The following is a 1,096,840-nucleotide window of genomic DNA, read 5'->3' on the forward strand; positions in this document are numbered from 1 at the left end:
GAGGGAGAGGCCAGAGACGCCTGCCAGGGCACAGCTGAGGTGGAGGAGGGGGAGAACCTACGGGCTGCCCGTTCATTACCATGTTCAACTCTGGGCACCCAAGGGAGGTAGAAGTCTCCACACCCACACACAGACGGGGGCACTGAGACTCAGCAGCTTGTCCACAGGTGCACAGCCGGAGGGGGACGGGGGCAGAGCCGGGACAGGGCCCACTGCGGTCGGACCTGAGAACCCAGTCTCTGTCCACTGTCGGGCCTGAAAGGAGATGTTGGACTAGAAGCCAGAAGAATTTCCTTGAGAAATTTAGCTGTGGGAGCTCTCCCAGAGAAAGCGCCCAGCCAGACCACCCCATGTGACTGTCAGTCAGCAGCCCCTCCCATCATTTCAGGCTACCAGGTTCTTAACACCAGCAGGTAATGGGGGTGGGGTGGAGGTGGGGGGGGTCCCGGCTGGTGAGAAAGCGCTCCAACATAAAGAGACCACAGCAAGAATGCAGCTGTGGGGGCCGCAGAGGTGTGGGTCAGCTGGGAAGAAACAGAGACAGCGCGGGGCGATGAAGAGTAAGAAATCCATGTGAGGCAGGCATTTGGCACAGCATTTAAGACACTGCTTGGGTGGGGGAAGAGGGCACCAGTTCGAGTCCTGGCTGCTCCTCTTCCAGTCCAGCTCTCTGCTGTGGCCTGGGAAAGCAGTAGAAGATGGCCCAAGTGCTTGGGCCCCTGCACCCACGTGGGAGACCCAGGGGAAGCTTCTGGCTTCAGATTGGCTCAGCTCCAGCTGTTGTAGCCATTGTGGGGAGTGCAGTGCTGGCATCCCATATAAGCACTAGTTCAAGTCCTGGCTGCTCTACTTCTGATCCAGCTCCCTGCTAATGTGCCTGGGAAAGCAGTAGAGAATGGTCCAAGTGCTTGGGCCATTGCGCCCATGTGAGAGGGTCAGATGAAGCTCCTGGTTCCTGGCTTTGGCCTGGCGCAGCTCTGGGATTGTGGACATCTGGGGAGTGAACCAGTGGATGGAAGAGATCTCTGTTTCTCTCTCTCTCTCTCTCTCTGTAACTCTGACTTTAAATTAAAACAGAAAAAGAATACACCCAGCCCATCTGGCCTGTTAGGAACGTGAAGAATGTGATGATGCAGGTGAGTGAGCTTCCTCCAAGAAGACCAAACCATTCCTGCACAAATTCCTGTCTCATCATTTGAACCCTGAAGAGACATTTTTGTAAAGAATCATTAAAGGTTGGAATAATTTCAGATGTACAGAAAAGTGCTAGTAGAATTCAGAGAATGCCTGTGGTTCCTTCACCCGGCTCCCCCACTGGGAGCATCTTCTGTTACCCATGCATGCTTGCTGTGGCTCAGGAGCCGGGGTTGGTGCAGGACCAACCCTAAGGACCCCTCAGATGATGTCTGATGTGGAGGGGCATCTTGGAGGAGCTATCCTCCTCTTTCAAGAAGCCAGTGAAGTTCTTTATTTGTATTTCATTTTTTTCTAGTTTGTCATATCTATCATCTATCTATTACCTATCAATCCCCTATCATCTCTATCATCATTTATCTATATGTATCTGTTTATCATCAGCATCTATTACTTATCTATCTTCTATCTATCCATTATCTATCTTTATCTGTCACCTATCCATGACCTGCATCATCTATTAATCTATATGTATCTATCATCATATCATCATCTATCTACCTATTGTCTATCTCTATCTATCATCTATCTAGCTAATCACCTATATTTTTCATTTTATTTGAAAGGGAGGGAAGGAGGGAGGAAGGGGGAGAGAGAGAGAGAGAGAGAGAGAGAGAGAAAGTGTTCCATCTGTTGGTTTACTTGTCGAATGCCTGGCCCGAAGCTGGGAATGCACCCTGTGTGCCTGCATGGGTGGCAGGAACCCAAGTACTTGAGCCTTCATCACTGCCTCCCAGGGTATGTGTTGGCAGGAAGCAGGAGTTGGGAGCCAGAGCTGGGAACGGAACCCAAATGCTCCAGTATGGGATGCAGGCATCTTCATCGCTGGCTCACTCTGCTGGTAAAGTGATTGATGGAGAATCTGGGCTCCGACGTGCAGATAAACCACACCGGGGGTGCTCTGGGCCACTGGCAAACGGGATTCAAGGGACCCCTGTGGAATGGAGCCGAGTGTGCAGGGCAGTGAGGAGACAACCAGAGGCCAGGAGACCCCAGTGCACGCTTGGGTCTGTGCCTCGGTGTTTTTGTCTGTAAAACGGGAGTGCATTTGTTGCCTGGTGCCCCTGGCAAAGTATGGCAGATTGCATAGTCTTCCTTCACATGCCGCTCCAATAAGGACTATATTTCCCAGTCTCTCATGCAGCACGGGAAGGCAGCTGGGTTTTAGTCACTGGGGGAGAAGCACAGGTGGTTTATACATTTCTCTGGAAGAGCAAAGGCATGCCTTTATTCTGGATTTCCTCTTTATGGCTGGTGGGAATACTGTCATAATGGCTGGAGCTCTAGCAGCCATTGTAGACTATGCTGTGATCTTGCAAATGACCATTACCCATGGCAAGGAAACAGCCCCCAAACACTGGGGTCTTGATTTTGTAGATGCTGTGAACTAACTGCCTCTAAAGCAGAATTTCTCAGTCTGAGCCCTGTTAACATTTTGTGCCAGCTAAACCTTTGTTGGCTGTTTCGCAGACTCTCTGGCCTCCATCCCCGGCTGTCACAAACACAAGTGTCTCCAGAGAGTGCTGTTGTCCTCCGGGGAGCACCATCACCTGTGACTGAGAGCTGCTGCCTGAGACCACATCTGTCCCATGGGAATAAAATGCATGCCGCAGATATAATTTAAAAGTTATTTATTTTTATTTTATTTGAAAGGCAGAGAGAGAGAGAGAGAGAGAGAGAGAGAGAGGATCTCCACTGCTGGTTCACTCCTCCCTCAAACGCCTGTAAGGCTTGGGGCTGGGTTAGATGGAAGTCAGGAGCCCAGAACTCCACCTGGTTCTGCCACATGGGTGGCAGGGGCCCAAGCACCTAAGCCATCATTGTCTGCCTCGTAGGGTAAATATTAGTGGGAAGTTGAAATTGGAAGCAGAGCTAGGACTCGAACCCAAGCACTCTGATATGGGATGCAGGCATCCCAAGCAGCATGTTAATCACTGTACCAAAGCCCAGCCCTAGAAATGTAATTTTTAAAAAGGAAAAAATAAACAGGTAAAATTCATTTTCAGCACATTGCATTTAATCCAACACATTCAAAACATTCTCATTCCCATGTGATCTGTATGAAAGGAATTGGCGGGCTATATTCTATCCTTGTTTCATGGTTTTTGAATTTGATATGGACTTTGCATTTCTATGTAGTAAATGAATTTTTAAATTTTCCTTTTACTAGAAAGGCAGAGAGACAGGCACAAAGACAGAGAGACAGAGGGACAGACAGAAATCTCCCATCCACTGGTTCACTCCCCAAGTGCCCACAACAGCCAAGGCTGGGCCAGGCCAAAGCCAGAAGCCTGGAATTCTCTGTGTCTCCCATGTGGGTGGCAGGGACCCAAGTACTTGAGCCATCAGCTGCTGTATCTCAGGATGCACTTTAGTAGCAAGCTGGATGGAAAGCAGAAGAGGAACCAGGCTCTTTGATAAGGGACACAGGTGTCCCAACCAGCAACTGAACCGCAGTGCTAAATGCCTGTCCCACCAGCCGTATGTCAAGTGCTCAGCAGCTAAATGTGTCAAGTGGATACTTCCATCCACTGTTTCTTCCATCCACAGTTTCACTCCCCAGTTGGCCACAATGACCGGAGCTGTGCTGATCTGAAGTTGGGAGACAGGAGCTTCTTCCGGGTCTCCCATGAGGGTGCAGGGTCCTTCTGGTGCTTTTTCCAGGTGTATTACAGAGAGCTGGATCAGAAGTGAAGCAGCTGGAACTCGAATTGGCGCCCATGCTGGCATTGTGGGTGGTGGCTTAACCTACTACGCCAAAGTGCCAGCCCCAGAACTAAGCCTATTATTCCCATTTTGTTGGTGGCACAACTGAGGTGTGAGGATCAGGTATCTCCTTTCTCTGTTGGTGTGAAACAAACCATTTCCAAAACAGCTATTTGTTGAGTCTGCACATTAGGCAGATATTGCGCCTACTGCAGCAGGTCCCTTGCACATCCTAGATGGGTCTGCTGGGGGGTGGGGATGGGAATGACTGCAGGCTGTCCTATCATGGGCTGGAGCTCCCAGGGCTGGCCTGGAACTGGGGCAGTGTCATCTTCCTCCACCCCTCTTCCCCCCCCCCCCCCCGCAAGGCCCAGGCAAGTCACAAGGATCGCCCAGATGGAACAGGGAGGGCTGGGAAACAGAAACCATCTGTTTATATTGGGGTCGATGTATCCTAATGTGGCCACCTGTTCTGACAGAGCTAAGCGGTACACCCAGGTCTCAGCCTCACCCGCTTCCCTCCCTCTATGCAGCTCCCTTCCCCCTTTGTTCAGGATGCCTGCTCACCTGGACAGCTCCTTCCCTCAGCACTGCACAGCCTGGCTTCACTCCCAGCCGTGCCCCGAGACTCTGCAGAGCTACCAAGCCCTGCTCTATGTTTCCAGGGCTGCCTCTGCTTCCCTGGCCGCTGGCCACTATCAGTCGAGGAACTGAAGGACCCAGCCTGGGGTGTGCTCTTTCTGCAACACTCCAGAGTGCCTCCCATTTAACTGGGCAGGCTGGGGGCCTTAGGGTTCAGGATATTTATTAGGAAGTTTCCTTAGGATTCATACCTGAGCAGGGGACAGGAAGGAAGCAGGAGTGGACCAAGGGAGACCTGGAGCAGCTAGGCACACCAACTTTCTCCACGGGGAGTCCCGTGGATCCAATATCAAAGGGACAGTGTCCTCACCTGGGTGGAGATGCTAGGCTCTGGCAGTCCTGCTGGGACGGTCAGTGGGATAAGGACCGCCCCGAGGGGGCGTGGCCTCGGGCCAGGTGGCTTCTGCAGCCGAGGCAGTGCCGGAGGGGGTTGTGTGCTGCAGGCACTGCTGTGGTTGGTTCCTTACAGGGCAGAGGAGCAGATGGGGGCGGTCGTCCTCCAGATCGGGGGCTGGAGGGCCGGGGGAACAGGGCAGCAGAAGGGAGGGTTTTACCCCCATCCGTGAACTGGGGAGCTGGGAGTTCTGGGCCAGGGTCTCCTGAGGACTTTTTGTCCTTGGATCAACCCTCAGGGACAGAAGGGGCATTTCTCTACTCCCTCCTCACTGCCCCTCACCACACTCCATGGTCCACGCTGCTGTCAAACTGCATTTCCAAAAGGCAAATCGTAAACGCGACAGCCTCCGCTTAAAACGTTCCTAGGAAAGAGCCCTGGCTCAGGCCCACCTCAGGCACCTGGTCAGCCCCGTTCAGACAGGTCAAAGCAGGTAGGTGGGTCTCAGGCCTTGGCACTGGCGGTAGTCCCTGTCTGGCTCCCTTTCCCTGCAGATGCTCACCGAAACGCTTCCTCTGTGGCCGTCACGCCTCAGCTCCAAGTCACCTCTTCCAGGGAGCCTTCTCTGACTCCCCCCCCCCCCCCCCCCGATATTTGCTGCTATTCAGCGCTGACCTAGGTTCTGTGCTCTATTCTGAGCAGTGAGGGTAACAGCACGAGGTCGGGAGCCCAGGCCGTGCGAGAGAGACAAATAGAAAGTGCCTTGATTTGCGAGGGTAGAGGGCCGAGAAGGTGAGGGCCGGCAGCGCCTTGCAGTTCAGCTCCCCGCGGACTCTCGGGTGCAGGGGCACAGGTGTGGGCGTGGCAAGCCGGGGGCTATGGGGGTCGCTTCGGCCGCCCGCCCCGCAGCCCCGGAGGTGCGCCCGCCGCCAGGTGCGCCGGCCGCCGGGGAGCCGCCCTGGCCGCCGCGCTTCCCGGCGCGGGGAGGGCCCGGCCGCGGCCCCGCCTCTGGGCCGCCCATAAATGAGCGGAGCTGGCGCGCACCTGGGGCGCGGAGTGCGGCTCCCGGGGACGCTGCGAGGGCTCTGCGCGTCGCCGGCGCGCTCGCGCTGCAGCCATGCTGTTCTGGCACACGCAGCCCGAGCACTACAACCAGCACAGCTCCGGCAGCTACCTGCGGTAAGCGCGGCCGGGCTCGCCGCTCGGCGGGACCCGGGCGCGGAGCCGGGGGCCCGCCCGGGGCCACACCCGCCGCGTCCTCGCGCGCCTCCTTAAACGGCTACTGTCCGAGAAGAGTCGAGGCAACTTGCAGTGCCCGCCCGGCGCCCGCCACGGGGAAGTCGTGGCCGGTGGCGCTCTGCGGAAGCTCTTTTTCCTACTGGGAATTGAGCAGCGCTCTTTGGAGGGAGAAGCAGCGTTCCCCGCCGCCCTGGTTTAGGCAGCAGGGGCCCCTTCTGCTCCGGGTCCTGCGGGGTGGTTGTCTCAGTCCCGCAGCTGGCCGGGTACTAACGGGCGCGGTCACTTCACTCTTCTGCGCTCGCCGGGACCAGCTCTGGCCTGTCCAGTTTGTTCGATGCGCCCGACTTAACCCAAAGGCCGTTTGCTGAGGGCTCAGGGAAAGTGAACTGCGAGCCGAAGGAGCCGCGGGTGCTGCGCGCACCTGCCCTGCGGGCCTCTGTGGTCCCCGCCTAGCCCGCGCTCCGATGTGTCCGGCCTGGCCGTCCTTCCCGAATTCCGGTGGGGACGGGCCAGGGGGCCCCAGCACAGCACCGGCTTCCAGGAGGCAGAGGGGTCAGCGGGCTGCACTTGGGGCATCAGCTGCTGCGAAGGGGTAGCCGGTGCAGGCGGGTCTGCAGGGCTGCCAGCCACCTGGGGGTGGGGGGTGTCCTCAGAGGGCGGTGCCCTGCGGGATGGGCGCTTCCCTGGAACCCAGTGACCATGTGGCCATAGCCCCTGAGTGAGTTTGAAGGTGACCCCGAGTAGGGGGAACAAGTGCAGCTGAGGTGCCCCTGAGACCTACACTGGGGCCCAGTTCTCCCTGTGAGAGGGAGGTGTAGCTTTGGGACCTCAGATACCTCTTAGGGTTTTGCTACTGGAAGAGGGTGGGAGGTGCAGGTCCAAGGTGCTTGGTTCCTGGCGAAAATTTTGGGTCCTGGCTCCCCCTCTCACTCTTTGGAAGCTGGGAGCTTCACTTTCCTAGGGGTTGACCTTAGTGTGGTCCCTGGATCCTAGAGTGGAGGTCTTGTCCTCCTCCTTGCTTTTTGGGTCATCTGCTCCCAGAGCTTCTGAGAGCCGTGCGGCCTCGCAGGAGCTGTGGCCTGTACTCTCTTCCCCTTTGTGTTTGATGTTCTTGTGACTTTTATTCCTTGGCAAATAAGGATGCCAGGCGTGAAACAAGTTACTGTTGAGCGATGGCCTTTCACCCCCACCTTTTTTTTTTTTTTTTTTTTTTAATTTAAAGGCAGCAGCCCGTGGATTATTAACTTGCCATGGTCTGGGCCGACGTGAGATTATGCAATCCCCAGGTGAGCAGAGGCCTGCTTGCTTCCAGTGTGTTCCTAGAGAACCACACAGCCGGGAGCGGGTGCTCTGGCTCACGGAAGGCGCTGTGTGAGGCCCTGCGCTGTCTTTGGGTGGGGGGAGCCCACACAGGGCAGGTTGTCCAGCTGCGCCCGAAGCCCTGTTTTTCCTCTGAGAATTAGTTAGACCTCGGTGGGGTGTGTGCCAGGTTGTGTTTTAGTGACACGCATTTACGATGTTGTACGAGGAACAGATTGTACTGGTGACTCTTGTGTTTGTACAGTGGAGTGGGGTCAGCCGATCTGATTCATAACCCGGGACCCACGAAGGGAGGAGGCTGATCAAGATAAGCACCCTGGCGCGTTTTTGGCACACGTTTCTGCCCTGCTGACAATTTAGCGAGTCTCTGCTGCAGGTTGTTCGTGTTCACAAGGATTTCTTTGTCCCTGGCAAGGGCATTTTGAAAATACATCAAGGAACAAGGTCCTCAGCGGTGGGCGGGCCTGAGGTTGATCGCTGTCATGGGGAGGGTGAGTTGTATTTAGAGGTGGAAGAAGAGAGTCTTGAAGTCTCTGAGGATTTTAAGCTTAGGTATGAAAACTGATTGAAGCTGAAGTTCTCCCATCTCGGTCTGAGTTTGTGAGATTGCTGTGACCCTGACTGTGGGTTCTGAGCCAGCCGTCGTCTTTTTAGGATTGGAGGGACCTCTCAACCTGGGCCGGTGACACAGATGTCATTTGCATTCTCTTCAGAGCCCCAAGGACAGGGCACAGCGTCTGTCTGAGAAGTGGCTGATTAATAGAATCATCGATTTGAAAGCAAAAAGTGTTCCGATTCTTATTCGAAATGCAGGAGTTTGTAAGGATGGGAACTGGATGAACTGTCAGGGTGCGTGGGCCACTGCTGGGCTCTGCGGCCGAGCAGATCTCTGCAGGCTTTCAGAGATTTTGTGTTTCACCTCCCACAAAGCCTGACCGCGGAGTCAAAGTGGAATGCCGAAGGGAGTGGTTCACCGTGTTGCGGAGCACGGCTCCCTGAGGCGCGCACCTGCAGCCGGCTGGCTGTGTGCCCATGGGCTCACCGGGTCCTGTGCTGACCACCACTCCCCGTGTGTTGCAGTGATGTGCTCGCGCTGCCCATCTTCAAGCAGGAGGAGCCCCAGCTGTCCCCGGAGAACGAGGCCCGCCTGCCGCCCCTGCAGTATGTGCTGTGTGCTGCCACGTCCCCGGCCGTGAAGCTGCACGAAGAGACGCTGACCTACCTTAACCAAGGTAGTAGCGGGAACCCTGGGCTGGGGCGGAGCTGGGGTTCACAGTGGGGCATCGGGGTGAAAGATCCACGGGGCCCCATTTCGATGTTTCCCGGCTGCGTGACCTCTGTGCGCTCAGCGTCTTCATCCGGCAAACAGAAGCATTCATTGCATCGTCACACTGACCGGGCAGAGCGTCGTCCCTCCTGCGATCCCTTCAGAAGGCTGTTCTGTCTGCTTATTGTGGCCATGACTGATGAAATTTGTAGACATAGATTGATCCAGGTGTGGGTTTTCTTTTCTTTTCTTTTTTTTTTAAGATTGATTGATTTGGGGCCAGCTCTGTGGCATAGTAGGTTAAGCCTCTGCCTGCGGTGCTGGCATCCCATATGGTCTCTGGTTCTAGTCCAGCTGTTCCACTTCCAAGCCAGCTCCCTGCTAATGGCCTGGAGAGCAGTGGAAGATGGGTCAAGTGCTTGGGTCCCTTCAGCCATGTGGGAGACCTGGAAGAAGCTCCTGGCTCCTGGCTTTGGATCTGCCCAGCTCCTGCTGTTGTAGCCATTTGGGGAGAGAACCAGCAGATGGAAGATCTCTCTTTCTCTCTCTCATTCCTACTCTATCTGTAACTCTGCCTCTCAAATAAAATAAATATTTTTAAAAATTGATTTATTTGAAAGGCAGACACAAACACACACAGAGACAAACAGACAGATATTTTCCAGACCCTGGTTCACCTCTCAAACAGCAAGGTCGGAGCTGGGCCAAAGCTGGGAACTTGGGGCTGCATCCTGATCTCCCAAGTGGGTGCAGGGACCCATTCATTTTGGCCATGATCTGCCGCCATCTTAAGCACATTAGCAGGGAGCTGGATTGGAAGCAGAGCAGCCGAGACTTCAGCAGGGGCTCCAATATGGCATGCCTATGTCGCAAGCAGCAGCGTAACGTGCTGTGCCACATCACTGGCCCCCAGATGTGGTCTCTGTTGGAGCTGCACCTGGCAGTCCCTGTCCTCACACAGCACAGGGGCCAGGTTCCCTGCCTGCCAGAGAAGCCACTTGCGTCCCCCAGGTCCTGGGAGATAGGGGCTTTGGTGTTTGGATTCCGACAGCAGCACATCCTGGCTCTGTGGCTTTGAGCTGCGTTTGCTTCTTTTCTGAGCCCCGGGATTTTGTGTAAAATGAGAAGTGCGATTCCTGAGGTCTGAACGGGTGAGGGTATGTGAAGGGGGTGGCGTGACTGTGGCTGCTCCACAGCAGCTTCCCGGTGTCAGGAAGGGGTGGAGGGGCTCGGTGGACTCTGGGGGCACCCGATGGTAGGGAGCTATGCTTGGCTGCAGTTCGTCGTACAGCTGCTGCCGCATCTCAGTGGAATTGTGACCCCTCAGTCTAGGGAGCCCCTGGGGCTGCAAGGCCAGTGTGGTCACCAGGCGCTCCCGACTGCTTCCGGACCAGGAAGCCAGCTTGGATTCAGCAGGTGGCCCTGTCTGCCTCTGGCTGGAAACTGTGCCCTCCTGTTGTTTGTGGGGCTCAGTGTGTGGCACAGGCTTGCTCCTCTGGGCACTCAGCTGTGGAGACCCCCGTCTGCCTCTGGGAGGCCTTGATGGGAGGGGGGTGGTCCAGTGGAAGAACACCTCCTGTGTCTGCTGTTACTGGAGTAGCTTCTGCCCCTTGCCTTTCTTTCATGGAAGGTCAACTGCTGGCCACTTGCTTACCTTTGAGCAGTTTCTTTTCTGGGTCTCTGCTTTTTTCCTTAAGTACAGTGGGACTCAGATGGGATGCTGGCGTCACAGCTGGCTGCTTGCTGCTTAACCCACTGAGCCACAACACCAGCCCCTCTACTCTTTCTTTTTCACACTGAGCTCATATGCTTTATATACTTGCCCTTGCTTTTATTAAACACTGTTTTCCCAACAACATTTTTCATTATTGTCAGAGTATCCTAAACATCATTTAAAATGTTTACATTCTTCTTGTTATTCAGAGCAGAATATTTTCATAATAGCTGGAGGAAAATACACAATGCAATTATTTTGGTATCTCAGAATAGAAAAGAAGCAGAGAGCTGAGGCTGCCTTTTTTTTTTTTTTTTTTAAAGATTTGTTTATTTATTTGAAAGGTAGAGTTACAGAGAATGAGAGAGAGAGAGAGAGAAAGAGAGAGATCATTCATCTTCTGGTTCACTCCGCAGAGGGCCACAATAGCCAGGGTTGGTCCAGTTCAAAGCCAGGAGCTTCTTCCAGGACTGCCACGTGGGTGCAGAGGCCCAAGGACCTGGGCCTTCTTTTGCTGCTTTCCCAGATGCATTAGTAGGGAGCTGGATCGAAAGTGGAGCAGCCAGGACTCGAACCAGCGCCTGCATCGCAGGTGGCAGCTTAATCTGTCACAATGCCAGCCCCTGAGACTGTCACTATATCCTCAGCTTTCAGCTTGTTGCCTCCAGAGTAGGTGCTCCATGAATATTCAGAGAAATAAGAAATAGAATGATTTATTTACACTTTATTTTTCTACCTCGTGGTCTTTTTCTTTTGCTATTGTCAGTGTGCTGTACTGGATATCTTTCCAACATGCCATATTTAAACAGTCTGTTCTTTATGTCCCGTGACAAATAGATTTTTATACAGTTTTTTATTCAGTTTTAAGACTGTTGTGACCAGTTGAAAAGTTTGCTATTCATTATTTATTATTGTGCTGTCTCCGTGATCTTTTTTGCATTGTTTCTTTCTTTTTTGTTTTTTTAAAGATTTATTTATTTATTTGAAAGTCAGAGTAACACAGAGACAGAAGAGGCAGAGAGAGAGAGGTCTTCCAGCCACTAGGTCACTCCCCAGTTGGCCGCAACGGCTGGAGCTGTGCTGATACGAAGAAGCCAGGAGCTTCTTCCGGGTCTCCCACATGGGTGCAGGGGCCCAAGGACTTGGGTCATCTTCTACTGCTTTCCCAGGCCATGGCAGAGAGCTGGATCGGAAGTGGAGCAGTTGGGACTAGAACTGGCACCCATATGGGATGCTGGCGCTTCAGGCCAGGGCTTTACCCCTTACGCCACAGTGCCGGCCCCTGCATTGTTTCTGTAAGGCCCACATGCTTTTCCTGATGTCTAAAGCTCTCTGAAATCATGGCGGGGTGCTGTGTCTGTGAATCCAAAAGTTGTGCATTAAACCACTGGGGACCCACTGTGCTGCTCAGGGCATACCAAGGCCTTGATGGCTGTGGCTCCGGGGAAGGCATGTCACATCTGTGTCAGTAGGCTCACTGGTTGGTTTTGAATGTGGTAGAAATGGTTTGGAGAACAAAATAAGTCCTTTTCTCTGAAAAAGTCCTTGTCAGGGACAGACAGCTCTGGAGTAGAGGTTTACAAATGCCCAGATAGCTTTTTCTTTGTTGGTGGCCAAAGGTCACTGTGGCCTGATCTTTCCTGAAGGCTGGAGCCTCAGGGGTGGGAGGAGATACTGGTGGGGAGGGCAGAGAGAGCTCCAGGCAGTTGGTGCAGGGAATTCTGGCTTTGAGATAACAAATGACTTCTTCAGAGTGGCTTGCCTTGCAGAAAGCTTTGGTATGTTCCACCAAAACAACTTTTTTTCTTCTTAAGGCTGAGAGGGGGTGGGGTACAGAGAGAGCTCCCACCTGCAATGGCTGGTGCTGGGCTGGAGCTGAAGCCAGGAGCTAGGAACTCAGTCCAGGTATCCACCTGGGTGGCAGGGACCCAACTACTTGAGTCATCTCCATGGGAAACTGTAGGCAGGCAGTGGAGGTGGCATTCAAATCCATGTACTCTGACGGGGCCTGGGCATCTTAACTGCTAAGTCAAATGCCTACTCCCCCAAATGATTTTTTAGGCTTATTTATATATTTATTTGACAGATGGAGTGATGGGGGCGGGAGATATCTTAAATCTTACTGCTTCACCTCACAATGGCCAAAACCATTAAGGCTGAGCCAGGTTGAAGGCAGAAGCCCAGAACTCTATCTGGGTCTCTCATGTGTGTGGCAGGGACCCAAGTATTTAGGCCGTGTTCTGCTGCTTTCCCAGGTGCATTAGCAGGGAGCTGGATGGGAAGTGGAGCAGCCAGGACTGGAATCGGCATCCATGTGGGATTCATTCATTCATGGCATGAAATTTGCTTTTGCGTGGAGGAGGCTCAGTGGGAAGAGAGAAACACTGTGGTAAAGGCAGGCCTGGGGTCAGCAGAACATGTTCTCAGTGATTCCAGATGACGAGGGCCTGGAGCACAAGAAATATGAGTGTGATCACTGGGGAGGTAGACCAGTTGGCCAAGCACTCCAATTGCTGGGCTGGGGTACAGGGTGTGGGGCATGGGGCATGGGGCAGACACCTGGGCAGATCGCCTTTTATAAAATGGGGGAAATAAAAATCCCTACAAAGTAGGTGTTACCAAATAGATAAAATGAGTTAATGCAGAGAGCTGGAAAATTGTGCCTGGCATGTTAGCTATTATTAGTAGTAAAGGGGAAACATTTCTTCCATCCTATTTTGGAAGTTAATAAGGCCATCCATTTGGAACATTGAGAATTTTTTTAAAAGCTTTATTTATTATTTGAGAGTTCCAATTATAGAAAGAGAGAAGGAGAAACAGAAAAAGATCTTCCCTCCGCTGCTTCACTCCCCACATGGCCACAATGGCCACAGCTGGGCTAATCTGAAGCCAGGAGCTAGGAGTTTTTTCTGGGTCTCCCAAGCAGGTACAGGGGCCCAAGCACTTGGGCCATCTTCTACTGCTTTCCCAGGTCATAGCAGAGAACTGGATCGGAAGAGGAGCAGCCATGACTCAGTCTGGTGCCCATGAGTTGACTGCGGGGGGGGGGGGGGGGGGTTAACCTACTACACCACAGACAGCGCCAGCCCCAAGAGAATATTTTTTTTTTAAAGATTTGTTTATTTATTTGGAATTCAGAGTTTCAGAAAGACAGAGTCAGAGGCAGAGAGAAAGAGATCTTCCATCCACTGGTTCACTCCCAAAATGGTTACAACAGCCAGAGCTGGGCCAATCCAGCAGAGAGCTGGGTTGGAAGTGGAGCTGCCAGGACTTGAACTGGCTCCTGTGTAGGATGCTGGCACTGCAGGTGTCGGCTTTACCTGCTACGCTACAGCGCTGGCCCACGGGATAATTTTTTAAAAATTTATTTTATTTATTTAAAAGGCAGAAATATGGGATGCAGAGGGAGGGAGAGAGAGAAGAGAGAAGAGAAGAGAGAGAGATCTTCCATCCATTGCTTCACTCCCCAAATGGCCACATCAACCAGGGCTGTGCCAGATTGGAGCCAGGAGCTTTCTCTGGGTCTCCTATGTGGGCGGCAGGGGCCCAAGCACTTGGGCCATCATCCACTGCTTTCCCAGGAGCTGGATCAGAAGTGGAACAGTGCGGACTTGAACTGGCACTCAAATGGGATACTGGTGTCTCAGGCAGTTTGTCTTGATGTGCCACCACACTGGCCCCTCACGGATGACACAGGGCAGCTCTAGAACTAACTGCCCCACTTAGAATTAGAAGTCCTGCTTAGCGTTTGTGCCAGCGCACACTCACCCTGTAGCAGACAGTGGATGCACCCTGGAGACATTTCTCAGAACAGGCTGCGAAGTGCCATTGAAGACCCTCTGCTTACCATGAGCATGCTCTTACATGATGGGAGCTGCCAGTGCCCGGGAAGGTGACCACCTTGGCCTTGAGGGTGATGCTGCTTTGTCCAGGACTGCAGAGTTTACAGAGCACTTTCTGATGTTCTCCTTGGAGTTACTCTCCTGGGCTGTATGTGCCCACTTTCCAGATGACAGAGAGGTGAAGTCAGTTTCGCCTGCCAAGCATGGGTCAGGCAGGCCTGGGGGTGGCTGAGCTTTGGGGGGAGGGGGAGGGTCTTCTGGAAGGGGAGTTTCCTTCTCTCTCACTGCTGCCTCCTGGCTTTGCTGCAGGCAGGAATCTAGGATGCAGCTCTGAGGTTTGGGGTGGGCCTGGGGGTGGTGGTGGAAGAATGGAGTGGTGGAAAACACCTCCTTAGGAGAAAAAAGAATCCCACATCCAGTTGCTCCCAACCCTCTGGGCCAGCGGTGACCCCAGGGAGGCAGATAAGAGCCCGGGGTGGAAAGTCCTGTCTTGCCTGCTCCTTGAACCAGCACAGAAGTGCAGCCCTAACTTCTGCTCCCAGAGAAGCCCCTCAGTCTCTGGGAATCTGGGTCTCCTCTGGTGAGAAGCCGATGAGTTTCATTGTGTGGGTTGCCTTGAGAAGTCAGCAGATAAATACAGTCTGGCAAGCAGTAAGTACCCAGTTGTGTTTTTCCTCTGCCTGATTATGTCAGTGACACTGAATTTAAGGAATGAGGCAAAGGATTAGTGACTCTGTTATCTTTTCTCCATCTCTGAAGCCTTCTTTCCAGATTAATTTTTAGCCTGAAGTTGTGAGTGTAAACTGAATAAGCCAATGACTCTGAAGTATGTTACTGTTTTTTTCAATGCTTTCTTATTTCCTCCCCCCATAAGTACAAAAGTAGAGCGTGCTTATTATATTTTTTTTATTTATTTTTTATTTTTATTTTTTATTTTTTGACAGGCAGAGTGGACAGTGAGAGAGAGAGAGACAGAGAGAAAGGTCTTCCTTTTGCCGTTGGTTCACCCTCCAATGGCCGCCGCGGCCGGCGCGCTGCGGCCGGCGCACCGCGCTGATCCGATGGCAGGAGCCAGGAGCCAGGTGCTTTTCCTGGTCTCCCATGGGGTGCAGGGCCCAAGCACCTGGGCCATCCTCCACTGCACTCCCTGGCCACAGCAGAGAGCTGGCCTGGAAGAGGGGCAACCGGGACAGAATCCGGCGCCCCAACCGGGACTAGAACCCGGTGTGCCGGCGCCGCTAGGCGGAGGATTAGCCTAGTGAGCCGCGGCGCCGGTGAGCGTGCTTATTATAAAACAGAGGGCATTTGGTATAGTGGTTAAGGTGTCACTTGGCACATCTGTGTCTCACATTGGTGAGCCTGGGTTCAAGTTTGGCTCTGCTCTAGCTCCCTGCTAATGTACACCTGGGAGGCAGCCAGCGATGGCTCAAGAAGTTGGGTCCCTACCACCCACATGGGAGACCTGGATTGAGTTCTTGGCTCCTGGGTTTGGCTTGGCCCAGCCTAAGCTGTTATAAGCATTTGGGGAATGAATCAGTGGAATTTGGGATACAGGTATCCCAACCAGCAACTTAACCCCTGTGTCACATACCTACAATGATTTTTTAAAAATTTTTTAAGATTTTATTTATTTTTATTTTTAAAGATTTATTTATTTGTTTATTTGAAAGGTGGTATTATAGAGAGGCAGAGGCAGAGGCAAAAAGAGAGAGGTCTTCCATCCACTTGTTCACTTCCCAGATGGCTGGAATGGCTGGAGCTGCGCTGATCCGAAGCCAGGAGCCAGGAGCTTCTTCCTGGTCTCCCATGCGGGTACAGCAGCCCAAGGATCTGGGACATCTTCTGCTGCTTTCTCAGGCCATAGCAGAGAGCTGGATCGGAAGTGGAGCAGCCAGGACTCGAACTGGTGCCCATATTGGATGCTGGCACAGCAGGTGGCAACTTTACCCGCTACGCCACAGCGCTGGCTCCTAAAATGTTTTTGATTTATTTTGTTTACTTGAAAGGCAGAGAGAGAAAGAGAAAGAGAAGGAGAAAGAGAAAGGGACAGAGAAAGAGACAGAGAGAGAGAGAGAGAGAGAGAGAGAGAGAGAGAGAGATCTTCCATTTGCTGGGTCATGCTCCAAATAATTGTGGTGGTTGGGATGTAGCCAGGCCAAAGCTAGGAGCTTGAAACTCTATCTGGGCCTCCCATGTTGGTCACAGGGCCATCTTCTGCTTTTCCAGGTGCGTTAGCAGGGAGCTGAATCCAAAGTGGAGTAGCTGGAACTCAAACCTGTACTGCCTTATGGGATGCTGGTGTTGCAAGCAGCGGCTTAACCCACTACACCACAGTGCTGTCTCCTACTTATTCTTTTTCATAATAGAACATTTTTTAAAAAAAGATTTATTTACTTATTTGAAAGGCAGAGTTACAGAGAGGCAGAGGCAGAGAGAGAGAGAGAGAAAGAAAGAAAGAGAGATATGTCTCCCATCCACTGGTTCGCTCCCAGATGGCTGCAATGGCCAGAGCTGTGCTCCCCAAATGACTGCTGTCTTCCCATGTGCACATTCAGATCAACAGCTGATCTGAAGCCAGGAGTTTCCTCTGGGTCTCCCACGTGGGTCCAGGGGCCCAAGGACTTAGGCCATCTTCTACTGCTTTCCCAGGCCATAGTAGAGAGCTGGATTGGAAGTGGAGTGGTCAGGACTTGAACTGGTGCCCACGTGGGATGCCCACTATGCTACAGTGCCGGCCTTCCCTCTTTGTTATTTTTAAAATCAATCTGTGTGTATTGAAATGAGAATACATTTAATATTGGTCATGTCAAAATTCAGTTAGTTTAAAATTTATTACTTATTTGAGAGAGGGGAGAGCTAGAGAGAGTACCTTCATCTGCTGGTTCACTCTTCAAATGCCCACAATGGCCAGGGCTGACCCAGGGCTGACCCAGGGCTGACCCAGGGCTGACCCAGGGCTGACACTGGGAGCCAGGAACTCAATCTCAGTCTCTCAGGTGGGTGGACGGAACCCACTTAACTAGAGCCATCACTGCTACCTTACAGGGTCTGCATTAGCAGGAAGCAGGAGTCAGGAGCCAGAGTCAGAGCTGGATACCAAGCTCAGACACTGACATGCGGCATGGATGTCTAAGCCGCTTCCTCAATTATGTTTAATAATGGACCAATTAATTAAAATATAGTACACATTCTAGTTCCAGAGGATACAGTGACCTGGAGATGATACATTTTACAGGATTGATTAAAAGCATCTATATTCTGGAAATACACTGAAGGAAAAAGAGCTAGCCAAAAGATTTTCTACCCAGAAGGAAGTGCCTCATGATACCCACAGCCACTCAGAGTCCTGGCAGAAGCCCTCACGGCTGCAGCTGCCTGCAGGGGAGCCAGTCCTCTGGTGTCCAAACTGTGTGTAAAGATTTGCCAGACAGGGGCCGGCGCTGTGGCGTAGCAGATGAAGCTGGTGCCTGCAGCGCCAGCATCCCATATGGGCACCAGTTCCAGTCTCAGCTGCTCCACTTTCAATGCAGCTCCCTGCTAACATGCCTGGGAAAGGAACAGAGGATGGCCCAAGTACTTGGTCCCTTGCACCTGAGTGGGGGACTTGGAAGAAGCTCCTGGCTTTGGATTGGCTCAGCTCCAGCTGTTGGCAGCCATTTGAGGATTGAATCACAGATGGAAGACCTTTCTCTCTCTCTTTCTCGCTCTCTGTAACTCTGCCTTTCAAATAAATAAATAAATCTTTTTTTAAAAAATTAAAAAACAGGCCGGTGCTGCGGCTCAATAGGCTAATCCTCCGCCTTGCGGCGCTGGCACACCGGGTTCCAGTCCCAGTCAGGGCGCCGGATTCTGTCCCGGTTGCCCCTCTTCCAGGCCAGCTCTCTGCTGTGGCCAGGGAGTGCAGTGGAGGATGGCCCAAGTGCTTGGGCCCTGCACCCCATGGAAGACCAGGATAAGTACTTGGCTCCTGCCTTCGGATCAGCATGGTGTGCCGGCCGTGGTGGCCATTGGAGGGTGAACCAACGGCAAAAGGAAGACCTTTCTCTCTGTCTCTCTCTCTCACTATCTACTCTGCCTGTCAAAAAAAAAAAAAAAAAAAAAAAATTAAAAAACAGTAGACAGATCTCCCCCTGTCACTGGAGAAGCAGTAGACCACCTGCACCAAGAACAGCTGAGCAAGCCCCTAAGGTTTCATCTCATAGCTGGATGGTATCCTGTCTGGATCAGCAGACATGGTTGCTCAGAGATGCATCAAACTCAGATAGGGGTGGGTGACATGGCACAGTGTATTAAGCTGCCACTTGGGACATCTGAGCGCCTGGTTTGAGTCCTGCTCCCCACTCCCAGCTCGCTGCTAATGCACCTGGCAATGGAAGATGGCCCAAGTACTTGGGTTTCTGCCACCCTTGTTGGGGATCTGGAAGGAATCCCTGGCTCCTGGCTTCAGCCTAGCCCAACCCTGGGTGTTGCACTGTCGCAGGCACTTCGGGAGTGAGCCAGTGGATGGAAGATTCTCTGCCTCTCCCACTTTCTTTCTCTCTCTCTCTGCCACTCTGTCTTTCAAATGAATACATGGATCTTAAAAAACAAGCTCAGCTAACTCCAAGTGACTGCACCTGCCCACAAGTGTTTCACCCCACACCAGGAAGGTCCCTGGCAAGCAGGATGGACTATCAGTGGGGCAGGGGAGGGCGCCAGGTTTAATGAGCTTTACTCTGGCCACTGTCCAGATAGGGTTACGACTTCTATGGCACATCATATTTAAGGGCTGGGTACCTTCTTTCTGATAACGTTGGCCTTTTTTTTTTTTTTTTTCTTTCATGGGTGTTTGGAGGGCAGGTGAGTAGAGAGGAAGATCAGGAAGACCCATTTTTCTCTTTGTAGATGGGCTCCTAAGCTTATTTGCAGTGTGGATAGAATTCTGCCTGGAGAAAGTATGCAGAATCTCTGCTCTGAATGAGGGAGGTGATTGCCATGTGTTTTGTTCTAAGGGTGCTCCTCTACCTAAGTAACTGCCATGGTTTGTTTCACAAGAGAAGAAAGGAAGCCCGGAGTCAGGATGGAATGTTTTTTGAGCCCTGCAACAGACTAGGGGCCCGGGGCCCTGGGCTGGATGGCTTTGGAGTCTATAGAGGACTAATGCTTCTCCATGGTATCAGGAACCAGCATTCCTACCTTATCTTTTTCAGGACTGTGTATCCCTTTGACAGGTCCCTGTGGGTTACTCCCGGAAATGAGCTCATTGCCTGGTTGGGGGCTGGGTTGGACACCCGGACCCCTTCCCGATGCCTACTTGCTCCTCCCTATATCTTTCACAGGAGTGCCCACTGGGTACCTTAAGGGGCAGGTCTCATGCAGCCTCCTTTGGTCGGTGGGGAAGCTGGGGTCTGAGGGTGGAATAGGCTTGGGGGTCTGTGTGATGCATTCCTGATGGGCTCTGGGTGTGCAGTCCTGTCCTCCTTCCAGGGTGGCTTCAGGGTGGCATGTGCTGGGGCTTGGGCATCAGTGGCCCCCATCAGCGGTTCCTCCTGTCTGCGGGCAGGGATGTCCTCCTGGAGCAGACAGTGAACAGGAAGTCGTGGGTATGCTGAGTTTCATGTTCAGCTCGGCATCAAGGGAGCCTTGGCCACCGCTGCGCTTCTTTCCATGGACCATGAAGGGAAACGTGGGCCCTGCCCCGGCTTGGCTCTGTTTTGCACCTGGAGGACCCCTGGCGCTCAGCCGGGTGCTCCGTGTGGAGACACATTTGTGCTGTTCTTGGCCTTCCCCGACCATTCTCCCTGCCTGTGACCACGAGAGAGGCTGTCTGGGCTGTGAGAGGTGTCTGGTTCCTGGATGCGGAGGGGGGACCACACCTGCCCCAGGAATTCATGGAGTGGATGAGAGCAATTCCTGAAGTATCAGGGCTGCAGGGAGCCAGAGATAGCATCTCTGAGACCTTGCTACCTGGCGTCGATCGCCATCACCCGAGAGCTTCCTCGACACGCAGAGTCTTGGGGCTTCTGTAGGTCAGCTCAGTCAGAACTGGCAGCCCGCCAGCTGATGAGGACGGTATTCAGGTTTGAGATGCACTGGCCTGGCTGTTCCACCCCAGCCTGCCATTTCATGGGTGGGCAAACTGAGGTCCGCGGGGGCTTATATGACATGCTCCGGAACACCGAGCTGTACTTCAGTCTCTCCTTTCAAATGCACTTTTTTTTTTTAAAAAAAGAAAAACTTTATTGGAATATAATTCACATACAATTCATCCATTTAAAATATGTAATTCAATTTTTTTACTATATTCAACTATGTATACTAAACCTCTACCATAATTACTTTTAGAATATTTTTGTCCTTTTAGAAGAAACAGCACAGGGTTGGCACTATGGCACAGTGGTTTAAGCTGCCACCCGGGGTGGGGGTATCCCAGATGGGCACCGATTTGAGTCCTGGCTGCTCCACGTTCAATCCAGCTTCCTGCTGATGTGCTGGGGAAAGCACCAGAGGATGACCCAAGTGCTTGAGTCCCTGCACCCATGTGTGAGACCTGGATTAAGCTGCTGCTGAGCGAGCCATGGTTTGGCCCTTGCCCCTGGGATCAGTACATGAGTGGAGAGCATGTGACTGCCTTCAGCCCAGCCCCAGGTCTTCCATAACAGGCTGCAGCGTGACAGGCAGCAGGGCTGGATGGAAGGTGCCCAGTGAGTCACAATTCTGACCTGACCGTAGAGATCGGATTTTCTACTCCTTATTGTTGTCCTTGGTCCCACTAACTTGTAGAGCCGTTTTTTTCCCCCCACAGTTTCAAAATGTATTGCTTTGTAGGCTGACTCCTTTATGTGGTTCAGAATTCCAGGGGTACCACTGGGCTTATGATATGTCTCCCTCCCACCTCTGCCCCAGGCACCGGGTGCCCCCCTCAGGGGCAGCTGACGCCATCCGTCCACTGCCCTAGTGCATGTTCACGCACACACAGCGGAGATTCATGCTTCTTCCATAGCCTTGAACACACAAATGGCAGTACGGTTTGCATTTGAGACTTTGAATCAGATCACCCTCTAAAGCAGTGGTTCCCGCTCACCTGAGCTCCACACGCTTGCCTGACCCTGCCTTGTCAGCCTGATGAGTCGTTTCTAATATATACAGAGAACAGCAGCACTTAGTTTTTCTTTGCATTTATTTGATTGCTTTGGCATTGTTGTGAGTAAAATAGAGCATCTTTTCATCTGTGTTTTTATGCTCTTTTTATTTCTTTTTCCTAAAAACTAGTAGTTTATACCTGTTGCCTGCTTTTCCTTGGGACTTTTACTTACAGAGCCGCAAGAATCATTCTGGTGGGTTGAACTGAGTGCGTTTGCCATTGTGTAAATCAAAATGAGGTTGGTTGTCTGTGGTTTCGTATTCATTTGAATAGCTTCAGGAGTCAGTTCAGCAGCATGGCTGGATACAAGTTCAGTATGCAAGCCAGTGAATGTCTGACATACCAGTAATAACCAAGTATACAATGGGAAAAAGATGCCGTTTATAATACTTAGAGTAAGTCGGGCAAGTTTTAAAAAACCTTGCATGGGCCCAGGGGCCCTGGGATGGATGTCGGTCAGCCCTTGACCTGCAGAATCCATCTCCCCTGTGTGCACTGGCTGAAGTTCTGGGGTGGACTTGGAGGGCCGGGGTATTTTCTTGGGAGAGTAGAATTATTTTAGGCTTAAAGAAAAGTGTCAGAAATAGTACCCAGAGTTCCTGGTGCCTTTTACTCAGCTTCCCAAAAAGTTAACTTCTTAGGTCAGCATGGGACACTTGATGAAGCCAGGAAATCAGAGACATAATTCTGATCACTCTACTGTAGTCTTTATGTGAACTGCACCAGTTTCTCCACCGCTGTCTGTTGTCTGTTCAGCATCCCAACGGGGTCACCCTGTAGCATGGTGGCCCTGTTTCCCAAGTCTCCTCCGTGTTGTCTGTCTTCCGTGACCCCAGGGCTCCCTGCTGTGAAGTCACAGTTTTTATTCTTCTTCCTTTTTTTTTTCCTTCAAAATGATTTATTTGAAGGACAGAATTGGAGAGAGAGAGAGAGAGAGAGACAGAGAGACAGAGAGAGAGAGATCTTCCATCCGCTGTTTCACTCTGGGACAGGCCACAGCTGGGAGCCAGGAACTCCGTCTGGATCTCCCATAGGGGTGGCAGGGGCCCAGGTACTCACTGCCTTCCCAGATGCACTGGGGACCTGGATCAGAAGTGGAGCAGGTAGGACTCAAACCTGTGCTCACTGTGCCACAGCGCCAGCCCCCCAATTCTTCCTCCGTAATTAATGTCACGGAGCTGGGGAGGTTGTTGGAGACCAGGCTGATCTCTTGACTTTCCTCCAACTTTTCCAGCTAATTCAGTATCCATTGGTGGATCTTGTCTGCATCAATTACTACTGTGTTGTTTGTCTAGGGGTCAGTTTCTATTAATTGTGCTGTTTCTGCATTTGTAACTAGAATGCTGTGATAGAAAGTGAGCTTTCACTGGGGATTTATTTTATTACTGTATCACCATAGGCTCGTGGGTATTTATTTTACTCTGTGGGTTAAAATTCAGTATTGTTTTTATTTATTCTGTTGCTCAGATTGTGCCCGCTATGGCCATGATGGGTCCCTGTGCTGTTTTAATGTGCCTTCTTTTTTTTTTTTTGATGAGTCCTTTCTCATTTTTTATTCTGTAAGATGCTTAAGGCTTTTCCTGTGTTTTCCTGGCCCCAGCCCTGTAAACAGTCCCTTCTCTAAGGAGTCTCTGGGGCATGATTTATTTATTTATTTGTACATACGTGTGCGTGTGCGTGTGCGTGCACACACACACACAGTGCACGTATTTACTGGGGATCTGTGGTGTGCCTGCCTAGTCCATCACATTCCCGAGTGGCCGCAGGAAGGTGAAGTGCCCTGCCCAAGGTCGCCCAGGTGGTCATCAGGACCAGGATGTGGACCTGGGGCTGGTGAGCCTTTTCCCCACCCCACACTGTCTTGTATGCAAGCTCTATGTTCCCACAGACCTTTGCATACCTTCGCGCAGATGCGAGTGGCAGGCCACATGTGCTGGGCACAGTGCGCAGTGTTGTCCGCCATCATTGCTGGGCTGTTGGCATCCAGCCCTCCTTTCTCTGGGGGCAGTGATGGCCACCATTATGTTTTATGTGGCATTAATTACCCCAGCCAGGAACTGCTGGGAGTAAACAACCTGTAAATCTTGGCTGGCCTGGGCAATTGCCTCTGTTCTTGGGAACACGGTGATCCGGGCAGGAGGCCCTGCGCTGGGTTCTGCCCCCTGGGCAGAGCCACTCTGGCTTGTCCACGCTGCTCTACGAGGGTGCCAGGTGGGCTGCGGCTGCGGGGAGGCCAGCTGGGGTGGGCGCAGTGGGGCCCTGGCTAAGGCAGCTGGGCGGCTGGTCCCTGGTGGTGTGCTTGCCTTTGGCGGGCCTTGTTGTGTATGGAGCTATTGTGGGCTCAGAGGCGTCTGTGTAGCACCTAGCACACTGAGAGGCTCAGCGTGGGGCTCAGCAGGAAGAGCCCATTCTCCCCGTTTGGACGTGGTGAGTGCGGCTGGAGGTTCGTCTTCTCATCTCATCCTCAGTTCTGCAGAGAACTTTCTGCAGGTGTTGAGAGTGAGGTGCAGTGGGACCTGGAATGGGGGAGGGTTTCAGCTCAGCCCCTGCGTGTCTTACCCAGGCACTGCTCCCTGCCCCCTCTTGTCCTGGGACCCACTGTAGGCTGCTGAGTCTGCCACTGCAGCGTGATCTTCCTGGGCCTTAGTGTTCTCATCTCAGAAATGGGCATGTTCACCAACCTGTGGGCTCTTCAGGTGGTGTCCTGGAGAGACTCTGGCTTGCAGACACCTCAGCCTGTCTGGTGAGGTCTCTGTGTGTTCTGTTAATAGGCTGTCTTCCCCAGTGCTCACCTGTCTGATCGGCTCTTGGGTGCCAGCCTGACACTGTCATTGTAGACACATCTTATGGGCTTGGGTTGGGTTGAGGCACTTTGTTCTCTTTGCTTTGTTTTGTTTGTTTCTTCAAAATCACAGGAAATATATTCCTAAGTTTCTTTATTCTTTTTAAATTTATTTTAAAATTTTAATTTTATTAATGTAAAGAGAGCAATTTTCAATTTCATGTCTTTAATAGGTATGGTTCTTTTTTAGTTTAGAGCCAATGCTGAAGATGTATATAATTTAAAAGAGAATGTGCCTTTCTACTCACTGCTAAATTCACATATATTAGCCTCACAAATATAGGGGTATGGGTATAACTTACTTTATGTTATTCAGCTACTTTTTGTTTCCTGTGTGTATGTATGGTGGATGGTCTTTCATGTCTACAGTATATGTAGGTCTGCCTAATTTTTTGTAATCTTAACTTTTTTCTTAAAAGATGTATTTTTATTTATTTGAAAGGATTACAGAGAGAGAGAGAGAGAGAGAGAGAGAGAGAGAGAGAGAAGAGAGGTCTTCCATCCTTCGGTTCACTCCTGCAACAGCCAGAGATGCACCGATCCAAAGCCAGGAGCCAGGAGCTTCCTCCGAGTCTCGCACATGTGTGTAGGGGCCCAAGAACTTTGGCCATTTTCCACTACTTTCCCAGGCCATAGCAGAGAGCTGGATGGGAAGTGGAGCAGCTGGGACTTGAACCAGCACCCATGTGGGATGCCGGGACTGCAGGTGGCAGCTTTACCTACTACGTCACAGTGCCAGCCCAGACCTCTGTAATCTAATTTTTAATTCAAAGAAACTTTAAATTTAAAACTGAAGGATTGGAAAGATTGCACTTTTGTATATTCTTTGCCTGATTTTTGGTGTTATGTCACATTTGCTTAGTCTCTATTTTATTCATGTGTAGTAGTATAGTAGAATATGTGAATGAAATACATATAACTGAGCCGGCGCCGTGGCTCAATAGGCTAATCCTCCACCTTGCGGCGCCGGCACACCGGGTTCTAGTCCCAGTCGGGGTGCCGGATTCTGTCCCGGTTGCCCCTCTTCCAGGCCAGCTCTCTGCTATGGCCAGGGAGTGCAGTGGAGGATGGCCCAGGTGCTTGGGCCCTGCACCCCATGGGAGACCAGGAAAAGCACCTGGCTCCTGGCTCCTGCCATCGGATCAGCGCGGTGCGCCGGCTGCAGCGGCGGCCATTGGAGGGTGAACCAACGGCAAAGGAAGACCTTTCTCTCTGTCTCTCTCTCTCACTGTCCACTCTGCCTGTCAAAAAAAAAAAAAAAAAAAAAAAAGAAATACATATAACTGTATCTATCTTTGTAGAGATCCTGCATCTGTAGTTATCTCTGCATCCATGCATACAGAAAGCTGTGGCTATGCAGATATAGATACCTCTATTGTGTACATTTTTTCCTTCTTGATTCATTTAGAGTTGTAGGCAGCCTGGTCTTTTATTCCTAAACATTTGTGTGCATTTCCTGTGCACAAGGACTTTTTTTAATGTAACCATAATTCCATTACCAAATTTGGGGAATTTAGCATCACTGTGATATGATTACGTGTCATAGGGCCATGGGGCAGTTCTGAGAATGTCTTGGTGGCAGATCTGATTCCAGATCCTGCAAGGTAGGGGTCTTTCCCAACACTGACATTTCTCAAGAGACCAAGCCCCGTGATTGTTTCCCGGAGTGGGTTTGCTGATGTGTCCTCGAGATTAGAGTCAGCTGTGCCCTTTGGGCAGGAATAGGAAGGAAGTGACACGGGGTCCTTCTCCATGCCCCACATCAGGAGGCACAAGATGCCGACTTGGACCCTTGGTAGAGGTGTGTGCCTTGTCTGCTCTGACTGTGTGGTATTCTGCAGTTGTGTGGTAGTGTGACTGTGACCATGTGGTTTATTTCCAGTGTTTAGCCATCACACCACTGCTGCAATGAAGAGCCCTGTGCAAATATTTTTAGGCATGCATGCTGGTGATACTGCAGATGAGGGTCCAGGGATAGCTGACTCGTAGTCTGTGTGCATTTTTAATATTGGTTGATTCTGTCCAAATGCCCACTAGGCTGTGACCTGTGACCTCCTATCTCCAGCAGGTGAAGGGGAGGGCCCGTTCATAGGGATGTTAGCAGTCTGTTAACACTTTGCTAGCCTAGTGAGTGATCAGGCATTTTGCTATTTTTGTTTGGCATCATTGAGGTTGAACATCTTTTCACCCTCTTCTTGGCTGGGCTGACTACTTCCAGCTCTCTTATTTGCTTTAGGGATTTTTTTTTTTAAATGACTTATTTATTTGAAAAGCAGAGAGAAAGAGAGAGAGATTGAGGGAGAGAGATCAATCTTCTGTCTGCTGATTCACTCCTCAAATGGCCACAACAGCCAGGTCTGGGCCAGGCCAAAACCAGGATTCAGGAACTCCATCTGGGTCTCAGATGCATTAGTAGGAAGTGGAGTAGATGAGACTTGAGCCAGGTTCCCTGATGTGGGATGCCTGTGTCACAAGCAGCGCCACAATGCAGGCCCCTGCTGTAGGGAATTTCATAGCAGATTCTGCCACTGTTAGTTACAAGTCTGTCACGGACCAGTGTTCTCCAAGGGGCTGAGGCTGGCGGAGCCTGGTTGGAGGAACCGGGATTACCTGCTCCAGAGAGTTTGCAGCTTGGAAGAGGAGTTACAGCTTGACCTCAGGCCGGAGGCCTCGCGGGGACAGGCCAAGCTGCAGAATGCGGAGGAAAGAAAAAGCAGCAGAAGAAAAATTATGAAAACTCGAGATTCATTTGTTTATTTGAAAGGCAGAGTGTTAAAGGAGAGACACAGAGACAGAGGTGGTCCATCTGCTGGTTCACTCCCCAAATAGCCTTAACAGCTGCGGCTGGGCCGGGTGGAAGTCGGGAGTTCTAGCTGGTCTCCCATGTGGGTGGCAGGGACTCAGGTACTTGATCCATCACCTGTTCTAAAGCTTCATTGACACACAGCTGGTTCGTTCCTTATGTCTGTGGCTCTTTGTTCACCCCATGGCAAGGAGTTGCAACAAAGGGTTATGTTTCCCAAAGCTGAGGATACATTCTATCTAGTGCTTTCAGGGAAAAGTGCTGAGTCTGGGCGAAAAGATGCTTGCATGTTGCATGGGGAAAGAGGAAGCAAAGCTTTGTTGAGTGCCTGCCTGGGACCAGGCCCACGACTGAGTGCTGGACTGTGTTTCTTAGTCTCCTACCACACCCTGCCCACTGCTCCCTTGTGGGGGAGCTGGTGGGTGAGCCAGGGATGCAGCCAGGCACAGCCCTGAGGTTGGGCACAGCATGTTTTCCCGCCCACTCGTGCAGTTCCGATCCTCCGATCGATCCCTTCGTGCAAGGTCCAGCCATCTCTGTGCAGAGCAGAGTCCAGCTGAGGAGATTCCACCCCTCCCCAGGGCTGCCTGGACCCCCCAACCCCGGGGCCGGAGCTGGGGAATGAAAGCAGGATGGAGTCACTGGGGCTCAGCTGAACTGCAGGGTGGGGTGGTGGGTGGAGCCTTGACTGCCCCTCCCCAGCTCCTCCCCAGCTCCTCCCCAGCTCATGCCACTCCCAGGTCACCTTGGCTCCTGGAGCCGTATGGCAGCCACCTGCCAAGGGCTAGTTTACATCACAAAGTGACCTGGGGCTCCCTCCCTGCCAGCTTTAAAAGGCCTTTGCAGCCTTTACAGCAGAGGGCTAGGTTCCAAATTGCCCGGAAGCCTCTTTGGGCCCTGCACGCCCAGTCTGGTTCCTGTCTAGTGGAGGGTGGGAGCTTTCCTGGGCTGGCGGAAGACTTCCTGTGTACCACACTCTCTGCCCGGGGTGCACCTGCAGCCCTCCCACCAGCCCTGTGCCTGAGTGTCAGCACAGTGCATGTCAGCACAGCGCATGTCTGGAGCTGCAGACTCTGAGACTCCCAAAGGAGCCTAGATATCAAACCTGGGTGCTTAACCCAGTTGATATAATGTCTGCAATTACAATTACCGAGTTGATATAATGTCTACAATTATCATTATGACCTTCATCTCAAGGTGCAAGATGCACTTTAAAGTCAAAGACGAAGTGGCTTGATCAGGTTAGAGTGGGCTCATCATGGTGCAGTGGGCGTCTGATGTTGCCAAGTTGTGGGGTGTTGTGGGAGGTGAGTGAGGTTGCTGGTGTTAACCCCTGCGCTCACAGTGGAGTGAGCACAGGCGTGTGTGTGTGTGTGTGTGTGTGTGTGTATGTGTGTGTGAGTGAATGTGACAGAGAGACACAGAGACAGAGATTTCAGCATTGGTTTTAGTTTCTGATCTAAGAGAGCAGGTGTCCACATGCTCACTTTGGTTCCCAGCCTTGCTGGATTTGCTTCTGGCTCTAAATCTTTCTTACTCTGTTGCCTTTTTCTCCTACTGCAGAAGCATGTTCTCCTTCTGAAGCACATTCTTGGATTTTTTATGACCTGCTTATTGAACCATAAAAATGAGCAGTATTGTTTTGCATGTCTTCAAACAGTATACAGTGTACTTTTTTGTTTAATGCTATGGCTTTGGAATTTTCTTACTTGTAGGATTTTATTCTTTGTGTATATATTATATACACCACTTCATTGTTACTTTTGTTTGCTGGAAGTATCTTTTCTCAGTCTGGAGTTTTTCCTAACCTTGGATGTCTTTTATTCCAGAAGACAAATATTTTAACATGATTTTTCCTAAATGAATTGTGCATTTCTGTGTGTCTCATATTTTCTTTAAAAATGTTATAGTTTTGCTTTATTCATTTAGAATTTATTATGTATAGGGTTGAGGTAAGGTTTAATTTCTCTTTTCTATTTTGTTAATTTTTACATACCAGCTTTTTTAAAAAGGATTCATTCATTTATTTGAAAGGCAGGGAGAGAGAGAGAGAGATCCTCCATCTGCTGGTTCACTCCCCAAATGGCCACAAAGACCAGGGCTGGGCCAGGCCAAAACCAGGAGCCAGAAGCATCTTCTGAGTCTCCCAGGTGGTGGCAGGGATCCAAGCACTTGGGTCATCCTCTGCTGCTTTCCCAGGCATATTAGCAGGGAACTGGATTGGAAGTGGAGTCTATATGGGATACTGGTGTCACAGGCAGAGGTTTAACCTGCTGTGCCACAACCCCGGGCCCTAGGACTTGTTTTGCCATATGGATAACCAGTTATCCCACACTACTGAACATGTTTTTTTCTCACAGTCATATGTCATGTTTCCAAATGTATGAGTCTGGTTCACACTTCTTTTTTTTTTTTTTTTTTTTTTTCTTGAAGATTCTTTTATTCATTTGAAAGGCAGAGTTACAGAGAGAAAGGGAGAGAGAGATCTTCCATCTGCTGGTTCACCCCCTAGATGGGCGCAGTGGTCAGGCCAAACTAGGAGCTTCCTCCAAGGTCTCCCAGGTGCATTAGCAGGGAGATGGATAGGAAGTGGAGCAGCTGGGACTCAAACCAATAGCCTAACCTGCTGTGCCACAAGTCTGGTCTAAGAGCAGCTTTTGCTGCCATTTTCTTCCTTCCTTCCTTCCTTCCTTCCTTCCTTCCTTCCTTCCTTCCTTCCTTTCTACAGTGAGAGAGAGAGACAGAGAGCGAAGGCAGGACCCAGGTGCTTATCCTGGTCTCCCATGGGGTACAGGGCCCAAGCACTTGGGCCATCCTCCACTGCACTCCTGGGCCACAGCAGAGAGCTGGCCTGGAAGAGGGGCAACCGGGACAGAATCCGGCACCCTGACTGGGACTAGAACCTGGTGTGCTGGTGCCGCAGGTGGAGGATTAGCCTATTGAGCCACGGCGCCGGCCGCTGTCATTTTCTTTAGTGACTTTATTTTTTGTGCCTTCCAGACCGTTGTCTGAAATGTAGGCAACAAAGAAACCAAATCTTAACTTGGAAGGGTGCTGGGCCCCATGGGTCAGTGTGCCAACGGAAGCAGGAGAGCCAGGTGCAGGGGCAGGGGTCCTGTGCCCAGCACACTACCAGGTGGGATGTAGCAAAGAGTGTGGTAGGTTCTAGAAACAGACTTACATTCTCTGCAGCTGCTTGAGTGTCACCTGTCACCTGGTTGGGCCACCTAACTGGGCCTTTTGCTTCCTCCTGCCCCGGGGCAGGTGACTCCTGAGAGTCAGGTCAGTTCCTATCTAGTAGAGTTTGCCTCTTGCAAGCACGCAGGGGAAGGTGCGGGGGTTCTTGTGGTCCAGTGTGCTGGTGGAGGGGTGGCCTGCATCAGCATGTAGCTGTGGTGAAGCGCAGTGGGGCCCCTGGTGTGTGAGTTGGGTGGGGGTGGGGAGGCCTGGGAAGTGCTCTGTTGAGGGAGGAGGCTGGCGGGCCGATGGTCCTGGGCCCAGGAGAAGCCCCATGAGGGGCCTGAAGGTCTGGCCTCCCAGCAGCTGCCCTGAGAACGCGCCCTGTGCGTGGCAGTCGATGGCTTGCGGTTTACCGAGTCCTGGTTGTCGAGCGTGGCTCCGTGGTGATTGGCGCCCAGAACCTCACTAAACTCATATACTGACCACTTGGGCCTCTGGTCAGCACCATCTACATTCCTCTTCAAGACACTGGAAGAACCAGTTGGGGTGCAAGAGGCCCTGGAGCCTGGGAGTGTGTCTTAAAGTCCGGCTTTGTCAGAAAGTCAAATGTGTCCATGAGTTCCATCGGGACAGGCCAGTGGGCCAGACGGGAGTCTGGGTTTGCTCCTCTTCCTTGTGATGGACGAGGCTCCCAGCACAGCCCCCTGAGCAGTCTTGTGCTGGAGGACCTCTGGGTCTGTCCGTGTTCCCCAACATCCTGCCCCGGGCGCCCCCTCCAGGAGCCATGCTGAGCTAGCTCTGGGACGCATGCACTGTTGTCACCGAGTGTCCCTAGGGTTGTGGTGCTGCTCAGCAGGTGTCTGGAATGAACGAGATTTAATTTTGTACTTTTTTTGTCCATTGAACTATTCAAGCAGGGGGAGTGGCACTCACTTCCTGTGGCTACAATGTGTTGACTTCAAACTCCAGAGGACAAGTCCCATGGTCCTGGAGCCAGACATCAGAAATCCAATGGGGGGCATGCTCCTAGGGGGTTTTGGTGTTTTCTCAAAAAACTACATAATGGCTAGCATGAGCTAGCTGTTCCTAGTTTGTTGTTTGTATGGCATTTTATGTTTATGCATGTACATAAAGTTTTTGTAGTTGAACACCTACCACCTCCCCCAATTGATTTGAGATTCAGAAGATTCTTCCTGATTGAGTGATAAGTCCTTGAAGTTCAAGTAAAACTTTGAAGGATTGGCTCTTTGAAAAACCGACCAATAAAAACTGTATATATTCTGTTGATATTGTGGACTCTAGGTACATTGTGGAATGGCTAAATTGAGCTGGTTAGCATACGCTGTACCTCACATGCATACTGTTTTTGGTGATGAGAAAACATCTATTCCCTTAGTGTAATTTCAAGAACACACTGTTAATAACAACAGTGCGTTATTATTAACCAGTGCTCATGTTGTAAAATAGTCTCTTGAACTTATTCTTCCTAATCAGCATCTCCCTCTTCTCCCTCCCTCACCACTAAGAAATTGGCTTTAAAAATACATATATATAAAGATTTTTTTAAAAAATTTGCTTTTGAAAAATCAGAGTGACAGAGAGACAGGGAGAAACAGAGAAGAGATTCACTCCCTAAATGGCTGCAATGCCTGGGGCTGGGCCAGGCAGAAGCCCGGGGCCAGGAACTCCATTCTGTTTCCCAAGTAGGTGGCAAGGGCACAAGCACCTGGCCATTTTCAGCTGCTTTCCCAGGTGCATTGGCAGGGAGTTGGATCAGAAGTGGAGCAGCTGGAACTTGAACTGGCATCCATATGGGATGCTGGCGCCACAGGCAGAGGCTTCACCTGCTATGCCACAGTGCTGGTCCAGTAACTTGCTTTGAAATTTGCTGTGAGGTGAGGATGTGCACACTGAAAAATTAGTTAATCTCCACATGTGATAAAATTTCACCAGCCTACACACACACACACACACACACACACAAACACATACACATACACTTGGGCTGTGTAGGGGGAGAGAGAACAGCCCAACAACCCCCAGGGAAATCTGAGCAAGGTCTGTGGTTTTATGAGCTGCTTTGTGCCAGGGTTGGTCTCCTGGTTCTGATGTCACCAGTGGGGGAATGCCAGAAAAAGGGGGCTCAGGAACTTTCTGTACGATTTTTGAAACTTTCTGTGAATCTGTAAAATATTTGAAAAGCTAATCTTACTCACAGATACCTAATGTTCAGTAATTCTCTTATTGTAAAATATCCTTTACCGATTTGCAACATATGCCAGGGTGTTTTAGAATTGTAGTTTAACATTGACTTGGGAAAAGTTGACATAATTTGTATTTATTTGCACACTCTTCGTGTCTTATGACATGGTGCCTCCTGTTTATTCAAGCTGTATTTTACAGTTTTCTTCGGGTTATTCATAGATACTTTTAAAGGTTTTTATTTTTCATATTATGCGTGGGTTTTTTTTCCATTTATATTCTTTTTTTGTTTTGTTTTTGTTTTTGACAGGCAGAGTGGACAGTGAGAGAGAGAGACAGAGAGAAAGGTCTACCTTTTGCCGTTGGTTCACCCTCCAATGGCCGCTGCGGCTGGCGCACCGCGCTGATCCGAAGGCAGGAGCCAGGTGCTTCTCCTGGTCTCCCATGGGGTGCAGGGCCCAAGCACTTGGGCCATCCTCCACTGCACTCCTGGGCCACAGCAGAGAGCTGGCCTGGAAGAGGGGCAACCAGGACAGAATCCGGCGCCCCAACCGGGACTAGAACCTGGTGTGCCGGTGCCGCAAGGTGGAGGATTAGCCTGTTGAGCCGCGGCGCCAGCTCCATTTATATTCTTTAACCAGTTTGCACTGGTTATATCTCACTGAACAAAAATCCCCACACCCTTTCAAATACATGACATTCTTTTAACTGGTGAAATGCTTTCGTTCTGCCATTAGAGACAATGTTTAACAGCCTCTCCATTCCTTCCAACTTGCTCTCAGGAAGGGTATGGTCAGTGTTTTACTCCAAGCAGGGGTGAGGGGCAGCGGTAAAGATATGTGAAGCCGTGTTCTGTCACTTTAGGGCTTTTTTTTTTTTTTTTTTTGGGATTCTGTCCCAGGGAAGATTGCATGGTACATGGCCTGAGCTGGGGCTGGATGGACTTGGGGACCAGTCCACAGACGTGAACTTTCTTCTCTGCTTTGCTACTCTGGGTCTTGGGGCCTGGGCAGGCACAGGGGCTGTTGAGAAGGCTGCTAATCTGATGGAGTCCCTCGTCTGCAAATAGTCAAATAGAGAGTGTATCCTTCACCTCCTCCAGGTCAATCTTATGAAATTCGACTGCTGGAGAATCGGAAGCTGGGAGATTTTCAAGATCTGAACACAAAATACGTCAAGGTGAGCCTCAAGGGCTGCTCCAGCACCCTCAGTGTGTGTGGGTGGGTGATGCTGGTTGGGGCTGAGTGTCTGGGGTTGGGGCAGGAGGGCTGGGGGCCTCAGGAGTGGCTGAGGGGTGGGGGAGGTGGAGGGAGAGGCAACATCCATCAGCTCAGCCTGGTCTGTGAGCTGCGGCTCTGTCCCCGGCACTGGAGCACATTGCGGGGCGGGGCTTGGGCAGCCCGGCCACGCACACAGCCCGTGGCTCAGGCTGGTGGGCTCCCAGGCAGACTCTCCTCCCTGAACTTCTCTGTGCCTTGGGTCACTCCCCCGACTGGCGCAAAGGGTTTATATGGAGGTCAGAAGTGCAGGTAGGGCCCTTAGCAGCCCTGGAAGACCCGGCGGTGGCTGTGACTGCTTCCTCTCGCGTGTATTCTCGGGATCCTGAGGAGGGGCCCTGCAGGTGGGGGGAGGTTTGCCTAGGCACAGGAGGGGTGGCAGCTTCCTCCTGAGCTGCCCTCGGCCCCCCACCCAACTGTGCCCCACCGGCCTCCCTCCCCAGAGCATCATCCGCGTAGTTTTCCACGACCGCCGGCTGCAGTACACAGAGCACCAGCAGCTGGAGGGCTGGCGCTGGAGCCGGCCGGGAGACCGCATCCTGGACATTGGTGAGTCTCCCTGGGCTGGGCCCCTCTGCTTTCAGAGCCCTCCTGCCCTGCGGACGCCTTGGGCACTCACGGAGGTGACCCCAGGCTCCTCCTGGCCCTGATGAGGGATGTGGCCTTTTTCAGAAGTGAAAGTCTTGTACAATGCAAAGGCCTGCCTTCAGGGAGCTCTGATAAGGCTCAAATTGGAAAAGATTTTGACACTTGAAGAAGGGAAGGGGGGCCACCATGACAGGTACCACTGGGGGCCCTGGGGCTGCCCCCAGCCTTTGGGGAGTCAGGGAGTAGAGTGTGTACCCACAGCCCCAGGGACCACCTGCAGGCAGACTTCCTGCAGCCAAACAAAGTGGGACGGAAGACCAGGAGGCTCAGGGCGACTGCTGTCAGGCTTTCTGACACATGGGTTGTGCAGAACTTCGTGTTCCCGCTTGTGGCGTTTCAAGTCGTGGTGACGGCTCGTGGCCCTGCAGCGAGGGGCCTTCCCTGCGTGCGGGCAGAGGCTGACACTTGCGCTTTTGTGTGTGTGTGTGCGCAGATATCCCACTGTCTGTTGGTATCTTGGACCCCAGGGCCAGCCCAACCCAGCTGAACGCAGTCGAGTTTTTGTGGGACCCTGCAAAGAGGGCTTCAGCGTTCATTCAGGTGAGCAGGAGGGGTCGGGCTCTGTCCTCCCTTTGGGTCCAGCTTGTGGTTTCTCCAAAGCTACCCACTGGAGGGCCTGGCTGGGCCCCTGTTCTGGAGAGGGAGAATCCAGTAGCCTCGCTCCAGGTCACAGAGCTCGTGGGTTATGAGGGCTGGGGAAAAGGTTTGGAGTGTCATTTAAGATGAAAACAACAACAACAACAACAAAAACCAGTGTTTCCCAGCATCAATAAGTTAAAAGCAAACATGTTTTCTATTATAATTTCTATTGTTGAATGACTTATTTCATTATCCAGCACCTGCTCTTACATACCTCAGTAAGGTGGAAGTGGGCAAGGGCATGGCCTTGGCCTTGTGAAGGCCAGGGCCTTGTCTAGTCTCTCACTTGCTGTGGGTCCTTGAGCAGTTTCTTTCTCCTCTGGAACCCTTAGCTTCCCCACCTTACAAGTCTGACTACCAGTGGAAAGCCATTAGCATAGTGCCCAATCCACAGTCACTATTCAGTGAAATTTTTTTAACATTAATTTTATTTGAAAATTATTACAATGTTATTGTATTCTTACAATAACAAAATATATTATAATAGTATTATTGTATATAACAATAAATACACAGAGGCCTTAGAAGTTTGTGGGAAACTGGGAATTAAAGTATAATATACATTTTCTATTAGCATTTAAAAAATTACTTATTTATTTGAAAGGGTTACAGAAAGAGAGGGAGAGAGGGAGAGAGAGAGAAAGAGAGAGATCTCCCATCTGTTGGTTCACTCCCCAGATGGCTTCCAGCAGCCAGGTCTGGGCCAGCCTTAAGCCAACAACCAGGAGCTTCTTCCGGGTCTTGCACGTGGGTGCAGGGGCCCAAAGACGTGGGACATCTTCTGCTGCTTTTCCCATGCCATTAGCAGGGAGCTGGATCAGAAATGGAGCAGCAGAGACTTGAACTGCTGCCCATAGGGGATGCCAGCATTCCGGGTGGTGGCTTCAACCTCTGTGCCACAGCGCCAGCCTCTCTATTAACTTTTAGAAGTCTTCGTGTGTATTAAAGGACTTCTGTGTAGCAAGTACAGGTTGTACATCCCGAATCTAAAAATCTCTTAGCTGAATACTTCTTCAAAAGCTGGAACTTCGAGCAAGATGAAGCTCAGAAAGTTTTGGATTTTGCAGCATTTGGGCTTTAGGATTTTTGGATTTTAAGGATGTTCAACTGGTGAAGCTTATACAGATACTCCCCAAAGTCCGAAATCTAAGATACTCTGGTCCCCAGCATTTTGGATAAGGGATGGTCAACCCAGACTTCCCAGAAATATAGAAACCATTCTAACCTTCTGGTTGTGCTTGACACCAGGATGCTAGAGAGTGCCTGGGGTGTGTTGTGGTCCCTGCTCTGAAGTCTGTAGGATTTTCCAGGGGAGAGGTTTCTGGGTGAGGAGGCACTGTGGGGAGCCAGTCAGCCTGGCCTCCATGTACAGGAACGGAGGTGGGAGGTGTGTCTTTTGTGTGCAGGGGAACTGGGAGCCGTTGTGCTGATGGAGTGCGTGAGGTGTTGGGAAATCAAGGGAGTCAGGGGCAGATCTGCAATGCTGAGGCAGAAAAGGAGTCCCCCATGTGGAGCGAAGCCCTTGGGAGCCCCGCCCCACCTTGTACCGCTCACTTTGCTGCCTACTCTACCTCCACCTCCCAGGTGCACTGTATCAGCACGGAGTTCACCCCGCGGAAGCACGGGGGTGAGAAGGGTGTGCCTTTCCGGGTGCAGATTGACACGTTTAAGCAGAATGAGAATGGGGAGTACACGGAGCACTTGCACTCAGCCAGCTGCCAGATCAAGGTGTTCAAGGTAGGAGGGCCTGAGGTGGTCCCAGGAGGCTGACCCTGGCACTTCCTCCCAGAGTCCCAGCCAGGGCTGCACATGGGGGCACAAGGGGCTGCCCTTGTCCCTGTCTCACCTGTGGCATCTGCTCAGCTTTTGTCAGAAGTGTCGAGACCCCTGAATGTCAGGCCAGGATGGTTGGACTAGTCATCTTCAGATGTTTTATTTTTCTGTGCACTTGGTGGTTGCTCACAGGTGCTCACACCTGCATCCCCTTAAGCTTGCCTGGAGGCCAGGAGCCTCTCCTGTTTCCCTCTGCAGTGGCTGCCTCTTGGAGAAAGGCACTTTTTTTTTGGGGGGGGGGGTACCTGCACATTCCTTTCTCTCCTTGCTCCCTGCAGTCGTCTGTCACTGGCTTTCATCTCATCAGTCTGGACTGATTGTTTCCTGAAGATGGTGGTCAGCTCTCTGACTTGCTTCCCCTCATGGTTTCAGGGAAATGCAGGGCTGGAGCAGAGCTACTGTCATTCCCCAGCCAGGAGGGCAGCCTGAGCAGACCCACAGTCTCGTCCCCTGCAGGCCTGACCAGCCCCATCACCTTGGGCGGCTCCAGCAGCTGTCTGAGGACAGGGAGCAGGGCCTCCCCTGCCCCCACCCCCACCCCTCGGCAGGAATTGAACTGATCAGCAGCTCTGGTGCCTGTCCTGGCATCCCCTTCATACACATTCAGATGAACTTGGAACCTGCCAGCAAAGTCCCATCTGCTGGGGCTGGAGTCGCTTCAGACAGGGGGCTCATTAATGAGAAAGCTGGGTCAGTGTTGATCTTCCTTAGCGCAGGTGGGAGACCAGTGAATGCCCACAGGTAGGGCTGTAAGCCCGGTGGCTGAGTGGCTGATCACTGTGGTATCCCATAGACAGGTGGCCTCTGAAGACAGGACTGTGCCACTGCCCTGTCTGTAGCATCTTCTGCAGAGCTTGGTGCCCAGGGAGCACTTGCCAGGGATTTTGATGAATGTGCCCGTCAGAGCAGGTGTGGGAGTGGCAGAGTCTGCTCAGGAGACCACATCTCCCGTCTCCCATTTCATCCACGGTGATAGCATGAGGCCTGTGGGCAAAGGAGTTGCAGCCCTGGCCAGGATCTCTCTGGATGGCACCACCCTGCTCTGTGATGCTGGCTCAGTGGGAGGGAGAAGGGGTGGCACAAGCTAGTACCTGTCACTGATCCTTCAGAAACCCGCTTAGGGATCATGAAGTCTTCCAGGAAGTCGACCCCTCCACCGTATTTTTGTCTGTTGCTGCTGCAGCAAATCTGCAGTCAGTGGCGTAAAACCCTGTGCATTCCTTTCCTCCCAGTCACTGCGCTAAAGATCCCAGCAGATCTGTATCTCTTCCCAGAGCTCGAGGGAAGAGTCTGGTTCCCTGTTTTCTGGCTCCTTCAGGCCACTGCATTCCTTGGCTTGGGGTCCCTTCACTCCATCCTCACAGCCTGCAAAAGTAGGCATCACCCTGACCGGCTCTTCCTTCCTCTCCTGTGATCCCATGGGGCCCACATGGCCCCATGGGGCTGCTCCCCCGGCTCTGTTTTCTGCATCTCCAGGGCCTGCCAGGCTTCACAGCCTCACCCCAGCAGTGCCCTGGGGAAAGGCCTTAGCATCTCCTGCAGAGACAGAACTGGCTCCCTGAGAGGCCACCTGCCTCCACTCACAGAAGGGATGATCGAGGTGTGCTGAAGCCAGGCTGGGCAGAGCCCACCTGTCCGTCAGCCCTGCCACCCCAGGGCTGGGAATCCTGGCTGGTTAGAGTCCTTGAAGTTGGGAAGACAAGGCTTGAGAATATGGCCAACACATCACAGCCTGTGGGGGTAAACCAGACTCCTCCCAGCAGCTGCTGTGGACCCCCACCCCTCCACCCCAACCCCATCACTCCCCGTCGGGCACCCCAGCAATTCCTTGTGATTCTCTGTGGTTCTGGCGTTGGCCCTGGTCTTTTCCAAGCTTCTCCCAGGGAGCAGCCTGGTGGTGGTGGTGAGGGGTCCATAGCAGACTGAGTCTCCCAGGGTGGGGCAGAGAGTCAGGCAGGAGGGCAGGCCCTGTGTTGAGGGTGGGAGGTGAGAGGCTGCCTACCCTTCTGGGCCTTGGCATGGGGTGGGATTATGCAGGCCCAGGGTCATCTTCCAGGAGCCACCTTGGCCTTCTGTGTGCTAATGGGTCTTTCTGTGCTTGCAGCCAAAGGGAGCTGACCGCAAGCAGAAGACTGACCGGGAGAAGATGGAGAAGAGGACTGCCCAAGAGAAGGAGAAGTACCAGCCATCCTACGAGACCACTATCCTCACAGAGGTGCGCCGACGCGCCAGGCAGAGCCCCGGAGCCTTGTGCCGGGAGCAAGTCTTTCAGCTTAGATCCCTGGGAAACTCCATTCAGTCATGGTGTGTTGCCTGCTATGGCCTGGTGCCAGGGGAGGTGTCTCAGAGCTCTCTGCTGCATTGGAGTGAATGCATTTGCACTTTCCAAAGTTAGGCCATTTGTGTTTGTATGGTCACAGGTTCAAAATTGAACAGGTACAGGCAGCCTGTGACCAAAAGTCTCCCCCAAGTTGTCCGGCTCTGGGCAACCTGTGTCTGGTCTGATGCTGTCTGCACGTGCAGCCAGTTCATGCGTGTGTTTGCTGCATGCCTGCCTTTCTGTGTAACAGTCTGCACAGACACACGGCTCTGCACCTGCTCTTGTCAGCTGCTGGCTCGTCTGGAGCCTGTTCACCACCCCTGCATAAAACGCTTTCCAGCGCCTCCCTCGGCTGTGCAGCGTTCATGTCAGATGGCCCCTTAGTGGGCATGGGGTTGTTGGCAGGCTCTGCTGTTTCAGGCTGTGGTGCCAGGAGCAGCTCTGCATGAGGAGGGCCTCACGTCGGGGGGCTGCCTGGTGTGTAATGGGTGAGTCAGAGGCTGTAGGCACCGGCGTTTCCTTTTTTTTTTTTTTTTTAAGATTTATTTTTATTTATTTGAAAGAGTTAGAGAAAAAGAGAGAGAGAGAGAGAGAGACAGAGAGTGGTCTTTTATCTGCTGGTTCACTCCTCAATTGGCTGTAAAGGCTGGAGCTGAGTCCATCCGAAGCCAGGAGCCAGGAGCTTCCTCTGGGTTCCCCATGTGGGTGCAGGGGTCCAAGGACTTGGACCATCAACTGCTGCTTTCCCAGGCTCATTTGTTTGGAGCTGGATTGCAAGTGGAGCAGCCAGTATTTGAACCGGCCCCCATACGGGATGCTGGTGCTGCAGGCCAGGGCTTTAACCCACTGTGCCACAGCGCCGGCCCCGCCGGCTGTTTTTTTGATGCAATAGATGTCAGAATGCATTTCTTTTTCACCCTGACACCTGTGCTGGCCTGCTGCAGCAGCATAACGCCCAGGGTGCTTCTGAGGTCCTGAATGTCATAGGCTCCTCTGCTTCCTGTTGTGGGTCAGAGCCAGCATCTCCTCTTCTACTGGGCTCTTTTTTTTTTTTACTTATTTATCTTATTTGACAGGCTAAGAGCGAGAGAAGGAGAAACAGAGACAGAGACAGAGACATGCATGCAGACAGCCTGGGAGCCAGGCTGGGAGCCAGGAACTCAATCCAGGTCTCCCACATGAGTGGCAGGAACCCTGTCACCTGGACCATCACCTGCTGCCTCCCAGGCTGTGCATGGGCAGGAGGCCAGAGCTGGAAGTGGAGCTGGGCCTCTAACTCAGACTCTGTGATATGGGATGTGGGCATCCCACTCTAGCACCTTCATTGCTAGGCCAGATCCTGCTCTGGGTTCAGATTTTTTTGGAACAACTCTTACTCACTTTGTTTTGCAATTGGAACATCCAATTGGTGTTGGCCATGGTGGGGTTAAGGCTGTGTTAGGTGAGCATGAAAGAGAAGGGTGGCCTGATCCTGTCCTGGCTAAGAGCAGCAACGTGGATGCGTGTGCACCTGTGTGTGTGTGTGCGCACATGTGTAAATAGCCACACGCAGGGGAGTCTTTGCAGTAAAATGGTAGAAGAGCTCACGTTGTGACTCACACATGTGTGTCCTGGAACTTCACCTGGCTGAGGGTAGTGGTGGCTGAGGACCTCAGTGGGGAACAGCCCCGCCCTGCCCTTGTCTGGCTGGAGAGCAGCAGATGCAAGGACCACATTGTAAGGACTGGAACTCAGACCAGTTTCTTTCCATGCCTGTTCCATGCCTGTGCTGGCAGTGCAACCTGGGGTGTGTCACACACTGCCCTGCCCACCCTGGCGACACCACTCTCTCCCTTGATCTCTCTGCTCCTCCCCTGACTTCTGTAAGGGAGGAGAAGTACCAGTGAGCTCCCTCCACACAGTACAGGGTGTGTGTGTGTGTGTGTGTGTGTGTGTGTGTTTGTGTGTGTGTTGCATAGCCCAGTGGGGCCCCTCCTTGTAGCAGCTCCTCCACTGTCGTCCTTGGGCTGCAGGGCTTAGGGCCAGCAAATTCCAGCCCATGCTCACAATGGGGTCCTGTGAGTGACAGTAAACCTGCAGGAATGCTTCCAGTGGGTCCTCTCCCAAGGGCGTCATTGCAAGGCAGTGAAGAGATGAAGGCCCTGTCTGGCCACCTTCCTTCAGCAGGCAAAATCTGTCTGCCTTTGCTTGCTTTGGGAGACTCCCAGGTTAGTTTTTGGCTTCTGAGCTAGAAGTTCCCCGAGGGCAAGGACCGCTGTGGTGATCTGGTGATCTGGTGATTGGGCAAGTGTGCCTCCTGCCTGGAAGCCCAGTCTGCAGGTTGCTGTTAACATTGAAGTTTTCTGGCTGTTTTTCCTTTGGCAGCTTCCTACGGCCCGGTTCTCCCAGGCCACGCATTTCGCCGCATTTGTCCCACGCAGGCTGCTCTGAGCAACTGGCCCATTTTGTTTGAGCTCGCTCTTTTCTTGAGACCCAGGAATTCCCTTTTGATGCTGTTTTCCTTGTGGGTTGGGTGTCAAGGATGCTCAGAGACACCTTTCACGCTCTGCTGGCCCCGAGGGTGACTCAAAGAGCGTCAGTCCTCTTTGCAGCTGCGTGTGGCTCCCTAATGTGGCTCTCGTGCTCTCCGTGGCCACTTGTGGGCTCTGTGTAAATGCAGGCTGTGTGTTGAGTGGTCAGAGTCTTGCACATTGGTGTTGCTGGATACTTGGGAGGAGCACGGTTCAGCTCTCCCTGCCAGGGCCACTGGCCGTCCTGAGGACCACTGCTCTTGACCCAGCTGCTTCATCTCTCCCACAGTGCTCTCCGTGGCCCGACACAGCCTACCAGGTGAACAGCGCCCCCTCCCCAAGCTACAATGGCTCTCCAAACAGCTTCAGCCTTGGTGAAGGGTACGTCCACCTATGCTCCCTCCCGTCCCTGGAGTTGAGGGTCCTGGTCTTTCTCCCCAAGCCGTCCTCCTTTCTGTCACTGGGGCTCTGATCGGGTTTCAGGGTCACAGTCTCGGCTGTGTTTAATGCTTGTGCACCTGTGCTCAGAATCACATCAATCAATGTTGTCTTGTGGGGCAGCAGCCCAGAGCTCCCCTGGGAGAATTGGGACAGCCTCCTGAAGTGGCCTGCAGTGTTCTGTGGGGGAAGAATGGCCCTGCAAGACCGTGTGGACTCAGAGGAGCTGCTGTTTGGATGGCCAGGGTGGCTGGTAGGGCCCTTCCTGTGTCTCGTCAGCTCCCGTCCATATTCCTGGAGGAACGTGAGTCCTCTCAGTGTCCCCACCCTGAGCTTGGGGCGTGCAACTCCAAGCAGGAGCTGGGGCAGCTCTCTGTGCAGGCTGGTGGCCTGGCCCGTGGTCGCACCATGATGGCTCAGTGAGCGTGGGCTGGGTGGAGGCAGGGCGAGCTCAGGCCAGGCAGCTTTAACAGGTGGGAGTGCAGCTCTGGCCCAGCAGACACAGCTTTTCTGATGGTTTGTGAACTTGTCTTTGCCATGCTGAGGAGTCCCCTTGAGAGGGCAGGTAGATGTTCAGAATTTGGCAGACCTGGTCTTCAGGTGACACCTTTTTGGGGGGGTAGCTTGCCCCACTGAGAAGAGGGTAGTCCACATTCCATGCAGGGCAGGAGGAATGTGTGTGCTGAGCCTGGCCCACCGTAGAGTTGCTGATGACCGAGGACCCTCTCATCCCTGCAAAGGTCTTTTTTCCCCCCAATTGTGTTAAAATATACATAACTTCACACTTAACCATTTTTTTTTAAAAGATGGATTTATTTATTTGAAAATCAGAGTGACAGAGAGAGAGAGAGAGAGAGAGAGAGAGAGAGAGATCTTCCATCTGCTGGTTCACTCCCCAATGGCTGCGTCAGCCAGGGCTGGGCCAGGAGCTAGGAGCCAGGAACCAGGAGCTCCATTGGGTCTCCCATGAAAGTGCGGGGTCCCAAGCGCTTGGGCCATCTTCTACTGCTTTCCCAGGCGCATTAGCAGGGAGCTGGATCAGAACTGGAGCGGCCATGCTCTGATGTGGGATGTGAGTGATGCAAGTGGCAGCTTAAGCAGCTGCACCCCAGTGCCAGTGCCTTTGCAAGTTTCCAGCGTCCCATTCAGTAGCACCAACTGCATTCACACTGCTGCTCAGTCATCATGGCTCTCTCTCTGGAACTCATCTCACCGTGTCCCTTTCTCTCAACTTCAAGTCTGGGCATTCTGTATGTTCCCTGTGGGCATCTAGAAAGGTGTGCGGTTCTGGGTCCCAGAAACTGCAGTGTAGCCCGGGCCCCGTTGTCAGCTTGCCCGTCCTTTAGGCACGGCTTGGATTGATCAGAACCACAAGGATCTAACAAGGGACGTGGCTGCTGCTGCTGACTGCGTGGGCTTGGGGGTCCTCGCTGGCTGGAGCAGTGTGAGCTTCCTACCCGCACCCAGCAGTCACCTAATGATTTTGAGGGATTACCCATTGGTTCCAGTTTGCATTTCTCTTACGTAGGAAATTCTTGCTGACCTGTTTCACTTATAATGATCCCTGAAGCTGACATAGACAGGAGCCAGGTGGGAGCTGGCACACCCCTGTCTTGCCTCTAGAAACTCCGTCTGTCCTTATTGTCTGTTCCTTTCCTTTGCAGCAACAGCTCCCCAACCCACCCAGTGGAGACCCTGCCCCTGGGCAGTGACGTAAGTGTGCGTGTGCGGGCTCTGTGGCTGGCGGCCCTGGGAGCTCCAGGTGGCTATCTCAAGGCCTCTCCTCTCTCCTGCAGCACCTGCTCCCGTCAGCCTCCATCCAGGATGCCCAGCAGTGGCTACACCGCAACAGGTTCTCACAGTTCTGCCGGCTCTTTGCCAGCTTCTCGGGTGAGTGGGCAGCAGGGACACTCCTAGTGGGGTCATGTATCTTCCAGGACCTGCCCCAGCCCCCGGGCCCCTTGGGCACCGCGGTAGGAAGCACATAGGAGAATGAAGCCATTTGCTCCCGTGTCTGACCCTGGGCCACAGGCTGGCCACACAAGATGCTGCCCAGGAAGTTTCTAGTGCAGCTTCATGGGGACTGTCTGGGTGACCCCATCAAGGTCTCCCCACCTGTGGGGAGGATGGGCCCTGGCCTGCCTGGGAAGGGCCCTTTAGCCAGGCAACGTGGTGTCAGTGCACCCTTCCTAACAAAACACTGCTCGTGGGTCTCGGAGCCGGGACCTGGGAGATGGCGCCGAGGCCGCAACTGAGACGGAATGTGCTGACCCTTCTTTGCAGGCCTGGCTGGTGGAAGCCCTGAGCCAGGCGCAGCGAGTCAGAGTGATGGGAAATGCTGCTTCCAGGGACACCTGCGGCAGCGTCTGTGCATCTTTCAGCTCAGCAATCCCGGCAGCCTTGGTGTTAGGGGTGGGGGTGCAAGGAGGATCGGACGCGACCCCGCCCTCTTGCAGTTCTGACTCAGAGCAGGCATGGGCACTGCCACTCCAGGGTAGTATGATGGGGGCCGAGGTGCCCCTGACCATGGCTGTGCAGGGTGGGGGCTTTGAGCAAAGACTGGAAGGAGGGAGGGAGGGAGCCTGCTGAGCTGTTTGAGCAGAGGAGACGGACAAAGGTCACAAGGTGGGCACCTGCCTGGTGTGGTCACAGAGCAGGGGACCCTGGTGAGGCAGAGATGAGGTCGGGGAGGTGCTGCAGGCACATGCAGGCCGGGCCTGGAAGAATGGGTGAGAGAACGCTGGCTTTTATACCTGGTGGAATAGGAGCCTGCAGGGTTATATCCAAAGCTATGTCTGAGTGGCGGGAGAAAAGGGGAGGACCTTTCCCATAACACTTAGCTCTTGCAGAGCCCTTGTGAGAAAGGTGCAGCCAGGCTCGCATCCCTCTTTTCTTAAAAGAATGATTTATTGGGGCTGGTTCTGTAGCATAGCGGGCTAAGCCTTCGCCTGTGGTGCGGGTATCCCATATGTGTACCAGTTTGAGTCCCGGCTGCTCCACTTCCAATCCAGTTCCCTACTGATGCACCTGGGAAGGCACTGGAGGATGGCCCAAGTGCTTGGGCCCCTGCATCCATGGGGGAGACCCAAAAGAAGCTCCTGGATTCTAGCTTCATATCAGCTCAGCTCTGTCTGTTGCTGCCATTTGGGAAGTGAACCAATGGATGGAAAATCTCTCTCTCTCTCTAACTCTGCCTTGCAAATAAATAACTAAATCTTTTCAAAAAAGAAGTAATTATTTATTTAATTTGTATTTACTTGAAAGGCAGAGACATTGAGACAGAGACACCCACTATTTCACTTTGCAAATTCCTGCAACAGCCGGGGCTATGCAGAACTCAATCCAGCTCTCCTCTGCAAGTGACAGGGACACAAGTGCTTAAACCATCTGCTTTCGCCTCCCAAGGTGCACATTAACAGGAAGAGGAAGCTGGAATGGAAAGCAGAGTTAGGACTTGAACCCAGATGCTCCAACTTGGACCTCCCAGGCAGTCTTTTGACTGCAACATCAAATGCCTGCCCATTACTTCCTTTTATTTTTTATCATATAGAAAGAATTTTAATACAAAAATAAAACCTAAAATGCACAATATAACTTCAATTTTCTGCATCACGAGGCATATCATAAACAAGTTTTCAAAATGTACTCTATCACTTTTTAGACTGAACATTTCTTGATAGTTTGTAACAACTTAATGTAATCAAAGACTAACTTTTGGGGCCGGTGCTGTGGTATAGTTGGTAAAGCTGCCGCTGGCACTGCCAGCATCCCGTATGTTCTGGATGCTTCACTTCTGATCCACCTGTCTGCTATGGCCTGCGAAAGCAGTAGAAGATGGCCCAAGTCCTTGGAACCCTGTACCCACATGGGAAGACCTGGAGGAAGCTCCTGGCTTTGGATTGGACCAGCTCTGGCCACTGTGGCCATCTAGGGAATGAACCAGTGGATGGAAGATCTCTCTCTCTCTGCCTCTGCCTCTCTGTAACTCTGCCTTTCAAATGAATAAAATAAATCTTTAAAAATCTTTTCTCTCCCTCTCTGTCTCTGTCTCTCCTTTCTTTCAGTAGGGAGTCAGAGACACAGATAGATAGCTATAATCTGCTGTTTGACACCTCAAATACACACAGTAGCCAGAGCTAGGGCAGCCCTTCAGTAGGGAGCCAGAGACACAGATAGCTAGCTATAATCTATTGTTTGACACCTCAAATACACACAGTAGCCAGAGCTAGGGCAGCCCAAACCTGGTAGCCAGGAGCTCAATCCAGCTTTCCCATGCCTCACTTCCTTCTTAACTTCCCAGTCTCCTCTGGCCCTAAGGGACAGCCAGCCCTCTACCCATGCTGCTGTAAATGTGGGGCAGTCATTGCACACTGCTGGTGGATTGTACAGAGGTTTGCCTCACTTTGGGCAGCCATTGGCCAGTGTCTAGAGCCAAATGCTTACGTGCCCTGTGACCCAGTTGTCTAACCTGGACCCAGCCCTCTGGACATACGCGAGAAAGCTCCTAGAGGCTGCTCATGACAGCATTGCTGATGCCCACCAACAGCGGACATGTGAATTGTGGTATTTTTATGAAACGAGGCCTAGGTGTTAGCCTCCAGTGAGGTACATGCCTCTGTGCACCAAGAGTTGTGGGTGTCGCCATGGCAACGTGCTGATAAAGTCCATACACATATGCATAGATTATACAGCAACAAAGTGCGGGGAAGAGGGCAGGCACAGGTATGAGGCCCTCCTGGCTTCTGTCCACCCACACTGTGAGCACCAGGTTTCTGGTACCATGTGGGCTACATCTTCTGGTAATGTTTGGTTCCTTACCATTGCCCTTTCCCTGGAATGGCTGGTGTCCCCTGAGAGTGGGGCTGGCTTTTTCCCTTTCCCCACCTCCCATGTAGGGTCTACAGGTGCATGGCTTTGGAGTCCTTTTCCTGTGCTCCACCTGAAGGGCAGCCGTGTTTTCTCATCTAGGGGCCGACTTGCTGAAGATGTCCCGAGATGATCTCGTCCAGATCTGTGGTCCTGCAGATGGGATCCGGCTCTTCAACGCCATCAAAGGCAGGTGGGTACTGACTTCCGGCAGCCGGCTGGAGGCTGCTTCCCGGCCTGGGTGCCAGCAAGCCCAGACTCCGTGAGTGGGCTGGGTGGTGGGTGCCAGGAGGCAGGGCAGGTGCAGTGAGTGAGAAGGGCCAGGGCTGGAGCCAGGGAGTGAGAATCCGAGCAAGCTGTGGCAGCCCCACCTGGAGGCCCCTGCCTCTTCTGGGACTGAGGCATGAGGGTGCCTCTAGATCTTAGTCTCTGAGCTGCTTGCCCAGGTTTTCCTGTGCTTTGTGGTCCTGGGCTCTGGGCCACCACCTCCTGGGCTGCAACGGGGCATTTGGTGTCCATGGCCGTTCTCAGGAGCAGAGCCTCCGTGGTGTTTTTTCGTTTGTTTGTTTTCAACGGCCACGTGGTCAAGTCCAGGAGCCTCTGGCCACCTGTGGTCCCAAAGCACTTTAATTACTGGGATGGACACATTTTCCTTTAATTGCAGTGGACTTAAATTTTAATGGTCACCTACAGGCAGCACGGTTTTAGAGTGAGGGTGGCCTGGGTTTGAATTCCCAGATCTGCCCGCTGTGGGCTGTGCAACAGGTGGAATATCTGTAGAGCTCAGGAAGGGTCAGTTGTCTGGGAGGTGGGTGTGGCCAGGCTGCATGAGGCTGGTGTGAGTCGTGTTCTGGGAAGGTGGAGAAAGTGCTTTTACCATCACCCTGGGGAGGCCTCTTGAGATTCGTGTTCTGGGGCAGTTTGCAGGGCCTGGGAGGGGCATGCACTGTGATCAGCATGATAGCGCCTGGTCTGCTGTACATGCTATTTATCTCCTCTGTCCTGCCAGGAACGTGAGGCCGAAGATGACCATTTATGTCTGCCAGGAGCTAGAGCAGAGCCGGGTGCCCCTACAGCAGAAGCGAGAGGCCAGCGGAGACAGCAGCCTGTGCGGTGAGTTGTGGGCCCTGTAGCCTAGCTTCCCGAGCCCCAGCCTGGCCTCTGCATTTCCCACAGGTGTGAGTGTCCGGGCCCTCATCCGTGCTTTAGGTGGTCAACCTAGGAGAGGGAGTCCATGTTTGCCAGATTCCTACAGGCAAGGAAGCGGCAGCCAACTGTGTGCCCTGCTTGGGGCAGCGGCTGCAGCACAGCATGGGGTTCCCAGCACACCCTGGGGCTCGAGAGGGGTCACTTGTCCCAGGTCTCACTTCTGGTGAGCACAGAGGCAGAATGGGAACCCAGGACCGCCCACGATGTAGCTTGTCTACCCCCACACAGCTCCCGGGGCAGGAGTGGTGAGGTACACGCTGCTGGCCGGCTTCCTATTCAACTCCGCGCTGCTGGCAGCCCCGGACAACTGGGGCAAAGGCCAACAGTGGCAGCCTAGAGTCTTGTTAGCTTTGTTGTTTGTTTTATGAGGAAAATCAGGAAGAGGAACTGGCTCAGAAAAGGTGACAAAGAGAAGCACTGTTAGGGTTCTGATGAAGAAAGGAGTCTTGGACGAGAGGCTTGGTGTTGGCACCAAGGCTCTGCTCTGTCGGACCGACAGTGGGTCAGCTTGTCTGACCCCTAGGACAGGTAGCCTGCTGTGTGGCAGGAGCCATGACCTCTGCCACCCCCTGCAGAGCAGCCACCCCAGGTGTGTGCTTTCACAGTATCCTGCTTCCAGTCATGTTGTCTTGAGCCAAATGTTCCGTAGTTGAGGAAGGTTTGGGGACCTCACATTGAATCACATTCCATTTACTTTAAACATTCATTTACATTTCTTTGTATTTTTAAAAAAGATTTATTTGTTTATTTGGAAGAATGAGAGAGAGAGAGAGAGAGGTCTTCCATCCATTGATTCACTCCCCAAATGGCCACAACAGCCAGCGCTGGAGCCAGGCTGAAGCCAGGAGCCAGGAGCCAGGAGCTTCTTCCAGGTCTCCATGAGAGTAGCAGGGGCCCCAGAACCTGGGTCAGCTTCCTTTGCTTTTCTCAGGGCAGTAGCAGGGAGCTGGATTAGAATAGACAGCTGGGACTTGAACTGGTGCTCATACAGGGTGCTAGCGTTGCAAGTGGCAGCTTTATCCACTATGCCACAATGCTGACCTCCAAATTTACTTAGATTTCTTTGAAAAGGAGAGAGAGACAGGGACAGCAAAAGATCTTCCATCCATTGATTCATGCCCTAGATGCCACAACAGCTGGGCCAGGCTAAAGCCAGGTGCTGGGAACTCCATCCTGGTCTCCCACATGGGTGACAGGGATCCAAGGACTTGAGCCATGCTTCTGCTATCTCCTAGGGTGTGCATTAGCAAGAAGCTGGAAGAGAAGCAGAGCTGGGACTCAGACCCAGGCACTCCTGTATGGGATGCAGATGTCTCAAGTGGCTTCTTAAGGACTTGGCCAGATGCATTTGGTTTTGAGGAACTTGAGGCCCCTTATGATTGAGTGCATGCTGGGTGCCTGCAGAACTTGCTGTGAGCCAGCTAGTCTTCCACTGATGGAAAGAATGAGACGGGGACACAGATTTCTTCCTCCCTCTCAAAGTGGGAGTGCATCTGGCCACACATTGGAAACTGACCGCTCCAGCCTCCACTTCACCCCCATCTGGATGTCACTGGGTCTGACGGTCCAGGAGTCTCCTCATTTTCTACCAGTGCCCCATGAGAGACCGAAACAGGAGGAAAGAGGCTGGGCCCAGCCTCTGTCGGCCTGTGGATGGCTGCAGGGGCCTGCTGTGGCACCCTCAGCTGTGTGGCTTCCGGGCGCCCCTTGCACCCTTACAACGGGCGTGAGCACCTGCACAGTGGTTCTCGGTGGGGGTGTGGTGGCAGGCCCATGGTGCTTAGCTGGCCGTTTACAAAGAAGGATGCTGTGTCTCCTGCAGTGTACCACGCCATCTTCTTGGAGGAGCTGACCACCTTGGAGCTGATTGAGAAGATCGCCAATCTGTACAGCATCTCCCCCCAACACATCCACCGTGTGTACCGGCAGGGCCCCACGGGCATCCACGTGGTAGTGAGCAACGAGGTGAGGGACAGAGCTCGGAGCTGAGCAGGCAGGAGCACCAGGACGCTGGGCCACAAAGGTGCCCTGTGCATCTCATCTGCATGCCACCTGCTCGCCTGTGGCCCCCTGCCGGGCCATGAGGTGGGAGGGTTGAGGTTGTGGGGCCACATGTGGGTCTGAGTGGTCTGACCCCACCCTTGGTTGGTTGCTGAGCAGGCACCGGAGCACCCCTGTCCCCACAGTGCTTACAGGCAGGGCTGTGGCAATCAGAGAAAGGTGGCAGGCTGTCGCTTGCAGGTGAGAGCGAGGCTTCCATGAAGGGCAGAGGAGCTGCCGTCTGCCTGGGTCTGTCTGTGGCAACACGGGCCGAGCAAGGCCCAGGCCGGGGGCAGCAGAGGGCTCAGGTGCTGTTGGAGCAGTGCCTGCTGTGGCACTGGCCGGGCTTGCTGACGAGTTAGGCCTTCCACGCGTGTCCCGAGCAGAGGCTTTCAGAGGCTTGCTCTGTCCTGGATCTGTCTTCCATATAACGCGAGCAGCAAGTGCCAGCGTCGGAGTGCCTGCTGTCCTGGCTCCTGTCGTCGGCGTTCTCACAGTGACTCATGCGCTCCTTGTGGCCCATCTCACAGACTGAGGCACCCGGGCTGAGAACTGCACCAGGTGGCTCAGCCAGGAAGGAGGAAGCACGGCCGTGGGACCCATGCTCTGAGCAGCACGAGACCCACCTCCTCCCGAAATCCCCAGCTCAGCCCCCAGCAGGGCCCAGGTCAATTCCAGAAATGGAAAGTTTCCTAGAAAGGATTTTAGAGAACAGGTGCAGGGGTGGAGGCTGGGAAAGGCACAGGAGACGTGGGTTGCGGTATTGCCCTGGTGTCCTCTCCCAGAGCTGCGCCCCTGTATCTAAGCGGCCGGGGGAGAATCACAAACCTCTCTGAGCCTCCGCCTCAACATCTGCAAAGGGGGTGGTTACAGCCATCAGGCGGGTTATGATCAGGATCAAAGAGAAGAGCCAGTGGCCGGGAGACTCAGCAGGGTTTGTGTGTGTGTGTGTGTGTGTGTGTGTGTGAGAGAGAGAGAGAGAGAGAGAGAGAGAGAGTGAGTGTGCCTGCCAGGTGCTTGTTACTTTGGGGGGCAAGTGGTGCTGAAACCTCCTAGGGCCTGGAATGTGGAATCTGTGTTTCATAAGTAGTCACCCTTGGTAGTAATCTGGTCACTTGTCATCGGGCTGCCGTTCCCCTCGTGTTTCATCTCAATCCTCAAGGGTGGCTAGGTGGTTTTTTCCTGCTGTGTGTGTGTGTTTAAGATTTATTTCATTTTTGTGAAAGGCAGAGTTATAGAGACTGAGAGAGAAATCTTCCATGTGCTTACTCCCCAGATCACTGTAATAGCCAGGACTGAGCCGGGTTGTAGCCAGGAGCCTGGAACTTTATTTGATCTGAGTCTCCCATCTGGGTGCAGGGGCCCAAGCACTTGGTTATCCTCCGCTGCCTTCCCAGGTGCTTTAGCAGGGAGCTGGCTTGGAAGCAGAGCAGCCAGAACTCGAACTGGTACCTACAGAGGATGCCGGTGTCACAGGCGAGGCTTAACCCACAGCGCCACAGCGCTGGCCACCCTGGTGCTTTAATTAAGAAATGACTCGTCATCAGGATGAGGGCATCAAGAGATGGAACAGCAGAAGGGAAATGTGAAAGACCCTTATTGTCCTCATTCTTCCTAGAAGAGTTGATAATAGGTTTGATGTGCTGTGCCAGGCAGTTCCTAGTAAGCGTGTGTGCCCTAGTGTGTGCAGGTGTGGGTGTTCACAGCACATGACAAAGATCCACCAATTCAGGCTTCCTTCCATGCAGTTAAACTCCACTAGACTTTAGGAATGGCGACTTTTTTTCCCCACCCCCATTTCGGAGAGGAGAATGGAGCCCAGGGCTCTGGACCAGAGCCTCCTATAGAGTAGCCGGGAAGGAGCCGGAGCCCAGAACCACCAGCAGTTGTGGGGCATGGAAGCCTTGTCACTTTGCATTGCAGAATGAGTTTCTATTTGTGAAGACAATAGCCAAGAATATGGGGAACCCTTGCAGTTTCACAGATCTCTGAGGGACATCCTGCCTCAGCTTGCCCTGTGCCCTCGAGAGTCACCGTGAAGTAAGTGAAGCAGAGAACAGGGCTCAAATGCCACCTTGGCTAAGTAGGCGATTCTTATTCCCCAAAGTCTCCTTGCATCGTAACCCCGAATCAATTGGAAACCTTTGGTTCTTAATTGCCCAGAGGGCTGGAGGCAGGCTAACCAGCCACAGAGCCGGCCCCTGGGGTGCAAGGGCACTTAATTAAACAAAGGAGTTACTGATTAAGCCCATGTGGCTGGGCTGCAGGGAGTCCTGGATGGAACAGGCCGACAGTATAGAATAAGTGCACTTCATGCCTCGTTAGGCCCAAGTGGTGAGGAGCAGGGGTCCACAGGTGGTTGGATTTGCAAGATTTGGGGTCGTAATCCAGAGCAGACCTTACAACATCAGCTGGCTTTCTTTGCTTTGGCTTTTGTGCTGGGTGTGTGTGTGTGTTTATGAATGTGTGTAATTTCAATATTCTTTACACGTATATTATGGAATACAGCATATGTAAGTGGGGTGTGTACACCGCATTTGTGCAGTGTAAAACAAACATCATTAACGTTCCCACACACGTGCCCTCAGGTTACTAGAATATTCCATTGGAAGCCCCTTTAGGCTCTTGTTATTCCCCTTCCACTCCCGCTGGTCTGCATTTTGTATTAATCATTTCCTTGTTCCTTTTCACCATGTCATTTAATTTTGCCTGCTTTAAACTTCACGTAAGTGAGTTAGTGGTGTAGTCCTCTGTGACTGGGTGTTTTCATTGCTGAACTCTGCGTGCGTGGAGGGGTGTGGCTGGGTGACACGCGTGGTTCAGATGCCTGCTGCTGACTGACACCAGGGCTGCTTTCAAGTTCTGTGTCTGCAGACAGCGATGCTGCTCCGTGCACACTTGCAGGTGTTTTCCCAGGGCACGTGTCTCTTAGAAGAAAGTGCACAGTCATTCCTGTCCAGTCCGTGAACTGCTTCTTGCTGCCCACTCCTGGCCATTGCTCTGTGCATATCATTGAAACAGCACCCTTTCACTGGTGGACCTTGAGACAGGAACAAAAAGGCTGCTGTCCGAGGTCCCCGGGGAGTTCGTCAAGCAGCCCTGGCACGTTGTCCATGTCCGGAAATGGCTGCGGACACAGGCATATTCCTTGTGTATTGTCCTCATACATATTCTATGTGTGACTTTTTTGGGAAAAAAAGTTTAAATGGTTTTTGATTTACTACTATTACAGGTTGAATATCTGTTATCTGAAACATTTGTTTCAGACTTGGACTTGTTTTGGAGTTTGGAAGGTTTGCATAGATTTTTACAGTAGAGCATCCCTAATCCCAGAGTTTAAAAACTGAATGCCTGGGGCCAGCACTGTGAAGTAGTGGGTGAAGCCAACACCTGTGACACCAGCATTCCGTATGGGTGCCAGTTGGTGTCTCAGCTGCTGCATCTCTGATCCAGCTCCCTGTTAATGAGCCTGGGAAAAGCAGCGGAAGACCGCCCAAGTGCTCGGGCCCCTCCCACCCATATGGGAGATCTGGATGAAGTTGTTGGCTCCTGGCTTAAGCCTAATTCAGACCTGGCCATTGTAACTCTGATTTTCAAATAAATAAATATTTAAAAATAAAAAAGCAAAAAAAACCCTGAATGCTCCCAAATTGGAGACTGTTTGATTATCATTTGAACATTTTGAATTTTGCATTTTTGGATTTGGGGTGCTTGCGTCCACATGTGTGTTCCTGTTGCGTGTCCATTACAGAGAGTGGATGACCCAGTTACTAAGGCAAAGCAGAGCCAGCATAAACACTAACCCCGAGGCCCTGTGTTCCGTGGCAGCGTCCCCATCCCTGCCCAGGCTGCTGTCTGTCTTTCTCTCATGGCTCTCTCTCGGCACGTGTGGCTCCTGCGTTTGTGCAGACGCTGCCCCAGGCTCTGCTATCCCACACATAAATGGCGAGCTCAATGTTGAGGAATGCCATCTCTCACTTGCCTTTCAGATGGTGCAGAATTTCCAAGACGAATCTTGTTTTACCCTCAGCACATTAAAAGGTAATACTCCCCCGCCCACTGTCTCTTGTCTGATTGAAGCGATGCCTCGCTCAGAGCCAGGGGCTGAGGGTGGAGCCTTTTGGGCCCATGTGGGTGGGTCACAGACCCCAAATGGTCACAAGGCCACTTCCCCCTTGTTCTGTGGGTTGTAGCCAATGAGTGCCTTTAGGAGTCTGGGGGCTGTTCCATCCATGAGAACCACAGTTTGCCCAAAGCTCCTTGGACATAGGTCCTTTCTTCAACCTTGAGGCTTATTTGGGCTTATTTGCCAGTAGCCTACCAGCATTCCTTTCGGGTCCCCTGAGTATGGCAAGAATGCACCTTTCTTCCTGTGAAATATGCACAGTGTTTCTCTTATGCAGCTGAGAGCAATGACGGCTACCACGTCATCCTGAAATGCGGGCTCTGAGCAAAAGTAGGACATGCACCTGCCTCCCAGCGCCCAGCCCCACAGACGCCTTTGGATGTAAGCTGCAGCCTCACTGGCCACCTGGAGCTGGGAAGGACCCTGCACAGGCAATGGAAGCCACAGACCGTCAACCAGCAGAAGCCCATGGACACGAAGTCTGGTGTGCAGAAAGCCAGTGGGTCTCCCCCCCCAACCCCCGCTCCTGGCCTCCAGCTTTTGGACAGTTTCTTGTTCTTTTTCCTAGCCCTCATATTCTAAAGGGACACAGTGGGGCCTCCTGCCTCTTAGTTGAAGGCTCACTGGGTATCTATCTCGGTACCACCTCATTGGTCCCTTCTGATTGCTCCACTGGCCCTGCAGAAGGCTTCGCCTCACCCCATCCCTTTACCCCGTCTCTGGTTGCTGGCTCCGAGACCAGCCCCGCGGACTCGATGGAGGCGATTTGCCCCATCCTGCTGTTTGCTTCCCTTCTCAGAGAGCTGTGCTGGTCTTGAATGATGGGATGGGCGTGCGGTTATCGTGTGCCTTCTGCTACTTCACTTCTCCCTCATTTCGAAGGATCTGCTGCTGCAAGCCCAGAGCTGCACTCGTCTCCATCCCTGTATTGGCGTGGTGGGCACCCTGGTGTACGTGTACGACTTGCCACACAGCTGGGTGTTCTAAAGCCTGCTGGAGTTGTGGAAAAAGCCCATTTGCAGGGATGGGAACAATGATTCCTCTGGAACTACTTTAGTATAATTTTATTTCCTGAGCAATCAAGGACAAGGAGGACTAGGCAGGGAGCATTCCATTGTATCATCAGATGAGCTTGACTATCACCATGGTACCAGGCCCTCTTGGATGCACTTACAAAATCCCCTTTAGAGAAGACGTTAGTTCTTCACTGCTAAATTTGCCAGGTTCTCAGGGACGTTTTGTTTTCTGTGGGACGCCTCATGTACACTCTGACCTTTTTGCAATCGCAGAGGAGATGTTGAGGGTATTTTGCCTACCTTGGAATGGTTGGGTCACCTTTCTAAATGGCCTACCTGAGATGACGTTTGAATATCAGTAACTATGGTAGACTCAGCAGTTAGTCTTTGTCTTGCCTGTGGTTCCTGTGGCCTAGCACTAGGACTCTCTGCTGATTCAGCTTCACCTTCCAAACCATTGAAACGTAGTCCTAGGCTCAAAGATTGTCAGAACCAGGTATTCTTTGTTTTGCAGATGGGAATATGGAGGCCAGAGGAGCAAAGCCACTTGCATGATAGAGTGATAGGATGGTGATAAGTAGTTTATCATATGAAAGAAGCCATTTCTAGCAGCAGAAACAGCTCTGTGGGGTCAGTAGCCAAGGTGTACCCACACAGTGAAGACTGGCCCTGGATTTCTTTCTCTTGTTTCTAGGGGGAGTTAATAGCTTTTACTGAAGTATAATTAACACACCACACGGTTCACCCACTGGAGTGTACAAGGCAGCTTCAAAAATGCATGTTATGAAAAACTGCATTGATTTCCAAAATTTTTTGCACCAAGGTAAACATCTTTTTTAAAAAAAATTTTCTATTTTAAGTAGTTTTTAACAGATTCAATATAGTTCATAGATAAAATTCTAAGAATATAGTGATATTCTCTCCCTCCCCTATCTCCCTCTTATCCCCTTTGCTTCTCCCTTTCTTATTTTTAGCTTTTGAGATGACATTTTTAAGTTACATTACAGTGAAATAGCTTAATACTTCCCTGAATCAGAAGTTTAACAAGTAAAAAGCAACGACACCCTAATTCAGTGGGAATTTATGGACAATGGCTATAAACAGTAATCAAATGGAAAGATGACCATTTCACCCATAGACAATACATTTTAAAGTAATCACAGGTCATTAATACTATGATAGTATAACTTTTTTTAAAAAGGTGTATTTATTTTGAAAGGCAGAGTAGAGAGAGGGAGAGACAGACAGGTCTTCCATCTGCTCATTCACTCCCCAGATGGCCATAACGGCCAGGGCTGGGCTAGGCCAAAGCCAGGAACCAGGAGCTTCTCCTGTGTCTCCCATGTAGGTGCAGGGCCCAAGGACTTGAGCCATCCTCTGTTGCTTTCCTAGGCTCATTAGCAGGGAGCTGAATCAGAAGTGGGGCAGCCAGGACATGAATCAGTGCTCATTTGGCATGCTGGCGCTGCAGATGGTGGCTTAACCTGCTACACCATAGCACCCGCCCCATGGTGTACATTCTTAACCATTGGTTTGACAAAGGCATAAAACAAAGTTTCACAAAAGTGTATTTGCAACAATACTGATACACATAGGCCTTTTTTCTTTTTTAATTTTAGCTCCCACAGGTTGTTTGTCTTTTTGTGTCTGGCTTGCATTTCACTCAACGAGATGTCCTCCAGTTGTGTCCATTTTGCTGCAAACAACAGAATTTCATTCTTTTTTATAGCTGAATAATATTTCAGTTTTTCAGTGAACATTTTGAAGTAGCCTTGTACAGTTCTATGGTTTTTACCAAAATTCATGGGATCACAATCAACTCAGAGTCATGATCAATTTTTGGACATTTTTATTGTCCTCTTGGCTCGAAATTCCCTGCTTTCTGCCCAGTTCCTCCAGATACAGGCAACCAGGTATCTACTTTGTAGACAGATTTCCTTCTTGTGGACATATCAGTATATGGCATCCTACAACATGGTCATTTGTGACTGGCTTCTTTCCCCTGCATGTTTTCTAGAATCATCCGTGTTGAGCATTTACAGGACTTTGTTCTTTTTTTTATTGCCACTACATCGTATGATGTACCACGTTTTGTTTGCTCATCAGCAGATGGACATTTGGATTGTTTCTACATTTTGGCTCTTACAGGTAATGCTGCTATGAATGTTTATACAAGTTTTGTGGGCATTTATTTTTGTTTCTTGGGAACAGGTTCAGGAGTGGACTGACTGGGTCACGTGGTAACTCTAGGTTTAGCTTTCTAAGACCTGTCAGGCTGCTTTTCCTAGCAGCAGCACCATTTTGCACTCCTACACACAGGGTGTAAATTTCCATTTTCTCCACAGTGTCACCAACACTTGCTATTATCTGTCTTTTTTGGCTGCACTGCCATGGTGGGTATGAAATGGTACCTCCCTGTGATTTGGATCGGCATTTCCCTGGTAGGTACTTGTGTTGAGCTTGTTTGCCATTTGTGCATTGTTTTTGGAGAAATGTTTATTCAGATCCATCCTCTGCTTCTTAGTTGGTCTTTTTGTCTTTTTTCTCCTGAATTGTCTGAATTTTTTGTATATCCTATATGCATGCCCTTTATCGGGTGTATGATTTATAAGAATTTTCTCCTATGAGTCATCTTCACTTTTGTGATAGTGTCCTTAGAAGCCCAAAAGTTTGCACTTTTGATGATATCCAAGAGACTTTTCTTTTGCTGTTTGTGCTTTTGGTGTCACATCTAAGAAACCATCACTTAACTTAAGGTCAAGAAGACTTATTTTCCTCCAAGACTGTATTTTCCTCCAAGAATTTTTGTAGTATTAGTTGTCACTCACAGCGATCTTTGATTCATCTTGAGCTGATTTTTGTACATGTGTACGGTGTGGAGTCGGGGGTTCCAGCTCATTCTTCTGCATGTGGATATCCACTAATCCCACCTGTGCAATTGTCTGGGCACCTTTGCTGAAGGTTCCTGCTCCTGACTGCGTCTCTTTTTGGGGACATGTTGATGTCACTGGGAAGCTCCCTCCACCGTTTTTTAAAAACTCAGTCCTGTTCTGGTTCCACCGTTTTTACAATGGTCTTCCCATCCCATTCTTGCTGCCGTCTCCCCTTCCTGTCTCAGCAGCACTGGGCCATGTCCCTGCCTTGTGCTCGGCAGTCCTTCCTGGTACATATTCCAGCTCTACACATTAGAGGAAGCTCAAGACCAATCCTTTCCTCTTTGAATCAGCAGGAACCTCAGTCCCACAGAAATGAACAATTCACTCGAGGTCCCACCACCCACTGGAAGACCCAGAACTCATATTGACCGTGGGTCTTCTGGCTTTCTGTCTTCCAGCCTTCGTGGTGACCTTGGTCGCCACACCCAAGAGATGCCACTACCCGGGCCAACTGATGCCAGGAGAGATTTAAATTCTAAATTTTTATTTTTATTTTTCTGAATTCCAAAAGACGGTCATTAATAAAGTTTGGTTATGTCTTATTTGCTGTTAGCAGAGTCTGTTCTCTGGCATGCTGTGACATGGGTGCTGGCATCTGCTTCCTGTAGGTGGTGGTGGTGACATATTCTAGCTGACAAAGCAATGGAAAATGATAAGTATCAGAAGAGTACACAGGGTAGTTTGGTCCCAAAATGTCAGAGCTTCATGATTCAGCAGTTTGTCCTGTCTGTGAAAGAAAGCTATGGGTGTTACTTCTCATGTCATTGAGATACAGAAAGGCCATAGCACTCTGCTATGGGGAAGGGTGGCTCCTCCCCTCCTTGACGCGCCCTAGGCTGTGGCTTCTGCTTGGCCACAGCAGCCTTTTGAAGGGGACCCCAGAGGGAAAGAAGAGGGGCCGTGTGCTGCTCTGCTTGTAGAGTTGCACCCAAAGCCCAAAGCTGAGTTCTGAAGCGTGGGGCCAGCATCTGTTTGCAAGGTTGTGATAAACGTTTCCTGTTTACCAGGCTGCACCTTCACCTTAGACTGAAGCCATTGAGTGGGAGAACAATGGGATTCCTTGGGGGAAGGGGTCAGGGGTCAGGGGGAGGGGTGGAAGGGATGGGGCAGAGGGTTCAGAGTCTTGGCTTGGGGTCCTACACAAAGGTCAAGCATTGCCCCAGTGACCTCAGGCCGCTTAAGCAGAGCTATTAACCCAGAGAAGGCTCACCTGGAGCCGTCTGGAGCTGGCTGAGCCGCGTGGGACAAGTTTCCAAGTCCAGTGTTGCTTCAGGGGCTGGCCTGAGTGACCGGTCTGAAAATCATTAACGGATTGAAATAAATGGAAAAGCCTCTTTTGCTGTTGTCTTGGAGCAGAGGGAGAAATGTCTGGGCTCTCCGGGAAGGTGGGGAAGCAGAGGAGCACAGGGGCTCAGGGATCCAATGTTGGCACCACCCGAGGCGCAGGAGGAGGAAAGGGAACAGGAGCCAGAGGGTTCCTGGGCCCCAGACCCTTGCTCACCACTTCTGGGTTTCTGTCTCCTCCCTAGGAGACCTGGGGAGTCTGTGCCAGCGGTCATGGGGTGAATCTGAGGAGCAGAGAGTCTTCCCCTTCTCTGCATCAAAATCACACAGTGGGCAGGTGGCCTTGGTTTGTGCGTGTCCTGGCTGTGTTGCCAGTGCTCCTGCGTGGCAAGGTTGCATGCATGCTGACATGGCTGGGAGTCTTCTCTAGCTCCCAGTGTGGTCTGATCTCCATCAGCCCACTTCCAGGGCCCCTCGGTGCTCCCCACCAGCTACCTCCCAGATGCATGCTCACGTAGGCACGGGTGTGGACATGAGTGCTCCCTCTGGCTCAGAACCACCTTTGCAGCTGGAGAAGACAAGCTCCCTGGGTTGCCGACTGATCCCCTTTGGATCTTAGGAGACACCTGCAGAGGCTTTGATGGAGTTGGTTAGGTTAGGTTGCCCTGGGTAGGACTCTGTGCTCCCTAAGTGGGCCCCTGCAGCCAGATGAGCAGTGCTGACAGCTAGCATCTATCTGCCAGGGCCCTGAGAGCAAGGTCCCTGGAGTTAGTCTTCCACACGACCGCCTCCTGGCAGGCCCCTTTCCCCCTGGGGGTGTGGACTTTGTGGTCTCAGTAGTCAGACTGGCCAGTGGGCAATGTCTATAGCTCCCCTGTGCTCACCCATCCTTCCCAATGCCTGTAAAGGGCAGGGCCCTGGAGTCCCCTCCTGGGACCCATCTAGGGGATCCCTGAGACTCGTGAACTCAGCAAAGGCACCTGTACATGCCCCCCACCCATCCAACCCATCAGCTGCCTGCCCTTGCTGGGTGACAGGTGACATATCTGAGTGGCAGCTCCCATGCCAAGGCCCAGAGCCGTCTCCCCTCTTACTGTTTGGGGCCTTTAGAGCAGAGGCCCTGGCTAGTCACTCCCAGGTGTGGATTTGTGGCTCTGTGCGGGACAGCTGGAGGGGGTGGGGGGTGGGAAGGAGCTGTCACTGCCTCAGCTTGGGCTGCCAGTGCAGGCAGCAAACCACCCGCTCTCCAGAGGGGTCCTCACGCCCTCCATCCCCAGGAGGCCTGGTGGGCTGTAGGGGACAGAAAGGCTCTTCTCTGTGGAGTTTCTAGACTTTCTTCAAAAAGAGTGGCTTCTGCAGTGACCAGCATCTGCCCTGCCTCCTCGGGTTGGGGCTGGTGCGTTTGTGCCTGTTTGATGATGGGGAACACTCTCCTAGCACCCAGTTAGGTAAAATACTCCCCCCCCAAAAAAGCCCCACTCTTCTCATTAGTAGAACCATATTACCCCCAAAATACTTTGTATATTTTTAAGTTCATCAGTTCAAAAATGGTGGAAACTTTGCTTCCTGTCATGCCAGCGTATGGATTTTTCCTCTTGGCCCTTAAAGCCTGTTTCCTCCCTAGAGCTAGACAGAGGCAGTCTGCCAGCCACAGAGCCTTCCTCCAGCACGCTCCGTCCCCGCCGGGCTGGCTGCCGGAAGTCCCGGACAGCAAGGACTTCCTTAACTCCTGAAGCAGCAGTTTGCTTGCGCAGTGAAGCAGGAGTGGATTCGGCTGAGCGGGCTCCGAGCCCTCTGCTGGCTGAGGGTGCCGCTTCCTGGGTGGCTTCGAGCACTCCTGGGAAGGCTCTGGTCCTCCAGCTGCCTCCTGTTGAGCTCCCCGCCCCGCGTCTCTGGGGAGGCGGAGTCCCTTTCTTCTCTCTCTTCGCCCTTCTGCTCTCCCGTTTCCGGACGCTGTCAGGTCTTTGGCCTGAATCCCTGGGGCCAGGGTCCCCAGGCCTGACAGAGCCACGGCTTGTTCTAGCGTTCACGGGCTGCCCAGCTGCTGCGGGTGGCAGCCTCGTGGCCTGGTCACTGGACGCTGGGAGTAGCAGCCTGGCCTCACTGCCAGGGAGTGTCCCGTGGCCTGAGGGCTTCCTGGCCTCTCTGGGGACCTGCAACCCCTTCCCACATGTTTTGCTGCCCTGCCTCCTAAGAAGGACGGCATTTGGACCATGGTTGCCTTTGTGGAGTGGGTGTGAGGGCCAGCTTCCTGGACAGAGTTTGGCAGGGCAGGACTTCCAGGCGGTGTGGCCCAGTGTGCAGCTGGGGCGGTGCCGCTCACTTGCAGCTCATCCAGCCTCTGTCTCCCTCTCTGCCTTCCCACTGGGTGCAGACGGCGGCTGCAGGAGTGGCCTGGGCCGAGGCCAGGCTCTGGGTTCCATGCTTTTCCTTAGAGTCTCCCCATAGCTCAGGCTGCAGGCCAGGGTCCTACAGGTGCTAACAGACTGACCTGGATAAGCACCAGTGTGGGCCCTGGCTCCAGACCATGTGCTCAGGTGGGCGGGACAACCTGGGCTTGGGAAGCCTCTGTGAGATCTGCTTGCTGCCCTGCCAGCCCTCTCGCAGGGTGGAAGTGAGGCTCCTGTGTCCCGCTAATGTGCATGTATTTAAAGTGGTGCCTCTTTTATCAGGATGTAACTTGCCCGCCTTTTTCCATGCTGGGTGATTCGTTTCTCAAGGTGGTGGGGTGTTGATCGGGCCGGGCCCAGTGGGTGCGATGGGTTCTGGAGACTGGAGTTGTCCTCCTGCCATGTCATTTTGTACCTGGAGTATCGCATATTTTGCACTTGTTACTGTTCCATTGTGCACATGAGAAATCTGTGTGTGGGATCTGTGCTTGGGTCAGAATGCAAATAAAACTCATTTGTAAGAAGCCCCTGCAACTCAGGTCTCCAGTTTGGTTTTTGAAGTTGGGTAAAATAAGCAAACATAGCATTGGCTGTCTAACTGTTTCCAAGCACACAGTTCAGTGGTGGTGCGTGCATTCACATTCTTGCACAGCCATCACCACCATCCACCTCCAGAAGTCTCTATCCCCTGAACACTGGCTCCCTCCTCTTCCCTCTGGGCCCTGGCACCCACCATACCATGCTCTGACTCTGAGTTAACACTAGTCTTTTTAAGATTTATTTGTGTATTTGAAAGGCAGAGCTAGAGAGAGGCAGAGGAGAGACACAGAGAGAGGTCTTCCATCTGCTGGTTCACTCCCCAGATGGCCACACACTCTGTTTAAGTCCCGTCTCACCTGTCTGCACATCCCCGGGGAGGAGCAGAGGATATTCGCAGAGCGAGCGGCTTCGGGTCGTGGGTTGCTGTCCTGCATCCATGTGATGTTGAGCAGGCTGCTCCTCGTCTGTGAGATAGGAATACAACCTGTCTACATGGGGCTGAAGGCGCACAAACCAGGCTCAGGTCAAGGCTCCCAGGTGAACATGGGAGCAGGGGTGGGCTTTTGGCTCAGTGAGTAAGATGCTGCTGGCAATGCCCACATCATATTGGAGTGCCTGGGTTCAGATTCTGGCTCTGTTCCTGATTCCAGCTTCCTGCTGATGTGCACTCTGGGAGCAGCAGGTGATGGCTCAGGTAGTTGGGCTCCTGCCACCCATGTAGGAGACTGAGCTCCTGGCTTCAGCCTGATGCAGCTCTATCTGTTGTGGCCATTTGGGGAGTGAAGCAGCAGATGGAAGATTGTGTGTGTATGTGTGTATGTTCCTCTCTCTGTAACTCTGCCTTTTAAATAAATTAAAATAAATCTTAAACACACACACACACATACACACACAAAGAAAAAAAAAAAAAAGAAATGTAGAGCAGCAGAGAGCTCAGAGGCGAGAAACAGCTGGGTTTTCCAGGATCCCAAAGAAGCCTGTTGTAGGGGAGCAGGAGTGATGTCCACAGTAGGTGTGTATGTGTGTGTGGGGGGATTCAAGTGGATGGCGTGAAAATTCTCAGGAGTCTTCAATGTTACACAGTACACACCCAAGTAGTAAGAATTTCACGGGGCAGGTGTTTGCCTTGGTGGTTAAGCCGGTTAAGATCCCGGGGTTCAATGCCCTGCTTTGGCTCTCAACTCCAGCTTCCTGCTAATGTAGACCCTGGGAGGCAACAGATGATGGCCCAAGTAGCTGCATCCCTGCCGCCTACATGGGAGACCTGGGTGGCATTCCTGGCTCCAGGTTTAATCCGGAGTCTTGGCTGGCTGTTGCAGGTGTTTAGGAAGTGACCCAGCAGGTGGGAACTCTGTCTCTCTGCCTCTCAATTTAAAAAGACTTTCACAAAACAGTACTTGGAATCCTCTGTTTCGTTTTTCTCTGGCAGTGCAGGTGCTGACTTGCCCGGTGGTCTGCCTGGCCTGTTCTTCCTGGCTTTGCCCTGCCCTTTGGCTGTACTGGCATGGCCTCATGCAGTGCGTGTGCACATGCGTGTTCTAAGCAGTGTGGGAAACCGTCCTGGAGACTCTAAACCCGAGGAGGAGCATGCTGGGTGTCTTAATCCCTTGGGTTGCTGACACAAAGCACCATGTGCTGAGTGGGTGGCTTATGAAACAACAGAAACTTATTTATCAGGTCCTGGAGGGTGGGAAGGATATGATCAAGGTGCCGGTAGACTCAGTAGTTCTGGCCCACAGGTAGCGCCTCTCACTGGGCCCTCACTGGGACGGTGGGATGAGCGCCTCTGGTTCTCTCATACAGGAGCCCTATTCCCACTCATGACGATTCCACCCTCACGACCTACTCACCCTCCGAAGGCCCCACCTCCTAGTGCCTGGCCTTGGAGTTTAGGCTTCAATACAACACTGGGGAACACCAACCCTGTACATTCATAGCTCAGGGCCGGGAGTGTGCCAACGCTGCAGAGCCATTAGGGACCAGAGCCCCCACCTGCTTGTCTTTCTGGCCTGTGCAGCCTTGGCTCCCCAGGGGCCCAGACGCAACCAGAAGTCATAGGAGTGGTGTGGTGCAGCCAAGAGGGTGGCCCGGTGCGGAGGCCACAGAGACAGAACAGCTCCCTCGCACCCCTCGGAGAGGGAGCCTGGGAGGCACAGCCGCTGTGGCTGTCTCCCCGTGGGCAGACACGGAGCCATGCTGCGAGGTGGGTCATTGCCAGGAGACATTCCCCAGCCAGGCTTTTGGGATCAGTGCAGTGGGACATCTCATTTTTGGGCTGCACTTCTTGAACTGCATCAGAATCAGCTGGAGGCTTGATCAACCGATGGCTGAGCTCTGCGCCCAGAGGTTCTGAGCTGGGGTCTCAGAAGCTGTAAAGCCAGAACATTTCCAGGTGATGCTAATCCAAGGGCTGCATTGGCTGAACCCCCTGGTGCAATGGCTCACCATTGCCAGTGCCTGGCTTTAATTTGTTTTTGTCACCTTGAGCAAGGTTACGTGACTTTTCTGTGCCTTCTTTTCTCATCTGGGAAAATGGGATGAATGCCTGCCTCACAGGACCGCAATGTGTACTGGCTGAATTTAAGGTAGTTAAAGGTTTGGAACGGCCCTGGCACACAGTGAACCCGTGAGAGACAGGAAGATTACATTCAGATCTGCAGCTCATTGGCTGTAGGTGACTTTGAGGTCCAGCCGAGAACCAGACTCTCCAGGAGGGCTGGCAGGACACAGCCCTGGGTCCCCACCCATACAGCCTCCAGCCAGGGGCAGGGTGGGGGTCGGGGGCTGAGAATTTGCACTTACAACAGGTTTCCAGGGGGTACACTTTGAAACCACTGGCCTGGAAACATCTTCCTCTCATGAGAAATGAGCCTTCATGATGGAGAGAGTGTGAGCTAAGGGTGGGAAGGAGAGAAGGCTGAGGTCTGCTGGCACCAAGGTCACCCTGAGTCTGCCCGGCTGGGCTGCAGTTCTGAGCTCCACCCATCTTCGCTTTAGGGGAAGCTGACCCGGGCTGCCGATGGGGCCTCCTGGGTGTGGGCGTGGAGGCTGCCAGCCCACTGGCCAGCAGTCTGCTCAAGGCCAGCCCAGCTGCCACACTCAACGACTTCTCCCGAATCCTGGCAAGTCCTGGGCTGTGCGGTCCCCCATTACTGCTTGTGAGTCCATGTGTACTGTCAGGCAGGCTGTGGATACCAGCTGGACGGTGTTGGACAGGATGGGCCCCGGCAGGATTACTCAGCGGGCCATACCTTAAGGGTCCTGCAGGATCAGCAAGGGCCAGCCCCGCCAGTGTGAGGTGCGCAGGTGTGGCTCTGGGGGTTCCTGCAGCATGGGGACCCTGCACGAGGATGAGCAGAGTGCTCAGGGCAGTGGCGTCTGCATGAGCTCTGGGCTTGGACAGCGTCCCTGTCCCTCAGATGGTCAGGGAGACAAGCCCGCCGGGGTGAGGTGGCCCCCATCTCAAGCCTCCGAATGAGCAGTTTTTGGAGAAGGCTGCGCCCCCTGCTGTCCAACCCTCCTTACCTCCCATGGCTTCACCCTAGGGCTGCCCGTGCTGGACCTGGTTGAATATTAACCTGCCTTGATTGGGCGGATCAATATTTAAACTCATTTACAGGGGAGAGGGGGTTATCTGGAGAAAGCTTATCATGCAGGAACAGCTCTTGGAATATCTGATAACTCCAGAGGGTGTGTGGGGTAGGGGGGAGGGGCTGGGCCCTGTCCAGAGAGGAGAAAGGTGGCCCGAGGGCAGTGGGCCTCCCTCGATCCCTCCCTCTCCTCTTCCCTCTCTTCTTCCCTCCTCTTCCTCTCCTCCATTCTCTTTGTTCACAGCTGTCTTTGGAGCCCAGCCCTCCCCTGTCACTGCCTGGGCTCCTGTGCCTGGGCTGTGACTACCAGGTGTCTGTGTGTCTTTCCAGTGGGTGCAGCTCCCAGAGCACACAGATTGAGCACACAGATTGAGAAACCTGCCAGGGAGTGTTTGTTGAGTGAGTAAATGACCGCAAGGTGGTGCGTAGCGGGGGGTTGTGGAGGGAGCTGAAGGCTCTGGTGAAGGCGTTGCCTGGGCTGGCGGGGAACAAGCCGGTGTGCAGGGGCAGGGGACAGCGCATGGGCAGCCCCTGCATGGACAGACTGTCGAATAGGTCAGTGTGAGGAGGGCTGGGAAGGGCGCCCCCATCAGGGAGGCCACGTGGATCTTGTAGACTTCTGAGGGACCCAGAATATTGTGCCATGGAGAGGTGATCAGTTTTTGTTTTTCTCCTCTGTGCCTAAAAAGCAGAGCCTCCCCCCAAAAAACATTTCCCCAAAGAATTCAGTAGTCGTAAATTCCCCCTCTAGGACTCCTGGGAGCAGGGAGCTGGACTGCTGCCCGCAGAGAAGTCAAGTGCCCAGGGTAGGAGCTCGTGTCAGCGGGCTCCCTCCTGCAGCTGCTGACTTGTCTGCCACCCCGTCCATCCTCTTGGGGCCCTCCTCTGCTCTCTGCGAGCCTCTCCCACCGCCCCCCCCCCCATTCAGACCGCATCAAAGCCCCAAGGGAATCAGAGGCCCTTTTCCTCTTGCCAATCTGTCTTTCCCCGTGCTGTGCTGCACCTGCAGCCCTGGGGAGGGAGTGGTGGGGCTGATGGGAAGGAGCAAGTGCTTCCTGGCCACAGTGCCTCTCCGAGCTAGGAAGGAGGAGTCTCCACGTCTGGGGGGCTTGGGGCTGCCCCTCCCCCAGGCTCAGAGTTGGGGAGTGGGGCTGCCTGCGGGACAGACCACATGCCCCCTTGGCCATCCCTGTCTGTCCCCACTGCACCCTCAGAGGGAGATGGGCGAGCTGGAAGCCGTCCTCCCTGCAGGGCTGTCCCCATCTGTGTCCCTGGGACGAGGAGCGTGGTGGTGGTACCAGCTTGGTACACCTCAGCTCTGCGTGGGACCCTGGCTCCCCAGCCCACCTGTGGTCACTGAACGGGCATCTTTCCCACCATTGCAAATGGCCCTCTGCAGGCCCTGCTGCCCTGTGTTGAGGAAAGGACATTTGTCCCTGGGGCCACGCACAGGCGACTCTTCCTCTGGGCCCTAGTGGGCTTCTGGTCCCCCCAGGCCTCTCGCAGGCTGATGGTCTGGGGAAGCCGTTCAGCGGGTCCCCTTCCCTCTGCCACCCGGGCAGAAGCAGAAGCCAGGCCCTGTTCATTAAGCTGCTCAGGAAAGGGTTTGCTTGACCCCAGGTGACCCCAGTGCACTGAGCCACTACGCAATTCCGTGTTAAGATAACAGCTACATAAAAAGAGAGAGGTCGGCAGTGAGCTGGCCTCTGGGGGTCCCATGGCACTGTTCACTCCTTTTCCTGCCAGTGGTCCTTCAGAGCCCCAGTGTGGGCTGCCAGGCCCTGGGCATGGCTCTTAGGGACGCTGTGGCCTGCCACCTCTCCAACACTCTCCTTGGGTCTCACAAACCCAGGAATGCTCACTGATGCCTTTAAGAAAAAAGTGCATTGTTGCAGGAAAGAAACCGGGCCTGGAGGTTTCCAGTGCCCAAGGTGGGTGTTTGTGTACAAAACAGAGGTAGTGGGGGGACGGGGAGAGCTAGGGTAGGGCGGCTGGCCATGGCACACAGAGGCCCCTGTTAGGCAGGGCTGAGGGCTCCCTGGCCTGTTTCACTGCTGAAAGGCCCTGGGTGGAGAATCCTGGGCAGAAGGAACCACTCCCACCTGTCTCAGCCATGGCCACGGCTGGAGTCCATCCCATCCCTCAGCGGCACTGGCCTATGGTTGGTGCTGCTGTGAGGAATCCTGGAAGTCACCCAGGCTGGCAGTCTTCACGTCTGTCCTTACAAATCTGCACAGAAAAAATGTGGCAGAGCTGAGCGCTGCTGACCTCAGGGGCCACACTGGGGTGGCAGGGAGGGAGGTGTACACGGACGTTCCCCAGGTGACTGAGGATGCCAGGGCTGCGAGGCACGGGGGGACCCTCCGAGCGTCTCTCGCCTTTTCTGTGGTTGCCAGTGCTCCTGCTGGGGAAATTGAGTCCCCCAGAAAGGCAGCTACAGACCTGGTGTCCCATCCAGGCTGAGAAGGGCCCCAGGCACTCCAGGTGTTTTCTGGGCTCTATGCTTGCTTCCTGTCTGAACCGATTCTCTTACTCTCCCGACACCAGCGATGCGATGTGTTGGGCCCTCGGATTCTGGCCCCGACTACCTGGAGGTAGTGCTGGGGCCCCAGGGGAAGGGCTCAGTCCCGCAGGCTGTGCTCCTCACTTCCAGTGCCCCAGGTCACCCACAGCTGCTGTCTGGCTTGGATTCTGCACAACCCCAATAATTCACTAGGATGCCTCCCAGAGCTCAGGGGAACACTCTGGTTATATTTAGAGGTTTATTACATTGACCAAGGGGCTGATAAAGGACACAGATGAACAGCCAGGTGGAAAGAGGTGCAGGGCGAGGTCTGGAAGGGTGCCAGGTGCAGGTGCTCCTGTCCTTGTGCCGCTGGCAGCAGGCCACGGCCTGGCGTGTGGACATGCTGGACAAACTGGACTCTCTGTGACCCTCATCCTCTGCGGAGTTTCAAGGAGGCTGCATTACACAGGTGGGATCACCATCAACTCAATATTGGCCACCCTCCCCGTGCCAGGGAATGTGGGACAGGGCGGAAGGCTCCACGCCTCTGATCCCGGCTTGGTCTTTCTGGTGAGCAGCCCCATCCAGGAACCCAGTCAAGGGCACCTCATTAGAACAGAAGACACTCCTGCGACCCAGGAAATGACAGGGGATTTGGGAGCTCTGTGTCAGGAGAATATCGGAACAGAAGAAACTCGTAGGGCCCCTGTGGCTCAGGAGATTACAAAGGGTTTTAGGAGCTGTGTGCCAGGCCCCGCTGCAGGTCCTCCAGAGCAATCACCACTTTCATTCACACGTAGGCACAGGAGGCTCAGGGACTGGTTCAGTGCCCTGCTGTGTTGACGAGCCGGGCTGGGACCAGGGGCAGCAGCAGGCTCCACCAAGCCCAGCCAACACCCAGCCAGCAGCACAGGACGGCGCCGTGTGGTGTGGACGGGTCTCGGGCAGGGAGAAGCGGCAGCTGGTGTCTGAGGGCGTGGAGTGGGTGAAGTTGAGTGGGGAGGCAAGGCTGTGACCACTGACTGCCGTGAGTGTCAGGGGTGTGGCCGTCTCTGGAGGAGGTGGGGGCTCAGGGGTGGTGGTGGATGCTGCCGTGGGATGCTCTGTTTCTGTTCTGTCATTTCCAGTCATGGAGGTGACGCCATGGGGGTTCTCTTTGTGGGAAGTCTGGCAGCTGTGCCCTGTTCCATAGGTGTTTCATTTCACAGTATGTGAAATGCGTCTCTGGGCTGAGGAGGGACCCGCCCTGGAGTGTCACTGCCTGCAGTAGACAGACTGCTTCTGTCTCGTCTTCACCCACCTGCCTTTTCTTCCAGTATCAGATGGGTATTGGCAATGCTCTTGGTTGCTCATGCACAATCGGGGGCTGGCAAGACCAAGAGATGCAGGCCCTCCCAGATGGAGCCTTGCCCGCCTGCACCACCCATCCTGGGCAGTGATGCCAGGCAAAGGCCAGTGAGTTTTCTCCATTGTCCATCCCCACGGAAGCTGCAGTGCCTGAGAGCTCTGGAAAATGCTGAGGCCTCTCAAAGGACAAGAGCAGAGGGGCCCTTTGCCTCCCCAGGCTCCCGCCAATGGTGTGGGAAGCTCCGCCCTCAGGTGCAAGCCCTCAGCCTGGGCCGGCTGGGCTCGGAAGGAACCAGGTGGGTCTGTTTGCAGCCACTTTCCCAGGACCTAGCTTCTGAGTCCACCGATTAAGGACAATTGACCTGCCCGAGGATGTTTGCTTGTTCCAGCGTGCTGCCACGTGGCTGCGAGCTTGCGCAGAGAGGCACGGTCCTGTGGCTTCCTTGCCAGGAGAGCATCTGCTCCTGTTGGCCCCCGAAATGTGTCCCAACCTTCAGCTGGCTGCAGCCACAATCTGAGATGCACACTGTGGGAAGGGGGTGCAGGCAGGGGGCAGGAGGGCACACGCAGAAGTTAAGGCAGTCTCCCAGGAGGCCTCAGCAGGGCTCCCCAGGAACCACAGGCCAGACCACGCTTCAGAGTCGCCCCTGTGTAGGGCGGGGCAGCCAGACCTTTGTATCACCTTGCCTGTTAGTCCCTGAATGGCAGCCAAGCAGCAGGGGCATGGCCAAAACGAGGTCACCCCGTAGCACAGCCCAGGGCTGACTGCCCTCAGCCCACCCTGCAGCTCAGAGTGGTTTGTCTTCCCTGCAGGGGAACCTGGGTGGTCACGCCAGCATCTACCACAGCCCATGTTGGGCAACCTTCATGGGGAGAACTAAAGGTGGTGTGGCACCAGGTTTAGCACTAGAGGCTTATAAACTGTCAGAACACTCTCGTGGTGGCTGTACACCCATTTTGCAGATGGGAAAACAGAGAAGAAAGGAGGTGCCCAGAAGTGGCTGACCAGGGGGCATAAGTGCTCCTGGATTGGGGGTCATGGGGGACTTTGAGGGAGGCCTGCAGTGCTGGCTCCCTGGTGGCAGCTGGAGAATTGGGTCTCTGCGTACACAGCCCACTTGCTCCCTTCACCCACGGCCTCTTGCCTCAGACACTCCCAGGGACTCTCCCTCCAATGCAGAGACTCAGCCCCGCCTCCTTGGTCCCTGCCCTTGGCTTCCCGGTCTTCTCCCTGTTCAAGTTCATTTCAAATTCCCCACAGGGAAGTTGGCCTCTTGGAGAGCCAGCTCCCAAGCTTGTGCGTCTGCTGCCAGTGCGTGAGATGACAGGGGAGACCAGTGGGCCCTGGGGAACCAGGTGGGGCACCTCCAGTGAGCGTATGCACCCAGTGCTGCAGACTGCATTTGGACAGCTCTGCACTCAGGATTTCATATGCAGGTGCCTCATTGCCCTGTCCCACAGGGAGTGCCTGCAGCCTGGCACCACTCTGTACTCTTCCGGCAGCAGAATACTGGGCACAGAGCTGGAAACAACACGCCAACTGGGCCGCAGATCTGCACAGGACACTGGCTGCATCCTCCAGGGTCTGATGTGGGAGACCGGCTGTGAAAATGATTTTGCTTCGACTGATTCACTCTGTAAATGTCTGCATCAGCAGGGGGCTGGACCAGGCTAGAGCCAGGAGCAGGGAACTCAATCTGGGTCTCTCACATGCATGGCAGGGACCCAAGTACTTGAGTCATCACTGTCCCCTCCAAGGGTCCGCATTAGCAGGGAGCTGAGTCAGGAGCTGGAGACAGAAATGGACCCAGGCACTCCAATATGGGATGCAAGTGCCCCAAGAGCATCTTAACCGCTGCACCCAATGCCCATCCCTGGTAATTTTTTTTGTTAAAGATTTATTTATTTGAAAGGTAGAGTTACAGAGAGGCAGAAGTAGAGAGAGAAAGTGAGTTTTCCATCCACTAATTCACTCCCCAGATGGCTGCAACAGCCGGAGCTGTGCCTATCTGAAGCCTGCTTTCCCAGGCCATAGCAGAGAGCTGGATTGGAAGTGGAGCAGCCGGGGCTTGAACCGGCACCCAGATGGGATGCTGGCACTGAAGGCGGCGACTTTACCCACTACGCTACAGTGCCAGCCCTAGTAATTGTTTTTTTTTAATAGAAAACTTATTTAATAAATATAAATTTCTAAAGTACACTTTTAGATTATAGCGGTTCTTTCCCATATAACCACCCTCCCACCCACAAACCATCCTATCTCCTATTCCCTCTCCCATTTCATTCATTAAGATTCATTTTTAATTATCTTTATATACAGAAGATCAACTCTATACTAAGTAAAGATTTCAACAGTTTACACCCACACAGACACACAAAGTATCAAATATTGTTTGAAGACTAGTTTTCCAGTAATAGGTTTTCTTTTTTTTTTCTTACAGGCAGAGTGGACAGTGAGAGAGAGAGAGACAGAGAGAAAGGTCTTCCTTTGCCGTTGGTTCACCCTCCAATGGCCGCCGTGGCCGGCGCACCGCGCTGATCCAATGGCAGGAGCCAGGTGCTTCTCCTGGTCTCCCACGGGGTGCAGGGCCCAAGCACTTGGGCCATCCTCCACTGCACTCCCTGGCCACAACAGAGAGCTGGCCTGGAAGAGGGGCAACTGGGACAGAATCCGGTGCCCCAACTGGGACTAGAACCCGCAAGGCGGAGGATTAGCTTAGTGAGCCGCAACGCCGGCCCAGTAATAGGTTTTTAAAACTCATTTTATCCCCAGTTTTCTGCAACTTTATGTGAGGTTGTCTTGGGAATAATTTCAAGCTTATTGAAAAACTGTAGAAACAGTTTAAAGAATTTCCAATGTGGTTTACTCAGAGTCCCTAAAATGTTAACAGTTTAGCACATTTGCTTTCTCTGCCCTCTTCCTTCCCCCATCCCTCTCCTTTTTTTTTCTTTCTAAAGATTTTTATTTATTTATTTGAGAGGTAGAATTACAGAGAGAGAGAGAGAGAGAGAGAGAGAGAGAGAAGTCTTCCATCGGCTGATTCACTCTCCAAATGGTGTCACTGGCCGAAGCTGAGCCAATCTGAAGCCAGGAGCCAGGAGCTTCTTTCAGGTCTTCCATGCAGGTGCAGGGACCTGGGCACTTGGACCATCTTCCACTGCTTTCCCAGGCCATAGCCAAGAGCTGGATTGGAAGAGGAGCAGCCAGGACTAGAACTGGTACTCATATGGGATTCTGGCGCCACAGGCAGAGGCTTAGCCCACTATACCACAGTGCTGGCCCCACTCTCTCTTAATAACTTTTTTCTAAAAAATGTTTCAGAGTAAATTGCAGACATGATGCCCTTTGCCTCTAAATATTCTCAGTGACGATTTCTAAAAACAAGGGCGTTCTTGAATTGTAGTGTGGTCCATATGAAGAAAGTGATGGAACCTTATGAGCCAACTTGGGTTTCATTTTGAGGAAAACCTGTTGTCAGCCCCCTGGGGCCAGGCTGGCAGGTGCAGTGAGGGGATTGCTGAGGGCGGCTGAGGTGCCAGTCTGCAGCCGAGGGTTGAACCAGGACACCGGGGAGCTGGCAGATATGCAGGCTGGCTGGCTGCAGGCTCAGGTGTGCCGTTTAGCCTGTCCCTCTTGGTCCTGTGGGAGGCCTGGGGCTGGAGCTGATGTTCCCAGCTGCCAAGAGCCCTTGGTCCATGCAGAAATGGAGTTGCTGGGTTCAGTGAGGAGCTTGGTGGAACAGAATGGCCTCAGGGAACCCAGAGAAGAGGGAGTGGAAGGGCAGGAAGGAACAGAAAAGTGAGAGCGAGTGTCTGGCAGAGCTCAGTTGGTTTTGTAACCACAGTGTGTCCTGGTGAGTCACTGCTTCTCTGAGGCCAGCTCCTTTCCTGTTGTTTGCTGCCAGCTGCACCTGCACTTCGTGTTTCATCCGCCCAGGGCTGCCTCCCTCTCAGTGGTGCTCCCAGAGCACGTGGGCTTTCTCAGAACAGGGCTGGGGGCCGGTGCTGTGGTGTAGCTGGTAAAGCCGCTGCCTGCAGTGCCGGCATCCCATTGGGTGCCAGTGTGAGTCCCGGCTGCTCCACTCTTTGCTGTGGCCTGGAAAAGTAGTGGAAGATGACCCAGGTCCTTGGGCCCCTGCACCTGCATAGGCGACCTGGAAGCAGCTCCTGGCTCCTGGCTTTGGATCGGCTCAGCTCTGGTCATTGTAGCCAATTGAGGAGTGAACCAGTGGATGGAAGACCTTTCTCTCTCTCTGCCTCTCTTTCTCTCTCTGTGTAACTCTGCCTTTCAAATAAACAAATCATTAAAAAAATAAAAAAAAGAACAGTGTTGGATTCTGGCTGTGGCTGATGTGTGAGTTGGGTGGGTCCGGGCCTCTTTGAGGCATGGCCTGTGCCTTGTGGGCTGTGATGGGAGTGCCCAGGCGGCTGGAAGGAGTTTTGCCCCAGGGAAGTCCCCCCTCACCCCAACTTAGCTGTTCATTGGTGCCCAAATCTCTTCTTGGGGGAGGCCCTTGGCTCCCACCCCAGCTTCCAGGGAGAGAGCAGGTGTGGGTCCGATTCACGATGGCAGTCTGGTCTGGTGAGTGTGGGCCAAAGCCAGAGGGAGGTGAGCCTGAGTGTGCCTAGTGCGTGCAGACCCTGTGGAAGCAGCTGCTGTCTCATATGAGGCCTTTTAAATCCTCCACAGTCATGTCCCACAGAGGGTGGCACCTGTCAATGAGCCCACCACGCTGGAGCTGCGGGCGCCCTGGGCAGGTGGGCCGCAGCCACTCGCCCTGCTGCATGTGGTCCAGCTGAGCTGGAGAAGACCATGGTGGGGGCGCATCACTGAGGCCCAGCAAGTGAGAGGTGGCAGCAGCTGCAGGTGCAGACTTGAGGCCATTGGCAGGAGTGCCAGAGGCAATGCTCAACCCAGGACAGAATGTGGGAGAGCAGGGAGGGGGTGGCTGCAGCCCAGGGCTCCTGCCAGCCAGTCCTCTCCTCTCAGCCCTGCCCTGCATAACCCGACACCCAGTCATCCTGCACCTCACCTGCCTTTCTTGGCTGCTCCAGTGGTAGTTTGAAGGTGTTGCAAATTGCTCTAAGATGTTCTGGGGCCAAGCATGTCCCTGGCCCATGGCCCACGGCATGCCCTCACCCCCTTTCCGGGCCTTGGCATCAGCTGCGTTGTCCCTGGAAGACAAGCTGCTTTTGAGGGGCTGGAGTTTCGAAGGCTCTGATCTGCAGGCATCGCCGCCTGGCTGCCACGGGGGAAGGGACTTGCCGGAGGGCCATGCAGAGCCCAGGTTAGGAGCAGGAGTCCTGGAGCTGACTAACTAGGGTGCCCCTTACTGGCTGGGTGACCTTAGACAACTGATCACGCCTCTCCAGGCTTCAGTTTCCTCATCTGTAAAATGGGCTGGCGAAAGCTCTCACCTCTGAGCAGTGTGCTGGTTAAATGAGCTAACAGAGGCAAAGTGCTTGGAGCGCATCCAGCCCCTGGGAGGGTAGTACAGACGGGAGCCTTTATAACAAAGCTGAAGATCCTGTCCCAAGGGCAGATAGGAGCCAGCCTCCCTCACCTGACGCTCCAACCTGTCCATCATGGACCGCCTCCCTAACCACCCACCCCTCCCTCTCCATGGCAACCACACAGAGCTAAGCTCCCCTGAGCCTGCTCAGGCTGTGTTCACCTCTGCCTGGAGCAGCTTTCCCTGCCGTCTCCTGCCTCCCACTTCCCGCACAGGTCAGCTGTCACCACCTCCTCCAGGAAGGCTTCCACTCAACCCTATGACATGATCGACCTCGCTGAAGCCTGCAAGGTGTGAGGAACTTGAGGCCCTGGGAGAAGCCACTCAGTGGGGCACAAGCTGCAGGAGTGGCCCCCAGGCTGGCATGCTGCCCTCTGCCGGCCGGCGGGGTTTTAGGGGACACCAGAGTACCGTGGCAAACATTTTGGGAATTGCTGCTGTAATCTGAGGATCTGAGCTTTCGGTCGTCCATTAGGGAAGTCAGACATTTGCCTGGGGAGTGAGGAATCCCAGCTCTCGCCCGGAGGCTGAAGCTACTCTGGAAAGGCCTGAGCCACCCTTTGGGGCAGGGACATCTGCTGTGGGCAGGGAGCGCCCTGTAGGTGACGAAGGTGGTAACAATCGACACAGGGAGGGGGCAGGAGGCACACTTTACAGGGCAGCCTCAGTGGGGGCTCATGCAGTGGGCCCAGAGCTGCAGGCATCTAAGGTTGGGTCTCAGAGACTTGAGGGAGAAGAGAAGACACCACTCAGGCTGTCTTTCTGGCATTGCCTTGTGGTGGGGACACCGGCAGCACAGCGGCAGACACCAGGGAGCTGGTCGGGGCGACCTTGGCTTGATCTGTGTCTTGGTAAGCATTGTAGAGAACGCTGGCTAGTCCATGCAGGAGATGTGCAGGGAAGGGGTCATTCCTACTGTGGGGTCCTGAGTTCTGCCCAGGGCAACTTGCAGATGAGACTGAGGCCAGTGAGGCTGGAGGCCTGGCTGGCTGTATCAGGAGGAGGGGGAGAATGTTGAGGGATGAGAGAAGGGAGTTTAGAAGAGGCAGCCATCTGGAGGGCTTCCTGGAGGAGGCAGGCCTGAGAGTACAGGCAGAGAGGGGCATTGTAGGCTGAGAGAGCAAACTATGGCATTCAGATCAGAGGCACCCTTCCCCAAGGAGGCCTGGATCCAACTGTGAACACAGAAATTGTTCCATATTCAGCGTGCGTCCCAGGGCGGAGCGGGGTGACTGCCCAGGCACGGAAGACAGGCCTTGAGTGGCCAGGAGTTGTGTACTTAAAGACAGGAGAAGCAGGTCGGCCTCTGACTCTCAAGCACATGGCAAGCGAGAGAGCAGAGAGGAGTGTGATGTCCCTCAACGAGCACACGGCGGCTTCCAGGCCCGCGAGGTCTGCCAGACTTGGCAGCAGGTGGGGTCCTGTCTGGTCTGTGTCAGGCACTGCCGGTAGCCGCTTTTCCTTGCCTTCCTTCCCCAGGGGCCAGAACCTGGAGCCACTCAATAGGTAAATCCCTCTCGCACCTAGGAGCGGACATGTGACCTGGCGTTGGATGCCAGGCTTTACATGGAAGTCCTCAGGGAAGGACATCTCTGGTTCCTTTACTTTCCCTTTTCTTTTTGACTGGAGCTTGAGTCTTGGAGGGGCAGCAGCTGTCTCATCACCATGAGTCAGTAAGCTTGAGGGAAGCTCTTGTTGCACCTGAAGCCAGTGTGTTCGTACCTAACAGGTACTAGCAGCATCTGGTGAAGGTGTGTTCTGTTACAGGCACTCGGAGAAAGAGAGGGCCCCAGAAGCACATGCTGGCAGTGCCCGTGTGGGCAACACCGCCTATGAATGTTAACTGGCTTTCTGATGTGGATCAATCACCAGCCAAGAGGGGATCCTGTCACACCCCCAGGACTTCTCCCCTCCATCAGGTTCCCAAACGGTTGGACCATGGGACACCCACCCTGTGACCAATCGATGCTGCCTGAGTGGCAGGTAAATGTCGAGTGGATGAAGGACTGAGCCTTGCTTGCCTGCTGGAGTCGTGGTGTGGAGGGTGAGATCTGCAGGCACTCTGGCCCTTGCAGGCAGGTGCTCAGCAGGGGGCCTGGTCCATGCAGCAGAGCCCCAAGTGCAGGCTGCAGGTCAGTGGCTGGAGGAGGTTGAGCAGTGAAGCTTACAGGGTCACCCAGAGAACAGAAGTCCAGTTGTCCCTTTTTGCTGTCTCCAGGTAACTTGACTCTCTCCAGTCCTGGGAGACCCACGGCCCACTTCTGGAGGCATGGAAGGGACATGTGTCTCTAGGACACCTGAGTCTTGGGCACAGGGTCTTGGGGTGTGGTCAGGGACCACAGGGCTACTGCTTTGGACCTCCCAGTCTTTCTCCCAGAGGATTTCTGAGTTCAGTGTTCAGTTGGGATTCAGGTTCAGAGGATCAGAGCTGGCCTCCCGGATGAGGCTAAAGTTTAGAGTCAGGGTAAAATTAGAGCCAGGGCTAGAGGGTCAGTTCCAAAGTCTTGGATCATGGTTTTTTTTTTTTTTAACCTTTCATAGTATAAAGGAGTTGGAGTTGAGGATTCAGAGTTCTAAAGGGCTTGAGTGCTCACTCCGGCCAGCTCTGGGGTGATCCTCTCTGATGCTCTATGACCAGCCCCTGCCCTACCCATCCTCCTGCACCTGCTTTGCCTGCTCAGTAGAGGACTGGGCTGGCTCTTGTGAGTTACTCTCATGTGTATCTAGTCTGCCTGGGTGACCACAGCAGCTTCCTGTGGGCAGAGCCCTGGTCTTTCATTTACTTGGGGCTTTCTTCTTCCTTGGAGCACCAGGGAGGCTCACGTAAATGCTTATTGGTTGAATAAAGTCAATATCCCAAGGGCAAAATTCTCTCCCTGATGGAGCCTTTTCAACTAAGGTTGATCTATTTATTTTCAGTTTTTATTGATCATGGAGAATGTAAGGACATTTAGGACATTTTTGCTACTTGTAGATATCCATGCTTCCTTCATCCATCTATCCACCCACTTCTTTATCTGTTTGTCCATCTGTCCATCTATCTCCTCATCTATCCATCCAAATAGCCACTCATTTATCTGCCCATGTATCTGTTCATCCATCCATCCATCATCTATCCAGCCAGCCAGCCAGCCATCCACCTGTCCATCCACTCATTCTTCTATCTATTCATCTGTCCATCTATCTCTCCATCCATCCATCCCATAAGCATTTTTTGAGATCTAGTATGCCGAGCCCATAGGCTATGAAGGAGCTATGTAGACTGCCTTCAAAGAACTGTCAGTAGATGAAATCAGAACACTGAGCAGATGAGGGGTATAATAGGACAGAGGGAGTTCAAGCTCCGAGGGACCCAGAGGAAGACACCCAGCCTGGCTTGGAGACCTCTTCATCTAAGAAGGTGTCCAAAATGATGAATTCTGAATCTTGAACAATGAGTATGTGATCAGCTGCCAAAGAAAAAGAGAAGAGCAGAGAATGGAGAGAGAGCGTGGCATTGCTCCTGTGGAACTAGACAGGGTGCATATGGGCAGCAAAGTGAGGCCAGAAATCTTAGGAGACATTGACTCCTCCTGGAGACTGTGGAGGTGAGCCAGCTTGGGCCTCCTGATGCAGCAGGAGAAGTGTGCCACTGAGGCTGTGATCAACACGCTGGCTCCAAAGTCCCACAGGATGCTTGGCCTCAAGTGCTGGGCAGCCAGGGGGGAGAGGTGGAGGATGGAGAGACTTCCTGGGGAGCCACATGTGTAGGCTGAGCACAACTTGAAGCTGACTCAGGGATTCACATGGGTCAATGGCTTCAGAGGGCCGTGTTGGGTAAGCAGAGGGCCAGGGTGGCGCTGGTGTGTGACAACCTGGCCGAGCCAGCTGTACGCCCTTTGTGGCCAGCCTCTCACCCTCCCCTGGCTGGGCCCTGGCTGGGCCTCCAGAAGCGTGAGGATGCTGTCACTGCCCTACACGAGGGAGGTCCCCAGTGGCCATGTGACAGCCAGGACTCGATGTGGCTCAGGGCCTGCAGCGGAGACTCTGGATCTCCGCAGGCTGAGGTGGCAGGCCCCGTGGCATCCACAAGCACTTCCGGGTCATAGCCAGTTTGTTCAGTGGATGGGCTGAGGCAGCTCACGGGGCACTGAGGGCGGAGGGCTGGGAGGGGTTCAGGGCATCAGAGAAACACAAGGCTGGGTTCTGGGGCTGCTCCCCTCATCTGAAAAGAGGGAACAGAGTGTACGTGCACGACCTCAACCAGGAAACCTGCAGCTTGTTGATCTTGAGTGCCTGCCGGCACCTTGGCCCTGATTCTGGGCTCATTACCCAGGATGGGTGTTACCCGGCCTGAGAACGCCAACTGTTGGCTGGCAGAGGAGGGGGGTGAGGCAGGTGTCCCTTTGCATTCTGGGTGTACGTGGTTCTCTCTGCATCATGGCCAGCCAGGGAGGCAGGGCCTCCTAAGGGACAGCTGGCGACTTCCAAGGACTCTGCTTCCAGCTCCTGCTCTTTCTGCTCCACTCAAGCCTCAACTGGCGGTTGTTTCTTAGTGATGGGAAATCTATTGGGGACCAGGTCTTGTGCAGGGTGCAACATGTACATTATTTCAGTTAATCCTTGGGATAGTTCTATAAGGGTTCAGCCTCATTTTACAGAGGAAGGGATTCAGTGACAGGTACTCAGTGGGTCAGGGAGGCAGGCATGCACTCTTGGTGTAAGATGAACAAAACCTGGGCCCTCACAGTTTTTCTTGAAAGAATCTCCTCTGTCTGTTGGAAGAGAGAGGCCCAAGAAGCTCAACCATTGTCTTCACTTGGCCTCACATGAAAAGCAGGGTGAGTGAGAGACCCTGGCTTCCCTGTGGAGCCCTTTCAGAGGAATAAGGCCCTTGGAAGGTGGAGCAAGGATAAGGGAAGGAGACAGAGGGGACGAGGACCAATCCTGGGCCTGGTGACAGAGCCCTGGGCCCCCCTCGGAGAAGTTGCACCTGCTCATCCGGAAGAGGAGGGGACCCACCCACTCTTGCCTGCTGTCCTCTCAGGTCGAGCATGCCCGGTCCCCAGCAGTGTGTGCTCCATAGACGTGTGACGGAACTCTCCCACAGAGGTTGTCGCAGCGAGATGCAGGGAGGGACGGATAGAATGGCCCATGCGTCCAGTCCCCTGTCTCAGAGCAGGAGGCACTGAGGCCTGAACAGGCTGTGAAGGACCAGGTGTCTGTGGCTGAACCAGGACTTGCTTGAGGTCACCTTCCTCTCGGTCCACTGAGGTGGCCATGGTTGTGAGAGGCAGAGTACTTGGCGTGACACGGAAGAGGCCAGCAAATTGAGCCCTGTCTAGGATGATCCCAGGCATGTGTAATGAAGGCTGCCCCTAGCCTGGGGCTGGGAGGCATGAGTCCAGATAGCCAGGCCCCAGCCCGGTCTAGGAAGGTGGACCCAGGCCATCCCGGACCAGCCAGGGCATAACCCTGGTCAGTCCCAGGAGGTGCAGGTCACAGAGGGAACCTACAACCCAGGCTATGGAGCGGTCTCCACAGAGTCCTCAGACAGCCCAGGAGCCCAGATCAAGCAAGAGGGATGAGTAACTGGCCATGTCATCCAAGTAAGCACCACCCAAACCCCAGACCAAACCACCTCCTGAGCCTGCCAGCCGCACTTGCCAAAGTCATCAACACCCATTGTTCTCCCAGACAAATGTTCCCCTTCGCTGTCGGCCGCTGTGTTCCAGGGATGGTGAGCTGTGGGCTTACATTGTGTGGATGCGCACAGCTCAGTGGGATCCGATCCCCAAGTTGTTCCAACCGGCACCTCACTCTGCAGGGTCACGGGGTGGATACAGCTGCCTGACTGGATCGGGGCAGAGAGCTGACTCTAGGCCTACATGAACTCCAGTCCCTGGAAGCTGGGTGACCTTGGCCTTGGGCTCCTTGGCTGCTCGAAAGGGGTGATCACATGCTCTTTTCACTATCTCACAGGGTCAAGGGCACAGAAACTCCTGGGAACAGCACCCAGCAGGGGGACAACACCCAGGGCGAGGTCCCCTTCCCTAATTACTCTGGGAGGCAACGGCTTAGGGCCAGCAGTGTGGGCTGTGCAGCTGGCAGGTCGGGCTTCACACACCTGCCTCCTCCTCTCCCAGCTTCAGTTTGCTCCTCTGTGAAATGGGGCCAGTGAAGCTTGTCTGAGGATGAGCAGGAGCTGGGAATGTGTGTACCCAGCTCCCAGCACTATGCTGGGTGCCTAGGAAGACTGTGATGTGGACCTGTGCTGTAGGCACTGGGCACTCTCAGAGGACCCCTTGCCAAGCTGCTGGCAAGGTTAGAGCAGGGCCCGCATCCTGTCTGTGCTTAAGGCCAAAGTCAACACCTGCTTCTCTCAGCCCTCACTGTGGCCCTTCCTCTAACTTCTCGATCCCATGCCTTCTACCCCACACTTTCTAGGTGTTAATCACTACAGGGGATGTCTGTCATCTGGGTGGGTATGGACCCTTGTTAGGAGGGTGGATATAGGGGCCAGATCTGTGGCTCACTTGGTTAATCCTTCGACTGCAGCGCTGGCATCCCTTATGGGTGTGGGTTCTAGTGCCGGTTGCTCCTCTTCCAGTCCAGCTCTCTGCTGTGGCCTGGGAGGGCAGTGGAGGATGGCCCAAGTGCTTGGGTCCTTCACCCGCTCAGGAGACCAGGAGAAGCACCTGGCTCCTGGCTCTTGACTCCTGGCTTCGGATTGGCGCAGTGCCAGCCAAAGTGGCCATTTGGGGAGTGAACCAATGGAAGGAAGACCTTTGTCTCTCTCTCTCACTGTCTATGACTCTACCTGACAAATTAAAAAAAAAAAGGAGGGTGGATATGGACCCTCGTTACTCCTCATTTGGAGGGGAAAGCCCATTATGTGAGTTCCGGCAGGAGATAAACCACCCACTGTGGAAGCTGAAGGGGAAAGCATCCGTCATTCCATACCTGGTATGTGACCCAGGCTTGGCCTAAAGGACACCCCCAGACAGGGCTCACCCTGGGAAGTGGATGATGCAAAGCAAGGAAGGAGTTTGATGGCAGCCCCATGGTGGCGTCCACACGTGGCAGCGGTGGTCCCCTGTCCAGCCATGGTGGGCTTGGAGGTGTTGCTGAGCTACATGAGCCTTTGTCCTGGGCCTCCCCTGACTCCTGCCTGTTCTCTCTTCCTGTTCTTTGCACCTGATGTGCAGATATGCCTTTGCATGACTCCTGCCATTCCAGGTGAGCACATGGTGTTCCTCCTGCTGACTCCTCCCCAAGAGTAGGCATGGTGCCTCCTAGTGAATGCCCCTTGGTGCTGACCCTGTATGTAGAGGGGGCTGCTCAGATTTGACTGTCAAATGCTCCTGGGACAGGATCCAAGTTCTGTCTGGTAGTCAATTTGGGGTTCTGACCAGGTAATGTATTTCCACTTGATTTTCTCATCTGTAAAATGGGTACAATGATACTTTTTCACACCTGGAGGTGGACTTGAATATATGATGTGGGGAGAAACTAGGACTCAGGCTGCTCCTAAACCAGCTCCTTATGTTGGGACTGGATGGGGATTGGGGACAGGAGACAGAGATGAGGCTTTAGATTGGGGAGTTGGGGACCCAGCTTCAGTGGGCAGGGGCAGGACACTTGGTAATGAATTATATTTTTCTCTTTGTTAGATTTTCACTTCACCATCTGCCGTTTAAGTCTTATTTCTAGGTTGAAGTTTCCAAAGGTTTGTATTGCCTGTTCCCAGACAAAACATAAGAACCCCTTGAGGAATAAGACTTTATATTTTTCATCTCTGTAACCCATGACATCCAATGCATGGCAGTTACTTAATGTATATTAGATATTTAGATTCTGTAGGTTCCGTGGGTTTCATGCTGTTTGGGCTTCTCATATGGGCTGTCTGCTAATGAAATGCCCTGTGGGAGGCATAGACTCTGGGGACTCTAGTTACCTGACTTTTCCTGTCTCTGCCAGGAGTTGGAAATAGATTTGAGCTCCTGGTGCAATGGAGGGATGGTCGTTACAGAGTCACCTGTGTTAAAACAATAGTTTACAAATGCTGATAGCCATTTGTTCAGCATGTCCCTTGTGCCAGGTTTTGTAAGGTGCCCCCAAATACCTTATTTCATTTGATTGTTCCCAAAAGCTTGGGAGGTTTGGTGTTATCAATCTGATTTTATAAAACTGGGGTTTGGACCTTAGGGAGTTGTTAAGTTTGCAGAATAAGCAAATAGTGGCTCCAGGATATGAAATTAGGTTCTTCTGACTCCCCAGATCCATGGCCCTCACCACTGCTCTTTGCTGCTTTGGTAGAGACAGGAAACCCAGAGGAGAACAAAATGCCTTAAATTGGCCAGAAACGTCTTGGGAGACTTCCTGGAACAGGCAGTACTTGAAGTGAAATGTTAAAAATCAGCACGTTTTTACTGGCCATTTTCAAACATCTCCAAAGGAAAGGAAGGTTTAACTTAAATAAGGAAGAGGCGTTGTGGAGGGAGAGACACCTGCTGGAACCTGGGATTGCCCAGTCACCTGGGCTGTAGGGAGGCAGGGAGCTGCAGTGGTGGACACTCCTGCAGCACTTGAGTTACTTAAGACAGAAAATGGTTGTTCCTTATCCCCAGATTATCACTCCGGGCCTGGAGCAAAAGGAAAACACCTGCCGCTTCTGCACGTGGCGCAATGTGATGAAGTCACTTGCTATTTTTGGATCTCCCCAGCAGTGGTTAGGTAAATAGTTTCTTTCACTTTGGCACAGTTGAGTCCAAGGGCGAGGACTTCAGTCTTTCTAGGCAAGGGATGGGATTCTGAGTCATTCCTGCGAAGTCCTAGTGCACCATACAGGCGTAGAACTTCACAGGAGTGGGGCAGGCACAGAACTGAGTGGGGCTGGGAGTGACCTTGAGTTTGACAATCAGGAAAGTCATTTTCTGGAAAAGTCATTTTCCTCCTTCTGGTGTGTTTATACAGCAGAGATGTTATTCTTCAGGTTAAACTTCTTTTTATGGTTCATTATCTTTTTTTTTTTTAAGATTTATTTATTTATCTGGGAGGTAGAGTTACAGACAGAGAGAGGAAGAGGCAGAGAGAAAGGTCTTCTATCCACTGGATCACTCCCCAAATTCCGCAATGGCTAGAGCTGGGCTGATCCAAAGCCAGGAGCCAGGAACTTCCTCCAGGTCTCCCACACAGGTGCAGGGGCCCAAGCACTTGAGCCATCTTCCACTGCTTTCTCATGCCATAGCAGAGAGCTGGATCAGAAGAGGAGCAGCTGGGACTGGAACCGGTGTTCATGTGGGATGCCAGCACTGCAGGCGGAGGCTTAGGCCACTGAACTACAATGCCAGCCTCAGCTATAGGTTTTTTAAAAAAATTCATTTGTTTGAGAGTCAGAGAGGCAGGACAGAGCTATAGATAAAAAGAGGGACAGAAAGAGGGAGCTGTCATCCACTGCCTCACGGCTCCAAATGGCTACAATAGTTGGGGCTGGGCCAGGACCAAAGTTGAAAACTAAGAAATCAATCCAAATCTCCCACCTTGAACCCAACTGCCTGAACCCTCACTGGGATCTGCATTAGCAGGAAGCTGGAGGCAGGAGCCAGAGCTGGGTATTGAACTCAGGCATCCTGCAATGGGATGCATGTGCTCACATGGCATCTTAGCCTCTGGTCCATATGCTCAATCCAGGTTATAATTTCTTCTTCATTTTTGTTCTTCATTTATTTGAAAGAGAGCTACAGATATATATAGACAGAGGGAGGACTTCCATCTTCTGGTTCACTCCTCAAATGGCCGCAATGGCTGGGGCTAGGCCAAGCCGAAACCAGGAGCCAGGAACTTCTTCCAGGTCTCCCATGTGGCTTCAGGAGTCCAAGTATTTGGGCCATCTCCAGCTGCTTTTCCAGGCACATTAGCAGGGAGCTGGATTGGAAGTGGATCAGCCAGGACTCGAACTGGTGTCCCATGGGATGCTGGCACTGCAGGCAGCAACTTAACCTACCACACAACTACACTGAGCCCAGGCTATAAATTCTGACATTAGAAATGTCCTCACATATTCCATAGCAGTCAAACTTCCCGCAGGGCAGAAGAGAGAATTCCCTGTGATGTCCAGGGCAACAGAAGTTGTCACAATGTCAGATCACAGCCAATGCTACTGCAGACCTGGCCTATGGACAATTTGGCAATGTCCAGATTGATTGTCATTCATCAGCTTAGTTGTCCCACTCAATTCACGTCTTGTTTATGGCCTTGTCATCTTTGTTCTGGTAATTCTCCTGCTCTGCTGCCCAGCCTAGGTGAAGAGAAAAGGGAACAACCAAGAAAGACAATTCAATGCCATTCTCTTTTGATTTCCTTGGCAAATTTTCTTTCTCAGGCCAGGCTTCAAGATTTTGGCGAGCAAGGAAGTGCAAAAGTCAAAGCGTTCCTGAACTTCACTAGGATGTGTGGTACAACTCGTCACAGTCTCCTTAAGGACAACATAGAGGGACCAAAGGTCAAGTGCTTTGACATGCTCTACCTGAATGTCTTTGGTGAGCCATTTGATGTCCACTGCCTTCCACTTTCCCCTACCTGTAGAGTAAGGATAAAATTATCCAGTGCATGTCACGTGCCGGAGCCTCTGGAAAGTCCACTACATGTATAATTATAGTTTGCCTGCTCACCACAGTGCTGGCCCTGAGACTTTTTTTTCTTTAAAATGCAGTGGGGCTGGAGCTGTGGTGCAGTGGATTAAAGACCTGGCCTGAAGCACCGGCATCCCATATGGGCGCTGGTTCTAGTCCCAGCTGCTCCACTTCCGATCCAGCTCTCTGCTATGTCCTAGGAAAGCAGTAGATGTCCCAAGTTCTTAGGTCTCTGCACCCACATGGGAGACCTGGAAGAAACCTGGCTCCTGGCTTCAGATTAACCCAGCTCTGGCCATTGTGGCCATTTGGAGAATGAAGCAGCGGATGGAAAATATTTCTCTGTCTCTCCCTCTCTCTGTAACTCTGTCTTTCAAATAAATAAAATAAATCTTTTTTAAAAAATAAAATCCAGTATCGTAGGTCTCATGGTTGCCCTGCTGGGGATGAGAAAGCAGTGGAAGATGGTGCCCCTACATGGGCCCCTGCATCCATGTAGGATACCTAGAGGAAGCTCCTGGCTCCTGGCTTCAAATTGGCCCAGCTCCAGCCATTGTTGCCATTTGGGGAGAGAATCAGCAGATGGAAGATTGTGCGCTCTCTCTCTTTCTGCCTCGCAAATAACTATCCCATGAACGTTGATTAGTTCACATAAATTTTTTTTTACTGTTGGGCTTGTTACTGTATCCTTGGACTGTCTTGGACTGATGGATATGTGCTAAAGATATAATTAGCATGTTTTTATTTCTTTTGCAATTTATGCTTTAGGAAAGTTGTTGCTGCATTATTTTTTGTGTAGATATTGGTGGCCACTATGTCTTCATAGTGAATTCTAGCCTTTAGCATTGTATGTGTCCTTCTTTGTCTCCTTTCATGTTTTGCTGGAACGCTACCTTATCTTTTTTTTGACAGGCAGAGTTAGACAGTGAGAGAGAGAGACAGAGAGAAAGGTCTTTCTTTCCGTTGGTTCACCCCACCAATGGCCGCTACGGCTGGCATGCTGCAGCCGGCACTCTGCGCTGATCCGAAGCCAGGAGCCAGGTGCTTCCTCCTGGTCTCCCATGGGGTGCAGGGCCCAAGCACTTGGGCCATCCTCCACTGCACTCCCGGGTCATAGCAGAGAGCTGGACTGGAAGAGGAGCAGCCAGGACAGAATCCGGCGCCCCAACCGGGACTAGAACCCCGGGGTGCCAGTGCCACAGGTGGAGGATTAGCCAAGTGAGCTGTGGCACTGGCTGCTACCTTATCTAATAATGACTTTCTTTTCATTTAAAATTTTTTTCCCAAATAAACATTTTATTTAAGGAATTCAAACTTCATGCATTTCATAAGTACAACTTTAGGAATATAGTGATTCTTCCCACCCAACCTGTTCTCCCCCACACACTCCCACCCCTCTCCCTCCTCCCTCTTCATTCCCAGTTCCATTCTCCACTAAGATCCATTTTCAATTAACTTTATACACAGAAGACCAACTAAGAAAGAGTTCAGCAATTTGCAAAAAAAAAAAAAAAAAAACAAACAAACAAAACCTGTTCCGTCGAGTCAAGGGCTGTTCAAAGTCATTGCATCTCAAAGTTAATTGCACTTTTTTTTGAGAAACTTAACTTTTTTTAAATTTTTATTTATTTATTTTTTTGACAGGCAGAGTGGACAGTGAGAGAGAGAGACAGAGAGAAAGGTCTTCCTTTTCCATTGGTTCACCCTCCAATGGCCACTGCGGCCGGCACGCTGCAGCCGGTGCACCGCGCTGATCCGATGGCAGTAGCCAGGTACTTCTCCTGGTCTCCCATGGGGTGCAGGGCCCAAGCACTTGGGCCATCCTCCACTGCACTCCCTGGCCACAGCAGAGAGTTGGCCTGGAAGAGGGGCAACTGGGACAGAATCCGGCGCCCCGACCGGGACTAGAACCTGGTGTGCTGACGCTGCAAGGCGGAGGATTAGCCTAGTGAGCTGCGCGCCAGCCCAAGAAACTTAATTAACTTTAAAAGAGCACCCAAGAATGATATATCTTTTTTTTTTTTTTTTTTTTTTTTTTACAGGCAGAGTGGACAGTGAGAGAGAGACAGAGAGAAAGGTCTTCCTTTTGCCGTTGGTTCACACTCCAATGGCTGCCATGGCTGGCGCACCGTGCTGATCCAAAGGCAGGAGCCAGGTGCTTCTCCTGGTCTCCCATGGGGTGCAGGGCCCAAGGACTTGGGCCATCCTCCACTGCACTCCTGGGCCACAGCAGAGAGCTGGCCTGGAAGAGGAGCAACTGGGACAGAATCCGGCGTCCCGACCGGGACTAGAACCCAGTGTCCCGGTGCCGCTAGGCGGAGGATTAGCCTATTGAGCCACCGCACTGGCCGATATATCTTTTGTGAGCGCTCAGACATAACTATAACTTATGAGACATAAGAATATCCTCTACTTAATACAGTAAAAGAAAGTAAGTCCTTGAGAAAAAGTGTTATCATTAATTAAGGAAGCACTTAAGAAAACAAGCAATAGGGTTGGACATTCAGGCATAACTAAAACTTATGAGACGTAAGTATATCCTCCACTTAATAAACTAAGACAAAATTAATCTTTGAGAACAAGTTTTACTGCTAACTCTCATAATACAACTATTTAAGGACAGAGGTTTTGCATGGGAAGTTAGTGCACAGTTGACTCCTGTTGTTAATTTAATAATTAAAACTCTTATGTATGACGCTAGTGATCAACCGAGGCTCTTGATGTGAGCTACCTAGGTTATGGAAGGCTTTTGAATCCCCAGACTCCTTCAGTATTTAGACAAGGCCATAAGCAAAGTGAAAGTTCTCTCTTTGGAGAAAAGTTCATCCTTTGATGACCACTTCTTTCTGCTGGGGTCTCACCCACAGAGGTTCTTCATTGTAGAACATTTGTTTTTGCCACAGTGTCTTTGCTTTCCATGCCTGAAATGATCTCGTGGGGTTTTCAGCCAGACAAGAATATCTTAAGGGCTGATTCTGAGGTCAGAGTGCTACTTTAAGCAATTGTCATTCTATGAGTCTGGTGCTGATACTGCTTTTAAGAGTTTCATTTCCTTTATATATCTTTGTTCATTCTTTAAAAAAATGTATTAGCAATCATTGCACATATTTATGGGCTATCACATGATATTTCAATACATGTGTACAGTGTGTACTGGTCAAATTAGGGTAATCAATATTTTTCTTTCTTTGACTTTGTTTTATGATTGGAGGCTTCTGTTTGTTCTTACAATATAAGCTGAACTATAGTCTCCCCACTATGGTACCCATTATGAAAACTCTCTCTATCCCCCTACCCCTCCCAGCTGTGGTAATCCTATACTGTGCTCACATTGAGTTTTTCTTAGTTTCCATATATGCAAGAAAACATACAGTGTTCCTTATTCTGTGCCTGGCTTATTTCACTGAACACAGTGCCCTACAGTTCCATTCATTTTGCTGAAAATTATAGATTTCATTCTATTTTATGGCTAAGTAGTATTCCATTGTGTGCATATACCACATTTTCTTTATCTAGACATCTGATAATGGGAACCTTGATTGATTCCATATCTTGGCTATAGTGTTGCAATGAACATGGTGGAGCAGGTATCTCTCTGATACAGTGGTTTCATATCTTTTGGAGATATATCCAGTAATGGGATTCCTGGATCATCTGGATATATCTATAGATTTTAAAGAAATTTCCATAATATTTTCACAGTGGCTGCACTAATTTACATTCACACCAACACTGTATAAGAGTTCCCCCTATTGGTCAGCACTGTGGTGTAGCAGGCAAATCTGCTGTCTGCAGTGCTGGCATCCCATATGGGCTCCAGTTCGAGTCCTGGATGCTCCACTTATAATCCAGCTCTCTGTTATGGTCTGGGAAAGCAGTAGAAGATAGCCCCAATCCTTGGGCCCCTGAACCTACATGGGAGACCCAGAAGAAAGTCATGGCTCCTGGCTATGGATTGGCACAGTTCTGGCCATTGCAGCCATTTGGGGAATGAACTAGCATATGGAAGACTTCTCTCGTTCTCTCTTTCTCTTGCTCTTGCTCTCACTCTCATTTTCCCTCTCTGCCTCTCTGTAATTCAGCCTTTCAAATAAATAAATAAATCTTAAAAATAAATAAATCTTGGCCGGTGCCATGGCTCACTAGGCTAATCCTCCGCCTGCAGTGCCGGCACCCCGGGTTCTAGTCCCGGTTGGGGCACTGGATTCTGTCCTGGTTGCTCCTCTTCCAGTCCAGCTCTCTGCTGTGGCCTGGGAAGGCAGTGGAGGATGGCCCAAGTGGTTGGGCCCTGCACTCGCATGGGAGACCAGGAGGAAGCACCTAGCTCCTGGCTTCAGATCGGCGCAGCGTGCCAGCAGTAGTGGCCATTAGGAGGGGTGAACCAACAGAAGGAAGACCTTTCTCTCTGTCTCTGTCTCTGTCTCTGTCTCTCTCTCTCACTGTCTAACTCTGCCTGTCAAAAAAAAAAAAGAAAGAAAGAAAGAAAGAAAGAAAGAAAGAAAGAAAGAAAGAAAGGCAGAATGACAGAGCAAGAGAGAGAGAGCGAGAGGGAGAGGGAGAACGAGAGCGAGAGTGAGAGTGACAGCAAGAGTGAGAGAGAGAGAGATCCTCTATCCAGTGGTTCACTCCCCAAATGGATGTAATGTAGAGGTACAATTTTTCAGGTTTTCTTTCTTTCTCATTAAGGGTCACTCTTTGGGTCACTCACATTGGCCCACACTTGTGCTTGAATGTGTATTTAATCTCTCATTTTTTTTTTAATTTGACAGGTAGAGTCATAGAAAGTGAGAGAGAGAGACAGAGAGAAAGGTCTTCCTTCCATTGGTTCATTCCCCGAAATGGCCGCTATGGCCGGCGCTGCACTGATCCGAAGCCAGGAGCCAGGTGCTTCCTCCTGGTCTCCCATGCGGGTGCAGGGGCCCAAGCACTTGGGCTATTCTCTACTGCCCTCCCAGGCCACAGCAGAGAGCTGGACTGGAAGAGGAGCAACTGGGACTAGAACATGGAGCCCATATGGGATGCTGGCGCCACAGGCAGAAGATTAACCAAGTGAACCATGGCACCCGCCCCAATCCCTCATTGTTAAATACAGTTTGTTCCTCTGTGTAGGCAAGAAACTGGATTGGAAATTAATATATTCATTGCCTACATCACCACTTGGTGGACAGGGGCCCCTTCTGCTGCTTTCCAGGGAGCAGGGAGCTGGATCAGAAGTGGAGCAGCCAGAACTCAAACTGGCACTCAAGTTCCAGCTTAACCCTTTGGGCCACAATGCTGGCCTCCCCCCAGTCCCCAAATACCAGTCTTCATCTACTTTTCCCCGTTTTCCACAACACCCTGGATTATTTGGAAGTAAATTCAAGACTTATTATTTCACCTGTATTTTAGTGTATGTTTCTAAAAGATTAAAAGTCCTTTTTAAAATGACCACAGCACTATTGCCATGCTTAAAAAATTAGTATTAATTTTCCAGTATCATTCAATATTTAATCAGTGTTCATGTTTCTTCTCTTTTCTTATGAATGGTTACTGCAACTGGAATTCAGATAGGATCTATACTTTGCAGTAGTTGATATGTTTCTTGGAATTTCTTTAATGCATTTAAAATTTTACCTGTGATTTACTTGTTGAATAAATAAGGCTGTTTGTTCTGTACATTTTTCCTTAGTCCAAATTTCACACATTTATTCTTTATATTTAAGTGTACTCTTATAAAGGTGTTTTATTGTTTTTCTTACAGATTATGGGCATTTACTCCTAACAATTTCTTTTCATATATTGTAATGGGGATTTTTATTCAGAATATTATATCTTCTCATTGATTCATGTGTGTATTATAAATTTTGTATGTTATTTTAAAAATTATAGAATTTCTTGTGGTAGTTTTTCTGTTTATACTTTGGGTGGTGTTTCTCAGGTTATATAATTTAAAAATAGATATTGTCCTTTTTAATTTTCTATCTGCTTATATCTTTTTCTCATTTAATTAGATTGGCTAATACCTCCAAAGTTTTGTGGAAATAAAGGAGTCATAATCTTAAAAATTTTAGGAGGCCGAGAGACAAGGATAGAGAAATAGGCAGGGAAGGGAGAGAGAGAATGAATGAGAGAGAATGTGAGCTTGCACCACATGTGTGTAAGAGAGAGCTCCAGTCACTGATTCGCTCTGTAAACACCTACAGAGGCTGAGGCTGAAGCTGAGGGCTGGGAACTTGTCCCAGGTCCCCCAACTACTTGAACCATCACTACTGCCTCCCAGGGATGCGTTAGCAGGAACCTGGAGTCAGGAGCCGGAACAGGGTTGAACAACAGGCATGTCAATATGGAACATGGGTGTCTTAATTGACATCTTAACTGCTGGTTGAATGTGTGCCCTGGACATACTAATGTGTCTAACTGTAGTGGGGAACAACTAGATGTTTTCCACTTAGTAAGGTGTTAGTTCAAGTTAAGAAAAACAATAAATGCTGGTGAGGATGTGGGGGAAAAGGTACCTTAATCCACTGTTGGTGGGTATGCAAACTGGTACAGCCACTATGGAAAACAGTATGGAGATACCTCAGAAATAGGAATATAGACCTCCTGTATGAACCAGCCATCCTACTCCTAGGAATTTACTCAAGGGACATGAAATCAGCATATGAAAGAGTGATCTGTACCCCCATGTTTATTGCAGCTCCATTCACAATAGCTAAGATATAGAATCAACCCAGATGTCCATCAACTGAAGACTGGATAAAGAAATTATGAGATATGTACACCATGGAATACTACACAGTGGTTAAAAAAGTAAATCCTGTAATTTGCAACAAAATAGATGAAACTGGAAAACATATTTAGTGATGTTAGCGGCTTATTGAGCCCCGGCGCCGGCCTGTATTAATCTTAATAAAGAATTTGGTTTCCTTGCTACAGTCTTTGCCAGGTTTTGGGGGCATCAATTTATTTCATTATGTTAAATTTTCAGAGATTTACTTTGAAATAATTTAACATTGAAGTTATCTGGCCAGCGCCGTGGCTCAATAGGCTAATCCTCCGCCTAGCGGCGCTGGCACACCGGGTTCTAGTCCCGGTCGGGACGCTGGATTCTGTCCCGGTTGCCCCTCTTCCAGGCCAGCTCTCTGCTGTGGCCCAGGAGTGCAGTGGAGGATGGCCCAGGTCCTTGGGCCCTGCACCCCATGGGAGACCAGGAGGAAGCACCTGGCTCCTGCCTTTGGATCAGCGCGGTGTGCCGGCTGCAGCACGTGGGCAGCGGCGGCCATTGGAGGGTGAACCAATGGAAAAGGAAGACCTTTCTCTCTGTCTCTCTCTCTCACTGTCCACTCTGCCTGTCCAAAAAAAAAAAAAAAAAAATAAAAAAAAGAAATTATCTCAACTTTGAAACTTTTTTTTGATTTTGCAGCAATTCATTGTCTTCTTTTTTTTTTAAATCTTCTTTAATAAATGTAAATTTTAAAAGTACAAGTTTTGGATTATAGAGGTTTTTACCCCCATAACCACCCTCCCACCTACAAATCATCCCATCTCCTACTCCCTCTCCCATCCCATTCTTCATTAAGATTCATTTTTAATTATCTTTATATACAGAAGATCAACTTAGTATATACTAAGTAAAGATTTCAACATGAACTTTGAAACTTTGAAAATATTTCACTGAGGAATTCTCTGGTTCTAGGTTTGTTTTTTTTTTTTTTTTGGTATGGACTACTACTTTGATTATATTTCCCAATTCTATTTTAATTCTGCTATATAGATTTTTCTGCTGCTACTCGAGTTACTTGTGGTTACTGAATTGTTCTAAATAAAATCCATTTCATTTGGTTTTTGAAGCTGATTTTCATAGAGATGTGCTAGGAAGTCTCTTATAACTTAAATTTTCTTCTGTTTTGATGGTTATCCCTTGCTGTTTCCGGCTTTGTGTGTCTTTTTTTTTTTTTAAGGATTTATTTATTTACTTGGAAAGTCAGAGTTACACAGAGAGAAAAGGAGAGGTACAGAGGGAGAGAGAAAGAGAGAGAGAGAGAGAGAGAGAGAGAGAGAGAGAGGTATTCCATCTGCTGGTTCACTCCCCAAGTGGCCACAGCGGTCAGAACTGCACGGATCCAAAGCCAGGAGCCAGGAACTTCCTCTGGGTTTTCCACATGGGTGCAGGGGCCCAAGGGCTTGGGCCATCTTCTATAGCTTTCCCAGGACATAGCAGAGAGCTGGATTGGAAGTGGAGCGGCTGGGACTCGAACCGGCGCCCATATGGGATGCCGGCATTGCAGGTGGTGGCTTTATCTGCTACGCCACAGTGCCAGCCCTTGTATATCTCTTTTTCTCTTTGAAGGAACTAGCTAGTGGTTTTATCATTTTGTTGCTAGTATTTTCTTTAACTTTCAACTATTTTTCTTTTATTCCTTTGTGCTTTTTAATAGGGCTTTTGTTGTTTTACTACTGTTAAGTCTCCCATTATGAGTATGTTACTCTTTGTATCTTCTGTAGTTTTTGTCTTAGTAAACAGCAATTGTTGGTCTTCATTGTGAATATGAATCTTTAGCTTTATGGAGTGTCCTTCATGGTCTCTTTGAATGAATTTTGTTTTAATTTCCATTAATTAACTGTTGTTAAGATTGTGACCCTAGCTTTAATTTTATTAGCATTTGCCTGGTATGTCCTCATCCATCCTTTTATTTTTAACATTTCTGAATAACTTTATTTTCCTGTATCTCTTATAGTAAGCATGATTTTGAGTTTGAACTTGTTTGCCAATTTGAATTTTTTCTTTTAATAGATACTAAGTCTATTGCACTTAGTATTATCATTGACAAATTGGACCTTGGTTATGTTATATCCTCACTGTACATACACTACACTTGAGGGTGCTTTAAAGAATTCATAGAATTAAAAGATAAATTTATTTTTGGTTCAAAAATCTTTGAGGAGTGAATACTGTGGCACGTTGGTGAAGCCACTGCTTTGGATACCTGCATCCTGTATTGGATTGCTTGGTTCCAATCCCAGCTCCTTTACTTCTGATCCAGCTCCCTGCTGATAGTCACCCTGGGAGGCAGCAGATGAAGGCCCAGTACCTGGATTTCTACCACCCATGTCGGAGACCTGGATGGAGTTCCCAGATCCTGGCATCAGCTTGGCCAAGCCCTGGCTGTTGCTGGCGTTTGGGAGTGAATCATCCATTGGTTCATTCTCCAAATGCCTGCATGTAACAGTAAGCCGGTTATACAAGCCATCACCAACTGCCTCCCAAGGTGTGCATTAGCAGGGAACTGGGATGGAATCAGGCTTAGCGCTTGAAACCAGGCACTTTGATATGGGTTGTGGGCCTCCCAAACACTAGGACAAATGCCCACCTTCCCAGTGGTTGGTGGAGACTGAAAGCTGGCTGTTGATGGGGGCTGCCGTGGGTGAGCAGCTGACACAGGTGTTTTGGCAAGGCTGCTGTGCAGCTTGGTTCCTCTGAGCATGCTGTTTTCACCGCAATAGCAGCACATGGTATTTTTTACTATTAAGTACTTATGTTTGAATCTTGTGAAAAAGCGATTTCTTATTGGTATCACATAAATTCAGGAATGATAATGATGCTACCAACAACAGATTGTTCATGTGGGCGGCTGAAATAGTGACAATTTTGTTTTCTGGTCATTCAGTGTATGCAAACTTTGTTTCACGCACAAATTATGAACAGCATTGTAAGAAATCACTTTTGGGCTAGGTGTATGAGATGTATATGAGACATAAATAAATTCTGTGTTTCGATTTGAATCCCATTCCCAATATATCTCATTATATATACATGCAACTATTCCACAATCTGAAAATATCCAAAATTCAAAATGTCTCTGGTACCAAGCATATCAAATAAGAGATACTCAATCTACATACACATACATACATGAGTATGTATGGATTTTAACAATTTTCGCACAAAATTAAACTTGTATTTTAATTCTATTTCCATGAACATTTTGAAGTACTCTCATACATCTATCTATCTTTTCCAAAAGCTGAGTTAAGTAATAGCCCTTAATTACTAATTAATAACACCTATAGGGAATCACTATTCTTTTTTAAATATTTTATCATAATCTTTATTCTTTTTTTAAAAAAAATATTTATTTTATTTATTTGAAAGACAAAGTTACAGAGAGAGGTAGAGATAGAGAATGAGGTCTTCCATTCGCTGGTTCACTCGCCCAGATGGCTGCAATGGCCGGAGCTGTGCTGACCCGAAGCCAGGAGCTTGGAGCATCTTCCAGATCTCCCACATGGGTGCAGGGGCCCAAGCACTTGGGCCATCTTCTACTGCTTTCCCAGGCCATAGCAGAGAGCTGGATCGCAAGAGGAGCAGCCAGGACTTGAACTGGCACCCATATGGGATGCTAGCGCTTCAGGCCAGGGTGTTAACCTGCTGTACCACAGCGCCAGCCCCACTAAATTATTCTACTTATTATATATATTCATATAGGCTCAAATACATCCACCAGTCTCTCCTTTTCAAGCACAATACATAATAGACTTACTCTTGAAACAATAATTTGTTTTTTATAATATATGAATGTATTTATACCTATCTGTCACTACTCCTTATTTCTGATTCTCTCCAGTATTTTTGTTTTTGCCATCCTGGATCCTTTACATTTACATTTAAATTTTAGAATCAGTTTATCAGCGTCTACACACACACTCCAAAATCCTGATGTGATTTTGATGGCAACTACATTGCATTTATAGATCAGTTTGGGGATAATTGACATATTTTCTTCTAAACCACAAAGCTGTTTTATTTCTCCACTTTTTAATGTCTTTTATTTTTTTTTTCAGAAAATTTTATAGTGGTAAGTGTACAGTCTTGCATCTCTTCTATCATATTTATCCTTAATTAATCCATGTTTTGTTATTTTAGTCTTATTTTTTATATTTAGTTTATGACTGTTCATTTCTCATACATAGAAACACAATTCATTTTTTGTGTTCACCATGTACCCTGTAACCTTGCTAATTAACCTATTAGTCCTAACAGTGTTTTTGTACTTATACTATACATTGATGACTATAATAAAAATTTTTCCTTTTTAGTCTGTTAATATGACTTTTTAAATTTTTTATTTTATTTTAAAAATATTTGTAATTATTTATTTGAGAGAAGGAGAGAGAAAGATCTTCTGTCCTCCAGTTCACTTCCCAATTGGCCACAGTATCCAGGGCTGGGCCAGGCCAAAGCCGAGAGCCAGGAGCTTCCTCAGGTCTCTCATGTGGGTACAGGGGAACAAGAACTTGGGCCATCTTTTACTGCTTCCCCATTAGCGGCAGCTGGGTTGAAAGTGGAGAAGCTGGGACTCGAACAGGCACTCTTATGGGGAGATGGTGCTGCAGGCAGTGGCTTAACCTGCTGCTCCACAGTGCTGGTTACAAATATGACTTTTTAAGTTGATTTTTAAATTAAATTGATTTAAAAATTTTGAATAGTAAACCAACTTTGCATTCCTGAGATAAACTGCCTTTAGTCTAGCCCTGTCTTGGCCGTTGTAGCCATGTTGCGTGGGGTGAACCAGCAAATGGAAGATCTTTCTCTCTGTTTCTCCTTCTTGTTCTGTAACTCTGACTTTTAAATAAATAAATAAAATCTTTAAAAAAATTCTACTTGAGCATTTGAAAAAGGCGTATTTTGTTTTTGTTTTTGTTGCTGGTTGGAGTTGTCAATTAGGTTCAGTTTGTTGATAGTGTTTTCACATCATTGTGTACTTACCGGCTTTCTATTAATATCAGTTATTGAGAAAGCATTGCTGAAATTTCTAATTACAATTGAGGATCTGTCTATTCTTTGAGTTTTATCACTTTGCTTTATATATTTTTATACTTTGTTATTTAGGTGCATAAATATTTAGGATTATGAAGTCTTTTTGATGTGTGTATTGGACACTTTATTTTCATAAAATGACCGTTATCCCTAGTACTGTTATTTGTTTTGAAATCTATTTTGTCAGGCCGGCACTATGGCGCAGTGGGTTAACACCTTGGCCTGAAGCGCCAGCATCCCATATGGGTGCCGGTTCGAGACCCTACTGCCCCCACTTCCTGTTCAGCTCTCTGCTATGGCCTGGGATAGCAGTGGAAGATGGCCCAAATCCTTGGGCCCCTGCACCCACGTGGGAGACCCAGAAGAAGCTCCTGGCTCCTGGCTTCAGATTGGTGCAGCTCCAGCCATTGCGGCCATCTGGGGAGTGAACCATCGGATGGAAGACCTTTCTCTCTCTCTCTCTCTCTCTTTGCCTCTCCTCTCTCTGTGTAACTCTTTCAAATAAATAAATAAATCTTTAAAAAAATCTATTTTGTCTAATATTAAAATACCATTCTAGCTTTTTAAAAATTTATTTTATTTTTTTAAAGATTTACTTATTTATTTGAAAGTCAGAGTTACACAGAGGGAGAAGGAGAGATAGAGATAGAGGTTTTCCATCTGCTGGTTCAATCCCCAATTGGCTGCAATGGCTGGAGTTGTGCTAATCCAAAGCCAGGAGACTGGAGCTTCTTTCAGGTCTCCCACTCAGGTACAAGGGCCCAAGGACTTGGGCCATCTTCTACTGCTTTTCTAGGCTATAGCAGAGAGCTGGATTGGAAGTGGAGCAGCCAGGACTCGAACCGGTGCCCATATGAGATGCCAGCACTGCAGGCATTGGCTTTACCCACTACACCACAGCGTGCTGACCCCCCCTAGCTTTATTTTCATTAGTGTTATCATCTGTATTTTACTATTTTGAAAATTTTATTTGAGAGGCAGAGAGACAGGGACAGAGAGAGCCAGTCACATGCAGACAGAGTGATATCTCTAGATAGAGAGAAACAGATATATAGAGAGAACTCATGTGCTGGTTCACTTCTTACACACCAAGACAACCAGGGCTAGGTCAAGGCTGAAGTGGAGAGCTGAGAACTCAGTTCAGGTCTTCCATGGGTGTGTTCTTCCATTCCTTTACTTCTAATTTATTTATATCTTTATACTTAGTGTGCAATTCTTATAGATAGGTTATAGTTGGTGTTGCTTTTTTATGGCAAAATGCACATAACATAAAATTTACTCGTTCAGCCACTTAACACGTATAATTCAGTGGCACTTGGTACATTCATAATGATACATGATTTACCACTATTTAGTTCTAAAACATTTTTATCACTCTCAAAGGAACCCTACACCCACTGAGCAGTTATTCCCCAGTCTCCTCCCCAACCCAGGTAATTACTAATCTATTTTCTCTGTGGCCAAGTTTTTTTTTTTTTTTTTTTAATCAAGGATGCCTAAAATACTTTGCTTTGTACAGTCTGGTAACTTTACTAGACTATATCTTGATACTGACCACATCGATTGCTTTTCTCAGGTCTGTAATATGCTCTTTTTCTCTGAGGCTAGAACATTGTCTATTCAGATTTTTTTGATTATAGATTTTAGTCTTTTTTTCCATTGTTTTCATGTGTTTTTTCATTTCTTCTTTTTAAAAGATTTATTTTACTTATTTGAAAGACAGAGTGACACAGAGAGAGGGATAGATGGATAGACGAATGGAGGGATGGGGAGAGAGAGAGAGAGAGAGAGAGAGAGAGAAAGAGTCTTCCATCTGCTGGTTCACTCCCCAGATGGCTGCGGTGATCAGGGCTGGGCCAGGTCGAAACCAGGAGCCAGGAGCTCCATCTTGGTCTCCCATGTGGGTGGGAGGGTCTAAGCACTTGAGCCTTCTTTCACTGCCTCCCCAGGCACATTAGCAGAGAGCTGGATTAGAAGTGGAGCAGCTGGGACTTGAACCAGAGCTCCATGTGGGGTCTGACATCACAGGTAGTAGTTTAATACACTGTGCCACAACTCTGGCCCTTTCTTGAAGGTGCTTTAGTACCTTGAAGTTTCTTGAAGGTACCTTAATATACATGTTCAATTTCATTTTTGCCTATCTTCTATACTTATCATTTTTAATATCTTTTTAACTATTTTTAAAACATTTTTCTCTCTTCCTTCTATTGATCTCAAGGCATTCTTTCCTTGTTCTCTCATGTGTTTCTTCTAGTTTAGTCTTCATTTTAAACATACTTTTTGTTCTAATTACATTTGGAGTTCTGCCACCTCTCTTTGAAAAATGTACTTATTTTTATTTATTTGAAAATCAGGGGGAGAGAGAGAGAGAGGAGACAGACAGACAGAGGTAGATCTTCCATCCACTGGCACTCCCCAAATTCCTGCATTAGTTAGGAATGGGCCCCGGCAAAGCCAAGAATATGGAACTTGATCTCTATCTCAAAACCAGGCACTCTAATATGGAATGTGGGCATCTTTACCACTGAGCTAACCAGCCGCCTGATGCCACCTCTGTTTACATTTTCCTATTCTCTAATTACATCATTTATAAGATTTTATAATTTCAACTTGTATTTTTTCCTCATTTTCATAGTATATTTTAATTGTTCTTTATATGAGATGACAATTTTTAATCTTTCACGTCTTTTTTTTTAAAATATTTATTTATCTGAAAGACAACATGTCAGAGAGAGAGAGAGAGAGAGAGAGAGATCTTCTTCTGTTGATTCATTTCCCCAAATGGCTGCAATGGCCTGAGCTGGTCCAGGCTGAAGCCTGGAACTTGGAGCTCCACCTGGGTCTCCTACGTAGGTGGCAGGGGTTCAAGCATTTGGGCCATCTTCACCTGTCTTCTCAGGCACATTAGCAGGGAACCGGATTGGAAGTGGAGCAATCAGGATTCTAACTGTCATTCATATGGGTTGCCAACACTTCAGACGGTGGCTTAACAAGCTGACCCACAATGTCAACCCCCATATGTGTTGTTCTTATATGTGTATTATTAATGCCATGTGCATTTCATTGCAAGATATATTTATTTTATTCTTATTATATGTTATTGTAACACTTCTTATTGTCTTATTTTCTTTAAACTTCCTATGGAGTTTGTGTCCCAAGTGATCACTTAAAAAATGCCACATACCTACCACAGGACAGCTTTTGAGCACTGAATCAGAAGTAGAGCAGCTGGGACTCGAACTGGCACTCATATGAAATCCCAGAGTCTACTTAGGCTTAGTCTATTGTGCCAGAACACCAGCCCCATACAGCACCCTCTAACATTGTTTTTATAAAATGATTGAAAACAACACAACCCCATACTCTCTGATATGCCCTGTTTGATTCCATACTTTGGTTGTGGTATTGTAGAAAACTAAGTAACATTTTACTGCCCAGTTATGACTTATTTGATAAAACTTGGCTGATATAGCCACAAAATAACAAGCAAAAAAGAGAAACAGTCCCTCTTCCCTTCCATTCTTGATGTGAATGGAAGGGGAGAGGGAGTGGGAAAGGGGAGGGTAGTGGGTGGGAGGGACGGTATGTGGGGGAAGCCATTGTAATCCATAAATCGTACTTTGGAAATTTATATTCATTAAATAAAAGTTGAAAAAAAAGAAAGTAAAACCTGAAAAAAAAAAGATCAATATTAGAGTAAATGGAATTTAATCCTTTTCTAGGAAAAAAAAAAGAGAGAGAAACAGTTAACAACCATAATTTAATTCTTTCTTTTCCCCTCCCTCCCTTCCTCCCTCCCTCCCTTCCTCCCTCCTTCCCTCCCTTCCTCCTTCCTACTTACATTCCTTCCTCCCTCCTTCCTTCCCTCCCTCCCTCCCTTCCTTCTTTCCTTCTTCTCTCCCTCCTACATTCTTTCTTTCCTCCCTCCCTCCCTCCCTCCCTCCCTCCCTCCCTCCTTCCCTCCCTCCCTCTTTCCCTTCCTTCCTTTCCTTAAAATTTATTTGAAAGGCAGAGTTACAGAGAAGGACACACACACACACACACACACACAGAGAGAGAGAGAGAGAGAGAGAGAGAGAGAGAGAGATTCCATCTGTTGGTTCATTTCCCAGATGGCCACAATGGCTAGGGCTGGTCCAGGTGGAAGCCAGGAGTCAGGAGCTTCTTCTGGGTCTCCCCTGCGGGAGCAGGGGCCCAAGCGCTTGGGCCATCTTCCACTGCCTGCTCAGTCCATTAGCAGGAAGCTGGAACAAAAGAGGAGCAGCCAGGACTCAAACCAGTACCCCTACGGGGTGCTGGTGGTGCACACAGCAACTTTATCTGCTATGCCACAACGCCAGCTCCATCAGCGCAATTTTCTGAGCACAGCTGAGACAAGATAAAGCAGAACTCAATCAACCCCCTCCTAACTATGCATCTATCTCCCAATCTGACACTGTATCCATCTCCAGTTCTAAGCCCAAAGGGAGCTGGACCCTTACTGCCCTGTGAGGGACTTCCCAAACCTACCCGCATGCTCAGAGTAGCCCAGAGGACATGTGACCTGTCTGGGATGGTGTTAGTGAACAGCATGCCATTTTGAATGTGTATTGTGCAAAAAACACAATAGTGCTTGTGCAAAGCACAGAGCCGGGTACAAACTGAAGGGTCATGCACTGAGGGGAATGAGCCAGAACTGCAGGCTTGGTGCAGATGCAAATGCTGCGTGCCGGCCCCATAAAATCACCTGTCTAGTGCCAGTCAGAGAGGCAGTTGGCCAAACCTTGTCTCACTGCCATTTCCTTGTGCTCAAGCCTAAGCCCCCAGTAAACCCTGCCTGGGTTGCAACAACTTGGAATTTCTTTTGTGAGTTCCTACTTGCCAGTGAGCCAAGGAACCTGGGGTGGGTAACACTGCTCTGTGGCAGACACCGTGTGCATATATTTATAGGTGTGTATCTCGTATAATCCTTTAAGCAGCCCTACAAGTTAAGAGCTGTTTTTATTTGTACTTAGGGGATGAGGCTCCCAAAGGTAAAACAAACTGTCCAAGGTTATCCAGCTGGTAAGTGGAGCTAGGAGTCTATTTGTCTCCTAATCTCTGCTGTAGGAAACATTTAAGATGTTTGGAAACATTGGCACCGTATGACTCCAAGGGCTATTCCCGAGGTAAGGAAAAGGATCGACATGAATTAGACTTTTATGGGCCAAGAACGACGCAAAAGCCAGGTAAAAGCCTCCTTAGAAAACAATAGGAAGCATGTTTCATTAGCCAGGGCCTATCCAGGAAATAGAAATCACGTCCACTGTTTTTATAAGGGGAAAGTAATATGAGAAGTGTTAACCAGGTACACAGTTGTTAAGTAGGTGACTGAAGCTAGGTTACCGTGGAGGTAATGAGTGCTGGAAGCAGCTGTGGGAACAAGGGAAGAGATCACAATGATTCAAGGTCAAGAGCGTGGGGGAGAGGCCCTGTGGAGCTAAAACCCAGACGTCTGGGGGCAGGAGGAGGTGGTGATGTCCAGCGCTGGTGTCTCTGAGATGCAGCACCAAGAGGCCGGTCCTGTGAAGGGGGGAACCCTGCAAACTGGATCCAGGCACTGCTGCAGCAGGGACTGCTACTGCTGGGGCCACCCCACCGGAATAGAAAGCAGGCCAGAGGATCCATTTCCTGAGCCTCCCTCTGTGCCACCTATGCTGAGCCTAGCATCATGTCAGCGGGCAAGGCAGAAGAAGTTTGCAGAGCTCAGCCCAAAATCACAAGAAGGAAGAAAGCGTTTTGGTGACGAAGAGGTGGAGGCCCAGCAGGCTGAAGACATGCTGCAGGTTGCACGGCTAGGAAACCACACAGGTGACATCAGCGCTGGCTGCGTTTGTGACCTCCTTGCTCACTGCTCGGGGCTCTCTGAGGGCTATTGTAACCTGTCTCCACCACTTTCCTGCCTCCGCGGACAGCCAGCCTGGCCCTTGCAGACCTGAAGCTTGGGCATGCTTCCCAGGAGCTCCGCCAGAGCCCTTTTTGTGTGCCTGCCACCTCCCGGAACCCCTTCTGACACAGTCCTTGGCCTGGCTTCATCCCCTTGTTCTGGCAGGCCCTGTCTGGCAGTGGTAGCTGCCAAGCATCTGCTCAGCCTGCCTTGATCTGGGAACAAAGAGACCAGTTTAGCCCAGGCCTTCACCTGCCTCTGGGAGACCTCAAAAACCATGGCCAAGGTGAACCTCTGTGCCAGCTTCCCCGAAAACGGGAGGGGGTTCAGGCATGCCTGGCTCATGTTTTGGGGGAGGGAATGTTTGTCCCAAGGCATGAGGAGCCCTTCTCTTGACTTGTGGGTTTGCAGTGGGTGTGAGGGGGCAGCTCACTGCTGTTTATCCATCCTGTGCACTCCCCTCCCCCCCGAAATATTTATTGAGTGCGTCCTGTGGGGCAGGCACGGTGCTGCTCTGGAAGGGAAGTGGTTGCTGAGGGAACAATTTTCCATCCTGAAGGCACTTAGAGTCCAGCACAGCGCACATAGCTGAGTGAGGAAACGGGATAGGCGTGGATAATGCCCTCAGCCCCAGGCATGCAAATTAGATACTTCATTTTTTTTGGTAATTCGCATTAATTTGTCTTGAGACTATTTAATTGGGAAGCCCTTAATGTATCACAGTTAGTTTGAGGGAATCATTTTATTTAAAGATTTATTTTATTTATTTGAAAGAGAGAGAGAGAGAGAAGTCTTCCTTTTGCTGGTTTACTCCCCAAATAGCCACAACAGCTGGGGCTAGACCTGTCTGAAGCCAGGGGCCAGGAGGTTCTTCCAGGTCTTGCACATGGGTACAGGGGCCCAACCACTTGGGCCATCCTCCACTGCTTTCACAGGCACGTTATCAGGGAGCTGGATCAGAAGCAGAGCAGCTGAGACTCCATTTGGGATACTGATGCTGCAGGTGGTGGCCCAACCCACTACACCACAACACCAACCTTGAGGATCTCTTGCTTTATCTTGGGATATGCTTTGGTTCTGGAAGGCTTATATTGCTCCATGGAATCTCAGGCACTTGATAAACCCTTTAGTTTGCATTGTATGGGTCTGTTTCCTACAGAAGAACACATGTCCACATACGTGCGCATGCATGAACACACACATGCACACACACACACACACACCAGTTTACCAGTTGTCATCTTTCTCCTCTCTGTAGTCACCTCTCTCTCTCCATGCCTGTCTGGTGTTCCTCTGCCTGTAAGAAAACGTGGTTCAGTGGACCCAGTATATCCAGACACATCTGGGTTGCATTCTGCAAGGAAGACACAGGGAGCAGATATCAGACAAGAAGCAGCCATGTGGCAGACTTGGAGCCAGACTCTTCACCTGCTTTTCTATAATCCTCCCCAGGACCCCATTGTTATACCCATTTTACAGCTGAAAAACTGAAGTTCAGGGAGGGTATGGGAAGGGAGTGACAGCAACTCCTAGGCCCATGTATGAATGGTTTCTCAGCACCTGGGCTCAGCCCCTCCTTGGCCTTTCACTTCCTGGAGGCTGAGATCATGCATTTCTATAGGAAGAATTAGAGTACTGAATGTGATGCCTTCTGACATCTCCGCAGGTGTTCAATGACAGCCAGGCAGAGGGGAGCAAGTTGGGAGAATAGGCCCTTAGCCAAGGCACCTGAGCCACCAGCTAATGGAAGGAACTCAAGTCTGTGGTTTTCCTGATGCACAAATGGGCAGGGTTGGGGGTGCAGCTGACAGCCTGGGTTGGAGGAGCTCAGTGCCTGGGTAGAGTCAGCCTAAGCCTCAGGGAAGGGAAGGTAGTCCCCCTCCTTCTTATTACTCTGCCCTGGGGATGCACTCTGCCACATCCTGGAGTGGCTGAAGTCCCTCGGGGTTCCAGAACCCCCATTGCAGCCATGATCAAAGAAAAGTGGGCTGCAAACTCTAGGGCATAATCCCTCTGAGGTCTGGAGCCTAGAATTTTCCAAATGTATTATGCAGTTGAAACTTCCACTGAGAACAACAGGGTACCAAGAACTACAACAGCAGCTGGGTTTTAGGTATACATACTTTGACGGAATTTATAATGAATAAATAGCTTTATTTGTAGTTACACTTGAATTTATTTTTCACCTAAATAGTGTTCAACTAGTTTGGCTAAAAAAATGGCAACGTGTATATGTGTGTGGTGTTCCTTATTCAGAGTAGAGACAATTATTAGGGCAAATAGTCTAGTCTCAGCCTCTCTCAGGGCTCCCAGGGTGTGCCCCTGGCACCACCCCACCCACCCTCAGGGACATAGCTCACAGGCCAGGAGTCTTAGATTGGAGGTTTCTAGTGGCATCCATGCATGAGCTTCCGTGTGTCCTTAGGCAAGTGACTTGACTCCTGTGTGCTGTGGCTTCTTCACTCTTACTGCTCTTAGGGCCACTGGATGGAATGAGATACCAGCCATGTAACACATGGCTGGCAAGGCAAGAGCTTGTGGCCTCAGAAGCTATTCCCTCTTATTGTTTCAGATGATAGCTAATCGTAGTCCCCCCATTGTTATTGAGCCTTCACACTTGGAGTAGCTGTGGTTTGAGAGATTTGACTCCTGGATGTATAAACCCCATCAGTCATGTCAATGGAACCCAAGAGGGTAAGAACAATCCAGTTATGCTGTTCGGAAGATGGGCCTAAGGGGAGGCCCTTAGGGCAATGGGAGCGTGCTTTCAGAAGGTAATTCTCACGAGAGGGTTGGTTATAAAGCTTGAGATGGGGTCAGCCAGTCTCTCTCTCTGCTTCCTCTCTTGCTATGTGGCTGTTCCTCTGCGCACACACTGCCATTGCCACCTTCCAGCCTCACCAGACAGCGGAACAAAAGTGAGCCTCCAAAGTCATGGGCAAGAATAAACCTCTTGTTACAGTGACAAAAGCTGACTACCTCAGAAAGCAAGGGAAGAGCAAAGGTTGTTTCACAGACACGTCAACGGCCAGCATGTTTCTGCCTCAACTCTCCTAGGAGAACCTTGTCGGGGAGAATGTCAGCCAGGACCCATTCATCTTCCTGACATTAGGCATTGTTTGGTTTTCACGTCCACCTTCAGAAGGGATGGATTAAGTCCCAGGGGCTTGGTTAGATTAGACAGGCAGATTACTTAGAGCCACTGGGAGTCGTAGAGCCAGAGGATGAAGCAAAGCTTGTTCAAGGAGGTCTAGCGGCCAACCTCTTTGGTTTATCCCCCCATTCTTTCTGTTTCCTCTTTCCTGCTGCCTGTTTGGGTTGGCTGCATGCTAGGTGCGGAGGCTGTGTAGTGTTTGAACACTTGTTCCCATTGCCATAGACTTCTTAATCTTGTCCACAGTTTATTATTACACTGTGTGATAAGTGCTACGATCAAGCAAGGCACAAGAACTGTGGGGGTGAAGACGAGAAGCACTTCCTCCAGCTGTAGATCCGAGAGGGCTTCCTGTCGGAAGTGGCTGCAAGGCTCACCATGACTGGTGAATGTGATCCAACACACAGGTGATGGAACAGCATCCTGGGCAGTGAGGTGGCAGGCAGGGCCAGGGCTTCATTCAGGGCCCACCTGCAGGGCACAGCCTTGTTACCCAGGTGACTTCAAGATCACAGCAAGTACAAACCACAGTCCTCGGGTTTGTGGAAATTGGGCCATGGATCCTTGACGTTTCCATCCTGGCAGTTGGAGAAGATGACTTTAAAACACCAACAATTGGGAGCTGGCATTGTGGCACAGCAGATTAAACCACTGCCAGAGACATTGGCATCCCCTATGAGCCCCAGTCACTCCACTTCTGACCCAACTCCCTAGTAGTGTGCCTAGGAAAACAGCAGAAGGTGGCCCAAGTACTTGGGCCCATGCCAACCATGTGAGAGACCTGGATGGTCTCCAGACTCCTGGCATTGGCCTGGCCCAGCCCTGGCCACTGTGGCCATTTGGGGAATGGACCAGCAGATGGAAGATCTCTCTCTCTGTAACTCTGAATTTCAAGGAAATCTTTTAAACAAAAGCAATCAAAACTCCAAACACCAACAATTTATAATCCTAAAACTTCCCCTTTGTTCCGTGCTCATTTTTTGCCTGCCTATACGGACGGAGTCACTGGCTGGAATTTTTTCAAAGATTGTATTTGTCCCATCATTCTTCTGCTCAAGAAGCTTTGTGGTGCTTCTGTTTTTGGCCACGATGAAGTAACAGGAACTAGGCTTGCAATATCACCTAAAAATCAGATAAGGTGTAGAAAACCAAGTTTTAAATGTAATGAATGTCAGGCAGTGCAGGTCAGCCACCTCTGGGGACTGGAAGACTAATGAAGTAAGCCCCACGGCCGCCCCTGCCTGTGCGTTCCCAGGCCATGATGTAGTGAGGGAATCAGAGGGATCCTGGGTGTCGCTGACTTTAGATGAAGCCGAGGCCCGGAGAGATCAAGCCAGTTAGAGTCTATAGGACAGAGTGGCAGCAGGCAAGAGCCGCACAAAGGTCCCCAGAGAGAGAATGATCTTTTTACTTTTACTGGGAGATTTCCTATCTTTACATTCTTTCATAATAAAAACCATGTTTCTGTGTTAGCACATCCTTAAGCATCTTTTGTAAAGCTGGATGAGTGGTGACAAATTCTTTCAATTTCTGTTTGTTATGAAAGGTCTTTCTTTTTTATATGATTTGTTTATTTACTTGAAAGTTAGAGTTACACATTGAGAGAAGGAGAGGCAGAGAGAGAGGTCTTCCATCTGCTGGTTACTCCCCAGATGGCTGTAATGGCTGGAGCTGTGCCAATCTGAAGCCAGGAGCTTCTTCAGGGTCTCCCATATGGGCGCCGGGGCCCAAGGACTTGGGAAATCTACTGCTTTCCCAGGCCCTAGCAGAGAGCAGAGCAGCTGGGACTCAAACTGGCTCCCATATGGGCTGCCGGCACTGCAGGTGGCAGCTTTACCTGCAATGCCACTACACCGGCCCCAGAAGGTCGTATTTCACCTTCACTCATAAATGAGAGATTTGTCAGGTACAGTATTCTAGATTGACAGTTTTTTTCTCCTAAGATTTTGATTATATCTTGCCATTCTCTTCTAGCCTATAGGGTTTCTTATGAGAAGTCAAATATGAGTCTAATTGCAGATCTTTTGAGAGTATTCTGGCGTTTCTCTTGTGCACATTTTAGAATCTTTTCTATATATTTTACTGAGAAAAGTTTGACTACCAATGTGTCTTGGTGAAAATCTTTTCTGGTCATGTCAATTAGTTCTATGGGCTTCCTGTACTTAGGAGTCCCTTTCGTTCTCTAAATTAGGGAAGCTTTTTGTAATCATTTCACTAAAAGAATTTTTTAATCTATTCTCTCTTTCTATGCCTTCAGGAACTTCTATGATCCATATGTTGGTTATTTTGATAGTATCCCAACACTTTTTAACATTTTTTACTTTTTCTTAATTTATTTTTTTTGTCTTAACTATAAAATTTGCAGATTTGTCTTCTAACTTGGAAATTCTTCTGTCTCACTGAGTCTGTTTTTATGGCTTTCCAATGCATTTTTATTTTATCTATTGAATTCTTCATCTCTAATATTTCATTTTGATTTCCTTTAAAATCTCAACTTCATGGGAAAAATTTTCAATAATGTCATGTATGGATTTCTTTAATTCTTGGATTTGCTTTTGATTACTTCTAAGTAATCCTATGATTACTTTTTTGAATTCTGTTTCTGGCATTTCATTAATCTCCTCATCCTCACATTCTAGTATTGAAGTGCTATTGTGTTCCTCTGGGGGCATCATGTTGTCTTCCTTATTCTTATTTCTTGAGTTTCTGCACTTATTTCTAGGCATATGGGTGTACTTGTTGTTTTTTTTTCTTCCACTGATGGCTTTTATCTTTGGATTATGCCTTTGTGACTTAGTAGAGTGTCTGCTCTTTCAGTGAATATCCAGAGGTGTGTGCTGGGTGTGTCCAGCAAACTGTTCAGTGTAACAGGGTGCGGGGGGGTATCCAAGGTGACACCCAAGTTGGACATGGTTAATATTTTTTTTTTAATCAGAGGGGAGAGTTTGATTAGCTCTGTTGGCGTAATCTCTCCCTCACCTCCTCTCCTCCAAAGCGACCAATGCCTGGGCACTAGCCCTAGTGGGTGCAATATTCATCTGCTCTATAATAAGGCAAAATTAACATTGTCTAGCACCAAACTAAAGATTACCAGGCTTTCAAAGAAATAAAAAAGAATGTCTTAAAATGACAAGAAATATTAGTCAACTGAAAATCTAGGGCTGACACATATGCTAAAATTATCTGACAAAGACATTAAAGCAATTATTATCCTGTCTTTGTTTGAAAATCCAAGTACATATTTGGAAGTTATGGTTGAGCTTTTGCTATCTCAACTTTTATTTATTTATTTATTTGACAGGCAGAGTTATACAGTGAGAGAGAGAGAGAGAGACAGAGAGAAAGGTCTTCCTTCCATTGGTTCACCCCCCAAATGGCCGCTACGGCCAGCGTGCTGCGCCGATCCAAAGCCAGGAACCAGGTGCTTCCTCCTGATCTCCCATGCAGGTGCAGGGCCCAAGCACTTGGGCCATCCTCCACCACCTTCCCGGGCCACAGCAAAGAGCTGGACTGGAAGAGGAGTGACCGGTACAGAACTGGCGACCTAACCGGGAATAGAACCTGGAGTGCCAGCGCCGCAGGTGGAGGATTAGCTTAGTGAGCCATGGCGCTGTCCTATCTCAGCTTTTAGATATGAAATGTCAGTGTTTGAAATGAGCAATACAGTGTAAGGGATGAGCAAAAGAGTAGATCCAGAAAAAGAGTTAGAAAACTATTGCAGTGTTTGAAACTATACAAAATGAACCATGGAAAGGAGAAAGAATGAAGTTGAAAAGAGCATCAGTGATTTCCAGCAGTAATTAACATAATTGAAGTCCACGAGAGAGAGGAGAGAATGGATAAAAATTGAGCATATAATGTCTGAAGATTTCTATGTTGATTAAAACTAGAAATCCAGGAAGCCAAGGATCTCAGTGAGCCTCAAGGATAAGAAAAAAAAGAATAAAACTGCCAACACATACCATATTCAATTTAATCAAAATAATCAATATAGAGAAAATCTTACATATGAACTAGAAAATGTACTGTAGCAGGTTTCTCATCAGAAAAAAATGCCATCAAAATGACATTTTAAGTATATAATTTAAAATACTAAAAAATCAAAAATAAAAATTAAGTCAATACAGAATTTTATACCCAGCCAAAAACTTTCAAAAATCTTTTAATAAAAGATTTATTTATTTGAAAGGCAGAGTTAAGGGTGAGAGGAGGGATCTTCCATCCTCTAGTTCATTCCTGAAATGACCACAATGACCAGGGCTGAAACAGATCAAAGCCAGGAGCCAGCTTCATCTGGGTCTCCCATGTGGGTGCAGGGGCCTAAGTGTTTGGGCCATCTTCTGCTGCTGTCCCAGGTGCAATAGCAGGGAGCTAGATCAGAAGTGGAGCAGCAAGACTGGAACTGGTGCCCATATGGGATGCCGGCACTGCAGATGGTGACTTAACCTGCTGTGACATGACACTGAACATCACCCCCAGCCAAAAGTTTTAAAAATAAAGGTGAAACAAAGGATTTTTCATACATGCAAGAACCAAAAGAATTCATTGCCGGAAGACCTGCACAAGAAATAATTAAATTTCTCCAGATAGGAATAAAATGTATATGAATCCACGCAAAAGAATGAAAAGCACCAGAAATAATAACTACATGGATATATATGTAAGACTCCTAAATTATTTAAATATATTTAAAACATAAAATAATATCGATAAAGAAATATTAATAAATGAGCAAAACATAGCATTATATTGTGGGGTATATAACTATGTGTGAGTAAAATGTATGACAATAGAGTAAAGTCTAGAAGGGAAGAAGTGATGTACATTAGTTTAAGTTTTCTGTACATCTGAAGGAATAGAATATCACTTGAAGCTAGATTGTTTTAAGTTAAAAATTCATGCTATAGACCCTGAGGAGGGACCGGTGCTGTGGTGTAGCGTGTAAAGCCACCGCCGGTTCTAGTCCCGGCTGCCCTTCTTCCGATCCAGCTCTCTGCTATGGTCTGGGAAAGCAGTGGAAGATGCCTAAGTCCTTGGGCCCCTGCATCCATGTGGGAGACCTGGAAGAAGCTCCAGGCTCATAGCTTCAGATCGTCCGGGTTCCGGCCATTACAGCCATTTGGGGTGTGAATCAGCACATGTAAGATTTCTCTCTCTCTCTGTCTCTCTCTCTCTCTCTGCCTCTCTGTAATTCTTCTTTTCAAATAAATACATAAATCTTAAAAATAAACTCTGAGGAAATCACTAAAATAAAACAAAGAGATATTGCTAAGAAGACAACAAATAAGATAAAATGAAACAATATGAGGTACATGATTAATGTTGAATCAAGAAAAGAGTCAAAAGTAACAGAAACATGTAGGACAACAGAAAATCATAATAAAATTACATAGGCAAAACATTTCAACAATAAGTGTAAGTTGTTTAAATGTTAAATGTTCTATTTGAAAGATAGACATTATCAGACTATAAAAAAGGAAAGATTTAGTGTATTTTTCATATAAAAACACATTTTAAACTTAGAAGCACCAATAGGTTAAAAGTAAAAGAATAGAAATGATATATTATGCTAACATTAGATTAAAAAAACTTGAAGTGGCTGTATTAATATCAGGCAAGGGAGATTTCAGAGCAAAGAAAACTACCATGGATAAAAAGGGTCACTTAATGTTGGAGGAGGAAATTCATTTAGAAGACCTGACCGGCCTGTTTATGCATCTCATAACAGAGCTTCAGAATATAACAGAAAAACTGATAAAATGCAAGGAGAAATAGGCAAACCCAAAATTACAGTCTGAGATTTCAATACCCCATCTCATTTATAGCAAAAGTAGACAGAATATCATTATAGAAGTCCCAACCAACTTGACTAATTTATAGAACACATCACCCAAAAAAGAAACCAAGTGGCAGAATACACACTCTACTCAAATACACATGAGAAATATATTAAGATAGACAATGTTGGCCGGCGCCGCGGCTCACTAGGCTAATCCTCCGCCTTGCGGCGCCGGCACACCGGGTTCTAGTCCCGGTCGGGGCGCCAGATTCTGTCCCGGTTGTCCCTCTTCCAGGCCAGCTCTCTGCTGTGGCCAGGGAGTGCAGTGGAGGATGGCCCAGGTGCTTGGGCCCTGCACCCCATGGGAGACCAGGATAAGTACCTGGCTCCTGCCATCGGATCAGCGCGGTGCGCTGGCCTCAGTGCGCCGGCCGCAGCAGCCATTGGACGGTAAACGAACGGCAAAGGAAGACCTTTCTCTCTGTCTCTCTCTCTCACTGTCCACTCTGCCTGTCAAAGAAAAAAAAAGATAGACAATGTTTTGGGACATAGATCTTGATAGATTTTGAATGATTTACACTACATATGAGAGAATAATAGCTCCCCAAATATGTCTATGTTCTAATCCCTGGAAGATTTGACTATTAGGTCATGTAGAAAGGGGAATTAAGGTTAATCACCTGCCCTGGAGATGAGGAGACGATCCTGGCACAATGTAATCACAAGGGCTCTTGTAAGGAAGAAGGGAAAAGACAACAGTGACGGCAGCAGGAGAACTGGAGCCATTATTTGTGGTTGTGAGGACAGGGTAGAGAGTCAAGAGCAAAGGCACTGTTAGCAGCCTCCAGAGCCAGAAGGGGCAAGGAAACAGGTTTGCCCTCTGAGCCTCCAGGGAGGAGTGCAGCCCAGTTTAGCCCAGGTCACAATTCTGCACTACACAAGGAAAAGTAATCTGGGTGCATTGTTCTAAGCCACTGGGCTTGTGGTAATTTGTTACAGCAGCAGTAGTTATCCAGTACGCCATGCTGGTACTCAGGATGAAATTAGCAACCAGTGAATGAAAACCCTCAAATGTTTGGAAACTAAATAACACAGTCCACGGATAAAGGAAGAAACAAGAAGGAATTTTAGAAAAGTCTTTTTAACTGGATGAGAATAAAAACCCAATACACCAAATGTGTGGAATGCTATTAAAGCTGTACTGAGAGAAAATTTATAGTACTGAACAGTTATGCAGGAAAAGAAAAAGGTATAAATCAATGCCCTTAGTTCTTAAAAAACTAAAAAAAAGGGTGGCTGGCACTGTGATGTAGGGGATTCCGATCTAGCTCCCTGCTAGTGTGCCTGGGAAAGCAGCAGAAGATGGCCCAGGTGCTTGGGCCCCTGTCAACCCACATGGGACACCAGGATGGCATTCCAGGATCCTGACTTTGGCCTGGCCCAGCCCTGCTTCATGCAGCCATTTGGGGAGTGAACCACCAGATCAAAGATAATCTCTCTCCTCCCCCTCCAGATCTGCCTTTCAAATAAATAAACAAATCATAAAAACTAGAAAAAGAAGAATAAATTAAACCTCAGATTGAGGATAAAGATAATAATAAGGACCAGAACAAAAGTCATTGAAATAGAAAATAGAATAAAGAAAATCAATGAAGCCAAAAGGTGGTTCCTTGAGAAAAATCAATAAAATTGATAAACCTTTAGCTGATTTATCAGGAACTAAAGAAGATACTTATTATCAATATGAGGAATGACAGAAGTGAAGTGTTGTTATTACAGTTTCACAGGTATTAAAGGCATAAAAATTATGCAAAATTTTAGCCAATAAATTCAACAGCCAAAATGCATTGAATGAATCCTTGAAAAGTTCATGTGACAAAAGCTCACCCAAAAAAAAAATAGATAACCTGACAGAAATAGATAACACTTAGAAAACCTATATCTAGCAAAGAATTTTAATTTGTGGTTAAAATCCTTTACAAAAAGACCTGTTCAGGGTCCGGCACTGTGGTATAGCGGATGAAGCTGCCGGTTCTAGTCTTGGCTGCTCCACTTCCGATCCAGCTCCCTGCTATGGCCTGGGAAAGCAGTAAAAGATGGTCCAAGTCCTTGGGTCCCTGCACCCACATGGGAGACCCAGAAGAAACTCCTGGCTCCTGGCTTTGGATCAGCGCAGCTCCGGCCTTTGCGGCCATCTGGGGAGTGAACCAGTGGATGGAAGAACTCTCTGTCTCTACCTCTCTCAGTAACTCTGTCTTTTAGATAAATAAATAAATCTTACCAAAAAAAGGCCTGTTTGGTCCATATGGGTTCACTGGTGAATTGTACCAAGTATTTAAGAAAGAAATAATGCTGATTCATAAATTCTTCCAAAAAATTGAATTGGAGGGAATACTTTCCAATTTATTTTGTGAGGCCAGCATTGCTCTTTGCAAAGGGAGAAAGACATTATAATGAAAGAAAGTTAGAGAGCAATACCTTTCATAATTGTCTGTGAAAAATTTAGACAAAACTGTAACAAAGGGAATCCAGCAATATATTCAACAGAATGCTTGTAGGTTTATTCCAGGAATGCAACATAGATGTAACATTCAAAGTCAATCAGTGTAATTCACTACATTAACAAACTTAAAAATAAAAACATATGATCTTTTAGACAGGTGTAGTATTTGAAAAGAAGCCATATAATTTATCTTTGGTAAGAAAATTTCAGCATGGGGCCAGTGTTGTGGTGCAGTGGCTTCATCTGCCACTTGCAATGCTGGCATCTCTATGGGAGCAATGGTTTGAGTTCCAGCTGTTCTGCTTTTGATCCAGCTCTTTGCTAATGTACCTGGGAAAGCAGTGGAAGACGGCCCAAGTTCTTGGGCCCCTGCCACCCATGTGGGAGAACAGGATGGAGTTCCAGACTCCTGATGTTGACCTGGCTCAGCCCTGTCGGTTGTGGCCATTTGGTGGGTGAACCAGTGGAGGGAAGTTTTCTCTCTCTCTCTCTCACACACACACACACGTTTTCAAATAAATATAAAATAAAATAATATCCAGTTGAATACATGTGGAAACAGAAGGCATCCATTTTTTAAACAAAAATGTTTATTTTCATTTTGTCTGAAAGGCAGAGAAGAGACAGAGATCTTTTCATCCACTGGTCATTCCACCAAATGCCTGCAACAGTTGGAGCTCTACCAAACCGAAGCCAGGAGCACAGAATTCATTTTGGGTCTCCCATGTGAGTGGCAGGGACCCAACCTCTTGAGCCACCAACTGCTGCTCCCACTGTGCACACTCACAGGCAGCTGGATTCGGAAGCAGAGGTGCAACTAGAACTAGGTAGTCTGATATGGGATGCAGCGTCCCAGGCAGTGGCTTCATTAGCTGCTGACCCAGCCCGTGCCATTGTGGCCATCTGGGGAGTGAGCCAGCAGATGGAAGATCTCTTTCTCTCTCTATCTCTCCCTCTCTGTAACTCTCACTTTCAAATAACTAAATAAGCCATTAATGAAAAAGAGACACAGACACTTGACACAGCAGTTGAGATGCTGCTTGAGATGCCGCATCCCACATTAGAGTACCAGGATCAAGTCCTGGATCTCACACCCTGATTCCAGCTTCGTGCTAATGCACACTCTGGGGCACCCATGTGAGAGAACTGTATTGATTCCTAGCTCCTGGACATCTGGAGATTGAACCAGTGGATAGACACTCTTTCTGTCTGTCTCTGTATCTTTGTTTCTTAAATAAAATAAATAAATAATTTTAAAAATTATATAGATAGACATACCAATTGGAATGATTAACTTTTTAAAATATTTTATTTATTTATTTGAGAGGTAGAGCTACAGATAGTGAGAGGGACAGGCAGAGAGAAAGGTCTTCCATCCACTGGTTCACTCTCCAAATGGCCTCAATGGCTGGAGCTGCATGGATCTGAAGCCAGGAACCAAGAACTTCCTCCAGATCCCACATGGGTGCAGGGGCCCAAGCACCTGGACCATATTCTACTGCTTTTCCAGGCCATAGCAGAGAGCTTGATCAGAAAAGGAGCAGCCAGGACTCAAACCGGTGTCTATATGGGATGCTGGCACTATAGGCAAAGGCTTAACCTACTGTGCCACAGCTCCAGACCCTGGAATGTCTAACTTTAAAATGACTGATTACACCAGCTGTTGTTGAGGTGGTGAGGAACTGGCCCTTTTTACCCACTTCTGGTAGGAATGTCAAATTGTACCTACTTTGGGAAACAGTTTGGCAGTTTTTTAAAAAGTTAAGCATATGCCTACTGTTTGACCCAGTCATTCCATTCCCATGTATCCAAAGGGGAAAAAAATGTCCAACCAAAGAGTTGCACTGAAATATTCATAGCTGCTTTAGTTGTGACAGCCAAAACCTGGAAATAACTCATGTGTCTAATAAAATGTAAATATGTAAGTCAATTGTGATAGATTCATATATGAAATATTCCTTAGAAACAAAGAATGAGCTATGGATAGCATGCAGCAACAAGATAAATCTCAAATTAATTGTACTGAATGAACAATCCAGAAAGTATATATTTAAATCTATATAAAGTTTTAGAAAATACAAACTAATTTATAGGGATAGACACCAGGTCAGTGGCTGCCATGGGAGGGGAAGGAAAAAAGGAAGGATTGCAAAGGAGTGGAAGGAAACTTCCTTAAAACTTTTTTATGTATCTATTTGAGAGGGGAGGAGGAGAAGGAGGACATAGAGAGGGTGGGGGGAGAGAGGGAGAGAGGAGGGAAGAGAGAGAGAGAGAGAGAGAGACAGAGAGAGAGACAGAAAGAAACACTTCCATCCACTGATTTATTCCCCAAATGCCAGTGACATCCTCTGCTTGAGGCGAAAACCAGGTCTCTCACATGGATGGCAAGAACTCAATTACTTGAGTCATTACCACTGCCTTTCTGGGTGTTCACATTAGCAAGAAGCTGGAATCAGGAGCCAAAGGCAGGTATTAAACCAGGCGTGCTGATTAGACATGGGTATCTTTTTTTAAAAAAGATTTATTTATTCGAAGGCAGATTTAGGAACACGGTGACACTTCCCACCCTACTTTCCCTCCTGCCCATGCTCCCACCCTCCTCCTCTTTCTTTTCCTATTCCTTCTCTTAATTTTTACAATTATCTACAGTCAGTTTACTTTATACTCATAAAATTAACCCTACATTAAGTGAAGAGTTGAACAGATAGCAAGAAGGAAAAATCACTGTTCCTCAACAGTAGAGACAAAGGGCTGTAAGCAATCATTGAATCTCAAAATGTCAATTTCATTCTTATAAATTACATTTTTGGTACTCTGTTAGCTACCACAGATCAGGGAAAACAGAGTATTTGTCATTTGGGACTGGCTTATTTCACTAGGTATAATGGTTTCCAGTTACATCCATTTTGTTGCAAAAGATAGGATTTCATTCTTTTTTATGACTGAGTAATATTCCATACTATATATACACCAAAATTTCTTCATCCAGTAATCAGTTGATGGACATGTGGGTTAATTCTGTATCTTAGCTATTGTTAATGGAGCTGCAATAAACATGGGGGTATAGCTAACTCCTTCATATGTTGATTTCATTTTCCTTGGGTAAATTCCCAGGAGTGGGAAGACTGGTTCATATGGGAGGTCTATATTCCTATTTCTGAGGTATTTCCATACTGTCTTCCATAGTGGCCATACCAGTTTACATTTCTACCAACAGAGGATTAGGGTATATTTTCCCCCACATCCTTACCAGCATTTATTGTTTTTCTTAACTCAAGCCAACACCTTACTAAGTGGAAAACATCTAGTTGTTCCCCACTACAGTTAGACACATTAGTATGTCCAGGGCACACATTCAACCAGCAGTTAAGATGTCAATTAAGACACCCACGTTCCATGGTAACATGTCCGTGTTCAACCCTGTTCCGGCTCCTGACTCCAGGTTCCTGCTAACGCATCCCTGGGAGGCAGTAGTGATGGTTCAAGTAGTTGGGGGACCTGGGACAAGTTCCCAGCCCTCAGCTTCAGCCTCAGCCTCTGTAGGTGTTTACAGAGCGAATCAGTGACTGGAGCTCTCTCTTACACACATGTGGTGCAAGCTCACATTCTCTCTCATTCTCTCTCTCTCTCTCTTTCTCTCTCCCCTGCCTATGTCTCTATCTCTGTCTCTCTGCCTCTCAAAAAATTTTAAAAAGATTATGACTCCTTTATTTCCACAAAACTTTGGAGGTATTAGCGAATCTAATTAAATGAGAAAAAGAAATAAAGAAACAGAGAATTCAAAAGGAAGATCTCTATTATATAACCTGGAAAACACCACCCAAAGTATAAACAGAAAAACTACCACAAGAAATTTTATACTTTTAGAAATAACATACAAAAATTTATAATACACACATGAATCAGTGAGAAGATACAATATTCTGAATAAAAATCCACATTACAATATGTAAAAAGAAGTTAAATAGGAATAAGTGTCCAAAATCTATGAGAAAAACAATAAAACACCCTTATAAGAGTACACTTAAATATAAAGAATAAATGTGTGAAATTTGGATTGATTTATTTTGATCTGGGTAAATTCCCAGGAGTGGGATGGCTGGGTCACATGGTAAGTCTATATTTAGACTTCTGAGGTATCTCCATACTCTCTTCCACAATGGCTGTACTAATTTACATTCCCACTAGGAGTGGATTAGGGTTCCTTTTCTCCCACATCCAGCATTTATTGTGCATTTATTTCTGTATGAGAACCATTCTAATTGGGGTGAGGTGAAATCTCATTGTGGTTTTGATTTGCATTTCCCTCATGGCCTAGAGATCCGGAACACCTTTTCATGCGTCTTTTGGCCATTTGGATTTCCATTTTTGAGAAATGCCCGTTAAAGTCTTTTGACAATTTCTTAACTGATTGCTTTGTTGTTTTTGAGTTTCTTGAGCTCTTTATAGATTCTGGATTCTAATTCTTTATCAGTTGCATAGTTTGCAAATGTTTTCTCCTATTTTATTGGTTGACTCTTCATTTTGTCAAATGTTTCCTTTGCAGTGCAAAAGCTTCTTAGCTTGTTGTGATCCCATTTGTCAATTTTTGCTTTAACTGCCTGTATTTCTGGGGTCTTTTCCAAGAAGGCTTTGCCTATGCCAATGCCTTGCAGAGTTTCTCTGATGTTTTTCTATAGTAATTTGATGATATAGGTTCTTAGATTTAGGTCTTTGGTCCATTTTGTGTGGATTTTTATTTAAGGTTTAAGGCAGGGATCTTGTTTCATACTTCTGAATGTATAGATTCAATTTTCCAGCACCATTTGTTGAACAGATTGTCTTTTCTCCAGGGATTGATTATAGCTCATTTGTCACAGATTAGTTGGTTGTAGATGTGTGGATTGACTTATGGGGTTCCTTCTCTGTTCCATTGGTCTCTATGCCTATTTTTGTACCAGTATCAGACTGCTTTGATCATAACTGTCCTGTATATAGTATGTCTTCAAATATGGTATTGTGATACCTACAGCTTTGTTCTTTTTTTTTTTTTTTTAAAGATTGATTTGATTTATCTGAAAGACCGAGAGAGGTAGAGACAGAGAGAGGTCTTCCATCTGCTGGTTCACTTCCCAAATGGCCTCAAGGGCTGGAGCTGCACCGATCCCAAGCCAGGAGCCAGGAGCTTCTTCTGGGTTTCCCATGTGTGTGCAGGGGCCCAAGAACTTGGGCCATCTTCTTTTTTTTATTTTTTGACAGGCAGAGTGGACAGTGAGAGAGAGAGACAGAGAGAAAGGTCTTCTTTTTCTGTTGGTTCACCCTCCAATGGCCTCTGTGGCCGGTGTGCTGAGGCCAGCATGCTGAGGTCCGCACACAGCGCTGATCTGAAGCCAGGAGCCTCGTCTCCCATGCGGGTGCAGGGCCCAAGGACTTGGGCCATCCTCCACTGCACTCCCAGGCCACAGCAGAGGGGCAACAGGACAGAATTCGGTGCCCCGACTGGGACTAGAACCTGGGGTGCTGGCACCGCAGGAGGAGGATTAGCCTATTGAGCTGCGGCGCCGGCCGGGCAATCTTCTTACTACTTTCCCAGGCCATAGCAGAGAGCTGGATTGGAAGTGGAGCAGCCAAGTCTTGAACCGGCACCCATGTGGGATGCCGGTGCTTCAGGCCAGGGTGTTAACCTGTTGTACCACAGCGCCGGCCCCATACTGTGTATTAATTCCATTATTTTTTCATTGATATTTTGCCAAATGACCTGTCCATTGATGAAAGTGGGGTGTTGAGGTCTCCTGTTATTATTGTATTGGAGTCTATATCTCTCATTATTCTATATATCTCATTAGTCTATATCTCTCATTCATATTGTTTTTAAATAGCCAGGTGCCCTGGCATTGGGTGCATTTATATTTATTATAATCACCTCTTGCTATTTAATTGATTCCTTAATCATTACATAATGCCCTTTTTGTCTCTTAAAAATTTTTGTGTTAAAATCTGTCTTGACTGATATTAGGGTGGTTACATCTGCTTGTTTTTGCTTTCCATTTTCATGGAATATCTTTTTCCATCCTCTCAATTTCAGTCTTCAGGTATCTTTATTGGTAAGGTGTGTTTCTTGTAGGGAGCAAAAAGATGGGTCTTGTTTTTTAATCCATTCAGCCAGTCTGAATCTTTTAACTAAAGAGATATAGATATTTACATTCAAGGTTACTATTGATAAGTAATGACTTTGCCCTGTCACTTTTCCATAAATATTCCTATTGTTTGCTCTGGGTTTTCTTTGTACTTTTACTGGGTGATTTTCTGCCTTCACATTCTTTCATAATGATGACTATCCTGTGTTTCTCTGTGTTAGCACATCTTTAAGCATCATTTGCAAAGCTGTGTGAGTGGTGACAAATTCTTTCATTTTCTGTTAGTTATGGAAGATCTTTATTTTACCCTCATTCGTAAATGAGAGCTTTGCAGGTTACAGTATTCTGGGTTGACAGTTTTTGCTTAAGATTTGGGCTATGACTTTCTACTCTCTCCTCACCTGTAGAGTTTCTGATGAGAAGTCATCTGTGAGTCTAATTGGAGATCTTCTGAAAGTAATCTGGTGTTTCTCTAGTGCACATTTTAGAATCTTTATGTTTTACAGTGTAGAGTTTGACTACAACGCCTCATGGTGAAGGTCTTTTCTGGTCATGTCTACTAGAAGTTCTTTGTGCCTTGTATACTTGAACGCCTCTTTCTTTCTCCAAATTAAGGAAATTTTCTTCAGAAAAATAGTATTCAATAAATCTTTAACACTGATTTTAGTTTTCTAATTTCTTCTGTTTTTTTTTTTTTTAATCTGACAGAGATATTTCCTATGGTTTGTCATCTCTCTTGGATATTCTTTCTTCTGCCTCACCAAGTCTGTTAAGGTTTTCCACTGTATTTTTTATTTATAATGAATTACTCATTTCTAATATTTCTCTTTAATATCTCTATCTCGTGGAGAATTTTTTCATCCATGTCGTGAATTTGCTCCTCATTGCTTCTGAGTAATCTTATGATCATTCTTTTAAATTCACTTTCAGGCGTTTCATCAATCTCTTCATCTTCACATTCTAATACTAAAGTGCTGGGTGAGTCATGTTGACTTCCTTGTTCATGTTTCTCATGTTTCTAAGTTTATTTTTAGGCATTTGTGGTTTTCCCCGCTGACGGCTTTCCTCTTTGGAACATGCCTCTGTGGCTTAGTGGAGTCTGCTCCTTCAGTGGATATTCAGAGGCTTGTGCTGCGTGGGGCCAGGAACTCCTGTCATACAGGACTCTTGTGATACAAGAGTCTGGGGTGACACTCACATTAGGTGACACACTCATACCCTCTTCTACTGTCAGCAGGGGGGAGGGTATGATCATGTCACCTGGTGTGATCCCTGCCTCACCTTCTCTCTGCCAATATGACCAATGTCCAGAGTGAGCCCACAGTGGCTACCCACCCCACCAGCACATTCACTAGAACCACAAAAAGTATCTGTTCAGTCCTCAGAATGAGCACAGAACCCTCTGTGATGACCCACTGCAAGCACTCAAGGAATTCTGAGCCTCTGTAGCCAGACATGGTGATTGCCCAGAGAGTCAGCAACAATCTGTGCCCTATCATGCAGTGACAGAACTCCCACAGTCATAGCATGTGGGACTCCCACAGTCATAGGGAGCTGGGAGGCTGCTCTGTCTATGGAAACAGCTGAAGTGCTCCCAGAGCCAGCTGCCTGTCAGTGTGCCTTCCTGGCAGTTTGAATACAGGCACCAGTGATATAGAAGGAATGGGAGAGCTTCACAGGCTCAAGTGCACATCCCACCCCTTGCCAACCATCCATGCCAGACTCAAAGTCAGTGGGGACCCCGGATTTATCGCTCAGATAAAATCTCCTACTCACACGTGCATGAGCTGCAGCAGCCTGTACTTGCCTTTTAAGATGATGCTTCTTCCCTACTATTTACTTGGAGCCCTTGATGGAGGCATGGGAAACAGACAACGTGCTCTCGCTTCACAGGTGTAGGTGGGCACCCGCCCCCTGCTAGTGCTCCAGGTCAGAATCAAAGTCCATGTGTTCCATAAGGTTCTTCCTCAGGCAATACCACCAGTGACACTGCTTTCGTCTCCTCTCATTTCTCTTTAAGAAGATGATGTCTCCTTCTGATGCTGATTCTAATACCGGGAGGAGTGGAACATAGGAGCACCGCCTGACTTTTCACTGTAAAGTAATGCACACTGCAGGAGTAGGGGAGGGGAAGAAGCAAGGCGGCTTCCCTGCTCCAAGCCCGGCAGTTTGCCCAGCCTCCACTTAGCTCCCCAGTTAGTGACGGGCTGGAATTCCCTCTCAGCTAAAACAGCAAGCTGCTGGCTGCACAGCTTTTTCTTCCTACCTTGTCGTGGTATGATGGTAACTCAACAGTCAGCAGCTTGCTGCAGCAGTCTCTTTCTTCTTTCCTGCATACTTTTTAAAAAGATTTGTTTATTTATCTGAAAGCCAGAGTTACACACAGAGAGAAGGAGAGGCAGAGAGAGAGAGAGAGAGAGAGAGAGAGAGAGAGAGAGAGAGAGAGAGGTCTTCCATCCTCTGGTTCACTCCCCAATTGGCTGCAATGGCTGGAGCTGCACCAATCCGAAGCCAGGAGCCAGGAGCTTCTTCCAGGTCTTCCAGGAGGGTGCAGGGACCCAAGGACTTGGGCCATCTTGTACTGCTTTCCCAGGCCATAGAAGAGAGCTGGATGGGAAGTACAGCAGCCAGGACTCAAACTGGCGCCTATATGGGATGCTGGCACTGCAGGCAGCGGCTTTACCCACTATGCCACAGTGCTAGCCCTTCCTGCATTCTTTTTAAAAGTGTATTTTTAATGGCTACATGTCGTAGGGAATAAGTTATTCCACAGTGTGCTTGTTACAGTATTTAACCCTGGATTCATGACATTGCCATTAGTTCCTCAATGATTTTAACTTTTTGTTCTTTTAAGTCATTTCTTAGGGCTCAATATTACTTGGTGAAAGAAAAGAGTAGAGGAGCAAATCTCGTTGATTTGTAATAACTAGAATACAAGCCCAGAACCTCCCATTCTTGCCTCCTTGTTCCTTTTCCTAGGCTAGATTGTGTCCTCTCTTGCTGGACAATTCCCCCTGTCCCTGCATTGATGATGAGCCAGGGTGTTTCTGCCTCCCAGGGGATGTTGAGCCATGCTGGAGAAACTGTTGGTTGTCATAACCGGGGAGAGGGGTTTCCACTGGTACCTACTGGGTAGAGGCCAGGGATACTGGTAAAGATCCCACAGTGCATAGGATTTGGTCTCAGGTGTCCACAGGGCCGAGATTGAGGAGCCCCTGGTCTGGTGTCCCATCTCCACACAGCAGCCAGAGCATCAGGTCTTTGCTCAAAACCATCTCTTGACTTCCCAGCTCACTTGACTTAAAATCCAAAACCTTTGCATTGTCTACGCACAAGGCTGACTACAACCTCTGGCTTTGTTTCCCATGACAACACTCCCAGCCCCTTTGCTCCAGCCTCCGGTGCTCCCGGTTGACCCCCATACCTACCAGGCATACCCCAACTTCTGTTCTTCTTGTTCTTTTGGCCTGTAATGTGCTTCCCCTAGAGAGTCAATCATCTGTCTTCTTGGCTTCTTTCTTGCTCTGTTAAAACTTCATTTTCTCATAAAGCCGTCCCTGGCCACCTTGTCTAAAACACACATTCTTTTTTTTTTTTTTTTGCTATATCAATTTTATTGAAATATATTTTCAGCTATAGTCTTTTTTTAACTTTTATTTAGTAAATATAAATTTCCAAAGTACAGTTTATGGATTACAATGGCTTTTCCCCTCCCCATAATTTCCCTCCCACTCACACCCCTCCCATCTCCTGCTCCCTCTCCCATTCCATTCACATCAAGATTCATTTTCAATTATCTTTATATACAGAAGATCGATTTAGTATATATTAAGTAAAGATTTCATCAGTTTGCACCCAAACAGAAACACAAAGTATAAAATACTGTTTCAGTACTAGTTATAGCATTACTTCACATTGGACAACACATTAAGGACAGATCCCACATGAGGAGTAAGTACACAGTGACTCCTGTTGTTGACTTAACAATTTGACACTCTTGTTTATGGCATCAGTAATCTCCCTAGGCTCTAGTCATGAGTTGCCAAGGCTATGGAAGCCTTTTGAGTTTGCCAACTTCGATCTTATTCAGACAGGGTCATAGTCAAAGTGGAAGTTCTCTCCTCCCTTCAGAGAAAGGTACCTCCTTCTTTGATGGCCCCGTTCTTTCCACTGGGATCTCACTCGCAGAGAGCTTTCATTTAGGTCTTCTTCTTCTTCTTCTTTTTTTTTTCCAGAGTGTCTTGGCTTTCCATGCCTAAAATACTCTCATGGGCTCTTGAGCCAGATCCGAATGCCTTAAGGGCTGATTCTGAGGCCAGAGTGCTATTTAGGACATCTGCCATTCTATGGGTCTTCTGTGTATCCCGCTTCCCATGATGGATCATTCTCTCCCTTTTTTGATTCTATCAGTTAGTATTAGCAGACACTAGTCTTGTTTGTGTGATCCCTTTGACTCTTAGACCTATCAGTGTGATCAATTATGAACTGAAATTGATCACTTGGACTAGTGAGATGGCATTGGTACATTACATGCCACCTTGATGGGATTGTATTGGAATCCCCTGGCACGTTTCTAACTCTACCATTTGGGGCAAGTCAGATTGAGCATGTGCCAAATTGTACATCTCCTCCCTCTCTTATTCCCACTCTTATATTTAACAGGGATCACTTTTCAGTTAAAATTTAAACACCTAAGAATAATTGTGAAAACACACCTTCTTAATCACTTGCCCTTCGTCAGTCATCTCCACCTGAGGTTGATTTAATTGTTTTCATCACCTCACTTTCCATTTAAAATATAAACTGCTCTGTGCTTGTTTCACTCATGTGTTGACACCAGGATGGGTCCTGGCACACAGCAGACTCTCAGTGCAATGTCCCTCTACATCTATTAGGATGAGTGCCTCAAACTACATGTAGTACCGAACCCTGTGTACTATGTCTTTTCCTATACATACATTCCTATGAAAAATTTACTTTATAAATTAGGCGGACTAAAGAATTAACAACAATTGGGGCCAGCATCATGGTGCAGAGGATTAAGCCATCACTTGGTATGCTGGCATCCCATATCAGAGTGCTGTTTGAGTCCTTGTTGCTCTGCATACATTCTAATTCTCTGCCAATGTGCCTGTAAAAGCAGGAAGATAACCCAAGTATTTAGGCCCCCATCACCCATGTGGGTGACCTAGATAGAATTCCAGGTTCCTGGCTTCAGCCTTGCCTAGCCCTGGCCAGTGCAGCCATTTGAGGAGTGAACTAGTGGATGGAAGCTCTGTCTCTGTGTCTCTCCCTCCCTAACTCTACTACATTACCTTACAAAATAAATATGTAAATCTTTAAAAACAACCACAATAACAAAAAACCCCAATAATAGCAGTGAAATAGAGTAATTAAAACAGTAGGCTATAATAAATTGTTTGAAACTTTTGAGTAGTTTATGACATTTACCATTTATTATTTTTAGATCATAGTTTTGAAGTTAATGGAACCACAGAAAATGAAAACACTATAAATACTTGTTCAATAGTGAGTCTTTACTGACCACCTACTGTGTGCCTTCCCTGCCGCATTGTGGCATTTGCCCTCAGTCCAGAAATGAGAACTGAAGGACAGCCAGGTCTCATGCCTGGGCTTAGTCATCTCCAGGCTTAAATGGTTTCCCGGCTGTGTCAAGTCCCTTTGCTCAAACCTACACAGGGCTTCCCAGGTGTTGTTCCGCTCTTTAAGCCTGTTCTTACGTTGACAGCCACTCCAGCTTTTCCAGGTGACATTTTGCAGAGCTGGTATATTTGTTTTCAGTCCTGGAGCCCCCTTTGCTTTCATTTCTTCATTCTGCTATCAGGGCCTCGCATCTGGGCCCTTATCCCTAGGGTGTAGGAATGCAGAACCTGCTCTGCCTGTGCAGGTCCAGTGTTGCCACTAAATAAAACGACAAAAGCTGCCCCCACCGGCCTCAGGAATGCTGCTTAAGACAAAACAAGCCTCGTCCTGCGTGGGTGAGGGCACTTCCTGAGAGAGCTGGATGATAGGCAGATGGATGCACAGTCCCTGCTCACCAACCACAAATGACAGCTGTGGCTGGGTGGGGTGGGGTGGGGGTGGGGTTCCAGCACCCAATATTTCCGGTCATCTGGGAGCTGACGGATGGTCCATCTCCCAAAATAGGCTGGCACATCTCAGGCAGGTCAGACATGGTCTGGGTACAGGTTAGGTTGATGGGAACTCTTGCTTTGCAGATCCACACTTTTCCCGCTGGCCTTGGCCAGTGCCCGATGACAGTGGTGACTGCCACGTACTGAGATCCACTGAAGAACTGAGCAGAGCTGTAAGCTCATTCCCACCTCCTTGTGAGTCAGCGGTGACCCTAGCCTCAAGCTCTCTGAACTTAGTGAACTGGAACCATATACTAACAACCTCAAGTGGCCCCTAAGATATTTGACAATATGTGCAAAGTTATTTTCTAACTAAGTATGATTTACGTGCTGTAAACATCACTCTTTCTGTGCAGTTCAGTAACCACTACCAGCACAATCCAGATACAGAATATTCTCTCTGGCCGGCGCCGCGGCTCACTAGGCTAATCCTCCACCTAGCGGCGCCGGCACACCGGGTTCTAGTCCCATTCGGGGTGCCGGATTCTGTCCCGGTTGCCCCTCTTCCAGGCCAGCTCTCTGCTGTGGCCAGGGAGTGCAGTGGAGGATGGCCCAAGTGCTTGGGCCCTGCACCCCATGGGAGACCAGGAAAAGCACCTGGTTCCTGGCTCCTGGCTCCTGCCATCGGATCAGCGCGGTGTGCCAGCCGCAGCGCGCCGGCCGTGGCGGCCATTGGAGAGTGAACCAACGGCAAAGGAAGACCTTTCTATCTGTCTCTCTCTCTCTCTTGCTGTCCACTCTGCCTGTCAAAAAAAAAAAAAAAAAAAAAAAGAATATTCTCTCTCCCCTGACAGTTCTCCCACATCCCCCAGCAGCCAAATGCTTCCCCCACATCCAACCCCTGACAACCCATCTGACTTTTTACCCTATAATTTTACCTTTTCTAGAATGTCATATATGTATGTTACTTTTTGGGTCTGACTTCTTTTGGCTAATATAATGCATTAAAGTTATCATCTATGTTTTTGTGCATATCAAGAGTTTATTCTTTTTTTTCTGGAATCTGTTGTGTTGTACATCGATACCACAGTTTCCATTTACTTGACAAAGGATATATGATTCTAAACAACACTGCTCTTAAACATTTATGTGTAGGCTTTTGGGTGAGCAGAAGTTTTGATTTCCCCAGTTCAAATGCCCAAGAGTATACTATCAGATCATATGGAAAGCACATATTTAACTCTGTAAGAAACTGCCAATATGGAGGCCAGTACATGACCCGGCTGCTCCACTTCCGATCCAGCTCCTTGATAATGGCCTGGAAAAGGAGAGGAAGACAGCCCAAGTGCTTGTGCCTCTGCCACCCGTGTGGGACACCCAAATGAAGCTCCTGGCTCCTGGATTTGGCATGGTCCAGCAGTGCCCATTGTGGCCATCTGGGGAGTGAACCCGCAGATGGAAGATTCTCTCTCTCTGTGACTCTGACTTTCAAATAAATAAATAAATCTGTTTTTTAAAGCAACTGCCAAACCATTTTCCATGGTATCTGTACCATTTCACATTCCCACCAGTTTCTCTGTATTTTGTTAGCACTTGCAACAGTTCCCAGCCATTGAAAGCAGTATTGAAATCTGCAGTCAAACCACCGGGATTCAGATCTGAACTTTTCTACTTATTAACCTCTTTAGAGTTTTCTCTCAAAAATATGCAGTCATTAATGAGGTCATTTAAAGAGATTCAATGCTATAATCAACGCGAGTATTTAACTGCCCAGTGCAAAGCCACTGTTAATATATCCCTTATCTCTAGTACCCCTGGCAGGCACCATGCCCTTTGCAGTTGAGGACCCTGAGGGTCCCAAAGGTTGAGTATCAGTCAGTGGTCATACAGTTAATTAACACATCTTGGAGCTAAGGCTTGAATCTTGTGTAATTTCCATATCCTCATTCCTTTGCTCCACTCTCTCTGCCAGTTAGGTAAGCTTTTGGCTCTAAATAACAGAAAATCCATCCCCAGGTGCTGAATCCAAGAGGACACTTACTGCTCACTTAACGAAGGGTGGGAGGTCTGAGATCACTCACAAGGCTCAGCTTGTTACTGTGTTCCCCCTCCTTTAGTAGTTGGCACTTCTTGCTCTCATGTTTGACATCTTGTTGCAGATTGACTGATTGCTAAAATAAGTCCAGGTCCCCACCCTCCCTTGAATCTGTGCTCTTCGCTATTTTGTCAAGAGCAGGTGAAATCTCTTATCTCTGGGATCAGGGTGGTCTTGATACTTGCTTTGTCTAGCAGAATGTGGTGATATTGACTCTAAGTTCTGGGGCCCACGCCTTTGAGTCCCCGTGTGTTTCTACTCTTATTTTTTGGAAACTATTTGTGCCATGGGAGCATATCAGGGATGTCCTGCCAGATGATGATAGGAGGGTGGCCCAGTCATTCTTATTGCTCCATCCATCAGATAGTCAACCACCAAAGTGCAGCAGCTCTGGACAACCTGCCAGCTGATCACAGGTGCATAGGTGAGCCAATCAAATTAGCTGACCCTAGGCAAGATCACCCAACTCACCCAGAGATTTGTGAGTAATTTAAATGGTTGTTGTTGTAACAAGTTTGTTAGGCAGCAATAACTATCTGATGCCTACTTCAGGGTTGCAATGTGGTTGCCCTAGTTCCAGGATAGAAGAAAAGGGAAGAAGAAGCAGGCTTCCCTCTCATGCCTCTCCCTTTTACAAGGAAGCAAAGCTCTGTGATCTCAGGTGATTAACTTATATTTTTAAGGTATTTCTTTTCTTCCCCCAAGGAACCATTTTTTTAAGGAGTACAAATTTCATAAGTACAACTTAAGGAATATAATGATTCTCTTTCTACCATACCCGCCCTCCCATCCCTACTCCTACCCCCCTTCTTCCTCCCTCTCATTCCCAGTCCCATTCTCCATTAAGATTCATTTTCAATTAACTTTATACACAGAAGACCAACTCTATACTAAGTAAGGATTTCAACAATTTGCATACACACACACACACACACAAATCTCAGAACAAGTTTTACAGTTAATTCTCATAATACAACTCATTGAGGACAAAGCTCTGGCATGGGAAGTAAGTGCACAGTGATCTGTTATTAATTTAACCATTAACACTCCTATGTATGATGTCATAATCACCCAAGTCTCTTGACATGAGCTACCTAGGCTATGGAAGCCTTTTGCATCCACAGTCTCCATTAGTATTTAGACAGTGCCATAAGCAAATTAGAAGTTCTCTCCTCCCTTCAGAGAAAAGTATATCCTTCTTTGATGGCCACTTCTTTCCACTGGCATCTCACTCACAGAGATTCTTCATGTAGGACTCTTTTTTTTTCAGGCAAATAATTTTACTCCTAGAACAATATGATCTTCATCTGTAAAACAGAGGAAGCATTACTTGTCTTGTGGGTGTTTGGTGCAAACCAATTCATGTCACGTAAAAGTCACTACAGTGAGTTCTATGAGAATGATTATCAGGTCTGATTACCATCCCAGCTGCTCAGAGAATCTGGGTCTTTGTTTCTGACACACGAAAGTACACAGTAACTTGGGTGAATACAGCTGCTGTATTAAGTGAGCTCTCACCACAAAAATGCTGTGTAACAAATCACTTCAAAACTCAGTGGCTTATGACAACTAACTCTTACGACAATGGTTCTACAGTTGACTGAAGTTTGGCTACCCTAGGCTAAAATTGGCTGAATGACTCCACTTTGGACTGTGGGCTGGCAGGCCTTGGCTCTAAGTTGAGGGTTAAATTTATATATTCTGCAAATGTCTTCATGCATTCTTGGATCAATACTTCAAGAAAGCAGAGGAAATTCAAGAGAATAAGCCTAGTTTAATAAACACATTCAAAACCTCTGCAGGTATCACATACACTAATGTGCCGTTAGTCAAAGAACTTAGTCAAACCAACATCAGTGGGCTGGAGAAATATAGTCTTTCTATGGTCAAGGAACTTCAAGTTACATAGTAGAGAGATGCATGTGGGGAGGTGGGAAAATTTAAGAATGATGATACAATGCACTAGAACCACAGTGGACTACATTACCATTGTAGTTGCCATTTTCCAATATGGCAGAGACACAATAATGTGTGAGATATAGCTTGTAGATGAGTATGGAAAGCTTCTTTAAAGAAAAAATGTGGGGCTTCTTTATCAAAATGCAAAATACCACTGCCTCACCTAGACAGAAAGCTAATACAGAAGCTGGAGATCTAACTTCAGATCTCTGGCCAGATGACTTGATGAAATTTTCAAGAGTAAATTTGTGTATTGTGCCTTAGGGGATCTTCCCCAATGCCTGGCAAAATTCCTGGTGCATAGTCAGGACTAAATGAAATATCATGCTTTCATTTATGAATATGACTGAGTCGGTCTTTTTTCATCCAAGACTAGATAAGAGTGTTGTCAGTTCATGTAGAGCAGGCTTTTTTTTCTTTTAGAAAAGATTTATTTATTTGAAAGTCAGGTCACACACACACACACCCATACACACATACACACTAACACAGAGAAAGAGAGAGAGAGAGAGAGGAAGAGAGAGATTGAGAGGGAGAGAGAGAGAGAGAGAGAGAGAGAGAGAGAGAATCTTCCACATGCTGGTTCATTCTTCAAATTCCTACAGCATCCAAGGTTGGGGCAGGTCAAAGTCAGGAGCCAGGAACTCCATCTGGGTCTCCCATGTGGATGGCAGGAACCCAAGTACTAGGGCCATCATCTCCTGTTCCCCAGGCATATTAGTAGGAAGCTGAGTCAGAGGTAGAAGAACCAGGACTTGATCTCAGGCACTTTGGTATGGAATATAGGTGTCCCAAGTCAGGGCTTGACTCTCTGTGCCACAATGCCTGCTCTAGCATTGTTTAACTGCTGCACTATTAACAACTTGTGACAGAATATTCTTTGTTGTGGGGATTTTCCCGTACATTGTAGGGTATTTGGCAACATCCCTGGGTTCTACTCGCAAAATGGCAGTAGCACCCCTCTCCAGTTATGACAAGCAAAAGTGCCTATACATATTGTTCATGTCCCCAGACCAAGAATCAGTGATGAAAAGAGAAAAGCCTGAAGGGTCCCTTTCACCATAAAAGCTCTTAGGAGAAAGAACAAGGTGTAGAAATCTCACTTAAAATAATAGAAATGGGGCTGGCACTCTGGCATAGTGGGTAAAGGCGTTACAGCTGTGCTGGCATCCACATAGGTGCTGGTTGGAGTCCCAGCTGCTCCACTTCTGATCCAACTCTCTGTTATAGCCTGGTAAAGCAGTAGAAGATGGCCAAGTTCTTGACCCCTGCACCTGCATGAGAAGACCTGGATGAAGCTCTTGGATCCTGGCTTCAAATCGGCATAGTTCTGGCCATTGTGGCCAATTGGAGAATGAATCAGTGGATGGAAGACATCTCTCTCTCTCTCTCTCTCTCTCTCCCTCTTCTTCTCTCTCTAACTCTGACTTTCGAATAAATAAATAAATCTTTAAAAATAAAATAATAAAATCAAGTTATTTCAAAACATCCAAACTACGTATAATTTGGAAGTCAGTGTTGAAAGTCTGAAGCTATTCTCTGCAGTTTCTCAAATTTTTAATGAACGGAATTCAGTGAACTACAGACATTAGTGTCTTCAAGATTTTGCAAAAGCCACAACATTTTCAATGTGTTGTAAGTATTCCATTCTTTCCTCTTTTTTATTTTAAATATATATTTATTTATTTGAAAGGCCGATAGAGAGAAATATAGAAAGTTAGATAGATAGATAGATAGATAGATAGATAGATAGATGAGATATGAATCTCCCATCCACTGGTTCACTCTCCAAAGGCCCACAACAGTCAGAGCTGGGGCAGCCTGAAATCAAAAGCCAGGAACACAGATCTGCTGCATAGCTGACAGGAACCCAACTACTAGAACCATCATCTGCTGCCTCCCAGCATGTGCTTTAGCAAGAAGATGGCATGGGGATTCAGAGTGAGGATATGGAATACAGTAATCTTTTTTCATTATTTACTCATTTTATCCTTAATATTTCTTTTTAAAAATTGTTTAAGCTACACAACTATCATGTATTTCCTATATACAAATTCAGGAACATAGTGATACTTCCCACCCCACCCTCCATGCTGCCCATGCTCCCACCCTTCTTCCTCCTTCCTCCCCTATTCCCATTCTTATTTTTTACAAAGATCTCTTTTCAATTAACTTTATACTCACAAGACTAACCCTACACTAAGTAAAGAGTTCAATGAATAATGTGAAGAAAAAAACACTGTTCTTCAACAGTCGAGACAAGGGATGTTAATAGTCATTGCATCTGAAAGTGTCAATTTCACTCCTATAGTTACTGCAGATCAGGGAGAACATAAAGTATTTGTCTTTTTTGGGACTGGTTTATTTCACTAAGTAATAATGGATTCCAGTTGCATCCATTTGGTTGCAAATGACAGGATTTCATTTTTTAAACCTCTGATCAGTATTAAATAGTGTACATATACCATAATTTCTTTATGCATTCTTCAGTTGATGGACATCTGGGTTGATTCCATATCTTGGTTATTGTGAATTGAGCTGCAATAAACATGGGAGTACAGATCACTCTTTCATCTGCTGATTTCTTTTGGTTTGGGCAAATTCCCAGGAGTGGGAAGGCTGGGTCATATGGTAGATCTATATTCAGATTTCTGAGATATCTCCATATTGTGTTCCACAGTGACTGCACCAGATTACATTCCTACCAACAGAGGATTATGGTACCACTTTCCTCACATCCTTGCTAGAATTTGTTGTTTGTTGATTTCTGTCTAAGAGACATTCCAACTGGGATGAGGTGAAACCTCATTGTGGTTTGGATGGCTAGTGAGCCTGAGCATATTTTCAAGTGTCTGTTAGTCATTTGAAGTTCCTCTTTTGAAAAATGCCTGTTCAAGTCCTTTGCCCATTTCTTAACTAGATCGTTTTGTTGTTGTTGAGTTTCTTGAACTCTTTATATATTCTGGATATTAATTATTTATGAGTTGCATAATTTTAAAATATTTTCTCCCATTCTGTTAGTTGCCTCTTCACTTTGCTGAATGTTCTTTTGCAGTGCAGGAACTTTTCAGCTTTACATAATTCTATTTGTCAATTTTAGCTTTGATTGCCTGTTCTTGTGGGGGGTCTTTTCTAAAAAGTCTTTGCTGATGCCAATGTGTTGCAGAATTTCCCTAATGTTCTCTAGTAATTTGATATTATTGGGTCATAGATTTGGAGCTTTGATCCCTTTTGAGTGGATTTTTTGTGTAAGGTGTAAGATAGAGGTCTTGTTTCCTACTTTTGCATGCTGAGATCCAGTTTTTTCGCACCATTTGTTGAACAAATTGTCCTTTCTCCAGGGATTGATTTTAGCTCCTTTGTCAAAGAATAGTTGGTTGTAGATGCATGGGTTGAGTCCTGGAGTTTCTACTCTGTTCAATTGGTCTGCACATCTTATCCCAGGCTGTTTTGATTATAACTGCCCTGCAGTATGTCTTACTGGCTTTGTTTGTGTTGAATAAGATTGTTTTATTGATTTGGGGTCTCTTGTTTCCATGTGAATTTTAGAATTATTTTTTTATAGGTGTGAGAAGAATGTCATTGGTATTTTGATTGGGACCTCATTGAATCTGTAAATTACTCTGGTAGCATGGATATTTTGATGATATTGATTCTTCCGGTCCATGAACATGGAAGATTTTTCCATTTTTTTTTGTCCTTCCTTCCTTCCTTCCTTCCTTCATGCTTTCTTGCTTTCTAAGATTTATTTACTTAAATGAAAAGCAGAGTTACAGAGAGGTAGAGGCAGAGAGAGGGAGAGAAAGGTCTTCCATCCGCAAATGGCCACAACAGCCAGAGCTGGGCCAATGTGAAGCCAGGAGTCAGAAGCTACTTCCGGGTTTCCCACATGGGTGAAGGGGCCCAAGCACTGGGGCCATCTTCCATGGTTTTCCCATGCCATAGCATAGAGGTAAATCAGAAGTGGAGCAGCCAAGAATAGAACCAGTGCCCATATGGAATGCTGGCACTGCAGGTCACAGCTTCAACCATTATACCACAGTGTCTGCCCCTCTATTTCATTATTTAATGTTTTGTAATTTTCCTCATAGGTATCTTTGACATCCTTTGTTAGATTTATTCCAAGTATTTCAATTTTTTTTGCAACTATTTTGAATGAGACTGATCTTAGAAGTTCTGTCTCAGTCACGGCATTGTCTGTGTATACAAAGGCTATTGATTTTTTTTGTGTTAATTTTATATCCTGCCACTTTACCAAACTCTTTTATGAGTTCCTATAGTCTCTCAGTGGAGTCTTTGGGACCCCCCTATATATAAAATCATGTCTTCCACAAATAGGGATAATTTGATTGCCTCCTTTCCAATTTGTATCCTTTTGATTTATTTTTCTTGACTAATGGCTCTGGCTAAAACTTCAAGAATATGTTGAATATCAATGGTGAGAGTGGGCATCCTTGATTGGTTCCAGATCTTAGTGGGAAGGCATCCAACTTTCCCCCATTCAGTATGATGCTAGCTGTGTGTTTGTCATAAATTGCCTGATTATCTTAAGGAATGTTCCTTCTATAACCAAGTTGCTTAAAATTTTCATATGAAAGAATGTTGTATTTTATCAAATGTTTTGCTTTCTCTGACTCTATTGAGATAATCATATGATTTTTGTCCTTCAGTCTGTTATTATGATGTATCACATTTATTGATTCGTATATGTTGAACCATCCCTGCATACCAGGGATAAATCCCGCTTGGTCCAAGTGAATGATCTTTCTGATGTGTTGCTGGATTTGATTAGCTAGTATTTTTGTTGAGGATTTTTGCATCTGTGTTCATCATGGATATTGGTCTGTAGTTCTCTTTCTCTGTTATATCTTTTTCTGGTTTAGGAATTAAGGTGATGCTGGCATTCCAGAAAAGGTTTGGGAGGATTCCCTCCCTTTTAGTTGCTTTGAATAGCTTGAGAAGAATTGGAATCAGTTCTTCTTTAAATGTCTGGTAGAATTTGGCTTTGAAGCCATCTAGTCCTGGGCTTTTCTTTGTTGGTTTTTCTTTGTTTACTGATTCAATCTCTGTCTTGGTTATTGGTTTGTTTAGGTTTTTGTGTGTTCATGACTCAATTTTGGTGCATTGTATGTGCCCAGGAATCTATCCATTTCTTCTAGGTTTTCTAATTTGTTGGCATACAGCTCTTTGTAGTAATTAATGATGATTTTCTGTGGTATCTGTTGTTACATATTTTTCATTTCTGTGGTATCTGTTGTTACATATAATTTTTCATCTCTGATTATATGATTTGGGTCTTCTTCCTCTTTTTCTTGGTTTGTTGGATCAATGATTTATCAATTTTATTATTTTTTTTTCAAAAAACTAGCTCTATGTTTTGCTGATCTATTTTATTTTTGTTTATTTCTTCTCTAATTTTAATTATTTTTTCCTCTTACTAATTTGGGATTTGGATTGTTGCTGTTTTTCTAGGTCCTTGAGATGCATTGATAGCTCATTTATTTGGTACCTTTCCAATTTCTTCATGTAGGCACCTTCCTTAACACTGCTTTTGCTATATCCCATAAGTTATGATATGTTGTATTGTCATCTTCATTTGTTTCCAGAAATTTTTTGATTTCTCTTTTTGCTTTTTTCTATGACCCACTGTTCATTCAAGAGCATGTTATTCATTCACCATATGTTTGCATATGATCTAGAGATTCTTTTTTTTTTATCTTTTATTTAATGAATATAAATTTCCAAAGTACGACTCATGGGTTACAATGGCTTCCCCTCCCATACCGTCCCTCCCACCAACAACCCTCCCCTTTCCCACTCCCTCTCCCCTTCCATTCACATCAAGATTCATTTTCGATTATCTTAATATACAGAAGATCAGCTTAGTATACCTTAAGTAAGTATTTCAACAGTTTGCTCCCACACAGAAACATAAAGTGAAAAATAATAGATGATTTTTTTTAAATGATGATGAAATCAGATCAGACCTATTGTCATGTTTAATCCCAGTGAGAGTCAAGTTGGGAATTGAAAATTTCTTTCTTTCTTTTTTTTTTTTTTTTTTTTACAGAAGATCAGTTTAGTGTACATTAAGTAAAGATTTCAGTCGTTTGCACCCCCATAGAAACACAAAGTGAAATATACTGTTTGAGTACTCGTTATAGCATTAAGCCTCAGTGTACAGCATGTTAAGGACCGAGATCCTACATGAGGAGTAAGTGCACAGTGACTCCTGTTGTTGACTTTACCAATTGACACTCCTGTTTATGGCATCAGTAATCTCCCTATGCACCAGTTATGAGTTTCCAAGGCTATGGAAGCCCCTTGAGTTCTCCGAACTCAAAGTGGAGGTTCTCTCCTCCCTTCAGAGAAAGGCACCTCCCTCTTTGAAGACCTGTTCTTTCCACTGGGATCTCACTCACAGAGATCTTTTTGCCAGAGTGTCTTGGCTTTCCATGCCTGAAATACTCTCATGGGCTTTTCAGCCAGATCCGAGTGCCTTTAGGGCTGATTCTGAGGCCAGAGTGCTATTTAGGACATCCACCATTCTATGAGTCTGCTGAGTATCTCACTTCCCATGTTGGATCACTCTCCCCTTTATTTATTCTATCGGTTGGTGTTAGCAGATACTAGACTTGTTTATGTGCTCCCTTTGACTCTTAGTCCTTTCATTATGATCAATTGTGAACTGAAATTGATCACTTGGAGTACTGAGATGGCATTGGCACATGCCACCTTGATGGGATTGAATTGGAATCCCCTGGTATGTTTCCAACTCTACCAAATGGGGCAAGTCAGCCCGAGCATGTCCCAAATTATACATCTCTTCCCTCTCTTATTCCCACTCTTATGTTTAACAGGGATCACATTTCAGTTAATTTTCAACACTTAAGAATAACTGTGTGATAATTACAGAATTAAACCAGTCATATTAAGTAGAACAGACAAAAAAAAATACTATGAGGGATAATGTATTAAGTTGTCCATTAGCAGTCAGAGCTATTGAGTTGTTGATTTCCAGCTTCATTCCTTTGTGGTCAGAGAAGATGTATGGTATCATTTTAGATTTTTTGAATTTGCTGAAACTTGCTTTATGGCCTAGCATATGATCTAGCCTAGAGAAAATTCCATGTACTAATGAGAAATACGTGTATTCTGTAACTGTGGGGTGAAAAGTTCAGTTAGGTCCATGTGGTCCTTAATGTCCGTTAGCTCTGTTGTTCACTCCATAAGTGGCTGCAAAGGTTGGAGCTGGGCTGATCCAAAGTCAGGAGCCAGGATCTCCTTCCAGGTCTCCACATGGGTACAGGGGCCCAACACTTGGGCCATCTTGTACTGCTTTCCAAGTCATGCGCAGGGAGTTTTATTAGAAGTTGAGCAGCTGGACTTGAAGTGGCAACCATATAGGATGTAGGCACTGCAGGCAGATGTTTAACCTACTGTGCCACAGTGTGGCTCCAGTATTTCTTTTGTACTTTTCCTTGGAGATTTTCTGCCTTCACTTTCATAATGTTGGCTGTCTTTCTGTGTTTCTGAATGTAGCACATCCTTAAGCATCTTTTGTAAGGCTGGATGAGTGGTGACAAATTTTTTCAATTTCTGTTTGTTATGGGAGGTTTTTATTTCACCTTTATTAATAAATGAGAGCTTTGATGGGTACAGTATTCTAGGTTATTGGTTTTTTTTTTCCTCTAAGACTTGTACTATGTCTCTTTATTCTTTCCTAGCCTGTAGGGTTTCTGATGAGAAGTCAGCTGTGAGTCTAATTGGATATCCTCTGAAAGCAATCTGGCATTTCTCTCATGCACATTTTAGAATCTTTTCTTCATGTTTTACTGCGGAAAATTTGACAATAATGTGTTATAGTGAAAATCTTTTCTGGTCATGTCTATTAGGTGTTGAATGAGCTTCCTGTACTTGAACTTTCTTTTCTTTCTCCAAATTTGGAATTTTTCTTTAATTATTTGACTAAATAGGCCTTCTAATCTATTCCATCTTTCCAGAACTTCAGGAACTCCTAAGACTTGTATGTTGGATCATTTGATAGTATCCCATAATTCTCCAACACTCTTTTTAATTTTTCTAAATTTCTTCTCCTCCTCCTCCTTCTTCTTCTCCTCCTCCTTCTTTTTCTTTGATATTTCTGAATAATTTCCAAAGATTTGTCTTCTAGCTTGGATATTCTCTCTTCTGTCTCACAAAGCCTGCTGTCAAGGCTTTCCACTACATTTTTATTTGATCTATTGAATTCTTCATTTCTAATATTTTATTTTGATTTCACTTTAAAATCTCAATTTCATGAAAAAAATTTTCATTCATGTCATATATGGATTTCTTTAGTTTGTAGATTTGCTTCTGATTGCTTTTGAGTAATCTTATATTAATCTTTTGAATTCTGTTTCTGACATCTCATCAATCTCTTCATCTACACATTCTAATATTAAAATGTTATTTTGTTCCTTATTGCTATTTCTTGAATTTCTGCATTTTTAAATAGGCATTTGTGTGGTACTTGTTTTTCTTTTTTCACTTGTTGAACTATGCCTCTGTGGCTTTTTTTTTTTTTTTTTTTGACAGGCAGAGTGGACAGTGAGAGAGAGAGACAGAGAGAAAGGTCTTCCTTTTGCTGTTGGTTCACTCTCCAATGGCCGCCATGGCTGGCACGCTGCGGCTGGCGCACCACGCTGATCCGAAGGCAGGAGCCAGGTACTTATCCTGGTCTCCCATGGGGTGCAGGGCCAAGCACTTGGGCCATCCTCCACTGCCTTCCCGGGCCACAGCAGAGAGCTGGCCTGGAAGAGGGGCAACCGGGAAAGAATTCGGTGCCCCAACGGGGACTACAACCCAGTGTGCTGGCGCCGCAAGGTGGAGGATTAGCCTAGTGAGCCGTGGCGCTGGCCGCCTCTGTGGCCTTTATCTTTGAACTATGCCTCTGTGACTTAGTGGAATGTCTGCACTTTCAGTGAATACCAAGAAGTGTGTGCTGGGTGTGGCCAGACAGCTCTGGTCAGTGCTCCAGGGTTAGGTATCTAGGGTGATACCCAAGTTGGGCATGGTAGATCTCTTGTTAACAGAAGCAGGGGAAGTAGGGAGTAGGGTCATCCCTGTTGGTGTGATCTCACCTTCACCTCCTTTTCTCCAAGGTAGTCACTGCCCAGGTGTTAGCCCCAAGTAGGTACAACACTCATCCGTACTGCCATATGAACTGCATAAATGATCTGCTCAGTCCTTGCTCTAAGCATGGTTCCCATTGCAGTGACCCGCCATAGGCAGGTCACATAGGAACTCCGCGTGTGTTGAGCCCCACACAGTGTTGCCCAGAAACCCAGTTATACTCTGTACACTCTCATGCAGGCACTGAGTCCCCACAGTCTCAGCACACAAGGCTCCCACAGTCACCGGGTGTAGAGGTTCCGCTCTTCCCTGCCAGTCTGTCCAGTCCACAGAGAGGCAGATGTTCCCCCATGCCAGCTGTCTGTACATGCTCTGCCTAAGCAGCTTGAGTCCTGAAGCCTGTGGTATGTTGGGAGGCTAGGGGGGCCTTGCAGTGCTATCTGGGTGTTCACCCAGGCTCAAAGTCAATGGGGATTGCAGATTTTTCTGTTTACTGGAATATCTGGATCACACGTATATACAACAGCCACTGGCCAAATATAGCCCTCTCTACCAGTAGTGCTGAGAAGATGGCATCCTGTCTCAGGCAATTGCTTTGCTCATACAGCTGTTACCCAGGCCCAAATTGGTGCCCTCCTTCTCCCAGCAAGGTTCTGGGGGCCATTGTGGGGAGGATGAGGTGAGAGAAATATGTCCCTTTTACTTATGCTGCGTCCACGGGAACCCTCTAGCTCCTAGGGCTCCAGGCCAGACTCACACCACTCGCTTCCTCTGGCTATATCACCATGAGTTGCTGCAGCCTGGTCTCACCTCCATCTCCAAGCTGTCACCTGCCCTGACCCTCGGCTGTTGGGGTCGTGTATTCTGTTTGTATTTGTGTTGCATGTCTGCACCTTCCACACAGGTCCTTGGCATTCTTCTTCCTTCTGTAGAATTTCCACTGCAGTTTTCTCTCTAATTCTCCCCTGAGAATGTACTTCCTACACTTTTTAAAAAACTATTTATCCCTGGGCCAGTGCAGTATGTCATTCCCTATTCAGCTGTCTTGGAATTTTTTTCTTTTTCTTTTTTTTTAAACTATTTTTGCCTAGTCTAGAGTAGATGGCTCTGTCCCTATTCCGCCTTCTTGGAATACCCATTTTTTTATTTTTAAGAACTATTTACTTACACTCTTGTTTCTCTCCAAAGCATGTTAATCTTTTGCCTTTTAAAAAATTATTTATTTGAAAGGCAGAGAGACAGAGAGAAATCTCCAATCTGCTGTTTCACTCCCAAATCCCCACAAAAGCCAGGAATGGATCAAGTTGCAAACAGAAGTCCAACACTCAATCTGGGTTTCCCATGTGGTAGCAGGGACTCAGCTACCTGCTGCCTTCCAGGATGTTCATTCCAGGAAAATGAAGTTAGGAACTGAGACAGGACTTGAATCCAGGCACTCTAATATGAGATGTGAGAATCCCATCATTTTAACCATTCCATGCCTGTTCCAAAGCTCTACTCTTTCACTTGCTAAATTTTAAAAAAATTGACTAATTTACTTGAGAGGGAGAGACAGAGTTCCCATCTACTGGTTCACTCTCTTCACTCTCCAAAATGCCCACACAGTTGTAATCCCAGGCCAGGCTGAAGCCAGGAGCTGGGCATTCAATCAAAGTCTCGCACATGGGAAGCAGAAACCCAATGACTCGATCCATCACCATTGCCTTCCAGAGTCTTTATTAGCAAGAAGATAGAAGCTGGAGCCAGGTGTTGAACAGAGGTACGCTGGCATCTTAACTGCTGGGTGAAATGCCCACTCCTGACAAATGTTTTTGAGGGTCTCTCTGCAGCAGGATCTACTGTAGGGAGCTAGAAGAAAATAAAACAAGTCTCCTGTCTTGTGGAGCTTCCAATCCATGGGGTGGGGTTGGGGTGGGGGTGGGGGTGAGGGAGCAATAATCATATAGACACGTAAATCTATGGTATAAAAGTTAAAGGTATTAATGAGGAAGTCGGCAGAGAATGCCTTGGGGTTGCAGCCCTCCCAAGAGACGAATGTCAGGAGGTGGCTTCAGAACAGCAACTAAGGACGTGGAGGGGTGAGTGTGGGAGGGTGAGAGGAGTGTGATCCAGACCAAGGAGATAGTTTCCATTTAATGCAGCAATAGTGCAAGACTCAGAACCTCCTGTCTCCTTATCTCTTGCTGCTTCTTTCTTTAAGAAATCAACTGAAGCTGGCGCCGTGGCTCAATAGGCTAATCCTCCGCCTAGCGGCGCCGGCACACCGGGTTCTAGTCCCGTTCGGGGCACCGGATTCTGTCCCGGTTGCCCCTCTTCCAGGCCAGCTCTCTGCTGTGGCCCGGGAGTGCAGTGGAGGATGGCCCAGGTCCTTGGGCCCTGCACCCACATGGGAAACCAGGAGAAGCACCTGGCTCCTGGCTTCAGATCAGCGCGATGTGCCGGCCGCAGTGCGCCGGCTGTGGCGGCCATTGGAGGGTGAACCAACGGCAAAGGAAGACCTTTCTCTCTGTCTCTCTCTCTCTCACTGTCCACTCTGCCTGTCAAAAAAAAAAAAAAATCAACTGAGGTTATTAAAGCCAAGAGACCCCCATCAAAACCCTTTTGTCCAAAAACTTTTGTCAAGGAAGCCTTACGTCTGGCCCAGTCACCCACCCCCGCCACCTCCAGGCGGTAGTTTTCTTGTCTGTCCTATGAGAGGGCTGTTCCAGATGGTTAGGAGGTTTTACAGGCAGAGGGGAGAGGGGCTTTCGGCTGCTGGCGCTGGATTTGAATCCTGGTTCTACCGTTTCCTACCAAGTCATCATGAAAAATTATCCTCCCCTCTCTGAACCTCAATTTCTTCAGAGCAAACCTCCTGGGTTTGGGTGAAACACCCTGGGGCTAGCCTGGTGTCTGAAGCCCTTTCCTCCACACCCCTCAGACCGCCAGGTCCATTGTGTGGACGTGCGAGGTGTCAGCCTCACCATCACGGTGGACCTCACTGAAGCTTTCCAGTTTCAGAGGACTCCCCAAACTCTTGCACATCCCTGGGTCAAAAGTCCCAGCATAGACTCAGGGTTCAGGAGATGAGGAGGCATCCAGGATTCTAGCACTGGTGGCCCCAGTAGAGTCCTCGGCCTTTCTGGGAATCCAAACACGATTGCTGTGACACCTCTTAGGGGGAACAGGTCCTAGGCATAAAATAAAGACTGATGGAGATGGCCAGGCCTGGATGTTCATGACAACCAGGCTCCTGCTGGAACAGAAACTGGTACCAGATATTAGTGCTGGCTGCTATGTGCACAGTAATTCCTCGATTTCCCCCGTTGTCATGCATGAGCTGGCTTCAGGCTACAGATGGCAGAGGAGACAAAACACAGGGCTCTGCCTCCCGCTGTGCATGTAGGGGTGGGGTCCCTGTTCTGGCCCTGGGGTGCCTACCTCTGGATTTCCTGATATGTGAGAAGAAATAAGCTGCCTTCAGTTTGGCCATGCAATTTGGTTCCTGCTCTATGCAGCTAAACTTGGTGCTCTCCGGTCCCATGTGCCATGCTGGAGACAGTGCAGGGGACCCTGCTCCATGGTGCCCTTGAGTTTTCACAGCCCTGCTGTGGGGGTTACATGTGATAGGTGAAGAAACTGACAGTGAGAGTGGGCCCCTCCTCACTGTCCTGTAGATGGTGGTAGGGTTGGAGTTGGAACGCTGCGCTCTCTGATTCCAGTTGCTGTACACTCCTGCCCGCGCCTGAGCTGCAATCTCACTCTTTGGGCTGTTGTAAGAAAACACCATGAACTGGGTAAAGAGCAGACATTTATTTCTCAGGCCAGGAGACCGGTATCAAGGCGTCAGCAGAGTCAGTGTCTCTGTGGGCTTCCTGCTTCATAGACGGCTCCTTTGTGCTGTGTCCCTTGGTGGGCGGGGCAGGAGAAATCTCTGGGACCTCTGTCACAAGGGTGTCAATCCTACTCTTGGGGGGCTAGAAAGCTCCATGCCAATCATGCTGGTCACTGTTTTGTCACTGCTGGGGATTCTGGGGAAGGACGCGCAGCCCAATTGCAGGCTGGGGAGGCCTTCTGCTGCCTCAGCTTCCCCAGGACTGAGATCCCAGTGGTGAAGGCTCAAGCCCTCCCTTCTCAAGCCTCCTCCCAGAGGCTCTGGACAGATCAAGAACCAGCTCCATCCGGGCCTCACCGCCCGGCTCCTCTGATCTGTGGAGGAATTCCACTTGGCAGGGCCTGACCTGCTCCCTTCCTGGCTGGTGTCTGCCACACCTGCCAACAGGGGGCCATGGCTGTCAGGTCACCTTCCTGTGGCAGTTGGGGTGGAGGCCAAGACATGTGCATGCATACTCATATACACCAAACGCACATATTACACACACCACACATCCATCACTGGCACACAGCATACGTTACACACAACATGCATACCAATACACACTTTGCACACAGCCACACACCACAAGCACCACACACATACTACAAACACCCCTTCCTACATCACGTACACCACATACAACATGCACGTGCATAATACACACAATGCACTCACATTCAGTCTCATATGTGTTCACATGCAACAGACACATGACACATCCGCATGACACATATGACACAGAGCAGTACCATATACCCACTTCATGCATATCATACAAATACTCCATATATACCCTGCACATACCAAACACACCAGACATATAACACCATGTTCTTACATACCACTCAATCTACCACACACTGAAGCCATGTACACCACACACTTGCATTCTTACACACAAGTCTACATACTCATGTATGCACCCTCCCACATACACTGTGTCTCTCAAACTCACACATCACACACCCTTCTGTTCTGCCCTGCATTGTCTCCTCTGTGTGGCTCCCAGCAGTGAGCACAGTGCTTGGTACAAGCTGGGGCTGCCCAGGTTGGTGTTCAGACAGAGGGACACAGCAAAGTCATGTGTGCACTTGTCCATCTGTTAGCTTGACCCCTGTTACTGAGAACCGCCTGGTGCAGGCTCTGCCCCAGGCCCTCAGAGCTGTGCAGGGTATCCGTGGGTGCCTGCTTGTAAAGGCACAGGCTGGCTGGTGGAGATGCAAGCAGACGCAGCAACACAGCTGCGGAGCAGGCCCGGCACCCCAGCCTCATCCCTGAAGCGTGTGCTAGCGTGGCAGGGAGCTGCCTTTCCTTTCCCTGGCCCTGAGCCTACCATTTCATGGGCCTGAGAACGGGCACCTTCTCTGTTGCTGGCCCAAGGCCTCTTGCCTGCCTCAGCTGAGTCCTAGCCTTGCCTGAGAATTCTCGTGGATCCAGGGGCAGTGGGAACACAGATGCTGCCCCAGGAACTTCTGCTGGAATCATGGGACAGAGCAGAGCTGGGAGGGCCATGTGACATGGGTGGAGCTAAATTTGTGTGGCTATGGTGTGCAGGGGCTGTCCCCAGCTTGCAGCAGCTTCACATGACAGCAAGATGACAACAGTGCCCCTCATTTCAGTAGAAGAGACTGAGGATAAGAGGGTGATTGACCTGCCTCAGATCACATGGCTAGTAAGAGAAAGGGCCAGCACTGGAGCGCTCTCCTCCGCTCTGCTCAGATGTCAGCAGAGATGAGGGCAGTAGGTTCCCGTCTTCACACAAGAAAGAAGTCAGGTGAGAGACAGAAAGGAAGTGGTGAGCAGCGTAGCGAGTCTTAATGGGATATGGAATCCATCAGAATGGATGGGCACCTCTCCAATGACCTGAGAGGGCGTGCCCAGACATTCAGACTGGGATGAACAAGGTTATGAAGCTTAATAGAAAGAATACACCTGACGGGCCAGGTGGGCATCTCAGAATGGAGGATGCTGAGAGCTGAAACACACCTCATGGACCAGGAGGGTATTTCAGGAAAGAGAGGAGTGTGCAGTCTGTATTCAGATTGGGGCTTCTAAGAGAATGGAGTCCAGTTCTTCGTGTTGTTTCTCCTTCTGCTTCTCCCTGTTCTTCAGGACAAAGGGTTTCCTGGGTGTGAAACAGGTACAATTCCACCCAAGGCTTTATTGCCCAATGTTAACAGACTGAATAGCCCACTTGGCACTGGGTAGAGAGGATTCTCCGGTGTGCCTTCCTTGGGGAAAGGCTGGGACCAGATATTAAGTTTACTGGGGTCTTTGGGCCGGCGCTGTGGTGCAGTGGGTTAACGCCCTGGCCTGCAGTGCCTGCATTCCATTTGGGCGCTGGTTCGAGACCTGGCTGCTCCACTTCCGATCCAGCTCTCTGCTATGGCCTGGGAAAGCAGCAGAAGATGGCCCAAGTCCTTGGGCCCCTGCACCCACGTGGGAGACCTGGAAGAAGCTCCTGGCTCCTGGCTTGGGATCGGTGCAGCTCCAGCCATTGCAGCCAACTGGGGAGTGAATCATTGGATAGAAGACCCCTCCCCCAACTGCCTCTCCTCTCTCTGTGTAACTCTTTCAAATGAAAAATAAAAATCTTAAAAAAAAAAGTTTACTGGGGTCTGGGCAGGCCTTTGTAGTGTAAAATCTGGGGTTGCCTCTAAGACGTGCTTCCCAGGATCCTAGAGGCTACTCCATTGCTTTTCACAGGTGTGCTCTCTCTCACACACATGGGCTAATTTCTATCTTCCTGCCTCACAGACACTGACAACAGAACAGGGATGGCGGATGGCCCTGAGGCTCAAACCAGCTCCCTGAGGCTAAGTCCTGGAAAAGTATTCATCTGAATTAAATGTAGGGATAAGTGGGGAAGACAGGTCTTTCAGATGGCAGCAGCCCCTAATCGTGGGAGTGAGCATGGCTGAGCCTGGGCAGGGCGGGACCATGAACCCACGACTGCAGGGATAGGCTGAGGTGGTATGAGGTCTAATCCAGCCCTCTCTGTGCATGTGCTTTGATGAGATAAGGTGTGGTGGCGGAGCCAGGTTAGCCCTAGTGTTCTTACAGCAGGAGTCACAGCAAACATAGCAAAACCAAAACAGAAAAACCCAAAGCAATGTCTCTATCCACCAGGGTCACAAGAGAAGGACCCAGCCACCACTGTTGTTTGGTGTTTTGTAGACAAAACAAGTGGCCGTGTGACTTCACCCTTCCCTTTGCACCCATTCCACCTGGTCCCTCCTATCCCCTGGACAACCTGGCCCCCCTAGGCCTGAGGCAACCACACCTAAGACCCAGGGGAACAGAAACCTGGGAGAAATGCTTGGCCACGACTTTCCTGGTGCTGAAAGTCAAGTTGCCAAAACAAACTTCTTTTGTCTTTCTTGGTTTTTCCGTGTTTAAATAATAATAATCTGAAAATGAAGTCATTGTACTCCCCTGCTGTCCTGCCAGCACTGTGGCTGGAGTGTGTGCGTGTGTGTGTGTGTGTGTGCGTGTGTGTGGGTCTGCTTGGCAGGCCCCGAGACATTGTCACTCTGGCATCATTGCCGTTCCTCTCCCATAGCTCGTGAAGACTCACCCAGCAGGGTCTACTCTCCTGGGGTCTATCTCTGCTCACTGAGTGAGTCAGCTCTAACCACAGCACTGCCGGTTGTGGGCAGCTCCATCCCATGGGAGACGCTGGCTTGTAGAGGCACGGTACTGCGTGGAGACAGAATTCCCCAAACTCAAGGCATGGGTGCATTTTAAGGGTAGAATGTTGGCCCTGATAGCTGACTAGTGGAGGACTTTTAATAGAGGAAGGGGATTTAGAGCCCTGTACACATACACGCACCCTCCCCTTGCCCTGACCAGCCCTGAGCCTTCCACCTGCTTCCTCTACCATGACCTTGGTCTTGGCCTCCACGCCTGTGGAGAGAGGCTTGCTGCCCTCCCCCTGCTGCCTTGTCTCCTCAGTGGTGACCTCCTGGGGCCACACTCACAGAATCTTACTCTTTCCTTTCCCTCTGCATGCAGCCCTGAGGCCTGATAGCTGGTAGGCACCCTGCCCTCCAGTTTCCCTGTTGGCGATCATGTTTCTTCCCATGAGGCCTCTGGAGCTTTGGGGGAAGTCGGGAGGAGCAGTGGAAACTGACAACCTGTGGTTAAGGGCAAAATCTGCAGCCTTTGCTGTGCCTCTGGCTTGTCAGCAGCCACCGGGAGAGCGAACATGGTACCCCTACAGTGCAGGGAGGATTAAAGGGGACAGCAGAGAGCTCACAAGTTCTAGAGCACAGTAGGAGTTTAGCAGTAGGAAGTATTCTATTGTATTAGTTATCTTAAAAAAACAACACTGGTTAAGATTTGTTGAGCACAGACCACGTGCCAGGCACTCAGTCCCTATGGTGGCCCTGTATGGTAGCTACCTTCACGACCTTATCTTACAGAGAAAACTAAGCTTCCTAAGTGTTTGTCCTGGACTTGAGTGCCCAGAATTCTTTCCTGAGCTGGAGGTTAGTTCATGAACTCTTTGAAGCCCCAGAGATAGCTCTTGCTTGCTGTGTGGGACTGGGAGGCAAACACTGCCCCTGGCATCCACACACACTGGGAGAAGCAGAGAGGCTCAAGATGATACAGGCATAGAGATACTCACATGTGAACATGCACATTCATGTGTACATGCATACATAAGCATAGGTATACACAGAGATACATGCACAGGCTTACATGCATACATCTACATAGATTGGCATACACATAGACACACACACATGCACATGTATAAACACAAACATAGATACACAGACATGCACACAAACACATGTAGATACACATGAACACACATGCAAACATATAAGCAGACCCATGCACACACATAAACACACAAGTGCATACACACATACGCATCCACACAATTATACAAAGACACATGTACACATATACACAACACACATTCACATGAGTGCTCATGTTAGATGAAGACCCTATGAGGCCCATTTATGACAGAAGCAGGTGGCTCTGCATGGCTATCACACAGGCAAATGTGGATACTTTCCAGGGAGGGCTGCTGTTCTTATCGTCAGCTGCCCATCTTCAGTTGGGAGGTGGACGGTGAGTTCCAGAGAGGCAGCTGGAGTTGGGATTCTGGGCCAGGATGTCGACCACCTCTGGAGGGTGGAGGGCCACAGAGGTGTTTGGCTCTGCAAAAAGGAGGCCTACCCAGACCTGCTTGCATGGAAACTGCTGACATTGTGTTGCTGGGGCCAGCTGCTCACCTATGTCCTCACTGAAGGCAGAGACAAGCATGGGTTGGGTTTAGGGGGTGATTCTGGCTCAGAGCAGGGAAAGTAGAGGCAGCCTGTGTTCCAGATAGGCTTAGGGTCCAACAACTGCGACCTGGGGATACATCAGGAGGTGTGTGTCAACCTCCTAAGCCCATGCCACACCAACTAGCCCCAGCAAGTAGAAAGGATTGACACCCCACTTAGCACCATGCAACAGAACTTTCTACAATGGTAGAAACAAATGTTTGGATTGGATTAAGATGGTGGAGCAGGGAGGGCACTTACTGCTCTAGTCTAGGAGAAGATAGTTTTAAAAAAGTGGAGAGTGCAGTTTCAGGGAAGAGATAGGGAGAGAATGGCAGAGGAAACTCCACACAAATCAGAGGGACACTGTGGACCTATGTGGAGGATGTGGACACACACAACTCAGGACTCCAGCAGCCGAGAGCCTCCATACCAGCTTTGGAGCATGAGGTGAGACCAGACTGCAGCATCTCAAACCACTGGTGATAAAGCTGCAGGAAGATCCTGGAGGGAATCTGGCTTAGAGCCCTGTGGGGGATAGTGTACCTGCCAAACTAGAGGAGAAAAAAAGGGGGAGGTCACATTTTTCTTTCCCCGATCACCCTGCAACAGCATCCTATAACAAGCTGATAGAGAGCAGGCACCCATTTGGACATATATAAGAGCTGCACTGGCCATAAGCCCAGCAACTAGTTGAGTAGAGACAAATGAGTCTGGTGGGGAAAACTGAAAGGGGGCTGGGTGCTCATGACTGTGGGAGGCTTTGGTGTTGGGATTGTGAAGACACTGAGGCTACATGGGAGGGCTGAGTGTGGCTGGGACTTTGGGCAGTCTCTTTGGGAGGCTCCAAATGCTCAAGACTCCCTGGTTCCCTGGTGAGAGACATTGCTGTGGAATCTGTGCTTACACCAAGGACAGCACAGATCCTTTGTGTGGTTCTTGTGGCAGCGTGGATGAATACTATACCCACTGGGGCTAGTACCCAGGCACATTCCCTTTTGAGGAGAGGAGTTCAGCTGAGTCTATGCCAACAGAGCAGAACAAAAATCCTCTCTGACAAAACAAACAATCGGAAATTTACCACATTCAACCTGAGTGTCACCTTGGACACTCCCTTCACCCTATAGCACTGAATAGAGCTCCCTGGCCACATGCTTCTAGATATTCACTGAAAATGTAGACATTCCACTAATCTACAGAGGCACAGTCCAAATATAAAAGTTGCCACAGTGAAAAAATAAAGAAGAAACCAATGAGTACCTCCACAAGTACCAAATGATAACCGCAACAATTCAAGAAACAAGAATAAAGAAGACAACATGATGCCCAAAAAGAATACAACACTTCAATACTAGATTATGAAGATGAAGAGATTGAAGAAATGTCAGAAATGGAATTTAGGCCGGCGCCGCGGCTCACTAAGCTAATCCTCCGCCTTGCAGCGCCGGCACACCGGGTTCTAGTCCCGGTCGGGGCACTGGATTCTGTCCCGGTTGCCCCTCTTCCAGGCCAGCTCTCTGCTGTGGCCAGGGAGTACAGTGGAGGATGGCCCAAGTCCTTGGGCCCTGCACCCCATGGGAGACCAGGATAAGTACCTGGCTCCTGCCATCGGATCAGCGCGGTGTGTCGGCCGCAGCGTGCTGGCTGCAGTGACCATTGGAGGGTGAACCAACGGCAAAGGAAGACCTTTCTCTCTGTCTCTCTCTCACTGTCCACTCTGCCTGTCAAAAAATAAATAAATTAAAAAAAAGAAAAAAAAGAAATGGAATTTAAAAAATCGATAGGATTACTTTGAAGTAATCAGAAGTAAATGCATGAACTAATGAAATCTGTATATGACATGGAAGAAAATATCTCGCAAGAAATTGAGATCTTAAAGAGAAATCCAAATAAGTCTTAAGGAAACCCTTAAGAACAGAATCAATGAAGCAGAAGAAAGAATATCTGATTTAGAAGACAAATTGCAGGAAATTATACAGTCAGACCAAAAACAGGAAGAGGAAATTAGCAAGCTAAAAAACAGTTGGGAAACTTCAGGATGCTCTCAAACCACCCAACGAATGGGTTCTGGGAGTTCCTGAAGGTATGGAAAAAGAGAAAGGATTAAAGGGCCTTTTAGTGAAACAATAACAGAAAACTTCCCTAATTTGGAGAAAGAAAGGGACATACAAGTATAGGAAGCAAAAAGGACTCCTAATAGAGATGACCAGAAAAGATCTTCAACATGACACATAGTAATCAAACTCTCCATGGAAAAATATAAAGAAAAGATTGTAAAATGTGCATAAGAGAAATGCCAGATTGCTTTCAGAGGATCTCCAGTTAGACTCACAGTGGACTTCTCATCAGAAACCCTATAGGCTGGGAGAGAATGGAGAGATATATTTCAAATCTTAAAAGAAAAAAAATTGTCAACTCAGGATACTGTACCCTGCAAAGCTCTCATTTATGAGTGAAGGTGAAATAAAGACCTTCCATAACAAACAGAAATTTAAAGAAATTTTCACCACCCATCCACCCTTACAAAAGATGCTTAAGGATGTGCTGCACACATAGAAACACAGTGATCACTACAAAAGAAGGTAAAGGAACAAAATCTTCCAGTAAAAGTACAAAAGAAATCCAAAATAAAAATTAGGAATATCTTTGGAAAAAATGGCAGGAAAAAGTCGTTACTTATCATTAGTCACCATGAATGTAAATGGCCTCAACTCTCAAGTTAAAAGATACAGACTGGCTAAATTGATTAAAAATGAAAACCCATCTATTTGATGCCTACAAGAAACACATCTAACCAACAAACACGAATGCAGACTGAAAGTGAAAGGATGTAAAAAGATATTCCATGCTAACAGAAACAAAAAAGAGCTGGTGTAGCCATCCTAATGTCAGACAAAATAGATTTTAACACAAAAACTATTAAAAGAGACAAAGAAGGACACTATATAATGATTAAAGGATCAATTCAACAAGAAGATGTAAATATTATAAATGTATATACACCTAATTATAGGACATCTGCTTATTTAAAAGCAATGTTAAGAGATCTAAAAGAAGACATAAACTCAAATACAATAGCAGTGAGGGATTAAATACCCCACTTTCAGCAATGGATTGATTAACTAGATGGAAAATCAGCTACAAACAACAGAGTTAATCTACACTATAGACCAAATGGAAATAACAGATATCTACAGAAATTTTCAAGTTATAGCCACAGAATACACATTCTTTGCACCAGTGCATGCAACTTTCTCTACAATGGACCACATGCTAGGCTATAAAACAAGTCTCAGCAAATTAAAAATATTGAAATCATACCATACATCTTTCAGATCACAGTGGAGTGGGGGCCGGCACCATGGCATAGTGAGTATGGCTGCCTGCAGTGCTGGCATCCCATACAGGCACCAGTTCAAGTCCTGGCTGCTCCATTTCCAATCCAGCTCTCTGCTATGGCTTGGGAAAGCAGTAGAAGATGACCTAAGACCATGGGCCCCTGCACCTGTATGGGAGACCCAGAATAAGCTCCTGGCACCTCGCTTCAGATTGGCATAGCTCTGGCTGTTGTGGCCAATTGGGGAGTGAGCCAGCAGATGGAAGACCTCTCTCTGTCTCTCCTTATCTCCCTGTGTAACTCTGACTTTCAAATAAATAAATAAATCTTTAAAAAAAAACCAGTAGAATGAAGCTGGAAATCAGGAACTTGGGAATCTGTGGTATGCAAATACATAGAAACTGAAAAACATGCTCCAGAATGAACAGTGGATTATAGAAGAAATCAAAATATAAATAAAAAATTTCACAAAACAAATGAAGATAATACCACAACATATCAAAACTTATGGGATACAGCAAAAGCAGTGTTAAGAAGAAAGTTTACAGCAATTGGTGTCTACATCAAGAAATTGGAAAGGCACCAAATTAATGAGCTATCAACACATCTCAAGGATCTAGAAAAACAGCAGCAGACCAAACCCCAAACTAGTAGGAGGGAAGAAATAATTGAAATTAGACAAGAAATAAACAAAATTGAAGCTAAAAAAATACAAAAGATCAGCAAAACTAAAAGCAGTTTTTTGAAAAACAAAACAAAACAAAACAATATTGACACACCACTGGCCACACTAACCAGAAAAAGAGAGACAAGCCCCAAATTAATAAAATTAGAGTTGAAAAAAAAATGTAACAGCAGATATTACAGAAATAAAAAGAATCATCAGAGATTACTACAAAGAGCTGCATGCCAACAAACAAGGAAACCTAGGAGCAATGCTTAGATTCTTGGATGCATACAACCTACCTAAATTGAGCCATGAAGACATAGAAAACCTAAACAGACCCATAATCAAGATGGAAATTTAATCAATAATAAAGACCCACCCAAAAAAGAAAAGCCTATGACCAGATGGCTTCACTATTGAATTCTACCAGAATTTAAAGAAGAACTAAAATTCTTCTCACGCTATTCAAAAACAATTTAAAGAAAGGGAATCCTCCCAAATTCCTTCTATGTAGCCAGGATCACCTTAATTCCTAAAACTGAATAAGACACAAAAGAGAAAGAGAACTACAGAACAATTTAACTGATGAACATAGATGCAAAAATACTCAACAAAATTCTAGTCGATCGAATCCAACAGCACATCAGAAAGATCATTCACTCAAATCAAGTGGGATTTATCTCCGGTCTGCAGGGATGGTTCAATAATCACAAATCAGTCAATGTGATACATCACACTAACAAACTGAAGAACAAAAATCATATGATTATCTCAATAGATGCAGAGAAAACATTTGATAAAATACAACATGCTTTCATGACGAAAACTCCAAGCAAATTTGGTATAGAAGGAATATTCCTCAACACAATCAAGGCAATTTATGACAAACCCATGGCCAGCATCCTATTGAATGGGTAAAAGTTGGAAGCTTTCCCATTTAGAACAGCAGCAGACAAGGATGTACCCTGTCACAACTGCCATTCAATATAGTCCTGTGAGTTTTAGCCATAGCCATTTGATAAGAAAAAGAAATCAAAGGGATATAAAGTGGGAAGGAGGAAGTCAAACTGTCTGCTATTTGCAGATGGCATGATTCTATATATAGGGTATCCAAAAGACTCCACTAAGAGACTTTTGAAACTCATAGAAGAGTTTGGTAAAGTAGAGGGATATAAAATTAACACACAAAAATCAATAGCCTTTATATACACAGACAATGCCAAGGCTGAGATTGAGCTTCTAAGACCAAATTCATTCACAATAGCTACAAAAAATCAAATACCTTGGAGTAAATTTAACCAAGGATATCAAAGATCTCTATTATGAGAATTACAAAATCTTAAAGAAAGAAATGGTAGAAGATAACAAAAAATGGAAAAAACTTCCATGTTCATGGATTGTAAGGAACAATATCATAAAAATGTCCATACTTCCAAATCTGTTTACAGATTCAATGTAATCCTAATCAAAGTACCAAGGACATTCTTCTCTGATATAGAAAAAATGATGCTGAAATTCATATGGAAATATAGGAGAGCCTGAATAGCTAAAGAAATCTTTAACAGCGAAAATAAGACAGAGGAATCACAATTCCAGATTTTAAGACACACTACAGGGCAGTTATAAACAAAAGCTTAGTACTGGTAAAAAAAAAAAAAAAACAGATGGATAGACAATGGAACAGAAGAATAGAAACACCAGAAATCATTCCAAGCATCTACAACCAACTTATCTTTGACAATGAGCTAAAACCAATCCCTGGAGCAAGGACAATCTCTTCAACAAATGGCACTTAGAAAACTGGATTTGCACATGCAGAAGTATAAAGCAAGACCCCTACCTTACAGCTTACACAAAAATCCACTCAACATGGATTAAAGTCCTAAATTTATGACCCAACACCATAAAGTTATTAGAGAACATTGGGGAAACCCTGCAAGATATTGGCACAGGAAAAGAATTCTTGGAAAAGACACAGGCAATAAAAGCCAAAATTAACAAATGGGATTACATCAAAATAAGAAGCTTCTGTACTGCAAAAGAAACAATCAGAATAGTGAAGAGGCAACTGACAGAATGAGAGCAAGTATTTGCAAACAATGCAACTGATAAAGGATTAATAACCAAAATATACAAAGAGTTCGAGAAACTCAACAACAAAACAACCAAACTAAGAAATGGGCAAAAGACTTAGACATTTTTCAAGAGGAAATCCAAATGGCCAACAAACTCATGAAAAAAATGCTCAGGATCACTAGCTATCAGGGAAAGGCAAATCAAAAACACAATGAGGTTTCACCTCATCCCAGTTAGAATGGCTTTCACACAGAAATCAACAAACAACAAATGCTAGTGAGGATGTGGGGAAAAGTACCCTAATCCACTCTTGTTGGGAATGTAAACTGGTAAAACCACTATGGATGACAATTTGGAGATACCTCAGAAATCTAAATATAGACCTACCATCCTGGGAATTTACCCAAACGAAAAAAATCAGCAGATGAATGAGTGATCTGAACCTCCATGTTTATTGCAGCTCAATTCACAATAGCTAAGATATGGAATCAACCCAAATACCCATCAACTGAAGACTGGATAAATAAATTATGTGATATGTACACCATGGAATAATACACAGTGGTAAAAAATGAAATTTGATCATTTGCAACAAAATGGATAAATATGGAAAATATCATACTTAGTCAAGTAAACCTGTCCCAAAGGGACAACTACCATATATTCTCCCTGACCTATGGTAACTAATAGAGCACTTAAAAACAATTTGTAGAATTGAAATTGACACTGTGAGAAGCAATGACTTTGAACAGCCCTTGTCTTGACTGTTGATGTAGTGTTTTTTTTTGCATAGTATTTGTTGAGCTCTTTATTTAACATAGAGTTAAACATATGTGTAAAATGTCAATTGAAAATAGATCTTAGTAAAAAATAAGAGTGGAAATAAAAGAGGGAGGAGAAAGAGAGGTGGGAATGTGGGTTGGAAGGTGGGCACTGTTGGAAGAATCACCATGTTTCTCAAGTAATTATGAAGTGTATGAAGTTTGTAACTTTAAGGCCATGTAGTTCTGCATACATTCCTATGGACTTCTAAGGGTATAGTTTAAAAAGTTGCCATGGAATTCCAAATCCCCTTAAGCTGATTGGTAGTAATACCTTCTTAAATGTTAAAGTGATCATATATAGGATTAAGTGTTAAAGTGATCATATATAGGATTAAGTGTTAAAGTGATCATATAAATAGGATTAAATGTCTGGTGATAATAATAGAATTAAAAAGGAATGACAGCTCCAACATGGGAAGCAGTCCGCACATCAAACTCTTAGAATGACATTCACTTTAAGTAAAACTGATCTCAGAATCAGACCTTAAATAATCGAAAATGAATCTTGATGTGAATGGAAGGGGAGAGGGAGTGGGAAAGGGGAGGGTTGTGGGTGGGAGGGACGGTATGGGGGGGAAAGCCATTGTAACCCATGAGTCGTACTTTGGAAATTTATATTCATTAAATAAAAGATAAAAAAAAATAAAATAAAAAAAAAAAAAAAAAAAGAATCAGACCTTAAGACATTTGGTTTGGCTGAAAATCCCACAAGAGTATTTCAGGCATGGAAAGCTAAGACACTGTGGCAAAAAATGTCCTACATGAAGGACCTTGTTGGGTGAGACCCCAGTGGAAAGGGTGGTCATCAAAGAAGGACATAATTTTCTCTGAAGAGAGGCGAGAACTCCCACCTTGCTTATGGCCTTTTCTAATTACTGACAGAATTTGTGGATTCAAAAGTCTTCTACAGGCCGGCGCTGCGGCTCACTAGGCCTATGGCGCTGGCACCATGGGTTCTAGTCCCGGTTGGGGTGCCAGATTCTGTCCCAATTGCTCTTCTTCCAGTCCAGCTCTCTGCTGTGGCCCGGGAAGGCAGTGGAGGATGGCCCAAGTGCTTGGGCCCTGCACCTGCATAGGAGACCAGGAGAAGCACCTGGCTCCTGGCTTCAGATCGGCATGGTGCGCTGGCCGCAGCACGCTGGCCGTAGTGGCCATTAGGGGGGTAAACCAACGGAAGGAAGACCTTTCTTTCTGTCTCTCTCTCACTGTCTAACTCTGCCTGTCAAAAAAAAAAAAAAGTCTTCTACAGCCTAGGCAGATCATGTCAAGATCCTCAGTTGATCACTGGCATCATGCATAAGTATGTTTATTGTTAAATGAACAACAGGAGTCACTGTGCACTAACTTTCATGAAGAACCTCTATCCTCAAAGAGTCTTGTTATGAAAGTTAACAGTAAAACTTGTTCTGAAAGATTTATTTCATTTTAATGTATTACATTGTGGATATTCCTAGATCTCATAAGTTTTAGGTATGTCTAAGTGTCCAACTCCATTGCTTGTTTTCTTAAGTTCTTCCTTAATTAATGATAAAACTCATTCTCAAGAACTTACTTTCTTTTAATGTATTAAGTTGAGGATATTCTCATGTCTCATAAGTTAGAGTTATGTCTGAGTGATTGCAAAAGATGTATCATTTTTGGGTGCTTCTTTGAAGTTAATTAAGTTTCTTAAAAAAAAGCAACTTTGAACAGCCCCTGTCTCAACTGTTGAGGAACAGTTTTTTTGTGTGTGCAAATTGTTGAACTCTTTACTGTGTATAGAGTTGGTCTTCTGTGTATAAAGTTAATTGAAAATGAATCTTAGTGGAGAATGGGACTGAGAATGGGAGAGGGATGAAGTGGAGGGGTGGGTATGATGGGAAGAATCGCTATATTCCTAAAGTTGTACTTATGAAATGCATGATTTTTGTATTCTTTAAATAAAAGATTTCTTTGGTAAAGAAAATAACAAAAACCCAACAGTTGTTATCACTCTTTAAATGATAAATGAAAAGGCCATTGGAGCATCCTACACATCTCAGAAAATAAATATCAAATTCTACCCTCAACCTAAACCAAAAGCTCTTGGGGTCCTTGGTTTAGTTTAAGTGGAAGATTCTTGAGAAAACCCCCAAGGATTAGCTGAAGCTGTGATGGTCCCTGCCCTGCTCTGACTTCATAAGGACCAACTGTCATGAAATACAAATTCATGCAAGTCTCTGCTGGACTGCCATTGGCCCGTTTCTTGCTCTGACTTCATAAGGAGCCCTATGCTTACAGAATTCCACATGCCTATTTAAGGAGCTGCTGAAGTTTCTGTCTGCCTTACCAGGGAGCTATTGTGGTGATCTGGGTGACTTGGACCCATCTATCCTAGTGTTTGTGTTTGTTGGTGTTGGTGTGCTTTTTTGCTTGCTTCTTGTTTGTTTCTTGTTCTATTTTGTTTATTCTTTTTCCCATTTTGTTTGTTTTTTACCTATTTATTTTTTGCCCATTTTGTCTTTTTTTGCAGTTTTTTTCATTTTTGACTTACCCCACCTTTAGTTAGGCAGCACTGCTGGATTTCATAGTGATAGTGTAGTTATTTAGTGGGTTTTTTTTTTTTTTAGTTTCTCTGGTTTTTGGTTTCAGTTTTGTTTAGTCAGTACTTAGCCTTGCCACTGTGTGTTACTAGCACAGTTAGTGTAGCTAGTGTAGTACCATAGTGAGATCAGCAGGTAGTATCCTTGTTGTCCCTTTATTTTCTTAGGTATTATAGTGAGGATAGCTCATTAGTTAGTGTTTGTGGACAGAAATCTTAGAGAGAGTAGATCAGAGAGAATAGTTAGGGACACCAGCATGGAAGGCCTTGAGGACTTCGAGGCCAAAGCCAGCCCTCAGCCTGAGTTCCAGTTGTTGTCCCTCCTGGGCTGGGGCAGCTTCGGCATCATGTTTCTGGCCCGCCAGGTGTCCAGTGAGCAGCAGGTGGGTCTGAAGCTGTTCCAGGAAGACGCGAGTGACTCCCTCAACACCAGGCGGGTGAGGAGAGAAGCCAGCATCATGCAGCTCCTGAGGCACCAGAACATCATCCAGCTGCTGGAGGTGTTGTGTCTGCCGTCATCCTTGCCTGGTGTTGGAGCTGGCCGACGGGGGCAACCTCTACCAGCACGTGATGGACCCGGGGCGGCCTGCTAGAGCCCAAGACCATGGCCACGTTCGACCAGCTCCTGGTGGCCCTGTCCACTGCCATACAGTGTGCGGCACACAGGGACCTCAAGCTAGGGAACCTGCTGCTGGATTCGCATCTGAATGTGAAGCTGTCAGACTTTGGGCTCAGAGCCAGCTGGCCAAGGTCAGTGTGCAGCTTCTGTGGGACTCCAGAGTGTGGCGCCCCGGAGGCGTTCCAGCCAGAGGCCTACGATGCCTGGCAGCAGATATCTGGAGTTTGGGCGTGATCCTCTTCATCCTGTTGTGGGGGCCATGCCTTTCAGCGGGAAGGAACTGGTGGAGCTGCAGGACTGCATCCAGTGGGGGTGCTAGGAGCTGCCTTGTGCAGCCAGCCCAGCCTGTAGGAGCTCCTGATCCCGCTGCTCAGCCTGGACCTGTGTGAGAGGCCTACAGAGGAACTGGCTAGGCACCACTGGTGGTTCGACTCCTTACAGGAAGAAGCCAAGGGCGAAGAGGTGCATTTCCTGGGAGTTCCTGAGGACCCAGAGGCCCAGGAGTACCTGGCGGGCCTGAGTCTGCTGCCCAGCGCTGGAGCCGCGATGCCTGCTGGCTTTGGCAGCCCAAGCCCCATTTCCCTGCAGTAGGACTCGGAACCTGGAGCAGGTGCAGCCCTGTGAGCAGAGCGCTCATCAGGCCATGGCCTCAGGGCACAACCTTGCTGTTGTGTAGGGTGCACCTGCATAGGCAACCTCGAGGGAGGTCCGGAGTGCACCTGCCCTTCTCACCTGTGAGCCCCTATCGCCTCAGGGCCCAGGGAGCCTGAGCCTGAATCTGAGCCTGAGCACTAGCCTGAGCCAGAGCCGGAGCTGGAGCCTGACCCCGCCACTGCCGGCCCACTGCATGACTTTCCCCTCTCTGGGCAGCTGAAAGAGGAGAGGAGCCCAGGTGCCAGCCCAGCTCCTGAGCCCATCCCTGTGGCTGCCTCCTCCAGCCCCTGCTCCAGGAGTAGTGGAGACCTGCTGGTGCCAGAGGTCCCAGCAGCTGAGCCTGGGAGACTGGGACCTCAGCAGCTGCCTCTATCCCGAGCAAGGGCTGGCAGGGGCTAGGCAGGAGCTAGGCAGGAGGACTGGCAGGAGGATCGTCTAATTCCTCCTGCAGGCCTGCTGCATCCTTGCCGGGCCCCCAAGCCAAAAAGTGGGCCCCTCCTCCTAGCCTACTTTGAGGCAAATCAAGAACAGAGTCTGCCACCTGAGCTGCCTGAGGGTTTTCATTCCCTTGAGATTTTTGTGTACTTCTCATAAATAAAAACCATAACTGAATACAAAAAAATAAATAGAAAACCAAAGGAAAAAAGAAACAAATGTTCTACATTTGCGCTGTCCAATAGGGTAGCCAGATGTAGCCACAGAGATCCAGAAATAGAGCCAGTGTGACTCAACAACTAGGTTCTTAATTACTTTAGTTTCAATTCACATCACCTGGTAGGCTAGTGGCTGCCACACTGTATGGTGCAGCTCTGGAGGGACAGAAGCCCAAGCCCTGGGCTGGGCAGAGAGTTACCTATGGCAATGCACCTCACAGTTATCAGCACAAGCGAGCACATGTGTGCTGTCCAGGGCCTACAGCCAGCTGTACCCTTGAGGACCGGCCTGCAGACATGCTCAGTTTCCTCATCTGTTAAATCCAGGAAAGTAGAATGCTGATTTTATAGTGACAGAAAGCGAGGTGTAGGAGGTTGCTCTGGGGTGTGAGCAAGCTTAGCCTTTAGCACAGGTCCGTTGGAGCAAGGCTTGCTTTCTCCAGATGCCCCACCTTCATCTTCTCAGAGATGTCATTCCACCCAGCTCTCCAAATCATCAAGAAGTAGGACAAAAATGTTAATGAATTTCAGTTAAAATTCCTGGGGTTGTCAATAGGGGTAGGCAGGGGGCAGGCCCCTAATCTGCTCAGGAGAGCCTGCAGGTCTGAAATATCTGCCTCCTACTTGGGGCTCAGGGGGCTTGAAGAATTCGGGGGTTGCCAGTTCAGAGAGCGCAACCTGGGTCCATGCCAGGAGTAGAGCCAGGGTTCCTCCATCAGATCCACACTGCAATCTCCTGTTTTTCCATGAAAGAAAGACCCAGCGTCTCCCAGCCAACCTGCAAAGCCAGATGTTTTATCAGTCTCCATTATTATTTTTCCTTAAAGATTTATTTTTTATTTTAAAAAGCAGAGTTACACAGAGATGGAGAGAGATCTTCCATCTGCTGGTTCACTCCCCGGATGGCCACAATGGTCAGTGCTGGGCCAGGCCAAAGCCAGGAGCTAGGATCCAGCTTCATCTGGGTCTCTCATGTGGGTTGCAGGGGCCCAATCATTTGGACCAGCTTCTGCTGCTTTTCCCAGGCCATTAGCAGGGAGCTGGGTCTGAGGTGAAGCAGCCAGGGCTTGAACCAGCACTCACATAGAATGCTGGCATCACAGACGACCACTTTAGCTGCTATGCCACAGTCTCCACACAGAAGAGAAGACTGAAGTTCATAGTGGTGACATAACTGGCCCCAGTCACAGAGTGGCAGTGCTGGGGTTCATGCTTTGATCTGCTTGGCTCCAGGAGAAGAGCTTTTGTGCCCTCCTGGCTGCTTGGCCACCATGACCTGAAGCTCTTCAGGTGCGGTGACCAGGACCGGCAGGGCCCAGACACAGGCACAGCATCATGAAGTAGGACCTTTTCCTTTCCTTTTATTTATTTTTTCAGGGAAAAGAAGCACAATAGAACCATCTCATCTAAAAGCACACTGCCCCACCTCCCAGGAATCTTCCAGCCAGGGCACAGTGCTGCCTCCAGTGGCATTTGCCCTGGTTGCCATCAGCAACTTGTAGGATTTCGTTTGGGAAGGAGCTGCTGCCTGGGTCTTTGACTTCATCCCGTTATTATCATGTCTTGCTCATGACAAGTCAGTATTGCCCAGGCTGACCTTGGAGGGCAGGATGAAGGTGAGTTTACAGAATTACGGCTTGCTGTGATGCCGGCCAAGTGCTCTGAGGATGTCATTTAAGGAGGAACTACAGGAATTCCAGCTGGGGGAGGGGTGTTCTCAGGACACTGTTGCCTCAGCCCATAGAAATGCTTTTATTTGGGACCCAAAAATAAATTGTTTGTGGATCTCAAATTCAGGAAACTTCGTGTTTCTCAACAGTCCAATAACCTTGTTTATAGCTTCTGGGATCTGAACACCTTGAGACTAAACATTTTCCCACTGGGAAACAGGATCACATACTCATATATATCCCGCTTTTTTTAATTTAAAGATTTATTTTATGTATTTGAAAGGTAGGGTTACAGAGAGAGGTAGAGATGAAGAGAGAGAGAGGTCTTCCATCCACTGGTTCACTCCCCAAATGGCCACACTTTGATTTGAGACTATCTGAAGCCAGGAACCTGGAGCTTCTTCCAGATCTCCCAAGTGGGTGCAGGGGCACAAGGACTTGGGTCATCCTCCACTGCTTTCCCAAGTGCATTAGCAGAGAGCTGGATTGGAAGCAGAGCAGCCAGGACTGGAATTGGTGCCCATATGGGATGCCAGCACTTCAGTCTGGGGTGTTAACCCACTGTGCCACAGCACAGGCCTCATAGTCCACTTCTGATGTTATAATGCATGTTTTCATGTACTGACTTTGTCCTGTTTTCAGCTGAATCTTTGATTTTTCCCCTTTCACCACGTCCTTATTTTATACACACACACACACACACACACACACACACACACACACATATATATATATATATATATATATATATACGATTTATTTATTTACTTGAAAGGAAGAGATACAGAGAGAGTGGAGAACCGGGGTAAGGAGCAGAACCTTACTGGTTCAACTCCAGACAGCTGCAACAGCTAAGGCTGGCCCAGGCTGAAGATAGAAGCCTGGGATTCCATCTGGGTGCCCAATGAGGGTGGAAGGGGCCCAAGCACCTGCACCATCTTCTGCTACTTTCTCAGGAACATTAGCAGCCAGGATACTAACCAGTGCCCATATGGGATGCTGGCATCGTAGGTGGCAGCTTAATGCGCTGCACCACTATGCCGGCCCCCTTACTTTATATTGTCTTGTTCACACACCTTTTTAAAATAATATGTATAGGGAAAGAGTCAAGTAGGCAGCATTTCAATAGGTTCATGAGAATTTAGAGGAGGACAAGACCACCAGGGGCTGGAAGAGTTAAAAAACAAAAGCAATCTGCAGAGGTAAAGGGACTTGATTTGGGTCGGATCCAGCCAAGTGCATTCTAGAAATTCATTAATAGTTCCCCTGTAACACTTGGTTGAGCACCTTCTCCAGTGAAGGGGTTGTGCTGGGTGAGGGGAGATCGCAGTGGGCAAGCCCCACCCCCGGATGCAACAGTGGGTGGGGGGAGCTCACACTGCCCATGCTATTGCCAGGCTGCCGCTGTCACAGGAGCAGCCAGAGCTGATGGCTGAGACCTGAAGGACCCAAGGCTGGTTACTGAAAGCACAGGGAGGGCAGGCAAGAAGAGTCTGGAATTTTCTAGGCAAAGTCTGGGCTGTGGGGTGAGATGTGGGATCTGGAGCTTGGAGGTGGGAAGGGGTGTCCACAGAGACCTATCTACTGCACGAGGGCTTGGGCTGTTCCGTGGCCGAAGGAACTAGCAGATATTAAGGCAGAAGACAGATGTGACCAGGCTTTGCAGAACAGAGCGGGACAGGGGGTGGTCTGGAGACGAGGGGCCAGGTGGGAGGCTGGGGCAGCAGCAGGTCAGGGAGGAGATAATGGTGACCTGAGTGGGTGTTGGGGCCAAATGGACAGATGCAGTCCCTTAGACTTCTTTCGGTGCTGGGTTTATCTCAGTGTATTTTTTTTTCTTCTTAACACTGTAGTGGCACGTGATCACTTCTGAGTACAGAAAATATCAACAAAAGGAAAAGTATATATATATATTTTGACAGGCAGAGTGGACAGTGAGAGAGAGAGACAGAGAGAAAGGTCTTCCTTTGCCGTTGATTCACCCTCCAATGGCTGCCACGGCCGGCGCGCTACGACCGGCGCACCGCGCTGATCCGATGACAGGAGCCAGGTGCTTCTCCTGGTCTCCCATTCAGGTGCAGGGCCCAAGGACTTGGGCCATCCTTCACTGCACTCCCTGGCCACAGCAGAGAGCTGGCCTGGAAGAGGGGCAACCGGGACAGAATCCGGCGCCCCGACCGGGACTAGAACCTGGTGTGCCGGCACCGCAAGGTGGAGGATTAGCCTAGTGAGCCGCGGCGCCGGCAAGGAAAAGTATATTGTTAAGTCAACAACATGAGTCACTGTGCACTTATTCCTCATGTAGGATCTCTGTCCTTAATGTGCTGTACATTGTGATTTAATGTTATAACTAGTACTCAAACAGTATTTTACACTTTGTGTTTTTGTGTGGGTGCAAACTGTTGAAAGCTTTACTTAATATATACTAAACTGATCTTCTGTGTATAAAGAGAATTGAAAATGAATATTGATGTGAATGGAAGGGGAGAGGGAGCAGGAGAGGGGAGGGCTGCGGGTGGGAGGGAAGTTTTGGGGGTGGGGGGAAAGCCACTGTAATCCATAAGCTGTACTTTGGAAATTTATATTCATTAAATAAAAGTTAAAAAAAAGGAAAAGTATAAAAGATAGCTACTGTCTGGAAAGAATTTATTTAGACCTTCTAGCTTCTGTGTGTGCACCCCCTCCACACACTCCAAAAGATCCTGCATGGTTTTGAAACTCAGTCTAAGTGTTTTCAACAAATATATATTGCTGGAAATTTTTGCTTTGAACTTTTTGCTACGAGCGGGTCCTTAAATAAGTTCACGGAAAGTGTGTGTTATGGAAAAACTGGGTTGGCATTTCACAAATTTTTAAGTAAAAATAGACAGGTTTTAGCTTCACTTTCCCACTAAAAATGAATCACAATTAAAATGAAGCCCAGAAAAATTTCTGAATCTGACAATGGTATTATCTTACACATGCATTCAAGGCTGAAAGCTCAAGGTGCACCAGGCTCAGCATCTGCACAGTCAGGGAGTTTAGCCCATGTGCTCTGTGCTCTGAAACACGCTTCGCTTCCTGCTAGCCAGCAGGGCTCACCAGATGGGTGCAGATCCCGACAGAGGCATTGGAGTCTGCACCCCTTGACCAGGGTAGGGGCCGTCCTGGGCTCCCCGTCAGACAGGCTGACCCCTGCTGTGCTGTCCTGGTTTGGAGGTCCGGTCTGTTGACCTGACAGCTCCTGGAGAGCAGGTCTTCTCTCTGCTGGTCTCAGGATCCAGCGCCTGTCTGGCATCCTGCTGGAACTCAGGAGATGTGCTTCTGAAATATGGAGCAAGGGATAGCTGGTTTGATGATGGGAAGATGAGAAGGCAACTATCGTGGCACATGTAAGATCCTAACTCCAGAAAGGCACTCTGTGTGAGTGTTTCATGCTTGCCATGTGCTCTCCAGGAGGAAGGTGGTGAGATTCAACAAATGGGTGGGTGTGGGGCTGGGAGAGAGAGAGAGAGGAGTGGGGGGGAGAGAGAGAGAGAGAGAGAGAGAGATCCCATCCATCCACTGACTCCGCAGTTGCTCACAACAACCAGAGCTGGACCAGGCTGAAGCCAGGAGCCTGGAACTCAATTCAGGTCTCCCATGTGAGGCAGGGACTCAGGCATTTGAATCATCACTGCTGCCTTCCAAGGGTGTGCATTAGCAGCAAGCTAGATCAGAAGTAAAGAAGCTGGGACTTGAACCAGGCACTCTGCTATGGGATGCAGGTTTCCCAAGTAGCATCTTAACCACTGGGCCAAACACTTGCCCCATTTTTTAAAAAGATACTTTATTGGGAGTATTGTTGACATGCAATACACTGCATGTAATTAAGGTGTATGATTAAATTTTTAACTACGGGTCCTCTCTTGCAACCACCACCATGTCCCTCACTTCCAGAAGCTTCCTCATGGCCCTTTGTGTTCTCTTCCATCTGCTTCCTCTTCCTCCAACCCAGTTCCCTGGAAACTACCAATCTGCTCTCCTCTCCTGGATTGCTCTGCGCTTTCAGGGGCTGCATGCTGATGGAATCACACAGTAGGTGCACCTTTCGCTTGGCTTTTTTCATTTGACCTGATCACTCTGAAGCTCATCCTGCTGTGGCACGCATCAGTGGGTTTAGTCACCACTTCTGTTTTACAGAACCTGGGACTCAGCGGGAGCTATATAGCTCACAAGTGTCACACAGCTGTGAAGTGGTAGAGCTGGAATTTTATCCTGGTTCTGTGTGGTCACAGAGCCCATCTCTCTCTTGGATTACAACTCTGATTCTTAGAACAGCCTTAGGGTGAACCCAGCTTGTGAAAGGTAATGTCTAATCATTTAAAAAAATCATCTATTATTTTTCACTTTATGTTTCTGTGTGGGAGCAAACTGTTGAAATCCATACTTAATGTATACTAAGCTGATCTTCTGTATATTAAGATAATCGAAAATGAATCATGATGTGAATGGAAGGGGAGAGGGAGTGGGAAAGGGGAGGGTTGTGGGTGGGAGGGACGGTATGGGGGGGAAGCCATTGTAATCCGTAAGTCGTACTTTGGAAAATTATATGCATTAAATAAAAGTTTAAAAAAAAAAAAAAAAAAAAAAAAAAAAAAAAAAGAAAGGTAATGTCTAGGCGCCATTCTGAGACCACCCTCAGCACCCTTGCCTCCTTCTCTGTTTCCTTCTATCCCTGCACCCTCTGTGGGATAATTAGCACCGTCCTCCCCAAGTTGGGAGCCACCCTGGATGCAAGGAGGGGACAGTGACCTCTCATACCCCACTGTAGGCCATGAGTAGGAGCTGTGCCCACCATCCAGGAATCAGCACCCAGAAATCAGCAGACTTGTGAAATCTTGACATCACTTTGTCTTTTTCAAGGAGGAAGCTTTTGCAGAGAGGTGGGCCCACTCTCAGTCACAGGCCACTCCTGACTAAGGACTCCCAAGGTGCATCCAGGACACTGTCTCAGGTAATCAACCTGCTCTTTACTCAGCATCTGGGTCTGGGCTTCCAGGATCCACTCCAGGCTCACGGCCATGTGGGGATCAGCCTTAGCTGGCCCATCCAGCTCTTCTTCCAGCAGCACATCACTCCCACCTGGTGCTCATCCCCTGGAGATCCCAGAGTCCTGCCCTTACTGTTGGCTCTTCTTGGGCAGAGCTCAAGCCTCTGGGCCAGCCTCAGCTCAGAGGCTGACACAAAATGTGCGAGATCTGAAGTCTCTCAAGCCAGGGAGACCGCTTCTTACTCACTCACCCACTGGTTGTTTACTCATTCTACACACTACTCTGTCAGTCCAAGAGGTAAGTGAGATGGGTAGGGTTGCTAAGCACAGTTGTGCAAGTTCTATCCTGCTCAGGATGCCAGTTTAGGGAACAAGTACCCTGGGCACTAAACCAAGACCCTGGGAGTGATTCTGTCCTCAGGGACTTCATTGCCAGGGTCAGGAGGGGGAAAGCACATGAAAGTATACTCCCGACACAGCACAATAAGAGCTGTGTGGACTGTAGCAGTGTTTGTATGCGAGTTGACCCCATTAACCTGAGCCTATCAAGGGAAGATTCCTGGAGGAGGTGATATTGCCACTGAGACATGATGAAGGCAGAATGAGGGGAGACCCTAAGCACAGGGTGGGAGAAAAGTGAGTACAGGGGGATATTACAGAGAGGCAGAAGTAAGTTGTAGGGGGTGACCCACCCTGATCGCAGGGAGGAAGTGCAGAGGATTTTAATCAGGAGAGTGGAACTCTTTGCCTCCACTCACTCGCCTGTGAAATAGGCATAGCCATCCCTGCCTCTCCAAGAGGTAAGATGTGCCAGGCACATGATAGGTCTTTAGCACATGATAGGTCTTGAGAGACACTGGCCAGGCTTGGTCTGCACTGCCTGCACGTTCCCCCATCCTGGCACCCTCTGCTGTGTGGTCACATGAGGAAACCAGATCCCAGCCCTGAGAAGTGGGGCGACGTGCTTCTCTGCCACCCTCTCCAGACACAGGCTGTGGCTCTGACACCTGGCTCACCTCCCCTGGCACCCAGCCTTTGAGGCAGCGCCAAAGCAGCCAGGCAGGGCCAGGCTGGGCAGCATGTGGTGGCTGGGCCCCCTGGGACTGGCACTTGCCAGCCAGAAATGTACTGGAGAGGTCTCAGAGCTCAAGGGTAGCTGCCTGCCTGCTGCCGCCTCCTGTCCGAGGGAAGAGGCACATCCAACCTTCTCCCCTTACCCAGCCTTCCTGATCAGGCTCAGCCAGGGACTCCAGCCATACCATTCTCCACTCCATGCCCCCCACTTCTCCTGCTCCAACTGCTAGCTTAGCAAAATTAAGCTTTAAACACTTGAATGTTGGCTGGTGTTCTGACTATAAAATTGATACATGTTCATTTTAGGAACCTTGGAAAATACAGACAACTAAATGAAGTAAACAAATATAATCAGTCTGTCTCCAGAAATTATCATTGAATTGATAACATGATACATCCTGGATCTTTTCAGAAGCATGTGGGTAGACACACATACACACACAATTGGGAGTTACACATTTCTGAATCTTGCTTTTCTTATTATTTTATCATGAGCATTTTCATCAGTCATTAAACATGATTCAAAGGCATGTTATTATTTTTGATGGAAAGTTTAAAATGCACCCAAAGGTAGAGCAGGCTACATAAGGAACCCATACACCTGCCATGAGCACCAACAGTTACCAACCATCTATCAAACTATTCCTTTTCCCACTGGTTTTTTGTTTGAATATTTTATTTTAATTTAACATTTTTATTATTTTTTTAAAAAATATTTTATTTATTTGGAAAGTCAGAGTTATAGAGAGGGACACACACACACACACAGAGAAATATCTTCCATTCACTGATTCACTCCACAGATGGCCACAACAACCAGTGCTGGGCCAGGCTGCAGCCAGAAGTCAGGAGCTTCCTTTGGGTTTCCCACGTGGGTGCAGGGGCCCAAGCACTTGGGCCATCCTCCACTGCTTTCTGAGGTGCATTAGTAGGGAGCTGCATCAGAAGTGGAGCAAAACTGGGGCAAGAAACAACACCCGTATGGGATGCCAGCATCTTAGGAAGCAACTTTACCCACTATGCCACAGTGCCGGCTCCTATATTTTATTTTTTAAAGAAAAAACTCCAGCTATTCTTTATATGATAAGCTTAGAAATGGCTCCCTCCACCCAGTAAAGCCTCTCTTAGAGCCTCATCTCCTTAACATGCTCCCACAGGCACCCACACACGCTGTGATGCAAAGGAACTGGATCCCTCTTTATTGCTTATGGCCTGGGCGGTACCAATAACACACTGGCTCACTTTGGAAGCAAAAGGCAGAGAGTTTTCTTCTAGAGGGGAAATGCTTGCAAATATGAGCTTCGTAGTGCTGCCACCCAGAGCGTTCTGCAATAGCCACAGAAGCATGCTGCTCTGATAATGCACAGGTGACTCCTTGTCACTTAGGGCCATGATGGACGGCCTCTGTGTGGACAAGCTGCTGTTAATGGCTTGCTCCTCAGGGCCAAAGGCTCAACTGGGATTTAGTTGTTCACTTCCCAGCCAGACCCACAAGGCTGAGGGGGGCCCATGCTGCAGGCCTCAGCCAGTGTGCTCCTCCCCGGAGATCTGCAGCTGGAACTCACTGTGGCTGCATGATGACTGCTCATTCTGTAATGTGTGGGGCACAGCCCCAGTTCTGGTGGACAATGGGGAGCAGGACCTCCACCTTAGTCTAATGGGTTTACAGAGACATACCAAGCACCAGTGACAGTAAACTCCTCACTCCCCAGTCCTGCCCGGCTAATCTCACACTTTCCTGCTTGGCCCTTCTGGGTCCCAGTGGCCAGCGAGCCTCAGACTGTCTCATTGTTGATCTCTACATAGCTTGCCTCCAAGGCTAGAGGTCCAGCCCTGGCCACTGAGCTCCTGGGCCACAGAGAAGTAGTTCCCCAGGGGCTGAGGAATTGGCCTCTCCAACTGGGGCTCTACCAAGCCTACCTTCCATTGTGAAGATCTTGATGCTGCCTGTCTGGCCACAAGCAAAGATGCATCCTGGGTAGCCATCCAGGGCTTCAACCTGCCCTCTTGCTGGTAGGAATACCCAGTCAAAGGAGAAGCCATAGCAGGTGGTAGGAGCTGGTGCCCCACTTAGGGGCTTACCCAATCAATCATCAGAGTGGGAGAGGCTCAGGAGGATCAGAGGACCCACCAGGGCCAGAGGGAAACAAGTGGAAGCCAGGGAGTGGGATGAGTTCTGGTGGAAGGACAGGGCAGACCTAGCAGAGTACCTGTGCAGCTGCTGGTGCTCAATTTGTAGCCCATGAAGACCATCTCCTGGCTTAGCTAATAAAGCCACCTGGGCTGCAGGCCCCTGCCACCGAGATGCCACCTCTCGTTGACTGCTTGGCAGAGTGGCCTCGGATGCCTCTCACCTCCCCTCCTGCTCCTCCAAGGGTGTGGCCAGTCCCCTCCACTCCCCCTGCAGCTCCAGCTGTTTTTTCTGAAGTTCTTGCATCAAACCTTCCCGTGTGCTCAGTCATTCTTCCAGCTCTGGGACAAGGGTACTAAGGCTCCCCAGCTCCTGTTGGCCTTGCTTGGTCTTGGCCTGAACCCTGGCCAACTCCTCTTCCAGTGTCCTGTGCTCTGACCCTCGAGCCTTGGCCTGTGGCTGGGCCTGCCTTAGCTGACCCTGCAGTTGTCAGTTCTCCTGGCTCCATGCTGAGTCCCCTCACTTGCTGCCTTTAGGTTCATATCTTTGACTCGCTAAGTTCCAGGCAGGATGCTTGCTGGGTTTCTTCCCTTGCACTGTGGGAGGAGCAGCTGATGTGCCAGGCCTCTGGAAAGGACCAGCAGGGCCTGCCTTCTGGTTCTCCAACACTGTAGTGATGCTTGTGGAATGCCAGGCTCCTACCTTCTTGGGAACTTTCTGCGTTCTGGTGGCCTTGGTCTGTGACTCCGTGGTGAGTGGTGGTGCTCTGCGGGGGGATCTGTCAGTTTTGGTCGATGCACCCAGGCCTTGTGTCTGTTTCTCTTCAGCATCCATTGGATCAGGCCCCCTCCTGAGCCTGCTTTCTCGGAGAGCAAGTCAGGAAGAGCTCTCGACAGTGTCTTCAGCTCTAGGTTTTCCTTCAGTTCTGATGGGGTGGGGGGGAACCTCTGGGGTTCCATGTCCACCTCTGACCTGCACACGTCATGGGGAGGGCAATGGAAGAGGACAGGGCACCAGGACTCCTGGGACCCCTGTTCTCTTGCCCTCTCGTGATGCCCAGCAGTTGTGGTACCACTTACAGGGGATACCAACTCCATGCCAAATCCACCACTGTTGAATGTCAGTGGCTCTTGTTTGAGTATTTTCGAGTTGGTTTATGTTGCTTCACCCATAAAGATCATCAACATTAGAAGACGCCTTGCGCATCCAACAGATGCAGGCCAAGGTGTCAGAGACTGGAATGCTAGGTCTGCTCAAGTCCTTCAATGCTGTGAACTTGGACTAGTTTTCTCTTGAAAATGGGGACAACAGGGTCTGTCCTCCCTCATGTGGGGCTGGGAGGGTTCAGCGAGAAGTCTTTGAAAAGTTCTGCTCCTGGCATTGACCATGTACTGGGCACGGTGCTAATCTGTTCCACCATGGTAACACTCCAAGAGGTTGCTGTTAGTGTCCCTATTTCACAAAAGAGGAAACCAAGACTCTGGTTAAGTGACTTGCTCAAGGTTGCATGAGATTCGAAATCAGATCTGTTTTTTCCCATTGCAACAATTGGCCATGTGTCTGGTTCATACGTGCATTGGTCTCTTAAATAGCTACTGTTTGATGGCAATACTGCCTGGGACCATGGAGTTGTAGCAGGGATGGCATGAGAAGCCTTGACTCACACAAGGTCTAGAAGCAAAGGTGTGAGACCTACCCACTAGGGCCTGCCCGAAACAGGGGGGACCTCACAGGAGCTACTACAGATGCTACTGTAGAGGGGCTGCCATCAGGAAATAGGCAGGGCTACAGGGTCAGCAATGGGAAGGGGGCCTTGAGGACCTGCCTCAGCAGATGCTTGGGAGTAGCTGCGGGTATTGAGAGAGTCCCAACAGGAGTCATGGCCACCAGCCTTATCTAGATCCAGGCCTGGAGGGGAGGCGCTGGGAGAAGAACCTCCTGCACCTGGACCCTCACCTGCCTTGGTCCTAAGGGGCTCTTCTTTGGCCACGCCCACCCAGATGCTAGAGCAGTGTCAGCATGCTTGGTCTGCAGAATCAGAGAAGAGGGAATGAAGGCACAGGGCTTGGAGGCAAGAGGAGAAGACCCAGCCCAGGAAGGAACCGCAGGAGGAAATAAAGCCAGAAACTGGCCGCCTCCAGGGAGGCCTGGGAGAGTGTTGGGCAGGGGACTGCAGTTTCTCAGTATGAGTATGAGCTGTGCAGAGGTCATTGGAATAGCATATTTAACAATGAAGGCGAAGAAATCATCCCAAGGCATGCTTTTCTTTTACCCAGAATAGGCCCTGTTTGGGGAATTTTACAACTTTTATTAGAGTTGGAACAGGAGAAACAGGGCGTTCTTGGTGACCTTTAGGTTGTCTGAGGGTCATATCCTGGTTGCTCATCCTCAAGCACCTGAACACTCATCTCAGAGCGAAGCCTCTTGTTCAGGTGGGACGACCCTGATCAGAGCATGGGCAGCTGTCCAGCCCCAGGCATGGCAGCACCATGCAGTGCGGGCCCCAGTCTAAACTCTCTCTGCAAACACAAAGCTGCTTAACCCCCCTCCAGCCTTGTAGGCAGCCGCTACGCACTCAGTCTCAGAGATGAGGCAGAGAGGATAAGACCTGGGCTTCCAAAGCCTCTGCTCCTGCCTGTGGGCCCTGGCTCATGTGGGACCGCTGAGACTGACTGGTGGAGGGAGGGCAGCAATGGAAGGGGAGCCCCGGGTTTAGGTATCAGCTGGGATAAGGGCATCCCCCCAACCATCAATGTTTGGTGATGGTCAGGGGATATTTCAGCTGCCACCATAGATCAGAAATCTGGGGTTAGAGGGACCCCAGGCATAGGCTATCCCCTTGGGGCATCTGGGAAGGATTTTGGCTACCTTCCTAGGATCCTGGGTCAAGTGTGGCCAGTGGCTTTCCTTGACTCTTCCCTTCTGTCCTTTGGTCCATTCCAGTTTTCTTACCTACTCACCCCTCCCTCAGAAGCCACACTCCTTGCCACTGACACTGCCCAAACCATCTCCAGACCTTAAGGACAAATGTGACCCCAAGAAATCCAGACCATTCCTCCAAGGTAGACACAAATACCTCAAATAACCCCAACCTCCTTGTTGTCATCACCACATCAGGGCATCTTGGAACTGTCAGGCTCCAGTTGCTCTCTTTGGAGTTGGCCATGCCTCTCCTGATGATATCGGAGTGCTTATTGATAATTCTCAATATTAATAAGCCTGTAGGCTCTTGCCACGTATTCAAAGAATTCTGAATACCGGCTCAAATAGACCAGACAACATGGTAAGTTTTTGAGGATTTTATTCAGCGAACGAAATGTGCAGGAAGTTGAAGGCTTTATTTAGAGGAGAAAGAGAAGTCTAGAGGCTCAGATGGGTCCATACCAAGCAGAGAGCAGGCTGGGTGCCACGGGGAGCAAGCACGCAGGCAGGAATTCAGAGAGTGGGCAGCCTTGAAGGACAAGAAGCCCTGAAGGTGTGGGGCAACAAGGGGTGGGGCCACTGTATTCCAGACCTTTTATCCACTCCCAAAGGGGAGTGGTTACGTAGCCTGATTGGCAGGTGGGCATACAGCTGGGGTCGGGGAGGAGCATGAGATCATATAGGGGTGTGGTGAAGGCGTGGTCTTCCAGCTCACAAATCCTATCTGCCTGCCTGCATCACTGAGAGCCCCTTCAAGGAGTGTCTGGTGGTGACAGTCTTTCTGTCCTACCTACCTCAGCCTTGACTGCAAGCTCACACTGTCTCTTCCTGTGTCTGAGCCCCTTGAGCCTCAGGGCCTTAGCCTGGAATGTGGGAATGAGTGTAAGGGTTGAGGTCGACCCCAGCCCATTCCTGAGACGTGGCTCAGACCTGGCCACCATAGGTGGAAACTATGTATTTGAGCAGAATCTTTTCTTTTCCCTTCCCTTCCCCCTTCCCTTCCCTTCTCCCTTCCCTTCCCCCTTCCCTTCTTCCCTTGCCCCTTCCTTTTCTTTTTTTTTGACAGGCAGAGTGGACAGTGAGAGAGAGAGAGAGACAGAGAGAAAGGTCTTCCTTTTGCTGTTGGTTCACCCTCCAATGGCCGCCTCGGCCGGCGCACAGCACTGATCCGATAGCAGGAGCCAGGTGCTTCTCCTGGTCTCCCATGGGGTGCAGGGCCCAAGGACTTGGGCCATCCTCCATTGCACTCCCTGGCCACAACAGAGAGCTGGCCTGGAAGAGGGGCAACCGGGACAGAATCCGGTGCCCCGACTGGGACTAGAACCTGGTGTGCTGGTGCCGCAAGGCGGAGGATTAGCCTAGTGAGCCGCGGCACCGGCTTCGCCTCGCCTCGCCTCGCCTCGCCTCGCCTCGCCTCCCCTCCCCTCCCCTCCCCTCCCCTCCCCTCCCCTCCCCTCCCCTCTCCTCTCCTCTCCTCTCCTCTCCTCTCCTCTCCTCTCCTCTCCTCTCCTCTTCTTTCTTAAAGTGTAGGGATTGGAGTCCCTGCCTGCAGTATAGGCCTCATTTTGGGCCAAGAAGGGGGCAGGCAGGGTCCTTGAGAACAAAGAAAGTCAGCTCTCCTGGAATTTATGACCTTCTGCTCCCCACCAGCTCCCCTGCAATTTATGGCCCAATGCTTCCCGCCAGTGCCTCCCCGTGCCATCCCCTTTGTGTGGCCTTCCCGCCACATGACGTATATAGCCTACACGTCTAAATGAACCAATGAACATGTTAGGTCCCAATACCTTGCCATATAGAGAGTAAGAAGGTAACCTACGTGGGAGATGACCTACACCCTTGCAAGTGTGAGGTTATAAAAACCTCTCTTATGAAAATGAAGGAGCCTTTTGCCTGCGTGTGGTTAAATGGCTGTGTGCGGCGGGTAGGGAGTCCCTGCCTGCCGGCTGGTAACAAATAAACCTCTGCTTTTGCATCTGCAACTGTGCCTTGTGCATTGATTAGGAAATTTGGACACAATAAAAGAAGATTCATTTATTTGAAAGGCAAAGTTACAGATAAAAATGAAGAAACAGAAAGAAAGAGGGAGAGAAAGTGTGCAAGAGAGGTCTTTTATCTGCCAGTTCACTTCCCAAATGGTGACAACAGCCAGCGCTGGGTCAGGCTGAAGCCAGGAGCCAGGAATGCCATCAGGGTCACCCACATGAGTGCAGGGGCAGAAGCACTTGAGCCATTTTTGCTGTTTTCCCAGGCTCATTAGCAGCGAGCTGGATCAGAAGTGGAGCAGCCAGGTCTTGAACCACAGTGCTGGCCCCTTGAGTAGGCACAGGCAGAGCACTCTAGGGTTTCCCATTCAGAAACCCTGAGGCATCTCTCACTGCTCACGCCCTGGCCTCCTCAGCAGGGACACTCTCCGGCTTTGTGTGGCAGCTGCTGTTCAAATGCTTTAATTGTTTAAGAAATTATGGAAGTGTTGACACTCTATTTGTAAGAAAATTAAGCACTGTGAGAGTATGTAAAATAGGGAGTGAATCCCCCCCCCCTTCCCTACCTCCAATGTCTTTACATCAGCCAATCCTCCCCTGCAGAGATTGTCCAAATTTGAGTGTGGACTCTTCTGGATGGGTCCTATGTACACACTCTTATCTGTAGTGTAGAAAGACAAGGTCAGGCTTGCTCCATTGCTCTGTAATGGCTTCTTTTACGTAATGATGCGTTGGATGCCCTGGGTGCTGCATGTCAATCAATCTCATTGCTAAACTTGACTAACTTTTGTTTTTCAGGGTGGATACATTGTAATGTATCAATGTACCTACGAATGCACATTTAAGTTATTTCTCATTTTTCACTTTAAAGGTGTTAGAAGGCCTGTGTATGTGTCCTTTTGGGTATGTGAACTTATTTCTGTTAGCTATCTCTAGACAAAGGGCACAGTTACAGGATATTTGCAGCAGCCATGTGGATAAACACAACAGACTGCTCTTCTGAAGGACTAACCCGGTTACCACAGCCCCTGCTGGGAGCGCTCCATGTCCCCACACTCAGGTCGGCACTCCTGGCAGCAGCAGCTTTCATCTTTGCCAGCTAGAATTTCTGCTGCATGATTTGCGTTTCCCGGACTCACCTGCAGTTGAGCCCTTTCTCCTGGCTTCTGGCCATTTGTATTTACTCAGCTGTGAATAGTCTCTTTCTATACTTGCCCCATCTGGGTAGATTATCTTGTATTCATTCACTCATAGGCTCTGCCTCCTTTTAGAAATGGTATTGGTAAAAAAAAAAAAAAAAAAAAAAAAAAAAAAAAAAAAAAAAGAAACGGTATTGGTGTACGTGATTTCAGATATTCATGTAATACAGGAGGAATGGAATTAAAAGGAAGTGTCCTTCAACTCCACCCCCAGTGGTCACAGAGCACAGCAGGTACCACATCCTGGGGCTACTCACAAATATTTTCATTTCAATTTCCTTCAAAATCAGAAGCAAACATGAATATCACCACAATGAACATATACTAATAAATGCAACTTTGATCATAAATCATAATTTTTAGTATTTTTCAATAGAGGAGAAAGTGCACATGGCCTTGGGAAATCCATTTGGACCTGCCTGTAAGAACCATTCACGAGTTTCTTGGGCATCATTCTAAAATGATTTGAAGAATGTTTGACAAATGCATGTTTTGACTATTTACTTACAAGTGATTTTTCTTCTTTTTATAAAATGTATTCAAGAGGCGGAGAGACATAGAGAAAAAGAGGGAGACATAGAGAAAGAGAGAGTCAGACACAAAGACAGAGAGCTCTCATTCACTGGTTCTCTTCCCAAATACTCACAAGGGCAGGGCCTGGGCCTGGGGTGGGAGCCAGGAGACAGTGGAACTCAATCCAGTTCTCTTACATGAGTAGCAAATACTTGAGCCCTCACCACTGCCGCCCAGGGTCTGCCTCAGCAGGAAGCTAAAATAAGTAGCCAGAGTTGGGAAATGAATCCAGGTACTCTGATGGAGACTTGGGCATCATAACTGCTAGGCCAAATGCCTGCCTCTCTTATTTTTTATTGCAACATTTTTATGAATTTATTTATAACCTAGTTTCTTTTTAATATTATTTACTTATTTATTTGAAAGACAGAGTGACAGAGACAGAGAGAGAGAAAGAAAGAAAGATCTTCCATTTGCTGATTGATTCCCCAAATATCTGCAGTAGCCAAGTCTGAAACAAGCCAAAGGCAGGAGCTAGGGACTCTATACTGGTCTTCTACTTGAGTGACAGGGACCCAAGTGTTTGGGCCATCTTCCTCTGCCTTCCCAGGCATATTAATAGGAAGCTGGATTGGAACTGGAGCAGCTGGTACTTAAACTGATGCTCAGATATGGGATGGTATTGCAAGTGGCTGCATAACCCACTGCACCACAATGCCAGCCCCTATGCAATATTTTAAACATGTAGAACATTTTAATTGTTTGTGGTACATTTATGAACTTCAGAAATCATTTTTGCCTAACAACATCAAAATAGAATGTGATGTATTAATCTAACCCTGCTGCGTTGTTTCTCCCTCTCTTTCTCGTGTTGCCCTGATGTTGCCGTGCATTGCTCCTGAGCATGTTCATATGTAGACATAAACACCATGCTAAATGCGATGGTGACCGGCTTTCTGCAGGATTGAAGTTACTGGGGTTTGAGATCGTCCTTACCTTGCTCGCAGGACTATGCACCTTCTGGACTCTCCTCCTGCTTCTCTGCTTGCTACTGCCCGATCTCCTTTGCTTGCTGCCCCTCATGTTCCTGACTGCTTACTCCTGGAGGACTCCAGGCTCAGTCTTTCATCTCATTTCCACCTAAACTCTGGCAATCTCACCTTGTCTCTGGGCTTACTTACTACTTCTTGGTTGACTGACACCCATGTTAATACCTCTATGTCAAATTTGCACCTAATCCAGACTCATACACGTGACTGTTGGCTGTACCCCTAGGCCATTGCTGATCAGACGACCATGATCAGACTCATGAGCTTCCTCCCACCTCCATATTGTTTATACTGATTATTAGGAAACTGGGGCAGTTTTAGCCAGGTGGCTGCATTGCCCAGCTACCTGAGCCAGGCTCCACCCCCATCCTAATGGGATTCGCTGCTCCTGCTTCCCTGCCTGCCCTCAGGTGAAGTTTTAAAAGGGCCTGTTCCTGCACACGTGCTCTCTTGGCCCTTCTCTCCTGGGCTCTCTCCTCTCTCTTGGCTCTTGGTTCTTCTCTCTTGGCTCTGCTCTCCTCTCTCCTCTTCTCTGCTCTATCTTCTCTCTTTGCTAGCTCCTCTCCTCTCTGTTTCTCTCTTATATTCTCTTTCTCTCTTTTTCCTTCGCCGCCCCTTCACTCCAGTCTGTAGGGTGTTCCCCAATAAACCCTTTCCCTTACTCCGGTGTCTGGTGTGTTTTGCAATGGCTAACATTAATATATAACACTGATGTCACCCATGCCTAGAACAGGACTGATGCATAATTAGTACCCCATAAATACTTGTTGGATGAGTGATTTTTTGAATTTTAGCTTCCATATATAAGGGAGAACATGCAATATTTCTTTCTGTGTCCAGTGTATTCCACTTGACATGACATCCTTCAGTTGCAACCATCTCTATAACCCTGACTCTCAAATAAAAGCAATAGAAAAAAATAGAATAATTCTTTGTCATATAAATAGCTTGAAAATATTTTTCTCATTCTGCCAAATGTCTCTTCACTCTATTGGTTGTTTCCTTTCCTGTGCAGAAGCTCTGTGTTAGATATAGTCCCATTTGTCTAGTTTAATCATAAAGGGCACAACCACACACAGAAATATATGAACAGGCAAACAAAAAAATCAGAAAGATATCCCTTGCTCATGAATTGGAAGAATTAATATAATTAAAATGTCTGTGTTACCTAAAGCAAACTACAGATTAAATGAAATGCTTATCAAAATACCAATGGCATTCTTTACATGATTAGAAAAAACAATCCAAAAATTCATATAGAATCACAAAAGACCCAGAGCAGCCAAAGTGATCATGGTGGGGGCAGTAATCAAGCTGGAGACATCACAATACTTGACTTCAAAGCAGACTACAAAGCTATAGTAATTAAAAGATAGGGGCCAGTGCTGTGGCGTAGCAGGTAAGCTGCCACCACATCCTATATCGGTGCTGGTTCAAGTTCCAGCTGCTCCACTTTCGATCCAGCTCTCTGCTATGACCTGAGAAAGTAGTAGAAGATGGCCCAAGTCCTTGGGCCCCTGCACCCACGTGGGAGACCCAGAAGAACCTCCTGGCTCTTGACTTCGGATTGGTGCAGCTTCAGCCATTGCGCCTTTTGGGGAGTGAACCAGTAGATGGAAGACTTCTCTTGCGCTCTCTGCCTCTGACTCTCTGTAACTCTGCATTTCAAATAAATAAATAAATCTTTAAAAAATAGAGAGAATGGTACTAACATAAAAATCAACATATAGATCAATGGAACAAAATAGACAATTCACAAATTAATCCAAACACATACAGCCAACTGATTTTTGACAAAAATGCCCAGACCATACATTAGGGAAAGGGTAATCTTCAATAAATGGTGCTGATATAGAGTGAAATTAGATCCTTATCTTTCACTATCTATAATAATTCAAGATGGATCAAAGACCTAAATTTAATACTTAAGAAAAATGAAATTGCTGGAAGAAAATGTAGGAGGAAACACTTTAAAATGTTGGTGTAGGTCATCACCATAACTTATTGGTTAAAATCCCCAAAGCATGGGCACTGAAAGCAGTTTCTGAATTCTTTATCAGGTATTTTGTCACTCTCCTTTGGAGTCTGTTACTAAAGTTTTATCATGCTCTTTGTGGATGTTGTATTGCCTTGTTTTTCATATTGGATGGATCTACCACTATTACCAAGTGGTTTTCATGGTAAAAGTTGTTTCCAGAAGATGTGTCCAGGCTTCATATACTGTTTTGGCTTGAGTTCCGGCTGGATGCTGTAGTGTAGTCTCCCTATATCTTTTGCTACTGTAACAGATGGAAAAGGCATTGGTATCATGGGGAACTTCTCCTTCAGTCCTAGCAGGTATTGTGGCTCCTGTGGGTAGTCCATGGGGGTGGAGTCACGTTTGTGGGGGCACTGGCCCTCAGTCTTCAGTGACTACAGTCATGAGAAGGCTGTCTTGTAGTGCTGGAGGGAGTCACACAGGTCTCCATTGTAGCTGTTGCTATTTCACTGGTGGTCCAAAGTCCCACGGAAGCATGTAGGTTCCCATGGTGCCAGCCCTAGGTTTTTAAGCAATGTATTAGCTTCCATCTACCTTTATTTCCCCCAGGCAAACAATTACTCTCTCTGTTGTTCTGCCTAGGATTTAGGGGAAGAATGGAATGGGTAGTCCTGGGGCCATCAATGTCATAATGCTTGATCTCACTCAGCACCCACCACTTGCCACGACCAACATAGCACTGCTTAAGGGCTGCCTGCTACTGAGGTGGACCTGTGGTTTGAGGGTGCTGTGGCAACCACAGGTGATACTGACTGGGTTATAAATTAATTGAGTAGGGTCATGGGTCTCCATATGGTACTGGGGCAGGTCCAGAGACTCCATCCATTGGCATTAGCTAGGAACAGGGACTGTTGAGATCTTCTCAGTGATAAATTTTATCAGTCCAGCACTGAGTTCTGAGATGCAGTCCCGTGCTCATTCTTATTGCTTACTACCTGATGGCTAGAGTCTTTCTTCTATTGTCTGTCCAAGGTCAGGGGAGGGGAAACAGAGATAGTCACTTGGTTTCCTGGGCTAACTCTAAGTGTGGTTGCACCTGAGTCTCACAGTCAGCAGAGCTGCATTGTCTTGCAGATGCACACCATACTTGCGGGAGGTTGGTAGTGAGATAGGCTGAAATGAGTCCACCTCACCAAGGCATGTTTCTAGACCTCTGGAGAGGTCTAGAGGCTCTTTCTGTGAGCCCTGGCCTGTGGAGACAGGCCTTTGGGTTTTGTCTGGATATCACTATGACAAGGTGAAGTCCTAATCTCACTTTCCTGCTCTACTCCTCAGTGGCTGGAGTCTTGCCCCCCTCTACTGGAGGTTTGGAAAGGCGTGGTGGTGGTGGTCTGTTGGCTACTCAGCAAAGGAGGGTCCAAAACCTCAATCTATAGCTACTGTCTTGGGTTTAGGTGTCCCTGGAGCCCTGTCTAGCACTGAGTTTCACCATCGCAGGCTTGGTATTAGGCTTCAAGTCTGAGATCCGGATTTAATTCTCTTTCCCTCTTCCAAGCTGTAGGTAAGGACTGTCTATGCTATGCTACCTGGATCTGGGGGAGGGGTGACATGGCAACTCTTTCCTTCATGCCTTTTTTGATATACCTTTTTAAAGTCATTGTACTAAGGGAGAATTATTGTACCAATGGGGAAAAGACATGTTGATTCTGACCACAAGAAGACAACAGAAGATGAGGAACCACATTCCCAGGGGACAGATGGAGAGTAGTTTGCAGTAGAAATTCTACAAAAAGAAGAGAGACACCGTGGAGCAGTGGGGACAGTTCAATCATGCAGAGGCATGCAGTACACTGCCAATGACTCCTGCAGCCAGTGGCTGGGAGGGGACACCATCTTTTTAGAGCAAGGCACCTGACAACCAGCAGGGAGGAAGCACCATCTTGATAAGGTGAGTAGAGGCTACTGTGGCCTGCCTGTGAATGGGGGATTTTATTGGAGGGGTAAATCCATTGTCCCCACTAAATTTGAGTCTGTCCTGGAGGGTTGATGGGGGCAGGGTACCCACTTAAGCCTGTGAAGCACTCCCCTCCCCTCACTTTATTAAAATGCTTGGACTCAACTTACCGAGGTAGAGCACTGACCTCTGTCAGTTACGCAGGTGGCTCTGGGAATGCCACAGCACTTAGGGTGGGTGGGGAGAGGACTGTGGGCCTGAGAGTAGATTCCTTGTGCCCCGTGACTCTGGGAATTTGTGACTGTGCGATCAGGAAGTGATAGGGTGTAGCTGGGCTTTTGGGCAATCACTGTGTCTGGCTTCAGAGGCTCAGAGTTCCACGCTCACATTGAGAAGCACACAGATCCTTTGTGTGGTTCATGCATGGGTAAGGAACTGTGGGCTCACCCTGGGTCGTTTTTTCACCTTGGCAGGGAGGGGCTAACTCTATCATCACACCAGCTGTTGAATTCATACCCTGCCCGTGCTAAAGATAGAGGTGATTTACCATGCCAAATTTGGGTGTCGCCCTGGGCTCTTTCCCCAGGGGATCCACTCTCACTCAGCCTCATGAGTCTGCTCTGTTCATGGAGAGAGCTGAGACAGTCCCAGAGCCAGCTGCCTGTCACTGCTGCCCCTTGGCAGTTTGATGGTGGTGGAGGGGAGCACCTCACAGGCCATAGTGGGTGCCCCGCCCCCTGCCAACTCTTCAGGCCAGACTCAAAGTCAGTGGGGGCTATAGATTTATCCCTCTAAAAAAATCCCCAAGTTGTGTGCATACTTGAGCTACAGCAGCCTCTACACACCTTATTAAGAATGTGTTTCCTTCCTGCTGGCCCCTGGGTGCCCTGTGGTGCCCTGTGGGCTGATGGGGAGAAAACAGTGTGCTCCGGAGGATCTCTATGGACCTGAGTGGAAAGAAAGGGCCATCAAAGAAGGATTTACTCTTCTCTGAAGGGAGGAGAGAGCATCCACATTGCTTATGGCCGTGTCCAAATACCAACTGAGTCTATGGTCACAGAAGGCTTCCATAGCCTTGGCAGCCCATGGCAAGAGCCTTGGGTGATCACTGATGTCATAAATAAGAGTGTTAATTATTAAAGGAACAACAGAAGTCACTGTACACTTACTCCCCATATAGGACCTCCGTCCCTAATGAGTTGTACTATGAGAATCAACTGCAAATTTTGTTCCCAAACCATACTCTACATGTTGTGTATGTGCATGGGTGTAAACTGGTGAAGTCTATGCTTAGCATGGAATTGGCCCTCTATATATAAAAGCAAACTAAAAATGAACCATAATGAAGGAGGAGATGGAAGAGGGAGAGGGAGGTGGGATGGGGGTTGTAGGGAGGGTGGGTATGGGGGAAAGAACCACTGTATTCCTAAAGTTGTATTTATGAAAAAATTTATTCATTAAATAAAAATTTAAAAAAAGAAAATAGTGTGCTCTCCCTTCACAGGGTTAGGTGGGCACCCTGCCCCCAGCTAGCGCTCCAGGCCAGATTCAAAGTCAATGTAGTCCACAAAGATCTCCTTCAGGAAATATCACCAGAGACACACAGGTTGCCACAGATTCCTAATCCTCTCACCCACTCCAAGAAGTCGGCGTCTCCCCTAGCCTCTGGCTGTAGGAGTCACTGGTGGTATTCCCACTTGCTGCTGAGTGTTTGCACTGTCCACGCTGTGCCACAGTGTTTCTCTTCTTGCTGAATTATTTCCACTGCAAACTTCTCTCCAACTCTCTTCTGGGACCATGGTTACTTTGCTTTTCTTCTATTATCTTCCCATGATCAAAATCAGCACATCTTTTCCCTATTCAGCCATCTTGGGCTCTATAGTAAACAACTTTAACCAAAAAATAGACTTTAACATCAAAACTATTAAAACAGACAAAGGGCATTATGTAATGATTAAAGGCTCAATTCAACAGGAGGATGTGACTCCAGTAAGTATATATGTACCCAATGCCATGGTGCATGACTGTTTAAAACAAATGTTAATAGATCTAAAGAGAGATATAGACTCTAATACAACAATAATGGGGGATTTCAGCACCCCACTTTCATCAATGGACAGATCAACTAGACAAGAAAATTAACAAAAAAACCAACAGAGCCAATCTACACTGTGGACTAAATGAACCTAATTGATATCTACAAAACATTTCATCCAACAGCTACAGAATTCACATTCTTTTCATGAGTGCATGAAATTTTCTCTAGGATACACCATATGCTGGGCTATAAAGCAAGTCTCAACAAATATAAAAAAAATTGAGATCATACCATGCATCTTTTCTGAATACAACGGAATGAAACACAATGGGATGGAAATTAACAACTTAATTAACAAATTAAATTAAGAAACTATAGACTGTGCAAACACATGTAAACTGAACAACATGCTCCTGAATGAACAGTAGCTCATAGAAAAAAATCAAAAAGGAAATTTAAAAGTTGGAAAGGCATCAAATAAATGATCTAACAATGCATGTTAAATACCTAGAAAAACAAAAACAAACCAAACCCAAAATTAGTAACAAGAAACAAAGAATTAAAATTGGAGAAGAAATAAACAAAATTGAAACAAAAATGGATACAAGATCAGTGAAATGATGAGCTACTTTTTGAAAAAAAAAAAATTGGTACACCATTGGTCCAACTAACCAAAAATAGGGAGAATATCCAAATTAATAAAATCAGAGATAAAAAGATGTTACAATGGATACCATAGAAACAAAAACAATCATCAGGAATTATTACAAAGAGCAATATGCCAGCAACCTGGAAAACCTAGAAGAAATAGATTCCTGGACATATACAATCTGTCAAAATTGAGTCATGAACATATAGAACCCCTAAATAAATCAATAACCAGGGCCAAAATTGAATCAGTAATAATGACCCTCTCAACCAAGAAAAATCCAGGGCCAGATAGCTTTCATTTTTGAATTCTACCAAACCTTTAAAGAAGAAGCAATTTCAGTTTATCTCAAATTATTCAAAAGAATAAAATGGGAAAGAATCCTTCCAAACTCCTTGTATGATGACAGCATTACCTTAATTCCAAAACCAGAAAAATATACAACAAAGAAAGAACTATGGGCCAATACCTATGATGAACAGAGACACAAAAATCCTCAATGAAATACTAGCTAATCAAATCCAATCCAACAACACAGAAAGACCACTCACCCAGACCATGTGGAATTTATCCCTGGTATGTAGGGGGGTGGTTCAACATGTGTAAATCAATAAATATTGTAAATCACATTAACAAATTGAAGAGTGAAAGCCATATGACTATCTCAATAGATGCAGAGAGAGCATAATAAAATACAATACCCTTTCATGATTAAGCAAAAAAAAAAAAAAAAAAAAAGTAACCAAATTGGGCATAGAAGGAACGTTCCTCAACACAAGGCAATGTATGACAAACCCACAGGGAGCATCATACTGAGTAGGGAAAATGTGGAAGCATTTCCACTAAGATCTGGAACCAGATGCAACTGGAAACCATTATGCTTGGTGAAATAAGCCAGCCCCCAAAAGACAAATATCTGTGCTTTCTCTTATATATAGTAGTTAATACAGGATACAAAGAAGTATAGGAAGAAAATGGACATCTTGTGAGTTGATTTTTATTTTTAGTCGTTGTTTATATTCCTGTGGAACTGTGGTCTTCCTACTTTTTATTTGTTTTATATTATGGTTACTGGTGAATTAAGCTTGTGATAGTAGAGGGGACTGAAATTATGTATTTGCAAAAATTAAATTTAAAAAAAGGAAGAAAGGAAGGGGATTGAAGGAGTGAGTGAAGTATGATTATATTCATAGAATTTCACCTATGAAATGCATGTAATCTGTTATTTTTTCTTAGCAAATTAAAAAATAAGGTTACTGTGCTAAAATAAGGCACCGTGGTCTCTTACCTGGCTTCTCTAGTGATTGTAAAGTTTGATTGGTGCATGAATGGCTGCTCAAATACGTGTCTCTGTGGGGAGGTACCTGCTGGAGCACCTAGCTTAGCTGGCATGTTGTTCTGCCTCCCCTCATCTTTTATTTTAGAAAGTTTCTTATGGAAAATTTTGGTTGTATAGGAAATATTGAGTTAAGCCAATTAAGCCAATGTAGTCTTCACTCAGGTGAAACAATTGCCAATGAATGAGATTTTCATCTATGGGCAGCAAGAAGTTTCTTTTGCTCTCCTGGAAGTCTCCTGCTATGGAAGCATTGTCCTGGGGGTGCAGCCAGGACGAGCACACTTGAGAATCCTGCATTACTGGGCTGAGGAGCATAAGAGCCTGGAAGTTGAATGACACTGACCCCAAAGATCTCAAGGCCTAGTTAGCTGTTGTGTTCTCCTGATGGGTTATTGTCAAGGACACAAGACGCTTGACACCTTAAACCATCTTTACCTTCACAAAATTTGTCCTTGTTTGAGTTCTTTCGGCTCTCTGCAAATATGGAGGCTCAAGTGTGCAGAGGGCAAGAGAGGGGCCTCCAGAGTCAGCCCACCTGTGTCTGTGTCCTGGCTCTTCCACTGATCAACACTGGGGAGACCACTTAACCTCTCTGGGCCTCCATGTCCTCATCAGGGAGGTGGGGATGATGGAAATTCCTGCATCACATGATTCTTGAGAGGACCAAAAAAGTAATATATATGAACCGCTTAGAATAGGCCCTGGCATCTGTCCAAGACTCAGGGACAATTTTTTAAAAGATTTATTTTATTTATTTGAAAGACAGAGTTACAAAGAGAGGTAGAGACAGAGAGAGAGGTCCTTCATCTGCTCGTTCACTCCCCAGATGACCACAACTAACTGCCAGAGCTGCACTGATCCGAAGCCAGGAGCCAGGAGCTTCCTCTGGGTCTCCCACACAGGTGCAGGGGCCCAAGGACTTGGGCCATCTTTTACTGCTTTCCCAGGCCACAGCAGAGAGCTGGATCAAAAGAGGAGCAGCTGGGACTAGAACTGGTGCCCATACGGGTTGCCAGTGCCTCAGGCTAGGGTGTTAATCCTCTGCGCCACAGCGCTGGCCCCTCAGTAACACTTTTTTTTTTTTTTTTTTTGACAGGCACAGTCCCCTTTGGTCTGAAACTTGCATCAAGGAGACATTCCCTGCCCCGCAGCAGGCCTCTTTAGGCCCTTGGGATTACTTGAAATGAGCCAACTATGAGCATCAAGAACGCGAATGCTTTCAGGTCACACATGGCAGCTCCTCTCCTGGTTCCACCTCCTCCAGCACAAATCTCCAGCAGACCAACGATGGAGGGACAGCTGCCCCTGTGGTTCAGCAGACTGCCCGCTGGACAGTTCCCAGGGTTCCTGGGGCCGTCAGAGGGGTCTGGCAATCTCCAGCACCTAAGGGAGGGCCAGGACACATCCTCCTCAAAAGAGGGGTATTTGGGAATTCAGCCCCTCTCCGCTGAATTTCGTTCTTCTCTCCAGACGTGAGATTCTAAAACTTCTCAGTCACGGGAGGATCTAGGTGCTCCAGCACATAGTCCGCAGCCCCTGATTGAAATAAACCAGGGCATCTGAATTTCCTCTGATGAGATTCCTCTGTCTGGGGGATACTTGAGCTCATCTCTCAAAAACTTAAAATGTAACCCCTTGCTAGTGGCATGGCTACTGCTGGCTGATCATGATCAGGGGAGGCGGAGGGCCTTAAGCAGGAATAGAGAGCTGGACTACCAGTCTTTCGGGACGGTAATGATTGAAGGCCCCTGTTTTCTGCAGGGACTTGCATCTTGAAGGTCCACTCCAGCTCTCGTGGGAGGGATCTGTGATAACAGAAGAATATGGCATGGAGACCACACTAAATGATATACTTCTGTGACCTGATTTAGCTTCAGGCTGAGTCCTGGCCTTTCCCCATCTCCCTTTCACGCACCCTGCATTCTCATGTTTTTTCCCCTGCACCCATGCCTGGCCAGCCTCTCACTCACCCACCCACGAAGCATGTCCCTGATATCCTATCTTCCTACTATTGCTTTCAAAGCATCAAATCAAGTGCTAAGGAGACAGGCAGAACTTACTCTCAGGCTGTGTATGTGACTTTGGGTAGTCCAGAGTGAAGGAAAGCATTTGGGGCCCACAGAACAGAGCCTCTGCATTTTTCACCCTAGACTATGGAACTGAATAGGAGGTGGGGCCCAGCCCTCCCTAAAGGACAGGATCATGGTCATTGTGCAATTCCCAAAGCTCGGCCCAAAGGAATCTGTGGTTATCTCTCTGAATAAGGGTGCGAGACAGTTTTAATGTGTCTGACTTGGACATCTTGAGAAACCACATATCCACCTGCCATTCCCTGAACTGGGCTGTCCTCACATTACCTCTGGTGACAGGTGAATAGGGCATTCCAGCTGCCAGACCTTAACTGTGGGTTACTGAGCACTTGGCTGTCTCTCTGTCTGAAGGTCTTTGCCATAAAACCTGAGTAGTCCCCAGTCTCACCTTTACCCATTGCATTCTCTAAGTAACCACATCAGCCAATTAAGCAGCCTCCTTACTTGCATTCAGGCAATTTGATATTCTAGCACAAATGTGCAGCCTTAACTTCACCCATGCTACCCAGGATATGCAGTATTCAGCATTGTAGGCACTTGGGTTTGAATTCCAGCACATAACCTTGGGTTAATTATGTAAATATTTCTAAGCTTCAGTTTCTTTATCTGTAAAAAGGCACTATTAATAGTGTCTCTATAATAGGGTTAGTATGATAACCAAAAGAGATAATGCATGTAGAGGAATTTGCATGTAAAGGAATGCTCGGCTCAGTACATCTTATTTTTCATTATTTGTATTCATTTACTCTTCTCTCACCTGCATCTAAGTAGAGAAGTAAACAGAACACCTTAAGTTATGCTTCTGGAAGCCTATCATTTGTAGAATGATCTATTTTTAAAGTTACACATTAATTCAAGGTTTTATTAAGTAGCTCAGTGCCTTGGGCAACAGATTACTTATAAATAGTATAATATTTAGTGGCTCCTTCATTTTGCAGCCAGGCATTATTAATGGTCCATGACTTAGAATCAGGATGCAGTTTGAATACACACCCCACATGCACGCATCCATGTTATATACCCATTGAATAACAGAATGAGAACAGCAAAGAGGTGAGCTAATCTACAAATGTTTTTGGGAAAGAAAGATCAAAAAGAAAGAGGAAGGAGACTGAAGTTTTCTTTTATCAAAGAATGTAGAACATATTCCAAGTGTTGATGAATTGGTTTAGTCCTGCCCAGTGGATCATGTGATTGCCAAAGCATACTTTCGGACACCCTCCACCCCCTTAGTAAATGTAGGCTTAGTAAATTAGGCTCCTGGATAGTTCGCTGAATCTTTCAGTTGGCAAAAAAAGCAAGAAAGTCCCTGTGGCAGGTCTAATCATCAGGAGCATGGGTGGGATCCACAGAGATCCTGCAGATCTTTGCTGTGCCGTGTGTGTGTGTGTGTGTGTGTGTGTGTTTCACAGTGGCCAGGCCAGGTGTTGGTTGGTAAGAAGGAATCAGAGAGACATTGTCCACACAATTACGTGAAGAGTACCTGATGCAGTGCAATAGTTAAGGCTTGGAAGACCGTCTATTGTTCACATCGTGCTTTGGCAGAAGTTCCTTCCATCACAGTTTTTCCCCACTAAAGGTCTCTTGGAATTATTAGAGACATGGTTCTTCCTGGCCTCCAAGCCTCTTTGGCAACTTGAAGCCTGAAGGCCTGGACCAGCGCCCCCAGCCCTGCCCCTTATACATCACTGGGGAGGCTCAGGCTTCAGTCACCTGCCAGGGACCTGGCAAAAGTCTCCTGTAGGAGCCAAGCCTATCCACAAACCATTCACTTGCTTCCAGGTACAGATTCTATTCCCTTTACCAAGATAAGGCATGTGGAAAAGTCCTCTGGCCAGGGGGTCTGATTGTTTGGTTGTTCTGTGGTGCACATACCTTGGGGCATTTCCATGGAAAATTCTGATTGCCACGACACTGGTTTTGACCTCTGGGTGATTCTTTGATTCTTCCCACAGTTTTTTTTCTCTCTGCTTTGCTGTGATACCTTAAGTCACAGAACTTTACAGCTGGCACAAACCTTAAAGACACAGTGGTCAAACCTCATAGAGGTGCAGGAAGAAAACCAAGACCAGGAATGTGAGCAGTCACACCGCCTGACAGGGCAGAGACCCCCAATCTCACCCTGACCTTGGGTTCCTTCTCTGCCATGGTGCACGTCTGCCTCTGTATCTAGTGACCAGGCTCAAGAGGTGTCCAGGCCTCTCTGCCCTGCATTGCCCAAGACACTGACCATATTCTAGAAAATATGGACAAGCTGGAGCCCCGGTAAGTGGCCTGTCAGGGCTGCAGTCGCTCGGTGCTGCTTTCTGGGAGAAGACGGCAAGTGACAAACTGTGCGGAGGCTGCTGGACAGCAGACCCCGCGTTGTACCCCGTCACACACTGGCCCAAACACTCCTCCCTAGAATGCATGCGGAACTGTGGCCATGCGTACCAGCAGGCCTCTCCTTCCCCTCAGCTTCTTCCAGAATGCAGTCTGTGGCGTTACCTCTCATCAGCCCTCCACACTACGGGAGTTGCTCCCTTTCTGTGTCAGTTAACAAAAGCAGTGGTGAAGCATGTTGTTCAGAGATGATAATCCCTGCTAATTCCCCGTACTGACCCAGGCCTTGGAGGGCCTGCTTACAAGAGTCTCAGATCTGTGACCCTCAAGGTGAGGGCGCAAGGGAAGGAGGAATCCTGTGCAGTATATTTGCTAGAAAAATTGAGCTGCTTCCTGCTTTGCCCTGTGACCCTCCAAGCCCAAATCCTAAAGGATCTCACTTTTCACCGACCCGACATACGGCAGGGCTGCTAGAATCAGGGAAATGCCTAGAAACCCTGGCCCTGGTGTCCCTAGGGCCTCTCCTGTGGTCTGGGGGACATGTCTGGGGGAACAAGCAACACCAACCGGAAGTCCCAACCCCACCTGGCACTGACTGGGTGCAGGATGAGCAGGTCCTCCTCTACAGAAACTGCCCGGCGTCCTGGTGTCCCACAGCCTCCTGAGGACAGGGTGTCTGTTTGCTGAGCCGTGGGCTAATGCTCTATGTCCACTGCTCCTGGCGATCAGCCGACAAGGTGCTCCGTTGTGTCCTCTCTGAGAGGAGGAGACGTGCACTCAGGGCACAGCAGAAGCACAATCCCAAGACTGGAAAGGCAGAGCAGGAGGGTGTAGGGGAATTCATACAAACTTAGAGCTTGGAAAGGCCTCCGCAATGCCTATCTCTCAGGGAGGGTTTACCATGGGTGAGTTGGGAGCATGTGAGATTAGGAGACAGAGATTGAGGGAGAGAGAGAAGGGTCTGGTACCGTGGTGGGAAAAGGGGTCCAGGTGATGGAGCAGTGTGTGGAGTAGGATGCTGCCTTTAGTCACACATCATGCACTTAAACCACACTGGTGTAACATTGGACAGTTAAATTAATCTCTGGGCCTCATTTCCTCAACTGTAAAACAGAACTTTAAATACCATTGTCACAGGCTAGTCGGCAAGAGTAGATGAAACAGTATACAAGGAGGTACTCAACACACAGCACTCCATACGTGTTGATTCCTTTCCTGCTGAGCAGAGGAGACCTGGGCATCCTCATTTCCCAAGGTAACTAAGAAATATTGGGTCTGCCTGCTGCCCCTCCCCGCCCCAAGGGCCCCAGACCAAGCCTGCAAGGCTGTTATGCTGCAGACAGCTCATTTACATGCTGAACTTGGCAACTGCTTAGCTTAGGAATGGAATGTTCCAGCCCCACTGATTGCATTTTCAAATCACTTTCCCCAGAGCAGAACCCCAGCGAGGGCTTGGTTCCACCTATGGGCCACTGGTTATGGAACATTGCAATGGGAGAGAGGGAAAGGCCAACCCAGCCTATGCCACTCTCTGCACCTAAAAGCCAGGATAAGATGCTGTGGGAGGGGCTTGGGGCTGGGGTTAGGGAGAGTGCGGGACTCCTGTTCTGGGGGCACAGATGTAGTGCTAGTGGAGTCTCATTCACTATTTCTTACCCAGTTGACTACCTCAGGCTTCTGTCCCTGGGAAGGAGAGCTAGCAACACCCCAGTGGTCAAACTTAAGGAATTTGTCCACTTCACCCCAGTGTCCACTTGCTGCAATTGTCTTTCCTGACGAGGCCAGCAGAGGGCGCTAGGAGCCACACAGGGGAGGCTCTGATCCATTAGTCTCACTTGTAGATGGAACAAGCTGGAGTGATCTGAGAGAGCGGTCCCCGCTACCCTGCACAGAGCACCCTCTAAGATCAGAATTCCTTACACTGATGGTAGGTCTCAAGGTCCAATTCTTACCTGGAGAGGAAGCAGAGGGACTTGCATGTAGCTCAGAAAACTAACTGAGGAAACGGAGGCTCAGAGGGGTTAAGCCACTTGTCTGACATCATCCAGCTCATAGGTTTGAACCTGGTTGGCCTAACTTCAAAGCTGGGGCTGTTATCAACGTGGCTGTTCTAGGTGATTGTTAATGGTGGGTCTTAGACAATGCACCATCCAGGAGGTCAGGTATGCCTTGGTGGTAGTGGTGGTGATGGTGCGGATGTGATAGGCATGTCTGTACCCTCAGGTCACAGCCTGTTCCTTCACCATCCCCTTCTTCCCAGAGGATGCCATATAACCAAAAGGCCAGACAAAAGCCTTTCTGACAATACCATCCTGCTCCCAACTGAGGAAAGCCTGTTTGAACACACTTGCTGTCCCTTCCACTTGGGCTTATTGGAAGTGGAAACTGGCTCTGGACAAGAAAACAACTCTAATGAATCAATCACAGGCATGGTGTGCAGTGGATGCACTGGGGTGACGTCAGGACTCATGGCTGTGATGCCGTTGTTCATAGTTCCCTAATGGTGAGCACAGAGCCACCAAGATTTGAGTGGCAGACAGGGTGCCGTACGAGGAATTTAAGATTTGTCAGAACTCTTTAGCTGAGGGTGGGCCTTAGTCTGGGGTCCAGGGAAGCTCATCTGCCCAAGTTCTCTCAGGGGCACTTTGGGTCTCTGGTGGGGTTGGAAAGGAAAGAAACTCTCTGGGAAAAGCCGCCTGACTCCCAGATGTACGTTTGATGCTGGCGCAGTGACCATTCCCATTGTACACCAGGTGGGGTGGGGGCTCTGAGAGGAGAGGGGTTTGCTTGGCGTCGCACAATCTCGGTGTTGCTCCTGCCTGTGTCTCCCGGGGTCCACTCAGCAGGAACCATGGTGAGAGTAACTTTGCCAGCCGGGCCACTGAATTCATTTCCTGTTGCTGCTATGATGCACGGCTACCAACTGAGTGGTTTGAACCAACACACTTTTCTTGTATTATTGTTCTTTAGGTTTGAAGTTCTCTGGGCTGAAAGCCCATGGTGTGCGTGGGCCTGGTTCCTCCAGGAGGCTTTCGGAGATGATGCGTTTCCCAGGCTTCGTCAGCATTCACAGGCTGCCCGCATTCCTTGGCTCCATCTGCAAAGCCAGTGGCGTGTCTTCTCCAGCTCCCTCTGTCGCTAACACTGACCCTCCTGCCTGGCTTTTAGAAGGACCCTCGTGCTTACAATGGATGCTCCCAGGACACTGCAGGCTCAGCTCCCCATCTCAAGATCCTTAATTCAGGCACATCTGCAAAACCCATTTTTGCCATGGGCAGTCTCACGATCCAGGATCTGGGGATTAGGACACAAATACCTTTGGGGCCATTATTTTCTGTCTGTTACAATCACCCAGAGGGGCTGCAGCTTGGTGTCCTCACAGGCCGAGGGAAGAAATAAGGGAGCACATTTCCCAGTGAAGGCTGAAGGAGCCTCAGAACCGGGAGCAGCTGGAGTCCCCTGATGCCTATCTGACTGCTTCTTGTGTTCCCTCCAAGGCTTCACTTGTGCCTCCCAACAGGTGAGGTGGGCAGAAACTCTGCTCTCAAGGCCAGGGTCCCTGTCGTCTGTTGTCCTCTGGTTAACGTGGCCTGTCTCAAACTTAACAAAGTGAGACTTGGCTGGAGTGCTGTGTAGCCCTCCCTGGAACATGAGCAGTTTACTACATGTCCAGAGTTCCCATGAGCTGATAGATGAGCTGGGGAAATGCTGTGTCAGGTCAGGCTCACTGTGCAGGTGGCACCACAGGAGAGCAGGCCCTGCCCAATCGGGTGAAGTCTCACAGGTCAGGTGGCCCCGTGTGGGCTTGGCTTCTGTGGCTTCCCCAGGGCTGCAGTTCTGTCCTTGCAGGGTGGAAGGTGTCTGAGTGGAGTCTTTGCTCCAAGTAGTTCACTTCTCCCCCTTGTTCCTGAGGGCTACCTGAGCCAGGTGAGGCAAAGGACAGGGGCAGCAGGCTGAGGGCTTGCTGAGGGCATGTGGGGTGCCAAGGCTGCCCAGAGGAGCCTGGGAGAAAATGTGTTAGCAAGCCACCCAAACAGGATGGGGATGAAGGGAGTTCAGGGCAGGGTGGGACTGGCCTTGCCCTGCCTAACCCCGAGCTCACCCCTGTAAGGCTCTTGCAACAAAGGATTTGTCCCCCTGGGGGAGTTGATAACCAACTGTCCCTGAGACCTGAAAAGCAAGGCCTCAGACTGGCTCCCCAGTCCCAGCTGCTCCTTCTAGCTCTGTCCTATCTGGGGTCCAGGGTCTATCCCTGTCCCACAGTATGCCACAGTCTCAGAATATGAAGCCATCAATTCCCCCACCTGCAGAGATGCAAGTTGCAACCCTTGGAGGCAGGCCCCAAAAGGTCTAAAACGTTTCTGCCATGAGGTCTCTTTTCCTTTCCTCTACATCCCTCCCTCCCACCCTCCCTCCCTCCCTCCCTTCCTTCTTTCCCTTCCTTCCCTCCCTCCCTCCCTCCTTCCTTCCTTTTAAATATTTACTTATATACCTGACAGTCAGTTACAGAAGAGGGAGAGGGAGAGGGAGAGGGAGAGGGAGAGGGAGAGGGAGAGGGAGAGGGAGAGGGAGAGGGAGAGGGAGAGGGAGAGGGAGAGGGAGAGGGAGAAGGAGGAGATCTTCCACCCACTAGTTTACTCCCCAGATGGCCACAATGTCCAGGGATGGGCCAAGCCAAAGTCAGGAGCCAGAAGCTTGTTTCAGGTCTCTTACATGGGTGGCAGAGTCCCAAGCACTTGGGCCATCTTCCGCTGCATTTCTCAGGCTCATCAGCAGGGAGCTGGATTAGAAGTGCAGCAGCAGGGACTCAAACCAGTGCCAACATGGGATGCTGAAGTTGCAGGTGGTGATTTTCCCTGGCACCTGAATTCTCTTCTCATCCTCCAATGCATTCCTGCAGAAGTCAGACAAGACAAATCCTGATGTGCCCCAGCCTATAGATGCTGCTTTCCCTGGCTTTTGTGCCCACCACTAGGTGCACCTTCTAAGAGCTGAGAGTGTGTCCACATTCAGCTGCCCCTACTGCCTGTGTCCCCTGCCCCAAACTAGACACCTAAGCCATCCTGAGAAGATGCCAGTTGAACTCAAAACCTTGCAGTCTTGCAGAAATGCTCAGTTTTTAGAAGAGCTCAGTCAATATTAGCCATTATTATGATTTGTGTTTTTTTTTAAAGTATTTATTTATTTGAAAAGATGGGAGAGGAGAGGGAGAGGGAGAGGGAGAGGGAGAGGGAGAGGGAGAGGGAGAGGGAGAGGGAGGGAGAGGTGGAGATGGATCTTCCCTCTCCTGATTCACTCCCCAGCTGGTCACAATGGCCACGGCTGGTCCATATCCAAGCCTAGGTCTCCCAATGCGTAGCAGGGAGCCAAGTACTTGGGCCATCCTGGGCTTCCTTCTCAGGCACATTAGCAGGGAAATGGATTGGAAACAGGGCCCTCTGATATTGGATGCTCCTGTTACAGGTGACAGCTTAACTCAGCCACAACACCAGCCCCAAGTAATGTTCATTTTTGACCCTGCACTGCCACCTGCTGGCAACACAGATTTTGGCTTGTTCAGAGTGAAGATGGAGGAGTAAGGGATGTTTTCCAATGCACAAAGGAGGCAGCAGTTTTCCAATGCACAAAGGAGGCTGCAGAATCTTTGCTTAGTAACTTAGATGTATTGCAACATAACACAGTACATAAATATGTGCAATTTTATACTTCTGTTAGATTTTTTTAACTTTTATTTAATGAATATAAATTTCCAAAGTACAGCTTATGGATTACAATACTTCTGTTAGATTTTTAAAAACTAAATAAAAAAAGAGAAAAGAAAGGCAACTTTGCTCCTTTTGCACACAGGATTAGGGGGCAGAATGTCCCCTTCTTCTCTGGGGCTGTGACTCTTTCCTCCCACCACCAAATCCATCTTGTGGGCTGTGGTCCTGTTGGAAAGGATGTGTTAGAAGAACTCACATTGAGTTGTTACCACTTATGCTAACTTCAGATATTATGCTTTTCTTGGGACATTTGAGGAAAAAAAAGTACTGGAATCCAGGCAGGCACTCGGAAGAAGTGATTCATTAATGGTGAAACTTTAATCTCTGCATTGGTGCTTTGGAGACACAGAGGTAATGGAGCTCTCTCTAAGCATCCCTTGATCTCTGGCTCAGCCTGGGTACAGAGGTGGAGCTGGTAGGACCAATGGGGCATCCTTCATAAAGTGACAGATGTTAGAGTTAGCAGTGACCTGAGACCCCTGACCAACATGATAAACCCATAAAGGAGAAGTGATTTGCCTGCAAGGAATGGACTGGAAACAGAACCTCTCCCAAAAAGACTTAGGTTTAGGTAAATACTCAGACGCTAAGGCTTTTTAGGGGAATCACCAGGTTCAAATCACAAAGACGAGTCTTGCCTCCAAATTCTCCCCTATTCCTTTTCAAAGATGACTTGAGGTCTTGGCAGCCAGGGTGTGATTGCAGCAGGCAGGCACCCCCACACCCCTGCCAGCTCAGTGTTAGATCTGCTGTCCTCATGATCCTGTTCATGACCCTTCTCCAAGAGTTGACCTGGGAGAAATTTGACTACTTGTGTCTGTGAGCTGCATTATGGGTCATTCTGTCAACTTGTTTCCCCTCTGTCTAATTCTTTTGTAGCTGTGCTTAATCTGAGGTTGAAGCCATTTTTCACTTTTAAGAATTTAAGAATTCAATTTTTCATTTTGAGATACTGCATTTGACTGTCAAATCTGTAATTTTAGTCAGTTTTATGTTCCCTGCTTAGTTTTTAATTTCCCTTTTCTATTTCTGTAGACATCTAAAATGCTCAACTTTTTGTTCTACTCCTGATGATCCCACCTTGTGATATCTTTGGTGGTCTAATTCAGAAATCCACTGTTTCTGTTATAGCTGCTTATGATGGAGGAGTCCCTCATATGTTGGCTCGATTTTTCTCCTGTTGCCCTACTTGACTGTGGGAATCCCGAGGGGCCTGTCGGGAGAGAGCTCTGGAGTACAGCCACCTTGGAGACACACTATGATAGTCCTCAGCTCAAGCATTCTTTTTATGAACATTTTATTTGAGAAGCATTTAAAGTTTATAAAACAGAAATTGTGAGGAAGCAACACAAAGGGTTCCTGTATACTCTCCACCTCATTTCCCCCACTAACACCTCATGTTACTATCTTGGCCACAATTAATGAACCACACCCAGCTTCCATATTTTATTTTACCTCTCATATACCCCAGCCTCTACTGATCATTCTGTGTCTAGATGGAGTGTTTTTTTTTTTTAATATTTTTAACCTTGTGATAGTTGTGTTTCTGTGCCTGGCTTGTTGAGTGCTTAATATTATGTCCTCCAGTTCTATCCATTTTGCTACAGGCTAGGGCTAGATTTAGGGTTAAGGCTGGGGTTTGGGCTAGGGCTAGGATTATGGCTAAGGTTTGGATTTAGTTTAGAGATAGGGTTACGGTTAGGTTTCAAGTTAGGATTAAGGATAAGGCCACAGTTAGGGTTAAGTACGAGCAAGGGGTGGCATGGTATTAGGTTTATGCTAAGGCTAGAGCTAGTGTTAGGGTAAAGGTGTAGTGCTACTCTTAGGACTAAGCAAGGGATAGGGATAGGGTTAGAGTTAGTTTTAGGGCTAGGGATAGGGCTTAGGTGAGGGCTCAGGGTTGGGTTACAGCTACAGCCAAGTTTAGATTTATGATTAGGGTTAGGGCTAGGGTAAGTGTTAGGGTTAATGTGAGTGCTAGGTTCAGGGCTATGTTTAGGGCTAGGGCTAGGCTCATGGCTAGTGAAAGGGTGAGGGCTAGGGTTAGAGATAGGGATAGTGTTAGGTTAGTGTTGGGCTAGTGTTAGGGTTAGGGTCAGGCTTAAGGTTAGGTTTGGGCTATGGCTCTGTTAGGGCTATAGCTAATACTAAGGCTAGGGCTAGTTCTAGTGTTAGGGTTAGGGTTAGGTTTAGGTTAGCTCTTTGGCTATAGTTAGAGATTGGTCTCGGGTTAGGGCTAGGGCAAGGGCTAGAACAAGGGTTAGGATTAGGGATTAGGTTAGGCTTAGGGCTGTGGCTAGTGTTAGTGTGAAGTGAGGGCTAGGGTTAGGGATAGGTTGCAGGATAGGATTATGGCTAAGTCTAAGATTATGGTTCAGTTTAGGACTAGAGCTAGGATTAGGTTGAGATGTAGGATTTTAGGCCTAGGGCTAAGGCTATGGTTAGGATTTCCATTATGGTTAATGCTAGAGGTTGGTGAGGGTAAATTTTAGAGGTTGTGTTAGGGTTAGGACTATGGTTAGTATTAGGGGTTAGGTCTGGGTTTGAGGTTAGGACTAGGGCTGGGGTTAGGGCTAGGGCTAGGGTTATGGTTAGTTTTTTTTTTTTTTAAAGATTTATTTATTTGAAAGAGTTACACACAGAGAGAGGGAGAGGCAAAGTGAGAGAGAGAGAGAGAGAGGTCTACCATCTGCTGGTTCACTCCCCAATTGGCCACAATAGCCAGAGCTCTGCCGATCCAAAGCCAGGAACCAGCAGTTTCTTCCAGCTCTTCCCATGTGGATGCAGGGGCCCGAGGACTTGGACTATCTTCTACTGCTTTCCAAGGCTCTAGCAGAGAGCTGGATCAGAAGTGGAGCAGCTAGGACCTGAACTGGTGCCCATATGGGATTCTGGCACTGCAAATGGTGACTTTACCCACTATGCCACAACGCCAGCCCCTATGGTTAGGCTTTGGGTTCAGTTTAGGGGTTAGGTTAGGGCTAGTGTTAGGGTTAGGGTTTGTTTTAGGGTTAGTGTGAAAGCTATGATTAAGGTTAGAGCTAGGTTAGGGTTGGGTGAGGGTTAGGAATAATGCTAGGTTCAGGCTAGGGCTAGAGCTAGGGTTAGGGTAAGGGTATAGGCCTGCTTTTAGGACTAAGCTAGAGATAAGGATTGGGATTGGGATTGGGAAAGGATTAGAGTTAGTTTCAGGGCTAGGAGTAAGGCTAGGGCTCGGGTAAGTGCTCAGGCTTGGGTTATGCGTAGGGCTAGGTTTAGGGTTATGCTTAAGGCAAGGTCTAGGGCTAAGGTTAGGGTTAGGGTGAGGACTAGGTTCAAGGTTAGGATAAGGGCTAGGGCTAGGACCTTGGCTATGTCTAGGGTCATGGCAAGGGCTAGCTTAGGGCTAGTGATAAGGATTGAGTTAGGGCTTGGGCTAGGTTTAAGTTAAGACTAGGGCTAAAGCTAAGGTTACCATTAGTGGTAGGATCATGGTTACAGTTTGGGCTAGAGCAAGATCTATGCCTATTGTTAGTGCTAGGGCTTGGGCTAGAGCTAGGTTTAGTGTTATTGTTAGGGCTAGGACTACATATAGGTTTGTGTTTAATGCTAGGTCTTGGAGTAGGATTAGATTTAGAATCAGCTCTAGGGCTAGGATTAGGTTTAAGGTGAGGGGTAGGGCTAGGGTTAGAGCTAGGCTCAGGGTGATGGCTTGCATTAGGGCTTTGGCTAGGGCTAGGTCTAGTGTTAGGGTTAAGGCTAGTGTTATGGTTTGGTCAAGGGCTAGAGTTAGGGTTAGGGCTAAGGCTAGGGTTAGGGTTAATGTTAGAGATAGGGCTAGCTTTAGGGCTAGAGCTTGGGCTATGCTTAGCTCAATGGCTAGGTTAAGGGCTAGGGCTAGGGCTGTGTTAATGGATAGGACTAGTTCTATGTTTAGGTTTAGGCTTTTGACAATGAATATGGCTAGGGATATTGTAGGTTGAGGGTTTGGACTAGAGTTGGGGCCAAGATTAGGGTTAGCATTAGGGCTAGGGCTAGGATTATTTTTGAAGTGAGGGCTAGGATTATGGTTAAAGCTGGTGCTAGAGCTAGATTTAGGAGTAGGATTAGCATTTGGAGTAGTATGCGTAGGGTTAGTGCTAGGGATAATCTTAGACTTGGAGCAAGGGCTAGGTTGAGAGCTAGGGCTAAGGTTAAGGATAAGGCTAAAGCCAAGGCTATGGCTGGGGTTAGGACAAGGGCTTGAATTAGAATAAATACTTCTGCTAGTGTTACTGCTGGGGCTAGGGCTAAGACTAGGCTGTAGGGCTACTCCTAGGGCCAGGTCTAGGGCTAAGGATAGGGCTCAGTGAAGGCTTGGGCTTGGTTTAGGGCTGAGGTTAAGTTTAGGGTTTGATTAGGGCTAGTGTTGTGGTTAGGTTTAGGGCAAGTGCTCTGTTTAGGGTTAAGTCTAGGCCTGGGGCTAGGGTTAAGGCTGTGGTTAGTGTTAAGATTAGGGCAAGAGCTAGGGGTAGTGCTAGAACTAGGGATAAGGTAAGATAATTAGGGTTAGGTCTATGGTTAGTTTTAGGGCAAGGACTAAGTTTAGGTTTTGGGATAGGATTATGATTAGGACTAAGTTTAGGGCTAGGGCTGGTTTTAGGGCTATGTTTAGTGTTAGGGTTCTCATTAGGGTTAGGTTAGAGCTATGGTTAAGGTTTGGGTTAGGGCTAGGGAAAATTTATGGTTAGGGCTAGAGCTATCTAGTGTAATGGCTTGGGTGGGGATTAGGGTCAGCTTTTATGTTAGGGTTAAGACTAAACTAGGGCTAGGGCTAGTGCTAGTGCTAGAGCTAATTGTATGGTTAGTTTTGGTTTAAGATTAGGGTTAGGGATTGGTTTATGGCTTATTTTAGGACTATGGCTAGGGGTAGGACTAGGAGTAGGGCTTGCACCAGGACTGTGGTTAGGGCTAGCACCAGGGCTAAAGCTAGGGATATGGTTAGGGTTATGGTAAGTATTAGTTTTTGGGCTAGAGATAGTTCTAGGACCTGGTTTGGGGCTAAGTCTAGGGCTAGATCTAGGTCTAGGCCTGTGGTGGAATGAGAAGGCCATGCCAAGATAGCCACTGGCAAGTTACTCAGGAATGGCTTCGGAACCCACCTGGCAAAGGAGTCTGCCTGGTAACAGGCAGTGATTAGTTACAGCATAAACTGCCCCTTGACCGGATTGGCTGCCTCAGTTATATCAGCTGCTGCTGAAATAAACTGAAATAAACAAGTCTGCAGGCTGCTCGCCTCTGGCCCCCTTTCACCAGACTCCTGGTGTCTGTGTGGTGACTCCATGCCTCTTGCCCCCACATGCTCCTCTTCTCAGAACAAATCCACAGCAACACAGGCCTAGGTCAAAGGTTAGGGTTTGTGTTAGGGGTAGTGTTAAAGTTAAGTTTAGAGGTAGGGTTAGGGTTAGGACTAGGATTAGGTAGATCTTAGGTTAGATTTAAGGCAAGGACTAGGGCTTGAGCTAGGATTGAGTATTGGTTAGGGTTAGGGATAGAACCAGGGCTAGACTTAAGGCTAGACTAGGTCTAGGATTAGGAATATGGTTAGGGTTAAGATTCAGACTGTGCTAATGCTAGGGATATGATGAGATTCAGGCTAGGTTTAAGGATAGGACTAATGCTAGTGTAAAGGTTAAGTTTTGGCTTAGGATTAGGGCTAGAGATAGATCTAGATCTAGGGAAAGGATTAGGTTTAGGGTTATACTACCTGTTAGCATTAAGGCAAAGACTCTGATATGGTTAGGGCTAGAGCTGTGCAAAGATTAGGGCTAGAGCTAGGGTTATGCTTAAGCTTAGGATTTGGCCAAGTTACAAGGCTAGTGATAGGGTAGGGCTGATGGCTTGAGTTAGGGCAAGGGTTAGTGTTAGGCCTAGGTTTAGGCTTACATTAGTGTTAGGGCTAAGGTTAGGGTTAGTGTTTAATGAGGGCTGGAATTAGGGTAAATGTTAAGACTAGGGTTGAGAGTAGAGTGGGGGTTTGAGGTAAGCACATGTTAATGCTAGGACAAGGGTTAGGGTTAGGGTGAAGACCAGAGCTAGTGTGAGGATTAGAGCAAGGACTAGAGATAGAGCTAGGAATAGGGTTTGGGCTAGAGTTAGAGTTAGTATTAAAGTTTGGATACAGTTTGGCTAAGGCTAGAATTAGGGCTAGGGCTAGTGTTACAATGAAGTTTAGGGTTGGGATAGGGCTATACATAGGGTTATGGCTAGAGCCAGGGCTTGCATTTTGGCTAGGTCAAGGGCTGGGCTAGAGCTATGGCACAGTTAGGGTTGGATTAATTCTATGGCTAAGTTTAGGGTTCAGGCAAAGGCTAGGGTTAGGGTTAGGGCTAAGGCTAGGTTTAGGGCTAGGGTTAGGGTGAGAGCTATCTTTAGGGTCAGGTCTGTGGCTAGAACTGATGCTTAGGTTAGGGTTACTGTAAAGGCTAGGTCTAGGTTTAAGGAAAAGTTTAATGCTATGGCTACGGTGAGGGCTAGCACCAGAGATATGCTAGGGTTAGGCCAAAGGCTAGGGTTAGGGATTGAGCTAGGATTAAGGCTATGTCCAATATTAGGGCTAGGGCTATGGTAATGGTTAAGATGAGGGCTAGAGCCAGGGTTAATGCTAATTTTAGTTTTAGGTTTAGATTTAAGCCTTGGGTGAAGATTAGGTTTATGGTAAAGTCTAGGATTAGGGCTGGAGCTAGGGATAACACTAAGTTAGGCTTAAATTTAGGGTTAGGTGGTGGTCATAGGGAAAGATTTAAGGCATAGGGCTAGTCCCAGTGATAGGGTTACTGCTTGGGTTGGGGATAGGATTAGGGTTAGAGATAAGGTTAGGGTTAGTGTTTGATTTCAGTTCAGGGCTAGTGCTACAGTTAGAGTAAAGTTAGGTTTAGGGCTTGAGCTAAGTCTACTGTTAGAACTAGTACTAAGGCTAGGACTAGGTTTAGGGTTATGGTTATGCTTAGGACTAGTGCTAGGCAAGGTTGAGGGCTTAGGCTAGGGTTAGGGCCAGGGCTAGTGTTCAGTTAGAGCTAGGACTCGAGCTAAGTCTAGGGATTGGGTGAGAGCTAGTACTAGTGCTAGGGCTATAACTAAGCCCAGGTTAGAGTTTGGGTTGGGATAGCACATAGGCTAGGGTTAGGATTAGGGTTAATGTTATGGTCTGGGCAAAGGCAGGATAAGAGTTAGGATGAATTGGCGAATTTTAGGTTTGGATCTAGGGCTTGATTTAAGCTTAGGGTTAGAGTTACAGTAAGGGTTGTGGTTAGAGTTTCCACAAAATCTAGGATTAGTGCTGTGCTAGGGCTAGGGCTAGGGTAAGGCTTAGGGTTAGGGTCAAGTCAGGGGTTAGGTCTAGGATATTGTTAGTGCTAGGGCCTGGCCTGTCTTGGGCTTGGGGTTCAGTTCAGTCTTGGTTTAAGAGTATGGCTAGGGTTAGGAGTAGGGTGAGGGTTACGGTTAAGGATGTTATTTGGGTAAGGATAAAGTTAGGATTAAGGCTAGTACTAGGTTTAGAGTTAGGGCTAGGTAGAGGGCTGGAGTTAGGTGAGGGTTAGTACTAGGGTTAGACTTGGCTTAAGACTAGGGCTAGGGTTAGGGCCAGGACTAAGGCTGGCTTGAGTTAGTTAATGGCTAAGGTTAGGGTGAGGCTTATAGCTAGGACTATAGTGAAGACTATCACTATGGCTGGACCTTGGGTTAGGATTAGGGTTAGGGTCAGAGTTTTGGCAAAGGTATTGGCTTGGTCTAGACCTAGAGCTAGAACTATAACTAGATTTCAACAACTTCCACAGGTAAACCTGCTGCCTATAGTACACACACACACACAACTGTTTGAGAGCAAGTTTTACAGTTAACTCTCATAATATAAATCATTAAAGACAGAGGTGCTATATGATAAGTTACTGCAAAGTGACTCCTATTGCTAATTTAGCAATTAACACTCATGTATGAAGTCAGTAACCACCTGAGGCTCTTGACATGAGCTGCCTAGGCTATGGAAGCCTTTTGAGTTAAAAAACTCCATCAGTATTTAGACAGGGCCATAAGCAAAGTAGAAGTTCTCTCCTCCCTTCAGAGAAAAGTACATCCTTCTTCGATGGCCACTTCTTTCCATTGGGGTCTCACTCACAGAGATCCTTCATGTAGGATATTTTTGCCACGGTGTCTTGGCTTTCCATGCCTGAACTGCTCTCATGAGCTTTTCAGCCACATCTGAATGCCTTAACGGCTGATTCTGAGGTCAGAGTGCTGTTTAGGGTGTTTGTCATTCCATGAGTCTGCTGTGTGGACTGCTTCCCATGTTGGAATATTCTCTCCTTTTAAATTCTATTATTATTACTAGACACTTGATCCCCTTTATATGATCAATTTAACACTTAATCCTCTTTATATGTTCAGTTTAACACTTATGATGGCATTTTTACCACCCAATTTAAAGGGATTTGTGGTCCCATAGCAAGTTTTTAAACTATACCCTTATAAGTAAGTCTGTAGGATTGTATGCAGAACTATATAGCTTTACAATTACAAACTTCCTCCTCCCTCTCTTATTGCCACTCTTATTTTTTAATGAGATCCATCCACAATTGACTTTATACACATGTGATTAACTCTATGTTAAGTAAAGAGTTCAAAAAATATTATGAAGAAAAAGACTCAAAAACAAAACAAAACAAAAAACAAAACTAATCATTGACAGTTAAGACAAGGGCCGCTCAAGTCATTGCTTTTCTTTTCTCTTTTCTTTTCTTTTCTTTTCTTTTCTCTTCTTTTATTTTGACAGGCAGAGTGGACAGTGAGAGAGAGAGAGAGAGAGAGAAAGGTCTTCCTTTTGCCGTTGGTTCACCCTCCAATGGCCGCCGTGGCTGGCGCGCTGCGGCCGGCGCATCACGCTGATCCGAGGCCAGGAGCCAGGTGCTTCTCCTGGTCTCCCATGGGGTGCAGGGCCCAAGCACTTGGGCCATCCTCCACTGCACTCCCGGGCCACAGCAGAGAGCTGGCCTGGAAGAGGGACAACCGGGACAGAATCCGGTGCCCCAACCGGGACTAGAACCCGGTGTGCCGGCGCCACAGGCGGAGGATTAACCTATTGAGCCACGGCGCCGGCCAAGTCATTGCTTTTCAAAGTGCCAATTGCACTTCTACAGATTGCCTTTTAGGTGCTCTATTAGTTTTCACAGGTCAGGGAAAACATATAGTATTTGTCCCTTTGGGACTGGCTTATTTCACTAAGTGTGATGTTTTCCAGTTTCATCCATTTTGTTGCAAATGACCAGATTTCATTTTTTATTGCTGTGTAGTATTCCATCGAGTATATTTCCCATAATTTCTTTATGCAGTCTTTGTTGATGTGCATTTAAGTTGATTCCATGTCTTATCTATGGTGAATTGAGCTGCAATAAACATGGAGGTGATTTACTGATTTCATTTCCCTTGGATAAATTTCCAGGAGGCAGATGACTGGGTCATATGGTACATCTATATTCAGACTTTTCAGATATCTCCATAATGTCTTCCTGAAGTGGCTTTACCTGTTTACATTTCCACCAACAGTGTATTAGGGTACCTTTTCCCCCACATTCTTGCCAGCATTTGTTGTTTGTTGCTTTCTGTATGAAAGCCTTAATAACTGGGTGAGGTGAAACCTCATTGTGGTTTTGATTTGCATTTCCCAGACAGCTAATGATCTTGAACATTTTTTCATGTATCTGTTGGCCATTTGGGTCTCTTTTGAAAAATGTCTGTTTACACCCTTTGCCCATATCTTAGCTGGGTTGTTTGTTTTGTTGTTGTGAAATGTATTGATCTCTTTGTATATCCTTTATCAGTTGCATAGTTTGTAAATAATATCTCCCATTTTGTCGTTGCCTCTTCACTTCCACGACTGTTACTTTTGCAGTTCAAAAGGTCTTTTCCAAGAACTCTGCCTGTGCCAATGTCTTCCAGGGTTTCCCCAATGTTCTCTAATAATTTGCTGGATTTGGGTCATAGATTTAGGTCTTTAATTCATGTTGAGTGGATTTTTGTGTAAGGTATAAGGTAGGGGTCTTCATACTTCTGCATGTGGAAATTTAGTTTTCCCAGCATCATTTGTTGAAGAGACTGTCCTTGCTCCAGGGATTGATTTTAGCTCCTTAGTTAAATATAAGTTGGTTGTAGATGCTTGGATTTATTTCTGGTGTTTCTATTCTGTTAAATTGGTCTATCCATCTGTTTTTGTATCACTATCAGGTTATTTTGATTACAACTGCCCTATAATATGTTTGAAATCTGGTATGTGATGCCTCAGGCTTTATTTTTGTTGTATAAGACTGCTTTAGCTATTTAAGATCTCCTGTGTTTCTATATGATTTTCAGCATCATTTTTCTATATCTGAGAAAAATGTCTTTGTTATTTGGGATTCAGATGGCATTGAATCTGTAATTTGCATTTCAAAGAATGAACATTTTGATGATATTGATTCTTCCAATCCATGAACATGGGAGATTTTTCCATTTCTTTGTAATCTTGTTCTATTTCTTTCTTTAATGTTTTGTAATTCTCATCCCAGAGATCTTTGACATTCTTGGTTAAATTTATTCCACGATATTTAATTTTTTGGTAGGTTTTGTGGATGGGATTGATCTTAGAAGTTCTTTCTCAGCCTTGTCATTGTCTGTGTATACAAAGGCTATTGTTCTTTGTGTGTTGATTTTATATTCTGCTACTTTACCAAACTCTTCTATGAGTTCCAATAGTCTCTCAGTGGAGTCTTTGAGACTCCCTATATATAGAATTATGTCATCTGTGAATAGGGATAGTTTGATTTCCTCTTTCCCAATTTGTATCCCTTTGATTTCTTTTTCTTGCCTAAAAGCTCTGACTAAAACTTCTAGGACTATATTGAATATCAATGGTGACAGTGAGCATCCTTTTCTGGGACTGGATCTTAGTGGGAATGTTTCCAATTTTTCCTCATTCGATAGGGTGCTGGCTGTGGGTTTGTCATAAATCACCTTGATTGTGTTGAAGAATGATCCTTCTGAACCCAATTTGCTTAGTTTTCATCATGAAACGGTGTTGTATTTTATCAAATGCTTTCTCTGCATCAATTGAGATAATCATATGCTTTTTCTCCTACAGTTTGTTAACGAGGTGTATCATATCCATTGATTTGTGAATGCTGAAGCATTGCTGCAGACCAGGCATAAATCCCACTTGGTCTGGGTGGATGCTCTATCTGATGTGTTGTTGGAATAAATTGGCTGGAATTTTGTTGAGGATTTTTGCATCTATATTCATCAGGGAAATTGGCCTGTAGTTTTTTCTCTGTTTCATCTTTTTCAGCTTTAGAAATTAAGGTGATGCTGACTTCATATAAAGAATTTGGGAGGATTCCCTCCCTTTCAATTTTGTTGAATAACATGGGAATTGAAGATGTGTTTATTGTAGGCAACACATACGTTAGTTTTGTTTTTTTTTTAAATCCATTCAGTCAGTCTGTGCCTTTTAACTGGAGAGTTAAGGCCGTTTACATTCAAGGTGACTATTGATCAGTAATGACTTTGTCCTACCATTTTTCCAAAAATATTCCTATTTTTACTTTGGATTTCCTTTGTATTTTTACTGGGTGAATTTCTGCCTTCACCTTCTTTCATAGTGATGACCATGTTTCTGTGTTTCTGTGTGCAGCACATCCTTAAGCATCTTTGGCAGGGCCAGATGGGTGGTGACAAATTCTTTCAATTTCTATTTGTTATAGAAGGTTTTTATTTAACCTTCAATCATAAATGTGAGCTTTGCAGGTTATAGTATTCTGTGTTGACAGATTTTTCTCTTAAGACTTGGACTATATCTTGCCATTCTTTCCTACCCTGTAGGGTTTCTGATGACAATTCCACTGTGAGTCTGATTGTAGATCTTCTGAAAGTAATCTGGTGCTTCTCTTCTGCACATTTTATAATCTTTATGTTTTACTGTGATGAGTTTGATTACAATGTGTTGTGGTGAAGATCTTTTCTGGTCATGTCTATTAGGGATTCTATGTGCTTCAGGTACTTGGTTATCCCTTTCTCTCTCCAAAGTGAGTATATTTTCTTTTATTATTTCACTAAAAAAAGGCCTTCTAATCCTTTCTATCTTTCAGGAACTCGTAGAACTCATATGTTGGGTCATTTGATAGTACCCTGTAGATTACCAACAGTGTTTTTTTTAGTTATCTAATTTCCTCTTCTTGTTTTTGGTCTGATTGTATAATTTCCGGTGTTATGTGTTCTGAGTCAGATATTCTTTCTTCTGCTTCACTGATTCTGTTGTTAAGGCTTTCCACTGCTTTTTTAATTTGTTCTATTGAATTCTTTTGATTTTGATTTCTTTTTAAAATCTCTATTTCGTGGGAGAAATTTTCTTTCCTGTACAGATTACAGTAGTCCATACATTTGCTTCTGATTACTTCTATGTAATCTTATGATCAATTTTTTGAATTCCATTTCTGGCATTTCTTCAATCTCATCATCTTCACAATCTAGTATTGAAGTGTTGTGCTCTTTTGGAGGTGTCATGTTGTCTTTCTTATTCTTGTTTCTTGAAGTGGTGTGCTTATTACTCAGCATTTTTGGAGATACTCATTGGTTTCTTTTTCTTTTTTTCACTGTTGCAGCTTTTATTTTTGTACTATTGCTCTGTAGATTAGTGGAATGTCTGCTTTCAGTGAATACCTAGAGGCATGTGGTGGGTATGGAGAAAGAGATCTGTTCAGTTCTCCAGGGTGAAGGGTGTGTCTAAGGTGACACACCTAGGTATGGCCTAGTAAATATTTTTTTTTATCAGAGGGAGATTTATTCTACTCATCTGAGCTCCTCCCCTCAAAGGAGACTAGTGCCTGCGTGCTAGCCCCAGCACATATAATATTCATCCATTCTGCCATAAGGACCACACTAATGATCTGTGCAGTCCTCAGTGTAAGCTCAGATTCCCCAGAAAAGTCCCTCACCAGGTAACCAGGGAGCCCTGAGTGTGTGGAGTCTCCCACGGTGACTACCCAAAGTTCCAACCACACCATAAGCTCTCTCACACAGCCTCAGTTTTTCACAGTTACAAGTATCCAGCCCCCCTCTTAGTGCTCCCCATCAGAGTCAGGAGTCTCTACTCTGCTGGTTGCTGGGCACAGACACAAGCTGGTGCAGCTGTTATGTATGTCCAAATTGGCCTCTGCTCTTTTGGCTTGTTAGAGGACACAATTTCAGGGTGATCCAGGAGAGAGAAACATGCCCTTTCTATTTTTTTCTCCTCTAGTTTAGCAGGTACACCATCCCTGACAGGGCTCCAAGCTGGGTTCCCTCTAGGCTCTTCCTGCAGCTTTATCACCAGTGGCTTGAGCTGCTGCAGTCTGGTCTCACCTCACTCTCCAACACTGGTGCAGAAGCTGTAGGTTGCTGGAGTCCTGAGTTGTGGGCATCCATGCCTTCCTCACAGGTCCACTGTGTCCTTCTAATTTGTGTAGGGTTTCCTTTGCCATTTTCTACTTAACTCTTCCCTGAGACTGCACTCTCTCCACTTTTTAAAAACTATTTTCTCCTAGACTAGAGCAGTAAGCTGTCTCTCTACTCCACCATTCTGGAAGCCAACCTAAACTTTCCTCTTAACACTGATTTTGCTGTATCCCATAAGTTTTGATATGTTGTATTGTCATCTTCATTTGTTTCCAGAACTTTTTTGATTTCTCTTTTGATAATTTCTATGAATTACTGTTCATTCAGGAACATGTTGTTCAGTCTCCATGTGTTTACACATGATCTAGAGATTCTTGAGTTGTTGGTTTCCAGCTTAAGTACTTTGTGGTCAGAGAAGATGCCTGGTATGATTTCAATTTTTTTGAATTTGCTGAGTCTTGTTTTATGCCCTGCATGTGGTCTATCCCAGGTAGTTCCATGCACTGGTGAAAAGAATGTGTATTCTACAACTGTAGCATGAAAAGTTCTATAGATAACCATTAGGCCCATTTGGTCTATTGTGTTGATTAACTCTGTTGTTTTATTCCTGATTTTCTGTCTGATCTGTCCATACTGAAAGTGGGGTACTGAATCCCCCATTACTATTGTATTGCATCTATGTCTCCTTTTAGATTCATTAACATTTCTTTTAAATAGCCAGGTGCCCTGTTATTGGATGTGTACATTTATTTTAGTCAATCTTCCTTTTGAATTGATCCTTTAATCATTACATAGTGCCCTTCCTTATCTCTTTTAACAGTTTTAGTCTTAATGTCTATTTATCTGTTATTAGGCTGTCTATACCATCTCTTTTTGGTTTCTGTTATCATGGAATATCTTTTTCCATCCTTTCACTTTCCATCTGTGTGTATCTTTGTTAGTGAGATGTGTTTCTTGTAGGCAGCAAATAGATGGTCTTGTTTTTTAATCCATTCAGTGGGTCTGTACCTTTTAACTGGAGAGTTGAGGCCATTTACATTTAAGGTGACTATTGATCAGTAAAGACTTGGCCCTTCCATTTTTCTATAAATATTCCTATTTTTTATTTTGGGTTTCCTTTTGTACCTTTCCTGGGAGATTTTCTGCCTTCACATTCGTTCATAGTGATGACCACATTTCTGTATGTAGCACATCCTTAAGCATCTTTTGTAAGGCTGGATGAGTGGCAACAAATTCTTTCAATTTCTGTTTGTTACAGAATGTCTTTATTTCACCTTCATTCATAAATAAGAAATTTGCAGGGTACAATGTTTTTGGTTGACAGTTTTTTTCCTCTTAAAACTTGAAGTATCTTGCCATTCTCTTTTAGCCTATAGGGTTTCTGTTGAGAAGTCAGTTTGAGTCTAATTGGAGATCTTCTGAAAGTAATCTGGCATTTCTCTTGTATTTTTTAGAATCTTTTTTTAATGCCTTATTATGGAAAGTTTGACTACAATGTGCCATGGTGAACATCTTTTCTGGTTATGTTTGTTAGGAGTTTTATGTACTTCCTATACTTAGACATCCCTTTCTTTCTCCACATTGGGAAAGTTTTCTGTAATTATTTCACCAAAAAGGCCTTCTACCATTCTTTCTTTTCACACCTTCAGCTATTCCTAAGACCTGTATATTGGCTAATTTGATAGTATTCCATAAATCTCCAACATTATTTTTAATTTTTCTAATTTCTTTTTATGGTTTGACTGTAAAATTTCTAGGGATTTTCTTCTAACTTGGATATCCTTTCTTCTGACTCACTTGAGTATGTTTTTAAGGGTTTCTACCACATTTTTAAATTTAATCTGTAGAATTCTTTATTTCTAATACTTATTTTTGAATTCTTTTTAAAAACTCAATTTCATGGGAAAATTTTCATTCTTGTCATGTATAGATTTCTTTAATTCATGGGTTTGTTTCTAATTACTTCTAAGTAATCCTAGGATCATTTTTTAAAATTCAGTTTCTAGCATTTCTTCAATCTCTCATCTTCACATTCTAGTATTGAAGTGTTGTGTTCTTTTGGGGAAATCATATTGTCTGTCTTATTCTTGTTTCTTTAATTTCTGCATTTATTTTTAGGCATTTGTGGAGATACTTGTTGGTTTTTTTCTCTTCTGATGGCTTTTATCTTTGGACTATTCCTCTGTTGCTTAGTGGAGTGTCTGCTCTTTCAGTGAATACCCAGAGGTGTGTACTGCTGGTGGCCAGGGATCTCTGTTTAGTGCTCTAGGTTGAGTAGAGTTTCCAAGGTGACACCCAATTTGAGTGTGGTAAATCTCTTTTTTCTTTTCTTTTTTTTAATCAGAGGGGAGGATTTTAATCAGCTCTGTTGGTGTAGTTTCATGCTCAATTCCTCTCCTCCAAGGTGACCAATGCCCAGGTGCTAGCCTCAGTGGGTGCAATAGTCATCCAGAACCACACAAAGGATCCATGTAGTACTCAGCATGGGCACAGATCCTACAGCAATGCCCCTCCCCAGGGAATCAGCATGCCCTAAGCGTGTGAAGCCACCCACCCACCTGACTGCCTTGAGACTAAGCTACACCCTGTGTCTTCCCATGCAGCCACAGTGTTTTCATAGTCCTAGCACACAAGGCTTCCATAGTCACAGGAGCTCATCCAAACTCGGGCATCTCCTTTTGGCTGGTTGCTGGGTGCACGGACACAAGCTGGTTCATCTGTTACATATGTCCAAATGGCACCCACCTTCTCTCAGCCAGTTATAGGATGCTGATGTTGGGTGGTCAGGGAAGAGAAATATGACCCCCTTCTCTCCTCTAGATAGGCAGGTACATTGTCTCCACAGAGCTCTAAGCAAGACTCACACCAGGCTCTCCCTGCAGCTTTATTGCCAGTGGCATGGGCTGCTGCAGTCTGGTCTCACCTTAGTCTCCAAAGCTGGTGCTAAGGCTCTCAGCTTCTTGGGTCTTGTGTTGTGTCCATGTTTGTGCTGTGCATTCACACCTTCCATTTAGATTTTCAGCATCCCTGAACTTGCATGTAGTTTCCACCGTCTTCCCTGAGATTGTACTCTCTCCACTTCTTAAAAAGTATTTTCCCCTAGACTAGAGTGGTAAACTCCTTCCCTATTCTGCCATCTTGTAATCATATATGAAGGATACATTTAAGGGTCTGGATAAGGTAAGGGCTAAGATTTGGGCTAGGGATAGATACAGGTTTATGCTTATGGTTAAGATCATTGATAGGGCTAGGGCTAGGGAGAGTTTGAATGCTCCGGGTAGGGCTTGGTATGGGGATAGGGCTGGGACTACAGCAAGAATTACTTTTAGGATTCTAGTTTGTGTTAGGGCTTGGGCTAGCATTAGGATTAGGGATAGGTCTAGCCTCTATGATGAAAATTACAAAACACTAAAGAAAGAAATAGAAGACGGCACAAAAAAATGGAAAAACCTGCCATGCTCATGGATTGGAAGAATCAATATTATCAAAATGTCCATTCTCCCAAAAGCAATTTACAAGTTCAATGCAATACCAATCAAAATACCAAATTCATTCTTCAAAGACCTAGAAAAAACGATGCTGAAATTCATATGGAGAAACAGGAGACCGAGAATAGCTAAATCAATCCTTTACAATAAAAACAAGGCCGGAGGCATCACAATTCCAGACTTAAAGACATACTACAGGGTCGGCACCATGGCTCAACAGGCTAATCCTCCGCCTTGTGGCGCCGGCACACCGGGTTCTAGTCCCAGTCGGGGCGCTGGATTCTGTCCCAGTTGCCCCTCTTCCAGGCCAGCTCTCTGCTGTGGCCAGAGAGTGCAGTGGAGGATGGCTCAAGTGCTTGGGCCCTGCACCCCATGGGAGACCAGGAGAAGCACCTGGCTCCTGCCATTGGATCAGCGTGGCGCACCGGCTGTAGCGCGCCAGCCACGGCGGCCATTGGAGGGTGAACCAACGGCAAAAGGAAGACCTTTCTCTCTGTCTCTCTCTCTTACTGTCCACTCTGCCTGTCAAAAAAGAAGAGACATACTACAGGGCAGTTATAATCAAAACAGCCTGGTACTGGTACAAAAACAGATCGATAGACCAATGGAACAGAATAGAAATGCCGGAGATCAATCCAAACATCTATAACCAACTCATATTTGACAAAGGACCTAAAACCAACCCCTGGAACAAGGACAGCCTCTTCAACAAATGGTGCTGGGAAAACTGCATGTCCACATGTCGAAGTATGAAGCAAGACCCCTACCTTATACCTTACACAAAAATCCACTGAACATGGATCAAAGAACTAGAGATGCACCACGACACCATGAAACTAATTGAGAGCATAGGGGAAACCCTTCAAGATATTGGAACAGGCGAAGAATTCCTAGAGAAGACCCCAGAGGCACGAGTAATCAAAGATAAAATAAACAAATGGGATTACCTCAAATTGAAGAGTTTCTTTACAGCAAAGGAAAGAGTCAGGAAAGTGAAGAGGCAACCAACAGAATGGGAGACGTTATTCGCAAACTACACAACAGATAAGGGATTAACAACTAGAATCTATAAAATGATCAAAAAACACCACAGAATCAAAACAAACAACCCAATTAAAAAAATGGGCCAAGGACCTTAACAGACATTTTTCAAAAGAGGAAATCCAAATGGCCAACAGACACATGAAAAAATGCTCAGGATCCCTAGCCATCAGGGAAATGCAGACCAAAACCACAATGAGGTTTTACCTCACTCCGGTTAGATTGGCTTACATACAGAAATCAACCAACAACAGATGTTGGCGAGGATGTGGGGAAAAAGGGACACTAATCCACTGTTGGTGGGAATGCAAACTGGTAAAGCCACTATGGAAGACAGTTTGGAGAGTCCTCAGAAACCTGAATATAGCACTACCACAGGACCCAGCCATGCCACTCCTTGGAATTTACCCAAATGGAATTAAAGGGGAGAAAAAAAGAGCCATGTGCACCTCAATATTTGTTGCACCTCAATTCACAATAGCTAAGACATGGAAGCAACCTAAATGTCCATCAACGGATGACTGGATAAAGAAACTATGGGATATGTACTCTATGGAACACTATACAGCAGTAAAAAACAGTGAAATCCGGGCATTTACAACAAAATGAAGGAAGCTGGAAAACATCATGCTGAGTGAAATAAGCCAGTCCAAAAGGGACAAATATCATATGTTCTCCCTGATCGATGGCAATTATACGAGCATCTAAAATGATACCCATTGAAGTGAAATGGACACTATGAGAGACAATGACATGATCAGCCCTTGTCTAGACTGTTGAGGAACAACTTACTATTTTATTCCTTTTAGTATTTTTGTTATTGTTGTTGTTGTTCTGTTTGTTCTACATAAGACCACTAGTTGAACTCTGTAATCAATGCACAATCATTCTTAGGCATTTAAAAATTAACAGAAAAGTGATCGCTGTTAAACATAGGAGTGGGAATAAGAGAGGGAGGAGATATATAGGTTGGCACATGCTCACTCGGACTTACCTCCAATGGTGGAACTAGAAATGTGCCAGGGGATTTCAACTCAAGCTTACCAAGGAGGCAGGTACCAATGCCAGCGCACTTGGTAAAGTGATAAGTGTATGTGTTGATGAGATTTCACAAATAAGACCAGTGTAAGCAAATAATGAAGGATAGAATTAAAAGGGAGAGAATGATCCTGCAGGGGAAACAGGACACACAGCAGACTCATAGAATGGCAGCACTCCGGCCTCAGAATCAACCCTTGGGACATTCGCATCTGGCTAAAAGAGTCTCACAGGCATGGAAAGCCATGACACGGTGGCAAAAAACAATCTAAATGAAAGATCCTGGTGAACAAGACCCCAGCAGAAGGAACAGGCCATCAAGAAGAGAGGTGCCTTTCTCTGAAGGGAGGAAGGAACCTCCACTGTGATACGGCCTTGACTAAACAAGTTCAGAGTTGGTGAACTCAAGGGGCTTCCATAGCCTAGACAGCTCATAGCAAGAGTCTCGGGTGATTGCTGACATCATAAATAAGAGTGTCAATTGTTAAATCAACAACGGGAGTCACTGGGTACATGCTCCCCACGTAGGATCTCTGTCCTTAATGTGTTTTACTATGAAACTTAAACACAACACTACTAGTCGAACAATACCCTATACCTTGTGCGGTTGTGTGAGTGCAGCCTGTTGAAATCCTTGCTTAGTATATACTAAGTTGATCTTCAGTATATGAAGGTAATTGAAAATGAACCTCGATGAAGGGCGGGATGGGAGAGGGATTGGGAGAGGGGAGGGTCATGGGAGGGAGGGAGGTTGAGGCGGGGGAAGCCACAACAATACAAAAGTTGCACTTTGTAAATTCACATTTATTAAATAAAAAAAAACTATATAACAAACAAAAAAAGAAAAAAAAAGAACTTAATACTTTACCCTTTTAGAATTTTTTTTGTTCTACTTAGAACTATTGGTTGAACTCTGTAATTAATACACAATTACTCTTAGGTGTTTAATTAATGCTATAACTAGTACTTAAATAGTATTTTACACTTTATGTTTCTGTGTGGGTGCAAGCTGTTGAAATCTTTATTTAATATATGCTAAATTAATCTTCTGTATATAAAGATAATTGAAAATTAATCTTGATGTGAATGGAAAGGGAGAGGGAGTGGGAGAGGGGAGCGTTGTGGGTGGGAGGGAAGTTATGGGGGGGAAACTATTGTAATCCATAAGCTGTACTTTGGAAATTTATGTTCATTAAATAAAATGAAATATATATAAAAAAGGGATAGGTCTAGGGACAGGGCCAAGACTAAGGCTGAGCAAGGGCAAGGGTAGGGCTAGGCCTTGGACTAAGGCTTGGCCTAGGCTATGTCTGTGGTTATTGTTATAGCTATGGATAGGACTATGGCTAAGTAAAGGTGTAGGGTTAGAGTTAGGGTTAAGTTAGGGTAAGTGCTTGGGTTAGGTTGAGGGTGAAGGCTAGGTTTACGACTCAAGTTAGTGTTATGGTTAGGGCTAGGGTTAGGGTTAGGGTTATGTGTAAGTTATATGTAGGGTTATTATTAGGGCAAGGGCTAAGTTTAGATCTAGGTCTAAGGTTGTGGCTAGAGGTTAGCTAGAGATAGGGCTAGTGTTAGGGTGATGGCTAGGTTTAGGTTTTAAGTTAGGTCTAGGCTTAGGGCTCTAGTTAGGATTTCTGTTAGTGTTAGCCCTATGGTTAAGTTTATGTTGAGGGCTAGCTTTAGGACTAGAGCTAGTTATAAGTCATGGTTTAGGGTTGCAGTTCATGTTAGGGTTATTGTAGCACTAGGGTTAGTGCTGCTGCTAGGGACAGGGAAAGAAATAGGGCTAGGTTAGGCCTAGAGCTATGATCAGGTTTAGGGTTATGGTTATGGTTAGGATTAGAATTAGGGCTAGAATTAAGGCTCTGCCTAAAGATAAGGTTCAGGTTAGGGCTAGAGTTAGGGTTAAGGCTATGGTTAGGGCTGAAACTAGGGTTAGCACTAGGGCCAGGGCTAGGGTTAGGTTTTGGTTTGGGCATAGGCTAGATCCAATGTTAAGTTTAAGTTAAATGGCTAGGGCTATGTTTATGGCTAGGGTTAAGACTGGGCTAGGGCTAGTAATAGGAATAGTTTTAAGGCTAGGTCTTGGACTACAGCTAAGGTTAGGTTTAGGATTAGGGTTAGGACTAGGGCTAGGGCTAGGCCTACAGCTAGGGCTATGGCTGCTGTTAGGGTTAGGGCTAGGGTTAGGGCTAGGTTCAGAGTTTATATTAGGCCTAATGCTAGGCTTAGGGATAGGTGTTGTGTGAAGCCTTGGGCTAGTGTTAGTGTTAGCATTAGGATTAGGGAGAGGGTTAGTGTGAGAAGTAGGGATAGGTAGTAGGTCTAAAGATTGGGGTAAGGGTTAGTTCTTGGGCAAGGGTTAAGGAGAGAGTTAGGGTTAGGTTTGGGGTTAGGGTTAGGTTTAGGTCTAAGGTAAGGATGAGGTCTGACTTTGAACTATGGCTATTTCTATGGTAACAGTGAGGGCAATGTCATTGAGGGCTAGGTTTAGGGTTATGCTTATGCTTAGTGCTAGAATAAGGGCTATGGCTAGGGCAAGGTTTACACTTGAGGTTAAGGCTAGGGCTAGGGTGAGGGCTCTTGCTGGTCTAGGTTAAGCTTAGAGTTAAGGTTAGCACTAGTGTTAGGGCTAGGGCATGGCTTAGGATTAGGACTAGGGCTTGGGTTAGGGCTCATGCTAGGGTTAGGGCTAGGGAAAGTTAGGGTTATACTTTTAATTATATTTAGGGTTAGTTCAGTGTTAGGATTAGAGTTAGTGGAATGTCTAAGTTTAGGTTAAGGCAAGGATTCTAGGATTAGGGTTAATATGAGGGTTAAATCTACAGTTAAGATTAGGAGGGCTAGGATTAGGTCTAAGGCTATGTTTATTGTTAAAGTTAAGGCCATAGCCAAGGCTAGGTCTTAGTAAGGACTTGGATGAGTTTTAGGGCTGGGATTAGGTTTAGGGTTAGGGTTATGTTTTGCATTAGGGCTAGGCAAAGGGTTAGGTTTATAGTTAGGGCACAGCTATTATGGCTATGTCTAGGGCTATGTCTAGGCTAGGGCTAAGGCTAGGTTACAGCTGGAGCCAGAGTTAGTATGAACATTAGGATTAGGTTTAGCATTAGAGTTAGGGCTACAGCAAAGCCTAGAGCTAGGGTTAAGGCTAAGGCAAGATATATGGTAGGGCTAGAGCTAGAGTTTTTGTTAGGTTTAGATTTAGGACTATATCTAGATTCATGGTTAGGGTTAGTACTAAGGCTAGAGTGAGGTCTATGCTAGGGTTATGGTTATGGTTTGCACTAAGGCTAGGGCTAGGGCTAGGGCTGGGGTTAAGTTTAGGGTAAGAGCTAGGATTTGGGCTAGAGCTATAGACTGGGCTAGTTGTATGATTAGTGTTATGGTTGGGTTAGGTCTAGGGTTAGAGCCAGGGTTAAGGTTGGGGTAGGGCTCCAATTAGGGCTAGTGCTAGGGTTAGGACTAGGTTTAGGGCTAGGTCTGGTCTAGAGATAGGGCTAGATAAAAGGTTAGATTTAAGACTAGGGCTAGTGGCTGGTGTTGTGTGGGTCAAGCTGCTGTCTGCAACATCATCATCCAATATGGGTAACAGTTTGGGTCCCAGATGATCCACTTGTGATATAGCTCCCTACTAATGTTACTGTGAAAGCAGAGGTAGATGGCCCTAGTGCTTGGGTCCTTGCAACCATGTGAGAGACCTGGAATAAGTTCCTGGTTCTTAGCTTTGGCCTGGCCCAGCCCTGACTGTTGCAGCCATTTGGTGAGTGAACCAGCAGATGGAAGACCTTTCTCTGTTTCTCCATCTCTCACTCTGTAACTCTTTCAAATAAATAACATAAATCTTTTTTTTTTTTTTACAGGCAGAGTGGACACTGAGAGAGAGAGACAGACGGAAAGGTCTTCCTTTGCCGTTGGTTCACCCCACAATGGCCGTTGCGGCCAACGTGCTGTGGCTGGCACACCATGCTAAACCGAAGCCAGGAGCCAGGTGTTTCTCCTGGTCTCCAATGCGGGTGCAGGGACCAAGGACTTGGGCCATACTCCACTGCACTCCCTGGCCACAGCAGAGAGCTGGACTAGAAGAGGAGCAACTGGGACAGAATCCGGCACCCCAACCGTGACAGAACCCGGGGTGCCAGCACTGCAGGCGGAGGATTAGCCTATTGAGCCACGGCACTGGCCAGATAACATAAATCTTTAAAAAAAAGTTTTAAAATGACTAGAGCTAGAACTAGGATTAGCATTAAGTTAGGGTCAGGGCTAGGGCTAGGGCTACACCTAGACCTAGGCCAGGGAGATGGCAAAGGGTATGGTTAGTGTTAGGGTTAGGGCTATGATTAAGGACAGAAATAGAGTTGGATTTATGTTTAGACTAGGGTTTGCATTAAAGTGAGGATTCTGTCAGGGCTAGGTGCTAGGGCTAAGGCTAAGGCTAAGATTAGGGCTAGAGGTAATGTTAAGAATAGGACTAGGATTAGGTTTAGGGTGAGTATTAGTACTAGGGCTGGGTTTTATGGTCTTATGGTTAGGGTTTAGTTTAGATTAGGTTTAGGGTGAGTATTAGTACTAGGGCTGGGTTTTATGGTCTTATGGTTAGGGTTTAGTTTAGTGTTCAGGTTAGGTCTTTGTATAAGATTAGGTCTAGGGCTAAGTGTAATTCTAGCATGGAGGTAGGTTTAGGGCTAAGGTTATTGCTAAGGTGAGGATTAGAATGAGGATTAGGGTTGGGTTAGGGCTAGGTCTAGGGCTAGAGTTGAAATAGGACTATGGCTAGGACTAGGGCTAAGGCTAGAGCTAAGGGTAAATCTATTATTAGGTTAAGTTTTGGGTAGCGTTATTGCTAGTTCTAGGTTTAGGGTTAGGGTTAATGCTCTGGCTAGGGTTAAGGCAAAGGCTAGAGTTAGGGTTAGGGCATGGGTAGAGCAAAGGCTAAGGTTATGGTTACAGTTAGGGTTGAGGCTAGGGAAAATATTCATGCTAGGGTTAGGGCTAATTTTAGGTTTAGGGCTATGATCAAGGATAGCTCTGGGTTAGTTTTGGGGTTACTGTGAGTCCTAGGATTAGTTTTTTTTTTTTTTTCAGGCAGCAGAGTGGACAGTGAGAGAGAGAGACGGAGAGAAAGGTCTTCCTTTGCCGTTGGTTCACCCTCCAATGGCCGCCGTGGCTGGCGTGCTGTGGCCGGCACACCACACTGATCCGAAGGCAGGAGCCAGGTGCTTCTCCTGGTCTCCCAATGGGGTGCAGGGCCCAAGCACTAGGGCCATCCTCCACTGCACTCCAGGCCAGAGAGCTGGCCTGGAAGAGGGGCAACTGGGACAGAACCCGGTGCCCTGACTGGGACTAGAACCCAGTGTGCCGGTGCTGCTAGGCAGAGGATTAGCCTATTGAGCCGTGGCGCCGGCCAGGATTAGGTTTAGGACACAAATACTAGGGTGAGGAATAGGACTAGGGTAATATCTAAGGTTAGGGATAGGGATAAGTTTAGGATTAGGGTTAGGATTAGGTCTCAGGCTAGGTTTAGAATTAGGGCTAGGCTCAGGTTAGAGGTAGGTCTATTGCTAGGGCTAGAACCAGGGTTAGTGTTAGGGAGAGGGTGAGGGCTCAGGCTAGGGTAGGTCTAGGGCTAGTTTAGTTTTAATGCTAGGGATAGATGAGCAGATTAATATGTTATCCCTCTTAGTATCTTTTTTTGTTCGTTCTACTTAATACTTTTGGTTGAGTACTGTAATCAATACACAATTCTTCTTAAGTGTCAGCACTTAACTGAAAAGTGATTGCTGTTAAATATAAGAGTGGGAATAAGAGAGGGAAGAGATGTGCAATTCGGGACATGCTCAAGCTGACTTACCTCAAACGGTAGAGTTAGAAACATACCAGGGGATTCGAATTCAATCCCATCGAGGTGGCATGTACCAATGCCATCTCACTAGTCCCAGTGATCAATTTCTGTTCACAATTGATCGTAATGATAGGACTAAGAACCAAAGGGATCACATAAACAAGAATAGTGTCTGCAAATACTAGCTGATAGAATAAAAAAGGGAGAGAATGATCCAACATGGGAAGTGAGATACACAGCAGACCCATAGAATGGCAAATGTCCTAACAGCACTCTGGCCTCATAATCAGCCCTTAAGGCATGCGGATCCGGCTGAAATGCCCATGAGAGTATTTCAGGCATGGAAAGCCAAGATACTCTGGAGAAAAAAAAAAACCCTACATGAAAGATCTCCGCGAGTGAGATCCCAGTGGAAAGAACGGGTCATCAAAGAAGGAGGTACCTTTCTCTGAAGGGAAGAGAGAACTTCCACTTTGACCATGGCCTTGGCTAAATATGATCAGAGTCGGTGAACTCAGGGGGCTTCCATAGCCTTGGCAGCTCATGACAAGAGCCTAGGGTGATTACTGATGCCATAAACAAGAGTGTCAATTTGTTAAGTCAACAACAGGAGTCACTGTGCACTTACTCCTCATGTAGGATCTTTGTCCTTAGTGTGCTGTATATTGAGATTTAATGCTATAACTAGTACTCAAACAGTATTTTTCACTTTATGTTTCTGTGTGGGAACAAACTGTTGAAATCTTTACTTAATGTATGCTAAACTGATTTTCTGTATATAAAGAGAATTGAAAATTAATCTTGATGTGAATGGAAGGGGAGAGGAAGTGGATAAGGGGAGGGTTGAGGGTTGGAGGGACGTTATGTGGGGGAAGCCCTTGTAATCCATATTCTGTACTTTGGAAATTTATATTCATTAAATAAAAGTTAAAAAAAATGCTAGGGCTAGGACTAAGGTTGAGTTAAGGTTTGGTTTAGGTTTAGGGTTAGATAGAGGATTAGGGTTTGGCCTAGAGCTAAGATTAGAGCTAGGACTATAGCTAGTTTTAGCTCTAGCACTATGTCTAGAGTAGTGTTAGAACTAGAAATAGTGCTGTGGATAATGTTTGAGCTAGAGAAAGTTCTAGGTTTAGGATTATGGATATGATTAAGGCCAGCACTAGTGCAAGATTTAGGGTTAGGGTTAGGGTAAACTGTAGGGCTAAAGCTAGGGCTAGCCTTAGGGCTAGAGCTATAGTTAGGGCTAGGAATAGAGCTAGTGTATGGTTAGAGCTAGTGTTACAGCTACAGCTATCATAAAGGTTAGGGCAAGTGTTAGAGTCAGGGCTAGGGCTAGGGCTAGGGCTAATTTAGGATTAAGTTTATGCTTAGGGAGACAGCTAGGTTTAGATCTACCGTTTTGTTTAGAGCTAGGGATAGGGCTGGGGCTAATTCAAGAGTTCAGATTAGGGCTAGTGTTAGGGTTAGGTGTAGTACTTGGGCTAGGGCACACACTAGGGTTAGGGCTAAGTTAGAACTAAGGGTTTGTATTACGGCTAGGACTTGAGTTTGGCTATACCCATAGTTAGATGTTAGATGTGACCTAGAGTTAGTTTCTTCACTAGGTCCATGGTGATAGGTGATAATTTGCCCCGGCCCACGGGGTAATTAACTAGGACACGAGGAGGGCAGACCTGAATGGAGAGACAAACCAGACACGAGAAGGGAGACCAAGATAGTATTCTGATCAAGGTCCCACTTTATTGGAGAAGGAGGCAGCTTATATAGTACAAGGCAAGGATTGTGGCAGTCGAGGGCAAGCAGCGGTCATTTTACAACATAGTTCGAAGGAACAGTTTTACAGGAGTTTTAAATCAACATCAGTTTGACAAGGGGAGTTACTGTGGGTTTTTTTTTTTTAACTTTTATTTAATGAATATATGTTTCCAAAGTACGAATAATGGATTACTATGGCTTCCCCCCCATATCGTCCCTCCCACCCACAACCCTCCCCTTTCCCACTCCCTCTCCCCTTCCATTCACATCAAGATTCATTTTCGATTATCTTAATATACAGAAGATCAGCTTAGTATACATTAAGTAAGGATTTCAACAGTTTGCTCCCACACAGAAACATAAAGTGAAAAATAATAGATGATTTTTTTTAATGATGATGAAATCAGATCAGACCTATTGTCATGTTTAATCCCAGTGAGAGTCAAGTTGGGAGTTGATAGTTTCTTTTCTTTTCTTTTCTTTTCTTTTCTTTTCTTTTCTTTTCTTTTTTTTTTTTTTACAGAGGATCAGTTTAGTATGCATTAAGTAAAGATTTCATTCGTTTGCACCACCATAGAAACACAAAGTGAAATATATTATTTGAGTACTCGTTATAGCATTAAATCTCAATGCACAGCACATTAAGGACAGAGATCCTACATGAGGAGTAAGTGCACAGTGACTCCTGTTGTTGACTTTACCAATTGACACTCCTGTCTATGGCATCAGTAATCTCCCTATGCTCCAGTCATGAGTTTCCAAGGCTATGGAAGCCCCTTGAGTTCTCCGACTCTTATCTTGTTTAGACAAGGTCATAGTCAAAGTGGAGGTTCTCTCCTCCCTTCAGAGAAAGGTACCTCCTTCTTTGAAGACCTGTTCTTTCCACTGAGATCTCACTCACAGAGATCTTTTGCCAGAGTGTCTTGGCTTTCCATGCCTGAAATACTCTCATGGGCTTTTCAGCCAGATCTGAATGCCTTTAGGGCTGATTCTGAGGCCAGAGTGCTATTTAGGACATCCGCCATTCTATGAGTCTGCTGAGTATCTCACTTCCCATGTTGGATCACTCTCCCCTTTATTTATTCTATCGGTTAGTGTTAGCAGGTACTAGACTTGCTTATGTGCTCCCTTTGACTCTTAGTCCTTTCATTATGATCAATTGCGAACTGAAATTGATCACTTGGACTAGTGAGATGGCATTGGTACATGCCACCTTGATGGGATTAAATTGGAGTCCCCTGGTATGTTTCTAACTCTACCATTTGGGGCAAGTCAGCTTGAGCATGTCCCAAATTATATATCTCTTCCCTCTCTTATTCCTACTCTTATGTTTAACAGGGATCACATTTCAGTTAAATTTCAACACTTAAGAATAACTGTGTATTAATTACAGAATTAAATCAGTCATATTAAGTAGAACAGACAAAAAAACTACTAAGAGGGATAATGTATTAAGTTGTTCATTAACAGTCAGGGCTATGCTGATCAAGTCACCGTTTCCCATAGTGTCCCTTTCACTTCAACAAGTTTCCTTTTTGGTGTTCAGTCAGTTGTCACCAATCAGGGAGAACATATGGTATTTGTCCCTTTGGGACTGGCTTATTTCACTCAGCATGATGTGTTCCAGATTCCTCCATTTTGTTGCAAATGACTGGATTTCGTTGTTTCTTACTGCAGTATAGTATTCTAAAGAGTACATATCCCATAATTTCTTTATCCAGTCTACCGTTGATGGGCATTTAGGTTGGTTCCAGGTCTTAGCTATTGTGAATTGTGCTGCAATAAACATTAGGCTGCAGACCGCTTTTTTGTTTGCCAATTTAAATTCCTTTGGGTAAATTCCAAGGAGTGGGATGGCTGCGTCGAACGGTAGGGTTATCTTCAGGTTTCTGAGGAATCTCCAGACTGATTTCCATAGTGGCTTGACCAGTTTGCATTCCCACCAACAGTGGGTTAGTGTCCCTTTTTCCCCACATCCTCGCCAGCATCTGTTGTTGGTAGATTTCTGAATGTGAGCCATTCTAACCGGGGTGAGGTGGAACCTCATTGTGGTTTTGATTTGCATTTCTCTGATTGCTAATGACCTTGAACATTTTTTCATGTGCCTGTTGGCCATTTGGATTTCCTCTTTTGAAAAATGTCTATTGAGGTCCTTGGCCCATCTCTTAATTGGGTTGTTGGTTTTGTTTTTGTGGAGTTTCTTGATCTCTTTGTAGATTCTGGTTATTAACCCTTTATCTGTTGCATAGTTTGCAAATATTTTTTCCCATTCTGACGGTTGTCTCTTCACTCTCCTGACTGTTTCTTTTGCAGTACAGAAACTTCTCAATTTGATGCAATCCCAATAGTTAATTTTGGCTTTGACTGCCTGTGCCTCCCGGGTCTTTTCCAGAAACTCTTTGCCTGTGCCAATATCTTGAAGGGTTTCTCCAATGTTCTCTAGTAACTTGATGGTGTCAGGTCGTAGATTTAGGTCTTTAATCCATGTTGAGTGGATTTTTGTGTAAGGTGTAAGGTAGGGGTCTTGCTTCATGATTCTGCACGTGGAAATCCAATTTTCCCAGCACCATTTATTGAATAGACTGTCCTTGCTCAAGGAATTAGTTTTAGATCCTTGATCAAATATAAGTTGGCTGTAGATGTTTGGGTTGATTTCTGGTATTTCAATTCTGTTCCATTGGTCTATCCTTCTGTTTCTGTACCAGTACCATGCTGTTTTGATTTCAACTGCCCTGTAGTATGTCCTGAAATCTGGTATTGTGATGCCTCCGGCTTTGTTTTTGTTGTACAAGATTGCTTTAGCTATTCGAGGTCTCTTGTGCCTCCATATAAATTTCAGCACCAATTTTTCCAGATCTGAGAAGAAGGTCTTTGGTATCTTGATTGGTATTGCATTGAATCTATAAATTGCTTTTGGGAGAATGGACATTTTGATGATATTGATTCTTCCAATCCATGAGCATGGAAGATTTTTCCATTTCTTGGTATCCTCTTCTATTTCTTTCTTTAAGGTTTTGTAATTTTCATCGTAGAGATCTTTAACGTCCTTGGTTAAGTTTATTCCAAGGTATTTGATTGTTTTTGTAGCTATTGTGAATGGGATTGATCTTAGAAGTTCTTCCTCAGCCATGGCATTGTCTGTGTATACAAAGGCTGTTGATTTTTGTGCATTGATTTTATACCCTGCTACTTTGCCAAACTCTTCTATGAGTTCCAATAGTCTCTTGGTAGAGTTCTTTGGGTCCCCTAAATAAAGAATCATGTCATCTGCAAAGAGGGATAGTTTGAGTTCTTCCTTCCCAATTTGTATCCCTTTAATTTCTTTTTCTTGCCTAATAGCTCTGGCTAGAACCTCCAGAACTATATTGAATAGCAGTGGTGAGAGTGGACATCCCTGTCTGGTCCCAGATCTCAGTGGAAATGCTTCCAACTTTTCCCCATTCAATAGGATGTTGGCTGTGGGTTTTTCATAGATTGCTTTGATTGTATTGAGGAATGTTCCTTCCAAACCCAGTTTGCTTAGAGTTTTCATCATGAACGGGTGTTGTATTTTATCAAATGCTTTCTCGGCATCTATTGAGAGAATCATATGGTTTTTCTTCTGCAGTCTGTTAATGTGGTGTATCACATTGATTGTCTTGCGCACATTAAACCATCCCTGCATACCAGGGATAAATCCCACTTGGTCTGGGTGGATGATCTTTCTCATGTGTTGTTGCATTCTATTGGCGAGAATTTTATTGAGGATTTTTGTATCTATGTTCATCAGGGATATTGGTCTGTAATTCTCTTTCAGTGCTGCATCTTTTCCCGGCTTAGGAATTAAGGTGATGCTGGCTTCATAGAAAGAATTTGGGAGGATTCCCTCTTCTTCAATTGTTCTGAATAGTTTGAGAAGAATTGGAGTTAGTTCTTCTTTAAATGTCTGGTAGAATTCAGCAGTGAATCCATCTGGTCCTGGGCTTTTCTTTGTTGGGAGGGCCTTTATGACTGTTTCAATTTCTGTCTCAGTTATGGGTCTGTTTAGGTTTTCGATGTCTTCCTGGTTCAATTTAGGTAGGTTGCATGTGTCCAGGAATCTATCCATTTCTGATAGGTTTCCCTGTTTGCTGGCATACAAGTCCTTGTAGTAATTTCTGATGATTCTTTTTATTTCTGTGGTGTCTGTTGTTACATTTCCTTTTTCATCTCTGATTTGATTGATTTGGGTCTTTTCTCTTCTTTTTTTAGTTAGTTGGGCCAATGGGGTGTCAATTTTGTTTATTTTTTCAAAAAACCAGCTCCTCGTTTGGCTGATTTTTTGTAATGTTTTTCTTGATTCAATCCTGTTGATTTCTTCTCTGGTTTTAATTATTTCTCTTCTCCTACTAGATTTGGGTCTGGTTTGCTGTAGGTTTTCTAGATCCTTGAGGTGAATAGAAAGCTCATCTATTTGGTGCCTTTCCAATTTCTTGATGTAGGCACCTATTGATATAAACTTTCCTCTTAACACTGCTTTTGCTGCGTCCCATAAGTTTTGGTATGTTGTGCTGTTATCCTCATTTACTTCCAGAAAGTTTTTGATTTCTCTTTTGATTTCTTCTATGACCCATTGTTCATTCAGGAGCATGTTGTTCAATCTCCATGTGTTTGCGTATGCTCTAGGGATTCCTGAGTTGTTCATTTCCAACTTCATTCCTTTATGGTCTGAGAAGCTGCATGGTATGATTCTAATTCTTTTGAATTTGCTGAGACTTGCTTTATGGCCTAGTATGTGGTCAATCCTAGAGAAGGTTCCATGTACTGCTGAGAAGAATGTATAATCTTTAGCTGTAGGATTGAAAGTTCTGTATATATCTGTTAGATCCATTTGGGCTATAGTGTCGTTTAAATCTAGTGTATCCTTGTTGATCTTCTGTCCTATTGATCTGTCTATTTCTGAGAGTGGAGTATTGAAGTCCCCCAGTACTATTGTATTGGGGTCTAAGTCTCCCTTTAAGTCCGTTAACAAATCTTTTAGATAAACCGGTGCCCTGTAGTTAGGTGCATATACATTGATAATTGTTATATCTTCCTGTTGAATTGATCCCTTAATCATTATGTAGTGTCCCTCTTTGTCTCTCTTAATGGTTTTTGTGGTAAAGTTTATGGTGTCTGATATTAAGATGGCTACGCCTGCTCTTTTTTCATTTCTGTTGGCATGGTATATCTTTTTCCAGCCTTTCACTTTCAGTCTGTATGGATCTTTGTTGGAAAGATGTGTTTCTTGTAAGCAGCAAATAGATGGGTTTTGTTTTTTAACCCAATCAGCCAAACGGTGTCTTTTAACTGGACAGTTCAGGCCATTCACGTTCAATGTGACTAATGATAAGTGGTAACTTTGCCCTGCCATTTGCCAAAGATAAGTTCTAATATATGCTTTGAATTCCCTGTGATCTTTTGCTGTGAGCTTTCCTTCCTTGGTTTCCTTCCTTTACCTTCTTTCATGTTGATGACCGTGTTTCTTTGTTTCTGTGTGTAACACATCTTTAAGCATCTTTTGCAGGGCTGGACGAGTGGCAACAAATTCTTTCAATTTCTGTTTGTTATGAAAAGTCTTTATTTCACCTTCATTCACAAATGATAGCTTTGCAGGATATAATATTCTGGGCTGGCAGTTGTTCTCTCTTAGTACCTGGGCTATATCTTGCCATTCCCTCCTAGCTTGTAGAGTTTCTGATGAGAAGTCAGCTGTGAGTCTGATTGGAGATCCTCTGAGAGTAATCTGACGTTTCTCTCTTGCACATTTTAGGATCTTTTCTTTATGTTTCACTGTGGAGAGCTTAATTACAACGTGTCGTGGTGAGGATCTCTTTTGGTCGTGTTTATTAGGGGTTCTGTGAGCTTCCTGTACTAGGATTTCTCTGTCCTTCTCCAAACCTGGGAAATTTTCTGCTAATATCTCACTAAAAAGGCCTTCTAATCCTTTCTCCCTCTCCATGCCTTCAGGAACTCCTAGAACCCGAATGTTGGGTTTTTTAATAGTATCCTGAAGATTCCCGACAATATGTTTTAGATTCCTAATTTCCTCTTCTTTTCTTTGGTCTGACTGTATCCTTTCCTGTTCTCTGTCTTCTAAGTCCGATATTCTCTCTTCTGCTTCTCCCATTCTGTTTGTAAGGCTCTCTATTGTGTTTTTCATTTGATCTATTGAATTCTTCACTTCAGTCACTATCCCAGTTTCCTGTTGTACTAGTTGTTTCGTTTCATTTTGATTCCTCCTTAATATTTCATTTTCACGAGAGAGATTTTCTATCTTGTCCATTAAGGATTTCTGTAGTTCAAGAATTTGTTTTTGAGAACTTCTTAATGTTCTTATCAATTTTTTGAGATCTGCTTCTTGCATTTCTTCTATGTCATCATCCTCATAATCTTGAATTGGGGTGTCTTTTTCATTTGAGGGCTTCATGGTGACTTCCTTGTTTTTATTACCTTGGTTTTTGCGTTTGTTATTTGTCATATTGGAGATATTTGGTTTCTTCACTGTGGTGCTTTTTCTTGTTATACTATGACTCTAGATTAAGTGGACTATCTGTTTTTGATGGAGCCTTAGGGCTTGAGATGGGTGTGGCCTGAGAGCTCTGTTTGGTGTGCCAAAGGTGACACTCCCAGGTTAGGCGTGGTAAATCTCTCTCTCTCTCTCTCTCTTTTTTTTTTGATTCAACAGGGAAGTTATTCTGCACAGCTGAACAAAGTTGGAGGTAGTTAGCAGGCAAATGATATACCCACAGGAGCCAGAGATCAGAAGCTCTTTCCCAAGGACCACACAGGGAATCTGTTCGGCCCTTAGAGTGGGCTCAAATTCTCCTTCAGTCTCCCACTGGGTTGCCAAAGTTACGGAATTGTAGCGTCTCTGGAGAGTGCTCACGTGAATTCCGTGAGTTCTCTCCCCCACCGTCTCTTTTTTCACAGTCTCAGTTCAGTAGCACCATAAATTTACTAAGTCCTAATCTCCTGTTAATTCGCCCCACCCAGAGTCAGGTTTTACTGCTAGGCTCAGGGCCGGTGCAGACCTGATGTCGCTCTGCTTATGACGTATGTCCAAGATGGCGCCTGCTCTTTGTCTTGCTCGCCCTTGAGAGGTGAGCGGAGAGAGAGAAACCCGTGTCCGTACCAGTCACCTTTTTTTTTTTCCCTCTCTCTCTCTTCCAGTTAGCTTGGTGAAGTCCCCCCCGCCCCGGGGGTCGTTCCCTCTAGTCTCCTCTCTCCGCTTGCCTGCCGTTGTCTCGGGTTATTGAGGTTCGGCTCACCTCGCGTTCCAGCGCTGGTGTGTTGAGTCTGCCGCTGATGTCCCGAACTGTGGGCTCCCACGCTCTCCACGCAGGTCTGCTCCCCTTCCAGCGCCGATGTGTGGACTCGGAGCCCTGGACTTCCCAAGTCTCCCCGCTGTTGCACTCCCCTTCGAGCACTTGCGCGCAGACCCTGCAGCTTGCGCAGCTCAGTCCCGCGGCTCGGCTTCCGCGGCTCAGTCCCGCGGCTCGGTCCTGCGGTTCGGCTTTCGCGCGCGGTGGGCGACCTTGTTCTCCCAGTAGGTCCTCCGATTCACGCCCACTGGATCCAGAAGAGTTTTGTCTGCAATATTTTCCTGGTTCTTTTTTCTGAGGCTACCGTAACTCCCCTTTTATTAAACTAAATTTTCCTGGACTATCGGTGCGCGCCCTCACTATTCCGCCATCTTGGCTCCCTACTGTGGGGTTTTACAGCCACCAAATATGCTTATCAAGATACAAGAGGTCGTGAGGTCAGAGGGCACTGAAACCAGACGGCCAAGCGCTAACCATATCAGTGATCTGTACAAACGGAGCTTTCTAGTGATTTGTAGTTGAAGGTTAATCTAAACAGAGGCCTATACAGGGAAACCAACACAGTGGCTCCCAACAATATTTAGTGCTGTGATTAGAGTTAAGAGTAATGTTGTATTTAGGGTTAGTGCTAACATTCAGAGTATGATAAAGATTATGGTAGTTTCAGGACTTGGCTTTTGACCACAATTAGAATTAAGGTTAAGGTTTAAGTCTTTGGCCCATTTCTTAACTGGGTTGTTTGTTTTGTAGTTTCTCAATCTCTTTATATATTCTGGTTATTAATCCTTTATCAGTTGCATTGATTGAAAATAATTTCTTCCATTCTGTTGGTTGCCTCTTCATTTTCCTGAGTATTTCTTCTGCAGTACAAAAGCTTCTCAATTTGATGTAATCTCATTTGTTGATTATGGCTGCAATTTCCTGTGCCTCTGGGGTCTTTTCCAAGAACTCTTTGCCTGTGTCAGTGTCTTGCAGGGTTTCCCAAATGTTCTCTAGTAATTTGATAGTATCAGGTCACAGACATTTTTCAAAAGAGGAAATCCAAATGGCCAGCAGACACATGAAAAAATGCTCAGGATCACTAGCCCTCAGGGAAATACAAATCAAAACCACAATGAGGTTTCACTTCACCTCAATTAGAATGGCTGTCATACAAAAATCAACAAACAACAAATGCTGGGAAGAATGTAGGGGAAAAAAGCACCCAATCCACTGTTGGTGGGAATGTAAACTGGTAAAACCACTATGGAAATCAGTTTGGAGATATCTCAGAAATCTGAACATAGACCTACCATATGACCCAGCCATCCCACTCCTGGAAATTTACCCAAAGGAAATGAAATCGGCAATTGAGTTATCTGCACCCCCTCTGCTTATATCAGCTCAGTTCACAATCGCTAAGACATGGAATCAATCTAAATGCCTGTCAACTGAAGACTGGATAAAGAAATTAGGGGTCATGTTTTCCTCTTTTGGAAGACCCCCTACATGCTGCTCTGGCTTGAGGCCTTTGATTCTAATAAATACTTTTAAATCTCTGTGCTGTCCACTTGAAAATTCTTCTTCCATGTGAGACAAAGGACTGAGGTTACAATAATTTCTCTGCCACTGTTTCCCCATAACATTTTGGTGCCATGACTCGGATTGCAACTCCTATGTGATGCAGATCCAGCGTTGGATCATCCTGCAAGACCGGTGAGCATGCAGATCACTGTCATTTTTTCTCAGAGAGTGTTTCTCTCCCACATAGTAACTCTCATTTTCCCTAAAACTCTGGGTCCCTGTCAGCCAGTTAAAAGCAATTAGCGTGGCTGCCAGTTTTAAGACTCAGTCAAGGCTTGCTGACTAAGGCCAGATCAATCCGCTGGAGCTGGGACTCTATCCTAACACCTCCCCACCACTTGCGTGGATCAGCCCTTTGCATGAGACTGGAAGAAGGCCTGTGACAACTGATGGATTCTCGCTGGGGCTACACTCCAGTGTTTACAGACGGTCTCGTGGCTGGGCACCAGGCTGATTGCTGGAATTGTGTTGGGTCCAGAAATGCAGTTTCCAGCAGGGAGCCAGTCCCCTGCCCTTTTGGAGTCCTCAGGAGCTGTAAGCCAGAGGCTCCACTCTTGCTTCTCGTCTCAGCTCTGGGAATGGTGGTCTGGGCTCAACTCAGCTTCCTTTTGTGGGGATCAGCCCAACACACGGGACTGGGAGAAAGGTTTGGAGTAACCTTGAAATTTGGGCCAGGGCCACTCTCTGGCATTTTTCAAGGACTCCCTGACTAGACACCAGATCCCAATGGCCCATTAGGGTGTCAGCTGAAAACTGCATTCTATTGTTCCTTCCCAGAGATTAATCTGTTGGTGAGATTGGGCACAGCCTGGAGTGAGGCCATGGGCTCTGGGCTCCATGCCTCAGTGGGTTTTCCTTTACCCCAGATCTTGACAAGATCTCCACCTCTCTCTCTCTCTCTCTCTCTGCTCCTCTAAGTGCTTCCTATACCTCATCAAGTCTCCACATTTTCTACAAACTTGATTTCCTGGTCTTATTAGTGGGTATCTCCTAGATATTTCGTTCATTAGTTCTGGGTTAAAGTCTAACCATCTCATTTGCAGACAGGAAGTCTCTCGATCTAGACTCCCATTAGATGCAATCCCCACGTGGCATAGACAACTCTCAGCATGTCTTTGCTATCCCCCACCTTCCTTCTCCAGTCTGCTCTTTGGGTCCCCGCTGTCAGCTACCTCAGAGGAGTTTTACTGGGGAGACTTATCTTCACTCTGCTTCTTTGTGACTTCACCTGTGTAATCACCAATGTAGGTGGTAGTCAGGGCTGGCACTCTAGCTTACAAACACCTCTGCTAAGGCTCTCACCATGAAAATTCATTGTCAAAATTAGGCCTGTTAGACAAGACTCAAGGAGAGGCATAGAACAACTATTTTTCCTTATGTATAAGAACAAAGCTACAGTATATATTTGACCAGGCAGAGGCCCAGTCTAGCACACCACCAGTAAGGGAACTGATCACTCCCTGCATGTGCTATTCTGACAGATATATACCCTAGGCCACAGGCGTGGAAGGCTGAGTAAGAGTGGGTGATATACGTGCTAACCTCACCCTTCCCTGTGGGCTTCAGTGTATGTCTGGACATCATAGGCAGTGAGACAGTTTTGAGATGTCTCAAGCTCAGGAGCTATAAGACCTGAAGTACCCTTCTGTTTTTATGCTCTCATTCTAGCCAGGAGGCAAACCATTTACTTTATTTCTTTGGCCCTTGAGCTTATAGAAAAATGCCGTATCATTTTCTGCACCACTACTCTTGGCCTGTTTACAAGCTGGAGAATGGAGAAGTTAGCTTAAGTGAGTTATAAAAAGTGCCAGCCCCTCTAGTCTCACTCCCCGTCTCAGAACTCCATCTCCTACAGACCTCTTGCCTCTATCACGCTGCATGTGCTCTGATATGCATTACATCCTTTTCCAGAGTGTCACAGAGTCCTTGGGTCTATTCAGTGAGCCACCAGGGTTCTTCTGTTATTGCCTATGACTGTTGATTTTAATCCCAGTGGAGTTTTTTTTTTTTATCAGATGACAATTGCCTTCATTGTTTTAATTTTGTCTGGGAGTTTCTAGGCAAGAATCTAGGTCCAATTCTCCAGATACTATTAAATACATATGGATTAACCTACAAGATGACTTCTTGGACACCTTCCAACCTGACTCCTCATTCCTGAGACTGGTTTGACTGACAGGCTAACTATTAGACATGCCAACTATTGGCTTTTGGTTTTGGAGTATAAGGTTATTGTCTCTTTGTGATATCGGAATATGGGGTGCCATATGATACCACTGTGTGCTTATTAATAAATTCCCAATGTTAATAAGCCTGTATGGGTTCTTGCCTAATATTCAGAGAAGAATTCTGAATACTGGAATAAATGAACAAGCTAGCATGATAAGTTTTAAGCTTTTTATTCAGTGGGAGAAATGCATAGGAGAGAGAGAGCCCTAAGAGAAAGAGAAACCTGGATTCATACTGAGTACCAGGAGTCAGCCACATAGAGGAGCATGCAGGCCAAGAAGCATGGGGTGGGTGGCCCAAAGGCCACGCGCCCTGGAGGCTCAGGGTAGCATGGGCCCATAATGGCAAAAGGCCAAAAAAAAAAAAAAAAAAAAAAAAAAAAAAAAAGGGCTGGGCCCACCGTGTCCCAGGCCTTTAATCCACTTACAGAAGGAAGTGGTTTATTAACCTGATTGGCTGGTGGACACACAGATGTGGGCAGGTAGGGGCATGAGGTCACACAGGGCGTGGTGAAGGCGTGGTCTTCCAGCTCACAAACCTGAACAATTCTATCCTATATGCCTGCCTACAACATTTGCAGGGCCGCCAGTTTTTTTCTCTCTACCCTGCCCCTTCATAGGCTCTTACAGGAGCCTCCTTGTAGCAATTGCTCTCTTCTGCCACCTATCAGCTTCTCCTTAGGAATCTCTGTAGGGGTGCCTACCTGCTCTGGTGGATGCCCTCTCCCATTAAAACCTAACTGATGAGCAATCTCCAATGTACTTCTTGTCCCTGGCACATGGGTCCCTAGCCTACAGTAACCCTTGAGACCCGTCTCACAGCTGCTAAATCGTTTGTTTCAGAGGCAGTCCCAAGTAGCTGACTGCTGACTAGGCATCAATGGCCCAAGGTAATTTTTTCTTTGAGTAAAAGGAAAACTAGACTCAAGTTCAGTTAGAATCTAAAATGATGTCTTTGGTAAGTAGAACTTGATTCAATTGTATCTGAACACCGAGTTTAAAGAAATATTGCTTTGTAACTTGCCAAACTTGTTTTACAACTTGGTTTAACAGGTTTCTGATAGCAATGGGTAATCAATGCCTTTTAGAGCCCCTCCTAAGGTAAATTTTTTAAAAGATTTATTTATTTATTTGAAAGTCAGAGTTATACAGAGAGAAGGAGAGGCAGGGAGAGAGAGAGAGAGAGACAGAGACAGAGACAGAGAGGTCTTCCATCTGCTGGTTCACTCCCCAAGTGTTTGCAATGGCCAGAGTAATGCTGATCCAGAGCCAGGAGCTTCTTCTGGGTCTCCCACGTGGGTGCAGGGGCCCAAGGACTTGGGCCATCTTCTACTGCTTTCTCAGGTCATAGCAGAGAGCTTGATCGGAAGTGGAACAGCCAGGACTCGAACTGGCACCCATATGGGATGCTGGCACTGCAGGATGTGGCTTTACCCACTACATGACAGTGCTGGCCCCCCGATCCAAGGTAAATTTTAAAATCTCTGGTTTAATGTCACTGGTTTATACCCATGATACAAATGTAACGTTGACCTTAATTCATATAGAAGTATGATATAATATCAGCATTTTCAGTCATATAGGTATAATCGCTAAATATAAACTTATGTAATCTTAGCAGATGTTTTCATAAATTGTCCATATGAAAGTAGTTCAACACCACTTGGAAGTAACTAAGCTTAAAATTCAATGTGTTATCTTATTTAGAAAATGTTGTCTTAGTCTGGAGACTTCTAAAGGGTTATTTCAAAATATAAGTAAAGGAAATCAGCAGATGGAAAAGGTCAGAATTATAAAAATGTGTTCTTGGTAAGGAAAGTTAAGAAGGAAAGAGTTTTTTTTTTTAATTAAAAAAGGGACATGGTTTGTAAGAAGTACATTATCCTGATGGCTAGTTTACTCTAGACTGGAATGGAAATGATAGGATGTTTCAAGTAAGTTGAAGAAGGTGTGTGGAAGTCACAGGTTATGAAAGAAAGAAATTTTTGGATACAAAAGCTATTAATCTATTTTTCTTTGGCATAGAATTAGAATATGATCCTCTGTTAAAGCAATGAGGGTTTTGCAATGCATTTATGTTAGTAAATATTCTGAATAGTGTTAAAATCTGTTTAAAAAAACTGCAGCCATCTCCTTTTAATAGTTTTGTTTAATTGGTGACTCTCTGTCAGTTCTCTAACCAGCTCCAGTAGGCTATTTTCTCTTCCCTAGTTCTGATTCTGTTAAAATTGTTCTAAGTTATAGGATAATTCCATGTGCTAACTAATTTAAGTTTTATTTACAATTCTTGGGATGACCAAAGGCAGATTTTATGTTCTGTTGAAGTTATTTATTGTGTTCTCTTATTGTCTCTATTAAGTTCTAATTGTTTAAAAACAGCTAAGTTTTTTATTAAGAACTCTGGGTTATTTAAATATGTGCTTATTTTAAAGCATTTGAGTAATCATTTTGTATCAATGATCAAATTTGGTCTACATTGTGTTATCATGTAAGGGATCCTATTTAAATCAGATATTTTAAGCTTTCTTGGCATCCTTGACAGGCATTTAAAAACAACAACAGAAAAATCAAAGCTCCAAATTCTTGGGACTTTGATATTTCTAGTTGGGCCCATGGAAATATCAAAGGATATATCTCTCATCTTATAGTGATACCAAGTAATATGGCTATTTGGATTATATTAAAAGTTCTATCTATTTGGATTATATTAAACGTTCTGAAGTGGTGCTAAATTTTGTTATGGTAATGTAAAATTCTACTGATACAAATGTCCAAAAGTTAAGAAGTCTAATGACCTTTTGTTGCTATCTGACATGATAAAATCCTACAGGTGCTTTCAAAAATACTGCATGGAATAAGCAAGTGCCTATTCTTGTTGGTTAATGAGTTTATAATTTTAAACATGGCTATTTAAAGCCTTTGTCATCCACAGTTTTGTATTTTTCAAACCTTAAAAATCAGATTTACTGCTCATGAAGTTAAAACATTGTTGGTTCTGTGTTTTTTTTTTAACTTTTATTTAATGAATATAAATTTCCAAAGTACAGCTTATAGATTACAATGGCTTCCCCCCCATAACGTCCCTCCCACCCACAACCCTCCCCTTTCCCACTCCCTCTCCCCTTCCATTCACATCAAGATTCATTTTTGATTCTCTTTATATACAGAAGATCAGTTTAGCATACATTAAGTAAAGATTTCAACAGTTTGCTCCCACACAGAAACATAAAGTGAAAAATACTGTTTGAGTACTAGTTATAGCATTAAATCTCAATGTACAGCACACTAAGGACAAAGATCCTACATGAGGAGTAAGTGCACAGTGACTCCTGTTGTTGACTTAACAAATTGACACTCTTGTTTATGGCCTCAGTAATCACCCTAGGCTCTTGTCATGAGCTGCCAAGGCTATGGAAGCCCCCTGAGTTCACTGACTCTGATCATATTTAGCCAAGGCCATGGTCAAAGTGGAAGTTCTCTCCTCCCTTCAGAGAAAGGTGTTGGTTCTGTGTTTAAATGTGTCATTTTAGGTTCTAAAGGACCTCTTTTTCTCTGACCTCTATTATGTCCAATACTCTTGGGACAGTCTGTAAGCAGATAAAACCAATAATGTACTACAAGTTCCAACTTAGAAAAAGTATAGCTAACTCAGATTACTAAGAGCAGAAAGTAATTCTAACTGGTTGATGGTAATAATAATAATAAAAAGCTAGAGATTTTAGAAAACTGTTACTGAAGCTGCTGTATTGTTCTGTCTTGTATGTTGTTACATGTGTGTCCATATTGTATGTCTACATGGAAAAAATTATTAAGAGTTCTGTCTTAATGGACTTATAGATAAAACATTGCCCATAAATTCAAACTGCTAAGTTAATCAAATATATCTTTTTGGTCTGTGTGACCTAACTTTCTGTATCAGATGTCATAAATTTGTTGACATGCTTGCACTTGGGTTTGCTGGTCAAACAAGTTACACTTGTGTTAGATATTTAAGCAATGTTTCCAAATACGTGCACTCTTGCTTCAAAATTTATAGAAGACATTGGACCTTCTGGTAAATGTTTTTATAACTTGTTACTTAATAGTTAAAATTGTTTGCTAGTTTTCATTTTATATTGTTATTGTCAGTAAGTGATCTGGGAAGTCTAACTTGTTCCCTCATTTCTTTATTCTCTTAAAGATGGGAAGATAATTCTATTTTAAAGAACTCTCTAGAATGTACAATTTGATCTTTAGACCTTATAAAAGGGATGGCTAGTATTTTTTTTTGTAATAATAGCATAGTTAAAATGATGCCACAGCTAGATTTACTTTGCCACGGGCACAGTAAACAGGCAAAACCTCCCATTTTTTTTTCAACTAAAGGGAGAGTTTTACTAATGAATTAAAATTTAATAAAGAAAGTAGTCATCATTTTTGACATAGCTTTCCTCATGGGTATTGTCTACCTCAAAGAAAACCATTATTAGATCTTGCCTGTGAGTACGGATTTCTAGTTTAGGCCACCAAAGCTTAGGGATGGAGCACCCCCTTGACTTGCATTCTCTTAAATGTTTCCTCTGGTCTGTGTTAACAAAAACCAGGAGGAAGAGGAAGCTAGGTTGCATAAGCAATGTAAAGATAGGTGGCAGGCAAATTAATGGCTGCTATACACAGTGATCTGCCATCAAAGAGACACAAAAGACCAGTCTACTGCATTGGCTTTTGATGTGGAAAGCCAGGGCTTCAGCAGAAGTCAGCTTATGAAGAGCCTTGGCAGCTCTGCCAGCCAAGAGTTGCGTCACTGGAAAGGGACCTGCCCTGGAGCTAAAGGGCTCCAGGTCAGAGCCACAGACCTTATTCACTCTAAGCTGAGAAGCCCCTCACTTGCCCCAACTTCCAAAGTAACCACTGCTGTCGAGGGGATGGCCAAGTAGGTCAACAACATTGCAGACAAAACTGTATATTAACTATTATATTAACTGTTATTTGTGGGGAGCAACTCGGACTATACTGTTACTGGAATTAAGACTTATTCTATGCATCTGCTCTCCCACAATGTGGCGCTGGGAGAGGAGCGTACAGCTTCTACCCAGCTGCCTCTCACCAACTTGACAAGCTGCAGGAGCCGCTCCTGATTGGAGGAGAGCAGCGCGCTCGGCGTGTGGGTAGCAGAGCACGGATTGGTGGAGAGGACTATATAGGAGGAGAGAGACGGCATGGTGGTGTGGGTTGGTTGGAGAGTGCGTTGGAGAGTTCGTGGGGAAGTTCGTTACTTCGTTCTTTCTCATTTCTCTCTACTCATTCTTGCTTTGGGAGTTTGCTGTTTACTTATTCTTACTTTACTATAGAAAGGACTTGTAAAAAAGGGAACAACAAGCGTCCAGTCCGGTGCAGCTCCTCCGTGTGTGGAGGAGCAGCAAATGGTGCCGTGACTCAGATAGGAAACTTAGGAGGGAAGAAACGGGAAGAAGTGGAAAATACCGGAGAGAGAGACTAGCAAAGAGCCTAGGGAAAAGCCGGACAGAAAAGGTGCCGGAAGAAGCTATCAAAAGCCTAGGCATAGACTCGGAAACGGACTGTGGGAAAGAAGTTAGAATTTAAAGTGAAAGCAAGAAGAAACTTAGACTCAGATACGGACTGCAGGTTGAAAGTGAAAGTGAAACCTATAAGAAACTTAGACTTGGATACGGACTGTGGGGAGAGGCCAGGAGAAATGAGGGAGGAATATTGTTGGAAGAAAACTTAGGGAAACATACCGGGTAGAGAAAAATGTTAGGGAGGATGAAGCCGCGAGTGCAGGCTGAAGCGGAGACGTAAGCTATCTTGGGATTCTTCAAGTCAGCCCGGGGAGCAAAAGGCGAAAATCTGGAACCAGAGGCAGAGACGTGGGCCACCAGGTTGGAATTTGCCAGGTTAGTCCGGGGAACTTGGACTGAATGCCGGTGGCGGAAACGTGAGCTACGCTGTGTGATTCGCGGAAGCCGCCGCATGCAGAGAGAGCATGGGGCGTGAATAGATAGGGAATGCGGGGCTGGCGTGAAGTCCGTGGTGCGGGCGCGAAGGGCGTGGAGGCCGCGGAGTGTGCGCGTGAAGCCGAGCCGTGCAGAGCCGGGAGCCCACCGCAGGGCGGGCGCCGGGAAGCCGCACAGATGAGAGAAGCGCGGGCTGAAGCGGCGCAAAGCCGGAAAGCCGCCGCGGGGCGATGAGGTGCCGAGAAGCAGCCTCAGGGCGGGCGCCGGGAAACCGCGGGGATAAGAGAAATAAAAGTTTAGAAGTAAAATGAGGGAGCCAAGATGGCGGAATAGTGAGGGCGCGCACCTATAGTCCGGGAAAATTTAGTTTAATAAAAGGGGAGTTACGGTAGCCGCAGAAAAAAGAACCAGGAAAATATTGCAGGGGATACCCTTCTGGATGGAGTGGCCATAAATCGGAGGACCTACTGGGAGAACAAGGTCACCCACCGCGCGGAAGCCAAGTCGCGGGACCGAGCCGCGGAAGCCCCAGGGTCTGCGCGCCAGTGCTCCAAGGGGAGTGCATGCCACACAGACAACAGCGGGGAGACTTGGGACGCTCAGGGCTCCGAGTCCACACATCGGCGCTGGAAGGGGAGGTGAGCTCAATAACCCGAGACATTGGTGGGGAAACAGGGGTCAGAATCTAGAGGGGGGCCGGAAAGTGCAGCAAACTCACTACCGGAAAGAAGGAAAAAAAAAGCTTCGGGGTTTCTCTTCCCCCCTAACCTTGCAAAGGTTACAAGGCTGCAAGGCTTGAAAAATTCCCAAGAGACAAAGAGCAGGCCTCCTCTCTGGATTTACATATCAATGGGGGAGAGCTAAGGAACTGAGTCACTACAATTCAGTAGCCTAGGCAACCCAGTGGGAGTCCAGAGGAGCCAAAGACTGGAAGCTAAATACCATCAATTCTGCACAGCCGTGCCCTGCGGTGTTACTTACCCCCTGAATAAATAAAATAAATAAATAAATAAATAAAAAGAGAGAGATTTACCACGCAAAACCTGAGGGTGTCACCTTTGCACACCCTTACCCAAGAAGAACCAGGCAGAGCTCTCAGGCCACACCCATCTCAAGCCTCCAAGGCTCCTCCAACAGCAGGCAGTCCACTTAACACGGACACAGTATAAAAAAAAAAAAACGCACAGTGACTCAAGAAGAATTAACTATGCCGAGTAACAAACACAGAAATAGAGGGAGCAAGATCAACGATGACACTATGATGCCTCCAAATAAGCAAAACACCCCAAGCCAAGAGTATGAAGATGATGAGATAGAAGAAATGCAAGATACGGATTTCAAAAAATTGATGATAAGAACATTTAGAAGTTTTCAAAAGCAAATCCTTGAACTACAGAAATCCTTAATGGACAAGATTGAAAATCTCTCTCGTGAAAATGAAATTTTAAGGAAGAGTCAAAATGAAACTCAGAAACTAGTAGAACAGGAAAGTGTTATAGTGAAGAGAAATCAAAATGAAATGAAGAGCTCAATAGATCAAATGACAAACACATTAGAAAGCCTTAAAAACAGAATGGGTGAAGCAGAAGAGAGAATATCGGACTTAGAAGATAGAGCACAGGAAAACATACAGTCAAACCAAAGAAAAGAAGAGGAAATTAGAAATCTAAAAAATATTGTTGGGAATCTACAGGATACTATTAAAAAAACCAACATTCGAGTTCTAGGAGTTCCTGAAGGCATGGAGAGAGAGAAAGGATTGGAAGGCCTTTTTAGTGAGATACTAGCAGAGAACTTTCCAGGTTTGGAGAAGGACAGAGATATCCTAGTACAGGAAGCTCATAGAACCCCCAATAAACATGACCAAAAGAGATCCTCACCATGACACGTGGTAATTAAACTTACCACAGTGAAACAGAAAGAAAAGATCCTAAAATGTGCAAGAGAGAAACGTCAGATTACTCTCAGAGGATCTCCAATCAGACTCACAGCTGACTTCTCATCAGAAACCCTACAGGCTAGGAGGGAATGGCAAGACATAGCACAGGTGCTAAGAGAGAAAAATTGCCAGCCCAGAATATTATATCCTGCCAAGCTCTCATTTGTGAATGAAGGTGAAATAAAGACCTTTCATAGCAAACAGAAATTGAAAGACTTTGTGGCCACTCGTCCGGCCCTGCAAAAGATACTTAAAGATGTGCTACACTCAGAAACACAGAAACACGGCCATCAATATGAAAGAAGGGAAAGGAAGAACACCTACCAGTAAAAGAGCATGGGAAGCTCAAAGCATATACTAGAAAATATTTCCGGGAAAATGGCAGGGCAAAGTCACTACGTATCAATAGTCACATTGAACATTAATGGTCTGAATTCTTCAGTTAAAAGACACCGTTTGGCTGACTGGCTCACAGAACACAACCCAACTATTTGTTGCCTACAAGAAACACATCTCTCTAACAAAGAGGCATGCAGACTGAAAGTGAAAGGTTGGAAAAAGATATTCCATGCCAACAGAAACCAAAAAAAAGCAGGTGTAGCCATATTAATATCAAACAAAATAAACTTTAATACAAAAACTGTTAAGAGAGACAAAGAGGGACACTATATAATGATTAAGGGTTCAATTCATCAGGAAGATGTAACTATTATAAATGTATATGCACCTAATTACAGGGCACCAGTCTATTTAAAAGATATGTTAAGGGACTTAAAGGGAGATTTAGATTCCAATACAATAGTACTCTCAGAAATAGACAGATCATCCGGACAGAAGATCAACAAGGAAACAGCAGATTTAATCGACACTATTGCCCAAATGGATCTAACAGATATCTACAGAGCTTTCAACCCTACATCTACAGACTTCACATTCTTCTCAGCAGTACATGGAACCTTCTCTAGGATTGATCACATACTAGGCCATAAAGCAAGTCTCAGCAAATTTAAAAGAATTAGAATCATACCATGCAGCTTCTCAGACCACAGCGGGATGAAGCTGGAAATTAGCAACTCAGGAAACCCCAGAAAGTATGCAAACACATGGAGACTGAACAACATGCTCCTGAATGAACACTGGGTCATTCAAGAAATCAAAAGAGAAATCAAAAACTTTCTGGAAGTAAATGAAGACAACAACACAACATATCAAAACTTATGGGATACAGCAAAAGCAGTATTGAGAGGCAAATTTATAGCAATAGGTGCCTATATCAAGAAATTGGAAAGGTACCAAATAAATGAGCTTTCAGCGCACCTCAAGGACCTAGAAAAACTGCAGCAAACCAAACCCAAATCTAGTAGGAGAAGAGAAATAATTAAAACCAGAGAAGAAATTAACAGGATTGAATCCAAAAAAAATTACAAAAAATCAGCCAAGCGAGAAGCTGGTTTTTTGAAAAAATAAACAAAATTGACACCCCATTGGCCCAACTAACTAAAAAAAGAAGAGAAAAGACCCAAATCAATAAAACCAGAGATGAAAAAGGAAACGTAACAACAGACACCACAGAAATAAAAAGAATCATCAGAAATTACTACAAGGACCTGTATGCCAGCAAACAGGAAAACCTATCAGAAATGGATAGATTCCTGGACACATGCAATCTACCAAAATTGAACCATGAAGACATAGAAAACCTAAATAGACTCATAACTGAAACAGAAATTGAAACAGTAATAAAGGCCCTCCCAACAAAGAAAAGCCCAGGACCAGATGGATTCACTGCTGAATTCTACCAGACATTTAAAGAAGAACTAATCCCATTTCTTCTCAAACTATTCAGAACAATCGAAAAAGAGGGAATCCTCCCAAATTCTTTCTATGAAGCCAGCATCACCTTAATCCCTAAGCCAGAGAAAGATGCAGCACTGAAAGAAAATTACAGACCAATATCCCTGATGAACATAGACGCAAAAATCCTCAATAAAATTCTGGCCAATAGAATACAACATCACATCAGGAAAATCATCCACCCAGACCAAGTGGGATTCATCCCTGGTATGCAGGGATGGTTCAACATTCGCAAATCAATCAATGTGATTCACCACATTAACAGACTGCAGAAGAAAAACCATATGGTTATCTCAATTGATGCAGAGAAAGCATTTGATAAAATTCAACACCCTTTCATGATGAAAACTCTAAGCAAATTGGGTATAGAAGGAACATTCCTCAATATAATCAAAGCAATTTATAAAAAACCCACAGCCAGCATCCTATTGAATGGGGAAAAGTTGGAAGCATTTCCACTGAAATCTGGCACCAGGCAGGGATGCCCACTCTCACCACTGCTATTTAACATAGTTCTGGAAGTTTTAGCCAGAGCCATCAGACAAGAAAAAGAAATCAAAGGAATACAAATCAGAAGGAAGAAGTCAAACTATCCCTCTTTGCAGATGGTATGATTCTGTACTTAGAGGATCCAAAGAACTCTACTAAGAGAATATTGGAACTCATAGAGGAGTTTGGCAAAGTGGCAGGATATAAAATCAATGCACAAAAATCAACAGCCTTTGTATACACAAGCAATGCCATGACTGAGAAAGAACTGCTAAGATCAATCCCATTCACAATAGCTACAAAAACAATCAAATACCTTGGAATAAACTTAACCAAGGACGTTAAAGATCTCTACGATGAAAATTACAAAACCTTAAAGAAAGAAATAGAAGAGGATACCAAAAAATGGAAAAATCTTCCATGCTCATGGATTGGAAGAATCAACATCATCAAAATGTCCATTCTCCCAAAAGCAATTTATAGATTCAATGCAATCCCAATCAAGATACCAAAGACATTCTTCGCAGATCTAGAAAAAATGATGCTGAAATTCATATGGAGGCACAAGAGACCTCGAATAGCTAAAGCAATCTTGTACAACAAAAACAAAGCCGGAGGCATCACAATACCAGACTTCAGGACATACTACAGGGCAGTGGTAATCAAAACAGCATGGTACTGGTACAGAAACAGATGGATAGACCAATGGAACTGAATTGAAACACCAGAAATCAATCCAAACATCTACAGCCAACTTATATTTGATCAAGGATCTAAAACTAATTCCTGGAGCAAGGACAGTCTATTCAATAAATGGTGCTGGGAAAACTGGATTTCCACGTGCAGAAGCATGAAGCAAGACCCCTACCTTACACCTTACACAAAAATCCACTCAACGTGGATTAAAGACCTAAATCTACGTCCTGACACCATTAAGTTATTAGAGAACATTGGAGAAACCCTTCAAGATATAGGCACAGGCAAAGAATTTCTGGAAAAGACCCGGGAGGCACAGACAGTCAAAGCCAAAATCAACTATTGGGATTGCATCAAATTGAGAAGTTTCTGTACTGCAAAAGAAACAGTCAGGAGAGTGAAGAGACAACCGACAGAATGGGAAAAAATATTTGCAAACTATGCAACAGATAAAGGGTTAATAACCAGAATCTACAAAGAGATCAAGAAACTCCACAAAAACAAAACCAACAACCCAATTAAGAGATGGGCCAAGGACCTCAATAGACATTTTTCAAAAGAGGAAATCCAAATGGCCAACAGGCACATGAAAAAATGTTCAAGGTCCCTAGCAATCAGGGAAATGCAAATCAAAAGCACAATGAGGTTTCACCTCACCCCGGTTAGAATGGCTCACATTCAGAAATCTACCAACAACAGATGCTGGCGAGGATGTGGGGAAAAAGGGACACTAACCCACTGTTGGTGGGAATGCAAACTGGTCAAGCCACTATGGAAATCAGTCTGGAGATTCCTCAGAAACCTGAAGATAACCCTACCGTTCGACGCAGCCATCCCACTCCTTGGAATTTACCCAAAGGAATTTAAATTGGCAAACAAAAAAGCGGTCTGCAGCCTAATGTTTATTGCAGCACAATTCACAATAGCTAAGACCTGGAACCAACCTAAATGCCCATCAACGGTAGACTGGATAAAGAAATTATGGGATATGTATTCTTTAGAATACTATACCGCAGTAAGAAACTACGAAATCCAGTCATTTGCAACAAAATGGAGGAATCTGGAACACATCATGCTGAGTGAAGTAAGCCAGTCCCAAAGGGACAAATACCATATGTTCTCCCTGATTGGTGACAACTGACTGAACACCAAAAAGGAAACCTCCTGAAGTGAAATGGACACTATGAGAAATGGTGACTTGATCAGCATAGCCCTGACTGCTAATGGACAACTTAATACATTATCCCTCTTAGTAGTTTTTTTTGTCTGTTCTACTTAATATGACTGGTTTAATTCTGTAATTATCACACAGTTATTCTTAAGTGTTGAAAATTAACTGAAATGTGATCCCTGTTAAACATAAGAGTGGGAATAAGAGAGGGAAGAGATGTATAATTTGGGGCATGCTCGGGCTGACTTGCCCCAATTGGTAGAGTTGGAAACATACCAGGGGATTCCAGTTCAATCCCATCAAGGTGGCATGTGCCAATGCCATCTCATTATTCCAAGTCATCAATTTCAGTTCACAATTGATCATAATGAAAGGACTAAGAGTCAAAGGGAGCACATAAACAAGTCTAGTATCTGCTAACACTAACCGATAGAATAAATAAAGGGGAGAGTGATCCAACATGGGAAGTGAGATACTCAGCAGACTCATAGAATGGCGGATGTCCTAAATAGCACTCTGGCCTCAGAATCAGCCCTAAAGGCACTCGGATCTGGCTGAAAAGCCCATGAGAGTATTTCAGGCATGGAAAGCCAAGACACTCTGGCAAAAAGATCTCAGTGAGTGAGATCCCAGTGGAAAGAACAGGTCTTCAAAGAGGGAGGTGCCTTTCTCTGAAGGGAGGAGAGAACCTCCACTTTGACTATGACTGTGTCTAAACAAGATAAGAGTCGGAGAACTCAAGGGGCTTCCATAGCCTTGGAAACTCATGACTGGTGCATAGGGAGATTACTGATGCCATAAACGGGAGTGTCAATTTGTTAAGTCAACAACAGGAGTCACTGTGCACTTACTCCTCATGTAGGATCTCTGTCCTTAATGTGCTGTACACTGAGGCTTAATGCTATAACGAGTACTCAAACAGTATATTTCACTTTGTGTTTCTATGGGGGTGCAAACGATTGAAATCTTTACTTAATGTACACTAAACTGATCTTCTGTAAAAAAAAAAAAAAAGAAATTATCAATTCCCAACTTGACTCTCACTGGGATTAAACATGAAAATAGGTCTGATCTGATTTCATCATCATTTAAAAAAATCATTTATTGTTTTTCACTTTATGTTTCTGTGTGGGAGCAAACTGTTGAAATCCTTACTTAAGGTATACTAAGCTGATCTTCTGTATATTAAGATAATCGAAAATGAATCTTGATGTGAATGGAAGGGGAGAGGGAGTGGGAAAGGGGAGGGTTGTGGGTGGGAGGGACGGTATGGGGGGGGAAGCCATTGTAACCCATGAGTCGTACTTTGGAAATTTATATTCATTAAATAAAAGATTAAAAAAAAAAAGAAGTAAAATGAGAGAAATAGGAATGCTTGCAAATAGAAGTAAAATAGGAGAAATAGGAATGCCCGGAGGTAGAGAAATAGGGAAAAATAAGGCCTCCCCACAACATGGCAATGAGAGAGCTTGGATTCGTTCTGCCTGATTAGTAAGACGATAAGCACCTGTGGGTGGCTGCACGTCACCGAAGACAGGCACGAATCAACATCAATAAATCTCCCCACAATACGGCAATGAGAAGGCTTGGATTCAGTTTGCCTGATTGATAGGGCTTGTAAGCATCTGCAGGCAGTTCTAGCAGAGCAGAGCATGCGCTGCAGGGCACCGAACTCAGGCATGCATCAGCGCCTAAAAACCTCCTCACAACATGGCGAAGAAAGGACCCGGATTCGGTTTGCCTGATTGGTAAGGCTTGTAAGCACCTGTGGGCAACTCTAGCAAGCAGAGCAGAGTGTGTGCCGCGGGGCACCGAAGACAGGCGCGTATCAACGCCAAAAATAAAAAGAAAGGGGGATCTGTGGGGAGCAACTGCGAGTACCTTGGACTAGACTAAGTTACTGGAATTAAGACTTATTCTATTCATCTGCTCTCCCACAATATGGCGCTGAGAAGGGAGAAACAGCTTCTACACAGCTGCCTCCAGTTCAACCAATAAACTGTAGGACCTGCTCCTGATTGGAGGAGAGCAGCATACTCGGCGTGTGGGTAGCAGAGTTGGGATTGGTGGAAAAGGACTATAAAGGAGGAGAGAGACAACATGCACCAGGAACATCTGAAGGAACACCTGTGCAGCCCCCGAGAGAGCCAGCCGGCGGTGTGCCGCTCCCCTGCGGAAGTGGGGAAAGTGGCAGGGGGAACCGCCCTTCCACGGAGGTGGAAGGGACAGTAGCCAACCCGGGAAGAACCAGCAGCAAACCCGGGGAGGGCCGAGCAGACGAAAGAACAGCGCAGGGTCCTGTGTCTTTCCTCCATGAAGAGGGGGAGCGACAGTTATTAACTACTAAATATTTTCCTTTTAGTAATGCACCCTGCCTTCTCTTCAAGCCAGCTCTCCTCCCAGGCCAGCTAGGTAATGGAAGTCAACAGGGTGCCTCCCTATGTACCACATGTAAAGAGATAGATAGGTCTGAGCCTCATAACTGACAAGGGATTAAGCTTACCTGATTATTTTCAAGCCCTTTCTGTCAGTTTGAATTTGCCTCTCAATGAAAAAGCTTGCTCTTAGTTTAGACACTTTTCTTAGGGACTCTAATAATGACTCTGTCCTCTGTTTTAGATCTTGTGATTTCAGATCCTGTGAATTTAAACTGCTTGTTAGATTTGTTTTCTCCGGACTTAAAAAGAGTAAAATTCTAGGTGGTCATGCACATGAAATCTCGGAGGGAAGAAGTTTCTGCAAGCTGGCACTGCATCTCCCTGGAGAAGCCACCTCCTGCTAAGAAGCCACCTCCTCCTGGAACCCTGTCTTGACCCCCTTCCCAAAGACGCCTCTTTTCAGCATGAAGCAGCCAGAGTGATCATTGCCCAGTTCCCCCTAACAGGTGCTAGGGTTCCCATCATCGGGAAGTGGGAATGTGAGGAGTCAGATGGGTTAATAGACAGTCAGGGGATCCCAATGGAATTTGAGGTATAAAATATTTGCTTCATTCCCCAAAACATTATCTTTAGTAAGAATAAACAGGCTGCCCTCCTTCCTTTGGAATCTCCAAATTTACCATGAGAGTAAGGGAGCTCTTCCTGAGCTCACAGCTTATTGTGAAAACAAGGTACCTGTTGCATCCTTAGCAGGCCAGACAGGATGGAGAATTACAAATAAGGTCTTTTGATGGTTTTTGTCCCTGCCTGGTAACTGAATGCCAATCTGATTGTCAATTTTTTTTCTTTGAAGTTGTACTTAAAAAGCCCACTGCCACTGGTTCCTTTAGGTTTTCCTCTTTTGGAAGCCCCCCTTCATGCTGCTCTGTCTTGAGGCCTTTGATTCTAATAAATACTTTTAAATCTCAAAAAAAGGAAATTAGGGGATATGGAATACCATTCATTTGCAACAAAATGGATGAATCTAGAAAGCATCATACTTAGTGAAATAAGCCAATCCCAAAGGGACAAATACCACATGTTTTCCTTGACTTGTAATAACTAATAGAGCACCTAAAAGGCAATCTGTAGTACTGAAATTGACACTTTGAGAAGCAATAACTTGAACAGCCCTTGTCTGGACTGTCTTGGAACATTTTGTTTTTCTTAATGGTGAATGGGATGAGGAATGGGAGAGGGAGGAGGAGGTGGGGTGGGAATGGGGATGGGACAGCAGGTATGATGGGAAGAATCCCTATATTCTAAAGTAGTATCTATGAAATTTGTACTCATTAAATAAAAGGTTTCTTTGGGAAAAAAAGGTTTGGGTAAGGTTATGGTTAGGAGTGGTGTTAGGCCTAGAGTTTTACTCAGAGCTAAAGTTATAGTTATGGTTGAGCTTCTTTTGAAAGTGAAGGCTAGGTTTATTTTTAAGGTTAGTTTTAGAGCCATGACTAGGATTAAAGCTAGATGTACATCTAGGTTGTGGATGTGGCCTTTGGATAATTTTGTCTTTAGGATTAAGATTAACATTAGGGTTTGACATAGCCTTTAGGGTTAGGGTTAATTTCAGATTGATAAGAACTCAAAAACTACAGGTCACAAGTGACTTCTCTTTGATGTACTAACTCTAAGCTTGCTTTCAGGCATATCTACTCTTTTTAAAAAAGTTTTATTTAAGTTATACAAGTTTCATAGATTTCATATATACAGATTTAGGAACATAGTGAGGCTTCCCCCACCTCCCTCCTGCCCATGCTCCAACCCTTCCTCCCTTTCCCTCTCTGATTCCCATTCTTAATTTTTACAATGATCTATTTTCAGTATACTTAATGACTGAATAGTTAGCGCTACTCTAAGTAAAGGAATTCAACAAATAGTGTGACAATAAAGAAAAGAAAACACAACAAAATGTTATTCACTGGTGTAAGAGACAAGGGCTATATAAAAAGTCATCTATTCTCAAAATATCCATTTTACTACAATATGTTAAATTTCAGGTATTCTATTAGTTACAATAGATCAGGGAAAACATATGATAATTATCTTTTTGGGACTGGCTTATTTCATTAAATATAATGGCTTCCAGTTGTGACCATCTTGTTGCAAAAGATAGGATTTCATTCCTTTTTTTTTTCAGCTGAGTAGTACTCCATAGAGTACATATACAATGATTTTTTTAATCCAGTCTACAGTTGGTGGACCTCTGGGTTGATTCCATATCTTAGTTATTGTGAATTGTGCTACAATGAACATAGGGGTACAGATAACTCTTTCATATACTGATTTCTTTTGGTTTGGGTAAATTCCCAGGAGTGGGATGGCTGGATCATATGGCAGGTATATATTCAGATCTCTGAGGTATCTCCATACTCTTTTCCACAGTGGCTACACCAGGTTACATTCCCACCAACAGTGATTCAGGGTACCTTTTCCCCCACATCCTCACCAGCATTTGTTGTTTTCTGTATGTGAGCCGTTCTAACTGGAGTGAGATGAAACCTCATTGTGGTTTTGATTTGCATTTCCCTGATGGATAGTGATCCTGAACATTTTTGCAAGTGTCTGTTGGCCATTTGAATTTTCTTTCTTGAAAAATCATCACAATTACTCTTTTTTAAGATTTATTTTATTTATTTGAAAGATAGAGTTACAAGGAGAGGTAGAGACAGAGAGAGAGGTCTTCCATCTGCTGGTTCACTCCCCAGATGGCTGCAACAGCTGGAGCTGCACCAAACCAAAGCCAGGAGCCAGGAGCTTTTTCTGGGTCTCCCATGTGGGTGCAGGGGCCCAAGGGCTTGGACCATCTTCTACTGCTATCCCAAGCCATAGCAAGAGCTGGATCAGAAGAGGAGCAGCTGGGACTAGAACCAGCGCCCATATGGGATGCCGGCACATCAGGCCAGGGCTTTAACGCACTGTGCCACAGCGCCAGCCCTGACACATTTACTCTTCCAAGTAACATTTTTCTTCTCTATGTTATATGCATTGGAATTGCAATTTTAAAGACATTGTAATTATAGCAGAGAATCCATTTAATTTTTCCAGGAAAATTTTCCAAGAAGTTCTATGCCTGTCCTTATTTAATGTTAATCATTTTGTTTGCCAATCATCATGCTTAACATCTCCTTTGATTATTTCTAACACACAGTGTGTTCTCATGCTAGAAATAAAAATGATTGCTATGCAAAAAGAAAAAGAGCTAAAATCAGGGATTCTTTCATTATTTTGATTAATGAATGAAAACAAGTGCTAAACTGGATACAAACTCCTTTTCTTGAGACAACATCAAACAATAAATAATTTTTCAGTATCATTCCTTTTGCCTATGTTCTCATGTTTGTGAAGTTATTTCATTTTAAGACCTGTGTATGTAAAGCAATCAGTAAACACACAGAGAAAACATCACAGAAAGTTTATTCTTAGAAACTAATTGAATTCCAGAAAATGGCTTCTGGCACAATGACTCTAATGATTACAAAGCATTGGAAATTCACTGCTTACTAAGCTCAGTAGTGTTAATACAGATGGTATATTCATATACTCTCATAAACCTTACTTTACAGTAACATTCAAATCTCTTGTTTTGTCAATTTTGTGTGTATTACAGGCTGGGGGCCCAAAGCAATAAGTGAGCATATAAAACATGGTCCGTTTTAGGAGCTAACAATTTCTTGAAATCACTTCAGGCAAATGAGAGCTTTATAGCAAGATTGTTTAAAGCAATGTTTGAAACATTGGAAATACATTGAATATCAAAACCTTTCAGTATTAATAAAGATTTACATTTAGGTTCTCATGGAATCCTAATGTGGTAATCTCGTATTGAACTGGGTATCAACTCCACTTCTTAGGAGACCATCAGGAAAATCACTCTGTTTAAGTTATATCAAATTTTTAAAATCATGTTTGTAAACTTAAAGGTTAAACTGGAATAACAGTTATACTCCAAAAGAGAAGTTTATTCCTTGAGATATTTTAAAGTGCAACAGACCTTTCTACTATGATTCACCTGCATTATAATTCATCTACATGATGTTTGAGGCTTTAAGCATGTTTACCATCCTAAACACATTAATCTGAAGATAATTTCCCTAGAGGGGCTGGTGCTGTGGGCTAAGTCTCTGTGGCACTGGCATCCCATATGGGTGCTGGTTCTAGTCCTGACTGCTCCTTTTCTGATCCAGCTCTCTGCTATGGCCTGAGAAAGCAGTAGGAGATAACTCAAGTCCTTGGGCCCCTGCAGCTATGAGGAGACCCGGAAGAAGCTCCTGGCTCCTGGCTTCGGATAGGCTCAGCTCTGGCCATTGTAGCCATCTGGGAAGTGAACCAGCAGGTGAAAGAACTTTCTCTCTGTCTCTCCCTCTATCTGCTATAACTCTACCTCTCAAATAAATAAATAAATAAAAAGATTTTCCTGGCTTCTCAAGGAACCATATCTAAAGTAATCAGTGAATATGTAAGAAAGTAGGAACCATGTTCTGGGACATTTTCCCTGAAATATCTTGGAATATCTCCTTCTAATAGGATTATACTACATGATGCTTGAAAAACTGGAAATAAATTGCTTACAAAGTGCACATAGTGTTAACACCACATGTACTTCAAGTCACCACTGAATTTATGAGTACTAACCTGATTATGAACTCCATTCATTGAGACTACTTCAGGGAATACACTCTTTCCTGCTTGTTTTACTGCATACCATGCCCTAAGTGTCTAAACATTATTGAACATAAAGACTAAATGCAGCAACAGTTCCCTACTAGAGACATGAACTCCACACCTTGAAGTAAAATGAGGCAAAACAGCTCTATCTGTGAGTGACTTTCTGTGAATGACTAAATGTGCATTGCAGTCCCATGTTGAATTTGCAAATGCTGGGGAGATGGTGAATGCACATTCGCAGGCCACTTTGGAGCCAGCTAACTGAATAGAGTGTCCCCTGGTTACATTTGCACATCATGGTCTGACTACTGTGTATTTATGGCTGACTTTGAGATCCCAAATATGGTCTGCTACCACCAGATATATTTTCAAATCCTTGGACCTCTCTGGGCACGTGTGGGAAGCCTGTGACCACCAAGTGTTCATGCATAGTCCGGTTATATTTGCAAATGCTGAGTCATCACTGGGCATTCCTGGGCAGGGTGTGAATCTGCAAAACCCCTGAGTGGTCTTCAGTTGTATTTGCAAAGCTGCAGTCGGTCACTAGGCATTTTTTGCACTCTTTGACAAAATACATGCATGGGCAATCCACAGGTGTTCTTTTAAAATGCTGTGTCAGTCTCGGCATGCGTGGGTTGCCTGTGTACCTGTTAATGTGCTTGTGCTGACCCCAGTTTTGTATGAAATATCTTGGGCTTTTAATGCATATTTTGTGGCCACTGTTCAGCCAGCAAGCCAGCATGGCTGTTCTCTAGTAAGATTTGAATATATTGAGCCTTCTGTTGCATCAATATGGTAGACTTTATGACCGAATTGTGCATTTGATATCCCCAATTCGATTAGCATTGTCTCCTGGGCCTCCTTGCATGCGTGGCAACGTGTAAAACACCAAATGCCCATCAGCATTCCCTGATTGTATTTACAAAGAGTTGATTGGTAACTGAGAATGTGTGGGCAGCCTGCAAACCACCAACTGTGCATCTGTGGTCCCCTGGTGTAGTAGAAAAGGCTTAGCAGGTCATTGTGTGTGCCTGGTAGTCTAAGAACAGAAAAAGACCTAGGTATTCTTCAGTTGTGTTTGCAAAAGCTAGCACAGTTAATATAGGCAGGCAGATAGGATTATGTTGATTAGATTTGTGAGCTGGAGACCACGCTTTCAGCCTTCCCCCTTTTGTGATCTCATGCCCCTTCTTGACCTCCTGTATGCCAACCTGCCAATGAGACTATGTAACCACTCCCCTTTGGATGTGAATAAAAGGCATGGTGGGCCTTTCCCTTGTTGTTCCGAGCCTCCAGGTGCCCGGCCTTCTGGCTGCCCTCTCTCTGCTTCCCTGCCTGTGCTACCCTACCTGTGGCTGAACCTAATTGCATGCTTGCTCCAAGTGGCTCCCGGCCTGCTCTCTGCCTATTTTAGATTCAACTTACATTTCTAGACTTCTTTCTCCCTCAAATAAAGCCTCTACTTTCCTATGAACTTCTCACACTGAATAAATGCTAAAAACTTACCATGCTGCCTGTTTCATTTAGAAACAGCTGATAGTCAGAATTCTTATCTAAATATATGGCAATAGCCCTCGAAAATATTCATCTTAAAATAAATTTTGAGTAAAGGTCCCCGATTTCAGTCACTTAGTGTGGGTGTGCAGCCTGTGAATGACTAAAGGCCCATATATGGTCTCAAGTTGCATTTGCAAACGCCTGATGGTGAATGCGCATTCATGGTGCAGCTTGGTGCCAGCTAACTGGCAAGAGTGTTCTCTATATGAATTTGCATATTGTGGTCTGACCACCATTTATGGCTGACTTTGAGACCTCAAATGTGATCTGCCATCCCCAGTTATATTTTCTTTTCTTTTTTTTATTTTTATTTTTTGACAGGCTGAGTTAGTGAGAGAGAGAGACAGAGAGAAAGGGTTATAGACAGTGAGAGAGAGACAGAGAGAAAGATCTTCCTTCCGTTGGTTCACTCCCCTAATGACCACTACAGCTGGCGCTGCGCCAATCTGAAGCCAGGAGCTGGGTGCTTCCTCCCAGTCTCCCATGCAGGTACAGGGACCCAAGCACTTGGGCCATCCTCCGCTGCCCTCCTGGGCCACAGCAGAGAGTTGGACTGGAAGAGAAGCAACCAGGACTAGTACCTGGTGCCCCAACCGGGACTAGAACCCGGGGTGCTGGTGCCACAGGTGGAGGATTAGCCTAGTGAGCCACAGCGCTGGCCCAGTTATATTTTCAATACTTGTCTCACAGTACATGCCTGGGAAGTCTGTGGCCCACCAAATGTTCATGCACATTCTCCAGTAATATTTACAAAGGCTGGGTTTTCACTGGGCATTCCTGGGCAAGGTGTGAACATGCAAAAACCCCTGTGGGGGGCGCCCAGTAGGATTTGCAAAATTACAGAGGTCCCTAGGCACTCCTCATCTTTCACAAAAAACATGCATGTGCAGTCCCCGGGTGTGCTTTAAAATGCTGTGTCAGTACCTTGGCCTTCGTAGTTTGCCTGTGAATCTGTTAATGACCCCAGTATTGTTTGAAAGACCTTAAGCTTTAAATGGATATTCTGAGGTCTCCATTGGGCCGGCAAACAGGCATGGCTGTTCCCTAGTAAGATTTCAGCCTTCTGTTGTATGAGTATGGCACACCTGGTGACCCAATTGCGCATCTAATATCCCAAGTTCCATTGGCACTGTCTCCTGGGTCACCTTGCATGCACGGGCAGTATGTATACCACCAAATGCCCATGCATGGTCCTCAGTTGAATTTACCAAGGGTTGATCCGTAACTGAGCATGCCTGGGCAGCCTGTGAATCACCAACTGTGCACGTGTGATCCCCAGCTGTAGTAGAGGACATCACTGTAAATGCCTGGCAGATTAGAACCAAAAAAAGGGCCTATGTATTCTGCAATTGTGTTTGCAAAAGCTAGCACAGTCACTTAATGTGCAGGGGCAGCCATCCCAAGTTGCATTTGCAAACACCTGGTGGTGAATACACTTTCATGGTCCACCTTGGTTCCAGCTAACAGACAAGAGTGATCTCTAGATGAATTTGCATATTGTAGTCTGACCCTGCATATTTAGGGCTGACTTTGAGACACCAAATGTGACCTGTCATCACCAGTTATATTTTATTTTATTTTTAAGATTTATTTATTTGAAAGGCAGAGTTACAGAGAGAGAGAGAGAGAGAGAGAGAGAGAGAGAGAAAGTCTTCCATCCACTGGTTCACTCCCCAAGTGGCCACAATGGCCGGAGCTGGGCCAATCCTAAGCCAGGAGCCAGGAGCTTCTTCTAGGTCTCCCACATGGGTGCAGGGGCCCAGTATTTGGGCCATCTTCCATTGCTTTCCCGGGAAACAACAGAGAACTGGATCAGAAGTGGAGCAGTCAGGATTCAAATTGGCTCCCATATGGGATTCTGGCACTGCAGGCAGTGGCTTTGCCCACTACACCACAGTGCCAGCCCCTAGTTATATTTTTAAAAGCTTGGATCCTCACTGCATATGTGTGGGAAGCCTGTGACCCACTATATGCTCATGCGCATTCCTCAGTAATATTTGCAAAGGCTGGGTTTTCACTGGGCATTCCTGGGCAGGATGTGAACCTGCAAAACCCCTGTGGAGTCTCCAGAAGTATTGGAAGAGCTACCGGTGGTCACTAGGCACACCTTGCCGAATTTCATGGCCTTGTCTAAAAATTATCAGAATCAGTGAACTCAGGGGGCTTCCATAGCCTTGGCAGCTCATGACAAGAGCCTAGGGTGATTACTGATGCCATAAACAAGAGTGTCAATTTGTTAAGTCAACAACAGGAGTCACTGTGCACTTACTCCTCATGTAGGATCTTTGTCCTTAGTGTGCTGTACATTGAGATTTAATGCTATAACTAGTACTCAAACAGTATTTTTCACTTTATGTTTCTGTGTGGGAGCAAACTGCTGAAATCTTTACCTAATGTATGCTAAACTGATCTTCTGTATATAAAGAGAATCAAAAATGAATCTTGATGTGAATGGAAGGGGAGAGGGAGTGGGAAAGGGGAGGGTTGCGGGTGGGAGGGACGTCATGCGGGGGAAGCCATTGTAATCCATATTCTGTACTTTGGAAATTTATATTCATTAAATAAAAGTAAAAAAAAACACACATATGCAGTCCCCTGGAGTGTTTTAAAATGCTGTGTCAGTATCTTGGCATGTGTAGGCAACCTGTGAACTAATTAAGGTGCTTACACCAACTCCAGTATTGTTTGCAGTAGCGTGGGCTTTGAATGCACATTCTGAGACTGCTGTTCCACCAGCAAACCAGCATGGCTGTTTTCTAGTAAGATTTGAGTATATTGAGCTTCTAATGCATGAGTATGGTAGACTCTGACCCAATTGCTCATCTAATGTCCCACGTTCTAGTGGCAGTGTCTCTGTTACAGAGCCTCTCCTGCTGGACCTTAAAGGAGCCAGTGAGCGAATGCTACAGACACCCTTCAGCTTGCTAGCAAAGGGACAGTTGGGTCTAAGCAAACCAATACTGACTGTAGAAACTGGTTCCCCACCTGCCGTAAAGCACTAGTCCCATACCTAAGCGAGATAGCGTGTGCCTCCTAAACTTGCCTTAAAGTTATAATTTACTGTTCTCATATCCTAAAACTACCTTACTTTGCAGCTGTGATTTGTTAATCCCCGAGAGCCTGAGATAACATAACATTGTGCTCCCCGAAACTACCTCGTCACTGCCTTGCTAAATTTAGGGTATAAAAGTAGTGAGAGACAGAGGATCAGGTCTTGACTCTTGAGACTCAAGTCTAGTCAAGCCCGCATGTGTAAATAAACTGCGTGCTTTCCATCCGAAGTGGCTGTTAGTCTGTAACATCTCCTAGGTCACTGTGTGTGCAATGGGCAGGGTGAGAACCACCAAAAGTCCACGATGTGCTGTCCTCAGTTATATTGGTCCCCTGCTCCCAAGTAGGAGATCTAGAAGAAGCTTCTGCTTCTTGGCTTCATCCTAGCACAGCCACGACTGTTTTGGCCACCTGGGGAGTGAACCACTGAATGGGTGACCCTTCTCTATCTGTAAGTTTGCCTGTCCAAGATATAAAATGATTCTTTGAAGTAAAAATAAAGAACACGTAAACAGTGATCCTGGTCCACATCTCTTGAAGAAAGGCTCAGCTGCCTCTGAGCTGTTTGGGAAATAGGCATACAAGCTTCCTTGGAGTTTTTGGCTGGAATCCAAGGGACAGCATGCTCCCACTGAGATTCTCAATGGCCATATTTTATTGCAGGGTTTATGGCCCTTGGCTGAGGTGTCTTGTCCCCTGATCTAGGATCAGGATCTGAACCCTGGCACCAACCCAGAGAGTGGCGCTCAGAGATCCAGAAATTCCCAGGCACACCAGGGCCCTTAGGATATGTGTTCTGATCTGTTTCACTGGGAAAACCCAGAAGTCCACATTCTTGCTCTCGCGAAACTCTTGAGAATGGAGCTAGCTTTCCTGACATCCCAGGGTGCTCTGAGAGGTCCTTGGGCAAGAGGTTCCTGCAAGGCACAAGGGAGTTGCTTTCTGGCTAGCACGGCTTTGGGCTGAACCTGAGCCCAAACTCTGGCACTGCCAGAATTCCTGTGCATGTTGGAGGCTTGGACAGGCTCAAGGTAAATGGCATTCCCCTCGTACCAGGATTCTCAGAGTGGGTCACATAGCTAGGACATGACAGGATCCAAAGGAGCAAGAAGCTGTGTCAGATTAAACGTGAACCCCAAAAACCCTTGCCAGTGGCCAGCTCTGGACAGGCCAATATTTCCTAAAGCAGGATATGAAAAGACATGAAGGACTTAATCCAAGGCATGTCCAAGAAGCCCTTGGCATGCCAAGAATGAGTGGGAGGCCTTGAGTCTGTTGGGCAATTGTCAGGCCCCTCAGATTCCATATCACTCACACATCTCCAGAGAATCCCAAAGAGCTAAGCATGTCTGTCTGGCCATCCTCTTCTCTAGTGAGTTTTGGCTCTGTCTCTAGAATAGCCATGGAAATCTGGAGTACTAGAATACTCTTGAGGGGTTGGCACTGTGGTGCAGCAGGTTAAAGTCCTGGCCTGTAGCACTGGCATCCCATATGGGTGCCAGTTCCAGTCCCAGCTGCTCCACTTCTGATCCAGCTCCCTGCTAATGCACCTGGGAAAGCAGCAGAGGATGGCCAGAGTCCTTGGGTCCCTGCACCCACTTGGGAGACCTGGAGGAAGCTCCTGGCTCCTACAACTCACCTCTAGCCATTGCGGACATTTGGGGAGTAAAACAGCTGCTGGAAGACCTCTCTCATATCTACTTCTCTCTGTAACTCTTTCAAATGAACAAATTCTTTTTTTTTTTTTTTAAAGAATACTCTTGATTTGACCCCTTGGTCCCAAGAAGTGTGCCAGCCACTCCAAAGAGGGTACATTGATCTAGAAACTGTGTTTTCCTGGCAAGGCCAGGCCTTGCCAAGCTAGGCCTGCTAGAACTGTTTGGGATACTTTTCTGAGTCTCCAGCACTGCAGCGCTCCTGGATCGGTGTGCAGCCTCAGGCTTGCGGTGTCCTGTATACAAAGGGTTTGGTGATGGGCAAGAAACTGGGGCATGGTTCACTGACACCCACTCCTGATGCTGTGTGCTCCTAGGGTGTTCTGTGAAGGACCAGGAGACCCCAAGGCTTTTCTAGACAGTTCAGTGCATTGTGCGCCAGACATCTGGTCTCCCAGGGTTGGGACTGGAAATGAACTCCCACCCCTGTGTTAGCCCTCTTGTGACCTCACAGCCTCCTGGGTGTGGTAACCAGCCCCAGGCTTCAAGTGGTAAACACTGGCACCTGGCATGGAGGCTCAGCTGGTTCAGCCACAAGCTGCAGCACTGCAATCACTTTCAGGCACCAGAATGAGTTCTACTTCTGCACTTCCAATCCAGCTCCCTGCTAAGGAGGCTGGGGAAGGAGTGGAGGATGGCCCGAGTGTGTGGCACCCTGCTCCCAGGTGGAAGACCTGGAAGAATCTTCTAGTTTCTGGCTTCAGCCTACGCCAGGCTATTTTGGCAATTTGGGGAGTAAACCACCAGATGGGTGAGTGATCCCTCTCTCTGTACCCCATCTCTATCTGTAAGTCTGCTTGTCCAAAATATAGAATGATTCTGAAGGAAAAATAAAAAACATTTTTTAAACACTGATATCAGTCCACATCTTCCAAAGAAATGCCAAGCTGCCACAATGCTCAGTTTGGGAAAGTAGCATTTCTGGTATTTCAGTTCAGGTTCTCTTCAACATTTCAATCTTGTGGGAAAATTTTTTATTCATGTCATTTATCGATTTCTTTAACTCACAAATTTCCTTCTCATTGCTTCTGGGAAATCCTATGAATTCCTTTTCAGGCATTTCATCAATTTCTTCATCTTCACATTCTAATATTGAAATGTTTCTTTATTCCTTCGTAGGAGTCATGTGCTATTCCTTGTTCTTGTTTCTTGTATTTCTGAGTTTATTTTTAGACATTTGTGGAAACACTTGGTTTTCTCCACTGATGAATGTTATCTTTGAACTATTCCTCTGTGGCTTAGTGGAGTGTCTACTCCTTTGGTGAATACCTAGTGATGTGTGCTGGGTGGGACTAGGAAACTCTGGTCAGTGCTCAAGGGTCAGATGAGAATCCAGGATGATGCCCCATTTGGGCATGGAAGATATCCTCTGTTGTCATCAGGGGAGAGAGTACGATCGCATCTGTTGAAATAATCAAAACCTCACCTCCTCTCTTCCCAGGTGATCAATGCCCAAGGTTGGCCTTCAGTGGATACAACTCTCACCCACACATGAACCACACAAAGGACCTGTACCATCCTCAGTATAAGCATGGAGCCCTCAGTAATGACCCAATCCAGGCAATCAGGGAGCTCTGAGCCTGGATGCCAGACTCAGTGATTGCTTAGAGATTCACCTATGCTCCATGCCCTATTGTGCAGTCACAGGATTCCAATAGTTACAGTGCACAAGGCTCTCACAGTCACTTGGTACTGAGGATCCCATCTCTGCCCTGCAATCTTGCTCTGTCTATGGAGAGAGCAGAGTTAATTATAGAGTCAGCTGCCTGTGGCTGCTCTGTATTGGCAGATTGAGCTCTGGAGCTTATGATAGGTTGAGAGGATGGGGGGCCTCCCACAATCCTAAGTGGGTACCCAGCCTCCTGTCAACCATCCCAGGCAGACTCAAAGGCAGTGGGAAACACACATTTCTCCCTCTGCCAAAATCCCCTGGTCATGTGTATGAGAGCTGCTGCAGCCTCTACTAGTGTCAGATGGTGCCTTCTCCCCTCTGGTTGCTGGGTGCTCTCATGGGGGATGGCGAGAAAGAAATGTGATTTTCCTTTTCTGTATTAGGGGATACCCTGCCCCATGCTGGGGCTCTGGGCCAGACTCAAAGACGGTTCAGTCCGCAAGGCTCTCCCTCAGGCAATATCACCAGTGGCACTGGCTGCTGTAGTCTGCTCTCATGTCACTGTCAGAATCTGGTATCTCCTCCAGCCTCCAGCTGTTGGACTCATGGATGATGTCCCTGCTCACTACTGTGCTTCTGTACTTTTTAAAAGATATATTAATTTATTTATTTGAAAGGCAGAGTTATAGAGAGTGAGGGAGAAACAGAGAGAGAGAGAGATCTTCCATCTACTGTTTTACTCCCCAAATGGCTGCAAAGGCCAGGACTGGGCCCATTTGAAGCCAAGAACCAGGAACTTCTTCCAGGTCTCCCATGTGGAGGCAGGTACTTGGACCATCTTCTGCTGCTTTCCCAGGTGCATTAGCAGGGAACTAGATTGGAAGTGGAGCAGCCAGGACTCAAACTCATGCCTCTATGGGATGCCAGCATTGCAGGCAGAAGCTTAATCCCCTAATATTTCATAGGTTTTTCTCAAAAGTCAAAATTCTATGCAATACTAAATGGACTTAATATTTCAAAATTAGCTAATATGTTTAACATGATTAATGGTCTGGATTAAGTGTCTTCATTTTCAAGTCTAATTCTGATTAATCTGTTGAAAAAAATCTAAATTAATGAAAGCAAGACAACCTCTGAAGCTTCATTTTCTGATTCCAGACACTGTACCTACTCTGTTGCCAGCAATTGTCTACATTTATTTGAGTCTTATTATGAGAAAAGCTTTAGCCCATCTGGCCGTGGTTATATTTATTATGACAATAAGCAGAGAACACAACTGTACTTATGTATGTTTTCATCTTATACAACAGCTAATGTAAGGGTAAAGAGACATGGGGTTGTCAGTCATGTCATGGGTACCAGAGATATAGTACCTGAAGTAGATTTCAACTCCCCACTAAAGTAGACAAAGAGTCGTAAAGGAATCTTCATTTCTTTATTTTTTATTTTTTTTATTTTTATTTTTTACAGGCAGAGTTAGACAGTGAGAGAGAGAGAGAGAGAGACAGACAGAGAGAGAGAGAGAGAGACAGAGAGAAAGGTCTTCCTTCCATTGGTTCACCCCCGAAATGGCCGCTACGGTTGGAGTTATGCTGATCTGAAGCCAGAAGCCAGGAGCTTCCTCCTGGTCTCCCATGTGGGTGCAGGGTCCACGCACTTGGGCCATCCTCCACTGCCTTCCCGGGCCACAGCAGAGAGCTGGACTGGAAGAGGAGCAACCAGGACATAATCCGGCGCCCCAACTGGGACTAGAACCCAGGGTGCCGGCGCCGCAGGTGGAGGATTATCCTAGTGAGCCACAGAGCTGGCTGGAATCTTACTTTCTTAATCTGCACAGTAACTCTGTTTTGAATCTTACATGACAAGGGTGCAATGCATGGCCCATTGTAAGTGCGATGGTAGGTTAGCTATTGTGATTACTGGCAGATTGCAGAGGCCATGACACAGGGCTGAGTTGTAATCTCTTACAATCAAGCATGAGATTATACTGCCTCTCTGTGGCTGTTTCTCCTCCCCTTTATGCCTTCCTGTTCTTCAATTCCAAGCAGGAAAATGCATCCCCAAACTTTTAATGGAGTGTAGAACAGATGTCAGTTTCTTAACTGAAAGAACCCAGACTATTGTGGCTACCTAAGTTTGCCTTTCCTTTTCTGAAGGTCTGTTCTCTGCCCACTGAGTGGAAAATCAAGTTTAATATTCCTGGTCTTTTTATTTCATATTTTAATTATGTCTAATAAGTAAGTCTATAATATAAAAATGTGAAAAGCTCTCATGAGCTCTGGGCAAGGGAAATGAGATGCAAATTATACAGCTGCTAACCAAAATCCACAACATAAAATGTGGTCACTTAGTCTACAGCTGCGTTCGCACTTGTCTGAAATAGGACTGTGAGCAATCAGGAAGTCAGACTTCCAAAGGTGATATTACTTGCAGAATATAGATACAAAAAGCACACCTCATCTGCTTACAACCTACAATAAGATTATCTATTGAGCAAGTGTCTTAATTGGACATTAACTGAAAGCATAATCAGTTACTCTAATTTTATTTCATAAATTATTCTAAAGGAATCTTATTTAGAGAACATATTTATTTTATCTTAAAGAATTGCCTATTGCACAATTCATATTTATCATTCAGAATGAGATAATGCATTCATTTGTTCCAAGGAGAATTTAAAGAGTCTGGTGAGATCAATATATCACAGTCTGATCTGCTTGTATTGGATATACATCGTGAGAAGAGGTATGGTTCTTGTAATCCTTATTAAAAAACAGTCTCAGTAAGCAAAATAAAGCAGTTTTAAATGAATGGAATCACAAGAATTGAAAGTATGACATTTTACCCGTTAAAATATCCTGCCTCAATAAAAAGTTCTTAAAATGCAAGATTAATGATCCCACACATCTAGTGATAAGCAGTTTAGTGACTGAATCTTAGGTATGGAAAATACAGGTGACATCTCAAGAGGATTTTTCATTGTTTTACATATTTTTCATGTTCTAAATGTAGGAATAATCAGTCAAAAGTATTATGACTCACATAGACTCCTTCAAAACACTCTAGTAAAACCTCTTGGATATCATCACATGTTTTTTACACATCAATTATGATATATTTTTAAAATGCAATTTCCACTAATATATATCAAAAATAATTACAAAGTTTTCTTATTTTTTTTCTCAATTAGGAACTGAAATTATCTTCAATGTTTTCACCAGCGTGAGATGATAAATATCTGAAGTGATGGGTATGCTTACCCTGATTGGACATTACCCAATGTATACATGCTTTGAAATATCACATGGTATACCATAAACATGTACATTTTTATGTCATTAAATATCTTGCAAACATTTATTTTTATTAGATGAAAGGCAGAGTTACAGAGAGGGGAGAGGGAAGGGGAGAGAGACAGAGAGATGAAGAGATCTTCCATCTGCTGGTCCACACTTCAAATGTCCTCAATAGCTGGGGCTGGACCCGGCCAAAGCCAAGAGGCTGGAATTCCATCCAGGTCTCCAATGAGGTGTGTGCGTGGGTGGATAGGGGTTCAAGGGCAAGCCCTTGGCCCATCCTCTGCTGCTTTCCCAGGCGTTTCAGCAGGTAGGTGTATCTGAGGTGGAGCAGCTGGGACCTCAAACTGGAGCTCACATGGGATGCCAGCATCACAGGCAGTGGCATAATCCACTATGCCACATTGCTAGCCGCATTTTAAAAAATTTATGGCTTTGTTTGGGACTGGTGCTGTGACACACTGGGCTAAGCCACTGGCATCCCATATGGGTGCCAGATCGTATCTCAGCTGCTTGTCAACTCTCTGTTACAGCCTGGAAAGGCAGTGAAAGATGGCCCAACTGCTCAAGGTCCCTGTAACTGTGGGAGACTCAGAAGAAGCTCCTGGCTACTGGCTTCAGATTGGCCTACCTCTGGCTGTTGCAGCCATTTGGGAAGTGCACCAGCAGATAGAAGACCTTTATCTCTGTCTCTCCCTCTCTCTGTCTATAACTCTGCCTCTAAAATACATAAATAAACCTTCAAAACAAAAAGTTCAAGGTGTTGGGAGATCTGAATGGAATTCCAGGTTCTTGGCTTCGATCTGGCCCAATGCCAGCCACTATGGACATTGGAGAACTGAACCAGCAGATGAAAGATTCTCTCTCTTTCTCGCTCTCTGGGTGTATGGGTGTGTCTGTAGCTCTGCTTTAAAATAAATAAATCTTTGAAAACACAGGTTAATACACAAAAAATTAAAAAAAAAGTGTTAAGGTATTAAAATCACAGAAACTGCAAAATTTTTGTTGACACTAAATTTAATTAGCTAGTCTTTTAGGAGGTTTTTATCATAAAAGTTAAAGGTCTGTAAATTGTTATTTTTGTAAAGCACTTATTAATATTTGACTCCACGAATGGGTGATATTCTGTATCACACTTTATGTTTGCCATGTAAATGCACCTCTCATTTTTAACAATACATTCTAATACTACTACCACTGAGCCACTGGTATATTATTTTAATATAAAGGGTGAATCCAATCTTAGAAATACCTTGTGAGCTGCTTTGCTAAATGTGTTTTCTAGGAGAATTTGTGGGCACTATGTGGTAGCTGAGCAAAAGGAAAGTAAAGAATACTTTCAATGAGAACAGGTCATCAAAGAAGGAGGTACCTTTCTCTGAAGGGAGGAGAGAACTTCCACTTTGACTACGACCTTGTCTAAATATGAACAGAGTTGGTGAACTCAAAAGGCTTCCATAGCCTTGGCAACTCATGACAAGAGCCTAGGGTGATTACTGATGACATAAACAAGAGTGTCAATTTGTTAAGTCAACAACAGGAGTCACTGTGCACTTACTCCTCATGTAGGATCTTTGTCCTTAGTGTGCTGTACATTGAGATTTAATGCTATAACTAGTACTCAAACAGTATTTTTCACTTTATGTTTCTGTGTGGGAGCAAACTGCTGAAATCTTTACCTAATGTATGCTAAACTGATCTTCTGTATATAAAGAGAATTGAAAATGAATCTTGATGTGAATGGAAGGGGAGAGGGAGTGGGAAAGGGGAGGGTTGCGGGTGGGAGGGACGTTATGGGGGGGAAGCCATTGTAATCCATAAGCTGTACTTTGGAAATTTATATTCATTAAATAAAAGTTAAAAAAAAATAAAGAAGGAGGTACCTTTCTCTGAAGGGAGAAGAGAACTTCCACTTTGACTATCAGCTTGTCTAAAAAAGATTGGAGTCGGCGAACTCAAACGGCTTCCATAGCCTTGGCAACCCATGACAAGAGCCTAGGGTGATTACTGACGCCATAAACAAGAATGTCAATTTGTTAAGTCAACAACAGGAGTCACTGTGCACTTACTCCTCATGTAGGATCTCTGTCATTAATGTGTTGTACAATATGAATTAACGGTATAACTAGTACTCAAACAGTACTTTATACTTTGTGTTTCTGTGTGCGTGCAAACTGTTGAAATCTTTACTTAATGTATATAAACTGATCTTCTGTATATAAAGAGAATTGAAAATGAATCTTGATGTGAATGGAATGGGAGAGGGAGCGGGAGATGGGAGGGTTGCGGGTGGGAGGTAAGTTAAGGGTGGGGGGAGCCATTGTAATTCATAAGCTGTACTTTGGAAATTTATATTTATTAAAAAAAAGTTAAAAAAAAGAATACTTTCAATGGCTATATAAAAGGAGTGAATAGTTTTGTCAGTTTAACTTAAGAGAACTCAGGTCCTCTGAAGTGGTGATGATAGAACAGAGGGTAGAGTAGCATCAGAATCAACATGCTTGTATTGACTTTCTGCTTCAGGACTTCAGTTCAGATCTGGTTCTCCCTGGGTGCCATGTCACCAGGGTCTTCACAAATCCTGGGCATTCACTTCTCATTCTTCAGGTTTTGCTCACATTCTTTTCCTTCTAGTCCTAGTGTCTTTCTGGCCGTCTTATCTGTACCTTATTTTATTTCTCTAAGTAGTTTAATAGATACATAAATAACTACTTAGGTGGGGCCAGTGTTGTGACATAGAGGGTTAAGCTTCCACCTGTAGTGCTGGGATCCCATATGGGAGCTGGTTCAAATCTTGGCTGGTCAACTTCCAATAAAGCTTCCTGCTAATGCACACGCACCTGGGAAAACAGTGGGAGATGACTCAAGTACTTGGGCCCCTGCATCCAAGTGGGAGATCGAGAGAAAGCTCCTGGCTCGTGGTTTTAACCCTGGCCATTGTGGGCAGGTATAAATATGCCTCTCCAGCCCAGGCAAGAGTTAGATGTCTATGAGAAACAGAGAAAGAGAGATAGAGAGAGAATGACATTCAAATGAAACCAAATAGATACACTGTAGGGCATAGAGTTTCATGCTTTGAATAACATCCCTCAAATTATACCTGTATGAGCAACCCCATTTCTTCCTGCTAACTTGTTGGACAAGCTGTGAGTTTACATTAAAAAAATAATTAAAATTTCTTACTCCAATGTAAGAAGGAAAGACAAAATTGATGGTGGCAGAGGTGATTGTAACATTTCATCAGTTTTCTTTTGTGTTTTAATTATAAAGGAATTCTTATGTTTAAGAACTTTTGGAGTCGGCGCCGCGGCTCAATAGGCCAATCCTCCACCTAGCGGCACCGGCACACCGGGTTCTAGTCCCGGTCGGGGTGCCGGATTCTTTCCCGGTTGCCCTCTTCCAGGCCAGCTCTCTGCTGTGGCCCAGAAAGGCAGTGGAGGATGGCCAAGTGCTTGGGCCCTGCACCCCATGGGAGACCAGGAGAAGTACCTGGCTCCTGCCATCGGATCAGCGCGGTGCGCCAGCCGCAGCGCGCCGGCCGCGGCTGCCATTGTGCCATTGGAGGGTGAACCAACGGCAAAAGGAAGACCTTTCTCTCTGTCTCTGTCTCACTATCCACTCTGCCTGTCAAAAAAAAAAAAAAAAAAAAAAACTTATGGAGGGGACAGTGGCATGGCACACTAGGTTAATCCTCCGCCTGTGGCGCCAGGATCCCATATGGGCGCTGGTTCTAGTCCCGGTTTCTCCTCTTCCAGTCCAGCTCTCTGCTGTGGCTCGGGAGGGCAGTGGAGGATGGCCCAGGTGCTTGGGCCCCTGCACCTGCATGGGAGACCAGGAAGAAGCACCTGAGCACCTGGCTCCTGGCTTTGGATCGGCGCAGCTCTGGCTGTTGTGGCCATTTTGGGGGTGAACCAACGGAAGGAAGACCTTTCTCTCTGTCTCTCTCTCTCACACTGTAATTCTACCTGTCAAATAAATAATTTTTTTTAAAGAGAGCTAATGGAAGGGCTGGCACTACAGTGTAGCAGGTAAAGCTGCCGTCTGCAGCCCCAGCATCCCATATGGGTGCCAGTTCAAGTCTTGGCTGCTCCACTTCTGATCCAGCTCCCTGCTAATGTGCCTGAAAAAGCAGTGGAAGATGGCCCAAGTACCTCGTTCCCTGAACCCACATAGGAGACTAGGAAAAAGCTTCTGGCTCCTGGCTTCAGCTCAGTCTAGCTCCTGCCATTGCAGTCATCTGGGGAGTGAACCAACAGATGGGAGATTCTCTCTCTCTTTCTGTCTCTTTCTCTCTCCTTCTCTCTCTGTAACTCTGTATTTCAAATAAATAAATACATCTTTAAAAAAAGAAAAAAGAACTTGTGGAAATTCTAAATCTTTCAAAAGATGATTTCCTTCAGAGAGGACAACTTCTAAGCTCTCCTAGAAAATCACAGTTTGGTACCTCGACTAATTTCCGTAAGAAGGTGACTCTCTAATAGCTCTAATTTCTCGAGGTAAAGGTCCAAGTTTTCAAATCATTAGGTTAGAGCCTTGCTTTACAAATGTGTTGAAAATTTTCAGCGATTTTCCAGACAGATAGCTCAGAGCAGAAAAAAAAAGTTCTGAGGCTCAGAGAAGCAGAAAACCTTGATGCAGCCACTTCTACATACCTTTACAAAAAGATTACATTTTCCTGTTAAAATAAAGACAGCTGAATTATTGATTAATTTATGTTAAGTAATAAGACCACTCAGTGACATCTTGTATCCTCATTCCCTTCCTAGCCTCATTATGTACTGGTAATTCCAATTTTCTACTTTTTTTTTCTTTTAAAATTTTTAAAAAAATTTATTTATTTATTTGAAAGAGCTACAGAGAGAGAGAGAGAAAGAGGTGTCCTCCATCCACTGGTTCACTCTCCAGATGGCCACAAAGGCCAGAGCTGCATTGATCCAAAGTTAGGAGCCAGGAGCTTTGTCTGGGTCTCCTTTGCAGGTGCAGGAGCCCAAGGATTTGGGCCATCTTATACTGCTTTCCTAGGCCATAGCAGAGAGCTGGATTGGAAGTGGAGCAGCGAGGGCTCAAACCAATGCTCATATGGGATGTCAGCACTGCAGACAGTGGCTTTACCTGCTATGCCACAGCGCTGGTCCTTTCTACATGGTTTGTCAAAATCTGAGCTGCGTAGCTTCATCAGGGAAGGCGGAAGGCAGCAAGGGTGAGAATGATACCATCCTATAGTTTGTGCTTTGTGTTATCTTTAAACAAGTCTATTAAGCACACACAGAACCCAGGGAACAGTTCTTCATTTTTGATTCCGAATACTACAATCATTTCTGTTCTATCGTACCATCTCCCCCTCCTCAGAAATCTGCCTTGAGTCCTAAAAATTGTGAGTCCCAGGATCCAATGGTGTTAAGATTTCCTTCTTCATACATTCTGCTACCTTTCTCTTTGCTCTCCGTTCCAAGGCCTCACAATCTAGAAAATTGGCTGACGCTCTGCTCAGTGGGTTCCTAGCGTGGACTCCCTGGTGCTGGTAGGTAGGAGCTTCAAGTTGTTCCCCAACCAGGGAACAGCCCACCTAGAAAATAATCTGGGGTTTTCACATGGAGCATTTCTGCCCTGTAGTGGGAGAGAGAAATGGGAGAAAGGATACAAGTTCTAGCACAATTCAATTCTGTATTTGTTCAATCCTTGTGATAATAACATATTTCCATCACTTCATATGCTGCAAACCCTGCTAATTATTTTCATGCATTGTTTTGCTTAATTTTAAAAATAACCACATGAATCACTAAAATTCTCCTTAACTGATAATAAAATTGAGTCAAAAATAGAAGCTTTGTATTGCTTTATGCAGAGGAAACTTGCCAAATGGCAGTAAAGTTATTAACCATAAATGTAGGACCAATGTGAGTATGTGACACCACAGTATATGTGCATAAACGTTAATATGTTTGGCTTCCCATATTCAAAGCTTCATCATAGAGGTTGGTATTTGGCACAGCAGTTAAACCACCACTCCCATACCATAATGCCTGTGTTCAAGTCCTAGCTCTAATTCCCATTCCAGTATCCTACTGATCCACATCCTGGGAGACAGCAGGTCATGGTTCAGGTAGTTTCATCCCTGCCACCCACGTGGGAGACCTGGATTGAGTTCTGGGGTTCTGAGTTGGGCCTGGTCTGGCCTCAACTGTTGCAAGCATGTGTGGAGTGAACCAACAGATGGGAGATCTCTTTCTACCTTGCTGTTTCTGTCTCTCTGCCTTTCAAATAAGCAAAATAAATTGATTAAAAATGTTTTTCTAAAGAAGTTATATCTCATTCATATTTTGAAAATGATTCATGGCATACTTTCTATTTATTACATGCCAGCTACTGCTGAAGGTTCTGGGGCCACAGTAAACACAATAATACAAAAACTTGCTGAGCTCATAGCTGCCTCCATTTCTCTCCTGACTTGAAGTCATGGGTTAGCATTTAGAACAGGCCTTCAAGGTTGGGGTCAAGAATCAGCCCCTCCAGACAAACTCTTCAGCTGGTAATGCTAGTATTTACCTCTAGCATTTCTCCTGATGGAATTGGCCAAACCTAATTAGAGTCCCTTTATCAGTTTGACAAAGCTGAGTCCATGTAGTAAAGAGTATATTTTATTAGTATAATTTCTCTATGAACTTCATATTTTAAAAGATCTTTATATATCTATAAAATTTGCAAAGGCAATACGAAGAGTTATTATATATTTCTCATCCAATTTCTCCCATTATTAACTTCTTACATTGTCACAATTGAAGCATCAATATTGATATCTTATTATTAACTTAAATGTGCCTTCTCTTTTTAGGCTTCTCTTTGGCTATGCTGGTTTCTCAGTTTTTTCCCTTTTTTTTGATTACCTTGGTAGATGTGAGGAGTAGTGGTAGGGATTTTATTAATATGGTTCTCAGTTGGAATTTGTTGATTTTTTTTTCATGATTCAACTGAAGTTATAGTTTTTAGGGAAGAATACTATAGAGGGTAAAGTGCCATTTGCATGATGATCTATCAAGTGTACCTACTATCAGCATGACTTATCACTGTTTGTTGGGCCTTTTTTTTTTTTTTTTTTTTTTTTTTACAGGCACAGTTAGACAGTGAGAGAGAGAGAGAGAAAGAGAGAAAAGTCTTCCTTCCGTTGGTTCACCGCCAAATGGCTGCTACGGCTGGCGTGCTGCGCGCGGATCCAAAGCCAGGAGCCAGGTGCTTCCTCCTGGTCTCTCATCCTCCACTGCCTTCCCGGGCCACAGCAGAGAGCGGGACTGGAAGGGGAGCAACCGGGACGAGAACCTGGCGCCCATATGAGATGCCAGCGCTGCAGGTGGAGGATTAACCAAGTGAGCCACGGAGCCTGCCCCTGTTGGGTCTTTCAACTCTTAATCCTTTGACCCCCTTCCAGATTGTTCCATGTGGAAAGAAGTTATTGGTGCAGCCCACATGGAAAAAGTGGAGCTGTGCTCCATCACCCTGCAGCAGGTTGTCTGAGTTATTTGAAATGCTTCCACAAGAGCGATTTCTCTCTTCTATCCCATTTATACATTCATTCTGTCATTTGAGTGTATCAGTGGGAACTCACAGAAAGTTATTAAACACTTTGTGCTATAATCCAGTGCTACTTTATTTTGTTGTTCATATTATTCCACCTATGAACGTTAAGTTCTTTTAATTGATTCCTGTTTTATTTTTACATACCCAATCATTGTGAGATAATTTTTTTTTCACTTTCTCATTTTTGAACAGTATAAGTTGCTCAAGAATCATTTTGTATAAACCTATAACTAAGTGCTGGATGTTTTCATTACTACTGGGATATTGTTGCTTCTAAGCTTTCTCTTCAGACAGAACAAGAAAATGTCTGTACATACTAACCCTTATAGATGAATATCTATAAATAATTTCATATGCATATACTTGTGTCTATGCTGTTAGACATGAATTTATGCTGATGTATCCAACTCTAATGTATTAACACATGGATATCTATAGACTTCTCCCTTTGCTTGCCTATAAATTTTCAAGTGAAATTATTTTGTGACTTCATCATTTATTGTAACTTATTCTTTGTTCAATATTCTGTGAGGAATTGGGAATGAAAAGCAGACCATGTTACTTTTGTAATTAATAGCCTCTAACAGCTTCCCATTGTTCTAGGAATAAAATTCAAATTGCTTGCTTAAACCTAAAGGCCCTGCATGATCTGGTCTCTGCCTATTTACTTCATCCTCATCTCAGACCTCATGGTCTCCTTTCCAGCCACAGAAGCTTGTCTGTTTTCTATTCTTCAAATTAAATCAAGTTCATTGCTACTTGATAATCTTTGAGATGCTTAGAAAACTCCTCAGGTTTTCATATATCCACCTTTGAGTCTCCACTCAAATGTCATCTCTTTGAAGACACATTTTAATCCTTCTCTATCCAAGGCTTTTACTCTAGTTACTATACATCATTTTCCTATTTATATACCTCCTGATATTCAACCAGAGCTGTATGTTTCTTGTAAATTATGTATTAATTGGTGGGTAACAAATTTCATCTCCAAGAATGTAAGTTCCATGATAAAGGACTTTCATCAAATACTTACTGCTACTTCTACCCTGGGATATACCCATTTTTATGAATAACTTGGCAAAAGTCTTTTGCACTCTCTTCTGTGAATTTTGGCTTGGCAACCAAATCCCTTACCCCCAGTGGGGCTGCATGCTCCTGCTTAGTCTCCTGTACAAATGGTTGGATCCAAAGTCATGGTTCCTGAGTCATGGGTTATTATACAAAAGTCACAATTAGGGATATCAAAGTAGAACATTCTTATGGGTATGTGTGTGTTGAGGGAGGGGGAGTAGATCCAGGATTTTATTGAAAAAAAGTGTCACCTGAAAAGCATTAACTCCTTACACATTGGTTATCTTTCCTTTAGACTTTCCAGAGCACAGCTCCTACAGTGATAGAACAAAAAGACTGTTGGAGTTGGAGGGAGCAGGGCACTCTAAGAGAGGGTGTTCTTTTGGATAGTTTCTAGAGTTGGGGATAAGGTGTTCAGTACAGCAAAGGCACATTCTCCACATTTCTCCTGTGAAAAATGGGATCCAGGAAAAGTTTTTAGCCTCTCCAGAGACTTCAATGGAAAGTGTGGAGGGGCCGGCTCTGTGACTCACTTGGTTAATCCTCCGCTTGCAGCGCCGGCATCCCATATGGGCACTGGTTCTAGTCCCGGTTGCTCCTCTTCCAGTCCAGCTCTCTGCTGTGACCCGGGAAGGCAGTGGAGGATGGCCCAGGTGCTTGGGCCCCTGCACCCACATGGGAGACCAGGAGGAAGCACCTGGCTCCTGGCTTCGGATCAGCAGCGCTGGCCGTGGTGGCCGTTTGGAGAGTGAACCAACGGAAAGAAGACCTTTCTCTCTGTCTCTCTCTCTCACTGTCTATAACTCTACCTGTCAAATAAATAAAATTTAAAAAAAGTGTGGAAAAGAAAGGAAACTCTGAATTAGGATCCTAGAGGTAGAGGAAGAGGTATGTTTGTTCAAGGAAGGCATCAGTAGAGAGCATATTCTAGGATAGAGCAGGAGGTGAGGGAGTTTCTGGGGTGACTTTGGAAGCCAGAGTTTTTCTCTAGGACATGAGACGAGTTTGTTGTGGAGGAGGACTCTTGAGAAATGGACAAATCCTGGGCATGTCCTTGGCACCATTTCTTCATGCTTCCACCACTGCAGACTGGTCCAGGCACTGTAGCATTTTGCTTGTATGTCTGGAGTGGCTTATAAACTTTCGTTCACTGAAGTAAACACAACAGCCAAAATGGTCCCGTAGAAATTTAAGTGAACTACTGACACTTCATTACTCAAAACCCTCCACCAGATTCCCATCTCAGTCAGTCCAAAGTCTTTAAAATCTCCTGGCTCTGATGTGTCCCTAGCCCCCATTGTCCCTCTCCCTTCACCTCCCACCACCTCGGCCACTTGCTCTCTGTCTGCCTTAGCCACACTTGGTGTGTAAGAAGCAAGGCAGCCTGCTTTCTCTGGCCTAGATTTTCTGTCTCTAACTGTATGCCTGGGTTGCTTCTTCACCTCCTTCAGATATTTGCCTGAGTGTCCTCTTCTCAATGGAGTCTTCCCTTCCATTTAAATGTGGAACCATTGCACCTCCATGAGGAAATGTACTCTTAATTCAGTTATCTGTTGACTCAGGAAACTGATCACTTACTATCCCCTGGGAAGAGTAGATAAACCAGATGAACACCATTTCGCTGACATTCAAATGTGTAGAGATGAGGAGAAATGAAATGAGTAAGTCAGGGAAGGTGCAAGGAAAGAAAGGGGGCGTCAGATAAGTGATGAAGAGGAAACGAAGGCCTGTGCCGTGGCTCACTTGGCTAATCCTCCACCTGCAGCGCCAGCACCCTGGGTTCTAGTCCTGGTTGGGGTGCTGGGTACTAATCCTGGTTGCTCCTTTACTAGTCCAGCTCTCTGCTGTGGCCCCGGGAGGGCAGCGGAGGATGGCCCAAGTGCTTGGGTCCCTGCACCTGCATGGGAGACTGGTAGGAAGTACCCGGCTCCTGGCTTCAGATCAGCACAGCACCAGCCATAGCGGCCATTAGGGGACTGAATCAACGGAAGGAAGACCTTTCTCTCTGTCTCTCTCTCACTGTCTATAACTCTCTCTCTTGTCTCTCTCACTGTCTAACTCTGCCTGGCCAAAAAAAAAAAAAAAAAAAAAAAAAGGAAAAGAAAAGGAAGGAGGCGGGTAGGTGCTGGGAGTGGGGGAGGAAATGTCATTGTACACAGAAAGGAGTTTTTTGAATCAAGACCTCTAATATTAACATGCGGTGCTAACATAATGAGAAGAAAATCATGAAGTATAAAAACAAACACATCATTACAATTGGGCTAGTACCTAGGTGAGTTTTACAATCGCTCCAATTATTATTATTTGTCAGTGTGTATCTATTTCATGCATTAACCATATAAAGGAGTTTTGAATATGCAGGCTGTATAGTCCAAATGCCTGGATTAAATTTCATCTCACACATTTACTTAGCTTTGTGAACTTAATACGTTCTACTTCATTTCCTCATCAGTAAATGGTAGTACTTACTGGAAGTTTCAAAGCTTTTATACATTTGAAATAATTTTAGACCTGTAGGTAAGTTGTAAAGTTAAGTAAAGAGTTCTTATATAAACTTCACTAGGCTTCCCCTACTGTTAACATCTTACATGACGATTTTATTCATTGACACCAAGAAAATGACGTAGCTACAGTATTATGAACTAAACTTCAGATTATATTCTGATGTCACTTTCCACTAATGTACACTTTCTGGGACAGCATGCATCCAAGGGTCTCATACTGGGTTTAATTTTCACACTTCCTTAATATTTTTTCCATCTGTGACACTGCCTAATTCTTTCTTATCTTTTATTGCCTTGATATTTCAGAAGACCAGTGGTGAACTATGTTGCAGAATGAAATTTTGGAAGTGTCTCATGTTTTCTTTCTCTTTTTTTAAGATTTATTTATTTATTTGAAAGTCAGAGTTACACAGAGAGAGGAGAAGCAGAGAGAGAGAGAGAGAGAGAGAGAGAGAGAGAGGTCTTCCATCCGATGGTTCACTCTTCAATTGGCTGCAACAGCTGGAACTGCGCCGATCCGAAGCCAGGAGCTAGGAGCTTCCTCTGGGTCTCCCACGTGGGTGCGGGGGCCCAAGCACTTGGGCCATTTTCTACTGCTTTCCCAGGCCATAGCAGAGAGCTGGAATGGAAGTGGACAGCTGGGTCTTGAACGGGTGCCCATATGGGATGCCAGCGCTTCAGGCCAGGGCGTTAACCTGCTGCGCCAGGGCACCAGCCCCTCATGTTTTCTTATGAATGGAATGAGGTTACTCCTTTTCAATGGAGTGGCAAAAATGATGTAAATTTCTGATTAAATCACATATAGGTAGTAGTACTTGATGCTGGTGTACCATGTGACATCAACCTCAATCACTCAGTTAAAGTGGTATCAGCTGGGTCCTCCTTGTAATGTTACTGCTTTTCCTCCTTATATAGAACTTGAGGCAGACCACTTGAGACCATCCATGTAAATCTGTTGTTTCTTCTTACATTTTTACTCATTGATTTTAGCATCTATAGATAGACCTTGCCTGTGTTGTTACTGTGGTATTATAATGAGTTTTTTCTATTTGATATGTTTTTTGGTTTAAATAAATTAGACCACAAATGATTCTTTTATGGTTCAAGTAAATCAAATAATGTAAACACAGAAAGTTCTTTTTTGTGTGTCAACCTTTTTATTTTATTAATGACTATTAATAATAGTTACTATTGAAAGTTTATTATGTGTGAGATACTGTGCTATACATTTTATTAGTGTACCTTTGCTCAATTTCCAAAAGCAACTTTGTTGAGCAGGGTACTGTTGTTAACCAAATGTTACAGATGAAGGAATGAGGCATGGACTAGTTAACCAGTGATACCAAGAAAAGTCTTTGAGACACTAGAAGAAAAGAATACTTGTTTGGAAAGTTCTATATAGTCTAGAGCTCAGAGTGAAAAGCACTGAGCAATGCACATTATTTCTGTAGTGTGCTTGCCAAAAATGTATAGTATAAATATAAGAAAACATTAAACTATCTCAAAATGAGGGATAGACTGAAAAGTAAACACACAACACTCTTCAAAAGATACAAATAGTAATTTTTACAACCCTGCAACACAAAGTCAGCATAATCAGAAAGCCTACAAAGGGGAGGTCTTTCTGTCTTGCAGAGTTTCAAGTATAAAAAACACTAAATATAATGGATAAGCACACAAATCTGTTTATTCCTTGGAAGTAATAAACCCATTTGATTTTTGAGAGATAAATTGGAAAATGTTGGGGCCGGCGCCGTGGCGCAGGTTAATCCTCTGCCTGCGGTACAGGCATCCCATACGGGCGTCGGTACTAGTCCCAGCTGCTCCTCTTCCAATCCAGCTCTCTGCTGTGGCCAGGGAAAGGGTAGAAGATGGCTCAAGTGCTTGGGCCCCTGCACCCGCATGGGAGGCCAGGAAGAAGCACCTGGCTCCTGGCTTCGGATTGGCACAGCTCTGCCCATTGCGGCCATTTGGAGAGTGAACCAATGGAAGGAAGACCTTTCTCTCTGTCTCTCTCTCTCACTGTCTGTAACTCTACCTCTCAAATAAATAAATAAATAAAATCTTTAAAAAAATTGGAAAATGTTAAGATAGGGTATCCAATATAAAAAGGGCTTCCCAACTAGTAAATATCTTGCCTAGAATGAATGATGTTCTCTTAGAGACAGAAGAGTGTGGCACAGCAGGTTAACATCCTGGCCTGAGGCGCCAGCATCCTATATGGGCACCAGTTCAGTTCCAGCTCTCTGCTATGGCCAGGGAAAGCAGTAGAAGATGGTCCAAGTCCTTGGGCCCTTGTACACACGTGGGAGACCCAGAAGAAACTCCTGGGTCTGGATCAGTGCAGCTCTGGCCATTGCAACCAATTGGGGAGTGAACCAGTGGATGGAGGACCCCCCCCCTCCTCTCCTCTCTCTGTGTAACTCTGATTTTCAAATAAATAAATAAATAAATATTTTAAAAAACAAACATACAAAACAAAAAGAAGAGTGTGGAAACTATAGAAATCTTGGTTAAATATAGTTTGTGTGACTATCAGTTCTTACCCCACCCTGTATGCTCTCTGCAATCAAGCCTTATCTTCCAGTTTATCCTTAGAGGTGGGAGGCTGCAAGGGGAATAATTCTGGAAAACACAGAGGATGTCTTTGCTTCTCACAATTGAGTATATATATATAATATATATAATAATATATAATATATAATAATATATATAATATATATTATAATATATATAATAAAAGCAATTATAACTTTATGAGTTAGCCAACAGCAGAAATAATCCTTAGTCAAAATGGAGGCATTAAAGCACTTGAATCAAGACTCACATGCCCAAGCTCATCATTTACTCCCCTTGGCTTCACCTCTGCAGGTGCTGTCACCTCCTAGACTCTCTACTTCATTGCTTTCATAAGATTTTCAGTTCTTGGGGAGATTTTGACCTTATGTGAGTTGATGCCATTCTGTGCAGAGCTCTGCTTTGTGCCCATGGACAATTCTACTTATTGAATGTCACTTGCTAAAGGAGAAATGAGAGATGAAAGAAGACACTATACCCTCCCAAGTTTAAAAGGTATGAGGAAAAGTTTCTGTCCTTGGAGCTTCAAAGTTTGCTTTTTAAAATTCTTTGGCTGTTTTGAGATAAAGCCCTTACCTGAAATTTTACTCATCCTGCTATCTTTGTGTCTTAAAAAGAGAAGCAGGGAGTGTTGACTACATAATATAAATGACAGAGCCTCCATTGTGCTAGGCTGGTGGGCCACTCAGGCTGTGATTGTTGGAATAAGAGCTCTATGTGCTCGCTATCACCCAAGATCTTATGTAGTAACAAGGTGGGTCATTGGTCATTGGTTCTCTTGGTTATCACTAACAGTGCCATTGAGCTTCCAGGTCTTGATTGATGTAGGGCTGAGCACAACCATTTTTAGCACAGTGCCTCTCTGGAAACACTACATACCCGATGGAACTATGTTCTAATGCCATAGCCACTCATCTCTTTCTTTCTTGCCGGCATGCTTTGAATGTGGTTTTCCCACCAAGGGTCCACTTGTTGCAGGCTTGGTACCCATGGTGGCAGTGCTGAGGTGGTGAGACCTTTAAGAGCTGAGGCCTAGGTCATTGAGGGTGCTGTCCTTGGAGGGGAATATTGAGCTGGAATGAGTTCTCAGGAGAGTGACCGGTTGTAAAAGCCTGAGCCTGACCCTGGAATCTCTCTGTAGCTTCCTCTTTGGGATGGGATCACTTGCTCATGTACATGTTCCCACTACTGCCATCTGAATGATGTGATACAGCTGAGAGAGAACACTCACCAGAACTGAGTGGATGCCAGCACCATACCCTGATCCTCCAAAACAGTCTGTAAGCAACCTGCTGCAGGCATTTTGTAATAGTGATGAAAAGCTGACTAATACACTATCTTTTTGTGCCTTTACTCAGATTCTACTTTCAACCCTGAAGAAAACTTTCTTTGGTGAGAAAATCCTTATATGTCTACCTTCCCGCTAGGAGTAAAAAACTGGCAGGAGAAAATACAGAAAAACTCTACAGAAATTTATCTCTCAAAAATTATCTTGCCACAGTTGCTTTGAAAGATAAAGTGGTGCTATGCTTCTGAGTCTTAACTTTGAAGTGATGAGATGTGCTTTGACCAGATGAGGGATAATTCTAAGACAATTATCCTATATCTGTCTGGTGCAAAAGTTTTGCTATTTACTGATGTAGTTAGTTAGCACAGCAAACTGAGTAAGCTTGAGGGGGATACGATAAAGTTTGGACATGTTGGATCTACAGAGCCTGAGAAACCTTATTGTGCATTGTCCAGCACACAGATGAGTGTAAAGATGAAAGGAACAGTGAGGGATGCAGAGAAATTCTAGGAAGTTTTTTTTTAAATATATGTTTATTTATTTGAAAGGCAGAGTTACAGAGAGGGAGGGAGGGAGAGAGAGATAGGGAGAGGTCTTCCATCTGCTGGTTCACTCCCCAGTTGGCCTCAATGGCCTGAGCTGCACTGATCCAAAGCCAGGAGCCAGGAGCTTCCTGGCTTCCACATAGGTACAGGGGCCCAAGGACTTGGGCCATCTTCTGCTGCTTTCCCAGGCCATAGCAGAGAGCTGGAATGAAAGTGGAGCAGCCAGAACTTGAACTGGCTCTCATGTGGGATGCTGGCACTGCAGGTGGCAGCTTTATCCACTATGCCAGAGTGCCAGCCCCAAATTCTAGGAAGTTAATGGTGCATGTGGAGTATCTAAGTCCAAAAAGTGTGATTTGTGTCATCGAAAGGCAACATGGAAATTTTGCTCTGAATTCATCAAAAGAAATGTATTGTAATCAGTTCCACCTATAATTTAGTTCTTCAATAGGTAACCTGCTAATCTGTCATTAATTCATCCATTATTTTTATATTCAGAAAATATCTGTTGAATATCAGTTATGTGCCAACCAATGTTCTTGGCATTACAGATAAATCAGAGAACAGCCCAGAAAAGAAATCAGTCCTCTGCTCCAATGCATTACACATTCTAGTTGGGAAGACAAAATAAGTAAAATAAACAGAATACCAAATTATGCAAGTGACATAAAGAAAATGACAGATAATGAGATGTGCTAGTGTGAGTAAGGTTAGCATTTTTAAAGAGACAATTCATATAATGTTTCATTGAAAAGGTGACACTGAACAAACAACGGAAGAGTAAACTCTTCAAGGGAGTTATGTAGACATAGGAAGAAAGCATTCCAGGTAGAGGGAGTGTCAAGTGCAAAGGCTGTGAGGCATAAGCGTGTGGGAATGTTTAAAGAATTGGCCAATGTGGCTTGAAGGAGAGAGTACCAAGGGGAAAAAAAGGGGGTAGTTTAAGATCATATGGGACTTTGTAGGACCTTGCCAAATGTTGGGATTTCTTTTGATCGAGAGGAAAAGCCATTGGATTAATTTTAGGTGCAAGATTTACATGATCCAAAAGCAGCACTCTGACTTACTGCACAAAGAATAGACTAAAGTTGGAGTCAAGAGTAAAAGCAGACAAAATGGAAAAAATTTTACAAGCAGGAGATGATTGAATGGTCAGATGAGCAGCAGCAGTGTTAGAGGGGACAAGTGTGGGGATTCCAGATACATTTTGAGGTCAGATGGTATGGGGATTTGACCTAGTGGATAAGTCATTGTTGGGGATATCCACATTCCACATTGGAGGGCTTGGGTTTGAGGCCCATATCTATTAGATTTTTGCTAATGTAGACGCTAAGAGGTGGCAGTAATGGCTCTGGTAGTAAGGTTCCTGCCACCGATGTGGGAGAAATGGATTGAGTTCCCAGGTCTCAGCTTTGGCCTGGCCCAGACCCAGCCCTTGCAGGCACTGAGGGAGTGAACCAATGAATGGGATGAGAGTTCTCTGTCTCTCCTTCTGCACATATCAGATTCATTAATTAATTCATTAACTAACTAATTAAAATGTTGAAATTCAAACAATAGAGTTGGCCACTGGGTCAGGTATTTTGTATAAGACAAAGAGGAATTAAAGGTAATCCCAAGATATTTGGGTTTAACAGCTAGAGGGATGAAATTGTTATTAATTGAGATGTGGAAATGGATTAGTACATTTGTGGTGTGGGTGCACATCAGTACTATTTTGGACATTTATTTGATTTAACTACTAGATATCATTTAGGTTGGACATTAAAATCTGAGTGGGGCCATCAGTTCCACTATTAAAAGTAGCAGAGAAATGAACTGTATTTTGAGGTAGAAATTATGTCAAAGATTATTTCTTTTTAAGATTCATTTATTTATTTGAAAGGCAGTCACTAAAGTGGGAGAGGAAAAGATGGAGGGAGAGGGAGAAATGGAGACAGGCAGAGAGGAACACAGAGGGAGAGGGGGAGAGGGAGAGGAGGGAGAGAGGAAGATAGGGAGACGGGGAGAAGATAGGAGAGGGAGGGAGAGAGAAAGAGAGAGAGCGAGCGAGCGAGAGAGAGAGCCTTACATTACATTTCCTGGTTCACTCCTCCAAATGCCTGCAACAACATTCATGGCTGGACCAGAGCTGGGAACTCCACCCGAATCTCCCACATGGATGGCAGGGACCCAAGTACTTGCACCATAATTTGAAGTTTTCTTAGGTGACATTAGCAGGAAATTACATCAGAAGCAGAGCAGTTGGAACTTCAACCAGCACTCCAATATAGGATGCCAGCCTCACAAGTGACAAATTGACCCGCTTTGCCACAATGTAGCTCCTCAAAAAGGACTTTTAAAATTTTTGTTTAAGATATACAAGTTTCTTGTATTTCCTAAATACAGATTCAGAAACATAGTGATACTTCTCATTCACCTCTCCCTCCCGACCACACTCCTACCCTTCTTTTTTCTCCCTCTCCTATTCCCACTGCTAAATTTTACAAAATCTATTTTCAGTTTACTTTATACTCACAAAATTAACTCTACACTAAATAAAGTGTTCAACAAATAGTATGGGGGGGGACAGTGTTCCTCACAATCAAGACAAAGGCTATAAGCAATCATCCAATCTCAAAATGTCAATTTCACTCCAATAGATTACCTTTTAGGTACTCTATTACTTACTACATATCAGGGAGAACACATGGTATTTGTATTTTTGGGACTGGCTTATTCACTAAGTATAATGGTTTCCAGTTTCATCCATTTTGTTGCAAAAGTCAGGATTTCATTTTTTATTAGCACTGAGTAGTATTCCAGGGTGTATATTTACCATAATTTCTTTATGCAGTCACTAATTAATGGACATCTGGGTTGAATCCAATCTTAGCTACTGTGAATTGAGCTACAACAAATATGGGGGTACAGATCACTCTTTCATATGATGACTTCATTTCATTTGGCTAAATTGCTAGGATGGGATGGCTGGGACATATGGAAGGTCTATATTCAGAGTTCTGAGGTATCTCTGTACTGTGTTCTACAATGGCTGCACCAGTCTACATTCCCACCAACAATGGATTACAGTACCTTTTCCACTGCCTTGAAGTAGGTCTTCAAAGCTGATACTGTGACGATTTCAGCTTTGTTTTTATTGTATAAGTTTGCTTTAGCTATTCAGGGCTTCTTGTGCTTTCATAAGAATTTCAGCATCATTTTTTTCTAGATCTGAGAAGAATGTCCTTGGTATTTTGATTGGGATCGCATTGAATCTGTAAATTGCTTTTAGTAGTATGGACATTTTGATGATATTGATTCTTCCAACCTATGAACATGGAAGGTTTTTCCCATTTTTTGTGTCTTCTTCTACTTCTTTCTTTAAAATTTTGTAATTTTTGATGTAGAGATCTTTAATATCTTTGGTTAAATTTATTCCAAGGTATTTAATTTTTTTGTAGCTATTGTGAATGAGATTGATCTTAGAAGTTCTTTCTCAGCCATGGAATTGTCTGTTTATTCAAAGGCTATTGATTTTGTGTGTTAATTTTATATTCTGTCGCTTTACCAAACTCTTTTATGAGTTCCAATTGTCACAGCTGGTGCCACGGCTCACTAGGCTAATCCTCCGCCTTGCGGCACCGGCACACCGGGTTCTAGTGCCGGTCAGGGCGCCGGATTCTGTCCCGGTTGCCCCTCTTCCAGGCCAGCTCTCTGCTGTAGCCAGGGAGTGCAGTGGAGGATGGCCCAAGTCCTTGGGCCCTGTACCCCATGGGAGACCAGGAGAAGTACCTGGCTCCTGCCATCGGATCAGCGTGGTGCACCAGCCGCAGTGCGCCGGCCGCGGTGGCCATTGGAGGGTGAGTTCCAATTGTCTGTTAGTGGAGTATTTTGGTTTCCCTATATATAGAATCATGTCATCTGCAAATAGGGATAGTTTGACTTCCTCCTTCCCAATCTGTATCCCTTTGATTAGTTTTTCTTGCATAACGGCTCTGGTTGAAACTTCCAGAATATTTTGAATAGCAATGGTGACAGTAAGCATCCTTGTCTGGTTCTGGATCTTAGTAGGAATGCTTCCAACTTTTCCCCATTCAATAAGATGCTGGCTGTGGGTTTATCATAAATGTCCTTGATTGTGTTGAGGAATGTTCCTTCTACACCCAGTTTGCTTGAGGTTTTTATCATGAAAGGATGTTGTATTTTATCAAATGCTTTCTCTGCATCTATTGAAATAATCATATTGTTTTTGTCCTTTAGTTTGTTAATGTATCACATTTATTGATTTCCAGATGTTTAATCATTCCTGCACACCAGGGATAAATCCTGCTTGGTCCAGGTGAATGATCTTTCTTATGTGTTGCTGGATTTGATTAGCTAGTATTTTATTAAGGGTTTTTGCATTTATGTTCATCAGGAATATTGGTCTATAGTTCTCTTTCTATGTTGTATCTTTTTCTCATTTAGGAATTAAGGTGATGCTGGCTTCATAGTAGGGGTTTGGGAGGATTCTCTCCCTTTCAATTGTTTTGAATAGCTTGAGAAGAATTGGAATTAGTTCTTTAAAGGTCTGGTAGAATTCAGCAGTGAAGCCAGCTGGTCCTGGGCTTTTCTTTGTTGGGAGGGTCTTTATTACTGATTCAATCCCCATCTTATTTATTGGTATGCTTAGGTTTTCTAGGTTTCATGACTAAATTTTGGTAGATTGTATATGTTCAGGAATCTATGCGTTTCTTCTAGATTTTTTAATTTGTTGGCATGCAGCTCTTTGTAGTAATTATTGATGATTCTTTTTATCTGTGGTATCTGTTGTTACATTTCTTTTTTCATCTCTGATTTTATTGATTTGGGCTTTCTCCCTCTTTTTTGGTTAGTTGGGCCAATGGTGTATCAATTTTAATTATTTTCTCAAAAAACCAGCTCTTGATTTTACTGATCTTCCATATGTTTTTTGTTTCAATTTTGTTTATTTATTATCTTTTTAAAAAACATAGTTTTAAAAAACATAGACTTTTTAAAAACGTGGTGAGAATACAGAATGCTTTTCAGCTGTTGTTAAAGACACTCCAGAGAAAATTTCTTGTGTCTTTGATTTAAACTACTAGATCTCCGAAGTAGGCTATCTGTTGATGAGTATTTTATGGAGTCTTTCTTAGGGAAAGTAATTTAGTGGAATAAAAGAACATTGAAATTTAGTCCATTTAGTTTGTGAGCATATTGCTCAAGAAATTAAAACATGTTTACTTGACAAGATAAATAATATTTCAATGTGACACAGGATAGTTGTCAAATGATTAGTTCAAAATGTTAGTACCAATGTGAACAGGGATGATTTTCTCAGTGGTGCTGGCTGGCTTGCCTTAGTTCCTTTTTACTGACAGAGCAACAGCAGAGCAAAAGTTTATTGAAATACATTTCAAGAGAGGACAAGGCCAGTTGAGAGAAAACTTGGCAGCCTTTCTTCCTAGTTTGGCACTCCTATCCCTAAGATAGGGGCGCTGACTAGTGATGTAGGTCCTGATGCTCATGATTGACATTTGTAATTGACATCTGGATGTTACAAAACTTTGGACTCTGTTCATGTCGATACAGGCCAGAGTTTTTTAATTAGTCTTACAGGCTAGTGCCACACAGAGATAGACACAGAGAGTACATCCAGCATGCCAGGCTGGGAAGCATTTGGGACTTGTAATACTTGGTTAGTGGGTGAGACCAGGAGGAAGTTAGGCCTAGGGCTTCAGGGCCCATAACCCTGGAGACTCCTGGTCCAAGGTCCTGGCTGGTGTCAGAGGCAGCATCTGGGTTCAGCTCAGAGATATGAACAAGTTAAACTGCTAAATGGGCATTCTTGGGTGCATTTTGGGTGGAAATCAGCATCCCTGTTCCCTCCCCTGGATGCGGGTCTTGTCATCCTTCCCCAATCCCTCATGTCTAATTATCTGCCTGACAGTTTCAGGGAGGAGATGCATTTGGGAAGGTCCTTGAGGCCTGGGCAGGAGGTAGGTAGACTGGAGTAGGCATGAGAATACAAGTACTGGGGGATTCTGAGAATGGGTAAAGAGAAAAAGTACTATGAGACGCATCTAGAAAGAGAGAAAAAGGCTCATTAGAGGAACAAGGGGGAACAAATCAGGAAAGGCATACTTGTGTGAGATTGTGGAGTATACTTACATGAATATAACCTAACACACTTCAGGAAAGGAGGATATATCTCAGTGGCTCACTTCTGGTATTTCAGAGTAACTCCCTAAACTATTTGAAGGAATTGCTATGGACCCAACTCTAGGACCCCTTGAGTCTGATGTATTTGGGTGGTGGAAGAATGTATGTATTTGTGAAGCACAGAGCAGGGAGCTGGGCAGCTATTGTTTAATTCTCAGCCTCCTTGAGTTTAAGGGTGAAGGTTCTTTTATATTAAATTTGGGGAGGTGTGGTAATGATTAGCTCACCTCCAAATTCCCCCTTGGTCAGAGGTCCTCCTGGTTTTCCTTTGATTGGGTCGGTGATGTCAAGCTCTTTAGGAATTTTTATGGTGACCACATGGGCTTAAGTCAGCCTGGGAGCTATAGGCAGGAGACAGTAGTTTCCCATCCTGGACTGGAAACCCTTTAAAGTGAACCATTGAGATGACAATAGGAAGGGCAACCATGTACACACACCTTTCAAGAAGATAAGAACGAATAAAATTTTAAAGCAATAGAACTTTAACATAAATTTGTAGTCAGATGGACAGCATATTTATCTTTCAAAGTGTAAGGCCTTTTAAAATATTGTTAACTTTTTCTGAAATTTACTAAGATTTAGAGAAGTTATGAACTATAGAAACACGGGTTTAAAAAAGATGACAAGCCAGTGCTTATTCTTGACCTTGGATTTCCAGAAATAAGTATAGTTACATGAAAAGTAGGTTCACATATAACATTCATCAGAAATTATTTGCTAGGGAAATGTTGCTTGTAACCAAAGGAAATTATTCACTATAAAAATCCTCCAGATATTATGTTAGAAGGAAGATTTTTCTTTTCTTTATATATTGTCATCATTATTATTCTACATGATTGTTAATTGCAATTCTGACACATGGAGGTGTAGAGAAGTTCATTCTGTCACTAATAAAAATTCAGGCACATAAACCAATGTGCTTCAAAGGTAAATCAGTAATAGGAGTCAGTGGAGATGCAAAGATATATAAAGTGGCATTAGATATCATCTATCTATCTATCTATCTATTATCTATCTATCTATCTGATGTGTGTGTGTGTGTGTGTGTGTGTGTAATGTACTATGCATCTTGTCCCCCATCTTTATATAAAATGTACTTTAGTTGACAGGTCAAAAGTCAATAATGAAATTTCTAAGTGCTTGCTGGATATTTCTGATTGGTACAAATTTGTGTCCTCTCTTGAGAAGAGGCGGAGACAGCAGAATGATCAAAATGGACAAAATCGTCGCAGGAGGTAGCCATGGACATAGTTAAGGAGACAAGTGGAGGAGTTCTAAAGGAGAAGACCACTACCCCACTGCAATAGATAATTGCCCTATATCTTTAATGTAAATACCTCAAACAAAACACACAGTTACTGTGTGGGGAACAAAGCGTATCTGTGGACCACACTGAGACCTCTGGAAGCAGACTAGTCATTTGTAGTCACTCTGGAAAGGGAAATTGAGACATGACCACCATTTTATTCTGACCCATAACTGCATAAGTATCCTAAAGATTCCTAATTCTAATTCCTAAAGATAAACCGAATTTACTAGTTGACTCTGTCTACCTTTGTTTCACGAAAATATTTATTCACTTCCTATTTTTGTTTAATGTTGATTTTATTTTAATATTCTTTTTAGAAGTGATGTTTCCAAGTGTGTTAGGAACATATCACAGTACTCTACTGCCAGATGTTAAAAAGAAGTTGTGAGCGATTTTAATGGTATGCCATCATGCTTAAAGTAACATTGGAGTTTATCAGGATTATATAAACATTTTTACATTTTAAAACCTAGTTAAGTTATTTTCCATATTCAGCCGTACTCATCATATGTAGAAAAGATTGTTCAATGATAGACTGAGCATGGTGAGCACTGGTTTCAGACTCAGATAATGAATTCCAACTATATATTCACTACAACCCTCTGTGCCTGTCTACATGATCACATTCTTTAAGCAGAAACCTTAAGCAAAAAAAGTGCATAACACTGTTCCCTTTCCTGATGGGTGTTGTTTGATGTAGAAGAGGCTGGCTTTGTGGTGCAGTGGGATAAACATCACCTGCAACGTGGACATCCCGATGAGTGCCAGTTGGAGTCCCAGATGCTCTGCTTCCCATCTAGCTCCTTGCTAATGTGTGTAGGAAAGCAGCAGATGATGGTACAAGCACTGGAGCTCCTGCTACCCAGGTGTGAGAGACCAGAATGTGGTTCTAGGCCTTTGGCTTCAACTTCAATTTGGGGAGTGAACCAAATGATCGTTCACTCTTTCTCTCTCCCTCTCTCTATCACTCAGCCTTTTATTAAATAGAACCTTAAAAAAATAGAGTGATCCTCCTCCAGTTCATACTCATCCTGCAGCCCTTTGTTGTGACAGCTTATTAGTGGGAGGATCTCATCTGAGATCATTATTTTATTTTAAATATTTGTTTATTTATTTGAAAGTCAGAGTTACACAGAGAAGGAGAGGCAGAGAGAGAGAGAAAGTCTTCCATCTGGTGGTTCACTCCCCAGATGGCCACAATGGCCGAAGCTGCGCCGATCCGAAGCCAGGAGCCAGGAGCTTCTTCCAGGTCTGCCATGTGGGTGCAGGGGTCCAAGCGCTTGGGCCATCTTCCACGGCTTTCCCAGGCCATAGCAAAGCAGAGAGCTGGATCAGAAGTAGAGCAGCCAAGACTCAAACTGGTACTCAGATGGAATGCTGGCACTGCAAGGTGCCGGCTTTACTCCCTATGCCACAGCGATGGTCCTAAGAGATCCATTATTATGTACAGACCTTTTGGTTTTTATTTCAGTCTTCCTCATCCAAGAAACCTGCTTTAAGTCCAGATTTTCTGATCAGCAAATGTTCTCAGCACAGAAGTAGCTTGAAGTTCCGTTTTCTCTTGAGTTTTGACCTGGGGATATCTCACTGCAGTGTCAACTCTTTGATGACTCTATATATTCTTTGAAGCATAATTTGTCCAACTTCTTCATTTTTTACAGCAAGGGGATTTGTTCAAATAATCAAGCTTGCTGTTCTCAACACTTTAAAACACTTGTTTTCCCTAGTGCACTATAAACCTTATAGGAACCAGGTATCCTTTGTGTGCCAGTGTAACTCTAGCATCAGCACATGGGAGGGGCTTGAGGAAGTAGTCACTGAGTGGTGTAGCTTTGCTGCTGAGCAAAGCTAGATCATCACTAGCTGGTGAGGAAGGCATGCAGGCACCTCGAGCCAACGGGTGAGCTTCAAGGGAAGTGACGTTTCTGCTGCCAGATGGTTTGTCTTTCCCCAGGGAACATTTACAATGGAGTGAACCATACAAGATGACTAGAAGGAAACTATATTGGAAACTATATTGTTCTCTTCAGAAAGAGCCTTGTCTCTGTGGAAAATCTCTTCAACAGTTTCTCTTTGAGTATTTTACTCTCTATGATTAAAAATAGCCATGCTGCCTGCCAAGAATTGCAAGAAAATCCATAAAAGACCATGATTATCTATCTTAGAGTATCATTTATTAGATTGATGCAGTTTATTTTTTTCCTTTGAAGAGCTCAAATTTTGAATCAGTGATTGGTATGTCTGGCCCAATGAGATGGATGATAAGAAAGAAATGTGTGAGAAATTAAATTTCTCTAGTGGCAAGTGTGATTCAAGTGTTAGGCAGAAGAGTAGTCCCTGATTCATTTCTGCAATTTAACTATTTGTAAAATAGGTCTGTGCTAGTGGTTACAGTATTGTATGGCTGTCCATTTTCAAGTTTAAGACCTCTGCAGTGAAGGCCATTAGAAAACATGAACTATTCTTATTACAGACAGGTTATGGAACATCTGCCAACAGCAGGTACTGATCTTTTTCTGTGATCAGTCAGCTGAGTGGGGGAATACACAAGAAACCCGAGGCAGAATTGTATGAAATCCTTTCCATCTTCAGTTTACTCATCAATAATTAACCCAGGAAATCTGTAGCTTAGTTGGAATAAAATTAAACATTCCCCAAATGACTACTGAAATGGTGTACAATAAAATTTTTGCTCTATGATTTGAAGTAAAGCTAGTTAGTTCTAAGTGCAAATAAAACATGATAACTTGATAATGATAGATAATTTCTTACTGATTTATCTTATAAAATCTGAATAGTCAAAAGTTTTGTTATAATTTTAATATTCTTTTAAAAAGGTTTATCGATTTACTTGAGAGATTTTCCATCTCCTGGTTTACTCTCCAAATGCTACTGTAGCCAGGGTTGGACAAGGCCAAAGCCAGGAGCCAGGAACTCCTCCCAGGTCTCCCATGGATGGCAGGGACCCAAGTACCTGGGCCATCATCCATTGCTTTTCCAGGTGCATTAGCAGGGAACTGGATCAGAAGCAAATCTGACACTCTGATATGGGATTCTGGTATCTCAAGTGGTGGCTTAACCCAGTGAACCACAACACCAATCTCTCATATTCTAATTTTTAAAATATCTTCGGCTGCATGGAGTGTTTCTTAAACAATTAAAATATTATATATCATTGCCCAAATTATTATCATACTTTTTGGTTGGCTTGTTAAAGAAATTATATACATTCCAAAAATACTTAATGTATTATCCAAGCTCTGAAAGTGGGCATAAGTAGAACCACTCTATGATTCTATATGTTCTTTAAAATTAGATGTTGAAGGTGCTTTAATATAGTGGAGAAAGCAGTAGGCTTTAGATTTATGTGCAGCTAAGATTGAATCCTCTCTTGTTTTTACTAATTAGCCTTAAGAAATTTAAATAACTTATACTACTTTTTTATTTATAAAATGGACAAAATAGCAGTTATATGACAAGATTGTTAGAAGGATCAATTGAGATTAGAAATGGATAAAATACTGAACAGAGAATCTTGGTATGATACTCATGTGTTATTATTATATCATTATAAAAGAGAATTCCAGGGGCTGGAGCTGTGGCATAGCAGGTAAAGCCACCACTGTAGTGCCAGTATCCCATATGGGCACCACCAGTTCAGATTCCAGCTTCCCCACTTCTGATCCAGTTTCCTTCTAATGCGCCTGGGAAAGCAGTGGAGGATTGTTCAAGTGCTTTGGCCCCTGTACCCACTTGGGAGACATGAAAGAAGCTCCTGGCTCCTGACCTCAGACTGGCTCAGCACTGGCCATTGCTATTTGGGGAGTGAACCAGCAGACGGAAGATCTCTCTGTCTCTTCCTCTCTTTCTGTCTCTCTGTAACTCTGTTTATCAAATAAGTTCTTTTTTAAGAAAGAGAATTCCATAACATCAGTAAAAACATATCCTTATTTTTCCCTTATAGATTTTTGTCTACAGAACAATCAATTGCAGTTTTTGCATTACTCACATTTTTACCTAAAAACTTCTGCTAAATAATGCATTTCATATCTGTTGTCTTAAACATTTGCCGTGTACACTAGGTACTGACGGGACTGTAAGAAATAAAAATATTTTTACAGAATTCTAAGAACTTAGCACTGAAAATAATTAAGCAAATACAGGCAGACTATATGTAAATATTGAGTGAATAATAAGATTCTCAAATAATAATTGAAAATTATAATGGCTCCAAAATAGGAAAAGGTCTTTCTTATCATGGTGACTGGCTCTTGAGCTTGCCCTCAACGGAGACAAGAGAACAATCCTAGCAGTTTGAGGAAAAGTTGAACATGGCATGTTTGGGAGTCTCTGAGGATTCTATCCTTCACAAAGCTGCTAGTTCAGAAAAGAAAGGAAAATACAAGATCATGGAAGTGGAATGGGTAAGAAGATGTACTCTGATAATGAAGTTTCTGGTGTAAAGTCCTGCCTGCCATCTTGTATTAGTAAAAACACTACTGACATCTTTAGCAAAAAAAAAAATCCTGTTGTTTAAATGATGTAGGTATTTCTCCCCTCACTTATAAAAGTGGCCAAGGAATGTGATCTCTGTAGGAGAAGGAAGAATTCCACATGTGATCATCCTTTTGGTGGTCACCTCCCAGCTTGGTTACAAGGTCATACATACCTGTAAGAGATGGAGAAAAGAGACATTAAATGTACTAGGTCCTGATTGTTTTACTAAGCACGATTTTTCCATGAATCCAAAAAACATCTCAGTTTCATATTCACATTCTTTAGTAAAAAGCTCTAATCCTAGAATTCCTCTCAAATCTTTTAGAATAAAATGGTTACATCTCTTCTATTTAATATTCTGTGCCCCTCTCTGGCTCTATTACACATTTTACAAACTGCAGTGATCAGAAGTATAAAATCCATACACTATTATTTTTAAAAAAGGTAAATCTACACCTTCTATATTTTGCTTCAAAAACAATGTCTAATGGTGCCAATTGTGTTACTGATGTCTTTGACTGCATCTTCAAAGAAAAGAATATACGGACTCCCAAGTGCCTTTTCCTAGTTTCTGGTCTTCTGATTCCGACATTAAAATGCACGGCCCTTTCAGAACAGTGGTTCTCAACCTGGGGTATAATACAGCCAGCTATCTGGGGAGCTTTAAAAATTACTGATTCTGGCTTCTTTCCTCAAGACGCTGATTTAATTTGTCTGAAGTGAGGCATACATATTCACATTTTTCAAAATATTCTGTAGATAAATGTGGTGTCTTTTAAGGATTTTTTTAAATTGGCATTTTCTTTATTTAGTAAATATAAATTTTCAAAGTACAGTTTATGGATTACATTGGCTTTCCGCCCATAATTTCCCTCCCACTCGCACCCCTCCCATCTCCTGCTCCCTCTCCCATTCCATTCACATCAAGATTCATTTTCTTTTTTTTTTTGACAGGCAGAGTGGACAGTGAGAGAGAGAGACAGAGAGAAAGGTCTTCCTTTGACGTTGGTTCACCCTCCAATGGCCGCCACGGCCGGCGCGCTGCGGCCGGCGCACCGCGCTGATCCGATGGCAGGAGCCAGGAGCCAGGTGCTTTTCCTGGTCTCCCATGGGGTGCAGGGCCCAAGCACCTGGGCCATCCTCCACTGCACTCCCTGGCCACAGCAGAGAGCTGGCCTGGAAGAGGGGCAACCGGGACAGAATCCGGCGCCCCAACCGGGACTAGAACCTGGTGTGCCGGCGCCGCTAGGTGGAGGATTAGCCTAGTGAGCCGTGGCGCCGTCCTATCAAGATTCATTTTCAATTATCTTTATATACAGAACACATTAAGTACAGATACCACATGAGAAGTAAGTACACAGTGACTCCTGTTGTTGACTTAACAATTTGACACTCTTGTTTATGGCGTCAGTAATCTCCCTAGGCTCTAGTCATGAGTTGCCAAGGCTATGGAAGCCTTTTTGATCTTATCCAGACAGGGTCATAGTCAAAGTGGAAGTTCTCTCCTCCCTTCAGAGAAAGGTACCTCCTTCTTTGATGGCTCCGTTCTTTCCACTGGGATCTCACTCGCAGAGATCTTCCATTTAGGTCTTCTATTTTTTCTCTTCCAGGGTGTCTTGGCTTTCCATGCCTAAAATAGTCTCATGGGCTCTTCAGCCATATCCGAATGCCTTAAGGGCTGATTCTGAGGCCAGAGTGCTATTTAGGACATCTGCCATTCTACGAGTCTGCTGTGTATCCCGCTTCCCATGTTGGAGCGTTCTCTCCCTTTTTGATTCTATCAGTTAGTATTAGCAGACACTGGACTTGTTTGTGTGATCCCTTTGACTCTTAGACCTATCAGTGTGATCAATTGAGAACTGAAATTGATCACTTGGACTAGTGAGATGGGATTGGTACATGCCACCTTGAAGGGATTGTATTGGAATCCCCTGGCACAATTCTAATTCCACCATTCATGGCAAGTCCAATTGAGCATGTCCCAAATTGTACATCTCCTCCCTCTCTTATTCCCACTCTTATATTTAACATGGATCACTTTTCAGGTAAAATTTAAACACCTAAGAATAATTGTGTGTTAATCACAGAGTTCAACCAATAGTACTAGAACAAAACAAAGAAAAAATACTAAAGTGGATAAAGTATTACATTGTATATCAAAAGTCAGGACAAGAGCTGATCAAGTCACTGTTTCTCATAGTGTCCATTTCACTTCAACAGGTTTCCCCTTTGGTGCTCAGTTAGTTGTCGACCATCAGGGAGTACATATGATATTTGTCCCTTTGGGACTGGCTTAATTCACTCAGCATGATGTTTTCCAGATTCCTCCACCTTGTTGCAAATGACCAGGTTTCATTGTTTTTGACTGCTATATAGTATTCTATAGAGTACATGTCCCATAATTTCTTTATCCAGTCTACTGTTGATGGGCATTTGGTTTGGTTCCAGGTCTTAGCTATTGTGAATTCAGCTGCAATAAACATTAGGGTGCAGACTGCTTTTTTGTTTGCCAATTTCATTTCCTTTGGGTAAATTCCAAGGAGTGGGGTGGCTGGGTTGTATGGTAGGGTTATCTTCAGGTTTCTGAGGAATCTCCAGTCTGACTTCCATAGTGGCTTAACCAGTTTGCATTCCCACCAACAGTGGGTTAGTGTCTCTTTTTCCCCACATCCTCTCCAGCATCTATTGTTGGTAGATTTCTGAATGTGAGCCATTTTAACTGGGGTGAGGTGAAACCTCATTGTGGTTTTGATTAGCATTTCCCTGACTGCTAGTGATCCTGAACATTTTTTCATGTGTCTCTTGGCCCTTTGGATTTCCTCTTTTGAAAAATGTCTATTGAGGGCCTTGGCCCATCTCTTAATTGGGTTGTTTGTTTTGATGTTGTGGAGTTTCTTGATTTCCTTGTAGAGTCTGGTTATCAACCCTTTATCTGTTGCATAGTTTGCAAATATTTTTTCCCATTTTGTTGCTTGCTCCTTCACTTTCCTGACTGTTTCTTTTGAAGTACAGAAACTTCTCAATTTGATGCAATCCCAATAGTTAATTTTGGCTTTGACTGCCTGCGCCTCCAGCGTCTTTTCTAGGAAGTCTTTGGCCGTATCTGTATCTTGCAGGGTTTCTCCAATACTCTCTAATAATTTGATGGTGTCAGGTCATAGATTTAAGTCTTTAATCCATGTTGAGTGAATTTTTGTGTAAGGTGAAAGGTAGGGGTCTTGCTTCATGCCTCTGCACGTGGAAATCCAGTTTTCCCAGCACCATTTATTGAATAGACTGTCCTTACTCCAGGGATTGGTTTTGGATCCTAGATCAAATATAAGTTGGCTGTAGATGTTTGGATTGATTTCTGGTGTTTCAATTTTGTTCCATTGGTCTATCCATCTGTTTCTGTACCAGTACCATGCTGTTTTGATAACAACTGCCCTGTAGTATGTCTTGAAATCTGGTATTGTGATGCCTCTGGAGTTGTTTTTGTTGTACAAGATTGCTTTAGCTATTCGAGGTCTCCTGTGTCTCCATACGAATTTCAGCATCATTTTTTTCCAGATCTGAGAAGAAGGTCTTTGGTATCTTGATTGGTATTGCATTGAATGCATAAATTGCTTTTGGGAGAATGGACATTTTGATGATATTGATTCTTCCAATCCATGAGCATGGAAGATTTTTCCATTTCTTGGTATCCTCTTCTATTTCTTTCTTTAAGGTTTTGTAATTTTCATTGTAGAGATCTTTAACCCTTGGTTAAGTTTATTCCAAGGTATTTGATTGTTTTTGTAGCTATTGTGAGTGGCATTGATCTTAGAAGTTCTTCCTCAGCTGTGGCATTGCCTGTGTATACAAAGGCTGTTGATTTTTGTGCATTGATTTTATATCCTGCTACTTTGCCAAACATTTTCATAACATGTGTTTTGGAACTTCTTGAGGTCCCCTCTGTATACGCTTTCACTATTTCCTGGCTTCATTTATTTCCTTTGTACAGTTGCTTCTTTCATTTTTTGCATGCTTATGATCATATACATTTATAGAAATTTACCTCCTGTGTTGTCAAATGTACACTTTTCTAAATTATCATTTAAAATCAATACTTTCAGAAGATACTATTACCTAGTTGTGTGAGACTTTACTTCTCCATTCCCCTATATTGAGAATATAATGATTGTTTTATTATTATAAATAATGCAGTAAATATCATTTTCATAAAGCCACTTTTGTAACTCAAATGACTTCTTTAGGACTGTTATCCAGGAGTATATCACAGATCATCTTTTCCAGGGTTCTTGACAATTCTTACTAAATTATTTCTCAGAAGTCCTGAATGCTACTGTTAGGTTCTCAAATTTATGTTAGAAAATGGCCTATTTTACATAGTACTCACTAGTATTATTATGCTAATGATTTTAATAGGGGCAGAAGTGAAATTTTAAAAATAATCCAATATTTAGGTTATTAGTTGCTAAATAGACTTTAATTAATATGTCATTATTTTTAAATGGGTTAAACTATGCCAATGTAATTTAATTGTATGTATTTAAAAATAGGCTACACATCTTTCTATGAGAAATATTTCAAGTGTAAATTTTTACTAAGTCTTCAATTCATTCAGGTATTGACATTTATGGCCACACATAGATGGTCTTTTGATTTTATACTGTGTTGCACAGTTTCTACAAGGAAACCATGCAAGATGGTTTAGTTAGACTAGAGCACCCCATTCCAAGGAATCATTATCTAGTCATTGTTAGTTGTTAATCATCATACTTGCATTGTTTATCATCTACTAAAATTGAAACTACCTGGGAAAATGTGGCAGGAATTAAACAAAAGGAAAAGATTTGCAGATTTGGTGTTTTGGGAGTTGATAGGTCATTTTCAAGTGACGTAACACTATGTTAACACTAGAAGATTTCAGAAATTCCTTTCATGATCAACCCGCAAGGCTGAATTAGACCTCACCTACTAGCCCATTGAATTACATATAAATTCGATAAAATGATCATTAATGATATAATGAACAAGGAGCAACAAACATATTTAATATAGCATATAGCATCATCAATTTGAAGAATGAAACTAATTATATTTCTGGATGTGCAAAGAGAAATTTCATAAAATTATCTGCAGCATTTGACTTGTTTCCTTGTACCTTATCTTTCTGAGAATTACACCTAGAGAATATATCTGAATTCTGTCTTGGTGTTTTTCTTCAGAACAAAAACATTTCTCAAGCATAAGCAACCACCAGCTTAAATAGATAGGGGAAACAAACAAACAAAAAGACACAATTCAAACTTCAGGTCCCAAAAGGCAACACAATTTAAAATATGAACAATCAAAATATTTTCCAGTGCAATCAGCATCATACTTCTTGTTTCAAAGTCCATTTACTTTTCCCACCATTTTCCTGTTTTTAGGTGATGTTTGCTCCCAGGGAAGAGAGGGGAGAAGGTGAACACACATGTTTACACAATGGGCTCCCATCTTACAAATTCTCTTTTGCTTAGCCTATCAACATTACTTTGCATATTGATGATCATGTCTTTTTTTCTGATTGCTTCACAGACTTTCTTACATGTCTAACTGAACAGAATATAGGGTTATTAAAATACTTCCTCAGTTTACTAATTATTCTGAGGCTGGAGTTTGAGAGGGTACCCATTAAATTTTTGAAACTTGTGGTGTGTAGATGAGAAGGCATCAAACATGATTTTCTTCTCACAAGACTTGAACATAATAGCTTCCTCTTCCTCACATTCATCTGAATGTTACTGATTCCCAGAACAGCCTGCACCACGGAGCAGCTACAAGTCAATGTTAGAAGTGTGCTGATCCAGGATTATGAACTTCATTACATACATCTCTGTCGGTTGCCTCTTCACTCTCCTGACTGTTTCTTTTGAAGTACAGAAACTTCTCAATTTGATGCAATCCCAATAGTTGATTTTGGCTTTGACTGCCTGCGCCTCCAGCGTCTTTTCCAGAAATTCTTTGCCTGTGCCAATATCTTGAAGGGTTTCTCCAATGTTCTCTAATAATTTGATGGTGTCAGGTCGTAGATTTAGGTCTTTAATCCATGTTGAGTTGATTTTTGTGTAACGTGTAAGGTAGGGGTCTTGCTTCATGATTCTGCACATGAAAATCCAGTTTTCCCAGCACCATTTATTGAATAGACTGTCCTTGCTCCAGGAATTGGTTTTAGATCCTTGATCAAATATAAGTTGGCTGTAGATGTTTGATTTCTGGTGTTTCAATTCTATTCCATTGGTCTATCCATTTGTTTCTGTACCAGTACCATGCTGTTTTGATAACAACTGCCCTGTCGTATGTCCTGAAATCTGGTATTGTGATGCCTCCGGCTTTGTTTTTTACATCTCTGAAACAAAGAAAGGACACTTCTAGAAGCGTGAGCAAATCTGGCCATCAGAATGTTGGGTGGCCTCAGGTTGATCTCTTTATATAAAGCCAGAAAATTTCCTTCATAAAGTGACTCTTTGCCGTTGGAAGTTGCATCTCAGTATTTTATTGGAGAATCAAAAATTTTGTAGGCACTCAAATAATAATGTAACTTTGATGACTAGTCATCTAAAAACAGCATTGTCACAAACTATTAAAACTATGCCATGCAGTTTTAAAACAAGTGGAAGAACTGCTATCAAACTATGTGATGATTATAGCGAAAAATAGGAAAATTACTTTCTGAAATTTACTTGTTTGACTTGTTCCCAACTGTTATGTTTTTCTTTAGTCTCAACAGTGGTGACATTAGCTCCCTATTATCAGAAAAGACAGCAAAATTGGGGAGGCTGATCCAGTCACCTTGAGGAAATGGAATAACAACACTGTATGTGTTTGGGTGGGAGGGTGTCAGAAAAAAGGAGGGTGGGGAGCGAGAGCGAGAGAGGAGAGCGAGAGAGAAAGGGAGAAAGAAACATGACTCTTTCATTTACTGTTTCACAAATGGACAGGAGTCCGGCTGCCACATGGGGGCAGGGGCTCAAGGCCTTGGGCCACCTCCTGCCTTCCCAGGAGCATTAGCAGGGAGCTGGCCCTGAAGCGGAGCAGCTAGGACTCCCAGCACTGGGATGTGCGTGTCCCAAGCCAATGTCCTAACCAGCTGTGTCACAAGGCTGCCCGCCCGTGTTGATAACTTCCTTTTTTGAGTTCTATCCCCATTTGTTAAATAAAAAGAGGAGGGTGGTTTTAAATCATGTTTTCAATAATTCCCATAATATTTTAATATTTAACTACAAGGGCTTCACGCCAGGAGCCAGGCTCCACCATTTCCCATGATCCTTTACTTTCATATAGTGTAGTGCCTTCAGGGAGCACCCTAAGCTTCCAGCGTTTACAACTCTTACCTGACTTTGAATACTTTTAACTAACTTAAATCTAATTGGGGGAAGTTTCTGACTGAAAAGCACCCTTTCCCCGTAGCTCCTTTGAAGAATATCTGCCTCAGCTTTCAGGGGTGTCTTGTTCACCTACAGTTACCTGAATCCTCTCCTAAAACCCTTCCGTCACAGAAAAAAATAAAAAAAAAAAAAAAAGAAAGAAAAAAGAGGAAGAGGGGACACTTGGAGAGTGAAAGTCCGGGAGAATGGGAAAGTGGGATGAGGGGCCGCGGGAATGGGATGAAGAGACTACAAATCCCGTAAGCCACCGCGGGAAACGGACGCGGGCCCTCTCGCCCCTCCCCCACCCCTAGTCGGCTCCGCCAAATCTCAGGTTGAGGCATCCGGAAATATGCCTGAGAGAAACCTGGGCCGTTTCGCCCCAGATTTCGGCGGCGCGCTGGCCGGGAGCCTTTAAATCGGCGCCGAGGGCGCGCGCAGATACCGACGACGCACAGCGAGGGGGCGAGGAGGGACAGGCGCGGCCCCAGCCCGCGCCCGTCTCGAGAGGCGCATGCGCGCCGCGAGGAGGCGGGGCGCGGTGGGAGGGGCGGACGGCGCCCCGGCTGGCCCCGCTCAGATCTGCTTCTCCCCGGCTCGGGGAGCTGAGGCGGCGTGCGAGGGGCGGCTCGTGCCACGGTCGCCTGGCGCTGCCCAACATGGAGGTGGCACCGGCCTGGGGCGTCCCCTCCGAGCGAGACTGATCGCTTCCCGGCGTTGCGTGCCGCGGCGCCCCGTGCCGAGCCCGGGGCCGCAGCTGCCGGCACGCCCCGCGGCGGACCCCAGCTCCGGACGCAGCGCCAGCAACGAGCGCGGCGGCTCCGCGTCCACCTGAGCCATGGGCAACGAGGCGAGCTTGGAAGGGGAAGGGCTGCCTGAAGAGCTGGCGGCGGCGAGTCCCGCGCACGCCGCGCTCCCGGCCGGCATGGAGGCGGACCTGAGCCGGTTGAGCGAAGACGAGAGGAGACAGATCGCCGCTGTCATGTCAAGGGCGCAGGGGCTGCCCAAGGGAGGCGTCCCCCCGGCCGCTGCGGAGTCGCCTTCCACGCACAGGCACGCACAGCATGCTCTCTATGTCCGGGCGTGTGCGGAGGGCTTTCCCGTGCACATACGTGCCGGCACGGCCGTGCAGACATGTCGCCTCCGTGCGTGTGATTCTCCCTGCCGGGGGTGGCCATGAGGACCGCGTGAGGCTGTCGAGGGGCAGAATCAAAGAGGATGCAGTGTAGAGTTTCCTGGTGGGATGGCCGAGGGCTGCGTTCTTGGCACCGTGGTTTTGGGTTGTGGTGTTTGGCCGTTTGGAGCGGGGTCCCTCCAGGGCGGCGTGGAGAGACGCCCTCCGGTGCTCTACTAATCTGGAAGTCTTCCATGAATACCACACGGATGTGCGGGGGGTGGGGGTGGCTGGGCTGGCTGTTTATCTGTGTTGAAACCTCCTCCCCCCAGCATTTGGGATCTTTCTCTGTCATTGCTAGAACGACACCTTTAATCCCCTCCCCGCCCCCTCCGCCGGAGGTGATTTGTGCTCCTTCCCCACCCCAGCCTCAGAGAACAGAGGCTGTTAGGTAGAAGGCACAGACAGAATATACCTTTCCTATCCTGTGAGGGACCCGTGGCATTAAACAGATGGTGTGGTCACAGCAGAGCAGCTGCTGGACATGTATTTGTGAATTCGCATCTGATGTCTTTAAACCGCTGCTCTTTTTTTTTAAAATGCAAAAGTGACTTTCAGTTTAGGGACGAATATGAGAATTTGTGTTACCTTAAGATTAATTTTATGTACACATTTAAAAAAAACAAATAAATGACAACTTGCACAGGCAGTTGGAATAGCCTTCTGCAATGTTAATATATTCATTCCCTCTGTGCATTTCCATTCGTCCCAGTAAATTAGTTGTTTTCTAAGAAGGTATAATCACTGCATCTGCCCTGCCTTTATTATTGTAAACAAACCCTTTAACTTTGCACCCTCCAGTAGCAGTTCTCTGTCCGAGGTACTGAAACCCTTCCTGTTGCATGAAGGCATGGGAAAACTGCAGTTTTCCTTTGGAATATTGAATATGCAAAATACCTAGGCATAGACGTGTAGATTCTTATTCTCTACTTCATAAAAAGGAAATCCTTTTCACTTAATCACTGTTGTTTAATTATCTATACCTTTGTTAGTGTAATATAGGAGAAATGTAAAGTACTTTATAGATTTTTTTTAATGGCAGTATTTTCACATAAACTCTTAGACATCTACATTCTATCAGGTCAAAACCCTATTCATATGGAAAGGAAACCACCACTAGTGAAAACCAGTCCTTTATATTAATGTTTAATATTTAGACTAGTAATATAAAGTATATTGGTTTACTATTAGTATTGTCTTTCTTATCCATGATCTTAAATAGTACAGTTAATAATATATTTTTGTCTACTTCATGAAAAATTTATTTGGAAAAAAAATTGTGTTCATTCACTAGATTTCCATAGGGTAATATCAGGGTACAGTGTTTTTATTAGCTTTTGAAGAAGATATGCCAGGTCTTCTAAAATTCTTTTTCTAACAGGCACAAGCAACAGGTAAAGCATGCTAGTTACAGACACCAAGAAAAGTATGTTTGATTTCTAGATTCTTAACTTCTGTTCAGAGGATGGCTAAAACTGTTATTTGTCTATAATATTATTGCTTTATGCAATATTTGTATATCAGATGATAGTATACTTTTAAAGCTCTCTGTTCATAATTATATTATGGTGGAATTCTTATTAAAAGTTAATTTGTAGCCTAAACAGTTCTTGATGAAAGCTTCCTCTAAAGAGTTAAATAGACCATGTTTCTGATTTTTACAACGTGACTGTATTTCACTGAAAGAGTTCCAGAAAAGGTACATAACTTTTGGAAAGGTGTTATCCTCATATATGATAACGAAAGAAATACTTGGTTTATCATTTAGATTTAATAGAATCACTTTAATTTATGTATATATACAAAAATAAATTCAAATTTTCAACTGCTTGAGTGATGTGAATTAGACATGATAGGATTTGTTTCTTTGTTTTATGAAATAAGAGTCAACAGCCCCAAGTCCTAGGTTAGATTCTTATCCTGCTGATTTTTAACTGACTCATAGCAAACTACTTATATTTCTCCATCAATATATGCCTCAGGTTGCTTGACTCTAAAAAAGACTAATACTAACTGCTTTACCTATCTAAGAAAATTATTGTGAAGATCACTTCAAAATTAACAGAGATTTATTTTTTTTTTACTTAAGGGAATCCCTAAAATGTAGATTGTGATTAGATCATTATCAGTAGTAAATGATACTGTTAGTGTTGGCTACAGATAAATTGTATGTCAAATTTTACATTGTTATGAGTTATTTTGATATATTTATGTTTTCTTTCATACAGAGATGTCAGTGTGATGGAGGCAAAATCATGATCACTAACCATGTTAGATATCTATGACTAACTAGTTTTGTGTGTGACCTTGAATTAGTTTCTTAGCTTTTCCAGTCACCAGTATTCCTGTACAGTAAAAAGTGAATAGATAATTCTGTTTGCTTAGATTTCTGGTATTTTCACATTTTACGTGACTCAGCACTGTCAAGTGCCATTGCTTGTTGTGTTTCATTTTTAAAAAATCATCATTCCACCTCTTGTTACATTCCTATATAATATATTTATCTCATTTAATCTGAATCATTTTTTTTTTTTTTTGTTAACTTGTGAAACAGGTTAACGTTAATTTGTTAAACTGTAACCTGAGGAGGACAATAGTGAAATGAAAAGGGAGATGGTGTTAAACCTGAATAGACAAGTTAGTAGAGGATAAATTACATGTAAAATATCCCTTGGATTTTCGATTCATTATAGAATCAGCAAAGTGCAGTTTTATGACTTCTCATTTTATTTACAATTAGGGATATGTCATATGAGAAGGGCTTCACTGAAAAACTTTTATGATTACTAGGATATTCTATATGAATTGTGACTGATGAGATGATTTCCTTTAGAATTCCTTTCAGCTTTCCCTACTGGAGAGATACCTTCACACCTGTCTCTGCACCCCCCCACCCCCCAACCCTGGAGCAGCACAGTCCAGCTTCTAATATAGAATATTTCCACTTACATCTGAGAAGGTCTGTGGAATTAGAAGTGAAAAGAATTCAAAAAACATTAATCTGGAGTAAAACTAAAACCTGATATGTTCATTCATCTGCTCCTTGTTAATCATCCATTTATTCATTAATTCATCAAACATTAATGCTCGTCTACTAGATTCCAGGCTTGGTTCTAGTGATAAAAGGATGAGTGAAATAGGCTCGCTCTCTAGGAGTTCACAGTCTCTTATAAAAGAGGCACAGATTGCCCTTTAGTCACTTTTAACAGCTGTTTTACCAAACAACAAAATCACCAAAAGACCATTGTTAGCACCTTCACACTTTTGTTCATTATTAAGCCATTATCTTCTCTTAATGATTTTCTTTTTACGTCCAAATCACAGACTTTGTGTTTTGCTTTTATTTACATAGCTATAGCAACTAAAACTAAAATTGTGGGTAGCCTTACGACTATATAGGTATTTTTTTGTCAGGGTATTCTATAATACCTATAGTTCAACTTAATATTTATTGGAAGTACATGCAATTATGATTTCTGATGAATCTAGCTTGCTTTCAGTTTTAGCATTTACTTTTACTACAAATGTTTACTATTAATGGTAATTTTTCTATATGGTAGTGAAGTGAAATAACATCAAAAAGGAATTACCAAAGTATGTTGAATAGTATTTTTAGGAAAGAACAGTTTAGTAACAAAAAGAACAGAGATTCTTGTCTTTTTTTTTTTTTTTTTTGGACAGGCAGAGTTAGTGAGAGAGAGACAGAAAGGTTTTCCTTCTATTGGTTCACCCCCAAAATTGCCGCTACGGAAGCCAGGAGCCAGGTGCTTCCTCCTGGTCTCCCATGTGGGTGCAGGGCTCAAGGACTTGGGCCATCCTCCACTGCCTTCCCAGGCTACAGCAGAGAGCTGGACTGGAAGAGGAGCAACCGGGACAGAATTCATCACCCCAACTGGGACTAGAACCCGGGGTGCTGGCGCTGCTGGTGGAGGATTAGCCTAGTGAGCCGTGGCACCACCAGTGTCTTGTTTTTAAATAAATATTTCTAGCCAGTTCAACCGAATGCCTAAAAAGTTACTTCTAGCATAGTCACATTTATAATGTAATCTGATGAAGGAGGGGGTGGTAAGTTAATTGAATCTAGGATATCTGTAGAAAACTGGTGAAGATCTGACCAGTGTGCCTTTTTGAAAATAATGCATTTTTAGGTGTTTACTTTGACTATTTTTGCCTTTGTATGGAAGTGATTACACAGGAAGGACTATAAAGAAACATGCTAAAATGATTTTCCCCCAAAAGAGATACATAGCAATGCTTTCTGAAACAGAACATGGAACTGTTGAAATCAACCAGGGTAGTAATTTTAGTTCCCTGTTCAAGGAAAGACTTCAGAGACTTGATGCAGCTTATACTTCTGTAAACTTTTTTCCTGGAGGGAATTCCAAAACTAAGAATTCTGTTTATTTTTATTTATTTTTTAAAAGGTTTTATGTATTTGTTTGAGAGGTAGAGTCTCAGAGAGAAAGGAGAAACAGAAAGAAACGTCTTCCATCCACAGGTTCACTCCCCATATGGCTGCAACAGCTGGAGCTGGGCTGATCCGAAGCCAGGAGCCAGGAGTTTCTTCCAGGTCTCCCACGTGGAGGCAGGGCCCCAAACACTTGGGCCATGTTCTACTGCTTTCCCAGGGCGTAGCTGAGAGCTGGATTGGAAGAGGAGTAGCTGGGACATGAACTGGCACCCATATGGGATATTGGTGTTATAGGCTGAGGCTTAGGCTACAATGCCATAGTACTGGCCCTGAATTCTGTTTATTCATACTTTATCAGAAAATTAGTTTGTTTACTTATTGCCATTTATAGGTTATTCTTTCTACCTGAGTCTTAGCTATTTGTAAATAGTGCTTCTCAGCTTTACTACTATGTCTTATATCTTGATCTGTGCTCAGATCTTCCTAATGGGAAGTGCTGAAAAACTTAATTCGTATTAATCATTGAATCAAGGAAATTAAAAATTTGTAGACGGGTCCATTAGGTGAAATTTGACAAAATGGATTAGAATAATCTAGAACTTTATTATGATCCTGTCATATTTTAGGTGCTACTGAATCACTGTTTCTCCTTTTGCAAAATTAAAAATCAAGCAAAAATATTTATCTGATTTTCTCCATAATTCTAATGCAGAATATTCTTTTACTTGTAACTTTATTAATGAAAAATGGCTTTAAAAGATTGTTGTACTTAATTTAACTTCTGGTCAAAAATATATGATAAACAAATGTCTATTTTAAATATTTAATCATAGTCATTTAAAACTCTGCTTTTTTATATTTTTAAAACTCTACCTTTTATATTTATGAATTAAAATAAACCTTGTTTATCATTTCAATATTGGTAATATTACTAATTTATCAGTGGCAATAATTAATGATGTAGCAAACATTAAGTAAAGTGATTATTGTGTATTTTTTTTTCCAATCTGGGAAAGTGACAGTTTTCAAAAATAAGATCACAACCAGGTTTTTACTATTTAGATCTAGGATATATCTCAGGATGCCTTAAGCAACTATTATGAATTTCCATAGAAAATTCAGAGTAATATTTAGCTATTAGAAAACAAAAATAAACATGATTGCTCTTCCACAAGAAAGATGGGACTTTTTTTTTCTCAACAGTATCTTAAGTAGTGAAAGTAGAAATTCTTATTCTACAAAATTTATTAAGGATGCTTTTATGGTTGTTAACCTTTCTAGACAGAATACAATAAAATTGGATTGATTTCCAGTTTCCTCAGCGTTCTTGGAGAAGACTGTTGTAACTTCTGTTACCAAAACTTCCCTAGTGTCACATTGTGCCTTATGTAACTAATAAATTCTCAAAATCAAGTTAAAAAATTAAAAAAAACCTTATCTCTTTAAAAATGAATAGTTTTCCTTTGAATGCTGGTGGTATTTGGAGAACTAACTTTATTTAGTCATAACTTCAGATGCCCTTTGGGCACATATGTCTGAGATATAATATGGCATTGATTTATTGAAAATTTAGTTTAAACTTGTATTTAATTAGTTTTTAAGTCTGAGCAGCTTGTTAAGGGTAATTATTTTTTGTTATAACTAATTCCTAACTATGTATCTTAATTTTTCATCAGTTATAACAAGTATTGCTTTTTCTTTGTCACTTGTAACAAGTATTGCTTTTTCTTCGTGTGTTTGTTGAAAATTGCTACCCATGTGAAGATGTAGCAAAGGCAAAATTTTAGGATGAGGAGCAGGCATTTAGCCTGGTGGTTAAGATACTCTCATCCCCCATCAGAGTGCCTGGGTTCAGTTTCCTGCTCTGGCTCCTGACTCTACCTTCTTGCAAATGCAGACCCCAAGAGGCAGCAGTGATGATTCAAGTAATGGAGTTCACGCCACTTATATGAGAAACCTGGATTGATTTCCTGGTTCTTGGCTTCAGCCCTGCCCCTGCAGGCATTTGGGGAGTGAACTAACAGATGGTAGCTCTGTCTTTTTCTCTCCCTGTCATTTTGCCTCTCAAAGTAGTTTTAAAAAGTTTTATGATCGCTTATGGGATACTACAAAACTGGTCCTAGTTATACAATCATAATTTTGAGGATATACGAAATCAATACTGCTTAATATTGTTGATTTGCATTATTTTCACTTCTTTTTCTTTCACTCTTCTAGGAAACAAGAGTTGGATAGCAGTCATCCTCCTAAGCAACCAGGAAAACCACCAGACCCTGGGCGTCCAGTTCAGCCTGGTCTCAGTAAAAGTAGAACTACAGACACTTTGAGGTTAGAGCAGAAATTGCCTGGAAGGAGTCCTTCCACTATTAGCTTGAAAGAATCAAAGTCCAGGACTGATTTTAAGGAAGAGCACAAATCTAGTATGATGCCTGGCTTCCTCTCAGAGGTTAACCCTTTAAGTGCTGTCTCCTCTGTTGTAAATAAATTCAACCCTTTTGATTTGATATCAGACTCTGACACATCACAGGAAGAAACCGCCAAGAAACAAAAAGTAGCTCAGAAGGAGCAAGGAAAACCGGAAGGAATCACAAAAGCTCCATCACAACAGTCACCCAAGCCAGTTCCTAAGCAACAAGGGCCTGTTAGGGACCCAATTCAGCAAGACAGCTCTCCTAGGTCAACATCTTCTCAGCAACCAGAAAGAATCAAATCACAGCCTCCAGGTTCAGGAAAGCCGGGCCAGGGGCCTGCTCAGGTTTCTCAGACAGACCAGGCAAAATTGCCACTTCAGCGAGATGCAACGAGGCCTCAGACTAAACAGTCAGATGTAGTAAAAGGAGAATCTGTTAAGCCCTTATCCAAACCTCCTGTTCAGCAAACAAGTTCTGGAAAGCCTCCACCTCAGCCTGGACCTGAAAAACCACAGCCTGGAGCTACAAAGCCACCTATCCAGCAACCAGGGCTAGCAAAGTCCTTAGCTCAACAGCCAGGAACTGTGAAGCCCCTGGTCCAGCCACCAGGGACAGCAAAGCCTACAACTCAGCAGGCTGGGTCAGAGAAGCCTTCACCTCTGCAGCCTGGGTCTAAGTCTGTGGCTCAGCCTTCTGGGCTTGGAAAGACTCCAGCTCAACAGCCTGGGCCAGCAAAGTCCCCAGCCCAGCAGCCGGGGACACCGAAACCTCAAGCTCAACAACCTGGACCACAGTCTCCAGCTAAACCGTCTGGTCCAGTGAAGCCCCCAGCTCAGCAGCCAGGCCCAGCAAAGCCCCCAGCTCAGCAGCCAGGCCCAGCAAAGCCCCCAGCTCAAAAGGCTGGTCAAACAAAGCCCCCTCAACAGACTGGCCCAGCAAAGCCTGCGCCTCAGCAACCTGGCCCAGCAAAGCCCCCAGCTCAACAGCCTGGCCCGATAAAGCCCTCAGCTCAGCAGTCTACAAAAACAGTCTGCCAAATGGAACCTGGGAAACCTCCGCAGGCACCACCAACTCCATCTGTAGCACAGACTCCAGTACAGGGCCTTCCTAAAACCATCTGTCCTCTTTGCAATACCACTGAACTTCTGTTGGATGTTCCAGAAAAGGCCAATTTTAACACGTGCACTGAGTGTCAAACCACTGTGTGTAGTCTCTGTGGCTTTAATCCCAATCCTCATTTAACTGAGGTGAGTGCGTTTATTCACTGAGCCATGTCATCAACTTCCACAAATAGTGCTTATCAATTCTAATGGAGTTGTTTTTCTCTGATCCTTTTCTCCCTCAGTTTCTTTTCTTCCTTCTTTTCTAATCTGTCAGTTGTATATTTGAGTTTGTTTCACATTTTCTTCAATAGTAAGTCCAAAATATTGCCAATATTCTGAAAATTTGGCACATAATACAAATATGAATTGACTGAAAGATATTAAGCAACTGTTCATTTCACTCCACATGTATGGTCTATGTTCTTCATTTATTTAAATGATTTTGCATTAGCTTTTAAGTTGGTGCTTCTGCCTACCAACATTTCAGTCTTAACTATGATCATATTTATGTTCAGGAAAAAAAACTGGGATTTTTAAATTCTAAGTACAATTTTAATATAAAATTGAGTAAAGTTTTTCATTTTGCACATCCCTTTCCATGTTGGTAATTCTGACATACCAGTGAGGTTTCAATTCCTCATTCCTTGACAGTCAATAATAGTGTAAATCCGGTCACACACTGAAGTCCTTTGAGAAGGTTCAGCCTGTATGGCTGTCTTCTCAGAGAATCACAGTTTGTATTTCCAAGGTTTGTACCTGAGTAAGCTTTACTAACCCATCAAATTAAGGGGCCAGGAGTGACATTGATGCATACTAGGCTGTTTACTCTGATTGAGGATAAGAAAGTAATTCTCATTAGGTTAGTTAATATTAGCTTAGCACTTAAAGGCCAGAATAAAGTAGTCATTTTAATAGGTGGAGATTGGGAGAATTTAAGAGGGAAGGGACCAAAAAACAAGAGAGCACACAAAAACTTCAGAAGTGCTCTGGAGTTCAGACATAATACTGTGAAGATGGACTAATAATATAAGTAAAGTAATAAAGAAGTTGAGGGTCTCCGAAGAGGTTCAGTTTTTAATGAGATCTGAGTCCTCTTACTTGATGAGAGGGTACATTTGTTTAATCTATCTGGAGACAGCTGTTAGTGGGCTGTCCATGCATTATGTCCACAAACGGCCCAGGAAGCAACTGATAACAGGCATTGAAGGATTATGTGATGATTAAATATCCCTGAGAGACAAGGCTTTGTAGTCTGTTTATAAATGAAATCTCTGTTCTGATAATAACAGCAATGATGATTGTTGGTAACCTATGTTAACTTGGATACTTATGAGGAAAAATTAAAATATGTGCTTTTATAACATTTCAACCTCTGATGGTTTTCTAAAATTTCTTTTAATTTTTTTGAACAAAAGTCATGTTGAATACTTTCAAACAAGCCATTCTGTAAACTGAAAAAATGCAATTTATAAGAACATGCTGCAGGTTATGGAGGAAATCAGATTATAAGTACTTTATATATATTTTAGTAAGAATGTGAAATAATGACTTTATATGAAAATTTTATAATGTTTGGATTTGTCATGTTTTGGTGGCACTTTATTAGGTAGACACATGCAGTCAGAAATTTAAGGTACATATATTATTTGTATACCCATTACATGGAAGACAAATAGTATGAATATTTGAACACCTGTATCAAAGTTCATGAAAATTACATATTGTGAAAAAAGTCATAGATTTAACATTTGTTTTGAGTCAAATTAAGCTTATCTTTTAATGCTATTTTCCATGAATGAAAATATGCAGAAATTTGCTTCGTATTTTTGATGGGACATAAAGATAAGTAAAGCAGTGCTAATCTTTGCATGATTTAAATAGATTTGACATTGCATGCACAAGGAAATATATGTTGCCAGCTGAGAAGATCTGTGAGAAATATGAACAATGTGATGTAATTGAGAGTAGGAAGTACTCGTTTCTAATGGGGAGGGTTAGGGAAAGCATCATAGAGAAAAGGGCATTTGAGCTGGGTATACCAGGATGAGTATTATTTCAGCAGACAAACAACAGAAAGAGTAAGATTTGGGCCAAGACCTGGAGCCAGAAATGTGAGGGCATATTTAGGGAGTCGGGAATAATCTAGGTTAGCTGGAGTTATGGGGAAAAAAATGGGCAATGAGATCGAAGACAGGTTGAAGTCAGATTTTGGTCTTTCACATTTAGTGGTAATGGTGAACATTCTACTTTATGAAACTTGATTAATGCAGTCATACATTTCTTTTATAAATTTGAATAAATAAGTTTTTGTAAAGCACCATGGAGTACAATGACAGATATTTGTTAGATATGGAGTCTTCCCTAAATCATAGGAGAAATAAAAGCTGTACAGAAGAATATATATGTATATAAATACATATATACACACACATGGAATGTGACTTTTTTTAGGGCTTTACATTTCACATGATTCTTTCGTATTTCTTTATAAAATTAAACTTCTAAATACTTCTATGGACATGTATTCCATGTCCTCTATTATACTAATGAGGAAACTGTCATTCAAGTAGTTGTTGTTTTTAGTTTTTTTTTTAAATGGGGAATTTTTAAAAAAGATTTATTTATTTATTTGAAAGGTATACTTACAGAGAAAGATTGGGAGAGATAGAGAGACATCTTTCATCCACTGATTTACTCCCCAAATGACCACAATGACCATGGCTGGGCCAGGCAAAGCCAGGAACCAGGAGTTTTATCTGGGTCTCTCTTTTTTTAAAAAATTTTTTATTTAGTAAATATAAATTTCAAAGTACAGTTAATGCATTACAATGCCCCCCCATAATTTCCCTCCCACTCTTACCCCTCCCATCTCCCGCTCCCTCTCCCATTCCATTCACATCAAGATTCATTTTCAACTATCTTTATATACAGAAGATCGATTCAGTATATATTAAGTAAAGATTTCATCAGTTTGCACCCACACAGAAACACAAAGTGTAAAATACTGTTTCAGTACTAGTTATAGCATTACTTCACATTGGACAACACATTAAGGACAGATCCCACATGAGAAGTAAGTACACAGTGACTCCTGTTGTTGACTTAACAATTTGACACTCTTGTTTATGGCGTCAGTAATCTCCCTAGGCTCTAGTCATGAGTTGCCAAGGCTATGGAAGCCTTTTGATTATGCTGACTTCGATCTTATTCAGACAGGGTCATAGTCAAAGTGGAAGTTCTCTCCTCCCTTCAGAGAAAGGTACCTCCTTCTTTGATGGCCCCATTCTTTCCACTGGGATCTCACTCGCAGAGATCTTCCATTTAGGTCTTCCTTTTTTTTTTTTTTTCCAGGGTGTCTTGGCTTTCCATGCCTAAAATACTTCATGGACTCTTCAGCCATATCCAAATGCCTTAAGGGCTGATTCTGAGGCCAGAGTGCTATTTAGGACATCTGCCATTCTATGAGTCTGCTGTGTATCCCACTTCCCATGTTGGAGCGTTCTCTCCCTTTTTGATTCTATCAGTTAGTATTAGCAGACACTGGACTTGTTTGTGTGATCCCTTTGACTCTTAGACCTATCAGTGTGATCAGTTGTGAACTGAAATTGATCACTTGGACTAGTGAGATGGGATTGGTACATGCCACCTTGAAGGGATTGTATTGGGATCCCCTGGCATGATTCTAACTCCACCATTTGGGGCAAGTCAGCTTGAGCATGTCCCAAATTGTACATCTCCTCCCTCTCTTATTCCCACTCTTATATTTAACAGGGATCATTTTTCAGTTAAAATTTAAACACCTAAGAATAACTGTGTGTTAATCACAGAGTTATCTGGGTCTCTTATGTGGGTGGCAGGGACCCAAGAACGTGGGCTATCCTCTGCTGCTTTCCCAGGTGCATTAGCAGGGTGCTGGAGTGGAAGTAGAAAAGCCGAGACTCAAACTGAAACCTATATAGGATGTTGGCATTGCAGGTGGTGGCTTAATCCACTGCACCACAATGCTGGCCCTTTTAGTGTAGCTTAGTTGTTAGACTCATTCAAATAAGAAATTATGAAGCAGAATACAAACCAAATCTTTTGATTCCAAATCCATTTACTGTTGATGGGGAAAGAGATGAGGTGCTATGAGGTCAAAGGAGGAAACTCTCAGTGTTAGTTGGAAGTATTGGAGGTATCTTCATGAAAAGAGAAATATTGGAACTGGGAATTTGGAGGAAAGTTAAGAATTTCAGTATATATAAATGGTCATGTTAGGGGTTGGGAATGTGGAATTGAGGCAGGTAGAGTAGCTAAGTAAAGGAGAACATCTCCTTTTTAGCTGGGAGAGCTTGGGTAAGTCTTTATACTCTCTGTTACAATGGCACCATTTGAAATACGAAAATAATGTTGTTTGCCAAAGACATTGGATTGTTAACAGAATTAACTCAAAATTTGAAAATCTTAAATAGACGGAAATGCTTCTGAAGTTGTAATACATTGCAACACAGGTGATCTTAATATTTTGAATAGATCTGGATTTTTTAACTTTAAACAATTTTGACTAACAATATTGTATATTTTATGTGTAGTCTTTTAGCACATATATACGTATAAACTGATCAAATCAGACAGGTAGCATTTCCATCTCCTTATCTTTTCTACCAGCAGCTCCTTTCTTCTAGTTCTTTGTACAGAATATATTATATATTCTAGCTGCCCCCCTACACTGTGGAAAATTAGAACCTATACCTTCTATTGAACCACATATTAGTGTCACTTACCCAACTCTCTCTATCACCACTCCTTCCACCCTTTCCAGCCAGTAGCAATCACTATTCTTAGTTCTGATAGACTTTGTAAAACTTCCACTTGAGAGATAATGTGCAGTATTTATTTTTTTGTGATTGGCTTATTCCATCCAAAGGAAATGAAATCAACCTGTCAAAGGATTTGCATTTCCATGTTCACTATTCACCACAGCCAAGATATGGACTCAAACTTGGTGTCCATCAATAAGTGAATGGATAAAGATATACAGAAAACATTATTATTCAATCTTAAGAAAGAATGAAATTCTGACATTTACAGCTTATTAGTCTTTTGAAATTTACTTGCAATTTATTTTTTAAATAGATATTATGTCATAACATGTTAAGTTCTAAGGTGTCAATCTAAAGCTATATGAACAAAAATATTAATGATAACATTTCATTTTAACTTCTATTAATTTTTTTCTCTCCATAAAGACAAATTAATTCAAGGTTCTAATTCAGAATTCTAGAAAGGTATCTTTTCTAATCCTGTCTGCTAAATGGCCAGTTTCTCCAAGTCTTGAATTACTGGGCTGAGGGGTCATATCTGGGAGGGTGGAGCTTGGATAGAGGCTGAGAGTTTCTGTTGCAGGAGATAAGTTAGATGGTATTATCCCTCTGGTCAAATTTCCCTCAAATATTCAGATTGAGTAAAGCCACAGTCTTCCCATGCAGGATAGTGACAGAGGCTGGACATTATTTAGTACTTTAATTTATATGAATTTATTATTTTCTAGTTTGATGTTTATATGCAGATAACACCATAACTACTTTTTTAATTTTTATTTTTTTAAGATTTATTTGAAAGGCAGAGGCAGAGAGAGAGAGAGAGAGACAGAGACAAAGAGATCTTCCCCCGCTGATTCACTCCCCAAATGGTCGTAATGGCCGCAGCTGGGCTGATCTGGAGCTAGGAGCCAGGAGCTTCTTCTGGTCTCCCATGTGGGTGCAGGGCCCAAGGGTACAGGGGCCCAAGGACTTGGGCCATCTTCTACTACTTTCCCAGGCCATACCAGAGAGCTAGATTGGAAATGGAGCAGCCAGGACTTGAATTGGTGCCCATATGGAATGCTGGCACTGCAGGCAGCGGCTTCACTCACTACACTACAGCACCGGCCCCCGTAACTACTTTGTCTATGGGTAAAACAGAATGCTCCTTGAAAAGACTAAGGATTTTTCTTTTTTTTTTTGTTTTTGTTTTTGTTTTTGTTTTATTTTTTTTTTTTTGACAGGCAGAGTTAGAGAGAGAGAGACAGAGAGAAAGATTTTCCTTTTTCCATTGGTTCACCCCCCCCCCCCAAAGTGGCCGCTACAGCCAGTGCATTGTGGCTGGTGTGCTGTGCCGATCCGAAGCCAGGAGCCAGGTGCTTCCTCCTGGTCTCCCATGTGGGTGCAGGGCCCAAGGACCTGGGCCATCCTCCACTGCCTTCCCGGGCCACAGCAGAGAGCTGGACTGGAAGAGGAGCAACTGGGACTAGAACCCAGGGTGCTGGCACTGCAGGCGGAGGATTAACTTAGTGAGCCGTGGCGCCAGCCCTTTCTGGTATTTTTGGTTTCCAGCAAATCAAAATTATTACTGTATTGTTTGTGACAATCCCAACTTCTAAATGACTACCAGGTCTTTGGAGGAAGGGATAGAGAGGTAGGGATGCTTAGCCACAGGTTTGAGGGATGTGTTTACTTCCTTAATTGTGAATTTGCTGACCTTCCCTTCACTTCTGTGTGTGTGAACAGTCACCTTTAGACAACCGTAACAACTGTGTGGAGAGGATGGCCTTTAAATTAACTGTTACTTTTGGAGCCTGTGTAGATGTGAGCAGTTGCACACACTGACAGTAAGCCTAGACTTTTGATGCTTGATAATGGTTTATAGCTGTATCTCTTTTTGCTGGTCAGATAATATATTAGTCTTTACCATGCAGATTTTTTTCTTTGCATCATGCTTTTTGATGCAAACAGTGATCATGTTGCTTTCCAATTAGTGACCAGAGTTTTTGTTGATTTACTTTCTCTCTTTTGGTATGTAGCCTCAGGCAAGATAGATGTTAGGATAGAAATTTTAAGGCCTGTCTCTAGTGTGTGATAATTCTCCTGACTCCTGGGGAATTTTGCAATATATGTGAAGCAACTGATTACTTTTCACAATGTTGGCAATGAACCAAATGTTGGTGATGAAAATGAATTTATGTGGGGATTTAGGTAATTTTTTATCTGTCATGATGGCCTATATATGAATCATTCTTCTGGCTAACACCAGATATTTTATTAATAAAAACATAGCCACCTTTCAGAAGCTAAAAGCAAGCAAAAAAACCAACAAAAATTGAAGCCCTAGTGTCTTCTTTAGCTTGTAGTTCCTCCATAAACATTAACTCATTGAGTTAGGGAGTGACTCATAAAAGACTTCAGATTGCCCCTATAGTTAACATCGTAATACCAGCCTCTTTTCTGAGGCCCTGATCAAACAGTAATACCAGTCTACCTTTAGACCCTAGATAGAAGCAAACCTACCTTTGCCATCTCGAAGGAAATGTGCTGTCCCTATCACTGACCAGTGGAGAGCAACATACATATATTGGGGCCCAACCAGAGGCCCACATGTGGGCTGATCACATCCTGCTCATCTCCAACTCTGAGCTCTGAGTCACTGCCTTTAATCCCTCAGGGAGTCTAGTTACTGAGCAGTAGCTGCCTGAGTTCTTGCTCTGTGCTTTGCAATAAACACCGACTCAAAAAAGATCCATACTAGACTTCTATATAAACCTCCACTTATTAAAAAAAAGCAAAAATTGACTGAACATTTTCAGACGGATAAAAAGGCTTAATTTACCACTTTTTAAAAAAGATTTATTTATTTATTTGAAAGGCAGAGTTACAGAGAGGCAGGGTTGGGGGGGCGGCAGAGAGAGAGAAACTTCCATCTGCTGGCTCACTCCCCAGATGGCTGCAATGGCTGGAGCTGGATAGATCTGAAGTGAGGTGCCTGGAGCTTCTTCCGGGTCTCCCACAAGGGTGCAGGGGCCAAGGACTGGGGATATTTGTGGCTGCTTTGCCAGGCCCATTAGCAGGGAGCTAGATTGGAAGTGTAGCAGCCAGGTCTAGAATCATCATTGCCCATATAGGATGCCGGCACTGCAGGCAGTGGCTTCACCCACTACATCTCACAGCACCGGCCCCTGACCACCTCTTTTAAGTGCATAGTATGCCTACTTCTCTTTTAATAAGAGGAAACAGGGCATGGGGAACATTTGTTCAGAAGGGCTGTTAGGAAAAGAGTCAAGCCATGGCAAATGTTAGGAGGCTAGAGCCTGTGGAAAAGGAAAGCCAGTAATGTTGTGGAGTGGATGAATTCAGGAATTTGAGGATGAGCCATAGATAAAGATTGGCAGAGGAATAAGATTTATTAGCATGGGATGCCCATTGTGCACAGCAGGTTAAGCTGCCTCTTTGAGGACCCACATCCTGTATCAGAGTGCTGGTTGGAGTTCTGGCTACTCCACTTTTTTATTTATTTATTTTTTATTCGACAGGCAGAATTAGACAGTGAGAGAGAGAGACAGAGAGAAAGGTCTTCCTTCCGTTGGTTCACCCCTAAAATGGCCTCTACGGCTGGAGCTATGCTGATCCGAAGCCAGGAGCCCGAATCTTCCATCTGCTGGCTCACTCCCCAGTTGGCTGTAATGGCCAGAGCTGCATCGATCTGAAGAAGCCAGGAGCCAGGAGCTTCTTCCGGGTCTCCCACGCGGGTGCAGGGGCCCAAGCACGTGGGCCATCTTCTACTGCTTTCCCAGGCCATAGCAGAGAGCTGAACTGGAAGAGGAGCAGCCAGGACTAGAACCAGTGCCCATGTGGGATACGGGCGCTTCAGGCAGGGCATTAACCCACTGCGCCACAGCACCGGCCCCGATGGAATTCTGGGTTTCTGTCCTGGCTATTGTGGGTCTTTGGGGGAGTGAACCAGTGGATTGGAGATCTTTCTGTTTATGACTCTCTACTTTTCAAATAAATTAAATAAGTAAATACATCTTAAAAAGTTTTATTACCAGGGCTGGTGCTGTGGCAGAGCCGGTAAAGCTATCGTCTGCAGTGCTGGCATCCCATGTGGGCGCCAGTTCGAATCCCGGCTGCTCCACTCCCGATCCAGCTCTCTGCTATGGCCTGGTAAAGTAGTAGAAGATGGCCCAAGTCCTTGGGCTCCTGCACCCGCCTGGGGGACCTGGCAGAATCTCCTGGCTCCTGGCTTCAGATTGGCGCAGCTCGGGCCATTGCGGGCAGTTGGGGAGTGAACCATCGATGGAAGACTCTCTCTCTCTCTCTCTTTTTAAAAAGATTTATTAGCAAGTAAAGATACAAACTCAAGACTGAGAGCTGGCCTTTAAAGTAAGGTACAGTATATGACATTTGGAGTCATCCTTTTGTGTGATTTGGAGGCATAGGGTGCTTTGGGCAGAATTTTCTGGGAAATGACAGAGATTTCCAGGTATTGGGTGCTACCCATTTTCTGGTCTTTTTAGGAAGTCTTAGAAGTGTTGTAGCATTGGGTGTGTGATGGGAATGGGAGTGTCAGTTGTGATGATTTTGTTATAATGATATTGTAATAGGCTATAGGTCACTGCAAGGATGTAGTCAGCTGCCATGTTGGATATTTTAATGGGCACCAGTTCTGGGCAGCAGCATAGGCATGGGAGAAATTTGAGAGGCATGCTGGAGAGAGAGGGTATGGTCTCTAATCCCTGTTTCCTTACCTGTAACAATAAGACATTCCTGATGTTAGAATGGCTGACACAACTTTTAAAAAGGAGGATGTTATTTCCTTGATTGTTTACTGGGTGTTTTTTTTAACCACAAAATTGTTTTGGCACTATAATTTTGTTGTTAAAATTTATTTCAAAGGCAGAGACAGAGTTCCCATCTGCAAATTCACTACCCAAATGCCCCCAGTGGCTAGGGCTGGGTCCAGGCCAAAGCCAGGAGCTAGGAACTCAATATAATCTCCAGTGTGGATGGCAGGAACCCAGTACTTGAGCCATCTTTGCTACTTCCCATGGTCTGTGTTGTTAGATATTTGGAATTCGGAGCTGGAGCTGGAACTTGAACCCAGATACTCTGGTATGGGACCTGGGCTTCTTAACTGCTAAGCTAAATGCACATTCTTGTCACCTCTGATTCTAAGGAAGGACTACCACAACATTTCTTCTAAAAAGGACTGAGCACACATATTCATTTCCTCTATCTATGGGTCTCAGTTTCTGGAAGGCTGAAAGTAGTATTTCCAGAAAACGTGAAAGAGCACCAGTTACGTCAGTTGGCATCCAGAAGGATTCTTAGAAGGTATAAAGAAAGTGGGAAGAATTAACAAAGAGCTAAGAAAACCATTGTACAAGTGGCTTCTTGAGGGAAACTCAGAGAAGCTCTGAACTTGAAATCAACAAATATACAAAGCATTAGTGAGTTGTAGTAGTAATCAATGAATAGGTTAAAGAGTTGCAGTAAGAACAAAAAGGATGACTGAAGTCTTCTAGTCTCCTTTGGGACGATGGGATTTAGAGAGAGGCTTTTCTTTCCCCTCTCTAAATGAATTTTCTCTCAGTAAAGGGGTGATTTGCCTGAGGAAGGTTATTCATAAGAAACCTGGGGGGCCGGTGCTGTGGCTCACTTGGTTAATCTTCCACATGCAGCGCTGGCATCCCATATGGGCACCGGTTCTAGTCCTGGCTGCTCCTCTTCCAGTCCAGCTCTCTGCTGTGGCCTGGGTGGGCAGTAGAGGATGGCCCAAATGCTTGGGCCCCTGCACTCGCATGGGAGACCAGGAGGAAGCACCTGGCTTCTGGCTTTGGATCTGTGCGGTTCCAGCTGGAGCAGCCATTTTGGGGGTGAACCAACAGAAGGAAGACCTTTCTCTCTGTCTCTCTCTCTCTCATTGTCTATAACTCTACCTGTAAAAAAAAAAAAAAAAAAAAAAAAAAACCTGGGGCCTTCAAAGGAAGTAGAGGTAATACCACTCACCCAGGGAAAGGTGCAAAGGAGGGAACCAAAACCAAATAGAACACTATTCAACCGTAAGTCCAATTCACTAAATCTGTAACCATCAGGGTAAAACTGTCCCTGTTGGACACTGACCTCTGCTGTCTTCTTGCCTGTCATGTAGAAGATAGGTCTAAAGGGGAAACAGCCACCTACAGGTATAGAAAAGGCCCTGTCAATTACCTACCCAAAATAATGGAGACATCCAGATTATGTGAGTATTTTTTTTTTTTTTTGACAGGCAGAGTGGACAGTGAGAGAGAGAGACAGAGAGAAAGGTCTTCCTTTGCCGTTGGTTCACCCTCCAATGGCCGCCGCGGCCAGCGTGCTGCGGCCGGCGCACCGCACTGATCCGATGGCAGGAGCCAGGAGCCAGGTGCTTTTCCTGGTCTCCCATGGGGTGCAGGGCCCAAGCACCTGGGCCATCCTCCACTGCACTCCCGGGCCACAGCAGAGGGCTGGCCTGGAAGAGGGGCAACCGGGACAGAATCCGGCGCCCTGACCGGGACTAGAACCCGGTGTGCCGGCGCCGCTAGGTGGAGGATTAGCCTAGTGAGCCGCGGCGCCGGCCCATGTGAGTATTTTGAAGAATATAACTGGACATTTTAGCCGTAATAGCACAAACAACAAACCAAAACACCTGACTTCATAATAGAGAGTTCAGGAGCAAAAAACTTAGAAAAATTCTTAAAGTTTCTGAGATTTAAGAGGGCATTTTATTGAGAACTACCCTACTTGAACTACCCTACAGTGGGCTAGTTGAGGGCAAAAATGGGCCCAGTTGATAGCCTGGAAAATAAGGATCCAGACTTTTCTCATCATACAACTGAAAGATGAAAGGAAAAATATAAATCATTCCATTGCTTACTTGGCATCTATTATGTCTCACACCAGTTGTAGATTCTGGGATATAGGAGCAGAGCATTTATCCTGATAAAGGTCACAGGTCAAACATGGCAGAACAGATGGTAATAATGGTCATGGGGAAAAATGAACTAAGGAGGATTTTAGTGGGCTGAGAAGAGAGGTCTGAGAAGGTGTGATAGAGTCCCTGCCTCCCTCCCAGTTATGGGGTTGGGGTCTGAGAGTTGCTTTATAACTTGGGATTCCAGAATTTTTAATGGTGACTAAAGGTCTTACTGTTGAGTGTATTCCTAGCTGAGGCTGAGGGTCAGGGATTAGGGTGGGAAGGAATGAATGAGTAGAAATGCACCCAGGGCTGCGTATAATCCTGAGGTTCCTACTTTGCTGCAGTCTGCGGAAATGTGGAGTTGGGGGAGTGATCATTCTATGAAATCCATAGCATAGGGAGTTATTCATATTCTTAAAAATAGGTATTGAGAAGGTTGACTTTTAGAAAAAGCTCTATAACAAGATGAGAATACTTAATACTTTATAGATAACGATAAAATGAAAGCATTATTTGGTGTTACAATAGTAACTGCAGGGGCCGGCACTGTGGCAGTGCTGGCGTCCTATATGGGCGCCAGTTCAAGTCCCGGCTGCTCCACTTCCAATATAGCTTTCTGCTATGGCCTGGGAAAGCAGTAGAAGATGGCCTAGGTCCTTGGGCCCCTGCACCCATGTGGGAGACCCAGAAGAGCTTCCTGACTACTGGCTTCAGATCGACTCAGCTCCAACCATTGTGGCCAATTGGGGAGTGAATCGGTGGATGGAAGACCTCTCTCTGTCTCTGCCTCTCCTCTCTTTGTGTAACTCTGACTTTCAAATAAATAAATAAATCTTTAAAAAAATAGTAATTGCAGAAAAACTAACAGCAGAGTTAATACTGATTGATTTTAGAGAGTAAGCCTCAATGGTACAGGGTGGCTGTTATACTATATTTTCATATTTTAGAAATCTTATAAATTCGTGCTATAACTATAATCATCACTGGAATAATTTAAAACTTCTAATTTTAAAATGGTTTGTTTAACAAGTATATGTTGTATAGGGATGTATAAAGGATTTCAATTCTTAATTTTTACCTCTTCAGTGCTGACATTTTATTTTATGAAAAGTTAAGAATTTTACATTGTAAATAACAAGGAAAATTTGCAATGCCTTATGCCAGTGATGCCAGCTTTGGTCAGTTTCTTTATTCATTATTTGCTTATCACAGTTATGTGTGCTTTGACTGGCACTATATTTATATGAAGTCAATAAAGAGAAATAAGTTACCTAAGTTTGAAGTGTGTAAGATTTTTGGAAGACAAAGGATCTTGGTTTTTTTGCAGTGCTGTGATGATCCTTATGGTCATTCATACTAGTAAAACTAGTAAAACAAATATATCCTGATTATAACAAAATTAATTGTGTTTTAAAAATAGTTTTTAATTAAAGGAATGACACTTGGTCTTCTTTAATTTTTTTTAAATTTTTTAACTTTTATTTAATAAATATAAAATTTCCAAAGTACAGTTTATGGATTACAGTGGCTTTTCCCCCCCATAACTTCCCTCCTACCCGCAACCTTCCCATCTCCTGCTCCCTCTCCCATTCCATTCACATCAAGATTCATTTTCAACTATCTTTATATACAGAAGATCAATTTATACGTGTTAAGTAAAGATTTCAACAGTTTGCACCCACACAGAAACACAAAGTATAAAGTACTGTTTGAGTACTAGTTATAGCATTAATTCACATTGTACAACACATTAAGAACAGGGATCCTATATGAGGAGTAAGTGCACAGTGACTCCTGTTGTTGACTTAACAAATTGACACTCTTGTTTATGGTGTCAGTAATCACCCTAGGCTCTAGTCATGAGTTGCCAAGGCTATGGAAGCCTTTTGAGTTCGCCAACTCCGATCTTATTTAGACAGAGTCATAGTCAAAGTGGAAGTTCTCTCCTCCCTTCAGAGAAAGGTACCTCCTTCTTTGATGACCTGTTCTTTCCACTTGGATCTCACTTGCAGACATCTTTCATTTAGGGTTTGTTTTTGCCAGACTGCCTTGGCTTTCCATACCTAAAATACTCTCATGGGCTCTTCAGCCATATCCAAATGCCTTAAGGGCTGATTCATTTAAAAATCTGTATAACTTATGTGTACCAATGCCATATTTGATGAAGTCTGATGTGCAATGTTTATCTTAGGGTTTGGATGTTTCCTGGCCGTAAGTTTAATCTTTAGAACTAAAGCTTCTTTTTCATTTTCATCTTTTAAATTATTAGATATGTCAGGTGTTTTTCTGCAGGGGTGGGGAGGTTTTATGATATCTAGTAACCTATTGTTATGTTAAATATGAAGATGCATGTAGCAGGGTAAGACTAGATATTGTGCTTTGAAAGCAGATTCCACAATTAGCAGCATCATTTATTGGAGTAAGTGTAATGCAGTGATGGATTAACCTGTTCATTGTTCAAATCCCTTGAGAAAATACACATATTTGAACTCTTTTCCCTATTCCATATCTTAATTACTTTGGATAAAAAGGAGAATTTACAAATATTTCAGAGATACTACATTGAAGACAGAGATGTACATGGTCTGTTATAAGTTTATGGTGATTTCTCTTAAAGTAATAATAATATCAAATGCATTAATAAGGCATCAAGTCATCTGTGCTAGCCCTATCTCTGCCCCCACACATGCATATTGGTGCTAATATTACTATGAATTCTCTTCAAAGTGCTACCAATTACCTTCATTAAGGTAGCAAAGTCTTTTCTTGCATTTTTCTTACCATGGTAAGAAAAGAGGTTGTTCTTTTGTCATGAAGCGAGATGGTTTGAAACTGTGTACTAGGTACTTTATATGCATTTTGTACTTAACACTCTTTTAAATGTGCTTGTCCCATTTTAAACATGAATAGACTTAGAAAAATAAGATTCATATTTAAAGCATTTTGAAACCTGCAGTATTTCCTTATAAATTAATCATAAGTTGACCTTTTGGAAAAAGTGAAAATAATATGAAATTTTAGACTTGGATAATATGAATATGGTAGCATAACTTTGTTTTATGATTTGGTGGGTCATGTTATTTTTCCAAGTGTTATATATATTCTATTGTTTGTTAGGTGAGAATATGCATTAATTAAAAATCATATTTGGCAGTGTAATGTAAGTGCTTTGAAATTGAAATTATATATATTCGTTGTTACTATTAATGTTTATAAAATTCTAGTAGGCAAATGGAGAAGTACCATCATTATTGGCTCCATTTGTAGGTGAGAACACTGAGGTTATGAATTTTGTGAATTTTTAAATGTTCATAGAATTGCTTAGAATTGGATTCCATACAAAGAGCTCTGTGTGCTAAATCCAAATTTAGCACCTTTTTAGAACAGAAGACCACGTTATCTCTAACTGGATACTTTGACTCACTATACTATTTCCTAAGTTTCTAGGTTACTGAAAGTATATATGTGTGTATATGTAAATTTTGCATAACCTTAACGTTAAAAAGAAATTAACCTTTTTTGGCAGGCTTATTTCTGAACTATTTAGTGTGAAAAAAGAATTCAGGAACACTAGTTTTACACCTTCCTATTCACTGTCACCACCCAATCTTAGCGTTCCTCATTCCTTTTATTTTCTAAGAAAGCTGTGAGCTCCTACTCTGAGCAGGCCACTCTGCTAGCATTTGAGATTGCTTATTGTTAGAGATCGATTTCAGAGGCCAGAAGAAGAGAAAATAACTTAGTAATTTAAGACAGAATGTATTTGTAAACAAATATAATAAAAAACATATATTTGAGACCTGGTCTCGCCTGAATGTAAAACAGTAAGCAACCTTTTTGGAAATGTTTTATCCTTAGTCATTTTCTTTATAAATTGTAAAACAGTCCATAGCAATATGACATCTATCATTTATTCAGTAAATTCAGAATTTTAGGTTGAATACAAGTCTCTCTCTTTTTTTTATTTGACAGATAGAGTTAGACAGTGAGAGAGAGAGAGAAAGGTCTTCCTTCTGTTGGTTCACCCCCAAAATTGCCGCTATGGAAGCCAGGAGCCAGGTGCTTCCTCCTGGTCTCCCATGTGGGTGCAGGGGCCCAAGCACTTGGGCCATCCTCCACTGCCTTCCCGGGCCACAGCAGAGAGCTGGACTGGAAGAGGAGCAACCGGGACTAGAACCTGGCGCCCATATGGGCTGCCGGCACTACAGGCGGAGGATTAACCAAGTGAGCCACGGCGCCGGCCCCAAATACAAGTCTCTTAATAACAGATTTCAATTTATGAAAAACAACAGAGGTCAAATAGCAGGTTTGATTATATGCACATATGATTAGAAATCCTCTAACTGTATTTGTTGAGAAATGTTTTAGTGTATAGGTCTATATGGTGATGAAACTGTGGAAAAGAATGGAAAAATTAAAGCTGATTAAAAATACTTCTAAATAAATAATTTTAAATATTTAATATATGATTAAATATACTTTTTAAAAAGATTTATTTATTTGAAAGTCAAGTTACACAGAGAGAGGAGAGGCAGAGAGAGAGAGAGGGAGAGGTCTTCCATCCGATGGTTCACTCCCCAGTTGGCTGCAATGGCCAGAGCTGCGTTGATCCGAAGCCAGGAGCCAGTAGCTTCTTCCAGGTTTCCCACACGGGTGCAGGGGCCCAAAGACTTGGGCCATCTTCCACTGCTTTCACAGACCATAGCATAGAGCTGGATCGGAAGTGGAGCAGCTGGGTCTCAATCCAGTGCCCATATGGGATGCCCGTGCTTCAGGCTAGGGCGTTAATCTGCTGCGCCACAATGCTGGACCCTAATTATACTTTTAAACTCATATTTTCCTTAAATACGTTCTTAAAAAGTACATAAATGTACATAACCATGTACAATTTGAATACTTTTACAAGTTTTAAGGGGCTTCCATTCACATAGTTAAAAAGGCTAAAAATCTCTTATAGATCTTTTAAGGTTTTACACAAGCTTGAACATATTTTAAGTATTTTGAATATTTTAGTAGTAAGTATATTTTTTTGCTTTACAAGTCAACACACAAATAATTGGTTTAATTCCAATGAGCATCTGAGTGGATGTAAGGTTATGTTGCTTTGGGCATATATAATGAGTTCATATTTGTCTCTTTATAATTTTATGAGACCTTTGATTCTTTTTGCTAATGTGATTTATTTTTTCATTTTTAAATGAAGTAGTAAGAGAACAATGAAATAAGCTATTCAGGTAAATCAAAAATACTGATTGCAATCTTTGAATCATAGGCTACAAAATGGTGTGAGCCTGAAGTGTATCTTAATCAGTTGAGATATAAAAGTATAAATTGGACAAAAGGGAGACAGTTTATAGGTATTAAGTTCAGTATATTGATTTGACATCCTCCTCTTTGTGTACCTGTAATAGAGCATGGATATACTTATGTGTGTGTACTATAATTTGTTAATTGTACCTGGATAAAAAGTGTCAATTTTCTTGTTTTGTGCTATGGTCACGAGTACTAAAATATGCTGCCATCATGTGATTGTATCTGTAAAGATTTGTAGATTTATATTGCTAGAATTTTGTGAGTTTTATGGTATGAAACAAAGGTATATATTTAGTTTATGTAATCCAAGGACTTTTGTGGTTCCTGAATTATGCAGCAGAACTGGTAATTCATATGGTTTCAGAGAAGTATCTGTCTAACTTCTGGATGGACTGTCTTAAATAAAATTGTTTCTCCAAAGTGCTGAGCATGCTATCACACTTCTGAGAAATTCTGGGGTCTGTTTTCAGCTAAAATAAATCATGTGTCAATATGCCACCTAAGGTTGTTGACTATATTTAGCCTTCTGAAGACAGACTACCTCTGTGGGGAGGCCATGAGGTTTGGAAAATCTCTAAGAAACTGACAGCATAATCTGTTACCAGAACTTAGCAACTTCCACTTTATAATTATGATTTCTTAGACCTTTTGCTGGGCTATATTATATTTTTAGATGATATACAAAGTACTATAAGACTTTTAGTAAGTATTGTAAGATGATCTGATGAAAAATAGGAAAAAAATTTTGCATAGTTCTTCACTAAATGATACCTATAATTTATATAGAATCCTATCCAGAAGTAAGAGGAAGCATGAGAAATGATCACTCCTTTTTTTGAAGTCTGTAAAAGAGATGTGGAAATAATTGGAAAATACATTAAACCAACATATGTTTGAATCTAACTACTCTGGTTTAGACCATGGTAGTAAAAGTTGAGAGGCAGCAGATATTAATGATGGAATATTAAGTGGTAAAGGAAGACATTCAATATGGATTGTAAAGGATGGATGGCATTTAGCTAAGTGGGAGAAGAGCCCACAGTGGACTCAAATCATGACTCAGGTAAGACATGGTGAGAATATTGTCTTGATGGAGTGAGTGGTCCATTTAGACGTTATGGTTTGCAGAGATTTTAGTTGTGATGAGTCATGAAGTAAAGAGAGGATGATAGCATGATTGAAGAGCATTTATTCAACAGTTAATGTGAACAGCAAGAACACCAGCAAACAGATTCTTAAGATTATGTTTGTTCTTTTGATGTTCCATTGCTATACGTACTACTGATGTGTAAATGAGCAGACCTTCCATTAGAAGTCTTACATAGATGTGTTATTTCAGTTCTCTAGTTTGGCCCCCAAACAGGAAATTGGGAGATTTTAGTTGTGATGCCTTCCAGATGGTATTTTGTTTGTTTCCTTTTTGTTTTTGTTGTGTGTGTGTGTGTGTGTGTGTGTGTGAGTGTTTGGAGAGATTTTCATTCTGTTTTGAAGTTAAATAGATTAATAGTTCCGAGCAGGAATAGGTTTTAATTCTGGTCTCTCCAAATTCATCAGTTCACTGTATGTATTGAGGTGATTATCTTGTGTTATTGAAAAACATGAATTATTAAAAATCAGATCTTCTGTATATAAAGATAATTAAAAATGAATCTTAAAGAATGGGATAGGAGAGGGAGTGGGAGATGGGATGGTTTGCGGGTGGGAGGGTGGTTATGGGGGGAAAAAAACCACTATAATCCAAAAGTTGTACTTTCAAAATTTATATTTATTAAATAAAAGTTTTGAAATAAAAAATAAAGACCAGAATATTTTTTGATAATTGTTTTGATACTTATTTTTGAAAAGTAGCCCTGTTAATCAAAACTGTATGTGAAGTTCACAATTAAACCTTCTAGTAGTAGCTCTTGAAATGTCTAAATAAGATATTTGATTTCCCAAAAACGGCTTTAGCCACTGAAGTTGTGTTACTGTGTTTAACAGCTCTAATCCTAACAAAGGCTGTTAGAGCTGAAAGGGCAACCTATTAAACAGGGAAGTATATTAGAGTAATTATATGCAGGTCTACATTAGAATACTCAGACTAAGCAGAAATCCTGTCTAGTCTATCTTTTTTGTTTTGTTTCATTTTTTTCTTTTTAAAATTTTTTTTTAACTTTTATTTGATGAATATAAATTTCCAAAGTACGATTTATGGATTACAATGGCTTCCCCCACATACCGTCCCTCCCACCCACAACCCTATGAAGAAGAAAAAAAAAAAAAAACAAAAAAAACCACACACACACACACACACACACACACGAAACTTCCTTGACAGTCAAGACAAGGGCACCTCAAGTCATCCTTTCTTGAAGTGTCAATTTCACTTCTACAAATTTTGTTTTAGGTGCTTTATTAGTTCTCACAGATCAGGGAGAACATATGGTATTTGTCTCTTTGGGACTGACTTATTTCACTAGGTTTCCAGATTCCTCTATTTTGTTGCAAATGACTGGATTTCATTTTTTTAACCACTGTGTAATATTCCAGTGTGTACATATCCCATAATTTCTTTATCCAGTCTTAGGTTGGTGGGCATTTAGGTTGATTTTATGTCTTAGCTATTGTGAACTGAGTTGCAATAAACATGGATATGTAGATAGTTTTTTTGGTTTACTGATTTCATTTCCCTTGGGTAAATTCTTAGGAGTGGGATGGCTAGGTTATATGGTAGGTCTATATTCAGATTTTTGAGGTATCTCCATACTGTCTTCTCTAGTGGTTTTACCAGTTTAGGTTCCTACCAACAGTGGATTAGGATACCTTTTCCCCCACATCCTCGCCAGCATTTGTATTTTGTTGATTTCTGTATGAAAGGCATTCTAACTATGGTGAGTTGAAACCTCATTGTAGTTTTGCTTTGCGTTTCCCTGAGTTTCCCTGCCAGCTAATGATACTGAGCATTTTTTCATGTGTCTGTTGGCCATTTGGATTTCTTTTTTTGAAAAATGTCTGTTTAAGTCCTTGACCCATCTCTTAACTGGGTTGTTTGGTTTGTTGTTGTGGAGTTTCTTGATCTCTTTATAGATTCTGGTTATTAATCCTTTATCAGTTGCATTGTTTGCAAATAATTTCTCCCATTCTTTCAATTGCCTCTTTACTTTCCTGAGTGTTTCTTTTGCAGTGCATAAACTTTTCAATTTGATGTGATCCCATTTGTTAATTTTGGCTTTGATTGCCTCTGCCTCTGGGGTCTTTTCCAAGAACTCTTTGCCCGTGCCAATGTCTTGCAAGGTTTCCCCAATGTTCTCTAATAATTTGATGGTGTCAGGTCATAGATTTAGATCTTTAATCCATGTTGAGTGGATTTTTGTGTAAGGTGTAAGGTAGGGATCTTGCTTCCTATTTCGGCATGTGGAAATTCAATTTTCCCTGCACCATTTTTTTGAAGAGACTGTCCTTATTCCAGGGATTGGTTTTAGCTCCTTGGTCAAATATAAATAAGTTTGTTGTAGATGCTTGGATTGATTTCTGGTGTTTCTATTATGTTCCATGGTCTATCCATCTGTTTTTGTACCAGTACCAGGTTGTTTTGCTTATAACTGCCTTGTAGTATGTCTTGAAATCTGGTATTGTGATGCCTCTGGCTTTGTTTTTGTTGTATAAGATTGCTTTAGCTATTCGAGGTCTCCTGTGTTTCCATATGAATTTTAGAATCATTTTTCCTGTATCTGAGAAGAATGTCCTTGGTGTTTTGATTGGGATTGCATATAATCTGTAAGTTGCTTTCCTGAAGAATGGGTTTATTCTTCATTGGTGTGCCATATTTAGTAAGCAGACTAAATGAATGAATGGTCTTAGGCTATTTTCCGTGGTGCCAGTTGAATTGGAGCAGCTCATTGAATGATTATGTGTCCAGGCCTTTAATTCCATTGATGTACTTTCTACAAGTAAGTCTGTTGGTGAGGTAAGTGAAAGATGACTATTTTTATTTATTTGTCATATAAAATCTAGAATTTAGGAGTAGGTCAACTTTACCATACATAATAAAGCTAGATTTTTTTTCCTTTTAATGCTTACATATTAAAGGTAAGAATCCTTCCAGGACACATTGGTATAGTTGTAGGATGTCCTGTATATTCTATTCCATTTCTCCCACCATTGGTCAAATGGATCTGAATGATTAAAATATAATGTAAGAGAGATGGTGCTACTTGTGATAGATGACTTGTAAGGTTCCTCATGGAATCTTCATGAAAGTGGATTTGCATGACTCATCTTGGCCTGTTTGACATCTATTGCATGAGGAGTTGCTAAGGCCTAAAATATTTTAATATAGTTATCCTTCGCTATAGCAGAATCATGGAAAAACTTGGGACCAGCTGTGCCATAGACATGGGTACCATGGGTGATTGGCAGCAAGTCTCTGAGGCAGTGATGTTTAGTACATTCAGGAACATCTCTATTCAGAATTCTAGCTACAGTTTTGATTTTGGAAGTGGAACAAGACAATAATTGTCTCCATATAAGGAAGATATCTATGTTTGCAGATGTTGTAATTATGGGAGACTTTACAGTTTGAATCAAAAAATGGGGGTGGATTGTCAGTGGGCAGAGATATAGGATAGGATTCTGGGAAGCATGACATATAAACAGACAATGAAGACAAAAGCTTGCTTGCTGTGCAGACTAGGTAAACAGGGTGGCCTGCAGAGTAAACACAGAGATACTGTAGCTTATAGAGCACAGTTAAACATTGTCAATTAATTTGTTTAACTCAGTTTGGCTCAAATAATATTTGTCAACATCTGTGATGTGTATTGTCGCTCCCCGTCTTCGTGGAGGAACGACACAGGACCCTGCGCTGTTCTTTTGTCTGCTCGGCCCTCCCCGGGTTTGCTGCTGGTTCTTCCCGGGTTGGCTACTGTCCCTTCCACCTCTGTGGAAGGGCGGTTCCCCCTGCCACATTCCCCACTTCCGCAGGGGAGCGGCACACCGCCGGCCGGCTCTCTCGGAGGCTGCACAGGTGTTCCCCTTAGATGTTCCTCTTAGATGTTCCCCTTAGATGTTCCTCTTAGATGTTCCCCTTAGATGTTCCTGGTGCATGCCGTCTCTCTCCTCCTTTATAGTCCTCCTCTGCCAATCCCAACTCGGCTGCCCACACGCCGAGTACGCTGCTCTCCTCCAATCAGGAGCAAGTCCTACAGTTTATTGGCTGAACTGGAGGCAGCTGTGTAGAAGCTGTTTTCTCCTCTTCCAGCGCCATATTGTGGGAGAGCAGATGCATAGAATAAGTCTTAATTCCAGTAACTTAGTCTAGTCCGGGTTGCTCCCCACAGATCCCCCTTTCTTTTTATTTTTTGGCGTTGATACGCGCCTGTCTTCGGTGTCCCGCGGCACACACTCTGCTCTACTTGCTAGAGTTGCCACAGGTTCTTACAAGTCCTATCAATCAGGCAAACCGAATCCGGGTCCTCTCTTCGCCATGTTGTGAGGAGGTTTTTAGGCGCTGATGCGTGCCTGTGTTCGGTGCCCTGCAGCGCATGCTCTGCTCTGCCTGCAGGTGCTTACAAGCCCTATCAGGCAAACCGAATCCAAGCCTTCTCAGCGCCATATTGTGGGGAGGCTTATTGGTGTTGATTCGTGCCTATCTTCGGTGACCTGCAGCTCATACTCTGGTCGAGCTGCCCACAGGTGCTCATCGCCTCACTAATCAGGCAGACCGAATCCAAGCTCTCTCATTGCCATGTTGTGGGGTGACTTATTGGTGTTGATAACGTGCCTGTCTTCGGTGACCTGCGGCGCATAAGCTGCTAGCCGCCCGCAGGTGCTCATCGCCTCACTAATCAGGCAGACCGAATCCAAGCCTTCTCATTGCGGTATTGTGGGGAGACTATTGATGTTAATAACGTGCCTGTCTTCGGTGACCTGCGGCGCATAAGCTGCTAGCCGCCCGCAGGTGCTCACCACTTCCCTAATCAGGCAGACCGAATCCAAGCTCTCTCATTGCCATGTTGATGGGAGGCCTTATTTTTCTGTTTCTCTATCTCCGGGCGTTCCTATTTCTCCTATTTTGCTTCTATCTACCAGCATTCCTATTTCTCTCATTTTACTTCTAAACTTCTGTTTCTCTTATCCCTGCGGCTTCCCGGCGCCCGCCCCGAGGCAGCTTCACGGCTCTGCGCGGCTTCCTGGCGCCTCGCCCCGCCGGCAGGCTCCCGGCTCTGCACGGCTCACTTCGCGCGCACGCTCCGCGGTCTCCACGCACTTCGCACCCGCACCACGGCCTCGCGCCAGCCCCGCGTTCCTTATCTATTCACGCCCCGTGCTCTCTCTGCACGCGGCGGCTTCCGCGAGTCACACAGCGTAGCTTACGTCTCCGCCACTAGTATTCAATCCAAGTTCCCCGGACTAACCTGGCGAATTCCAACCTGGCGGCCCACGTCTCTGGTTCCAGATCTTTGCCTCTTGCTCCCCGGGGTGACTTGAATTCCAAGCTGGCTTACATCTCCGCCTCGGCCTGCACTCGCGGCTTCATCCTCCCTAACATTTTTCTCTACCTGGTATGTTTCTTCCAACAATATTCCTCCCTCATTTCTCCTGGCCTCTCCCCACAGTCCGTATCCAAGTCTAAGTTTCTTATAGGTTTCACTTTCACTTTCAACCTGCAGTCCGTATCTGAGTCTAAGTTTCTTCTTGCTTTCACTTTAAATCCTAACTTCTTTCCCACAGTCCGTATCCGAGTCTATGCCTAGGCTTTCAATAGCTTCTTCTGGCACCTTTTTCGTCTGGCTTTTCCCTAGGCTGTTTGCTAGTCTCTCTCTCTGGCATTTTCCACTTCTTCCCGTTTCTTCCCTCTTAGGTTTCCTATCCGAGTCACGGCACCATTATGTCGCTCCCCGTCTTCGTGGAGGAACGACACAGGACCCTGCGCTGTTCTTTTGTCTGCTCGGCCCTCCCCGGGTTTGCTGCTGGTTCTTCCCGGGTTGGCTACTGTCCCTTCCACCTCCGTGGAAGGGCGGTTCCCCCTGCCACATTCCCCACTTCCGCAGGGGAGCGGCACACCGCCGGCCGGCTCTCTCGGGGGCTGCACAGGTGTTCCCCTTAGATGTTCCTCTTAGATGTTCCCCTTAGATGTTCCTGGTGCATGCCATCTCTCTCCTCCTTTATAGTCCTCCTCTGCCAATCCCAACTCGGCTGCCCACACGCCGAGTACGCTGCTCTCCTCCAATCAGGAGCAAGTCCTACAGTTTATTGGCTGAACTGGAGGCAGCTGTGTAGAAGCTGTTTTCTCCTCTTCCAGCACCATATTGTGGGAGAGCAGATGCATAGAATAAGTCTTAATTCCAGTAACTTAGTCTAGTCCGGGTTGCTCCCCACATGTATAAGGTCAATTAGAGCTTGAAGGTCAATAGGAAGACTACTCTGACGAGGTCTTTAAAACTTGTTGCTTTAGGGAGGTATAGACCTGGAAATAAAATTATATAAGTGTTAGCATAAGAACACCAAAAAAATCATGTATTTCTTGTAAAAATTTCTATTTTGTAGGGATTAGAGAGGTTTTAGGGGAAGGAGTTGGATTCAACACCAATATAGTTTTAAACAGGTTACTTTTTTTTTAACTTTTATTTAGTAAATATAAATTTCCAAACTACAGTTTATGGATTACAATGGCTTCCCCCCCCATAACTTCCCTCCCACTTGCACCCCTCCCATCTCCCGCTCCCTCTCCCATTCCATTCACATCAAGATTCATTTTCAATTATCGTTATATACAGAAGATCGATTCAGTATATATTAAGTAAAGATTTCATCAGTTTGCACCCACACAGAAACACAAAGTGTAAAATACTGTTTCAGTACTAGTTATAGCATTACTTCACATTGGACAACACATTAAGGACAGATCCCACATGAGAAGTAAGTACACAGTGACTGCTGTTGTTGACTTAACAATTTGACACTCTTGTTTATGGCATCAGTAATCTCCCTAGACTCTGGTCATGAGTTGCCAAGGCTATGGAAGCCTTTTGATTATGCTGACTTCGATCTTATTCGGACAGGGTCATAGTCAAAGTGGAAGTTCTCTCCTCCCTTCAGAGAAAGGTATTTAAGCAGGTTACTTTTAGTGGAAGTGTAACATGTTTGAAAAATGATGACAGCCAAATGGAGGAGAGTGGCTTTGGAAATGTGAGAATGAAAGGGGAATTATCTTTCACAAGCAATGCAGACAAGCTTGCGGAATAATTGAGAATGCAGTAAAGATATTACAATACAATTTCTGGTTGATAACTGAGAGGGCAGTGGCACTGCTGCAGTTTGTTGCTGTCCCTAAGTGCATGGTGAAAGACCTGGAGATAGCAATGAGGAAGGTGATTTGTGATGTTGATGTTGCGGCTGGTTTCAGTGGCTAGAAAGGCAGTGTTTTTGTTGTTGTCAAGTGAAACGGGATTGGAAATACTTCTGTTTTTAGTACAAGACTGTTAAGTGCTGAGATAAAAATCATTTCTGTCTTCAACAGATTTGGTCAGTAGAATTAAATAAAGTGGAGGCTCTTTCAAAAACATCCTAAGAGGATACAAAACCTCTTCATATTCTTATAGCTGTAGACACTGATTTCAATCTGTATTCTAGCAGTGAGGGGAGACATTGAGGCATCAAATATCTTATGTATTGTTTATCAAAATTAGAAAATGTGGCCATTAGGCAGGTGCTGCGGCTTACTAGGCTAATCTGCCTGCGGCGCCAGCACACTGGGTTCTAGTCCTGGTCGGGATGCCGGATTCTGTCCTGGTTGCTCCTCTTCCAGTCCAGCTCTCTGCTGTGGCCCAGGAGTGCAGTAGAGGATGGCCCAAGTGCTTGGGCCCTGCAGCTGCATGGGAGACCAGGGGAAGCACCTGGTTCCTGGCTTCGGATCAGCGTGGTGCACCAGCCGCAGCACGCTGGCCGCAGCGGACATTGCGGGGGGTGAACCAGTGGAAAAAGGAAGACCTTTCTCTGTCTCTCTCACTGTCCACTCTGCCTGTCCAAAAAAAAAAAAAAAAAATGTGGCCATTAAAGGGACAAAGAACAGTGGCATGTATTCAAGAAAAGAGTGCCTTAAGAGAGAAGCAGTGCTCTCTCTGTGAAGGGGCGGAGACTCCTGCTTTCTGCCTTCCGTTTCCCAACTCTCTCTGCTTAGATGAAGATATAGTTACATATATTTATAAACTACAGCAGATCATTTGATTTAGAAATAAGGATAGGATAAAATATGTTGATGTATAGCCTGTATGCTGTATCATGATAGTGTTCTGTTTTGCAAATGTCCATACATGGAGTTAGCGCCTATTGGCTGACTATCCATGAAGCTCCAGTATTCACATTGCAAAGAAACTTGCAATTTTACTAATAAAACCACATGCACCCCCCCCCCCCATAAATTTTCAGGGGCAAAATAAAAGAGAAACTAGAAGAAAAGAAGGATTCATCACAGTATCATCAGATACTATATAGATTTGTGAGTGGTTAGATGTGTATTTCCTTTTCATCATGAGGAGGATAAAATGGAGTAAAAGTTTTCTGTGTTAACACTGCTTTTTGCCATGGTATTTTCCAAAGTAACAATTGTTTGATTGTTTGAGTACTTTAAATATTGCTATGTTTAAAGAGTTATTTATTGTGTAAAATGCTTCAAACATATAGAAAAGCAAAAATAAGAATATAGTGCATATACAGGTGTTCAATACTCATATTTAACACAAATGTGATGAACACCAAGTACCTACCACCCATATTTAATAAATACCATAATTTTATTTTTTGATTTTTTTAAAAAAAGGTAGAGTTACAGAGAGAAGGAGAGACAAAGAGAGATAGAGATCTTCCATCCACTGGTTCTCTTCCCAAATGACCACAAAAGCCCGGCTGAAGCCGGGAGCTTCTTCTGGGTCTTCCATGTGGGTGCAGAGGCCTAGAGACTTGGGCCTTCTTTTGCTGCTTTCCTGGGCCAATTAGCAGAGGCTGGATTGGAAGTGGAGCATCTGGAACTGGAACTAGTGCCCATATGGGATGCTGGGGTTGCGACTATCTACTGTACCACAGTGTCAGCCCTTGATTTTGTCTTTAAATCAAAAACTTAACATTTTGGTTTGAGTTGAACACACATCTCCTTTAACCTTCTCCAAATGTAAATTTGCTTTCTATGAGACTGCAAATTAATCCTTGTTGTACTGGTTCATGAGTTTAAATAATTTTTGAGAAGATTTTAAAACTTTAGGAATGATTAATTTATTTTCAAAGTCAGTTGTTTGAAAATAGGAATATGTTATTTGCAAAACTAGTATTTGACAGTTTTGTACTGTGGGAAATTTTCCTTGTGCTTAGCCTTCATGTATTTAGTTTTTTTTTTTTTTTTTTTTTTTTACCATGAAACATTCTGTAAAAAGAACTTTAGTACCAACCATTACTGTTTTTTCCTTTGAGTGGATTTGTTAGAATTTGTCATTATAAATTATTTCAGTGATATTTAAAGCATTTTTTAAAGAAGCAAACATTTTTAGAATTAAACACATACATTTTAAACATAGGAACTTTTGAAAATATTCTAAAATATACTATCAACTTCAGCATTCATCTCCTTTTCACATGGATGCAATGTGAAAACAGCCATTGCAATTATGTGTGTATGTATATACAGAAGGTACATCCCACAGATATACACCTCTCTCATACACACACACACACAGAGAAGGCTTTAAAAAATTGGTATAAATGTGCATTATCCACTTTTCCACATTTCTTTTTTAATTTTGAGAGGCAAAGAAATAGATGGATGGAGGGATGGATAGAGCGATCAAGATATAGATTTCCTATCTTCTAGTTTACTTGCCAAATACTTGCAATAGCGGGAGTTGGGCTGAGGCCAAATCTGGGAGCTGAGAACTCAATGCAGCTCTCCTATTTGGGTGGCAGGAGCCCAATAACATGTACCATCACCACTGCTTCCCAGGATCTGCCTTAGCAAGAAGTTGGAGTCAGGAGATGGAAGCAGGTATCAAATCCAGGGACTCCAAAGTTGAGATGCAGGTAACTTAAAAACTAAGCCCAGTGTTTGCCCCTTTCACAGGTTTTTGAAGCCCTCTCCATAATATATGTTTACCCAAATACCTGTATTACTTATGTATATCACTCTTTCATGGAGATTCATAAAATTTAAAATGAAACCATATTTTTCCTTTAAATCATGCTATTTGTTATGGTTTTCAAATTTTCAAATTTATTTTTAGCTTATTTGAATGACAAAGAGACAGAGTTTTCAAACCGTGGTTCACTCGTCAAGGTCCCTTAACGGTTATGGCTGAATCAGGCTGAAGCCAGGAGCCTGGAACTCAGTCTGCCCTCATGTGAGCAGCAGGTACCCAAACACTTGAGCCATCACTGCTGCCTTAAAGTGTGTGTATAAACAGGAAGCTGAATCAGACTCCAACCGAGGCACTCAGATATGGGAAGCAGGCATCCCAAGCAGCATTTTAACACTGTACTGAATGCTCGCCCCTATTTATGATTGTTTGTGGCTGATATAATTATTTTTATTTACTTTCTTTACATAGAATGTTCTTTTTCTACTCCAACATGTCTAACTATGTTTGTTTCCACACATTTGAGTATGTCACCTTGGAGGGGGAAGTAATGCTTTGTTAATTTAAGAAATTAGCAATATGTTTGTAATTTAACAGGCCTACTTTGGGCTGTATGACTAAAAACTGTTTATTAGTCATCAATAGAGTAGATATAATTGATTAGTGGAATATAATAAATTAAAAGTCATGTTTTATTGCCTATGTTTTTCTGTTTCTGAGAGTAATTAGAATTTGAGTAAACCAAAGGCAAACAATAACAAAATTAACATGAAATTACATATTGATTCTTACCTTTTATTTTCCTTAAAATGTAGGATTTTGTGTTCTCTGAGACTCATTGGTTATATTTTAATATGATGACACATTTTATATTTTAATGTAAATCACAATAATTTGGTCTATATTTTATGCTTTGCATGAGGAGAGAAATCATTTCAGAGGGTATCTTTCATGTTTTGAAAATGGCTTTTACTCTATCATCTCAGTGACTGTTGTTTTCTATTATTTCTAGATACAAGAGTGGCTCTGTTTAAACTGTCAGATGCAGAGAGCTCTGGGAGGTGATCTGGCTCCCCTTCCATCTTCACCGCAGCCCAAACCACAGACTGCCCCTGTTTCTTCTCCAGCAGCACCGAGAAAGACATCCCCACCATCACAGCAGAGTTCCCCAAAGAAGGCTACTGCACCCAAAGAGGATATCCCAAAGGCTCCCGAATCTAAAAAGCCGCCACCACTAGTGAAACAGCCAACCCTTCATGGCTCTCCCCCAGCCATGACCAAGCAGCTCCCTGTGGCAGAGTCCTCGTCCAAGCTGGCCACTCCCAAAGAACCTTCTGTCCCATTGGAACAGGCCAAGGCCCCTGCTGATGCTGATAAATCAAAGCATCCCCAGACAGTGCAGCCACCCACAGGTGTTGATGCTTTGTCATCAGCAACAACAGCACCTGATACCCTGAGCTCCAAAGTGCAATCAGAGAGTCCAGTGAAAACAGCCCCTCCTCCAAAAACAGACTCTGCCAAACCTTCTCAAAGCTTTCCACCAACAGGGGAAAAAGTCACTCCATTCGATTCTCAGGTCATCCCTCGACCTGCATCAGATTCAAAACTTACTTCACATCCGGGGCCTGGTTCAGAGAGCAAAGGTCAAAAACAAGTTGATCCAGTTCAAAAGAAGGAAGAACCTAAGAAGGCACCAACCAAAATGAGTCCTAAACCAGATGCCAAGCCAATGCCAAAAGGGTCACCTGCAGCTGCTGGCTCACGACCTACCACTGGCCAAACTGCCCCTGCATCTCAGCAGCCCCCAAAGCCTCAGGAGCAGGCAAGGCGTTTCAGTCTGACCCTGGGAAGTATTACTGATGCTCCTAAGTCACAGCCCACAACCCCTCAAGAAACCGTGACTGGGAAACTCTTTGGGTTTGGAGCATCAATCTTCAGCCAGGCATCAAATTTAATTTCCACAGCTGGCCAGCCTGCACCTCACTCACAAGGTGGGCCAGGGGCCCCAACTAGACAAGCCCCTTCCCCTTCACAGCCACCTGCTTCTCAGGGGCCACCCAAATCCACAGGTCAGGCACCGCCATCACCTGCAAAGGTTACACCTGGGAAAAAGGAATCAAAAGCTCCAGTAGCAGAAAAATCAGCATCTAAAACAGAGCAGTCTCCAGCAGTTAAAAGAACAGAAGCAGAAAAGCAGCCCCCAGCAACTAAGGATAGCAAACCTTCAGCAGCAGCTGGGCCTCCAAAAACTGTCCTTCCTCCTGAACCCAAGAAAGTCCCCAAGCCAGAATCAGCCTGTCCTCTCTGCAAAACTGAACTCAACGTGGGATCACAGGACCCTCCCAACTTCAACACTTGCACTGAGTGCAAGAAACAAGTATGCAATCTCTGCGGGTTCAACCCCACACCACACTTGACTGAGGTAAGCAGTTCATGTTACGTGGGAATGTGGGTATGCGTCTACTCTGAAATCTTTTGATGAGCAAATTTCTGAGCAAAATGTACGTATCCAGTGAAGAAAACAAATGAATGTTGATATCTTTGAAGAAGTTTCAATGGCTTATTGTGTGCCTGCCTTCTTGGGAATTTGTGTTGTTTGTACTTTTATGGGCTAGTGATGCACCCTAAGTAAGAAGATGAAATTAGCTGATAAAATAATGGGTCTTAATGCTTCATGAGTTAAAGACCCATTGTTTTGGACGATTAGTTGGTTTTCACAAAAGAACTCCAAATAAGAGCTGTAATTAACTGTTTCCACGATCTCTAATCCTTCTAGACACTAATATATTACAAAGAGATAGATCAATATATTACAAAGAGATAGATGGATCTGGTCAGATCCATAAATGATATGAAATCTGTTATACAAAAACTTAGACTTTGTGTAAGTTAACAGTGTTGCTTAGCAGAAAACATATCATGGGTATGCTTCTTATAATTCTATTTGAGATATTGTCTGATAATATAATAGAGCACTTTACAAGGAACTGTGAAAATAAAAAATACATGGGTTTTTGTACTAATGTGAACAATTTAAAACATTCTTTTTCTCCACAATGTAAATGAACAAAAGGTAGATGGTGAATTTCTACCTAATGTAGTCAAAGAATGCATCCATAGATATCAGTGGCATGTTAGAACTGTTAGACTTTTGGATCTTGGGACATGGAGGGTAGGGATGGCAAACAATCACTGATATCTTAGATAAATTTAAAAAAAATGAACATTTGGGAATTCAATTAAAATAACTTTATTGCTTTTATACAAATTAGAATTTCTTAAGGAACAATTCACTTCACTATCCTTGATTTTGTAATTCTTTAGAACAGAGAAGTTGAATGTATTTTATAGCATGTATATAAAGGAAGCATCAGAATTCGGTTTTGGTAGTGTTTTTGCATTAAATGATTTTTTAAGGAATAAACTATAGAACAATTTTGTATTTTACTTTAAAAAGACATTAGATTGATTTGTCCTACCTGTTAACCATATGAAAGTGTGATAAATAATGTTTTCTGAGATCCATTTTAAAGTAGATAAATTTTGATTTCTGTCAATATGTCACAAGTGATAAAACTATAATAGTTATTACAGAGTTTTGGATTCAATGTAAATGCAGAACAAAAAGCAAACCTTAAATTATTTTATAATTTTTAGCAGATTGGTTCTTTGGTTGTGTTTCATGAAGAAGAAACATTTTTTTTTCTTTTTTTTTTTTTTTGATTACTTGTGTATTTACCTTTATTGGGATCTTTTTATTTCTTTACATACCTTGAGTTAATATCTGCTGTCTTTTCATTTCACTTTTGGTACTCCCTTGAGCATTTCTTGTAGGTACAATGGTAATGAACTCCCTCAGCTTTTGTTTACTTGAAGATGACTTCATTTGTTCCTCTATTTATTTATTTATTTGGCAGATAGAGTTACACAGTGAGAGAGACAGAGAGAAAGGTCTTCCTTCTCTTGGTTCAGCTCCCAAATGGCTGCTATGGCTGGAGCTACGCCAATCCAAAGGCAGGAGCCAGGTACTTCTTTCTGGTCTCCCACACGGGTGCAGGCGTCCAAGTACTCAGACCATCCTCCACTGCCTTCCCGGGCCACAGCAGAGAGCTGGACTAGAAGAGGAGCATCTGGGACTAGAACCAGGCGTTCATATGGGATGCCGGCGCCGCTGGCTGAGGATTAACCAAATGAGCCACAGTGCCAGCCCCTTTCTCACTTTTTAAAAATACTTGTTTATTTGAAAGGAAGACTTAGAGATGGAGAGAGAGAGAGAGAGAGAGACACCTTCCATCCCCTGGTTCACTCCCTAGATGGCTCCAACACCCAGGACTGGGTCAGGCAGAAGCCAGGAGCTTCATTCAGGTCTTCCATGTGGATGGCAGGGGCCCAAACATTGGGCCATCTCCACTGTTTTCCCATTAGCACAGAGCTGGATCTAAGCAGCCGGGACACGAACTGGCGCGCATCTGAGATACCGTCACATGCAGAGGCTTTACCTGCTACATAGCCGCAATGATGGCCCCAGAAAAAAAATTTTTTTTCTTGTGTATCTATTTCACTTATTTAAAATAATTGTACTCTTTTTTGAGGAGACGGAGTATCAACACAGTGCAGTTAATTTAAATAGTTATAAAACAAACTGTACCACTAAAAACAAAACTAATTTCTGTGTTTAAAATATATTTTCTGTAGTGTACTGGGAGTACTATAACATAGAATGTTCTAAGGTAAGGAATATCATGTGAACTTGTGTATACTGTATTTGTATTCCTACCTGTAACTTGTATTCTGCATGTGTATGTATACACGTGGACCCTAGTGATTGAAATCCTGTCATTGTTGAAAAGTATGAAATGAGAACTGCTTGAGTAGAGAGAGATGATAGACCTTCCTGGGGAATCTTTGATTTTCTGAATTTTGGTAGGTTTTATGTTGAAAGTGGTAGTTTGAAAAGGAGATTTCTTGAATGAACCACAGAATAACCAAGGACATGCCTGAGATTTTAATGAGTTGGATATAAATTGTCTGAAATAGTTAGATGATTTAAGTGAGGTACTGCCTTGAAGTGGGATTTAGACAGTTTGTCACTATCCTAATTATTATGCTGTATGGCAATGTCTTTTAATTTGAAACATCATAGTTCAGAAGGAAAGAAAGTCTGATCTAATGAAATGACCAGTGTTTATGGCTCATCCTAACTGTACTGATCCGTAAAATGTTTTCAGTTAGTATAAGGATTTCAAGTAACCTCTGGTTTCAAGGTAAGTCCACTGACTAGCCTGGCATCAAGGGTGTGCAAGCATCTGAGCTGAGTTAACCCATGTTTCTATTATTATTATTATTATCATTAGATAGACTTTGGCACATGGTGGAAGAAGTTAGTTGAAAAGAATGGTGCGTGTTTGCATATGTATGTGTATATATGTGCATATGCATATGTTTGTATATCATATAAACATTCCTATTTTACACACACACACACACATATAGGAGTATATATATCCAGCAAATTTTAAGTATGATTGATGGGCGTAATTCGTGCTGTAATTCCGGTGTTCCTGTTAAGTCTTTTTTCACTTCCCTCAGTTGGAAGTTAGGAAAGCGTCTCCTCTTTAATCCTGGTCTCTCTTTTCTTCATTCTGATGGTGTTGTTTTTCTTGTGATCCAGCATTTTCTACTTCTTTCTTTACTGTACATTGGTGTTCATTTCAAAAGGGACATTCTGAAAATTGTTGGATTTTGTATTATTTTAAGAAATAATATTCCAGATTTCCATACATTTTCTAATAAAACCTACTTTTGTATATTACAAGCCTCTGCTGCTCCTATACCAGCTGCTATGAAACTGGACTTTCTTTCCTGTTGGGGACACCAAAAAGGGATGGGGGTGTATCGTGTGTGTGTGCATGTGCATGCACACATGTACACATGTCCCCCCCCCCCCCATCCTCCACTACTATTTTGTTCCTGTGGTTTGTCATGAGTTGGGGAGCTGGAGCCAGTATCCCTCTTCCCCCACTTGTTAATGAAATAGACCTGTCTCTAAATTTGTTTCTGGTCTCCTTCTCTTTTATACAACATCCCTCAGTGCACCTGAGGAGGCTGAGGGCTGGCTGCCTGTTGGCCAGGAGGGGGTGAATGAATACCAGCTTTACAGTTTGTTTGATGCCCAGTTTGTATAAATGACACTACAATCCATCAGCCTCTGATAGCAAGGGGCAGTTCTTTTATAGGCTTTAATTTCTGCCAATTCAGGGAATCTTTTGTCTTAGAATAAGTTTTTTAAATTTTTAAAAATCTTTTTAACCTTTATTTAATAAATATAAATTTCCAAAGTACAACTTTCGGATTATAGCGGCTTTTCCCCCTATAACCTTCCTCCCTCCCGCAACCATCCCATCTCCCACTCCCTCTCCCATCCCATTCTTTGTCAAGTTAGAATAAGTTTTAAAAGTGGTAGTAGGGCTTTCTGAAAGAGATACTTTTACAGAATTTCAAATGCTTTCAAAGCACTCTGAGAAAAATAGCCCAAGTTGTTCAGGCACTAATAATCCTACTTGTATTTGAGTGCAAAAGAATTCAAGATGCTCATAGTGGGTATTTAACTATCTTTCCACACTTTCTAATGTGACATTTTACTATGAAATAAGACTTAAAACTATGTTACCTTGTATTTCAGGAAATCCTAGCATCAGAAATTTGCTTCCATGGCAAGATAATTATGCACAGTGTAAATGATGTAGAAATCACCAAGCATATATTTGTCACTAGGCAACAGATGAATCTTTTTGCTCTGATTAACATACATTGGTGAAACTTGTGACCTCTCAGATCTTCGCTGTAGCTGAAGAGTTGGGCTGGGGGGAAGGTGGGGAAGCGCTTCTGGGTTCTTCAGCAAATTTGAAAGATGGCCTGCCCAGTGGAGATGTGTGACCTTTGTGTTTGGCAAACACAAGTTAGTGTCACTTTACTTTAATAATAATTAGTTAATGCTTTAAAAAGCATACATCCAATAATTAAAGGTCTGTAAGGACCAAGCCTCCCACTCCTGCCCCAGGAAACTTTAAAGGCTACAAGAATGATCAAAAAGAAAAAGAAGCTACGAATAGTCAGTTTCAAAAGAATTATATCATAGAGTTCTTTGTGCTATGTGGAAATTTCTAGCTTCTAGTTCCCTAGGCAAAGAGAGGACAGCTGGTATCACTTTGTGATTGTCAGAAAATGCAGATCAGCAGGTCTCTAGAAAAATATTTCAATCATTAACTTCTGGAGAAATTTGATATGCCACTTTTTTATTGGTCAATATTTATTAAACATGTTCAAATAGGGTTTAAGTAAAGAGATGTTTCTGTTTAAACAAATTTAAACAAAAATGTAATTTATCCCATGGGTATCCATTTTTGAATGCATATTTATATAGTTCATATTCTATTCATATGGAAATTCTGTATCAGTACATGTGATTGAACAGCTTAAATGCCATTTGAAATAATGATTACTCAATTAAGTGAATTTAGGTTGCTAACTTTTTTTTTTTTGAGAGGTAGAGTTATAGACAGTGAGAGAGAGAGACAGAGAGAGCTAACTTTTTTATTATAAATAAGATGAACATTTTTGGATAGAAATACTTGAAATTTTAACTGCTTCCCAAAAGAAGCTTGCTCATGGAAAGGTCACCAAATCAAGGTGTAAAGGCCCTGGAGTGTCAGATTCTCTGCCACTACTAATATGTGTGATTGCTTCCTCACCATAGCCTCTCCTAACTTTAATAATATTATTTAAAACACTATTTGTTTGGAAATCTAATCATGCTATAATTTTGCTTGATTAGTATTTCTTTGTTTGCCAGAGAGTTTTTAATTTTAGATTAATTTAAATGGATGATCCTAATTATGACTCAGACAAAACACTGTGCAATGTTTAAAAGGTAAATTGATGTAAATCATGCTGCTTTTTATTTTTATTTTTTATTTTTTTGGTAAAATTCTAACAGGTGTGGTGATTTGGTTAGGTTTAAGTGAGACTCATTGTGCCAGGCACTTTTCTCACCTATGAAGCAGGTTTTACACCTCGTTTAGAGATTAGGAGAATGAATATCAGAAAGGTGCAAGTTTCAAGTCGCAAAGGTATAATTCAGTGCTTAGTCGGTGTTTCTCCTTACTACACAATATTTCAATAATTTAGGAAACTAGATAACAAATGCCACTTGTCTGTGCTCTTTTACTTATAAATTGTGTCAGTTGGTAATAACTAGAATTTTAATACCACAAAATTTGGACATGTATATATCAAATTCAGGTAACATTTAGGAGCCATGGAGTTGTTGAATTTAGAACAGGATGATTCCAAAAGTTCAGAAGCATGGAGAACAGCATCATTATGCAGCTTCTCCTTCCAGATAAGTCTGACAGCATTGATAGGTGAAAGCAAGTAGCTCAATGATAAAATGATGCTTTATACACTGAGTGTGAGAGCATAAAACATATTTGTTGTAGTTGCAAACAAGTGCTGTTATTTTTCCTGTCAGTGCAGGCAAAGACTTCACTACATGAAAATAATAAACATTTAAGTGTGTCATTGGTGATAGTAGTGACTGGGTCTGCTTCTGTTAACAGTTTTGTGCGCTCTCTATAGTTAGATTTCTAGAAATGGAATCCCATTTTCTGTGAACTTTTTGAAGTATTGTCATGTAATAGTCATTAGCTACACATGCTGATGAGCACTGTGGCTAACTCAAATTAACATGTCCTGTAAGTATAAAATGCACTGAATTTCAAAGGCTCACTATGATATAATACAAAATACGTCAGCAATACTTCTGTGTTGATTTTTATGTTGAAATAGTTTTATTTTAGTATATTAGGTTAGTATTATTCTTATTTGATGAGCTGTTCTTTTTTGCTGGTTCCAGCTCCCAGCTGATCTTTTGTGGAGACTATTTTTTTTTTAATTTCCCTAATCTTGGACTTTATCCTTGTAGTAACTAATATCTCTAAGATTTACAAAGGCTGTATGTAAGGTTGCCTTTGGCATGTTCTGAATTTACTCTAGTTCAATTAATACTGATAAGGCTTTTTTTTTCCTATTAAATATTGCTGCTACTACTGCCTTTTTATCATTTCACTTTGCAGGTGCATTTTCATGCACTCTAGTGTAGTGTGTGATGATCTTTCTTTCTCTCTATACAAGAAAACCATGAATATTCTTGTATTTGCTGCAATCTGCTTACCTCTTCCAGGGCTCAACTTCCTCTGTTACACAAGATAACTGGTTATTTCTGTTGCATAGATTGGTCTCAGGTAGTAGAGAGGTCCTGGCCTAGTCTAGGGACTGAAGTTCCTAGGCCCTGCTACTCCTCAGCAAGCAACATCCACACTACTGCTAGTGTTCTGTGGACATACCTATCTTTAGGTTATTATAGCAGCCTATATGCTCTACTCAACCCTCTGTTACCAAATGATTCCTCTCATCGTTTTAGAACTCTTGGCTCTGTTTATACTCTCACTTTCAGCTTTAGGATCCATTGCTACTTAGAAGACTCAGAAATACAGAATACTTGAACTGGAATGTGTCACCTGGTCCATGTTTTTTTCCTTGTTTCTTGAGCATTCATTTTATTTTAAAACTCTGTTCAGATAATTTGAATTACAAAAGTAATATCCTTTTTTATTTACAACCCATAGAGTAGTAAAGTGTCTCAAGAAAAATTGAATAGCTTTTTCTTACCCATGCACATAAGTCAGTATTCAATATGTATTCAAATGTATTTTATTGCTTTTTACTTGTTTTTTTTTTTTTTTTTAATAATGGTTATATGGAAATAGAGACATGTGTAAGGAGTTTAAATTTTTAAAAAGTTTTATGACCTAGTTATATTTAACATTATTTATTTTGAAATGACTGTATGATCTTACTGTACATATTTTCATTGACTTCTTTTTTTTACTAAGCATTATATAATGAATTTTCTCAAGTGAACATTCACTAACTTCCCTCCTAGTATTTATGAATAGCTGCATAATATATCATTGTATGGCATACATTTTTCCCCTTGAAAAGTAAGAAATTGAGAGTCTTTCCAATTACTTCTGTATAAACAGAGCTACAATAAAATGTCTATTCATGTGTTATACATTGCAATTTTTCCCCAAAGAAACCATTTATTTATTGACATCCTTGGTTAAATTTATTCCAAGGTATTTGATTTTTTGTAGGTCTTGTGAATGGGATCAATCTTAGAAGTTGTTTTTCAGCTGTAGCATTGTCTGTGTATACAAAGGCTGTTAATTTTTATGTATTGATTTTATATCCTGCTACTTTACCAAACTCTTCTATAAGAGTTCCAGTAGTCTAGTCTCTTGGTGGAGTCTTTTGGATACCCTATGTATAGAATCATGTTATCTGCAAGTAGGGATAGTTTGACTTCCTGATTCCCAATTTGAATTCCTTTGATTTCTTTTTCTTGTCTAATGGCTCTGGATAAAACTTCCAGGACTATATTGAATAGCAATGGTGAGAGTGGACATCCTTGTCTGGTTCTGGATCTCAGTGGGAATGCTTCCAACTTTTCCCCATTCAATAGTGTTGCTCCCCCTCTTCGTGGAGGAACAACACAGGACCCTGCACTGTTCTTTTGTCTGCTCGGCCCTCCCCGGGTTTGCTGCTGGTTCTTCCCGGGTTGGCTACCGACCCTTCCACCTCCGTGGAAGGGCGGTTCCCCCTGCCACTTTCCCCACTTCAGTGGGGGAGTGGCACACCGCCGGCCGGCCGGCTCTCTCAGGGGCTGCACAGGTGTTCCTTCAGATAGATGTTCCTTGTGCATGTTGTCTCTCTCCTCTTTTATAGTCCTCTTCCACCAATCCCAACTCTGCTACCCACATGCCGAGTACGCTGCTCTCCTCCAATCAGGAGCAGGATCAGCTCCTGCAGGTCATCACTCAAGTTGGCGAGAGGCAGCTGCGTAGAAGTTGTTACTCCCTTCTCAGCGCCATATTGTGGGAGAGCAGATGCATAGAATAAGTCTTAATTCCAGTAACAGTCTAGGCCGAGTTGTTCCCCTCAAATAGAATACTGGTGGTGGGTTTGTCGTAAATTGCCTTGATTGTGTTGAGGAACGTTCCTTCTGTATCCAGTTTCTTTAGAGTTTTCATCATGAAAGGGTGTTGTATTTTATCAAATGCTTTGCTTTTTGTTATTCAGTTTGTTAATGTGATGTATTACATTGATTTATTTGTGAATGTTGAACCATCCCTGCATACCATTCGATAAATCCCACTTGGTCTAGGTGAATGATCTTTCTGATGTGTTGTTGGATTCAATTGGTCAGAATTTTATTGAGGATTTTTGCATCTATATTCATCAGGGAAATTGATCTGTAGTTCTCTTTTTTTGTTGCATCTTTTTCAGATTTAGGAATTATGGTGATACTGGTTTCATAGAAAGAATTTTGAGGATTCCCTCCCTCTCAGTTGTTTTGAATAATTTGAGAAGAAGAGGAGTTAGTTCTTTTTTAAATGTCTGATAGAATTCAGCAGTGAAGCCATCTGGTCCTGGGCTTTTCTTCGTTGGGAGGGTCTTTATTACTGATTCAATTTCCATTTTGGTAATGGGTCCTGTTTATGTTTTCTATGTCTTCATGGCTCAATTTAGGTACATTGCTTTTATGTGTCCATGAATCTATCCATTTCTTCTAGATTTTCCAGTTTGTTGGTATACAGCTCTTTGTAGTAATTTCTGATGATTCTTTTTTATTTCTCTGGTGTCTGTTTTTACATTTTGTTTTAAGTGCAGTTTTATTGATTTGGGTCTTCTCTCCTTTTTTTGGTTAGTTGGGCTAATGGTGTATCAATTTTGTTTATTTTTTCTTTTTTTTTTTTGGAATTTTTTTGACAGGAAGAGTTAGACAGTGAGAGAGAGAGAGAAGAGAAAGGTCTTCCTTCCATTGGTTCACCCCCCAAATGGCCGCTACGGCTTGCACGCTGCGCCGATCTGAAGCCAGGAGCCAGGTGCTTCACCCATGAGGGTGTAGGGCCCAAGTACTTGGGCCATCCTTCACTGCCTTCCCAGGCCACAGCAAAGAGCTGGACTGGAAGAGGAACAACTGGGACAGAACCGGCACCCCAACTGGGACCAGAACCCGGAGTGCTGGTGCTGCAGGCGGAGTATTAGCCTAGTGAGCCCTGGCACTGACCTGTTTATTTTTTCAAAAAAACAGTTCTTTGCTTTGTTGATGTTTTGTATTTTTTTGTTTAAATTTTGTCGATTTATTCTCTAATTTTATTATTTCTTTTCTTGTACTAATTTTGGGTTTGGTTTGCTATTGTTTTCCTAGATCCTTGAGATGCATTGATAGCTCAATTATTTTGTGACTTTCCAATTTCTTGATGTAGGTACCGATTCCTATAAACTTTCCTTTTAACACTGCTTTTGCTGTGTGCCATAATTTTTGATATGTTGTATTGTCTTTATTTGTTTCCAGAAATTTTTTGATTTCTCTTTGGTTTCCTCTATGACCCACTATTCATTCAAGTGTATGTTTTTCAGTCTCCATATGTTTGTATATATTCTAGAGATTCCTAAGTTGCTGATTTCTGGCTTCATTGCATTGTGGTCTGAGAAGATGCATGGTGTGATTTTGATTTTTTTGAATTTGCTGAGAGCTGTTTTATGGCCTAGCATGTCGTCATTGCTAGAGAAGGTTCCCTGCACAGGTGAGAACAATCTGTATTCTGCAACTATAGGATGAAAAGTTTTTAGAAATCTGTTAGGTCCATTTGGTCTATAGTGTCAATTACCTCTGCTGTTTCCTTGCTGATTCCCTGTCTGATCTGTCTATTGCTCAAAGTGGGGTATTGAAATCCTCCATTATTATTGTATTTGAGTCTATGTCTCCCCCCCCCTTTTTTTTTTGACAGGCAGAGTGGACAGTGAGAGAGAGAGACAGAGAGAAAGGTCTTCCTTTGCCGTTGGTTCACCCTCCAATGGCCACCGCGGCCGGCATGCTGCGGCCGGTGCACCGCGCTGATCCGATGGCAGGAGCCAGGAGCCAGGTGCTTTTCCTGGTCTCCCATGGGGTGCAGGGCCCAAGCACCTGGGCCATCCTCCACTGCACTCCCTGGCCACAGCAGAGAGCTGGCCTGGAAGAGGGGCAACCGGGACAGAATCCGGTGCCCCAACTGGGACTAGAACTCGGTGTGCCGGCGCCGCTAGGCGGAGGATTAGCCTAGTGAGCCGCGGCGCCGGCCCTATGTCTCCCTTTTGATCCCTTAACATTTCTTTCAAATAGCCAGGTGCCCTGTAAATAAGTTCATATGCATTTATAATAGTGATATCTTCTTGTTGAATTGATCCCTTAATCATTACATAGTACCCTTCTTTGTCTCTTTAACAGTTTTTATGTTAAAGTCTATTTTGTTGACATTAGGATGGCTACATCAATTCTTTTTTGGTTTCTGTTAGCATGGAATATCTTTTTCCATCCTTTCAATTTCAGTCTGCCTGCATCTTTGTTGGTGAGATGTGTTTCTTGTAGGCACCAAACAGATGGGTTTTGTTTTTTCATCCATTCAGCCAGTCTGTGTCTTTTAGCTGGAGAGTTAAGGCCATTGACATTCAGGGTGACTATTGATAAGTAACAACTTTGCCCTGACATTTTTCTGAAAATATTCCTATTTTTACTTTGGATTTCTTTGTACTTTTACTGGGAGCTTTCTTTCATTTACCTTCTTCTGTAGTGATGACGATGTTTCTGTGTTTCTGTGTGCAGCACATCCTTAAGCATTTTATGCACAGCTGAGTGGGTGGTGACAAATTCTTTCAGTTTCTGTTTGTTATGGAAGGTCTTTCTTTTACCTTCATTCATAAATGAGAGCTTTTTAGTATTCTGGGTTGACATTTTTTTTCCTCTTAAGACTTGAACTATATCTCACCATTCTCTCCTAGCCTTTAGAGTTTCTGATGAGAATTCTGCTGAGTCCAATTGTAGATCCTCTAAAAGTAATCTAGCATTAACCTGTTACTATATGATAAATTCCAACAACAGACATGAGACTGCTGGATCAGAGAAAAACACCTCCATTACAGCACAGCAGGATGCATAGGTATCAGGATATTTGCCTGTAATTATGCTGCCTGCTATGTTAGTATATGGTGATGCTGACATTCCTTTTGCTCCACTTCCATGAGGAGTGGATCACATCACTCCAAGGTGATGTGGGTCTCATACTGAAAACTGGGGGTTTGAGTCCCAGGTCAGGAATACCTTATGGAATCCACATTTCTTACTGAAAGCAGTGAGCTATCTTCCTCTTTGTCTTAGAGGAAGTTACTAACTCATCTCCTGAGACTGTCTGTTGCAAACATAAGCTTGAACTGTGGCCAGGAAAAAGGAGCAGCCTGGGCCTTGGATTGTTGGCATGCACTGTAAGACATGTATAATATTATGAAACACTCCTCCTGTTGGGCCTGCCTCTGATCCAACTTCATGAAACTCCTATGACAAAGGACTACTTTTCAAACCTCCTATGTAAAGAAAATTAGGTTCAGGGAAATGAAACACTTTACTAAGGTTGAGGCCAGATGAGTAAGTAAAAATACACTTTTCACTATTTGTTTTTGTACCTCCATTAAAAAAAATCAGAATAAAAGGAAAATTTGTGAAACTTCTAAATCTTAGTCAAATAAGTACTGCTCTCGCAGAAAATATGCTGTTTATTATTAGCCTTTTGTGATGTATATAATCCCATATACTAAAATAAATTTAGTGACATTTAAACTATATAGTCAGACTGTGGTCAAGAACTAAAATATAAGTTTATTTTGTTGCAAAAACATTTGGAATACATGTGTAGTTTTTTCACAATTTCCATTTCCCATGAACTTTTTCAAGACTCCTGCATGGGGGACAGTGAGTTATGCAGGTAGGGATATGCCAAGACAGCATTGAGAGCACTTAACATTTTTTTAGAGAACCAGAAAGGGAATTGGCATGGAAGCCTTTGTATGCGTGGATCTCAAAAAAAAAAAAAAACAAAACAAAACAAAACAAAAAAAACAAAAAACCAACAACAACAACAAAAAAACCAAAAAACAAACTTGGCACCCAAATAAACTTATCTTTTTTTTTTGTTTTTGACAGGCAGAGTGGACAGTGAGAGAAAGAGAGAAAGGTCTTCCTTTGCCGTTGGTTCACCCTCTAATGGCCGCCGCAGCCGGCACATTGCACTGATCCGAAGCCAGGAGCCAGGTGATTCTCCTGGTCTCCCATGGGGTGCAGGGCCCAAGCACTTGGGCCATCCTCCACTGCACTCCCGGGCCATGCCAGAGAGCTGGCCTGGAAGAGGGGCAACCGGGACAGAATCTGGCACCCCGACCGGGACTAGAACCTGGTGTGCTGGTGCTGCAAGGCGGAGGATTAGCCTACTGAGCCATGGTGCCGGCCTAAACTTATCTTTTAATTCAATTTTCTACAAACTTTTTGAAGAATCCTGGTGTTTGTGAATATATGGATACATGCACCTGCAGGTTCATATGTGTACTTTAGATGTAAAGAGAAAAAAATCCCTGGAAATCATTTAGGATCTAAAATACCATGAGGTTTGCTTTCAGGGATGATACGCCTAGTGCTGTGCATTTACGCATAGCACTGCAAATTACATCTGCCTTGTCAATTTTAGAAGGTAAGTTATAGTGACAAGGGGAAATGTAATATTCAGGAGGAATAAAAAATGGGTTACATATGGAATTAACTAGAGGAATAAAATAACTTCATAACACTATGTGTGGAATGCCTAAAATTGGACTTGACTAATCTCTTTCTATTGCATATCTTTATTATATATCTATCATATATCTTTATTTTTGTAAAGAGACATGTTTATCTAAAAGTTACATATAAGATGTGGCAGTTTTAAGATTTATTTTATTTATTTGAAAGGCAGAGTTACAGAGAGAGAGAGGGAGAGGGAGAAGGAGAGAGAGGGAGAGGGATAAGGAGAGAGAGAGAGAGAGAGAGGGAGAGTGGGAGAGAGAGAGAGAGAGAACAAGAGAGAGAGATCTTCCATTTGCTGCTTCACTCCTCAAATGGCTGCAACAGCTGGGGCTGGACCGGTCTGAAGTTAGTAGGCAGGAGCTTCATCTGTAGCTCTCACGTGTGGGTGCAGGGGCCCAGGCACTTGAGCCATCTGCTGCTTTCCCAGGCACATTGTCAGGAAGCTGGCTTGGAAGTGGAGCAGCTGGGACTCAAATCTGTCCACATGGGGTGCCGGCATTGCTGGTGGTACCTTAGCCCACAATGCCACAACACTGGCCCTAACTTACCAGTTTAATTTACCAATTTGGGAGGCCAAAGAAAGATGACATGTTCATTTGAAACATTTCTGAGTGTTTTAAAATACTCTAATACTTTAATTTCAATAGTTGATAAAGTTCATAGGTCAATAATGGTTGTGAAGTTTGTCTTTGAATCCTGCAGTTAAGTTTATTTTAAAATGGAGGTAGAAAAAACAAACTTCGTGAAAAGTATATTTTTACTTACCCACTTGGCCTTAATCTTAGGCAAAGTATTTTATTTCCCTGATCCTAATTTTCTTTATGTAGGAGGTTTGAAAAGTAGTCCTGTCACAGGAGTTTCATGGAGTTGGATCAGAGGCAGGCCCAAGAGGAAGAGTGTTTCATAATATTCTACATGCCTTTCAGTACATGCCACATATGGCCACTACTCTCATTTCAAAGTACTTCACAGGCAGTTTTCTTTTATACTTTCTAAAGACAGAACTACACTTCCTAGGCAAAGTTAAATAGAATAGTAAAAAATAAAGCTTTCATTGAGTAGACTGCAAAAATGATAATTTTAATTTTTTTTTAGCTATCACTCAGGCTTCATGAAACTCCATAGACTTTTCACAGCCATTATATATCACATATTTATTGTACCATTTTTGTTTAATTCATCAACATGTTGCAACTCATGAGTAACACTGGAAAGATAGCTACTCTGCCCTTAAAAAACCCCACATTCATGAAGAAGTAATTATGTAGGTATTTTCTAAGTATATACAATTCTTAATAATAGACTTATAAGACTAAAATAGATAAAAGTGAATAGTGTCAGCTGAGCCATGAAAAACAAAAGATGGGATATGGTCCGTGACTTCTATAATTGGATTCATCCTCTATTTAAAAACCTTGCTCATTTACTGGGATACTAAGCCAATAAGAGTCAGTTTTCTCACAGCATTATAGTGTAGTATAAAGCCTTATATGAAGTACTTAAAAATGTTCCCACAAAAATGGAATTATTTTCTTTTTCTTTTATTTGAGAGAGAAAAGGAGAGTTTGATTCTGTTGGTTCACTTTCCAAATGCCCACAATAGCCATGGGGCCAGAACTGGGAGCCAGGAACTCAATCCAAGTCTTATTCTTGGGTGGCAAGGGACCCTAATACTGGAGCCACCACTGTTGCTTCCCTTGATCTACATTAGCAGGAAGTTGGAATCAGGAACTAGAAGCTAGTATTGACCTCTGGTATGGAATGTAGGTATGTTATCAAACACTCACCTTGAAAACTGAGTTTAAAGCTAAGTTTATTTGAACACATTTTTTTGAAATACATGAATAGGTTTTTCCTAATACACATTTCTGTGAACTTTTTGAAGACTCTTTGTAGTAGTGCTTCATGACATTTCTCAAAAAGAAGCAATCATGCATTAGTAAAAGATATGTGGGTGTCTTCAAGTACCCTTGTCCTATTCAGTGACCTTAATACAGTCTGATAATATGTCTGGCTGCATAACCCAGGACAGTTATTTTTTCAGAAATATATTTCATTGATGTGTAGTCCCATGAGATTCACTATTAAAAACTTGTTCCTTGGTCAAGAATGTTGTAAAATACTTTTATTTTTCCTTAGAGATGTGAATTGCATATATTAGTATATTAGTGCTGTGAAAAATCTTATAGATCCTTGTTTAGCCAACTATATCAAAAATTTATATTACCACATAATCCTTTTGTTTGTTTGCCTGGCAGAACTAGTGTTCTAGAAGATACTCAATTGGAAATTCTGAGATTAGAGATATGCCTCAGTCGTTATGGAAAAAGAATAAGAGAGGTTTGCTTGAGTTAAAGAACAAAACCTATGTAGTCAAACCATGTGTATTTCGAAACAGCAACAAAACAGATGAGGTAGCTCTTCTCAAGTAGATTATTTAGCCTTGTTCAGGGCGAATCACATAGACCAGTGGGAGAAAAAACATCCTCTTCTCTTGATCTCATCATAGCTAACCTTGAAGAGTGGCTCTTTACGACACCAGTTAAGATCTCAAAAGCTTCTCTTCTGTACTTTCAGTTGCTTTCTTAGGACCTTTTACTTTCTTACTGAAATGTTAAATACTCTGACCTGTGTCCGCTCAGAAAAATATGGCATGATGACTGATTCTTCAATTACAACTGGGTTCTAGTCCTAACACTTAATTACTGCTTGTATGATTTTTGAGTGATCTATGCATAACCTCACAGGGGCAGAGGCATTGTTTGTTGCAGCATTTGAAGTGCCCTAAATAATACCTGACACATAATGACCTCCAATAAACATTCATGAATGAATGAAAGTAGAAATAGCCAGGACTGAGTGAGAAGTTGTTGAAATAATCTACTCTTTTCATCATAGATTCTGACACCTGTCACTAATAGTTTTTCTAAATATTAAATACATTACATATTTTCTTTTTAATAATTTTACTTTTATAAGGTGGCAAATTTCATTTATTTCATATATACAGATTTAGGAGGGTAGTGATACTTCCCACTGTACCCTCCCACTCAAGCTCCCACATTCCCTCCTCCTTCCTTCCTTATTCTTTCTTTTAATTTTTATAGTGACATTTTCAGTTTATTTTATAATCATCAGATTAACCCTCCACTAAGTAAAGAATACAACAAATAGTAAGAAGAAGAATAAGAAGAGGAAAACTAAAACACTGTTCCTCAAAAGTAGAGACAAGAGCTGTAACAGCAATCAATTCTCAAAATGTCAATTTTGCCCATACACATTATTTTTTTTATAATCCACAGATCAGAGAAAACATATAGTATTTGTCTTTTTGAGACTGGCTTATTTCACTAAGTGTAAATGGTTTCCAAAATTACATCCATCTTGTTGTGAAAAACAGGATTTCATTCTTTTTTATGACTGAGTAATATTCCATAGTGTATATGTACCACATTTTCTTTATCCAATCATCTATTGATGGGCTTCTGGGTTGATTCTCTGTCTTAGCTATTGTTAATTGAGCTGCAATAAACACAAGTTCATTTTCTTATTCTTAACATTCTTTGCTTTGCCTCCAGAGCCATAAATTGCAGAGTCCCAGGAATATTTCCATTTAAGTGTATACCACACACACTTTACATTCTCATGTTCTATTTTGAGTTTATCATCTTTTCCCCACATAGTCTTTATGCATTATCTGCTGTACTGAAAGGCATCACAAATCCTGAGCTATTGCAGACTCCAGACTTTCTCCTTCACTGGCTGAACCCCCCACCCCTGCAGCAGTGGCTTTCAACTCTTGTCAGTGGTACCTGTTAAAGATAATGCTCATGTATTATCTGATTCTTATCCTCATGATGATAGCCTTGCATGCTTATTTACCATCTCTACTACTGTAGTCCATCTTTAATTGTTTATTTGAGGAAACTGAGTTGTTCTAAATTCATCCTCCAAAAATTTCTGCTTATTTGTGCAAATTTCTTACTTACAACATTCTACTGAAACCCTTTGTATTTTTTTTTTTTTTTACTGTAGGGCTGTACTAGGTGCCACAAATAATTTCAGTTCCCTATACCTCTGCATGTCCCCAAATATCTTTGACTACCCCACATCTTTATCTACTTGTCATTCTTTGAGGTCCATCTCAAAAATCACTTGCTCTTGGCTCTTATTCCAGTCAGCCCTCTTATATAGCATCATGATTCTCTGATTATTTATGTGATTATACAAAAATGTGAACCCCTGGAGTTCAAAGAATTAGTCTCCTGAGTACCATCACAATGCCTGCACATAGTAGATGATCAACATGTTTCTTCCTAGTGGAAAAACACCACTTAGGTGAATGACATGTAGAATGCAACTCATAGTTTATGTTAATAGTTATAATTATAGTTGAAATGGGCTTGAGACTGAGTTAGTTAAATCTAGATTGTCTGCAAGGATTTTTTAAGCCCTGGTAAAATGTGTCAAGTCCTAGTATGTGTATCTTTGTATATTTGAGGTATGGAAGAATGATGAAGATGATGGATTTTTTTATATATAAAAATAGGGAAAATTTTAAATTATTTGCTTACAAGTTATGATGAGGTTTATCCTGACCATCTCTTTCATTTTATTACCTTGCTCATTTTTTCTTTTGTCTTTAGTTCTTATGACCTTTTTAACATAGAGGTTAATCTAATTTATTATTATTTTTACAAAAATATCTCTGTACCACACTAGAATGCAAATTGCATGAGTAGAAGTCACTATTTCCAGTGCTTCGCATATAGTAGACGCTAAAAATACTTGTAGAGTGGAATAATTAATCCTATATAGTTACTAGAGATGTAGTACTGAATAAAGTAAACTAGAATGTTTGTCAGCCTCATAGCTGGTAGGCATCAATTTTTTTTTAAAGATTTATTTTATTTGAAAGACAGAATTACAGAGAGAGGTAGAGACAGAGAGAGAGGTCCTTCATCCGCTGGTTTACTCCCCAGATGTCCGCAACGGCTGGAGCTGTGCCGATTGGAAGCCAGGAGCCAGAAGCCCCCTTGGGGTCTCCCATGTGGGTGCAGGGGCCCAAGGACATAAGCTGTCTCTAGCCTGGCTTTCCCAGGCCACAGCAGAGAGCTGTATCAGAAGAGGAGCAGCCTGGATCAGAACTGGCTCCCATATGGGATGCGGCGCTTCAGGCCAGGATTTTAACCCACTGCGCCACAGCACCAGCCCCGCAAATATTTTTAACACTTACTATTCTTTATCCTAGTATGCCTCATTTCAAAAAACAAGGAGAAAAGACACACACCATAAATATTCAAAAACTTTCTCTAGATAAATTCTCATAAAATTGGGCTTATAGGGATAATGTGTCTTCTGTTAAGTTTGAAGAATAAATAAAGGAAACTAATCTAAGCAAAGAAAAACAGGTTTTTAGGACATTAGGTTTTATTTTTCATTTTATTATCATTAACTTATTTTAGCTGAAAGGCAGAGTGACAGGGGGATCCTCCATCTGCTTGTTCCCTCCCCAGATGTCATTGACAACTAAAGATATGCCAGGCTGAAGGCAAGAGCCAGGAATTCCATCAGGTCTCCCATGTGAGTGGCAGGAACTTAATTACTCAGGCCATAATCTGCTGCCTCCCAGGTACTTTAGCAGGAAGCTGCATTTGAAGTGGAGATGTGAGTTGATCCCAGGCACTTAGATATGGGATGCTGGCCCCCCAAGATGTGACTTAATCCCCTGAGCTCCACCAGGTACCTTGGAAAATGAGTTTAGTGATCCATAAAGAGGAAGTATTGCAGAGCTGCCAGAAGGCACCTATGTTCCCTGGACTTCCTGGTCTTGTTGGCTCTTAGAACTTGGTATATTCATCTGAAAAGTGAGCATGATGATAAGAGGATGTTCTTCATGGGGCTATTGTTAGGACTGGAAAGCAAATACATGTAAAGTTTTAAAAACAGTTGATGGCATTTGGTAAAACACAATAAATGATATCTAAATGTTATCTTTTATAGCTGGCTGTAGTTGCCAGGCCCAGAAATTGTATTTTTTTTTTTTTTTTGACAGGGAGAGTTAGTGAGAGGGAGAGACAGAGAGAAAGGTCTTTCTTCCTTTGGTTCACCCCCCCCAAATGGCCGCTATGGCTGGCGTGCTGCGCTGATCCGAAGCCAGGAGCCAGGTGTCCTGTCCTGGTCTCCCATGTGGGTGCAGGGCCTAAGCACTTGGGCCATCCTCCGCTGCCCTCCTGGGCCACAGCAGAGAGCTGGACTGGAAGAGGGGCAACCAGGACAGAATCCGGGACCCCAACCGGCACTAGAACCTGGGGTGCCGGCACTGCAGGTGGAGGATTAGCCCAGTGAGCCGCGGCGCCGTCCCAGAAATTATATTCTATCAATGCATAATTTTGATTACACAGAAATGATAAAAATGGTTCTTTGTTGATTGAAGTTTCACTTCCAAGAGGATTTGAGCTGCTTAATGAAATGAGTTTGGATGTTAAAGGCCAATGGGGGCCTTTATGCCAACCTTGAAATGTTATATAACAGTCCTTGACTGAAGTGAAAACACAGGCATTGCTGTATTCTTTTACTTGTGATGTTAGCGCTGTTTCTATTTTTACTTAATGAGGTTTTCTCCATGATTGTGACATATTCATGTAAATTCTTTGCATATCAAAAGAAGCAAAGATCACTAAGCTTTTGAAAGGAATTTCATTGGGAAAAGTTTTATCATAAATTTGCTTAAAATGCATATATTTGGAAAACCTTAGAAAATTGCTGAGAAATGATTGCCAATAAGAATATAGTGACATGAGAAACGTTCACTGCAACTTATGGCAAAATGGCTTAATTCATATTCAATATGGTCTGAGATTTCTTTCACTTAAATAGATTATTCATGTTTTTGTATTTCTAAAAAATTAGATTTAAGAATGAATTTTTGCACAGTGACTATTTTGCAGTAGTCAGAATTTCTGTTATGATTTATCCCAGTTCTTAAAAGAAGACATTTCCTAAATAAAACATTGTGTCACTCTCAGTGCCATTGTAAATATACTTTTTCACAGAGAAATATCACTTAAATTACACAAAAGTAAGCATTCATTTGTGCTTTAAAAATGATGTGCTTTTCCTCTGGCTTTATGTGAATATTTAATCTAAATATAGTGCCCATTTAAAAGCAGATATTCTAAATTTTGAAGCAAAAACTTAAAAATATTAATAGCAATGGTGTTAATTTTATATTACTATGCAGCAGTTTGTCAAAAATTCCCCCAGCTTAAGACAATCCCCATTTAGCTCACAGTTTTGTAGGGTGGAAGTCCAGTAGGGCATGGCTGGGTTCTCTGATCAGGGCTTTAACAAGACTTAAATCAAGACTGTTTTCTATCTGGGATGATTTAGGTTTTCTGTCAGCATTCAGTTCCTTATGATTGTAAGGCTGGGGTCCAGTGTCCTTGTTTTCCTGCATGCTACGTGAGTCACTCATTTCTTGCAGCTGCTGGCATTCTTTGCCTCACAGTTGCCTCATCTTCAGCATGAAGACTTTTCGCTCACATGAAATCAGTTTCACTCTTCTAATCTCTGACTTCTGGAAGGGCTTTGAGAGCCCTTTCAAGGGCTCACCTGAATAGAGTGAACCTAACAGACTGTCTCTTTTGATTTACTCAAAAGTCAACTGATGAGTAACCTAATCTGGTGTGATATCTCATCATGCTTACAGTCTCCACTCACATCCAGGGAGAAGGAATCAAACACAGTGTGTAAACCAGAAAGCAGAAATCTTGAGGGTGGTGAGGGACATCTGGGAATTCTGCCTGCCACGCCAACTCAGTGATTGAATGTGTTATAAGAAAATGCTGATTTTGTCAAAGAGCACGCATACTTGAATCTGTATTGCTAGTTCATTGACACATGGATATAAAGTGAAATTGATTTATCTCAAATCTCATAGCAGGTGGAGCCAGATAGACTTATAGCAGTACCAGAAGTTCTTTTTATGGTGACATCTCTCCTTTAAGGCTTTGACATAAAATTAGCAATGCAGCATTCTCTCTCTCACTCACTCTTACTCTCTCACTCTCACTCTCACTCTCACTCTCACTCTCACTCTCTCTTGGTGTAGGAGGAGGGAGGATGGTAATGAGAGGTCCATATGAACTTAGAGTTCATTGCTTGACCTTATTTTGCCATTTTATTGGTAATTTATTAAATGAACCAGGTTAAATTGGAAATTAATTTGTAGGATTCCCTCTAAGGGAGGAGGAGGTGGATGTACCAGGGTTTAGCAACTGGCTGGATGTGAGGAAGTAGAAAAGTAAGTATAATCACATACCCTAGGCAGCAGTTGTAAAATCACATGAAATTCGAATAATGTTCAAGTAAGAGGGCTGGCTGGTGTTCAGATGGAAGTACGGTTATTCAGGTTTAATCCTCAGATATTTTAGGGAGGGACAGTCATCTTGTTTTGGCTGTCATCAGAATAGGAAGGATATCAAAAGTCATAAAATTAGATAATATTGAAGCAAAAGACGCAAAAAGGAAGCGTAAGATCTGAGAGTTAGGAAGGGCCAAATGTTAGGAAAGAGGAAGGAAGCAGAAATGACATATGGAATTACTAGAAAGAGGGGAAAACTAGGAGAAGGAATTTGCAAAGAGAAAGAAAGAGAAATATTCCCTACAAAGGGAAAATAACCAGTTAAGTGTGATCATAGTGACAAAATTGATATCTTGATAGTTGAATTATAAATTGTTACAAATCTTTTTTTTTTTTTTTAATTTATTTGAGAGGTAGAGTTACAGACTGTGAGAGGGAGAGATAGAGAGAAAGGTCTTCCTTACGTTGGTTCACTTCCCAAATGGCTGCAATGGCCGGAGCTGCGCCAATCCAAAGCCAGGATCCAGGTGCCCTTTCCCAGTCTCCCATGAGGGTGAGGGGCCCAAGGACTTGGGCCATCTTCTACTGCTTTCTCAGGCCATGGCAGAGAGCTGGATTGGAAGAGGAGCAGCCAGGACTAGAACCGGTGCCCATATGGGATGCTGCTGCCCCAGGTGGAGGATTAACCTACTGTGCCACGGCGCTGACCCCACAAATCTTTTTTAAAGGCATGTAAACATCTACATATGTTCTTGTATCTTATTAATATCATCTTATTAATATCATTATTGAGACTCCAGCCACACATATGCTTGAACAGAACAGTTCTATGCTTATTGCAGCATTTTCTTTAGTAAAAAACAGGTAAAACTAAAGCAAATTAAGACCTAAATTTCCAGTAATATACATGACAACATGAAGAAAGCTGATACATTATAATTTATGTAATCTAATATTTATTAAGCACTGACTAGGATACCAGGTTCCAAGCACTGTGTATGTATTACTTTCATTATTCTACAATAAATTATGGATTTTGAACACTCAAAGTGTCTAAGGCCCCAATGTAATGTAAATTTAAGAACAGAAATTTTATCCCAGATTGGCTCCAAATTTGGAAACCCTCATCCAAAAAATGCTTTTTAAAAATTTGATTGGATGCTATGTAACCATTCAAATAATAAATTTCATTTGGGGATATCATATATTTAAAATATAATTCTAAATTAAAATGTGGTATTGCTATTGTTGTATTAATTTATAAGGGCTTGGAAGACCTTTCTCAGGTGAAAATAAATGGAATAGAATGTTGAGTTTATATTCATTTTTCCCTTAATCTTTTTAAAGTAGAAAATGAGAGGTGATCAGTAGGTCATGCTGGGGGCTAATCAGGTGGCTAGAATGTGAACGGTATGATGTTATTGTAAGAGGGGTATCCTGTGGGCATTTGGCTAAAACCTCATTGAACTAGATGGGAGCTGATGCATTTTGTTTGTCATGAATCCAGACCCTAGAAATATCAAGTACATTAATGTCAAGGTCACAGAGGATAGGATGGAGAAGGGCTGTCAGTTAAGGGTAAAGCTACTGGGAAGATGCTAAAGATATATAGAAAAGAAATTCATACATTGGCAAACTAATAGAGACTTCCAAAGAGGAAAGTGACTTTCGAGAGAGTGAATGGTGTTTGGAAAGTGACAGTGGAGAGCAGGAAATGCAGTTTGCCAAACCCCATCATGCTGCTGGGCAGATGTTTCTGGAAAACAGTAAGAAAAAAGTATGATTAGGGAAAACTTGTCAGTTAAGAAACATAGAAGGGGAGGTTGTAGAATTAAAACAGTTCTCCTGGGGAACATGCAATGTCTTTTAGGACTGCAAGTTTCGATTGAGTCTACCTGGCAAGGTGATGTTAAGGTTTGGGTGTACTTGTGGGTTTGAAAGTTGGAGCAGGTGCTGTGATCTGTGATGATTGTTTTTTGGCACATCCAAGTGAAGCAGCTGAGAGAGAAAGGGAGAGACTGAGCTGTTTACAGAGAACTAAGTAAGAATCCACATTTTCGAAGTAATTGTGTAAGAACCACTTCAAGCAACCACAAATATGTCTACCTCCCAGTACATTTGGCAGGTAACTCAGGTAAAAATTAATAAAGGAGGTTGATTCATATAATGGTGATTATTAATGGTTATATATCTTGATTAATCCTCCCTTAGGTTAAGAAAATTTGGAGAGAATATATTTTACCAAGTTATACAAACAGTGTACCCCATGAAAAATGCTTGGCATGCATCCCTTTCTGCCTTTAATGATTAAAAACTAAACATGGAGTTCAGTCTGCATCGAGTATGCAAACATTTTACGTTTCATTTGGGCAATATCATTTCCAAAAGATAAAATTTGTGTATGAGGTTTCATTTAACTTTTGAAAGTACATCCCGTGGCTTAATTCATGTTCAAATGGCAGTTCTAGATTAAACTTTTTATGTAAAGCCATCTCTATTTCTCTGATGTGTTTCTTAATTATTGCCTATAAATAGTTAAGTAAGTAGCCCTGCATTCTTAGATCCAGTTTATGTGTGTATGGAGTTTATGTGTAATAAACCTGTGTCGCTCCCCCACTTGCGGAGGAACGCCACTGGTCCTTCCAGATTTGCTGCCACTCCCCCGCCTCCGAGGAGGAGCGGCACCGGCAAGCTCTCCGATCCACTTTCTCAGGGGGCCGCGGCCACGCATGTTGTCTCTCTCCCCCTTTTAAGGGGTTGGGTCAGGAATCAGCTAATTAACGAAGCAGCTGTGTAAGATTTGTTTACTCTCTCAGCGCCATATGATGGGAGATCAGATGCATAGAGTTAGTCTTAATAGTCTCAGTGGTCTAGTCTAGTCTCGGTAGTCTCAGTACTTATTTTGCCATGTTGTGGGAGACAGGCCCTGCTCCCCACAAACCTGTACTGAGTGCCAGCAACAAAAATAAAATAGATAAGTAAGTAGATAGATAGATGCTCTTTGCTGGGGTAAAAGTAGATATGTGTGATATAAAAATTACCCAAGCAAATACACAAATTGGAGCAAAGGAAAATAAAAATCTCACTTTCCCCATTATGGTGAGTTGTTCTGTTTTCTTCCTCAGTGTTTTTTCAGAGATAAAGCTTTTGTTTTCAATCACATCTATGCACAAATACATATAGACACACAAACTATTTCTTTGACTTTATGTAAATTATATTTATCTATGTTGATCACCTGTGGCCATAACTACTACCAAGGAACATGTAAAAGTCATTGTAACTGCAAACATTGGAGTTCGTTCTTTTTATATATTCATCGTCTCTCACTCTCCCCCTTCTCTTATGTGTGTATGTATGTGTATATATATATATTATAAATGTATAATTTATAGTTTTGTGAATTATATATTTATCTTTCAAGGAATGAATTTTCTAATGAATTCAGCTATGAAAATCTATAGAGTAGCTATTAAAATATTAAAATATCTATTAAAACTCCAAATGTTACCTCAAGATTAATTAATTTTAAAGGTGATTAAGGATTGACTTTTTACTACATATTTTGGTCATGATTAATTTATAATTAATATTTCCAAATCAGCTAAGAGGTAAATATAACAAATGTTATTGTAGTTTATATATTAGACAAATGACAAAAGGATAGACTTAAGGTGAAAGAGATTGAATATTAAATTTTGTTCTTCATAGCACTTAACTGCTTTGGTTCCTACATGGAAGTCATGAAGGCAGGACAGGGGTGGTGTGAAATGGCTGAAGTCTGAGTTTTCTTCCTGTTACACTGGTCACTGATAAGGATGCACCATAGATTCCTGGCTGATGATGATGTAACTATGTTTGTTATTTGTGACATACTTCTGGAAGTATTAACCTAGTTTAAATTTATTTGAATCTGTCAAAACTGAATAACCTTAGAGAATAAAACATATCTACATTTCTGTTTTCTACTTACTGCATTATTTCATATGTGGGGCATTTACTTGCCAATTAAGAAGCCCTTGTCCCATATCAGAGTAGCTGGGTTCACAATTCAGTTCTGGCTCCTGACTCCAGCTTCATGCCAATGCAGACCCTGGGTGGCACTGGTGATGGCTTATGTAATTGGGTTGCTGCACCCACATGGAGACCTGGATCGAGTGCCTGACTGCTTGCTTCAGCCTGGCTCAGTTGTGGGTATTGTTGGTATATGAGTAGTGAGCTAAGGGATTGGAGCATTCTCTGTCTCTTTTTCTTACTCTTCTTCACTGTCTCTTGCTGTCTCTCTGCCTTTCAAGTAAACAAAAATATTTGCAAACATTAAGTGCAATGGAATTTTTTTTAAAAAATGGAATGGTATGACTTCTCCCCTTATAAAAATCATAGTCCAGTAAGATGGGAAACCACATAAAAATGGCTCATAAAAGTTAGAAAATAGTAATTTTTATAGTAAGAGTACAAAAAATAGTAATGAAAAATGTAGGGAGTAGATGTTTGGCCTAGCAGACAATTTGCTAATTGGGATGGCTGCATCCCATATTGGGGTACCTGGGTTTATGTACCAGCTCTACTACCATTTCTGGCTTTCTGTTCATGCAGAGACTGTAGGTGATAGCTGGAGTGATTGTGTCCCTGACTCCTAGGCTTGAGATGCACATTGAAATCCTGGCTTCTGGATTCACCCTGGCCCAGCCTTTGAGGAGGGAACCAGCAGATGGGAGGCCTCTACCCCGTGGCCTCACCTCTTAAATAAAAAAAAACAAAAAATATTTTTAAATACAAAAATGAGTTTGCTGAGCAAATCTAAGTATTCTGTTGGCCAAAGTGGAATTTGAAGGTGGGCAAGGCATTTGCTATGTAATTTTCTGTGCTTTGGTTTTCTCAAATCTGAACATTCTTCCAACTTAAGATAATGCTTCATTTGGTAACTTTGATCAGAAATGCAGCCTTACTTCATACTACAAATGAGGAAGGGACGCTTTGCTTATTTACTGGGACTCTTGCAAGGGCCTTTGCATCTCCAGTGGTGCTGAGGTAGAGAAGTGTGGGATTCACCCTAGCCCTTTGGGGAACAGTCTAACTGGAACAGTGAATGAAGGAGTTATGGCAGCAGTGGCAACATAGCCTTCTTACCTGGTAGCTTCTGCATCTTGACCTTGACCATGGTTGCTATTGCCCTGTCTCCTTGTTTTCTCAAACTGTTGTTTCAACTTTCTGCTGACGTTGAGAATAATGCCCCTACTTTATTCTTTCAAATAATTCATTTTTATGCCTGTTTGTCAGAATTAGGTTGTAGGGCAGGGTATTTCTTGCTTCTGTGCTACAAATTAAGTAGAGTTAAAGAAGAAAATACTGCATCTAGGGCTTCCTTGTTGAACCAGAGAGAAGGTGGCAGGAAATCCATTTACTAGCCCAAGACAGATTTCTAAGTTTTCTCAGCTCATGGAACTTTCAGTTCTCAGTTATTTTTTCATAGTGTCCATGGACAACTTGAGATATCTGACAGTTCCTTTTGTTAGGTAGTTTAATGCAAACAGCAGAATAGTAGCAATTGTTTGGTGGCTGATGGATGTTGTTGTGGTTCTTTTGAAAATTTAAAATACCTACAGTGATGCCTTTAGCTTCTGTTTGAATACCACAGGACTAAAACATTCCTGCTATTTTGCTGCTTTTTTGTGTTCATACTTCTGTTCTTGTTTCACATTGAAGATGTTTCTGTGAGATTCTTAGGTAAGAAAACCAAGGTTACAAAAGTCTTGTAATTTGACTAAGGATGTGTTCGTTTAGCTGATATCTAGTGATTTGAATGCAAGTGTTTATTTTCCTAAACTATGCTGGCCATGGCAATAAGAGTTCGTTTCTGGAGTATGTGTCTTTATGTGGCTAACACTAAGGAAATGGGGACTATTCTGCTTTAAATGACATGTAGAGATGGGACTATCAGAATGAGGTGTTTCCAGGAGACTCAGTAATTCTTTTGTGATATTTTGCTTTCAGATAGTTTTAGACCATGGATTCAATGAATATAAAGACCACTTCTTGTCTGTTTCATAGCTTATACTATAGAAAGCAAACTGTACTTTGGACTCAGTGTGTTTGCTGAACTTAAACATCTATTTGTGTGGAAAATTGATATGTAAAAGTGACTTTTACAGTAATAAGATTTATTATAGTAGAAATAATTACAGTCTTGCTACTGAAAAATGGTTTTCATGAATTCTACCTTTTGATTCATTTGATCATTTTACCTTTCACAGCTTTTTCATATTATAGAGAAGGTTTGAGTACAATGTCCACAACTTAGAAAACTTTTTCCAGGTTTGTGTTTTATTCTGTGGCATTAGTTGTCTCTGTTTTTTTCTTGAGCTTAAAACAATTAAATAGTTTAATAAGAAAGTGCTGAACAATCTATAAGTCATAGAAGTTCCATTATTATATTGTAAGCATCTGAATTCAGAAAAAAATAGAGTTTTTTTTAGATAACTATAAACAGCTTCTTTTGATTGCTTGTAAAAATATTAATTTTGATTGTTAGGTAGTTACCATTGGCTGGTGATATAATTTTTTCAGCTGTGGTTTAATTTTGTTTGGATGCCCTATTAATAGTGTTATGACTACAAGTGCAAGCAATATTAGGTGAATCTTAGATGGAATTTATGTAGTATTAATATTTTTATGAAGAAACTGGTTTAACTGGTTTATGGAATTATATAAAAGGAAAGGATGAAATATAGGTATATAGTATTAAAATGTCTGAAAAATTAATTTATTTTCTTCTTAGAGAAGATATTTTCTCTTAGAACATAAGCACGTAATACTAAAGATCAAAGAAGTTTTTTGAATTTACTTATGTGGCCACATGTTCATTCACATTTTTTTAAAGATTTTTATTTATTTATTTGAGAGGTAGAGTTACAGACAGTGAGAGGGAGAGACAGAGAGAAGGGTCTTCCTTCCCTTCCTTCTGTTGGTTCATTCCCCAGATGGCCGCAGTGGCCAGAGATGCACCAATCCGAAGCCAGGAGCCAGGTGCTTCTTCCTGGTCACCCACGGGGGTGCAGGGGCCGAAGGACCTGGGTCATCTTCTACTGCTTTCCCAGGCCATAGCAGAGAGCTGGATTTGAAGAAGGGCAGCTGGGACTCGAACCGGTGCCCATATGGTATGCGGGCACCGCAGGTGGAGGATTAACCTACTGCCCCATGGTGCCAGCCCCTCATTCACATTTCTGTGGCACACATATAAATACAATTAAATGATAATTTTTATTGTTTAATGGGTTTCTCTTATTTTCCTAAAAGCAACATTCTCAAGATATTTGCAGATAAATTGAAATGAGAAAGTGTTGTTTCATTTTAGATTTCTTGCACTTGCTACTGTGTTTCCTTAGAAAATCTGTTAGAGGGGACAGTATAGTGGCATAGCAAGTTAAGCTTCTGCCTGTGAAGCTGGTATCCCATATGGGAACTTGTTTCTGTCCTGGCTGCTCCACTCCTAATCCAGCTCTTGCTAATGGTCCCGGGAAAGCAGCAGAAGATGGTCCAAGTGCTTGGGCCTCTACACCCACCTGACAGAAACAGAAGTAGTTCTGGGCTCCAGAATTCAGCTCGGCCCAGCCTTGGCCTTTGTGGCCACTTGGGAAGTGAACCAGTGAGTAGAAAATCTCTCTCTGTGTCTCTCTGCTCCTCTCTCTGTAACTCTGCCTTTCAAACATCTAAAAAATAAATTATTTTTTTTTGAAAAAGAGAGATTCTGTTAGAACAAGAGGATTTTTTTCTTTTTTTTTTTTTTAGTAAATATAAATTTCCAAAGTACAGTTTATAGATTACAATGGCTCCCCCCCATAATTTCCCTCCCACTCACACCCCTCCCATCTCCCGCTCCCTCTCCCATTCCATTCACATCAAGATTCATTTTCAATTATCTTTATATACTGAAGATTGATTTAGTATATATTAAGTAAAGATTTCATCAGTTTGCACCCACACAGAAACACAAAGTGTAAAATTCTGTTTCAGTACTAGTTATAGCATACTTCACATTGGACAACACATTAAGGACAGATCCCACATGAGAAGTAAGTACACAGTGACTCCTATTGTTGACTTAACAATTTGACACTCTTGTTTATGGCGTCAGTAATCTCCCTAGGCTCTAGTCATGAGTTGCCAAGGCTATGGAAGCCTTTTGATTACGCTGACTTCGATCTTATTCCGACAGGGTCACAGTCAAAGTGGAAGTTCTCTCCTCCCTTCAGAGAAAGGTACCTCCTCCTTTGATGGCCCCGTTCTTTCCACTGGGATCTCACTTGCAGAGATCTTCCATTTAGGTCTTCTTCTTCTTTTTTTTTTTTTTTTCTTTTCCAGAGTGTCTTGGCTTTCCATGCCTAAAATACTCTCATGGGCTCTTCAGCCATATCCGAATGCCTTAAGGGCTGATTCTGAGGCCAGAGTGCTATTTAGGACATCTGCCATTCTATGAGTCTGCTGTGTATCCCGCTTCCCATGATGGATCATTCTCTCCCTTTTTGATTCCATCATTTAGTATTAGCAGACACTAGTCTTGTTTGTGTGATCCCTTTGACTCTTAGAACTATCAGTGTGGTCAATTGTGAACTGAAATTGATCACTTGCACTAGTGAGATGGGATTGGTACATGCCACCTTGATGGGATTGTATTGGAATCCCCTGGCACGATTCTAACTCCACCATTTGGGGCAAGTCCGATTGAGCATGTCCCAAATTGTACATTTCCTCCCTCTCTTATTCCCACTCTTATATTTAACAGGGATCATTTTTCAGTTAAAATTTAAACACCTAACAATAATTGTGTGTTAATCACAGAGTTCAACCAATCGTACTAGAACAAAACAAAGAAAAGATACTAAAATGGATAAAGTATTACATTGTACATCAGCAGTCAGTCAGGACAAGAGCTGATCAAGTCACTGTTTCTCATAGTGTCCATTTCACTTCAACAGGTTTCCCCTTTGGTGCTCTGTTAGTTGTTACCGATTAGGGAGAACATATGATATTGGTCCCTTGGGAATGGCTTAGTTCACTCAGCATGATGTTTTCCAGATTCCTCCATCTTGTTGCAAATGACCGGGTTTCATTGTTTTTGACTGCTATATAGTATTCTATAGAGTACATGTCCCATAATTTCTTTATCCAGTCTACTGTTGATGGGCATTTGGGTTGGTCCCAGGTCTTAGCTATTGTGAATTCAGCTGCAATAAACATTAGGGTGCAGACCGCTTTTTTTGTTTGCCAATTTCATTTCCTTTGGGTAAATTCCAAGGAGTGGTATGGCTGGGTTGAATGGTAGGGTTATCTTCAGGTTTCTGAGGAATCTCCAGACTGACTTCCATAGTGGCTTAACCAGTTTGCATTCCCACCAACAGTGGGTTAGCGTCCCTTTTTCCCCACATCCTCTCCAGCATCTATTGTTGGTAGATTTCTGAATGTGAGCCATTGTAACTGGGGTGAGGTGAAACCTCATTGTGGTTTTGATTTGCATTTCCCTGACTGCTAGTGATCCTGAACATTTTTTCATGTGTCTCTTGGCCCTTTGGATTTCCTCTTTTGAAAAATGTCTGTTGAGGTCCTTGGCCCATCTCTTAAGTGGGTTGTTGGTTTTGTTGTTGTGGAGTTTCTTGATTTCTTTGTAGATTCTGGTTATCAACCCTTTATCTGTTGTGTAGTTTGCAAGTATTTTTTCCCATTCTGTCGGTTGCCTCTTCACTCTCCTGACTGTTTCTTTTGCAGTACAGAAGCTTCTCAATTTGATGCAATCTCAGTAGTTAATTTTAGCTTTGACTGCCTGCGCCTCCAGGGTCTTTTCCAGGAAGTCTTTGCCTATACCTATATCTTGCAGAGTTTCTCCAATGCTCTCTAATAATTTGGTGTTGTTAGGTTGTAGATTTAAGTCTTTAATCTATGTTGAGTGAATTTTTGTGTAAGGTGAAAGGTAGGGGTCTTGCTTCATGATTCTGCACGTGAAAATCCAATTTTCCCAGCACCAGTACCATTTATTGAATAGACTGTCCTTACTCCAGGGATTGGTTTTAGATCCTTGATCAAATATAAGTTGGCTGTAGATGTTTGGATTGATTTCTGGTGTTTCTATTCTAGAACAAGAGGCTTTAAAAAGTAATCTTGTGACGAAGGTCATGTCCTTTGGTGAGTTCTTGGGCATCATCTGCTGCCTTCTCGTGGGTATTAGCAGGAAGGTGCATCAAAAGCAGAGAGACTAGACTGGAACCCACACTCTGTTATGGGATGTGTGTATCACAATTGACTGCTTAATCCACTGCCACAATGCCTTCCCCAGAAAGATATATTATAGTAGACATATTCAATTTATGAATGTCTTATGATTATATTTATAAAGGATTAAGCATTATGAAGAAAATTCAACATATATTTTTAGTATGCAAATTAATAAATGTCTAAAGTTTGTGGAAATATTTTTTCATCTGCAAAAATACGACTCATCACTTAGATGAGTTATATAAGCCATTATGCAATCAATGCACAATCAGAAATAAATTATTGTTCATTCTGAGTGATTAGATAAATCATAATGTGCCATTTTGAGGTTCAGTTTACAAGGAGCACACTTCTTCAACTTTAACAGAGGCTTTCTCCCCAGTTTTCAAGGCCCTAACTGCCGTTTGAATAGTTTCATGCCTACTTGTTTGCTTGATTAAATCACATTGTTCTTTTTGACTCTGAGTCACAAAAAGAAGTACTGACATGATTTTCTTAGAAAAAAAAGTGGTAGGATTGCATCTAAGCTTTTATCCCTGGAGTACTTAGATGTCTACTATGAAACGGTAGACTTCATAATCTCTGTGAGGAGGATGATCTTGAAATAAACAAATTTAGAATTTTTTGCAGTGTGAGGTAGGATTGCCTCGTGATTGGCAAAGTTAATTTTGGAATATTTATTCTTAGAAGCAACAGATTTCAGTCATTGCGGCATTGAAATGTCACAGTTTCTTGTGCCAAAAGTAAAGCACACTATTTAAATTATTCTTCATGTCCACATGTGTTAACTAACATCCATCCATTAACTGTTTGTCAGTTACTAACCACTGTGTTGATTATAATTGTTTTCAGTTTAAATAGAATGCTAAAAGACATTTAAATCGGATATTTAGTTTCACATTACCTAACACATATGGAGAATTTGTCATTTTACATTGATAAGCTAACATCACTAGAATTTCTTAATGCGGAGAGTAATCATCAACTACGCAAAGGTTATGTTGAGGAAAGATTTGTCAGTGGATGTAACAACATACCATACTCAAAAATAAGATTGTCTTTTTAATTTAAGAAACAAAGTTAACATTTTAGTGAAATATTGAAAGTGCAAAGTTTTATAAGCAGCAATTTAATGTATCTATCAATAAGAGATTTATGCAAGGGGCAAATGTGGTACAGTGGGTTACATTGCATGTAAGAGGGCCAGTTTGAATTCCTATTATTCTGCTTCAAATCCAGCTCCCTGCTAATGCACCTGGAAAGGCAGTGATGAGTGCCAGAGCACTTCAGTCCCTGCCACTTACATGGGAGATCTTGATGGGGTTCCTAGTCCTTGGCTTTGGCCTGGACCAGCCTTGGCTGTTGCAGGCATTTGGGAAATGAATCAATGGATGGAAGATCCTCTCTGTCTCTCTCTCTGTCTCTGTCTCTGTCTCTCTCTCTCTCTGTGTTTATTGCTCTGCCTTTGAAATAAATAAATTTTTAAAATTTGTTCAATATATATTGATTATGTGTTTCTAAAAATTGCTTTAGGAGACACAATTCAAATTGTCAGTATGCTATAAAGTGAGCATTTCCATTTCAATTTTTTAAAAAGATTTATTTATTTATTTAAAAGAGTTACACAGAGATAGAAGGAAAGGCAGAGAGAGAGAAAGAGAGAGAGAGAAGAAGGAGGAGGGAGGGAGGGAGGGAGGGAGGGAGGGGGAGAGGGAGAGGGAGGGAGAGAAAGAGGTCTTCCATCTGCTGGTTCATTCCCCAGTTGGCTGCAACATCCGGAGCTGTGTGGATCCGAAGCCAGGAGCCAGGAGCTTCTTCGGGTCTCCCACATGGGTGCAAGGGCCCAAAGACTTGAGCCATCTTCTACTGCTTTCCCAGGCCACAGCAGAGAGCTGGATCAGAAGTGGGGCAGCCAGGGACTCAAAACGGTGCCCATATGGGATGCTGGCACTGCAGGCAGCAGCTTTACCTGCTATACCACAGCGCCAGCCCCTCCATTTCAATTTGACAGCTGAAATAGTTGAATGTAAGAGGTGTATTTATTTCATTTCATAAAGTGGCAGAGGCACAATTCAAACTCAGCTTCCAGATTCTGGAGTCTCTTTGTGTTTCTTTTAACCTTGTTTTTATATATCTGGAGGTGAGGGAAAGTTATATAGAAGGTAGGAAAAGCTATTTTCAAATAAGAAGCATCACTTGATTTTGAGTCATAAATGTAATCTGCATTAAGTAGGTGGATGGATGAGGTTTGAAAAATTATTAAATTTTTGCACAAATTATAACTTTTTTTCAATTATGTAGGTAACTATTGCTATGGTTTGATGGGATGTAGCTCTCAAACTCATGCATATTATTACAGTTTAAACCCCAGAGTCTTGTGTTGGCAGTGCTGAGAGGGTAGGAACTTAATCCAGGTATGGTGTTTTGGAAGTGTTCCTAGTGGGCAGTCCTTAAGTTCACTGTGGGTATGCCCTCAAAAGGTAGCCCTACAAAAGAGTTGGTTATAACAGGCAAGTTAGGCCCTGCTGCTCTCCTTTGCTTGTTCACCACGTGATCATACTTCTATATACCTTCTACTGTAACTATCTTCCCATCTCACCAGACATTGAACAGTGAGGCTCCTCCTGAGCTTGTACTGGGAACCTCCAAAGCTGTGAGCCAAAAGAGACTTCTTTCATTCATAAGGAGCTTGTCTTAGGTTTTGGACTGGAGTAATGAATAGCTGACCAGTACAGATATTTTGCCACTGATTTCCTGCATGTTGAGGTTGCAAGATAAATTCCAGCAGCCAGTAAGTTAGATCCTAAGGGGTATTTTAGAGAATATGACCATCATACCAATAACTTGATTACTCAAAAGCAGGTGATATTTTCTAAATGGGTTCATGTATTGTCTTTTTAAATTAAATTATTTTTACTTATCATTGCCATAGTTAGTTAATCCATGCTGAAATTGGTTGAGACTTGAATTCACTATTGTGTTCAAATTTCAGAATTTAAATAGTAAGAATGAAGATTGTGCTGGTTTTGCAGACTAATATTCCAAGATTAAAAAAAAAACCACTTAGTCTGTATTCTAGCATAATTTAATTCCTTTCATTCCTGTGTACATTCCATGTATGGATTTTATTTTTTTAAAAATATTATTTATTTGAAAGGCAGAGTGACAAAGTGGGAGATGCAGAGAAAAAGAGAGAGAGAGGTTTCTTTTATCACCTTCCTCACTCCTCAAATAGCTTTAACAGCTGGGTCTGGGTCAGGCCAAAGGCCAAAGCCAGGAACTCCATCCAGGTCTTCACTTGAGTGGAGGAGACCAAATAATTGGGCCGTCTTCCATGCCTTCCCAGGCACATTAGCAGGAAGCTGGATAAGAAGTGGAGAAGGCAGCCCCTCATTTGTAGATTTTAGGTAGAATATCATACAGAAGTCAAGATGACCCTAATAAGCATTTGCATATTGATAGGTAAAATCATCTTTTCTTTCTTGGATGTAAAACAAATTAGAACCTAACTTTAGTGTAATGATGAACTTCAAATCCTGACTGCTCTGCTTTCAATCCAGCCCACTGCTCATGCTCTTGGGAAAGCAGTGGAAAGATGGTCCAAAGTATTGAACCCCTGCCACCCATATGGGAGACCTAGATGAAGCTTCTGGTCCCTGGCTTCAGCCTGGCCCAGATCCAGCTCTTGTAGGCAGGCATACAGTATAAAATTGATCAGGTTTATGAGCTGGAAGACCTCGCCTTCACCACACCCTTGTGTGACCTCATGCCCTACCTGACCACACCTGTGTGCCCACCTGCCAATCAGGTTAATTAACCACTCTCCTTTGGAAAAGTCTAAGAGGCCTGGGACACGGTGGGCCCAGCCCTTTTTGGCCCTTTTTTTGCCTTTTGCCTCTTTTGCCACTGCAGACCCTTGCTACCCTGCACCTCAGGGGTGCGTGGCCTTCGGGCCACCTGCCCCATGCTTCCTGGCCTGCATGCTCCTCCACATGGCTGGCTCCTGATGCTTGGTATGAATCCAGATTTCTCTCTCTTAGATAGAGCCCTCATTCCCCTATGCATTTCTCTCGATGAATAAAAAGCTTAAATCTTATCATGCTGCCTCATTCATTTGTGCCAGTGTTCAGAATTCTCTGAATTTAGGAAATAACCCACAGACTTATTAATATTCCAAATTTATTAATAAGCATCCAGAAATATAAATGGCACCTCATACTCTGATATCACAGCAGTTGCAGCTATTTGGGGGAGTGAACTAGTAGATGTAAGACCTCTTTCTATCTCTGTCTCTCTCTCTGTCTCTCCTTCTCTGTCTGCCATTCTGCCTTTCAAATAAATAAATAATCACTTTTAAAAAGATAAGCTTATTTTAATGAGAAAATAATTGAAATGCATGCATATGAAAGGTCTTCCAAAAGATCATGAAAATTGTGTATCAAAAATTGTGCATGGATTTCAAATTTTTTTGCACCAAAGAAACTTATCTTTTAATTCTGTTTCCACAAATGCTTTGATGTCCCCTTGTATGTTTTATCTGGCAAAATTTTTAACATAAAATTCACTCTTAATTTTGGAGTACATTCTTATACATTAAATTAGGACTCCCAACATATGGAACTCATGCATGTATCCTTGGAAATGAGAGGTTAAATTTATAACCCTATAGTAAGCAAAAATATTGCTGAGTATCTTGTGTAGTAATAAAACAGATCCTGAGATTAATGCAAGGTATCAGACAGAAGGTATCCGCATCCTCTTTGGGGCATAACATCTGGGTAGGGCACAGAGGCTAATTTATTTTTCTTCTGAATCGACATAGTGCTACCTGTGCTCCACCAGTTATTGGTTACATTTTTCAAGATGAGCTCATTCACACTTCCTGGAGAAACTTCTGTCTAATTATGTAACATGTGCCCTGGGAAGCATGATTCTTGTGTTGACTCTGTGGGCTAATTTAATCTCGGATGTACCCTCCTGCCTCATACTTTTCCTCTATCTTGCTATTCTGCTGAGGCCTAGCCCAGAAATATCATTCAGCATAGAAGTAGAAGAATGATGATTATTCTGAGTATAAACACATGGGGTTTTTGGTCCAACTGGGACATTTCTTATTACTGATTTTAGAAAAGGGGCAGAAGCATTTAATGAAAGTTTTGAGCTTTAGTGTACAGGGACATTGCTGATTCCCTCAGGCACTAACATTCCTTTAGACATTGACAATTACATTAAAAAAGTAAAAAAAAAAAAAGAAAAAAAAGTCTTCCTCTTACTTTTCTCCCTTTCCTGGCCTCATAACCAAGCAAAAAGCAAGATAGTTCACAGAAACTGCTTAGTATCTGTGTTAGTAAATGATAATAGAATGCTAAATAATGAAGCTATTGTATGCATGTGTTTCTTATAGAGAAAAGGAGCAGAAATAGATTTTCATTAAATTTCTGCATTAACATCTAAATATAGTCTGAGCATGGCTTCCCTGTCTATAACTATACTTGACTGATACTATTCTCAATTTTACTTTGGTGACATTCTTTTTTTGACAGGCAGAGTTAGACAGTGAGAGAAAGACAGAAAGAAAGGTCTTCCTTCTGTTGGTTCACTCCTCAAATGGCCGTGAGGGCCGGCGCTGTGCCAATCCGAAGCCAGGAGCCAGGTGATTCCTCCTGGTCTCCTATGTGGGTGTAGGCGCCCAGGTACTTGGGCCATCCTCCACTGCCTTCCCCAGGCCTCAGCAGAGAGCTGGACTGTAAGAGGAGCAGCCAGGAATAGAACTGGCACCCATATGGGATGGCAGTGTCGCAAGCGGAGGCTTAGCCAAGTGAGCCACAGCGCTGGCCCTGGTGACATTCTTATGCTGCACTTACAATAGCTTCTCTATTACCAGAGTATATGAGCTCTGTAGGGATGTGAACCTTGGCATTCTTTTCTGTTTTAAACCCTGTGCCAAACAGAAAAGGCTTCCAAAAAAAAAAAAAAAAAAGGCTCTTAACTCATGCTGTTGACTTTATCTGAAATGAAACATGTTTCTCCAGGGCCCTGCAAAAACTGCCTGGAGCCTTGTTAAGTCCCAACTGTGATGTCCTTGGTACTGTGATGTTAATATAGGTGAACACAACCTCACTGTCCTCAGTCCTCACCTTCCAGGCTCTGTGGCCCCAAAGTTTAGGGACCTGCTTTGGATGCCAAGTGTTGTAAACACTGTTGAGTGTTCTTCACCCTGCTTGCCATGGGAACTATAAGTGCATGATGTATATGATATTCAAGAAGGACAAATGGCAACTTTTGAGGGGTTGATTTAAGAAGGAAAAAAGATGGGGGTTTCTTCTCTTTTTTTGGACACAGACCTTTTTAATAATCATAGTAGTTTTTAGCTGCAAATCCGAAGGACAATGGACGGCTCAGAAGGGTCTAATCACTGGTTTTTAAAAATATACGGCATGGGGCAGGTGTTGGCTCAGTGGTTAAGTTCTTGCTTTGATGAGTGCCTGGGTTCAAGTACCAGTTCTGCTTTCATTCTAGCCTTCTGTTAATGTGCACCCTGGGAGGCAGTGGGGATGGCTCAGATAGATGCACCTGGGACATTGGATTGAATTCTCAGCTACCAGATTTGGCCTGGTTCAGCCCTGGCTGTTATGGGCATTTGGGGAGTGCATCGGTAAATGGGAGATTTTTCTTTCTTTCTCTGCTTTTTGAATAATTAAAAATATTCTTCCAGCTCATTCCTATTCTTTCAATACTAGAGTTACATCAATTGTCCATTGTTAATGAAACCTCAACACAGTTACTATTGAGTAATCTTAATCATGAACCATAATATTGATATAGAAGGAACTTAGATTCACAGACCAAAACTTTTCTTTTACCATGTGTTATTTACCCATTTACCCCTAACTCTTCCAAAGTGGAAAAATATGGGGAGGAGCATGTTGTAAATGAAGGAGGCCCTACTTCTTTCAAGATTATCTTAGTTCAGCTGGAACTGTGATGTCCATTTAATGATCTGCCTGTGTTTCTTTAATTAGCTGAACTGATCCCAAATGGTCCTATAACTTTCCAAACTAAAAAGATCATGGATTTATGCTTCTGGGATGCTGTTGGAGTTCTTAATCTTAGAGGCACCTTTTTTTTTTTTTTTTAGTTGTTACAATAAAGCTTCTGCATAATTATTCTGTGGTCATGCATCACTTATCAGTGGGGGTTACATTATAAGAAATGTGTCATTAGGTAATTTCCTTCTCTTGCCAACCTCTGAGAATGTAGGTACAACACCACTAAGTGATGTCATCTTTTGGGACCTCCATCGTTTATGTGGCCTCTCATTGACTAACATGTTCCTTAGTAACTCCCCTGAAGCGAGAATGATGTTTTTGACCTCCATCAGGGGTACCTTGAGAGACACTTCTCTTAGCTTCCTTCACTGAATACACTTAAATTATCTGAATAGCAGTTCATTTCCCTGACAAAAGTGTGGAAATATGAGGCAATATAGAAACCTCCTTTTTAAATTTTTATGTTACACTTTTCATATTACGATTTTATCATCAAATAATATTAATCTAAGTGTCATTTATTAGAGATTTTCACCTAGGAGTAATATATAATAAAATACTTAATAGCTAATACTTGCAGAAGGGTCTTTCTCATGCTTTGTAGACTTTGCATGGCAAAGGTGTTCAGTTATTCCTATTATGCTGGGCCAGTTTTTAACAGTAGATCTGACAGTGTGTATTCTGGGTCAGTCTGTAAAATACAGCAGTGAAAAGTTAGAGGAGTAAGTGCTTCAACTTATTAAAAATATGTATTCTTTCTGTTCTAAAAGAGATCAGGCTTTTCCCTTTAGGTTTACTTACCTTGCCAACTTACTTTATCATATGGAGTTCAGTGAAGATATAATGCACATGAGAAAATACAACGTGCTGAGTTTTGTTGACAGTCTTGCCTTTTTTCCATAAAGGAGATTCACAGTCATAATTGTCTCACCTCACTCTTACATGCTGTGTCAGAAGCTGATCTCCACATTCTCATATGTGTGAAATCTTTTAATTTTTTATACAACCATGTGAAACATAGTATCATTGTGTTTATTTTAAATTGAGGAAATTGAGTTAGGGGGATGTTATGTAAATCATACAGGGTCCAAGTCTAGCTATTCTGCTATAACTTGCATAGCAACTAAATTTCTGCAGTGCAGAATGTGGAAGAATTATGGACCTAGGGTTTAAAAATTATAAGTCCAGGTCTCTTTAGCAAGGTCTTATGGCTTATCTCTCTCTGCATTATATTTAATCATTAGCAGAAATAGAGATAACAGGCAAATATTTCAGACAGGGTAGTGTGAAGAACATGTTAGTTATAAAAAAAAAAGAAAGCACTCTAAAACTAATGAAGTGTGAGTTACAGTCTTTCACATAATGACAACGTGTAAAGTCTCAGAGGATAGTGTTAGGAAGTTTAATTTGAGGTGTGTTCAGTATCATTAAATTTGTTTGAGAAAACAAAACTCTGATGTAAAGCCCCTTATTTAGGGAAAGGGCACACTTTGTTTATGGAGAATGAAATTTTATTTGTGGCTTTTGTAACTAGGATCTCATATACATTCATAAAGTACTCATATAGCAACAGAAAAATCTATATTCTTTTCAAGTAGCCAGGGAACATATTTAAAGGCATACCATATTATGGCTCATCAAACATTAACCAGTGATTAAGTCATACTGTATGTTCTTTAACCTCATGAAAACAAACTAGAAACCAGTAACAACAAAAACAAAAATATTTTCAAACTTGGAAACTAAACTACACACATGTAAAATAATCTCTGGGTCAAAGTGGAAGCCCCTAGAGAAGCCATATAAAACACTGAATTATATATTTAAAACTAAGTGAATTTGAAAGTAAAACATATCAAAACTTGTAGGAGATACCCAAAATAATGTTGAGAAGAAAATTTGCAGCACACAATACATGTATAATAAAAGAAGAAATTAGTGGCGGAGGGGAAGAGACCCCTGTGGGTTGTGAGGTCCCCACGGGCGGCGGCGGCAAGAAGCGGGACTCGTTGGGGACCGCGGGCTCAGCGCATCTCATTATCAAGGATCTCGGAGAAATTCATTCGAGACTTTTGGATCACAGACCGGTTATTCAAGGAGAAACCCGTTATTTTGTAAAAGAATTTGAAGAAAAACGCGGTCTTCGAGAAATGCGAGTTCTTGAAAATCTGAAGAATATGATCCACAAAACAAATGAACACACTCTCCCCAAATGTAGAGAAACTATGCAGGACAACTTACAGCAAGTCCTCCAGAGATTGCAAGCGGCTAATGACTCAGTCTGTAGACTCCAACAGAGAGAACAGGAACGAAAAAAGATGTATAATGACTACTTGGTGTCTAACGAGAAGCGGCGCAGCCTCCAGTGGGAAGAGTTTATGAAGGAACAGCCCCAGAAGTGGGCAGCAGTGGACGAAGAGCACAGAAAGGCGGTGGCCAGGCTGCGGGGGTAGTATGCCGAGATGCAGAAGGACTTCGCCAAGTTTGCAACCTTCTAAGGAGCTGAGCCGCAGCAGTGCAGAAGACGAGGAAACATTGACTCCCAGACACTCCCACCCAGCCGCCTCAACTCTGCTTCCAGCCTAGCAACGTACTGGAGAACACACTTTTCCATCAGAAGAAGGGAGCTTCTGGGGTCCTGATGGGGTGTTTCAGAGTGCTACATCTTCTTGGTTTTAAGTGCCTAGATCCGACTATTGGAAAGGGAAGGAGTAGGAGGAAAAAAATGGGATAATTTTACTTTTTTGTTAATCAGAATTGACCCTTTTTCCCATTGATTGTCTCAGAGAACTGTAGGTATAGATTAGGAAGATATTTTAGTTCATTCATATACAGAATTAATTGCGGTTTATTATTGTGGTTTAGAAGACAAGTATAAGAGCTACCTGTTGTAGCCCACTGGCTATTAGAAGAATGCATTAAGTGTTGTTCCATGAGGAATTTAGGCAAAAGTCAGCTGGCCTTGGAGCACAGATCACGTTTAAGAGAAGTGGAGATCCCAACATTGTCTTCACGGTGGCCGAGTTGGCTGTGCACTGCCAGCTGGGAGAGGCTGCGAGTTTGCAGTGCAGCCGAACGCCATGTTTTGTTGGATAACAAAGCACACGTGTTAAGTCTTGGAGCCTTCCAGCACTTAATATTTTCAGCTTTTAAAACATGCTTAGGAGGAAAAGCTTACCAAAAATGTATCTTGACCTTTTTTTAGCCTTTCCAAGAACCATAATCTTGCCCATGGTATTTACCTCATTTTTGTGTCTGTCTGCTGTGGGTGAGCTTTATTTTTAAGATACTGATGTCTGTACCTGTTTCAGCTGTTGAGTGAGTATTCTGCGAAACTTGCCAAGGAACCCTTCTGGAAGGATTTGGGCTCTTTATGAACCATAAGTGTTTGCTCACATGGTAAATGATCCACATGACATGTAAATCCTCTTTAGTGTTAACGTCTGTCCTTACAAGCAAGTGTATTATGGTGAAACCTGTACCAATTCTGTCATCACTGTGATGGTTGGAAATTTGCATTTAACAATCTAATTGAGAAAGTAAGTTAGGTTTTTTTTTATTTGCCATAAGCCATGCAAAAGTTCAAGGCAATAATGTCAGATTTATGGCAAATGTGGGTAAGCAAGCCTTTTGAATACTTTTTATTGTTCTTCAGTAGAGAAAGGCAGAAGGAAGAAACATCCAAGTCTGTCGTGGTGTCTCAGCGTTGCAACTGTGGAGCACTGACAGTGCTTGCTGTGTAAATTTATGGCTTACTGTCAAAGCTCCGTTCTTGGCTGCATGGTGAAAATGTAATTAAAGTTAATAGAGGAGATGAAAAAAAAATAAAAGAAGAAATTAGGTTCAGATCAATAATTTATGCTCCTACCCCAAGAAAATAAAAGAATACAGGCCAGTGTTGTGGTATATTGGGTAAAGCCGCTGCCCACCATGCCAGCATTCCATATGGGTGCTGGTTTGTGTCTGGGCTGCTTCACTTCAGAATCAGCTTTCTGCTGGTGGCCTGGGGAAAGCAGGGTAAGTTGGCACAGGTGCCTGCTACCCTGCTACCCTGCTACCTAAGTGGGAGACTTGGAAGAAACTCCTAACTTTTTCCTAGCCCAGCCCTGGCCATGTGGCCGTTAGGGGAGTGAACCAGCACATGGGAAATCGATCTCTCTCTTTGTCTCTCTCTCTTTCTCTCTCACTCTAACTCTGCCTTTCAAATGAAGAAATAAATCTTAAAAAAAAAAAAGAGGCCGGCGCCGTGGCTCACTAGGCTAATCCTCCGCCTAGCGGCGCCGGCACACCGGGTTCTAGTCCCGGTTGGGGCGCCGGATTCTGTCCCGGTTGTCCCTCTTCCAGGCCAGCTCTCTGCTGTGGCCAGGGAGTGCAGTGGAGGATGGCCCAGGTGCTTGGGCCCTGCACCCCATGGGAGACCAGGAAAAGCACCTGGCTCCTGGCTCCTGCCATCGGATCAGCGCGGTGCGCTGGCCACAGCGCGCCGGCCGCGGTGGCCATTGGAGGGTGAACCAACGGCAAAGGAAGACCTTTCTCTCTGTCTCTCTCTCTCACTGTCCACTCTGCCTGTCAAAAAAAAAAAAAAAAAAAAAAGAAAGAAGAAAACGGGCTGGTGCTTTGGCATAGTGGGCAAGGCCACTGCCTGCAGCACCAGCATCACATATGGGCACTGGTTTGTGTCCTGGCTGGATTATTTCCAATCCAACTCTATTATGGCCTGGGAAAGCAGTGTAGGATGGCCCAGGTACTTGGGCCCCTGCACTTCCATGGGAGATCCAGAAGAAGCGACAGGCTCCTGGTGTTGGATAGGCATAGCTCCAGCCATTGTGGCCATTTGGGGGAGTGAAACACCAAATGGAAGACCTCTTTCTTTCTCTCTGCCTCTGCCTCTCTGTAACTCTGCCTTTCAAATAAATAAATCTTAAAAGAATCAAAATAAACCTAAAACAAGTTGAAGGAAATATATAGTAAAGACTAGGAATCAATGACATTGAAGACAGGATTAAGTAATTAGAAAGAATTATTGAAGCAAAGAGATGATTCTTCAACACAATCAACAATTTTGACAAATGTCTAGTTAAAATGACCTAAAAAACAAGATGTAAATTGTTAATTTCATCAATGAAATAGGGCATATCATCACAGACCTCACACATAAAAAACATGTAGAGCAAGTGTTACATTTACGTGGCAACACAGAATAGAACAATTCTTCAAAAAACAAATTACCATAGTGTACAGTATGAAGTAGATAATTTGAGCAGCTTCAAAACTATTATGGGAATTTAATTTGTAATTTAAGAACTTCCAAAAGAGAAATCCTCAGGCCCAGATGATTTCACTGAGGAATTCTATCAACACTTGAAGACTTCACATGAATTTTATACATATATATATATAGGATTTCTCAGAAAATAGAAGGATTTCTGGGTTCATTTTGTGAAGTTAGCATTACTGATCCTAAAACAAAACAAAGACAGTACAAAAAAAGAAAATTGCCGGCGCTGCGGCTCACTAGGCTAATCCTCTGCCTTGCGGCGCTGGCACACCGGGTTCTAGGCCTGGTTGGGGCACCGGATTCTGTCCCGGTTGCCCCTCTTCCAGGCCAGCTCTCTGCTGTGGCCCGGGAGTGTAGTGGAGGATGGCCCAAGTGCTTGGGCCCTGCACCCCATGGGAGACCAGGAGAAGCACCTGGCTCCTGCCTTTGGATCAGCGTGGTGCGCCAGCCGCGGCGGCCATTGGAGGGCGAACCAACGGCAAAGGAAGACCTTTCTCTCTCTCTCTCTCTCTCTCTCTCACAGTCCACTCTGCCTGTCAAAAAAAAAAAAAAAAAAAAAAAAAAAAAAAAAAAAAGAAGAAAAATTACAGACCAGTTTCTCTCATCAATAAGGATTTTAGATTTTCCTTAAAAATACTACCAAGTAGAATCCAGTATCATATAAAAATAACTGTACCCTCTGGAAAGTAGTATGATGAGTTCTTTAAAAAAATAAACATATAACTGCATTTAATCCAACAGTGTAGTACTCTTGGACACCTGCCCCAGAAATATGAAGACATGTTCATAGAAGCATTTGGAACTAAATAATTACAGCAGCTTTTTCAATCATAGCCCCAAACTGAAACAACCTGGATATCCTACAGAAGGTAAATTATCAAACGAACTGTGGTCTGTCTATCCTCTGGAATACTCAGGGAACAGCTACCACCCATAATATGGACACACACATCAATCTGAATGAGTTTCCAGAGAACTGTGCTGTGTGGGAAAAAAAAGCCAGTCCCAAAATGTTGCATGCATAGTGTATAATACATTTATAGAACATTTTTGAAATGAAAAATTTTAGAGAAGGAAAACAGGTTAGTGGGAGCAAGAGGAAATATGATGATGAAAATGTTCTATGCTGTGATTGGATTAGCATCCATACCCTGGTTGTGGTGCAGAACCATGGTTTTGTAAGATAACTGCCCTTGAGAGGAATTGGGTCAAGGCTCTGTGTGTGATTTCTCCTTGTATTCTTTCTTTCTGGATTTATTTATTTATTTTTTTATTTGACAGGCAGAGTTAGACAGTGAGAGAGAGAGAGACAGAGAGAAAGGTCTTCCTTCTGTTGGTTCACCCCCCAAATGGCTGCTACAGCCGGCGCGCTGCGCTGATCCGAAGCCAGGAGCCTGGCGCTTCCTCCTGGTCTCCCATGAAGGTGCAGGGCCCAAGCACCTGGGCTATCCTCCACTGCCTTCCCGGGCCACAGCAGAGAGCAGGACTGGATGAGGAGCAACCAGGACTAGAACCCGGTGCCCATATGGTATGCCTGCGTTGCAGGCGGAGGATTAACCAAGTGAGCCATGGCGCTGGCCCCTAGATAAATCTCTCAGCACTTAAGGCATTCGGATCTGGCTAAAGAGCCTATGAGAGTATTTAGGCATGGAAAGCCAAGGCAGTCTGGCAAAACAAACAAACAAACACCACAAAAAACAAAAAACAAACATACAAAAAAACTAAATGAAAGATCTCCACGAGTGAGATCCCAGTGGAAAGAATGAGTGTCTAAGTACAGAGAAAGCTGTTTGAGATGGAAAAAGAAGCTTCAAGAATGGCTGAATAGGGCCTGGGTCTGTGGCGGAGCGGGTTAAGCTGCTGCCTGCAGGGCAGCATCCCATATGGGTACCAGATCGAATCTTGTCTGCTCTATTTCCAATCCAGCTCCCTGCTAATGTGCCTTTGAAAGCAGCAGAAGATGGTTCAAGTGTTTGGGCCCCTGTACCCATGTGGGAAGTTCCTGGCTTCTGGCTTTTGTCTGGCCCATCCTGGCCACTACAGCCATTTGGGGAGTGAGCCAGCAGATGGAAAACTTATCTCTCTCTGACTCTGCCTCTCCCTATCAGTAACTCTACCTTTCAAATTAATTAATTAATTAATTAAAAAAAAGAATGGCAGAACAGAATTCAGGCTGTTCAGAAGGCTTAAACGATCCTAAGTCTGTCCACACTTAATATATAGTCCAAAATAAGATAACACAATTTTAATTAAAACATAAAACCTTCGTATATGAAAAATCTTCAAAATGTTCATAGAAAATGTGTCTTATTAAAATCTATGCGTCACTTTCAATTTTGGGGGGACCCAAATCCTGCTTTGTTTTTAAATTCCATTTTGCCATGAACTTTTAAATTGCCCTCAATAATATAATATACTGAAATGGGTATTTCATCTTTCCAGATTGTGGTTATAACATTTTAGAAATGCTATTCATAGCTGAACTTGTTTTCTCTCACATGCATGGTCTTCTGAGTGTAATGTAATTCTGTTGAAGGGGCTTATCATTCATAATACAGATTTTGCATTTTATCCTGAAGGAATTGGAGTGATATTGCAAGATTTATCTCAGGATTTTTATGATCACTTTGATTTTTAAAGATTATTTTTTCAGTATTGTGGAGGATCACTGAGAGGACATTGAGATGAGGTAAGGAGAGGCTTCATGAGGAAGGCAACATCATGCTTTCTCTGGGCTGAGCAAGGACATTTCCACACAGGCAATGACATTGAAAGTGAAAATAAGAGAAAAGGCCTCATAGTTATTCAAGAGCCAGGAGCAGTGGAACATACTTCCCCAGTGAAAGGCTGTGGGTAGGAGAAAGGGAGGAGCTACTGTGAGGTCAGTATTCAGTGTGGAGAGAAGATGAATCAGGGAGGGAATGGCTCATCAAGTACTTTAGCAATAAACTGGTGGTGGTAATCTACCCATATTTGAGTATACCAGTCTGCTGACATAGATCTAGAAGCATCAAGGATTGAAACAAAGAAGTAGATAATGAGGTAGGTTTAGTAGTTAAGAGGATCACTTTTAAATGCACTGGGGCTTCGAGGACCTTAAGAAGAACTTGTCTGAGCAGTTTGCTCTCTTTTTGCATGCCCCTTCCCTGGGTTTTATCTGAACACAGTGTTGCCACTGTTCCCCATGGCTGCAGGGGTCTCATTCTCTTGTCTGCTGTTGGAAGTCCCTTTTCCACCTTTTTGTTTTCTTTTTTTTTTTTTTAATATTTTTTAAAAAAGATTTTATTTATTTTATTTGAGAGTTAGAGTTACAGACAGTGAGAGGGAGAGACAGAGAGAAAGGTCTTCTATCCGCTGGTTCACTCCCCAAATGGCCACAACAGCTGGAGCTGCACCGATCCGAAGCCAGGAGCCAGATGCTTCTTCCTGGTCTCCCATGGGGGTGCAGGGGTCCAAGCACTTGGGCTATCTTCTGCTTTCCCAGGCCTTAGCAGAGAGCTGGATTGGAAGAGGAGCATTCGGGACTAGAACCGGTGCCCATATGGGATACTGGCACCACAGGTGGAGGGTTAACCTACTGCGCCATGGCGCTGGCCCCCACCTCTTTGTTTTCACCAGCTTTCCATCACCCCAAATTCCTGCTTTTGTTTCTTCACCAGAAAAAGTGCAAGTTGGCATTTCACCACCTGTATCTTTTCACACTTAACAATTAGAGAATGAAGAAAGTAATTCTGGGGAGGGCTTGCTTCAAGGAAGAAAAATTTAGATTGTACTTTATGTACATTTAAAGGGGCTTGTTTAATAGGATTACCTTATTTGATTTACTTAGTTTAATTTTTCTCAATGTAACAGAACTTCATATCTAAAGTAGAATACTTAAAAAAATACAAGATTATAAAATATAATCATTAAATTCTGTAGATAATTTATGCTTTTTATTTATAAATTTTACATAAATGTAATTTTGCTAGTCTACTGAAATTTTTTTGAAGCTGTATTGTCTTTTACAGTAGTCAGTTGGCATGTTTCTACTTGCTATTGGGAATAAAAAGACTACCCCCATACTTTGCTTCATATAGAGAGAAATTGTGTTTAGGTAGCAGTTCTCAGATTTAGTGTGTCTTTTTTTGTTAAAGATTTATTTATTTGAAAGTCAGAGTAACACACAGAGAGAAGGAGAGACAGTGACACAGAGAGAGAGAGAGAGAGAGAGAGAGGTTTTCCATGCTCTGGTTCACTCCCCAATGGGCCACAAAGGCCAGAGCTGAGCCAATCTGAAACCAGGAGCCAGGAGGTTCCTCTGGGTCTCCCACGTGGGTGCAGAGGCTTAGGAACCTGGGCCATCTTCTACTGCTTTCCCAGGCCATAGAAGAGAGCTGGATGGAAATGGAGCAGCCGGAACTCGAACCGGTGCTCATATGGGATGCCGGCGCTGCAGGTGATGGCTTTACCTGCTGTGTCACAGCGCCAGCCCCGATTCAGTGTGTCTTGACATCAGTTGCTCAATTATTATTTGAAATCATGTACCTTTACCATCACCTTTGTCTTCAGATTATATAAGGGAAATGAATTTATGTCAGATTTCAACCTACTTTATTGAAATTTTGTCTGGGTTACAGTGCTACAAAAAAGAAAGGACAGAATTATCTACTTATTTAATATTTATATTAGTGTATAATATAAAAGAAAGTTAGATTATGAGATTAGTTTTCTATTAGCCATTTTTATTTATTTTAGTTAATTTATTTATTAGAGACAGAGAGAGAGCATGCACCCATCCACTGGTTCACTGCCCACATGCCTGCTGCAACTGGAGCTGGGCCAGACTGATGCTGGAACCCAGGAACTTAATCTCCCACATGGGTAGCAGGAATCTAGTTGTTTCAGCAATTACTGCAGCCTCCAAGAGTCTGCATCAGCAAGAAACTGGAGTCAGGAGCCAGATCTGGAGATCGAACTCAGGCACTCAAATATAGGATCCCAGCATCTTAGCTGCTAGGCTAACTGCCAGCCCTGTATTTTAGCCATGTTTTAAAATGAAAACTGAATTCTTTGAACATTAGATTTATATTAGTGCTCTTTTTATGTTAGTACTTCTACTGGGGGGAATTTATCTAACAGGTATTTACCAAATAATTCTTGGCAGTATGAAATCTGAACGCCATATCTTTGAAATAAGGAAGATTGAGTATACTATACCACTAAACCACTTTGAGGCATGTGATAAGAACATGGGCTGTGATGGCAGACTGCCTGGTTTGGAAACCTCATCAGTTTCTGTCTGTTGTATGACATTTGGCCAGGTACTTAACTGTGTGTGCTCAATTCCCTCATTTGTAAAAGTAACTTGACAAAAGCTCCTCAAGCATGAGGTAATAACAATTAGTGGTCTTAGCACATGGAAAGTAAGTACTAGATAAATGTTAGCTACTACTTAGACCCGAAATACACTGAAATCATTGAACGCAAATTTCCTACTACATGTTTCTTTCCTCTCGAAATAGTACTTTGCTGGACTTCTTGCAAAACTCTAAGGACAGCAGTGTTGCAACTTGGCTTATTTAAATTTGAGCTGGGGAGTTCCTATACTGTGCATTATTAGTACATGATTTTATAATCTTAAACAAAGTGTGGTAAGTGTACAAGGAAGACAAGGTGATTTTCTTTCATCTTCTCAGACTAAATTATTCCTGACATGATTTTTCCATGCATCATATTCAAAGAGAAGTATCTTCTCTGGTCTCTCAAATTCCACTGTAGTGGGTTTTACAACTGCTAAGTATGTGTTTAATAAATAAATAGGTAAGTTTCTGTTTTGTCATTCCAAGTAGAATTACAGTTGGAGACTTTGTCCCTGGTGCTAATTTAAACTGTACTAATGTGTACAAAATTAGTCAAAAAACATGCATCAATTCTTAAAATATCCTTTTGCTAAAGTGTATGTGTAGTCATGTGTGTTAGAGGATCAAATAGAGTACTCGGGAACAAATGAAATGACAATTTAGAGGATACATTGAACTTAAGGGAACAGCCTTTATAGGTTCTGTGTTGCTTTGAAAGATACAGTCTAACTCCAGCTAACTATAGAATATAGACTTTGATTGTTTATGTTGAGTACCAACATATGTTAACCATCTTATAGGCAGAATGAGGCATGCTGTTTTGCTAAAAATTTATTTATTTGAAAGTCAGAGTTAGCAGAGTGGGGAGAGAGAGTGAGAGCAAAGTGAGAGCAAGAGAGAGTGCTTCCAACCACTGGCTCAATCCCCAGATGACTCCAATAACCAGAGCTGGGCCAGGAGCCTGGAGCTTCATCTGGGTCTCCCAGGTAGATAGTAGGGACCCAGAAACTTGGGCCATCTTCTGCTGGTTTTCCCAGGCCATTAGCAGGGAGCTGCATTGGAAGTGGAGCAGCCAGGACTTGAACCAGTGCCCTTATGGAATGCCAGTGTCACAGGTGGCACTGTAGGCCACAGTGCAGGCCCCCAGACAAGGTGCTTTTAAGTTGGGATCTCATCTAAAAGTAAATGTAATATAAAGGCAGTTGTGAATTTCAATGAATTATTTCATTTGTATCTGGATAGCTTCTCCTAGTCATCTACTATAGAGTTTCACACATTTTCTGGAATCTTAAGACAGTCATTTCAAAGTACTAATTTATGGTTATTCTGGTTTCCATCTAAGATGCTTTTACACTACCACTAAGTCAAATTTAAAAATGCATAGTATATATGAAGCAAAGCTGATAAAATTTATTTTTGTATAACTCACAAAATTAAGAACATCACATCTTTGTGTATGAATTCTGGTCATGATAGCTGTTTCAGTATTGTGCTTCCTCAAACTGTAATTCACAAAAATGAGTGATTACACTCATTTTTGAAGAGAGATCCTCTTCCGTATTCTCATCTCTTTATCCAGCTTCGATCTTTCCCTTCCATAGGGCTACACTGACTACTTTCCGGAACAGCAGTTGCTACCTTGTTAACCCTGCCCTCCTTTCTCCAGTCACAGCTTGTTCTCAGGAAGACCTTAAGAAGTTTATGGTGGATGTAACTCAAATGTATCAGCTCCTTCTTAAGATCTTTTTTTGTTTAGAGGAGCATTTTGAGATTTAATGGTTGTTTACAGCCCTTGTCTCTTCCTACAGGAATAGTTTATTTTTTCCCTTCATACTATTTGTTGAACTCTTTTATTTAATGTAAGGTTAACTATACAAGCATTAAGTAAACTGAAAATAGATCTTTGTAAAAATTAAGAGTGAGAATCTGAGAGGGAGGAGGTGGAAGTGTTGGAGCTTGGGTGGGAGGGAGGGTGTGGGGGGAAGTGTCACTATGTTCCTAAATATATGTGAAACCCATGAAACTTGTATAACTTAAATAAGTTTTTTTTTTTTTTTGAAAAAAGGAGAGAGATTTGCATCAGAGACATACATCCCTAGTGGAGGGATTTCAAGAATCTGTTCCAGTAGCCGGAAACCTCTTTGAGGGGAAAGGGTCATTAGTAGGGCTATCGAAAATCATGATCAAGAACTCAGTTTCTACTTTCTCTACATGTAGATTTAGGGCAGATACGTTTCACCATTTTTTTAAACCTATCACTAATAGGAAGCAGATGGACTAATTTTCCATCTGCTTAACATGGTAGGCTCCAGCTGTTACAAAGGTGAATCTAATTTATCCATGAAAACATGGAGTGTTTTTTATCGGCTGGGGAGTAATCAGGCTGCACACACAAGGAATGGTTCACACAGGGCTGGGGAAAGCAGACTGTCTGGGTTAATTTTAGATATGCTGTGCAATACAGAAGGTCTCAACTTAGAATATTTAATTTCTTCCCTCAGTGTGAAAAGAAACCTTCAAAAATACAGAAGCTGCTATTTCACAGATAATTTTTTTATTAGATTGTCATTTCTTTCTGTGTACTGTTTAATAAAGTTGAGAAAATTTCAGTTTTATAGCTTGCTTTCAAAAGTTATTTTACATATTAACATTCAAGCATTTTAGTGGGCATATTTTATTATATAGTTGTAACGTAGCTTACTTAAACATTTTATCATTGAAGTTATTTGTAATCTGATAAGATAAACATTCATTAGTGTTTGTCCTTTTTTTTTAAGATTTATTTATGCATTATTTGACAGGCAGAGTTACAGAGAGGCAGAGGCAGAGAGTGAGAGAGAGAGAGGGAGGGAGGAAGGGAGGGAGGGGGAGAGAGACAGAGAGACAGAGAGAGGTCTTTCATCTGCTGGTTCACTCTCCAGATGGCTGCAATGGCTGGAGCTGTGCTATCTGAAGCCTGGAGCCAGGAGCCAGGAGCTTCTTCCAGGTTTCCCACGTCGGTGCAGGGGCCCAGGACTTGGGCCATCTTCCAATGTTTTCCCAGTCCATAGCAGAGAGCTGGATGGAAGTGGAGCAGGCAGGTCTCGAACCAGCGCCCAAATGGGATGCCAACACTACAGGCAGTGGTTTTACTGGCTACGTCACAGCACCGGCCCCCATTGGCCTGTTTTAGAAAGGGAAACTCTTGGGCCGGCGCTGTGGTTCAATAGGCTAGTCCTCTGCCTGCAGCCCCAGCACCCTGGGTTCTAGTCCTGATTGGGGCGCTGGATTCTGTCCTGTTTGCTCCTCTTCCAGTCCAGCTCTCTGCTGTGGCCCAGGAGTGCAGTGGTGGATGGCCCAAGTCTTTGGGCCCTGCACTCCACATGGGAGACCAGGAGAAGCACCTGGCTCCTGGCTTCAGATCAGCGCGGTGCGCCGGCTGCAGCGGCCATTGGGGGGGTTGAACCAATGGAAAAGGAAGACCTCTCTCACTGTCCACTCTGCCTGTCAAAAAAACAAAAACAAAAACAAAAAAACAACAACAAAAGGAAGAAAGGGAAACTCTTGGATTCTTAAAATTTTTGTGTATGTATTTTCATTTTATTTGGCAGGGAGAGATAAAGCTCATCTATCCATAGTTTATTCCCCAAATGCTCCCACATCACAGCTGGACCAGGTTGAAGCCAGGAGCCCAGAATTTAATCCATGTGTCCTAGGTGTGTGGCAAAGACCTAAGCACTTGAGTCATCATCTGTTTCCTCTTAGGGTGTGTATTAGCAGGGAGCTGGATTAGAAGTGGAGGCAGCAGGACTCAACCCAGGTGCTCACCCATAAGGGATGCAGGCATCCCAAGTTGGAACTTAACTACTTTGCCATATGCCTGCCCTTGTTTTTACTTTTAATGTTTTTTATTTTGACCACAATAATCATCTGGGACTTATTTAATGTACAGGATGGAAAATGAAGTTCAAAAATAACTTTTTGGACATAATTGATTATAACAGTGTTCATTATGAAATGATTTTCTTACTAATTTTTGAATTATGATGCATTTAAAAATTCATCTTTTCAACATTGTTTCTAGAACTGTTCTGTGAGTTTGTTCTTCCTAGCAGTTTTAAATAAAGTACTTTAAACTGTAGTTCAAAGAACCAGCTTCTTTACATAATTCTTTTGTAAGTCTTTGTAACTTTTTTGCCTGCATATTTTTCCAGGTATTCTTTGTTTTCCGAGTTCCAAATATATGGGATTTTTGTTGTAGCTGGCCTAAACGTATAAATTAATTTTGATAAGTTAAATGATGTTATTATGACTATTCATTTAGTCTTATTCATTTACTTTTTCCTTTATATAAAACAAAATAACTTTCATTTATATCTACACATGAAACATCCATAAAATATATAAGTATAATGAGCTAAAAATAAAATGATTTATTATTATTATTGGTAGTGATGTTTTCTATTACATATTTTTAAAAAGATTTATTTAGCCAAGGCTGGGTCAGGCTGAAGCCAGGAGCCAGGAGCCAGGAGGTTCATCCAGGTATCCCACATGTGTGCAGGAGCCCAAGGAATTGGGCTTTTTTCCACTGCTTTCCCAGGCACATTAACAGGGATCTGTATCAGAAATGGTGTAGCCGGGACTCTAACTAGCATCCGTATGGGATGCTGGCACTTGCAAGCGGAGGCTTTACCACTATACCACAGTGTCAGTCCCTCTATTATATATTTTAATTGATCGTTGTCTTATGTAGAAATTGTCACATTGTTGATGATTAAGTATATAATATACATAATATATAACAATGTAGTATACGTATAGAATATGTGTCATGTAACATGGTATTTTTAAGTATAACTATATATAAATATATTATATAAAGCAGTATAGTATAGCAAATGTTTAAGTGAGGAAAAATTCCTTAGGGAATTACTTCTCTTAAACAACCAATTGTAATTTTTGTCTAATCCCTGTGGTTTTTCTGTACATAAACAGAAACTGCAGTTTCCTGATCTTGATTAATGATAAAAAATATACAATAGTAACTTTACAGCTTCCTTTTTAGAAGATTTATTTTTAAAAACTCTTTTACAGTTGGTGAATATTTCACAGCATGTTCTAGTTATTATATGATATCAAAACAACTATTTTTTATCAGCTCAAATTTTAGTTGATATAAGCAGTTATGCAATGTAAAGAATATATCCAAGGACCTGCCTTGTGATACAGTGGGTTAAGCAGCTGCCTGTGAGGCTGGCATCCCATATTGGAGTGTCAGCTGCTCTGCTTTTGAATCTGGGAAAGCCGAGGAGGATGGTCCAAGTGCTCAGGTCCCTGCCACCCATGTGGGAGATGCAGATAGAGTTCCTGGCTCCTGATGTCTGCCTGAACCAGTCCCAGTTGTGGCCATTTGCGGAGTGAACCAGCAGATGGAACATCTCTTTCTCTCTCTCTCTCTCTCTGTCTATCCCTTTGTCTTTGTCACAGTGCCTGTCAAATAAATAAAAATAAATCTTTTTAAAAGGAATATATTCATATTTAGCATGGGTTTTAGGATATATTAAATTCAGTTAAAAAATTAACATTTTAACCAAACCAGGACTGTTTCAAATATCTAGTCTCTCAGCCCTTTTAGCTCTGAACTTACTGTGATTATGTAGTACTCACAATACCACAGGAAAAATATTAATGTTAGTCTAGGTATTTTTAAAAAATTATAGTTTAATATGTATTGTTGAAGAATTTTGCAGAATATATGAATTTCAATGTGTTATCAAGTTTTAATTTTTCAGATTTTTCTGCGATTTTGGATATGTGGATATAGCTTGGCTATTTTCCATTTTCCTCTAGTTGTTCTAGCACCATGATGAAGGGATGCAGAGGCTGTTAGAGTCTACCATGTGGACTCATTGAATCATTACATTCAGTTCATCTCTGCATAGTCAAGTACATTGTCAGATTCCCCTAATGAATGCAATACATGTACATTATCCCTCCCCCCACCCCAAATGGCAGAATCTTTATTTGTCCATCAAAGTAACTTGAAAGCATTGATTTTTGTGGGCCCTAGGCACATAGTCTAAAGTTTATTTTTATGTGTATTTGTGTGTGTGTATGTGTGAGTGTGGTTTTAGTTCAAATGAAAGTGCAATGATTCTAAAACTGTGAAAGTTTACCAATTTTCTTTTGTCAAATTATTCTTTTAAATCATGAAAATATATATGAATATAGCTGGCGCCGCGGCTCACTAGGCTAATCCTCTGCCTTGCGGCACTGGCACACCGGGTTCTAGTCCCGGTTGGGGCACCGGATTCTGTCCCGGTTGCCCCTCTTCCAGGCCAGCTCTCTGCTGTGGCCAGGGAGTGCAGTGGAGGATGGCCCAAGTGCTTGGGCCCTGCACCCCGTGGGAGACCAGGATAAGTACTTGGCTCCGTGCCGGCCGCGGTGGCCCTTGGAGGGTGAACCAACGGCAAAGGAAGATCTTTCTCTCTGTCTCTCTCTCTCACTATCCACTCTGTCTGTCAAAAAATAAAATAAAATAAAAAAAGAAAAAAAGAAAATATATATCAATATAATAAAAATAATATTTTGAATTAGGAAATATTTCTGAAGTTATCCAGAAAAACATTGGAAAACCTGTGGGACAACTTTTCCTTTATTTTTATTAAAGACATAACTGGTAAATATAAAAAAAAGAGTGATGAGAAGAATAAGAAGGCAGTGATCACAACACCACAGAGAGCATTCAAATGACATGGGAAAATTGACATCACATTCATCTTTATGCTTGACTGTGTCGAGTTCAGCTGTATATTAATGTGTTCTGAGGACAAATAGGTGACATTATTCATTATTTGTGAAAAAAAATTCCTCTCAATCATATAACTTTTTTAACCTGGGTACTAAATAGAGTATAATATATCTGCTGAGCAGCAGTCATCACACAAACTGTGTTTCAATGGAAATATTAGCGTTAGTTTCCAAGTCTGAACCCTCCTGAGACCAGGTAGTTATTTTACAGCCAAACAAAGTATAATTTGGAAAAAAGTTGAAAAAGTGGAAACCTGGGAGAAGTGCTAAAAGTAGAATGTGAGTTTTTTTCTCCTATTTCCTCAATGGTTCTATCAGTTATTTCTGCCCCTTAAATAGCAGGAAGGCAAAATGAGAGCTGATTATTCATCCCCACTACTATTTTTATTGTAGCTGACCTGGTTTAGAAATAAGAATAAAAATAATTTCTGGCTTATTTTTATAGGCTGTACTACAATTTTCATGTTGGTTTTAAGCTATCACTAGTTAAGCAACTAACACTTTATTGGGATGTATTGCTGTGGCACATATTGTTATTCTTTAATGATACTACATTGAGGAATGTAGAAATCAGTTTTTAAGGTATCCTCTAATTTTAATGTCACTTTGCCAATATATATGGCTCCATGAGCAACATTATATCAATGTGATACAAAAATAATGATGTTTGACATATAATTCAATTTATATTTGTTAACTTTGTTTCTTCTGTTTGCCTTGAATTTAGAGAAATTTGATGGAAATCTCTCAATAATTTGCATTCTTCAAGCATTACTTGTTACCTATATTCATAAACTTATCTAGTTACTTTGCTTGTGCTAATTTATAAATGCCAAGTTCTGACTGGGCTTATATTAATTAATAATGCAACAAAAATATGGAGTCTATTTTGAGTCAGATTTATTTGACTATTAAAAATCATTTTATGAGAACTGCAAGCAAAAGTATACTTTCATTGTATGATAAAATACAGTTCATTTTTGGGTGCATCTTTCCAATTCCTGTTAAAAAATAGGACAGTAATGTTGACTTAGGCTATTCTGGGAGTAAATAAGAGTCAGCTTAGTGCTGTCAAGCTAAAATTCTATTTGAGAATAACTCCTTGAAAGTAAGGCTTGAGTGCTTTTGGTATCTAGCAAATCTCTTAGCTGAATGCCATCACTTTGATGTTTTAATAATGTATGTTTGCTGATTATAAGATGACAATGATAGGTTCAGTTTCCATTTATCTGGTTGTACTTGAGAAATTAATCATTTATTTCTCTCCATAGCAATTATTAGGAGGCATCTGTTGATTCTCAAGAGCTCAGAGGGCAGGGCAGAGCAGAGCTTATGCTTGCACTCTTGGCTGCTGGAATGCTGTACAATTCCACCTGACTTGCTTTGTCCTGACTGCCCTTTGTGCTGGGCCTTCCCCCATGGGCTGTAGAGCTGCCCTGGATCCTTCCCATTGATTCCTCTAAGCTCCTGCATCTCTAGATTTGCCTGTTCTGCCTGGAACATTGCTCTTTGGTGGATCTCATGACTTTGTTTTCATTATCTCCTTTGAATAAATCTTCTTTTTACTTGTTTACTTAATTGATTTTCTATGAAAAACAATAATCCATTTGTGGAACAGACTAAGTCAGGTGTGGTTAGATCCAGGAGAAGAGAAATCTACTCAAAGCAGAACCCAACAGGAAGTACTGCTCCCAGTGCTAATAAATAACTGTGCTTTGCATTTGATTGAAACCTTGGCTAGATCCCATTGTCTTTGTTTACTAATAGAATCTTTAAGCATTTGAATTTGAAGTTGGAGTTATCAGACATTTTTATTTTTAAAGCTGGGCATGAAGTCCTACAGTATTGGCTCCAGCTTCCATACTCTTATTTTTTGAGGGTGCAATCACTTGAAAAGTCTAAAAATAACAACAGAGAACCATCCTCTTTCCTTCTTCTCTTGACCTGTTTCAATCACACTAGCTGCAAAAGGGAAGTGACATCAATAGAGCAGTGGGGGCCAGGAGAAGTGGCAGTGGTAGCAGGTCTCTTTAATGTAATAGAAATGTCATTTCTTTGTTAAACTCTGTACAGTAGCTTATATCCATCACTACTATATGCAGAATATAATCATATTTTAGTCTAAAAGAAAGAGTATTAGGAATTTTGGCACTCTTAGCAGTTTCACATATAAATATATATACATGTGAACCTACATCAGTGTATTTGTTTACTTTAAAATTCTTGTATTATACTTTTAATTTGTTAAAGTAGCATTTTATGTTCTCGATATAGGAATGACAATTTACTATTCCATATCTCCACCTTATTCTGTCTAGAATAGATACAGATTTGAGAGCTGATTATTGGGTAGTTCCTAAACCTTAAGAACATCAATGTTCCCCATGCAATTATTGTTTGCCAAACAAAGAGTTAGGAGGACCATAAGTTTTATTTTTTAAAATTTATTATTTTTTTTGGCCAGAGGAAAGTAATATTGAATAGAAAACAATATTTTACATAGAAGTTTTAAAAAGTGAATTTTTCAACCATTTACTGTTAGAAGGATTCCTTGGTTGAACCAACTGCATACAAGGAATAAATTATGAGAATATAATTATTTATGGTATTTCACTATGAGCTGGTATAGGAGACCTGTGAAAAGTAGGAGTTGTTTAAAATCCCAAAAAACTCGCCTGTTCTAGTGGTTTGAGAGGCAGCTGAGATTTGGGAGGCTTAAATCATTCTTTATGTTCTTGTTTTTTTTTTTTTTTTTTTTTTTTTTTTTTTGACAGGCAGAGTGGACAGTGAGAGAGAGACAGAGAGAAAGGTCTTCCTTTTGCCGTTGGTTCACCCTCCAATGGCTGTCACAGCTGGCGCACCACGCTGATCTGAAGGCAGGAGCCAGGTGCTTCTCCTGGTCTCCCATGGGGTGCAGGGCCCAACCACTTGGGCCATCCTCCGCTGCACTCCCGGGCCGCAGCAGAGAGCTGGCCTGGAAGAGGGGCAACCGGGACAGAATCCGGCGCCCCGACCGGGACTAGAACCCGGTGTGCCGGTGCCGCAAGGCAGAGGATTAGCCTAGTGAGCCGCGGCGCCGGCCTAAATCATTCTTTATGTTCATAGTAAAATCATGGCTTTGAAACATGCAAGATGGTCTGAGAGTAAATAAAGGTCTTACCTTTAAACAGTCTTTTCTTAAATTCATAGGTTGTTTCTATTTGTATCTCTTATTTCCTATTAGAAAAAAAGACATATCAAAGAAAATTTCTTAGACATATTCTATGTATCTATTTAGAGTCCATAAAAAGAATTTTTATGTTGACATTTATAATTATTAAAAATGCTCTAATTATTCTAACTCAAAAGAATATATGAATAATTTCTCCAAATTTTAACTTGGCAATATGGACAGAAAACATCACTGTGAGTTATTATTTTGATGTGTAGAGTTTAAAAATACATTGAAAATCTAAAGATTATTTCTTAGTAATATACTACTTACAGCCTATTAATCCTTAGGGTCAATTAATTAAGTATGGACAGGTAAAGCATTCGTTGTGTTTTAGAACATATAAATGTTTGCTGTGTGCTAACTTTTCTTCATTCTATGCATGAAAAATATATATGGGATGTGTATTTGGTTAAGATGCCCCTTGGGAGGCCTGCAATCCAAGCCAGAGTGCCTAGGTTCAAGTCCTGATTCTGTTTCCAATTCCAGCTTACTACTGTGTACCCTGGGGAAGTTGTTGGTGATGGCTAAATTGGTTGGGTTCTTGCTATTCATGCGTAAGTCCTGGATTGAATTCTAGTGTCCTGGCTTAGGCCAGGGCCAGGCCTGGCTATTTTCAGCATTTGGGGATAAACCAACAAAAGGGAGATTTCTGTTTATCTTTCTTTCTCTCTGCCTTTGAAATAAATAAATTAATTATTTTTTAAACTTTTATTTAATAAATATAAATTTCCAAAGTACAGCTTATGGATTACAATGGCTCCCCCCCCGCCTTAACTTCCCTCCCACCCGCAACCCTCCCATCTCCCACTCCCTCTCCTATTCCATTCACATCAAGATTCATTTTCAATTATCTTTATATACAGAAGATCAATTCAGTATATATTAAGTAAAGATTTCAACAGTGTGCACCCACACAGAACATAAAGTGTAAAGTACTGTTTGGGTACTAGTTATAGCATTAATTCACATTGTACAACACATTAAGGACAGAGATCCTACATGAGGAGTTAAGTGCACAGTGACTCCTGTTGTTGACTTAACAAATTGACACTCTTGTTTATGGCATCAGTAATCACCCTAGGCTCTAGTCATGAGTTGCCAAGGCTATGGAAGCCTTTTGAGTTCACCGACTTCGATCTTATTTAGACAAGGTCATAGTCAAAGTGGAAGTTCTCTCCTCCCTTCAGAGAAAGGTACCTCCTTCTTTGATGGCCCATTCTTTCCACTTGGATTTCACTTGCAGAGATCTTTCAATCTTTCATTTAGGTGGCTTTTTTTTTTTTTTTTTTTTTTTTTTTTTTGCCAGAGTGTCTTGGCTTTCCATGCCTAAAATACTCTCATGGGCTCTTAAGCCAGATCCGAATGCCTTAAGTGCTAATGCTGAGGCCAGAGTGCATCTGCCATTCTATGGGTCTGCTGTGTATCCCGCTTCTCATGTTGGATAGTTCTCTCCTTCTTAATTCTATCAGTTAGTATTAGCAGACAGTAGTCTTGTTTATGTGATCCCTTTGACTCTTAGACCTATCAGTGTGATCAATTGTGAACTGAAATTGATCACTTTGACTAGTGAGATGGCATTGGTATATGCCCCCTTGATGGGGTTGAATTGGAATCCCCTGGCGCGTTTCTAACTCCACCATTTGGGGCAAGTCAGCTTGAGCATGTCCCAAATTGCAAATTGTACATCTCCTCCCTCTCTCTTTTTCACTCTTATGTTTTAACAGAGATCACTTTTCAGTTAAATTTAAACACCTAAGAATAATTATGTGTTAATTACAGAGTTCAACCAATAGTATTAAGTAGGACAAAAAATATTAAGAGGGATAACGTATTAAGTTGTTCATCAACAGTCTGGACAAGGGCTGATCAAGTCACTCTTTCTCATAGTGTCCATTACACTTCAACAGGTTTTCTTTTTGGTGTTTGGTTAGTTGTCACCGATCAGTGAGAACATATGATATTTGTCTCTTTGGGACTGGCTTATTGCACTCATCATGATGTGTTCCAGAGTCTTCCATTAATTAATTAATTTTTTAAAATGTGGAAAATGTACTTAGCACTGAGATGTCTTTTGGGTGAAGCCATGAAACAAAATACCAACTCATCTTGGTTGGGCATCTTAGAATTAACATAAAGCCAGTGTCATTGAGACCCTCAAATTGAACATCTGCATTGTAGCCTGATTGTTTCCTAACTCAAATATGTCATATTAATAGCTGATATAGGACAAGAAATTTAATTGTTAAACACTGTGAATTTTATTCCAGAAAAGATATTTGTATTATTCATTTATATCTCTCATTTTTATGTCTTTTTTAGTTTTATTTGTTAAAAATAAGCGGCATACTGATTTTTTAAAAAAATTTCTTTTCTAAGTAAGCATATTTCATTAAATACCAATGATTTTTATATGTGTCTCTAATGAGTCCTAAAATACTAACTTGGTGACATGATCAATGAGCAGTTTCAGGTGTGGTTTATTGGACTTAATTGAATAAATTCAACGTATTCCATTGCTCTTTCTACTAGGAAGCGTTTAGACTTTTGTTTTTTCTTATATTTTATTAGGTGATTTTTTCAGTCCTTCCCTTTTTAGGTAACACAGTAGGTATTTGGGTATAGGTCAGATAAAAATATGGGACAAAATGATCCTTTCATTACTGGTCCATTTTCCCTCAAAGTGTGTTTGAGATCAAGAACATTCTCCTTTCCTAGATGGATATTTCTTTTTGTTGTGAAGTACCACACTTTGTTAATCATTTTATGATTTTCAAGTATCTAGTGATAATTCATCTAACTTCCCTACATTGGTCCTATGGCACTGAGCACTTAGAAGTCGATAAATCATTCATTGCTGCATTAACTTTCCCCATGTAAAATGTTTCTTGAGAATACTTTGATTGCTGCTGTGGAACAGTTAATGTGCTGTGTTTTTTGACACTCATTCTAGGTTTTGCAGATGTCCATTAAGCTTATCTGGGCATACTGTCGTGTTCTTACTAGGTTTCTATCTAAGGCAATTTTTTCTCATAAATGTTCAGTAGTCTTATGTTTCATAGATCTACAGTTACTTTTTAGTTAATGAAGTTTCTTTGTACATATGGTAGGATGTGTTAAATTTTGTATATTCAGTTTTTACCTGTGAAACAAATCTAAATGTTCGGATATATATGAGATCTTTGTTTCTGTTTCTATCTCTCTGTCATTCTCTGGGACCTGAATGAACTTTGTAATAAAAAATAATGCATGTATTATATAGTAGAAATATTATAAGATATCATGCAAAATTATATATTTTTTAAAGATTTTATTTATTTGAAAGAGTTACAGAGGTAGAGACAGAGAGGTCCTACATCCGCTGGTTCACTCCTCAGATGGCCGCAATGGCCGGAGCTGTGCCGATCCGAAGCCAGGTGCCAGCAGTTTCTTCTGTGTCTCCCATGCGGCTGCAGTGGCCCAAGGATTTGGGCCATCTTCTACTGCTTTCCCAGGCCATAGCAGAGAGCTGGATAGGAAGAGGAGCAGCCGGGACTAGAACCGGCGCCCATATCGGATGCTGGCGTTTCAGGCCAGAGCTCTAACGGGCTGTGCCATAGCGCCGGCCCTGCAAAATTACATTAATAATGAGTTACTTGAAATTTCTTATAATTTTTTAAGTGGCTAAAGTGCTAACCTAGACATATTCTAGAAATGTAGACCATTTATCTAGAATTGTAATGTATGTATTTATTTTTTTAAGATTTATTTATTTATTTGAGAAGTAGAGTTATAGATAGAGATGGGGGGCAGGGAGGGAGGTCAGTCTTTCGTCTGTTGGTTCACTCCCCAAATGGCCACAATGTCCAGAGCTGGGCCAATCTGAAGCCAGGAGCCAGGAGCCAGGAGCCAGTAGCCAGGAGCCAGGAGCTTCCTCTGGGTCTCTTGTGTTGGTGGAGGGCATACTTGGGCCAAATGCTTGGGCCATCTTCTACTGCCTTCCCAGGCCATCAGCAGGAAGCTAGATCGGAAGTGGAGCAGCCATGAATCCAGCTGGCACCAATATGGGATGCTGGCACCCCAGACAGAAGCTCAAGCTACTATGCCACAACACCAGTCCCAATGTATTTAATTTATATTTAATAATGTGCTTAATCAAGTATCTACATTTAGTGCTACTGAAACAGTATAGAGATTTAATAACTGATTATTTAAAAACAGATATCTGAAATAGGGCTTGTTTCAATTACTCATAAAGTTCTGTCATCTCTACATACAGTTTTGCTTGCATGATCATGATATCTATAAATTGTTTTTGTTATTAGAATTAAATATTTTTTACAATTTTAACTGATACATTAAAAATTGTATATACTTATGAAGTACCATGAGTTATTTTGATACATGTATCCATTGTATAATGCTCAAATCAGGGTAAACATAACTATCTCAAACATTTATCACTTCTTTATGGTGAAAACATTCAAAATGCTTTCTTCTAGGTTTTCTTTTTTCCCAGAGAAATATACAGTTCATTATATATATATGTGTGTGTGTATATATGTGTGTGTGTGTGTGTATATATATATATATATATATATTTATTTATTTATTTGAAATGCAGTTACCGAGAGAGGTGGGGAGAGAGAGAGAGAGAGAGAGAGAGACATACAGAGAGAGAGAGTGGTCTTCCATCCACTGGTTCACTCCCCAGATGGCTGCAACGGTTGGACCTGGGCTGATCTGAAGCCAGGAGCCAGGAGCTGCTTCTGGGTCTCCCACGTGGGTGCAGAGGCCCAAGCACTTGGGTCATCCTCTGCTACTTTTCCAGGCGCATCATCAGGGAGCTGGATTGGAAGTAGAACAGCTGGGATTCGAACCAGCTCCCATATGGGATGCGGGCACTGCAGGCAGTGACTTTACCTGCTGTGCCACATTGCCGTTCTTGACATAGAGTCAAGAATTATGGATTTCCAAGTCTGCATAATAAAATATTATAATGTCCTGGTCAAGGAAAGCATGGATGACTGTGTAACTACAGCTCATTCGTAAATCTTAATAAATCTGCATTTGAGACAATAGCAAGTGGCAAAATGTATGGTTAGGGAGAAATGCCAGAACAGCTGGAACATAGACATGTTAGATTTGGAGATCAAAGTTGAGACTTACAAAATGTTGTAGCTGAACAAAAACTGTAGAAAGCTTAATTTGGTAGCTGAATAAAGAAAGTCCCAGGAAACAAGGTCCCAGAGATAATTGGAAAGTAAGGCTGGAGTACTCATCTGTCCTGTTTCATTTTTTCCCAATCTCAAGTATTTTCGGTAAAGGATAGGAAGAAAGAAGAGGCCAGAAAACTAATGCATTTCTTTTCAGATGCAAAAGGAAGATAAAGAACACAGGAAATGTTGGTGTGTATTAGTTTGAAAACAAGGAAAGAAGGGTTTTTCATTTTGTTTGTTTTTGGCACTGGCAGTGTATCTTAACTGTTGTCTTTATTTCAGTAGTCAAACATCTCCTGTAGTTATGTGTTCCTCATAAAATATTTAAGTGCTTCCCATAATTGAAATTCTCTCATGAAATCTAAATTTTCTCATGCATTTTTCTCAGGACACTTGTGATAGAAGGCAGAACAACAGAACTCCAACAACAAAACCTTTATCATGTCAATTATTGTAAAATAGGAGCCATGATAAATTGTTAACTTTTTTTTCAAAGAATTGTCTCTTCAGTTTGCACTAAGCTATTACCTTAATTAACAAAAATGATAAAACTAAACAATTTGGATGCTATAATTTGTTTTCATCACAAGTGTGATGGACAAAAACCCCGAGTATGCAATAGCTCTCATCTCACTTTTCAGTTGCGCTTTAAGCAGAATTATTGTGTTCTAAAGTGAAGCATATGTAGTTATTGTATCTTTGTAATATTTTTTCTTTACCCAAATTACTAAATAAAGATTATTTTACTCTTCATTTGGAAGTAAGGTCAGAAGAAGAAAAAATACAATTCTTTTGTTATTCCCCACCTCTCACCCATGGAAAGCTTCTTTTCATTATTAGTAGTTAATAGAGAGGATGTATTATTAGTGACAGAACTTGATGATTGTCTAATTAAGGAAGCACTTGATGCTCTCTCATCTGACTGAAGAGAGACATAGAAAAAGAAGGAAAGAGAAATTGAGATTAAAATAATGATTTGTTATTGCACCGTGTGCCATTGATTTGTTTGTTTCCTGAGGAGTAATCCACTTAGAAGGAGTTGCCAAATCTTTTCCAGGGCTAACAGATGGTTTCAGGTGCAAGAAATAGGTTAGTTTTTAAATGTTCAAAAAAACTTTCAATTTAGCTACTCTTACAGGGAAAGAAAATATTATTGGATGTAAGAAGATGTAACTATTACTTCATTTTAAGAAATAGGAGTATTTTTAAGTGGTTTAAGTTGTTTCACTTAAAATTAAAATACAGATATTGGCAGTAGTGATACTTAACAGTTATCCAGTGGACTCACCTTAAGATGAGTAGAATGGGGATGAATATTATTAGGGTTTTTTTAATTTATTTTTTATTTAGTAAATATAAATTTTCAAAGTACAGTTAATGGATTACAATGGCTTCCCCCCCCATAATTTCCCTCCCACTCACATCCCTCCCATCTCCCACTCCCTCTCCCATTCCATTCACATCAAGATTCATTTTCAATTCTCTTTATATACAGAAGATCAATTCTGTATATATTAACTAAAGATTTCATCAGTTTGCACCCACACAGAAACACAAAGTGTAAAATACTGTTTCAGTACTAGTTATAGCATTACTTCACATTGGACAACACATTAAGGACAGATCCCACATGAGAAGTAAGTACACAGTGACTCCTGTTGTTGACTTAACAATTTGACACTCTTGTTTATGGCGTCAGTAGTCTCCCTAGGCTGTAGTCATGAGTTGCCAAGGCTATGGAAGCCTTTTGAGTTCACCGACTTCGATCTTATTCAGACAGGGTCACAGTCAAAGTGGAAGTTCTCTCCTCCCTTCAGAGAAAGGTACCTCCTTCTTTGATGGCCCCGTTCTTTCCACTGGGATCTCACTCGCAGAGATCTTCCATTTAGGTCTTCTTCTTCTTCTTTTTTTTTTTCTCTTCCAGGCTGTCTTGGCTTTCCATGGAATATTATTAGGTTTTTATGGAGAAGCTGGAGTTGAGCAGTGCCCAGTTGAAGAGCCAGCAAGCTGGTGTTTCATGTTGAAATGGCTAAATTCAGCACAACTTAAGAATTCTGAGTTTTCTGGTCTGATTCCACCACTATTTCTTTGGATCAGTTTTTGTTGTCATTACTTAGGGTATGTGTTAGTTATCCATTTCTGCAAAACAGTGATGCCAAATGTAAAGTTGAACATGTGTTCATTACTTCACAGATTCTGAGGGTCTAGAATCTAGCAGCAACATAATTCCTGTTCTAGGTCTCTCATAAGTTTGCAGTCAAGTTACTGGCCTTGGCTGTAGTCTCTGAAAATTAGCGTGGGAGAGAGGTTACTCTTGCAGACTCTCTTGGCAGGGGCTTTAGTTCCTCACTTTGTGGGATTCTCAAGTGGACTGCAATTAAATTTCAGCTGTTGTGGAAAATAGCACCAAAGAATTGGACAACTTATCTCAATTTTTTTTTTTTAAAGATTTTATTTATTTATTTGAGAGGTAGTGTTACAGACAGTGAGAGGGAGAGACAGAGAGAAAGGTCTTCCTTCATTTGGTTCACTCCCCAAATGGCTGCAATGGCCGGAGCTGTGCCCATCCAAAGCCAGGAGCCAGGCGCTTCTTCCTGGTCTCCCGCCAGGGTGTGGGGGCCCAAGCGCTGGAGCCATCTTCCACTGCTTTCCCAGGCCACAGCAGAGAGCTGGATTGGAAGAGGAGCAGCCGGGACTAGAACTGGCGCCTGTATGGGATGCTGGCGCCACAGGCGGAGGATTAACCTGCTGTGCCAGGGCGCCGGCCCCATTGGACAACTTATTTTTAAAGCCACTTTAGGGCTTAAAGGTATACTTTCCCATCCTCCTTTCTTGAGGCTTTTTGTTTCTATGGTTGTTTAGTATGTTGTCTTAATTTTTTTAAAGAATATTCAGAGTATGCTGTGAAGAGCTATAATATAAGAATGACGATATGTATTTATTCTCTATTCAAATATCTATTAAAACCTTACTATATTCTAATCATTAAACTAGATACTATATGTTCATTATTGTAATCCTGTCTATAATCCTTTAAGATTCATGTATTCTTACTTTATATGAAAATATTAAAGTTCGGCAGTTACTTGTTTACAGTTGAATAAATTATAAGTAACACATTTTTGATCTAAAAAAACCTGAAGTCACAGAGTGTTGTATGTCCTATCTGTAAAATGTTGATATATGAATATAACTTTACTTTGTAAATTTAATTTTGTTTTTACTGATTTGAGAGACACAAAGAGATAGAGAGCCCATCCACTGGTTCAGTGCCCCAAATGCCTGCATCAGCCAGGGTTGGGCCGGGGAGGAGGCAGGAACTGAGTCCAAGTCTGCTGCATGGGTGAGAAGAACCCAATTGAGCCCTCACTACTATCCCTCAGGGTCTACATTTACAGAAAGGCTGATTTAAGTATGGAATACAGGTATGGAACCTAGGCAAGATGCTGCAATTATCAGCCATAGGTAGCTTATGTGGTAGGCCAAAAACCTGCTCCTAATTTTATTCATAAACTTTAAGATTAAACTTATAATTATTTTTAAACTGATAATTATTTTAAAAATTTTAAAAATATTTAATTTTCAAATAAAGGTTGAATATATCCAAGATGTACAGCATGTACACTTATACATTATGTGGCATATGTATACATTATGTGGTGATTATTACCCCAACTTAATAAACATGTTAATTCAATAGGTAGCACCAGCTCTGCTGTATACTAGATCTTCAGAACTTATTCCTCTCAAAACTACAACCTTATATCCTTTGATATACATATCCCCACTTCCCCACTCCACAACCCCTGAACACCACCATTTTTAATCTCTGTTTTATGAATTTGACTTTTTTAGATTTCACATTTTAGTGAGATCATGTACTAGTAGTTTTCTGGTGACTGGCTTATTTTACTTAGCTTAGTATTCTCCAGGTTCATCTACGTTGTTGCAACTGGCAGATTTCCCTTCTGTTTTATAGCCAGAGAATATTCCATGATGTTGTGTGTATCACAGATTTATTTATAATCCATTCGTTCACTTGGGACATTTAGATTTTTTCCACATCTTGGGTGTTATGAATAATGCTGCAATGCATATGGGAGTACAGATATTTGTTTGAGATACTGACTTCATATCGTTTGGTTGTATATCCAGAAGTGGGACTGCTATATTATATAGTTGTTCTATTTTTAATTTTTTAGGAGCCTCTATACTGTTTTCCATAATGTCTGTGCCAAATTACTTTCCTACCAACAGTACACTTGGGTTCCCTTTTTTCATGCCTTTACCAAAACTTGTCATTTTTTTTCCTTTTTATGATAGCGGTTCTAACAGGTGCTAAGTGATCTGTCTTTTTGGTTTTGCTATGTGTATTTCTGATGAGTAGTGATGTAAGAATCTGTTGATATACTTATTGGCCGATTATAGGTCTTTAGAAGAATGTCTGTTTGAGTGCTCTACCCATTTTTGTATTAAATTATTTGATTTTGGGGGTTTTGTTGTTGTTATGCTATTGTGTTATGGGAGGTTCTTAGTAATTTTGAACATTGCTTTCTTATCAAATGCATGGTTTACAAGTAAATTTGTAATTCTTAAATAATGCATAGTTCACTAAAATTAGTGCTATTTTACCCTTACCATTTTAAAAATATTTATTTACTGGAAAGAGTTACAGATAGAAGGAGAATCAGAGAGATCTTAATCCACTAGTTCATTTCCCAAATGGCTGCAAAGGTCAGGGCTAGGGCCAGGCCAGTGCTGGAAGCCAGGAGCTTCATCCAAGTTTCCCATGTGGGTGCCATAGGCCCAACTAGGGCCATCTTCCACTGCTTTTTCAGGCACACTAGCAGAGAGCTGGATCAGAAGTTGAGCAACTGTAACATGAACCAGCACCCATATAGGATGCTGGCACCTATGGCTTGACCTGTTACATCATAAGGCCTCTGCCCTGGCCCTTTTTAAAATATTTTTTTTTAAGATTTTATTTATTTATTTGAGAGGCACAGCCACAGGCAGTGAGAGGGAAAGACAGAGAGAAAGGTCTTCCATCAGCTGGTTCACTCCCCAAATAGCTGCAACTGCTGGAAGTGGGGTGATCTGAAGGCAGGATACAGGAGCTTCCTCCTGGTCTCCCACACTGATGCAGGGGCCCAACTAACTCGTCCTTCCTCCACTGCTTTCCCAGGCCCCAGCAGAGAGCTGGATTGGAAGTGGAGCAGTCGGGACTAGAACCATCACCCATATGAGATGCTGGCATGCTGTGTGCGGAGGATTAACCTGCTGCACCACAGCTCTGGCTCCTTAAAATCTATTTTGTTTATTTGAAAAGGAGAGTGACAGAAGAAGAGAGAGCAAGAGAGTGAGAAATAGCAAGAGAGAGTGATCTTTCATCTATTGATTCACTCCCTAAATGGCTGCAATGGTCAGGGCTAGGCCAGGCCGTAGCCAGGAGCCAGGAGCCAGGAATTCCATTTGCATTTCCCATGTGGTTGGCAAGGGCCCATCATCCTCTGCCCTCTCAGGCACATTAACAGGGAGGTAGTTCAGAAGTAAAGCAGCTGGGACTTGAACCAGCCCTCCAATACATGCTGCTGGTGTTGCAGGTGGTGGCTTAACTTGGTGCACCATAATGCTAGCCCTTGTCTCCTTATCTTTTAAATATGTTCCATCTAACTGAAGATTTTCATTAATAACTTTTCTTTCTTGTTACCTTATTATCTAGAACTCTTGGATGTTGGGCTATTTTCTTCATTTGCAAGGACCTAATGTTAGGAAAAATTTTTCCTTTATTGAATGCTTACAACATTTGGAAAGTTGTCTGAATCTCCATGTTAATGTGAAATTCTGGCCTTATATATTAACCAAAATTGTTGAAAGGGGACTCCTCAATATGTATACATGTCTTAAAAATACTGCTTTTTATTATATGACTCGTTTAAGATAGACAACAAAGAAACTTAACTAAAATGTCCACAAGAAGTTTTGTTAAAGCATAAAAGGAAACATGCCTTGGTTACAGATATGCACATGAAACGTGTAAGTTATGCCTATGAGGGTTTTTTTTTTTTTCCAAATTGGCTTTTGGGACCATTCTTTGCACAGGTGGGATTTGTTATCATCTTCAGTCCAGGTGTGCTTCACCAGCTTCCTGTTAAATTGCCTCAGAACCAAAGAAAATGTATAAAGACGGTAAATCCTAAGAAAGAACCTACTACAAAACATCTTACAGAAGGCAGACATGGTTCTTTAATGGCTAACAGAGGGCAAGTTGGTGGCTGAACGGAGAGGACCTGAGGAAGCCAGGCCATTTGACCTGACAGATAAGGAACAACTGGTGTATGGAGTGAGAGTGCTCACTCTGGCTTCATCTAGGGCACTCCATGATAAAGAATTCTCTTCCTACTCTATTCCTTGTCTTCATTACAATAACTGGTTCAACAGGTGTGCCTGTAGACACAGATGGGCAAAATCAGTCTCCTGCTGAGAGGGCAACAATAATTGAAACTTCCTACTTTGAAATTCATGCTGAGGCGTGTCCTAAGCAACTCAGAGAAAATCTGTGCAATATGAATAAACTTAAGAGTGGGAAGCAAAGAGGAGAAGGGCTTGGACTTGGAAAGCCAGTGCTATGCTTACCCTTTTCTTACATAATCTACTTAATACTTAGAGCAACTCAGTGAAGTAGGTATGAGTATTGTTATTTTACAGATTTCAAAATGGAGGCACAGAATACGTGTTTTTGTGAGGAACAGTTATCCAACCCAGATTATTCCACATTATTTCCATTTGTCCTTCAGCCCCATCCAGTGTTCCTCATAGGTAAATTTTTTGAGGTGTCTTGACATGACACATGCTATATAACTGAAAATGGGCAGTTAGATAGCTGTATAGATATTTTGATCATCTAAATCCACTAGAAACCTAACATGCTTAAAGGTAGAGGTGTTGGCTTGCTAAAAAAGAAAAGTATTAAAATTATCATGATGGTAACTTTTTGGAAAATAAAAATAAAATGGAATGTGAAATATAGATAGAATCCTACTGTCTCTGGAACTGACTTTCTTCAACTTGTATCATATTTGTTCATGTGTATATATGTATTTGTAGATATGTAAACAAATATATATGTGTTTTTCTTAAATATTTAAAATTCTGTTGGACTCATAATGTTTGAGAAGTAAAATGACCATTAAAATAAAGATGTTATTGTAGACATAGCAGGAAAGTAGCTGAGAATGAGAGCTAGAATTGAATACAATAATATAATAAATATGAAAATCAATATAAAGGTAACAAGAGCTGTATTAATAAATTTTGACTAATGACTTAGGATTTTAAAAGTTTCAAAAAATAAGTCCTTGTCTAATGTTGAGGATAATTATTTTTTCTTCTTACTATTTGTTGAATTCTCTGCTTAGTGGAGGGTTAAGCATACAATTGTAAAATAAACTGAAACTATGTCATTATAAAAATTAAAGGAAAGAATAGTACCACTATGCTCCCAAATTGGTATTTATGAATACGTGAAATTTGGTTACCTTATATAAATACAACTATTTAAAAAAATCTTTGACCTATAGAGCCGGAAGTCACTGGATTAGCAACAACTTCTCATAGAATTGGACATATGATAATTGGAACATCATATTTATTCCACAAAGTTAAAAGTTATATAGGAACCAGAGATCTTCAGAGGAAAACGCACAAGTGAAAACTTTTCTTTGACTAGTTTCTTCCCGGAAATGTGAGTACTGCAGTATAGCTAAGGAAACAGAGTGTTGTGTCATAGGTCATTGCATATATGAAGGAGAAGCAGCCACAGCCACAGGTTGTAATTAGTTTGACCTTTTTTTTTTTTTTATCATTGTTAGAGATAATGCCTCATGACCATATTTCATCATAAATACTGATCTGATTTTCACACAATTCAACTGTAACTACTGATGTTCTGATTTTCGTATATTTGTTCATTTTGGGGGGCACTGAAAAGACAAATGAAAACTTCTTTTTCTTTCTGTTGTATAATGTCAATTTTTATATACTTCTGGCTGATTTTTTTCTTCATTGTATCTTCATGTTTCTGCAAAACAATATATTTTACGTTAATAACAAAGTTTACTTGAAAATGAAGTGGTATTTCACAGAACAGGAGAGAAATTAAGCTCTTTTTGAATCTTCAGCAGTTTAAAGCAGTAGTCCTCATTTTTTCACATTTTTAGCTCATTTCAGAAAAGTACTCCCTTGAAAACTTCAAATCAAATGGAGACAAACTTTTGTAACAGCGAAGGAGTTTAGAGATTAAGCATTTTAGTTCTTTGTTCCCTTTTGAGTAAAATAAACTTAAATAACTTCCCCAGATGATCATGTGTTTTAATTTTCTTCAAATGTTAGGAATGTTTGAAAAAGGCTTCACTCAAGTAACTTAGGAACAAAGCCACAGAAGTATAGCAGGAGAATGACTATAGCAAGATAATTATATATGAAAATGCTTACGGGAATTAAACAGAAGAGCAATAGGGGAGCAAGTATAAAAGAAGACACTGAAGTGACTGGCTACAAGAAGCTTATTCATTGTGGAAGGGGAGAGCCATCAACAAGTTTCAAGTACATGATGAAGTGTCTGCCTCCAAAAATTTGAAGACCAAAGGACTCAAAATGTCTCATTTCCACTTAATATATTTCTTGGAAGTCAGGCATTTGTAAAAATGATTAGCCCAAGGTAATTTTCAAAGAGTGATTTCTACTGAAGGAAATGGACTGTTTGAAATTCTGAGAAGAAGGGCCAAGCAAAAGTATTCTGTTTTTCCAGCAATATCTGTCTCCACCTTTAGAAGTTTTTTTTCTCTTTAGGAAAAGAAAAAAAAAGTGGCTTTAAAAGGGAGACTACTTAGAAATTATAGTTTTTATTCTTTTCCTATCATTTTAATGTCTCTCTAAAGGAGCATGGATGTCTATGACATTTTCAAGGAAAGATATGTGAACACAGGATTTTCTAATTGCACCCACAAGTATTTGTTGAGTTTTAGTGCTGTACCTGCTGATCTTGCAGAGACACCGTAGCTGGAAGTTCGCCTTGATCTCTTCTGTTTTTCACCATCATGTCTGTGTGAAGTACAAGACTGATTCAGTGAACAATGAAAAGATGCCCTTTGCTGAATATTTGTTATTTTCCAGGCACCATGCTGGTGTTTTCTTTAATCATCATAGCAACTCTGTAAGATGAAATGCTATGTTCATTATGAACTGATACTCAAAACATGCTGTATCCTCAAAGAGAATCCAGAATCAATAGCCTGCCTTTCAAGGTGCTGCTTTGCTCCATCTATTGTACAATTAATCTTCACCCTTTGGCTTCCTGTGTTACGTTGTCATCAGCCTAGTCTAGTCATTCCTCTCAATATCTCTGCATTCCTACTCGTAATGCTGTTTTTGTTCCCATGTTATGGTTTATTATCACCCTCAAACATTCCCCCTTTACTAATGCTTCTTTGAGTCTGTAGTTAATGGATCTTTATCCCATACTTTGACTAGAAGTTGTTTGAAACAAGGAAACTGAGCAATCATGTTTACTCCCCTCTAGATAGATGTGGCTTCAGTTTACCCTTCTCATTGTAGGAGTTTGTCCATGGAAACTACTTGATTATATTTGCATTGAACTAGAACAAATCCATGTTCTTAATCTATATTCTGTCAGGCAAAGTTCACATCGTGTAGAGAAATGACCAAATGATCGCAATGGAAGAAGGCATTTTATAAGGAGGGAGGAAGGGAGAGAGAGAGAGAGAGAGAGAGAGAGAGAGAGAGAGAGAGAGATTTAAGATCCTACATGAGGAGTAAGTGCACAGTGACTCCTGTTGTTGACTTAACAAATTGACACTCTTGTTTATGGCATCAGTAATCACCCTTGGCTCTTGTCATGAGTTGCCAAGGCTATGGAAGCCTTTTGAGTTCACCGACTCTGATGATATTTAGACAAGGTCATAGTCAAAGTGGAAGTTCTCTCTTCCCTTCAGAGAAAGGTACCTCCTTCTTTGATGACCTGTTCTTTCCACTGGGATCTTACTCGCGGAGATCTTTCATTTAGTTTTTTTTTTTTTTTTCCAGAGTGTTTTGGCTTTCCATGCCTGTAATACTCTCATGGGCTTTTCAACCGGATCCGCATGCCTTAAGGGCTGATTCTGAGGCCAGAGTGCTATTTAGGACATCTGCCATTCTATGGGTCTGCTGTGTATCTCGCTTCCCATGTTGGATCATTCTCTCCCTTTTTTATTCTCTCAGCTAGTATTTGCAGACACTAGTCTTGTTTATGTGCTCCCTTTGGCTCTTATTCTTATCATTATGATCAATTGTGAACAGAAATTGATCACCTGGACTAGTGAGATGGGATTGGTACGTGCCACCTTGATGGGATTGAATTGGAATCCCCTGGTATGTTTCTAACTCAACCGTTTGAGGTAAGTCAGCTCGAGCATGTCCCGAATTGCACATCTCTTCCCTCTCTTACTCCCACTCTTATATTTAACAGCGACCGCTTTTCAGTTAAGTTTCAACACTTGAGAATAACTGTGTATTGATTACAGTATTCAACCAAAAGTATTAAGTAGAACAAATAAACAAAAAAATACTAAGAGGGATAATGTATTAAGTTGTTCATCAACAGTCAGGGCTATGCTGATCAAGTCACCGTTTCTCCTAGTGTTCATTTCACTTTAACAGGTTTCCTTTTTGGTGCTCAGTTAGTTGTCGCCGATCAGGGAGAACATGTGATACTTGTCCCTTTGGGACATCTTCTACTGCTTTCCCAGGCCATAACAGAGAGCTAGATAGGAAGTGGTGGAGCCGGGTCTTGAATCAGTACCCCTATGGGATGCTTGCGCTTCAGGCCAGGGCATTAACCCACCACGCCACTGCGCTGGCCCTCTCTTTGGTTTTGAGTAACCTTGCAACCATTCTTTTGAATTCTTTTTCAAGCATTCTTTAATATCCTCTTCATATTAATATAAAAGTATGAATTGTGTTCCTTTTGGACCATGATATTGTGTTCCTTTTTCATGTTTCTTGTATTTCTATGCTTAGTTTTACACATCTGGAGAAACACTTGATATATTTTCTGAAGTCTTTGCTCTTGAGAGTGTGCCTCTAGGCACAGTGGAATGTCTGCAATTTTAGGGGATATCCAGAGGTGTGTGCTGCGTCAGGCCAGGGAGCTCTGGCCAGTGTTTGTGGGTGGGTCAAAAGTCCAGGTGACACACAAGTTATGCACTGTAGATTTCCTCTATAGTCAGTAGTTGAGAGGGGATGATCACCCTAGCTGGCGTGATTACTGCCTGTGCCAACTTGAACCAACTGTGCCTGCATCCTTACTCACGTAGGTGCATGAACAGCACAAGAATGTTTGCACACTGCAATGTCCATTCCTAGCACTCAGGAAATTCTGAAGTTGGGCTCAGTAATTCCCAAAGACCAGCCACAGCTCACGCCCTTATCAGTTTCTCAGCCTATTACACAGAATTCCAACAGTCACAGAGTGCAGTCTTCAGGGCATCTACTCTGCCCTGTGAACCTCCCCAGTGAAAGTTGCTTCTTTCCTGGAGCCGGCCGCCTGCCCGACAGAAGTCAGTTGATGCTTCACCCTTGCAAGTTGAAGCTGGTACTGTGGTTGGAGGAGGGGTGAGGAGCAGTGTGCCATATGGACACCCTGCCATCCGCTGGTTCTCCAGGCTGAACTCAACATCACTGGGAACCACAAATTCCTACCTCTGACAAAATCCACCTGTGTTGAGGTGGATTCGTTCCTGAGAGGAGGAATGTGGTGGGGACAAGAGGCATGGAGTCACCACACAGACCCTGGGAGTCCGGTGAAAGTGGGCTTGAAGCAAGCAGCCTGCAGATTCGTTTGTTTCAGTTGCTACAGCTGCTTATATAGCCAAGGCAGCCAATCCAGTCAAGGGGTGGTCTATGCCCTAACCAATCACAGCCTGTTGCCAGGCAGTTTCCAAAGCTATCCAGTCACGGCCTATTGTCAGTCAGGCTCTGTTGTCATGTGGTTTCTGAAGCCGTCCAGTCACAGCCTGTTGCCAAGCAGTTTCTGTTGTCAGTGGCCATCTTGGCATGACCTTCTCACCTTCTCATTCCACCACACACCAGGGGCAGATTCTAGGAAGATGGTGCTTCCCCTGCTGGTCTCCAGGTGCCCAGAGTTAAGTGGGTATCCTGCCCCCTACCAACTTATCCACCTGGACTCAGTCATTGGAGACTTCAAGGTTCTTCCCCAGGCAAGATTACCAGTGGAGCATAGCTTCTGCAGACTGATTTCACCTTGCTCTGGAAAAAAGGCTTCCCTGCCGGCCATTCACTGGTTCAGTCCCTAAATGGCTATATCTTCCAGGGCTGGGTTAGGATGAATCCAGGAGCCAGGAACTCCATCGTGGTCTTTCACATGGATGACACTCACTGCTTTCCCAGGTACTTGGAATTGTGTTCTAAACAAGAATGCCAGGAGAGTAAAAACCAAAGGAAATGTATGATGAATTTGATATTGCAGTTCTCGACCAGGTTATCATGAATGGAGATAATGTGTGAAGGAAATATAAAGCTTTGAGTTTGAACAATTGACTACATGATGATAGTGTTATCAAAAACGAGGGTGGAACTGCTTGCCCCTTTCAAATAATAATAATTCAAAGAGACAAGAGTTGATGCAAGGAAACCAGGTGTATTCAAGAGGCTAGCAATCCTGAGGAGAGGGAGTGCAACTCAGATTCTCAGATTGGCAGGAGTGCTTTTGAAGAGAGCAGAAAGGAAAGTGAAGGAGCGAGTCAGGAACAAGGGTGACATAGGAGAGTTCCAGCTGCATGTTGGCTGCTGGACTGGCAGTGAGGCCCTGTTTGTAGTCACAGTGGTTATGCAGAGCTTGCGGCCACAAGTTCAGTTCTGTGGTCACACTGACTGGGGCCACATTACTTTGCAACTCCAGTCGACTTCCTCAAGGCCGTTTCTAGAATTTTCAAGCAAGCATTATTTATCTGTTAATTTAAATCTAAGTCTGGTTACAAAGTCAGGAACTAAAGCAACTGTATAATAGGAGAATGAAAGAAAAGGGCTATTCTAATTACTTTTATAATAGTAATGATTGAAATAGAATTTGAAATTAAGACCCTCAAACTGAATAGGGTAGTATTGAATCTGCTGTGTGCCTTATATGTAGGAGTCCCTCAATGAATGTCTGCTATTGAAAAGCAAGATGAATGGGATGCATTCTCTGTGCACTGAAAATTGGCAAGGCTATTTTTGCTTTATTTAAATAGTTATTACACTTAGAGTCAGGTATTGTTTATACCTAACTTAGAGATCATATCATGGAAAAATATGAAGGAGTTACAAATAAACTATGATTTTTATCATCTTCAACATAGGGTTTTTGCACATTTTCAGATGACTATCCCTTGCCCCTTTACTGTGAGCTTAGATGCAATTTTCTGTTTTTCTAGAGAGACCCTGAATGTTACACTTCAGAATATTGTTGTTTTATCCATGAACGTTGGTGAAGTCAAGCATTGCTTTTCTACAGGGCATTGATTCTCAATAATGACCTGTTATGTGAAAACTTTGATAGTTGTTTGTACTTTATGAGTTGTGTTCTGTCCTCCTGGAGGCCCTGTGATAAGCTCTTGTGATCTGAACATGATTTGGCTCCCCAAACTAATGTAGACGTTTAAACCCCAATATTACCTTAGTGGTTGATGGAGTAATGTTAATGGTTGATGGATTAAGGGTGAAAGATTGATCCATTAATGGTGTGTGAGAATGAGGCCCTCTCCTCCCTGCCCCTCTCCTTCTCGCTTGCTCGCTCACTCTCATCTCTTTCTCTCTCCCTTTCTCCCTTTTCCCTTCTCTCTCTCATCCCCTCTCTGTCACTGTGCCTTTCAAATAAATCTTAAATTTTCTTTTTGCTTTAAGCTACTGATTTTCTGATAAATTTAACAGCAGTATCAATTAATATACCTCCTATAAATCCATGTTGTTTGTACCCAGTAATTTTTATGGGGGCCACAAAGTAGAGAAATAGAACTTTACAAAATTGAATTTTAGACATACCCGGATATATTGCCAACTTTTGTGGACCAGTGATTTGTGCCTGGCAGCAAGTAATGGAAAGCTAATATTAAGGTGTACTACATCACTCGTGGGAAAAAAATGTGTATTTGAATTTTACTGATACCATCGTTGTGGAGCTGAACTCAGCAACCATGATAAAGGAAGCAAAGAGAATAGTGTTTCAGCTCATTGCAACTTGATCCTGCTCAGAGCCAGTGGTTCACCACAATCACTGACTTTTAGGCAGCTAGGAGAAACAGTTGCTTAAGATTGCAAGAACTGACCCATTTTGTACCTCATGTCCAAAAGATGCTAAGAGAGTTGAGCTTAGAAGATAGAGTGAGTTTCCTACTGTCATCAGAGAAGAGAGTAGAATGGTAATGTCATTACACCAAGACAGGGGCTAAGTAGTGGCTGGAAGCCAAGGAGAGTAGTGTGAACCTGCCCCAGGTTGCAAGCTCTTATGTGGTGGAAGCTGCCGCAGGGAGTAATCAATTATGAGCAGTGTCAGGTGACATTTCTGGTGCATCAGCTGGCAGTGATTTAAACAGCTGTCATAAAACTGCAGCCCCAACACCTGGCCAGAGCCAAGCAGGGGCAGCATCCTGATGTCATCCCTAGGAGCGTGTGAGACACCTGATGAGGAAGGCCCTGTATCTGGGATGGTTTCACAGGGGCCTAAAGTCTGACCATTTCAGCAGTGAGGGCTTTCAGATGATTAAATATGGGTTTGGGGATTTTTGAGAGTGACATGTTACCTGCTGTCTTCAGTTTGAAGACCTGAATTGTGCTTATTCAAAAATAACTTTGCCAGAGCTGTTTATCCATCCAGCATTTTTCTTGCCATAGTGAAGATGATTTAAGAAAATGGATAATGCTGCCTAGAAGCCATGGCATCAATAAGACCATTTTTATATCTCTTCACATTATTCCAAGCTGGGGAGAATAATGCTACCATCATCATCTTCACCTCCCATCATACACTACACCAGACTCAGCACACTTCTAAAGGATTTTTTAATTCAGTTTATGTTGCTATGTGACTTTCTATATCTGATCATTCTGCTGCCTTTTCTGCCTCACATTTAACTGTAGAAGTTTGATGACTACCTCCTTGGTTGGTATCTGCCTGACCTCTTTAAGGTTTCACCTTGATAGTAATTCAGATTTCTGTAGCTTGCCCTTCCCTCCTTCCTCCCTCCCTCTTTCTTTTCTCTCTTTCTCAATTTATTCCTTTATTTGAAAGTCAGAGTTATGGGAGGAGGGTGGGTAGAGAGATCTCTTCCATCTGCCGGTTCATTTCTGCTGCTTTTCCCAGGCCATTAACAGGGAGATGGATCAGAAGCGGAGCAGACAGGACATGGACCAGTGTCCATAAGGAATGCTGGTTTTGCAGGCACTGTCTTTACCCACTAGGCCAGAACACTAACCCCAGTTCCTTTCTTAACTACCAAGCTGAACTGAACCCATGACTCAGTATGGATCTCAGCTCTCTCCCTTTTGTCATGTTCCTTGCCAGTGATGCCTAGAGATTGGCTAGAGATATTTCTGTCATGACTGAATTTTAGGTCTACTTCATTTTTGTTGTTGTTGGTAGTGGTGGTTAAGAATAATCAATGAGTAGTAGGCCTAGCCTTAAATGTATGTGAGAATTGTTAGTAATTGCCACAACCTTTTTTCTCCTCTGAAAAACAAATTTCTGTAGGCAAGCTAGAAGTACTTGACTTCCCATATTCTATTATTCTAGGACATGAGTTCACTTTGTTCTATCCCATTTGGAAATTGCAGCAGAATCAACATCAAGTTTTCTGGTCTCTCATATAAAATTAAATTCACTAATAACATTTTATCAAAATGACTTGGAGTAACACAAGCTGTATTATTTTTAGAATAACAATGTTATTTTCAAAAGTGGTGTGGGGAGCAATCCGGACTGGACTAAGTTACTGGAATTAAGACTTATTCTATGCATCTGCTCTCCCACAATATGGCGCTGGGAGAGGAGAAAACAGCTTCTACACAGCTGCCTCCAGTTCAGCCAATAAACTGCAGGAGCTGCTCCTGATGGGAGGAGAGCAGCGTACTCGGCATGTGGGCAGCCGAGTTAGGATTGGTGGAGGAGGACTATAAAGGAGGAGAGAGACGGCATGCACCAGGAACATCTAAGGGGAACATCTAAGGGGAACACCTGTGCAGCCCCCGAGAGAGCCGGCCGGCGGCGTGCCGCTCCCCTGCGGAAGTGGGGAAAGTGGCCAGGGGGAACCGCCCTTCCACGGAGGTGGAAGGGACAGTAGCCAACCCGGGAAGAACCAGCAGCAAACCCGGGGAGGGCCGAGCAGACAAAAGAACAGCGCAGGGTCCTGTGTCGTTCCTCCATGAAGAGGGGGAGCGACATAATGGTGCCGTGACTCAGATAGTAAACCTAGGACGGATATGAAACTTAAGAGGGAAGAAACGGGAAGAAGTGGAAATTACCGGAGAGAGAGACTAGCAAACAGCCTAGGGAAAAGCCGGACGAAAAAGGTGCCGGAAGAAGCTATTGAAAGCCTAGGCATAGACTCAGATACGGACTACGGGGGGAAGCTGGGAGAAATCTCTAAGGTCGAAAGCGAAAGTGAAAGCTAGAACAAACAGACTCGGATGCGGATTATGGGGAGAGGCCAGGAGAAATGAGGGAGGAGTATTGTTGGAGGAAAGCTTGGGGAAACATACCGGGTAGAGAAAAATGTTAGGGAAATTGAAGCCGCGGGGGGCAGGCCGAGGCGGAGACGAAAGCCACTTTGGGATTCTCAAGTTAGCCCAGGAATGGGGGGCGAAGAGTTGAAACCAGAAGCGGAAACATAAGCCAGGTTGGGATCCGTCTGATTAGCCCTGGGAGCAAAGGACGGGAAGCCAGATCGTGGGGCGGAAACGTGAGCTGGGTTGAATTCGCCAGGTTAGCCCGGGGAACTTAGATTGAATGCTAGTGGCGGAGACGTAAGCTACGCTGTGTGACTTGCGGAGGCTGCCGCGCGCAGAGAGAGCGTGCGGGGCACAAGTAGATAGGGAACGCTGGGCTAGTGTGAGACCGCGGAGTGTGCGCGCGAAGCCAAGCCGCGCAAAGCCGGGAAGCCGCGCAGATCGGAGAAGCGCGGGCTGAAGCGGCTCAGAGCCGGGAAGCCGCCGCGGGGCGGGTGCCGAGAAGCAGCCTCGGGGCGGGCGCCGGGAAGCCGCAGGGATAGGAGAAACAGAAGTTTTAGAAGTAAAATGAGAGAAATAGGAATGCTGGTAGATAGAAGTAAAATAGGAGAGATAGGAATGCCCGGAGATAGAGAAATAGAGAAGTAAGGCCTCCCCACAGCACGGCAATGAGAGGCTTGGATTCGGTCTGCCTGATTAGTGAGGCGATGAGCACCTGCGGGCAGCTAGCAGCTTATGCACCGCAGGTCACCGAAGACGGGCACGTTATTAACACCAATAGGCCTCCCCACAATATGGCAATGAGAAGGCTTGGATTCGGTTTGCCTGATAGGGCTTGTAAGCACCTGCAGGCAGAGCAGAGCATGCGCTGCAGGGCACCGAACACAGGCACGCATCAGCGCCTAAAAACCTCCTCACAACATGGCGAAGAGAGGACCCGGATTCAGTTTGCCTGATTGATAGGACTTGTAAGAACCTGTGGCAACTCTAGCAAGTAGAGCAGAGTGTGTGCCACGGGGCACCGAAGACAGGCGCGTATCAACACCAAAAATAAAAAGAAAGGGGGATCTGTGGGGAGCAATCCGGACTGGACTAAGTTACTGGAATTAAGACTTATTCTATGCATCTGCTCTCCCACAATATGGCGCTGGGAGAGGAGAAAACAGCTTCTACACAGCTGCCTCCAGTTCAGCCAATAAACTGTAGGACTTGCTCCTGATGGGAGGAGAGCAGCGTACTCGGCGTGTGGGCAGCCGAGTTAGGATTGGCGGAGGAGGACTATAAAGGAGGAGAGAGACGGCATGCACCAGGAACATCTAAGGGGAACATCTAAGGGGAACACCTGTGCAGCCCCCGAGAGAGCCGGCCAGCGGCGTGCCGCTCCCCTGCGGAAGTGGGGAAAGTGGCCAGGGGGAACCGCCCTTCCACGGAGGTGGAAGGGACAGTAGCCAACCCGGGAAGAACCAGCAGCAAACCCGGGGAGGGCCGAGCAGACAAAAGAACAGCACAGGGTCCTGTGTCGTTCCTCCATGAAGAGGGGGATCGACAAGTGGATATAAAACTCTCATCTTTATTGTTTGAGAGCTGTGTACCTTGTACCTTGTATTTAATTATGTGAAATGATAAAACAGGCAAATTATAAGATTTGGATTTCTTTTTCATTAAAATCTTTCATAAACTCCAAATCCAATTTTATCTTTGAAGTGAGATAGGTTGATTGATCATTGTGTAGGTATAGAATCCTGAGAAAAAGATTATTTTAAAAAACTACTGATTAAAGAATGGGCATTTGTGAAGTAGTTGTATAGCTTAATGCTGCAAATGCTGATGAAGTACTGATACACAAAACATATCTGAACTATATCAATGAATGGAATAAACAATCTGGAGCAATGCTAGATGAATATAGAATATTAGGTATAAATATTTTTTCAGTAGCCCAACCGTTAAAAGCTATTGAAAGAGAAATTTTATTATTTCAGAAACTTACAAAACAAGCGTATAGGGAGGTTGTATGGTCTAGCTGGCAGTAAACAGTAATGGATGCAATATTATGAATTCTGGTATTCTGCTGTTTGTTTTGGCCTACCCTTGATGATTTGCACTTTTTGACTAAATCTACTGTACTAAATGATCCCTGAATTTTCTTCCTATATAATCTCTGGTTCTAAAGTTCTACATCTTTGATTAGCTTGAAGACTAAAAAAATATTTTGAAGTTATTGAAAATAGCCTCAGAATATTCATATAAATGTGTTGGGACTGAATATTTTCTGTTATTGAGTCTTTTTTTTTTTAATTTTTATTTTTTGACAGGCAGAGTTAGACAGTGAGAGAGAGAGAGAGACAGAGAGCGAGTTATAGACAGTGAGAGAGAGACAGAGAAAAATGTCTTCCTTCCATTGGTTCACTCCCCTAATGGCCGCCACAGCCGGTGCTGCGCAGATCCGAAGCCAGAAGCCGGGTGCTTCCTCCAGGTTTCCCCTGCGGGTGCAGGGACACAAGCACTTGGGCCATCCTCCACTCCCTCCCAGGCCACAGCAGAGAGCTGGACTGGAAGAAGAGCAATCAGGACATAATCCGACGCCCCAACCGAGATTAGAACCCCGGGGTGCCAGCGTCACAGGCAGAGGATTAGCCAAGTGAACCATGGTGCCAGCCTGTTACTGAGTCTTGAATTGATAGTGATTAGTTTCTAACCATTCAAAAATCTGACCAATCATTGTGCACTTATTATCTTCACTTTATGCAGTTTTTTTACGTAGTTTGTATAACTTCTCTTGATATTTGACTGAGGGCAATTATATATTAAAGTGTGTATTTTAAAAATATTTGAGTACAAATTAATCAAAATTCTTGGATTTGTTAAGTCTGTATTCATTGTCATTCAGTCTGAAAGTAAGTGATCCTTCTTCATGATGAAATCTAGAATAAACCTTTGTGAGAGCACACATACAATTTTTTTTAATTAAGGATTTATTTATTTATTTGAAAGTCAGAGTTACACAGAGAAAGAAGGAGAGGCAAAGAGAGAGAGAGAGATCTTCCATCTGCTGGTTTGTTCCTCAATAGGCCGCAATGGCCAGAGCTGTGCCGATCTGAAGCGAGGAGCCAGGAGCTTCCTCCAGGTCTCCCACGTGGGTACAGGGGCCCAAGGACTTGGGCCATCCTGTACTGCTACCCCAGGCCATAGCAGAGAGCTGGATTGGAAGTACAGCAGCCGCGACCTTAACTGGCACCCATATGGGATGCTGGCACTGCAGGCGGCAGCTTTACCCACTACGCCACAGTGCCGGCCCCACAATTTGCTTTCATGCAGCAGCTCTCTGATTTTATTATGCATTAGGATCTGGGTAGGATTGTGGAAATCCAAGATGAATATAATTGTTCATATCTAATGTTCCAAAGGGATTCTGAGATTCAATCTGAGGTGTGAGGCCTAGAAACCTCCATTTCTATAAAACACTTCACATGAATGTGGTTCAGAAGCCCCATACTTTAAAAAATGCATTTGAATCACCCATGTCAAGAGAACAAATTTATGTTGCATTCTATTTCCAGATTCACACACTGTTGTATCAGAATGTCTGTACCTCTTGCAGATCACAGCACCTACCGAAGAGAGAAGCTAGATGTCTTCTCAATGTGACTTGAAACATTCCATTGATTAGATTTCTTATAGTAACATTTATGTATTTGACTTGAATTTCAGCTTAAAGAGATCTTTATCTTTTTTTAAAAAAGATCTTATTTATTTGAGAGGCAGAGTTGCAGACATAGAGAGGGAGAAACAGAGAGAAAGGTTTTCCATCTACTGGTTCATTCCTCAAATGACCACAGCAGCCAGAGCTGGGCACATCCAGAGACAGGAGCTAGGAGATTTTCTGGATCTCCCACATGGGTGCAGGGGCTCAAGGAGTTGGGCCATCTTCTACTGCTTTCTCAGGCCACAGCAGAGAGATGGATCAGAAATGGAGTCAGTGCCCATATGGGATACAGGAGTTTCAGGCAGATGCTTAGCCTACTATGCCACAGCATCACCCCCTAAAGAGATCTTTAACTTCTTCATCTTTTTTTAAAATTTTTATTTTTTTAAAATTTATTTGACAGGTAGGGTTATAGACAGTGAGAGATAGAGACAGAGAGAAAAGTCTTGCTTCCGTTGGTTCACTCCCCAAATGGCCGCTATGGCCGGTGCTGCGCCAATCCAAAGCCTGGAGCCAGGTGCTTCCTCCTGTTCTCCCATACGGGTGCAGGGGCCCAAGTGCTTGGGCCATCCTCCACTGCCTTCCTGAGCTACGGCAAAGAGCTGGGCTGGAAGAGGAGCAACTGGGACTAGAACCTGGCGCCCATATGGGATGCCGGTGCTGCAGGTAGAGGATTAACCACCAAGTGAGCCACAGTGTCGGCCCCTAACTTCTTCATCCTTTTATAAAGATTTATTTAGTTCTTTTTTGAGAGGGGCAATTACAGAGAGTGAGAGCGAGAGTGAGAGTAAGAGAAAGAGAGATTGATCTTCCATCCACTGGTTCACTCCCCAAATGGCCATAATGGCCAGGACTGGGCCAGCTGGAAGTCAGGAGCCAGGAGCTCTCTCCTAGTCTCCCACATGGGTGGCAGAGGACTAAGTCCTTGGGCTATCTTCTGCTGCTTTTCCAGGCACATTAGCGGGGATCTGGATTGGAAGTGGAGCAGCTGGGGCTTGAACTGGTGCCCATATGGGATACCAGTGTTGCAGGCAGCAGATTAACCTGCTGTGCCACAACACTGGCCTCTTTTTCTTTTTACTCAGTTATTTTTCATTATAAGCAAATGGAATCTCAAAAAATAATTATGGAGAGTGCTAAAATATTGCTGAATAATTTCTTTAAAAAATACTAAATGCTTTCCATTTTTTTTCTGGAAAATTCTCAAATTTGCAAAATGGCTTATACCCACTGACAGCTTCTTTTCCCATTCTTTTCTTTAAATGATTAACTCTGACAGCTTTACAAATACCTACCTTTTACAAACAGATGTAAACATTGTCTAACTGATGGAAACAATCATAAAAAGTCTACATAAGCCCTGGAAAAGCAATGTTGGGGATTATGGATCACGTCAATAGTTTAATGCTGGTGTTTTAAGATAAAAATAGATCCTTCATAAGCTTCCTTGGTTCAAAAAAAATGATAATAAAAGGTCATCGTTTCTTAACTTTGCTTTTCCAGTTAAACTGTGGTGAATCTCTTCAGATGAAATCCATGAGTGAGTGTGATAGAATGTCCCAGGTCATTATGACTCTCACTGTCAGTATTCTTCTCTAGGCACTTTATTATCACTCTCTTACTGCCTACTGGCCATGAAAGGATCTCATTTATTCCACAGTCTGTGTAGTGCTTAGCAGTTTGAATTTATTTTGAGATTGTTAATATTTTGGAAATGGTGGGATCGAGTTAAATTTTATTAGCAAAAACATGCTCTTCCCTGTAGTGATAAAGTTTTGATAAGCACTCTTCCCTGTAGTAATGAAGTTATGATAACAGCACAGCAAATATGCAAACCCTTCAGGAGATTTGCAGGTGTGGGGAGATGGAATTTACAATTAAAATGTCTCTGATTTAATTCTTTCAGCACATAAAAATATGCAAGACACACAATTTTTAAGATTAACTGTGTAAGTAGACAAGGAAATAATTACGAGATTTTCTATTTGCAAACTTACTTAAATTCCATTTGAGCTAACATGGTTACCTATAAGACTGGTCAACTGATTTAACAAATGCTTATTCAGCAGCAGGAGATTACTCCTCGTTGGCAATGCTTCTGTCTTAGTACACACTTGTCTTGCCAATTATTTGTATTAAGATTGTACTCATTTTTTAGCCGATTGACCTTTGATTTCATGCAGATGAGCTGTTATGCAAATTTCAACCTATGTTGCATCTTGGCCATAGGGAGAATCTTTGTTCAGCCACTTCATTCCAATAGTTTAATGTCTGAATTAATTCTCTTTTTTTTAACTTTTATTTAATGAATATAAATTTCCAAAGTACAGCTTATGGATTACAATGGCTTCCCCCCCATAACTTCCCTCCCACCCGCAACCCTCCCCTTTCCCGCTCCCTCTCCCCTTCCATTCACATCAAGATTCATTTTCAATTCTCTTTATATACAGAACATCAGTTTAGCATATATTAAGTAAAGATTTCAACAGTTTACACCCACATAGAAACATAAAGTGAAAAATACTGTTTGAGTACTCGTTATAGCATTAATTCACAATGTACAGCACATTAAGGACAGAGATCCTACCTGTGGAATAAGTGCACAGTGACTCCTGTTGTTGACTTAACAAATTGACACTCTTGTTTATGGCATCAGTAATCACCCTTGGCTCTTGTCATGAGTTGCCAAGGCTATGGAAGCCTTTTGAGTTTGCCAACTCCGATCGTATTTAGACAAGGTCATAGTCAAAGTGGAAGTTCTCTCCTCCCTTCAGAGAAAGGTACCTCCTTCTTTGATGACCTATTCTTTCCACTGGGATCTCCCTCACGGAGATCTTTCATTTAGGTCATTTTTTTTTCCCAGAGTGTTTTGGCTTTTCATGCCTGAAATAGTCTCATGGGCTTTTCAACCGGATCCGCATGCCTTAAGGGCTGATTCTGAGGCCAGAGTACTGTTTAGGACATCTGCCATTCTATGGGTCTGCTGTGTATCTCACTTCCCATGTTGGATAGTTCTCTCCCTTTTTTATTCTATCAGCTAGTATTTGCAGACACTAGTCTTGTTTATGTGCTCCCTTTGGCTCTTAGTCCTATCATTATGATCAATTGTGAACAGAAATTGATCACCTGGACTAGTGAGATGGGATTGGTACGTGCCACCTTGATGGGATTGAATTGTAATCCCCTGGTATGTTTCTAACTCTACCCTTTGGGGAAAGTCAGCTTGAGCATGTCCCAAATTGTACATCTCTTCCCTCTCTTACTCCCACTCTTATATTTAACAGTGATCACTTTTCAGTTAAATTTCAACACTTAAGAATAACTGTGTATTGATTACAGTATTCAACCAAAAGTATTAAGTAGAACAAACAAATACTAAGAGGGATAATGTATTAAGTTGTTCATCAACAGTCAGGGCAAGGGCTGATCAAGTCACCGTTTCTCCTAGTGTTCATTTCACTTTAACAGGTTTCCTTTTTGGTGCTCAGTTAGTTGTCACCAATCAGGGAGAACATATGATATTTGTCCCTTTGGCCTGGCTTATTTCACTCAGCATAATGTTTTCCAAATTCCTAACAGGGATCACTTTTCAGTTAAAATTTAAACACCTAACAATAATTGTGTGTTAATTACAGAGTTCAACCAATCGTACTAGAATGAAAAAAAAAAAAAAACTAAAATGGATAAAGTATTACACTGTACATCAACCATCAGGACAAGAGCTGATCAAGTCACTGTTTCTCATAGTGTCCATTTCACTTCAACAGGTTTCCCCTTTGGTGCTCTGTTAGTTGTTACCGATTAGGGAGAACATATGATATTGTTCCCTTGGGAATGGCTTAGTTCACTCAGCATGATGTTTTCCAGATTCCTCCATCTTGTTTCAGATGACCGAGTTTCATTGTTTTTGACTGCTATATAGTATTCTATAGAGTACATGTCCCATAATTTCTTTATCCAGTCTACTGTTGATGGGCATTTGGGTTGGTCCCAGGTCTTAGCTATTGTGAATTCAGCTGCAATAAACATTAGGGTGCAGACCGCTTTTTTGGTTGCCAATTTCATTTCCTTTGGGTAAACTCCAAGGAGTGGTATGGCTGGGTTGAATGGTAGGGTTATATTCAGGTTTCTGAGGAATCTCCAGACTGACTTCCATAGTGGCTTGACCAGTTTGCATTCCCACCAACAGTGGGTTAGTGTCTCCTTTTCCCCACATCCTCTCCAGCATCTATTGTTGGTAGATTTCTGAATGTGAGCCATTGTAACCGTGGTGAGGTGAAACCTCATTGTGGTTTTGATTTGCATTTCTCTGATTGCTAGTGATCCTGAACATTTTTTCATGTGTCTCTTGGCCCTTTGGATTTCCTCTTTTGAAAAATGTCTGTTGAGGTCCTTGGCCCATCTCTTAAGTGGGTTGTTGGTTTTGTTGTTGTGGAGTTTCTTGATTTCTTTGTAGATTCTGGTTATCAACCCTTTATCTGTTGTGTAGTTTGCAAGTATTTTTTCCCATTCTGTCGGTTGCCTCTTCACTCTCCTGACTGTTTCTTTTGCAGCACAGAAACTTCTCAATTTGATGCAATCCCAAATGTTAATTTTGGCTTTGACTGCCTGCACCTCCAGGGTCTTTTCCAAGAAGTCTTTGCCTGTGCCTATATCTTATAGCGTTTCTCCAGTATTCTCCAATAATTTGATGGTGTCAGGTCATAGATTTAAGTCTTCAATCCAGGCTGAGTGGATTTTTGTGTAAGGTGAAAGGTAGGGGTCTTGCTTCATGCTTCTGCATGTGGAAACCCTGTTTTCCCAGCACCATTTATTGGATAGACTGTCCTTGCTCCAGGAATCTGTTTTAGATCCTTGGTCAAATATAAGTTGGCTGTAGATGTTCGGATTGATTTCTGGTGTTTCTATTCTGTTCCATTGGTCTATCCATCTGTTTCTGTACCAGTACCATGCCGTTTTGATTACAATGCCTTGTGTATGTCCTGGAATCTGGTATTGTGATGCCTCTGGCTTTGTTTCTGTTTTACAAGATTGCTTTAGCTATTCCAGGTCTCCTATGTCTCCATATGAATTTCAGCATCGTTTTTTCCAGATCTGAGAAGAAGGTCTTTGGTATCTTGATTGGTATCGCATTGACTCTATACATTGGTTTTGGGAGAATGGACATTTTGATGATATTGATTCTTCCAATCCATGAGCATGGAAGATTTTTCCATTTTTTGGCATCCTCTTCTATTTCTTTTGTTAAGATTTTGTAATTCTCACTGTAGAGATCTTTAACGTAGGTCTTGCTTTAGAACAGTCATTCTCCAAGTGTGTTTTCTACTGCTTCTCTGTCTCCTGAAAATCCTTCTGTTAAAATCCTAACTCCCAATGTGATGGAATTAGAATATCGGGCATTTGGAAGGTGAATAGTTGACAAGGGTGAAGCCCTCAAGATTTGGCTTAGTGCCTTCTAAAAGAGGCACAAGGAAGTGTGGTCACTTTTGTAATTCTCATTGTAGAGATCTTTAACGTCCTTGGTTAAGTTTATTCCAAGGTATTTGATTTTTTTTTTTTTGTAGCTATTGTGAATGGGATTGATCTTAGAAGTTCTTTCTGAGCTGTGGCATTGCCTGTGTATACAAAGGCTGTTGATTTTTGTGCATTGATTTAATATCCTGCTACTTTGCCAAACTCTTCTATGAGTTCCAATAGTCTCTTCGCAGAGTTCTTTGGATCCTCTAAAGAATCATATCATCTGCAAAGAGGGATAGTTTGATTTGTTCCTTCCCAATTTGTATCCCTTCAATCCCCCCCCCCCTTTTTTTTTGACAGCCAGAGTGGACAGTGAGAGAGAGAGAGAAAGACACAGAGAGAAAGGTCTTCCTTTTCTGTTGGTTCTCCCCCGAATGGCTGCTGTGGCAGGCATGCTGTGGCCGGTGCACTGCGCTGATCTGAAGCCAGGAGCCAGGTGCTTTATCCTGGTCTCCCATGTGGGTGCAGGGCCCAAGGACTTGGGCCATCCTCCACTGCCTTCCCAGGCCACAGCAGAGAGCTGGACTGGAAGAGGAGTTACTGGGACAGAATCCGGCGCCTCGACGGGGATGAGAACCTGGTGTGCCGGCGCTGCAGGCGGAGGATTAGCCTAGTGAGCTGAGTCGCCGTCCTGTAATTTCCTTTCAATGCTGCATCTTTTTCAGGCTTAGGGATTAAGGTGATGCTGGCTTCATAGAAAGAATTTGGGAGGATTCCCTCTCTTTCGATTGTTCTGAATAGTTTGAGAAAAATTGGAGTTAGTTCTTCTTTAAGTGTCTGGTAGAATTCAGCCGTGAATCCATCCGGTCCTGGGCTTTTCTCTGTTCGGAGGGACTTTATTACTGATTCAATTTCTGCCTCAGTTATGGGTCTGTTTAGGTTTCCTATGTCTTCATGGTTCAATTTAGCTAGGTTGCATGTGTCCAGGAATCTATCCATTTCTGATAGGTTTCCCTGTTTGTTGGCATACAACTCTTTGTAGTAATATCTGATGATTCTTTGTATTTCTGTGGTGTCTGTTGTTACATTCCCTTTTTCATCTCTGATTTTTTTGATTTGGGTCTTTTCTTTTTTTAGTTAGTTGGGCCAATGGTGTGTCAATTTTGTTTATTTTTTCAAAAAACCAGCTCTTCATTAGGCTGATCTTTTGTAATTTTTTTTTTTTTGTATTGAATCCTGTTGAATTCTTCTCTGATTTTAACTATTTCTCTTCTTCTACTAGTTTTGGGTCTGGTTTGCTGCAGTTTTTCCAGATTGTTGAGATGCATTGAAATCTCATTTATTTGGTGCTTTTCCAATTTCTTGATGTAGGCACCTATTGTTATAAACTTTCCTCTTAACAATGCTTTTGCTTTATCCCATTAAGTTTCGATATGTTGTGTTGTTATCCTATTTTACTTCCAGAAAGGTTTGAAATGAGAACTCCATCTGGGTCTCCTGTGTGGCTCGCAATGGTCCAAGTACTTGGCCCATCTTCTACTGCCTTCCCAGGTGCATTAACAGGGAGATGGATGAAAAGTGGTACAGCTGCAGTGCAAACAGGCTCATACTGCTGCATTACAAGCAACCTGGTATCCTGTAATCTTTTTGTAATTCCTTCTTAGTTCCAGAAGGATTTTTGTTGTTGATTTTTGGGATTTTAACCTAGATAATCTTTTCATCTATGAAAATGACAATTTTATTTCATATATATATATATTTATCTATTTATTTAAGGTTTTATTTGAGAGCATTACACAGAGGGAGGGAGAAACAGAGAGAAGTCATGCATCTGCGGGTTGACTCCCCAGATGGCCACAATGGCCAGAGCTGGGTCGATCTGAAGCCAGGAGTCAGAAGCTTCTTTGGGGTCTCCTACACTGGTACAGGGACCCAAGCACTTGGACTGTCTCTGCTTTCCCAGGCCATAAGTACAGAGGTGGATTGAAGCAGAACAGCCAGGACATGAACCAGCACCCATATGGGGTGCCAGTGCCACAGGAGGAGGCTTAGCCAACTGTGCCCCAGCACTGGCCCCCATGCATATATTTTGTTTTCTTTCCTTGTATTAATTGATTTAGCTAAGAATTCTAGTATAATAGGAGTGGTGAGAGCTGATATCTTTTTTTTCTCCAACCTTGGGGTAAAGATTCTAGCCTCCCAGCATTAAGTATGTTGGATTTTCATAGATGTTCTTTATCAAATTGAAAACCTTCTCTCTATTCCTAGTTTTCTGAGAGTTTTTTTTTTTTATCATGAATAGGTGTTGGATTTTGGTCAGATTATATTTGTGCCTCCAATCATATGATCATAATTATTTTTCTGATTTTTCATGGGAATTATAGGGTTGCATACTTGGATAAATCCTATTTGTTTATGATATGTAATTTTCTTTTTAACCTTACTGGATTTAATTTGCAATATTCTATTGAGAGCCTGAGTTCTTTAGTCATTCCCTTACAGTAATCTAGGAAAGAGATTTTGATTTGAGAGCAAATAATATACAAATGATAGGTAATGTCAAGGACTGAAAGTAAGATGTAATATTTGCAGCCAAGAAATGATAGTATACAGATTAAGGTTATTTTCAGTAATAATAATTTGCATTATTGTTTCATGCAAAGTGATTTAAAACATTTGTTCTTCAAAATAAAAGCACTGTTTTCTGTTATATTTATTGCAGTTTTACAGATGAGAAAAGTTGAAGTACCAGCATGTTAACATAATATCCTCTGAATTTGCTTTTAGACTGAGATTGAGATTGTCTCATTTTCAGAAAAAGTTAATGATTGGAATCTTCTGTGGTAGACTGAGATACTCAGAAGATAGGCCAGATCTTTGGGAAAGAGCAATAAATATGTATCAGAAAAAAAAAAAAAGAATGTATATGAAGAAATAGCAAATTTGGAGTAAATGTAGGGGCGGATAGGGATTCAAATTTTTATTTTTCACATTAAACTGAGGAGAACTCAATCTTATAGTAGCAGGATGTAACACATATTGGATGACATTATCAAAAATTAAAGTGATGTTGTATCATGAAATCAGGGAGATCTGTTGATTTATGTTTTGTAAAATAAAACTTTCATCATTCATGTTCATCACTGCTGGATTTTATTGAAATATTAGAGAATATGAGAACCGACTACAAGTTTCTCATTTTCTTTCTGTTCTTTAAGAGGTGAACTTGATGACTGTAGGAGAGAATTAGGTTGATTAGGTTAGTGAGAAGTCAGCAGCATGTGGCCAAGTCAGCTTATTCAAATACAAAAGTTGTGTTGTTGTCATTTTGGGAGAACAGTCAACCATGACTGTGTAACCTGTTCAAATAGCTTCTATAAGCAGGAAATTTAACTTTCCCACTGGTGTAAATGTATAAGGTAAGAAATGCAATGGGATGGGCATTTATTGTATCTATTAAGAAGCCACTTGGGATGCCATGCAGGCATCCCATATCAGAGTGCTTTGGTTTCAGTCCCAGCTCCACTCCCAATTCTGGCTCCTTTTAATGTATACCCTGGGGGGCAGCTGATGATGACTCAAGTATTTAGATTGCTATTACCTTCATGGGAAACACAGATTGAGTTTTTGTCTTAGTTTGGCCTAGCCTGGGCAATTGCAGGCATTTGGGGAGCAAACTATAAGAAGGGAAATCTCACTTTCCATCCCCCTCATGCCCCTTTGTGTGTGTGTGTATGTGTGTCTCTGCTTTTCAAATAAATAAACAAGAAACACATGATCAAAAAATGTTAAATAATCAAATAAATGGGTTGTGGTATGCTCAAAATAGCTTTCTGAGATGCAATTTAATAAATCAGGAAGACTATCTGAGACTTAGCAATACTGTGCTCTTTATACCATTAGCAGGGCAGGAATCAAGGGACTGGAATATGTTAAAGCTGTCATAAACAGAGGAGAAAGAGTCCACAGTGTTCCTTTCACAGGCTCAGAATTATACCTCTAAGGATACTCTGGCAATCATCTTCTTTGCTGTCTTCTCTAGGGAATACTGTTTTCCTTTTAAAGTAAATGTGGCGAATTGCTTATAATATTAGTGGGAAATGATAGAAAAAAGAAAATGTTCTAACTGCCCGACCACCTCTCCATACATAGATGGGTTGCATTCTTGCTGACTGGACTGAGGGTGAAGAGGACAGCCAATGTATGGTATAATTGACTTTATATCAGTGGAAGGCATCTTCAACAATAATGTAATTCTAATTTCTTTTCGAGGTAGCAAGGTGATTTAATATAATACACCAGAACCAATGTGGCTTTCTGGTTAGTGTCTGTACAATGGATCAACAACACATGCAAGTCGACAACATGTTTATTAAACAGCAAGCTGGGCATATTGCTATTTTATTAGACTAATGGGCACATAACAAAAGATGGTATAATCTCATAGTAATCTAAATATAAGTTCTAAATAAATATGGGAAGACAAGACAGATGCATATGGAACTTCAGAATAACAAGGTAATATGCAATTCAGTGCTAAAATATGTGGATTAGAGAATAAATGCTATCCAAGTTCAGAGAAGGAAGGCATCAATATATTGGAAGGAAGGCATCAGTATATTGGACTCCATGGAGGTAGGCATTGATGATGGAACAGATTTGGACCTTTGGCCTGCTCCTCACATAAAGTATCTATGACTTGCATTCCTGTGATTATCTCAGACAGTTCATTCCTTCTTCATATGCATACTTGGGGGAGGAGTAGTGGGAGCCTTGGGTGGTGACTTGCTGGTTACAGCCACAGACTTTGAATTCAGACAGATATGGATTTATATTGTGCATTTATCAGTTACCCATATGTACTTTGAGTTTTTTTTTTAATGTAATTCTGGTATAGGCATTTGGCCTAGTGGTTAAGACATTCCTGTCACACATTTGATTCACAGCTCTGGCACCTTTCTGTAGCTTCCTGCTGATGCAGATCCCGGGAGGTGGCCGTAATTACTCATATAACTGGGTTCCTGCCAACTATGTGGGAGACCCGGGTGGAGTATCCAGCTTCTGGTTTTTGTATGGGTGTAGGGGTGGAAGGCGGAATATTGCAATATTGGGGGGAGGTGTAAACCAGCCAATGGTAACTTCTCACTTCTCTCTATGTCTCTCAGATGTTTAGGAAAAAAAAAACACACTCACAATCTATCATTTTTTTTATGTATATAATGAGTGAAATATTTTTTTAAAAGAGTCTTTTGGTAGATACAGTCTGTATTTATGCATTTAACATAGTACTTAGAAAATAGCAAACCCTCAATAATTGAGAATTGTTAATGTTTGTGCTAAAAAGTGAAAGATTGCAATGTTTGTATATATTATGGATCCATTATTATTAATATGAAAACCAAGGGAAATGGATTTTGAATTCAATATGCAAATTAAGTTGCTATGATAATATAAAATATCTCTAGTATCTTCAAACTTAGTAAATATTCATTAGACAATAAAAGAGATGTAGAATTTCACTTAACATCTTATTTTCTATTAACATATTTGCTTTAAAGTGGGAACGGTATAGTCTCTTAAAACATTGATCATGCATATCCTCTGATGTTAACAAATGCCATGCCTGCATATGTGAAGATGAAATTCATTTGTAGATAGTAAGTAGTTCTCTCATAATCACTTTGATGTTTAGAAATGATCAGATAAAGTCAGATTACTCATTGTCACTCTTTTCAAAGTGTTGGCATTGTTATCTGGCAAAAATAGGAAGTAGATGTAATTTAGGTAGGAGAAAGATCTATTTGCCAGGCTTTTCTATATTGTATATTTAGAGTTGGAGCTAGTTCCTTTTTTCTTTTTTGCTTTTGCATTGTATATGTAGTGAAGTGTTAGTAGCTCTCAAGATAATAAAGAACATATAAGGAAAGTATACCTAGCTGGTACATTTTAAAATGACCAGGTATTTTTCCTTCTTTAATTCTACTCAGCCTTATAGCTGCATTTCAATTTTTCTTATTTTATTTTAAAAAATTATTTTATTTTATTTTTTTTAAAGATTTATTTTATTTATTTGAAAGACAGAGTTACAGAGAGAGGTAGAGACAGAGAGAGAGGTCCTCCACCTGCTGGTTCACTCCCCAGATGGCTGCAACGGCCGGAGCTGCGCCAATCTGAAGCCAGGAGCCAGGAGGTTCTTCCGGGTCTCCCATGAGGGTGCAGGGGCCCAAGGACCTGGGCCATCTCCTATTGCTTTCCCACACCCTAGCAGAGAGCTGGATCAGAAGAGGAGCAGCCGGGACTCAAACCGGTGTCCATATGGGATGCCAGCACTGCAGGCCAGGGCTTTAACTCACTGTGCCACAGCGCCGGCCCCTTTCTTCTTATTTTAAAAGTAATTGCCCCTTGACAGAACACAGCTATCCTCTTAATGTTCCTTATTTGTGAACAAGTTAACACACAAGGTCTAAGAAATGCCAAGAATACCCAAGGCTGCTAATGTTTGAAACTTGATTTGTTGGCTGTGCAGTTAAATTCCTAATGTATAAGCACACATTTTTGTCTGGAGTCTTGGTATGAGCAATGTCTCCTTCTTTCAGAAAAGTGATATTTTGGGGCCAGAAGTGATAAAAATTCAAAAAATGTTTGTACATATTAATATCCTATAATTTATGTTTAAAACCTGGAAAATTTAATAATTAGGTTCCAAAAGCACAAACAATTTAAATACAAACAATTTCAAATAAATAACATAAATCTTCTAAAAAAATTCACATGTAACCCAGCACCTCAGAATGCAAGAGTACAGAGATAAGACTTTGAAAAGGAAACTGAGTTTAAATAGGATCAATATGGTGGGTAGTGGTGTAACTAGTGTTCTTATAAGAAGAGGAGACAACACGAGCACCACAGACTGATCAACTAGCATGGAGAAAGAAAAAAAATTTACATTATTGAATGTTAGATGTTCCAGAGGTGCAAAGAGAGTCACTGAGGCCCCAGAAATGTTCCCAAAGTAGTAGAGAAATAGCTCCAACGAATGGCTGTAATATGAAGCAGGATATATTCAGTATTGTCAGATATAAATGCCAAGTTCTGAGGAGGAAAAAAACCTCTAAATCATGTGTATTATCTGTTCCACAGTGTGGATTAAGGACATTTCCTTGCAGCAGAAGGCTGTAGCTGTATTTTAGGGAAAGAATCTGGATTTTAAAGAGTAAATGAAAATAGCACTTAGTATGCAAAATGAGCTCATGAAAAAACTAATCTCTTCTCTCTCCACCCCTCATACCTTGCCCCTTTTCCTATTTTGGAGCTCTCTTCTCTACAAGAGGATAGAGGTTAGAATGGAGAACAAAGCATATATCCTGACATTTGGGCATCTCAGCCTTGTTGGACTGGCATATTAATTCAATAAGGAGTTAATATGAAGTGGACTTACATCAGTCCTGCTTATGCTTCAGAATAAACAGGGTCTAACCTGTGAAGTTCCTGCCAGATTCACAAGAGATACTGAATCAGAGGAGCATGTTGTGGTAAATATTTTGGCTGTACACTGGAATTGGGGAGATCCTTATTCCATCATTGTAGTTTTATGCTGTGGCAAGAGGAATGTCTTCTTAGACTTCAACTTCCCATAGGCAAATAATCTGTCCTTTCTACCTACACGTCCCCAATCATTTGTAAGCAAGAAATTTTATTTCATATAATGATGTGAAGAATCTTCTTTTACTTTATTTTGTTTTCCTTGACAGGCAGAGAGAGTGTGTTCCTTTTTGCTTGTTCATTCTTCATATGTTTGCCATGGCTGCACCAGGCCAAGGCAGAATGGGAACTCAGCCTAGGTTTTAGATATGGGTGTCAGGAACCCATCTATTTGCCATCAAATGCTTCTTCCCACGATTTGCATGGGCAGTAAGGTGGAATCAGTAGCTGGAGCCAGAAATCAAACCGAGGTACTCCAATATGGAACACAAATGTTTTAACTGCTAGTCCCAAATGCCTACTTAGTTTCTTATTTTAGATGCCAAGTCAATGTATAATTGGTTCATTTTGTATATGTAATATGTATAATTTACTATTCCAGATTATCAATTAATGAATAGTTATTTTATTTTTTTCTGATTTTTTTGGTTTGGTTCATTATGATTCATTCTGCTCATTTAACCCTCAACAAATTTTGCTGGGTATAGCAGGTTTATGAGGAACAAAACAAAATTTGATTTAAGGACTATGGTAATTTTTATGGTAAAAGAAATATTTGCAATTTAATTTCAGTTAAAAATCATTGCTAAATTTTATCTGCTAAAACAGCCAGTTAATATTTTAATTCATTATCACTGTATGGAAGGTGCTAACTATTTAACTACTAAGATTTCTATTTTATAATTACCCATTGCAAGGTGTCCAGCCTGTAACAAATCTTCCCAGCTAAATGAATCAATTTACAGGCTTTTTTTGGGATTCTGCTCCTGGGCAAGGTTCACCAGTCCCAGCAGGGTGGGGGCCAGGGAAGACCTTCGTCAGAGGTTGGGAGGGCTCCTTTTATAGACACAGGCATGGGGGTTAAGGGTTGAGGAGTGTCTAATCCTCATTGGTTGACCTTAGTGACTTTCCATTCCAGGAAGTGCGGGCCTTCTTTCCTACAGGTCCTGAAGATGCCACCCGTGTCCCTTCAAATGGAAATAGTAGTGCTTTTCTCCCCACAAATTCTTAAGACTTGCACACTTTAGGAATAGTCAGGATTCGAATATCTAAGAATAAAAACCCAAATCAGTGAAGGGTTTGGTTGATTCTATGTTCTGTGCTTCATGTGAACAAAGAGCATTCTGATTTTTCTTCTAGAATTGGAGAGGAAACCATAAGAGGTAGATGTGTAAACAGGGAGCACTTCCAGCTATTTCTGCTTGTGGCAAGCTTCCATCAACCCTGATCACAGTCTTAATCTTTTTTTTTAAACTTTTATTTAATGAATATAAATTTCCAAAGTACAGCTTATGGATTACAATGGCTTCCCCCCCCCCATAACTTCCCTCCCACCCGCAACCCTCCCCTTTCCCACTCCCTCTCTCCTTCCATTCACATCAAGATTCATTTTCGATTCTCTTTATATACAGAAGATCAGTTTAGCATACATTCTGTAAAGATTTCAACAGTTTGCTCCCACACAGAAACATAAAGTGAAAAATACTGTTTGAGTACTAGTTATAGCATTAAATCACAATGTACAGCACACTAAGGACAGAGATCCTACATGAGGAGTAAGTGCACAGTGACTCCTGTTGTTGACTTAACAAATTGACACTCTTGTTTATGGCGTCAGTAATCACCCTAGGCTCTTGTCATGAGCTGCCAAGGCTATGGAAACCTCTTGAGTTCACCAACTCCGACCTTATTTAGACAAGGCCATAATCAAAGTGGAAGTTCTCTCCTCCCTTCAGAGAAAGGTACCTCCTTCTTTGATGACCCATTCTTTCCACTGGGATCTCACTTGCAGAGATCTTTCATTTAGGTTTTTTTTTTTTCTTTTTTCTTTTTTCTTTTTTTTCCCCAGAGTGTCTTGGCTTTCCATGCCTGAAATACTCTCATGGGTATTTCAGCCGGATCCGCATGCCTTAAGGGCTGATTCTGAGGCCAGAGTGCTGTTTAGGACATCTGCCATTCTATGGGTCTGCTGTGTATCTCACTTCCCATGTTGGATAGTTCTCTCCCTTTTTTATTCTGTCAGCTAGTATTTGCAGACACTAGTCTTGTTTATGTGCTCCCTTTGGCTCTTAGTCCTATCATTATGATCAATTGTAAACAGAAATTGATCACTGGTACTAGTGAGATGGCATTGGTACATGCCACTTTGATGGGAGTCTTAATCTTTAAGTTACTGTCAGAAGCCTTGGGAGCTCCAGGATGCAAATGAGAATTGAATGCAATACAAATTGTGCGTGAAAGAGAGCACTAATGCCACTTCAATTCTCTGTTAATTCACCACCCACACTTATGTAAGCAGATGCCCTATGAGTTATAAATGTAGTCTTTCGATGACTTTATGCTTTGTTGGAATTTAAGAGGGTGTGTGATCAAATATCTATTTCCTTTTTCCCATCTAAAAATAACCTAATTGTTTTGAAATAATGTTATTTAAAACACATATTCATAATGAACCTCTCTAATATGCTATGACTATGAAGGGACAAGGATCTGTAAGACAGCCCTGTGTTCAAAGAGCTTATTTACACTGAAAGGTCAAAGGAAATGGAGAAGTAGGCCATCAACTTTGGATGTTAAGTATTTTTTTTTAAGATTCATTTGTTTATTTTAAAGGTAGAGTGACAGTCAAAGAAAATCTTCCATTAATTGATTCACTCCCTCAAATAGCGACAACTCCCTCCAGTCTCCCACATGGATGGCAGGGGTCCGAGTACTTGGAACATCTTTCAGAGTTTTCTCAAGCACATTTAGCAGTGAGCTGCTTTGAAAGTGGGGCATCGGGGTCTCAAACCAGTGCTCCAGGATGGGATGCCAGCATTACAGTGGTGGCTTCACCTGCTATGTCACAACACTGGCCCTTTTAGGTCTGCTTTTAATTTTCTTGCTCTTACATAATTGGATGCCTTTCTCAGTAATATCAGATTCACCAATTCTAAGGCAATTGTTACAAACTGGGGTATATTCTACCCCCAGGGGATATGTACCAGTATCTAGAGATGTCCTTGGTTCTTACAGCTGAACGTGAAGTGCTTCTGGCATCTGTTACCTATGGCCAGGTATGCTGTTAATACCCTCCATGCACAGGACAGTCCTTACACCAATCATTAAGGATGAAATGTCACCTGTGCTGCATTTGGGAAACTCTGCTTTGAGAAAGGAAGTAACTGGAATGGACAAAAGATGACACAGAGAAATAATTGTTATAGAGATTCTCATCTGTTCTTCTTGATGGCTCTGTCATCATCTTCAACGAGTCATATCCCTACTTTGATCTCATTCCCTTTTTACCATGTAAATATTTTGATTAGATCCATCAGCCAAGAGCCCAGAGTCTATAAATCTCACCAAGTTTATTTCTGTTTTTCTCATTTTTAAAAGAGGAGTGGACATGAATAAGTATTTTAAGAGCATTTAATTAAGTTATTAATGTTATAGACATTTTTACTCTATGGTTTTGGAGAAACCTTCAATATATATTGATCAACATAGAGATACCACTGTGATGCACTTGCTGTTTTTCATCAGTATGCAAAAATTGAAAGAAACTTGAACATATAGGACTTGGTATTTATGCTTTATAGTAATATGATCTATTAATCTAAAAAACAACATCACAGACCTTACCTAATTCCCCTCAATTAGAAAATAGTTAGGGGCACAGCCCTGGCCATTATAGCTATTTGATGAGTGAACTAGCAAATGGAAGATCTCCCTCTCTCTGTCTCTCCCCGCCGCCCCTCTGTAACTCTGGCTTTCAAAAAAAAAAAAAAAAAGCTTAAAGAGAAGAAAGAAAATAGCTAATGGTACATCTTCAAAACAAACAGGTGTTTTAAATAACTACTGTATCAGTTCAAGTTCTTTTGTAGTGTCATAGAGTATATGAAAGTACTGCAAAATGTATTTGAATTTAATAATTGTGAGTCTGAGTTCCAGCAGATGTCATTACCTCTGTATTTTGTCCATGTTATGCCAACACATGTTTTTGTGGCTATAGCTGGTGCTCATATGTTAATATTATTCAGAAATATTTTCTGACTAAATTTTGTAGTGTGTAATGATAAATTTATACTAAGCTTGTAATATTTAGTTTTGGGGGTGAGTAGAAAAGAATAAGTTGTTCACTAATTTATGAAATACCATTTTAGTTATAATTTTTGGATTTATTCACTGTATTTTCTCTTACTAATTGAGCAAATAATTAAAAGTTAAACTGACACAGAACTCAGCAATCGGCTTCACTGCTATGAAAATGTAAGTACATTTAAAGTACAGACTTCAGCAGCCTGTGGAGCATTGGCAGGAGGTGAACAGCAGGTCTTTGACAGTTCCTTTGAAGCCAGAAACTGCAATCTCATTTCACGTATTCACTTATTACTTGGTGTTTTTTTACTCTTTGTTCCTTTCGATATGAAATTATTTTTTAATTTAATAAATATAAATTTACAAAGTACAACTTTTGCATTGTTATGGCTTTTCCCCTCATAACCTCCCTCCCACCTGCAACCATCCCATCTCCCACTCCCTGTCCCATCCCATTCTTCATCAAGATTCATTTTCAATTATCTTTATACACAGATGATCAACTTAGTATATACTAAGTAAAGATTTCAACAGACTGCACCCACACAGCCGACAAGAGCCTCGGGTGATTACTGACATTATAAATAAGGGTGTCAATTGTTAAATCAACAACGGGAGTCACTGTGCACCTGCTCCCCATGTAGGATCTCTGTCCTTAATGTGTTGTACTATGAGAATTAACGGTAAAACTACTAGTCAACATGAAATTCTTATTGGCCTTGTGGGAAATAAGCCCGCCTGAGACTACCTGCCCACCAAAAGATAGGCTCAGAAACACAAAGGAAGCAGAAAGCTAGGTGTTCATTGATATTCCTGGAAGCAGGCATTGCCCTCATTCAGCCCCTTTTATGCCTATTATGCAGGGATCCCTTTCCCCAGTTCCTCATACATTGAGCAACCCTGGAGTCACAACCTGAATGCAATAGGACACTTAAAGCAATGGGAGGGGGAGGCATTCATGGGTGGGTGTTGCTGGGCAGGTAGGATGGGGAGGGGAGGTTACACTGTGGTTATATAGTTGAAACTGTTAGGAAGTTAGAAATTAGCCTATTTGTGAGCCAGGGCCTGAAAACAAAAGTTTCTTCAAAAATGAATGCAGCTGGGGCTGGCGCTGTGGTGCAGTGGGTTAAAGCCCTGACCTGAAGTGCTGGCATCTCGTACGGACATAGGTTCGAGACCCAGCTCTTCCTCTTCTGATCCAGCTCTCTGCTATGGCCTGAGAAAGCAGTGGAAGATGGCCCAAGTCCATGGGCCCCTGCACAAATGTGGGAGACCCAGAAGAACCTCCTGGCTTCAGATTGGTGCAGCTCTGGTGGTTGTGGCCATCTGGGGAATGAACCAGCAGATGGAAGACCTCTCTTTCTGTCTCTGCCTCTCTCTGTATCTCTTTCAAATAAATAAAAATAAATCTTAAAAAAAAAATGAATGTAGGAGCCTTGGAAGCACACCTTAGAAGCAGCCTAGTATTTTATACTACAAAGACCTGCCCATACCCCCAGTAGCTCTGCAGGTGGTCACAGCCTTGCAAAGGGACCCCTTCTGCCTCAGCATGAGGCAGGCTACTCAGCCTGATAACAGTGTGCAGTAAAACTTCCCCCAAGGAGGGTACCTGGGGGAATTGTTTTTACCTGGTACCAGTTGGGGTCCCCCGAGTCTAATACTAGGTAGTAAAAACTTGGGAGGAATTATACCTAATTCATAATCAGCAAATCTTTTGTCCAGGAAGTGAGGGAAGGAAGTAGGGAAGAATAGGGCCCATTCCCTTAGAAACCACAGTCTAAGTGCTAACTAGGCACTCTCTCTCTAGTCCTGTGTGGAGAGGTGCCCTTCCATTCTGATGGATGCCCTACCCTATTCAATCTTGCTGACCACTCCTCTCTCTTGTGCGTGTCTAAATTCTTTCTTGCATGATTACAAGAACCTGTTCCAGTCATCTCCGCTAAGCGAGCTCATTGGTTTTATCCACTTAGTCCTCTTTGTACCTGGGACCAGGCCTTGAAATCCTGGCTATGCTTAGGGTAAGTGAAGTTCTTACAGCAGTAAACTATCAAGTCACTTCTAACAGCCTTGTATCCACCTACATCATTCCATGCTTTTAGAAGACACACTTTTTATTTTCTTTTATATTTTGAAGTATATTGACTATTAGCATGTGTTATTGATATATTTCTAAGAAACAATGAGCTCTCCATAATTATTTTAAAAATATAAAATAATAACTCTTGTAACTTTACAAGTTATGGCATTTCTTAGTTGTTAAATTTCCTGGTTGAAAGATATTCCCTGGTAGAAATCATCATTGACATCTTCAAATTTTCCTTTTATTTTACTTGGCACAACAATTGTATATTTAATTTTTACTTGTCACAACAATTGCATATATTGTATATATGTATATCCCATGGGTCATACATGGGTATTTTTTTTTTTGGTTTGGTATTACATTATGGAATGATTAAAGCAGATACTAATTAACATGTCCATCAGGGTCCTCTTAGAGTAGAGATTGGGGGGGTGATGGAGAATGGGGATATGTCATTCAAAGGGTACAAAGTTTTAGCTAGAAAATGGAAATCAGTTTGAAAGATGTCCTGCACTGCCTGACTGTATGCATTGTATACTTCAGAATTGCTTAAAAAGTAAATTTTAAATGTTCTCCCCCAAATTGTCCTTTAACATAAATTTTAAGAGGGATAAGTATGTTGGAGAAATGAGAACTCAGGATAAATAAAAATACCATTCTGTTTACTATGTGATTAATACAGTGTTACAAAACTTGTGTGTGTATATGTGTACTCGAAATATAAAAAGGAATATAACATAATGAGTTATTGACTGCCTTATGAAAATTATATTATTAAAATTTGCATGTCAGAATAAATTAATGGTTACCTCTGAGAGAATACAATTTAATATGAATAACTTACAGAGTCAGTATATCATATAATTGTTCATAATTTAACTTATGTTGAAAATATATGCATGGTATCTCTGCCTGTTCTTTCTGGGAGAAAAATCACAGAACTAATTATGTTTGTTGAAGATAAAAAAGTTGTTAATGGTATAGAGACCTAAAATGCTCAATAGGGAATTATTAATGAAAGCTATTATATCATTGTTGATTATATAATGACCTCAGTTGTGCTGTATTGCATATATATTCATGTATCTACTATCAAGGCCTTATTTTTCATATTACCATTTAGTCTGAAAATCCAGAACACAGTCAAGCATGCCTGTTTCTTCTTCCCTGTCCTCCCTTAAATGCTGATTTTCTGTGTTAAGCTCTACTGGCTTTTTCTAGTGCCTTCTGGAACTTTCTCAATATACTTACCATTTTGTCCCCTGTACTATAACTGCTTGCTATTTTGGTACTTGTTGATAAAAAATAAAAAAAAATAAAAATCATTCCCAATTTGTTAAAAGATTTCTTACTCAAACTTGTTAAAAATAAAGCACCAGGAGTTCAACTTTTGGCATAACAGCGTGAGGAGCTAGCTAATGAGATTGAAGAAAATAAGCAAACAACTATTGTTTGGAAAATAACCATTTAAAGTCTTTGGAAATGGTCTGGCAACATGCAGTCAATGAAAAAGCATCTATGAGAACTGAAGGAGCTTATGGTGTTTGAGCCAAGGCCTGACATCTTACTAACCTTGCTCTACTCTGTGACATGGTATTCTTCTCTACTGATACAACCAGGAACAAAGGACTCCTTTTGTCTAAGCTCCCAGTCAGAGGGCTGTCTTCCTCTTAGGAGCAGCATTTGCCCCCAGCTACCTATTTCTGAAGCTAAATACTGGGCTATTGCTGCCAAGAATGCCAGCTCCCTTTGTCTGTCAATCTCTGATTGGTGAGACAAAGTCTCTGTCTTGGGCAGGGCACCAATGGGAATAAGTTCTGGGTTGTTCACCCTCACACTGGTGGGGTAGGGGTTCAAAAAGGCAAGATAAGACTCTGCCACCCTCATCTGTGCATTGCACACCACCTAATGGTGGGGGCGATATTACCCAGGAAAAGCCCAAATTGTCCCTGAGCCTACCACCAGGCCAAGGCTCAGAGATTTTACCTGGAGAGAGAAACAAGAAGCAGCGAGCTCCTGAGGGTGGGTGTTTGGTACAGTGCTTAAGACACCACCTGGGGTGCCCATAACCTGCATCAAAGTGCCTGGGTTCTAGTCCTGGTTCGGCCTCTGATTTCAACTTCCTACTAATATGCACCCTTGGAAGCAGATGAAGTCTCAAGTAGTTGGTTCCCTGTCACCCACATGAGAGACCTGAACGGAGTTCTGAGCTCCTGATTTTGTCTTGACCCAGCTCTGTTTGTGTGGTTGTTTGAAGAATGAACTACCCAGTGAAACAATGGAAGACATCTCTGTCTCTCTCTCACTCTCTCTCTCTCTCTTTGTGTGTGTGTGTGTGTGTGTGCGCATGGGTGTGTGTATGAAAAGAAGAGAACTCCCAATCCCTTACCAAAGGAACTGGTATCTTTTTTAATAGAGTTAAGAGAATGTCTAGCCTAAGAAAGCTTTAAAAAGAGTAGAAAAATCTGGAAAACATCAGACTCAGTGAAATGAACCAGTCCCAAAGGGAAAAGTACCATCCATATGTTCTCCCTGTACTGTGAGAATGAAAGAACACCTACAACAAAATCTGTAGAAGTGAAATTGACACTTTGAGAAGGGATGACTTAAGCTACCCTCATCTTGACTGTTGAGGAACAGTTTCATTTTTTTTGGTTGTTCCATTTTTTTTCTTCATACTATTTTTTGAATGCTTTACTTAACATAGAGTTAATCGTATGTGTATAAAGTCAATTAAATATGTATCTCATAAAAAAAGAGTGGGAATAAGAGAGGGAGGAGTAAGTTTGTAACTGTAAAGCTGTATAGTTCTGCATACATTCTTATGGACTTATTTCTAAGAGTACAGTTTAAAGACTTGTCATGGGACCCCAAATCCCATTAAGCTTTATGGAAAAAAATACAATTTTATGTATTAAAATGATCATATAAATAAGATCAAGTGTCTGGTAATAATAATAGATAGAATTAAAAAAGAGAGAATATTCCAACATGGGAAGCACTCACTTAGCAGACTCGTAGAATGATAATTGCTTTAAATAATACTCTGACCTCAGAATCAGCCCTTAAGGCTTCCTGGTCTGGCTGAAAAGCCCGTGAGAGCATTTCAGGCATGGAAAGCGAAGACATTGTGGCAAAAAAAAAAAAAAAAAAAGTCCTACATGAAGGATCTCTGTGGTTGAGACCCCAGTGGAAAAAAGTGGCCATTAAAGAAGGATATCCTTTTCTCTAAAGGGAGGAGAGAACTTCCACTTTGCTTAAGACCTTGTCCAAATAATGATGGAGATTGTGGATTCAGAAGGCTTCCATAGCCTTGGCAATTCATGTCAAGAGCCTTGGATGGTCACTGACATCATACATAACAGTGTTCATTGTTAAATTAACAACAAGAATCACTGTGCACTAACTCCCCATGCATTACCTCTGTCTCCAGTGAGTTGTATTATTAGAGTTAACTGTAAAACTGGTCCTCAAATGGTTTTTTCTTTGTGTGTGTGTGTGTGTGTGCAAGTTGTTGAAATCTTTACTTAGTATAGAGTTGGTCTTCTGTGTACAAAGTTAATTGAAAATGAATCCTAATGGAGAATGGGGCTAGGAAGGGGAGAGAGAGGAAGAGGAGGGGTGGGCGTATGGGCGGGAGGGCAGGTATGGTGAGAGGAATAACTATATTCCTAAAGTTGTATATATGAAATTTGTATTCCTTAAAAATGAATACATAAATAAATAAACAACACAAAAAGAGTGGAGACATTTGGGAGTTGCCTGATAGAGTCATCAAAAATATAGATGGACTGTAGGTCTTCAGGAGAGAACTGAAATAGGCAAAGAGACATCTGGGATGAACCCTACTGGGGTCAGAACAAACCTCAAACACTGTCCTTGGGACCCATCCCTTCAAAGACACTCAAATTTGGGTAGATAGACTGTGAAACAATTTAGGCTCTGGGGTATTGTTCAAAAGAACGGAAGAATCAGCTGCAATCAGTGGAGTTTAATAGCTTATATATTCTAGAGAAACAGAAAATCAAAGAGTGCCCCACTTAAGCCCATGTCACTGCAGCATGGCTGTAAGCCTATCCCAACGAGCAGCACCAAAGGCTTCAATACACACCGGGTTGGGAGAGAAACCTTCATTGAAGTAGCCTAGCAAGTCTCTAAGCAGTTTGAAAGTCAGTAATAATAATAAGTCACAGAAGGATAACAATTACTCAAATTTGCTATAATTTATTACCTAAAATGTCCAGTTTCTTTTAAAAAATGTTCATTTATTTTATTTGAAAGGCAGAGAGATGGAGGCAGAAAGGGAGATGGAGTGAGATCTTCCATGCACTGATTCATTCCCTAGATGCCCATAATAGTCATGGATGGGCCATGCTGAAGTTAGGAGCTAGGAGCTCCATCTGTTTCTCCCACATGAGTGGCAGGGACCAACACAACTGAGCCATCTGCAGCCTCTTGGAATATGCATACAGGAAGCTGTATCAGAAGCAGAGTAGCCAGGACTCAAATCAGGTATGGGAAGTGGGCACCCCAAGCACTGACTTAACTGCTGTGTCAAATACCTATCCCTAAAATGTCCAGTTTTTAACAAAAAAATAGGAGACATTAAAGGAAATGGGAATGCACGACTTAAATCTTCAGATAACATGACTTTGTTAATAGAAAATCTTGAAGAATCCATCAAAACCTGTTAGAACTAATAAGATCAGTAAGGCTATAGGATAAAGATCAATATAAAAATAATCAATTATTAAAAAAGGATGAAATCTTGCCTCTTGTAACATAATGGATGCAAATAGTGATCATCATGCTTATTGAGATAAGCCAGACCCAAAAAGACAACTATCGCATGTTTTTATGATTTGTGGTAGCTTGTAAATAGGGTACCAAAAAAACCTTAGTGTATATGGGTGAAATTGACATCTTTAAAATTTTTTAATTTTTGAACAAATTTTTTATTTTTAATATATTCAGTTTTAAGAACATAATGATACTTCCCACCCTATCCTCTCTTCCTCATTACTACCCTGCCTTCTCCTACCTGTCTTATTTTTTCTTTTAATTTTTGCAATGACATACTTTCTTTTTTTTTCTTTTTCTTTTTCTTTTTTTTTCTTTTTTGATATACAGAGTTAGACAGTGAGAGTGAGAGACAGAGAGAAAGGTCTTCCTTCCATTGGTTCACCCCCCAAATGACTGCTGTGGCCGGCATGCTGCACCAGAAGCCAGGAGCCAGGTGCCTCTTCCCGGTTTCCCATGCGGGTGAAGGGGCCCAAGCACTTGGGCCATCCTCCACTGCCTTCCTGGCCCACAGCAGAGAGCTGGACTGGAAGAGGAGCAACCAGGACTAGAACCTGACACCCATATGGGATGCTGGTGCTGCTGGCGGAGGATTAACCAAGTGAACCATGGCGCCGGCCCCATCAGTGACATACTTTCAACTTACTTTATAATCACAAGCTTACCCTTCCACTAAATAAAGAATTCAACAAGTAGTAAGTAGAAAAACCACCATTCCTCAGGAGTATAGACAAGGATTATGAACAGTAATCAAATCTCAGCTCTTTTCTATATTCCTGCTTAACATTGGTTTTTCTACTTTTTACTTGTTGAATTATTTATTTAGTGGAGCATTAAGTCTGTGATTATAAAGTAAATTAAAATAGATTATTATAAAAATTTAAAAATAAAGAATGAAGGAAGAGGGATGAAGGGAAGTATCATTATATTTTTAGAGTTGTATTGTGAACTACATGAAATCTGTTCTCTTTATATTAATAAAATATTTCTCTAAACTTATAATGAACAATGCAAATAGAACTTTAAATAATTCTAATAATGTTAAAAAGAACATTTTAGCAACAGAAAATGCAAAACTTATACTCTAAAAACTACATAGCATTGTTAAAAGATTAAAGAGCTGAATAATTGAAATAACATCACAAATTAGTGGCCTGAAAGATTTAGATTGTTAAAATGACAACATTTGCCAAATTGACCTGAAGATTCAATTCAATCAATCTCTATCAGAATTCAGGCTGGCTCTTTTATAGAAATGCATAACAAAATCCTAACATGCATGTGAAATTGATTGCAAGGGATCCAGAATATCCAAACTAATCTTAGAAAAGAATACAAAAATTGGATGATTCACATTTCCTGATGTCAAAGCTTGCTACAAAGCAGCAGTAATCAGGACAATGCTGTGCTGCAAAAGGTAGGCATACATATACATTATTCTAGAAGTGAACTCACATGTCAAGAAACAATTATCTCTTCATCTTTTTTTTTTTTTTACAGATTTTGTTTATTCATTTGAAAGAGCGAAGTAAGAGTCATAGAGGGAGGGGGAGGAAGAGAGAGAGAGAGAGATAGTGATAGAGAGAGAGACAGAGAGAATCTTCCATCTGCTGGTTCACTTTCCAGATGGCTGTAACAGCCAGGTCTGGGCCAGGCAAAAGCCAACAGCTAGGAACTCCATCCTGGTATCCTAAATCAGTGGTGGGGTCCCAAGCACTAGAGGCACCCTCTGCTGCCTTCCCATGCACATTAGCAGGAAGCTGGATTAGAAAAATAGTAACTGGGACTTGAAGTGATCTTCTGATATAGGATGCTGCCATGGCAATGCCAGATAACAATTGTGTTTGTAACAAGTTGTGCCAGGACAAACTGTAATCCATGTGCAGAAGAATGATATGGTAGCTTTACTTCACAGTAGGTGCAAAAGTTTACTCAAAATGGATCAAAGATCTAAATGTAAGAGCTAAAACTATAGAGTTCTTAGAAGAAAACATAGGTGTCAATCTCCATGAAGTAAGATTTGGCAATGAATTTATAGATCTGACAATAAATGTACAACCAACAATAACAGAAATTAATAAATTAGACTTCATCAGCATTGAAAACTTCTATAATTCATATCACACTATCAAAAAAGTGAAGACAACACACAGAATGTCACAAAAATTTAGAAATCAAACATCTCATATGGGATTTGTATTTAGATTCTAAAGGAACTCTTAAAAGTCAGGAAGATAAAAAAAAGCCTCTGAAAAAATGACCAAAGGATATAGACAGGTATATAAGCATACTCACCAAGATGACTAAAATGAAAAATTCAGAAATAAACAAATGGGGGAGGATGTCGAGAAGTTGGACAAATCCCATTTATACTGTTGGTGTGAATATAAGATAGTCCAGCAGCTTTGGAAAACAGTCTGGCAGCTTCTAAGGGTTAAAGTAAAGTTGTCATGTGACTCAATATTCAAGGATTACATTCCTGCATATATACCCAAGAGAAATAAAATCATATATTCACACAAGCACTTGCAAGTGAATGTTTGTAGCAGCCCTATTCATCATATCGAAAAGCTGGAAACTACCCAAATGTCTATTAGTGGATGAATAGATAAAGGAAATGTGAAATGTGATATATCCCTACAATGGAATATTTCTTAGTCATGAACATGAATAAAGTACCTATACATGCTGAAACATGGTGGACTTGAAAACATTAGGCTATGTGAACGTAGTCACAAAATACCACATATGATTCCATTTGTCTGAGGTGTCCAGCCCGGTCAAATCTGTACAGACACAATGTAGATTGTGGTTGCTTAGGGGTGGGATGGGGTGGGGTGGGGAGATAGAAATGGGGCTGATAAATAAGGGTATGGGTTTCTTTTTGAAGATATGAAATTATTCTAACATTGACAGGATGATGGGTACACATGTCTGAATATACTAAAAACCATTACACTTTACACCTTAATTAGATGGACTTATAGTAGGGGAATTACATCTCAATAAAACTATTAGAAAAAATTAGCAATACAGCCTCTTCCCTACACCTATACATCCTTGAACTAACACAGGAAACTTACTCAAAATTTAATCCATGTTAACAAATTGTAGAAAGAACAAACATTATTTGGTGGTGGCCCTAATAAAAAGCCATCGCCATGAGACAATTTATATCTTTAGAAATATTACTAAATGGAGAGTGAAGAGTATAAACTGAGTAATTTTTAGTAATCACTCCTTCATTTTGAACCCGTCAGGTTATTTTTGGGGTAACACGAGAGGAGGTAGAGGAAACCGAAGCCACAGGATATGCCTTTCCTTCCTTCTTTAGAAAACACATCAGAATTGCATCCCACTTATGTAAGCTGTGAATGAGAAAAATCACTTTAAATGTAGCTGCTGCTTTCCCTTTGGTCAATACCTGACGGAGCTCAGAAATAATTCTTTCTAGTTATCCACCAGTGAGAAACAAATAGAGTGCACTTTCTGATGTAAACGCAGTCAGATTCTCTAACAAGCTCCAGTAAAAATTATTATTTATGCGTGAATCTATGAAATTTTTCAAACCATCTGCCATTCTAAAGTTATTAACACAGCATCATACACTTTGGTTTTATGATGTGGTAATAGGCTGGGTGTCTAGTGGAAAAATCTCCTAATTAGAAAATGATATGGCCATAAGTTGCACATTTGCAAGCCAGGCCGCTGTCAATATCTGTGTGCTAGCAATTGTTATAGTTTGATCACAAATTGGTTTGTTAAACTGCCGAATCAGCTTTGTTTTTTTTCAATAAATAATAAGCACTATTTCTTCATCTTTTATTTTTCTCCTCCTTTTTTATCTCACAAGATCAATGCATGTTTTTCTGTTTACCTCTCCTTGACAACAGTAGAGTAACATCAGACAATTGAATGATAAATCTTGTTACTTCTTCATTTCACATTTCTGTTTAACCACTTACTGTGCTGGCCTCACAAGTCATTAATGCCAGTAACTTTGAAAAAAGGACACAGTGTCCATCATGCTGGTTGGTCATGAAGAATCAGCCTTTTAGCTAGGAAGCAGCAGGGGATGGGATGGAAGCAATTATAATGTGTGACAGTAAGAACAATGTCATTAGTAGCTGTGTCAAGGGTAATATTTGGCAGACATTGTGACAGTGGAGAAGTAACATCCAAGACAATGTCCCACCACACTCCTGAAAATGTTAATTGTCCTACATTGGAGTTAAAGCAGATGTGATACATAGGGTTATGTACTGGAGCTGTTTGAAGAATCACTTGCTATGCTGAAGTTACACTTACATTCATTTCAGAATGTTTACATCTACAGTTATAACAACATGTGAGAATATGGGTGCTTCATGGCAACAAACAGAGGTGAAGGAGCAGTGAGACTCATCCAGAGATAATAGGTGAGGGTGGAAGTATCGTGATCAAGAAACAGACAAGAGCCTCACTGAGAATAACTAGAAATAAACATGCAGAAGATAGATTTGTGTGAACTAAGGCAAAGATTTTCAGTGTGGTCTCCAGATGAGCAAAGATTTTCAGAGTGTGAGCTCCAGATGAGCAATCAAAATTGCCTGGGAAAATGTTAGGAATACAGATTCTCTTTGCCACCCAGACCCGTTGAACATGAAATTTTGGACATGGGGCTCACAATCTGTTTTTACCAAGGCTCCTAGGAGATTATAATGCATAGTTAAGTTTTAGAAACAATGTTCTAAGGTGGTACCTTGTAAGATGTGAGGGTAACCTCACATACTGGACATTGGAAGTTGCTTTGGAAGCAGCGGGAGATAATGACAATTGCAAATGAGTCTTAGAAGGGAGAGGACCTCAGTCCTATTAGGTAGGAATACATGGACTCAGAAGAAAAGTCCATAGCCTCAAATAAAAATATTCTGGATTCAAACAGAGGTCTATAACCTTCAATAAGCTAGACTGATCACACCTAAATTTTTCCCCCTCTAAGTTAGAATAATTAGAATGGGAATACTAAGCCGGCGCCGTGGCTCAATAGGCTAATCCTCCACCTTGCGGCGCCGGCACACCGGGTTCTAGTCCCGGTCGGGGCGCCGGATTCTGTCCCGGTTGCCCCTCTTCCAGGCCAGCTCTCTGCTATGGCCAGGGAGTGCAGTGGAGGATGGCCCAGGTGCTTGGGCCCTGCACCCCATGGGAGACCAGGAAAAGCACCTGGCTCCTGGCTCCTGCCATCGGATCAGCACGGTGCGCCGGCTGCAGCGGCGGCCATTGGAGGGTGAACCAACGGCAAAGGAAGACCTTTCTCTCTGTCTCTCTCTCTCACTGTCCACTCTGCCTGTCAAAAAAAAAAAAAAAAAAAAAAAAAAAAGAATGGGAATACTTTGTAGAATTGCTGTGAAAATTATATTAATTAGAATAATAGAAATAAGCCTGTTATATAGTAAAGACATAAAAGATGTTAACTCACATGTTACATTTTGTGTCTTTAAAACTGAGGTATGGTACAGGCATTCGATGTAGTAGTTAAGATGCCAGGTAAGACACCTGCATGCTATATGAGAGTTCCTGATTCTAGCTCCTGACTACAGCTTTCCACCCATGTCAGCTCTGGAAGGCAGCAGGTGATGCCTTAAAGTATTTGGGTCCCTGCCACTCACATGGCAGACCTGGATCCTGTTCCCAGTGCCTGACTCTGATCCTATTCCAGCTTTAGCCGTTATAGGTAATGGGGGAGTGAACCAGAACATTGAAGTGCTCTCTCTTTCTCCCTTTCTCTCTCTGTCTGCAAATATGCAAAATAGGCAGAGTTACAGAGAGTCAGAGGCAGGGGAGGAGATAGGTCTTCCTGATTCACTCCCCAGATGGCTGCAATGGCCGGAGCTGAGCCGATTCGAAGCCAGGAGCCAGGAGCTTCTTTTGCATCTCCCATGTGTGTGCAGGGTTTCAAAGACTGGGGCCATCTTTTACTGTTTTCCCAGTCCATAGCAGAGATCTGGATTGGAAGTGGAACAGCCAGGACTTGAACTAGTCCAGATGAAATGCTGGCACTGCAGGCAGCAGCTTTACCTGCTACACCACAGCGCCAGCCCCCCAGGCATTCTTAATTTACAGTTCTTCAGTCTCAGGGGGCTTCCATAGCCTTGGCAGCTCATGACAAGAGCCTAGGGTGATTACTGAGGCCATAAACAAGAGTGTCAATTTGTTAAGTCAACAACAGGAGTCACTGTGCACTTACTCCTCATGTAGGATTTCTGTCCTTAGTGTGCTGTACATTGAGATTTAATGCTATAACTAGTATTCAAACAGTATTTTTCACTTTATGTTTCTGTGTGGGAGCAAACTGTTGAAATCTTTACAGAATGTATACTAAACTGATCTTCTGTATATAAAGAGAAACGAAAATGAATCTTGATGTGAATGGAAGGGGAGAGGGAGTGGGAAAGGGGAGGGTTGCGGGTGGGAGGGACGTTATGGGGGGGAAGCCATTGTAATCCATAAGCTGTATTTTTGAAATTTATATTCATTAAATAAAAGTTTAAAAAAATTTACAGTTCTTCAAATTGCCAGTCATTTCACAGAGGTTTACTGAACATCTGCTTTGTGCTGTGCACTGCAGATACAAAAAAGAGAAAAAGGATACTGTTTTCACAGAAAGTTACAATTTTATCTAAGAGTCAATATGAGAAGAGATGTGGTAAAATTAGTAATAGTCTAGGTGAGTTATTACAATAGAGGAGAAAAAGGTATATCCAAAGTAATATATCTGTTCAAATGAATAAGATTATATTAGTATGAAAAAGGGGAGTTTATCAGCAAAGGTTTCTTGGAAGAAAGAATCAGGTAAAAATTGAAAGATGGGTAGACTGTAAGTGGAGCATGATAGCAGGGTAGTCTAGACAGAAGAAAAAGCAGGTGCATGTGTGCACAGAAGGGATCTTTTAGGTAACTCTTAAGGAATAGGTTACAATAGAGAGATGGCACAAGAATACTATATACCATTGGTTCTGTAGTATCTTACTGCATTCAACTTCCCAAGTGTTACTTTGTTTAATCTTTACAATAAACTTTTTTTTTAAACTTTTGACAGGCAGAGTGGACAGTGAGAGAGAGAGAGAGAGAGACAGAGAGAAAGATCTTCCTTTACCGTTGGTTCACCCTCCAATGGCTGCTGTGCGGCGCGCTGCGGCTGGCGCACTGCGGCCGGCGCACCACACTGATCCGATGGCAGGAGCCAGGTGCTTCTTCTGGTCTCCCGTGCGGGTGCAGGGCCCAAGCACTTAGGCCATCCTCCACTGCACTCCCAGGCCACAGCAGAGAGCTGGACTGGAAAAGGGCCAACCGGGATAGAATCCGGTGCCCCAATCAGGACTAGAACCTGGTGTGCTGGTGCCGCAAGGCGGAGGGTTAGCCTATTGAGACGCGGCGCCAGCCTACAGTAAACTTTTAGGGAGCATCATAACTCTCATTCCTTTTTTCAACTTTTATTTAATAAATATAATTTTGAAAGTACAATTTTGGATTATTGCGGCTTTTCCCCCTATAACCTCCCTCACACCGCAACTACTCCATCTCCCACCCCTTCTCCCATCCCATCAGTCTTCATCAAGATTCATTTTCAATTATCTTTATATACAGAAGATCAACTTAGTACATACTAAGTAAAGATTTCAACAGATTGTACCCACACAGACACAAAAAGTATAGAGTGTCGCTCCCCCTCTTCGTGGAGGAACGACACAGGACCCTGCGCTGTTCTTTCGTCTGCTCGGCCCTCCCCGGGTTTGCTGCTGGTTCTTCCCGGGTTGGCTACTATCCCTTCCACCTCCGTGGAAGGGCGGTTCCCCCTGGCCACTTTCCCCACTTCCGCAGGGGAGTGGCACACCGCCGGCCGGCTCTCTCAGGGGCTGCACAGGTGTTCCTTCAGATAGATGTTCCTCTTAGATGTTCCTGGTGCATGCCGTCTCTCTCCTCCTTTATAGTCCTCCTCCGCCAATCTTAACTCGGCTGCCCACACGCCGAGTACGCTGCTCTCCTCCAATCAGGAGCAGCTCCTGCAGCTTGTCAAGTTGGTGAGAGGCATCTGGGTAGAAGCTGTTGCCTCCTCTCCCAGCGCCATATTGTGGGAGAGCAGATGCATAGAATAAGTCTTAATTCCAGTAACTTAGTCTAGTCCGAGTTGCTCCCTACAATAGAGTACTGTTTGAGTACTTGTTTTATCATTAATTTGCAAAGTACAACACATTAAAGACAGAGATCCTACATGGGGAGTAAGTGCACAGTGACTCCTGTTGTTGATTTAACAAGTGACACTCTTATTTATGATGTCAGTAATCACTCTAGGCTCTTGTCATATGCTGCCAAGGCTATGGAAGCCTCTTGAGTTCACCACCTCTGATCTTATTTAGACAAGGCCATAATCAAAGTGTAAGTTCTCTCCTCCCTTCAGAGAAAGGTACCTCCTTCTTTGATGGCCCGTTCTTTCCACTGGGATCTCACTCACAGAGATCTTTCATTTAGGTCATTTTTTGCCAGAGTGTCTTGGCTTTCCATGCCTGCAAAACTCCCATGGGCTTTTTAGCCGGATCCGAATGCCTTAAAGGCTGATTCTGAGGCCAGAGTTCTCATTCCTTTTTTTAAAAAAGAAATTTATTTATTTATTTGAAAAGCAGAGCGAGAGAGAGAAGAGAGAGAGAGAATGCTATCTTCCATTCACTTGTTTTCTCCCCAAATGGCTGCAATGGCCAGTGCTGGGCCCATCTGAATCCAGAAGTCAGGAACTTCTTCTGGGTTTCTTGTGTTGGTTCAGGGGCCCAAGTATTTGGGCATCTTCCACTGCTTTCCCGGGTGCATTAGCAGAGAACTGGATTGGAAATGGAGTGGCTGAAACTTGAACTAATATCCATACAGGATGCCGGTGCCACAGGCAGAGGCTTTACCTTCTATGCCTCAGCACCAGCTTCATCATTATTCTTCAGTAAGAATTTAACCTTGTTAAAGACAAATAGTCATGAGAAGTCATACTGTTCCTAATCAGATTTGTGCGATTGCCTTTAACTCTGTGATTTGTTGTCACTCAGCTGCATCTTACATATTTGGAGTGTTACATATGTTAAGGTGTCATGATTTAACTCGGATTCTGGAGTATTTGGCATAAAGGAAAAGGCATTGTGTCACAAATGATGCTAATATTTTGTGGCTGGGTGATTTGGAAGATGATGGCACTTTAAATGATGAGTTCCATTATAGTCATAGTAATAAAAAATAACAATAAGACTTTCAGTAATAACATAAAACAATTTTTTATCTGGAATTTAGGAGGTATTTGAGCTTAGGGTAAAGAAGAAAAAAAGACATGAAGAGAATACTGTTGCAGAGAACACTAATACTAAAATAGAGAGAAAGAAAAATATCAAAGAAAGAATGACAGTTTAGCCAGCATGAAGAAGAGAACCAAGGGAGCTTTGTACTTAGAAGGTGAAGGGGAAGAGAATTTCAAGGGTAACTGGTGTAGTGTCCAATACTGAAAGAATAATGAAATTGTCATTTTGGGATATCTGGGATGATCCCTAAGAGCCTTGTAAGGATGAGAACTAGAAGCCGGATTGAAAGAGAAATAGGGGTGAGTGGTTGGTAGACAAATGGATATGAGACATGGGATGGAAGTTAAAACTTGATGCTACTGCATATCTTAAGATAACAGTCACAATTTTAGTATTTCAAGAAACATTAAAATAAGAAACTTATACTGTTGAGACAATCACAAAACTGTTGTTAGAGTGTGATTTTTCTGCTCTGAAATTCATGTTCGAGTTTAATCCTATTGGTGAGAGGGTAGAAACATTTTTAAAAAGATTTATTTATGTGAAAGGAAGAATCCCCCCCACCCTACCCTCCGCCCACTCACACAGAGGAGAGAGAGGGATTTCGGCTACCTTGGTTTACTCTGCAGATGTTCACAACAGCCAGGGCTGGGCCAGGACAAAGCCAAGAGCTAGGAATGCCATCTGGGTCTTGCTTATGCATTGCAGAAACCCAAGTACTTAAGCCATCATTTGCTGCCTGCCCAGGTGCATTAGCAGGAACCTGGATAGGAAGCAGAGGTACAATTTGATCCTGGGTACTCTGATATGTTATGTGGGTATCCCATGCAGTGTCTTAACCCACAGGGCCACAACACCTGCTCCAAGAGTTTAGAAAATTAATTTGATTGCAGTATTTAGATAGAGCCTTTGAGAAGGGATTAGAATTAGATGGGGCCATCCAAGTTCAGTCGACATGATTGAATGCTGGTGGCTTTGTAAGAGAAAGACCTGCAGATACCCAGGCTCACTCCCTGTCTCTTGACATGTGCCATTCTGTGCTGCTGCCTCAAGACTCAGCCAGCAAGAAAATCCTCGCCAGATTCAGCCCCTGAACCTCAGACCAGAGTGAGGAGCGAAATAAAACCTCTTTTCTTTACAACACACCCAGTCTGCAATATGGTGTTATTACCAATAGAAAATGCACTACTAGAAACCGCAAAACTATGTTAAAGAAAGTAGCTATTCAATACAGGAAGACAAAGCCTAGGATCTCAGCAAAGAAGAGTGACATGTCAAGGGTAGTTCTGAAATGAGTAAGAGTGAAGCAAGGGGGATTCTTTAAAAGATTACATAAAATGTAGTCTTAAGCCTGCTTAATGTTAGTGATCATCTTTGAGGGAATTAATTTTTAAGTGGGTCTGAAATAAGAGCCAGTTTTTGATGTGTGAGTTTTGTGTGTGTGTCCGAGAGAAAGAATTTCCTTGAAGCCTCTGATAGCTTTTTATTCCATACCTAATTGCTTGGTAATTCTTAAAGAGAAGGCAATGGGATGTGTGTTTAAAACCTGATTCAGAAGACTATTCAGAATATCTTCGTGTGTATTCAGGGAATATATCGTATTTTACCTCTTCCTTTTGTGGATAATGTATGGCATTTTAAGAAGGAGGATATGGAAATGTACCCATAGGGCATCCAGGAGCAAGCCTGAACAAAATTTAAAGCAGTAGCTTTCACCTTGAATTTTAAAAGCTCCCAGTATCTTTAATATAACTGTTCAGGCAGACTCTTAAATCAAGGACCCTTAGATCCTTTCAGTCTAGTGGTAAAACCTGTGTTTCTATGCTCAGAACCCCAGGCTAAGGGAAGAGTACAGTGGCCTATTTCTGATAGAGTGGGATGAAATAGATGGTTGGAACATGGATATAACATGTCTCTGAGTTGCACATGATCTGAGACTGAACAAATTGGTATGGTAGGAGCTGTAGATTAAGTTGACATAACTCTTTCAAATTATTTTTCTCACAATAACTCCATTTTTAGGGTCTTTGTCATTATCCCTGGTTTGAGTATGGACATTGCAACACAAAGGAGCTAGGTAACTCCTTCAGGATCCCAGAGCAAATTAAAAGCAGAGATGAAAGTGGACCCCTGCACAGCACCTTGTTGGACCTGGGGTAAAGGCGAAATTTGGGGTGAGGATTTAGTGCAGTGTTATAACTGGGATGCCCACCTTCCATACTGGAGCACCTAGGTTCAGGTATTGGTTCTGCTCCTGATTTCAGCTTCCTGCTAATGTGCATCCTGGGAGGCAAGAAGCAGGTGATGGCTCAGACTTGGGTCCCTGCCACCCATGTGGTGTACCCAAATTGTATTCTGAACTCCTGGCCCAATTCTGGCTGTTTCAGGCATTTGGGGAAGTGAATCAATGGTTGGAAGCTTGCCCTCTTTTTCTACTCCCTCTTTCAGTGTTTGTCTCTTTCTATTTGTCTCGGTGCCTTTCAAAGACATAAGAATTTAAAAAGAAAAAGAAAATCTTGTATCCTAACCATGTATCAAAATATCCTTCCCACTTACTAGATCAGGTGGAAAAAGTAAAAAAAAAATCTACAAATTCTGCAGTGAAAAAGTCTGAACAGTCATTTGACACAGCAGTTAAGATGTAGCTTGGGATTCCTGCAATCCATTTCAGAGTGCCTGAGTTCAAGTCTGAGCTCTGTTCCTGATTCCCACTTCCTGCTACTGTGTACCTTTGGAGGGAGATGTTATAGCTCAAGTAATTGGGTTCCTGCCTCCTATACCATGTGGGAGACCTGGATTAGGTTCCTAGCTCCCAGGAACATGGGGAGAGAACCAATGGATAGGAATTCTCTCTGTGCCTTTTTAAAAATGTATAAATGCAAAAGGCCTTCATTCTCAATTTGCCTGATATGTCTCCTTTCCTCTTAGCTTAGTGAAATCCTAGCCTTTTTTTTTCATTTCTTGGGTCAATGGTATATCCTCTTAAGAGCTTTTTAAAAAATATTGATAAGATTAATTATTTGTAGTGCTCTGCTGTATTTGTAGTACCCTGTGTAGTTCCCAACTTATGAGCTCAGCAGATTGTACTTCAGCTTAAATGTCTCTCTCCCTCCATCAGTTGTGAGACTCTGAGAGCTGAGCAGTATTTTCTTATCTAAGTATGTATCATTAGCTCATAACATGGTGGTGACTGGCAGAAAGCCAGTGGGTAATAATGATTGTTGAGTGACAGAATGGATAAGATGAGTCATCTCTCTGAAATTACTCAACAGGCAACTAAATAATGAAATGCATTCCAGAAAATAGTTTGCAGGAATAGCTGTTGGAATTTCAAGTTGTATTAAGAAGCCATAATATTTCCTAGACACCGTTATATCTGCTATCAATGACATTAATGAATTAGTTATCAGTTTTGATCCTCACTTGTAGTACCGAAAATGTAGAGGCCTAAAGTAGAGGGATTTTTGTTTTGTTTTGTTTTTATAAAATACAACTATTTAAAAGCAATTATGTTTTGTCCGTTATAGTACTAAGTATTCCTTAATTATAACATGATGATTTTTTTACACATGATCTTAGCCAAAAGGCCGAGAAGTGATAACATGATGATTTTTAATAGCCCTTGTGTTAACTGTTGAGGAACAAATTTTTTTTTTCTTCATATTATTTGTTGAACTCTTTACTTAGTGTAGGGTTATTCTTATTAGTATAAAGTTAACTGAAAATATATCTGTGTAAAAAATAAGAATGGGAATAAGAGAGGGAGGAGGAAGAGGGGTGGGAGAGTTAGGTAGGAAGGAGGGTGGGTTGGAAAGTATTCCTATGTCCCTGAATCTGTATATATGAAATACATGAGATTTTACACCAATCCAGCTCCTTCTAATGTGCCTGGGAAAGCAGCAGCAGATGACTCAAGTACTTGGGCCCCTGCTACCCATGTGGGAAAACTTGATGGAGTTCCCGGCTCCTGGCTTTGGCCTGGCCCAACCCTGACCAGTGTGGTCATTTAGGGGGTGAACCAGTGGATGGAAGATCTGTCTCTGTCTCTGTCTCTCTCCCTTTCTCTCTGTAACTGCCTTTCAAATAAATAAAATGTTAAAAATTTGTTTATATTATTTGTGAGAGACAGAGCACTCCCCAAGTGCTCAGGAACTGAGAATTCAGTGTAGGTTCCTGAGTGGCAGGTTCTTGAGCTGTCACCTGCTGCCTCTCAGGGTGTTGCATTTTGAGAAGCTGGATTCAGAAGCAGAGCTGAGACTGATATGTGATGTAGGTATCCCAAATGCCTGCCCCTGACATTCCTTTTAATTAATTAATTAATTAATATTTATTTGAAAGAGAGAGAGAGAGGAGATAATCTATCTGCTATCTCACTCTTCAAATGCTTGCAATAGATGGGACGAAGCCAGACAGAAACCAGGAGCCTGGAACTCACTCTGAGTCTCCCACGTGGGTGATTGAGACACAAGTCCTTGAGCAATCCACTCCTAGGATATACATTAGCAGGAAGCTGAATTAGAAGCAGAATCGGGACTCTAACCAGGCACTTGGATGGTATGGAAAGTGGGCATCCCGAGTGACACCTTAATGACTGTACCAAACACCCACCTTTGTGACATGATGGTACATTTATGGGTCACCGTAACTAGTGGTATTAGTTTTAAAGATTTGATGTATGCACTTACAGATAATACTTGTCTCCCACCAATTAAAGACAGGATCATGTGTGTACGAGCATAGTATAATCTAAAGTTAACTTTCTACTTTTAAACTTTTGTCTATCAAAGTTATTGGGAAACCAACAAATTAAACTTGTATCTCATATATCCAGGCTTTTAGATAGTTCATTCATGCCAGAGGCACTTAGAAGATGTTCTGTGTTTCTTAAATAAGGCAAAGAAATGTGCTATAACCTTTTCCAATTTAAAGTACTCATACAGAGAATGCTTAAAAAAGACCTGCAGCCAAAATATTTTCTACTTTATTAATCTGAAAGACAGATGTATATGTCTTGAAAGAAAATACTGAGTATTATTAATTACATATTTAATTCAACCCATATTTGTTGTTTACTGTACCTTTTTCGTATTTATAGAAGGTGGGATTTGGCAGTCAAGGAGATGGTGAGTCTTGAAATAATCCTGTGGACTTGCAGTGAAGACTGAGCTGTCCTGAAGAATAGAATCCTAGTATTTTTTTATCTTATATAAAATTATCATTATTTTCCAGCTATCTTTGTTTAAATCACTTTTTAAAAAAATACTTTTAAGCCGGTGCCGTGGCTCAATAGGCTAATCCTCCACCTTGCGGCGCCGACACACCGGGTTCTAGTCCCGGTTGGGGCGCCGGATTCTGTCCCGGTTGCCCCTCTTCCAGGCCAGCTCTCTGCTATGGCCAGGGAGTGCAGTGGAGGATGGCCCAAGTGCTTGGGCCCTGCACCCCATGGGAGACCAGGAAAAGCACCTGGCTCCTGGCTCCTGCCATCGGATCAGCGCGGTGCGCCGGCTGCAGCGGCGGCCATTGGAGGGTGAACCAACGGCAAAGGAAGACCTTTCTCTCTCTGTCTCTCTCTCTCACTGTCCACTCTGCCTGTCAAAAATAAAAAAAATAAATAAATAAAAATAAAAAAAATACTTTTAGAACATTTATTTGGAAGGAATACTGACTGATAGAGACAGAAAGAAAGATCTTCCATCTGCTAGTTCACTCCCCAAATGCCTACAAGTGGTCAGGGCTAGGTTAGACTGAAGCCAGGAGCCAAGAACTCCATTTGCACCTCCCATGTGGGTGCAGGAACCCAAGTACTTGAGCATTCATCTGCTGCTGCCTTCCCTGGCACAGAAGCAGCAAGCTGGATCAGCAGCACAGAAGAGCCAGGGCTGCAAGCAGGGACTCTTGATCCAGGAGATGAGCCTCCTTAGCAGTGGTTTAACCTTCTGTTCCACAATATTCCCCTACCTTGGCTTTTGAACCAAAAATTTGCAAATGCAAGTAAAATTTATAAAGAATTATTTGTACATACCTTCTTTTTCAGTTTCAGTGGCTCAAACAAAATAACTTAGATTGAGTAATTTATAAACAACAGGAATTTATCGCCCATAGTTTAGAGCTTGAGAAATCTAACACAGGTGCCAGCAGATGTGGTGTCTGATGAGGATCCATTACTCATAGATAGCACCTTCGGTTTATCCTTGAATACATTAAGGGTGAGTATTCTCCTCAGGCCTCTTTTTCAAGGACATCAGTTCTCTTGGAGGTCTCCACTGCTACCTTTTAATTACTCCCAGAAGGTTCTGCCTCTTCATATAAGCATGTTGGGAATTAGGTTTCAACTCAGGAGTACTGGGGGGATGCAAATATTCAGACATAGCATATACAAAAAGTAGAAATCTTAGTTTAGATGGTTTCGTCTAAATGCAGTGCTTGCAGGTCGATATAAATAACAAATCACACACGATTCATGAGTATTCTTTTAGAAATCATATAAATGTATTTTATTTTTCTTATGAATGTCATAATTTTAGGTTTGTATACTAACTTTATGGGCAGATGAAATAAAATAATGTGTGACAAATGGCTTTAAAGAAGCATCCTAAAACTTAGACACCTTATACTTAGTGTTTTTTTTTTTTTCTGTTAAAAGATTTATTTACTTGAAAGGCAGAAAGAGAGAGAGAGAGACAGAGACAGAGATCTTTTATCTGCTGCTTCATTTCCTAAATGCCAGCATCAGCCAGGGCTGGATGATGCCAGTAGCGAGGAACTCTGTATGGGTCTTCCCTTTGGGTGGCAGGGGCCCAAGCACTTGGGCTATCTTCTGCTGCCTTCCCAGGGGTCTTAAGAGGGAGCTGGATCAGAAGTGAAGCAGCTAGGACTCAAATCAGTGCTCTAGTATGAGTTGCCAGTGCTGCAGGTGGTGGCTTAACCTCTCACCCCAGTACACTGACACCCTTATTCTTATTCTTAATCATAATACTATTTTCCTTCATTTACTACATGCTGAACTCACTCCAAATATTTCAAAAATGTGTTTTTATTTCTATATTTTGGCAATTATATCAAGAAATGCATGTGGGAGAAGAAGGAGAAGAGGGGAAGGAGAAAGGTAATTTCTGATTCATTCATATTATAGCAATGTGCTTGGTTATTGAAGTTTGTTTACTCATTTCATTCTGAACATCAGCTGAAGAAGCAACTATATTTATTCAGATTCTGATGGTTCCTCTCAATGTCATTGCCATTGTTTTGTTCCATCACTGCTGTTGTTACAAAGCATGACAGAATAGGTAACTTGTAAACAACTGAATTTATTTCTTGGAGTTCTGGAGCCCTAGAAGTCCAAGTGGAAGGCATTGGTGTGAGGTATCTGGAAAAGGTCTTTGGGCTGTGTCCTCATGGCAGAATAGCTCATTCCAGTCCCATCATAAAGCACTATCCCATTCTGAATCATTCCCCAAAACCACCAGGATGGGGATTATATTTTGGAGAAGATGCCTCTAAACAGTATATGATATACCACCTCCCTTTGCTTCATCAGCAAATTTCCATACCCCTGAAAGATGGAATGTAACAGAATACGTCAATACATCAGTGCACAAAACAATATTTTTCCTTATGCTGATTTCTTTCAAAGCAATTAATCACATGAAAACTTAGGGGTGAAATTGGATCCAAGTAAATACAGGTTTTTTTTTTTCTTTGACATGTTTGAAATGCTATGTTGATGCTTTCTAGTTTGTGAATAATTAAATAACCTATATCATCCCAGTTATTTTAAATGATCTAATAAAAACCATGTATAATTTTATATATGAAAAAAAAAACAGGAATTTAACATGGTTTAGGCCTAAGTTAGATTTAAAACTAAAACAAAAATACTCTTTTGTTTCTGTTTTACCTTTTCCGTTATCCCACTACTCCAAAAGATTTAAAATTCATTTGATCCAGTTTTGCTAAACACTATTTACTAGCAAAACAAAACACACTTACATTAAGGAAACTCAAAGTTCTCTAAGATTCTTTTAGCAGTTCACAAAAATGGAATTTCATTCACTTATTCATTCATTCATCCATTCACGTATAAGTGCATTGATTTTGGAAATGTTTATGGGAATAGTATTTCATAGGAACACTGTGGAATGTGAGTAACCAGACACTATCATGTGCCCTAGTGTGTGCCAGTGTGTTTCTTCCATTCTCATCCCCTTTATTTCACCAACCAAATATTTATTTTCTGCATAGCTAAAATTTTTAAAAAGCTTTTTTCCTCTAATATGTATTCTAACAAAATCCTAAAGATGGTGATATTTAAAATATAGAAGACTTTTAAACTTGCTGTCAATTCTTTCATATTATGGAAACTTTACCAGTCCTTCCCGTACCCTTATTTTCTCTTTGTTTACAAACTTCAGATTAAGTTTCAAAATATTTATATAAAAGTCAGCATATTATGTTAGTTAAAAAAATAAGGCAAATAAAACCAACGACTAAATCACACATACTGCATATAATTCCTCTCTGAACTAAAAGGGAATATTTAACTTATATATGTTTACAGAATAATTTGTGACTAAAAAGGGTTTATGATGATTTCAAGATATTCAATAGGAACATTCTAAAACTGAAATCCATCAAATGGATTCTATCCCAAATTCCAAAATACACAAATTATTTCAACAGAATGCCAAAATTTGATGTTCTTTTCTTTCTATGTATTTTATTCTGATTATCAGTATGCTCATCATAGAAAATTTAGACACAGAAGATTATTAAACAAAAGAAAGTAAAGCCACATGATGTTTCCTTTATTCCTCACATTTAGTCTGACATTCTATTCATACTTGTTATTCTTTACATATGTTCCTCTTTTGTCTTTTTCCCTTAAAAGGATTATGTAGGAAGCATGTTCTGTGCTTTAAATCACTGTGTAGACATTTTGATACCTAAACTTTATTCAGTGTATAACAATTTATTGTGAAACTTCAACTTGCTTCGTATGTGGATTTCTATCAATTATGCTACTATATTTTATGTTCTGCGTTTGGGGATAAGAGATTCTGATAAAAGAAGAACAAATTTATTTTTTTAGAATAGTATTTTTCCCCACGAAAATCCTAGAGTTAATATTAATCATGGATCTTTATGCATTACATAACATATTTCTCTGTCACAAAAGTAGTTTCTTGGGACCTATAACAGGGTTTATAGCTTTTTTAAAAGGTTTATTTCTCAGAAAATATGTAAAAGTTTTTTCTAGTGTTTAGTGATACAGAAAGACAGTCTGATTTTGTGACTATATACATAATAAATATTTTAAAATGTCCTCAACAGAAGAATACAAAAACATGGGGCCAGTTCTGTGGTGTAGTAGGTTAAACCTCCGTCTGCAGCACTATCATCCCATGTGGGCACCAGTTTGTGTCCCCATTGCTCTTTGGATCTAGCTCTCCGCTTAATGGCCTGGGAAGTCAGTGGAAAATGGCCCAATTGCTTGGGGCCCTGCACCCACGTAGGAGACTTGGAAGAAACTCTTGGCTCCTGGTTTCATACTGGCCCAGTTCCAGCCGTTGTAGCCAACTGAGGAGTGAACCAGAGGATGGAAGACCTCTCTTTGTCTCTCCTTCTCTCTGTCTGTAACTCTACCTCTCAGGATTGCTTTGACTATTCTGGGTCTTTTGTGATTCCATATGAATTTTAGGATTGCTTCTTTTAGTTCTTTTTTAAAAGATTTTATTTATTTATTTGAGAGAGAGAGTTACAGACAGTGAGAGGGTGAGGTGAAAGCTCATTGTGGTTTTGATTTGCATTTCCCTGATGGCTAGTGATCCTAAGGCATTTTTTCATGTGTCTGTGGCCCATTTGGATTTCCTCTTTTGAAAAATATCTGTTAAAATCCTTTGCCCGTTTCTTAACTGGATTGTTTGTTTTGTTGCTGTTGAGTTTCTTGAGCTCTTTATATATTCTGGTTATCAATTATGCAAAGTTTCCTATACTTTCTCTCATCCTGGGTGGTTGCCTCTTCACTTTGCTGAGTGTTCTTTTGCAGTGTAGAAGCTTCTCAATTTGATATAATCCTGCTTGTCAGTTTTGGTTTTGATTGCCTGTGCTTCTAAGGTCTTATCCAAGAAGTCTGCCTATGCTGATATCTTGTAAATTTCCCCACTGTTCTCTAATAATTTGATGGTATTTCGTCATACATTTAGGTCTTAGATCCATTTTGGGTAGATTTTTGTGTAAGGTGTAAGGTAGGGGTCTTGTTTAATGCTTCTGCATGTAGAGGCCCAGTTTTCCCAGCAACGTTTTTTGAAGAGACTGTCTTTGCTCCAGAGATTGATTTTAGCTCCTTTGTCAAAGATAAATTTGTTGTAGATGCATTGATTGATTTCTGGAGTTTTTTTCTGTTCCATTGGTCAATTTTTGTGCCAGTACTAGGCTCCTTTGAGTTTTACTGCCCTATAGAATGTCTTGAAATCAAGTATAGTGATGACTCCGGGTTTGTTTTTGTTGTATAAGATTGCTTTAGCTATCTGAGGTCTCGTGTTATTCCATTAAAATTTCACCACCGTGTTTTCTAGCTCTCAGAAGAATGTCATTGATATTTTGATTGACATTTTATTAAATCTGTAAATCACTTTCAGTAGCATGGACATTTTGATGATGTTGGTTCCCCCAGTCCATGAACATAGAAAATTTTTTTTGTGCTCCTTACGTTTCTTTCTTTAATGTTTTGTAATTCTCATCATAGAGATATTTGACATCCTTGGCTAAATTAACTCCAAGGTATTTGATTTTTTTTGGAAGGTATTGTGATTGGGATTGATCTTAGGAGTTCTTTCGGGGCCAGCACTATGACACATTAGGTTAAAGCCCTGGCCTGCAGTGCTGGCATCCCATATGGGTGCCAGTTCGAGTCCTGGCTGCTTCTTTTCCGATCCAGCTCTCTGCTGTGGCCTGGGAAAGCAGTAGAAGATGTCTCAACTCATTGGGTCCCTGGACCTACATGGGCAACTTGGAGGAAGCTCCTGGCTCCTAGCTTCATATCAGCTTAACTCTGGCCATTGTGGTCATTTAGGGAGTGAACCAGCAGAATGAAGATCTCTCTCTGGATCTGCCTCTCTCTAACTCTGTCTTTCAAATGAATAAAATAAAACTTAAGAAAAAAAGTATTTTCTCAGCCATGGCATTTTCAGTGTAGGAAAAAGCTATTGATTTTTATGTGTTAATTTTATATCCTGCCACTTTACCAAGCTCTTTCATGAGTTCCAGTAGTCTGTTAGTGGAGTCTTTTGGATCCCCTATAAATAGAATCATGTCATCTGTGAATAGAGATAATTTGACTTCCTCCTTCCCAATTTGTGTACCTTTGAGTTCTTTTTCTTGCCTAACGGCTCTGGTTAAAACTTCCAGAAATATATTGAATGGTACTGGTGAGAGTAGGCATCTTTTTCTGGTTCTAGATCTTAGAATGTTTTCAACTTTTCCCCATTCAGTAGGATGCTGGCTGTGGGTTTGTCATGAATTGCCTTGATTGTTTTGAGGAATGTTCCTTCTATACCCAATTTTCTAAGGTTTTCATCATGAAAGGATGTTGTGTTCTATCAAATGCTTTCTCTGCATCTGTTGAAGTAACCATATAGTTTTATTTTAAATATTTATTTATTTATTTGAAAGTCAGAGTTACACACAGAGAGAAGGAAAGACAGAGAGAGAGAGAGAGAGAGAGAGAGAGAGAGAGAGAGAAGTCTTCCACCTGCTGGTTCACTCCCCAGTTGGCCACAATGGCTGAAGCTCTGCTGATCTGAAGCCAGGAGCCAGGAGCTTCCTCCAGGTCTCCCACATGGGTACAGGGGCCCAAGGACTTTGGCCATCTTCTGCTGCCTTCCCAGGCCATAGTAGAGAGCTGGATTGAAACAGAGCTCCTGGAACATGAACCAGCACCGATATGGGGAGACTTAGCCCACTATTCCACAGTACTGGCCCCCATATAGTTTTTGTTCTTCAGTTTGTTAATGTGTGTATCACATTGAGTGAATTGTGGATTGTGAACAATCCCTGCATACCAGGAATAAATTCCACTTGTCCTGGGTGAATGATCTTTCTGGTGTATTGTTGCATTTGATTAGTTTATATTTTATTGACTATTTTTATGTCTATGTTAATCAGGGACATTGGCCTATAGTTCTAGTTCTCTTTCTCCATTGTATCTTTTTCTGGTTCAGGAATTAAGGTATGCTATCTTTATAGAAGGAATTTGGGTGGATTCCCTCCCTTTAAATTGTTTGTGATATATAGATTTTATAAATTTGAGGAATGTTCCTTGCATACCTTATTTGTTGAGGGTTTTTATCATGAAGGGGTGTTGGATCTTATGAAATGCTCCCTCTGCATCTGTTTAGAAGACCATTATTCTTCACTCTATTGATGTGGTTTATAATGTCTATTGGTTTGTGAATGTCGAACCACCCTTGCATTTTTGGTATAAATCACAATTTGTTGTGATTTATGATCTTTTTGATGTGGTTTTGGATTAAGTTTCCTAGTGTTTTGTTGAGAATCTGCATCTGCATCTGTGTCATTATGGATATAGGTCTGAAGTTTTCTTTTCATGTTATGTCTTTGATCTTGGTACCAAAGTAATTCTGAACTCACAAAAAGAGTTTGACAGAGTTTCTGCCTGTTAAATATTTTGGAATAGTCTGAAGAGTATTAGATTTACCTTGTCTTTGAATGTTTTGTAGCATTCAATAGTAAAGCCATCAAATCCCTGGTTTTTCCTTGATGGAATACTTTATTGTTCCTTCAATTCATTGCTTCTTATAGGTCTATTTAAGTTGTGTATATCTTCTTGATTCAATACTAGTAGGTTATACGAATTCAAGAATTTATACATTTCTTTGAGGTTTTTCAGTTTATTAGCATTTTTCACTTGTGATCCTTTGTATTTCATGGTATCAGTTATAATATCTACTTTTTCATCTTTGATTTTATTTACTTGACTTTTTTATTATTAAGCTGGCTAGAGATTTATCTATTTTGTTTATCTTCTCAAAAACCAACTTTTGTTTCATTGATCTTCTGTATTTTTTGTTTATTTGTTTTAGTTCATTTATTTCTGCTCTGATCCTTATTATTTCTCACATGCTTATTTTGGGCTTGGTTTGTTCTTGTTTTTCTATGTCTTCATGGTGCATCATTCGATTTTTAATTTGAGACATTTTTCTTTTTTAAATTTTATTTAAGGTGTAAGCATTTGATGTATTTCATGTATACAGATTTGGGAACATAATGATGCTTCCCACCCTATCCTCCCTCCCACTCATGCTCCCACTCTTCTCCTTCTCCTAATTTCTCTCTTAATTTTTACAATGATCTACTTTCAGTTTACTTCATACTTATAAGATTATACCCACATTAAGTAAATAGTTCAACAAATAGTAAGAAGAAAGAAAAAACACTTTTCAGGGCTATAAATAATCATTTTGTTTCAATTTCCAAGTATTTATAAGTATTCTATTGTTACTCTTCTTGTTGATTTCTAGTTTTATTCCTTTATGGTCTGAGAAGATACGTGGTATACTTTCAGTTTTTAAAAATTTGCTGAGACTTGATTTATGGCCTAACGTATGGTCTATCCTAGAAAACTTCTATGTGGTGATGAAAAGAATGTGTATTCTGTAGTCATTGTGTGAAATATTCTGTTAATGTCTGTAAGGTCCATCAACTCAATAGTATATTTCAACTCTGTTGTACCTTTATTAATTTGCTGTCTGGATGAACTCTCTACTGATGAGAGTGAAGTGTTGAAGTCACCCACTATTATTATATTGGAGTCTCTCTCTTTTTAGTTCTAATTGTATTTTCTGTATATATTGGGTGGCAGTCAGAGTGAGACAGTGAGAAAGAGACAGAGAGAAATGTATTCCCTCCGTTGATTCACCCCCCAAATGGCGGCTATGGTCAGTGTGCTATGGCCGGTGCACTGCGCCAATCCGAAGCCAGGAACCAGGTGCTTCCTCCTGGTCTCCCATGCGGGTGCAGAACCCAAGCACTTGGGCCATCCTCTACTGCCTTCCCGGGCCACAGTGGAGAGCTGGACTGGAAGAGGTGTAACCTGGACAGAATGAGGCACCCCAACTGGGACTAGAACCCGGGGTGCTGGCGCCACAGGTGGAGGATTAGCCAAGTGAGCCATGGCGCCGGCCTTTTTTACAGTTTTTGATGTAAAGTTGACATCTTAATTTTTAAAAAAATTCTACTGATTTTTACAGTCAAAGAAAACGTCTTAATTTGCATTTAATTGATTACTAGAGCACAGTTCTGGCCATTGGGGCCATCTGGGGAGTGAAGCAGTGGATGTACGACAACTCTCTGTCTCTCTGCCCCTGCTTCTCCGTAACTCTGCCTTTCAATAGCTATTCCTGCTCATTTTTGGTTTCCGTTTGCCTGGTGTAACTTTTTCCAGCTCTTTCCTTTCAAGCATGTGTGAATGTTTGTGAATTGAGTTTCTTGTAGGCAGCATATGTTTGGGTCATGGATTTTTAATCCATTCACCCAAGTGAGTCTTTTGGTTGGTGCATTTAATGCATGTACATTCAAGGTTAGTATTGATAGATAAGAAATAACACCTGTTGTTCTGTTATATGGCTAATGATTCTACCTGCTCTGTTAGTGAACATGGTGGTGACATGTGTTTTATGCTTACTTCTAATGCAGGATACCTTTCAGTATTTTTTATAAGGCTTCCAGGTGGTGGTCAATTCTCTTAATTTTTACTTATCTTGAAAATATGTTTCCTTTACTTTGTTTTTAAAGATTATTTGAAAGTCAGAGTTACACACAGAGAGGTCAGCCTTCCATCTGCTGGTTCACCCCAGTTGGCCGCAATAGCTGATGCTGTGTCAATTTGGAGTCAGGAGTCAGGAGCTTCCTCTGGGTTTCCCATGTAGGTGGAGAGGCCCAAGCACTTGGGCCATCTTCTACTGCTTTCTCAGTCCATAACAGAGAGCTGGATGGGAAGGGGAACAGCCAGGACTCAAACCGGTCCCCATGTGGGATGCTGGTACTGCAGGTTGCAGCTTTAGCCAGTACACCACAGTGCTGAGCCCTTTCCTTCACTATTAAAGGATAGTTTCTGGACATATTATTCTTGAGTTTTTTTTCTTCCCTCTTTTAAGTATTAAGTTTTTTAAGACCTTGAACATATCATCCTACTCTCTCTTTTTTAAATTTATTTTTAAGAAATAAATACAAATTTCTTAAGTACTACTTTAGGAATATAGTTATTCTTCCCACCATACCTGCCCTTGCACCCATACTCCCAGCCTTCCTTCTCCCTCTCCCTTTCCAAGTACCATTCTCCATTAGGATTCAGTTTCAGTTAACTTTGTACATAAGACCAACTATATACTAAGTAAAGATGTCAACAATTTGCACACACATGTGTACACAAAAAAATTGAGAACTAGTTTTACAGTTAACTCTCATTGAGGACAGAGGTCCTGCATGGGGAGTTAGTGCACAGTGACTCCTGTTGTTAATTTTTTTAATTTATTTTTTATTTTTTTAACTTTTATTTAATGAATATAAATTTCCAAAGTACAGCTTATGGATTACAATGGCTTCCCCCCCCATAACGTCCCTCCCACCCGCAACCCTCCCCTTTCCCAATCCCTCCCCCCTTCCATTCACATCAAGATTCATTTTCGATTCTCTTTATATACAGAAGATCAGTTTAGTATACATTCAGTAAAGATTTCAACAGTTTGCACCCACACAGAAACATAAAGTGAAAAATACTGTTTGAGTACTAGTTATAGCATTAAATCTCAATGTACAGCACACTAAGGACAGAGATCCTACATGAGGAGTAAGTGCACAGTGACTCCTGTTGTTGACTTAACAAATTGACACTCTTATTTATGGCCTCAGTAATCACCCTAGGCTCTTGTCATGAGCTGTCAAGGCTATGGAAGCCCCCTGAGTTCACTGACTCTGATCATATTTAGACAAGGCCATGGTCAAAGTGGAAGTTCTCTCCTCCCTTCAGAGAAAGGTACCTCCTTCTTTGATGACCCATTCTTTCCACTGGGATCTCACTTGCGGAGATCTTTCATTTAGTTTTTTTTTTTTTTCTTCCCCAGAGTGTCTTGGCTTTCCATGCCTGAAATACTCTCATGGGCATTTCAGCCGGATCTGCATGCCTTAAGGGCTGATACTGAGGTCAGAGTGCTGTTAGGACATCTAGCATTCTATGGGTCTGCTGTGTATCTCACTTCCCATGTTGGACCATTCTCTCCCTTTTTTATTCTATCAGCTAGTATTTGCAGACACTAGTCTTGTTTATGTGCTCCCTTTGGCTCTTAGTCCTATCATTATGATCAATTGTAAACAGAAATTGATCACTGGTACTAGTGAGATGGCATTGGTACATGCCACCTCGATGGGATTGATTTGGAATCCCCTGGTATGTTTCTAACTCTACCGTTTGAGGTAAGTCAGCTTGAGCATGTCCCGAATTGCACATCTCTTCCCTCTCTTATTCCCACTCTTAATATTTAACAGTGATCACTTTTCAGTTAAGGTTCAGTACTTAAGAAGAATTGTGTATTGATTACAGTATTCAACCAAAAGTATTAAGTAGAACAAACAAACAAACAAAATACTAAGAGGGATAACATATTAAGTTGCTCATCAACAGTCAGGGTGAGGGCTGATCAAGTCACCGTTTCTCCTAGTGTTCATTTCACTTTAATAGGTTTCCTTTTTGGTGCTCAGTTATTTGTACATTCTTATATATGAAGTCAGTGGCCACCTGAGGCTCTTGACATGAGCTGTCTAAGTTATGGAAGCCTTTTGAGTCCACAAATTCCATCAATATTTAGAGAAGGCCATAAGCAAAGTGGAAGTTCTCTCCTCCCTTTAGAGAAAAGTACATCCTTCTTTGATGGCCACTTCTTTCCACTGGGGTCTCAATCACAGAGATCCTTCATGTAGAACATTTTTTTGCTGCAGTGTCTTGGCTTTCCATGCCTGAAATGCTCTTGTGGGGTTTTCAGTCAGACCAGGAAGCCTTAAGGGCCAATTCTGAGGTCATATTTTTACTTAAAGCAATTGTCATTCTATGAATCTGCTGCGTGGACTACTTCCCATGTTGGAACATTCTCTCTTTTTTTAAAATTTTATATTATTACCAGACACTTGATCCTATTAAATGATAACTTTAACTTTTAATCCTATCTTTATGTTTATTTAACACTTAATATGATCACTTTATTTAAAATTAATATGGCCTTTTTATCAAGCAGTTTAATGGGGTCTGGGGTCCCATGACAAATTTTTAAACTGTACTCTTCGAATAAGTCCATAGTAATGTATGCAGAGCTATACAGCTTTGCAGTTACAAACTTCCTCCTCCCACTTTATTGCCACCCTTATTTTATAATGAGATCCATCCTCAATTGACTTGATACATATATGTTTAATTCTATGATAAGTAATGATTTCAACAAATACTATGAAGAAAAAGAAACAGAAAAACAACACACACAAAAACAAAGTTATTCCTTGACAGTCAAGACAAGGGCAGCTCAAGTCATCCCTTCCGGAAATGTCATTTTACTGCTACAGATTTCGCTTAAGTGCTCTATTAGTTCTCACAGATCAGGGACAACATATGGTATTTGTCCCTTTGGGACTGGCTAATTTCACTGAGTATTATGATTTCTAGATTCATCTCTTTTGTTGCAAATGAGAGGATTTCATTTTTTAACTACTGTGTAATATTCCCTAGTTTATATATCCCATAATTACTTTATCGATTCTTTGGGTATTGGGCATTTTGGTTGACTCCATGTATTAGCTATTGTGAATTGAGCTGTAATAAACTTGGGAGTGCAGATAACTCTTTTATTTATTGATTTCATTTCCCTTGGGTAAATTCCCAGGAGTGGGATGGCTCTTGGATTCGATTTGCTAGACTTTTGTTGAGGAGTTTTGCATCTATGTTCATCAGGGTAATTCGTCTGTAAGTCTGTAATTCTCTTCCTCTGTTGCCTGTTTTTCAGGTTTAGGAATTGAGATGATGCTGGCTTCATATAACGTATCTGGGAGGACTTGAGAAGAAGTGGAGTTGTTTTTTTTTTTTTTTTTTTTTTTTTTTTTTTGACAGGCAGAGTGGACAGTGAGAGAAACAGAGAGAAAGGTCTTCCTTTTCCCTTGGTTTACCTCCCAATGGCCGCTGCGGCCGGTGCACTGTGCTGATCCGAAGCCAGGAGCCAGGTGCTTCCTCCTGGTCTCCATGCAGGTGCAGGGCCCAAGCACTTGGGCCATCCTCCACAGCCCTCCTGGGCCACAGCAGAGAGCTGGACAGGAAGAGGAGCGACTGGGACAGAATCCGGTGCCCCAACTGGGACTAGAACACGGTGTGCTGGCGCCGCAGGTGGAGGATTAGCCTATTGAGCCTTGGCGCTGGCTGGAGTTAGTTCTTCTTTAAATGTCTGGTAGAATTGAGCATTGAAGCCATCCAGTCTGGGCACCAGCCTCCTCTTCTTTTATTTGATCTGACTTTATAATTTCCTTTGCTTTCTTCCAAGTTGGATATTCTTTCTTCTGCTTCACCAATTCTGATGTTAAGGCTTTCCACTACATGTTTTGTTTATTCTATTGAATTCTTCATTTCATTTAATTTCTCTTTACAATCTCAATTTCATGGGAGAAATTTTCTTTCAAGTCACGTATGGATTTCAGTAGTTTGTGCATTTGCTTTTGAATATTATCTATGTAATCTTATGATCAATTTTTTGAATTCCATTTCTGGAGTTTCTTCAGTTTCGTCATATTCACAATCTAGTATTGAAGTCTTGTGTTCTTATGGGGACACGTGTTATTTTATTCTTGTTTCTTGAATTAGTGCATTTGTTATTTGGCATTTGTGGAGATACTCTTTTTTTTTTTTTTCTGAGGTGGCTTTTATCTTTGTACTATGCCTCTCACTCTTTCTCTCACTCTTTAATGCTGGCGTGGAGGTAATCAACTGGTGGAGTCCTGAGTTGTGTGTGTCCACGCCCTCCCCCGACTTTCTTCTGGCCTGTAGTTTTCTTTGAGTAGTCTGATGTTAATCTAATTGGTTTTCCTTTGTATGTGACTTTATGTTTTTCTCTTCTTGTATTTAGGATTCTTTCTTTGTTTGTATCTTTTGACATTTTGAGGATAATATGCCTTTGAGAAGAACTTTTACAGTTGAGTTTACTTGGGGTTCTTTGAGTTTCTTATATGTGGATTTCCATACCTTTTTCAAAACCTGGGAAATTTTCAATTATTATTTCATTTAGCAGGTTCTCAATGCCTTTTTCCTTTTCTTCTTTTTCAGGAATTCATATAATGTTAATATTTTGTCATTTAGTGGTATCTCATATTTCAGGAAGACTTTCTTCATTCTTTTAAATTATTTTCTCTTTATTTTTGTCTGGGTTATTTCATAATTCTTGTTCTTGAGGTCAGAAATTGTTTCTTCCACTTGGTCTGTTCTGCTGTTAAAGCTCTCAATAGTGTATTTTATTTCACTGATTGAAGATTTCACCTCCAAAATTTCTATTTGGCTTTTAATGATTTGTATCTCCTTGGTAATATTTTCATTCATGTCATTCACTGATTTCTTCATTTCTTTAATCTGTCTGTCTGTATTCTCTCATATCTCATTGGCTTTCCTTACAATCATTATTTTGGATTCTATATCTGTCATTTCATGGATTTCCTTCAATTCAGGATCTAATTTAGAGGATTATTGTGTTTGTTTGGAGGTGTCGTTTTACCTTGCTTCTTCACGTTTCTTGTGTCCCAACATTGCTGTCTGCCCATCTGGTATACTTGTCCCTTCTTCTTTATGGAGTAGGTTTCATTGGAGCATAATGAGTGGTTTAGCTGGATTTCAAGGTATCACTTGGTGTGTTGGTTTTACTTTGGTTCTAGTGAGCCCAGGAGTGTAGTCTCTGAATGATTTATTTTGTGTTAGTCAATGTCACCTGTGTCTCTGAGTGACAGAGTTGCCAAGTCTCTTGCAGTTAATAGGAATAGATGTGTGGCTTTGAGATGAATAAAGGTTTCCTTGACTTTGTATCTTTGGCCTACAGAAAGTGTGGTGTAAGTCTCCCTGGTGAATCTGATAGTTTTTGGTGCTGAGGGAGACAAAGGTGGCTGCCCGCTTGATGCCCGAGTGATGCTGGGGTTTGTGGCACCATTTGGTATGGCTCTAAGATTGTGTGATGCAGATGGAGCCTTCCTCAGGTCCTGATGGGAGAGTCCAATTGATGCTGTGGCTTGTAATACCAACAGCCCTTGTCCTAGTATGATAGCATGTTTACTGAACCCTGTTTCATTCCTATATGGTTATTACAAAGGTATACAGAAGATTTGACTTCTTGTCTGTGTCCACCAGGTACATTCCAGGGGCACTGAGAAATTTAGAATGAATTGTTACATTCCTGGTGTTTCAGGGTATACTAGGATCATTACCCAGATCTCCCAGGATGAGAGCAGATTTTTTTTTTTTTTTTGGACTGATTCTGGTGTTAGCCTCCAGCAGCTTAGGAGTATCCACCTGGCTCATTTAGTTCAGGAGCACACCTCAGGGGCTGATGTCTAAAAACTTGCACAGTTGAAGGATGCTGGGGAGCTGTCCTGTGCTCCACACATTGTCCTGATTCTGAATTGATGCTGGTAGGAGAACAAAGGCATGCTATGCAACTTTCCTGTGTGGAGTATGGTGCATGGTGCATGGTGCTCTGTGTGGGTGGGAGGGGTGGAAAGGCTTTCCTGTAGCACAGCTTCCCTGCTGCAAGCCTGACAGTTGCTGAGAACCCAGTAAGCTCTTCAGGCTGAAGTAGAAGTCAATGAGTGACTGCGGAATTCCCTCGCAGCTGAAACTGAGCAGCGGGCTCACAATGCTTTCTTTTTCCCTTGATATGGTAGGATGGTGGCTGGCTTCCCTCTTCTCAATCCTTGGAGTCATAATTTTTTTTTCTTCTTTACTGAAAATTCTGTCAGTCAGACACCTGGAAATGTAATCTTCTTTTGTTCTTGATCTTAGCCAAAAGGCTGAGAAGCGATCCTTTATTCTTTTGATATCCCAGAGCAGTGAAGTTATGGTGGCCACACCGTATCAGCCATCTTGGATTCCCCAGCTGATACATTGTCCCCTCCAGATCTTTCTACTTCTAACTCATAACAATTTCTATATTGTATTAAGATTATCAAATTATTTTCTAATTATTTTTTATGATTCTCTAACAAATATTTTCACAATTTTTGTTCTCCTTTAGTCTTTTAGGGGCCATGTTTCATTCACAAAGAGAATAGAGCCATGTCTCCCCCTTTACCCACATCAAACCAGTCTCGAGAGAGGGCTGATCTTTGCTGACATGGTTTAAGCAGGTCCATAAGGCGTTTGAAGTGCCCCTAGCTCTGCTGTCTCCCAAGAAAGAGCTGGTCGAATCCAGATGGTTGATAGGTAGGGTTTTGTCAGATTCCCAGTATGTAGCATATTTTTCCACTAAACCAGAACCCACCCTCCATTCTTTCCATGCCACTCTATCCTATAGAACACCTCAACTAATATTCTTCCTATTTTTTTCACTATGCCACACATTACACTTCCCTACTTAGAGTGCTCTAGGGGTTTCGCTCTTGTTTATGTATAACTTCTGCATTCATGAGTCTGGCATTCAGGACCTCCCATGATAAACCAGTTCTCAAACAATCAGTTCTACTATCTATAGAAAATTTCTCTTCCAGCCACACTGGTTGTCTAGACAGCAACCTTCCTTGGAACCCAAGGTTGAATACTTATTTTTTAATGGCCCAGATCTCCATGTTTGCTTCTATATTCCTAAGAAACATGGAAGAGCTATAATATGGCAGAGATTTAGAGATATCAAAAAATAAACACCCCTCTTCTTTCTGTTATAACCCAAAGATGTGAAATGTGTCCTTTTTATAGCAATTAGAATCAGATTTTTAAATTGTGCTTCCCTCAGCATTGGGTTCTAATTTCAGGTTTGCATTTTCACACTTTTTTTCCCCCCAAATTACTCAACCTATGTGTTTATTTTATTTTATTTTGACATTTTCAGATTTTGGCATGCGTGCTAATTCTTCTTCAGTCCATCTGTTGTTGGGCCTCTGATATTGGGTGTCCAACCTTGTGCCATGTCCTTTTTCACATGGGGAACTCAGTGAGCTGCTGGGAAGAACATCACCTGCCTCCAAATGTTTGCTTTTCTACCCTGACTGTGCACATTCATGAAACAAATCAGGAGCTGGCGCTTGAATGCTGCCAAGTCTCAACATTTTTTTTTTTTAAGAAATAGACACAAAATGTGTGACATATCACAATTAAGGAGTCTTTAGAGAACTATCGTGTTAAGGAAAGGCTTTCTTTTCATCCTTGGCTTTTGAGCAGACCAAAAAAGCATATGTTTCTTAGGATGGAATGAAATAATTACTTTCTGTTTATTTTGTTTTTCCCTAAGAACCTGTACTGTTGTGGGGAAAAGAAAAAAAAAGCTTAAAAAAACTAATTTGTAATTCAGTAAGCTGATGTATTTCACTGCTAAGCAAACTGAAAGATAATGACTGTGTATTATTTATCCGCTTCACAATGGTGTATTTATGGATAACGTGCTGTTTTTTATTTTTCCTGGATTTCAAAGTAAAAAATTCTAATGATCATTTCATATAGATTATTGCCTATCCCATCTGTATTTCAGGGAGCAGTATCTGCAGTATCTTATTTATATAGATCACTGACATTTTTGTTGCCAAAATATATGTTTATTTAAGCCAAATGTTGTCTTATTTCAGAAATACAAAGTATTCTGGTTTATCTATATCATATAAAACTAGATGAGCTTTTGGGAGAGTATATGTGCACAGGACTATAAAAAGGAATATTCATGTCAAGCTCTGATCCTACTTGGAAGAGAATGATTGGCCACCAGAAGGTCATTTTTTTCCCCCCAATCCAGACCTAGCATTGAATGTCCAGAAATTTGATCTTGACAGTGTATAGAGTTGGCCAGGCATTCAGAGATGCTGATTTATGCCCACCAATGTCACAGACATAATGTGTATACATTATAAGGCCAGTTATTAGTTACTGTGAGAAGCAGTACCCTGTTGGATTCAAGAACAATCAAGGATTTTACAGAATCGACACAGTCTGTCTCTGTGGCTTACTGTGATTTCATCCATGTTACCTCTGCCTCCTTCAGTTTCCTCATTTGCAAAGTAGGGATAATAACTGCATGGCCCATAGGGTTGTTCTGATGGTTTAAAGAATTAATTCAGGTAGAGAACTTAGTGCTTGGCACATGGTAATTACTCAGAAAGTGTTCCCTAGTATAATTATTCTTATTGTGATAACTGCAACTAAAAAGAGGCATTTCACAGCTCCTTTCCCTAACATTCTGCTCTTACTGGGGAAGCAACCAAAGAAGCTCTATGGCTATTCAGAGTTTTTCTCTTTCAGGCAAGAAATTAGGACAGGGGTTTTTGGTTGTGTAATTTGTTCAGTGCCTTCAGGAAGAGGTGGCTTGGTGCATCAACCTTCACATATGATGCAGCCTTGCCTCAGAAAAGGAAGCAGTCCGTGGATCAGGGCTGTCCCCTAGTTGGTGCTTAGATGAGCACTGCTGATTTTGCGACTTTGAAATTCTTTTTTTCCTCTCTTCCTTTCACTGTGAGAAAACATCAGCTTCCATTCCCTTGTGACTCACACATTTCTTTTTTTGGGTGTGTTACTTCAGGAGATTTTGTCCTGGTCTGGAACTTTCACAGAAATATATCTTTGATCCATTTTGTATTGATCTGATAGTTGAACATCTCTGCCAGCAGCCTTATTATCTCACGTTCTTGGGGAGAAGCTATTTTTATCCTCCCATGCACTCTGTTCATTACCCATATATAAATGCATAATTGATCATTATTGTAAATTCCTAGCAACTGAAAAATATCTGCTGATTTTGACAGTGAAATAGGCTAGAGATTTTTTTAGCACATTTTTTTTTCTTGGAGAGAGAGCAAGTGAGCGAGCACATGTTCTCATCTGCTTGTTCACTCACCAGATGCCTGCAAAGGCAGGGCTGGGCTGATACCAGAAGCCAAAAACTCAACCCAATGTGCATGGCAGGGACTCACCTCTTAATACATCACCACTGTTTCCCAGGGGTCTGCATTAGCATGAATCTTACAGTTAGAAGCCAGAGCTAGGAATCAAACCCAAGTGCTTCAATGTGGGATGCAAGTGTCTTAACCACTCTTCCAGAAGCCTGACTCTAACCTAGATATTTAATTGAACTCATTTTGGGGCAAGGCTGGCCCTCTTTATATCACTCATTCTGTCATTTATTCATTCAGTTCATTTTTTAAGACATTTATTTATTTGAAAGTCAGTTACACAGAGGAGAGGCAGAGACAGAGGGAGAGAGAGGGAGAGAGGAAGAGAGAGAAGGAGGGAGGGAGGGAGGGAGAGGGAGAGAGAGAGGTCTTCCATCCTCTTGTTCACTCCCCAATTGGCTGCAATGGCTGGAGCTGCGCTGATCGGAAGCCAGGAGCCAGGAGCTTCTTCTGGGTCTCCTATGTGAGTGCAGGGGTCCAAAGACTTCGGCCATCTTCCACTGCTTTCAAGGTCACAGCAGAGAGCTGAATTGGAAGTGGAGCAGCTGGGACTCAAACCTGTGCTCATATGGGATGTCAGCGCTGCAGCAGCAGCTTTACCCATTATGCCACAGCACCGGACCCTCAGTGTGTTTTTTTTTTTTTTTTAATCTACCTCAGGTATGTCTCTTTCCCTCTCAGGGAGATTGTATACTTCTTAAGGAAAAGGACATTTTAATACATCTATCCTTTCTCTCTTTCTCTCTCTTTTTTGTAAAGATTTATTTATTTATTTATTTAAATAGAGTTAAGGGGTGGTGAGATCTTCCATCCACTGGTTCACTCCCCACATGGCGCAGTGGCTGGAGCTGGGCTGATTCAAAACCGGGAGCCAGGAGCCAGGAGCTTCTTCCAGGTCTCCCGTGTGTGTGTGGGGGGGGGGGGTGCAAGGACTTGGACCATCTTCTGCTGCTTTCTCAGGCGCATTAGCAGAGAGCTGGATTGGAAATGGAGCAGCCAGGACCCGAAGCAGCCCCCATAAGGGATGCTAGCACTTGAAATGACAGCTTTAACCCACAGTGCCACAGCACTGGCCCCTGATTTTCCTCTTAATGCCATAGATAAAATTGGACCCAGATATATGTTCAATAAATATTTGGTGAGTCTATATGAAACCATGGGTTGTTTGCTTCCTTGTGCTCTGCAGGTGCTAGTGATTTAGATGGTGTACAAATACTTTTTATAACAATTTCTGTACTATAAAATACTCTCTATATAAGGAAAATAACAGAAAAATTAAAAACTAAATTCTGTATGCTTAAAGCAAAGAGTACTTTGCATGATCAGCATAGCCCTGACTGTTAATGAACAACTTAATACATTATCCCTCTTAGTAGTTTTTTTTTATCTGTTCTACTTAATATGATTGGTTTAGATCTGTAATTGATGCACAGTTATTCTTAAGTGTTGAAAATTAACTGAAATGTGATCCCTGTTGAACATGGGAGTGGGAATGGGAGAGGGAAGAGATGTATAATTTGGGACATGCTCAGGCTGACTTGCCCCAAGTGGTGGAGTTGGAAGCATACCAGGGGATTCCAATTCAATCCCATCGAGGTGGCATGTACCAATGCCATCTCACTATTCCAAGTGATCAGTTTCAGTTCACAGTTGGTCATGGTGAAGGGACTGGGAGTCAAAGGGAACACATAGACAAGTCTAGTACCTGCTAACGCTAACCGATGGAGTAAATAAAGGGGAGAGTGATCCAACATGGGAAGTGAGATACTCAGCAGACTCATAGAATGGCAGATGTCCTAAATAGCACTCTGGCCTCAGAATCAGCCCTAAAGGCATTCGGAGCTGGCTGAAAAGCTCATGAGAGTATTTCAGGCATGGAAAGCCAAGACACTCTGGCAAAAGATCTCTGCGAGTGAGATCCCAGTGGAAAGAACAGGTCATCAAAGAAGGAGGTACCTTTCTCTGAAGGGAGGAGAGAACCTCCACTTTGACTATGACCTTGTCTAAACAAGATAAGAGTCGGAGAACTCAGAGGGCTTCCATAGCCTTGGAAACTCATGACTGGAGCATAGGGAGATTACTGATGCCATAGACAGGAGTGTCAATTGGTAAAGTCAACAACAGGAGTCACTGTGCACTTACTCCTCATGTAGGATCTCTATCCTTAATGTGCTGTACATTGAGATTTAATGCTATAACGAGTACTCAAACAATATATTTCACTTTGTGTTTCTATGGGGGTGCAAACTGTTGAAATCCTTACTTAATGCATACTAAACTGATCCTCTGTGAAAAAAAAAAAAAAGAAATTATCAATTCCCAACTTGACTCTCACTGGGATTAAACATGACAATAGGTCTGCTCTGATTTCATCATCATCTAAAAAAATCATCTATTATTTTTCACTTTATGTTTCTGTGTGGGAGCAAACTGTTGAAATCCATACTTAATGTATACTAAGCTGATCTTCTGTATATTAAGATAATCGAAAATGAATCATGATGTGAAGGGAAGGGGAGAGGGAGTGGGAAAGGGGAGGGTTGTGGGTGGGAGGGACGGTATGGGGGGGAAGCCATTGTAATCCATAAGTCGTACTTTGGAAAATTATATGCATTAAATAAAAGTTTAAAAAAAAATAATTCTGTAATGATTATTATTCTGGTGTCTCTAAAAACACTAACTGCTTTGCAGTTTTATTTATTCACATACATATTTCTTTTTAAATCCATTAAAATATTAAATCCATTGAAATACTAAAATACAAAGAAAGCTATTGTAGAAGTTGCATTTCCATCCAATTTTTTCCTTGCATAGGGAATTTGAATTTTTTTTTTCCTTTGGATTGGTTCGAACTGAGCTAAAATGTCAGAGATCTCATACTGTGAAATTTCCTGAGGCTGGGATGTCCCTTATTTAGATGAGCATCTCTGGCATCAGGCATCCAGATTTGGCTCTGGAAAGCATCCAGTAAGCTCATTGACCCAGTAGTAGCATCTTACTTACAATTCACTTGTCTGTGAGCTTTTCATTTTATCTCAACACCAGCCTGAGAGAGTAAGGTAATCACTACTTTGAATGAAGATGATCACATAGAGAATGTGTACCAAAGCAAATACTCTAGCCTGATCTAGGTTTTAAACTCCAATGGGTGCAGTTTTGTTTGCCAGTGTTGTTGTCTCCTCTAATCAAATATCACGTGTCTGATTTATTCACTTATGACTACATCCAGGTGAAAGCATGAAATGTCCATATTAATTAGGAAAACACAATTAGTAGAGATTGATTCTCTCTTCTGTTTAGAAATCCCATTTCTTTTAAATTCTCAGATTTTCAAGTTTTATTGAGTCAAATAAAAAATTTGAAGCTATAGAACTAAAATTTCTAAAACTAGTCTCTATTGAAAATCTGTGTTAGGTAATGTTCAGCATTGAATGTTCAGGGTTAATGTTTTAGACAATTTTGAAATACAAAAATGTTTTTAATTATAATAAGGAAAGATGATGAAAGACTTTGAAATTTAGTGTGTGTTCAGATTAGCCCATAAGTCAGGGTTATCTCCAACTTTGCTTGTCCGTCTATTTTTCAATTTTGTAGAGATAAAAAATTAAGTTCTAGAAAATGGATAGTAAATGTTTCTTGTGCATTACAATTGCTTATTGAAATGTACATAATATTTGCCAGTTTTTTTTTATCTATTTGTAAATTCATTTCAGTATTCTTGTCTTTCTACAAGCATATGGTACTTTGAGTTCTCTTTTTAACCAAATGAAATATCTGTTAGATTCCTCAGGAGCAAAAATTTCTGACATATAGTCATTATATATCTATATGAGAATGTTTGCACCTTTTATTTTGAAAAGTGTGTTTTAAGATTGTCTTTTGCTACTGCATTTTCTTTGACCTCCACTTCACCTACAGGTGTCCAGTGATGTAACAATTTCTTAATCTTAGAAATCAGACATATGTATCAAGTCAATCATCTTTTACCTGTATTTATATTGGACTTCACATTTTTTGGTGATTTGCAGTTACTAAGATGCTGTTATGCAAAAGAAAGTTCTGAGGATATGCATAGTGTCATAAAGCCTTAGATATTATGAGTTTCCTAACTCCATTTTATGTTTATTTTAATGTAAGGTATATACATTTATATGTATTTGAAAGAAATATTATAGGTGGTATGAAAGATGGTTTATATCCAAAGTGATTTGTTGTAAATGAGTCAGCCTGTAATTATAGAGTGGAATGAAATTATATTTTTGAAAAAGTTAAAAGAGGGGAAGGAAAGAGGGGCATTGAATGAGGGAGGGAGGGATGGAGAGAGAGAAATATGAATAGCATTTTATAATTGTATCTATGAAATACAGGAAATCTGTTCTCTTAACATTAATATTTTAAAAAAAAGAGAGAGAGAAAGCAATTAACTAATACAACCAAGGAGGAAAAAAATAATTCCCCAAATTTGCCTCAGGTTTAGAATCTGACAAAAGGAATATTGATTTCATAACGCATCACACACTAATGCAATAAACAAAGGTATATTTTCTGTTAAATTCTAAAGCACTTTATTTGCATACATTTTGGTGAACTGAGAGATAGAATTTACTTATACATATTGAGTTTTCAGCTTAGATCAGACTACTGCAGAAATGTACTCTGTTATCAGCATAGAGTGTCTCACATGTGATCAGTTTTTTAATATTCACTCTAAATATCATATTTTCACTCTTACTCATGTTCCCATATGGAAAAATATATAAACTGAAAATTATATCTACCAAGATACTTCAAAAATCTGTAGAAAATCGAATTAAAAGTTTATTCTGATTTAAAACAACTTTGGGACCAGCATTGGTACACAGTGATTTAAGCAGCCTCCTGTGACACTTGTATCCCTTATCAGTACCGGCTTCCTTGGAGTCCAGTCTACTTCAGTTTGAATCCAGCTCCCTGCTAATTCACCTGTAAGGCAGCAGAAGGTGGTCCAAGTACTTGGGCCCCTGCTACCCACATGAAAGAGGCAGATGGAGTTCAGTGTTCCTGACTTCATCCTGGCCCAGACCTAGCCATTCTGGCCTTTTGGTGAGTGAACCCTCAGATTGGAGGTATTTCTCTCTGTTTTTTCTCTCTCTTTGTTTTTCTCCACCTTACACATAAATAAATAAATATTTTAAAAATAAAGCACCTTTGAAATCCAAGCATAAGCTTTCTAACAGTACATATTTTCCTGAACTTTTGAACACATCTTGTTATGCATGGATTTCGAATTTTATTTTGCACCAAATAAACTTAATGTTTAATTCCATTTTCCACAGACCTTTTGAATTACCTTGTTTATCATCTTAGAAATGAGAAAGCTCACCACAAGCTAAATACTACAAAGGGGAAGAATAGGATAGGGGATGAGTACTGACCTCACAGTGTATTGGGATCCCATCACCCTCTATGATGGAGATGCATAGGCAAGTGGATCTCCCTTCTCTGCATTGGTTCAGCTGCTTTAGGAGTTAGTAAGATACAGATTCATTTTGGTTAGGCTTTCAAAGAGAACATCTGTATCTAAAATGCAATCCAAACTGAGTAGTGATTTTCTTCCTTATAAAGGATGCATATTCTCCAATTCACAGCAGTTGACATCATTTCCTATTGCATCCCTGAAAATATCCACAAAACTCACCATTATGTGGGTAGGGTGGTTTTCCAATATCTGATTTGCTTACTCATTTGTTGATCCTTTGAGTTTGTGAATCATGGTTTATTATGTGGGAGTTTTTGAACACAGCACCTCTGATATACTCATCTTAGTACTGAGAATCAATCAGAAGATATTTGATATTGGTTGAATGAGTAATTAATGAATTCTCATTGTAGATTTCAGTGTAAACTCTGTGAGAAGCTAACCTAGGGATTTTTTTATTTTTTTAATTATTTGAAAGGCATAGTCTCCAAACAACTGAGACTGGGCCAGGCTTGAAGCCAGGAGCTGGGAACTCCATCTAGGTTTTGTGAGTGGCTATCAAGTACTCAACTACTTGAGCCATCAACTGCTGCCTCCCATGGTACATATTAGCTGGAGTTCTGAGTGGGGTGGGATTAGAATCTAAACACTACAACATGAGATGCAGGTATTCCAAGCAGCACCTTCAGAACAACATCAAATGGCTCCCCCTAATCTATAGATCTTTAAAGTGCATGTCAACTACTCTGATTTTTAGTTGTGTGTGTGTGTGTTTTTTTTATAACAGACTTAAAGGAAAATAAAATCTGAATCAAGTTTAGGAGAGTCAGGTCAGTAGTCTTAAGCAAATTTGAAAACTATGTCTTGAATTTTCTTGGGATTTTTTTTAAGCTTTAAAAGTAGAGTGTCAGACATATTGTGTTGTGATTTATTTCATATTGTTTTGATTGCATATTTGTGAGTTCCTCATATTAAAAATCACATAATAAAAATTGCAAAGAATAGAAGTTTTGTCTAATTCTGGTGCTTTTTCTTGGTAGAATATATTCATGTTTTTAAAATACACAAGTATTTAACAAGTAATAAACTGAAATTTAATGAAAAGTAATCATATAGAATAACTGAAACATGTATATAATACCTATAGTTTTTTTTTAAATTGAAATTTTGCTAAAACATGCTAAGAATGAAACTTACAAGTTGAAAGTTTTTCTTTTTAGGGACTGGTGTTATGGCACAGAGTGTTAAGGCCATTCTTGTGATATTGGTATCCTATAGCAGAAAGCTGGGCTTCAAGATCTGGCTGCTTCCCATCCAGCTCCCTATTAATGTCCTTAGGAAGGCAGCATAACATGATCCAATTGCTTGGGCCCTTGGCACCCACATGGGAGACCAGGATGATGTTCCTGTCTCCTGGTTTTGGCCTGACCCAGTTGTGGCTATTGCAAGTGCTTCAGGAGTGAACCAGCAGATGGAAAATCTCATTTCTTTCTTTCTCTCTTCTCCCCCTCTCTCGTCTCTCCACCTTTCAAATAAATAGTTACAAATTAAAAAACTAGTTTTTAATTGGATAGCTTTGAGAAGGAAATATCAAATAAAATTAATTATAAACACAAAAGTGATAAAGCAAATCAAATTAGGACATCAGGAGGAAGTTACTAATGATAGAAAATTAAAGATGAAATCACAAAATAATGCCATCAAAAATATAAACATGTAAAATACAGATTTCTATATATTTAAATAGGAAACATGATTCATGTTTCTTAAAGTATATAAATACATGGACATACAGATTTCTATGGTTTTCATTGATTTATTTGTTTATCTTTACATTTATTTGTTCCTTTGATGTGTTTTGAGTGGCTAGATTATGCCAATCTGGGAATTCAGAACCTTAAGATGAGTTCTTTATTATTTATTGAAGAAACAACAGAAGTACAGTATCAGAGCAGTTTAATAAGAACAGCCTTAGAATTATTCTGAAGATTCTAGCAAAGATCAAAGTTGAAAAGTTCACATCAAGGATTTAAGGGGATGATCACGGATGGTTTCATGGAGGATTATGTGTGTGCTGAGATTCTCAGATAGGTAGGCAGTGGCAGCTATGCTAAAGAGAAGAGTATATAGGATGAAATTTGGAAAGAAAAAATGTGTGCTTGGGATATGACAAGTATTCATGTGACTCTTAAAGCAGAACACGAAGTGAGAAAGCGTAGGAAGATATGAGACTAGGCAAGACATAGAGCAAATTATTGAAAGATTTCTTCAACCAAAGATTAGGAGATTTCTTCTTTACATAGGCAAGAGACATTCTCATATTGTAAGTAAAGAATGGTGTTAAAGTGTTGGTGCTTAGGAAGCAAACTAAGAAGACATGTGAAGAGTAGATAGTTTGTGCTGCAGTTGGGTGATAAACTGCAGATAGGGAGAAAAATTAGGAGATTATTTCAGTAGTTTAGCAGTGAGAGCCAAGGAAGGAAGTTGATAGGTTGGTGAATTAGTAAATCAACACTTAGGAGGTGGGGTTATCATGTTTGATGGCCAAATATTATTGATGGTAAATGTGAAGTCATTTCATTTTTTTCTGAAGTGGATATCAAATAGGGTGAATGTTGGTGCTAGCCCATATATTTGGATTTGCGGGACACAAGAGTGGGAATAGTGTTGTTGAAAGAGAGAGGATTGACCACATACTAGGCCATAAAGCAAGTTTCAGCAAATTCAAAAGAATTAGAATCATACCATGCAGCTTCTCAGACCATAAAGGAATGAAGTTGGAAATGAACAACTCAGGAATCCCTAGAGCATATGCAAACACATGGAGATTGAACAACATGCTCCTGAATGAACAATGGGTCATAGAAGAAATCAAAAGAGAAATCAAAAACTTTCTGGAAGTAAATGAGGATAACAGCACAACATACCAAAACTTATGGGACGCAGCAAAAGCAGTGTTAAGGGGGAAGTTTATATCAATAGGTGCCTACATCAAGAAATTGGAAAGGCACCAAATAGATGAGCTTTCTATTCACCTCAAGGATCTAGAAAACCTACAGCAAACCAGACCCAAATCTAGTAGGAGAAGAGAAATAATTAAAATCAGAGAAGAAATCAACAGGATTGAATCAAGAAAAACATTCCAAAAAATCAGCCAAACGAGGAGCTGGTTTTTTTGAAAAAATAAACAAAATTGACACCCCATTGGCCCAACTAACTAAAAAAAACAAGAGAAAAGACCCAAATCAATAAAATCAGAGATGAAAAAGGAAATGTAACAACAGACACCACAGAAATAAAAAGAATCATCAGAAATTACTACAAGGACTTGTATGCCAGCAAACAGGGAAACCTATCAGAAATGGATAGATTCCTGGACACATGCAACCTACCTAAATTGAACCAGGAAGACATCGAAAACCTAAACAGACCCATAACTGAGACAGAAATTGAAACAGTAATAAAGGCCCTCCCAACAAAGAAAAGCCCAGGACCAGATGGATTCACTGCTGAATTCTACCAGACATTTAAAGAAGAACTAACTCCAATTCTTCTCAAACTATTCAGAACAATCGAAGAAGAGGGAGTCCTCCCAAATTCTTTCTATGAAGCCAGCATCACCTTAATTCCTAAGCCGGAAAAAGATGCAGCACTGAAAGAGAATTACAGACCAATATCCCTGATGAACATAGATGCAAAAATCCTCAATAAAATTCTCGCCAATAGAATGCAACAACACATCAGAAAGATCATCCACCCAGACCAAGTGGGATTTATCCCTGGTATGCAGGGATGGTTTAATGTGCGCAAGACAATCAATGTGATACACCACATTAACAGACTGCAGAAGAAAAACCATATGATTATCTCAATAGATGCCGAGAAAGCATTTGATAAAATACAACACCCATTCATGATGAAAACTCTAAGCAAACTGGGTTTGGAAGGAACATTCCTCAATACAATCAAAGCAATCTATGAAAAACCCACAGCCAACATCCTATTGAATGGGGAAAAGTTGGAAGCATTTCCACTGAGATCTGGGACCAGACAGGGATGTCCACTCTCACCACTGCTATTCAATATAGTTCTGGAGGTTCTAGCCAGAGCTATTAGGCAAGAAAAAGAAATTAAAGGGATACAAATTGGGAAGGAAGAACTCAAACTATCCCTCTTTGCAGATGACATGATTCTTTATTTAGGGGACCCAAAGAACTCTACTAAGAGACTATTGGAACTCATAGAAGAGTTTGGCAAAGTAGCAGGGTATAAAATCAATGCACAAAAATCAACAGCCTTTGTATACACAGACAATGCCATGGCTGAGGAAGAACTTCTAAGATCAATCCCATTCACAATAGCTACAAAAACAATCAAATACCTTGGAATAAACTTAACCAAGGACGTTAAAGATCTCTACGATGAAAATTACAAAACCTTAAAGAAAGAAATAGAAGAGGATACCAAAAAATGGAAAAATCTTCCATGCTCATGGATTGGAAGAATCAATATCATCAAAATGTCCATTCTCCCAAAAGCAATTTATAGATTCAATGCAATACCAATCAAGATACCGAAGACCTTCTTCTCAGATCTGGAAAAATTGGTGCTGAAATTTATATGGAGGCACAAGAGACCTCGAATAGCTAAAGCAATCTTGTACAACAAAAACAAAGCCGGAGGCATCACAATACCAGACTTCAGGACATACTACAGGGCAGTTGTAATCAAAACAGCATGGTACTGTTACAGAAACAGATGGATAGACCAATGGAACAGAATTGAAATACCAGAAATCAACCCAAACATCTACAGGCAACTTATATTTGATCAAGGATCTAAAACTAATTCCTGGAGCAAAGACAGTCTATTCAATAAATGGTGCTGGGAAAATTGGATTTCCACGTGCAGAATCATGAAGCAAGACCCCTACCTTACACCTTACACAAAAATCCACTCAACATGGATTAAAGACCTAAATCTACGACCTGACACCATCAAGTTACTAGAGAACATTGGAGAAACCCTTCAAGATATTGGCACAGGCAAAGAGTTTCTGGAAAAGACCCGGGAGGCACAGGCAGTCAAAGCCAAAATTAACTATTGGGATTGCATCAAATTGAGAAGTTTCTGTACTGCAAAAGAAACAGTCAGGAGAGTGAAGAGACAACCGTCAGAATGGGAAAAAATATTTGCAAACTATGCAACAGATAAAGGGTTAATAACCAGAATCTACAAAGGGATCAAGAAACTCCACAAAAACAAAACCAACAACCCACTTAAGAGATGGGCCAAGGACCTCAATAGACATTTTTCAAAAGAGGAAATCCAAATGGCCAACAGGCACATGAAAAAATGTTCAAGGTCATTAGCAATCAGGGAAATGCAAATCAAAACCACAATGAGGTTCCACCTCACCCCGGTTAGAATGGCTCACATTCAGAAATCTACCAACAACAGATGCTGGCGAGGATGTGGGGAAAAAGGGACACTAACCCACTGTTGGTGGGAATGCAAACTGGTCAAGCCACTATGGAAGTCAGTCTGGAGATCCCTCAGAAACCTGAAGATAACCCTACCATTCGACCCAGCCATCCCACTCCTTGGAATTTACCCAAAGGAATTTAAATTGGCAAACAAAAAAGCGGTCTGCACCCTAATGTTTATTGCAGCTCAATTCACAATAGCTAAGACCTGGAACCAACCTAAATGCCCATCAACGGTAGACTGGATAAAGAAATTATGGGATATGTACTCTTTAGAATACTATACCGCAGTAAGAAACAACGAAATCCAGTCATTTGCAACAAAATGGAGGAATCTGGAACACATCATGCTGAGTGAAATAAGCCAGTCCCAAAGGGACAAATACCATATGTTTTCCCTGATCGGTGACAACTGACTGAACACCAAAAAGGAAACCTGTTGAAGTGGAATGGACACTATGGGAAACGGTGACTTGATCAGCATAGTCCTGACTGTTAATGAACAACTTAATACATTATCCCTCTTAGTAGTTTTTTTGTCTGTTCTACTTAATATGACTGGTTTAATTCTGTAATTAATACACAGTTATTCTTAAGTGTTGAAATTTAACTGAAATGTGATCCCTGTTAAACATAAGAGTAGGAATAAGAGAGGGAAGAGATGTATAATTTGGGACATGCTCAAGCTGACTTGCCCCAAATGGTAGAGTTAGAAACATACCAGGGGACTCCAATTTAATCCCATCAAGGTGGCATGTACCAATGCCATCTCACTAGTCCAAGTGATCAATTTCAGTTCACAATTGATCATAATGAAAGGACTAAGAGTCAAAGGGAGCACATAAGCAAGTCTAGTACCTGCTAACACTAACCGATAGAATAAATAAAGGGGAGAGTGATCCAACATGGGAAGTGAGATACTCAGCAGACTCATAGAATGGCAGATGTCCTAAATAGCACTCTGGCCTCAGAATCAGCCCTAAAGCCATTCGGATCTGGCTGAAAAGCCCATGAGAGTATTTCAGGCATGGAAAGCCAAGACACTCTGGTAAAAGATCTCTGTGAGTGAGATCTCAGTGGAAAGAACAGGTCTTCAAAGAAGGAGGTACCTTTCTCTGAAGGGAGGAGAGAACCTCCACTTTGACTATGACCTTGTCTAAACAAGATAAGAGTCGGAGAACTCAAGGGGCTTCCATAGCCTTGGAAACTCATGACTGGAGCATAGGGGGATTGCTGATGCCATAGACAGGAGTGTCAATTGGTAAAGTCAACAACAGGAGTCACTGTGCACTTACTCCTCATGTAGGATCTCTGTCCTTAATGTGCTGTGCATTGAGATTTAATGCTATAACGAGTACTCAAACAATATATTTCACTTTGTGTTTCTATGGGTGTGCAAACTGTTGAAATCTTTACTTAATGCATACTAAACTGATCCTCTGAAAAAAAAAAAAAGAAAAGAAAAGAAACTATCAACTCCCAACTTGACTCTCACTGGGATTAAACATGACAATAGGTCTGATCTGATTTCATCATCATCAAAAAAAAAATCATCCATTATTTTTCACTTTATGTTTCTGTGTGGGAGCAAACTGTTGAAATCCTTACTTAATGTATACTAAGCTGATCTTCTGTATATTAAGATAATCGAAAATGAATCTTGATGTGAATGGAAGGGGAGAGGGAGTGGGAAAGGGGAGGGTTGTGGGTGGGAGGGACAGTATGGGGGGGAAGCCATAGTAATCCATTATTCGTACTTTGGAAACTTATATTCATTAAATAAAAGTTAAAAAAAAAAAGAAATCAGAAAAAAAAAAAGAAAGAGAGATATGGGTTAATTATGAATTTGTTTGGGCATGATGAGCTGAGACGCCAGAAAAATACTCAACTTGGGGATGTCACAGCAAGTTGTACATGTGAATTTGTACCCCAAGATATTAATTGATAGTGCACGGCTTTAAGTAGTACCAAATGGAGTCTTAGGGAATGCTGATATGCAGAAAAGGATACGTATAATAAGAAGTAAACATGGTGTGGCAGCTATTAGTTTAATCCTCAGAGCAAACCTCTGAGGGTCATTCTCCACAGTGTAATGTGGAGCCAACTGAAGAACAGAGGCCAGGCACACTTGCTCAGCAGTAAGAAATGGTATCTGGAAATAGTGAAGAAACATAGAGCGTAGTGTTCAGACTTGTCGTGTTAAAGTAGTAATTCTGAAAACGTAGTTTGAGTATTTAGGGTCTCCTTAGTAAATGATCATTATATTCTCACCTGAAGTCTCTGTACCCACTAAAAAGGCTATTTTAACATAAGTTACAACCAATTAGGGTGAAGGTGATTTTCTGTAGGGGATATGGATGGGTAGAAATAAAATTTCTTCTTAGTCTTTATACCAGATTTTAAAATGTAAAACTCATTTAAAGGATTCAAAATGTAGTTCATACAATTATTTACAAAAAATAAGAACTTGCTTTATATAAGTGAACAGTAGCCATCTAGATTTGGGTTCAGTGATTCCAGTGACAAGTTATTTTTAAGGCAGTGCTCTACATAAAACTATACATTGCATATACATTTTGCCATTTTTCTTACCTTCTTTTAGATAACTCTTTCTCTCTCTCTGGCATGGCAACATGCAATAAAGTTTAAAGATTCTACAATATAAAAAATACCACCAAAATTGATCAGAAGCTAGCATTTGCTATGATTCAGATATGAGTTAAATACGTGAGTTGTAAAATGTATTAATATTTGCATTATATCCTGGCCTCTTGTCTGTTTTTAAATAAATAACCCATTCTACTTTAAGAAAATGTTAATTTTCTGATTGCTAGTGAGCCGTGGCACCGTCCCACCAATTCTTTTTATTAGCTTGAGCAATCACTAAGAAATTAGTTAAAATCTCTAACCTGTATTTTGTCCTGTGATTTTTCTGTCTCCTCTTGTTTGAAAGTTAAGCTGTTTTTAGCTTATGATAACAGTTATGCATAAGTTAATAGCTTATGCTATTAAATGCTTATAATTTCAAAATTTTTATTTCTTTACCATAAACATTTTTTTTTCTGACAGGCAGAGTGGACAGTGAGAGAGAGAGACAGAGAGAAAGGTCTTCCTTTTGCCATTGGTTCACCCTCCAATGGCCGCCGCGGCCAGTGGCGCATATGGCATTTGTTCATGTATCTTTTTCCATTTATTTTAATTGGATAGTTTTGAGAAGGAAAAATCAAATAAAAATAATTATAATATATTTTACATCGTGTGTGTGTGTGTGTGTGTGTTTATTATATAAGTGACAGGTTACATGTGATATAAGACAGGTAGGCTTTAAAAATAAGTAAAGTAAAAATAACATAATAACCAGTCTTTCAATAATAGTCACAATTATTTTTTATTGCCTGATATTCTGTATTTTGTCTTTACATACACATATATCACAAAAAAAAACAGCAGTAGCTAACATTTAATTAGCATTTCAGTCTGTTTTGTGCTTTACATTGATTTTATTACATAATCCTAATAATTCTAACAACTCTCCTAAGTACTTTATGCCCTTATTTTACACACATACATTTTTGTGTGTATACATATATATACATGTATACATGTACATGTATACATGTATACATATACATATGTATACACATGCACACACACTCCCACTAAGTCTTGAGGAGATAGTACCAAGTTAAGTAACTTGCCACTACTTCATGTACAACTCTCCAAAGTACTTTATGCCCTTATTTTACACACATACATTTTTGTGTGTATACATATGTATACATGTACACATATACATGTATACATATACATATGTATACACACGCACACACACTCCCACTAAGTCTTGAAGAGATAGTACCAAGTTAAGTAACTTGCCACTACTTCATGTACTATGGGTAAAGAAGAGAAGTTAAAACAATGCAAGCTGAATCCTCAGGCCTACACTCTCACATTCTAATCTAAATAACCTCCTCTAATAAGTATTTTATGATACTTGTGTATACTTACCTCTTTCAGTAGTAACATCTGCCATTTCAATTTTTAAGAATTGCTATATAATATTCTTCTTTATAGATGTAATTTGCCAAAGTACTTCCTTTTTGTTGGAAATTATATTGTATCAGTTTTTCACAGCTACAAAGTATGTAACACCATTCATTTTTATATTTATCCAGCTAGAATTTTAATTACCCTGTATATTAGCAAAATGACCTATATATTTTTATGAATTCATTGCCATCAATTAATTATTTCACTAATTCATTGCCAACATAGTGTATTACCTCATTTTACAAACTTTATAGTACTTTTTTACCCTGTTCACTTTGGATTTCTTTGATTACTAGTGAGGTTGTACTTCTATGTATTTCTTTGGGACATTCCTATTCATAATGCCTTGTCAGTTGGAGAATTCTTAACTTTATGAGGAGAAGACAGGTACTCATCCTTCTTTCTTTCTTTCTTTATTTTTTTTTAACAGGCAGAGTGGACAGTGAGAGAGAGAGAGACAGAGAGAAAGGTCTTCCTTTACCGTTGGTTCCCTCTCCAATGGCCGCCATGGCCAGCGCGCTGCGGCCGGCGCACCGTGCTGATCCAAAGCCAGGAGCCAGGTGCTTCTCCTGGTCTCCCATGGGGTGCAGGGTCCAAGCACTTGGGCCATCCTCCACTGCACTCCCGGGCCACAGCAGAGAGCTGGCCTGGAAGAGGGGCAACCGGGACAGGATCCGGCACCCCGACCGGGACTAGAACCAGGTGTGCCGGCGCCGCTAGGCAGAGGATTAGCCTACTGAGCCACGGCGCCGGCCCTCATCCTTCTGATACAATTATTTCAGTACATAGTTTTTGAAGCTTTACTATTTTATATGCAGTGTTCACAAACCTTGAGATACAACTATAAATGAAATAAAAATTCCTTGTCCTTATGAAATTTATAGTCTAGTGACAGTAGATAGATAATAATTTAATATATTAAGTAGGAAAAGTATAATGTGTTCTAATGTGGCAAGTCATAAGGTGAAAAATAGGAAAAAAAAAAAAAAACCAAGACAGCATAAGACTAAAGAATAATGGAGAATTCTAATTTTGAATAGAGGTTATCATTGAAGATATTTAAGTAAAGACTTGACATGATCGCATGTAATAAAAAGTAGGTAAGGAAAACAGGCTATATATGGTTTACTCAATATTGTAGGAACTGCTTATAAATGTGCATTAATACCCATCTATAAAATATTCAAGGAATTTTCCTTTTTCCACTCTGTTAAGAAGTTCAACTATATGATACTATTTTTAGGAGTATCTAATTCAAAAGTAAAAGAAGGGTATGCTTGGGATTCTGAATAAAAGTAATATGAGGGTGCTTTGGAAAGTTTATCAAAATGGAATTAAAATATACGTTTATTTTGTTGCAAGCAATTTTTGAAATCCATGCACAGATTTTTCATAATACAACTTTCCCACAAACCTTTTGAAGTCCCTTTTTACTGTCTCTGCTTAAATTTTATTTTATTATCTCTCCAAGTTCCAATGAGAAAGTTAATTATTATTTGGCTATGCAGCATCTCTTATGACACAGCAGTACAATAAGATGTACTGTGAATATTTTAATTTTAAGTATCTGTACTACTTTTCCATCTGTCTGCAACTTCAAATTTAAAAAATGAATCTTTTTTGAATATTTGTAAAGTGAGCCTTAAAATATCTGTTAACTTTATTTACCAAGTCATGTGAAATATATTCAATTATTTTAGTTTTTACTTTTTTGTTAGTTTTCTTATGGTTTGTAAAACATTTCATTCAAATTTAAGTACTACATTTTGTGAATTGAAATTTTTAGCCTCTACACTTATCAATACTCTTTAAAATGTGTGGTCCAGTCTACAAATGATGCTATTTAAAATTATGTAGAATAAGTTTATAAAGCTGTGGGTTTTTTTTTTTTTTCATCCAAAGCTCCTGGTTGATGTTGTTATCTTAATTAAATCCTTTTGGGGAGACTTTGTTAATTGCCTTTTGTAAGGACTTTCATTAACTTCATTTTGTAGAAAGTCAAGTGTCCTGTTTGTCAAGACAAAAGAGTTTGGGAAGTGTATCTGAAGAAAAAATTCCTACCTTTGCCTTTCCTCCCATATTTTACTATAATTTCTGAAATAAACATTTTACTACAAGTTATAGATGAAGGTACTGCATTTTGTTTCCTAATCATCAGGGTTCTTTAATGTCTATATTATATCCATTTTAAAGGGTGACTAAAGCGTTTGGAAATTAAATTTCCTTATTAAAACATGAACTGTTGGAACTGGTGCTAAGGCATAAGTGGGCTGAGCCTCCGCCTGCAGTGCTGGCATCCCATGTGTTTGCTGGTTCATATCCTGGCTGCTCCTCTTCTGATCTAGCTCTCTGCTATGGCCTGGGAGAGCAGTGGAAGATGGCCCAAGTGCTTGGGCTCCTGCACCCATGTGGGAGACCAGGGGGGAAGCTCCTGGCTCCTGGCTTCAGATCAGCTCAGCTCTAGCCATTGCAGCCATCTAGGGAGTGAACCCCTGAATGGAAGACCTCTCTCTCTGTCTCTGTCTCTGTCTCTCCCTCTAACTCTACCTCTCAAATAAATAAATGAAATCTTTAAAACAAAAACATGGACTATTTAATTCTGCTTCCCCTTTCTAGCTTCTTTGAGGTAAAATTGATAAATGAAAATTATATCAATTTAAAGGATACAACCTGATGTTTTTATATACCTATACCTTGTGAAATGTGTACCACAATCAAATTAATTAATACATCATCACCTCATGTAATCTTCCTCCCTTCCTTTTTCAGTGAGAACCCTAGAGATATATTCTCATAGCATATTTTAAGTACATGTTATAATTTCTGTCTCCATACTGCATATGAGGTCTACAGAACTTATTTATTCTGCACACATGAAACTTCTTACCCTTTGATCATCTTCTCACCATATCCCTCACTCTCAACCGCTGGTAACTACCATTCCTACTCTGTTTCCATATTTTGACTTTAGAGTCTACATATAGTTGAAGGCATTCAGTATTTGACTTATTTTACTTAACATAATGTCTTTGAAAGGCAGAGATATAGAGAGAAGAGACAGTGAAAGAGAGAGAGAGAGAGAGAGAGAGAGAGAAAGGTCTTCCATCTGCTGATTCACTACCTAAATGCCAGCCAGGCCTGAAACCAGGAACCATGAGCTTCATCCAGGTCTCTCACGAGGGTTCAGGGTCCAGGTACTTGGGCCATCTTCCTCTGCTTTCCCAGGCCCATTAGAAGGGAGCTAGATGGGAAGTGGATTAGCCGGAACGTGAACCTGTGTCTATATGGGATGCTGGCACTGCAGATGGAGGCTTAACCTTGAATACCACATAATGACCTCTAGTTTTATTGATGTTGTTGCCAGTGACAGACGTCCTTTTCTGTTTAAGGCCAAATAATGTTCTATTATATGGAAGCCATTCTCACATAGGAGTTCAGATATCTCTTTGACATTCTTTTTTTTTTTTTAATTTTATTTATTTTATTTGAGAGTTAGAGTTATAGATAGTGAGTGGGAGAGACAGAGAGAAAGGTCTTCCTTCTGTTTTTTCACTCCCCAAATGGCAGCAATGGCTGGAGCTGCGCCGATCCAAAGTCTGAAGCCAGGCGCTTTCTCCTGGTCTCCCATGCGGGTGCAGGGGCCCAAGGACTTGGGCCATCTTCTACTGCTTTCCCAGGCCATAGCAGAGAGCTGGACTGGAAGTGGAGCAGCTGGGACTAGAACCAGCACCCGTATGGAATGCCGGCACCGCAGGCGGAGGATTAACCTACTGCACCAGCCCCTCTTTTGACATTCTTTTTCATATACTCTTGATATATACCCAAGAACTTGATTTCTGTATTACATAACTTTTAATTTTTGAGGAACTTCCATAGTGTTTTCTGTAATGGCTATACCAATTTGTATTACCACCAACAGTCTTTAAGGACCCCCTTTTCTTGACATCCTCTAACACTTGTTATTCGACTTTCTGATAATAGCCATTGTAACAATTTCGAGGTAGGATCTCATTGTGGTTTTGACTTGCATTTTTTTAAGTTGGGTTACTTGTGCTTTTTTTTCTATGGGGTTATATATATGTTATGGATGTCAGTACCATATCAGATGTATGCTTTACAAATATTTTCTCCCATTCCATAGTTTGTCTTTTGTTTTGATATTTCCTTTGCTGTTAAGAATTTATTTTAGTTTAGTATAGACCTACTTTTTTTTTTAAGATTTATTTGGAAGATATAGATAAGGAGAGAGGGAGAGACAGACAAAGAGATCTACCATCTGCTGGTTCACTCTCCAAATGGCCACATTTTGGGGAGCAGAGCTATGCCCAAGCCAGAAGCCAGGAACTCCAATTGGGTCTTCTATGTGGGTGGCAGGGGCTGTATTCCGCTGCTTTCCTAGGCATACAAGAAAGGAGCTAGCTCTGAAGCAGAGAAGCCAGGACTTGAACCCAGTCTCAGCTATGGGATGCAGGCATCACAGGCAGCTGCATAACCTGCTGTGCCACAATGCGGCCCCCATCCTCCTTGTTTATTTTTGCTTTTGTTGCCTGTGCTTTGAGTGTGAAAAAATCGTTCCTGAAGCTAATGTCAAGGAACTTTTCCCTGTGTTTTCTTCTTGGGATTTCATTTGTTTGTTTTGGTTTGAGGGGCAGAGAGAAACAGAGACTGAGAGAAAGAGAATTCCCATGTGCTAGTTGACTCCCCAGATGCCCAGTAACGCCAGAACTGGGCTAAAGCTTGCATTAGCAGGAAGCTGGAATCCAGAGATGGAAGAGAGACTCAAAAGCACTTACTCCTGTAGTGACATAGGCATCTTTAACCAGCATCTTATCTGGTAGCCTGGAGTTCCACCAAATGTTGGATTTTCAAGGTTTCAAGTCTCTTACCCATTTTCAGTTGCTTTTTTGTGAAGGTGTAAAATAAGGGCTCAATTCATTATTTCGCATGTGGCTATCTAGTTTTCCCAACTGCTTTTCTTCAAGAGATCACCCTTTCTCTGTTTTATACTCCTGAAGATTTGTTGACCATATATGCTTAGGAATATTCACTGGTCTCTATTCTATTCCATTGTTCTCTATGTGTTTTTATGCCAGCCCTATATGGTTTTAGTTACTATTGTTTTGAAACAGTGTTTGAAAAGAAGTTTGATGCTACCTGCTTTGTTGTTTTCTCAAGATTGCTCTGGCTATTTTGGATCTTTTGTAGTTCCACATACATTTTATGCTTTTTTTCTATTTCTGTGAAAATGTTGTTGAAATTTTGATAGGTATTACATTTAGCTTTTCATCATTGAATGTGAAGTTTGTTTTGCATTTCTTACATATGCCTTCATGGAGAATCTGAACAATCCAATAACAAGTAAAGAGATTGAAAAAGTGATTTAAAATAATCTCCAAAGAAAAGCCCAAGACCAGATCACTTTATGGATGATATTTACCAAAAATTTAATGAAAAATGGTTACTAATTCTTCTCAAACTCTTCTAAAAATTGAAGAGAAGGTGACTTCCAAGCTAATGAGACAAGAATTAGCCTGATATCTAAGCTGGATAAGGACAGTACAAGAAAGCTATAATCCATCTAGTTTTGAACATACCTCTTATAATATTCAACAAAATGCTAGCAAACCAAACTAAATAGCACATTAAAAGGATAATAATCAATAATTAAGTGAGATTCATCTCAGGGATACAAGGATGGTTCTACATTCGCAAATTCATAAATGTGCTACCGCATATTAACAAAATGAAGGATAAACATCTTATGATAATCTCAATAGATATAGAAAAAGCATTTGAAAAATTCAGTACCTTTCATGATAAAAACTCTTACTATTCTTTTTTTTTTTAATTTAAAAGTGTAATTGTTTTTAACTTTTATTTAATGAATATAAATTTCCAAAGTACAGCTTATGGATTACAATGGCTTCTCCCCCCCCCCCATAACTTCTGTCCCACCCACAACCCTCCCCTTTCCCTCTCCCTCCCCCCTTCCATTCACATCAAGACTCATTTTCAATTCTCTTTATATACAGAAGATCAGTTTAGCATACATTAAGTAAAGATTTCAACAGTTTGCACCCACACAGAAACATAAAGTGAAAAATACTGTTTGAGTACTCGTTATAGCATTAAATCACAATGTACAGCACATTAAGGACAGAGATCCTACATGAGGAGTAAGTGCACAATGACTCCTGTTGTTGACTTAACAAATTGACACTCTTGTTTATGGCATCAGTAATCACCCTAGGCTCTTGTCTTGAGTCGCCAAGGCTATGGAAGCCTTTTGAGTTCACCAACTCTGATCATATTTAGACAAGGTCATAGTCAAAGTGGAAGTTCTCTCCTCCCTTCAGAGAAAGGTACCTCCTTTTTTGATGACCTATTCTTTCCACTGGGATCTCACTCGCGGAGATCTTTCATGTAGGTTTTTTTTTTTTTTTTTTCCAGACTGTTTTAGCTTTTCATGCCTGAAATACTCTCGTAGGCTTTTCAGCCAGATCTGCGTGCCTTAAGGGCTGATTCTGAGGCCAGAGTACTGTTTAGGACATCTGCCATCCTATGGGTCTGCTGTGTATCTTGCTTCCCATGTTGGATCATTCTCTCCCTTTTTTATTCTATCAGCTAGTATTTGCAGACACTATTCTTGTTTATGTAATCCCTTTGGTTCTTAGTCCTATCATTATGATCAACTGTGAACAGAAATTGATCACTGGGACTAGTGAGATGGCATTGGTACATGCCACCTTGATGGGATTGAATTGGAATCCCCTGGTTTGTTTCTAACTCTACCATTTGGGGTAAGTCAGCTTGAGCATGTTCCGAATTGCACATCTCTTCCCTCTCTTATTCCCACTCTTATATTTAACAGTGATCACTTTTCAGTTAAGTTTCAGCACTTGAGAATAACTGTGTATTGATTACAGTATTCAACTAAAAGTATTAAGTAGAACAAACAAATACTAAGAGGTGTCACTCCCCCATTCGTGGAGGAACGACACAGGACCCTGCGCTGTTCTTTCGTCTGCTTGGCCCTTCCCGGGTTTGCTGCTGGTTCTTCCCGGGTTGGCTGCCGATCCTTCCACCTCCGTGGAAGGGCGGCTCCCTCTGCCACTTTCCCCACTTCTGTGGGGGAGTGGCACACCGCCGGCTGGCTCTCTCAGGGGCTGCTCAGATGTTATCCGGATGTTCCCTTTAGATGTTCCTGGTGCATGTTGTCACTCTCCTCCTTTATAGTCTGCTTCCACCAATCCCAACTCTGCTACCCACACGCCGAGCACAGCTGCTCTCCTCGAATCAGGAGCAAGATCAGCTCCTGCAGCTCAGTCAAATTGGTGAGAGGCAGCTGTGTACAAGTTGTTTACTCCTCTCCCAGCGCCATATTGTGGGAGAGCAGATGCATAGAATAAGTCTTAATTCCAGTAACTTAGTCTAGTCCGAGTTGCTCCCCACAAAGAGGGATAATGTATTAAGTTGTTCATCAACAGTCAGGGCAAGGGCTGATCAAGTCATCGTTTCTCATAGTGTTCATTTCACTTTAACAGGTTTCCTTTTTGGTGCTCAGTTAGTTGTCACTGATCAGGGAGAAGATATGGTATTTGTCCCTTTGGGACTGGCTTATTTCAGTCAGCATAATTTGATGTCGTCATTCAGAATTCCATGCTTTGTGTTCATGTTTCTGTCCCATCCCAGATATTTAGAGTGACTCTCCTACACATATACATAGCATGTAAGTTATTAATTGTACAAAGTTTTATGTGGTGAGCATGTACAAGGAATCTAAACCACTTGGACCTTTTTTAAACTTACTGTTTTCTTAAAGCCCCAGTAACTTTTATTTTGGAAAGCATGTGCATATAAACATTTACATACACATGCATACATACATACATATATATATTAATTTTGATTTGGTTCACATTTCTGCAGGTTCATATGTTTAGTGCTGGCTGTTCAGTTTGGGAAATACTGCATGGTAAAACAGAAAATGAGAGAAACTGGGGTTTCTAGAGAATTTTTGAGGGAATGTCCCCAGGAGTCCCCCATGTCTTAAAAGTCCCACTGCCTCACCACTGCCACAGTGAGGACTGAGTTTCTCTAGCACATGAACCCCTGGGGAACACACTCAAACTATATCCAAACCAAAAAGTGTTCAGTGAAATTATTTGTATTCTCTGATTGCTCTGATGGGCCATCTTTATTAAAACCATTACCTTTTTTTAACTTTTATTTAATAAATATAAGTTTCCGAAGTACAACTTTTGAATTATAGCAGCTTTTCCCCCCATTGCCTTCCTCCCACCTGCAGCCACCCCGTCTCCCACTTCCTCTCCCATCCCATTCTTCATCAAGATTCATTTTCAATTATATACAGAAGATCAACTTAGTATATACTAAGTAAAAGAGTTCAACAGACTGTACCCACACAGACACAAAAAGTATAGAGTACTGTTTGAGTAGTAGTTTTACCATTAATTCGCATAGAACAACATATTAAGGACAGAGATCCTACATGGGGAGTCAGTGCAGAGTGACTCCTGTTGTTGATTTAACAATTGACACTCTTATTTATGGTGTCAGTAATCACCCAAGGTTCTTGTCATGCGCTGCCAAGGCTATGGAAGCCTCTTGAGTTCACCAACTCTGACCTTATTTAGACAAGGCAATAATCAAAGTGTAAGTTCTCTCCTCCCTTCAGAAAAAGGTACCTCCTTCTTTGATGGCCTGTTCTTTCCACTGGGATCTCACTCACAGAGATCTTTCATTTAGGTGATTTTTTTTTTTTTTTTTTTGCCAGAGTGTCTTGGCTTTCCATGGCTGCAAAACTCTCATGGGCTTTTTAGCCAGCTATGAATGCCTTAAGGGCTGATTCTGAAGCCAGAGTGCTGTTTAGGGCATTTGCCATTCTGTGTCTACTGTGTATCCTGCTTCCCATGTAGGATCATTCTCTCCTTTTTAATTCTATCAATTATTATTTGCAGACACTGATCTTATTTATGTAATCCCTTTGACACTTAATCCTATCTTTTTTATCAATTATGAACTTAAACTGAGCACTTTAACAAGTAAGATAGAATTGGTACGTGCCACCTTGCTGGGATTCAATTGGAATACCCTGGCGCATTTCTAGCTCTACCATTAGGGGTAAGTCTGAGTGAGCATGTGCTGAACTGTACATCTCCCTCTCTTATTCCCACTCTTATATTTACACAGGGATCATATTTTAGTTAATTTTAAAAGTCTAAGAATAATTGTGTGTTAATTAAAGAGTTAAGCCAATGAACCATTACCTTTTTAAATATTCCTTTTATGAAAAAATATGTTTTAATGGAAAAGAAAATATATAAATGTATAAAGTATTATAAATGTAAATTTTCCAGGCATATAAATATATAATATAGATGATAAAATTACAGTGTATGATAAATTATAAAATATAAATATATAAAATATATAATATAGATTAAATTAGTCTATGATAAATTATAAAATATAATATAGACGATAAAATGTGAGTGTATGATATTTTAGGCATTTTCTATGAAAATTATATGGTAAAAGGAAAAATTAAAAATTTAAAAATAGCAAATGGAAAAAATATTTGTGATGATAATAATTCAGAATGAAGACATATTTATAATAGATAAAAATTTACTGATTTAACTATTTTTGATCACTTCTTTATTGATTTATCTGAGGACATCAAATAATTTCTGGCACTTATATAGTAGTGCTTAATAAATATTTAGTAAATGAATGACTGCTTTTTAATCATATTTTCAGCTGTCTGTGGAACCCATTAATATCAATGAAGGAAAATTAGTATCACTATTTAAATTATGTTATAGTATTCCTTTTATTTGATCTGTTTTTTACTGTTGCATCTTTAAGGCTTTAACAGTAAAACATACTCTTAGAATAAATTACATTTAGCAACAGAGTCATGTGTATTAAAGTCAAGTTGAAGTAAATTGAAGGGTGATTCTAAAGTATGTAAAATCTGTAAAAAAATTTTAAATATAAAATAGAGGTGGTCTAGGGAATAGAAGACTAGAATCAAAGTGAAAGACAAATAATGAGATATTCTGACAATTGATCAGTAATTAGAATCAAAAATGAGTTTTGTAAGGTGGATGACAAAGTTGTTACAATGAAAACCTGAATGGATGAGATAGAGACATAATTACAGCTGAAGAAAGAACTGATGCATTAGAGGATGTGCACGATAGAGTATCATGCAATAGAGAAAATTATGGAAAATATGAGAAGCTAGCAATCTGGATAATCAGATATGGGAAAACTGAACTATGTGTAATTGGAGATCCACAAGGGGTTGATAGGAAGGAATGAGAAGTATTTGAATATTAAAAAGAGCTGGAAACTAAGGAAAGAAATGAAGTCACAGAACCTAGACAAAGTAAGTATCCCAAGATCCCAAGAAATACAAGTTAAAAGAAATCCACAGCTGAACTCATCATCTTGATAGCAAAGAAGCCTGAATAGAGAGATTGGGATAAAATAGCACATGAGGTAGATTATTGTGACATGTTCCCATGAGTCACACCTGTTCCTGTGTTGCTCTTGGACAGTGTACACAGAGGGGCCCAAGCACACGAGGGCCATCTTGTCTACCCAGTCCAGGCCGCTTTGCAGCAGAATGTAACCATGTGAAGGACCCCAGCCAGCACTCAGGAGCATGAAAAATGGATGTATATTTTTCAGAGCCACTTAGTTTGAAAGTTAGTGATAGGCTGGCGCCGCGGCTCATTAGGCTAATCCTCTGCCTGCAGCGCCGGCACCCTAGGTTCTAATCCTGGTCGGAGCACTAGATTCAGTCCCAGTCACTCCTCTTCCAGTCCAGCTCTGCTGTGGCCCGTGAGTTCAGTGGAGGATGGCCCAAGTACTTGGGCCCTGCACCCACATGGGAGACCAGGAGAAGCACCTGGCTCCTGGCTTCGGATCAGCGTGGTGTGCCGACTGCAGTGGCCATTGGAGGGTGAACCAACGGAAAAAGGAAGACCTTTCTCTCTCTCTCTCACTGTCCACTCTGCCTGTCAAAAACAAACAAACAAACAAACAAAAAAGAAGAAAGTAATTAGTGACAAATACCTGATTAAAGCATCCATTTTTGTTTTCTAGTTTGAAGGATGAAGTAAGCTCTTTTGCACTGGCTTGATTTTTTTTTACTTTTTCTTTTTTATAGATTTATTTATTTATTTGAGAGGCACAGTTACAGACAGAAAGAAGGGGAGATAGTGAGAGGGGTTTTCCATCTGATGGTTCACTCCCCAAATAGCTCCAACAGTCAGACCTGGACTGATCCGAAGCCAGGAGCCAGGAGCATCTTTCAGGTCTCCCATGTGAATACTTGGGCCCCCATCCACTGCTTTCCCAAGCTATAGCAGAGAGCTGGATCAGAAGTGGAGCAGCCAGGACTAGAAACAGCGTCATATGGGATGCTGGCACCAAAGGGGTAGGCTTGACCTACTACATGACAGTGCCCCACTCCCACTTTTTTAAGATTTACTTGAGAGGCACAGTTAAGGAGAAAGGGAGAGGCGAATTTTTTCTGATTAGACCCACCTGCTAATGCATCCAATTATGTAACATAGAATGGGACTTTGTCACAAAGGCTTTCTGAATATGGAAGAGATTCCTTTTTCACTCTAGCATACAGAGCCTTTTTCCAGATAATTGGTGTTACTTCTTTCCCATGGCAGGAACATCTAGGTTTTGGCTGTTTCTATATCCACACAGCTCAGAACCTTTATACCTTACTACTGCACTGACATATATTAGGGTCATGGTTTCTATAACCTTAAATTCATGAAGCATTAAAATTAAAGGGAAAACAATGAATCTCATGTAAGTTTGTGAAATCTTTTTTATTTTGTCACCTGAAAACAGAGAGAAAGAAAAAACTCCCTTCTAACTGCTGTCAGCATTATTTTGAAAAGGTGTAGATATTTTTAACAGGGGAAATGATGGAAGAACAAGATTTCAAAATAGTATCCTTAATTGAAAATGTCTGACTTCATGAAAAAAATCAATAACTTATTTTTTCTCTCATTATGCTAGAGAGGTGTTTTAAAAAAGTGCTAATTTTGAGACAGGAACCCATAGAGCTGTGAGTCAGCACTACTATTCCATACTGTTTTATTTGTCTGATGGCACTGTCTTCTGTTGCTTTTTCTTCTTCTTCTCATTCATAGGAAAAAACTGGAAAGTGTCTCTATTATTTAGCTGATTATTTTTGTAATTATAATAGAAATTGAATAAAAGTATATGTTTGTCCAACTGCTCCAAAAATTGTTTCCTTCTTGTGGCATAAGTAAAGCCTCCTTGTCATCCTGTTAATAATCATAAGAAATAAGAATTATTTTTAAGAAAAATTAGCATGTTTCCCCAGTTCTGTGTTAAGAGCTTTATGATAACTACATTTATGGTGACAACATTTACATTCGATATTATATGCAGTTTTACAGTTAGAGAGAAAGAGAGAAAATCTGCAGGCAGCAAATTTCCACAATTTTTGATTTTCTAAGAAAGCTTCGATTTGTCCTTTACTTATAGAGATAATTTCAAGGTTATGGAAGTATAGGTTGTTAGATTATTTTTATTTTACCCCTTAAATATTTCACTACATTCCTTTTTTTGCCTGCATGGTTTTTGAGGAGTCAGATGTAATTCTTTGTGATTCTTATTGTTCCTCCATAAATAAGGAGTTTCTCTTCTGGCTCCTCGCAGGGTGTTCTTCATCCTTGATTCTCTATAGTTTATGTGTGAAAATATTCAGTGTAGTTTTGTTTGCTTGGTTCTTGTTGCATTTATCTTGCCTAGTGTTCCCTGAGGCCCCTTCTCCTTTCCCTTCTTTTCTTTCTTATGCCCCCCCGCCCCCAAATGTTTTTTTTGTAGCTGTTCTGCAGTTCTGGAATATTATATTCTGTTCTTGTCAGCCTGTATTGTCTTTGCTTTTCAGTGTGTGAGTTTTCTGTTGCTGTATTCTCAGACTGAGAGATTCTTTCATCACCCAAGTCCATTCTAATGAGCCAAATCAAAGGCATTCTTCATTTCTGGTATATTGTCTTTGATCTCTAGCAGCTTTTCTTTTCTTCTTTTTTGTGATTCTTTGTTAAGATTTCCATGTCTTTGCTCATACTGCCAGTCTGTTCTTGCATGCTCTCTACTTCGTCCATTTGAGCAATTGACATATAAGCCATACTGGTTTTAAATTCCTAGTCTGGGGGTCAGCATTGTGGCATAGCAGGTAAACCTGCCACCTGAAATGCTGGTATCCCATAATGGTGCCAGTTTATGTCCCAGTTGCTCTACTTCTGATCCAGCTCCCTGCCATTGGCCTGGGAAAAGCAGCTGCAGATGGCCCAGGTGCTTGGGTCCCTGCACCCTTGTGGGAGAACTAGAGGAAGCTCCTAGCTCCTGGCTTCCACCTGGTCCAACCCTGGCAGTTGTGGCCATCTGCGTTGTGAATGAGAAGTTGGAAGACCTCTTTCTCTGTTTCTCCTCTCTCTGTAACTCTGACTTTCAAATAAATAAAAATATAAATAAATCTTTTTTAAAAATTCCCTGTCTGATAATTACAGTATCTCTGCCATACCTGGTTCTGATCCTTGCTGGTTTTCTTCAAACTGTGATGTGTTTGTTTGTTTGTTTGTTTGTTTGTTTTTGTGTTTAAGTATGCCTGGTAATTTTTTCCTGGATATCTGGACATGATGTATTGGGCAAAAAAATATTCTTTTTTTTAGAATATTTTATTTATTTGAAAGTCAGAGTTACACAGAGAGAGGAGAGGCAGAGAGAGAGGGAGGGGTCTTCCATCTGATGGTTCACTTCCCAGTTGGCCGCTATGACCAGAACTGCACTGATCAAAAGCTAGGAGCCTGGAACTTCTTCAGTTCTCCCACGTGGGTGCAGGGGCCCAAGGATTTGGGCCATCTTCCACTGCTTTCCCAGGACATTACAGAGAGCTGGGTTGGAAGAGGAGGAGCCGGGACTAGAACCGGCGCCCATATGGGAAGCCGGCGCTTCATGCCAGGGCATTAACCCACTGTGCCACAGTGCCGGCGCCTCTCCATAAGATTCTAGTAATGTGATGGTAAAGTGCTGGAGAGGAAGGTTCTATACTTCTAAGGTTAAATCTCAGTCATTTGGTGTGCCTCTGCCTCTGGACTTGTGAACTTGGCAAGTCCACACTTGGGGCAATGAAATCGGAGATGATCCCCTAAAATCTATACAAAAATGTGGCCCTTTAAAGTTCCTCAGAAGCGCCATCTGGGGTACCACATATGCTACTCGAATTTGGGGTGCCATACCATTTCACCATATGCTAATTAATAAATTCCCAATGTTAATAAGGCCGAGAGGGTTCTTGCCTAATATTTAGAGAAGAATTCTAAATACCGGCACAGATAAACCAGGCAGCATGGTACATTTTAAGCCTTTATTTAGTGAGAAAGATGAGTGAGAGCTTTATTTAAGAGAGAGAGGTAAATATGGGTTCATACCGAGCACTAGGAACCAGCCACGTGGAAGAGCATCTAGGCCAGGAAGCCTAGGGCAGGTGGTCCGAAGGCCACGCGCTCTGGAGGCTCAGGGCTACAGTAAGCTCCCTCCTGGCAAGAGGCCAGGGAAGAAGAGAAGGGCCAGGCACACCATGTCCCAGGCTTTTAACCCATTTCCAAAGGGGAGTGGTTAATTAACCTGATTGGCTAGTGGGCACCCAGGTGTGGCCAGGTAGGGGGATGAAGTCACACAGAGGCGTGGTGAAGGCATGGTCTTCCAGCTCACAAACCTAATTGATTTTTTTTTTTTTTCGACAGGCAGAGTTAGACAATGAGAGAGAGAGAGAGAGAGAGAGAGAGAGTTATAGACAGCGAGAGAGAGAGACAGAGAGAAAGGTCTTCCTTCTGTTGGTTCACTCCTCTAATGGCTGCCACTGCCGGCGCTGCACTGATCCGAAGCCAGGAGCTGGGTGCTTCCTCCTAGTCTCCCATGCGGGTGCAGGGACCCAAGCACTTGGGCCATCCTCCACTGCCTCCTGGGCCATAGCAGAGAGCTGGATGGGAAGAGGAGCAACCGGGACTAGTACCTGGTGCCCCAACCAGGACTAGAACCCGGGGTGCAGGCGCCGCAGGCGGAGGACCAGCCAAGTGAGCCACGGTGCCGGCCAAACCTAATTGATTTTAACCTGTATGCCTGCCTACTTAAGCAAGGTGAGACAGGATGGCTAGGATGGTATTTTCCTTCTGTGTGGGAGAGTAGAGGGGGCTGTGGTTGGGTATTTCATTTCCCCTAGCCAGTTAAAGTCCTGGCATGTTAGATGCTGAATATGACAGACCTGCCTGGTCAAGAGCAGAATGCTATCTTATTTCACGATGCTTCCTTCTCTCTGCCCTCTGCCAAAAGCACGGAAAAATTTTCTCTAGTATTTACTGTGAAAACCTAGCAGCGCTCCTGGAGATGAAACTCACAAACCCATGGCTCCCCACTCTATGACATGGTCCCTCTGGAAGGCTTAACTCTCAGACTTGCCACACCAAGACCTCAGCAGTGTGTTAATTACCATGCATGGTTAATTACCATTTCCTACTCCAGCACTAGATGCCAGCGGAAGTTTCTGCTGGGCCACTTTATAATCTGTGTCTGCCTGCCCACCTGCCTCTACAACTTTGACCTCTCTTAAAGGTCAGAGAAGTGTGACTGCTTTCAGATCTGTTTTTCCACTTGTCCTTAGGGTGGAATCCTAACTGCCAACCTCCTCACCCCACAGAAACACAAACCAGAAGTCTCTTGTTCAGTTTTTATCACATTGCAATTTAACTGTTAGGTAGAAGAATTTTTATTTGGAGGTAACAGAGATATATAAATATTAATACATCGCACACTTTGCGTGTGTTTTCCATGTAAATGATGGAGTAGAATGAGTTTAAACTGCTTCTTCATTTGTTAATGACAATTTACTGTTAGGTGTCTTGACTCATGTCACCAGAATTGAGGGAAAATCTCATGCATTACATTAGGGCCAAGCATCTCCTTAGCCCATAAGAGTGAGTTTTATAAACTTGTTTGTGATAAAGGTGTTTATATCATGAACATTTGTGTTTTCATATCTTTACCTGCTCCTGTGTAATTTACAGAGAGTGATCAGACATTTTTTTGTCCTTCAAAGTTGTAGTTATTTTTACTAATCAGTATAGATTACAGATATTTTAAAGATATATTCAAACTTTGAAGGCTGACAACCATAAAAAGAAAATGACAAAAGGAAATTGTTTTTCCTGACAGACTCTCATGGTGCTATTTCTCTTGTTGAAAATGAAAAAAATTATCTGATGTAATCAGGATAGCCACGAGATAATGACTTTAAATTCAATCTGGAGTGGAGCCAACAATATTCAACCTTGCACTCACTTTTCCTAACAAACTGTTGCTTTCTTATTTAACTGCACCATCGTGGAGATCAGCTAGTCTTCTGTTTTTCTCCAATGTTACAAGCTTTTTTATCCAATGACGTGCAACATTTCAATGTGTTTGTTCTGAGGCTCTGACATATTCCCAACTCTATTCTTTCCCACTTAAATTCCAGGTTCTTGAAAAAAACTGAAAAACTTTTTTTTTAAGCAGTAGTTTTGAAAGTTGTATAAATGTTTATAAATTTCCACTATGGCTTTAGAATCTTTAGGTCCACAAAACACCTGTGTGCCTAAAATCAACACAACTCATTTTGCAAAATGTTTTCAGCTACATGATTAGTGTGTGTGTGTGCGCGCGCGTGCATGCATGCAAGTGGCTGAGTTTTTAGGGGAGACATACACAAAGAGAAAACTCACAGCATTGTGCAAGAATCACTAACAAACTTGTGCTTTAAAGAATGGGAGGAATTTGGCGAAACAAGAAACTACGGGCTTCTGGGCAAATAAATCATATGAAAAATGTTCAGCTGCAAGAGTGAAAGTGTAATCGCTATAAATTTGACTTTTGAATGTGCATGGTGGGCCTTACAAATGGGCTGTTTCATTTATAAGGAAAGTGGATCAATGTGGGAGTTTGCTTCATTCAGATTTTCACTTTTTCAAGGTGGTTAGGACAGCAATGCTCAACAAGATTTTTGCCAAATCTGAAAAATTTGGATAGAAAGTCTGGTGCTGACTCAGTGGTCCAAGACTGTTGGGTTCAGAACTTCTTTATCAAGAAAGTATTCTGATGAAGCCCTAATTTGTAGACTTTTTGGCTCCTTCTAAAACATAAAATCTTAAAATTTTAATAGCATTTTCCTCTTACCAATAATAATAATAATGCCAGTTGCAATAATAATTTAAAAGATATCCAAGAGCACCAAAAATAAAATTGAAGTTCTATCTATAACCCTGCCACTTAAGATTAGTTAATATTTTGGCAACTTTCCTATTAGTGTGTGTATATCTGTGTGGGGGTGTATGTGTGTGTGTGTATGATTTCCAACAAAAATGGAAAATAATTATACTACTATTTTATTATGTTTGTCATTCTTTTCCCAACATTTTTCACATAATTTTATGACTGAATATTCTTCAAAAATAATATTCACTGTTATTATGTGATGGTATGCTCATCATAGAAAATATCTACTCTCAAGTAAAAATAATATGATAGGAATCATTCATATCTCTGAAGTAATAAGTATGACAATATATTTGTTTTTATTCCTATTTTGGATTGTTCCAGTGGACATTTGCGTTTTTTTTAATGCTTTTTATTTTTTTATTTTTTAACTTTTATTTCATGAATATAAATTTCCAAAGTAAAGCTTATGGATAACAAAGGCTTCCCCCCCATAAAGTCCCTCCCACCTGCTACCCTCCCCTTTTCCACTCCCTCTCCCCTTCCATTCACATCAAGACTCATTTTCAATTCTCTTTATATACAGAAGATCAGTTTAGCATACATTAAGTAAAGATTTCAACAGTTTGCTCCCACACAGAAACATAAAGTGAAAAATACTGTTTGAGTACTAGTTATAGCATTAAATCTCAATGTACAGCACATTAAGGACAGAGATCCTACATGAGGAGTAAGTGCACAGTGACTCCTGTTGTTGATTTAACAAATTGACACTCTTGTTTATGGCATCAGTAATCACCCTAGGCTCTTGTCATGAGCTGCCAAGGCTGTGGAAGCCTTTTGAGTTCACCGACTCTGATCATATTTAGACAAGGCCATGGTCAAAGTGGAAGTTCTCTGCTCCCTTCAGAGAAAGGTACCTCCTTCTTTGATGACCCGTTCTTTCCACTGGGATCTCACTCGCGGAGATCTTTCATGTAGGGTTTTTTTTTTTTTTTTTCTTCCCCAGAGTGTCTTGGCTTTCCATGCCTGAAATACTCTCATGGGCTTTTCAGCCGGATCCGCATGCCTAAGGGCTGACTCTGACACAGAGTGCTGTGTAGGACATCTAGCATTCTATGGGTCTGCTGTGTATCTCACTTCCCATGTTGGATCGTTCTCTCCCTTTTTTATTCTATCAGCTAGTATTTGCAGACACTATTCTTGTTTATGTGATCCCTTTGGTTCTTAGTCCTATCATTATGATCAACTGTGAACAGAAATTGATCACTGGGACTAGTGAGATGGCATTGGTACATGCCACCTCGATGGGATTGATTTGGAATCCCCTGGTATGTTTCTAACTCTACCATTTGAGGTAAGTCAGCCTGAGCATGTTCCGAATTGCACATCTCTTCCCTCTCTTATTCCCACTCTTATATTTAACAGCGATCACTTTTCAGTTAAGTTTCAGCACTTAAGAAGAATTGTGTATTGATTACAGTATTCAACCAAAAGTATTAAGTAGAACAAACAAACAAAAAATACTAAGAGGGATAACATATTAAGTTGCTCATCAACAGCCAGGGTGAGGGCTGATCATGTCACCGTGAGTTTACCAAAGGATTTTACATCCTGAACAAGACATTAACATTTATGAAGCATTTACTGTATACCAGCCATGGTTCTAAATACTTGCTGTATGTCAATTAATTTTTTAAGTTACCTAGTACATGCAATTATTGTTGCCAAATACAAGGCAAAAGTACTGAAGCACAGCAATAAATTATCTTGTGTCCAGCTTTGAGGCACAGCACGTTAAGCTGCTACTTCCAGTGCTAGCAGAGTCCCACCTACTCTGCTTCCAACCCAGCTCCCTGATAATGCACCTGGGAAAGCAAAAGAGGATGGCTTGAATATTTAGACCCTTGCCACCCATGCCGGAGACCCAGACGGAGTGCCTGACTCCAAGCTTTAGCCTGGCTCAGACCTGGCTCTTGTAGCCATTTTGGGAGTGAACCAGTAGATGGAATCAATCTCTCTCTCTCTTTTTCTTGCCTGCTCCCTTTGTCACTCTGCCTAATACATAACTAAATTTTAAAGTAACTTATCTAAGATTACACAATACAACTAGGAAGTAGGAGAGCCAGGGTCCAAACTTGATGATCCGTTTCCAGATTTTGTGACCTTGAAAAGCATGCTATATTGCTTATACCTTGCTCAGTTACTCCACTCATCCCTTCATGGCCAAACTTCCCAGGAGACCCACTTACATTTGATTATTGCATTTCTTCATATAACATTCACTCCATAACACAACCCAGTTGAGGACTTTCTCATAACAGTCTATCAAAACCATTCGTTCTTGCCAAAGTGTCCAGTGAATTTCTATCCAGGAGACACATTTGATTCTCTAATTCATCCGTGCTTGTCAGCTGGTTCAGCGCAAAGGACTCTTCCTCCTCTACTCTTCTCTTGGTTTCCTGTACAGCACTCTTCCTGTGTTCTACCTGTACCTTTGCCCATTCCTTTTCAGCCCTCAGTGCTCGCCTTTTGTCTTCAATTTAGCTTCTAAAAGTTATGGTTTCAGGGATTGGCGGTGGCTTTTCATATCTAATCATTCTACATCTTTTCTTAAGAGTTCATCAATTTCTATAGTGTAAAACATCACATATTCCTAACAAACATCTCAGTATCAAATCTCTTTTTCTAAGCTTCTTGCAAAAATAGCCAGTTATCTCAGCATGGTCACTTAATAGCTTTTAATTTTTTAAAATTTATTTTACTCAAAAGGCAGAGAGAGAGAAAAGAGAGAGCTCTCATTCGTTGGTTCACAATCCAAATTTACACCCTGGTCCTGACCAGGTCAAAGTCGGTATCCCCGAATGTAATCGGCGTCTCCTATGTCAGTGAGAAGAACCCAATGGCCAGCTGCCTCCCAGTGCCCACACTGGCAGGAAGGTGGGATAGTGAGCAACGCTGGAATTCAAATTCAGACATGCTAATACAGGATATGGGATCCCAGAAGCATCTTTTACCACTTCTCATCTTGATATCTTAAATACTATCTTTAAAATACTGGGTTGTCCAAATATCATTGTCTTTCTCATTTTGATCTCTTAGTAAATGATACAACAAGCCACCCAGAAATTTGAATCAGTAATTATGGAGTAATCTTTATGCGTACTTCTCTCTCCTTGCCCACATTCAGTCAAAAACTTAAGTTCTGTTACTTGTACTATCTATCTCAGACTCCTTCATATTTCTCATCCCTTTTTTCACTACCAAAATAGAACATTCCATTTCTTACCTGGCCTACTATGGCACTCTGGTCTATCACCCTTTCCTGTATCTCTTCAATCCATTTTCCACATAAAGTGATGTTTGGAGAAGAGATATTTGATAAAGTGATTGCCTGGATAAACACCCCTTGGTAGCCTCTTAACTGCTTGTGATATTATACTTCATATCCTACATGTAGTTACAATGTCTGTGCCCTGGGGACTTTACCCCCTGTATGTAATCATACCACTTAATCTGTAAACTCCAGCTCCCCATTTCATTGCTTAGTATGTAGCTTATATATAACCTCCTTTGGGAAGACTTTCCTTTCCTGAATGCCTAACTTGCATTTCCCTTATGCAGTCTCTTACTATTCACAGTTGTAATTAATTATTAATTGTGTGCTTATCTGTTTACCATCTCCCTCCCTTGCCATGTTGTTACCACTGTGAAGGTAGAAGCTGTGTGTGGGTATTCATTCTTGAAACACTGAGCACCTGTTAGTCAATCATAGTTACTACATAGTTACTGAATAATTAATGATATTTTCCCCAAAAATAGGTTAGTGTACTTTGAGATATTTTATATTTGTTGATTTGTCTTAGATATTAAGTCTAAAATTATAATTTAATATACCTCATGCAGGAAGAGAAAATTTCCTCTCATTTAAAAATTTCTTTTTTTAAAAACTTTTATTTAATAGATATAAATTTCCAAAGTACAGCTTTTGGATTACAGTGGCTTCCCCTCCCCCCCAATAACTTCCCTCAACCCGCAACCCTCCCATCTCCTGCTCCCTCTCCTATTCCATTCACATCAAGATTCATTTTCAATTATCTTTATATACAGAAGATCAATTTAGTATATATTAAGTAAATATTTCAACAGTGTGCACCCACACAGAACATAAAGTGTAAAATACTGTTTGAGTATTAGTTATAGCATTAATTCACATTGTACAACACATTAAGGACAGAGATCCTACATGAGGAATAAGTGGACAGTGACTCCTTGTTGCTCCCCCTCTTCGCGGAGGAACGACACTAAACCCTGCGCTATTCTTTTGTCTGCTTGGCCCTTCCCGGGTTTGCTGCTGGTTCTTCCCGGGTTGGCTACCGACCCTTCCACCTCCGTGGAAGGGCGGCTCCCTCTGCCACTTTCCCCACTTCCGCGGGGGAGTGGCACACCGCCGGCCGGCTCTCTCGGGGGCTGCTCAGGTGTTCCCCTTAGATGTTCCTCGTGCATGTTGTCTCTCTCCTCCTTTATAGTCCTCTTCCACCAATCCTAACTCTGCTACCCACACGCCGAGTACACTGCTCTCCTCCAATCAGGAGCGGGATCAGCTCCTGCAGGTTGTCAAGTTGGTGAGAGGGAACTGCGTAGAAGTTTACTCCTCCCCAGCACTATATCATGGGAGAGCAGATGCATAGAATAAGTCTTAATTCCAGTAACTTAGCCTTGTCTCAGTTGCTCCCCACAACTCCTGTTGTTGACATAACAAATTGACACTCTTGTTTATGGCATCAGTAATCTCCCTAGGTTCTTGTCATGAGTTGCCAAGGCTATGGAAGCTTTTTGAGTTCACCGACTCCGATCTTATTTAGACAAGGTCATAGTCAACGTGGAAGTTCTCTCTTCCCTTCAGAGAAAGTTACCTCCTTCTTTGATGGCCCGTTTTTCCCACTGGAATCTCACTTGCAGAGATATTTCATTTAGAGTTGTTTTTTTTTTTTTTTGGGCCAGTGTCTTGGCTTTCCATGCCTGAAATACTCTCATGGGCTCTTGAGCCAGAACCGAATGCCTTAAGGGCTGATTCTGAGGCCAGAGTGCTGTTTAGGACATCTGCCATTCTGTGAGTATACTGTTTATCCTGCTTACCATGTTGGATCGTTCTCATCTTTTTAATTCTATCAGTTCGTATTAGCAGACAGTAGTCTTGTTTATGTGATCCCTTTGACTCTTAGACCTATCATTATGATCAATTGTGAACTGAAACTGATCACTTGGACTATTGAGATGGCATTGGTACATGCCCCCTTGATGGGATTGAATTGGAATCCCCTGGTACGTTTCTAACTCTACCATTTGGGACAAGTCCGATTGACCATGTCCCAAACTGTACATCCCCTCCCTCTCTTATTCCCACTCTTATATTTCAAAGGGATCACTTTTCAGGTAAATTTAAACTCCTAGGAATAATTGTGTGTTAAATAAAGAGTTCAACCAGTAGTATGAAGTAGACCAAAATATACTAAAAGGGATAAAGTCTTAATTTGTTCATTGACAGTCAGGACAAGGGGTGATCAAGTCACTGTTTCTCGTAGTGTCCATTTCACTTAAAAAAATTTCAACATTTAGTCCTATATCTTGTTGCCCTCACTTCAAGTCCAGCTCCCAAGTTAGTGATTTATTACTGCATCAAGTAGAATCCCTGATTCTTAATTTGCTTTATTTCTTCTGAATAGTTTTCTTCTAATTACAATAAGGCCTAATTTATTGTCACATTTAAGTAGCTTTTAAAGTTTTATTTACTGCTAAATTAATTATTTTCACCATTTTTCCTTCCATGTAAGAAAGAATTAGAATTGTCAAATAATTGACCAACAGAAAACTACTAATAAGTGGCAGGACAAAAATAGATGACTTCTTTTTGCAGAATTTGAATAAATGTTACTTCTGGTTTGCAAGCAAGTGCCAGGTAACTCCGAAATTAGTAAGCAAAACAAATGAGCATCATGTTTCAAAAACATAGATGTATAATTAATGCTTCATTTGATAACTTGTTTTACTTTTATGAATGTGTATGAGTTTGGTGATGATTTTATTTGCCTCTTACACCATGATGTGTTTTACTAATACTTTTTTCCCATTTTATGAACTATATTTAATTATATAATACTTCATGTTTCTCAGAGCATAATTACATTTATATATCTCTTGGGAGATAGCGTTTTTTTCTTTTTCTTTTTTTAATAGAAAATTTTATTTAATAAATATAAATTTCAAAACTACAACTTTTGGATTATAGCAGTTCTTCCCCCCATCACCACCCTCCTGTCCCCAAATCATCCCATCTCTTACTCCCTCTCCTATCCCATTCTTCATTAAGATTCATTTTTAGTTAGCTTTATATACATAAGATCAACTCTATACTGAGTAATGATTTCAAAGGTTTACACCCACACAGATACACAAAGTATAAAGTACTGTTTGAAGATTAGTTTTACTTTGAATTCTCATAGTACAACACATTAAGGGCAGAGGTCCTACATGGAGAGCAAGTGCACCGTGACTCCTGTTGTTGATATAACAATTGACACTCTTATTTATGATGTCAGTAATCACCCGAGGCTCTTGTCATGAGCTGCCAAGGCTATGGAAGCCTCTTGAGTTCACCAACTCCAACCTTATTTAGAGAAGGCTATAATCAAAGTGGAAGTTCTCTCCTCTCTTCAGAGAAAGGTACCTCCTTCTTTGATGGCCCGTTCTTTCCACTGGGATCTCACTCACAGAGATCTTTCATTTAGGTTTTTTTTTTTTTTTTTTTTTGCCAGAGTGTCTTGGCTTTCCATGGCTGCAAAACTCTCATGGACTTTTTAGCCAGATATGAATGCCTTAAGGGCTGATTCTGAGGCCAGAATGCTATTTAGGGCATCTGTCATTCTATGAGTCTGCTCTGTATCCCACATGTTGGATCGTTTTCTCCTTTTTAATTCAATCAATTATTATTAGCAGACACTGGTCTTATTTATGTGATCCCTTTTACACTTAATCCTATCTTTATAAACTGATCATTTTAACTGGTAAGGTGGCATTGGTACCTGCCAACTTAATGGGATTTGGAGTCCCATGGCAAGTTTTTAGCTTTATCCTTAGTGGTAAGTCTGATTGAGCATGTGCCAAACTGTATATCTCCTCCCTCTCCTATTCCCACTCTTATTTTTAACAGAAATCAATTTTCAGTTGGGTTTAAATACCTAAGAATAATTCTGTATTAAGTAATAATTCTAACCTTGCAAACATGCCACAGGTTCTTAAACAAAATATTTATTAAAGACCTGGTAGAGGGCAAGGTCTTTTCTATTAGAAAACTTATGATTTTAATCCACAGTCTCAACTGTGAAAATGACAATTTCTACTCAACTATTTTTCTGTAACAAAACTCAAGTTCTATTACCAATCCCTTTCATTAAGTTGGTTAAAACTTAATCTAAGTCAGTTTGGGATCCTCATACAATAGTACCCACTGTGTACAAAATCTAGTGGGTTTATGAGCAGAGACTGGTGATTAATTACCTTACGGTAATCAAGTTGTATCCGTAAGGTAACTATTGAAACATCCTTGTTTTTTTTTTTTTAAGATTTATTTGTTTGAAAAGCAGAACTAAAGAGAGGGAGAGACAGAGAAAGTGAGAGAGATTGATTTCCAATCTTCAGGCTCACTTCGCAAATGGCCTCAACAGCTAGGGCAGAGCCAGGCAGAAGCCAGGAGTCAGGAACTTCTTCTAGGTCTCCAACTTGGCTGCAGGGGCCCAAATACTTGGACCATCCTCTGATGCTTTCCCAGGCACATAAGCAGGGAGCTGGATCAGAAATCGAGCAGCCACTGCACCCCAGCTTAGGCCCCAGTCTACAGGTTTTAAAACGCAGCCCCAAGGGATCAGCACTGTGACATAAGGAGTAAAACCACACATGGTGCCTGCAGTGCCAGCATCCCATATGGGCACTAGTTTGAATCCTTGTTGCTCCACTTCTGATCCAGCATATCTGCTATGGACTGGGAAAGCAGTAGAATATGGCCAAGGTCCTTGGACCCCTGTACCCCCATGGGAGACCGGGATGAAGCTCTTGGCTCCTGGCTTCAGATCGGCACATCTTTGGTTGCTGTGGCTACTGCTGAATGAACCAGTGGATGGAAGACTTCTCTCTCTCTCTCTCCCTCTCCTTCTCTGCCTCTCTGTAACTCTATCTTTAAAATAAATAAAATAAATCTTTTAAAAAAAATAAGCAGTCCCCTCTCCTGCTTCCATGGCTCAGTTAGTGTAGGAGGCCATGAAGGAGACACAGAAACAATTCTGCTGGTTTGGTGTGGTCCTGGGATTTATAGGACTCCATCTGACAATCAGTGGTCCTATAAACCTTCCCAGTGAATCCATCGTCTCTCCTGCTCTTAGCCTCAAGTCTCTCATGCTCTCTGGGGAGGGTTTCTTCATGTCTACTTATTTGCACATTTTCCTAGTAAATTCAATTTGAGTTCTGTCTCCCCCTTTATTCTCTCAAACTTCTTCCAGTCTCTCTCATCATTGGAGTCTAACAAATCTCTTTCTGGTAAATAGAAAATCCTTCACTCTGAGGTTTTAATGTTCTCTTATCTGTGGTACTCCTGGTAGCATGCCCCCAGACACACCAAGCAATCTCCTTACTGGATTGAGGTTTGGAGAAACACGCATTTGAGAGAGCAACAGATTACCATATCTTTTGAACATGTCGTAAGTCTTCCCTATGACTGAATAGAGAATACACTGTCTGATGGAAAAAAAGACAAAGGATAAGGGGAGATTCCACCATAAAAAAAGTATTGGCTGCTATTTTAAAAATAGCATCTGGCTACAGAGACTGTATATATGACACCTTTATAAATGTTTTATCTTAAATAGCTTGTAGTATTAGAAGATTTAAAATTACATTAAATGACTAAATATACTTAAGCTCTATTTAAAAACATGTTAAAATTAATATCTCAGCTTGAATTACTGTTCTTTCCCTTCTTTTTTTGAGAATGACATATTGGCATTTGAATAAATTATATACTCTTAAGGAGATAGACATTCAGAGGAAAACAAAGGATTATAATAATTCTCTGAGGTATTTGGAAATAGATTTCATTTTACTGTATTGTTTTTTAGCATCTGGAGAGTTGAGAACGTGGTAGTGATTAGAAAATTCAAGTGTTATCCTTTTATATCAGTAACTCATTAGATTGTTTTTTGCCCTAAAATTTTTTGCTTTTTCTTAAAAGAAGAAAAAGATACTTTTTGACCAACTATCAATTCACAGTGATTCTAGTTTTTTTGTTTTTATTTTTGACTTAGAAGAATTTGCATGTAATTTAACAACTCAGTCATGTGAGAAGTAAATGTTCGAAATAGAAGTTATTGATTCAACAAACTCATTGTTATAAATAGATTTTTGATTTCTGTAGAGACATATATCTTTAAAAATATTTTTATTAGAGAGGGAGAAAGGGAGATAGAGAAATGGAGAGAGAGAGAAATCTTCTGTGCACTGATTCTTTCCTCAAATGCCCATAACAGCCAGGGCTGGCCCAACTGAAGTAAAGAACGGGAGCGTGTGGATGGCAGGGATCCAGTCACTTGGGCTGTTTTGCACCTTTTTGCCAGGTGCATTAGAGGGAGCTGTCACAAGTGGAGAAGCTAGGACTCAAACCAGTTCACATGGGATGCTGATGTAACAGGTGGCAACTTCACTCTACCACAATGACAGCCCCCTATGGACATAATTTGTTTAATGAAAATGAAATATCTGAAGTATATAATAAAGAATAAATTATTTTATGTTCTTATATTAGAATAGATATTATTTTCAATGATTTAAGCAAAGTTATTAGTAAATAATACATGTTCACATAATAAGGTTTAGCAGAAGTTTGTAGGAAAAGCTGTATGCATAAACACTCATTGCATAGATGATTGATAGAGATCATGAATATTGTGGAATCTCAACTCAGATATGCATGAAAATATATTGGAGTAAAATGTAACGAATGACAAATTCATGTGTGATTGTTTTTCATCTTCCATTTTCTAAGTTATTATGAATTTTAATTGTTACTTTTTGCCTTTTTGTGTCAACAAATATTCATGACTTAAGCCTTCTTTGGTCAAAATTAATAATCAAAAACAGTCTCTAAACTTCTGAAAAATAAGGAGTAAAACAGACCAAGAAAGCCTAAGTATTTAGCAGAGGAAAAATATGTATAAACGGTGTATCAAAAATCATTCATCTTGTTTAGTTATAATTATCTAATACATTAAATTTTACATCTTTGGTACTATGCTATCTCCATGTTTTAAAGATTTATTTATTTATTTGAAAGGCAGAGTTACAGAAAGGCAGAGAGAGATACAGAGAGAGAGAGAGGTCTCCCATTTGCTGGTTCACTCCCCAACTGGCTGCAATAGCTGAAGGTGCTCCGATCTGAAGCCAGGAGCCAGGAGCTTCCTTCAAGGTCTCCCATCAGGTGCAGGGGCCCAAGGACTTGGACCATCTTCTACTGCTTTCCTAGGCCATAGCAGAAAGCTGGATTGGAAGTGGAGAGACCGGGACTCAATCCAGTGCCCATATGAAATGCTGGCCTCAGCTTTGCCCACTAAGCCACAGCGCTGGCCCCTAACTTCATGTTTTTTAAAATAGTTCACAGTGTTAGCCACCTTTAATATATTATACATTAACATTGTCTCTCCTGCTACTTATGTTTGTTTGCTTGTTTTTGCTTTTAGCTCTCATCTTTATTACATAAGAACCAACTGTCTCTATGACTAGAGAACTAAGAACATGGCACAGAAGAACCAACTGGTTAATAATTTTCATTTTTAATTTTACCTTTCAACATAGGAAACTACTATGATGATTGTTGGTTGGAAATTGAAAAATTTAAATTACAATGTGCAAAACATAATTCTTTAAAATTCTTTGCACTAGGGATTTTTTTCTATAAAATTCTAGCATAATAGAATACTATAAACCTTGAGATCAAATTGTATTTTTACAAATTTGCACACTTCAGTGCTACTTAAAATTGCATTTGAAGACAACACTTCAGAGGCTACTTGGGACACTGCATTCCTTATTGGGATGCCTGAGTTTGAGTTCCACATCTGCTGTCTGCTAATGTGCACCATGGGAAGTAGCAGATAATGGCTCAAGTGTTTGGGTGCCTGCCACTCATGTGGAAGACCCAGATGGAGTCTCTTGGCTTTGACCCACTCAGCCCTGGCAATTGCAGGCATTTGGGGAATGAGCCAGCAGATGAAAAATGTCTTTCTCTCTTACTCAGTCTCTTTGACTTCCAAATAAATTGAAATAATTTTTAAATTAAGAATATAAATAAATAAATAAATTATAAATTTTCACTGTATTTGGCTTGATGCTGAAGTATTACTGGATTAATCAGAGGTCTATTCTGTAACTGTAGTAATCACCCATTGAAATACTTATACTAAGCATACAAGACTTACTTAGAAAACAAAGCAAATATTTAAACTTCATATTGTTTACTATTTATCTACACACAGAAATTATTGCCCAACAGATATCTGGCATGTTATTGGTTGTCAGTTGGATAAGCACATTATATGTATTATTTCACTTATCCCTAAAAGTCTATGTGATGGGAATATTATTTCTACTTTAGAAAGTAGAAATCAATGTATTTTATTAAATTAAGATTTCACATTATGTCTTTTTTATTTTTTTATTTTTTGACAGGCAGTGTTAGACAGAGAGAGAGACAGAGAGAAAGGTCTTCCTTCCGTTGCTTCACCTCCCAAATGGCCGCTACGGCCTGCTACACTGCGCCGATCCAAAGCCAGGAGCCAAGTGCTTCCTCCTTGTCTCCCATGCGGGTGCAGGGCCCAAGCACTTGGGCCATCCTCCACTGCCTTGCTGGCCGCAGCAGAGAGCTGGACTGGAAGAGGAGCAACCAGGACAGAATCCGGTGCCCCAACTGGGACTAGAACCTGGGGTGCCAGCGCCACAGGCAGAGGATTAGCCTAGTGAGCCGTGGCGCCGGCCTCACATTATGTCTTATCTACCCCACAGTGTTGACCACTTTTTTATAATGCTCTTTTTAAACTCCAGCTAAAGTGCTGGTATCCTCAACATTTATATATATTGAAGTCGATTGATAGCTTAAACTGGGTCTACGAGTTATATGCATTTAATATGCCTAATCTGTATGGATGCAATGAATCAACAGGTATAAAATATATTTAATCTTCATGAAATGAAATATTTCCTTCTTAATGTTCACTCTTTTTGGTATACAAAATATATATTTAAAAGTTTGTTAGGATGACCGCCACCATGGCTCAATAGGCTAATCCTCTACCTGCGGCACCGACACACCAGGTTCTAGTCCCGGTTGGGGTGCCAGATTCTCTCCAGGTTGCTCCTCTTCCAGTCCAGATCTCTGCTGTGGCCCGGGAGTGCAGTGGAGGATGGCCTAAGTGCTTGGGCCCTGCACCCACATGGGAGACCAGGAGAAAGCGCCTGGCTCCTGGCTTCGGATCAGTGTGGTGCACTGGCCGCAGCACGCCAGCCGCAGTGGCCATTGAGGGGTGAACCAACGGAAAAGGAAGACCTTTCTCTCTGTCTCTCTCTCACTGTCCCCTCTGCCTGTCAAAAAAAAAAAGTTTGTTAGGATAATTATTTTATTGTTGAAGTATCATCACAGATTCATTTAACAGAATAAGACTTATTTCTAGATGTAACAAAATTCCTGAGTAGCTAAAAATTATATTGCAATAAGTTTATATGATATGACCAATATTCTTTATGTGTTTGTGGAGAATTATTCTATTTAAATTTGAAAATAACAATAGTCCTTCGTCATCCCATCCCCTATGTACACATAAAGAACCTGAGCTTTCAATTAAATATACTACAAATTTAATTTCTAAAATGTTCATATTTAGTTCAGTCAAATGGATTGATGAAGCATCTGTGGGTTATCTAAATGCATGTTTCTGATATTAGATATTCTTTTTAAAGGTTTTTAATTTACTTCCATTTTATTTTAAAGGCAGAGAGACAGACAGTCACAAAGAGATCATTCATACCCTGGTTCATCCTACAAATGCCCATAAAGGCAGGTTGAAACAGGTTGAACCAAGCTCAAGCCCCTGGAACTCTATCAGAGTTTCCCAGATGGGTGGTAGGGACATAAGTACTTGAACTATCACCTCTGCCTTTCAGAATGGAAATTAGCAGGGAACTGGACCAGAAACAGAGTAGCCAAAGCTCACTATGGGACACTCAGATTGGGAGTTAGGCATTTTAGCAGCGACATAAACCGTTGAGTGAAATGCCTAGTTTTCTGCTTTTTAGTATTTTTAATACTGGTAGGAGAGAGTGACAAGTCAATTAAACCATGGAGTTATCTTAACTAAATAATCAACATATAAAAATTAAGAGAACCCTTCCTCACTCAAATACAGTTAATCTTTAAGGAGAATATATTAGCTTGCTATTTTAGAAAAAAAAAATTGGTCTTAAAATAAATACCCTATCTTCTTATTTATAACACAACATGTTTCTAATTTATTTTGGTGCATATTTTAAAATCTATTTATGAAGAACACGATAAAAGATCATATATGAATGAGGCCATTTGGGAAGAGATGACTATAATGATCATTATAAGTCATGATGAAGTTTAACGATGCTTAAAATCAACGGCAACCTGTAATCTGTTTTCTGATTCCAGTGATCATTTCAGAATTATTACAGAGTTATTATTGTACAATTTTTTCTTCTTCATCCTTCTTGAATGCAGTCATCACCTCATCCATGATTTAATTAACTATATGAAAAGCTTAACCTTATCAGACAACTTACCCTGAATTATAGTGTAATGGTAATCATCATATAAAAAATTTGAGAAATAAAAAGAAATTCGACTTAGCATTTTTGATTCTTTTATCTTTTGAAGGTGATACTAAAATGAACATTCTTTTCTTACCTTAATAGATTTTATTAAGAAATGCAAAAATATACCTGAGAATAGGGAGATCACAGTATTATTAATTCCAACTTTTAAGCACAAGTAGAAATGCAGAATATTTTTAAGACAGTGATCTGTAAATACTATGAGATATTTTTTTTAACTTTTATTTAATGGATATAAATTTCCAAAGTACAGCTTATGGATTACAATGGCTTCCCCCCCATAACGTCCCTCCCACCCGCAACCCTCCCCTTTCCCACTCCCTCTCCCCTTCCATTCACATCAAGATTCATTTTCGATTCTCTTTATATACAGAAGATCAGTTTAGCATACATTAAGTAAAGATTTCAACAGTTTGCTCCCACACAGAAACATAAGTGAAAAATACTGTTTGAGTACTAGTTATAGCATTAAATCTCAATGTACAGCACACTAAGGACAAAGATCCTACATGAGGAGTAAGTGCACAGTGACTCCTGTTGTTGACTTAACAAATTGACACTCTTGTTTATGGCCTCAGTAATCACCCTAGGCTCTTGTCATGAGCTGCTAAGGCTATGGAAGCCCCCTGAGTTCACTGACTCTGATCATATTTAGACAAGGCCATGGTCAAAGTGGAAGTTCTCTGCTCCCTTCAGAGAAAGGTACCTCCTTCTTTGATGACCCATTCTTTCCACTGGGATCTCACTTGTGGAGATCTTTCATGTAGGTTTTTTTTTTTTTCCCCCAGAGTGTCTTTGCTTTCCATGCCTGAAATACTCTCATGGGTATTTCAGCCGGATCCGCATGCCTAAGGGCTGATTATGAGACCAGAGTGCTGTTAGGACATTTGCCATTCTATGGGTCTGCTGTGTATCCCACTTCCCATGTTGGATCATTCTCTCCCTGTTTGATTCTATCAGCTAGTATTTGCAGACACTATTCTTGTTTATGTGATCCCTTTGACTCTTAATCCTATCATTATGATCAACTGTGAACAGAAATTGATCACTGGGACTAGTGAGATGGCATTGGTACATGCCACCTCGATGGGATTGATTTGGAATCCCCTGGTATGTTTCTAACTCTACCATTTGAGGTAAGTCAGCTTGAGCATGTCCCGAATTGCACATCTCTTCCCTCTCTTATTCCCACTCTTATATTTAACAGCGATCACTTTTCAGTTAAGTTTCAGCACTTAAGAAGAATTGTGTATTGATTACAGTATTCAACCAAAAGTATTAAGTAGAACAAACAAACAAAAAATACTAAGAGGGATAACATATTAAGCTGCTCATCAGCAGTCAGGGTGAGGGCTGATCAAGTCACCGTTTCTCCTAGTGTTCATTTCACTTTAACAGGTTTCCTTTTTGGTGCTCAGTTAGTTGTCACCTATCAAGGAGAACAAGTGGTATTTGTCCCTTTGGGATTGGCTTATTTCACACAGCATGATGTTTTCCAAATTCCTAACAGGGATCACTTTTCAGTTAAAATTTAAACACCTAAGAATAATTGTGTGTTAATTACAGAGTTCAACCAATGGTACTAGAACAAAAAAAAAATACTAAAATGGATAAAGTATTACATTGTACATTAACTATGAGATATTTTTAATAAATAGAAAATTTCAAATGTGTCCCCAAATGTATTCTTAAAATGAAGAACATTAATATTTCCCCCCATTTAGTCTAGAATATTTTTAGTACTTAGCCAAATGTGCAGTCTTGAATTCACGTTGCTTTATTGTCACATGCATTGATGATTTTCATAAAATATTTACTTCAAATGCTTCATGGAAAGAACAACAGAAAGAAAATTTTAAAAGACATGGTCTTTGCAGTTCAGCATATGCCTGAGTTTAGCTAATCAACAATCACACGATGAAATCAATATATCATTCCTAACCCTCATATGGTTAAATATGAAAACATATGGCTTCCCAGTTAGTTGGCTGCGTGGAGTACTGCACTCCAGGTGCTTGTCACAGTACAATCTTGAATCATCCTGAGGTTACTTTTGTTTTGTTTTGTTTTGTTTTTTAAAGCTTGGCCAAAATAAACACCCTGGCAGTTTAAAATATTTTGTCTGTCCATTGTTTTGATCTTCTTAAATGTACTTTAGGACTTAAATGGTACGTGAGAAAGCTGGGGGACTGTTATTTTGCCTGTCTCACCTCCATGCTACTGTATTTCTTTTCATGAACACTGAACATTGGCACTGCACCCGCAGCCTTTTTAAAGGACGTTTTATGAAAAATAGTTATATACAGGGTCAGTAGGTGCTGTCTCTGAGTATCTAATTCTAGTGTTTATTCCAGCAACCATTTCACTGAATAGTTCTAGTCAGTTGTGATAAGGGATCAATTCTGGGTTTAGAATAATTGAGGGTGAAGGAGAAGTAATAACTCTAATATGCCTTCAATTTTACCATTAGGAAAGGTTTCCAGCTTCCTATTCAATTTTATCCTGCACACTACGAGTATGTCCAGTTTGACATGCATTGTCTACTCAAGGATAATTTTCCAATCAAATTATTCCAATCAAATAATTTGATTTTCCAATCAAATTATTAAACTAACACTTGGGGCCAGCCTTGTGGCATAGCACATAAAGCTGTCACCTGTAGCACCAGCATCCCATTCAGGTGCCAGTTTGATTCCCAGCTACTCCACTTCTGATTCAGCTCCCTGTTAATGGATGTGGGAAAAACAGCAGAGGATGGCCCAAGTGTTTGGTACCCTGCAGCTTCAGAGGAGACCTGGATGAAGCTCCTGATTCCTGGCTTCAGCCTGGCCTTTCCTTGGCCATTGCATCCATTTGGGGAGTGAACTGGCAGAAGGAAGATATCTCTGTCTCTCTCTCTCTCTCTCTCCCTCTCTGGAGCTCTGCCATTCAAATAAATAAGAATATGTCTTTAAAAATAAATAAACTAACACTTATTTTAATTATTAGCTTCCCAGCATGGTCTCAGAAGGAGCAGGAAGCAAGCCCAGGCTTCAGTGAAAGACAAGTTTTCCCAGGGATGGAAGAAATAATGTGTTATTTAAAGATTAAATTAAGAAGACTAGTACTAAATGTAGCTAAGTGAGGCAAAGCTTTGGCAGCAAGCTATAAAAAACAAAACAAAGTTGAAGGCCACGTAATAGGACCTTGTCACATGAGGAATAATGTAACTTTGTTCCTGAAAGCTATGATAATAGGGCCATTTTTCTCTGAAATTCTGTGTAGAACATCTGTACATTGGCACTTGGCCACAATGTTGATTTGCTTTGGTGTCCATTTTAATTAATCTTCTGCTTTCCACCGCATATGCGCACACACACACACACACACACATCATTTGAAATAAATTGAAAATGGACAATATTGACATGACCATTATAATTAAACTCCATTTGGTAATAGTTCAAGGTGATATTTATTAAAAAGATAAAATGATTAAGTGATTAAAGAAAATACGTTCCTAGAATCTTAATATTTGAGAAAGGGCATAAAATTAAGTAATCCTTGAAAAAGGAAAGAAAATTTTCACATTAGAAAATTGGCCTTTAAAATGTCTGGATGTTGTGTTATTATTGACATTAATTTCCTCATAAAATGTAAATTTTATATATTTCCTATAATGTCATGGTTATGGATGTTGGAAGATTATTAAGAAAATTGATACTTTTTTCATTTATCTAAAAATCCAAAAGGCATTTTGTTGAAACTAAGTAAAACTGAATACAACTTAGTTCAAGGTGTCAGTTTTTCTGAATCTAATTTATATTCCTATGAACTACCAGAATAGATTCATATTTTAAAGCAGGCTGTTCAGTCCAGGGTGATAGCATCTTCAGTTTTCTTAGGAGTGATGCAATGAAATTATCCTGGTTTGACGTTTTTGCAGAAATTAAACTACTACGTAAATGAAATACATTTGGAAAAATAATTCTCCTAAGTAAGCATTGATTGTGTTCTTGGATGTAATGCATAACTCATTTTCCTGCTTTGTTGTTTTTCATGCCTTCCAACAGAATGACACATTTCATAAACTTTGTTTTAGAGAATTATATACACCCATATGCATATAAATAAATGTATATACTTACAGTCTTGGCTAATACATTAAAATATAGCTTTTAGTTAGATTGAATTATTTATGCCAAGACCATATTATATATCATTTAACAAAATATTAATGCAAATAGTATACCTTTTCTAAAATTTCTAATTCTTAGCAAATTTCATAAAATCAGAAAGAATATTTTCTCTCAGCCTTTCAAATAAAATGAAAATAGACAAATATTTTTAAAATGGGCATAAAACTACATTTTATGATTAGTAAATAATCTTTGTTGACAAAAGGCAATTCCATGTACTTGAGGTGAATAAATTCTATAACTCTACTTAAGAGCATGACTTAATTGATTTTTTGAATACTTTTTTTAAAAATAATTAATTTATTTGAAGGGCAGAGACACAAAGAAAAAAGGGACAACTGGTGATGGCTCAACTACGTGGGTCCTTTGGGTCCTAATCTAGGTTTTTTTAGGAGACCTGGATGGAGGTGTCAGCTCCTGGCTTCAGCCTGGCCCAGGGCTAGCTGTTGTGGGCTTTTGAGGGAGTGAACCACCAGATGGAAGACCTCTCTCCATCTGTTTCTCTGCTCTGTCTCTGTTTCTTTCTCTCTCTCTTTCAGTGTGTGTGTGTGTTTATGTGTGTCTTTGGCTTTCTAATAAAATTAAATTAAGATAAATCAAAAACTTTTTAAAAGAGAAAAATAGAATAGTGATACTGTGTTTTGTTTTTTCCTGCTAGACTTCGGAGTTTTGTGATAAGCAACTGTGCTTTACTCTCTTAACATAATCCAATACAGTGGTGAAAATACATGTAATGATAAATTAAGTGAATTATGGATTGTTATATCTAGTTCCTTTCTCCAGGAATAAAGACCTCTGATGTATTTCTGTTTATGCATCATATATGAAGCATATAGGATAGTCTCACTTATTTACTTTTTACATAAGTTTTTCCGTTTTAAAAACTAGGATAACAGAAAGATTGGAAAAAGATTGAATTATATTCTACAGCCAGTGTTTATAGAAAGTGTAATTATTCAATACTCTAGAAGGAAAAGATAATACCAGCAAATAAATTTTTACTTTAAAATCTAATGTTAGAAATAGTATTTTCATATGGGGAGTTTTAATTCTTTACTTTCTTTTCATTTGTGTGTTTAGGTGCTTATTCTCATCACATGAAGATAGAGCAGTATAATTATATCTAATTCATTTTTAAGGTATGGATACATATTGAATCACAGGCAAAACAAATGTTTAGAGCCAATTATGCAGGCTACTTGAGAAAAAACAGAACAATTACTGCAAAGATGAGAGACACAAAGTGAAAGATGAAGAAGGAAACATATAAACAGTACTTAGTTCATTTGTGCCAAAAAAATAAGTTTGTTAACCTTTATGGGATATGCGTCATTAAAATATTTGGTAGTATTACCTATCATTTCCTTGAAATTCTCATCTTCACTCAGGTTTACTAAAAGCTACTGGTTTTCTTCCCATTTTCTTTAATGACCCTTTTGTATATTTGCTAGGATTTTTTTTTTTTTTTTGGTGTTGTTTGTTAAATGGAGCCATTCTCTAAGAATCTGCTTATCTTTTCTTCTGCACATCTTCTCTTGGACATGCCTGACTTAAAAGGATGTCCCCATTCTGAGATCTCACAGCTACCTAGCTTTGGCTACTGAACAGCGTATTACTTCTCAGTTTCTTCATCTGTGCAATGAGCATAATTTGAGACACTCTCCTGGGGCTCTGAGGATGAAACAAGAAGCATATGCACAGGATCCTTACAACTGAACTTATTCCGACCTGTCTTACACCTAGAATATGCTCCTGTTCTATTGTTAAATCCCCATGTCGCCCATGAATTAGGGCAGCTTTTCTTTTTTTCCTATCAATATGAGTTCCCTATTCATTTTTTTTGCTGCCCTACATCACTGATACAAGTGTGTACCTTCGCAGTGCAGTGTCACTCCTTAAGGGTAAACTTGTCCTCTTTAAATGCACGTAGCCTGAGGAGGAAGTTGCATGCTAAAATGGAAACCAGCTATGTGTTAAAAATGAGAATTCTATTTTTACAGTTCTGTATTTCAGCCAAGCATACTATGCACACTCAAAGACCCAGGAAGCAGTGTTGTTCTGGAGGTGCAGGTGGGAGTGAGGGTGGGATTTCTTTATCAGATTCTAAGATAACTGACTCAGTCATGCCGTGTTCTGACTTGGAAAGTCTTCAGTGGATTCAGCTGAGTATCTCAGGCAGTGAGGCTCCAGCCAGGGCAGTTCCTCTGTGCAGCAAAACCTTCTGTGCTGCAGGGTCTTCAGAGCACCACCTGCTCCTGGCAACACTGCTCCTGAAATAACCCTGACAGCAACATGGGCAGGTATAAAAAGGAGACATATCCTGTATTTCTGGCAAGTCTCAGTCTCTCTCTCTCTCTCTGTGTCTTCCCCTCTGTCCCTCGCTCCCTCCCTCCTACCCTCCTTCCCTCCCTCTCTGTTCCTCCCTTCCTCTCTTGACTTACTACCACGTGTGCCCTCAGCACTTACCAGGACACACTGAGCAGATGCCTATGAGTACCTGGGTTCCATCTCTGGCTGTGTCTCCTGACTCTAGCTTCCTGATAATGCAGACATTGGGAAGCAGTGGTGATGGCTCAAGTAATTGGGTCCTGCCACCTATGAGAGATTGGATTGAGTTCCCAGCCCAGCTCTGGGCTTTGAAGCAGCCCAATCCCAGCCATTGTATGCATTTGGGGAGTAAATCAGTAGATGGAAGGGTACTCTCTCTCTTCTTTTATTCTTAAATAAATGAATTAAAATTTAAAAATACATGCAAACAGACCATCATCATGATAGTTATTGCATTATCGATTTTGTTCTCAAAATCTGTTTGACAACAGAAAATTCAATGTAATTTTTAATGATAATTTCAGATTTCTCAAAATTTCACCATGAATGGGCAGTACTTCTATAAAAAAGGTATAGATAAAAAGATTTATATATTTTGAATAAATACTAATTTATTTCAGATTCACTGTATGAGACTGTAATCCTAAAGTCTGTAAATGGCTACTGGAAAATAAATAGCTCGAATAAATATCTAGCTTCAAAGCAGATGCTGAAAGTCATGTGTTAACTGAGGAACTAAGTCCTTCTTAAATGTTTTCTTTAATTTGAATTTTTTTCCAACCTTGCCAATTTCAGCCTAAATTCTGCAACAGGTATATGAGTCATATGTTGTTTTCACTCTACAGCAAACTTTTTGCCTGTTTCTATTATTCTACTACAAAAAGACACTTAATTTGTGGGGTTGTGTTTGAGTATGTGTGTATCCCCTCGTCCCTGGAGCTTTGATCATTTTCTTTCTGTTTTCCAAATTCAGCTGATTTGTCATTGCTCATAATATATTCCATTTCTTTAAGGTTTCCCTAATGACTGACCATTTTAGTTACTTCCTTTCCAATCCTGTTTTATCATTCCTATTTTGATTACATCATTTGACTAAATCAGATATAGACAAGAATCTTTATATTATTTATATGTATGCATATACTATAGATGAATATATATTTGATGTATTTTTGTCAATTTCTGTGTAATTGTTTTGGTTCCTCTAAAGCAAGCTCATATACATAGCACTTAGAACAATAAACATATCATAGGAAATACATGATAGATATCTTATGAATGAATTGAATTACAAAACTTCAAAGTCTCACAAACGTTTCTCAGTATTACATGACAAATAAAAAACAGCTACCTAAAAATAGAGTATCCAAATTCTTATAAACTATGTTCATTTTTGAATATTTAATAATCATATCTTCTTTTAAAAATAGCCTCATATTACTTGAATAATCTCCATGAACTCAGATTGTAGGATCTTCACTCTGTTTTAAGTTAAAATTTTGTCAAATGAAGAGACTATACACTAGCAGCTCCTACCCTGAATTTCACACAGAAGTCTTTTTTTTTTTTTTGGTCTCCCTAATATTAAAAAAGTAAAGTAAAATGAGTTTAGATGAGTCATGAATGCTCATTTAACATGGTATATATATGTATATATATAGCTATAACTCCATACATTCATATTTATAAGTATCCTCAACACTTAGTAATGGCACTATAATGTGGATTTGAGAAATGCTGTGATTTTGAAAAATATATGTATGAAAAAAGACTCTATAATTCTGACTCTATAATAATAAAGAATAAAAAAGTACAGAAATTTAAAGATTGTTTTGCAAAACATTTAATAGCAATGCATTGTTTGTATATTCAAATACACAGGGTAAATGTATGCCAAAAAATATTGTAACGGTAGACACAACAGTCAGTATAGTAGATGACACAAAAGAAGATATAAAAATTTTTAGAAAACTTTTATTTAATAAATATAAATTTTGAAAGTATAGCTTTGGATTATAGTGGTTTTCTCCATAAAAACACCCTCCCACCCTCAAACCATCTCATCTCCTACTCCCTTTCCCATCCCATTCTTCATTAAGATTCATTTTTAGTTAGCTTTATATACAGAAGATCAACTTAGTATATACTGAGTAAAGATTTCAACAGTTTGCACCCACACAGACACACAAAGTAGAAAATACTATTTGAATACTGGTTTTACCATTAATTCGCATAGTACAACACATTAAGGACAAAGATCCTACATGGGGAGTAAGTGCAAGTGACTCCTGTTGTTAATTTAACAGTTGCCACTCTTATATGACATCAATAATAACCTGAGGCTCTTGTCATGAGCTGCCAAGGCTATGGAAGCTTCTTTTTTTATTACAGGTATCAGAGGTTAATTTTTTTAAACTTTTATTTAATAAATATAAATTTCCAAAGTACAGCTTTTGGATTACAGTGGCTTTTTTCCCCCCATAACCTCCCTCCCACCTGCACCCCTCCCATCTCCAATTCCCTCTCTCATCCCATTCACATCAAGCTTCATTTTCAATTATCTTTATGTACAGAAGATCAATTTAGTATATATTAAGTAAAGATTTCAACAGTTTGCACCCACACAGAAACACAAAGTGTAAAGTACTGTTTGTGTACTAGTTATAGCATTAATTCACAATGTACAGCACATTAAGGACAGAGAACCTACATGGGGAGTAAGTACACAGTGACTCCTGTTGTTTACTTAACAATTGACACTCTTGTTTATGACATCAGTAATCATCCTAGGCTCTTGTCATGAGTTGCCAAGGCTATGGAAGCCTTTTGAGTTCGCCAACTCCGATCTTATTTAGACAAGATCATAGTCAAAGTGGAAGTTCTCTCCTCCCTTCAGAGAAAGGTACCTCCTTCTTTGATGGCCTGTTCTTTCCACTGGGATCTCACTCTCAGAGATCTTTCATTTAGGTAATTTTTTGCCACAGTGTCTTGGCTTTCCATGCCTGCAGAACTCTCATGGGCTTTTCAGCGGGATCTGAATGCCTTAAGGGCTGATTCGGAGGCCAGAGTGCTGTTTAGGACATCTGTCATTCTATTATTGTGCTGTGTACCCCACTTCCCATGTTGGGTTGTTCTCTCCTTTTTAATTCTATCAATTATTATTAGGAGACACTGGTCTTACTTATGTGATCCTTTTGACACTTAATCCTTTCATTATGATCAGTTATGAACTTAAACTGATCACTTTAATTGGTAAGATGGCATTGGTACATGCCAACTTAATGGGATTTGGAGTCCCAGGGCATGTTTCTAGCTCTACCATTAGGGGTAAGTCTGATTGAGCATGTGCCGGACTGTACATCTCCTCCCTCTCTTATTCCCACTTTTATTTTAACAGGGATCAACTTTCAGTTAACTTTAAACACCTAAGAATAATTGTGTGTTAATTAAAGAATTCAGCTAATGGTATTAAGTAGAAAGAGAAAGTACTAAAAAGATTAAAATAGTAAGCTGTTCCTCGACAGCCAGGACAAGGGCTGATCAAGTCATTGTTTCTCATAGTGTCCATTTTACTTCTACAGGTTTCCTTTTAGGTGCTCAGTTAGTTGTCAGAGATCAGGGAGAACATATGACATTTGTCCATTTGGGACTGGCTTATTTCGCTCAGCATGATGTTTTCCAGATTCCTCCATTTTGTTGCAAATGATCAGATATCATTTTTTTTTTTTACCACTGTGTAGTATTCTATGGAGAACATATCCCATAATTTCTTTATCCAGTCTTCTGTTGATGGACATTTAGGTTGATTCCAGGTCTTAGCTATTGTGAATTGAGCTGCAATAAACATTGTGGGGCAGATAGCTCTTTTATTTGCCAATTTAATTTCCCTTGGGTAAATTCCGAGGAGTCGGATGACTGGGTCGTGTGGTAGGGCTATATTCAAGTTTCTGAGGCATCCAAACTGTCTTCCATAGTGGCTTTACTAATTTGCATTTCCACCAAAAGCAGATTAGTGTGCCTTTTTCCCCACATCCTCACCACCATCTGTTGTTAGTTGATTTTTATATGTAAGCCATTCTAACTGAGGTGAAGTGAAACCTCATTGTGGTTTTTGATTTGCATTTCCCTGATGGGTAGTGATCCTGAACATTTTTTTTTTTTAGATTTTTTCATTTATTTATTTGACAGGTAGAATTACAGACAGGAGAGAGAGAGAGAGACAGAGAGAAAGGTCATCCTTCCGTTGGTTCACTCCCCAAATGGCTGCAATGGACAGAGCTGCACTGATCTGAAGCCAGGAGACAGGTGCTTCTTCCTGGTCTCCCATGTGGGTGCGGTGCAGGGTCCCAAGCACTTAGGCCATCCTCCACTGCCCTCCCAGTCCACACCAGAGAGCTGGACTGGAAGAGGAGCAATTGTGACTAGAATCAGCGCCCCTATGGGATGCCGGCGTTGCAGGCAGATTAGCCTAAAGAGCCATGGAGCTGGCCCTGATCCTGAACATTTTTTCATGTGTCTGTTGGCTGTTTAGATTTCCTCTTTTGAGAAATGTCTATTTAGGTCCTTGGGCCATCTGTTAAGTGAGTTGTTTTGTTGTTGTGGTGTTTCTTGATCTGTTTGTAGATTCTGTTTATTAATCCTTTATCAATTGCATAATTTGCAAATATTTTTTCCCATTCTGTCGGTTGCCTCTTCACTTTCCTGACTGCTTCTTTTGCAGTATAGAAACTTCTCAATTTGATATGATCCAAGTTGTTAATTTTGGCTTTGACTGCCTGTGCCTCCCGGGTCTTTTCCAAGAAGTCTTTGCCTGTGCCTTATATTTTGCAGGGTTTCTCTGATGTTCTCTAGTAATTTGATGGTATTGGATCATGGATTTATATCTTTAATCCATGTTGAGTGGATTTTTGTGTAAGGTGTAAGGTAGGGGTCTTGCTTCATACTTCTGCATGTGGAAATCCAGTTTTCCCAGCACCATTTGTTGAATAGACTGTTCTTGCTCCAGGAATTGGTTTTAGCCCCTTGATCAAATAAAAGTTGGTTGTAGATGTTTGGATTGAATTCTGGTGTTTTTATTCTCTTTCACTGGTCTATAAAAGGTTATAAATTAATGAATTAGAAGTTTCAATTGTAGTTATAATATTCCTTTATTTTAAATATATCAGTGATTCATGAATATTCATTTTCATGTTCTTCTTTATGCTTCACATGTATTTTATAGTTGATACTTAGGCAAGGTTTTCTTTAAAAAAAAAGAAAAGAAAAACAAAATGATTTATAAGTTCTGGATGTATATACAGAAGTAACACATAAAGGGTACATAATATTAAAGCCGTTGCACAGAACAGAAGTCTAACAGCATGAAAAAATAGTGGTTATTCTGGCAGAGTAAATACTAGAATGTTGGGGCCAGGGCTGTGACGTAGCTGGTAAAGCTGCTGCCTGCAGTGCCGGCATCCCATATGGGCAACAGTTCGAGTCCTGGCTGCTCCACTTCTGATCCAGCTCTCTGCTGTGGCCTAAAGGTGGCCCAAATCCTTGGGCCCCTGCATCTGCTTGGGAGACCCAGAAGAAGCTATTGTTATTGATAGCAGCATCAGGTTGTCTCTCAAGTATCAGCTAATACAGACAAATTCTGGAGTGGATAGTGGTTACATAGATATTCACCTTTTTTAAAATATTGGTAATATTTTATTTTTAATTGCCTAATAATTATACTTAAAGGCTATAGTGTGATGTTTCAATATGTGTATACATGTGGAATGATTAAGTTTTGCTGATTACCATTCCTATCACCTCATTTGTCACAAATTATTTTGATCTCTGAAATATCTCTCCATACTTTTAAAACAAGCAAACAAATAACCTATGCCTTGCAAATGACCCATTTATGCATGTCAGGCTGACAGGGACAGTCCCTGTTTCTCTTAAATTCCAGTGATGTGCACTTTCTTTGCATTGCCAGTTCAGATCCAAAATAGAATGTTAGAATTACTTTGCACACACACACACACCATTAGGGATGAAAGTGCAGAGCAAGCATCATCTTGTGAATCAGAGGTGCCTTGGCCTCACTTTATCCCTTAAGAAAAGCAAAACCACCAGGAGGTATAGAATGTATGTATCAGAGATTTGCTATAGGAATTTGACCTTACATAATTGTGAGAGCTCATGAAGCAGTTGCTCAAAGCTCCCAGAGCTTGAAATCTAAAAGGCAGGCAGAGAAAGGGAAGATGAATTTCAATTAGGAGAGAGTCAGGAGAGATTAGAACCCTTAAGCTTTGGCCAAAACGATGCTGCCTCCATCCCAGTCTGAGCATCTGATCAATAAGTGATAATGTGTGTGCTCGCTTCAGCAGCACATATACTAAAATTGGAACGACAATGTGTGTAATTCCCAACAGTGCCTGTTGGCCCTGCCCATATCTTCCGAGCACACCAAAAACACTAGGACTGCCACTTCCCTCCTGCCTGTCAAATGTCACACACAGCACTGCTCCTGACACCCTGTAATGGGCACCATTGTTAGGAGGCAATGCGTAGTTCAACCTAGAAAATTATACAACTCACAAAAGCCCCATTGTCTTTTGCAGCAGTAATACATTTTGTTCCACTGCAATACAGGAAGGTTTAACACCTAACCAGTCTCTCCAGCCACCTGGCACCCATTCTCCATCAGCCAGCCAGATGAATGCAACCCACCCTCCTATGCATTTCAAGTTCCCTAGTTTGGGAAATGATGATTCTGCCTTGGAATGGCATTTCCACAACGATGCTTAAATTTAAAAGTGGAGATCGATTTTTTTTTAATCCTGTAAAATATTCTACAGATTCTATTCAGTTACAGTGAGCTTTACATCTTCCAATTACATTTTTGTTTGCAATGTTAACAAACATAAGATTCCCTTGTGGTGAAGTTTGTTGGAATCTTTAATGATCTTTAATGCTGTTTTAAAAAATACTGTTTTTAGTTCTGAGTAGTGACTGAGTTAGATTGAAATTTTTTTTTTCAATTTTATGGGTCTTGGTGTCTATTCACACATGCAGAATCCATCCATGCACAACTCTTATAATATGGATATAACTACAACTATACAAGAGCAGAGAGAAGAGAACAAGTTAATGTAAAGACATTAACTTGACAGCCAGACAACAAAATGATATATATTTAAAACTCATTTATGTTTCACACTACACTTACAAAACATAAATATCGGCCTAAAATTTAGTGTACTAGAACAATTAATCACACACACACACACACCATGAATCATCAGGTAAGACTTTACCCTAAGTCTTTACAATTTTGCTAAAGTCAGGTAAAGCCAACACAGTAAGTATGTATGATTATCCTTAAGTTTAGTGTTGTGTTGATTACTAGTTGGAAACCATCCATTCCTTGAAATGCTTCCTTTACACACACTGGTGGGTGACCAGGTATCCTAATGCCTCTGATAGATCCAAAAACCAGAGATTAGTTTGTTGAACGATACAGTTTTTGTTGAGCTCACCCTATCTTCCTGCTGCCTTCTACCCAGAGTGAGTGAGTGAGTGAGAGTGTGTATGGGGGAGGGGGGAGAAGGATAGAGAGAGAGAGAATTGAGATTATAGGAGTAATGAACACTATTTACCTTTTTTTTTTTTTTTTTGACAGGCAGAGTGGACAGTGTGAGAGAGAGACAGAGAGAAAGGTCTTCCTTTGCCGTTGGTTCACCCTCCAATGGCTGCACCATGCTGATCCGATGGCAGGAGCCAGGTACTTATCCTGGTCTCCCATGGGGTGCAGGGCCCAAGCACTTGGGCCATCCTCCACTGCACTCCCTGGCCACAGCAGAGAGCTGGCCTGGAAGAGGGGCAACCGGGACAGAATCTGGTGCCCCGACCGGGACTAGAACCTGGTGTGCCGGTGCCGCAAGGCAGAGGATTAGCCTAGTGAGCCGTGGCGCCGTCCAACTATTTACTTTGTATTCATAGAAATAAAAACCATTCCAATATATTCAGGCAGTGTGAGTGTATGTGTGTGTGTGTCTACATGTGTGGGTCTGTCTCTCTGTCCATCTGTCTCCCTGAAATTCGTAAGTTGAAGTCGTGCTGCCTGTAGTGGTAGATATTGAGAAGTAGGACCTTTTGGGAGTTGATAAGGTCATGTGAGTGGAGTCCTAATGGATGTGATCAATGCCTTTATGAAAGAGACTAAAGAAAACATTCTTGGCTCATTTACCATTAGAGAGTACAGCTAGAATGCACCATCTGTGAACCATTTATAGCAAATCCATCAATGCCTTGACCTTGGACTTACCAGAAATCAGATTACAAGTAATAAGTTTTTATAGTTTGTAAACTACCAAGTGTAGGGTATTTTGTCATAACAACCCAAGCGAACCAAGTCAGTCTCTTTCTCTCTCTTACTCTTCTCTCTCTCTCTCTTTTTCTCTCTGTCTCTCTCTCACTAAGCCTATAATTTTTTTTCAGCTAGTTCTGTTAAAATTTTGTATTAGTGTAATAATTCATGGGAATTTTAATTAATTCAGGTATGTATTTAGGTTGTTTGTATAATGATATTTAAAATATTAAACACTCAGGTTATTTTCTTTTTTTAACTTTTATTTAATAAATAAAAATTTCCAAAGTACAGCTCCCTTTCTTGCTCCCTCTCCCATTCCATTCACATCAAGCTTCATTTTCAATTATCTTTATGTACAGAATATCAATTTAGTATATATTAAGATTTCAACAGTTTGCACCCACACAGAAACATAAAGTGTAAAGTACTGTTTGTGTACTAGTTATAGCATTAATTCACAATGTACAGCACATTAAGGACAGGGATCCTACATGAGGAGTAAGTGCACAGTGACTCCTGTTGTTTACTTAACAATTGACACTCTTGTTTATGGCATCAGTAATCACCCTATGCTCTTGTCATGAGTTGCCAAGACTATGGAAGCCTTAAGGTCATAGTCAAAGTGGAAGTTCTCTCCTCCCTTCAGAGAAAGGTACCTCCTCCTTTGATAGCCTGTTCTTTCCACTGGGATTTCACTTGCAGAGATCTTTCTTTCATTTAGTTGTTGGTTTTTTTTTTTTTTTTTTTGCCAGAGTGTCTTGGCTTTCCATGCCTGAACTACTCTCATGGGCATTTCAGCCGGATCTGCATGCCTTTAGGGCTGATTCTGAGGCCAGAGTGCTGTTTAGAACATCTGCCATTCTATGAGTCTGCTGTGTATCCCACTTACCATGTTGGATCGTTCTCTCCTTTTTAATTCTATCAGTTAGTATTAGCAGACAGTAGTCTTGTTTATGTGATCCCTTTGACTCTTAGACCTATCATTATGGTTAATTGTGAACTGAAATTGATCACTTTGACTAGTGAGATGGCATTGGTATATGCCATCTTGATGGATTTGCATTGGAATCCTGTGGCACATTTCTAACTCCACCATTTGGGGCAAGTCAGATTGAGCATGTCCCAAATTGTTACTTCTTTAGTTTAGGAAAATGTAAGTTAGGATGAGAATGTGACAAAAAAAAAATTCTTGTGTAGTCAAGAATACAAGAATATTCTGGCCAGTGCTGTGGCGTAGCGGGTAAGGCCACCGCCTGCAATGCCAGCATCCCATATGGGTGCTGGTTTGAGTCCCAGCAGCTCTACTTCCAATCCAGCTCTCTGCTATGGCCTGGGAGAGCAGTAAAAGATGGTCCAAGTAGTTGGGCTCCTGGCTTTGAAGCAGCACAGCTCTGGTCATTGAGGCTAATTGGGGAGTGAACCAACAGATGGAAGATTCTCTCTCTCTCTGCCTCTCTGTAGCTCTGCCTTTCAAATAAAAAAATAAATAAATCTTTAAAACAGAAAAAGAAAGGAAGAAACTCCAGGCTCCTGGCTTCAAACTGGCCCAGCTCCAGCTATTGCAGCCACTTAGGGAGTGAACTAGCTGATGGAAGACCAACCTCTATCCCTCTGCCTCTGCCTCTGCCTCTCTGTAACTCTGCCTTTCAAATAAATAAATAAATCTTTAAAAAGAAAGAATGCAACAATGTCAATCAAGGATATGAAATTATATTCTAAACATTGCTTTGATCTCTGGTTATATGTGATTTTAGTTGGCATGTTTCTATTTATGGGAAATATCTCAATATATTTTATTTTGTATCAGAAGTTATATTACCACTTTCTAATGAGAGAATGAGGCTTTATTGGGGTATTTGTAGGAGTCTTGCAGAAATAACATATGTATAAAAGGAGAAGTCAACATCTAGGAATGACAAACCCGGTAAAAGTTTATAATACCAGTATGTGGTATTCTACTAGGCTTCATTATAGCTTAGGAACCAATAATATTTACTTCTAGTAAATATATATAGAAGTAAATATATAAATTGACTAATTTTTATTTCTCAGTTTTTCCATAGGTATATTTATATGGAAGGGTGGGAAGGAAGGAGAGAGGGAGTGAGGTAACATAGAACATAATGTCTAGTTTGCATGGATCTTAGAGATCTCAAATAGAACAGGAGCATAGTTGGCATTGATACAAGTGACAAGTTGCAAGTACCATTGGTCTTTAATTTGTAGATGTCTTAATGAGTAAAAAGGTGATTTCCAATCAGATATTGATATAATTATTTCTCTGCTTAAATAGCAATCTGATTGATAAGCAAATGAACTAACAATTTTTATTATTTTATGAAATTATCATTATTATTATTATTATTGCAGGCAGGGTCTCAGTGATGTGGTCCCAATTCCCTGATATGCCTTTTCTTTACAGGATTTGAAGATAAGACCCACACAGTCAATGTTTAAGTATTTCTATTATTGGAAACTATACAAGCTTACAAATCAGTGCAGTTTATTTTTTAATGAAAATTCATGTGAAGTTACTATTCTAAGATTTCTCAGATACAAATATGAATTCTCATATAGGTTTTGTTCCTTATTTTTAAGTCTAAAGAAAACTTTCAACTTGCTGCAGGTCTTATTATTATGCTCCAAAAAAGATCCTTAGCAAAGTAAACAGGCAGCCCTGAAGTTCTGAGATTTTCCTTAATGGCATTGTTGCTATAGTTACAGCTGAACTGTTATATAAAGCAAATTGCTTATTGATGTAAAAATGCTGAGTAGCACAGCAGCATCCCTTTTCTGGGTTTTTATTGCCTTCATTTCCTTCTTTCCTTTTAAGATTAATGGAGTTTTTGGAACGCTGTTTTGTTTTGAATAAGCTCTGATGATTTCATGTTAAAATAAATGTATTTTATTCATATGTACTAGCTGACAATTTGTTGTGATCAACATGGAATGATTTTTTTTAACACTATTTGTTTATCAGAATGTTTCCTACTTGAGGGTGAATTTTTATATCCTGATTATTAATGTGAAAGCACTGGAAAGGGAACTGATAAAAATGTGATCAGCCTCGTAGTGTGGAGGCTTTTGGGTTTTATTTTAAGCATTTAATATTAATATAGATGAAGCATGCTTTTATTATGTGTTACACCGCTTTTTTCTCTAATGACACTCCTGTGCTTCCTCTTAATACAATTTAAATGTCCATATTTGGAGAAATAAAAATTTAAAAAGTTTTTGGCATTACTGTAGGATTTTTTTTCTTTTCAGTTCCTTACTGCTTTACTGACATTATAACTTTCCCTGCTTGCTGAATTTTTTGATGTTCTAATTTTGGTTGTAGAAAAAATATACACTTATGAGATCATGAGTTCAGAATTTCTGATTGTCTGTTTTTGACTTGCAGTTCACCAGATTCCTTGTGTTTCAAACCAAATTCATCAGAAAATCCAATTACATCCATCACTTCCTTTTTATTTCTTTTAATAATTATGGTTTCCTTTTGCCTCTATATATAATTTGTACCAGTATAAAGTTGGTAACCATGTTCTGCCAGAGTGAGCTTAATATATATAGCAGAAACCTTTTACAGAAACCTCCACTGGATCGTGGTTTCTTCCAGAAAGTATCTAAAAGTTCTGTATTTGTCAATAAGTGCCTAATCAGAGAAAATGTCAACTCTGTATTGAACTTTACCTACCCTTATCTTCTTTCATATAAATAACAAATTTATTGTTTCAATTTACATGAATATTCAATTAATCTAGTGTTTTGAATCACCACCTTTTTAAAAACATGTGTTATGGGATTTTGCTATATCATACTTTTAAAAATGATTGAATTTCAATGTGAATAAAACGGCTGTAGCCTGGTGCTATTGCCTTTACTTTTTGCCACCGAATGTAAATTAATTTTGTAATTGATATTTCTGTTTTGTCAAATAGTGACAACAAGTAATTTTGGCAAAGGGAAGCATGAGTTCCTTTTACCTTCACAATTTATTTATGTATCTGTCTCAAGGCAAAATCCTGGAAAATGTCTGGCTAGAAATGATTTCTCCCTCTTCTGCATTGCAACACAGTATATCTCTTTCTGTCTCTTTTTACTACATATTGTTCTTATGTCTACCTATGTCTTATTTCTGCCACTTGAATTAAGGACCCTGATGGAAAATTCCCAGATGGTATATATACTATAAATATATACACACTAGATACATGAATAAATTGTTATCATTATTTGACATAATATAAACATTAGTTTCCAAATTAAATTTAATGAAATTAGTCAAAGTGTAAACTCACACATTTAGGATTGGCCTTCTTATTTATTCACAATGAAAATCATTCATGTATTCTATGCACTGAGTTTAGCAACATCATGTTTTTAAAAAATACAAAATAGCAAAGAGCAAAAATTTTAGGTTTAAGTAAATATGGATGGGAATTTAAGCAAAATGTTCATTTGTAAGAGCCACTGAGGATCTCAAATAAGATCCTTGTTAAGATAAGATTTAATGCTACAGCCTTCTGTTCCTGGGGCAAACCTTAGTAGTATGGTGGTTATCCCTGCTTTATAGTTCACCAAGTATGAATTTAAATTAATTGGGAAAAGAAAATATGTTATTAGCTGTAATAGACTAAGTAGATTGTAACTATTTCCCTTTAACCTACATTTCAAATGGTTATGAAAATAATGAAATGGTTATTGAAATAATTACTGTGCTACATTTTTTCAATACATTTTCTCTTCAACAAGTGCCATATACCATATTGTACCACATGTGCTAAGTAGCAAGAGATGAACCCTTGGTAAAAATAATTAGTGTCCAGAACTAAGATAAAATAATCACACTTTTCAGTGAAATGAAAACCACATTCCTGGTATATTAAAAAATGACTAACTAGAGGCAGGCATTTGGCCTAGAGGTTAAAACACTGTCTAAGACTCCAGTTTAAGACATGCAGGGTGCAGTAGGTTAAGCAGCTGCCTGCAACACCAACATCCCAGTTGAATGCTTTTAGAGTCTCTGCTGTTCCATTTGTGATCCATCTCTCTGCTAATGGCCTCGAAAGTAATGAAAGATGGTCCAGCTGCTTGCGCCCTTGTATCTGCATGGGAGACTCAGATGGAATTCCAGGTTCCTGGCTTTAGTCTCGTTCAGTCCTGGCCATCATGGCCATTTGGGGAGTAAACCAGCAGATAGAAGATCTCTGTCTCTGTGTGTGTCTCCTCTACCCTCTCTCTGTAACCCTGCCTTTCAAATCAATAAAACAAGTGTTAATCAGAATGGCTGTGTCCAGCTCTCAGCTCTAACTCCAATTCCAGCTTCTTGCTAATGTGTACCCCCATAGGCAGCAGAAATCCTTCAAGTAATTGGATCCCTGCCATTCATATAAGAGATCTGAATTGAGATCCTGGTTTCCAGCTTTGGCCTAGCCACAGCCTTAGCCATTGAAGGCATTTGAGGAGTGAACTAGTGGATGCAAGTGCTCTCTGACTGTCTCTCTTGTCTCTCTCTTTCTGTTTCTCGAATCAATCAATAAAATTTTAAGATTACTAACATTTGCATTAGAACTTATTTGCATTGGAACATTCCTCACAGGAAGCTTAATACACACCTGCGCTTGATTTTTAGAATCCAAGTGACAAAACAGTTCAGTGATGCAGCTATTTGAATCTGTTTTTTTTTTTTTTTAAAAAAAAAACTGACTCTGAATGGAAATATCTTAAACAGTGGCTCAGCCAAGTAATAGTCTTTAAAACCACAACATAGATTAAGATTGATTTTCTGTAGGAATTATGGAAGTGCCTGCTTCAGGAACTGTTCAACACAAGGGCTAGAGATATTAGTATTTGACAGAAATGACCAAATCAGTTTCTTTCCCGCCACTTTCATTATGAAGTCATTAACTAGCGAAGCCACAATTCACTTCAATGCTGCTTACACATGAGATTAAGAAGGGAATTATTACTGGGTGGTCATCCACCTAAAGAGCAAATGAATCCGTAATACTTCCTCATGTTTTATAGGCAGTGTTTTGCTGAAGTTAAAAAATTGACTTGTCTTAACTCTTTTAGAACAGCAAATAAGAACTATAGTGGCTTACAGGTTGAAAAACAGTTGTGGATATGAGGCAACATTTTTAATGTCTCAAGAAATGGGAAGCTAATGTAAGAAATGACACTTAGATCCTCTGATAGCATTTTTTTTTGATAGGCTGAGTTAGACAGTGAGAGAAAGAGAGAGAGACAGAGAGAAAGGTCTTCCTTCCGTTGGTTCATCCCCCAAATGGCCGCTACAGTCGGAGTGCTGCGGCTGGTGAACTGCGCCGATCCGAAGCCAGGAGCCAGGTGCCTCCTCCTGGTCTCCCATGTAGGTGCAGGGCCCAAGCACCTGGGCCATCCTCCACTGCCCTCCCCGGCCACAGCAGAGAGCTGGACTGGAAGAGGGGCAACCAGGACACAATCCGGCGCCCCGACCAGGACTAGAAGCTGTGGTGCCAGTGCTGCAGGTGGAGGATTAGCCTAGTGAGCCACAGTGCCAGCCCCTCTGATAGCATTTTAGAACTAGCTATACATAATTTTTGTCTTCAGATAATTTAAGCCAGGCAACTGAAAAATGTGTAAGTATGAAACACAATTTAACGTCGATCTTCTCAAAAAACAAGGAATGCTGTATGATTTGTATAACCCTCAAGCCTGTGCCTTACAAAATAAGTACACATTAAATGATAACAGTTTAAAGCTACCTGTATAGCCTTTATTTCTGACAATATAATAAGTGTAATGTAAGAGAAAATATGCATCAATCAGGAGTGACCCTTTGTTGTGTGATCTTATCAGAGTAAGGTTTAGTCTTTAGTTTGCAAAATCATTAACCTGACAGCTTATCCAGACAAATTCTGTTTCTTCCACTCTCAGATCCTTGCTAAAGTATTTCTGGTGTAGTTCCCAGAATCCAGTGTATCTAATGATCACATCAGTTGACTTGGTGCAGGTGGCTGTACTCCAAAGTTATAAGAATCTGTTTTAGTCAGCAAGTCAGAACATTCTGGAGAGAAGATACCAAATAATTGTGAATCTTTTGAGTGCTCCTTGTTCCATTGCCTGAGGAACTATATTCTTTAAATTAAGATTAAAATTATTATCTTAACCCAAAAGCAGTTAGAGAACTATGCACGAGTGATTTTTGAAAATGCTCCTATACTTGTAAGGCTGTACTTCAGTGCATAGAATTGTATTTGGTGCATGCCAAGAGATGGAACATTAATGGACCAAATCATAAAAGAACTTTGGATTAGTTGGTTGTTTTGCTTACATATATTATATTCTTTTGTACTCTGTTTATTAGTTAGCACTAAGTAGTGAAGTTGAAACTTTGAGACTTGATTATTTAGAGCCGTTGTCTATACTCTTGAAGAACAGTGGTTTCTCTACTACTTGTTGAATTCTTTATTTAGTGGAGGGGTAAGCTTCTGATTATAAAGAAAATTGAAAGTATCATAAAAATTAAAAGAAAAATAAGAAAAGGAGGAGGAGGGAGGATAGGGTGATCATTATGCTCTTAAAACTGTATATATGACACTGTGGCAAAAAATGGCCTACATGAAAGATCTCTGTGAGTGAGATACCAGTGGAAAGAACGGGCCATCAAAGAAGGAGGTACCTTTCTCTGAATGGAGGAGAGAGCTTCCACTTTTATTATGGCCCTGTCTAAATAATGTTGGAGTTTGTGAACTCAAAAGGTTTCCACAGCCTTGGCAACTCATGACAAGAACCTTGGGTGTGGCCAGTGCCGCAGCTCACTTGGCTAATCCTCCGCCTGTGGTGCTGGCATTCCGGGTTCTAGTCCTGGTTGGGGCACCGATCTTGTCCCAGTTGCTCCTCTTCGAGTCCAGCTCTCTGCTGTGGCCCAGGAAGGCAGTGGAGGATGGCCCAAGTGCTTGGGCCCCGCACCTGCATGGGAGACCAGGAGGAAGCACCCAGCTCCTGGCTTCGGATTGGCGCAGCACGCTGGCTGTAGTGGCCATTTGGAGGGGGCTGAACCAACGGAAGGAAGACCTTTCTCTCTGTCTCTCTCTCTCTAACTCTGCCTGTCAAAAAAAAGAACCTTGGGTGATCTCTGACGTCATAAATAAGAGTGTCAATTGTTAAATCAACAACGGGAGTCACTGTGTACTTGCTCCCCATGTAGGATCTCTGTCCTTAATGTGTTGTAGTACCTGAATTAACGGTAAAACTAGTATTCAAACAGTACTTTATACTTCGTGTGTGTGTGGGAGGGTGCAAACTGTTGTAATATTTATCCAGTATCTGCTGTATATAAAGGTACTTTAAAATGAATCATAATGAAGAACGGGATGGAAGGAGGAGTAGGAGGTGGGACAGGAGTGAGGGTGAGAGGGTGGGCATGGGTGAAAGAACCGCTATATTCCAAAAACTATACCTATGAAATTTATATTTATTAAATAAAAACTTTCTTAAAAAAAAACAAAAACTGTATATATGAAATACAATAATTTTTTTCCTTTTATATAAATTTTTAAAAATAAGCTGTTATAAAATATAATAGTGTTTGAATAAATTTATTGTTGTAGATACTAATTTGAACTAGACTTACAAATAAGTTTATTTGGAATAAATGCAGATTCCCTTTCCCAATTAAAAAAAAAACCCTGAAATATTCAGTTTTTGTCCCTTTATTTTTTCTTATGGCGAAGATAGTGAACTGCAAGTCTCTGGAGATTTCATCCATTTTTAAAAAATATTTATTTATTTATTTGAAAGGCAGAGTTACAGAGAGGCAAGGGCAGAGAGAGAGAGAGAGGTCTTCCATCTGCTGTTTCACTCCCCTAATGGCTGCAATGCCCAGAGTTGGGCTGATCCAAAGCTAGCAGCCAGGAGACTCCTCCAGGTCTCCTACATGGTACCTGGGCCCAAGAACCTGGGCCATCCTCCACTGCTTTTCCAGGTCATAGCAAAGAGGTGGATCGGAAGTGGAGCAGCTGGAGCCCATAAAGATGTCAGTACTGCAGGCGGTGCCTTTACCCACTATGCCACAGCACTGGCCCCCCTTCCATTTTTCAATTTCAGATACTCTTTTTGTGACTTTGTTAGTGTTTGGGTTTTTTTTTTTAAGATTTATTTATTTATGTTAAAGGCAGAGTGACACAGAGAGAGGGAGAGAGACAGGGAGAGAGATCTTCCATCCACGGCTTTATTCCCCAAATGGCCACAACAGAGAGGGGTAGGCCATGCCAAAGCCAGGAGACAGGAGCTTCTTCAGGGGGTCTCCCACTTAGGTAGCAGGGGCCCAGGCACCAGGGCCATCTGCAGGTGCCCTCCCAGGTGCATTAGTAGGGAGATGGATGGGAAGTGAAACAGCCAGGACTCAAACTGGAATTCTGATACACTTTGGCCAGCATGACAAGTGGTGGCTGATCTGACCCACTGAGCCACAATATTGGCCCCATTTTGCATTTTTTTAAATTATTGTTTCATTGATTTGGAAAGCAAATTTTCACTTTGGTAGATGCACTGAAACAGATACAATTAACATAGTTAATCTGTTCATTCCTGTTTTATTTGCAGATTCAAGAATGGCTTTGTTTAAACTGCCAGACCCAGAGAGCAATGTCAGGCCAGCTTGGAGACACGGGGAAGATACTGCCAACGCCAACGGGACCCAAAGCCTCCCCTACGCCTCTCCCTACAGAGCCACCCTTGCAGAAAACAGCAGTGCCTGCCTCAGTAACAGTGAAAAAGAGGGAGCCAGAGGAAAAGACAGAAACCGAAAGACTCATCCCAGAACATATAAAAGACACACCTTCAACTGAAAAAGTTCCCCCTCAGGTCACCAGAGATCAGAAGCCAGAAATGAGCACAGGGGACAAAGACAAAGCTTCAGGTCTTCAGGAAGAAAAGTTACCCTTGGAAGAAAAAAAGCCACTCCCAGAGGACAAGAAGGCAGCCCCTAAAGAGAAAAAGCCACCCCCCGAAGACGAGAAGTTACCCTTAGAGGGAAAAGCATTGGTCCCAGAAGAAGAGAGACATGAGGTGCAGCAAACCCAGGTCCAGGTTGCTGAAGAAAAGCCTGAAGACAGATGGGCTCTGAAGACAGTGCAGGAAGAGAAAGAACCCCAGCCCCAGAAGGAAGAGCTGCCCTGTGGCACTCCTCTGACTTTGCCTGAGCAAGGTGACAGGAAGGCCAGAAAACCACAGGCAGCGCGCTTGGCCAAGCCAGATCAGGTGGAACCAGGGAAAGAAAAAACAGTAAGTCATGATCTCCTTCTAGCTCCCTATAATGTCACATGTAGAAATGACTACTTTTTTTTTTAAACCTAAGGTATGAATTGCTCATTGGTAGCTATGTAAGTGAAGCATTTCAGTCAATGAATGGCATCTTTCAGACATGTGTAACAATAGCTGAAATGAGGCATTCAGCCTTTTGACAACTTAATCAGATTTACAATGTGTATAGATATATAATTCATTTTCTGACTCATGCCTGTCAATTTCTGAAAATCATTTGGAGGGATATTTCCTACAGTTTTAAGTTATTTGTTCCTTTCTTTCCTATGGACAGAAATATGAGGTTCCCCTTTAGTAAGAAAGTGTATCTTTTTTTTTTTTAAACTTTTATTTAATGCATATAAATTTCCAAAGTACGACTTATGGATTACAATGGCTTCCCCCCATACCGTCCCTCCCACCCACAACCCTCCCCTTTCCCACTCCCTCTCCCCTTCCATTCACATCAAGATTCATTTTCCATTATCTTAATATACAGAAGATCAGCTTAGTATACATTAAGTAGGGATTTCAACAGTTTGCTCCCACACAGAAACATAAAGTGAAAAATAATAGATGATTTTTTAAATGATGATGAAATCAGAGCAGACCTATTGTCATGTTTAATCCCAGTGAGAGTCAAGTTGGGAATTGATAATTTTTTTTTTTTTTTTTTACAGAGGATCAGTTTAGTATGCATTAAGTAAGGATTTCAACAGTTTGCACCCCCATAGAAACACAAAGTGAAATATATTGTTTGAGTACTCTTTATAGCATTAAATCTCAATGTACAGCACATTAAGGATAGAGATCCTACATGAGGAGTAAATGCACAGTGACTCCTGTTGTTGACTTTACCAATTGACACTCCTGTCTATGGCATCAGTAATCTCCCTATGCTCCAGTCATGAGTTTCCAAGGCTATGGAAGCCCTCTGAGTTCTCTGACTCTTATCTTGTTTAGACAAGGTCATAGTCAAAGTGGAGGTTCTCTCCTCCCTTCAGAGAAAGGTACCTCCTTCTTTGATGACCTGTTCTTTCCACTGGGAAGAAAGTGTATCTTTTTTTAAAAGATTTATTTATTTATTTGAAAGTCAGAGTTACACAGAGAGAGGAAAGGCAGAGAGAGAGAGAGAGAAAGAGAGAGAGAGAGGTCTTCCATCCACTGGTTCACTCGCCAATTGGCCATAACAGCCAGAGTTGTGCCGATCTGAAGCCAGGAGCCTGGAGCTTCCTCTAGGTCTCTCATGCGGGTGCAGGGGGCCAAGGACTTGGGCCATCTTCAACTGCTTTCCCAGGCTACAGCAGAGAGCCAGATGGGAAGTGAAGCAGCCGAGACTCGAACCAGCGCCCATATGGGATGCTGGCACTGCAGGCAGCAGCTTTTACCCACTATGCCACAGTGCTGGCCCCAAGATAGTGTATCTTTTTTTTTTTTTTTTTTTTTTTTTGACAGGCAGAGTGGACAGTGAGAGTGAGAGAGAGACAGAGAGAAATGTCTTCCTTTTCCGTTGGTTCAAACCCCCCCCCCCCAATGGCCACTCTGACCGGCGCGCTGTGGTTGGCGCACTGCGCTGATCCGAAGCCAGGAGCCAGGAGCCTCTCTTGGTCTCCCATGCGGGTGCAGGGTCCACGGACCCGGGCCACAACAGAGAGCTGAACTGGAAGAAGAGCTACCGGGACAGAATCCGGCGCCCCGACTGGGACTAGAACTCGGGGTGCCGGCGCAGCAGGTGGAGGATTAGCCTAGTGAGCTGAGGTGCCGGCCGATAGTGTATCTTTGAGTAAGTTTCTTGCACTTAGGCACTTGGTTTCACAAGAGACAATAAATATATTCCCACTTGAAAGCTCACTTAGTGACCATGTAAGTGATTGCAAAACAAAAAAGTACATGACTAAGATCTAGAACAAACATCATTTTAGAATTTCACAAAGTAGTTTTAGTAGTTAACACAGTGTGATATAACCTACTAGGATTTTTTTTCAGTATGTTTAAAACTGAAGAGTTATTTATAATCCAAACATATCTATCTGGAGGAATATATATTATTTTCTTTTCCTTTAGTGGAAACTTTTAAGAGTACCTCATTTTGCCCAATTCTTGTATAAGCAATTGTATCATTTTTAGAGAAACTCTTGACTTTTTAGCTATATGAGATCTTACATCATATCTAATTGAAATTTTAAATCACAGGGGAGAGCAATGACTTAGAGATTTAAGTGACTTATTAGTATTAAAACTTCACTTAGAAACTATTTTTTGTTATGACTAATTCCATTTTTTTCTGGTTACAGTTTTTAAACTAGTTACCTGTCTCTAGTATATGATATATCACCCATTAACTAGATAATTCTGGTCTTCTTTGTCATAAATGAGTTTTATTAGAGGCAAAAGAGCAGATGTCAGCTTATTCTCTATGAATGACTGGTTCCAGCCACCACCACCATCACCACCACCCATTGCTTCTCCTGTCTGTTTTGCTAAATTTGATGCCTTTTGGGTGTTTTGTATGGCTTCCCCCTTTTGGGAAGTACCCATTACTCTCATGACCTTCCCCTTTTTAATTCTCTTTTTGTCTTTCTGATCTAATGCTTATGAGTTGTCTATCTCCATTATTTCTATCTGCCAGTCTCCAAATAGCAAGGTTTTCTTTTGAGTTCTATCCTCTTTTCCACCAGAGTAGCCAAATGAACAATTGCTAAATCCACTGTTGACCCCTCTCTCTATTTTGACTGTCAGAACTGCATTTTGAGGTGCTCAGTAGATGGTTCTGCTTCAGAGCTCACTGTAAACCCAAACTCAGTGTGCCTGAGTCTTACTCAGTTCTCTATGAAAGCACTTTCTGCTTCAGATTTTCTATTTCTTATAGTGGCACCATCATTGCTCCATCTGTCACCTCTCTCCCAGGAGAGATCTAAGCTGTCATACCCAAAGTATCACACTCTGGTTTATTAGCTCCTGTTCCTGAGGCCACTACCCTACTACAGCTCTCACGAACTTTTGCCGATGATTTAAGCAATCTAATTACTGCTCACCGTGACTTCTCTTTCTCCCATCCCTGGTGTATAGATGTCAGATTGTATGCAGTTGTTGTCCAGGGTTCAGATAATTTAACTCCATCACTCAGAATTCTTATTGATTTTCTGTTGTGTTTTAAAAATAATCAAAGCAAGAAATCTTCAAATGCTTTGTTAGTGTGCTACATGTCCCTTTATTTTATGCCTTTATTTTCTTATTTTCTTTTATCACTGCCCTTTTATTTTAGTCTCAGTATGTGTATATTTATTTACTTATAAATTACAGTATTTTACTAGAATATTACATTATATAACCTTCATAAAAACAGAAAATGAATTGGTGAAATTAAGTAAAATTACATTTTTATTACATTTATTAAACGTAGAGATATTTGATCACACTAAGTGATATTAAAGTGAGCACTGTTAAACCAGCATCAATATTTTTAAAAAAATTTGATCTAGAACCAGTACTGTGGCATAGTGGGTAAAGCATTTGCCTGCTCTGCCTGCATCCCATATGGGCACTGGCACTTCCGATCCAGCTCTCTGCTATGGCCTGGAAAGCAATGGAAGATGGCCCAAGTCCTTGGGCCCCTGCCCACACATGGGAGAACTAGAGGAAACTCCAGGATCCTTGCTTCTGATCAGCTCAGCTCCGGCCATTGTAGCCATTTGGGGAGTCTATCAGCTGATGGAAGGTCTCTCTCTATGTCTCTCTCTCTAACTCTGCCTTTCAAATAAATAAATAAATATTTAAAAATTTTTAATTTAAAATTTATGACATTTATTTGAAATCCAACTTCATAGTTAAGGTTTGATATTCTGATGTTTACTTTTAATGAATGTCCATAGGAGAAAAAAGATAATTCATGAGGATGTACCAAGAATAGAAGTCAAAGGTTGTTCTCACCAAATCTTGCTACCTATTTTCTTTATATATCTGTATATAGATACATAATTTATATAAGGTGAGCAAATTTCGTATATTTCATTATTACAGGTTTAGAAGCCTAGTGATACTTCCCACCCTATCCTCCCTCCCAGTCATTCTCACACCCTCCCTCCTCCTTTCTTATTCTTTCTTTTAATTTTCATAATGACATACTTTCAGTTTATTTCATAATCATAAGCTTAATTATCTACTAAGTATTTAAGCAATGGAGTTCAAATACAATTATTGGAAAAATGTGTATATTTTAAAAATAAATGTTAGTATTCACCAATGACAATCATTCATTCCTATTAACTATCAGAAATTGTGTATTTTTAAAAAGATTTATTTATGTGTTTAGAAAGTAGAGTTATCAAAAGAGAATGAGGGAGAGGGAGGGAGAGAGGGAAGGGAGGGAAGGAGAGAGTGAAGGGAGGGAGGGAAGAAGAGAGGGATGGAGGGAGGAAGAGAGGGATGGAGAGAGGGAGGGAGGGAGGGAGGGAGGGAAGGAAAAGAGAGAGAGAGAGAATATGAATATTTTCCATCTGCTGGTACACTCCCAGATGTAATGACCAGGGTGGGCCAGGCTGAAGCCAGGAGCCAGGAGTTTCATCCAGGTCTCCCAAGTCGACTCAGGGGCCCAAACACTTGGGCCATCTTGTGCTGCTTTTCTGAGCCCATTAGCAGGGAGCTGGATCAGAAGTGGAGCAGCTGAGACATGAACAGGTGCTGACATGGGATGCTGGCATTCCAGGTGGTGGTTTAACCTACTATCTCACGATGCTGACCCCAAAATTGTGTATTTCTAAAAATATTTTTTAATAAATGGTTTTAATAAATGTTCTGAGGAATGGGCATTTAGTATAATGGTTGGGACACTGTCTTGCATCAGAGCACCTTGCTCGATTTTAGGCTCTTGGCTCCTGCTTCTTGCCAATATAGACCCTGGAATGTAGCCTAATGCAATTATTGCCACCACATGGGAGACATGGATGGTGCTCCTGGCTCTGACCTGGCCCAGGCTCTCTCTCTCTCTCTCATAAATGCATGCACTTCTACTCTCTCTCTCGCTGTCTCTGCCTCTGAAACAATCCGTTCTTGAGTTCTTCATAGGAAAATTGTCTGCATATATTAAAATACTGTTTTAAAGTTTGTTACATAAGAAGATGTGACAGGTTTTAAAAGTGGCATTTTTTAATGTAACATAGTCACATGATTTCAAAATATCTATCTTCAGAGGACTGTGCCTGCATCAAACTTTTCTCAAAACAACAGGTAGTGGTTTTTCTCTAATACCTACTATGTAGCATATTGCGGATAACCACTATTTACTTTCTTCCTAAGTATCTAACAAATAGTATACTATTGATAAGCGCTTTTCACCATCTTCTATTTTTGCTTAAAAATCATCCATTATATACATTCTGCAGCTTTTAAACTCATTTCCCATGAGGTAATCAGTAAACTGCTGTGATTAAAATAATTTCTTGGTTAATCTCTAGCACACTACAAAATATTAACAGGGCTCTACAAAGTATAAAGAGCTCATGAGTATACACTCTGTTGCATCAGTACCATCCTGTGAAGCAGTCTGTCTTATTTTGGTTTATTTGCAGAAGATGCAGGAAATAATTCCACATATACTTCTATCTCTGTAACTTTATTCTGTTAAAAAAAAAGTCCAAGACAGGTGTTTTTACTAGTGGTTATGACACTGGTTGTGGTGCCCACAGCCCATATTGGAGTACCTGAGTTTGATTCCTAGCAAGGTTCTTGATTCTAGATTTCCACCAGTATAGACCACGGGAAGCAGCAGTGATAGTTCAAGTAGTTAGATTCATGCCACCCAAGTAGAAGACCTGGATTGAGTTCCTGGCCCAGCCCACTCATTGTGGGCATTTAGGGATTGAACCTGCAGAGGAGAGACCTCTCTCTCTCACCCACTCTGCCTCTAAAAAAACTAACAAATAAAGATGCCAACCAGAGAAGGCACTCAATATTTAATATACAGGTTTTTATTAAATATTTATGTGTTTTTATTAAACAAATAACTCAGTATTTAGATTTGATCTTCATTGACCCATTTTTCCTTGTGAGCTCACAATAGTAATTCCTTAAGTATTTTATTATTGAAACAGAAATAGGGAATGCTGTGAGCTGAAAACATTAGAAATATTTATACTTTGATTCTATTATTACTAAAACTTTTTGTAGTTAATTTGTTCTACTAATTTCCCCCAGTTTTTTCACAAGTATTTATTTATTCCTTCCGACAACATTTGCTGACAAAACATACATTTTGATTTGTCACCATATTGTTTTCAACATATCACTTTAGCTGTTTCTCCATGATGAGAGAGGCTTTCCTAAATGACCTGTAAACTCCTTGTCTTTTGCTATTAAATATTAAAATCCAAAAGTAGATGCCACAGATTTATTTTGCACATTGACAGAAATTTGTAAAGTACTTAAAATTTCAGGGGGAATCCAAAATATAGAAAAAGCTGCATGAATTTCAAAAATGTTTACAGCAAAATAAACTTACCTTTTCATTCCATTTTTCCATAAATTTTCAAAGTTATTTATTTGGGTGGCTGACAGGCAGAAAGAAAAAGAGAGATCAGTGTACCTCCCCAATTTACTCCTCAGATGCCCACAACAGCTGGGTCTAGGCCAAATCAAAACTAGAACAAGGAACTCAGTCTGGGTCCCCTACATGAGTGTTAAGGACCCATGTCCTTGGACCATGACCCGATTCTTTCCAGCATATGTGTTATAAGGAAGCTAGAATTGAAAACACAGACAAAACATAAACCCAGGAACTCCAATATGGAATGAGGCATCCATAGTGGAAACTCAACCATTATGGTAAATGCCCATACCTCTGTGAGTTTTTTGAAATGCCTGCATATTCTGGAAATTATAGACATTTAATATCATGCCAATATCATTGACTATAACTCTAAAGTACCTTGTATGTTTAGGGTGAGATTTGGTATTAGCAATACTAGATGTAGATGAAGATTTCAAACAGCTTTTTTGATGTTAAACATTTTTCACTGTCTCCATGTTACATCTGATTTACTCTGATGATCAGTTGTTTTTACTGTTATGTTGCTGATAAAATACTTGTAGAACTATGAAAAATACCAGCTCTCCTATTATTGCATTTCCTACATTATTTTGTCAACATATTAATTCTGTGCAGTAATCTTTTGTCTTTCCCTTAACTATTATAGGAAAGTTTACTTGGTTGACATTAGATAATGTAAGCTATAAGTCTGCCTAACTGAACAGTAAACTTCAATGTAGAGGTGAGTGAGTGAAGCAGTTCCCTCACTTTCCTTCCTTAGAGTCCAATCCCAGGGTTCTCCTGGGATTCCTCACAGATGATGTGATCCGCTGACCAGAAGTAAGATAATATTGATACCAATCTATTTATTAAATGTTAGTAAATTTTAATGTATTTTCTACTTTCAATTTTAAAAATTAATAAAACTCCTAAGTTTTTTTTTTTTCCTTGTAGTCCATCAGGTCATTTTAAAAAAATGCTGTATTCACTTTATTTTATTCGAAGGGCAGAGACAGAGACAGATTTTCCATCTACTGGTTCACTCCCCCCAAATACCCATAACAGTGGGGCCAGCTCAGGCTGAACCAGGAGCCAAGAACTCAGTCTGTATCTCCCACATGGGTGACAGGTACCCAAGTACTTGAGCTGTTGACTCCCAGAGTACACAACAGCAGGAAGTTAGAACGGGGAATAGGGCCAGACACTCTGAAATGAGATGTGAGTATCCCAAGCCACTTCTTCAAACAACAGGTGAATCACTTACCCTCCGTTTGGTCCATTTTGCATAACCTGCAGAGTATATGTACCTCATAGTAGATATTTTCATCTGAATGAGTTAGCTTGGCTTTTCAGAACTGGAATCCAGTTCTGACTATAAAGACTCTGTGTATAACTGTTGCATAGAATGCTGTTGTACTATGACACTTCTAGTAAACTAACTTTTCATTATACTAATTATCCACCTTTCTTAGCAACTCTTACTGCAATCCCAAACATTTTGTGTAATTTTTCACTTTTTAAATATTAGTATATTATTTTATCCATTTATTGGTTAGTTGTGTCATGCATGTTGTTACAGTATGATGTCTTCATATCTTTATTGCCATGTCTTTTTTTTTTAAAGATTTATTCATTTATTTGAAAGTCAGTGTTACACAGAGAGAAGGAGAGGCATTGAGAAAGAGAGAGAGAGAGAGAGAGAGAGAGAGGGAGGAGGGAGGTCTTCCATCTGCTGGTTCACTCAACGTTGACGTCAACTGCTGGAGCTGCACTGATCCAAAGCCAGGAGCCAGGAGCTTCTTCCAGGTCTCCCATGAGGGGGCAGGGGCCCAAGGACTTGGGCCATCCTCTACTGCTTTCCCAGGCCATAGCAGAGAGCTGGATTGGAAGTGGAGCAGCCGGGACTTGAACTGGCACCTATATTGGATGCCGAAACTGTAGGCGGCTGCTTTACCCACTGCGCCACAGTGACAGCTCCTCCATATCTTTTTTTTTCCTCTTCATTCCTATTTTTCAAAGTGTTTTTAATTGAATTAAAATTATTCCTGATACATACTTTGAAAAGTTTGTCTTCTTTTTCAAAATTTTTGCACAGTAGGGTGAACTTATTAACAACAATAGTTCAAAATAGCTCTGAGAGAGAATTTTGAATGCACTCAACATAAAGAAATGATAATAGTTTATAGTAATGGATATGCTCATTACTGTGATCAATCATTACACAATTGAAGCAACATCATATTATACCCCACGAATATATGCAGTTGTTATATAAATCACATTAGTAATGTTGCTACAGAATTCTGTTTTTGCCTAGGTACATAAGCAGAATACCATTTAAGCATCACTTTATATATTACACTGAAACAATTCAGTCCTCCTGATAGAAATTAAACTTCTTATGAATTTTATCTGTTTAGAAAATTTTATTTATTTGAAAGAGCAACAGAGAAAGCATGAAACATACAGACTGACAGATATACCCTGTCCACTGACTTGCTTCTCAAATGTGTAATGACACTACCAGAATGTTGAATGATTATTATCTAAATCTTCTTTTTACAAGGTGCTTGGGTTCTTGACCCCCATCATGAGCACTTCTGCACTTCATTGAAGGGTGGATGGGGCTTGGTAAAGGAAGAGCATAGAAAGCTTATTAGACACCCCCCCCCCAAAAAAAAAGGCGAGATATGGAGTGCTCTAGCATTGTCTGGGGGTGCAGTGAGATGCAAAGGTCCTGAAGGCTTTCAATAGAAAGATACTTGTCTTTGCTTGACTCTTGTGTAACTCTTAGGAGAAAAGAATCCAAGTGAGTTGGGTTCTCAAGAGCTGAGTCCTGCTACTGTAGTCTCATGACTGCAAATAAGTAGTACAAAACATCTGAAATGGTCCAGAACTGTTAATCCTTGGCAAATCAAAGAGTAGGCATTTCTTTTTGCACTAAAATATGTCAGACTGTCTTTTTCAATGAAATAATTTTGTAAATTCAGCAAAACCATTTTACCCTATAATGTGCTCAGGATGTATCTTCAACCATATATAATAAAGATTGAGCTATAAAATATTAAAGCAAGTACAAAGTCAATAACTTTTATATTTGAGAACTGTGTACTTAGAAGAGGTAGAAATAGAAGGAAAAGAGAAATGAGGGACAGAGGGAAGGAAGAGGGGACTGTTAGCTGCATGCTTGTTGTAAAAACTTAACATCTGTTCCTTTGGACTATGTGTAGGTAAGAAGAACCCTAAGCCCACACACTCACCAAAAATATCAAGATGTTTAATTCATGATACAGACTTGATGGGACCAAGGGACCTTATAGCCAGGAGGAGATGCAGCTGCTCTCAGGAGATGCTTTAGGACCACTCTTTCCCTAACCCTCTCTTTGCTTAGGGCTGTGGGGCTATTCTGACACTGCCCTTGAATTCATCTCAGTGGGTGAATTGATTTCCTTTTGCTCATAGATCATTTCAATTAGCAAAAAGTCACTATGTTTAGCATTTTCTTTTATGGCCTCTTTGATTGTTGCACTGAAATGGCTTGGGCGGCTTCATCCTTGCACAGGGAAAGCAGAAAGGTCAAGGCTGTGATGTGCCTAGTGAGGGCTCGAGCCACCTAAAAGGCCTGTGCTTCCATTCATAAAAGATAGTTATTGCTCTGGAAAGGATGCTGCCTTTGCTGCTTAAACGTCAAGTAGTTCCAAAGTCAGAAGACATTTCTAAGCAGTATTTGGAAACACCTTTAAGTGGAATGCTGAAGGTAAATATGATAGCAACCCTACAAATATAAAAACCAGATATTTCTCCCTAGCTAAACTAATGAGTCAAACCAATTATTGCATAAATTTGTTGAAGTTTACAATTTCTAAACATTCATCCCAAGTGATATAAGAGTAATAATATTCTCAATGACACCAAGTACATATGAGTTTTATAGTGTTTAACATGTCTTTAAAGGCAGTACCTTCTTTGAATCTCACATCAACCAAATCCCTTGTGGTAGGTTGCACGTGCATCATTATAGCATGTGTTAGCATATTTCTGTTAGGCAAATTTTCCAACATCATATGATCTGTAGCCAGGCACAAAGCTTGTCCTCTGATTTTTGTCTTTGTTCTTTCCCCACCCCACCCCCTGCATACCCAAAATATGAATTATGTAAATGAATAAATCAGCCTTAGATTTTTTTTACAATGCTAACTTTATTCCCAATTGAATGTTCTAAAAAAGGTAATCATATATTTGAAGGAAAATGGCATGGAAGTACAAAAGGATAGAGCATTAATGAACAGAAATCAAATTTCATTGTGAAATGACATTTAAATTAAACAGATTAAATGAAAACAATCTTTGATTATTTTTGTATATAAAATTATATGTATATGTAAAATTTTATTCATAATTCTCTACATAAATTATTTTCACTTTTGTTTTCATTATTTCCCTTAATACTGGGGTATAGTTGAAAAGCCCTCCATAATTATTCCTCAATTCTTTTTTTAAAAAGGACTTATTTAATTGAACGAGTTACAGGAGAGAGGTAGACAGGGTGAGAGAAGAGAGAGAGAGAGAGAGAGAGAGATCTTCCATCCACTGGTTCACTCCCCAAATGGCTGTACGTAATAGTTGGAGCTGAGCAGATCCAAAGCCAGGAGCCAGGAGCTTCTTCTGGGTCGCCCACATGGGTGTAGGGGCCCAAGGACTAGGACCATCCTCCGTTGCTTTCCCAGTCACATAGCAGGGAGCTGCATGGGAAGTGGATCAGCAAGGACCAGTGCCCATGTGGGATGCAGGTGCTGCAGGCTGGTGCTTTAACTCACTGTGCCACAGGACCGGTCATCCTCCAGTTCTTAATAGTGATTTGAGAGTAATGAAGAGGCCATGTTTTTAGTTTAACCATTTTAAGTTTTCCTGTATCTTTTCCTCCCTGCTAGGAAAAGGAAGATGACAAATCAGACATCTCAAGTCTTCAGCAACCTAAAAGCCCACAAGGTCTAAGCGACACAGGCTATTCTTCTGATGGGATATCGAGTTCACTTGGTGAAATTCCAAGCCTTATTCCAAGTGATGAAAAGGACTTGCTCAGGGGACTGAAAAAGGACTCTTTCTCACAAGAAAGCAGCCCTACCAGCCCCTCAGATCTGGCTAAGTTAGAAAGCACAGTCCTTTCCATTTTGGAAGCGCAGACAAGTACATTTGTTGCTGGGAAGTCAGAAAAGAAATCACAACCCCATGAGATTTCACCTGAGCAGCTTACAGACCAGCCAAAAATTCATACTGGCCCTGAAACCCTGGAAATTGCGATTTCAGGGGAGGAGCTCAAGGAGAGTCAGGAAGAAAAGAAAGACACTTTTAAACAAGATGCCCAGCAAGGCATTCCTGCCAGTAAGGACTACAAAGCAAAGTTTGAGTTTGTTGAGGACACAACTACCAGAAGACAGCTTTATGATTCCGTGGAAGACAGTAGTGAGAGTGAAAACTCGCCTGTGCCGCAAAGAAAACGGAGAACGAGCGTCGGTTCCTCAAGCAGCGATGACTATAAACAAGAGGACAGCCAAGGATCTGGGGAGGAGGAGGACTTCATTCGGAAGCAAATCATAGAGATGAGTGCTGACGAAGACGCCTCCGGGTCTGAAGATGATGAGTTTATCAGGAACCAGCTCAAAGAGATCAGCAGTACTGAGAGCCAGAAGAAGGAAGAGATGAAAGGCAAAGGGAAGATAGTAGCAGGCAAACACAGAAGGATAACTCGGAAAAGCAGTGCAAGCTTTGACGATGAGGCAGGGAGACGGCATTCGTGGCATGATGAAGACGATGAAACATTCGACGAGAGTCCTGAGCTTAAATTCCGAGAGACTAAAAGTCAGGAGAGTGAAGAACTTGTGGTCACCGGAGGAGGTGGGCTCCGTCGGTTCAAAACCATAGAACTCAACAGCACAATAGCAGAGAAATATTCCGCTGAGCCTCCCCAGAAAAAAACAACTTTGTATTTTGACGAAGAGCCAGAGTTAGAAATGGAAAGTCTGACGGACTCACCGGAAGACAGGTCCAGGGGCGAGGGATCTTCCAGTCTCCATGCTTCCAGCTTCACTCCTGGCACGTCCCCTACATCAGTGTCATCGCTCGATGAGGACAGTGACAGTAGCCCCAGCCACAGGAAAGGAGAGAGCAAGCAGCAACGTAAGGCTCGGCACAGACCACACGGCCCACTGTTACCTACCATTGAAGATTCTTCAGAGGAAGAAGAACTGAGGGAGGAGGAGGAGTTGCTGAAAGAGCAGGAAAAGCAGCGGGAATTAGAACAGCAACAAAGAAAGAGTTCGAGTAAGAAATCCAAGAAAGACAAGGATGAACTCCGAGCTCAGAGAAGGCGGGAGAGACCAAAGACACCACCCAGTAACCTCTCTCCCATCGAAGATGCCTCTCCCACGGAAGAATTACGTCAGGCTGCAGAAATGGAGGAGCTCCACAGGTCTTCTTGTTCTGAATATTCACCTAGCATAGAATCAGACCCCGAAGGTTTTGAAATAAGCCCAGAAAAAATAATCGAAGTACAAAAAGTGTATAAATTGCCCACAGCTGTGTCTTTGTACTCACCAACTGACGAACAAGTTCTTATGCATAAAGAAGGTGATCAAAAGGCCTTAAAAAGTGCTGAGGAGATGTATGAAGAAATGATGCATAAAACCCACAAATATAAAGCTTTTCCAGCTGCAAACGAACGAGACGACGTGTTTGAAAAAGAGCCTTTGTACGGCGGGATGTTGATAGAAGATTATATTTATGAGTCGTTAGTAGAGGATGCGTACAATGGATCGGTAGATGGCAGTCTGCTAACTAGGCAAGAGGAGGAAAATGGATTTCTACAACAGAGAGGAAGAGAGCAAAAAATAAGACTTCAAGAACAAATTTATGAAGACCCTATGCAGAAAATTGCAGACCTCCAGAAAGAGTTTTATGAGTTAGAAAGTTTACATGCTGTTGTGCCTCAGGAAGACATTGTTTCAAGCTCCTTTATCATTCCAGAAAGCCATGAGATAGTGGATCTGGGTTCCATGGTAACTTCTACCAGTGAAGAAAAAAAGCTGCTGGATGCTGATGCTGCCTATGAAGAACTGATGAAGAGGCAGCAGATGCAGTTGACGCCTGGAGCCAGCCCAACGCAGCTGCCCGTTGTGGACGATATGACAGAGGCCACCGTGGATTTTGACAGAGTGCCTGATGCATCTTTGACATCCAGTGTTCTCTCGGGAGCATCTCTTACAGATTCCACCAGCAGTGCAACACTGTCTATCCCAGATGTTAAAATAACCCAACATTTTTCAGCGGAAGAAATTGAAGATGAATATGTCACTGATTACACCAGAGAAATTCAGGAGATAATTGCCCATGAGTCACTGATTTTGACCTACTCAGAGCCTTCAGAAAGTGCTACATCTGTCCCACCCTCTGATACACCTTCTCTCACCTCATCTGTTTCTTCAGTTTGCACCACAGATAGCTCCTCACCCATCACCCTAGACAGCATAACCACAGTTTATACAGAGCCCGTGGACACAATACCTAAATTTGAAGACTCCGAGGAAGTTTCTTCATCGACTTACTTTCCAGGCAGCATTATAGACTACCCAGAGGAAATCAGTATGTCTTTAGATAAGTCTGCCACATCAGAAGGCAGAACTAGTGCTGATCATATTGTGATTTCCTTATCTGATATGGCACCTTCTATCACAGAAGCTGTAGGAGCCAAACCTGAGAAGCCAATGGCTGACACCATTTCTACTGACTTACCTGCATCTGAAAAAGATTCGGTGAAAAAAACCAAGATGGAAACTGGCAATGGAATTATTCTGGAAGTTTTGGAAGCTTCCAAAGATAAAAGGAAGGAGTCCGAGGCTGCGCTAACAAAAATGAGCTCACCTGAAACCATATTTGTCCAGCCACCTTCTTCTATGATAGCCCCTCCCATGAAGGAGCAGCTTTCATCTCCGTACTTTTTACCCGGAGAGGTCTTTGCTCAGGAAAAACCTGCTTCTCAGTTAGCATCTGGCAGCCCTTCTGTTACCTCTCTTCCCACTAAAACCCGCCCATTCTTCCGAAGTTCTTCTTTGGACATATCAGCTCAACCTCCACCTCCTCCCCCTCCGCCTCCTCCTCCTCCTCCACCACCTCCCCCTCCCCCTCCTCCTCCTCCATTGCCTCCACCAACTTCACCTAAACCAACTATTCATCCTAAAAAAAACCTAACAATTACAGCTCCAGTGACTCTAGCTGCTTCAGCTGCGCCTCTGGTTGATGCCATTAGCACTGTCGAGACCACAGCCGTGCAGAGGGGTAGTGGATTACCTGTAACAAAATTATGTGCCACCGCGCCTCCTCCTGTTCCTCCCAAGCCTTCTTCAATTCCATCTGGCCTTGTATTTACACATAGGCCTGAGCCAAGCAAACCTCCAATTGCCCCTAAACCGTCCATTCCTCAGCCGCCTGTAACAACACAAAAACCAACAGAAATACAGCCAAAACCAGCAGGTCTGTCTTTAACTTCAAGTATGACCTTAAATTTAGTGACTTCTGCAGACTATAAATTACCCTCCCCAACTTCCCCACTTTCCCCACACTCTAACAAGTCATCACCAAGATTTTCAAAATCCCTTATGGAAACTTACGTGGTTATTACACTGCCATCTGAACCTGGGACTCCAACAGATTCTGCAGCTAGTCAAGCAATCACCAGTTGGCCCTTGGGATCGCCCCCTAAAGACCTGGTTTCTATTGAGCCGGTGTTTTCTGTGCTTCCTCCTCTGACAGGTGCAGAGATTCCAAGTTCTTCAGAACAGATACAGTATAGCTCAGGAGTTCTGGAGACACTCTCTGCTGCCCCTGTTAGGGTACCACCTTCATTTCAAGCATCGCCACCATCAGTTGCACAGCTTCTCACAGCCGCAGTTTCCAAGGCGGGGGTTTCGGCAGCCAGGAGCACAGTCCCTCCTGTGAGTCTCAGCAGTGTTTCTATATCGATCCCTCCAGAACCTCTTGCTCTAGATGACCTGCATTCAGAGAAGCTTCAGTATAAGGAAAATGGAACATTGCAGCTGGTTGGTGATGTTATGGATTTGCGTACAGTACCAAAAGTAGAAGGTAAAGCAACTGAAAAAGGTATGGATCTCTCTGCTCCCACGATGGATGTGAAAAGGCAGACTACATCCAGTGAAGTTTATGGGAGGCAAATCAGTGCAGTCCAACCCTCTGTTATAAATCTCAGTGCAACTTCATCAGTAATGACTCCGATATCCCTGGACACGGAAGCAGTGACAGTCGTCACATGCACAGCTAGTGCAAGTTACACTGCAGGTACAGAAAGCCTAGTTAGTTTAGAACACGCAATGACAAAGCCACTTGAGCTTACCACATCAAAGCATACTGAGCCCCCATACAGGATGCCAAGTAGCCAGGTCTTTCCTATGGTTAGGGAGGAAGCACCCATAAACTTATCTCTAGGTACTTCAGCACATGCTGTGACATCTGCTGTTCCAAAACCTGTCACTGTGCCTCCTGGAGCCACAAATGGATGGTCTGATAGCACCATATCCCAGGGAATCCCTGATGGAGAAGTAGTGGATCTCAGTACAACAAAGTCTCATAGAACTGTCGTAACAATGGATGAATCTACTTCAAGTGTGGTGACTAAAATTGTAGAAGATGATGAAAAGCCTGTTGATTTGACTGCAGGAAGGAGAGCGGTGTGCTGTGATGTGGTTTATAAGTTACCTTTTGGAAGGAGCTGCACTGCACAGCAGCCTGCAACTACTCTTCCCGAGGATCGTTTTGGTTATAGAGATGACCACTATCAATATGACCGATCAGGGCCATATGGTTATAGAGGGATTGGAGGAATGAAACCTTCCATGTCTGACACTAACTTAGTGGAAGCTGGACACTTTTTCTATAAAAGTAAGAATGCTTTTGATTATTCTGGAGGAGCTGATGCAGCAGTAGATCTAACTTCAGGGAGAATTACTACAGGTCAGTATGATGCAGCAGCCGACCTTTCTTTGAAATATCATTATGGTGTTCCTCATCTCATTTCAGGATGAAAATAAGATCCCATTTTCCAATTTTGTTACTTTTCTCTTTATTTGGATGGTTTGGCAACATATTTTGGAGTACATGTGTGCTTTAGTTTCTTCATTTTTTTTATTTATTCTGCCCAAAGCCCACCTGCATGCGCCTGCATGTGCAACATTGCTTTGATTCTGCATCTAATTAGGTTAACCTATGGATTTGCATGACGTCCCATTCAATATGTTCATCAAGATGAGAGGGTTTTCAGAACCAAAAGGCATCATTCATTCTTGGAACTGGACTATAACTGTACCCTGTATTTCAGGTGAGGTAATGGACTATTCAAGCAAGACGACAGGTCCATATCCAGAAACCCGACAAGTCATTTCAGGAGTTGGGATTAGTACCCCACAGTATTCCACAGCAAGAATGACTCCACCTCCAGGACCCCAGTATGGTGTGGGGAGTGTTCTGAGGTCATCTAATGGCATTGTCTATTCTTCAGTAGCAACTCCAATACCTTCCACATTTGCTATCACCACACAGCCTGGCTCCATCTTCAGCACTACTGTTAGGGATTTGTCTGGTCTTCATACCACGGATGCAGTGGCTTCATTATCTGCCCTTCAACAGAGCCAGCCAATGCCTAGAACATATTTCATGACAACAGGTGCATCCGAAACAGACATTGCAGTAACTGGCCCTGATATCAATGCCAGTTTGCAAACTATTGCTATGGAGACTCTTACTGCCGAAACAATAGACTCTCTTCCCACTTTAACCACAGCATCTGAAGTATTTTCTGAAGTGGTGGGAGATGAAAGTACTCTTTTAATTGTCCCTGAGGAAGATAAACAGCAGCAGCAACTTGACTTGGAGCGTGAGCTCTTAGAACTGGAGAAAATTAAGCAACAGCGCTTTGCTGAGGAATTGGAGTGGGAACGCCAGGAGATCCAAAGGTTTCGAGAACAAGAAAAGATCATGGTTCAAAAAAAGCTGGAGGAGCTGCAGTCTATGAAGCAGCACCTTCTCTATCAGCAGGAAGAAGAACGGCAAGCACAGTTCATGATGAGGCAGGAGACATTAGCTCAGCAGCAGCTGCAGCTGGAGCAGATTCAGCAGCTGCAGCAGCAGCTTCACCAGCAGCTCGAGGAGCAGAAGATTCGCCAGATCTACCAGTATAACTATGATCCTTCTGGAACTGCTTCCCCACAGACCACCACAGAGCAGGCAATTTTGGAGGGTCAGTATGTGGCCCCAGAAAGCAGTCAGTTTTGGGCAGCTGAAGATGCCACCACCACAGCATCCGCTGTGGTGGCAATTGAAATACCGCAGAACCAAGGATGGTACACAGTTCAGTCTGACGGTGTCACTCAGTACATCGCCCCACCTGGCATCCTGAGCACCGTGTCAGAAATACCTCTGACCGATGTTGTTGTAAAAGAGGAGAAACAACCCAAAAAGAGAAGTTCTGGAGCCAAAGCCCGTGGGCAGTATGATGAGATAGGAGAAAATATGGCAGACGATCCCAGATGTTTTAAGAAGATAGTGGACAGTGGTGTACAAACTGATGACGAAGATGCTGCAGATCGGAGTTATGTGAGTAGGAGGAGGAGAACTAAAAAAAGTGTTGATACCAGCGTGCAAACTGATGATGAAGATCAGGATGAATGGGATATGCCTTCTAGAGCAAGGAGAAAAGCTCGGGTAGGGAAATACAGTGACAGCACAGCAGAGGCTGACAAGACCAAACCCATTTCCAAGGTCTCCAGCGTAGCAGTTCAAACAGTAGCAGAGATATCTGTGCAAACCGAACCAGTTGGAACCATAAGAACACCTTCCATACGAGCACGAGTGGATGCCAAGGTAGAAATAATTAAACACATTTCAGCACCTGAAAAGACTTACAAAGGGGGCAGTTTAGGATGTCAAACAGAAGCAGATGCAGACACACAAAGTCCTCAATATCTGAGTGCCACATCTCCACCTAAAGACAAGAAACGCCCAACACCTTTAGAGATCGGTTATTCATCTCACCTTCGGGCAGATTCCACACTGCAGCTGGCTCCTTCCCCACCCAAATCTCCAAAAGTCCTTTATTCACCCATCTCACCACTTTCACCAGGCAAAGCCTTAGAATCAGCCTTTGTACCTTATGAAAAACCCCTCCCTGATGATATAAGTCCACAGAAAGTACTGCATCCAGATATGGCTAAAGTTCCCCCAGCAAGTCCTAAGACAGCCAAGATGATGCAGCGTTCTATGTCTGACCCCAAGCCTCTGAGTCCAACAGCAGACGAAAGTTCCAGGGCTCCTTTTCAGTATACCGAGGGCTTCACGGTAAGAGTGATTCTTTACAGTTAGAAGACAATGGATGAGTTGATGTTAATCATGTGTTTGCAGACTTTAGAAGGTAACAAAGCCCCTGGTACCTTAGAACTCTAATACTAAGTTCCATTAAGGACCATTACGTTAGAAATTTGCGGGAAAGTAGAAAAGCCTATATTTACACTTAAAAGTGTCAAAGGAAGAAAATACCTTTTGTGAGGCTAAGTGAAAAAGTTTATTGTTTTGTGACTTGATGAAGTTGGAAGGCTTTTTTTCCCCCTAGTATCAGAATCCCCCATTATATAAATTACAGACTGCTTTCATTGAATAGAAATTTCATTTTAAAACATGGATGGAATAAACATAAAACATGAACAGATAAGGTAAAGAATGACCATAAGTTCGTACCCTGGATACTCAGATTCATTACTGGGAGGGCCCTTGAGGGGATGATCTGGTCTGTGTCTTCTTTGTCCAGCCAGATTGTTTTCATAAAAAGGCTTAGAACATTTGCTGATCAAAAGAGAACATGCCTGGGGCTGGCAGATGAAGGAGTAATAAAATCATCACAGTTCATTTATTCATGTGTATTTGTTTCTGACAACAATCTTAATCTAACCTCAAGTAAACCTTTTTCCTAGGGTTTATAGAAGCAAAAAGAAACTTTATTTCTCTTTGAGTATTAGAGATTATTAGAAATATATGTAGATACTCTTCAAGGGAGAAAATATATATGTTAGACACATTTGTGGCTATCTCTATGACTGATACTAGGAAATGTTGATAATAAGTTATAAAAGCAGGTGTATCTTATTTGAAGTCTTCAAAGGGTGAGTAGTAAATATGTTAGTTCAGTTTAGAACAGATCTTTTTTTCAGATTGGAAGTCCTCTTAATGCGGCAGTTTCTGGACTAAGTCTTCAAGCCAGAGGCTTCTAGTAGGTTTTTCTGAGATACTATTGTATTTCCACTGATGCATACATTAAAAATTGGTGGTAGCAGGAAAAAAAGTAATTAAATAGAAAAAGCAGCCCATTTGTAGGTATACCAGTGGGAATATTAATAAACTACATTTCATTTGAAGTTTTCTTTTTTTTTTTTTAATTTTTTTGACAGGCAGAGTGGACAGTGAGAGAGAGAGAGAGTCAGAGAGAAAGGTTTTCCTTTTGCTGTTGGTTCACCCTCCAATGGCCGCCACGGCCGGCGCGCTGCGGCCAGCACATCGCACTGATCCAAAGCCAGGAGCCAGGTGCTTCTCCTGGTCTCCCATGTGGGTGCAGGGCCCAAGCACTTGGGCCATCCTCCACTGCACTCCCAGGCCACAGCAGAGAGCTGGCCTGGAAGAGGGGCAACCGGGACAGAATCCGGCACCCCTACCGGGACTAGAACCCCGTGTGCTGGTGCCGCAGGTGGAGGATTAGCCTATTGGGCTGCAGCGCCGGCCTGAAGTTTTCTAGTAGCATTTTGAATATTGCTTTTTTTCTCAAACAGTACATCTTAAAAGTAATCCTGCTCACGTGACACACGGGTCAGATCTATGGGGTTCAGTATCTACCAGTGCACTGAGTTTTCATCAAGTTTACACAGTTATTTCATACATCACTTTGTTTCTAGATTTGATTCTATTGTGAAAAGTGATTTGTAATTCAGTTCTAGTGTTTACATATTTATTTTTATACTTGTCTATAAAAGTACTTAGTCACATATTTTTAAGATTTTTTTGACAATACTTTTTAGATACAATTTTCAAGACTTCCATCATTAGGAAGAATAGAGTTCTCCAGTGATCATTCACTTATACCTCAACTCTTCATCCCAATGCCCTCAGTTAAGGAAAAATTCAACTTACATGTAATTTTCCTCACAGTATTTGGATTTGGAAATTTAATAACCAGCATACACTGGGTTGTATAGGTTGTATTAATGATTGCATCACTAATATTGATTAATCATAAAAGAGATTGAATATAATTAATCTGAATTGGTAAATCTGAGGTGATTGAGCCTTAGAACACAACTCAGTGGTTCTTCCAACTGATCAAATTCAATGCATAATTTAATTTGGAATTACTGTATGTAAACTAAAAGGTTTTGTGGTTTTGTATACCCAAGGTAGTACTTTTTATGTACAATGTTTTTAACACTTTGAGTCTAAGAAGTTAATTTTGTAGTTTGTTTCCATGCAATATCTAGCAAGCTTTGAGTGCATTTTAAAGTAAATTCTTAATTATAAGTATGTGTTACTCACTATTTGCTATACTGAAAAGAATAACCCTATAAGTGATATTCATAGTGCTATGAATTAAATTTAAGAAGTCTAGCTCAGTAGTTTATAAATTGTTTTTTCATAGACTGCACGTATTCAGTAGGCTGAGAGACAGGATAGCAACACATATATCATACAGTATAAAGGTACATTTTATACTGTGTCAGATTTTGTGCCAACATCTTCTGTTCCTGGTCAGGAGAGGTTTCAAAGACATGAAGATCAAATCTCTGTTGGACAATGCAGGAAAAAAATGGAGATCATTCTAAATAGAAGGAATAAAATGTGCAAAGGTTCAGACTGGCAAACAGACGTAAAGCACAGTGGAGGAGAAAAGGGTTTACCATAAATGAAACTAGAATGGTGATCGAGGGCCAGGTCACTGGGGATCTAGTTTGCTGAATTACTGAGTTTGGGTTTCATTCCCACGGCTACGTGAAGCCCAGACAAAAGGCACTGTAAGTTTGTATTTACACTATGCACTAGCCCATGGACTCCTCCCACTCTTTCCTTCCCTACAGTCAATTCTCTGAAGAGAAACCAGAGTGATTTTCTAAATTGTACATCAGATTATATCCTTTGCTGTACATATTAAACCCTGTCCTGGGGTCTCATCAGATTCAGAATATATTAGAAATTTCTTTAGAAGGCTCCACATGGTAGGACTCTTCCTAGCTCATCACTTCATTCTTCACTCTCCACTTATTCTGCATCAGGTGTCTCACTATTCTTTGGATGTGCCAGCCTCATCCTCACCCAGGCCTGGTCTGGATCTCCCTCTGCACTCCAGATCTTTTCAAGGCTCGCTTCTGTGTACAAGTTTCTACCTAGATTTCATTGCCACAAATAGGCTGCCCTTACCTGCTTCTCTAAATATGTCTGTCTGTCTCCACAGATCTCTGTTTCTGCCTCCACATTTGTATACACTACTTATTAATAATATCACATTATTCATTTCATTGACTGTCATCTTCTCCAGTAGAATATAAGCTCTGTAGGGCTGGCGCCGCGGCTCACTAGGCTAATCCTCCGCCTAGCGGCGCCGGCACACCGGGTTCTAGTCCCAGTAGGGGCGCCGGATTCTGTCCCGGTTGCCCCTCTTCCAGGCCAGCTCTCTGCTGTGGCCAGGAGTGCAGTGGAGGATGGCCCAAGTGCTTGGGCCCTGCACCCCATGGGAGACCAGGATAAGTACCTGGCTCCTGCCATAGGATCAGAGCGGTGCGCGGGCTGCAACGCGCCAGCCGCGGCAGCCATTGGAGGGTGAACCAACGGCAAAGGAAGACCTTTCTCTCTGTCTCTCTCTCTCTCTCACTGTCCACTCTGCCTGTCAAAAAAAAAAAAAAAGAATATAAGCTCTGTAAGAGCAAGAATTTTGCTTTGTTTTCTGCTGCAGTTTAAAGTGCCTTGAATAATCCCTGGCACAAAGCAGGCCCTCAAGATTCATTGAATAAATGTGTTAAATGGGGGCTTATATGCACTAAAGCAAAAGAGTGAGTAGTGAAAGATTCTGGAGGCTTAATGTATGCTGAGGCCATCCTCACAAGTCATGTTGAGAAGCTAAGTTGATATCTCCTCTGCTTAAAGTGTCAAAAAGACCATATTTTGGGGGTCGGCACTGTGAAATAGTAGGCTAATCCTCCACCTGTGCTTGAATCCAATATGGGTGCCAGTTCTAGTCCTGGCTTCTCCTCTTCCAATCCAGCTCTCTGCAATGGCCTGGGAAAGCAATAGAAGATGGCCCAAGTGCTTGAGCTTCTGCACCCATGTGGGAGGCTTGGAGGAAGCTCCTGGCTCCTGGCTTCAGATCAGCCCAGCTCTGGCTGTTGCAGCCATCTGGGGAGTGAACCAGCATATGGAAGATCTTTCTCTCAGTCTCTCCCTCTCTGTGCTGTAACTCTACATTTCAAGTAAATAAACAAAATCTTTTTTTAATTTATATTTTATTTTATTTAATGAACATAAATTTCCAAAGTATAGCTTATGGATTGCAATAGCTTCCCCCCCATAACTTCCCTCCCACCCACAATACTCCCCTCCCACTCCCTCTCTCCTTCCATTCACATCAAGATTAATTTTCAATTATCTTATTCTATCGGTTAGTGTTAGCAGGTACTAGACTTGTTTATGTGCTCCCTTTGACTCTTAGTCCTTTCATTATGATCAATTGTAAACTGAAATTGATCACTTGGAATAGTGAGATGGCATTGGTACATGCCACCTTGATGGGATTGAATTGGAATCCCCTGGTATGTTTCTGACTCTACCATTTGGGGCAAGTCAGCTTGAGCATGTCCCAAGTTATACATCTCTTCCCTCTCTTATTCCCACTCTTATGTTTAACAGGGATCACATTTCAGTTAATTTTCAACACTTAAGAATAACTGTGTGATAACACTAACCGATAGAATAAATAAAGCGGAGAGTGATCCAACATGGGAAGCGAGATACTCAGCAGACTCATAGAATGGCAGATGTCCTAAATAGGGCCTCAGAATCAGCCCTAAAGCCATTCGGATCTGGCTGAAAAGCCCATGAGAGTATTTCAGGCATGGAAAGCCAAGACACTCTGGCAAAAAGATCTCTGTGAGTGAGATCCCAGTGGAAAGAACAGGTCTTCAAAGAAGGAGGTACCTTTCTCTGAAGGGAGGAGAGAACCTCCACTTTGACTATGACCTTGTCTAAACAAGATAAGAGTTGGAGAACTCAGAGGGCTTCCATAGCCTTGGAAACTCATGACTGGAGCATAGGGAGATTACTGATGCCATAGACAGGAGTGTCAATTGGTAAAGTCAACAACAGGAGTCACTGTGCACTTACTCCTCATGTAGGATCTCTGTCCTTAATGTGCTGTGCATTGAGATTTAATGCTATAACGAGTACTCAAACAATATATTTCACTTTGTGTTTCTATGGGGGTGCAAACTGTTGAAATCTTTACTTAATGCATACTAAACTTATCCTCTGTTAAAAAAAAAAAAAAGAAATTATCAATTCCCAACTTGAATCTCACTGGGATTAAACATGACAATAGGTCTGATCTGATTTCATCATCATTTAAAAAATCATCTATTATTTTTCACTTTATGTTTCTGTGTGGGAGCAAACTGTTGAAATCCTTACTTAATGTATACCAAGCTGATCTTCTATATATTAAGATAATCGAAAATGAATCTTGATGTGAATGGAAGAGGAGAGGGAGTGGAAAAGGGGAGGGTTGTGGGTGGGAGGGCGGTATGTGGGGGAAGCCATTGTAATCCATAGGTCGTACTTTGGAAATTTATATTTATTAAATAAAAGTTTAAAAAAATTTCAATTATCTTTATATACAGAACATCAATTTAGCATATATTAAGTAAAGATTTCAACAGTTTGCACCCACACAGAAACACAAAGTGTAAAATACTATTTGAGTACTAGTTATAGCATTAATTAAACACCTAAGAGTAATTAAACAAAATCTTTTTAAAAAAGACCCTATTTTTGTACAGCCTTCCTTTGGTATCTGCCAGAGATTAGTTCCTGGATCTCCCATAGATATAATCCCCAAGGTTGCTCATATCCCCTTATGTCATTGCATCATATCCGAATGCCACTAACAGACCTTGTCGTGTACAATTTAAATCATCTCTAGATGACTCATAATACCCAATTTAATGTAAATCTTATGTAAAGAGTTGTTAAACTGTATTATTTAGGAAATAATGACCCAAGAAGTCTTTATAAAGTCTATATGATTTTGAGTACAGGTGCAGTTTTTTTTTTCAAATATGCATAGTCCATAGAAAGAAAGGGCCAACTGTAAACATCTGAAACTGAACACAAGTTGAATAGTTTATGGTTTCACAAAGCACAACATCTTACAGATGAGAAAACAAGGTCCAGATTGGGCTAGTGGCTTTATCATGGTTCCGTGATAAACTATTAAATAGCCTAGAATAATTAGAATACTGGACTGCATGTGTTAAAACTGTGATCCTTTTATCGGCCTTTTCTGAGACTTACTGATTTGCTGAATCAGTGCCCTGATTGGCTGTCTTTTTATCTTCTCATTTCTTCTGCTCTACTTAAATTTCCCATCCAAATATCTTTGCTTAGACTTGCTCCTTTTTTTGGTTTGTTGGTTTTGTTTTTAATTCATTCTTCCTTGCATTCACTCATTATCTCATCGAGTTCTTCACTAATTGTTCTTTCCAAGACATTGTGGTAAACTCCAAAGGTGTCGGATGAACCAGAGAGGCAGGGAAGAAGATTATTGTAGCACCTTCTTTATAATGTCTGAGGAAAATGTGACATTACCCATTGGGAGAAATAGTATTGTAAATGCAAAGAATTGGTTTGGAGCTTGACATATCTAATTAATCCTAAGAGTTTAAAGTATAATAGTTTAATGATTTCTCTATCACAAATGATTGCATACTTCAGGAAGAGCTCATGTTTTGTCAGTGATCACACACATTACGTTTTTGCCCTGAAAAGAAAAAGCTGCCTTAAAATGTTGTCACCTCTAAAGGACCTTAAAAGTACGTAGACTGTTAAGTGTTCTAGCTGTTTTATTTTACTATCAGACTTGTTTAACAATTTGAGAGGTTTTCTAGTACAAAGCAAACCCCATATTAAAATCTTTTTGTCCTAGAGTTTAAGCCAGGATCCTATTGAAAAGCAGATGGTATTCAGAAGCTGATTTTTACAAGAATATGTTTTTCTCCTCTGATTGCTGTTTTGATAGCTATTTTTAAGATTTTTGGAACTCTTCAATGTCTATTTCTGAAAGTAATTTTCATAACCTAAATTGAGAGATTTTATTTTTGTTAATTCCTCCAGAGTATAAAAGTTTGAGAAATAATGGTTATGATGGCCAAATGTGATTTGAAGAATAATATTTATTAGAGGTTTTTTTTTAATTATTGGCTTCTTATAGTGCTTTTTAAAAACAGTAATAAAATTCGCCTATTTTGAAATTAAAACAGGAAATATTGTTTTACAGTGTTTTTCAAACTAAATGGCATTAAAATAATTTAGTATTTAGTAATTGAGAGGATATAATAAAAGTAGATTTAGACAGATGTACACATGTATACAAATGCCATTGAATGAAAGCCAGAAAGTTTTAAGTTTATCACAATCTCTTATACATTAGTTAATGTTGTCATTTCATTATAATCAATATCTAAGGATCAATTTCAAAGCAGATCTTTGTATGGTAAATAAGAAAATTAAATCTTTTTTGTTTTCCTTTCCATACATCTATATTTTCAAATACAAAAATTAACATGATTCTAAGAAACCAATTTATATTCCTTTTGCTCAGTGAAATACTTTTGCCAAAAGCATAATACTGGGTAGGTGTTTGGCCTAGTGGTTAAGAGACTAGTTACAACTAGTGAGCTCTTGAGTAACTGGGTTCCTGCCACTTATGTGAGACATAGGTTGCATTCCCAGCTCCTGACTTCAGCCTTGGCCTGGGAGTTCCAGCTATTGTGGGCATCTGGGAGTGAACCAGTAGAGAACTTTCTATTTCTCTCTCCCTCTTTCCCCCGCCCAATAAATAAAATAGTAGATTTAAAATATTTTTAAAACTTAAAAATAATAGAAACAAATGCTTCTGTAGAATATATGGAATACTTTCCAAGAAAATTTAATTTAATTTAATTTAATTTGGGGGAACTGTTTCACACAAGATAGCATTATGAAGGAGAAATATTTCATTCATTGCAAACATATGTAGATAAGAACATCTCTGAACTATTTAAATGTGATTTTTCTAGGTTTTCTCAAGGAATATTTGATCAATAAGAAAAAAATAAATAGAAATTCATGTCAATTTTAGTTGGGCATTTCAAGAATCTGAGTATACAATACTTTTGTTATATCGACATAATTTAGTGAAGGATTTATACCACTATTAAAATGGTCACTGTGTTCTCCATGGTGTTTTATAGGTAGCTTTTGAATCATTCTTCAAACTGTCAATAGTCTGATGCTCTAGAAAAGATACCATATTGTAGTCATGATGTAACAAAATTAGAGACTTGTATTTTGCAATCTTTAAAACTTGCTCTGATGAGAGTACCAATAAGTATTTTCTGTGATCATTGGAAATGCTTCAGTTTCTTATTATAGACCAATAATTTGTCCTCAAAATGAAGTAATTCACTGGCAGAGAGAACCAAAATGTTCAGTATCCTGGACTATAAAGAATTGACTGCCAAAAAGAGAAAGAGGAAGATGCATTTAGTTTTAGTTTTCATGTTAATCCTTATAAATTTTCATTTATTGTTCTATTCCAGATTTGCCACCTAAACTAACACATTTTTGATAGATGAATATTACCTTGATGCGATTGCAGCAAATCAGAACTGTTTATGATTTCTGCCCATGAAGAAGGAATCACATTGGATAGTTGTACATAGCACTCAGTATCCTAGCCCAGTAACACCATGTGTGCTAAAGATAGGGGAAAATCTGGAGATCTGATGTGTTACTTTAATACTTATGTTGGCCATGTTTTCATAGCCTCCTAGTTATGCCAATGCTTTTAAATTACTTCAATATTTCTCTCTGTGCTGACTGATCATCAGATCTTTCAACTTTGCTAAAGGCATATAGGCAAAAGCTCCCCCAATAAGTTTCTGAAGTAGTGATTATAAAAAGATTGATTTTAAACTTAGCAGTAACTTGACATTGACAGATTAAAAGGAAGAAAAAAGGGAAGTCTTCAGTCCCTTTAAGCATTTTTTTCCTCCTGGGGAAATATAGTCGAGGAAATGTGATATTGAATAATGCAACAAACCAGAATTAGAGGTTGATTCTCAAATAGCAATGTATCTACCTAACAAAAACATAAAAGTTAGATATACAGTGTCTAATTTCTAGTACATTCATATTGGCCATGTTTTAAATTCTGTACTTTTGTAGTTAATAGGCATTTTACTTTACAACACTGAAATGTTGGAAGGTAGTTTTTCTTTTATTTCTTTAAAACAAAGTGGTCATTTCTGAAGGGCTCACTGATGGTGTTAGCTACTGCTAGTCTTCATAGTCCTTGAAGAGAACAACTCTTGTGTTTAGATGCCATGCTTTTTCCGGGGTGCTCTTCTGTGATTTCCAAAGCTGAGACTTTTTTAAAATTCCGTCCTGACATTGCCATCCAGACTTGACATGTGTATATAACAAGGAAAGGAAGATAACCTTAGGTGGATTCTGTACTCCTGTACAAGACCCATCAAACTTGGAACTTAGTATGGTGATCCTTTCATGTGGTTAACAAAGAAGGACTCCTCTCATTATTCTAATCTTTCATGACAACAACAAAATACAACTGAAATTTTCAGTACATTATCCAGCCACATCATAGTTTGTTGTTCAAATATTTGTGAAGCACAAAAGTATCATTTGAGTGGCATTGTGTAATTGAGTGCAGGTGAGTACATTGTCTACCTAAGTAACAGGGAGGCTGAAATAAATGTGTGAAATTATAAAAAGGGAAAACTTGATTTTTTTCATATTTACCTAGCACAGAAGACTTAAAAATGCAATGGCAAAATTTCTAAAAGTGTATCAGAGTGCTATTAGACTAACTATGAGAGGTACATTTTATAATATTCTAGGTAGCACTGTATAAAATATTTTGAGTAGCTCAAGCAGCTGATGCAGTGTGGAAATTGGAGGATTTGGTTTCCTACTATAGAAATAATTAAGAGTTTCTGCCCATGGATGCTGCTGAAGAAGCATCAGCAAAGTCTGTGTTTCCGCCATTGTCTTGTCTAATTCAGCGTCTCCTAAAGAGCCTGATAGCTGTGGAAACTCTTCCTAGGAGGGGCTTTACTTTGAAACAACCAAGGAGAGTCTGAGGAAGCATTTTCAGCAGTGGGAATGCTCATGGACTGACTACATGGTGATGACAGATCAGAACACCAAGGCTCCAGAGTCTTTGGATTAGTCATTAATATCCCCATGAAGGTAGTGGCTGCAGCTATGAACACAAGGCCCCACAAGGTGGATGGAAGAATTGTGGAACCAAAGAGGAGTGTCTTGAGAACATAGTCTCAGAGACCAGGGGATCACCTGACATCATCTCAGAGACTATGTTCAACGTTATGGGAAAATCAAAATGACTGAGCTGATGATTACTGGAGGCAGTGTAAGATTGCCATTCAGAAATACCACATTGTGAAAGGTATGACTATGATGTCAGGATGACCCTGACAAAGCAGGCTAGTGCTTCCTCCACCCCAAGAGGTTGATGTGGTTCTTGGAACTTTGGTGGGTGGTTTTGGTGGCAATGACAACTTTTGCTTAATAGAGGAAGCTTCACTAGTCTTGGTGGCTTCAGTGGTAGATGTGTCATGGGGAGATGGTTACAATAAATTTGTTAATAATGGAAGCAATTTCAGATGTGGGAGAAGTTACAATAATTTTGGCAGTTGCAACAGTCAGTCTTCAAGTTTTGGATGCATGAGTGGAGGAAACTTTGGAGACATAAGCTCTTGCCTCCATGGTGATTGCCAATATTTTTCCAACCCATAAAATCAAGGTGGCTCTAATGGTTCTAGTTGCAGCAGTGGCAGAAGGTCTTAATAATTGTCAGGAAGAAAACTTACCAGGAGAGGAGAACCAGAGAGGAGATAGGGAAGCTACAGGCCCCAACAGATTGGTGAACTCAGCCAAGTACAGTGGGGCAGGGCCTAGCTGCTATAAAAAAGACATATTTTAGATAACACTTGTGTATTTGTGCCAAAAAACTCAAGGACTACATTTATGACTAATTGTGTAATGGGTTAATTTTAGTTTCTCTTCTATGGGAAGAGTAAAGCATTCCTGCAAAGTGGTTTTTCCCCTTTTTTCACAATCCTTGCTGTTGATCACGAAATGTAATAGTCTGAACATGATGCTGAACACATGTATCTTTTTAAAAATAATAGTTGTGTTTAAAAATTATGACTGATAAAATTTATTATTTTATGCAAAGTATAAATTTATTGACAAATGCAAAAGACTAATAGCCAATACTATCAAATGGTATATTAAATAAAATTGTAACAAAAACATGTACTTTTCAGAAGTAGAAGTAATTTATTGGCCGGCGCCCCTGCTCACGTGGCTAATCCTCCGCCTGCGGTGCTGGCACCCTGGGTTCTAGTCCTGGTTGGGGCAACGGATTCTGTCCCGGTTGCTCCTCTTCCAGGCCAGCTCTCTGCTGTGGCCCGGGAAGGCAGTGGAGGATGGCCCAAGTGCTTGGGCCCTGCACCCGCATGGGAGACCAGGAGGAAGCACCTGGCTCCTGGCTTCGGATCGGTGCAGCTCCGGCCGTAGCAGCCATTTGGGGGGTGAACCAACAGAAGGAAGACCTTTCTCTCTGTTTCTCTCTCTCAGTCTAACTCTGCCTGTCAAAAAAAAAAAAAAGTAATTTATAAGCAGATTTTGTTTATATCTAGAATTTGGGAAATAATGCTTTTTCATATAACAAAATTAACCATTTCAAATGATCATTTGAGTGGCATTCATCTAATTCATGCTGTACAGCAATTGCCACCTCTATCTGGCTCCAAAATGTTTTTACTATGACCAACAGTCCCCATTCAGCAGTCACTCTCCTTTCCCTTCTCTTCTTAGCCTCTGGAAACAACCAAAATGTTTTATGTCTGATTCACTATTGTGGATATACATACAACTGGAATCATCCAGTATGAGACTTTTTTTTTCGTTGACAGGCATAGTTAGACAGTGAGAGACAGAGAGACAGAGAGACAGAGAGAAAGGTCTTCCTTCCGTTGGTTCACTCCCCAAATGGCCGCCATGGCCGGCACACTGCACTGATCCGAAGCCAGGAGCCAGGTGCTTCCTCCTGGTCTCCCATGCGGGTGCAGGGCCCAAGCACTTGGGCCATCCTCCACTGCCTTCCCGGGCCACAGCAGAGAGCTGGACTGGAAGAGGAGCAACCAGGACAGAACCAGCACCCCAACCGGGACTAGAACCTGGGGTGCTGGCGCCAGCCAAGAGACCTTTTGTATCTGGTTTCTTTTACTTCAAATGATTTTTTCCAGGGTCATCCATTATATTGCATTTATCAGAAGTTTATTTATTTAGATAGATGAATTTCATTGTGTAATACATGCTACAGTCTGTTTATCCATGCATTTGTTGATGGATATGTTGGTTATTGAGAATAGTACTCCTGTGAATATCAGTGCACAGGGATCTGGTTGAGTACCTTTTTTCAGTTATTTGTGTTTATACCTATGAGTGGGATTTCTGACATGTCCATATTTAACTTTTTGAGGAACTGTCAAACCATTCGCAGCAATGGAAATATTTTTGTATTCCCACAAGCAATATATGAGAGCTATAATTTCTCCACATCTTTCCAAATGCTTATTTTCCTTTTCAAAAAAGATATTGTAGCCCTATTGGTGAATGTGAATTGATATCTCTAATAGTGGTTTTAATTTTCATTTCCCTGGTGACTAATGATGTCACACATATTTTCTTATGCTTCTTTGTCATTTGTATTACTTATTTGGAGATAATGACTACTTGAGCCCTTTACCAAGTTTTTGAGTTGGGTTTTACAATATCTTGTAAAAGTCTTTTCTTAATATTATTTAATATGCAACACAACCCAGAGTAATAGCTAATTTCATAAAAATCATACTTTTTAATAGCAAGTCCAGGGATTTCAGAGGAGTACTGTACCAAACCTTCCAAATAGTAATCCTTCTAAATGACATTCCATGAATCATTTTGCTAAGTAACATAGGACTATCCCCACCCACCCAAAACCATCCTTTACATATTTCCCAGAAAGATCAAATTTTCAAATTAATTAGGAAAACATCACTTATATAGAAAGAAAAATCAGAGAGAGATTAAGGAGACAATTTTGGTTTTGGCTTTGTTTGGACAAAAAGTCTCAAACTTTAAATCTTTGGTCTCATCTTCATGTACATGTCATTGTGCATTTGTATTTATTTAGAAGCATAATTAATTGCTCAGTGTCAATATTTAAAATATATCAGTTTTATATCCTTACTGCAAGCATTTCTTGATTTGTTATGTATCAGGAATATAAAAAATTAATCTGGTCCTGTCTTAAGTGCCAGCAAGCCTTGAATTTTTTAAAGATTCATTTATTTACTTGAAAGTCAAAGTTACAGAGAGTAAGATCTATCTGCTGGTTCACTCCCTAGATGACCACAATGGCCAGGGCTGAGCCAAGCTAGAGCCAGGAACTTTGTCTGGGTTTCCCACATGGGTGGCAGGAGACTAAACATCTGGGCCATCCTTCACTGCTTTTCCTAGTCTATTATCAAGGAGGTGGATCAGAAGTGGAACAGCAGGACTTGAACCAGTGCCCATGTGGGATGCCAGCATCGCAGGCAGAGGCTTAACCCACTATGCTACTGCGCCAGCCCTGCCTTTCATTGTTTAGCTATGAATGTAAGGAGAGGCTATAAGGATAGAAGACTGTTCTGAAAATAGAAGTCTTCAAAGCTACATTTTACCCAGAGCAAGTGTATTCTCAAATGACTGTTCTTTCTGAAAGTAGCTAGTATGAGGAACATTTAAAATCATTTTCACTGAAAAATCTAACCTGCTTTAAAATTGCAAACCTCATGACACATCACAAAAGAAAAAGTACTAAGGTTTCAACTAAAATTTTGAAGTACTATGAATACAAGGAAGTGTTCCCTTGGTGATTAATTAACAAACTAATAAATTATCCTCATATCCTGGAAACAGCTGAGAGACGTATCCAGTCTTACCTAATAGGAGTCTTCAGCCAAGGAAGAAGGCTGAGGCAATAATCCAGTGAGGGACCTGCTGGCTCCACGGTGAGTCATTTCTGGGTCTTGAATAAACAGAAAATTTGCAGCAGAAAATAACCCAAAAAAGCAACATTATAGAAATCGGGAAGAGTGTACACAGGTAACATGACAAGCAGAACTTGTCAGAATGGTTGGACTATCAAAAGAACTGAAACTCAAGATAAACAGACCTGTGTGCAGAACTTCAACAATGTAGAAAACATCAATAAGTATATTATTTTATATTGCTGGTTATCAAATTACCCCAAATCTTATTTTTCATAAAAAATTTAAGAAAATATTAAGCAGAGATATTTGTTTTCTCTTCAAGAATAATTTTTCATCAACATGCAGAAAAGTATGTTTTATCTATAGGCATATTTATCAAGTGACTCCACCTCTGTGTAACAAACCGATATCACTCTATCAAATGTTTTGCAGGTTCTCAGTGACTTGGATATCTATGAGGATGATGTTCTAACATCTAATTTCTCTTAAAATTCATCTCTGCCTTTCTAAAATTCATCCCCGGTGATTGTTAGTACTCCGCATTGCTATCCTTTCCCACAATTTGCTGTCTTATTTGAAATTACTGGAAAATTATCTAATTCAGAAACTGTACATACAACCAATGTGTAAACTTTGCATTCTGGAACTTGCTCATTTAAATACCTCCATCCAGTTTTTCTTAAGGTTCACCCTTTCCTTGTCTGGAATTTACTTAAGTACATTCATCTTACTTGTTCTTGAAGTTCACCTTGTGCGAATTCTTGAGACTTGTAATTTGTCCCTGTATATGAACCCTTCTACCTCTATTGCTTACATAGTCCTAGGTTCACCACATCAACAGCCCTCTTGCCATTTCTCAAATTTATCTCCATCCCAGAAAAAGGATTTACTCTGAGAGCACCCAGATTTCTTCTTTTTCGTCTACATCTGGCCTTAGCACTCACGGAGGAAGACAGAAGTGTGACTTACGAAAAAAAAAAAAATACAGAATTCACCTCTGGCAATCAGTCCATCCCACTGCAAAACTCCTATAATGTTTAGCGACTTGCTTTCTCATCTACACTGCTCAAATCCCTGATAATCCCTGCCTTTATTGCAGGGGATAGATACACTTTTTACATTACAATGAAAATGTATTTTCCGCAACTTTTTTTTTTTTTTTTTGACAGGCAGAGTGGGCAGTGGGAGAGAGAGAGACAGAGAGATAGGTCTTCCTTTGCCGTTGGTTCACCCTCCAGTGGCCGCTGCGGCCGGCACGCTGTGGCCAGCGCACCACACTGATCCGAAGGCAGGAGCCAGGTGCTTCTCCTGGTCTCCCATGGGGTGCAGGGCCCAAGCACTTGGGCCATCCTCCACTGCCTTCCCGGGCCACAGCAGAGAACTGCCTTGGAAGAGGGGCAACCGGGACAGAATCCGGCACCCCGACCAGGACTAGAACCCAGGGTGCCGGCACCACAGGCGGAGGATTAGCCTATTGAGCCATGGCACCAGCCTCCCACAACTTTTAGACGCAAAATTTAGTCATCTTTATATCCTTTCCAGATGTTCTTGTAGACTGCACTTTCCCATATACTTCATACGCAAAGAATTTATTTTATGCTGTGCACAGATTTCCTGTGGTTCCCAATGAATCCAGTATCTGGCATGCATGCCATGGAATTTTCTCTTCTTGGGTGTAGAGTGGGCTTAATGAATTGTTTCTTATGACTTTAATATGAAAATATGATGGGATGTCACTTCCAAAAATTGGTTACAGAAGACTACTTCTCCCACCTTGTTAATTCTGTCTCTATCAATGGCTCATCCTTGCATTCTTTGATACAGCATGTTGTCATTTTGTGTGCTGCTCTATAAAAGACCACATGGAGAGTAGTAACAAGGAAGGCCAAGAAAGAATTGAAATCCCCAGCCAACAACACTCTAATAATTGAATCCCACATGTGAGTAAACTTGGAAGTATTCTTCCCTGGTCAAGCCCTCAGATGATAGAACAGTCTGGATGGCAACTTGATAACAGACTAATGGGGAACTCTAAGCAAAAGGACACAGCTAAGCAGTGTCTGGATCACTAACTCAAGGGAAATGTAAGATAGCAAATGTTGTTTTAAGCCATGAAATTTTGAGGTGCCTTGCTGCATGGCAAGAGGTAACAGATATAGTTAATTTAAGAGCATGATGTTTTGTATAATAGCATGATTTTTGAAAAGATCCAGTTCAGATCTTATGTGTCCTTATTTCAAATCCTGTATGCCATTTACCAGTAATATGAACTTGGGAAGTTGCTTGATTGTGCTATGCCTTAATTTACTCATTTATAGACTGAGGATCATGATAGTACCCACCTTAGAAGGTTAATGTAAGTTGAAATGAGTTAATATAAGCAAAGCAATAAGAACAAACCTGAAATCTTTAATATTTTATATGTGGTGAATCTAATTCCTCCTGCTGCCCCTCTGTTTCCAAAGGTGTACCATCTTTTCCTCCTGTACATTAAAACTTTTAACTTGTTTTCTACTTTTACTATTGTTCCCATGCTGTTCATTCTACACTTTAGCTAGCTATAACTTTTCATATGTGAATTCTATGGGTCCAGGCATTCCTATACAATGACTTCCCATTGAAATTATGCTAAATTTATGTACATGCAGTTTACAGGAACCTTCCCACCTTTCTGGATTCATCAATGTCATCCTCTTCTTGCTTATACACTTCTACTAGCTTTAGTTTATACAATACTCTACATTCCTGACTGACTCTGTACTTGTTTTTGTGTAATGCTCCCCAGCTAGCTCCCATTTCATAATATTTTACATGTTACAATGAATTTCTCTATTTCTCATGAGAAAATGGGCCAAATGACTCTTACTCTGTTTCTCTAAAGGCAAAAGTGATACTTGATTCACATACTAGTGTACACTCAGTAAACAGCAGAATGAATGGTACCCTGGACTAATGCAGAGACTGGGTTTCAGAGGTAGAATTGTAAGGAAAGATGTAGGTAAATGTTAGAAATAATATGGGACTGGGGCTGACACTGTGGTGTGGCGGGTAAGGCTGCCACCTACTGTGCTAGCATCCCATACAGGCACTGGTTCTAGTCCCAGCTGCTCCACTTCCAAGCAGCTCTCTGCTGTGGCCTGGGAAGGCAGTGGAGGATGGCCCAAGTCCCTGGGACCCTGCATCCACATGGGAGACCTGGAGGAGGCTCCTGGCTTTGGATTGGCACAGCTCCAGCTGTTGTGGGCATCTGGGGAGTGAACAAATGGATAGAAGATCTCTCTCTCTTTCCGTCTGCCTCTTTGTAACTCTGCCTTTCAAATAAATAATATATCTTTAAAAAAAGAAATAATATGGGACTAACACAGCCTTTAAATATCTATAAATTCTACCAAAGAGAGAGACATAAGAATGTTTATACATATCCATTAAAACCTTAAATCATAAAATATATGTTACCCTCAAATATAGGCATGTTTGTATAACAAAAATATGAAGTTATATTTTAACTGTATAAATATACACATATATATGTGAATACAGATGGAACTATGTCAAAAGAAATCACCAAATTTAAAGCAAACTAGCATTTCAAAAGTGAAATAGTAACCTCCCTATCACTATATCCAAGCTATTGGGTTGGCCTTCTTTTTAGTAACTTCTGTGCAGCAACCAAATTGCCCTTGTTTCCATTTCAGACCTTTTCTACATTAATCTCTTTATTTAAAAAAAAAAAGATTTGTGTATTTATTTTAAAAGGCACAAAGAGAGGAGAGACAGAAGGAGAGAGGAAGAGATCTTCTATCCACAGATTTGCTCCCCAAATGACCACAAGAGTCACGGCTGGACCTGGCCAAAGCCAGGAGCTGGGGACTCCGTCTATGTCTCCCATTTGGGTGCAGGGGTCTAAGTACTTGGGCCATCTTCTGCTGCTTTCCCAGGATTGGAAATGGAGCATCCAGAACTCCATCAGGTGCTCGTGGGGTGCCAGTGTCACAAAGTGGTAGTTTAATACCCTGAGTTACAACTCTAGATCCATACCTTTCTCTATAGCCATGCTTTCTCTTTTTCCCTCCATCTCATAAATCTGAGTTTTCTATATAGTTTGAATGTTTACTATTTTCCCCTCTTCCCTAAAAACGTAGTATACTCTATTCTTGTGAAGAACACAACAAATTAGTTGCATGAATGTTACATAAATTAGTTTCATAAATGACATGTTAGTAAACTTTTCATTGTGAAGCCCTGATAAGAATAAGGTACTATCCTAGAAAAATGAGGAACCAGATCAGATGGGAAATCAGAGACAAGGTTATAATATTATAGGAAGAAATTATCTACCATGGAAATCATAGTTCATGCATTTAATAACCTCTTTGAGCATCACTTTCTGCTTTCATGGAAATGAACCAAGAATTTTTGATAAGCTAACATTTAACTCAGGAAATTTGGTATCAAACATTTTGATAAATTTTAAAGTTAAAATATACCATTTATAATAGGAAAATTCTGTCAAAGATATTTCTAATGCATACATACCATTGTGTCTTTTAAAAATATTTTATTTAATGAATGCAAATTTCATAGGTATAGCTTTAGGAATATAGTGGTTATTCCCTCCATACCCACCCTCTCACACTCACTCTTGTCCCACATCCTAGCACCTCTCCCATCCCATTCTTCATTAAGATTCATTTTTAATTTTACTTTATATACAGAAGGCCAACTCTATACTAAGTAAAGATTTCAACAGTTTGCACCCCCCCACACAACATATAAAGTACTGTTTGAAAACAAGTTTTGCAGTTAATTCTCATAGTATGACTCATTAAGGACAGAGGTAGGCCAGCGCCGTGACTCAATAGGCTAATCCTCCGCCTGTGGCACTGGCACACCGGGTTATAGTCCCGGTCAGGGCACTGGATTCTGTCCCGGTTGCTCCTCTTCCAGGCCAGCTCTCTGCTGTGGCCCGGGAATGCAGTGGAGGATGGCCCAAGTCCTCGGGCCCTGCATCCACATGGAAGACCAGGAGAAACGCCTGGCTCCTGGCTTTCAACGTGGTGCACCAGCTGCAGCTGCCATTGGGGGGGGGGGGTGAACCAACAAAAAAGGAAGACCTTTCTCTCTGTCTTTCTCACTGTCCACTCTTCCTGTTTAAAAAAAAAAAAAAAAAAGGACAGAGGTCCTACATGGGGAGTAAGTGCACAGTGACTTCTTCGTTAATTTAAAAATTAACACTCTAATTTATGATGACAGTGATCACCCCAGGCTCTAGCCATGAGCTGCCAAGGCTATGGAAGTCTTTTGTGACCACAAAGTCCATAAGTATTTGGACAAGGCCATAAGCAAAGTGGAAGTTCTCTTCTCCCTTCAGAGAAAAGTACATCCTTCTTTGATAGTCCCTTCTTTCCATTGGGGTCTAACTCACAGAGATCCTTCATGTGGGATATTTTTTGCCACAGTGTCTTGGCTTTCCGTGCCTGAAATGCTCTCATGGGCTTTTTATCCATATCCAAATGTCTTAAAGACTCATTCTGAGGATAGAGTGTTACTTAATGTGATTGTCATTCTGTGAGTCTGCTATGTGGACTGCTACCCATGTTGGACATTCCCTCCATTTTAATTCTGTCTATTATTATTACCAGGTACTTGATGCTATTTATATGACCTCTTTAGCAATCCTGTCTGTATGTTCACTTTGATACTTAATATGATCACTTTAACAATTAAGATGGCATTTTTACCACCAATTTTAATGGGATTTAGAGTCCCATGACAAGTTTTTAAACTGTACCCTTAGAAGTAAGTCCATAGGACTGTATGCAGAACTATATAGCTTTACAGTTAACAAACTTTCTCCTCCCTCTCTTATCCGCCCTCTTATTTTTTACTGGGATCTATTTTCAATTAAATTATATAAATATGATTATGTTAAGTAAGGAGTTCAACATATAGTATGAAGAACAAATAATAAAACATAAAAACATAAAAATTTAAAAAAAAACTGTTCCTTAACAGTTAAGATGAGGGCTGGTTAAGTCATTGTTTCTCAAATTGTCAATTTCACTTCCACAGATTTGCTTTCAGTGCACTATTAATTCTCACTGATCAGGGAGAACATATAGTATTTGTCCCATTGGGACTGGCTTATTTCACTAAATATCAAGTTTTCTAGATTGATCCATTTTTTTAAATGACTGTGTGGGGAGCAACTCGGACTAGACTAAGTTACTGGAATTAAGACTTATTCTATGCATCTGCTCTCCCACAATATGGCGCTGAGAAGGGAGAAACAGCTTCTACACAGCTGCCTCCAGTTCAACCAATAAACTGTAGGACCTACTCCTGATTGGAGGAGAGCAGCGTACTCGGCGTGTGGGTAGCAGAGTTGGGATTGGTGGAAAAGGACTATAAAGGAGGAGAGAGACAACATGCACCAGGAACATCTAAAGGGAACATCTAGAAGGAACACCTGTGCAGCCCCCGAGAGAGCCGGCCGGCGGTGTGCCACTCCCCTGCGGAAATGGGGAAGGTGGCAGGGGGCCCGCCCCTCCACGGAGGTGGAGGGACGGCAGCCAACCCGGGAAGAACCAGCAGCAAACCCGGGGAGGGCCGAGCAGACGAAAGAACAGCGCAGGGTCCTGTGTCGTTCCTCCACGAAGACGGGGAGCGACAGACTGGATTTCTTTTTTTCTTTCATTCTTTTTTACTGTTGTGTAGCATTCCATTGTGTACATATCCCATAATTTCTTCATCCAGTCTTCAGTTGATGGACATTTAGGTTGATTCCATGTCTTAACTATTCTGAATTGAGCTGCAATAAACATGGAGGTGCAGATAGCTCTTTTGTTTACTGCTTTAATTTCCCTTTGGTAAATTCCTAGGAGTAGGATGGCTGGGTCATATGGTAGGTGTATATTCAGATTTCTGAGGTATCTCCATACGGTCTTCCATGGTGGCTTTACCACTTTACATTCCCACCAACAGTGGATTAGGGTGCCCTTTTCCCACATCCTCTCTAGCATTTGTTGTTTGTTAATTTGTGTATGAAAGCCATTCTAACTGGGGTGAGGTGAAACCTCATTGTGGTTTGGATTTTCCTGATAGCTAGTGATCCTGAACATTTTTTTCATGTATCTGTTAGCTATTTGAATTCCCTCTTTTGAAAAATGTCTGTTTAAGTCCTTTGCCCATCTCTTAACTTCGTTATTTTGTTGTTGTGGAGTTTCTTGATCTCTTTGTAGATTCTGGTATTAATCCTTTATCATTTGTGTAGTTTACAAATAATTTCTCCTATTCTGTCGGTTGCCTCTTCACTTTTCTGACTGTTTTATTTTGCTGTACAGAAGCTTCACAATTTGAAGTAATCCCATTTGTTAATTTTGGCTTTGACTGCCTGTGCCTCTGGGGGTTTTAGCAGGAAAACTTTGCCTGTGCTAGTGTCTTATAGGGTTTCCCCAATGTTCTCAATTAATTTGATGGTATTGGGTCCTAGCTTTAATTCATGCTGAGTGGAGTTTTGTGGGAGGTACAAGGTAAGGGTCTTGATTCTTACTTCTGCATATAGAAATGCAGTTTTCTGAGCACCATTTTTTGAAGAGACTGTCCTTGCTCCAGGGATTGGTTTTAGCTCCTTGATCAAAAAAAAGTTGGTTAAAGAAGTTTCATTGATTTCTGAGGTTCCTGTTCTGTTCCATTAGTCTTTCCATCTGTTTCTGTACCAGTACCAAGCTGTTTCGATTATAACTGCCTTGTAGTATGTCTTAAAGTCTGGTATTGTGATGCTTCCAGCTTTGTTTTTTTGTATAAGATTGCTTTAGCTATTCAAGGTGTCCTGTGCCTCCATATGAATTTCCACTTCATTTTTTCTAGATCTAAGAAGAATGTCTTTGTTTATTTTGATTGGTATCACATTGAATTTCTACATTGCTTTTGAAAGAATGGAAATTATGATGATATTGATTTTTCCAATCCATGAATGTGGAAGATTTTTACAATTTTTTATCTTCTTCTAATTCTTTCTTTAATTTTGTTATTGTCATAGAGATCTTAAGGTATTTGATTTTTTTTTAGCTATTGTGATGGGATTGATCTTATAAGTTCTTTCTCAGCCATGACATTGTCTGTGTATACAAACACTGTTGATTTTTGTGTATGTACTAAACTCTTCTATGAGTTCCAGTAATATCCCCTATATATAGAATCAAGTCATCTGCAAATAGGAAAAATTTGACTTTCTCCTTCCCAATTTGAATCCCTTTGATTTCTTTTTGTTGCCTAATGGTTCTGGTGAAAACTTTCCAGGACTATATTGAATAGCAGTAGTGAGAGAGGGCATCCCTGTCTGGTACTGGATCTCAGTGGGAATGCTTCCAACTTTTCAACATTCAATTTTATGGGTTTGTTATAACTTGCATTGATTGGGTTGAGGAATGTTCCTTCCAAAACCAATTTACTTAGAATTTTCATCATGAAAGAGTATTTTGTATTTTGTCAAATACTTTCTCTGCATCTATTGAGATAATCATATGTTTTTTATTCTTCAATTTGTTAATGTGATATATCACATTGATTGATTTGTAAATGCTGAACCATCACTGCATACCAGAGATAAATCCCACTTGGTCCAGGTGAAAGATCTTTCTGATGTGTAGGTGGATCCGATTGGCCAGAATTTTGTTTAGGGCTTTTGAATCTATGTTTTTCAGGGAAATTGGTCTGTTGTTCTCTTTGTTTTTTTCCCTCTTTTTTAATAAAAAGCTTTTATTTAATAAATATAAATTTAAAAGTCCAGCTTTTTGGTTATAGCGGTTTTTCCCCCAATACCCGCCCTCCTTCCCCCTAATGAATCCCACCTCCTACTCCCTCTCCCATCCTATTCTTCATTAAGATTCATTTTTAATTATATTTATATACAGATTAACTCTGTACTAAGTAAATATTTCAAGGGTTTGCACCCACACAGACACACAAAGAGTAAAGTTCTGCTTGAAAACTAGTTGTACCGTTAATTCTCATAGTACAACACATTAAGGACAGAGGTCCTACATGGGGAGCAAGGGCACAGAGACACCTGTTGTTGATTTAACAATTGATGCTCTTATTTATGAAGTCAGTGATCACCCAAGGCTCTTTTCATGAGCCGTCAAAGGCTTTATGAAGCCTCTTGAGACCAAAAACTCTGACAATATTTAGGCAAGGCCATAATCAAAATCCTCTCTTCAGAGAAAGGTATCTGCTTCTTTTATAGTCCTTTCTTTCCACTGGGAACTCATTCATAGAGATCTTTCATTTAGGTCATTTTTTGCCACAGTGTCTTGGCTTTCCATGCCTGAAATGCTCTCATGGGCTTTTTTTTTTATTTATTTATTTTTTTATTTTTTTTTATTTTTTATTTTTTTTTTTGACAGGCAGAGTGGACAGTGAGAGAGAGAGACAGAGAGAAAGGTCTTCCTTTTGCCGTTGGTTCACCCTCCAATGGCCGCCGCGGCTGGCACGCTGCGGCCGGCGCACCGCGCTGATCCGATGGCAGGAGCCAGGAGCCAGGTGCTTTTCCTGGTCTCCCATGGGGTGCAGGGCCCAAGCACCTGGGCCATCCTCCACTGCACTCCCTGGCCACAGCAGAGGGCTGGCCTGGAAGAGGGGCAACCGGGACAGAATCCGGCGCCCCGACCGGGACTAGAACCCGGTGTGCCGGCGCCGCTAGGCGGAGGATTAGCCTAGTGAGCCGCGGCGCCGGCCTCTCATGGGCTTTTTAGCCAGCTCCAAATGCCTTAAGGGCTGATTATGAGGCCAGAGTTCTGTTTAGGGAATTATGAGGCCAGAGTTTTGTTTAGGACAAGGCCTGATCAAGTAATTGTTTCCCATAATGTCTATTTCACTTAAATAGGTTTACTTTTAAGTGCTCAGTTAGTTGTCACCAATCATGGAGAACATATGATATTTGTCCCTTTGGGACTGGCTTATTTCACTCAGCATGATGTTTTCCAGATTCCTCCATTTTGTTGCAAATGACCGGATTTCATTTTTTACTGCTGTATAGTATTCTATAGAGTACATATCCCATAATTTTTTATCCAGTCTTCTGTTAATGTACATTTAGGTTGATTCCATGTCTTAGTTATTGTGAGTTGAGTTGCAATAAGCATTGAGGTGCAGATAGCTCTTTTATTTGACAATTTAATTTCCTTTGGGTAAATTCCTAGGAGTGAGATGGCTGGGTCATTTGGTAGGGCTATATTCAGGTTTCTGAGGAATCTCTAAACTGACTTCCATAGTGGCTTTACCAGTTCGCATTCCCACAAACAGTGGATTAGTGTCCCTTTTTCCTACATCCTCACCAGCATCTGTTGTTAGTTGATTTCTGTATGTAAGCCATTCTAACTGGGGTGAGGTAGAACCTCATTGTGGTTTTGATTTTCATTTTCCTGATGGCTAGTGATCCTGAACATTTTTTCATCATTCTGTTGAGCGTTCCCTTTCAATTGTGTTGAATATCATGAGAATTGGAGTTGTGTTTCTTGTAGGCAACACATATATTAGTTTTTTTTTAATCCATTCAGCCAGTCTGTTTCTTTTAACTGGAGAGTTTAGGCATTTACATTCAATGTGACTATTAATAAATAATGACTTTGCCCTGACATTTTTCAAAGATATTCCTGATTTATACTTTGAAATTCCTTTCATCTTTCACTGAGGGTTTTTCTTCCTTTGTCTTCTTTCATATTGATGACCATGTTTCTGTGTTTCTGTCTGTAGCACATCTTTAAGCATCTTTTGCAGGTGATAAATTCTTTCAATTTCTGTTTTTATGAAAGGTCTTTATTTCACCTTCATTCACAAATGAGAGCTTTGTGGGTCATAATATTCTGGGATCACAGTTTTTTTCTCTTAGGACTTGGGCTTTATCTCGCCATTCCCTCCTACCTTGCAGAGTTTCTGATCAGAAGTCTGCTGTGAGTCTAACTGGAGATGCTCTTAAAGTAATCTGGTGTTTCTCTCTTGGACATTTTAGAATCCTCTGTTTATGTTTCACTGTGGTGAGTTTGATTACAATGTGTCGTGGGGTGGTTCTTTTCTGGTCATGTCTATTAGGAGTTCTGTGTGCTTCCTGTACTTGGACATCTTTTTCTTTCTCCAACCCGATGAAGCTTTATGCTACTCTTTCACTAAAAAGGCCTTCTAATCCTTTATCTCTCTCCATGCCTTCAGGAACTCCCAGAACCCAAATGTTTTTTGGTTTTTTTTTTTTTAAATAGCATCCTGTATATTCCTAACAGTGATTTTTAGATTTCTATTTTCCTCTTCTTGTCTTTGGTTTAATTGTATACTTTCCTGTGCTCTAAGTCCAATATTCTCTCTTTTGCCTCACTGATTTTGTTTTTAAGGCTCTCCACTGCATTTTTTCTTTGCTCTATTGAATTCTTCATTTCATTTTGATTCCTCCTTAAGATTCCAATTTCATGGGAGAGACTTTCTTTCATGTCCTGCATGGATTTCAGTAGTTCATATGTTGGCTTTTGATTACTTCTATGTAATCTTATTGTCAATTTTTTGAGTTCCATTTCTTGCATTTCCTCTATCTCATCGTCTTCATAATCTAGTATTGAAGTGTTGTGTTCTTTTGGGAGCATCATGTTGTCTTCCTTATTCTTGTTTCTTGGATTGTTGCATTTGTTGTTTGGCATTGTGGTGATACTTATTGGTTTCTTTTTCTTTTTCTTCTTCTTCTTCTTCTTCTTCTTTTTTTTTTTTTTCTACCAATGTGGTGGCTTTTATCGCTGTACTATGACTCTGTAGATAAGTGGACTGTCTGCTTTCAGTGAATCTCTAGAGGCTTGTATTGGGTGTGGCCAGAAAGCCCTGTTCAGTTCTCCAGGGTTAAGTGTGTGCCCAAGGTGATATACCCAGGTTTCGCATGGTAAATCTCTCTGTTTTTTAATCAGAAGGGAAGTATATTCTGCTCAGCTGAGCTCTTCTCCTCTATGGAGACCAGTGCCTCTGCTCTGTTCCAAGGAGCACACAAAGGATCTGTGCAGTCCTCAGTGTAAGTTGAGATTCCGCAGCAGTATCTCTCACCAGATAACCAGGAACCCCCAAACTTGTAGCATCTCCCACTGGGTGCTCAAAGTCCCAGCCACACTATGAGTTCTCCCACATACTCTCAGTTGTTTTTTTTTTTTTTTTCCACAGTCCCAGTTCAGAAGCTTCACACAGTCAGAAGCTCCTAGACCCCTGTTATTTCCCCCTAGTAGAGTCAGGAGTCTCCACTGGGGTAACTGCTGGGGGCAGACATGAGCTGGTGCAGCTGTTATATACGTCCAAAATGGCACCTGCTCTATCGGCTTTATGCCTTGGTGTGGTGATAGGGAAGAGAGAAACCTGTCTGTACAGTCCCTTTTTTTTTTCTCTCCTCTAGGTTAGGCAGGTGCAGTTTTCCCCACTGTGCTTCAAGCCTCGTTCCCTCTAGGCTGTTCCTGCCATTTTTTCGCCGGTGACTTAAGCTACTGCAGTCTCGTCTCACCTCACTCTCTCTCTTTTTTTTTTTTTTCCATTTTTTTTTTTTGTTTGACAGAGTGGACAGTGAGAGAGACAGAGACAAAGAGAAAGGTCTTCCTTTTTTGTTGGTTCACCCCCGCAATGGCCGCTGTGGCTGGCATGCTGTGGCCGGCACACCACGCTGATCCAAAGCCAGGAGCCAGGTGCTTCTCCTGGTCTCCCATGCGGGTGCAGGGCCTAAGAACTTGGGTCATCCTCCACTGCCTGGTAGAGAACCCAGTGTGCCAGCGCCCCAGGTGGAGGATTAGCCTATTGAGCCGCGGCACCGGCCTTGCCTCACTTTCCAGCGCAGGTGCATAGACTCTTGGCTGTTGGAGTCACTACCGATGGGAACCCACGCCCTCCACGTGTCCCTCTAATTTTGGTAGAGTTCTCTCCGCTGTTTTTTCCCTAACTCTTCCCTAAGGCTAAACTATCTCTTTTTTTTAAAATTATCTTCTCCTGGGCTAGATCAGTAAACTCCCTCCCTTCTCCGCCTTCTTGGAATCGCCGGAATCAGTTCTCTTTCTCTGTTGCATCTTTTCTGGGTTTAGGAATTAAAGTGATGCTGCTTTCATAGAAAAAAATTGGGAGGATTCCCTCCCTCTCAATTGTTCCGAATAATTTGAGAAGAATTGGGTTAGTTTTTCTTTAAATGTCTGGTAGAATTCAGCAGTGAAGCCATCTGGTCCTGGGCTTTTCTTTGTTGGGAGGGCCCTTATTACTGATTAAATTTCTGTCCTGGTTATGAGTCTGTTTAGGTTTTCTGTGTCGTCATGGCTCAATTTGGGTAGGTTGTATGTATCCAAGAATCCATCCATTTCTTCTAGATTTCCCAGTTTGTTGGTATACAGCTCTTTGTAGTAATTTCTGATGATTCTTTTTATTTCTGTGGTGTCTGTTGTTACATTTCCTTTTCCATCTCTAATTTTATTGATTTGGGTCTTCTCTCTCCTTTTTTTTGATTTGTTAGGCCCATGATATATCAATTTAGTTTATTTTTCCAAAAATAATGAATGAGAATTTTGCAGGGCACAGTATTCTGGGTTGGCAGTTTTTTCTGTTAGGACTTGGAATATATCTCACCATTGTCTCCTTGCCTCTATGGTTTGTGATAAGAAGTCTGAGGTTAGTCTAATTGTGTTTCCCCTGAATGTGCTTTGTCCTTTCTCTTGTGCACATTTTAAGGTCAATTCTTTGTGTGTCACTGAGGTGAGTTTTGCCACAATGTGTCATGGTGAAGTTCTTTTCTGGTCTGTCTTTTGGGAGTTCTGTGTATTTCTTGTACTGGGATGTCTCTTTCTTTTTCTAGATTGTGGAAGTTCTTTGTTATTATTTCATTAAGAAGGCCTATCCCTTCTCTCTTTCCACAACTTCCAGAATTCCTAGGACCCGTAAGTTGGATTGTTTGATAGGATCTTGTGAATCTCCAACCATGATTTTTAATTTTCTGATTTCTTCTTCTTGTGTTTGGTCTGATTGTATTACTTCCTGAAGTTTGTCTTCTAGTCCTGATATTCTTTCTTCTGTTTCATATATTCTTTTGGTAAGACTTTCCCCCATATTTTTTATTTGGTCTATTGAATTCTTCATTTCCAGTGTTTTCATTCTGGCTTCTCTTTAAAATCTCAGTTTCTGAATTTTGTTTCTGATTGCTTCTAAGTAATCTATTAATTTTCTGAATTCCTTTTCTGACTCATCCTTGATCTCTTCTTCTTCAGCCTCCATTATTGACAATTTGTATTGCTTCTTTGGGTAGTTCATAAATTCTTCCTTATTCAGGATTTTTCCTTTGTTCTTTGGCATTTCTGGTTGGTTTCTGGATTATTTTATTTTCAAATTGATTTCCCTCTGCTATGAGCTGCTATGTGTCAGTGTGTTGCAAGTGGAAGCAGGCAGCCCCACCTCCTGGAGCTCTGTTTACTTCTGGATTCGTAATGGAGGTGGGTACCAGGGCTTTGGTGCACTTAGCCCTGCCTATTGGGGCTGGGCTTGCTCCTCATTTGTGCTTGGGTTTTTGCTCTTTAGGATTACTGCTTGTTGTACAGCTTGCCTGTCAGGGAGGAAATTACTCTGAAGTGCTGATCCTTGTTCTTGGGTGGGGCATGTTGTGAGGTGGCTCCCACAATTGATGGTTGTGTGTGTGGGAGGCAAACGTGGCAGTCCCCTGTTTGCACTCAAAAATGTAAACAATCAGTATTGCTTCTCCCCACTGGCTGTAGGTTCAGTTGGGGAGAGGGGGCGGAGACACAGATGGACCATGGTATGTCCAACCTCTCTGCCCGTTCCTCTACAATTTCTCTTTCTTCCTGCTTGAAGTTTCAAACACAGTTTTCCAAGTTTCCCTGCCCACTGTTATCTGTAGCTCCGTGGACTTGCTACCTCTCACTTGGTTCACTGGGGAGGGGAAGGGCAGTGCCTATCTCCTTACTCATCCCTCTGCCACTCCTTTGTTGCACATTTGTCACCTCTCCCTCCTCTCTGCTGCTCCTGTGTGGACCTGAGCATGTCTCTGGTAGACTCCTGGGCCATTCTGCAGGAATTTCTCAAGATTCTGCTGCCAACTTGTATCCCCTCTGGTCACTAACTATCCATTTTTCCCACGACTCAGAACATCCCGCTGCTATACCACCTTCTTGCCCCTGCCCCCCAGCTAATGTCACCATTGTGTCTTTTCTGTTCTCAGTACCTAGTGACTCCTTTTAGTTACATAATAAAATCTAAACTTTGCATGGAGTTCAAGACCTTATGTTGTCTGGTATCTTACTCTCTTAACTCATGTCCTGAAGCTATTTCTGTCTCTCTTCATACATGCTTCACCACAGTGCAGGAGGCATCCTAGGTCCTAGAACCTTTGTGTGGCCGTGATCCTGCTGCCAGATCTCCCTTTAGATGTGGTGGTTTCCCCTCATCAATGAGAACTTCCATACAGATGGTGCCCTCTGAAGCCTTCCATGCATCAGCTCACACTAAGATAAAAAATCCTTCCTCCATATTCTCTGAGAACCACATATAAATCTTATTATAAAGACATTTTATAAATTGGGGGATTATTTTTACATGATCTTTGTTATCAAATGTTAGTAGTGTTGCTAATAATACTTCCTTGTCAGTTACCACAATTTACTATACCTTTCTATAATTTTTATATCTGTTTGGCTGTATACATAATTTTCACCCTTGTTAGGACTGTTCTTCCTTGTTATTTGGAAAAATTCCTATTCCTACTCTTACTTCAAGACTGAGTTTATATCTCACATTCTTTGGGGATTCTTTGGGTAAACCTTCGGGCCACTGTCAGCAGAATTTCACCTTTCCTTATCTCCATTCCATAGCTCGGTATGCCTTTTCTAAGCTGCTAATTACCTTGTTTTGGAACTGGGAGCCTAAAAGTTTTTCTCCCCCAAAAACATTTGGAACCCTTGAGAGTTAGCAACCACCTTTTATTCTCTTTTGTACACTGATGCTTAACACAAGTTCTAAAGTGTTATAGGCATCCCAAAGACATTATTTAATGAAATTTATTTTAAAGGAATTCTCCAATGGCTATTTATACTTTGAATTCTTTGCCTTCTTATGAATTTACATTGCTGCTGAAAATATAAATTCTATGATCACTTTTACTATAAAAAAGACATTTTATTATAAAACTTATCATGTTAACTTACAATTCCTGGTGTAATGTCTCATTACTTTTTCTAACTCTGAGAAAGTTGATATAAGACCAGGGTCATTATCTCACAATGGCCTAGCACACAATATGGTACTAAACAGATTTGGCAAATATTTACTGGATGGGTGGACAGAGAAATAAATAGTTAGAATTCACCAATCCCAAATTTAAAGTATGCATTTCATGTTAGACTCCTTCATACTAACTTCAGCTTAATTCATAAAATAATGCTAATTTGCTCTGAATGTATCTTCAAGAAATATAGGAAATATACATATTTAGAAAACAAGAGTTAACTTCTGAAAAAAATGAGTGTATAAAGCAAATTGAAAATAAGTTTCCTATTGATAATGAGTTTATTTACTTTCTTATAGTTATGATTTGTTTTATCTGAACTTTTAAATCAGAGATTGGGAACTTCCACCCTGTGGGCCATTTAAGGCCTGCAAAATTGTTTGGTCTGGCCCTGCCAAAGCAACTGCATGTGGGACTCTAAATTCAATAAATCTATAGCAGGTCAATGTTTAAGTTGATAATTTGTATGACCTGCAAATGTTCTAAATATCCAAATGGCTTTTATCAGAAAAAAGGTTACCCATCCCTTCAGGCAGCATGATTTTATGCATCAGATTTGAACATGTTGTCGTAACACATGTTCATCATTTATTTCATTTGCTAATGTAGAAATTGCATTGTAGATTATTTTTACTTTTTCAATTTGAACTTTAAATAAGTATCATTGTACTTAAGCATGAACGAACATTAACATCGGACAGGCATGGACTAAGTTTATCCCACTTTGCCATTCATTAGTGATGGGAGCATGGCCAAGTTATGTAAAGCATCCAAATTTATATCTGAAACCTGGAATTAATAATGGACTAGTCCAACAAAGTTGTGTTAGAGACTTAATAAGACATTATATATGAAACTCTTAATTCTCCATACATAGTAAGTTTTGATCTATTTTAAAATATTAATCTTTTAGTTCTGAAACATGTATTATCCTTGATTAATGATGTTATTATATAAAGGCTTATCAGCTTTCTCTTCCTTTTTTTATGGTAGTACATGAAAAAGTTCATGGAAACATGTATTAAAAGATAAATTTAGGAGCAAGTAAGTTTATTTTAACTTAATAGTTGACACCCTTGTCCCACATCAAGTGCTTGAGTTTGATTCCTGGCTCCAACTCCTGACTCCAGCTACCCACAAATAGGTAGGCAACAATGACAGCTCAAGAAATTAGGTTCCTGCCACCCACTTGGGAGACTTGGATTGAATTCCTAGCTTTTGCCTTGGCCCAACCCTGCTGTTTGCAAGCAGATGGGAACTTTTTCTTTCTCTCTTTGTCTGTCTCTGCCTGGCTAGTCAGTCTCTGTCTCTTTTTCTCCCACCCTCCCCCCACCTCTCAAATAAATAAACAATTTAAATGTAAGTTTATTTTGGCATAAAAGAATTGAAGTCCATGCATATGAAAAGGCTTCAAAAGAGTTCCTGGAAATTGTTTATTATGAAAAAAACTTGCATGGATTTCAAAATGTTTCCTCACTCAAGGAAATTTGTCTTTTAATTCTGTTTTTCCACAAACTTTTTGAAGGACTCTTGCATGTTTTCAGTTACTTCCTCTTCTCTGTCCTTTACCCTCCATCTCTATCTTGCTTCTACCTCTTTTTCCTAAAGAACACTCTTCTCAGAACACTCACACACCATTCCATGTGTTAGTCACAAGGCTCTAAAGAGTCCTTCCTCATGTTGCTTTCTCTTCCATCACTTATTCTTTAATCTGGTAAATAATTGCTCTGCCAAAACTGCTTTCCCCTGAAGCACCAAGAAATTTCTGATAAAAGCTGTGTCTCAAAGCTCCCTCCCTGAGACATCTGTATAGTGTGTGGCATGGATAAGCAATCACATTTTGCTTCTACCACCTGTGCTTCCTGTAGTCTCTGATTGCTCCAACTCAGTGTTATTTCACTTTTTTCCTGTATTCATGTCTAAAATATTCCTGTTTCCTATGCCAGTTAATTTTATTATGTCATTAAACTATTTCATTTATTATTATTTTTTCTTTCTCTAACCAGTTTCTTAACCAACATATACTTGGACTTGTACTTCATAAATTTGGTATGAGTGCATGCTATTATATAAATAAATAAATAAAAGATTATATATAAGTTGACCTAAATTATTGACAGAAATACAAAATTTTCTTTGTTAGATGTGTGTGTACTCTTCCAAAGATATTATTCTTTTCAAGACTTGTTTAAGGTAAATGTAGCATGTGTTGAGTGTCTAGCCATTGTTAATCATAAATCATGTGATATCAACTAAAAGATAAATTGAAAATCTCAATATATTATTCTTTAATGTTATCCTAAATGATAATATCTGTCAAAAAATTTGATTAGTGTGGCTTTTCATCTGCTTGCCCATAAAGAAGTCACATAATGGAAACTGAAGAAGATTACTTTCATAGATACAGATAAGTAAATAAATTTTAGCTTAGGTGAGACTAATTTTCTGGTTGTTTTAGAATTGAAAATAAATTTATTTTTTGTTTGTTTCCTTGCAGTTCTTTTTTTTTAATCATGCCTGAGTTTCTGTCATTTAGCATTTTATTTTTTTATGTTAGTTTTTTAGTTTTTTTAAGGTTTTATCTATTTATTTGAGAGGTGGAATTACACAGAGAGAGAGGGAGAGATGGGGAAGAGGGCTTCCATCTGCTGGTTCACTGCCCAAATGGCTGCAATGGCCAGAGCTGGACTGATTTGAAACCAGGCCACAGGAGCTTCTTCCAGGTCTCACGCAGGTACAGGGGCCCAAGTACTTAGGTCATCCACCACTGCTTTCCCAGGCCGTAGCATAGAGCTGGATCAAAAGAGGAACAGCTGAGACAGGAACTAGAACCTATATGGGATGCTAATGCCACAGAGGCTTAGCCTACTAGGTCATAGCACCAGCTCTAGTCTTTTAGTTCTTAACACATTCAGTTTAGTTCATAGATACACTTCTTATTTTTTTTTTTTTTTTTTGACAGGCAGAGTTAGACAGTGAGAGAGAGAGACAGAGAGAGAGTTATAGACAGTGAGAGAGAGAAAGGTTTTCCTTCCGTTGGTCCACTCCCCAAATGGTCGCTATGGCCGGCACACTATGGCCCTTGCGCTGTGGCCCTTGCCAGAAGCCAGGTGCTTCCTCCTGGTCTCCCATGCGGGTGTTGGGGCCCAAGCACTTGGGCCATCCTCCACTGCCTTCCCGGGCCACAGCAGAGAGCTGGACTGGAAGAGGGGCAACTGGGCAGAATCTGGGGCCCCAACAGGGACTAGAACCCGGGGTGCCGGTGCCACAGGCAGAGGATTAGCCAAGTGAGCCCATAGATACACTTCTAAGAATATAAGTATATTCCCTTCCTCCCTCCCTCCCACCCACTCTCCTTTCCTTACTTTATGTTTTTTCTTCCCTTCTCCTCTCCTCTCTCTTCCCCTGCCCTCTCCACCCTCCCCTCCCTTCTCCTCTCTTCCCCTCTCCTTTTTCTTTCTGAAAAACTAAATTTGAATCTCTGCTGCCCTATTTTAATGTTAAAAGCATGAAAACTTTGGCTTTGTGTTTACCTATAAACCTTATCCTCAGTTTTGAGCCTTGGCCTGTGTATGCTACTTAAATATGTTATACACTTAAAGATAGGTAAAAGATGCTCATGGTGATATATATTGAAAACTATGATGGCACTTCCAAATATCTGTGGAGAAAGTGGCATTTAAGATAAGTTTATTGTAATGCAAAAACAAATCCATGCATTGTTTTTTCATAATACACATTTCCCATGACCTTTTTGAAAACCTCTTGTATGCATGGATTTCACCATTTTTTCTGCCCAAATAAGCTTATCTTTTGTTTGTTTGGGCAGGCAGAGTGGACAGTGAGAGAAAGAGACAGAGAGAAAGGTCTTCCTTTGCCGTTGGTTCACCCCCAATGGCCGCTGCAGCTGGTGTGCCGCGGCTGGTGCACCGCGCTGATCCAAAGCCAGGAGCCAGGTGCCTCCTCCTGGTCTCCCGTGTGGGTGCAGGGCCCAAGCACTTGGGCCATCCTCCACTGCACTCCCGGGCCACAGCAGAGAGCTGGACTGAAAGAGGAGCAACTGGGACAGAATCCGGCACCCAGATCCGAACTAGAACCCAGGGTGCCAGCGCCCCAGGTGGAGGATTAGCCTATGGAGACGCGGTGCCGGCCATAAGCTTATCTTTTAATGCCATATTCCATACACTTTTTAATGTACCTTCATATATTTGTGCAAGGGAATGCAAATATAAGTTAATTCTGAAGAAACACTAATTGGTATATTAAAGATGCCATGCAAGAAAGAACAAGTAGTGAGAATACAGTCAGTTTTGTGAAAGTGCGATTGAATAAACTGTAATGAGAAGAAAAACTAACCATATCCTTAAAATCCTGGCAGAAAAAAAATTTGGATATAATTAATTAATTATAGCCATAAAATTACCTGTAGAGAAATTTGGAGAAAAATTAAAAGGATTAACATATTTATTGTGATCTCTCAGACAGGGCTCAGAGCTAAGAGGCCCTGTAGAAAGCTGTTTTCATTGTCCAATTTTGAAATAATAAGACCAAAGAGTGTGAGAGTTTGAAAGCATGAGTGAATATACACATTTCAAAAGAGCAACCACCTCTTTGTGAACTGGGTGGTAATTAGCAGAGTGATTTTTTTAAAAGTCAGGATCATATTGCAATGACTGCTTTTACTGTACACTTTGGACATAAATGTTAAAAGTAATAGATGAAATTCACATTTCTTAGGGTCATGGAACTGCTCTTTGACAGTAATGAGTTTCAGAACGAATCTCTCTCCTAAAGCACTCTACGTAAAACGCTACACTGAGGAGATTTGTTGTAGGACATAAATATTTCCTTTTATGTCTAAATATGTGTATATGTGTGATAGTTGAAGGAAAAAAAGTCCTATCTAAGGAAGGAGTAAAAATATGTAGACAAACATACATACAAAAATGCTCACCTTACGAAAGTTACCAAGAGAAATTACTAAAATATTTTATAGAGAAAAGAGATTTACTCTCTTTGGGGCTTTCCAGAAAATATAAGGCAATAACTGTCACAGGCTGGCACTGATGCTCGGTCCAGTGAGGCAGAAACAAGTTTTCTGCTTGACTGCTCGCCCCAAGAGCGATGACTTTCAGCAAGAAAACAAAACAAAACAAAAAACACAAAGAAACGCACTAGAGGTGTATGAAGGAAAAGCTTCAGAATGGATGATGAAATAGTGAAAGCTCTTTGCACAATAGTGATTGGAGAACATGTTTGTTTATACTACTAGACTTGAGAAATAATTTGTAAGTCTGCAATTGTTAAATATGACTGTTAACTTTGCTTTTATTCTCTTATTAATAGCATAATATAATTTACTTTTTCCTTGCCATTAGATTCTTAACAGTTAGAGAAAAACTAGCTCACTTATTTAACAATTGGAATTCTAAATGGTAATTCCTTTACTGGGGTAGTGGAAGTTCATTGGGAAAGATGTCTCTAATTTTTCAGTAATTTAAAGATATTCTCATACTGATGATAATACTGCTTATCTAGTGTCTTATTCACGGAAACAATTATTAAACTTAAATGTTTTTCAAAAAAGTAGATAAATAAATCTTTGAAAAGCAGAGCTGGAGAGAGAGAGAGAGAGAGAGAGAGAGAGAGAGAAAGGAATCGTCCGTGAAGAAATCCAGATAGCTGCAATGTCTGGGACTGGACCAGGCTGAAGCCAGGAACCTGTAACTCCATCCAGGTCTCCTGTATGAGTGGCAGAGGGCCCAAGCACTTGGACCATCTTCCATTGCTTTCCCCAGTGCATTAACAGTGAGCTGTATCAGAACAGGAGGAGCTGGGGCTGGAACTGGTGCCCATATATGATGCTGGTGTCTCAGGTTACAGCTTAACCTGCTGGGCCACAGTACCAGCACCCACAGTTTTCTAGGTGAAGAAGTGGCTCTGTTGTATGTAGGCAATTTCCTGTGTCTATTGTAGTGACTAATAGGTTTAAAATGTCTTAGCAGTATTTAGAGTATTTTTCCATAAGCAGTATCATTGAGAATTTCCTTTATAATAAACATGTTATAGGTCTTAGCTCTGTGGGGGTGGGAGTGGAGGATAGAGGAATGATATTCAATAATGGGTCTATTTGAGGAACACAGTATTAATGATACAGTACTAGGATAAACTACTGAGTATTTCTATTTTAACCTTTTTTGTTTTTTGTCCTATGTCTGAAAACTGCTACCAGTTGGGGCCAGAGAGGGCCCCCTTAAGATATATCAGTATTTTAATCCATATTTCAGAAAGTAAAGCTCTACTTGCCATCAACTTTATGCTCACCTTGCAGCTTTCCCATTGTCCTCAACCTTAGCTACCCAAAGTTAAAGGAATGATTGACTTACATTTCTGTATTTTTCCGAGCTATCTTGTTCAGAGGGATCAAAAACCCTACATATTTCATCTCATGCTCAAGGGACAAAACTCTTTTTAGATGATCTTTACACCCTATGAAGAATAAACGACCAGAAACAGAATAGAATAAAGTCAGAGAGCCAGATAGTATGTTCAAGTATCACGCTCCTTACTAAGATTTAAAAAGGAAAAAAAAAAAAAAAGTCTCCAGAGCAAAAGCAATTGCTGAGTGGAAAAGACTTTAATTAGGATAAGACAAAAGACCCTGAAATCAGTTTCTGTTCTCAAGATTTGTATATTTTATTACATAAAGAGTGGAGACCCTACTTACTCATTAACATAATGTCAGTATTACACTGAATACAGTGAATAGCTTGTGTTTCTTGTTTTTATAAATGTTTTCAAATTTTTTTAACTTTCCCCAGGCTTTCAAAATTTTTTTATGTATTCTAATTCTTTCTTAAATTACTCTTTAAAAGCCAGAAGTTTCTTGGTTTTAAAATTGGGCTTAGCTGTCCAACTGATATCTCTTAATTATTCTGGTATTTAATTTCCCAAACTAAATAGTATCCTTTCTTCTTAAGCTTTTAATATATTTTACTTTCAGCATTGATCCTTCTTTTAAACTTAAGAATTGCAGGCAAATTTTAACAAAGTGCTAGCATGTAGGTAAATTTTTTTGATCAGACTCGCAATTCCCGACACCCTGATTTTTTCATAGTTATGGCAGTTGTGGAAACTTCCCGTGATTTTTATGGAGTTAGGATTTAAAAGATTAATCTAATGCACTGAGTGGATTCATTCTCATAATTGAAGGCACCTGGGTTATTTTCTCCCCGTTCCATAATATATGAAATATAAAACTAGTTGAGTAGCTTTCAAATATTAGTTTATGTTATTCAAATAAATAAAAAAAATTTGCACACCAGCTGCCTCCTCCAGGAGATGTTGGACAACTCATGAAAACATTTTTGATTGGCACAATAGCTGATAATATCTAGTAGATAGAGGTCAGTGGTACAACTCCTCCTATAATGCACAGATCACACTCCACAACTCAGAAACACCTGGTCCCGATGTGATTAGTGCCAACTGTAAGGAACATTGATTCATTACAGATGTTGATGCTGGACCACTAAAAGTCCTGGTCTATACACAGATACCTCAACACTTTCTGTTCTGATGGCCTAAACTCTGTCGATAACTATCACAGGAAAACATTAAATGTTCTGTTGATGCACACTGCTAGATTATATCTGTTTCGGCTGTGTTATCTACATGGGCTGCCAAGTTGTTACTGCAGGAAACTGAATTGCATTCTCACAGTTTCCTCTTTGATAAAACTACAACTTAGTGTATTCCCTTGCAAATCATTGTCAGCGATTGCACATTTACAGTTTGATAGTTCACCCTGGTATGGCACATAGAGTTAATGTGACCAGTAGGTAACAACCAAGGTTGCTTTTTTAATCTGTAGAAGAAGAAAAGTGGGTGAATTGAGATTTTATTGTAGATACAGTGTTCAAGGATTTGTTTTGTAATTTTTTATTTATTTCATTTGCCCTTCAATTTTTCCTCTGTTTGTGGAGAACATTCTTTGTGTGTATTTACATCTCAGTGGTATTAATGCATCACTAGCTCCAAATGAAACCGGACCGTTCTTGATATTTTTCTGAAAATTTACATTTTGCTGTTCCCTTAACTTAGAGAAGACTCTTCCATCCACTCTTTAACTGCTAGGCTTTCTGTCTTGTCATTCTTCCTTCCCCAAGCTCAAAGTCTCTACATACTCTTCTTGCTCACTTCCTGTCGTATGCATGATCTTTGTATGTATCAAAATATTTATCAATAAATGCTTGTGAACTGACACTGTTTAAAAATGTACCCACGTGGGGCCACTGCTGTGGCGTAGTAGACTTAGCCTCCGCCTGCAGTGCCTGCATCCATATGGGTGCTGGTTCGTGTCCTGGCTGCTCCTCTTCCTATCAAGCTTTCTGGTATGGCATGGGAAAACAGTAGAAGATGGCCCAAATGCTTGGGCCTCTATGCCCATGTGGGAGACCCAGAAGAAGCTCCTGGCTTCAGATCGGCCCAGCTCTGGCAATTGCTGCCATTTAGGGGAATGAACCAGCGAATGGAAGACCTATTTCTCTGTCTCTCCCTCTCTCTGTCTATGGCTCTACCTCTCAAATGAATACATAAAATATTTTTTAAAATGTACCCATATCTCCATCATATAAAAGGGGCCTGTATACAAAAGTTCTTGTTTCGCTGAAAGAACAAACCTGAAAATCCAAAATATTATTATGATGAATATTTATTTTCATTTTAAACAGCAGAGATGATATATATATAATTATATATATTATATATTTGATGACTATATATATATATATTAAATGCACTCCTGTATCTCCACAGTAGTACAGGAGTTTACAAGTTTATCTTTTATATTGCACTAGAGCTATTTGATACTGAAATAGTTCCTTCATTTTGCAATTTTCTAAGAAATATTTCTAATTTGTAAGTTTTTTGTGGGCAAGATCTAGATATATCCTTTCTCTAACCTCTTGACTTCATGCATTTAGTCTCTAAAACAGTACATTTTAGAAGGATGCTTAACAACTATTTAAATAAATTATTAAACTGACTTTTTCCATATTAAATATGTAATATATAAATCAGTAGGGAAATACTTTTGGTCTAGCATCTCTGCCTCTAAATAGTAGCCCTTACATAATTTTAACTTGCTCAACTTTTTTTTTTTTTAAGATTTATTTTATATATTTGAAAGACAGAGTTACAGAGAAAGGTAGTGACAGAGAGAGAAAGGTCTTCCATCCGCTGGTTTACTCCCCAGATGGCTGCAATGGCCGGAGCTGCACCAATCCGAAGCCAGGAGCCAGGAGCTTCCTCCGGGTCTCCCACGTGGGTGCAGGGGCCCAAGGACTTGGACCATCTTCTACTGCTATTCCAGGCCATAGCAGAGAACTGGATCAGAAGTGGAGCAGCCGGGACTAGAACCGGCACCCATATGGGATGCTGTGCTTCAGGCCAGGGCTTTAACCCACTGCGCCACAGTGCCGGCCCCATTGCTCAACTTTTTGAAAAGAAAAAATTTCTCATCCTCTGATACAGTTTGGTTATTTTGACAGATAATGTACATACACATTTAAACTCTTTAGGATAGTGATCCATATACCTTAGCTATTATTATTTTTATTAATATTCCTGAAATGCAGAAGAAGCAAATTGCCCTGCAAATTATATGGTATAAATGAGCTCCCATGAGAAAAACATTTTTTAAAAATAATTTAGACAGTAAAACTTGTCTTTTTGCTTTTTAAAAAAAGATTTATTTATTTGATAGTCATTATTACTGAGAGAGGGGAGGAGAAATAAACAAAGAGAGAGAAATCTATCTACTGGTTCTCTCACCAGATGGCCGCATTGGCCTGGGCTGGGTCAGGTTGAAACCAAAAGCTGGGAGCTTCATCTGGGTATCCCACGTGGGTGACAGGGGCCCAGACATTTGGACCATCTTCTGCAACTTTTTCCCAGGCCATTAGCAGGGATCTAGATTGGAATTAAAGCAGCCAGGATTCGAGCTGGAACCCAAATGGGATGCCGGCGTATCTTGAAGGTCTTTTTTTATGTCAATTAAGTCCTTGGTATTGTGTTATCTAATTAGCTGTTACTCCAGTCCTCCTTTAACTCCCATTTTATTAAGATTCTCTTTTCATTTCCTTTTGCCTATTGTTTGCATAGCTGTGTTAAAATATTTAGTTATTTTTATTTTAAAAATCTAGGTCATTTAGTATAATACTATTTTCAGATTAAGAGCACCAGCATTATCTGGGAAAAAAAAAGAAAAAACCCAAAACCTTTAGCAAGATGGTAAACAGAGAACACTTTAGTGGATGACAAGTTTTTTTCTAGACAACAGTCCTGTCACCTTCAATTGCGGCTTACAGTTGCTTGATTACCTTTAATCATGACAAAATTTCTTTTTACAATGCTTATTGTAAAAATGCTTATTACCCTTCAAGGCAAATTTGATTGTTCTCTTTTTATTTTCTTATTTAGAGTTCTGACTCCATCATTTTATATTCTGTTGATTTCATTGGAATCAAATATCTGGGTTAGAATATGTTTTATGGCTTTGATAATCAAAAATTTTTTAAATTATAAGTTGGGAAGACATCATTCAGTTGTCTATTATATTTCTGAATTCATGTTAAATGATACTAATCAGCTATAAAACAAAGTGCCTCCACCAGCAGCCACCACACCTCCCTCTACCCCTCACAGGCACATACTTCAATTTAAATCTAAGACTTTTTAATGATTCTGTAATCTGGGTTCTGTTTGTGCCTACGAATTGCTTTGAACAGAGGAGGTACTTAATAACTTTGTGAATGAATACAAGAGCTATGCATATTTTAGGGATAATAATAAAGGAATCAGTAGACTGTGGAGAAAAATGCATGAAAGTTCATATTCATGATTTAACCTGGGTCTGCCATTGGAGTACAAAGGGTTAAACTTCTGCGTGCAGCACTGACATCCCATATTGGAATGCTTGTTCCAGTTCTGGCCATTCTGCTTCCAGTCCAGCTCCATGCAAATGGGCCTGAAAAGGCTCAGATGATGGTCTAAGTACTTGTGACCCTGCCACCCATGTGGGATACCAGGATGGAGTTTGTGGCTCCTGGCTTCAACATGGTCCAGCCCTGGTTGTTGGGGGAACCATTTTGGAAGTGAACAGTGGATGTTAGATCTCTCTCTCTCTCTCTCTCTCTCTCTCTCTCTGCCTTTCAAGTAAATAAATAAGTCCAAAAGGATTTAATCAAAGAGAATGAATGAAAACTCTATAAAATGTAATAAAGGACTGTTTGTCTTTAGGGCTCTTGTATCCTCCTGCCGTCATCCTCCTTCACTGTTGAAAACCTATTGCCTCTCAACTAGTCGTTAGTGCCATGTTTGACCCTCTAATGGATTCTCAGTGGGCACCCTACATATGCTAGAAAATGCTCCTTTGGAATAGAGATTTCAGACTCCCAGTGCATCCCAAAGCCTGGCTTCTTTGATCTCAACAACCTAAAGCCGTTCAAAATAGAAACCAAAATTGTTCAATCCAGATTTCCTACTTGTCTTGAACAAAACAAAAGATGTCACAGCATTGGACCTCCCATTTCTTCATGACTGCAGGTTTCTGGAACTGACTTTAACAGATGGGACTTAAACATTCAGCTCAATGTATGTGCTTCTGTTTTCACTAATCCCATGGTAAGCTGCCTTACCCTGTTACCTTCTGAATCTCTGTAAGGCTTTTGGCCTATGCTCTGTTTTTATCCCCAGAGAGCTTCCCTGATATGACCTATATTTTTATTTTGATGTTTTTATCACCACCAGCAATATAAATACTACTACTTTCAATGTTGTTGTAGTTTAAAGAACTGAGTTTTTGAAATGTACATGATAAGTAGTTATATATTGATCTTATATGCAGGGTAGCTTTTATTACCTCTTTTGTTTGGAGATTAATACATAAACAATTACTATTCATTGTATTTAATATATGCTCTTAGGTGTCACATCTAAAGAACCTGCATAATGATGGAAAATGAATCCTAGGGAAAAAAGTGGTTCAACTAATATTTTCATTAGACCTCCTCCTCTCTGTTGCATCTTTGTTAGGCATTATCTCCTTTAGTGCTCACCCTGGCTAACCCCATATTCTCATAATGTGAACCTTTTCCTAAGCCAAGGATCTGGGTGTCTGAAATACTGTAAGAATCAGCCAGTTGTCAGAATACATTAAGTGGTTGTCATTTGTATTGAAGGAAAAATAGCTTCTTAAATTTCTGAGAGTCTTCACTGAATTTTTAACTTGCCTTTTATATTGAGAGATACTAGTTGATAATATCAGTAAATAATAATCATTTTGTGCCAGTGCCCCCAGCATATGGTAGCCGGCAATATTTTACTTTGCTGAAGAGAAGCTTAAGTGAATGAATGGACTAGAGTGATGATGTTTTGATTTGCTAAGTAGAACCGTTTTTCAAGGTTTACTTCTAAGGAATTCTATTGCCTACACATCACTTGACTGGTTTTTGCTTTTTTTTTTTTTTTTAGGTTTATTTTATTTATTTGAAAGACAGAGTTACAGAAAGAGGTGGAGACAGAGACACAGAGAGAGGGGTGCTCTATCCATTGGTTCACTCCCCGGATGGCCGCAATGGCCAGAGCTGAGCTCATTTGAAGCCAGGAACTAGGAGCTTCTTCCCAGCCCCCAACGTGGGTGCAGGGTCCCAAGGACTTGGGCCATTTCTCTGCTGCCTTCCCAGGGGCATTAGCAGAGAGGTAGATCTGAAGTAAGTGCAGCCAGGACTCGAACCGGTACATCAGGCTGGGGCTTTAACCTGCTGCGCCTCAGTGCCAGCCCCTGTTTTTTTTTTTTTTTTTTTTTTTTTTTAATCAAAATAATTTCCATTATTCTTCATGGCCAATTTACATTTGAAAATATAGTTTATTTTGAACTGTAATGGCAAGGCTTTCACTAAAGCAAAAAGACTTGAGTTGTCTTGATAGGGATTTTTGTGGGCTAGATTGGGCCTAAATTTCTATTCCAGACTCTTGTCTTTTACTTAAAGAAGCATTCCTAAGTACAGGCACAAACAGGACATGCAACCTGATAACATTTATTTATAGAGTGCCCACACGCACATGTGGATTTCATTTAGGGAGAGTGGGCCAGGAAAGGTAAAGAGAGAGATATTCATTACCTGCTCCCTCTGGGTCCATGAGGAGAGAGAGCTTCAACTTTACCTGATTTCTTATGAGTTTATAAATGGAACTATTAACATGGTACAGCCTCCAGGTCCTGGTTAAGGGGAAGTACTTCCTGGGGAAGGGGTCATTGGATTGACAGGTGGGTGGATATGATCATACAGAGTAGGGAAGGTGTGGCTTCCAGCTCATGAACTTTATATGTTTCCCTGACTCATCCCATTTCATTGATGATGTATTATGTAGAGCTCATTGTTTTATAGGAAAGCATCTGTTGTAATTTAGGAGAGATTAGACTGTCTTTTCACTGACAACAATACACTTGCAGAACACTTTTCAGATAGTGTGAGATAGGTGTTCCTTAGATAATGTTAGAGGCCTGACATTGGACAACTAGTTTCGTTGAAAAGTTGTTTTTTTTTTTAACTTTTATTTAATGAATATAAATTTCCAAAGTACGATTTATGGATTACAATGGCTTCCCCCCCATACCGTCCCTCCCACCCACAACCCTCCATTTCCCACTCCCTCTCCCCTTCCATTCACATCAAGATTCATTTTCGATTATCTTAATATACAGAAGATCAGCTTAGTATACATTAAGTAAGGATTTCAACAGTTTGCTCCCACACAGAAACATAAAGTGAAAAATAATAGATGATTTTTTTTAAATGATGATGAAATCAGATCAGACCTATTGTCATGTTTAATCCCAGTGAGAGTCAAGTTGGGAATTGATAATTTCTTTTTTTTTTTTTTTTTTTTTTACAGAGGATCAGTTTAGTATGCATTAAGTAAAGATTTCAACAGTTTGCACCCCCATAGAAACACAAAGTGAAATATATTGTTTGAGTACTCGTTATAGCATTAAATCTCAATGCACAGCACATTAAGGATAGAGATCCTACATGAGGAGTAAGTGCACAGTGACTCCTGTTGTTGACTTTACCAATTGACACTCCTGTCTATGGCATCAGTAATCTCCCTATGCTCCAGTCATGAGTTTCCAAGGCTATGGAAGCCCTCTGAGTTCTCCGACTCTTATCTTGTTTAGACAAGGTCATAGTCAAAGTGGAGGTTCTCTCCTCCCTTCAGAGAAAGGTACCTCCTTCTTTGAAGACCTGTTCTTTCCACTGGGATCTCACTCACAGAGATCTTTTGCCAGAGTGTCTTGGCTTTCCATGCCTGAAATACTCTCATGGGCTTTTCAGCCAGATCCGAATGCCTTTAGGGCTGATTCTGAGGCCAGAGTGCTATTTAGGACATCTGCCATTCTATGAGTCTGCTGAGTATCTCACTTCCCATGTTGGATCACTCTCCCCTTTATTTATTCTATCGGTTAGTGTTAGCAGGTACTAGACATGTTTATGTGCTCCCTTTGACTCTTAGTCCTTTCATTGTGATCAATTGTGAACTGAAATTGATCACTTGGACTAGTGAGATGGCATTGGTACATGCCACCTTGATGGGATTGAATTGGAATCCCCTGGTATGTTTCTAACTCTACCATTTGGGGCAAGTCAGCTTGAGCATGTCCCAAATTATACATCTCTTCCCTCTCTTATTCCCACTCTTATGTTTAACAGGGATCACATTTCAGTTAATTTTCAACACTTAAGAATAACTGTGTGATAATTACAGAATTAAACCAGTCATATTAAGTAGAACAGACAAAAAAACTACTAAGAGGGATAATGTATTAAGTTGTTCATTAACAGTCAGGGCTATGCTGATCAAGTCACCGTTTCCCATAGTGTCCATTTCACTTCGTTGAAAAGTTTTTAAGTTTGAAAACAGTACTTCTTTTTCTCTGGATGCATAATTCTTTTGATTTTTTAAAAAACAGAAGTTAAAGATCATGATTTTCAGAATGAAATCAACTGTGTTGTTATATGGAATTTTCTATCAGAAAATCTTATTGAAAACCAATACTTTGTACTTTGATCAATTGGGAGGAGGACTTGACCAAAATGTCGAGTAGGGCAACTTCCATTCAAGTACCTGTTCAGTAAAATGTTGGAGAGCAGTTATTAATATATAAATATATGGGCCAAGAACTAATCTAGAGCCTTAAGTTAATTCATCTACTCCTTATACAAACCAATATTGTAAGAAGAAATATTAACCTTCTTTTGCATATAAAAGAATTGATGTCCATGGAGTTTAAACAACTGGCTGAAGTTCTCACAGCTCCTAAAAGGCAGAACTAGGATTGAAGAATAAGCCTTCAATCACTGTGTTCCAATGCCTCTCATTGTGAGGGAGTTGGCTGAGACAGTGGCAAGTCTACAACTTTATGACTTTTTTTTCAACTGGGATAAAAGTTATGTCAGTATCTGGAGACTGGGAGGACAGGTAGGTTAGTTCTACTCACCTGCTGTCTTGTGTTCCCGTGACTCATACCAAGGCTTCAAAAATATTAATTAACACATGTCATGGTTCATTTAATATTTGCAACCATGGAGTATCATTAGAAATCCCCAATACACTGAATCCCATAAATAAATAGTTCTGTGTCAATTAAAAACAAAGTTAGAAAAAAGAAAAAGGGGAGAAAATTCACTGATTAATTCAAAACTAAATGCTGATCCAAGTGGAAAGAACAGACACAAAATGAAAGTTGTTAATATAGTATTAATATAATATAACGGAAATAAATATCTGAGTGGACAAGAACATTGATGTTTAATTTCAAATACATTCTTTTTTTAAATTATATTCTTTTACCTGGGACTTCTTTTAAAAAAATAGAAAAGTTGTTTCACTAGGCCTGTTCTCTCAGATGAAAGCTATAAAAGTTAAATGAAGTTAAATTATTATAAAATGTACAAAATGTGAACAAATAACAATATATCAATTATACCCCCACCAAGGATTACATTTACTTTAATAATTGTCTTTGTGTGGCTCTTCATATTGTATACTCCAGGTCTAATCAGTGAATTCTGAAAAATTCACCATTTGAATCAGAGCATTTAAAAATAGTCACAAGATCTAATTTTAATATTTCATATCTTCATTCTTTCACTAAACAAATATTTGCAGCCATTTATTGAGTACCTACACTATTTTTAAAAATCAATTCAGTATATTTAACATATCCATCTCCTTTGCTGCAAAGGAAAATTCTTCCTCTGTAATGTCTCCATTATTCAGTACCATAATACTTCCAGGATAACATAAACAACCTTTGTTCAAACCACTTCACCAACACAATATATGTAGTATAGGACAGTATTGTACATTTTTAAATTCTAAGGCATCTCACATACATACAAAGGAAAACTGGTAACTTTTAGCCTCCTGTTGAACACTGTTACATTCAGAAGATTCAAAGGTTATTATGGAAAAGTATTTTAAATTATGATATAGCTGTATTAGAATTTTGAAAAATTATGAAGAAAATGATTGTAAGATCTCAATTTTCATTACTGCTATGATCTATGTTTATTTTTTACAAGTAAATTTTTTAAAATATGGAATGTGGGTTTTTCAAAAATAGGTGCCTATTGTATTATACTGTTGTCTCACTTGATCTTCATAGTGACCCTGACTTAATTGAGTACTGGATAAAGTGAAAACAATTTAGGATGAGAGGGACATAAATATTTGCCAAACTGCTGCCTACAGAGGCTCCAGTTCTCCCTGTTCTTTGAGATTTTTCTCTCAGGAGGCACAAACTACAATTTCAAAATCACTGGACCCAATTTCTCAGACTGGTGACATTTATTCAATTTATCAAGTATTTCAAATGTGGGAAATATGCACAAGTCTCATGAAATCCTTAGGAAGTTTTACATTGTAGTATTTATTAAATAAACAGGGCGTGTAAAAGGAGCAGACAAATGATATCAGAAAGCAGATTAAAAACTATGAAGGAAACAAAGTTAGAAATTTTAAAAAAAGACTTTGAGACCATGACATCTTGGACAAATGTGCTCTAATTTATAAGATTTAATTTTTAGATCAAAATTCATAGACTTATTTTTTATTGTTTTTTTTTCTGTCCTCAACATTTGCTGAGTGGTGGGAAAAGGAGAAATTAATATCTTTGGATTATAAGAGAAAGAACCCATCTTGTAAAGAATATGCAACAGGAAGGCCCAATAGAATTTGAGGATTTTACTTTGAAATAGTTCATTGGAATAGGAATGACAGTCTCTCTAAGGAGTAAAAGTGTGAAGGGAAAGATAAATACCATATAGCATATAGCATGCTAAACTAACATCTTCAACAAACGTACCTTCAATTTTAGATCGTTAGCATAGATACACTAGGAGTAGATCCAGTTAAATTGTGTGTCTATTAAGATGGAGGGGCTGGCACCGTGGCTCACTTGGTTAATCCTCTGCCTGCGGCACTGGCATCCCATATGGGCGCCAGGTTCTAGTCCTGGTTGCTCCTCTTCCAGTCCAGCTCTCTGTTGTGGCCCGGGAGGGCAGTGGAGGATGGCCCAAGTGCTTGGACCCCTGCACATGCATGGGAGACCAGGAGGAAGCACCTGGCTCCTGGCTTCGGATTGGCATAGCTCCAATCTTAGCGGCCATTTGAGGGGTGAACCAACGGAAGGAAGACCTTTCTCTCTGTCTCTCTCTCTCACTGTCTAACTCTATCTGTCAAACAAATAAATTAAAAAAGAGATAGATGGAAATTAAGGTTCTAGAGTTCTTCGTAGAATCTTAGTAAAATTTATGCCCCCCAAAATGTAGCCTATATTAGCAAAATTGACATTTTGAGAACTGATTATTGTTTACAGCCCTTGTCTCTCCTGTTCTGTGTTTTTTTTTCCTTTTTATTGAATTCTTAGTGGAGAGTTAAGATTATAAAATAAGCTGAAAATATTTCATTGTAAAAATTAAAAGACTAATAAATGAAAGAGGAGGGAAGGTAGGCTGGGAAGTATCATTATGCTTCTAATAAAAATAATAATCAGGTTATAAATATATAAAACACATATGCATATACATACATGAGCAATGAGTTCAGTGCTTGATTTGACGACAACTTCCAGGGATTATAATAATAAATAACAAATTCACCTAGAGAAGAAAAATATTTTTCAATTGTTGAAAATGAAATTCTTGAAAATGAATTTTTCAGTTCATTGCATTTGGGACCATGAATTATACATAATTTGAAAAATTATGCTGTGATAGCTGAAACATGTGAAATCATTTTTATTTGAATGCAATTTATGAAGATTTTTTTGCCTTTATTTTCACTTGATAACAAAGGACTGTATTTTTTTTCCTTTATTATAGACAAAGGGTTCTCAAACCGTGACACCATCTGGCACTCAGAAAAAAGTTAAGAGAACTCTGCCAAATCCACCTCCTGAGGAAGCTTCCACAGGAGCTCAGTCAACGTACAGCACAATGGGCACCGTTTCCAGGAGAAGGATCTGTAGGACCAATACGATGGCTCGAGCCAAGATTCTCCAGGACATAGACAGAGAGCTTGATCTTGTGGAACGGGAATCTGCGAAGCTTAGAAAGAAACAAGCGGAACTTGATGAAGAAGAAAAGGAGATTGATGCCAAGCTGCGGTACTTGGAAATGGGAATTAACAGGAGGAAAGAGGCATTACTAAAGGAGAGAGAAAAGAGAGAGCGAGCCTACCTGCAAGGCGTAGCGGAGGATCGTGATTACATGTCTGACAGTGAAGTGAGCACTGCCAGACCAACCCGAATAGAAAGTCAGCATGGTATTGAACGACCCAGAACTGCTCCTCAACCCGAATTCACCCAGTTTATACCACCACAAACCCAAACAGAATCTCAGCTAGTTCCTCCTACAAGTCCTTACACACAATACCAATACTCTTCCCCTCCTCTTCCTACCCAAGCACCCACCCCGTACACCCAGCAATCCCATTTTCAGCAACAAACGTTGTACACTCAGCAGGTTTCACCTTATCAGACTCAGCCAACATTCCAAGCTGTGGCAACAATGTCCTTCACACCTCAAGCGCAACCTACACCAACCCCACAACCTTCTTACCAGTTACCGTCACACATGATGGTAATTCAGCAGAAGCCACGGCAGACTGCATTGTATCTAGAGCCCAAGATAACTTCAAACTATGAAGTGATTCGCAACCAGCCTCTGATGATAGCACCTGCTTCTACTGATAACACATATGCTGTTTCCCATCTTGGTAGTAAATACAATACTTTAGACTTGAGAATAGGTTTGGAGGAAAGAAGTAGCATGGCAAGCAGTCCTATATCCAGCATATCTGCAGATTCTTTCTATGCAGATATTGACCATCATACTTCACGTAACTATGTTTTAATTGATGACATTGGAGAAATTCCCAAAGGTACAGCAGCATTAAGCACTGCATTTAGTCTTCATGAAAAGGATCTGTCAAAAACGGACCGTCTGCTCCGAACCACTGAGACTCGTAGATCTCAAGAAGTGACAGATTTCCTAGCACCTTTACAGACTTCTTCCAGATTACATAGTTATGTGAAAGCAGAGGAAGACCCAATGGAGGATCCCTATGAGTTGAAGCTTCTGAAACAGCAGATTAAACAAGAATTCCGTAGAGGGACGGAGAGTTTAGATCACCTTGCTGGTCTCTCACATTATTATCATGCAGATACTAGCTATAGACATTTTCCAAAATCTGAAAAATATAGCATCAGTAGACTCACACTTGAAAAACAAGCAGCAAAACAGCTACCAGCAGCCATACTGTATCAAAAGCAGTCAAAGCATAAGAAATCACTAATTGACCCCAAAATGTCAAAATTTTCACCTATTCAAGAAAGTAGAGACCTAGAACCTGATTATTCAAGCTATATGACTTCAAGTACTTCATCTATTGGTGGGATTTCTTCAAGGGCAAGACTTCTTCAAGATGATATCACTTTTGGCCTTAGAAAAAATATTACAGACCAGCAAAAATTTATGGGATCATCTCTTGGCACAGGACTGGGCACATTAGGGAATACTATACGGTCAGCTCTGCAGGATGAAGCAGATAAGCCTTACAGTAGTGGCAGCAGGTCCAGACCTTCCTCCAGACCTTCTTCTGTTTATGGGCTTGATTTGTCAATTAAAAGAGACTCTTCCAGCTCCTCACTAAGACTGAAAGCTCAAGAGGCTGAAGCTCTAGATGTTTCCTTCACTCATGCCTCACCATCTTCAAGAACTAAGCCTACTAGTTTGCCAATTAGCCAGAGTAGAGGAAGAATACCAATTGTGGCCCAGAATTCTGAAGAAGAAAGTCCACTCAGTCCTGTTGGCCAACCAATGGGAATGGCAAGGGCTGCAGCTGGACCCTTGCCGCCAATATCAGCAGATACCAGGGATCAGTTTGGGTCAAGTCATTCATTGCCTGAAGTTCAGCAACATATGAGAGAAGAATCAAGGACTCGTGGCTATGACCGCGACATAGCATTCATCATGGACGACTTCCAACATGCCATGTCAGATAGTGAAGGTAAATTGGGCCTCACAGCTCGCTGTTACTCTCAAAACTCAAACTCTTATTTTTCTGCATGTTTAATTTTCCTTCTTGAAAGATGTAGTCTACCTTTCTTGGTGCGTCTTTTGCATGTTTACTTCAATTTGATTTTGTGTAAATGGAAATTTAATCTTCTGTATAGATTTTGTAGCATGCTTTTCTTTATTCATTTTTAATTTCTTCTTTTATTGTTCTGTTTCCTGATTGTTTGGTTGATTTGTTTCGTGTCTGCTTTTCTAAAACCATTATCAAATAATTCTATCAATAAAATATCCTCATCCTTTAAATCTGTAGTTGTAAAATTTTTCATTGTATGTATCTTTCATTATTTAAATGTTTTGAATTTAATGATCATTTTATTTCACTTTGTGACATTATTAAAATTATAAAGTACTAAAATATTGACAGCCATTAAATATTATTATGCTAGACTTTGTAAAGACAGAATTATTTATGTTACTTTCATGAGGTAATTGTTTATTAATTTGAAGGACTTGTGAGAACTTTTAGATAGAAACACATATTAGTTTAATTATAATTTTATAATCTCATTAAATAAAATATTTTTATTTTTCTTTCATGAATATTGAAAAATTTGTTCATTTTGCATTTTATGCTAGAAAATGTAGTACTAGCTGGTGCCGCGGCTCACTAGGCTAATCCTCCGCCTAGCGGCGCCGGCACACCGGGTTCTAGTCCCGGTCGGGGCGCCGGATTCTGTCCCGGTTGCCCCTCTTCCAGGCCAGCCCTCTGCTGTGGCCAGGGAGTGCAGTGGAGGATGGCCCAGGTGCTTGGGCCCTGCACCCCATGGGAGACCAGGAAAAGCACCTGGCTCCTGGCTCCTGCCATTGGATCAGCGCGGTGCGCCGGCCGCAGCGCGCCGGCCGCGGCGGCCATTGGAGGGTGAACCAACGGCAAAGGAAGACCTTTCTCTCTCTGTCTCTCTCTCTCACTATCCACTCTGCCTGTCAAAAAAAAAAAAAAAAAAAAAGAAAATGTAGTACTAAATAAGATTGAGTATAGATAATTTTCTGAGTACATACAAAGAATTTTTTAGATTTAAAATTGAAAATTTCTGAGCTGCTTTTGTGATTTTAGCCATTTGAAGTCCATGCCTTACTGGTGTACCTATTTACCCTTTTCTTTGACTTTACCTTGTACCATCCTGTGTTTTTGCCCTAGGTTGTTTTGCTAATTTTTCATATTGAACAAGTACTTTACAACAAGCACATGCTTAATTAAAAATGGCTTAAGGGAGACTGCTTTGTTAAATCATGTGGAACCATAAAATTCTAGAAAATTATCTGGTCAGGTCTAATTTTGAAGATAAGGGAGAAGTGGTTGGTACAGGGTTGTGAAGTGTCCTGCCCATGCCAAAGGGACTCCTGACTCTTGGATCCTTTTAAAAATTCCCTCTGTGGCTTACATTTGAAAGTAGGTGTGATTGGAATTCTGGAAATAAAATATTTCTAATGAAATAAAATCATTATTATTTATGCCTTTTGAGGCTCCCAAGGAGTAAGCTAACATGAACATTCTTGAGAACTTGTCAAAAGTGTGTTTAAATGAAAAGGATTTCCTTTCTACTTTTGGATCCTAACACAGTTATGATTCTTGAAATGTAAACCTAAATTTTTATTTATTTATTTATTTTTTTGACAGGCAGAGTGGACAGTGAGAGAGAGAGACAGAGAGAAAGGTCTTCCTTTTGCCGTTGGTTCACCCTCCAATGGCCGCCACGGCCGGCACGCTGTGGCTGGCACACCACGCTAATCTGAAGCCAGGAGCCAGGTGCTTCCCCTGGTCTCCCATGCGGGTGCAGGGCCTAAGGACCTGGGCCATCCTCCACTGCACTCCCTGGCCACAACAGAGAGCTGGCCTGGAAGAGGGGCAACTGGGACTAGAACCCGGTGTGCTGGTGCCGCAAGGTGGAGGATTAGCCTAGTGAGCCGCGGTGCCGGCCATAAACCTAAATATTTTATAGAACTAAAATAATCACAGGGTCTTGAAGGAAGACAAACTTCTTTCTTTATGACGTTCCAACAAGCTTATCACTCTCTGATTCGTTTTCCTCTAGACCAGCTGTTGGATTGACAGTTTTTAGTGACAGTTATTTAATTAAATAAAACACTCAATTTGTGGATTTTTTTCTTTAGCCAATTGTTTGAATGAATCTACACAGTTAAGCAAGAATTGTGATATGGAGATAGTCTTTAATGTTTGTTTTTGATAATCCACATTTTAAACCATTTTATACAGAAAAAATGTTGCAGAAGAACAAGAAAACTCTTCAGTATTCATATCTGTAAAATGACACAATAAGACAAAAAATCTAGAGAGTCTATGGCATAACTAATCATGATGAGAGATTAATGAATTGATTTATTCAGCAAAGATATTTTGTCATCGTGTTGCCAAATGTGGAGATCTTTCTGGATATCCCAGTGTGTGGCGCTTATTTATATACAACCATTTAAAAGTACCTGGCTATTTTATTTCTCATTTATATTATGTTGATATAAGATTAGACAAAGGACACTATAACAAATTATAGATGTAATATTATGTATGTGAATTGTGATGACTTTCCTTAAAAGATGTATGTAAAATGTTATATATTTTCTGTGCCTTTATATCACATAAACATACTAATTTTTATCATAGTAAATAATGATCTACTTTTCTTTCAAAATATTGAATTCCTTGGGTATTCAATGTAAAAAGTAGAAACTGTGTCTTCCCAGTTACACAACTGCTGAAATTTATGAACTCAGAATGTTAGGGATATTTAAAATGAATTTTTAGCAAATATATCTTATATTTGTGTTTGAATGCTAACATAACTTAACAATATAACATATAGTAGGTAATATACTATTATGCAGATGAAACAAATTTAACTCTTAAAATTTTTTGTTGTATACATCCTGTAAATTCAGGTAAACTCTAGATTATTGATTGGAAGATTTTTTTTCAATTGTGTCTGTAGGGTACTAGTTAATTTTGAAATCTCTCACTTAAGATAAAATCTAGATAGATGTTATTTGTTATCTAATATTTATGGTTGTCAGCTTGAGGCTAAACTACAAACAGTCATATGGCATTTATTTCTACTGCCACAAGTCTTTTATTGAAAACATTCTTTCATAATGTACTTCATCATATGTCCCTCTGCCTCACAAAGTATCAACATATAAAGTTTTTTTTTTTTTTTTGACAGGCAGAGTGGATAGTGAGAGAGAGAGAGAGAGAGAGAGAGAGAGAAAGGTCTTCTATTGCTGTTGGTTCACCCTCCAATGGCCGCCGTGGCCGGCACGCTGCGACTGGCACATCGCGCTGATCTGAAGCCAGGAGCCAGGTGCTTTCCCTGGTCTCCCATGAGGGTGCAGGGCCCAAGGACCTGGGCCATCCTCCATTGCACTCCCGGTGGTCCATAGCAGAGAGCTGGCCTGGAAGAGGAGCAACCGGGACAGAATCCGGTGCTCTGACCGGGACTAGAACCCGGTGTGCCGGCGCCGCTAGGCGGAGGATTAGCCTATTGAGCCGCAGCGCCAGCAAAACATATAACGTTTTATAAAACAAGTCTTACCAGTATTTGATGCTGAGGTTTACACTATGCATGTAACATTTGCGCTGTGTGCAATCTGAGACCCAGCAATAGCTCATTTGTATTTTACATTTAAGATTCAAGAAAATATTACCAAGCTTAAAAGGTTATGTCAATAACAAGTAACTTATTTAATTAGGAAAATGTTATTGTTATAGAATTAAATTTTAAAGTGCCATTTTGCCATTTTAATTGCAGTTCTAAAAATTTAACATTTACTGTACAACTGGCTTTATATGACACAGAGTCTAATACAAAAATAGACTCATTTAGTCTGTTTTTTTTTTGTTGATTCTAAATTCCTATGCTAAGGGTAGTAGATATCCCCATTAGTTTAAATGTAGGATTGTTATATGAAATAACAGAAAATCAAAGTATGTAATTAGATTTGGAAACAAACTGACAAAATTTGTATCAGGTTACAGTTTTGCCTTATTTGTACAGACATGGTCAAAGAAAACATGTTTTAAAGAATTGTATTTCAAATACAATTAGGAAAATTATGTATTTATATGAAATCACATACTGCATTATTCAGCATATTTATTAAAACAGTATAGAAGATTATTTTCTTGTAATATATAAATATAGTACATAAGCAATAAAATAAAATAATGTTAGGATGAGTGGAGAAAATCAAAGAAGTTTTCAAAGATGTAGTTAAGTAATGGATTTTCTTTGTATTTATTTATCCAATGTATATTAAAGTAATATTTGTAGGTTTAGTCACTTGGCTTTAAATTAAGGCTATGAAAACCATAATAATTATTGAGTAGATTCTTAAAAACATTGTGTACCCTTTAATGAGGTTCAAGAGGCAGATCTTTTACTTAAAAGTAGTTAGGATACTTAGTTATTCTATATTTTTTCATTCCACAAGTACTTGTTGAATGTTATACCACATTTCAAGGCATTGTTTTTAGTGTTGGGCGATGCTTGACTTCAAGCATCTTAGAATCTGATAGGTGAATCAGTCAAGTACCTATGCAACCACAGACCAGGTATGTGCTATTGTTATTTCCTCAAAACTAAGACTGGCTAGACCATGAGACATCATCTCTCATTCCGTGTTTATTAGAGGACAGTGCTCTGATAGATGAGCAGCGTTGACCAAGATCACAGGTGGTGTAGAGGTGAGTAGAGGTGTATGCCCCGAGGGTTTGCCAGCTCTGCTGGCAATGAAACAATGGAAGTTGCCTTGCAAGTAAATTTTGGGAGAGAAAGTAGTTAGGGACAGAAAAAAATAAAGCTATAATGAGACAGAGAGAAGAACTCAATAGTGTAGAAGCTAACGTTTCAAGAAGATGTAGGTTGACAGTATCATCAACAGAACTTTCAGGACAAGCTCATGAGGAGGGTTGCTCCATCTGCCAGTTAGGAAATAGCAGTGTATTTCTAACAACTATTAATTAGGGACCCTTTTAAAAGAATAGAACAATTTATAGTAAACCAGATTCTATATATTAGGTTATATATGCATTAGATTAGATAAAAGGATTTTCAGCTACCATAATACAGACTTAACAGAGCTAAGAAATACTAATGAATGAGATGAAAATTTTAGAAGTTGTATACTTTAAATATTGCGATTTCACAAAAGTATTTTATGATGTCAAATTTTATAACAGTATAAGTGTGAAAAGCATTCAATCAGCTCTAAGTCTAATTCTAATATCAGTGTTCTTTTCAGTAATCATCTCATTTTTATTATAAAACTTTGATCCTTTTAATATTAGACCTGAAATACTCGTAACACACATCCTCCTGTAAGTAACACTTGGTCTTCTCTTGGAAATAAATGTTTTTCTTTACTTGGGAATGTCATATTTCCAAAAAATTACTCTGTGTTAATTCTGGCAGTTCCATATTACTGCTTGGTTAATGCAGGAGTAGGAAAGCAACAGAAATCTCCAAACTCAATAAATCCTTTTGATGATTAGTGGTGAGCTGGAGGTAAAGATGAGCAGATGGAACTGAAGGACTGAGATTACATAAAATGACTCTTCAGGAATGTTCGCTTATTCATTTATTCCTTCACTGTCCAAATTCCCCTTTTCTCTCGATTTAAAATTTGGTTTTCTTTGTTTTATCTGCTTTGATCTGTATGCATTGCTGTTTTAGGTTATCCTGTGGTACAAAATTTTTAAAATTTTTTTTTGTTTTTGACAAAATAATAAAACTGCCTTTTCCTGATCCTGTTGAGAGTTGTATTTGAAACGCATGTCTGGCTAACAAGCCTAGTGCATGTTTGTAACTGCAGAACGTCTACTGCCCCCTGTCACCTGTACAAGCTTTGGTTGCAATGTATGATATTTCCTTGGTCTCCAAAGCCTATCACCTGCGTCGTGAGGAAACAGATTGGTTTGATAAACCCAGGGAGTCTCGTTTGGAAAATGGACACGGTCTGGACCGAAAACTGCCAGAAAGATTGGTCCACTCTAGACCACTCAGTCAACATCAAGAGCAAGTAAGTGCTATATTTAACAGTCCCTTTTAGATTTATCAACAAGAAAAGACTGAACTCTACTCTCTAATGGTCTCAGGTATCTGAAAACAAATGGGGTGTTTGTAAACCAAATTCATGAATAATTTTTTTTTCAGTAACAAAGAACTAACATACCACTTTATCACACATGATGGATTGGCCTTGACACATAGCTGTAGTACTTACCAGGCATTTTAAGTGATTCATTCCTACAGTAGATAATTAATAAGTCTGTGAAATGTCCAAAGAGAATACATGGATTCCTGAAGACTTTACAGAATAGTGGGTGAAATAGATTTGGGTAATTTTCAGTGCTTTTTTTCTAACAATATCTCAGGGCTACAAGAATATCAAAAGAGTAAGCGAATCAAGTCAGCTAGGAGAGAAGTAAAGTTTCACTTGAGGAGAAAAGAACTGATACTTACTACTATATGAAAGTGTCAGTTTTTGCATTAATTTTTGGATTTTATCCACTGAACAACTCACATAAAGTAGATAATATCTTGTTAGAAATGAAGAGACTGAAACTTAGAGGTGATTTTTACAACTTGATAAATATGACAACAAAATCCATGTTCCCACTTTAGGGCAAATCAGGTGATGTTTGAGTTCAGTTTTCAGAAACACGAGATTAATGGTTGGATAAGTTGAAAGAAATTCACTGTAAACCATGTGTCCCTGAAACAGTAGTGTTATCAGATCAGGTATTTGCAGGCTGTGTACTCATTATGATCATTAAAATATCCACCAAATAAATGATTTATTTCACTTACATTATTTATTTCTCTTACATTAAATCCTGTATGGTGATTCATTTTTATAAAAGATAACTACATTCTGAACAAGAACCTACATTCTGCACGAACCTCCTATAATTTAATCCCAAGATTGTTATATTGAAATACATTTACATGTGTAAGAACTGTTTAAAATAAAATTATCAGTTCTCTTGGATTTTATTTCCTCCTAAGCAGTGTCAGTTCTTGTGGACAAATTCTGAATAATTCAGTAGAATTTCATTTTCTCAGAATTTTATACTCTTTTGTGTTTCTATATCTATCTTCTTTGCCAGCACTCTTGGGAATCTTCTCTACTTATGTTCTCTCTGTAGTACTTTATATATCTGATCCTTTTTTTGATTATGGTTGTGTTTACCTCTGCAAATATACCAATGTGTTTCCATTTCTTTCTACTTCATGTTATTATATCTAACTCTCGTGAATTATTTTTAGCTTGTTTTGTTTGTAAAATTGCTTTCATAGTTACTTTCCAACTTTTATAAAAAAGATATGGTTGGGAAGTAAAAAATTGATTTTAAAAATTTAAAATTTATCTATTTTAATCTGCATTTACTAAAGTAATAAATTTTTCAGTTGAAAATAACTTCCTTGAATGTATTTTAAGACTCTCTCTGTAATGACAGACTTGTTGCCCATCTTATTTTTCTGAAATTTAGTATTTCTCACAAACCTAAATTTTCAATAAACATGTAAACTATGATGATTAACAAAATCATAATGAGATGGACTATATCAACTGGAGAGTTAGAGAAATTAATAACTTCCCTACATTTATCACTCAACATTACTATTTGCATTAATACTCATAGTGGACTTATATAATTTATCCAAAGAGTATTATTTGGGGTTACATTTAAGTACTATTATCTACCCAAAAATATTTCCTTAAATTATATGAGACACAAGGGAAATATGGACATGCATAATGACATTTTTGTTCCCAATTTCTGTTACTGCTGTATACAGATACATAATTTTTATTTACTTAAGAAAAACAAGGGTACTTTAGAATTGTTATGGAGATTGGAATTAAAAGATTAGTTTATGAGTGGAAGTTTTGCCTAGCAGTATCCTGTAATGCCAGCATCCCATATGGATGCCAGTTCGTGTCCCAGCTGCTCCACTTCTAATCTAGCTCCCTGCTTTTGGACTGGGAAAGGCAGAGGAAGATGGCCCAAGTGTTTGGGTCCCTGATACTCATGTGGGAGACTCACATGAAGCTCCTGGCTCCTGATTTTGGTTTGGCTGAGCCCAGGCCCTTAGCTATGTGAGGAGTGAACTAGTAGAGGGAAGATTTCTCTGTCTCTCCCTCCCTGTAACTCTGACTTCAAATAAATAAACCTTAAGAGAGAGAGAGAGAGAGAGCGAGCAACCAGTTAAATGAACTACTAATTGATACCTAGATCTGCTCCTCACTACAGCCAAAGCACACCCTGGGAGGTGTAATGAGATTCCTCCCCTTGGCCACACAGGAGACATGAACTGATTTCCCACAGAGGACTGTTGAGGGGAATTATGGGAGTCATACAGAATATGGGATTTCTCTCTGTCACTCTCTCAAGTAAATAAATAATTTTTAAAAGTAAGTTTTAGTATAAAAACATTTTGAAAAACAGTCATAATTTTTTTCATAATGTACATTTTTTCATAAGTTTCTATACACATGGATTTCAAAATTTTTACACTAAAATAAACTTAGCTTTTAATTCTGTTTTCCACAGACTTTATGAAGAGCCCTTATACTACATTGTATTCTAAACAAGATACATTTTAGACCAATATAATGCCCAAATGAAGCAGAGTGGTATATTTGACAGATATTTAATAAACTTCTCGTTATGTTTGGTAAAGTAGAAAACATAAGTACTCTTCGTAGGTGAATATAGCAGAATATTATGTTTATTTTTGTGACAAAAAACTCAACAATTAAATTTTTTTAGCTTTGGTGTCTAAAATATAGAAATTATAATATGCAGTTATAAAAGCTATAATTATATAATGTTACAAACTACTTGAAAGTGAACAGCCAGACTACCACCCCAGGCTAAGAAAGGGAGGAGTACCTGACCCAAGAACCCTCAAATGCCCTTCTCAGATCACCATCTCTCCCTTTCCCAATCAGGCAACAAATAGGCTGATTTTTGTGACAATAATTTCCTTGTCTTTCTTTATGGTTTTATTAAATAGATTCTACATAAAAAAATATGCTTAACTTTCTACATAAAGATCCCAAGTTTAGTTATATATAATTCAAAATTCATGCTTTTAATATTAATATTTATGTGCATATACTGTCTTTCTCTTTAATTCATTATAACTATATTTTGGTCTGGAGAATAAAAAATGAATTTCTGATTTTATTCACCTTTTTTGTATCTCTAATCATAAAAAGATAATATTGAGCTCTAGGTACCAATAAATTCCAATGCTTTAATTTGAAAACATGCATAACAATAATTTATAGTTATAAACTGCTCTTGAGGCAAAAGTAATGACTAAATTGATGAATGTGAACACTAATTGCTTTAAAATATTTTATGTAAAACATCCAGTCTAGGGGTAGAAGAATGAGAAAGTTATTTTTTGTCAGATCCACAATCATATTAACTACATAAATAAGGCAAATCCTCAAAACCATATGTTTCCTTTCAAAAATATATATTTTTGTTTAACCTCTGCATCACCTAACTTCTTTTATCTTGTTAATTTTTTTAGTCACTTAATCTATAAATAGAACTAATACCCTGTATAGGATGGTTGTGTAGGTCAACACATCTTGACTATTACTAATGCACCACCATCTGGCTGATGCCCATTCCTCAGCAATTCCGACTCATCTGTAGCTCTGAGGTCACTAAGATCCTAGGAAAGAGCCACAGTTCATACTGAGCATTTGAATGCTCTGTTTCCTCTCACTGGACACTGTTCCTCCTGTCCTGTTTTTGGCTAACCTTGCTGTCACACAGTTTCTATGTACACATTCCTGTTTGCAAGAAGACTTCTCTGACATACACCACTTCCCAAAACTGTGTTATTTGTGCTTCATTCATGCCCTGTGCAACTCTTGAGCTATGAGCACCTAGAGGGCAGCAGATCTCTATTCCATCCATAAGGTTGAAGGTATACACTGCCCAGCAGAACCCGTCAGGGTGCACTGTCCCCAGCTTCTAGCAATATATAATATTTAAGTGGGATACAGGATGAATGTCTATCTAAATAAAATGTATGTTGACACAAAATTTATTTCATAAATATGAATTCTCAATTCAATAAAATTACTCCTTTTGAAGTACTCATTGGTAGTGGGGAATCCTTTTTCTGGGTGACATACCTGAAATCGTTCTGTGAGTGCAAAATTGTCAGAAGACAGTGATACCAGAAACCAGTTCCTTGAGGAGAGAGTAAGGGAACTACTTGACATCAGTCCTGCCCCCAACCTTATTCCTACTTTTATTTGGCAAAAGCAACCCCTATTGTATAACTCATCTGCTAGAAGAGTCAACATTCCCTTATAATGGTGACTTAAAAAGCTCAGAACCATCAAGTTTATATTTTGGAGACATACTTCTGCTTTCTATAACCCTTGACCATAACTGTGATAGTTTATGTTTTTGATTTGTTAAATAGAACTCATGAGTCTGGTTGTAGACATTCTCAGAATCTGAAAAATGTTGTGTAGCATGCTCTGAACGCCACACTATGAAAATAATGATGTTCAATATTTTTCTCACTGACATCCTAGGTATAAATTACAAGGTGATACCTGAATGGATGATAAATCACTGATAAAAAATTTAGGGAATGACTACTTTTCTAAACTGTGCAAACGAAGAATAGATGCACTGTGATATTACATCATCTTCTCCCCAACACCAAAACCGGAAAGTATACCAGAAGGCAAAATTGTGTTTTGGGCTTTATTTTTTAAAAGATGACTTTTCAAAAATCATTATGAAATAATAAATGAAATGATAAAATGCTTAAAATGAAGCAATATCTACCAATATTAATGAAATTTCTGTATGCTATAGAATATCCAGTTTTACCTAATAGTTGTAGAATTTTCAATATGCACATTTTGATTTTAACAACAAAAAAATAAAGATCCTAAAATGCAGATTAGGAGAAGGAGAGAAAGAGGAAAAGGAATGTAGAAGGACACAAGATGAGAACAGGAAGTAGGAGGGCCAAGGAGAGAAGAGAAGAGCGAAGGGAAAAAAAGAACAGGAGGTAAGACGGGGACGAAAAGAACTATAAGTTCCAGCTGTTTACAAAGCATTCATATAAATTATCTGCATTGACTGATTACCCCAACCATAGTATTTTTATAATGCAAAAAATTGTTATCCTGCAAACAGTATTTTGGTTTTGTTATATAGAATTCATATTACATTTTGTCTACTTAACAGGATTTTGCTATTGTTTGAGAACACTTCATCTGAGGTCTGATTAAGCATATTCTTTCCTCAAGAGAATAAAAGCAAACAGCTGTAATTGTAACTTGCCTTTTTTTTCAATATCTCATTTAATATCCAAGATTCTAGCAATTTTTAAGCTGGATTTGCTAGAGCACATGAAGTTCATTTGAGTTTTCCAAGGTCTTTTGTTCACAAAATGAACCTAACAGTTGTAGATTTTCAGTGCACACAGTTTAATTCTAATTTAAAAAATACAGATTTTCAAATGCACATTAGAGAAGAGAAAGAAGAAGAAAGAGAAAAGATGAGAGGAGGTAGTAGGATCTCTTTGGTTAGAACCATTCTGTTTAGTATCTTGTGTTGGTACTTTCATATCATTCTTAAACAAATAACTAAAATACACAGTATGAAATGTCTGACTTAAAAATCTTTCACTTCTAATTTAAGTTGAAAATTTTCCTAGAGCAATGGATACAAGATTCCATAAAAGTACAATCATTGTTAATATATGTGAATAAATATTTTACACTTTCCATATTCATTATTTCACAAATCTCTTTTGAAAACAAATTTCTATAAAATGTAAAGCATGAGGCCAGCGTTGTGGCGTAGCAGAAAAGCTGCCATCTGCATCCTGTACAGTTTGTGTCCTGGCTGCTCCACTTCTGATCCAGCTCCCTGCTAATGTGCCTGGGAAATCAGTGGAAGATGGTGCAAGTGCTTGAACCCCAGCACTCCCACTAGAGAGAACCAGTTGAAGCTCCTGCCTCCTGCCAACCCTAGCCATTGCAGCCATCTGGGGAGTGAACCAGCAGATAGAAGATTCCCCACCCCCTTCCATCTCTCCCTCACTCTTCCCTCTGTCTGTAGGTCTGACTTTCAGATAAATAAATCTTTTTAAATATATATGTATATGTATACACACATACACACACATATATTTAAAGCATAAGTTTACATTTCCTGATTCATTTTTGTTTCAGAAACCTCATTTCACTGGATGGAAACAAAGATAATGCAATCTTTAGCATTCTCATGTTCATTTCCATAATGTGAGTTGAAACAGTACTTGCAATGAAAGCTTTAAGTGCTTTTTCTTCTTCCGTAAGGAACTTCCACAGTAAATGATGAGTAACGCCATCAATATCAAAACCCTTGAATCCAAATAAGTCTTCAGATAATATTAAAATGAGAAAAAACCTTGCTTTGTTTATGCTGAACTAGTCTCAATGTAGATTGAAACTTATAAATGCTTAGCAGAGGTTTGATTCAGCAAGAAAATCAAGCAGCATAAAGCAGTCTCTTTTTAAAAAATATTTGAAAGGCAGAAAGAGAGAGAGAGCTTTTCATCTGCTAATTCACTCCTCTGGTGACTGAAACGGCCAGGGATGGGTCAGGCCAAAGGCAGGAGCCCTGAGCTCCATCTAGTTCTCTCACATCAGTGATAGGAGCCCAAGCATTTGAACATCTTCTGCTCCCTTTCCAGGCACTTTAGCAGGGAGCTGGATTGGAACGTATAGCAGCATGGACTGAACTTTGGGATGTGGGCAATACTAGTGGCAGCCTGCTTTTCTGCAAAGCTGGCCCCACAGAGCAGAGGGATTCATTACAGGGACAGAGATGTGGAGTAGTGTTATCTCCTCTAACATTTCTGCCCTAGCATCAGTTAACAGCTGAAACTTAAAAATAGCTTTCCATGTCTAGACTACCCAGAGCAGAAATTTTTCCATATACACTGTCTTATTAAATAACAGGTGTCCTTCAGAACCTATTACATGTGTTCATCAGTTTCCCAAATACAGTAAATCAACTTGCAAGAGCCATTGGTTAAAGATGTGAAGGCCATAATGAAGTCAGAAACCAGTATCATATACGTAGTGTTTAAGGTGCTTAAATTATAATTTGGGAGCTCCTAAGACTTTTTCATCAATATAATCAATATACTTTTTGAAAGACATTAGAATTGAGTAATTCTCTGTACTGCACTTTAGATGTCTTTAACATTGATTTTCACCTTATCTTGTGTTTGCCTTAGATTATCCAGATGAATGGGAAGACTATGCACTACATCTTTCCTCATGCCAGGATAAAAATAACAAGAGACTCTAAGGATCACACAGTTTCAGGTAAGCAGAGCAAATAAGCTAGTCTGCAATTCTAATTTTAGACTGAGCTATATGTTAGATTTCAGTTTGGATGGATCATGAAATGTTAGAAAACGCTGCCCTTGTTTCAAAAGTTACAGTTCAGAAAATGTCGAGGCTCTATCCTTGAACATAAAATATGTTAATTACATAATCATTAATATGAAAAGTTACTAAGATCATTCTTTTCATTAACTGCATTTTAAATGTGGACACAGTATTATAGTGTTTCACTTTACTGCTCTGTTAGTAATTGAAGTAATTGGTTTTAGATTTATAAAGCATTCTTGTACAGAAAGCTAAAAACACCTTGAGTTTATCTAAAAGAATAAATTTTCCTATGTCTACTTGATTTGGACACTGTGAATTATGCTGTTTTTGTTTATGTTCTTAAACTGTTTATTTTGAAATAATTTCATACTCCCAGAAAATAGTACACAGTGCTTTTTTCTCATCTTTTGCCCTGCTTCTCTAATGTGACCATATATCTAATCCCATTAAAATGATCAGATACAGGAAATTAATCTTGATATGATGCTATTAAAACATCTATAATTCTTATCCAAATTTTAAGTTTCTCCACTAACCCATTTTTTTTTTCCTGATTGAGGATCCAACGGGTGATCTCATACTGTGTTTAATTTTCATGATTCCTACACCTCCAATCTGATCATTCCTCATGTCTCCCTTTGTCTTTCATAACTTTGAAATGTTTGAAAGATAATATATTTTTCCTATTAAAAATCTCCCATTATTTAAGTCAGTGAGATGAAATATATATTTTTCCAAAGTCAATGAAATTTCAAAACATGGGTAATAACTATGGTCTCTCTCGAGTGTATCCTTTATGTCTCATGGACACTATATATAAATAGAAAATATTCATAAATATACATATATGGGTACATGTGTAAGCAGTAGAGCTAACAATGTATATTGCTGGTTTTATTCTAAGCACTTATACAACAAACAACAAAGGAAGGCATTTTTTCAGTATAACTGCTGATATTCCTTACAGATCTTAGGCCATGTAATGTGAATATAGAATAGGTTTTGCTTTGAGCCATTTTACTCTTTTTATTTTCATAGAGAATGAACTAATTAGTAGTCTAATCTTCTTGGTCTCCTTTGATATTAGATAATTTTATATCATTCAGAGAGAGATAATTCAACATTTCATAGTTTTATTACTATTTAGAATGTATTTTAAGTAATGATGAAAATTCCAGGAGTGAATCTTAAAATCCAGGGGCTGTTTTTGTATAAATAATACTTGCTAAAAACTCTTTGAATTTCTTTCAGCTCATAAAGCAAAATAATATAATGCTTTCATGCAGGGACAAAATTATTTTTTCAGAAGGTGTGATAGTAATCTTCAAACCTTTTTTGCCTAAAGCTTAAAAGCTATATCATTATTTAATATAATGATTATTAATATATCATTTCCAACTGTATTATTAGTTTTATGTTGTAGTAAATTAATCATCCTCTCAACCTTACTATTATCTTCTGCAACTCCTAATATTTGTCTTCCTTTACTTCATTTAGAAAAAGGAATGTGAAAATAAGTGTTATCACTTGTTATAACTGTTCTAGCCCAAAGTTAAATTCAGTTTCCTCTGTATATAGATTTTACAGAATGAGAACAAGGATTATTGTTGTGAACAGTAAACTTGCTAGCAATGTACTATTGCATGTCTCTGCGAGTCCCTTTTTCCTTTAGCATCTACTTAAAATAATAATAAAAATATTTCCCTATTTTACCTCTTAAGCTTCCCTATTACACCTACCCTGTGTTGATTATTACTGAATTTATTTTCCATGCCCTAAGAAATATGGTCCCATGCTAATGTTAATGCTTTAAAGCAATCTGTGTCGTTTTCAATTAAGTCTTCAGTCCATTAATTGCTCTGAATATGTGTATATATATATATATATATATATATGTGCAAAACTAGAGTCAGAAATGACAGTCTTTGGCAAACAATGTCCAAAATTTCTCAACTGGTAGCAGGCAAACCCTGTCATGGAGCATTTATATTAGATAGCCCCTATGTGATTTGCTGCCCAACCAAAAGCCCAGAGTGATTGACTAAATTGTTAGTGATATTAGGAATTTATTGTTATATTTAACTATGATTGTCATGTATTTAATTTTAAAAATCATTATATTCTAATTTAAATTGGTAGTTGGAATTGTATGTACAGAAGATCAATTTAGTATATATTAAGTAAAGATTTCAACAGTTTGCACACACACAGAAACATAAAGTGAAAAATACTGTTTGAGTACTAGTTATAGCATTAATTCACATTGAACAACACATTAAGGACAGAGATCCTACATGAGGAGTAAGTGCACAGTGACTCCTGTTGTTGACTTAACAAATTGACACTCTTGTTTATGGCGTCAGTAATCTCCCTAGGCTCTTGTCATGAGTTGTCAACGCTATGGAAGCCTCTTGAGTTCACCAACTCCGATCTTATTTAGACAAGGTCATAGTCAAAGTGGAAGATCTCTTCTCACTGCAGAGAAAGGTACCTCCTTCTTTGATGGCCCCGTTCTTTCCACTGGGATCTCACTTAAAGAGATCTTTCATTTAGGTCCTCTTTTTTTGTTTGTTTGTTTGTTTGTTTTGCCAGAGTGTCTTGGCTTTTCATGCCTAAAATACTATCATGGGCTCTTCAGTCAGATCCGAATGCCTTAAGGGCTGATTCTGAGGCCAGAGTGCTATTTAGGACATCTGCCATTCTGTCTTCTGTGTATCCTGCTCCCATGTTGGATCGTTCTCTTCTTTTTAGTTCTATCAGTTAGTATCCCCAGACACTAGTCTTGTTTATGTGATCCCTTTGACTCTGAGACCTATCATTATGATCAGTTGTGAACTGAAATTGATCACTTGGACTAGTGAGATGGCATTGGTACATGCCACCTTGATGGGATTGAATTCGAATCCCCTGGTATGTTTCTAACTCTACCATTTGGGGCAAGTCAGCTTGAGCATGTCCCAAATTATACATCTCCTCCCTCTCTTATTCCCATTCTTATATTTAACAGATAACTTTTCAGTTAAATTTAAACACCTAAGAATAATTGTGTAATTAACACGGGTGTGCAGGGGCTCAAGGACTTGGGCCATCTTCTACTGCTTTCCCAGGCCATAGCAAAGAGTCAGATCAGAAGAAGAGTAGCCAGGACTCGAACCAGTGCTCAAATGGGATGCCGGCACTGAAGGAGGTGGCTTTACCCTTTATGCCACAACGCTGGCCCTAACTTCATGAATTTTATATTTTGCTATTTCTTTGTAGATTTTTCTTGTCTAGTTTGTCTGTCAATTGATGAAGTCCCCCATTACTATTGTATTGAAGTATATGTCTCCCTTTAGATCCAGGCACCCTGGGATTGGGTGCATATATGTGTATTAATAATCAAATCTTCCTGTTGAATTGATCCCTTAATAATTACATAGTGCCCATTTTGTCTCTTTTAACAAATTTTGTGTTAAACTCTATTTTGTCTGAAATTAGAATGGCTACACCTGCTCTTGTTTGCCATCCATTAACATGGAGTATCTTTTTCCATTCTTTCACTTTCAATCTGCACATTTCTTTGTTGGTGCGGTGTGTTTCTTGTCGGCAGCAAGTAGATAGGTCTTGTTTTTTAATCCATTCAGCCAGTCTGTATATTTTAAATGGAGTATTTATGCCATTTATAGTCAAGGTTACTATTGATAAGTAATGACTTGGCCCTGCCATTTTTCCATAATATTTCCTATTGTTTACTTTGGTTTCCTTTGTACTTTTACTGGGAGATTTGCTGTCTTCACATTCTTTCGTAATGATGACTACCTTTGTGTAGTCATCTTCTGCAAGTCTGGAGGTATGGTGACAAGTTCTTTCAATTTTTGGTTGTTATGCAAGTCATTATTTCACCTTCATTCATAAAGGATAGCTCTGCTGAGTATAGTATTCTGGGTTGACAGTTTTTTCTCTTAACACTTGGACTATGGCTCTCTGTTTTCTCCTAGCCTGTAGAATTTCTGATAAGTGATCTGTGAATCTGATTGGAGATCTTCTGACATAATCTGGCATTTCTCTCGTGCACATTTTAGAATCTTTTCTTTATCATTTACTATTGAAAGCTTATCGACAATGTGTCATGGTGCAGATCTTTTCTGGTCATGTCTATTAGGAGTTATATGTGCTTCCTGTACTTGGAAATCCACTTCTTTCTCCAAACTGGGAAAGTTTTGTATAATTGTTTCACTGAATAGGCCTTCTAATCCATTCTTTCTTTCCAAACCTTCAGGAACTGCTAAGACCCATATGTTGGGTTGATAGTACACCATAAATCTCTTAACACTGTTTTTAATTTATCTAATTTCTTACTCTTTTTTTATCTGTCTTCTGGCTCAGATATTCTTTCTTCTGTCTCACAGACTCTGTTGTTTAGGCTTACCGCTGAGTTTCTTATTTGACCTATTGAATTCTTCATTTCTTTTTTTTTAACTTTCATTTAATGAATATAAATTTCCAAAGTACGATTTATGGATTACAATGGCTTCCCCCCCATAACGTCCCTCCCACCCACAACCCTCCCCTTTCCCACTCCTCTTCCCTTCCATTCACATCAAGATTCATTTTCGATTATCTTAATATATAGAAGATCAGCTTAGTATACATTAAGTAAGGATTTCAACAGTTGGCTCCCACACAGAAACATAAAGTGAAAAATAATAGATGATTTTTTTTAATGATGATAAATCAGATCAGACCTATTGTCATGTTTAATCCCAGTGAGATTCAAGTTGGGAATTGATAATTTCTTTTTTTTTTTTTTACAGAGGATCAATTTAGTATGCATTAAGTAAAGATTTCAACAGTTTGCACCCCCATAGAAACACAAAGTGAAATATATTGTTTGAGTACTCGTTATAGTATTAAATCTCAATGCACAGCACATTAAGGACAGAGATCCTACATGAGGAGTAAGTGCACAGTGACTCCTGTTGTTGACTTTACCAATTGACACTCCTGTCTATGGCATCAGTAATCTCCCTATGCTCCAGTCATGAGTTTCCAAGGCTATGGAAGCCCTCTGAGTTCTCCGACTCTTATCTTGTTTAGACAAGGTCATAGTCAAAGTGGAGGTTCTCTCCTCCCTTCAGAGAAAGGTACCTCCTTCTTTGAAGACCTGTTCTTTCCACTGGGATCTCACTCACAGAGATCTTTTGCCAGAGTGTCTTGGCTTTCCATGCCTGAAATACTCTCATGGGCTTTTCAGCCAGATCCGAATGCCTTTAGGGCTGATTCTGAGGCCAGAGTGCTATTTAGGACATCTACCATTCTATGAGTCTGCTGAGTATCTCACTTCCCATGTTGGATCACTCTCCCCTTTATTTATTCTATCGGTTAGTGTTAGCAGGTACTAGACTTGTTTATGTGCTCCCTTTGACTCTTAGTCCTTTCATTGTGATCAATTGTGAACTGAAATTGATCACTTGGACTAGTGAGATGGCATTGGTACATGCCACCTTGATGGAATTGAATTCGAATCCCCTGGTATGTTTCTAACTCTACCATTTGGGGCAAGTCAGCTTGAGCATGTCCCAAATTATACATCTCCTCCCTCTCTTATTCCCACTCTTATGTTTAACAGGGATCACATTTCAGTTAATTTTCAACACTTAAGAATAACTGTGTGATAATTACAGAATTAAACCAGTCATATTAAGTAGAACAGACAAAAAAAAACTACTAAGAGGGATAATGTATTAAGTTGTTCATTAACAGTCAGGGCTATGCTGATCAAGTCACCGTTTCCCATAGTGTCCATTTCACTTCAACAGGTTTCCTTTTTGGTGTTCAGTCTGTTGTCACCGATCAGGGAGAACATATGGTATTTGTCCCTTTGGGACTGGCTTATTTCACTCAGCATGATGTGTTCCAGATTCCTCCATTTTGTTGCAAATGACTGGATTTCGTTGTTTCTTACTGCGGTATAGTATTCTAAAGAGTACATATCCCATAATTTCTTTATCCAGTCAACCGTTGATGGGCATTTAGGTTGGTTCCAGGTCTTAGCCATTGTGAATTGAGCTGCAATAAACATTAGGGTGCAGACCGCTTTTTTGTTTGCCAATTTAAATTCCTTTGGGTAAATTCCAAGGAGTGGGATGGCTGGGTCGAATGGTAGGGTTATCTTCAGGTTTCTGAGGGATCTCCAGACTGACTTCCATAGTGGCTTGACCAGTTTGCATTCCCACCAACAGTGGGTTAGTGTCCCTTTTTCTCCACATCCTCGCCAGCATCTGTTGTTGGTAGATTTCTGCATGTGAGCCATTCTAATTGGGGTGAAGTGAAACCTCATTGTGGTTTTGATTTGCATTTCCCTGATTGCTAATGACCTTGAACATTTTTTCATGTGCCTGTTGGCCATTTGGATTTCCTCTTTTGAAAAATGTCTATTGAGGTCCTTGGCCCATCTCTTAAGTGGGTTGTTTGTTTTGTTTTTGTTGAGTTTCTTGATCTCTTTGTAGGTTCTGGTTATTAACCCTTTATCTGTTGCATAGTTTGCAAATATTTTTTCCCGTTCTGTCGGTTGTCTCTTCACTCTCCTGTTTCTTTTGCAGTACAGAAACTTCTCAATTTGATGCAATCCCAATAGTTGATTTTGGCTTTGACTGCCTGTGCCTCCCGGGTCTTTTCCAGAAATTCTTTGCCTGTGCCAATATCTTGAAGGGTTTCTCCAATGTTCTCTAGTAACTTGATGGTGTCGGGTCGTAGATTTAGGTCTTTAATCCATGTTGAGTGGATTTTTGTGTAAGGTGTAAGGTAGGGGTCTTGCTTCATGCTTCTGCACGTGGAAATCCAGTTTTCCCAGCACCATTTTAAGAATAGACTGTCCTTGCTCCAGGAATTGGTTTTAGATCCTTGATCAAATATAAGTTGGCTGTAGATGTTTGGGTTGATTTCTGGTGTTTCAATTCTGTTCCACTGGTCTACCCATCTGTTTCTGTACCAGTACCATGCTGTTTTGATTACAACTGCCCTGTAGTATGTCCTGAAATCTGGTATTGTGATGTCTCCGGCTTTGTTTTTGTTGTACAAGATTGCTTTAGCTATTCGAGGTCTCTTGTGCCTCCATATAAATTTCAGCACCATTTTTTCCAGATCTGAGAAGAAGGTCTTCAGTATTTTGATTGGTATTGCATTGAATCTGTAAATTGCTTTTGGGAGAATGGACATTTTGATGATATTGATTCTTCCAATCCATGAGCATGGAAGATTTTTCCATTTCTTGGTATCCTCTTCTATTTCTTTCTTTAAGGTTTTGTAATTTTCATCATAGAGATCTTTAACGTCCTTGGTTAAGTTTATTCCAAGGTATTTGATTGTTTTTGTAGCTATTGTGAATGGGATTGATCTTAGAAGTTCTTCCTCAGCCATGGCATTGCCTGTGTATACAAAGGCTGTTGATTTTTGTGCATTGATTTTATACCCTGCTACTTTGCCAAAATCTTCTATGCATTCCAATAGTCTCTTAGTAGAGTTCTTTGGGTCCCCTAAATAAAGAATCATGTCATCTGCAAAGAGGGATAGTTTGAGTTCTTCCTTCCCAATTTGTATCCCTTTAATTTCTTTTTCTTGCCTAATAGCTCTGGCTAGAACCTCCAGAACTATATTGAATAGCAGTGGTGAGAGTGGACATCCCTGTCTGGTACCAGATCTCAGTGGAAATGCTTCCAACTTTTCCCCATTCAATAGGATGTTGGCTGTGGGTTTTTCATAGATTGCTTTGATTGTATTGAGGAATGTTCCTTCCAAACCCAGTTTGCTTAGAGTTTTCATCATGAACGGGTGTTGTATTTTATCAAATGCTTTCTCGGCATCTATTGAGATAATCATATGGTTTTTCTTCTGCAGTCTGTTAATGTGGTGTATCACATTGATTGTCTTGCGCACATTAAACCATCCCTGCATACCAGGGATAAATCCCACTTGGTCTGGGTGGATGATCTTTCTGATGTGTTGTTGCATTCTATTGGCCAGAATTTTATTGAGGATTTTTGCATCTATGTTCATCAGGGATATTGGTCTGTAATTCTCTTTCAGTGCTGCATCTTTTTCCGGCTTAGGAATTAAAGGTGATGCTGGCTTCATAGAAAGAATTTGGGAGGATTCCCTCTTCTTCGATTGTTCTGAATAGTTTGAGAAGAATTGGAGTTAGTTCTTCTTTAAATGTCTGGTAGAATTCAGCAGTGAATCCATCTGGTTCTGGGGTTTTCTTTGTTGGGAGGGCCTTTATTACTGTTTCAATTTCTGTCTCAGTTATGGGTCTGTTTAGGTTTTCGATGTCTTCCTGGTTCAATTTAGGTAGGTTGCATGTGTCCAGGAATCTATCCATTTCTGATAGGTTTCCCTGTTTGCTGGCATACAAGTCCTTGTAGTAATTTCTGATGATTCTTTTTATTTCTGTGGTGGCTGTTGTTACATTTCCTTTTTCATCTCTGATTTTATTGATTTGGGTCTTTTCTTTTTTTTGTTAGTTGGGCCAATGGTGTGTCAATTTTGTTTATTTTTTCAAAAAACCAGCTCCTCGTTTGGCTGATTTTTTTGTAATGTTTTTCTTGATTCAATCCTGTTGATTTCTTCTCTGATTTTAATTATTTCTCTTCTCCTACTAGATTTGGGTCTGGTTTGCTGTAGGTTTTCTAGATCCTTGAGGTGAATTGAAAGCTCATCTATTTGGTGCCTTTCCAATTTCTTGATGTAGGCACCTATTGATATAAACTTTCCTCTTAACACTGCTTTTGCTGCGTCCCATAAGTTTTGGTATGTTGTGCTGCTATCCTCATTTACTTCCAGAAAGTTTTTGATTTCTCTTTTGATTTCTTCTATGACCCATTGTTCATTCAGGAGCATGTTGTTCAATCTCCATGTGTTTGCGTATGTTCTAGGGATTCCTGAGTTTCTGATTTCCAACTTCATTCCTTTATGGTCTGAGAAGCTGCATGGTATGATTCTAATTCTTTTGAATTTGCTGAGACTTGCTTTATGGCCTAGTATGTGGTCAATCCTAGAGAAGGTTCCATGTACTGCTGAGAAGAATGTAAACTCTTTAGCTGTAGGATTGAAAGTTCTGTATATATCTGTTAGATCCATTTGGGCTATAGTGTCGTTTAAATCTACTGTCTCCTTGTTGATCTTCTGTCCTATTGATCTGTCTATTTCTGAGAGTGGAGTATTGAAGTCCCCCAGTACTATTGTATTGGGGTCTAAGTCTCCCTTTAAGTCCGTTAACAAATCTTTTAGATAAACTGGTGCCCTGTAGTTAGGTGCATATACATTGATAATTGTTATAGCTTCTTGTCGCTCCCCCTCTTCATGGAGGAACGACACTAAACCCTGCCTAGGCTTCATATCTGAGTCACGGCACCATTATGTCGCTCCCCCTCTTCGTGGAGGAATGACACAGGACCCTGCGCTGTTCTTTTGTCTGCTCGGCCCTCCCCGGGTTTGCTGCTGGTTCTTCCCGGGTTGGCTACCGTCCCTTCCACCTCCGTGGAAGGGTGGTTCCCCCTGCCACTTTCCCCACTTCCGGGGGGAGCGGCACACCGCCAGCCGGCTCTCTCGGGGGCTGCACAGGTGTTCCCCTTAGATGTTCCCCTTAGATGTTCCTGGTGTATGCCGTCTCTCTCCTCCTTTATAGTCCTCCTCTGCCAATCCCAACTCGGCTGCCCACACGCCGAGTACGCTGCTCTCCTCCAATCAGGAGCAAGTCCTACAGTTTATTGGCTGAACTGGAGGCAGCTGTGTAGAAGCTGTTTTCTCCTCTCCCAGCGCCATATTGTGGGAGAGCAGATGCATAGAATAAGTCTTAATTCCAGTAACTTAGTCTAGTCCGAGTTGCTCCCCACAGCTTCTTGTTGTATTGATCCCTTAATCATTATATAGTGCCCCTCTTTGTCTCTCCTAACAGTTTTTGTGGTAAAGTTTATGTTGTCCGATATTAAGATGGCTACGCCCGCTCTTTTTTCATTTCTGTTGGCATGGTATATCTTTTTCCAGCCTTTCACTTTCAGTCTGTATGGATCTTTGTTGGAAAGATGTGTTTCTTGTAAGCAGCAAATAGATGGGTTTTGTTCCTTAACCCAATCAGCCAATCGGTGTCTATTAACTGGACAGTTCAGGCCATTCACGTTAAATGTGACTAATGAAAAGTGGTAACTTTGCCCTGCCATTTGCCAAAGATAAGTTCTAATATATGCTTTGAATTCCCTGTGATCTTTTGCTGTGAGGTTTCCTTTCTTTACCTTCTTTCATATTGATGACCGTGTTTCTGTGTTTCTGTGTGTAACACATCTTTAAGCATCTTTTGCAGGGCTGGACGAGTGGCAACAAATTCTTTCAATTTCTGTTTGCTATGAAAAGTCTTTATTTCACCTTCATTCACAAATGATAGCTTTGCAGGATATAATATTCCGGGCTGGCAGTTTTTCTCTCTAAGTACCTGGGCTATATCTCGCCATTCCCTCCTAGCTTGTAGAGTTTCTGATGAGAAGTCAGCTGTGAGTCTGATTGGAGATCCTCTGAGAGGAATCTGACGTTTCTCTCTTGCACATTTTAGGATCTTTTCTTTATGTTTCACTGTGGAGAGTTTAATTACAACGTGTCGTGGTGAGGATCTCTTTTGGTCGAGTTTATTAGGGGTTCTGTGAGCTTCCTGTACTAGGATTTCTCTGTCCTTCTCCAAACCTGTGAAATTTTCTGCTAATATTTCACTAAAAAGGCCTTCTAATCCTTTCTCCCTCTCCATGCCTTCAGGAACTCCTAGAACTCGAATGTTGGGTTTTTTAATAGTATCCTGAAGATTCCCGACAATATGTTTTCGATTTCTAATTTCCTCTTCTTTTCTTTGGTCTGACTGTATCCTTTCCTGTTCTCTGTCTTCTAAGTCCGATATTCTCTCTTCTGCTTCACCCATTCTGTTTGTAAGGCTCTCTATTGTGTTTGTCATTTGATCTATTGAATTCTTCACTTCATTATGATTTCTCGTCACTATCACAGTTTCCTGTTGTACTAGTTGTTTTGTTTCATTTTGATTCCTCCTTAATATTTCATTTTCACGAGAGAGATTTTCTACCTTGTCCATTAAGGATTTCTGTAGTTCAAGAATTTGTTTTTGAGAACTTCTTAATGTTCTTATCAATTTTTTGAGATCTGCTTCTTGCATTTCTTCTATCTCATCATCTTCATAATCTTGAATTGGGGTGTCTTTTTCATTTGTGGGCATCATGGTGACTTCCTTGTTTCTATTATCTCGGTTTTTGCGTTTGTTATTTGGCATATTGGAGATATTTGGTTTCTTCACTGTGGTGCTTTTTCTTGTTATACTATGACTCTAGATTAAGTGGACTGTCTGTTTTTGATGGAGCCTTAGAGGCTTGAGATGGGTGTGGCCTGAGAGCTCTGTTTGGTGTGCCAAAGGTGACACTCCCAGGTTAGGCGTGATAGATCTCTCTCTCTCTTTCTTTTTTTGATTCAAAAGGGAAGTAATTCCGCACAGCTGAATGAAGTTGGAAGTAGTTAGCAGGCAAATGATATACCCACAGGAGCCAGAGATCGGAAGCTCTTTCCCAAGGACCTCACAGGGAATCTGTTCTGCCCTCAGAGTGGGCTCAAATTCTCCTTCAGTCTCCCACTGGGTTGCCAAAGTTACGGAATTGTAGCGTCTCTGGAGAGTGCTCACATGAATTCTGTGAGTTCTCTCCCCCACCGTCTCTTTTTTCACAGTCTCGGTTCAGTAGCACCACAAATTTACTAGGTCCTAATCTGTTAATTCGCCCGCCCAGTGTCAGGTTTTTCTGCTAGGCTCAGGGCCGGTGCAGACCTGAGGTTGCTCTGCTTATGACGTATGTCCAAGATGGCGCCTGCTCTTTGTCTTGCTCGCCCTTGAGAGATGAGTGGAGAGAGAGAAACCCGTGTCCGTACCAGTCACCTTTTTTTTTTCTCTCTTTCTCTCTTCCAGTTAGCCTGGTGAACTCCCCCCCCTCCCCGGGGGTCGTTCCCTCTAGTCTCCTCTCTCTGCTTGCCTGCCAGTGTCTCGGGCTATTGAGGTTCGGCTCACCTCGTGTTCCAGCGCTGGTGTGTTGAGTCTGCCGCTGGTGTCCCGAACTGTGGGCTCCCACACTCTCCACGCAGTTCCACTGTGAATCACGTGTTCCGGAAGAGTTTCTTCTGCTGTTTCCTCCCCTACTCTTCCTTGAATCTGCAGTATCTCCACTGTTATTAAACTGTCTCTCCCCGGACTATCAGTGTGCGCCCTTCCTATTCCGCCATCTTGCTTCCTTTTGAATTCTTCATTTGTAAGATTTCATTTTGATTTCCCTTTTAAATCTCAATTTCATGGGAAGCATTTTCATTCATGTCATTTACTTATTTCTTTAAGTTGTGGATTTGCTTCTGATTGCTTCTGAGTAATCCTATGATTCATCTTCTGAATTCCTTTTTTTGGCACTGCATCAGTGTCTTCATCTTCACATTCTAATATTGAAGTGTTGCTGTGTTCGTTCGTGGTGTTCATGTTGTCTTCCTTAATCTTGTTTCTTGAATTCTGCATTTATTTTTAGGCATTTGTGGAGTTCTTGTTGGTTTTATTCCTTGGATCGGTTTTTTCATTGAACTGTGCCTCTGTGGCTTAGTAGAAATTTTGCTCTTTCAGTGAATACCCAGAGGTATGTGTTGGGTGTGGCCAGGGGGCACTGCTCAGTGCTCCAAGGTGGACAAGTAACCAGGGTGATACCCATGTTGACTCTTGTTAACAGAATGACGAGTATGATCATCTCTGTTGGTGTTATCACAACCTCACCCCTTCTCTTCCAAGTTGATCAATGCCCAGGTGTTAGTCTTCCATGAGTATAATTCTCATCCACACTTCTGCATGAACTGCACAAAGGATCTGTGCAGTCCTAAGAGGAGCATGGATCTCATTGCAATGACCCATCCCAGGCAATCAGGAAGCCCTGAGCATAGGGAGCCATTCATAGTGATTGCCAAGAGACCAACCACACCCTGTGCCCTCTCATGCAGTCATAGAGTTCCCACAGTCTTAGTGAGTGGGCTCCCACAATCACGGGGTGCAGAGGATCCACTCTAACCTATTAGCCTGTCCCATACACAGAGAGGCTGAGACATTTCCAGAGCCAGCTGCCTGTTTGTACTCCACCTAGGCAGTTTGAACCCTGAAGCCCCAGAGCTTGTGATATGTTGAGAGGATCAGGGCACTTCACAGTCATATGTGGGAGCCAAGCCCCATGTCGATCCTCCCAGCCAAACTCCAAATCAGTGGGGAACATGATTTTTCCCTTTGGTAAAATCCCTGGATCACATGTGTGCACAGTACCTACTGGCCACAACCCTACTCATTTCACAGTCATGCAGGGCATGTACAGGAGGCTCTGCAGTGGGTACTAATGTCGAGATGGCTCCGTCTTCCTGTCTATTGCCAGATGGGTGCACCAGACCTGCTGCAGTTGCCTCGGCTGATGAGATGGTTACTGTCCGTGCCAGTTGCTAAGTGGGTGCACAAGACCTGCAACAGCTGCAACCTACTTTCGTCAAAATTGCACTTGCCTCCTCTCAGCCAGTTGCTGGGTGCTGTTGTCAGGAGGATAGGAAGAGACCCTTTTCTTTTTCTCAGGGTGAGCAGGCCCCTGGTTCCCTTCTGGGCTCTGGCATAGACTCAGACAGTGTAGTTGGCTAGGCTCTCTCTCCAGCTATATCAGCAGTGGCACAGGCCAGGTCGCTGCAATCTGATCTCACCTTGCTGTCCAAAGCTGGCACTTTCATTTTGTCTGGCATAGTTTTTCTGGGATCATTTGTTATACTTGTCACTGCACGTTGCATCTTTCCTGCTTCCACAGAATCTCCACTGCAGTTTTCCTTCCAGCTCTTTCCTGAGAATTCACTTTCTCTACTAATTTCCACTAATCTAGAGCAGACTACTCTTGTGTATTCCACCTTCATGGAATCATCTACATGTCTATTCAACCAGGCACAAGGCAGGAGAGTGCATAGAATAGATCATGAGGTTTGGAATCATGAAGATCTGTGGTCGAATTCAGCTCAAATACCCATTTAAATCTTGAGAATATGTTCATCCATAAAATAAGAAATACTCTATGTATCTTACAAAACTACAATGAACCTAACACAGAATCTTATACTAACTGCACACTCAACAAAAGCTATTTCCTCTTCCTCTAAAAAGAAATGAACATGGAAAAAGAAAACAAAATGTAACACTCAAGAAATGAGTCTCTGTCTGTCTCAATTTAGAACTCCATCTATGGCTCCACAGCTGTTTGAAACAAACCAGAGAAAATTTTTTTTCTGATTTAAAAAAGGCATTTGCTATGTACATTTCCATAATGGACTGGCTACATCTGCAAGACTAAATAGACTAATTAGCAATTATAATAGTGAAGAACATTAAAAATGCTGTTATGTTTAAGAAGATAGCAGCTTCTTCTTGGGAAATAGTAGCTCATTTTCTATTCCTCATTAGTCACCATCTTTGGGGTTTTTAGAAACTGGAGAAAAATTATAAAAGATTTCATTGGATCTTATTTTATGATCATTTAAATAGCTTTATCTAGGTGTAATATAAATACTCATTGTTCATGTACAAATCAATGATCTTAATAAACGTATGGAGTTGTATATCCATTACCAAAATCTTGACTTATAAATTTCTGTCATTACAAAAGTTTTCCTGGAGCTTGATCACAATATCTGTTTCCTATGTCTCTTCTCCAGCCACAAGTAATTATTGATTTATTTTGTCTCTGTAAGTTTGCCTTTCCTAAGATTTCATACAAATGGAATCATAAATTATGCAATTTTCATTGCTAAGTGTATTTTACTGTTTGAATATTCTGCATTTTGTCCTTCCATTGGATTTTTTCTAGTTTTTAAAATTTGCATAAAATTGTCAGTATAATTATGTTATTTTGTTGAGAAGTTTCCTGAGTATGATTAAAATGATACTGAGACTTCCAATCCATGAACACAGAAACAAAAGAATGTCTAGTGCCCTCTTCAATGTCTTTCATCAGTGATTTATAGTTTTTGTCATAGAAATATTTCATTTCTTTGGTTAAATTTATTCCAAGGGTTCTTTTTCAAGCTATTGAAAATGGGTTTGCTTTTTTGATTTCTTCTTCAGATGACTCACTATTGGTGTATATCATTGACTTTGTATCCTGCAATTTTGCTGAATTTATTAGTTCTAACAGTTTCTGGGTGGTGTCTTTTGGGTTTTCCTATATACAAGATCATGTAATCTGCAACCAGTGGTAGTTTGCCTTCTTCCTTTACACATTGGATGCTCCTTATTGTCTTGCCTGACTGTTCTAGTTGGGACCTCTAGTAGTATGTTGGAATGTTAACCATATAAAGGATGAAATCTTCTTCATGTTGCATACAACATGAATGGAACTGGAGGTCATTGTGTTAAACATGAAGTAAGCCAAGCACAGGAAGAATCATATCACATGATCTCACTCATATGAGAAACTTGAAAAAAGAAAAGAAAAGAAAAAGTAAGGGGCTGCCTTTGGTGCAGCAGGTTAAAGCCCTGACCTTCAGTGCTGCCATCCAATATGGGTACTGGTTTGGGTTCAGGCCACTCCACTTGCTATCCAATTCCCTGCTAATGTACCTGGGAAAGCAGCAGAGGATGGCCCAAGTTCTTGGGCCTCTTCACCCATGTGGGAGACCCAGAAGAAGCTCCTAGATCCTGACTTTGGATGGGCTCTGGCTGTTGGGGCCTTTTGGGGAGTTTTTTTTTTTTTTGGACAGGCAGAGTGGACAGTGAGAGAAAGAAAAGTCTTCCTTTTCCATTGGTTCATCCCTTCCCCCCCAGTGGCCGCTGTGGCTGGCACACCGTGCTGATCCGAAGCCAGGAGCCAGGTGCTTTTCCTGGTCTCCCATGTGGGTGCAGGGCCCAAGGACTTGGGCCATCCTCCACTGCACTCCCAGGCCACAGCAGAGAGCTGCACTGGAAAAGGAACAACTGGGACAGAATCCGGCACCCGGCAGGGACTAGAACCTGGTGTTCCGGTGCTGCAGGGGGAGGATTAGCCTATTGAGTTGCGGTGCTGGCCGGAGGCCCGCTCTTTCTCTGTCTCTACCTCTCTCTGTAACTCTGCCTTCCAAATAAATAAATAAATTAAAAAAAAATTTTTTAAAAAGCTGATCTCACATAAGTTAAAAATATCATTGTTTTTATCAGAGTATGGGGAGGGAAAAAGGGAAGAAAGGATTGGGAAGGTTGATTGAAGGATAATAAGAGATAGCTAGAAAGAATAGTAGGGTGAAAATATATAATGCTAATTTTTGTTATATTTCTCTATTAAAAAACTCGATGATAGGATTTTGAGATGTTTTCATGCTAAAGAACTGTTAAATCATTGAAAGAATAAATATATTTACCCTGATTGGGAAATTGTATACTTGTAATGAAACATCACATAATATTCCCTAAATATGTTTAATTTTATATGCTTAATTTTTCATTAAAATTTAAAATAAATCTACCATTAATATTATGTTGCTCTTAGTTATAATAGTTTTGTGGAATCTTTAGGCTATTACATGTTAAATGATGTTATCTTCAAATAGCTTTCTTTTTCCATTATGATTTGAATATGATTTTTTCCCATTATACTAAAACTTGTGTATAATGTTAAATAAAGTGGTAGAGCAGACATACTTGCTTCATTGCCACTCTTTGGGTAAAATATTCAATCTTTACAAATATGAGGTTACCTATACTTTTGGTGTAGGTGACAAGTTAGATTCAGAATATTCTCTCTATTTCTAGTTTGTTTAAAGTTTATCATAAGTGCATAGGAGGTTTTATCTAACATATTTACTGTGTATTTGAGGTGATTCACATATTCTTTGTCCTTTTGCTATTAAGGATACATTTTAATTGATTTCTAGGTGTTTAGTACACTTTACAGTCCTTGGATGATTTTTCTTTTTTGGAGGTGTATATGACTTTTATACTCTTCTTGGTTTAATTTTCTTTATTAAGGATAGTGTGTTGATGTTCATGATGATGATTTCTTTTTTGTGGTGTCTTATAAAATTTGTTGGGAAGTGTTCACTTCTCTATTTGGAAGTGTTCCCGTCTCTATTTTTCTAAAACAGTTTGTGAGGTCAGGAATTAACATTAGTATTATTTATTTTTTAATATTTGTTAGAATTTTCCAGTGAAGTTGTCCAGCCTATCTTTTTATTTTACTTTTTTTACTTTGCTTTTTGTTGCTGTTTTTTTTTTTTTTACTTTTATTTCTTTATTTGAGAGGCAGAGAAGGAAAGAGTGTGGGAGAAAGAACTTTCATCTATTGACTTACTCTCCAAATACACACAATGGCTAGGGCTGAGCCAGGTCAAAACTCGTAGCCAGAAAGTTACTTCAGGTCTTCCATGTGATGACAGGTCCAATTATTTGAGTGATCTCTGCCGCCTCTTAGAGTCAGCATTAGAAGGAAGTTGGAATCAAGAGCCAAGGGCAGATTATTGAACCATGGCACCTCCAATATGGAGTGATGATACAGAGTATCTTAACCATTAGGCTAAACACCAGCTCTGTGAGCTTTCCTCTATGTTAAGACATTTAGTTGCTAATTCAATATCTTTACTTGCTGTCAGTCTATTGAGATTTTATATTTTTTGATACAATTTTGATAACTTGCGTCTTTCTACAAATGTGCCCATTTCATCCAGCTTTTGTCATTTTTCTCAGAAATTTATTCACAATATTTTATCATACACTTCATTTCTCTTGGTCATAGTAATGCCTGTTTTTTTTATTCCTTATTTTGATCATTTATGACTTTTCAAATTTTTCCCCTGCTAAATTTGACTGAAGATTTATCAGTTTTGCTAATCTTTTCAAACGTTCAACTTTTGCTCTATGTTACATTTTCTTTCTTTGTTTCTGAGTTCTGTTTTAATGATTCCTGGTTTAAGTATAATTTACTTCTATCACACTTATTTTGTGTTATCTCTTTTTTTTTCTAGTTTCTTGTACTGAAAGTTTATGTTATTTATTTGAGACCCTTTACTGAATAGACATTTAAAATTATATATTTTCCTCAAAGCATTAATTAAATTGCATTTCCTGCATTTTATTTTCACTTTTATTCAGTTCAAATTATTTCTTTTAAAAAGTTATTTACTTATTTATTTGAAAGGCAGAATGACAGAGAAAGAGGGAGAGACAGAAATAGAGATCTTCCATGTGTTGGTTCACTCCCTAAATGCCAGAAATAGCCAGCACTGGGCCAGGAGTCAGGAAATCCACCAGACTCTCCCAGATATGTGTCAAGAACCCAAGTACTTAGGCCATTATTCACTGCTTCTAAGGCACATTAACAGGAATCTGGATTAGAAGAAAAGTCAATCCAGGTCCTCTGTCTGATATGAGATGTGGTCTTCCTGAGAGGCAGCTTAATCTGCTGGACCATAACACCTACACCTCAAATTATTTTCTAATCCCTTCTTTGGTTTCTTTTTTTAATCCATTGCTTATTTAGAAATATTTTTAATTTTTTTTAAACTTTTGTATTGCACATTAGAGGAGAGGGAGAGGGGGAGAGAGAGAGAGAGAGAAAGAGAGAGAGAGATGAGAGGGATTTCTTATCTGAGAGAGAGAGAGAGAGAGAGAGAGAGAGATTTCTTATCCACTTGTTCACTCCCCAAATACTTGCAATGACCAGGGCTGGACCAAGGCTAAAGCCGGGAGTTAGGAACTCAATCCAGGTATTCCGCATGGATGACAGGAACCTGATTACTAGAGCCCTCATCACTGCCTCCCAGAGCCTACATTAACAGGAAGCTGGTGTTAGGAGCCAGAATGGGTATAGAATGTAGGTACTCTCATGTTGGGTGCAGGTATTCTAACCATTGTCTTAACAGCTAGGCCAGATTGCCCACCCTTACAAACATTTTCAAATTCCCCAAATGTCTGGGGATTTCTCCAGTTTTATTCTTGTTTTGATCCTGGTTTAGTTCCATGGTGGTTGTAGAACCTACTTTGTATGATTTCAGTAATTTTAAGTTCATTACTTTCTTATGAGCTGGTAAATCTGAGGTTGTTCCAGTGCTCTTCATTTTTTTCCTATTGATTTAAGGTACCACCTAGTGACATCCTCTCATCCTGCTAGCCATGAATTATCTATCTGTGTTTATCTATGAATATCTTTAATGCAGTTCATCTTCATTTTTGAAAGTTTGTTTTCCATATATAATTTTATCAGTTAACATTTAGTTCCTCTCAGGATTTTGAAGATGACACCCCTGCTTTCTGCCTCCCATTTTTGTTGAGAGCGAGGCCACCCTGACTGTGACAAGATGATGCTTCTCTTGCTGCTTTCAAGATTGTCATTTTACTTTAGCTGAAAAAACAGTAGCTATAATGTGTCTGAGTGTGGGTCTCTTTTTATTCCTCATAATTTACGTTTGTTGAGCTTCTTTGATCTGCACATTAAAGCCTTTTCACATTTGAGCAGTTTGGAGGTCTTAACTGCTTCAGTTATATTTTCACAGCCCCAACTATATTTTCACTGATTCCCATTTCATATATAGCGATTCACTTGGTTTTTCTCTATATGTTGACTCACTTGATGTTCTTCTGGTTTCTGAGGTAAGGCTGTGTTCATTTTTCTTTGCATCTTTTCTTCTCTGCTCTTCATATTAGAAGGATTAGAATGTAAGGAATTGCTGATCAACAAAGGAAAAATTGGCTGATGCACCCAAAACAATAAAACAAACCTTGAAATCCAAAACGCCAAAAGCCTGTGCCCTGATTTAGAAAACCATTCATCCAGTTACCTGACTTCCTTATCCAGCATTAAAACAAAATGTAACTTCCTAAAATGAGTTAAAAACTTGAACTACATTTTATTTTGTCTACATTCCATTTTGCTGATTTAGAATCGCTAGTAAATTTCTTATTTCATTTGTACTTCATGACTTCTTTTTACTTATTTTTGTAATTTCTACTTCTTTTTTTAAAAAGATTTGTTTATTTGAAAGCCTGAGTTACACACACATACACACACACACACAGAGAGAGAGAGAGAGAGAGAGAGAGAGAGAGAGATCATTCATCTGCTGATTCACTCCCCAAATGGCTGCAATGGTCAGGGCTGGACTAGGCTGAGGCCAGGAGCCAGGAATCTCATCAGGGTTTCCCACATGGGTGGCAGGGGCCCAAACACTTAGAACATCTTCCTCTGCTTAACCAAGACTAGTAGCAGGAAAGTGGAAGTAAGGAAGTGGAATGAAAGCAGTAGAGCAGCCTGAACATGAATGAGCGCCCATATGGGATGCTCTTTTCACAGGTGGTAGCCATGCCTGCTATGCAACAATGCCAATCTCTAATTTCTACTTCTTTATTGACTTTATTTTCTGAGCTGCACATTAATTCTGTAACCACAATCTCTTGTAGTTCTTTGAACATGAACATGTTTGGCATAGGAGCTCTAGGGTCTTTGCTTACTAAATAAAATTTCGAGGGTCTCTGAGAGACTGTTTCATCTAATTGTTTTCTGCCAGAGTATAGATCAGATTTTCCTGTTGGTTTGCATGTGATAGATTTTTTGGTGGAAGTCTAAATGCTTTAGATAATACATGTAGCAAAACTATTCAAGTTTTCTCCTAACTGGAAATCTCTCCTGTGGCATATGAAAATGGATATCTCTGCTCAGTTGTTTTCTATTTTCTCTTTATTTTTTTTATTTTAAAGGTATAGTTACAGTAAGAAGGAGATACAGGCAGAGAGAGAGAGAGAGAGAGAGATCTACCATTTGCTGATTTACTGTCCAAATGGCTGCAACTACCAGGAATTAGCCAGGACACAGCCGGGAGCCTAGAACTTTATCCATCTCTCCCACATGGATGACAGGGGCCCAGGAACTTGGGCCATCTGCCATTACTTGCTCAGGCACATAAGCAGGGAGCTGAATCAGAAGTGGAGGAGCCAGGACTTGAACTGTGTGGATTCATCCTCTGAGGCCCACACTGTTGGGATGGTGGGGTAAGAGTGTTCTTCAACAAGAAGCACCAGAGACAGTTCTGGTGAGCATTTCCATTTATTAACAATCAGGCACAAACTTTTATAGGGCAGGCAAAGAGGAGTAGCTAGCTCAGGGTAGCAACAGATATTGGAACCTCTACTCTTCTCCAGTCAGCTTGAAGATCACGTAGCCTATGTAGCCTTCCAGGTGATCTTATGGGACTGGGACACACCTGGGAGCTGTTTACAAGGCTCCTCAGCAGGAAGTGGGGGTGGGGGAAATGTGCCTAAGGCCCTTGCTGCCTACCAGCAGTCAGGTCATATGTGGGTCTCAGTGTGGTCAGAAGACCAGGGTCTTTCCTGGGAGGCATGGTGTGCTATGCCCTCTTAACCTCCTGTATGGGCTAGGCAGGCAGTACCCAAGTCAGGCACAGGATCACCCACAGAACTGGTACTAATATGAGATGCTAGTGCTAGGGGCCACACCGTAACTTGCTGCACCACACCACCGGCCCCAGTTTTTTTTTTTTTTCTATTGTCATCATGATTAATATTACTATTGTTATATTGTTTTATTTTAAAACCAAATTCCTAGGAGTTGTGCCTGAATGGCTTAAGCCATTGATTGGACAGAAATTCTACTCCAGAATCTTCAACTTGTCCATAAAGCTTTGTTGTTGAATTTGTGTATAGACTGGGGAGAATATTCAAAGTTCAAGAAGTTTTTAAGTCTTCCGGTTTTTCAGTTCTACTGCACATCTCTGTAACCTTTTGGATTTATATCCTGCTTGGTCTCTGCTGAGCCTGGACACAGCCTCCCTTTCCTTAGGGATATGGGCTGAGCTTATTAAATCTATTTATGGCTATCAATTCCCAGTCTCCCAATGTAACCCCCAGATAATCCTCAGTGCTAGTGCTTGCCCCATCCCCTATAGCAGCAAAGGTTCTGGTTTTCACAGCCTGTGCTGCCCAAGAGAGCTAGCAAAGACAACTGAGCAGGGATGGGAACAGCCTCAGGATAAGTACAACTAAGATGTCCACTGTTCTTGTTCAAAGATCAATAGTTTCTCATGATCAAATGCTTCTCGGTTTGTGGTATGCTTTTGTTCTCCTTCTGGAGTGATAATGGCTGGTTGTTGCAATGATTTGAATATATTTTGTACCCCCAGATTCATGTTAGAGTGCCATCCCCATGGTGTTTTGATAATGGCATTAAGAGGGTGAAAACTTAATTAAATGTTATATTTAGTAGTGGGAAATGATTGAATTCAATTGGGTTAGTAGGTTGATGTCCCTGTGATTGATTTTTGGTGGCTTTAAAAGAATCAGGGGAGACATCACACAGACGTAGAAAGAACACATGTATTCCTGGCCTGATGTTATATAGCACAGAGGTCACCTTACAGAGCCTGCACCATGCTGTTTCTATTTTCTACCTCCAGAAATGTGAAATAAAATGAATCTCTTTCCTTTTAAGTAGTCTGCCTCAGATATTTCATTATAATAATTAAACACTGACTAATTCAGTTATAATGTTTTGTCCATCAATGTCATTCTTTTTTTGGGAGAGAACTTTTCCTCCCTCTTTTTGTTTTACTTTACAATATTTCTACTTAATTTTACTGTACATTTCTTAAATGGTATTAAAATGCCAAATTCTTCTGGATTGTTTACATTGTTTACATCTTCTTATACTTAAATGTTTCAGTTATTCCTTATGAAATAAGCAATATATTGAAATGTGTTACAAGGTTCTTCTAAGTGATAGTTTATAAATTATTTATTTATTTATTTATTTATTTTAATTTGAAAGGCAGAGTTAAAGAGAGGAGCAGAGAGAGAGGGAGATTGAGATCCTCTGTCCTCTGGTTCACTCTCCAAATGGCTGCAGTGGATAGGGCTGGGCCAGGACAAAGCCAGCTTCTTCCTGGTCTCCCATGTGAGTGTAGGGGCCCAAGCACTTAGACATCTTCCATTGTCTTCCCATACATATTAGCAGGGAGCTGGATCAAAAGTGAAGCAGCTGGCACTCAAACCAGTGCCCATATGGGATGCTGGTGTCGCAGGCGGCAGTTCAATCAACTGCAACACTGCACCAGCTCATATAAATATTTTATTTTAAGAGTATATATTATAAGAGTATATATTTATTTTATTTTATAAACATCAATGTGCAGACAGCTTTTTTTGTTTGCCAATTTAATTTCCTTTGGGTAAATTCCAAGGAGTGGTATGGCTGGGTTGAATGGTAGGGTTATATTCAGGTTTCTGAGGAATCTCCAGACTGACTTCCATAGTGGCTTAACCAATTTGCATTCCAACCAACCGTGGGTTAGTGTCCCTTTTTCCCCACATCCTCTCCAGCATCTGTTGTTGGTAGATTGAAAACTCAAAGCAAACTGGGAATGGAAGGAACATTCCTCAATACAATCAAAGCAATTTATGAAAAGCCCATGGCCAGCATCCTCTTGAATGGGGAAAAGTTGGAAGCATTTCCACTGAGATCTGGTACCAGGCAGGGATGCCCACTCTCACCACTGCTATTCAATATAGTTCTGGAAGTTCTAGCCAGAGCTATTAGGCAAGAAAAAGAAATTAAAGGGATACAAATTGGGAAGGAAGAAGTCAAACTATCCCTCTTTGCAGATGATATGATTCTTTATTTAGGGGACCCAAAGAACTCTACTAAGAGACTATTGGAATGCATAGAAGATTTTGGCAAAGTAGCAGGGTATAAAATCAATGCACAAAAATCAACAGCCTTTGTATACACAGGCAATGCCATGGCTGAGGAAGAACTTCTAAGATCAATTCCAATCACATTAGCTACAAAAACAATCAAATACCTTGGAATAAACTTAACCAAGGACCTTAAGGATCTCTACGATGAAAATTACAAAACCTTAAAGAAAGAAATAGAAGAGGATACCAAGAAATGGAAAAATCTTCCATGCTCATGGATTGGAAGAATCAATATCATCAAAATGTCCATTCTCCCAAAAGCAATTTACAGATTCAATGCAATACCAATCAAAATACTGAAGACCTTCTTCTCATACCTGGAAAAAATGATGCTGAAATTCATATGGAGACACAGGAGACCTCGAATAGCTAAAGCAATCTTGTACAACAAAAACAAAGCCAGAGGCATCACAATACCAGATTTCAGGACATACTACAGGGCAGTTGTTATCAAAACAGCATGGTACTGGTACAGAAACAGATGGATAGACCAATGGAACAGAATAGAAACACCAGAAATCAATCCAAACATCTACAGCCAACTTATATTTGATCAAGGATCCAAAACCAATCCCTGGCATAAGGACAGTTTGTTCAATAAATGGTGCTTGGAAAATTGGATTTCCACGTGCAGAACCATGAAGCAAGACCCCTACCTTTCACCTTACACAAAAATTCACTCAACATGGATTAAATACTTAAATCTACGACCTGACACCATCAAATTATTAGAGAGCATTGGAGAAACTCTGCAAGATACAGGTACTGGCAAAGACTTCTTGGAAAATACCCCAGAAGCACAGGCAGTCAAAGCCAAAATTAACATTTGGGATTGCATCAAATTGAGAAGTTTCTGTACTTCAAAAGAAACAGTCAGGAGAGTGAAGATGCAACCAACAGAATGGGAAAAAATATTCGCAAACTATGCAACAGACAAAGGGTTGATAACCAGAATCTACAAAGAAATCAAGAAACTCCACAACATCAAAACAAACAACCCACTTAAGAGATGGGCCAAGGACCTCAATAGACATTTTTCAAAAGAGGAAATCCAAATGGCCAACAGACACATGAAAGAATGTTCAAGATCACTGGCAATCAGGGAAATGGAAATCAAAACCACAATGAGGTTTCACCTCACCCCGGTTAGAATGGCTCACATTTAGAAAAGTAGTACAATTTTAAGAAAAAATATATTTTAACATATATTGTCAGATTCCTCTTTTATCCTGTCTTTAAACATTTCATTGTGTCCTATTCCCCTGGTTGGTGAGAGAACGATTTCTGTCCTCTTAGGGTAATGGCGAGAGCTGATCCCGTGATGCCAAACTCTGGATACGTGAGTTCAGATGCAATTTGCCAGTCACATGCTCACAAACTGGACATCAGGACACCACACGCAATACAGGCCACATAAAGGTTGTGTTCAGGAGCAGAGTAAACCACCAGGGGCTGTGACTGGCAAGGTTTTTAGTAGCAAATGGTGGGCAGGTCCCCAGTTCCTACAGGAAGGTTTGATTGGCTTCTTGAATAATCCCTGAAACCTGTTGCTCACTGAAAAGCTGGAACTGCACCTAATTACCTTGCCAGGATGGTTGTCTGTCCAGTACACTTATCTGGCAAAGGAGGGTAGGCAGTATCACTTGTGGATCTGCTCTTCAGATGGCATCAGAAAATAGGGAAGCCCATCATGTTGAATCTTAATTTTAGCCCTTAAACCACAACTACTACTTACTTCCTTTCAGTGACTAATATTCAAGCTCATATGTTATTATTTTTTGGTGTTGTTTTGCTATAACAGAATGCATTAAAGGGACCAGTGGCAGCCTTTGGCCTAGCAGTGATGATGATTGAATCAGAGTGCCTGGGTTCAGTGTCTGTGTCTGTCTCAAACTGCCGAGGCAGCAGTGATGGCTAAAGTAATTGGGTCCCTTGTCCCTGACACCCATGTGGAAGATCTGGATTGAGTTCCTGGTCCCCACCCCCGGCCCTAGCCATTACAGTCGTTGAGTGTAGACATTGAGGAGTGAAGCAATGGATGGGCTGTTGTCTCTTTCTCTCTCCCCCTCTTCTTCTCCCTCTTGAATTAATAATTAAAACTTTTTCCAAAAAGGTTTTTTTGAAGATTTATTTATTTATTTGAAAGTCAGAGTTATAAACAGAGAGAAGGAGAGGCAGAAAGAGAGGTCTTCCATCCTCTGGTTCACTCTCCAATTGGCTGAAGCTGCTGCAGCTGTGCAGATCAGAAGCCAGGAGTGAGGAGTTTCTTCTGGGTCTCCCACGTGGGTGCAGGGGCCCAAGCATTTGGGGCATCTTCCAGTGTTTCCCAGGCCATAGCAGAGATCTGGATTGGAAGTGGAGCAGCTGGAACTTGAACCGGCACTCATATGGGATGCCAGCACTGCAGACAGCTGCTTTACCCACTATGCCAAAATGTTGGCCCCAAAAAAGTTTTTAAGGAAAAAATAGACACTGTAAAGGAAGTTAAACTTGCAATGATTTCAGTGATGTTAACACTGTCAAGTTCAATTCAGATTCTGCTTACCAAGCCAACCATGAACTCATCATAATATTTTGTATACTCTTGTCCTCATTAATTTACTCGAGACAGAGAGGGAGAGGAGCAGCTCCCATCAGCTGGTTCACTCCCTAAATGCCCCTGATGGCAGAGACTGGGCCATGCCAAAGCTGGAAGCCAGGAACTTAATCCAGGTCTCTCCCAATTACTTGAGCCATCATTGCTGCCTCCCACCATCTGCATTAACAGGAATCTGGAGTCAGGAGCTTGAGCTAGATATCAAACCTAGAGACTCTGAAATGGGACATGGACCTCTTAATAGCATATTAACTACCAAGCTAGATAGTGACTTTATATACTAGTTAATTTGTAATTGTAAGTCTTATTTTTAGTAATAATTTGAGTATAAAGCTATGTAAATAAAATAAAGTTCAGGATCTTGTACTGTGGCACAGAAAGTTAACCCTCTGCTGGTGATGCCAGCAACCCATATAAGAGCACTGGTTCAATTTCTAGCTCACTGTTTCTGTTCCAACTCCCTGCTAATGCTTCTCAGAAAGCAGTGGAAGAGCCGGCACCGTGGCTCAATAGGCTAATCCTCCACCTTGCGGCGCCGGCACACCGGGTTCTAGTCCCGGTTGGGGCGCCGGATTCTGTCCCGGTTGCCCCTCTTCCAGGCCAGCTCTCTGCTATGGCCAGGGAGTGCAGTGGAGGATGGCCCAGGTGCTTGGGCCCTGCACCCCATGGGAGACCAGGAAAAGCACCTGGCTCCTGGCTCCTGCCAGGATCAGCGCGGTGCGCCGGCTGCAGCGGTGGCCATTGGAGGGTGAACCAACGGCAAAGGAAGACCTTTCTCTCTCTGTCTCTCTCTCTCTCACTGTCCACTCTGCCTGTCAAAAAAAAAAAAAAAGAAAGAAAGCAGTGGAAGATAACCCAAATACTTGGGCTTCTGCCACGCAAGTGGGAAACTCGCATGGGGTTCCTGGTTCTTGGCTTTGGCATGGACCAGCCCTAGCCATTGCTGTCATGCGTGGAGTGAATCAGTAGATGGAAAATTCCTTTCTCTCTGTCATGTTGTCTTTTTTTTTAAGATTTATTTTATTTATTTGAAAGAAAGAGTTACAGAGAGAGGCAGGGACAGAGAGAGACAGGTTCTCCATCTGCTGGTTTACTCCCCAGATGCTGGTTCATTCCGGCAATGGCCGGAACTGTGTCAATCTGGAGCCAGAAGCCAGGAGCTTCTTCCGGGTCTCCCACGTGGGTGCAGGGGCCCAAGGACTTAGACCATCCTCCACTGCTTTCCCAGGCCATAAAGGAGAGCTAGATTGGAAGAGAAGCAGCCAAGACTAGAGTCAATGTCCACATGGGATGCCAGGGCTTTAGGCCAGGGCTTTAACCCACTGCACCACAGTGCCAGCCCCTGTCATTTTGTCTTTCAAATTAATAAATCTTTTGAAAATTATAAGGAGTTCAGGTTGAGTCTGTTGTAAAAATCACAATTTCTTTGAGGTAAATTTTGGTGAAACTTGGTAATAAAAATATTCTTAGAAGCAAAAGAAATTTTTATTGTCAAGGCTATTTCTGCCGAAATATTATCAATTTTTCTGACATCTGTCAGGACAAATAGTGCTTGTGTATTGTGTTCCGGCTAAGGAAGTGACATTGTGGGCTTTGCTTTTGGCCAGAGGTTGTTTATCACATTTTTGTAGGAACTGTTAATAAAGTAGAAAAAAGGCATGAATAACTGATTCCATGAAAGAGAGTGAAAATATTCAACATATCTTTTTGGGGAGGAGTATAAATGGTGGTAGTAATGTAAAATGTATGTGAAGAAGAAATGGGGTTCTAATAAAGGAGTAAGGATTTATATCGATCTTCTAGAATATGGGTTTGACAATTAGAGTGATGAGTGAAGGCTTTTAGAAAGAAAAAAAGAATCTGGGAGTCAAGAAAATAAATAAAATGAATTCACCTTTTGTTTAAAGCATAATTTCAATGGAATGTTTGAATATTCTAAACTCAGTCATTTTTCACCGTGGAATACATTTCTTGTCCATACCAGATGGAGTAATAATTGTAAGAGTAAAGAAGATAAATAATTATACTAAATAAGACAAAGTATCCCTTGATACATTTTGGAAGGTAGAAACTATTAAACTATGTTGAATACTTCCTTCACCAGCAGAAAATTGATTTTGACATTTGGTGTATAGTATAAAAATAATCTGAACACCTGGATTTTGACAGGTTTTAACAATAAAAATTAATAAATCTGATGTAATAGCAAGTTAGATAAAAGTAAAATATAAACAATTCACCTTTGTGTTTGCTTGGGTGGGAAAAATCCCTAAAATGACTCAGCAAATTTATTTCTGTTTTCCCTGAATCAGTTTCTCAACTCCCTGTAAAAACAGTAGTAGTTGTAAAACTATTATGTTACCAGGCTTGTGTGCACCTTGTATATTTGCTTAACCAAAATGTAAATATTAATACAATTGGTTATTAATTTAATAGACAGCATTTGTATTAAAATGCTGGAAGCTAAAAACTATGTCAGAATTTTGTAATTGTAGATTAAATTGATCAATTTTATCGTAATTTTTGTGTAAGGTAAAGATAGGGGTCTTGTTTCATATTTCTGCTGTGGAGATCAAGTTTTCCCAGAACTATTTGTTGAGGAGACTGTCCTTCCTCCGGGAATTGATTTTATATTAGTTGGTTGTAGATGCATAGATTGATTCCTGGAATTCCTATGCTGTTCCATTGGTCTACCTGTCTATTTTTGTATCAGTATCAGGCTGCTTTCATTATAACTGCCCTGTAGTATGTCTTGAAATCTGGTATTTTTATGCCTCTGGCTTTGTTTTTATTGTATAAGATTGCTTTAGCTGTTTGGGGTCTTGTGTTTCCATTTGAATTTTAGCATTATTTTTTCTAAATCTGAGAAATATGTCATTGTTCTTTTGATTGCGATCACATTGAATCTGTAAAATGCTTTTGGTAGTATGGAACTTAAGATGACGTTAATTTTTCCAATCCATGAATATAGAAGATTTTTCCATTTTTTATCTTCTTCTATTTCTTTTTAAAACGTTTCCTAATTTTCATGTAGAGATCTTTTACTTCCTGGTTAAATTTGTTCCAAAGTATTTACTTTTTTGTAGATATTGTGAATGGGATTGATCTAGAAATTCTTTCTCAGCCATTGCATTTTCTGTATATACAAAAGCTTTGACTTTTTTGTGTTAATTTTATATCCTGATACTTTATAAAACTCTTTTATGAGTTCCAGTAATGTCAAAGTGGAGTCTTTTGGTTCACCTACATATAGGATCATGTCATCTGTATATAGGGATAGTTTAACTTCTTTCTTTCCAATTTTTATCCATTTTATTTCTTTTTCTTGCCTAACGGCTCTGGCTAAAACTTCCAGGACTGTACTGAATAGCAGCTGTGAGAGTGGACATCCTGATATAGTTCCAGATCAATTCAGTTCTCATTCAATTAGGTGCTGGTTGTGGGTTTGTCATACATTGCCTTGATTGTCTTGAGGAATGTTCCTTCTGTACCCAATTTGCTTAGAGTTTTCATCATGAAAGGATATTGTATGTTTTCTCTGCATCTATTGAGGTAACTCTATGGTTTTTGTTCTTCAGTTTGTTAATGTGATGTATCACATTTATTGATTTGCAAATGTTGAACCATCCTTGCATACCAAGGATAAATCCCACGTGGTCTGTTGAATGACTTTTCTTATGTGTTTTCGGATTCAATTGGCTAGTATTTTGTTGAGGATGTTTGCATCTATGTTTTTTTAGGGATATTGGTTTATAGTTCTTTTTCTCAGTTGTGTATTTTTTTTTCTGGTTTAGGAATTATGTTGATGCTGGCCACATTGAAGGAGTTTAGGCAGATTCCCTCCCTTTCAAATGTTTTGAATAGCTTGAAAGAATTGGATTTAGTTCTTCTTTAAATATCTAGTGAATCCAACAGTGATGCCATCTAGTTCTGAACTTTTCTTTGCTGGGAGGGTCTTTATTACTGATTCAGTCTCCATCTTAGTTATTGGTCTGTTTAGGTTTTCTGTGTCTTCATGACTCATTTTTGTTAGACTGTATGTGTCTAGGAATCTATCCATTTCTTCTAGATTTTCCAATCTGTTACCAAATAGCTCTTTGTAGTAATTTCTGATGTTTCTTTTTGTTTCCATGGCATCTGTTGGTAAATTTCCTTTTTCATCTCTGATTCTATGGATATGGGTATTCTTCCTCTTTATTAGTTAGCTGGGCCAATGGTGTATCAATTTTATTTTTTTCAAAGAATCAACTCTTCATTTCACTGATCTTTTGTATGGTATTTTTAGTTTCAATTTTGTTTATTTCTTCCCTAATTTTAAGAATTTCTTTCCTCCTACTGATTTTGGGTTTGATTAATTGTAGTTTTTCTAGGTCCTTCAGGTGCATTTATAGTTCATTTATTTGGTGTGTTTCCAATTTCTTGATGTAGACCAATTGCATAAATTTTCCTATTAACACTCTTTTTTGCTGTATTCCATAAATTTGGTATGTTTTCTTGTTATCTTTATTCATTTCTGGAAGTTTTTATTAAATTTCTCTTTTGATTTCATTTTTTAACCTAGAAACCTTTTATTTAAGGCATATAAACTTCTTGCATTTCATATATACAAATTTAGGGATATAGTGATGCTTCCTACTCTACCCTTCCTCCCACTCCCACTCCTACTCTTCTTCTAAGACCCACTGTTCATTCAGTAGCATGTTGTTCAGTCTCCATGCCAAATGTTTTTGAGGTTTTGGGGTTGTTAATTTTCAGCTTTCTTCCATTGTGGTCAGAAAAGATGCATGGTATTATTGTGATTTTTTTGTGCATTTGCTGTGATTTGCTTTATGGCCTGGCATATGGTCTATTCTGTCGCTCCCCCTCTTCGTGGAGGAACGACACAGGACCCTGCGCTGTTCTTTCGTCTGCTCGGCCCTCCCCGGGTTTGCTGCTGGTTCTTCCCGGGTTGGCTACTATCCCTTCCACCTCCGTGGAAGGGCAGTTCCCCCTGGCCGCATTCCCCACTTCCGCAGGGGAGCGGCACACCGCCGGCCGGGTCTCTCGGGGGCTGCACGGGTTCCCTTAGATGTTCCCCATAGATGTTCCTGGTGCATGCCGTCTCTCTCCTCCTTTATAGTCCTTCTCCGCCAATCCCAACTCGGCTGCCCACACGCCGAGTACGCTGCTCTCCAATCAGGAGCAAGTCCTACAGTTAATTGGTTGAACTGGAGGCAGCTGTGCGGAAGCTGTTTACTTCTCTCCCAGCGCCATACTGTGGGAGAGCAGATGCACAGAACAAGTCCTAATTCGAGCAACTCAGTCTAGTCCGGATTGCTCCCCACACTCAGTCTAGTCCGGATTGCTCCCCACAGATCCCCCTTTCTTTTTATTTTTTGGCGTTGATACGCGCCTGTCTTCGGTGTCCCGCAGCACACACTCTGCTGTACTTGCTAGAGTTGCCACAGGCTCTTACAAGTCCTATCAATCAGGAAAACCGAATCCGGGTCCTCTCTTCGCCATTGTGAGGAGGTTTTTAGGCGCTGATACGTGCCTGTGTTCGGTGCCCTGCAGCGCATACTCTGCTCTGCTAGAACTGCCTGCAGGTGTTTACAAAACCTATCAGGCAAACCGAATCCAAGCCTTCTCATTGCCGTATTGTGGGGGAGACTTATTAGTGTTGGTTTGTGCCTATCTTCGGTGACCTGCAGCTCATACTCTGGTCGAGCTTTGCTGGCGCTTACCGCCTTAAATCAGGCAGACCGAATCCAAGCCTTCTAATTGGCATGTTGAGGGGAGGCCTTATTTCTCTCTATTTCTCTATCTCCGGGCATTCCTATCTCTCCCATTTCACTTCTATCTTCCAGCATTCCCATTTCTCTTTTACTTCACTTCCAAACTTCTGTTTCTCTTATCCCTGCGGCTTTCCGGCACCTCGCCCCGCCGGCGGGTTCCCGGCTCTGCGCCGCTTCAGCCCGCGCGCCTCTCTGCGCGGCTTCCCGGCTTTGCGCGGTCCGCGGTCTCCACGCTTAACCCTTTCGCGTCTGAACCACGGCCTACGCCAGCGTTCCCTATCTATTCACGCCCCGTGCTCTCTCTGCACGCGGCGGCTTCCGCGAGTAACACAGCGTAGCTTGCGTCTCCGCCACTAGGATTCAATCTAAGTTCCCCGGGCTAGCCTGGCGAATTCAACCCAGCGTACGTCTCCGCCCCACGATCTGGCTTCCCGTCCTTTGCTCCCCGGGCTAATCAGACGGATCCCAATCTGGCTTGCGTCTCAGCTTCTGGTTTCAACTTTTCGCCCCCTATTCCCGGGCTAACTTGAGAACCCCAAAGTGGCTTTCGTTTCCGCCTCGGCCTGCCCCCCGCGGCTTCAATTTCCCTAACATTTTTCTCTACCCGGTATGTTTCCCCAAGTTTTCTTCCAACGATATTCCTCCCTCATTTCTCCTGGCCTCTCCCCACAGTCCGCGTCCGAGTCTGTTTGTTCTAGCTTTCACTTTCGCTTTCGACCTTAGAGATTTCTCCCAGCTTCCCCCCGTAGTCCGTATCCGAGTCTATGCCTAGGCTTTCAATAGCTTCTTCCGGCTCCTTTTTCGTCCGGCTTTTCCCTAGGCTGTTTGCTAGTCTCTCCGATATTTTCCCAATTCTTCCCGTTTCTTCCCTCCTAAGTTTCATATCCGTCCTAGGTTTCCTATCCGAGTCACGTTTCTTCCCTCCTAAGTTTTCTATCCGTCCTAGGTTTCCTATCCGAGTCACGGCACCATTATGTCGCTCCCCCTCTTCGTGGAGGAACGACACAGGACCCTGCGCTGTTCTTTCGTCTGCTCGGCCCTCCCCGGGTTTGCTGCTGGTTCTTCCCGGGTTGGCTACTATCCCTTCCACCTCCGTGGAAGGGCAGTTCCCCCTGGCCGCATTCCCCACTTCCGCAGGGGAGCGGCACACCGCCGGCCGGGTCTCTCGGGGGCTGCACGGGTTCCCTTAGATGTTCCCCATAGATGTTCCTGGTGCATGCCGTCTCTCTCCTCCTTTATAGTCCTTCTCCGCCAATCCCAACTCGGCTGCCCACACGCCGAGTACGCTGCTCTCCAATCAGGAGCAAGTCCTACAGTTAATTGGTTGAACTGGAGGCAGCTGTGCGGAAGCTGTTTACTTCTCTCCCAGCGCCATACTGTGGGAGAGCAGATGCACAGAACAAGTCCTAATTCGAGCAACTCAGTCTAGTCCGGATTGCTCCCCACACTCAGTCTAGTCCGGATTGCTCCCCACATATTCTAGAGAAAGAATGTATATTCTGCAACTGTGGGATGAAATGTTCTGTAGATATCAGGTAGGTCCATTTGGTCCATAGTGTAGATTAATTCTTTTGTTTCTGTGTGGATTTTCTGTCTAGTTGATCTGTTCATTGATGAATACGGGGTGTTGAAGTCCCCCACTGCTATTTTATTGGAGACTATGTCTCCCTTGAGATACATTAGCATTTTTCAAATAGCCAGGATCTCTGAAATTGGGTAAATATACATTTCTTGTAGTCATTATCTTCCTGTTGAATTGATCCCTTAATTATTACATAGTGCCCTTTTTTGTCTCTTAATAGTTTCTATGTTAAAGTCTATTTTGTCTGATATTAGGATGGCTACATCTGGCCGGTGCCGCAGCTCACTAGGCTAATCCTCCGCCTTGCGGCGCCGGCACACTGGGTTCTAGTCCCGGTCGGGTACCAGATTCTGTCCCGGTTACCCCTCTTCCAGGCCAGCTCTCTGCTGTGGCCAGGGAGTGCAGTGGAGGGTGGCCCAAGTCCTTGGGCCCAGCACCCCATGGAAGACCAGGAAAAGTACCTGGCTCCTGCCATTGGATCAGCGTGGTGCACTGGCCGTGGTGCACCGGCCGTGGCATTGGAGGATGAACCAACGGCAAAGGAAGACCTTTCTCTCTGTCTCTCTCTCACTGTCCACTCTGCCTGTAAAAAAAAAAAAAAGGATGGCTACATCTGCTCATTTCTGCTCTTCGTTACAAGAACTATCTTTTTCCATCCTTTCACTTTCAGTCTGGTTGCATTTTTGTTGTTGAAGTGTGTTTCTTATAGGCAGAAAATAGATGGGTCTTGTTTAATCTATTCAGCCAGTCTGTATTTTTTAACTAGAGAATTTATATTCAAGGTTACTATTGATAAGTAATGACTTAGCCCTGTCATTTTTTCATAAATATTCCTATTGTTTGCTTTGGATTTCTTCTGTACTTTTACTGGGAGATCATTTTGATTATATTAATTCTTCCAGTTCATAAACATGGAAGATTTTTTCATTATAAGTATCAAGAAAATGTTCAGATTAGTCTATATAGTTCTAATTTTGCAATTGCCTTTATATAAGCGATAATGAAGAAAAAGGAAATTGCTACATCTTTGCATGAATGAGGAATGCATGTAGGAAAGTGACAGTCCTAAAATATTTCCTGGAATTATTTTGGAATCATACCAGGGTGTGGATAGTGAATGAATGTGAGCTTAAGTTCACAGCAATGTGGGATGGAAAGTCCTCTATGAATCCTTAATATATATATATATATATATATATAATATAACTATAAACTATATAAACTATATAAACTATATAAACTAATAGGAGCAGCTGAGTTTACCATTTGCATGCTCAAATGTGCAGTTGACTTAGCTTTGGCAGGAGTGTGATGTTTCTTTTTGGGTGTTGCTGGAAATTGCCAATATGGAAAAACTGTAGTATTTCATATGACACACGGAGAAAATTACTATGGATTTTTAATATACTTTGGCTTATGTTACCAAACATTTACATGGATAATTTATAACAGAAATTAGTACGTGAGGGAGTATAAAAATAAACTCTCATAGCCATAGTATTATAATTAACATTTAAACTACATAAAATACATTCAATTGAATAATTCTGATGGACTTGTCCACTTGTCCACTACTATTACTACTTCACAAATATTTGGCTAATCTGCTTTCTCCTCAGGTGAACTAATGCCCTGACAAAACTCTATTTTTGCAATTAAATATATTATGCTACATATTTTCATTCAATGATAACTTTATTAGAAATACTAAAAGTACTATTCAAAAGATATAGTTTGTTCACTACATTACATTTTACTTTCCTTTGATGCTTATGTGTAGCATATGATGATGTTAGAACAAATGTTTTCCTTTTCTCCAAATTTAATGCTCTGATTATGACCTCTTAATATTTTCATATATTATTCTAATGATAGAAGTAAAAACATTCATTGTGCTACTCTAAAATACTAAGCTTGTAATGTAACAGTAATAAATATACAAAATTAGTAGATTTAAACTGCAAAGTTAAATGCAAATGCAAAGATTTTTCCTAAGTATACTCATGTTTGTTTTATTAGTTTATTTTAAAAATGACTATGTGATTCCATATTTATTAATATAGAGACTTACAATGATGAATTTAAAATTGTATTTCTAAGATTAGGAGAGGTAAATTTTTTCTTAACGGTTTTTCTACCTTTATCAATGTACTCCTGTTTTCTACAAATAGTATATTCCCAACATAAAGTTTCTCTAAATTTTAAATTACCCTGTAAAACTTCCGTATCTACAGCTGTGCTTATATTTAGTGAAATTAGTATAACTCTTGACTTTCTTTTTTTTAGTGAAGCACTTATGTTCTCTTATTGGTTCTCTCTACCCTACCAACTGGGAACTCAGCAGCAAGACCAGTGCATTTTCATGGCATCTCAGTAGCATGTTAACAATGCTTCTAGATAGAACAGAAGGAGAAAAGGAACCTATGGTAAAAAAATGTGTCAAAAGTTGGAAAACAATGATACTACAAACATCATTAATCAAAGGCCATTTAGTTCTTAGCATTTCAGTTTAAAATTAATGTTACTTCTTAAGTTTATCAAACTTTTATTGGCCTCCTGCTTTTGGATTGAGTATGGGCATTACATTTTTATGGGTGTATTTTTTGACATTTGTATCTGTATTTAATACATAAAATGTGGAGTTGAAACTATAGAAATGTAAAATCAAGATACCAGATTTAAATCCTTAGAAGTTATATAAATCCATTTCATTTTCTTTTTTTAAAGATTTATTTATTTATTTATTTGAAAGGCAGATACAGAGAGAGACAGAGGTCTTGCATCTGCTGGTTCACTCCCCAAGTATCTGCAATGGCCAGAGCTGGGCTGATCAGAAGCCAGGAACTAGGAGGTTCTTTCAGGTCTCCCATGGGAGTGCAAGGGCCCAAGGACTTGGGCCATGTTCTACTGCTTCCCCAGGCCATACAGAGAGCTGGATAAGAAGTGGAGCAGCCGAGACTCAAACCAGTACCCATATGGGATGCCAGCACTGCAGGCGGTGGCTTTACCCACTATGCCACAGCGCCAGCCATTTCATTTTCATGACATACAAATTGGGATGCCAATTAGTACTGTAAAATAAACCAATCAGGTAATTTTCTTGGGCCTTTTTAATTTCTACCATAATATCATTTCACAAATATTTAATATTTATATTCAGCTTTGTCTACATGTAAAACAATGCCATTAAACAATAGCAATAAGAACAATAGCTTTTGGCTTCATTTCTGTGTATATAATATCATTCCTCATAGTATTGTCATGACTATTATTCCACTGAGTTTTATGAAGTGTATTTAAAAAGTATTTTAGTGTCTGAGTTTGCTAGCAAGAGGATATATTTTATAAAAGAAATAATTAGTGTGTCTGTGCTCCTTTACCACAGGGTTTTAGAAAGTGCTCAGTCATTGGCCGGCGTGGCGGCTCAATAGGCTAATCCTCCACCTTGCGGTGCCGGCACACTGGGTTCTAGTCCCGGTCGGGGCGCCGGATTCTGTCCCGGTTGCCCCTCTTCCAGGCCAGCTCTCTGCTGTGGCCAGGGAGTGCAGTGGAGGATGGCCCAGGTGCTTGGGCCCAGCACCCCATGGGAGACCAGGATAAGCACCTGGCTCCTGCCATCAGATCAGCGCGGTGCGCCGGCCGCGGTGAACCAGCCGTGGCAGCAATTGGAAGGTGAATCAAAGGCAAAGGAAGACCTTTCTGTCTCTCTCTCTCACTGTCCACTCTGCCTGTGAGAAGAGAAGAGAAGAGAAGAGAAGAGAAGAGAAGAGAAGAGAAGAGAAGAGAAGAGAAGAGAAGAGAAGAGAAGAGAAGAGAAGAGAAGAGAAGAGAAGAGAAGAGAAGAGAAGAGAAGAGAAGAGAAGAGAAGAGCTCAGTCGCTAAGAATGAAATGGCTTTAAGGATCCAATGACAATCCTCCAGGCATTGTCATCTACAGAATGAAATGGTCACTAAATTGTTCAAATAATAAAACAAAGCCACTTAGGCTAATTAATAAATGTTGACATTTCACAACTACCCTTTTAGGCATACCTTTATAAGGTGTGACAACCTTAAGTTTATTTGTGGATTTTAAGTATACAGGTGCATTATAGATTATATGAAGATAAAATAACTTTTCATGGAGTACACTTAGATTCTAACTCTGTAGTTTAGAAGAAATACGTGAGAGATGCTTTAATCTATATTCTTCTGTCCTCTACATAGATTATATAATAGGAAAATTTTGACATGGGACATGATCTTGCATGTGTGTAGCTCTTCATCCTAAGGTAATCTCTTGAGTCATTTTTTGGTGTCTCAGACTGTGTCTTAATGCCAATGTGGATATGCTGATCACATTAGAAAGTTAATATTTATTCAAGTTTTTAATGAAATCTTTAACGAATTGTGAATTACAGCTCATGAGTAATTCAACAGTGAAAAATGAAAGCGAACCTGCTTTTCTTTTCAGAGATAACTTGCCCTGTAACTCTTCAGTGGCCATTTGAAAGGCCTCATTTTGTAATTTCTAAAATGTTTTTAGTACACTGTAAAACTTGGGCTAACATTGTTGATTAAAGATTAACTAGCAAGACTTGTTAACCTGCTACTTCTTTTTCACAAATATCTAATGGCTTATTATGGAATTAATCCTGGTGATTCCTTAAAGCCTAACATCTGAGAACTCAACTGTTTCCCCAGTGATGTATTAGAAGTGATGTATTAGAAGGTGCTCCTCATGTTTTTATTGTTTAAGTTAAATCTTCAAAGTGTTTGCAGATGGAGGAGGTGATGGTAGAGAAGGAGAGGGGAGAAATGGGAGAAAATAATGTGAGGGAGGCAACAAAGAAGGAAAGAAAAAAAGGAAAATAAGGAGAAAGGAAATTGAGTTGGAAGTACTACATCAACTAAGAAGAAGAAATTATGTTTTATGAAAATATATCCCTGCTGAATAAAAGACAGAAAGATTCTGTCGTAATCCATTGCTACTGGTTGTTGAATGTTTGAACTGTATAGATGCTGGTCAGAGATTGTTTTTGAAGAATGAAGTAGAAAGGTGATAGGATTTGGAAAAGAGTTAGGTTTTAACTTGCAGATTTTCAGAGTTGAAAATGGTACTTCAATCACTGAATGAAATGAATTTCAATGTATACATATAATTATTCCTTTATTAAAATTGAAGAATTATACTTTCTTTTAGTACTCTCATTTTAAAATTTCTTTCAATATTTGAAACTCAAATATGGCTGGTACTATATATACTTGCTAATTTTTAACTGATTTAAAAAAACATTTAAAATGTCAATAATTCATACTTATCTCCATTAGTTTTCTCATAATAATTATTCTCCATCTTCTTTCCATGTGGATCATTACAGAAAAATCTGTTCTGTACAGTAAGGTAGTTATATAAGTCATTATTCTTCATCAGTCAAGATAATTTTATTATGTTTTGTAGTAAATGATATGTTAATACACAATACTAGTTGATGAAATAGGCTAGAATAATAATTCACAGGTTATGTGCATGCTTTTTCATTAAAATATTTTGTTAATAAGTTATTTATTAAAGATTACAGCAAGACCTCAGAATATTCTATTTCACAGCACTTATTGGAATCAGAATAATGTATTTTGTTATTAACATCTAGTTCCAATGTTCATGTTCTAGTTAGCTTCTGAGTGCCACAACCACTTTTTGTGTGTCCTACAGCTTATGATAACTATTGCTTTTTTAAATTACTACTAAAAATCACTAATTTTTCAATACAGGTAATGGATTAGGAATTAGAATTGTGGGTGGCAAAGAAATCCCTGGACATAGTGGAGAAATTGGAGCCTATATTGCCAAGATTCTTCCTGGGGGAAGTGCAGAACAGACAGGGAAACTTATGGAAGGTAAGAATAAGAAATTGCAAAGAGAAGTGAAATGAATGTAAATATATTCATTATTAAATATTATTTAATATGAATTTTCTCTTCCTTTTGCTGTGTAGATAAACCTCTCTCTTTAGAGTTCATTGTGAAATTTTGATATAGCAATATAAAAGAAGATATATGCACAAATATATTCATTTTATATTGAATTGCATTGTCCTTCTGGCTGTTGGTTAGATATGGAAATATGCTGTTTAAAACTAATCCAAATATTTAATGACTGAGACAATTTTATTTAAAAAGCATTGATTATCTAGATGAATGTTTCATAGATACCAAGCAAAGTTATATTGAAATCAGAGCTACAGAAATTCAGAAGGTGATTCAGTACATGCTAAGGTCAGGTCAGTGGACAACCTGCAGGTCAAATCCATCATCCATCTGTCTGTAACTAGAGTCTGATTGGAATACAGCTGTGATAATTGATTTGCAAGTATTATAGTTGGATTCTCAAAGTGTACAACTGTCATTCAAATAATGAGGTCGTGCACATTCTCCAGATCCTTTTTTTTAACCTGTATAAGGGGGCTTTAAAAGATTTGTGAAAAACAGTATCATGAAAAAAGTATGCAGTGATTTCAAAATTTTTTGCACCAAAATGAATTTATCTCTTATTTCCATTTTTCACAACTTTTTGAAGTACCCTCTTACATAGTTTGCAAGTATTCTATATTATAATTAACAATGTCTACTATAAAGTAGATACTATCTGTTTATTTAATCTATAAATAAAATACTTCCTTAGAAAAAATATTTTTCTGTTATTTCATCATTAATAAGATTCTGCCTGTTATTTAAAAATTTTAATTATGTTAGAAATGATTCACTGTCATTCTCTTAAATATATTGGAACCTACCCAAACCTTAGAGTATGGGAGTGAACAAAAGCTATAGGCAGTATTTGCTTGCCAACTTGCTGCAACTCTTTAAAAACTGGTGAACCCATCCCCCTAAGTTCTATGTAATGTCACCACTACGATAGCTTGTATTGGCATTGGAAGGAACATGAGTATTTACCATGTGAAAATAGACAGATGCTAACAATCAAGCTTTATTTGTTTGTTTTCAGAATGCCAGTTTACTAGCAAATGACCAAAAAGTACAGCTGAATGCATATTATTAACAATCTTCTCATGACATTCAAAAAACAAGTATGAGTCAAGAATTAACAATTATGAACAAAACCCTGGGTCAGTATAAATTTTTTACAACTATAAGACTTTCACACCCCATGCTGATTTTTGAAGTTGCAACCTAGTCTGGATATGTGAACTGAGACACATGTTTAGAGTTGCTTTCACATAGTACATTCCAGAAGGAATTGAATATTCAATTTTTTTGTAAAAATAAAAATTATAATTATTACTGTTCCTGGTATTCCTTGAAAAAGATAATTAAATAATTTGTAGATAAAATTTCATATCCTTCTTTGGATTATACAATAAAAGTAAGCAAATACTACAAATCAAGGTGATTTAAAAGACAAAATCAGCAAAGTATATGATGATGAAGTGAAGCTTTTTTCACTTAGTAGCCAACATGGCTTTTTTAAAGGTCATAAGTTTCATTTTTAAAAAATGTAGTACAAACTCATTCAAGAGAGGAAACTGAAGTGAACCTAAAACTACATTTAGGATTTTACAAGCTCTAAGACTACCACTAAAGTCCTCTTACCTTGTATTGGATCTAGTAGTTTTACAGTTTATCTAATTGGTTTAAAGGGGAAATCATTAGAAACTATGTGCATGTGATTAAAGATTTTATTTTTATTAGCTATCTATTTATTCATTCTCTCAAAGTTGGCCAAATTATGAAGTCTCACTCTTTGGTGAGTGTGGATTTTCTGCTTGGAGTCCTGTTCTTGTGTAACCCACACACATGACTTGTTACTTAAGATTTCCAGCTTTGCTTTATTTACTCCTAGAACACAGATCTTTAGTACAGCACTTGGTACTATTTCTAGTAGGTTCATGATGCTACCTTCACTGCTGATATTCAAATACTGTTCTTTAATATTAAATATGGGGAATAATTTTGACATATGGCAAATCATATCCTTTCTTCTACCCATGAAGGTGATACCTATGTTCTGTGCATCCAAGCTGGAATAATACAAGTCCCTTTCTTTTTATGTTCACAGATTGCCTTGCTAGAAGGCTACTAGTACACATGGCAATCAACAAACATTCTCTTTCTGGTTTTCTGTAGGAATGTGTATCTGTATTTTTGTTTTGTCTGTAGTTATATGATTAATTTATACATGATATCCCAAGGATGTAGGGACTGCAGCCTCAATCCCTAATGAATTACCCAAAAGTTTCAAAGTAGTAGATTGATTGAGATACCATCTTGATTTTTATACCAGATATGAGGCAATATTATAATAATAAAAATTCTATGTCACTAGATGTTTTGTTTTCTTATAGTTAAAACAAATTCTTTTATAAAAGCTGATGTTTACCAATGTATTTATTGGAAGCAATAAGATGGTTAATTTCCCATAGTTTGAAATTAATTATTTTCTAAGGAAAAATTATGCATACAAGAGTAGATTGATAAATAGAAGGAGATAGATAGATAATGTGCTTGTGTAATTTGATTTCTCCCTCTGTATAATGAATTCTGGATATATTTAAGATTTGCTGTCTTCCAGGTATATCTTTGCTTTCTTTATTTCTGAATACAAAGGTATATAGAATGAACCCTTACAGATCCACATGTTTTAGAAATGAATGGCAGCAAGGTTGGCTATAGAATTCTTAGAACTTTTTTTTAACTCAAAACTATAAAGCTGTTTTTCAGAAAAGAGTGACTAAGTCTACTGCTTTTTCTGAGTTTGTTCATTTCTCCTATAACAGGCTTTTCAACTCATCAGGGTGTGACATTTTAACACTTTTACAGCACTCAGCGGCACAGACTCTGATTATGTTGTCTTTTGGGAAAGGGGGAGTATTTTCACATTTCTTCTAGCTTTTTGTTCTCTAGGTTTATCCATTTAAAATATAATGACCGAAAATGTAGGTTTTCTGATGCTTATATGCCAATTGCTGTTCTTCATGTTCTTGCTTATGTAAGCTGCATTAAATAGGAAAAAATGTCCCTCATGTGTTTCCTGAGTGAGTGTTCTACTTATATGTTTGAAAAAAGATTTTTATTCTCTCTCTATATTTTTTAAAAAACCTTTCTGAACAAGGCTGTCTGTCTTATTTAATAACATAGGAGAGGGGCTGGCGATGTAGTACAGCAGATCAAAGCCCTGGCCTGCAGTGCCGGCATCCCATATGGGCGCTGGTTCTTGTCCAGGCTGCTCGATTTCTGATCCAGCTCTTTGCTGTGGCCTGGGAAAGCAGTGGACAATGGCTCAAGTCTTTGGGTCCCTGAACCCATGTGGGAGACCTGAAGGAGGCTCCTGGCTCCTAGCTCCTGGCTTCAGATTGGTGTAGCTCCAGCCGTTGTGGCCACCTGGGGAGTAAACCAGCGGATGGAAAATCTCTCTCTCTCTCTACCTCTCTCTGTAACTCTGTCTTTCAAATAAATAAAAATAAATCTTAAAAAAATAACACATTATTTTAAAAAAATAACATAGGATAATATTGTGTTTCAGAATATGGAGAGTTAGAAATAATTATTATTGAAAGTTCATTAGATTATATTAATAAAATTGGCCTTAAAATTTCCCTAGTATTACTTATATGTCATTTCCTAAAAAAATACTGTTAGTATTCCATTAATCTAATTTACTTAGTCCACATTTTAGTTTCACATTGATCTATAATGGTATTCTGAAATAACTCTGAGAATCAGGTTCTTGAGGGATCCTGATGTTCCAAAATCTTTTTTTTTTTAAAGATTTATTTACTTATTTGAAAGTCAGAGTTACACAGAGAAGGAAAGGCAGAGAGAGAGAGAGAGGTCTTTTATGCACTGGTTCACTCCCCAATTGGCTGCAATGGCTGAAGTTGCACCAGTCTGAAGACAGGAGCCGGGAGCTTCTTCCAGATCTCCCACACAGGTGCAGGGGTCCAAAGACTTGGGCCATCTTCCACTGCTTTCCCAGGTCATAGCAGAGAGCTAGATCAGAAATGGAGAAGCCGGGACTCAAGCCAGTACCCATATGAGATGCTGGAACTGTAGGTGGCGGCTTTATCCACTATGCCACAGCATAGTCCCCCAAAATCTTAAAATTATATTATCATTTAATAGACATGTTTGGACAAATACTGAGCAGAGAATGATCTTTTGCTACTTATTGTTCTTTAATTGCATAAGATGGGTCTTTGTTCTATGGAAAAACATGGATACAAAAGATCTGGGGAATTTACAGATCTCATTACGTTTCTAAACTCCAACTTCTTGCTGTTGGTTTTAAAATTGAAGTCTTAACAATTTTAGACCAATAATATTGAGGCTGTAAAATGCTTACCAGTGGTAGTTTTTTTTTTATAAGTGACATATAATATTTAACTAATTTTGGTTTTGTGTCGGTATTTCTTTCTGAAAAAATTGTACCATCTAAAAATACATAAGAATATATGGAATGTGAAAGCATATTTACAACTTGACTTCTTATGTATGTGAAATCTTTATCTTTCAGTAATCAATTATAAACCTGTTTTTATTAGAATATCAATAGCAAGTTTGGCATAATCAACAACTTAACGAATTGGCTCAAAGTTAGATGTTTCATCCATAATAAAATTTCTTCCTGTAGACTGTTTATTTGGTGAAACCTACTCAAATTATTATAATTATAGACATTTTGAATTCAAAACTTTTTTTTAAATAACACTTTATTTAAATGTTCTCAGATTAATGTGCAAACCCTCTCCAAATCTGGAAGGTCCATAATACAACCCTCTCCCTCTCCCTGACCCTGTCCCTCTCCCTTCCCCCTCTCCCTGTCCCTCTCCTTCTCCTTCTCCCCCTCTCCCTCAAGACAAGCCCAGACTTTTTTTTTAAGTGACACATAAAAATTGTACTTATTTACAGGGTACCTGTGATATTCCAATACATATAAACTTCACGTAATGTCATATCAGGGTAGGCTTATACACACACATATATATATATATCCTCAAACATTTAACATTTCTTTATTGGAAAAACATTCAAAATCTTTTCTTTTAGTTTAAGAGAAATATATTCTCATAAGTGAAAGTCATCCTAACAGAATTGGGGGAGAGAGGCAGGGAGTGAAGAATGAGATCAAGTCAATGTCAGATAGGATCAAGGAGACTTCTTGGTCTGATAAAGGTTGGATTTCATTCTTCTCTGTGTCCTTACAGCCCAGTGCTCCCATCTATTGTATCCCTTCACATAATCAGTGTCCAGCACAATGCCTAGTAAAATGGAGTTTATGAAGAAATTAGTGATAAGAATTTCTTTCTCAGCTATGAAAATTGGGTACTTATTAAGATATGGTTCCTCACAGGATACTATAAAGCAAATAAAATATGTGTAGTCCTGTAATGTACATGTAAGACACCACCAATATTTGATAATATAACTTTTTGATCATATTTTTGGAAAAGAGGGACAAAATAGAAACTGTTTCCTCTGGACACATGTTCTCATAACACTGAGCTTACAGCTCATAAATTTACATACATTTATGCTAAAGGTTTTTTTTTTCCCCTTTCCTAGTATTTTTTTTTTTTTGCCTTGCATTTAAATTTAGCTCTGTGGGATGACAAGACTGAAACACCCCCTCCAATCTGAAAGCTGCAGCACTACCTTCCCTGGACAGTTGCTGAGTGTAACAAGGAGAGGTGTCTCCAGCCCCCCGAAGCTGCAAAACACTGTTTGTTATGTGGCTGAGAGAGGGTGAAAGACTCAAGACAGTGGTGTTTTCAAATTAGTGTGAAAATCGCAACTGAAAATAGCAAGGAAGTGTTTGGTGCTTGACACACCAGCCTCTGATTCACTGACCATGAAATGGTGAGTGAATTTTGCTGTCAGTCTTGTGCAGTTCTACTGAATTCGGTTGTTGAACTTGGCCCAATACACAGTCAAGACAGGAAGTCAGCAGCTGCTGTTTACTAATGCAGTAAAACTATACACAATTTTCCCTGGTCTGGGTCCTCTGCTCAATCAGAAAAGCTGACTTGCAAGAATCCCACAGCTTAATACCACTTTTCCCTCGCCCCACTTGTTAACATGTCCAGCTCAGCTTCTCACATCTGCGATTGCTTCTCTGATTAGAGGGGCAGGGAGGAGGTCCATGACATTCGTGGTTTGATATGCTTGGCACTGATATGTTTTATTTCAAATCTTCTAGTCTTCAAATACTTTATTCTTTTAAAATGTCAGTTTATTTGAAAGGCAGAGTAACAGTGAAAAGGGACGTGGAGAGCATATCTCTAGAGAGAGACAGAGATCTTCCAGTCACCAGTGCACTACCTCAATGGCAACAACAGCCAGGGCTGGGCCAGGCTGAAAGCAGGAGCCAGGAACTCTATCCGGGTCTCGCACGTGGGTGACAGGGGGCCCAAATACTTGGGCCATCTGCTGTTTTCCCAGGTGTATTAGCAAGGAGCTGGATTCAAAGTGGAGCAACTGGAACCTGTGCTCTGATATGGGATGCTGGCTTCACAAGCAGTGCCTTTACCCACTGAGCCAGAATGCTGGCCCCAGTCTGCAGATACTTTTTAAAGATTAGGCAAGCAACCATGTATCCATGCTGTTTTAGGTCTTATTGTTTTGCATATTTGTTTCATATTTTTAAGAGAATCAAGTGTATATGAACCACTAAAATTTCCTGAAGTCACCTGTCTCCTTACAAATCTCTGTGGCTTCCTCTGAATAAACCAGCAGTCTTCATTTCACATTATATTTTTGCTTGCTTTTCTTCAATGTTACGTAAGCATCCATAACTATACATAGCCATGACCCATTTTGTTTGCTTACAAAATCTTTCCAATAATAACTTAGTGTATGTATTTTTGTGCCACCTTTTTTCACAGTTACATGAAGATTTTGAGATTTATTCAAAGGTACATGTTCATTTATTTTTGACTACTGGGTAGAATTCTACTATTTAATGACTAACAGAGTTCTATTATTGTGTGTCTACTACAGTTTAATTTAAACATTCTATGGTTACTTAGGTTATTTACAATCTTTTTGTACTATTTCAAAAAATGTTTTAATGGATTTTTGAGGCCATCTCCTTGTGCACATATGCAGGATTTCTGGGCGATAATGACTAGCAGTCTTACTAAATAAGATAGGAGAATAGTACATGGCTTCTTCAACTACAGTGGATTTCTCCAGATTGCTCTCCAAAGAGGCATACATTTTTCATCTCTTATTGGAAAATTAGTATTCTTGTTTCTTTACAACTTTTCTCTTCTTTCTCTGCATTTCCTTGTAGAATTTAATGCAGAATTATATCCAAAAAATTGTTGTCATTTACTTTCCCTTCATTAGTGTTAGGGATGGTCATACTTTTTCAATTTTATTAGCTCTTGGTTTTTTTTTAGTCTGTGATTTGCTTGTTCTTTTTGCTTATTTTTAATTGGGTTGATGGGATATATTTTATTGATTTGTAGAGAATCTATATAATATAATCATTTGACAAGTCCATAGCTAGAAATACTTTCTCTTAATATATGGCTTGTATTTTTAGTTTTTTTCTTTTTCAAAAAAGGTGAAATTTTAATACAGACTGGTCATCTTGATCCTCTTAAGTTTTGTAATTGCTTTATATTGTTTCAGAAATTCCTTGTGCCCCAAATCTTAAAGGTATTATTCTTCCACAGTTATAAAATCATGTTTCATAAATATCCTTGTAGTCAGAATTAATTTGCTTTATGGTACTTGTGGTCTGAAGTAGAAGTCTTGTATTTTAGCTTTGTTTTCCTTCTTAGTATGGACAATTGATTACCTAGGCACCCTTTTTTGAGTAGTCCATCTTTACTCTGAGCAATCTGTATTACTCCATATCATATATTAATATTTTAATATGTGTGACTCTTCTCTGAGTTCTGTTTTCTATACTGCTGGTCTGCTTATCAAATCCTATACAACATCACACTACTTTAATTATGTTATCTTTATATTAAATCTGGATATGTGGCACATAAAGCCACTATACGGCAATCCTTTTAAAAACCTTCTGGGAACAATTCTTTGATCTTACATATAAATTCTAGAATAAGTTTGCCAATTTTCCTGCAGTCTCTGTAGAATTTGATAGTAATTGTACTTAATGTACTGAAATATAGTCTAATTTCCAAAAAATATAATTTTTGGAAGAAACATATATATTTGTGTTCTCAATATGTATGTAATTCAGACCCTTTCTTCTGCTTAGAGATTTAGTCATTGTGTTCTTAATCAAGATGATAAAGTTAGACCATTAAATCCAAAAATAAAATCTAACATAAAAACAAAACAATAAAAAAATTATTCAGTTGCTCAGGATATTAATAAAATGTTTTGGGGATGTTAGAAACATACAATTTTTTTTTGACAGGCAGAGTGTACAGTGAGAGAGAGAAACAGAGAGAAAGGTCTTCCTTTTGCCGTTGGTTCACCCTCCAATGGCCGCAGCGGGCGGCGCAGCGTGCTGATCCGAAGCCAGGAGCCAGGTGCTTCTCCTGGTCTCCCAGGCGGGTGCAGGGCCCAAGTACTTGGGCCATCCTCCACTGCACTCCCTGGCCATAGCAGAGAGCTGGCCTGGAAGAGGAGCAACCGGGACAGAATCCGGTGCCCTGACCGGGACTAGAACCCATTGTGCCGGCGCCACAAGGCAGAGGATTAGCCTATTGAGCCACGGCACCGGCCACAATTTTGTATTAGTATAAACTACAGATAAAATCACATATACATATATAAGCAAATACATATACAAGCAAAAGGTACAATCATTTAAAAAATTATTTGCTTATTTATTTACTTCTATTTGAAAGGCTCACACACCCAAAACTTCCATCAAATGCCCACAAGAGCCAGGGCTGGGCAGATGCTAAAGCCACATGCCTGGATTTAAACTTGGATTTGAACCTGGTGCCTCCAAGAGTCTGCATTAGCGGGAAGTGGAGATATATTCATTTTCCTTTGGTCTTAGAAACAGGTAGAGGATATAGAATTATACCTTCAGGGATACAAAATCAAGTTTAAGTCCATGGAGCAGCATCAGGAGAGCTTCAGGGCTTGGAATTTCATTTTCCAGTGTCCATGGAATCTGGGCATCCTCCTGAGGGCTGCCCCAGTCAGGAAAGTTCACAGAGTGGCAAATGCTGAGCCCCCAGACCCTCTCTTAGAAAAGTGGAAAGCTGAGAATCTTAAAAAAAGTAATGATTTTGTGTCTTTTTGTAGCAACTTAATATGATATTATGTTTTCAGAAAAGGTAAGGTGTAAAATATAAATAAAGTTTTGTTTGTGAAATATGATGGCTAAATAGCATCCTTTATGTGCAGATTGTTTGTTCTAAGCTTTATTTAATCACCAGTGTTTTTTGAATATTTTCTCCAAATTGTTTTTATCCTGGCCTTGTGTGTCATAACATCGTAATTGTGAAATACATTGCCGCCATGAAACTTACAATTTCAATCCTTTGCAGAAGGACTAAAGACATCTTTTATCCACTGAATCAAAAAATTATTTATATATACTGATAGTTCTTTTACCTAAAAGTTTATTTAGTAACATGTTTTGATGATAAGTTATGTCTAGATTATTCTAATTAATCAAATTTGGAAAATTTTTGGAAAGCTATTTGGAATTAAGATAATATTGTAGTGTAAAATCTGAATGCATCTTAATGAATCATGAAAACACTGTACAGGAGAAAAAATTAAATATATTGATAACAAGTATCTTTTGATTGAGCCTGTGCTTTATGGCTGCTTATCTCCCAGACCACTAGATCCATGATGAATTGAAAGAAACAACATTGTTTATCCAAAGGATATTCTGTGAGTGCCTGAGGCATGCATTCTAGTTCAGGAATATTTTTAATTTCTTAATTTTTAGTTGTTTTTGTGTATGTGATTGATGTTGGTCTACCTAGCTAGCTTTTTTATGGAATGATGGAATTTCTGGCAAGAAAATGCTGTTGGAATTGTTGAGAATCAGTGATTGGACTGAGGATTAGGTTGGTTGTTTTGGGAGTGGTGATTTTATTCTAGAAGTTGGTCTCTGGAGGTCTCTGCCATGAAGAAATGTAATGGAAGAGTGAATTCCAGTAGCATTTTTTTTAGGACACGCTCCTGTGGAACTAAGGGAGGATATTCCTGGTCAAGAAAGTCTTTATTTCTGCTTATGCTTTTTTGGCATATGTTACAGATGGCATGGCAGTGATCAAGGTTGGAGATCAAGAAACACAGCAAACAGATGAGTGAGCTTCCTTGTTCTTGTTCCAGGGGGATTACCAGGTATGGATTGGTCATTAGCATGAGATTTCTCAAAATTCCCTACAACTGGTTTATTAGGTACACATGGCACAAGATTACTTTCCACAGTGACAACAAGATTTTCTACCAAATATTTAGGAAAATTATCACTTAGGAAGAAAAATACAAATTGTTGGTAGCTGGACTGGTAGGTTTTAATATATTTTTAGGTTGCAGTGATTTTGCACCTACCTCGAAGACTATTAGTGATTAGCTATATTGCCAGGACAAAGAAGGAAACTTCCCTCCTTTATAAATGTATGCACAGTCATGATATATCCAATAGGGACATTGAGAAAACCGAATAATTGTCCCTCATTACATAGTACAATAGTCCAAATCCTGGTTCAATTGCTTTTATCAACAAGGTGGCATACCTCAAAACCTATGTTTAAATGATATTGGTTTTTGATGAGCAGTTGTTTCTGTAGTTAAATTTCTGGATTATTTCTAATCAATATGCCATAGTATAGGCTGCATTTTCCATGAAAAAATGTGGATATTTTAGAAGCAAGGATATTGAATTTTCTCTTTAATATCCATAGTAGCTATTTAACCAACCAATACTTTAGCATCTCTATTGATAGAGTGTGAGGATTTTCTAGGGTAGGAAAGATCAGGATTTAAATTCAGGGCTAGCACTTACTGTCTGGATCCATTGTAGAACCTGAGAGTGTCTTGGAAAATTAGGATAATATTAGCCTTTGCAAAATTGTTGTCAGATTTAGAAATAAAATATCAGAAACATACAGTATAGAGTTTGACAAATCACTGTTCAAAAACATGCTTACTTTCAAAACTCTTTGATGGTAAAGAGAAGTATTTGTGCTTTTTAAAATGATTTATTCATTTATTTGAAGGGCAGTTACAGAGGGAGAGAGAGCTAGACAGACAGATTTCCATCTGCTGGTTCACTCTCTGTATGGTCACAATGCCCAGGTTGGGGACTGGTCAAAGCCAGGAGTCAGGAACTCCATCTGAGTCTCCCATGATGGTGGCAAGGGTTTAAGCACTTGGGCCATCTCCCACTGCCTTCCCAGATGCACCAGCAGGAAGATGGATCAGAAGTGTAGCAGCTGGGACCCAACCCACACTCACATAGGATGACAGTATCACAGGCAGTGGCCCAACCCACTTTGCCACCATGCTGGCCCCAGTATTCACAATTTTAAGTATGAAGTCTCTGTCCCTCATACTTGTACATGCTTAGATAATTGATCATGCTCAGATGAACTCTAAACTACAGAAATATATAATATTCCTGTTTGAGAAAGCATCAAACCTGGAGTCAGAAGACTCTGAATTAATACAGTTTTATAACTTTTAAGCAAGTTACTTGTAGTCTTTGAGTCTCCTTCATCTTACTGTACAAGTAAAAGGTTTCGAAATCTATCTCACAGGGTTACCATGTGGGCAAAAGAAGTGGATGTCTTTAATAAATATAAAGCAATAGATTAGCTATATAAAAGCTATGTTTTAAGGATGATGAAATTATTTTCATGGATGACTATTAATCTTATAAAATTCAGCCTTCTGTAAAGGAACATTTAATTGCTAGGAGTACCTGATATAACGATATATATCATTTTAAATATTGTACTACATGAATTTCTAGGCATACACTGTAAGCTTCTGAGGACTGGACATGTCTCAAGGCTTTCCTTTATTCCATCTGTTATTTTTTTTTGAATACTCAACATAGTTATGGGGTACTACTTAATTCCAGATACAGTGACCCAAGCTGAAGCAGAAACAAAATTCCATGTTTGAATTCACATTTTCACAGCAGCATCAACAAGCTCAGATTCAAGTATTTGTGTATATAAAGTTTCAATGAGAATAGTGGAAGAAAATAATATTCTTTCTTAAGTTCCTTTGTTTTGTTTTACGTCCTACTCACTCCCAAGATCCTTGTCACTGTTGGCCATGGTGCTTGAATTTGCTGAGTGCCTCCACTGATCAGCTCATACTTTCAATTTTTTTTAGTATATATTATATTGACTGTCCTCTCTTTGTGGCACAGTGAGAGCTTCATGGGAGAAAACATAGACCTTACAATCTCAGGAGTGGAGAAACAGTTTTCTGTCAAGGGCCAATTGAATATCCTCATTCATGGGCCATCCAAAATCACCACCTTATAAATGAGCTTGCTATTTATTTACAGAATTTCAAGTCCCACCTGCGCTTGCCTTGGCACAGCCAGACCAAATACTTTCACAGGCCTTATGGGGCCCATGGGCTGAACGTTCTCCACCTCTGAGATCACAAAGCTTTGTAGGAATATCATATGGTAACTAGTAATAAATGATAAAGAGAAAAATAAAGTAAGGAGAGTGATTTGGACTTGTTGGAGGATAGTGTTGCAATTTCAGAATGGGTGGTCAGGGAGGGGCTCACTAAGAATGCAGAAACTTCAGGAAAACCATTAAGGAGGGGAAGGAGTTGTCTGTATTCTAAGCAGTAGAATGAAAAGGGCCAAGGCCCTGAGCAAGGGCATAACAGGTGTGTTCAGAGACAGCAAGGAGGTCAAGCTCGACCAGCACTGGGTGAACATGTAGGAGAGAGTAAGAATTTCAGTCAGAGAGGTAACAGGAATTGAATCCTACAGGACTTGAAAACTTTAGCTTTTACTGAGGTGCAAAGGCAAGCCATTGACACAACACATGAATGATGTGTATTAAGAATCATTTGAAAGGGGTAGATGGTAGAAGCAGGGAGAGTAATTAAGAAACTAAAGAAATCACCCAGGTATGAATTGCGGCTGTGGAGACACAAAGTGGGAATAGAGGATACAGTGAGAAATGGTTCTTTTAATCATGTACATATGTGTGAATTTATGAACATGTCAATGTAGTGTGTATGTCAAATTTCAATTCAGTGGAACTGACCTCAGTTGTGTTCATTCATTCGTTCCTCTACATAGCATTGAACTTAGTAAGCGAAGAGTCACCTCACCATTTTTAAAAACTAAATCCCTAGAGATTAACTATCTACATTTGGCATCCAAGTTTTAAATATTGTTTTCAAATAATATAGTAAATGCATGTCCTTTAATAAGAATCATACCACTTAAGTACATAGCTTTATTTTTGTTGTTCTATAGGTGGCAATTCAATATTCTGTATTCCTAAAATCTGCAGTTTCCATCATAATAGGAAAAAAAATATCTGTGAGCCACAGTTTTTAATGTTCATGAAGAAAATCACTCTGGAATAATTGTTTGTTTATGAAAATTATGCTCTGTTAGAATCATCTGAAATAGTTCCAAAGAACAAAACTGAATAAAATATCCCTATATAGCTTAGTTTGCATTAATGAATTGTAAAGAAATGAATTTACTGCTGTATTGATTCAAAGAACGGATTCTCAGCAATCCCACTTTTTATCATGACAGCATATAATGAAAATTATGTTTAATGGAAAAAATGTAAAATCAATTGCCGTTTTGAATTAGTATCTTCTTAACCAATCTCCTAGCATTCAGTCTGTCTTTTTTCTCATTCTTTCAACAAACATATGTACTGTGGATTTAGAAGATCACAGAACAGCAATAGAGACCATTACATAAATGTGTTCAGTGTAGCAATGGAGGTATGTGCAAGATACTGAGAAAACATGAAAGAGATGAACACCAAACTGCTGAGAGTGGCACCGACATGGGGAAGAAAGGCATATATTCATTCCAAATGGTAGAATGTTATTAAAACAGTGGGTATTATGAAGCTTTCCTCTTCTTCTGTCTTTACATTATCAAAAGATATCTCAGTCCAGTGTCACCAAGCATACACCAAGCGCATCTGAACTCACCTTCATCCAACCTGCCTCCCAGCTCCACACCTACACCAGCACTGTAATCCTGGACTTCCATATCATTTGCCTTCTGTGAGCATTTGTCTGTGACAGTCCTATTGCTCAGCAGGAAAAGCATGTCAGAAATCATGACTGACTGAATGATTGATACCAGTGACTCAGAATCTAGTATCCTTTTTGACACTTACTGACTGAGTACTTGTGGGCTGACTAAATACTTGTGGGCATGATCTGAGGAGTTTTATCTGGATTTAAATATATTTATTTAAATTGAGTCTGCACATAAATCTAAGACAGTTGCCAGAAAAAAACAGACACAATTTATAATCAAATATTCTGTATAACTTAAGCATAAAAGAAGACTTTAGAATTCTTACATGCTAAACTTATAAAATTCTGATATTCCAAACTTAGATAATGAATCAGGAGACCTGAGTTTTTGGAGTATCATTAGTAAGTGGTTTCTGAAACTGAAGGTTTTTCATCTGTAAAAATAGGTTTATACCTACTTTATCTATTTTTCACTGTGGATAAAATGAGAAAAAGTGGGCAACATAACCTTGTTTAAAAATAAAGTCCTTTGTTTGTGTTCTTTATTAATATTAAAGGGTTAAACACAGTTGAAATGGATCTAATTTTATTTATTTTACCCAAAAGAATTCCTTATAATCATAAGTATACATATAAAAATCTAGAATTATATTGTTATTTTAATTGTAATAATATTTGATATGATATGGAAATATTTTTCCTAAATCAATTTTAGAGAGCTAGAGATAAAATTATTTTTGCTCTGTGCCAGTTGGCAGATATTAGCTAAACTATTTTATTCTCAGAAAGTTCTTATTTCTCAATGGAAAATCAATTATTGTAAGCTGTCATATACCCTATAATATTGACTGGTAGCATATGAAGTTGAATACTATTTATTAAAAGTGGTTGAGAATGAAATCTAACTTTAAATGCCATTTGTTATTTGTTTGATACTATGAAGCCAAAGTTAATTATCTGCTAATTCATTGTGATAAAAGGAACGAAATATTGACACTATATAAAGTAACTTGATGCATAATTTATTACCTTAAAATACTCTCAGGATGATAAAATTGTTACTGATTTTTTTTTATTGTTTGAAATGGCTTCTCTGTTATTTATATCTCTTGACACTTTTATTGATGAATAACGTATGTGTCAATTTATTAATTTTGATTACACCTTTCATAATAATCATATAGTGACACTGGCTCTTGCATAACCAAACACAATTGTTAATATTCCTCAAGGACTGCTTACATTTTAGTGTTCCTATTGTTATTTGCTATATTTATTGATTGTGAAATGAATACCATAGTCGAGCTAAATAACACATCCCTCATCTAACATTAGTTGCCTTTTTCCTTTTTCTTTGTTTGATAAGTACATTTAAGATCTATTTTCATGGCAAAGTTCAAAGAGATAATACACTATTTATAACTGTAGTTATGATAAATATTAGATACCCAGAACTTACTCATCTTTGTAACTTAATATTTCTATCTTTGAACCAACATCTGCAATTCCCCTATAGCCCAGCTCCCAGCAACATCACTGTTCTCTTTAACTCTGTGACATCAACTATTTTAAGTTCCACATATAAATGAAATCATGCAATATTTTTCTTTTTTATGACTTATTTTACTTAACATAATGCCCTCAAGATTTATTCACAATGTCACAAATAGCAGAACTTCATTTGTGTTTTAAATACTATTACATATTTTCTTTATCCATTCATCCATTGACACTGGGCTTTTTTCCCCATATCTTGCCTATTATGAATTATGTTGCAATTAACAAAACAAAGCAGATAACTCTTTGAGGTACTGATTCCATTTCCTTTAGATATATACCCAGAAATTGGGTTGCTAGATGATATGGTAGTTTTATTTTTAGTTTTTGAAAGTCTTCAATACTATTTTCCATGGTGGTCATACCGATTTAAATTTCATAAACAGTGAACAACTAATTGCTTCATATCATCACTAACATTTGTTATTATTTGACTTTTGATAATAGTCATTCTAGGAGGTGTGAGGTGATGTCTCATTGTGGTTTTGGTTTTCATTTTCATAATAAGTACTAAGATTAGCTGTCTTTTTACATATCTGGTCATTTGTGCATCTTATTTAAAAAAATCTATCTGGATTTAAAAAAAAAGATTTATTTACTTATTTGGAAGTCAGGTTTACAGAGAGAGAAAGGGAGACACACAGAGAGAGAGAGAGAGAGGGAGAGAGAGAGAGAGGGAGAGAGGGGTAGAGGAGAAAGGGAAGGAGGGAGAGAGGGAGAGAGATATCTTCCATATCTTCCATCCACTGGTTTACTCCTCTATGGCCACAATGGCCCGGCTGAGTCAGTCCAAAGCCAGAAGTCAGGAGCCAAGAGCTTCATCTGAGTCTCCCACATGAGTAGCGGGGACCTAAGCACTTGGGCCATCTTTTCCTGCCTTTTCCCAGGCCATTAGCAATGAGCTGAATCCGAAGTGTACCAGCCAGGACATGAACCGGCACTGATATGGGATACAGGCATCACACAGGTGGCATCTTTACCTGCTCTGCCACAATGCTTGGCCCCCCTTTACCCACCTTTACATCAGGCTATTTGTTTCATTTTGTTTTGTTTTGGTTTATGAGTTGTATGCATTCCTTGTGTACTTTGGATATTAATATGCTATCATATATATTTTTGCAAAAGTTTTCTCATATTCTTTAGGTTGCTGTTATACTTTGTTATATTTTTCCTTTGCTGTACAGAAGCTTTATAATTTGATGTGATTCCATTTATTTATTTTCTTGTTGTTGCTGTTGCTTGTGCTTTTATCATCACATACAAAAAAAATCATTGCCAAGACCAATGTCATGGGAATTTTTACCCATTTTCTTCTAGGAATTTTAAGGTTTTATGTTTATATTTTTAAGTTATTTGGATTAAATTTTGTGAATGGGATAATATAGGAGTATAATTTGACTCTTTTTTTAAATGTGGATACTCAACTTTTCCAACGTTATTTATTAAAGAAATTGTGCTTTCCTAATTGTGTGTTCTTGATCCCCATTTCAAAGATTATTTGGACCACATACTTTTTACTTTATTTCTGGGTTCTCGATTCCATTCCATTGGACTATGTTCTATTTTTATGCTAATATGATGCTGTTTTGATTACTATAGCTTTGTAATGTAATCAGAAATCAAAACGTGTGCTGCTTCCAACTTTGTTCTTGCTCAGAATTGTTCTTACTCTTCCAGGTGTTCTGTGGTTTCATATGGATTTTTGGATTATGGAAAAGACCATTGGAATTTTTATAGATATTAATTTAATCTATAGATGACTTTAGGTGGTATGGAAATTTTATCATTAATTCTTCCAACCCATGTGCATGGGACATCTCTCTACTCATCTACTAATATTTCATTTGAAAGTCACTAGGAAGTCCTCTACGCAAATTAACAAAACTACATTAGGAAGTTAGAAGAAAATGTTATAAACTTATGAACTGCAAGTTATTTCAAATGAAATGATGATGTTATATACTTCGTATTGGATAATTCCACATATTGCATTATTATGTCTTACAGTACTTGTGCCTCTTTCACTCACTTGATTTAGTCTGCTTCAAATAACCTTTACAATATACTCTAGTCATAGAATAGCTTTGGCATTTATATCAGTCTTTCCAGGAAATACTGGATATAATATTTAGTAGAAATAGAATACTATTATAATAATATTCTTCAAACTAGACCACAAACCATGACTACTTATATTTCCTTATTCACTTTCACTATGTTTTAAAAGGATGAATTTTCAATCATCATTTTGGAATGTAAGAGATACCTTTTCTCTTGAGAACTAATGTAATCAGTTCCAGCATGCCCTTCATCTGCCCATGATTCATTATTTGATGGTCACATCCCTGATTTGATGGGACGTGTCCCATATCCCATGTGCACTGAGGAGAGTCCCAATGAATGCAGTACACATTCTAGAACTCTGAGAGATGGGGCTGTGGATGTGGACCCAAACCACTGAGAGTGCCACATCACTGCTGTTTCTTTGACAGAGGGTGGCTCCCTTTTAACAAGCCCATTTGCTTGTGTTGAGTTGTACTACCTCGGGTCCTCCTTTCCAAAGGCTCCTCAAGCATTTTTCCTCTGCACTAATGCCATCTTCTTTGGGGAGTTTGAACAAGCTGGATGCCAGTACCTACTAAGTCTAGAAACTCCAGCCACCTTCTCCTGAGAACTGACCCACGTCCCAGTCCTTTCATTCTTCCCACATTATTTTCCCTTCTAGAAGGGAGCAAGCAGCTAAAGTTTCCCTTCAATGTACCTGGAACATGTATTATTTACTTCTTTTCTGTGAGTAGGCTAGGGGAAAGAGATAAGGATTCCAATCTACTTTTATTCATTCCTATCAGTATGTATCTACAATTTTTTTGGCATTTTTATTTTTTTATTTTTTTAACTTTTATTTAATGAATATAAATTTCCAAAGTACAGCTTATGGATTACAATGGCTTCCCCCCCATAAAGTCCCTCCCACCCACAACCCTCCCCTCTCCCACTCCCTCTCCCCTTCCATTCACATCAAGATTCATTTTCAATTCTCTTTATATACAGAAGATCAGTTTAGCATACATTAAGTAAAGATTTCAACAGTTTGCTCCCACACAGAAACATAAAGTGAAAAATACTGTTTGAGTACTAGTTATAGCATTAAATCTCAATACAGCACACTAAGGACAAAGATCCTACATGAGGAATAAGTGCACAGTGACTCCTGTTGTTGACTTAACAAATTGACACTCTTGTTTATGGCCTCAGTAATCACCCTAGGCTCTTGTCATGAGCTGCCAAGGCTATGAAAGCCCCCTGAGTTCACCAACTCTGATCATATTTAGACAAGGCCATGGTCAAAGTGGAAGTTCTCTCCTCCTTTCAGAGAAAGGTACCTCCTTCTTTGATGACTGTTCTTTCCACTGGGATCTCACTTGCAGAGATCTTCCATTTAGGTTTTTTTTTCCCCCCAGAGTGTCTTGGCTTTCCATGCCTGAAATACTCTCATGGGCTTTTCAGCCGGATCCGCATGCCTTAAGGGCTGATTCTGAGGCCAGAGTGCTGTTTAGGACATCTGGCATTCTATGGGTCTGCTGTGTATCTCACTTAATTGATCATAATGATAGGACTAAGAACAAAAGGGATCATATAAACAAGAATAGTGTCTGCAAATACTAGCTGATAGAATAAAAAAAAAGGGGGGGGGAGAGAACGATCTAACATGGGAAGTGAGATGTATCTACAATTAAGTGATACATCCCACAACAACTTTGTTCAGTAAAATCTTCAATTTTTGCATGGACAAATCTTCAAATTGTATTGTTATGAAAATTGTGTAATTTCTAAAATATCTTAGTTTATTGTAACATAAATATCATGAAAAATAACGTGTGTGTTCTTCCTGCTACGTCTCATATATTTGAACATTATTTGTATTCAGGTGGACTGGCATGTAGATTTAGTTGACATAAATTGAATGAGTTTTGCTGGTTATTAATACTAGCACTGGCATGAGAGATGGTTATGCTAACTAACTGATGTTGGGGGTTATGTTGAAGTTACACAAGTTATATCCCTTCCTAGATGTCACTTTTTAAATACATAGTACAACAGATTAAAAATAGAACATCTATAAAGATCTTGCTTAATCTCTTTTTTCTTTCATTTTTTAGATTTATTTATTTGAAAGGCAGTTACAGAGAGGCAGAGAGAGAGAGAGAGAGAGAGAGAGAGAGAAATAGAGGGAGAGAGAGACAGAGAGAGAGAAAGGTCTTCCATCCACTGGTTCATTCCCCAGATGTCTGCAACAGCTGGAGCTGCCCTGATCCAAAGACAGCGAATCTCCCTTGTGGGTGCCGGAGCCCAAGGACTTAGGCCATTTTCTACTGCTTTCCCAGGTCATAGCAGAGAGCTGGATCGGAAGTAGAGCAACCTTAGCTGCTTGCCACAGCGCCGGCCCCTAACATTAGTCTTTAAAATGGGAGTGACTTCTGCTTTGTTACACATTTGCTTTATATAAACCTCCATCAATGATGATACTGCAAAATGTATGAAGATCTCTTTATTTTGTACTTTTAAGTGATTGGGACCAAATATGATGAGTGCAGTTGTTGACTAAATAGTTTCAGTATACCCAGTAGAAAAGAAGTATGGATCAGCTCCAACAATTCAGCTAGATACCTTAATCTTTCTCTGACTTTTTTCTAGTCAAAATCTAGTTTAAAATTTTTAAAAAATAAATTAATTTCATTTGTGAGTTTATATATATAGGCTATAGTTTGTTGATTTTAGTTTCTTGTTATTCACAAAAAGTAGAAATGAGAGAAGAGACAGGAAAAGGAAATTGCTCATGATCACAACCCAAATCAGGGACAATTTGAAATATGAAATACAGAGTTTATTGTCTGCACATCTGAGCTTTTTAAAAAGTATCCAAGCTGTAAAACATCTCTCTAAAGAATGCTTATCAATAGTTCTCCCCAAAGAATAGAAATATCACTATAGTACTTTTGCTTAACAACATTTCATTCACATATGATAGTATAAAGCAAAAAAAAAAATGTAGAAAAGTATGCGTTTTAAAAATTGCCTTAAAACTTTTAATTAGTTTGCAATTCCATTGTCTTTATACTATGGAGGGGAGAAATTGTGACATATCACATATTTTGAAAATATAGAGTAAATTTAATCCAGTGTTAGTTTGGCATCGTAGATTTAAATCAGTTTGGGGTTTGAATGGCAGTTGCGCTATGTACTTTGCTTGGCATGTAAACTTAAACCAAATTTAGATTCAAAGTTCAGTGTTCTAGTCCCTGAGTTAACCAATCCAGGAAACTGTGAGAAAAGGAAAGCAGGTAAGAGTGACACCGTGGGAGTCTTAGGGACCCATAACCAATTAGGAGAACCTGAACAACTGCCATTGACTGGGCAGTGAAAGAAAATGTGAGATACAAAAAAGTAGATGTTGTGATTTCTGTGCTTGAGGAAGTTTCACTGTATATGTGAAGTGAAGTTGCAGACAAGGGAAATAATTGAAAACAATGTGAGCATTTAAGAATTTTAACTTCTTAAAATTTTCTTATATGAAAATGCAGGTCAAAAATTGCATTTTCATAAGTTGGAAAGCAGCATTTGTTTTGCTTCTCCTTCTGTCATAGAACATTTTCCCTACTGTAGGGTAGAAATAAGCTGAAGCAGTCATCTAGCAAGTATAATCTGCCTCGAGGGAGCCAAGCATGGCAGATTAACCAACTGGCTCTAAGGCATGCAGCTAGTAAATAACCAGGCTGAATGGGACCACAGTTGATTGCACTGAAGAGAAATTATCAACTGTCAGCTTTCAGCACAAGGTGGTTCGTAAAACACATCTCTGATAGATCGAATGTTTGTCTTTCTGGAAATGGTGCCTATGCTGCTAATTGAGAGGGGCAGATTTTAATTTTCAACACTATTACACACACATGTCTACACACAGAGTTCTATGTGAAAGCATTATTAGACTCGTTAGCTTAGAATTTTTTAAATTTTCTGTTTTAACAGTCCAGAGCCTCTGTTCAATAAAATGAAATTCAGATTCTCTCCCTTCCACCCCCAGGACTCTTTAGAGACAGTGTCTTAGTTCGTGAAAATTGTTCCTACCCAGTAATTCAGGTTCTGAGATGTTTTCACACCCACAGCTTATTCGTGCTCATCAGGCTAACACAGGGCTCCCTGCATGTGTGTCTATGCTACTGCTCTGATAACAGGTGCTTCTTTAAATATACTTTGTGTATTCAAACTTCATTTTAAACTTTGAACTATGTGTACCAAAAATAAAAAACAAGAGCAACAGGAATAATGACAAAATATAATATTATTGTGAGATTAGCTCTTCAAAAAGATACTTCCCAACCTTCAAATTTTATACCTGATGATGTGTATCTGCGTTCTGAATATTTTATTATCCCTGCGGGTGTCTCTGTGTCCTATAAATAAGCAGGACACACACCCAAATTCCAGTATCCCTTTACCATATATTCTTTCTCTCCATTTTTTTACACCTTCCTTTTTTCCTTTTCTTTTTTTTTTTTTTAAGAAGTATTTATTTATTTGAAAGTCAGGGTTACATAGAGAGGGGGAGAAACAAATACAGAGGGAGAGAATCTTCATTTGCTGTTTCACTCTCCAGATTGCCATAATGAAGGTAGGAGCTTCTTCAAGGTCTCCCACATGGGTGGGACCATCTTCCACTGCTTTTCCTAGGCCAACACCAAGCAACCGGAACTCAAAACTGCACCCATGTAGGATTCAGGCGTTGCAGGCAGTGGCTTCACCTGCAACGCCACAACGCCGGTCCCACCTTTTCCTTTTTCCTATCCTTTTTCCTTTTTATCTTTTCATGTTAATGTACAAATAGGTCAAAATTACGAAGTGTTTTTAAATGTTTTTTTTAATTAGCAATGATTGCGCCTCAAATAAGCCTCATTGGCTATGATACTGCCACTGTGCAAAGCTTAAATGTATTTTTCAAAAAGAATCGAATCTACCTATCTTGGATTTCTCATGAATTGATACTGCCTAACATAAGAATGAAAGAGTATAACTGATGTGAGCAGTGTCCTGGGTGCTCAAAAGTCCACTTGCATTGGTGGTTTATCTATTGGTCACTAGGGAAAAATAGCCAGTTTACCTAATTTATTCCTACTGCTGCTGCTTCATGGAACATTCCTGAGAGTGGTTGTGCACATGTAGAAAATTAATATGTAGCCGGCGCCGCGGCTCCATAGGCTAAACCTCCACCTGTGGCGCCGGCACACCGGGTTCTAGTCCCAGTCGGGGCGCCGGGTTCTGTCCTGGTTGCCCCTCTTCCAGGCAAGCTCTCTGCTGTGGCCCAGGAGTGCAGTGGAGGATGGCCCAAGTCCTTGGGCCCTGCACCTGCACCAGAGACCAGGAGAAGCACCTGGCTCCTGGCTTCAGATCAGCGCCATGCGCTGACCACAGCGTACCCGCTGTGTGTGGCCATTGGAGGGTGAACCAACGGCAAAAGGAAGACCTTTCTCTCTGTGTCTCTCTCTCTCACTGTCCACTCTGCCTGTCAAAAAATAAAATAAAAAAAAATAAAAGAAAGAAAATTAGTATGTAGTCATATTTAATAATATTAGTCTGGAAAAGATGCAAAACATTAAAAATAACTTTTGCACATATACAGTATTCTTTACATGAGACTTCCTTTTGTTTTTTGAACCTCGTTTGCATCAGATTCTCATTAGACCTTTCCTATGTGTGTGTTATTTTCATTTATTCACCCACTGATTAACATTTATTTCCTTGTATTTTGTTTCTGTGGGCAACTATTCCCCGTTTTGGGAAACTATTATAATTTATATGATGCCTGCCATTTGTTTATAAAATTTATAATGCCATTTTGTGTGCATATAATTTATTTTCTTTTATACTTTAGTATTTTATTTTTAAATTTTTTTAGTACATTTTAATTAATTTTTAACAGGTTCAATATAGTTTGTAGGTAGAATTCTAAGAATATCCCAAGCCTCCCTCCCTCAGTGCATATCACTTAAATCTACATAAATAACATTGCCCTGTAGATGAGATCCTGTTTCCCTCTTGTTTTTACTAGCAAGGATGTTAAGAGAGGGATCCACCTTCTAGGGTTCGCTCCTGGTACAACTGCTTTTCTTCAGCCTCTGCCAAGGATTTCTTTCCTGAGTATTTTCTGCTCTCACAGTGTCCATTTCTTCAGGTACCTCAGCCTCCCCACAAATGCATACCCAAGCAAAGGACTTCTTAGTTTAACTGTATTCTGTCAGATAGCCTTAGGGAAGAATTGCACTCATCTGCATTCTAATAAAAAAATGTTTCCCTTTTCTTCCTGTCCCACTCATGCTATCCTCACATCATAAAGTGGGAATTAACCAGAGCAACAGTGTATCAAGGCAAACCTCCCTGGATGAAGGCAGGGAGGCCTCACCCCTCATCCCACCCAGCACAGTCATTGTCTGGTTTTCAAATATCACCCAGTATGATAGGAATTAGGCAGTATGTCATTATCGCTTTACTCTGCACTTCTTAGCTTTACTATGCACTTCTTAATCACTAATAAATCTAGGATTTTTTTTCACATACTTGCCACACTTTGGGATTTCCTTCTCTGAACTGCCATTATTTTACTAATTGTCAAGATATTCCTACTTTTTTCTAGTAGAGTATAACTTTTATTAATATTTATGACAACAGAAAATATAAGTGGAGGTGGTGAATTTTGTGTCTGCCACATACAAGGTGCTAGGAAAGTACATGTGAAATAAATCAAATATGTGAAAGTATAAGTGTCTTTGTGATATGTTATGATATCCAAAAACTAGTTAAGATTTTGACTGTTAACTGAAAATTTTTAATCAACAAGATACTTTTTACGTAATAGCAAATACTAAGCATAGATCAAGAAGTAACATAGTATGAACATTTATATTATAAGGATTAAGAATAGCTTTTGCCAGTTTGAGGAGCGTACAAGATTAAGTGATCCTAGAATTTATGAAAATGTGTACTTGAGAATATTTTCTGTTGATTGATTTTTTGAAGGCCCATAATTGTCTGATTATTATCTTTTTTCATGTTTAGTAACTTACTAAGTTTGATATTTTGAACAATAAATCTATCACCACAGTTGCACATGCAGCAAAAATTCAGCTTATGTCTCAAGCTATTAGGACAGGTGCTTTCTAGGTATATAATTCTATTATCTGTGTACTCTAAGACTTAAAAAAATCATTTAACATACATCATGTTAGATTTAAATATAACGATAATATAAATGTCCAATCAGAATACTAAATAATGTCATCATTTATGTGTATACTGCCTTCCAGGAAATCTTTTTCAAACACAATCACAGCTAAAAGCTTTCTTACGATTGAAATTTCTTACATTAAATGGTAAAATACTGTTTTATTCGAATTTCAACAAAGCATAATAATGCTTGACAAATTTAACACGCATTTTAAATAGTTACAGGATTAACGATTCATGAATATATGTCAAATATCTGATATTTGAATAACCTCATTTTCTTTCTCATAATTGCCAAAGCCATCTTATGAAATAAATGAGCAGTGACCTGTATATTCCATTCTTTATTATTATGCAAGGTTCTTGTGGGGTTTGTAGGAAGTTAGACAATAGAAAGGGAAAAATTGTTAAATGTTGAGTGTTCATTTAGTCATTTTCCTAGTGGTATCTTACCATGGGCACCAAGCCAAGATAAAATAATGGGCTGAATGTTTTGCACTGCAGCTCAGCTCCATCTGTGGTCCAGGTTAGTGGGGGACAGAGAAGATCATGTAAGGACTGATCTCAGGTTTATATCCATAAATCCCCTATTACTGGAATAATTTTCCTTTTTTTAAAAAAAGATTTATTTTATTTTATTTGAAAGAGTTACAGAGAGTTACAGAAAGAGAGACAGAGAGAGAGAGAGGTCTGGTTCACTCTCCAAATGTCTGCAACAGTTGGAGCTGAGCCAATCTGAAGCCAGGAGCCAGGAGCTTCTTCCAGTTCTCCCACGTGGGTGTAGGGGCCCCTGTACTTGGGCCATCCTCCACTGCTTTTCCAGGCACATTAGCAGAGAGCTGAATTGGAAGTGGAGTAACTGAGACTTGAACCAGTGCCCATATGGGATGCCAGCACGGCAGGCCAGAGCTTTAATCCTCTGTGCCCACAGCATTGGCCCTTGAAATAATTTTTCAACAAATTTAGTAACAGTACTAAATATTTTTTCTTTTTACATCTAGAAGCCCTTCTCATTTCATTGATAATTATGATTTATAAATGTGCTCCCTTATTTTGAGATATTAAAAATGAACAGGTAAATCTATCAGGAAATGCATGAACTATGTGACCATTCTTTCAATAGAATATGCATCTGCAGAAATGTGACAATGCAATTTCTGAATTACAACAGCATTAATTGGTTTCCATTCAAAATCATTTGCTCATAAATGTACCTTCCTGACTGAAAAAAAATGCTTTGTTTTCCTCTTTCAGTGTGCCATATTTTTTCTTTAGCAGTGTTTTCACTGTTATTTATATAATTTTCTCATTTTATGTGTACAACAGCTTGGGATTGTTGAAATAAACCTAAGGCCCCTCTGAAGGTAAAGTTTTCTTGGAGTAAGTTACAGAAAGTCATCTTGTTTGTGTTACTGTGCGCCTTCTTTATGGTCTTCTGTTGCCATTTTACTCTAGTGTAAAAGCATTTCCCTTTGTCGATTGACACTAATCATATACTTCCCAAACTGCATTGTAGCCATCAAAACCTTTAAAGGTACAGAGCATGAGTAGAATTCCCCAATGAAGCCAGGGATGCACAGAAGGGAATTTCATGTAGTCTTCTGTGAAGCTCATTAACAACCTCATTGCTCAAAATCATTTCCTTTGATGTAAATTATAGCAGAGTTACAGCATACAGACATTAGAGGTTTTACATACCCCTAAATTAGTTTTGTGCATTTAAAATGGACCAAAGAAACTACATGTGAAATGTTGAAATATCAATGATATTACTACTTTTCTTCTTTTGTATGAAATTACCTTTCTAAATGGAGCAGAGAAATGAAATACCCTGGCTAGGTTAGGCCAGCTACATAGTTTGCAGGGCCCAGTGTTACTTGAAAATGTAGTTTCTTTGTTCAAACATTATTAAGAATTTCCAAATAACCACAGCAGAACATGATACCATGCATGAGGCCTTTGTGAGCATAAGGCCCTATACTACTACTACTGTGAGAGCACAAACGTTCTGCTCAGGACTGTCTGGCACTTACTGTAAGGGAAAGACACGATGTGGCCACCTGTTTTATCTGGGCAAAGTTGAAGGCACCACAATTCTGGAGGTGAGCTTCGCAAGGAAGTTGTGTAGACTTTCTATCACTCCCATTCCATGTTAGGATCCAGAAGTTCACACTCATACTTTGCTCCCTACAGCAGAATATTTTTGGTGGTTCTAACTGCTTGATGTTTCTTTTTTCCCTTGAAACACTTAATCTGAGCCATGTATATTCAGTAATATTTTCTTTCTAACAGTGTGAACAGAATAATGCATGTGTTTGATAATATTTAAATAGTTTCAAAAGCAGAATTTTTTATGTTTTAAATTTATTCTATGTGTTCAGGTAAGTTGAGGAGCTCAAACTACGAAATGGTTTTGATTTTCATGTTCCAGCAGTTTTTGAACTCTTGTCCTCTGAAATGGTGTGCTGAGTTGATTTTTAAATGCAAAGAAATGTCTTGTATGCCCTATGGGCCCAAGCTAGAGAGAGTACACGTGTTTGATTTTATACTCAAATTTGTCTTTTTAGGGATGCAAGTATTGGAATGGAATGGAATTCCTTTAACTTCTAAAACATATGAAGAAGTGCAGAGTATCATTAGTCAGCAAAGTGGGGAAGCAGAAATATGTGTAAGACTGTGAGTTTTTCCCCATCTTTCTGTTTCCATTTTTTGGCTATTCATGGCTCTTTTAATTTAAAATTGTTAAGGTGGAACCTTTGCCAGTCAGCAAGATTTTCTGTAATTAGAAAATGAAGTGAATACAAGTTTTATAGATTTCTTGTGTTCAGAATCAAAGCCTACAGGGTAGACAGAATTCAGCTAATTTAGTTTCTGATTATGTCAATAGCTCTCCCCTGTCATGCTTTTATTGAAACATACTTCATTTAAATGAAAGCCTAAACACATTTAGAGTTCGTGGAGGCATATAGTATTTCAAAATGAACTTACATTTAATCCATAAAGATTTCACCTTAAATAATCATTTTTATCAGCTCTGACTTTCAACAGCATTGCAAATATATATTGGGCTAGAAGGGTGAGCATGCTTTGGAGTTGCTTTATATCATTAACCACTTCTCATTTATCTACTGAAAAAAATTCAGGGTAGTTGGAAAAAAGTGCCTTTCGTATCAAGCTTCTTCAATCTCTTTTTTAATGTTTTGTTTTAATTTTTAGGGACCTCAATATGCTATCAGATTCAGAAAATCCTCAGCACCTGGAGCTTCATGAGCCACCAAAAGCTGGTAGGTGCAACAGTCCGCTGTCCCAATGGACTAGGTATAGATGTAGGTGTAGATAAAGCTCTAGACATAAACAGAGATGGGGTTAAATATATATATATATATATATATATATATATATACACACATACATGGAGCCATTTCTTTAGAACATTCTATCACTTTTATTTAAATAATACTTGTTTCTTTTTTGCATCACTGGGTTTTGAATCACATATTCCTGAGCCTTTTAATTGCCTTCTTATAACAAATAAAAATTAAAGTGTAATTTCATGAGAACCAACTGAAATAGACCTAACTCTTTCTTAAATAACAAATATAATCTACATTTCTGTTAGATCAGTTGTAAGATTTAAAATATCAGTTTTTCCATTGTTTATTAAGTCTCTTGAGTATTTCCTGTGCTTACAGCCACAATTCTGGGAATTGGAGTTACTGCGCAAAACAAAACATGCCAAGTCCTATTGGAAGTTTTTATATTTATAAATATATATTTCTATATGTTTAATTTATAAATACTTATAAACACAGAATTTATTTATATATGCAAATGCAAATATACTCTTTTAAGTTTCCCCCTTGGATAAAGAAATGTGTAAAAGTTTGAGAAGGAAAAGCGGATGATGATAGTGGATTTCATTCTTGCAGTTCTCTATATAAAACATGAAAAACAGTTTTTTGTAATTCTGCATTGGGTCACTCTTGTCTGAACTTTCTGAACTTCTTTAGAAAAAATATATAAAGGTGCAATTAAATGTATCTAATTTTTAAAGTTAGTGTTTTATAAGTAAGTCATATTAGGTAAGTTCCATGAAATTCAGTACCAACACCAATGAAACGGAGACGTGTGTGAATCCAATTCATCTTGTTGTAGTGGACAAAGCGAAATCCCCAGGAGTTGATCCTAAGCAGCTGGCTGCAGAGCTCCAGAAGGTTTCGCTACAGCAGTCACCTCTGGTTCTGTCATCGGTCGTTGAAAAAGGATCTCACGTGCATTCGGGTCCTACGTCAGCAGGATCTAGTTCAGTCCCCAGCCCTGGGCAGCCAGGGTCACCCTCCGTGAGCAAAAAGAAGCACAGCAGCAGCAAGGTGAGACCTGGCAGTGTTCACTGTGGCCTTGGAATTGCTTCTTTCTAACTCCTCATTCAGACAAAAAGACAGAAGTAAACTATCCCAAGTATTCTGAATTGTTCCTGTGATTTCTCATTTACTAATGTATCAAAACAAAAAACATTTTCCCTCTTCTGAGTGTAAAAGTGATGAGTATGTTCTGGGATGGTTTATCTCTATATCTGTTAAAATGTTCCAGTGGTAATTAAGAGGAATTTGAAAAATGTGTGTGGTGCTTCATATTTTCTGGTTCTTTAAAAAAGATGTTTAGTATTCATTTGAAATGCAGAGTTACAGAGAGAGAGGGAGTGACAGCAAGGGTGAGAGAATTCTCTTCCATCCTCTGGTTGGCTTCTCAAATGGCCATAATATCCTGGGCTGTGCCAGGCCAATGTCAGAAGCCTAGAACTCCATCTGGGTCTCTTATGTGGTTGCAGAAGCCCAAAGAATTAGATCATCTTCTGCTTTCCCAGGCACATTAGCCAGGAGCTGGATCAGAAATGGAGCAGCAGGACGGCACTGCGGCTCAATAGGCTAATCCTCCACCTAGCGGCACTGGCACACCGGGTTCTAGTCCCAGTCGGGGCGCCGGATTCTGTCCCGGTTGCCCCTCTTCCAGGCCAGCTCTCTGCTGTGGCCCGGGAAGGCAGTGGAGGATGGCCCAAGTGCTCGGGCCCTGCACCCCATGGGAGACCAGGAGAAGCACCTGGCTCCTGCCTTCGGATCAGCGCAGTGCGCCGGCCGCAGCGCGCCAGCCGTGGCGGCCATTGGAGGGTGAACCAACGGCAAAGGAAGACCTTTCTCTCTGTCTCTCTTGCTCACTATCCACTCTGCCTGTCAAAAAATAATAATAAAAAATAAAATTTAAAAAAAAGAAATGGAGCAGCAAGGACTCAAATGGGCGCCCATATGGGATGCCAGCATTGCAAGCTGTGCATAACCCCATCCCCTGCTGGACCTTCTTATTTGTCTTTGTATGAATCTGAGCTTCTTTGCATTGAGAACATTACCTCTGCATCTTTTCGGAAACAAAAAGATAGATGTCACATCAGAGTTTCTTAGAATATAAATAAAAGGGCATAAAGGAAATTTAGGAGAGTGAGAAGCAAGGAAAACCAATATCCTATTCTCACCACATTGAACATTATCCCCAATTCCATCTCTTGTTGCACATCCTCATTTGAAAAAAAGATTTCCTGTGCCATTATTTTAAAGTTGCTAGGGAACTAAAAGGTAACATAGAATTAATTTTTAACCTAATAAAAGCAACTGAAAATGTAGACAATTTGTAATTTTTCCATCACAGATATGATCCCTTATAGAGAAACTGTCCTTTTGGTCAATAAAGACCACAATATTCTTTTTTTTGAACATGAATAAAGGCTTGTGTTTTTGTGTTAACCTGGATGGGAAGGACAGACTATGCTTAAATAAGATGGACACCAGAAAACCAAGTGTGCTTTACTAAGTATAAAAATATAGCACACATCACCAAGATACCTTATATTCAGAGGCAAGCAGCAAAGGTGGATTCATCTTAACCACGGTATCATAAAATGATTTCTTTCAAATACCACAAAGTTTTGCCAACAAAGTAATTTCAAGAAAAGTTCTGATATTTCAAAATAAATGTTAACACACCTACATTTAACCACAGACGATTATGTGTCAATATTGAAGAGTTACCTATGGAGGTTCTATTTGAATAGTTACTTAAAAAATAATGTGTGTATCAGCCCACTAAAATACCAATGTGATTAACTCTACTTTCTGTTTTTTACATGTTTTCATGTTATCTTTGAAATAATTTGGAGACAGTCACTTCTTAAATTTAGAAATTACTAACTCATGCAATATTGCTTCTATTTTTCATGTGCTGACATTTTTCTTGTGTTCAATAATGTAACCAACTACTTATTAGGTACTATGATAAGGAATGGGGCATCACAGAAATAGAAGAGGCTTCAACCTCAAACACAAAGCTAAAAGATACGGGATTTTAGAAATTTTTCTCATATTAGCCATGAGATACTAGTTCGGTTTTTCAAAAATATTTCAGTCTTAAATCTCTTTTTGGTCATTCTTAGCCTTCAAACATCTTTATTTGCTTTTTATTTCTAATTCTATTTACAATTCCTGAGCTACCAACTGATATTTTTTTAAAGATTTATTTTATTTATTTGAAATACAGAATTACAGAGAGAGGTAGAGACAGAGAGAGAGGACTTCCATCCTCTGGTTCACTCCCTAGATGGCCACAACGGCTGAAGCTGCGCCGACCCGAAGCCAGGAGCCAGGAGCTTCTTCCAGGTCTCCATGTGGGTGCAGGGGCCCAAGGAGTTGTGCCATCTTCTACTGCTTTCCCTGGCCATAGCAGAGAGCTGGAATTGGAAGTGGAGCAGCTGGGTCTCGAACCAGCGCCCATGTGGGATGCCGGCCCTTCAGGTCAGGGTGTTAACCCACTGCACCACAGCGCTGGCCCTACAAACTGATATTTTTAATTTCTCTGAGAAGACATACAGACATGACAAACTCTGCATGGCAAAGCTTCCAAACCTAGTACTTTATAATTCTCCTGCAAATCTGTCATCCTGATACTCCTGATTTCATCCTCAGGAAATCAAGCATAAATTTTAGAGCACCATTGTTGATTCTTTTCATTCACATTACCCAATGAGGTTATGATTCTTAATCCGGTGAATTTGAATTTTCTAATGTGTCACTAGTAATTTTCCGTGTTTTCTGAGCTTGTCACTCTTCTTTAGCAAAGCCATATTCTTGCTGACATTATTGCCTTAACTACTTCTAACTCCCCTGACACCTAATTCCCCTCACACACTGTATCTTTAACTGCATCACAACTCTAAGATCTGTGACACAACGATCTGATTATGTCACCCTCTGGATTTTAAGATATTCCTGCTGCCTGGAATGCCTTCTGCCCCACCTCTGCTCAGGGCAATGTCTCAACTGATTCTGAAAGGATTTAATCAAATGGTTTTCCTGGAGGAGATTATCACAGTAAGCATACGTCAGATCTTTATTAGTAGCCCTAAAATAAGTACTTGATTTATGAGTGTTTTAAACTCATTCCCACTTCTCATAGACATTTTTGGGTGCCACTTCAGTTCAGGAGTCATGGAGACAGTGTTGTAGCATAGCAAGTTAAACCGCCACCTGCAGCACCTGTTTGGTTGCCAGTTCAATCCCTGTTGTTCCACTTCCAATCCAACTCTCTGCTAATGGCCTGGGAAAAGCAGAAGATGGCCCAAGTACTTAGGCCTCTGACACTCACTTGGTAGACTACAAAGAACCTCCTGACTCCTGGCTTTGGCCTGGCCCAGCCCCAGATGTTGTGGCCATCTGGAGTGTGAACCAGCAAATGACAGTTTCTCTCTCTCTCTCTCTTTTGCTCTTTCAAATAAATAAATAAATAAATCTTTTTCAAAAAATTCAGGAGTCATGCTCTATACCCAAGATAAAGCCTTTCCCCTTCATACCGTGTACACTGGTGTTTCTTAAAATGTGCTTCAGGTTCAACGGTACCTAGGAACCTGTTGAAAAAACAAATTCTAGACCCAACCCTGTAGCTACTAAATCAGAAACTCTGAGATGGGCCATGCTACATGGATTTTATTGACTTCTCCAAGTGTGAAGATACCTAAAGTTTGAGAAGTGTTCATCTAATTACAGATGAAGAATGATGGGTCCATAAATTCATTGATGGTCCCATGTTGGAAGTTACTAAGAAGTAGAGAGAGGGGACCAGTGACAGTGGAGTTAGGAAAGCTGGTGCTTAACTAAATGAAGCATTTTGGTAAAAGGGAGAAAAGGGGGCTAACAATCTAAGCAGGAACAGAAAACCACATGCCTAGAACAGAGGTGTAAAAAGCTACAAGGGTAAGAAATAAGGTAGATGCCTAGGAGGTTGCAAGCTGTCCATTGTATGTTGTTTGGCCTTTACCAGAACAATGAAGAGCCAGTGATGGGCCTTGTGCAGAAGTGAAGTAGGACTGGCAGATAGCCTTTCTCCAGGAACTATTTATTTGTTGTAATCCTTCCCTAAAGTCAGAAGTTATCTTTGTCTCCTTCCTCCATAGTTTCAGATGCTTTATGTATCTCTGAAGACAATTTGGACCTTGATTGTAGTTACTTGTTTGCTTTTTTTACCCTCCCCATTGGGCTGCAAGCTCTTTGAGAGCCAAGAACCATTTCATATCTTTTCTCTACAGTCCCTTTAGCACAGAGTTGAGTGGACTACACAGAACAGTAACAAAATAAATAAATATTTGTGAATTTAAACAAGTGGTCACTTGTGAGTCTATAATAATGTGGGAGTACAAAAGTGATTCATTGTAACATGTAAATTATGGGATGATTCAAAGAAGAAAACAAGTGTAGTGGGACAAACACTAAGGAAATTATAGTGACCTATTTTATGATATGCAGGAGTAATTATTACCTATGTTAAGGTCACAGGCCTATGCAGTTTTACTGTTCAACTGTGAAGTTATAGAGCTATACTGTCCAATAGAGTGGTTGCTAGCCAGCCCCATGTGAATTGAGCACTTGAAACCTGGCACATCCTAATTGAGACTTGTTATATATGTGATTCATGTGCCAAATTTCAAAGACTTAATATGAGAAGAATGTAAATTATTCTAATTTTTATATTGATGGCATGATGAAATGATAATATTTGGGGTAAATTGGGTTAAATGTGTTATTTATATCAATTTTACTGGCTTATTTTCAAGTTTTTAATGTGACTACTAGAAGATGTTAAATTACCCATGAAGGAGCTGGTATCAGGATACAGCAAGTTAAGCCACTGCTAGAGACACTGGCATCCCATATTGGAGTGCCAGTTCAAGACTTGTCTTGTCACTTTCTGATCCAACTTCCTGCTAATGCACCTGGAAAGGCAGTGGACTATGGCTCAAGTACTCGGGCCCCTCCTGGCTCCTGGCTTCAGCTTGTCAGAACTGGCTGTTGTAGCCATTTGGGGAATGAGCCAGCTGATGAGAAAGATCTCTGTCTTTCTTTCTCTCTCTGCCCTCTGCCTTTCAAATAGAGAAATCTTTTAAAAAATTCCATGTGTTCACAATGTAGTCTATTGGATAGTACTTGTATACAAATTACTTAACTGTATTGGTAGTAGTAGTGCTAACACTGTTAAAGACAGAAATTATTACCTATTCATTCTTTTTTGTTTTTTATTTATCCTTAACATTTAGCAGGTACCAACTTTCTTGAAACATTTTTGTGGAATGAATAAGTTGATTTAATGATATTTCTTGACCCATCAGCATGTGGTATGCATAAAAAGCAACATTTTCTTTTATTTGTTTTCCAAACCACATGTTAAAAAAGCATATTGAGAGAGAGTATAAAAATAGGGAGTGATCTTTACATATTTGAATCTTCTTTGTAAGAGGACATGTGTCCAATTATATCATATATTCCTCATATGATTAGAGAATTATAGCCTAACTTCTTTGTATTTCATTTGCCATGTAACCAAATATTAAATTATAAACCTTATTAATATAATAGAACTACTTCAGTATATTCTTTTTTAAAATATTTATTTATTTATTAAGATTTATTTTTTTTACTTGAAAGTCAGAGTTACACAGAGAGAGAAGGAGAGGCAGAGAGAGAGAGAGAGAGGTCTTCCACCTGATGGTTCACTCCCCAACTGGCTGCAATGGCTGGAGCTGAGCCGATCTAAAGCGAGGAGTTTCCTCCAGGTCCCCCATGTGTATGCAGGGGCCCAAGGACTTGGGCCGTCTTCCACTGCTTTCCAAGGCCACAGCAGAGAGCTGGATCCAAGTGAGCATCTGGGACTTGAACCGGTGCCCATATGGGATGCTGGTACTGCAAGTGATGACTTTACTCAGAATGCCACAGCACCGGCCCCCTATTTATTTATCTTTGAAAGAGTTACAGAGGAAGAGATAAAGAAAGAGAGGTCTTCTACTATCTGGTTCACTTCCCAAATGGCCTCAATGGCTGGGGACTATTAAAATTTTAATTATTCATAAATGATCAATTTATTAACTTGCTTTATTCTCACTATAAGCAGATATATAGGCCGGCGCCGCGGCTCACTAGGCTAATCCTCCACCTTGCGGCGCCGGCACACCGGGTTCTAGTCCTGGTCGGGGTGCCGGATTCTGTCCCAGTTGCCCCTCTTCCAGGCCAGCTCTCTGCTGTGGCCAGGGAGTGCAGTGGAGGATGGCCCAAGTGCTTGGGCCCTGCACCTCATGGGAGACCAGGATAAGTACCTGGCTCCTGCCATTGGATCAGCGTGGTGCGCCAGCCGCAGCGCACCGGCCATTGAAGGGTGAACCAATGGCAAAGGAAGACCTTTCCCTCTTTCTCTCTCTCTCACTGTCCACTCTGCCTGTCAAAAAAAAAAAATTAAAAAAAATTAAAAAGTAGATATATAAATTTAACTAAATGTTTAAATTATATAGATTATGTATATGGTTATATTTTATATATTTTAAATGCATTTATTTGATGCTTTGGAAATCACAAAATAAGATCTTTTTATTCTCTAAATTATACAGTGGTGTTTTTTGGGGAATATAAATATAAGATATTGAATTAACAGATTTTAGTCACCTTGAATTGATGATAAAATGTAGAGTACAGCAGTTGGGCCACTGCATTCCATATCAAAGTGCCTGGGTTTGAGTGCCACCTCCACTCCCAACTCCAGCTTCCTGCTAATGTACACCTTAGGAGGCAGTGGTGATGGCTCAAGTAGTTGGGTCCCTGCCATCCTTTTGGGAGAGCTGGATTGAGTTCTCAGCTCTTGCAGAAGGGAACTCTTGCTGTCTTTCTCTTTCTCTCAAGTAAAATAAATTTTAAAATTTAAGCATAAATAAATGCACATATTAAAATATAACTTAGGGGACCAGCGCTGTGGCACAGCAGGTTAAAGCCCTGGCCTGAAGCCCTGGCATCCCATAAGGGTGCCGGTTCTAGTTCCAGCTGCTCCTCTTCTGATCCAGCTCTCTGCTATGCCCTGGAAAGCAGTAGAAGATGGTCTAAGTCCTTGGGCCCCTGTACCCATTTGGGAGACCTGGAAGAAGCTCCTGGCTCCTGGCTTCAGATCAGTGCGGCTCTGGCCGTTGTGGCCATTTGGGGAGTGAACCAGCAGATGGGCAACCTCTCTCTCTGTCTCTACCTCTCCCAGTAACTGTCTTTCAAATAAATAAAATAAATCTAAAAAAAAAACTAGTTATTTTAAAAAACTAATTCAATATGAATTTATCTTGTCCAATGTTTATAGTATTGCCTGCAACAGTTTTATCTCAAATTCTGACCAGTATTTCTTCATTTTATCTTTCAAGTGTGAATAATTTCTTCCAAGTTATTGTGTAAATAAATAATTCTTAGTAAGTAGTAGTTAGTTGTATATTCTCTTGTGAAACAAGTGTACCCTTAGTATCTCAATACTTTTTTCATGCCACACTTAGGCCCAAATACCTAAGACATTTGGATTTATTTATTAAGTAGTTAGGACCAAATAATTTAATAACTATTTATATCCTAGCAGCTTAGTAGCCACTGGGAAAAATAATGCAAATTAATACATTCTTTTTATTTTATTGTTAAGGACTGCAATTACCCGTCATTGGGAATGTGCACCTGGTGGGCACTGAACATCTTCTCAAACCATGGGATCGGATCCAGAATAGCGCTCTCATTTCCTGTTCCACTGCACTGATCCCACTTGCACTACCTTTTTATCATAGCAGTCAACAAAAACAGCCTCACAAAGATACAAAGAAAAGAACTTTGGGCTAATGTTAAAATGTAGCCACCTCAAATGGGTCATTTGCACACCCTATTGCCAAGAGATGTTGCCCTTTTACCCACCATAATTTAAAATATACCACTGTGTAGATACCAGCACCCCAGAACAACTAAAAATGATTCGTAAATTTATTCCCTGCATTAATTCTAGGTGCATGATCATGTATCAAATGAGCTAAAATTCTTTGTTTCACTCTTATTTCAGCTTCTTATATCAGTTATTCCTCAATTTTCATGTGTTAAGGATGCAAGGATATCTGGTTTGAGTATACTTCCAATTTTTTTTGAAGATTTATTTAAAAGGCAGATTGATGGACAGGGAAACAGACAGTGAGATCTTCTAACCTCTGGTTTATACCCCAAAGCAGCAACAGCTGGGTCCAGGCTAGGCAGAACCCAGGAACCCAGAATAACTTCCAGATCTCCTTTATGGGTGGCATGGACCCAAGTACTTGGGCTATCTTCCACTGCTTTCTGAGGCGCATTAGCAGGGAATTGGATCCAAAGCAGAACAGTTGGGATTGGAACTGGTACTCTAAAATGGTTGTTTTGTTAATCTGCATAACACGTCAGCCCTGGAATTTTGAATCAAGAGACAAATATTTATAGGAACTTATGTGGTCCTTTTTTTCCTCTGGATTTAATTTTAATTCCACTTTCTTGAAATTTAAACAAGATGGTTACTAAATAAATACAATTTATTCAACAGCAAATCCAAAGTACCTTTTTGGTGTTAATAAATGGTACTTACAGGGCCAGCGTTGTGGCACAGTGGGTTAAGCCACCTCTGGTTCAAGTCCCAGATGCTTTACTTCCCATCTAGCTCCCTGCTAATGCACCTGGGAAAGTGCTTGAGCCCCTGCCACCCATGTGGGAGACCTGGATGGAGTGCCAGGCTCCTGGCTTTGGCCTGGCCTGGCCTGGCCCCAGCTGTTGCTGCCATTTGGGGTATGAACCAATGGATGGAAGATCTTGCTGTCTGTCTTCCTTCTCTCTGTTCTTCTGCCTTTTGAATAAATCTTAAAAAAAAAAATGGAAGTATACTTACTCAAACCAGAAATCCTTGCCATTTGAGGAGTGAACCAGCAGATATAATCTCTCTCTCTCTCCCCTGTGTGTGTGTGTGTGTATCTGTTTCGACTTCTCTCTCTGTAACTCTTTCAAGTAAATAAATTTTAAAATAAATAATAAAAATAGTACTTTTAAAATAAATGAGCTGAACTCATAAAGAATATGTAGCTTAGAAAATTTAATCCCTGCTCCTATCACTTTAATAATGATCACATTACTTTTATTCTTTAGTTATTTCACAGAGCAAGATTTGGAATAAAAGCATATTCTTTTGACTGCTCTCATTTATAGAATACGAGTACAAGAAAAATGGGAAGAAAACAAATAATAGATATTATAGATTTTGGATTTTTCCATGTAGCTATTAAAACAACACAATATTACATAAATGAAAGGAGACATGAATTGATGGGGTAGTTAGGTGGCTGCCTTTAGGAAAGTTAGGGAATAGCCTGAAATCCCACTATAGATGTGGGCCAGGGAAGGACCTCGTCTCCTTTTGCAGCCATGTGTGCAGCATTGATGTACGAAATGTATTAAAGTAATGAGAACCTACACAAAATGGGATGCATCATTCATTAAGGAGTGTGATGGGAGAGGAAATGATTGATTAACTGGAAAGAAAGTACCTCCTATGCTCCTAGATAGAGTTAACTAAAACATGCCTTTTTCATTCTTTTTTTTTTTAATCTTCTAACCTTTTATTGAATGCTTTTACAACTGGACAACATAGTATTGCCTTTTTCATTCTTCTTGCAGGGGAGTGCAGTATGTATATATAATATATATAATTATATATGTATATATATAGTTGTTATTATTATTATTATTATTCCAGGTTCTTGCCATGTACAAAGAGAAGAATTCTTTATTCAAAAGTTGAGAAAGCAAATACACACACACACACACACAAACACAATGAATGTAGGTGCTCCCCACAGAGAGATACCCCTCATGGGTAGGCAGTGAACCAAGAAAGAATGGGGATGGGAGAAGTCAAGGAGAGAGCACTTCCCAGCACCGCCCCCTGAGTTGTGGTCTCCAGCAGAAGAAAGAGAAAGCAGCTCCCAGCACCTCGTTTTATGAGATGGCAATGATGGTGGGTTGAAGGTTTGCCTCTACAGATATGAAGTCACCTGGGAGTTTTATGATACTTCTATAAAATTCCCCATGGAGCTTAATATTCATATTTCAATGGCACCTTTCCCCCAGGTCCTGCATGAAACAGAAGTATCCTGGGAAAAGGCATGTTTTGATTGACAAGTAGGAGAAAAGAATGACACGGGAGGGCAGCGGGTAGTTGTTTGCAGGTACCTACAGTTCAGCAGATCCACTTAGCTGCCTTCCTGTTGCATATCATTATGATGTAGATTTTTTTAAATCTTTAAATACTTAAAAGCCAAAAGTGTTCTTAAAAATCTGCTGGTATAAAATTAGAGGCTTACAGAAATTAAAAAATAGATTTGTACATCTAAAAAATTCAACAAGTCTTGAGAAAATAAGTAGACACCATTATTCTGAAGCAGCCAAATGTAAAAAAAAACAAATGCAGACAATTTACTCTGACAAAATAGAATTTAATTTCAGAAGGAAGTTGAAATGATAAATCCTATGAATAGTTTATCTATTGATATAATGTATGTTGTTTAATATTACAGCCTACTGATGCAACAAAAGTAGTCTCTCATCCAATTACGGGGGAAATTCAGGTAAGAAAATTCTAGAAAAATCATCATCATTCCATCAGTTTTTGGTTGTTTTGTCACTAGTCTATTGAAATTGTAAAAACATCATTAAGATCTTTTTGTTTCTATAACACATACAGAAGCATAAAGGAAAAATGCAATTTGATAAGTATATTAATACAAATATACATTTTCTGAAAGCTAATCATAGCTATCCAATTTTATACTTTTATACTTTGAAATCTGCCTGTGGCAGTGTCAGTCTGTTTTGTGCTTCAGTTTTTTATATATATATATAAAATATACATATATATATAATATATATATATAAAATATACATATATATAAAATATATATCTATATTTCAGACAGGACAGATTCTCTTGTAAATTTAGAGATCCTTTTTTTAAGTCTAATTGTATCTTTTTTTCTTCTTTTCATCAATAAGTGCTAAATAATTGCCCAATTCTTTTAGAGGAATATTTTTTCATATGATTTGTAATTTATAAAATCAATTTGAGAGGTTTTGACCAGGAAAATAGAATATGGTATGTGTCACTATATTTTTTTAATTCTGTGTGTGTTTATGTGTTTGTATATTTTATTGTAACATAAAATATATTTCTTAGTGTGGGGCATGGTAAAAACTATTAGAGAAACCATGATTTAGGTGATACCAAAAAGTAATTTAGTATAGATAAGAAGTGTCACTTACAAAGAATTAACACAGTGTAAATTAACTATTTGAAAATAGTAAGCTTTAGATAAGGGGAAGAGATATTAGTTGTATCTCCAATGTATTTTTAGTGGAAATTTTCACAAAAGACTTCACAAAGGATAACAGAGGTCTAAACTAACTTGAGAATAAGCATAAAGGGGGCAGAAAAAATGGTGCAAGGAAAGGTACTGTGGTTAGTAATGGCATGAAGAGTCAAACTCGAGAAAGAAGTTGAGACTCAATTTATCATCTAGAGATGTTAGCCACTACATAATACAGCATGTCCACTCAATATCTTGGAGTAAGAAAAAGACTAACCAAAGGAATATGTAATAATAGTAGCTATGGCTGACTGTGGCCTACAAAGGAATCAGTTGAATGATTAGCTCAGTCTACACTGCTAAAAGCAAAAGCAGAGTATAAAGGTGGAAGTGGAAGAGAGGTGCAGAATGCAACACCCTACAAAGAAGGGATTGAGCCTGATACCCTCAACTCCACATCTTGCTGTCTCTCTGCTGTTTCTTGCTTCTAGAAAGCCTGTTTTTCACTAGACTTGATCTTTCTGCCTTTGTCGAGCGGCAAAGAAAATGATGGAATTTCTGATTTTTTTTTGGACTGGTATCTGCTGTATTTATTTTGGTTTGCTGTTTTGATTTTTCACTACTTGGACAGTAGGATGCAATTTTATAGTTGAAATTTACCCTAATAATATTCTTTCTTAACTCTTGAGATAATTTCCTAAGACTGTGGATTATTTATATATATTATATATTATATATTATATATATAGATGCTTCTTAGAAGATTTTTTTAAATTGATAAAATATTGAATGATAATGTATTGCAAGGTTTTTTAATTTTTTAATTTTTTATTTAGTAAATATAAATTTTCAAAGTACAGTTAATGTATTACGATGGCTTCCCCCCCATAATTTCCCTCCCACTCACACCCCTCCCATCTTCCCCTCTCTCCTATTCCATTCACATCAAAATTCATTTTCAATTATCTTTATATACAGAAGATCAATTCAGTATCTATTAAGTAAAGATTTCATCAGTTTGCACCCACACAGAAACACAAAGTGTAAAATACTGTTTGAGTACTAGTTATAGCATTACTTCACATTGGACACCACACTAAGGACAGATCCCACATGAGAAGTAAGTACACAGTGACTCCTGTTGTTGACTTAACAATTTGATACTCTTGTTTATGGTGTCACTAATCTCCCTAGGCTCTAGTCATGAGTTGCCAAGGCTATGGAAGCCTTTTGAGTTCACTGACTTCGATCTTATTCCGACAGGGTCATAGTCAAAGTGGAAGTTCTCTTCTCCCTTCGGAGAAAGGTACCTCCTTCTTTGATGGCCCCGTTCTTTCCACTGGGATCTCACTTGCAGAGATCTTCCATTTAGGTCTTCCTTTTTTTTTTCCAGGGTGTCTTGGCTTTCCATGCCTAAAATACTCTCATGGGCTCTTCAGCCATATCCGCATGCCTTAAGGGCTGATTCTGAGGCCAGAGTGCTATTTAGGACATCTGCCATTCTATGAGTTTACTGTGTATCCCACTTCCCATGATGGATTGTTCTCTCCCTTTTTGATTCTATCAGCTAGTATTAGCAGACACTGGACTTGTTTGTGTGATCCCTTTGACTCTTAGACCTATCAGTGTGATCAGTTGTGAACTGAAATTGATCACTTGGACTAGTGAGATGGCATTGGTACATGCCACCTTGATGGGATTGTATGGGGATCCCCTGGCATGATTCTAACTCCACCATTTGGGGCAAGTCCGATTGAGCATGTGCCAAATTGTACATCTCCTCCTTCTCTTATTCCCACTCTTATATTTAACAGGAATCATTTTTCAGTTAAAATTTAAACACCTAAGAATAATTGTATGTTAATCACAGAGTTCAACCAATAGTACTAGAACAAAACAAAGAGAAAATACTAAAATGGATAAAGTATTACATTGTACATCAACAGTCAGGACAAGAGCTGATCAAGTCACTGTTTCTCATAGTGACCATTTCACTTCAACAGGTTTCCCCTTTGGTGCTCAGTTAGTTGTCACCGATCAGGGAGAACATATGATATTTTTCCCTTTGGGACTGGCTTAATTCACTTAGCATGATGTTTTCCAGATTTCTCCATCTTGTTGCAAATGAACAGATTTCGTTGTTTTTGACTGCTGTATAGTATTCGATAGAGTACATGTCCCATAATTTCTTTATCAAGTCTACTCACCACATTAACAGACTGCAGAAGAAAAACCATATGATTATCTCAATAGATGTAGAGAAAGCATTTGATAATATACAATAACCTTTCATGATGAAAACTCTAAGAAAACTGGGTATGGAAGGAACATTCCTCAGTACAATCAAAGCAACTTATGAAAAACCCATGGCCAACATCCTCTTGAATGGGGAAAAGTTGGAAGCATTTCCACTGAGATCTGGTACCAGACAGGGATGCCCTCTCTCACCACTGCTATTCAATATAGTTCTGGAAGTTCTAGCCAGAGCTATTAGGCAAGACAAAGAAATTAAAGGGATACAAATTGGTAAGGAAGAACTCAAACTATCCCTCTTTGCAGATGATATGATTCTTTATTTAGGGGATCCAAAGAACTCTACTAAGAAACTATTGAAATGCATAGAAGAGATTGGCAAAGTAGCAGGATATAAAATCAATGCACAAAAAATCAACAGCCTTTGTATACACAGGCAATGCCATGGCTGAGGAAGAACTTCTAAGATCAATCCCATTCACAATAGCTACAAAAACAATCAAATACCTTGGAATAAACTTAACCAAGGACCTTAAGGATCTCTACGATGAAAATTACAAAACCTTAAAGAAAGAAATAGAAGAGGATACCCAAAAATGGAAAAATCTTCCATGCTCATGGATTGGAAGAATCAATATCATTAAAATGTCCATTCTCCCAAAAGCAATTTACAGATTCAATGCAATACCAATCAAAATACTGAAGACCTTCTTCTCATACCTGGAAAAAATGATGCTGAAATTCATATGGAGACACAGGAGACCTCGAATAGCTAAAGCAATCTTGTACAACAAAAACAGCCAGAGGCATCACAATACCAGATTTCAGGACATACTACAGGGCAGTTGTTATCAAAACAGCATGGTACTGGTACAGAAACAGATGGATAGACCAATGGAACAGAATAGAAACACCAGAAATCAATCCAAACATCTACAGCCAACTTATATTTGATCAAGGATCCAAAACCAATCCCTGGCATAAGGACAGTTTGTTCAATAAATGGTGCTTGGAAAATTGGATTTCCACGTGCAGAACCATGAAGCAAGACCCCTACCTTTCACCTTACACAAAAATTCACTCAACATGGATTAAATACTTAAATCTACGACCTGACACCATCAAATTATTAGAGAGCATTGGAGAAACTCTGCAAGATACAGGTACTGGCAAAGACTTCTTGGAAAATACCCCAGAAGCACAGGCAGTCAAAGCCAAAATTAACATTTGGGATTGCATCAAATTGAGAAGTTTCTGTACTTCAAAAGAAACAGTCAGGAAAGTGAAGAGGCAACCAACAGAATGGGAAAAAATATTCGCAAACTATGCAACAGACAAAGGGTTGATAACCAGAATCTACAAAGAAATCAAGAAACGCCACAACATCAAAACAAACAACCCACTTAAGAGATGGGCCAAGGACCTCAATAGACATTTTTCAAAAGAGGAAATCCAAATGGCCAACAGACACATGAAAAAATGTTCAAGATCACTAGCAGTCAGGGAAATGCTAATCAAAACCACAATGAGGTTTCACCTCACCCCAGTTACAATGGCTCACATGCAGAAATCTACCAACAATAGATGCTGGCGAGGATGTGAGGAAAAAGGGACACTAAACCACTGTTGGTGGGAATGCAAACTGGTCAAGCCACTATGGAAGTCAGTCTGGAGATTCCTCAGAAACCTGAATATAACCCTACCATTCAACCCAGCCATACCACTACTTGGAATTTACCCAAAGGAAATGAAATTAGCAAGCAAACAAGCTGTTTGCACATTAATGTTTATTGCAGCTCAATTCACAATAGTTAAGACCTGGAACCAACCCAAATACCCATCAACAGGTTTATTTTTTAAATCATGAAATATTTTGCTGTCTCTTAAAGCTTCAAATCAACTATGATCTTGGAAATCTCATAATACATATTCTCCAAACAAGAAACCTTGTTTCTTGTGACAATAACGGTTATGTATATTACATATATTATTTCATATATATTGTTATATATCAATTATTATGATTTTTTTCTTTTAACAAAACTTTATTCCAAATTTAACTTTCTGCAGACACGCACATCATGAATGTTTTGACATTGGAGCCACTGTGGTTGAGGAGGGCTGGGTGTATCTCCTTCTCACAGAATTGTCCTCTGAGCAACTCCATGTGTTCCCTGGGGCCATGCAGAGCACCCTAGGTTACCCTTCAAGCTCTCATTCCAGTAAGAAATGGTTTGGGTGCTTGATCAGCTACAAGTGAACTCTAAGCCTGGCAGAGAATAGAGAGAATGGGAAACTATTGCTCGTTATCTAAATTTCAGTGAAGATAATTGCATGTTATTCCCTATTCTGTATTTCACTACCCCGTTATAACACATAGTTCTAAGCTTCCCATTTCTCTTTATTTACAGTACTCTGCTCTACTTTCCTCATTGCTTTTATGATGGTCAGAGGGAATTTGCATTGAGACACAACTGAAGCTTCATTTTCTGGCTGGAAACATAAGCATATCAAAACTATGCTAACAACAGGATTTACTGTAGCTTTTAAGTTTCTGTTTTCAGTGTAAACACAGCATATCTGTTTTGTAGAAAAAGTTAGTATTTTTATTTATAGATCCCCCTTTGATTTATAGATCCTTCCTAAAACAATATCAAAGAGGTTCAAGGCTTATTCTCAATGATGCCTAAGGTTTATTTCAGTTGTGAAAGAGAAAAAGCATTAATGGAATTATTTTGCATCATGCAGACTTCTCATGTATTTATTTAAACCTAAGTCTTTTACTATTCAGTGACAATTATGTAACAGTCAATAAGCATCTTATGAGGCAATGAAACTTTCTTCTTCAGCTTCTAAAGTTAAAAAACAAGATTTTATTATCCTAACCTCTCACCCTATTAGAGATGCAGCACAGAAAGAGAAGTTGTGACTTTGAAGAGGTGAAATCTACACTTTTCTTGAGTGTTCTCATTTTTCAATACCCACAGCTTTATCTTTAAGTAGCCATCCCACCTGCTTCTACGTATTTGGCAAAATGTAAATGACATCTATAATTTTGCCAATTAGTTTCTTTTTTTTTTATTTCTTTTCATGTTTTTTAACTTTTATTTAATGAATATAAATTTCCAAAGTACGATTTATGGATTACAATGGCTTCCCCCCCATACCGTCCCTCCCACCCACAACCCTCCCCTTTCCCACTCCCTCTCCCCTTCCATTCACATCAAGATTCATTTTCGATTATCTTAATATATAGAAGATCAGCTTAGTGTACATTAAGTAAGGATTTCAACAGTTGGCTCCCACACAGAAACATAAAGTGAAAAATAATAGATGATTTTTTTAAAATGATGATAAATCAGATCAGACCTATTGTCATGTTTAATCCCAGTGAGAGTCAAGTTCGGAGTTGATAATTTCTTTTTTTTTTTTTTTACAGAGGATCAATTTAGTATGCATTAAGTAAAGATTTCAACAGTTTGCACCCCCATAGAAACACAAAGTGAAATATATTGTTTGAGTACTCGTTATAGTATTAAATCTCAATGCACAGCACATTAAGGACAGAGATCCTACATGAGGAGTAAGTGCACAGTGACTCCTGTTGTTGACTTTACCAATTGACACTCCTGTCTATGGCATCAGTAATCTCCCTATGCTCCAGTCATGAGTTTCCAAGGCTATGGAAGCCCTCTGAGTTCTCCGATTCTTATCTTGTTTAGACAAGGTCATAGTCAAAGTGGAGGTTCTCTCCTCCCTTCAGAGAAAGGTACCTCCTTCTTTGAAGACCTGTTCTTTCCACTGGGATCTCACTCACAGAGATCTTTTTGCCAGAGTGTCTTGGCTTTCCATGCCTGAAATACTCTCATGGGCTTTTCAGCCAGATCCGAATGCCTTTAGGGCTGATTCTGAGGCCAGAGTGCTATTTAGGACATCTGCCATTCTATGAGTCTGCTGAGTATCTCACTTCCCATGTTGGATCACTCTCCCCTTTATTTATTCTATCGGTTAGTGTTAGCAGGTACTAGACTTGTTTATGTGCTCCCTTTGACTCTTAGTCCTTTCATTATGATCAATTGTGAACTGAAATTGATCACTTGGACTAGTGAGATGGCATTGGTACATGCCACCTTGATGGGATTGAATTCGAATCCCCTGGTATGTTTCTAACTCTACCATTTGGGGCAAGTCAGCTTGAGCATGTCCCAAATTATACATCTCTTCCCTCTCTTATTCCCACTCTTATGTTTAACAGGGATCACATTTCAGTTAATTTTCAACACTTAAGAATAACTGTGTATTAATTACAGAATTAAACCAGTCATATTAAGTAGAACAGACAAAAAAACTACTAAGAGGGATAATGTATTAAGTTGTTCATTAACAGTCAGGGCTATGCTGATCAAGTCACCGTTTCCCATAGTGTCCATTTCACTTCAACAGGTTTCCTTTTTGGTGTTCAGTCTGTTGTCACCGATCAGGGAGAACATATGGTATTTGTCCCTTTGGGACTGGCTTATTTCACTCAGCATGATGTGTTCCAGATTCCTCCATTTTGTTGCAAATGACTGGATTTCGTTGTTTCTTACTGTGGTATAGTATTCTAAAGAGTACATATCCCATAATTTCTTTATCCAGTCTACCGTTGATGGGCATTTAGGTTGGTTCCAGGTCTTAGCTATTGTGAATTGGGCTGCAATAAACATTAGGGTGCAGACCGCTTTTTTGTTTGCCAATTTAAATTCCTTTGGGTAAATTCCAAGGAGTGGGATGGCTGGGTCGAATGGTAGGGTTATCTTCAGGTTTCTGAGGAATCTCCAGACTGACTTCCATAGTGGCTTGACCAGTTTGCATTCCCACCAACAGTGGGTTAGTGTCCCTTTTTCCCCACATCCTCGCCAGCATCTGTTGTTGGTAGATTTCTGCATGTGAGCCATTCTAACTGGGGTGGTCATTAGCAATCAGGGAAATGCAAATCAAAACCACAATGAGGTTTCACCTCACCCCGGTTAGAATGGCTCACATGCAGTTTCTTTTTTTTAGATCCTGGTAACATTAACATTTGCTGCTTTTCCAACAGTGGAAGTTTAGTTTAATAATATAATTAGTATAGCTGTATGATTTTTCTACTAAGTAAATTTTAAATAGGCAAGTACTTTCTACCATCTACCATGGAAAGGATGAACAGCATGTTTATTAGGGATTAAAAAGTGCCCAGGACCTTTCAACTAACTTAGAAACCAGTCCATTCCAGTTTCAAATAAAATGGAAATAAGTGTTGTTGCTTCTTACAAGGTTTTTTAAAAAAATTGATAAAATATTGAATGATAATGTATTGCAAGGTTTTTTTTTAATCATGAAATATTTTGCTGTTTCTTAAAGCTTCAAATCAACTATGATCTTGGAAATCTCATAATACATATTCTCCAAGCAAGAAACCTTGTTCCTCGTGACAATAACGGTTATTCTGACCCGTTTGTTAAAGTGTACCTGCTTCCAGGGCGAGGGTGAGTAAAGAAATAATGACTTCTAAGTGTCTCATCTGTGGCTTAAAAAACAGTGATAGTATCTTGCAGTCTCGAACGTCATAGCTTCACCTTAATTAGGCTTATTATCTTTTCCTGAGTTTTCCTCACACATCATCTTTACTTGTCTCTAATGAGTAGATAAGTTGGAATCAAAAATGTTTAAGCAAACCTTAAAGAGTTCTAGACAAGCAGCTCTCATAATAAAACCAGTCTCTGTGAGAGCAAATCTATATTTCTATTCTGGAAACTATTCCTGTGATGACCAGATTGACTGAAACCATATAAGGAATTAACTGTGGCAGATTTAAAGTACTATCTCACATTGCCAAATGTGTTTGAAAAGTGCCTGTTCAGGACCGCGTAGGTTACTCTTTATTTTTAAACGCATGTGTATTAGCTGATATGTTAGGTATATTGTTTAGTGACTCCTTAATATATCTCCATGTATATAGATAGTTTCCAATCAGTGTTTTTTATAAACATCTCTAAAAAAGAATAACACTATTTGAAGTGTTGACTTTGATAAGTAAATGAAAAATACATCTTTGAATATCTTGTGTGTTACATAAATTTTTGATATAAAGTAAGTGCTTTTGTGGAGTTTTTTTTGTTTACTCTTTTTTTTTTTTTTTTTTTTTTGGACGGGCAGAGTGGACAGTGAGAGAGCGAGAGAGACAGAGAGAAAGGTCTTCCTTTTTGCCCTTGGTTCACCCTCCAATGGCCGCCACAGCCGGCGCACTGCGCCGATCTGAAGGCAGGAGCCAGGTGCTTATCCTGGTCTCCCATGGGGTGCAGGGCCCAAGCACTTGGGCTGTCCTCCACTGCACACCCAGGGCACAGCAGAGAGCTGGCCTGGAAGAGGGGCAACTGGGACAGAATCCAGAGCCCCGACCAGGACTAGAACCCAGAGTGCTGGTGCCGCAAAGCGGAGGATTAGCCTAGTGAGCTGCGGCGCCAGCCCTTTTTGTTTACTCTTGTGTTTTGACATCTGAATGTTACTTTTTACTTGGGAATTTCCCCGTTATGGTTCAGAAGTAGAAGAATACTCCTGTGGTGATCCACCATGCACCCATCACTTGGTCTCAACAGCTACCACTAACTAGCCAACCATGTTCCATTATTGCCCCAGATTGTGTAACATTTTTCAGCTAATATTTCAGTATATGTTTCTAAAAGATAAGGAGTTATTTTAAGATAACCATAATACCATATTTGGTCATAATAATTTTTTAATTTTCAATTAGTTTTTCAAATCCCCAATTGCCTCATAATATTTTCCTGGTTGATTTTATGACCTAATTGATATTTATAGAACATTCTACCAATCAATAGCAAATTGCATATTTTTTTCAAATACGCATTGAGCTTTCACCAAAGTAAACTGTGCTTTAGGCTATAAAACAAATCTTTACAAATTTAACAGCATTGAAATCATACAAAATATGTTCTCCAACTTTGGCTGGTTTGTTTGAATAGGATCCAAATTAGAGTCACATACAACCCTTGAATTTGCTGCTTACTAATTACATCACCACAGGCAGATCACCAATTTCTTTGAGATTCAGTTTCCTTGCCACCATTGAGAGTGCCAAGGAGGCAGAACCATAATTTTTAGTTTGTTAAAGGGACGAAGTTAGATAATACTCAGCAAATAATCTGTTAATTATGAGGTGCTATGTCCAATAGCAATAGATAGCCTTTAATCTCCTCCTTTTCAGTAATTCCATTTAGAAACATAGACTTGTGGGTATGGTTAATCCTGTTTTAATTTATTGCACATTTTAGTAATCCTCAATAATTCTACATATAGGTTAACTAGCTGCACAGCCCTACGAAGGGAGAGTTTTTCTTTTATGTTAGTTAATTGAAATTTTCACACAGTTGAGACTCTAGTTTGACAGTGTCTCTGAAAGTAAATATTAGTAAATATAACGAAAACAACAACAAACCAATGACTTCATATTGATTTTGATTTGCATCCATAGGTCTTCAGTATTATTTAATATCAAGAGACAAGGGGAAGTCACTACTAAGGGTTTGTCTCTAGATGGTAGTTGCTAATGAATGAAGAAATAGAAAGCATATTATTTACTTTGTCTTCTCCAATAATATCCTGGGGTATCCTTTTTTTCTCTATGGGAGTACCTCTTTTGTTTATTATAGGATGTGTTTCAGTTAAAATACTGCAGACTTGAATAACCATAAAGCACAGGTGGGTGACATGGATCTGTCACTCCTTTCAGGGAATGGTGAAAGGGAGAGTGCTCCACCTAGAGCTATCCCCAAAATTCGTCATCTCTGGTTTGGTGGCATGGCTCAAAGGCAGCCAAAATGCTACTCCTGTTCAGTGCCTCTCTCTTCACTAAGTTACCCCTGCAGTGCTCAAGGCCTTGGGGTTTATTATACATGTGAGGCATTATTTTCACTGTAGTTCTAAGATTATCTTGGACCTCATGTCATTTATATGTTATAGTATAGCTCCTCTAATTATTCTCAGATTTTCTTCCTTGCTTCTGTTCCTAACTTTTTTCTTCCTGTCTTCCCTACTGCCTGCTTTATCCTTCACTCTCGCTCTTGGAATCAATGCAGTCAAGTCATGGTTGTCCAGAATGCAAGGTAGAGTTGGTTCTCTTTCGGTTTCACAATGTCTTTAATGTCTAGAGTTACACTTTTTGCATGTTTATGTTCCTTTACCTGCACTTCTTCAACTGTAACTTATTGTTCCTACGTTTTTGGTATCTTGAATTTCAGCTACAAAAAATTGTTCTGACCGTATTTTGAATAGCTTTATTGGGTGTGTACCATAGGAGACAGAAAAGTAGAGAATATTAAGAGCACAGAAAAACAAATAAGGAAATTCTACCATGAAATTAGGTATAACTAAAGTTTTCATTTATAATCTTTCCACTAAAATTCATTTAGCTTCTCATGTGATAATCATGGCTTAATTCTTCTGCATCTTCTTTTACAAATAAAAACAGCTAAAGTCACTTTTCTAAAGGAATGAACTAATATTCTGGATTTCCAGTACTAGGTGTGTATCTCATCTTAAAAACAATAGCAGGTCTGCTCTTTTTTCCCCTCACTTGAACATGCTGGTGAAGCAATCCCCTGCCTTTATGCCTTCTGCAACACACTATTATTGCTATGCCATACAGGATGCAGTAACTTACTTACTGTAGTGTATTGGCAATGACATAATAGCATCCTTTTTTATTTCCAAAAGTAGAAAGCTGTTTTCTGAACTACAAGCTTTCAGAACTACAAGTGTGCTGCATCACCATCACATTGCCATCTAAGGCCACCTCCTACTACGAACTCAAAAGCATTCTTTTGCACAACTTGTATTATTCTACCAATTAAATACATCATGCAGTCGGGAAAGCAAATTGTATGCCAGATGTTGCAATAGGGTGATAAGGATTTTAACCCCACCTCAATTATATTAATGGCACGGAATTTGTTTCTGTGATGTGGCATTAAAATTTGACATCAATGTTAGTACGGACAAGGTGTGGCCTAAAAGATTATTTCTAATATTTAAAGGCAAAAATATTTAAATATTTCCAATAGAACTAGTCACTACAGAATTTATACTGCCCAGAAATTTTCTATTTCCTTTCAGCCACAATAATTATGGCAAACAGTGAAATTGGCACTGTACTGATTTCCTCATTGTGGCGAGTTCTAGCACCACAGGGCATAATCTAGGTCTACTGAGCTGCTATGTGAAATTAGTTCTATTTCAAAGAAAAAGCGTCATTTTTAGGACAGACCTTATCAATCACATTATTCAGAATCTTCCTGTCTTTTATCTAGAGAAACTGGGGGAAAATTATCGGAATGATGGTGATTATATTTAACTTAGGAGCAGCATGTTTTGTAATTGTAAGTAATGGTTGAAAGAACCTGGGATTACTATTCAGATCTGGAAGTCATTTTCTTGTCATATCTTTCATCAATCTCTGAGAACTGTCAGTTTGAGAGGGACCTACAGTGATAAGGTACTGACACTGTAAGTTAGACTATCGAAGCTAGTGAGTGAGCTCCTTAAGAACTTGGGTTCTTTTTAACTCAGCATTGTCACTTTATGGGAGATTTCTCTGAAAGTATTTCCCGTTCAATTCACTAAGAATAATAATAGCTCCCTCCCCAGGCTTATTGTGAAATATGTGGATAAATACATCAGTAGTGATAAGAATAATGGCAGACATTTAAGGGTTCATTAATTGGCAATTGGTATTATTATTGCTGATAATATTTATAATACTTTTCATTTAATTCATGGCTAGCTATCCCTGCACAAAAACAAAACAAAACAAACAACAACAACAAAACAGATACAGAATACTCAAATTACTGAAGTGTACCGAGTTATTTAACAGTATCATATGCAAAATCAAGCAACTTTTCTTTAAAAGCAAAATGGAATACAACCCACATTCTTAAATTTTTTTAAAAAAATCCTGTTTAAAAAGAACCAAAAATCCCCAAATTACCCTGTTGCAGTTTTCTTTTTTAATCTTTTCTTTGCTCTTCCCATCCTTTGATCTGTATACAGGAAAACTCCAAAAGACCCCAGGTCAGGCAGGAGGAGGTGAGAGACTAACAAGGAAGAGCCTGAATAGCCCATGAACTCCACAGTTGTCCCTGGATAATTAAGAACTGCAAAGGAGCTTGGGAATCTGGAGGGTCTTTTTCTGGTTTTCTCTCATCACACTTTTGGGCAAAGTGCAAATTTTTTCCTCCTTAATGTGATTTAGCTATGGTTTTAACTTTTTTATTTTTTGTAACTTGTGGTATGTATCCTTAGAAGCCCAATTCTCACTAAATGCTCTCTAATGTCCTTGTTAGCATATCAAATTACTTCCTCCAGGACCAATGTGAAGCAGGTACAGGTGTGTGGGTGTACACCTGATGGCCCAAATATATTTTATTTCAGGATTTTAAAGGCAAACAGAGAAGGACAAGCCCATTTTAAGAATCCACTCAAAAACATTTTTATTAAGCATGATAGGTCCTGGGATTAGAGTTGAGGACACAGTCATGGTCTTCCTCTCAGGGAACACAGAAAGTAGACTGGCATGGAATAAATACAGCATTGCACAGAAAAATAGAGCTTACAAACTGAATACGCTGCACAATTCTTTCTATATGAAAGAGAGAACAATGTCAAAGGACTAATTTGGAAAAACAAATATTCATGTATACTCAGATATATGAGGGGCCATAAAAACACTCATGGAAAATACAGTTATGAAAAACTATACATAGATTTCAAAATTCTGGTATCAAAGTTAATTTACCTTTTAATTCTGTTTTGTCACTAAATTTTTGAAGTCCCCTTGTATTTATAGTAAGTCCTGTAAGGAAACTCAAATGAAAGAAACGAATGCCTTCAATATTTTAGCTATTTAATAGTCTGTGAAAGTAAATACAAAGAAATAATCATATTCTTATTCCTCAGTTTTTTCTTTTCACTTTAAAAAGAAAATCATGAGGGTTGTGTTTTTTATTTTTGCTGATTTAGAATAGAAAAAAATGAATTTCAAATATTTTCTCTAACTGCGTTAAAAGCATATCCATCTGTGACAGAATGGCCAATATAAATACCTTTAATGAAATATAAAGTGATATTTTGTTTCATGTAAATTCCACCCTTTTATCTGTATAAACATAAGCTCCAAATGACCTAATGTCAGGCAGGATGAGGTGAGAGACTGACAAGGAAGAGTAATGAGTAGATCAGAGTAATGGATGTATCCATCACTTTGAACTTTTACCATGTTTTTACCGTGACTGCATTTTTTTTTTTTTTTTTGGACAGGCAGAATTAGACAGTGAGAGAGAGAGAGACAGAGAAAGGTCTTTCTTCCGTTGGTTCACCCCCCAAATGGCCTCTGTGGCCAGTGCGCTGCGCCAATCCAAAGCCAGGAGCCTGGCGCTTCTTTCTGGTCTCCCATGCGGGTGCAGGGCCCAAGCACTTGGGCCATCCTCCACTGCACTCCCGGGCCACAGCAGAGAGCTGGCCTGGAAGAGGAGCAACTGGGACATAACCAGCACCCCAACCGGGACTAGCACTCGGGGTGCCGGTGCCGCAGGCAGGGGATTAGCCAAGTGAGCTGCGGCGCCGGCCCACAGTGACTACATTTAAAATCCTCTGTTCTAACTAGGTGAGATATTTGATAGGCACCATGACTTATCTAGATGAAGTCTTTTATTTTCTCCTATATTATTAGATATGATGTGATTATCCTAAAGTAAGATCATTAACACAGTCTTCCTAATGAGGGAATATACTGTAGTGTGTTTGCCACACAAAGAAGGAAGGGGAGGATGAACTCTACTTTTTCCTTAGACTGTGTGTTTGCATCTATTCAGGAATCCCCTCGATAACTTGGCCACCTTCATTTTGTAGATCCACAGATTAGAGCAAAGCTATATGGGAACTGTGCCATGTGTCAAGTGACAGCACAGCCCACTGTAATAACACCAGATGATCAGAATTTTAGTTATAAAACACATGTTATTGAAGGAATGACTTTGTGGGCAGCTCTGGTGTGTGAGGAAATCCAAGTACAGAAAATGACAGCAAAGAATTTCATTGGTGTTTGTGCACACTAGTCAGAATTGGTGGAGAAGAGCTCCAGGGCAAGGTGTAATTTTCTTCCATTCATCCTAAACGCAGTGGATGCCTTGGGTCTGGAGAAAATTGGAGAATCAAACTCATTAATAAGATTAACATACCCTATTAAGATGACCATTTTGATCTTTAACCAATTTAGGTTTTTTTCTGAATGGATTTGGTCAAAAGGAAACACTTATAATAGCTATCCCTAATTGTTCTACAGCAGTCAAGATATATACCATTCTGAATTTCCCTGGGTAAATTTTAAAAATGGCCTACTTTTTAAAAAAATGTTTGTGTGTACATATAAATTATATATATTATAAAAAGACACATAACTAGGGGCCAACATTGTGGCATAATGTGTTAAACTGTATTGACAGTGCTCTTATCCCACATGGATGCTGGTTTGTGTCCCGGCTGCTCCCTGCTAATACACCTGGGAAAGCAGCAGAGTATGACCCAAGTCCTTGGGACCCTGCACCAATGTAGGAGACTTGGAAGAGGCTCCTGGCTCCTGGCTCCTGGCTCCTGGCTCCTGGGCGTGAACCCAGTAGATGGAAGATTTTTCCCCTTTTCTTTGTCTCCCCACCCCCTCCATAACTCTGCCTTTCAAGTAAATAAAATAAATCCTTAACAAACTATATATATATATATATACACAAATATATATATATATGTGGAAAACTAAGTTCAAGTGCAAAACTTTAGATTATAAAGAAGACAAACTAGACACCCCAGCTGATGCAGCCTGCAAGTAAGAAAACAGTTACGTTTTATAATGGTCATTATCAGTTGAGTTTCTATAACATGTGTAACAGGAAAGAGTCAGATTCCCTATGTTTTATCAGTTAATATTTGTTCTGCTGAGCTTCAGTTTTTCTTACTTATAAAGTAGAATAACAAATTATGCCTGTTTCATTGTATTGCTTTGAGGATTAGTGGGTGAACACATGAAAAACATTTATAACTTTAACATTATAACTTCTTATGATATTAATGTAGATCATATATACACATATATAGTATTACTTCTCATTATTTTGATTTTATATTATGGTACATAATCCATCTACAAATTTTTTGATGAACAGAGATTTATCTAGGGGCTGGCGCCGTGGCTCACTTGGTTAATTCTCCACCTGCGGTGCCGGCATCCCATATGGGCAATGGATTCTAGTCCCGGTTGCTCTTCTTCCAGTCCAGCTCTCTGTTGTGGCCTGGGAAGGCAGTGGAGGATGGCCCAAGTGCTTGGGCCCCTGCCCTCTCATGGGAGACTGGGAGGAAGCTCCTGACTCCTGGCTTCGGATCAGCATAGCTCTGGCCATAGCGGTCATTTAGGGGGTGAACCAATGGAAGGAAGACCTTTCTCTCTGTCTTGCTCTCTCTCACTGTCTCACTCTATTTGTCAAATAAATTAAAAAAAAATTTTAAAAAAGAGAGAGATTTATCTAGTTTGATAATGCAGGTCTACTTAATTCATTTCAACTGCTGCTTGTTATTCCATGGAATGAATATATTGTAATGTATTCAGTCTAAATGAAAGTTTATGAACATCTTTCATATACACACATTGGGGAATTTCTCTAGGAATAAGTAGAAGTAGTATAGTCCGGGTGTTTAAGTATATAAACTTCAGCTTCACTAGAGATTTACTCATTTGTCTAAAATTTTTATGTACAAACTTATACCTTCTGCCCATAACTTTGGAAGTTCTTGTTACTTTCAAGTGTTGAGAATGCCTGGCCCACAAAATCATTTGTTCTGGCCTTGTCAAGGTAACCTCAAGCAAAACTCAAAATTCAATAAATCTATAGCGGGCTAATTTTAAGTCAATCATTTTGTATGGCCCACATACAATACAATATCTAATAGCTTTTGGCAGAAAAAAAATCATTATCCATACATTTCTTCAATATTGCAGGTTATCATGAAAGACAAAGTTATCAAATTCTTTTCTTTTTACATGCAAATGCATTGCTCAGAAGTGAGCAGATGTGCTGCTTTATTACTTAAATTGGGTGCAGCTTATAGTCGCTAATATGTCCGCTTTCATGAGACCTAAGGAGTGTGGTTCTCAGTCTTGGCCTCACACCAGACTAACCTGGGAGCTCTCTAAAGTCCTACTGCCCATACTGATTAAATCAAACTCTCTTAGTGGGTGCAGGAGGGAGTGGATGAAGTGTGGGCATAAAGTGCTGACAGCCTTCCTTTCCTGCCCCCAGAACTCAGATCAATGGCATTATGCAGTCAATGCTGGAATTTACTGCTGATAAGAGAATATAATCAGAGGAAAGAAGGAAAATACTTGGCTGTAGGGGTCTCTAAAAGTGAGTGGTGAACTGGAGTTTTATTCTCAATAGCTTTATCCAAAATGCATAGGTGAATTAGTGGCTGGGCAGTAAAATAGGGCATTCCAGGATATGACTGCTTGAGACCAAGAATGTAGCAAGAGCTACTCTGGTTGTAGCTTGGAATAGAATTGCAGCTTGCAAGTATCAGGGCCCAATTCCTTTTGGGCAAGGCCACTTATGAATGCAGACACAGGTCAGGACCCTCATTTTCAGGATTCTGGAGCTCAGAGATGAAGTATTGTCCAGGACCTGAGACATAAGCCTAGGCATAAAATTCAGAGAATGGCAATGAAAGTTAGAGAAAGGCTTTGCCTCTGTTGGCACAATTTGCTAATAGCAGATAACAGGAGTCCAATTCCAGCCTGGACAGCTGGTCGATGCCTGCTATGGATGTTCTGCCAAACTTCATTAGGCAATGTTTTAGAAATAAGTTGTTTTTAAACATGTAGGATATAGCTTCTAGCTGTTGTATAGAAGGAATGAAAAAGTCAGGGATTAGTTCAGATGCTCTAAGCTATAATTCATGAGGAAAAATTTTGATTTGGTTTATCAATTATAACATAAGCTATTGGCATGAGCCAAGAATTTAGGTTTAATTAAAACTGCTTTATAGCTGCATTAAATATCATACTTCACTAAGAGTGTCAGAATACACCTTAAATATGAGGTAGTGGATGTTTATGGGGTTTCAGCTATAGCAACAGCCATCCTTCAGCCTTTCCTCAGTCAGGACAATCATTACTAATTTTTACAGAAAATGTGAGCTGAAAGTCCACCTAGTTTTTCTGACAGTATTAGATGCATGACTGTTGGTCGGCGCCACGGCTCAATAGGCTAATCCTCTGCCTGTGGCGCCGGCACACCTGGTTCTAGTCCCGGTTGGGGTGCCAGTTCTGTCCCAATTGCTCCTCTTCCAGGCCAGCTCTCTGCTGTGACCCGGGAGTGCAGTGGAGGATGGCCCAAGTGCTTGGGCCCTGCACCCCATGAGAGACCAGGAGGAAGCACCTGGCTCCTGGCTTTGGATTGGCGCAGTGCACTGGCCACAGCGGCCATTTGGGGGGGTGAACCAATGGAAGGAAGACCTATCTCTGTCTGTCTCTCTCACTGTCTAACTCTGCCTGTCAAAAAAAAAATAATAATAAAAAAGATGTGTAAGTGTTGGAAAGTCAAATATTAACTTCTTATTGGTCAAGAACACATTATTGATGTTATCATAGGGTTCCTGTAAATAGCTCCTGCATTCAGGAAAAAAGTAAGATTTCTCAAATTATAAGATAGAATACACCGGCATTTCTTTGGGGGAAAATCTCATTAGGGCAAATCTCACTAAAGGTGTCAACATATTTTTAAATTGTCATTGTGCATTCAACTTAGAAGAAGCCATAAGACACAAGGATGATGAGATGACTGTTTAGTGATGTGAACCCAGATATGTTCTTTAACAATCTGTAAGTCCTTTGGCTTGACCATGAAGTCAACAGTCAAGTTGAATAATCAAGATAACTCTGTTTTCTTCCAATTCAGTGCTGAGTACAAGAGAAGGACTAAATATGTTCAGAAAAGTCTTAACCCTGAGTGGAATCAGACAGTAATTTATAAAAGCATTTCCCTGGAACAGGTATGTGGTGATTATTTTCTAGGCAATACTTGCAACTAATAGAAGTATGGTGATGAAATTATTGAAGTATTGGTATCCAAATCAATTTTGCCAAACAAACAAAATGAACTGGATAAAACACTTGTCAGAAATATAGCCAGGGTAGGGTGTTCAATACAATGGTTAAAGACCAGTTGGGGGACCTGTGTTCTTTATAAATGATTAATATCCACACCTGGCTCTGTACCTGACTCCAGCTTCCTGCTAATGCACACCTGACCAGGGATACAGCAGTGATGTCTCAAGCAATTGGGAGTCTGCCACACAAGTGGGGAGGCTTGGATTGAGTTCTTAGCTCCCTGCTTGATGCTGGCCCAGCCCTGATCATTACAGGCATTTGGGGAGTAAACCTGTGGATGGAAGAACTCTATCACACTGCCTTACAAATATGTATTTTTAAAAAATTCAAATCAAAGCCTAAGCATCTGGCAATATTTGGCTCAACCTTACAGAGGAAGGCATGTTGACTTGTATGAAAGATTATCACCACCAGTAAGTGACTCAATGTAAAATTACATCACTATGCTTTAGAAAATATGCATTTCATAACCCTTCATGAATACCAGAAAAGAGTTGATAGTTGATAAGGTTGAATTCTTAGAGAATACAAATCAAACAGCAAAGAGAAGGTATGCAGATCAAAGTAAGGTTTTTAATTTGTCCTCTGAAAATATTAATTTGCTTATGAAATTGAAGCTGGAAATAAATTATAATCTGTCCTTTATTTAAATCCACTCACAGAAATAATCCTACTATTTTTTAAATGACTGAAGCAAAAAGCCAGACTCCAAATACTCTATTGCAATGACATTTTTGCAATGCATAAATGTCTTTAAAGAATATTTCTAGATCCTTCTATTTTTAAAAATGAGGGCTAGAAGAAGAGGACAACAGGAAATAAGTAGCATTATCATTTTGTTCACCAAGTCTTGAGCCTCCTAATGCTCACACACTAGACTGGACTGTGAAATAATTACTGAAATTTGTAGTTAGTATAAATCCACATATTTTTACATTATTGGAAAGCATTGACAGAAGTAAAAATAAATCAGTCAATTTTATGAGTATAGCAAAATTCATGATGGAAAAATGAGGTTAATGACATTTTTATTTGAACTGTAGCTCAAGAAGAAAACACTGGAGGTGACAGTTTGGGATTATGATAGATTTTCTTCCAATGACTTCCTTGGGGAGGTAAGCCTCTGATTTCTTTTTCCCCATCTGCTGCCACTGCAAACCATCATTTGCCTGAAGCACAGACCAAAGCAGATTTTCTTCAGTTTGTAAAACAGCCTTTCCTGAGTAAAATCCTTTGGGAGGTAGAGTTTATTTCTTGATTTACTCTTTGAATAGATAAACAGCTTCTTCAGAAATAGTTTTCACTCTACCACTTGGGTATTTTATAGTGACCTTGAAATTATAAGTATTAATTGGCTCAATAGGAATATATATATTGATATATATATATTCATATATATATATATATATATATATATAAAATCACACTGAGAGTCTAAATAAGATTTGCATGATCAAGTTTGTTATATCATAAAATTAGCTGGGTTTTCAAAATGAATTTTCAGGACCTTTAATTACTATTCCTCATGGTGTGTTCGAGTGACTTAGTGTGACATTTTAAGTTGTTTACATTTATATTATTTATAATTAAATATACTGAGAAGAATGTTCCAAATATTTTAAGAAGCAAAACTCAAAACAAACGAAATAATAAGCTGTTATATATAAACTTGAAAGAAATCAAAATAACTTAGTCATGAAATCCAATAATCAGTTTGTGATTTTTTCAGCTATTATGTTCCAAAAATATGTATTTTATAAAGTACTTTTTTTCTAAAGTAGAAGTTATGAACAGGTATAAAAAATAAATTTTCACTAGGAAATCCAAGACCCTACAAAATAGGATATTCTTTTTGTGGGGAGCAACCCGGACTAGACTAAGTTACTGGAATTAAGACTTATTCTATGCATCTGCTCTCCCACAATATGGCGCTGAGAAGGGAGAAGCAGCTTCTACACAGCTGCCTCCAGTTCAGCCAATAAACTGTAGGACTTGCTCCTGATTGGAGGAGAGCAGCGTACTCGGCGTGTGGGCAGCCGAGTTGGGATTGGCGGAGGAGGACTATAAAGGAGGAGAGAGACGGCATGCACCAGGAACATCTAAGAGGAACATCTAAGGGGAACACCTGTGCAGCCCCCGAGAGAGCCGGCCGGCGGTGTGCCGCTCCCCCGCGGAAGTGGGGAATGTGGCAGGGGGAACTGCCCTTCCACGGAGGTGGAAGGGACGGTAGCCAACCCGGGAAGAACCAGCAGCAAACCCGGGGAGGGCCGAGCAGACGAAAGAACAACGCAGGGTCCTGTGTCGTTCCTCCACGAAGAGGGGGAGCGACACTTTTGTTAGAGATGATATAATACATCATTTCATCTAAGTGATAATGAGGCCTTCTTCGGTTCTTAAGATTATTTATCTTCCTTTCCTGCCAAAATTAGACCATTTGACCCTCACCTTCGGGCCTATCCTGGCCCAACCGCCTGGACTAATGTGGATGGTAGGGCTACTCTAGGAAGGAGTGCTGTGTCTGACCTACTGTGTCATTTCGTATAACTGATTTAGTGGTTAGTCTAATGTTTACATCAACCTAGAACGTATATCCATTATGCTGGTTTTATTTCTTAAATCTCATCAAATCTAACATGTCAGCAACTGCAAAAATGCACTGTTCTTATGTAACACTAAGAAAGAGAAATATGCTAACAGTGAAGGAATGACACAGTGCTTTCTCATCATCAATTGTTAGTCATCTCCTAGTTTCAGATGTTAAATACAGTGTGTTTTAAAATAGAAGAAATAAATTAGTGACTGCAAATTACCTATTTGCTTTCCTTTTGTCCCTGTTGTGATTAAAATCAAGTATTTTCAGAGTTTTAGCTAATGCAGAACTAGAATGAATTCATATAGCAAAATAAAAAGTTTTCTCTCATGTAAAGATTGACATGCAACTTTCCCTTTTTATAGATCTCCAAATTATTTGTTAATAGTCAAAAATGTCATTTGGTTTCTATTTTAAAATTCACTTTTGGTGAGTGAAGACAAACATCGTTTCCTTTGATTATTGTTTATAGCTCTTCTCTATTTTCCTGCTGGAAATTTGTCTTTTTACCTTTCCTTTGTTGTACTCTTTATTGAGTGGAGCCAAAAAGCCTGTGACTATCCAGTAAATTAAAAATATGTTATCAAAATAAGTAAATAATTTTTAAAAAATCTCATGTTTCAATTAAACATTTGCTAAACATCTAATATGCGCAAGACATTGTCACCAATATCATGGGTGAAGAAAAATGAGGAAGACAGCAACATTGGTCCTTAAAGGTAGTACTGTATTCTTTGGTGTATATCCTTGAATAGATTTTAGATCATGGGAAAATGTAATGAATGAATTCCAGCTTGATCCCTGAATTTAATTGATCTGTTGCTTTTTTTTTTTCAGGTACTGATTGACTTATCTAGCGCATCTCACCTTGATAACACTCCCAGGTGGTATTCTCTCAAAGAACAAACAGAAAGCATTGATCATGGCAAGTCTCACTCCAGTCAGAGCAGCCAGCAGTCCCCAAAGCCATCTGTCATCAAGAGCAGAAGCCATGGTATCTTCCCTGACCCATCCAAGGGTAGGAAAATTTCAAGCTTAAAACATATTTTGTCCATTTATTCATTCAGCATCATCTTCTGTGTGTATATTTAATATAAACATTGAAAGACCAGCCTGTAGAATGGAGGAGGTTGGGCTACATGAGCTCCTTTGGTATTTTCTATCTCTTAAAATCCATGATTACATGATTTTAGAAAATTCATTTGTGTTTTTCATAAAGAAAATATACACATTCCCCACTAGTTTATTATTGATTAGACATAATCATCATTACCATTTAGGTATAGTACTTCTAATTATTTGACTCTCCAGTTTTTCATAACTATAATCTTACTCCAGTAAGTATAATTTTGCATCCTGCTTTTTACTTACATCAAGACTATTTTCTCATGTCATCAAAATAATTGATATGCTGAAATTTACTTGTTTTCTAAATGTTGGGCTCACACTAACTTTTTTGTTATCTTTCCTAGATATTGGAGTCAAGTTAACTTTTTAGGCATTATTATTTTTTAAATAGCAATTCCAGACATTTGATTGGCAATGTGAACTTCATTCCCATTTGAATGAACTTTTCCTTTGGGAAGTTTATTACCTGCTATCCTACAAGCAACATTAATCCACATCATAAACCATTACTGCTTACATGGGATAACCATGTGGTATCTTATCTACCAATGGTGAAATATGCATGAGTATTAAAAATAACTTTCATATTGGACTAGAGTAGTCCTTCCTTGCCTTCTCTTCTCAGAAAATGCATCAAAATGAAAAGTGTTTTCTTGTATGTGAGAAATACTAGTGTTTTAGGAGATGGGAAATTTTTTTAACTTTTATTTAATAAATATAAATTTCCAAAGTACAACTTTTGGATTATAGTGGCTTTTCCCCTCCATAACCTCCCTCCCACCTGCAACCATCCCATCTCCCACTCCCTCTCCCATCCCATTCACATCAATATTCATTTTCAATTATCTTTATATTCAGAAGATCTATTTAGTATATACTAAGTAAAGATTTCAACAGTTTGCACCCACACAGAAACACAAAGTATAAAGTACTGTTTGAATACTAATTATACCGTTGAGATCATGTCCAGTACACCATAGAATTGATATGGAACACCACTGGCTACCAAATGTGCTATAGATTATTTATATATCACACTGTTTAATGCTTTTAATTTATTTATTTGAGAGGCAAATAGAGAGAAGCAGGCACAGAGAGAGGGGGAGAGGGGAGAGACAGTGTGTGGGTGCTCCCATTGACTGGTTCACTCACCAGTGCGCACCATGACGAGGTCAGGGCAAAGCCAAAGCCGAGAGCCAGGAATTCAATCGAGGTCTCCCACATGGGTGGCAGGAATCCAGTCACGTTGAGTAATCACCTTTGCCTCTTGGGATCCTCACTGGCAGGAAGCTGGAGTCAGAAGCAGGGGCCAGGAATCAAAGCTTGCCACTCCAGTATAAGATATGGATAACTTAACCACTGGGCCACAGACCAGCCCCTATTTACGAATGAGTACTGTAGATCAGTTATAGATTCTATTTAGCCACTTGACTCTACGCTGCTTAACACACCGTGAGATCTGCAGTTTAAGACCTCCCTCTCTGTGACTACCTTAACAAACAGGTGACCTGCACATTCTCTAAAGTTGCTTAAAACAGTGATACTACAATCTCCATGTTTAATGTGCCACAGTGACTCCCAGCTCTTCATCCCAGAATTTACTATGTTTCTGTTAAAAAAAAAAAAAAAACAACAAACAAAAAAAACCTTTTATAGCAATTTAAGCCCATGGTGTCTTTGTGACCTCCACTAGAATTAGCAAAGGTACTTGATGAAACTAGAAGGTAAGATATTCATTTAATTAAGGCTAGTTAGAAAATACCCCTCCTTTGCAAATATATGGCTTGTCAAGATTATCATCCCTTTGCGTTTTCCCCAACCATCATTCCCAAATATTTAATCACATTCCTGTATGCGGAGTAGTTGCATTAATGTACCATAAAGACAGAGTATCCCTGTCTATTTTATATAGTTTCAAATTATGTGAAGATGAAGCTTCACCTGAGGAAGGCGGGAGCAACTGTAACTCATGTTCTACCCTTTTGTAACCAGACATGCAGGTTCCCACTATTGAGAAATCCCACAGTAGTCCTGGTAGCTCAAAGTCCTCATCTGAAGGCCATCTCCGCTCTCATGGACCATCCCGCAGTCAAAGCAAAACCAGCGTCACTCAGACCCACCTGGAAGATGCAGGGGCTGCCATAGCCGCTGCCGAAGCCGCCGTGCAACAACTCCGCATTCAACCAAGTAAAAGACGCAAATAAATTCCTCAGCATGGCAGCTTAATGTTCATCTGTTGCCTTTCTTTCCTGCTGTCCTTTCCTGTTTGCTTTCTGTTTTATTTATTTATTTTATTTTGTGTATCCCTTGCTCACTCTGTTCTCTGTCCCTTTGTCTAAGAACAGTATCAATACATAAATATGCTCTTTCTCATTTAATTTTTTTAAATTTACATAGACTGCAATAAAACTGGCTGTTTCTCCTTTATTTCCACCATCCTTCCAACCTGGCTCATATTATTTGATAGCTGTGTCTGTGATGTTTGCAGGCAAAGCAGTGTTGTGCGTCCTCTTTGTGTGCGCTTCAATATCTTTTAGGATTACAGAAATTATAAGCACAAATGGCTGCCAATGTTCCACTCATTGCACCGAAAACACACACACACACACACACACGTATTTAGAGCACAGTAGCAATGATATTCTTGTACTTAGACACACTCAAAAATTTTTAGGCAGAACAGTAATGTAACCATCAGTGAAGTTCTAGGACAGGCTTTTCAAGCCCTGGTTAAAATTATTGGTAAATTATGCATGTGAGATGTTTTAGCTTTCCATGTGCAAAACATCCTGGTCTTCTGAAAATTCTGTGAAGAAAATTGTATGTCTTATATTCTCAAGAGATCCATAATACTAATATATGTATAAGCATATGGGATGAGGCACTGTCACTGCGTTAAGGAGCACAACTGGGTCCATTCAATTGGATCATACCTTGTATATCACAAAAAGATTGTGGGTAATTTCTCCTCTACCCATTGGAAATCAAGATGTGCTATATCTGATAGCTGTGAGTCAAAGGAAAACAGTTCACCCCCTTAACTGCTGTGTTTCCATTTCATTTATGAAAATTTAGTCAATTGATATGATTATGTGCAAGCTTAATATGTGCAGCTATTTCCAAAGTATAGGTGTGCTGTTAAATTGTAACCAGGAAACGGAGATATATTGTTGCTCTCCACATCTCCCGAGTTGTCATTTCCAAAGAAACAGCCAGTTTTAACCCCCTTTAGTGCTATGCATGTGATGTCATTTTGGCATTTGAGAACACAACTTATTTTAATAGAGCCAAAGAACACTTCTGTTTGCATGAATAACATTTAAGCTGGTTCCATCTGAGGATACATACTCTGGGTTTCCATTTCACCCACACTGCCACAGCAGCACATAAAAGCGGTCAGTCTAATCATGCCAGGAAGCAGCACAGGCACAGCATAGCAGGAGTCCTCCCCATTCAAAGAACTCAGTCTGATAATCTGCCTCCACCAGCCAATGGCAACCAAGACCAAAGCCAGCTAGCCCTCAGGAAGGTGATGTCTGATGGACCAGTCAAGCCAGAAGGAGGTGAGCAGAAAGGCCCTGTTCAAAGCACACAGCAAGAACATCCCCCAAATTTAAAGCTCTCATCTTTTAATTTTTAGAAATTGTCTGATAAAATGTGTTTATCCACTTTTTAATGTGCTTTTGTGGGCATGGCATTTTAGGACTTCATCATCACCGTGTAAGTTCCAAGATAAATCCGTATCTATTGACTACAGTGATTTGTATTTTTCTATGCACTGGGCATCTTTTGACTTTTGTTGGGAAGTAGATTAACAGTATTCATATTGCAGACTGGAATGCATGCTACTAACCTAATTTGTTCAAGCATGACTATAAATATGTTGCATTGTGTTAAAAGTTTAAATTGCTTACGATTCAAGTTAGTGTGCCAGTTGGAATGTAGATCAGTCTGTGTTGCATATTATTTCACATGTAACTTTTTAAAAATTCAGTGGATTTTGGAAATTCTTAGTGGAAAGTAAAGGAAAAATTGTTAATGCACTCATTCACCTTTACATGGTGAAGGTTCTCTTTGATCCTACAAGCAGACATTTTCCACTCATGTTTCCATAGTTGTTAAGTGTATCGGATGTGTTGGGCATGTGAATATCCAAGTGCCTGTGTAATAAATAAAGTATCTTTATTTCATTCATAAACTACTGGGTTCTGAGCCATTGTTATATGATGCAGTTCAAAACGAATGTGTCAGTTTTTCTCATTTGGTGCCTTACTAGGGAGAGCTGTAATCGTAGAACATTTAGGAACAGAAAATCCATGCTGGGATCATTATAAGTCAGATGGAAAATTATCACCAAATAAATGCATCAGAGCTTACATTAAAATGTAAATAAATAATGGGATTGGGATACCATTGGAAATACTTCCACCATTTCTCCCATTCCCGATCTATATTGTAATCTTCTCAGATTCCTGGAGGGTGGAAGGCACATCCCATGCCCCTTTGCTTTGGAGATACAGCAAACCTTGATTCCATAGCTGTATTCAGAAAGAAGAGCAAACATATCTTTCCCTACCATTTATGGAGTTTTCCTAAGGAAAAAAAATACCACTGTTTGTGAAACAAATCAACTAGGATGGTAATATAATTATATTCCAATTTAGTTAAAAAACACATGAAAAATTTTTTAAAAGATACGATAGCTGTGTTTACCCCCTTAAGTACTCTCCAGCCCTAAAAACTTGCTTTTTCATCGTTCTGTATTTACCACCAGATTAAAATCAAGTCTGAACTTTCCTGTTGCATCTCTCCTTGTTCTCAGAGAATTGAACACATGTAATACAAGTGTGCTTTTCACCCAGTTGGTCAAGTGTTTGGAAACATGGATGTGTATGTCAGTACAGAGGTCAAACCACTAAGATGTTTCTCAAATTAGTCATATGATTAAGGAAACAATTGGCTTAGATATTAGTGTAGTGTAATTCTTAATGTGATTACTCAGCACAGTTTATACCTTATCTCCAAAGCACAATTTTCCCTTTTCTTGCTAGCCTTAATAGTGCTTTTTGAAGGCTATTTAAATTTTACCTCTCACCTCTTTTTCCATCAAGTGAATTCAGTTGATTTCTTTGTGTTATTCACTTTCTTCCTTGAAATATTCCATGAATTATAAATGTCAATGTAATCAAATACTTCTCTCATTTCACACCTTATTTTTAGATTATCACGATTTAAATATTACTATATTATATTGTTTAGGATTTTTCCTAGATATGTTTCTTAAAATTTGAGTTAGAATTTTTTAAGGCTTATCTTTGACAAGTGCTATAATAGATATTCTTATACATTTGAAGTGCTTTGATGGAATTAAAAGTCACTCTGGGCTGAAATCACAATCAAAAGGAAACCTAGAAAACAGAGCATGAGTTTTTGTTGAATTTTGCTCTAATGGTTCCTAAATACTCTGTTTTCTAAAATATAAATATATTATGTTCCCCTGCTGCTATAAATATACTAATATTTGAATTATTCATTTTGCTATGAATGAACTATTCATTCACAAACATACTAGAAGATTAAAATTTATAAGAAATGCAATACAAATTTGCTTAAAGCATGGTGAGAAAAACTGGTAAGAGATACAAAGAACCGCAAGTCCTAGTTCATTAACTGCAGAAGTAAGTATTATAGTAATAAGTAATAAGTCCCTGGGTAGGAGTTTCCCATTTCACACCTCACAATGGAGTTCCTATAATCTCATGTGCATTCGGAAAATAACACTCTGCCACTCTGCATCTGAATAGTTCTTCATGCTGTACAAAGTGTTTTGTCATCCATTTCCTCATTTTATCAAATCCAAATGGGGTAGTCATTCAAATAATCTCATCCCTGTTAAGGAGACAGCAATCAGAAAGTCCAGGATGGGAAGACATGAGAACTTGTAACTAGAAAATTTCAGAACCTTCAAAGGAACCCTTGTCTTGTACTCCGAGGCCTTCATTTTTTTAAAACCCGGGCTCCTTTGGAATCAAACTCTCCTGATTTCAATAAAAACGAATTTAGTTACTTATATGCAACTTAGCACTAACGTTACAACAAATCATTTGAGGTGGCTATATAATTCAGATTTTACTTACATGATCCTCCTTTCTAAAAGCTAGTGATTTGAGCTGCTGAGAAACCAACTGAGAAAACCTTGTGCACTGCACAAGCTTAGTGAGGTGCTGGGCGGGGCTGGAGAGAAAGCTGTGCGGATATCCGTAGGCCTTTCTATCAAGGGTGACAGAATGGTCCCTAAAGAGCTTTTAAAGTATTTTTTTCCTAAGCTTCTCAGCAGATTTCTGCTTGAATGAGCATAAAATGTGGGTCAAACAAGAGTTATGGACTAAGCCACAAGAACTTTTGTCTCCCTCTGGGATCTGATTGCATGCTGGAGAATTTGAAGGGAAAGACAAGACAGATCGTGCAAGCCATCCTGATACCTAAACAATGCCCTCTTTGTGTTTGGAAATCCCTGGAATTTTTTTTTAAGTCAATTGGTTTGGTTGAACATTGGTTCTGTTATTTCAGATGATGACACCAGCCACTGAAGAGAAGTCAGAAAATAGTATTTCTGTTTGTTTCATATAATTTTTAAACCATATTAAAACCAAAACAAATTGAAGCATTCTTAAAATGTTGAAGATTAATTTAATGAACATTTAACATCTTAAATTTTATGTCCAGTTTGGAAATTCCTGAGATACTGTTTGATACCATGAAATTAGGTATGAGTTTTAAATTTAGAAACAGGGAAGGTAGAACTGTTCTTCCACCCTGGGCAATAAAAATAAATAAATAAACAAACAAGAGGCCACTGGGACAGATTGGAGAGGGTGGGTGAGAAGATGAATCGTTCAATAAGTTGCACGAGGGAATGATGACTGCGAGTTCCTCGGAGTGGCTGACCTGTAGGAGAAAAACCTGAAGCTACTTGCACAGACCACTGCTGGAAACTCTGCTTTCAATAAAGCTGATTTGTGGAATCTGTTCTAGAAGACGTTCATGTCCACTCATTGCCTTGGCAAACTTACCAAGCTATCACTCTGTGGGAGCAACTTTCCTGGGCAAGTGGTAGAGGGGGCTGGGTTGGGAGTGGGGGTGTGGGAATTGCTGGTTACAAAAGGTCATAGTGAATCAGTGTCTTATTTTCTTCTGGCCCAAAGTAGATGATCACTTCCAGTCAGGAGAAATTTAGCCTTGTCTCTTTCTGGAAAGGACAGGGCTCATGAGAGAAATAAAGGAAAATTCTTGAGTGAAATCAGAATGAACTCATTTGGAGGCAAAGTCTTTCACTCTGCATGCTTGTGGTTAATAAAAAAAGTTGGCATGCCTCATTTCCATGTTTATGCAACAGCAAAAATCAAAACATTTTAAAAATAAAATCCTGAGCAGTTTAAAATATAAAGAAAAGTGAAACTAATGTGTGAACACAGTAATCATCCAACAAAATCTGAGAGAATTGATATGGATAATTCTGGCTTTCAAATTGTATGCCCTTTTTTTCTGCCTGCTTTCTTTGTGGTCTATGAAGATCGACATGATCTAAAATATTGCTTTTTGAGAGATTTTATGTCTTCTTTGAATGACTACATACACGGTTTAAAATATTGTCTGTAGTTATTAAATTTATCACCAGAAATATTCCTGCAGAAAAGACAAAAAAGGGCCAAATCGCATCACCTCTCATGAATGGGCCTACATTGCTGAGGGTAGGCCCCCTAGCATAGCACGGAGGGGTGCTTTCCTGTTTTTCAGTAGTAGCTATGAATCTGCACTGAACCATCCACACACTTTGGTCTGTCCACTTTGGGGACAGAGATGTTCATTTAGTGGGTCAGTGTTGCTGAGCCTTTGTCAAATGGTCTAACCATGATGTGGCTTTCATCCATAATGTAAACTAAGAAGTGACAGCACTAATTTTTAACATACCAAGGTCCTTTAAATGCTATTTATCTGTTGCCTTTACTTCAACAAGTAGTATCCATGAAACTTAGTTTATAAAATGCAATAATAAAATTATTTTATCCTGGGCTTGAGAAAATTTTCATAAAGGTAGTTGATGAAATTGCCACAGGGAGCAGGACCTGAGGAAATGAAACAGGCAAGTAAATACTGATGGAGGAAGAGATTGAAGAGCATGGATCTTGGGAAGCCCAGAGACATGGGGTTGGGGTGGAGATGCTGGACAGCCAGGGTTAATAGGAGCGTGCGGCCAGGAGGTTTCTGCTCTGGATAGGAGTGATCATGGAACGAGGTGGAGGAATGCCACAAAAACTAGTTGACTTCTTGAAAATATTGCCTAAAACCAGTTATTTAGCAATCCATGAATTACTCGATTATTTTTCCACTTTTCATCAACATGTATTACATACATTATTTAAAACCATGATATTCACCCATTCTGCATTATGCCAGACGGTTTGCAGGTAAAAGTCTTATGGGTTTGGGAGAAGGGTGAAGGGAATATTGGTGTGTACCGACCTAGACTGTGAAAAACATTCATTTACATTTTCACTGGATTACTGTACTGTATATATAAATATATAATTAATCACTAAGATATGTAGAATTTTGATGGAGGTGTTGTTTGATATTTGAAAAGAAATAACATGTAGTCATAAATTTATATCTTTTGTTCTTAAAGACAAAATTCATTGAATTGATGATAATTTGAACAAAACATGAAATTATTAACAAAACTAACAGGGCAAGTAAACTTTTAAGAAAAAGTGCTTGTTAAGTCAGGAGCATGAATTCCTATATTTAAATATCTAAGAAAGACAGTGAATAAAGAAGCAAAATCTGCTTTTCCTTGTTAAAACATTCCAATTCAAATCCACATTATTTCATGTTCTATATACCAATTACATTAATTTACTAACTTTATATTAAAAACCTGGTATATAGAGAAACAGGAAATGAACATTTTTACAAGTACTTGATTCGAATGTGTTTCTATATGGATCTATTATATATAATTTAATTTTAGTTTCTTTTAAAGCATTCTCACTGCTCATGACCAGTTTGCTTCCATCAAACCAGTGATGTACAAGAACTTTAAAAATTTTGAGAAGAAAAACTCCATTTTGGAAGAATTTATCTATCTTTGCCTACTAATTACCATTATTTACTCTGAATATCTGTGCACCATGAAATAGTTAATTTTTGTTTCTGATTTCCTTTTAAGTGGCAAAAATAAAATAGACAAACAATACTACATATAATTTTTAATTCAGACTATATACTTCTAGACTGTGAAGTTCTGTATGATACAAATATTGAAGAAGCTTGGGAATACTTAAGAAGAATATCAATAATACTTTTGCAAGTGAGGCTAACAGCTTGCTGTCTTCATTACAAAAACTAAAATGAAAAAATAAGAGACATGATAAGATGATCTTCATATATAATAATGGTTTAAGATGACTTGAAGAAGTCATACTAATGGATTTCTTCTCAATTTTACTGTTAGTACTTCATTTCCATCACTATAGGTTTGACCAGTAATTCTCAAAGTGTCCACTGATCCCTGGGGATCCCAGAAACCTGTTCAAGGGTCTACAAATTCAAAAATTTCTGAAGAACAGTAAGATGTCATATGTCTTTTTCACCTTCATTCTTTCTCAAGAGTACAGTATTTTTCAGAGACTACATAAGGTGTCATTCATCATTGCTTTGATGGCTAATGTAATATATGCTTGTCAATTTTTAAAGTTTTTTTTTTTAACTTTAAATGTGGTAAATATCAATAGATGTAATCCACATAAAACAAAGTTCTCTGGATTATTCAATACTTTTTAAGAATGTAAAGCGGTCTTGAGACAAAAATATTTAGAGCTCCTGAATTGGAGCTATGCACAATTATAATCTGTACAATAACCCAAGACAGAATAATGAAGGGTTTCATACAAGATATCCTTTCATATTTCTGTCTGTTTCATACAAGATATCATATTTCTTTCTGAATTTTCTATGCCCTATGAATATCTTCCACTGCATTTTGAACTCTTTTTTTCTTTTGTCATTTTATGTTATTCTGTAATTATTAATATTGACATATGACATTTTTCAATTTATATAGCAATAAAATATATGAAATATTTTATTGGATGTTACTTAGATTAAATTATAGGTCCATAGTCATTAATTCTTCCTTTCAAGATTTTACTGGTGAGTTGCCAATCAGCTTTAATCTAGCTGCTCCCTTAAGGTGGGATGACAAGGAACGTTATAAAGGTATTATAAATTTTGGTTTTTAACTGGAAGAAAAAAATTTCTGGAAAACAATTTTTTGTTAACTGTTAAATCCTTTTTTCTTCCCATTGTATTATCTATACTAGTGACCCTATATATTGAAAATTAATTATGCTGGAGTAAACAGTAGAAAATTGAAGATTTATCACATCGAATCAAATGTGAGGAAAAATTTAAAGTTTCTTACCTCTTACCTAATGTGATCCTTGATTTTAAGTTATAATTCAGCATTTAAATATTTAAATCTAAAAAGGAGATTTCTGCAAATATATATTTATCATTTATAGAAAGTACCTGAATAACCTATTTTAGTTCATCATTTATTCACATTCACACAGATTTGTTTCATTTTTTGAATTCATGATACATTCCACAACCTCTTCAAGGTTTTGCTTATACTGTTGCAAACAAAACAGACAAAAATTACTGTCTCTGCGAATTTCTCATCATGGTAATACTTATCAAACAGCCAATTTAAAGGTATCTGGAAACAATTGTGAAGAATGAAGAAACGATGGGTTTTGTCTACCTTCAGCTGAGGTAGAAAGATAATTGCAATCAGTCATTGACATAAGTTTTTATACAACAAATATTATCATGTGTAGAAGTACCAGGAAAAGAGAATTAATTATAATTGGATTTGTTCTGGTGCCAATATTCTGTCATTATCTTTACAGTCCTCTGGGATGGAGGAGACAAAGTATTTGAAAATGATCTGAGAGGGTAGAAAGATTCATGAAATTAACCAGAGAAACCAGACCTCATGGACTGCATTTGTGTTTGTCAAATATTTGTCTGGGCTTCCTCTTTACTCTCGTCATTGACCAAATTTGAATGTTATGAAGAATAATACTCCGTGTTTTTGTAGCATCAGCCATATTAAGCAGTTTGCTATTATTAATTTGTTATTTATATAAACAGGAAACAGTTTCAACTTTATTTCCTTTGGGCGGAATTTCATAAATCAAACATTTTGGTTTCATTTAAGGACAACACTCTTTTTTTCTAAGTGTTCATGACCTAAGTTATCACAGTTTCAGAATTATGAAAGAACATTTTTCAAACTGTCTCATTCTAAAATTACTTTCCACTTGAACAACCCAGTAGTGTATAGCTCCTGCCTGACCCTTTTGTTCTTACTGCCAGCTCTTGGCAATACCTGACTGATCACCTAATGCCAATACAGTGCAAGCAAACTCTAAGAGAGAGAGAGTACTTCTACCTCTAGGGAGAATGAAATGAATATTGGAAAATTAAAAACTGTCCATGAAAAATTGATGTAGCTCTTGAATGTTCTGTCAGCTCCTCCTTGATATTAATCTTTTATAGATAAAGGTTTTTATTTAAGCTTGGCATTTGATGTATTCTTGCTTATTCTATTTTTTGAACATAGCTGAAATTATAGCCTAAATTTGTTAAAGATAAAATGAATTTGCTTTCTTAATTTTTATTCACACTAACATTGTAATCTAACTTTATTCCTTCTATCTTCATTGTAAAATTTTGGTCCCCACTTAATGTAAATTTACTGTAAGTGGCTTCTTCCAAAATCAGGCTTCAAATACCTCCAAAAGGAAGATATGCTTAAAATGAAACTTTGTAGCATAAATGCTATAAATGTATTTTTAAAATATTTATTTATTTATCTATTTATCTATTTATTTAAAGCCAGAGTTACAGAGAGAGGAATAGACAGAGACAGAGATCTTCCATCTGCTGGTTCATTCCCCAGATGGTTACTAGGCCAGGCTGGAGCCAGTAGCCAGGAGCTTCCCCTGGGTCTCTTGTGTAGGTGGCAGCGGCCCCAACACTTGGGTCACCTTCCACAGCCTTTCCCAGGCCATTTTCACAGAGCTGGATAGGAAGTGGTGTAGTACCCACATGGAACTGGTACCCACATGGGATGCCTGAGTAGCAGGCAGCAGCCATACAGACTACACCACAACACAGGATCCCATGATGTATTTTTATATAAAAGTCCTCTCTACCACATGGTTAAACTAACTATCCTGACCAGTTACACTGAAGTTTTATATCATTACTTCTGTTCCCTGAAGGGATCGTTGATCCTGTTATCTATAATTTGAGTGTGGAAATCATCATCAGATTCCTGGGAGTTCTATATTACAAACAGGTTGAATTATTTGTTCAATTATCTTGAACACTTCAGTCATAGGGGCCATGTGTATAGAGGGGGAAAGTGGGAACACGGTGAGAGTTAGACAAGTTTCCCGAGGTGTAACAAGGGGAGGCATTAGGACTGCATCTGAAATCTGCTAGGGACATACTCTGTATTTATGAGGGAAAAAGACCACAAAATTTCATTTTTCATGGGTTGCAGTACTTGACTGCCTGCATAGAATATAACTGCAATGACTAATATATATACAGATAGTTATTGAATAATTTGTCATTTAGAAAATATATTTCATTGACATCTTTCCTTCAATTGCCTCCCCCCAAGATTTACAAATGACTGATTTAGATATATCAACGTTGTCTACTTTTTAATTTTATCTGTGAAAACTTGTGATGTGTGAACACTCCTACAGATAGCCATATTGAAGCTCTTCATTCCATTTTTCTAGTGTTCCATTTCTTGTCGATTTTCCCAAATCAGATAATGGCTTCACTGAAACAGATCTGGGGAGCGGGGAGTCAAGCTTCTTAAGCACTTATAAGATCCAATGTCTTTTCTTATATTAATACATGGTTGGACATAACTCAAGTGAGAACATGCCAAATAATGCAGCTTAAAACCTAGTATTTTGGGGTTCACATTGAAAGCAAATCAAAGAATGAGAAAAGATTGCAAAGTCCTTTAAATAAAATAACAACAAAGAGAATATCAATCATAATAACAGGAAGATACAATAAAGAAAGACAGAGACAGATTAGAAGGCAGGCAGAGAGGAAACAGAAAAAAACAATGCATTCCCCAAGAATACATTATTTCCAAAACAGCTAGATAGTTATTTCCAGTCTATCACAAAATTATTAGAATAAATGAAAGAATTATTGATTGGCCTCTGGTAATTTCAAACAGTTAATATTAGATTTCTATATATTATGTCTGTGAAGATAATACTTAACACTACATCAACCATGTAATACATCAACCATGTAATTTAGGAAATTAAAAGATACTTATATATAATAAATTATAGCAGAATTATTTGGAAACAGCTTTGTGCTGAGCCAAAGATAGGAAATCAAGTACAGAAACTAGAGGCAACAAGGCTATCATATCCCAAGCATTGAATTTTTAGGTAGGCAAAGACTCCACCTTTTTAATTTGAAACAAATGAATGTGATACAAATATAATAACACTTTTTAGTCATCTCTTTTTCTCATTAACATGTGACCTGGAAAAGTCACTTAATATATACAAGGATGAAATTTTCTACAGGGGAAATGATAACTCCAGAGTAGGTTAACTTTAGAATTCTTATCAGCTTTTGATTTCCAAGATTTCAAAATTATAAAATCAAGTGTACAATTTCGTCTATGAACTCTGAGCACAGTGCTGCCACCGTGTGGTATGTATAGTAACAGATTTGCATTGCAAAACGAGGGAAAATGCTAACAGAGCAAAGTAATTGAAGACAGATGTGCAAAGAGGCACTACTAGATTTAATTAAGGTTAGCAACAGTGGAGTAATAAAGCACATTGATGTCTAACCATTTAGCAGCCAAAGAAAATGAAGAGGTCAAACAGTAATGTGAAACAGATTGAAGTGCCAACAGAAGATAAAACGTATTTACCTGGAATGCCCCCTCAGTAATTGAGTCACAAAAGTGATGCAGCATTCTACGATTTAGTCTTGTAGGACACAAGAATCCTCCTAGCAGGACTGAATGTAGTCACATAGATGGGCCCACCCACTTGTTGATACCTTCATACTAGGATTGGGATTTATCTCCCAAAATATGTTTTATTGTTTTTAAAACAGTGAATTTCTGTTTAAAATAAACATGTTTCAAGTGTGATACACAGGTGCATAATACCTTCAGGATTTCTGAAACTGACTAAAAGAGGTGGAAGAATAAAAAGAGGCATATTGCCTTTTTTAAAAAAAAGATTTATTTTATTTATCTGAAAGACAGAGTTACAGAGAGAGGCAGAGACAGAGAGAGAGAGGTCCTCCATTTGCTGGTTTACACCCCAGATGGCCGCAACGGCCGGAGCTGCGCCGATCTGAAGCCAGTAGCCAGGAGCTCCCTCCGGGTCCCCCACATGGGTACAGGGGCCCAAGGACTTGGGCCATCCTCCACCGCATTCCCAGGCCACAGCAGAGAGCTGGATGGGAAGAAGAGCAGCTGGGACTAGAACCGGCACCCATATGGGATGCCGGCACCTCAGGCTAGGGCTTTATCTCCCTGTGCCACAGCGCCAGCCCCAGCATATTACCTTTATATTGTTAACTTTGAAATCACCAAATTAGGGAAGATAATGTTTAGTGTTAACATTTTAAAATTTTTTCTGTTAATAATATAGAAATACAAAGATTTATTACGCTTAAATAAAATCCAGAGCTCTTCAACTGTGTGTATACCAACATGGGGTGATCAGCATGAATTCTGTCATTTGTTATAGTGATACCTCCCACACAATGTTTCCATACCTATTTTGTCTCATCACTCAAATATATATAATATTCATGAGCTGTTACAAACTTTTTTGGGATCCATAACCCTGTTCTCTACCATATTTAGTGCATTATAAAATATTTTCTTGAAATCAGCATTTGGGGGAATTGGTAAAAGAAAACTGTAATTGGATGCTCACATTTTTCAACACAATACGAAAGATGAAAGTGGTCATCTTTGATGTTCAAAGCTACAAAATGATTCACCAATGTTTCTTTTGAAAAGAACTTGAAAAAAAAAAAACCCTTTTACATCAAATGCACTTTTTGAATAAAACACACAACTGGATAAAAAGTGAAATGCTACCTACTGAATCATTCAGATGTTTTGGTTACTTGGTTAAAGGGAAATAAGCATTAATGCATTACTATTATGATTTATTTATGAAGGTATTTCAAAAAGTGTGTGAAAATGGACTGAAAAGATGTTTGTCTTGTTGCAAAAAATAGGAATGAAATCGTGCAGAGTTTTTCAGAGCATGCATTTTCCATGAAATTTTGAAGATTCCTCATACTTTTTTCATTAAATAATGCCTGGATATAATTACCAAGGAGCAAACATAGGCTTTGCTTCCAATAATAACATGCTCAGAACAGCTATAATCAAAAAGAGAAAGTGGCCGGCGCCGTGGCTCAATAGGCTAATCCTCCGCCTTTCAGCGCCGGCACAACGGGTTCTAGTCCCATTCGGGGTGCCGGATTCTGTCCCGGTTGCCCCTCTTCCAGGCCAGCTCTCTGCCATGGCCCGGGAGTGCAGTGGAGGATGGCCCAAGTGCTTGGGCCCTGCACCCCATGGGAGACCAGGAGAAGCACCTGGCTCCTGCCTTCGGATCAGTGTGGTGCGCTGGCTGCAGCGTGCCGGCCGCGGCAGCCATTGGAGGGTGAACCAACGGCAAAAGGAAGACCTTTCTCTCTGTCTCTCTCTCTCACTGTCCATTCTGCCTGTCCAAAAAAAAAAAAAAGAGAGAGAGAAAGTGAATATTGCCATAGAAGAAAAACAACACATCATGTGCTATGAAGAGTCCAGATTGAGGAGAGAGATTCATTCCTGTTAGCAGGATGAACAAACTAAATGAAGGATATTTGAATGGGACCACTACAAATAAGGCCAATTTAGGTTCAAAAAAGTGAAGAGAAACAGGAGGACAAAACAAAATTGAGAAGAACAAAACCAAGCCAATGGGAGCCAGAGTGAGAGGTAGAAGTCAGCACCTGAAGGAGAATTATAAGAGACAAATTTTGAAAAGGGCAGGAGCATAAAGAACTTTGAGACATACACAAAAGAACTGAACTGAAATCAGTAGATGTATTGATATTACAGAAGTTCTGGTCTCAAATATTAAGTCCTTAAAACACTTTATTCATTAAAAAGCTTGTATTAGTGAAACTTCAGCTCAATTTAATAAAATTGAATATTTCTTATTTGCTCTGTTTAAGCAGAAATTAGTATACACATGGGTTGTTTCAATATTTTTGTGTTTTATCACACTTTATCTGTTGCTATGGACCAGTGGAAAAGGAAGGTCCATTTTGCATTTTAGTTTAATAATTGAATTCATTTTCAAAAAGTACCCAAATGTCTGGCTGTCTATCTCTGTACTACTCTACATGCCAAGATTGAATAATTCAATCAGGCACAGATGTTCTGTTAGAATAATGACAAACACCTAGATTCATTTGAGTCAGTAACCCAAATTCTAACTTCCTGAAATTTCTGTAGCCTCCATCTTAGATGTACTCTTGCTTGGCAGAGATATTAGATAAACTTAGACTTCTTCCACTACATGTATATGTCCTCTGGCTTTAGTGTATTTCTTTTTTGTATTTCTAATAAAATACTATTTGTTTGCATTCAAAACATTGACAATACTTGTACAACATTTTCAAATGAGATTTCTATTCAAGGCAATAACCAAGAAGAAAAAAGCTATATCCCATTAAATTTATTTGTAGCTTTGTTCTTTTCTTCTGCTTATGTTTAACATTTGTGAACTCATTTTTCAAATTTGCTGGAAGAGGAATAGAACTAGAAATTGCACCATGTGAAACCAAAGTTGATGAAAGAAAAAATGGACTTTTTAAAATGTAAATAATAAGATATCATATCTATAACAGGCTTTATGATACACTGTGAGGTTGCTTTTGAATGAAAATTGTTTTATTTTGGTAAAGATAAGTTGACTAAAAACTGTCTTTCAATGTTTGTCTTTGAAAATTGTATTGAGATTTTTCAGATGACATTAATTTTCATTCTAATTTTTAATTCTGTGTCATACTAAAAATCAAATATAGTTGTCTAGATTATATAATGCCAATCAAAAACATAACAGTTTTCTTTTGTTTACAGTCAATTAACTAGTTTGGCTTATTCCATGGTTGATTGTATAGTTTAATTTTTATATGTTCAGAATTTACATCCACGTCATTTTACCTTTTTAAATTATACTTTAACACTCATTACACTATTAGGATTTCTTCTACATAAATTGAAGAAAATATTAAACAAACATCATAATTATTCTTTCTGCAAATCTATTCTTTCTTCTTACTAGTAATTCATTTCATAGGTGACTTGTTATTTAACAGCATTCAGACCTTTTTCTAAGTAAATTTCTCAATTTTTAAATACCTGATATACAATTGACTGATTATTAAACTTTTTCTTAATTTCCATATTCTTGGGGATATGCTGATGCAATTGGAATAGATAAGGAAATTCCTAGTGGCTTTAGACAATCTGTTATTGCTGAAATGGAAGAAATGAGAGGAAAGCTAAGCCTATGAAAAATGTTACTATAGCTACCCCAATAGTGAATTTTTGTCCTCAAATGGTTTCCCACACAGTGTCTATATTTTTCATTTCATTGTATTTTCTTAATAAAAATTCCATCAGATTAAGAATAATTGAGATTTTATGCATTTTCTTTTTTAAAAATATAAAACCAACTGTTCATCCAGTACTATGAATCTAAGAAATTCCTGATAGAACAGGAATGTATTTATGGAACAGAGAGACTAGAACATGTCTACCTTTAGAAAAGAATTCAAGGTAAATTCATTGTCAAGAACTGTATAATCTCAGATAGCAGGGAAAAAACGCTGGGAAAGTCTTGAAGAAGTGACAGTACAGCAAATCAAATCGGGAGAGCAAGATGAGTGAGTCACTGGGCTCCTGTAATTGTAATCTTAGGAGATAGGCATTGCTGACTCACTGTTTTCAAATAGGATTAGTACAGTGCTCTGTCCAGTTACTACAGAATGGGTTGAGAGCATGACTAAAGTCCAAACTCTGGCAAAAGATAAATATCAACACTTTCAAAAACTTGCCAGAGAAACATCCCCACCCCACAAAATAAAAGGAAACACTTGCTTTTTCCTCCTTCATTTTGCATCAAAACTTCCTCCCAAATCTCTAAATCTAGAGCTCTGTTAATAGTATTAATATCATATACCTACTGCATAATTTATAGCACAGATACAAATTTACAGTGTATTCTGTTTGAATTCTTATATTCAAAAATAAAATTTATGAAAATTTTGAAATAAATCCCAATCATAAACCAGGAAATGCCTGAAGGAAACATGTATCTTTAAATCTGATCATCCTGCTAGAGATAGTTGATTGAGCTATCTGCAAACAAGCACAGGATTTCCAATCACTTGTGGAAATTACGTATCCTTTGTTACATCTTTCCTTCTAAGGAGAAAAACAGATTATTGGTTATTATGCAGAGAAGAATTAAATGATATCCCTTATCTTGCTATTTCTACCAGTAAAAGTCTAAACTCTTTTCTTTAGGAAATAACTAAAATTCTCATTTCTTTTCTATATCCCAATTACAAAACTACACAAAGAAATCACAAAAAATAATAGGTTAGTTACATACTATTTAACTCGATTGAAATACGAAATGCTTTTTCCTTAGAAGTGATTGGTTTTCCTTTATGTCCAACAAAAACTGTACAGTATTCAGTGTTGCCTCTGCATCATTAGTTAAGGAAATGAAAATGAAAATCAAGCTGAGAAATGTATAATTGTTACTATAGCTGTTTCTGTACCCATGTAGGTTAGGAACCCCTTTAATTATGCATTTGGAGATCATGTAAGCTTCATTTATTGACTGTGGTGTTGATTCTTCCCACACCATGCAGCAAAGCCTACCAATCACCGTCCTGCAGAAGGCTCCGTGTCCACTGGCTCCTCGGGCAGCAGCTTTGGCAGTGGGTATAGCATGGACAGCGAGGGAAGCAGCAGCACTACAGGAGAGACTAATCTATTTCCTATTCCAAGGATGTAAGTGTATTTTTTTTTCTACAGTGTTAACAGCATCGTGAGTAACATATTCTTAACATTTAGCAGGAAAAAGCTAGCTCATTATTGGATTCTGAGTCATTGACCCTAAAACACTTGAACTGTTTGTGCCTACATAAAAATAGGTAAAGACTGGATTAATTCACTTATTTCTGAGAATGATTGCTAGTCACTATAAGGACTACTTACTCTATGCAATGGATGCATCTACTATAAAAATTGCTGAAATACTGACTTGGCTATGCAGAATAAAGTTCAGCAGCAGTGCACTGGTGTTGCAATCATTTAATGACCAAACACAACCATTGTTGGTATTTGAGATAACATAGATTAATTTACTTTGAATCAGGAGAGATTTAACAAAGCCAAAGGACACGTATATCATGTTGGAAACACACACATGGAGCTAATCAGTTAAGCTTTTCAACTGTAAATCCTTGGTGATTAAAATGGAAGGTTTTGAAGGATTTCTATATTTCCTAGAACAAATATGGAGGAGTTTGTTCATAATGTTAGATCTCAGGAAACTCATTTTGCTAATCAAATGTAAAACTAAAGCAGGTTGTTTTTAGAATGAGTTAGAATAAGTTTAGTCATATTGGTGGTAAATTTAGTAGCATTCAAAATGAATGAATATGTTATGTCTGTATCAAAATCTAATATCAAAATCCAAACTTCTGGAACTTTCCTTCTCCTCCCCATTAACTAGCCTGGGTTTTGAAAGATGCCACTGGGCTAGGATACAGGACAAGATCAATCCAGCAGACTGCCTGGTTTTGTAAGACTTGTAAAATAAAAATTACTTTTTGCATTTTTAAATGTTTTGGGCACTTTTTTAAAAAAAATAATATTTTGTAACATAGAAAAATGAAATGAAATTTAAGCTTTAGCAAACATGAACTAAATCGTTTTGGAACATAGTCACATCCATTAGTTTATATGTTGCCTGATGCTGCTTTTGAATGATAAGGGCAGAATTGAGGCGTTATAATAGAGACCACCAAAAATATTTTCAGACCCCGACTCGGGCTCTTGTTAAAGGTAGTTTTCATTTCCTCCAGTGTTGAGTGAAGCTTTCCTGAGGAAGAGGATTTCTATTTCTCTTAATATCAAGTTTTTATAAATCTTTCCATTTGATCCCTGGTATAGTTCCAATATAAAATATAGATACTGAATCAGGTTACAAAAGGAAGTGGAAAAATGGATTTTACAGGGAATAACATGTTTATTTTGTGGTTCTTAAGCTATATTTTTCCAACATAAATTAAGCAAATGTGTCATCTGTCCACCTAAAGGGTTTATTTTTGTTTTTGAAATTTTATGGATTCAATAGTTATTTGCACATAATTAGTTCTATTTTGTTGGAAACTACTTCTAAAAAGAATCTGATCTCATTAGTTTTTGTCTCTGATGATCCAGTTCAGCTAACAACAAATCTGCAATTTCATCACATTTCTCTCTAAGCTGTGAATGTCATGAATCTGTAAAAATTTTGTACCATGCATATTTTGAATCCTTTCCATGTATCTGTAACTTTCAAAATATGTCATTTAACTCTGATGATAAAGTTATAGCATCCAGAGAATAAACTGTGTTATTTCCTCAATATCTGAATGTCTGAGGTAGAAGTAAATGGTGTACAATTTTACACACAAACCATATGCCACTTTTCTCCCACATTTCCCTGTTTCTCTTATAAGCCAAAGCTTCCCACGAATGTCTGGAGACAACCGTTTTGCCATAGGAGCACATAGAAAATTCACTTACTTACATAAGAAAACATATATATATGTGTGTGTGTGTGTGTGTGTGTGTGTGTGTGTGTGTATGTTTTTTTATAAACATATATAAGAAATATATAGTGGCCAGTGATGTGGCATAGTGGGTAAAGCCACCACCTGCTATGCCTGCATCACATATGGGAACTGGTTCATGTCCCAGCTGCTTTACTTTAATCCAAAGCTCCCTACTAATGGCTTATGTAAAGCAGAAGAAGATGGCCCAAATGCTTGGGGCCCTGTCATCCACATGGGAGAGCTGGATGAAGCTTCTGGCTTCTGGCTTGGCATGGCTCAGCCCTGGCCATTGCAGCCATCTGGGGAGGAAACCATCAGATGGAAGATCTCTCTTCTCTGTTTTTGTCCCTCTTTCTCTGTAATTCTGAATTTCAAATACATAAACAAATCTTAAAAAATTATAAACATCTCTAAGAAATAGTATAAGCATATGTAAAAATAGTATTTGGTAGCTGTTGCTTGGGCCAGTGTATAGATATAGATAAAGATATAGATATAGATATTTAATGACTGATTAAACATGTGAATTATAAAATATATAGTAAGAATTTTTGAGCTGAAGAATACTTATTGGGAATTTAGAAGAATCACACTCCTCATGTGATCTACAGTTACGTTTCCCTTGAACTTCACTTGGATTCACAAGCCACTAATATCCTTGTATAATCTTCAAAATGCACTTACCACATATTTTCGTTAAGTATCTAAGGTTAACAATCTATTTTCATTAGAAGCAAAGGCTGTAGCTAGATATCACCACCAAAATGTGAAATCTATGACTAAAGAACAAATCTAAAAATTATCAAAAATTATTTCTTTATAATTACTGAAATTATGCTTTTTTATTGACACATGATATTTGTATAAATTTGTGAGGTACATTGATTTTTTTTATTTTTTAAAGATTTTTATGTATTTGAAAGGCAGAGGGGCAGAGAGTGAAAGAGAAAGAGTGAGAATCTTCCATTTTCTTGTTCACTCCCGAAAAGGTCACAATGGCTGGAGCTAGGCCAATCTGAAGCCAGGAGCCAGGAGTTCTTCTGGGTCTCCCATGCAGCTTCAGGGGCCCAAAGACTTGCACCATTTTCCAATGCTTTCTCAGGACATAGCAGAGAGAGCTGGATCAGAAGTGGAGCATCTGGGACTGGAATTGGCACCCATATGGGTGCAGGAACTGCAGACAGCAGATTTACCCACTAGGCCATATCACCTGCCTCCCTTATATTTTGATTTGTGTACAAACAAGGTAGGAGCAACTCAGGGTAATTAGCATATCCAATGTCTTAAACTTTCATCATTTCTTTATAATGAGTGCATTGAAAATCTTGTCTTCTACCTATTCTGAGATGTATAATGCATTATCGTGAATTATAATCACTTCGATGTAACATAGAACACTAGAACTTTTTCTTCCATTTGAACTGTAATACTGTACCCATTGACCAACTTGTCACTATCCACCTTCCCTCATAATCTCCCCACTCTGGTGACCATTGTTGTATGCTTAACTTTTATTAGATAAATGGTTTCACATATATGTTATATTATGTGGTGTTTTCTTCCTGTACCTGCCTTACTTCACATAACATAAAGTCCTCCAGGTCCATCCATGTTGTTGCAAATGACAGAATCTCATGTTTTCCATGTCTGAATAGTAGTCCATTGTATGTATAAATCGTATTTTCTTTATCCATTCACCCATTAATATTAATGACCAAGTTCATAAGTTTGGCATAGTATGCAGTGGTAACTTTTTTTGGTACTCTGATTAGCTAGATTCATGATACTTAAAAGATCCTCACTTTCAGTAGTTTCCCTCAGGAGCAATATATATATTAACTCACTCTATCAGTAGAGCAGACTTTACTACTTACAGGGAAATTACTGCTAAATCATTAAGCTTTCTTTTGATCTCATAGTAACAGAATGAGAAGAGTTCTTTTTTTTAACTTAACTACTTGTGTTGAATCTAAATTAAGCAACTGAACAAAATGAAGTTTTCTGCACTGCTTAAACAAGAATCCATATAGACACAGAGCACGTGTGTGTGTGTGTGTGTCTGTACTCACACATCTCAAACATGTTAGAAATTACATAATCTGTTTGCACTTGGTGCCTTACATAATCACTTAATAAATACATGTTCAGAAACCTATGACCTAGAATTGCCATAGAATAATTTAATGGCTTTCAAGAGAAAATAATTTCTGGGTCCAAATCCATTTCTCTTTTATTATGGAAGAAAACACGTCAGCATCTTCTATGGAGTAGAAGATTAAGAGGATCTTTGGTGGAGTTTTCAAATAAGACATAATTGGTTCTTAAGAAATAAGTATGGCTACATTTTCAGCAGTCCAGCAAGCCAAATACTTTTTGTGAAAGTAAGAATTAATTTTTAGTAAATCCTGCTATGTTAGAGGTACTGTTTAGGAACCACGATATCAAGATGTTCTCGTGTTAAATAACCTTTTTAATATGTAAGGGATTTATTCCATTTTTTTAGAATGTGTTATCCAAGTACATTGAAGATAATTCTGAAATCTTTTAGATGCAATGTAGCTTCTTTATTGCTGAAGAAACAATAAGTGGCTTACAGTCTTTCGACTCCTACCATTATCCACATTTCAAACTCTCAGTGCTCAAAGGTTCAGGGATTCTTCATCTTGGTGGCTTGCCAAAAAGTTTGAGGTTGAAGCTGAAAGCATGCAACAGATTGAAGCCTTGAATGAACAATGTAGCTTTGCCTACAATACATCGTTCAAGGCTTCTAATTTTTCAAGCACTGTGTTAAATCTTTTATAGACATTTTCCATTCGATTACCTCATAAACAAAAAGATAACTGTCACTAACCTTATGTTACAAAAGCAGACAGTCTTGACCACATAATAAGACATAGCAACTCCTGAAGCAGAGACAAACTTCAAAAGAAGTCTGATTTCAAAGGCCAGCTTGCTCAACATAGCTGAAAACAGGATGAATCTGAACAAAAAAATCATGAATTGTAGGAAAAATATCTGTTATTAGATTATTTATGTATTATTTAATTCAACCTCTTTCTTATCAAAGAGTCCTTCTTGCTTCCAAAATTAAAAAAAGAAAAAAAAGTATCAAAGACTAAAATTTGAGAATGTGATAATGTTCTGATATTTTAATAAATGACTCCACAGCTGAGACTGACTGAATGTTGAGGTATTTTGTTTGGAATAAATAGGAATAATAATCTAGTTTCCAATTTAAAATTGACACCACTTAGAACATGCCATAAACAAGAGTGTCAATTTGTTAAGTCAACAACAGGAGTCACTGTGCACTTACTCCTCATGTAGGATCTCTGTCCTTAGTGTGCTGTACATTGTGACTTAATGCTATAACTAGTACTCAAACAGTATTTTTCACTTTGTGTTTCTATGTGGGTGCAAACTGTTGAAATCTTTACTTAATATATGCTAAACTGATCTTCTGTATATAAAGAGAATTGAAAATGAATCTTGATGTGAATGGAAGGGGAGAAGGAGCGAGAAGGGGGAGGGTTGCGGGTGGGAGGGAAGTTATGGAGGGGGAAGCCATTGTAATCCATAAGCTGTACTTTGAAAATTTATATTTATTAAATAAAAGTTAAAAAAAAGAACAAGTGACTGTGTATACACTTACCTTTCAAACAGTTTGTTACAGGTTGGGATATATAATATTTTAGTTTTGCAAACTTAGCATCCTCATTTGTATTTGGGGGATTACATATGACTAGATATTACATATGACATATATGATTTTATTTAATTTTTAAATAGAGGGAAGATGGGACAGAATGGACAAGAGCCTGTAAAACAGCCAGGAGTAGGAGTAGGACTAGCAGATACTGAGGGTAAGTTGGAATTTATAGTACTGGATTTTAGTTGAGTCTACATATCATATTATAAGTGTTTGTTTTGTTTTTGTTTGAACATAAATGCAAATGTCTAAGTACTAATGGCCTAAGCACTGGGTAGTTAGTTAGTATCACTAAATGAGAATGACTGTATTTGTTTCATGATTTTCCAATTGCATCTTTACATTTAATATTTAAGTACCTTGGATTACTAAAAATATGAATGAGAAAGAGAAATGACAAGAAAAGAAGAAATCATGAAATTTTTTCAAATGCTTGGCTTGAAATATCATGCAAGTAGGAAATCAACTAAGAAATCTCATTTAAATCATAAAAATTCTTAAATACTCTTCTATGAAGCTGAGAAGAAACCAATGGTACAAAAATCATAATTTTTGTACCCTCAAATTATAGAAAATAATTACTGAACTAACCTCTGTTGCTTCAAAATTGTATTTATTTATGGGGTACTGCATGATGTTGTAATGCACATATCCCCACACGCCAGAACGAATCCATCCCACTGGAGCACAAGCTTCCGCCACGGAAGTCAAGTGGCTTGTTCAATGAGCACTGGCCTGGTATTATCTGGGCTGTATCAGATGTTAGATCTCAGGGCGTTGAGCACATGACATCCCTCTTCATTCCACATTCCTTGGAGCTGGGATCTGAGTGACACAAGTGACTCTTTCCTCCTGCTTCCTTCAGTGAGATTCTGGGTATTATACTACAGCCAGGCACTGAGGCCTCTCACCTGGTTTCTGTAGCTCTTGTGAATGTGACCTGGTGGGTGACTTTGCACTTTATATTGGTATCTCAGTGGCCTGGAGCATCTCATGCAACTACCATCTTGCTCCACCCTCTGAACTAACTTCTACACTAAAACTCAAATGTAAGATCGAAGGTGATTTTATTAAACAAATAGTACATTATTAGGAAAATGCAAAAGGAAGTCTTCAGCAGGCGTGGAATAATAGTATCTAAAAGCTGCACAATGAAGAGCTTATCTTTGATAAGATTATGAAAATGTCTTGTAGCTTTGTTATCTTTCATGTCTGCACCAATCTCCATAATTTTAACTCTTCCACGTACTTTACACTATTCTAAGTACTTTTCATGTGTCTGATTTCATTCTTATATTATCTTATGAGGTGAACAGTAACATATACTGGCTGACATGAAAGGAAACTAAAATAAAAACATCACATAAGATCAGAAAAAAATTATCCAAACCCAGGAAAATGATACCTCATGTCATGCTATTTAAAAGAATGATTATGGGAAAGGACATTTGGGAGGAAAATGGTAGACTTGAGTTTCCAATCTGGTGTGTTTCCAGGTATGTGACCTGATTCCTCTATCTTCAGAACCTCATTTGACAAATGCTGGGTCTAAGTGAGAACTCGGTTTCCTCATGGACATTTTTCTATTCTGAAACTCAGAATTCTCGATTTCTCTTTGTGCTCAATCAAAAGCACTGGTTTTGTATCCTGTTGCCCTGTTGCCCAGGACTACTTAATTTCATTTTTCTTTAATGTAAAATCCTTTCTCTTACATTCTCTATAAAAACTCATTAACTCTCTCCTATATGTTGATTAGTTCCTGACCCACTGCTCTAACTAGTCCCTGGAATTCAAACTCAGGTAATTAATGTCTACGAGCCTTTCATGTCCAACCAGGAAAATAGAAACCACTCAACATTTGAAGTAGAAGTTGTTTATGGGTGGTGACTGATTATATACTCATGAGAGAGGCAGAGAATCTGAGTGGAAGACAGTAGAACAGCAGAAGGAAGTTACTTTCCCGGTAGCCCAAGGGCCAGTAAGAGGTGAAACCAGAACAAGCCTATATGGCAGGGAACAAGAAACAAAGCAGAAACACATCTAATTCCAGAAATATATCCTGAGGCAGATGAGAAAGGGGAAAAATATCCCGATTTTTTCCCTCCTTCTGTTCTACACGTCTCCAGCTGACAGGGCTTGATCAAATCCCACTGGAAGCTGGCTCAGAGAAGTCTGGGAGGAGACTTCTCTCAACCTCTTTCTTATCAAAGAAAGGGGAGAGCCTGGGAAGAGAGAGAGGGAAAAGGTACAAGACTGGATTTGAAAGCACCTAAGTATAAAACTAGCACAATGTTTTTCCTGGAAAATTTCTCTATGTTTCAAGCTACCAACACCCCAAGTGTCATTCACTCTTCTCAATCTTCCCTCCTTATCCTCCAAGGTGCCCTGCAATTCACAAAATTCACATCCATTTATATATAATTTGTCTACTTTATCATGGTTGTGATTTCAAGTACCTGTTTCCATGACTGACTCCTTCAAGAGTTTGAGCAACTCCCAGATCAGACGTGTGGTTTATTCATTGTGGTACCACAGCACTTAACAGAAAGTCTTGCCCCCAGATTGCTTAAAGAATGTCCACTGAATGGTTATTGACTGTCATATAACTTTAGAATTCAGGTATATAGAAAACCAAGTTATCTGTAATTTCAGCTACTTAATTTCATCTTTGTAAAGTCTATAACTAAAATTCTTTTAGTATAAAAGTTAACAGCTGTCAAGGAATAGAACTTGTTCATCCTAGTACTGCTTTCTTCTTTTATATTTGTCCCCCACAAAACATGCTTGTTTTCCATAAAGGAGCCAATCAGAGGCTACTTTATTTTTATTTAAACTTGTGAGTCAACATGTTTCTATGTTAGTGAGCTGACCCCGATCAACAGTTGATCTCAGATTAGTTATGGAGCAGAGGGGCGGGGGTTGAAAAAGGGAACAAAATGGAATATGCAATGCAGTATGAGTCATGTATAGTCATGTGCCCTTTTGGTAGCAAAATCTGGACAAGTTGTTTTTAACTGAGTTATTACGTCAGTTATAGATCACTGTCATTGGACAGTGATCAAATTTATAATTTACATACCCACATGACATTATACATATATACCCATATGTATTTATATGTAAAAGATACCTAATAATATAATAGAATAAAACTATAATACAATTAAACCTTTAGAAATTATTTTAAATTATGAAAAATAGAAAGAGAGAACACAGAGAAAATCATTGAATTAGGACTCTATTTGCTCCAGCCAGGGATAAGACATTAATTTAAAAGGCAAGATTTGTTGAGTCCACATAGAAATACAGAATCAACCTCATGTTGTACTTGAAGTATATATATGATGTGTATTTTGTTTTCTTTCTATGATCCAGAGAATTGTCTTCACTTTCATTTGTCGTCAGTAAACATTAACAATCAATTCAGTAGGAAAACAAAAACCAACAAATAAAACAGAGTTAATTCAAACTGTTTATATACAAAATATATAGTTTCATGAATGTATTTTAACTTATTTCAATTCTTTACCAAGGAACCAGAAAAACTGTCTCATTCTAAATAAGCAGAGTTTTCTTGAAACTCTAGGTCCATGCGATGTTACACTTCATCTTCAGTATTAAGCACTTTGTTTAAGGAACATGTTAGTCCCCTCCAATGGAAACTGATAAATGAAGATTTGTAGGAGAGCAGACTTTCACCAAAAGTATAGCAAAGATTTCAAGAAATCACTTGTAAATAATTTGTTCTCATGAATTTTTTATTCTTCTTTTGGCATTACAGGATGTGGAATGAAAAAGTAATGTTTCATAGGGTTGAAATTTTCTGTTAAGCATATTACCGAGGTTTTGTAAAAATGCTGAATAGCCATTTCCTTGCTGTACTTATTAAGCAAGTCTGTTTATTCTGGCTTCTGATTAAAAAATCAATTTCCACTTAGTCATTTTCTCTAATAGTATTTTGTCTTCTTTATAGCATACCCATAAATTTTAATCCCAGCAGGAGATTAATTTAATGGAGCAGGATATGAGACCTAATGAAGGTTCTGTGGTTCTGACCTAATTGTAGAAAAGAAAGTAACACTTTGAACTCTCTGCTGATGAATGGCTGAGTTTCCACAGTTCAAACAAGTATGTAATATAAAGTCCAAGTAAGCCCTGTGTTGCTACAAGGATAATGCCTTTGAAGTGATAGCTGTTGCTAAATTAGAAGGTGGGTTAAAGGACAGCCATTTGGATTCCATCCAAATTAGTGATGTTATTCAGGATTAATAAAAATATCATGCACTTGAGAAAATTAGTGCAAGGCTACTTTTCTTTCTTTCTTTTTTTAAATTTGTTGGACAGGTAGAGTTATAGACAGTGAGAGAGAGAGAGAGAGAGACAGAGAGAAAGGTTTTCCTTCCATTGGTTCACTCCCCAAATGGCTGCTACGGCTGGCACTGCACCGATCTGAAGCCAGGAGCCAGGTGCTTCTTCCTGGTCTCCCATGCAGGTGCAGGGGCCCAAGCACTTGGGCCATCCTCCACTGCCCTCCCGGGCCACAGCAGAGAGCTGGACTGGAAGAGAAGCAACCAGGACTGGAATCAGCACTCATGGGATGCCGGTGCCTCAGGCGGAGGATTAACCAAGTGAGCCATGGTGCCGGCCCAAGGCTTCTTTTATTAAAGATTAGATTAAACCAGTTCACTTTTCAAATTGTACAAATGAGTGCTTTCCCAATGTACATTAAAACCCTCTAATTACACCCTTCAGATAGCCTTTCTAGCCCTGTCCTACATCCCCACCCCACGTGCGTATTTGTTTAGTAACTGCCTGGATTCAATTATTTTCCTAAACCAAAAACTTTAGCAAGTGTTACACTCATAAGCTTCTATGAGGTTTAATTTTCTTGGCTGTATGCATTTAAAAAGCAAATAATACATAATTTATTTTCCTAACTATCTTTGTGAGTTTCAATTTAGTTTCACTAAGAATGGAAGAAATAAACATCTATCATTATAGAAATATGCTAAACTCTACTCTTAAATGTATTCATGTCATTGAAAGTATAAAGAACAACACCATTAATATTAACCCAAAGAGAGAGGAAAGGACAGAGGACAGATATGATTCAATATCTTACAGGACATTTTTATGGTAAAGCATACCCATTATATGAAAACATTGTAAATCTATAATGACTGCAATAATCACATTTTAAGTAGCACCTCCACATCTATTACAATATATATAAACACATATTTTATATGTAATTCTAACAGTGATTTATATGGAGCCTCTTTAAGTGAATGATCATATTTTGCAAAGCTCATAGTACAAATGTAGTACAGAAATGTTTATCTGCATTAAACTGGTAAAAATCTACAGCCTCAGAATTAAAGTCCTCTATCTTGTTCAAAAAAATTCAAAAAATATTTTAAAAATATTTTTCTACAAGTGCTTTCTCTTTTAACTAGGAAAGAAAAATGGAGTAAATAATCACTATATGTTTAAGGATTTGTTGATTGGAGTATCTAAGAGTTCTATGGAAAATATTCACTTAATTTCTTTTTCCTCCCATTCAACTAAGTTATTTAAGAGGGACATCAAAGAGAAAAATGTGAAATCACTAAGGAAGACACTCAATTAGAATATAGTCACCATTGTTATTAGGGGATCCAATAATCACTCCAGAAATATGTGAGCTCACCCTGTTTTTACCAGTACATGCACTGCTTCTTTTATATTTCCAACATTGATAAGTGCTAAATATGAGCAGATCCAGTATGTTCATGATATTGTGCTAAAGTTTTGGATGATACAGAAATCACTTAATGGAAATACTGGTCTGAGGGAACATATGGTCTATGTGATATTATTTGGTTTTGTAATTAGCAAGTGAAGATGCTCGCTTAACCATGTCTGTGCAATTGTGGTCACTTAGATTTGTTGGTAGCTGGATACCTGTTGTTAATTTTTTTTTTTTTTTTTTTTTTTTTTTTTTTTTTTTTGTGTGTGTGTGTGTGTCTTGGCTTTCCATGCCTGAAATACTCTCATGAGCTCTTCAGCCAGCTCCGAATGCCAATGCCTTTAGGGTTGATTCTGAGGCCAGAGTGCTATTTAGGACATCTGCCATTCTATGAGTCTGCTGAGTATCTCACTTCCCATGTTGGATCACTCTCCCCTTTATTTACTCCATCAGTTAGCGTTAGCAGGTACTAGACTTGTCTATGTGCTCCCTTTGACTCCCAGTCCCTTCACCATGACCAACTGTGAACTGAAACTGATCACCTGGAACAGTGAGATGGCATTGGTACATGCCACCTCGATGGGATTGAATTGGAATCCCCTGGTATGGTTCCAACTCCACCACTTGGGGCAAGTCAGCCTGAGCATGTCCCAAATTATACATCTCTTCCCTCTCCCATTCCCACCACCATGTTCAACAGGGATCACATTTCAGTTAATTTTCATCTGTTCTACTTAATATGACTGGTTTAGATCTGTAATTGATGCACAGTTATTCTTAAGTGTTGAAAATTAACCTGTTGTTAAATATTTTAAAAATTGCCCTGAGGAAAGACTTTAATAGCCATGATACAAACAAAAAATTATGATCAAAATTTGTAAGCAAGAGAGCAAATTATGTGCCTTGAGATTTCAGCCTTAGAAAAATGACTACTTCAAAAGGCTTCCATAGCCTAGGCAGCTCATGTCATCAGCCTATGGCGGTCACTGATGTCATACGTAAGAGTGTTAATTGTTAAATGAACAACAGGAGTCACTCTGCACTAACTCCCCATGCAGGACTTCTGTCCTCAATGAGTTGTGTTATGAGAGTTAACTGTAAAACTAGTTCTCAAACAGTTTGCGTGCGTGTGTGTGCAAATTGTTGAAATCTTTACTTAGTATAGGTTGATCTTCTGTGAACAAAATTAATTGAAAATGAATGGGACTGGGAAGGGAAGAGCAAGGAGGAGGAGGGGTGGAAGTATGGGTGGGAGGGTGTGTATGGAGGGAAGGATAACTATATTCCCAAAGTTGTACATATGAAATTTGCATTCTTTAAAAATAAATTAATTAATAAAAAATGAAAATGACTACATATCTAGGAGTCATGCTTTGAAAAATAGACAAGATCTAGCAATGCAGTAATAGGACAGACAAATTCCAGATTGAAGGGATGATTTGAGTAAAGACACAGATGGAAGAAAGGTGTAAAATGGGAATGAAATTCAGTGTAACTAGAGCAAAGTATAATTAGAAATTTATACAAAGTTAAATCAGATATGGGAATCCCAGGCTTCTGTGAATAATGGGAACTTACTAAATGTTAATGAGAAACTGAGGAAATATCAACATTTTCAATATTGATTCTGTACAAGAAAAAAGTAATCTTCTTCATTTATTCAAGTATTTTGGACTTTATGGGTGTGAGTTACATATAGGAAATCTAGGCCTACAGAGGTCTAGAGGTCAGGATGCAGGTCTCCTTCTGGCTCTAGATTTCATAGTCATAAAGTAGAGATATTTATGTTTTACCTAATATGAACCAAGAGCACTGAGAAGAACTAACTCTTATAATATCCATTCACCAAAAAAAGGGAAATCCCCTAACAACTGTACTAGGCCTTATTTTGGGGGCCAGTGCTGTGGTGTGGAATGCTAAGCCTTCACTGGCAGTTCCGGCATCCCATATGGGTGCCGGTTCAAGTTCCCACTGCTCTACTTCTGATCCAGCACCCCGCTCATGACCCTGGGAAAGCAGCAGAAGATGGTCCATGTGTTTGGGGCCCTGTACCTATGTGGGAGACCCAGATGAAGCTCCTGGCTCCTGGCTTCTGCCTGGCCCATCCCAGGCCATTTTGGCCATTTGAAGAGTGAAGCAGTGATGGAAAATCCATCTCTTTCTCTCTCTCCCCTTCTCTCTCCAAATCTCTGCCTTATAAATAATTAAATAAATCTTTTTTTTTTAAAAAAAGTCTAATTTTCTTGCAATTTACTTACAAGGAAACTGTCAGAGGATTTTGGTGACTTTAGGAGCAAAGTCAAGACACAAACCCAGTTGTGTCTGATACTAAAACCATGCCCTTAACTATTTTAAAACCTTGCCTCACCAATTTTTATGCATGGAATTTAAAGTTATTTAAAGTTGTTTGGTTACTGATAAGAACAACAAGTAGATAAAGGGCTACCCTGTTCCTTAGTATCAATGACATGGGATATAAACAAAAGATCGAATCTGATGTTTTAAAATGATCATTTAAATCCCAGCCTTTCATCCCTGAACTTACATGAAAAAACATTTAGGGTCAAATTTACAGTAGTTTTATTTATTATTTCTTTATTCACACAGAAGATAACAAATTATTCAGTGTATTTGTACCTGATAATGGGTTTTATGTAGTATTCCATTGATTTATGTGCCCATTCTGTCAATGCCACACTCATTCAATTACTCTAAATTTATTTTCTGTTGTTCTAAATTGGACTGTTTTCAGATCTTTATTTTAAAAAGATTCTAAAGAAACTTTAAAGCTCTTCTTGTTGAGTAGTGAAAGAAATTCTACATATTTATTGAAATTATATGGAAATTAATATAATTTTGACAGAGGTGACATCTTTATATTCCTATTCATGGACATGGTATGGCACTCTTTTTGTTTTTTAATATGATGATTGAAATTTAATTTTATGCCAAATCACTATATTACCAAAGAAAAAGATGGTAGCATATCAGGTTTGGTAGTAGCCATATCAAATGGACAGCCAAGTGAGTTTAAGAGTGTGTGTCCGGAAGCATCATTTATAATTGATTGGGACAGAAGCAAATAGAAATTTTGATTTTGTTTTTTTTTTTTTTCAGAATCGCTAATCTCATAAAATAAGCAGAATATAATCACATACTAGAGAGTGAGGGAAAAGGGAAACTGCCAATAAGAGTTTAATGAATCTTCCTAGAATTGGTTTAAGAAAAATCCTAGGCTAGTGGTATCAAGCAAGTTTCATCTTTTTCAACACTAAACAAAAATTGGAAACTTCCTGGAATGCCATCTACTGAAGGATGCTGAGAACAAGCCCAGGCCCAAGGGGAAAGGGTAGAATGATACATTAGGATTTGTAATGAGAGTCCTAAAGGAGAAAATGGTGATTGTTTCAAACATTGCTATTAGGCAAATTATTCAGATTCTCAAAGTCTTTGATTTTTAATCTACGAAAGCAAGAATAACAATAGGACCTACTTTGGTGAGTTGCAAGGATTCATAATGAGCATAAGGTGCTTTCCACTGCCACTGCACAAAACCAGTTATAGCTGTCATCATCCCATTCATCACTATGTCAGATTAGTGACTCCTAACTTTCTTTTCCGTGACCTTTTAAACTCACATTCTATTACATGTAGTCTCCTTTTTGACACTCAGCTGAGAAAAGATGCCTGTAAAGAGTCCTACATTTGCCAGTTCGTTTCAAAAGGTGCCTAAATATTTCAAACTATTCTTCTTTTTCTAAAAACACCTCATGTTTATGTGTGATTCCCTCTGTAGAAAGCCCTGGAGCATGGTTTCATCAATCTTATTTTCTCTCCTACATTGCCTGAGTGTAACATCCAGTGTCTCTGACTTCTAGTCCTACGTCATTTACTGGAAATTTAAAATGGAAGACATTTACTGAAAAATTGTCCATCTTTGAAATATGAAAATATTCTGAGTGCTTGAAATATAAAAATTATCTCTACCTTTGAAATATAATAATATTCTGAGCATCTTTGAAATACAAAAATCCCTGAGCTACCCATCTTTGGAGGCACTGACTGACCACCAAAAAATGAAATTAATTAAATTCCTGGAAGTTATTTTTAAGAATAATATTTCTGGGGTCAGTGCTGTGGTGCAGCAGGCTAAGCTGCTGCCTTTGGCAACAGCATCCCATATGGGTGCTGGCTCGAATCACGGCTGCTCCACTTCCAATCCAGCTCTCTGATAATGCCTGTGGGAAAGCAACAAGAGATAACCTAAGTCCTCAGACCCCTGCACCCACATGGAAGACCCAGATGAAGCTCCTGGCTCCTGGCTTCAGCTTGTCCCAGCCCCGGCCAATGTGGCCAATTTGGAAATGCACCAGCAGGATGGAAGACATTTCTCTCTCTCTCTCTGTCTTTCTCTCTCTCTGTCTTTTAATTAAATACATAAATCTTTTAAAACAAAAGAAAATTTCTTAGTACATGTCAAAGGATTGGCAATTATTTAATTTAAAGCTTAAAGTATTTTAGACTTTTAGAGATTAATATATCAATTGGTGATTTTTAATTTTTTTAAATCGCTTTCTTTGCCTAGAAATTCCACAAATGTTTTCTTTTGGAGTTGATACTGATTTACTTAAGAGAGAAAGATTTTTTTAGTTAAAATAAGGACTCTAAAATATAATGAAGAGACTGAATGAATGTAAGGCAAGAATATTTTCCATCAAAGATGTCGAAAGTTAACAAAAGATGTATAATATTACAAATAGGTAGTGCTTATTTTACTCTGAATGCCTTTGCATTATTTGCTTCATTTGTCACAAAACAATAGGAGGCATAGATGTAGAATAAACGGAATAATAATTTCCATTCTATAGCAAGGGATACAGACCCAGGGTAATGAAACCATTCACCCAGAGTTATTTAGCAACTTATTAAACAGTCAGGTTCAGACTCTACAGATAGATAATCTAACAGTGCCCAACTTTTACCATTATACTTACATTTATGTCAATGTTGATGGTTACAGTGTTTCACGAAAATTTTTTGCATAGAACAAATTTGTAAGATCATTTCTTTTCTTAAAAAATTTTATTTATTTATTTGAGAGGTAGAGTTACAGACAGAGAGAGGAAAGACAGAGAGAAAGGCTTTCCATTCTCTGGTTCATTCCCCAGGTGGGAGAAATGGCGGGAACTGAGCCCTTCCTAAGCCAGGAGCAAGGAGCCAAGAGCCAGGAGCCAAGAGATAGGAAACGGGAGCTTCTTCTGGGTCTCCCACACAGGTTCAGGGGCCCAAGCACTTGAGCCATCTTCTACTGCTTTCCCAGGCCATTTCAGAGGACTGGATTAGAAGAGGAGCAGCCAGGATTAGTACTGGTACCCATGTGGGATACTGGCACCACAGAGGAAGGTTTAGCCACTACACCACAGCACCAGCCCAATTGTAAAATAATTTCTAATGATTTGGGAAGAGAAATATCCAGTAATGATGATGATTATGGCCAATCAACTAATATCAATGTTGTTTATATTAAAGGCCCTTGGTATTTTACCACCCCCAAAATAAAAATTCTATTTCACCAATTTTACAATTTTCCAGATAAGTAGATTTGATGCAGCAGTTAAAACGCCACTTGGGACACCATTATCACATGTATGGACTGCTTGGATAGAGTCCCAGCTCTGATTTCAACTTCTTGCTAATAAACACCCTGGGAGGAAGCGGATAATGACTCAAGTAGTTTTATCTCTGCCACCCATGTGGGAGATCCAGATTGAGTTCTGGGCTCCTGGCTTTGGCCTGGCTCACACAGGCTTTGCAGGAATTTAGGGAGTGAACTAGCAGACAGAAGACTTCTCTCTCTATCTCTCTCTCTGTCTCTCTGTCTTTCAAATAAAAGTAAATAAATACGAATTTCTATAAAAGTTACTGGGTTGGTGCCGCGGATCACTGGGCTAATCCTCCGCCTGCGGCACCGGCACCCTGGGTTCTAGTCCCTGTTGGGGTGCCGGATTCTGTCCCAATTGCTCCTCTTCCAGTCCAGCACTCTGCTGTGGCCTGGGATAGCAGTAGGAGATGGCCCAAGTGCTTGGGCCCCTGCACCCGCATGGGAGACCAGGAGGAAGCACCTGGTTCCTGGCTTCTGATCGGTGCAGCTCTGGCTGTTGCGGCTATTGGGGGAGTGAACCAGTGGAAGGAAGACTTTTCTCTCTGTCTCTCCCTCTCACTGTCTGTAACTCTACCTGTCAAATAAACAAATAAAATCTTAAAAAAAAGTTACTGAACTCAAAACAACATTGTGTTAACACAAAATGGACGGTTATATAAATGGAGTCACATGGTTCACAAATGTTCTAAAGTAAATTATTATTATAAACTATAAATCCCAATGGTATTATATTCTTTAGTAGAATATGATGGTCATAACTTTCTTCTTTAAGCAAAGAAAATCAGACTTCTGGGTTATTCAATATATCAAATAATCTTAAATGAAATTAAGATAAGGAGTAAAAATAAAATAAAAATATTTGAAGCAAATTTAGGGGAATGTTGATATTAGTTCAGGGGACACATTCTAAGCAAGAAAAGAGGCCAACGCTTAAGCCATCAAAGAAACAACAGATACTTTTTTTTAAAAGATTTACTTATTATTTGAAAGAGTGACAGGTAAAGATGGACAGAGAGAGAGAGAGAGCAATGTTCTGTCTATTGGTTTAATCCCTACATGCTCATAACATCCAGAGCTTGGCTAGACTGAAGCCAGGAGCCAGGAACTCCATCTGGGTCTCTTATATGGATGGCAGGGAGCCAACTATTTGAGCCATCCTCTGCTGCTTTTTCTGGAACATTAGCAAGGCACTGGATCAGAAGTAGAATAGCCAGAACTGGAACCAGCACTCAAATATGGATGTAGGCATAGCAAGCAGTGGCTTAACCCACTGCACCACAATGTGTGCCTGAGTAAAGAACATAAAAATAATAATTAAATCAACTTGGCAAAATAAACCAGTGATGAAGGCAACAAACAAATGAGGAGTAAGCTTTGTTTGCCTAACGATTATATTCTCAATAAAAATCTCCACAGTTTGCTCAAAACAAGGACAAAATAGAGATAAAGCATGTTTATTGGTTAAGAACTGGAATTTCAGTGAAAACTGTCTTTCACTGAAAAAAAGTTACAAAAAACTCACAATTCTTAAGACAAGAAAATGAAGATGGGTAAGGTTCATAGTCCAACTAGTAGTAATTCCAAAGAAAGATGAGAAATATTCAAAAACAAAAATACTTTTTACTTAAATTGAAGAAAGCAGTTTCCCATATTGAAAAGACAATGAATGAAAAGACTATTACATCCAGGGACGTCTTAATAACTTGGAAATAAAGATATATAATGAAGATATCAAATATTTCTACAAACAATGAACTCTTATTCATGATATACTGCTGTCTTTTTAATAATTTTCTTAGTGTTTTAAAATTTATTTTGTATTAATGAAGTTAAAAATCTTTTCACTTATTTTTATTATTTGTATTATGTATATTATTTATTATTTATAGCCATTGCCCATTTTCCTGTCGAACTATGGTCTTTTCACTTTTTATTAGGAGAACTCTTCATTTAGTAGACCATTAAACCTTTGACTTGTTTTTGAGGTTTTTTTAAAGATTTATTTATTTATTTGAAAGGCAGAGTCACAGAGAGGCAGAAGCAGAGAGAGAGAGTGAGAGTGAGAGAGAGGGAGAGGGATTTTCCACCCAAATGTCCACAATAGCCCGAGCTGTATGGATCTAAAGCCAAGATCCAGGAGCTTCTTCCAGGTCTCCCATATAGGTGCAGGGCTCAAGCACCTGTGCCATTCTCCACTGCCCTCCCAAGCCATAGCAGAAAGCTGGATCAGAAGGGGCGCAGGTGGGAATCCAACCGGTGCCCACATAGGATGCTGACACTGCAGGCAGTGGCCTCACTCACCATGCCAGAGCGCCAGTCCCCAAGCCTTTGACTATAATGTGCATTAAAAATGTGTTATCTGAAAAGAAAGTAGCAAAGAGGTGAGCTGAAACACTCACTGCCTGTACCTTAAGTGTTTAACTGATGGGCCCTAAAAGAATCAATATATTCTATTATTGTTTTGTTCTAATGAAAACTTTGGAGAAAAAAAAGATCATGCTGTTTAAACCTTTTCTTTTAAAAAAGAGTTGCTAAGAACTCACGTCATCTTTCGCATTTGAGTATTTTCCTGCACTAAGCAGATGCAATTTTAGACTGTTATCATCCAAAGCAGATGATTACTTATCCAGGAAATTGCATGCTATTATGAATTCTGTAAATTACATTGCACTGTTGAGGACAGACAACTGTTATTGGTGTTACAGAATACTAAGTAGAGGTAGCAAGACTTTTACCTTAATGCCATTGAATAATGTATATTATAATACTTATATTACTTATACTATAATATATATTTATTCTACTTGGTGATTCACCTTTTCCAGAAAATTCAATACATGCCATTAAAAAAATAACAACAACCAGCTGCCATTTATTTGCCAAGCATTCTGCTGAGATCTTTAAAAGAAATTGTTGGCCCCTTTTCTTTTATTTATTTATTTATTTATTTTATTTTTTGACAGGCAGAATGGACAGTGAGAGAGAGAGAGAAAGGTCTTCCTTTGCCATTAGTTCACCCTCCAATGGCCGCCGCGGCCAGCGTGCTGCAGCCGGCGCACCGCGCTGATCCGAAGCCAGGAGCCAGGTGCTTCTCCTGGTCTCCCATGGGGTGCAGGGCCCAAGGACTTGGGCCATCCTCCACTGCACTCCTGGGCCACAGCAGAGAGCTGGCCTGGAAGAGGGGCAACCGGAACAGAATCCGGTGCCCCGCCCGGGACTAGAACCCGGCCAGCCCCTGTTCTTACAACAACCTTCTGTGATGGGCATTAGAATATTTATGCTAGACTTCAGGTAGCTGATATCACAATAAAAAAGACAGAATTTATTTCAGAGTTTAATAACTCTACATCTTTATTGACTATGTTTCTTATTCCACAAAGCATAGCTGGATCTTTGTATGATGATTAATGCTAAGTTGTACCAGAGAAAATCCATCTCATGCGACAGACAGACATGTTCATGAACAATGGAGATATGAGTTCCAATAGAGATGAATGTCCAATGGATATCAAGGCACTCTGTTTGAGCTCGTGTTAGGAAAGTCTTGTGACAGGAATACATTTTTAGATAGTTCTTTTAAAAAACAGATTCATTTACTTATTTATGTGAAAGACACAGCGAGAGAGAGAGAGAGAGAGAGAGAGAGAGAGAGATACAGAGAAAGATCTTCCATCCACTGGTTTACTACTCAAATGGCTGTAAAAGCATGGAATCAGGAATTCCGTCTGGGTTGCCCACATGGGTGGCAGGAAGGAAGCACCTGAGTCATGCTTCCCTGCTTTCCCAGGCAGTTGCAGCTTGACCTGATGCACCACAGGGCACGCCCCTTTGGATAGATCTTGGAATTGAAGAATATGTAATGTAGCTAGAAGTCGGGTTGACAAGGTTCCAGTGCAGGGAAACTTCATGTTCAAAGCCCTTTCAACTTGAGAGAACATATAATATTAGTGAACGGAAGTATATCAGCTTGACTGTTGACATCATTCTGTGCTGGATGAAGTAGTGGATGATAGAAAATGCAAAGCAGTCATGGTGCAGATAATTTATGAAACATTCAATGCTGTCAAGAGGAATTTAGACTCTACACCATATAAAGCTAATTGGGAGATACAGGGAGATTTTAAGAAGGAATTTTACACAGATTTGGTGCTGTGAAGAATAAATTATAGGGCTCCCTGTCTGCAATCTGGGAAGCCACGGGAAGGCAATCCAGAAGTCCAACTGAAAAATGGTCAGGACTTGAATGCAGACAAAGGCAGAGGTGGAATAAAGGGGGACAGAAAGTGCTGAGAGTTTTCTTAGAAGACAAATGAGGCTGTCTTTGTTTGAAAAATGATTCAAATCACCATGTAAATAAAACTGCTTTGGACATTGACACCCTACAGACAAAATGATGCAATAACTGTCATCATTGTAAATGATCAGTGAATAAACACGCATGATGTTAAGAGGAGAAACCCAGAAAGTGTTAACAGAAGGCAATGTGAAAAGTAAAACTCGGAGGAACCATGAGGAAATGATAAATGAAAACCTATGCCTCACAGAATCTTAAAGAAAGAACTTGTCTGTTTAAAAAGCCATCTGGCATATACTTTGGAGTGCATTTTAAAAGATGAATTAAAAGAGTAAAATGGAATTTGAATTAGGTAGAATGCTTAAATGGTGGTCTTTTAAATTTGTATAGATTTGTTCCAAATGGGGAAAGCTTAATGAATCTGATTCTTCTATATCCTGATTTTAGCATGAGTGTGTGTTTGTGTGTGTGTGTGTGTGTGTGTGTAGAACACACTGAGTGAAGGGAGAAATCTGTGGCAAACAAGTTCAGATGAGAGATATGATTTTTTTTTTCATAAAAACCTCCAGGGTATATCGTGGAGACAGTGGGAGGTTATTTCAATAGGTTTTGTTTTATGCATGCGGAAGAGTATTATGCAAAGAGATTAGAAACTCAGAAAGCTAACATAAGGTATCAAAAAAGGCTTAATCAAAAGTTATAATCCTATAGTTGGAAAGATTGGTGAAGGATCTTTAAGAAGTTCATGGAAAATCCACCTTATTTTTAAATTCCATTCATCCTGAAAACTTGAAGACATCCTCATATATATGCATTTTACAAAATTCCCAGGGAACATGAGGGATTTCTTTGGGCCAAATGAAATTGAATTCATCAGAATACTCCAACTCTAAAGGAACCCTTAGAAACTATTGGTGGGAATGTAAATTAATACAGTCATATTCTTGTGTGGGGACTCCTCAAAACATTGAAAATACATCTGCTGTGTGACCCTGCCATTCCCCTTTGGGTGTACATCCTAAGGAAATAAAATAGCTGATAAAAGAGATACCTTTTTTTAAAAAAAGATTTTATTTATTTATTTGAAAGTCAGAGTTACACAGAGAAGAGGCAGAGAGAGAGAGAGAGAGAGAGAGGGAGGTCTTCCATCCAATGGTTCATTCCTCAATTAACCACAATGGCCAGAGCTGCGCCAATCCAGAGCCAGGAACCAGGAGCTTCCTCCAGATCTCCCACGTGGGTGCAGGGGCCCAAGGACTTGGGCCGACTTCTACTGCTTTCCAAGGCCATAGCAGACAGCTGGATGGGAAGTGGAGCAGCTTGGTCTTGAACCGGTGCCCATATGGGATGCTGGCGCTTCAGATCAGGGCGTTAAGCTGCTGTACCACAGAGCCAGCCCCGATTAAAAAATAAAATCAATCAATAAAAAAAAAACAAAAATAAAAAAGAGGTACCTGCACTTCTATTGTTCACTAAGATGTGGAATCAACCTAGGTGTCCGTCAGTAGCTAAATGGACAAATAAAGTGCACTCTCGATACACAATGGAGTGTTATTCTGCCATAAAATGAATGAAATCCTGACATTTGCAACACAATGGATAGGGCTGGAAATCATTAGGTTAAGTGAGATCAACTGGATACAGAAAGAAAAATGCCACATGCTCTTTCTCATATGTGGAAGTTAAAAATCATGTATATGGTAATGATTACTGGAAGATGGGAAGATGGAAAAGGTGGATAAGAAAGGTTGGATGTTGGGTACTAAAACACAATAGGGTGAATGCAACTGGTTTTGGTGTTTTGCAGCAAAGTGGATTGACTCTGGCTTATGATGGTGTATAATAGTCACATGTAAAGAACTGGAGGAAAGGAATCAGTAGGCTCTAAAAACAAAGAGAAGGAAAATAGAAAGGCTGGTTACCTGGTATGTTCAGTTTATATTGTGTTTATGTGTTCAAAAGTTGCATGTTGGCCCTTAAAATGAATCACTATGTTCCTAAATTTGTATTTATTATATGCATGAAGTTTGTATCCTTTAAATAAAAGGTTTGAGGTTAAAAAAGTGTAAGTATTGTATGTTAATCTAAAATTTTAAAGTAAGCTTTAAAAATACCCTATCTTCTGAAATAAGAAAGTTAGCTGAGTTATTATTTGGCCCTTTAAAAACATTTTTTATTTGTTAATGTTTATCACACCAAAGAAACATGTTTATTGGTTGAACTGATTACAGCAATATGTCTTTTAGTGATGAAATATCTGAGTCCATCACATATTCCACCTTCTGTATTGAATGAGACAGGGATGTGCTCTGTTTGGCTGCTTCTAATTGTTATCATCAATGGAAAAGGTAGTTTAAAATTATCTCAGCTCCTACAAGGGTCTAAATAACAGGAAAAGAGTCTCAATAATTTATTCCCAAGGCAAATAGCTTCTTCAAGTGTTTATTACTTTTGGTAGTCTGATAGTTTCAGTTCATTTTCTTTTAATTAATGATGAATTCACTGGGTCAAAATTTAGTTTGGCTTTGAGACTGCTGTGATGTTTCCCAGTCAATTTAAAGTTCATAATTTTAAAAAGATTCTTTTATTTATTTTAAAGGAAGAGTGATGGAAGAGAGAGAGGTCACTAAGAAATTCACAAGAGGAAATGACCCCAGAAAATACCAGCCTCTGGCCGGTTTTAGTGCTCAAATTTTTGTGAATTTTTCTGTGCAAGTTGACCTTTTCTCAGGCTTCCTCAGGAGACTGAAGAGTTACTGGTCTCATTTTATGCTAACTTGAGATTCAGAGAGACAGAGACAGCTCCCATTTGGTTTACTCCCCAAATGCCTGCATCAACTGGAGCTCGACTAGGTAGAAGCCAGAGCCAAGAATTCAGGTTTCCCATGTGTGTGAAAGGAACACAACTATTTGGGACATTACTGCTATCTCCTGGGATCTTCATTTAGCAGGAAACTGGAGTCAGGAGCTACAGCTAGGATTCAAACACTGGCACTCTGACGTGGGAATCAAGTGTCCTAACCATGATCTTAATCCATACACTAAACACTCACCCCTTTCACACTCTTGACCCAAAGTAGAGAATCTGTCTCATACCATCCACAGTGGAGCACCCTTCCTCTTCCTCTGGGGTCATGTGCCCATCTTTGGAGCAATCACTGTGGCAAAGGAAATAGAGTTTCCAGCTTAACTGACTGAAAAGGACCAGAGGGCAGGCATTCTCAATGTGTTGGTAGGGAAAAAAAGAGACTGTATAGATAAAATATGAAACTGTGCCAGAGTATCTCTGGTTGTACTTAAATATAAGTCACTATTAAAATGCATTAAAATCAAAATGGAGCAGTCAAGGTTACAGCAAAACAAACATATATTCACCAAAACCCCTTGGGTAGATACCATAAAATTCCCTACTAAATGTAAAAGGAAGGGAGAAATGTAATGGTAGGGTTTTTTAAATAGCTAAAACATACAAATAATAGTTACAGGAAGAAATACAATAATATTTTATGGGTATTATAGAAGAATTTTATTTAAAATGAAAAACAACTGAACCATGATAAATTCCTGAAATATGCTTTGATATTCCATGATATTTTCTACTGATGTGAAAAAAATTCAAAGTTTATTAATGAAAAATGGATAGATATTCATATATTGTTTCAAACATGACAGGAGTACTATTTGAAAAATTCAGCATTTCTACTCTTTTCTTTTGACTTCTTGGCCTAAGCATAAGTTGCTGTAACAGATTTTTAGTCTTGGCCGGCGCTGCGGCTCAATAGGCTAATCCTCTGCCTAGAGGAGCTGGCACACCAGGTTCTAGTCCTGGTCGGAGCACCGGATTCTGTCCCGGTTGCCCCTCTTCCAGGCCAGCTTTCTGCTGTGGCCCGGGAGTGCAGTGGAGGGTGGCCCAAGTGCTTGGGCCCTGCACCAGCATGGGAGACCAGGAAAAGCACCTGGCTCCTGCCATCGGATCAGCGCGGTGCGCCGGCTGCAGCGCACCAGCTGCGGCAGCCATTGGAGGGTGAAGCAACGGCAAAAGGAAGACCTTTCTCTCTGTCTCTCTCTCACTGTCCACTCTGCCTTTCGGAAAAAAAAAAAGATTTTTAGCCTTGGTTGCAGTGCAAAAATCTATCCTTGAAAATTTACATGATTAAGCAAAATAAATGAAAATAGTAAGAAAGCAAATGATTAGTAATTTGCTTTCATATACAGATGTTTGTTGCTAGAAGATGAGGGAGTGTAATTACATACAGTCATTGAAATGGCAATTCCTTTATATTCAGATTGTAAAACATAATAAAACAAAGCTGTTTAATTAAAGTTGTATAAAAATGTTCAGGAGCATTAATTTTAATTTTATTTAATTTATGCAAGTTTCATATATTTCATAAATACAGATTTAGTAACCTAGTGACACTTCCTGCCCTATCCTCCCTCCCATCCATGCTTCAACCCTTCCTTCTCTTCATTCTCACATTCCCACTTTTAATTTTTATAAAGATCTATTTTCAGTTTACTTAATGATCATATGATTAACCATACAATAAGTAAAAGAGTTCAACAAATAGTACGAAGAAAAAAAAAGTGGCACTGTTTCTCAATGGAAGAGACTGGAAACAATCATCAAATCTCAAAATGTCTATTTTACTCCAATGCATTACATTTCAGGTACTCTATTATCTCAGATCAGGGAAAACATATTATATCTGTCTTTTTTGGGGGGAACTGGCTTATTTCACTAAGTATAATGGCTTCCAGTCACATCAATCTTGCTGCAAAAGACAGGATTTCATTTTTTTTTTACAGCTTAGTAGTACTCCACAGTATATATATATACCATAATTTCTTTATCCAGTCAGCAGTTGATGGACATCTGAGTTGATACCATATCTTAGCTATTCTGAATTGTGCTGCAATGAACTTGGGAGTACAGATAACTCTTTCATATACTGATTTCTTTTGTTTTGGGTAAATTTTCAAGAGTGGCATGGCTGGATCATATAGTAGGTCTATATTCAGTTTTCTGAGGTCTATATTCAGTTTTCACCATACTGTCTACCACAGTGGCTGCACCAGTTTACATTCTCATCAGCCATGGACCAGGGTACCTTTTTCCTCACATTCTTACCTCCATTTGTCATTTGTTGATTTCTATATGAGAGCCATTCTAACTGGATGTGAGATGAAACCTTACCATGGCTTTGATTTGCATTTCCCTGATGGCTAGTGATCTTGAGCATATTCTCAAGTGTCTTTGGTCATTTGAATTTCCTTTCTTGAAAAATTCCTGTTCAAGTCATTTGCCTACTCCTTAACTGAGTTGTTCATTTTGTTGTTGAATTTCTTGAGCTCTTTATAGATTCTGGATGTTAGCACTTTATCAGTTGTGTAGTTTGCAAATATTTTCTCTCATTCTTTTGGTTGCCTCTTCAATGTGTTGAGTGTTTCTTTGGCAGTGTAGAAGCTTCTCAGCTTGATATAAGCCCATTTTCCAATTTTGGCTTTGATTGCCTGTGTGCTTCTGGGGTCTTTTCCAAGAAGTCTTTGCCTGTGCCAATGTCTTACAGAATTTCCCAGTATTTTCTAATAATTTGATGGTATCAGGTCATTGATTTAGGTCTTTCATCCATTTTGAGTGGATTTTTGCATAAGGTGTAAGATAAGGGTTTAGTTTCACACTTCTACAAATGGATATCCAGTTTCCCCAGCACCGTTTGTTAAAGAGACTGTCCTTGCTACAAGGATTGATTTTAGCTACTTTGCCTAAGATAAGTTGGTTGTAGGTGCATGGATTGATTTCTGGAGCTTCAATTCTGTTCCATTGGTCTACAAGTCTGTTTTTGTGGCAGTACCAGGATGTTTCGATTATAATTGCCCTGTAGTATGTCTTGGAATTAGGTATTATGATGCCTCTAGCTTTGTTTTTATTGTATAAGATTGCTTTAGCTATTCAGTGTCTCTTGTGTTTCATATGAATTTTAGCATTTTTTTCTAGATCAGTGAAGAATGTCATTAGCATTTTGGTCAGGATTGTGTTGAAACTTAAGTTGCTTTTGGCAGCATGGACATTTTGGTGATGTTGATTCTTCCGATCCATGAACATCGTAGAGGTCTTTGACATCCTTGGCTAAAATTATTTCAAGGTATTTAATTCTTTTTGGAGCTCATGTGAATGGGACTTATCTTAAAATGTCAGCCATGACATTGTCTGTGTATACAAAAGCTATTGATTTTTCTGTATTGATTTTATATTCTGTCATTTTACCAAATTCTTTCATGAGTTCCAATAGTCTCTCGGTGGAGTCATTTGGATCCCCTGTTATCTGCAAATAGGGATAGTTTGATTTCCTCCTTTTGAATTTGTATCCCTTTGATTTCTTTTTCTTGCCTAATGGCTCTGGTAAAACCTCCAGGACTATATTAAATAGCAGAGGTGAAAGCAAGCATCCTTGTCTGATCCTGTATCTTAGGGGAAATGCTTAACTTTTCGCCATTCAATAAGATGATGGCAGTGGGTTTCCCATATATTGCCTTGATTGCGTTGAGGGATCTTCCTTCTATACCCAATTTGCTTAATATTTTCATCATTAGAGGATGTTGTATTTTATCAACTGCTTTTCCTACATCTATTGAGTAACCCTATGGATTTTGTTCTTCAGTTTTTTAGTGTGATGTATCACATTTATTGATTTGTGAATTGTGAAGCTTCCCTGCATTACAGAGATAAATCCCACTTGGCCTGGGTAAATGATCTTTTTCTGATGTATTTTGATTTAATTAGCTAATGTTTTGATGAGTATTAAGCATCTATGTTCATCAAGGAGATTGGTCTATAGTTCTCTTTCTCTATTGTATCTTTTCTGGCTTAGGAATTAAGGTGATGCAGGTTTCTAGTAGGAGTTTGGGAGGATCCCCTCCTTTCAATTGTTTTGAATACCTTGATAAGAATTGGAATTAGTTATTCTTTTTTTTATTTAGTAAATATAAATTTCCAAAGTACAGTTTATGGATTACAATGGCTTCCCCCCCACCATAACTTCTCTCCCACTCGCACCCCTCCCCTCTCCCACTCCCTCTCCCATTCCATTCACATCAAAATTCATTTTCAATTATCTTTATATATTGTCAAAAAAAAAAAAAAAAAAAAGAGCCGGCGCCGTGGCTCAATAGGCTAATCCTCCACCTTGCGGCGCCGGCACACCGGGTTCTAGTCCCGGTTGGGGCGCCGGATTCTGTCCCGGTTGCCCCTCTTCCAGGCCAGCTCTCTGCTATGGCCAGGGAGTGCAGTGGAGGATGGCCCAGGTGCTTGGGCCCTGCACCCCATGGGAGACCAGGAAAAAGCACCTGGCTCCTGGCTCCTGCCAGGATCAGCGCGGTGCGCCGGCTGCAGCGGCGGCCATTGGAGGGTGAACCAGCGGCAAAGGAAGACCTTTCTCTCTCTGTCTCTCTCTCACTGTCCACTCTGCCTGTCAAAAAAAAAAAAAAATTATCTTTATATACAGAAGATCAATTTAGTATATATTAAGTAAAGATTTCATCAGTTTGCACCCACACAGAACATAAAGTGTAAAATACTGTTTTAGTACTAGTTATAGCATTAATTCACACTGGACAACGCACTAAGGACAGAGATATTCTTTAAATATGTGGTAGAATTCAGCAGTGAAGCAAGCGATCTTGGGCTTTTCTTTTTTTGGGGGGGTCTTTATTACTGATTTAATTTCTATCTTGGTTATTGATCTGTGTAGGTTTTCTGTCTTCTTGACTCAATTTTGGTAGGTAGATTGTATGTGTCCAGGAATCTATCCGTTTCTTCTAGGTTTCCCAGTTTATTGACATACAGCTCTTTGTGGTAATTCCTGATGATTCTTTTTATTTTTGTGGTATATGTTGTTACATTTCCTTTTTCATCTCTGATTTTATTGATTTGTGTCTTGTCCCTCTTCACTCAACAAATTGCCTCAATGGTCTGAGCTGGGCTGATCTGAAGCCTGGAGCCAGGAGCTTCTTCTGGGTCTCCCATGCAGGTGCAGGGGCCTGAGGACTTAGGCCATCTTCCACTGCTTTTCCAGGGTATAGCAGAGAGCTGGCTCAGAAGTGGAGCAGCGGAGCCTCAAATTGGTGCCCAAATGGATGTTGGCATTGCAAGTGGTGGCTTTACCTGCTTTGCCACAGTACTGGTCCCATCTTCCTTATTCTTGTTCCTAAAATTTCTGCATTTATTTTTAGTCATTTGTGGAGTTCATTTTTGTTATATTCCTCTGATGTCTGTTATCTTTGAGCTATTCCTCTGTGGCTTAGTGGAATTTCTGCACCATCAGTGAATACCAAGAGGTGTGTGGTAGGTGTCTACAGGGAGCACTGACCATTGCTCCAGAGTGGGGCGAGTATACAGTGTAACACCCACATTGGGCATGGTAGATCTCAATGCCTGGGTGTTAGCCCCCAGTGTGTTCTACGCCACCACATGAACCCCACAAATGACCTGCACAATCCTCACTGTGAGCACAGTTCCTGCTGCAATGACCTGCTCTAGGCAACCAAGGAGCTCCGAGTGTATGGAGTCACACCCAGTGATTGCCAGAGACCCAACTTCACTCTGCACCTCCTCACGGAAACACTGAGTCCCCACAGTCTCAGCACACAAGTCTCCCCCAGTCTCTGGTTGCAGAGATCTCTCTCTGCCCTACCAGCCTGTCCAGTCATCAGAGCATATTTTCATCTTACCTAAATCAGAGAATGTTTATAAATTAATTTGAGTATATTTCAATTTAAAAATATTGAACCACTGCCTTTATATCTTTTCAATAGTGCTACTTATTTTTTATTTATTTGGATATCTATTGTGCTTTTTTAAAAAAAAACTTCCTCATCTTCTAACTTTCTCAAAGTATTTGTGTCAATCAACTATTGATGAAGTACTCCATTTGAGTCTTTTTCTTTTTTAAAAAGAAGATTTATTTATTTATTTGAAAGAGTTACACACAGAGAAAGGAGAGAGAGAGAGAGAGAGAGAGGTCTTCCATCCAATGGTTCACTCCCCAGATTGCCACCAGAGCTGCACTGATCTGAAGCCAGGATCCAGGATCCTCTTCCGGGTCTCCCACATGGGTGCAGAGACCCAAGAATCTGGGCCATCTTCTTCTGTTTTCCCAGGCCAGAGCAGAGAGCTGGATTGGAAGTGGAGCAGCCAGGTCCTGAACTGGCGTGCCCATATGGGATGCTGGCGCTTTAAGCCAGGGCATTAATCTGCTGTGCCACAGCACTGGCTCCTTGAGTCTGTTTTCAAGGGTCATTTTATCATGATCTAAAGTTACATCTCAATTCTTTGTAGTACTAAGAGTATACTTTCAATGCATGCTGGCCAATCTCAATATTATGATTCATGAATTTCCTGTAATTTAAAACTTCTTTAAAGATTAACTACTAAAAATCATATATATATATATATTAATTTTGAGAATAATAATTCTAAACATTTTGGTATCAGATACTAACTACTATTTGAGGAAAATGTCTCACATATGTGGGCTTAAAAGAATGTTAATAGTGCTAATTTTTACTCAGAGTATTACTGTGCACAGTGTAAGATTATTTGAAAGTCAGAGAGAGAGAAAGAGAAAGAGAAAGAGAAAGAGAAAGAGAAAGAGAAAGAGAAAGAGAGAGAGAATCTTCCATCCACTGATTCACTCCCCAGATGGCCGCAATAGCCAGGGCTGGGCCAGGCCAAAGTCAAGAGCCAGGAGCTTCTTCCAGGTCTCCCATGTGGGTAGAGGGGCCCAAATATTTGGGCCATCTCCCACTGCTTTCCTAGGTCGTTAGCAGAGAGCTGGATTGGAAATGGAGCAGCAGGGACACGAACTGGCACCTATATTGGATGCAGGTATCACAGGTGGCAGTTTTATCTGCTACACCACAGCATTGGCCCCTGATGGCTACTTTTGGTTAGAAAAAGATTTCAGGAGGGTGATGCCTAACCTCAGCCATTCGGAAAGATTAGAAGTTGGAAGCAGGTTTCTGAAGGAGGAGAGCCAGTGGAAGGAGTCCACAGAACAAATATCCTACTGTTTGTCTTTCTGGATGAGTTTCTAAATTCCATATTTAGTCATTTCAACTTTCACAGCAATTGTGTTTTGTATTTGTCAAGAACTGTGATAACGTTGAATGTCTCATTTACCAAGAAGCCTGAAGCCGGCACCAGTCATGTGTGAACAAGCAGGAGGTTCTGTTCACAGAAACCAGTCTGCAAATGGTACCCACTGGAGTTACCACTGGGCCACTCTTGCCCAACAGTTGCAGTACAGCATACTCTATGTCAGAAACACTTAAATTTACCTGAACTGCATAGGAAGGAATAATTTCTATTACAGGAAGGAAGAACTGTTAACAACTAACACCTACTGGGAGTTAATAAGCTAAGTACTGTATGAACTCATTTAATCTTTGCAAGACTCTTGCGACTTAAAATCCTTTTGTTACTGACTCATATTATTATAACTGGAAGGTAGGAGTGATTCTTGCATTTGCATTTGTGTCCTGCAAAGATTAGACAAAAAGGATGAAAGCAGTGTAAACATTACAGAGTAGAAATTTAAAAAACCTCCAGTTCCTAAAATCATTTCTGAGGTGCCACACCTTGTTACATTACAAACATAAATCTCTCTCTGTTTCAGCATTTTAAATTTGGTTTTCTGTTGCTGATAGCAGAGAACATTCCTTAAGAATGTAGAAGGAGGTGCCGGCGCTGTGGCATAGCAGGGAAAGCCACCACCTGTGGTGCTGGAATCCCATATGGGCACTGGTTCAAGTCCCAGCCGCTCCTCTTCCAATCCAGCTTTCTGCTATGGCCTGGGAAAGCAGTAGAAGATGGCCCAAGTCCTTGGGCTCTGCACCTGTGTGGAGATCCAGAAGCTTCTGGCTCCTGGCTTTGGATCTGCGCAGCTCCAGCCATTGTGGGCAGCTGGGGAGTGAATCAATGGATGGAAGACCCCCACCCCTTCTGCCTCTTCTTCTCTCTATGTAACTCTGACTTTCAAATAAATAAATAAATCTTTTAAAAAAATGTAGAAGGAAAAGAATAGGGGAAAGTACAATGAAAAGGGGAATGAAAAGGAAACTAGGATGTATTAGAAATCAACCATACCTCATGCTGATGTATTAAAACCATAGATACATGACTCTTTAATCAAAATACATTGAATATATTTAACTACATATTGTTTACCCAAATATACATAATTTAACTCTTTTTTTGACAGGCAGAGTGGACAGTGAAAGAGAGAGAGAGAGACAGAGAGAAAGGTCTTCCTTTGCCGTTGGTTCACCCTCCAATGGCTGCTGCAGCCGGCGCACCACGCCGATCCGATGGCAGGAGCTAGGTGCTTCTCCTGGTCTCCCATGGGGTGCAGGGCCCAAGCACTTGGGCCATCCTCCACTGCACTCCCTGGCCACAGCAGAGAGCTGGCCTGGAAGAGGGGCAACCGGAACAGAATCCGGTGCCCCGACCGGGACTAGAACCCAGTGTGCCAGCGCCACAAGGCAGAGGATTAGCCTAGTGAGCTGCGGCACTGGCCAATATAAACTCTTAAAGGTTAAAAAAGATATGAAAAGATTCATATAATGCAATTTTTTTTTCATGACAAGGCTGTTGAGATGCTATCAAAGTCTGACAAAATAGAAAAATCAGCACAAGAAGAAATAACTTTCCTATGTGGCATGCAATGACTATTTCAAAATATGATTAACCATAATTAATAAAAACTTTTAACAATAGCAGTAGAAAGTCTAAGATTCTGGGAAATAATTCTAACAAAATGCATATTTATGTGGAAATTGCAAAATACTGTTGAAGTTCATAGAACAAATGAATGAACAGACAATATAGAGCATGACATAAAGATGAATATTATAAAGATTCTAGTTCCCAGATTAACATGCAAATATCTTGAACATTCAATGACAAAATGTTATTGAATTTTGTTTTTTTTTAATTTTTATAGAGACCAGGTTTCATGTTTATTATGGATACAGGTCCAAGAAGATAACCATACTTGCCTCCCTCCTCTTCTCCCTCTTTCAATCCTCCTCCTTCCTTCCCTTCTTGACATAATTTCAACTCATTCTATAATCACAAGCTTAGTTCACTGCTAGCCAAAATGTTCAACAAATAAAAGGTAGGAAGACCACAATTCCACAGGAGTATAAAAGTGACAATCTTACAAGATGTCTTTTTTATTTCTATACATTTTTGTATTCTACATTAACCAACACATATCAGAGAAAATATCTGACATTTGTATTTTTAAACTAGCTTGTTTCACTAAGTGTAATAGTTTCCAGTTGCATTCATTTTGTTGTGAAAATCAGGATTTCATTCTTTTTTATGGCTCAGTAGTATTCCATAGTGTATTATACCACATTTTCTTTATCCAATCATCAGATGATGGACATCTGTGTTGATTCCATATCTTAGTTACAATGAATTGAGCTGCTATAAACATGGGGGTATAGATAAACCATTTATAGTTCCCAGGAGTAGGATGGCTGGGTCATATGATAGATCTATTGTAGATTTCTGAGGAATCTCCATACTGTCTTCCACAATGGCTGTACTAGTTTATATTCCCACCAATTTAGTCAGTTAGGGTACCTTTTTCCTCATATTCTCACCAGCATTTATGGCATTTTTATTTTTGAATAATAGCTGTTCTAAATGAGTAACACTTTAAAACTTTTGCAAGAAAAACACAATATCCATGAACAAGTGAAAGGATTCAAAATTGTGGATTATCTACACAATGGAGTATTATTCAGCACTAAAATTGTCATCATTTGTGACAATGTGGATGGAACTGAAGGACATTATGTTAAGTGAAATAATCCAGGCACAGAAAGACAAATAGCACATATTTTTACTATTTATAGAAACTAAAGATGTTAATCACACAGAAATATAGATTAGACTGATATGTGTAAGTTTAAAAAAAAGTGAATAAAGATAATTATCTCAATCTGATCATTACTCCTTGTATACAAATTTCAGCTAACAACTCTGTATCCCATAAATAAGATGCATACATGAATTAAAATTTTTGAAGTTTCAGAAGGAAAGAGAAAATATCTCTCTGATGTCAGAATAATAAGATTTTTAAAACATGAAACCAAAATCAGTATATAAAGACATAAATTTCACTACATTATTATTAAGGCAAAAACATTGTTCAACAAATGACATAAATGAAAAACAGAATATGAAGATTATATCAGATATTTGCTATGAAAAAAGGAAATAGATCAAAATTCAGATATATGTGCCTATATATTGTGTTTCTAAAAGTCATCAAGAAAACACCAGAATTCAGAGAAATAATGGCAAAATGGTATTGTATATTTCTGACAAAAGATCCGTGAGAATATTGGTATGCATACTGTGAAGACCAACCAGACAGTAAAAGCTAGAAGTGAAAATGTGTATAGTTTACCAAAACGTCCTTCAGTAGGTGAACGGATTAAAAACACTTTGATATATCCTGACAATGAAATGTTATTGAGCACTGGGCCAGCGCCGCAGCTCAATAGGCTAATCCTCTGCCTGCAGCGTCAGCACACTGGGTTCTAGTCCCAGTTGAGGCACTGGATTCCGTCCCGGTTGCCCCTCTTCCAGGTCAGCTCTCTGCTGTGGCCAGGGAGTGCAGTAAGGATGGCCCAAGTGCTTGGGCCCTGCACCCCATGGGAGACCAGGAGAAGCAGCTGGCTCCTGGCTTCGGATCAGCACTGTGTGCTGGCTGCAGCATGCTGGCTGCAACGGCCATTGGAGGGTGAACCAACGGCAAAGGAAGACCTTTCTTTCTGTCTGTCTCTCTCTCACTGTCCGCTCTGCTTGTCAAAAAAAAAAAAAAAAAGAAAAGAAATGTTATTGAGCACTAAAAAGAAATGAACTATCTGGCCCTAGAAGACATGGAGGAAGTTTATATGCCTAATATTAAGTGAAACCAGTCAATAAAAAAGGCTATATACCATATGATTACAATATATGATGTCAAAAATGGCAACACTGTGAAGAAAGCAAAAAGATCAGTGTTTGCCAAGGATTGCGGACAGAAGACAGGAATAGGGGACTCTTGGTGCAGTCAGATAATCCATGTGATACTATAATGCAAGAAACTTGCCACCACACACTTGTCTAAACCCATAGAATGCTCATCACAGCAAATCCTCATGTAAATCACATGACTTTGGGTTATAAAAAGTATAATGATGCATCAATGGAACAATGATATGTCAGTGGAACAAATTCACTTTTCTGGTGGGAGTTGTTGATAAGGGTGGGGTGGGGTAGGGTTCTGGGGCATGAAATTTCTGGACCCTCCTATCCATGTGTTGTGAACCTAAAACTGCTCTAAAGTCATCAAAAGAATTTTTTAATATCCTGGAGTTAATTGATAAAATACCTACAAAAATAACAATTCTGAGACTTCATTAAAAAATTAAAAATGATCAGCCGGTGCCGTGGCTCACTAGGCTAATCCTCCGCCTTGCGGCGCTGGCACAACGGGTTCTAGTCCCATTCAGGACGCCGAATTCTGTCCTGGTTGCCCCTCTTCCAGGCCAGCTCTCTGCTGTGGCCAGGGAGTGCAGTGGAGGATGGCCCAAGTGCTTGGGCCCTGCACCCCATGGGAGACCAGGAGAAGCACCTGGCTCCTGCCATCGGATCGGCGTGGTGCGCCGGCTGCAGCGCGTTGGCCGTGGCGGCCATTGGAGGGTGAACCAACGGCAAAGGAAGACCTTTCTCTCTGTCTCTCTCTCTCTCTCTCACTGTCCACTCTTCCTGTAAAAAAAAAAAAAAAAACAACAAACTTAAAAATGATCAGAATGAATGCCATGAAATTCTAATCAAATTATCAGCTGGGTATTTTTTAGGAACTCAATATATGTATTCAAATGCTCCTATGAAATTCTAGAGATCTTCCAGTAGTGAAGCCAAATTTTGAAAAAAAAAAAAAAAAAAGAAGTGACACAGAAGGCTTTGGTCTCCGTTAGTGTTGCTCACTATTTGCACTTCTCTGTCTTCCAGACTCATGGGATAGTGAGTATTTAGTTGTAGCCAATGAATCACAGGTGATAATAAGCAGCATCTGGGCTGAGCATTTAATTGCTGGCATGAGACCTGTGAACTCTGCTTTTTTTCCAGGCATGACAATCAGAAAAGGGGGAGAGAAGGGCTGTCCCATAGCATGAGAATTTGTGAGGGTGAAGAGCAGGGACCCTGTAAATTTTCATGGATATGTAAGATGAGTGAAAATTAAATCTTGCAATTTAAGTCACTGATATTTTGGTAGTGCCTTTTGGTGCACTGGAATCTACTCTTGACGCTCTATCCTGGTTGACACAAGGGTGAAGCTACCCTGTAAGGTGTCATATCATGATAACAAGTCTGGTCCTTGAGCAAGATCAGGGGAGTGCCATATCGTACACAAAGCTCCAAGAAAGACCCAGAGAAACATGGACTGAGAGTGGCATCATCCATCAAAGGAGATCGTCTCAGAAATGGAATCCGGAGAATGTCTCCCTGTAAGAAAGAAAAGAAATCCTGGATTCCTATTTAACTTCATGGGCAATAGTGGATGTCACAGGATTTAAATTCCTATCCTAGCAGGAATAAGTTGACATGCCCATGGGAATAATGAAAAAGAGTTTAATGAAAAGACCATATACAAAGTGAGGAAGGAATCACTAAGGAAAGGTGAGGCACCGGTTGCCCACAGGAAATCTTGGCCACTCCTTGATCAAGTGCAGCCTGGGAGGTAGGCTGTTATCAGGAATGGGAGAGAGAGGGAAATAAATACCCTAACCCCAAGATCTCCTGCTGGCACTTACTACAAAAACCTAGCTAGAAAGTCAGAAGGAATGGTTCAAAACTTGTGTATTTTCAGAATGATAATCATGTGGGCAATGAATATATTCATTTCCAAACCATGTTCTTGTCTCCCATAGAGGTAAAAACACTAAGCAGAATCTAGTATTGTGTACAAATAGGAACAGAATTTATTTAACAGTAAAGGTATAAATACACATTCATGTAGGGGTTGGAGGGGTTGCCCCACACAGAGAAATACCCAGCATGACTAAGCTGAACAGCTATCTGTAAGTGAGACAATGAAAAAATGAAAACAGTACCTCTAAGCAAGTATTGGAGAGATCTACCCAAGAGTGGGTCAGGCGCATGGGAGTCATTCCACACTGGAAAGGAAGCTCTCTACCACCTTTCACCTCTTTTTATAAGGAAGGGAGTGGTAACCCAATTGCATATACAGCTAGGGTGGGATCAGAGCATGTATCCTGGCCCTGGATTTGACAGGTACACCTTGGGAAGATGAGTGTATCAAATTGACATTAAAGAAATAAGGTTACATTGCAGGGATGCAAGAGTTTACAGTTTGGAGCCAGAATTTTGGGTACAGTGGGTTAAACTGTTGCCTTTGACACCAGCATCCCACATAAATGTCAGTTTGGATCCCAGCTGCTCTACTTCCAAGTAGCTCCCTGCTAATGCACTTGAAAAAGTAATGGAAGATGTTCCAAGTACCTGGGCCCCTGCCACCCACATGGGATACCCAGATGGCTTTCCTGGCTCCCAGCTTCCATTGTAGCTGTTTAGGGAGTGAGCCAGCAGATGTAAGATCTCTCTATATGATCCTGCCTTTCAAATAAAATAATTAAATCTTTGGAAAAAGAGCTTTCAGCTCTCATAAATTCTAACTACCAAGTTTAACACCATATAAGTAGAATTAAGTCTAAGGATGAAAGGAGACATGATACACATAACATAAAGGGCTAAGGGGAACCTTTGACTCCCACCAGATGTTTACCCTTCTTCAGGAGACACTCCCAAGTTAATGCAGAGGTGAGCTGGCTGCGTGGTGTCTACCTGCTGCTCTACGAAGCAAGAAGTTCTTCTATAGTTATTGAGGCTGGGCTGTTACAGAAACAGACCTTTTTTTCATGGGAGTTTCCTTAACATTACACTTTTCTTTTTTAAAAGATCTATTTTACTTATTTAATAGGCAAAGTAAGAGAGAGAGAGCGGGAAAGACAGAACGAGAGAGAGAGAGAGAGAGAGAGAGAGAGAGAGAGAATCTTCAATACAATCATTTACTTACCAAATGGCCTGGACAGCCCGGGCTGGTCCCTGCCAAAGCCAGGAGCCAGAACTCCATCCTGGTTTCCCATGTGGGTTTAGGGGCCCAAGTACTTGGTCCTTCATCTACTGCTTTCCCAGGCACATTAACAGGGAGATGAATCAGACCAATGTTTGAAATGGGATGCTGGCATTGCAAGGGGTGGCTTAATCCATGGCAGCACAATGATGGCCCTGGTTTTATTTTCTAAATTCATTATATGGTGATGCTAATGTTTCTCTGTATCCAAACACTCTTCCTGGGGAGTAAACCGTCTGATTTTATTTATTTGTTTTTACGATTTTTACTTGTTTAAATCTGAAAGGGAAACAGAGACAGACAGAGAGGCAGACAAGAGAAATATTTCATCCAATGCCCACATCAGTCAGAGCCGAGCCAAGCTAAAGTCAGGAGCCTGGAATACAAACCAGGCTGCCCGTGTGGGTTGCAGAGACACAACCAAGTATTTGAGCCATCATCTGCTTCCTCCCAGGGTGTAATTAGTAGGAAGTTGAATCAGAAGAGGAGGAACTAGGACTCAAAGCAAGCATTCTGATATTGGATGCATGTGTCCCAAGCACCTTGACTGCTGTGCCACATGCTACCCACTCCTTTTAAGTGGAAGGTTCAAACTATGTGAGAGTTCTAGCCCAGGTCGCCTGAACTCCACAGTTCACCCTGTCTTCTTTTTCTTGTCTTGATTCTATTCTGGAAAAGGACTTAATGAATGTGTTGTTCTATCATATCTGCTCTCTTGCTTCATTCCTGGGATTTGTTCTGCCGAAGTTTGGGGGAGTTTTTTCAAAACCCTAAACATGCTGAATGTAATATCCATTTAAGTTTTCAGTTTTTCTTCTCTAATAGTGACTTTTTTGTTATTGTTGTCTCAAACCAGATAATAGGAGGCTTTCAATTAAAATTTTTGAGAAAGAACTCTGGTTATTTTGAGTCACAGTAAAATGAATGCTGAGAAGCATGCATCAAAAGACAAAAAATGCCAAAAACATTGAAGATCAGAACAATATATTTTTCTTCCTGAAATTATGTTCTTTCTGGCTTTATCTCAGAAAGAAAAGATTTCTTTATATTACAGAATACAGAGAAGGTGCATGCTTGTCCTATTTTCATAGAACTCTTAAATCTTTTCAGACCAGAATGCCAGCCTTATTGTATGAAATATCTCCTTGAATCTGGGTTACTTCAAATAAAAGTCCTAGTGAAAGCTTACAGAACTTTTCCTTGGAAAAAGCAATTTAATAAAAATACAGCAGAATGTTTCTTCCCTGAGGCCCCACTTTGGCCCAAGGCATGAAAATGTAGTAGTATGCTACTCTGTAGCTTTGACTAGCAGCAACTCTGATACACACATGAATGAGAATGGAATTAAAGACCGACATGCACTCATTCATTTATTTGAAGCCACAGCTTTGGAAAAGATCCCAAACTATCTGTCATTGGTGGCTAAGTAGAATAAGCATGGATTCTGAGTCAGACCGATAAATCACTTTCTTCAGATCTAGGTGGAAATGGTTTCTATCTTATAGGTCTTTTATGCAGATTAGATAAATTACACAAATTCACTCATTAAACATCTAATGTGGACCAGATGCCTCCACCATCACCAGTTATTACCTCATAGGCTAGGAAGACAAGGATAAATAACTCTTGAAAACTTTAAAGGCCATAGACCAATCCATAGTTCCTGGAACACAATAATTGTGCAAAAAGTTGAGGTCATTCAAGTCAATCACAATCTCAAAAGTAACAAATAAAGATATAGACTCTAGTAAGTGAACAATTTGAAAGGAAGTAGGCAAGCATTCATTTCCTGTCTTGACATCACAATCTTCCCACAAATCATGAATCCCTAATCCACATATGCACACTTATGCCCATTCTCTAAGTTCCAAGTCACTTCTCCCAACACATGCACACAGTGGAATATACACATCATTTTGACACAATTTTTATCACAAGATAAATTAAAAACCACAATTTCCCTCAAATCCTTGAGCTATCTTGCTGGAAATATCCAATCCACTTGTGTGACTTTTGCCAATTTAGTCAACTCAAAATTTACCGTCTTTTTTTATTTAAAGATTTTATTTATTTATTTGATAGGTGGAGTCACAGACAGTGAGAGAGAGACAGAGAGAAAGGTCTTGCTTCTGTTGGCTCACTCCCCTAATGGCTCAATGGCCGGAGTTACGCCGATCTGAAGCCAGGAGCCAGGTGCTTCTTCCAGGTCTCCTACATGGGTGCAGGGGCCCAAGCACTTGGGCCATCCTCCACTGCCTTCCCAGGCCACAGCAGAGAGCTGGACTGGAAGAGGAGCAACCAGGACTAGAACTGGCACCCATATGGGATGCCGGTGCCACAGATGGAGGATTAACATAGTGTGCCATGGCACCGGCCCCCAAAATTTAAAGTTTTAAAGTGAGAATAGTAATAGATACTCTATTTCACATGGTTAAGGAAAAATGAAATGATATTACAGTTTGCATATAATTTTTTAAATGATTTCATTCATATTTATCATTCATTGGTAAGTCTTTGGTATAGTATTATTCACTTGATTATTATGAGAGAATAGGAAACTGCATTTCTTGAAATATGAGGGCACTTCAAGCAGTTAATGGAAAATGGAACTGAAAGTTAAATTCATTTGGGTATAGCAACAGTTGAAATCTGTGCTGTTTTTTCATATTACACGTTTTTCATGAACTTTTTTTGAAGACCCCCTTATGTTTGGTAGATGAAGATTCTTTACTTACAAATGACTTGCACTCTAAATAAATTAAATCTAATCCAAAATCTTTTCATCATTTGTATCTTAGGAGTTTTCTTTATTCACAGTATGTGTTGGTAAATAATACTGGACCCAAACATCTCCAGTCTCTGTTAGACATTCAGGTAGAAAGGGAGCTAGATAATGCAACTGGCCACAGTGGCACTTTCATTGTGTACCCAGGATGCTTTGTCAGGAATGGATATCATGAGAGCTTACTATCAGGATCTTTGGAATAGAATCTAATACACTATAGAAAGCAGTAAACAATTTCCATTCTACTTCCCTCTTTCGAACACCAAATAAGTAGGATAAACCTTCAAAAATATAGCTCTTGATTACTTCTGTTTCATTTACATATAAACTGTTCTGTACACATACGAAATTTGTCCAGACAATACTTCTGAAAGTTAAGTTTTGTTTTGTTTTAAATTTTAATTAAGGTATACAAATTTCATGTATTTTATATATACAGATTTAGGAACATAGTGCTAGTTCCCACCGTTAGTGATACTTCCCTCCCGCCCTCACTGCCACCCTTCTTTCTCATCCCTCTCCTAAATTTTAGAACATCTCAGTAAGTTAATCTATCCTTTGGAAAATAATATAGCAGAAGATAAAATTCAATATAACATTGATTACCAGACTTGTAATTAAAACTCTAATATATGATATAAAGCTAAATGATAATTACAGAGAATTATTGGGTCCGACAGTCAAAAACACCTTTGAGCTTTTAAAAGAAAGATTTACAATTTCAGCATGGAAAGTGAAATTACTAACATTAAGACAGCCAATTGAAAATTATAGAGACATTGGCAAATGGTACAAATTATAGAGCACTTACTTCCTCTTTAACAAGTTCAGTAAAGTAGAAAATGATCCATGTTATTTCTTTTGGTTATTTATGAATTTTCTATTTAAAACATAATGGCATATTTCAGGACATGATTATCTTGTTTTGTTTTACTCTGAAAGAACTGAGCAATCAGCCTAATAGTGTAGACATGTTTGCTAGGTGTAAATCATCAATTAGCTCTGAGGTTGACCTTCTACTACATCAACAATGTTGGAGTATACACATATGTGAGGCGATGGTTTTGTTAATTAGTTTGATTTAATCATTTCACATTATAAACAATAGCAAGACATCACATTGTACCCTGTTATTAATTAAAATAATATTTTGTTTCAAAAGAAAGTTGAGAAATTAAAAAGAATCCATGCTTGTTGAGTGATTACCATTTCTGGCATTGTAAAGTTTACCTTTGTAATCTTCATATTACAAAAAATCACTTAGATCTGAAGCTAGCAAAATAAAAAAATAAAAAAGAATGATAATAAAATAATAAGACTTTCCCTAATGACTGGATTTGAAATGCTGTATAATCAGGTAAAAATGTTTAAAACAGAAGGTGTTTAATAGGTGAAGTGCCAGAACAAAATAGTATTCAGTAAATACAAGAAAAGTCTAGATGTTCTATTATCTTACAAAGTTGAGAGAGATAACCTTATTGCAAATTTTCATTTTACATATGAGGAAACACAAACTAGAGAGCTCTAATGACAGGACCACCATCCCACAGGGCTAGAAACCAGAAGTTTCTGATTTTAGAATCCATCTTAATTCCACATTAGAGTTCTCTTGGATCTGGAGTGAGTCCTGGGAGCTGGGTAACAGTGAGGAGGTGAGAGACTGTCAGAGATAAATATACCTCTTAGCTAACACCAACTCTGACTTCATTAGCTAACACCATTGGTGTGTACTGCTTACTCATGGACATTTGCAAGTGCAAAGAAATCTAAGTGTTGATTAGAATTTTGTTCACTCTGTGCTTTTTTCCTTCAACAGACTTTCTCTTGATACAGAATTATTCTTTCCTTTCCTTTTTTCCACATTTTTATATTTTACCTCTAGAAAGATCTTTGACTAAAATGATCTTGCATTGGCAAAAGCTGCTGAAATTGTAGTAGACCTCTTAGAATTCTGAGAGACAGTACAGCTCAGTTCACATGATGTCCAGCAAGTGTTACGGATACTGATAATGTAATTAAAAGAAATATTTTCTCAATCAATAGTCACTTCTTTTAAATCTAAAATAAAACAGTCAAATAGCTTCTGAAAATCCTTTCATTCTGATGCTGTTGCAAAAACATTTTAAAGAGAGTATTCCTGTGAATACTTCAGAATCATATTCTTAGAAAATAAGGGTGTTCACACGAGAGTCGGGTCCAGATCTACAAATCAGAAAATCTGGAATAAAGTTCTGGATGGGCTGTTTAACAGCTTGGCAATTTACTTAAAAAATCCAAACTGCTCATTGCTTTTCCATTTGTAAAATGAATATACCAACCTTATTTACTTTGTGAGATGATTATGTTTGTAATTGTAATGATTTATTATAATATTTGAGTAATTATCTAAACCGTAAGTTAGGTAGAAATATAGATAATAAATGTGTGAATATAAAATAATCTACATATATTTTTTCAAAATAGAGTATATGTAGACTTTTTCTCAGAAAACGAAAAGTAGGATGGATGCTGCATATCTTCCTCAATGAAAGCACCAGAAATAGTAAAAAAAAAAAAAAAAAAAAAGGCTTAGAAGATAAAAATAAGCCAGTCTGAAAATTACATTTGTTGGAACAGTTCATCTAAGGAGATAGTAAGACCCAGTTTTGTTAAAATGGTATTGAATTATTCATACTCATTGTCTAAAAATGATTATATTGGTTTAACTTCATGAAGAGACTATATAAAAGTAAAAACAAAGTCATGAATTAATTGCAATAAATATTTTAGACACATTTTAGCTTATGAAAAAGCTCACTCATTTTAAGAAATAGAACATGAAGATGTTGAGTGATTATGATTTTTAACACTACATTCAATTTTAAATTCTACTGACTCTTGTTTAAAATGTAAAGAAATCTATCATCTTCTAGTTTTTACACTTTCTTCTTTAATTTTTCATGGAGTTCCCAGGATTTCATTTTCAATTTTCCCCTCACTCTTTTTTCCTGTTTTTTTTTTCTCCCTTCCTCTGTTCATTCCTTCTTTCCTCCCTCCCTCTGTTTTTCTTTCTTTCTCTCATTCTTTGCTATATGAGTATCCCCTGCCGTGTCTTATAAATATCTCAGAATAACTGAGTTTCTTTTATATATCAATAGGCTCTTTTTTTTTTTTTTTGACAGGCAGAGTGGACAGTGAGAGAGAGAGAGAGACAGAGAAAAAGGTCTTCCTTTTTGCCATTGGTTCACCCTCCAATGGCCGCCGCGGCCGGCGCGCTGCAGCTGGCGCAACACGCTGATCCAAAGCCAGTAGCCAGGTGCTTCTCCTGGTCTCCCATGGGGTGCAGGGCCCAAGCACTTGGGCCATCCTCCACTGCACTCCCAGGCCACAGCAGAGAGCTGGCCTGGAAGAGGGGCAACCAGGACAGAATCCTGTGCCCCGACCGGGACTAGAACCCAGTGTGCCGGCGCCGCTAGGCGGAAGATTAGCCTATTGAGCCGCGGCACTGGCTTCAATGGGCTCTTTCACAGGACTTATCTTCCCTCCCCTGCATCCGTTAAGAGTATGTTTGTATCATTGAAGTATAATATTAAATGAGATATATCAATGTATCAGCTTATTGGTATTTCTAGCAAAGTAATATGCTGTTTTAATCTGCAAACTTGTCCATTTGGGAGGACTTTTTTCCAAGATTTTAAATGGGTATAATTTTCCATTCTCCTGAAAATGCTTTTTCTGAAAAATCAGTTATACTGGATTGTATTTTTTGTTCTACATACCTTTATTCTCTAACTTCTTTAATCTGTTTTCTTCCCTGAATTATCTTAAACCATCTCTTCCTCCATGTAAATAAGATTCATTTCTATATTATCTAATTTTGTTCTATGATGTTTCTAATTCAATGATAGTTTTTAGATCATTTGTGTCTTTCACTCTGTAATCCTCATTTTTGCTTCATCTATTATTTTATTGCCTCATTTGTACTATGCCCTTGACATCCCTCTATCCCTTCCTCTCCTATATATTGATTGATTTGTGCCACATTTTGGAATTAATATCTTCCTTAGAGTAGGGTTAATTTTTATTCTCTTTTTAAAATTAGTTACTTGAGAGGCAGAGAGGCAAGAGAGAGAACTCCCATATGTTGGTTCAGCACCCAAACTACCTGCAATAGCCAGGGTTGGACCCGGCGAAGGCTGGGAGCTGGAAACTCAATTCAGGCCCCCATGTGGATGGCAGGGACCAATTAATTCTGCCATCACTGCTTCCTCCCAAGTTCTGCACTCACTGGGGAGCCAAATCAAGATCTAGAGGCAGGTGTCAAACTCAGGTTGTCCTACATGGAACAGTCTTTACCCCCTGGCCAAACACTCTCCCAATTTTCATTTTTTAATGTAACCAAAGAAGCATACATTTCAGCACAATAAGAGACCTGGAGGATAATGAAAGTATTTTTTCTACTGGTTATTCAAAACTGAATTACAAATCGTCATCATCATATATCATCTGTGTGTATGGTGTCTTTTTTGGTTCAAAGGCTCCAGTGGCACTGGATCTGCTGCCCAACCTGGGGAGAAAGTGGACACAGAGATATTTGTTTCCATCCACACATTTGCTTCAAAAAACAAAGACACTTGGGCTATTATCAAAATGACAAAAACTAACAAATATTGGTAAGCATGCAAAGAAAAGGAAAATTTTATTTATTTTTAAAATATTTGTTTATTCATTTGAAAGTCATAGTTACCAAGACAGAGGGAGCAACACACAGAGAGAGATCTTCCATCAGCTTGTTCACTCCTCAGGTGGCCAACATGGTTGGGGCTGGGCCTGGGCCAGGCCAAAGCCAGGAGCCAGGAGCCTCTCTGAGTCTCATACATGGGTAGCAGGGGTCCAAACACTTGGGCCATCTTCCATTGCTTCTTATCAGGCCATAAGCAGAAAGTTGGATCAGAAGAGCAGCTGGGACTTAAACTGGCTCCAATATGGGATGCCAGCATCACAGGCAGCAGCTTGACCCGCTACACCACAATGACAGCCCTGAAAGGGGAATTCTCATACAATGTTGATGGCCATGTAAATTAATATGGCCATTATGAAAAACCAGTATGGACTTCCTTCAGAAAACTAGAAATAGAAATCATTTGATTCAGCACTCCTGCTATTGGGTATATATCCACAGGAAATGAAATCAATAGATCGAAGAAGTATGTGCACTCCCATGCATGATGCAGCAGTAGTCACAGTAACCAAGATAAGGACTCAACCTAAGTGTACAGTAGCAGGTAAAGAGTGTACAATAACAATAAACCCTATAACTTTTATAATTATTATATATCAATTTAAGAAGACAAAGTCACATGAAACCTATAAATAGTGGGTACAAAATAATCACCCACAATGTACACAACTAGCTTTTTGTTTTTTAACAGGCAGAGTTAGACAATGAGAGAGAGAGAGGCAGAGAGAAAGGTCTTCTTTCCATTGGTTCACCCCCCCCCCCCAAATGGCCACTATGGCAGGCGCTGCGCCAATCTGAAGCCAGGAGCCAGGTGCTTCTCCTGGTCTCCCATGCGGGGACAGGGCCCAAAGACTTGGGCCATCCTCCACTGCACTTCCGGGCTACAGCAGAGGGCTGTACTGGAAGAGGAGCAACAAGGACAGAATCCGGCAACCCAAGTGGGACTGGTGCTGGCGCGGCAGGCAGGGGATTAGCCAAATGAGCCGCAGTGCCAGCCACAACTAGCTCCTTTGAGATGACTTCAGTAAGCAAGTCCTATTCTTTATTAGAAAAAGAGCAAGCCGAACATCTTTTGGACAGGGGTAAATGTATTAAGGACTTCACATGTATCACAGTGTGAAACAGGTGAAGCTAAACTTTCAAAGAAACAGGCAATGTGATGACTCGATATTTAATTGGCAAGTTTTAACACGAGCTCTCTCCACAAGTGACAAGGTGGGCTATTTAATTGGCAAGTTTTTTTTTTTTTTTGATAGGCAGAGTGGACAGTGAGAGAGAGAGACAGAAAGGTCTTCCTTTGCTGTTGGTTCACCCTCCAATGGCCGCCGCGGCCAGCGCGCTGCGGCCGGCGCACCGCGCTGATCCGATGGCAGGAGCCAGGAGCCAGGTGCTTTTCCTGGTCTCCCATGCTGGTGCAGGGCCCAAGCACTTGGGCCATCCTCCACTGCACTCCCTGGCCACAGCAGAGAGCTGGCCTGGAAGAGGGGCAACCGGGACAGAATCCAGCGCCCCAACCGGGACTAGAACTCGGTGTGCCGGCGCCGCTAGGCGGAGGATTAGCCTAGTGAGCCGCGGCGCCGGCTAATTGGCAAGTTTTAACACCAGCTCTCTCCACAAGTGACAAGGTGGGAAGTCACAAGTTTTACACACTTGGTGTGTTGGGGTCTTAGATCTCTAAAAGAATTGACCTGTAGCACTCAGTTACTCCCAGAAAAAAACAAATGTGTCTCCTGCAGTTTCATTTCCTCATGCTCATTAGTGTGATCAGTTCTATCCACAACTTCTGTTGGCTCCAAATAGTGGGAGTGACTATTCTCTGTCTCATATTAGAACCTGCTTTTCCCTTCCATCCTAGGTGTGGTTTGAGAAATGAAGTCCTATTTTGCAATGGATTTGGAGAGAACAGATATGTTGGCTGCCTTCGTTGATTAGATTTTATGACCCCCTTTGAGGTTTCAATGAAATTTTTTTTGTCATTGTCCACTCCACCAAGCCCAGTTGTATCTAATTTCTATGAAAAGATACTCTAAGATTTTCTACTTTCTTCTGTATCATTTTGGAGCTTCAGTAGTGGGGAGTCCTGGCTGTTTTTCCTGATTCTGTAGTGATAAACCAAGGCCACCTTTCTCCAAGGTGTAGCTTGACTTTTCCCAGGGACTGACATTCTCATTATTCTATTTCTCTATGATAGGGGATTCAGAGTTTTCTCAATGCATTCCTGTTTTGCTGGCAAGATTTAATGATATATCGTGGGGTTAAGAATTCTAGTAGGCTGTGCCTACCATGATCTGCCTTTCCGTTCCTACATCACTTCTTGTGTTCTTTGTGTGGACATCACTTCTTGTGTTTTTGCACAGGAGGCTGTTATCCTTTCTGTCTTTGGTTTCTACTGGTTAACACTTCCTTAAATTTAACTTTTTTTTTTCTAATTTCTCCATATATAGAAGGAGAGGGGTTTTAAAGATCCCTCCCATTTTTTTACTTTTTGTTTGGAGATTTTCCTGGGAAGTGCCTTTAAAAAGAAACAGATGGGCTTGAAATAGTTTGTTAACTCTTAATTAAATTGGTTGAGTAACCAAAACTGGAGTCTCACAAGTTTCAGGAAATATATTAGATGACATTTGAGTTTTCCTATTTCTCAAGAATGTGTAAACAGAATATGAGCCAATTAGTATGAGTATACTCATAACACTGTTTTATAAAAAATCATTGAGAGGAGAGTGGTATCATAGTTAAGAGACCTCATGTCCTTTTCTAAATTCACTACTGTTTTTCTATTTTGTTGATACTTATCAAAGTGCTAGACTTTTTATTTATTATCTACTTTCAGGAAATCTCTACCACATTTTAACGTGTGTTTTTGGTATTTCCTTCTTTATACTTTCTTTTGTTTTCCAGTGTTGTTCTTTTTCTAGTTTTGGGGATTGGAATTTAAATCAATTGTGTCTTTAAAACACTTTATCAATAGCAATTCTAATGTACATGAATTTTCTTCTGATCATTACTTTAAATGATGTGACAATTTAAGGGGATTTATTTTCGTCTGCACATTACTTTACCTGTCAAAGATTCTGATACATAGTGTTTTCATAATCATTATTTTTCAGAACTTCTGATATTTTCTCATACTATTTCACCATTCATCCAAGTTGCTTAATTAAAGGCTTTTGTGTATATGGTTAGATAATGTTTATAATAACTTCATTTTATAGAACTTATTGATGTTTTCTTCATAATGTAACATGACTATTTTTCATGACTTATGGACTTTTAGCTTCATACAGAGTTAAAGACTTGTCTTGTTTGCTGCATTTTGACCTCAGTTCTGTCTTATCTGATAACAAGATCTTCTAAGCTTTTAGTGATTCCATACTTCTGATATATGTGCCAATCTCTATATTTTTGACTTCAGGAAAGTTTTGTTTCTTGTTTGTAATATGATGTTAGGCTTTGTTTTATGAGGCAATCTAAAAATCTAGGCTCAGAAAACCTCCTTATTTTTATTGATGTAAGTAGATACATTGATCTCAATTTTGCATTGTGTTTTATAATTATTATATAAATCATGGCATATTTACTTTATTTAATTGCTCTATTTCATGTTTTGGGACATTTTTATATTCTTTTGGAATTAAGAAAGTCTTACTTTTGTTGTAGTGGTGTTCTTTTCATTGATAATTTGTATAATGATCATAATCCCTCTTCTTTTTTTAAAAGATTTATTTATTTATTTGAAAGTCAGAATTACAGAGAAAGGGGGGGGGAGAGAGAGAGAGAGAGAGAAATAAGGAGAGATTTTCCATCTGCTGACTCACCCCCTAAATGGCCACAACAGCCAGGGCTGGGGCAGGGTTAGGCCCTGCCAAAGCCAGGAGCTACACCCAAGTCTCTCATGTAGGCATAGAAAATGGAGCAGCCAGGACTCAAACTGGCACTAATATGGGATGCTGACACTGCAGATGAGACTTAACCCACTGTGCCACAGTACTGGCCGCAATCTCTGTTCGTTTTACTGAGCTGCTCATTATCTTTTTTCTCAGTTGTAAATGGTATCCTTGATCTCGTGTCTATTATCTGTACAGAAAAGAAAAACCCTACCCTGCTATCTCCTTTCTTTCCTCCTTCTCCTTTGTCAGCAGAGTCAACCTTCATATAGTACGTCCTGGATACTTTCATGCTTACAACGATCAGCTTGATACTGGAAAGACAGCTTAGCTGGATGTAAAATCTTTAATCTACACCGTATTTTCTTGAGTTCCTGAAGGTAAAATCACATCTACTATGGTGAATTATCAGGCTGCTGAATATTGTGGCAATTATAGTCAGGAAATTTATATTTCAGTTCCTAAATAATATGGAAAACACTCTAATTTTTGACTGTAGTAGTTTTTGGATAGAAGAGAGAGAGTAGGGCAATATATAGTGTTGGCAGATATTTTTCTATGTGTCAGGATGTATCTGGACATAAAAATAAAAATTAATTTAATTAAAGAGTTGATTAGCCCAGAAAAGATACACATGAGACAACTATATAACAAAAGTGTCACAAAATAAATAAAAATCAACTGGGAGCCAGCACCGTTGCTCACTTGGTTAATCCTCTGCCTTGCGGCCCCGGCATCCCATATGGGCACCAGGTTCTAGTCCCAGTTGCTCCTCTTCCAGTCCAGCTCTCTGCGGTGGCCCGGGAAGGCACTGGAGGATGGGCCAAGTGTTTGGGCCCCTGTACCCACATGGGAGACCAGGAGGAAGCACCTGGCTCCTGGCTTCGGATCGGCCCAGTGCACCAGCCACAGCACGCTGGCTGTAGCAGGATGAACCAATGGAAAAAGGAATACCTTTCTCTATCTCTCTTTCTCACTATCTAACTCTATCTGTCAAATAAAAAAAAATTTAAAAAATTTAAAAAATCATCTAATATGTTTTACAACTTTGCATAGTGCTTTTGTTACTTTGGTTTCTTCTCAACAATTCAATAGTACTTTGTAGCAATAAAATATGATTCATAGGATCCCAAAATTTCCCAAGACTGTGAGTCCATGAGTTCAAAAGCATTTTCAAAGTATACTTATGCTATTTTCCTGTTGACACTTACATCAATAGAACCAATGGTACATAAAAGGACTGATGTCTTAGCACAAATCAAAGCAGTGACACAAAATGGGCTTGTTCGTTTATTAAAGTATTCATTGCCCACCATGTACTTAGGAAGAAAAAATGCCAGTTTCACTTATGAATACAATTCTGAATTACTTGACGTGATTGGTATTCAATCTAGATCTTAAAATTCATGTATTTCTAACACTCCAGGTGATGAAATAGGATATACACTAAAAACACGTTTATCACATTCCAAAATATGATACTTAACTTGAACAAATTTTTTTGAGTTGTAAGCTCAACTAGCCTTTATTTAATGAAATAGCATGTTTTAAATATTTTTCAGAATTTAATTACTTTATTATCTTTTGGTTTTATCCAATTCTTGGATTTTTTTTATTTTTAATTAGTTTTTTTTGGGGGGGGATGGGAAAAAGAGAAATCTGTTCACTCAGTTAGTAGCTATTAAGCACTCACTGTATGTCACACAACATACTATATGGTAATTAGAGTAAATAACTAATATTTTATCTTTCAAAAATCCCTTCTCTTATTCTTTTTGTACCACCCAATATCATTTTTCTTTGAATCTCTCCTACTGTGTGTGGTTTATATTTGAATGGTATATCATTTTCCAGCCCTTCATTTTCAGTCTATGTGTGTCGGCGACAACTAACTGAGCACCAAAGGGGAAACTGTTGAAGTGAAATAGACACTATGAGAAACAGTGACTTGATCAGCTCTTGTCCTGACGGTTGATGTACAATGTAATACTTTATCCATTTTAGTATTTTTTTTGTTCTAGTACCATTGGTTGAACTCTGTAATTAACACACAATTATTCTTATGTGTTTAAATTTTAACTAAAAAGTGATCCCTGTTAGGAATTTGGAAAACATTATGTTGAGTGAAATAAGCCAATCCCAAAGGGACAAATACCACTTGTTCTCCTTGATAGGAGACAACTAACTGAGCATCAAAAAGGAAACCTGTTAAAGTGAAATGAACACTGTGAGAAACGGTGGCTTGATCAGCCCTCACCCTGACTGTTGATGAACACTTAATATGTTATCCCTCTTAGTATTTTTTTTGTTTGTTCTACTTAATACTTTTGGTTGAATACTGTAATCAATACACAATTCTTCTTAAGTGCTGAAACTTAACTGAAAAGTGATTGCTGTTAAATATAAGAGTGGGAATAAGAGAGGGAAGAGATGTGCAATTCGGGACATGCTCAAGCTGACTTACCTCAAACGGTAGAGTTAGAAACATACCAGGGGATTCCAATTCAATCCCGTCGAGGTGGCATGTACCAATGCCATCTCACTAGTCCCAGTGATCAATTTCTGTTCACAGTTGATCATAATGATAGGACTAAGAACCAAATGGATCACAGAAACAAGAATAGTGTCTGCAAATACTAGCTGATGGAATCAAAAAGGGAGAGAACGATCCAACATGGGAAGCGAGATACACAGCAGACCCATAGAATGGCAGATGTCCTAAACAGCACTCTGGCCTCATAATCAGCCCTTAAGGCATGCGGATCCGGCTGAAAAGCCCATGAGAGTATTTCAGGCATGGAAAGCCAAGACACTCTGGGAAAAAAAAAAAAAAACCTAAATGAAAGATCTCCGTGAGTGAGATCCCAGTGGAAAGAACGGGTCATCAAAGAAGGAGGTACCTTTCTCTGAAGGGAGGAGAGAACTTCCACTTTGACCATGGCCTTGTCTAAATATGATCAGAGTCAGTGAACTCAGGGGGCTTCCATAGCCTTGGCAGCTCATGACAAGAGCCTAGGGTGATTACTGATGCCATAAACAAGAGTGTCAATTTGTTAAGTCAACAACAGGAGTCACTGTGCACTTACTCCTCATGTAGGATCTTTGTCCTTAGTGTGCTGTACATTGAGATTTAATGCTATAACGAGTACTCAAACAGTATTTTTCACTTTATGTTTCTGAGTGGGAGCAAACTGTTGAAATCTTTACTTAATGTATGCTAAACTGATCTTCTGTATATAAAGAGAAACGAGGATGAATCTTGATGTGAATGGAAGTGGAGAGTGAGTGAGAAAGGGGAGGGTTGCGGGTGGGGGAGACGTTATGGGGTGGAGAAGCCATTGTGATCCATAAGCTGTACTTCAGAAATTTATATTCATTAAATAAAAGTTCAAAAAATATGATATTTGACTTATTTGGCTTGTTTTAATAAGCATAATGGTTTTAAGTTCCATCCATTTTGTTGTAAAAGATGGGATTTCATTCTTTTTTATGACTGAGTAGTATTCTACAGTATATATATACCACATTTTCTTTATCCAGTTATCTGTTGATGGAAATCTGGGTTGATTCCATATCTTAGCTTTGTGCATTGAGCTGCAATAAATATGGAGATACAAATAAGTCTTTCATATACTGATTTAATTGCACTGGCTGTAACAATCTTGACTGCAAGTTTTTTCTTGTACGACCTTGAATATATTATCCCATCCTCTTATGGTCTGTTGAAAGATCTATTGTTAATTTAATTAGTTTTCTTATACACATGACTTGACACTTTTCTCTTATTGTCTTTAGGATTCTCTCCTTGTCCTTAACTTTTGACAACTTGACTACAGGATGCCTTGGAGAAGACCTTTTTTGGTTGAGTCTACTTGTGGTTCTTTGAGCTCCTTGTAGCTGGACACCCATGTCTCTTTCAAGACCTGGGAAATTTTCATTATTTCATTTAGGTTTTCACTGCTTTTCTCTGTTTCTTCTCCTTCAGGAATACTTAAAATATGCAATATTTGGTCACTTAATGGTATCCCATATTTGGTATAGACTTTCATAATTCTTTTGAATTTTTAAAATTTTTGTCTGATTGGGTTATTTCAAAACTCTTGTCATCCAGGTCAAAAATTCTTTCCTCCACTTGGTCTATTCTTCTGTTAATTATTTATTTCCCTGATTGAAGCCTTCATATTCAAAGTTTCTATTTGTTTCTTATTAATAATTTTTATCTCCTTAGTAATATTTTCATTCATTGATTTCCTCATTTCTTTAATCTACCTCTCTCTATTCTCTTACTTTGCACTGAGTTTCTTTATGATCATTATTTTGAATTGTGTATCTGTTATTCCATAGACTTCCTTTAGTTTAAAGTCTGATTCTGGAAGATTAGTGCTTTCTTTTGGAGGTGTCATGCTACCTGATTTCCTCATGTCTCCTGTGTCCCTAGGCTGATATCTACCCATCTGAAGAATTTGTCTTTCTTCTTTATGGAGTAGCTTTTATTGGAAAATAGTTTATGGGTTAGCTGGATTGGGTATCACTTGGCTTGTTATTTTGGGTTTGTTCAATGTGTTCCCAGAGTGTGGTCTCTGAGTTATTTTGTTTGCTATCATCAATGTCAGCTTTGTCTGTAAATGACACAGTGGTCTAGAGTGCTGCAGTTCATAGGGATAAAACTATGGCTTTGAGAAGAATATGAGTTTACTAGTGTGTGTATCTTCAGCATAAAAAGAGTTTGGTATCAGCCTTCCTGGGTGTTGTGACAGTCAAGATCTTGTTCTTGGTGCTGAGGGAGACAAAGGTGTCTGTCTTCTTGACCCACCAGCAAGAGTTCATGGTGCTGAGGCTTGTGCACCAATTTCTGTGGCTCCGGACAGGAGAGCCCAACTGGTGCTGTGGCTTATAACACCAACATCCCTAGTCCTGGGACCAGGGGATGTGAACTGAACCCTGCTCCAGTCCTTCAGGGGAACTATAATGTCTACAAGAGATTTTACTCTGGTGGGCATGAGTTTAGAGGTGAAATTCAGGTAGGTTCTTCTCTAAGTCCACTGCATCAATTCCAGTGGAATTGACAAATATCTAACTAATTGTTACAACCCTGGTGTTGCAGGGTGTAGTGAGGTCACTTCAGATATCCCAATGGGAGAGCAAATATTTTTATGGGCTACTTCTGGTGCCAGCACCCAGAAATTAAGGAGAATCCTCTTGCATGATCATGTAACGTGAGTGAGCATAGCACTGGGGGTAATGCCCAAAAACTTAGAATTTGTGCTTTGCCCCACAGATTGTCCTGACTCTGACTTTGATTGATTCTGGTAAGAGGAATAGAGGCCCACTGCAAAACCTTTCACTGCTGAGTACTCTGGGTGTGGAGGAAGGGAGGAAGTCAGTGCAGTTTCCCTGCTCCAAGCCCGCCAGCTACTCAGACCTGTCACCTTCCCAGCATGAAGTGAAAGTCAGTGGGTGACTGTGGAATTCCCTTTCAGTTAAAGCTGTTATTGGTGGGGAGCATAGCAGTTTCTTCCTACCTTGACTTGGTAAAATGGCAGCTCACAGCCAGCAGCTGATGGTGCCATGCTGCCAGCCATAGCAGTGTCTCCATCTTCTCTCCTCTTGTCTCAGGAGTATTCATTGTTTTGTCATTTCTCCACTGAACATTTCTGTCAGTCAGATCCTTGGAAGCATCGTCCTTCATTTGTTCTTTCATATCTCAGAGTCAGCATGGCTACACTCCAGTCAGTCATTTTGGATCACACTCATTTCTGCATTAAGGAATAATGGATTGCAAGCTTTTTCAGACTTGGTGCTTATTGAGACTGTTATTTACTCAAAAATTAACAAAGTAATTTGTCACTCTAAGTTCTGGGCATTTACTGTGCATATGATCACTATAGTTATTAATAATATATGGTTGTAAATTGTTATAAGAGTAGATCTTAAATATTCCTACCACCAAAAAATTAAGTGAAATGGTGAATGTATTAATTAGCTTGATTTATCAATTCACACTGTATGTCTGTATCAAAACAGCACACTGTACAACACAAATGTATACAACTTTTACTTATTATACCTTTACAAATATAGGAAACTATACAATTGGTGATATTTTATATTAAATTTTAACTTTGGGTTGCCTCACCGAGTTTGACAATTTCTCAGTATTTATAGACTTCTTGGGGTAGCCATTGTGGCACAGTAGATTAAGCTGCTACCTGGGACACCTGCTTCCTATAGTGGAATATTTTAGATCAGATCTTTCCTGTGCTTCTGGCCCAGCTTCCTTCTAAAGCACTGAGAAGTAAGAGATGATGGTTGCTGTGGGCATTTAAGGAGTGACCCAACAGATGGAAGATTTGTATCTTTCTTGCTTGCTGTTTGCTCTTTCTCTTTATCCTTTCTCTCTGCAAATAAATAAAAATGAATATTTAAATATTTAAAAAGCAAAGACTTTCTTAATGAGCTCGGTATTGATATATTTTTTAATTAATTTATTTTTTTATCTTTTATTTAATGAATATAAATTTCCAAAGTACGACTCATGGGTTACAATGGCTTCCCCCCCCCATACCGTCCCTCCCACCCACAACCCTCCCCTTTCCCACTCCCTCTCCCCTTCCATTCACATCAAGATTCATTTTCGATTATCTTAATATACAGAAGATCAGCTTAGTATACATTAAGGAAGGATTTCAACAGTTTGCTCCCACACAGAAACATAAAGTGAAAAATAATAGATGATTTTTTTAAATGATGATGAAATCAGATCAGACCTATTGTCATGTTTAATCCCAGTGAGAGTCAAGTTGGGAATTGATAATTTCTTTTTTTTTTTTTTTTAACAGAAGATCAGTTTAGTGTACATTAAGTAAAGATTTCAATCATTTGCACCCCCATAGAAACACAAAGTGAAATATACTGTTTGAGTACTCGTTATAGCATTAAGCCTCAGTGTACAGCACATTAAGGACAGAGATCCTACATGAGGAGTAAGTGCACAGTGACTCCTGTTGTTGACTTTACAAATTGACACTCCTGTTTATGGCATCAGTAATCTCCCTATGCTCCAGTCATGAGTTTCCAAGGCTATGGAAGCCCCTTGAGTTCTCCGACTCTTATCTTGTTTAGACACGGTCATAGTCAAAGTGGAGGTTCTCTCCTCCCTTCAGAGAAAGGCACCTCCCTCTTTGAAGACCTGTTCTTTCCACTGGGATCTGGCTGAAAAGCCCATGAGAGTATTTCAGGCATGGAAAGCCAAGACACTCCGGTATTGATATTTTAAAATGTGCTTTCAATATAATATTAAATGTGTCAACATTTTAAAAACCTGCATAACTCAGTGAATCAGTATTTTCCAAAATTAAAATGTGCTATTGGCAAAGTCAGGTAAAATTAAAAGATCTGTTCAATATACAATGTGAACTGATGGATTTTTAAAGTATTAGTACAGAAAGTCCATTGATTTGGTATCAGCTTCCACATTATCACAAACCATTAAGAAAGCACCACTTGTGAAGTCTTAGTGTAATATCAGAGATAATCACAACTGCATATGTGTGTGAGACCAGACTTCCCTCATCTACTGCAACTAAAATAATCTTTTGCACTAGATTTAATGTAGAAACAAGAATAAGAACCCATTTGTCTTCTAAAAGCCAGTAATTTATTAAAATAAAAAAAACAGCATTCCATATTTTTGTTTTGGAAAATATTGTCAGTTTCTTTCTCTCTCTCTCTCTTTTTTTTTTTTTTTGACAAGCAGAGTTAGACAGTGTGAAAGAGAGACAGAAAGGTCTTCCTTTTTTCCGTTGGTTCACCCCACAATGGCCGCTGTGGTCAGCGCGCTGCGGCCGGTGCACTGCACTGATCTGAAGCCAGGAGCCAGGTGCTTCTCCTGATCTCCCATGCGGGTGCAGGGCCCGAGAACTTGGGCCATCCTCCACTGCCCTCCCGGGCCACAGCAGAGAGCTGGACTGGAAGAGGAGCAACTGGGACAGAATCCGGCACTTCGTCCAGGACTAGAATCTGGGGTGCCGGCGCCGCAAGCAGAGGATTAGCCTATTGAGCCGTGGCGCCGGCTTGTCACTTTCAAATAGTTATAATTACATTATTTTATAGTAACTGAATTAATACGTATTTTAAATATATAATTTTATTTTAAAATTAATAATGAGACATTTAAAATTTCTGATGTCAGTAGCTATGATACACATAAACAAGGTTCTTTGAAGATCTTCTGTGTTTTTAATAGTGTAAAGAAGGGTGGGCATTGTGGCACAGCAATTGGGCTGCTGCATGGGATCACAGCATCCCATATCAGAGTGCCTAGTTTTGAGTCCTATCTCTGCTTCTCATCCAACTTCCTGCTAGTGTACACTCTTAGAGGCAGCAGATGATGGTTCAAGTACTTGGGTGCCTGCCATCCATGTGAGAAACCTGGATTCATATTCCTGGCTTCTGGCTTCAGACTGGACCCACCTAGCTGCTGCAGGCATTTGGGGAGTGAATCAGTAGATGAGAGATTTCTCTCTTTCTCTCTCTCTCTCTCTATTGCTTTTTCAGATGAAAATTAAACAAAATTTTTTAAGAGTGAAAAGAAAGCCTGTGACCAGAATATTTGAAAGCAAATTATCTAGAACCATGTGCACAGATTTTCAACATATTTCTGTTCTTTAGAAGTAAAAACTAAAATCTTTTCTGAATTATTCTTTTAAAAGTATTTTTGAAAAATGACCTAAATGAAAGAGTGAGATCCCAGTGGAAAGAACAGGCCATCAAAGAAGGAGGTACCTTTCTCTGAAGGGAGGAGAGAACTTCCACTTTGACTATGACCTTGTCTAAATAAGATCAGAGTTGGCGAACTCAAGAGGCTTCCATAGCCTTGGCAACTCATGACAAGAGCCTCGGGTGATTACTGACACAATAAACAAGAGTGTCAATTGTTAAATCAACAACAGGAGTCACTGTGCACTTACTCCCCATGTAGGATCTCTGTCCTTAATGTGTTGTACTATGTGAATTAACAGTATAACTAGTACTCAAAACAGTACTTTATACTTTGTGTTTCTGTGTAGGTGTAAACTGTTGAAATCTTTACTTAGTATATACTAAATTGATCTTCTGTATATAAAGATAATTGAAAATGAATTTTGATGTGAATGGGATGGGAGAGGGGGCAGGAAATGGGATGTTTGCGGGTGGGAGGGAGGTTATGGGGGGGAAAAGCCATTATAATCCAAAAGTTGTACTTTGGAAATTTATATTTATTAAATAAAAGTTAAAAAAAGAAAGAAAAAATCTTCAGTCCTAGGAAAAAAATGTATTTTTTGAGAGACAGACATAGCATGAATGAGCCTCCATCTGGTGGTTCATATCCCAAATGCCCATGGACAGAACTGGACCAAGGCAGGCGTCAAAAACAAGGAAACAATCCAGGTTTCCCACGCAGATGAAAGGAGCCCAGTCACTTGTGTCCTCAGCACTGCCTCCTAGGGTGGCATAAGCAGGAAGCTGGGTTCAAATCTAGTCAATACAAATTGGGACAAATTAATCACTAAGCTAAAAGTACATTCCAAAACAATCAAGTTCTTAACATGGCCTCAGTTATTTTCTATCTTGTGGATCTTTATTTCCCATATTATGTTCCTTTTTGTGAGCACAGAATTTCTCCTCTCTAAAATGTTCTCTCCCATGTATTGCACTTGTCTAAATGTTTCTCATTCTTCTAGTGTCAGCTCCAGCAGCATTTCCCCAGGCAAGTGATAATCTCTCTAGAAACCATGCACTTGTAATTCAAAATCTTTCCTCTATTTACAATTAGACATTAATTAATTAAGTAGGCATTAATTAATTAGACATTAATTAATTAGACATTAATTAATTAATTAGACATTAACTGGTATGTTTTTTCTCAATAGATGGAAAAAACATGAAACCAATAAGAAGGAATGTTCTGGCTCACCATTTATTCATTCTTTGTAGCAGAAAGCTCAGCACAGACTGCAATGGGAAATAAAATCCTTCCTAATAAATGAATTAGTGAATGAATATGTTGAATTGATAGAAGAAATGAGTGACTGAATAAAAGATTTGACCTAGCATGAATAACTTCTTCAATAATGTAAAGATCCAAGACAAACACTGGGGGAAATAAGTCCAGTTTATATCTCTCATCATATTTTGTCTTACAACATTTTGTTTCTACCAATTCTTGCTATTTCTTTTACAAAGGAAGGAGAAAGAAAGTAGAAATAATAAACAGTTACTCTTAATTGTGTTAGTAAGTGCTCTTGAGAAAGCCTGATAATGAGCAATTGTTGACAAACAACTTACTGTGTTTCTTATGATTTGTTATTCCCATGAATTATATTAGAATATTATTATTTGCATGTATATGTCTTTTCTTGTAGTCTGACATATTACCTCTTTTGACCTAAAATTAACATTGATATATTAGTACTTCCTCACATCTTCCTTGTTACTTCCTGTCCTTGTGTTTAGCAAATTTTGCTTCAGTATCTATGGAATTTATCAATTAATTCATGAGACCATTCGTAGTTTAAGGTCTTGGACAGTATTTTTTTCATCTGGGTATCTGCAGTAGGAAAAATGATGGTTAGTACTTGGTAAACACTCAATAAGTAAATATAGGAGTGAATAATTAAACATTTAGCAAATGTGTTTAGAATTCCTTAACTTTTTAAATAAATTTTCCAGTTAAAACTCAGGTAATGGGAGAAATTAAGATCGCATTGAAAAAGGAAATGAAAACAGATGGTGAACAGCTAATAGTTGAAATTCTCCAATGCAGAAACATCACCTACAAATTTAAGTCTCCTGATCATTTACCAGGTATTTTATTTTATGATAATTATAAATATAATATACCTAGGAATTTATTATGGTATGTCTTAAATGTTCTGGGAAATGCCAATAAAATTTGATCTGTGTATCAAATGTATCAGAGAATATGAAAAATAATTATTTTATATGGAGTAAGTTGTTTATTCTAGTCTTTTACTATTTTAATGCAGAAATTAGAGTGATATCTTTACTTTCTGTTTTAAAAAATAATTTATTTATTTGAAAGACAGTGTGGGACAGTTAGACAGGGAGATTCCTCCCACCCATTGGCTTGCTCTCCAAATGGCTGCAGTGGCTGGGACTGGGCCAGGGCCAAAGTCCGGAACTAGGAACTCAATCCAGGTCTTCCACATGGATAACAGAAACCCAATGACTGGAGCTATCACCACTGCCTCCTAAGGTCTATAATAGCACGAACCTGGGCTCTGGCATCAAAGCAAGGTATTGAACCCAGGTTTTCCAACATGGAACACCTACCATCTTAATCAGTGTGCTAACTACTAGGCCAAATGCCTGTCCCAAGATATATATTTATTAAACAACAGGAAGATAGATATAAACTGCCAAGACAATTGGTTTATTTTTAAATCACTGTATGTTTTCTGAAACAAATTGTACACAATCTGCTGCTCTATTATGAAATTTAGGGAAAACCGTCAACATACAATTATAAATCTTTCAATAGAAACTCTGATGATTGATGGACACTAAACAGGCTGAATCTTTATTTTCAGATTTATATGTGAAACTATATGTAATGAACATCTCTACCCAAAAAAAGGTGATCAAGAAAAAAACAAGAGTATGTAGACATGATCGAGAGCCCTCATTCAATGAGACTTTTAGATTCAGTCTAAGTCCAGCTGGACATTCTCTTCAGGTAAGTGCAGGTTACATAGTAATACTAATTTTTAAATAGCAATTTTTAAATTTCTATTCATAGCATATTTGTTTTCCAGTATATTACTCTATGTTTATATACTGATCACATAGTATTATGATATTTGAGAAGATAATTCTTAGAGGTGATCTTCCTAGGAGTTTTCAGCATTCCACAGACCATTCAACTCATCCAATATACAGCTACAGTTTTCTATTCTGTCTGTTCTGTTTGTTTTATATAGATTGCTCTTACTTTGCCCTGTCAATCCAAGTCGGTCTGGATTTATGATTACCTGTCACTTCTATACTATAAGCTGCTCTAGGGAAAAGCCTAATTTTCATTGTTCTTTGTCCTACAGCCTGACACAATGCACTGCACAAAGTATGTCTTCAGTAGATATAAAAACAAGTAATAAGTGAAGAAATGGGAGGAAAGAGGGAAGAAATGAAAAATGTGGGAAGAGACCTCAGGGTTCTAGCCCTTAAAGCTTTGCACTGGAGATAAATATGATATATTACAAAGCAAAAACTCATTGAAAGGATTAACTGACATTAGAGCAGAGGTATAAAAAATTAAATGGTAAACTCTGAAGTTTATGTGAACAAGTATGTCATTCACAGAGATTAAGTAATCAAAGAAAGGCGCTACAGGAAGGAAAATTTTGAGTTTTTTTTGAAATGAATATAGTTTATGTAAAACTATACAATGTTCTTTGAAGTTTCAAAAACAGAAGCCAGAAGAAGTATCAAGAAATGTGAATTTTGAAGTCAAAAGCACAAAAGCAAAGTTTTAACCTAGAATAAAAATGTATTACTGTAGGTGATTCTGAAAATCAAGACCTAAAGGAAGAAAGTAATTTTTGTCAAAGATTAATGGTTAGCTCCAACCAGTGCTCACTACCTTTCTTTCAATCCATGTCTAGTATCTCTTTAGTCTGTGACATTGTGGAGTAAGTTCTACATAGGACTTAAGGAATCACTTTGGAAGTGGTGTACTGCAATAAAATCTCCAGTAAATTAAATGCTAAATAAAATCAATGCCTTGTAAACTCCTATTTACTTATCCAGCATTCAATTACTTTGCATTTTATTTACCATTTCATAAACTAATAAAAATATATTTAACAAAGTTATTTAATGAGATTTTCCAGCAGTGTAAACACATAGCTTGTTAGAATTAGCTGGTTACACATTTCTTCACTTACCTAGCACTCTCATATTATTCAGGATGTGTCTTTTCCTTTGGGAAATAACAAAAATGTTAACGTGAATTAATTTATATTATGCAGATCTTTTGAGGACATCTTTGTTGTTCGTCTTCTTATAAATATGCCTGCTCTGCCTCTCACACACACCCTCTCTTATCTGAGCTGTTTCTTTGTTAAGTTTCCTTCAAAGAGGTTGAAAAATACACACACAGACACACAGACACACACACACACACCCATACACCCATACACCCATATCCCCCCCCCACATATAACTTTGTTTTTTTCCTAGATTTTACTTTTCTCCAATGGAGGGAAGTTTATGAAAAAGACCTTGATTGGTGAAGCTTGTATCTGGCTTGACAAAGTGGATCTCAGAAAAAGAATAGTCAACTGGCACAAACTTTTGGTCAGTTCTACTCAAACGCACTGAAGAAATGTGTTTGCTCAGGGTGCAGAAACTGGTCTACATAACCTCATATCAAGACTGTGGTTGGATACTATTGTGCCAAGCAGTGTTTTCAGTGGCAAACATTATGTGGGAATGGAAGGCAAAAACATATGTTAAAGCCTTGGAATTTTATTATGTGGAGCACAGAAAATGACTCAAATAAAAGAACTCACCAGTTGAAGACTGTAAAATTAAATATAGCTGTGAGACCTAGGATTTGTGATGGCTGTCAAATGAAACTATGAGAGAAATTTTGATGACCTAAGGTAAATATGTTTGCACAAAGCTAAGTGTAGTTAAAGACAGAGACTCAAAGATAAATATGGTTCCCAATGCAGCACAAAGTTAATCCTTATGCAAAGAAACGTGGGTTGAAAGGAAAAAAGTGATGAAACAAATCTCAGTTTTCAAAAGTTCACACAGCCTTCTATATCCTATTCGATAATTTATGGTTTTGAGATTCTGACATAAGATAAACGTACACTATATGTCTAGGACTGAAAGTGAGATGGCTGGGTTCACGGGGAAAGTGAAACAGGAAATGTAGAAATTATGGCTTCTTGACTGTACAATAGTACAGATTTTCTCTGTGTCAAATGTTAAAAGAGTGTAAAAATGACTTTCGGAATCCATGTGGTAAAAGCACACTTATTTCATTATAATTTTAATAATATAAAGTGAAAATCATACTAGTAGAAATGAAGTTACATTTATCTAGAAATAAAACCATGATCAGTTAGCAAGGAATGTTGCCCAACAAAATATTGGAACCTTGGATTAAAACATAAAAATCTCCATAATTTAACCTTAAACTATAGCATTTTCAATCTAGACACCGAAGGACCTAGATTAAATGGATATGTTCTAGGAAGCATGAGAACTTGTTCTATGTGGAACTGCAAATATATGTGTTGTCCTACATATTTCCTTTCTCTTGAATGATATATTGACAGAGAAAGGAAATTCTTCCTCTGACAAACAAATCATATTAACCTTATGACATTGATGAATTAAATAGGTGTCATTTCCTGCTTTTCCATAATGATTTTCCCTTAATTCACTAACCAATTGTATGATGAAAATGCTGACACCAAAATCAAGTTCTGTCTAGTGCTCTTTATTCTTTCTTTGTTAACAATATTACGGTGATCAAATTAATTGATGGCGGGAAAATACATTAAAATCAATATTTATTGAGATTAAAATATATTTTGAATGTATTTTAATAATATAGAATGAAGCAACCAATGTCTGAATCACTAAAGTGAAGCATTCTCTTCTCCATCAGCCAACAAGATGAAAGGAAATCACATGGAGTTGTGGAAAACACACTCTGCTGGGGTCAAAACTTGGCTTTTGTCTTCGTCCTGCCTATGACCTTGCAGATGTCACTTTGCAAATGTCACTTAAACTCACTTTACCCCAGTTTCCTTATCTATAGGATAAAAATAATTATATATTACTAGCCTTCCTAATAGGCTCTTGGGTTGATCAAATCAAGAAATCTATGAAAGATGAAAGCACATTTCCAAATATAGTTTTATACACAGAAATGAGGAATGATTATTATGTAGCTTTTTGATTCTCAAATTTTATATGTGAAAAACATCCTCTAAACCAATGACAAGCATTGGCACGGACAAAAATAATAAATTAGCTCCAAAACTTATTTTTTATTTAAAATATAAATGTTCATTTTACCTGAAAGAAGGTAAATAATTAAATGAAATTCATTTGCAAATCTTGTTATCCTAAATTCAGTGAACAATACTGATTTTATCCCATTTTCATATCCTGCCCGAAATACACTAAATTGCCTGTTAGAACATTCTGAACTTAAAAGCTGCTGCTTTATACAAGGATTAGGTTTTAATAGGATTAGAGAAAACCACCTCCAAAATATTGGTTGGGTATTGAATTTTCTCAGATTTTAGAGAAAAAATACTTTAATTCTGAGAAGAACATAAAACACTAAAAACAGGAATTTCTAATGTGTCCTAGGCTAAATCTTTATTCTATTCATAAAGGAAGAGAAGTTTACTCTTCTCCAACCTAACCAAGAGAACCATCTCTTTCTCTCCTCTGTTTTTATTCCCCATCCTAACAATGCAATGCCATTGATATTAATCAAAAATGAGCATGGGGGAGGCAAATCATCAGAGACATGGGGTTGCTAGGAATTTATTTTTAGAAACTACTAGGTCTGCTGATGGTTGCCATGGATATTTCCAGCAGAAGTTAGCACTTGAGGAAACCTATCATCATCACTCATAATTGGGGAGGTAAAAGAACCAAGATCTCTTCTGGACATAAAAAGGCTCTGCTCTTTGCCCTTAAAAGGAAACCCTGGCTCATCTTTGGTCCTCTTCTGTAGCCACCTGCATCCAGAGGTCTGCATGAGAGGCCATATGAACACTTAGCCCACCTCATGCTAGTTGCAATTTCTTTTAGAATAATACAAATGGAAGGACTACCCAAACAAAAATCATCCCTCAGTAGCTCATTCACTTGAAAGAGTAGGAGTCTTGCAATTGGAGATGCTCCTCCATTCCAAGGAGCTAGTGGTTGGGCCAGGTCCATCAAGACAGTAAACAACAGAGCTTCTTTTCGTGCACCAGCATACCTATTTAGAGAGCATAAGATCCTGCCAGTGTGCCAAGTTGGCAGCAGACTGAACTCCTAGGTTGTACTGGAATTATTCTATGCAACACTGTTCCTTATATGAGTGCGTTTCTTCTGAATGATGTTGATTATCCTTCTTACAACAAAACTATTCCTTTTTAAATTGCAAATAGGGCTCTTGGTGTTTTTTTACTTTTTTGTATATATCATACCATCTGATTTTCCACTTTTTATTTCATTTTATTGGAATTAGCTTTTTTTAAAATCCTAACAGTGACAGAGTTTGTAATCTCTAGGTAATGCAGGATTAGTCCAATTCCAGCACTTCTACCTTGAAAAGTGTATCAATTTTTCTCACAATTTCATGAAGTCATCAAAGTTGGCTCTTGATTTAAAATTTGGTCCTTGAGAAACTTTGGCTGTAGAAGCAACAGCACAGAGTGAATTTTTTTACAAGATAGGGAACTACAGAACAATCATTGTGGACACAGATAACACTTGTAGCAAAAGATGATGTTTTCCTTATTTTTACATAAGGTAAAGGAGATTTTTGGTGACTCTGAACCCTTTATTTACCATTTCAGTTTAAAAGTACAATATCCAAGATGATTATCTTCATATGTGTTGCCCAAATTTTGATAAATCACACTACTTCAGTGCATATCTTCAGCATATCAGTGGAATTAATTTTGTGGCTCACACACATTAAAATTGTCATATTGTGGGAATATTATAGCTGGTAACCAGCTGTTACTGATTCTAATTATAGGAATGGTTGTGGTGATAGTGGTGGTAGCATTGGTGGTTCTAGCCATGGTGATGCTGTGAAGTAAAAGACAATTATATGTTATATTGTGCCCAATTTATTAGAAATTATTTGATCAATGCCTCATTTCATTAAAATATCATAAAGATATAGTATTTTTTTACTTTATAATTTTAATCATAACTAACAATATTTTTAAATACTTATTTTCATTGCTATAATGTCTAATATCCCAAAATCAGCCAACTACAACTATATATGTGTTTATAACTCTATGTGTGACAGAGTGAGTTTTCCCTGTTTTGGAGCTTGAAAGGAAAGTGAAAGAAAACTCAATGAATTATATAACCTGTTTCTTTAATAATAAATACTTGCCTTTGGGGTAATGAATGACTGAAGCAGATATTCTCATTGAATATGACACATTGATGTTTTCTGTTATGTCCATGTTGTTTTATTAAACTGAAATCACTGATAAAATTTATCTGATAGATAGTTGAGAGCATTTTCTTAATTTGTTACCCTGTACATACTATAAAATTTGGTAAAATAGACAAAGTGGAAATATTAATTTCATTTGGCACTTAGCATGTGAATATGATTATTTTATTGTGTCTGTATTTGTTTGGTGATGTGCTCAGGTGCTCCCACTACTGATAAATGTGTGTGCTAATATCTTAACAACACATTAAAGAAAAAAAATTGTTGTCTGAAAGATAAAAATCTATTAAAATTATTTCAAAATAAAAAATCATAAAGTACTTGGAGACATGTCTTGTTTCTGACTATATGTTGCATGCCATGTTGGTGATTTGCTAATGTGTTCTTTGTTATACCCAAATCCCTCTGGAAAAACCTAATGAACAAATGAAAATTCTCGGGCTAAAGATTGTATAAATTGACCTGAAAGTACATGAGAATTGTATTTAAAAATGCCTGTAAATCTGTCTTGAGTTTTACTCTATGTAAAAATATGTCTTGGTTTTGTGATTGCATACAAGATGTATCTTGATAACTTATGTAAATTGTGCTGTATAAAGGCTGTTGCCTCAGCCTTACCAATAAATATTGAAAATATCAACATTGACTTTTTGTGTTTAACAACTTAATAGAGTGGCACCTAATATAGAAATAGAACTTTTCAGAACACTTTCACATTTATTTACTCAGTTCAAAATTACAGGAAACAGAATTAAGCAGATGTATAGGTTAATACGTTTTCACATGTCAGATAACTTTTTAAATAATATTTATTTGTTTATTTGAAAGGTAGAGTTACAGAGAGAGAGGGAGAGATAAAGATCTTCCAGCTCTTGATTCAGTTCCTGAATGGTCTCGATCATCAGGGCTGGACCCAGTTGACAAGGGAGCTGGATCAGAAGTGGAGCAGCTGGAACTTGAACCCAGCACCTATGTAGGCTGACAAACTCCATTTGCTGGTTCACTCACCAAATGCCCACAATGTCCAGAGTTGGAACCGGACCAAAACCAGGAGCCAAGAACAGAATCCAAATCTCTCATTTGGGTAGCAGGAACCCAACTACTTGAGTCATTGCTACTACCTGCTAGAGTGTGCATTGACAAGAAACTGGATTCAGGAGCCAAAGCTGGATCCAAAATCCAGGTGTTCCAATATAAGATATGGACATATTAACCATGAGGCTAAATACATGTTTGATTTTTTACTAGTCCTCTTAAGGAAATTTTTATGTATTTGAAAGATGAGAGAGAGAGAGAGAGAGAGAGAGAGAGAGATTGATTCCATTCTCTGTTTCATCTGTTTCACTCCCCAAATGGCCACACCAACCAGGAGCCAAGAACTCCATCTGGACCTCCTACATTGGTGTCAGGAACTCAAGCACTTGAGTCATCATCCATTTTATCCCAGGCACATTAGCAGGGAGCTGGATCAGAAGTGGAGAAACCAGAACTGGAACCAGCACTCCAATATAGGATTTAGATGTTCCAACAGGCATAACTGCTGTGCCACAATGCCCACCCCACCCCAGATATTTAATAATTCTTTAAAGCTACTGTTTCTATTAGTACTCATATTTTCCTTTTTTGCCAGTGTGTTGATATGTTTAATATATTCTTTGATGACCTTCTGGCTATGGCAAGGAAATTATCTATCACTTTTAAAATCTTTAAAGCAGGATAGGAAATGTAGTTAATTTGAATTATATTTTTATTTTGTCCTCCAATCTATAAAATAATTAAATTTATGGAAGCATTGACACTGATTAACTTCTATGTGAAGTATTTAGGGTAAACTTTTGGCTTTTGATAAGATTTCATAGTAGAGTAAGACAAATAGTTTTCTACTGAGTAGTAATAATAAAACCACAGTTGAAAAAATGTTAAAATCTTTTCTCTCTTTTCAACTTAAAATGCCAAATACATTTTATATGTTTTTCATTTTGACTCTTAACTTTTATTCTATATTATTTTATCTTTCATTGTATTATTTTTGAAATTTTTTTAACTTTTATTTAATGAATATAAATTTCCAAAGTACGAATTATGGATTACAATGGCTTCCCCCCCATACCGTCCCTCCCACCCACTACCCTCCCCTTTCCCACTCCCTCTCCCCTTCCATTCACATCAAGATTCATTTTCGATTATCTTAATATACAGAAGATCAGCTTAGTATACATTAAGGAAGGATTTCAACAGTTTGCTCCCACACAGAAACATAAAGTGAAAAATAATAGATGATTTTTTTAAATGATGATGAAATCAGATCAGACCTATTGTCATGTTTAATCCCAGTGAGAGTCAAGTTGGGAATTGATAATTTCTTTTTTTTTTTTACAGAGGATCAGTTTAGTATGCATTAAGTAAAGATTTCAACAGTTTGCACCCCCATAGAAACACAAAGTGAAATACGCTGTTTGAGTACTCGTTATAGCATTAAATCTCAATGCACAGCACATTAAGGACAGAGATCCTACATGAGGAGTAAGTGCACAGTGACTCCTGTTGTTGACTTTACCAATTGACACTCCTGTCTATGGCATCAGTAATCTCCCTATGCTCCAGTCATGAGTTTCCAAGGCTATGGAAGCCCTCTGAGTTCTCCGATTCTTATCTTGTTTAGACAAGGTCATAGTCAAAGTGGAGGTTCTCTCCTCCCTTCAGAGAAAGGTACCTCCTTCTTTGAAGACCTGTTCTTTCCACTGAGATCTCACTCACAGAGATCTTTTGCCAGAGTGTCTTGGCTTTCCATGCCTGAAATACTCTCATGGGCTTTTCAGCCAGATCCGAATGCCTTTAGGGCTGATTCTGAGGCCAGAGTGCTATTTAGGACATCTGCCATTCTATGAGTCTGCTGAGTATCTCACTTCCCATGTTGGATCACTCTCCCCTTTATTTATTCTATCGGTTAGTGTTAGCAGGTACTAGACTTGTTTATGTGCTCCCTTTGACTCTTAGTCCTTTCATTATGATCAATTGTGAACTGAAATTGATCACTTGGAATAGTGAGATGGCATTGGTACATGCCACCTTGACGGGATTAAATGGGAGTCCCCTGGTATGTTTCTAACTCTACCATTTGGGGCAAGTCAGCTTGAGCATGTCCCAAATTATATATCTCTTCCCTCTCTTATTCCTACTCTTATGTTTAACAGGGATCACATTTCAGTTAAATTTCAACACTTAAGAATAACTGTGTATTAATTACAGAATTAAACCAGTCATATTAAGTAGAACAGACAAAAAAACTACTAAGAGGGATAATGTATTAAGTTGTTCATTAACAGTCAGGGCTATGCTGATCAAGTCACCGTTTCCCATATGTCCATTCCACTTCAACAGGTTTCCTTTTTGGTGTTCAGTCAGTTGTCACTGTTCAGGGAGAACATATGGTATTTGTCCCTTTGGGACTGGCTTATTTCACTCAGCATGATGTGTTCCAGATTCCTCCATTTTGTTGCAAATGACTGGATTTCGTTGTTTCTTACTGTGGTATAGTATTCTAAAGAGTACATATCCCATAATTTCTTTATCCAGTCTACCGTTGATGGGCATTTAGGTTGGTTCCATGTCTTAGCTATTGTGAATTGAGCTGCAATAAACATTAGGGTGCAGACCGCTTTTTTTTTTTTTGCCAATTTAAATTCCTTTGGGTAAATTCCAAGGAGTGGGATGGCTGGGTCGAACGGTAGGGTTATCTTCAGGTTTCTGAGGGATCTCCAGACTGACTTCCATAGTGGCTTGACCAGTTTGCATTCCCACCAACAGTGGGTTAGTGTCCCTTATTCCCTACATCCTTGCCAGCATCTGTTGTTGGTAGATTTCTGAATGTGAGCCATTCTAACCGGGGTGAGGTGGAACCTCATTGTGGTTTTGATTTGCATTTCCCTGATTGCTAATAACCTTGAACATTTTTTCATGTGCCTGTTGGCCGTTTGGATTTCCTCTTTTGAAAAATGTCTATTGAGGTCCTTGGCCCATCTCTTAAGTGGGTTGTTGGTTTTGTTTTTGTGGAGTTTCTTGATCTCTTTGTAGATTCTGGTTATTAACCCTTTATCTGTTGCATAGTTTGCAAATATTTTTTCCCATTCTGTTGGTTGTCTCTTCACTCTCCTGACTGTTTCTTTTGCAGTACAGAAACTTCTCAATTTGATGCAATCCCAATAGTTAATTTTGGCTTTGACTGCCTGTGCCTCCCGGGTCTTTTCCAGAAACTCTTTGCCTGTGCCAATATCTTGAAGGGTTTCTCCAATGTTCTCTAGTAACTTGATGGTGTCGGGTCGTAGATTTAGGTCTTTAATCCATGTTGAGTGGATTTTTGTGTAAGGTGCGAGGTAGGGGTCTTGCTTCATGCTTCTGCACGTGGAAATCCAGTTTTCCCAGCACCATTTATTGAATAGACTGTCCTTGCTCCAGGAATTAGTTTTAGATCCTTGATCAAATATAAGTTGGCTGTAGATGTTTGGGTTGATTTCTGGTGTTTCAATTCTGTTCCATTGGTCTATCCATCTGTTTCTGTACCAGTACCATGCTGTTTTGATTACAACTGCCCTGTAGTATGTCCTGAAATCTGGTATTGTGATGCCTCCGGCTTTGTTTTTGTTGTACAAGATTGCTTTAGCGATTCGAGGTCTCTTGTGCCTCCATATAAATTTCAGCACCAATTTTTCCAGATCTGAGAAGAAGGTCTTCGGTATCTTGATTGGTATTGCATTGAATCTATAAATTGCTTTTGGGAGTATGGACATTTTGATGATATTGATTCTTCCAATCCATGAGCATGGAAGATTTTTCCATTTCTTGGTATCCTTTTCTATTTCTTTCTTTAAGGTTTTGTAATTTTCATCGTAGAGATCCTTAAGGTCCTTGGTTAAGTTTATTCCAAGTTATTTGATTGTTTTTGTAGCTATTGTGAATGGGATTGATCTTAGTAGTTCTTCCTCAGCCATGGCATTGCCTGTGTATACAAAGGCTGTTGATTTTTGTGCATTGATTTTATACCCTGCTACTTTGCCAAAATCTTCTATGAGTTCCAATAGTCTCTTAGTAGAGTTCTTTGGGTCCCCTAAATAAAGAATCATGTCATCTGCAAAGAGGGATAGTTTGAGTTCTTCCTTCCCAATTTGTATCCCTTTAATTTCTTTTTCTTGCCTAATAGCTCTGGCTAGAACCTCCAGAACTATATTGAATAGCAGTGGTGAGAGTGGACATCCCTGCCTGGTACCAGATCTCAGTGGAAATGCTTCCAACTTTTCCCCATTCAATAGGATGCTGGCTGTGGGTTTTTCATAGATTGCTTTGATTGTATTGAGGAATGTTCCTTCCAAACCCAGTTTGCTTAGAGTTTTCATCATGAACGGGTGTTGTATTTTATCAAATGCTTTCTCGGCATCTATTGAGATAATCATATGGTTTTTCTTCTGCAGTCTGTTAATGTGGTGTATCACATTGATTGTCTTGCGCACATTAAACCATCCCTGCATACCAGGGATAAATCCCACTTGGTCTGGGTGGGTGATCTTGATGTGTTGTTGCATTCTATTGGCGAGAATTTTATTGAGGATTTTTGCATCTATGTTCATCAGGGATATTGGTCTGTAATTCTCTTTCAGTGCTGCATCTTTTTCCGGCTTAGGAATTAAGGTGATGCTGGCTTCATAGAAAGAATTTGGGAGGATTCCCTCTTCTTCGATTGTTCTGAATAGTTTGAGAAGAATTGGAGTTAGTTCTTCTTTAAATGTCTGGTAGAATTCAGCAGTGAATCCATCTGGTCCTGGGCTTTTCTTTGTTGGGAGGGCCTTTATTACTGTTTCAATTTCTGTCTCAGTTATGGGTCTATTTAGGTTTTCGATGTCTTCCTGGTTCAATTTAGGTAGGTTGCATGTGTCCAGGAATCTATCCATTTCTGATAGGTTTCCCTGTTTGCTGGCATACAAGTCCTTGTAGTAATTTCTGATGATTCTTTTTATTTCTGTGGTGTCTGTTGTTACATTTCCTTTTTCATCTCTGATTTTATTGATTTGGGTCTTTTCTCTTCTTTTTTTAGTTAGTTGGGCCAATGGTGTGTCAATTTTGTTTATTTTTTCAAAAAACCAGCTCCTCGTTTGGCTGATTTTTTGGAATGTTTTTCTTGATTCAATCCTGTTGATTTCTTCTCTAATTTTAATTATTTCTCTTCTCCTACTAGATTTGGGTCTGGTTTGCTGTAGGTTTTCTAGATCCTTGAGGTGAATAGAAAGCTCATCTATTTGGTGCCTTTCCAATTTCTTGATGTAGGCACCTATTGATATAAACTTTCCTCTTAACACTGCTTTTGCTGCGTCCCATAAGTTTTGGTATGTTGTGCTGTTATCCTCATTTACTTCCAGAAAGTTTTTGATTTCTCTTTTGATTTCTTCTATGACCCATTGTTCATTCAGGAGCATGTTGTTCAATCTCCATGTGTTTGCATATGCTCTAGGGATTCCTGAGTTGTTCATTTCCAGCTTCATTGCTTTACGGTCTGAGAAGCTGCATGGTATGATTCTAATTCTTTTGAATTTGCTGAGAGTTGCTTTATGGCCTAGTATGTGGTCAATCCTAGAGAAGGTTCCATGTACTGCTGAGAAGAATGTAAAATCTTTAGCTGTAGGATTGAAAGTTCTGTATATATCTGTTAGATCCATTTGGGCTATAGTGTCATTTAAATCTACTGTATCCTTGTTGATCTTCTGTCCTATTGATCTGTCTATTTCTGAGAGTGGAGTATTGAAGTCCCCCAGTACTATTGTATTGGGGTCTAAGTCTCCCTTTAAGTCCGTTAACAAATCTTTTAGATAAACCGGTGCCCTGTAGTTAGGTGCATATACATTGATAATTGTTATATCTTCCTGTTGAATGGATCCCTTAATCATTATGTAGTGTCCCTCTTTGTCTCTCTTAACGGTTTTTGTGGTAAAGTTTATGGTGTCTGATATTAAGATGGCTACGCCTGCTCTTTTTTCATTTCTGTTGGCATGGTATATCTTTTTCCAGCCTTTCACTTTCAGTCTGTATGGATCTTTGTTGGAAAGATGTGTTTCTTGTAAGCAGCAAATAGATGGGTTTTGTTTTTTAACCCAATCAGCCAAACGGTGTCTTTTAACTGGACAGTTCAGGCCATTCACGTTCAATGTGACTAATGATAAGTGGTAACTTTGCCCTGCCATTTGCCAAAGATAAGTTCTAATATATGCTTTGAATTCCCTGTGATCTTTTGCTGTGAGCTTTCCTTCCTTGGTTTCCTTCCTTTACCTTCTTTCATATTGATGACCGTGTTTCTGTGTTTCTGTGTGCAACACATCTTTAAGCATCTTTTGCAGGGCTGGACGAGTGGCAACAAATTCTTTCAATTTCTGTTTGCTATGAAAGGTCTTTATTTCACCTTCATTCACAAATGATAGCTTTGCAGGATATAACATTCTGGGCTGGCAGTTGTTCTCTCTTAGTACCTGGGCTATATCTCGCCATTCCCTCCTAGCTTGTAGGGTTTCTGATGAGAAGTCAGCTGTGAGTCTGATTGGAGATCCTCTGAGAGGAATCTGACATTTCTCTCTTGCACATTTTAGGATCTTTTCTTTATGTTTCACTGTGGAGAGTTTAATTACAACGTGTCGTGGTGAGGATCTCTTTTGGTCGTGTTTATTAGGGGTTCTGTGAGCTTCCTGTACTAGGATTTCTCTGTCCTTCTCCAAACCTGGGAAATTTTCTGCTAATATTTCACTAAAAAGGCCTTCTAATCCTTTCTCCCTCTCCATGCCTTCAGGAACTCCTAGAACCCGAATGTTAGGTATTTTAATAGTATCCTGAAGATTCCCGACAATATGTTTTAGATTTCTAATTTCCTCGTCTTTTCTTTGGTCTGACTGTATCCTTTCCTGTTCTCTGTCTTCTAAGTCCGATGTTCTCTCTTCTGCTTCTCCCATTCTGTTTGTAAGGCTCTCTATTGTGTTTTTCATTTGATCTATTGAATTCTTCACTTCAGTCACTATCACAGTTTCCTGTTGTACTAGTTGTTTCGTTTCATTTTGATTCCTCCTTAATATTTCATTTTCACGAGAGAGATTTTCTATCTTGTCCATTAAGGATTTCTGTAGTTCAAGAATTTGTTTTTGAGAACTTCTTAATGTTCTTATCAATTTTTTGAGATCTGCTTCTTGCATTTCTTCTATGTCATCATCCTCATAATCTTGAACTGGGGTGTCTTTTTCATTTTAGGGCTTCATGGTGACTTCCTTGTTTTTATTACCTTGGTTTTTGCGTTTGTTATTTGGCATATTGGAGATATTTGGTTTCTTCACTGTGGTGCTTTTTCTTGTTATACTATGACTCTAGATTAAGTGGACTATCTGTTTTTGATGGAGCCTTAGGGCTTGAGATGGGTGTGGCCTGAGAGCTCTGTTTGGTGTGCCAAAGGTGACACTCCCAGGTTGGGCGTGGTAAACCTCTCTCTCTCTCTCTCTCTCTCTCTCTCTCTTTTTTTGATTCAAAAGGGAAGTTATTCTGCACAGCTGAACAAAGTTGGAGGTAGTTAGCAGGCAAATGATATACCCACAGGAGCCAGAGATCGGAAGCTCTTTCCCAAGGACCACACAGGGAATCTGTTCGGCCCTCGGAGTGGGCTCAAATTCTCCTTCAGTCTCCCACTGGGTTGCCAAAGTTACGGAATTGTAGCATCTCTGGAGAGTGCTCACGTGAATTCCGTGAGTTCTCTCCCCCACCGTCTCTTTTTACACAGTCTCAGTTCAGTAGCACCACAAATTTACTAGGTCCTAATCTCCTGTTAATTCGCCCCGCCCAGAGTCAGGTTTTTCTGCTAGGCTCAGGGCCGGTGCAGACCTGAGGTCGCTCTGCTTATGACGTATGTCCAAGATGGCGCCTGCTCTTTGTCTTGCTCTCCCTTGAGAGATGAGCGGAGAGAGAGAAACCCGTGTCCGTACCAGTCACCTTTTTTTTTTCCCTCTCTCTCTCTTCCAGTTAGCTTGGTGAAGTCCCTCCCCCCCCCGGGGGTCGTTCCCTCTAGTCTCCTCTTTCTGCTTGCCTGCCGGTGTCTCGGGTTATTGAGGTTCGGCTCACCTCGCGTTCCAGCGCTGGTGTGTTGAGTCTGCCGCTGGTGTCCCGAACTGTGGGCTCCCACGCTCTCCACGCAGGTCCGCTCCCCTTCCAGCGCCGATGTGTGGACTCAGAGCCCTGGACGTCCCAAGTCTCTCCGCTGTTGTCTGTGTGGCACGCACTCCCCTTCGAGCACTTGCGAGCAGACCCTGCAGCTTGCGCAGCTCGGTCCCGCGGCTCGGCTTCCGCGGCTCGGTCCCGCGGCTCGGCTTCCGCGGCTCGGTCCCGCGGCTCGGTCCCGCGGCTCGGCTTTCGCGCGGTGGGCGACCTTGTTCTCCCAGTAGGTCCTCCGATTCACGACCACTGGATCCAGAAGAGTTTCCTCTGCAATATTTTCCTGGTTTTTTTTTCTGAGGCTACCATAACTCCCCTTTTATTAAACTAAATTTTCCCGGACTATCGGTGCGCGCCCTCACTATTCCGCCATCTTGGCTCCGCCTATTTTTGAAAATTAAAGAATATTTTCCATTTATTACTTGGCAAAAAATAACTTCCAAAATAAGTCTTTGCAAAAATCAATAAAATTAACAAATCTTTGGCAATAACAAAAAGAAAGAAGACCAAGTTACCACTCTCAGATCTGAGAAATTAACACTGATGCCAAGATCTGAAGCCAAAAATTAAAATACCAACGCAATGATGTATAAACATGATAAGAATAATAACCAATTTAATTGTCCAATATACACAAGAATACCTTAACATTGGAAAATGAATTAATGAAGTTTACATTAATATATTGAAGATGAAAACTTGTAAAATTCTGGGAAACACTTGATGAAATTCAAAGTTGATCCATAATAAACACTTTATAGCATGCTTAGAATGAATATTACTTCCTAAATCTACCAAATTTTTATCTACCTAAAAATCTTATTGTCGGTGAAGGGCTGAAGACTTTTCTTCATTTATTTTATTTATTTTTATTTATTTGAAAAGCATAGAGACAGAGATCTTCTGTTCACTTGTTCACTCCCCAAAGGCCTGCTGAACCAAGCTGAAGACAAGAGCCAGGAACTCTCTTTGTCTCCCACATCAATTGTCAGGGATTTAACTTTTGATACTTCACCTGCTACCTCATATGGGGCACATCAGCAGAAAGCTGGGCTAGGAGGTGGAACAGGAATTTTAACCCAGTACTCAGATGTGGGGTGCAGGTATCTTAACCACTGACAAAATAATACTTATTTGTAAATTGTAAGTCTCTGGATGGAGAAAAGTCAAACTACTAACAATTTGTTTTAGAATATTCAAGAAAATTTGTCAAGTTTATTAGGTACAAGAAAATATACGGGGGTCAGTATTGTAGTGTGGTGGGTATAGCTACTGGCTGAGATGTTGGCATCCCATATGGGCGCTGGTTTGAATCCTGGTTGCTCCACTTCCAAATCAGCTTCCTGCTAATATATCCGGGAAAGCAGCAGAAGGTGGTCCAACTCCTGCAAACTTAGGACCCTGCAAATCACATGGGAGACCCATAAGAAGCTCCTGGCTCCTGGCTTTTGTTTGGCCCAGCCCTGGCTATTGCAGCCATGTGGAAAGTGAACCAGTGTATGGAAGATCTCTCTCTATCTCTGCCTCTCCTTCTCTCTCTGTAATTCTGTCTTTCAAATCAATAAAGAAATCTTTAGGTTAAAAAAAGAAAATGTATTATAATAAAATCATTCTAAGTAAAAAAATACTTTTTCATTTTATATGTTTTCAAACCAATTGATAAAAATGGTATACTACTATGGTTGTAATGATCTCTAATCATTTTAAAATGTATGATATATGAGTTAGTCATTTTTCTGTTTGGTTATTGTTTATAATGCTTGCCTATATTTCAGCTGGACTAGGGTTTTTTACTTTGCACCTGTTGGAACTCTTTATTTGGTAGAGTATTAATCATTTGACTGCATTGTAAATTAAAAAATATGTTACCACAATAACTAGAAAGTCAGAAGAAAGAAAAAAGAAAGAGAGAAAGAGATGGGCTGGTACTGTGGCGTAGCCAGTAAAGGTGTAAAGGTGCCGCCTGCCATGCTGGCATCCCATATTGGTGCCTGTGCGAGTCCTTGTTGCTCCTTTTCCAATTCTGGTCCTTGCTAAGGCACCTGGGAAAGCAGTATAAGATGGCTCAAGTGCTTGGGCCCTTGCACCCACATGGGAGACCAGGAGGAAGCTACTGGTTCCTGGCTTCAGATCTGCCCAGCTCTGGCTGTTGCTGCCATTTGGGAATGAACCAGCTGGTGGAAAATCTCTCTATCTATCTCTCTGTCTCTCCCTTTCTCTGTCTGAACTCTGACTCTCAAATACATAAAAAAGTTAAAAAAATAAAAAGGACTATCCCTTTGGGGGCTGGCGCTGTGGCATGGTGGGTAAAGCCGCTGCCTTCAGTGCTGGCATCCCATATATGGGCACCGGTTTGAGTCCTGGATGCTCCACTTCCAATACAGCTCTCTGCTATGGCCAGGGAAAGCAGTAGAAGATGGCCCAAGCCCCATGGGAACCTGAAAGAAGCTCTTGGCTCTTGGCTTTGGATTGGCCCAGATCCGGCCGTTGCTGCCAATTGGGGAGGTCTCTATTTCTCTCTCTTGCCTCTACCTCTTTGTAACTTTGCCTTTTAAATAAATAAATAAATAAATCTTAAAAAAAAGAAGAAAGAAAAAGAAAGAAAGTGAGGGATGGCGCTGTGGTATAGCAGGTAAAGGTGCTGCCTGCAGTGGTGGCATCCCATATAGGCGCTGGTTTGAGTCCTGGCTACACCTCTTCCTGGCTCCCTGCTAATGCACTTGGGAAAGCAGTAGAAGATGGCCCAAGTCCTTGGGCCCCTGCACCTATGTGGGAGTCCTGGAAGAAGTTCCTGGCTCCTGTTTTCGGATCAGTGCAGTTCTGGCTGTTGTAGCCATTTGGGGAGTGAACCAGCAGATGGAAGACCTCTCCCTCTCCCTCTCCCTTTCTCTCTCTGCCTCCTTGTAGTTCTGTCTTTCAAATACATAAATAAATCTTTAAAAAAGAGTGAGAGAGAGAGAGAGGGAGGAAGGGTGAAAGGGAATACTTTTATATTCTTAGAAATGTATCTGTGAATTATATTGAATCTGTTCCCCTTGAAATAATATGAAATCAACATAAAAATAAAGTATCAAAATATAAAAAAATAAACATTAATAAAATGAAACTTTCAAGTCAATTTTTAAAGATTTTTTTATTTATTTGAAAGGTAGATTTACAGAGAGAGGTAGAGATGGACAGACAGAGGGGTATTCCATCCACTGGTCTACTCCCCAAATGGGTGCAATGGCAGGAGCTGAGCTGATCCAAAGCCAGGAGCCAGGAGCCTCTTCTGGGTCTCCCACATAGATGCATGGGCCCAAGGACTTGAGTCATATTCTGCTGCCTTTTCAGGCACACCAGCATGGAGCTGGATCAGAAGTGGGGCAGCCGGTACTCAAACCTGAGCTCATGTGGGATACTGGTGCTACAAGCCAGGACTTTCACCTGCTGTGTCACAGCACTGGCCCCTCAAGTCAAATACTCTATCATCAAAGGTAGCAAGAGCCTAGGAAAATATTAACAAAATTTGAGATGTCTACAAAAAATGAAATTTTATTGAGATATTAAGATCTAAATAAAATGTTCATTGATTGAAAAATTGAATATTGTAGTAGTACCCAGCTCTTCACAAATTACAAATACATAGATTAAATGCAATTTTTGTAAAGATGTGTGGAATTTGACAAATTATAAAATTTTTATTTAAGTGCAAAGGACCAAGAATATCAAATCACACTTGAAGTGGAAGAATCAGATAAGACAGTACTTTCTATTGGATATTACCTCATTATAAAAGTATAGAAATTAAAAGTGCATGGTTCTGTACAGGGTAGATAAGCTGAATAGTGGGAAAAATAGTGAGATCAGGAGACTCATATATATAAACTTCATATATATAATAGATAAACAAGTAAAAATAAAATAAAAATAAATTAAAAATAAAATATAATAAAATAGATCTGCACTAAAACCACTAACTTTTAATAAGTAGTGAGGACATCTCACACAATTCAATATCAGTTAAAGACCTAAAAGTGAAAGCCACATTTATAAAACATCTGGAGAATAATATAGGAAGATATCATCATAAACCTGGAGTATGCAAGACATTTAAGACACACACATACAAAGCAAAAGGAAAGATCTGACAAATGCATCTACATAAAAGTAAATACTTGTGTTCCTCATACACTATAGATTGATAGGAAGGACCCCCAAATTAGAAAAGGTATTTGATAACAAAAAAGAACTACTATCAAGAATATGTAAATAGGGGCTGGCGCTGTGGCACAGCTGGTAAAGCTGCTGCCTTAGATGCCAGCATTCCATATGGATGTGGCTTTGAGTCCTGGCTTCTCCACTTCCAATCCAGCTCCATGCTAATGTACCTGGGAAAGCAGCAAAAGATGGCCCACGTGCTTGGGTCCCTGCACCCACGTGGGAGACCAGGAAGAAGCTCCTGGCTTCAGCCTGGCCCACTCCTGGCTGTTGTGACCATTTGGGGAGTGAACCAGTGGCTGGAAGATCTCCCCTCTCTTTGTCACTTCCTCTTCCTCTGTAACTCTGACTTTCAAATAAATGAATTAATCTTAAAAAAATCACAGAATATATAAACAACACAAATTAGAAGACCTAAAAGTAGTATAATAGAAATACAGGGAAAATATTTGAACAGTCACTTAAAATGAGAAGAGATCCAAATGATTAATAAACACAAATGGATGCTCAGCCTCATTCATTTTCAGGCAAGTTTCAGTTTAAACTACAGCAAGATATAATATGCATCTTATACTGGTAAAAAAATCTATTCTAAGTAAGTCAAATGTTAGCAATGTAATTTTCATGTAAGCATGAATCAGTTAAGTACAGCCAAATTAGTAGCTTTAAATTTACTTTGAAGTGCAGACCCTGGGAGGCATCAGTGATGGTTCCTGCCACCCATGTGGGAGACTTGGATTAAGTTCTCAAGTACCAGCTTTAGTTCCCCCAACCATAGTGGGATTTGGACAGTAATCAGCTGATGGGAATATTATCTCTCTGTCTCACCCCATCTTTCAAGTAATTTTTTAAAAAACTTTTATTTAATGAATATAAATTTCCAAAGTACAGCTTATGGAATACAATGGCTTCCCCCCATACCGTCCCTCCCACGCGCAACCCTCCCCTTTCCCACTCCCTCTCCCCTTCCATTCACATCAAGATTCATTTTCGATTCTCTTTATATACAGAAGATCAGTTTAGTATACATTAAGTAAAGATTTCAACAGTTTGCTCCCACACAGAAACATAAAGTGAAAAATAATAGATGATTTTTAAATGATGATGAAATCAGATCAGACCTATTGTCATGTTTAATCCCAGTGAGAGTCAAGTTGGGAATTGATAATTTCTTTTATTTTTTTTTTTTTACAGAAGATCAGTTTAGTAGACATTAAGTAAAGATTTCAACAGTTTGCACCCCCATAGAAATACAAAGTGAAATATACTGTTTGAGTACTCGTTATAGCATTAAATCTCAATGTACAGCACACTAAGGACAGAGATCCTACATGAGGAGTAAGTGCACAGTGACTCCTGTTGTTGACTTTACAAATTGACACTCTTGTTTATGGCATCAGTAATCACCCTAGGCTCTTGTCATGAGCTGCCAAGGCTATGGAAGCCCCTGAGTTCACTGACTCTGATCATATTTAGACAAGGCCATGGTCAAAGTGGAAGTTCTTTCCTCCCTTCAGAAAAAGGTACCTCCTTCTTTGATGACCCATTCTTTCCACTGGGATCTCACTCACAGAGATCTTTCATTTAGGTTTTTTTTTTTTTCCCCAGAGTGTCTTGGCTTTCCATGCCTGAAATACTCTCATGGGCATTTCAGCTGGATCCACATGCCTTAAGGGCTGATTATGAGGCCAGAGTGCTGTTTAGGACATTTGCCATTCTATGGGTCTGCTGTGTATCTCACTTCCCATGTTGGATCATTCTCTCCCTTTTTGATTCTATCAGCTAGTATTTGCAGACACTATTCTTGTTTCTGTGATCCATTTGGTTCTTAGTCCTATCATTATGATCAACTGTGAACAGAAATTGATCACTGGGACTAGTGAGATGGCATTGGTACATGCCACCTCGACGGGATTGAATTGGAATCCCCTGGTATGTTTCTAACTCTACCGTTTGAGGTAAGTCAGCTTGAGCATGTCCCGAATTGCACATCTCTTCCCTCTCTTATTCCCACTCTTATATTTAACAGCAATCACTTTTCAGTTAAGTTTCAGCACTTAAGAAGAATTGTGTATTGATTACAGTATTCAACCAAAAGTATTAAGTAGAACAAACAAACAAAAAATACTAAGAGGGATAACATATTAAGTGTTCATCAACAGTCAGGGTGAGGGCTGATCAAGCCACCGTTTCTCACAGTGTTCATTTCACTTTAACAGGTTTCCTTTTTGATGCTCAGTTAGTTGTCTCCTATCAAGGAGAACAAGTGGTATTTGTCCCTTTGGGATTGGCTTATTTCACTCAACATAATGTTTTCCAAATTCCTAACAGGGATCACTTTTCAGTTAAAATTTAAACACCTAAGAATAATTGTGTGTTAATTACAGAGTTCAACCAATGGTACTAGAACAAAAAAAATACTAAAATGGATAATGTATTACATTGTACATCAACCGTCAGGACAAGAGCTGATCCAGTCACTGTTGGAAAACATCATGCTGAGCGAATTAAGCCAGTCCCAAAGGGACAAATACCATATGTTCTCCCTGATCGGCAACAACTAACTGAGCACCAAAGGGGAAACAGTGACTTGATCAAGTAAATTTTTAAAAATTAATTTTAAAAAGGACATTGGAGGGTGAACCAACGGCAAAGCAAGACCTTTCTCTCTGTCTCTCTCACTGTCCACTCTCCCTGTCCAAAAAAAAAAAAAACAAACAAACAAAAAAGGAAATACACATTTACATTGTTGAAAAATATTTTGAAATTCATTCATAGAAGGAATTTTCAAAAAGTTAATGAAAAAACTGCATTTATTTCCAAATTTTACTGCACCAAAATGAACATTTTGAATTCCACTTTCCCATGAATTTGTTGAAGTACTCTCATATATAAATGCAGAGAACGAACATGGCAAATTTTAATTAGAGTTGGTCTTGCCAGATGAAATAGATTTTAAAAATATGCAAAAGAGTTCAAGTACAGAACACGTTAATGGCTTAGAATACATAATACTAAAAGAGGGAAATAAAAAAAGGTAAAAACTAATGAACTGGGAACTAGAAACACATTTTAAAATTAAATCAGAGGACAGAATAATTAATTATCCCTGGGGAACATTGAAAAGTACAGGGAACTGTGAATCAAGTCTTAGAAGGGGACTAGAGTTTATCAGCTAAGATAGAGTTAATGCTAAGGGAAAGCAGAAACCAAAAGTGCTGTGAAAAATGCGCTGCCTATTTTGGAAGTCTCAAGAAATTTTTCCAAGCACTGGGAAGAACTGGAAAGGGCGAGTTATGAAGGATCAGCATAGATTGCATAAAATGCCATAAATTCTGAAGTTTTTTGAATAGTGATACTGCAATAAAGTAAGTGACATGATTCAGCAGGAACACTATCTGATTACTTGATTTGTCAATTAAAACTTTTGCAAGCAAATTGCCTTGACATATTTTGTCACCCCTACACTTTACAGCATGTTTCAAAAAACAAGAGGCTATCGTTTTCTTCAGTATACTTAGAATTGGACCTGAACCTTTGAAAAAGATAGCTGAAGCAGAGGCAATAACTTATTAACAAAATGTACCAGTTTTCTTTCCTGCCCTGTGTTTTACTAAGCTCATACTGACCTAGAGATGTTCAAATGACATTTCTGCTTTCAGTGATGAAGTTTCTCTTGTGGAGGCAGACTGTTTTACTGCAGGATTTACTTACATTTTCTGCTTCCTTTGTGAAATTTAAATACCTCTTGGAACCTTCCAATGGTTCAAATACAACCTTTGAAAGGGCTATTCATATCTGTTGTAACAGACATTTAAAGGAAAGCCATACTGGTGGATTAGTTCCTTGTACTGGTAGTTAGCATTTGCTGACTCAATGAATGTAGCTTCCTAGAATATGCAATTCAGCTATGCCTTGTTCAGATCCTGTCAATACTTAGTTGGATTTCCATAGCATCTTTTTCCAGCCATGTTGTCTTATCCACAGCTCCTTATGACAAATGTATCCTTCACATAGATCCTTACGACATAACTGAAATGGACATCTGACCCTCCCCCTGCTTGAAACTTCATGGTTCCCATTGCCAAAACCATGTTTGTGCAATGCTACCCTCTGACCTGTATGAAGACCTTCATCCTATATTCTAGAGCTGCTGCCTGGGTCCTGCTTCCCTTAATCATCACCACCACTGAATCTTATGACTGGTCCCACATGCTACGGTCATGCAGCACTCCTGTACTGCTATTTTCCAATCTGGCACTTGCCATAAACTGTACTATTTTTTGATTAGTTGACTAATGTAAGATTATAAAGTTCATGAGTACAAGAACCATGGTTATTTTTCTGATCATTATAAGCTCATTTCCAAGCTGTGTGTCTGGAACAGATAAAGCACAAAGTGAATATTAAGTGAGTCATGTTTTTCAGACAGTGGAAAGCAGGCAGTCTCTTCTAATGCATCCATTTCCTTCAGTGGAAAATAATTTAACATACGGTGTTTATATAAAAATTAAACACAACTATATCACAAAACAGATTGCAAAAACACTCCATGAGTGGAAGGGAAAGTAAGGAAATGAAAAGAAGCCATGAATGAAGGAAGGAAGGGTAAACAGGAAGGAGTGGAGGAGGAGGGGAGGAAGAGAGGAAGGAATACTTAAATACTTAACTTCAGTACCTAAGCAAATTCTTTCCTCTCTTCTCCCACTACAAAAATATTTCTCATATCCTTGTAACAGGAGATAATTTTATGACTTGGAGCCAGAAGTCCATAGATGTTAGGTTCCCATCCTCTTGAGACTGGGAGACCAGAGCATTGTCTTCCTTAAGCCACTGCTTGCATGGCTGGTATCCTATTTCAGAGAATCAGTTTGAGCCCCAGCTGCTCTGCTTCCAATCCAGCCTCTGCTAACACATCTGGGAAGGTAACGGATGATGGTGCAAGTACTTGGGCCATGCCACCCATGTGAGAGACCCGGATGGTGTTTCTGATTTCTGGCTTCAGCCTGGCTCATACCTGTCTACTGCAGCCGCTTGTTGGTGAAGTCTGTCTGTCTGTCTCTCTCTCTCCTTCTCTATCGCTCTGCCTTTCAAATAATAAATCTTAAAAAGAGAGAGATTGCACCAATGCTTATGAGACAGACATTAGAGGGAAGGAAGCCTGTCATTTAGAAGTCTGTATTAAGTTTGGTCAAGGTGAGGAAAATCCTGAGGTCGTGAGTCACCTGCTTAGTTCTCACTCACATCTGATCTCCAAAATACTCACACAGTGCGCACGCACGCGCACACACACACACACACACGCTCACACTTGCCTTTTCTTTGTCTTTTGTTCTGAAAAGGTCGACTCCAAATCAGAAGAAATACCAAGAGAACAAAGAACTATATCTTCCTCTGAACTTTATAAAGTGCTGGGCTGAGAGTGAGGAGACAGCTTGTCAGAAAGTGTGGTGTGGAAAGGGAGAGAGGAAAAGAACCAGGGCACTGGTATAATATTAAAGAACCTCCATGGGATTCAACATTCTAGAGGAAAAGAGTGGCAAAAAATCAAATTTTCTTAGGAATATGTAAGAGTCTCTTCCTGATTTTCATATTGGTCAAATTTTAAGCAAGTGAACCTTCCTTTTTATAAATTCTGAAAGACCTCTTTTTGTAATTCAGTATTTTTGTCAATGAATTTAATATAAAGTCATCACTTGGATAAGGTACAGTTTTAATAATGCAAATATTTTACAGTGAAAGACTATTGAATTCGAAAACTATAAAGATGAGTAGAAAATTATTTTTGGATAAGATTTTATCAACTTTATCATCTTGGTGATGTAAGATTTGCATTAGTTGCAATCTCAGAAAGAAAAGAAAGTTAAAGGAAAATTGACATGAAATTTTCATTATCTGGTACTCAGAAAAAATCTGAAGTTCAGAAGCTGAAATGGAAATAACCCTGAAAGTGAATTGCTGTCATTAAGCTGACAAAACTGTATTAAATTTTTAAGTGGGATCTCAGAGTCAAGAATGAAAAAGAGATCAGTTAAACGTACCACCTCTTCTTAAGAATGGAAATGGAAATACAAAAAATGCCCAGAGATGAAATGGTTAATTACCATTTTCCAAAAGATATTTTGTAAGCAAAATTTTTAAGTAAATAGATGGAACAAGTTAGTAATTTGGGGATTTTCAGTCTTCCATCATTTTGCACACTTTTTAGTATTACTACCACTTTCTCAAATTGCATTTCATTATTTTGTTCATTATTGGAGGGACAAAGAGCAGGAGTTATTCATGGTATCATTAACATAAATTTAAATGACTAAATCAGTTATTTCCAGGTATATGAATTACATCTGGGTTATCACAGATAAAATTGTGTTGTCAAAGAATGCCCAAGGCACTACATGTCTAAATGGGGGAAAAACATGAATCGATCTGTCAGAAGAATTGGATCTAACCTTTGCCATTAAATAGTAATATCCCATTAGGCTGGTGTCTCCTCTCAAGGCCTCAGTTTTCCCATATTATAGAGTAGAGCCACATAATCCACAGGATTCCCTAGAGACCTAATAGAAATAAGAACATAATCACATTCCTTAAATAAAACTCTTCTGTTGTCTTCTTTGCTGCCTATTTGTACATAATTTGTTCCAAAAAAAGGTCAAGGTTGCAAGCTAGAATTTATAGTCAGTCTGAACATGGGAAGCTCAAAGCATATACTAGAAAATATTTCCGGGAAAATGGCAGGGCAAAGTCACTACGTATCAATTGTCACATTGAACATTAATGGTCTGAATTCTTCAGTTAAAAGACACCGTTTAGCTGACTGGCTCACAGAACACAACCCAACTATTTGTTGCCTACAAGAAACACATCTCTCTAACAAAGAGGCATGCAGACTGAAAGTGAAAGGTTGGAAAAAGATATTCCATGCCAACAGAAACCAAAAAAAAGCAGGTGTAGCCATATTAATATCAGACAAAATAAACTTTAATACAAAAACTGTTAAGAGAGACAAAGAGGGACACTATATAATGATTAAGGGTTCAATTCAACAGGAAGATGTAACTATTATAAATGTATATGCACCTAATTACAGGGCACCGGTCTATTTAAAAGATATGTTAAGGGACTTAAAGGGAGATTTAGATTCCAATACAATAGTACTGGGGGACTTCAATACTCCACTCTCAGAAATAGACAGATCATCCGGACAGAAGATCAACAAGGAAACAGCAGATTTAATTGACACTATTGCCCAAATGGATCTAACAGATATCTACAGAACTTTCAACCCTACATCTACAGACTTCACATTCTTCTCAGCAGCGCATGGAACCTTCTCTAGGATTGATCACATACTAGGACATAAAGCAAATCTCAGCAAATTTAAAAGAATTAGAATCATACCATGCAGCTTCTCAGACCACAGCGGGATGAAGCTGGAAATTAGCAACTCAGGAAACCCCAGAAAGTATGCAAACACATGGAGACTGAACAACATGCTCCTGAATGAACACTGGGTCATTCAAGAAATCAAAAGAGAAATCAAAAACTTTCTGGAAGTAAATGAAGACAACAACACAACATATCAAAACTTATGGGATACAGCAAAAGCAGTATTGAGAGGCAAATTTATAGCAATAGGTGCCTATATCAAGAAATTGGAAAGGTACCAAATAAATGAGCTTTCAGCGCACCTCAAGGACCTAGAAAAACTGCAGCAAACCAAACCCAAATCTAGTAGGAGAAGAGAAATAATTAAAACCAGAGAAGAAATTAACAGGATTGAATCCAAAAAAACATTACAAAAAATCAGCCAAGCGAGAAGCTGGTTTTTTGAAAAAATAAACAAAATTGACACCCCATTGGCCCAACTAACTAAAAAAAGAAGAGAAAAGACCCAAATCAATAAAATCAGAGATGAAAAAGGAAACGTAACAACAGACACCACAGAAATAAAAAGAATCATCAGAAATTACTACAAGGACCTGTATGCCAGCAAACAGGAAAACCTATCAGAAATGGATAGATTCCTGGACACATGCAATCTACCAAAATTGAACCATGAAGACATCGAAAACCTAAATAGACCCATAACTGAAACAGAAATTGAAACAGTAATAAAGGCCCTCCCAACAAAGAAAAGCCCAGGACCAGATGGATTCACTGCTGAATTCTACCAGACATTTAAAGAAGAACTAATCCCATTTCTTCTCAAACTATTCAGAACAATCGAAGAAGAGGGAATCCTCCCAAATTCTTTCTATGAAGCCAGCATCACCTTAATCCCTAAGCCAGAGAAAGATGCAGCACTGAAAGAAAATTACAGACCAATATCCCTGATGAACATAGATGCAAAAATCCTCAATAAAATTCTGGCCAACAGAATACAACAACACATCAGGAAAATCATCCACCCAGACCAAGTGGGATTCATCCCTGGTATGCAGGGATGGTTCAACATTCGCAAATCAATCAATGTGATTCACCACATTAACAGACTGCAGAAGAAAAACCATATGATTATCTCAATTGATGCAGAGAAAGCATTTGATAAAATTCAACACCCTTTCATGATGAAAACTCTAAGCAAATTGGGTATAGAAGGAACATTCCTCAATATAATCAAAGCAATTTATAAAAAACCCACAGCCAGCATCCTATTGAATGGGGAAAAGTTGGAAGCATTTCCACTGAAATCTGGCACCAGGCAGGGATGCCCACTCTCACCACTGCTATTTAACATAGTTCTGGAAGTTTTAGCCAGAGCCATCAGACAAGAAAAAGAAATCAAAGGAATACAAATCAAGAAGGAAGAAGTCAAACTATCCCTCTTTGCAGACGATATGATTCTGTACTTAGAGGATCCAAAGAACTCTACTAAGAGACTATTGGAACTCATAGAGGAGTTTGGCAAAGTGGCAGGATATAAAATCAATGCACAAAAATCAACAGCCTTTGTATACACAAGTAATGCCATGACTGAGAAAGAACTGCTAAGATCAATCCCATTCACAATAGCTACAAAAACAATCAAATACCTTGGAATAAACTTAACCAAGGACGTTAAAGATCTCTACGATGAAAATTACAAAACCTTAAAGAAAGAAATAGAAGAGGATACCAAAAAATGGAAAAATCTTCCATGCTCATGGATTGGAAGAATCAACATCATCAAAATGTCCATTCTCCCAAAAGCAATTTATAGATTCAATGCAATCCCAATCAAGATACCAAAGACATTCTTCGCAGATCTAGAAAAATTGGTGCTGAAATTCATATGGAGGCACAAGAGACCTCGAATAGCTAAAGCAATCTTGTACAACAAAAACAAAGCCGGAGGCATCACAATACCAGACTTCAGGACATACTACAGGGCAGTTGTAATCAAAACAGCATGGTACTGGTACAGAAACAGATGGATAGACCAATGGAACAGAATTGAAACACCAGAAATCAACCCAAACATCTACAGCCAACTTATATTTGATCAAGGATCTAAAACTAATTCCTGGAGCAAGGACAGTCTATTCAATAAATGGTGCTGGGAAAACTGGATTTCCACGTGCAGAAGCATGAAGCAAGACCCCTACCTTACACCTTACACAAAAATCCACTCAACGTGGGTTAAAGACCTAAATCTACGTCCTGACACCATTAAGTTATTAGAGAACATTGGAGAAACCCTTCAAGATATTGGAACAGGCAAAGAATTTCTGGAAAAGACCCGGGAGGCACAGACAGTCAAAGCCAAAATCAACTATTGGGATTGCATCAAATTGAGAAGTTTCTGTACTGCAAAAGAAACAGTCAGGAGAGTGAAGAGACAACCAACAGAATGGGAAAAAATATTTGCAAACTATGCAACAGATAAAGGGTTAATAACCAGAATCTACAAAGAGATCAAGAAACTCCACAAAAACAAAACCAACAACCCACTTAAGAGATGGGCCAAGGACTTCAATAGACATTTTTCAAAAGAGGAAATCCAAATGGCCAACAGGCACATGAAAAAATGTTCAAGGTCACTAGCAATCAGGGAAATGCAAATCAAAAGCACAATGAGGTTTCACCTCACCCCGGTTAGAATGGCTCACATACAGAAATCTACCAACAACAGATGCTGGCGAGGATGTGGGGAAAAAGGGACACTAACCCACTGTTGGTGGGAATGCAAACTGGTCAAGCCACTATGGAAATCAGTCTGGAGATTCCTCAGAAACCTGAATATAACCCTACCGTTCGACCCAGCCATCCCACTCCTTGGAATTTACCCAAAGGAGTTTAAATTGATAAAGAAAAAAGCGGTCTGCACCCTAATGTTTATTGCAGCACAATTCACAATAGCCAAGACCTGGAACCAACCTAAATGCCCATCAATGGTAGACTGGATAAAGAAATTATGGGATATGTATTCTTTAGAATACTATACCGCAGTAAGAAACAACGAAATCCAGTCATTTGCAACAAAATGGAGGAATCTGGAACACATCATGCTGAGTGAAGTAAGCCAGTCCCAAAGGGACAAATACCATATGTTCTCCCTGATCGGTGACAACTGACTGAACACCAAAAAGGAAACCTCCTGAAGTGAAATGGACATTATGAGAAATGGTGACTTGATCAGCATAGCCCTGACTGCTAATGGACAACTTAATACATTATCCCTCATAGTATTTTTTTTTTTTGTCTGTTCTACTTAATATGACTGGTTTAATTCTGTAATTATCACACAGTTATTCTTAAGTGTTGAAAATTAACTGAAATGTGATCCCTGTTAAACATAAAAGTGGGAATAAGAGAGGGAAGAGATGTATAATTTGGGGCATGCTCGGGCTGACTTGCCCCAATTGGTAGAGTTGGAAACATACTAGGGGATTCCAATTCAATCCCATCAAGGTGGCATGTGCCAATGCCATCTCACTATTCCAAGTGATCAATTTCAGTTCACAATTGATCATAATGAAAGGACTAAGAGTCAAAGGGAGCACATAAACAAGTCTAGTATCTGCTAACACTAACCGATAGAATAAATAAAGGGGAGAGTGATCCAACATGGGAAGTGAGATACTCAGCAGACTCATAGAATGGCGGATGTCCTAAATAGCACTCTGGCCTCAGAATCAGCCCTAAAGGCACTCGGATCTGGCTGAAAAGCCCATGAGAGTATTTCAGGCATGGAAAGCCAAGACACTCTGGCAAAAAGATCTCTGTGAGTGAGATCCCAGTGGAAAGAACAGGTCTTCAAAGAGGGAGGTACCTTTCTCTGAAGGGAGGAGAGAACCTCCACTTTGACTATGACCTTGTCTAAACAAGATAAGAGTCGGAGAACTCAAGGGGCTTCCATAGCCTTGGAAACTCATGACTGGTGCATAGGGAGATTACTGATGCCATAAACAGGAGTGTCAATTTGTAAAGTCAACAACAGGAGTCACTGTGCACTTACTCCTCATGTAGGATCTCTGTCCTTAATGTGCTGTACACTGAGGCTTAATGCTATAACGAGTACTCAAACAGTATATTTCACTTTGTGTTTCTATGGGTGTGCAAACTGTTGAAATCTTTACTTAATGTACACTAAACTGATGTTCTGTTAAAAAAAAAAAAAAAACTATCAATTCCCAACTTGACTCTCACTGGGATTAAACATGACAATAGGTCTGATCTGATTTCATCATTATTTAAAAAAAAATCATCTATTATTTTTCACTTTATGTTTCTGTGTGGGAACAAACTGTTGAAATCCTTACTTAAGGTATACTAAGCTGATCTTCTGTATACTAAGATAATCGAAAATGAATCTTGATGTGAATGGAAGGGGAGAGGGAGTGGGAAAGGGGAGGGTGGTGGGTGGGAGGGACGGTATGGGGGGGAAAGCCATTGTAACCCATGAGACGTACTTTGGAAATTTATATTCATTAAATAAAAGATAAAAAAAAAATATATAGTCAGTCTGAGTCAATATCTGAATCTAAGTGTATATTTAATCAATGAAATAGGGCTCATACTCAATGAGACAATATATTTTTGAAAGAACTTTGCACAGCTACAGAATTTCTGGTATTGATAGTTTATTTTTTTAACATCATGATTTTGTGTATAATTGGCATGAATTCTAGATTCTAGGTTTTGAATGCAATAGAAAGATTCAGAAGACAATTTAAAGACAAACCAAACAGCATGAACACACTTAGTTTTTGCTTGTGATCAAGAAATAACAGTATCATGAAGGACTCCTTCCATCCATGTGTTCATCAAACCAGTTCTGCAGTGACCAATGACAAAGGTGGCTAGAGTCATCTGGACACATTACTTTGTCTACTTCATTGTTCAGTGGCTCTTCTTGGGAAGATGCTTTCTGTTAGGCATGAACTTATGATTCAAACATCTTCACTCTCTGTGCCAACACCAATGTGTACATCCGTATGCTAGCCCAAAGCATCTTGTCCCTGATCTTTTAATCTTTTCTTTGCAGGATTCCCACCAGCTATCTTACCAATAGCAAATTCCAGAAATCTGTCTGTATCCTCCTCTCTAATTCTCCTTCCACAGATTGAATGGACACTTTGTTTTATTTTCCATGCATTGGTAAGATTTTCTCTCTCCACTGCTTTACAATTAGTACAACTGCCTGCTGTCATCATCCATTTTTAGTTTGAACACCTGTACTGAATCTACTGATCCATAAATCAAACTTGGATTTTTTCCCCTTTATTTAGAATGGCATAGGGAATTTGCTAAGGAAGGGGCACTGGACAACCACTCTGATTGAAATGGGGTCCTCAGCCATCTGCTCATGCAGCTTGTTTGTACCCTTTCTTGTTGGTTAATTTTTATCTCAAACTTACCTCTTCTTAGTTATGATGATGGAGTGATGCTGAAACTGTTGACTTCATGCTACTGTGTGTCTAGGAGAACATAAATCATTATAAGTAGTTCCAGCACTTGCTGAATTTTGCCCCATAATCAAGTGTACCAACTGTACCAGGGCAAAGTATCATTCCAGGAGGTGATTTTCAAGTTGAATATAATTTTCTGCTGCAGATGAGCCTGGCTTTTCTCCAGAATCTCAATAGTCACATTATGATTCTGTCACTGGGGTTTGCCATAAACTTACATTCCATCTTTTCCCACTGCTGACATTTACAATATAGAACTTGACAGACCCTATGTCCCAATGGACAGAGCTGTTTGAACCACAGTCTAGACCAGCTGCAGGGCCCTTTTTATTCCAAGACTCATTGCGAGCTGGCAGCTTTTCATATAACTGGACTCAAGAGCCAAACAGGGCCGGCGCTGCGGCTCACTAGGCTAATCCTCTGCCTTGCAGTGCCGGCACACTGGGTTCTAGTCTCGGCCGGGGCGCCGGATTCTGTCCCGGTTGCCCCTCTTCCAGGCCAGCTCTCTGCTGTGGCCAGGGAGTGCAGTGGAGGATGGCCCAAGTGCTTGGGCCCTGCACCCCATGGGAGACCAGGATAAGTACCTGGCTCCTGCCATCGGATCAGTGCAGTGCGCCGGCCACAGCACGCCAGCTGCGGCGGCCATTGGAGGGTGAACCACCGGCAAAAGGAAGACCTTTCTCTCTGTCTCTCTCTCTCACTGTCCACTCTGCCTGTCAACAAAAAAATTAAAAAAAAATAATAAAGAGCCAAACAGTATTTGTGCATGCACAATGTATTCCAGCCGGAAGTCTAAAAGATGCATCAGTTGGGGGTGCTTCCTTTTCTGTGACACAGATTGGAAAATGTACCAATATGACTTACACAGGTACTTCACAACGGATATCTCAATAGCCCCTGACCATTGGGACCCTAAAATTTGAGTGAAATCCCATTTCCCTGATATATGTCTTACTAAGGTCTTGAAACTACTAACCAATTGCTTTTTATTACTTCCTAAATCAGCATTGTGTTCTCAGTGTGATAAATCAGTAGGATAACATGTGAAATGCCTGTATAGTTCACGTCAGTTTTGAATATATAATTACAGGTTTGAGAAAGTTAACGAAGTCCTTGGGGAAAAGCTATACATGAATAGTATTGTCGAGTCTACATAAATAAAACTTTTTCATCTTTTCTGATCAGAGTTTTTTTTTTTTTTTTTTTTTTTTTTTGACAGGCAGAGTGGACAGTGAGAGAGAGAGACAGAGAGAAAGGTCTTCCTTTGCCATTGGTTCACCCTCCAATGGCCGCCGCGGCCGGCGCGCTGCGGCCAGCGCACCGCGCTGATCCGATGGCAGGAGCCAGGAGCCAGGTGCTTTTCCTGGTCTCCCATGCTGGTGCAGGGCCCAAGCACTTGGGCCACCCTCCACTGCACTCCCGGGCCACAGCAGAGAGCTGGCCTGGAAGAGGGGCAACCGGGACAGAATCTGGCGCCCCGACCGGGACTAGAACCCGGTGTGCCGGCGCCGCTAGGTGGAGGATTAGCCTAGTGAGCCGCGGCGCTGGCCTGATCAGAGTTTTAAAAATACTCTTGTGAAATCTATCAACATACCATGAACCTGAAATGTTACTGGTTAGCTCTAAAAATACCATATATGGTATAGCAGCTGCAACCAGAATAGTTATCTGGCTGAGCTTTATAATAGTCTGTATTTCTCCAGGATTCAGTCAGTTTCTCCAGGGACCAGAATGGTAACTTAAATAGAGATATGTCAGGGCCCCATCTTGTCCGTTAAATCTTTTTTTTTTTTTTTTTTTGACAGGCAGAGTGGACAGTGAGAGAGAGAGACAGACAGAAAGGTCTTCCTTTGCCGTTGGTTCACCCTCCAATGGCCGCCGCGGCCAGCGCGCTACGGCCGGCGCACCGCGCTGATCCGATGGCAGGAGCCAGGAGCCAGGTGCTTTTTCCTGGTCTCCCATGGGGTGCAGGGCCCAAGCACCTGGGCCATCCTCCACTGCACTCCCTGGCCACAGCAGAGAGCTGGCCTGGAAGAGGGGCAACCGGGACAGAATCTGGCGCCCCGACCGGGACTAGAACCCGGTGTGCCGGCGCCGCTAGGCGGAGGATTAGCCTAGTGAGCCGCGGCGCCGGCCGTCCGTTAAATCTTTAAAGGTGGGGCTGGCACTGTGGCACAACGGGTTAATGCCCTGGCCTGAAGTGTTAGCATCTCATATGGGTGCCAGTTCTTATTTTTTTTTTTTTACAGGCAGAGTGGACAGTGAGAGAGAGAGACAGAGAAAAAGGTCTTCCTTTTGCCGGTGGTTCACCCTCTAATGGCTGCTGCAGCTGGCGCACTGCGGCTGGCACACCGCGCTGATACGAAGGCAGGAGCCAGGTGCTTCTCCTGGTCTCCCATGGGTTGCAGGGCCCAAGCACTTGGGCCATCCTCCACTGCACTCCGGGCCACAGCAGAGATCTGGCCTGGAAGAGGGGCAACCGGGACAGAATCCAGTGCCCCGACTGGGACTACAACCCGGTGTGCCGGTGCCTCAAGGCAGAAGATTAGCCTAGTGAGCCGCGGTGCCAGCCAAGGGTGCCAGTTCTAGTCCCAGCTGCTCCTCTTCAGATTCAGCTCTCTGCTATGGCCTGGGATAGCAGTAGGAGATGGCCCAAGTCCTTGGGTCCCTGCACCTGTGTGGGAGACCCAGAAGAAGCTCCTGGCTCCCGGCTTCGGATTGGCGCAGTTCTGGCTGTTGCGGCTAACTGGGGGAAGACCTCTCTCTCTGTCTTTACCTGTCTCTGTAACTCTATCTGTCAAATAAATAAAATAAATCTTAAAAAATAATCTTTAAGAATCTCGGAGGGCGGGGCAAGATGGCGGAATAGGAAGGGAGCACACTGATAGTCCAGGGAGAGACAGTTTAATAAAAGTGGAGATAGTGCAGGTTCAAGGAAGAGTAGGGGAAGAAACAGCAGAAGAAACTCTTCCGGAACGAGTGATTCACAGTGGACCTGCATGGAGAGCGTGGGAGGCCACAGTTTGGGACATCAGCAGCAGACTCAATACACCAATGCTGGAACGCGAGGTGGGCCAAACCTCAATAGCCCAAGACACAAGCAGGCAAGCAGAAAGAGGAGACTAGAGGGAACGACCCGGGGGGGAAAAGTTCACCAGGCTAACTAAAAGAGAGAGAAAGTGACTGATATGGACACGGGTTTCTCTCTCTCTGCTCACCTCTCAAAGGCGAGCAAGACAAAGAGCAAGCGCCATCTTGGACACACCTCATAAGCAGAGCGACCTCTGGTCTGCACCGGCCCTGAGCCTAGCAGAAAAACCTGACTCTGGGCGGGGCGAATTAACAGGAGATTAGGACCTAGTGAATTTGTGGTGCTGCTGAACTGAGACTGTGTAAAAAGAGACGGTGGGGGAGAGAACTCATGGAATTCACATGAGTACTCACCGGAGATGCTACAATTCCGTAACTTTGGCAACCCAGTGGGAGACTGAAGGAGAATTTGAGCCCACTCTGAGGGCAGAACAGATTCCCTGTGTGGTCCTTGGGAAAGAGCTTCCGATCTCTGGCTCCTGTGGGTATATCATTTGCCTGCTAACTACCTCCAACTTTGTTCAGCTGTGCAGAATTACTTCCCTTTTGAATCAAGAAAGAAAGAAAGAGAGAGAGAGATCTACCACGCCCAACCTGGGAGTGTCACCCTTGGCACACCAAACAGAGCTCTCAGGCCACACCCATCTCAAGCCTCTAAGGCTCCATCAAAAACAGACAGTCCACTTAATCTAGAGTCATAGTATAACAAGAAAAAGCACCACAGTGAAGAAACCAAATACCTCCAATATGCCAAATAACAAACGCAAAAACCGAGGTAATAAAAACAAGGAAGTCACTATGATGCCCCTAAATGAAAAAAGACACCCCCATTCAAGATTATGAAGATGATGAGATAGAAGAAATGCAAGAAGCAGATCTCAAAAAATTGATAAGAACATTAAGAAGTTCTCAAAAACAAATTCTTGAACTACAGAAATCCTTAATGGACAAGATAGAAAATCTCTCTCGTGAAAATGAAATATTAAGGAGGAATCAAAATGAAATGAAACAACTAGTAGAATAGGAAACTGTGATAGTGATGAGAAATCATAATGAAGTGAAGAATTCAATAGATCAAATGACAAACACATTAGAGAGCCTTACAAACAGAATGGGTGAAGCAGAAGAGAGAATATCGGACTTAGAAGACAGAGAACAGGAAAACATACTGTCAGACCAAAGAAAAGAAGAGGAAATTAGAAATCTAAAAAATATTGTTGGGAATCTTCAGGATACTATTAAAAAACCCAACATTCGGGTTCTAGGAGTTCCTGAAGGCATGGAGAGGGAGAAAGGATTAGAAGGCCTTTTTAGTGGAGGGGAGGGTTGCGGGTGGGAGGGACGTTATGGGGGAAAGCCATTGTAATCCATAAGCTGTACTTTGGAAATTTATATTCATTAAATAAAAGTTTGAAAGCAAAGAAAAAAAAAAACACCATAATCTCAATATCTATTTTCCAACCAGAATTATCTTTAGTAATACATCTTATGACACTTGGGCTTCACTTAAATATTTCCTGGTCTCTAGATAAAATTCCATGACTAAACCTTGATTTACATTCTTCATATAGTTTATTTTGTATTTCTTTAAGCCTGCTAAGATTATGAAACCACACTTAAGGAGGTGCCTTGAGTTAAGTAATACAGAGGAGGTTTGGGTGACCACGATGAAAATAAAACAAAATTTTGGTAAATCATGTCATATTTAGAGGGCTTATATTTAATGGATTGATTGTGAAGGTTTACAAAGTAGGTTAATATCTAGATTCAATTTGAATAAGGTCAAAGTTAACTCAGAAATGAAAATCAACAAAGATACCAAAAGCTGGAATTTATTATTAATAAAACAAAAGAAAAAAGAGAAAAAAAATCTTTAAAGGTATGCTAGTTTCTACCATTCTCTTCTGTGCTCCAAAGAAGTTTTGATTTGCAACCTTTCCTCAGGTGGGAGGGGATGTATAATATTGGATGTTTCATTTGGCCTTTTCAATAAATCCAAGGACTCAACATGAGGAATGTAACTGCCAGGTAACTATACCAATTCCTACTTGAAGATCAAAAAATGATCACCAGACATATCTGTGAAAGCAGAAGATGTGCTTTAAACCAGACTTCAGCCAGGTTCCATTTATTAATGATCTCTGTAATCTCCAACCCAAGTAGATGCCGTAATGATTCACGGAGTCTCCAACTAGCAATGAGTCCAATAGTTCTCCAAGTGTTTTCCTTTCTATAGTTTGTGGTCATATGAGTATAATAGCTACAATTCCTGGTGGTGTTGCAGACTCATTCCTCTTGGGGACATGATTGTCTCTTCAATCAGTGGTTTCCAGAAAACAAGATTGGTTTAGCTTTGAGAACTGGGCAAATTATTACAACTTTTTATTGCAGGTAACTGCACTCAGCCTTCTGCTTTTCCAGTCTAGCTTGTCTAGGATGTCATGCTTCATTAACCATTTTTCTGACTCTCTCGAGATCAAGCTCCATCTCAGATACTAATACCACTGTGTGGGCCCCTTGCCTCTTTGAAAGTTAAGCACTGTTGCCCAGCTGTAATTATTCAGGGCCTCCTTATCTTCATGGATACTAACCAGACCAGACTTGTGTGAGCACCTCTCCTGCTGACTGCCCTATCCTTCTGACATGAGCTGACACTGAATTTAGGGTTTCTGGTGCCCTCGCCAATTCATTCTCCATGGCTCTGATGAATACTGGACTACCTAGGATATCCTGTGATGTCTTCCAGTAGGTCTTCTGATCTTACACAGTAACTGTTTCACTGAGGCCCATACTCCTGAGCCTTTTCCCTCTTTTTGTAGAATCTGCCAGACAATGAAGGGATTTTCACTTTTCTCTGTGTAAGCCATGACTTATTCCTGACTTCAGTCCAAGAGTCACTCTTTTTTTTTTAACTGTTATTTAATGAATATAAATTTCCAAAGTACAGCTTATGGATTACAATGGCTTCCCCCCCATAATGTCCCTCCCACCCGCAACCCTCCCCTTTCCCACTCCCTCTCCCCTTCCATTCACATCAAGATTCATCCTCGTTTCTCTTTATATATAGAAGATCAGTTCAGCATACATCAAGCAAAGATTTCAACAGTTTGCTCCCACACAGAAACATAAAGTGAAAAATACTGTTTGAGTACTAGTTATAGCATTAAATCTCAATGTACAGCACACTAAGGACAAAGATCCTACATGAGGAGTAAGTGCACAGTGACTCCTGTTGTTGACTTAACAAATTGACACTCTTGTTTATGGCATCAGTAATCACCTTAGGCTCTTGTCATGAGCTGCCAAGGCTATGGAAGCCCCCTGAGTTCACTGACTCTGATAATTTTTAGACAAGGCCATGGGCAAAGTGGAAATTCTCTCCTCCCTTCAGAAAAAGGTACCTCCTTCTTTGATGACCCATTCTTTCCACTGGGATCTCACTCACAGAGATCTTTCATTTAGGTTTTTTTTTTCCCCAGAGTGTCTTGGCTTTCCATGCCTGAAATACTCTCATGGGCATTTCAGCTGGATCCACATGCCTTAAGGGCTGATTATGAGGCCAGAGTGCTGTTTAGGACATCTGCCATTCTATGGGTCTGCTGTGTATCTCACTTCCCATGTTGTATCATTCTCTCCCTTTTTGATTCTATCAGCTAGTATTTGCAGACACTATTCTTATTTCTGTGATCCCTTAGGTTCTTAGTCCTATCATTATGATCAATTGTGAACAGAAATTGATCACTGGGACTAGTGAGATGGCATTGGTACATGCCACCTCGATGGGATTGAATTGGAATCCCTTGGTATGTTTCTAACTCTACCGTTTGAGGTAAGCAGCGATTTTATTCTATTTTCTGGGGTCCTTATCAGGATGTGAAGCCAAATGTTTCAAGAAACTGCTGCCAAGTCAATAAATTGTTCTTATGCAACCTTTTATTCTGTCCCCCTTGATCAACATCCTCAAAACCTAATTCCAGGGTTATTCCATTGACTACTGCTTATTCACTGTGGCTAATTCAACACATAATGTCATTTTCTCCATTATCAGATCCAGTACATCTGTAGTTAGATTATGCTGGAACTTAAACATAGTTATCGTCCTGTATCTGGGAGAAGGAGAATGGGTAGCTGTTGAGAAGGCCAGACTTCTGCAGTTTCTTCCTGAGTAGGCAGAAGTGTTACCCCTTACCATAAAAGGATAACCTCCCCCTGTGTGTTATGAGAGTCACTGGGATCTAAAGAGTCATAATTCTTTGGCTACATTGCCAAGCCAAAAATTGCACTGGGGTGAGCTGGGGGTTTAGGGATAGGGAGGAGGGCACAATGCAGTCTTCATTCAAGGCTGCCAAAATCATTAAAATATGCTAGAACTCAATCTGATCTCTGCTCCATTGAAACAAAGAGTAGGAGGGATTTAGGAGACTAAGGTGAGCTAGTGAAAAAGGGATAAAGGGGGGTTGAGTTGTGTCATAACAGGTAAAGCCACTGCCTACAGTGTTAGCATCCTATTTGGGCACCAATTTGTGACAAGGCTGCTCCACTTCCAGTCCAGCTTTCTGCTAATGGCCTGGGAAAGCAATGAAGGATGGCCCAAGTGTTTGGGCCCCTGCCACCCACATGGGAAACCTGGATGAATCTCCTGGTTCCTGGCTTTGGCCTGGCCCAGACCCAGTCCAATGCAACCCTCTGGGCAGTAAAACAGCAGGTGGAAGATCTCTCTGTCTCTCCCTCTCTCTCTGTCACTCTGCTTTTCAAAATAAAGAAATAAATGTTTTTTTTTTTTTTAAATGAGGGGGACTTAAGGAAGTGGGATTAGGAGGAGGGGAGCTGATTAATGAGATGAGATACTCCTGATTTCACAAATGTTTTTCTTGATCATTAGGTCATCTGCATTTGCTAAATAGCACACATCGCAGTTAGGCTCTATATTCGTCAGCTTTTTCTTACAACAACTAAAACGCCTGTGAGAAGCTTCTTAGGAAGACATAAGGTTTATTTCAGCTTAGAATTTTGGAGATTCACAGTCTAAGATTAGGCTGCCCCATTAATCTGACATCTGATGAGAGCAGAATGCATTCTGAACGGGAATCACATGGTGGAGCAGAGACACATGCAGTGCCTTCTTCATCTACCTTCTAGAAGGCTTTTAAAGCAAACATGATCCAATTATGGGGCTCTTACCTCTCAATGTAGTCTAATTCAATCATTTACCAAAGGCCCCATCTTCAGACACTGGATTATGTCATTGGATTACACTTCTTCCCTTAATCTATTAACCATTACTCTATAACCTAGGACTTCAGGGTTTAAATGTCTGCATGATCTTGGGGAGACAAGTCCTGTCCAAACCATAATAGTATCCTGCCCAGACACAGAGACAGAGATAGGTATAATGTCTTTCCTTGGGATTATATTTCAAAAAGGTGGTTTCTAAGTCCTTGAAACTTTTTCCTGGTTTGGAAAAGCTGACAGAAAGCTTTGAAAATGCTTTGTTTCCCAAAGTGGTGGAAAAATAGGTTACAATTGTAGGATTTCTAAAGTAAATGCTATAACAAAAATAAGTCAAGAAGAGGTTGCCTGAAGTTTAGTTGAATTTGGAGACTATGTAGGCCTTCCTGACCAGCATTCACTCATGTGAATTCTCCCTGATAGAGTTCCTATTTTGTCCAACCACTGCCCAAATTTTAGAGGGGATCAGTACTGGCTACTGAATATTCAGATATCTGTGTTTCACTGCAATTCTAACCATAAAATCCTGAGTGTGCTTCTCAGCCTCATCTGCTCTTTCATTGAAGGAAGACAAGGCTCCCACACAAACATTCACAGAGACCCTCTGGCTCACACACTTAACTTAGTTGTGTGTCAGCTGCCCCCAGTTGATCCTTTATCCAATTGAACTTAGTGTTCAACAATCTACTCTGCTGTCCTTACAAGCATTGTGCACTCTGTGTCTTCCAAATGCCTTGCTCATCAGACAAACCAGGACATCCCTCTCTACCGGAATTAGGTCACCATTTCTGCAACTATCAGCAATTGGGCTGCCACCTCCTGCAGGAACAGCCCATGCCTCACATTTCACCCATGATGATGCCAACTAAACAGTGAGTGTTAGGGTCCCCACATCCCAGCTTGGATCCTATTTTCTCAGTCTACCTCCTGTATAATTTGTTTCAATTGGCTCCTCCAGGAAGTGGACATAATATAAGAGATTTATTGTAGTCCTGGCTGTGCATGATAAAGCAGAGGAGAATAAAAATAGACAGGGAGAACACTCAGACTGAGATAGGGAAAGAATACCTGTAAAGGATAAGAAAGAAGAAAGGACTGGGTAGAAAGCCCCTGACCATTTAAGAGTTCTGAGAAGGTCTTGGAGAGGCTGAGGAAAGACTCCAAAGAAGCTTGGTCTTTAGAGGAAGCATCATTTTAGGCAAGTGTGGGATGGCTCTGCTACCATTGCAGTGCTCAGTCATAGGTAGAGAGCATCTTGTGGGGTGCATAAGCCTCAGTGCTCATGAGGGTAGCCACTAGAGTTGTGGGTCAACTTCCCTCCCCATAGTAGGTTTTTATGCAGGAGATTTGAGAAGGGCACTTAGAAACCCAAAAGAGGTAATGTGCAAAAATCCACTATAAAATACAGAATGTAGGCAAGGGAAATCTAATGTCAATTAAAACTCAAAACCATAGGGAAAAATGGGGGTAAGCTTAGAACTAGAGATCAACATACCTTATATTCTGTTCCATTTTGCAGAGCACTATGACATTATTTTTTTTGCCTTTTTAAGTATAATTTTGATTTACTTGGCCAATTTATTACACCAAATACAATATTGTATTTGTAAGCTTTTACCTCTTAAAAACCTTACAGGAAAGGAACACTGAAGATGCTAAGAGAAATGGAACATTTTTGGCTGGTGGCTTGTTAGTTGATGGGCAAATAAAGAGAAAAGACTTTTCTAATTAAGTCAATTTGCATAGCTTAGTGTTCTTTCTGTGTGTGGAGGGAAATGGTTTAGCTTGGTGTAAATAGGCATTTGGTTCTTGAATGTTGATATCAGCTTTTTATGATTGTGTGGCATAATTTTCATGGTGCTTGAAATACCTCCTTAGCACACACTTCAAAGAAAGGCTCAGAGCTGCTTGCTCAGCACTTGTTTCTCACAAAGTAGGATATGAAAGTGTGCCTGCTCCCAGGGAAGCCAAGAAACCTCTGGATCTAAATACAATGAGACAGATATCTTGGATAAAAATGATTCCGCTTTTATGGAGGTTGTGCCTTAGTTGAAACATATCTAGCCTATTTCCTTTCTATTGATATTTATTTTCTGAATTTGCTCACTTTTATTACTCTTTGTACAGTATTCATCATCATCACTATCATTAACAAAAGTCATCATTAAAAGTATCACTTTGCTTTTGCTATGTTGAACATTGTCCTATGGGGTAATGTGTGCAGTCTCCCACGCACAGCAGGACAGAGTCAGGACTGAGGTCCCAATACTTCCAAATCAAAGCTGAAATCTAGAACTTAAGATTCTTCTCAGAAACATGGCAGCCAAATGTTGTGGTCTTGAGTCAGGAAGTAAAAGAGGAAGAGCTTGTGGGAAAGCTTTTCTTCTATGCATCATGCGGTTGAGATTGACTTGGACGTGGAGAGCACTGATACCGAATCACAGTGGCAGATTTTGAAGGAAGCTGTTCTGAGATCATGAGGAAGCCAAGAAAACCTGACGATGGATATAGATTCCTAGCAGTCCTGGATATTTTTGACATTGTGAATGTTTTATGAGTACAACATCTGTATTTTAAGACACTCATTCACGAAGCAAAGTCAATTATTAATCAGCAGTGCTTATATGGTGCTATGTAGAACTCTCTATTAAGGCCTCTTATCAAGCTGTAGATCCTTTCTCACTACAGTCACTTTTCTCCCCTGGGATATGCTGTTGACTTTTCATTAAAGAAAATGTTTCTTTTTCCTCCCTCATATTTTGAGCCCAATGAAGCAGCTCATATCAATACAGACACATTCAGCCTGCGCTGTGGCTCACTAGGTAGCTAATCCTCCGCCTGTGGCCCCGGCACCCTGGGTTCTAGTCCCGGTTGCTCCTCTTCCAGTCCAGCTCTCTGCTGTGGCCCGGGAGTACAGTGGAGGATGGCCCAAGTCCTTGGGCCCTGCACCCGCATGGGAGACCAGGAGGAAGCACCTGGCTCCTGGCTTCGGATTGGCGCAGCGCGCCGGCCGCAACACTCCAGCTATAGCAGCTATTTGGGGAGTGAACCAACAGAAAAAGGAAGACCTTTCTCTCTGTCTCTCTCTCTCTTACTGTATAACTCTGCCTGTCAAAAAAAATACAGACACATTCACAAGAAATTTAAAGAAAAATGTGCTTTAAAAATTATCTTTCAATGATTATTTTAAAAAATCTTATTCAGTAAATAATCTCTCTTCAAAAAAGATAATATTTCTGTCTCTCATTGCCCTTTCAAAAAGGGGTTAAAAAGCATAAATGCATTATCTTGATTTACTGACTACCTCAATCCATCCTGCTGCAAATGGAAAGGGATCTGTGGTTGAAACTGGCTGGAAATTGTAGAGCCATCTTAGTCATATTATTGGATTACTAAAGCATCCCCTGTTTGAACACTTGTGAATCGTGCCGTCTTCTGGGGCCCCATGAGTTCAGTTTGATCAATATTGTATAGCTATACCAAGTGCACTAAGAAGAACTCTTTAATCAATCATGATCCCTACTAATGGAGAAGATATGCGAAACATGTGCTCAGCAGTCCTCAGAGAAGAGAACCTTTCTTTTGTGATCTATTTATGTTTTACTTCTTAAATAACTTATGAGGCTAAGTCAGATTTTTCTGACAGCTTTGAGTTCTCAGCTTTCAGCATTCTTCATTCCCTGTCCATAATGGCACAGTCTATATTAAAAGTGTTTTAGTTTCTTCTACCTATGTAGATATAGAAAATGCATATCCTGTACAAAAGCACCCTTCTCAGCTTCTCCAAGTATTTTAGAGATTTTTGTCCTTCAAAAAAGATCCTTCTATGCAAAGGGTGTAACAGTGTAGTAGAATGGGAAGGAACCTCCTGTTCAAAGAAAATTGCACTTCGTATCAACCCAAAGCATTGCTTTATCTCCTTCAATACCAGCACTACACCACTCAGTCTGTCCAAAAGGCTTGTCAAAGTAGTTCCTATGGATAGCACAAAGTAGGTTGTTTAAAGTGTGCTCAAATGACCCCAATACTGCTCTTCTGCATTTTATGTCAAAATATACGCAATCTGTATCAATATAAAAAGATCTAATGTTTTAGAAAATTTGAGTGTGCTAATATCCACTTCTTTTCCTTTCAAATCCATACAATTTGTCTTCTCTGCAGAAATAGAGCCAATAGGACATCAAGTAGATAGGGGTATGGCATATGGTAAATGCTAGAGAGATATAGATAGATGATAGATATATAGACAAGCCAGTAGATTTACTATAAAGAATTTGCTCACATAGTTATAAAGTCTGAAATGCCCATGATCTGTAGTTGGCAAGCTGAAGACACTGGAGAGTTGATGGCATAGTTATAGTCTGAGTCCCAAGGTCTAGTAGAGCTGATAGCATAAATTCTAGCTTGAGACTGAGTCCAAAGACAGAAATAGATCAATGTCCCCGCTCAAAGACAAAGTTCTGCCTGAAGTTGCCTTGACAGGGCCAGACCCAGTGAATTCATGGGCATTATATGGCACACAGGCTGGATGTCCACTACCTTTGAAAGCATATCTCGGCTGGCGCCGCGGCTCACTAGGCTAATCCTCTGCCTTGCGGCGCCGGCACACGGGGTTCTAGTCCTAGTCGCCCCTCTTCCAGTCCAGCTCTCTGCTGCGGCCCGGGAGTGCAGTGGAGGATGGCCGAAGTGCTTGGGCCCTGCCCCATGGGAGACCAGGATAAGTACCTGGCTCCTGCCATTGGATCAGCGCAATGCGCTGGCCACAGTGTGCTGGCCACGGCGGCCATTGGAGGGTGAACCAACGGCAAAGGAAGACCTTTCTCTCTGTCTCTCTCTCTCATTGTCCACTCTGCCTGTCCAAAAAAAAAAAAAAAAAAAAAAGAAAAGAAAAGAAAGCATATCTCATCTTCGAATGAAATCAATAACAAGGTCAAGACTCTTTAACTCATACAAGTACCTTGTGTACCAGTAGAAATGTATTAACCGCTTCCTCAGAAAAGGAGTAAAGTCCTTGAATGATGTTTATTCTTTCTTTTGTATCCTGTAACTTAAATACTGTGATGTGAAATTAACAATACTTAAATACTTTGCTATAAAATCAATATATTTTACATTATTTGGATAGGAGGTAAGAGGGGAAAGAAAACAAAGAGACTTATATGGCTCACCAACTCTAAATCTTGTATTCCTCAGCCTCTATAATTGCATGAATCAATTCCTTATGGTAAATCAATCTGTCCTAGTCCATTTTGTATTGATATAAAGAATGCCTGAGATTGGATAGTCTGTAAAAAAAAGTGGTTTATCTTGGTTCATGGCTCTGGAGATTGGAAAATCAAGACTGAGTGGCTGCATCTCATGAGGACCACACACTGCTTCATTTCATGGCAGAAAGTGGATGGGCAAATGGAAGCAAGAGGAAGAGCAATCACCAGGAGTAATTTTGCTCTATAGCAACCTGTTCTCAAAGTAACTAACCTCATTTCACAACTGCAAGAATTCATTCATACAAGAAAGACATTAATCCATTAATGAGGGCTCCATCTCCTTGACCAAAACACCTCCTTTTAAGTCAAATATCATAGCAGTGTCCCACTGAGGACCAAGCTTCAACATCAGTTCTGGTGGGAACAAACTGTATTCAAACCATAGCATTTGGTCCATCCATCTATATCTGTCTATCATCTATCTGCCTACCTACCACATACAGACATGTCTATGCACACACACCAAGGTAAAGAAGAAATACTCATGACAGTTGTAATCCTCAGTTTTGTAATTGGGCATGTGGTCATAGCTAGCATTTATAGCTATATTCCTCCACTATTCATTTTGTATACCTACTCTTTGCCTTCAGCAGTATCTCAGCTTCTTGAGAATATTTATCTGGCAGATAACACAAAACTTCATTCTTGAAGTTTGGCCATTCATAGTCCTGGTTAGACTAGGATTTGTAGTTTGCCTTCATGGTATCACTAAGAAACACTGTAAGGAAGTTCCTATAATTCAAACATACCCTTCCTTCTTGTCACTGTGTAATACTAGTCTCATTTCAATATCAATCATTCCAACCTATACAGTAACTCCTTTATTTGTCTATTGATTCAGAAGTATAAGGAACCAAAGACACCAGGTGACAATCTTAACCTCCAATGTAATAATTGTTGTGTCTGCCAATGAAAGCATTACTCCTCTTGCACTAAGACCTCTTAACCAGCAAAACACAAAGTAGTGAGAACAGAAATCAGAAGTCTTGCTAGGGGGTCACTAAGGGTAATTGTGAATAGTGCCTCTCCTATCCCCATTTATTCCTGGATCCATGAGTCCTAGTTATTGGAGAAGCAACACAATCTATCAGACACTGATTCAGAACATATACTGCCTTCTGAAGAAACCATCCCAGTCATGTGATGTATTGCACCTAGATGATGCTGTAACTGAGTCTTTGTCATTTATTTATTTATTTATTTGAAAGCCAGAGTTGGGAGAGAGAAAGAGAGAGAGAGAAGCCAGGAGCTTCCTCTGGGTTTCCCATGTGGGTACAGGGACCCAAGCACTTGGGTCATCCTCCACTGCTCTTCTATGTGTGTTAGCAGGGAACTGGATCAGAAGTGGAGCAGCCAGGACTCCAACTGGCATCTATATGCAATGATGGTGCCACAGACAGTGGCTTTATCCACTACGCTGCAGAGCCACCTTTTGTAACTAAATCTTCACAAGGCCATATCAAACCAGCTGCTTCAGAATGTGAGAAACATGATAAGAATAGTAATTTCTTGAGCATGGGCCCATTGCCACCTGTCTTGGGAGATAAAGTGAGCTGTTAGCTTAAAAGAAATGCTTGATGAAATGACATGATGGTACACAAATCATTCTGTAAATCCTTGAATGATAGTTTTGATAAAAGCATTGCATGTGAGTAAGGCAAATCTGTATCCAAAGTAATCATCTATTTTAATAAGAGCAAAACACAGTTCCTTTCACGATGGAAGTAGCCTGATAAAATCAACCTACATCTCGCTGATCAGATTCAGGGAATGGTGGGGTCAGCTGTGATGGCAAATTATTTTTCGGACATCTGCTGTGCAGAGACTTGGTTACTTTCAGTTCGATCCGCAAGAAATATGCTGCAAGCCTTGTAGTATAAAGAAACAAGCAGTTTATTTAAGTAGCAAATTTTAAGAAGCAGAAGAGGGATAGAGAGGGAGAGAGAGAGAGAGAGAGAGAAAGAATGGGTGGGGGGAGTCCCTAAGAGTAGGGGCTCAACCCGGGAATTTACCACTAGGCAGTCTTCACACAGCACCAGAGGAGGATCAATACTGAGAATCAAACATCATCAGTAATCATCATGGGCACGTTCAATGTTCAGCTTGACTGCGTGTTCTCCTGGGATGAAACAGCAGCAGCAGAGGCTTGCTCTGACTTCCTTTTAAAACCCCAAGAGGCTGGCGCCGCAGCTCACTAGGCTAATCCGCCTGCGGCGCCGGCACCCCAGGTTCTAGTCCCGGTTGGGGTGCCGGATTCTGTCCCGGTTGCTCCTCTTCCAGTCCAGTTCTCTGCTGTGGCCCAGGAGTGCAGTGGAGGATGGCCCAAGTCCTTGGGCCCTGCACCTGCATGGGAGACCAGGAGGAAGCACCTGGCTCCTGGCTTCGGATCGGTGCAGTGTGCCGGTCACATAGTGCCAGCCGTAGCGGCCACTTGGGTGAACCAACGAAAAACGGAAGACCTTTCGCTCTGTCTCTCTCTCTCACTGTCTAACTCTGCCTGTCAAAAAAAAAAAGCCCCAAGAACAAAGGTGTCTCATTGCTAAGATTCATGGCAGGCAGTGCGTTCCGTCCCAGACCTTGGCCAGAGAGCCGAGGCGGCAGTCACATTTCAAGAAGTTTCTCAGACTTCCGCCCTAAGTACATGCCATGCTCTGCCTTGTTCTCCTCCCAGGGACTGGCTAGGTTCCAGGGAACTGAGAAAGGTCACTCAGTGACAAGTTGCTTACTAGAGCCAAGCCTGGACACAAGCCTCCCCATCCTAAAGAGCTGTCCTTACATTAGTGTTGATCTCTGCTGCTGGCAGATTTTGCACTCAGCAGTGGCCATAGTCAGATTAGCCTCAGTGAGTGGAAGTTCTTGTTGCTGAGCCCATGCATAACCTTCACCATTGAATACGTGGCTGGTTTGTTCACAAGCCCATTAGGTGATGACTGGAAAGGCTAAGGAAAGAGGCGACATCAACAGAATGGGTCATCCTATTCCTTTGATTATTTAAATGCTCCTCAGCTGAGGTCACACTTTAGTGAGCATTCACATGGGACTCATACTAGTATATTGTCACATTTTCTTTTGTCTCCCCAAGATTTCCTTGTAACCAGTTTTACAATCACGTTTTCTTCAAGTGTCCATCCAGCTATGGCCATAGCCCGTGAATTAGCATAAAATCCCATGTCTGGCCATTTTTCTTTCCAAGAAGATTGAACCAGAAAATACACTACTAAAAATTCTTCTCACTGAGAGGATTTCTCTTTGACATGCTTTGTCAGAAATGTCCCAGAAAGAAGCTGCAGTGCCAAGGCTGTCTACTGTCAGGTGGTGCCTTGCGTATTGTGCAGAACTATTTGTAAGTAAGGCCCAAGTCTTCTCTTACTCTGTCAGCTGATTATCAGGAGCCCCTTATACAACTATATGTTCAGTCTGGGTAAGAAACTGCAATTTAGGGGTTGGCGCCATGGCGCACTAGGTTAATCCTCCACCTGTGGCGCTGGCATCCCATATGGGCACCGGTTCTAGTCCCGGTTTCTCCTCTTCCAGTTCAGCTCTCTGCTGTGGCCTGGGAGGGCAGTGGAGGATGGCCCAAGTGCTCAGGCCCCTGCATCTGCGTGGGAGACCAGGAAGAAACTCCTGGCTCCTGGCTTCAGATCAGCGCAGCTCTGGCCATAGTGGCCATTTGGAGAGTGAACCAATGGAAGGAAGACCTTTCTCTCTGTCTCTCTCTCACGGTCTTAAACTCTACCTGTCAAATAAATAAATTAAAAAGAAAAGAATAAGAAAACGCAATTTAGCAATAGCACAGGACATGGGCAATTGGACCACTTCTTCTTTCTATAATGAACTTGTGCTTTCAGGGCCTACTTACACCTTATCAAATGACTACCACTTCCCTTTAGTGATGGAGTACTGCAGTGCTCTTCCAATCTTATGGCTCGGTGATCAGATAATGTTAAGGTCATGATGGGCATTTCAAGTATCATGGTAGCTTGGTGTCTCATGGTTAAGTGTTCAGTTTCTACTAGGACCCAGTAGCAAGTCAAGAGCTATTTCTCAAAAGGAGAGTAGTTTTGTACAGAGGATGGCAGACTTTGCTCTAAAATCCCACGTTGACTGGAATAACACACCCAAATAAGGAATATGTTACCTTCAAAATCTAAAGGGATCCATCAGGCACTGTGCCTCATTTTTGGGCTGTAGGAATGCCCACATACAACAACATTTTTTTAAAAAAGAAGATTTATTTATTTATTTGAATGGAAGAGTTGGGGGGAGGGGAGAGAAAGAGAAAGAGAGAGAGAGAGAGGTGTCTTCCATCTGCTGGTTCACTCCCCAAATGGCCACTATGGCTGGAGCTGGACAGATCCAAAGCCAGGATCCAGGAGCTTTTTCTGGTGTTTCACACTAGTACAGGGGCCCAAGGACTTGGGTCATTTTCCTTCCCAGGCCATAGCAGAGAGCTGAATCGGAAGTGGAACAGCTAGGACTTGAACCAGCATCCCATATGTAACAACTTAAATTTTACCTAGAAGGAATATCTCAACATGTGCCATACCACTGGGCCCCTAGGTATTTCATTGAGGTAGAAGGCCCCTGAATGATTTTTGGGTTTATTTCATCCCTCTGACACATACATTTCTTACTGATAAGTGTAGACTAGCTACTGCTTCTTCCTTATCAGGTCCAAGCAGCATAACGTTGTCAGTTTAATGGCCTAATGTGATATTCAGTGGGAGGTAAAGGAAATCAAGGTCCCTAAAAACTAAATTATAAGATAAACTTGGAGAATGTATATAGAACAGTGAAGGCTTATTGCCTTCTGAGCTAAAAGCAAGCATGGAGAAAAAAACAATTTGTCAGATCATTAGCTGCATACCAAGTACAAGGGGATATGTGAAATTGCTCAATCAATGAATCCACAACTGGTACAGCAACTACAATTACTTTTTTAAGCTTACAAAAATCCACTTTTATTCTCCAAGATCTGTGTGTCTTCTATACAGCTCATATAAGAGAACTGAATGGATATGTGATAGAAATCACTGCACAAATATCTTGTAAGGCCTCCGTGGTAGCACTAATATCTGTGAGTCCAACAGGCATATGATATGGTTTTGGTTTACTATTTTCCTAGGAAGACATATTTCCAGTGGTTTCCATTGGAATAATAGTAATAATATCCCTCAACTACACGCAGGAAAGCTAAGTAGGCACTCTGCCAGCTGCTAAGTGTATTTCTTCCAATTTTGCATTCTGGTATTAGGATTGGTTTAAGGGCCCCCTGGGCCCACTGTGAGACAGATATGGGCTAAATAACTCTGCCCTTATTCTAATGTGTAGACCATAGTGACATTTTTGGGTCTCTTGGAGTTACTGTCCACTTAGAGTTGGTGTCCAATAGTCCATGAAAGTTCTGATGGTTTCCTTTCCTCAGTGCAGTTACCTTAGAGGAAAAACAAAAACCCTTTGGAGAAGGCTGGGTAAAAAGTGGATAGTAAACATTTTGGGCTTTGTATCAAGGTCCTTCCTTGAGGAGACCCAACTTCTATGAAGTCTGGGTGTTGATTGAGGAACTGCGATTCTGTTTTGTGATTCATGTAAGGCTTGATTCAGTTGACCTAGAAGTATTTTGCTCATACAGACCAGGTAAGAATTAATAAGCTTCCTATCTATTTCGTTTCTAGGAATACCATAATTAACAAGCAAACACTACTATAAATCTATGCAAGTCAGAATGTTCCAATTGCTGCCTCGACTCTATGTCCCCCTACACTGATCATATTCACCACCATCTCATTCATGAAACATCAGTACGCAATCACTTTCAGTATACATGAGTTTCCCAATTCAGTTATCATAATGCTCACTGAAAGCTCTGGCCTACAGGATTCTGACATTTCCTTGTAAGAAAGTTGTAATTGTACTTCTCACAGTGGTGGTGAAAAGTATGTTTTCTGGACCTTCCCAGTGTGTGTGAGTAGGTCTTGAAGGACAATTCTACTCCAACTCTAATCTCCCTAAGCCATCAAATTTCCTCTTCATTAAAACAAAGCAGACCCAGTTTTTTTTTTAAGATTTTATTTATTTATTTGAAAGGCAGAGTTACAGAGAGAGGTAGAGACAGAGAGAGGTCTTCCATCTACTGGTTTGCTCCCCAGATGGCCACAACATCTGGAACTGTGCCGATCCGAAGGCAGGAGCCAGGAGTTTCTTCCCAGTCTCCCATGTGGGTGCAGGGTCCTAAGGACTTGGGCCATCTTCTACTTCTTCCCCAGGTTATAGCAGAGAGCTGGATCAGAAGAGGAGCAGCCGGGACTTGAACCGGTGCCCATATGGGATGCAGCACTGCAGGTGGTGGCTTTAGCCGCTATGCCACAGCACCAGCCCCCAGACCCAGCGTTTCTAATTCTCTCACTGTGGGCCACATTTTGGCTCATGTGTCAGCCAACCAACCAAGCTGTTAGAGGCCTTCCCAACTCCCTGAGCTGCAGCCTGAAATACAAAATTTCTGCTTAATGAGCCCATTTCAGTAAATCCACTTGGAAGCCCTGAGTGTCAATGAGGCTTTCAACTGTGCTGTTCATTATAAGGAGATCTGGCTGGGGAATTCCCAAGTGAAGTCTAAGGAAATTCTGGTAGTTACAGAGCTATTGTGGGGGAATTATTGAGGTCTCATATTAGTATGTGAACTATTACTTAATCATGTTGCTCCCAGTAGGATAATACCTCCCTGGTTTGTGTCTTGAGTTCTTTAAACAAGTCTTTTAATTTACCCTCCCCAGAGTATTAATCTCTAATATTTTGCAGAGTTGCTTCTATTTTGGCTACTGTAACAAAAATTTCACAGAGTGACTTATTTTAAAAAGACATTTATTTCTTACAATAATGGAGTCCAGGAATTCTAAGATTCAGGCTTTAGTGAATTCAGTGTATGATAAGGGCCTTCTTCCTCATACACACCTTCTCACTCTGTCTGCACACTGTGGAAGGTGAAGGCAGCATTCTGAGGCCTCTTTTATAAGAGTACCAGTCCCATTCATGAGAGCTCTACCCTCATGACCTAATCACCTCCCAAAGAATCAAAGATTTATTTATTTATTAGAAGGGCAGAATTTCACAGAAAGAGAAGGAGAGGCAGAGAGAGATGTCTTCCATCCTCTGGTTCACTCCCCAATTGGCCTCAATGGCTGGAGCTGAGCCAATCTGAAGCCAGGAGCCTCTTCCGGGTCTCCCACGTGGGTGCAAGGGTCCAAGGTCTTGGACCACCTTCCATTGCTTTCTCAGGCCGTAGTAGAGAGCTGGATCAGAAGTGGAGCAACCAGTACTCTAACTGGCGCCCATATGGGATACCAGTACTGTAGGCAGTGGCTTTACCAGCCAAGTCATAGTGCTGGCCCCAGAACTCCACCTTCTAATCCCATCATTTTGGGGGATTGGAATTTCAGTATATGAATTTGTGGGGGGACACAAGCATTCAGTTCATTGCACTGGAAAGAGGATGCTCTCCCAACTGGAGCTAGAGAAGAAATCTGGGAACTCGCTTCTTCCTAAACACGACTCATCTAGTTTGACTGTTCTAGTTTTTCCTTATTTTCCACTTTCAGACATACCTAGGACCACAGAATCTCAGGCCTCTGAGGGGGCGTTGCTACTGTTTTAAGGCTCCCTCCTGCTTGGAACATAACATTTTGAGGTCTGTCTTCTGTTTCTAAAATATTGCTACTATTGTCTCTTCATATTTTCTTTACCAGTTTGTGCCTTTTATGATCATTTCACTCTCATTCTAATGAACTTTAGGAAGACAGTAGAAAATCTGATTCCTGTATTCAGGCAACACCACTGGAACTCAAGGCCATCGAGGTACTGCGGCGTCATCGCACTTACCGCTGGCTGTCGTCTGAAATTGAGGATGCAAAGCCAGCCAAGACTGTCGACGTTTAGCGCCCTTGAGCAATCCTTGGATTTTGAGGTCATTTGGGTCACCTGGCTAGCAACTGACCCACATTCTTTAGGGAATCTGTACATAGTGATTAAGATCCCTCTATTAAAACACCCAAGGTTAAAAAAAAAAACTGGAAGCATGACAATTAGATTATAGATAGGTGACAAGGTGATGATATCGAACATTGTGTATGTTCAACTGTACTCCTAATCTAGCTATCTTTTTGAGAAATTGCTCTTTGCAGGTATTATGTAAAACCTTGCCAATTAGCAAGGAAAGCATGGAACAGATAAATGTTATTCTGTAGGCGTGTGGCTCTTTTTCTCCAGTCTCAAAGTGGGGAAATTTATGAATCCATATCCTAAGTTACTCCTCCTTTATCCACTGAAAGAAAAGGCCCTAAATTATTCATTGAGTTGCTAGGAATCAAGTCCTCCAAATACCATTTCCTATATCCACTCTTGAGATTGGAGGCAGGAAGACACAATAAGACCATGGTGTAAATGTAAATGTTCTCAGAAACAGACTCCTTTCTACACAGGTCATGGTCAAAGGACAAGATCTCAGCAGTGATCTCCCCATCCAGTGAGAATAATCAGTAGAAAATGGTCATCCCTTCTGAGATTCCCCCAAGAATGGTGAGGCAGACACTGCATGTTTTTAGTAATGTCATATTTTATTCTCTTTATCTTCTTCATTCAAAAGATACAGGAAATAAATAATAAATATTTTTATATTGAACAATTATAAAATTATGAGTACACATGAATTTTACTAACTTTTATTATAGGTCATAATAACAGTCCTTTGTAGAATGGTTAATATAATTCACTGGTTTGGACGTTCAAGGCATTAGTCATTTTTTTTAATGTTTGAAACTTTTGGATTCACATGCAACACTTGTACATTTTTATGGCATACAGAGCAATATTTTGACTTAAGGCATAAGGCAATCAAGCAAGGTGACTGGACTTCTCATTTACTTACCAGCACATCTCCTCCAGTTGTGTACACAGTACATAACACATTCCTGTGAACTATAGTTGCCCCACTGTACTACAGAACACTGGAATGTGTTACTTCTGCCAGATTGTGATTTGCATCCATTATTTTATTAATTCATTTTAAGTTTTTTTTTGAAATTGATATTTTGACATCAGTCATAAGTTTTGGAAAATAAGAAGAGTTTAGTCTTCCTGTGTTTTTGATTGTCTTTTTATTTTGGTTGTCTCTCTGAAAATTGTGTACATGCCACTTCTTGCACCTAATGACTACTTTAGAATTTTTAAATTTATTTAAAAGGCAGAACAACAGAAACACACACACACACACACACACACATGTGTGCATGCACACACTCACATGGATCTATCCGTTGGTTTACCCCCCAAAGGTTCACAACAGCTGGTGCTGGGCCAGGCCAAAGCTCAGTGCAGGTCTCCCTGCGGGTGCCAGGAACCCAAGTACTTGAGCCATCACCTACTGCCTCTGACCAGAGTGTGCATTAGAAGGAAACAGGAATCAAAAGGAAGCCTGAGCTTGAGTCCAGGCACTCCAGAATGAGATGTGGGCATCTCAAGAAACATTTTAAATGCTGTGCCAAACATTCACTGTCTGATGCCACTTTTCATAGCCCATCTTATTGGCTCTACTTCTTAGACAAGCCTCCAACCTCTCTGACCAATTTTGGAAGGAAATCTGGTCTGTGGTTGCATTTTTCATACTTTTGACTAAAAAAACTCAGGAAAAACAGCATACACTTCTGAGTGTATAAAGCTACATTTGTTATTTAAATTTATAATATAAGGGTCCTAAAGGGAAAACTTCAAAAGCAAACTAAGTAGTCTTATTTCTAAATTTGAAAAATATTTCCACAAACATATTTATCTTTCTTTAACATCCTTTTATCTGTTATGAGTAAAGCCAGAGATAGAGACATGAAATGTAGCACTACACAATTCTGTCTAAGGCTGTGGAGGCATCATTTGAGCCTGAGAACTGTGGGAAGAGAGTCACATTGCAAACTTATTTGTACTGAAATTGGTACTGCCAGTGAGGACCCCATATATAATAGGCAACTTGAGCAATATGTGTGGATGACTTGGTGCAAACATCTAAGGCCTTTTTAGTAATCAGTGATTAACAGCAAACTTTGTTGAAGCCTTGTATCACAACATTACCAAACACACAATAGACAAGTATCTTTAATATTCTTGTTATGTTTAATCATCTCTCCATATTCTATTTTTTAAAGATTTATTTATTTATTTGAAAGGCAGAGTTACAGAGAGGCAGAGGCAGAAAGAGACAAAGGTCTTCCATCCACTGGTTCACTACCCAGATGGCCGCCAACAGCTGGAGCTGTGCTGATCCAAAGCTAAGAGTCAAGAACTTCCTCCAGGTCTCCCATGTGGATGCAGGAGCCCAAGGACTTGGGTCAACTTCAATTGCTTTCCCAGGCCATAGCAGAGAGCTGGATTGGAAGTGGAGCATTGGGGACTTGAATCTGAACCAATATGGGATGCCAGCACTACACGCAGTGGCTTTACCTGTTGGCCCCTCCATATTCTATTTTTTTAAAAAATTATTTATTTATTTGTGGTGGAATTAGAGAAAGAAAGAGATGGGTCTTCCATCTGCAGGTTCACTCCCTAAATAACTGCAATAGCCAGAGTTGGGCCTATCCAAAGCCAGGAACCAGGATCTACTTCTGGGTTTCCCACATGGATGCAGTGGCCCAAGCACTTGGGCCATCTTCTGCTCCTATCCAAGGCCATTAGCAGGAAGCTGGATCAGAAGTGGAGCAGTTGGCATAGGAACCAGCATCCTTATGGGATGCTGGCTCCTCAGGCAGAGGCTTAGCCTATTATGCCAAGAGTGCCCCCCCTATATTCTACTTTTAAGATGAATTTTTAGATAAGAAAATTGTTATAAATTATATTAACCCCAGGACTATCATGATTCCCTGAATTCAAACTATTGCCTACTAAGAAAAATCTCCTTTTCCCTCCTGTCCAGGAGGCAATCTAATGACTAGAATGATGAAGTAGTTTAAGGAAGCCATTATTAGTGTATAGTTAATAGAGTGGTAATTGAATACCTGTAGGTGAGAATTGGGTAAGGAATGTCAAAGTGTGTTCAGAGAAGTTTCATCAAATGTAAAACAGGGAAATGCTAAGGATCTTGTTAGTAATTAATTGTTATATCAAATGGATTTTTAGAATTAATTCCAGCTGGTTCATGCTGTTAACTTGACAGAAAACATCAATACTAGTAAAATCTACAAGGGAACTAAGGAAATTTGACATAAGTGAAATAGTTCAGTGCTACATAAGCATCCCTATCCATATGCTTCACTTAACGACAGATTGCATAAATGTTTGGGTATTCGTTTTGATCAATGAAATTGAGGCATAAAATTTTCATGAATTCTTGGCTTGCATTGTAAATAGATTATCATATTACTTTGAAAATTGTCAAGTTAGGAAGGGACGGTAGAACAATGGGATTCCATGTAAAGTTAGTCTTGAATTTTTTGTTTGTAGCATTGATTTTTTTCTGTTTTTAAAATATACGTATTAAGTAATTTTGAGAATTGCATCCAATCTGTAAAGTACAAATCTCAAATATATTTAGCATACTCCATTGGCTTCCATATATGTCTGAGACAGCAGAAAGTGCTTCTCACCTGGGTACCAAGAACCCTGGTAGCACTGATTTTGGAAACTCAAATTTTTGTTTACTCTTGAGGCTCATTACTGGCCCAGAAGAAATCTGTGCACCTGGCAATTTATTAAATTGGAAGCTTCCAGCTTCTAGAAGATTTACAATTCTGGTGGTAGGCATTTGGCTAAAAAAGTTAAACTGCTAATTGGAATGTCCACATCCCACCTTGGAGGGTCTGGGTCCAAGTCCTGACTCTTTTTCCAATTCCAGCTCCCTACAGCTATGCATCCTGAGAGGAAGCAGGTGATGTCTCAGCTACTGAAGTTTTTGCCATTCATATAGAACCCAAACTGAATTCCAGGCTCCCAGCTTCAGCTGACACAGCTTTGACTATTGCAGGTCTTTGGGGAATGAATCATCAGATGTGAGATCTCTCTCTGTCTCCATTTCTCTGTCTTTCAAATGAAATGAAAATACATTTTTTAAAAAATAAAGGCTAAGCTTCAGCCTGCAGTACTGGCATCCCATTTGGGATCCAGTTTGAATCTTGGCTAATTCTCTTCCGATCCAGCTCTCTGCTGTGGCCTTAGAAAACAGTAGAAGATGGCCCAAATGTTTGGGTCCCCACACTCTCATGAGACCTGGAAAAAACTTCTGGCTCCTGGCTTCAGATCAGCCTGGCTTTGGACACTGCAGCCATTTGGGGAGTGAATCAGCAGATGAAAGACCTTTCTCTCTGTCTCTCCCTCTCTCTCTCTCTGTAGCTCTATTTCTTAAATAAATAAATAAATATGGAAGAATTGCAATTTTCAAGTTATAATTTTATTTCTAAACTTTACTCTTCTTTTTTCTGGATTTTTTGTTTATTTCTTTACTCATTCATTATATTTTTTGACAAATACGTGTAAAGTTCATTTCCCCAGTTGAATAAATAATTTTTTACTCCCTAAAACCTAAGAATCTGGTAGGTTTTTGTCTTTGCTCTACAACCATTTTGCCACAAGGTGGTAGTATAACTCTTTAAAACTAAAAAAAAAAAAAAAAAAAAAAAAAAAAATTCCAAATGCAGTTTACTACAAGTTCCAAAATAAATACAAAACATGAATGTAGCTTCACAATTTAATTAAGATACAGTTTTAAATATTGTAGAAGTTTTCTATTGTAAGTAATTTTTTCTTAAACCATTGTTTAGGGCAGCAGATGGAAGATCGATCTGTCTCTCTCCCCTCTCCTCTCCCTCTCTCTATTACTCTGTCCTTCAAATAAATAAATAAATAAATAAAACTTTTAAAAAGGAAAAAAAAGATCATATTTTTATAAACATTTACTTATTTATTTTAAAGGCAAAGTGACACAGAAGAAACAACAGAGATCTTTCTCCGCAGGTTCACTTTCCAATTGACCAAAACAGCCAGATCTGGTCCAGGCCAGATCAAAGCCAGCAGCCAGGAACTCCATCTGGGCCTCCCAGGTGGATGGCAGGGACCCACACACTTGGACCATCATTTGCTGCCTTGCAGGTGCATTAGCAGGAACCTGAATTGAAAACAGAGGGCCCAGGACTCAAACCCACATTCTGACATGGGGTACCTGCATCCTAAGCAGTGGCTTAAATTCCTGCACCACAATAGCTAGCTCTTACAAATTAACTCATTTGTCATTGCCCTGTTATTACTTAAGAATAATACATAAGAAAAATCAAGGCCCTAGATCAGCTGAGTTGCTTACTCAAAGTCAGAAGGATTTAAGTAGACATTCTTTTCCTATGTTTAAATATTGAGTCCTGTGCTAGGTCTTGCATCTGGGTTATAGCAGTGTTTTTTTTTTAAAGGGAAAGAGTTTATTGGGGGAAACCCAACAGACTGGAGGGAAGTGATGAAGAAGGAAAAGAGGGAGAAGGAGAGCATAAGAGAGAGATCAAGAGAGAGATAGAGAGATCAGGAGATGGAGAGAAGGAGAGAGAGAGGAGAGAGAGAGAGGAAATAAGAGAGCCACATGTTCAGGAGCAGGTCCTTTTAAACTTTGCAAGGGGGTGGGCAGGGAAGTAGGAGCAGCGAATCCCATTGGGATGGGGGTGGAGCTTGACACCGGTGGCTGGGCCATGTGGCCACCTGGTTTCCAGCAATGGTGGTGGGGGCTAGAGCTTAGGATGGTGTCAGGGTGTAGATAGAGCCATAGATACGACTGCACCATTTTCCTAACATTCCCCCCCCCCTTTTTTTTTTTTTATAAAGCAAGAGTTGTATGGGATTACATTAGTCCCAAAAGTCCAGGAGGGGTAGAGGGATGATGATCTGTCTTTAGAGCTACTTCCTGCTGACATGGGGTGATGAGATACTCTTCGCTGGCATGGGGTGATGTCTCAAGCTGCTGTCTCCTGGGTGAAGAGCCAAGTATATCCCAGTAGCAGCATTTGGTTGACCGCCTGGCTGCTGAAGGCTTTGGTGTGTTCCATTATCACCTGCTGTAAACACTTAAACAGACACTGTAGTATAAAAGACAGGGTGAGAACAGCAACCAATGATCCTAAGAGTGACATCAACCAGGTAATGAGAGGATTTAATAGAGCAGAGGAAATGAGGGGGTTCTCTGGACCCTTGTGAGGACAGTTTGATGGATGTGGTTTAAAGCTGACCCCAGCCAAGACTGGGAGAAAGGTCACTCAATTTTTGCAGGTAGAGGGGTTTGTCTGTAGAAAAATTCTGAAAAATCATGCATTAAGTCGGGGAGAGGACCATCAATACACACAGGTCGGGAGTAGAGCCATCAGTGTTAGAGTAGAGGCTATGGTAACAAAGCATGAGGCCCCAAGTGGGCTAGATACAAAGGACAGAGTCATTATTAGAGGACTTAAGAAAGGTGCTATCTAAGCCACTACTAAGTTTTCTTATTGAGAGGCAAATATAAACTGACAGAAGGGGCTTGATAATAAATTGGTGGGATTTAAGATCTTGTCAGTTATAAGGCTCAGAATTATCTATCTCTTCACATGGGGTACATCCTAAGGGAGGTGTGAACCTCCTTGGGGAAGGCACCCTGTTGACTTCCATTACCTAGCTGGCCTGGGAGGAGAGCTGGCCAGGTAAAGGCAGGTGGCATCTCTAACAGGAAATTTACAGTTCTGCCTGCGATGTCACTGACTACTTGGCTGTCCCCTCAGCAGCAGTGGTCACCTTAGAAGCTGGGCCAAGTGAAGGGCTTTTCAGCTTGGAGCCAGAAAGATCTGTGGCTCTGACCTAGGCCTCCTTCAACTCCAGAGCAGTTCCAGATTGCTTACTGACAATAGCAATATCAAATGAACACTTAGCAAGCAATTTTAACCATTAGATAACAACTTAGGAAAACATTTGCTGGAAGATCCAATGCCTTCCATAAATTTTAAGAACACTTGTATTTGGAAACATGTCTTAAATATCTAACATGGTATAGCTTGTTTAGCCATTAAATGCAAGCACAAACATATAAAATGTTTTTAATTTCTTTTTACCAAAAAGTTAAAAACATTTGATACAGATATTCAGGTCACATGAATCAAAATATATCTGATTAACTTTAGCAGTTTAAATTGATGAACCATGTTTTATCTATAAGCCAATTGAAACAGAGTTCTTAATAACTTTTTCCATGTAGACATACAATATGTACACATATGACAGCATACAGGATAGAACAATTGTTAGGAAACTGGTGCAGTTTTATCCATGGCACGATCTACACCCTGATTTACATCCCAAGTTCTAGCCTCCTCCACCATTGCTGGAAGCCAGGTGGCCACATGGCCCAACCTCTGTTGTCAAGCTCCACCCCCATCCTAATGGGATTCGCTGCTCCTGCTTCCTTGCCCGCCCTCAGGCAAAGTTTTAAAAGGACCTGTTCCTGAACACATGGCTTCCTTGGCTTCTCTCTTCTCTCTTGGCTCTCTTTCTTGGCTCCTCTCCTCCTCTTGTCTCTCTTCCCTCTCATCTCTGTCTCTCTCTTACCGTCTCCTTCTCTCTTTTTCCCTCTTCACCTCTTCCCTCTGGTCTACTGAGTTTTCCCCAATAAACCCTTTCCTTTACTCCAGTGTTTGGTGTGTTTTGTGATGGCTAACAACAATAAAGCAGTTTCAGTATAGCTTTTATTTAAAAAAATCTTTAAAACCTTTTTGTTAACAGTTACATCTAAATGACTTGAGATGCTGATAATACATCTCTATCTGAAATCTATTAAAATTAAAATTACATTAATCTAAAATAAGTACTAATAACCTATTGATGTTTCATTGAATACTGAATACCCAGAAATCTGTTAAAATAAATTGCAAAATAAGTTCAACAAGTTACAAAGCAATATTTTTAAAGGTAGTGATCTTCCTAGATTTGAAGAGAGAAATTTCTTCAAACTCAGTGTCTAGTTACAGTTGCTTTTTTCCCTAAGAACACCTTAGGCCCATGATGTTATAGTCAGCCACTTGGGACTGCCTCTAAAACAAAAAGTTCAGGCAGCTGCCAGACAGTTCCCAAAGGTGATGGTGGGCCAGAGGCAAGACAAAAAGTGGATGTCAAATGACCTTATTTTCCTGTCTGGCTTGTTCAAGTTAAAACAAAAGAGCCAGAGGCAAGATGGCAGAATAGGAAGGGAGCACACTGATAGTCCGGGGAGAGAGAGTTTAATAAAAGTGGAGATACTGCAGGTTCAAGGAAGAGTAGGGGAAGAAACAGCAGAAGAAACTCTTCCGGAACGAGTGATTCACAGTGGACCTGCGTGGAGAGCGTGGGAGGCCACAGTTTGGGAAACCAGCAGCAGACTCAACACACCAATGCTGGAATGCGAGGTGAGCTGAGCTGCAATAGCCTGAGATACCAGCAGGCAAGCAGAAAGAGGAGACTAGAGGGAATGACCACGGGGGGAAAAATTCACCAGGCTAACTAGAAGAGAGAGAGAGAGAGAGAGAGAAAGTGACCGATACGGACACGGGTTTCTCTCTCTCTGCTCACCTCTCAAAAACAAGCAAGACAAAGAGCAGGCGCCATCTTGGACACAACGTCATAAGCAGAGCGACCTCTGGTCTGCACCGGCCCTGAGCCTAGCAGAAAAACCTGACTCTGGGTGGGGTGAATTAACAGGAGATTAGGACCTAGTGAATTTGTGGTGCTACTGAGCTGAGACTGTGAAAAAAGAGACGGTGGGGGAGAGAACTCATGGAATTCACATGAGTACTCACCAGAGATGCTACAATTCCGTAACTTTGGCAACCCAGTGGGAGACTGAAGGAGAATCTGAGCCCACTCTGAGGGCAGAACAGATTCCCTGTGTGGTCCTTGGGAAAGAGCTTCCGATCTCTGGCTCCTGTGGGTATATCATTTGCCTGCTAACTACCTCCAACTTCATTCAGCTGTGCGGAATTACTTCCCTTTTGAATCAAGAAAGAAAGAAAGAGAGAGAGAGATCTACCACGCCTAACCTGGGAGTGTCACCTTTGGCACACCAAACAGAGCTCTCAGGCCACACCCATCTCAAGCCTCTAAGGCTCCATCAAAAACAGACAGTCCACTTAATCTAGAGTCATAGTATAATAAGAAAAAGCACCACAGTGAAGAAACCAAATATCTCCAATATGCCAAATAACAAATGCAAAAACCGAGGTAATAAAAACAAGGAAGTCACTATGATGCCCCTAAATGAAAAAGATACCCCAATTCAAGATTATGAAGATGATGAGATAGAAGAAATGCAAGAAGCAGATCTCAAAAAGTTAAGAAGAACATTAAGAAGTTCTCAAAAACAAATTCTTGAACTACAGAAATCCTTAATGGACGAGATAGAAAATCTCTCTCGTGAAAATGAAATATTAAGGAGGAATCAAAATGAAATGAAACAACTAGTAGAACAGGAAACTGTGATAGTGATGAGAAATCATAATGAAGTGAAGAATTCAATAGATCAAATGACAAACACATTAGAGAGCCTTACAAACAGAATGGGTGAAGCAGAAGAGAGAATATCGGACTTAGAAGACAGAGAACAGGAAAGGATACAGTCAGACCAAAGAAAAGAAGAGCAAATTAGAAATCTAAAAAATATTGTTGGGAATCTTCAGGATACTATTAAAAACCCAACATTCGAGTTCTAGGAGTTCCTGAAGGCATGGAGAGGGAGAAAGGATTAGAAGGCCTTTTTAGTGAGATATTAGCAGAAAATTTCCCAGGTTTGGAGAAGGACAGAGAAATCCTAGTACAGGAAGCTCACAGAACCCCTAATAAACACGACCAAAAGAGATCCTCACCACGACATGTTGTATTTAAACTCTCCACAGTGAAACATAAAGAAAAGATCCTAAAATGTGCAAGAGAGAAACGTCAGATTCCTCTCAGAGGATCTCCAATCAGACTCACAGCTGACTTCTCATCAGAAACTCTACAAGCTAGGAGGGAATGGCGAGACATAGCCCAGGTACTAAGAGAGAACAACTGCCAGCCCAGAATATTATATCCTGCAAAGCTATCATTTGTGAATGAAGGTGAAATAAAGACCTTTCATAGCAAACAGAAATTGAAAGAATTTGTTGCCACTTGTCCAGCCCTGCAAAAGATGCTTAAAGATGTGTTGCACACAGAAACACAGAAACACGGTCATCAATATGAAAGAAGGCAAAGGAAGGAAAGCTCACAGCAAAAGATCACAGGGAATTCAAAGCATATATTAGAACTTATCTTTGGCAAATGGCAGGGCAAATTTACCACTTATCATTAGCCACATTGAACATTAATGGTCAGAACTGTCCAGTTAAAAGACACCAATTGGCTGACTGTCTTAAGGAACAAAACCCATCTATTTGCTGTTACAATAAACACATCTTTCCAACAAAGATGCATGCAGACTGAAAGTGAAAGGCTGGAAAAAGATATACCATGCCAACAGAAATGAAAAAAGAGTGGGCGTAGCCATCTTAATATCGGACAACATAAACTTTACCACAAAAACTGTTAAGAGAGACAAAGAGGGACACTGTATAATGATTAAGGGATCAATTCAACTTGAAGATATAACGATTATCAATGTATATGCACCTAACTACAGGGCACCAGTTTATCTAAAAGATTTGTTAAGGGACTTAAAGGGAGACTTAGACCCCAATACAATAGTACTGGGGGACTTCAATACTCCACTCTCAGAAATAGACAGATCAACAGGACAGAAGATCAACAAGGATACAGTAGATTTAAATGACACTATAGCCCAAATGGATCTAACAGATATATACAGAACTTTCAATCCTACAGCTAAAGATTTTACATTCTTCTCAGCAGTACATGGAACCTTCTCTAGGATTGACCACATACTAGGCCATAAAGCAAGTCTCAGCAAATTCAAAAGAATTAGAATCATACCATGCAGCTTCTCAGACCGTAAAGCAATGAAGCTGGAAATTAGCAACTCAGGAATCTCTAGAGCATACGCAAACACATGGAGATTGAACAACATGCTCCTGAATGAACAATGGGTCATAGAAGAAATCAAAAGAGAAATCAAAAACTTTCTGGAAGTAAATGAGGATAACCGCACAACATACCAAAACTTATGGGATGCAGCAAAAGCAGTGTTAAGAGGAAAGTTTTTATCAATAGGTGCCTACATCAAGAAATTGGAAAGGCACCAAATAGATGAGCTTTCAATTCACCTCAAGGATCTAGAAAACCTACAGCAAACCAGACCCAAATCTAGTAGGAGAATAGAAATAATCAAAATCAGAAGAAATCAACAGGATTGATTCCAAAAAAACATTACAAAAGATCAGCCAAACGAAGAGCTGGTTTTTTGAAAAAATAAACAAAATTGACACCCCATTGGCCCAACTAACTAAAAAAAGAAGAGAAAAGACCCAAATCAATAAAATCAGAGATGAAAAATGAAACATAACAACAGACACCACAGAAATAAAAAGAATCATCAGAAATTACTACAAGGACTTGTAGCCAGCAAACAGGGGAACCTATAAGAAATGGATAGATTCCTGGACACATGCAACCTACCTAAATTGAAACAGAAAGACATCGAAAACCTAAACAGACCCATAACTGAGACAGAAATTGAAACAGTAATAAAGGCCCTCCCAACAAAGAAAGGCCCAGAACCAGATGGATTCACTGTTGAATTCTACCAGACATTTAAAGAAGAACTGACTCCAAATCTTCTCAAACTATTCAGAACAATAGAAAAAGAGGGAGTCCTCCTAAATTCTTTCTATGAAGCCAGCATCACCTTAATTCCTAAGCCGGAAAAAGATGCAGCATTGAAAGAGAATTACAGACAAATATCCCTGATGAACATAGATGCAAAAATCCTCAATAAAATTCTCGCCAATAGAATGCAACAACACATCAGAAAGATCATCCACCCAGACCAAGTGGGATTTATCCCTGGTATGCAGGGATGGTTTAATGTGCGCAAGACAATCAATGTGATACACCACATTAACAGACTGCAGAAGAAAAACCATATGATTTTTCTCAATAGACGCCAAGAAAGCATTTGATAAAATATAACACCCTTTCATGATGAAAACTCTAAGCAAACTGGGTTTGGAAGGAACATTCCTCAATACAATAAAAGCAATCTATGAAAAACCCACAGCCAACATCCTATTGAATGGGGAAAAGTTGGAAGCATTTCCACTGAGATCTGGCACCAGACAGGGATGCCCACTCTCACCACTGCTATTCAATATAGTTATGGAAGTTCTAGCCAGAGCTATTAGGCAAGAAAAAGAAATTAAAGGGATACAAATTGGGAAGGAAGAACTCAAACTATCCCTCTTTGCAGATGATATGATTCTTTATTTAGGGGACCCAAAGAACTCTACTAAGAGATTATTGGAACTCATAAAATATTTTGGCAAAGTGGCAGGATATAAAATCAATGCACAAAAATCAACAGCCTTTGATACACAGGCAATGCCATGGCTGAGGAAGAACTTCTAAGATCAATCCCATTCACAATAGCTACAAAAACAATCAAATACCTTGGAATAAACTTAACCAAGGACATTAAGGATCTCTATGATGAAAATGACAATACCTTAAAGAAAGAAATAGAAGAGGATACCCAAAAATGGAAAAATCTTCCATGCTCATGGATTGGAAGAATCAATATCATCAAAATGTCCATTCTCCCAAAAGCAATTTATAAATTCAATGCAATACCAATCAAAATACTGAAGACCTTCTTCTCATACCTGGAAAAAATGATGCTGAAATTCATATGGAGGCACAAGAGACCTCGAATAGCTAAAGCAATTTTGTACAACAAAAACAAAGCTGGAGGCATCACAATACCAGATTTCAGGACATACTACAGGGCAGTTGTAATCAAAACAGCATGGTACTGGTACAGAAACAGATGGATAGACCAATGGAACAGAATTGAAACACCAGAAATCAATCCAAACATGTACAGCCAACTCATATTTGATCAAGGATCCAAAACCAATCCCTGGAGTAAGGACATTCTATTCAATAAATGGTGCTGGGAAATTTGGATTTCCACGTGCAGAATCATGAAGCAAGACCCCTACCTTTCACCTTACACAAAAATTCACTCAACATGGATTAAAGATTTAAATCTATGACCTGGGCCGGTGCCGCGGCTCACTAGGCTAATCCTCCACCTAGCGGCGCCGGCACACCAGGTTCTAGTCCCGGTTGGGGCGCCGGATTCTGTCCCGGTTGCCCCTCTTCCAGGCCAGCTCTCTGCTGTGGCCAGGGAGTGCAGTGGAGGATGGCCCAGGTGCTTGGGCCCTGCACCCCATGGGAGACCAGGAAAAGCACCTGGCTCCTGGCTCCTGCCATCGGATCAGCGCGGTGCGCCGGCCGCAGCGCGCCGGCCGCGGCGGCCATTGGAGAGTGAACCAACGGCAAAGGAAGACCTTTCTCTCTGTCTCTCTCTCTCACTGTCCACTCTGCCTGTCAAAAAAAAAAATAAATCTATGACCTGACACCATCAAATTATTAGAGAGCATTGGAAAAACCCTGCAAGATATAGGTACTGGCAAAGACTTCTTGGAAAACACCCCAGAAGCACAGGCAGTCAAAGCCAAAATTAACATTTGGGATTGCATCAAATTGAGAAGTTTCTGTACTGCAAAAGAAATAGTCAGGAAAGTGAAGAGGCTACCAACAGAATGGGAAAATATATTTGCAAACTATCCAACTGATAAAGGGTTGATAACCAGAATCTACAAAGAGATCAAGAAACTCCACAACATCAAAACAAACAACCCACTTAAGAGATGGGCCAAGGACCTCAATAGACATTTTTCAAAAGAGGAAATCCAAATGGCCAACAGGCACATGAAAAAATGTTCAAGATCACTAGCAATCAGGGAAATGCAAGTCAAAACCATAATGAGGTTTCACCTCACCCCAGTTAGAATGGCTCACATTCAGAAATCTACCAACAATAGATGCTGGCGAGGATGTGGGGAAAAAGGGACACTAACCCACTGTTGGTGGGAATGCAAATTGGTTAAGCCACTATGGAAGTCAGTCTGGAGATTCCTCAGAAACCTGAATATAACCCTAGCATTCAACCCAGCCATACCACTCCTTGGAATATACCTAAAGGAAATGAAATTGGCAAACAAACAAGCTGTCTGCACATTAATGTTTATTGCAGCTCAATTCACAATAGCTAAGACATGGAACCAACCTAAATGCCCATCAAGCGCAGAATGGATAAAGAAATTATGGGACATGTACTCTATCGAATACTATACAGCAGTCAAAAACAATGACACCTGGTCATTTGCAACAAGATGGAGGAATTTGGAAAACATCATGCTGAGTGAATTAAGCCAGTCCCAAAGGGACAAATATCATATGTTCTCCCTGATCAGCGACAACTAAGAGCACCAAAGGGGAAACTTGTTGAAGTGAAATGGACACTACGAGAAACAGTGACTTGATCAGCTCTTGTCCTTACGGTTGATGTACAATGCAATACTTTATCCATTTTAGTATTTTTTTTGTTCTAGTACATTGGTTGAACTCTGTAATTAACACACAATTATTGTTAGGTGTTTAAATTTTAACTGAAAAGTGATCCCTGTTAGGAATTTGTAAAACATTATGCTGAGTGTAATAAGCCAATCCCAAAGGGACAAATATTTAAAATTCAAAAAATTTATAACAGTAACCAGGAGAATTTTAATGGTGTTTATATATATATATATATATATATATATTTATATATATATGTGTGTGTGTTTAATTTATGACATTGCAATGTAAATGTACATATATATAATTTGTAATATAAATGTATATAGAGCAACATTTTTAAATTTTTATAATGTATTTATCATCAGAAAAGAATAGCTCAGATATCTGTAATAATCCAGTTTCTGATCATTACAAGAATGAAGAGTAAGCCACCAAGTTGTAGCTCATAACCTCTGTTTCTCTGTGTCTCCAAGGCTACCAACCTCTCAAATTAAATAAACATACATAATTCTGAGATAAAAATAACATTATGATCCCACTATTTTCCCACATAATTTTCAGGAAATATACTAGTATCTAGACACACAGTGGTAAATTTATATATATATAAAATATATGTATGTTATTTATGTTATATATATATATATATATTACATTGAGGAGAAATAATTATTACCCTTGGCTAAAATGGTCCTGAGACACTGTGCACCTGACAGTTTCCAGGGCAACTTACAGAATGTTGGGGATGATGGTGATCTTACAATAAAAGTGAAATCACCATGGCCACGGATTCATAGAGCTAGGATTGGCCTAGACTAAAATATTTGTGCAAAAGAGTGACTCCAGTGAATTTAAAAATTAACTTATATTTTCATAATTAAAGGTTAATTGCAAGTTCCATGAATGTCTGTAAGGCTAAGAATGAAATCTGCTAATGAGTGATGGAACTGGCTCTAAATTGTTCTCATAAACTGTGAAAATAAAATTTGGACATCTTCCAGAATTTAGATAGTTGATGGCCTTACAATGATAAAGTAAATCATGGTAGCCTGAAGTTTCCTGCACTAAAATTGGCACAAATTAGGTTATTGACTATTTATTGAGGTGGTAATAATAAATTTAAATCAACATGAAAATAGTGAAATGTATTCATTTCAATATATGTTGTATATTGACAGTAGTGCATACAAATGGTAAATTTAGTAGAAGCAGGAATAAGGTTACAAGGAGATGTAACAGATATTAATATAAAATAGCCCTGAATACACATTTAAATACAGAAAATTTGTGCTCTCTTAAATCAAAGAAAGCTTATGCCATTGAATTCAGTAATTTAAAAACCAAGATAAAATTGTCTCGATCTAATGCATGGACATTTTAAAGAGAATGACAATTTTGATTCTCTAAATATAAAGAAGCTATAAAAAGTGTCCTTGAAAGTGTAAAAGAATGTAATGTTCTAAAATTATTTGATAGGACATAACGATGGAGATTGCTAAGACAACTTGAACATTGTTTAGTGCATTCATGACATGAAAATGTAAGTGCCCAAAAGAATCGTCATACCTTGGCAGTGCTAAGATTGGTTTTCATGTGGATATTGACATACTCAGATGAAATTAATAAAATGAAAGACAAAATAAAAATTAAAAACCTGATGCACATGGAAGTTAAAATTTTGCCTTGCCCTTAGTGACAATGTGCATTTTAATGTGAGCCATAATTAAAAAACAAATATGTGGATGAATATTTGGTGAAAAAACAGTCCAGAATAAACTGGAAAAATTACAGTATGATATAGACTTGTAGTTTGGAAAATTTCCACAATCAGAAAATAATTTAAACTTCCAGGAGCACCTAGAAACATTATGAATGTATCCTATGCTGATGACCATGATGGTGCTGGCACTGCGATGTACTCAAATCCTATACACATGACAGTTGCTGGGTCAGCTTCCAGCATTTAGAGTGAGTTGATGAACACACAATTATAAACCAAACCATGGTACCCATCATTTCCCTGTGTTAGGAATGTCACAAATCAGGTTATTCATAACACATGCAGGTGACAGTAGTAAATGACAACAAAAATATGCATTCCAGGTAAGGCATTTAATTTTGATTATATGGTGTATAAATTAGTAATCTGGCAGAAACAGAGTCATAATCATATAGAGATGGGCTAATAATTGGATGGTGGAGTACGGAGGGATCTTACTGCTCTAACCCAGGAGAAGATAGTTTTCAAAAAGTGGAAATAGAGTAGTCTCAGGGAAGAGTTAGGGAAAAAATGACAGAGGAAATTCTACTGACATTAGAGGGACACAGTGGACCCACGTAGAGGGCGTGGGGCCCACAGCTCATGACTCCAACAGAAGAGATCCTATGCACCAACACTTGGAAAGTGAGGTGAGACAATACCACAGTAGCCCAAGCCACCAGCAAAAAAGTGGCAGGAACCTAGAGGGAATGAGGCTTTAATCTCCGAAGGAAAGTGTGTCAGCCAAATGAGAGGAGAGAAAACAAAAGGGACAGTACAGACACATTTCTGTCTCTCCAATCACCTCACAAAGGCATGCAAGCTGATAGAGCAGGAGCCATTTTGGACATACATAACAGCTGTGCCAGCTTGTGTCTGCACCTGGCAAGCAGCTGAGTGGAAACTCCTGACTCTGCTGGGGAGAAATAACAGGAAACTAGGAACTTATGACTGTGTGAAGCTTCTGAAGCAGGACTGTGAAAAAATAAAAAAGCTGAGGGTGTGAGGGAAGACTCGTGGCGTGGCTGGGACTTTGAGCACTCTCAGTGGGAGATGCCACAAACTTGGGGGCTCCTGGTTATCTGATAAGAGACATTTCTGGAGAATCTGAACTTATACTGAGGACTACACAGATCCTTTGTGTGGTTCTTTGGACAGAGCAGACAAATATTATACTCACTGGGGCTAGTACTCAGGCACTGGGCTCCATTGAAGAGAAGAACTCAGCTGAACAGAATATAACTCCCTTCTGATTAAAAAAAGGAGAGAGAAGACTTAACATGCCAAACTTGGGTGTGTCACCTTAGGCATACCCTTTACCCTTGAAAACTGAACAGAGCTCTCTGGCCACACCCACTAAAAGCCTCCAGAGATTCAGTGAAAGCAGAAAGTCCACTTATCTACAAAGTCATAGTACAAAGATAAAATCTGCCACAGTGGAAAAAAATAGAAGAAATCAATAAGTATCTCAAAAATGCTAAACAATAAATGCAACCATATGAGAAACAACAATAAGGAAGACATCATGACACTCCCAAAAGAACATGACACTTCAATACTAGATTATGAAGATGATGAGATAGAAAAAATGCAAGAAATAGAACTCAAAAATTTGGTCATAAGATTACATAGAAGTAATCAAAAGCAAATGCACAAACTACTGAAATCCATGACGGACATAAAAGAAAATCTCTCCCATGAAATTGAAATTATAAGGAGGAATCAAGATGAAATGAAGAATTCAACAGAACATGAAACTGAGATAGTAAAGAGACATCAAAATGAAATGAAGAATTCAATAGAACAAATAAAAAATGCAGCGGAGAGCCTAAAAATAGAATCAATGAGGGAGAAGAGAGAATATCAGGCTTAGTAGACAGAGCACAGGAAAGTATACAGTCAAACCAAACACAAGAACAGGAGATTAGAAATCTAAAAAAGACTGTTGGGAATCTACAGGATATTATGCATGTGCCTTTGTTGGAAAGATGTGGGTATAATATTCACTCTGTTCCAAGGACCACATAAGGATCTGTGCTCTCCATGTGGAACCTCTGTCCTTAGTGAGAATTTACAGTAAATCTATTCTTCAAACACCTGTTTAGCTGGGAGCCTAGAAAAAGAGCTCAGGCAATAAATATGAAAAATTAGTTCTAAGTAATACAAAAGATAACCCAGACAAAACAGCAGTCCAGCAAATCATTCAACCTCACTGAAACTACCAGCAGCTACATCTTCATTTTCTATTAAATCTGATTATAATAAGATTTAATTTGATGAACACTTGTAAGAAGCTGTGGCCACTTAAACAGGGATGAAGAGCTATTTCTCATGGGTAATAATGGAGGTGGAATGGATTACTTGCACAGCTATTATCTAGATGGGAAACAAAAGAGCTACTGCAGCTAGATGCATCATAGCATTTGCAGCCCTGTTATCATGGGATATCTAGGAAGTGTTCCTCCTGAGGGTATCCTGAGGAATTAACTGAATGCAAATCAGATTTATATAAATCCAGAAAGGACTTTGTAAATTGAAAGGGATAAAAATACATTTTCAATAAAAATGAGGGCCACCTGCAGGAGCAGGGAATAATACAAAAAAAAAAAGGTTCTAAAAATTACAGTAAAGTTTAATTAATACAAAAGTGTACTACAGGGGCCAGCGCTGTGTCACAGCAGGTTAATGCCCTGACCTGAAGTGCCAGCATCCCATATGGGTGCCAGTTTGAACCTGGCTGCTCCACTTCCAATCTAGCTCTCTACTATGGCCTGGGAAATAATAGAAGGAGGCCCTGGCCGGCGCCGTGGTGCAATAGGCTAATCCTCCACCTTGCAGCGCCAGCACACCGGGTTCTAGTCCCGGTTGGGGTGCCGGATTCTGTCCCGGTTGCCCCTCTTCCAGGCCAGCTCTCTGCTGTGGCCAGGGAGTGCAGTGGAGAATGGCCCAAGTACTTGGGCCCTGCACCCCATGGGAGACCAGGATAAGTACCTGGCTCCTGCCTTCGGATCAGCACGGTGCGCTGGCCACGGCGGCCATTGGAGGGTGAACCAACGGCAAAGGAAGACCTTTCTCTCTGTCTCTCTCTCTCACTGTCCACTCTGCCTGTCAAAAAAAAAAAAAAAAAAAAGGAAGCCCAAGTGCTTGGGCCCCTGTACCTACATGGGAGATCTGGAGCAAGCTCCTGGCTTTGGGTCAGCACAGTTCTGGCCGTTGTGGCCAATTAGGGAGTGAACCATTGGATGGAAGATTCTCTCTCTCTGCCCCTGCTCTTTTTGTGTAACTCTGACTTTCAAATAAATAAATAAATCTTTTAAAAAGTATACTACATTTATGCTCCTGCTTCTCTGTTGCAATGGGTACCACCTGGATAGACTTCATTCCATGTTCTTGTCTCAAGGCAATTAGGAATAGAATGAAGAAGTGTAGAAAAGGGGAACATGGATGAAAAATGCATTATGTATTCAGTAACACAGGAAAATTCAGATGAGTGTTGCAACTTACAGGGTTTGAGGTTGTCCCTTTAAAGAATGAGGGTGATGTGTGGAACAACATCTACTTGCATATTCAAATAGACCTTGGTTAGTGGAGTCTAATCCAGTTGTGCACACAGATAAGTTGAAATTTATCATAGGTGTATAAGTCATCACAAACTCATTCCCTTGTGCTTCACACAACACTTATTATCCAGGGCTGGGGTACACTATTATGGCTGGAACATGTGTCACTTGATATGCCTATGGTCACATCACTAGTTTGCACTACAATAATGTGGGGAAAGAATCCTGGGTGGCCAATAAAGCACCAAAAATCAAGTAACTTTGTAATTGATGAAGATGGTATTCCAAATAACTGTTGAAATAACTGTCACTCAACTTTTAAATATTTATTAATAAAATTTACATAAGAGAGCACAGTTCATTTCATCACTTGATCCCACTCACAATAATGAGAAACCAAAACTGCAGGTTGTGTAAGAAAAATTTCTGAAGAATGGTTAAACACTCTCTGTCACAATTCATCATGAAAACTGCCCAATACTTACTAAGGTGTGATTCCACCAAAGAATTCTTCCAAACAAATTATATTTCAGGGACTTCTCTCTGTAATCTTGCTATGTTTTGTGGAAGTTTGCCTAATAATAAAAGTATTTCCCATTAAATACAGTCATAGGATTTTTTCTTTCTGTGAGTTGTCAGGTAACCATTGAGAGGTGATGTATGGTACATGACTTTTCTATGCATGTATGTTTTCTCATTTCTGAGTCTCTTCATGTGAATTGATTAATGGCAGAAGAATTTTTTCACATGCATTAAATTGACAGTTTACTGTATGAATTCTGTGGTGTTTGTTGATGTTTAATTTCTTGTTTTTTTTTTAAGATTTTTATTTATTTATTTATTTATTTTTAAACTTTTATTTAATGAATATAAATTTCCAAAGTACAGCTTATGGATTACAATGGCATCCCCCCCATGACGTCCCTTCCACCCGCAACCCTCCCCTTTCCCACTCCCTCTCCCCTTCCATTCACATCAAGATTCATTTTTGTTTCTCTTTATATATTATATCTTATATACATAAGATCAGTTTAGCATACATTAAGTAAAGATTTCAACAGTTTGCTCCCACACAGAAACATAAAGTGAAAAATACTGTTTGAGTACTAGTTATAGCATTAAATCTCAATGTACAGCACACTAAGGACAGAAATTCTACATGAGGAGTAAGTGCACAGTGACTCCTGTTGTTGACTTAACAAATTGACACTCTTGTTTATGGCATCAGTAATCACCCTAGGCTCTTGTCATGAGCTGCCAAGGCTATGGAAGCCCCCTGAGTTCACTGACTCTGATCATATTTAGACAAGGCCATGGTCAAAGTGGAAGTTCTCTACTCCCTTCAGAGAAAGGTACCTCCTTCTTTGATGACCTGTTCTTTCTACTGGGATCTCACTCACGGAGAGCTTTCATTTAGTTTTTTTTTTTTTCCGGAGTTTCTTGGTTTTCCAAGCCTGAAATACTCTCATGGACTTTTCAGCCGGATCTGAATGCCTTTAGGGCTGATTCTGAGGCCAGAGTGCTGTTTAGGACATCTGCCATTCTATGGGTCTGCTGTGTATCTCACTTCCCATGTTGGATCGTTCTCTCCCTTTTTGATTCTATCAGCTAGTATTTGCAGACACTATTCTTGTTTCTGTGATCCATTTGGTTCTTAGTCCTATCATTATGATCAACTGTGAACAGAAATTGATCACTGGGATTAGTGAGATGGCATTGGTACATGCCACCTTGATGGGATTGAATTGGAATCCCCTGGTATGTTTTTAACTCTACCGTTTGAGGTAAGTCAGCTTGAGCATGTCCCGAATTGCACATCTCTTCCCTCTCTTATTCCCACTCTTATATTTAACAGTGATCACTTTTCACTTAAGTTTCAGCACTTAAGAATTGTGTATTGATTACAGTATTCAACCAAAAGTATTAAGTAGAACAAACAAAAAAATACTAAGAGGGATAACATATTAAGTTGCTCATCAACAGTCAGGGTGAAGGCTGATCAAGTCACTGTTTCTCATAGTGTTCATTTCACTTTAATAGGTTTCCTTTTTGGTGCTCAGTTAGTTGTCACCTATGAAGGAGAACAAGTAGGTATTTGTCCCTTTGGGATTGGCTTATTTCACTCAACATAATGTTTTCCAAATTCCTAACAGTGATCACTTTTCAGTTAAAATTTAAACACCTAAGAATAATTGTGTGTTAATTACAGAGTTCAACCAATGGTACTAGAACAAAAAAAAATGCTAAAATGGATAAAGTATTACATTGTACATCAATCGTCAGGACAAGAGCTGATCAAGTCACTATGAGATTTTTATTTATTCATTTGAAACCTAGAGTTACAATAAGAGAGACAGAGAGAAAGGTCTTCCTTCTGTTGGTTCACTCCTCAAATGGCCGCAATTGCCAGAGATGCACTGATCTGAAGGCAGGAGCCAGGTGCTTCTTCCTTGTCTGCCATGTGGGTGCAGGGTCCCAAGCACATGGGCTGTCTTCTACTGTTTTCCTAGGCCATAGTAGAGAGCTGGATTGGAAGAGGGCCACCTGGGGATAGAACTGGCACCCATAAGGGATGCCAGCATCACAGGTGGAGGATTAACCTACTGCTCCACAGTGTCAGCCTGATGTTTAATTTCTGGCTATGGCTTTTTCAGATCTTCTGCACTTGAAGGATATCACCTTTTTTGAGCTGCATATTTATGCAAGCCTGAATTCCATGAAAATATACTTCCACATTCATTACACTCCTAAGAAACCCCTTGTGCGAATTCTCTGATGTGTAATGATCAATTTCTGACAAATGGCTTTTTGTCACACTAATAATATTTCTGAACTTTTTCTTTTTTTAATTATTTACTTTATTTATTTTAAACACAGAGTTACAGAGAGACAGAGAAGCAGAAAGAGGTCTTCCATCCACTGGTTCACTCCCCAGATGAATGCAATGGCTGGAGCTACAATGATCCAAAGCCAGGAGTTAGGAGCTTCTTCTGGGTCTTCCACGTGGGTGCAGGGCCATCTTCTACTGCTTTCCCAATCCATAGCAGAGAGCTGTATCAGAAGAGGAGCAGCCAAGACTAGAACCGGTGCCCACATGGTATGCCGGCGCATCAGGCCAGGGCTTTAACCTACTGTGCCACAGTGCTGGTCCCAACCTTTCTTCCTTATGGGAGTGCCTACTGTATGGGATGTAATTTCCAGCAAAAGGCTCTGTCACATGGTTATGTTGATTTTGGAAAAAGTCCTTCACATTCATTATATTCTTAAATTCTCTCCCTTGTTTGAACTACATGTGTTATGAGCCTTTTGACAAAAGGCTTTCCCACATTTATTACAAGATTTCCACCATGTAACAAATTCTCTGGTGTTATATTGTGTGATTTTGGCAGAGTTTTCCAACACTCATTCCATTCATAAAGTTTCTCCCCCATGTGAATTCTGATGTTTTATGAGGTGTTACTTATGATAAATGCTTTTCCATATGAACTATATCCAAAGTGTTTTCCCCCGAATTAGATGATGTGCAATGAGGGCTGAATTATGGGAAAAAGCTTTCCAAGTCATTATGTCCAAAATGTTTCTCTTCATGTGAATTTTCTGATGCATTCTGAGATATGACTTGTTGCCAAGGGCTTTTCTATAGTTATTGCATTCATGAAGTTTCTCCCTGGTGTGAATTCTCTGGTGTGATATGAGCTATGAGTTATAACATATGATTTATAAAGGCTTTTCCACACTCATTAGATTCATAAGGTTTCTGCCATGTGTGAATTTTGTTTTGATATGAGGTATAACTTATAGAAAAAGACTTTTCCACAGTCATTACATTTATAATGTTATTTCCCTGTGTGAATCCTATGATGCATTTCGAGTTGGAACTTAAAATCAAAAGTTTTTCCACAATCATTACACTCATAAAGTTTCAACACTGTGTGCATTCTCTGGAGCATTATGAGGTTTGACTTTTGTCCAAAGGCTTTCCAATCATTACATTCATAAGGTTTCTGCCCTGTGTGAATTCTCTGATGCACAATGAAGGTTGACTTATGGCTAAATGCTTTCCACAGTTATTACAATCATGAGTTTTCTACCCTGTGTGAATTTTCTGCAGTGATAAGACGTTTGTCTTTTGTCCAAAGGCTTTTCCAAAGTCATTGCATTCATGGGGTTTCTCCCCTGTGTGAATTCTCCAGTGTAATATGAGGTGTGACTTTTATACAAAGGCCTTTCTCCAGTCATTACATTCATGAGGTTTCTGCCGCATGTGAATTCTCTGGTGTAATATGAGGCATGACTTGTGTCCAAAGGCTTTTCCACAGTCATTACACTTAAGAGGTTTATCTCCTGTGTGATTTCTCTGGTGTACGATGAGGTGTGACTTTCGTCCAAAGGCTTTTCCACAGTAATTACATTTATGAGGTTTCTGCCTTGTGTGAATTCACTGGTGTATGGTGAGATCTGACTTTTGTCCAAAGGCTTTTCCACAGTCATTACATTTATGAGGTTTCTGCCCCATGTGAATTCTCTGGTGTACAATGAGGTGTGACTTTTGTGTAAAGGCTTTTCCACAGTTATTCATTCATGAGGTTTCTCCCTGTGTGAATTTTCTGGTGTATTATGAGGCATGACTTTAGTCCAAAAGTTTTTCCACAGTCATTACATTCATAGGGTCTCTCCCCTGTGTGAATTTGCTGATGTTTCATGAGGTCTGACTTGTGTCCAAAGCTTTTCCACAGTCATTACATTTATGATGTTTCTCCCCTGTGTGAATTCTCTGGTGTATGAGGAGGTCTGACTTGTGTCCAAAGGCTCTTGCACAGTCATTACATTCATAGGGTATCTCCCCTGTGTGAATTCTCTGGTGTAATATGAGGCATGACTTTTGTCCAAAGGCTTTCCACAGTCATTACATTTATGAGATTTCTCCCCTGTGTGAATTCTCTGGTGTACGATGAGGTGTGACTTTTGTGTAAAGGCTTTTCCACAGTCATTACATTTATGAGGTTTCTCCCCTGTGTGAATTCTCTGGTGCATTACTAGGTTTGACTTTTGTCCAAAGGCTTTTCTAAAGTCATTGCATTCATAGGGTCTCTCCCCTGTGTGAATTCTCTGGTGTACTAAGAGGCATGACTTTTGTCCAAAGGCTTTTCCACAGACATTACGTTTATGAGGTTTCTCTCCTGTGTGAATTCTCTGGTGTATGAGGAGGTCTGACTTGTGTCCAAAGGCTTTTCCACAGACATTACATTTATGAGGTTTCTTTCCTGTGTGAATTTGCTGATGTATGATGAGGTCTGACTTGTGTCCAAAGGCTTTTCCACAGTCATTACATTTATGAGGTTTCTCCCCTGTGTGAATTCTCTGGTGTATGAGGAGGTCTGACTTGTGTCCAAAGGCTTTTGCACAGTCATTACATTCATAAGGTGAATTAAAACTGAGTGATTTTCCACAAGGTTTACATGTGTAGAGTTTTCCCCTTTTATTTAGTCTCTCATTTATTGCAAGATGTGACTGGTGAATGACAGATTCAACATACCTAATGTACTTATAAAATTTCTTTCTTGTGTGCATTTGTTGATGCATATTGAGGCTAGAATTTTCATGGATAGCCTTTTCTATTTGAATTGCTTTTCCAAAAGTGACAGTTGACTTATTACAGTTTTCTGCCATATGAGCCCCCTCAGATTTACAGAACATCTTTCTTGTGAAGACTTTTGCTTGTCCAGTGGGTCCAAATGGCTGCTTCATGATGTGAATATTGTCACGCTAAGAGGTCACAGAACTGGAGAGATTTTCCAGGTATCTTAGTGTTATCAAATTTCTTTCCAGCCTGTAGTTGATCAGGCCCACTGGGGGGATACACAGTGTGACATTTATTGCATTCCTCAGGCTTCAATCCTGAATATGTTCCCTTTTCAATAATAAGTGTTGGAATATGGCTTGAATTTAAACTAAGTGTTTTTCATAATTCAACTCTCTTGAGAGCTGATGTCTTGTTATTTTTCATAAAATCCTGATTCAGATTTTTGTCTTTCCTGGTTGATCCTAATCAGTTCATCTCTTTTCATGACCACTGAAATGAGAAAAAAGCAATCATGTCACTGAATCACATGTAACTGTCTCTCCTGGCATACTCATGTAAAGGGAATGAAGTTACTTGTTATCCAAGTGGCATAAGATTTTCACAAAATCAGTATGAGGTACTTATTTATAACCATTATATGGTTTTTCTCCTTAATACATTAATATACCATGAGGTTTCCCAATGTTCAAACATGATCCTTTTTACTATGGTAATCTGTCAAGGATGGTAGAATGACATTTGTGCTATGATGTGTGGGATGCCTGCATCTCAAAACAGTGTCAGTTTGAGCCCTGGTTACTCTGCTTTCAGTACAGCTCTCTGCCTATGTAAACCAGAAGGAAGCAGATAATGTCATGTGCCTAGGAACCTGTGAGACACCAGGGAAGACTAGATGAATTTTAGAGTTTTGCCTTAAGACTAGTTATACCTAAGTATTGGAGGCATCTGGGAAGTGAGCTAATATAGGACCTCTGTCTCCCTCTTTCTCCTCTCACTATCACTCTGCCTTTCACAAAGATGAAATAACTATAAAATATTTTAAAGAATGGACAAATATTTAATAATAATATTCTTTCACTACCTAGCAAACATTTTTCCCTGTCTTTTTTCTCCAGTTTATTTTTATAAAAGTTGTATTTTTTTGCTTCTCTGATATTTCAACCATAAACATGAAAAAGTTTTACTGATCATTTACTTTCAGGTGGAGAAGAGTGAAGTGTGCCTATACTTTAAGCAGGACAATATTTAAGGAGTATGATTTGAATCTATGATTGTCTCATGTTCAGTCTTCCATGGTAAACATCATTTGTGGGATTTTTCAAATGAAAAACTACTTTGTCTCTACTCTATGACAGCTTCCTCAAATTGCTAAGGACACCCAACACCTTCAGTTTCTCAGAAGTACAACAGGTATAGAAAAGTCCCAATACACCAAAACACTTCCAATCAGTTTGAAGAATTTGTTTCTGCAAACTGGGATGTGCTCATCTTCTTTGAAAAGTGTTTTCTAGCTCATTCTGAAATCATCAGTGCTGGTTACCTCCTCTCAATTCTTTCTATAAACATTCCTGTGTGATAATTTGAATTTCTGGAGGCTTTTGCTCAGTTGCCTCTTATTTTCCCTGAAAGCTTCATTTCCTATGTTTTTCTTATCATTTTATTTGCTTATTCTTCAATGACACTGAAAAATAAGAGAGAAATCATACTTCAAACTCCACCCTTAAAGAAATCTGAGCCACTCAACATAAACCCATGAGGCTACTTGACCTTGGGTCTCAAAATCTCATTACTTTCGTGGTGAGTCTAGGATCACTTATTTTCATGTTTTATATAAGTTCATGCTTAGTTTATGATTTCTTTTTTCAAAGATTTGCTTTATTTATTTGAAAGCTAGAATTAGAGAGAGAGAGAGAGAGAGATCGAGAGAGAGAGAAGTCTTCCATCTGCTGGTTCACTCCCTGTATGGGCACAACAACCAATAATGGGCCAAGATGAAGTTAGGAGCCAGGAGTTTCTTTCTTGTCTCCCACATGGGTACAGGGGGCCAAGGACTTGGGTCAACCTCTGCTCCTTTCTCAGGTGCATTAGCAGAGAGCTGGATTAGAAGAGGACCAACTGGGACTTGAGCTGGCACCCATATGCAATGCTAGTGCTGCAGGCTAGAGCTTTAACACACTGCACCACAGTGTCATTCCTAGCTTCATAATTTCTGATGTCACAGCACAGAGGCTTACACATGACCATCTTTTTTTGATTTATTTATTTATTTGAAAGTCAGAGTTACACAGAGAGAGGAGAGGCAAAGAGAGAGAGGTCTTCCATCTACTGGTTCAGTACCCAGTTGGCTGCAATGGCTGGAACTGCACCAATCTGAAGCCAGGAACCAGGAGCTTCTTCTGGGTCTCCCTCAGGTTCAGGGGTCCAAGGACTTAGACCATCTTCTACTGCTTTCCCAGGCCATAGCAGAGAGCTGGATTGGAAGTGGAGCAACTGGGTCTTGAACTGGTGCCCATATGGGATGCTGGCACTTCAGGCTAGCATGTTAATACATTGCTCCACAGTGCAGGCCACATGACCATCTTTTAGCATTTACTTATTTACTAACTTGAGAGTCAGAGAGACAGAATCAGAGATAAAGACAGACTGACAGTCTGGAGATTCCTCAGAAACCTGAAGATAACCCTACCATTCGACCCAGCCATCCCACTCCTTGGAATGTACCCAAATGAGTTTAAATTGACAAACAAAAAAGCGGTCTGCACCCTAATGTTTATTGCAGCACAATTCACAATAGCCAAGACCTGGAAACAACCTAAATGCCCATCAACGGTAGACTGGATAAAGAAATTATGGGATATGTACACTTTAGAATACTATACCACAGTAAAAAACAATGAAATCCAGTCATTTGCAACAAAATGGAGGAATCTGGAACACATCATGCTGAGTGAAATAAGCCAGTCCCAAAGGGACAAATACCATATGTTCTCCCTGATCGGTGACAACTGACTGAATACCAAAAAGGAAACCTGTTGAAGTGAAATGGACACTATGAAAAACAGTGACTTGATCAGCATAGCCCTGACTGTTAATGAACAACTTAATACATTATCCCTCTTAGTATTTTTTTTGTCTGTTCTACTTAATATGACTGGTTTAATTCTGTAATTAATACACAGTTATTCTTAAGTGTTGAAATTTAACTGAAATGTGATCCCCATTAAATATAAGAGTGGGAATAAGAGAGGGAAGAGATGTACAATTTGGGACATGCTTAATTGGACATGCCCCAAATGGTAGAGTTAGAAACATACCAGGGAATTCCAGTCCAATCCCATCAAGGTGGCATGTACCAATGCCATCTCACTAGTCCCAGTGATCAATTTCAGTTCACAATCGATCATAATGAAAGGAGTAAGAGTCAAAGGGATCACATAAACAAGTCTAGTACCTGCTAATAGTAACTGATAGCATAAATAAAGGGGAGTGCGATCCAACATGGGAAGCGAGATACACAGCAGACTCATAGAATGGCAGATGTCCTAAACAGCACTCTGGCCTCAGAATCAGCCCTAAAGGCATTCGGATCTGGCTGAAAAGCCCATGAGAGTATTTCAGGCATGGAAAGCCAAGACACTCTGGGAAAAAAAAAAGACAAAAAAAAAAAAAACACCTAAATGAAAGATCTCTGTGAGTGAGATCTCAGTGGAAAGAACAGGTCTTCAAAGAAGGAGGTACCTTTCTCTGAAGGGAGGAGAGAACCTCCACTTTGACTATGACCTTGTCTAAATAAGATAAGAGTCAGAGAACTCAAAAGGCTTCCATAGCCTTGGAAACTCATGACTGGAGCATAGGGAGATTACTGATGCCATAAACAGGAGTGTCAATTGGTAAAGTCAACAACAGGAGTCACTGTGCACTTACTCCTCATGTAGGATCTCTGTCCTTAATGTGCTGTGCATTGAGATCTAATGCTATAACGAGTACTCAAACAGTGTATTTCACTTTGTGTTTCTATGGGGGTGCAAACTGTTGAAATCTTTACTTAATGTATACTAAACTGATCTTCTGTATATATAGAAAATTGAAAATGAATCTTGATATGAATAGGAGGGGAGAGAGATTGGGAAAGGGGAGGGTTGTGGATGGGAGGGAAGTCACTGGGGAGTGGGGGAAGCCAATGTAATCCATAAGCTGTATTTTGGAAATCTATATTCATTTAATAAAAGTTTTAAAAAATCTAATTTAAATGTACATAAATAGGCAAAATGAAAAGACGGTTCGAAACTACATGTTTTAGTTTTCAAGATGATCATCAGGTAATTTTTATAAAATATTATTTATATACCAATATGTGACTTCTAATATTCATGGCTATAGATTTTATTCTCTTAGAATTCTAAAACTAAAGGTGGTATAACTAAATAATATCTTGATGTTATTATAAAATTCTTTTAACTTTTAACTTTTAACTGCATTTCATATAGTGTGCTCTTTTATTCATTGGATCCAGGAAACCATCACAATATAAGAGTGTTTTTATTAAATAAATTTGGCAATTAAAAAAAAGACAGACTGAAACAGAGTTGCCAGCTATAGGCTCACTCCTCAAATGTTTCCAACAGACTATAATTTTTTTTTATTTATTTGAGAGGCACAGAGGAAAAAAAAAAGAAAGAAACTAAGAAAGAGAGAGTTCACATTTGTTGATTCAGTCCTGAGCAAGTTCTATGCCTGGGCAAAATCATGAGTGGGAACTCAATATGAGCAATGTGTTAGAATAAGTTTCCAGGGGCCAGCATTGTGGCATAGCAGATAAAGCCACCACCTGCAGTGCCAACATCACTTATGGGCACCAGTTTAAGTCCTAGCTGCTCCACTTCTGATCCAGCACTCTGCTATTGCCTGGCAAAGCTGTAGAAAATGGCCCAAGTCCTTGGACCCCTGTACCCATGTAGGAGACCTGGAAGAAGCTCCTGGCTCTGGGCTTCAGATCAGTGAAGCTCCAGCCATGACAGCCAATTGGGAAATGAACCAGTGGATGGAAGACCTCTCTCTCTCTCTCTCTCTCTCTCTCTCTCTCTCTGCCTCTCCTTCTTCTCTCTCTCTTTCAAATAAATAAATAAATCTTTAAAATAACAGAAACATTACTCTTAAAAACGTTTCTGTATGTTGCCTAATTAACAAGCACTGAAGGAACTAATAAGTGCATGAAATAAAAGGTATGAAAGTGTAGAGAAGGACAAGTTAGAACTGGGGGAATGTATCAAACCTAGATAAAAGCCTTAGTAACATCAGAAAATGACTGGATTTTTTTTTAATCAAAGAACATCTTCACTAAGAACAAAAGTTAGAAAGATACTGGTATCTCTAAATGCCTGTGTCTGATGCACAAAACCAGTTGTCATCAGGAGTAAGGCTTGAGAAAAATTCATGGAAAGAACACCAGTCAACATCTGCACACTTTCTGCCTTGGCCTCCCTGTCTCTTATGTGCAGACTGACCTGAAAGGCTCTGATTCAGGCATTCTTCCACCATCCATGGCTCTGCTCCTCGCTCCAACTTGAAGATCAAGTCAGGTTTGGTAGTACAGTGTCCTATTAATGGAAACAATATAACACTATGAAATCACTATCTTGGGTTATTTAAAGGACCACAGCTTGGCCCAGGAGCTATGAAACAAATGTTCCAATTTGAATCTTTTGTAAGATGGTAGATATTCAGATTATTCATGGACTCAAATTCTATACCTGCCCAATATTAAACATTATATAAAGTGTTCCCTTATTTGTCAAATAGTAATAAAATGTTATCGCTGGGCATGTGATGTGTGTCACTCACCCAAGGAGAACAGGCTGCTGTAGGTCTCCAGCATCACATCTCTGTACAGGATTTTCTGAGCATTGTTCATTTTCTTCCATTCCTCCCATGTAAAGTACACAGCAAGGTCTTCAAATGCTATCATCACCTATAATATTACACTTCCAGTCAACATATTAACTCTGTCACAAAATAAACACTGACAGTTGTGTGGATATGAAGGAAAAAAGAAGGATATGGTTTCACATTAGACTTGTTGAGTGTTTAGAAAGCCACACAGAGCATTCAACAGAGTCAAACCCATGATCTACAGGCTGTGAGAAATGCCCAAGCTGGAGGGAAACAGGAGGTTCAAATCACAAAGGCCACATCTGTCAAGAGGAATTGCACAGCAGGCTAAAAGAGGGGCAATATTGACTCTTGAATAGGCAATGTTAAGGAGAAGTATGTAGAAGCATTGAGAAAAAAAAGGCAAGAAACCATCAGTGAAACTATGATGGGAATGACCAGAAAATAATTTCCAGGAAAACACCATGCATATCATTTCCAATATGTCAGAGAAAAATATATTAAAAGACAGGGCAGACATTTAGCTTAGTGTTTATGATGCCACCTCAGAGTGTCTATGTTTGATTTTCAATGCCAGCTCTAGTTTTTAGCTCCCAGATAATGCAGACCTGGAGAAGCAGTGGTGATGTCACCAATGAAGGAGGCCTAGATTCCATTACTCAATTCTGGCTTCAGTCCCAACTCTGTTTGGTATGGTTATCTAGGAAGTGAATTAATGTGTCAAAGCTCTCTATCTCTCAGTCCATTAACATTTTTCTCTATCAAGCTAATAAATATTTTTAAGTAAGAGAGAAAATACAGGTAAGACAAAGAATACAAATTAGCTTTTGCCCTTGTCTATGATTATTCTACTGATAAACAATTGAAACAACATTATACCTAATTAAAGTGAAAGCAATGGAAATACTTGCCCAAAACATTCAAATGATAAACATTTGAAATAACATTATACATAATTAAAGTGAAAGCAATGGAATTATTTGCCCAAAAAAGAGAATCTGGGAATGTCTGCAGTACAATCTGCATTTGTGACTCACTGAGAAAAATGCTTAGAGATTTGTTTAAGAACCTGCAATAGTCACCAGAATTTTGATCCAGCAGGCTAAGCCTCCACCATCAATGCTGGCATCCATGTAAACAGAGGATTTGAGTCCTGGCTGCTCTACTTCCAATCCAGTTCCATGCTAATCTGACTGAAAGAGCAGTGAAAATGGCCTGAGTATTTGGACCCTTCCATCAATTTGGGAGGCCCATGGAGTTTCAGGCTTCTGGCTTTGGCCTGGCCCGGTCCCAGCCATTGTGGGCATTTGGGGAATGAAACAGTAGGTAGAAGATATCTCCTTTTGTCTCCCTGTCTCGCCCAATCTCTGTAAGTCTGCCTTTCAAATAAATAATCTTAAAAAAATAAATGAGCCTCCAGTAGATTCTTTTCTCCACACATTCCTTATCCTATTCCAGAATCCAATTCAGCTTCTCAAAGGTATTAAGGACTCTATTACTCTAACAATTCAAAAACAAACAACTGATTTGTGTTTTAGCACTAGGAAACTCTTCCTCTTGCAGAATGATAAGTGTTTACTTCATAGGTAACACTAAAACACTACTCAGTACATCATCTATGTGTAGAGTGTTTCAGACAACATGACCCCCAAAATGTAGCATATTGTACTTAGTTTCAACTCAATTCATGTAACAAATACAGATTTTGCTATAGCAACAGAAAGACAAGAGACCAAACTGCATTATTATAGATGACAGTAATGTTTCATAATCATGCCAAATTCATAATTCATTTCTGTGTATTCCATGAGAACAGATTTTATGTTTATTTTTCTATTTTAAAAATTTTAAAGATTTATTTATTTATTTGAAAGTCAGAGTTACACAGAGAGAGGAGAGGCAGAGACAGAGAGAGAGGTCTTCCATTTGCTGGTTCAGTCACCAATTGGCTGCAATGGCTGGAACTGCACCAATCTGAAGCCAGTAACCAGGAGTTCTGGGTCTCCCACATGTGTGAAGGGGCCCAAGGACCTGGGCCATCTTGCACTGCTTTCCCAGGCCATAGTAGAGAGCTGGAGCAGAAGTAGAGCAGCCAGGTCTCAAACTGTGCCCATATGGAATGCCAATGCTTTATACCAGGGCGTTAACCCACTGAGCCATAGAGCCGGCCCCATATTTTCCATTTTAATTAACTAGTATAATGGGACCGGCACTGTGGCATAGCAGGTAAAGCCACTGTCTTCAGTGCTGGCATCCCATATTGGTGCCACTTTAAGTCACGGCGGCTTCACTTCCAATCCAGCTCTCTGCTATGGCCTGGGAATTCAGTAGAAGATGGCCTAAGTCCTTGGCCTCCTGAACCCATGTGGGAGACCTAGAAGAAGCTCTTCACTTCTAGCTTTGCATCAGTGCAACTCCAGCCATTGTGGCAAACTGTGGAGTGAACCAGCGGATGGAAGACTCTCTCCCTCTGCCTCTCTGTAACTCTGACTTTCAAATAAATAAAAAATCTAAAAAAAAATAAACTAACATTAAACACCTAAAATGAGTACTGACAAGCTGGGGAATAATGAAAGAAAAAACACTTCACTTAGAGGTGATATATTAATTTTCTTTCCTCTTAGAAACATGTGGAGGACCCAGAATCATACCTGGGAGAGAAGGTGAATGGCAGGAGTTCAAAGAAAACTCTGGAGGCCAACACTGTGGCATAACGGATAAAGCTGCTGCCTGCAGTGCCAGCATTCCATAGGGTTGCTGGCTCAAGTCCTGCCTACTCAACGTACAATCTAGCTTTCTGCTATGTCTGGAGAAAGCAGTGGAACATGGTCCAAGTCCTTGGGCCACTGAACCTGCATGGGATACCCAGAAGCTCTTGGGTCTTGGCTTTGGATCAGCTCAGCTCTGGCCTTTGCAGTAATTTGGAGGGTGATACAGCAGATAGAAGACTTTCTCTCTCTCTCTCTCTCTGCAACTCTTTGAATAAATAAATGAAATATTAAAAAAAAACCCTCTGGTTTCCTTCTGCACTGAACAGTGGAAAAAAAGAATATGATAGAATTAATAAAGAATAATAAATACATTAACCAAGAAAACATCGGCTTCACTGTGGAGGAATAAACCTGTAAAAATGGAAATACATAGGAAAATGCACCCACCTATATTAAGTGGCAGAGATTAAACAAAAGTTATCATTGGTTTAACCAAAGCATTATCTACAAATTTTGTAACATAATAGTGTAAAAGTAAAAAGAATGTTAAGAGTGTTCAAATAAATGAGGTTGTCAGAGATAAACATTATGTTGTTATTAAAGTTTATACTAAAGAAAGTTAACACATAGACATAATACACAAACACATATTTAATGCAGTGCACTTTACCAGTAATGATTCTAAATAGACCCTTTCCCTGTATTCATCCTTTCCCAAAACCCTGGATTGGGACTGGCTCTGTGGCCTAGCAGGTAAAACTGCTGCCTGCAGACTGGCATCCCATATGGGCACTGGATTGATTCCCAGCTGCTCCACTTCTGATCCAGCTTTCTGCTATGGCCTGGGAAAGCAGTAGAAGATGGCCCAAGTCCTTGGGCTCCTATACCCATGTGGGAGACCCAGAAGAAGCTCCTGGACCCTGGCTTTGGATTGGCACAACTCTGGCCATTGCAACCAACTGGGAAGTGAACCAGCAGATGGAAGAGCTCTCTCTCTTTCTCTCTGCCTCTCCCTCTCTGTGTGTAACTCTTTCAAATAAATAAATAAATCTTTTTTAAAAAGACCCTGAATTTCACCATTTCACTTGATTTACCCCATGAGATACCAGTAAATGTGATAGAAATAGACAATTTGTTAATAAATTTATTTATTTGAAAGAGTTACACAAAGAGAGAAGGAGAGGCAGAGAAAAAGAGAGAGAGAGGGAGGGAGGGAGGAAGAGAGCTTAAAACCACAGATTCACTCCCCAGAAGGCTGCAATGGCTGGAGCTGTGTAGATCCAAAGTTATGAGCCAGGAGCTTCTTCCAGGTCTCCCACAAGGGAGCAGGGGCCAAAGGACTTGGGCCATCTTCTACTGTTTTCCCAGGCCATAGCAAAGAGCTGGATCAGAAGTGGAGCAGCCGAGTTGTGAACTGACACCCATGTGGGATGCTGGCACCCCAAGAGAAGCACCTAGCTCCTGCCATGGGATCAGTGCGGTGCACCAGCCGCGGCGGCCATTGGAGGGTGAACCAATGGCAAAAGGAAGACCTTTCTCTCTGTCTCTCTCTCTCTCTCACTGTCCACTCTGCCTGTCAAAAAATAAAAAAAAAAATAAAAAAAGAGAGAATAGAGAAATGTGGGAACAAGTCAGGCTTGTCAGAATGCCCACTGACGATGTCAAATGGAATCTTAGCAAGTGGTTTTAACCATTAAATAATAGCTTATAAAATATTTACTGGAAGGTCCAATGCCTTCTATAAATTTTTTTTGACAGGCAGAGTGGACAGTTAGAGAGAGACAGAGAGAAAGGTCTTCCTTTAATGTTGGTTCACCCTCCAATGGCCACTGCGGCCAGCGCACCACACTGTTCTGAAGCCAGGAGCCAGGTACTTCTCCTGGTCTCCCACACAGGTGCAGGGCCCAAGCACTTGAGCCATCCTCCACTGCACTCCCGGGCCACAGCAGAGAGCTGGCTTGGAAGAGGGGCAATCGGGACAGAATCCGGTGCCCCGACTGGGACTAGAACCCGGTGTGCCAGCACCGCGAGGTGGAGGATTAGCCGATTGAGCTGCAGCGCTGGCCTCTCTATTCTCTTTAAGATGGGACACTGACTCTGTCCTGAGGGATGCCTCAAGATGTAGTTTGATTTTTAGATCTTATGAAAGCAGTGACTAACATATTCTGTGTAACAGCATGGCCAAAATGAGAGCTTAAGTCATAATTTCACAGCTGGATTTACTTCACCATGGGATCCCAAATCCCCTTGGGCTAGATAATTATATATGATTAAGTTTAAAAGTGACTTCCATTCACATCAAGATTCATTTTCGATGATCCACTCTCCCCTTTATTTATTCTATCGGTTAGTGTTAGCAGATACTAGACTTGTTTATGTGCTCCCTTTGACTCTTAGTCCTTTCATTATGATCAATTGTGAACTGAAATTGATCACTTGGACTAGTGAGATGGCATTGGTACATGCCACCTTGATAGGATTGGATTGGAATCCCCTGGTATGTTTCTAACTCTACCAATTGGGGCAAGTCAGCTTGAGCATGTCCCAAATTATACATCTTTTCCCTCTCTTATTCCCACTCTTATGTTTAACAGGGATCACATTTCAGTTCATTTTCAACACTTAAGAATAACTGTGTATTAATTACAGAATTAAACCAGTCATATTAAGTAGAACAGACAAAAAAAATACTAAGAGGGATAATGTATTAAGTTGTTCATTAACAGTCAGGCTATGCTGATCAAGTCACTGTTTTTCATAGTGTCCATTTCACTTCAACAGGTTTCCTTTTTGGTGTTCAGTCAGTTGTCACCGATCAGGGAGAACATATGATATTTGTCCCTTTGGGACTGGCTTATTTCACTCAGCATGATGTGTTCCAGATTCCTCCATTTTGTTGCAAATGACTGGATTTCGTTGTTTCTTACTGTGGTATAGTATTCTAAAGAATACATTTCCCATAATTTCTTTATCCAGTCTACCGTTGATGGGCATTTAGGTTGTTTCCAGGTCTTGGCTATTGTGAATTGTGCTGCAATAAACATTAGGGTGCAGACCGCTTTTTTGTTTGTCAATTTAAAATCATTTGGGTACATTCCAAGGAGTGGGATGGCTGGGATGAATGGTAGGGTTATATTCAGGTTTCTGAGGAATCTCCAGACTGACTTCCATAGTGGCTTGACCAGTTTGCATTCCCACCAACAGTGGGTTAGTGTCCCTTTTTCCCCACATCCTCGCCAGCATCTGTTGTTGGTAGATTTCTGAATGTGAGCCATTCTAACCGGGGTGAGGTGAAACCTCATTGTGGTTTTGATTTGCATTTCCCTGATTGCTAGCGACCTTGAACATTTTTTCATGTGCCTGTTGGCCATTTGGATTTCCTCTTTTGAAAAATGTCTATTGAGGTCCTTGGCCCATCTCTTAAGTGGGTTGTTGGTTTTGTTTTTGTGGAGTTTCTTGATCTCTTTGTAGATTCTGGTTATTAACCCTTTATCTGTTGCATAGTTTGCAAATATTTTTTCCCATTCTGTCGGTTGTCTCTTCACTCTCCTGACTGTTTCTTTTGCAGTACAGAAACTTCTCAATTTGATGCAATCCCAATAGTGGATTTTGGCTTTGACTGCCTGTGCCTCCCGGGTCTTTTCCAGAAATTCTTTGCCTGTGCCAATATCTTGAAGGGTTTCTCCAATGTTCTCTAATAACTTAATGGTGTCAGGACGTAGATTTAGGTCTTTAATCCACGTTGAGTGGATTTTTGTGTAAGGTGTAAGGTAGGGGTCTTGCTTCATGCTTCTGCACGTGGAAATCCAGTTTTCCCAGCACCATTTATTGAATAGACTGTCCTTGCTCCAGGAATTGGTTTTAGATCCTTGGTCAAATATGAGTTGGCTGTAGATGTTTGGATTGATTTCTGTGTTTCAATTCTGTTCCATTGGTCTATCCATCTGTTTCTGTACCAGTACCATGCTGTTTTGATTACAACTGCCCTGTAGTATGTCCTGAAATCTGGTATTGTGATGCCTCCAGCTTCGTTTTTGTTGTAAACAAGATTGCTTTAGCTATTCGAGGTCTCTAGTGCCTCCATATGAATTTCAGCATCATTTTTTCTAGATCTGAGAAGAATGTCTTTGGTATCTTGATTGGGATTGCATTGAATCTATAAATTGCTTTTGGGAGAATGGGCATTTTGATGATGTTGATTCTTCCAATCCATGAGCATGGAAGGTTTTTCCATTTTTTGGTATCCTTTTCTATTTCTTTAAGATTTTGTAATTCTCATCGTAGAGATCTTTAACGTCCTTGGTTAAGTTTATTCCAGGGTATTTGATTGTTTTTGTAGCTATTGTGAATGGGATTGATCTTAGCAGTTCTTTCTCAGTCATGGCATTGCTTGTGTATACAAAGGCTGTTGATTTTTGTGCATTGATTTTATATCCTGCCACTTTGCCAAACTCCTCTATGAGTTCCAATAGTCTCTTAGTAGAGTTCTTTGGATCCTCTAAGTACAGAATCATATTGTCTGCAAAGAGGGATAGTTTGACTTCTTCCTTCTCGATTTGTATTCCTTTGATTTCTTTTTCTTGTCTGATGGCTCTGGCTAAAACTTCCAGAACTATGTTAAATAGCAGTGGTGAGAGTGGGCATCCCTGCCTGGTGCCAGATCTCAGTGGAAATGCTTCCAACTTTTCCCCATTCAATAGGATGCTGGCTGTGGGCTTTTCATAAATTGCTTTGATTATATTGAGGAATGTTCCTTCTATACCCAATTTGCTTGGAGTTTTCATCATGAAAGGGTGTTGAATTTTATCAAATGCTTTCTCTGCATCAATTGAGATAATTATATGGTTTTTCTTTTGCAGTCTGTTAATGTGGTATATCACATGATTGATTTGCGAATGTTGAACCATCCCTGCATACCAGGGATAAATCCCACTTGGTCTGGGTGGATGATTTTCCTGATGTGTTGTTGTACTCTATTGGCGAGAATTTTATTGAGGATTTTTGCGTCTATGTTCATCAGGGATATTGGTCTGTAATTTTCTTTCAGTGCTGCATCTTTCTCTGGCTTAGGAGTTAAGGTGATGCTGGCTTCATAGAAAGAATTTGGGAGGATTCCCTCTTCTTCGATTGTTCTGAATAGTTTGAGAAGAAATGGGATTAGTTCTTCTTTAAATGTCTGGTAGAATTCAGCAGTGAATCCATCTGGTCCTGGGCTTTTCTTTGTTGGGAAGGCCTTAATTACTGTTTCAATTTCTGTTTCACTTATGGGTCTATTTAGGTTTTCTATGTCTTCATGGTTCAATTTTGGTAGATTGCATGTGTCCAGGAATCTATCCATTTCTGATAGGTTTTCCTGTTTGCTGGCATACAGGTCCTTGTAGTAATTTCTGATGATTCTTTTTTTTTTCTGTGGTGTCTGTTGTTACGTTTCCTTTTTCATCTCTGATTTTATTGATTTGGGCCTGTTCTCTTCTTTTTTTAGTTAGTTGGGCCAATGTGGTGTCAATTTTGTTAATTTTTTAAAAAAAACCAGCTTCTCGCTTGGATGATTTTTTGTAGTGTTTTTTTTTTTTTTTTTTTGGATTCAATCCTGTTAATTTCTTCTCTGGTTTTAATTATTTCTCTTCTCCTACTAGATTTGGGTTTGGTTTGCTGCAGTTTTTCTAGGTCCTTGAGATGCGCTGAAAGCTCATTTATTTGGTACCTTTCCAATTTCTTGATATAGGCACCTATTGCTATAAATTTGCCTCTCAATACTGCTTTTGCTGTATCCCATAAGTTTTGATATGTTGTGTTGTTGTCTTCATTTACTTCCAGAAAGTTTCTGATTTCTCTTTTGATTTCTTCAATGACCCAGTGTTCATTCAGGAGCATGTTGTTCAGTCTCCATGTGTTTGCATACTTTCTGGGGTTTCCTGAGTTGCTAATTTCCAGCTTCATTCCGCTGTGGTCTGAGAAGCTACATGGTATGATTCTAATCCTTTTAAATTTGCTGAGACTTGCTTTATGGCCTAGTATGTGCATATCAATAGAATTAATAGAATTAAAGAGGAGTAAATGCTTCAACATGGGAAGCAGTCCATACAGCAGACTCATAGAATGGCAATTGCTCTAAGTCATGCTCAGTGACCTCAGAGTCATCCCTAAAGGCATTATGGTCTGGCTAAAAAGCCCACAAGAGCATTTCAGGCATGGAAAATCAGGACACTTGTGCAAAAAGGTGTGCCTACCTGGAGAGCCTCCCTGGGTGAGACTCCTGTGGAAAGAAGTGGTCATCAAAGAAGGATGAGTCTCTTCAAAGTGAGAACTTTCATTTTGCTTACATCCTTCTCTAAATATTGACAGAGTTTGTGGATTCAGAAGGCTTCCATAGCCAAGACAGCTCATCTCAAGAGACTTGAGTGATCAATGACATCACACAAAAGAGTTTGAATTGTTAAATTAACCATAGGAGTCACTGTGCACTAACCTCACATGCAGGACCTTAAGACTATGCTTAAAAAACAGAGGAGAGAGTATGGTACCCCAACCATGAGTGTGTTAACTGCTCCTTTCACCTTAAATTTCTTACAAGTCTCACCCCCTGGAGAGCCACCAGCAGTGAGACACTGGAGACCTCACACAGGTGCAACCCCATTGCCTCTGGTTTGATGGAGGGACCTGACCACCCAACAATGGAAGGGGCCTGAACCCCTCATAATGATGGGCAAAGGTTTTGCTTGTGCTTTCCAGAGATCACTCTGCAGCCTTTGTGGATACCAGTCAGAAATGCCAAACTCTGGACCCAGTCTCTGAAAGCTAACCCTCTACAAACCAACTTCAGCACCTTTCCCTGAACAAGCCATTCATAGAAAGATCCTCTTCAGATCGGCTACAGCTTAAATGGAAGGAACCTTACCAGGTGCTACTGAACATGACTACCTCAGTAAAATTAGGATTAAATGTCTACCTCTCAAGTCCTCACAGGTGTACTCAAAAGACATGCCTGATTATTCCTGTAAGCCAGAGATCATAAGCAAAAAGATAAGTAAAGTCTTTGCTTTCCTCACATCAAGAGTGCTGCACCTGAAGGCAGGCATGGTGTATCTGCCTCTTTTGATTCTCTCTGTTATTAACAATAAAACTCCTAATGTGTTCTTCTACTATAATTCTCTATACTCAAGCTAAATGGGTTTATAATGTATCACCACCCACTATCTGGGAGTCTGTAGGATGTGGTCTTTTCATCTTAAAGGGGCACTCCACTTACAATTGGTCATGGTCCAGTTTTGCTTGTACTAATGAACAAACTTATATGTTTCAGAACTCAACAACTTCTGGGAGTAACTGACCATGCAGGGGACACAGACATTGGTGGTGACCAAGATTGCTCCAGCTCACAAAGGGAATTAGGTGAGATGGGCAGAGACTTCCAGACCCAGAGCAGGCAAGGCTTGTACTACATCCCTCATAAACAGGAAGCAGCTATAGAAGATGTGATGATTCTACACCCTTCAATATCCCTTGGATTAAGGGAATGGAGTCTCTGAAGGGGGGATGATGTAGGCAGTCAAATATCATTAGGTTTGAGAGCTGGAAGGCTACGCCTTCATCACACTTTCCCCAACTCCCTGTGTGATCTCATGCCCCTGCTTTCCCATACCTGTGCACCCGCCTGCCAATTACAAAGGCCTGAAACATGGTTGGCCTGGCCTTTTTCTCTTTGCCCTTCTTTTCCTCCCTACCCTTAATCCCCATGCTAGGCATTCTTCAATTTAATTTAAATCTTATTGTGGGCTGCAGCTTGTTGCTGTGCCATGCTAAGCAGAGCCACACTTGCCCTAAAACAAAGGGGGGAGATGTGGGTGATCCTGTGAGACTTTCTGCCTAGCCCATGTGGCTAGCCTGACTGATGGTGGGAGATGGGAGCCTCAGGCACATTTCTTCCCACCCCCACCTTCTGCCAATTAGGTCAACTGCTGCTGGGGGTGGACCAGGCCCACCTGGAAACCTACCCTAGCTATGAGACCTTCAAGCTAACTGGAGATGCATATTGGTGCCAGTGTTGGTTCTGTCCTATAGAATTAGTGTTGCCCTGAATTAATTACACCCCTCCTGCCTGCCATTTAAAAGTGTACATGGTCATTAATAAAGGTGGACATGTTCACTGAAGCCTGTCCCCGGTGCTTCCTGTGGAAGAACACCATTGCCTCACTCTCCCCAATGGTGTGGGCCTCACAGGACAAGGCCACAGCTCTTGGCCTGCTCCCTGCTTGGTATGGCTCCTACTTAATTTCCAGACTTTCCTTTCTCCTTTAGATAGAGCCCTCACTCTCCTATGCATTTCTCTGATGGAATAAAAGCTTAAAAACTCAGCTTATCATCTGGTCTATTTGAGCCAGTATTCAGAATTTGACTCTGAATTCAAAGCAAGAATCCACACAGCTTATTAATTTCAGAAATATTAATAAGTGCTGAAGTCTCAGGGCCAAATTATGGAGTCTTTTATTTCTGAAAACCGGTGGCTGCACAGGGACATGTGTTCTCCAAATCATACTGCCCTGATAGAGCTCAAGGTTGAACATGCAGATGGATATCTGTGAGATGGGATAACTTCAGTCAGAGTAAAGTTAAGTTTCAAGATAAATCTGGGACCTGGCACTGTGGTATAGTTGCCTAAGCCTCTGCCTACAGTGCCGTAATCCCATATGGGCTCCAGTTCGAGTCCCTGCTGCTGCAGTTCTGATCCAGCTCTCCTTTGGCCTGGGAAAGCCATGGAAGATGGCCCAAGTCCATGGACCCCTGCACCCATGTGAGGGACTTGGAATGAGGCTCCTGGCTTTGGATTGGCCCAGCTCTGGCCATTTGGGGAGTGACCAGCAGATGGAAGATCTTTGTCTCTCTCTCTCTCTCTCTGTAACTCTACCTGTCAACTAAATAAATAAAATCTTTAAAAAGAAAAGATAAAGTATGTCTGCTTTTTTTGACAGACAGTTAGACATTGAGAGAGAGACAGAGAGAAAGGACTTCCTTTTCCATTGGTTCACCCCCAAAATGACTGCTACAAATGGCTGGCACACTGCTCTGATCCAAACCCAGGAACCAGGTGCTTCCTCCTGGTTTCCCATGCGGGTGCAGGGCCCAAGCACTTGGGCATTCTCCACTGCCTTCCCGGGCCACAACACAGAACTGGACTGGAAGAGGAGCAACCTGGACAGAACTGGCTCCCCAACTGGGACTAGAACCCTGGGTGCCTGCACCACAGGTGGAGGATTAGCCTAATGAGCCATGGTCTGCCTGATTTTGTATCACTGTTTTTGTTGTTGTGAGGCCTGAGGCAGCTTTCCTAGTTAATCTCTACCTGCATGGGGGGGGGGGTCTAGTCCCTATACCTCTTCAGTTGATGGGGTGTTTGAAAAACTTAACATTGTTTCCTGACTTAAAATTTCTCAGGAAACTGAAAATACAAGAAGACTCCATCAATATGAAAAAGAGTATATATGATGAAACTCCAAAACATATTTTATGACAAAAATTAAAATACTTTACCTTTAATATCAGGAACAAGATAGTAATTTGTTTTCATTACTTTTATTCAACTTTGTAGTGAAGATTCTAGAAATAAAAAGAAATAAAAGTAATGAAGTTGAAAGGAAGAAGGAAAAATGTCTAGTCACAAATATGATCACAACATAGGGATGAGAAATCTTCACCCTCAAACTCTCACTTGTAGGCAGCTTCAGGTTTTAGTGATAAAGTTCTATTGGAACACAGTTATGCTCATTGATTTATCTATGGCTGCTGTTTCGCTGAAATGACAAAAAAGGTGTCATAGAAACTGTATTGGTACAAATCAAAAATATTTACTATCATTAGTAAGAGAGTAGTTTGAGAAAGGAAACAACTGATAAGCACTGGTCTAGACAAAATTCTGATGGCATAAGTCAAAAACATAATGAAGCAATAAGTAAGTTTAGTAAAATGAGAAGGTGCAAACTCAATACAGAAAGACAAAATGCATTTATATAACCACAAACAAAAATCAAAATTTTGGATCACTACTAGCTCACTTAAAATATGAAATACACATCTGATGAAATATTGACAGACCTACAAGACAACTTAACATTCAATGAAATTAAATATTCTTCTCTAAGTGGAAACATTTTATTCAAAAATCTCAGGATTCATCATTGTTAAAACATCAATTATCCTAACATTATTTTACAGACTCAACACAATTTCAGTCTCTTTTCTAGCAAGCAACATGGTTCTTTTTTCTTTTTTTAACTTTTATTTAGCAAATATAAATTTCCAAAGAACAGCTGATGGATTACAATGGATTTTCCCCCCATAACTTCCCTCCTGCCCACAACCCTCCCAACTCCCACCCCCTCCCCCATTCCATTCACATCAAGAATCATTTTCAAATTCTCTTTATATACAGAAGATCAATTTAGTATATATTAAGTAAAGATTTCAACAGTTTGCACCCACACAGAACATAAAGTGTAAAATACTTTTTCAGTACTAGTTATAGCATTAATTCACATTGTACAACACATTAAGGACAGAGATCCCACATGAGGAGTAAGGGTACAGTGATTCCTGTTGTTGACTTAAAAATTTGACACTCTTGTTTATGACATCAGTAATCACCCGAGGCTCTTGTCATGAGTTGCCAAGGCTATGGAAGCCTTTTGAGTTTGCCGACTTCGATGTTATTCTGACAGGGTCATAGTCAAAGTGGAGGTTCTCTCCTCCCTTCAGAGAAAGGTACCTCCTTCTTTGATGGCCCATTCTTTCCATTGGGATCTCACTCACAGAGATCTTTCATTTAGGTCTTCTTTTTTTTTCCCAGAGTGTCTTGGCTTTCCATGCCTGAAATACTCTCATGGGCTTTTCAGCCGGATCTGCATGCCTTAAGGGCTGATTATGAGGCCAGAGTGCTGTTTAGGACATCTGCCATTCTATGAGTCTGCTTCCCATGTTGGATCATTCTCTTCCTTCTTTATTCTATCAGTTACTATTAGCAGACACTAGTCTCATTTATGTGATCCCTTTGGTTCTTAGTCCTATCATTATGATCAATTGTGAACAGAAATTGATCACTGGGACTAGGGAGATGGCATTGGTACATGCTACCTTGATGGGATTGAATTGGAATCCCCTGGCATGTTTCTTACTCTACCATTTGGGGCAAGTCAGCTTGAGCATGTCCCAAATTGTACGTTGAAATGAAATGACACTATGAGAAAGAGTGCCTTGATTGGCCCTTGCCCTGACTGTTGATGTACAACTTAATACTTTATCCCTTTTAGTATTTTTTGTTCTACTTAATACTATTGGTTGAACTCTGTAATTAACACACAATTATTCTTAGGCATTTAAATTTAACTGAAAATTGATCTATGTTAAGTATAAGAGTGGGAATAAGAGAGGGAGGAGATGTACAATTTTTTTCTTTTTTTAAACTTTTATTTAATAAATATAAATTTTGAAAGTACAACTTTTGGATTATAGTGGCTTTTCCCCCCATAACCTCCCACCCATCTGCAGCCATCCCATCTCCCACTCAATCTCCCATCCCATTCTTCATCATGATTCATTTTCAATTATCTTTATATACATAAGATCAACTTAATATAATAATTAGAGATTTCAACAGTTTGCATGCACAGAGATACACAAAGTAGAAAGTACTGTTTGAGTAGTTTTTTTATTTTTTTGACTGGAGAGTTAGACAGTGAAAGAGAGAGACAGAGAGAAAAGTCTTCCCTCCATTGGTTCATTTCCCAAATGGCCGCTATGGCCAGTGTACTGTGCCGATCCAAAGCCAGGAGCCAGCCCCCCCCCCCCCCAGTCTCCCATGAGGGTGCAGGGCCCAAGCACTTGGACCATCCTCCACCACTCTCCTGGGCCACACCACAGAGCTGGACTAGAAGAGCAGCAACTGGGACAGAACCGGTGCCCCAACTGGGACTAGAATCCAGTTTGCTGGTGCCACAGGCAGAGGATCAGCCCAGTGAGCCATGGTGCCAGCCTGAGTAGTAGTTTTACCATTAATTCACATAGTACAACACATTGAGGACAGAGATCCTACATGGGAAGCAGGTGTACAGTGATTCCTATTGTTGATTTAACAATTGACATTCTTATTTATGATGTCAGTAATCACCCAAGGCTCTTGTCATGAGCTGCCAAGGCTATGGAAGCCTCTTGAGTTCAGAAATTCCGACCTTATTTAGATAAGGCCATAATCAAAGTGGAAGTTCTCTCCTCCCTTCAGAGAAAGGTATCTCCTTCTTTGATGGCCCGTTCTTTGCGCTGGGATCTCACTCACAGAGATCTTTCATTTAGCAACCTCGTTATTTTTAAGTAACAAGCTGATATAAGTGCATATTAAAATGCAAAGAATCTAGGATAGCCAAAATAACTCTGAAAAAATAATAAAATCAAAGGGATGATTTTAAGTGGTATAAATTTATACTAATCTAAAGTGTGCTGTTGTCATACAAAAACCCAGATAGAGGAATGGAACACAAAAGAGGTTCCATAGAAGATCCAAATACAAACAGTGAACAGGTTTTCTACAGAGGCACTATTGCAGTGCAGGGGAGAAAGTATAGCCTTTTCAACACATGGTGTTAGCACAATGAGATACTAATTTCCAATAAAATAGCTTCTATTTATAAATTGAAAAGAAAATATGCCACAGATCTAACTGTAGTACTGAAAACTACAATACTTCCAGAAAAAAAAATCATAGAAGAAAATTATTTTTTATTTTTTATTTTTATTTTTATTTTATTTTATTTTTTTTTTGACAGGCAGAGTGGACAGTGAGAGAGAGAGACAGAGAGAAAGGTCTTCCTTTGCCGTTGGTTCACCCTCCAATGGCCGCCGCGGCCGGCGCGCTGCGGCCGGCGCACCGCGCTGATCCGATGGCAGGGGCCAGGAGCCAGGTGCTTTTCCTGGTCTCCCATGGGGTGCAGGGCCCAAGCACCTGGGCCATCCTCCACTGCACTCCCTGGCCACAGCAGAGGGCTGGCCTGGAAGAGGGGCAACCGGGACAGAATCCGGCGCCCCAACCGGGACTAGAACCCGGTGTGCCGGCGCCGCTAGGCGGAGGATTAGCCTAGTGAGCCGCGGCGCCGGCTTATTTTTTATTTTTATTATTTTTTTTGACAGGCAGAGTGGACAGTGAGAGAGAGAGACAGAGAGAAAGGTCTTCCTTTGCCATTGGTTCACCCTCCAATGGCCGCCACGGCCGACGCATTGCGGCTGGTGCACCGCGCTGATCCGATGGCAGGAGCCAGGAGCCAGGTGCTTTTCCTGGTCTCCCATGGGGTGTAGGGCCCAAGCACCTGGGCCATCCTCCGCTGCACTCCCTGGCCACAGCAGAGAGCTGGCCTGGAAGAGGGGCAACCGGGACAGAATCCGGCGCCCCAACTGGGACTAGAACCCGGTGTGCCGGCGCCGCTAGGCGGAGGATTAGCCTAGTGAGCCGCGGTGCCGGCCGGTAGAAGAAAAATTTTTTTTACTTTAAGTTAGGCAAATGTTTCCTAGGTACAAGAAAAAATTAAAATGTACAATTGAGTACCAGGATAATTTACACTCAATCAAAGTTTAAAACTTCTTTTCTTCAAGACTTATTTATTTATTTGAAGGGCAGAATTACAGAGTGGCAGAGAGAGAGAGAGAGAGAGAGAGAGAGATTGAGAGAGATTGTCCATCTGCTGGTTCACTTCCCAAATGGCCACAATGGCCAGAGCTGGGCTGATTTGAAGTCAGGAGCCAATATATTCTTCTGGATTTTCCATGTGGGTGCATGAGCCCAAGCACTTGGGCCATCTTCTACTGCTTTCCCTGGCCATGACAATGAGCTAGATCAGAAGTGGAGCAGTCAGGACTCAAAGTCATACCCATATGGAATGCCGGCACTGCAGGCAGCAGCTTTACCCACTACGCTATAGCATGGCCCCAAAAACTTCTTTTCAAAATACTGTTTAAAGAATGAAAGTCAAAGCAAAAAATCCTTGAAAAATATACTATGGGACCAGCTCTGTGGCATAGTGGTAAAGCTTCTGCCTAGAGTACCAGCAACTAGGGAGTGAATTAGCAGATGGAAGACCTATCTCTCTCTGCCTCTCCTTCTTGCTCTGTGTAACTGACCTTCAAGTAAATAAATAAATCTTTTTTTAAAAAAATAAAAAGGAAAAATATACCTGATAAATTAATGGTATCCATAATATACAAGAAATTTTATAGTGCAATAGATAAGATGCCAACAAAACAACCCTTAATTCTAAAATAGTAAGCATGTTAGAAATAGTTCACCACAGAAGACAGGAGAGGGAGCTGTTGTTTAGTAATGGGTTGAGCCATCTCCTACAATACTGGGATTCCATATGAGTGCTGATTTGAATTCTGGCTGCTACATTTCCAAACCAGTTATGTTAATGCTCCTGGGAAAGCAGCAGTGGATTCCACACATATTCTGACCCCTGGCACATATGTGGGAGACTGATATGCAGTGATCCTCACCAGGTAATCAGCGAGCCCTGAGTACATGTAACTTCCCACAGTGACTGCCCAAAGTCCCAGTCACACCCTGAGCCCTCTCATGCAGCATCAGTGTTCTCATAGTCCCAGAACACAAGCCTCCCACAGTAATGAGCACCCAGCCCACCATCAGTTCTACCCCAAATTCAAGTTTCTCTGCTCTGCTGTTTGCTGGGTGTGCAGACACGAACTGGTGCATCTGTTACATATGTCCAAAATGACGCCTGCCCTCTATCAGCTTGTTATAGAATGCCAGTTTCAGGTTGGTCAGGGAGAGAGAAACAAGCCTAGTTTGGCAGGTATAATGTCCTGCCTAGGGCTCCTAGCTGGATTCTCACCAGGATCTTTCTGCAACTTTATCACCAGTGGCTTGGGCTGCTCCAGTCTGGTCTCACTTCCTGAGCTGCTGCTGAGGTTCTTGGCTGATGGGTTTCTGAGTTGTGCATGTCCATACCCTGCACATGGTCCACAGTGTCCCTCTAATTTTTGTGGAGTTTCCTCTGCCATTTTTTCCCTAACTCTTCCTTGAGACTGTACTCTCTCCACTTTTTTTCATACTATCTTCTACAACAGTAAGCTCCCTCTATTCCTCCATCTTAATCCAATCCTTGATTTATTTTTTCTCAAGAAATTCATCAATAGGCTTTTACTCATCTGTTCAATTGTTTATTATTGGGTTCAACAAATACTTATTGAACAACCAATGCATGTCCATAATAGTCACGGTGGAAAGAAACATGGCTTTTAAATTTTAAAATTTTATAATAAAAATGATAATCTGTGATAGATTGCAAATATTTGATTTTCTAAAGTACATATACCAAGTCCTCTCATTTTCCCTAGAGTATAAACAACTATTATACAGCACCCTGAAAAATCATAGCCATTTATGATAACAAGGTCAATGACACTGTCATATATATAAAGCTAAGGAATGGCTAAATTTCATCTTTCAAATTGCTTTTATTGGGTTCATGCTTGTGATAACACTATTAGAAAGGCTTAACCCTTAGCTCATTTTCCCGACCTTACCTCCCTCCCTACAAACTGCCCACTCTAACTTGGATTCTGTATCATCTTCACTCTCTGAGAGAGAATGCACCTGCCAACTAATGTGAAGAGCAAATCACTTCATCTCTTGTTTAGATGCTGCCTTTTGGACACTTGTGTGCTTTTTTGTCCAAAAACAGCCACTCTGTCATTCAAAGGTCACTGTTACCTCCTTCAAAAACAGGCACTAAAAAAAGACAAGAGCAATCCCACACTTCATTGGTTTTGTGTCTTCCCAGAGCCTGCAGATTAAAATTCTCATCACTAAGGTCACCAAGGAGTTAGATCAAGACAGATAGTATAGAGTTCCTTATTAAAAAAAAAAAGGTCAGATCTTCCTCTAACACATTTGTGTTAGCCAATTAAAATTTATTAGATTATTAGATCAGCTACTTACTATGTTAGGACAAAGAGATAACCTAGCATCATGGAACGAACAAGAAAATGAACCTAGGGTGCAGCTATTTTTTCCTTTTTACATGGAGGCAGCTGGCAGTTTGAGGAAGAAAAGAGTTTGGACAAGAGTGCAAGCTCTGAACCAGCAAAAGCCAACCCTTGCTGAAAGAGTGATGATCCATACCAAAAGTTCTTGCTTTCCCAGGAACTGAGATGCCCCAGGAAGAAAAGACAGCTAAAGAATCCAGTTAGGCTGACTCCAGTGAGACAAGAAGAGAAATACATTTTTCAACACGATGCTTGAAGTATGTTCTGCACCTCATGAAGCATCTGTCCAGGGTCTGGTTCCCTCTTGGAAATGTCAGCCATCAAACTGACACCATACTTCCCCCCTAGCTGAACTGTAGCCATCATCATTCATCAGCTGGTTTCTACCCTGTTCAGCAGCACTGAAGCCTATACCCTATCCCCAAGCCCTACTTCAACATCCCCAGCTTCTGTAGGACCAGAGAGACTGGTAAGCCAAACTCAACTGAAGACAAGACACAATAAACAGAAATATGGAGAAATGTGTAATTCAGGTTTGAGTAGTAGAGATAACATGTGCTTAAATGAACAAGTCTTGGTTCCAACCCAGGTCCTGCAACATGTTAGTCTGTCACAAGACTTTGAGCCAATTATCTTGCTCTTCAGCATCTGTCTCCTCATCTGCAGAGATAAAACAACTACTTTGCAGAGCTACTATGAAATTTAAATACATAAGAAGTTGGCCTTCAGAAAACAGTAATTAAAATTCTTATTTCTTTATTAAAAGACAATCCCAAATGCATGTGAGGCAAGAATTAGATTTTACTAGACACAAATCCTACAGTATAACTCTAAGAATATAAAAAATCAAATCTGAATAACATATAGCAGCTACTTTGATGCAGCAAAATATACATGCACACGCAACAGTTCTACAAATTTCCAGCTTGTTAAATCAGAATTATCTAAACAAAACAGATGTTAACAACCAAAGTGTATGATGAGTTCTGCCCATTTCTTCACCACAAATAAAGACCTTCCAGGATGAAATCAATGTCCTAATTTGCTTTCTCTAAGTTTGAAGGTGGTTAGGATCACTTCATTGGCCTTTGGGGTTTCCAAGGCATCTGTTAGGGTAATACTCAAAAGGAAAAGAACAACAAGTCTGTGGCAACTGTTCTAGAGACACTCATACAGTAATAGACATTATTACTAGAAATGCAGTGCTCTCAATAGCAGCTATATCCTTTGGATAATTTACTACATTCAAAGCTCTGAGTAGGTAAACTTACACTTCTGCATAAAATGTAATGATTATTACTACAAGAAACCATCAGAACCCTAAATGGAAAATAAAATTAATTTCATGAATGTAAATTACAAAATGTGAAGCCCAAATTTGCAGCATAACCCAGTATTGTCTTTCCAATAAAAAAATGTTAATTCTCAAGTGTCTAAACCTAAGAGATTCCCACAGCTGCCTCATGTCATCCTTTTCCAGGAGTCCTAGGGAGGTAAAGAAATGGATAAATTATATTCAGCATGTCCTGAGTGTTTCTGTTTATTATCACATAAATTTATGATAGGTTAACTTTCAGTTCAGCATTTAGTTGTGCTAGAATATTTTCATTTGTGGAGCAGGTATGTAACCTAGCAGTTAAGATGCCTCCATCCCATGTCAGAGTACCTGGGTTTCATTTCTGGCCCTAGAACCTGACTCAAGCTTCATGATAATCCAGACCCTGGGAGACAGATAACTGCTCTTGCTACCCATCTAGGAGACCTTGACTGAGTGCCTTTTCTGCTGACCTAACCCCAAGTGTTTAGGCACTCATGGAGTGGACATGAAGAGTTTAGCTCTTTCATTACTTTGTCTCTATGCCTTCCAAATTTAAAAAATGAAATTAATTCTATTTCTGAGCCATTTAATAAAGAATCACATCTAACCATGAAGTATAAAGCAATTGAAGTTCTAAATAGAATTCTTTTATAATTTTTTATTTACATAAGGTGAACAAATTCCATGCATTTCATGTGTACAGATTTAGGAGCATAGTAATACTTCCCACCAACCCTCTCTCTTGCCCTTGCTCCCATCTTCCCTCTTCCTTCTTTGCTTAAATTTTCTTTTAATTTTTACAATGACATACTTTTAAAACTCCACTAAGTAAAGAATTCAACAGATATCAAGTAAGAAAACCACTGTTATTCAAGAGTATAGACAAGGGCAGTAAACAATATTCACATTTTAAAGTCTCAATTTTGCTAATGTATGTATATTTTGTCACAGTAAATTCATAAAATATGTTTCAAGATTTGTACTGCCTACACATGCAAATAAAAGTATATAGAATAAACACAGACTTCTCTATCAGATCACTTAAAGCACTGTAAAAACATGTTGTAGTTGATTTATTTTTAAAAGAAAACTTATTAGAATTCCACATTCCTCAATTATCACCAACTTTTCTATTGCCTTTCTTAGTAAACATTTTTTAACTTCTCTGAACTTATCCATATCAGTCAAAATTCCATAGCAACCATCTATTGAAATGGTTCCTTAACAAATTCAATTATCAGCTACCTGTAAAGCATTTAAGTTCATTGATATAGTGAAAAATTTTCTTGCTATGACCCAGGGAAGATACAATCCCATTTTATTTCCAGAAGAAGTTATCACTGCTAACATTTTTGCAAAGGCAATGAAGGATTTAGTTTACCTTTTTTTTATCCTGATCACATAAACAGTTTTCATCATTCACTTGTAGCAGACTCCTGCATTAAAATCAATTAACTATTTCATTTAAAAAAAACAATGAAGAAAAGCAATTAGCCTACTAATATAGACTGCAGCTGTTGGTGAACTAAAGGTAGATATTTCTAGCCTCTGGACACATTTTTGAGGTAAACTTGATAGGATTTGTTTACAGACAAGGGAGGAGTTGTGAAAGAGAGATTAAACAAGAATTGCACTATGGGCCAGTGCTGTGGCTCACTAGGCTAATCCTCCGCCTGCAGCCCCAGCACCCCAGGTTCTGGTTCCGGTTGGGGTGCCAGATTCTGTCCTGGTTGCTCCTCTTCCACTCCAGCTCTCCACTGTGGCCTGGGAATGCAGTGGAGGATGTCCCAAGTGCTTGGGCCCTGCACCTGCATGGAAGACCAGGAGAAGCACCTGGCTCCTGGCTTTGGATCAGCACAGCACGACAGCCATAGTGGCCATTTTGGGGGTGAACCAACGGAAAAGGAAGACCTTTCTCTCAGTATCTCTCTCTCTCACTGTCTACTCTGCCTGGCAAAAATAATAATAATAATAATAATTGCACTGTGGATCTCAGCACAGCAACTGCAGAAGTTACCATTAACTCAAGTAGGGAAGACTACCTAAGGGACAGGTATGAGAAAGAATAACATTAATAATATTTTGGACCTGTTGGGATTTAAGTACACAATAGATAATCAAAGAGAGGTCTCAAGTAGGTAGTGTGATATGCCGATCTAAAATTAAGGAGGGGTTTCTGGGCTGGAGATAAAAATTTGGAAACCATTAGTACAAACAAGGTTGTAAAAGTCATTAGAAAGAACTTAAAAGACTGAGCTCTACAGCACTTCTGTTTAAAAAGTAGGAGATGAGGGCAGAGCCAAGATGGCGGAATAGTGAAGGCATGCACCGATAGTCCGGGAAAATTTAATTTAATAAAAGTGGAGTTACGGTAGCCTTAGAAAAAGGATCAGGGAAAAATTGCAGAGGAAACTCTTCCAGATCTAGTGGCTGTGACTCGGAGGACCTACTGGGAGAACAAGGATGCCCACCGCGTGGAAGCCAAGCCGTGGGAGCCGCAGGGTCTGCGTGCCAGTGCAGGAAGGGGAGTGAATGTCACACAGACACCAGCGGGGAGAGCAGGGAAGCCCAGGGCTCCGAGTCGACACATCGGCGGCGCTGGAAGGGGAGGTGAGCTCAGTAACCCGAGACATTGGCAGGGAAACGGCTGTCAGAATCTAGAGGGGAGCGGGAAAGTTCACCAGACTGACTACAGGAGAGAAGGAAAAAAGGTGGGGGGTACTGGTACAGACTGGTACAGAGTTTCTCTCTCTGTCAACCTTGCAAAGGCGAGCAAGAGACAAAGAGCAGGCCCCCACTCTGGATTTACATAACAACAGGGGAGAGCTAAGGAGCTGAGTCACTACAATTCAGTAGCCTAGGCAACCCAGTGGGAGTCCAGAGGAAAAGCAGAGCCTGCACAGACTCTTTGGGTAGAAGCCAGAGATTGGAAGCTAAATACCATCAATTCTGCACAGCCATGCAGTGCGGTATTACTTACCTCCTGAATAAAATAAATAAATAAATAAATAAATAAATAAATAAATAAATAAATAGAGATTTACCATGCATAACCTGAGGGTGTCACCTTTGCACACCCATAACCCGGAAGAACCAAGCAGAGCTCTCAGGCCACACCCATCTCAAGACTCCAAGGCTCCTCCAACAGCAGGCAGTCCACTTAACACAGACATAGTATAAAATAAAATAATAAAAAAAAAACAAATGCACAGTGACAAAAGAAGAATTAACTATGCCAAGCAACAAACACAGAAATCGAGGGAACAAGATCAACAATGACACTATGACACCTCCAAATAAACAAAACACCCCAAGACAAGATTATGAAGATGATGAGATAGAAGAAATGCAAGATACGGATTTCAAAATATTTATGATAAGAACATTTAGAAGTTTTCAAAAGCAAATCCTTGAACTACAGAAATCCTTATTGGACAGGATTGAAAATCTCTCTCGTGAAAATGAAATTTTAAGGAAGAATCAAAATGAAATGCAGAAACTAGTAGAACAGGAAAGTGTGATAGTGAAGAGAAATCAAAATGAAATGAAGAGCTCAATAGATCAAATGACAAACACATTAGAGAGCCTTAAAAATGGAATGGGTGAACCAGAAGAGAGAATATCGGACTTAGAAGACAGAGCACAGGAAAACATACAGTCAAACCAAAGAAAAGAAGAGGAAAAATCCCATCAAGGTGGCATGTACCAATGCCATCTCACTAGTCCAAGTGATCAACTTCAGTTCACAATTGATCATAATGAAAGGACTAAGAGTCAAAGGGAGCACATAAACATGTCTAGTACCTGCTAACACTAACCAATAGAATAAATAAAGGGGAGAGTGATCCAACATGGGAAGTGAGATACTCAGCAGACTCATAGAATGGCAGATGTCCTAAACAGCACTCTGGCCTCAGAATCAGCCCTAAAGGCATTCGGATCTGGCTGAAAAGCCCATGAGAGTATTTCAGGCATGGAAAGCCAAGACACTCTGGCAAAAAGATCTCTGTGAGTGAGATCCCAGTGGAAAGAACAGGTCTTCAAAGAAGGAGGTACCTTTCTCTGAAGGGAGGAGAGAACCTCCACTTTGACTATGACCTTGTCTAAACAAGATAAGAGTCGGAGAACTCAGAGGGCTTCCATAGCCTTGGAAACTCATGACTGGAGCATAGGGAGATTACTGATGCCATAGACAGGAGTGTCAATTGGTAAAGTCAACAAAAGGAGTCACTGTGCACTTACTCCTCATGTAGGATCTCTGTCCTTAATGTGCTGTGCATTGAGATTTAATGCTATAACGAGTACTCAAACAATATATTTCACTTTGTGTTTCTATGTGGGTGCAAACTGTTGAAATCTTTACTTAATGCATACTAAACTGATCTTCTGTAAAAAAAAAAAAGAAATTATCAGCTCCCAACTTGACTCTCACTGGGATTAAACATGACAATAGGTCTGATCTGATTTCATCATCATTTAAAAAAAATCATCTATTATTTTTCACTTTATGTTTCTGTGTGGGAGCAAACTGTTGAAATCCTTACTTAATGTATACTAAGCTGATCTTCTGTATATTAAGATCATCGAAAATGAATCTTGATGTGAATAGAAGGGGAGAGGGAGTGGGAAAGGGGAGGGTTGTGGGTGGAGGGATGGTATGGGGGGGAAGACATTGTAATCCATAAATCGTGCTTTGGAAATTTATATTCATTAAATAAAAGTTAAAAAAAAGAAATCTAAAAAATATTGTTGGGAATCTACAGGATACTATTTAAAAAACCAACATTTGAGTTCTAGGAGTTCTTGAAGGCATGGAGAGGGAGAAAGTATTAGAAGGCCTTTTTACTGAGATACAAGCAGAGAACTTCCTGGGTTTGAAGAAGGACAGAGACATCCTAGTACAGGAAGCTCATAGAACCCCCAATAAACATGACCAAAAGAGATCCTCACCACGACACGTGGTAATTAAACTTACCACAGTGAAACATAAAGAAAAGATCCTAAAATGTGCAAGAGAGAAACGTCAGATTACTCTCAGAGGATCTCCAATTAGACTCACAGCAGACTTCTCATCAGAAACACTACAGGCTAGGAGGGAATGGCGAGACATAGCACAGGTGCTAAGAGAGAAAAATTGCCAGCCCAGAATATTATATCCTGCAAAGCTCTCATTTGTGAATGAAGGTGAAATAAAGACCTTTCATAGCAAACAGAAATTGAAAGACTTTGTGGCCACTCGTCCGGCCCTGCAAAAGATACTTAAAGATGTGCTACACTCAGAAACACAGAAGCACGGCCATCAATATGAAAGAAGGTAAAGGAAGAACACCTACCAGTAAAAGAGCATGGGAAGCTCAAAGCATATACTAGAAAATATCTCCGGGAAAATGGCAGGGCAAAGTCACTATGTATCAATAGTCACATTAAACATTAATGGTCTTAACTCTTCAGTTAAAAGACACCGATTGGCTGACTGGCTCACAGAACACAACCCAACTATTTGTTGCCTACAAGAAACACATCTCTCTAACAAAGAGGCATGCAGACTGAAAGTGAAAGGCTGGAAAAAGATATACCATGCCAACAGAAACCAAAAAAAAAGCAGGTGTAGCCATATTAATATCAGACAAAATAAACTTTAATACAAAAACTGTTAAGAGAGACAAAGAGGGACACTATATAATGATTAAGGGTTCGATTCAAAAGGAAGATGTAACTATTATATATGTATATGCACCTAATTACAGGGCACCGGTCTATTTAAAAGATATGATAAGGAACTTAAAGGGAGATTTAGATTCCAATACAATATTACTGGGGGACTTCAATACTCCACTCTCAGAAACAGACAGATCATCCGGACAGAAGGTCAACAAGGAAACAGCAGATTTAATCGACACTATTGCCCAAATGGATCTAACAGATATCTACAGATCTTTCAATCCTACATCTACAGACTTCACATTCTTCTCAGCAGTGCATGGAACCTTCTCTAGGATTGATCACATACTAGGCCATAAAGCAAGTCTCAGCAAATTTAAAAGAATTAGAATCATACCATGCAGCTTCTCAGACCACAGCGGAATGAAGCTGGAAATTAGCAACTCAGGAAACCCCAGAAAGTATGCAAACACATGGAGACTGAACAACATGCTCCTGAATGAACACTGGGTCATTGAAGAAATCAAAAGAGAAATCAGAAACTTTCTGGAAGTAAATGAAGACAACAACACAACATATCAAAACTTATGGGATACAGCAAAAGCAGTATTGAGAGGCAAATTTATATCAATAGGTGCCTATATCTAGAAATTGGAAAGGTACCAAATAAATGAGCTTTCAGCGCATCTCAAAGACCTAGAAAAACTGCAGCAAACCAAACCCAAATCTAGTAGGAGAAGAGAAATAATTAAAACCAGAGAAGAAATTAACAGGATTGAATCCAAAAAAACACTACAAAAAATCAGCCAAGTGAGAAGCTGGTTTTTTGAAAAAATTAACAAAATTGACACCCCATTGGCCCAACTAACTAAAAAAAGAAGAGAAAAGACCCAAATCAATAAAATCAGAGATGAAAAAGGAAACGTAACAACAGACACCACAGAAATAAAAAAGAATCATCAGAAATTACTACAAGGACTTGTATGCCAGCAAACAGGAAAATCTATCAGAAATATATAGATTCCTGGACACATGCAATCTACCAAAATTGAACCAGGAAGACATCGAAAACCTAAATAGACCCATAAGTGAAACAGAAATTGAAACAGTAATAAAGGCCCTCCCAACAAAGAAAAGCCCAGGACCAGATGGATTCACTGCTGAATTCTACCAGACATTTAAAGAAGAACTAATCCCATTTCTTCTCAAACTATTCAGAACAATCGAAGAAGAGGGAATCCTCCCAAATTCTTTCTATGAAGCCAGCATCACCTTAATCCCTAAGCCAGAGAAAGATGCAGCACTGAAAGAAATTTATAGACCAATATCCCTGATGAACATAGACACAAAAATCATCAATAAAATTCTCGCCAATAGAATAGAACAACACATTAGAAAGATCATCCACCCAGACCAAGTGGGATTTATCCCTGGTAGGCAGGGATGGTTCAATGTTAGCAAAAAAATCAATGTGATTCATCACATTAACAGACTGCAAAAGAAAAACCATATGATTATCTCAATAGATGCAGAGAAAGCATTTGATAAAATTCAACACCCTTTCATGATGAAAACTCCAAGCAAATTGGGTATAGAAGGAACATTCCTCAATATAATCAAAGCAATTTATGAAAAGCCCACAGCCAGCATCCTATTGAATGGGGAAAAGTTGGAAGCATTTCCACTGAGATCTGGCACCAGGCAGGGATGCCCACTCTCACCACTGCTATTTAACATAGTTCTGGAAGTTTTAGACAGAGCCATCAGACAAGGAAAAGAAATTAAAGGAATACAAATTGGGAAGGAAGGACTCAAACTATCCCTCTTTGCAGACAATATGATTCTGTACTTAGAGGATCCAAAGAACTCTATCAAGAGACTATTGGAACTCATAGAGGAGTTTGGCAAAGTGGCAGGATATAAAATCAATGCACAAAAATCAACAGCCTTTGTATACACAAGCAATGCCACGGCTGAGAAAGAACTGCTAAGATCAATCCCATTCACAATAGCTACAAAAACAATCAAATACCTTGGAATAAACTTAACCAAGGACGTTAAAGATCTCTCCGATGAGAATTACAAAATCTTAAAGAAATAGAAAAGGATACCAAAAAATGGAAAAATCTTCCATGCTCATGGATTGGAAGAATCAACATCATCAAAATGTCCATTCTCCCAAAAGCAATTTATACATTCAATGCAATTCCAATCAAGATACCAAAGACATTCTTCTCAGATCTAGGAAAAATGATGCTGAAATTCATTTGGAGGCAAAAGAGACCTTGAATAGCTAAAGCAATCTTGTACAACAAAAACAAAGCCAGAGGCATCACAATACCAGATTTCAGGACATACTACAGGGCAGTTGTAATCAAAACAGCATGGTACTGGTACAGAAACAGATGGATAGACCAATGGAACAGAATTGAAATACCAGAAATCAACCCAAACATCTACAGCCAACTTATATTTGATCAAGGATCTAAAACCAATTCCTGGAGGAAGGACAGTCTATTCAATAAATGGTGCTGGGAAAACTGGATTTCCACGTGCAGAAGCATGAAGCAAGAACCCTACCTTACACCTTACACAAAAATCCACTCAACGTGGATTAAAGACTTAAATCTATGACCTGACACCATCAGGTTATTAGAGAACATTGGAGAAACCCTTCAAGATATTGGCACAGGCAAAGAGTTTCTGGAAAACACCCCATAAGCACAGGCAGTCAAAGCCAAAATCCACTATTGGGATTGCATCAAATTGAGAAGTTTCTGTACTGCAAAAGAAACAGTCAGGAGAGTGCAGAGACATGGACAGAATGGGAAAATATATTTGCAAACTATCCAACTGATAAAGGGTTAATAACCAGAATCTACAAAGAGATCAAGAAACTCCACAACAACAAAACCAACAACCCACTTAAGAGATGGGCCAAGGACCTCAATAGACATTTTTCAAAAGAGGAAATCCAAATGGCCAACAGGCACATGAAAAAATGTTCAAGGTCACTAGCAATCAGGGAAATGCATATCAAAAGCACAATGAGGTTTCACCTCACCCCGGTTAGAATGGCTCACATGCAGAAATCGACCAACAACAGATGCTGGCGAGGATGTGGGGAAAAGGGGACACTAACCCACTGTTGGTGGGAATGCAAACTGGTCAAGCCACTATGGAAGTCAGTCTGGAGATTCCTCAGAAACCTGAATATAACCCTACCATTCAACCCAGCCATCCCACTCCTTGGAATTTACCCAAAGGAATTCAAATTGGCAAACAAAAAAGCGGTCTGCACCCTAATGTTTATTGCAGCACAATTCACAATAGCCAAGACCTGGAACCAACCTAAATGCCCATCAACGGTAGATTGGATAAAGAAATTATGGGATATGTATTCTTTAGAATACTATACCACAGTAAGAAACAATGAAATCCAGTCATTTGCAACAAAATGGAGGAATCTGGAACACATCATGCTGAGTGAAATAAGCCAGTCCCAAAGGGACAAATACCATATGTTCTCCCTGATCGGTGACAACTGACTGAACACCAAAAAGGAGACCTGTTGAAGTGAAATGGACACTATGAGAAATGGTGACTTGATCAGCATAGCCTGACTGTTAATGAACAACTTAATACATTATCCCTCTTAGTATTTATTTTGTCTGTTCTACTTAATATGACTGGTTTAATTCTCTAATTAATACACAGTTATTCTTAAGTGTTGAAATTTAACTGAAATGTGATCCCTGTTAAACATTAGAGTGGGAATAAGAGAGGGAAGAGATGTACACTTTGGGATATGCTCAAGCTGACTTGCCCCAAATGGTAGAGTTAGAAACATACCAGGGGACTCCATTTCAATCCCATCAAGGTGGCATGTACCAATGCCATCTCACTAGTCCCAGTGATCAATTTCCGTTCACAATTGATCATAATGAAAGGAGTAAGAGTCAAAGGGATCACATAAACAAGTCTAGTACCTGCTAATACTAACTGATGGAATAAATAAAGGGGAGAGTGATCCAACATGGGAGGCAGATTACAGAGCAGACTCATAGAATGGCAGATGTCCTAAACTGCACTCTGGCCTCAGAATCAACCCTAAAGGCATTCCGATCTGGCTGAAAAGCCCATGAGAGTATTTCAGGCATGGAAAGCCAAGACACATGGCAAAAAAAAAAAAAGACCTAAATGAAAGATCTCTGTGAGTGAGATCCCAGTGGAAAGAACAGGTCTTCAAAGAAGGAGGTACCTTTCTCTGAAGGGAGGAGAGAACCTCCACTTTGACTATGACCTTGTCTAAACAAGATAAGAGTCGGAGAACTCAGAGGGCTTCCATGGCCTTGGAAACACATGACTGGAGCATAGGGAGATTACTGATGCCATAAACAGGAGTGTCAATTTGTAAAGTCAACAACAGGAGTCACTGTGCACTTACTCCTCATGTAGGATCTCTGTCCTTAATGTGCTGTACATTGAGACTTAATGCTATAACGAGTACTCAAACAGTATATTTCACTTTGTGTTTCTATGGGGGTGCAAACTGTTGAAATCTTTACTTAATGTATACTAAACTGATCTTCTGTAAAAAAAAAAATAATCAATTCCCAACTTGACTCTCACTGGGATTAAACATGACAATAGGTCTGATCTGATTTCATCATCATTTAAAAAATCATCTATTATTTTTCACTTTATGTTTCTGTGTGGGAGCAAACTGTGAAATCTTTAGTTAATGTATGCTAAACTGATATTCTGTATTTAAAGAGAATCAAAATTGAATCTTGATGTGAATGGAAGGGGAGAGGGAGTGGGAAAGTGGAGGGTTGCGGGTGGGAGGGACGTTATAGGGGGGAAGCCATTTGGAAATTTGGAAATTTATATTCATTAAATAAAAGTTAAAAAAAAGAAAAAAAAGTAGGAGATGAGAAAAAAATCAAAAGAAACAGGCTATGATGGATACACTAGAAAAGCAATAGGAAAACTAGGTGAGTGATAGTTTTAATGCTTATTTCAGAATATATATGAGTGATAATGCACAGCATTTGCCATTTCTGATTTCTGGATGATGGCCATTCTGACTGGGGTGAGGGGACACACACTGTCATTATTATTTGCATTTCCCTGATGGCAGTGATCCTGGAGTTTTTTCATCTGTCTGCTGGCCTTTTTTTTAAAGATTTATTTATTTATTTCAAAGTCAGAGTTACACACAGAGAGGAGAGAGAGAGACAGACAGTGAGGGCTTCCACCCACTGGTTCACTACCCAGATGGCTGCAATGGCTGGAGCTGAGCCAATACAGAACCAGGAGCCAGGAGCTTCTTCTGGGTCTCCCACATGGGTGTAGGGGCCCAAGGACTTGGGCCATTTCTACTGCTTTCCTGGGCCATAGCAGAGAGCTAGTTCAGAAGTGGAGCAGCCGGGACTTGAACCAGCACCCATATGGAATACTAGCACTGCAGGTGGTGGCTTTACCTGCTAGGCCACAGTGCTGGCCCCATGTTGGCCCTTTTTATTTCATCCTTTGTGAATGCTTGTTCCTGCCCTTAGCACATTTTTTAATGGGATTATTTTGTTGTTGTTGAGTTTCTGGAACTCCTTATATATTCTTGATATTAATCCTTTATTGGATACATAGTTTTCAAATATTTTATCTCATTGTTTTGATTACCTCTTCACTTTGTTAATTATTTTCTTTTTTGTGAAACAATTTCTTAGATTGATATAATCACATTAGTCTATTGGTGTTTGTTTTATTACTTGTACTTCTGCTATCTTATTCAAGAATTCATTGCCTCGGCCAATAGCCTTTCCTTTACGTTGTTCATCAGTAATGTGATGGTTTCAGGTATTAAGTTTAGATCCTTGATTCATTGTGAATTGATTCTTGTATAGGGAGTAAGATATAGGTTTGATTTTGAACTACAGCAGTGGAAATCCAACTTCCAAACATCATTTACAGAAGAGACAGAACTCATTTCTAAAATATTTATTTATTTCTTTTAAAGACCGAGATACAGGGGGGAGAGGAAGAGAGACAGAGAAAGAGATTTTCAGTCTGCTGGTTCTCTTCCCAAATGGCTGCAATGGTCAGGGCTGGCCCAGGTCAAATCCAGGAGCATAGAGCTCCTTCTGGGTCTCTCACATGGGTGAAGGGACCCAAGGTGCATTAGAACAAAGGTGGATTGGAAATGGAGCAGCTGAGGCTTGAACCAGCACCCATATGGGATGCAGAAACTGCAGGTGGAAGCTTGACATTCTATGCCCCAGAGCCTGCCCAGAAGCAGCTGAATTTTATCAAACTTTGAAGGAAGAACTGATCCCCATTCTTAAATTATTCAAAACAATTGAAAGGGATAAAATCAATCCAAATATATTCTGTGAGACAAGAGTTAGCTTAATTACAAAAGCACAGAGATGAAATAAATAAGAACTATATACCAATATCCATAATGGACATAGATTCAAAATCCTCAACAAAATGGTATGAAATACATCAATAAAACCATCAATAATACATCAATAAGATCCAAAGTAGAATTTATTCAAGGGATTCAGGGGTAGTTAAACATATGCAAATAAATAAATGTTATTTAAAATCAATAAAATGAAAGATAAAACTATTTGATTTTCTCGATAGATGCAGAGAACCATTTGATAAAATGACATCCTTTCATGATAAAAACCCTTAAAATTCGGGATAGAAGAAGCATACATTGACACAATCAAAGCAATATATGACCAAACCACAGGGAGCATCATATTGAATGAGGAAAAGCTGTGAAGGATTTCACTAAGCCTGGAACCAAAGATGACCATTTGCGTTATTATTTTTTCAGTATACTTCTGGAAGTTTTAGTTAGGCATTAGGCAAAAAAAAAAAAATCAAAGTGATACAAATTGGAAAAGAGGAATTCCAATTATCCCTGTTTGCAGATAATATAATCCTTTATATACAGGAACCAAAAGACTCCACTAAGAGACTATTAGAACTCATAATAGAATTAAGAAAATTTTCAGGATATAAGATCAACACACAAAAACCAGTGTCACTCTTATACATGAACAATTCTCTGCCTGAGAAAGAACTGTAAGATTAGACCCATTTACAATAGTTAAAAAAAAGACCCTTTGATAAATTTAATCAAGAATGTGAAAGATCTCTACAATGAAAATTACAAAACCTTAATTAAAGAAACAAAGGACATAAAATGGGAAAAATCTCTCATGTTCATAGAATAGAAAAAGTAATATCCTCAAAATGTCCATACTATCCCAAGTAATTGATAGAGTCAAAGCAATCCTAATCAAAATACCAAGGACATTCTTCACAATTATAGAAAAAACTGATTTTAAAGTTCATATGAAAAGAAAGAAGACCTCAATTAATCTTAAGCAGAAATGAAGCTGCAGGCATCAGAATACAAGATTCCAAGACATAATAGAGGTCTGCTGTAATCAAAACAGCCTAGTATTGAACAAAAATAGACATGTAAACAAATGGGACAGAATAGAAACCCCAGAAAGGAACACACACATTGACAACCAACTAACATTTGACAAATAAGCTATAATCACTCCCTAGATGCAAATATTTTGGAAGAAAAATAAGGAAGCTATTTTGGAGAAGAGTGTTCTGTTGAGAACAATACTACTGACAGGTTACATTAAATGACATTGAAGAAATGATCTCTAATTTTATAAAAATATCTGTCAACCTAGAGAGAACAAATTTTGAATGGTCAGGGGAGTGGAAATTACTGGAATGAGTTAAGGTAAAGGAAAAGGATATTTGAGACAATGCGTAAAGGCAGTCCTTTCACAGTCATCATTGCTGAGTGACGTAATCATACAAAATCTAATTTTACTTTATCTGTGTTTTCTAATCCTTAAATAATGGTTACAAATTATATTGGCAATACTTCAAAGTTTTTAAACTATGAAATGAATATATAGCAGTAAAAGGCAGATCAAGGTACTAAATGATACACATCTAAAGCTAAAGAATAAAATGACTTCTTCAAAATTCCAAAATATGTATTATGTATACTATTTATCATCTTGCTTAGATTTATAGATACCATAAAATGTTTGAAAAACTTAAAGACTTGGTAATTCTACCCTAGTCAAATATAAAATTTCTTAATAATATTTAAATTTTGAATTACTTAAAAAATAAAATAAAAAGGCAAAAAGAAACCTTATTTTGCAATTAAAGATTGGAAAGTTTTATTTGAATTTCCATTTGAAAAATGTGGTATGGCCGGCCGGCGCCGTGGCTCACTAGGCTAATCCTCCGTCTTGCGGCGCTGGCACACGGGGTTCTAGTCCCGGTCGGGGTGCCGGATTCTGTCCTGGTTGCCCCTCTTCCAGGCCAGCTCTCTGCTGTGGCCAGGGAGTGCAGTGGAGAATGGCCCAAGTACTTGGGCCCTGCACCCCATGGGAGACCAGGATAAGTACCTGGCTCCTGCCTTCGGATCAGCATGGTGCGCTGGCCACGGCGGCCATTGGAGGGTGAACCAACGGCAAAGGAAGACCTTTCTCTCTGTCTGTCTCTCTCTCTCACTGTCCACTCTGCCTGTCAAAAAAAAAAAAAAGAAAAAGAAAAAGAAAAATGTGATATGGCACACATTGGTATCCATAAAATGGATAATAACATGTAATAACATGCATGCAAGATATTCTGAAAAGGAAGATTCACGGCATTAGCAGTTCCTGTAGGCCAATTACATCTCATTTTGTAAATAAAGATTCATTGGAAATCAACCACATCTATTTACTTAAATCCCTTTAACTCAGGAACCTTATGAGGTTAAGATTAGACCCATTTACAATAGTTAAAAAAAAGACCCTTTGATAAATTTAATCAAGAATGTGAAAGATCTCTACAATGAAAATTACAAAACCTTAATTAAAGAAACAAAGGACATAAAATGGGAAAAATCTCTCATGTTCATAGAATAGAAAAAGTAATATCCTCAAAATGTCCATACTATCCCAAGTAATTGATAGAGTCAAAGCAATCTTACGTTGTTCTCAGATGTTGTCACAGGCTTGTTCTAGCTTTACTTGCAGCTTTGTATAGAGAATTATAATTCTTTTTTTAAGATTTTATTTATTTGAGAGTTAGAGTTACAGTGAGAAGGAGAAACACAGAGAAAGGTCTTCTGTCCACTGGTTCACTCCCCAGAGGGCCGCTGCAGCTGGAGCTGCACTGATCTGAAGCCAGGAGCCAGGAGCTTCCTCTGGTCTTCCAATGGGTGCAGGGGCCCAAGGACTTGAGCCATCTTCTACTGCTTTCCCAGGCACAACAGAGAGCTGTATTGGAAGCAGAGCAGCTGAGACCTGAATTGGCACCCATATGGGATGACAACGCTTCAGGCCAGGGCATTAACCCACTATGCCACAGTGCTGGCCCCCAAAATTATAATTCTTAAAAACATAGAGCTGCTGAAAACCCAATGAGAGCATCTCAGGCACGGAAAGCCAAGACACTGTGGCAAAAAAATGATCTACATGAAGGATCTCTGTGAGTGTGATCCCAGTAGAAAGAAGGGGCCATCAAAGAAGGATGTACTTTTCTCTTAAGGGAGGAGAGAACTTCCACTTTGCTTATGGCCCTGTCTAAATACTGACAAAGTTTGTGGACTCAAAAGGCTTCCATAGCCTTGCCAGCTCATGACAAGAGCCTCAGGTGATCACTGACATCATAAATAAGAGTGTTAATTGTTAAATCAACAACAGGAGTCACTGTGCACTTGCTCCACATGTAGAACCTCTGTCCTTAATGAATTGTACTATGAGAATTAATAGTAAAACTTGTCTTCAAACAATACTTTATACTTTGTGTGTCTGTGTGGGTCCAAACTTAAAATCTTTACTTAGTATAGAGTTGATCTTCTGCATATAAAGATAATTAAAATTAATCTTAATGATGAATGGGATAGGAGAGGCAGTAGGAGGGGGACGACCTGGGGTTGGGAGGATGGGTATGGGAGAAGAATTGCTATATTCCAATAGTTGTACCTATGAAATTTATATTTATTAAATAAAAGATTTCTTAAAAAAATAAAGATATAGTGTGTGTTCCCTAAGAAGCTAAAAGGGCCTGATATCTTTCAGACTATCTTTAAAATTTAAAACTCTGGCTTTGAAATTGAATGATGACTACATGTGCTTGAAGATCCTCCCTCTTAGTTCCTTTTCAGTACGTGTGGCTCAGGTAATCCTTGAGTGGGAAAAGAGAATTCTAAATTCTAACTTTTGCAAGTTGGATTGTGGAATTGAGGGTCGCCACTGATCTGAAAATAACTGCAGTGCAGCTGTCATCCTACCACTGGTTGTTCAATATCAGTAAAATCCTGCACTTGGAGACTGCCTGTATCCAACGTTCTGCCTTTGTCTATCTATTCCTTTGGGTATGTGCAGCCATATCTGTCCATCTTTTTTTAAAGATTGGTTTACTTATTTAATTGAAAGGCAGAGTTACAAAGAGGGAGGGGGAAGAAAAAGAGAGAGAAATCTTAAATTAAAAAAAAATAAGTAGAGCCACAATGAAATAGATCTGCTATGGCCTTTTTTATGAAATGCATTTTTCATTCTCATAAACTCCATGTATTTCAAGATTTTTGCAACTGTTAACCTGTTTATATCTTCATAGTATGAAAATCATTGGTGTTCATTATTTTCTTTGCTTGAGTTCAGATCCAAATACTTGAAGAAAGAAACTATTATGGCAAATTAGGTACAGTTTTTATGCTTGAGAGATTTCAATATGTTGTGTACATTCAAACTTCTACAGTGTCATGCCTCCTGCTTCTGAAGCAGTGTATGCTGAGCACTTGAGAGAGACTGTTATGCATTTGCATGTGTATTTTTAATATAAATATGTAACTTCCTTCACACTCTATGTTGCTAAGTCATAATTCACATGTATTGTTATCCTATTAATAATGGGCCCTGTCTCTCACTGTCCACTCTGCCGGTCAAAAAAAAAAATAATAATGGGCCCTGTAAGCTTTGAACCATTCACAAATAATAAATATGTACTGCTGCATATTAGTAATATTTACTCTTCTTATATTTACTTCTATTTTGTAAAGACCATTTTACATTCTTATGTAATATTTGATGCATACAAAAGAATATAATTGATATGCTGAGATATAAAACACAACAAACTAGCACTCCAAATCACTTAAAATTGGCACTGTTTTTGTTTTTGACAAGTGCTTGTTCTTTTATTATATATATAATAAAATAAATGTTATATAATATAATAATATAATGAAACATAAAATTATATAAATATAATATATATATATATAAAACCTTGTACATTTGGGAAAAAAATTCCGTAAATGACATCTGATTTCCTGTTTATTCTACTTTACTGAGCTGGTATTGAAAGGGATCTCAGCATTTCTTCACTCCTCCCATTACTGGCACTTGTGAAGAGCATTGTGGTTATAAAATGAAAGCAGCATTCCCACCTGAAAACATAAGTTGTTGCAAAAAAGGAATCTTTTCTGTAATGGAAACAAGTCTGGGAAACATCTGCTGGAAAAGAATGAAAAGCACAAGTGAGCTCCACCTCTTACTGAATTGGGCAGGTTTTGCTATTGAGTTCCTCTGTTTTCATGAACTTACAGAGTCAGCGGCAAATGATAACATTAGTCACAACATACATTTTATATTACATGAATTCATGGTTGAAAGAAGTTTCTACAATTATTTTTGTCAAAATATTGTGGTTGCTACCAAAATTAAGCATCTAAAAATGAAACCATCTAAACCTTGAATTATGTGTTTAAAATAAATACTCAGGTGAATTTTTACAAACAGCATTTCAGTTACTATGGGTAAATATAGTACATCTCTATAATTCCATAGCATCTGGTTTCAGAGTCAACACAAAGTCAGAAAATTAAACTGCCATGCACACAATAGTGGATCCATTAAAGAAATCAGCGCAGCTTGCTATGAGGCAAGTGGTAGGAGAAGGCCAGGAGTGGGGGCAGGGAGGTATCAGCACCCTGTCCTGCAGCACAGACTTTGGCACCTGGGGAAATCTGGCAGAGCCTGGCAAGATGAGGCACCCCCAGCCTCCAGGATCTGCTTGGAAGCTGAGATACCTCAGGCAGCCCCAGAGTTCTTGGGTCTAATCTCAGAGCTGGACCCCATTGCTGATCTTGATGCCTTCAGTTCCAGCATTTAAGGCAGCCCACAAGGTGGCTAATGGTCCAGGTGACTTCCTGTGTCCCCATGCCAACCCACTTCCCAAAGCCAATGCACCACAAGAAGATAAAAAGATAAACTTATTTTAAAATGGGCAGTTTTGAGAACAGATGCAAAGTCACAGCACAGCACCATTAAATCACAAACAGATTTAGGTTTTCTCACTGTTTCTCAGTCCTCCTTTTCCTCTCTGCTCCCATGACTGCATATTTTGCTGTTACTCTGATGGGGAAAAGTGCAAAATGCCTGTTTTCTCTTTTGTGGTTTGAAGAGTTATTTAGAGCTGGACTTGGGATCAAATCCAAGGTTTTCTTTTTCTGTGGAGTGTTTTAGCCATTACATCTAAATGCTTGACTGTGAGCATCACTTTTCCAGGCCTTTCTGAGAGGGTGCAGTTTATTTTCACAAGTACTACTCAAATATTATCTTTCATCATAAAGCACAGCCACTGTTGGCATTCAGCTCATTTTTCTAATTTGTAAACAATAAAATTCATTTGATCTGCCTTCTATATTTGATTTTTTCCACTTAATATGTTTTGAATGATACATTTTCAGCATTTTGTCTGTTTTCCTCCTGTTACAAACTTCACACTAGGACTGAAGGACCAATCCGTGGCAGTTACTCATAAAGCCTCTATTAGACTTCAATAACTGACTGATGTTTTTAGAATTTTGTTTTCAAGTTGCAGTTTTTTCTCATCCTAAGCCACAAGTCTTCCCATATGTATCACCACAGTGACACCTAGAAGTTTAACAATTTACTTGAAAATGGGGTGTTTTCAGAATTGGTGACTAATGATGGCACCATTCAAACACAAAAGGGCTTGGGCTCTCTTTCTGTTTCTCTGAGTATTTCAGTTACTCAAGTGTATATAAACTCTGACAGTCCATGTGAATGAAAATTCTTCCATTTAGGGTTAGAAGTAAGTGTAGGGCTAGATATAGGATGAGTGTTAGGGTTATTATTAGGACAAGGATGGGAGCTAGGATTGGTGTTAAGGTTTAGAAAGAGCGTTATTATTAAGGCTATTGTTAGGGTTGGGGTTAGGGTAAGATTTAGAGCTAGGTTTATGTTTAGTGTCAGTGTTAGTATTAGGCTTATGGCAAGAGTTGGGGCTAGTTTAGGATTAGGGTTCTGTTAAGTTTAGGCTTAGGTCTAGGTTAAATTAAAAGCCACAGTTAGGGTTATGGTTAGGGCTAGGCTTAGGGTTAGGGCTACACATAGAGTTATGTTTAGCTTTAGGGTTAGAATAAGGATTAGGTCTAGGACTAGGGTTATATTTAGGATTAGATTTGTGATTAGAATTATAGATAGGGTTAAGGCTATTGTTAGGCCTAGGGATAGAGCTAGGATTAGGGATAAGTTTAGGTGTAGGGCTAGGGATAGAGTTAGAGCTGTGGTTTTATATACATTTTATATATAATATATATGTAGTTATAAATATATATGGTTATATGTGGTTATATATCTATATATAATATATAGAGAGAGCTGTGGTTATATATAATATAGAGTTATAGTTGAAGTTAGGGTCATCATCACTAGGATGAGGCTTAGTCTTTGGTTAGCATGATGGTTAGTTTAAGGCTAGTGTTAGATATAGCATTAAAGTTAGCATCAGGACTATGGTCAAGTTCACACTGAAGACTAGTTTGTTTTAGGGTTAGGCCTAAGCAGAAATATAGGATTAGTGTTGGGGTGAGATTTTAAATTAGTTTAAGATTAGAGTTATATTTAGCTCTATGGTAAATTTTAGAGTTATAGCCAGAGTTAGGACTATGGTTAGAGCTAGTGTGATAGTTAAAGTTAGGACTATGGATAGGTTTTAGGCCAGGGTTAGGGTTAGGGTTAAGGCAGGGTTAGGTTTAAGTGTTGGTATTAGTGTTAGGGTTAGAGTTGGGGCTCAGATTAGGATTAAGGTTAATGCTTGAGTTATTATGGCTAAAGTTAGGGATAGGATTAGTGCTAGTGTTAGAGTTTAGATTGGGTTAAAGCACAATGTTGGGATACAATTAGGATTTTGGCTAAGTATAGAGTTAAGGTAAGGTTATGGTTAAGATGAGGGCCAAATTTAGGGTTAATGCTTTGTCTAGGGATAGATCTAGTATTAGGCTTCAGAATTCGTTTAGATCTAGGATTAGGTTTAGATTTAAGGCTAGGACTAAGGATAGGGCTAGGGCCAGAGTAAGGATTAGGGCTTGGACTAATGTTATAATTTGGTTTATTTTATAAAATTAAAAGCAATAAAGACATAGTAATATGAATAGCAATCATATTTTTTTAAAAAACTTCCTCCTAATAAATCTCATGTTGATTCTAAAACTGAGGTGAAAGACTGGAATTTAGGTGGATCTACAGAACATGGACACAGAGACAGCCCATATCATCCCAAACTGGCTACTGCCTAAAAATAGGTGTTCAATTCCAAGTTTTTAAAGGACTTTTTAAAAATAACCAATGGCCGGCCGGCGCCGTGGCTCACTAGGCTAATCCTTCGCCTTGCGGCACCAGCACACCGGGTTCTAGTCCCCATCAGGGCACCGGATTCTGTCCCGGTTGCCCCTCTTCCAGGCCAGCTCTCTGCTGTGGCCAGGGAGTGCAGTGGAGGATGGCCCAGGTGCTTGGGCCCTGCACCCCATGGGAGACCAGGAGAAGCACTTGGCTCCTGCCATCGGATCAGCGCGGTGCGCAAGCTGCAGCGCGCTAGCTGCGGCAGCCATTGGAGGGTGAACCAATGGCAAAGGAAGACCTTTCTCTCTGTCTCTCTCTCTCTCACTGTCCACTCTGCCTGTCAAAAAAAAAAAAATAACCAATGGCAGAGATATCTAGGTTAACATATCCCAACTATAATTAAACTAAGGAGAGAATTATTTGGTTAATTCCCAAGAAACTTTAGTAAACGGATTTTAGTTGAACTTTCTTAATATTTGCTCTTCATTATAGTAGTTCAGTTATTTCCTTATGTACTATACAACATTTGTTGAACCAGATAAACTGGAAAGATAATATAAGGGCAGTTCAAAAGGTTTGTAGAAAATGGAGTTAAAAGTTTTTTTTTTATTTTGTGAATTTTTTTAATCTATGCAGTTTTCTCAAAATAAACATTACCATGAACTTTTTGAAGCATCCTCATACATCTTAAGATACTCTTCTAGAAAGATAAATTGACCCACTGACTCATGTTACACATCCACAGGAGTGGAGATGCAATCTGTAGGTTGTATCACCTTGATGATTCTGTATGCCTTATACCACACAAAGAAGATCCCTGTATGTCTCTGACAGGATAATATTAATCTTATTCTCCAAGTGGGCACCCAGCATATCACAAAGGTCAGAAAGAAAGCCTCATTCAGTGTTACTGTGTTCACAGAGGATGGCATTTATTCCTTGGGAAGTAGCATCCAGACGATCATGATGGGACATCCCATCCATGAGGTACAGGTCTGCTTCCACACCCTGCAGGATGCTGCTCCCAGAACCAGCACACAGGGTCACAGCTTTGACCCATGATGCTAAGGTCCTTCCTACCCCAAGAGCTAAGTAAATATGAGATAGTTTGAGGTGTCTTTTGATTCACTCAATCATGTTTGCCAGGGCAACAGATTCATCCAGGGTGCATGATCGACCCATTCCAGTATATAGAGCAAAGGCTTCTGCAGTGACAGAATTTCAGTTCTCTGGTAAAATTATCTGTTTTGAGAGAGCTGAGCTACCACCTGCATCAAAGTCTTCTCAGTACAATTCATGGTGATCCATGTTTTTCTCCTCATCAATCCTAGCAAAAAAAGAAGTGACAGGAACACCTTCAACTTCTCTCACTGCAGACACAAATTTGCCCATATCTTGGGTATGGTTAATGTTGAATTGTACTCAGTGGTTCCCTCTACAGGATAGCCATGAGTTTTGGAAGGATATATGTGCAGGCTCCAAGACCTTTGGAAAACTGCTTTTTCAATCCCTGGGGTGCAGCATCATAGGCTGTGTGAAGAGAGTAGATGCCAACTCTGTTCTCCAAAGCCCGGAACACCAGGCGCTCCTTTCAGGACATCCAGGTAATACGCTTCATGTATAGGAAAATAGGTGGAAGGTAGGAAAAGATGAGATCTGCCTTCTTATGCAGAGCCTCCTCCATCACCTACCTGCTCAGTCAAGTCATTGGTCAGGAAGAGTGTATTTATAGTTTGTGGTGGGCTTGGTTCCACCAGCAATCCAATATTGTCCCAACTCTCAGCAGAAGACAGGGATGCAAAGTCATTCAAGGAGGAAATGAGAGTCTTCAGACCCATGAAGGAACAGGAAGAATTGCAGTTCAGAGATTGGATAAACCAGACTGTCATGGGGACCAGGCATAAGCAAGATGACAACATACAGCAATTGGGCAAAACTCAATTTGAGTCCAGGTACATCTCCATAGCCTTTAATCTGTCTTTTTACATTGGATTTTCTTTTCTAAACATCATTTTTCAAGTTGTTGTATATTTGGATTGCAAAACAATTTGTAAGATGAATTTTTAATGTGCATTGCCAAAAATGTTCTGAGTGAAGCTAATTGTCAACTTTATTAAGGAGGATTGCTTTCTGTCCACCTAGTGTAAAAATAAAATCAAGTAATGAAAAAAACGAGATTACAAATTTAAAGGCAAAGAAACAGAAAGATCTGAAATTAGACCTGATAGAAAATGAGGAGTCCAACAAAAATCCCATTATGTTGATTTAACTCATGGCTGGCTTGTACTAATACCATTTACAAATGAAAAAGAATGAATGCTGCAGGTTTCATTTGAAATTAGTCAAGTGTGAGGTATTATTTGAACAGCTACCAAGAAGCATTCAAGATGGAGAAGGAACTATAGTCTAAAGGTCATGGAAGACGTTCATACTGGAAAGAGAAGTGTCTGATTACAGATGGCAAAATCAGGTAGAATTAGAGATTGGGATGAATGGGAGATTAGAGGGAATTAGAGGGAGATTAGATGGGTAATGTTAAGGAGAATGCAAATGGTTTCAGGAGGAAAATACAAGAAACCATCAGTGGAATTCTGATGGAAACAGAGAGCAATTACCAGGGGAAAATCATATATAGTACTTTCAAATATGACAAAGAAAAACATTTAAATGGGCGTTATGCATTTAGTGTACTGGTTATGATGCCTATTTTTTTTTTTTTTTGACAGGCAGAGTTAGACAGTGGGACAGAGAGACAGAGAGAAAGGTCTTCCTCCCATTGATTCACCCCCAAATGGCCACTAGGGTCGTCACACTGTGCCAATCTGAAGCCAGGAGCCAGGTGCTTCCTCCTGGTCTCCCATATGGGTGCAGGCGCCCAAGCACTTGAGCCATCCTCCACTGCCTTCCTGACCTATAGCAGAGAGCTGGACTGGAAGAGGAGCAACAGGGACAGAACTGGCACCCCAACCAGGATTAGAACCTGGAGTACTGGTGCTGCAGGCTGAGGATTAGCCTAGTGAGCTGCGGTGCTGGCCTATGATGCCTATTAAGATACCCTAGTTCTACTTTAGAGTGCCTGGATGTGACTTCCAGAATCAATTAATTAGGCTTCTATCACACCTGTGAGAGACTGGGACTACATTTATGGCTCTTGTATTCAGTCTTGGCCCAGGTCTTGCTGCTGTGGGTGTGGAGGAATGAATTAATGCAAAAAAGTGTTCTCTCTACCTATATGTCTCATTCTACCTAGCTCCCTTTCTCTTGAAGGTAAAAATATTTTTATAGACATGACAAAAGATTCAATTAATGCAATGATTAGGCTCTGACTATAATTTATGTTACTGGTAAGTGTTTCAGGGCTTCAATTAAGACTAATTTGAGTAGGTTAAAATTAAAATGTATAATAGAATGATTTGTCTGAAAATATAACATTAAAAAGTGTCTGTGCAACCTACATTTTAGACTGAGAAAAATGCATGGAGAATTATTTAAGGCCACACAATAGATTCTGTCCTCCATACACTCCTGGTCTTATCTATATATAAGTACAGGCTCCAAAAAGCTATCAAAGATCATATTGTTTTAGCAATTCCAAAATAACCTAAATAACCTGTTTATGTTTATTTTTTTAATTTGAAAGGTAGAGTTAGACAGTGAGAGAGAGAGAGAGAGAGAGAGAGAGAGAGGTCTTCCTTCTGTTGGTTCAGCCACCAAATGGCAGCCTATCCTCATCCTAACTAGCTCAATAGCTAATCCTGTGGTGCTGGCACCCTGGGTTCTAGTCCCAGTCAGGGTGCTGGATTCTGTCCTGGTTGCTCCTCTTCCAGTCCAGCTCCCTGCTGTGGCCCAGGAGTGCAGTGGAGGATGGCCCAAGTTCTTGGGACCTGCACCCACATGGAAGACCAGGAGAAGCACCTGGCTTCGGATCAGCGCAGTGTGCTGGCCACAGCGGCCATTGTGGGGTGAACCAATGGAAAAGGAAGACCTTTCTCTCCGTCTCTCACTGTCTACTCTGCTTGTCAAAAAAAAGAAAGAACTTGACAAGATAGTTGAACAAGAGAATACACTTGCTGTTCAAGTGCACATGTAACACTCTGCAGAAGAACTTTAGCTAGGTCACAAAAGAGCCTAAATAAAATAAAAGGATAGAAATAAAACAATGTTCTATGACCATGGGGATTTATCTTGAATGTCAATAACAGAAGGACATTTGAGAAGTGCACACATATGTGGCAAATAACAACATACTCCTAAACAGAGAGCTATAGAAAATAGATAAAAGTGAAAGTAGAAAATACGAGATGATAGGAAATGAAAATGAAACATGAAAATAGGATGCAGTTAAAACAGGTTATTAATATGATCCCTCTCAATTTCTATAGCTTTATAAGTACCAAAATGGAAAAATGTGATCACATTAACTTTGTTATTCATCATTGTGTAGGGTAATCTGTAAGCAGTTTGTATCCAACAAAAAAAAGTATTAGTTGCATCAGAAGTCCAGCAGAGGGCAGCAAGAAACCACTAAACAGTGAGTTTGATTCTAAACTCATCCTAGAGGCCCCATATGGTGCACATTCTTAATCCACAAGATATAGGTGCTGTGCCTACCCTAAATACAAGAGACTGTGCTAAAGAGGCAACATTGCAGCTTTTGGAAGACTTGGGGCTGTTTCCACATGGAGGAACTTAGCCTGCACATGAGACTGATGCCTTAGGATGTATTGTTCTTATTGCAGTCCAGGATGTTTCTCCCACCCTTTTTTTTTTAACTTTCACTTAATGAGTATAAATTTCCAAAGTACAGCTTATGGATTACAATAGCTCCCCGTCCATAACTTCCCTCCCAACTGCAACCCTCCCCTTTCCCACTCCCTCTCCCCACCATTCACATCAAGATTCATTTTCAATTCTCTTTGTCTACAGAAGATCACTTTAGTATACATTAAGTAAAGATTTCAACAGTTTGCACCCACATAGAAACACAAAGTGAAATATACTGCTTGAGTACTCGTTATAGCATTAAATCACAATGTACAGCACATTAAGGACAGAGATCCTACATGAGGAGTAAATGTACAGTGACTCCTGAGGTCGACTTAACAAATTGACAATCTTGTTTATGGCATCAGTAATCACCCTAGGCTCTTGTCATGAGCTGCCAAGGCTATGAAAGCCTTTTGAGTTCACCGACTCTGATGATATTTAGACAGGGTCATAGTCAAAGTGGAAGTTCTCTCCTCCATTCAGAGAAAGGTACATCCTTCTTTGATGACCCGTTCTTTCCACTGGGATCTCACAGGCGGAGATCTTTCATTTAGTTTTTTTTTTCTCAGAGTGTCTTGGCTTTCTATGCCTGAAATACTCTCATGGGCTTTTCAGCCAGATCCGAATGCCTTAAGGGCTGATTATGAGGCCAGAGTGCTGTTTAGGACATCTGCCATTCTATGGGTCTGCTGTGTATCTCACTTCCCATGTTGGATCATTCTCTCCCTTTTTTATTCTATCAGCTAATATTTGCAGGCACTAGACTTGTTTATGTGATCCCTTTGGCTCTTAGTCCTATCATTATGATCAATTGTGAACGGAAATTGATCACTGGGACTAGTGAGATGGCATTGGTACATGCCACCTTGATGGGATTGAATTGGAATCCCCTGGTATGTTCCTAACTCTACCGTTTGAGGTAAGTCAGCTTGAGCATGTCCCGAATTGCACATCTCTTCCCTCTCTTATTCCCACTCTTATATTTAACAGCAGTCACTTTTCAGTTAAGTTTCAACACTTAAGAATAACTGTGTATTGATTACAGTACTCAACCAAAAGTATTAAGTAGAACAAAAACAAACAAAAAATACTAAGAGGGATAACATATTAAGTTGTTCAACAACAGTCAGGGCAAGGGCTGATCAAGTCACCATTTCTCATAGTGTTCATTTCACTTTAATAGGTTTCCTTTTTGGTGCTCAGTTAGTTGTCACAAATCAGGGAGAACAAGTGGTATTTGTCCCTTTTTTGACTGGCTTTTTTCACTCAGAATAATATTTTCCAAATTCCTAACAGGGATCACTTTTCAGTTAAAATTTATACACCTAAGAATAATTGTGTGCTAATTACAGAGTTCAACCAATAGTACTACAAAAAAAATACTAAAATGGATAAAGTATTACATTGTACATCAACTGTCAGGACAAGAGATGATCAAGTCACTGTTTCTCATAGTGTCCATTTAACTTCAACAAGTTTCCCCTTTGGTGCTCAGTTAGTTGTCGCCCATCAGGGAGAACATATGATGTTTGTCCATTTGGGACTGGCTTAATTCACTCAGCATAATGTTTTCCAGATTCCTCCATCTTGTTGCAAATGAACGGGTTTCATTGTTTCTTACTGCGGTATAGTATTCTAAAGAATACATATCCCATAATTTCTTTATCCAGTCTACTGTTGATGGGCATTTGGGTTGGTTCCAGGTCTTAGCTATTGTGAATTGAGCTGCAATAAATATTAATGTGCAGACAGCTTTTTTGTTTACCAATTTCATTTACTTTGGTTCAATTCCAAGGAGTGGTGTGGCTGGGTTGTATGGTAGGGTTATATTCAGGTTTCTGAGGAATCTCCAGACTGACTTCCATAGTAGCTTAACCAATTTGCATTCCCACCAACAGTGGGTTAGTTTCCCTTTTTCCCCACATCCTCTCCAGCATCTGTTGTTCGAACATTTCTAAATGTGAGCCATTCTCACCGGGGGGAGGTGAAACCTCATTGTGGTGTTGATTTGCCTTTCCCTGATTGCTAGTGATCTTGAACATCTTGAACATGTTTTCATGTGTCTGTTGGCCATTTGGATTTCCTCTTTTGACAAATGTCTATTGAGGTCCTTGGCCCATCTCTTAAGTGGGTTGTTGGTTTTGATGTTGTGGAGTTTCTTGATTTCTTTGTAATTTTGGTTATTAACCCTTTATCAGTTGCATAGTTTGCAAATATTTTTCCCATTCTGTCAGTTTCATCTTCACTTTCCTGACTGTTTCTTTTGCAGTACAGAAACTTCTCAATTTGATGCAATCCCAAATGCCAATTTTGGCTTTGACTGCCTGTGCTTCTGGCGTATTTCCAAGAAGTCTTTGCCAGTACCTACATCTTTCAGAGTTTCTCCAATGTTCTCTAATCATTTGGTGGTGTTGGGTCATAGATTTAAGTCTTTAATCCATGTTGATTGAATTTTTGTGTAAGGTGAAAGGTAGGGGTCTTGCTTCATCCTTCTGCACGTGGAAATCCAATTTTCCCAGCACCATTTATTGAATAGACTGTACTTACTCCAGGGATTGGATTTGGATCCTTGATCAAATATAAGTTGGCTGTACATGTTTGGATTGATTTCTGGTGTTTCTATTCTGTTCCATTGGTCTATCCATCTGTTTCTGTACCAGTACCATGTTGTTTTGATAAAAACTGCCCTGTAGTTTGTCCTGAAATATGGTATTGTGATGCCTCCGGATTTGCTTTTGTTGTACAAGATTGCTTTAGCTATTCGACATCCTGTGCCTCCATAGGCATTTCAGCATCATTTTTTCCAGATCTGAGAAGAAGGTATTCGGTATCTTGATTGGTATTGCATTGAATCTGTAAATTGCTTTTGGGAGAATGGGCATTTTGATGATATTGATTCTTCCAATCCATGAGCATGAAAGAGTTTTTCATTTTTTGGTGCTTGGTTAAGTTTATTCCAAGGTATTTGATTGTTTTTGTAGCTATTGTGAATGGGATTGATCTTAGAAGTTCTTCCTCAGCCGTGGCATTGTCTGTGTATACAAAGGCTGTTGATTTTTGTGCATTATATCCTGCTATTTTGCCGAACTCTTCTATGAGTTCCAGTAGTCTCTTAGTAGAGTTCTTTGGGTCCTCTAAGTAAAGAATCATATCATCTGCAAAGAGGGATAGTTTGACTTCTTCCTTCCCAATTTGTATCCCTTTAATTTCTTTTTCTTGCCTAATAGCTCGGGCTAGAACTTCCAGAACTATATTGAATAGCAGTGGTGAGAGTGGGCATCCCTGTCTGGTACCAGATCTCAGTGGAAATGCTTCCAGCTTTTTGCCATTGAATAGGATGTTGGCTGTGGGTTTTTCATAAATTGCTTTGTTTCTATTGAGGAATGTTCCTTCTATACCCAGTTTGCTTAGAGTTTTCATCATGAAAGGGTGTTGAATCTTATCGAATGCTTTCTCTGCATCTATTGAGATAATCATATGGTTTTTCTTCTGCAGTGTTAATGTGGTGTATCACATTGATTGTTTTTTTTTTTTTGACAGGCAGAGTGGACAGTGAGAGAGAGACAGAGAGAAAGGTCTTCCTTTTGCCGTTGGTTCACCCTCCAATGGCCGCCGCGGCCAGCGCGCTGCGGCCGGCGCACCGCGCTGATCCGATGGCAGGAGCCAGGAGCCAGGTGCTTTTCCTGGTCTCCCATGGGGTGTAGGGCCCAAGCACCTGGGCCATCCTCCACTGCACTCCCGGGCCACAGCAGAGGGCTGGCCTGGAAGAGGGACAACCGGGACAGAATCCGGCGCCCCGACCGGGACTAGAACCTGGTGTGCCGGCGCCGCTAGGCGGAAGATTAGCCTAGTGAGCCGCGGCGCCGGCCTCACATTGATTGTTTTGCGAACATTGAACCATCCCTGCCTACCAGGGATAAATCCCACTTGGTCTGGGTGGATGATCTTTTGGATGTGTTGTTGCATTCTATTGGCGAGAATTTTATTGAGGATTTTTTCATCTATGTTCATCAGGGATATTTGTGATCTTTTGCTGAGGTTTCCTTCATTCACGTTCTTTCACATTGATGACCGTGTTTCTGTGTTTCTGTGTGTAACACATCTTTAAGCATTTTTTGCAGGGCTGGATGAGTGGCGACAAATTCTTTCAGTTTCTGTTTGCTATGAAAAGTCTTTATTTCACCTTCATTCAGAAATGAGAGCTTTGCAGGATATAATATTCTGGGCTGGCAGTTTTTCTCTCTTAGTACCTGGGCTATATCTCGCCATTCCCTCCTAGCTTGTAGGGTTTCTGATGAGAAGTCAGTTGTGAGTCTGATTGGAGATCCTCTGAGAGGAATCTGACATTTCTCTCTTGCACATTTTAGGATCTTTTCTTTATGTTTCACTGTGGAGAGTTTAATTACAGTGTGTCGTGGTGAGGATCTCTTTGGGGCATGTTTATTAGGGGTTCTATGAGCTTCCTGTACTAGGGTGTCTCTGTCCTTCTCCAAACCTGGGAAATTTTCTGCTAGTATCTCACTAAAAAGGCCTTCTAATCCTTTCTCCCTCTCCATGCCTTCAGAAACTCCTAGAACCTGAATGTTGAGTTTTTTAATAGTATCCTGAAGATTCCTGACAATATGTTTTAGATTTCTAATTTCCTCTTCTTTTCTTTGGTCTGACTGTATCCTTTCCTGTTCTCTGTCTTCTGAGTTCGATATTCTTCTGCTTCACCCATTCTGTTTTTAAGGCTCTCTAATGTGTTTGTCATTTGATCTATTGAATTCTTCACTTCATTATGATTTCTCATCACTATCACAGTTTCCTGTTCTACTAGTTGTTTCATTTCATTTTGATTCCTCCTTAATATTTTATTTTCATGAGAGAGATTTTCTATCTTGTCCAGTAAGGATTTCTGTAGTTCAAGAATTTGTTTTTGAGAACTTCTTAATGTTCTTACCAATTTTTTGAGATCTGCTTCTTGCATTTTTTCTATCTCATCATCTTCATAATCTTGAATTGGGGTGTCTATTTCATTTGGGGGCATCATAATGTCTTCCTTGTTCTTGTTACCTTGGTTTTTGCATTTGTTGCTTGGCATATTGGAGATATTCTTTGGTTTCTTCACTGTGATGTTTTTTCTCATTATATTGTGACTCTACATTAAGTGGACTGTCTGCTATTAATGGATCCTTAGAGGCCGTGATGGGTGTGGCCTGAGAGCTCTGTTTTATTCTCCAGGGTTAAGGGTGTGCCAATGGTGACTCACCCAGATTGTTCTCTCACTTGCTCTCTCTCTCTCTCTTTTTTTTTTTTTGACTCTGTTGGGAAGTAATTCCTCACAGCTGAGTGGAATCGAGTGTACTGGGTGTATAAAATCTGGCCCCTATGGGTATTCATCTGCTTACCCCTGGGACCACACAAAGAGTTTATGCAGCCCTCAGTGTGGTCTCAAATTTCTCCGCAGTTTCACCAGGTTGCCAAGGTTACCGAGTTTGTGTACTCCATGAGTTCTCTCACCCCCCCCACAGATTTTCAGTCTCAGTTCATTAGCTCCACACTTTCACTAGGTCTTAACCTTCTGTTTTTTCTCCCAACCAGAGTCAGTTTTTTCTGCTTGGCGAATGCAGGGTGCCACTTTACATACGTAAAATGTCACCTGCTCATTGTCTTGCTCGGCTTAGTATGGTGAGTGGAGAGAGAGGCTAATGTCCGTCCTGATTCCCCTTATTTATTCATTTTTTTTCTCTCCTCCAGTCAGCCTGGTGAACTTTCCTCAGTGGGGCTTCAGGCCTCCTTCCCTGTAGGCTCTTTCTGCCTTTCCCCGCCAATGTGTCAGGTTACTGAGGTTTTTGTGTCACCTCCCCTTCCAGCACTGGCATGCAGACTCTGTGGCTTGGTTCCCACGGCTTAGCTTCCACGCAGTGGGCGACCTTGCTCTCCCTGTAGTTCCTCTGTGTCACATCCACTGTGTCACATCCACTAGATCTGGAAGAGTTTCCTCTGCAATATTTTCCTGAGCCTTTTCCTGAGGCTACAGTAACTCTACTTTTATTAAACTATCTTTTCCCGGCCTATCAGTGCGTGCCCTCTCTATTCCGCCATCTTGGCTCTGCCTATTTCTCCCTTTTAAAAAATTAAAAAAAAACACATAAACACAGAGAGACAAGGGAGAGATAGTGATTTTGCATCAGCTGGAACTGGCCAGGCCAAAGTCAGAAGCTGGTCACTCATTCTGATTTCCCATATTGGTGGCAGAGAGTCAACTGTTGGACTTGCTGCTTCCATGGTTGTGCATGTGCAGGGAGCTTTAACAGAATCAGTACTGGGACTTGACCCCAGACACCACATGTATGGGTCTTTAACTACCATGCCAAGTGCTTATTCCCTGGAAGTTTCTCTTAACTAGCAACAGAGAAGCAATCATTTTCTGAGATGTTCCTGGGTGGCTATTAATTTTTTTCATATAAAGTTTAAGGAAAAGTCATGTATCCATCATTGAGTGTTTTAATTGGATGAAGCTACATCAGGCTGTGTTGTTTTTATATATATCCAGGAGTGTTTGGGAGAAAAAATACTGACACGGATACAGAGATTGGCAGATAATGAAAGTATGATAACAAATTTATCAGAATTTTGCAGCATAGACTTGGGGAGCACTCACTGCTGGTTTAGTCTGAGGAAAGAGGAAAAGATGTGAGCTCCTATACTAATGCCTTCATTAATTCTCTATCACTGACTTTTTAAATCTGGGGAGAGAGTATTGAATAATGGCTCCCTGGAGCCACACTATATTTTTTTTGGTTTATTTTATTTATTTGAAAGAAGTATGGAAAGAGGTAGGGAGATCGATAGAAAGATAGATAGATAGATGTGCCTTCTATCCATTGGTTCACTCCCCAAATAGCCACAATACATGCAGTTGAGTTAATCCAAAGCCAGGGGCTTCTTTTGGGGCTCCTACATCAGTGCAGGGGCACAGGGACTTGGGCCATCCCCCACTACTTTACAAGGTGCATTACCAGGGAGCTGGATTGGAAATGGAGCAGCCAGGACCTGAACTGGCTCCCATTTGGGATGCCGATGCTGCAGGCTGGGGCTTTTACCCAGTGCACCACAGCACAAAGCCCAAATCACTCACTAATTTACAACTTCAAAATAGTTCTAAATGTCTTCAAAAGCAGAGATGTTGAAATTAATATAACCATGCCTGGTGCTGTGGTGTAGTGGTTAAGCCACCACCTGCAGCACTAGCATCCCATATAAAAGAAGTTCAAAAGTGACTTAAATGGGGGCATCCTGGCTGACAGGGAAGAATGAGGTGCCTGATAAAGTTCTCCAGCCCACATCTTTTGGAAGCTTTGAAATCCTTAGCACCAGCCGGAATTGCAGATGCACCACTCTCTCCACTGCTCACTTGCATACCCAGCAGGGGAATGAATTATTTTAAAATTAGAGACAAATAAGATCCATGTGGTTTTGTAAGTGCAGCAGTTCCCTGACTGCACATAGTACCTACGTATTTGTTAATGGCTATTTGGAGAGCTTCTTTCCATGAATTTGTACAGCTTCTTTCTATGAATCTGTGTTTTATAAATTAATTATTGATATTAAAAGTTTAGAAACCTTCACATAATTGTTGGGACTGTTTCCTCACCGCCATGTTATGTGAGGGATAGCAGCTGTGGGCATTTGAGATTCCACAGGATATCGATGGCTCCAGACCTGACCCCGAGTACCAGCATGCTCTGAGTCAGGCAGGAGGCACAGTGGTGGAGCCTTCTGGCATCATGTCCAGTGTCCTTTCTCCCACTCCGGCCTCTTCTCTATCCTGGGCATGTCTGGTTTCAAATACCAGTGTCCAGATTTTCTTAGGAGCCTTGAATCACATAAATAAACACCAAGAGACTACACCTGACTAAACTTCTGGGAGAATCATAGTCTGTTCAGAGGGGAGAGCTGGGCCCATGAAGTTGTTATTGCAAGAGGCTGTTTATCTGATAATTGAGTTATATAAAATCATTGTTTTGTTGTAAATATAACTTTTCATAATTTTATTATGTGTAATGTTCAAACTGACCATTATTATACTCATTTGTGAATAAAGATATTAAAAACTTATAAAAAAAAAAGCTGGTTCATATCCCAGCTGTTACACTTTCAATCCTGCTCCCTGTTAATGCACCTGGAAAAGCAACAGAGGATGACCCAACTGCTTGGGCCTTGCCACACACATGGAAGACCCTGATGAAGCTCCTGACTCCTGCCTTCAGATCTGCCCAGCCCAGGCCATTTTGGCCATTTGGGGAGTGAGCCAGCAGATGGGAGATCTTTCTCTTTATGACTCTCTAGCAGGGTATAAAATCAATGCACAAAAATCAACAGCCTTTGTATACACAGGCAATGCCATGGCTGAGGAAGAACTTCTAAGATCAATTCCATTCACAATAGCTACAAAAACAATCAAATACCTTGGAATAAACTTAACCAAGGACGTTAAAGATCTCTACGATGAAAATTACAAAACCTTAAAGAAAGAAATAGAAGAGGATATCAAAAAATGGAAAAATCTTCCATGCTCATGGATTGGAAGAATCAATATCATCAAAATGCCATTCAAAAAAATCTTTAAAAAATAAGAAAATTTGTCAAGCTAAGATATGTTATTTGTACAGAAACCTTAATGTTTTAACTTCTTACTTTCCTGTATTTATTAAAAGCAAACTTTTAAATAACTTTTAAGATAACTCCTGGGAGTATCTTTTCATTTATGAGGTTTTCCAAATTTTTGGCAAAGAAATGTCAGTTTTCCTTATTTTCAGTAGAGCGAATTATTAGCCTGGGTAGAATTTGTTACAGAAGTTATGTTGCCACTTGGGACACCCACATTACCAAGAGTGCCTAGAATAGAGTCCTGGTTTTTCTCCTAATTCCATCATCCTGTTAATGTGCACCCTTGTGGTTAAAGTACTTAGATTCATGCCATCCATGAGAGAGCCCTAGAATGAGTTCTTGGTGCCTCACTTTGGCCTCACTAAGCTCCAACTATTGTGGGTATTTGGGGACTAAACCCGCAGATGGGTGATCTCTGCTGTCCTCTTCAATCTATCTGGAATCCAAAGAAAAATTAGTTTAAAAATATAAGGGAATGGGATTTGGCATAATGATTGGAACACTCCTTGAGAAGCCTATCTTTTATGTTAGCATGCCTGGGTTCAAGTCCCATCTCTGCCCTTATTGCAGGACATACCTCCAATCTGATTGGTGGTGTTTCTATAGAACTCCTAACCTGTATATACTTGCCCAACACACAGTAAGCCAATCACTGACTTTGGTGTGGTGGAGTAAAGAAGCATTTATTTTAAAGCTCAGAGCAAGGAGCTTAACTCCAGGGCTTCCCAAGAAGTTAGAGGCAAAGATTCTTATAGATTGAATTTAGAGGTGACAGATGCATGTTCAGCTTGTGTCCAAGTTCCTGATTGGTTCGTGGTGCTTTTGACCTTCATCTTATTGATGAAGATGCCATGTTCTTAAGGAAATTTTAATGGTGTTCAGGTGGGCTTCAGTTAATCTGAGAGTTTACATACAGTTGGTAGTTATTTGCTTTTCCCAGACTGGGATATTTCCTTACCTAGATGTGGAACTCCCCTAAATAAACCCATCCAGAACATATTGGCCAGCAGGGTTTTTTCTGTTGGAGAAACCAATCACTTCTGTGTGCAGTGATTAGAGACTTGTCAGGCCAGGTGTGTCACTCCCTCAATTCAGTGAATTATTTTTGGTACAGTATGGGTAAGGATGCCTTCGTCTGAGGGAGACAGAGAAGATGCTTGGTCCTGCTTTTGTTCTATAGGGGTTTTGTTTTAGATGTTTTTATTTTTTGTTATTCCTCCATCCTTAGGGAAAAGGGACAATGACTTGACAGACTGCTTTGTGAAATTTGTGGGGGTAATGTGGAGGTATTTTAAGGATGAAAGGAGAGGAGGTTGTAGGCATTTCTTTTATTTATTAATTTTCTTACTTAATAGTTAACACAGAGAGAGAGAGAGAGAGATCTTCCATATGCTGTGCTGGTTTACTTCCCCAGGTGGCTGCATCAGACGGGGGCACATGTACTTGGGTCATCTTTCTCTGCTTTTTCAAGGCCATTAGCAAGTTGTTGAATGCTCAGTCCCTTATGTAAATTTGCTGGGTGAACCAAATATAAAAGGAGGGGCTGAGAAGCAGTGTTAGGCTTCTGTGCTGGGTGTGTCTAACCTGGGGTCACAGCACTGCCGGAAGGTTGCAGTGACAATGATGGTAGTGGTGATGGGCACCACTCCAAGGGTGAGGCACCAAACCCAGTTCAACTCTGTGTCTGGAAAGCCCAAGAAGAAAGACCAGACACATTGACTAACCTGGAGACAGGGACATCTTTGGAACTGTGCTTTCATTTCAAGTTATTTTTAAAGTATTTCTTGTCTTATTATGGTTATTGGGAAGAAATGGCTTCAAAGATTTTAAGTTTTCCTTCAGTTTTGCATGAACTCTATAGGAAACGGGGCCCTTGAAGGGCTTGGGAATAGCAAGAAGAGATTGAAGACAGACAAGCTTCCTCTCTCTGTGTTTTCTCTCTTCTTCAAAGAAAAGTATTTACCACTCAACTTGTAACAGCTGTAGTCTAGCATTAGCCATCAAGAGAAAAATAACATTAAACAGCTATTGCAGACTACAAACCCTGGTGAAGTCAAGGTGTGGGAGTGGTGGCATTGAGAAGACTGACTAAGACTGACAAGGACTACAGTAAAAACAGCTCTTCTTTCAAGCTGGAAGGGGACACAGGTTCCTTCGTGGATAGAAATGCACAGTACACACCTCTTTTAGGTGCTGCTCACATTTTGTGGAAGTGTGGTAGTTGTGGAGGTAATAGAGTATCTCCTCAGGAATTTTCCTTGCTCAGAATTTTCTACTCTGACTTGATATTTTCCCTTTTTTTCATTTTTGAAGACCTGCCTCCATCCATGAGCTGTACCTTGATCTGTGTGACTGTCCATGTTCTCTACCTGCAGCCATTTGCATGTGTGCAACCTACTGTTTGTCTCCAATTTCTAAGCTGTTAAAGTCATGTTTCTTTTTTTTAAGATTTATTTATTTATTTGAAAGTCAAAGTTACACAGAGAGAGGAGAGGCAGAGAGAGAGGGGTCTTCCATCTGCTGGTTCATTTCCAAGTTGGCTACAATGGCTGGAGCTGTGCCAATCCAAATCCAAGAGCCAAGAGCTTCTTCCAGGTCTCCCAGGTGTGTGCAGGGGCCCAAGGACTTGGGCCATCTTGTACTGCTTTCCCAGGCCATAGCAGAGAGCTGGATCAGAAGTGGGGCAGCCAGAACTCAAACCAGTGTCTTTATGGGATGCTGGCACTGCAGGCAGTGGCTTTACCTGCTACACCACACAACAGCCCCCAAGTTGTGTTTCTTAATCTCCTCTTCTGCTTTGTTCTGGGGGAAGTGGTTATTCATCATTTGCAATCACCTTTCCCCCTCCCATATGCTTTCCTTCATTTGAGATATTTTGACCTTCAGTTTTGTTTGGGAGGGGGAAGGATGATAATTCTAAAGTTTTGGTTTCCCTGTTTTTTTTTCTGTACTATTCTCTGTTGGTTCCCTTATCCCATTGTCTTGTCCATTCTGCCGCTGTGTGGGCTTGGACTATGTGGCAGGGAAGATCTCCCTTCAGAGCTCCAACATGCCTGCAGAGTCTGGAAAGAAATTCAAATCAGAAACATTTCCCGACCTCAGCAGCTGCTATCTTCTTAAAGGGAGCTACCACACCCTTCTTTGCTTGTAAGTGTCCAGGACTAAGCCTGAATGTGTCACCTGCAGTGCCCATCTACAGTGCATTTATGTTTCTCTTTGTTCTGACCAATTTCAATAGGGCCACCTTCATGGACCCAAGCATTTTCCCCTGAGCTGAGGAAGATTTCAAGCTCCCCTTTACAAAGCAGTGGAGATCAAGGGCATCCAGGTGCTCATGAAAGGATGTGCCACCAGCCACTTCTACTATCCTCAGCGTTCCCACACAGTGTCTGTGATAATTGTGTTGAGGAATTTGATCATCCCTGCCCTTGGGTGAACAACTGTATTGGTCACTGGAACTACCATTTTTTCTTCCTCTTCCTCCTTTCCTTGACAGCCCACTCTAAGGGTGTATTTGGCTTTGGCCTCCTTTATGTCCTCTACCACATAGAGGAACTCTCAGGGGTCTGCACACTGTCACAATGACAGTGATGTGTGTGACTGGCCTATTCTTCATCACTGTAGCTGGCCTCACAGTGTTACATGTGGTGCTGGTGGCCTGGGGATGCACAACCAATAAACAAGTTATGGGTAAATTCTGGGGAGGTGTGAACCCCTTCACCATTGGCTGCTGTAACAATGTTGGCCGTGTAATTTGCAATTCCTCAGCACCCAGATATTTGGGAAGACCAGAAAAAGAAGACAATTGTAATCAGACCTCCCTTCCTTCAGCCAGAAGTGTCAGATGTCAGATTACTGTAATGATCATGGATAATGGCATCCAGGGAGAGCTCAGGAGAACTAAGTCTAAGGGAAGCTTGGAAATAACAGAGAGTCAGTCTGCAAATGCCAAACCCCAGCCTCCTCCTACACCAGACCTGAGCAGTTACATGGGACTGCGAACACACCTTAGCCTGGCTACTAATGGAGATAGCAGCCTTTTGGGCAAGGACAGCCCTCCCACACAAACCATGTACAAGTATCAGCCAGGTTATAGTAGCAGCAGTGCATCAGCTGCCCTGCCTCATTCCTCCAGCACCAAGTTAGTCATGAGGACAGTTTGAGGAAGCCAACCTCAACTGCAGAGAGCAGTCATAATCCCAGTTACCACTCAGAGCCCAGCTTAGAACCAGAGAGCTTCTGTTCTCCCACCTTTGGCAAAAGCTTTCACTTCAATCCCCTTTCCAGTGATTCTCGTTCCTCCAGCCTCAAGTCAGCCCAGAGAACAGGTTTTGTGCTGGACCAGTTGCAGTCCATTCATTCAGAGGGCACCACTTCCTCCTCCTATAAGAGCCTGGCCAACCAGACATGCAATGGAAGCCTGCCTTATGACAGCCTGCTCTCTTCTTCAGACAGCCCTGATTTCAAATCAGTACAGGCAGGGCCCGAGGCATACCTGGCTTTAAGCTATACCTCTCCCCTCCTGTCAGCCTGCCTGGCCCAACAATGGGAAGCCGAGGGGCATCCACATTTGGTGCCAACAGGTCCAACATGAGAGCCCTCATCAGTCCGTTATGACAATCTGTGGTGCCATATTGTGGCCTCCCTCCAAGAATGAGAGAAGCTGCTGTGCCAGTCACCCCCTCTCCCAGTCCATGAGTAAGAACCAAGCTTGGGCGACTCAGGCATTCAGTCAACAGCTGGCTCAGGCCATGCCCTCGTACAAGTTTCTTTTCAGATGATTCGAAGAGATCACCATTGGGCAAGACTCCACTTGGAATGCCCAGCTGTCCCACATTTTGGGAAGCCAGAAAGGCTAATGGCCTGGGAACTAGGGTCCCCTGAACCAGGTCCAATCACCCCATATCTGGGCCATTCAACATCTTACAGCAGCCAAAAATCCCTACCTGGTGTCTCTGAGACAGAGGAAGTGGCCTTGCAGCCACTACTGATGCCTAAAGGTGAAGTACAGCTCAAGACCACTCACAGCAAATCCAACAGGCAACCCAAGAGCATAGGCTCAGCCTCCCCTGACCCCACAAGGTGAGGAGTCAAGAAAGTATCAGGAGTGGGTGGTACCAACTATGAGATTATGGTGTGAGCCTTCAGCACCTCCCCTTCCCCTACCTCCTACCCTTTTGGTGCCTTCAACAAAGGGCCCCAGGTGGCCACCTTCCTTCCCTCAAGAGGCTCCCCTTCCCTGCATGGGCATTTTTTAAAACACCGATTCCCAGAGGATGAGTGTTTTATAAAATACAACAGAGGTGGAGAGTTGGGGCCCTGAGGCTGGGGTAGTAACTCCCCCCTTTTACCTTTTAAGACCTTCCTTCCCTAATCCCTGGACCTGACTCAGTGGACATTTGTGCAATTGCTTGCCCAGGAGTGAACCAGATCATGTTTTAAACCAGAAATAATTTTTTATTACTGTTACAGATTCTATTTTTTCCTCTTCTGTGTTACTAGGTATGTGTGTAAATATCAAGGAAATTATATATATCTATCCTGGGATGGAAAAATGAGGGTGGAATATGTAATAAGAAGGAGGATCTTACTGTTCCTGATCCTCAGACCATCAGGAAAAGAGGGGAGGCACCAGTATTCCTTTCCCCCATGGTTCCCTCTCTTCTCTGTTACCGACTAAGGAAGTAGTAGAACCCCCTGTTGGTGCTAAGTGATCGAGAAAGAAACCTGGGGAGAGGTGAGTCTGAGCTCTTGGTTAGAAGAAGAAAGGACTTTTGGAAAGTTAGTTTTCTAGGCTTATTGACATTTAATTTCCCAGGAAAGGGGTCACAGCTCTATGACATTGGTGGTGGTAGGAGGGGGATCAGGAAAAGCATCTGGCCTCATTTGAAACACTATTAGAAACCCCGCCCCCCCCCCCTTCTTGGGAGAGAGGGATTAGGGCGGATTTCTTAAGTGAGCCCCTCAGAGCTTCCCCTAGCCTACAGTTAAGGTGATTTTAAAGTCCAATGACAGGAGAGAAAAATCCAAAATGCAATATTTTTCATCACATGCCAAAAACAGGATAGAGGAAAGGAGTAGCAGGCCTAGGCCCTTCCAGATGTCCCTTGGGAGTTACCCCTCAGCCCACCTTAGTATGGTGCTGGGTAGAGGAGATACCTGGGTTCTAATCTCTAAATAGGGGAGACCCCAGCCTCTTCACAGAGTCCCTTTCAATTTTTTATTCTGATTAGCCATTTTAAACTGACAAATGAGAGAAATCCTGATCTATTGGCAAACAAAAAAAAGTACTTAAGTTTATATTTAGAAACATTTATCTAATTTTCTTTACCTAGTTTATACTTAACAGCAATACCTAGATGTCTTAAGAAACTGAGATACTATATAATTAAAGCTATATTTTTTTAACTACCCCAGAGTCAGTGATTGACTTGCTATGTCTCAGGCAAATGAACCCATTTGAAGTTGCTGTGGCAATTCCTCCAGGCAGTTTTGGGAGTCTTCAAGAGCAGCCTTTTTTTTTTAAAGATTTATTTATTTATTTGAAAGGAAGAGTTACAAAGAGGCAGAGGCAAAGAGAGAGAGAGGTCTTCAACTGGCTGGTTTACCTCCCCCAAATAGTCACAACTGCTGGAACGGGGCCAATCCAAAGCCAGGAGCCAGGAGTTTCTTCTGGGTCTCCCACATGTGTGCAGGTGCCCAAGCACTTGGGCCATCTTCTACTGCCTTCCCAGGCCACAGCAGAGCTGGGTAGGAAGTGGAGCAGTCGAGACTCAAACCAGTGCCCATATGAGATAATGGCAATGCAGGCAGTGGTTTTATCAGCTATGACTCAGTGCCAGCTTCTTAAAGCTATAATTTTGAACAATTTTCCTGTGAAAGAAAACTCAAAAGGCTGATTCTGATTCATTGTACTTAATACACAGAACATAATTTTAACCTTAGTGAAACATCTTCCATTCTCTTTTCATATTTTGGCTGACACTCACTGGCTGCTGGTGTTTTGAATGACCTATGAATAATGGTGTTTGCATGGAAGTTCAGGAGCCTACTGAAGGAAATGATAGAAGGCAGACCTCACTGACAACTCATGAGAAAATATGTAACTATCAACTGCAAACAACTGAGTTCTATTACCAAGAAGCCTCCACCCAGACCATCTGTAGAGTTATAGAGAAAGGGAGAGACAGAGAGAAAGGTATTCCATCTGGTTCACTCCTCAAATGGCCACAACAGCCATAGCTGGGCCAATCCTAAGTCAGGAAAGAATTCCTTCTGGGTATCCCACATGGGTGCAGAGGCCCAAGCACTTGCCAAATCTCTACTGCTTTTCTAGTTCACAGCATAGAGCTGGATCAGAGGAGGAGAAGCCAGGACTAGAAATCATTCCCACGTGGGATGCAGACACCTGAGATAGTAGCTTAGCCCATTACATCACAGCCCAACTCCACTCAGAGATTTTTAAGTGGCCATTACTTATGCAGTCTCAAGGAGGTCAAGCAGTATTATAGTAAAACATCTTTTTCTTTTGTAGTTTCCAAATACAATTTATTAATTTTGCAAAATAAGTGCTAAGGGGCAATAAAAATAGAGCTCTGATCACAATTGCTGTTTAGGCCAGACCTGTAAAAAACCAAGTTAGAAAGAAATTTCTCAGGGCAGAGATCTCTAGCTATAAAAAAAGAGAGCTGTCTTTCTTTTTATTTTATATTTTATTTTATATTTTATTTTATATTTTTTATTTATTTGAAAGTCAGAGTTACAAACAGAGAGAAGAAGAGGCAGAGGGAGAGAGAGCAGTCTTCCATTCACTGGTTCACTCCCCAGTTGGTCATTATAGCCAGAGCTGTGCTGATCTGAAGCCAGGAACCAGGAGCTTCTTCTGGGTCTCCCACACAGGTGCAGGGGCCCAAGGACTTGGGTCATCTGTTACTGCTTTCCTAGGCCAGAGCAGAGAGCTAGATCAGAAGTGGAACAACCAGGACTTGAACCGATGCCCTTATGGGTGCTAGCACTGCAGGCAGTGGTTTTACCTGCTACACCACAACACTGGCCCCAGGGAGAGCTCTCTTAAATGCAGTGTTCCAGGGTCAGCATTGTAGCATAATGGTAAAGTCACCACCTATGGTGTCAGCTACTCCACTTCCAATCCAGCTCTATGCTAATGTGCCTAGGAAAGCAACAGAAAATGATCCATGAATTTGGGTTCCTGAACTCATGTGAGAGAACTGGAAGAAGAATCTCCTGGTACCCAGTTTTGGACCAACCCAGTTCTGGCCATTGTGGCCAACTGGGGTGTGAACCATGAATGGAAATTCTTTCTCTCTGTCTCCCTCTCTCTCTCTGTACCTCTGTCATTCAAATCAATAAATAAATCTTTAAAAAAAGTCCAATAACAGCCGAACAAAATATTAAGAGATATTACCCTGGTAGCACCATGTACAAGTTTGATACTTACCAATACATTTCCCTAGATTTGTTTGAATTTAAATCTGGTTTCTACCACTCTGAAACACCTTTGGCCAGTGACACCAGGTCAACAATTAGTTGCTCAGGTTATTTCTGATTCAAAGAATATTCAGGAAGCAGCAAGGCAGCTCACAGGGGTGATTTGTACCAGGGGCTGGTTTGCCTACTCTGAAGTGTACTCCCTTCATGATTGCTGTAGCTGTCTTTCAAAATAAAATAAATCTTTAAGATAAATTGAAAAATCCAGAGTCATGGAGCAAATGAGCTTTAAGCACCAGAAAAGTGTTGCTTCTAATATAAAAGTATTAGACATTAGGGGCTGGCACTGTGGTGCAGTGGGTTAATGCCATGGCTTGAAGTGCTAGCATCCAATATGAGTGCCAGTTCTAGTCCTGGCTGCTCCACTTCTGATCCAGCTCTCTACTATGGCCTGGGAAAGCAGTAGAAGATGGCCCAAGTCCTTGGGCCCCTGTGTCCATGTGGGAAACCTGGAAGAAGTTCCTGGCTTCTGGCTTCAGGTCGGCACAGCTCTGGCCATTGCAGCCATCTGGAGAGTGAACCATTGGATGGAAGATCTCTCTCTCTGCCTCTCCTCTCTTTGTGTAACTCTGACTTTCAAATAAATAAATAAACCATTTTTAAAAAAGTATTAGACATTAAAGCATGAAATGTAGATATGCAATGTAAGATAATTATAAAAGATATGTATATACTTGCTGACCATTCTAATAAGAGACATAATAAACTCTAAAATAAAGTTACTACAGATTAATGACATTTTAGAGTAATAAAAGGGTCAATCAACCTGGATAAGATTTCAATTCTAGATATGCATGTATCTAACAAAGAAGCCCAACATTAAATGAAAGAAAATGACAAAAATCTAAGAGAAAAGACTGGTCAAGACTAGTGTTAGGAAGGGGCACTGTGGCATAGAGAGTAAAGCCACCACTTGTGGCAACGTTCCAGTCCTGGCAGTTCTAGTGATCCAGCTCCTGGCTAACTCACCTAGGAAAGCAGTGAGGATGGCTGGAGAACTTGGGCCTCTGCACCCACAGGGGTGACCTGGTAGAGTCTCTTGGCTCCTGGCTTTGGATATGCCCAGCTCTTGTCTTTGTAGTCATTTTTAAAAGATTCATTTATTTATTTGAAAGACAGACTTATGGAGAGTCAGACAGAGAGAGAAGTCGTCCATGCGCTGGTTCACTCCCCAGATGGCCACAATGGCTGGAGTTGGATGCAGGGGCCCAAGGACTTGGGCCATCTTCCACTGCTTTCCCAGGCCATAGCAGAGAGCTGAATCAGAAGTGAAGCAGCCACGATTCAAACTGGGATGCTTATGGGATGCTGGCACTGCAGGCAGTGGCTTTACACACTTTACCACAGCACTGGCCAGCTTTGCAGCCATTTTGAAAGAGAATCAGCAGAGGAAGATATCTACCTCTCTCTCTAATTCAGCATTACATATAATAATTTTTTTAAAAAAATTAATATTAGGAGACATAAATATGTCACTTTTAATAATGGACAGAACAGGTTTGCAAAATTTTGGAAAGGATAAAGCAACTTGAATGTGTACTTTTTTTTAATTAGCAAGTCTAAAAACAATGAACAATGTTGCAATTAAAAAGCAAGTGAATTGTAATCTATTTTTATTTGCATTAAACACATACAATGAGCCATGATTAAGAATCTCTCCAAGCTAAAAATCCAACTCAAGAAGGAATTAAATTTTCTTTTTTTACAGATTTTTATTTATTTGAAAGACAGACTTATGGAGAAAGAGAGAGAGGTCTTCTGTTAAATCACTCTCCAATTGGTTACAATGATCAGGGGTATGCCAATCTGAAGCCAGATGCCAGGAGCTTCTTCTGGGTGTCCCACACAGGTACAGGATTTGGACCATATTTCACTGCTTTCCCAGGTGCATTACCAGGAAGCTGGACCAGAAGTGAACAGACAGGACTTGAACTGGTATCCAAATGGGATGCTGGCATCACAAGTGGCATTTTTACCTGCTCTGCTGCAGTGCCAGCCCCTTATATTTTCTTTTTTAACTTCAGTATCTAATGTTTTGATGTTTGGCAGGCCTATTAAGAAGTGACAACTTCTATTCACTCACTGCAAGTCTAGGAACACTTGTGTTCTGTGCTTAATTTGTGATATGCTAATGTTCTCAGTTATAACATGATACCATGAGTACAAATTCTTACTGAACTCACACAGCCACAATGCATAAGAAACCAAAAACACTAATAAAAGTTTTACATTTTAGAGGAATTAATTAGGGGAAAAGGTGAACACTCCACATATATACAAAAGTATATCAAAGCTTAATAAACAATAGAAAGTACAGATATAGTCCAGAACTTAGGTGAAAAACTCAAATACAGAACCAACAATATTTTAAATAAAAACATAAATCCATAAATTTGTTTTATTTATTCAGTATTATGTAACTAATTCTTGATTGCTCTACTTTAGAATTTTAGTGCTTTTTTTTTTAAAGATTTATATATTTATTTGTAAGTCAGAGTTACACACACACACACACAGAGACAGGTCTTCCATCCAATGGTTCACTCCCTAACTGGCCACAACGGCTGGCGCTGGGGCGATCTGAAGCCAAGTGTCAGGACCTTATTACAGGTCTCCCATGCAGGTGCAGGGACCCAAGGACTTGGGCCATCTTCTACTGATTTCTCAGGCCATAGCAAAGAGCTGGATAGGAAGTAGAGCAGCAAGGCCTCAAACTGGTGCCCATATGGGATGCCAGAAGTTCAGGCCATGGCAATAACCCACTGTGCCACAGCACCAGCCTCTTAGTGCTTTCTTTAAAAAGGTTTTTTTTTTCCTTCCGAGCTCTGGAAATTTTTGTAAAAATTAGTCAAAAACTTACTTTTAAGAACATATGGGTCTGGCATTGTGTCTTAACGGGTAAAGGTACTGCCTGCCATGCCTTTATCCTGTACTGGGTGCTGGTTCAAGTCCCAAATGCTCTGCTTCAGATCCAGCTCTCTGCTGTTGCCTGGGAAAGCAGTAGAAGATGGTCCAAATCCTTGGGCCTCTGCACTTGTGTAGGAGACCCAAAAGAAGCTCCTGGCTCCTGGTTTCAGATTGACACAGCTCTGTCCATTCATCTGGGCCATTCATCTGGGAGTGAATCAGCAGATGGAAGACCTTGCTAACTGACTCTGCCTCTCTGTAACTTAGGCCGTATATAAGGACTTTTGAAAGTCTTAATCTTGGGCTGTAGCATAGCAGGTAAAGCCATCTCCTGAAGTTTGGCATCCCTATGGGCTTTGATTTGAATCTCAGCTGCTTCACTTGTGGTTCAGCTCCCTGCTGATATGCCTGGGAAGGCTGTGAAGGATGGTCTAAATGCTTGAGCTCCTACAACCAAGTGGGAGACCCAGAAGAAACTCCTGGATTTGGATCAGCCCAGCTCTGGCCATTGCAGCCATTTGAGGAGTGAACCAGTGGATTGAATGTCTCTCTCTCTCTCTCTCTCTGCCTTTCAAATAAGAGAATTAAATCTTTTTTTTTTTTTAAACCTTCTGGAGTGTGTGTCTTTCTCTCTAACTCTGACTTTCAAATGAGATAAATAAATCTTTTTTAAGAAAAACCTGGTGGAGTGTGTGTCTTTCTAACTCTGACTTTCAAATAAAATAAATAAATATTTTTTAAGCAAAACCTTCTTAAGTGTGTAGACAGTATATACAGTATGTATAATCAACCAGACTCTGACAAATCCAACCAAAAAGTAACCATCATCATTAAGAAATGCTTCCAGGTTTGAATGCTGGCTTTGCCACTGCTTAGCAATATAGCATCTTGGGTAATCTCCATTCTTCTTCATCTGGAAAATGATGACAATAGTAGTATCTAGAGCTGAAGCAGAAATGAAATGGGACAACACATTTTAAAACACTACTAGCCATGTCTAGCATATAATCACTCAATGAATACTATTTTACCATTTTTACTACTACTGTGCTATCAGATTGTATCCAGTAGGCCACACTTGAGTTCCTATACTCTGAGCTTATAAGCCCAATCAACACATCATGCAGCTGCAGAGACTTGATGTCTCCTGTATCCTTCCCTAGAGTGTTCTAGACCTCATATAGGACAATGCATGGGTGAGTGCATGGGAAAGAGTTGCCATTGAGCATACAGCAGTGAGAAGACCTCCTGCCTTACAGAACAGTGGTTTATATAGAACAAAGTAGTCTGAAAGGGCTTGGAGTTGTGAGCTAATGCTGGGCTGATGAGAAAGAGGGAGAGTTTGGACTAGATTTCAGGGTCCTTTGAGATAACAATGTGAGCCTGAAGAGTTTCAGGCTGAGGACTGTGTCCAAAAGTCAAGGCAGGACAGGCCTGGTTAAAGTAGGGTGGAGCTGTATTGGCAAGACAGAAAAACAGGGGCCTGCTTGTTGCTATGTAAGAGGTCAACATGGATCCAAGGCTTTTGTCCTTGCTCCATCACCGTGTATGATAAAGTCAGAACAAAGCATGCTTTGATGAAGGTGATTTCTGGTAGAAATTCTACGATAAAAATGTATTCAATCACAATCTGCTGCAGTTCAGATAGATTTCACTCTTTAGCTAAAGGCATTCATGTTTGGTGCTTTTTAGCTGGGAATCTGAGAAAATGTCCAACCAGGGTAAATGCCATAAGAGTGGCCGTGGACTCTAGTAGAGACAACAGTGTGCACCACCAGTGACAAAGTCCAGCTGTAATTACAGAACTCCAAATCCCCCATGAGGGGCCACACAGTTTTCATCTTTCAAGTTCACAAGGTGTACTTATATTTTGCAAGAACTCTCAGTCAAGCCCCAAGCTATGTGTATGTTTTAAGTAAATATCATTTACTATACCTTTTGCAGGAAAGACAAACAGAAAGTTAGCCACATTGGGCCCTTCACGCAGAACTTCCTACATCACTACTACCATCAATTCTCATTTACAAAGAGGTTAATTGTGTGTCTTGGGGAAGGGGCAACAAGGATAGATTATTTTGCTGTCTCTTTGCTCTGTTTCTAGCCTGCAAATCTCTCCTCTTCTCTAGTATTCCCAGGTAAAATTTCAGATTGCTTCACTTGCTCACCTGTCTGCCTTGAAAATCTTTGATATGCTGGTTCACTCCCCAGATGGATGCATGGCTAGAGCTAAGCTGATCAGAAGCCAGGAGTCAGGAGTTTCTTCTGGGTCTCCAATGTGGGTGTAGGGGCTCAAGGACTTGGGTCACCTTCTACTGCTTTCCCAGGTCACAGCAGAGAGCTGGATCAGAAGTGGAGAAGCTGGGAATTGAACTGTTGCCCATATGGGATACTGGTCCTGCAGGCAGAGGTTTTACCCACTACACCACAGCGCTGACCCCATATGTCTTCTAATTTCCAAGTAACTGCATCATAGTGAGGACCATTGTATATGGTAGCAGTTAACATGATAGGCTTGATGATTTACATTTGGCTTATACATAACATTGACCCATGAAATTGTGTTCTAGATTTATGCAAACTTTGTGAGTTGATTGGAGGTAGCCTTTTGTTACTGATGAACATTAATGTGGTGAGAACATCTTATCCTTTAAAAATAAAATCCAAATTAAGATTTACACATGAGTTTCCATCTGCCTTCATCCACCATATTAAGCATTGAACTCCCGTTGACTCTACATGTAGATCTCAATGTAATGTTTGCCTTTTCTTCATTCTCACTGACACAGTACCTCTGCATGGATCCCACTAAATTATCTTTAATAAACCTTAATTTACCCACTGTCTTTTATTTTCCTTACTTTGTGTCCAAAGCCTTTTGTGATTCAGCCCACTCTCCCTGCCTGTATCTGATTGTTCAGTGTCTCTTACTTCAATTTCTAGGGAAAAAAAGTGGCTGGTTGTTCTTTCCACATACAACACAGAAGATTGTTCAATAAATGCTTATTAAATAAATGAATGGAATGCCTTATAGAGCAAGGGTGAACATTTGACCTGTTGGCTTGGATGGTTCCTGTTTATACACCTCAACCCTAATTGTGACAGTCTTCAAATAGATTTCTATTTCCTTATCTCCTCTACTAGACAGTTCTTGGGAGTTACACTCATATTTGCTTGTTTCTATATCCTCATTTATTCATTGAACTAAGAGACTTACTCTGTTGAGATGCTGAGTGAATTTCAGGGCAAACATTTTTCTTGTCCCCATGAAATTTTCAATTCGGCAAGAAAGAGCAATCTACCCAAAGAATATTGCCTGACATTGTAAAGACTAGTGTGAAGTCAATGGATAAAGATTTAAGCATTCCTAATCCACCAACAACTCTAATCCCATGAACTATAATTGACAGAAGCAATCATAAACATAGAACTCGGGCAGAATAGTGCGGGCGCACACTGATAGTGTGGGAAAAGATAGTTTAATAAAAGAGGAGTTACTGTAGTCTCAGGAAAAGGCTTGGGAAAAATTGCAGAGAAAACTCTTCTGGATCTAGTGGATGTGACACAGAGAATCTACAGGGAGAGCAAGGTTGCCCACCGTGCAGAAGCCCAGAGGTGGAGTCTGCATGCCAGCACCGGAAGGGGAGGTGACACAAAAACCTCAATAACCCAAGACATTGGTGGGGAAAGGCAGAAAGAGAATAGATGGAATGAGGCTTGAAGCCCCGGGAAAAGTTAACCAGACTGACTGGAGGAGAGAAAAAAATGAATAAATAAGGGGAACCAGCATGGACACTAGCCCCTCTCTCCACTCACCTTACAAAGCCGAGCAAGATAAAGAGCAGGGGCCATTTTGGACAGACATAAAGCAGTGCCCTCCAATAGCCGAGCAGAAAAACCTGACTCTGGTGGGGAGAAATAACAGGAGGTTAGGACCTAGTGAAAGTGTGGAGCTAATGAACTGAGACTGTGAAAATCTGAGGGGAGGCTGAGAGAACTCGCAGAGTACAAAAACTCAGTAACCTTGGAAACCTGGTGAGAGACTGAGGAGAAATTTGAGACCACACTGAGGGCTGCATAAACTATTTGTGTGGTTCCAGTGGTAGAGCAGACGAATACCCACAGGGGCCAGATTTCATACATTGAGTACCCTCGATTCCACTCAGCTGTGAGGAATTACTTCCCTTCTGAGTCAAAGAGAGAGAGAGCACGTGAGCGAGCAAGAGAGACAACAACCTGGGTGAGTCACCTTTGGTACACCCCTAACTCTGAAGAACCAAACAGAGCTCTCAGGCCACACCCACCTCAAGCCTCTAAGAATCCATCAAAAGCAGACAGTCCACTTAGTCTAGAGTCAACTATAACAAGAAAAAGCACCTCAGCGAAGAAACCAAAGAATATCTCTAATATGCCAAGCAACAAATGCAAAAACCAAGGTAACAAGAACAAGGAAGACATTATGATGCCCCCAAATGAAATAGACACCCCAATTCAAGATTATGAAGATGATGAGATAGAAGAAATGCAAGAAGCAGATCTCAAAAAATTGATAAGGACATTAAGAAGTTCTCAGAAACAAATCTTGAAACAGAAATCCTTAATGGACAAGATAGAAAATCTCTCTCGTGAAAATGAAATATTAAGGAGGAATCAAAATGAAACAAAACAACTAGTACAACAGGAAACTGTGATAGTGACGAGAAATCATAATGAAGTGAAGAATTCAATAGATCAGATGACAAACACATTAGAGAGCCTTAAAAACAGAATGGGTGAAGCAAAAGAGAGAATATCAAACTTAGAACACAGAGAACAGGAAAATATACAGTCAAACCAAAGAAAAGAAGAGGAAATTAGAAATCTAAAACACAGTGTCAGGAATCTTCAGGATACTATTAAAAAACTCAACATTCAGGTTCTAGGAGTTCCTGAAGGCATGGAGAGGGAGAAAGGATTAGAAGGCCTTTTTAGTGAGATACTAGCAGAAAATTTCCCGGGTCTGGAGAAGGACAGAGACATCCTAGTACAGGAAGCTCATAGAACCCCTAATAAACATGCCCCAAAGAGATCCTCACCACGACACGTTGTAATGAACCACACCACAGTGAAACATAAAGAAAAGATCCTAAAATGTGCAAGAGAGAAATGTCAGATTCCTCTCAGAGGATCTCCAATCAGACTCACAGCTGACTTCTCATCAGAAACCCTACAAGCTAGGAGGGAATGGCGAGATATAGCACAGGTACTAAGAGAGAAAAACTGCCAGCCCAGAATATTATATCCTGCTAAGCTCTCATTTGTGAATGAAGGTGAAATAAAGACTTTTCATAGCAAACAGAAATTGAAAGAATTTGTCGCCACTCATCCAGCCCTGCAAAAAATGCTTAAAGATGTGCTACACACAGAAACATAGAAACACGGAAATCAATATAAAAGAAGGTATAGGAAAGAAACCTCTCAAAAGATCATAGGGAGCTCAAAGCATATACCAGAAAATATCTTTGGGAAAATGACAGGGCAAAGTCACTAATTATCAATAGTCACAATGAACGTTAATGGACTCAACATTCCAGTTTAAAGGCACAGACTGGCTGAATGGATTAAGGAACAAAACCCATCTATTTGCTGCCTACAAGAAACACATCTTTCCAACAAAGATGCATGCAGACTGAAAGTTAAAGGTTGGAAAAAGCTATTCCATGCCAACCAAAAAAAAACCAAAAAAAAAGCAGATGTAGCCATATTAATATCAGACAAAATAAACTTTAACACAAAAACTGTAAAGAGAGACAAAATGGACACTATATAATGATTAAGGGATCAATTCAACAGGAAGATGTAACTATTATAAATGCATATGCACCTAATTACAGTGCACCGGTTTATTTAAAAGGTATGTTAAGGGATTTAAAGGGGGACTTAGATTCCAATACAATATTACTGGGGGACTTCAATACTCCACTCTCAGAAATAGACAGATCAACTGGACAGATCAACAAGGAAATAGCAGATTTAATAGACACTATTGCCCAAATGGATCTAACAGATATCTACAGAACTTTCAATCCTACATTTAAAGATTTTACATTCTTCTCAGCAGTACATGGAACCTTCTCTAGGACTGACCACATACTAGGCCATAAAGCAAGTCTCAGGAAATTTAAAAGAATTAGAATCATACCATGCAGCTTCTCAGACCATAAAGGAATGAAGTTGGAAATTAGCAACTCAGGAAGCCCTAGAAAGTATGCAAACACATGGAGACTGAACAACCTGCTCCTGAATGAACAATGGGTCATTCAAGAAATCAAAAGAGAAATCAAAAACTTTCTGGAAGTAAATGAGGATAACAACACAACATATCAAAACTTATGGGACACGGCAAAGGAGTGTTCAAAGGAAAGTTTATAGCAATAGGTGCCTACATGAAGACATTGGAAAGGCACCAAATAAATGAGCTTTCAACGCATCTCAAGGATCTAGAAAATCTGCAGCAAACCAGACCCAAATCTAGTAGGAGAAGAGAAATAATTAAAATCAGGGAAGAAATCAACAGGATTGAATCCAAACAAACATTACAAAATTGAGCCAAGTGAAGAGCTGGTTTTTTTAAAAAATGAATAAAATTGACACACCATTGGCTCAACTAACCAAAAAAAAAAAGAGAAAAGACCCAAATCAATAAAATCAGAGATGAAAAAGAAATGTAACAACAGACACCACAGAAATAAAAAGAATCATCAGAAATTACTACAAGGGCTTGTATGCCAGCAAACAGGGAAACCTATCAGAAATGGATAGATTCCTGGACACATGCAATCTACCTAAATTGAACCAGGAAGACATAGAAAACCTAAACAGACCCATAACTGAGACAGAAATTGAAACAGTAATAAAGGCCCTCCCAACAAAGAAAAGCTCAGGACCAGATGGATTCACTGCTGAATTCTACCAGACATTTAAAGAAGAACTAATCCCATTTCTTCTCAAACTATTCAGAACAATTGAAAAAGAGGGAATCCTCCCAAATTCTTTCTATGAAGCCAGCATCACCTTAATTCCTAAGCCGGAAAAAGATGCAGCATTGAAAAACAATCAAGGACCAATATCCCTGATGAACATAGACACAAAAATCCTCAATAAAATTCTCACCAATAGAATGCAACCACACATCAGAAAAATCATCCACCCAGACCAAGTGGGATTTATCCCTGGTATGCAGGGATGGTTCAATGTTTTCAAAACAATGTGATACACCACATTAACAAATTGCAGAAGAAAAACCATATGATTATCTCAATAGATGCCAAGAAAGCATTTGATAAAATACAACACCCGTTCATGATGAAAATCCAAGCAAACTGGGTATAGAAGGAACATTCCTCAATAGAATCAAACAATTTATGGAAAACCCACAGCCAACATCCTATTGAATGGGGAAAAGTTGGAAGCATTTCCACTGAGATCTGGTACTAGACAGGGATGCCCACTCTCACCACTGTTATCAATATAGTTCTGGAAATTTTAGCCAGAGCTATTAGGCAAGAAAAAGAAATTAAAGGGATACAAATTGGGAAGGAAGAACTCAAACTATCCCTCTTTGCAGATGATATGATTCTTTATTTAGGGGACCCAAAGAACTCTACTAAGAGATTATTGGAACTCATAGAAGAGTTTGGCAAAGTACAGGATATAAAATCAATGCACAAAAATCAACAGCCTTTGTATACACAAGGCAATGCCATGGCTGAGGAAGAACTTCTAAGATCAATCCCATTCACAATAGCTACAAAAACAATCAAATACCTTGGAATAAACTTAACCAAGGACGTTAAAGATCTCTATGATGAAAATTACAAAATCTTAAAGAAAGAAATAGAAGAGGATACCAAAAAATGGAAAAATCTTCCATGCTCATGGATTGGAAGAATCAATATCATCACAATGTTCATTCTCCCAAAAGCAATTTATACATTCAATGCAATTCCAATCAAGGTACCGAAGACCTTCTTCTCAGATCTGGAAATATGATGCTGAAATTTATATGGAGACATAGGAGACCTCAAATAGCTATAGCAATCTTGTACAACAAAAACAAAGCTGGAGGCATCACAATACCAGATTTCAGGACATACTACAGGGCAGTTGTTATCAAAACAACATGGTACTGGTACAGAAACTTTGTAGTATGCTTTGAATCAGGTACTATGATGCCTTGACCTGATTAAAAATTGGAATGACACAGATTACTAGGTATATGATCAATAGAGGGCTTGGCATTGTGGCATAGCCTGTAAAGCTACTGCCTGCAAAACCAGCATTCCATATGGGCACCGGTTTGAGTCCTGGTACCTCCACTTATGATCCAGCTTCCTGCTAATAGCCTGGGAAAGCTGTGGAAGATGTCCCATGTTCTTGAGCCCCTGAACCCATATGGGAGACCAGAAGAAACTCCTGGTTTCTGGCTCTGGCCTGGCCTAGTTGGCACATAAAAATCCACCGGTTTTGGTTTGTTCACATTGTAACTGATTTCATTGAACTGATTTATAAGTTCTAACAGCTTTTTGGCTTAGTGCTTAGTTTTCATCCAGGTACATCATGTAATCCACAAATGTTGATGGTTTTACCCCCTTCTGTACACTGCTGGCTCTCTACAGTTTTGTACACTTTAAAATATTTTGCAATAATTTTAAAAAAATATTAGAGTTATTCCCTTTTAAATGTTTTGTAGAATTTAGGGCTTTCTTTGATGCAAAACTTTTAATAACTACTTCAGTAGTATTCCTTGCTATGGCCTGTTTATATTTTCTGTATCTTCCTTGTTTAATCTTGATATGTTATACATATTCAGGAATTTATCCATTTCTTTGAGGATTTTCAATTTGTTAACACACAGTTGTTCATATCAGCTTTTCATGACCCATCATATTATGTGGTATCAATTGTAATTTTTACTTTTCTTCTCTAATTTTATTTATTAAAGTTTTTTCTTCTTTCTTTGGTTACTCTGGATAAAGGCTTTTCTGGTTTTTTTATCTTCTTAAAGAACCAGCTATTTGTTTTGTATCTCTAATATTATTTAGTTTCAACTTCACTTATGACTGTTCTTATATTTCTTATTTCTTGTGCACTACTATTTTTGCTTGTGGTTTATTTTTCTTTTTCTGGGTTTTTCAAATGCATCATTAGATAATTTATTTAAGATCTTTTGAATTTTAATGTAAATATTTGCCACTATAAAATTTCCTCTTAATACTGCTTTTGCTACATTCTATGATTTGATGTCATGTTTTCATATTAATTTAAAAAATTGTCTGACCTCTTTTTAAATTTTTCAAATGATATGTTGGTAATTCAGTCTCATGTTATATAATTTTCATGTACCTATGAATTTTCTATTGCCCTTCTTACTTTTTATTATTGATGACTACTTTGATTTCAGTATGAGAAGGTACATGGTATGATTTAAATCTTTTGAAGTTTTTTGAGACTTGATTTCTTCAGCAGTAATCAGTGTCAGCATTGTCTACATACACCGCAGGTCTGTTCTTCAGCCTTTTGTGAATGTTATAGTAAGACTTTGAAATGGCATGAGCTTCCATAGGTCCTTAGTTCCTAGAGAGTTGTCAGTCATACTTGGGTTTGTGATATCTGTATCCACATTTCTGGTTATGCTATCTTTTTCTATCAGGCAAATATGAGTATTTCTGGTGCTTGTGGGAGCAAAACTTATGGCCCTTTAACTATACAATGTTGATAAGACATTCCCCAGGTCCTGATGTTAGCCTGACTAATACCCAGAAATTTAGCATCATGAGCTCAAGTCCCAAGTTTGGGAAATGTTAAGGAGACATTCCCCTAGGCCTACAGGGTGAATACAGTTTATGCTGAGGGTTGTATACCAGCAGGTCTGGGTCTGGAGCACTGGAATGCTCAAAGGCTCCATACCCTAGGGTCTAGGTGTATTTACATGACTCTGAAATACAGTACACAGAGTGACAGCCCTGGAGATACAGGATACAGTGGGGTCCTTATCCAGGTCTCTCAGGTTGACTGCCAATTATTCCAGGGATTGAATTCCAGCCTGAAGCATAGGAATATAGTCAGGACTGTCTAACTCCCACAGATGAGTGTTATTCCAGGGTTTATAACACCAGCAGCAACAATCATAGAGCTTCAGATAGTGGAGAGAACTTTTCTTTGTGCCTACAAGGCATGCAAAAATGATGCACTGTCATGCTTTCCAGCACCATGTGGTAAGAGTTTCAGAAGAGGTATCCTTAGGTCTGGTACTCTGGTTTACATGCTACGCCACAGCACTGGCCCCAGTCTGGTCTGGAATTGTGAATGAGATGCTACTGGTTACTTGCCATAAGAGGTCATGGGAATTTCTCTATATCATACAGAACAAGCAAGTAGAGCTCCAGAGCTCCCGCAGTTGCAGGATTCACAGGAGCTGCTCTGTGGTAACTAATAGAGTACCTACAATGTAATGTATAGCAGTGAAGTTGATATTTTGAGTTTCAATAATCATTTACAGCTCTTGTCGCTACTGTTGAGGAACAGTATTTTTTCTACAAACTATCTTTTGAACCCTTACTTAGCTTAGGGTTCATCTTATGAGTATAAATAAACTGACAATAGATTTTGTAAAAATTAAGAGTGGGAATAGCAGAGGGAGGAGGAAGAAGGGAGGGAGCATGGGGGAGGAGGGAGAGTTGAGTGGGAAGTATTATTATGTTGCTAAATCTGTATATATGAAATACATGACACTTGTATACCTTAAATAAAAGTGGAAAAAGAAAAAGAATACAATGCACTGAGAGCTGTTGCAGGCACTGTGCTAAGTTCATTACATTCAATTCTTGTTTACTTAATACTTTATTTTTAACAAGAAATTTCTAGCATTTAATTCAGTGCATTTATGAAGAAGCCTTTCATACTTTAATAAATAAAAAATTAAGTACATTTCCTCTTCTGAAACACTATGACCATTTTAGTTATCTCAATTGGCAGAGTTGCAAGTCCATGCAAGTAAATCTAGAAAAGTACATAAGTACTTTGGAAAAGTACATAAAGAAACATGACACAAGCAAATGTCATATAAAATGCACAAATCCACTTTCACTTGTAGGAAGCTTCTAAAAGGAGACACTGTATTTTGTATTTTGTACTAAAAATTGTATTTTGTATTTTGTATTAAAATGAGCATCTTGTCTAGGAAAGAAGGTTTTAAAACAGTTTCGTGTTTATATAATAAGGTAAATAAATTTCTTACTAACTACCTCTATGTGAACTTAAAGTTATCATTAAATTCTAGAATTAATTCCAAAGATTGAAATGACTACCTCCCCTGTGAACTAGATACAACCTTACAGTTAATGCGTGCACTTCCTCCCCACCTTTCTTTTTCAAAAAAACAGACCTATCAATCATCATTTCACAAGCTGAAAGGCACTAAATAATTTTCTTCCTAGTACCACAGGAACCTAATAGCTTCAAGTCAAACAGATTATTGGTTTCCTGATTTTGACACTAAGAAATGTTTCAGAAAGTTATCAGAAGATGCCTTCAAAATTGCAAAAGCGTTTCAACTTGCTTAACTTTTTGAGAAATGAAATTATATTTTCCAATAAACATGCCTAGCAGAGTACCTGACGGAGATGATCAACACATCATCATAAATTTTTGTAATCCATAAGTCGTACTTTGGAAATTTATATGCATTAAATAAAAGTTTAAAAAAAAAGAAATCAAGAAATCATTAAAAATGTTTTTTTAAAACTCTTAAAAAAAATAAAAAATCAAAAAAAAAATTTTTTTTTTTTTACAGGCAGAGTGGACAGTGAAAGAGAGAGACAGAGAGAAAGGTCTTCCTTTTGCCGTTGGTTCACCCTCCAATGGCCGCCGCGCCTGGCGCACCGCGCTGATCCGATGGCAAGAGCCAGGAGCCAGGTGCTTTTCCTGGTCTCCCATGGGGTGCAGGGCCCAAGCACCTGGGCCATCCTCCACTGCACTCCCTGGCCACAGCAGAGAGCTGGCCTGGAAGAGGGGCAACCGGGACAGAATCCGGCGCCCCGACCGGGACTAGAACCCGGTGTGCTGGCACCGCTAGGCGGAGGATTAGCCTAGTGAGCCGCGGCGCCGGCCACATCATCATAAATTAAACCCAGCAAGCATACCCTACTGATTGTTTGCACTTTTTATGCATTTGTTAATTTTATTGAATAGACACACTGTCATATAATGAAGATAAATGGGTAAAGTTCTGTCAATCTTATGGAAAAACATAAAGGTCACTGTTTTATAAGCAAAAATTTCAAGTTTGCACTTAAAAAACAAAATTAAACAAAAAGCACACTGGTGAGGTGGTTTTCAAGGGGTGACACACTCTATTCAAAACTGAGAAAAGGAAACAATATTGATGTCCCATTCTTAAAAATTAGTCAGATTTTCCTTAAAAATAAGGTAGACACACCTAGTGCTGAGTTCTCCTGAAATTGTAAAATGTACATTAAATTAAAAAATACCAAAAGTGGACAGCTCCACATAAAATGAGAGAATACATTTCCCTAACCAAATTCAGAAAGAGCCCTGATTTCCCCACCACTGAAATCTTGTTTTATTGGGCTAATGATGTTTCAATGCCCCTACTTTGTTGTTAGTGGCCAACAAATGGAAACATTCTGAATCTACTTTTTTTCCATCCAACTAAATAACTACTATGGTGATGAGACAGAAAAAATGAACAAATTAAATGCAAATACTTTAATTTCCCGAAAGTTTGATTTTTTCATTACTTTACTCCCCCCCAAATGAAAGAAATATTTTTGAAATGTTTCTAGTGAATTAGCATGGAAAAATTCTGTTTGGTACATTAACAGAGAAGCCATCAGTTTTCTCAAAGTATAGGAATTGCAATTATTTTATTATTTGGTTTGTGGTCATTTGTATTACCACAATTGCCATAAAAATGATAACTTCAAAATTAAGCCTACAAGCAGAGATAAATAACCATATGTCTATGAATTGCCCATGAGGCAAATGTTATCCCAACATCTCTTATGGATTTCCATTATTCATTATTGCTGAAAAATCACTTCAGAGACAAAACAATTTTTTTTAAATTTGTGACAACATCTTAATATTTCTGATAACTATATTCAATATCAGGTAGTAAGACTTATTTTCAGATGTGTTATATTAATGCATTTAAGTAACTAATAATGTATTTTAAGATAATTCTATTAATGTGTATGTTTAGTGAAGAAATTTTAATAACACCAGAAATTGCTTAAAAGTGAAAAAGTATATAATTTGAATGAAACTGGCTGATGTTGCAAGTTCCCTTCCAAAAGTGAAATTCTCTAACTCGATCAACTTAAAATTTGTTTTTATCACTAGGCATTTCTCTTCATAAAAATGTAACATTTAATTTCTTATCTAATAGTATAGTTCATTTGTATATTGTATGTAGTATGGGGTTTTTCTTAGCTTGTTATTAAAAAAAAAAAAAACTACAAGATTAACTCTTTGGCTCTCCTGAACTGAAAATAATGAAATGCTGTTCACTATGAATTGTTTTTTTAAAAAGTATATAAACATATGACCTTGGGAACATTTTTTGAGGCACAAAATCCTTTACATGACACCAGAAGTACATGAGAGACATTTAACACACACAGGTGCTTTCTAGCATGTCACGTGACAACTTGTAAGATTTTCTTGTTAATACCCTAGCAATATGCATGTTCATGATTCAGGAAAATCTGATGAGCTTGCAAGCAATGAAAATAATAGGTAATCCTGGTAGGAAGGAAAGCTTGAAGTTCTTTCCTTCTTTCCTTGAAAGCCCTAAGAAAGGGTGCCTTCTTCCACATGAGAGGCGGAAGGGCTAAATCTCAAAACTAGGTGGGAGGAGATCTGGACATTTAGGGACCTCCTGCCAGCCTTCATGCTATTAAACATGGTTTATCCCCTCTGTAACTCATGGGCACGGTTAATCCAGTGATGAGAAATTCAGCAGTGAGAACAGGTGGGGCCCTACAGGAAGTGATCAGGATAAACCCGTTCATGTGTTCATGGATTAATGGCTTATCCCTAGGGGCCGCTACATAGACCACTTTGGATTGGCCCCCTCTGTACCCCTTCTGTCTGTCCACTGGTCTCTGTGCCACCCCAGGCCTCTGCCAACAAGAAGACCACCACCAAACCCTGCCCCTCGACCTTGCACCGATAATGCCACTTCCTTCTCATGCGCCAAGCCTGTACTGTCATGCGATTAGCAACAAGAAAACTGACCCAGACCCGTATGCCTAGAGGACCGCTTGAGATCTGCTGCCTCACTCAAGGAAATCGGGTCATACAGAAAGTTCAAGTTCTCCCTGAGAGCTCTGCCATCCTCACCACACAGAGATTGGAAAGCTGATGCCCCAGGGTTCAAAGTCGCTGCAGGCTGGAATGCACACCACCCCGAGAGGTCCCCACGGCCGGCCCACTGCACACCAGGGTCATAGCGTCCTCCTCAGGGCTCCCGCGGTGCGGGAAACACAAACAGTAGCACCACCAGCTGAGCCACCTGGAGCCCCTCTCAGGAGGAGAACCAAGAAGCCAAATACTGCAGCACCATAAAACAAAACCCCGCGCCCTGCTGCAGTGCTTCCCTGATTAGACAGTTCCTTCAGACAGACCCTGAGCACGCACATCAAAGAAGCCGCATCCAATCAGAATCACCCTTAGCAGGAGGGCGGTCTCTTGAGATGGTGCTGGATGCAGGGAGTGCAAGGAAAGGCTGGGCCTTGGGTCTGAAGCTGCCTCGTCTTTTGCCGCTTCACCTTCCTAACTGCAGGGGCCGCTGTCGCCTCCCTGATGATCCCATCTCCTGGGATCTCTCTTCCTTCTCCATGATCCTGTTCGAACCTTGAAACGTGCTATCTTGCAATAATCTTCATGTGAGTTATGATTTACTGAATATTTACTAGGTTCTGGGTCTTTTCTTTGTATTCTTGGCTTATGCTCCTGTTAGATCGTTTGTTGAGCATCATTTGAAGAATATTTGAAGATATTACATAAATCAATCTTTGTCTCATTTCTCTAACAGATACTCATTTTCTAGTCTGAACATTGTCCTTTAATATGTTCCCTATTTTTATGGGTACATAGTAACACACATGATTGTTTATGTTGATCTTGTACCCAGTAATCTTGCTTAATTATCCTTTAAAATAAGACTTTTTTACTTGTTTCAAGGCAGAGTTACAGAGAGAGGGAGAGAGAGAGAGGGAGATCTTCCAAATGCTGAATTACTCTCCAAATGGCCACAAAGGCCAGAGCTTGGACAAGCCAAAGGCAGGAGCCCAGAGCTTCTTCTGAGTCTCCCATGTGGGTTCAGTGGCCCAAGCTCTTGGGCCATCTTCCTCTGCTTCTCCAAGAGTCATTAGCAAGGAGCTGGATCAGCAGTGAATTAGCTGGGTCTTGATCCCATGCCTCTATGGGAACACAGGTATTCACAGGTGGGCAGCTTTACCCACTATGCCATAACACCAGCCTCTGCAAAATTCTATCAGTTCATGCTTGCTTTTAGATTGTGTTAGATCATCTCTGTATATAAAGTGTCATTAATGAAAGGAGTCAGAGTGGGAATGGTAAAAGCAAAGAAAATAAAGGCCTTGCCCCAGAGCTGGGTCTACCCACTGCCTGGAACCCCAAACACTTTCCAGAGCCCCACATCCTAGTGAGTTGTACCATGAGCCAGACTTTTCTCTCTGACATCAATCTCTTGCAGCTATTCACCTCATCTCTCACTGTGACCTGGGCCACTGCAGCTGCTCCATGGCTCCTGCAGGTACCTGTCCTGAGCACTTGCCCCCAAACCCTTTGTTCCCCATTCCCCAGCCCTGTACATGCATAACCAGGTCAAGCCCAGGACATAGTGCCTGAGACTCCGTTCTTCACTCCTTATCACTCCTGTGGTACCAGGATAGTAACAAACTGTCCAGACTCCTCCCCATCACTCCATTCCCCTCTGCCTCTTTTGCTTCCTTCACTTTACTCTCCCAAGTCTGAATCAGGGAGTCTGAAACATTGCTCCTCAGGTTACTTGGCAAGAGAGATCTGAAGCTTGACAGGAGTGGGATCAGGCACCATGAACAAAGGGGAGAGAAAGGAAAGAGAGAAAAGAAATAGTTTAGCCTGGGCAAGAGGCTGGGGTGTAGAGTGCTGCTGAGAAGCCCTTCTGATGAAACAGGCTCTATCAAGGGTCTCTTCATGATTCATTGACTCCCTAGGATGGGGGCTGGGCAGATTCTGTACCAGGAGGGAGCTCTGCACTTAAGGAAGATGACAGGGCAGGTGTTTGAGGCAATGAAAGGACATGAAAAGGTTAATTAAAATGGAATTAAATGAGAAATTTGTGCAAAATGTTTTCAAAACCATGCAGAAATTGTTCATAATACACATTTATCATGACCTTTTTGGAGACCTCATCATACATCCTTGGAAGGCTTTAGGGAAACAGGTCAGAGGTCTGCCCTGGAATTGGGATGGGAAGATAATCCTGAAGATTTTTCAAGGGCAGCTTCGTTAAATGCTTGTGCCTTGGACATGCCAGGAATGGTACTGAAGGCATTTGCAGACATCATCTTTTCCTCTCAACACAACTCTGCCAGGGGTATTCTCAGCTTACAGACAAGAACGTGAAGGCTCAGAAGGGTTACATTACAGAACCAGGACTCAAATGCTAGTGTCTGATGGTCTGATCCCATGGATGTGTCCTGTGACAATGCACAGCCCTTCACCTATTGGGACAAGTCTGCTTTCTCTTCAGGGCAATCAAATGCCTCCTGGTTTCTAGAAGTTGCCTTCCTATCCTCACATCTCCCACCAAAAGTCCTGAATTTATGCTTTTCCTGTCAGGTGTGACCAGGACTGCGCCCTGTGAGCACCATGAGCACTACATCTGGCTGCTAGGCCTGGAAGTGCATCTGCCACAGTGGCTGGGCAGGCAAGTTCAGTGACAAAGGTAGGAAGGGAGCTGGTGGCTGGGGACCCTGCGTGTCTCCAGAGAAGACACATTCGTACTTATTAAGCACCTATTGTGTTCTGTACAAACCTTCACATACATGATATTTACTCATTTGTAAGTGTTGTATCTACCTGTTGTCCAAATTGATCTTCAGTATATTGCTGGAGGGCAGGAAAGGCAGTTGCTCACATTAAGCTCATTTTACAGATGAGGAAACCAAGGCCCACAAAAGAGCTACAACTTGCACAGGGGCAGTTTGTGTGAGACAGTTGGCCAGGAGTCTCCAAATTCAGTGTTGTTTCCCCCCAGAACCCCAAGCCCACCCTGGGGTGGGGCTTCAAGTATGAGCCACATCCACAGAGCCTTGGGTCCAGAGGGACTTGGCAGGAGTTGGGAGACAAAGGGGTCTGGGAGCCAGATGTAGGGGACCACATCACATGTCCCATCTCCTCTGCAGATGAGCACATCTGTACTGTAGTGCCCCCTGCCAGAACAGAAGGCACGTGTGTATGATGGGTTGGGAGTGCCACTGTGTGCCCACAACATCAGGCTCCTGCAGGCATGGTTGTGAGCAAGGCTGCACCCTGTGAGCAGGCAAGTGAGTGCTGGGCCCACGTGGTTACAATGCTGAGTGCCTCCTGTGGTTGCAGACAGTGGTGCCATCTGTCCTCATCACTCACCTGCCATCTGGGAGACAGCGGTGCCTGCATACATCCATTCATCAGTTCAGTACATGCCGACTCCCTTAATGCTAGTGGGATGGGATTCTGTGATGGAGTGAGGAAAGACAGGGCTGTTGAGAGGGTGGAGATAGATGATAGCTCATGCTTGCTAAGCTTTCTTGGCACATTCTCAATGATTTCTTCAAGAACAGTCTATGGGGAGGAAAGAAATTCTACTTTGCTTCTGGCCATGTCCAAATACTGATGGAGTCTGTGGTCACAAAAGGCTTCCATAGCCTTGGCAGCCCATGGTAAGATCCTCAGATGAGCATTGACATCATAAGTAAGAGTGTTAATTGTTAAAGGAACAACAGAAGTCACCGTGCACTTACTCCCCATGTAGGACCTCCATCCTTAATGAGTTATACTATGAGAATTAACTACAAAACTAGTTCTCAAACTGTACTCTATATGTTGTATGTGTGTATGGGGGGCAAACTGTTGAAATCTGTACGTAACATAGAGATGGTCCTCTGTATATAAAATTGAACTAAAAATGAACCATAATGAAGGGGATGGAAGAGGGAGTAGGAGGTAGGACAGGAGTGCGAGTGGGAGTGGGAAGGTGGGGATGAGGGAAAGAACTACTATATTCCTAAAGTTGTACCTATGAAAAATCCATTCACTAAATAAGAGCTTTTTTTTTTTTAAAAAAGGAAAAATCTATGACAGCTGGAGGTGTAACAGACATATGTGGAACTGTTTGGGTAGTGGAGGTGGTGTGTGGGGAAGCTCAGGGGCCTAGAGATCCTCTCATCCTCCCAGAAAGCTGGCCAGTGGTCCTAAGAGCTCTTCCCATGGAATAGCTCAGTTATGCACCATGTGGATTTCTCTATGAGGGCTGTCTGAATGAGGAGCAGCCCCCAGGCTGGACTTGTCCTCATTTCCTCCTCAAGCTTTGGTGCCTCTGAGATTAAAAACAGCACACTGATCATGAGCCCTGTCATTAGGCATGCCCTGTGCTGACTGCTTGACATTGGATTATCTTATTTACCCCAAAGATTTAGAAGCTGGGTACTATTTTTATCCTCTTTGAAAGTGATGAATTCAAGGCTTAGAGAGAAAGTGACCCAATGTGATAGAGCTAGAAATTCTCACAGGATGCTGTGGTTAGGACACTGCCCTGAGCTATCCTGCAGGCATCAATGTCATCTTCCACCCTGACCCCAGTTCCCTATGCCAGAATGGTGGGCAGTGTCAAGATGCCCATGACTTAGTCTTCACCTCTACCTGTCACTTCCTGGCAGGCTCTGTAGGTGCCCACTATGAGGTAGATGTAGACAACTACCTGGTGTAGCCTGTGCCAATGGTGCTGAAGAGGAAATAAGCCTGCAACCAGAGATAAAGAAAGGAAAGTGGGACTCCCAACCCAATTTAGAAAGTGCCTACTTGCAATCATCAGAAACAGCTGCCCATGGTTATCCTGCCTTGGGAGGGAAGATGTCCTAATCTCTGCTTCCTGTAACTCCAGTCATAAATCTGTCCTATAAATCTGCCCCAGGTATCTCTTTTTATAAACACACTGGACCAACTGACCATTGGAAGTGTGGTCTCAAGTTAAGTAGACAGGTTCTCCATAAGTGGTCCTAAGCCACATAGACTGCAACTTAAATACACCAGTGCTGTAACGGTTAGGGTGTGATACTGAAGAATCTATAGATATTCTAAGGAACCTGAGTCCGAGGCTCAGTCTTGAGAAATGATTCCCTCTGAGCCTGCTGGAATTAAACTATTTTCGATACTCCATTGTCTCTGGTGCCTGTCTGAATGGAGTTTTCCAACCCCAGGTTATGGTAACAGTGCCACCTGCCTTGATGACATAAACCACTTCTGCCTTTCCCTGAGGTCTTTGCTGGATGCTTTTAAGCATCAATCAGGATGACTGTGTCAGCTACTCATGCCTGATGGGGGTCTATTTTGGGGGCCAAGTGTGTGACTTTGTCTCTGCCCCGCTGGCTATTGTAGCAAGAGTTGTGAGCTTGCCTTGCATTCCCAAACCCCCTCACCACATCTCTAGGGCTCACCTCAGCTGTAGTGGCACCTGTCATAGGGCCAGTCCCCCACAGTGCAGGGGCTGGTCTAGCACAGATCTCATTACAGAGGTTGTGTGAAGGCAAGAAGCTGGACCGGGGCATCTTGTCTGGTGGCCTTCGTGGTGTTTGGGGACCTCATTCCTACCCTGGTCCTGATCACAGTGTAGCTGACTCTGAGCATCTAAGACCACAGTATCTGTCTTCTGGATCCTCTTGCCATCCTGGCCCACATTATGCCAGCTTTTCATGACTAGCAGTGCCAGATTAGCAGCTTCCAGCAGTGCCCCCCCCCCGCCACCTGATCACCCCATGAGTCTAGAAACATCATAGCACTTTAATTGATGAGCTTTCTGGCCCCCTTCCTCACCTCCTTCACTCCTCAGGCTAGGGGCTGGAGGACCTTTCTTGCCACCCCTCAGCTCTGGCACACATACTAAGGGGACTTCAACCACACACCAAAAATATTATTTTTAGCACATAGAATTGTTAAGATGGAAATTTTACCAAAATTGAAAATGCAACTGGGCTCCTATGCCAGAAAGCCTACCTGGAGTCCCAGGTGCTTAAGGACCAGAGCAGAGACCTGGTTCTGGTTAAGCCTCCTCCTCCTCCATCTATAGATATTCCTATTCTGGACCTCCACATGAATTGAAAACTATAATATGGACTTTTATGACTGTCTTTTCCCCTGTAGGATGTATGTTTCAGTACTCTATGCCTTTGTGTGTCTGAAGTAAAAAATAAGTAACATAAAATTTACCATTTTAATCACTTGTGTGTGTCTAAAGCTCTATGGCAGTGAGTACATTCACATTGTTGCGATTCCATCTTCACTACCATCTCCAGTATTTTTTCATCTTCCTAACCCCAAACTCTGTACCCATTAGGTGGCATTCTATTTTAGGGAAAGAGAAAAACTGTATGAAAAGAATTTATGAAAATTGAATATCTGGGTACTGATTTTGATAAAATTATCCTTACTGTGATTCCCTGGAAAAGTGTACTTACATTCCAGGGTACTGTCATGGATGACTCTCCAACACCTTCTCTAATCTCCTATACCTTCTCTCCTTCTCACTCTTTATTGATGACATTGCTTCTCAATAAGCAGAATGAATAAGGACACCCACCACCACACCTACCCATTAATAGAAGCAGTGGGTACTCTGCCTGCCCTTCTATTAAATATGAACTGTCTGTCCCCTCATTGTCATTTCCTTGATGTTGATCTAGATTTACTCAAGGACAGTGGACCTACCAGCCATTTACACATATAACTGTATTTTATGCCTCTCTTAAATCATCAGCAGCAGCTTATACATCAGGCTACATTATTTGGTAAATCAAAAGCAAAACCTGAGCACCCTTTTCCATTCACCTACTGTCCCAAATCTCTATTTCTTTGTACATAAAAAACTTACCAAAGAATTACCTGCAGTTAGTTGTCGCTGATCAGGGAGAACATATGATATTTGTCCCTTTGGGACTGGCTTAATTCACTCAGCATGATGTTTTCCAAATTCCTCCATCTTGTTGCAAATGACCGAGTTTCGTTGTTTTTGACTGCTGTATAGTATTCTATAGAATACATGTCCCATAATTTCTTTATCCAGTCTACTGTTGATGGGCATTTGGGTTGGTTCCAGGTCTTAGCTATTGTGAATTGAGCTGCAATAAACATTAATGTGCAGACAGCTTGTTTGTTTGCCAATTTAATTTCCTTTGGGTAAATTCCAAGTAGTGGGATGGCTGGGTTGAATGGTAGGGTTATATTCAGGTTTCTGAGGAATCTCCAGACTGACTTCCATAGTGGCTTAACCAGTTTGCATTCCCACCACCAGTGGGTTAGTGTCCCTTTTTCCCCACATCCTCTCCAGCATCTGTTGTTGGTAGATTTCTGAATGTGAGCCATTCTCACCGGGGGCAGGTGGAACTCATTGTGGTTTTGATTTGCATTTCCCTGATTGCTAGTGATCTTGAACATTTTTTCATGTGCCTGTTGGCCATTTGGATTTCCTCTTTTGACAAATGTCTATTGAGGTCCTTGGCCCATCTCTTAAGTGGGTTGTTTGTTTTGATGTTGTGGAGTTTCTTGATTTCTTTGTAGATTCTGGTTATTAACCCTTTATCAGTTGCATAGTTTGCAAATATATTTTCCCATTCTGTCGGTTGCCTCTTCACTTTCCTGACTGTTTCTTTTGCAGTACGGAAACTTCTCAATTTGATGCAATCCCAAATGTTAATTTTGGTTTGACTGCCTGTGCTTCTGGGGTGTTTTCCAAGAAGTCATTGCCGGTACCTATATCTTACAGGGTATTTCCAATGCTCTCTAATAATTTGAAGGTGTCAGGTCGTAGATTTAAGTCTTTAATCCATGTTGAGTGAATTTTTGTGTAAGGTGTTGGTGACAACTAACTGAGCACCAAAGGGGAAACTTGTTGAAGTGAAATGGACACTATGAGAAACAGTGACTTGATCAGCTCTTGTCCTGACGGTTGATGTACAATGTAATACTTTATCCATTTCAGTATTTTTTTGTTCTAGTACTATTGGTTGAACTCTGTAATTAACACACAATTATTGTTAGGTGTTTAAATTTTAACTGAAAAGTGATCCCTGTTAGGAATTTGGAAAACATTATGCTGAGTGAAATAAGCCAATACCAAAGGGACAAATAGCACTTGTTCTCCTTGATAGGTGACAACTAACTGAGCACCAAAAAGGAAACCTGTTAAAGTGAAATGTACACTATGAGAAATGGTGAATTGATCAGCCCTCACCCTGACTGTTGATGAGCAAATTGATATGTTATCCCTCTTAGTATTTTTTTTATTTGTTCTACTTAATACTTTTGGTTGAATACTGTAATCAATACACAATTCTTCTTAAGTGCTGAAACTTAACTGAAAAGTGATCACTGTTAAATATAAGAGTGGGAATAAGAGAGGGAAGAGATGTGCAATTCGGGACATGCTCAAGCTGACTTACCTCAAACGGTAGAGTTAGAAACATACCAGGGGATTCCAATTCAATCCCATCAAGGTGGCATGTACCAATGCCATCTCACTATACCAGTGATCAATTTCTGTTCACAGTTGATCATAATGATAGGACTAAGAACCAAATGGATCACAGAAACAAGAATAGTGTCTGCAAATACTAGCTGATAGAATGAAAAAGGGAGAGAACAATCCAACATGGGAAGTGAGATACACAGCAGACCCATAGAATGGCAGATGTCCTAAACAGAACTCTGGCCTCATAATCAGCCCTTAATGCATTCGGATCTGGCTGAAAAGCCCATGAGAGTATTTCAGGCATGGAAAGCCAAGACACTCTGGGAAAAAAAAAAAAACCTAAATGAAAGATCTCCGCGAGTGAGATCCCAGTGGAAAGAACGGGTCATCAAAGAAGGAGGTACCTTTCTCTGAAGGGAGCAGAGAACTTCCACTTTGACCATGGCCTTGTATAAAAATGATCAGAGTCATTGAACTCAGGGGGCTTCCATAGCCTTGGCAGCTCATGACAAGAGCCTAGGGTGATTACTGATGCCATAAACAAGAGTGTCAATTTGTTAAGTCAACAACAGGAGTCACTGTACACTTACTCCTCATGTAGGATCTTTGTCCTTAGTGTGCTATACATTGAGATTTAATGCTATAACTAGTACTCAAACAGTATTTTTCACTTTATGTTTCTGTGTGTGAGCCAACTGTTGAAATCTTTACTTATGTAAGCTAAACTTATCTGTATATAAAGAGAATCGAAAATGAATCTTGATGTGAATGGAAGGGGAGAGGGAGTGGGAAAGGGGAGGGTTGCGGGTGGGAGGGATATTATGGGGGGAAGCCATTGTAATTCATAAGCTGTACTTTGGAAATTTATATTCATTAAATAAAAGTTTTTAAAAAAGAATTACCTGCAGTTTCTGTCTCCACTTTCTCTTCTCTCAGTCCCTCTGAACACACTCTAATAAGGCTTTTGGTCACATACTCTGCTGAACTGTTCTTTTCAAGGTCACTAATAACCTTCAAGAAGTTAAACTAAATGAAAGAAATTAAATGGTAATTCTTTGGACCTTATTTCACCTATCATTCACAGTTATTTGTTACTGTACACCATTTTCCCCAAATTTAATAGCTTAAAAGCAAGAAACATGCCCTTTTCTCTGGGTGAGAAATCCAGAAATGTTGACATACATAGTTCTGTACCTGGTTTCCACAAGCAGCTACATCAGGCTGTTGGCTGGGCTGCAGTCATCTGAAGGTATGGCTGAGGCTGGCAGATTCACATCCAATACACTCACTTGCATGCCTAGAAAAGCAGTGCTGGTTGTTAGCAGTAGGCCTCAGTTATGCACCCTGTGGATTTCTCTATGAGGGCTGTCTGATCACTCCCAAAGTCGGGATGCTGGCTTATTCCCAAGAACTTATTTAAAAGAGAGCAAGGGAGAAATTTAAATGTCTTTTAGGATCTGGCCTCATAAGTCCCACTCCATTATTTCTGGAATATCTGCTGGATTACGTAGGTGAGTCCTAGTCAGTGTAGAAAATGACTGCACTGGGGCAGGAGTACCAGGAAATGAGTCACTGGGAGCCATCCCAGAAACTGACACAGTGGTATGACTCCATTGATTGTTCCCTTCCTCTCCTTCCTCTGTCAGTCCCGTTTCTGTTTTTGTTCTTGTTCCTATTTCAGTTCTTCTTCTATGCCCCAATATTATTTTTAAAAAGGTTTATTTTACTTAGTTGCAAAGCAGAGTTACAGTAGAGAAGGAAGGATAAAGGAAGCAAAATAAATAAATATATATGCATATATATATGTGTGTGTGTGTGTGTATATATATATATATATAGAGAGAGAGAGAGAGAGAGAATATGACATCCACAAGTTTAGTCCTTAAGAGACCTCCACCATGGGCTTGGCAAGGACAAGGCCAGGAACCTAGGACTCCATCCAGGTCTACCATGTGGGTGGCAGGGGCCCAATTACTTGGGTCTCCTCTGATGTTTTTCTAGATGCATTTGCAGGGAGTTGAATCAGAAATGGAGTAGCCAGGACTGGAACTGGTACTCATATGGAATGCTGGCCTTGTGGGCAGTGGCTTAACATGCTGTGCCACAACATATTATTGATATATTTATATAATTGTAGTTTTTGACATTCAGTGAAAGGAAAGGCCATCACAAAAAACATCTTAAAATATTAAGAAAATTAATTAGCCAATAGGCAATTTCAAGAAATTAAAATAGAATCATCTTTATAGAGTTCACAGAACTTACAAAGATGCTAAGAGAGCTTTATGAAATTGTTAGGCGTGAAAATTTTACTATGGACACTGAAATCCACTATATTTTGAAAAAGTTTCCCAAAACACAAATATAACATAAAATTTAAAAACTATATCAACAGAACAGGTGCTGTGGTGCAGCAGGTTAACGCCCTGGCCTGGAGCACTGGCATCCCATATGGGCACAGGTTCAAGACCCGGCTGCTTACTTCTGATCCAGCTCTCTGTTATGGCCTGGGAAAACAGTAGAAGATGGCCCGAATGCTTGGGGGCCCTGCACCCTTGTGGGAGACTCAAAAGAAGCTCCTGGCTCCTGGCTTCAGATCAGTGCAGCTCCAGCCATTGCAGCCAATTGGGGAGTGAATCATTGGATTGAAGACCTCTATCTGCCTCTCCTCTCTGTGTAACTCTGACTTTCAAATAAATAAATGAATCTTTAAAAAAAAACTCTATAAACTAAACAAACAGAGCCAATCTTTGAAGAACTTGAAAATGACTTCACAAGAAAAATTTCAGGTGCAGACTTATGGTATATTCCAAACTTATAAGGACAGAAAAAACAGTTGTTTTCCACACTTGCCCCAAGAGAAAATAAGCAGAATATTTTTAAATTTCTTTTGGGAAACCACTATTACACAGATGATGCAACTCGGAATATGATATAGATTAAAGTGAAATTAAAGAGCTTCTGGTTCATAAAGATATGCAAATATTCTAACAAAATATTATATCAATCTGGGCCCCTTGCTGTGGCATAGTGGGTAAAGTCATTGCCTGCAGTGTCTGCATCTCATATGGGCACAGGTTCATGTCCCAGCTGCTTCACTTCCAATCCAGCTCTCTGATATGGTCTGGAAAAGCAGTGGAAGATGGCCCAAATCCTTGGGCCCCTGCACCTGTGTGGGAGACCTGGAAGAAGATCCAGGCTCCTGGCTTTGGATCGGCCCAGCTCCAGCCATTGCAGCCATTTGGGGAGTAAACCAGCAGACGAAAACCTGACTCTCTCTCTCTCTCTTTATCTCTCTCTGCCTCTCTGTAATTCTGCCTATCAGATAAATAAATTAATCTTTAAAAATATTATATAAACCACATATGAAAAATTAATAGATAAATGAAAAGCAAGATACACTAAAAAGTGCAAGTGTATTTAACATTCTCAAAAAAAAGATGTAAATCATCCAGGTAGGTGAAGAATGCAAGGGATTACATGATCATTTAGATAAAATGTTTAAAAGCATTTAATAAAATTCAGCATCCAGCCATAAAAATCAACTGTTAGCAAAATATTCAAAAATAATTATTTGCTTAACCAGATCAAAATTATCTAAAATTAGCATACATTAAATTACTTAAGGAGCACTGAGAGATGTTTCCTTGGAAGCCCACCCAGACAAGGCTGCCTCCTCTCATAACATTGTACTAGATCTATAGTCAGGGAAACAAAGGCATGTAAGATAAAAGAATCACATTTTTTGCAATACAATTGTCAATATATGTGAATGGCATTACATCTAAACAAGATAAGAGTCGGTGAACTCAAAAGGCTTCCATAGCCTTGGAAACTCATGACTGGTGCATAGGGAGATTACTGATGCCATAAACAGGAGTGTCAATTTGTAAAGTCAACAACAGGAGTCACTGTGCACTTACTCCTCATGTAGGATCTCTGTCGTTAATGTGCTATACATTGAGACTTAATGCTATAACGAGTACTCAAACAGTATATTTCGCTTTGTGTTTCTATGGGGGTGCAAACTGTTGAAAGCTTTACTTAATGTATACTAAACTGATCTTCTGTAAAAAAAAAAAATTATCAATTCCCAACTTGACTCTCACTGGGATTAAACATGACAATAGGTCTGATCTGATTTCATCATCATTTAAAAATCATCTATTATTTTTCACTTTATGTTTGTGTGGGAGCAAACTGTTGAAATCTTTACTTAATGTATGCTAAACTGATCTTCTGTATATAAAGAGAATCGAAAATGAATCCTCATGTGAATGGAAGGGGAGAGGGAGTGGGAAAGGGGAGGGATGCGGGTGGGAGAGACGATATGGGGGGGGGGAAGCCATTGTAATCCATAAGCCGTACTTTGGAAATTTATATTCATTAAATAAAAGTTAAAAAAAAGATAATCCAATCTAATCCGCAAACAAATGCAACTAATAATTAGCAATAGCAACACTTCTGGGCAGTAGATCCACATGTAAATCCAATTGGATTGCTAAGTACCAGCAAGAAACAAAAAGAAAATATTAGTGGACAAAAGACAGACTAGGAAACATATTTACAACAGAAATGAGTCAAAAATATTAAATTATCTAATATCTTTACACACTCTTCAAATCAATATATAAAATGTAAATGACCAAATAGAAAAATGACCCAAGAATGTGAAGACAAGTGCCCAGGAGTCACCTGTCAGCAAATGGTGACTCACCTGAAGCAGGTCTTTGAAAGCTCCAGCTCACGGGATGCCTTTTGTGAACAGAGGTGAAGCGGCCTGGGCTGTAGGCGAAGAGAGAAATGTGGAAGTGGTAGCTTCAGACCAGAGCCCAGGCTTCTCTCATAACCCCCACACTGCGCCACCCCAAGTCACCGCCCTCCTCTGATTGGCTATACCTTTGTGACGTCGAATGCTCCCTCCAGCTTTGCAAATAACCCAATCAGGTGCGCCGGCGCAGTATCACGTAAACACGCGGGCTCTTCGCGTCACAGTGATAGTCTGACTCTGATGTTGAAAGGGCCAGGGTGGTTCAGCCTCTGCCCGTCTGTGAAAAGGAAGCCGGGTGCCTCAGAAGCTTGGTGTCCTGAGAAGGGGGAGGTGGAGTCGGTGGACCTGCTGGAACTGGCTGCAGGGGGACCTGTGCTTCCCTGCGGTCAGCTCTGGAATCTGTGGTCATGACCTTGGGCAAAGTACAGTGAGTGGCAAGTTTGATGATCCTCCCCTTTACTTCCAGGCCAGGGGAGGCCAGCAGCACAACCTGCAGGGTGACAATGCTTAGGTGATGTTGCTATGTCTCTTGCTGAAGTTTTCAATGCTAAGAATGCAATTTTTTCTTCTCAATCAGCATGGTATGTTAAAGTGAATCTGTTGGGGCCAGTGTTGTAGTGCAGTAGGGTAAGCCACAGGTTGGGAGCCTGCATCCCATATTGGATGGCCACTTTGAGGCCAGCTCCTCTGCTTGTAATCCAGCTACTTGCTAATACTGACTTTTAGGATATCAATACAATTCATTTGAACTCATTGTTTTTTAAGTACACAATGAGTTGGCAAGTTTTTTGGTAGAATTTGGAAAATATTGGTATTCTTTAAATGCTTGATAGAATTCACAAAGGAAACCATCTGGGTCAGGACTTTGTGGTAATGTTTTACATTACTGATTAAATTTATTATTATTATTGTTTGATTTTTGACTGCTTTAGGCTAATATTTTTAGTTTCTTCTAGAGAGTGTGATAATTTGTACTTTTCTAGCAATCTGTGTATTCCAACTAAATTGTTGAATATTTTGGTATATATTGATTCACAGTATTCCTTTATACTCTTTTGAATTTCTGTAAAATTATTGGCAATATGCCCTTCTTCATTTCTTAATTCGTGAACTGTATCTTTTCTGTTTTGGTCTTGATCTAAGAAAAATCATCCCATCTCGTTGACCTCTGCAACAAACCAATCTTTGTTTCACTGATTTTCTCTTTTGCTTAATGCCCCATACTTTAAAGAAATCTTTGACAATTTAACTATTTCTGTGTGGACATCTATATCATATAACTGACTGGAAAAGGCAAGGAAGGTACAGAAGAATAATATTCAAGTCCTTGAAGGGCTGAATTAAAGAAATGACCAGATTCTTCTACTCACCTAAAGGTGAAACACCTATCAGTGGAGTATACAAGGCACAGAGAAACAAACATGAGCATGATTGCCCCCTATTCTGTAACACACACTGTAGACTCTGACAGATTTGGGTCCAGATGCTAACCTAGATACTCTGCTACCTGTATGTATATAGTTATATTTTACACATATTTCTTTTGATTTCCCTAAAAGCAATGATAAACTTTTTACATAAATCAGATAAAAATGGAGCTGAACAAACCATCATCATGCGGACATCCATGAAAGGACTGAAGTTATGAGAGGTAGGCATTTGGTGCAGTGGTGATGGTACCATTTGGAATACCTGTGGCCCATATTTAGATGTGTGGGTCCATGGTAGAACTTTGCTTCCAATTCCATCTTCCTGCTAATGTGCACCATAGGAAGCAGCAGGTAGTGACTCAAATAATCTGGTTCTTGCCACTCCCATGGGAGACCTAGATTAGGTTCCCAGCATCTAGCTCTGGACTGGTGCACCCACAGGTCTTTCAGGCACATGGATAATAAACCTGTGGATGTGAAACCTATGTCTGTCAGTTAGGTTATCTGTCTTGCTGTCTCTCTGCTAGTAAAATAAATGAATGAAATAAAGTTAATAATGCCCAGTGCTGTGGTGCAGCAGGTTAACACCCTTGCCTGAAGCACTGGCATCCCATATGGGTGCCAGTTCATGCCCTGGCTGCTCCACTTCTGATCCAGCTCTCTGCTATGGCCTGGGAAAGCAGTAGAAGATGGTCCAAATTCTTGGGCTCCTGCACCTGTGTGGGAGACCTGGAAGAACTCCTGGCTCCTTGCTTCAGATTGGCTCAGCTACAGCCATTGTGGCCAATTGAGGAGTGAAACATAGGATGGAAGACTTTCTCTCTCTGCGTCTCCTCTCTGTGTAACTCTGACTTTTACATAAATGAATAAATATTTAAAAAATAATTACTTATCATTGCAAGGAATGCAGAGCTTGGAATTTGAATTTAGCCTATTGACTGCATTATAAAACAAAATTGATTTGAGAAATATAATAGTACTCATAATTACTATCACATAATTCATTACATCCAAGAAAAAAATCAGAATCAACATCCATGTGAAGAAAGAAAAATGTGATTCACAATCAAAAGGAAAAAGAATCACTAGAAAGAAACTTAAGTTAACCCAGATTTTGAAAGTAAAATATAAGATGTTTATGCTATCCTTGAATATCTTCTGGCACATAAAGATTGGCATAAAAAAATACAAATGATGATATACCAAAATTATCAGTAGAAAAATCAACTGGACAAACAATGGAAATTTTAGAGCTGTATGATACAGTTAAAAAAATGCACATGGACTAAACTACAGGTTACAAAAGACAAAATAATAACCCATATTTTAGCTTTCAAAATGCTATTTTAAATTTATTTTATTTATTTGAAAGACAGAGTTACGGAGTGAGGTAGAGCCAGAGAGAGAGATAGAGAAAGGAGAGAGAAAGAGAGAGGTATTCCATCTGCTGGTTCACTCCCCAAATGACCACAATGGCCAGAGCTGAGATGATCTGAAGCCAGGAGCCTGGAGCTTCTTCCAGGTCTCCTACAAGGGTGCAGGAGCCCAGGGACTTGGGCTATCTTCTACTGCTTGCCCAGGCCACAGCAGAAAGCTAGATTGGAAGTGGAACAGCCATGACTCGAACCGGTACCCATATGGGATGCTGGTGCTGGGGGCCACAGCTTTAACCTGCTGTGCCACAGCACCGGCCCCAGAAATGCTATGGTTTTAACATACCCCCTGCAATCATGTATTGTAAAAATAGCCCTTAATGGAACAGTTTCTGTCCTTAGGAATGGATTAATACCATTGTTGAAAGGGCTTGAGGCAATGAGTTTCATTTTTTCTCTCTCTCTCTCATCATAGAATTTTTAAAATATTTTATTTAATTGAGAGGTAGAGTTACAGACAGTGAGGAGAGAGAGAGAGAGAGAGAGAGAGAGAGAGTCTTCCATCTGTTGGTTCACTCCCCAAATGGCCTCAATGGCTGGAGCCGGGATGATCAGAAGCCAGGAGCTTCTTCCAGGGCTCCCACGTGCATGCAGGGACACAAGAACTTGTTCCATCTTCCACTGATTTACCAGGCCATAGAACAGAGCTGGATCAGAAGAGAAGCAGCCGGGACTCGCCCTAGCATCCATAAGGGATGTCAGCACTGCAGGCAGAGGATTAACCTACTGTGCCACAGCACTAGCCCCTCATCTTGTAATTTTGTCTGCAATGCTATGATGAGGTGAGATGACCTACTCTAGATGCAGCCTCTTGACTTCATATTTCCTGGTTGCCAGATTACAGGAAACAAATTTCTTTTCTTTTTAAACTACTAATTCTGTGGTATTTTTATGCAACCCAAAACATACTAAGAAAACAAACCAATAGTTGTTATCTAGTCTTTAAAAGGAAAATGGGCAGAGGTCCAAAAACACATGGAGTGATTTACAAAGCAATCTAATATTCAAAGGCATTTTGAAAATTTGTGGAGAGTAGAATAATACATAATTACATTTTAGGGTGAAAAATGGTGAAAGCTGTGAATATAATTTACATTTTCATTAATATTTTAAAGCCCTTTATATGCATAGATTTGAAAAAATGCATGAAAATAAGCTTCTTTAATTTCTAATTTCTATAAGTTTTCAAAGTACCCTCAATACAAGAAACTAGAGTTTCAGAAGGAAAAAAAAAACACAAAAAATGTATGGTTGAATAAATTACTAAGAACTTCCCAAATTTTGTGAAAGAACCCTGTATATAGATTTTAAATGCTCAATGACCCCCTAGTCAGAATGGCTACAAAGAAAACTAGATGAGGCATCAAAAATTCAAAAATCTCAAAAACCAATGCATCTTTTTGTAAATTAAAAATAATTTTATATAAAGAGTGAATCTTTCACATTTTTATTTTTTACTCAAAGATGAGGGAGGAGGAGGAGGGGGGGATTATTTTTCATCTACTGGCTTAAGCTCCAAATGCCTACAACAGCCAGAGCTGAGCAGGTGGAAGCAAGGAGCCTCTTGATTTTCCACTTCTGTGGCAAAAACCCAAGTACCCAAGCCATGGCATTGCTGCCTTCAAGGCTGTGTACTAGAGCAGAAAGCCAGAGTCAAAATCAGGGCCAGGATCCAAACTTAAATACTCCAGCATGGGATGTGGGTCTCCCAAGCAGTATTCCAAGGGCCATGCCAAATGCCCACCATGAGAAAGAGATATTGAAAACAGTAAGAAAAACAACCATACATGGCTTATTCAGGTACAATCATACATGAATGATTGCTGACTTCTCAGATACAATGTAAGGGCATCTTCAAACTGTAGAAAGAATCTACCCTGCAGTATATGACTCCATATTCAATGGAACTATCCTCAAATATGAGATAAATATAAAACATTTCTCTGACAATTATCAGACCACTTGCACTATAACAGGAAGTTATCCCATTTGAAAGAAATACTACAAGATATTTGGATGTACAGACAAGAATTGGGATCATGAAAATCATAAATATGTGTATGGTTAGATAAAAGGAAATATATATTTGCTTATTAGTTCCTTTTAAAGTATTATTTATTGAAAGGCAGAGTTAAAGAGAGGGATATACAAAGAGATGAGACCTTATAGCCACTGGTTTACTTTGGGCCAGACCAAAATCAGGAGCCAGAACCTTCATCTGGGTCTTCCTTGTGAGGGACAGGGTCCCAGGCATTTGGGCCATCTTCTACTGCTTTCCCAGATGCATGAGCAGGGAGCTGGAATGCAAATGGAGCAGTCTGAACTTGAACTTGTACCCATGTGGGAGATTTAAAGGAAGCTCCTGGCTTCTGACGTAGGATCGGTGCAGCTCAGGCCATTTTAGCCACTTAGGGAGTGAACCTGCATATGGAAGACCTCTCTCTCTCCTCTCTCTCTCTACCTCTGCCTCTCTGTTACTCTGCCTTTCAAATAAATAAATCTTTACACACACACAAAAAAAACTAGGGATGCCTTGCCACACCCAGCAAATTAGTTCCCCAAATTATATTTGAAATAGCAACATAGTAAGGATGCATTAGTGACTAAAACTAATTAAATTCGATCAGTTGTAGTTATCACTCACATTTGATCTTAGCCAAAAGATCAAGAAGCGATCCATGAATCACTCACATTGTCACTAATGTGCTTTGGAGACTTTGCAGATACAAGTTGATATGTGTATAATCATACTTTAAAACTTTAATTAATTAAATTATTTGATTAGAATGATTTAATGAATTACTAAAATAAAATTTTATTTTAAATTAACTAAATTTAAATGACAGTCATCACCTGTTAATTTAATAGCTAAAACTAGCGCAAGTGTTGGAAAAATATAAGGTGTCATGAAAAGCTGTCAAGGAACTGAAAAATCCACAATGATCTCCATGAAATTAATTTAGCAGATAATGATAAAAAGATCAAAAAAGGAGGAGGCAAGATGGCGGAATAGGAAGGGAACACACTGATAGTCCGGGGAGAGACAGTTTAATAAAAGTGGAGATACTGCAGATTCAAGGAAGAGTAGGGGAGGAAACAGCAGAAGAAACTCTTCCGGAATGCGTGATTCACAGTGGACCTGCGTGGAGAGCGTGGGAGCCCACAGTTCGGGACACCAGCGGCAGACTCAACACACCAGTGCTGGAACGCGAGGTGAGCCGAACCTCAATAGCCCGAGACACCGGCAGGCAAGCAGAGAGAGGAGACTAGAGGGAACAACCCCCGGGGGGAGGGGGGGAAGTTCACCAGGCTAACTGGAAGAGAGAGAGAGAGAGAAAAAAAAGGTGAATGATACGGACACGGGTTTCTCTCTCTCCACTCACCTCTCAAGGGCGAGCAAGACAAAGAGCAGGCCCCATCTTGGACATACGTCATAAGCAGAGCGACCTCAGGTCTGCTCCGGCCCTGAGCCTAGCAGAAAAACCTGACTCTGGGCAGGGCGAATTAACAGGAGATTAGGACCTAGTAAATTTGTGGTGCTACTGAACTGAGACTGTGAAAAAAGAGACGGTGGGGGAGAGAACTCACGGAATTCACGTGAGTACTCTCCAGAGACGCTACAATTCCGTAACTTTGGCAACCCAGTGGGAGACTGAAGGAGAATTTGAGCCCACTCTGAGGGCCAAACAGATTCCCTGTGTGGTCCTTGGGAAAGAGCTTCCAATCTCTGGCTCCTGTGGGTATATCATTTGCCTGCTAACTACCTCCAACTTCGTTCAGCTGTGCGGAATTACTTCCCTTTTGAATCAAGAAAGAAAGAGAGAGAGAGATCTACCACGCCTAACCTGGGAGTGTCACCTTTGGCACACCAAACAGAGCTCTCAGGCCACACCCATCTCAAGCCTCTAAGGCTCCATCAAAAACAGACAGTCCACTTAATCTAGAGTCATAGTATAACAAGAAAAAGCACCACAGTGAAGAAACCAAATATCTCCAATATGCCAAATAACAAACGCAAAAACTGAGGTAATAGAAACAAGGAAGTCACCATGACGCCCCCAAATGAAAAAGACACCCCCATTCAAGATTATGAAGATGATGAGATAGAAGAAATGCAAGAAGCAGATCTCAAAAAGTTAAGAAGAACATTAAGAAGTTCTCAAAAACAAATTCTTGAACTACAGAAATCCTTAATGGACAAGATAGAAAATCTCTCTCGTGAAAATGAAATATTAAGGAGGAATCAAAATGAAACGAAACAACTAGTACAACAGGAAACTGTGATAGTGACGAGAAATCATAATGAAGTGAAGAATTCAATAGATCAAATGAAAAACACAATAGAGAGCCTTACAAACAGAATGGGTGAAGCAAAAGAGAGAATATCAAACTTAGAAGACAGAGAACAGAAAAATATACAGTCAAACCAAAGAAAAGAAGAGGAAATTAGAAATCTAAAACATATTGTCAGGAATCTTCAGGATACTATTAAAAAACCCAACATTCGAGTTCTAGGAGTTCCTGAAGGCATGGAGAGGGAGAAAGGATTAGAAGGCCTTTTTAGTGAGATATTAGCAGAAAATTTCCCAGGTTTGGAGAAAGACAGAGAAATCCTAGTACAGGAAGCTCACAGAACCCCTAATAAACATGACCAAAAGAGATCCTCACCACGACACGTTGTAATTAAACTCTCCACAGTGAAACAAAGTAAAGATCCTAAAATGTGCAAGAGAGAAACGTCAGATTACTCTCAGAGGATCTCCAATCAGACTCACAGCTGACTTCTCATCAGAAACCCTACAAGCTAGGAGGGAATGGCGAGATATAGCCCAGGTACTAAGAGAGAAAAACTGCCAGCCCAGAATATTATATCCTGCAAAGCTATCATTTGTGAATGAAGGTGAAATAAAGACTTTTCATAGCAAACAGAAATTGAAAGAATTTGTTGCCACTCGTCCAGCCCTGCAAAAGATGCTTATTACACACAGAAACACAGAAACACGGTCATCAATATTAGAAGGTAAAGGAAGGGAACCTCACAGCAAAAGATCACAGGGAATTCAAAGCATATATTAGAATTCTCTTTGGCAAATAGCAGGGCAAAGTTACCACTTATCATTAGTCACATTGAACGTTAATGGCCTGAACTGTCCAGTTAAAAGACACAGATTGGCTGATTGGGTTGGGGAACAAAACCCATCTATTTGCTGCTTACAAGAAACACATCTTTCCAACAAAGATCCATACGGACTGAAAGTGAAAGGCTGGAAAAAGATATACCATGCCAACAGAAATGAAAAAAGAGCAGGTGTAGCCATCTTAATATCGGACAACATAAACTTTACCACAAAAACTGTTAAGAGAGACAAAGAGGGACACTATATAATGATTAAGGGATCAATTCAACAGGAAGATATAACAATTATCAATGTATATGCACCTAATTATAGGGCACCGGTTTATCTAAAAGATTTGTTAAGGGATGTAAAGGGAGACTTAGACCCCAATACAATAGTACTGGGGGACTTCAATACTCCACTCTCAGAAATAGACAGATCAACAGGACAGAAAATCAACAAGGATACAGTAGATTTAAATGACACTATAGCCCAAATGGATCTAACAGATATCTAGAGAACTTTCAATCCTACAGCTAAAGATTTTACATTCTTCTCAGCAGTACATGGAACCTTCTCTAGGATTGACCACATACTAGGCCATAAAGCAAGTCTCAGAAAATTCAAAAGAATTAGAATCATACCATGCAGCTTCTCAGACCATAAAGGAATGAAGTTGGAAATTAGCAACTCAGGAATCCCTAGAGCATACGCAAACACATGGAGATTGAACAACATGCTCCTGAATGAACAATGGGTCATAGAGGAAATTAAGAGAGAAATCAAAAATTTATTGGAAGTAAATGAGGATAACAGCACAACATACCAAAACTTATGGGATGCAGCAAAAGCAGTGTTAAGAGGAAAATTTATATCAATAGGTGCCTACATCAAGAAATTGGAAAGGCACCAAATAGATGAGCTTTCAACGCATCTCAAGGATCTAGAAAAACTGCAGCAAACCAGACCCAAATCTAGTAGGAGAAGAGAAATAATTAAAATCAGAGAAGAAATCAACAGGATTGATTAAAAAAAAAACATTACAAAAAATCAGCCAAACGAGGAGCCGGTTTTTTGAAAAAATAAACAAAATTGACACACCATTGGCCCAACTAACTAAAAAAAGAAGAGAATAGACCCAAATCAATAAAATCAGAGATGAAAAAGGAAACGTAACAACAGACACCACAGAAATAAAAAGAATCATCAGAAATTACTACAAGGACTTGTATGCCAGCAAACAGGGAAACCTATCAGAAATGGATAGATTCCTGGACACATGCAACCTGCCTAAATTGAACCAGGAAGACATAGAAAACCTAAACAGACCCATAACTGAGACAGAAATTGAAACAGTAATAAAGGCCCTCCCAACAAAGAAAATCCCAGGACCAGATGGATTCACTGCTGAATTCTACCAGACATTTAAAGAAGAACTAACTCCAATTCTTCTCAAACTATTCAGAACAATCGAAGAAGAGGGAATCCTCCCAAATTCTTTCTATGAAGCCAGCATCACCTTAATTCCTAAGCCAGAAAAAGATGCAGCATTGAAAGAGAATAACAGACCAATATCCCTGATGAACATAGATGCAAAAATCCTCAATAAAATTCTCACCAATAGAATGCAACCACACATCAGAAAAATCATCCACCCAGACCAAGTGGGATTTATCCCTGGTATGCAGGGATGGTTTAATGTGCGCAAGACAATCAATGTGATACACCACATTAACAGACTGCAGAAGAAAAACCATATGATTTTCTCAATAGACGCCAAGAAAGCATTTGATAAAATATAACACCCTTTCATGATGAAAACTCTAAGCAAACTGGGTTTGGAAGGAACATTCCTCAATACAATCAAAGCAATCTATGAAAAACCCACAGCCAACATCCTATTGAATGGGGAAAAGTTGGAAGCATTTCCACTGAGATCTGGCACCAGACAGGGATGCCCACTCTCACCACTGCTATTCAATATAGTTCTGGAGGTTCTAGCCAGTGCTATTAGGCAAGAAAAAGAAATTAAAGGGATACAAATTGGGAAGGAAGAACTCAAACTATCCCTCTTTGCAGATGATATGATTCTTTATTTAGGGGACCCAAAGAACTCTACTAAGAGATTATTGGAACTCATAGAAGAGTTTGGCAAAGTACAGGATATAAAATCAATGCACAAAAATCAACAGCCTTTGTATATACAGCCAATGCCATGGCTGAGCAAGAACTTCTAAGATCAATCCCATTCACAATAGCTACAAAAACAATCAAATACCTTGGAATAAACTTAACCAAGGACGTTAAAGATCTCTATGATGAAAATTACAAAACCTTAAAGAAAGAAATAGAAGAGGATACCAAGAAATGGAAAAATCTTCCATGCTCATGGATTGGAAGAATCAATATCATCAAAATGTCCATACTCCCAAAAGCAATTTATAGATTCAATGCAATACCAATCAAGATACCAAAGACATTCTTCTCAGATCTAGAAAAAATGATGCTGAAATTCATTTGGAGACACAGGAGACCTCGAATAGCTAAAGCAATCTTGTACAACAAAAATGAAGCTGGAGGGATCACAATACCAGATTTCAGGACATACTACAGGGCAGTTGTAATCAAAACAGCATGGTACTGGTACAGAAACAGATGGATAGACCAATGGAACAGAATTGAAACACCAGAAATCAATCCAAACATCTACAGCCAACTCATATTTGATCAAGGGTCCAAAACCAATCCCTGGAGTAAGGACAGTCTATTCAATAAATGGTGCTGGGAAAATTGGATTTCCACGTGCAGAAGAATGAAGCAAGACCCCTACCTTTCACCTTACACAAAAATCCACTCAACATGGATTAAAGACTTAAATCTACACCTGACACCATCAAATTATTAGAGAGCATTGGAAAAACCCTGTAAGATATAAGTACTGGCAAAGACTTCTTGGAAAACATCCCAGAAGCACAGGCAGTCAAAGCCAAAATTAACATTTGGGATTGCATCAAATTGAGAAGTTTCCGTACTGCAAAAGAAACAGTCAGGAAAGTGAAGAGGCAACCGACAGAATGGGAAAATATATTTGCAAACTATGCAACTGATAAAGGGTTGATAACCAGAATCTATAAAGAAATCAAGAAACTCCACAACATCAAAACAAACAACCCACTTAAGAGATGGGCCAAGGACCTCAATAGACATTTGTCAAAAGAGGAAATCCAAATGGCCAACAGACACATGAAAACATGTTCAAGATCACTAGCAATCAGGGAAATGCAAATCAAAACCACAATGAGTTCCACCTCCCCCCGGTGAGAATGGCTCACATTCAGAAATCTACCAACAATAGATGCTGGAGAGGATGTGGGGAAAAAGGGAAACTAACCCACTGTTGGTGGGAATGCAAACTGGTTAAGCCACTATGGAAGTCTGTCTGGAGATTCCTCAGAAACCTGAATATAACCCTACCATTCAACCCAGCCATCCCACTACTTGGAATTTACCCAAAGGAAATTAAATTGGCAAACAAACAAGCTGTCTGCACATTAATGTTTATTGCAGCTCAATTCACAATAGCTAAGACCTGGAACCAACCCAAATGCCCATCAACAGTAGACTGGATAAAGAAATTATGGGACATGTATTCTATAGAATACTATACAGCAGTCAAAAACAACGAAACCCAGTCATTTGCAACAAGATGGAGGAATTTGGAAAACATCATTCTGAGTGAATTAAGCCAGTCCCAAAGGGACAAATGTCATATGTTCTCCCTGATTGGCGACAACTATCTGAGCACCAAAGGGGAAACTTGTTGAAGTGAAATGGACACTATGAGAAACATTGACTTGATCAGCTCTTGTCCTGACGGTTGATGTACAATGTAATACTTTATCCATTTCAGTATTTTTTTGTTCTAGTACCATTGGTTGAACTCTGTAATTAACACACAATTATTGTTAGGTGTTTAAATTTTAACTGAAAAGTGATCCCTGTTAGGAATTTGGAAAACGTTATGTTGAGTGAAATAAGCCAATCCCAAAGGGACAAATAGCACTTGTTCTCCTTGATAGGTGACAACTAACTGAGCACCAAAAAGGAAACCTGTTAAAGTGAAATGTACACTATGAGAAATGGTGACTTCATCAGCCGTCACCCTGACTACTGATGAGTAATTTGATATGTTATCCCTCTTAGTATTTTTTTTATTTGTTCTACTTAATACTTTTGGTTGAATACTGTAATCAATACACAATTCTTCTTAAGTGCTGAAACTTAACTGAAAAGTGACTGCTGTTAAATATAAGAGTGGGAATAAGAGAGGGAAGAGATGTGCAATTCGGGACATGCTCAAGCTGACTTACCTCAAACGGTAGAGTTAGAAACATACCAGGGGATTCCAATTCAATCCCATCAAGGTGGCATGTACCAATGCCATCTCACTATACCAGTGATCAATTTCTGTTCACAATTGATCGTAATGATAGGACTAAGTACCAAAGTGATCACATTAACAAGAATAGTGTCTGCAAATACTAGCTGATAGAATCAAAAAGGGAGAGAATGATCCAACATGGGAAGTGAGATACACAGCAGACCCATAGAAGGGCAAATGTCCTAACAGCACTCTGGCCTCATAATCAGCCCTTAAGGCATTCGGATCTGGATGAAAAGCCCATGAGAGTATTTCAGGCATGGAAAGCCAAGACACTTTGGGGAAAAAAAAAACTTAAATGAAAGATCTCCGTGAGTGAGATCCCAGTGGAAAGAACGGGTCATCAAAGAAGGAGGTACCTTTCTCTGAAGGGAGGAGAGAACTTCCACTTTGACCATGCTCTTGTCTAAAAATGATCAGAGTCAGTGAACTCAGGGGGCTTCCATAGCCTTGGCAGCTCATGACAAGAGCCTAGGGTGATTACTGAGGCCATAAACAAGAGTGTCAATTTGTTAAGTCAACAACAGGAGTCACTGTGCACTTATTCCTCATGTAGGATCTTTGTCCTTAGTGTGCTGTACATTGAGATTTAATGCTATAACTAGTACTCAAACAGTATTTTTCACTTTATGTTTCTGTGTGTGAGCCAACTGTTGAAATCTTTACTTAATGTATGCTAAACTGTTCTTCTGTATATAAAGAGAATCGAAAATGAATCTTGATGTGAATGGAAGAGGAGTGGGAGTGGATAACGGGAGGGTTGCGGGTGGGAGGGACGTTATGGGGGGGAAGCCATTGTAAACCATAAGCTGTACTTTGGAAATTTATATTCATTAAATAAAAGTTAAAAAAAAATCAAAAAAGCCTCCACCAATTTTTTTCCACAAGAATAGATTTTTGATTTATGGGATGGTATTTTCCTATGTGTCACATTTTAAGAATCAATTTTGACTAACATTATTTTATTTTTTTAAATTTATTTATTTGAAATGTACAGTTATGGACAGTGAGAGGGAGAGACAGAGAGAAAGATCTTCCTTCTGTTGGTTCACTCCCCAGTTGGCTGTAACTGCTGGAGCTGTGCCTATCCAAAGCAAGGAGCCATGTGCTTCTTCCTGGTCTCCCATGTGGGTGCCGGGGCCCAAGCACTTGGGTCATCCTCTATTGCTTTCCCAGGCCATAGCAGAGAGCTAGATTGGAAGAGGGGCAGCTGGGACTAGAACATCCCATATGCGATGCCAGTGCCATGGGTGGAGGATTAATCTACTGTGCTACACAGCTGGCCCTGGTGAACACTAGTTTAAAATGTGTAAGACATTTAGGAAAACATGTCTCATGCTGAATGGTCTGTATTACGAGAGGTATAAATTTTTATTTTACTTTTAGTCCTCATTCTTCATTGCTTATCTTTAGTAAATGTGAACATCGAAAATCATAATACTCTTAGGTGATTAATCATTTTTCTACTTTTCATCAGTTTTATTTTTAAAGATTTTTTTTATTCATTTGAAAGAAAGAGTTACAGAGAGAGGTAGAGACAGAGAGTTCAGTCTTCCATCTGCTAGTTCACTCTCCAGGTGGCCGAAATGGCCAGAGATGTGCCTATCTGAAGCCAGGTGTCAGGAGCTTCTTTTGGGTCTCCCACATGTGTATAGCAGCCTAAGGACCGGGGCCATCTTCCACTGCTTTCCCAGGCCATAGCAGAGAGCTGGATTGGGAGTTGAGGAGACAGTTCTCGAACCATAGCCCATATGGAGTGCTGGTGCTTCAGGCCAGGGTGTTAACCTGCTGCACCACAGCACCAGCCCCATATGTGTTTTTTTTTTTTTTTTTAGAGAAAGCATGTAGGTTTTTTTTTTTTTTAAAGGTTTTACCTATTTATTTGAGAGGTAGAATTTCAGAGAGAGAGAGAGAGGGAGAGTAGATAGAATGGTCTGCCATCTGCTGGTTCACTTCCCAGGTAGCCACAAAGGCAGGAGCCAGGCTAATCCAAAGCCTTGATTTCTTCTGGGTCTCCCATGTGTGTGCAGGGGTCCAAGCACTTGGGCCATCTTCCACTGCTTTCCCAGGCCATAAGCCAAGAGCTGAATCAGAAGAGGAGCAGCTGGGACATGAACCAGCATCCATATGGGATGCTAATGCCACAGGCAGAGACTTGGCCCACTAAACCATAACGCGGGCCCCCTCATCAATTTTAATGAATATTCCATAATATGGATTGTATTAATGTTATCTGTATACAATCACCAGATATTTCCATTCTGGTTTGTGTAAATGTAGACAAATGTTTGTGTGACTGTGTGTGTGTGTTCCCAGATTATACAGTGATAATGAAAATATTACCATGAGGAACACTTGCTCTCATTTCAAACACTAAGTCCCACAGAGCTGGTTGCCTATGCAGCAGAGCCCTGGGCCCCTTACTAATGTGGAGGACTAAACTTTTTCTCCCCAAGGTTTATATCTTAAATCCCTGAGCCCCTGTGTGACTCTATTTGGAGACAGGGACTTTAACAAGGTTACTAAAGTCAAACGTTATCAAAAGGGTGAGGCCATAATCCAAGCTGACTGGTATCCTTCCAAGAAGGAGAGGCACCAGTGTGGACAGGAAATGCCATGTGAGGACACAGCAAGATGGTGGCCCCCTGGAAGCCCGGGGTGGGGGCTATTCCCAGGAGAAAGAAATCCTGCTATCACTTCCATGTGGGACTTCCAACCTCCAGAGCTATGAGTAATAAGTTACTATCATTTAAAACACCATATAAGTGGTATTTTATTATGGGAACCATGACAAATAAGTACACTCTCATCTCTGCCTACCTTTCCTGCAGATAGATAGAAGGTCCATGCTATGATGTAACAGAAATGCAGATATTAAAACTTAATATTTTCCATAATTATAATCATTTTCTGTTGTAGGTCTTGTTTTTCTAAAGTCTTATTTTTTGTTTAATGGAAACACAGAGACAGAGAAAAGATCTTTCATTTGCTGGTTCACTCCCCAAGTTTCTCAAATAGCCATGGCTAGGCCAGGAAGGTTAGGTGACAGGAACTCTGGGTTTCCTACCTATGTGGAAGAACGCAAGTATTTGAGCCATCACCTGCTGTCTTACAGGATGTGTGTTAACAGGAACTTGAATCAGAAACTATGTAACCAGACTCCATCCAGGCACTTCAGTATGGAATATGATTGTCAGAAGTGGGCTCCTTAACTACCTATTTTTAACTAACATAGTAAACACCCACCCTAATTCTTGGTTTTTAAATCATTTCTGTCTTCTGTTTTTATTTTTAAAAATATTTCTGTTCATTTATTTTATTTGAAGAGTAGAGAGACACACAGAGTGACAGAGAGATCTATGATCTGCAGGTTTACTCCCCAATGCTGCAATAGTTTGGGCTGGTCCTGGCCAAAGCCAGGATTTTAATCTGGATCTCAGGTTGAGTTGACAGGGTTCAAAGTACTTGAGCCATCTCCTGCTTCACACAGAGGGTGTATTAGCAGGAAGCTGAAATTGGGAGTGAAGCCAGGACTCAAACACAAGCACTCCAGTATGGGATGAGGGCATTTCAAGTACCCTGTTAATCACTATGGCATGCCTAATCCTCTCATTTTAATTGAGCTTTATATAAGATTCCCTTTTGTCTCCTCCATTAAGGTATCATGGGATACGGGTTTCCTAAATTTTTGTTTTGGTAATTCCCCTTGAGTATACAATATATATTGCTTTTTTTAAAGGTTTATTTATCTATTTGAAAATCAGAGTTAGACACATAGAGAGGAGAGGCAGAGATAGAAAGATAGACAGGTCTTCCATCTGAAGGTTCACTCCCCAGTTGGCTGCAATGGCCAGAGCTGTGCTGATCTGAAGCCAGGAGCCAGGAGCTTCTGGGTCTCCCACGTGGGTGCAGGGGCCCAAGGGCTTGTGCCATCTTCCACTGCTTTCTCAGGCCATAGCAGAGAGCTGAATTGGAAGTGGAGCATGTGGGACTTGAACCAGTGCCCATATGGGATGCTAGAGCTTCAGGCCAGGGTGTTAACCCACTGTACCACAGTGCTGGTCCCTACAATATGTATTTCTAACTAATGTAAACTCACCTTCAAATAATAGTGTATTATTTCTTGAGTACTAAAGTTAAAATGTCCTCAATTCCTTTGCCCTATTATCTTTTATACAGTTTCTGTTTTAAAAAAATTATTTATTTGAAAGGCATAGAAACAAAGACACACACACACACACACACAGAAAGAGAGAGAGAGAGAGAGAGAGAGAGAGAGAGAGGGAGAGAGATCTTCCATCTGCTGGTTCACTACCCAATGGCTGCAATGTCCAGAGCTGGGCAGATCCAAAGCCAGGAGCCAGGAGCTTCTTCTGGGTCTCCCATGTGGGTTCCAGATCCTAAGCACTTGGAACATCCTCCACTGCTTTCCCAGGTACATTAGCAGAAAACTGGATCAGAAATGGAGCAGCTGGCACTTGAACAGTGCCCTTATGGGATGCTGGCTCTGCAGGCAACGGCCTAACCCACTACAGCACAGGGCCAGCCCCTATATAATTTCCTTTAGCTGTTAGAAGCTGTAATGACCCAGTAAATTATTTATATTATTGTTATGAATAAAAGTTTATTTATTAGATCTTGTAGGAATAAAGTAAATAATTCATAGTACTGTCATTTAGTTCTTTTTTTATTTTTTTTATTTTTTTATCTTTTATTTAATGAATATAAATTTCCAAAGTACGACTCATGGATTACAATGGCTTCCCCCCCATACCGTCCCTCCCACCCACAACCCTCCCCTTTCCCACTCCCTCTCCCCTTCCATTCACATCAAGATTCATTTTCGATTATCTTAATATACAGAAGATCAGCTTAGTATACCTTAAGTAAGGATTTCAACAGTTTGCTCCCACACAGAGACATAAAGTGAAAAATAATAGATGATTTTTTTAAATGATGATGAAATCAGATCAGACCTATTGTCATGTTTAATCCCAGTGAGAGTCAAGTTGGGAATTGATAATTTCTTTTTTTTTTATAAGATTTATTTATTTATTTGAAAGAGTAACAGAGAGAGCTCTTCCATCTGCTGGTTTACATCCTAGATGGCTACAATGGCCAGAATGCGGCCAGACCAAAGCCAGGAACCAGAAGCTTTATCTGGGTCTCCCATGAGGATGCAGGGGGCCAAGGACTTGGGTCATCTTCTACTGCTTTCCCAGGCTATAGCAGAGAGCTGGATCAGAAGTAGAGCAGCTGGGACTCGAACTGGTGCCCATATAGGATACCAGTACTGCAGGTGACAGCTTTACCTGCTATGCCACAGTACTGGCCCCTCCTAATTTATTTTTAGATAGTTCATTGTTATTGTATAGAGATGTTTCTATTTTTTTTAAAATCTTATTTAAGCAATTTTTTAAATTAACATGCACTACTTGTGCTACTTGTATACAGTACAATTAAAAAAACATTTTTATTTATTTGAAAGTCATATGTAAACAGAGAGGGAGAGACAGAAAGAGAAATCTACTATCCACTGGTTCACTCCCCAAATGGCTGCAATGGCCATGTTGAAACCAAAAGCCATTTGTTCCGTCTTGGTTTCCCACACATGTAGCAGAGACCAAAGTACTTGGCAATCTTCTGCTGCTTTCCCAGACACATTAGCAGAGGGATGGATCAGAAGTGAATCAGCTTTGCTTCACACTGGCACTTACATAGGATGCTGGAGTCATCGGCATTGGCTTCACCCATTGTGCCATAATGCCAGTGACAATGCAGTATTTGAACACACAGCATAAACTGATCCAGTCTTTCCATTTTTTTTCTTTTGTGTTTTGAGCCTGCCAGCCCATCTCCTCCAGTTCTTTACATAGCACAAAATATGGTGCTTCACCCACTATGCCACAGTGCCAGCCCCTCTGTTCCTTTTTTTTTAATGTGTGAATGATATTCTCTTATCAGTTCTTTCACTAATAGACACCTAAATTGATTCTGTGTCATGACTACTGTGTCCTGTACTACAGTGGGAAAAAGACTATGACTTTAATATGCTAATTTAATTTTTTTCTGAAATATTTAGTCAGGAGTAAGATAGCTCTGCCATATGGAGATAATTTTTTTAAGATTTTTTTTTTATTTATTTGAAATCAGAGTTACACGGAGAAAGGAGAGGCAGAGAGAAAGAGAGAGGTCTTCCATCTGCTGGTTCACTCCCCAGTTGGCCGCAATGGCTGGAGCTGCGCCAATCCGAAGCCAGGAGCTAGGAGCTTCTTCCAGGTCTCCCATGTGGGTGCAGGGTCCCAAGGATTTGGGCCATGTTTCCCGGCTTTCCCAGGCCATAGCAGAGAGCTGGATTGGAAGTGGAGCAATCAGCTCCTGAACCGATGCCTGTATGGGTTGCCAGCGCTTCAGGCCAGAGCGTTCACTGCACCACAGTGCCGGTCCCTGGAGATACTTTTTATTTTAATTCTTTTAGAGTAACCATTCTTTTTTCCATACTGCCTATGTTAATTTGCATTTTAATCCATAGTGTATACAATTTTTCTTCGTATCATCATTTTGAAAATCTTTTTAGAGTAAGATTACTTTTTTAAAAGATTTATTTATTTATATTGAAAGCAGAGTTATAGAGATGCAGAGGTCTTCCATCCTCTGGTTCACTCCCCAGGTGGCTGTAATGGCTGGAGCTGCACTGATCTGAAGCCAGGAGCCAGTACTCCCTGCAGTCTCCCATGCAGGTGCAGGGGCCCAAGGATTTGGGCCATCTTCTACTGCTTTCCTAGGCCATAGCAGAGAGCTGGATTGGAAGTGGAGCAGCTAGGACTGGAACCTGCCCCGCTATGGGATGCCAGCACTGTAGGCAGTGGATGTTTTTTAGATATTTATTTATTTGCTGGGTCTGGCACTGTGGTGCAGTGGGTTATAGCCCCAGCCTGCAGTGTGGGCATCCCGTATGGGCACCAGTTCAAGACCTGGCAGCTTCACTTCCTATCTAGCTCTCTGCTATGGCCTAGGAAAGTAGTGGAAGATGGCCCAAATCCTTGGGCCCCTGCACCCATGTGGGAAACCTGTAAGACTCTCCAGGCTCCTGGCTTCAGATCAACTTAGCCCTGGCCATTGTAGCCATCTGGGGAGTGAATGAGTGGAATGGAAGACCTTTCTCTCTCTGGCTCTCTCTCTGTAACTTTCAAGTAAATAAAATAAATCTTTACAAAAAAAGATTTATTTATTTGAAAGTCAGAGTTACACAGAGAGAGAAGGAGAGGCAGAGAGAGAGAGAGAGGTCTTCCATCTGCTGGTTCACTCTCCAATTGGCCGCAATGGCTGGAGCTCGGCCTATCCAAAGCTAGGAGCCAGAAGCTTCTTCTGGGTCTTCCATGTGGGTGCAAGGGCCCAAGCACTTGGGCCATCTTCCTCTGCTCTCCTAGGCCATAGCAGAGAACTGGAAAAGCCAGGACTTGAATCACAAACCATATGGGATTCCCACACTGCAGGTGGTGGCTTTACCTGCTATGCCACAGTGCTGGCCCTGATGTTATCTGTTGATTTGTGTTTACTTAATGGCTAGTGACATAGATTATTTTCTCATGTATTCTGACCATCTATATTTTTCTGGGAAATGTCTATGCAGATCCCTGCCCATTTCTTTTCGGTATTGAAATGCTGGCCTCAAAGTGTTTGGGAAGACTCCCTGCATTTTGACTCTTGAATTGCTTGAGAGGGATTGTGCTATTTCATTTTTGAAACTTTGTAGAGGGATTGGTAGTAAAACCATCTGGTCCTGACCTTTAATTTAGGGACTTTGATTTCTGTTATTCATTATTGACCCATTCATGTGTTCTGTGCCTTTTTGGTTCAGTTTTGGTAAGCTGTATGTATCCAGAAATTAGACATTTCTTCTATGTTTCAGTTTGCTAGTGTAGTTTTCTTAATAGTCTCTAGTGATCCGTTATGTTTGTGTGGTAATCTCTTCTTTTTTTCTTTGAATCTTTTATTTGTTTTCTTATTGTAGCTAAAGAATTATTTTGCTTTCTAAAGAACAAACTATTGATTTTATTGATTTTAAAATTGTTTAAGATTTTCTCAATTCTGCTCTGATCTTTATTAACTTTTTTCTACTGCCATTGGTTCTGGCTCATTCTTATTTTTCTAGGTCTGTGTGACGAGTAGTTAGGTTGCTTATTTGATAATTTCCTTTTTAGATGTTTGGCCACCTGAAATCATACTATTTTGTTTCTTTTTTCTTTTTGCATTCCTTCAACATTTATTCATTTTTAAAAAGAGATAACAGTATTAATACCTCTCAGCACCTGCTTTGAGACTTTTTTAAATAATTAAATATTTTCCTGCAACTAAATCCTACTGTACATACATTTTTACAACTTACTTCTTTCTTTAGTTTTAATATTTTTTTAATTTTTATTTAAGGTATGCAAATTTCATGTATTTCCTATATGCAGATTCAGGAACATAGTGATACTTCCCATTCCACACTCCCTCCTGCCAATACTCCCATTTTTCCTTCTCCCTCTCCTGTGCACATTCTTAATTTTTACAGAGATCTACTTTCATTTAACTTATATTGATAAGATTCACCTTACACTGTTTTTTCATAGTATGAAGAAAGAGTGTTCCTCAACAGTAGAAACAAAGGCTGTAAACAATCACAAAACCTCAAAGTGTCAATTTTACTATGATAGATTGCCTTATAGGTACTCTATTAGTTACCACAGATCAGGGAAAACATATGGTATTTTTAAAGCAAAATTAATTACCCTGATGTACACTGAACATATGTTTCTCTTTGTTCATCTAACATGTTATTTCAGGTACGTGTTTATACTTAGACCTACAGATTACATTGTCAGCTACTTCCAGAATTATTAGGTAGAAAGTCTTTGCAGATATATAGGAAAGTTTCTATTATAGTGATATTAGAATTATAAAACTAGTGCAGTCAAATTCATTGTGGTTTTGCTTTCTGTTGCTATATAGTATACAAAGTAGGCTACATGTAAGAGGCATATAAGACACATAAAGAAGAATGCATTCCCAGTCCTCTTTTGTGATCCAGAACTGATATGTTGACGAGAGATGTACTGTTTTAAGCATTGGTGTCATTTGAAGACCTGGCTATGAACTTCACCTGGAAGGAGTGGCAGGGCCTGGACAATGCTCAAAGAATGCTGTACAGGGATGTGATGCTGGAGACCTACAGCAGCCTGCTGTCATTGGGTGAATGAAACTCTTCAGTCACACAGAGTTGGACCACTTTTTTCCCATTTGACAAATATATAAATACATGATTTATAAGGTACATTGCTACTTAGGTGTAGAATTTGAGTCCCTGCAGAATGTGGGTATCCACATCCTATAGCAAAGGATTCAAATTGGCTCTTTTCTCACACAGGTCTTGATGTAAAGCTGTTGTCTTTCAAGAAACCTGACCTAGTGATTTAACAAAATCCTACATTAATTTCCATTAACAGGATTGTGGTTACCAAACCTGAGGTGATCTTCAAGTTGGAGCAGAGAACACAGCCATGGATGCTAGGAGAAGCCCTAAATCAGAGACTTCCAGGTCAGTCAGCACATACTGGGCTTGGAGATTGGGACTGGAAGAAGTTAGCAGGTGTTCATGTGTAGTGCTCTTTTCACTCAGGTCCCAGGCCCAAGTACAGCTGGTTTCATGCATCAGAAACAGGCATTCCACAGCCCCCAGGGAACATTCTTGTGTGTTTATACATCATCTTTGATGCAGTTGAGCATTTTCTTAGACTTACCAAAATCCAATTCTTTTAGCACCATATTAGGGCTTTTTTCTATTTTAGATACATTCTACAAATCCTAAGTTATCCTGCCATCTATTTTCATATCCTATTTTCCTTCATGAGTTGAAATACTTATTTTTTCATTTTTTCCTAACTGGGCAGCTCATGTGTCCTAGTCTTCTTCTAGCTGCCCAGATGAGATCTCATTCTCTTGGCTAGGTGAAGGCTTTCAGCTGCATGCATTTGAGGAGTGAAACTTGATGGGAGCCATCTCTGTCTCATAAATAAATAAATAAATAAATAATCTTTTGAAAGCATTTAAGGAGTGAATCAGTAGATGAGAGCTGTTTCTCTGTGTGACTGCCTTCTCTCCCTCTTACTTTCTCTTTTATTATTTGTCTCTTTATTATTATTATTTACATATTCTCTCAAGTAAAAAAAATAAGAAATTTATACAAAGAAGTCCAGGAGCAAGCCTTTGTATTGTGACATGAAATTCAGGATGCTAAGCCAGATCACATGGAAAAGGGTGATTTTAGAATCACCAAGGGAACCAGAAAGTTCTGGTTCTCAAGGCAGTGGCAATCTATGACTTAATGTAGAAGGGCTGAGATTCATTTGGGAATACTTAAAGTTCATATTCTTTTTTATTTTCAAAATTCCTGTAAAATAACCAAGAGATAACAATTGCATAGGACACTCAGTTTTCTATGAAGAAGGAGACAACTGAAACTTCAACACAGAAATCAAAATCCTTCAGAACAATGAATAATGAAGCAGGAGTGTGTGTCAGAAACTGAGAGAATACCACGGTCATTGACCTCGGAATGAGTCAGAATATACTTTGAATGAAGGTGAACAGCACTGGTAGCAGAACCAAATCCCTTAAGCTCATAGTAAGAGGGGACCCAGGGTGATAGACTGGGACTCTCCTGTATCAGTTATTGTTTTGAAAAGCTGAAGATGTCAGGTGTCCTTAGAAATATTGAGGAAGCTTTCACCATTTGTTGTGGGGGAAGAAGAGATTTTTTGTTTATAAAATGCAACAGATGTCTGTCACCTTTGCCCTGAGAAGACTAAACATGATATGACTATCAGTGCAAATCCTGCTCCTATGGAAGTCCTGCTTGGAGGACAGACAGTGGTCTCTCTCCCACACCTACAAGCAGCTGGTCTAAGGCCATTTTGCCATCTTTAAAGCCAAAATATCACCAGAGGAGAAGAAAACACACAGTTTTATGAGAAACACGCTAGAGAAAAGAACATAGAAAACAAATGAGTGCTGAAAAGCACTCAGCTTTATACTGCAGCTAGGCACTGAATAAATATTTGGATTAGATATTTCTCTACTTTTGAAAATGCTTGTTTATGTTCATCTAGTTGAAAAGCAGAACAGTGAGAAACAGACATGAAAGAGAGGCCTCCTGTCTGCTGATTCACTCCACAAATGGCCTCCAACAGCTAGAGCTCCAGGGCCTAGAGTTTGAAACTCCTTCCAGGTCTCCACATGAGTGTCATGGACTCAAGTACTTGAGCCATCATCTCCTGCCTCCCATGATGTATACTAGCAGAAAGCTGGAGCAGAAAGAGTGTAGATAAGAATCAAACCCACACAGGAGGTGAGCATCCCAAGTGGTGGCATAAGTGCTCGACTACAATACCCAGACTCCCATTTTTTCAAAGAAAAAAGCGTGAAGGCATGAAGGGCATTGTGGTACAGCAGGTAAAATGCCCTATACTTTGTGTATTTTTTTCTTCATTAGAATGGCTGAAATGTCCATGAGAGCATTTCAGGCATGGGAAGCCAAGACACTGCAAATTAACATATTTATAAGCTATTGCCAAATAGTCTCATCTTTTCTTCAAATGTACTCTCTCTGTCAAATTAAATTATTACAATTCTGTAACCTACTTTTAGCATTTTAACTGACCATATTTAAACATTTATCTGATTGTTGGAAACGTTAGCCACTATCGTCAATTTTTAGGTCTTTTGGGTTTCTAGTTATTGTAGCTGACATTTTGGGTAGCACATTTGTCAATTATTTTCTGTTTGCTATGTGAATCTCCATGACATGGTTAGATTTTTAAAGATGAGACATTCTCATCTTAATGCTTAATTTTGATTGAGGCTTATATTTGGGCCAAATGTCAGACATAATCTATTTAACCAAACTGATAAATTAGTTCTGTCATTTGATAAATTTGGATTTATTAATAACTGCTAAAATTCTCTTTATAAAACTATAGATGTGTGCTGTCCAGCTTGATAAAGACAAGCTATATTTGACTATTTAAACTAAGTATAAATTAAGTTTAAAATTGAGTCTTCATTCATGATAAGCATATTCAAATGCTAATGGCAACTGTAATGGGGACAGCATTATATATAATTCCCTTTTGTATTGTTGGATAGCAGATATATATTTCTGCATTTTCTTTTTATTCATGTTGGACTTTTACATTTGACCTATGCTAAATATATTTAACTTTATTTCCTTTCTCTCTAAGGAAACTATGATTTTTATAGTATGTAAATTTTAGCTGTGTTTTTGGTCAATTGCAATTATGTTACACTGTAGTATGTGGCTGGAAACTGAACTACTTTTGAATTTTTTTATTTGTGTGTACAGAAGTAATTTACCACAGGTGACATTAACATGCTATATTTTGTTTTGCCTTTTTTTTTCTTTAAAAACTATCACCTTCTTAATTCTCATTTTGGAAGAAAGACTTCCAATACTTCGGTCCATTGACTGTCCCACTTTACAAAATTAAAATGTCTTAAATGTTGGTATCTTTTACACAGTTTCCTTTAAGCCCAGTTTTTATTTAAATAAAATGCATGACCAGCCTTCACATATATACTTGTTCACAACTGAGAAAGTGAAAACTATGACACACGCTGCTCTCTTGAGTCATCGGCAACCTGTGTGTGTGCTTTTTAAATATTAAAGAGGGAGAGAAACAGATTTTCAAGAATACGAGAAACAATTTCTCTTGTCAAATGGCCTATAATCTTTCCTTGTTTGATATATAAGGTAAAAACAAAATAATTATTACTGCACATTAATGTTTAGTAATATGTATTTTCCTCTACCACTCCTGTTTTAGTGTGTTTTGCCATTTCTGTTCCATATAAGCTCACAAATTCTAAGCATACATTTATACTAATTTATGAGCATTTTAGAAAAACTTAAAAAAATTTTTTTGAGTATCTCAGTGAAAATAAAATTTTATTTGCTGCAGAACAAACAGTTGCAGGGTTCTGATGCTCCTGATCTTTGTGGGGAGGGGGAGAGGGAGGGAGAGGGATCTTCAATCTGCTGGTTCACTCCCCAACTGGTGAAATAGGTCTGGTCCAGTCCAAAGCCAGGAACCAGGAACTCCATACAGTTCTCCCACATGAGTGCAGGGGTCTAAGCCTTTGGGTCATCCTCTGCTGCTTTTGCAGCCACATGAGCAGGGAGCTGGATTGGAAGCAATGGATTAATCTGATGGGCCACAACAGCTGTTTTATGTGAGCTTCTAAAGTACCCACATCCTATCTCTGTTAAGCACAAATTATTCAGAATTTTAAGTTTTTTTTTTCTCCTGCTTTCTCTATTAGACTTTGGAGTTCTTAAAGGTCCATGTGGTATTTATCTTCACATCTCCAGTAACTCCTAACATGAAGATATTAGCATAAATGTTCTGAATGCATTGACAGATGAACCTAGAAGAACCCATGACCAAATAAATCCCTAAATGCTACCATTATAAAATCATTAAGAAAATGCCATTGAACTCCAGATAAGCACAAATCACTTTTAATTATCAAGACTAGAAAATACTTTGTGGTGATGAACTTAGTCCTTGAAGAATGAATTGTCAGGAATCCAACAGAAAGCAGTGGAGGGAAACAGAGCAGAGTATGGAATATTCCAAAGCACTGAAAAAGGAAAGCATAAAACTTGCTTATGGAATAATACCTGGGCCACTGGTCTAGAAGGGAACTAACTATGTGTTAGGACTCATGTGTCTGCCGGCCATGGGGAGTCAGAGAATGTTCTTGCCAATAGTAAGATTGTAAATGTACTGGGAGAAGTGTGATTACAATACATGGAGAAGACTGGATGTGAAAAGATAGTAGATTCAAAGAGAAAAATTAAACAAGAGACTGTATGTAGGAGGCAAAAATACTTGAAATAGCAATAAAATGGAATAAAACTAATGAACATAGGACTGTTACATCTAATGATCCTCTAATTAGTATTTAAAACTATCAGTTTTATAACCTTCATTTTTCTACTCCTAGTAGAGACTTGGAACACTGTCTATAGACACTTTTCCAGGTTCTGTTCTCACGTTCACCTTCATCCCACTGCAGCAGCTAGATTATCTTTTTAGGTAAGATACCCCTGCTTAGTATTCTCCAGTAGCTTCCAATTGCAATGGAAATAAAATGCAAACTTCTCACTGCAGTAAGACTCTGTCTGGCCTCTGACTTCTTCTCAGATTTCCCACTTTAATTCACCTGGCTGTGGTCACACCTATCTTCCTTTTGTTTCTCTCAACATGGAGCTCATTTTCATTAAGATATTTCACATTCCCAATTCCCTCTGCCAGAAACAATCTCCTACATTTTCACATCTCAGCTCAAATACAATTTATTCAGAGATGTGATCTCTGATCACAAGTCCTAAGGTAGCCATTCCTCTAGCAAATTCTAAGTATCTCTTACCCTGCTTTATTATTTCAGAGTAACTGTCACCTTTAACAGCTACCATTCTCTTTCTGTGCATCTCAACCCTGTTCTTCCACCACAGGAAGAAAAGACATATTCTGTGATAGGAGGACCTTGGCCATGTCACTCACCACTCTGTTCTCCTCATAAAAAAGATGAGCCTGGAACATAATAGATAATCAATGTACATTGTACAAAGTCAAAATTCTAATTACAGATTCTAGGGAACAAATAGCACTGTACAAGCTTCTCTGATCTGTACTTTGCTTCTCCTCTTACTATATTATGAACTGCTTTACAGACTGGATTGAAAGACATGGACGTGAGATCATGTTGCACCTTATAAAGACACACGGTAAAAAATTTTCAAGCCACTCAGGTTTTGTAATTAAGCAATTTAGTGGCTTTAAAAATAAGACTGACTGCTTTACTTTACATGCTAAGTTCTTTTTCAGAACACGTATGGAGAGGAGTCTTGGGGACTAAGTCTAAACATGAACAAGGCCATGGACAGCCTTCAAGGACAAAAAGAGAGGGATGCTCCCTAGCTACACATGAACTTTCTCTGAATCTTGGCTTTATAATTTTAATTAAAATATACTAATGGAGACAAGTTTGAATAAAAATGATTCATATATAATCTGTATTTGTATCTTTTATTTTTGTATTTTATAGTTTAAGGGAAGAAAACACACAAAACATAAAATTAAACAGTTGAAAGGATACAGTTTTCAAGAACTGACACTTGGGGCTGGAGTTGGAAAATAGTAGGTTAAGTGGTTGTTTGCAACACTGCATCCCATATCAGAGTGCTGGTTTGAGTCCCAGCAGTTCCCTTTCCTAACCAGCTTCCTGCTAACATGCCTAGGAAAGCAGCCAAAGATGGCTCAAGTACTTGGGCCTCTGCCACCCATGTGGGACACCTGGATGGGGCTTCTGATTCCTTGCTTCATTCTTCCCCAACCCTGGCCATTGCAGCCACTTGGGGAGTGAACCAGTAGATAAAAGATCTCTCTCTCTCTCTCTTTCCTGCTCTGTTCACTCTGTCTTTTTAAAAAATAAATTTTTTATTAAAAAACACTTTATTATTACACTGCGCTGTGGGGAGCAACTGGGAGCAACTCGGACTAGACTAAGTTACTGGAATTAAGACTTATTCTATGCATCTGCTCTCCCACAACATGGCGCTGGGAGAGGAGAAAACAGCTTCTACACAGCTGCCTCCAGTTCAGCCAATAAACAGCAGGACCTGCTCCTGATTGGAGGAGAGCAGCGTACTCGGCGTGTGGGTAGCAGAGTTGGGATTGGTGGAAGAGGACTATAAAGGAGGAGAGAGACAACATGCACTAGGAACATCTTTCTGAAGGAACACCTGAGCAGCCCCCAAGAGAGCCGGCCGGCGGTGTGCCGCTCCCCTGCGGAAGTGGGGAAAGTGGCAGGGGGAACCGCCCTTCCACGGAGGTGGAAGGGACGGTAGCCAACCCGGGAAGAACCAGCAGCAAACCCGGGGAGGGCCGAGCAGACCAAAGAACAGCGCAGGGTCGTGTGTCGTTCCTCCACGAAGAGGGGGAGTGACATAATGGTGCCGTGACTTGGATATGAAGCCTAGGCAGGGTTTAGTGCGTTCCTCCACGAAGAGGGGGAGCGAGACTGTGCAACAGAAATGTTTGAGGCCAGCGCTGCTGCTTAATAGGTTAATCCTCCGCCTAGTGGCGCTGGCATAGTGGGTTCTAGTCCCAGTCAGGGCGCCAGATTCTGTCCCGGTTGCTCCTCTTCCAGTCCAGCTCTCTGCTGTGGCCCGGGAGTGCAGTGGAGGATGGCCCAAGTACTTGGGCCCTGCACCCCATGGGAGACCAGAATAAGTACCTGGCGCCGGCCGCGGTGGCCATTGGAGGGTGAACCAACAGCAAAAAGGAAGACCTTTCTCTCTGTCTCTCTCTCACTGTCCACTTTGCCTGTCAAAAAAAAAAAAAATGTTTGAGCCATGAAGTCAAAATGCTGAGCAAGCTCCTAACCTCACTTCCTGTTTGGTGTGGCTATCAGTGTTTTATCCACCTTCCCCTTCCACCTTGGTTGCTATTTCTTTTAACTAATCTGGCTCCATCTGAGTGTGTGACTCTGCATAGTTGCCTCAGTCCCTCCATTTCCATTATCCATGTGTAAAGAGATTAATTATGATCCTAGTTAGTAGACAGACCAATCTGAAGTTGTCAAATTTGTAAAGATAACTGCCCAGTACTTTTTAAAAGAGATACCTTTACTGCTTGAACAACAATATGAGATCTCCTTTACTACCTGATTTTTTTTTTGACAGGCAGAGTGGACAGTGAGAGAGAGAGACAGAGAGAAAGGTCTTCCTTTGCCGTTGGTTCACACTCCAATGGCCGCCGCAGCCGGCATGCTGCATCACACTGATCTGAAGCCAGGAGCCAGGTGCTTCTCTTGGTCTCCCATGCGGGTGCAGGGCCCAAGCACTTGGGCCATCCTCCCCTGCCCTCCCAGGCCCCAGCAGAGAACCGGCCTGGAAGAGGAGCAACCAGGACAGAATCCAGTGCCCCCACCAGGACTAGAATCCGGTGTGCCAGCGCTGCAGGTGGAGGATTAGCCTATTGAGCCATGACACTGGCATTTACTACTTGATTACCTGAATACTTAAATGGTTAATGAGGTAATGTCTTCTTCCATTTTATTCAAATATTTCTTGTTTGTCTCTTGAGTGAAAATACAATGACATACTTTCTGAAACTATATACTGGGGAGATGAAACACTGAGACCTGACACCTCTGAGGGTAGCTCCCCTACAAAGTGAGCTAACTGAGTACCTCAAGCCAACCAAAATGATCTCCCTCTGCACTCCACAATTATCTGCAGTTGTGTTTTACTCTGAACACTCAATTCCTCTGAATTGTTTTCATCTTAAAATAAAAAAATTTCATCTGTTAAAATGCAGTGTAACCTTAACAGCAGACCACATCATCTGAATATTCAGTGTTTGGTACATGGGGAGAGATGAATGTGGAAATCCAGAGGTCTGGGTATTGTAACAGATAGTAGGAGCTGAAGTAGGAGCACACAGGTAAGGCTACAGAAGGATGTAAAGGAAGCCACTGGAGGCACTCATGACACTGTACACTGCATCCATGGCTAGTTCCAGATCCTAATAATTAAATTAACCTTACTAATATTTATGTGAGGCCTTACAATTTAAAGTGTGAACCTAATTTTCTAGCATTACGACATCTACAAGTTGAGCATCCCTAATCTAATCCCAAATTGGATTTTTGGATTAGGGATGATAACTCAGGAAAATCAATGTAACTGTTCTAAAATCCAAAAATTCTGCAAAATCTGAAACATTTCAAAACCCACAACTTTTGGAGAAGGGATACTCAACCTGTACTTACTAATCTACAAAAGACCTGAGAGGTGGTCACTGGTACCTTCATTTCATAACCATCAGAGGAGACTGAGGGAAGATGTAGAGTAAATTAGCTAGCAGCCACTTTAGGATTTTCTGACACAGATTCCATGTGCTTCCACTGGATGAATAATAATGTTGAAGTCCAATACCTAAGAGCTACGGACATTTCCTACATGGTAAATGAACTTTTCTTTCATGATCGAAGTTTATATTCCAAAGTTTGCATTCTTCATGAAGGAAGAACTTTTCTTTCATGAGCAGATGGAGAGAAGAGGCTGCTTACCCAAATGGATGGCCTCAAGAGGAAGAAAAATGAGAAGGATGAGAATAACGGTTCTTACTTAAAAAGTCATTTGGTGGCCAGTGCCACAGCTCACTAGGCTATCCCTCCACCTGCACTGCTGGCACCCCAGGTTCTAGTCTCGGTCGGGGCACTGGATTCTGTCCAGGTTGCTCCTCTTCCAGTCCAGCTCTCTGCTGTGGCCTGGAAAGGCAGTGGAGGATGGCCCACATCCTTGGGCCCTGCACCCGCGTGGGAGTCCAGGAGGAAGCGCCTGGCTCCTGGCTTCGGATCGGCGCAGTGTGCCAGCTGTAGCGGCCATTTGAGGGGTGAACCAACGGAAAGAAGACCTTTCTTTCTGTCTCTCTCTCTCACTGTCTAACTGCCTGTAAAAAAAGAAAAAGTCATTTGTTAAGAAAGGAATTCAAGCACATATAGCAAGAGATAAGTTTTTCTAGAAATACCAATATAATGACTACATGGTACAACCATATCAGATTCATGACTTGAAATAACTTTGGAAATTGATAGAACTGATTAAATATTACTTTAAAATCATCAGCACGATAAATGTAATTTATTTTTTAAAGGGAACACAGAAATCTGTATGCTGGGAATAGAAAATAATATTTATTATAAAATTTGGTTAAAAATATTTTTTGTTAACCCAAGTAGAATACTGCATTCAATTAAGTATGGCTCCTCTATGGATTTTATGTTCTGCTAAAATTATAAAAAACTGACACTAACTTGAATTATTAGAAGTAACTTGTAAACAGTTCTACATACATACAAGTTCTTTTGACATCTTATTCAATCATTGATCGAAGTTTTTAACTTGGAAGAATTTGTTCCAAAGATTCTGAAATAAGAACCATTCATCTGAAATAAGATCACACCTTTGTTGACTTTTATGATTTCAACTTAGTATCTTAAAAATTTGAGAAAGAGAGAAAAAGGCACTCTGCAAATTCCTGCAATGGCTAGGGCTGGGCCAGTGCTGAAGCCAGGCATCAGGAGCTCAATCCAGGTCTGTCCTAGGTGGCAGGAACTCAACTACTTGGACCATCACTGCTACCTTCTAAGTTCTACATTAGCAAGAAGCTGGAGTCAGGAGTCAGATCCAGGAATATAAACTCTAGTATTCCACGATAGGTCCCAGTTGTTTTAAATGGCATCTTATACCACTGGACTAAAACACCTGCCCAGATCCAATTCAGTAATTTAAATAACTAGATTTACCCTTCCCTGAGTTGTTTTATATTTCACATAAGAAAAATGAGCTTATGATAATTTTTATTAAAACACATTTTAACCTCAAAAATACCTCCTTATTCTAGCATTACTTTTTTGAGTTTGTTATTACTGCTTATATTTTTAAAAATTTCTATTACCGGCCGGCGCCGCGGCTCACTAGGCTAATCCTCCGCCTAGCGGCGCCGGCACACCGGGTTCTAGTCCCGGTCGGGGCGCCAGATTCTGTCCCAGTTGCCCCTCTTCCAGGCCAGCCCTCTGCTGTGGCCAGGGAGTGCAGTGGAGGATGGCCCAGGTGCTTGGGCCCTGCACCCCATGGGAGACCAGGAAAAGCACCTGGCTCCTGGCTCCTGCCATCGGATCAGCGCGGTGCGCCGGCCGCAGCGCGCTGGCCGCGGCGGCCATTGGAGGGTGAACCAACGGCAAAGGAAGACCTTTCTCTCTGTCTCTCTCTCTCACTATCCACTCTGCCTGTCAAAAAAAAAATTTCTATTACCTATATTAAGTGAACAATATTTTTCACTAGTCTATACTTGCTACTACCCCTAAACAACAAAAAGGATTACAATAGGACCCATTGGCCAAGTGGTCCCAGCTTGTATCTGACCTTAATAACCAATTCACTATGAAAGGCATATACTGTTTTATTTAAGGTTCTTTATAACTTAATAGGTATTATATTCATTTTAAAATGTGAATTTAAGGAAAGTATTAAAAGTTACTTGAGGGGCTGGTACTGTGGTGTAGCAGGTAAAGCTGCTGCCTGCAGTGCTGGCATCCCTATGGGTGCCAGTTCAAGTCTTGTCTGCTCCACTTCTGATCCAGCTCTCTGCTATGGCCTAAGAAAGCAGTAGAAGATGGCCCAAGTCCTTGGGCCTCTGCACCCACGTGGGAGACCCGGAGGAAGCTCCTGGATCTTGGCTTTGGATTAGCACAGCTCTGGCTGTTGCAGCCAGTTGGTGAGTGAATAAGTAAATCTTTAACAAAGTTACTTGATATTTTATGCTTCTGTACAAAAGACTATATTAATTATATATTATACATTAATTATATACATAATCATGGGAAATATATACTTCATATATAAATATATAATACATATATTGTTATATATTATATATTCATGTATTATATACATAAATACATATTATATACATAAATATATAAAATATATATATACTAAAGAGAACCCCCTCTTTTTTCTGGTAAATAGAAATTATAGCAGCAACAATTGAAGAAGTTACACAATATCTTGAAAGAAGATTCCAGTCTTCACTGGAATATGAGTAGAGGCAGGTCTGATCTTTTTCCTGTATTTTTTTTTATTCCTGCATATTTACTTTTTTATCCCTGGGAGTTAGGCCTTCAAAATGAAATCTTGTCTGTTCTCATGAGGAAGAAAGGCTTTCCTTAGCTGCCCTGTCCCCTGGAGCCTTGGCAACACGGTTCTGGCATCAACTTTATGCTCGCCTGTTACCCTTCCTTCTTATAAACCCCTGGGATATCTCTTGGTGCCTTTCCACAGAAAGAGCTCCTACACCTCCTGCAGTACACTGTCGGGCAGTTTCCATCAGGCTGTAGCATTATAGTATGTGGAGTAAAGAAAAGAGCTGACATGAACTACACTGTTTTCAGAACAACTGATAACTGGTCACATTGGCCTTTTCGTACAGCTAAAAGAGGCTGAGAGATGAATATAGACAAACTTTACCCCATCATCCTGTGAAAGGGGTTATTGATCATCAAATCTTGCTGGCCAACAACCTTCCTTGGGTTTGTGATATGCTGGGAAAGAAAAAAACAAAGATCAGAGACTCTGACCCATAGAGTATACAAAAGAAAACCATTACATCAATTAAATTTACTATTTCTTTAATGTTGCTTTACCATGCTCTTAATTCTTTAATTCTACATATCCACTGACTTTTATCTTGAGGAAGAACACAAAGAATTAGCTGTCAAGAAAAAAATCTTCATAAAAACCATAATAAAATGTGAAATTAAGCCAAATTCAATAACCTAATAATTAGGTTATATTTATGGTATCTCATATTCATATCATTAGTCTTATTCCCAATAATTTATATTTTGGGATATTTAATAAATACATTATTACAAGATGCAAGAAATGAACATTCACGGGCCAAAAAGCAAGATTTCAAAAGCTACATTACTAAATGGAATCAAAACCCTCTCCACATTTATATTAATAAAAGAAAAAATTACTGAGGTTTGAATCATAGTTGAGTATGGTTCCAATCTTAATGTAAGAGGCAGGGGGTATTAAGAAGCACAAGGTCCAATTAGTCAACTCTATGTGTAGAGCTCTGTTTTAAAACAAATAGGTAAAGAGGAGAGGAAAACAGTGTGAGGACAGAGGTCACAGTCTGCAAGGCGAAGTGATTCCTCTTATAACAACAAAATGTAATTTATAATTGGCAATCAGCTTAGAAAACAAGCATTCTTAAAATGATAAATTTGATTTAATTTAGTTTAATAAAAAATTAAAATAAATCTGGATTTGGGTTTACTTTTAGCAAATGAAGAATACTAAAAATTAAACAACAGGGTATGGGGGTGGTATACAAATATTTGTATACACATATTCTAGCAGCAGGTCTCCTGCCTTTACTACCTGCATATAACAGAAAAAAACGCATTTTAATTATTAGATTTATATTCGTAAATCTAAAATTGTCTCATATCATGCATGTCATACTGTCTTTACTTGCACAGGCACAGTATGCTCAATTTATGCAGATAATCCTAAAATCTTTCAGTAGAAGTCATTTTAGAAACCAGTCTAAATCCCAATTAATTCATTTTTGGAGAACAAAAGGAGGTACTATTTCAAAACAATTTAAAAATAGCTGCTAATTATCATTACCAGTTTTGGTAACCAAAGGTTCTTTTCTTCACAAGACACTGATGCAATCTCCTTCTATTTCTCCTTGTTGCCTTGACTTTTGTGCTTTTAAGCAAAAGAAATGTGAAAAATCCTTCTGATCCTCTATTTATGAAAAGAAGAGAGGATGACTAAATGATGGCACTTGATACAGTAAGAATCTGCAAGCTAATTGCCCCCTCCCTTTCCTGCCCAGCTCAAGAGTTTCTGCAAACATTTTTGGAAAACATAAAAGTGTTGCTCTAATTTTTGCACCATCAAAAGAAGAAAAGATGGTTATTTCAAATAATTGCTTTATCATCACCAGTTACTCAGGACTAAAGGTGGTTCAATCTCATTAGTAAATGTCCTGTGAAAGATAAGCATGAATGGCCAAATGACTAGGAGTGAAGTCTCTTGGAAAATTCAGCAATCCCCTTCATAGATAATCTTCCAGGGCACCAGGTAATGTGTTGATCTATTGCAATCACAAACTGTAAGTAAATATTTTCTTCTTACCTTCTGGTAAATGCTGCAGAATCTGCTGCTTCTCAGCTGCCCATTAATCACCTACTTCCCTTGTTGCCAAGTAATTGTTGTTTACAAATAGTCCTTTGTGCTGTACATTGTCATTTAATGCTATAACTAGTACTGAAACAGTATTTTTCACTTTATGTTTCTATGTGGGTGCAAACTGTTGAAATCTTTACTTAATATATGCTAAACTGATCATCTGTATATAAAGAGAATTGAAAATGAATCTTGATGTGAATGGAAGGGGGGAGGGAGAGGGAAAGGGGAGGGTTGCGGGTGGGAGGGAAGTTATGGGGGGAGAAGCCATTGTAATCCATAAGCTGTACTTTGGAAATTTATATTCATTAAATAAAAGTTAAAAACAAACAAAGAAACAAACAAAAAACACAAATAGTCCTTCCCATTCTTTCCTACAGGAAAGAAAGCAAAGCATGGGAATCCCTTTGTTAGAATGGTTCTGCTTGGAGAGGAATTCTATAGGAAATTAATTTTAAACTAGTCTAAGAAATGCAACTTTTTTAAAATATTCATTTGACAGAATTATAGACAGTGAGAGAGAGACAGAGAGAAAAGAATTCCCTCCATTGGTTCACTGTCCAAATGGCCGCCACGGCCTTTGCTGTGCTGATCCGAAACCAGAGCCAGGTGCTTCTTCCTGGTCTCCCATGCGAGTGCAGGGACCCAAGCACTTGGACCATCCTCCAATACCTTCCCGGGTCACAGGAGAGAGCTGGACTGAAAGAGGAGCAACTGGGACTAGAACCTGGTGCCCATAGGGGATGCCAGCACCACAGGTGGAGGATTAACCAAGTGAGCCATGGCCCTGGCCCCAGAAATGCAATTTTTAAAACATATATATTTACTTGCTTACTATTTCTGAATGCATGGCTGTGTTTTTGGACACAGTTCTGCAGATTTAATGAGTATGTAGATAGCTATAATTATGCCAGCTACTGAAATTCATACTGTCTAAGAAGGCTATTCCATCTCCACTAGAATGCTGGTAGTGCAGTTCAGTGAATAAACAAAAAATTAATATAAATACTTGAATCCAAATAAATACTTGACTGCCAAAGACATATTTCCACAAATGATAAACACAAAAAGGTGAATTGTTAATTACATTGATTTCTCATGTGCAATATTTGTGTAGATAAACTTGTTTCTCTTTAATGTTAGGCTGGGCAGTTAAGTATAATAAGACTGCTTTATTTAGCTGTTAATGCTATTCACTATTGAAATCTCTGCAACTTCTTTCTAAATAATCGTTTTTAAAATTTTAACAGGTATGGGGAAATTTAAAATAAGACAACAAAATATTAAAAAGCCTCACTGTAAAAAATGTTAAAAGCAAGCCTGAATACCTTGCAGTACCTATGGCTGAGTAGATAAACAACTGAAATGTGCCTCCCAGGCATGCAGACACCAGGGGCCTAACACCTGTGCCTCATTAATATATGAGTAAATCTGCTCTACTGGGAAATAATTGGAAATTAATTGTACCAAACCATTTACTGAATTTGAATAAAGTAATTAGACATATATTCCCTGCATTTTGCACCAAACCAAACATTAACATCGCTTTTTGGGGCCAGCACTGTGGTGCAGTGGGTTAACACCCTGGCCTGAAGTGCCAGCATCCCATATGGGTGCTGGTTCAAGACTCAGCTGCTCCACTTCCAATTCAGCTCCCTGCTATGGCCGGAGTAGAAGATGGCCCAAGTCCTTGGGCCCCCGCACCCACATGGGAGACAGGGAAGAATCACCTGGCTCTGGCCACTGGGGCCAACTGGGGAGTGAACCATTGGATGCAAGACCTTTCTCTCTCTCTGCCTCTCCTCTCTGTTTGTAACTGGCTTCTGAACAAATAAATAAATAAATCTTTTTAAAAAAAAAAAGAATTGTCAACAGTGGAGGCAAGTAAGATTAGCTTTATGAATTTTCTCTCATTCCATCATGTCACAAATCTATAATTTAAAAGTTATCATCAATGCTGAGACCCTGGCAATACTATCTTGAGAGGCTTGCTGAAAAGAAAGCCACTGAAACCTTTAGTCATCCTAAACACATGTACCTACAGTCATTACCCGCCAGACCCTATTCATCTGAGGAAAAGACAATCTTGCAAATTAGGCTAGCAGCCATGAATATAACTAACTGAACACTTGAAGCTCAAAAATCTGACCATGGGAATGACACATCTTCCCCAAAGTGTTCCAGAAGTGCAACCAAAATTGCTAAATTTTGTCTTATATAAAAACATATATATATAAGAGTACCTCAAAAAGTTATGGAAAACAGTATTTATTTAGGGACCAGTGTGGCATAGCAGGTACAGCTGCCACCCACGACACAGGCATCCCATATGGGAGCTGGTTCATGTCCTGGCTGCTCCACTTCCAATCCAGATCCTTGCTAATGTGTCTGGGAAAGCAGTGGAGGATGGCCCAAGTACTTGGGTCCCTGTACCCATGTGGGAGACCAGGAAGAAGCTTCTGGCTCCTGGCTTCAGCAGCCTGGAACAACAATGGACATTGCAACCATCTGGGAACTGAACCAGTAGATGGAAGATTCTCTCTCTCTCCTCTCTCCTCTCTTTCTACAACTCTTTCAAATAAGTAAATAAATAAATAATTCTTTTTTGTTTTAAAAGGACAAGTTTATTTCAGTGCAAACATTTCAAAATTCATTCATAGTTCCTTCTTAAGACACATTTTTCATGAATTTTTTGAATACTCACAATAACGTATGTGAAGAGAAGGAAGGGAGGGAGGGAAGAAGACAGAGCACAAATAAATAGCAAAACTCTACCAATGATGTCATTAAAATGTTAAAAAAATCTATTTATGAAAAAAAGTTTTACACAAATGATTTTACATAAATCACCTCTAACCTCTACAACAACCCTCTGAGAGAGTGTTTTTAATCTTCCTTTCCAAATGAGGAAACTAAGGTTCAGAAAAACTAAATAACTGGTGGAGAGAAAAAAGGAATGAGAATTAGAAAACACACCTCCCTGGAATAAGGTAGAAGGCAAGAGACACTAAAAGGACACATGATACTCCAAATATTATGGGCAAAATTGCTTCTAGCAACAAGGCAAGGTTGAAATCTATGATTTCTTCCCCACATTTTTCACTTTTGAGTACCACAATTAAGGATGTAGAGATCAGTTTTCACCAGTTACTCTCAGAAGGTAGGTTAACAACAGCTGTTGTGAGGGTTCATAACCTGGGTCATTTAGGCGTACAAAAGCCTTGAATTGAATAGTTTAGAGACATGAGCATTGAAGGGCTCCTTTTAAAGCCAGCAGTGTCGTCTAGTGGTAACTATTCTACCTGGCAGGCACTGGGTCCCTGAAAACAATCAGCACCCAAGTTGGGAGAGGCACCCTATGTAGGTTTCATCTCCACACTGATGTTAATGGACCAGAGGCTGTGATGAGTCACTGTGTTGAGAAGGACTCTGAACCCACCATCTCCTCAAAAAGAAACACCGTGCCTGACTAAAAACAATGGCCATGAGTGTCATCATCATTTCTCAGGGAATCAAACTTTCACAGCAGCAACTGATGCCCTCCCCCTTAAGAATTCCTGCTTAGGTAGCGCCATGTCCCGCAATAGTTTGCTCTGACATGGAAATGCACTAGACTATGCAATGAATACCCATAAATAGTAAGTAAATGTAGCTGATGATTAGAGGAATATCTATTTCTAATTATATTAATGTGATGTTTTCCAAAGATATGAACATAAATTGGTATGAGACTAGTTAGGACCTTCTTTCACTTCGTTACAAAAGCATTTAGTTTATTCTCCTATCACAGATTCTCTGGTGGTTCTCATTTCCCGATGCCGCTCCTCCTTTACAGCGGTTCATGTGCAATCTCACCTCCAGGCCCAGGGAGGGGCTGGGAAGGGCCTTGGCACTTCAGGAGGGCCGGGTGTAGGGCCGGTCGGCCCTTTGTGAAAAGGGGCTTGGGGGTGCAGGAGTGGGTGGCCGGGGGAGTGAGGGGGAGCTGAGGTGGAGGAGGACTCCACAGTCTTTTTTATTTTTTCTTTCAATTTTTTTTTAAATGTCCATGGATGATTCTCCCCCGTTTGCGTTCCTTCCTGGCTATCCAGGGTGAGCGTCCATGGGGTGCAGGGCAAGGCAAGGAGGGACAGCAGCTGGCTGCCCATGGGCTCCTGGGCTAAGGCACAGTCCTGTCTTTGGCTGTCCTGGTGGGGAGTTCCCTCCCCTGCAACCCCAGCCCGTCCCACCCCCCAGTCCAGGGAGCCAGGAGCCACCTCTCAGGGTTCATGAAGACCACCGGGCTCTGCTACCTAGCCCTGGTGCTGCAGAGTGCCCCCACCGTGGGAAAAGGTGGGGAAGGGAGGCGACGCCTGGGTTCCAGAGAGCCAGCCTCCCCTGCTCAGTCCTGAGAGGCCTGGGCATGCCCACTGTCTTCTGAGGGTCTGACTGGAGCTCCCCACCCGGCCCCCGCCCCCAGCTGCTTGCGAAGTGTGACCAGGATATTGTGCTTTGGGGTAGGTGCTGGGGCAGGGGTGGGGTGGGGACTAAGGGGCTTGTGCTTTAGCAAGGGGTGTTGCCTCTCCCCACCACATACACACTCGGTGTCTGGGGGCTAAGGCGCGGGCCAGAATGAGAGCACAGAGCAACATGACTCCCCCAGAGCAGACTGGTAGTGACACTGTTGGAAGGGTCCAGTGTGTGTGAACCCCTCTAGACCCCCTACCGGAACCTCCCCTAAAATGCCTCGCCTGGAAAGCGTGATCCTCAGGCAGAACGGGCACACAGAAGTCAGAGGCAGGGGGCAGAAAGGCTGGGGGAGGGGAGAGTTGTGGGGGTGGGGAAGAACCCTCCATGTGTGCATGCGTGCACACACACATTCATATACACACACACTGGAAAACACATGCTCACGTACACACATACTTGCCCTGGGCCAGGAGAACAAGAGGAATGGTGAGAGAGAAAAAACTACCATCAGCCCAAGCAGACCCTGCTCTGCCACTGGGGGAGCCAGGCTCAACCAAACAGCCAAAGCTAGGGAACTCCCTTGAAATACAGCAGTGGTGGGGGGAGAATTTGGGGGAGGGAGGGGAGCGGGTCAGACCCACGGGGCCGCGTCAGCAACACACAGCCACACTCCACACACACGCCCATGCCCCCCCCCCATATCCTGCCTTCCACAGTGCATTCCACCCCCCACTGGGGACCTGGGGTGGGTGGGTTGGGTCAGACCCAGTCCTGTTGGTTTGAAAAATAAAAGGAAATCTTATACTTCAATATTTCAGTCGCTAAAAAATGTTTTAAAAAGCTATGTACATGGGCAGGGGCTGGGGGCCCTGTCCCGGGGTAGAGAGCAGCAGGGTAAGATAGGGAGCGGAGGGCAGGGCAGCAGCCCTGCCCCTTCCAGCCTGCCCCCTCCCCATTCCAACCCCAGTTCGACTCTGCCTCTTTTACCTTCATTCAAGTTTGGGAAAAAGCAAAAAGTTGCACGCGACACACAGATACACACACAGACTCTGCAAGCCCAGGTAGGCACCTCCAGAGCCTCCTTGGCTCCAGGGGATGGGGCTGGGGGGAGGGGAGGGGGCAGGTGTGGTGGAGGTGTGTTGGGGGCAGGGGTAAGAGCAGGGTGCTGGGCCGCCACCCCCAGCCACCTTAGGTTGCTTGCGGCATTGCTCTGAGCCTGTTTGCTAGGCTGTAACACAGGCAGTCCCTGCAGCCTCCCCTGCCCCAGCCCCCAGGCTCAGGCCCTGAGGAGGATGCAGAAAGGCGCTTTTGGAGGCCTGGAAGCACTGTGGGATGGGTGGGGGTGGGGAGGGGTCCTGGGAACCCCCTGGAGTCACAGCAGAGGCTGAGGAAGGACTTCTGCCAGGCAGGCCCCTGCCCCATGCCAGGACTAGTGAGGAACAGTGCTTGGGGTGAGGGAAGTGGGGAGCCTAGTGTGGAAGAAGGAAACCAGGGCCTGCCCCACCACCACCTGCCCAACCCGCCCGGAAGGGGCACGGACTGGGGAGGGGGGGCCCAGGAGCATGCAGCGCCCCCCGTGGGGCCTGGGGAGGGCCAGAGAGTAGTTCCTGACCAAGGTGTGTGTGACAGGACATGGGGGTGGGGTGGGGAAGTGTGATGGCCCCCCACCTCGCCCCCATGGCTGGCTGGCTGGAAGCCGAGCTCTGCGCCCATCACGTCTGGCTCCCTCTTGCCCAAGTTGCTGATGCAGGCAGTGTAAGGTCACCCTCCGAGTGAGCAGCTTCAGCTTGGGCATCCAGTTCTGGTGCATGACCCAGAGCACTGGGGCACGTGCCAGCCGTGATGGCGTTCCTCTCACTCTCCTTGAAGTTCCGGCAGTGGTACTTGAGGATGTGGAGGGTGCAGCTGTCCAGTGGTTTGCCGGTGCCACAGTGTGGGCCAGTGTGTTCCCGTCAAAGGAGAAGGCGAGGAGCGGCCGCAGCAAGACTTCGTGCCAGTTTCCTGAGCTGTGCCCTCATGATGTACACCTTGGTGCCTGTCACCAGCTCCAGCTTCTGGGAGGGGTCGCCCTCGTCCTAGAACTTGCCGTGACAACGGGTGCCAATCTGGGAGCGACACCAATCTTGCCGCACCCAGATCCGATTGTGGGTTCCGGAAGGGCCTCAACCTTCTTGGCTATCGGGCCCACGTTCATTGCGCTGTGCACGATGTACCTGTTGCAGATCTGCAGGCACTGCTCATCCGAGCCTTCCTTCCCTGCGTCCTCCTCCTCTGTGGTAGGAGCTGGGCTGTCGCTGATGTAGGCACTCCAGGTGCTGGGGCTCACAGGCTCCAATGAGCTGAGCCCGCTCCCAATGCCCGCCGTGGCCGCCACCGCCCTGCTGCCTGGCTGCCTGGCCCACCCTCGCGGCCACGGCCACCCCTGTGGGCTGCTTGGCCGCCACCACTGGGGCCTGCTGCAGGGGCTGCGGGTTGGCCGCCACATCCATCACGTAGAATGTGGCCATCTTGCGGCTACCACCGCCGCTGCCCCTGGCCTCCTTGGGGCCAGCGTCCCACAACCGCTTGGCCATGGGCGTGCACTGCACCGAGTCCGACTCCTGCTGCTCCATCCTGACCCAAGACAGGAGGGCAGCAGGGAGGTGCAGGCCGGCCAGCCGGAAGTCTGTGCCACGGGGCTCTGCGGCTTGGACGAGGGTGCCCATTGGCTTGCAGGCCCTGGGAGTCACCGCTCCAGGAGCTCACCTTCAGGAAGAACTCGGTGCCTTTCTCCAGGATCTCCTGGATCTGCAGGAAGCCCGCCCTGTGTGTGAGCAGGAACTAGTCCCCCACATTCCTGCTTAGCCACCCCCTGTAGCAGAAGCTCAGGGTCTGCTGGAACGACTCCAGCTGCATGGCTGCCGACAGTTCCACCACCGCACTGTGGCTGCTGTTGAACAGGTCCCGGGAGTAGAAGCTGCTGGCGGCCAGCACAGCCCGGTGGGCCTCGAAGGCCTGACCCCTGACCACACATCCCAATACAGGCCCTGCAGCTGTTCAAGGAGGCACTCCAAGATGCCGTTGTCGAAGTTGAGGATCTCCACCTGGAGGCTCTGCGCTACCACAGCAGCTGCGCTATGGCCACACTCCAAGGCCTCCACGGCCTCTCATGCAGCTGCAGCAGCTGCGGCGGCCACTCATTATTAAATTTGATTTTTTAAAAAAATGATGTATTAAACAAGTCTAGTACCTGCTAACACTAACCGATAGAATAAATAAGGGGGGAGAGTGATCCAACATGGGAAGTGAGATACTCAGCAGACTCATAGAATGGCAGATGTCCTAAATAGCACTCTGGCCTCAGAATCAGCCCTAAAGGCATTCGGATCTGGCTGAAAAGCCCATGAGAGTATTTCAGGCATGGAAAGCCAAGACACTCTGGTAAAAGATCTCTGTGAGTGAGATCTCAGTGGAAAGAACAGGTCTTCAAAGAATGAGGTACCTTTCTCTGAAGGGAGGAGAGAACCTCCACTTTGACTATGACCTTGTCTAAACAAGATAAGAATCGGAGAACTCAGAGGGCTTCCATAGCCTTGGAAACTCATGCCTGGAGCATAGGGAGATTACTGATGCCATAGACAGGAGTGTCAATTGGTAAAGTCAACAACAGGAGTCACTGTGCACTTACCCCTCATGTAGGATCACTGTCCTTAATGTGCTGTGCATTGAGATTTAATGCTATAACGAGTACTCAAACAATATATTTCACTTTGTGTTTCTATGGGGATGCAAACTGTTGAAATCTTTACTTAATGTATACTAAACTGATCCTCTGTAAAAAAAAAAAAAAAAAAAAAAAAAAAAGAAAGAAAGAAATTTTCAACTCCCAACTTGACTCTCACTGGGATTAAACATGACAATAGGTCTGATCTGATTTCATCATCATTTAAAAAAAAATCATCTATTATTTTTCACTTTATGTTTCTGTGTGGGAGCAAACTGTTGAAATCCTTACTTAATGTATACTAAGCTGATCTTCTGTATATTAAGAGAATCGAAAATGAATCTTGATGTGAATGGAAGGGGAGAGGGAGTGGGAAAGGGGAGGGTTGTGGGTGGGAGGGACAGTATGGGGGGGAAGCCATTGTAATCCATAACCTTTACTTTGGAAATTTATATTCATTATATAAAAGTTAAAAAAATGATGTATTAATGAGTAAATTATGTGCTAATACAGAACTAGAAAATATTTGAGTTGTTTCAAATATGATAAATATGTATCTATAATGCATTATAGAAAATTATACTGTATCTTACATGATAGTTTCCATCCTAATTCTGGGTATCTTTTGGACAGGAATCAATGTCTTTATGGATCTAACTTAAGAAAGCCAAAAAACTACAATTCTGGCCAAGAGAGTAAAGACTACGTCACACAGTCTAGCACTGAAGATCTCCAACACTTGCTTAAGGAGAGATATTTGACTTCTACTGATGATGAAATTAGTGACTGTCTAACAGACGAGATCATCATCACGGGAAGCTCAGCAAGTTAGAGAGGCCAGGGACGGATCCCAGCTGTGTGAACCCAGCACTAAGAGGACAGTGTGGCAGATGGAGCTCTTAGAGCCAATCACACAGTTCAAAAGTCAGCCAGCCAACCAATCATGCTCATCTCACTGAGATTTCAGTAGAGAGAAAACAGAAAAGGCCAGGGCAGGATGAAAGGACTTTAAGCGGGACTCAGTCACAGGCAGATGGTGGACTATCTGAAGCTGAGGAAGCCAAAGGTCAGACAGCTGAACTTGATACTAAAGGGTTCATTTATATACTTCTATAGTCCAGAAGTACAGCCTGATACTTTTAAAACTAGTATATTAATTGTCACATTCATCTTATCAAATGCAAAGGAAAAATGAGACAGTAAATTTCTGAATCTGTTTCAAATCTGTATAACACATATTAGTGAAAGACTTCTAGCAAAGAATTATTCTAATATTCAATATAAAAGAGTATATACTTTTACACCATTTTAAAAGTACGATTTTAAAAATACTATGCAAATAGAAGAAGGAATATCTAATTAATGGAAATATGAGAAGTGTAAATTAAGTATATCCACATCAGACTGTAAAGTATGGCACCAGATATGGGTAAGCTACAATGTTAGGAGTGCAGGTGCCAAGAACAACAGGATAAACACTGATGTTATCTATAATTACCTCATTTTTAGCTTAAAACACAGGTAATGAAGGAACTCAGAGTCTCTAAAAGTAAAGTGAATTAGGACCTACCCTTAAAGCTGCTTATCTTCAAGCAGACAGCAAAGAAGACTTCAACCACAAAGGAGTAGGGCAGAAAAGTGAGATCAGTGACAGTCCCACTACAGTGGCACCAGATAGACAGCAAGGCTCCTATAACCAGACCTGCATGTGCAGACAGATACAAACTTGCCCTAACACCAGGTGAAGAACTTCACCCTAGTAAGAACAGACAACTCCTTCTGCCTGCATCACCTTCAGCCTCCTATGGGCTTGGCACACAACTACAACATAATGCCAACTTACTCTCAAAATGGACAGCCAAGAGATTTCCCCCATCCCTTGTTCCCTGACCACAGGCAAACAAGGAGCAAGGTCCATCCATCAGGGAGTAGGGCAATCAAGTGAGCACAGAACTGCATCACAGATCTGGTAAAACCATCGCTTGGCAGATATTAACAGTCCCAAGGTCAGTGCTTGTAGACAGAGGACCAGTCCTTGTCCCAAGTGGGGACCCACAGCCCCAGTTAATTAGAATTATATCCAGGCCAACACCACATGTGGTTGGTTGTAGTGGTCTCAGCTGGCAAGTCCATGTCAGCAGTTGGCAGATCATGACAAATTGGCACTTGACCATACCGGATTCTGCAGGCTATATTTGCAGGCTGTAGGGTTTAGGTTTGATCTAGCATTGTAGCATAGGAGGCTACAATACTGCTCATTCCATTCCTCCCTCAATCCGCAACTCCAGGCAGTACAACACAGATAGAGCAATTGGGGTTAAAAAAAAAAAGCAGATGAATATCAAGACATTGAATGGAAACATGGGCTGGCACTCCAGAACTCCTGAATCTTTGCTGGACTTAGGGCTTTTGTGACAGCAAACATATCCCTGCCTACATGAGCACCTGAGCAATCACTTCAGACCTCAGGGCAGCATTCCTGCACCCTCAGGCACAGTGGACTGAGGGATGGCACCCTTGTGGCCCTGGGCCCTGCCATATGAGCTGCTACCAAGAACCATGCATTTCTCCTAGGACTCAGAAGAGTACCCTATGTCTCAATATCCATGTAGGAACACTGAAGTATGAAAAGTCAAGGCAGTAATACACCTCCAAAGGAACAAAATAATGCTTGAGTAACAAATTCCAAAGGAAAAGAGACTTAAAAATACCTAATATTCAAAGTAATGATTACTAGGATGCTCAAAGAGATACAAGAGAAAACATACTCTGAGATGAACAACAGCCAGAAAACAATTCATGGCTTTAATGAGAAATTCAGCAAAGACATAGAGATCTTGAAAAAGAGTCAAACAGAAATCTTGAAAATAGAGAATTCAGTGTTTAATAAAAAGTACAGCCAAAAGCCTCAACAACAGACTAGACCAAGCAGAAGAAAAAAAAATCTATCTGAAATTCAAGACATCTTTTGGAATAAACCAGACCCCCCCACCAAAAAAAAAAAAGGATATAAAATGGAGATAGCCTTTGAACTGTGCAGAAACATGCAAATTCTGGGGATTCCTAACTGTGAATATAAAAAGAAAAGAAAAGAAAAGAAAAGAAAAGAAAAGAAAAGAAAAGAAAAGAAAAGAAAAGAAAAGAGGAAGAGCAAGGAAAAAAAGAAGTTATCAAACATACAACCTAACAGTGTATCTCAAGGACCTAGAAAAACAAGAATAAACCAAACCAAATGTTAGTACAATGAAAGAATTGATAAAGATCTGGGGTTGGTATTGTGATCCCATTGGCTAAGCTACAGCTTGGGAAGCCTGCACCACATACTGGACTGCAAGTTCCAGTCTCAGCTATTCCACTTTATTAAAAGATTTCTTTATTTGAGAGGTAGAGCTACAGAGAGTGGGGAGATGGAGAGAAAGTTCTTTCATTTGCTGGTTCAATCCCCAAATGGTCATAATGGGCAGCACTAGGATGTTCTGAAGCCAGGAGCCAAGAGTTTCTTCTGGGTCTCCCACACACACACATGGGACTAAGCACTTAGGCCATCTCCCACTGCTTTCTCAGGCCATAGCAGAAAGCTGGATTGGAAGAGGAGCAGCCTGGATCCAAAGCAGCAGTCATAATGAGATGCCAGTGCCACAGGCAGAGACTTAACCTGCTATGCTACAGTGCTAGCCCCAGTCATTCCACTTTTAATCTAGCTCCATGCTAATGCACCTTGAACAACAGGTGTTTACCCAAGTACTTAAGCCTCTGCCACCCATGTGTAAAACCAGGATGGAGTTCTTGCCTCCTAGCTTTGGCCTGACCCAGACCACCTGGATGTTGTGGTCCTCAGCAAATGGAAGATCAAGATCTCTCTCTCTCTCGCTCTCTCTCTCTCTCTCCTTCTCTTCTACTCTGGCACTCTGCCTTTCAAATAAATAAATCACTTTTTAATTGTTTTTTTATTTATTTATTTTATTTACTTGAACAGCAGAGTTATACAGAGAGGAGGGAGAGACAGAAAGAGATATCTTTCATCTGCTGGTTCACTCCCGAAATGACCATAAAGGACTAGGGTTGGGCCAGACCAAAGTCAGGAGCCTGGATCTTTTTCTGGGTCTTCCACATGGATTCTGGGGTCCAAGCACTTTGGTCTTCTTCCACTGCTCTCCCAGGTGCATTAGCAGGGAGCTAGATTGGAAGTGGGGCAGCCAGGACTTGAACTGTTGCCTATACAGAATGCTGGCATTGCAGGTAGAAGATCAGAGCCAAAACGAATGAAAAGAAATTTCAAAAAATATATACAAAATTCAATGAAATGTAACTTGGATTTTGAAGACAATTTCCATATGGAAGACTAAGAAGAAGCTCCTGGCTTTGGACTGGCCTAGGGCCACCTGGGGAGTGAACCAGTGGATAGATCTTGGTCACTCTCCCTCTCTCCCCCTCTCCAGTAACTCTTTCTAAAAATAAATAATTAAAAACATTTAAAAAATAAAGTTATAATTGACAAAACCATAGTCAACAGCAACCGAATAGGGAAAAGCTAACAGTATTTCCTCTAAGATCTGGAATCAGACAAGGATGTTCACTCTTGACCATTCATATTCAATATAGAATGAAAAGTTTTAGCCAGTGCCATTATGCAATAGAACAAAATAAAAGACACATAAGTAGGAAAGGAAGAAGTTGAAGTATCCCTATTTGCAGATGATGTAACTCTTTATACAGAGTAATGTAGACTCCACCAAGAGACTAAAAGAACTGATAAATGAACTCAGTGAAGATGCAGGAAAATTGAGACCTAAAAATCAGCAGTATTTTTATCATCAAAAATGAGCTCATCAAGAACGATCCTATTCACAATAGTTATAGAAAAATGAAATATCTTGAAATAAGCTTTAATTTTTAAAAATTTATTTGAGAGAAAGACAGAGGCAGGCAGCTCCCATTTGCTAGTTCAATCTCTAAATGTCCACAACAGAAAGGGTTAGGTCCAGCCTAAAATCCAAAAACTCAACCAAGGTCCCAGAAATGGAAGGCAAATTACTCGAGTCATTACCATTCCCTCTGAGGGTCTGGATTAGCAGGAAGCTGAGTAAGTAGTGAAATCAGGTATTGAACTCAGGCACTCCAAATGGGACATGAGAGTCTTGACAGTTTAACTGTGAGGGCAAGATCTGTCCTCCCATCACCCAGAATAAATTTAACCAAGGATGTGAAAGGCATCTACAATAAAAACTGTAAAGCACTGGTGAAAGAATCTTCTCTGTATGCAGATTAGAAAAATTAATACTAGTAGAAGTCCATATTACCTGAAACAATTCACAGCTTCAATGTAATTACCACCAAAATAATAAAGATATTTTTCTCAGAACTAGAAAAACCAATCCTGAAGTTCATATAGAAGCACTTTAAAAGAACCCAAATAGATAAAGATATCTTTAACAAAAAAGTTGGATGCAGCACAACATCAGATTTCAAGACATATTATAGAGTTACTGTAATCAAAATAGTATGGTATCAGCATAAAAACAGACATACAGACTATTGGAACAGAATAGAGACCTCAAAAATTAATCTACATACCTACAGCCAATTGCTCTTTGATAAATCTGCCTAAAACTCATGCCAGAGAGAGGACAGTCTCTTCCATAAATGGTGCTGGGAAACCTAAACCTAAATATCCGTACCCACAGGGCCAGCATTGTGGCTTTGCAGGTAAAGCCATCACCTGCAGTGCCAGCATCCTATATGGGCACTGGTTCTAGTCCTGGCTACTGCACTTTTGATCCAGCTCTCTCCTGTGGCCTGGGAAAGCAGTAGAAGATGGCCCAAGTTCTTGGGCCCCTGCACCCATGTGGGAGACCTGGAAGAAGCTCCTGGCTCCTGGCTCCTGGCTTTGAATCGGTGCAGCTCTGGCCATTGTGGACATCTGGAGAGTGAACCAGCAGATGAAAGGCCTCTCTCTCCCTCTGCCTCTGCCTCTATAACTCTGCATTTCAAGTAAAAATAAATATTTAAAATAAAATATCCATACCCAGAATCCAAAATTTCATCCTGTGACTCTCACCCTAATCTAAAATCAACTTACAATGGACAAGAGATATAAATGTAATAGTTGAAATTATGAAACCACTGGAGGAAAACATAGGGGAAACACTGGCAAACGTTAAATTTTTTTTAAGAAGACCCTAAGAGCATGAAGAGGAAAGGAGAAATAGACAAATGTGATCATCCCAAACTAAGAAGCTTCTGTACAGCAAAAGAAACAAATTGCAGCTGACAGAAAACAGTTAAAGTTGTGCATCCAACAAAGGATTTTGACTCAGAACATATTCAGAACCCCAAACATCACAAAAACCCAAACAATCCTGTTAACAAACAGGTGATCTGAATAGATATTTCTCTGGAGAGAAACAAAAAAAGAAAACAAAAGCATGAAGAAATGTTCAATATCTCTAGCTATCAGGGGCATGTAAATCAAAATCACAATGAGGTTGGGAAGGGTATGTGGCGAGAGAGAATGGAGGGAGACAGGGTAACAGGCACCACATACAGGCAGAAGGCACTGGCGCCAGTGTTCACAGCACAGTGCTCCTGTTCCACTGCAGCTCACAATAATGTATTACGTACCACACAAAGAACCGGGAGAGAGCAACTAGTAGCTACCAGAACACAGAAAAGCTAAGGACATGGAAAAGCTATTTCCTGGTTTGATTGATGTAGGCTTTGTATATATACTGAAATACTGTACCATAAAAATATTACATGCTAATCAACAATATTTTAATAGAATAATTATAAAAAGAAATTTTATCAAGGTAGTCTCTGACTCGGTGATATAGAGAACATAACATGCTGAGAAAGGGAAGCAAGTTTGGAAGCTCTCTTCAATATAAGAAATTAGACCACCACTATGTGAAACCAATTGCCTTTTACTGTCTTTCCTTCGAAGGGGTACAATAATAAATTGTAAAGATATTATAATAATTCTTGTATAATTATTATATATTATCAATATTATATCAACCATATTAACTATATTATATTAATATACATAGTTATGATTATATTAACATAATTATACAATAAATGTTATATAATTATGTTAATATATAATATTAATGTGATTATATATTATATTTATATTTGCGCATATATTTATATATATTATATGATTATGTTGATAGGAGGTATATATTATATTTTATATATATATTATATTATATGATTATGTAGATAGGAGGTACCTTTCTCTGCAGGGAGGAGAGAACCTCCGCTTTGACTATGACCTTGTCTAAACAAGATAAGAGTTGGAGAACTCAAGGGGCTTCCATAGCCTTGGAAACTCATGACTGGTGCATAGGGAGATTACTGATGCCATAGACAGGAGTGTCAATTGGTAAAGTCAACAACAGGAGTCACTGTGCACTTATTCCTCATGTAGGATCTCTGTCCTTAATGTGCTGTGCATTGAGACTTAATGCTATAACGAGTACTCAAACAGTATATTTCATTTTGTGTTTCTATGGGGGTGCAAACTGTTGAAATCTTTACTTAATGTATACTAAACTGATCTTCTATAAAAAAAAAAGAAGAAATTATCAATTCCCAACTTGACTCTCACTGGGATTAAACATGACAATAGGTCTGCTCTGATTTCATCATCATTTAAAAAAAATCATCTATTATTTTTCACTTTATGTCTCTGTGTGGGAGCAAACTGTTGAAATCTTTACTTAATGTATGCTAAACTGATCTTCTGTATATAAAGAGAATCGAAAATGAAAAAAAAGACAAGTAAATAACTGCCTAACTAATATCATTTTAAAATAAAATAATAAATGCTATATAATTATGTTAATATATAATATAATATTAATGTAATTATAATTATACATTATATTCATATTATATGATTATGTTGATATAATTGTGTTATATAATATGATTAATTATGATTATTATAATTAAATATAATATAATATAAAGCATTCCTTTTATTCTAAAATTAAAGTTCTTTTGAGATATGAAATATAGTATTTCTTCAGAGTAAAACACCTGTCAGAAAGTATGAATACCTTTTTTTTTTAACTCTTATTTAATGAATATAAATTTCCAAAGTACGATTTATGGGTTACAATGGCTTCCCCCCCATTCCGTCCCTCCCACCCACAGCCCTCCCCTTTCCCACTCCCTCTCCCCTTCCATTCACATCAAGATTCATTTTTGATTCTCTTAATATACAGAAGATCAGCTTAGTATACATTAAGTAAGGATTTCAACAGTTTGCTCCCACACAGAAACATAAAGTGAGGAATAATAGATGATTTTTTTTCAATGATGATGAAATCAGATCAGACCTATTGTCATGTTTAATCCCAGTGAGAGTCAAGTTGGGAGTTGATAATTTTTTTTTTTTACAGAGGATCAGTTTAGTATGCATTAAGTAAAGATTTCAACAGTTTGCACCCCCATAGAAACACAAAGTGAAATATATTGTTTGAGTACTCGTTATAGCATTAAATCTCAATGCACAGCACATTAAGGACAGAGATCCTACATGAGGAGTAAGTGCACAGTGACTCCTGTTGTTGACTTTACCAATTGACACTCCTGTCTATGGCATCAGTAATCTCCCTATGCTCCAGGCATGAGTTCCCAAGGCTATGGAAGCCCCTTGAGTTCTCCGACTCTTATCTTGTTTAGACAAGGTCATAGTCAAAGTGGAGGTTCTCTCCTCCCTTCAGAGAAAGGTACCTCCTTCTTTGAATACCCTTTTTTTTAAAAAATAACAGGATTTACAAATATGTCTTAAGAATTAAGTCTCCAGTCACCCTACTAAATCAATTGTAGGATTTATTATCTAAAGACACAGAGAAGTATTCATGATTTTCTTGCATTCAGGAACTTTTTATTTTCTTAAATTCAGCATCAGGGTCCCTAGCTAAATTATTATAATAGTACATTGGCTAAGACTTATAATTGAATATCATTAGTTTTTATTATTTTGTGTGTCTCTTAAAGTCAACAGCACATTTACAGATTATTATTTCAAAATTATCCAATTGTTAAAATCCAAAGGATAATACATTTTTTCCTAACAGCACAACTTGGGAAAATATACTCATCAATGATGCCCAGTGAAATTAAATAAAAAAAAAAAAAATAGAGTAAACTTGGTGAACAACTACCATATATAAGAACCTAGAGAAGAGTTAAATATAATTTAAATTTTATTTTAAAGCAAGATACAATTATTTTCATTCTATCCTAATCCATTTCTGCAATGCCAAGATGATGTTTGAAAATTAAGGAGTATTTTGAGTTTCTCAGAGAATGCCAAATAATTGGTCTGAGTTCAATCTAACTAAATTGCCTAATAAGCTAATTTTACTATGGCTTTTTGGCTAAATAAACAGAACTAAAATCTATCAATAAATGAGACAAAAATTAAGTTATTTTTTATACTGGGAAGTATGACATTATATTTTAAAGATCTTAAAAACATTACATGAATCAAAAACCAAACTGACTTACTAGGAACTTTTGTAGAAAGTTATAATCTAATCAAAAAGTATTTAGAAACATAGGGTAATAAAAGAAAAGTTTGAAAATGTTCACCTTCAATTTATTTCATAGGTCACTGTTATACCATCTAATAAGATAATTAAAAGCATGCAAGCAGCTGGTACTGCAGCTAGACAGATTAATGTAATAGTCTGTAGTCCTATGTGCTGGCAAGGGCTCATCTCTTTTGGTGAGGAGAAGGTCAGTTGCCCTTGGGAAGAGAAGGGAGAATGGAGAAACAGTATTTTTTCCACCATGTGGCCATGTGTGCTACATTCACTAAGTTGTTTAACTGCAGCACATACAGGAAACTCTCTTGCTTCACATCCGGCAGTGTTCTCTCACATGTAACTTGACAAAAAACATGTAGCATTTGTCTGTAAAACCTGTAAGATGTATTTCATAAAACTAATAATATATTCTCAATACTAAAACATCACTGCAAATTAGTTGGAAGCCAAATAATTAAATTTAAACCAACACTTCCAAAGCAAGATGTGGCCTAAAACCATTCAGGCATCATATAACCCCGTACAAGTGTCTCAGGAGTTAAACCCAGTTGTTTTCTACCTTCTGAATCAATGAAGAAAAACACAAAGAAATACAAATCATAGTAAAACCTCATAGGCCATAAAAATAAATCTGTGAGTACTAGACATATGAAGGTATAGTTGGGGTCCATGGATTTTAAATTTCATGATTTATTTGTTGTAGTTCCAGATATCACCTCTAAACTTACACTAATAGTAACATATATTTGCTTTTTATCAAGTACATAAATTTGCTATATAAAGAAAACTTGAAATAATATATCAGAGATTTAGAGTTTTAATAAAAGCTACAGGTTAAGCTAATTCTTAGCTGTCTTTCAGGTAATAAAGCTATTTTTCTATAAGTCATACTGCTTGTCTTTTCTTGTTGGCATTTCTAGCCTACTACACTATAAAAATTTCATATAATATCAAATTGTTAATGATAACAATGATGATGATGATGGAACCAACTAACACAAAAATAATCATTATTTAGTATTTACCAAGTGAACATTATCCCATAAACCCCTCATGCCAACTCTATTTTATTATCCCCACTTCCAAAGTGAGGAAATGGATATAAAGACTGTCCAAAGTCTTCAAAGTATTTTAAGCAACACATTATGTTTAGATATTATTTTCAAACAATGACAAACTATGCATCCTTAAAACTAACAATCTAATGCTACATTATAAAAATAACGAAAAAAACCAGTCATTTCCATAACCAAAACAAGACAGAATTAAAAAATTAATAAAACTTCAACATATGCTGAAAAAGGGTGAATGTGTTAGAGGGTGAACATCAAGGAATAAAGCTTTCTGTTTGCATGGGGTTAGTGCAAACAAATGCATAATATGATGGCTTTGCATTTATATTTTCGAAAGCTTTATTTTACATATTTTACCCCAGTATTTAAAAAAGTTGTGGGAGGGAAGCAGATCAGACAATATAATGCTCTTTTTACAGATGAGAAACTAAAGCAAATCTTTACCCTGGACATAAGCTCTAGTATGTCAGTGGTAGGCTTAAGGTCTGAGCTGTCTGATTATAAAGAAAGATTAGGATCTGTGGCAGTTTAAATAGCTTTTACACAAAATGACTTCCAAATATTGGAAAATTTATGTTTTTTCTAATAACCTGTTACTAGTTTAAAAGAGCTATAATGGAACAGAAAAATAATTTTCATTTTCTAGAGCAAATTTTACTAATAATACTGTTGCTATTTTAATATGATCCTGCTACATTTTTCTAGGCTTTGTCTGTTAACATTATTAAGAGAATATACACCAGCACTGTGCTTCTATGAATTCTACATTTAACCCAATGTCAAATTAACAAGTAAGCTCATTAAATTGTAAGAGCTACTGACTACTGCCTAGAAAAATATTAATTTCACACCTTAAACACTATCATACTATTTAATAGTAGTGTTGGCCTACCAACTATTAAAAGACTGCTTTTACATAGTGTACTTTATTACCTGAACTTTTTATCCTGCCTTTTTATTACAACAATAAACTAATATGCTAACATTACAACAATGAAAAGCATTTATTAAAAATATTTAGTGAATAACATTAGTATTTATTGTGCAAAGTTACCTTAGGAAATTTTCAAAACATAATCATAACTCAGTAATACTAAGATATTTTAATCTTTAAATATTAAAGGACAAAATAAACTAAAAGATAACATTATATCTTCACAATACAACATTTCTCTTTATATTGTCTGTTATTTATTATAATTAAACTACAAATGAAACTGTAAGATAGAATTCACCAGCAAAATTTATACACATATGAAGACATTTTTCTGCTCCTGAAATTCATGCTCTCCCTGCATTTTGACTTGGTGATTTTTATTATATTTACCCTTCTTAGAAGTATTGCCATCAGATAGTTCACATATTATCACATTAACATTCCTCAGTCACATGTTAAATCATATAACTATCTTTTTTTGCTTGTTGTGATCAGCTATGACTGGTTCAGATACGGGAATCTATTTATTAACATGTCAAATTCTAGCTTTATATTACCCTTTAGGACTAAAAGTAGGATTTGGATAAATACAGCAGTTATAAAATAGGACGGGAATAGTGAAAATACCACAACAGTATAGGTGCGTCACCACTGTGATGCTGCCCTTCCAGAATTCCACAGGTATATAAGGCTTTTGTAGTGTCTGTGACACTTGAACGACTGACTATTTACACTGATTCTGAGTGGTAGAAAATAAGGATGTCAAGTGTTTCAATTATCATCTCATTTCTGGAATTCATAAACAAATTGTAAAAATGTTCTCATTTGCCACATTCTGAAGTACTTCCTATATACAAGGCACCATTCTACACTTTAAAGCCAGCCTGGGATCTGAGGAAACAAATGACACAGTCCCAGGAAGGGAGATGGAATATGGATATAAGTAAGAACACAAACTACCCAAGTGCAAATTCTCTATATTTACTATAGAAAAGATGATAGAGTTTAATATTCAAATGAGTTTCAAGGTACACAATGATTCTCACATATATTTTATAGAGCTGTTAGACAAGCAGCAGAACTAATGCACCCTAGGGACAATTAACTCAAAGTTTTTCTTCCAAAATATAACATGGTCCTCTACAATGCTAAAATGTACTGATATTGAATCCACACTTTCTTTTCATAAAAAAAAAGTCAAGATCTTATACAACTTGGTTCAGGATATAAATTCTCAAATAATACTGAAAATACTTTATGCTTTGTTGTTCCTGGGTTTTCTTGTTATAAAGGCCCAAAATTCATAAGCATTTACTAAAGAAAAATTCAAGTTATGAAATAAATTGTGACAAAAAATAAATAAAATACATATTTCTTTACTACTGAATCCTTTCAAATAATTACTATTTGAATTTTAACTGCCCTGTTCGCTGAAGAGCCTTAAAAGGGCATTAAAAAATATCACTTAATTCAATCACATTTACATTTTAACCATTCTTAGGTACTCCAAAAGAAGTCTTTAGTACTTAACAGATATATGGGAAAAACAAAAACAAATTATAATAAAGGTTAATACTACATGTACATTTGTTCCATAGGATAGGAGAGAAATTGATATCTGATGTAAGCTCATTACATTTCCCATTGTTACTCATTATTTCTGCAGATAATCACATATCACAATAATATTTACATATTATCACATTTTAAAAGCATAAGTCATAATTCCTTGCTATTCTAAGATTAGAATTCTCTAAGATACTGAATCTTATATATTATCTTATAATATACGACTCTGTATTTATCACCTACCTATAAAATTAAAAGTCCTTTCAGAGTCTAAAGTAGAACTTGAAATTCCTGGAAAAAAAATGTTAAAAACCACACTAAAATAATGGAGATTGCAAAGCAACATTTCAGTTAAGAAACAGCTGTGTAACAGTTCTATGCAGTATATTAGCCAAAAAAAATATACACCCTTGCTCCTCCCCTAAATTATCTTCTGTACTCAAAAGTCTTTTAGGAAAAATACTCATCTTGATGCCAAAATATAAACCAACAGCATTTCTAAATTGTATAATAATGCTATCAATATAATTACTAATAAAAATAAATAGAGTATAATACAGGTTTTTTTCTTACGAATTTATATATTTCAACTTAAAGTCTGTAGAATTAAAACACATTTACTAAAGAAACTTAAAATGCTAATCAATTCCAATATAAATATACATTCTTATTGATATAAATATGATTTAATTCTCATGATATATATTTCAAAGTTTAGTTATGAAAAAATAGTTCTCCATGATTAAATTGATTATTTGTTCTTCAAAAAAGTTATAAAAATGACAGAAAAACTTAAAATGCATAAACCATTTAGTTACATGTTAGCAGTTTCATAAAAGGGAATTTTTTGTTGATGACCAAGTCACCATGCTAACACAACTGGGACAGCCAAAGGAAAAAATCAGGCAGTGAATAGACCAGGAAGGTTTTCCAGTTCCCCATGATCTATTCATTCTTTGAATGTTTTTAAAAAGTGGAAAGGTCATTTTGATGCATTTTCCCATTCTTGTTTTTAAAGAACAACAGATCCCAAACCCTACAAATAGCTTGTATTGAATTTTACATTTGAATTAAAGATTGTTAAACATGAAACAAACAAACAAAAAAAAAACAGAAGAACATTAAACAAAACAAAAAGGGTAAACTAACAGTGTGAAATGTTGTCAAAGGTATGAGACAGCCCGAATTATCTTACAATGTTGGTGAGAGGTTAAAACAGTTCACACATTTTGGAAAAGGATCTGGCAGCTTCTAAAAATGTAAATCCATATATTCTGTAAAATTTACTAATTATATTCTCTAGTATGTATTTCAGATAGAGTTAGAAAATTACAAAAGGCTTACACAATTGTACTTAGAAGTTTTGTTGTTAATAGCCAAAACTGGAAAGAGTCCAAGTTCTGGGAATATTACTAAGCAGTAACAATAAACTCTGCAATGAACATGGAAAAATCTGAAAAATAAGATAATCAGACAGAAAAAGCTATACTCTATATCACTCCATTCATATGAAACTATACATAAAAGAAAAAATTGTCATAGCAGTTGTTGGCAGTGAGATGAGCAAAGGTAAGGATGAATGAGAATAATCCAAAGAGAACATTCTGGGATAGTGGTAATCTCCAATATTTTATAAAGAAAAGTAAGAACCAATGACCAAGCAGGGCTTTTCCCAGGAATCCAACATTGGTTTAGGATTAGGAAAATGAACAATGTAATTCAACACATTAACAGTATAAACAAGAGAAATTGTATAATAAAAGCCTATGATCAAACCAATAGATGTATCAGAATTATATGTACATATGGATAAATTTAATATGGGAAACACCTGTATACTGAAAACTAAGATGTTGCTGATAGTTCAGGAAAATTAAAATATTTTATCATGCTCACAATTTACAGCCTTGATATTTATGAATTGGAAATTCTTTTTGAGAGAGAGAGAAATTCCAAGTGCTGGTTCACTCCCCACATGGCCACATTGACAAGAGCTAGGCCAATTTGAAGCCAGGAGCCAGGAGTTTCTTCAGGGTTTCTCACATGAGTGCAGGAGCCCAAGGACTTGGGTAATCTTCTACTGCTTTCCAAGGCCATAGCAGAGAGCTGGATCAGAAATGGAGCATCCAGGACCTGAACTGGCACCCATATGGGATGTCAGCCCTGTAGGCTTTACTAGCTTCGCCACAGTGCCGGCTCCCTCAGGATGTCGATTTATTTTTGTCTGACAAGCTAAATCTAAGATTTATATAAACACAGAAAAGATAAAGAAAAAACTGTTTGAAAGTAAACAAAGCCAGTTAATTTACCCTACCTGATTTCAATACTTATAAAAATATACCATCATCAGATCTATAAAGAATAGATATGAGAATATCCATATAGGTTTAACAGTACCAAATAAAAGTCCAGAATTGTATCTACACATATATGGTCAAATGAATTTCAACAAGAGTCAAATATATTTTTGTGTCAACTAAGGACAGACTGCATACAAAAAAGTAGTTCCAAAAGGTTACAAGGGAGCTCAAAAATGTTATCACTGAGTTATGTTGTAGTGTCATAGCCACTGTAACATCTTGGTGCGACACATTACGGAAATATTTGTGGTCATGCTGATGCAAATGAACTTGCTGTGCTGATAGTCCTATTCAAAGTACAGCAGTACAATTTCCACTACCTAACACTCGATAGAAAATGATGCTTCTAAAGTATGTGTGTTGCATACTCTACTTTTTGTCACTATTTTGGAATATACTCCTTTTGTATATTTAGAAACATTAATTGCATAACTTGACTCAGGCAAGGTCTCAAAGAGGTTTTACAAAAGAAGGTAACAGTTGCATGCCTATAACTGTCCTTGAAGACCTTCCAGTGGAACAAGAGGTAGAGTTGGAAGATGACATTTGATGATAACTCTGTGTAGGTCTAAACTATTTATATCTTAATTTTTAACAAAAATGTTTTAAAGGTAGGAAGAAATAAATTTTAGAAATGGAAAAAACAGAATAAATATACAATATTTTATATATTTGCATAATGTATTTAAATTTCATGTAGCCTAAGTGTATAGTGCTTACAAATACTATGTGGTGCACAGTAATATTCTAAACCTTCACTCACCGTTCAGACAACATTTGATCATGCAAGTTATTTTTTCATGTATGTACTTTTATTGAATTTTTTAATGTTACAGAGTTCTTGCACCGTGAAACCATACCTGAGAATCCAAAGAAGAAATAGTACCATGGACAGCCTCATCCACGCAAACCATATAGTAATGAAAACTTGATTCATGAACATTTTGATAAATTCACAATCCTATAAAAATTTATAATGAGTTGGAATTTAAATCTGCTGCAGATATTTATATTTCTAATAGAGTAAATAAAACTTCCACATATTCATCAGTTTATTTCTCAATCATAGAATCCCCCAACAAAATTTTGCTGGAAAAAATGCATACATCTCAGAGAAAATATGTGGCTCAAGTCCAAGATATTATTGGTTAAGCTTTTTGGTTCCCAAATGATGTCCTCAGTTTAGCCAAGAATTCCTTGTTTCCTGTTTCATTATCCAACCCAACTCTGGCTGGCTCAGCTACTCACCCACACAGGCGGGAAGGCAGGTGGGCCACAACCTCAGAACACAGCAACTTTATTGCCCAGAGTGGCTGGCAGGTCCTGTCAGGAGTTCCTATAACCTTACTAGGAGTCCACTCCTGTGCTGACACTTTCATCAAGACTGGACTCTGGTGAGGCAAGTGCTCTCATATGAGCACAGTTTCATTCACTCATTTGCTTCACTCTTGTCAGCAGCAAGTCTGAAACTCCTGAACTTAGTGAAAGAATTTATTATAGAGAAACCCAGACTGCAACAAATGGTCACACAACACTTTGAAATATTTCTCTTGAACCAATGATATAAAATCAGAAAATGGCCAGACTATCTCCTTTGGTGGAAAGAAACTTCAGTAATCCTCGGTAGCTTCCTCTAGTCCCTGTCAAGGAGTAAAAACTACTGGATGTCTTAAGCTGTAATTACTAAAACAGAAGTGCTAATAACTGAGCACCAAAAAGGAAACCTGTTAAAGAGAAATTAACACTAGGAGAAACGGTGACTTGATCAGCCCTCACCCTGTTGATGAGCAACTTAATATGTTATCCCTCTTAGTATTTTTTTTGTTTGTTCTACTTAATACTTTTGGTTGAATACTGTAATCAATACACAATTCTTCTTAAGTGCTGAAACTTAACTGAAAAGTGATCACTGTTAAATATAAGAGTGGGAATAAGAGAGGGAAGAGATGTGCAATTCGGGACATGCTCAAGCTGACTTACCTCAAACGGTAGAGTTAGAAACATACCAGGGGATTCCAATTCAATCCCATCAAGGTGGCATGTACCAATGCCATCTCACTAGTACCAGTGATCAATTTCTGTTCACAATTGATCATAATGATAGGACTAAGAACCAAAGGGATCACATAAACAAGAATAGTGTCTGCTAATACTAGCTGATAGAATAAAAAAGGGAGAGAACGATCCAACATGTGAAGTGAGATACACAGCAGACCCATAGAATGGCAGATGTCCTAAACAGCACTCTGGCCTCAGAATCAGCCCTTAATGCATGCGGATCCGGCTGAAAAGCCCATGAGAGTATTTCAGGCATGGAAAGCCAAGACACTCTGGGAAAAAAAAAAAACTAAATGAAAGATCTCCACGAGTGAGATCCCAGTGGAAAGAACGGGTCATCAAATAAGGAGGTACCTTTCTCTGATGGGAGCAGAGAACTTCCACTTTGACCATGGCCTTGTCTAAATATGATCAGAGTCAGTGAACTCAGGGGGCTTCCATAGCCTTGGCAGCTCATGACAAGAGCCTAGGGTGATTACTGAGGCCATAAACAAGAGTGTCAATTTGTTAAGTCAACAACAGGAGTCACTGTGCACTTACTCCTCATGTAGGATCTTTGTCCTTAGTGTGCTATACATTGAGATTTAATGCTATAACTAGTACTCAAACAGTATTTTTCACTTTATGTTTCTGTGTGGGAGCCAAATGTTGAAATCTTTACTTAATGTATGTTAAACTCATCTTCTGTATATAAAGAGAATCGAAAATGAATCTTGATGTGAATGGAAGGGGAGAGAGAGTGGGAAAGGGGAGGGTTGCGGGTGGTAGGGACGTTATGGGGGGGAAGCCATTGTAATCCATAACCTTTACTTTCGAAATTTATATTCATTAAATAAAAGTTGAAAAAAAAATAAATAAAACAGAAGTGCTACATCACCCTCTCAAAATGAACAACATATAGACACACCAAAAGGTGGATAATGGAACCCTCTTAGAAAATCACTGCATCTGTAGGATGTCCAACGCCTTAAAAATCTGAGCAGAGGTACATAAGGATTTCTTACCAGAGATCAAGGAAGATTCATGAAACCTAAATGGTCATAGGTGAAGCTTTGCTCCTGTTGCTTTCAATGTGTAAGGACAGCTCAGTGGCTCCCCTCCTGAGCAGAAGCCACACTCTCTCCCTAGCAGTGTACAGGGCAACTCAGACCTGATTAGAAGAAGCTTCAGCAGCACCTGAAGACAGCCTCCAGCATCCACTGCCTGTATCACAGGTGATTGGGTTCCACTCTAGGGACTACCAAATCATGACACATTTCACAGTTCTAATGCACACTGCAGGTTATTTACTTAACCAAGCAACAAGCTTGTCGCTCCCCCATTCGCGGAGGAACGACACAGGACCCTGCGCTATACTTTTGTCTGTTCGGCCCTTCTCGGGTTTGCTGCTGGTTCTTCCCGGGTTGGCTGCCAACCCTTCCACCTCCGTGGAAGGGCGGTGCCCCCTGCCACTTTCCCCACTTCCGCGGGGGAGCGGTACACCACCGGCCGGCTCTCTCGGGGGCTGCTCAGATGTTCTTCAGGTGTTCCCCTTAGATGTTCCTGGTGCATGTTGTCTCTCTCCTCCTTTATAGTCCTCTTCCACCAATCCCAACTCTGCTACCCACACGCCGAGTACACTGCTCTCCTCCAATCAGGAGCAGGATCAGCTCCTGCAGGTTATTGGTCGAACTGGAGGCACCTGTGTAGAAGTTGTTTACTCCTCTCCCAGCGCCATATTGTGGGAGAGCAGATGCATAGAATAAGTCTTAATTCCAGTAACTTAGTCTAGTCCGAGTTGCTCCCCACACAAGCTCTGTCAAAGAACTTACTCCAAGTCAAAGCAAAAAAGGCCTTCATGGGGAAAACAAGAAAAGCACTATGCAAATAAAAAAGTTACTAAAAGAAGCAAAATTATTCTCACCCCCACCCTCTTTCCCATTTTGTGACTCAAGTTTGGTTGCTAATTTGTGGTTACCTTAGAATATAACTCAAAGTTTCAATGATGACACACAGCCCTGCACAGATGATCCAAACACAGCAGGCCTTTTGAGTGTGGCATGTTCCAGGAAGTGTCATGTGGCCACAGCATACTACACAGAGTATTGCTTTTGGGTGGGGAACAGGCCAGGTTAATTAAGGTCACTTAAATCTTCATCTTTCACAACAGATCAGAGCCCAGATGGCTGACTCTGCAGGATTTCTGATAGGAATTCAGCAGGGCTGGTTTCAGTGTTCACATCAAAGCCCAATAACACACAATCCAGAAGTTGTGATCCACACAAAGTCCACAATGAGGGCAGCAAATCTGAGGTGGTCAACCCTGATGAAGGCTCAGTATCTGAACATAAAAAGATTTTGAAATGACCAGTAGCTGTGGGTTTTGGGTTTGCAGAGTAACTATGGAAGAGCATTCCTGAACCTAGCTCACACATTTATGGAACAATGAAAATCCCCCTGAATCCAACACAAAGAGCAACTGTGGCACTTGAATTTCCAGAGGGCAATAGGGCCGGGTCCCTTTTTGTATCAGGCACTGCAGATCCAGCAGACATCAAGTGATAAATGGCTGTTCATGGCAGTCAGTTGTGGTCTGGTTACCTTAGAAGGGTTGGCCAAGAACACCCCTTAATTGCCCTGTGTGTGGCTTCTTCTCTGAGTTTCAAGCCCAGCACACTGGTTCCCTAGGTGAAGTTTGAGGGCCTGATGTTTTGAAGCCTTACCTCTACCTCTATGTTTGTGTCTTATTACTTCAAAATCTTCTCCATTTCTTTATCCTTCTTGCTTTCTACATGCTTGGCAGTGGACTGCAGGGACAGGAACGGTGTATCCCTGTGTATCTCCGGAGGCCCTTGTGGCATCTTCCTGATTGTGGTTAGCCTGGCTCCAGGTGGCCTATACACACACCACTGTCATCGCTGGTTCTGGAGTTTATGTAGCAATTACTGGAGCAGGGGGTGCTTGTGCTGTAGTGGTTTTACTCCATGGAGCTGAAGATTTTTCTATACTACTATCACCACCTCCACCTTCTTCCCAGTTATCACCTGGATCTTCTTTTCACTATCATCTTCTTTTCACTTATCTGCATCGCCTGAACTCGGAGGCCACTGTAATCCACCTCTTTTTGCTCAAACTCTTTACATTCCTTTCCACACTTTGTCATGGCCTTGGTGGTGGCCCCAGGGTCTGCGGCACAGCTGTCTCCTGGCCAGGCACCCATGCCTGCCCCACTGCCCACAGCGCCCTCTGAGGGCACTGCTGCTCCTGCCAGTGCTCCCCGCCTGGCTGCTCTGCTCCTTCTTCTTGTCCCTTTTGGCAAAGAAGTTGTCCAGGCTCAGCTCCTCATCTCAGCCACAGCCTGGCCTCCCTGCTGCCCCTGGCCCAGATGGGTGGTGTCCACAGCAGGTGTGGCTCAGGGGGCTCCAAGCAAGGGCTCAAGGTTGGCTCTGTGTTCACAGGGCCAGATGCAAAGCCACCCCAGCCCAGTGGGGTCGCCAAGGCACGGGCAGCAGGGCACACGGCTCCAACCACATGTGGAGGAGCATTGGCTAGGGTCATGCACGTTAAATTCATGATAACTACCAAACAAAAATGAAGCATTTTTCAGTCCCTCAAGGCTTACCATGCTCATTTCACTTGATTTCCCCAGTTTGTTTCACTTTATTTTTCAGTGGTCAATCTTCAAACTTAATAGTGCCACTGACAGTCATGAATTTAGTTTCACTGAAAACAGAATAAAATCACTTGCCACTCTCTTTAAAATTATATATATATATATATATATATATTTAAGGATTTTATTTATTTGAGAGGCAGGGTTACAGAGAGAGGGAGAGACAGAGAGAAAGGTCTTCCATCTACTGGTTCACTCCCCAAATAGCCACAATGGCTGGAGATGGGCTGATATGAAGCCAGGTGCCAGGAGCTTCTTTTGGGTCTACCACATGAGTGTTGGGGCCCAAGCACTTAGGCCATCTTCCACTACTTTTCCATAGCAGAGAGGTGGAGCAGAGGAGGAGCAGCTGGGACATGAACCAGCACCCTTATGGGATGCTGGTGCCACAGGTAGAGGCTTAGCTTACTTTGCCACACCACTGGCCCCTAAAATAATTTGTATTTTAAAAGAAAAGATCTCTTTTACAATTTGGCTAGAATTTAACCAATTAACATTGATTTCTGCTTAATGAAGGCTATAACTAATGATAGTGCTTTTGATTAATTTGATGTGATTTTGCTATTATTGAATACAAAAAGTTATAATTTTCAAGAGTGACAATATCAATGCTCAAATAAGACCTTGATTTGAGCTCTCCAATGTATCTAAAATTTCAAGAAGTGACTTGGCTTAAATCTTTGACTTTTCTTCAGAAATAACACACAGTAGTCATTTTAGAGGAAAGTTTCTGACAAGTAAATCTGTATTCCACAAAATCTGATCTGTCACCTCAACTCAATATTTATCATATTTTTGGGCCTGTGCTTGATCGTCGGGGACATTGAGGTACACAGAGCCAAGAACCGAAAGAACACTTGTGGCGCTGTATGCAGATGTGTCATTCCTTATTCAGGGAGCAGCATCAGTGACCATATCACAGCAGCAGCAGCCCACAAGGTCAGGCCCTTTTTATTCAGAGTTAGATGATAGTGGCCATTAGCTGAAGACTTAGTAGAAGATGAATCAGCTTCACTGGGCTGGCAGCCCTGCAGAAAACCCATCATTCTTATTGTGTCTGCTGACCAGCAGAAAACGTGTCTATACTGGAACCTGTCAGGTTGCCATGGAGGTACAATAAGAAGGCACAGCAGCTTATAGTCTGAACACTGTTACTTATTTATCTCCTTTTTCTTATGGTTCCTACATATATGCTTAAGAAATAAAGGCTAAATTAGTTAGAAAATGACACAATTGTGACATCAAATGCAGAAAAATAACAAGAAATATCTATTAGATCCATTTCTTTGATGCAAAATTACAAAATAATGGGGGCCTTCATGATGGCATAGTGGATAAGGCCAATGCCTGTGATGCCAGCATCCCATATAGGTGCTGGTTCAAGTCCCAGCTCCCTGCTAATGTAACTGGGAAAGCAGAAGATGGTCCAAGTGTTTGGACCTCTGCACCCATGTGGGACACCCAAATGAAGCTTCTTGCCCCTGGCTTTGGCCTGGCTCAAACCTAGTCATTGCACCCATTTGGAGAGTGAGTCAGTGTATGGAAGATCTCTCTGCCTCTGCTCTCACTCTCTGTAACTCTACCTTTCAAATAAATAATTTAAAATAAAAAATACAACATAATATATATTTTAGTGAGCTTTAAGCCAGCCCTAAATTTTGGTGTAACTCTAGTTAGCTTCTAACATTTGAGATTTATTGCTGAGCTTTTTGTACCATCAAATGATACAAATTAGAACACCATAATCTTTTAATCTAGATGATAATAAATATTTTACTTGTTACAAACCATAGCTGTATGAGTAATTATGCATATATATATATATAGTTGTTACTATTCATAGATGACAATATAAAGACAGCTAAATATTATCTACAGGAAAAAAAAGCCTGTTACATCTGGTAGCCAATACATATGCACTTAAGTAATTTTTGTTTACTAGAAATTTATTAGTAGGGCTAACAGTGTCATGTAGCCTATTAAGCCAATGCTTGCAACACCACATTTTTGTGTCCTGGCTGTTCTGCTTCTGAATGAGCTCCTTGAAAATGCACATGGAAAAGAACCTGAAGATGGTCCAAATGCTTGGGCCCCTGCCACCCATGTGGGAAGTTTAGATGGAGTACCTGGATCCTGGATTTGGAATGGCCCAGCCCTTGCCGTAGTGGCTATATGAAGAATGAAACAGCAAATGAAAGATCTCTTTCTCTGTCTCTCCCTCTGTTTTTCCTTGTCATTCTGCCTGTCATGTAATTAAATAAACCTTTTAAAATCTATGAGTATATTATTATATTCTCAAAAGTGCAGGAGTACCGGTTCCATTAATGGCCTACAGAAATATTAAGAAAATACAATGTGAATCTTGCTAAAATACTAGAGTTTTCAAGTTGAAACAAAAAGCCGTGTGTATTTTTTCACAAATTAAGAGAAATATGGATATAGACGGTGATACTAAATATCTTTGATAGTGAAATCTGTCTTACACATGATAATCATATTGAGGTTGATAGAATAATTTTTTATTGTTATGCTATGCATAGTCAAGTCTTTAAAGTAAACCTATCATGCATACATTTTAACCAAATGTATCAGTAAAAAAGTCTATGTATGTTTGTACAGAAAGTTTGGAGGCAAAGAGTGATGGAAAGTGGCCATCGCCATGGCTCAATAGGTTAATCCTCCACCTGTGGCGCCAGCACACCAGGTTCTAGTCCCGGTCGGGGCACCAGATTCTGTCCCAGTTGCTCCTCTTCCAGGCCAGCTCTCTGCTGTGGCCCGGGAGTGCAGTGGAGGATGGCTCAAGTCCTTGGGCCCTGCACCCGCATGGGAGACCAGGAGGAAGCACCTGGCTCCTGCCTTTGGATCAGAGTGCTGCACCAGCTGCAGGGCACCAGCCACAGCGGCCATTGGAGGGTGAACCAATGGCAAAAGGAAGACCTTTCTCTCTGTCTCTCTCTCTCTCTCTCTCACTGTCCACTCTGCCTGTCAAAAAAAAAAAAGTGATGCAAAGCATGAGAGCCCATGGGAAAAAGCAAATAGAATTAACAGGCAAACAATAAATATGAACAAAGAATATTTAGGTGTTCATGACAGTTTTCTTTTTTTTCTTTTCAGTAAAAGACTCTCAAATGGAAAGATTGGAAACAGATTTTTCAAATAAGCACATAACCTTTACTATCAAACAGGATAATGCAATTCCTAGATATGAAATGTGCAGTGTTCTACTCTTAACTCCTTGCACACAAAAATAGCATCTCTGTCATGATTTTCCCATCTCCAACCTCCAATGTTCTATGCCACTGCAGAGGGATCCACCTAAAAATGTAAATCTTAACTAGTTGCATACTGCTGCACAATTCCAACAGCTTTCCTCCAAGCGGTCTTCTCTGACCTGAGGCTAGAGTGACTTGTGTACTCCAGAAAGAGCAAAAAAGTTATTTAATTAGAGTATTTCATCATTTCCTGTAACCTCAAAGATGTCTATTTCATACTTTAGTACCCTAACGGATGGAAGATTACAGCACTTATGACATGTTAATTAAACCTGGGAGTGCAGTGGCAGATGGCCTAAGTCCTTGGGCCCTACACCCATGTTGGAGACCAGGAGAAGCACCTGGCTCCTACCTTTGGATCCACATGGTGCACCAGCTGCACCGCACCGGTTGCAGTGGCCACTGGAGGGTGAACCAACGGAAAAGGAATACCTTTCTGTCTCTCTCTCTCTCACTGTCCATTCTGTCTGTCAAAAAAAATTCAGTAATTTAATAGAGACATCTGTGATTAGTTACCTACCATATCCACTAACCATTAGATGGTAGACTCTGAATAATAACTGAAAGGCCATAACCTGCAAACCTATCTGAATGCTTATATGGATTCTTTTTAGCTTTTGTTTTCCCCATATTAATTATGGGTTCCTTAGGTAAAAAAAATGCACTTATTTTTCTTAAAAAAATCCTCTAAGTTGAAAATGAAACAAAAGAGCTGTGGATTTTTATAAACAGAATGTAGAATTTTGGTAAAATAGAAGCCATATAAGTGTGTATACATTCTAGTCTTATTTCTGCACATGACTTTAAGACAATCCCTTAAATTCACTAAGTCTCAAGACACTATTGTTGTAATCCTAACTTTTCTGTAAATATATCAAAGAAGATGATATACAGAAAGAATTTGGAAAAGTAAAGAGTAAAGCATTACAAATATTTACACACAAACTATTAGGAAATACAATCTGGGACAAGAAACATTTGGTTCTATTTTTAAAGCATTTCAGATAATGCTTAATTCCATGAATTAAGTACTATTAATTAGAAAGTGAAAATTAAACATCTATGAGGACCATAACCATGTGATTCTACCTAAAACTGATCTCATTATAGTTGTATAGCTATGAACTCCAAAATGCTGCCAAATACTAGAAAACAAGATATAAAAAAAGAACACCTCTGGATCTCAATAGCAGTTTTCAGTGAGGTACATGGTTGATTATTTGCAGTAAATAATCTTATCAGACAGTAAGATGGAAATTCTGTATCCATTTATAAGTGAATAAAAAACTGATCATAAATACTATGTAAGGTTGTCAAAAGAGCAGTCCACTGTGAGGGATTATGCAGAACCTGAGATCTTTTGATTGAGGATACCCAACTGTCAGCAAGATAAGTCATATTGTCTACTGAAACAGATTTTCTATAGAGGAATCTTGAAAATGGTGCCTCGGTTGTGAGTATTGTGGTCCTCATTTTAGTTTTTTTTTTTTTTGTCTGCCTCTCCAAAGAGCAAATCTCCAGTCTTCTGTTGGGATGGATGGTGCAATCTTTTGGTTGAATAGGGGTATAAAAAGGATCAAGAATTTATACTTCTTAAATCCAAATGCTCATAATACCCTTCACAACTTTGGGATCACAAATAAGAAATTATTTTCAGAAATCTGTTTTAGCCTTGCTTTTCTTAGTATCACTGGGAAACCACTTTCCCATATTCCAAAACTGTTTGACATATCTTGACAGCTATTTATCCCTTCCCTGTTCACTCTGCTCCATCATAATATGCTTTTTTATATGTCCTAACATTAATCCCTACAGGTTTAAATAAAATGCACTTAACTGAAAGTTACATTCTTATTATATTTATATTTCATATTTGTTATGTCTGAAATATTAATCATATATTTATGTATTATTCTACCAAAGCTAATGAAAATAAATATAGGATTTACCATTCCTTCCAATATCAATAAAAAGACTTATGGATTGAGACTGATTCCTTAAGAGCTTGGATTTCATAGTGAGACTATTTTGCATGAAGTAAATATTCTGGTGTATAAACTATATGTTAATACAATTGCAAATACATTCTGAATTAATATAACAATTATAACTTTTTATGCTCAAATCTTTCATGAATCTGTTGCTTTGTTTCTATCCATTAGTAATTATTAAAAATATTATTCCTAAATCAAGTTCTGCTAGAATTATTAATGCAGACATTTAAGCCTACGATAAAAAAACTTAAAAATTATCTTATATTAAATTCTAAATTAAAGTAATTTAGGAATCTAGACTTGTATTTTTGGGATTGAGAAAGTTATCATGTAGTGGAAATAATTTTTAAAGCATGCATATATGTGACTAACTAAAATTTCTATTTTGTTTTGTTTTTCTTTTTTTAATTTTTTTATTTATTTGACAGATAGAGTTAGTGAGAGAGAGAGACAGAGAGAAAGGTCTTCCTTCCATTGGTTCACCCTCCAAATGGCCGCTATGGCTGGCGCGCTGTGCCGATCCAAAGCCAGGAGCCAGGTGCTTCCTCCTGGTCTCCCACATGGGTGCAGGGACCCAACCTCTTGGGCCATCCTTCACTGCCCTTCTGGGCCACAGCAGAGAGCTGGACTGGAAGAGGAGCAACCAGGACCTTAGACTAGAGTAGTAAGTTTCCATCCTATGCTGCCATCTTGAAACTCCCCTTTGATTTTATTTTTCAGTTATTGGGGGTATTTGGATCCTTTTGTGTTCCATATGAATTTCTGTATAGTTTTTTAAAATTTTCTGCTAAAAGTAACTACTGGGATGTTATAAAAAATCATTTGAATCTATAGATCACTTAGAATCTTATTGAATTCACATATATACTTTATAATTCATGAATGCACTATATATTTCTACATATTTTTAGATCATTAATACTTTGCATAATCCTTTGTAAGTTCCAGCGTTTAGATATGTTATTTCCTTGATTTACTTCATATTTAAGTACTTTATTCCTTTTGATACTATTGAAAATCCAATTGTTTTCATTTCCCTTTATTTTTATTTTAAAAATATTTTATTTATATAGGTGAGCAAATTTTGTGTGCTTAATACATATGGATTTAGGAGCATAGTGATAATATGACGTTTTAAAACATTATTTAAATCAATATTTAAAAAACACAAATGACTCAGCAGAGAAACGTGTCACATGTAAGTTGGAAAGAAAGGCTCAGATGCTAGTAAATAGCCATTAGATAGTAACTGACCTGAAGCAGGTAGTACAACCTCCACGTAGGATCCTCTGAGTGACAGAGACCAGGAAGCAGGAGGGAGCCCAGCAGAGGGCAGGGCCAGGGGTGAAAGCCCACCCGCTGCAGGCAGGCTGGAGCCCTGGAGAATGAAGTTTTGGTACTGAACCCAGATCTCCCCTCTTATTTTTTCCCATCTGGCATGGCAACGCTGTGGAGGATTTTGATTGGTTGCATCTTTTGTGATGTCTCATGGCTATCAATCATGAGAAGCAGCATAAACACCACATAATCTTGTGAGATCATGACGCCATATCATTGTCCAGTTCTACGGTGGAGAGAGGTCTGAGGAGGGTCTGTGCTGCTGGGAGGTTCATCTACTGTTCTCTGAGGGTCTTTCCCCACAGGATTCCATACCCCTCAGAAGCCATGAGAAGGTGAGTGCAGGGCAGATGTGAGAGATGGGGAAGGCGGTGAAGGCTCTGGAGTCTGTGGTCCTGTCTTGCTGGCAGCACAGCACTGCCCTCAGCCCCTCTGTCCACAGGGTCAGGGCTGGGCTGACACCTGGACTCTAGGAGTCCTGCCCTTTCCTGGCAGGGACTTTTCAGCCCAGAAGCCTTGGAGTCCTCTCTGGGCAGCTGTGTGGCGTCAGCCTCATGTCTTCCCTGATAGTGCAGTGGGGACCACATGGTCACTAGGGAGAACCTGGGCTGTGTGATGGGGTTCATGCCCATGAGGGGCTGTCATTTATGGGGTCCTCGGCTCCTCTCTTCTTCGCAGGGTGACCTGATTCCCCAAGTTTCCCAAAAGTGTAAGAAGCAGGGTCTCAGTCCGGGACCTTGACCTCTCAGCATAGCTCTCTCTGGCGTCTGACCTCACTTCATGTTGCCCACATAAGTGTCATAGACTAGCTAAATCAAAAACAAAACAGGTTTATTGGCTCAGAATTTTTGTCGAAGTGTTAGAGAGTAGAGTGCAATCACAGGGAAGGGGTAGGGAGAAAACAGCAGAGGAAACTACATGCAAATTGCGGGGCACTGTGGACATATGTGGAGGGTGATGATGTGCAGAGCTCAAGACCCCAGTAGCCGAGAGCCTCAGCACCATCCCTGGAATGAGCTGAGGCCAGACTGCAACAGCCTAAGTCACTGGTGATAAAGCTGTGGGAAGAGCCTGGCATGGGCCTTTTTGGAGCACTGTGGGGAGGGGGGACAGTGTACCTGCAAACCTAGAGGGAAAAAAGGGGACATATTTCTCTCTCCTCAATCATCCAGCAGTGCCGTCATGTAACTGGCTGAGAGAAGGTTGGCACCATTTTTGACATACGTAACAGATGCACCAGCTCATGTTTGTGTGCCCAGCAACCAGCTGAGAGGAGACGTTTGAGAATGGATGGGAGAATTGACAGGGGGCTGAACGTTCATGACTGTGGGATGCTAGGGTGCCAGGACTGTGAAAATGCAGTGGGTGTGTGGGAGGGTGCAGGGTGTGTCTGGTCCTTTGGGCAATCATTGTGGTTGGCTCCACATGCTCTGTACCTGATTTCCTGGTGAGGGTCGTTGTTGCAGAATCCATGTTCACAGAGAGAACTGGATAGATTCTTTGTGTTGTTCTTGTGGCAGTGAGTATGAAAATTATACCCACTGGTGCTCATGCATAGGCACTAGTCTCCTTTGAGGAGAGTGGGTGAGCATGAGAATATGCCAATGGAGCAGAACAAGTCTCCCTTCTGGTAAAAGAGAGGAGATTTACCACGTCCATCTTGGGTGTCACCCTGGGCACTCCCTTAACCTTAAACACTGTGCAGAACTCCTTGACCGCACCCAGCATTATTCACCTCTGGGTATTAATTGAGAGAACAGACACTCTCCTAAGCCAAGGAAGCACAGTCCAAGATAAAAGACACGACAGAGGGAAAAAATAAATATAACTACAAATGCCTAATAATAAATGAAACAATTCAAGAAATAAGAATATGGAAGACAACACAATGATCCCAAAAGAACAAAACTTTTCAATAATAGAATATGATGGAGAGATTGAAGAAATGCCAGAAATGGAATTCAAAAAATTGATCATAGTATTATAAGTAATGAAAACCAAATTCATGAACTAAAGAACTTTGTAAGAGGAAGGTGTCAGGTCATAGCAGGTGGAACCACTGCCTGCAGTGCTGGCATCCCATACCAGTGCCAGAAGGTGTCCTGGATGCTCCTCTTCTGATCCAGCTCTCTGTTGTAGCCTAGGAAAGTTTTGGAAGATGGCCCAACACCTTGGGACACTGCACCTGCATGGGGGACCTGGAGGAGAATCCTGGCCCCTGTCTTTGGATAGGTGCAGCTCCATCCCTTCTGGCTAACTGCAGAGTAAGCAAGCAGATTGAAGGCTCTCTTTCTATCTCTCTCTCTGCCTTTTCTTCTCTGTGTAACTCTTTCAAATTAATAAATCATTTAAAAAAAGAAATTAGTACATGACAAAAAAGAAACGTTTCCCAGTGAAATTGAGATGTTAAAGTGAAAACAAAATGAAATATTAGATATGAAAAATTCAACTGAACAAATAAAAAATGCAGTAGAAAGTCTTAAGAACAGACTCGATGAGGAGGAAGAAAGAATATAAGAGTTGGAAGACAAATCTCTGGAAATTTAAGACAGCTCCAAAAAAAAAAAAAAAGAAGAAGAAGAAGAAGAAGAAGAAGAAGTTAGAAAGCTAAAAGCAGTATCAGAGATTTATGTGATATTATCAAATGACCCAAGATACGTGGCTTTACAAATTTCTGAAGGTGTGAAAAGAGAAAAAGGATTAGAAGGTTTATTTAGTAAAATAATTACAGAAAAAAAATCCATAATTTGGAGAAAGGAAGGGATGTCCAAGTACAGCAAGCACACAGAACTCCTAATGGATATGACCAGAAACGATCTTCACCATGACACATTGTAGTCAAACTCTCCACAATAAAACATAAAGATTGTAAAATGTGCACCAGAGAAACAACAGTACACTTTCAGAGGATCTCCAATTAGACTCACAGCAGACTTCTCATCAGAAAACCCACAGCCTAGAAAAGAATGGCAAGATATATTCCAAATCTAAAGTGAAAAAAACTGTCAACCTAGAATACTATATACTGCTAAGCTTTCATTTATGAATGAAGGTGAAATAAAGACCTTCCATAACAAACAGAAATCAAGAGTTTGTCACCACTCCTCCAGCCATACAAAAGATGCTTTAGAATGTGCTACACACAGAAACATAGTCATCACTACAAAAGAAGGTGAAACCAGAAAATCTCCCAAAGTTTACAAGAAATCCAAAGTAAACAACAGTAATATTTATGTAAAAATGGCAGGGCCAATATGTTACTTATCAATAGTCACCCTGAATGTAAATGGCCTCAACTCTCCAGTGAAAAGATACAGACTGGCTGAATGGATTAAAAAACAAAATCCATCTACTTGCTGCCTACAAGAAGTGCATCCCCCAAAGATAAACCCAGACTGAAAGTGAACGGATGAAAAAAGTTATTCCATGCTGACAGAAACCAAAACAGAGCTGGAATAGCCATCCTAATATCAGACAAAATAGAATTTAACACAAAAACTGTTTAAAAAAAAAGAAAGTATCAATTCAACAGGAAGATGTGGCTAGTGTTATTGTATATGCACCTAATTAAGGGTTATTTGCTATTTAAAAGAAATGTTAATGGGTCTAAAGGGAGACATAAACTTCAAAACAGTAGTAATGGGGGACTTCAATACTATATTTTCAGCAATGGACAGATCAACCAGACAGAAAATCAGAAAACAACAGAGTTAATTTTTATATAGACCAAATGGACCTAACAGATATCTACAGAACTTTTCATTCTACAGATGCAGAATATACATTCACATCAGTAGTGCATGAAATATTCTTAATGATAGATCAGATACTAGGCTACAAAGCAAACCTCAGGAAATTAAAAAAAATGAAATCATACTATGCTTCTTCTCTAAAGACAATGGAATGAACTTGGAAATCAGCAACTCAAGAATCTCTAGAACATATGCAAACACTTGTATACTGAACAATATGCTCCTGAATGAATAGTGGGTCACTGAAGAAATAAAAAAAATAAAAAAAATTCTGGAATGAATGAAGATTATGGGGAGCAACTCGGACTAGACTAAGTTACTGGAATTAAGACTTATTCTATGCATCTGCTCTCCCACAATATGGCGCTGAGAAGGGAGTAAACAACTTCTATGCAGCTGCCTCTCGCCAACTTGAATGATGACCTGCAGGAGCTGATCCTGCTCCTGATTGGAGGAGAGCAGCGTACTCGGCATGTGGGTAGCAGAGTTGGGATTGGTGGAAGATACCAATACAATACATCAATACAATACAATACATCAAAACTTAGGGGATATAGCAAAAACAGTGTTAAGAGGAAAGTTTATAGTAGCTGGTAACTACATGGAGAAATTGGAAAGGCACCAAATAAATGAGCTATCAGTGCATCTTAAGGTCCTAGATAAACAACAGCAAACCAAACCCAAAACTAGTAGGAGAAAGGAAATACTTAAAACTAGAGAAGAACTGAACAAAATTGAAACCAAAAAAAGAATACAAAATATCAGCAAAATGAAAAGTAGACTTTTTGAAAAAATAAACAAATTGATGTGCCATTGGCCTAAGTAACCAAAAAGGAGGAAGAAAACCAAGAAATAAAAGTAGAGTTGAAAAAGGAAATATAATAACAGATACCCCCCCCAAAAAAAAGAATCATCAGAAATTACCACAAAGAGCAGTATGCAAAAAAATAGGGAAACATAGAAGAAATGATTAGATTTCTGGACTCATACAATTACCTAAATTTAGCACACAGAAAACCTAAACTGGCCAATAGATAGAAACTGAATCAATAATAAAGACAATCCCAGCAAAGAAAAGTACAGGACTGGATGGCTTCACTGCTAAATTCTACCAGACATTTAACGAAGAACTAAATACAATTCTTCTCAATCTATTCAAAACAATTGAAAGAGAGGGAATCCTCTCCAACTCCTTCTATGAAGCCAGCATCACCTCATTCTTTAAACCTGAAAAAAATACAACAGAGAAACATTGATATAAAAATCAACAAAATACTAGTCAATTGAATCCAACAACACATCAGAAAGATCATTTTTCCAGAACAAGTGGGATTTATCTCACATATGCAGAGATGGTTCAATATATGCAAATCAATGTGATACCTTGCATTCACAAACTGAAAAACAAAAACCATATGATTAGCAAATAGATGATTTCAAAGCTCTCTATGATGAGAATTACAAATCATTAAAGAATGAATAGAAGAAGACACAATAAATCCAAAATGGTCCCTGTTCATGGATTAGAAGAATCAATATCATCTAAATGACCATACTGCCAAAAGCAATTTACACATTTGATGCTATGCCAATAAAAAATACCAAGGACATTCTTCTTAGACATAGAGAAAATGATACTGAAATCCAGATGGAAACACAACAGACCTCAATAGCTAAAGGAATCTTATACAATAAAAACAAAGCCAGAGGCATCACAATTCCAGATTTCACAATTTACTGCCAGACATGTATCATCAAAACATCCAGGTACTGCAGGAAAACAGATGGGCAGACCAATAAACAGAATAGAAATTACAGAAATAAATCCATATATCTACAACCAATTTATCTTTGACAAAAGAGTGAAAATCAACCCCTGGAGTCTCTTCAACTGGCATAGACAAAGAGTTCTTGGAAAAGACCCCAGATGCCCAGTGAATCAAAGGCAAAATTGGTAATTGAGATTATATCAATGAGAGAAGATTCTGCACTGCAAAAGAAACACTCAGCAAAGTGAAGAGGCCACCACAGAATGGGAGAAATCATTTACAAACTATACCACTGATAAAGGATTAATAACCATAGTATATAAAGAACTCAAGAAACTGAGCAACAATAAAAGAAACAATCCAGTTAAGAGATAGGCAAAGGACTTAAACAGTTAATTTTCAAAACAAGAAATCCAAATGTGTCAACAGACACATGAAAAAATGATCAGGATCACTATCTATCATGGAAACACAAATCAAAACCATATTGAAGTTTCACTTCACATCCATTTGAATGGCTTTCATACATAAGTCAACAAACAATAAATCCTGGTGAGAATGTATGTAAAAAGGTACCCCAATTCACTGATGTTACAGCAACATTGGAAGACAGTATGGTGATACTTCAGAAACCTGAATATAGATCTACCATGTAACCCAGCCATTCTGCTCCTGGGATTTTGACCAATGGAATTAAAAGTTGCATATGCAAGAGTTATCTGTACCCTATGTTTATTGCAGCTCAATTCACAACACCTAGGATATCTAATCAATCCAAATGTCCATCAACTGAAGACAAGTTAAATTATGGGGTATGCACACCATGGAATACTACACAGCAGTAAAAAAAAAAAGAAAACCTATCAGTTGGAAAAAAAGGATGTAACAGGACAACATCTTCCTTAGTGAAAAAAGCCAGGCCACAAAAGTTAAATATGGTCTCTATTATCAGCGATAACTAAGAAAACACCTAAATAGTAATCTATAGAAGTGGAATTAACATTTTGAGATTTCACAACTTTGAAAAACACTTGTCTTGACTGTTGAGAAAAGTTTTTTTCATGTACTTTGTGGAACTCTTAGTATACTTCATTGAATGTGTATAAAGTTAATTGAAAATAGTTCTTAGGCCGGCGCCGCGGCTCACTAGGCTAATCCTCCGCCTAGCGGCACTGGCACACCGGGTTCTAGTCCCGGTTGGGGCGCCGGATTCTGTCCCGGTTGCCCCTCTTCCAGGCCAGCTCTCTGCTGTGGCCAGGGAGTGCAGTGGAGGATGGCCCAGGTGCTTGGGCCCTGCACCCCATGGGAGACCAGGAAAAGCACCTGGCTCCTGGCTCCTGCCATCGGATCAGCGCGGTGCGCTGGCTGCAGCGCGCTGCCCGCGGCGGCCATTGGAGGGTGAACCAACGGCAAAGGAAGACCTTTCTCTCTGTCTCTCTCACTGTCCACTCTGCCTGTTAAAAAAAAAAAAAGAAAATAGTTCTTAGTAAAAATAAGACTGGGAGTAGAAGAAGGTGGAGGAAGAAGAGTGGGAGTGTGAGGAAAAATCACTATATTCCTAAAGTATTTACAAATAAATGAATAAATTGTTAATTCCAAAAAATGATAAAAGTTGAAGGTCTGACATTTCCTTAATCCAAAATAAAAATAACCAAAAAGTATCATATTAGCAATAAAACAGATACACAGACCAAAGGAGTTGAATACAGAGAGACTAAGAGTGGGCATTTGGCCTCTCAGTTAAGATGCTTGCATCCCATATTCCAGTGTTTTCATTCAATTCTCAGCTCTGGCTCCTGACTCCAGCTTCCTGTCAATGCAGAATATGGGAGAAAGTGGTGATGGGACAAGTAATTGGGGTCTTTGCCACCCACAAGGAAGCCAGGATTATGTTTGTGGATTCTGGCATCTGGCTCTGGTTCCAGTTCCATCTCAGACCTGGTCATTGAGATGAGAGTAGCATTCATTCCATCATTCTCCCTTTTTTTCTCTCTCCCTATGCCTCTCAAATTAAAAAAAATATATTAATACTAAGGACAATCATTTAATATAATAAGCTATGCTAATAAAAGAAAATCAATCTTTGATAAATTCATTGATAGAGAAAAAGCTGACTAAATTCAGCTTATGATTTAAACCCTAAACAAACTGAATTGAAGAGAATCTCGCCACAGGAAGGGCGCCTATGTAAAATCAATAGTAAATTCCTTCAAAATGTGAATGAGGCATAGATATTTTAACACTTCTATACAGCAATGTAATCGATGATTGTGCTAAAGAAATCATACACACACAAGGAAAAACTCCAGATTGCATACAAAAGAGCAAACATGCCTTGTAACATCTAAGACATATTTGCAAGCAAGAGACATTCTGAGGTATTCACTAAAATCCCAAAGTAAAACTCAGTGATGTTCAGAATATAAAATAAAGATATAAGCATGAATCGTATTTCTATACAGTAGCAATGAGAATCATGAAAATACAATTAGCATTAGCATTCAATGTAGCATCAAAGTGAAAATATTACTAAGAAATTTAAAAAATTGGATTTTATACTAGAAAAGAAAAATATAAGAGCACGCAATTTTTAAAACACAGCAGTGATTTCAGTAAGACATTTTAATTTTAATACAGAAAAAATATGGTTGCTATTAGTCATTGAAAATGAAATCAAATCTTGGGAAATATATCAATTCATATATAGTAAAATGATTCAGCCATAGACAAATGTTGCCAGGGACAGGAAGAGCATGGAACCCTCATAAAATTCCAGTGCAGCCATTATGGACAATCATTTGGCAGTTTCTCAGCATGTTCTACATGGGACTGTTTATTGCCTCAGTAGTTTATCTCCCAGGCATGCCACCAAAAGATACAAAATCCACACACCAATAAAGGTTCACTGCAGCAATATTCATGAAAGCAACCCAAATATTAATATGTAAGAAAAACAGCATGCTGTATATCTTTTGTAATGGCATACTATTTGGCAATACAAATCAATTAAGAAATGAACGACCACAAAAATAATGAAAGTCAACATATTTTAAGAAACAGAGGAAATCAGAAGCAAAACCCCACACATTGTAGCATATCCAAAAGAATGGCTGACCTCTGGAGACTGAGTTTAGATTAATGCCTGTCTGGGGCTACTGGTGGATGAGGAGTTATTGTAAATAATATGAAAAATTTGGTGATAAATGAAAATGCATTTATATTAGACTGTGCTTATGATTATAGAACTCCAAAAATATGACAAAGCATGGAATACTCACTTGAAACATCATGGCTGGGCAGAGAGGCTCCTGACTTTGGGCTTCATAGAAGAAACTGAAGACAAACATGACAAGGTTTCACATATTATGCTCATTTTGGTTCAAATATATTTAAGACCATAAACACAAGGGGTTCTTATCATCAGTGGACAATGTTTAGTATGAAAGAAGTGTGCATTTAAGAAATTTTTGCACCAAAATTAACATTTAATTCCATATTTCTTATTTGATCTTGCAGACAGCTCCCAACACATCTTCCGTAGTGCAGGCTCCGCGCCCTGCAGGCGCTGGGAGAGGAGCTGGGCCTCCAGGTCGTGGTCCAGAGGGCCACTCCGCTCCTGCAGGGTCACCCATGACTGTGTCCTGTTGCGGCCCCCACCTGACTTGTCCCCGTTGCTCCACTTGTGCCCGCGGAAGACGCCAGGGTGGCAGGAACCCAGCAGGCCGGGTTGTTGGCGCTCACTTCCGCAGCGCCGACACCCACTGGCTCAGCTCATTCACACACTTGCACTGCAGGTGGGCGGTCTGGGGCCCGCCCGCGTCCTCCGTGTAGATGACCCGCATGACGAGGGAGCTGCAGAAGCTCTTCTCCACCTTTTCGGCCACCTGGATGTGGGCCAGCTTGAGGAGGGCGCTGTTCCTGGAGCCGGGCGTCTGGGAGAAGCTGAGGGCCTCGGTGGTGAGGGAGAAGCAGAGCTTCCTGAAGGAGGTGGCCAGGGGATCCTTGGCCTTGGTCCTGTGGACGAAAAGCGGCCCCTCCTTCACCGGCAGCACCTGCAAGCTCAGAGAAGGCTGCAGGTGCAGCTCCGCCTCCTCCTCCTCAATGTCCAAGAGCTTGGTGATGAAGTCCTTCAGCGGCCCCACGCCCGGCACACTGTGGGCTGCAGAGGCTCCATCCACGCCTCCTTGGCCCTGGGCACCATCGTGTCCGTGTTGCCCGCGTTCTGAATGGCTTGGGACAGCAGGAGCAGGGTACGACTGGTTCGGGCGTTCGCGTGCCGCTCCCGCAGGGAGAAGAGCTTGGGCGACATGATGGCCGGAGAGAAGAAGCGCGGACACACGAAGCCGGGGATGGCGAGGAGCCGCACGTTCTTACGCTGGGCGTTGGGGAAGAGCGGGTGGAAGGTGGCGCGGACCACGGCGGGGCATGCGCGAACCCAGCGACAGCTTGCGCTCAGCAGCGCCCTCAGGTGGGCGCGCAGCGTTTGTACACTCTGCTCCAGCACCTCAGCCTAGGTCTGCAGGCAGAGCAGCCCAGAGCACCATAGGTCCTTAACTTCCACCTTGCTGTTGCCCAGCTCCACGTACTTCTCTTCAAACACCCAGTCAAGGATGGGGCCCAGCACGCCTTGCAGATTCCACACCCTGCCACCTTCAGAAAAGACTCTGTAGAGTTGGAGGCCAGAGAGTTGCTGCAAAAGAGCAGTTGGCCTCGCTGTTGCAGCCCAGCTCCAGCTGGAACAGCAGGTCCAGGCATTCCATATATTGTAATTCCATATATTGCAATTCCATATACACTTAAAGAAATACTTCAATTTTCTTATTGAAACAATTTAAAAGATGTATTTAGCAACAATTTAAGGTAAAGCACTACCTCCTAAGTGCTCTACTTAGCGATTTTATGTACAGTAATACTCTACAAGTGGGATTAACTTCAAAAGAAACATGTAGGAACAAGGAAAATACACTACTACTAGTAAATAATTAACTTTACGTCAAATCTTCTAACAAAGCAAAAGAGAAAAGACAGTGTTACTTTTATTATATGCAGGGATAAATAAACCAGGTTTGATTGTCATTGCTATTTTCAAGATTCTGTGTCACTAAAATCCATATTAAAAGGGGTCACTATGAGAGAAACCCTTAGTATTGATGACAATAGATTTTTCAGCACATAATACACAATTACAAAGTGTTGTATTAAGCATTGTTCATGTGTTAAAGCATTGTTAATCCTCACAGTTCTGTGAGGTAGGTAACATATTAGGCGTCTTGTAAAGGAAGTAACTAAGTACAAGAAGGTCAAGTGATTTGCCTAAACTCATACAGCCCACCCACAGCAGACCCCAAATTCAAATCCAGGAATTCTGGCCAGAAGACAAGTTGTGATATGTACAGTAGATTTTACTTTTAAAAATAGTTTTAGGCCAGCGACACGGATTACTAGGCTAATCCTCCACCTGTGGCGCCAGCACTCCGGGTTCTATTCTCGATTGCTCCTCTTCCAGTCCAGCTCTCTGCTGTGGCCTGGGAAGGCAGTGGAGGATGGCCCAAGTGCTTGGACCCTGCACCTATATGGGAGACTGGAAGGAAGCACCTGCCTCCTGGCTTCAGATTGGTGTAGCATGCTGGCCGTGGCGGCCACTTGGGGAGTGAACCAATGGAAAAGGAAGACCTTTCTCTCTGTCTCTCTTTCTCTCTCTAACGCTGTCAAAAAAAGTAGATTTTTACTTTTAAGGGTTTTAAGCAGAAAGAGTATATAAGGGACAGGTATGAGGAAGAATAACATTAGTAACATTTTGGCTTGTTAGGATTTAAATACACAATAGATACCCAAAGAGAGATCTCAAGTAGGAGTGTGATATACTAATCTGAAATGAAGGAGGGTTCCTGGACTAGAGATACAAATTTGGAAGTCATTAGTACATACAAGGTGGTAAAAGTCATTAGAAAGAATATCAAAGTTGAGCTCTAGAAAAATTCCTTTTAAAAAGAGGGAAATGAGAACAAAAGAAATAGACTATGATGAATACACTAAAAAAGCAATAGAAAACTAGATAAATGAGTGATAGTTTTAATGCTTATTTCAGAATATTTATGATTAAGGCCAGCATTTGTCATTTTTGATTTTGGGATGATAGCCTTCTAACTAGGCTGCGGTAACATCTCATCGTGATTTTTATTCGCATTTCCCTGAATTTTTTTCATCTGTCTGTTGGCCATTTGTATTTCACCCTTTGAAAAATGCTTCTTCATGCCATTTATCCATTTTTTAACTGGAGTGTTTTGTTGTTAAATTTCTTAAGTTCCCTATATATTCTGGATTTTAATCTTTCATTGGATGCATATTTTGCAAATATTTTCTCCCATTATGTTGATTACCTCTTCACTTTGTTAATTATTTCATTTTTTGCAAGCAACTTCTTGTTTGATGTAATCACATTTGTCTATTTGTTTTTGTTTTATTACTATGCTTCTGGGATCTTACCCAAGAATTCTTTGCCTAGGCCAATATATTGTAGACTTTCCTCTACATTTTTCTCTAATAATGTGATGGTTTGGGGTATTAGGTTTAGATGCTTGATCCACTGTGAGTTTGATCAAACTTGTTTCAAACTTCAACATGTGAAATCCAACTTTCCAAATACTATTGTAGAAGAGATTGAATTCATTTTTAAAATATTATTTATCTATTTAAAAGACAGAGATACAGAGAGAAAAAGAGGGGGAGATGAGGGAGAGAGATAGAGAGAGGGAGGGAGAGAGAGAGGGAGAGAGAGGGAGAGAGAGGGAGAGAGAGGGAGAGAGAGAGAGAGAGAGAGAGAGGAGAGAGAGAGAGAGAGAGAGAGAGAGAGAGAGAGAATGAATCTATTTACTGGTTCTCACCCCAAATGGTTTGGCTACAATGGCTGGGGCTGGGACAAACCAAAGCCAGGAGCTTGGAGGTTCTTCTGGGTCTTCCACATGGGTGTAAGGGCCCAAGGTGGACTGGAAGTGGCACAGCTGGGGCTTGAACCAACATGTATATGGGATGCAGAAACTGCAAGTAGAGGCTTAACCTTCTATGCCACAGCGCCAGCCTTAAGAGACTGAATTCTACCAAACTTTAAAGGAAGTACTGATTCCCATTATTATATTATTCAAAAGAATTGAAAAGGATCAATCCAAACCCATTCTTTGAGGTCAGCATTTCCTTAATTACAAAAGCAGAGAGATGTAATAAAAAGAACTATACTAGCCAGCGCCACGACTCAATAGGTTAATCCTCCACCTGCGGCACTGGCACACCGAGTTCTAGTCCTGGTTGGGGCGCCAGATTCTGTCATGGTTGCTCCTCTTCCAGTCCAGCTCTCTGTTGTGGCCCAGGAGTGCAGTGGAGAATGGTCCAAGTGCTTCTGCTCTGCACCTGCATGGGAGACCAGGAGAAGCACCTGGCTTCTGCTTCAGATCTGCGCAGCCCTGGCTGTAGCAGCCATTTGGGGGGTGAACCAACAGAGGGAAGTCCTTTCTCTCTGTCTCTCTGTCTCTCACTGTCCATTCTGCCTGTCAAAAAAAGAACTATATACTAATATTCCTAGTGGACATAAATGCAAAAATTCTCAATAAAATAGTAACAAATAGAATCTAGCAATACATCAACAAGTTAATCTATCCAAAGTGGAATTTATCTGAGGGATGCTGGGGTGGTTCAACATAGCAAATCAATACATATGTTATTTAAAATCAGCAAAATGAAAGATAAAGCCATATGATTATCTCAATATGAAAACCTTTAAAAATTGCAGAGAAGAAACATACCATGACACAATCAAAGCAATATATGACTAAACCATAGGCAGCATCACATAGAATGGGGAGAAGCTGGGAGGAATTCTACTAAATCTGGAGCCAAGGACGACCATTTTCACCATTTTTTTCAATATACTTCTAGAAGTTTTAGCCAGAGACATTAGGTAAGAAAAACAAATCAAAGTGATATGAATTGGAATGAAAGAAGCACAATTACCCCAGTTTGCAGTTGATATGACCCTTTATATAGAGAAACTGAGAGACTCCAATAAAAGATGATTAGAAGGGGTGGTGCTGTGGTGCAGTGGGTTAATGCCCTGTCCTGAGGTGCCGGCATCCCATATGGCTGATGGTTCAAGTCTCAGCTGCTACTCTTCCAATTCAGCTCTCTGCTATTGCCTGGGAAACAAATAGAAGATGGCCCAAATCCTTGGGCTCCTGTACCCCATGTGGGAGACATGAAAGAAGCCCCTGGCTCCTGGCTTTGGATCAGCACAGCTCTGGCCTTTGTGGCCAACTGGGGGTGAACAAGTAGATGGAAGACATTTCTATCTTTCCCTCTCACTGTAAATCTACCTCCCAAATAAATAAATGCAATCTTTTATAAAAAGAGAAAGAAATAAAAGACACAAAAATATGAAAATATTCAATGTTCATAGACTGGAAAAATTAATATCATCAAAATGTCCATACTACCCCAAGTAATCAAAATATTCAAAGCAATCCCAATAAAGACACCAAGGACATTCTTCACAATTACATTAAAAAGGATCCTAAAATTCATATGGAAAAATAAAAGATCCCAAATATTTAAAGCAATCTTAAGTAAAAATGAAGCTTGATGCATCACAATACCGGATTTCAAGGCATAGTAGAGGGCTGTTATTTTTTTTTAACTTTTATTTAATGAATATAAATTTCCAAAGTACAGCTTATGGTTTACAATGGCTTCCCCCCCATAACTTCCCTCTAACCCGCAACCCTCCTCTTTCCCTCTCCCTCCGCCCTCCCATTCACATCAAGATTCATTTTCAATTCTCTTTATATACAGAAGATCAGTTTAGCATATATTAAGTAAAGATTTCAACAGTTTGCACCCACATAGAAACACAAAGTGAAAAATACTGTTTCAGTACTAGTTATAGCACTAAATCACAATGTACAGCACATTAAGGACAGAGATACTACATGAGGAGTAAGTGCACAGTGACTCCTGTTGTTGACTTAACAAATTGACACTCTTGTTTATGGCATCAGTAATCACCCTAGGCTCTTGTCATGAGTTGCCAATGCTATGGGAGCCTTCTGAGTTCACCAACTCTGATCATATGTAGACAAGGTCATAGTCAAAGTGGAAGTTCTCTCCTCCCTTCAGAGAAAGGTACCTCCTTCTTTGATGACCTGTTCTTTTCACTGGGATCTCAATCACACGCAGAGATCTTTCATTTAGGTTTTTCTTTTTCCCCAGAGTGTTTTGGCTTTCCATGACTGCAATGCTCTCATGGGCTTTTCAGCCAGAACCGTGTGCCTTAAGGCTGATTCTGAGGCCAGAGTGCTGTTTAGGACATCTGCCATTCTATGGATCTGCTGTGTATCTCACTTTCCATGTTTGATTGTTCTCTCCCTTTTTGATTCTATCAGTTAGTATTTGCAGACACTAGTCTTGTATGTGATCCCTTTGGTTCTTAGTCCTATCATTATGATCAACTGTTAACAGAAATTGATCACTGGTACTAGTGAGATGGCATTGGTACATGCCACCTTGATGGGATTGAATTGGAAACCCCTGGTATGTTTCTAACTCTACCGTTTGAGGTAAGTCAGCTTGAGCATGTCCCGAATTGCACATCTCTTCCCTCTCTTATTCCCACTCTTATATTTAACAGTGATCACTTTTCAGTTAAGTTTCAGCACTTAAGAAGAATTGTGTATTGATTACAGTATTCAACCAAAAGTATTAAGTAGAACAAACAAAAGTACTAAGAAGGATAATGTATTAAGTTGTTCATCAACAGTCAGGCCAAGGGCTGATCAAGTCACCGTTTCTCATAGTGTTCATTTCACTTTAATAGGTTTCCTTTTTGTTGCTCAGTTAGTTGTCACCTATCAGGGAGAACATATGGTATTTGTCCCTTTGGGACTGGCTTATTTCACTCAGAATAATATTTTCCAAATTCCTAACAGGGATCACTTTTCAGTTAAAATTTAAACACCTAAGAATAATTGTGTGTTAATTACAGAGTTCAACCAATAATACTAGAACAAAACAAAGAGAAAATACTAAAATGGATAAAGTATTACATTGTACATCAACAGTCAGGACAAGAGCTGATCAAGTCACTGTTTCTCATAGTGTCCATTTCACTTCAACAAGTTTCCCCTTTGGTGCTCTGTTTGTTTCCACTGATCATGGAGAACGTATGATATTTATCCCTTTGGGACTGGCTTAATTCACTCAACATGATGTTTTCCAAATTCTTCCATCTTGTTGCAAATGACTGGATTTCATTGTTTTTTGACTGCTGTATAGTATTCTATAGAGTACATGTCCCATAATTTCTTTATCCAGTCTGCTGTTTATGGGCATTTGGGTTGGTTCCAGATCTTAGCTATTGTGAATTGAGCTGCAATAAACATTAGGGTGCAGACAACTTTTTGTTTGCCAATTTAAATTCCTTTGGGTAAATTCCAAGGAGTGGGATGGCTGGGTTGAACGGTAGGGTTATCTTCAGGTTTCTGAGGAATCTCCAGACTGACTTCCATAGTGGATTAACCAGTTTGCATTCCCACCAACAGTGGGTTAGTGTCCCTTTTCCCCCACATCATCTCCAGCATCTATTGTTGGTAGATTTCTGAATGTGAGCCATTCTAACTGGGGTGAGGTGAAACCTCATTGTGGTTTTGATTTGCATTTCCCTAATTGCTAGTGATCCTGAACATTTTTTCATGTGTCTGTTGGCCATTTGGATTTCCTCTTTTGAAAAATGTCTATTGAGGTCCTTGGCCCATCTCTTAAGTGGGTTGTAGAGGGCTGTTCTAATTAAAATAGCCTGGTACTGGAACAAAAGTAGACCTGTTGACCGATGAGACATAATAGAAACCCTAGACATGAACTCACATATTGGCAACCAACTAATATTTGACAATTGAAATAAAATCAGTCCTTATACAGAAAGACATTTTTAAAAACAAATGAGGGCCGGCGCTGCGGCTCACTAGGCTAATCCACCGCCTTGCGGCGCTGGCACACTGGGTTCTAGTCCTGGTCGGGGCACTGGATTCTGTCCCGGTTGAACCTCTTCCAGGCCAGCTCTGTGCTGTGGCCAGGGAGTACAGTGGAGGATGGCCCAAGTGCTTGGGTCCTGCACCCACATGGGAGACCAGGAGAAGCACCTGGCTGCTTCCATCTGATCAGCACGGTGCGCTGGCTGTTAACTTGGTGTTAACTTGGAGGGAATAAGTTTTGACAGGATCCTGGGACTGGAAATTACTGGAACGAGTTAAGGAGTAAAGGGAAATAATATTTATGATAGTGAATCAAGGCAGTACTCTCACAGGTATTATTGCTGAGTGACATCATACATGATCTAATTTTCCATTATCTGTGTTTTCTAATCCTTAGATAAAGATTATGAATTACATTTGCACATTTCAAAGTTTTTAAACTGTGGAATTAATACGGAGCACTAGAAGGCAGACCAAGGCACTACATGATGCATTTCTAAAGTTAGAGGAAATAATGACCTCTTGAAAATTCCCAAACATGTATTATGTGTACTAATTTTCATTTTGTTTAGACTTCTAATACACAGAAAGATTGAAAAATCTCAAAGTCTTGGCAAACATCACCTAATTCTATCCTAGTCAAAGATAAAAGTTCTTAATCATATTAAATTTTGAATTTTTTAAAAAAAGAAAATGTAGAAAGTAACCTTATTTTGTAATTAAAGCTTTGAAGTTTTATTTGAACTGCTTCTTGAAAAATGTGGAGTGGCATACTTTGTTGTCATTAAAATGGTTAATAACATGCATGCACGGTATTCTTATTTATTTATTTATTTATTTATTTATTTATTTTTGACAGGCAGAGTGGACAGTGAGAGAGAGAGACAGAGAGAAAGGTCTTCCTTTTGCCGTTGGTTCACCCTCCAATGGCCACCGCGGCCGGTGCACCGCGCTGATCCGAAGGCAGGAGCCAGGTGCTTCGCCTAGTCTCCCATGCGGGTGCAGGGCCCAAGCACTTGGGCCATCCTCCACTGTACTCCCTGGCCACAGCAGCGAGCTGGCATGGAAGAGGGGCAACCAGGACAGAATCCGGTGCCCCGACCGGGACTAGAACCCGATGTGCCGGCGCCGCAAGGCAGAGGATTAGCCTGATGAGCCACGGCGCTGGCCCCACGGTATTCTTAAAAGGAAGATTTAATGCATTAGCAGTTTTTGTAGGCCAAATCCAGCTCCTTGCTATTTTTGTAAATATAGTTTTGTTGGAATACAACCACATCTATTTACTTACAGCGTACACATATTTTAGGCAACAACAGAGATATTATGGTTCATAAACCATAAAGTATTCACTTTCTGGCTCTTTACAAAAAGGTTTGCCAGAACTAAGCTTAGAAGATCAAAGATCCTTTGATATATTTTAATAGGTTTTATCCATCATTCAGAAATGTTTACAAAGTATGTAACATTGTATGTAATCCTTCAACAGTAGTCAAATAATTTGAGTGTCTATCATTTGAACATTAATGCACTAAGATCAAAACCAAAAAAAATCTCATGACTAGTCATATTTTAGAAGCAGATCAGAAAGCCAGAGTAGCATGGGGCTTTTCTTTGCACATCAACAGGTATCTCAAATATTATTAACTAAATTTATTAAGATGTGTCATCAAACCAAAGGCTTTAAATATACTGATAATGGTGTAATAATCAGTATAATATAGATCTATCTTCATTTTGAAAATGGATGCATACTACATTATTATATATGTATGATAATTTATTAATTTCTTATTGGCTATTAGACTATCTTCCAACTTTATGATATGGCATTGTTAACAATGTCTTTAAAGTTCTGAGGTATACCTGAAATAAAATATATGACATATTTTAACCAATGTAGGCTATTTATATTACATATATTGTCTCATTATGTTATATATAATACATCACATATATCCTTAACATAGATGTTCATATTAATGTATAACATTTCTTGTTATTTCTTGTTTTCTGTAGGATATAATTCCTGGGAAGTAGTTACAAAATAATTTTTTTAAAAAAGAGAAGAATCAGAAATAAAACCCCACACAATGTAATGTATCCAAAAAAATTGGCAAATCTCTGGAGACAGAGTTTAGATTAATGGCAGTTTGGGGTTTATGATGGATGAGGAGTTACTGTAAATAATAATTTGGAGATTAATGAAAATGCATTTATATTAGACTGTGCTTATGATTATAGAACTCCAAAAATATGATACATGTGAAATACCCATTGAAATTTTTTTTAACTTTTATTTAATGAATATAAATTTCCAAAGCACGGCTTATGGATTACAATGGCTTCCCCCCCCATAACATCCCTCCCACCCGCAAACCTCCCCTCTCCCACTCCCTCTCCCCTTACATTCACATTAAGATTAATTTTCGATTCTCTTTATATACAGAAGATCAGTTTAGCATACATTAAGTAAAGATTTCAACAGTTTGCTCCCACACAGAAACATAAAGTGAAAAATAATAGATGATTTTTAAAATGATGATGAAATCAGATCAGACCTATTGTCATGTTTAATCCCAGTGAGAGTCAAGTTGGGAATTGATAATCTCTTTTTTTTTTACAGAAGATCAGTTTAGTATACATTAAGTAAAGCTTTCAACAGTTTGCACCCCCATAGAAACACAAAGTGAAATATACTGTTTGAGTACTCGTTATAGCATTAAGTCTCAATGTACAGCACATTAAGGACAGAGATCCTACATGAGGAGTAAGTGCCCAGTGACTCCTGTTGTTGACTTTAAAAAAATTGACACTCTTGTTTACGGCATCAGTAATCTCCCCATGCTCCAGTCATGAGTTTCCAAGGCTATGGAAGCCCCTTGAGTTCTCCGACTCTTATCTTGTTCAGACAAGGTCATATTCAAAGTGGAGGTTCTCTCCTCCCTTCAGAGAAAGGTACCTCCTTCTTTGAAGGCCTATTCTTTCCACTGGGATCTCACTCACAGAGATCTTCCATTTAGTGTTTTTTTTTTTTTTTTTTTGCCAGAGTGTCTTGGCTTTCCATGCCTGAAATACTCTCATGGGCTTTTCAGCCAGATCTGAATGCTTTTAGGACTGATTCTGAGGTCAGAGTGCTGTTTAGGACATCCGCCATTCTATGAGTCTGCTGAGTATCTCGCTTCCCATGTTGGATAACTCACCCCTTTATTTATTCTATTGGTTAGTATTAGCAGGTACTAGGCTTGTTTATGTGCTCCGTTTGACTCTTAGTCATTTCATTATGATCAATTGTGAACTGAAATTGATCACTGGGACTAGTGAGATGGCATTGGTACATGCCACCTTGATGGGATTGGATTGGAGTCCCCTGGTATGTTTCCAACTCTACCAATTGGGGCAAGTCAGCCCAATCATGCCCCAAATTATACATCTCTTCCCTCTCTTATTCCCACTCTTATGTTTAACAGGGATCACATTTCAGTTAAATTTCAACACTTAAGAATAACTGTGTATTAATTACAGAATTAAACCAGTCATATTAGGTAGAACAGACAAAAAAACTACTAAGAGGGATAATGTATTAAGTTGTTCATTAACAGTCAGGGCTATGCTGATCAAGTCACCGTTTCCCATAGTTCCCATTTCACTTCAGCAGGTTTCCTTTTTGGTGTTCAGTCAGTTGTCACCGATCAGGGAGAACATATGGTATTTGTCCCTTTGGGACTGGCTTATTTCACTCAGCATGATGTGTTCCAGATTCCTCCATTTTGTTGCAAATGACTGGATTTCGTTGTTTCTTACTGCGGTATAGTATTCTAAAGAGTACATATCCCATAATTTCTTTACCAGTCTTCTGTTGATGGGCATTTAGGTTGGTTCCATGTCTTAGCTATTGTGAATTGAGCTGCAATAAACATTAGGGTGCAGACCGCTTTTTTGTTTGTCAATTTAAATTCCTTTGGGTAAATCCCAAGGAGTGGGATGGCTGGGTCGAACGGTAGGGTTATCTTCAGGTTTCTGAGGAATCTCCAGACTGACTTCCATAGTGGCTTGACCAGTTTGCATTCCCACCAACAGTGGGTTAGTGTCCCTTTTTACCCACATCCTCGCCAGCATCTGTTGTTGGTAGATTTCTGCATGTGAGCCATTCTAATCGGGGTGAGGTGAAACCTCATTGTGGTTTTGATTTGCATTTCCCTGATTGCTAGTGATCTTGAACATTTTTTCATGTGCCTGTTGGCCATTTGGATTTCCTCTTTTGAAAAATGTCTATTGAGGTCCTTGGCCCATCTCTTAAGTGGGTTGTTGGTTTTGTTTTTGTGGAGTTTCTTGATCTCTTTGTAGATTCTGGTTATTAACCCTTTATCTGTTGCATAGTTTGCAAATATTTTTTTCCCATTCTGTCGGTTGTCTCTTCACTCTCCTGACTGTTTCTTTTGCAGTACAGAAACTTCTCAATTTGATGCAATCCCAATAGTTAATTTTGGCTTTGACTGCCTGTGCCTCCCGGGTCTTTTCCAGAAACTCTTCGCCTGTGCCAATATCTTGAAGGGTTTCTCCAATGTTCACTAGTAACTGGGTGGTGTCAGGTCATAGATTTAGGTCTTTAATTCATGTTGAGTGGATTGTTGTGTAAGGTGTAAGGTAGGGGTCTTGCTTCATGCTTCTGCACGTGGAAATCCAGTTTTCCCAGCACCATTTATTGAATAGACTGTCCTTGCTCCAGGAATTGGTTTTAGATCCTTGGTCAAATATGAGTTGGCTGTAGATGTTTGGGTTGATTTCTGGTATTTCAATTCTGTTCCATTGGTCTATCCATCTGTTTCTGTACCAGTACCATGCTCTTTTGATAACAACTGCCCTGTAGTATGTCCTGAAATCTGGTATTGTGATGCCTCTGACTTTGTTTTTGTTGTACAAGATTGCTTTAGCTATTTGAGGTCTCTTGTGCCTCCATATGAATTTCAGCATCATTTTTTCTAGATCTGAGAAGAATGTCTTTGGTATCTTGATTGGGATTGCATTGGATCTATAAATAGGTTTTGGGAGAATGAACATGTTGATGATGTTGATTCTTCCAATCCATGAGCATGGAAGATTTTTCCATTTTTTGGTATCCTCTTCTATTTCTTTCTTTAAGGTTTTGTAATTTTCATCGTAGAGATCTTTAACGTCCTTGGTTAAGTTTATTCCAAGGTATTTGATTGTTTTTGTAGCTATTGTGAATGGGATTGATCTTAGCAGTTCTTCCTCAGCCATGGCATTGTCTGTGTATACGAAGGCTGTTGATTTTTGTGCATTGATTTTATACCCTGCTACTTTTCCAAACTCTTCTATGAGTTCCAATAGTCTCTTAGTAGAGTTCTTTGGGTCCCCTAAATAAAGAATCATATCATCTGCAAAGAGGGATAGTTTGAGTTCTTCCTTTCCAATTTGTATCCCTTTAATTTCTTTTTCTTGCCTAATAGCTCTGGCTAGAACCTCCAGAACTATATTGAATAGCGTGGTGAGAGTGGGCATCCCTGTCTTGTACCAGATCTCAGTGGAAATGCTTCAAACTTTTCCCCATTCAATAGGATGTTGGCTGTGGATTTTTCATAGATTGCTTTGATTGTATTGAGGAATGTTCCTTCCAAACCCAGTTTTCTTAGAGTTTTCATCATGAATGGGTGTTGAATTTTATCAAATGCTTTCTTGGCATCTATTGAGATAATCATATGGTTTTTCTTCTGCAGTCTGTTAATGTGGTGTATCACATTGATTGTCTTGTGCACATTAAACCATCCCTGCATACCAGGGATAAATCCCACTTGGTCTGGGTGGATGATCTTTCTGATGTGTTGTTGCATTCTATTGGCGAGAATTTTATTGAGGATTTTTGCATCTATGTTCATCAGGGATATTGGTCTGTAATTTTCTTTCAGTGCTGCATCTTTCTCTGGCTTAGGGATTAAGGTGATGCTGGCTTCATAGAAAGAATTTGGGAGGATTCCCTCTTCTTCGATTGTTCTGAATAGTTTGAGAAGAATTGGAGTTAGTTCTTCTTTAAATGTCTGGTAGAATTCAGCAGTGAATCCATCTGGTCCTGGGCTTTTCTTTGTTGGGAGGCCCTTTATTACTGTTTCAATTTCTGTCTCAGTTATGGGTCTGTTTAGGTTTTCGATGTCTTCCTAGTTCAATTTAGGTAGGTTGCATGTGTCCAGGAATCTATCCATTTCTGATAGGTTTCCCTGTTTGCTGGCATACAAGTCCTTGTAGTAATTTCTGATGATTCTTTTTATTTCTGTGGTGTCTGTTGTTACGTTTCCTTTTTCATCTCTGATTTTATTGATTTGGGTCTTTTCTCTTCTTTTTTTAGTTAGTTGGGCCAATGGGGTGTCAATTTTGTTTATTTTTTCAAAAAACCAGCTCTTCGCTTGGCTGATTTTTTGTAATGTTTTTCTTGATTCAATCCTGTTGATTTCTTCTCTGATTTTAATTATTTCTCTTCTACTAGATTTGGGTCTGGTTTGCTGTAGGTTTTCTAGATCCTTGAGATGAACTGAAACCTCATCTATTTGGTAACTTTCCAATTTCTTGATGTAGGCACCTATTGATATAAACTTTCCTCTTAACACTGCTTTTGCTGCGTCCCATAAGATTTGGTATGTTGTGCTGTTATCCTCATTTACTTCCAGAAAGTTTTTGATTTCTGTTTTAATTTCTTCTATGACCCATTGTTCATTCAGGAGCATGTTGTTCAATCTCCATGTGTTTGCGTATGCTCTAGGGATTCCTGAGTTGCTCATTTCCAACTTCATTCCTTTATGGTCTGAGAAGCTGCATGGTATGATTCTAATTCTTTTGAATTTGCTGAGGCTTGCTTTATGGCCTAGTATGTGGTCAATCCTAGAGAAGGTTCCATGTACTGCTGAGAAGAATGTAAAATCTTTAGCTGTAGAATTGAAAGTTCTGTATATATCTGTTAGATCCATTTGGGCTATAGTGTCGTTTAAATCTACTGTCTCCTTGTTGATCTTCTGTCCTGTTGATCTGTCTATTTCTGAGAGTGGAGTATTGAAGTCCCCCAGTACTATTGTATTGGGGTCTAAGTCTCCCTTTAAGTCCATTAACAAATCTTTTAGATAAATTGGTGCCCTGTAGTTAGGTGCATATACATTGATAATTGTTATATCTTCTTGTTGTATTAATCCCTCAATCATTATATAATGCCCCTCTTTGTCTCTCTTAACAGTTTTTGTGATAAAGTTTATGTTGTCCGATATTAAGATGGCTACGCCCGCTCTTTTTTCATTTCTGTTGGCATGGTATACCTTTCTCCAGCCTTTCACTTTCAGTCTGTATGGATCTTTGTTGGAAAGATGTGTTTCTTGTAAGCAGCAAATAGATGGGTTTTGTTCCTTAACCCAATCAGCGAATCGGTGTCTTTTAACTGGACAGTTCAGGCCATTAACGTTCAATGTGACTAATGATAAGTGGTAACTTTGCCCTGCCATTTGCCAAAGATAAGTTCTAATATATGCTTTGAATTCCCTGTGATCTTTTGCTGTGAGGTTTCCTTCCTTTATCTTCTTTTATATTGATGTCCGTGTTTCTGTGTTTCTGTGTGTAACATCTTTAAGCATCTGTTGCAGGGCTGGACGAGTGGCGACAAATTCTTTCAATTTCTCTTTGCTATGAAAAGTCTTTATTTCACCTTCATTCACAAATGAGAGCTTTGCAGGATATAATATTCTGGGCTGGCAGTTTTTCTCTCTTAGTACCTGGGCTATATCTCGCCATTCCCTCCTGGCTTGTAGAGTTTCTGATGAGAAGTCAGCTGTGAGTCTGATTGGAGATCCTCTGAGAGTAATCTGACGTTTCTCTCTTGCACATTTTAGGATCTTTTCTTTATGTTTCACTGTGGAGAGTTTAATTACAACGTGTCGTGGTGAGGATCTCTTTTGGTTGTGTTTATTAGGGGTTCTGTGAGCTTCCTGTACTAGGATTTCTCTGTCTTTCTCCAAACCTGGGAAATTTTCTGCTAATATCTCACTAAAAAGGCCTTCTAATCCTTTCTCCCTCTCCATGCCTTCAGGAACTCCTAGAACTCGAATGTTGGGTTTTTAATAGTATCCTGAAGATTCCTGACAATATGTTTTAGATTTCTAATTTGCTCTTCTTTTCTTTGGTCTGACTGTATATTTTCCTGTTCTCTGTCTTCTAAGTCCGATATTCTCTCTTCTGCTTCTCCCATTCTGTTTGTAAGGCTCTCTATTGTGTTTTTCATTTGATCTATTGAATTCTTCACTTCAGTCACTATCACAGTTTCCTGTTGTACTAGTTGTTTCGTTTCATTTTGATTCCTCCTTAATATTTCATTTTCACGAGAGAGATTTTCTATCTGGTCCATTAAGGATTTCTGTAGTTCAAGAATTTGTTTTTGAGAACTTCTTAATGTTCTTATCAATTTTTTGAGATCTGCTTCTTGCATTTCTTCTATGTCATCATCTTCATAATCTTGAATTGGGGTGTCTTTCATTTGGGGGCGTCATGGTGACTTCCTTGTTTCTATTACCTCGGTTTTTGCGTTTGTTATTTGGCATATTGGAGATATTTGGTTTCTTCACTGTGGTGCTTTTTCTTGTTATACTATGACTCTAGATTAAGTGGACTATCTGTTTTTGATGGAGCCTTAGAGGCTTGAGATGGGTGTGGCCTGGGAGCTCTGTTTGGTGTGCCAAAGGTGACACTCCCAGGTTAGGCGTGGTAAATCTCTCTCTCTCTCTCTCTTTCTTTTTTTGATTCAATAGGGAAGTAATTCCGCACAGCTGAACGAAGTTTGAGGTAGTTAGCAGGCAAATGATATACCCACAGGAGCCAGCGATCAGAAGCTCTTTCCCAAGGACCACACAGGGAATCTCCTCTGCCCTCAGAGTGGGCTCAAATTCTCCTTCAGTCTCCCACTGGGTTGCCAAAGTTACGGAATTGTAGCATCTCTGGAGAGTGCTCACATGAATTCTGTGAGTTCTCTCCCCCACCGTCTCTTTTTTCAGTCTCAGTTCAGTAGCACCACAAATTTACTAGGTCCTAATCTCCTGTTAATTCGCCCCGCCCAGAGTCAGGTTTTTCTGCTAGGCTCAGGGCCGGTGCAGACCTGAGGTCGCTCTGCTTATGACGTATGTCCAAGATGGTGCCTGCTCTTTGTCTTGCTAGCCCTTGAGAGGTAAGCGGAGAGAGAGAAACCTGTGTCCATACCAGTCACCTTTTTTTTTTCTCTCTCTCTTCCAGTTAGCCTGGTGAACTTTCCCCCCCGGGGGTTGTTCCTTCTAGTCTCCTCTCTCCGCTTGCCTGCCAGTGTCTCGGGCTATTGAGGTTCAGCTCACCTCGCGTTCCAGCGCTGGTGTGTTGAGTCTGCCGCTGGTGTCCTGAACTGTGGGCTCCCACGCTCTCCACGCAGGTCCGCTGTGAATCACGCGTTCCGGAAGAGTTTCTTCTGCTGTTTCCTCCCCTACTCTTCCTTGAACCTGCAGTATCTACACTTTTATTAAACTATCTCTCCCCGGACTATCAGTGTGCTCCCTTCCTATTCTGCCATCTTGCCTCCCGAAGTAGACACATATCTTTGAGGGTGGAATTTATTTGGGATTGTTTGCCTGAAAGAATTGTCTCCTCACTCATTTATTTATGTATTCAATCATTAATTCATTTCGGAATATTTACTTTATACTGTGTATATTATCTAATAGTAGGAAACTTCAAAGAGTTCACAGAAAATACACATTATGATAAAAGAAACCTATACATGGATTTCAAAATTTTGAACCAAAATAAACAAATCTTAATTCAATTTTCCACAAAATTTGAAAGTTCCTATACCAATTCATGCATGTTATTACTTATATTATTACCGTTTTGGCCATTGGGCAATTTTTCATCTGGTTCCATTGTCATGCCCCTCATAATGGAGTTATTTATTCACTAGGGGAGAATCTTTTATTCTCTGGCACTGTGAGATGTCCCAGGTTCATATTTGTATATCTCCTTGCCTGATACTGAGACTCAGCCATTTTTCCAAAGACCCCTGGATCCTTTAATTGTAGAATAGTTTTAGAAATCAAGATCTGGGCACTATGTATGTTCAATGCTGCTGGGCTGTTGTTACTTTCAAGCCCTATCAGCTGTCACAAGAAGGGAATATATGTATATGACTTTGTGTATATATGTATTTATAAATGTTCATATACACTATCTATTTATCTATCTTAAGCTAAATGTATTCCAATTGACTCCAACTCCAATCCTTGACCACAAGAATCATCTTAGCCATCTCCTTTTGCTTTCCTGTAAACTTCTTTTTGAATCCTGTTTTAAAAAACATTTCTGGAGGCCAGCATTGTTGTGCAGTGGGTTAAGCCCCTAGCTGTGATGCTGGCATCCCATGTGAGCATTGGTTCTAGTCCTGCCTGCTCCACTTCTGATCCAGCTCTCTCTTAATGCACCCTGGCAGAGAAGCAGAAGAAGCACAAAGTACTTGGACTCCTACCACCCATGTGGGAGACCTGGATAGAGTTCTTGGCTCCTGGCTTCAGCATGGCCCAGTACTGGCCGTTGTGGCCATTTAGAAAGTAGGCTTTCAG

The 1,096,840-nt window shown here is 40.9% G+C and overlaps 2 protein-coding genes, 2 long non-coding RNA genes and 8 pseudogenes across 16 annotated transcripts; 5 read left to right on the plus strand and 7 right to left on the minus strand.

Annotated features, from left to right (window-relative positions):
* Window positions 1–5,898: 5,898 nt before the first annotated feature.
* TFCP2L1 (transcription factor CP2 like 1) lies at window positions 5,899–62,474 on the plus strand. The gene is made up of 15 exons (XM_051838603.2): window positions 5,899–6,055; window positions 8,516–8,667; window positions 33,511–33,587; window positions 34,129–34,234; window positions 34,767–34,873; window positions 36,557–36,709; window positions 38,910–39,020; window positions 41,925–42,016; window positions 43,738–43,786; window positions 43,870–43,963; window positions 47,042–47,132; window positions 47,949–48,052; window positions 49,971–50,113; window positions 54,178–54,229; window positions 54,592–62,474. Exons 1-15 carry the CDS (start codon window positions 5,994–5,996, stop codon window positions 54,636–54,638), a joined length of 1,440 nt encoding a protein of 479 aa, XP_051694563.1. The 5' UTR covers window positions 5,899–5,993; the 3' UTR covers window positions 54,639–62,474.
* A 103,830-nt stretch (window positions 62,475–166,304) lies between these two features.
* Window positions 166,305–188,153, plus strand: LOC127488609 (uncharacterized). The gene is made up of 4 exons (XR_011387531.1): window positions 166,305–166,823; window positions 166,929–167,093; window positions 167,652–167,742; window positions 187,703–188,153. It is a non-coding gene; the product is annotated as an uncharacterized lncRNA (long non-coding RNA).
* Window positions 169,987–171,942, minus strand: LOC127488608 (kinesin-like protein KIFC1 pseudogene; annotated as a pseudogene).
* Window positions 188,154–300,380: 112,227 nt separating the features above from the next.
* PCLO (piccolo presynaptic cytomatrix protein) lies at window positions 300,381–826,918 on the plus strand. Of its 13 annotated transcripts, XM_051842631.2 has the most exons (27): window positions 300,382–300,903; window positions 307,653–309,093; window positions 338,101–339,510; window positions 553,166–553,846; window positions 565,319–568,913; window positions 569,193–570,407; window positions 570,772–572,786; window positions 621,584–623,771; window positions 629,733–629,869; window positions 637,141–637,231; window positions 676,792–676,917; window positions 704,616–704,724; window positions 705,265–705,332; window positions 706,204–706,418; window positions 717,002–717,052; window positions 725,423–725,547; window positions 728,158–728,184; window positions 736,075–736,168; window positions 737,330–737,401; window positions 739,714–739,894; window positions 741,997–742,191; window positions 743,493–743,567; window positions 759,103–759,244; window positions 764,848–764,921; window positions 819,770–819,904; window positions 820,651–820,796; window positions 822,299–826,918. In XM_051842631.2, exons 1-27 carry the CDS (start codon window positions 300,689–300,691, stop codon window positions 822,437–822,439), a joined length of 14,964 nt encoding a protein of 4,987 aa, XP_051698591.2. In that variant the 5' UTR covers window positions 300,382–300,688; the 3' UTR covers window positions 822,440–826,918. The 13 variants fall into 13 exon arrangements, 10 of the variants coding, with proteins under 10 accessions (XP_051698592.2, XP_051698593.2, XP_051698591.2 ...); XM_051842632.2 differs by having other exon boundaries at window positions 300,381–300,903; window positions 565,319–570,407; window positions 570,772–572,312; XM_051842633.2 differs by having other exon boundaries at window positions 300,381–300,903; window positions 565,319–570,407; window positions 570,772–572,045.
* On the plus strand, window positions 373,211–388,008 carry LOC127490281 (biogenesis of lysosome-related organelles complex 1 subunit 5 pseudogene; annotated as a pseudogene).
* On the minus strand, window positions 699,641–699,753 carry LOC138849205 (U4 spliceosomal RNA; annotated as a pseudogene).
* Window positions 826,919–895,160: 68,242 nt separating the features above from the next.
* Window positions 895,161–917,864, minus strand: LOC127490282 (zinc finger protein 271-like; annotated as a pseudogene).
* Window positions 917,865–945,773: 27,909 nt separating this feature from the next.
* Window positions 945,774–950,795, minus strand: LOC127490280 (NIF3-like protein 1 pseudogene; annotated as a pseudogene).
* An 8,081-nt stretch (window positions 950,796–958,876) lies between these two features.
* Window positions 958,877–1,079,999, minus strand: LOC103346421 (ras GTPase-activating protein 4B). The gene is made up of 8 exons (XR_011387019.1): window positions 1,078,488–1,079,999; window positions 1,031,975–1,032,048; window positions 998,516–998,664; window positions 998,334–998,401; window positions 994,811–994,913; window positions 994,519–994,642; window positions 988,525–988,611; window positions 958,877–971,769 (listed from the first exon to the last, which is right to left on the minus strand). It is a non-coding gene; the product is annotated as a ras GTPase-activating protein 4B (long non-coding RNA).
* LOC138849024 (palmitoyltransferase ZDHHC5 pseudogene) lies at window positions 962,459–964,641 on the plus strand (annotated as a pseudogene).
* Window positions 1,038,781–1,058,288, minus strand: LOC100343880 (nucleus accumbens-associated protein 1 pseudogene; annotated as a pseudogene).
* Window positions 1,055,733–1,071,161, minus strand: LOC127489612 (protein CDV3 homolog pseudogene; annotated as a pseudogene).
* Window positions 1,080,000–1,096,840: the final 16,841 nt, after the last annotated feature.

The sequence above is a fragment of the Oryctolagus cuniculus genome, chromosome 3 (genome assembly GCF_964237555.1).
Source record: "Oryctolagus cuniculus chromosome 3, mOryCun1.1, whole genome shotgun sequence".
Taxonomy (NCBI): Eukaryota; Metazoa; Chordata; class Mammalia; order Lagomorpha; family Leporidae; genus Oryctolagus; species Oryctolagus cuniculus.

Excerpts from the sequence above, each read along its gene's own strand:
- TFCP2L1 (XM_051838603.2), top strand. The coding sequence starts at position 5,994 with ATGCTGTTCTGGCACACGCAGCCCGAGCACTACAACCAGCACAGCTCC. Across the intron at positions 6,056-8,515 it reads AGCTCCGGCAGCTACCTGCG|TGATGTGCTCGCGCTGCCCA; the intron begins GTAAGCGCGGCC and ends CGTGTGTTGCAG. Across the intron at positions 8,668-33,510 it reads GCTGACCTACCTTAACCAAG|GTCAATCTTATGAAATTCGA; the intron begins GTAGTAGCGGGA and ends CACCTCCTCCAG.
- PCLO (XM_051842630.2), top strand. The coding sequence starts at position 300,689 with ATGGGCAACGAGGCGAGCTTGGAAGGGGAAGGGCTGCCTGAAGAGCTG. Across the intron at positions 570,408-570,771 it reads TTCAGGGAGAATTACTACAG|GTGAGGTAATGGACTATTCA; the intron begins GTCAGTATGATG and ends CCTGTATTTCAG. Across the intron at positions 764,922-819,769 it reads AGGACTAGCAGATACTGAGG|TTAAAACTCAGGTAATGGGA; the intron begins GTAAGTTGGAAT and ends TAAATTTTCCAG.